Raw genomic sequence first — 1,153,433 nt, 5'->3', positions numbered from 1 at the left:
AGAGAGAATAAAAACGAGCGAGGCGAAAACCAAGGCAGCAAGGGCACCAAGGGCACAGCTGATGGGAGGCAGTAGCAGGGGTGTGTGGGGGCGACCTCGCCTGTATACAGGCTCAGGCCAACACAGTAGCCTTCATTTGATGCAGCATTCACTTTGCATGGTGCTCTATACACTTTTTCCATTTTTGCTAGGGCTAGAAGCTCCAGTGTTTTTTCGGGTCTAAAAAAGTATAATCTGTGTGGAAGACAAAGCATGGTATCTGGCGCCTTCTAGTGTTATGGACCACACAAGCTGCCTCTTTTCTTTTTTTTCCCTTTTTCTTAAATAAAGATAGCAGGCTTGCTTTCATTTTAAAATCTATAAATAATAAATAACTTTTGCTGAAGCCGCATGGGTGATGGAAAGCAGAGGGAGAGAATGTGGCCTAACGGCTAGTGCGTTAACCTTGAAGCTAGGGAGCCGGGTTTGAGTCTCGGCTGGATGCTCAACATTCTGTGATTCTGGGCAAATCACTTAATCCCCCATGCCTAACAAAAATGAATGTGTCCGTCTGTGACGCAACTGGTGCTCATGTAAAGCTCTCTGATACCTCCAGGTCTAGTTCTAAAAAAAAAACAACAACAAAAATCACAAGGCCTCCGGCATAATGTCTTACCATCCCAACTTTGTGATGGCCCCAAGAAGCACCCGCATCTTGAGTAATGGGTTTTAGGTATCAAACCAGCCAAGAGTTAAACGCTCCTCCTCCTTCGAAAGAAGCGCTCTTCCCTGAAGACACTGATCCTCACTGCTCTCTCCTCTAGGGAGGAGCACTTCTTTGAAAGAAGCGCTCTTCCCTGGAGACACTGATCCTCATTCCTCCTTTGAAAGAAGCGCCCTTCCCTTGAGACACTGATCCTCACTGCTGTCTCCTCTAGGGAGGAGGGCTTTTTTGAAAGAAGCGCTCTTTCCCGGAGACACTGATCCTCACTGCTCTCTCCTCTAGGGAGGAGGGCTTTTTTGAAAGAAGCGCTCTTTCCCGGAGACACTGATCCTCACTGCTCTCTCCTCTAGGGAGGAGCGCTCATTTGAAAGAAGCACTCTTCCCTGGAGACACTGATCCTCATTCCTCCTTTGGAAGAAGCGATCTTCCCTGGAGACACTGATCCTCACTGCTGTCTCCTCTAGAGAGGAGCGCTTCTTTGAAAGAAGCGCTCTTTCCAGGAGAAACTGATCCTCTCTTCTCTCTCCTCTAGGGAAGAGTGCTTTTTTCAAAGTAGCTCTCTTTCCAGGAGACACTGATCCTCACTGCTCTCTTCTTTAGGAAAGAGCGCTTATTTCAAAGTAGTGCTCTTTCTATGAGACCCTGATCCTCACTACTCTCTTCTCTATCCAGGAGACCCTGATCCTCCCTGCATCTTCTCTTTTTCTAGCTAAATACCAGATGTCCTTTTTGTGAGTTTCATGTTATTGAGGGAGTTGTACACTCCTGATTGGGTATCTTCCTTTTGAACCTTTGCGTGAGTTTAATTGACAAAGGCTTGCAATATCGCATAGGACAAGAAATAATAATACAAATTATAATGTAGGTAATCCATTTACAAATGTATTGCATAAAATGTATGCAAATATCTCCATGAACTCACATACAACCCTACTAATGATTACATCTAACTCCTATAGATGTAATCTCACACAAAAACTGGAGTGTATGCATGGAATGATTCCCTTGAGAGCACCATTGACTAATATCAAACCAAACATAACCAATAACCACTGGATAAACCTCTAACCTTGGTTTCTGGATTAATGTTCTACTCACTACAAAGTGATTCAACACCCACAGTTAGTAAGCACTATATAAATGCAATGACAACAAAATACAGTAAAATGAATGAGATCCGAATACAAATTTTGACAACCTTTTACATGAGTTCACAATGTATGGGGCTGTTGACAAGGGCCGCACATTTGGCGTAAAGGTGTTTGCTGATGTTAAGTGTGTTCTGCAAGTACTTCTGCTTTTCTCACACCCCTTCCATCTCTAATCAAACAAAATTGTTGAGCGAGCCAACTGTCGTTTAAATAAGCCTTGACTCGCCCCCCTCCAGAACACCACGAGACGACACAACAAAAAAGCGAACTGATTTATCACGACACTCCAAGAATCCAAGCGCTCCTGCTGAAGACTGGAAAAGACGTGGAGAAACAGCAAAACTCCGGAAGCACGCTCCGCCTACAGCACAGCCACCATGGCACACCACCAACTCATCAAATCCATAAAGAAAAACTTCCTCCAAGACAGAATCCTCTCCAGCGCCCATAACTCCAAGGAACTCTTCGGCATCATACAGGAATTTGCCAAACCCAACTTTGAAACAACTGACGTTCCTCCCTCCCTCCCAAGACCTCTGCAACAGACTCAGCTCCTTCTTTCACCTCAAGAATAAGACACTCTCTGACGGCCAAGACCTCTGCACTGCCCCAACCCCCTCCACCAGTGATGCCACCCAACAGACCCTTCTTACCTGGACCCCACTTACAACAAAAGAAACACTAAAGACCATGAAGAGCATCCACTCTGGAGCACCTTCTGACCCCTGCCCACCGCACATCTTCCACAGGGCCGCCACAGTCATCGCACCCAAGCTACGTCAAACCATCAACTGCTCCCTCGACAGCGTCACATTCCCGACAACTGGAAGCGTGCTGAAGTCAACCCTCTCCTAGAGAAGCCCTCAGCAAGCCCAACGGAGTTCAAGAACTTCAGGCCCATCTCACTGCTTCCTTTCGCAGCCAAGGTCTTAGAAAAGGCCTTCAACACCCAGCTAGCACACTTCATCAAAATAAACAACATCCTAGACATCTTTCAATCTGGATTTTGCAGCAACCACAGCACATAAACCGCCCTCCCCAACACCACAGATGACATCAGCACTCTCCTCGACCAAGGCCAGATGGCAGCCCTCATTCTCCTGGACCTAGCAGAAGTCTCCCTCCTCATTGAATGACACCTGGGGGCCCCCGCCCCCAGAAACCCACCAACCCCAATGGGCCATGTACTTAACCTCGGCTTCATATTGGACTCATCACACACCATGAATCGCTAGATTAACGCTGTTTCCTCCGCATGCTTCAAAACCATCGACATGCTGTGCAAGAGAATCAAGTGGATGCCCCCCGAAGCCAGGAAAATGGACACTCACGCACTCGTCCCCAGCAGACTGGACTGCGGCAGCGCCCTCTATGCCCGAATCAACAAAAAAACTCATCGGCAAATTCCAGACCATCCAGAACGCAGCATCCAGACAAATCCTCGATATCCTACAGCACAACCACATCACCCAATGCCTCCGTGACCTCCATTGGCTCCCTGTTGAAAGAAAAATAACTTTCAAGCTGCTCACACATGCCTACAAGGCCCACCACAACACCAGATCCCAATACCTCTACAACCGCATCTCCTTCCATGTCTCAAGTGAAACCTCCACTCAGCCTACCATTCCCTAGCCACCGTCCCACGCTTCTACAGGACCAGAGCAGGTGGAAGGTCCTTCTCCTACCTCGCAGCCAAGACGTGGAACAATCTCCCCCTTCACCCCCAGCAAAGCCCGACACTGCACCAATTCAGGATAGACCTCAAGACCTGGCTTTTGGAAGGACCCCTAGGGAACCGCACACACCCACCCCTCATCGCCTTGAGACCCTAACAAGTGAGTAGAGCACTTTACAAAACCCTGACTGATTGATTGAGGCTACTAGATTCAGGAATGCCATTGTTCTAGACCCTAAACAGAGCTAAACTAGCACTGAGTTTAGCTAGGTGTGTAGTGCATGCCCGCCCATCATACATGCTGCTTTTCCGGGAAACCACACTTAGAGCTCCATTCAAGGGCAGAGTCACAGATTGATTCTTCAGAGCAAATCGCACAGGTCCATAAAGTGCAGAGCACCAAAGACGTGAGAGAGTAGATTTCCACAAAAGAAGGACTTCATCAACTACGCCATCTCAGATAAAGCTCCTGTTGATGTGTATCTTCCACGAGTGGAAGAACTAGTCAAGAAATAGACCATCCATTTTGACTTTCCTACAGACTACATAAGCCAGTTCATGGGGTTGAAGACACTCCCACCTTAATCACTGCTTGGTGCAAAGAAGAACAGGAAGGGGTTACTTGACCACATAAAGCAGCATCTTGTGGAAGATTCTGATTAACGCTTCGCCACTTATGCCAAAGTGGCTAGAGATTACACCAATATGACCTCTCCCTGTTCCAGAGTTACGCCACGGTGAACCTTCCATGTTGAAATACATGGTCTCATTCCAGGAACTGCTGATTCGCCAGCTTTAATACCATAATCAGCTAGTGAACCACAAGAAACATCTTCAATAAGTGAATCATTAGGCAACACCATCTACCATTGTAACTACACCTGCACCATCCCCACGAATGGAATATAAATCAACTACTGATGCTACATTTTCAGAAGAAATTGAATTGTCAGGAGCTGAGCAACATCAGCCCAATTCTACAGAAAAAGTTATTTTTCTTCCATCTCTCCTGGAAATGTTAGTGTCTGAAATCAGTCAATACTAAAGATGGATTCTGTTGTTGCCACTATGGCAGGTATATTTGCCCACCATGGTCCTCCATTTGGATCTTCAGTGCAACTTCATCATTCCTTTTGTGGAATGTAACATTGACAATAGTTTTAAAAATGACACCGGGGCACTATACTATCTTCCTGAAAATTCAATACCATCTCCTGTGAAACAAGAGGTGCAACCACAATTTTCCTCAGATAAAGTTAAAAAAGATTATCATCATGTTAACATCATTGCATAGTATTTGCCTAACGGTGTTCTTTGGGAATTAGTGCAATATCAAATGTAAGACCTTATGGAAGTTATTCAAATATCATGTGTTTTGAGAATCCCATCGGATTCAGTTGCCGCATCAGGCCCATATGAAAGCTAGTAGGACATTTAAGCAGTCGAGCAAATGGTAGTTGATCTTATTACCTATGTTTCAATAGACAATCAATATTCTTACCTAGATCTAGATAACTATCATGACTTATTCCGATTTCATCATTATTGTCATCATTCAATTCATCGATCTACCACTCAACATGAGATATCTAATGTTAGACAGTGGGAACACTGCCAGGTGCCTTTGCCTAACAGTCTTAGGATATTTCAGGAAAAATTTCAGTACTGCAACTTTCATAGCAGGTCTGGTCTATCAGCTGATTATTATTTATAGGATTCCAAGCAATTTACTAAGGTTTAAATAACCAGACACAAAGGCATTTATTCTACACAATTTCTTGAATCATTTCCGAAAAAGGGTTACACATACTGGCAAGAAATTGTTAAAGAAAAAAATATTTGGGACACAAAGCCCTGGCAATTCAAAGGATATTATGTTATGTTTCCTGTATGCTATTATCATAAGAAATTCATGGTTTTCTTTAAAACTGTTCAGAAAACTAATCATCTGGGTTTTCCTTGATCAACAGATTTGTAGATGCCCCGAATTCCTAAAGCAAAGTTAATAATTTTCTAAATTCTAAGTAAGTTAAAAGGAAAGATGTCTAAGAATGATGTGAAAAGCATGCTTTAAAATTTCACTTTTAATATTACACTGTATGACTCATATACAATAACCTTGTGTCTGTTAGATGATTATGTGTACATGCTAGGTTCTTGTACAGAAATATAAGCCCTTTAGGGAACAGAATGGATCAGGGGTATTTTAGGTGATATTGCAGTGACTACTTTCAGTGCTTTCAAGTTGTGCCAAGGGGACTGTCACAATCAAGTTTTAGTTCTGTGAAAAATCGTATGTTGAAAATAACATTGATTTAGCTGTTTTCCTCCTGGGTCTAATATCAAATCCTTAAATAAAAAAATGTTTATTGCCACACTGATTTATGAGCCATAAAAGAAGTCAGAGCTTATTCAATAAGGGAAGGTGTTGCAAGAATAAGGGAGACCGACAAGGAAATAATGAGGAATACTTTGAAGGGTATTGACAATGGCCCTCAAACTTTATCTAAAGGTATCTATACCCTTTTTTCTTTTACTACTTGTCCTTTGAATAGTCTAAAAGAAGGCGTGAATCCTTTAGAGCAGGGCCAAGCTCAAATGTACCCGTAAGACAATTGATTTAGGCATTGCAAAGACTTAAGTCTTACAAAGTGCCTGGTCTATTATAAAAAGTGGCGTTTTACCTGCCTTATTATCTCACTGCACAATAGCAAACTATATTTTTAAAAAGAGGCATCCTTCAGTGTTCTCTTGATTCAATAGGTAGAGATTATGGGTCTGATTAAGATCTTGAAGGTAAAAGTCCGCCGTCGCTTATTCGATGGATTCACTGCGCTCATACTTGGCAGTCCTCGTGATTTAGATGTTAGCAGGCCCATGGGCAAAATACCACCCAACGTCCTGTCCTTTCTGCCAGGAATCGTCACCCGCGTTGAAGGCGCCGTAGGCAGAAGCAGCTGATGGCGGGACTCCAGCCAGGAGTCCTGCAGAGCTGAATACAATATGCCTTTCTGTTGAGGCAACTGTGGCAGGCATCTCTCCTACTTTGAGTCGGCAAAATCAAAGAAAAAGAGGTAAAAACCCGCTGCCGTTTCTGTCTTGTACCCCATCATCCAGGTTACTGCTCCAACTCCGCCAAAATGCCAAATAACTCCATTATCACCAAGATCAAAGGTAAGCTACTTGTACAAGTGTCCTGTGCATCGTGTGTTGACAATTGCTGTAGATGTAAAAATCTGCGGTTATCCCCGCACGGAATAAATCTGTTAAGCGCTTAGCTGTAATTAATCAGCAGTGCAATCTCTGCTAAAGGACTGTACCCATCAATTTTCAGTCACCGGCTTATCCTGTAGACGCACCAGACCATAGGGGCTGATCCCAGTTTAAGACAATCACAGGATGTATTGTTGCAACTGCCAACCAAATATTAGAGGTCATCGTGTTTAAGCTGTGGCCTTTCCTGACGAAGGCACTACTCTGTGCCGAAATGCGCGTAGAATATAACAACTGTCAATTGAATCTGTGCCACATTGTTTTGCCCTGAATACATATGAGAAAAATAAATAAACAATTGTATGTATCAAGAAGCATTGTATCAATATATTATTGAAGTCAATATTGTAACAATGTTTTTAATTGAGTAATTTTGTGATATACTGTGTATGATGATATGATTGAGATAGTATGAATGGGATTAGTTGCTGTATTAAACATTACTAATACAATGTATTTGTATTTTTGGATAAAAAACAGTATCAGAACTGGTTCTTTCTTCTTTTCCTTTGTTATTTTTATTACTATTCGTGTAAAATGGTCATAATTTATTGTTACCTTAAGTCTTTACATTGATGTATTTGATCCCTGCCTTAAGGAACTCTTACTCTAATAGCAGGGGCCTCTATTTCTTTACACTAATCAACTCATACATAATACATTTCTTCAGCATACCTGGTACTTTCCTTTGAAATTCCATTGCGCTCCAATGGAAAGCCTGTGTTTATTCACACATCTTCATGCATTATTTCTTTGGGACACTTAATTCTTTGAAATGTAATTAATATGCCTGGTTCTTGCAATCCTTATAAGCCTGGTTATGCCTGCATGTTACTTAGTGCATTTGCAACATTCATTCCTTTCTATTACACTCTACTAAACAGGGGTAGCTATGCTATCAGTTCAAATATTTCTTGCTGTGATCTTTGGTAAGGATATGTTTATGTTGTAACCTTTCAGAAAAAAGTTAAATGTTGTGCAGTTACATTGTACTTTCTTCCAAGGAGAGCTTCTAATATTCACTTTGGCTAAAGGTCGATTTAAAAGTATGCAATTTGATAAATTGACCAAGTTCATCACCATTTGGGCAAAAAGATTTTACTTTGACCGCTGCAGCAGAAACTTTTAATTTTTAAATAAAATATTCAGCAGGGGAAATTAAGCTGCTTTTGCACATCGGTTCCTGACTGACTTTCTTGATTTACTTAGTGCTGTATTCTATCCATATAATGCAACTACCATTTCACAAATTCTTAAAACAATTGGCTCTGGATTATTGACTGACTTTAAGACTGTTTTTGTAATTTGACCTGAATGTTTGGGTTTACTGTTTTCAACTTTTTTGGTGGAATTTCAACAGTTTTTATTATTGTAGGTGTTAGTCTACTCATTATCCTTCTAAGGTGATTACCTTGAACATTTTTTTTTTTTTTGTCCTCATTTGCCTTGCCCTCAATTTGGGAAATACCAACCACCTTGCGTGTCCTCCTCTGAAAGTCAGGCCAGAAGATGACCTTTACCCGACTCCAGCTCCAGAACGCGAGTATAATAGAATGGTGGCAGAAAGATCCCAGGAGGAAGAGGGACTTTGGGAGCTTACGCTGACTCCATCAAGGTATGTTTCAACCTATAGGACTACTATCATGATGCGGCCAGACCCAGTCCAAGGAGTATTAAGGGCATAATCATAGGACCTGGGGGGATTTTTTTTTTTTTTTAAAAACACGGAATACTATCTCCACTGGGTCAACAGGTCCCAAAAAGAAAGACTACTTTTGTTGCATGGTCTACTCAAATCCATTTTTGATGTTTCGTATAGGGATGTAAGCCAGCCAGAGTGTAATGGAGCACTTTTGTCTACCCAATAAATACAGATTTGTCTTCTGGCCAATAAAATGGCATAACACAAAAAGGATCTCGCCTTACCGATGATGCTGTCTTCCCACCCGAAGATAATAAGTGGCAGAGTGATTGACAGCGCTGTATTTAAGATGGAGTTTAGAGTAGATCTCACTTCCTCCCAGAACTGGGCAATGTTAGGGCACTCCAAGAACATATGAATATCCGATGCTTCCATTAAGTTACATTTATTGCATTTGTTGTCTGGGAGAAACTTGGAGAGTCTCAACGGAGTAATATATGCCCGATGAACTGTGAACAGATGGTTACGTCTTAACCATGATGTTTTCACAATTTTATAAAGGAGGGCGAAAGATTCTGACCATATCTCCTCGCTCTGAAAGCCAATCGTCTCCCCCCAAAGTTCATCTGGTAGAACAATCTCCCCATCAATTTCTTCCATCAACTGCCAATACCATAGGGCAACTTCTTTACCTCCCCTAGATCGTTCCACCAACATCTGCTCCAAGTTACTGGCCTTCCCTAGTTGTAACCCTTTACCACACTGGGCCCTGACCCAACTATCAAGTTGGATAAACTTAAATCTGGAGAGCCCTGAGCCTATATGCTCACGTAGTTCATCCCAGGCTATTATTGATCCTTCCACCAATAGCTCTCCCCATCTTGTGACCCCGGCCTCCTCCAACGAAGAGGACAGGCTATCCCTTAAACACAAAGGTTGACCCGGGGAGTCCCATATTGGGGCAAAGTTGGAATAGTAGGACAGCCCCAATTTTTTCCTAATGACAAACCAATTATTGGCCCATGACTGTAGAATTTTAAGTTTAATTTTTTTGAAAAACTTCTGGCTCCCAAATTTAAAGAGAAACCCGTCAACTGGTAGGTTTGCCCCTGTTAGCATAGCTCTATAGATCGACCCACTAGGAAGATTAGATGGTATTTTTAAAAGCATCCTAAAGTGTGACAACTGGAAGGCCCATGCATAATATAATAGGTCAGGCAGAGCAAGACCTCCCTTTTCCCTTCTCCTCCTCAGCTTCTTCCATGCGAGTCTGGTGGATTTATAGTTCCAGATGAAGGAATTAATTTCTCGCTGGCACTTGTCTATCGATTTAATATCAAATGCTAAGGGGATGGCATTGAAAATAAACGTAAATTTGGGGAGGATAGACATTTTAACCAAATTCACCCTACCCAGAATGGAAAGGGGCAGGTGAGTCCAAGATTTCAATTGGGCTTTACATTCCTTTGATATTTGGTTCAAATTGGTGGGTCCAATATTACCCAGATCTTGCATAATGCGTATCCCGAGATAACGCATGGAAGTGGCACTGTTTACTTCCAACCGTAAATCCGGTATGTTCCATGCCATAATTTCAGTTTTGCTCGAGTTAATATTATACCCCGAGATACGCCCAAACTCCTCAGCCCGCATAATGACAGCAGGGAATGCCAGAGCTGGGTCTGAGGTAAGGACCAAAATATCGTCCGCATACAGTGCTACCCGCCTTTCTCACTCCTTAAATTTAAACGATGGAATATTTACCTCCTCCCGCAAAACCTGAGCAAATGGCTCAATATATAAATTGAAGAGGAGGGAGGAAAGCGGGCAGCCCTGCCTTGTGCCTCTTGTGATATTAAAGGCATCTGTCAGAACCCCGTTGATTAGCAGCCTAGCTGTAGGAGACCCATACAGCAGGGCGATGGTCCTACAAAAATACTCCCCAAAGTTGAACTTCTTTAGTACATCATTCAGATAGGGCCAATTAACCCTATCAAAGGCCTTGGCTGCATCTAGGGTAAGGGTGGCCAATGGTAGGGAAAAAGCCGAGGCGATATCTATTGCACCTATCAAGTCGTGCGTTAGGTCAGATAATTGGCGTCCCTTAATAAAGCCTTTCTGGTCTTGATGGATGATGGTGCCAATTACACTGCCCATTCGCGCCGACATGATCGTAGTGAAAATTTTATAGTCACTGTTCAACAATGATATCGGTCTATAAGACCCACATTCAGATGGTACTTTCCCTGGTTTAGGTAAAAGGACAATCGTGGCCTCCCCCCATGATTTTGGCGGTGGATCCCCTTCACTTAAAATGCCATTAAAGAGAGCCGTCAGCACTGGGATGATGGCATCTCCCAGTGCTTGATACATCTCTCCAGGGAGGCCGTCAGGACCCGACGATTTTCCTTTTTTTATTTTCCCTATGGCTGCCCTTACCTCGGCCTCGGTTATTTTCGTCTCTAAGCTGTTCCGCTGTGCTGTTGAAAGAGTTGGGAGCATGATTCCCTCTAGCCAAGTGTCTCTTGCCACCTGGTCATTGGGAAGATCCTCCGTATAAATTGCCTGGAAAAATTCAAAAAAGGCATTGCCAATCTCTGAGTTCGACGATCTTACTGCAGCCTCCCCTTCTACTTTGATTTCTTTAATGTACTTCAGACCTTGATCAGACTTTGTCTTCCATGCCAGGACCCTACCTGCAGCCTCACCAAATTCAAACTGGGAGATTTTACTCGCCTCCCACCTTTTACTGACCCTCTCTTGCAGTGTGATTTCCAATTGTGATTTTAATTCGGCCAGTCTTATCTGCTCTACTAAAGATCCTAAGGATAGGCCAAGATTTAACTCTATTTGTTTCATTTCTTGTTCCAAGCTGGATGTGAAAAGTCTGTATTGTTTCCGCCTATAGGAGGCTCTGCTAGTAATGCGGCCTCTTAAAAAGGCCTTGAATGCCTCCCAAACCACAGCTAGGACAGAAGATTCAAGGTTTAATTCAAAGTATGAAATAGTCTCTGCTACCAAAAAGTTAACTTCTTCGTCCTCCAGTAGGATTGTCCGGTCAAACAACCAAGATGAATGATTTAACTTATTATCGGTTTTTAAAGTAAATATAAGAGCTGAATGATCTGACATATGAGAAGGAAGATAGTCTATCTCTGTTAGGGTGTCTTTCAAACTGTAACTGAAAAGAGCATAGTCGATTCTAGATTTATGCTTAAATCGACTATTCCGGAAGGAGACCCCCAGTTTATCCCCAGCTCTTTCCCTCCATAAATCTGCCAACCCAAGCTGTTTCATGATCGCAGTGAGGGTTTGCCTAGACTTAACAGAGCCACAGGCTCTAGATTTTACCGATTTGTCTAGACGAGGGTTAAGCACAATGTTAAACTCCCCCATCCAGATCACCGGATCCTGAGATGTTACCAGATAGTTTCTGATAGTATCCAAATAAGATGATTCATCAGAGTTAGGGCCATAGTATCCCACCAAAGTATAAATTTGGCCCTCCAACGAGACTCTTACTATCAGACATCTCCCTGACTGGTCCTCTTTATGATCTAAAATTTGGGCTTTGGCGGATTTTTTAAAGATAAATAATATCCCCCTGATGTTCGCATTGTGGTCTGTACTGCAGAATTTATCTATCCATCTCTGTTTTTTAAGTATTACTGTGGCCTCTGCTTTCAGTAGATGTGACTCCTAGATGACGATGATCTGCGCAGGAGAATCTCTCAAGTATTGTAGGATGCGATCCCGCCTACTTCTCACGCGCAGACCATTAACATTCCAGGACATGTATTGAATAAACGTCATAGAGTCATATCTAGCCGCCCCACTGCTCTTAACCTCCTCTTGCGAGATCCTAGCCTTAGCATTTTAAGATTCTGACCTTGAAAAAGTCAAACAAACGCAAAGGTGCACCACAGACAGCAATAAACAGATTCAAATGTTATTAATGAGCAAAAAAGGAATATTTTTCATTAGCAAGATGTTGTAATTCTTCAAGTAGTCTTTATTTTCAATTATTCGAAACAATGTACAGCCGACGCTTTTCGTCCCAAACTGGGACTTCTTCAGGGCTGTCGGTAAAAACATACAAGCAAATAATTACTCTAATATATACAAACAATGACAAACACTAAAACAACATCCACAATTTACAAACCATTATTTTTTTTAAAAAGTGCTAGAACATAGGCATTTAGAGCTTGTGCAAACAAACAACTGAACCAATTACTTCATATATATTTGATTCTCATGGAAAGGGGAAACTGAGGGTAGAAAATCTAAGGGCACCACAAGGGCCGGACAAGAAATGGCACACAGTATGCTATGGGGTATTGGCTCGAGAGTATTTCCAAAGTCGACTGTCGCTTAGAGAATCAAATATATATGAAGTAATTGGTTCAGTGGACACACCTTGAGCTATTTCTGCTTATTGCCTATGAATCTCTAGTGATAACTCAAGTATTCACCAAGTTTTCTCTGTCAGCATAAAATGTAAAATATCCAGTGTCTGATTAAGGATTTATTTCTCTATAAATGTACAAATGTAAATATTGTATATAAAGATCACTTGTACATAACTGTCCATGTACATATAGGCCCTTTTCCATCATGTTTTTTGTGGGTAGATGTTGTTTGTTTGCACAAGCTCTAAATGCCTATGTTCTAGCACTTTTTTAAAAAAAATAATGGTTTGTAAATTGTCATTGTTTGTATATATTAGAGTAATTATTTGCTTGTATGTTTTTACCGACAGCCCTGAAGAAGTCCCAGTTTGGGACGAAACGCGTCGGCTGTACATTGTTTCGAATAATTGAAAATAAAGACTACTTGAAGAATTACAACATCTTGCTAATGAAAAATATTCCTTTTTTGCTCATTAATAACATTTGAATCTGTTTATTGCTGTCTGTGGTGCACCTTTGCGTTTGTTTGACTTGTATTTGATTCCGTCAGGAATAGGCACAGTTACGATGGGTGCCAGTCAGTGTGCACACAATTCCCTTTAGTTTCTTTAGGGTTATTTATTACTTGGGGTGAAAGGTAGTCAGGTGCTGGAACCAAGAAGGGTCCATCGTTATACCTCTGGTGTATATGACCTTGAAAAAGTGTCAAAGAAATACATATTGGGAAATGAAAAAAAAAGGCAGACAAATGAGGATTTTTTGCTATTTCCCCCCCCCCATCCCCCCTAGAGAACCCACCCCTACTTACTCTGGCATGATGTCTAGCCAGATTTACGCCCTCCAACAGCCCTCCACCCTCAACCCCACCCTGCTGCTTCTCTCCGCAGGCAAACTACACCTACACCCGCAACTCTTGCCGAGGTGAATACATTAAGGGGAAAATTGACTAAGGTGCAAGGGGGGGGGGAATCTCTTGAAATGTAGTGCATTCTACAATTTTTTTTTTTTTGTGCGAGTTCCTTACTACACCCTGAAGTGATTTATTTTGTCCCCTTTTGCTTACCCAGTTATGTCATAGTCTACTTCTATTTACCATTGTTTTCTTATTTAATTGTTTATTTCGTCTTGAACCCTACTATTCCCTTTGTTCCCTTAAATCCTTAAATCCTTCAATTTAATATTGCCCATTTGTCAACACACCTAAAAATAACTGAGGTAATCCAAATTAGGGGTTTGACAGGGAGTTTAGATGATTGTAGATACAGGCCACAGGGTGCGTAGATTAACTGCCGCCTTGAGCCTGGAGATGATCTCTAATACTCTCCAATAGCTCATCAGCATCTAGTGGGGAACGATGATTGTGCATTTTGTTATTATACATAATGCGTAGAAAGGCCGGGAACCTCATCTGGACAGTGGCGCCCAATGTCCTAAACTTATCCATGCGCTGCCCCAACTCCTACTGTCTATCAAGAGTGGTCTTTGATAGATCTGACCGTACTTCAAAAGAGAAGTCCGGGCCTTGTAGAGTTCTGGCTTTCAGCGCGAGGTTCAGAATCTTTTCCTTGAGGGAGTATGTCAGGAAGTTTATCAAAACCTTTCTAGGTTTATTTCTTCCAGGGTTAAGGCGGGATGGATCCCTATGTATTCGCTGGATATCTTTATCCAATTCCTCAACTGTTTCTTCAAGATTAAGAGAACCTTTTAATAGCTTAGTTACGTAGCTTTTAAGGTCTGTACCTTCCTTGCCTTCCGGAATCTTCAAAAGCCGAATGTTGTTCCGTCGAGAATAATTTTCCAGCACTTCAATCCGCTCCCGCATACCCTCCCCATCCTTTTGCAGTATTTGAATTTTTGACCTAGCGGTCTCAAGGTTAGATGTTAATAGGCCCATCGAACTTTCTAATATCTCCGTCCTTTCATACAGACCATCCACCTTCTTGTCAAGTACCTCACAGGATGCTCTAATATCGTTTTGATTAGCTTTGGAGACGGCAAAATCACTCCTAAACTCCTCCCTCATTGCAGTGATTGATTGAACCAAGGCCTCAAACGTTCGACCTACCCCCAAATTACCACATCTGCTTCCATTCACTGTCTCTTTCTCTGTTAATTGCGCCCCTTGGTCTCCTTCCTCAGCCTGCCCATCATGGGAGATAGATATCTTTCTCACATTAACAGACTCAGAGGGGTCATGTGTGCCAGGTACCTTAGGTGGTACAGAATGTGGAGCAACCAGTGAAGAGGCACAAAGGGGAAGTATGGGGGTAGATGCCACTTCGGAAGTTGATGCAGGCAATGCAAGCACTACAGGCACAGAAACCGGGCCCGAAGCAAACCCGGGGGCAGAAACAGAAGCAGAAGCAGAGATAGGAACAATGGTCGGGACCGGGGCTGAGACCAGAACAGGAGCGGAGACAGACAGGACTGCCTGTGAAGCTGCCTCTGCGGAAGCTGCCATACCCGATGAGATGTCTAATACCTGGGGTATAACTTTAAAGAAGGAGCGTAGGGATGGTGTTACACCACTAGAACTCTTCAAATATTTGTTGCCAGATCCTTTATGTTTTTGCTTTGTATTTTTGCCTTTAGTATTTTCATTTATACTAGCACTCTTCGCCTCACTTCCCTGTAAATCTAAATCCTGCTCTAGGCCTCCAGCCACACTTCTGTCTACGTTCTGAGCTCGCCCCGTGGTGCATCCTGGGAATTGTAGTTTTTTCGCCAACTTGTGTCCTTTATTCTGCTTTCTAGTTGTGCTTCTTGTACTCCTTAAAGGCACATCTTTACCAAAGCCTTTACCTTTACCTTTACCAGCCGAACTTATTCTGCCTCCAACCTGCCCAGCCACCTTACTTCTGCTCGGCAGGGAGTCGTCTGAGCCAGCTGATCCAGGCGAATCCACTTCCCGGCTGTATGAAGCCTGTACCACCGTGGCTCCAAAATCAGAGCAAAGAGGCGCAGGCACAGGTGACACCGGACAAATCACCGACCCTCCTCTTCTCCCACCGCCCGCAATCGCAATTGCACCGAGGAGCCCCCGGGCAGCCGCCGCGCGGCCACGCCTAAGCTCCACGGCTGCCCGTCCCCAATACAGCAGAAAGGCGGAGGGGAGAGGGCGGGACACGGCAGACAGGCACATCCAGGAAAGTAGCGTCGGTAAGACAAACCAAACCAAGAAAGCTACGGCCAGAACAGACAAACCCCCATCTTTGCTGCGATCTCATCCGTCACCTTCACTCAATCAGCGCGTCTCAAAACACGCTATCCTGCAACATGATTTCGGCAGCAGAGTGGAGTTTCCGGAGAGCTGCTTGGAGCGTGCGAACCGTCCTAGCCGACGGCCGCCATGTTCTCCACCTTGAACACTTCTTATGCAAATGAAAACCACTGATGTGAATCTGCAGCTTTTGATTTAGAAGAGGCTCTGCTTTCCAGTGAGTGAACATGTTTGTGCTTTCATAGGCTTAGTCAGCATTGTGTGAGGCCTCTCTTTCAGTGCCTGAATTGCTGTCACACTGTCATCTTGAACATTTCCTTAGAGCAATAAGTAATGCTTCCTCTGGATCAGTGGGAGCTGATCCAACCAGCTGTGCTACATCAAGCATATTGTAATTTAATGCAATTGCCTATAATCAAGACTGCTTCATTTAAGCCCCCAGTGGTTCTGACACTTGTGTCATAGCAAAAGTATGTGCCACCAACACTTTCATCCTTCTCAAAGTTAAGTGTCTCAGCATATGACTCGCATAACAACTGGTGTATCATCAACTCTAACTCTAATGCCAAATCTGAGACCTTAATCACCTGCACCATCTACAACTTCCTTCTTCAGTCATATATAGGCATCATCCCGGTCTTCAGTATTCACCCAGCTCCTCCTGCATCTTCTGTTTCTCCTACTTCTACAGGCTTTGCATCATCGGGACTTGATACATATCCTCTACTTCAGCGTTGGATTCCTTGTTCAAATCTGAAGCTCTTAAAGTTTTGGTTTTGCTATTCCATCAGTTTCAGAATGAAATTAACTCAGTTGCCCAGGAAAAAATAGATTTGTTACTGCTAGTGGTCCTTGTGTAGCCATCTTGTGCCTTCTTTTTTTGGCATTCCTATCTTTTTTGGATTGTTGGTTTTGTACCATGCTGCATCGTCACATTAGGCTCTAGGCTATTGCCTAGATTGATTATTTATGACTGCACATTGACATTAGGTTTGGGCAGAGTTCACGGAGTTGCATTACGTGGAACTCCACAAAGTCACAAAAAACTTCTGTTGCGCTACACGGAGTTCTGCTAGCAGACGGAGTTGGCCGGCATGCCCATCTATGTTGCGGTGGGAACAAGGAGTGCGTCCTTGTGTAATAAAGTGCACGCGAAAAGCACAACGTGTTTCACAGGTGCGTTTTCGCGTTCTAAATCTCATGCAAGCGGCATCATGTGGTCCGTAAGGGCATCGCCATCTTGTTTTTCTGCTCTCTGTATTGTGCTGGGCCTAACACTGAATTTCTCTTTTATCCGTTTAATCCTCCCCCTTTAAAACTAATCTACCCCTCATTTTTATCTTTTATATTAGCATATGTCTTGGTGTTTATGTATTTTACGTTTTTGGAAAAAGAAACTGTCTGTTTTTCGTGACTTTTGGTTTATTTCCTCTTACTTCCTTATCTTTCTTCTTTCCTATTCATCCATCAAGTGTGGTTGAGAAATGGAAAAAAAACAAAGATCATTCACCGCAGTGCATTAGTTCCAAATGTAGTTTTTGTTAAGGAATTTTTTAGTAGGGATTTCAGGATTTGTATGGGCAACTCAACGATAGTTGATAGACTCAAGTTGAAACTAGTAGTACTGTAGGCGATCTGTTTTAGAAAAGTACAATGTGACTGTGTTTGCTTGTCATACAGAAAATTGCAGAGATTATTAACTGAATCACCAATCTATTTCTTTTAATCTCTTCATTTCTTACATCAGCACATAAGCAAGCAGAGGGACGTTGTCAAGGGTCCAGGAGACGCTGATCAGCCACCGCTGACCACCAGTTCCACTGCCGACAGCTCTGCTGACCCCAGTAAGTCCTAATATTTAATATTGTTATTTCCCCAATGTTGGGTTATATGATTGTTGTAGACTTAGGGTAGAATCTTGGGTTATTGGAATGTTGCTTCTCTACATCGTGAAGAATGCAGGCCCAAGTAAGCTAATATTATAAATACAATTAATGATGTATGTTTGTTGAGAAGGCTTTCCTTTTCCTTTTCATGCTCTAACAGAGTTAAGTTCACAAGAGATTGGCCATGGTCATCATCGACCCCCCTCCCTCCAATCTAGTGTGCTGCTGTCTTGTTAATTTATAGTTACAGTATGCCAGCAGTTTCCCATGACAGTGTAGCTTGGCTGGAAAAAAGTATGATGTCCCATCCCATTGAATTTGCCAACCAACGCCAAATATCTTTCATTGACGATTATTCCACCCCTGGCTTGTCTAACTTTGTAAACCAATCAAATGCCCAAAGTGATATTTTTGTTATAAAATGCAGCAGTGCTAACTGAACTGTAGTGCAGTATTGCAGTTGTATTTGGGGTGGAGTATCTAGCATCTAAAATATGTATAATATTTTATTCTAGCCACACAGAACACCAGTGATGCTTACTCCAGTGCTTCTGCAGGAGGAGATGGGTCAGTTTTAGGGGATTAGCAACAGCAGTGACGGGCACTGGTAAGTCACTCACTAGCTAGTACCAGTGTGTTGTCAACATATGACTGTGAACCCCCCAGCTTTACTAGCTGCAGCAGTGGTTGAGTTATTATAGCCTCTTCTATGTGCAACTCAAAAAAAGCTCACATAATGAGCGTTGATGGCTTGAGGAAAACATAAAAGAACGGAAGGTTAAAAGAAAGGAAGTGGTATATGAGTGAAAGGGTAGGTGGATGAAAGGGTGTATGGGTGGGTAAAGGGTTCGATGGGTAAAAGGATGGTTTGCAAAAAGGGTGGATGTTGAATGGATGGATATTAGAGTGGAAAGTTTGGTGAAAGACTGGATGAAAGAAAGTAAAGCTTAATCATGGTGGCTATGGGAGAATTAGTATGAAAGAATGAATGAATATTTGGATTGTTTGGATGAATAAGCAAGGCAGCTCTTCTCATGTGGACCAAGCATCTCACTAATTTGCTTACTTTATTTATGTAGGGTTATCAAGGCTATGGTTCATAGAGGGGGGTATTTTTTATTTCTTGTTCTACTCCCTAACTCGCTGTATTTGTTAAGTGAGCCAGATGTATCCGAACCATCATTCATCATCCCCCCACCAAGCCCATGACATTTTTGCAACCTATGACAGAAGCACAGTGTGGGTCAATTCGTGACTACAGTGTTGGCTGTGCAATGTGCGTCTGCTTCAGTTAATGCAGAATTTGCAATGTTTTCAGCGCATTGCAAACCGAACGCACAAGGTGTGTTGTTTACTTTTGCCGCTCAGTCACCTCTTAGTAATTCACTCCTTTATTTTTGCCTAAGTTCTTCCGTTACAGCCTACCAATTTGGAAAATCCATTCTTAGCATGTGCCACATTTCATTTTATAACCATGTGAAGTGAAGTGCTTCCAGAATATATTTCATGGTTTCCCATAACAGATTTATTTTACACTTGTTCAGATTTTTCCCTTTCGAACTGTACAGTGACTGAATAAGCCCAAGATGATGAATCGATGATCAGTGTAGTGGGCCCTCTATTCTATATAAAAAATGCTCTGCCTACATGGATAATCCCTCTACCCTACCCTGCAGTAGAGTAAGTCAAGCATACCTTTCTTGCTTACTGGCCAGCGAATACATTTGTAGCAAATAATCTGTGGTGGTGGGTGATGGCACTGAGTAAAGTAGAAGTAAGTGCATGATTTGATGTCAACTTTGATATATAGGATACACAGCCCATATGTGCAAAATACAATCTATATGGCTCGTTCCTTTCCCTGTAGAGCAGTCCATCAGATTAATTTCCCCAAACATCTACTTATGGCAGACAGGATAATGTTAATATCCACATTTCATACATGAGGAGTGTGACGTAGTATCTTATTTAGGTTTCATATGCCTCTTTGGAGTCAGGGTGGAAAGAGAAATACATTTCGGGCTGGGCCATTGGAATTGAAAATAGATCATAGTCAACTAGAGCTGCCTCAGCTGCAGACAGTAGCAAACTACCCAACACGTTGGCTAGCAATGAGCATGGTTTCATTATTTTAGCACAACACACAACATACTCCATATAGTACATACTGCCATATTCATTAATGAGCGGTAATGTATCTTTCAATTCAAAGTTCTGTTTATAGTTAGTTGAAAAGCATTTAGAAGTAAAAATAATAAAATCAATTTTTTTTTTATTCCGGTGTCATTTTGTCTTTTGAAACTTTTCTGACACATAGTCAGTCCTTTTTAATGCAAGGCATGTGTGGGAAAAACATAAAACTGGCTTGTAACTCTCCTAATCATAACCACATCAAATTCCAATGGCCCTAGGGGACTAGCAATATACGGCTACTGTGCCACCCAGTAATTTAAAACAATTGTTTGCACAGAGCATTATTTACAATTTGTCTTTTTTGTTTTTCTCAATATAGTTGCTCCTGCTGGTCCAGCCAGACCACTCACCAGGCAGGAGATAGCAGCCAGTCGGTGGCTGCAGAGGCTGGAGCATATCCAGCAAGAGTATCAGTGGCTGATGGTCCTGGAAGAGCATGAGGAGGGGACAAATGCCTCTTATACGGGCCCCAGTGCAGCCGGTCGCCCTCAGCCTCCAGACTCCCGACCTTCCCATCACTGGTGCCACTGCAAGCTTCCATCAACTACTGCCACCCGTCTCACACTGACTAAAGCACCAGGCAATTGCTGTGTCGCATCTTGCAGAGGATGGACTCCACGAGAACCGGCTCACCACAATGGCGACTTAGTGGGTATATTTTATCAAAGGTTTACAAAGAATAAAACCCTGAGTACTACATGATGACACAGCGAGAATTCCTAATAGTGCTAAAATACAAAAAATAGCAATACTCGTAGGTTTTGGCTAATGGGGAGCTAGTAGTATTTACAAAATCCTCAAGTTATAAAAAGTGAACTCATAGTCTGGAGTGGACAAGCTTAGGTTAGGCATTAGTGGTTACGCAATACAAGGCCTGAATGATGATACTGACAACTGAGGTTCTCCATCCTAAATCTGAAACATGGCTACATTTTCATGCATGGGTGGGTAAATGGGGCCAGTGTGGGTTTTTGCTTAAAAGATCCTGCCATAAGTTAGTGTTATTTTCACCACATCTTCCCCACCAAGTGTGTGATCCATTGATGGTGTAAATTAAGCCACACTTTAATACATCACACAGCCCTGGAGAAGATGGTTATTGCTTTAATGAATGGATGGGAAGGGGAATTGAAGGAAAGGTTTGACAAAGACAAATACTATACAAGGACAACCTTAATATGGGCAATGAGCAGCACATCATTCATCATCAATCTGTTGTGGAAGGAAACAAAGACATGAGTATGACAGAGTTCAGATAAATACATTGCAAACAGTCCTTCTGACCCCAAGGCCCAAGTTATCAGATATCTAAATGTTCTGTCTTTTAAGTTGGGGAGTGAACCCATCCACCCAGTTCAGTTCTCCAAATATAATTTTGAAAAGAAAATGATACTGTATTACAAAATTAGGTGGTGCATCTGCATTCTCCTCTGGAATGTCCACTCTTGGGTGCCTGTCTGGACTGGTCCGGTAGGTAAGCAGAAGTGTTGCTGAGCTCAGCTTTTGCCTTTCCTTCATGCAGGAGACTAGAAGAAGGCTGCAGATTGTAAAAGAGAAACTGTAATCTAGAGTCAAGGAGAAGGACAGAAGGAAGGTAAGCATCATGAGGAGTGTATCAAAAAGACTCATAGGCAGAGCAAAAAAAAAACAAGATTGGGACAGAGTTTCCTTTTTGCCATAGGGCCAACACACACACAACACAGACACAGTCGCACAATGAATACACCACAATAACACTCCAAACAGGATTAAACATATGGATCACATTTTTATAAATAAAACAAGACCAAGATGACAAAAATCTAATAGGTAGAACTGTAGTTATGAATGTTCAAAGAATTAACAAAAAATAGTGCTAAGAAGTCACTAGTTAGGTTACTTTAGGTCACACTAGACCGGGGTAAGTCCAAAGTTCAGGCCAATCACGATGGAATACAGGTCAGATTGCAGTTCCTAATGGGTCTCGCTGAAGTTTTACCTTCTCAAGCTGAGCGAGGTGTCCTGTTCATGGAGAAGATGGTCGCCAGGAGCAAGTAGAGTATTGCTAGAGATGATCCTGTGGGTGCAAAAAGTCAGCCGGGCGTCGTGGATGGCAAACAGGGCCCCGCTGGTGGAAATGCTTGCTGTGCAAGGATATGATTCTGCTGTGGCTCACTCTGATCCTTCAAGCGAGCGGTGTAGTCCCAGTGCGTATGAGATCACTTGCAGTCATGAGGAGCCAGATCCTTGATTTCAAGGGCCGGGAGCTGTAGGTGATGAAAGCAGCTTCAGAAGCCACTTCTGAGGCCCAGAACTTGAAGGGGACACCTCAGGCAAGGGGGGAAGGACCCACAGAAGGCAGAGTCCAGCAGCACCAGCAGAATTGCAGAAATCCTTTTGTGTCCCTGAGATTCAAAACAACAGGAGGTGAGCCAGCAAGCACTTGGATATCACTTGGAGGGAAGGTAGAGTCAAGCTCTCCTTCCAGCAGAGTCAGGGAGTAGCAGGCAGTAGAGCAACAAGCAGAAAAGCAGTCCTCCCAGAAAGCAGTTCAGTTGAGTCCTTTAAGCAGCTCAGCAGTCCTTATTACAGAGGTTCAGTTCAAGAACCAGAAGTGTCTGATTTTTGGGGATCAGGGACCCAATACGTATACCCAAAGGTGCCTTTGATGTAGGGTGTGACTTGAAAAGAACTCTCTGAAGTGCACAAGGACCCCTTTCAGCCCAGTCTTGTCTGCCAGGCTAACTCTGGGAGGATTAATCAGTGCTTTATGTCAGGACAGGACACAGCCTATTCAGATGTAAGTGTGAGCCCCCTCTCTCCCGTCCTGCCCAAGAAGACCCATCAGAATGCAGATGAGTGCTCAGAATGCAGATGAACCGAACCTTCCAGTGTTTGTGGATGTCTAGAGGGAATGCACAATGTGTAGCTGTCACCAAAACCAGACGTAAATTGGAGACAGGCTGTAAGGCACAAAGAGTAGTAAGTACAGAGAAATGTCTACTTTCTAAAGGTGACATTTCTTAAACAGTAATGTTAAATCCAACTTCACCAGTAAGGAGGATTTATCATTACCATTCTAAATATATCAAATATGTCCCAATGCTGGCCTATGAGAGGGGTATTCCTCACAGTAGTGAAAAATAAAACAGGCTGTTTGTCACTACCAGAACATGCCAAACATAAAGGTACATGCCCTACCTTTTACTTACATAGCACCCTGACCTTAGGGTTACTTAGAGCCTACCTTAGGGGTGACTTATATGTAATAAAAGTGGAGTTTAGGGCAAGTAGTTTTCAATGCCAAGTTATAGTGGCAATAACCTGCACACACAGGCCTGGGACAAGGTTGAAAGACTACTTCTATGGGTGGCACAATCAGTGCTGCAACCCATAGAAGCATTTGAAGTAAAGGTCCTGGGTATATGTTATACCACTTTACAAGGGCCCTACCAGTGCAACAAATATGCCAATCAGGTATACACCAACATCATCATGTTTAGGGGAGAAGCACATGTGTTTAGCACTGGTCAGCATTGATAAAAAGCCCAGTGACCCAAAGCCAACAAAAAGATGGTCAGAAAAAGAGGAGGAAGAAGGCAAAAAGGTTGGGTCGGCCCTTCAGAAAGGGCCCATTTCCAACATGGCCCACCAGCCTAAAGTCTGGGTATCCAATCCATACCTTGATGGACTTCCCTGCTTACAGCAATAGAACATGGGCAATGCCCCATTACTGCAGGGGTACTTCCCAGTTCTATGCCTCTCTGAACCCAGTTGAATCCCTCTGTCTATGCTCTCAGGGGCAACTGAGCTACTCCATGGGGAATCCTTCTCCTTACTTGTGGATCCCATCTGTGCAGACCTAACTTTAACTTGTGCACAAATGCATCCCATTTGGTAAAGGGCCGGCTTTAGGATAGTGCAACTGGTGCAACCACACTGGGCACTAACCTGGGGAAGGAGGCTGACATCAGGGAAGGGGCGTGGTGTTTAGCAATAACGTACGATTTAAAAACATCTGCAACAGAGTTCCTTGTGCTTTCAGATTTCAGGCAGCATTAAAAATATCAAGATAACTCTTCTGATTATTGTTTCTGTTAGAGAGAGATATCAGAGTTTTGTCTAGTGCCAGTTTTAACTTGTCATAAAGAAGCACAGTGGGTTAATATGCCTGCTGCAAAGAACACATACCGTGCCGATCACTGTTCTGTATTTAATGTGGATAGCTGAGTAGATTACTGCTTTTGCCACAGATATCCTTTTGTTACCGCAGTTCATAAAATACAACCCTAATATAGAACAGTGACTGTTATGAACTGTCATCAAAGAGTTTCATGAAAACTGCATAAAATAGGTTAGGATGTTCTATTTTTTCCCCCCAGTCTTTCATGATCAATCAATCAATCAATCAATCATGACATTTATATAGCGTGCTACTCACCCGGAAGGGTCTCAAGGCGCTTGGGGGGGGGGTCCGCTACTGCTCGAACAGCCAGGTCTTCAGTTGCTTCCTGAAGGAGAGGTGGTCCTGGGTCAGTCGAAGGTGGATGGGGAGGGAGTTCCATGTCTTGGCCGCCAGGTAGGAGAAGGATCTTCCTCCGGCGGTGGCTCTTCGGATGCGTGGAACGGCGGCGAGGGCGTGGTTGGTCGATCGTAGCTGGCGGATGGGAGTGTAGAAGGTCAGGCGGTCGTTGAGGTACTTGGGGCCCTGGTCGTGGAGAGACTTGTGTGTGTGTCGGTGAGGAGCCTGAACGTGATCCTCTTGCTGACGGGGAGCCAGTGCAGGTCCCTCAGGTGGCCGGAGATGTGGTTGCGTCGGGGGATGTCCAGGATGAGTCGGGCGGAGGCGTTCTGGATGCGTTGGAGTCTTTTCTGTAGCTTGGCTGTGGTTCCGGCGTAGAGGGTGTTTCCGTAGTCCAGGCGGCTGGTGATGAGGGCCTGGGTGACTGTCTTCCTGGTTTCGGTCGGGATCCATCGGAAGATCTTGCGGAGCATGCGGAGGGTGTGAAAGCATGAAGAGGAGACGGCGTTGACTTGTCTGGTCATCGAGAGGGAGGAGTCCAGGATGAAGCCCAGGTTGCGTGCGTGGTCTGTTGGCTTGGGAGCGGTGCCCAGGGCTGGGGGCCACCAGGAGTCGTCCCAGGCGGAGGGTGATGGTCCCAGGATGAGGACTTCCGTCTTGTCTGAGTTCAGTTTTAGGCGGCTGTTCTTCATCCACTCGGCGACGTCTTTCATCCCTTCGTGGAGGCTGGTTCTGGCGGTGTCGGGGTCTCTGGTGAGGGAGAAGATCAGCTGGGTGTCGTCGGCGTAGGAGATGATATTGAGGTTGTGTTGGCGTGCGATGGTGGCGAGAGGTCTCATGTAGACGTTGAAGAGGGTGGGGCTGAGTGATGATCCTTGCGGGACGCCGCAGATGACTTCAGTGGCCTCGGATTGGAACGGGGGGAGGCGGACTCTCTGTGTTCTCCCGGCAAGGAATGAGATGATCCACTTCAGTGCCTTCCCTTGGATGCCGGTGTTGCTGAGGCGTTGGACTAGGGTGCGGTGGCAGACCGTGTCGAACGCTGCAGAGAGGTCCAGGAGGATGAGTGCGGCTGTTTCCCCGTTGTCGAGCAGGGCTCGGATGTCGTCGGTGGCAGCGATGAGGGCGGTCTCGGTGCTGTGGTTGGCTCTGAAACCGGACTGCGAGGGGTCGAGGGATCCATTCGTCTCGAGGAAGGCGGCAAGTTGTCTGTTGTTGATCTTCTCTATGACTTTGGCAGGGAAAGGGAGGAGCGAGATGGGGCGGAAGTTCTTGAGGTCCGTGGGGTCCGCTGTTGGTTTTTTCAGTAGGGCGCTGAGCTCGGCGTGCTTCCAGCTCTCCGGGAAGGTGGCTGTGTCGAAGGAGGTGTTGATGATGTCTCGGAGTTGGGGTGCGATGGTGGAGTCGGCCTTGTTGAAGACGTGGTGGGGACAGGGGTCCGTCGGGGATCCGGAGTGGATGGTGTTCATTGCGCGGGCTGTGTCTTCGGTGGTCACCGTGGTCCAGGTGGGGAGGGTGGCGGTGGGGTGCGTTGGTTCGACGGTCGGGAGCGTGGATGGTGCGCCGAAGCTGTTGTGGATGTCGGCAATCTTGCGGTGGAAGAATGAGGCGAGGGAGTCGCAGAGGTCTTGTGAAGGGGTGATGTCGTTGTTGCCGGTGCTGGGGTTGGAGAACTCCTTGATGATGCTGAAGAGTTCCTTGCTGTCGTGGGCGTTGTTGTCCAGTCGGTCCTTAAGTGATTTCTTCTTGGTGGTGCGGATGAGCTGGTGGTGCTTGCGGGTGGCGTGTTTGAGGGCGGTCATGTTGTCAGTGGTCTGGTCGAGGAGCCAGGCTTTCTCGAGGGTGCGGCAGGTCTTCTTGGAGTCCTTGAGTTTGTCTGTGAACCAGGGGGCCTTCTTGCTTCTGGGTCTGCTGGGAGGGTTCTTCAGTGGTGCGAGGTCGTCGGCGCAGGCGGTCAGCCACTGGGTGAAGTTGCGGGCCGCTTCGTTGGGGTCTGTTGTGCTGGCTGGTGGGTTTTGGCTGAGGGAGGAGGTGAGCTGGTCGGCAGTGATCTTGCTCCAGCTTCTGTGTGGAGCCTGTTGCGGGTGGTGGTGGGTTGTGGTTTTTCTGAAGCTGAAGTTGACGCAGCTGTGGTCGGTCCAGTGGAGTCCGGTGGAGTGGCTGAAGGCGATGTGCTTGCTGGATGAGAAGACGGGATCAAGTGTGTGGCCGGCGTAGTGCGTGGGGGTGTTGATCTATTCCTAACTGTGCTGGAAATGGTTTGTTTGGTTAATACACCTTCTTAAAAGGTAAAGCCAGCCTTTACCAGTGCTTTAAAACAAATGAAATGTATGTTAGAGAGGGCCTGTGGAGAGATGAGGGGCACTTTTGACCAACGGTCCGTGGTCGTGAGGAAATCCGAGGAGGTGGTCATGGGGGGCACCAATAATGATTGTCGCACAGGGCGCAAAGAGCTCTATAGCTGGCCCTGAGTAGGTGGACGGTACCACCATGCCCAACAAAGTGTTGTCCATGAATTCAATGGGGTTCCCCAATAAATCAAAGGACCTGGGTAGCAATTGATATAAAACAACAATGGTCCTTGATATGCCTTCAAATAACAATGAATGTGTTACTCGTTATTTACAAGTTAAGGAAATTAATCCACAGCAAAACACAGAAAATATTGCTATTTTCAAAGCCAGTATTAGATATTAATATTTTGTACCCAACATATATCAATCCAAAAGACAACCAATCTCTTTGGTCAATAATTATATTTCAAATTTATTTTCATCATTCATAAAAAACACAATTGGCAATTTAGAGAAAGAAAGACTGCAAGATTGCAGTAAGGACAAAAGAGGTGCTCAAGTGAATTTGAAAAAGAGGAAAAGCTCAAGAGGCAAGGGTCAATTTTTATTTACACTTCTGTTCAATAAACAAAATACAGGGGCCCACCCACACAAATTTATATACATTAATCGTTAAGCCAAGGAGGGGAGGGGACATAAGAAATAGGGTATAGGCCTCAAAACATAAGGGTAAAAAACCGTCGACGTTTCGACCCTGACGCAATAACGGGATGTTAGATACCTCTGCTGCGGGTCTTCTTCAGGACTGGAGGGAGGGGGGAGGAGGGGCAAGAGTTGAGCCAGGGGAACCAGAGAACTGGTGATAAGCCGGTCGCGTCCCAACAATATATGAATGAGGGCAACCCGTAAGTGCTGTGCGCAAGCTTATTCCATTATTTTGGTCCAGATGTATATTCCATTAAAAACAGTGAACGAATTCCAATAATACCCCAAGCTGTTGCACTACACGGGAGCGGGGTCAGAAGGAGGCGGTACTATTATTGAAACCCAGCGTCCTTATCGGATATGACCGTTGAATTGTAATGAAGCCGCGATGAATTCGGAGGGCCCCGGGAAAGCCAACGTATTCCCAAAAGTATCGGGCAAGTCTTCTGACCCCCGCTCCCGTCTAGCGCAACAGCTTGGGGTATTATTGGAATTCTTTCACTGTGTTTAATGGAATATACATCTGGACCAAAATAATGGAATAAGCTTGCGCACACCACTTACGGGTTGCCCTCATTCATATATTGTTGGGACGCGACCGGCTTATTACCAGTTCTCTGGTTCCCCTGGCTCAACTCTCCCCCCTCCCCCCTTCCCTCCAGTCCTGAAGAAGACCCGCAGCAGAGGCATCTAACATCCCGTTATTGCGTCAGGGTCGAAACGTCGGCGTTTTTTTACCCTTATGTTTTGAGGCCTATACCCTATTTCTTTTGTCCACTCCCCTCCTTGGCTTAACGATTAATGTATATAAATTTGTGTGGGTAGGCCCCTGTATTTTGTTTATTGAACAGAAGTGTATATAAAAATTGACACTTGCCTCTTGAGCTTTTCCTCTTTTTCAAAATTCACTTGAGCACCTCTTTTGTCCTTACTGCAATCTTGCAGTCTTTCTTTCTCTAAATTGCCAATTGTGTTTTTTATGAATGATGAAAATAAATTTGAAATATAATTATTGACCAAAGAGATCGGTTGTCTTTTGGATTGATATATGTTGGGTACGAAATATTAATATCTAATACTGGCTTTGAAAATAGCGATATTTTCTGTGTTTTGCTGCGGATTAATTTCCTTAACTTGTAAATAACGAGTAACACATTCATTGTTATTTGAAGGCATATCAAGTACCATTGTTGTTTTATATCAACAAAGTGTTGTGGCCCATTCCACTCTTGGGTCTGACTTCTGTCCCCGACCCAAGGAAAACTCTGCCCACAAGGACAGCAGCCAACAGAGGCCACTGACAACTGTTAGTGTCAAAAGCCAGGCCCCAGGCCATTCATGGGCCCTTGTCCTCTGTTGTTTCTGTGAGTGGTGGGGCCATAGCCCCAGGTGCCGTGCATCCTTTCTCCACTCCACCCCCCACCAGTTCAGGGGTGGTATCCTCCAACTGGTCCTCCAATCCAGGGTCTGTACCCTTATGATGGGCAGGAGTCAGGGGTGAGTTTTTCCTCCCCTGCCCCTACATCTGAGGTTCAGTACCCTCCGTTTGGGAATGGTACTCCCAGAAAACTGAACTGTCAAGGTGCCTGTGGCGACTGCCCCTCCCAGTTCTCCTAGCACTGAGGGCAACTCATTTCCCAGAATGCAGTCAGTGGGCATCTAGGGACAAACTATGACCCTTACTCTAGGTCGCCTCCCTACCCCACTCCGGGGACACTAATGCCGTAGGGCGGAAAAAGTCCTGCCCATGGACTGGAGTCAATCTACACACCTCACTGGTTTCCTGCTCTGGGGAGACTATCTCTTCTACAACTATGTTCCTACTAATCACAGTATCTCTCAGAGCAGTGGTTGGGAGCCCATTCACTCCCACCTGGTAGAAGTGATGACTCCCACCCTCAGGGATCACCAATTCACCCTCTGAGTCTATCTCACAGCTGAGGAAGATCATGGCATGTTCTATTACTTGCCCATGGAAACTACATTCCCCTGAGCCACATGGGCCACCCCTGTAGGGTTCCCACCAATGGGTGGTTTCTTTGGACAGACAAAGTCCCCTTGTTTGTGTCCTAATTGAGAACAATCAAAGCAGTGAGGTTTGAAATGGTATACCCTGGCCACTGCCCATCAGAAACTTCTCTGCTCTTCTCAATAGGGACATAGGAACCATTTCCTTCCCCCTTCCCCGGGAATCTGTCTTGGTCTCTCAGGGCTCCCGCTCACTCTTTTGGGAGGAACCTGAACCACCCTTCTTAGGGTTACCCCAGGTACCTTTCTGGTAACTCTGGTACTGACCCGGAGGCCCACCTCCTCAGCAAGCTTCCTGGAGTTTGTAAACTTGCTATTAACCAGGTGTCGACACAGCTCTGGATAACAAGTATCAAGAATCTGCTCCTTCAAGAAAGTTGTACAATTCTTCACACTCATTAACTTGGCTGCTCTTCACCCAGCTCTTCAGTGCCTTTCCAGCATAAACCAGAAAATACACCCATATCTGTGTAAAGTTTGTGGATAGCCCTGAACCTTTGCCAGCACCTCTTAGATGTCAACTCCCTTTTGCTGACTCAATCGGTCTTCATGGCAGTGTAGTTGGTCTGGTCCCTCAACCTAGTGTAAGGAGTGTGTCTCTCCCCATCGTGGGCATGTACCTTCAAAGACTGCCCCCTCAGAACTCATCTAAGACCCTGTGCATTCAAAGCCACTTCATAGGCTGCCAACCATGTATCTATATCATCCCTCACATTGTAACTGGGCACCATATATTTTGGGATATAGAATCTGCACTGGTGTGCAGACACTGCAGGTATGTTGCCACCATTGTTGTTATTACTGGCCCCCACTTGGAAGGCTCTGATATCCAACTCTCGGAGGCTTAGCATGGGCCATCTTCTTTTTCTCCTTTGCTAGCCTCCCCTGCTCTAGGGTGTGCTCCTTCCGAAGCTTAGCAAGGGATTGTTTCCTGTCAAACTTGGCAAGCTCTAGTCTGAGTTTGCACTCCTCCCTCCTCCCTCCTGTCCACCAGCTGAGGACCAGCTGAGGACAGGCTGCTCGAAGACACACTGCTGCCTGCTCTAGGGGAAATTGTTCCCTGCCCCTCGGTAGGCTACATGTCAAGAATCTCTGTTGGATCTTGCTCTGATCCTTCCTCAGACACAAAACCCTCATTCTCCACTTATCCCTCTAGGTGGGCTGCTGCCCCTGCTCTCAACACTTTCTAAAGCTCTGCCTTCTTGGTACTTCCCTAGTAGAACACATCTTTCTCCTAGCAGAACCCCTTGAGCTAGCCACTGAGTATGCTTCCAGGTTGGCCAGTGCAAATTCCATATTGGCAGGTAGGACCCCATACGTTTCAGAGACAAATGGGACTTGGGAAAAAGGACTTTGTACAAATCAAAAGGTGTCAGAACAGGGAGAATTGAGAAGGGCGCAAATTGGTCTCAGTATAGAGTTGCAGTGAACAATGAGTTACTATATGTATTGCACAAACACTAGCCCTATCCTCACCACTGATCACCAATGTTAGAATTTGGATTCCTGATTGGCTGAAGTATGCACCCAGGCCAGGCAGGAACCACCACTCTAGTCAGGGTAAGCTAGATATACAATAAGATAACCTGTGCTCACCCTCTGGTAGCTTGGCACAGAGCATTCAGGCTTATCTACCAGGACAATGTATAAAGTATTTGTGTAACACACACACACACACACAACAACACAACGAATACACCACAAAAAATTCCACACAGGGCTTGGCAAGATGGCCGCCGTGAGGTTGTGGTGAGAAGTCGCTCCAGACCTCTCTCCCCGTGAAACCCAGATGACTGTGGAATAAGGGCGATATACCCCCCCCCCTATGGAGTTGACTGTTTGGCTGCAGGCGAGATTAATCCGAATACGCTCAGCATACCCAGCAACCAAAGTTAAAATCAACTGGTTTTGGCTTAAGCTAGCTGGGTGGAAGGCGGAGGTTCGGGTGCAGCTGACGATGATGCCGACACGCTTATCTAAAGCGGAGAAGGACAAGGAGAAGATAAAAACACTACAAGATACTCCAACGCACTAGCAAGCTATGAGTGCCAGAAGCACCCCGGCAATTATAAAAAAGCAATAACGCCGCGGCCTCGGGGCTGCAGCAGCGCGGGCCTGGCGCCATTCAAAAAGTCATACCCCCGGCTCAAAAGGGGAAGAAAACGGAGACTCGCCAGAAACCTGAAACAGTGACTGAGGAGAGGATTGATCGGCCTGTGCTGGGTCTGGATCTCCCTACAGCAGACACTCTGACGGATTTAAGGCAAGGATCAAGTAAAGGAAAAGAACTTGCTCTGAGGCAGCCTACCTTGATAGAAGTGTTTACACCCAGATCGAGCCCCCAGCCAGACACGGAGCAGATCGCACACAGGAACGTCCTCGAGGACGCAACGGGAGACGCTCCCGGCGCAGAGTCAGCGGTTGCCAGGCAACCTCAGGATTTGGCCGCAGTACCCGGCAGTAGCCGTAACACGATCAGCGGCACCGGTGACGGAGACGGAGACAATGGAGGAACCATAGCGACTCAGGTAACGCTGGTTACATGCACGAGTAGCAGTGGGCTGAAGGAGGCCAAGGGCCCTAGCAATGACTTTGGAGAAGATTTAAGAGGGGCGCCTTTTAGAGCCGGGACATCTGGGAGCGCAGATATGATGGAGGCGTTATTGCAAGTGGAGGCTGAAATGGGCAGTAATGTTAAAGAAGTGATTACCGCGGGCAGCAATCCCACCTTTACAGGGAAAAGCGCACCCCTAGCTGTTGGTAAAAGGGCACTGGGACCTGAGGGAACAGAGGGAGCCTCATTGGAAGGAGAATGTTTCTACTCAGTGAACGAAGACACTGATGCCACTCAGACAAGCGACGACACCTCAGAGGAGGGAGAACTAGATGGGGAGACAAGCTCAGGGTCAACCTCGTCAATGAAAGAAAGCACGCAGATAAAGGTGAAAGGGAGGAGGCACGGTGGAGACATGGGATTACCCTCAGTAGGGGGGAAGAAGTTAGACTGGGACTATTCTGCAACTTCACAGACCTATGTAGAGGAGAGTAACCCTGGCAATACTCCTATGCCGGTACAGTTTATGGCCCCCTTCGATATGATTTGCACCACACTCAAGCAGATGCAAGGGGAAGCAAGGGCAGAAAGTCGAAGGGCAAGGCAAGCTACAAAAAAGATTCATAACACCCTCAAGAAGGTTAATAAACTGGGGGCGTGGCTTGGTGGCCGATGGAGGAAGACGTGTGAGCGCTGAGCTCCGCAGCGGCCTTCCCCCATTAATCCTGCAGTAGCTGATCCAGGTGGCCCTGGCGCCCTGAGACTGCCCGCGTCTCCTCCTGCACTCCTGGGGGCCTGCCCGGAGGCGGCGGAGGTGAGCCCCCGGCTGTGCGGAGCCCGCGCCGCACCGACGGATTGGTGGGCGGCGCCGGCCATATTGCGGCCTTGAAGATCGGCTGCATCCCCGGCCTCAAGTGCTCCAACGGCCGACCTGCGGCGATACCTGGCCGGCCGCCGACTGCCGAGTGGCCTGGAGCCCTGGGTGCGGAGTTCACCGCAACAGCGGAATCTGGACCGCTTCCTTGTGGGGTGCCTGCGGGGACCCATCGGGGGCGCCTACACGCGAGAGGACCTGGTGAGGCACCCGGCCCGGGGGGGCCCTGCTGCTGCCCGACCGAGAGGCTCGCGTTTGGGCTCGGACCTCTTCCTGCGCGGCCCGCCAGGGACACGGTGACCGGCGCTGCCCCCTCCCAGCTTGAATTTGAGGCCCCCGCTGTGCACCGCCTGTGGAGCGCAGGCTTGGAGTGCGGACCGGCCCAGTGCAACCCGGAGGAGTGGGGTGCTGCGGGCCGAGGACCCCGGGATTGGGGCGCATCCGGACTTTGAGGCTGCCGACCTGGGGGGGGCGCTCCTGCGCGACCCCTGGCCATCCTCCATTGAGGGACCCTGCCGCCACCGACTGACTGACTGGTGACCTGCACCTGAGGACGCCCGGGGGGTCCTATCCCTTGGGGCCCGGGCACGCCGATCCCTGACCCTCGCGCACTTGGGTCCCTGCACGGCCGCCCTGCCGCCATTTAGGGCTGGTGGAGCTGCACGTCGCAGTTGGATTTGAGGGAGTGCTGCGGCCAGGGGGGCCCTTGGTGGCCGGCGGACTGCATTATATCGAGAGGGTCCCAGGCATCGTCGGAGAGTGGCTGGTTTTGGGGACCGGCGAACCCAGAGGGAGTGCCGCACGACAAGTGGCCCCGAGGATTGCGGCCTGGCGAGCTGCACGCGGGGTGAGACGCTGACCCTGTTGCTGCGGGGGAGAGACGCGGCTGCCCCCATGGGGAAACGCCCCTTAAAGCCCCCCCCTGAGGTTGCTGGGGGGCCTGTGGTTGATGGGGGCCCCATTCCGGACGCTGCCCCGGCGGCGGGTCTGCCGCAAGGTCAGCTGGAGCAGATCCTGAAGGCTATCGCTGATACCAGGGAGGCCCTGCATCGTGATATCGGGCAGGTGTCCACGAGCCTGGGCCTACTACGTGCAGACCACGGCAAATTAGCAGATCGGGTCAAAGAGACCGAAACCCGGATTGCAGCGCTGGAACCTTCGTCGAAAGCGGCTGGCGCCTTGCTGGGGGAGCTGCAGCAGAGGGTGCACCTGCTGGAACAGAGGGCGGAGGACGCAGAAGGGCGCAACCGCCGCAACAACATTCGCGTGGTGGGCCTGCCGGAGAAAATTGAGGGGGCCGACATGTTGGGCTATCTGGAGGCCTGGCTACGGGATGTGGTTGTCCCGGAGGGGCTGTCGCCGTTCTACACTCTAGAGCGTGCCCACCGCGTGCCGGCTCGCCCTCCGGCCGGCCTCCCCGCCCGGTGGTGGCGCGGTTGCTGCACTACAGAGATCGGGACCTCATTCTCCAAAGGGCGCGAGCTCTGGGGCCCTATAAAGTGGACAACGCCCAGGTCTCCATATATCCTGACTACTCCTTGGAGGTCCAGCGGCAGCGATCTACTTTTTTGGCGGTCAAGAAGGCGCTTCGAGAGGAGGGCGTCCGCTACTCTCTCCTGTTCCCAGCCCGCCTACGGATCATGCTCGATGGCAAATCTTCCTTCTACGACAACCCCGATGATGTCTGGGACTGGCTGGAGCTCTACAGGACCGGCGCGGATGCACCTCACGCACCTGGGGAACAGAGGAGGGCGCCACCGAGGCCTAGACGGGGCAGGCGACGCAAGAAACGTCCGCCGAAGGTTCGGACACCCACGGTCTCACAGACTGAGCAGGAGCGCAGGGATGCCCTCCAGGCGGTCTCCGACATCTCCCAGGCGTTGGACTCCGCGACGGCTGTGGAATCGGGGTCTCGAGGTGGCACTGACGGGGGGACCTCGGAGGAATCGGTGACTGGGGACCCCGCACCTCCGCATGCCACGCCTGGGACTGCAGATGGTCTGATGAACGAGTGAAGCTACTGCTCTCCTGAACTGGTATCGTATGACCTGCTGTGTTCGTGCCCTGGGATGGCGACATTGGCCTGTTGGGCCTGGGACTGGAGTTGGGCGGCCACCATCTGTTGTGCTGATAGCTTTACTTGTGGAGGGGATGCGGGGGGCGTGGGGCGCGTAGGGGAGACCTCACTGACTCGGGGGAGTGAGCTGCTGGCGGTCTGGTGAGAGAGGCAACAGGCCACCCCCTCATTTTTTCCCACACCTATTGTGGGACTCTGGTAGTTACCAGGGATTGTTGCTGTTGGGTGCTACTTATTTGGATGGGTTTCTGCTGTTGGGGACCTATTCTGGGGAGGGGTGGGACATGGGGCTGTTGGGGTGTGTTGGGGTTAATTTCATGGGGAGTAGCCAGTGTGCGTGCGAAAGTTGCCTTCGTTGGGGTTGTGCTTGTTCTGAGGTATGGGGACCCTCCTTGATCTGAAGTGTGTGACCTGGAATGTGAGGGGTCTGAATTCCATGTTGAAACGCCACAGGGTCCATGCACATCTTGTCCGCAGGGGGGTGCAGATCGCCTTCCTGCAGGAAACTCACATTGATCAAACTGAGGGGCGGGCCCTGCAGCGCAGGTGGCGGGGGCATGTGTTTTGTACCACTTACTCGGCATTTGCACGGGGGGGCTTTGATATGGGTCCGGGCGGGGGTTCCCTTTCAGCCTTTGGTGACGATAATTGACCCTGAGGGAAGGTTTGTTGCTGTACAGGGCCGCCTGGACGGGAGGGACGTGACACTCTGCAGTGTCTACGCCCCGAACGTGGACCAGCTTGCCTTCTTTGCGCGACTGTCTGGGAAGCTGGCGACTGTCCTGGCTGGCACGGTCCTGCTTGGGGGGGATTTTAACTCTGTGTTGGACATGGGACTGGATCGTTCTCACCCGCCGCTAGCGCAGGCAGCGGCTCACAAGTTGGCGCAGGGTAGGAGAGATTGGCAGGGTAGTTGGGGCCTAATCGATGCATGGCGGACCCACCACCCGTCCGAAAGGGATTACTCCTTTTACTCCCCCCCGCACGATCTGCATGTTCGCCTGGACAGCATTCTGTGCTCACTGGACATCCAGAGCCTGGTCCGCCATAGTGAGTATTTGACTAGAACGGTGTCTGACCACAACCCTTGCCTGGTGTCGGTACAGTGGATGCGACGACGCCAAGCTATTCCAACATGGCGGTTAAACCCACTGACGCTGGAGGACCCGGCATTTAGGGCAAGTGTGCGTAGTGGGGTGGAGGGGTATTTGGACACCAATGTGGACACAGCCTCCAGCAGAGCTGTGGAGTGGGACGCCTTTAAGGCGGTGGTTAGGGGCGTCTGCATCTCGGCCACTGCGGGTGTCCGCAAGACCCTGCTGCAGGATGTGGAGCGCAGTGAGGACCGTTTGCGTGCGGAGGAACGGCGCAACCACACGGACCCCGAGGCTTGTGGCGCGGTTTCGGAGGCGCGAGAGGTGGTGGCAGCAGCATTGGAAAAGCTGCGCTGCTTTGATTATAAGGAGTGCCTGGTCCGTGCTCACGCTGAGCGGGACAAAGTGGGGTCGTTGCTGGCGTGGTTGGCCAGCCCTGGGGCCCGTGGCTCCCCTATAGTGGCGCTTGCCACCCCGGAGGGGCGCATGGTCTACACGCAATTAGACATTAACGACCAATTCCTTCAGTATTATGAACACCTTTACGAGAGCAGGATGCCGGGTCTCCCGGCAGAGCTGGAGGAGTTCCTGGTGTCGGCGCAGTTACCCAGGCTCGACCCGGAGTACGTGAAACAGCTGGGCGGAGATATCTCCGAGGGTGAGATCAGGGTGGCCATCAAGCACATGGCTCGCCGAAAGACTCCGGGTACGGATGGGCTCCCGATAGAATTGTATGCGGCCTACGCGGATGTGCTGGTTCCACGGCTGCAGGCGGTTTACCAAGAGGCCTGGAACTTGGGGCGCTTGCCGGCGTCTACTCGCGAGGCCTTGGTGATACCCTTACTGAAGAGAGGGGGTGATGCGAGCTGCCGATCGGCGTACCGCCCGCTCTCCAAGCTCACCACGGATTATAAGATCCTGAGCCGGGTTCTCGCGACGCGGCTCCTAACCCACATGCGCTCCCTGGTGCATAGCGACCAGGCGGGCTTTATTCCTCAGCGCACCACTGCCACCTGTGTGCGCCGGCTGCTCAGGATAATGGGGGGTGAGGCCGCCGGCTTTCCGAATGCCGCAGTCCTCTCAATTGACATCGAGAAAGCGTTCGACAGCGTCGAATGGCCATACCTGCTCCGTGTCCTGGAGACATTTGGGCTGGGTGACCGCTTTGTGAAGTGGACTACCTTGCTCTATGCTGCGGCCACAGCCCGGGTCAAAACGGGGTCCACCATTTCTGCCTCGTATGTGGTGGGTAGAGGAACTCGACAGGGGTGCTCTCTGTCGCCCCTGTTATTTGCACTGGCCATAGAACCGCTGGCAGCGCATGCCCGGCTGGGACGGGCGTATGCAGGGCTTCCGCTGAGAGGCGACGCCCACTACATCTCTCTCTATGCGGACGATTGCCTGTTGTTCTTGGCAGACGCGGGCGATTCTCTACGCGGGGCCGAACAGCTCCTGTCGCACTTTGGTCGCCTCTCAGGGCTGCGAGTCAACTGGGGGAAGTCTTGCCTCTTCCCGTTGACTCCGAGGGCCGATGACACCCAGCTGGAGGGTGCCTTGCAGTGGGAGCACCATTGTCTCCCCTATCTGGGCACGCTCGTCTATCACTCGCCTGCGGCCCTCCTAGACGGTAACATCAACAGGGCAATTCGGAACCTACGGGGTTGCATGGGCTTCTGGCAGACGCTGCCACTCTCGGTCGCTGGTCGAGTCGCGCTGCTGAAGATGGTAGCGCTTCCCCGATTGCTGTATCTGTTCCGCACTCTGCCGATCTGGATACCCGTGTCGGTTTTCAGCGGACTCCGTTCCCTGATGACGGGGTTCATCTGGGGCTCGGGCAGGAGACGGGTTGCGCTGACCACGCTGATGTGCCCTAGGGCGGACGGGGGCCTTGCAGCCCCGGACTTCGAGTGGTACTATCTGGCAGCGCAGCTGCAGTGGCTGACCCAGGCAGTAGCTTTGGAGTTCCGTGGCCCGGAGGATGTGCCAGGCAAATTGTTCCCGAGACATATCATCTCCTTTATAGTTTTGGGACAGAAACTGGACCTAGCTCTGCTTACTTTGGAGGAACGGACGGTCCGCAGCTGCTGGCTTCGGGCGCACAAGCGCTCCGGTGCTGTTCGCCCTTACGCCCCAGACATCCCGCTCGGGATGTGCACTGCCTTCCCTCATGGTGGCGACTGGTCCGCCCTAGCAACCTGGGAGGAACTTGGCCTGCATATGGTCGGCGATCTCTACAGAGACGGCTCGCTGCTCCCGTTTCAGGAACTGCAGGACTCCTACGGTCTGCCGAGGGGTGGGTACCTGCTGCATGCTGCATTGGTGGCTGGTATTCGTCGATATTGGAGGAGTGGGCTCACTGAACCCCCGACCTCGGAGTGCTGCCAGTATGTGGTGACGGCCGCTGGCACTTATAAGGCCGTCACGTGCCTTTACCGACGGCTGACGTCTACGGCCTTGCGACCCTTGGACGGGCTACGAGCCAAATGGGAAGGGGACATCGGGCGTCCTATTCCTGACACGGTGTGGCCACAGCTATTGCGCAGAGCATGGAAGGGCACAAGGAACGCCAGGTTCCAAATGGTCCAGTTTTTCACTCTACATCGAGCGTACCTGACACCGACGAAGATCTCGCAATATTTCGAGGGGGCTTCCTCGCTTTGCCCCAGGTGCGGAACCGCGGATGCGGACTTCGCCCACATGTTCTGGACTTGCGCCAAGCTAGCGGGTTATTGGGAGGCGGTAATGTCTTGCCTGAATGCTGTCACGGACCGGCAGATCGCTCTTGACATGGGCACATGCCTTTTATTGTGGTTCCCTCACACCCCTCGCAACCGAGTTACCAGCAAATTTTGCGACCTGGGTTTAATATTGGCTAAGCGGGAAATCTCCATGCATTGGAAGTCAACTCAAGGCCCCAGCTACCTGCGCTGGAAGACCACACTAGAGCGCTGGGCGAAAGCGGAGAGTACATTGCGGCTGCGACAGGCTAGGAGTCTTGACAATGACAAAGCGCTGGAGGTGGCCAGGGCGTGGGAGGCCTTGGTGGTAGCGCTCCAATTGCCGGATGGCGACCAGAGCGAGGATGAGGGGGGGACCCCGGGGTGAGGGCACCGAACCTGGGATTCCTCACACTCCCCAGGGTGCACACACTACTTACACTTACTGCTGGCTGATCTGGGGGTCGGGACTCTCCGTTGAAGGGAGCCTCTTACCCTCCATTGTGGTACCTATTCAGGACGAGTGCTGATAACACATCATCGACTGGGAGGGAAGAGTACGGCACACTGGCTACGGGGGGGGGGAAATGTGGGGGGGGGGGTCAGTTGGGACTGTTCATTATAAAAGGTGTCTTGTTGGAGCTGTGCCGCTTTATCGCATCGTTAACTGATGCCTGAATTGCTTTATCCTGTAATGTATCTTTTCCACCTGATTGCCAATAAAAACCGTTTTTGCAAAAAAAAAAAAGAAGGTTAATAAACTATACGATGGTATCGTCGAGAGAGTGACTGAGGTGGAGGAGCGGACTGGGAAGTTAGAGGATGATGTCGGGGCATGGCAGGATTTCAAGCTGGAGCAGGAAAAACTGACAATCGATCTACAATGGAAGTTGGAGGATTTCGAAAACCGCCAGAGGCGGAATAACATTCGCATTTTGGGTGTGGAGGAAGGAGCAGAGGGGCAAGACATTATGAACTTTACGGTTAAATTGTTAAGAGGAGCCTTCCCTGAATCACAGTGGGAGTGGGAAAGGGAGATTCAACGGGCTCACAGATTTCCTTTCACCATCAGAAAAGGCCGAGGCGGTGAGGGGCAGGCAGCACTCCCTAGGGCTATCTCAATATATGTCGGTAATTACCTGCTTAGAGAGGAAATAATGGATAAGGCTAGGCCTGACAGGAAAAGAACCTTTGAGGGGACTACCTTTTTCGCCAGGCCTGATTTCTGCCACGTAACAGTTGAGAGAAGGTGGCGTCTTAGGCAGCTCATTAAACCTTTCCAGGCCTTAGGTTCCAAGGCATTTCTCCTGTTCCCTGCAAGGCTAAAGGTAGTTACAAGGGGTAGAACAAACATCTTCCTGTCCGAGATTAAGGCCCAACAGTTCTTGGAGGAGATTAAAGCACAGAAAGGGGGTTGAGAAATGTAGTGCTGTTAAGATGTCCGGACGAAAGATGAGTTGAAGCTGAAGTGGGAGTATGCACTAATAGAGCAAGGCTTTATAACTTGGTATATTGCTGTTTGGGATATCACTTAGGGGGCAACACGTATAGAATAGTGAAATCATTCACAGAAGGGGGGTATAGGACTCATAGGTGTACACTGGATGGAGGGGCAGAGGGGAGAGAGGAGCGATTACCACAAGCTGTAGCGGCTACACATAGGTCCCTCAGACCTATTTGCCAGTAAAGGGGGGGAGGGGGTGGGAGTCTGAGGGGGGGTAGGGTAGGCTTAGGGGGTAAAAAGAGGGTTAAAAACATAAAAACAGAGGGGGACGTAGGGTGTAAGAAGCAGCACAGGAAAGCACACTTCAGCGCGCAGGGAGCTAAAATTGTACAGTACACTTTGGATATAAATTGGCGGGTACTCGATAAATATCAGGTATATTATCAAGGCAAGGCGTTCGCCTGGGTAAGGTATGCAGGGTTGGAAAAAACCTATGATGTATTTTAATGAGTTGTAGAATTGCTACTATTAACATCTGTGGTCTGAATGATTCTGGCAAAAGATTAAGGGTTGCGGCACTACTTAGGACACTACAACTGGATTTGGTCTGCCTCCAGGAAACACACGTTGAAGCCTCTAAGGGCTATCTTTTAGAGCAACTAGGTTTTTCCGTTCTGGCAAATTCTAAGCAAGGCACGAAGCATAGGGGGGTGGCAGAATTAGGGAGATCCATTGATGTAGAGGTGATAAATAAAAAGGAGGATCAGTGGGGAAGGTGGGTAATATTAGAAATAATATTTAAGGGGGAAAAATGTACTATAGTCTCCGTGTATGGTTCCACAGAAGACGACCCGGAGACATTCCAATTTTTAGACACTGAGTTGGCATTGTGGCCCGAGCCAATTATATGCTGTGGGGACTTTAATGTTCATGATTCCAGTAGTTCATTTATGCAGCTGGGGAGAATATATGCAGGGAGGAAAAAAAGAACCCACAGGGCACTGACAGATATGGTGTCAAATAACTCTCTAGTTGACCCATGGGTCAAGCTGAAACCAGGAATAGATGGTAGCACATACTATTCAGCCCCTCATAAGTTACTTGTTAGGCTGGATTACTTTCTGATATCAATCCCCCTGCTGGCAGAGGCACAGATAGAGAAACAGCCTCGAATTGTTTCAGACCATAGCCCACTGATCCTAACTATTAGAATGGGCCAGGCGCGGCGAAAAGAGACACAGTGGACATTTGATAGAACCCTTTTGAAGGATGAAGCATATAGGGAATATATAATAGAATGGATTAGGGCTTTTTGGGATATCAATAAAGGTACGGCTCCCTCTGGGGTAGTATGGGATGCTTTTAAGGCCGGGGCAAGGGGTGAAACAATGAACTATGTGTTCTCAGCCCAGAAGAAGACGCGACTTAAAATTAAGGAAATTTACCAAAAGTTGACAAGGGTTGAGGAGGAATTGGCGCGGGACTTGCGCGAGAAGGCACCAATTGAAGAGCATTTGCTTAAAATTATAGTTCTTAGGGCAGAAGCTGCAGAAAGCATCTCAAATAAAGCAGCAGAGAATTATCTAACTAAGAGGGAAGCTGCCTACGAGCTAAGTGAGAAGGTGAGTCACTTATTGGCAGTACGTACTAGACAGAGGCTAGCAGCATCAGACATTGTGGAGATTATGGATGGGCACGGGGTCATGGTCACTGAAACAGCTAAAGTAAGGGAAGTGTTCAGGCAGTTTTACGAAGAATTGTATACTGGGGACAGAACAGGAAATCTAAGCAAGATTGAAAGCTATCTCAGGGATATTACCCCTACGGCTATATCTAAGGAGGAAAAGCTTAGGTTGGACACCCCCTTTAGCCTTGAGGAATTTTTAAAGGCATTGAGTGTGTTACCATCAGGTAAAGCAGCCGGCCCAGACCAACTCCCAGTGGAGTTTTACAAAGTGTTTTATCAAGCTATAGGAATTGATATGTTTAATGTCATGTTGGAGGCCCAGAAGGGGGTTATGATACCTGCCTCATGGGGGGAAGCGGATATCATTGTCATTTTAAAAAAAGGTAAAATTTCAACACTCCCAGGGTCGTATAGGCCTATTACACTGATGAACGCAGACACCAAAGTGTACTCCAAAATATTAGCAAGAAGGCTGGCAGAGGTGATAGAGGGTTTAGTAAGCCACACTCAGCATGGGTTTATCCCAGGCAAAAGTACTACGCAACACATTAGGCAGGTGGTCACAACCTTTGACGCGGCAGGTGTCCTGGGAGATCCTATCGCGGCACTCTTTTTGGATGCCGAAAAGGCGTTTGATAGGGTCTCCTGGGAATACCTATGGCAAACGTTAAGGTGGAATGGAATGGGGAATAATTTTATAACCGCGATGCAGACTCTATATAAGAATCCTTCAGGAAGGATCAGAGTCAACAGAGGACAATCGTCAGCAGTTAGGATTGGGAGAGGGACTAGACAGGGCTGCCCGTCTTCCCCATTGCTTTTCGCCCTTTATCTGGACCCCTTGATAAGGAAATTGGAGGACAACCCAAGGATTCCATCAATAAGGCTGAATGGGTGCGAGGTAAAGACGCTTGCCTATGCTGACGACGTGGCCATTTTGACATCCAATCCCAGCATGGCCATAGGGAAAATCGAGTCCAAAGCACAAAGGTTTGGGCAAATATCTGGGTACAGCTTAAATAGCTCAAAAACTCAGATAGTGTGCAACCATCACATCGTTTGTAATGATCAAAGAGTTGTGAGCTCAGCGTTTATCTGGGGGTTGCAATCACAGCTGATTTAGACTCACTGGTACAGAACAATCTCGCGCCCTTGATGTTAAAGGTCAAGACGGATTTAGATCGAATGAACAATTTGCATTTGTCATTAATGGGCTGCACCAATGTCTTAAAGATGTTAATATTGCCAAAAATGTTGTATTTCTATAGGGCAATACCGTTATTTTTTGAGTCGAAATGGTTTAAAGATCTGGAAAGTATTTTGAATAGATTTATTTGGGCTCATGGCAAGACCCGTAGGGCGTATCGTTTTATGTCACTGCCTAGAGAAAGAGGAGGATGGGGAGCGCCCGACTTTAGACTGTATTACTGGGCATCTGCTCTGCAATACATGCGGGGACTGATTGGAGGGGGCGGGATGGACGATAGAACAACAAATGATTCATCTAGGATGTACTCTGTAGTGCTGGGACCGGAGGTTGAGAATTCCTTTCTTAAATGTACTGATTTTGCTTATTTCAAAAGAACCAGATTCAAGACGGTCCAAGCCGCAATTAAGATTTGGAATTCTGTGATGAAGAAAATTGGACTGGGCTGGTATAATTGGTATACCAGATTGTTTAAAAATATCTCCTTCCCTATACAGATTTTTGGGGACACCACAATGGCGGGCTGGACGGAAAAGGGGATCGTTCAGATTGGGGATGTGAGGAACACGGAGGGGATGTTTCAATTTACAGAACTAATGAGCAGATTTGGATTAGACAGGAGGCATTTCTTTACATTTCTGCAACTAAGAAGCTTTCTCGGAAATAAGCAGGGTGGGCCTGTGGGGTTCGGTAAGGTAGAAATATTGGAGAAAATAAGGCTAGGGGGGGACTGTTCTATTCGGAGCTTCTATGCAAGCCTGATAGCAGCAAAACCGGATGATATGGATAAGTATAGTGTTAAATGGGCAGATAAGTTGGAAGGTGAGGTTAGTTGGTTTCAAGAGTCACTGGATTTAGGTCGTACCCTGCTCTGCTCAGCGCCGCTGCAGTCGCAGCAGTATAAAACTCTTTATTCGTTGTACTTTACACCAGCAAAGATAGCAAAATGGGGGGGCAGTGTAGGTATTACATGTTCAAGGTGTAGCTCCCCCGATGCAGATTTAATACATATATTTGCTACATGCCCGCAACTACATACAGTGATAAAAGAGATAGAGAAGTTTCTGGATGCCTCCCTGGGTATTCAGATCATCCTAAAACCGGCAGAAATATTGTTAGGAATAGTTACAGATAGTAATATCACTCAGGGGGAGTTTGTTTTTGTTGCTATGGCAGTTTATAGGCTCTGCATAGCCAGGGCCTGGCTGGATAAAAGCCCCCCAGCAATGCAAGTTTGGCTGTCTAACCTTTTGTCAACTTACAATCTGGAAAAAAATATATATGATCGGAAGGGAAGAAAAGGGAGGAGATTGGGGTTAAGGATATGGGACCCCATTATAAGATGGAGGGAAGGCCTGGGGTTGATTGATTAAGTTAGGAAAGTTTCGGATGTTTTAGCTCCATGTACTGTAGAAATTTGAGATGATATTAGATCACTGAACTTAGTAGGATGTTTTGACGAATTGTGTCTAGGATGGAAATGATTTGATAAGTTGTGTGCAGTAAGAAATTAATTATATTATTTGAGTATGTGCATTGTAATGTGCTAACTGTGCAATGGTTAAAAAATAAATTAAAAAAATGCAAAATTCCACACAGGGTTAAAAATATAGATTATTTTTTTATGATTAAAACAAGACAACAATGACAAAAGTCCAATAAGTAGGACCAGAGTCACGAATTTTCAAAGAATACATTAAAAAAAGTGCTTAGAAGTCAATAGCGTTAAAAGGTTACTTTAGGCCACACTAGACAGGGGTAAATCCCAAGTTCAGGTCGACCGCTATAGAGCGTGGGTCGGATACAGTTTCAAATAGGTTTTGCTGAATGCAGATGAGTGTTCAGAATGCAGATAAGACTCACCTTCCGGTGTTTATGGCTGTCTAGAGGGGATGTACAAAGTGTAGCTGTCACACAACCCAGATATGTATTGGTGACAGATTGTCAGGCACATGGAGCAGTAAATACAGAGAAATGCCTTCTTTTTAAAAGTGACATTCCTTAAACAGTAATGTTAAATCCAACTTCACCAGGAAGGAGGATTTATCATTACCATTCCAAACATATCCAACATGAAAAAGCTACTCATCTCTGATCAGGAATTACAGCTTAAAAGTATATAAAGGAATTTGCAATGGTGGGCTATGAGAGGGGTAGGGCTCACAGTAAGGAAAAACGAAATAGGCTGTTTGTCAGGTTTTCAGGTTTTAATGTCTTTATTTCGATTGATAAAATCATAAAAGACTGTTTTAACAAAACATTTAAAAGCAGTTGCAAAATCTCCATATTTTACAAAATCTTATAAAAAGTAGTTATGTCTAAATATTCACAACAAATATACAGTTGATCTAAAATCCACAGTTAAAAAGTTATTAAACCATTGTTGAGGAGAACCAAGACATTAAATACGACAGATCTTAAAAAGAAGTTAGATTAGCATTTGCTACCAAGCACTATACAGTTTACACATTTTTTTTTTTGTGTTTTTTTTTTTTTGATCATGTGGCAATTAAATTCCTTCTAGCTCTGATTGCCCATGCCCAACCTAAATATTTGGCCAAGCATATCACGGTAAAATCGGATGTGTTTGTTTTTAAGGCCCATATTGCGTCCGAGGATTTTTCGCAATACATGCGTTTAAAAATGGGTTTTAGCCATTTTAAACGAGGATCACTATATTGAGGACAGGCGAACAAGAAATGGCCCTCGGTTTCCTTACATCCGGGGCAACAGCTACAAAGATCGGTAGGGTTATTGCCCCAAGATGAAGTAAAGGAATTAAGGGGTAGTGAGCCCACCCGAAATTGATGGTACAATTTTTTGTCCGTTGGCCTGGTGATAAGATCCCAGTATGTCTCACGGGCCGGATCCACTTTAAAACTTAAGAAACGCCCCGTCAGATTTTCAGAGCTAGAGGCGTGTACCAAGGAAAGGCGAGTTGAGGCCCAAAATAAACCCTTAAATTCCTTTTTCGAGGGGAAGTTGTTAGTGCCTGGCGAGACCCACAGATGACTCAGGCCCATGTCACACAGGCTCTTTTTCACAGAGCGAAGCCAAGGGATTCGCTCTGAGCCCCCGGTAGCCTTCACCTCGGCTAACTCCTTTGCAAAAAGGGCCAAATCTTCCGAGGTCCATAAGCGCCTCCAAGTGGACACTACTCTGTATCTTGCCATGTCCGTTATTGGAAGGCAACCCATGTCGTGACAAAGAGGGATCAATGGGGTTGATTGGGGCAACCCCACCAGGTTGCGAAGAAACCTACACTGAATTCTGTACAAACTCGAAAGGTCCATAAAGCCCCATAACTCTGCTCCATAGAGTGTCGCAGCATTAATTTTAACGTCATAAATTTGTAAGGCGGGGGCAACCCTTTTAGTAATGGATTTCTTTTGCTCACGCAAGAGACAACCGGTCAGCTGGGCCAGTTTTAACTGTTGGGTCTCTATTTGTGGCTTCCAGGACATTCGGCAATCCAGAGTGACCCCCAGATACGTCATTGTGTCGACTTGTTCCAGGTTAACCCTGTTAAGTTGTACACTACTACGTATAGGTTTTTTCCTGGAGAAAACCATAAACTTAGTTTTCCCCACGTTTATCTGAAGGTCATTTTGATTGCAGTATTCCTCAAAGTGATTCAAAGCTCTCTGTAAACCACCCCTCGTCTTTGATAAGAGGAGGGTGTCGTCCGCGAAGATCAACATTGGGAATTTAGTCCCCGCCAGGGACGGTGCATCAGTGTTAATAGACCCAAAGAATTTCACTACCTGATCTATGAAAAGTAGGAATAGGGTGGGGGCGAGAACGCACCCCTGGCGGACTCCTCTTGAAACTGGAAATGAGTCCGTAACTTGCCCCTGTGCCCCCCATCTTACCCTAGCAAAATTGTCTTCATGTAACCTGATAATCATTTCCACTAGTTCCCCCGGCATTCCCAGGTCCCTTAATACCTGCCATAGTTTTCCTCTCGGCACCAAATCGAATGCTGATTTCAAATCTATGAAAGCAGCGAAGATGGTGCCGCCGCCAAGTATGACTACCTTCCAAAAGATCATGCAGAACCTCAAGACCTGGTCAATGGTACTTGTACCAGATCGAAAGCCCGCCTGTAATGGGGACAGTATTCCTTCGAGTTCCATCCACCCATGAACCCTCGTCAAAATCATACGAGCAAAAACTTTCTGAAAGCAGTCAATTAAGCTAATCGGGCGATAGTTCCCTGGGTTGGATCTATCTCCCTTTTTATGTATAGGGAGGATCTCCGCCCCCTTCCATGACTTAGGGATGCGGGCACCTCTCGCTATGAAATTAGCTATGCTTGTTAAATAGGGTACCCAAAGACCTATATTGGCTTTGAATAGGTCTGCTGGAATTTGATCCAACCCAGGTGCTTTCCCCCTCTTTGTTAACCCTAATGCAAGCTCCGTTTCGACTTCAGTAAAAGACAGGATCGTATTACCAGAGGGTATTGCCGGCAGTAGGGTCGGTCCGGACATGGGATCAACAACTACAGGGCAGAATTGGGTAGAATAATGTTTTATCCAATCTTCCGGGGAAACATGGTTGGACGGGGTACGAAACTCACCATCCTTTCCACATTTAACAATATCCCAAAATTTAATCTGGTTATTAGATTTACTAGCGTCCAGAAGGTCTGCCCAAAAAACATCTTCCCATTCCTTCTGTGCCGCCCACTGAACTCTTTTGTACTTTTGCCTGGCAACTTTTACTGCGCTCAAGTCTCTAGATTTTACTTTCTCTATGAGATCGCTATGAGCCTCTCTGCACTCTCTGTTGTACCATTTAGCTCTTGGTGCATTCGGGTGCCCAGTATTAGACTTGCATGGTTTAGATAGAATAGTTTTAAGCTCGGAGAAACATTTATCATGTATACCCATCATTTTATCAAATTCGCCCTGGCCCCTCTCAACAACAACAGACATAAGATTGTTTAGAGCGTTCGTCACCACATTTTCAATGTTAGCCTGTATCGTTACATCATTTGTTATTATTGACCATTTCAGTCTCCTCCGGTCATTTGATATGGTTACAACCCCATGCCCCCTCGGATCTGGTTCCCCTAATCTTATCAGATCATACATTTTAAATTTCAGAGACAAGGGATTATGGTCGCTTTCTGGGCGCATTACAATTTCCATATCATCAATTACACTCCAATATTCAATTTTTATAAAGATGTAATCAATACGACTCTTCCTTACACCATTGTCAAAAGTGGGGTTGGCTCCAATGTCTGATTTGGTACGACCGTTCACGGCCCTTAATCCCCAAGTGAGGCAAAAAGCTGTCCAATTCAGAGCAGCCTCCGTTGCTTTGACTGGAATTTTGTTGGAAAGTTCAGGGATTTTCCACGTGGCATCTTCTTCAAACCCCCAATTATCCTCCGGCAGATACAACGGCTCAATTGTGCAGTTGATGTCACCAGCTATCATAAAGAATGTGCCTTTATTCCAGCCCGTTAATAAAGTGTCTAGGGCACCTATCAACTTGGGGCATCGTCCGCCCGGGAGGCCTCTAGAGTATATGTTAATAATGAGCATATCCTGCCCTCCTGCTTTGCTCAACCTTATGGCCAATATATCGGGATTATCCACATACAGTTCTGATACTGAAAAACACCAGGCCTGTTTTACCCATATGGTTAGTCCTCCTGACGCACGCCCTTTTATACCTTTAATTGCTGGTTTAAAAAAGTTTATAAATCCAGCCATGTAAAATGGGGCTGTGGCCCATGTTTCCTGCAAAAGCACAACCTCATATTTTCCAATAAACTCCAGCCAATCCTCAGATACCAAGCGGGACTTGGCTCCAGCAACATTCCAAGACACCATATGTGAAGTTGATAAATCTATCTCTGCATGGTCGTTACTGACAGGGAGAGGGGATTGGGGGCTCGGTATACGGGTATCTGTTACTCTAATACCGTCTATGTTTGAATTGGCGACATTTACCCCCCCAGGCCCCCTCTGCATTCTAGTTTTATTTTGGGGCAGGGACAGCTGTTCTTTTGCAGGATCTAAGGTAGGTGTAAATGGAATCTGCACACCTTCACCTTCCACTATAGCTGAGTTTGGTGACTGGGTCGGTGCACATAGTCAGTCAACCCATTCTAGATCTGATAGTGCCTCAAAATGGTTATAGAGGGGAGGATAAAATGGGGGGTGGTTAGTTGTGGGCTCTCGGTGCCTCCCCCCTTTGACTTTCCATTGGTTTGGGCCCATATGACTATGTGAATGGGTATGAGGGTAGAAATAACCAAGGTGTAAGGTCTGGACATCACCCAGGCGAGCAAATCTAGGTTTCCTTTGAATTCTATCCACTACCCAGGGGTCCCTGAATGAAATTAGAATACAGTCCCCTTCCAGATCTTTTTCGCCCTTCCCTACCCAATCCACTCTCCTTACATAGAGGACTTCTGTAGGGGATGACGGAGGGAGTGGGCGATGTTTATTCAACCAAAATAAGACCTTATTCCTCAAGTCCCCTTGAGATTCTTTAGTACCCTCTCTAAGGGGGGCCACTCCTGTTAGTACGATGGTATATTGTGACGCTTCTGGAGGTAGGTTGACCCTAAGAGGATGTCGTGTATTTCTATTATATATCCTCTTGTTTCTATCAGGATAAGGGGTTTTACTGTCCCTACCCAATGTAGGTGTATGTGCTGGGGTGTTATTTGATTGTTTTGATACACCATTCACTAGGTGTTTGTTTCCCTGTGAGTTATTAGCTGCCACAAGAGGTTTAGCCTTGGGTGTAGCTTTGGTATGCACTCGGCTCCCAATAGTCGATGTGGCAGATGTTAAATTTGCCCCTGTTAATGGTTTCTTGTTTGGATTAGTAATTGGTGGCCCTACAGGAATAGTTGTAGACGTCCCCCCTTTATGGTTAGCTCCCCCTATGGGATTAAGGCCCCTTGACTTGATGCCTGAGGCTGTTAAGTTTTGCAAGAGGTCCATATTAATATTAACCGCTGCTTCCAGGACATCTATTTTAGCAGACATAATCTTCGTACTTTCTAGGACCGGAAGCAATAGGGTTTTAAACATTGCTTCCATCTTTGCCAGCAAGATATCGTCGCTGCTAAGACATGTTGGACAGGGGTTAGAAGACCCAAAATGGGCCAGTGATGGACAATACACTATTGGGGGTGCTTGGAAAGACTGGGGGTGAGAGGTACTATTAGCATGATCTATTTTGAGTTGTTTTTGTACCTTATCTTCCTGTGGGCTTGAAACATGTTTTCTTTTCCGTGAAACCTGGTTGGTGATTGATGGTAATTGGATGGGAGTACTGGGTACGGTAGGAGCGTTTGATTGTGGGGTTCCAAGCGAACTACACTTATCGTCCTCAATGAATTGGCTATCCACCTCTGTACTAGTCAGATTATTATCGGAATTCAGTTCCATGATTCCATTCGACGTTGGTGTTATGGCTTCGACCCCATCCATGTGGACTATTACATCGGAGTCTGATGTAGAGATGCAGTTAAATGCTGCATTGGTTAGGGGGCTTTTAACACGGGCCAAGGTACCTATTGAGGAGCGTTTCCCAGTGACTAAGTCCAGGGATAATCTACGCTCAACCAGTTCAATCTCTTTTTCTAGTATTCCTGAGGCTCTAGTTATAAAGGCATCTAGGGGGCCTGAAACAACACCCTCTGAAGTTTTAATATGCACTAGACGCTGTTTGCCGGATCTTAAGGCCATAATTAGGGGCTGGTGTTAGGGCCTCAAGATGGTATTACGTATGATATTATGTATGACAAAAAAAAAAAAAAAAAGAAAAAAAAAAAAAAAAACAGGGTATAAAGTGGACCAGGACTCTAGGCCCAACCCAACCTCGTCCGACCCCGGACGGCCACAGACGGCCCCGCCCTTGTCCCGGGCTTCTCCCGGCGCCCTCCCGCGCGCTCCCGCGCAGCGGGGATAATGCTTCCCTTTTATTTCTATGTGATTGGTCACTGGGGGCGGAGCCGGCAGGGAGAGCAGCCCAGATGGACACGGGCGCGCGGGGACTCCTGGAGCTTGGAGTCCACCGCTATCACGCTCGCAGCCCTGCCGGTCACAGAAGGACAAAAACCCCTCCCAAAGTTCAAATAGCCGCTACTAGCCGCGAAGCGGGACCCGCGAAGCGGGTCCGGCAAGGCGTAGCGGCAGAAGCAGGCAGGCAACAACAGGCTCCCTCAGCACCCTCCTCGGTGCTATACTCCGCTGGTCCGTCGGTGTGAAGTCAATCAGGCAAGGAATCCACTGGTTTCAGGGCAGGACGCCGCTTTAGCTTTCCTGATGGGGGCGGAGCCGGCAGGGAGAGCAGCCCAGATGGACACGGGCGCGCGGGGACTCCTGGAGCTTGGAGTCCACCGCTATCACGCTCGCAGCCCTGCCGGTCACAGAAGGACAAAAACCCCTCCCAAAGTTCAAATAGCCGCTACTAGCCGCGAAGCGGGACCCGCGAAGCGGGTCCGGCAAGGCGTAGCGGCAGAAGCAGGCAGGCAACAACAGGCTCCCTCAGCACCCTCCTCGGTGCTATACTCCGCTGGTCCGTCGGTGTGAAGTCAATCAGGCAAGGAATCCACTGGTTTCAGGGCAGGACGCCGCTTTAGTTTTCCTGATGGGGGCGGAGCCGGCAGGGAGAGCAGCCCAGATGGACACGGGCGCGCGGGGACTCCTGGAGCTTGGAGTCCACCGCTATCACGCTCGCAGCCCTGCCGGTCACAGAAGGACAAAAACCCCTCCCAAAGTTCAAATAGCCGCTACTAGCCGCGAAGCGGGACCCGCGAAGCGGGTCCGGCAAGGCGTAGCGGCAGAAGCAGGCAGGCAACAACAGGCTCCCTCAGCACCCTCCTCGGTGCTATACTCCGCTGGTCCGTCGGTGTGAAGTCAATCAGGCAAGGAATCACTACCAGGACATGCCAAACATAAAAGGTACATTTCCTACCTTTTACCTACATAGCACCCTGCCCTTAGGGTTACTTAGGGCCTACCTTAGGGGTGACTTATATGTAATAAAATGGGAGTTTAAGGCTTGGTGAGTAGTTTTAAATGCCAAGTCAAAGAGGCAGTAAACTGCACACACATGCCCTGCAGTGGCAGGCCTGAGGCCTACTTCTGTGGGTGGCACAATCAGTGATGCAGCCCACTGGTAGCATTTGAAGTACAGGCCCTGGGTATATGGTGCACCACTTTAAAAAGGACTCATCAGTATAGTAAATATGCCAAACAGGTATACCACATGTTGTTTGAGATGGCATCAGCAGTGCATTGCGAGGGCGCAAGTCTATAACGGCTGAATTTCTCTGGTTTTGTATGAGTGCAATGTCAGCTTAACTATAACGTTTCTGTAAACTGTGGTTATTTCAGGGAATATCTAAGGTTTTTAAATGCTAATTTCTAACCATAATATCCCTGAAACCTGTGTTTTTTTCAGTGAATTTCTAAGGTTTCTTAAATGTTATTTCCTAACTGTTAGACCTGGCACCATTCTCGTGGGTCTCCCTTCCATTTTTGCTGTTGCCTCATGTGTTTTTGCTGGTGTTAGATGCTTTGGGCACTGTGCCACTGCTGTCCAGTGCCACAGGGCAAGTGCTCCCTACTGTAAAATAATATATTGATCAGTGATTCCATGATTGGCTTGTTTGGTTTACTTGTCAGACCTTAATATAGTGCACTGAGTGTGCCCAGGGCTTGTAAATCCAAATGCTGCTGGTGGGCTTGCAGCACTGGTTGTGCAACCCACAGAAGCAGCCTTGTAAAATGTGTCTAATGCCTGCCATTGCAGAGCCTGTGTGCAGTCTGGTACTGTCATGCTGACTGAGCAAGTGCATCCACTTGCCAAGACCTAAACCTTCCCTTTTCTTCATATCATACACCCCTATGGTAGGCCCAAGGGCAGGCTGCATTGTACGTGTACGGTAGGACATGTCCTGGTGTGTGTGGCATGTCCTAATAGTGAATTACAGCTATTTTCGTTTTTCCACTACTGCAAGGCTACCCGTACTCCATAGGACAGAATCTGCAGTTAGATTATCACATTCTTATAATCCTAACTGACTCAGGGAACATGGTAGAAATTCGAGTTTAGTATGCCTGAACTCAGAATGATAAAATACATATTTTAGTGAAGTTGGTTTTAACATTCTGTGTTTGAAAATACCACTTTTAGAAAGTAGGCATTTTCTTGTCTAACTGTCCAAACCCTGCCTCTGCTAGGTTGTGTATTCCTTGTCTGGAGTTTGAGTGACAGGGCTGGGGGATTCCAGGAGACAGAATGAGTCAGCCCAGTGGTGAACAGAGAGATCTGTATCTAGATGGGTGGGAGGAGCTGCACCTGGGACTTGAATAGGGCTATGCCTGCTTTCCACAATGCTGGTTCCACCTCCTGTGGTGCGGCTGATGTCTCTGCCCTGCACAGTGAATGAAGAGAACCAATCTTGTCAACAAAGTGCTCCAGGGTTGGGCTTTCCCTCCACAATGCTGGCTCCACCTCCTGTGGGGCGTCTGATGTTTCTGCCCTGCACTGTGAAAGGAAAGAAGGAGTCTTGTAAACAGAGTGCTCCAGAACTGGTTTGAACTGGGCCAAGGCTCCTTTTCCCTCAGAGGACAAATGATTTTGGGGTATAAATGTTGGGACCCTGATCCCAAGAAATTAGATCTCTTTTGGACAACAAGTAGAAACCTTTGCTGAGGGGAGGAACTTTAAGAAACTGAGGAGAGACTATCCCTAAGCTGAGGTGCTATTTGGGAGATTGGCCTGCAGTGGTTGCCTGACTGCCAAAGGAAGGAGAAAGAAACTTTGTGTACTTTATTTTCAACTTGTGAAGGATCTCCAAGGGCTTGGAACAGAGCTTGCCTCCTGCTGACGTCTCAGGTACAACAGACTTCACCCACCAGTTCCCCAAGAGTCTTCCTGAAGTGCCTGCAGCTCTGCTGGACTTTTTGAGGACTTGCGTGTCGCAAGAAGCTGGGAGCACGACTCAAGAACAAGTAGCGTGTTGCCGAACTGCTGCTGCTGCTTCACATCACGAAGCACCACGCTTCGCCGAAGAAGAGGATCGACGTAGCAGCAGCCGCCGCCGAATCGCCAGGAAGCGTGTTGCAGGAGTAGAGGATCGACGGCGCATCAGGCGCCGCCGCATCTCCGAGAAGCATGTCGCAGGGCCTGTCGTGGCTCATCACAGGACATGAGGATCGACGTCGCAGCAGACGCCGCCGCATCTCTGAAAAGAGTGTCGCAGGGCCTGTCGCGGCTCGCATTGTTGTGGAAGCAACTCGCATCGCCAGGAGAGAGGATGGATGTCGCAGCAGATGCCGCGCGCATCACTGGGAAGCATGTTGCAGGGCCTGTCTCGGCTCGCATTGAGGACAGCATCTCGCATCGCCGGAGAAGAGGATCGACGTCGCAGCAGACGCCGCTGCTTCACCGGGAAGCATGTTGCATCATGGAGAGGTACAAAAGTCGGTGGTGATGGACGGAGCATCTGAACCAATCAAACACTCACACCCAGTCAACAGATCTGGGTTTAATCCATCACTGTTCTTTAGCCCACTCTGCCACCCCAGTTCAGACATGGCCATATGCAAATCAGTCTGACCCTGTGCCTCATGGGAACAGTCCAGCCCGAACTGCCAAGCCATGCCTTCCCTGGACCGGAAACAAGCTTCCGAGGACTGTTCCCATGAGGCACAGGGTCAGACTGATTTGCATATGGCCATGTATGAACTGGGGTGGCAGAGTGGGCTAAAGAACGGTTATGGATTAATCCCAGATCTTTTGACTGGGTGTGAGTGTTTGATTGGTTCAGATACTCTGTCCATCACCACCCCCTTTTGTACCTCTTTGTTCGCCATAAGTTTGGCAGGGTATGCTCAGACGTGAGTCCCTTGCTCACTTTGCCACTGGATTCAAGCAAGCCTGGCTGAAGACAGCTGGAATGCCAGAAACCGGTCCTAGGAAGCTTGTTTCCGGTCCAGGGAAGGCATGGCTTGGCAGTTCGGGCTGGACTGTTCCCATGAGGCACAGGGTCAGACTGATTTGCATATGGCCATGTCTGAACTGGGGTGGCAGAGTGGGCTAAAGAACGGTGATGGATTAAACCCAGATCTTTTGACTGGGTGTGAGTGTTTGATTGGTTCAGATACTCTGTCCATCACCACCCCCTTTTGTACCACTTTGTTCGCCATAAGTTTGGCAGGGTATGCTCAGACGTGTGTCCCTTGCTCACTTTGCCACTGGATTCAAGCAAGCCTGGCTGAAGACGGATGGAATGCCAGAAACCGGTCTTAGGAAGCTTGTTTCCGGTCCAGGGAAGGCATGGATTGGCAGTTCGGGCTGGACTGTTACCATGAGGCACAGGGTCAGACTGATTTGCATATGGCCATGTCTGAACTGGGGTGGCAGAGTGGGCTAAAGAACGGTGATGGATTAATCACAGATCTTTTGACTGGGTGTGAGTGTTTGATTGGTTCAGATACTCTGTACATCACCACCTCCTTTTGTACCGCATCATGGAGAGAGCGTCATCTTTATTTCTTTTGCACCATAACTTTGCCACATTTCCATCGCTGCAACATTGCTTGTTGTGGAAGCGCAACGCATCGTAAGGTACATTGACGCAAATTGTCGCATCTTAAGAACTGAACTGAACTAAGCTAACCCTACCATTTTTAAGTATAGTATTGTGGATTTTTGTCGTTTGTGGTCTTGTGTTAAGTCTATATAAAGAATACTTATTTTTAATATACAACTGTGTGGTGTCCATCTGTAGTGTTGTCACAGGTTTACTGTATGTGGTCACAGATGCTTAACACACTGCCTCTGAGATAAGCCCATCGGCTCGTGCCAAGCTACCAAGGGGGTGAGCAGGGGTTATTTTAGGACTGTACCCCCTTACCCTGACTAGAGGCAAGGGTCCCTATTTGTCACAAGTACCTACCTGTGCCAACTAGAGACCCCCAAATCTAACATTTACTATAACGTCCCTGAAACCTGTGTTTTTTTTCAGTGACTTTCTAAGGTTTTTCAAATGCTAATTCCGAACTAGAACATCCCTGTAAAGAGGCAGGAGAGGTGCAGAAAGAGGAAGAAAGGTGCAGAAACAGGCAAGAGAAGTGCATAAAGAGGAGGAAAGGTGAATAAAGAAGCAAGAGAAGTGCAGAAAGAGGCAAGAGAAGTACAGAGAGAGGAAGAAAGGTGTAGAAAGAAGAGAAATACAGAAAGAGGCAAAAGAGGTGCAGAAAGAAGCAAGTGAGGTACAAAAAGAAGCAAGTGAGTTAGTGAGGTACAGAAAGAAGCAAGAGAAGTGATTAAAGAGGCAAGAGAGGTGCAGAAAGAAGGAAGAGAGGTGCTGAAAGAAGGAAGAGAGGTGCTGAAAGAAGGAAAAGAGCTGCAGAAAGAAGCAAGCGAGGTTCTGAAAGAGTAATAAATGCGCAGAAAGAGGAAGAAAGAGGAAGAAATAAGCAAGAGAGGTACAGGAAGAAGAGAGTGAGGTGCAGAAAGAACTTAGTGAGGTCCAGAAAGAGGCAAGAGAAGTGCAGAAAGACGCAAGAGAGGTATACAAATAAGAGACTAGGGTGCAGAAAGATGCAAGGACATTGCAGAAAGAAGCAACAGAGATGCAGAAAGAGGAAAGAGGTACAGAAAGAGGAATATAGGTGTAGAAATAGGCAAGAAAAGTACAGAAAGAGGCAAGAGAGGTATAGAAAGAGGCAAGATAGGTGCAGAAAGAGGAAGAAAGGTGCTGAAAGAGACAAGAGGCACAGAAAGAAGAAGAAAGGCCCAGAAAGAAGCAAGACAAGTGCAGAAAAAAGCAAGAGAGATGCAAGAAGAAGCAAGGGAGCTTAAGAAAGAGGCTAGAGAAGTACAGAAATAGGAAGAAAGATGCAGAAAGAAGCAAGAGAGGTGCAGAAAGAAGCAAGAGAAGTGATAAAAGAGGCAATAGAAGTACGGAAACAAGCAAGAGAGGTGCAGAAAGAGGAAGACGGTTGCAGAAAGAGAGGTGCAGAAAGAGGCAAGAGAAGTGCAGACAGAGGAAGAAAGGTGCAGAAAGAAGCAAGAGTTATAGAAAGAGGCAAGAGAGGTACAGAAAGAGGGAAGAGATATGAAGAATGAGGCAATAGAAGTACAGAAAGAAGCAACTGAGGTACAGAAAGAAGCAAGAGAACTGCAGAAAGGGGAAGAAAGGTTCAGAAGGAGGACGAAATATACAGAAAGAGGAAGAAATACATAGAGAGAAGCAAGGGAAGTACAGAAAGAAGCAAGAGAGGTCCAGAAAGAGGAACAAAAGTGCAGAAAGATGAAGTCAAGTGCAGAAAGAAGCAAGAGAGGTACAGAAAGAAGAGAGTGAGGTACCGAACAAAGCCAGTGAGGTGTAGAAAGAGGCAAGAGGAGATCAGAAAGAAGCAAGAGAGGTACACAAATAAGAGAATAGGGTGCAGAGAGATGCAAAATAATTGCAGAAAAAATCAACAGAGGTGCAGAAAGAGGAAAGAGGTACAGAAAGAGGGATACAGGTAGAGAAAGAGGCAAGAAAAGTACAAAAAGAGGCAAGAAAATTGCAGAAAGAGGCAAGAGAGGTATAGAAAGAGGCATGAGAGGTACAGAAAGAGGAAGAGAGGTGCCAAAAGAGACAAGAATGCTGCCGGTTTGGAAGCAGATTAGCATGTTGGATTGATATTTCCCGCAGTATAGAGAAAGAAATACAGGAAATAGATACGATTTGGGAGAAGCTGTTGTTTAAAAGTGTCCACATCAATTATGGCTTTTTTCGATTTTAAGATAATGGACTGACACCACTGAGTTGGCCCACACATCATATACATTTGAAGCTTCGATCACAATATAAGATTTGAAGCAACGTTTTTGGACATCAGCTCCTGTGGAACAACTCCACACCACAATTAAGAGCCAAAATACCAAGTCCAAGTCCTGAAGAGAAACCCGGATTTGTTAGGGATTCGAAACGCGTTGGCTTTGAATATGGGGGACTGTTGATGGGGTGTGTCATGAGGAATGTTAAGTAATAATTCCCTTAGTAGCTTCTGACAACACCCACCAGTAGGTTGGTATCCCCATCCTCTCACAGGCAGGACAGGAAACGTGTGTTTCAAAAATAAGTAACTGTCCATCTGGTGTTAATATGAATGTAGGCAGCTGAACTTTCTGACTGTAAACTTTTTTGGGATACCGTCAATAGCCCCTTCCTTATGAGTGATAATACCCCTGTCCTCACTGCCCAGGTCAGTGAGGAATGATGGGTATCGTACTTTAAGAGCATTTTTGATCCGGAAGGGAAAGATGTCTTGGTGACTCTGGTGGCCAACTCTTGGCCAATTGTTCCACTAAACATCACTGTTCTCGAGGTAGAGCATGCTATTAGACTTAGCAAGGGTGGGAAGGCCCCAGGCCCTGATGGGGTACCCATCGACCTGTATAAGGCCGACATAAAATTATGGGGCCCCGTCCTGACTAAGGTTTTTAACGCGGCGATTGTGGAAAGCACCCCATCTACCTGGGGGGAATCCATAATTATCCCCATATGTAAAAAGGGAGATAGGTCGGAGGCAAAGAACTACCGACCTATCTCCCTTTTAGACTCATCACTTAAAACTATGAGTCGAGTCATGCTGGTCAGGCTGGAGGAGTGGGCTGAAGGTGGTGGCATCCTTGCGCAATCCCAATTTGGGTTCCGTAAAGGTCTAGGAACTATAGAACAATGCATAAATCTAGACCTTTTAATAGGGAAGTATACACGCGCAAAGCAGGGATCGCTTTTTCTCTGCTTTGCGGACCTTAGCAGCGCGTTTTATTTAGTCGATCACGCGCTGCTATGGTCAACCCTATTGGAACAAGGTGCGCCTGGTGGGATCATTTATTTTTTGGCTAGATTATATACAAAGTTATCTGCCCGCATAAGATATGGACAGGGGGGAGAATGTACGGATAGTATTAAGGTAAACCTGGGCATTAGACAGGGGTTTGTCCTTGCGCCATTTCTTTTTTCCCTCTTTATTAATGCTATCGATATTGAACTTGAGGTTAATTCTGATGCCCCACAAGTAGATGGCCAGCCAGCCCTGTCTTGCTTTACGCCGATGATTCGGTGCTTATATCCAGAACCCCTCGCGGGTTGCAGAGGTTGATGGACAAGTTTGCGGGATTTATTAAGGGCAGGAAGTTGAAAATTAATACTACAAAAACTTTTATTATGCAGTGTGGGAAGAAAATGAGGAAAACGAAACCTTTTTATATAGATGATAAGAGAATTGAAATGGTGAAAAATTTCTGCTATTTGGGAATAACGTTTAGTAGCAACGGTATGTGGTCTCAAGAGGTAACTAACGTTAAAGCCAAAATGTCTAGGAGTGTTTATGGAGTTTTTAAATTCGCGACAAAACTTGGGGACCGTCGTATTTTTGATATGTTGCACATTTACAGGTGTAGATGTGTCCCAATTGCATTATATGGATCTGGTGTCTGGGGGCACTGCCGCCATGTGGACCTACAGTTAGAAGAGAATTGTTTTATTAAAAAACTGTTATGCCTACCTAAATCGGCCTCAACGGAGATTGCCCATCTGGAATTGGGGCTGGAATATTTATCCGACTTGATAAGTCTAAGACCTTTGTTAGTGTGGAGAGCAATTTGGTCAAAAGAGGAAACTGGCTTCACTAGGAGTATTATTAGTGATTGTCTCCGCCTAGATAAATGCTCAATGATCCTATGGATTGATTATGTAATGACAACAGCTAAGGATGTATTCAACTTAGACGTCCAGGCAGACCCCGAATGTTTACTTGATCTCCCCAAGAAAGAGTTAAAGTGTCGTTATATGGGTAAGAAAGCACAAGCGCGGAGAAACGATAACATGTTGCTAGCTACCCCACAATTGTATTACTCCAACATATCTGCATTTGGCTTTCAAAAATATTTGAGAATAGTTACCAGGCCATCTCATCGGTTTGTCCTCAGCAGACTACGATTCGGAATTGTCCACCATTTGGTGGCTTTTCCTCGTATGAGATATCATTCTTCCGCACCCTGCCCTTGAGGCAGGGTTACTAAACAGAGCACTATACATTTTTTATTGATCTGTGACCTTTTTCTGCCCTTTCGCATTGTCTATCTGAAACCTCTATTTAAAAAAAAGGCTGTTACATTGATTAAATCAGCAATGAGTTTGTTATTCTCCCTTGAGGATCCTGATATCTGTTTTTTTACAGCCACGTTTATTTTCAAAATCAATGGCCGCCAGGAAAAGCATGGTTTTCTAATTAATTAACTAAGTTGTTATTAACCAATACGAGCGACACCCGTTTTTTAGCACTTGTTTTTAGCATCTGTTTTTTTTTCTATTGTATCTGCTTTTGATTTTACCTAGTACTTATTCGTAAAATTTGTATCAGAACATTATGGGAATAATGTATATTGTATATAACTTGTATGCTTTTATGATTGTTGTGAAATAATCGAATAAAGTTCTGAAACAAATGTAGGACTGGTTTAATTTCAGGCTGGCACACATTATTGATGTTTTTCTTGTGATAACTGATTCATTGTTATTATTTGTTTGCAAAATACATACCATATATTATTATTATTTCTCACCCAAAATGTTTTTGCACTATGTAAATGCTGTATATAGTTCTATTTCAAACGCTTTAGAATTATGCAATTTACTAATGTGGGGTTTCTTTGAAAAGACATGCTCTATTGATTTATGAATGTCTTTTTTTAGAAATATCAAAAATAAGCGAAATGAACCTTAAAAACTTTGGAATTAATGGTCTAAGGTTCATCACTACTCTAATCAAAATAACTCTCCCCCAGACATCCTGTTTGCTTATTTCAAAGAAAGAGATAAGAGGCGCAGAAAGAAGAAGAAAGGTGCAGAAACAAGCAAGAGAAGTACGGAAAAAAGGAAGAGAGGTGCAGAAAGAAGCAAGAGACCTACAGAAAGATGAAAGAGACGTGCAGAAAGAGGTTAGAGAAGTGCAGAAAGAGGTTAGAGAAGTGCAGAAAGAGGATAAAAGATGCAGAACGAAGCAAGAGAGGTGCAGAAAGCAGCAAGAGAAGTGATAAAAGAGGCAATAGAGGTGCAGAAAGAGGAAGAGAGGTGCAGAAAAAGGCAAGAGAAGTGCAGACAGAAGAACAAAAGTACAGAAGGAAGCAAGAGAGATATAGAAAGAGGCAAGAGAGGTGCAGAAAGAGGCAAGATACGTGCTTAAAGAGGCTAGAGATATGAAGAAAGAGGCAATAGAAGTATAGAAAGAAGCAACTGAGGTGCAGAAAGAAGCAAGAGAAGTGCAGAAAGAAGCAAGAGAACTGCAGAAAGGGGAAGAAAGGTACAGAAGGAAGTAGAAATGTACAAAAAGAGGAAGAAAGACATAGAAAGAAGCAAGAAAAGTACAGAAAGAAGCAAGAGAGGTCTAGAAAGAAGAAAAAAGGCACAGAAAGATGAAGAAAGGTGCAGAAAGAAGTTACTGTGGATCCTTAGGGGCCAACTAGCATACCTGTTACCCCCAGTAAGCCCCACACAGTGGGATTGCTGAGAAGTAGTCAGAGTCCATGCCCCCTTTCTCCACCACTCTGCAAACACACCTCTTGGTGCACTGCTGCATGGGGGATGAAGTCCACTTTAGTCCTGAAGCCCTCAGTGGACCTCATCGCCCCACCAGCAGTGCGCCAAGAGGCGCGTTGGCAGAGTGGTATAAAAAGGGGCATGGCGTCCTACCACCTCTCAGCAATCCCACTGTGTGGGGCTTACTGGAGGTAACAGATGGGCTTGTTGGCTCCTAGGGACCCTCAGGAACGAAGGGGACTCAATCCCCCAACCAAGTGCGAGACAGGAGGCGGTTTGCAGAGTAGAGGAGAAAGGGGGCGGGGCCTCCAGCGCATTGCCCACTTCCTTTTTTTATTTCAGGAAGGAGGGCTGTGTCGCCCCCGTCCTTTGAATATTTTGGGGCCCAGGAACTCCATCTTCTGGGCCCTGACCTATTTTATTTTTTCTTTTAAAAAAAGGGAGGGGGCTCATGGCCCCCCTCCTAAGGCCAATATATGCTCCAGGGTTGGGCCTTTCTAATTATTTTTTTTAACTTAGGGGGAGGGAGCCATGTGACCCCCCTCCCCAGGCCGATTTCGGTCCTGGGGGCCCCATTTCCCAATGCTTGGCCAATTAAAAAAAATGGTTTTTAAGGGAGGGGGCCAAGCTGCACCCCACCCCCTGGCCACTTTCTGCCCCAGGGACCCAACCCCCCGGGCTTGGCCATTTATTATTTTGTGTTTTAAAGGAGGAATAGATATATCTATCTATCTATCTATCTATCTATCTATCTATCTATCTATCTATCTATCTATCTATCTTTATTTATATATATATTCACTGAAAAAACCATAGGTTATAGACCATATATAGTTAGGAATTAGCATTTAAAAAACCTTTTTTTACTCACACAAAACCATTGAAATTCCATATATAGTTAGTAGTACTAACTATATATCGCGCACCCGCAATCCACTGCTGATCATGTCACATATTACATCATTCATGACATGGTCAGTGACATCACTGATGACATCACTGATGACATCTCAAATGACATCACTGATGACATCACTGGAAAAAAACATCCAGTAATTTTATGTTTCTGTAAAGTTTAAAAATGTCTTACATATTGAAGAATGAGTGGATGTATAAGTGTCTGGATGAAGGATTTAGTAGGTGCATGACTGACTGTATGAGTGAGTGATTAAATATGTCTCACTGAGTGCATGGGTTAGTGACTAAACTGTCTTAATTTGTGCATCATTATGTCTGTTGTTCTGTAAACTGCTGCATGTGTTGATCAGTAGCTATATGAGTAACTATATGGGTTATTGATTGATTGCCCAAGTATTTGTATGGGAGACTGAGTGTGTGTGTGGCTGGCTGGGAGGTGTGTGACTCTGTGCAGATCAATGTGTACTTGTATCAGTGATTGTATAAGAGAGTAAGTATGTGCCTAGTATATGTTTGAAAATGTAAGGTGTTCTATGTTTAACTGTAAAGATGAGAAAATGGAAGTGTGATTGATTCTTTACAGGACTGACTAGGTGTGTGAGTAACTCCATGGATGAGTGGCAGAGTGTGAGTGTCTGTATAGATGTATGAGTGCATATGATAGTGTTGTAAAGATGAGTGATTGTATGTATGAATGATTGTATGGGTGAATGAGTGAATGTGTGTGTAGACGTAGGAATTAGTGAGTGCGTATGTAGTAACTAGTATTGGTGTGTCAAAGGTTTCAAAAATTATACTCTGTATTTAACACTGGGTGTAACAGAGGTTATATTAAAGTGTGAGGAGATGCATTGTATTGTCACATGAATGATATCATCAGTGATGTGATCATTGATGTCAAATGAGATGTCATCAGTGATGTCATCAGTGATGTCATTTGAGATGTCATCAGTGATGTCATCAGTGATGTCACTGACCATGTCATGAATGATGTAATATGTGACATGATCAGCAGTGGATTGCGGGTGCGCGATATATAGTTAGTACTACTAACTATATATGGAATTTCAATGGTTTTGTGTGAGTAAAAAAAGGTTTTTTAAATGCTAATTCCTAACTATATATGGTCTATAACCTATGGTTTTTTCAGTGAATTTTCAAGGTTTTGTAAATGCTAATTCCTAACTATATATGGTGTATAACCTATGGTTTTTTCAGTGAATTTCAATGGTTTTTTATTAGCAAATATCATAGGCTGTCGAATGTCAAGTACGTGGTAAGAAAAAACAATTTCGTGTTTATGCACACTGATCTGCTTTGAATGCTGCCCCCCCCTCATTTCTATTAGGAGTACTCTCTCTTTGCAGATAGTGAAGGGTAGTTAACGCAGGCCTTTGCCCCCGTTGTAATCCGTCGTGCCTGCTTCTCTCTCCATTTGATCGATTGTTATCCAAGCATTTACTGTTTTAGAATTGGTTCTCTTTGGTTCATTCTCTATTTACAAACAAGCACAGAGTCGCAATACTCTGTTTAGTCTTTGCAGATAGCGAAAAATCGTGTTAAAAAACAAAAGGAATCGAGCAAAATCAGTAGGCCACTAATGGAATCTCTTTTTGACCTCGCTAAAATAGAAACATTAGGAACAACCCCTCATGAGAAATACGAAACTAGTGAGATGAACTGAACTCCACACCATGATGGCTGCAAGACAGCTCGGCTCCGCCACCCACCCCGCCCAAAATAACGATAAACTCTATGCAAATATTACAAATATATACAACACACCAGCAAAGTAACAGGATAAAACATTTTAATAAATAACTATTTACATAACTATTTTATACTTTTTGTTGCCCGATCCGGCTAGCTCAATCGATCGAGCATGAAACTCATGCACTCTGATAATTCAAAGTTTTGAGGAGTGCTTGTAACACTGTCTGAAGCCTATTTGCACTTGCTACAGCTTCACTATTCTCAATGTAAGTGGGGGCTGTTTGAGGACGTGACTGCATTTGAAAACAATGTGATGCGGTGCCACCCTGAACCGCTTGACGGAGGCCCCCGAGGGACGGTGTCATGGCGCGGACTCGGAGGGGGCGCTTGGCTCCGGCCCCCTCCGCAAGTCGTGTTGCCCTGGTGTGGCCTGAGATCGCCCCCGACATAGGTAGCCGGCTCCCGGGGTCAAGCGGAACTTTTTGCCTTTTGGTGACTCTTCCATTCTTGACCTTGTCCCACAATCCGTTTCACCTAAAGACACGCTGTAGTGGGGCGCCCGTTTACCGTTTCAGTTGCCATTCCGCCCGCTTTTGCTACACTGTGCCTCTTCCGCTATTCAGCTGTTTACCACCCGCTCTTTCGACTACAGCGTCTCGCTCACCATGTACTTGAGTTGCTCCCGCTCTTGCGGTGCAGCGATAGGCGGCTGCCACAGGACTCTCAAAATGGCGGCCGGCTCTTCAGATTTGGGCGTGGTCCACTAAAATGGGCCTGCGACACCTTGGAACTCGGACGCTTGTCTGCTAGAGGTTGGGCTCCATTCTCGAAAGCGTCCCCTCAGCCTTGAAGATTCTACAAAAGTCTTGGGGGCCCCCGACTCCCGCAGGCTTCTGGTGGGGAGCGGCTAGCATGATTGCTCGTGGAATGGCCACGACGGAGCTACGAAATGGTGGTGCTCTCATGCTAATGCCAGCTTCAGTCTGAAACATCCAGAAACACTGTAGACTACCAATTCGATCAGTTCCGGTAGCGCCCCAACGTGACCCGGTAGAGAAAAACTTGCCCTCCCCTCTTTGACTGATGGTTCTTGTTGCCCGTCCCTTCTGTTGTCATTTAACAGAACTATTTAGCCTGCTGAAAGGGGCTGTGTTCCGACCGCTGGTTGGTGGAGACATTTTGACTATATTCTGGACCTGCGTTGTCGCGTAATGCGTCATATGACGCGCCGCGTTAGCGCATCCGGAAGTGCTCCGGTGCGCGAAGCGCAGCTTCCCGGAAGCGATCCGAGGCGCGGCGCGCAGCGCGTAACGTAAGCATAACAGGTCATGTGACTTGTTAATAAAACTTTTCATTGGTTCATTTTACTTTTCTTATTCTAATGATGAAAGGCTTGGTCATATGACCTAAAAATTACGCTTTTTATTACTTTCGAACATTATTTTTTCTTAAACATATGTTATAATGTTCCACGCTAATGTACTTTCCCGGAAAATTTACAACTGTCCTGCAAGTAAAATATATTCCTTTTTCGAGAAAAAGGGCGTTTCTTCGTCCCATGACGGAGCCGTTGAGCAAAAGAGGCTTGGCCTGCTGTCTTAGTCGCCGATACGCCTGAATATCAGATTCTTATCGATCACTTTATGTTGCAGAAGTAGAAACACAACAGCCCTTGACCATTTATCTTTACTGCGTTCCTGCGTATTATACCTTTTACCCTTCATGTAATTGGACTGCTTTATTTCACTTGCCTTTTACTGATTCTAAAACAGTGACTATTATTAAAAACTTTACCAATGTAAATACTACTACCATGTTTTCTTTTAAAAACCTTTATTGTGAAAATGTCAGTATACAAATACGGGCCTATAACCACGTGGGCCGGCCACGGAGCAAACTGTAATCGTATATGATGAGTAGACATTTACACTGTAGAGGAACGTAACAGGCGGGCCATTAGGTTGCAAGAACTAAGGTGTCTAACAGTTGCGGAATCGGTGGACGTACATTTTATAATTAAAATACGACAGAGCCAGTTACAATAAAATTATCTAGATATACATTAGCGGGCAAGTACCATGGGTGACGTTAATTCGAACTTTCAATAGTACAGTAATCAATAACACATCAGAACTTAATATCAATAGGGATGTCGAAATATTCAATCAATTCTCGTCCCCGCCCGCCATGTGCTTCAAAACTGCATACGAATCTCGTGATTTCAAGGTTCAGCAACCAGTACACAACAAGGAGTTACGAGTCCCATTTATTCCGGCGCCATTTTGGGCGAGGACGGGCAAGTCCAGGATATAGTCAAAATGTCTCTACCAACCATCGACTATGATGATGTTCATATGCTGTATTTATTAGAGTAACACTCATCTGTCCACATGAAATTAATTTGCCACAATCTAAACATGTCATTTTAATCTTTCCAAAGTTCTTCTAAATATTTGGGACCGTTTCCCTTGCCTCTGATGCTGTCAGTGCCACTTCTTTGGTGAATGTACTGACAGGTCGGGGGTTCTCCTCCAAATCTCTCTTTTGTGCAGCACTATAATTAATCGGTGCCACCTCTCCATATGACGATGCATGGTATAGTTACCATAACTATATTTTTTTTCGGTTCCTCTGGAGAGTACATCGTGGCAGATGAGGCAGGTAACGTACCGGGCATTTACCTTTTTTGCATGTAGAGGAAAGGAAAAAAAATTCGAGCGTCCGAGTTCTAAGGTGTCCCAGGGCCATTTTAGTGGACCAGGCCCAAATCCAAAGAACAGGCCGCCATTTTGAGAGTCCTGTTGCAGCCGCCTGTCGCTGTAGCATCAAGAGCGGCCGAAACTCAGCTGAATGGCAACTGAAACGGTAAAGGGGCGCCCCACTACAGCAGACGAGCCTCCACCTAGGAAGGCCCGTTCACGCCGCCTCCCCCCTCCCCCTTCGGGCACCCCACGCCGTTATTCGGAGCAGGATTGTAGGATGGCCACACCAGTGCGGCAACTTGCTAGACACCACCTCGGTGCCAACCGAATCTCAGCGCCTTGTGGTGTCTTCTAGTCAGAAAATATTGTTGTGCTGCCTTCGACCTATTCGCCACAAGTGCGCACGCAACTCAGCTGCATAGCGAGTGAAACACCAAGGGATGCCCCACTGCAGCCGAGGAACCTTCATCTTGGGGGCGACGCACAGCATCACATAGATTTCCAATGCAGTCAGATCCTCAAACAACCCCCACTGACTGACGCGAACTCACAGGCCAACGGAGCGCCCCACGTCGACTTTCGGCACAGCATTGTAGGATGACCACACCAGTGCGGCAACTTGCTAGACACCACCTCGTTGCCATCCGGATCTTGGCGCGTTGCGCTGCCTTTGGCCCTATTCGCACATCGGTCCGCTACTGACGCCATCTCACAGGCCAACGGTGCGCCCCACGCCGACTTTCAGCATTGTAGGATGGCCACACCAGTGCGGCAACTTGCTAGACACCACCTCGTTGCCATCCGGATCTTGGCGCGTTGCGCTGCCTTCGGCCTATTCGCACATCGGTCCGCTACTGACGCCATCTCACAGGCCAACGGTGCGCCCCACGCCGACTTTCAGCATTGTAGGATGGCCACACCAGTGCGGCAACTTGCTAGACACCACCTCGGTGCCATCCGGATCTTGGCACGTTGTGCTGCCTTCGGCCTATTCGCACATCGGTCCGCTACTGACGCGAACTCACAGGCCAACGGGGCGCCCCACGCCGACTACGTGCCAACGGATTTTCTACGCTTTTTATACCCTATGCCGCATAACAGGTCATGTGACTTCTTTATAAAACTTTTCATTGGTTCATTTCACTTTTGGTTTCCTAATGATGGAAGGCTTGATCATATGACCTAAAAATAACACTTTTCATTGGATGAAAACTTTTTTTTTTCTCAAACGATGAAAGCCCCACCTTGTTTCTGGATGTTTCAGACTGAAGCTGGCGTCAGCATGAGAGCACCACCATCTCGTGGCTCCGTCGTGGTCATTCCGCGAGCAATCATGGCAGCCGCTCCCCACCGGAAGCCTGCAGGAGTCGGGGGCCCCCAAGACTTTTGTAGAATCCTCAAGGCTGAGGGGACGCTTTCGAGAATGGAGCCCAAGCCCTAGCAGACAAGCGTCCGAGTTCCAAGGTGTCCCAGGGCCATTTCAGTGTACCAGGCCCAAAAAGGAAAGAGCCTGCCGCCATTTTGAGAGTCCTGTGGCAGCCGCCTATCGCTGCACCGCAAGAGTGGGCGCAACTCAGCTGAATGGCGGATTTTGGCACAGTGTACCAAAAGCGGGCGGAATGGCAACTGAAACGGTAAAGGGGCGCCCCACTACAGCAGACGAGCCTCCACCTGTGGAGGCCCGTTCACGCCGCCTCACCCCCCCCCCCCCCCCCCCCGGGGCGCCCCACGCCGTTATTCGGAGCAGCATTGTGGGATAACAAAACCAGTGCGGCAACTTACTTGACATCACCTGGGTGCCATCCACATCTCAGCGCGTTCTGCTGCCTTGGGACTATTCGCACAACAGACCGCTACTGACGAGCCACCCCCCGGGACGCCCCACGCCGTTATTCGGAGCAGCATTGTAGGATTCCCAAAACCAGTGCGGCACCCAGGCAACATCACCTGGGTGCCGTCCAGAACTCAGCACGTTGTGCTGCCTTGGGACTATTCGCACAACCGACCGCTACTGACCATTGTTCCTTCTTTTTTCCTAAAAATATTTAAATGTTTTTACTGTTTTTGTTGCGTTGTTTATATTTATAAGTTATTAAAGTTTTATAATCCTACTACTTTGTTGGAGTGCTATATATTTTTAATGTGACACATAATTGTAAAAACTTTGATGTACAAAGAGGCATCCCTGGAATCTTCCGCTTCAGGCTCGGTCCCCTCCCCAATCACAATACAGGATGGTTTTCAGATAGTAGGAACGCGTGTGGTGTGACGGATCTCATCGGGTGGGGGCCTTGATCTACCTTAACTCCTTTGAAGAGGGGTGATTCTTTACAGCTGGGGCCATAAAGTACATCTGCAGGGCTACCTGATAGCCTGGGACCGGCCTGGACAATCGGACACAGAGGAAGAGGAGTGTCAGAGGGTGCGGTAGTGAATAGGGCGAAAGGGAGGTGTCGGGCGGGCACAGAGTGTGATTCTCAGGGAAGAACAGCGCAGATGGGGGGAGGTTTATTGCCCATGCATAAGACAGAGAGCGGGGGTGACCAGTGCCTGGGGGAGATGCTTGCGAGGGTGGGGAGCCATGCTAAGGATCGACAGCGTGCAGAGAGTGGGTCTGGTCAAGGCATCTAAAATGGCTGCCGTGCACGACAAAAGTGTGGCATTTGAAAAAAGGCAAGATGGCGCAGACAATTTTTTTCAACACTTCCTGATTTCCTTCGAATCGAACGTTAACAGACGTTATCTCTCCCACACTACCGGTCCCCCTGGGCTTAAACGCCGAGATGGTAGGGACTGCATCCCGTGGAGATAGGCCGAGACGTCACTCAGCAGAAAAAAAAGTTTAAAAAAAGTCTATAAACATACAATAAGTTAAAAGTCAATCATTCTTGTTTCCTTGTAGTACGCTCCCCAGTCCGCTTCCCGTTACGCTAACCGGGCGCACCCCACCAAAAAAAACCTATGGGGTCAGGGAGGATCTACTATGCCCCCTTATGGTCATTTGCCCCTTCGCTTTGGCCTCCTCTTGTCTCTCGATCCTACCGAGAGACAAGATGGCGGCCGCTACGGACTGTTTGGAATGTTTACAGACACCGGAGAGCCAATCAGCTTCGCTTCGCAAAGCTCCGTAACGCGAAAAGTACGCGAAGCGGAGCGCTGCCCGGAGCGCTGTTACAGATATATATCTTTTTTTGAACGTTAATTTCTCAAAATCCACTGGAGCACATATATTGAGACCTAGCAAAGGCACATCGAGCTACCAGTCCCTACTATTTTGCCAAGTTTCGTGCAAATCCATTCAGCCGTTCGGGCTAAAAGTGAGGCCAACCGCCCTATGGAAATTAACATGGGAAAAACACGTTTTGGGACCCCCCTTTTTTCTCGGCCCCCCCCCTTGATGAACCCCCCCAAATTTTCAGGGGCTGCTCAGAAACAAAATGTTCCATTTTCCTGAAAATTTCAGCCAATTCCGTCCACAAACGCCAAAGTTATTAGACATAGAATTTTCAAAAATCCCATAGAGAAAAAATCCTAACTATATATACCTACTGGCGACCGCCAGTAGGTAATATATATATATATATATATATATATATATATATATATATATATATATACAAAGGTTTGCCTGTTGAAAGGAGGTAAAGTTTGCCCTTTATTAGATGAAAGATTTCAGAAGGAACACCCGGCCAGGTGCTTCGCTGAGAATTTCTGTCCACCGACGCGTTTCGTGCTGTTAAGCACTTCTTCATAGGTTCAGGAAAGTTTATATAGTCGGTCAAAAGTCCATCGCTCGTGATGATTGAAACCACATGGATCACTGCGCACCACTTGTTTTCTATAACCAGATGGGAAACATTACTACTCTACTAATTCTTCATAAATTGAACCCCATTAAACAAGTTGGAACTGTACAAATAGTTGTATTTTTAATGCGGGAGGGAAGGTGTGTGAAAGGACGATTTTATTCTACTCCACATTAAGATAGTAACAATTACCATTCATAACATCTTTGTTTTACTATCTTTTAGATGTAGAGCTTTAAGGTGCACTATGTCCCGGCACGCGGTGGAAGACACACCGGTGACAGAAAGGTGAGCTGCGAATATTCTTTTCAGTCACTCTCTCATTTCCTCTCTCCTTTGATAAAGAAATGACGCACAATCTTATCTTCCTTTTTATCTAACAGGTTGTGTTTCACAAATTGGCGTTCTCCCCCAACACCTCCAAAGCTCAACGTTTGAGGATTCTGCGATGATGCGTGGCCATCGAAACAACATGAAGAAGGTTGCTTCGACACATGCTGGACCCTCTTTGAATCACGCCAATGGCACAAGGTGAGCAAAGAAGCTTGTTTGCGAAGCATTGAGAAGTCAGCTGTGGGCAGAGAGACTGGATAGTGTAAAGCAAATTGACTGCGTACAAATGTACAATTACCTCCGGGCAGTGGGAGTGGATAGATTGGAATAGTTTAGAGTGCGCAAGAAAGGGCACTCACCTCCGGACACTGGGAGTCAATGGGATGCAACAGTCTGGGTACGCAGTAATGAGAACTCACTGCTATGCAGTGGGAGTGCATAGGTATAGTACTCTAGGAGAAACAAAAGCACACAGACACCTCCTTGCAGTGGAAGTTGATGTAATACAGTACCCTGAGTGTCCAAAGGCATAACGCAGAAATATATGTGCAGTTGTATGTACTCTGCTATTACTAACTCTATACTATCTTTCAGATCACTAAACTTGACAGTGCACGATGAACCGGCACGTGGTTGGACACACACCGGAGGCAAAAAGGTGAGCTATGAAGATTTTCTCCTGTATCAACACTACCTCTCCTGCTCCATCTATTACTTTCTCTCTCTCACATTTTCAATGTCTTTTTTCTCTCTTTCTCTCTCTCTCCCTCTCTCTCACATTGTTTCTCTTTCTCTTTTCAAGTTATCGACACTGCTGTCCACTCTGCACATAAATAAATCGAGGCTGAATTTAATGCAGTCTACAGTATAGAACCAAAGCAGACTTCAAGTTGTGAACTCTGCTGAAAACAGTGTTTACAAAAGGTAAGCAGAGCGGCCTAGATAAACAATGCCTCCAATTAAACACATTGCAAATACACAATATTGTCCTGCATAATTACGTGATCTCTCACCTAATTCTGTCTCATCTCTGATTCATTGTAAAGACCTGCTGGATTATACTGTAGATCTGACCCAGCAGGCACTTCGCTACAAACACCTCTTCAGCGCGGGCCTATGACAGGGGTGGGATATATCAGGCACACTGCACATGTGCAAATAAAAAATATTGCCAAGTGTTATGTTAATTTGTGATCTTTGACCTCATTCAGTCACATTGATCTAATTTTAAAGACTCATTTTCATTTTTGTTTTGCAGGTTACCTACCCTCCTACCATTGGAGTCCATCTCACATTTTGTTCATTATAATGTTATGTTAAAGTTATGTTTCTATTTATTTATTGTTGTTTTAAAAAGTTAATTAAAAAAATTAGTGTATACGTCTTCTTTTTCTGACAACATTTCACTATTATTTAGTGTGATAATCAAATGCTTAGAGAAGATTTAACATTTAAAAGTAGAAATGATGTTTATAACTAGAAGTATAATACTGAGGCTAACTCTTTACCAGCTCTTTACCAGAGTCTGTAGCTGCGATTAACGGTTCCTATGGACAATTTTAAAGAGTCCAGCACACTTACTGTTTGGATTAGCAACATTGTGTGGTGAACTTGTGACCTGTGTGCTCAGTTAAGTGTTCCATGAACTGTTACTATGGTAACAGGCAGTAAGCAGCTTGGGGGTAGGGTTGAAAGGTACTGGCTGTACAGAAGCCATTATATTTACCTAGACAGAGGGGAAAGCAAACTGAGACAACAGAACACTGTGGGGCAGATTTACAAGCCCCTTGGGCCACTTTCGCGTCACTTTTCTCATGTTAAAAGTGACGCAATAGTGGCGCAAGGGACTTGTAAATCTGCCCCTATGTACATTACGAACAAAAGAAGTACACAACTCTTCAAATTAACCTCAAGAGAGAGATCGAGGAATAGCCACTGACGTTACAAAACCCCATGTACAATTTACCTACTCTGTACTCAACAATGGGCAATTCTTTATCGATCACAATTAGACAGTGTTGCTTCACGATTCACAGTGTGCACTTCACTAAATACTTTGTGCCTATTTAAATGGGAGGCGGGATTGTCGACATTCCAAAACCTAGGGGCATATTTACAAGGAAGCGTTAAAATATTGCCGCTTTACCGGCAGCAAACTATAGCTAAAACAGCGATAATGGACTTCAAAATCCTTTGTTGTCTTACCGGAAGATTTTTCAACACTGCTGTTTGCTATGGCAGGTTGAGAGCCGAGGATCCCGCCCTGCCATAGCAAACTTGGTTTGCATTTTGAAAGACAGAACACGAAAACCTACTCTACTCTCTCTTTTAAAATGAGATATTAGCAGGTCCCCTTGTGGAAAAGTAATGGTGGCTTCCGAAGGACACAGGGAGTTCACTGGCCCCGTAGGGACATTGGGCCACCACCCACAATTCCCAACGTTCAATATACGCTCATGGGATGGGATCCTGAGGAAGAATAAAAATTAATAGTAGGTGATTTCTTTTTACGGTAAAATTAGGAGTCTGTAATGGGCATATTTACAAGGTCAGCGTTAACATGCTCTGCTGTAAACCTGGGCTTCTATTGGAATTCTCACAAGTTCTGGAAAGCCTATTATTAAGCCCATTATGGCCGCTTTAACGGCACTTTCCTAATGCTAAAGCAACGATAATTTTAATGCTGTCCTTGTAAACATGCCCACAATATTGCAAGAAATACAGTGATAATTCATGTTCGCAAGTCAAAAGCTTGTTAATATAAGACTGTAGAGTTAACATATCAATCCACCTCGTATATTAAATATGTTTAAGTCTACTTCAGAACAGATGTTAGGATCCCACATAAACCGCAATTACCAAGAGTTTTGCTATTGATCCTCAAATCCAGGGCCGCCTTGTAAATACAACGCTGTTCTCATACCTCCGTCTTCCATGTTATATTGTCATAGGAACACCTACCTTGCCACTGGGAATGCCTACATTGCAACTCATTGGAGATACGAGGCGAGCCGTTAGCAAACCGGCTGCTAACATGCATTAATGCATCTTAGCGACGCCTACTAAATAGGGCGATATAATTTTGACCGCATTTTTGGCTTTTTAAAACAAATTGCTGCGAAATGGCACTTGTTAATATGCCCTCAAGTTTGCTATGACAGAGCGGGAACCTCAACTCCCGCCCTGCCATAGCAAACAGCAGTGTCCTGGGGGTAGGCACCCCGAGACACAGCTGGAGCCGGTCCTGGGGGGTGGGGTTCCCCAAGGCTTTCGACTGCTCCAGAATGGAGACCACGCAGCCCCCCTCCCAAAATACAAAAAGCCCCGGAGGGTGGTAATCCCCAGGGCTTAGACGGACCTTTGAGCTACCTCACCCATTTATTTTGTAGCACCGAGGAATGCAGGTCCCCGGGCTACAGGGCCCCTCTGAACCCCCATCAAATGTAATATTTTAGACCCCGGGATTTGGCCCTCCCAGGTAGCTAATTTTTAAAGAAGCACAAGAGCCTGAGCTTCGTTTTTATTTTTTTACGGCGCATCCATGCACCCAGCGCACATTTCTCCTTGTGTGACCCCCTAAGCAGGTCTATAGGGTCAAAATATTTCTTACCTGCCCCTTTCTATGTTTTGAACTCTTGTTCCACTATTTTCTAGATCTTCGCTTCTACCGAGGCACAAAATGGCTGACAACACTTCCTGGTTTCGAATGTTGACAACCACTTGACAGCCAATTAGCATTCAGCATGTGATCCGCATGGTGCGCTTAGAGTGCGTGCAAGATGCGCGGATCCCCCGAGGCCATAGATATATATGTACATTTCATTGTAATTTTCTCAGGAACTACTGCACGGATTTACACCATTTAAGCAAAAGGCACGAGTCTGAACCAAGGACTACCTCTTTGCCAAATGTGGTGTAATTCCGTTCAGCAGTTCGGACTGTAGCCGCCATGAACGGTTCCTATGGAAAATTGCATGGGGATATGAATGGACCGGCGCGCCCCACTAGTTTTAAGAATTTTGCAAAGATTTGTCAACCGGCGGCAAAGTTATTCCAAATAGAATGTTGCGGATTTCCTATGGAAAATAGGTTCTAACTATAACTACCTACTGGCAACTGCCAGTAGGTAATATATATATATATATATATATATATATATATATATATATATATATATATATATATATATATATATATATATATATATATATATATATATATATATATATATATATATATATACATACATACATACATACATACATACATACATACATACATATATATATATATATATATATATATATATATATATATATATATATATATATATATATATATATATATATATTGGGGAATAAATATATAAATATATATATATATATATATAAATATATATATATATATATATATATATATATATATATATATATATATATATATATATATATATATATATATATATATCTCAAACAAAAAGAGGTTGCCCACTGTGGGAACGACCTCATGGAAATATACCTCTTCCAGATCAAGACACCGCCGGGTGTCGAAACGCGTAGCAGTATCATGGGTTAAACTGGTGATTATCAACTCTCACTCTGAGTTCGCAAATTTCCTTTACTTGAACTTTTAATATATATATATATTGGCGTGTGGGGATTTCGTGACACTCAGCTTGCAGTGGAATGAAAACGGCATCAATAACCGTGCAAATGGAACAGCGGACTACACTTACCAGCACACCTTGATGGAGAGTGAACCTTGCGAGGCTACCACCAGAGGGCAGAAACCCTCAGTAACAACATAAGTGCTGGTGCAGCTGTTTCACTTTAAATCGCCGGGACATGCTTCTCCTTTGATAAAGGTCAGAAAAATGACCGAAATGCATTAGGAAACACGATCTCTGCAAGCAGCAAATAAATGCTTTTAAATCACGGAAGGTGAGCGACTCAATCCTTCCTCCTGAGAGGCACCTGCTGTATGTAATGAGGCTTGGTCCTGCCTCGAGTCACGCTCCCCCACCAAGAGCGCCGAATATATGCCCGAATTTGGACTAACTCTGATGTTTGCTTAAGCTAAAGGGCAGTCGAGCAGCCTCCAAGGACTGGACCTTGGAATGGTCCCTACAGCCTGAAAAGTGGTGTGTGGGGATTTCGTGACACTCAGCTTGCAGTGGAATGAAAACGGCATCAATAACCGTGCAAATGGAACAGCGGACTACACTTACCAGCACACCTTGAGGGAGAGTGAACCTTGCGAGGCTACCACCAGAGGGCAGAAACCCTCAGTAACAACATAAGTGCTGGTGCAGCTGTTTCACTTTAAATTAAATCGCCGGGACATGCTTCTCCTTTGATAAAGGTCAGAGAAATGACCGAAATGCATTAGGAAACACGATCTCTGCAAGCAGCAAATAAATGCTTTTAAATCACGGAAGGTGAGCGACTCAATCCTTCCTCCTGAGAGGAACCTGCTATATATATATATATATATATATTACCTACTGGCGGTCGCCAGTAGGTATATATAGTTAGGATTTTTTCTCTATGGGATTTTTGAAAATTCTATGTCTAATAACTTTGGCCTTTGTGGACGGAATTGGCTGAAATTTTCAGGAAAATGGCACATTTTGTTTCTGAGCAGCCCTTGAAAATTTGGGGGGGGTTCATCAAGGGGGGGCCGAGAAAAAAGGGGGGTCCCAAAACATGTTTTTAACATTGAGTTTTCCATAGGGCGGTTGGCCTCACTTTTAGCCCGAACGGCTGAATGGATTTGCACGAAACTTGGCAAAATTGTAGGGACTGGTAGCCCGATGTGCCTTTTGTAGGTCTCAATATATGTGCTTCAGTGGATTTTGAGAAATTAACGTTCAAAAAAAGATATATATCTGTAACAGCGGACCGGGCAGCGCTCCAGTTCGCGTACTTTTCGCGCAACGGAGCTTTGTGAAGCGAAGCTGATTGGTTCTCCGGCGTCTGTAAACATTCCAAACAGTCCGTAGCGGCCGCCATCTTGTCTCTCGGTAGGATCGAGAGACAAGAGGAGGCCAAAGCGAAGGGGCAAATGACCATAAGGGGGCATAGTAGATCCTCGCTGACCCCCTAGGTTTGATGTGGAGGTTTCAAAAGGGCCCCGCGGGGCAAAAAAAAAAAATAATAATAATAATCGAACGGCTGAATGGATTTGCACGAAACTTGGTAAAATATTAGGGACTGGTAGCCCGATGTGCCTTTGCTAGGTCTCAATATATGTGCTCCAGTGGATTTTGAGAAATTAACGTTCAAAAAAAGATATATATCTGTAACAGCGCTCCGCTTCGCGTAACGGAGGTTTGCGAAGCTGATTGGTTCTCCGGCGTCTGTAAACATTGCAAACAGTCCGTAGCGGCCGCCATCTTGTCTCTCGGTAGGATCGAGAGACAAGAGGAGGCCAAAGCGAAGGGGCAAATGACCATAAGGGGGCATAGTAGATCCTTCTTGACCTCTTAGGTTTGATTTGGAGGTTTTAAAAGGGCCCCGCGAGGCAAAAAAAAATAAAATAATAATAATCGAACGGCTGAATGGATTTGCACGAAACTTGGCAAAATTGTAGGGACTGGTAGTCCGATGTGCCTTTGCTAGGTCTCAATATATGTGCTCCAGTGGATTTTGAGAAATTAACGTTCAAAAAAAGATATATATCTGTAACAGCGCTCCGCTTCGCGGAGATAAAATTATATCTGTATTATCTAGCTGTTGCTAACACCAGTTAGCGACGGCTAGTAGGAGATAGCGACCATCTTGGGCCCCACTTTGCATGTGAGTGATATTTATCACTAATGACATGCAAAGTGGGCATGCCAAGATGTTAGCGACTGGAAACAGTCGCTAACATCGCTATCTCCTATTATCAACTTTTGGAAATATTCGCGATAAGCGCGAATATCTCCAAAAGCTAGCACCTGCCCTGAGCAGTTCTAAGGCATGTTATTCAATGGGAGGTGGATAACATGGCTAAGAGCATTAGCTCGGTAATGCATGAATATCGCTGAGTTTTCAGCGATATTAATGCATTGCGGTCGCTTTTTATCGTATTTGCGATAAACCTTGATAATAGCAAGGTTTATCTGCGATAATTTCTGACGATGCTTAGCGGTAAAAAAATCGTTGCTAAGCATCGTTAGGGATAAATATCGCTTAACTTTGGTAATATGCCCCAACGTCTGTTAACGCTCGATTCGAAGGAAATCAGGAAGTGTTGAAAAACATTGTCTGCACCATCTTGCCTTTTTTCAAATGCCACACTTTTGTCGTGCACGGCAGTCATTTTAGATGCCTTGACCAGACCCACTCTGTGCACGCTGTCGATCCTTAGCATGACTCCCCACCCTCGCAAGCATCTCCCCCAGGCAGTGGTCACCCCCGCTCTCTGTCTTATGCATGGGTAATAAACCACCCCCCATCTGCGCTGCTCTTCCCTGAGAATCACACCCTGTGCCCGCCCGACACCTCCCTTTCGCCCTATTCACTACCGCACCCTCTGACACTCCTTTTCCTCTGTGTCCGATTGTCCAGGCCGGTCCTAGGGTATCAGCTAGCCCTTCAGATGTAGTTTATGGCCCCAGCTGTAAAGAATCACCCCTCTTCAAAGGAGTTATAGTAGATCAAGGCCCACACTCGATGAGATCTGTCACAGCAGACGCGTTCCTATTATCTGAAAACCATCCTGTATTGTGATTGGGGAGGGGACCGAGCCTGAAGCGGAAGATTCCAGGGATGACTCTTTGTACATCAAAGTTTTTACAATTATGTGTCACATTAAAAATATATAGCACTCCAACAAAGTAGTAAGATTATAAAACTTTAATAACTTATAAATATATACAAGAAAACAAAAACAGTAATAACATATAAACATTTTTAGGGAAAAACAACGAAGTAGCGGTCGGCTGTGCGAATAGTCCCAACGCAGCACAACGTCCAGATTTCTGGCGTGGGGCGTCGCGGGGGGTGGGTCATCAGTAGCAAACTGTTGTGCGAATAGTTCCAAGGCAGCAGAACGATGGCACCAAGGTGATGTCCAGTAAGTTGCCGCACTGGTTTTGGTATCCTACAATGCTGCTCCGAATAACGGCGTGGGGCGCCCCGGGGGAGGCGGCGTGAACGGGCCTCTCCAGGTGGAGTGTCATCTGTTGTAGTGGGGCGCCCCTTTACCGTTTCAGTTGCCATTCCGTCCGTTTTTGGTCCACTGTGTCAAAAGCCGCAATTCAGCTGAGTTGCGCCCACTCTTGCGGTGCAGCGATAGGCGGCTGTCACAGGACTCTCAAAATGGCGGCAGGCTCTTTCCTTTTTGGGCCTGGTCCACTGAAATGGCCCTGGGACACCTTGGAAATCGGACGCTTGTCTGCTAGGTCTTGGACCCCATTCTCGAAAGCGTCCCCTCCGCCTTGAGGATTTATCAAAAGTTTTGGGGGCCCCCGACTCCTGTAGGCTTCTGGTGGGGAGCGGTTGCCATGATTGCTCGCGGAATGACCACGACGGAGCTACGAGATGGTGGTGCTCTCATGCTGAAGCCAGCTTCAGTCTGAAACATCCAGAAACAAGGTGGGGCTTTCATCGTTTGGGAAAAAAAAAAGTTTTCATCCAATGAAAAGTGTTGTTTTTAGGTCATATGATCAAGCCTTCCATCATTAGGAAACCAAAAGTAAAATGAACCAATGAAAAGTTTTATAAACAAGTCACATGACCTGTTATGCGGCATAGGGTATAAAATGCGGAGAAAATACGTTGGCACGTGAGGCGGCGTCAGTAGCGGACCGATGTGCGAATAGGCCGAAGGCAATACAACGCGCCAAGATCCGGATGGCACCGAGGTGGTGTCCAGCAAGTTGCAGCACTGGTGTGGCCATCCTACAATGCTGAAAGTCGGCGTGGGGCGCCCCGTTGGCCTGTGAGTTTGCGTCAGTAGCGGACCGATGTGCGAATAGGCCGAAGGCAGCACAACGCGCCAAGATCCGGATGGCACCGAGGTGGTGTCTAGTAAGTTGCCGCACTGGTGTGGCCATCCTACAATGTTGAAAGTCGGCGTGGGGCGCCCCGTTGGCCTGTGAGATGGCGGCAGTAGCGGACCGATGTGCGAATGGGGCCAAAGGCAGCGCAACAATATTTTCGGAATAGAAGACACCACAAGGCGCTGAGATGCCAAGATCCGGATGGCACCGAGGTGGTGTCTAGCAAGTTGTGGCACTGGTGTGGCCATCCTACAATGGTAAAAGTCGGCGTGGGGCTCCCTGTTGGCCTGTGAGATGGTGTCAGTAGCGGACTGATGTGCGAATGGGGCCAAAGGCAGCGCAACAATATTTTCTGACTGACACCACAAGGCGCTGAGATGCCAAGATCCGGATGGCACCGAGGTGATGTCTAAGTTGCGGACCGATGTGCGAATGGGGTCAAAGGCAGCGCAACAATATTTTCTGTATGGAAGATACCACTAGGCGTTGAGATGCCAAGATCCGGATGGCACCGAGGTGATGTCTAGCAAGTTGCTGTACTGGTGTGGTCATCCTACAATGCTGAAAGTCGGCGTGGGGCGCCCCATTAGCCTGTGAGATGGCGTCAGTAGCGGACCGATGTGCGAATAGGCCGAAGGCAGCACAACGCGCCAAGATCCGGATGTCACCGTGGTGGTTTCATAGTTGAGAGGCACTTCATCTGCAGTGGGGTGCCGAGATCCGGATGGCACCGAGGTGATGTCTAGCAAGTTGCTGTACTGGTGTGGTCATCCTAAAATGCTGAAAGTCGGCGTGGGGCGCCCCATTAGCCTGTGAGATGGCGTCAGTAGCGGACCGATGTGCGAATGGGGCCAAAGGCAGCGCAACAATATTTTCTGAAGAGAAGACACCAAAAGGCGCTGAGATTCCAAGATCCGGATGGCACCGAGGTGGTGTCTAGCAAGCTATGCAGTTGAGTTGTGTGCGCACTTGCGGCGAATAGGTCGAAGGCAGCATAACAATGTTTTCTGAATAGAAGACACCACAAGGCGTTGAGATTCGGTTACCACCGAGGTGATGTCTAGCAAGTTGCCGCACTGGTGTGGCCATCCTACAATACTGCTCCGAATAACGGCGTGGGGTGCCCGAAGGGGGGGGGGGAGGCGGCGTGAACGGGCCTTCCTAGGTGGAGGCTCGTCTGCTGTAGTGGGGCGCCCCTTTACCGTTTCAGTTGCCATTCAGCTGAGTTTCGGCTGCTCTTGATGCTACAGCGACAGGCGGCTGCAACAGGACTGTCAAAATGCCGGCCTGTTCTTTGGATTTGGGCCTGGTCCACTAAAATGGCCCTGGGACACCTTAGAACTCGGACGCTCGATTTTTTTTTTCCTTTCCTGTACATGCAAAAAAAGGTAAATGCCCGGTACGTTACACGCTTCATCTGCCACGATGAACTCTCCAGAGGAACCGAAAAAAAATATAGTTATGGTAACTATACCATGCATCGCCATATGGAGAGGTGGCACCAATTAATTATAGTGCTGCATAAAAGAGAGATTTGGAGGAGAACCCCTGACCTGCTAGTACATTCATCAAAGAAGTGGCACTGACAGCATCAGAGGCAAGGGAAACGGTCCCAAATATTTAGAAGAACTTTGGAAAGATTAAAATGACATGTTTAGATTGTGGCAAATTAATTTCATGTGGACAGATGAGTGTTACTCTAATAAATACAGCATATGAACATCATCATAGTCGATGGTTGGTAGAGACATTTTGACTATATCCTGGACCTGCCCGTCCTCGCCCAAAATGGCGCCGGAATAAATGGGACTCGTAACTCCTTGTTGTGTACTGGTTGCAGAACCTTGAAATCACGAGATACGTATGCAGTTTTGAAGCACATGGCGGGCGGGGACGAGAATTGATTGAATATTTCGACATCCCTATTGATATTAAGTTCTGATGTGTTATTGATTACTGTACTATTGAAAGTTCGAATTAACGTCACCCATGGTACTTGCCCGCAAATGTATATCTAGATAATTTTATTGTAACTAGCCCTGTCGTATTTTAATTATAAAATGTACGTCCACCGATTCCGTAACTGTTAGACACCTTAGTTCTTGCAACCTAATGGCCCGCCCGTTACGTTCCTCTACAGTGTAAATGTCTACTCATCATATACGATTACAGTTTGCTCCGTGGCCGGCCCACGTGGTTAAAGGCTCGTATTTGTATAATGAAATTTTCACAATAAAGGTTTTTAAAAGAAAACATGGTAGTAGTATATACATTGGTAAAGTTTTTAATAATAGTCACTGTTTTAGAATCATTAAAAGGCAAGTGAAATAAAGCAGACCAATTACATGAAGGGTAAAAGGTATAATACGAAGGAACGCAGTAAAGATAAATGGTCAAGGGCTGTTGTGTTTTCTATTCCTGCAACATAAAGTGATCGATAAGAATCTCATATTCAGGCGTATCGGCGACTAAGACAGCAGGTCGACCCTCTTTTGCTCAACGGCTCCGTCATGGGACGAAGAAACGCTCTTTTTCTCGAAAAAAGAATATATTTTACTTGCAGGACAGTTGTAAATTTTCCGGGAAAGTACATTAGCCTGGAACATTATAACATATATTTAAGAAAAAATAATGTTCGGAAGTAATAAAAAGCGTAATTTTTAGGTCATATGACCAAGCCTTTCATCATTAGAATAAGAAAAGTAAAATGAACCAATGAAAAGTTTTATTAACAAGTCACATGACTTGTTATGCTTACGTTACGCGCTGCGCGCCCCGGATGACTTCCGGATGCGCTAACGCGGCGCGTCATATGACGCATTACGCGACAACGCAGGTCCAGAATATAGTCAAAATGTCTCCACCAACCAGCGGTCGGAACACAACCCCTTTCAGCAGGCTAAATAGTTCTGTTAAATGACAACAGAAGGGACAGGCAACAAGAACCATCAGTCAAAGAGGGGAGGGCTAGTTCTTTTCTACCGGGTTACATTGGGGCGCTACCGGAACTCATCGAATTGGTAGTCTACAGTGTTTCTGGATGTTTCAGACTGAAGCTGGGGTTAGCATGAGAGCAGTACCATTTCGTAGCTCCGTCGTGGCCATTCCGCAACCAATCATGGCAGCCGCTCTTTATCGTTATTTTGGGCGGGGTGGGTGGCGGAGCCGAGCTGTTTTGCAGCCATCATTGTGTGGAGTTCAGTTCATTTCACTAGTTTTGTATTTGTCATGAGGGGTTGTTCCTAATGTTTCTATTTTAGCGAGGTCAAAAAGAGATCCCGTTAGTGGCCTACTGATTTTGCTCGATTCCTTTTCTTTTTTTTTTACACGATTTTTCGTTATCTGCAAAGACTAAACAGAGTATTGCGACTCTGTGTTTGTTTGTAAATAGAGAATGAACCAAAGAGAACCAATTCTAAAACAGTAAATACTTGGATAACAATCAATCAAATGGAGAGAGAAGCAGGCACGACGTATTACAACGGGGGCAAAGTCCTGCGTTAACTACCCTTAACTATGTGCAAAGAGAGAGTACTCCTAATAGAAATGAGGGGGGGGGCACCATTCAAAGCAGATCAGTGTGCATAAACACGAAAAATTTTCACTTACCACGTACTTGACATTCGACAGCTTATGATATTTGCTATTAAAAAACCATTGAAATTCACTGAAAAAACCATAGGTTATAGATCATATATAGTTAGGAATTAGCATTTACAAAACCTTGAAAATTCACTGAAAAAACCATAGGTTATAGACCATATATAGTTAGGAATTAGCATTTAAAAAATCTTATTTTACTCACACAAAACCATTGAAATTCCATATATAGTTAGTTGCACTAACTATATATCGCGCACCCGCAATCCACTGCTGATGATGTCACATATTACATCATTCATGACATGGTCAGTGACATCACTGATGACATCACTGATGACATCTCAAATGACATCACTGATGACATCACTGATGACATCTCATTTGACATCAATGACCACATCACTGATGATATCATTCATGTGACAATACAATGCATCTCCTCATATTTTAATATAACCTCTGTTTCACCCAGTGTTAAATACAGAGTATAATTTTTGAAACCATTGACACACCAATACTAGTTACTACATATGTACTCACTGATTCCTACGTCTACACACACATTCACTCATTCACCCATACAATCATTCATACATACAATCACTCATCTTTACAACACTATCATATGCACTCATACACCTATACAGACACTCACACTCTGCCACTCATCCATGGAGTTACTCACACACCTAGTCAGTCCTGTAAAGAATCAATCACACTTCCATTTTCTTGTCTATACAGTTAAACATAGAGCACCTTATATTTTCAAACATATACTAACACATACTTACCTTGTTATACAATCATTGATATAAGTACACATTGATCTGCACAGAGTCACACACCTCCCAGCCAGCCACACACACACTCAGTCTCCCATACAAATACTTGGACAATCAATCAATAACCCATATAGTTACTCATATAGCTATTGATCAACACATGCAACAGTTTACAGAACAACAGACATAATGATGCACAAATTAAGACAGTTTAGTCACTAACCCATGCACTCAGTGAGACACATTTAATCACTCACTCATACAGTCAGTCATGCACCTACTAAATCCTTCGTCCAGACACTTATACATCCACTCATTCTTCAATATGTAAGACATATTTAAACTTTACAGAAACATAAAATCACTGGATGTTGTTATCAGTGATGTCATCAGTGATGTCATTTGAGATGTCATCAGTGATGTCATCAGTGATGTCACTGACCATGTCATGAATGATGTAATATGTGACATCATCAGCAGTGGATTGCGGGTGCGCGATATATAGTTAGTGCAACTAACTATATATGGAATTTCAATGGTTTTGTGTGAGTAAAATAAGATTTTTTAAATGCTAATTCCTAACTATATATGGTCTATAACCTATGGTTTTTTCAGTGAATATATATATATATATATATCCACAAATCTCCTCCAAAAGGAAGAAAAGGCCACAGCAGGGGAAACGTTGGAAACACCTTTATTCCAGAACAGATGGCAAAATAGAGGTTCAAAACACCCGCTGTGGCGAATGCATTTCGGCGTCCTCTGCCTTCTTCAGCGCCATGGGTGTAACAATCAGAGAGCAGGTGAGTATCCCAGACTTAAGTGTCCTGCCCCGCCCTGCTTCTGACAGCACTACTCCGCCCCTTCAGGTTCAATCCTATCGCCTTAACCTCCATGTGGACGCCTCTTGCATAGCGCCTACAAGTCCCAGCATACACTTCTGCATGCCGGTAGGAAATGCGTGGGCGGAATTAGTGCCATATAGAGCCCCAATGTCCATAAGTCCCGAAATTAGTGTGCCTCCTTGCGTCCCCAACCGCATCAACCACCTTACCGCAGGATTCCTATAAGCGGGGGCAAGGTTAACAGTGTCATATATATATGTATATATATATATTACCTACTGGCGGTCGCCAGTAGGTAGTTATAGTTAGGATCGATTTCTATAGGGAAATCGCAACATTCTATTTGGAATAACTTTGGCGCCGGTTGAGGAATCAGCCTGAATTTTTCAGCAACTTTGCCTCGCGGCGCTCCGCTCCTTCCCTGAAAGTTTGGGGGGGATTCGTCAATTGCGGGGCGAGATAAAAGGGGGGTCCAAAACATGCTTTCCCCATGTTAATTTCCATAGGGCGGACTGTCGCACTTTTAGCTCGAACGGCTGAATGGATTTTCACCAAACTTCGCAAAATTGTAGGGACTGGTAGCCCGATGTGCCTTTGCTATGTCTCAAGATATGTGGTCCAGAGGATTTTGAGTAATTTAGGTTCAAAAAAATGTATATATCTGTAAGCGCGCCCCGGTGCGCGTACCGAGGAGCGCTCCGGGCGCGCCACGCGACCTGCGCACGGTAAGCTGATTGGCTCTCGGGTGTCTGTAAACATTCGAAACAGTTTGCAGCGGCCGCCATCTTGTGTCTCGGTAGGATCGAGATACAAGAGGTGGTAAAAACAAAAGGGAAAATAATGAAAAGGGGGCAGGGTACACCCCCCTGACCCTCTAGGTTTGATGTGGGGGCCATAAAAGGGTTCCTCGGGTAAAACATTTTTTAAAAAAAAATTCGATTTTCGCGGGGGGAGCGCCCGATACGCGCACCGGGGAGCGTACCGGGAGCGTACTTTGGTGAAAAATAGTGAAAATAATAGTGTAAAATAATCATTTTGAGTGATTACAGGTAGGGTAGCTCTGAAAAGAGCTTTTGGGTTCTGTGGCTGTTTTAGGTACCTACAAGTACGTCCCACACACACCCACACGCACACAATCCTACACCCCCACAGTCACACACTCCCCACACACACCTTACACACGCACACCTCCACCCACACCCAAACACCCCACAGCCCTACACCGACACCTTACACATCCACACCCACAACCACACATCCCACACACACACACACCTCACCCCCCCAACACACACATGCACACACAGATACCTCACAGACACACCTCACACATCCCACACACCTCCCCCCCCACACACACACGCACACCTCACAGACACATCCACACATTCCACACATACACACACATCCTATACACATACTCCCCACACCCACACACACCCCAAACACACCTCACACACCCACACTTCCACCTACACCGAAACACTCCACACACCCACACACACACACACACTTTACACACCCACATCCCCACCCACACCCACATAACCCACACAGATATACACCTCATCCCCCCCAGACACACACACACACACACATATACACCTCACAGACACACCCCGCACATCACCCACACACACCTCCCCCACCCCCACACATGGGGAAAACTCAGTGAAACACTAAAATAATAATTTAAAGTGCTTAGAGGTAGGGTATCTCTGAATAGAGTTGTTGTATTGTGTGGGTGATTTAAGTACCAACATGTAGGTACCAATGCAGAGTCTTAAATTAAATGTACACCGTTTACTCTGTAGATAATTTGCATGTTGTTATAGAAGTTATTGTGGTATATGGAATGCATACCATAGTCTGTCAGGAAAACATAAAGAACATGGAGGCAGGAGATGAAAAAGAGATGTCAAATACACTTTGGAGATAATATAGTGGGAGAAAGGAAGTATCTATGAGCAAAATTACTATGTAAAACAAAAAAGTTGCACAATATACTATAAGTTTGACTTTACATTATAATCAATTTGGTAGTAGTTTAAGATTTACATATAAAAATTAATAATGTCTCAAAAATTTTAGAATTATTAAATATAAATTTATTTTTGAGATTCATTTTCAAAATTTGATAGAACGTCTAACATTTGACTGTCCGAAATGTCCTCTTTTTGAGTGAACATAACTTCCAACATTTGACTGTCAGAAACGTCCTCATATTGAATTAACAAATCCACAGATTCTACACATTGTAGAAGTTCATGGTCCCGTGATTCATCCATGAATTCCAAGTCATTGGGTTCAATGATTTCCTCATTGTTCATCTCTAGGACAATTTCAAAGGAAACGTTCTGTTCTCCTTCCATTTTTGTGCTGAAATTTACATTAAAAAAAAATAGTAGAAATATGGCACTGTTGGGTTTAAGTTCAGACAGGTAGTTTTGATTTTTTTAACAGTGAAGTTAACTTTGGGCAGTGTATGGTAACAGGCAGGAAGTAGAAATATAAAAAAGTGCCTGTGAAGAAATGTAAGTAAATTCATAATTATAGCAGAGAAGCCTAAGTCAATCCATAAATATAACAGAGGAGCCTATCTCTATCTATAACTATAGCAGAGGGACAGTAAATAACTATCAGAAAACATTTTTAAAAAATAACTTGAAGTGCCCCTTACAAATTATCAACTTACTTTACAGAGAGGTGAAGAAGACAAAATGCGAAAATCCTTTCAAGATGTACCTCAGGTAGTTGTAGTCAAAATGGCTGTGTTTCCCTCTCATTTTTCATTTATTTTCATGTACATAACCAATCAAATGTCAGGGAAAAAAAGTAGAAAATGAAAGTAACATTTTAATTGGTTGAAAATTCTACCACTTCAGATGTGTTTTTGTGAAGTAATTTACCTCAGGGTATTTAGAGAGGTCTACAGGCTAAATGGCTCAATGGAATTCCATCGAATTTGGGAAAATGGTAGGGATTGGTATGTAGTAGGAGCTATTCTATATTTGGTGAAAGTGTCTCCAGTGGTTTTTATGTAAATTAACTTTTAACATTTTTTTAGAGCGCTTCCCGGTGCGCGCCCCGGTACGCGTACCGGCAGCGCTACGGCAGTCCTCCATTTTGTTTTCGGTAGATTTAAGACAGAAAATGGAGGATAAACAACGTTGGGAATGGGTATAAGGGGGCATCGTAGGCACTCCTTGACCCTCTAGGTTTTCTGAGGGGGTCTTAGGAGGCCCAAATAGGCAAACAAAAAAAAAGTTTTTATTTTTCGCGGGGGGAGCGCCCGGTACACGCACCGGGAAGCGTACCGGGGAGCGTACTATGGTGAAAAATAGTGAAAAAAGTTAGAAAAAGATAATCATTTGGAGTGATCAGAGATAGGGTAGCCCTGAAAAGGGCTTTTGGGTTCTGTGGCTGATTTAGGTACCTACAAGTAGGTACCAATGCACAGTCTTAAATTCAGGAGGAATATTCTATTCCCCTCATCTGAAAAGTGCACACCATCTTCCCTGTAGATATCTTGCATGTTGTAACGCAAGTTATTATTGTATATTGAACCCATTTCATAGTCTCTCATGTAAGCAGAAACAGATTCATTCACATGTTTCCGTGCTTTCTCAAATTGTGGACAAAATTGATTGGACCACTTCCATTTCTGCCTTTGGCATATATTGGAATATACCAAGGCAGTTTGAGGAAAAAGTGCCATCAATTGATCAAAGGTGTCCTTTATAAGCATTTCCAGACCTACCCCAGTCAAAGTGCCCAAGTCATTTCCTCCACAGTGCACAATTAAAAGGTCAGGGTGTGGCAAATGCAAAAAGGTTTTCACCAATGGTATCAATTGGTGACATTTCAATCCTCTGTGGCCAATCCATTTAATCTTCACATTTGGTAAGTCAAGGTTGTGAACATTTCTAGTAGCTGCATACCTTTGAGCCCAGTGGATATAGCTATGTCCAATAATCCAGACAGAATACATGGTGAGAGGAGATTCTGATGCAGTCAGATGAAGTGTGGAAAAGAAATGGCAATTGGAACAATAGGAGTTTGCAAAAAAAACCTGTGGAGTTTCAGTGCTCTTGAATCACAAGCAATGATTGGTAGAATGAGATAGTTGAAAACTGAAAGTTAGGGTGCATGGTTGTGTTCTGTGTAAGAAGTAATTTGAATGGTTAAAAAAAGTCATTTAAAGAAACCTTGTACCAGAAAAGCTGGTGTATTCGCAGGTCAAACATCCTTGATGAGGTGATTTGCAACATTGTAGAATAAACTTTTAACCCTGGGAGCTCAGTGAGGAGGGAGTTGCTATGGTAACAGGTAGAACGGGCTGAGGGGGGGAAGGGTGTTGGTTTGAAAATACAGAGGGAAGAGATTTGATTGGTTACCATGAGCAATATGTGTGTAGAATTAGAGGTTTTCTGTGCCTTTATGGTTTGCAGTGTCTGGAGAACATACCTTTTGCTCTGCTAAAGAAATATTGGTGTGTGTATCTGACACTGTTCTGAATCTCCTAAAATATTTGTAAAGGTGAGTTATGATTCATTTAATATACATAGAGACTTGTATACTCTATGGAGAAGATTTGGAAGCAAATTGTGGTTTTTTAATGTTGCTTTGTGACATGCTTTTTGATAATGCTTGGTAAAAAGTTTTTACTGCATAGAGTAATTGTATTTTGTAAAATTGTGAAGTTTTAGTCGTGACATGGAATGCTTCTACATAGGACCTGTGCTGTGTTTTGTAAATGTGATGTCAAAAATGATTTTGGGGAAAATAAATGGTTTTTAAATTTTTTAAAAGGAATAAAGAATGTGTGCATGTTTAATAGAAATACATTTGACTCTTTACAATGATGTTACCTGTGTTAACTCAGTGTAGGAAGCATATTGAGTTTGTTTGCATAGAGGAATTGTATTTTGTAAAATTGTGAAGCTTCATGTGAAAGCGTTTGCCTCAGTCTTATTCCGGTTGTGAGGCAGGTGCAAGATTTTGCCTCAGTCTTATCCCTGCTGTGAGGCAGATGGTTGTAAATATGATCTGTGCTGTGTTTCCTAAATGTGATGTCAAAAACGATTTTGGGGAAAATAAATGGATTTTACATTTTTGAGTATAATGTGGCGCAAAGGTTTAAAAAATGACGCATACATGCGTCACTTTTTAAATATGGGGAAAAAAGGTATATGTTTGGGCTTTCCTGGGGAGCCTAGGTGGTGAGGCTTGTATCTAAGTGTGCAGTGGACTAGGCTTCATGAAGCATATCCCTGTCTGCATTCTTAGACACAGGTGTCAGTTTGACTCTTTACAATGATGTTAGCTGTGTTTTAAAACAGTGTAGGAAGCATATTGAGTTTGTATTTTGTAAAATTGTGAAACTTGTGCCTAGAGAACCAGAAGAGGTGTTATCTGATGGAGTTTTAGGGAGACGTACTAAGGGTCCAGTGTACACTTGGAAGTGTAGTAGTATTTGTAGTGTGCGACAGGAATCAATTGATTTGTTTTGTAATTTCTTACGTACATATAGTAAAAAAAGTATAAAGCAGAAAGTGAAGTTGTTGCAAGACTTAGATCCTTGCAGAGTGAGAGAAAACACAGGTTTGCAAGGCCATTCACTGGCTTGTCTTTCTAGAAAAGTCTGTCAGAGTGTTTTTCATCATTTTAGGATGTTAGCAGTGCATCATACCAAAATGAGGAAATTAGTGAGAATGTTGTATTATGCAAAAAGTCCCGCACTTAAGCTTAAACAATTAAACAGTGCTCTTTTGCATGGAACTGAATTAGTTGTGAAGAAGATTTGTGAAGAAATTGAGATTTGTTATTTTCGTGAAAAAGAGGACAGTGTAGAAATTGAGACAGCAATTCAAGGAAATGTGGAAGACAATGTACAGATTTTAAATACAGAAAAGTTTGAGAAGGAAATTACCAGGTTTAAGGTGAAATCAAGTGAAAGGCTGAATTTTACTTGTGTGTGTTGTCGACTGACTCATTATAAAATTCAGACTAGGTTAGTTGATTTATATGCAAAAGGTGAAAAGATGGATAATTATGAGTGGAAAGATTTAGCAACTTATTTGTGGGTGGAGAATTGTTTTGATTTGAGTTCTGATCAGCGTATTTGTAAATATTGTTATGATAAATTAAATCAAAACAGAATGCCTGCTAGAGCTGTTCATAATAATCTGGAGTTGGTAGACATTCCCCGTGAATTGATGGATTTAAATACATATGAGTCTATTTTGATTCAATGTGTCCATCCTTTTCAGGCAATTGTTCTCATGGAGCCTAAGATAGGGAATTTGCCTCCTACAGATTTGCAGAGAGGATTAAAGGGAAGAGTTGTTTATTTGCCCCTAGATTTGAAAAAAATTATTGATACAATTGGTATAGAAAAAGTAGAAGAGGAACCTTTAGTTATTCTAGTTAATGGGGTTCCAACAAAGAGTAAAAAAATCTGGCAAGATTTAGTGGATGTTAGGAAAGTCAAAAAGGCAATGTTGTATTTAGTCAAAAACAATGAGTACTACAAGGATGTATGCGTTGCAGCAGAGGAAACAGCTGCAGATGAAGACAGTGATTGTTCAGGCGGCCAAATTGAAAAAGTTGATGTGTCTAGAAGTGAAGAAATATATGAACATTATACTGTTCATCCTTTGCATTCCAAAGAAGTAATGGGGAATGCAATTGAATTGTTTCAAATGAAAACAGCAAAAGGAAGTCCCATTAGTGTATGGGAAGAAAGTTTGGAAGCTCGTTGTTTTCCACAGCTATTTCCAACAGGTCAAGGTGGACGATATGACGATCGACGACTTCAAATTCCTGCATCTGAATATCGAACTGTAAGATTATATGCTGAAGATCCAAGGTTTCGTCAATGCATTCCCTATTTGTTTCATCTACTGTATGAAAGTGACTTGTCTGGGCTTTCTTATGCAGTACACCATATTCTGAAAAGTGGAGCACATCTACAAAATGTTTCGGCGAGGGACTTTATGGAGAAAGTGAATCTGCAAGATAATATTTTAGAATCTCATCTAATCAATCTCATGGCATGTCAGCGTGGTACAAATGAGTATTGGTACCGTCGCCATGGGGAATTGAAATGTATGCTAAGAAACTTAGGAACTCCTACATGGTTCCTCACTCTTAGCTGTGTCGAGTATGCATGGGAGGACTTACTTCAATTTCTATGAGAGGCCAATGCTAATATACAAAATATAGAATTCAAAACAACTGGAGAACTGTGTTCTTTGGATCCAGTGAATGTATGCAGATATTTCAATCATAGATTTGAAGCTATGATGTCTTTTATTACCAACAAAAAAAATCCTCCCCTTGGAGAGGTTTTGGATTTCTTTTGGAGAAAGGAGTATCAAGCGAGAGGTGCTCCTCACATACATATGTTATTATGGATTAAAGATGCTCCCAAGTTTGGAACAGATTCAGATGAGACAGTGATGAGCTTCATTGAAAAGTATTCAACATGTGCTGTTCCGAAAACTACCGAAGAAAACAATTTAAGGCAACAAGTTTTACGCTTTCAATCCCATCGTTGTGGAAAGTACTGACGTCGAAAATTCAGAAACAAGGACAAGTTCTACACAAAATGTTGTTTCGCTTTTCCACGACCAGTGATTTCTAAAGGAAGAGTAAATAATTTAATGTCTTCTCTGCGACATACTGTGACGAGAAAATCACCAAAAAATACATACAATTTAAAAAGAAACGAAGAGTCCAAGTACATCAATGACTACAACCCAGTGATTTTGTCCATGTGGAATGCTAACATGGATATTCAATTCGTTGCTGACAACTCTATTGCTGTAGCTCGATATGTGACGTCTTACATCACAAAAAAAGAAAAGACAGAACTGAAGGAAATGTGGGAGGACATTTCACATGAAAAGAGCCTAAGCAAGAAATTGTACAGTTACAGTCTGAAGATGTTGTCGCATCGAGAAATTGGAGCATATGAATGTTCTGATCGATTGTCGTCAGCAAGTCTCTATGCCAAATCTAGAACCATCATTTGGGTGAGTCTAGGTCTTGCTGCAACACGAAATCGAGTTTTGAAATCTGTACAAGAGATAGAGTATTTGGCGGAGAAAGAACCAGAAAGTACAGATATTTTGAAGACAAACATGTTGGATACATACTATCCAAATAGAAGTCCTCACCTTGAGAACGTTTGTCTCTATGAAGTTCTGCAAAGATATATTTATAAGAGGAACATCAGAGAAGATATCAATAATGGAATATATGGAATCATTGGATGTGAAGGATGTCTAGTGAAACAGAAAAAAGGTCATTTGATTAATCATCGAAAATTGAGTTGTGAAAATCCAGACAAAAGAGAATTTTACTATTTGGCTCTTTTGCAACTCTTTAAACCATGGCGAGAAGAAGAGGAACTACTTGGAGATTTTCTCTGTTATGAAGACTCTTTTAATGCTACGAAGGATACCATAGAATGTCCTGTTTTTCCAAATTATCTGCAAATGTTGAATGAAGAAATAGAGCAAGAATCAACAATTGCTGCAGAGATTGCGAGAGATAGTTCTCAAGGCAGTCAGAGTTCTGCTTCATTGAGTCAGGATCCACTAGGAGGACCAATTATCCAAAATGAAGCTGCCACTGCCATGCATGAAGTGGAAAGAGCTATGGAGCAAGCTCAAGAGGATGTAATTCATTTAGAAGATTTGGTGAAACAATTAAACCTTGAGCAGAAACTGATATATGACGAAGTCACAGGACAGGTTGAACATGGATTGAGTCATGAGAAGAAAGAGTGCTCATGTACATCATTTAAGCCTGTCCGACTGTACGTGAGTGGAGAAGCGGGAACTGGAAAAAGTTTTCTGATTAAAGCAATTGCATCTTATCTGCAGAAAAGGACTGAATCACCGCTGTCTTGTGTTGTTACCGCTCCAACTGGGCTGGCAGCACATAATATTAAAGGGATTACTTTACATCGTTTACTGATGCTGCCAGTGGAGCATGATAACAAATTGCAATATCACAAGCTATCTGGAGATGCGTGTTCCAAAGTTTCGAGAGTCCTGAAGAAAATGAAACTTCTTATCATTGATGAAGTAAGCATGGTGTCAAATATAATGCTTGCTTTTGTGCATTTGAGAATGCAAGAAATTCTTAGAACAGACTATGATGTTTTATTTGGAGGAAAACATATTATTGTTTTTGGAGATCTTCTGCAGTTGACTCCAGTGAAAGGACAACCTGTGTTCAAAATGCTCACACATGAAGATACCAGGAAGTGCCTAGGAAGCATTGGAAACGTTAATAAATGGTTAAACTTCAAATATGCAGAACTGCTTCAAAATATGCGGCAGGCAAAGGATGAAGATTATAAAAATATTTTACAAGATGTAAGAGTAGGAAAAATAAGTCAACAAGGGAAAGAAGCTTTACATGGACGGTTAATTTCTAATTTGTACCCAAATGAAAACATTCTTCCAGAGAATATTTTTAAGAAAATTAACGAGAAGAAATCTGCCATATGTTTGATGCCTACTCTGAAAGAATGTTCCATGTTCAACATCAAAATGCTGAAGTTAGAAAATGAAGAGATAGTGAAACTGGAAGCTATAGATAAAATAGAGCATATGGGAGCAACAATTATTTTGTCAGAAAATTTGAAATCAAAATTGGATTCATTGGAGAAGACTATATCTAAAACTGCTGGTTTTGAAAAGACTCTGAATGTTTGTTTGAATTGTCGTGTCATTTTGAGAAGGAATTTAAATGTTGAAAGAGGTCTGGTAAATGGAGCAATGGGTCATGTTGTTGGTTTTGTGAATTACAAAAATAGAGATGGAATTGAAATTATAAAAATTAAATTTTATGGCATTGATGAAATAGAACAAATTTGTCGTTGTTCAGCTAGATTTTTGCTCGTGAAAGACTTATATGTTCGCCGAAAACAGTTTCCTATTTGTTTGGCATATGCGGTGACAATTCATAAATCTCAAGGTTTAAGTGTAGATAGTGCTTTGGTGAACATTGGAAGTTCTGTGTTTAAAGAGGGTATGGCATATGTGGCTTTATCACGAGTCAGAACTTTATCAGGATTGTACTTGATTGAGGGTGATGAAACAAAGATTTGTGCAGATCTAGATTGTGTTAAAGAATACAATAGGTTAAGAAGAGAGTATGCTCCACATTTGCCTCAATATCCTCTGATTGAAAAACGTGTGGTAGGCCGAAAAAGAAGAAATGAGAGTAATTGCAGTGAGGTAGTAGCAAAAAGACAAAAAGTAGATGAAACTGTAATTGTAAGCAGAAGGAAAAAGGATTCTGTTGAGGATGTTGTTGGATTTCAGTTTGAAAACAGTTCTGGTGTCAACTGCTATGCTAATGTAGTAGTTAATGTTGTTTTTTTTCTTCAACATTTACAAAAACAGATTGTCGAAAATCGGGAACAAACATTGTGCTGTTTATTGAATTCTGTGTTAGAGAAATGTAGTAGTGATAGAGGAAAAATAGAAAGTGTTTCAGAAATTAGGAATCTTGTAGACATATGTTCAGGTCAAAATCAATTTTCACAGATAATTCAGCAGGATTGTCAGGAATATTTAATGTATAAGTTTGTTGTATTGGAAGATGAAGGAGTAGATATAAAAAATCTTTTTAACCTTTCTTATCAATGGCAACATGACTGTGATAACTGTGCTTCATCAAGTACTACTAGAATAGACAGTGAAAGATTTATATATTTGACTTTACCAGACTGCAAATCAGTGCCTTTTAATAATCTAGTTAAAGCAGCTGATCACAATATGGTGTGTACCCAATGTATGTCTACAATGCTGTCCACATTATTTCTACAAAATTATGGTCACTATGTCATTTTAATGTTCCAACGATGTAGACCTGATGGAACTAAATTGACAACTTCTATTAAAAATTCGTGGCTTCTCAGTTATCGATATCAGGAAGAACCTTTGCAACTGTAGCTATTATTTTTCATGACGGTCCTTCTACAACATCAGGGCATTACAGATTGTATTTAAAAACTTCTAAAGGTTGGACCCAATGTAACGACACTCATTTGACTTTCAAACAACGTTTGCCTTTATAAATTCATACCTAGTGTTTTTACAGCCAAAATTTAGGTAAAGGTATTTGGCCTATGAAGACGGGAGGAGTACTGATATATACTAATACATCTGACACTATTTGGCCAAATGGAAAGGTGCAGGAATGAGTAAAGAGTCATGACTGAAAAAAAGGAGTATATGAAAATATTGAAAATATTTCAGATGTTCTTGGAGTTTTTCTTCTAGAAAGTCGATGACATGGATTTTTTACTGAACAGCAAAGTACTTTGCAACGAGAAAAGGACCTCCATGATATACTATTTGGCCTCAAGGAAAAGTAAGTCAATTCAACATTAGTGTACATTTGTCATTTTTTAGTATCTAAGGTTTTTTTTAAAACACAATCTTTTAGATTGTGTTTTTTTTCCCGCTGTCATATGATGAGTAATTTGAACTCACTGTTTTAAGTGAAATTCAATATATTCTGAGAACAGCAAAATAAACTATGTAACATGTTGTACAAGTTATTCTATACTTTGGATTGTGTAAATTAAATTGTATTCCCATTCTCTGACACTCACTTTCCTTTTCCATCCTCTTTCAGCTCTTTTAACTCACTTATAATGTCTTTCTCTCACTCTCTGTAACCCCCGTTCCCTTGCTCCACTTCTTTGACAACCCCTCATTTTCATTTCAACTGTCTGCATCACCTCTCTCCCTTGCATAACTTTTCAGCTTTCAGTCTCTCTGCTTTACTTCCCTTTTCCGTATATTCCTCCTTTGCTCTTTTAGTAATTCCTGTTTACTCACTCAGCACTATTATCGCACTCTATCACTATAAATCACCCAATCTCCCTCGCTTATCTTTGTTTGCTCCTTACAGTTGACCTTTTCTATCTATTTTTCGTTCACTACTTCTATGTCCTCAGTGCCTCACTCTCCTTGTGTTATGTTCACTTGTGTTTATCTACCTTCTATCATTTCTTTTACAACAACTTCACTGCTCCTCTCTCATCGTTCTTCAGCCCATTTCTTTTACTCTGGTTCCAATACTATCTCTCATTTCCTATCTTTCACACTGTTATGATTTTTAACCTCTTCATTTGTATCTTTTAATTTAAAATACATATTTTACTAACTATAACTTATTTTTTCTGCTCTCTTTCACAGATATAAAGTGTACTAAAAAAATGTAATTAAAGTTACATTTATTATATGGTAAGTGTGACTAAAAAAAATTAGTTTGTCATCACCCTTTGCTTTAAGCTCACTAATATTTTCTCAACCAACCTCACTCCTGTTTCTTTACTCTGCTTCCCTCACTTATTCTTATTCTCCATGTTTACTCCAATTTCCCTATTTCCCCTCTCATATTCAACTTCTTTCAGTCCCTATTCTTTACTTCACTTACCCTCTGTTCTCTTCCTTTGCTTCTTCACTCATTCTGTTTTTCTTAATTATTTACCTTACTCCTACACACACACCTCATCCCCGTCCCAACACATACACACACCTCTGACATACACCACACACACACATCACACACACACACCTCATACACAGAAAAAAATCCCCCCACACACACACTTCACATACACACACACATTCCATTCAGGTACTGTTACCTTTATTTTCTCTGTCCTTTGTGTTTGTCACTCCCCATCTCTTATCCTAATTAAATTTTTCACTGTCTTTCACCCCTCTTTACTTATACTAACTGGTCTTTTCTTACCCTCCCTCACCGTTATTCATTTATCCCAGTTACGCCACTACCGTTCATTCTCAATTTTTTTCTGTCCTATCGTTTTCTTTCAACACCCACTCACATTCTCCCACTATCTCTAGTTTAGTGTTCTTCCTCTCTCTTCCCTTCTTTCGCTCCTTTAGTGATTTTACTTTTCTCATTTTCACCCTATAACACATTGTCTGTTTTTAACTATGTAGTAAACAATCCCTCTGTGTTTCTCCCTCTATCTCTCTTTCTCTTAACATTACTCTCTTTGTGTTCTTCCCTCATGCTAACTTCTTCATTAGTTTTTTTTTCTTTTTTTTTTTGGGAGCGCTCCCCGGTGCGCGCCCCGGTGCACGTACCGGTACGCGTACCATGCAGAAAAAAGATTGACACAGATTCTTTAAAAATATAGGTTTATTTTTATAAAGTAAAGGTAGTTCTAAAAAGAACTGTTTTTTTTCTTCTTTTTGTTGTTTTATATTTTTTTTAATGTTTTTTTGAACATTTTGTACTTTTTTTGGCTTTTCTGAACACTTTTATTTTTTTTTGTATTTTTTATGGGGAGAAACAAAAAACAGGGAATTGTAATTGGCTCAACTGGAGCATGAAAAAAAATCAGGAAAAATTAGGTTTTTTTTCGACACTTATGGTTATCACCAGAAACCATAATAAGTTCAATGCTTTGCTCACCATAAGCAAGTAACTTGTTACAATATTTGCATAACATTTTGTAATCATTAAACTTTGGTTGGGTAGTAGCCAATGTGTCTCTTACCCCCGAACCCGATGGAGTGGGTTGTTTTGATGTTGAGCCTCGAGCCGATGATGGGGGTAGTTTACTGCAGAGGTCCCTTAACTCTGCATTAGAGTAGTTGTTTGGATGCCAACGCATCATGTGGCGAATCATCGTATGATTCCCGAAGGAATACTTTTTGTTAGGGTTCCCCCTGGATAGCTGATCACCACAAATTAAGCAAGTCACCTTTGCTGCGTTGACTTTTTTAAAACCCCTTGGGAGTTTGTAGAACTGCCATACAAAGTGCTCTTTGGGTTTGTAGGGCTGTTTATCTTCTGGCAGGAACTCCCTTGTCTGTGCCTCCTCTTCCTCATCCTCCTCCTCTTCCTGTTCACCACCAATATAATCTTCTGGTGGTCTTTTAGATGGTGGTGGTGGTGGGCCAGATGCTCCAGCTGCTGATACTACTGTAGCCATTTTCTGAGATAGAACTCGAAACAGGTCTTCCTCAGTCAAAGGACAAAGTCACAGTAAGGAAAAAAGGAGGGGGCTTTCATCATTTGGAAAACAAAAGTGTTCTGGACCAATGAAAAGTGTTATTTTCAAGTCACATGATCCAAGCTTTCATCATTTGGAAACCAAAACTGATCTGCACCAATGAAAAGTGTTATTTTCAGATCACATGACCCGTTGCACTTACGCTACGCGCCCCGGGGCGCGTCGCGTAAGCGCGTCATGACGTTGCGTGATCGTATGCGATCGTGTGATTCCGGGTGCCCTTACGCAGTGCGTCATATGACGCATCACGCGACTACGCGAAACGTCATGATGTTGTTTTCGTTCGCGGGAATAGCGCTCTCGGGACGCTCCCCAGTACGCGCCCCGGGGTGCTCCGTAGCATTGCGCTCACCCGTACGTTCACCGGTACGCGCCCGGGGAGCGCCCCGGGGCGCGTACCGAGGCAAACAATAAAAAAATAAAAAAATTTACACAATTTAAAATTTGTTATAAAAATTATTACTTTCTTACCTATAGATATTTGCTATTAAAAAACCTATGAAATTCACTGAAAAAACCATAGGTTTCACCCCAGTTATAGTTAGGAATTAGCATTTAAAAAACCTATTAAATTCACTGAAAAAACCATAGGTTTTACACCAGTTATAGTTAGCTGGAAATTTTACTCGCATAAAACCATTGAAATTCCCACATTATAGTTAGTTGGACTCACTATAACTTGCGCGTGCAATGCACTGCTGATGACGTCACATATTACATCACTCATGACATGGTCAGTGACATCACTCATGACATCACTGATGACACCATCCTTGTGACAGAGTGACAGACCTCCTTTCACTGTAATGTAACCCTTGAAACACATATTCAAAAATAGAAACTAAAATTTTCAAAAAAATGGAGATACCCATACCAGTTACAACAACCAGTTCAATAATTCCATCATCTATATATACATCCACTCATTCACCAACAGTTATATATAGTCACTCATACATATACTCACTCATCATATGTAGTGATACACCTATACATCCTGTTACACACTGACAGGCATCCAAAAGTTACTCACACACATACTCACACACATACTCACACATGCAAATAAACTATTGAACATCCATTCATTAGCATATACAGCTATACACACACTACCACTTTACTTCTAAGGAAACTTACACATACTTACTCTCTTAAACAATCACTTATAGAAACACATAGTAATTTAAACAGGAACTCTTAGAATCCCTCACTCTCACATATACTCACTTATATACATCAATATTCACATATACTAGATTAAAACATATGTAGTTACTGATAAAGACACTAGTGAGACAGTCATTCACTCACTAACATACACATATACACACTCATCCACCCATACAGTCCTGCACATGTGCTGTCTTTAAAACACATACAAAGAGAGAGTCAGTCATTCCTGCATCTATGTGCTAAGTAATACCCCCACCAAACCATACAAACACTCATACTGATACTAAGAAAAACATCTAATAACCCATATACCTACACATGTAGCTACTCACCAACCCATGCAGTCACTTATACACAATCGTAATCGCAACCGAAAGCACGCGATTGCATACGATCGCGAAACGTCCTGCAGCGCTTACGCCACGCGCCCGCGGGCGCGTAGCGTAAGCGCGTCGGGTCATGTGACTTGAAAATAACACTTTCTATTGGTGCAGAACAGGTTTGGTTTCTAAATGAGTAATGCCTGGGTCTTGTGACCAGCCTGGGTCTTGTGACCTGAAAACAACACTTTCTATTGGTGCAGAACAGTTTTGGTTTCCATTTGAGTAAAGACTAAGGGGCCGATTAGGATGGCGGACGGAAATGGGTACTGTCCGCCATGGTGGGGGAAATTTTACTCCCGGCAGCGCCGCGGAGAAACCGCGGTTGGGATTAGGATATTCATGTCACGAAACTCCGACCGCGGCGGACGGAACACAACCAACACCGTCCGCGGTGGACGGAACACAACCAAGTCCGTCCGCGGCGGACGGAGTCCAATGAACAACCACTGCCGCGGACGGAAATGACCGCGGAAAATAAAACATGTACCGCCATCCCTGAGAATACTCCGTGGCCGCAATTAGGATAAATCCGCCCGTACAACGGAACTCACAGCCATCCACGTCCGCGGCGGAAACAATGCAACGAGAACCACAGCATCAGGGCGGAAGGCCAACACGCACAACATCCCTAGCGCCTAACAAATGTATGAAAGTGCACCGCAAGTCCTAAGCAAACATACGAACATTGACAAGGCCCCCCCCCCCAGCACAAGCCACCATGACACGTCCCAATTATCCAATAATGCACACAAGTCAACACGCCCACCTACCACCTGACTGCCAACAACCATCGAGACACGACTATAAAAAGACACCCCCACACAACCACAATCCCTTGCACCACAGCATTGCTGCCAGCAAGAGGGCCATTCGAGACACTGCGAACTCACATAAAATCACATAGAAGACACCCACCCACCACCCTACCACACAAACACCCACCACACAAATCCTACACATCACACACCACACACCTGCACCTCCCAACTCACTCAACTCACACACTGAGCACCACACACCATGGCACCCAAAAAAAACCCCAAATTCACGGAGACAGAGTTGCGGGTAATGGTAGATGAAATTATCCGTGTGGAGCCCAACATCTTCGGGGCCCAAGTCCAGCAGACGACCGTGGCGCAAAAGAACCACATGTGGGACAGGATCGTCACTCGTGTGAATGCGTCGGGGACTGTGCCGAGGACCAAGCACGACATTCAGAGGCGGTGGCATGACCTTAAGACCAGGGTCAAGGGCATCCGAGCGAAAAACCACGCCAGAGCCAATCTTACTGGCGGTGGCACACCCCCGGAGCCCATACCCTACACCGATTGGGAGGAGAAGGTGCTGGTGATACTACACCCAGAGAGCCTAGACGGCCTTGACGAAGGAGAAGAGACTGGTGAGTACAAACCAAGCACCACGATCAGCACGACATGGTCAGGCTCACACAACTGAGAAGAAACATCCCCCACGCCCCAACCCATGCACGTCGGACACCAACACACTAACATGTCCATGGCTCCCAACAGGCCCCCATGTTCACGGGGAGGGTGGTGGTGGTGGTGGCGGTGGTGGAGGGTGGGGTGTGTGAGAGGCCCAAACTACAACTCCCAACAGGCCCCCATGTGCACGTGGAGGGTGGCGGTGGTGGAGGGTGGGGTGTGTGAGAGGCCCAAACTACAACTCCCAACAGGCCCCCATGTTCACGGGGAGGGTGGTGGTGGTGGTGGCGGTGGTGGAGGGTGGGGTGTGTGAGAGGCCCAAACTACAACTCCCAACAGGCCCCCATGTTCACGGGGAGGGTGGTGGTGGTGGTGGCGGTGGTGGAGGGTGGGGTGTGTGAGAGGCCCAAACTACAACTCCCAACAGGCCCCCATGTGCACGGGGAGGGTGGCGGTGGTGGTGGAGGGTGGGGTGTGTGAGAGGCCCAAACTACAACTCCCAACAGGCCCCCATGTGCACGGGGAGGGTGGCGGTGGTGGAGGGTGGGGTGTGTGAGAGGCCCAAACTACAACTCCCAACAGGCCCCCATGTGCACGGGGAGGGTGGCGGTGGTGGTGGAGGGTGGGGTGTGTGAGAGGCCCAAACTACAACTCCCAACAGGCCCCCATGTGCACGGGGAGGGTGGCGGTGGTGGTGGAGGGTGGGGTGTGTGCGACAGGAAACAGAAATGTCTACAAATCAATGTAACCATGTACTGTCCACATTACTGACCTGCTCGATCTTGTCCCTCAGGTGATCGTCAACTGACTGGGGAAAGCAGTACCCGGCCGCCAGCCTCGCCTCCCACACCTACAGGACTCTCTGCCGACGACGACACAGGCAGCTCCGGGGCGGAGGATGGAGCGGGACCAAGCACGCAGCCAGGGCCATCTGGCTCACAGGGACTCCCGGGACCGACCAACGTCGCATGTGTGACTCCCGCGGCACCCGTCTCTGTGATCTGCACAGTCCCCACCACCACCAGTACCACCAGTACCACCAGTACCACCACTACCACCACTACCACGAGCACCACGACTCCTGCCGGTGCCACCCAGCATGACCCAGCGCGCAACGCTGGTCCAACGGCCCCACACACAAGCAGGGTGAGTGGGCCACAAACACAGGCAACGGGACAACTGCCAATCAGGCGACCCACACACCGCCGGTCAGAGGAGGGACAGCTACCCGAGCCAGTGGCACAGTCCCTACAAGCTCTTGCCAGGTGCCAGGCCTCATACGACCGGTCCCAGGCAAACGCTGATCGTGTTCACGAGGACTCAGTGGACAACACCAACAGCCTGCGCGAGATCTCTGGCATCCTTGGCCAGATGTTGGTGATCATGGGCCAGCAGGCAACGATGTGGAGGGAATGGGTTGCCCGGAACAACCCCCCCCCTCCTCCACCATGTGTGTCAGCGCCACCGCCACCGTCACCTCCGCCTCCCCCGTCGCCTCCGCCTCCGCCTCCACCGCCGCCACCACCACCTGAGCCCCTGGCGACGGATGTGGCCCATCACCAACCTGCCCTCCCAGCTGCCTCTGTACCACCTCCGAGACGGAGGGGGCGGCCGAGGCAGGAAGTTGCTGAGAGCAGTGTTGGAGCGCCAGGCACACGCTCCAAGAGGGGACGACCTTGACAATGCCACTGCCTGTGCCAGACATTCACCCTGCAAACCATCCTGTCCCACATAGACAATCATTGCCACTGGTCTGCTGGACTAGCCTGACACCCCCCAATGTGGTGTCAGCACGGACATTTCATCTGCCATTACCTACAACTCCAACTCCCTCCCTCCCACTTACTTGTATATATTCACCAGCACAAAAGCACAACCTGACAATAAATTGCATTTACTCACACAATGATGTTTTGCCTCCATGTTTATTCACATGATTGCCATCAGATACAGACGTAAACAGGTACAGGGATCATAGTCGCACATGATCATGGCGCTGCGGGAGTGACCTAGAGAAAACCAGAGACAGCAAACACACGTCAGTAAAGAGATTCACACACATCACAACACAATGCACAGCAACATTACACAAACGACAACCATCACACAAGCATGGGATGGGAGCACACACATCATGGACACTCCTATGTCCAAAGACATGAAGACACACATGTGCAACCATCACAAACCACACCCAGCTGAATAACCCCATATCCACACAACACCAGAAAACATACATGAGGCATTGTCAACCGCCACTAGAGGTAGATACTCACATTCAAGGGAAGTAGCGATCAATGAGCTGGCGCCTCTGGTCCACACCTTCCTCCTCACCACTATCCTCATCAGTCGACATGGGTGGGATGGGAGGCCGAGGAACTCCTTCGTCTTCAGGGTCCAACAGCAGTTCAATGTCATTGCGTACTGCCAGGTTGTGGAGCATGCAGCAGGCAATCACGATCTTGCATACTTTTCCTGGTGAGTAAGGCAGTGCCCCTCCGGTCTTATCGAGGCACCGAAACCTAGACTTCAGCAGTCCAAAGGTACGTTCGATGACTCTCCGTGTCCTTCCATGTGCCTCATTGGATGTATGACGTTACAACGCATACTTTTACTCCGCATACCATTACAACGCGGTATTTACAACGAATACCGTTACAACGCATAGCGCTTTGGGGTGCTGGATAGTGGTAAGTATAATTTACTATTCTAACTCCAGTCCCCGTGGACCCTAGGGAAGGTGTTGGATAGTAAATTAAACTTACCTCTTATCCTAGAGCGCCCCCCAGCGCAATGCGTTGTAATGTCATGCGTTGTAATGCCCGCGTTGTAATGGTAGTGCGGAGTAAAAGTTGCGTCGTAACGGGTGTATACCGCCTCATTGTACCGCATTTCACCCGCCGTCCTCGGATTACGTAGGGGACTGAGGAGCCAGGGCCGGTTTGGGTAAGCCGAGTCGCCTATGTAGGGGGATGACAGAGACAAACATCAGAACAAGATATGGTGGGTACCCCATGCAACACAGAGATCACAAGAGTCCCCACTGCACACTCACCAACAAGCCACGCTTGACCGGGTGGCAGATTTGCCATGAGTCGTGGGACATTGCTGGTTCGCATGATGTGGGCGTCATGTGCGGATCCAGGAAATCTTGCACACACATGGGAGATGATGTTGCTCGCCAGGCACACCACCTGCACGTTCAGCGAATGAAAGTGTTTCCGATTCCTGAACACTTGTTCGCGTGCCCGTGGTGGAATGAGCGCGATGTGCGTGCCATCAATTGAGCCCACAACGTGAGGTATGTGGCCCAGTGCATAGAAACCAGCTTTGACAGCTGGCAACTCTTCCGGACGTGGGAAATGTATGTACTCATCCTTGTACAGCATCATAGCTGTTAACACATCCCGAAGAACCGTGCTGAACATTGCCTGTGACATACCCCCGGCACCTCCAACTGTATACTGAAATGTGCCAGTAGCGAAGAAATGTAGTACCGCCATGACCTTTGCAGTGGGTGTAAACGAGCCAGGATACGTTCTACGTGGCTGCAGATGAGGAGCCAATTGAGCCACAAGCTCCAGCAACCGACGTCGATCCAGCCTGAATTTCCGAATCACCTCCTCGTCTACCATATCCTCCAGCTGAGTGTATGGGCGATGCACATTTGGAGCCCTCCTGTGTGGGAGAGAGATGTAACTTAGGTCAACGTACAAACGACGCATACGTGTACAACTCCATCACATGTGTACCTTACTGACATAACTCCAGTCGTCACCCTAATGTATCGTAGACACATCACAGACACTCATGCAACTGCATGCACACAAACGATAAGTTTACACACGCCATGTCATCAAGCACAAATGCCACCACCAATGATGATGTGCATACGGTAATGACATGCATGGTGACAGAACGTATAAATCACATACACGGAATGCATGTGTACCACCACCACTGTAGTCACCTCGACACAACAATAAACCGACAACAGATGCATGAATTGGCCACACAGCCGTGATGTACTGTGTAGTTGTGAAGATGTAACAACGTCTGTAGGGTCAAACCCGACGTCAACACGTACGAATGCACATCTGTTGGCCATTGTGTGCCGACCGATGTCCATTGTATGGACACACATGCTATATTGTATGACATATGACCTTTCACAATCACGCTCACATCCCTCATGACGCAACTGCACACAACACATCACGGTGCAGCGTCTGACAAGATCACATATTTGGCGCCGCCATGGCGGTGCTCAACTTCCGCTACTTCCCAAAGGCAGAATGCGGCCTGCGTCCCTCTTCCCATTGGCTGCATGTGCAGGGACCGTGACGGGCACACATCGGCAACCGCACGTGCAAGCTTCAGGCACGGATGCTTCAGTTGCAACAATGTACTATCACTGGCGCCTCCATGGCGGGGCAAGTACACAGCGGGGGAGGTGCAGGCCTATACACCCTGCAGATGTACTCAATGGACATGCCAGTTCATGACCCCCCTTACAGTCACCTTGCATCATCCACCGTACACCGGCCGGAGCGGCCGGCCCATGAACAACCGCCGTGCACGGCCATGAACACAACCGCCATGGCCGTGCCCGGCCATGAACAACCGCCGTGCCCGGCCATGAACACAACCGCCATGGCCGTGCCCGGCCATGAACAACCGCCGTGCCCGGCCATGAACACAACCGCCATGGCCGTGCCCGGCCATGAACACAACCGCCATGGCCGTGCCCGGCCATGAACAACCGCCGTGCCCGGCCATGAACACAACCGCCATGGCCGTGCCCGGCCATGAACAACCGCCGGTCCCGGCCATGGCGGTTGTGTTCATGGCCGGGCACGGCGGATGTTCATGGGCCGGCCGCTCCGGCCGGTGTACGGTGGATGATGCAAGGTGACTGTAAGGGGGGTCATGAACTGGCATGTCCATTGAGTACATCTGCAGGGTGTATAGGCCTGCACCTCCCCCGCTGTGTACGTGCCCCGCCATGGAGGCGCCAGTGATAGTACATTGTTGCAACTGAAGCATCCGTGCCTGAAGCTTGCACGTGCGGTTGCCGATGTGTGCCCGTCACGGTCCCTGCACATGCAGCCAATGGGAAGAGGGACGCTGGCCGCATACGGCCAATCGCAAGTAGCGGAAGCTGTGCACCGCAACAACAGGGCCAGTCATTGGCCCATTTCACGATCACGCTCCCAGGGCTGACCAATTGCTGGCGACGTATGCCACTGACACGTGCTGAGGGCCCTATATATGTGTCTTGGCCAACATGAAACTTCCTACCCTGGGGACCAGTGCTGCCTGTGACCATCACCTCGACCTGCTGCTGCTGCTGAGCTGACCACCGACTGCTGCCTGTGACCATCACCTCGACCTGCTGCTGCTGCTGAGCTGACCACCGACTGCTGCCTGTGACCATCACCTCGACCTGCTGCTGCTGCTGAGCTGACCACCGACTGCTGCTCTAGTGCCATACTCCGTGATCTTGCCATGTCGAGAGGCAAAGAGATCCGGTCTCGACCCTTCACCGCCGCGGAGCTTGATGTCCTCGTGGACGGTGTACTCCGCAACTATGGACGCCTCTACGGCGCACCGGGACGGGTGGTAAGTGCAGTGTGGGACATGTTGGTGTGCATGAGGGGGCCAAATGATCAGGCCTATTTATATCTTAGCTGTGTAGTGTGGGCTAGACATATGTTCCTGATTGTGCATGGCTGCTGACAGTAACGTCTTGCCCCTATGTGTGTGACAGGCCACCTGTCCACTGACTTAAACCCTTTTGTCTCCCATCATGGTAGGTCAAGCTGCACCTTCGCAAGGACCTGTGGAGGACCATAGCACGGGAAGTACGGGCATTGGGGGTGTGCAACAGACGACATACACACTGCCACAAACGCTGGGACGACATTTCCAGGCTGAGCAAGAATGTAGCGGAAGTAACACTGGGCCTGATTCCAAGGACGCCCCGTCTGGCCCGACGCTCCATGACCCCTCTCATGCACCGTATCATTGCAGTGACGCATCCTGAACTGGCCGAACGTCTGAGTGCCGATCAACAGCAAACTAGCGGTGAGCATACTGTCTGTGTAGGAAACTTGTGAGTGCTATGCATGTATTGGTGCACAGACACACCATTGAGTTCCGTGTTGCGTATGTATGCCTGTGATGGCATTTTGGTCCCATTGGGTGGTACTCATTTGACATCCAGGTCCGCCATGTTGACACGCCACTTGCTTAGTAGTTGAGTGTTAAAGCACATCCCCTAGTGGTCCATGTCCCCATGGCAGAAAATGTGAGGATGACTGGTAGGGGTGGGCCATGTGCAGGCTGAGGGCTCATGAACCTTTGTCTGCTATGTGATTTGGCTATCCTGTTCCTTCTGTACGTGAGTGTGCCCATGACTCACACATCTTTTCTGTGCATTTCAGCTTTGACAGAGGACACTCAGCCACAGACGGTGGAGAGTAGCCGAGGAAATGAGTCCGGCTCAGACTTCGCACACACGCAGACTGACACGGAGGAGGCCAGCGCCGGAGAGGGGGACAGGACCGTCCCTGAGGACTCGCATGTGGAGACACCATCGTCCTCCTCGTCGGACACTCTTGGTGAGCCTGCACTGTTGTCACAGACTGGGAGTGGGCACTCATCACCTTCTGTCGGAAGACAGCACACAGGGCCCACACTTCCGCCAACTGCACCATGTATTGTTCGTGGCCGAAGGAGTAGGGGGAGCAGAGTGGCGTTCGGTGCAGGCACCGCTGCCCCTGCCACGGTGAGCCAAAATGCACTGTGTGCTGAGGCCGTTGATCTGCTGCGACAGCTGTGTGTGGGTCAGACCAATATGACAAATGCTTTCCAGGATCATGATAGGAAGTTGGGGCAGGTGGTGGCATTCATGGAAGGGATGCATGGCGATCTTGCAGGTCTACACAGGACAGTGCAGTCATTGGCAAGCAGTGTGTCGTCTGCAATAGTACAGTCGAATGAACAGGGTGCTACTTCTGTTTCCCCATCTACACCGCTGGATGTCTCAGGGGGTAGTGATTATTCAGAGCAGGACTCAAATACAGGTTATTGCACTAGAAGCAGCGTCAGACAGCACGTCAGGGCACGCAGGGCACAGACCCCATCCCCTAGATCAGCTAAATCTGTTCACGTAGACGACGTCAGATGCACTGGAGTACACACACAGGATCCACAAGTGTTGTTGGGGGACATGCCTTCCGGAGCTACACAGGCATTCAACACGAAAGGTACTCCGAAGGCAAGGGATACTCACATGTCCATGGACTGTTCCTTGGACAAGGCCAGTCAGAAGACAAAGGCACCTACTGAGAGCAGGGAGACTCCCAAGAGCAGGCCCACAGCAGAGGTAAGGGACACTCCCAAGGACAGTGAGAAGACTAAGGCACCTACTAAGAGCAGGGAGACTCCCAAGAGCAGGCCCACAGCAGAGGTAAGGGACACTCCCAAGGACAGTGAGAAGACTAAGGCACCTACTAAGAGCAGGGAGACTCCCAAGAGCAGGCCCACAGCAGAGGTAAGGGACACTCCCAAGGACAGTGAGAAGACTAAGGCACCTACTGAGAGCAGGGAGACCCCCAAGAGCAGGCCCACAGCAGTGGATAGGAACACTCCCAAGGACAGTGAGAAGACTAAGGCACCTACTAAGAGCAGGGAGACTCCCAAGAGCAGGCCCACAGCAGTGGATAGGAACACTCCCAAGGACAGTGAGAAGACTAAGGCACCTACTAAGAGCAGGGAGACTCCCAAGAGCAGGCCCACAGCAGTGGATAGGAACACTCCCAAGGGCAGCGACACACACAGGGAGCAGGTGTCTGCTGGAGGCAGGTGCACCACAGACGACAAGTCTGCTGGCAGGAACAGGGCGGCGAGCAGGGCACAGGCTACATCCAGAGACAACACTCCACCTAAGGATAAGGCACATCCTACGGACAAGGCATCTAGCATGGACAATGGCGCAATCAAGGACAGGCATACTTCACCCCTGGCTGCACTGAGGCTGATGTTTTCTACTAAACGCCAAACTGATGTCTCCGCGGCGGAGTCCCCCCATACCTCCACTCCCATCCAGGCCACTCAGAAGCAGAGGAGGGTGTCCCCTGTTGTTGCATCCCCCATTACACATCATTCCGAGTCCAGGCGGCAGGCACAGAGCAAACGACAAGCAGGCTCCAGCACGTCCCCCGAAACCAGATCCCCGGCAGCAGTTGCTCCACCTATACTGGGTGGTGATTCTTTGGAGTCCCCACCACTTGGCAGTCCTGTCCTGTCCAGGGTGCACTCACACCTCCCTAAGAAACGCAGACACACACCATTGACACCTGCAAACCCCGATTTGGCTCTAGGTGAGCTATCCCCAGCTCCCAGGCCCACCCTGCCTCCTGGCCCATACAGCCCTGTGGCTCATCATTTCAGTTGTCCCAGTGGCGCCGGTGCAGTTGACTCTCATGTATCAGATGGTGGCACAGTGTCAGTTGTGCCCTCTCCTGTTGCAGGTCCTGGCAGTGTATCTGGGTCTATGGCTCACGTGTCAGTTAGAAGATCTGTGGCTGTGTTGCACACTCCTGTTTCTGGTGCTGGCAGTCTGTCTGGGTCAGTGGCTCACGTGTCAGTGACTACATCTGTGGCTGTGTCTCACACTCCTGTTGCTGGTGCTGCCAGTGTGTCTGGGTCCGTGGCCCATGTGTGTGTCACTCGGGCTGTGGCTGTGTCTCACACTCCTGTTGCTGGTGCTGCCAGTGTGTCTGGGTCCGTGGCCCATGTGTGTGTCACTCGGGCTGTGGCTGTGTCTCACACTCCTGTTGCTGGTGCTGCCAGTGTGTCTGGGTCCGTGGCCCATGTGTGTGTCACTCGGGCTGTGGCTGTGTCTCACACTCCTGTTGCTGGTGCTGCCAGTGTGTCTGGGTCCGTGGCCCATGTGTGTGTCACTCGGGCTGTGGCTGTGTCTCACACTCCTGTTGCTGGTGCTGCCAGTGTGTCCGAGGCAGGTAGTTCACGCAGTCCCCCCTGATTCTGTGATGTGACGTGCTGTACACTTCACTCAAATGTTAATTCACATGGTGTGTCCATTGAGAACTGCGTGGCACTCTTGTGGTCCCTGTGACGGGTTGGTAGGGACACGTAGTTGTGCTGGCTCTGATGTACCTGCTCTGTAATGCACAATGCCCTGTTGATGCTCTGATACTGCATACTGGCCTCTCGTTACCTGCCTCTGATGTACCTGCTCTGTAATGCACAATGCCCTGTTGATGCTCTGATACTGGCCTCTCGTTACCTGCCTCTGATGTACCTGCTCTGTAATGCACAATGCCCTGTTGATGCTCTGATACTGCATACTGGCCTCTCGTTACCTGCCTCTGATGTACCTGCTCTGTAATGCACACTGCCCTGTTGCTGTTCTGATACTGCATTCTGCCCTCTCATGTGCTGCCAGTGATGTGACTGTTCTGTGCAATGGACTGTTGATGCACTTGGCCCCTCTCACGTGCTGCCTCTGATGGAGCTGTTCTGTGCAATGGACTGTTGATGCACTTGGCCCCTCTCACGTGCTGCCTCTGATGGAGCTGTTCTGTGCAATGGACTGTTGATGCACTTGGCCCCTCTCACGTGCTGCCTCTGATGGAGCTGTTCTGTGCAATGGACTGTTGATGCACTTGGCCCCTCTCACGTGCTGCCTCTGATGGAGCTGTTCTGTGCAATGGACTGTTGATGCACTTAGCCCCTCTCACGTGCTGCCTCTGATGTACCTGCTCTGTACTCTACAATGCCCTGTTGATGCTCTGATACTGCATACTGCCCTCTCGTTACCTGCCTATGATGTACCTGCTCTGTACTCTACAATGCCCTGTTGATGCTCTGATACTGCATACTGCCCTCTCGTTACCTGCCTATGATGTACCTGCTCTGTACTCTACAATGCCCTGTTGATGCTCTGATACTGCATACTGCCCTCTCGTTACCTGCCTATGATGTACCTGCTCTGTACTCTACAATGCCCTGTTGATGCTCTGATACTGCATACTGCCCTCTCGTTACCTGCCTATGATGTACCTGCTCTGTACTCTACAATGCCCTGTTGATGCTCTGATACTGCATACTGGCCTCTCGTTACCTGCCTCTGATGTACCTGCTCTGTAATGCACAATGCCCTGTTGATGCTCTGATACTGCATACTGCCCTCTCGTTACCTGCCTATGATGTACCTGCTCTGTACTCTACAATGCCCTGTTGATGCTCTGATACTGCATACTGCCCTCTCGTTACCTGCCTATGATGTACCTGCTCTGTAATGCACAATGCCCTGTTGATGCTCTGATACTGCATGCTGCCCTCTCGTTACCTGCCTCTGATGTACCTGCTCTGTAATGCACAATGCCCTGTTGATGCTCTGATACTGCATGCTGCCCTCTCGTTACCTGCTATGTTGTACCTGCTCTGGTGCCCACTTTGCCCATGTTCACGCATACACTGTGATTTGACCCCTATTATTTGACAATAAAGGTAGTCTATCAAGTCTCGTGGTCTGTCGTTGTCATTCCTGCTTGCGTCCTGCTAATGTGTATTCGTATATGCTTCTCATCAGTGGTTTCGGTAACATGACACTCCCCCTCCCTACGTCACGTCCCTTGCTGGTATTCCCCTCCAGACAGCCAATGGTTTGTACCTTACCTGCGTCGTCGTCCATAGTAGGCCATGACTAGGACGTGGTGGATCGCGAAGAGCATCGGGAAAGCGTGTAGCGCCGGGTCCATGGTGGTGGTCAGCTTGCGGTGGGTATCTCGGCTGTGTCACCTATGTTCGCTGTGGGGATTCCGCCGTGTTAAGACAGGTTGTTTTTCCGCAGCGGTTTTATGTGTGTTTTCCGCCATCTTGATTTGGGGGACGGTCTTCGACGTCAGTGCGTACGGCGGAGCGTTTGGATGTGTTCCGTCCGCCGCGTGGTCGTGTGTAGTTGGCCGGCGGAGCGTGTTTTTCCGTCGCGGACGGAAATTTGACACGTTTTCCTATCCTGATATGGCGGACGGAGTATCCGCGGCAGGCGGACACGGAAAAGGCTTTTTCCGCCTACTCCAGGGCCGCGGTGGCTCTTCCGTCCGCCATCCTGATCGACCCCTTGGTCTTGTGACCTGAAAATAACACTTCTGATTGGTTCAGCACAGTTTTTTTTCCAAATGATAAAAAACCTCACCTTTCTTCCTCACTCTGACTCTGTCATTTGACTGGGGAAGACCTGTTTCATCTACAATGGCTACTGTAGCAGCAACAGCTGGAGCATCTGCACCACCACCACCACCACAACCACCAAGATGACCACCACAACAGTACATTGCTGGTGGAGAAGAGGAGGAGGAGGAAGAGGAAGAGGAGGAGGGGAGCAGATGGCTGCCTGAAGAAAATACCCCATACAATCCAAAAGAACACATTGTATGGGAGTTTTTTTCACTTCCAGAGGGCAAGAAAAAAGTTAATGCGGCTAAGGTAACATGTCTAATCTGTGGTGCAGAACTCTCAAGGGGCAATCCAGATAAAAAATATTCATTTGGTAATAATACCATGATTCGGCATATGACCCGGAAGCATCCTGCTAACTATTCTCGTGCAGAGATCAGGGAACTGGCCAGTCACCTCCCCCAGTGTTCAAGGACCAGCTCCAAAAGAAAGCAATCCACTCAATCGGGACCAGAAACATCAGAGGTGATGCCTTGTATCCAAGAACGATTTGGTACTTTTAGAGTCACTTGTACTGAATGTGGCAAGCTCATCGCCTATGGTGAAAAGAGCGTAAAGCTGATCGTCCTTGCTGGTGAGAATCACATTTGCCCCAAACAAAAGAAGTAATTTTTTCCGGTTTTTGTTTTTTGCTCCAGTTGAGCCATTTTCAATTCCTTCCCATAAAAAATACAAACAAAATATAAAACTGTTTTGAAAAGCCAAAAAAATGTACAAAATGTTCAAAAACATTAAAAAAATATAAAAAATATAAAACAACAAAAAGAATAAAAAAAAGTTCTTTTTAGAACTACCTTTCATTTATAAAATTAAAGCTATACTTTTAAAGGATCTCTGTCAATTTTTTGTCCTTAGGGTACGCGTACCGGGGCGCGCCCCCCCAAAAAAAGAAGGAAAACAATTTATGAAGCAGTTAGCATGAGGGAAGGACACAAAGAGAGTTATGTTAAGAGAAAAAGAGCTACAAGATGACCACAGACGGATTGTTTATTACATAGTAAAAAATAGAGGTGTAATTGGATGAAAGTGAGAAAAGTAAAATGACTAAAGGAGCGAAAGAAAGGAAGAGAGAGGAAGAACACTAAAGTAGAGATAGTGTGAGACTGTGATTGGCTGTTAAAAGAAAAAGAAAGGACAGTAAAAAATGGAGAATGAAGGGTAGTGGCGGAACCACGATAAATGAAGAACGATGAGGGAAAGTGAGAAAAGACCAGGTAGTATAAGTAAAGAGGGGTGAAAGAGGGACAAAAATTGAATTAGGATAACACATGGGGAGTGACAAAGAGAGAGGACAAAGAGAGTAAAGGAAACAGTACCTGAATGGGCTTGAGTAAAACAGCAAAAAAAGATAAGTAATGCAGTGTGTGTGACTTATAGGGAGTCAGTGGGTGTAGGTCGGGGTGTGGGTGTGTAAGGTGTGTCTGTGGGTGTGGTTGTGTGGAGTGTTTCGGTGTGGGTGGAGGTGAGGGTGTGTGAAATATGTGTGAGAAGTGTATGAGTGTGGGGTGTATATGTGTTCGATGTATGTGTGTGTATGGAATGTGTGTGTGTGTTTGAGGAGTGTGTGTGGGAGGATTTTTTGTGTGTATGAGGTGTGTGTGTGGTGTGTGTGTGGGGTGTATGTTACAGGTGTGTGTATGTGTTGGGAGGGGGATGAGGTATATGTGTAGGAGTAAGGTAAATAATTAAGAAAAAGAGAATGAGTGAAGAAGCAAAGGAAGGGAACAGAGGGTAAGTGAAGTAAAGAATAGGGATTGAAAGAAGTTGAATATGAGAGGGGAAATAGGGAAAGGGGAGTAAACATGTAGAATAAGAATAAGTGAGGGAAGCAGAGTAAAGACACAGGAGTGAGGTAGATTGAGAAAATGTTAGTGACCTTAAAGCAAAGGGTGATGACAAACTACATTTTTTTAGTCATACTTACCATATAATAAATGTAACTTTAATTAATTTTTTTTAACTACACTTTGTATCTGTGAAAGAGAGAAGAAAAAAAAAGTTATAATTAGTAAAATATGTATTTTAATTAAAAATATACAAATGAAGAGGTTAAAAATCATAACGCTCTATTTAGAAATAAAGTTAGAGTGAAGGACACAGAAAGGGAAATAAACTAAGGTAGAAGGACAAAAAGAGGGAAAAAGAAATAGAAGGAGAGCAAATTACAAAGAGTAAGGCATATAGATTCACTGACAAAAAGAGAGAGAACAGAGAAATGAACTGAAGGTAAGAAAGATACTAAAACAATGTGAGTTAGCAAAACTAAATCAGGAAACAGAAGTAAGTAAAAAGATAATGACTGAGACAGAAAACAGTCTAATTAAGGATGCATTTAGAAGAATGAGGAATAGAAGATAACTGAGAGTAAGTGAAGAACAGTCATAGAGTGAAAGGATGAAGGGCGACAGGATAATATACAACGATTGAGGGAAATGGACTGAGGAAGTTATAAGGTAGACACACTAAGAGAAAAACTGAGTGAAGTGGAGTACAATGAGTGAGAAAAGGAAATGAGTAAGTGAGCAAAAAGAAGGAAAGAGAGGAGAAGACGACTAAAACAGTGGTACTGAGAGAAAATACTTTGGTGATGAAAGTAAAGAGAAGGACATTGAAAGAAAGGAAATGAGGGATAGTAATGGAACCAGAGTAAAAGAAATGGGATGAAGAACGATGAGAGAGGAGCAGTGAAGTTGTTGTAAAAGAAGTGATAGAAGGTAGATAAACACAAGTGAACATAACAGAAGTAGAGTGAGGCACTGACGACATACAAGTAGTGAACGAAAAATAGAGAGAAGAGGTCAAAAGTAAGGAGCAAACAAAGATAAGCGAGGGACAGTGGGTGATTTATAGTGATAGAGTGCAATAATACTGCTGAGTGAGTAAACAGGAATTACTAAAAGAGCAAAGGAGGAAAATACGGAAAAGAGAAGTAAAGCAGAGAGACTGAAAGCTAAAAAGTTATGCAAGGGAGAGACGGGATGCACACAGTTGAAATGAGAATGAGGGGTTGTCAAAGAAGTGGAGTAAGAGAACGGGGGTTACAGAGAGTGAGAATACAATTTAATTTACACAATCCAAAGTATAAAATAACTTGTACAACATGTTACATAGTTTATTTTTGCTGTTCTCAGAATATATTGAATTTCACTTAAAACAGTGAGTTCAAATTACTCATCATATGACAGCGGGAAAAAAACCACAATCTAAAAGATTGTGTTTTAAAAAAAAACTTAAATACTGACAAATGACAAATGTACGCTAAACTTAGATTGACTTGAGGCCAAATACTGTATCATGGTGGTCCTTTTCTCGTTGGAAAGTACTTTGATGTTCACTTAAAAATCCATTTCATCGACTTTCTATAAGAAAAGCTCCAAGAACATCTGAAATATTTTCAATATTTTCATATACTCTTTTTTTTCAGTCATGACTCTTTACTCATTCCTGCACCTTTCCATTTGGCCAAATAGTGTCAGATGTATGAGTATATGTTCAAATTAATTCTAAGGCACTCTGAAATGACCTTTTTCCCGACGTTCTGAAAGAAAGGCTCTACAACATTTTCACAATATTCAAGTATTTGTAAAACCATCTCTGACTCACTCATGTTCATCATTTTGTATAATACTAATATCACTTACTATGAGATCCACTTACAGTACCTATATGACAAGTTATTTTTTTATATTGCCTAGATCACTTTTACTCAGAATATATTTTTCAACAGCAAAATAACCTTAATAACTGCTCCCATCTTCATTGGCCAATTACTTTTACCTAAATTTTGGCTGTAAAAACACTAGGTATGAATTTATAAAGCCAAAAGGCAAACGTTGTTTGAAAGTCAAATGAGTGTCGTTACATTTGGTCCAACCTTTAGAAGTTTTTAAATAGCATGTGTAATGCCCTGATGTTGTAGAAGGACCATCATGAAAAATAATAGCTACAGTTGCAAAGGTTCTTCCTGATATCGATAACTGAGAAGCCACGAAATTTTTAATAGAAGTTGTCAATTTAGTTCCATCAGGTCTACATCGTTGGAACATTAAAATGACATAGTGACCATAATTTTGTAGAAATAATGTGGACAGCATTGTAGACTTACATTGGGTACACACCATATTGTGATCCGCTGCTTTAACTAGATTATTAAAAGGCACTGATTTGCAGTCGGGTAAAGTCAAATATATAAATCTTTCAGAGTCTATTCTAGTAGTACTTGATGAAGCACAGTTATCACAGTCATGTTGCCATTGATAAGAAAGGTTAAAAATATTTTTTATATCTACTCCTTCATCTTCCAATACATCAAACATATACATTAAAAATTCCTGACAATCCTGCTGAATTATCTGTGAAAATTGATTTTGACCTGAACATATGTCTACAATATTTCTAATTTCTGAAACACTTTCTATTTTTCCTCTATCACTACTACATTTCTCTAACACAGAATTCAATAAACAGCACAATGTTTGTTCCCGATTTTCGACAATCTGTTTTTGTAAATTTTGAAGAAAAAAAACAACATTAACTACTACATTAGCATAGCAGTTGACACCAGAACTGTTTTCAAACTGAAATCCAACAACATCCTCAACAGAATCCTTTTTCCTTCTGCTTACAATTACAGTTTCATCTACTTTTTGTCTTTTTGCTACTACCTCACTGTAATTACTCTCATTTCTTCTTTTTCGGCCTACCACACGTTTTTCAATCAGAGGATATTGAGGCAAATGTGGAGCATACTCTCTTCTTAACCTATTGTATTCTTTAACACAATCTAGATCAGCACAAATCTTTGTTTCATCACACTCAATCAAGTACAATCCTGATAAAGTTCTGACTCGTGATAAAGCCACATATGCCATACCCTCTTTAAACACAGAACTTCCAATGTTCACCAAAGCACTATCTACACTTAAACCTTGAGATTTATGAATTGTCACTGCATATGCCAAACAAATAGGAAACTGTTTTCAGCGAACATATAAGTCTTTCACGAGCAAAAATCTAGCTGAACAACGACAAATTTGTTCTATTTCATCAATGCCATCAAATTTAATTTTTATAATTTCAATTCCATCTCTATTTTTGTAATTCACAAAACCAACAACATGACCCATTGCTCCATTTACCAGACCTCTTTCAACATTTAAATTCCTTCTCAAAATGACACGACAATTCAAACACACATTCAGAGTCTTTTCAAAACCAGCAGTTTTAGATATACTCTTCTCTAATGAATCCAATTTTGATTTAACATTTTCAGACAAAACAATTGTTGCTCCCATATGCTCTATTTTATCTGTAGCTTCCAGTTTCACTATCTCTTCATTTTCTAAATTTAACATTTTGTTGTTGAACATGGAACATTCTTTCAGAGTTGGCATCAAACATATGGCAGATTTCCTCTCGTTAATTTTCTTAAAAATATTCTCTGGAAGAATGTTTTCATTTGGGTACAAATTTGAAATTAACCGTCCATGTAAAGCTTCTTTCCCTTGCTGACTTATTTTTCCTACTCTTACGTCTTGTAAAATATTTTTATAATCTTCATCCTTTGCCTGCCGCATATTTTGAAGCAGTTCTGCATATTTGAAGTTTAACCATATATTAACGTTTCCAATGCTTTCTAGGCACTTCCTGGTATCTTCATGCATGAGCATTTTGAACACAGGTTGTCCTTTCACTGGAGTCAACTGCAGAAGATCTCCAAAAACAATAATATGTTTTCCTCCAAATAAAACATCATAGTCTGTTCTAAGAATTTCTTGCATTCTCAAATGCACAAAAGCAAGCATTATATTTGACACCATGCTTACTTCATCAATGATAAGAAGTTTCATTTTCTTCAGGACTCTCGAAACTTCGGAACACGCATCTCCAGATACCTTGTGATATTGCAGTTTGTTATCATGCTCCACTGGCAGCATCAGTAAACGATGTAAAGTAATCCCTTTAATATTATGTGCTGCCAGCCCAGTTGGAGCGGTAACAACACAAGACAGCGGTGATTCAGTCCTTTTATGCAGATAAGATGCAATTGCTTTAATCAGAAAACTTTTTCCAGTTCCCGCTTCTCCACTCACGTACAGTCGGACAGGCTTAAATGATGTACATGAGCACTCTTTCTTCTCATGACTCAATCCATGTTCAACCTGTTCTGTGACTTCGTCATATATCAGTTTCTGCTCAACGTTTAATTGTTTCACCAAATCTTCTAAATTAATTACATCCTCTTGAGCTTGCTCCATAGCTCTTTCCACCTCATCCATGGCAGTGGCAGCTTCATTTTGGATAATTGGTCCTCCTAGTGGATCCTGACTCAATGAAGCAGAACTCTGACTGCCTTGAGAACTGTCTCTCGCAATCTCTGCAGCAATTTTTGCTTCTTGCTCTATTTCTTCATTCAACATTTGCAGATAATTTGGAAAAACAGGACATTCTATGGTATCCTTCGTAGCAAAGAGTCTTCATAACAGAGAAAATCTCCAAGTAGTTCCTCTTCTTCTCGCCATGGTTTAAAGAGTTGCAAAAGAGCCAAATAGTAAAATTCTCTTTTGTCTGGATTTCCACAACTCAATTTTCGATGATTAATCAAATGACCTTTTCTCTGTTTCACTAGACATCCTTCACATCCAATGACAGCATATATTCCATTATTGATATCTTCTCTGATGTTCCTCTTATAAATATAGCTTTGAAGAACTTCATAGAGACAATTGTTCTCAAGATGAGGACTTCTATTTGGATAGTATGCATCCAACATGTTTGTCTTCAAAATATCTGTACTTTCTGGTTCTTTCTCCGCCAAATACTCTATCTCTTGTACAGATTTCAAAACTCGATTTTGTGTTGCAGCAAGACCTAGACTCACCCAAATGATGGTTCTAGATTTGGCATAGAGACTTGCTGACGACAATCGATCAGAACATTCATATGCTCCAATTTCTCGATGCGACAACATCTTCAGACTGTAACTGTATAATTTCTTGCTTAGACTCTTTTCATGTGAAATGTCCTCCCACATTTCCTTCAGTTCTGTCTTTTCTTTTTTTGTGATGTAAGACGTCACATATCGAGCCACAGCAATAGAGTTGTCAGCAACGAACTGAATATCCATGTTAGCATTCCACATGGACAAAATCACTGGGTTGTAGTCGTTGATGTACTTGGACTCTTCGTTTCTTTTTAAATTGTATGTATTTTTGGGTGATTTCCTCGTCACAGTATGTCGCAGAGAAGACATCAAATTATTTACTCTTCCTTTAGAAATCACTTGTCGTGGAAAGCCGAAACGACATTTTGTGTAGAACTTGTCCTTGTTTCTGAATTTTCGACGACAGTACTTTCCACAACGATGGGATTGAAAGCGTAAAACTTGTTGCCTTAAACTGTTTTCCTCTGTAGTTTTCGGAACAGCACATGTTGAATACTCTTCAATGAAGCTCATCACTGTCTCATCCGAATCTGTTCCAAATTTGGGTGCATCTTTAATCCATAACAACATATGTATGTGAGGAGCACCTCTCGCTTGATACTCCTTTCTCCAAAAGAAATCCAAAACCTCTCCAAGGGGAGGATTTTTTTTGTTGGTAATAAAAGACTTCATAGCTTCAAATCTATGATTGAAATATCTGCATACATTCACTGGATCCAAAGAACACAGTTCTCCAGGTGTTTTGAATTCTATATTTTGTATATTTGCATTTGCCTCTCGTAGAAATTGAAGTAAGTCGTCCCATGCATACTCGGCACAGCTAAGAGTGAGGAACCATGTAGGAGTTCCTAAGTTTCTTAGCATACATTTCAATTCCCCATGACGACGGTACCAATACTCGTTTGTACCACGCTGACATGCCATGAGATTGATTAGATGAGATTCCAAAATATTATCTTGCAGATTCACTTTCTCCATAAAGTCCCTCGCCGAAACATTTTGCAGATGTGCTCCACTTTTCAGTATATGGTTTACTGCATAAGAAAGCCCAGACAAGTCACTTTCATACAGTAGATGAAACAAATAGGGAATGCATTTGACGAAACCTTGGATCTTCAGCATATAATCTTACAGTTCGATATTCAGATGCAGGAATTTGAAGTGGTCGATCGTCATATCGTCCACCTCGACCTGTTGGAAATAGCTGTGGAAAACAACGAGCTTCCAAACTTTGTTCCCATACACTAATGGGACTTCCTTTTGCTGCTTTCATTTGAAACAATTCAATTGCATTCCCCATTACTTCTTTGGAATGCAAAGGATGAACAGTATAATGTTCATATATTTCTTCACTTCTAGACACATCAACCTTTTCAATTTGGCCGCCTGAACAATCACTGTCTTCATCTGCAGCTGTTTCCTCTGCTGCAACACATACATCTTTGTAATACTCATTGTTTTTGACTAAATACAACGTTGCCTTTTTGACTTTCCTAACATCCACTAAATCTTGCCAGATTTTTTTACTCTTTGTCGCAACCCCATTAACTATAATAACTAAAGGTTCCTCTTCTACTCTTTCTATACCAATTGTATCAATATTTTTTTTTAAATCTAGGGGCAAATAAACAACTCTTCCCTTTAATCCTCTCTGCAAATCTGTAGGAGGCAATTTCCCTATCTTAGGCTCCATGCGAACAATTGCCTGAAAAGGATGGACACATTGAATGAAAATAGGCTCATATGCATTTAAATCATTCAATTCACGGGGAATGTCTACCAACTCCAGATTATTATGAACAGCTCTAGCAGGCATTCTGTTTTGATTTAATTTATCATAACAATATTTACAAATACGCTGATCAGAACTCAAATCAAAACAATTCTCCACCCACAAATAAGTTGCAAAATCTTTCCACTCATAATTATTCATCTTTTCACTTTTTACATATAAATCAACTAATCTAGTTTGATGCTTATAATGACTTCGTCGACAACACACACAAGTAAAATTCGGCCTTTCACTTGATTTCACCTTAAACCTGGTAATTTCCTGCTCAAACTTTTCTGTATTTGAAATCTGTACATTGTCTTCCACATTACCTTGAATTGCTGTGTCAATTTCTACACTGTCCTCTTTTTCACCAAAATAACAAATCTCAATTTCTTCACAAATCATCTTCACATCTAATTCAGTTCCATGCAAAAGAGCACTGTTTAATTGTTTAAGCTTAAGTGCTGGACTTTTTGCATAATACAGCATTCTCACTAATTTCCTCATTTTGGTATGATGCACTGCTAACATCCTAAAATGATGAAAAACACTCCGACAGACTTTTCTAGAAAGACAAGCCAGTGAATGCCCTTGCAAACCTGTGTTTTCTCTCACTCTGCAAGGATCTAAGTCTTGCAACAACTTCACTTTCTGCTTTGACTTTTCTTACTATATGTACGTAAGAAATTACAAAACAAATCAATTGATTCCTGTCGCACACTACAAATACTACTACACTTCCAAATGTACACTGGACCCTTAGTACGTCTCCCTAAAACTTCATCAGTTAACACCTCTTCTGGTTCTCTAGGCACAAGTTTCTCTTTTTCAATCGGACAACCGTCTTTCACTTCATACGCTCGACCACAGGTGTCAACTGCATGCACTAAATCATTATCCTGGAAGTAACTCTCCTCATTAAAAAATGGCTCACAACTTGAACTGTGCATCCATTCTCCCGAAAAAACTTTACAAAAATTAGTCCGATTAATTACTCTTTTTCATCTACTGTTTGATTTGAAAACATCAATTGTCTTGTTAAGTGTCCTAATTCTATTGATTATTAAAATAAATATTTTTTTCTTAACTTCAAAAGCCTGATCAACAATCTTCTCTACACTTTTCTTTTTCTTATAATAAGCAGCTCTCTGTTTACCTTTCCTAATGTTTTTTAACAAAATTAAAACCACCCTATTGCGAAACATTCGTTTTCGAATGTCTCTAAACTGATTCTGCCTTCTATTCCTATACATATTATTCTCTCCTGCTCCAGTTGTAGAATTCTTTGAGGGTCTCTCCTTCCTTTTCAAATTTACTCTCTCATTCTCTTTTTCTACATGCTGTCCATCATTTTTTTGCGATGTACATATGTTATGTATGAAAGACTTAGTTCTCTTACCAGGAGCTTTGTTCCTGTTTTTTGAAGTATTTGTTGTGGAAGAGTGCTGTAATTCCGTTGCTCTTTTTGTTTTTTTGCGGTTATCTTCTTTTCTTCGCCTTTCCCTTGAAGGCATTTTGTCTTACTCTTGAAATCTTGATTCCAATCTGTGTTAAAAAAAATAGCACATTATAGATCACTATTACCAAACAACAAAGCAATGGCAAAAACCAAACAGTCTATTCAAGGTTACAGATCAAGTCAGGATTCTCCAGGGGTGCAGAAGAGGTGAGGCCTGTATTGAAGAGTGTAGTGAAACACAGCTCTGTCCACAGGTACAAAGTAGGTGAGACCTGTGTCTAAGAGTCCAGTAGGGGATAGACTTCATGAAGTCTAGTCCACTGCACTCTTATACAAAGGCTTCACCACCTATGCTTCCCAGGAAAGGCCTCTCTCCCACTACAGTCTTGAACATAGATCTCACCTCCTCTGTCCCTCTGGACATGCCTCACCTCATCTCCACAATCTACTTCCTAATCTCAGGTGAAACAGGTGACATGATTGTGAAAAGATCAAATTTTTTTATGTAATCATGCACACACAATTTATTCTGTCTCAAAAATGTAAAACACATTACTTTGCCCTATAAATGTTTCAGTAGTGTAATGAAAAGCTTATACATATCACCTTATCTCTGTTTTTCAAATTTCATTCTAAAAAAAGATTATGAGGCCTAAGCAGGACTGCTCATGTGATGAATCCTGTCCAAGGGAGCACAAAACGTGAGGCTTCTATCCAAGAATGCAGTGGACAGGACTAAACTGGAGTAGTGTGCAAGAAAAAGATGAGCCTCATTTATAAAACCATGCGTCAGTTTTGCGCTACTGATGCGTCACTTTTTGTGACGCATTGGCGGCATAAAACATATGCCTTGTTGCACCATATTTAAAAAGTGACGCATGTAGGTAGATGCGTCATTTTTTAAACCTCTGCACCACATTATACCTCTGTCAAGTGTAATGTACTTTACAATGATGTTACCTGTGTTAACTCAGTATAGGAAGCATATTGAGTTTGTTTGCATAGAGGAATTGTATTTTGTAAAATAGTGAGGTTTCAGTAATGAGATGGAATGCTTGTACATAGGACCTGTGGTGTGTTTCCTAAATGTGATGTCAAAAACGATTTTGAGGAAAATTAATGGCTTTTACATTTTTGAGTATAATGTGGCGCAGAGGTTTAAAAAGTGACGCATCTACCTACATGCGTTACTTTTTAAATATGGCGCAAAAAGGTACATGTTTGGGCTTTCCTGGGGAGCGTAGGTGGTGAGGCTTGTGTCTAAGAGTGCAGTGGACTAGGCTTCATGATGCCTATCCCCGATTGCACTCTTAGACACAGGCGTCAATTTGACTCTTTACTATGATGTTACCTGTGTTAACTCAGTGTAGGAAGCATATTGAGTTTGTTTGCATAGAGGAATTGTATTTTGAAAAATAGTGAGGTTTCAGTAATGACATGGAATGCTTGTACATAGGACCTGTGCTGTGTTTCCTAAATGTGATGTCAAAAACGATTTTGGGGAAAATTAATGGCTTTTACATTTTTGAGTATAATGTGGCGCAGAGGTTTAAAAAGTGACGCATCTACCTACATGCGTCATTTTTTAAATATGGCGCAAAAAGGTACATGTTTTATGCCGCCGATGCGTCACAAAAAGTGACGCATCAGCAGTGCAAAACTGACGCAGGGCCTCATAAATGAGATTCTTTTTTTTTTGCACACTACTCCAATTTAGTCCTGTCCACTGCACTCTTGGACACAAGCCTCACCTTTTGTGCTCCCCTGGACAGTCTTCATCTCATCTGCACTCCTTCTTAGGTGTCAGAATCCTATCACATGGGGAAAGCTCCATGTGAAAGCGTTTGCCTCAGTCTTATCCCTGCTGTGAGGCAGATGCTTGCACATAGGACCTGTGCTGTGTTTCCTAAATGTGATGTCAAAAACGATTTTGGGGAAAATGAATGGCTTTTACATTTTTGAGTATAATGTGGCGCAGAGGTTTAAAAAGTGACGCATCTACCTACATGCGTCACTTTTTAAATATCGCGGAAAAAGGTACATGTTTGGGCTTTCCTGGGGAGCGTAGGTGGTGAGACTTGTGTCTAAGAGTGCAGTGGACTAGGCTTCATGAAGCCAATCCCCGACTGCACTCTTAGACACAGGCGTCAATTTGACTCTTTACTATGATGTTACCTGTGTTTTTCCCCATGTGATAGGATGGCGGCATAAAACATGTACCTATTTGCGCCATATTTAAAAAATGACGCATGTAGGTAGATGCGTCACTTTTTAAACCTCTGCGCCACATTATACTCAAAAATGTAAAAGCCATTAATTTTCCTCAAAATCGTTTTTGACATCACATTTAAGAAACACAGCACAGGTCCTATGTACAAGCATTCCATGTCACTACTAAAACTTCACAATTTTACAAAATACAATTCCTCTATGCAGTAAAAACTTTTTACCAAGCATTATCAAAAAGCATGACACAAAGCAACATTAAAAAAACACAATTTGCTTCCAAATCTTCTCCATAGAGTATACAAGTCTCTATGTATATTAAATGAATCATAACTCACCTTTACAAATGCTCTAGGAGATTCACAACAGTGTCAGATACACACACCAATATTTCTGTAGCAGAGCAAAGGGTATGTTCTCCAGGCACTGGAACCATTAATGGCACAGAAAACCTCTAATTGTACACACATATTCCTCATGGTAACCAATCAAAACTCTTCCCTCTCTATTTTCAAATCAACACCCTTCCCCCCTCAGCCTTTTCTACCTGTTACCATAGCAACTCCCTCCTCTTTTTTTTATTTATTTATTTTTATTTGGGATTTACAGTGCATCATAAGAAAAACCGATATTAATAAATTAATCCAGTCATAAAAATAGTCATATATCGGGTATTAACAACAGTTCATAAATACAATCCATAGATAATAAATAGCAGAATACATCTTATCTTACAATACAGATTGACTCATCATATAAAACGGGGTGATAAAAGCAGATAATAGAATAAAGAACCAATATAACTCCAGCGATTACAACTCATTCTGCCTCCAATTAGTTACTGGGGCCCATATCTTCCTTCCAACTCTCTTAACTTCGCCCCTTTTTGTTCGTACAAGCACGATTCAATATTATGAATTCCCAGAAACCTAGAAAGCCACATTTGAAAGGACGGAGCCACCACATCTTTCCAACCTGCTGAGATTAAGATCCTGAGGACAGCCACAGAAATAAAAACAAGGGCTTCTTCCTCTTTCCCCAACTTTTGATTAAAATCAATGCCCATGATTGCTAGGGTAGGGGATAGGTCGATCTTTTTACCTAGCAGCCCCTCCCAGAACTTCTCAATCTCATTCTTCACGGGTGTCAAGAGATTACAATTACAAAACATATGCAATATATCTGCTTGTCCAGCCCCACACCTAGGACAGGTATCGTCATCCCTCTGTCCCCAGGAAAACAATTTAGAGGGAGTGAAGTACAGATTAAAGACAGTTTTGTAGTGCTGGGCCCGTACATTTGAGGCTCTAAGGATCTTTTTATTATTCAGTAATAAAGCCAGGTCAAGATCTACCTCAGGGTTCCCAAGTTTCCTAGACCAAGCTGCTTCCACCTTATCAACATCATCTTGAACTTCCAAGAGAAGTATGTTATACAAGATCTTAATTTTTTTACATCCTTTGGTCAGTGCCTCCGAAAGCGGGCAGTTATCCTGAGGTGGCAGTTTTGGTCTGAGTGCCTTCAAAGATCGCAGCAGTTGACCATAAACAAACCAATGATTGGAGGGGATTCCAAACCTATTTTGTAGGGCCGAAAAACCTACAACTACGTCTCCATTCATTACTTCTCCCAGGGTCTTAATGCCCACCCCCCTCCAAAGTTTAAAGGTCCTATCGGCCCCTATCCCTGAAAAGAGGCTCGAATTATAAATCTGTAGGAAAGGGTTAACCTTTGGAATGTTACACTGCTTTCGACAGGCCTTCCACACCCGCCAAACACTATCCATGACCTTATACCTGGCTTTCTTATAAAATCTACGGTCCACTTCACATAGCATTAAGCCCATCGCCTTCCTACCTAACAGCAGCTCATATATAGAGGGGGGTTGCTGATCTTCATAGTTTACATCGTTAGAGCGTGCCTCTGTCTGAAAAAGTACCGACATTTGTGATAAAAGACAAGTCCAATGGTACAGCCTTAAATTCGGCAGGGACAACCCACCCCTTTCTCTTGGAAGTGACAATAAATTTGTTGACCGCCTTACTTTCCCGAATTGCCAAATGAATCTAATAAAGACAGATTCCAAATCTTTAATTATTTTCTCTTCCAGGAGTAGCGGTATAGCCCTGAAGAGATATACAGCCTGATTCATGTACATGCCGTTTTGCGTGTCCCTAATAGCGAATCATAGCGATTCGCTATTGAGGACACGCAAAACGGCATTCATGTAGGAATTGCTACTTAAATAGCGATTCCTACATGTTCTTTATTTGCGAGTAGCAATTTGCTACTCGCAAATACTCCCCATTCATTCCTATGGGCCAAGAGGCCCATAGGAATGAATGGGGATTTGCGAGTAGCAAATTGCTACTCGCAACTAAGATAGCGATTTTAAGGGTGCCAGGGGTGTCCAAAGGACGCCCTGTAGCACCCCTAAAATGCACTTTTGGACAGGTGTTGCGCACACACATGTCCAAAGGACATGTGTGTGTGCTACATGCAACTTTGAAAAATGCTTTTAAAAGCATTTTTCTGTGTTTTTGCTATTTACCGACAGGTCTGACCTGTCGGTAAATAGCGGCCCCAAAAGTTCAAAATCGCTATTTCTTGATGTTTCATGAATAGCATTTGAGGAATCTCTATTAGAGATTCCTTAAATGCTATTCCTCGCATATTTGCGACTTCTTAAATAGCGATTTTTGCATTTGGTATCATGAATACCAAACGCAAAAATTGCACTCGCAAAGGGCCAGATTCTCAGAATCTGGCCCTTTGCGAGTGCAATTTACCTACAGGAATCAGGCTGTTTGTATCTTAGGGAACATTGTCATCTTAACCGCGTTAATCCTCCCTATCAATGAGAGATGTAATCCATCCATTCTTCTCAGATCAGTCTCTATGGATTTACTAAGTGGTATATAGTTCTCTTCGACTATTTTCCCTACTGAGGCATTAATTTTCACTCCTAAATAAATTGCTGCATCAACAAATCTGGAATCAGTCTTTACTATATTTTTTGTACAGATAATCTGCGTCTTTGCCTCGTTCAATAAATACCCTGAGGAGGCACCAAACTGTTTGGTGAGCTCGGACAGAACAACCATTGCCTGCTGGGGGTTTGTTGAAAAAACCGCAAGATCATCTGCGTACGCTAGAATTTTATTTTCAAAACCATTAAAAACCACTGGTCTTAGCCTGGGGCAGCCCAAGATAGCCTGAATGAGAGGGTCAATATAGAGAGAGAAAAGGATCGGGGAGCACGGGCACCCTTGGCGCGTTCCTCTTACTATGAAAAACAGGTCAGACTTCTCACCCATAACTATGACTCTGGCCCTAGGCTCTAAGTACATTGCCCTGAGTGCTCTGATGGTTTTCTGCCCAAACCCTCTGCCTTCCAAGATACCCCAGAGAAAGCTCCAGTCCACACGGTCGAAAGCCTTCTCTGCGTCGAGCAGGATCATGGCCATCTCACCTCCCGTGGCAGCATGGGCGTCAAATAGGGTTATTGCCCTGCTAGTATGATCCGTAGTGCCACGACCGGGGACAAACCCATGCTGCCAAGGGGAAACGAGACCGCCAATAATCCTGCCCAACCTCAAAGCCCAGATCTTTGAATACAGCTTGGTATCAGCATTGATTAGAGAGATGGGTCGATAAGACCCAGGGTTTTCACTAGGCTTCCCCTTTTTGTGGAATATAACAATATTAGTTTCTTTCCACGAATCCGGAATCAACCCGGTGCATATAACCCCATTAAAAAGATCTATTAATAGCGGCATGATTTCTGGTTCAATATGCTTGTACACCTCTAATGGAATGCCATCTGGGCCGGCAGCCTTCCCAGAGTTGTTGGGAAGCAACTCCCTCCTCACTGAGCTCCCAGGGTTAAAAGTTTATTCTATGTTGCAAATCAAATGAGCAAGGGTGTTTGACCTCTCAATATACCAGCTTATCTGGTGCAATGTTTCTTTAAATGACTTTTTTTTAACCATTCAAATTACTTCTTACACAGAACACAACCATGCACCCTAACTTTCAGTTTTCAACTATCTCAATCTACCAATCATTGCTTGTGATTCAAGAGCACTGAAACTCCACAGGTTTTTTTTTGCAAACTCCTACTGTTCCAACTGCCATTTCATTTCTACACTTCATCTGACTGCACCAGAACCTCCTCTCACCATGTATTCTGTCTGGATTATTGGACATAGCTATATCCACTGGGCTCAAAGGTATGCAGCTACCATAAATTTTCACAACCTTGACTTACCAAATGTGAAGATTAAATGGATTGGCCAGAGAGGATTGAGATGTCACCAATTGATACCATTGGTGAAAACCTTTTTGCATTTGCCACACCCTGACCTTTTAATTGTGCACTGTGGAGGAAATGACTTGGGCACTTTGACTGGGGTAGGTCTGGAAATGGTTTTAAAGGACACCTTTGATCAATTGATGGCACTGTTTCCTCAAACTGCCTTGGTATATTCCAATATATGCCAAAGACAGAAATGGAAGTGGTCCAATCAATTTTGTCCACAATTTGAGAAAGCACGGAAACATGTGAATAAATCTGTTTCTGCTTACATGAGAGACTATGGAATGGGTTCAATATACAATAATAACTTGCGTTACAACATGCAAGATATCTACAGTGGATGAGGGTGTGCACTTTTCAGAAGAGGGGAATAGAATATTCCTCCTGTATTTAAGACTGTGCATTGGTACCTACTTGTAGGTACCTAAATCAGTCACAGAACCCAAAAGCCCTTTTCAGGGCTACCCTATCTCTGATCACTCCAAATGATGATCTTTTTCTAACTTTTTTCACTATTTTTCACCATAGTACGCTCCCCGGTACGCTTCCCGGTGCGCATACCGGGCGCTTCCCCCGCGAAAATTTAAAAATATATATATTTTTTTGGCCTATATGGGCCTCCTAGGACCCCCTCAGAAAACCTAGAGGGTCAGGGAGTGCCTACCGTGCCCCCTTATACCCATTCCCAACGTTGTTTGTCCGCCATTTTCTGACTCAAATCTACCGAAACACAAAATGGAGGACTCCCGTAGCGCTGCCGGTACGCGTACCGGGGCGCGCACCGGGAAGCGCTCCAAAAAAAAATAATAAAAGTTAATTTACATAAAAACCACTGGAGACACTTTCACCAAATATAGAATAGGCCATACTACATACCAGTCCCTACCATTTTCCCAAATTTGGTGGAATTCCATTGAGCCATCTGAGCTGTAGCACTGTCTAAATATCCTGAGGTAAATTACTTCACAAAAACACATCTGAAGTGTTAGAATTGACAACCAAATAAAATGTTACTTTCATTTTCTACTTTTTTTCCCTGACATTTGATTGGTTATGTACATGAATATATATAAAGAAAGGGTGGAAAACCCAGCCATTTTGACTACTACCTCCTGAAGTAGATTTCAAGAATATTTTCACTGAGAACTTAAACTGCTTTCTGAAAGGTAAGTTGTTATTTTGAAAACTGAAGTATGTTGTGCACTTTAAGTTAATTTGGAAAACTTTTTCTGATACTTTTATACTATCCCTCTGTAATAGTTATAGATTTAGATAGACTTTTCTGTTATAGTTATGGATGGATTTAGGCTTGTCTTATATAATTTTGAATTTACTTAGGTTTCATCACATACACTTTTTTATATTTCTACTTCCAGTCTGGTACCATACACTGCCCAAAGATAACTTCACTGTTAAAAAATCCAAACTACCTGTCTGAACTTAAACCCAACAGTGCCATATTTCTACTGGTTTTTTTTAATGCAAATTTCAGCACAAAAATGGAAGGAGAACGAAACGTTTCCTTTGAAATTGTCCTAGAGATAAACAATGAAGAAATCATTGAACCCAATGACTTGGAATTCATGGATGAATCACGGGACCATGAACTTCTACAATGTGTAGAATCTGTGGATTTGTTAATTCAATATGAGGACGTTTCTGACAGTCAAATGATAGAAGTTATGTTTAATTTAGAAAAAGAATCTGAAAAATAAATGTATATTTAATAATTCTAAAATTGTTTGAGACATTATTCATTTTTATATGTAATTCTTAAACTAGTACCAAATTGATTATAATGTAAAGTCAGACTTATAGTATACTGTGCAACTTTTTTGTGCTACATAGTAATTTTGCTCATAGATACTTCCTTTCTCCCACTATATTATCTCCAATGTGTATTTGACATCTCTTTTTCATCTCCTGCCTCCGTGTTCTTTCTGCTTTCCTGACAGACTATGGTATGGATTCCATATACCACAATAACTTCTATAACAACATGCTAGATATCCACATAAAAAAGTGTACATTGAATTTAAGACTCTGCATTGGTACCTACATGTTGGTACTTAAATCACCCACATAACACAACAACTCTATTCAGACATACCCTACCTCTAAGCACTTTAAATTATTATTTTAGTGTTTCACTGAGTTTTCCCCATGTGTGGGGGGGGTGTGTGTGGGGGATGTGCGGGGTGTGTCTGTGAGGTGTGTATGTGTGTGTGTGTGTGTCGGGGGGGATGAGGTGTATAGGTGTGTGGGGTATGTGGGTGTGGGTGGGAGTGTGGGTGTGTGAGGTGTGTGTGAGGTGTGTGTGGGGTGTGTGTGGGTGTGGGGGGTATGTGTGTAGGATGTGTATGTATGTGTGGGATGTGTGGATGTGTCTGTGAGGTGTGTGTGTGTGTGTGGGGGGGAGGTGTGTGTGTGGGATGTGTGGGGTGTGTCTGTTGGTATCTGTGTGTGCGTGTGTGTGTTGGGGGGGTGAGTTGTGTGTGTGAGTGTGGGTATGTGGGATGTGGGTGTGGGTGTGGATGTGTAAGGTGTCGGTGTGGGGGTGTGGGGTGTTTGGGTGTGGGTGGAGGTGTGCGTGTGTGAGATGTGTGTGGGGAGTGTGTGGGTATAGGGGTGTGGGGTTGTGTGCATATGGGTGTGTGTGGGACGTACTTGTAGGTACCTAAAACAGCCACAGAACCCAAAAGCTCTTTTCAGAGCTACCCTACCTGTAATCACTCAAAATGATTATTTTATTATTTAATATTATGATTATATAATTTTTTTCACTATTGTTCCCCATTGTACGCTCCCCGGTACGCTCCCCGTGCGTGTACCGGGCGCTCCCCCCGCGAAAATCGAAAAAAATTAAAACATTTTTGTTGTCCCGCGGAACCCTTTTATGGCCCCCACATCAAACCTAGGGGGTCAGGGGGGGTGTACCCTGCCCCCTTTTAGTAATTTCCCCCTTTTGTTTTTAGCCACCTCTTGTGTCTCGGTCCTACCGAGACACAAGATGGCGGCCGCTCCGGACTGTTTCGAATGTTTACAGACACCCGAGAGCCAATCAGCTTCCTGTGCGCAAGTCGCGTGGCGCGCCCGGAGCGCTCCCCGGTGCGCGTACCGGGGCGCGGCTCTAGATATATAAATTATTATGAACCTAAATTACTCAAAATCCTCTGGAGCACATATCTTGAGACGTAGCAAAGGCACATCGGGCTACCAGTCCCTACAATTTTGCCAAGTTTGGTGAAAATCCATTCAGCCGTTCGAGCTAAAAGTGCGACCGACCGCCCTATGGAAATTAACATGGGGAAGACACGTTTTGGGACACCCCTTTTATCTCAGCCCCCACTTGACGAATCCCCCCCAAACTTTCACAGAAGGAGCGGAGCGCCGCGAGGCAATGTTGCTGAAAAATTCAGGCCGATTCCTCAACCGGCGCCAAAGTTATTCCAAATAGAATGTTGCAATTTCCCTATGGAAATCAATCCTAACTATAACTACCTACTGGCAAGTGCCAGTAGGTAATATATATATATATATATATATATATATATATATATATATATATATATATATATATATATAATACCAAAAAATCGCTGCACACACCTCGAAGTAAGTTGCAGTTTCTTTATTATTCAAAAGTGACAAACACCCTACGCGTTTCGAACCGTAGTTCCTGATCACGGTAGCTAGTTTGTGTAGTCCCTTCATTATTTCTTTACTTTTGGGCCATTGAGCACACCCATATTTGGTTGAGGCATGCTGGGACATGTAGTTTTACTTACTTTTGTGCCTTACGTGTTTGTGTGGGAGTTGTGAGTTTTTGCAGTGTTGGGGCGATGTTTGGCGTTACTGCATGAAAAGCGTGTCCCCAGTTTACTAGGACAATTCCGCTTGATGACGCTCGTGGTTACACGTGCGCATGTAATCCGCTCTCTATTTACCTGAGAGTTGATTCAATGCGTAACTTTATGGAGAAAAGTCCATTGAACAATAGAGGGCTGAGTGCCCTGCGTCCCCAATGCTGACAACTGCTCACAACGACCGCTTTTTAACTTAAATTATTGGCACAAATTAAATCAATTTTTAACTCAGTTTACATGACTATGGCAAGCAGCAAAACAATCATTTGTGACTGATAATAAGTCCGGTTCATGAAGGATTCAGTCTGTGGCATGGTTATCATAAGTGAACATGAAGTTCTTCATCGCCATTGAGGCCAGCAGGCTGTTTTGTTCTAAATCTGATGATTAGTTTTGACTCTAGCCGTCGCAGTCTTTGAATGCGATTACCACCTCTTTCATGCTGTGGTACACTTGCGAGTCCGAAGTATTTCACATCTAGCCACGTTTTGTTGTCATGATTGGCCAGATGTTTTGCAATGGCATAAGAGTGGTCATTGTTCTGAATGGCACGAATATGTTGTAATATCCTTGTTTTAACGGAGCAAGTTGTGCTTCCAATGTAGGATTTGCCACAATAGCATTGGATCATGTAAACAACAAACGACGTGTCACAGTGAATGTTGCTTCTGATTATGAAGTTTTTGCCTGCCGCATCTTTTAGATTTTTGACGTTGCGTCCTATTTTGCATGCTTTGCAGATTGTGCATTTATGGAATCCTTGTTTTCTAATGTCAATCCAAGATTCTGGTTTTTTGATTTCAAAATGACTTTGAGTTAGTTGATCTGCCAGGTTGGGTGCCCTTCTATAGGAGACAAGAGGATGGTCTCCTATTGTTATTCCAATGTCTGGGTCTTTACGGAGTACATGCCAGTACTTCATCATAGCTTTTTGTATCCTGTAGCTTTCCTTACTGAAAGTCATAACCATCCTGGGTTGATCTGATGTTTTATTGGCTTCAACATCTTGTGTGGTAACAATGCTTTGTTTGTTGATGAGAGTATCTTCTCTTGATTTACATCTTGCTTTATTTTCACATGCGTTAAGATCTGATGTTTTGTAACCTCTCTGTTTGAAGCGTTCTCTCGTCTCCTTGAATTTCAGTTCCATTTCTTTTTCCTCGGAGCAGTTCCTTTTCATCCGCAGGAGCTCACCATACGGAATGCTCTTCTTCAGTTTTGTTGGGTGAAAGCTTAACCCGTGAAGAATGCTGTTGGTTGCTGTTTCTTTTCTATGTACGGTTGTTTGAATCTTTCCATCTGCTATGTACACCTTTGTGTCTAGGAATACAATTTCTTTTGCACTGATGGTGTATGTAAACTTTAACCCCACTGAATTTTGATTAAGGATGTTGAAAAATGTAAGGAATTCTGCTTCGGTACCCTTCCACAAGAGGAACAGATCGTCTATAAAACGTAGCCAAAGGGCTACCTTGGCCATGTGATGGTCGTTTTCCTCTCTCCAAGCCACGCTCTTCTCCCACCACCCCATGGTGAGGTTCGCGTAGCTTGGAGAGAAGGAAACTCCCATGGCTGTACCACAGCATTGTTTATAGATGGTTTTGTTGAAGAGAAATATATTGTTAAACAGGCACAGTGTGATCATTTCTATGATCATTTTTGAATGTTCTCTCTGGGTAATTGGTTGTTGGTCCAGGAAATATTTGATGGCTGTTAGTCCAATGTCGTGGTTAATAGAAGTGTACAATGACACCACATCGATGGTAACTAACATGTAATCCGGCCGCCATTCTGTTTCCATTAAAGTGCAGAGAAAATCACCCGTATCCTTTATGTAGGAGCTTAATGTTGGTACTAATGGAGCGATGAAAAAATCCACATAGCTTGATACGTTTTCATAAAGGCCACCGCAGCTGGAAATTATAGGCCTCCCGGGAGGTTTGTTTAAAGTCTTATGTACTTTTGGTAAAAAGTAGATGGTCGGAGTGATGGGATTTTCGACCATGAGGAATTTCCTTTCAGTATCGGTGATTAGACCTTTTGTGTACCAGCCGTTCAACTTGGTTTCCAATTCATGTTTCATTGTTTCTGTAGGATTTTTGGTCAGTACTGTGTAATTATCGGTGTTACTCAATTGTCGCATGGCTTCCTCTACATATAGTTGTTTTTCCATAATTACGATATTGCCACCCTTGTCCGCAGGTTTTATTTCTATTTGGACATTGTTTTTGAGGCTTGATATTGCTTGCCGTTCCCCTTTGGTTAGGTTTTCTTTTTTCCTTTTAGTGTTGTGATTCCTGGGCATTTCTTCAATTTCATTTGTTACCAATTCATAAAAGGTGTCAATTTTATTGCCTGGGTAAAGGGTTGGACAAAATTTGGATTTTGGTTTGAAATCAGTTGGTTGTCGTTTATTAGATGTGATTTGCATTTCATCTAATACTTGGGTGTCTGTAATCTCCGCCTGTTCCATTTCATTGGCCAGTTCATAGGCAACTCTTAGCTGTGGAATTTCCGAGGTACGTAATCCTTAGTTGATGTTAATAGGCGCCTGGTCTGCTTGGGATCTAGTTGTGTTACTAGATTTCTTAGCAAAGAATTTTTTTAATTTCAATTTTCTTGTGTACTTGTAGAAGTCTATTTTCGTTTCCGTAGTGTCATGGTGAGTTTCTGGACAGAAAGAAAGTCCCTTGTTTAGTAGTGCCATTTCCGTTACTGTTGGAATATATTTGGAAAGATTTATTACTAAATTGGGGGTTGTTGATAAACGTTGTCCTATTTCCTCTTGATTGTGCGGGCTCTTAGGTTATATATATATATATATATTGGGAAGCAATGTAGGGAGGTATTCAGACCTGGAAATGGACACCAGCACGTTCCAGGTAAACCAGTTAACAGGTCACCGACCTCCGCGCAAAGAGCAGAACTGCAGCACATAACCTGCCGAGTCAACCACGCTCGAGGGGACTTGCAACATTAACAAAATCCCTGTCTGCAGATCGGAACTGACACTCTGCCGAGTGAAGGCAACAACATTTACCCCATGCAGCAAAACGCCAGTCACTAACATTCAATGCCGTAGTGGACTTCAGCTACCACAATGCCCAGCAAACCGCCAGCAGCGTCAAGAGGCGGGGCATAAAAGTGAGAACAATTAGCTGAACCCACTCACGAACATTTGCATGATTGAGGCGTCACCTCTGAAGAAGTTTGCAGCCCAAACGAAACGCGTCAGGTGCCTCATACTGCAATAAAAGGCTGTCTGCCAAATCTGGATACCGTGTGCGTCTCACAAACTCCTTTCAATAGGGAGAGAAAAGCGGCTATATTAAGCGACTGGTCCTGTCGCAGAGATCACGCACCACCAAAAGAGCGCCGAGTAACTTTCCCCGCCTCTGGACCACAACTGAAACTCTTGGACAAACCGAAAACCAGGGGAAAGCGGCTGCCGCCTGTCACCGGAGTCAGGCAGGTTCCCCCGCAGTCCCATTAAAGATTGGGAAGCAATGTAGGGAGGTATTCAGACCTGGAAATGGACACCAGCACGTTCCAGGTAAACCAGTTAACAGGTCACCGACCTCCGCGCAAAGAGCAGAACTGCAGCACATAACCTGTCGAGTCAACCACGCTCGAGGGGACTGGCAACGTTAACAAAATCCCTGTCTGCAGATCGGAACTGACACTCTGCCGAGTGAAGGCAACAACATTTACCCCATGCAGCAAAATGCCAGTGACTAACATTCAATGCCGCAGTGGACTTCAGCTACCACAATGCCCAGCAAACCGCCAGCAGCGTCAAGAGGCGGGGCATAAAAGTGAGAACAATTAGCTGAACCCACTCACGAACATTTGCATGATTGAGGCGTCACCTCTGAAGAAGTTTGCAGCCCAATCGAAATGCGTCAGGTGCCTCATACTGCAATAAAAGGCTGTCTGCCAAATCTGGATACCGTGTGCGTCTCACAAACTCCTTTCAATAGGGAGAGAAAAGCGGCTATATTAAGCGACTGGTCCTGTCGCAGAGATCACGCACCACCAAAAGAGCGCCGAGTAACTTTCCCCGCCTCTGGACCACAACTGAAACTCTTGGACAAACCGAAAACCAGGGGAAAGCGGCTGCCGCCTGTCACCGGAGTCAGGCAGGTTCCCCCGCAGTCCCATTAAAGATTGGGAAGCAATGTAGGGAGGTATTCAGACCTGGAAATGGACACCAGCACGTTCCAGGTAAACCAGTTAACAGGTCACCGACCTCCGCGCAAAGAGCAGAACTGCAGCACATAACCTGCCGAGTCAACCACGCTCGAGGGGACTTGCAACGTTAACAAAATCCCTGTCTGCAGATCGGAACTGACACTCTGCCGAGTGAAGGCAACAACATTTACCCCATGCAGCAAAACGCCAGTCACTAACATTCAATGCCGCAGTGGACTTCAGCTACCACAATGCCCAGCAAACCGCCAGCAGCGTCAAGAGGCGGGGCATAAAAGTGAGAACAATTAGCTGAACCCACTCACGAACATTTGCATGATTGAGGCGTCACCTCTGAAGAAGTTTGCAGCCCAAACGAAACGCGTCAGGTGCCTCATACTGCAATAAAAGGCTGTTTGCCAAATCTGGATACCGTGTGCGTCTCACAAACTCCTTTCAATAGGGAGAGAAAAGCGGCTATATTAAGCGACTGGTCCTGTCGCAGAGATCACGCACCACCAAAAGAGCGCCGAGTAACTTTCCCCGCCTCTGGACCACAACTGAAACTCTTGGACAAACCGAAAACCAGGGGAAAGCGGCTGCCGCCTGTCACCGGAGTCAGGCAGGTTCCCCCGCAGTCCCATTAAAGATTGGGAAGCAATGTAGGGAGATATTCAGACCTGGAAATGGACACCAGCACGTTCCAGGTAAACCAGTTAACAGGTCACCGACCTCCGCGCAAAGAGCAGAACTGCAGCACATAACCTGTCGAGTCAACCACGCTCGAGGGGACTGGCAACGTTAACAAAATCCCTGTCTGCAGATCGGAACTGACACTCTGCCGAGTGAAGGCAACAACATTTACCCCATGCAGCAAAATGCCAGTGACTAACATTCAATGCCGCAGTGGACTTCAGCTACCACAATGCCCAGCAAACCGCCAGCAGCGTCAAGAGGCGGGGCATAAAAGTGAGAACAATTAGCTGAACCCACTCACGAACATTTGCATGATTGAGGCGTCACCTCTGAAGAAGTTTGCAGCCCAATCGAAACGCGTCAGGTGCCTCATACTGCAATAAAAGGCTGTCTGCCAAATCTGGATACCGTGTGCGTCTCACAAACTCCTTTCAATAGGGAGAGAAAAGCGGCTATATTAAGCGACTGGTCCTGTCGCAGAGATCACGCACCACCAAAAGAGCGCCGAGTAACTTTCCCCGCCTCTGGACCACAACTGAAACTCTTGGACAAACCGAAAACCAGGGGAAAGCGGCTGCCGCCTGTCACCGGAGTCAGGCAGGTTCCCCCGCAGTCCCATTAAAGATTGGGAAGCAATGTAGGGAGGTATTCAGACCTGGAAATGGACACCAGCACGTTCCAGGTAAACCAGTTAGCAGGTCACCGACCTCCGCGCAAAGAGCAGAACTGCAGCACATAACCTGCCGAGTCAACCACGCTCGAGGGGACTGGCAACGTTAACAAAATCCCTGTCTGCAGATCGGAACTGACACTCTGCCGAGTGAAGGCAACAACATTTACCCCATGCAGCAAAACACCAGTGACTAACATTCAATGCCGCAGTGGACTTCAGCTACCACAATGCCCAGCAAACCGCCAGCAGCGTCAAGAGGCGGGGCATAAAAGTGAGAACAATTAGCTGAACCCACTCACGAACATTTGCATGATTGAGGCGTCACCTCTGAAGAAGTTTGCAGCCCAAGCGAAACGCGTCAGGTGCCTCATACTGCAATAAAAGGCTGTCTGCCAAATCTGGATACCGTGTGCGTCTCACAAACTCCTTTCAATAGGGAGAGAAAAGCGGCTATATTAAGCGACTGGTCCTGTCGCAGAGATCACGCACCACCAAAAGAGCGCCGAGTAACTTTCCCCGCCTCTGGACCACAACTGAAACTCTTGGACAAACCGAAAACCAGGGGAAAGCGGCTGCCGCCTGTCACCGGAGTCAGGCAGGTTCCCCCGCAGTCCCATTAAAGATTGGGAAGCAATGTAGGGAGGTATTCAGACCTGGAAATGGACACCAGCACGTTCCAGGTAAACCAGTTAACAGGTCACCGACCTCCGCGCAAAGAGCAGAACTGCAGCACATAACCTGCCGAGTCAACCACGCTCGAGGGGACTTGCAACATTAACAAAATCCCTGTCTGCAGATCGGAACTGACACTCTGCCGAGTGAAGGCAACAACATTTACCCCATGCAGCAAAACGCCAGTCACTAACATTCAATGCCGTAGTGGACTTCAGCTACCACAATGCCCAGCAAACCGCCAGCAGCGTCAAGAGGCGGGGCATAAAAGTGAGAACAATTAGCTGAACCCACTCACGAACATTTGCATGATTGAGGCGTCACCTCTGAAGAAGTTTGCAGCCCAAACGAAACGCGTCAGGTGCCTCATACTGCAATAAAAGGCTGTCTGCCAAATCTGGATACCGTGTGCGTCTCACAAACTCCTTTCAATAGGGAGAGAAAAGCGGCTATATTAAGCGACTGGTCCTGTCGCAGAGATCACGCACCACCAAAAGAGCGCCGAGTAACTTTCCCCGCCTCTGGACCACAACTGAAACTCTTGGACAAACCGAAAACCAGGGGAAAGCGGCTGCCGCCTGTCACCGGAGTCAGGCAGGTTCCCCCGCAGTCCCATTAAAGATTGGGAAGCAATGTAGGGAGGTATTCAGACCTGGAAATGGACACCAGCACGTTCCAGGTAAACCAGTTAACAGGTCACCGACCTCCGCGCAAAGAGCAGAACTGCAGCACATAACCTGTCGAGTCAACCACGCTCGAGGGGACTGGCAACGTTAACAAAATCCCTGTCTGCAGATCGGAACTGACACTCTGCCGAGTGAAGGCAACAACATTTACCCCATGCAGCAAAATGCCAGTGACTAACATTCAATGCCGCAGTGGACTTCAGCTACCACAATGCCCAGCAAACCGCCAGCAGCGTCAAGAGGCGGGGCATAAAAGTGAGAACAATTAGCTGAACCCACTCACGAACATTTGCATGATTGAGGCGTCACCTCTGAAGAAGTTTGCAGCCCAATCGAAACGCGTCAGGTGCCTCATACTGCAATAAAAGGCTGTCTGCCAAATCTGGATACCGTGTGCGTCTCACAAACTCCTTTCAATAGGGAGAGAAAAGCGGCTATATTAAGCGACTGGTCCTGTCGCAGAGATCACGCACCACCAAAAGAGCGCCGAGTAACTTTCCCCGCCTCTGGACCACAACTGAAACTCTTGGACAAACCGAAAACCAGGGGAAAGCGGCTGCCGCCTGTCACCGGAGTCAGGCAGGTTCCCCCGCAGTCCCATTAAAGATTGGGAAGCAATGTAGGGAGGTATTCAGACCTGGAAATGGACACCAGCACGTTCCAGGTAAACCAGTTAACAGGTCACCGACCTCCGCGCAAAGAGCAGAACTGCAGCACATAACCTGCCGAGTCAACCACGCTCGAGGGGACTTGCAACGTTAACAAAATCCCTGTCTGCAGATCGGAACTGACACTCTGCCGAGTGAAGGCAACAACATTTACCCCATGCAGCAAAACGCCAGTCACTAACATTCAATGCCGCAGTGGACTTCAGCTACCACAATGCCCAGCAAACCGCCAGCAGCGTCAAGAGGCGGGGCATAAAAGTGAGAACAATTAGCTGAACCCACTCACGAACATTTGCATGATTGAGGCGTCACCTCTGAAGAAGTTTGCAGCCCAAACGAAACGCGTCAGGTGCCTCATACTGCAATAAAAGGCTGTCTGCCAAATCTGGATACCGTGTGCGTCTCACAAACTCCTTTCAATAGGGAGAGAAAAGCGGCTATATTAAGCGACTGGTCCTGTCGCAGAGATCACGCACCACCAAAAGAGCGCCGAGTAACTTTCCCCGCCTCTGGACCACAACTGAAACTCTTGGACAAACCGAAAACCAGGGGAAAGCGGCTGCCGCCTGTCACCGGAGTCAGGCAGGTTCCCCCGCAGTCCCATTAAAGATTGGGAAGCAATGTAGGGAGATATTCAGACCTGGAAATGGACACCAGCACGTTCCAGGTAAACCAGTTAACAGGTCACCGACCTCCGCGCAAAGAGCAGAACTGCAGCACATAACCTGTCGAGTCAACCACGCTCGAGGGGACTGGCAACGTTAACAAAATCCCTGTCTGCAGATCGGAACTGACACTCTGCCGAGTGAAGGCAACAACATTTACCCCATGCAGCAAAATGCCAGTGACTAACATTCAATGCCGCAGTGGACTTCAGCTACCACAATGCCCAGCAAACCGCCAGCAGCATCAAGAGGCGGGGCATAAAAGTGAGAACAATTAGCTGAACCCACTCACGAACATTTGCATGATTGAGGCGTCACCTCTGAAGAAGTTTGCAGCCCAATCGAAACGCGTCAGGTGCCTCATACTGCAATAAAAGGCTGTCTGCCAAATCTGGATACCGTGTGCGTCTCACAAACTCCTTTCAATAGGGAGAGAAAAGCGGCTATATTAAGCGACTGGTCCTGTCGCAGAGATCACGCACCACCAAAAGAGCGCCGAGTAACTTTCCCCGCCTCTGGACCACAACTGAAACTCTTGGACAAACCGAAAACCAGGGGAAAGCGGCTGCCGCCTGTCACCGGAGTCAGGCAGGTTCCCCCGCAGTCCCATTAAAGATTGGGAAGCAATGTAGGGAGGTATTCAGACCTGGAAATGGACACCAGCACGTTCCAGGTAAACCAGTTAGCAGGTCACCGACCTCCGCGCAAAGAGCAGAACTGCAGCACATAACCTGCCGAGTCAACCACGCTCGAGGGGACTGGCAACGTTAACAAAATCCCTGTCTGCAGATCGGAACTGACACTCTGCCGAGTGAAGGCAACAACATTTACCCCATGCAGCAAAACACCAGTGACTAACATTCAATGCCGCAGTGGACTTCAGCTACCACAATGCCCAGCAAACCGCCAGCAGCGTCAAGAGGCGGGGCATAAAAGTGAGAACAATTAGCTGAACCCACTCACGAACATTTGCATGATTGAGGCGTCACCTCTGAAGAAGTTTGCAGCCCAAGCGAAACGCGTCAGGTGCCTCATACTGCAATAAAAGGCTGTCTGCCAAATCTGGATACCGTGTGCGTCTCACAAACTCCTTTCAATAGGGAGAGAAAAGCGGCTATATTAAGCGACTGGTCCTGTCGCAGAGATCACGCACCACCAAAAGAGCGCCGAGTAACTTTCCCCGCCTCTGGACCACAACTGAAACTCTTGGACAAACCGAAAACCAGGGGAAAGCGGCTGCCGCCTGTCACCGGAGTCAGGCAGGTTCCCCCGCAGTCCCATTAAAGATTGGGAAGCAATGTAGGGAGGTATTCAGACCTGGAAATGGACACCAGCACGTTCCAGGTAAACCAGTTAACAGGTCACCGACCTCCGCGCAAAGAGCAGAACTGCAGCACATAACCTGTCGAGTCAACCACGCTCGAGGGGACTGGCAACGTTAACAAAATCCCTGTCTGCAGATCGGAACTGACACTCTGCCGAGTGAAGGCAACAACATTTACCCCATGCAGCAAAACGCCAGTCACTAACATTCAATGCCGCAGTGGACTTCAGCTACCACAATGCCCAGCAAACCGCCAGCAGCGTCAAGAGGCGGGGCATAAAAGTGAGAACAATTAGCTAAACCCACTCACGAACATTTGCATGATTGAGGCGTCACCTCTGAAGAAGTTTGCAGCCCAAACGAAACGCGTCAGGTGCCTCATACTGCAATAAAAGGCTGTCTGCCAAATCTGGATACCGTGTGCGTCTCACAAACTCCTTTCAATAGGGAGAGAAAAGCGGCTATATATATATATATATATATATATATATATATATATATATATATATATATATATACATATATATATAAATAGTCAATGAAAAAACAAAGGTTACACCTTCAAATTATTATAAGTAGCGCACCTTGTTACGCACTCTTTACTCTTTTCAGCTTGCTAAGCAGACAACACTAACTATAACTCAACACTCTGTATAAAAAACAAATATGAATTAGTATTACATATATAAAATTATAAATTAATCTTAGAAATTTCAAAAACCATAATGTCATAATAGTAACAAATGACTACACATTTCTCCATCTGTAATGCTATGTTATAATGAAAACTAGCATTTCATTTCCTTTTTACTGTTCTCATCTTTTATACTCATACACCATAAATGATGTACTATTTTAAGAACCATCCTTGAAGAGTGGGGTAAAGCAATCATATAAATTATATAGTACTCAGCATGACAGTGCGATTAATCAACACAACATTGCACTCACTATAATTTTTTAAACAATTGTTTGACCTATACCTTTTCTCCTTATCCAAAGAAACATATTCTGAAAATGAGGGACTTTTTATTAGAAATACTAGTAGATATATAAGGCTCACGTGTATAGCCAAAACCTTATGAAGATAGCACCCTTTGTTGGCTGCATAATGCCATAAATTCTGATAATGCATCTACCATAACAAGACTCTTCCACTTTTACAAATGTAATCCTCCTTAGAACTTTGGTTCCAAAAACAAAAGATAGGAATTTGCAAACTTCCAAGGCAATCTTTGCTTACATTTCAGGATGCTATCATTGCATTCTTTCCAACCACTTTTACTTTTTAGACAGTGTAGTGACCAGATCAAATACTAATTCCTTCATGAAAAATGATAGCAGTACTACTATATGTTTTTCAGAAATGGATATTTGTCCTTCTTTAAAGTTAGAAATCTCAGGTTCTAGTTAAGTTCCATCTACTCTGCATTGTTGTAGCATTAAAATAAAACACTTGCCACTTCTTGCTACATGTAAGGTTGACACAAGATCTGTTTGACAATTTGGGCATACATTGTTTTGTGTAGTTTATCTCAGCAATCTGACAAAAGTCACACTTTTGCACTCTGATAATAGTAAATAAAAAAAACACTCTATATGCACTTCTGTAGTTGCTCTGTAAGATCGATCTTCACATTTATGGTTCACACAGTGTGCTTTACTTCTGTCACTACGCAGACGTTGCAACAAACCACACAGTACAGAACACAATGCCTTCTATTGTTTCTGTTCAATTGCATCTACACCACGGGATAATGCAAACAGTATGTTTAACACAACATTATCATACCAGGGGACACCAGATGGGGTTGACAGCTGGTAACAAAAAATATCTCACTCATTTTCAATGTTTTCTTTCTTAACAATTTGCTTCTTCTCTTTCATTTCCTTCTTTGCAACAACATGACTATCCTGCTTTGAAAGTTTCCATTTTTGACAGTTGTAGCATTTTTCATAAACTGGATACTGTCCTAAATGAGGAGCATAAAGACTTATTAGTCGTTTATATTCTTTTGAACATCTTGAATCTTAATTTACTCTGCTGTCATCAAATGCTACTAAATACAAACCTGACAATGTCCTAACTTGAGACAAGGAGACATATGACATACTGTCCTTAAACACTGTACTACCAACAATAATAAATGCTGCATCTACACTTAAACCTTGTGATTTATGAATAGTAACAGTATATGTTACAGAAACTGTTGTTGTCATACACACAAATCTTTCACAAGCAGAAAACGTGCAGTAGATTGACCAATTTGCTTTGTGTTGTCAATCTGATCTAATTTAATTGACAGGACTTTATTTCCTGACACCAGGTTGGTGCACCTAAATTTCGCAACATATATTTCAGCTCACCATGATGACAATACCAATACTCATTGGTCCACATTGGCAGGCCATCAAATGTATTGAATTGTAATCCAACTTCTCACCCTTTCCATACATTTTGTCAACAAAGCCTTTTCCATACATATTTTATAGATTAACTCCTGTCCTAAGAATATGGTTAACAGCAAATGACAATCCAGACAAATCACTTTCAAATAAGAGAAGGAATATAAATGGAATACACTGTCAAAGTCTATGTTCCTCTGAATATAATCTTGTTGACCTATACTCAGATGCAGGTATTTGTACAAGGTTGTCATCAAATCATCCACCTACTCTGGTTGGAAATAGTTGGAAATAGTTGTGGCAAACATCGAGCCTATATTCTTATCTCCCACACACTCACTGGAGCTCCTTTAGCTTGTTTCCTCTGACACAGTTCAATGGCATCCCCCAAAATCTCGTTTGAATGCAGTGGATGGATACTGTAGTGCTCATGTATTTCTTCAGATCTATTTCTACCCACCTTTTTCAAACTGTCCACTTGAAGGCAACATTTTTTCGTCCATACAATTCCATTTGCAACAACATCTACATCTTTGTAATACACATTATTTTGTTTCAGACAGAATGTATCTTTCAGCACCTTATTCACATCCACCAGTTCATCCTGTCAGATTGTTTTATTTTTTGTGGGCACACCATTGACTAGAATAACAAGTGGTTGTTCTAAATCTCTCTCTACACCCACAGTTTCAATATTACGTTTAAAATCTAAGGGTAAGCACACAACTCTACTTGTAAGCTCTTTCAGTAGCTCAGCGGGTGATATGTTTCCAGTCTTTGGTTCCATGTGAACTAGTACTTGGAAAGTGTTTATAAACTATCAGTACTGTTTCATAAACATTTAGATGTCAAAGTTCCCCTGAAATTTGAACCAACTCTAACTTACTATCAGCCAGATTCGTCAAGCCAAAAACGTCTCGCAAAGGGCTAGATTCTGAGAATCTGGCCCTTTGCGAGCGCTATTTTTGCATTTGGGATTCATCATCCCAAATGCAAAAATCGCAGTTTTAGAAATCGCTAAATTGCGATCAATTGCATTTAAGGAATCTCAATTTGAGATTCCTTAAATGCAATTCATGAACCATTTTAAATTTGCGAATTCGCAATCTGGGGCCGCTACTTACCGCGAAGTCTGACTACGTGGTTAATAGCAAAAACTTAGAAAAATGCACTTTAGTGCATTTTTCTAAGTTGTTTGTTACACACACACATGTCCTTTGGACATGTGTGTGTGCAACACCAGTGTACATTACCATTTCAGGAGTGCTACAGGGTGTCCTGTGGACACCATGGCACCCTTGAAATCGCTTCCTTATTTGCGATTCGCTAATTGCTAATCGCAAATAAGGAATGACTCCCCATTCATTCCTATGGGCCTTTAGTCCCATAGGAATGAATGAGAAAGCCATTCCTTATTTGCAATTAGCGAATCGCAAATAAGGAAGCAGTAGAAATCGCAAAAAATATTGCGATTTCTACATGCATCCCGTTTTGCGAGTCTTTAATAGCGATTCCTTAAAAATCGCTATTAAGGACTCGCAAAACAGGATTTTGATGAATCTGGGGGTTAGTATTGCTCTGGCAGGCATTTTTTGGCCTTTAATTTATCATAGGAATACTTGCAGATGACCTGGCATGTTGAGAAATCAAAACGTTCTTCCACAAATAAACACACTGCAAATTCTAGCCACTACATACTTTGGTTTCTCTGTAGAAACTGCATCAAACTTTGCTATTTCTCGCACAAAGTTATCAGTACTAACATCTGTGTTCTGTTCCTCAATACCTGAACCTACCAACTCCTGATTTTCCCCAGACTCCACTTCAGGAACAAAGAAACGTAACTGAATATCTTCACAAACATTTTAAACCTATGCTACTGTACCATACAAAAAGTGCTTTGTTCATTTCTCCTAAACACAATGCAGGACCTTTTCCAAAGTAAAGTCTTCCAACAAAATTTCACATTTTTGAGTGATGAACAGTCAACATTCCACAACACTTTCCTGGATAGACACGCCAATGAGTGTCCTTCAAAATTAGAGTATTTCCTTACTTTGCATGGATCTAATCCTTGCAAAATTGTAATTTTCTGCTTCACACTTTTACATGGAAATTTCTCTGAAAAGTTCTTAATATATCAATTGATTCCTGGTGAACACTACAAATACAAAGGCCCATTTATACACAGGGACATGTCTATCCCTTCCTTGTACCTCATCAACTATCTAACCCTCTACTTTTCTAGGAACCATCTCCTCTTGTGCAATGAAAGTACCATATTTTACCTCATAGCATTAGCCAGTAGTTTCAACTTCATGCGCTAATGAGTTCTCATGTAAGTAGGTTTTTTCATTGAAGAAAGCCTCAGTACCCGACATATGCACCCATTCTCAATTGAAATTTAATTAGAAAATGCGTTTTATTAATAAGCCTTTTTTAGGTTTTCTTAGGTTTGTTTCTTCATAGACATCATTGTTTTAACCAGTATTCTCATTGTGGTCAGTATCAAGATAAATAGCTTGCGCTACAGGGCAAACGCTTTATCAACTGCACTCGCAATATGTTGTTTTTGCTTCAATGTTGCCCTTTTTCTCTTACTCTCTGTCATGTTTCATGTCAAATTCTGTCTTACTCCAATTCCAAAGATTCTCATTTTTATTTATTTTTATTGTTTCTGTCTCCTTGTCAAACTAGGTGTTTTTTGTAACATCTGCTTTAAACATGACTTCCTCCTTCTCCATTGTCATTTGATTTTAAATCTTGCTTTTCATTTGAAATAGTTTCCACATTTTGCATTTTTGCACATACTGTTTTCAGAAATTCCTTAGTCCTCTTACCAGAAGCTCTTTTCTTTTTTAGTACGTTTTCCACATATTATTTGCTTTTTTTACTCTTAGTTTCAAGCAGATAGTACTGTTTTTTCCTCCATTCTATCTTTTTTGGCATTATGAATTCTCCTCTCTAAACGCAAGTATATAACTGAAAAGCAAATATAGAATACATGTAACTTTATGTTATTACATATTGCAAGCAAATCAGTAGCTACATAAATATTTATCTTCGTTTGTAACAGGCTCTGTAAGTCTCAAACTATGAGGCCACTATGAGGATGGCGGACGAGGTGGAGGGACCGTCCGCAGGGGCAGCGGCGGTCCCTCCATTGCAATTAGGATGTGACCGCCACCCTGGCGGTCACATCCCATATTTTTAACTTTGCGGCAGGTGCTGCTTGAAGCAGCACCCGCCGCAAGGTTAAAAATGCATGATTTGCATTTACATGCACAACGCGGCAGGCACCGCGCGGTGCCTGCCGCTTTGTGCATGTAAATCCAGGGGGGGTACCATAGGTAACCCCCATTAGCACCCCCACCCCCCCCCCCTTCTCGCTGGGGGCCCACAAGGGGCCCCCAGAAGCAAAGATCCACATGCTTTTCCACGGCGGAAAAGCATGTTTCACCACACATCCTAATTGGGCTGACGGTGTCTTGCAGACACCGCCACCAAATAGCGCTCATCATCCCACGGATCAGCGGCGGACAGACCTGCCGTCCACCGCTGTTCCCAATGCTATCCCACTGCCATCCTAATCTGGCGGTGGGTGTTTTCTGTCACCGCGGCGGTGAATCTGCATCCTCCGGGCCGGCGGTGGCTTCCACTGGCCCGGAGGTTGCGGATTCACCACCATCATAATCGACCCCTTAGTGTATACATATATATATAAGTGGCTCTACCAGTAGGTGTCTAGGTGTGTCACTGCTCAGTGGGTCTCTAAGTAAAGGTATCAGTGCCTCAATATGTTTGTCACTGGATGTGTTAGTAGCTGTTTGGGTATCTCAGTGGTTGTGATACTAACTGAATGGGTGTGTAAATGGGTATGTTAGTGCCTCTATGGATTGGTAACTGGCTGCATTAGTCAGTATTTCAGTGTGTTACAGTCAAGCTTGCTCCACAGCCAACCGTGTATGCAATTGGGCCAGAGCAAGTCAGGAATAAAGACGGCAGGCGGCAAAGGAAGAGCTCTTTGCATTCTAGTGTACACATGCGTGTCTTCCCTCCCTGCCCTTTGACTCACCTGTTTGCTGCTGGGTCACCTCTGCGATCGATGTCGGTGTTTAGTGTCGGACTGCACTACGGAGGTTTTACTTGCTCCTAGAGAGTCATCTTCATCGCGGCTGGCCTCGTTCGTAGATGACAAACCTGTCAAAAGAAAGAAACAGAGATAATTTAAAGGATCCGCATATTGTAAAAAATGGGGATTACATGCTGCGCTACATTTACCAGTGCTATACATATCTAATGTGTCTCCACAGTGCTTGGAGATTCTGGGTCCTGTTCTGCACTACTGCAAACCCTAAGAGATAACAAAAATATAATTAGTCAAGTCAAGGAACTAATTATTAATATATTTCAGCTCTGCCTTTTATTGGTGTTTTTGCGTGTTTTCCTTTTTTCTTGTACAATCTATCCAGTAGGGAAATATGATTTTTTTCCTTTGGACTGATTATTCTGTTTGGGGCTTTTTTCTGATGTTATGATGCCTCACTTGAGATATTGGTACATTACATCTTCACTTAGGGGCCTAATAGGATTGCGGTTTTTCCGCATCCTCCGGGCCGGCGGAAGTCACCGCCGGCCCAGAGGATGCGGAAAAACCGCAGCGGACCCACCAGAGACCCACCGCCACATTAGGATGGCTGGTGGGTCCTATTTTCTGTCCGCAGCAATTCCGCCACGGTTGGCTTACAACCGCGGCGGAAAAGCTCTAATATGGTGGAGCTGTCTCTCAGACACCGTCCACCATATTAGGAAATGCTTGAGAAGATGCTTTTCCGCAGCGGATTTTCCGCCGTGGAAAAGCATGTTGAACTTCACTGCGGGGGCCCGTTGCGGGCCCCCTAGGTGAAGGGGGGGTGGGGGTGCACATGGGGGGTACCTATGGTACCCCCCTGCATTTGTATGCAGAGATCGGCAGGCACCGCGCGGTGCCTGCCGCTTTCTGCATACAAAAGCAAAGTATGCATTTTTTACATTGCGGCGGGTGCAGCTTGAAGCTGCATCCGCCGCAATGTTAAGGATAGAGGATGTGACCGCCACCCTGGCGGTCACATCCTAATCTTCACGGGGGGACGCCGCTGCCCATGCGGACGTTCCCCCCTACTCTATGGTGGCGGACGGACTATGGTCCGTCCGCCATCATAATCGGCCCCTTAATATTTGCCTTGTTTTTTGGTTAATGAAATTCCTAAAGCTCATACCTTTTTACATAGACAGAAAAGGTGTGCGATCCTGCTTCTAATACTTATGAATTAGCGGAAGAGGGGAAATTCACAGGTAGTTGTGTGCTGAGTGTTAATACAATGCTATGCATAGGTGAGACTGAGATTGCATCTATAGATTAGTTATATTTAGTTTCACAAATACCTTTTGTCTTTCATGCAGGGATCCTCTGAGATTCCGAAGATCCCCTTTCTCCCTGAAAATCCTGGACTTGTGTCTTTTCTCCCCTTTTTTTCCCCTCTCCACCCATTTCACCATTCCAGGCTTTGACATTGTTGGGCTTCTATGGTGAGTGAGGGAAGTTGGGACCTCGCTACAGAGCTTGCATCTTGCCCCCGCGGAAAACTGAAGGTGAGAATTATAACTTGATGTATAGGTAAGTAAATTCATATATGAATGCTTTTATCTGTGTGTTTCTAAATGTCTCAGTCACTGTCTATCTAAATGAGTAGTGTTACATAAGTGCTTTTCTAGGAGTGTACCTGGGTGTACAAGTGGCTGCTTCACTTTGTCACTTTGTAGGAGGATGTTTACATGTCTGAGTATCACTGTATAAATGGGTATATGATTGGCTGTACAGGTGGGTCACTGGCTGTGTGAGTGGATGCGAGTGAGTGTAATCGTGCCTCTTTGGGTGTGTCCCTGGATATCTAAGTAGCTGTGGGGTGTGTGACTGGGTGTGTTAGTGACTGTATAGGTGTCTAAATGGGTCAGTGGCAATATGGATTGCTAACTGGCTGTCGTGTTGTGTGTTTGGGTAAGTAAATATAGGACTGATTTAGATCTTGGAGAATGGGTAACTCCGTCACAATGGTGATAGATATCCCGTCCGCTGTAATATAAATCTCATAGGATATAATGGAACTTATATTTTGGCAGATAGGATATCCATCACTATTGTAATGGAACAACCCATCTGCCAAGATCTAAATAAGGCCTTATGTGTACAAGTGGTTCTATTAGGGGTAGATGCATAAGTGCTGTGTGTTTCTGAATGTATGTGTGAGTGCCTTTCACTGCCTGACTAGCTGTGTGAGTTGCTGATTGGTTTTGTAAATAGGTGTGTGAGTGGCTCTATGGGGTAGAATGGGTATATAACTGTGTGTAGAGGTGTGGAACGGACTCCTGAGTACATAAATGGCTGTGTCGGTGTGTGAGTGGGTGTGACAGTGGTTGTACGGATGTGCCTGTACGGATGACTATGTAAGTAATGTATATATGAGTAAATGGGTGTGTGAAACATTTTATGGCTGTGTGACTCAGTGTCTCAGTCAGTATGGATGTGTGAATGTCTATGTAAGTGTATGCATAAGTGAGTAAATGGTAATGTGAAACGTTGTATGGATGTGTGACTCAGTGTCTTAGTCACTCTCTAACTGTAATAAAGTGCTTCTTTTTGCATGGTTAGCCCCCACCTTTTTGCCTGATGCCTGATGTGTTTTCAAACATTAAGTGTACTGGGTCCCTGCTAACCAGGTTCCCAGTGGAAGATCTCTTTCCCCAAAACTGTATCATAATTGGCACAACTTCAGTTACCCCATAAGTCCCAGGTAAATGGCACCCCTGGTACCTAAGGCATTGATACTTAAGAGAGTCCTCTGGGGCTGCAGCACTCATGGTGCAACCCCAGTGCCCCCTCACCAAGGCAATGCACTCTGACACTGCAGGCTGCCTGTCTTGGTGCAGGAAAATCTGAAGAATCGACATGGAACACAGCCCTGTGTCCCATGCCTCCCATGACCTGTATAAGGCATAGGTAAGTCACCCTTACTGCAGGCCTTCAGCCGTAAGGCAGGGTGCACTATATCCTATGTGTGGGCCTATCAGCATCAGCAGATAGGTCCCTACAGTGTCCAGTTTATTCTGTGATTTTGTAAGTGAACAGGAAAGCCATAAAGAGTACATGGGTTGGATATGCGTCGACATGAGCTCCCTAGCTCCATGGTGGCTACAGAGATTTTAAAGGTTTTTGGTAACAAACATCTTGTCTTAATAAATCCTCAGTGATGCCAGTGACAGATGTAATAATTCACACAGGTTTTAGAGGGTCCCCTGAAAACCTACCAAGTCCTGGTGTGGTTTATGACAGGTTCTCATCAGTCTGCCACCTCCAGACATGTTTCTGGTTTCATCGGGTGAGAACCCGCACTCTCAAAAGGACAGAAACAAAGGCTGCTCTGGGCGGAGGTGTTTCACACCTCCTCCAGGACAGGATGGCCTTCCTGGGCGGGAAGCTTCAAAGGCCATGCTGCCTTTGAAATCCAACCCAGGAACCTCCAGATAGTAGGGGAGGCCAAAACCCTCCTTTCCTCCTCCACTTTTGGTGGGAGGAAAGGCAGGAAAACCAGTGAGACTAGAAGGTGTGTCCACCTTCAGCCTGCACCACCCCTAAGGTGGGGCAGGTGTGGTGGACCCCACTTTTTACTTTCCATCATGTGGGGTAAGCATATAGAGCGTGCAGTCACCCTACAGGTAAGCAGCCCATTGGCTACTACATGGCTACCCCTCAACGACCTCAAAATTTAAAATTTAAGTGGCTCCCTGAGACCTTGACTTCAGATTCCACGGACCTAAAGAAGACAAAGGAAGAAGACGTGCTGCTGATTGAGATACTGAGCTCTGATGCAGAAGAAGCTGGTGCCAGACCCTGCCAACTGCGAAAGAGCTCAACAACTGTGGTCTGCCATCCCTACCTGAAACCTGTGAAGTCTCCAAGAACCCCGGAGTCCTGGCAGCCTTCGCCAATTGCCTGGGACACCCTTGGACTAGTGGTACAAGTCTTCGACACATGGCTGGTAAAGACTGCCACAAGGTGAATACTGGCACGGACAGTGTTGATGCCAATCACCTTGTCAACCAAAAGTTGCAGCAGCCAAGGCTTGATGGTCACCAGTCCGGTAATCAATCCCTTCAATGTATCCACCAGCCAGGGGGATCCTCACAGTTCCTGTAACCGATGCTGGAACCAGCCCTGCTTCTGTGAGCCTGTACCCAATTTCTGGTGGTGTTGACTGCATGAACACAGCAACTTGGGCAAGACCGTTCCAACCATAACAGACTGCCCTCACCGCACCTATAGATGAACACCACCAGTGAAGAGCAAATTCTGCATCTCAAGACCTCCCACACCACCACCCCCAGGTAACCCAGAACTGACTGCTGTTCCTGAGCACCAGGACTTCCAAAACACGGACTCCCCTGGAGTAAAACTTTCCCTGAACCCGGGGCAACTGTTATCCCCCAAAACCCCATGGCGGAGTGTTGCTTTTATCGACTGTGATGGTAAATGTGTTGGCGATACTCCGCTATCTAACCCTATGCATTTTGTTAAATATCAACATACAAAGCATTTATTAACTGTTGAACAAAGTTCTCAGTTTCTGAATATATATATATACATATATATATATATATATATATATATATATATATATGTTTCCAATTCCGCTCGAAAACGCCGACTGCGGCCCTGCGGGAAGTGGCACCCACGCCGGTCGAGCAACCGGTAATCACTAGCTTTCAAAATTCCAAATTCAAAGTGCTCTCAGTCCGCAAAATACCACCAAACACAACTGCTGCTCCAAGGGTGTTTATTTAGCTAACACAACATGTTTCGGCTGCGGACAGCCTTGATCACGTTAGCCAATAGGCGTGTTCCCATTGTTTATAAAGTGAAGGTACATCAGACACAGAAACAGGACTTTCGTGGCCTCGTAACTATTTACACATTTGAGATTGGAAGACATTACTAAATGGTAATTTGCGTGCATTCGCTATATAATTACATCATTATACAGACTTATTTTGCAGTTTTTTGAATTAAAGGCATAAATTGCGCAAGCGCAGTAAATGAAAATACACACATGTGGCAGCATGTTAAAAATTTCAGAACATAAGCAAACAATCACTGTACAATTCTCATCAGTCATTTCAAATCTTGCCCAATATATTACGCTATCTGATCGCGTTTTCAACTATGTTCATGTTTGACCTAGCACGCATCCGCCATATTTGTAGTTTTATATGGACACTGCCCAATCTCAAACCATGGCGACCACGTTGAAGTGTGGTGCGTTTCAATTCACTGAGTGTTAAATACACATGAAACATTGTATCTGAATAATTCTATTATTTCCATAATTTACCGCTATGGGAGATGTCATGACATGCGGTTCATTGGTTGATGTGCTGCACATTTCCAAAAATCTTGGAGAGACTATGTTTACACAAAGTGTGACTGGCTAGTTAGGTTAAATGCCATACAAATAATTTTGTTCGAGTTATCACAGGTAAAATACCAATGTCACATTGCTCCAAGTCTGGTCATCACACCTACTTCAAAGTCAATATTCGTGATGATGCACCAAAATCAAATTAAAAAGGTTGCCCCCCACATCGGGGCCTACCGTACTTATGGGAACCGCCAAGATGTCACAGTGAAAATAAATGTGCTCGAGAGAAAAATGAAAAGTACATTTCCATTATTTACAACGACGAGTGCTACAGTGAAGAAGCAATCTCTTTCCCGGTACCAATCTAAAAAAATGAAAAAACAAAGACTTAGATATTCTACATATACAGTTAAAAACTCACTGAGAGCATCACATTATAAATAAACAGTGCATGCAATCATGGAAGAAAAGCAGGGCAAACAACATATATACAGTAACTGTGGTTAATCGATGCATAAGCGCCGAGTGCGACACATGGGGGTTAGCCCCTGAGGTGAATTGCTAGTTCTTCGTCCTGATTCAATCCCCCTGGGGTCTTGCTTTGAAATTCAATTATGTATTTGGACTCTTTTTGTCTCAATCTTAAGGTCCTGTCTCCTCCCCGGGGATGTCTTTCGATTTGTTCTAGAACGTGATAACTCATCTGGGCTGGATTGGAAAAATGTTTAGTAGCAAAATGCCTAGCTACAGGGTATTTTTCATTATTGTTGGCAATGGCCCGATAGTGTTCTAATACCCGGTTTTTCGCCTGTTTAATACTGCTGCCTATATACCACAGACCGCAAGGGCATACAATCACGTAAATCACAAATGTGGTACTACATGTGAGGAATTGCATTATTTCTTTTTTTATTCCGTTGTACTCTACCACTCTCTTATGTGTGCTGAATCTACATGCCTTGCAATGACCACAGGGAAAGAAACCAGCTAGTCCAAGATTCTGTACTGGTTGGTAGATGGTGATGTCACTTTTCACTACCATATCTCGTATAGACCTCCCCTTCCTGTATGTTATAAGGGGTCTGGCGGAAATGTCCTCACCTATCACGTTGTCACTCGTTAGAATGTTCCAGTTACGTGATACAATTTTGCGAATCTGTTTGGATTCAGTGTTGTACGTGAGGATCAGTCTTGTCTGTTCTTCCTCACTATTAAGTTCTTTTTCTTTTTCTTTGTCCACTAGGGTATCACATCTGGGGATACCATCGGCCCTTGTTTTAGCCTTTTTAATCACCCATACTGGATAGCCCCTCTCCCTGAATCTGGCTGTCATTTCTAGACTGGTTTGTTCATATGCTGCGGTGGTACTGCAATTTCTTTTTGCCCTGAGCAGTTCTCCAAAAGGTATACTCCACTTCAGAGTCTCAGGATGACTGCTCAGGGCATGTAGCACACTGTTCCCTGCAGTAGATTTTCTAAACAGACAAGTCTGTAAAGTGCCCTCCATTGCCTCAATTTTCACATCTAGATACTCTGCTGACGTTGTACTGATATTACTGGTCAGTATGATGCTAGAATCATTTACATTCAATTGGTTAATGAATTCCTGCGCCATTGTGAACGACCCACTCCAGATCAAAAAAAGATCGTCTATGTAACGCCACCAGGTTTTGACATATTGCCAAAATTGTGTGAATCTCGGGTCTGAGCGGATGCTTTGCTCCCAGTGCCCCAAAAAAAGGTTCGCAAAACTGGGAGCAAAGCATGAACCCATCGCCGTCCCAGTGGTCTGTCTATACAACACTCCATCAAACAAAAAATAATTGTTCTGAAGACAGAAAGTAATCATGTCCACTAGCATTTTACTGTGTTCCCTGAACCGGAGAGGACGTCCTGCCAAGAAATGCGCACATGCCTCCTTCCCTTGATGGTGATCTATAATGGTGTACAATGATTGTACATCCATCGTGATGAGAAGATTGTTCTGTTCCCATTGTACACCCGACAATTTCTTCAAAAAGTCTTTGGTGTCCTTTATATAGCTAGGAAGCTCTTGTACCCAGTCCCTGAGAAAGAAGTCCACATATTTAGATAGATGTTCAGAGACACAGCCCCTTGAGGACACTATGGGTCTCCCTGGTGGATTGGCTGCATCTTTGTGGAGTTTAGGGAGTAGATACATCACCGGAAGTATGGGGTGATCATTCTTAAGATATCTAAACTCCTCCCATTCTAGTATCCCACGGTCTTTCCAATCGGTAAGTTTCTCCCAAAGTGACAGTATACTGTTGTTGTAAAAATCATAGTTGGTGGTAGTATAGTATTTGGTATCACCTAGTTGTCTTAAGGCCTCACTGGTATACATGTCACGGTCCATAATCACTATGTTCCCGCCCTTATCGGCAGGACGGATGACTATAGATCTATCATCCATCAAAGCAGTAAGGGCTTTTCTTTCTTGAGGTTTTAAATTGTGTTCTCTAGAGGCGCCTCTGCCCTTCTTGGTTCTTTGGGCACATATCTCTTTACTTACACAGTCATGGAAGGTGTCAAGATTGTCATGGGGCATATTGGGAATAAAAGTGGACTTAGGCTTGAAACCAGAAAGGGAACTACTGTCCGTTATAAATGCTGCATCATTAAGCATTTGTGTGGTCGCAATAGTATAATGATGTAATTATATAGCGAATGCACGCAAATTGCCATTTAGTAATGTCTTCCAATCTCAAATGTGTAAATAGTTACGAGGCCACGAAAGTCCTGTTTCTGTGTCTGATGTACCTTCACTTTATAAACAATGGGAACACGCCTATTGGCTAACGTGATCAAGGCTGTCCGCAGCCGAAACATGTTGTGTTAGCTAAATAAACACCCTTGGAGCAGCAGTTGTGTTTGGTGGTATTTTGCGGACTGAGAGCACTTTGAATTTGGAATTTTGAAAGATATATATATATATATATATATTGATACCATTTTATTTTTTGTAATTGGACTTTGATTTATACTTTAGTGTGTGTCTCATTTATTGCCGCAGTGTTTGACAACAAATACTTAGCACTACCCTCTGATAAGCCTAACTGCTCACCCACACTACCACAAAAAGAGCATTAGAATTATCTGCTTTTATCTCTTCACACCTATTGGGGATCCAATGGACTTACTGCACAGTGTACTTGATTTTAGTACACTATATAGAGAGCCAGATACCTACACTGGCTATATGAGTAGAGGGTACATAAGTGATTTTGTGCAAGTGTACTGCGTGTGGGGGGTGTCACTGTGTGTGCTAGTGACTTTATGAGTGTGTCTAAATGGGTATGTAAGTGGCTGTATGGATTGCTAACTGGCTATATTAATGGATTTGTGGGTGATCAACTGTGTGTGCAAGTGGATCTATTAGTAGTAGATACCCAAGTGCTGTGTGCATGTGTGAATGTATGTGTAAGTGCCTCCATCACTGTCTGTCTGGGTGTCTTAGTGGTTGTATGGTTTTATAAATAGTTATGTGAATAGCTGTATCGGTGGGTGACTGGGTGTATATGTACGCAAGTGTGTGCGTAACTGACTGAAACTAAAAAGTACACATCTTACTTTTTCAGCACAGAGCACCCTGCCCTATCAGCTACCTAGAGCTCACCTTAGGGATAACGTATGTGTAATGAAAGGGAAGTTTAAGGCTGGACGAGAAGTTTTGAATGCCAAATCAACTTGGCAGTGTAAACTGCACACACAGGCTCTGCAGTAGCAGACCTGGGACATATTTAAAGGGCTACTTGTCTGACCAACACAATCACAACTGCAGGTCCACTAGCACAATTTAATTTACAGGCCCTCAGCACAGGTAGTACACTCTACTTGGGACATACAGATAAATTAAATATACCAATTGTGGATAATTCAATAAACCATGTTTAGGGGATGACATACACTTTACCACTATCTAGCAGTGGTAAATGCTCTGACTCCTAAGGCTAACTAGTTGTCTGGGTATGTGACTGGGTATGTGAGTGGGTGTTACAGTGCCTGTATGGATGTATGCATGACTATGAAAGTGTATGTATAAGTGAGTAAATAGGTGTGTGAATGGTTTGATGGGTGGGTGACTGAGTGTGTCAGTCACTGTCTGGCTATATGAGTGGTGGGTATGTAAGTGCTTTTGTGGGAGTGTAACTGGAAGTGTACCGTAAGTGCCTGCCTGACTGTGTGAGTGGGTACAAATTAAATACTATGAAATTGCATATTATTACCAAGTCCCTATTTCTAATTTTAAACACATTCATTCATAGACGCTTTATATTTAACTATATTTTCAGTATTCCAATTCCTCGTTCACCTTTTCTGATCATTATGTTTTTACTTAATGTCCTCATCTAACCTCCCATCTATTTTCTCTTTTACTGAAAAGTACACATTTTCAGGTGTTTGCAGTACGCCCTAATTCACATACCAGTAAAATCTATTTGCTGTTCTCCAACTCTTTTATTAATATCAGTCAATATCTCTTTTTATTGCAAATCTCAAATCAGAAATATAACAATGCTGTTTCACTCTCAGTACAAAAGTACCAATAATGGCTATCCTTCTGACTCTCCTTTCACTGATACTGCTGTACTTAGCAAATCACAGGCTTCTTTCACCTCTGTACTTAGCAAATCACAGGCTTCCTTTCACTTATTAATTTTGTTATACCACTTCTAAAAATGACTGTTTTTAACCCTTTCCGTGTTTTTTGTAAAGAAATGCAATGTTGTAGAATTTTTGGGCAGACATGCAGATCCGTCATGGTGCTCAGCGTGGTCCCCCCCCCCATATAATTTTGCGGCGGATCCACGTGGAATCCCTTACAAACATTTAACAATTTGCTATTAATGCTTTGTATTTATAAATTTGTTTTCTAAAAATCCCTCAATTATAAGCCAAACATTCCTTGATAGGCAATTTTACTACACCATTGTGCTTTTAAGTTTTACAGTGCTGTCCCTTTTGTTCCCTTTCCCCCACACTCTTTTGGCTCTGTTGCCATAGTAACCATGTTTGGAACAGTCTCTGCTACCACTAGGTCACAAGTTCACAAGACTTTCTCTGAGGATCATTCTAGCTTCACATTAACTGTAGCAGGTGTAGTTGACTGTTTGAAATTACAAGCATATCCAAACCACATAACTTTTTTAAAAAATGTCAGTGCCAATCGCAGAGGTAGTTTGTTTGTTTATCACTTTATTCAGAAGGTTTTTGTGGTACATAAACAAGGATACGTAGTCCAGGTGTAGTAGAAGATCCCTCTTTATTAGCAGGTAGTTAGGTGGCAGGTTACAGGATAGGAAGATACAAGGAGAAAACCCCACCAGGAGCGAGCTACCAGATATATAGAAAGCATTTACCACAGTTTTCACTTCCATAAAAGTACATGCATATGGAACAGTCAACATTACATCTAATCATGGACATAAATACATTATCAAATTGAAATACAGAACACTATATATATTAAAAAGCTACAATTAAAAATACAAAATAGCAGCAGATTGTTATAATAATAAAGTACCACAATCACCCTCACAGCATGTCTTAAAAATGAGCCTACATGTAAACATGTTTCACCGTCAGACAGTTGGAAAATTAATTAAAACATTGCTCCACTCTGTCTAATATTGCAATATCTCCTTTTAAATAGTGGAATCAAAAATAAGCTTGTATACAATTCATACTATTTACAAAACAGTAAAAAATGTATCATGAGTTGGCCTGACTTATTATTGCACGGGCAAGGAATAGCAGCAAGATTAGGTTGGTACCCAAAAGGAAAACACAGTAAATATTCAACTGTGTCAGCTCGAAACCTAAATAACAGAGAGCGCTCCCATCTCCCACAAGGTTGCTCTAAATAGATGGGTGATGACAGGAAGGTACTATGGGACAAATACAGGGTTATCAGATGTTTCCCTACTACACTTCTAAAATGACTTGCAAGTTCTAGGTCATAAAAAGCTAAGCTACTTCCTTTTTATCAAAAGTAGGCCATAAATCTCTTTTTGTAAAAGCTCACTCCAAACCAATTTTTCCAAATTCCGATTTAATTTATGCCAACCACGGAATTTGGAGGCTATTATCACAGGAGATGCAGTGATTTATTATATCTCTTGTAAGTAATGCCGCTCATTACTCCAAATGGATAATCAAAGTAATAATGGCCTTACTCTAATAAAAATCGGTTAAAATTCTTTGTGGCAGAAAATATGGGGGAAGAAAGTGGTACACCCAGCAGTCACCTGCAGAACCTATTTTCCTCTGATTGTATGGTTTTGCAGCTTGTGCCCCCAGATTGCAGAACCATAGGTGGCGATTGAGACACATTGGTATTTATAGATTTGCAGTATAGCTTTCAACTGCCCCCTTCCACTAGGTTAAGGAAGGGAAAATAGTGAGCCAATTGCCTTTGAGAAAAAAATTCTACGATGTGCGACATTGGGTGACCAAGCTGCAGAGGTCGAAAACATAACTCCTAAATATGGGAAATTCTTAACACTTGTTAGGGAGTTATTTCCTACTTGCATTGCAGACAATTTAATGCAATGTGGCCCACATGCCATAATATCAGATTTTGCTGAATTTGTTCCTAGATCTAGATTAAACATAGAATCAATGAATGCTGACACTAAAAAGCGCAGTGCCTTATGGGTCCGAGACATTAAAAGTACTTCATCTGCATATAAAAGTGTAGGGCGGGATTTCCCTTCAACAGATGGAACATCACTGGTTATGAGAGCCAAAGCTAGGTGGAGATCATTGATGTATAGTATGAGGAGCGGGGCTAACACACACCCTTGTCAAATTCCCCTGCCAATCTCAATATCCTTAGATAAAATCCCGCTGTCATTTATTCTAACTTTGGCTCTCATGCCCCTGTGGAGAAATGCGAGAAAATGGACAAGGGGGGCATCCAAGACCTTAAGAGGTAGTTACTTTTCTGTAACGGTCACTACCTAATTTAGTTCCTTGCACAACTCCACCATCCAATTAAATATAAATATGGTATTTTATATTTTAGGTACTGACCTCCTTTTTAACTGCCTTTGATCTTGAAATCTCCCTCAATGTGTGGTGGCCTTTTCTTGTGTGCTACTCCTGCTTGTCTCCAAAATGGTCAGAGTCTGGATTGTGGGCCATAGTTTTGTGTTTTGGGCCAGACAGACTGCTAGAAAGAGTGACATGGACAGAGACCTAGGTTTACCTAATGTAGACATTACTTGGGTTGGCCAGAGAGGGTTAAAGTGTCACCAATTGCTACCTTTGGTTGAAAGCATTGCAGATTGCCAATATCCAGGCCTGTTGATTGTGCACTATAGTGGCAATGACATAGGCACAATTAGGAAGGTAGTACTGGAAATCTTAATGAATGATACCTTTGGCAAATAATGACACTTTTCTCTCAATCTGCCTTGGCGTTCTCCAATATTTGCCAAAGACAGAAGTGGCTGTGGCCACTTGAATTCTGTCCACAGATGGAGAAATCCAGGGAACGTGTCAATAAAACTGTTTCTGCATTCTTCCGAGACTACAACATGGACTCTATATACCTCAACAACGTACGGTTCGATATGGATGGAATATATCAAAAAGACGGAGTTAGTTTCACAGGTGGAGGCAACAGGGTGTTCCTAAGGAACTTGAAAGATTGCATCTTGTTCTATGTGTAGTTATCAACTATACACCATAAATGCAAAGAGTCTTTTCAGAGCCACCCCTTTTCCCAAACACTGGTTCATTTTCTTTTCAAATCCTTTTTTTAAATTTCTTACTCGGATCCACAGCGGATCCACAAATCAAAAGCACACATTCAATACAAAGCAGCACATTTAGGATTAGCGAGGGATCCGAGGCTCCATTGCGAACCAAAAGCACTCATTTAAAACAACAACACATTTAATACAGTGGGCATGTGTGTGGCTCTATGGGTCTGTGAGTGGATGTATTAGTGAGTGGGTGTGTGAGTAGCTCTCTGGATCCGTGAGTGGGTGTGTGATTGGCTGTATGAGTGTATGGGTGGGTAAGGGGGTCACTAGATATGTGACTGCTTGTAAGGGTATATGATTGGGTGTGTGAGTAAGTGTGTTAGTGGGGGTGTGAGTGGTTTTATGGGTTTGAATAGTTCTATAGGTTTGTGATTTGGTGTGTGAGTAGCTGTGTGGGTGTGTGAGTGGGTGTATGAGTGGTTATATGGATGAGTGAGTGGTTCTATGGGCGTGGGAGTGGATGTGTGACTGGCTGTATGGGTCTGTGACTGGCTGTGTGGGTGTGTGAGTGGTTCTATAGGTATGAGTAGTTGTGAGTAGCTGTGTGCATGTGTGAGTGAGTATCTGTTTGGGTCTGTGAGTGTGTGTGAGTGTTTGGGTGTATGAGTGGGTGTGAGAGTGTTATATGGCTGTGAGTGGGTGTGTGACTGGCTATGTGGGTGGGTGAGTGGCACCGGCAGCTCCTCGAGGGAGTGCTGTGGTGGGGCGGGGGAAGGGCAGGGTGGGGGGGTAGTAAACTCCAGCATACGTCCAAACCGAGTTAAGTACATACATAAATAAATAAAACAAATTACATTGCGCGTGCTGCATCGCCGATTGGGTTGCAGCACGCGCAATGTAATTTGTTTTATTTATTTATTTATGTATTTAACTTGGTTCGGCCTTATACCGGAGTTCACTACCCCCCACCCTGCCCGTCCCGCCTCACCGCAGCACTACCTCGAGGAGCCGTCACTGGTGAGTGGGTGTGTGAGTGGTTCTGTGAGTGTTTGATCAATCAGTTTACACTTTAAATTTTAGGCATCAGGACCATGCCCCAATTGATAAAATGGCAGCTGCAACATTCGGGTCAGGTTGCAGTCAGCCAATCACGGCATTACTGATGGCATGTGGATCAGCGGATCGACCGTGGTGGAGCCGCAATATATGGATACAAAGTGGTGAGTTGCACACCTATATCATCACGTTTCTCCAAATAAACGAAGTTTCCGCAACATATCCATGCCCCTTAATATCTATAAATATTTTTTCTTTAATATCTACAAAACTACTGAACGGATTTACAACACACCACAAAAAGGGTTCTTTCTAGATCAAGAGTTAGCGTTTCTACCAAATTTAGTGTAATTCCATTCAGCGCTTTGGGCTGTAGTCGTGTTCAAAGTCCCTTTGGCAAATTGCATGGCAAAAATGCCTTTTGGGATCCCCCTTGACGAATCACCCCAAAACTTTCCTTCCCTCCAGGACAAAGCTGTTTGCTCTGACTTGGTGGGACCTTTGACAGCTCCTGCCAAGTCAGAGCAAACACAAACTCTGCTCTTAGTAGGCAAGACCTGTGAAACCGCTCCCTCTTGCGGAGAGGGGAGTTTTCATCTGTTTCCCTGTCTGCTGGCAAGCGGGCAGGGAAACAAATGAAAGGATTGCTCTCACAGATAGGGAGCTGCATGTTTAGCAGCTGCCTGTCTTTGAGAGCAATACTGCCTCCCACAGGAGCCGGAGAGCTGGCTGTGGTGCATTGAGGCTCCACCAGTGGTCCCGGGGCAAAGGAGGAGAAAGAGTCAAAATAAAGGTCAGGAACGAGCAAAAAGAGGCAGAGTAAAGGTCAGAAATGAGCACAAAGAGGCAGAATAAGGTCACCAACGAGCAGAAAGGGACAAAATAAAGGTGTGATACGAGCAGAAAGAGACAGAATAAGGTCAGAGACTACCAGAAAATTGCAAAATAAAGGTGAGAAATAGGAAGAACTAGGCAGAATAATGAGCAGAAAAAGGCATGGTAAAGTAGGAAAACAAGCAGAAAGAGGAAGAATAGAGGTCAGAAATGAGCAGAAAGAGGCAAAATAAAGGACAGACACGAGCAGCAAGAGGCAAAAGAGAGATCAGACACGAGCAGAAAGAGGCAAAAGAAAGGTCAGAAACCAAAAGAAAGAGAAGAATAGTGATCAGAAATGAGCAGACAGGGACAAAATAAAGGTCAGAATTAGCAGAAAGAGGCAAAATAGAGATAAGGAACAAGCAGAAAGAGACAAAACAAAGGTCAGAAACTAGCAGAAAGAGGAAAAATAGAGATCAGAAACAAGCAGAAAGAGGCAAAATAAAGGTTAGAAACTAGCATATAGAGGCAAGATAAAGATCAGAAACAAGCAGAAAGAGGCAAAATATTTCTGGAAAAATAAAGGTCAGTAGTGAACACAAAGAGGCAGAATAAAGATCAGAAGTGAACAGGCAGAAAACAAGCAGAACCCACTCAGGTAGTCATGCACCCACTCACAGATGAACTCGGACACATACACCCACTAACAGACTGAGTCAGGCATTCATGCACCCACTCATAGTCTATCTGACCCACTCACAGAACTACTCAGACTCACGCCCCACTCACAGATCTACACAGACTCACGCACTGACTCACAGACCGACTCAGACACCGATATACTCTCTTACAGCTCAACTCATACTCTCTCACCCCCATTTACAAACCTACTCAGACAATCATACATCCACTGAGATACTCATGTACTCATTCACACACTCAGTGTCAAAAGTTAGTGGTTATAGTTAAGAAATAAAAAGTTTTTAAAACCATACAAATTCACTTAAAAAAACAAATGTACAATGGCATCATAGTTAGGAACTTAAATTTTAAAAAATGTAGAAATTCCCTGAAAAAAACAAAGGTTACAGGGATGTTATAATTAGGCTCATATTTCACTTGTACAAAACCAGTGAAATTCAGCTGTTAAAGTTACCTGAGCTAACTATAACTTATGCGCCCGCAAAGCACTGCTTATGACCTCACATATTACATCACTCATGACATGATCAGTGGCATAACTCTTGACATCTCAAATTACATCACTGATGACATCACTAATGACATCATCCACAGAACCACTCACACACCCCTAGATAACCACTCATATACCCACTCACACACCATCATGACTCATATACCCATTCAAAGACCCATACAAGTACTTACACAACCACTCACTTATCCATAGAGCCACTCACACACCCACTCACTCACTTATAGAGCATGATCATACAACCAGTCACTCATCCATACAGCCACTTGCACATCCACACACTCACCCATACAGCTACTGACACCCAGTTATTCAACTATACAGCCACTCATACACTCACTCACTCACCCATACAGCCTCTCAACAGAGCCACTCACTCACCCATACAACCACTCACACACTCACTCACAACCACACAACCACTTACATACCCATTCACACATCCATACAACCACTCACATAGCCAAGCACTCATGCATCGCACCAATCCCACAGACACTCAGTCTTCCATACAGGTACTCACACACCAAATAACTTAACCAAACACTCACTCAAACTGCCACTCACTCAACACATACATCCACTTACAGACCTAGTCACTCACTCATACTGCCATTTAGACACCCATGCACTCACCCATGGAGCCACTGACACAATCACTCACCAATCACACAGCCACTAAGTCATCTACACAGCTACTCTGATGCCCATGTATGCACCCATACAGCTACTCCCACACCCACTCACATACCTGTACATTCACACAGTCACACAGCGACTCACAGAAACTATGGTAAAAAAGGAATTGGGGCACTGGTGGGCCACTCCTGCCCCAGGGACCACCACCTCCCTATGGCTAAATCAAATGTAATGTGGGGCCAGGCGGACCATTCTGACACCAAGGGATCATGTAAAAGTGATAGGGGGCCGTATGCCCCCCCTCATTGGCCATTCTCGGCCCCGGAGCAGGCCCTACTAAATGAGAGGAGGGGGACGTACAGCCCCCCTCCTGGAGCCATAGATGGCCCCGGGGGCTGCCACCACTCCCCAGGGTCGGCTCCTGCTATGTCCTGGGCTGCCCACCCCTGGGACATAGATGTTTGCTGTGGCTTGGTGGGAGCTTTACTGCTCCAGCTAAGTCACAGCAAACACTCCGCTTCCAGCAAGCGAGAGAAGAGAAATGCTCTTGCTTGCTGGAAGCGGAGCATTCGTCTGTTTCTCTGCCTGCTGCCAAGCAAGCAGGGAAACAGATGAATTGCTTTCAGATACAGGGAGTGGCATTCTTAGCAGTTCCCTGTGTCTGAAAGCAATGCTGGTTCCCTCAGGATGTGAGGAGCCGGCAGGGGCTGCAGGGGCCTTCAGGGGGCACCCAGGAGATATGGCCAGGCCCCACGAGATAGGGTCCCCGGGGCCAAAATCGGTCAGGGGAGGAGAGTAGCGTGGCCCCCCTCTCCAATATAAAATACAAAATTGACCAGGCCGAACTCTTGGTGATGGGGACTTCAGGCCGAAATTGGCCCGGGGAGGGGGGCCGCAAGGCCCCCCTCCTCTATTAAGCAAAATGTTTTTAAAAGGCTGCGCCCCAGAGGATGGGGTCCTCTGGGCCAAAATGGGCCCAGGTAGGGAGGCCTCGCGGCCCCTCTCCACTAATTATTATTTTTTTTTTCTTCAAAGGCCAGCCCCTAGGAGAAGTTGCCGAACCGTCCCCTTTCTCAACGGCTCTGCAAAGGTACCTTCTGGCACAGAACTTATTCTGGAATGAGGTTCCCTGCGCTGGTGAGGGCCCTTAGGGGCCAATGACCCCTCCTGTTACCTCCAGTAAGTCCCACGCATCGGGATTGCTGAGAGCTCATCAGAGGCTTTGTCCCGTTTCACCACCCTCTGCAGACGTTCCTCCTGGTGCACTAAAGTTGGGGGATGAAGTCCCCTTGGATTCTGAGGGTCCTTGGTGGCCATTAACCCCTCCCGTTACCACCAGTAAGTCCCATACAGAATGATTGCTGTCAACCATTTGGAGGCCTCACCCCCTTTCTCCACCACTCTGCAAATGCACCTCCTGACTCACTACTATTTGGGGGATGATGTCCTCTTGGATACTGAGGGTCCTTGGGACCAAGAACCCCTTGTGTTACCTCCAGTAAGTCCCACACAGGTGGGACTGCTGAGAGCTGGTCCGAGGACCTGCCCCCTTTCTCCACCACTCTGCAAACGCGACTACTAGCTAAAAACCATAGAAATGTACTTAAGAAACCAAAGGATACAGGGACGTTATAGTTAGGAAATAGAATTTTAAAAACCTTAGAAATTCATGTAAAAACCAAAGGTTACAGGAACATTTATTATTTGGAAATATAATTAGAAAAACCTTAGAAATTCACTGAACAGACCAAAGGTTACAGGAACATTATAGTTAGGCTTAGATTTCACTCGTGCAAAACCATAGAAATTCAGCAGTTATAATTACCTAAGCTAACTATAACTTACGCCCCTGCAATGCACAATTTTAAATTGGCCTCACATGTTACATCACTCATGACATGGTCAGTGACATCACTACTGACATCACTCATGACATCTCAAATGACATCATTCACAGAACCACTCACACACCCACTCACACCCCCTTACAACCTCGCAGACACCCACTCAGACACCCACACAACCAGTCAAATACCTATTTACTGACCCATACAAGTACTCATACATCCACTTACACATCCATAGAGCCACTCACACATCTACTCACTCACACATACAGCTACTCATACAACTAGTCACTCACCCATATAGCCACTCACAGAGCCACAAACTCAACCATACAGGTACTACACACCCATGTGCTCATCTATACAGCCTCTCACATGCCCCCTCACTCATCCACACAGCCTCTCAACACAGCCACTTACTCATTGATACAACCAATCCATACAAGTACTCACATCCGCTCGTTCACCCATACAGCCATTCAGACAGACACATACTCTTCAATATAGCCACTCACACTCCAACTCACTTAACCAAACTCCCACTCAAACATCCACTCCCTCACCTATACAGCACCCTTACACACCCAGTCACTCACGCATTTAGCCATTCAGACATCCACTCACTCACAGTCACTCACACACCCAATCATACAGCCACTGACATACCCACTCACTCACCCACCAATACAGCTACTCACACAGCCACCCACTCATCCACACAGCTACTCACACACCCACGTATACACCCATACAGCCACTCACACACCCATACAGCCACTCAGACAACCACTCATACACGGATACACACAGCCACTCACATATTATATGTGAGAGATTCCTGGGAATTATAGGCCCATTTCTCTTCTTCCCAGTCTCGCCAAAGTCGGTGAGAAGGTAGTGAATAGACAGTTGACGGAGTTTGTGGAGAGTGAGGACATCCTGCACCCAGCTCTGTCAGGCTTTTGGTCATCTCACAGTACCAAATTGGCATTGGTGGAAGTGTCTGAAGCCATTCAAGAGTGCCTTGATGCTGGCGGGAGAGCAGCCTTTGTGCTGCTCGACCTGTCGGCTGCTTTTGATACGGTTCCTCATTCTTTGCTGCTTCACCGACTCGTGGAGTTCGGTGTTTCAGGGTCGGTTTAGGGCTGGATTAGGTCCTTTTTGGAGGGCTGGGTACACCAAATCTGTCTGCCACCGGCCACGTCTGCCTGTCTGCCAGTTACTACTGGGGTCCCACAGGGGTCGTCCCTTACCCCCCTCTTGTTTAACATCTATCTTACTCCTCTATTCATATTGGCTGAGGATCTGGGGGCTCAGGTGATCGCCTATGCTGACGATACCCACTTACTTTTCACCTGGCAAAAGGATGAGGATTCCGTTGCTCCTGTCCAATTCTGCCTGTCCTCAGTATTTAAGTGACTTGCGGGCACCCAATTAGAATGCAATGAGGACACGTCGGAGATACTCTTGTACGGCAACTTTCCCCCTGGAGATCAGATATGGTCGTCTGAGTATCTGCCACAATCTTCCAGCACCATCTTCCAGCAGCAGTATTGCTAAGAACTTGGGAGTTTGGTTTGAGGATAACTTATCTTTTGCCACCCGGGTAAAGAGACTCTCTTAGCGCTGCTTTGGCCTTCCCAAAATCTTGAGAAGATTTCTTCCACTTCTCCCACAGGCGGCGAAAGAGACAGTAGTCTGCACGCTCATTCTCTCCCACCTCGATTATGCTAACATGCTTTATATGGGGATTCCAGCATACTCTCCTAACAAACTTCAAGTGGTGCAACGGCTTTTGGGAGAGATTTCTCAAAGAAGTAGAGTGCGAGACTATCTCCGCTCCCTTCATTGGCTCCCTATGGTGGCCCGGGTGTAATTTAAATCTATTGCTATTGCCCATCGTGCCCTACATGGCCTTGGGCCAACCTACTTGCAGAAACGTTTTTTCTTTTATGTTCCGGGGAGACTGTTATGCTCCTCTGTTCGCCGCTTGGCAAAGGTTCCCCGCTTTCATCGGCATAGGCTGGGTGGCTGTGCTCTTGCTGTTTTGGCGGCCCAGGCCTGGAATGCTTTGCCGCTTGCGCTTCGTGATACTGAAGATCCTGTGGCTTTTAAAAAATTGCTAAAAACTCATCCCTTTGTTTAGTTTGGCTGTGCTCTCAGTCCCCTGTGCTCGCGCCGGGACACTCCTTGGAGTAGCTGTGCGCGTTAGAAAATTAATTAACATAACATAACATATGTTAAAAGTAGTATAGCTCATTAGTAGTACACCTAGTATACTAATTAAAGTTGTGTAGTAGCTAAGTATAATGTTTAACACTCATAAATTCTTACAAAACCGTTACAATCACTGAATGATGTCATCAGTGATGTCATTTGAGATTACATCAGTGATGTCACATATCATGTCATGAGTAATGTGATATATGAGGTTATAAGAAGTGCAATGCGGGAGCATGAGTTATAGTTAAGTCAGGTAACTATAACTGCTGAATTTCTATGGCTTTATATAAATGAAATCGGAGCCTAACTATAACGTCCCTGTAACCTCAGTTTTTTTCAGTGTGCATGTATTATTTTTATATAAATGTTTTCCTGAAGCTTAGTGTGCCAAAGCTATCAGGCAGGGAGGGCATTCCATCAAGCACTAGCAGCAGAGAAGTAGCTACCGATTTATTTTTTTGTACACCTTTAGGAGGTACAAACAGAATTAGCCCCTCTGATCCCAGAGTATACCAGGAGCATTAGGGAAAAGCGCTACTTAAGGTACATTGGAGCATTAACAAACAAGGCTTTATGGGTTAGTGTTATGGTCTTAAAGTGTATGCACAAGCTGACCAAAAGCTAGTGTAGCTTCCTCTATGCATACCAAGTACCCAGTGCCATGGACTATGGGAAAACCTGCAGTGCTTAATTTGTAAAAACGTGAGCGTGAGGGCCCAAAGTTTTATATGAGGAGCCCACTGCTGATGCTGCTGAATGTCAAGGCTGTCTAGTCTTGATTCTGCATCATGACACTTGCTTCCACCATGCAACATTTCTTGTCTCTATATCTCACTCTAGCAGGTTCTTATACATCCCTAATTTCGCCATTTGTCACTGTTTTCCTATTTGTGGCTTCATTCTTGCTCCCTTTACTTCTTTTTTCTCTCTGTGTCAAAAGCTGAGGATGAAAAATACGTCCAGGCCCTAAAAAAATAAGTGCCCATGCTGACCACTTGCTAACACTAGCACAAATTAAGTATTGCCCTATAATCTCACCTTCGATTAAACTTTGTTGTTGCAAATACAACATCTCATAAGATGCTGGACATGAAAAGGAAAGGGTTCTGAAGCTTAGTGGGTGGGAAAAGGGGCCGGAAAATGGCACTTTGCCTCATGGACTACATGTTATTGCACAAGTACTCCTCAAAGGCATTCCTGTTTATATACAATTTCACTAGAATATGAAATGTGTCAAACAATTCTAATGTCAAACATAAGTTAATTTGTGCTGCTGGGTCTTTTGTAGCCTCCCATGGACTGCGGTCCTGTAAAAGTGTACCTTCTCAGCCTGCTCTAGTCCTCATCGCAGCCAGACCAAGCCCAGGCTTTGTCTTTACGCAACTTGGGAGGCCCCTTGTCTACTCCAAACCATCAGAGCTTTCCACAGAGGCCTGTGTAAACAGAAAAATAGTTATTTTTAATAAAAGTAAATGCTGTACAGCCTTGGATTCACTGAAAGCAAACATCAGTTGCATTTCATCTTGTCTGGCCTCAACAAGCTTGCGCAATGAGAAGACTATTTGTTTATCAGTGGCTAGACTATAGAATGCAGCCCTCTCTATTAACTCTGATTGGCTGTTGCCAACCCATCAGTGTGAAGGGGTGTTTCACAACATTGAACGTGTATTGGTATGGATGAGTAAAGAGGAATGAGAAGTAGGGATGATGGATGAGAAGTAGGGATTAGAAGTAGGGGTGATGGATGAAAAGTAGGGATGATGGATGAGAAGTAGGTATGAGAAATAGTGGTGATGAATGTTTAGCAGGGATGATGGATGAGAAGCAGGAATGAATAGTAGGGATGATGGATGGGAAGTAGTGATGATGGATGAGAAGTAGGGATGATGGATGAGAAGTAGGGATGATTAGCAGGGATAAGAAGTAGGGATGATGGATGAGACGTTTGGATTACAGATGAGTAGTAAGGATGACAAGAAGGGATGAGAAGTAGAGATGATGGATGAGAAGTAAGGATAGTGGATGAGAAGTATGGGTTATGGAAGAGAAGTAGGGATGAGAAGTAAGAATGATGGATAAGAAATAGGGATGAGAAGTAGATGGTGATGGTTGAGAAGTAGGGATGATAGATGAGAAGTAGGGATAAGGAATGAGGAGGTCCTAAAATGAATGCTGTAGAATGAGGCAAAAATAGACCAAAACTAGTCTGGGGTTGTTTGTGTTCCCGTTCAAAAGGAAGCAGGCTGGACAGCTTCTATTGAAGTAGAACAAGACTGATTTGCATCTGACTGGTTCCTGTCTGAGATGGCATGGTGGGCAAGAAATGAGGGGCTGGGGTGTGGACAGAGTAATTATCAGTGGCTGAGATTAATTCGAACAATCCGTCCATCACTTTTTTTTCCTTCACTGCAATCTCGCTTTGGGTATTCATTGTCTATGTAGGCAGTGGACAATGACTTTGGGGAAAAGATCCCAAGTGTGGGAGGTTAGCAGTGGCTGTCTCAGAAAAATGTAATTTTTAGGCACCTGCACTTATGCTTTTTTCGTCTTTTTTTTTACAAATTAAGCACCTGTGTCAAACCTTAGTCAGTTTTTTTCAAGCATGAGGAATTGTGTGTTTTGGTCTCATAGTTCAAGCTCAGTATCATAATGTCAGAATATTCCTTCGAGAACGTTTCACAGGGGTGGGAGTATGGGTGTTGCTTGCCAAAGAACCCTGCCTCCTCCCTCTCCGGCTGCTGCTGCTTTCCAAGAACAGTGCTGACAGGCGCACTCCTGCTCGCCACACTTGGCTGCCTCTTGGAGCAGAGATGGCAGACCGAACTGTCAACCCGGCCCCCGGGGCCTGCTGTCACCCTCTGTGATCTCCTGGGGAACGCACTTCCGTTTACCAAACCCAGGTCACCTTTGGCGCCCGAGAATGCCCTCAAGCTAATTTCAGTGAACAAAATGGATGGAAAAAAAAAAAAAAGAAAAGGCGAAAATGTCGAATAAAGTGCTCGTAACAGTAATTAGCAAAAGCATATCTTTCATTTTTCTTTGCCTGCCACCTCTGTGCCAAGAAATATTTTCACACTTGGGCAATGAAGCATGTTAAACACGTTTATATAATCATTCTGTGTTTTGTAGGTTATCCATACATGTTTTTTTATCGACTATCTCAGCGTGCTCCCATCTCCACTACCCCCAGTAAATGTCTAGTTTCATAACCGATATGTAAATTCAAATATATTAATTAGTATATTTATTTACTGAATTCCACAATATTTTGTTATGCCTTTCTCTCAAACACACACAGTGACGCATATACGCATATGAACGCGTTTTCCACCTCTGCAAAACCACATAGGCCTTAATCGCAATCAATACAAATGCGTGTGTAATGTTTATTAAATCATTTGATCGAATTCCGCATTCTGTTGTTGTGCTTCGCACACAGGTTCTCGCTCATACTCTAAAGATATTTCAGGTTATGCTGACCGATGACTTTCGAATCTGTCGAATGAAATATGTATGTAAAGGTTTATAATGGAGTTGGGGCCGCCAAAGCCAGGCAGGCAAGATCTGCGCATGTCAGCACCCTGCCGAAGAATGCCTTGCTATAACCATCACTTCATTCGCAAAGAAAATGGCCACCAGGGATTCCTTTCTGTCGGTGGCTGCAGGTCGAGGCCACCGATGCTCATGTTTGGGGGCTGAGACGTGCATTATATCTGCAGACATTGTTTCAGAGCAGGGGGGGAAAAGGCAAAAAAGGGAGAAAGAAGGAAGAGAATATAAAAAAGTAACAAAGGAAAGAAGCTGGAATGATAAAATCCTGCGAGGGTGAGACAAAGAGATAGTAAGGTGCTTAGTGCCAATATACGCAACTCACACAACATGAAGAACATAGCATGCACATCAATAAATAAACACACAAGACATGTTTGATGGGAAACATTTTGTTGCAGTTTTATTTCATACAAGAAATATATGCCAACGTGGTGGGTTAACATACCGGCGATCCAAGGGCAGGCAGGGGTGACTAACCTCGGCTGCCCTGCCTGCCTGATGAGCCAACTTCACAGTGGCCAACCCAATCGGTGCTGCCATTTTGTGGGGATCATCCCCCTTAAATACCATGGATCACTAGTCCATTCCTTTACTCATGCCTTTTTAAGGGCGGAGCATGTCCAGGCAAGCCCCTGGTTGCTCAGAGTTACAACTGCACAAAGGACTAGTTGGGCACCATCACTTTCCTCCAGGGTCCAGCCATAAAGACTCCTGGGTTTGTTTGGCTTCTGCACCCTTATTGTGCTCCTGAAGAGGGAACATCTATGTACCATTCAACCTCCGGATAGCCCTGTAACTCCGCCAAGCCCTAGATATGGCCGCCGTCATATACGGGGCCTGCCCACCATGTCAGGCTCCATAATCTCCTGCAACCTGCAGATACCAGTCCTTCCAGCTGGACCAATTCCCTATCAACCACTGGCAGGTGTATCCCGTCCCTATCGGGGTACCCAGTTGTGTTTGCACCAACGAGGCCACGCCTAATATACCAAGCCCTTCTTATTTTAATTGATTTAGAATTTGGGTTGAACCAAGCCCTCCTGCTTGGTGGGCTTGCACTTGGCTTAATTTACACTTCTGTAGGAACGTTTGATGGCCTCCCCAGAAGTTGGGAACTACTGTTCACCTCTTTAACCACAGTTCCACATTATGTCCCTCTGGTGCCCTCTGTGCTAATCGGCCTTCTGATTAGCGGTAGTCTTGGCCCTGTGATTACCCCTCACTGCCCAGGCCCGACTTCAGGATTCGTTGGTAAGCATAGAGGTGTCCGCCTACAAGGCCATGAGTATATTTGTTTGAATAAGTCATTGTTTGTGGCCAACACAATACCCTTACCTTTACCCGCTAACCTCAAATTGTATGGGAGTACAGCACCGGCAAGAAATAGGACTCCTAGGGGATGTAAAGCAACAGCTCTCTTTGTAATCACAGTTCTGTGCGATACAATCCATTGCCCGCTGTGTTCAAATTTGCGCATTTTCGGGTTGACTAAGCACTTGTTTACCCCATTAATTGAATGGTCCCATATTTCAGTGTTCAGGCTGATTACCATGTGGAGCACCAACAATTGAGCACGTAGCCATGGATCAAATGTAAGCTGTGACATGTCCGTTCGAGGATGCCCGTTGACCCTCTCCCTCCAAAAACAAGACAAAGGTGGATCTAAAAACAGGACGGAGGCCTGGGGTCCCCCAAGTGTGCTCAATTATTCTGCTACATCATGTCCTTATTGCCTGCAACTGTCAGCCTGACTGCGAACCGCAGCTGCTGTGTCGCCATACTGGAGTCCCCACCCTAGCATATGTAGCCCTTAGCCAGATGTTTGCCAAAGGTATACCCGTGTGCAATACCTAAGGGTACGCCAAATCTTCTGCTACCTTCAAGGGTTTTTTGATGGATGTTGTGTTGCTGTACTGATGCACCCACCATGGGGCGGAGTGCCCAACTCCCAAATTCTGATACAGCTATTGCCAGGATGCACACGAGGAAATGTGAAATGCTATAATACCCTTTGTCAGCCAGAGTCCTCCAAATAAGTGATCCCACACCTTGTCAACCCTGCCCCTTTTACAGGGCAAACACTCCTACACCACCTGGCTGGACCAGTCATAGGGAGGGCAGTCTCTAACTTCAAGTGAAGAAATCTGTAGTACACAATTGGTTTGCTGAGAGCAGATTCCCGTTAACAGGCACTAAGTTTGCACCTCAGTCGATTTATTGATACCACTCTATTGAAGTAATATTGTGTCATATTCAGTACCAGTGCGTACTTGCCTTTTGTGCATCACCAAGTCAGTCCCCCGATTGGTTTAACCGTATTAAACTTGCGGTATCTACACACTTTCTTTTCCTTCTCCGACTGTACCATGAAAGGAGTTTGCAGAGTGCAGATCTTCTCTAGTAATGGCCAAAAAGAAAACTTATTTAAACCCACTCTATTTACAGTTTCCTGCCAATATACCCTTCTGCCCATATGTGGGCAAATGTAACACCTCTAGCATTGCGGATGCCACTGCCCTACCATCTAATGCGATACCGAAGGGGGAGGGGGCTGCACCCCTAGTATTCCGCTTCATTTCATGTCCAGGTTGCATGCAAGCCCCTTACCGCCTTACTCCGATATTTAAATGCTGTGTCACCATGCTGATGTCCCCACCCTAGCGCAAGTAGCTCCATGCCAAACTTCTGCTAATGTATACCAGATTGCAGACAAGTGGATAGAAATGTTTTTCAGATGAGAACTATATATACAGGTTATCTGCCCTTTCATAAATTAAGGGAAAGTCAAATGATTTCTAATAACTTGTAGCCGTTGTGCTCAACCCAGTGTTTCCCTGTACTTTGGAACCACTGCACACTTTTAGGACAACCCGCTTATGCAACCCACCGAGCCGCAATGGCGGTAAAGCGGGCGGAATTTAGCTTAACTGACACAACCTGTCACACACACTTGTTAAAGAGAGCACATACTCTGTTGAAATGACCAATACATTTGCACAATATAAATACTACAATGGTTCAGATAAGCAATCAAATAAGGAGCAATAGTGATTTCACATGATAATCAAAACACATAAATGATGTAAACGTACGCTTCACAAATTATATCCCCAGGTTTGGGTTATAGGGCTTCCCCTGTTGGTGGTAGTCAATACATTTGCACAGGCAGTTTTATGATAAAACAGTGGCGAACAAATTAATAATGTGTCAAATCCGGCTTCAGCGCATGTGCGTCTTATGTGCATCTGCCAGCAAATACCTTGATTCGTTTTGGGTTGTGTTAAAATTGTTGCTTCTGTCACACCTCAGGATTATACCACAAGTGCCTAATCTTTTGCTTTCTTGACTGCTGCTTGTGCCCAGTTCATTCACAGATATTCCATTACATTAACCACTTCTGACTGCAAAATAGAGGAGATAGTGTGACCTGGACTGCGATGACTATGCGCCGCTGAAGGCTATAGCAAGTAACACTGTAATTAATTATACAAACCATTTTACTCAGCGTAAGACTGACAGTTGACATAGCCATCCCCCATCCTATGCCCTTTGACTGTGGCTTTACTGCTCATACCCAGTTTTTCCCAGGCTTACACAACCAGCCTAGCTACAAAGGCAGTAAGGCAAGCAATGTGTCAATCCAGTCTAAGTGAATGTTTTCCCTTTGAGCATCTACCAGAAAGTAAGTACCTTGATTTGTTTGACTGTTTTTAAATTGTTGCTGTCCATTAGACGGCCTTGAGCCTTATTATAGACTTCCTGTGGAACTGCTTGTTCGAGGTGGTACATCTTGTGCAATGTGAAACATCATTTTGGGGTTGGTCATGGCTTACCGGTATACAACGGTAACCACGCATTTTTTACAACGCGGTACCGTTACCACGCTACTTTTACCACGCAAGTCGTTACCACGACTTGCGCTGGGGGGCGCTCCAGGATAGTAAATAGATTAATTTACTATCCAACTCCTTTCCCTAGAGTCCACGGGGACTGGAGTTGGAATAGTAAATTAAAAAAATTACTATCCAGCGCCCCTCCACGCAAGTCGTTGTAACGACTTGCGTGGTAAAAGTAGCGTTGTAACGGTACGCGTTGTAAAAGTACGCGTGGTACCGTCATATATCCTGGCTTACCTGCTTGACCAAATTGTGTGATCCTAGGCAATTGTCTGAATTTTACTTGTACGTTCATTTGCCATAAGGGCACCTAAACATACATGTGGTCAAGATATCTGCTGTATAAAACTCCCTTGTGTTTGGATTATTAAACACTAATGTTGTCAAAGTCATAACGAACAACAGCCCAGAAGGTTCCTTGTGTTAACTGACTCTCCAGGGAGGAACGCTTGTTAATGAAGTTCACTTTCTAATTAGGAAGAGACTGTATAGTTGGACGTTTGTTGAGTGATTGTATGGATGCCAGTAATGCCAGTAGTAGGGCAAGGGAGTGTTCCTGCTGATTCTGTTTAAACCCCAGTTTTATAATTACAACAAAACGTGTTTTGTCTAGTGCATCTAACCCTGCTCAGTCATCTCAGTGCTGGGATTGGCAGATGCAACTCTCTGCATGCATTGCTGTCCTTAAACGCAACGAGGAAAGGTGGCCAATCCGGGGGGGGGGGGGGCTAGTGACAAGCTTACAAGTATTGCAGATGGCTGTGCTAATCATGACCTGTGTTTGTGCGCACGGTCACCTGGAGGGTGTTTTGGCACTGACTACCGATGTTCCTTGATACCAAACTCAATGGTGCTTATTTCAGAAGGAAGAAAGGCTGAGTAGACCTGCCAATATGTGAGCAGGCTTTGTAGAATGTCCCTTCCAATCCCTGTTTAAGCCAATATTGAAGCATATGAAGCGCCACACCCCACTCTGACCCTGAACTAGCAGACCACCCTCACCTAAAGCGCAGCATGCACAGCATTAGAGGATGTGTGGTCCCATCGCCCCCTTGTGCCCGACACCCGGCCATGGAGTGTCTTTCAAGGTAAATGTTTGTAGGCATGGAACATATATATACATATATATATTACCTTCTGGCAGTCGCCAGTAGGTAGTTTTAGTTAGAACCTAGTTTCCACAGGAAAAGCATTTTTTGATTTGCTAATAACTTTGACGTCGTTTGCGGAATATTTGCAAAATTCTCCCAAAAAAAAGTCTATCCAGGTCAGCTCCTATCCGGAAAGTTTGGAACTGATTCGTCAAGTGGGGGCTGAGAAAAAAGGGGGGTCCGAAAAAGTGTTTTCTCTATGTTAATTTCCATAGAAATGGAATTACACCAAATTTTACAAAAAGGTAGCGCTTGGTTCAGAAAGCTACCTTTTTTTAAATGGTGTAACACATACTTACTCACTTATACAATCACTGATACAAATACACACTCATCCATACAGCTACTCTCACAATCACTGACTCACGGATAGTCATTTATATACTCCAACTCTCACATACACTGCCTTTTACATATGTAGTTACTTGGACATGTACCACTGAGACATCTGTTCATTCACCAACACACTCATACACATACTCATCCACCCATACAGCTGTTTCCACATGCACTCTTGAACTCATACAACCAGTGAATCAACCACTCGCACATCTATGCACACAGTCACATACCTCCTACCCACACACACACTCAGTCTCCCATACAAATACTCAGGCCACCAATCAGTAACCCATATAGACTCTCATGTAGCTACTGACTAACCCATGCAGCAATACACAACAGACAGACTGATACAGACATCCACACAGTTTTGTCGCTAACCCATGCATTCAGTAAGACACATTTAATCACTCACTTATACACTCAGTCACGCACCTACTAAATCCTTCATCCAGACACCCACTCATTCTTCAATACAACTTGGCATATATATAAAACATATTTAAACTTTATAGAAACACACAGTCACTGGATGATGTCATCAGTGATGTTATTGAGATGTCATCAGTGATGTCACTGACCATGTCATGAATGATATAATATGTGACGTCATCGGCAGTGCATTGCAGGGACACGAGTTACAGTTAGCTGAACTAACTATAACGGGGGAATTTCTATGGTTTTGTACGAGTGAAAGTCCAACTAACTATAACATCCATGTAGCCTATATTTTTCAGTAAATATATATATTTTATTTTTTATTAAATGAATTACATATGGCTGTCCACACCGAACGTAAGCAATTTGTCAGGAACATAAGGTTTTGGGCCAACACTTCGACTCAAGCCTGTTGCCCAGTTGCCCAGTTCCAGTGTAGGCCGCTCTGGCCATACTACCCTTCTGCCTCGGTTAGAGGTGCTCAGTGCTATGCCAACCATCGGCGTTTACATGATTATTAGCGTATACTGTATATAACTAGATTGGGTCTGTGTGGTGTATGGCCTGGTAAATGTAAATTTTGTAAAAAAAATCTTTTTATAATCTAGATTACTTTAACGCAGTGTATAGCACGGTAAATAGAGATGTCACCTGTTGAAAATTAGAAAGTTGCCAGAAGCTGTATTTTACCCCTACAGATACAAGCTTCAAACTGAAACGAGATAGGAGAACACGCTGCCCTAATAACCCTGGCAGATCATTTAAGATAAAAACTGGTTTAAACTGAATATTGGCTGTATTTTTCTTTGGGCTAGGTGGTAAACAAACCAAAAGCAGTTGCCTTATGTGTACAGCATGATGCGACAATGAGAGGTGTTCCCCTGTGCCAGGAATCTTGCTATAATTAGTACCTAATCAACAATATCTTTGTGGCAAAATTCTCAAGGCATACCAGCACAAGACAACCCTCCACCTTGAGAGATCCCCAGAGAGTTCCACGACAGGCAATCACACATTTTTCTTTTCTTGCTAACACGCTCTGCAAACATGCTCTGCAAATAACCCTCTAATACCTAACGGAGAACTGGGTCCATTCCCCAGAGCGCCGAGAAATCCCACACTTTGAACTGGGTCACAGCAAGCAGACAGCAAAACAGTGTGCTCTGCAGAGTCAGGTTGCCTGTCTTGGAAAAGGTCTTGTTTGAAGAGTCGGGCCAGATGCATCAAAGGGTTTTGCCCATTCTGTGTCTATGGGAAAATGTGTTCATGCATATGGCCCTAATCTCACGCTAGTTCATTCTGCTTCTGAGTATGGTCAGGTGACCTCTTTACATTATTCTGCCTGTTCTTGGCGTTTCACCACCTCCAGTCCCATCTAAATGCAAACAGGACGAAAGACCATATGAGGCTCGTCATTCTCTAAGCACACCAGCAGACAGCGCGCTTCACAAGGCAGTCCCAGCTGCACTTTGAAGCTTATCAGATCCTGCATGAGTTTGATTTACCATACCCCCTCTTATCTTTGCCCCAGGCTGTGCAGTATGCATGGTGTGGGAGGGGCCCTCTAATGTATTGGAAAATGCAGCTGTGAAATTTGCAAACATGTCAAGCATGTAAATGTGCCTGTTTTATACTAACTCCTAGAATCAACATATTCAAAACATGTGTATGCTGTCATGCTAGGAGAAGTATTGCATTATTGACCAAATAAATGATTCTTCCCTACTCCATCGGGCTGGGATAATGGAATTCTCACACCCAGTTCAGATAACTTGGATAAATTTACTGTGAAACTTAAGGGCTTAGCTTTTGTGTCCATCTTAGAGGCAATATCCGTGATTACTTCTATTAGGAAATCTCAGCATATCCCTCCATTTCACTTAGTAGAATTTTTTTTAACAGTTCAAAGAAGATTAACTCTAAACTACGAATTTATAGATGCACTTAAATGACTTTAAAAAAAGTTTTATTTATGATTTGAAGAATGTATAGGTATATACTCAACACAGATAGAGATGTATCATGTATGTTTACAGGCATTTTACCCTTCTAGCAAAAATATATTTACAAAAATAAATAACTAATATGGGCCTTTCCACCTCAGGCAATACCAGTTGCTGAAAGCATTTGACCCCAATAAAGGCCCACTCCAAGGGCCACTCCAGGGACAGGCATTTAGGGGCCCATTATGATGACGGGCGGACTTAGTCCGCCCGCCATCACATCGGGACCCGGGACCGCCCGCCATAAGGGCGTGGGTCCCGATCAGGGCATTAGGATGCGCCCGCCACACAGGCGGGCGCATCCTGTATGTTTGCAATTGCGGCGGGCGGAGCAGAAATCTCCGCCCGCTGCTATGTGAAAAGTGCACGTTTTGCTTTTCAAAGTGCAACATGACAGGCACCGCGGTGCCTGCCATGTTGCACTTTGAAATGCGGGGGGTACCATAGGTACCCCCCATGTGCAACCCCCAAGCCAGGGACTCCCAGGGAGTCTCCGCATGCCTTTCTGTGGCGGCATTGCCGCCACGGAAATGCATTAGTGAAAGCCCATTGTAATCTGGTGGAAGGTGTCTAACAGACACCTCCACCATGTTGCTCGTTTTCCGCCCCGGCCGCAAGGCGACCGGGGCGGAAAACATGCGGGCGGTGTTTCTCACCGCCGCGGTCCACCCCGCCATACTAATATGGCGGGGGGAATTGGGCTGTGGATGTCGGGCGGATTTCCTCCGCCCGGCTGGCGGTGGCTACCGCCAGCCTGGCGGAAGAAATCCGCCCGACATCCTAATGGACCCCTTAGCGTCCGTTGTAGCCCGAGGCTAGAGGACTGTAATAGTATATTACCATGGATCTGTGTAGTGTTGTTTGATCGCCAAAGGTCTGAAGTCCTCATATTGGTAAAATACTCCACGAATGAGCAGGATCAGCACATCATTACAGGATAATGTATGTGATGCATGTCTTACATCAGCACCAGTAATGTTAGGACAATTTACAAAACTACATTCAATACCCTAGATGCTGACAAGCATTTAACTTCGTTCCCATTCATTTCACCAAGAAAGTGAACTCAATAAAAACTGGGATTTCATTAGTTAATTTGGTTTAAAAAACAAACCATGAACATAAAATACAATGATACACGCCCCACTCATCATTATTTGAGGGGAGGACAAGGGAATAACATGTTAAGAATGTTGTTACTTGTGGCTCCATGTTGGCAATTATAACCGCATCAAATTCTATTCTTCCAACACCCAATATAGCAAGAAATGAGAGTCAACAAAGAGAAAATAGAAAAAGTAGGCTTGTCATGAAATTATCCAGAGGTACAAAGATAGGCGTGTGACAAACCCCATATACAGTACCATTTTTAAGTCTGATATATTTGTTATGCTTTTGCAATCTTACCAGAGGTGTAAAGCCAAAAGCACAATATTGTAAGCATGATATGGTCCAGAATCAATTTCAGACCTAGCCAAAGGGATGGTTATTTAAAGATCTGAGTGGAGGGTCCCTATCACCAAAGAAGATGTTTAGGTGCAGTGTTACAAGCATGTACCAATATTTAAAACCATGATGGGTCAAAATCTTCCAGAATCCTGCTGTATGACAGCGACCCTGCACTGTGACCCATGAGCAAGATTAGAAATGTTAGAGGGATGTCATATGTAATTCAGGAATTCCATGCCTTGCCGATTTTTTCAATAATGTTCCATGCTCATTTGTGTCAAATGCTATTTTAAAAATAACAAGCACACAGTACAACAAAGATGATTTTATATCAATGGTAGATCTGTGGGAATGAACTATCACTAAGCAATCGCGAAGGATCAATTTTGTGGCCTGGAACTCAGTCCAGGTGAGGGGGATAATTGCATTGTCATTTGCCTGTGGCAAAATGTGGAGATGTAAAACTTTCAAGGAGGCCTTTAGTGAAGAGACAACATCTCTAACAATAACCATAAATAAGCATTGTAAAATGTTTTATGTTTGATGATGTCAGTTGGAGACTGAGATCTTTTGTGACATCATTCACCAGCTGACTCCTTCAATAGTCTTTCCCACCTAGACTTCACATACCAAGAACTGTATAATCATGAGGATCAAGAGAAACTCCGCTCCAGTTATCAAGCAAGTGTCCCATACCAACACTTGATATGAAGACAGATTTTAAAATGATCCTACTAATTTATCAATGTAGAAACCACTGGCATCTTCTTCATCACCCTATCAGCTTTACAGGGTTTAAGAAATTTGATTCTCTGTTCAAAATCAATAGTCAATACAGGGTCTGTTTTGAGTTAATCCTCACAAAAGGTAACTGTGTCTTCCACCACAAAAATTCATAGACAAGACTTGCCCTCTTATAAGGACAATCATCCTATTCATTGTAATCTAGTAATTGTTAGCCATAGAGTGTTTCAACAGCAAGGTATCAGCACTCTCTACTGTGGCTTCATATATGCAATTTACCCCCTCTGCGTATATTCAGCCATTTTTGTTCTTTAACAAATCACATTATCAGCAATTCATTATTCTTAGGTATCAGCTAAGGCTTTTTCATAGATTAGTCACCTTCCCTCAATGCAACGACAGGTCACATGACCGGCCACCTTTTTCAAGCGATCAGAAATTGCCACAGAGCACTTTACATGTTATGCTCTACTGTATTTTATATTCACAACACAGGTCCACAGTTTTAAAGCCCTTATTAGTTAAGCACTCCTTGCGCATTTGCACTAATGCACTGCACTTTTTTCAATCAGTTGGTTCAGAGGAGATTATATACACGATATATACTTTTTTGAAGCTGGTGTTAAGGTTGAGGCGATTGCTTGTGTAGCTTAATAATATGAAGTATGCCTCAGTATGCTTGATTTAACATTCTGTGTCTTTTTACGTTTGGCAACTGTTGAAAATAAGGAAAAGCATGCAGGGGTATCCCCATAGGACAATTTCCACTTTTTCAAAAAAAGTCACCTGGGGAGATGTAAATGGCACTTTGTTTTAATTGTCTACTTTCTTGAATGTTAATAATCGCACTGTATATACAAAGAGACATTTTAACATTTTAAGCCTTTTATCTATTTTGTAGTACACTTTTACGTTCCTGAAAAGTATCGAATAAAGTTATTGTTTGGTTGATTGAACATTCTATGCATGAAGTCCAGATATCTTGATAGGGCTGTGATGTACCGTGTTAACGGATGTTTGCTATAAAAACTGTATGTGCTACTAGTCAAGAGTCTAGGGGGGGAGGTGTGGCACTCTGCTAAGTTGGATCGGAAGTTTGATGCGCTTCTGATGGCTTAGGTGCTGACCGGTTAGCTCCCTCTGACCTTGGGGGAGTCCTCTATGATAGCGAGTTGAAGCTGTCAGGCTTGACAGGTTAGCCAGTCGCACTCTTTTGGGGAAATCAATCCCATCTGTTTTAATGCAGTTCAAATAGAATAGGTAATCATGACATATACCAAGATTAGCTGTTAGTTGCACAGATTTATTCTTCTATATCAATTATTCAATCCATTCTGTCGAGGTTGAGCTGTTACACCACAGCTATGTGTTGTTTCATCATTTTTCAATAAACTTATCATTGAAAAATGATGAAACAACACATAGCTGTGGTGTAACAGCTCAACCTCGACAGAATGGATTGAATAATTGATATAGAAGAATAAATCTGTGCAACTAACAGCTAATCTTGGTATATTGTCATGATTACCTATTCTATTTGAACTGCATTGAAACAGATGGGATTGATTTCCCCAAAAGAGTGCGACTGGCTAACCTGTCAAGCCTGACAGCTTCAACTCGCTACTAGTCAAGAGCACATTTATATTGTGCAAGGCAAAAATTATCTTGATCATATCTTCAGACTTGCCCATGCATTTTAGATACTCGCTGGCAGCCCTTCCAATGGATGTTTTTTATGTACAGTATTTGTGACAGTATTTTAATTGTATGATGATCGCATTTCTATTTATGGATTTTTTGTTGCATTCCTACTATTTTATGATGTCCTGTTGTATGTTATTGCACTGCACTGCACTTTTGTGATCTATTTTAATATGAGCAAATAAAGTTACCTGAACTGAGTGTTTCATATATATATAAATACATTTTGCACCCTGTACTATTTTCTTGGTTGCTGAGGCATCCTAATCTTCTATTACTCGTATGGAATATTTAGTGACCCAATGTCGATCATGAGCTTTTTTATCAAACCAAAATTACTGGTTCTTGTACTCTCTGCTCTAAGAAATTTGCATCAACTAACAACATACTTCATCATGGTGGCAGTTATGATGAGATAAATACTCCTAAGAACTAAAAGGATGTCTCTAAGTGCTACAGGATACGTTTTTTCACCTAAAATCCTACCAATTCGCTTTCGATAGTTTCAAATTAACCAAGTGCTGCAGTTACAATTCCCTTTAGCGTTCATCTTCATCTTAGGGAATAAGATTGTAAATTAAGGTACATTTCACTATATCTCATACATTGCAGAGTCATCTGTTACACAGTGTTACAAATTAGGTTTCTGAGTGGCAGAGGTATGCACCCTGTCCAAGCAGGAACAAAAATCCTTGTCAGGGCAAGTGAGATACACACCCTAAATGAACCTGTGCTCACTCTCTGGTATCATGGCACAAAGCAGTCAGGCTTAACTTAAGAGGTAATGTGTACAGTATTTGCGCAACACTTAAAACAGTGAAACAGTGAAAACAACAAACAAATACACCACACCTGGTTAGATAACTAGAGCTTAATTTGTTGTAGAAAACAAGACCAAAATGACGAAAATCTAATAAGTAGAACCGGAGTTACACCTTTTTAAAGAATATCTTGAAATATAGTGCTTAAAAGCATAAAGTGCCAACCGGGGCTATCTGGTCGCGCTTGACCAGGTCAAATCCAAAAGTTTAGGCGGATCATAACTCGGATACAGGGACCAGCCTTGGTCCGCCACAAAGTACCTTGGTGTGTCGTCGAAAGATCTGAACTACAAGCAGCAAAGGGGAGCTGCGTCTTCACCAAGCGTCCAGATCTAGGCGATACGTTGCACAGTTGGCAAGTGATATACTGGGTCCTCAAAGATGCGTCGGAAAGGAAGGTGCTACTCTGTGCAGTGAGCAAGCAATATATGGGATCCTCGCAGATGCGTTGTATCAAGGTAGAAGCTCAGGTTCCGGTCAGTGCCAAAGCGTTGATGTGTGAATTCTGACAGATGCAGCACTTGAGGCCCTCTTTCAAGGGCCCAGGACTGGATTGGCACCACTTGGCAGGGCAGGACTCACAGATAGTAGAGTCCAGGTGCTGGTTGTGGAGTGGCTGGATGTCTTTTGTGTCCCTGAGACTTCAAACAGGAGGCAAGCAGACAAGCTCTTGGATTAGTTATAGGTTTAAGTGATGTAAGACCTTCTCACCCAGGCAAGGAGGGTAGCAGACAGGCCAGCACAGCAGAAAAGCAATTCTTCCAGAGTGACAGTCCTTCAGCAGTACAGAAGTCCTTCCTAGCAGAGTATCCACAGGTACAGAAGTGTACTGAGTTGGTATGGTCAGAAGTCCAGTTGTTCTACCCAGTGTGCCTTTGAAGTGGGGGAAACCCCAAAGAGGGACTTTGAAGTGAACATAGATCCTCCATCCATGCCCTGGCTCCAGGCTCACTACAGTCCTGTGTGTGGGTAAAGAACACAGCTCATTCAGGTGTAAGTGTGAGGTTGTGCACGGCTCCTCCCTCCCACTCTGTCCAAGATGGCCCATCATGATGTGGCTGGCCCATCATATGTGTTTTGGGGACAGACAGCAGACACACAGGGCTAAGAGCAGACAAAATGCCAAAATGCTAATAACCCTCTAACTGGGGCAAAACCTGTCCTGGGTTGTTTGTGTTCCGGGTCAGGGAGGACCTGTCTTGGCAGTTGGGACTGGACTGTTTTGACTAGAGATGGGTCAAGAACAATTTGCATATTGCTGGGTCCAAACTGAAAGGACATGGTGTGCGAAATAACGATGGATTGGGATGCGGCCAGAGAAATTACCAGTGGCTGAGATTAATTCAAGAATTCCATCCATCACTTTTTTGTATACGGTAGTGTGTCACCCTCTGTTCGCCTAATCGTGCCTAGCCGTGCCTAGCCGAAGCCACGCCCCGCCAGACCAAGTGCAGCGATCATCGAAGAGTGGAGCACGGAGCACGGAGCGCGGGAATTCGGTGCAAGAGGACACGGAGTAAGCCCTTAGCAGCCGGACCCCAGTGACAGGCGGACAAACTGGCAAACCGATAAAGATTTCCTCCCCAGCCTCGGCCAGGAGCGGAGCCCTTGGGGAGAGGCAGGGAGTGACGAGGGGAGCGGGCGCGGGTGCGGGAGCAGCGCGAGCAGGAGGGCTCGCTGAGGACAACGAGACTCTGCACACGCAGCTGCTGCTGAGAACTACACCATCTCGACCCCCTCTTTCAGCCCCCTTTCAGCCCCCACTCTTGCAGACTCGGACTATTAGCCGGATCAGCGAATTCAGCTGAGTCTGCAAGGCAATATATTTCGAACTTTGGTGTTAGAAGCTGGCAGCAAAGGGCGTGTAACTGAAGTATTAGCCCTCAGAAGACCAAACACCACCAGAAAAGTCGGAGTTTTTAACACAAAGGGGGGCAAGGCAACAGGCGGAAGGCAACTAAGGCAGAACAGAGGTAAGTGAACAATTTTCAACAAAAGTAAAATTAAATATTAAGAGTTACCACCTTTAGTATAACAACAGTTCTTTGACTAAAAATGGTGCCTAAAAGAGGGCAAAAATTATTGGATGAACTAGGAAAGAGTAAATCATTGGAGGGCTCAAAATCTTTGGATGAAAGCAAGGAAAGTCAAACATCATCTATGGAAAATAGTAAGGGGAGACAAAAGAAAAGAAAAGTCAAAAGAGTAATGAAGAATGCCCAGAAGGCAAAAAGAGGCTGCAATCAAACATCCGATAAACAGAAGGAGAACACGGCAGCGTCAAAGTCCATAAAGGATTTTGTAGGCAAACATATAAATCATTAAATCCAGCAATAACATCGGATCTTGATGAAGAAATAGTGGAAATTGGCGGAGAAATTGGTGAAAATTCAGGCTTGCCAGTTGAAATTCAAAGCCAGACAAATAAGGGAGAACTCCAGGAAGAAGCTAACCTTGATAATGGGGAAGATGGGGTGAACCGTAAATCATTAAACCTGACACTGCAGAGCCAAAACCACCAAATCCCGGCGCCTCGACTATGATCATCACCAAAGATGTTCTCACTGTTGTCACCAGGGATTGAAGATCATAGGGGAAATGAAGACCAGAACCAGAGCGTTACCTGGGGAGGCGCACCAGATCAACTCCTACAATACCAACCATTGCAAAAATCCCCAAGACAGCAAGAGAGCTTAAGGACAAGTTTCCCAGCAATCCCAGTCAGAAATACTACACAGGACTCGGTGCTCTCTGAAACTCCTACATCCTCGTTGATGGATCTAATCCTGTTACTGCAAAAAGCGCTTCAAGGAATCCTGGAAGTAACCCTCTCAAACAACGGAGTGATGAAGGCTCAGAAACAACATCTAAAGAAAATAGAAGAAGAACTCGGAGAAATAAAGAGCCAATTGCCAAGTAGGGTAAAGCTAATTGATATAGCACCACCAAATGAGGAAAGCGACAGGATAATACCTGAAGAAGAAAGTATGGTAATCCTTGAAAGATCGCCGAAACCCGAAGAACAATCAGCAAAGGATGCTGCAGAATATGTGGACAATGTGTATATATCAAAAAGACCTATGTTGATAAAAAGGCACGTCACACTCGGGACCAGGGACCGGATAAGAAAGTCCAGACAAATGAAACATGCAGGAAAGAGAAAAGGGAGGGAAACAACGAAGGGGGGGTTGCAGTCAGGACTAAACGCCTCAGCGCCAACATTTATAACACATAGACTTATACATGTAGAGGCAAAAACTTCAACACCCCCAAAGCCTCCGAGAGCTCCAAGGAAAAAGCAGTCTAACAGGGAGGAAAATGAGAACCCCCCCTCCACCCGTACAACGAGACAAAAAGTAAGGTTACTGGATGGATCTGTAAGACCACAGACACATGAAGATCCCAACATGAGAAATAAAGGTTGGAAAGGAGGGAGAACAATCACCAGCCAACAGACGCAGGAAATAAACACGAACTCTATTGAGAAAGACGATAACAAATGGTTATTTCTGGACCTGATACCAGCAGGGAGGAAAGAGAAGCTGACAAGAAAAACCAATCCCCTGAATAGGGCATTGATCTTGACCGCATTTGAGAAATGCGGCAGTCTGAGGGGGATCGGCACTAAAGATCTCCAGCAGGTTGGCTTTGTAGAAAACAGGTATGGAAAGGAAATAACAAAAATCACCCTTTACTCAGACCTTGTAAAAAGGGCAATCCTGAAAGCCTCAAATGAGATAACTAAACAGGGAATAAGGATTATCCCAGAGCGAGAGATAAAAACCTCTAAAGATAACAATTTCTTAAAACAGCATGCCGGGTTACAGAAGAGGCAAGTTATTCTCTATAAAGAATCAAAAGGTGATCGAAGCTCTCTGAACATTGTAATCGACAACATAGGGAATGACTCTTTATGGGGTAACTGGTCGTTACACAGCAATCTCGAGGGAGAAAGTAATGAGAGAAATACAGTGGATACAGATGATGAAGGGGGTTTGAGTGACGTTGAATAGGATGGAGGGGGTTCGCAAGAACTAGGTCTCTTAACCTGGAACGTAAATGGGCTTGGCAATGAGCAAAAATGGGAATATATAACGGAAGCCATAAATAAAGTGGACATTGCCTGCCTGCAAGAGACCTGGTTATGTGACGACACCCCAACCCTTGACGGCTATGCCCAGATACATCAGCCAGCCATAAAGAAAAATCGTGGGAGGCCCTCGGGGGGGCTGTTGACATTGGTTTCAACAAAAGTAATGAGGGAAATGAAACTGTTGAACACAAAATGCAAATGGGTACAATCAAGTAGAATTGAACTCATGACGGTGGATCTAAACTATAAAATGTTGATTTTAATGAATGTGTACATGCAGTGGGACAATAGGGAGGAGTATGAAAGGGAAATGAGGTGTTTTAAAGAGGATGTAGACAGTACTCTAGAAAATTACCCCGCAGACATAATAATTACAATGGGCGATTTCAATCATAAACTAAACCCAAAAAAGGCCGACCTTTGGAATAGGGAACAGTAGAGGCATATGGAATAAACCCGGCAAGGTTCCCAGTAGGGGAATCTTCGAAGCAAGACCTAGCGTTAATACACATCTTAGGAGGCAGGGGTTTTCATTGTGTAAATGGGAGAATAGAGTCAGACTCACCGGCAGGAAAAACGTTTATCCAAGGGCAACAGAACTGCCCGATTGACTATATATTCTTGCAGGCTTGGAACTTTCACCAGATTAGGGACTTTAAGTTAGATCAAAAAGAGGTGAGCGATCACAAACTCCTACACATAGTGATAGCGGGGGGAAGGAAAGTACAGAGAGAAACGGTGATTACCCAGGAGGTTGAGTACCCCAAACGCGTCACGACACGTTTAACTGAGGAATATATGGAAAAACTGAAGGCCATGCAAACGAAAATGGCACCTGAAAACTGTGAGAATAAAAAATTGGAATGGTTTATTGGAAAATTAGAAGAAGTTGTTCAATGCCTAAAGATAAATTTAAAATGGAATAAGCCCATAAGGGTAAAACAATCAAACCGTGGTAAAGGATTCTCTGTGGCGTGCCAAAATAAGAAAAGGGAGATAAGAGCAGCCCAAAGGAAACAAAAAAAGAACTTTACACAAGAGAGACAAGAACAGCTAGTGAAGCAGAAAAAAGAATTCAAGCAAATGGTTCTCTCCGCAAAAAGATTATATAAAGAAAAATGCTGGTCAGAATAACTAGAAGCCATAGAGAACAAAAATCTAAGGCAATTTTGGCAACTAGTAAAGGCTGCAGCCAGGACAACAGATGGTGAACTAAATTGTGTGGTGAGTGAGGCAGCATGGGAAGCGTACATAAGGGAATTGTACGGGGCAAGGACGCCCAGAGAGGAGATGGAGTTCAAAACATGGCAAGAAATCTCAGATGACCTTTTATTTAAGTTCAATGAAGAACAAGTTGAGCTCACAATAAAAGAGCTTAAGCTAACCCGGGCAGCAGGCCCAGACAATCTGCCTGCAATAATTTTGAAGACCGAGGTTAAATGGTGGGCAAGATTCCTTGCCAAGATGTTCCAGTTAGTCCTAAAAAAAGGGATAATGCCTCCAACCTGGAAGGGGGCCATAATTAGGCCGATCCATAAGAAAGGGAGCAAAGAGGCGCCAAAAAATTACCGGCTGATTAATCTCCTAGATATTGGTGAGAAAGTGTTCTCTAAAATTGTATTGAAGCAACTGAATGCATGGGTAGACGAGCACCAAATAATTCCCATAGAACAGGGTGGATTTAGAGCGGGCCACTCGACAATAGACCACGGATTTGCTTTATGGGCGATGGCGAGGAAGTCGACGGAACAAAATGGCAAGTTATGCTGCTGTTTTGTCGACTTCAAAGCAGCCTTTGATTCTGTGGATCGGGTCTTCCTCTGGAAGACCTTAAAGAGGTTAAAAATTCCAAAAGACCTCTTTACTATAATAAAAGAACTACACAGGGAAAATTGGGGACAAGTAATTAAAGATACGGTAGGATCCTTGACCTTAAAAATACCCATTGCTAACGGACTAAGACAGGGCTGTGTGTTGGCCCCCAGCTTTTCTCGATCTTCCTGTCAGATCTCCCAGTACATCTAGAGGTGGAGGGTAGTGCCAGCCCAAAAATGGATGGAAACAAGATACCCTGCCTACTGTACGCGGATGATCTGGTAATAGTAGATCAGACTGAGAGGGGCCTCCAAAGGAAGCTTAATGCCTTCAATACATACTGTGCCAGCAAATTTTTAAATATCAACCTGGATAAAACTAAAACCCATGTTTTGGGAAAAAGCCAAGCAGATTCAGTTGGTACATAGGTGATCTCAAATTGGAGACAGTAAATGAGTACCGTTATTTGGGTATATGGTTCGATAGGACCCTAAATTGGAATACCCATTTAGAAACTCAAAAAGCAAAGGCACTCTCTTCCATATGTGGCCTAAAAAGGTTTAATGGGGACTATGGTGAGATGTCACACCGACCAATGCTTAGAGCTTTTGAAGCAATGATCCCCCCCCAAGTCTTACATGGCGCAGAGATCCTTTATTTGAGCGGTAAGGGATCTTGGGACGTGATAGAGGGGAATTGCATAAAAAGGCTACTATCACTTCCCCAATCTGCTATGATACAAGCCATCAGAACAGAAATAGGCACAAAGTCTTGGGTGATACTAACCCAGATGGCTGTGATCAGATTCTGGAAAAGATTAGAAGACCCTGAAAGCAAAAAAGTAGCATACTGGTGTCGCAAAGAAATCCAGAAAAGCGAGCTAAAATGGGCGAAGGCTAGTAGGGAAAAATTTAAGGGAATCTGTAACTCATTAGAGATCGATTTGGACATGGGAACATATCAAATCCCTAGTACCAAAAGTGATTTGAAGCAAAGGGGGAAAGAAGTTTCCAAATTGCATGATTTAAGCTACTTAACAAAGAAAAAATCAGTGGCGCATATGCTAAATGCTTGGTCCCATGAAAACTGGTTCCCCTACCTTGATAGATTACCCAATCGCGGACTCAGGCAAGAGATCCTGAGGCTACGAATTGGGATCAACCCATGGCTAATAAGCAGAGACCATAAAATAAAAATGTTAGATCAGGAAGGTCGCTGCAGGTGTAATTTGGGAACTAAGGTAGACCTGTTGCATATTCTGTTAGATTGTCTGACACTCCTAGAACATAGGAAATTTTGGCTGCGCCCAGTTTTTATAAAATATGAAGTAAAGACAAGGTCACAGGCGGCCAGCCTTCTAAAAGAAATCCCCTATATCGATATTGTAATTGCCCTCGGGAAATTTATAAAGGTGGCCCTGAGCGCATCGAGAGCCAAAGAATAACATGTAGTACTGCATGAATTTTAGTGGAATGAAATTGTTTGGTGTAGTAAGAATGTGAATAGGTTTTAATATACAAAACAAGTTTTAATATAATTGTAAATTTTATAGACTTTTTGTACTTTAGATAATGGTGTGTATGATCTTTTAATGGATAAGTTTTTATAAATAAGTGTATGAATTTATGGTGCATACTCCATTCCGTGTTATGTTCACTGTATTGTTTAAAGACTATGGTCACAATTAACATATATTTTGACTTGACTCTTGGATTAGTTATAGGTTTAAGTGATGTAAGACCTTCTCACCCAGGCAAGGAGGGTAGCAGACAGGCCAACACAGCAGAAAAGCAATTCTTCCAGAGTGACAGTCCTTCAGCAGTACAGAAGTCCTTCCTAGCAGAGTATCCACAGGTACAGAAGTGAACTGAGTTGGTATGGTCAGAAGTCCAGTTGTTCTACCCAGTGTGCCTTTGAAGTGGGGGAAACCCCAAAGAGGGACTTTGAAGTGAACATAGATCCTCCATCCATGCCCTGGCTCCAGGCTCACTACAGTCCTGTGTGTGGGTAAAGGACACAGCTCATTCAGGTGTAAGTGTGAGGTTGTGCACGGCTCCTCCCTCCCACTCTGTCCAAGATGGCCCATCATGATGTGGCTGGCCCATCATATGTGTTTTGGGGACAGATAGCAGACACACAGGGCTAAGAGCAGACAAAATGCCAAAATGCTAATAACCCTCTAACTGGGGCAAAACCTGTCCTGGGTTGTTTGTGTTCCGGGTCAGGGAGGACCTGTCTTGGCAGTTGGGACTGGACTGTTTTGACTAGAGCAGGGTCAAGAACAATTTGCATATTGCTGGGTCCAAACTGAAAGGACATGGTGTGCGAAATAACGATGGATTGGGATGCGGCCAGAGAAATTACCAGTGGCTGAGAATAATTCAAGAATTCCATCCATCACTTTTTTGTATACGGTAGTGTGTCACCCTAAGTGGGATGGGTATGCCCAGACATGGGTCCCGTTCATACTGTGTCACTGGAACCAAGCTATATCAGGATGATGAGCCCATAACTAGGGTATAACTGGTCTTCGGTTGCTTGTGTTCCGATTCAGAGAGGACCTATCTTGCCAGTTCGGATTGGACTGTTCCGATTGGAGCAGGGTCAAGACTTTTGTATATTGCTGAATTCAAACTGAGGTGACATGGTGTGCAAAATAATGATGGATTGGGATGCGGGCAGTGTAATTACCAGTGGCTGAGATTTTTTTAAACATTCCATCCATCACTTCTATGTATACTTTCTAAAAGTGCCATTTAAAAAATTGCAATGATAAATTCGACTTTACCATTAAAAAGGATTTATCATTGCCATTCCACAGGTACTAAACATGATAGCTCTACCTCCTTCCAATTAGGAATTACACTTATTAGATGTAACAAGGAAACCCTGATGCTAACTTATGAGAGGGGTAGGCCAAGTGTAAATGAGTTTGGGTGTTTTTCACTACCAGGACATGTAAAACTTAGAAGTATATGTCCTGCCTTTTAAGTACACAGCACCCAGCCCTATGGGCTACCTACGGCCTATCTTAGGGGTGACTTGTATGTAATAAAAGTGGAGTTTAAGGCTTGGCAAGGGGATTTAAATGCCAATTTGACATGGCAATAAAACTGCACATACAGGCTATGCAGTGGCAGACCAGAGACATGTTTAAAGGGCTACTTAGGTGGGGCACAATTATTGCTGCTGCAGGTCCACTGGTAGCATTTAAGTTACGGCCCTGGGCCAATATAGTCCACTTTACTTGGGACTTATAAGTAAATTAAATATGCCAAATGTTAATAAACCAATGTCACCATGTCTAGGGGAGTGAGTAGCACTGATTAGCAATGGTAAAGTGCCTAGAGTCCTAAGACCAACAAAAACGAGGTCAGAAAAAGGGGAGGAGGAAGGCAAAAAAATTATTTGACCCTGCAGAATGGGCCTTTTTCAATACACAGTTAACAGCCATCTAAGCACTTAAATTGCCAGTGATAATGGAAATAGCTTAAACATCAATACATCTAGCTTAACAATAATTGATAACAATAATTGATAATAAATTATAATGAAAATAGCTTAATAATAATTGATAATAAATGATAATGGAAATAGCTTAAACATCAATACATCTAGCGTAACAATAATTGATGGGGCACCAAAAGACAGTGGAATAAAACATTTAGAACTACAGTTAATATTATTTTCACTTTTTGAAAAGACCCAGTATAGCCTGCTGGCATTTCATGACTTTGATAAAATATTCTCTTATCTGAAAGTCCTAATGATACATTGATAACAATCATTCAACCAGACATCAGACAACCTATAACTCCTGGAATGGCACATGATGGAAATGCCTCAAATCTTGTCAGTTCAACTACAATGGCCATCAATGTCGCCTGGATAACCACAATGTCAAATCCAAGGGTCATGTCCCTAAAATCACCAGCAGCACCTTGTTATCTACGGCTAGTTCTGGCTTAGTAAGCTAATGCAACCACTGTAGAGAGATGTGTTTGATCTCTTGGTCAGAGGTTCAAGCGTGGGGCGGTCTGTGTAGCCTTTTACTCTTCCAAGTCGATGAAATGAGTACTACTGAGTTGGGTCACAATAAAAAAAAAATACTACAATGTGGTTTCAAGAAATCAACAGTGTGCGCTGCTCAGTACCAATAAATCTCTTAGGTGCAAGTATGCTTTACAAATACATGTTATATTTTGTGCTGAGGCCATCAAAGATGCTATTTTATTGTTGGTTATGGGGTGGTTTGTCTTTGATTTAGTGTAAATGGGAGTAAAGTGTGTCGACTATTTTTGTACTGTGAGGATAGGAGTGTAGTAATGTTCTTGCAACATGTGATCAGATTATAAAAGATAGATAGATAGATAGATAGATAGATAGATAGATAGATAGATAGATAGATAGATAGATAGATAGATAGATAGATAGATAGATAGATAGATATTATAAGAGTGAAGGTAACCATTCTGTGGCTATAGTCAATCAATACATAACTTTATTCAGTGGCAATTAGCCGTCCATAAAAGCGATATATAAGACAGCACAGGATTTTTAAAAAAATGTAAGAGTGCAATTAATGTCGATGAGTTAAAAAAGTATATACTCAATTAAACACAGGGACTACATAGGTGATATACATTTAAAATGTGATAACAATACCACTATATAACATTGATAAAAGACAAATGTACATCAGTAAAATCACCATAATATAATAGACCCTCACATCTCGCTGAAATGTTTCCCATATTCACACAAAATTCCTACAACATAGTCGGATAGTGTTAAGTTAAACCAACGCTGGAGCACAGAAGGGGAGACAAAAACCTCGTAGTGGGTCCGTCATGCACTCCCGCCATGCACTGCCCATCAGCCCCATCAAAATGTAGCTATAGTCAGGATTCCCAGAGTTAGGAATTTATCTGATTTTTGCTTGCTAATAACTTTGCCACCGTTTGATGAATCTCAACGAAACGTTGCAGACTATTCCCTTTTCTTTGCAGATGATGCAATTATTTCACATTAATTCATCAAGGAGGTGCAAAGAAAAAAGTGTTATTCCACCAATGCCTTCTTTTTCATAGAGTTTTTAGACAGATGCAGAACCAAAAAGGCTGGTCGGATTTTGATAAAAATTTACAGAAATATAGGATATGGGGCAGAAAGTACCCTTTTTGGTAAGGTATGATATTTGTTAAGTAGTTTCAAAGTTATAAGGCATTACAACTTAGTGACATATTGGGCAGCAGCATACTGCGTTATTTCACTGTATACCATGGCACATGTCGATGACAAGGCAGTATATGATTGGCTAATGACTGCCTTTACAAAATTTAAAAGGCAGCCATGTTCTTTAGCCCACACTTACTCTGCTTTGTGGGTCTTAAGTGGAAAAAAGTCTATTAGTGATTTCTAAGTGCATAGGTAGGATTGAGGCACTCTAGTTTAGGGGTGGGCGGAAATTCCGTTCCGCTCGCAGAATTTGCAAAATCTCGGCAATTCCGTATTGCACGTGGTACGCGGAAATGCCGAAAATTCCGCAAACCGCGGCGGAACGGAATTTGTGGGCGAGTACAGTAGAGGTATTGCACAAAATGGTGGCATCTTCTTGGATAAATACGCAGGGCAGGATTCATTGTGGCATGATGCTCCCGTCACCAAAAATTAAACCTCAACAGCAAGCACTTACAGATATAAATAAAGCAGGTGCCCGAGTTGAAGCTCAAATTCAATAACGCATTAATCAGCCAAAAAAATTGTGATCGTCGTCGAGGCTAAGCAGATGTGCATGCTACCCATTTCCAACGTGAAAGGTGAGCTGTAATCCTCGATGGAGGTGTTTGCATCCTTTTTTTTTTAAATCTGTTTATTGCAAAGGACAGCAATCCAATTATAACATGCAAATGTGACATTGTAAGCATGGAAAAGCATTGATCAATTAAACAAACGATATACGAGAATATCACAGTGGGACTGCAAACAACCTGCATGACTTATTACGGTGGTACAGTTTTGTCTTTTTGTTCTCAAAACTAGAAAGAAAGAGGGAAATCATAATGCAACTGAAGAAAAAGTGGTCACCTACGTACAGAGAGCGATACAAAACAACAGTGTAGCGAGTACATCCGAACAGATTAGTCAGCACCAAGTCTATTCTATCCACAGCTGAGCACATTAAGAAAGGAACATTAAGACTCGTAGGCACAGACCAGGAATACGCCGAGCTACACAAAGGTGAACTCGGAACCCCACGCGGAGAAGGCAGCTCTTCAAGCGGCCACACAGAGCCACAGCAATTCGGGCAACCAATTTCGTGATCTAGTAATGGCGGCCGTGCATGCACCAAGTGAAAGAGTAACCAACAGCACCAGAAGTAGTTCCCCAGCGGCAGCACGGTTCATCCTATCTCACCCCCGTAGGGACAAAGGAGGCAATCGATTGGGTTTGTGTCTTCTGAGATATTTTCCCAATATAAGTCCGGTATGGCCCCCAGATATCCAGCGGTCTGGAGGAGGTAGGAACCATCTCGGAATATTCAGCACTATTCATATTACAGTAGGCCATACTACGGAGCCAGGCGTGAGCTGTTGGGGCCCTCCCAGCGCACCAGAGCAGCGCCACTTCTCGTTTGGCTAAAAGGAGACCAATGGACGCCAGTTTACGGAGGGGACGCGGGAAGTTGACTACATAACCAAGCAACGCGATTTCAGGGGTGGGTTGCAGGACTATGCCAAGTATTTCCCCCAAAACTTGGTGCACTTGTAGCCAGTAGGTGTGTCATTTGGGACAAGTCCAGGAAAGATGGGCAAAGTCAGCCTGCGGGCCTTTGCATTTAGGGCAAGTGTGAGGTGGATGTATGACGTTACAACGCATACTTTTACAACGCCTACCTTTACATCGCATTTTTTACAACGCATACCATTACAACGCATAATGCTTTTGGGCGCTGGGTAGTGAATAGTTTAATTTACTATTCCAACTCCAGTCCCCGTGGATAGTAGGGAAGGTGTTGGATAGTACATTAAACCTATTCCCTATCCTAAAGCGCCCCCAAGCGCTATGCGTTGTAATAGTTTGCGTTGTGAAAGTTGCGTCGTAATGGTAGTGCGTTGTAAAAGTTTCGTTGTAAAGGCTGTTCACCGTGTGAGGTCTGTTGGGGTCAATCCTATGGGCAAGTGCGGGAGTGTGGTATGCCCTCCTCAGGAACTTAAAATGTATAAGCTTATGTCTGGAGTTAATGGAAACATCTTGCGTAGTGGCACAGCATGCAGCCCATTGGTCGTCAGTGATTTGTGTACCCAGGTCGCTCTCCCAAGCAGCGCGCACCTTAGTGTCGAGTGCGGGAACTGAGTCCAGACACAGCCTATACAGCTTAGATACAACATGCGCCCCTGTTTGGTTCTGAATTATGAATGAGAGTGCGGGGGTGTCATCGGGGGGGAGTGGGAATGTGGGGAATTCAGCCCTGAGCATTGCTCGAAGCCTGGTCAACGTAAACGAGTCCATGAAAGACCTGTCCGTAAAACAGCAATCTTCTGTGAGGGAAAAAGCATGGCCGTCCGGGAAAAGGTCTCCGACTGTGTGTATGTGATATTTGGATAGTGTGCGCTGCACCACCGATTCGCCTGTAATGGGGAGCCAGTGGGCGTTGGGTAACGGCAGTGCAGGCGAGTAGAACTTCTCGAGCAGTAAGAGGCGCCAAAGCTTGTCCCAGGCCCAACAGGTAGTAGACAGCAGCTGAATGTCTTGTGGGTCGCGGGGCAGACCCCTAGGAAGGACGGAAGAGAGGGCCACAGGGAGCGACCATGTCAGCCTCTGGTTTCAAATGGGGAATTCTGGCATCCGGGTGGAACCAAGGGTATGCGTACGAGCTCTGCGCGACCAAGAAATACAGAAAAAAGTCCGGCACTCCGAAGCCGCCCCGCTCGTAAGGTAGAGTGTATGTCCGCCAGGACACACGTGGGCTTTTGCCTCCCCATAGCAGTCGCAGAAGGGAGGAGCGGAGTTGGGGAAAAAAAATCTTGGTGAGGGGGATCGGAATATTGTTAAATAAATATAAGAACCGGGGGAGTACAATCATTTTTATGATGGCAATCCGGCCAGCCATAGACAGCGGAAGGCGTATCCAACGCTCCGTATTGCCTTCCAGAAAATCAAGGGTGTGGCCGTAGTTTAAGCGGACAATGGACACCGTGTCAAGGTGAATGTGCACTCCCAAATATTTCACAGAGTCCGTGCTCCACTCCAGAGGGAACGAGCAGGCCCACTGCGCGGTGGAAGGGGTGAGCGGGAAAATCACTGATTTATGCCAATTTATTTTAAGGCCTGAGTAGTCTCCAAAACTGAATATCTCAGTCAATAGAGGTTCTAGGTTGGTCTGGGGAGTGCGAACATATAAAACCATGTCGTCTGCGTATAGAGAGATTAGCAGTGGCCCAGTGCGGAACTGGAGCCCACGGTGGAGATGCCTCTCTTGAAAGTGTCGCACCAGGGGGTCCATCGCAATTATGAATAGGAGCGGGGATAGCGGACATCCCTGGAGGGTGCCGCGTGAAAGTGTGAAGCTGTCAGTAATAGTGCCGTTTAGTCGTATCCGAGCTGTGGGAGCCGAGTACAGCAACTCCACCGTAGCCATAAACATAGCAGGCATCCCCATTCTCCTCATCGTTGACAAAAAAAAGGGCCAATCCAGGGTGTCGAACGCCTTCTCAGCGTCCAGGAACACCGCTGCAGCCGGAGTGGAGGGCTCCACTCTGTGTAAAACTGAAAACAGTGTCCAGAGGTTTAGAGAAGTGGATCGATGCGGGACAAACCCGGACTGTGCCGGAGAGATTATAGTTTCCACAAGAAGCGCTAAACGAATTGCCAGGACTTTGGCCAGAATTTTGTAGTCTAAGTTTAAGAGTGATAGGGGTCTGTAGGAACTGCACATCGTGGGGTCACGGCCCGGCTTGGGCAGCAAAACAATAACCGCTTCCCGTAGCGTAGGCGGGAGAACGCCCGTCTCCAGTGCCTCCGCGTATACCTCGACAAGTTTAGGGACTAGTTCCTCCTTGTACTCCTTGTAAAAGTCGGCTGTGTAGCCGTCCAGGCCGGGAGCAGAGGAGCTCCACAAGGAGTCAATAGCCTCAATTATAAAATCCGGTGTAATGGGCATGGCCAAAAACTCCTGCATGTTTTTCTTTAGGTACACCATGGCTATTTCATTCAAATTCGGTCCAGGGTGGCGTGAGTCCCCGTGAGTGTGGAAGTGTAAAGGGTTTTGTAATACGTTAGAAAGGTGTTGGAGATGTCGGGAGTGGAATGGTGTCGCGTACCCTGGGCGTCGATCACCTCGGTAATGTAAGCAGCTTGGTGTGGTGGTCGGAGCATTTGCGCTAGTAGTTTGCCTGGCCTGTCGCCCTCGCCGTATTGCCGCGCGGTGTAGTGTTTACCCATGAACTTCACTTCTCTATCCGCTGCGCCCCGAAATTCTAAGAGCAGTTCAATGCGCTTAGCCTCACGATCCGCTGACGGATCCATAAGGATCTCTTGTTCCATCGTAGCTATATCGGTTTCAATGCGGGTCAAGGTGGAGCGAATCTCGCGCAGTGTCCCCACCCTCTTGGTGATGCAAACCCCGCGTAATGTAGCTTTGAAGCCCTCCCATAGCGTGGACCAGGAGGTGACAGAACCTGTGTTGATGTCGAAGTAGTCGTCAATGGCGATGCGTAATTCCTCCTTAAAAGTCGGGTCTAACAGAGCCCTACTGGGAAATCTCCACTGCCTTTCGTACCCCCCTAACCTGGGGACCGCTAGAGTCAAAACAATAGGAGAGTGGTCTGACAAGGTGCGAGGCAACGTGGAAAGGCCCTCCACCCAACCCGCAACGCCCGGGGAGAGGAGCCAATAATCAATTCTAGTGCTAGTGTTGTGGAAGCCCGAATGATGCGTGTAGGCAGGTGTGTGGTGGTGCAGTCTAGCCTCTATGTCTACTAGAGAAAAGTGGGAGCAAATTTCTGCCAGTATGGCGCGGGAGTTTGGCTTGCAATCAGGCAAGGGAGAAGTGCTGTCTCTGTCAAGATTCATCAATATGCTAAAGTCACCCCCTAATATCAACAAATCAATGTCGGAGGGAAGCAGCGTCAGTTGTAGGTCCTGGAAGAAAGCAGGGGAGTCAACATTGGGGCCGTAGATTCCCACCAGTGCGATCTTGAATCCAAACAGCACCCCCATTATAAGCGCATATCTGCCCTCCTCATCAGTCCTACTGTCGGTCATCACAAGCGGGACTCGCTTGTGCACCAGAATCGCTGCACCTCTAGCATATCTACTATAGCAGGAGAACACTTTGTGTGATCCCCACCCTTTGGCTATCGAGGCAACAACCGACTGCACCAAGTGAGTCTCTTGTAGAAAGAGGACATCTACCCCATGTCGTGCTGCGTAAGCCAGCACCTGTTTGCGCTTCTTAGTGGTGTTCAAGCCTCGCACGTTCCAAGACATCAAAGTCAGACTGGAAGGACCAGCCTGTAGGCCTAACCTGGCCATGTCAACGTCATCAAAATAATCTGTAACAAGTGTGCATACGACAGTGTGCTCTAATGATACTCGCAGCTAAGTTCTAACATACCTGACCACATAAACAAAACATTCCCCAGCCCCCACCCACCACCCAGCCTCCCAGATCCCCAAGAGAGGCAATCCCCGGACCATTGCTGAACGACAGTGCAAATTACCAAAGACAATAACCAATCAGAAAAATAATAGTACAGCAAGGAAAAACTGAATAAAACCCCAGAAAGTAGAAACAATTCGGCCCGTGCCATCAGGGGTGGCAACGCCACTCCAGGCGGGCATCCCAACAAGCGGTCTCCGACCCGGAAACCAGGTAATAAACTGTGAATTAACCACGTCCAGATAACAGTGTTATGAGAAGGGTGCAACTGCGATCAGTGCTGAGGTGTCAGCCCAGGCCTGTTTCAGCAAATAGGTCAGCGCTGGATTGGGTGTCGTTACGAGGTGGAGAGTTCTGTGGTGAACCGGCAGCAGCCGATGAGCCCCGTTTCTTGTAGTCATGGCAGAAATCTTGCACTTCCGCGGGCGAGTCAAAGATGCGGAATCGGCCATTCACATCTACCTTCAACCTGGCTGGGTACAGCATACCATATTTCAGGCCTAAGTTGCGGAGGGTGGATTAGACTCCGGTGTATTTGCGACGTGCCTCCTGGACCATCAATGTAAAATCAGGGAAGAAGGACAGCTTGTTGCCCTGCCACTGTATGTCACCAGCTTCGCGTGCCACACGCAGCACAGCGTCGCGGTCTCGGAAGTTCATGATCCTAGCGATGATGGGTCATGGGAGTTGGCCAGAGCGAGGTCTAGGCCCAAGAGACCTATGTGCATGCTCAACCACAAAGCCCACAGTAAAAGTGTCCCTGCCAAAGAGTTCGATCAGAAGAGTCTCGACAAAAACATCAAAGCGACCCGTGGCCGTTGTTTCCGCCACGCCAAGGATACGAATGTTGTTGCGCCTGCTGCGCGCTTCCAAATCCTCGTTTTTAATGGCTACATCTTTAAGTATCTTCTCAACCCGCTCAAGTCTCTTAAGTGACTTCGAAGCGCCATCTTCTATGTCAGATATGCGCGATTCAGCCACATCGAGCCGTCTGTCATGGGCCTGCACTTTGGAGCCCATGTCCGCCAGTTTCTGCTCCAGATTGTCGAAGCGGGTGTCTAGCGCTTTGAAGCCTGCGCGCATTTCCCCCATCATGGTGGCGACCATAGCCGCTGCGTCGCCCATTTCCGTGGAGGTGGAGGTCCCGGCAGCCGAACCAGGTGGGGGGTCTGTAGCAAGCAGGGGAGTCTTGTCGAAGCTAAGCTTCCTCTGATTGGGGTCTCTCTTCCCCATCTCCGCGGTAGACCAGAGGGCGAAGTTAGGTCGGGAGTGGCAGCGTGGATAGCCCGGCAATTGGAGAAGGTGTGACACCAGGCTCCAGAAAGTTCCACCACAAGTAGGAAGACAGCGACCAAATTGCGCAGGTGGATGATGTTCAGGCTAGTGACTGTTGGACCCTGAGTCCAAGTGCTGGTTCAATGCGCAGTATGCACCTCAAGTATGTAGTGGGGTAGGGGGCGGCCCTCTCCCGTCGCTTAGAGCAGGAGGAATGGAGGAGTTGGAGAGCCCCACGAGTGTTTCAGAGGCGGGGCCGCCGAGAATCGCAAAGTGGAGCCCCCCGGCCGCCCAGCCGCCGATCTCGAACGCCCCCGACAACCTCCCGCAAGAGTCCCCGCCCGCCGCCCAGTAACCAGCCCGGGTCCGCAAATCGAGGCCCCGGTCCCGGCACCTCTCAGGCCCAAGGGCTGGAATTGTACCGGGATCCGACAGCCCCCACCCGGGAACCCGAAGCGGACGGGCAACGTGCAGTGAACCCCGCAGGAGACGCCCGGGGGGGGCGAGGGCCCGGCTACCAGGCTCCGCGCGGCACTCACCCGCGATCCGGCGTGGAGTGAGAAGATGGCGGCGAGGTCCGAGGGCCCCGCTTCTCTCACGCCGTGCGCTCTCCGTAGGCCGCCCCCGCGGTCTCCCAAGTCACCCAGATGATCGGGGCGACATCAGCTGTCGGATCCGCAAGGACGTGGCAGGCAGGAGCGGCGGTTCACATCTCAGTCGCCGCCGTCAGGAACCCGCATGGAGGAGCTTCACGGAGAGGCAGCCATTACGATCGCCGCCGTGGCCACGCCCCCGAGGTGTTTGCATCCTTGATGTTCTCAAGCGCAATCCTCGTGTAGTTCCTGTGACCAGGAGTTTCTTCTTTCTCCTCATCTGCTTCTGAGATCATGCTCGGAGTGACCTTTTATAAACAGGAGGCATTTGATGGTGCCCTACAGTCACCCGCTGCTGCATATCTCACTGTTGCCTCAACTCCTCCCCTTAGGCTCAGGTGCACGAAGACCTACTCAGTTCCAGTGTCACCAGTGCTTGAAATGGAAATATAGAAGTGCAGGTACTCTGTAACAGAGTACCTGCTCGTTTCTGAGAAGTGCGGGTACTCTCCTATTAAAGGTATGCCATTTCCCTAGAGAAGTGCCGGTACTCTACCTCCCAAAATAAAAAAGTGCCGGCACTCCGTACCGGACAGTACCGGCCCATTTAAAGCACTGAGTGTCAACGAGTCCTGCCACTGCTCAGCAGCACGTGTGACGTGCAGAAATCTCACTCAGACGCACTCTCACCGCCATTCTGAGCAGAAGTTGCTGTGCCCTGAAGTTCTTAAGAGTTGAACTTTCACCTCCCCTGAAGCCCTTCTGCGCTGCACTCTCATTGTGGCGTGTGCCCTGAAGCCACCGAGCTGCTCTCTCACCGCACTGTGAAGCCTTTCAAAACAGCAATTAATCTACCCTGAAGAGGTCCTGCTGAGCTACACCTCTCGCCCCTGAGGCTTTCTCAGCTGCCCTCCCAGTGTGCCCCAATCCTGCTCACCTGCACTTGTGATGATGTCAAGTCTTATTGAGTGGCACTTCTTCAGTGCCCTGAACTCCTGCTCATCTGCACTGTCATCGTGTGGACGTCTTGCCTCAGCTGCACGTGTGGTTACCTAAAGTCATTCTGGGATGCAGTGTCGGCTACCCTGAAGTCCTGCTCAGCTGCACTCGAAGTGCCCTGAAGCCAGTTTGACCTGCGTACTCAGGGTGCCCCGAAAAACCGCGAGCTGCCCCGGTAAAGCTCTGTACAGCAGTTCCAGTTTTACGCTGCCAGGAGGACCGCGAGGGTCCAGGGCACCGCACCTGGTCCCTGCCCTGGAATTCTCTTAGGAGCGAGAGGGAGTTCCTTGGATACGCCATAAGAAGCCGGTGCTAAGGGCACTGCCAGCAGCCTGCTGGGCACACCTTGAGGCTGGCAGTCCCACCGAGAGTTCCCTCTGGTCCGGGGCAGCAAGCCGCAGGGGGTCCCCGCATCCCAGGCCATCTACATCGCCATTGAGGTGCTCATTGCCCTGGTGGGTGTGCTGGGCAACATGCTGGTCATCTGGGCGGTGAAGAAATCAAACTTCATTCTCAGGGGTCTCACTAATAGAAAGAAGTTGTTGACACAGACGCTGGAATATAAAAAGAACATCTTTATTATACTTAAATGAGTGAGACTACGTCACACAGAAGCCTTAGCAACTGAGTGAGGCAGTCTGCTAGAATGGTCTTACTTCACGTCTTATATACTCTTTATCCTGCCCCAGGCATGTAAGGGAGTTGTACCAATTACATTCCTAAACAATGGAAAATCTGGAGGGTCAGCAGGTGAATAGCCTTTGGGGTTTTAGCAGGATATGGGCAAAACATTATAATTACATAGTTTCCAGAGGTTAATCTGATTTAGATGGCACTGCAGGGCATAGCATGATTACATGTCAAACAAAGGTTAATCTGATAAGCACGGGTAACGGTGAGGACGATAAACATCTGGGAAACTCCATGTAGCATGGGCTGGTCAATCAGTGTCAGGACAAAGCATGAACAGAGTGTCCGTGCAGGAATGCAACAGGTCAAAAGTTTGAGCTCCAGAGTGTTCGTGATACAGGGAGAAAGTCAGTTACAAGGACACAGCACACAATGGTGGAAAAAATGGCTGAGTGAGTGGCAAGACAATAACCGCACTTTTCCACAGACCCTCCTTTTGCCATAAGCGAAACCATTTTCAGTAAATTACAATGTTCATCACGCTTGTGCAACTGTGCCCAAAGTCCGTTCTAAGCCTCTTTGGTAGGCTTCTATCGTCCATCAAATCTGCTTCTGTTGTTTTCTTCCACATTGGGCCTCTTGATTCAGGCCTTCCATGAAAATAGTGCCTCTCAATATCCGTTGGAGTGCCCTCCTGGCAAACACTCACAGCTCACTCTAAAGTCTCAATGTCTCAATGCACTGCACCAGTGTCTCTCCTCTGCGGCAGACACTACAGATATTGTGCTCTTTGTTGGTCATGGGCACAGATCATCTCATGCAGACCCAAGTACTATTAATCGGGAAAGAGCAACAGACTTTCACACTCAGCAACACTTTCAGGCTCCAAAACTCGCTATTCAGTGTCAGAGGATGCTCGGGCTGCTCTTTTATTTAATTTTTCTTTTAATCATGGGGACCACAATGTAGTGCCGTAGATCCTCCGGGGCACTGCCCTTCCGTTGGAGCAAAGAAAAGGGGGTGTGTGGCCAAAACTTAGGCCAAGGGGCTCAAGGGACTGCACACTGTCAGAGGTTACCAGCACATGACAGGTAGAAAACTGAAGCCTCACACCAGCCCTGCCATCAACAACAGGGATCCTTCTCTTTCACTCTTTTGCACTGAAATTCTGGTTCTGTGATGTCCAATGCCGTCTGATGGAGCAAGTACGATGCTTTAGAGGTACCATTGATGGCGCGCTGGCGATCGCTGTCCAGCCTTGCTACTTTCTGGGTGCTGGGACTGTAGGGCCAAGACGTCCGGCCCTCATCTGTAGCTGTCACTGATGGAAATTAGGCTTAAATCAATGTTCTGCAGGTTATTGTGACTTGATAACGCAGAACCTAGTGACGTAGGAAATGTGACACAGTTGTTAGTTTCCTTCAATTAAGTACAAAAACAGTTCATTGTATTTAACAATGGGACTGCAAGCAGGTGGCCTGCAATCTGCGAGGAAGTGGCCATACGCCATGGGACAATTCTGGTCTAGAATACACTGTTATTCTCAAAGGCAATACTTCTTATCTCTTCAATTGGGTACCCTTCATTATCCTCTGCCATCTAAGGGTAGATAGTTACATGGGAATTCTATCTGAATGGATGTCCTCACACATGGTGGCATTGTCTAATGGGGTAAACATCTTTTGAATTATTACATCTGTGTGTTCCTACATTCCTTATCTAGAACACCTCAAAAGGGAAAACGCATGATACAGATTATCAGGGACATGTAGATACCTCCCTTTAATAATTGTGCATCAGGTGCACTATGCATTAAACAGGCTAATGATCAAATGTGGAGACGAAAGACAAGAACTAGAGAGTCCTGGCATTTCCATGATTAGAACACATCTGATTCCACCGAAAAGCAAAACAGCAGGAACAAAAAGGGTAAAAAACCAAATTAAAATAGGCATTGAAAATTTGTCATGTTCAAAAAAATAAACGTAAGGTATCTCCTATTGAGGTGGAAAACTTGTCTTACTATAGTATTGAGTCAGTTTAACCAGTCCATCTCTACCCTGACAGTCAGACTGGAAAACATTGAAGTGGGCCTAAAGAAAATTCTTGAAAACCAGTCTGGTTATACAAAAGGGAATTTACACATAATATGGGGGTCCCTGGTAGATCACTGCAGTCTGGGAGTGTGAACCTGAACAATACATCAACAATAAAAAATAAAAAAAAGGCTGACTGGTGAAAGGAATACGGGAAAGGGAATGGGACTAGGACACAGTTAAAATCCCCAATAACTAGGCACAATGTGACATTGATCAGGGGAGAAGCGGCAAAAAGAAAAATCTATAGGAAGAACAAGAAATTACTTGGGTGATAGTCAGGCATGTGACAAAACACCAAGAGTACGGGTGATACACAAAAATCAAAATAGTTCACAAATGTTAGCTCTACCGCTGGCCGCTACACCATATACGGTAATCTCAGCTAATGTTCCAGTTCCTTTTTCAGGGTAAAATAAAGCTTGGTTCCCTTTGAGGAACAAAGCCATACACTACTTAGGAAGCAGACTAATGCAATATAGAAATTAGGTCACCTTGTACAAGAGTCACAGATCTATAATTTCATCCTTAGGTCCAATTAGGAAACATAAATCTAGGGCTGCCTCTTCCTTAAGGGAAGGAGGAGTAACGTGACTAACTGCAGGTGACACACTTTGATCCTGTATATCTCTTTTATTTTTCTTCAATATCATTATAGCCAAATTGACAAACACTGGTGAAGTGTTGTCTGTCTTGTTCACAGCATGAAAATATCATATCTGTGAAATTTAGTATCAGAGCAAGTCCAACCAACTGTTGTGCAGCAATGCTCATCGTCATGAGCATTCCTTCACAACACAGGGGAACTTGTAATAGTATCAAAAACAACAACATAAAACAAAAACATGCATAAAATAAAAAAAACGCACATGTCAAACCCAATATTCTGGCCTGCTGAATTTGTCAGGCTTAAAAATAAAAATTACACTTTCTTGTACTTTACATCCTCCTTTTGACAGCAGATGACCAGTTAGTGGAGATCGGCTGTCAAATACAACTTACTGTGTCGCTTCTGACACACAGGACCAGCAGGAACAATTCATAGAAGGACAAAATGCAAAAACGTGAAAAACACACGAACATTTCTTTTCAAAGGAGTCATACAAAAACCACATCTTGCTTCAACACACTGCTGACACTTCACATAACACACAAAATATCAACTGTAACCAACCATCTTCTAAAACTAATGCAACATTTTTTTTTCTGTTAAATGAAAGCAACTTACATGGACATTATTTTTCAAAAACAAAAATACAAATGTATCACCCCCTTTGAGGCCCTGCTTTTAGCGACGCCCAGGAATGCACTTCTCGGAGACAAGGCCCTAATTTAATAGGCTGCAGATGTCGACATACATGAAAGCCTAGCACAGTCCTCCAAGAGCTAAGAATAAAACCTCAGCAGAACATCTGTTTTCACTACCCCACCTTACAGACCTTAAGGTCAAAATCTGCCTCGCGCGCTCCACGGCTCCTCAGCCCCCCTCTCTCTCTCCTCAGTCTGAAGCTGTCAAAGACAAAAAGCCTTCATAACTCTTTTTAACCTGCAATAATTAACCTTATTTAAAAACACATGATATATATATTACTCCTTTTAGGGGCTGCAATGTATTCCTATTCTTAGATTCAAAAACATTTACTGTGAATAATTCGCAGAACATAATACCATAACATACCAGCTTTAGAACAAATGTTTGTTACTACCCTATGCAATGGTACTCATTTCATCAACCTTAAATGGATGAACGCCTCAGTAGGTCCAGCTAGAGTTAGAACCTTCAACCCTGATATTAAACTCAAACCTCTGCACCGAGCACATTGGCTCACTGAGCCATTAAAAGCAACCCCAAATGGGAACAACCTGCAAATTTGTATTATACCTAAATGTATGCATTTACTGAAGCCTAAGGCACTTTAAAGCTATTGTAAATGGTAAGAATGCTGTTTAAATAGTCTATTTCACCCAAATTCGACTTTGATATTTGGGGCACTTAAAAATAAATATCCTATAATTGTGTTACATATTAATCATCCTCAGAATGTTCTTTACAGATTGCAGAGATTGGACATTAGACATATCTCATGTAAATCCTTAGAAAAATGAGTTTTTTACGCCTGTGCCAAGTGGAATTCCATATGCAAATGTCCTCATTTTGCGGTACAACACAACTTAAATTAAATTTTAATGCTAGGAGGTCATAGTATGAGTATTAAGCTTTATAAATAGTAAAACACGAATTTAGAAGCACTTATTTTTAATAATTATTTTTCATAATTAATAATTATTTTTAATAAACCCAATCATGTTTGATAATACCACATATAAAAGCAAGCTGCATCCCTTGCCTATCATTTTTAGACGCATTCATTTATAAGCCTAAGCACAGAAGCCTAACTTGAAACATGACAAAATTTTGCGCCACATTTCTTTTTTTTTAAAAAGGACAATTATTATTTAGCAACAGAACCAAGAATATGCTTACAAAAATGCTTAAAGAGAGGAAAACCCTTAATTGAAATGTCTTCCTGTAATACAAAGTAATGAACCTTATGTTTGTAACCTTTTTTAAAACACTATTCTGAAATGCAAAGATTCACCCGTGGTTAACTGAGGGCAAAGTCCTGGCTGAGTAAATATTCCTGTTTATTTAGCTTGTCTCTCAGTGTTGTAACATGAGCACGGTCTTTTTCAAACTAAGACATATCAATGCGTGTTCTATAATATGCGTTTGAGTTCAGCAAAAATGTACTTCAGCTGAAGTGTTTGCCTGTTAATATCTAATACAATGTTTTTTAGGCTTTTTTTTATTCCTAGTGAATGTGAATTTTAATTTTATTTTTTAAGCATTTAACAGTTAGTACATGTTCATAATTGCTTATTCTATAAATTAAATAGCAACATATAGCTATTGTAGCATATCATATGTTCATTTCTGGATGTTTATTTTATTTCTAATTAACATTAATTAACTAACATTTTGCATAACAGACTGAAGACAACAAGAAAGACCACAAACACATATTCAGCACATTTCAGACATATACAGAAAGGGGTGAAACACTCAGGACACACAATACAGCGCGCTTAATAACCATCATTTCAGAAACAGCGCTATCGCTATTCACTTACAGAAGTTGCACTAATGGGAAAACCCACAAACCACATAGACATTTAAACACACATTTAACCCACAGATCAACACGTAGGACAAAAATGAAGGACAGCGCACAAACCAAACCTATTTGTAAATACTAGTTGTAAGTCATATTTACAAGAAATGCTTCTCAATAGTGTTCCGAAAAACTGCAAAAACAGCCCAACAGACTGCTATATGTCAAAGAAGCCAAAATACACTCAATTCACTAGCTTTGGCTGGCAGAACACCAAAAAGAAATCGCTCTGCATATCTCCATTCATAAAATTGCACAGAACAAAGGATCCTTGTTTGTATTTTGTCATATTTTAATTCCCTGGGGATACAGAATCACCAATGAAGAAATATGTTTTTATACCTAAACCTATTTAGGCATTCCCTCTAGGGGAGCCGGCTAATTTACTTCACATCACACTATGGAACCTTCCAAAAAGCAACACATTCTCCGATGTGAGCTTGAAAACAGGCATGCCAAAAATACTGCAGAATATGCAAGTATTATAATCAAAGTAGTACTTAAGGTATTCTCCGTACGTGGCACCATTCAAATCTTATACAAAGTAGAGAAAAGTCTCCTCATTACCTGCCTACACAAATTGCAATTTGCATATCTAACCCATACAAATCCAAAGTTGGCCAACACAAATTCCAAAATTCCAAAGCTACAGTAAGCGTTACTAAACTACCTTACTCTTACCAATCAAAAGGTTGTCCAAATTCTAACTGTCAAGTTCTAAATGACCTAACGGTCTTTTTTAGAATACTCACGCCACAAAGGTTCTCAGTCAGGGGTGACATCATGTGGAGGATCAAAATCAGGAAGACCAAAATATACTGGGCTGCAGAGACAAAGAATCCCCAGAATCTACGTGCACAGAGTACCTCCTTAGTAGAGTCCTATCCTGTCCTCCTCAGTAGATTTCAGTCTCCTGACAAGATCACTCCCTCAGATAGCCACTTCTCTGATGAAGCCCACGTTGACGCGTCAATTGAAGAAATCAAACTTCATTCTCAGGGGTCTCACTAATAGAAAGAAGAAGTTGACACAGACGCTGGAATATAAAAAGAACATCTTTATTAAACTCAAATGAGTGAGACTACGTCACACAGAAACCTTAGCAACTGAATGAGGCAGTCTGTTAGAATGGTCTTACTTCACGTCTTATATACTCTTTATCCTGCCCCAGGCATGTAAGGGAGTTGTACCAATTACATTCCTAAACAAATGGAAAATCTGGAGGGTCAGCAGGTGAGTAGCCTTTGGGGTTTTAGCAGGATATGGGCAAAACATTATAATTACATAGTTCACAGAGGTTAATCTGATTTAGATGGCACTGCAGGGCATAGCATGATTACATGTCAAACAAAGGTTAATCTGATAAGCACAGGTAACGGTGAGGACGATAAAAATTTGGGAAACTCCATGTAGCATGGGCTGGTCTATCAGTGTCAGGCCAAAGCATGAACAGAGTGTCCGTGCAGGAATGCAACAGGTCAAAAGTTTGAGCTCCAGAGTGTTCTTGATACAGGGAGAAAGTCAGTTACAAGGACATAGCACACAATGGTGGAAAAAATGGCTGAGTGGGTGGCAGGACAATAAACGCACTTTTCTACAGCGGTGACCGTGAACCAAGCCCTTCATGACACCACTTTTTGCTTTATCGTGTCACTGGCTGTGGCGGACATCGCGGTGGGAGCGCTGGTCATCCCTTTGGCCATCATCTGGTCCATAAACACATGTATGGAAATGGTCCAAAATACTGGTCTCAAAAGCTAAGATGGTACCAGCCTCGAAGAGAACTCAGATCTAGCAACAAGTCTCTGCTTACATCCCTTAGAATACAAACCTGCAGAAATGGTGGTCGCGCTTTTTCTTCTCTTGCCCCCGCCTCATGGAACAAAATGCCTCTTAATCTCCGTGTTATCTCTGAACGCAGCTGCTTTCGCAAGAAGCTGAAGACATGGCTTTTTGCAAAATAAACCTTCTTAACTTTCTCGTCAGAGCCGTCTGCAAGCGCCATGAGACTTCTTGGATGTGATTTGTGCGCAATACAAATGTCCTTGACTTGACTTGATTTGACATCATCAGCTTCGGCCTCCAGACGGGCTTCTACAGCTGCCTGATGGTGGCCTGCCCCTGCACCTGCCTCATCCTCACCCAGAGCTCCATCCTGGCCCTGCTGGCCCATCGCCGTGGATCGGTACCTGCGAGTCAAGATCCCCACCAGGTGAGCCGAGCGCCCTGCCATAGAGCCCCGGAGCGGGGCGGGAGCATGCGGCGCCGTGAGGTAAAACAGGGCCCAGGAGACAGAGAGCACTAGATAGAACTTGGGAGCGGGGTGGGAGCATAGGGCGCCGGGAGGTAAAACAGGGCTCAGGAGACAGAGCGCACTAGAGCCTGGAAGCGGGGCGCCATGAGGTAAAACCGGGCCGAGGAGACAGGGAGCACTAGATAGAACTTGGGAGCGGGGCGGGAGCACAGGGCGCCGTGAGGTAAAACAGGGCTCAGGAGACAGAGAGCTCTGGAGCCTGGGAGCGGGGCGCCGTGAGGTAAAACAGGGCTCAGGAGACAGAGAGCACTAGAGCTTGGGAGCGGGGCGCCGTGAGGTAAAACAGGGCCCAGGAGACAGGGAGCACTAGATAGAACTTGGGAGTGGGGCGGGAGCACAGGGCGCCGTGTGGTAAAACAGGGCTCAGGAGACAGAGAGCACTAGAGCCTGGGAGCGGGGCGCCGTGAGGTAAAACAGGGCTCAGGAGACAGAGAGCACTAGAGCCTGGGAGCAGGGCGACGTGAGGTAAAACAGGGCTCAGGAGACAGAGAGCACTAGAGCCTGGGAGCGGGGCGACGTGAGGTAAAACAGGGCTCAGGAGACAGAGAGCACTAGAGCCTGGGAGCGGGGCGACGTGAGGTAAAACAGGGCTCAGGAGACAGAGAGCACTAGAGCCTGGGAGCAGGGCGGGAGCACAGGGCGCAGTGAGGTAAAACTGGGACAAAGAGACAGAGTGCACTAGAGCCTGGGAGCACTGGGCGGCGTGAGGTAAAACTGGGCCCAGGAGACAGAGTGCACTAGAGCCTGTGAACCTGCCTAGAAGCCCCATCCGTTTGGCCCCGCCGCACACACACCCTCGGTATGCAACGTCTTCCTGCCCTTTTCCCAGAATGATGAACAGCTTACTCAAAGGACCGGCGCTGAGGCAAAGTTACAGACACACAAAGTCACTAGAGACAATTATTCTGATCTTTTACGCAGCTACAGTGTTGGAAGGGCACTATACATTTACCCAACGAGGTAGCACTTACTGATCAGCCAGTAGAAAGTACTCCAGTTGAATAGAGGTATTGCACAAAATGGAGGCATCTTCTTGGATAAATACGCAGGGCAGGATTCATTCTGGCAAGATGCTCCTCCTGTCACCACAACGGGCGGAACAAGAAATTCCGTGAGCATGTGGAATTCCGCGTGCTCACAGAGATCTTTTTGCCGTTTCGCGGAATTTGCGTAGCTCGACTAGGCAAATTCCGCCCACGCCTAGTTCTAACTAACAAGGATGAATTCCTCCACCTGTAACAGAAACGTGAGAAAGGCAAGTTCCACATGCACATGAATTCTAAAAGAAACCTTTAACATGAGAGCGAACAGAGAGAAATACACATAAGGGCTACCGAATTTGGCCAACATAAGAACAGTACACAAGCTTTGGAAAGCACACACATGTGTATACATTACATAAACACATTAATATCGCAACACTCATTAGCTGGGAGTACTGTTTTACACATTGAGATTTCATCTGAACACGAGTGACTACAATGGTAAATTCTTCTTTTTACATGAAAGAATGCTTAACACTTCACTTTGCACATTATTTCAGTACACAATCTAATGACCAAATGTTAACACAACAAAGGATTATATGTGACTGCGAACTCTCAGGGTGCCCTCCTAGCAACCAAAATTCGCACTAGAGGATGCTAAATCTCACTCGCACTTGCCAACTTACCATTTTCCCGCTGGGCGCAGAAAAAAAGCTCCACCGCGGTTGGCCTGAAACTCCGTGTTACTGGTGTAACGTGGAGTGCCCAAAATTCCACCAATTCCACAAGCAGAGAGGAATATATCACCCACACCTAGTGTTAAGGACTAGCAGTGATGCGGGAGACCTAGGGTTGGATAGGCAGTATTTAAAAGGGGTTTTGTGTACAGCAGCACAAACTCCAAAACAAAGCTTCCAAGTTTCACCTGTCCATCCATTAGTTGTTTATGTAGTTCAGGTTTTCTTTGCATTCTGGAAATTGCAGTCTGGTTTATCCTACCGAGTGTTTCCCGCTTGAGAGAGTCACCAGGCGCGCTGTCGCACAGCTGCTTCTGCCCCACGAGGAAGTTCCTACATCCTTGTGTGCAGAGGGTGAAGTAGAACAAGATCCTGGACTGGGGCTCAATTTACATCTAACACGCTGGAGACTACCCTATGGCTATTAGTCTAATTGCATCCAGTGTAAAGGGGGCGAGGACTCCAGGCTCTAGACTCCCTTGTTGCTCGTGACGCCACCAACAACGACTGCATTCTGCGCCAGGAGGTGCGATAAATTCAACCGCGGGCTCCCGCTGTGTGGGAAGCCCGTAACTGACCTTTACCTTTGAGGCCGGGGGAGAGTTATCCAGGCTCCAGACTCCCTTGTTGCTCGTGACACCACCAACAATGCCTGCAATCTGCCCCAGGAAGCGCAATAAATTCAAACCGCGGGACGCATGCGTGCCAAAGCCCCGTCAGAGCCCGAAAAAAACTGGACTGGGCCATGGTATTGTCATTTTTCTATCATAGGTGTAGCTATATTTGTATTCTTTTCGGACTTTGAGTTTATCTTGTGAATTTTGGACTTTATGCCATTTCTAGAGTATAAGTAAAAGTTTGTATGAGATCTGTAGGGCTGACAGTATGAGTAAACGGAAAACACTAACAGGACAGGGGGAAGTTGGGACTCTAGATGCCTTCCTATAGAGGCCAGAATCAGCCCTGATACATGAATTAGCATTGACAGAGCGTAGATTGTCGCTCGAGCCCCTACCCAGTTCGTCTCGAATGCAAAATGTCACATCCACCACATTTGCATCCATACTTGCAGATACCACGAAAACCCCTCCTGCCGGAACGGACCATTCATCCACTAGGGCCCCAACGGATGAGGTTCTGCCGACTCTCTCTGCATCTGTACCGTTTCTACAAGAATCGTTTGATGTAAGCTACCAAAAAAATGCAGTTACGCGAGGGCAAAGAGTCAAGATTAGTCAGGGTAAATGACCTGCTCCCCCATCTAAAAAGAGAAGAGGGCAAGGAAAAAATAACTGTAAATTAGTGCCTCCTAGGAATGAATGCCCAGGATCAGTGATGGAGAACGGAGCAAGTGCAGTAATACAGAAGCACCCCCCTGACTCCAGTCGATAACCTAACAATAGGGGGGGGCCCCGAGAACAGACCAATTTGAATTCTGGGAAAAATTGGGGGGCATAATTTCAGGCCTAATAAGACCTTTATAACCACGTTATCCTCAATTGAGGAAAGGCTAGTTAAGTTGGAAGAAGGTGTGAAACATACATTAGATCCCCCGCAGGTTCTAGCTCAAACAAGAGGCGAGGCTGGACCTACGGGTAGCAGAGGAGGTTCTTCTGTAAAAAATCCTCAGGGAATTCCAATGACAAGAGTGCTACACCAACTACCTGACCCCTCATCCTTAGCTAACCATATGTTGCGACTCGGGGCGCTAGGTGAGGCCACCTTGCCCCCACAGCAGAGCCATCTTGTGCCCCCTTTACTAGACAGTGTGGAAGTAGAGGGGAGAATGGCTCTGAACATATTCCTATGCAGGTAAATCTAGTTGGGGAGAGTCATAAAATGAACATGGGGAGGCATAGTCTTAATAGCCTCGCTAATTCAAACATATAGAGAGGTAATTTACCGGAATCTAGATACTTGAACCTGCCCCAGGAAGCGACACCTTACACCGTGGTCTTAACTAATGCGCCTTTACTCCCTCATGGAGAAATCGAGCACTGGTCCACTCTGAAAAATAAGGCACTACACTTTCTGAGTACGATGACAGGTCATTCCAACGTGCTGTACTCAGAGTTCAAGATGGTAAGCCAAATTCCGTGGGTTGGACGTTCTCTTAAGTCGCTCCCCGGGGACTGCATAGTGATTACCTTCAGGTCACCGAATCTGGTCCAAAACATATTAGGTATGATTAGTCACTGCCCGATAAGAAACAGTGGGATAAACGTGGTCCCTTTGGGTTTCTTTTACCAACCCCCTCTGGTACCACAAACCCTCCTAAAATAAGAAACATCTTAGGCCCATTACAGCAGAGATATGACGTCCCAGTTCATAATTTCTTTGACCCACTTTATACTCTGGATGAGGTAGATTAGCTGGTATCCTGTGTTGACAGTGCGAGAGGGCCGTGAGAGGGTAGAGTCATTAGTCCTACAGATCCACCCTCGTATGTTGGTACACATACAGTGGAAACATAAGAGGCAGCTCTAACCTTGGTGTGGACAAAGGAACTTGTTAGCGGGGAGGTTGTTTTACGAGTTTGGCTCCCATATTGGTACAATCTGAGCATCCTACAGGATTGCTTGTGCCACCTCGTTTGGATTCCCCCACAGCTGCTATATTGACTTATGTTAGCCCTCCGCCCTTGCCGGCTATTAATACCTCCACTGTCATCTCTTGGAATGTATCAGGGTTACGTACCAAGTTAGAGAATCCAGTATGGGCTGAATTTATAGAGAATATCGACATCCTATGCTTGCAGGAAACTTGGCCAATTGCCCCCCTTCATATAAATGGTTTTAAAACTTTCCACACCCAGGCAGTGAAGGGCCTGGGAGGCAGACCAAAGGGTGGCATTAGCACTTACATTCCCACTAGATTGTCTCTAATCAAAATTGATTTTTACAAGGGGGGTTGCTATTACCACCTAGTTGAACTAACGCTGAATGCAACCCATCGCATCATATTGATAAATCTCTATAATAATGTCCCTAAGAATGGCCTTGGATCAGTGATAAAGAATATAATGGAGGCCCTGAAAGTCATATGTAAGGGGAACGCCAAAGTTACAATGATACTGTTGGTGGGGGTTTTTAATTGTGTATTGTGTAATCACAGTGATGATAGAATGTACAACCTGTCCAATAAAATAGAGAGCAGTACCCACTTTTGCCATTCAAGGGTGGGGGATCTGTTTAATGAGCTTATCTTTACGTTGGATCTTGCATATGTTAATGAATTACTGGCTAATCCTACTTGTATGCCTCACAATTTTAATGGAAGAGGGTTTGCTACCACTATTGATTTTATTTTAGCCTCACACTCTCATGCACATATGGTTCTCTCCTTCAAGGTAGGCAATATTAGTTTAAGTGATCATTTTCCCCTTTCTTTGTACCTCAAGCTACCTACTTGTGGAACTAAGAAGTCTAATTTGCCACCTCGAATGTCGGGGAATACAGCACTCAGTAAAACAAATGGCTATACATTAAAGTGGGCCAATATAGATGCTGATTTACTGACAAAAAAGGTGATAGTTAATTGTATGGCTGCACTAGACATTTGTTTGAGCGACTTAGCGTCTGCTGCTGCCATCGTGCATTCTTTTAAGGATATCTCCAGGGAGGTTAAGAATTTGTTGATGGCTCAGCATTGTAATAAACAAAAAAACTCTGGGTGGTACAATACAAAATGCACTAGTGCCTATTCCAACCTAAAAAAAGAATTGCATAGACAGCCTAGATCTCCAACTAAAATTAGCCTGGCTAGAGCGGAATACAGAGGGGCAATTAAAGAGAGGAAGCATCCCTTACGAAATGAAGCTTGGGACTCTCTTCATTGTGCGGCCCAGCAGAAAGACAGTACCGCGTTTTGGAAGGTTTTGAGGACCTCCTTTTTATCTCCCGATAATGGCCTTTCTGTTGAAATAGCAATTTCAGCAGAAACTTGGATTAGTTATTTCTCCAAGGTGTATAGTAATCAAGGATATTCTAAGCGGCACACCGTTGATATTAATACAAGTAATAGCGATAGGGTCGACTTAGAAATTACCTTGGAAGAGGTGAATAGGGCACTGGCACTTAGTCTGGGTGGTAAAGCTCCAGGACCCGATGGGGTCCCAGTTGACATGTTTAAGTTTAATGTTTCTTGATGGGGCCCTATTTTAACTCAAGTTATTAATGCCAGCATTAAGTCATTATTTCCTGAGACCTAGGTGCAATCAACAATAATCCCAATCTTCAAAAAGGGGGATCCCCAGAACCCAGGGTGTTACAGACCGATCTCCCTCCTGGACTCTATTGTCAAAGTGGTAGGACAAGTCATTCTGGAGCGTTTAGAAGATTGGGCAGAAGACACCCAGACCTGCAGTATGGGTTCCGTGCAGGGCTTGGTACAATTGAACAGAGCTTGAATTTGTCTATTCTTATAGGCAAATACACCAGAGCAAAAAAAGGGAGCCTTTTTCTGGCCTTCGTGAACCTCACCGCGGCCTTCGATTCTGTTAGACCTAACAGGCTGTGGGAGGTCCTCGAGACGGTAGGGGGTGATCCCCAAATTATCTCTTTTCTAAGGCAGTTGTATAGTAGAGCTAATGCTAGTGTTCGGTATGGTCTGAGGGGCAAATGCACCCAGGTTTTTCCCATTAGGAGAGGGGTCAGACAAGGCTGCGTGCTAGCCCCTTTTCTTTTTAACCTTTCCATCAACGGTCTAGGAGAAGCATGACTTTCGAAGAGCAAAGACTTTCCTCAAGTTTGTGGCCGCTCTATACCTGCTCTTCTTTACGCGGACGACGCTGTGTTAATGGCACACACCCAAAATGGCCTCCAGAGAGTCTTGGATAAATTCAGTGATTTCATGAAGGATTTAGGTCTTAATACCAACATCTGTAAGACCTACATTATGAGATGTAGACAAGGGACACAGAGGACACGAGAAATGTTCATAGATGGGAAGAAGTTACTTTCAACCAGAAACTTTTCCTCCCTGGGAATATTATTCAATCAGTGGGTGGAACTCGCACAGCTTAGTTCAAAACGATAAAGTTGCAACTTATTTTACAATTCTGTAGTGTGCTCGGAGGGAATCACTGTCTGGCCGGGCAGTGTGAAATCCAAAACAACTAATGTATAGCTCTCCCACTTGGGAGAGAGCACCTTCGAGCACCACTGCCGGGGGACCTGGAGGTCTTGTGTTATAGAAAAAAGTTATTTTCAACACACCATGGTGTTAGTCCAACATTCACAGTTTATTAAACTCTCCATTCGTTCTGGGTTTAACATAAATCACTGGATGGTTGGTATTCAAGATATCTTAATCAACGAAGCATTGTTACACATGATAGCAAATCCCGATGCATTTCGGGCCACGCCCTTCCTCAGGGGATTACTCTACAAGCAAAAAACAGAAATATGTGGAATCAGCTTGACATTCTCAAACTGACAAGTTCAAAGAAAGGATAGCTACTAAAATTCACTGTGTGAGAGAAAAATATCACTAGACAAAATCAGGCTTGGTGCAACAAAAAATAATAGTAAAATATGAAGATAAACACAAGGGCTCCGGTTGGCATCACCGAGCAAACATTGACCGCTAAGCTTCCCTTATTAACCCCAGGTCAATAACATAAATCAAGATAGCAATGTGCAAGTTTGCGTTAGACGCATAGAAATAACAGACAAGGTATACCGATCCAAAAACGGTGATCAGCTAAATTAGTAACATATAAACAATAGTCAAGGTCCCTAGGAGGGTACTTACAGAGTCGTAACTACGCTAGAACTCCGCGGAGTTCCGTGTGGCAAACAGTCAACCAAACTCGCGGTACACAGCAGAGTAAAACAGCAAAGGGGAAGCAACATAGAAAAAGGACTAGGATAGGGAACGCTACTATGGGGGCCATGATGGAACGTGCAAATCTCCTCAGTATCTAATGAAAGCATAGTAAAAATATACATTCAAACAATCTGACTCATCGGCATAAATTACAAAATAATGATAACATATAAACATAGAGAATGTCACAAGTAACATAGGAATTCCATACGGTCATTTAAACCATGGGGCACCATGGTGGACATAAATCGGATCCAGAAATTTTCCCTTTTTAGTAACGTGTTCTTGTTGTTCATAGTAACCTTGACTTGTTCCAACACTTGAAATTTCAACTGAGCCACACTGTGTCGGTTCTCATGAAAATGTGTAGCCACTGTGGATTTCAAGTTCTGAGTTCTAATGTTACTCTTGTGTTCAAGGATCCTGACACGGATCTTTCTCTCAGTATGGCCTATGTATCATTTCCCACAGGGGCATTTTAATAGATAAATGACATTACTACTGTTGCAAGTTGCATTGACTCGTAGTTTAATTGGATAACCTTTCATGGGATGGTTAATCGTATTACCTGGAATAGAGTTATTACAGTTACTACAGTTGTAACAGGGTTTTAAACCTTTATACGTAGTATGAGTGTCTGTTGCATTAGGTTTTGTCAAAATTGCTTTTAAGTTTCTACCTCTGGTAAAAGCAAACATAGGAGGTTGGCTGAAAAGGCCCTGAAAGTCTGGTTCCATGGACAAGATGGGCCAATGTTTACGAATGATACGTTGAAAGTGGTTGGAAATCACCGAATATTTCGAGACCACCACCATGCGGTCTGTATGTTTTTCGGTTTAGACTGGAGAAGTTCTCTCCTCGTTATTTTCTCACTTCTATCCATAGCCAAATCAAGGATTGGTGGGGGATATCCCCGTGCCTTTAATCTCTCAAGCACGATCTTGATCTCTTTTTTGCTCTCTTGTTCTTTAGAAACAATTCGTTTAACCCGGAGTAGTTGAGCATAGGGTAAATTATTTCTCAAACCAAGACGGTGAAAACTCTTATAGTGCAACGTGGAGTTCCTATCAGTGGGCTTTCGGAAGATGGTGGTGGACCAATCTCCTATCTCTCTGTGTATCTCCACATCCAGATAATGAACACATGTCTCATTGTATTCCCATGTGAATTGAATACGATTGTTAATGTTATTCCAGGTCATCAGAAAATCAGTCAGTGTGTCGGTGGAGCCTCCCCACAGCAGGAAGATATCATCAATATATCTCAGGTATAGTTTTCCATGCTCTAACCAACTAGCTTGATTCAGAATGTGTGTCTCTTCTAATTGTTTCATGAAGATATTCGCATAGCAAGGAGCTGCACAATTTCCCATGGCCGTACCATTTAGTTGATGTATCCATTTGTCCTGGGCCCAAAAGTAGCTGTGGTAAAGAGTAAACATAGTAAGTTCAATCATTATCCCAGGAGATAAAGACCATAAGGAATGAGCTGGACAATGCCATGTCCGAAGAAGATCTTAACAAAATGTTGGAGGATGTTAAGAATCAACTTGAGACACACACACGTGAAACACAGGAAAGAAAGTTTCGGAAATTCAAACGAGACACTATAGACTATAAGCTCGGCGAGGTGTACACCTGGGCAGAGGTGTATGCCCGCCGACGCCCCAACAAGCCATATAATCCTTTCTCAGGGAATGAAACATCATCCTCGGAGGATGACAACAGACAGCGATCCGCTCGCACGACACCCAATGCAGAGTCGCAGACACCAAGCACTTCCACTAAACCTGCGGTTCATTTTTTAGAACAAGGCCAGGATCACCCACCAGATCCCGGAAGGGAAAAACCCGTCGAGGAAAGAGAAAAAACAACACCGCCCGCTATCAGGGGCAAGAGAAGCAACAAACGACGATGAGTTCTGAGGATAACTTAGTCATTAACATATCTTCAACACAACTGACCATGGAAGAGATTAACACCCTCCAAAAGGGACAATCATTCGTGCCCACCACTCGAACCAATACCTTAGAGTTAGAAGTCAGTGCTTTCAAACTGGTACGGAATATCCGACTACGACATTTTTTTCAGAACACCAACCCGATGCCACCACAAGAGGAAGACATGCTTCGAGGACTTCGTCCACATAGCACTTTTATGGCTCCACAAAGTCATAAGATTATCGACTCTTTCGAGAATTTAATAAAACAGGAGATTGCAAGTTTACCATTTCAACAACTGTTGAAACACGGGAATTTGTCTAAAATGGAAAGAAACATTCTAAAAAAACTGGCCGATAATCCCAACATCACCTGTCAGAATGGTGACAAGGGCGGTGCCCTGGTGGTTATGGACACCACCTTCTACGACAACCAAATGCATACTCACATCTTGGACACCAATATATACAATGTTCTACCGGAGGACCCCACTCGGGAGTTCTCGACGAGCTTAACTCATATCATCAATAGAGCATTTGACAATGGCACTATCAATGACAAAACAAGAAGATATCTGGTACCCACCAACCCCAAACCACCGGTGTTGTACATGTTACCCAAGATACACAAGCACCCCACAAGACCGCCATTTAGACCTATTGTTTCCACCAAAGGCAGCATCCATGAGAACACTGGAAAATTTCTAGACAAGTATCTACAACCCATTGTGCTCAAAACCAGGTCATATTTACGGGATACTACTGACTTTCTTTTGAAGCTGGAATCCTGCATGGAAGAGTTAAAAAACTCAAACCTCATCATGTGTACAGTGGACGTCTGTTCACTATACACCTCCATCCCCCATGATTGGGGTATAGAAGCCATAGAGCAAGTTCTAGCTGCATCTCATCTCGATCCGGATCTTAAAGTGTTCCTGATTGAACTTACTATGTTTACTCTTTACCACAGCTACTTTTGGGCCCAGGACAAATGGATACATCAACTAAATGGTACGCCATGGGAAATTGTGTAGCTCCTTGCTATGCGAATATCTTCATGAAACAATTCGAAGAGACACACATTCTGAATCAAGCTAGTTGGTTAGAGCATGGAAAACTATACCTGAGATATAATGATGATATCTTCCTGCTGTGGGGAGGCTCCACCGACACACTGGCTGATTTTCTGATGACCTGGAATAACATTAACAATCGTATTCAATTCACATGGGAATACAATGAGACATGTGTTCATTATCTGGATGTGGAGATACACAGAGAGATAGGAGATTGGTCCACCACCATCTTCCGAAAGCCCACTGATAGGAACTCCACGTTGCACTATAAGAGTTTTCACCGTCTTGGTTTGAGAAATAATTTACCCTATGCTCAACTACTCCGGGTTAAACGAATTGTTTCTAAAGAACAAGAGAGCAAAAAAGAGATCAAGCTCGTGCTTGAGAGATTAAAGGCACGGGGATATCCCCCACCAATCCTTGATTTGGCTGTGGATAGAAGTGAGAAAATAACGAGGAGAGAACTTCTCCAGTCTAAACCGAAAAAACATACAGACCGCATGGTGGTGGTCTCGAAATATTCGGTGATTTCCAACCACTTTCAACGTATCATTCGTAAACATTGGCCCATCTTGTCCATGGAACCAGACTTTCAGGGCCTTTTCAGCCAACCTCCTATGTTTGCTTTTACCAGAGGTAGAAACTTAAAAGAAATTTTGACAAAACCTAATGCAACAGACACTCATACTACGTATAAAGGTTTAAAACCCTGTTACAACTGTAGTAACTGTAATAACTGTATTCCAGGTAATACGATTAACCATCCCATGAAAGGTTATCCAATTAAACTACGAGTCAATGCCACTTGCAACAGTAGTAATGTCATTTATCTATTAAAATGCCCCTGTGGGAAATGTTACATAGGCCACACTGAGAGAAAGATCCGTGTCAGGATCCTTGAACACAAGAGTAACATTAGAACTCAGAACTTGAAATCCACAGTGGCTACACATTTTCATGAGAACCGACACAGTGTGGCTCACTTGAAATTTCAAGTGTTGGAACAAGTCAAGGTTACTATGAACAACAAGAACACGTTACTAAAAAGGGTAAAATTTCTGGATCCGATTTATGTCCACCATGGTGCCCCATGGTTTAAATGACCGTATGGAATTTCTATGTTACTTGTGACATTCTCTATGTTTATATGTTATCATTATTTTGTACTTTATGCCGATGAGTCAGATTGTTTGAATGTATATTTTTACGATGCTTTCATTAGATACTGAGGAGATTTGCACGTTCCATCATGGCCCCCATAGTAGCGTTCGCTATCCTAGTCCTTTTTCTATGTTGCTTCCCCTTTGCTGTTTTACTCTGCTGTGTACCGCGAGTTTGGTTGACTGTTTGCCACACGGAACTCCGCGGAGTTCTAGCGTAGTTACGACTCTGTAAGTACCCTCCTAGGGACCTTGACTATTGTTTATATGTTACTAAGTTAGCTGATCACCGTTTCTGGATCGGTATACCCTGTCTGTTATTTCTATGCGTCTAACGCAAACTTGCACATTGCTATCTTGATTTATGTTATTGACCTGGGGTTAATAAGGGAAGCTTAGCGGTCAATGTTTGCTCGGTGATCCCAACCGGAGCCCTTGTGTTTATCTTCATATTTTACTATTATTTTTTGTTGCACCAAGCCTGATTTTGTCTAGTGATATTTTTCTCTCACACAGTGAATTTTAGTAGTTATCCTTTCTTTGAACTTGTCAGTTTGAGAATGTCAAGCTGATTCCACATATTTCTGTTTTTTGCTTGTAGAGTAATCCCCTGAGGAAGGGCGTGTCCCGAAATGCATCGGGATTTTCTATCATTTGTAACAATGCTTCGTTGATTAAGATATCTTGAATACCAACCATCCAGTGATTTATGTTAAACCCAGAACGAATGGAGAGTTTAATAAACTGTGAATGTTGGACTAACACCATGGTGTGTTGAAAAGAACTTTTTTCTATAACACAAGACCTCCAGGTCCCCCCGCAGTAGTGCTCGAAGGTGCTCTCTCCCAAGTGGGAGAGCTATGCATTAATATTATTCAATCAGCATGATTCATGGGTTCATACCCTATCTGCTAAAAAAAATTATTTTTCTAGATCAACATCAGCTCTAGTAATTTTCGCCAAAAAACTAGGTAGGAAACCACCCCCAGAACTCCTACAAATATACAAAGCAAAATGTATTACAAAGGCACTTTCGGGGCAGGGGTGTGGGGTTTTGCAAATACTAACCCACTCCAAATAGTTGAAAACACTTTTTAAGGTACATTCTTTCTGTACCCCTGAGCACCTCTTTGTTTGTCTGCCATGGAGAGCTGGGTCCTCATTATATAGCTGACCTTATAAAAGTAGAGCCAATACTCCTGTGGCACAGAGTTTGGTGTAAAGAGCAGACCAAGTTGAATAGGGAGATCATGCAAGACACTTTGAGGCTAGAGGAGGCTTTAAGGATTCCATGGATCAAGTTTGTCCATGACGTCATGAACGATCAGGGCCATCCAGAATATTTTTCAAATCCTACTTCTATGATGGAAATCCCTAGAAAGACTTTAAAACAAGAGAGTATTCAGCTATTGGAATCTGTCCGAGCGGCAGGGGAATTTTCTAAAAATAGTGTAAGACAACACCAGCTGTTACGCACAACATTAGGGATAGAGCCCTATCTATCATATGTTCCCGGAACGTTCGACAGACTCTTTTTAACTAAGCTCAGACTTGGGAATATACATAGGATAGTGACATTCCCGAAAATGAATGATTGGTCGCATGATTTGTCACTGTGCGCCTGCGATAACACTTCTGAGCAATCCACTATGCACCTAGTCCTGTTCTGTAAATTTTATACTGAGCCAAGGAAAGTTTGGATTATTCCTTTTTTAAAAGAATAGGGGCTTAGGCAGTGCCAGCCTAGCCATGTTTTTACTCCAGCTACTGGAAAACGAGCATATAGCATGGAGATTAGCTAAGTTTTTAAAGAAGGTGCTCCAAATCAGGAAATGTATAATCACTGAGTTGTAATTAGAGCACCTTGTACAAAATGAACTGTTTTATTGTTATATTTGTGTAAATATTATGAAATGTAAATGTTTTGCACTTTTATGTCTGTCTTATAAATCAGCCGAATAAAGCTTTCCTTGACTTGACTACTATAAATCCATGACTACTAGTCCCAGAATGCAACGAAAAAAACAGGACTAGAACAGCTACTTATCAATGAAACGTGAGAACTATGCTGGTTGGTGAATTCTCCAGCGCGCAACTCTTTTGAGCATTTTTGCCAGGGCCGGTTTTTGGTTTACAGTGTCTCGTTTTGTCTGTGTACTCAATAACAAGTTTGACAATGTATCGACATTAGTTATTAATGCAGCCCTGGTATTTGAGCCAGTGACTGTAAGTATTGTGGGACATATAGTTTTGCTTTTGGCATCAGAAGTGTCCGATAACACTTTGAGCGCGATTGGTTAGAAAACTCCGACTCACTGCGAGTGTCCAAGTGTACGGCGGCAACTTATTTGAGGGGAAAATACTGGCCATGCAAGCAGCATACTGGCCGGGTGCTACATGAAACTTGAGGCAAACTCGCAAATTTCGAAGATCAATGAATGAGTTGTTCATCCAGTCCAGAATTTTTCCCCGTTCCGTGACTGTTAGTCCTTGTTATACAGTTTAAACCCAGGACTCCAACTCCCAGAATGCAATGCAAAAAACGTCGACTGGCTGAACTCGTCCCCAATGGAACTCTTTAGGTCTCTGTTCACATCTACGATGCCCTCGGTGTTGCAGCTGTGGCTTCTTAGAGGTTAGGCACACTGGCGGAAATTGAGCATATGGCCCCAGAATGCAACGGGCTGTTACCTAACAAGACAAGACCGGCTTACGGTCTTACCCATGACCTCGCGAGCAATGGCAGCTTAATGAAGGGGCTAATGTTCAATTTCTTTAAAACTGTAAACTCCGTAGATATACAATAAAAGTTAAATAGAAAAATGTTAAAAAAATAAACAGTGGACTGCATATGTTAACTGAATGGAGTAGGTAATGGAACAAAGCAATTGCATTAGACCATGTAACAATACCACAACTGGGTGGCACTGGCGATATTTAACAATTATGTAATGATGGTATGTATGGGGGTAAAGTTACTAGAATGCATTAAGGTGCGAGTCAAAAGGCTAGAGGTGAAGTAATATCGGTAGGAGCGAACAGGTTACTTGAAAGAAAGGCAAGGGCACCTGCCTAAATAGTCACATGGCCTCCTAAGGGGAGAAGGCAGCCTCCTTTCATTTACAAGCCCCGCCCAGAAAAAAAACCTTACCTCAGGCGAGCGAGAGCCATGAATGTCGAAAACTCGTAAGAATAAAATTTTTTACAAAAATAGATACCTCTCGGGGGGGTTTGGTGCAGCGGAAGTCGTGAGGTCACTCCTGTTTCTAATCAAGAATTCGGCGCAATAACTCTGCACGGTTGAAGCTGATTACAGGAAAAAATTTCCAGGTGTCACGACTTTAAAAGAATGACAGACCTGCAGAAAATGGTAACGTGAAGTTGATTTTTCTTCGGATGTTGAGTGATAGATGTTTCTCATTGCGAATTTGCTCTTTTCGAAGGATAAAACTCTCACTTAACGTCAGTTGCGCAGTTATGTTGAAGAGGCCGCGCGCACCGTGGGTAAGTGGCAAAATAACCCTAAAAGTTCCACTTGGTAAACATAGTTGTTTTTTCTTTGCATCCAGGCAGTTGTTGGTTTGCGTTTTTGCTTTTTTTGCTACACGTCGAACGCAGATGAAAACGGCACTACTGAAACAGTTCCTAAAACCTGAAAAGGGACAAGTTTGAATTGGAATTAAATACAATGCGTCTTTTATTTGAGCAGTGGGAGGTTTTAGTTCATAAGAATTCATACATTTCTTTGGGTACAGCCCATGCTTTATATCCCCAGGAACTACCTATTCAGACAACGGCTTTGTGGCTAACAAGGTAATGCATTGTGGGAGTTGTAGTCCAGATTCACTTCAATGTACCCTTATGAACGAACATACCTGAAAACAATGACTGGGTAAAAAAAGTCCTAAATCTACGATATCGGGTAATAATATATGAAGCAAGTGGTAGGTAGACCCATCGTACGTTTTAAAGTTGGGATTTCTGGGGTGGAGGAGTGGTTCTTATTTTCCTAATAATAAGATATACCCTTCAGCCTTTTCCTGTTCGAGTCCAAGACCTTTGTAGATGAATGAGGAGAGGAGAATAATCGTGTTGTGAAAATATATACAGGGCTTTAAGTGGGTCGGGTCCTGCCGGTGGTCAGCACTGGAAGTTCTAAAAAGTAGGTGCTGAAACGGATCCCCGTAGGGCTCTCCATTTTTGCCCTCACCCTCAGAGTGAAAAACAAACTTAGCTCTGCAGTAGTGCCACCCTTCACTGCCTGTGTATAACTTCAGAGACTTGTTATAGTTCTTGCACAGTCTCATCACTTCAAATCTGAAGCATTTCCAATGTTCTATACACAGTTGTTGCTTAATTATATATTAGGCAACTAACAACCATTGGCAAAGGCAATATTCCCGGCTTGTTGTAGGTGTCATGTTACTTGTATTCTATATCTGGATGCAATGACAGAAGCAGCAAAATACCATTTGGGCAGCACACTATGCTAAGCGCAGATTTTTAGCTTTATTGTTTTAAAGCCACGCCCTTTGAGAGAACCCCGCCCCAGTTTTTTTTATCACATTTAAAGCCCTGAATATATATGTATATTTTTCGTGGTAAACCACTCGTGTTTCCTTTGTGTTGTTCTTGTAAAGTTACTGTGTGCCAACCATGCTGGAATAGTTTTGAAAATTAAGTGGCTCCTACTAAATATTGTGGAATTAAGAATGCTTCTTAATCAAGCGTGTGTCGGTATTTTATGGGATTGGGCCTTATAGGGAGCTCGTGTCTGGATTATTTTGTGGCAGTGAGTACTACACAAACTATGTAGACCAACAATGTGATTCTTTATCAACCAGAACTGCTCATTGTCCGGGGCTTTGTAGCCTGCTTAATAGGTCTGATAATAGTCATGGCCGCCAAGTTTCCCAGGTCCATGAGTGACTATTTAAGCCAGTCCCATGTTTTTCTCTCTTATTATTCTAGGACTTGCAGCCTTACTTACCCAGTGTAAAGTCTGCACTACAAGTCTAAGGGGGAAATTCTCAAGAAGGTGTGATAACTATCGCGGGAAAATTAAGCCATGTTAACTAAGTATTCACAACACGACGGTACCATGCAATAGTCTCACGATAACACGTCAAATGACCGCGTTAAAACCAAAGCTAAAATGCGAAACAAGAATGCAAAACAACTTGTGATAAAGCCAATTGCGATACAAAAAGCAGCGAAAACCAGCGGCAGGCCTGCAAATCACACAGTCTGGCGGGAAAATGCACTATAAAAACAACAAAAAGGACACACCAAAAACAATCCAAAATGCGCCGCAACATGGATGCACCTGGACCACATGCAGAGGCCAACGCGAACCCCACAAGCCCCACTGACCACCAGCAAGGAACAACGGGTCGTGGAAGGCCAAGGATAAGAGGAAGACGGAGTGCAGTCCGCAGGCAAACCAGATCAGCATCACGGAGGTGACCAAACACTTCCATCAACTGACCCACTATTGGACTACCGTGAATTCAGTCGGAGTGTCGAGGAGGTCAATGGAGGAGGCCAAAAGGCGCTGGCATGATGTGTGAACCAAACCAAGGACAAACCCGCTGCCAACAGGAAGGTAGCAATGGCGCCAGGAGTTGGGAGTCCGGACACAGCTCGAGAGGATCTGACGCAACATCAACAGGGCAAGTAACGACCAGGGACTGGGGGGACGGAGGGAGATGGGCACAATGGCACACATGCACAACGATGTGTAGCACACTGCACACCCACAATGACCCAGGGTCATGTCACTGATCCCCGTGGCACACTGCAGCACACACACACAGCAATCGCAGCACATCCCACGACCATGTGGTACAAAGTGCAACACCGACACTGCAGAACAGAGGACACAACTGGGTCCGCTCATGCGCTGAAACAGGCCAATCACATCTAACATAGCAGGAAACTATGAGATGGAAATGTACATGTACACCCTCGCATCCGTCATGTAGTCCACATGTCCACTGTCCTGTATCAAATATTCAGCACCTCCCAAACAGTCACGTTGTACATTGTCATACAGTCTGCATGTAAACAAGAACAATGCACCAACATACAAGTCAACACATTGTCAACATGCATCTTCCCTTCATATTACAGAGGGACTAACAACACCTCCAGCAGAGCAGAAAACTCATCAGTGATGCTGGAGAGGACCACCACACCTTCGACACCGCCGTCCTACAAAAGCTCATGGACATCCCAGGCAACCCACCACCAGGACAGCTTAGCTACATAGAGGAGAACCCAGCCCCTGCACAGACCACTCAGCAGGAAGCACCCGCAAGCCCGGCTGGCTCACAACACTTCACCGAGTCACACATGCCATTCCAATGCCGGGTGTCCGAATGCCAAAAGGAGGTGGCAGGTGGGGTCCGAACCCATGGAAGACGAACTAGATCACATACGTGGGTGTCTAATACCCTTCAGGGATCACCTACACCCCACAAAGAAGGCCCACACTGCTACAGAGATGCATGCATATGCACATCCACGACAGGTGTGAGCAACTCCGTCAGTCTGCCAGTACCACTGTTTCGACACTGGCAGATGTCGGTTGGAGATTATATTGGTGGCATGTGCCTCCTGCGGTGATGCGACGTCCGGGCCGGTCAGGACTCGATTTGATGTGTGAGCCCTGGTGGCACACAGTTGAGGCCAGAGGCAGCTTACAGCACAGGGCCACAGACACATGGTGTTGATGACCCCAAGGCCATCATCTCGGAGGCCATCCAATATTCAATCAGACAGGGTCCCTGACTTGAGCTACACAGAGTTAGTGGCTCCAGATGCACAGTGGCTGGCACAGGCACACCGCCATGGAACGGTGACTTGCAGTCCACTGAGGTAGGGCCACACGGACTGAGCGGGTCCTCAACGATATCCAAGGGGAATGTGGCGGACGGTTGCAGGGGACAGTGGAAGGTGTCCTCCAGGACATGATGCAGAGGGCAGTAGCCGTCCGGAAGCAGCAAATGGAGGAGTGGAATGCTACAGCCTCGTTTCCACCACCAATTCGGTATCAGCTACATGAGGATGAAGACGACCCCCTAGTCCATAGACTCAGATGCCACCAAAGTTCAACCAGAGAGTGTCCATGAATGTAGGGGAACATATTTAGTGGCACTGGGGCTGAGAGGGGATGCAGTCTGTGATGATGCCGGTACAATGATATGAACTCTACCATTGGTAATTCAGACTCAGTCCCAAATGTGTGACCTACTCAACCGCAGTGTAGGCTGGAGGCAGCGGTCAGCAGTGGCCAACAGCCATGTGTAGTTGACTCACGATGCACAGAGTGAGTGACACCAGGGCAATTGTCGGTAGTGTTCGATCACCTCCGTAACTATGATCTTTTTTTTCCTCCTGACTTGCGTCTTCCTCTTACACCTCTCCTTGAGTGCAATGATATGTACTCTGCCATTGAAAAATCGATACTCCGTTCCAATTGTGTGACCTACTCGAGCGCGGCAGAGGACAGTATTCCATGTGGGCCCACAGACATGTGTGGTTGTAATGCTATGGACAGACTTGGTGGGACCACATCGAAGGGAGTATAGTGACATAAAATCTGGCATAAATAATGTTCTCTGCCATAGTGTAATCAAGACTCCGTTCCAAATGTGTGACCTACTAGTCAGCTGTGTCAGCCGGTAGAGTACGTCAACGATAGAGGAGTACTGAGGCCGTGATGGTAATAGCAGGTTGCCAGTCGCGGGCCTCTGGCTTGGAGCTTGCCCCGGCATGTGGTGGGCCCTCTTCAACATATGCCGGTGTCAGGAGGTGAACATTGAGGCCTGTCTGGGCAGGGACGGGCAAGACTGGTTCTGGGACCAGCGGCCCGGGGTGCCGCAGGCGCACATGATTGCAGGCAACACCGTTCACGGATTCAGGGTGGGGTGAGAGGCACTGCCCTGGCAGAGACATTGGGCATTCCAGAAGAGGACCATGCCCAGAGTCACATGCCTTTTATTCACACCCCTACGCTGGCTTGGCATACGTCGGGCCACCCACTCAGCTCACTCTTACGTGGGGGACGTAACCAGCTACATTTCAGCGAGCTTCCCCAATGGCTGGGGTGACATGGTTGCGTCCACTGTCCACCACACTCCAAAAACGAGCAGTGTGTGTCGACATGGATATGTGTATGGTCTGCATACTGCAGTCTGGCCATCACATCCACGCCCCACTTGGCATTGTGTACATTTTCATTCATGGGTCAGTTGCCTCCTTCACACATGCCTGGTTCCCAACTCTCCCCACATTCTCCTATTGTGTGGCTGAGGTGCCATGCCGTTGATGGCTTATGTACATGGCTGGCCCAGGTTCCCACAGTAAGTTGTGCTGTCATGTCTGGTGGGTGGGCATGTTGTTTGGTATGTTGTATGTGAGTTTGTAACTTGTGCATTCCCAGTGGTGTGCGTTGCATGATTGTGGAGTTGAAGTATGTTCATTTGGTACTTGCTATCGAGCAGTGCTTTTCCGTAGGTGCCATCCTGGTAGTGCTGGTTGATGATGGACTGTCGGAAGATGTAGGAATCATGCACACTGCCTGGGTGGTTGGCATTGACGTAGGTGGAGATTCCCGGCTGGTCCACCATTGTATGCACATTGATGGAATATGTGTGCTTCCTGTTGAGGTTATAGTATGCAGTGTTGCCAGGGAGCACAAGTAGGACATGTGTGCAGGCAATTGCCTCCTCACACGTGCGGGAAGCCAGCTGTGGCATAGATGCCTTGCTTGGTCACCAGCTGTTCCTGTGTAGTGTAGGGTAAGTATAGATAGTGGGGTACCAGACTGATGATGTTATCCACGACCGTTGTGTGGAACTTGTATTGGGCTGGCTGTGATACTCCTCTGACTCTTGCTGTTGTTGGTTGGAGGGTACCAGTGGCCCACACGTGCAGCACGGCCAGCAGCTTTGTCTGAGGTGGTATGTTAGTTGTCCGCTGTGTTGGTACTGTAGGCAATGGTGGTCAGGATGCGGAGTATGGTTGTCCCTTTGATTCTGTAGTGGGCAATTGCATTCTCTGGTGTTGGGTCTGTGAGATTGGTGCATTTACTGAGGGTCTCTGTCTTTGTCTGCGCTGCCTCAGTGATTCCCTGGGGGGTGGTCCTGGGGGTAGTGGCAGTGGGTTCTGTGACCCTCTTGGGTGTCTGGCATGCATGATCAGTGGCTCCATGGCATCTGTTACCCTTCAGGTGTGGCTCTGGCCTGGGCTCCCTTTTGTGGTGCAGGCTGTCGTCCGACTTTACACCAGGTCAGAGCATGTGTTAATTTCACGCAGCTAACACGCCTTATGGCCTGTTTTGTGGTATTCTCGCCGATTTGGCTTGTCATCAAGAATGTTGCGGAGTGGTGTTGTCGCGGCTTTTTGCACAGGAATGCCTACTCTGCATCTCATTAGTGATAGTTGCAGGGGTAATCTGTGGCGATGTTTTTTGCAGCTGCTATGGCAGGTAAACTGGTGATATGAGCTGTTGGCACCAGCTTGTGAATGGGTCGATGAATGTATTGCCACTTTGGCTGCGATAAAGTGCCGTAAACTCGGCGATAACTCCTTGAGAATATGCCTCAAAGAATTCTAAGAAAAAAGTGACTTGTTGAACTAGTCACGCATGGACCAGGAAAACTTTGCAGACATAAGTCGTAGTATACAATTAGACTAGCTGCATAGCTTCATGTGGTCAGGACAATATTATTCTAGTTCTCTTTTTTTGCTGGAGGTGGGCGAGCCACTGAAAGCTTGAAGCCTGGCTCACCACTGAAAGCTTGAAGCCTGGCTCGTGCTCGAGGTACTGCTAGAACCTTGAGCAAATAACGAGCCGAGCTTTCAATTGGCTTCTGCCTGTCTGCCTCCCTCTACCCAGAATGTGACGTTAAGGCCAAAGCTGTAGACTTTGGAACTGGGAAACCATGGGACCGGTTTCGGCATCGCTCAACATCCTGTGATTCTGGGCAAATGACCTTGTGTGTTGTAACTGGTGCTCAGGTAAAGTGCTTCAGTAACTTCAGGTTGAGTTTGCGCTTTATAAAAACTGCAGACCAATGCAAAAGAGGTGAATGCAAACCGTTAACATAAGGAAGGACAAATCGATACCTACCAGTTTAGTGACTGATTAGTACAAAATGAAACCAGAAAAGCTGGCTAAATTGTGGCTTCCTTGCTTAAATTGTGTGATCTGAAGCAAATATTTTATTTCACCAAAACTCCTCCTTTTCAAGGTAGAAGCCTTGCTAACTGCTCCTTGTGGGCATTCTGCACGCTTCTCTGAAAATGCATTCTGCCCATTGCTTACCATTTTCTTTGTAACTCACATTTGCTTGCTTGCTAGCTATGTGCTGGCTTTATTTGTCTTAGGCTGTCCAGCTTGAGTTTGTCCATCCGGCGGAGCAATGCTTGATTACTGTATCCTTCCAAGTGCTCGTTTTCTGTAAACCGGCCTTTAAAGTACAAGGGGAAGGAGCCAAGACTGCCACCTGAGCGGACACATCCTCCCATTGCTCCGATCACACGGTTAGACTGTCACCCCTCTGTCTCATTATCTCACACCATCACAACGTGGTGGAGCAGGGAGCTGTCTGGAGTCAAACCAACGCCTATTGTTGGACCCAGCAGCGATGTGGTTCGCGGCTGAGCCACTGCGACGGAGTGTGCAAGACAGCACACAAGGAGCGGTTGTGGCAAACCCATCTTTGGCCTGAACGGGAACTAACTAATCAGCCCTGAGGAAAGCTGGGGAGCTAGAGGCCTTCAGCCACAGCGAGATCTGAGCAGGGGGCCAAGGTGCACAGGGGACATAAGGTACAGGCAGTTGTTGGCGCTTTGTGAAAGGGAGGAGGCCGGGCCGCACCGGGAGAGGTGGACCACAGTAGTGAAGGAGTGTGCCACATGGGCCTCCTGAGGACTGTGGCAGGTGGCTCCACAGCAACGAGCCGTCTTGCGGACTGCATACTGAAGGAGCCTGGCTGAGGGTGGACGTGGGTCACCAGGGTGGCGAGGAGTGGACCGCTGCTTTGCTGGTGCTGCCCGCACAGTGGCCGTCCGCTGTATAAAAGACATATTGAAGTAATCTATGGCATCATTCCAAACGCAGAGTCGGGGATAAGCAACTGCAACATAAACCTAACCTGGGGCCTCATTGTTCCTGGAGACTACTCTGAATGCCAAAGAAGTCAAAGAGTGGTTTAGAGGTGCACACAATTGAGGAGGGATTCTCAAAGATGGCACAAAGTGCAGCACCAAATGACACTTCGCAGCCCAGAGACACAGAGCCGCTCTCCACACTGGAACTGAAACAGCTGATCTTTTTATAACAGAGGGTTTTAATAGGATATCTTAATATTCTGTATAATGATGTATGTCTTTGTTTTGTGCTTTTTATAAATCTTATCGAATAAAGTGATTTGACTGACTGACTGGATAAGATGCAAGACGGAATTGAAGAATTGAGCACCAGGGTGGATGCTACCACTGACACTCTGGGAATTCACTCCCGCCAACTGGTGGACCAGGAGAGATGATTGCAATGGCGGGAGGACAAATTGGCAGACTTGAAAGGACAGCTCTGGACATAACAATGTTCGCAAATTGGGTCTTCCAGAAGGGATAGAAACATCCATGATGTAACCATTCCTACAACCTGTTGCACTCCATCTTGACTTGATGCAACTGGAGGGACCAGAAAGAATACAAATCAATAGTGTCCACAGGACGCCATGCAGGAGGCCTCCTTCGGGATCACTGCCTTGGATAATAATGGCAAGAATGCAACATTTATAAGATCTAAATGAGAATATTAACGTCAGCCCACCAGCCACGATCAGCCGAGTACAATAGAAACAAGATTTCCTTTTACCCAGACTATAGTATTGATGCAGCGCTACTCCGGAAAGAATTTCTAAAACCATGACATCTTTCCCTGAAGTACAAAATCAATACATATACTTGACAATGGGGCCCATGACACCGCGAGTCACTCACAAAACACTTACACCCTACTTCATGGATCGGTGAGATGCAAAGGAGAGCTGCTGTATCATAGTTGAGTGTCTAAACTATAACTGAATATTTATTCTATTTACACCTGCAGTTTAAACGAGTTTTACCATGGTTTTCATTAGCAAAACATTTATTTAGACACGCCACCACTGTGGTCGATGAATCTGCTAGTAAAAGATTAGGCGTAGGAAAACTCAAGACCAGCTTAATTCTCCATTTATCTAATTTTTATTAAAAGCAAATTTACCATGTCTAAAAATTTATTCACTTTTATTTATTTCTTTATTAAAAAACAACATTGAAAGGAAAATAAGAATTTTATTTCAAAACAATTAATTTCATTTATTTTTAGAAAATTCAGAAATAGACATTTTAATTAGATTTCAGAAATGCAAGTATTAGCAAAAGACAGTTCCCAAAATTCATCCTTTCTCCTAACTTCCCTGACTAATAACCTCACCTAAAGTTCAGACCTCATTCAAAAGAAATAGAAAAATTATTCAAAGTCTTACATCTCAGGAAAATCAGCATACAACAGCATCTCGGGAGGAAATCGAAAAGAGTTTTTCCTCACTAAAACCAGCACTTTTTATACCTTTTTCACTAGTTCTATCTATCTAAAAAGTAACTTTCAGCCTAAATTCAAGTTCTGATTGGACAATTTGGGGTGGATGAGCATCACCTCATCATTATAATATTCAATTCTCTTCCGTCAGCTAGATTTTTAAAAGGGTCTTTGTTTTGGGCAATGTCCGGCCTAGTCCTGTCTCAACTAGCAACTTCACGAGATGAGTTGAGTTGTAAACGCGCTGAGAGAGCTTGGAGGAAGCAGTACTCTACCTCGGCAAAAGCCTCGTTCAGGCTCGCACTGCAGGGCTATAAGGCGCAGATTAAGCTGGCTAAGGCGGCTTTTCTGGAATCCTCCTTGAACCAGGCGCCTAATAAATCTCAAGCCCTGTTTAAAATTGTCAGGGACTTGTCCCACCCTGTGTGTGTGGCTAACTCTGTCCTCGCGTCGTAGGCTCTGTGCGACTCCCTGGCGGGTGCTTTTGAGGAGAAGACTGCAAAGATCTTAGAGGGCTTAAAAAACCCTTTGCCCGCTGCTCTCGGCTTGGGAGCTCCGGTTAGCCCGTTCAGTCGACCCCGGCCAGTCGCTTCTAGCCTTGGCTTGGGAGCTCCGAACGAGTTACCCAGTCGACCCCAGCCGATCGACTCTGCTCTCATATCGGGAGCTCTCGGCTTGGGAGCTCCGGTTGGCCTGCCCAGTCGACCCCAGACGGGTGCCTCTGGCCCTAGTCTGGGAGCTCCGGGCAGTTCACCCAGTCGACCCCAGCCGAGCGTCCCTGCTCTCTGCTTGGGAGCTCCGGACACCTCCTCCAGTCGACCCCAACTAAGACTTTTTCCCTGTCCCTCCTTTGAGGAATTCTGCAGCCTGGCACATATGGTGACCTCGGGCTCTCCGCTCGACCCACTGCCTCCCAAATTCTGGAAGGTTTTCCACGCGGAACTTTTTCAGCCTTTGTATTCCATCTGTCTCCAGTCTTTGGAGTTGGCATCTGTGCCCGAGTGCTGGAAGCTAGCAGTAGTGTCACCTCTGCTCAAGAAACCAACATTGGACCCTGCCTGTCTTTCCAACTATAGGCCAATCTCCTTGCTCCCTTTTCCTATCAAGATCATGGAAAAATGGGTGACTCGTTCACTTTTAGGTTTCCTGGAAAATATCGGATGGTTCGATGAGGCACAATTTGGCTTCCGCCCCGGGCACGGGACGGAGTCCGCGCTGGTAACCGTATTGGACAATCTTCGTTCGCGTGTCGACAGTGGTCAGGCAGCCTTTTTAGTGCTGCTCGACATGTCGGCCGCGTTCGATACGGTTTGCCATCGGACCCTTGTCAGGAGACTAGAGGAGTGTGGGGTCACAGAGGGCACAAGAGACTGGCTGATATCCTATCTTGGTGGCGGCAACAGTTGGTCTCACTCCCCCCATTTCGCTCTGAGCCAAGGAGAGTAGGGCAGGGGGTCCCACAGGGCTCAGCCATCAGCCCTATACTTTTTAATCTGTACCTCCGCCCCCTGGTCCAGCTTATAAAATCTTTTGGTGTCTCGGCTATTAACTACGCCGACGACACCCAGCTGGTCTTTTCTCAGCAAGGAAACCATGCGGTCTCGCTGGAGACTTCATCGCTGTATGGCAGCCACAGCGGACTGGCTACGGGCTAACTCCTTACAATTTAACAGCTCTAAGACGGAGGTGCTCTATTGTTCCATAGATCGGATACCGCGGGTACTTCCAGAGAATTTCTGGCCTGACACCTTTCTCGAGCCAGTGTCGGCGGCGGAATCAGCTCGTAACTTGGGGGTGATCTTCGGCCCAAACTTACAGCTTGACATGCACGTCAACAAAACCACCTCTACGTGCATGATGCTGTTACGCATGTTGCGTAAAGTTCTGCCCCTTCTCCCAGCTCAAGCCAGGCCGGAAGTAGTTTGTGGTACCATACTAAGTCGTTTAGACTACTGTAATGGGCTACTTCTGGAGGCCCCAAAAAATCTGTTGGGGAAGTTACAACGGGTGCAGAATATGGCCGCCAAGTTGGCTCTTTCCCGCCCCAGGTCTAGCTCTTCTACTCTAGCTTTAAGAGATCTACACTGGCTCCCGGTACACCTGCGAGTGCTGTATAAAGCTGCGTGTCTGGTGTTTAAGGCAGTACATCAACAGGGTCCAATCCCTCTGCAAAATATGTTTGCCTGGTACTCTGCCTCGCGGCCCCTCCGCTCTTCCTCGGCGCAACTGCTTGTAGTTCCGAGGTTTCAGAGAGTTAGGATGGGTGGCCGCTCATTCAGTGTTGCAGCGGCCAAACTTTGGAACTCCCTGCCACTATCCTTGAGAAGCCACAGGGACTACCTTCTGTTGAGGAAAGCGTTAAAAACGCATTTGTTTCCTAAAATTGCTTGAGCAGTGAAAAGTGCAACCGTTTAAAGATCAAAGCGCCAGGATGCCCTTTGGGTGACAGGACTGCGCTCTATAAGTATACTAAATAAATAAATAAAATAAATCTTCTCCCGTTCAGAACCATTGTGCTCCTCTTTTTTGGAGCCATCTAGACTTCCAGGCCACATCGTCCTTGAACTGTATTCACTCCAGGCACAAGCAGCTTGCATTCAAACTCGACTTGGGCTTGCGCCTGCTCAGTTCATCTTCTATTCGCAGTTTAATAAGTCCGCCATATTTTCACTAGGCCTCACAGGCCAGAATGGGAACCATCATAGAAACAAACACAAACAAACGTTAATTTTGGAAATGTAACCCTTCTGTTTACCTCCCCTCTTACTAAGGTTTTCCCTATTAGTAGTTACCTAGCGAAATAAGCAACATTTAGGCATAATATGCTCACCTATCTTCAGGTTTTGCCACAAAATACAATAATAAAAAGCACATTCATGCCGCATTTCATTATTTCAAAGCTGCTTAGTTTAGGACACGACAAAATCACATAATTAGTTAATTATGATTGCAACATAAGCACATTTAGTTCCCACATGTACTTGTGTAGGTGCATTTCTTATCCTAAGTTGATTAATTACACACACCACTTAATTAGTTTATTATGGTTATGGAAGTGTGATTTTGCAAGGAGTACACAAGTTTGTTTCTCCACCTTGCTCCATCAACTCCCCCCCCCCCCCCCCCCCTTGGTGATTTTATCACCAAATATCTCCCAAAATGTAGAAAATTTTATCAAAACATGTTTCAGGTTCTTCAGATTAGTATGGATTTATACTCTAGTATCTTTTTCGCTAGTCTCTTTAAAAACCTATTCTCGGAACTCCTCCATTTCTATATCACCTTTTTCTCTTTCTCATTTTTCTTGGATTATCTTCTTTAATGACTTTTTAACATTCCTTCTTTTTCTGTACATGCAACATAATCTTATCATTAAAATTACTAATACTATTACTGTTACTGGAATTAGTATTTTGCCTATAATTGAACTACCTGTTTCTTGAAACCAATGTTAACTGCTGTAAAACTTTTACCAAGTCGTTCAAGAATACCATCAACCTCCAGTGGTTCAATTTCTATATGCAATTCTGTAATATTTGTAATGTACTTTTTAACGTTTTGACTTTTGTCTGGAATGTAGGTGCAGCAGTGCTGTACCTTCAAAATTCCACAAACTCCTCCTTCTTTTTCTAATATTATATCAAGAGCAAGACGATTTTGCATTACCATAGTCCTCATAGCAATCATTTCTGTGTTTACCATTAAGAATCCACCTGCTGTGTCTGTTGACAAACGATCTACTATCGTTGACAATTTTCCAATTCGATTTGCATTGAAAGATATTCCCACTGCTGGTGCTCCAAAAACATCACCTATTATTTCTTATTTGTATGACACTCTCTCTTTTTCTACGACTCAAAGGTTTACCTATCTCATGAATGTCATTAGTACCTCTATCTACATGAAAGATTTTAGGGAAGACCAAACCCACGTAACAAGTCCCCACCAGTGGTCAGGTAATCTATCATAATAAGCCTTGTTTCCACAAATGAAATAAATACCAGGAAAAACTGGATCTTTTCCCGCTTTAAATCCCCAACCCCCTTGGATTCTAGAAGTGTCTTTACATTGACTTGCTCCCACAAAATAATTGTCATACACAGTGTTGTCTCTCCTAATACAAAATTTCCCTAACAATGGAGTATCTATGTTTATAGCTACATTCACATTTTTCATCAAGATTCTCATCATCAAATGTCCAATATTTGGATTTCTCATGCTTTACTTTTTCTTTATGTTTATAGGCGATTCTTCTTTCCTCAACCATATCTAAAAATGTTTTTCTTCCACTCTCATTTTACATGTCAAATTATTTTTAAAAGCGTACTCATGGCTCAATTCATCTATTTCTAAAAAGAATTTTCCCATAACTGTGGCAGGCTTTTTCTTATTCAGTGCATTATCAATTTTTAATTTTGCAAAAACTTCATCCGAATTAGAATAATGATATTCTAATTTACCTGTCTGATAAAACAGGCTTGCAATCACACTACACGTAACTCCATATGTAAGTGGAAGGTGGTGATATGCCACCCCCTCGGAAACACATGCAGGCAACTTTACACACACATAAGTCACTAGCATCAATTGTCCTGACATATTCAGACAATAATCTTGAAACTTATTTTTAGTGAAATCACTAATAGAACTATCCTGATATATTTCCGGCGTATATTCATGCTGCTTGTTAGACTTTGATTCCACATTTTGTTCACTTGAACTCACATTATGTTTTAACTTCACTAAGTTATCCTGAAAAGGAATGACAATAGCCACAATTATCCATAGCAATATTAGTAATCCAGTACCTATTAGACATGATCTACACCATTTTCTAAATATAGAACATTTCGTTTTATGCTCATTGTTAACCATATATATATTTTTTTCACACAGCAAGTTTTTCTAACAGATTTTCTTCGACCTTGTGTCACCTACAAGCTTCTATTTTTCTAACAAGTTTTCTTCGACCTTGTCTCATCTATTTTAGTTCTCACTTACAGTGTCCTCTCTCTTATCAGGTTTTTAGGTTTTACCTTTACCTTGTCTTTTTAATCAATTACCACTTTTCTCTGTGATTCAGTTCTTTACTCACTTTTCTCATTTGTCTTTGGGCAGCTCCGATTCTCTTGACTGCTGTTTACTACTTCAATTGGAGGCAGTATTATATAGGTCCATTCAGGTGATTTGTACTTCTGATTTGGTCTTCTTACTCTTTTTGGCCTTTGGACAACTTCTATTCTTTTTCCCTATGATTCTCTTTGACTGGTTATTTCATTGACCTGTTCCTCTGGCTTTCTTTCTTTATTAGCCAGTTTAAATCTCAGTCCATCATTTCCTTTAGGCCAATTATCTCCTTTACAAAATCTTTTTGTCTTGGGCTCCGTGGTGTTATCTTCCACTCTCCAAGCCCTTTTTCTTGGACTCTAAATCAATGAAGTTTCATCTGCACTGTCGTCAGTCTCACTCTGTGTCCTCGATAGTTTCATTCACAATGAACTTTACAACGTCTTTTTCTTTTTCAGAGTCAGTTTTCTCTTTTAACAGTTCTTTCACTCTGTTAGGAACATCTCCATAGCTGGTACTTGGAATCTCATCCTTATTGTGAGTTTTTCCTTCTTTTTCCAGTATCAGGATTTTCATCCCTGCTTCCAGAGCTTTCAGACTGTTCTTCAGAATGTTCTTGATCACCAGTTTTATCTTTGCTTTGCTCAGTGTCCTTACTGGTGTTATTCTCTACCAATTCTCGATCTTCAGATTGATCTTCAGAATTCGGTACTTCAATAATTTCTCCTTCTCCTTCAGACGCAGAGCTAGCATTTGATACTTCCAGATATCGACGTTCCTGTCGATCTTAAGTATCTGGACCTCTCTCTGGTTCACCTTCAGAGTCATAGTCCGAATCAGTTGTGCTTTCACCTTCTTCGTTTTGGATTTTCAGGTTCAGGCACACGGATAGTATGACTTGCGTGTACCCGTCTCTTTACTCCGGCACACTTAACTGCAGTGGTGCTAACCAATATGACCTGTCTCGGTCTCTGCCAACGAGGCGCCAAACAGTTTCTTCTGCGGTATACTTTTATGCGCACCCAGTCTCCAGGAACTAGATCATGAGCTGGACTTTTCTCTCTCGTGTTTGATTCAGTTCCCACCTGATAGAACACAGAAGTCACCACATCAGACAGGTTTTTGCAGTAATCCAGTATGATGTCATCATTTATTGTTAACAACTGTCTCATCACCCTGCCCATTAAAATCTCATGTGGACTCAATCCAGTTTTTCTGTCCGGAATGCTTCTTAATGTCATCAAAACAAGTGGCAAGGCATCTGGCCACTTCAGTCCTGTTGCCAGGCACATTTTAGCAATCCTGTTTTTAATCGTTCCATTTACCAGTTCAACTACTCCTGAAGCCTCTGGTTTATAAGCACAGTGCAGTTTCTGGTGAATGTCCAGTGCTTCACATACCATTTGCATGAGTTCATTTTGGAAATGTGGGCCACGATCAGTTTCAATGGTCACTGGGAAACCGAACCTAGGGATGATCTCACGTAGAAGGAAACAGCTAACCCATCATTCCTCCTTGTTGGGAAATCCTCTACCCATCGGGAGAACAAACAGATGATCACCAAAACATATCTGAGTCTGTTACAAGGCGGAAGCTCAATGAAATCCAATTGCATTTGTGTAAATGGACCTCCCTCCCGTCCTATGGTTCCCAAACTTACAATTGTTCTTCTGTGTGGATTAAACTGTTGACATACAAGACATCTCCGACATAAGCTTTCAGCAATCATTCTGAACTTTGGATTGTACCACGTCTGTCTGAATAGACGAATCATGTCATCTCTCCCAATATGAGCTTGATCATGGTACATTCGGGCCATATTTGAGATCATGCTATCGGGCATTACTGGTCTCTCATCTTTGTAAACCCAGATTTCATCTTCCTCTCTTTGTCTGCATCCTGCTTTTAACCAGACATTTTTCTCTTCCTCATCAGCTTCTTCCTGCATTTGCCTCACTTCCTGCCAAGTTTCAACTACAGTTGTTAGCATTAAAAGGCTTGAAACATGCCATTTTTCCCTCTCCCGATTGATGGATGCAAGATTTGTAGCACAGTATTTGGCAATTGAGTCTACATACCTGTTACCTCTGGTGATGTAGTCATTCCCCTTTTTGTGTGCTGCACACTTCACCACAGCTATTTTGTCAGGCAGTTGAATTGCATCAATCAACATTCTCACAAATTCTGCATTACGTATGGGGGATCCTGCAGAAGTCAAATAACCTCTTTGGGACCACAGCTGTCCGTAGTCATGGACAACCCCAAATCCACACTGACTATCAGTCACTATGGTAATCTTGATCTCCTTTCCCAGTTCACATGCTGGAATCAAAGCAATCAATTCTGCTATTTGAGCACAACGAATTCCTTTCAGACAAGACTCTTCCAGTACATCTGCCACTGTACAAACAGCATATGCTGCACTCAAAACACCCTCATCTGTTCTCAGACACGAACCATCAACAAACCTCACATAGTCTGATTCTGGCAATGGCTCATCTCTGATGTCTTGTCTTGGTTTGGTACAGTATTCAAGAACATCTAGGCATTTGTGATCAACCTCATTTCTCACTTCGGTTTCCATAGTATCGGGCAATAATGTAGAAAGGAGATTGTCACATGTTCTTCTCCCAGAATTGTTTTTTCATATTTTGTTATCCTATTGTTGGTCAGATACTGTGGTTTTGTTCTAGTGAGGAGACTCTCCACAGAGTAAGGTACACACACCCTCACAGGAAATCCCATCACTATTCCTTCACTTTGTTCTAGACTGATGCTCGTAGCTGCTACTGCTTTCAGACAACCTGGCAATGCTTTTGCAACAGGGTCCAAAACAGCTGAGAAATACTCAATTGGTTTTCTCAGTTTTCCATGTCTCTGAATCAGTACTGACATTGCACATCCTTCTCGTTCACTGCAGTATAATTCGAACTCTTTCATAGTCCGGCATCCCTAAAGCTGGTGCTTCACATAAGCACGTTTTTAACTGTTCAAATGCTTCCATCTCAGTTTTGGTCAGAACTATAGGGTCTCTGATATCTGCTCTGGTTAATCTCTGCAATGACTTTGCAATCAGTGAGAATCCACTGTCTACAGTAAACTACCATTCCCAGGAACATTGTCACTTGTCTTTGAGTTTTTGGTGGCTGCATTCCTTATATCATTTTAATTCTTTCTGCAGTGACTTGTCTTATTCCTTTGGCAATCCTATGACCTAAGTATTGCACTTCTTTCTGACAAAATTGTAATTTTGATGGAGACACTTTATGTCCCTCTTCTGCCAAATGATTTAGCAATGCAACGGTACCTGTTACACATGCATCTTTTGTCTTTGATGCTACTAGGAGATAATCGATATATTGAACCAATACAGACTCTCTAGGCATGCTCCAACTTTCTAATGATTTCTTTAGCAACTGATTAAAGATAGATGGACTTTCAGTATACCCTTGAGGAATTCGGCACCATGCCAAAATACAATCTCCGAATCTGTACGCAAATATTGGCTGGCTTTGTGGGTGCAATGGAACTGTAAAGAACGCATCGATTACAGTGTACCATTCTGCATCATGGGGAATTTGATATAAAATCACTGCTGGATTTGGTACAATCGGACAACATGGGACAACTATTTTATTAACCATTCTCAAATCCTGTACAATTCTAACGGTTCCATTCCGCTTTTTCAATCCCATTATCGATGAATTACAAGGACTACTCTCTATTTCTCTCAGTATGCCTTGTTCAATCATTTTATCTATCACTGGGGTTATTCCTTCAATTATTTTCTGCAGTCATTTTGTACTGGGGAATATTCAGGTAATTTGCACCTTCTTTTATAGAGCCTTTTACAGGATCTACATCTTTCATCAACCCAATATCTTCTCCTGTGAAATCCCATGCTTTCTTTTTCACTACCTCCTTTTAATTCATCAGGTATCTTTTCTCGATCAAACACAGGGAACAATTTGTTTTGCTCTGCCTCAAGCATAAGCCATTGTCACAGGCTATCTTCATCTGGGGTTTGCAATTCTATTCCCTCTGGTGAACAGTATATGGCACAGTTCATTTTACACAAAATGCCTCGTCCTAACAAATTTACGGGGCTACTATCACACACCACAAATCGGTGCATGTCTTTAACATTTCCAATTTCTACTTCAACTGGTTGTGTCAAAGAAGTCTTCATCTATCTATTAGCTACACCTACATCTTGGATACTCTCTCCCAAGAGAGAAAGATTTTGGACTTCCACTGATCTAACAGTAGAACGGGTAGCACCAGTGTCCACTAGGAAAGTTATTTTTACATCATTCACTTTTCCGTTCACAAATGGACCAGACTGATCTACCTCAAGAGTGGCTCCAAGCACACACTCTTCTTCCTCTCTCAGGCACCGTCAGAAACTTTCATCCGACTCACTCCCACCTTCCTCTTGTAACCAATACTGGGGACTCACATTCACTCTGGGCAATCTATTTACCTGCTCGCCTCCGCTGAATCCTGTCTCTGCACTGTATCTCTGATGGTTTACACTGTGTGGAAGTGGCGGTTGTGGCACCTGACTTTGCTGATTAACTATCTGCTGCTGTTGCAGTTGCTGTTGAATTACCTCATTCTGCACCTGTGGATTCAATGATGTATTTTCTGGATTAACTCTTGATGGATACTTACACTCTTTCCTCCAATGCCCTATTCTGCCGCAATTATGACAAGGGAACTTTTTCTTGAGCTCTTCTATATTTCCTACTAATTTCGTTTTATTGAAATTTCCTTTCAATTTTCCCTGACTTGCTTCAGTATTTTTATTTTCCAAGTGTGCCACTTGGTGTTCTGCTACCTTCACTTGTGCCCACATAGCTTTTTCTTTTAATTTCTTTTGTTTAGCATCGATCTCTTCACTACAATATTTTGCATTTCTTAAGACATCATCTACAGTGCTCGACTGCCATCCTATCATACTATGCCTAATCATGTCTCCAATTTCTGGTCTTAATCCATACACAAATGGATATATATAATTACTCATGTCCTTTTCGCTCAACTCTTCGTATCCACTGTATTGTTTAAATACCAACAGCAATCTTTCATAAAATGCATGTACAGATTCTTTCGGACCCTGTGTAGTTCTGTCTATTTTTACCCAATCCGTTTCTTTTGGTGGAATTTTATTCTTCAAAAATACAATCACTTGTTCATATTTCCTCATCACTTCAGGTGACGGAGCACCTGTTACTTTGTCTCAAGGATCTTCCTCTTTTGGCCAATTCACAGTGATTTTACACTCAGTCCACAGATCTGCTGGCACAACTATATCAAATAAACCATCCAGATCAACCCATAGCACTTTTGAAACTTTCACAAATCGATCTACCTGTCGATACCATTCTACTGGTTTTTCTCTCAATCTGGGGAAATCATTTGTAAATGATAATATATCCTGTCTACTCCAAGGAACATGCACATATCCTCCTCCAGGTATTTCTCTCATCGGTAACTCATTTGCGACTGTCTCCTTTTCTCTGACTGGAAACGCTAATGTGGATTTTTCACTAGCTTCCTTTTTCTTCTTTGCCCATTTCACTCTCCATTTATTCACATCTCCCCATCTTCGTAACAGCACAATTAATTATTTTATTTGAGTTAACCTTCCGGCAGTATTCATGTTTTCAATGTCTTTTGCTAAAAAATTCACTCTATAGGATTTCTGTAATGTTTTATTCTTTGCAAATTCTACTTCAAATTCGTTTGCCAATCCTTCTAATTGATCATGTACAGACTTTGCTTTCCATGTTATGCTTTTACACATGAACATGAGTTCATCATCTTGGTACTTTTTTAATCTATCTATTCCAATTGTTCCAATAATTAATTCTTCCATATCAACTTTTAATCTCGCTACATCCAGTACTTTAGGTTCATGCTCTTTTAATTTCAGAGTTTTAATCCAATCACTTAATTCTTGCTCTGATGGTCCTACAGGGGTTTGCGTTAAATCTATTTTCTCTATGCTCTTTTCAGGTGTAGTAGAGTCCGACTCTACTCCGGTTGCATATTTATAGGGTAAACTCTGATTGAAAGTTAAGTCAGACGGATTTACATTATTTGTTCGTCTGATTTCTGACAAATCTGGATAAATATTTTCTTTCACTTTTTGCAAACTCTGTTGTAAAGGGATTGTCAAACTTGGTTCTTTTATTCTTTGGTTTTCAAACACTGGAATTACAGGTCATATCGTTACTGGAACTGTTACTGCTTCTATGTTTTTCCTAAGCTCTTGTATCTTTTCTGTCAATGCATTTGTAGTCCGTATATATTCAGCAGTACTTGCTTGTTCTTCAACTCTTCTACCCTATTTACACTTTCTCGTTCATTAATTTGCTTTGGAGTACCAGCAAGTCTTGGTTCTGTTATTGAAGTACTCGGATTATATCTCACTTCTACTCTTTCTGGTACATCTCTAAAATTTAAAAATTGCCTTGGGGTTTCATTAATCCTTTCATCTACGGGTGGAGCATTAGGTGTAGTCCATAAATAACCTGGTTGATATGGTGGCGGTCTCCTATTTAATATTTCTTCTAGCAAAGCATCCTTTGATTCACTGTCACCATAACCTTCTTTCCCTGTTTCTACATTTTTCCTATTTTCTGTGCATTTCCGCCCTTCATATTCATCCACTAATCTGACTGGATACATGCCATCACACATGTCAGAATTTCTCCATCTACGATTTCTACTCTCCTGTGTCTCTCCCCATAAATTACGAAATCTACCTCTTGTCCTTTCAACCTTTCGCTTTCCAATTCATGCATCTCATCTTACCATTCAACTAAAGCTTCAAACTGAGTCGGTCAGGTCTTGGGTCAAGTTTCATCATCTTTTCTCTCAAATTTCTCAAAGCTGCCACATTAAAAGATCCTCCTTCTGGGAAAGCTAACACACCATCATTTCTAGTATACCTTGCCCAATTCTCTAACCAAACACACGTATGGTAACCATATTTTGACAACATATAGGAAGCAGGCGTTTTCGGCGGAGGATGTAATACTCCCTCTCTTGTGACTATCGCCTTGTCCTTCACAAACACATTCTTCAATTTCTTAAACCATGAAGGTTTCTTCTTTTCCTCTTCGTAATAGTAATCCATTTTTCTGTAAATTTCCTGTCTTTCAAAAGATCGCGTACTTTTCTGTTGCTGTTCCGTAACACCAACCTATCACAGCGCGGTTCACACTAGTGTACCAATTAGAACAAGATACGTCTCTTTAGTGCTTAACCAATAGTTTTGCTGCTTTCCGTAATGCACCAATCAGCTTTTGCTCTGTCTTGGTCACGACGACCAATCCCAGCGCGACGGGTTCTGCAGCGCCGACTGACCCCTCCTTTACAAGGTTTTTTTTCAAGAAGCCGTATTTACAAGATATTCACCTGAATCGGTTAGTAACTTACACAAAACAACTCCATTCGTCTGTTTCGCTAAATAAAGTGATAGAATTTTCAATCATACAAGTATTCTGTATTTCCAGTAGACAGCGCTTACCTCTTCTCTACCACAGAATTTTACACTCGCCGATAAAGTAGCACCACTTCCTCTACTTTACCCTTCTCTCAAGCTCGGGTTAAGCTCTATTACTCTCCCAGCAGTAAGTTTTAAATCCGGATACGCAATGATCCCTGTACTTGAAAGCCAAGATTTTATAGACTGCCCTCGCTATACATTTTTCCTTTCATACGGAAAGTCCCTAAACCAGTGATGTGCGACAACACCACTTGTGATATACGACGATACCACCACAGTATACGACGATACTACTTTTTGAAGCAGACTATGCGATGTGCGACTTCATTGCCACACTTCCTCTGCCTGCAGACAGAGTGCCCAGCTTCACGCAATACTCAAAAGCCTTTTCAGGACTACTTGTAACGTAATACGAACTCAAAAGTCATAATTCTGTACATCAAAAACCCTTATATGACGCTTTATACATAATCCTAGCTAATTCTATAGGAACCAATGCTCTGCTACCAAGCTAATTACTGATGCAGCACTACTCGGGAAATAATTTCTAAAACCATGACACCTTTCCCTGAAGTACAAAATCAATACATATACTCAACAATGGGACCCATGACCTCGCGAGTCACTCACAAAACACTTACACCCTACTTCATGGATCGGTGAGATTCAAAGGAGAGCTGCTGTATCATAGTGGAGTGTCTAAACTATAACTGAATATTCATACTATTTACACCTGCAGTTTAAACAAGTTTTACCATGGTTTTCATTAACAAAACATTTATTTAGACACGCCACAACTGTGGTCGACGAATCTGCTAGTAAAAGATTAGGCGTAGGAAAACTCAAGACCAGCTTAATTCTCCATTTATCTAATTTTTATTAAAAGCAAATTTAACATGTCTAAAAAATTATTCACTTTATTTATTTCTTTATTCGAAAACAACATTGAAAGGAAAATAAGGATTTTATTTCAAAACAATTAATTTCATTTATTTTTAGAACATTCAGAAATAGACATTTTATTTAGATTTCAGAAATGCAAGTATTAGCAAAAGACAGTTCCCAAAATTCATCCTTTCTCCTAAATTCCCTGACTAATAACCTCACCTAAAGTTCAGACCTCATTCAAAATAAATAGAAAAATTATTCACAGTCTTACATCTCAGGAAAATCCGCATACGGTCCGCATCTCGGGAGGAAATCGAAAAGAGTTTTTCCTCACTAAAACCAGCACTTTTTATACCTTTTTCACTAGTTCTATCTATATAAAAAGTAACTTTCAGCCTGAATTCAAGTTCTGATTGGACAATTTGGGGTGGATGAGCATCACCTCATCATTATAATATTCAATTCTCTTCCGTCAGTTAGATTTTTAAAAGAGTCTTTGTTTTGGGCAATGTCCGGCCTAGTCCTGTTCTCCACTAGCAACTTCACCAGATCTTCTCACGTTCAGAACCATTGTGCTCATCCTTTTTGGCAGCCATCTAGACTTCCAGGCCACATCGTCCTTGAACTGTATTCACTCCAGGCACAAGCAGCTCGCATTCGAACTCGGACTTGCGTATGCTCAGTTCATCTTCTATTTGCAGTTTAATAAGTCAGCCATATTTTCACTAGGCCTCACAGGCCGGAATGGGAACTATCATAGAAACGAACACAAACGAACGTTAATTTTGGAAATGTAACCCTTCTGTTTACCTCCCCCCCCCCTTACTAAGGTTTTCCCTATTAGTAGTTACCTAGCGAAATAAGCAACATTTAGGCATAATATGCTCACCTATCTTCAGGTTTTGCCACAAAATACATAAATAAAAAGCACATTTATGCCGCATTTCATTATTTCAAAGCTGCTTATTAGTTTAGGACATGACAAAAATCACATAATTAGTTAATTATGATTGCAACATAAGCAAATTTAGTTCCCACGTGTACTTGTGTAGGTGCATTTCTTATCCTAAGTTGATTAATTACACACACCACTCAATTAGTTTAAGTTCTGGTTATGGAAGTGTGATTTTGCAAGGGGTACACACAATTTTGTTTCTCCACCTTGCTCCATCAGTATCATAAACCAAAAGCAGAAAAAGATTTTCAAAGAAGTAAAAAAGAAACTCTGGGAACGCAACTGATCCTATGTATTACTGCCCTTGGCTCGACTCCGGGTGGATGTACATGGGGAAAAAGCACTTCTTTGACTCAGAGGACGCTATGCAGTTTATGGAAAGCAGATAAGCAGAGCAGTCTACCCCCGCTCTGCTCCTGTCTACCCCCGCTCTGCTCCTGTCTACCCCCGCTCTGCTCCTGTCTACCCCCGCTCTGCTCCTGTCTACCCCCGCTCTGCTCCAGCCTACTCCCGCTCTGCTCCAGCCTACTCCCGCTCTGCTCCAGCCTACTCCCGCTCTGCTCCAGTCTACTCCCGCTCTGCTCCAGTCTACTCCCGCTCTGCTCCACACTACCCCATCCATTCTACCCCAGTTCATTCCAATCTACCCCACCCCACTCAAGTCTCCAAATCTCCCCACTCCGCTCCACCCACCCCGCTCCACTCCACCTCACTCTGCTCTGCTCCAATCTATCCCATTCCACTCCAATCTGCCCTATCCAGTCCATTCCAATCCAATATACTGCACTTCAATGTACCCTACTCTAGCATACTCAAATCTACCATACTCCAGTACCCAAATCTACCCCGCTCTGCTCCAATGTACTCCACTCTACCCCGCTCTGCTCTATTCTGCCCCATTTCACTCCAATCTGCCCTCTATCCATTCCACTCCACTCCACCTCCATGTATCCCACTCTAGCACACTCAATCTACCCCACTCCAGTCCCCAAATCTCCCCCACCCTCTCCAATCTACCCAACTCCACTCTTCCCCAATCTAACCCACCCCACTCTATTTACCAAATCTACCACTCTCTACCACAATCTTCCCCATTTCAATCTACCACAATGTACCCCACTCTACATCACTCCCCTCTAATCTAAACCACTTCACCCCAATCTACCCAACTCCAACCACAGTCTACCCCACTTTTTAATGATGCTTTTTAGATTGTGTTTCTCTTGTGTCAAGACCTGGTCTATTGGACCTGTAGCGCAGGTTTACTATTTGATTGGCATTTGAATGACTGCGCTCTAGTCTACCCCACTCCGATCCAGTCTACCCCTCTCTGCTCCAAACTACCACTATCCCCCTTTGCCCCAAACTACCCTGCACTGCCCTGCTCCGCTCCGCTCCAAGCTCCCCGCTCGGCCCTGCCCGGTCCCAAACCACCCTGGCCTGCCCTGCTGTGCTCCAAACTACCTTTCCCTGCTCCAAACTACCCCGGCCTGCCCGGCTCTGCTCCAAACTACTACCCCTGCCTGCCCGGCTCCAAACTACTACCTGTCCGGCTCGGCTCCAAACTACTACCCCAGCCTGTCCAGCTCAGCTCCAAACTACTACCCCGGCCAGCCCTCCTCCAAACTACTACCCCGGCCAGCCCTGCTCCAAACTACTACCCTGGCCTGTCCGACTCCAAACTACTACCCTGGCCTGTCCGACTCCAAACTACTACCCTGGCCTGTCCGACTCCAAACTACTACCCCGGCCTGTCCGGCTCCGCTCCAAACTACTACCCCGGCCTGTCCGGCTCCGCTCCAAACTACTACCCTGCCCCGCTCCAAACTACTACCCCGTCCCCGGCTCTAAACTACTATCCTGCCCTGCTCCAAACAAGTACCCCGGCCTGCCCTGCCCTGCTCCAAACACTACCCTGCTCCAAACTTCTACCCCGGCTTGCCCGGCTCCAAACTACTCGCCCGGCCTGCCCGGCTCCAAACTACTATCCCAGCCTGCCCGGTGTGGCTCCAAACTACTAGCCTGGCCTGCCCGGCTCGGCTGCAAACTACTACCCTGGCCTGCCCGGCTTGACTACAAACTACTACCCTGGCCTGCCCAGCTTGGCTCCAAACTACTACCCTGGCCTGCCCGGCTCCAAACTACTACCCTGGCCTGCCCGGCTTGACTACAAACTACTACCCTGGCCTGCCCAGCTTGGCTCCAAACTACTACCCTGGCCTGCCCGGCTCCAAACTACTACCCTGGCCTGCCCGGCTCGGCTGCAAACTACTACCCTGGCCTACCCGGCTCGGCTCCAAACTACCCCACCCGGCCCTGCTAGCCTGCAAACTACCTCGCCCTGACCTGCCCGCTCGGCTCCACACTGCCCCGCTCGGCTCCACACTGCCCCGCTCGGCTCCACACTGCCCCGCTCGGCTCCACACTGCCCCGCTTGTCTCCACACTGCCCCGCTCGTCTCCACACTTCCCCGCTCGTCTCCACACTGCCCCGCTCGTCTCCACACTGCCCCGCTCGTCTCCACACTGCCCCGCTCGTCTCCACTCTGCCCCGCTCGGCTCCACACTGCCCCGCTCGGCTCCACACTGCCCCGCTCGGCTCCACACTGCCCCGCTCGGCTCCACACTGCCCCGCTCGTCTCCACACTGCCCCGCTCGTCTCCACTCTGCCCCGCTCGTCTCCACTCTGCCCCGCTCGTCTCCACTCTGCCCCGCTCGTCTCCACTCTGCCCCGCTCGTCTCCACTCTGCCCCGCTCGTCTCCACTCTGCCCCGCTCGTCTCCACTCTGCCCCGCTCGTCTCCACTCTGCCCCGCTCGTCTCCACTCTGCCCCGCTCGTCTCCACTCTGCCCCGCTCGTCTCCACTCTGCCCCGCTCGTCTCCACACTGCCCCGCTCCACTCTGCCCTGCCCTCCCCGCTGAATCGAACCCGCACGGCTCCAATCTGACCCTATCCATCCCACCCCAGTCCATTCCAATACAATCTACCCCACTCTAGTCCAAATAATCTCCCACACTCTGCTCCAATCTACCTACTTCAATTGACCCCATGTAGCTCTAATCTTCCCCCCACTATGCCACTCCCATCTATCCCACTAAAATCTACTCCACACCTACACCCTCACCCTACCCCACTCCTTCTCACCTGATTCCTTGCCACTGACATTTAGCAATGCTGTACAGCAGTCACACTGGTGTACAACATAGCTAAGACACGTTGCCAAAGCCAGAAGCTCTTGCATAGGCAAGATCTATTGGCTTTGCCAATGCTTGTCTTTATTATCCTGTATGGAAGCACTTTAACATGTGTGAGTTCAGAAAACCAGTTATTCAAAAACCTATTGTGTTTAATTTAATAGACTATGATGTTGCTCTATACTAATCTGGGCATCTCCTCGGTTGACGGTAGGACCATTCACTTGCTACTGCCGTTGATTGACGTGCAACTCCGGACCTCCCTTCTGCACAAAAACCTTCGCCACACCCACTGTGCCAACCACAGACACCCTGAAACTGCATCCTGCTTAACACCGGATCCCTCATCAAACACTCTACTGAAATTTGGGACATCATCACCAACTTTACCCCTGACATGGTCTTCATCACGGAGAACTGGCTTAACCTGTCCTCCCTGCTGACAGCACCACTGCACTACTCGATTGCTACAAGATGATACACCGGGACTGCACCAACAAACAAGGAGGAGGTGTTGCCATCATCCACAAAGAAGCACTCCTCTGCACCACCACCAAAGATAAAATCACACCAATCATGGAACACCTCAATTTCCAGCTCTAAACGGATGGCTGAACTACCATCAGAGACGCACTCACCTACGGACACCCAAGACCACACCCCAGCTTCTGCGATGCCATCCCCAAATTCAGCACCCCCCCTAGCAATCGACTCCAAACACTACATCTTCCTTGGCGACCTCAACTTTCACCTCAACGACTCCGCCAGCGACAGTCAAGTACAGTCATGTCACTGAACACACCTGGACCGAGCACACCATCGTCCACTTCAACATCGCAGGACCCCTTGACACCACCACCAAGCCCTCCTGCTCTTCCACACCCTCCGCATGCTACAAAAGACTTTCAGATAGATGCTTTTTTGCACCAGGAAAACCGCCACTCAAGCCCTTGTCACTAGCCATTTGGACTACGGCAACACACTCTACGCTGTAATCACCACCCAACTCCTGAAAAGACTCCAGATAATACAGAAGTCAGCAGCCAGACTCATCCTGGACCTCCCCTATCGGAACAATGTGCCCCCCCCCCGCCCCCACATCGGGAACCTCCACTGTCTCCCTGTCCAGAAAATATGCCAATTCAAGATATTTAAACATGCCTACAAAGCCCTCCATGACCAAGGACCAGCGTACATCAACCACTGCCTGAACTTCCACCGCCCCTCGGGATGCATGCGCTCCACCTCCTTCCCACACACTCACCGCCAAAGCCACAGTAGAGGCCACTCCTTCTCCTACCTCTGCACCAAAGCCAGGAACAAGCTGCCCCTGCACCTTTGAACAACAACAAAGTTAACGGAATTCAGAAAGGGACTTAAGACCTGGCTTTTCGTATGAATCCAGGACAACCTCAGTGCCTGGATACCCCACGGGTGAGAAGCCACACTTAATAAACAATGATTGATTGATACAGGGTTTACATGACGACTGCCTTTCTTCTTAGTTCATTAATGGTTTATCTTTAAAAACCAACTCTTTTAATAAGTACTTCTCAGTGATGTGCTATTTTGTGAGGTATTTACATCAAAGCTTCCACATTAAAGAAATACACTTTTTAAATTGTGAAGAGATCTATCAAGTTTTACATATGGTTTGTTTTATGATTTAAATAGTAAGCATTTTCAGGGCTCAGCACAGGCTCAAAGAGCTGAGCCAGACCCTTGGCTTGGCTCTGTTCTTCCTTTCAATCTGCTGATTCGCCCTCCTCTAGTTTTTTCATTTGACACCGTAATACGTACGAGGAATACAGAGCTATCAAGCTTCCTGAGCTCATGTGTGAGTAGCTCGTTTCGTCCAAGTTTTTGATTTGCATTGTGTGACTTGTAGTCCTGTTTATCCCAAAGAAATTCAGGACTACAAGCCTTAGAATGCAAAGCACAAAACCAGGACTGCAGTGTCTACTCATGCATGGACTTGGAATCTTGAGGTTCTAGGAGTACTGACCATGGGTTGGTTCTGTTGAAACATTTAGGCCGATAACCACACACGATAACCGAAATGGCCATAAGGGCGCTCTGTTGTTCCTCCGGAAGGCTGCAGGCTCAGAGAATGTTTTTGTTGTAATTACAGGTGCTTGACACCTTTAAATGTTGCATAATGCTTTATTGCAAGTACTGCTCTTCAAGTGGTGGTCCTCTCACCAGCCAGCAGCAACTGCAGTCCTGCTGGGTTCTTAGGAAAGCACCATGACAACAGAAAAATCATAACTCAATGTTCTAAATGCTATTATTACTGTAATTAACACAAAGCAAGATCACAAGAGTTTTCAGAGCTGGGTGGGCTGCAGTATGGACAAAGGTCAAGATAATCTGTGCACCTGTTCCACCTCCACCATGTTCATTGTCATTTTGGTTTCCAGTTTTTACCTTGTTGGCTAGTTTTGGGCTGGCCCTCCTTACAAGGGATCTAGCAGTGTTTGTGGAAACCGCTGTTATAATTTAAGTTTAAGGAGCCTGTACATTGGTCTCCCAAACCTAGGGCCACAAGGGATTAGGCATCCCTTGCCCAGGTCCTGAAGAAGGCATTCTACAGTTTATAGGGGTCAGTGGCATATCTCTGGTTTTGTTAGTTAGAAAAATATTGTTGCTGGATGTTGTGGCAAACTGAAGAATTAGCCTATTTTATGTATTCCATTTCAGAACTGTCTGTAATTGAATTGCTATTAAGCGAATTGTCCGATGTTACCCTTGAGGCTTGCAGTTGTGGGGACAAAAGAAGCAATACCATATTAAAGACTGCATGTGTTCCCAAGGGGCCAGGAAGTAGGTGCTGGTAAGGGGCAGAGAAGGCTTCTTGGTCCTGTGTGTTTGAGTTTGGACTACAAAGTGCAGGCTGGGGGATTCCCCAAAGGCAAGATCAGATACAAGAGAATACAAAATTTTCTAGCTATCGCGACAAGAATTTTAGATTCTATTAAGGACACGGAGGGGAGGATTATGCTTTCTCATTTCTTTACTGCACAAACAGCAGCCAATGAAAGTAAAACTACAATGGTAAAAAACAACATTTCCCATGAGGCTTTGAACCATGCCTCCAATAACAGTAACCAATCACAGTAGTAACAAGCATATAAAGTATAGAGACACTAATCTGGCCTCCTCTTTCTTTGCGCAAACAGTCTTGTCATAGTGAACAAAGGGGCACATGATTCATTGAGATATTTTGCACTTCTTAATTTGCGAAAAATAACGAATCGCAAATTAAGAATTGCAAAATGCTATGCATCATTATTTTCGGTATTCATTTGTGATTCGGTAAAAATCGCAATTTTTACCGAATCCCAAATAAATACCGAATTCTTAAGTTAATTTTCGCAATTCCCATTGATTCCTATGGGCCAAAAGGCCCATAGGAGTCAATTGGAAGGCATTAGCAAATTGCGAGTGGCACTTTGAAAATTTCATGGGTGCAGGGGGGGGGTCCAAAGGACCCCCCCATGCACCCCTGAAATGTATTTTTCGCATCATGTTTCACAAACACATGTCCTAAGGACATGTGTGTCCGTAACATGAATGTTGAAAAAAAAGCATTTTCAGCATTTTAAACACTTTTTCCAAATTTACCGAGTGGTTCAATCACTCGGTAAATTTGACACCCTAATTGCGATTTCACACTTTTAAAAGTAATGATGCATTGCTTTCAAGAAATCGCACATCTGCGACTTCTTAAAAGCAATCGCAATTTTAGAACTCGCAAAAATGTTACGAATTCTAAAATTGCTTCATGCATCCCAAAAAGCACTTTTGGAATCGCAAACGGCCGATTTTAAGGAATCGCACCGTTTGCGACTCCAAAAATGCTTGATGCATGTGGGCCTACGTCTTTAACTCTCAACGGAGAGAACAGTTCCTTTAGGAATTCTCAACGGAGAAAAAATCCAGAACCTTACACCAGGAAGGGACAGCAGCACAATCCACAGAAGGCAATTAACTCTTGTTGGAATCATTTCCTGAAACAGAAAAAGAAGTTTGAGAAAAGAAGCCCACAAACTACATTTTAGTCAGAGGGTGGGTACAAAGTTGATAAACAACATCATTTCAAAACAACTTTACAGTTAAACATAACTGTCCCAACGGGTGGGATAATCCTCGCCTCCGTGTCCTTAATAGAATCTAAAATTCTTGTCGCGATAGCTAGAAAATTTTGTATTCTATGGCAGGACCGGAGGCTTCTGATTATGCTGGTTCAAAGCTCATAAATCAAGCTCATCAATCACAGCATCAGAAACATGAGGAATAGGTTTATAATAAAACATTTTAAACATTGAATCCGAAGACCAATCAGCCGCTTTTAGAATATCCTCCAAGCGGGAACCTAATAAATAGGCTTCAGAAGCCATTGCACCTCTAGCAGAATGAGCACCATAAGCAGATATATCAATGCCAGCCTCCGACATGATCCATCTAACCCATCTGGCTAAAGTAGCCGCAGAGACTGGTTTGAAGGGTTTCTGAACAGAGATCAGCAATTGGCCTAAAGGATCAACCCTGTGTGCAATAGTACGCTCCTCATAACATTTGAGACACCGCAACACACATAGCTTGCTGTTATGTGGAAAGGCTGGATACTCAACTGAGCGTGACATGGTCTTAGTTCGACGTGTAATAACAAAGGAGACACCCTGAGGAGAAAACATCCTACCAGCCAAATCTAAAGCTCTAACATCTGAAACTCTGCGACATGAAATGAGGCACAATAGCATAGTGAGCTTGGCAGAGAGCTGTTTCAAAGACAAATCACCATTACTGGGCCAGGTTTCCAACAAATTAAGCACCTTTCTAACATCCCACATTGTGGAATACCTGGGCCGAGGAGGATTGGCCACACGCACACCTTTAAGCAACTTACAAACCAAGGGATGCATCCCCACAGGCTTACCATCGATGTGGTCGTGGCCAGCAGAAATGGCAGACCTGAAATTATTAACCGACCTGTAAGCCAGGCCTGAAGCTGCACGTTCAGACAGAAAATTCAGCACATCAGTCACAGTTGATCCCACGGGATCCACCAGTTTTGAAAGGCACCAACCCACCCACTTCTTCCAAGATGCAGAGTATCATTTCTGGGTGGAAGGAGCCCACGCTTGTTGCATAAAGCCGGAAGCCTCTCGTGAAAGGCCCGCAAGGCATTCATGTCTCCGGAGAGCGTCCACACCATTAAGGTCAACTGGTTCTGCAGGATTAAGGGATGGCAAGCTCCCACTGGGTCCTGCAGAAGCGTCGGGAAGATTGGGAGCCGGAAGGGGAGATCCACGGATAACTCCAACAGTGTTGGAAACCACGACTGAGTCGACCAGAACGGAGTCACCAACACGATCGTCGCCCTCTGCCGGCGTACCAACGCCGCCACTCTCGGAATCAGTGCAAACGGTGGAAAAGCATAATTCCTCCGCTGCCCCCAATGGTGAAGGAACGCGTCCGTCCGCATCGCCATTGGGTCCGGTCTCCAACTGTAAAATAGGGGGAGATGGGCATTGAGGCGAGAGGCAAACCGGTCTACCTGACAGGGGCCTCGCATAGTCATGATCTGAGAGAACAACGATGGGTGAAGTCTCCAATCGCTGAAGTCTCTGAGAAATCGGGAATTCCAATCCGCCACCTGATTGAATTTCCCCGAAGGTATTCCGCCACTACAGAGATTTTGCGATCCAGGCAGAAGTGCCAAAATTTCCTTCGCAATGTGTACCAACATTCGGGACTTCGTCCCCCCTAATCGGTTGATGTAACTCACCGCTGAGACATTGTCCATCCGGAGGAGTATACAACAATTGCTCTTCAGCGGTGAGACAGACCTGATGGCAAAGGACCCTGCCAACAACTCCAGGCAATTATGTGTAGTGAGAGTTCGTCTGCTGACCATCGCCCTCCTGTGGTATAATCTCCACAGCGAGCGCCCCAGTCCCATTGACTGGCGTCTGATTCGACTACCACATCCGGGACTGCGCCGAAGATGGCTCGGCCATTCCAGGCTGACATGTGCTCCAGCCACCACTGGAGTTCCTCCCGGGCCTCGGGGGAAAGAGGGATTAGGTGGTCGTAGTGAAATTCCCTCTGTAAGTAAAAGATTTTCAGTCTCTGCAGGGCCCTGTAGTGTAAGGGGCCGGGAAAGATGGCTTGGATCGACGAGGCCAGAAGGCCCACAATCCGCGCCAGCATACGCAAGGAAATCTTCTCCTTGGTCAAGGTGGATTTTATTTCCCTCTTGATGGACCTGATCTTGTGAAGGGGAAGGAGCAGTTGAGCTGAAACAGAGTCTATCAGGAAACCCAGGAATTCCATCTGCTGATTCGGTACCATCACCGATTTCTTGGCATTGATCACGAATCCCAGATTCTGCAGTAAGGACGTCGTCCACTCCAAGTGAGTGAGAAGAAGGGACCTGTCCTGGGCCAGAACGAGCATGTCGTCTAGGTAAACAATGAGACGCACTCCCATCTCTCGAAGGCGAGAGATCACAGGTTTGAGAAGCTTGGTGAACACCCAAGGGGCTGAAGACAGACCGAAGGGAAGCACCTTGTAACGATACCAATGCCCTTTCCAAGGGAACTGCAAATATTTTTGATGAGATGGGCAGATGGGGACTGTCAGGCATCTTTAAGTCTAATCGGACCATCCAGTCGTTCTCCAACAGGAGGTCCGTAAAAGATGGATGCCCTCCATCTTGAAGTGGCGATAAGTTACAAAGGGGTTGAAGTCTCTCAAATTTAAGACAAGGCGTTGACCGCCTCCTTTCTTTTGAACTAGAAAGACGTTGCTGCAGAAGCCTTCTGGAATGAAGGGTCCTACCGCAATAGCCCTTTTTGTCAAAAGGTCTTCCAGCTCTGAGTCTATAAAACTCTGTTCGAGACGGGGAAAAAAGGAGAGGTTGAGGGGGAAAAGGTTGCCGGGGGCATACCACCATCTCTATCTCGTAGCCCTGGACGGTCTGTAAGACCCAAGCATCTGCCGCGAGACTCGTCCAATTCATTACAAAATGACGCAACCTCCCCCCTAGAGGGACCAAAGGACACATTTGGCTTACCAGAGGACTGATTGTCGAAGTTTTTGCAGCCTCTGTTGACCCCTCGATTATAGCGGCCCCTGAAGCCGCGGGATCTGGACGGGTAGAAGCCCGCCTGGTCTGGTTCTTGTGTATACCCTCTGCCCCGTCTAGGGGCGTAACCTCGTTGAGGACTGGTATTCGAGTAGCGGCCGGTCGAGCGTCCTCTGCCACGACTGGCCCTATTAGAGACCTGGTGCAACACCCTCTTCAAGGAGGCTTGAGACTTATCCAAGGATGCAAATGTATTGACAAATTTAGCAATGTCTTTTACAAAGTTGTCCCCGAACAACTGCCCTTCCGCCAAGGGGCCTGGCTCCGACGAAGCCAATTCAACCAATTGGGGTCAATCCGGAGTAAGACCGACTTGCGTCTCTCAGAAGCTAGAGCGCAGTTGGCGTTCCCCAACATGCAAATGGCTCGCTGCGCCCAACCCGCAAGGACCTCCGGGTGGATGGCATCACCTGTCTCCTGCGCCTGGAGGGCCAGCTCCAGTATCTTGGCCAAAGGCCCCGAAAGGTCAAGAACCTTATCTTGGCACGCTCTGAGCGCACAATCAATTCCTTTTTTGGGGTCTTTCTTGTATTTTTTGAGGAAAGTAGTCATGGAAGGGTCGATGTCTGGGGTAACGGCCACCTTATGGGCCAGGTCGGGACGGGGGCACTTGGACTTAAGGCGAGCTCTCACCTCCTTATCAAAACCTTTACGGAGATGAGTCTCCAGGTAGTCCGCCACAGCAGGGGGGGGAAACCCAATCAGAGGACCTAGGATGTACAATGTCCGTTGGGTCAAAGGAGAAGGGCGAGGGAGTAACAGAAGGGGAGGCATGCTTGCGTTTCTTAGAGCGCTTGCGGGGTGCAGCATCAGAGGAATCTGTGTCCGTATCTGTGTCAGTGGTGGTGTCTTTAGGAGGGGGGGGGAGGAGGGGGGCGGGATGGCAAGGCCTTGTCACCAGCGGAAGACTCTTTGGATTTATGAAGCTTATCATAGGACTGGGCGTGGGGCCAGGACGGATCAAGAGCCATCTTCTTATGGAGAGAGGGACGTGAAGGATCTTGGCCAGGAAGAGGCAGAGGCTTACCAGGGACCAGCAGTTCCAATTTTTTTGGCTAATGGAAGCAGGGCTGAGGAGAGGGCCTTATCAAGCTTAGCGTCCAGCTTCTTGTCAATTATATCTTCCATAGATGCCTCCTCGTAATATTCGTCATTGCCCTGGTAATCGCACGCAGTGCCCTCCTCTTCGCAGTACTCAGTATCTGCCATATTCACAAGGGACCTCATAATCCCACTAGAAAAATCTCCAGAGGGAAGCAAGAGTTGCCAGCCCAGTCAGGGGTGTCGAACTGGGGAAGTGCCAGGCGCAGGAGCCGGAAATACCAAGAAAAATCAAAGCATAAAGTCCATTCCCAGGACTAATGGAGGGAAAATCAACCCAAATCAGGCAGAAAGGGTTGCCAAAAATTACCCCACTTCCGCTGTCACTGGGAAGTTGGGGGTTAAATAATCAGACCTCCGAACACCAAAGGGGGGAAAGCGCTGCTATTTTAATCGAATAAAGGCCCCTCGGCTCCTGGCCAAACTGCGTGTAGTCCCCTTTCAGCCGGGGCTAGAGTGTCCGTTCGGCACCAAGGGTTGTGCGTGGGACCCTGAAGACGCACGCCGGGCCTCAGTCGGGCGCCTGCATGCGCCTCCCTCCCCGAGGGGGGGCTAAGTCCCTCTGGATCGTTACCGCGATCAACAGCGGCCACAGCCGCGAGCAGCGAAAAGGGGGACCGGGAGAACCTACGAGGGCTACACGCGCTCCACCCAAATTCACGGGGGCACGGAGCGTGCAAGAGCATCACCGCTCCGAGATCGAGAAGGAAGAGACGCCAACCGCGGCGTTAACCAACACGGCGCCACAGCGCGGCAACTCTAACAGGCAACAGAAGCATCAACAAAAACATCACAATAACGGTACATCATAATAGCAATGATACAATAGCCCGATCTGAGCATGAAAAACATGCGCCTGGGGTTACAGCTTATAATCTTAAGTCATACAAGCATATAAAGTAAGGAGCACTTATCTGGGCTGCGGAGCAGCAAAGAAAGAGGAGGCCAGATTAGTGTCTCTATACTTTATATGCTTGTTACTACTGTGATTGGTTACTGTTATTGGAGGCGTGGTTCAAAGCCTCATGGGAAATGTTGTTTTTTACCATTGTAGTTTTACTTTCATTGGCTGCTGTTTGTGCAGTAAAGAAATGAGAAAGCATAATCAGAAGCCTCCGGTCCTGCCATAGAATCATCAGCAGGGCATCCAGCTTAGTTTTCGCATTGAGGAGATGGGCAGCACGCAGCCCCACTTTCTGGGAGCATCATAGTAGATTTCATACAGGCGTGTGTTGTTGGAGATCTAAATACTATAGTGAGGCTACAGGTTAAGGCTCTGGTTGTGGCATTCATGTAGTTGGCCCACTGTCGGTCATGCCAGTACGTCGCCAGAATTCATACATTTTTGCTGCTCAAAGTAGGATCATGCCTATCTCTGCTCTCAGAATTCATTGTGAGGGCTTGTGCGTACACAACACCAGGAAGTTGTATTCTTCAAGGGTCTAACAGGCAATATAACCTGTTCCTTCAGGAGGGTGCTGTGAGTGTTGTATGGCTTGTACCTTCTCTGGCAAAACTCAGTGTGTTTGGCCAACATAAATATTATTCAAAAAGGGGGGTGGTGATGGACAGAGTATCTGAATTAAGCAGAACACTCCTACCCAGTCAAAAGATCAGGGCTTGATCCATCACCGTTTTTTAGCTCACTGCACCATCCCAGTTCAGAACCTGGCTACATGCAAATTAGTCTGTCCCTGGCCCAGTGCATCATGGGAACAGGGCAGACCAAACTACCAAGCCAATTCTTTACTGGAAAGGAAACAAGCTTCCGGGGACCGGTTTCTGGCATTACAGCCGTCTTCGGCCCGGCTTGCTTGAATCCTGATGGTGCAGTGAGCAAGGGACTCACATCTGAGCATACCCTTCCACACTTGTGGTGGCCAAAACGATTCAAAAGGTGATGGATCAAAAAACGGTGATGGATCAAGCCCTGATCTGTTGACTGGGTAGGAGTGTTCTGATTAACTCCGATACTCTGTCCATCACCACCCCCTTTTTGAAATTATTTTGGCCACCATAAGTGTGGAAGGGTATGCTCAGACATGAGTCCCTTGCTCACTGCACCATCAGGATTCAAGCAAGCCGGGCCGAAGATGGCTGTAATGCCAGAAACCGGTCCCTGGAAGCTTGTTTCCTTTCCAGTAAAGAATTGGCATGGTAGTTTGGTCTGCCCTGTTCCCATGATGCACTGGGCCAGGGACAGACTAATTTGCATGTAGCCAGGTTCTGAACTGGGATGGTGCAGTGAGCTAAAAAACGGTGATGGATCAAGCCCTGATCTGTTGACTGGGTAGGAGTGTTCTGATTAACTCAGATACTCTGTCCATCACCACCCCCTTTTTTGCAACATAAATATTAGGATTTTGCCAGACTAATTCCGTGCACACCCTCAGGATATGTTGGCCTGTAGTGCTGCTAACCCACAGTTTACGATACTCACCCCTAACCTTACAGGGTAACAAATGTGTGTGCAACCTCAGAACATTACAACATAATCCCTCAAGGAAATCGGGGTAACAGATCTAGAACCTTTTCAATCAATCAAAAACTTTTTTCTGTCTAAATAAAAATAGTACAGAAAGTTTGCACATGGTTATAATTACACACATAGATTTAAAACATATTTGCATTAAAACAGATGAAAAAGATATAAATACATAAACGACCTTAAAAATTCCTCAATACACCAAATGATCATGTTTAAAAAGGCAAGGGAGTCCAAAACGTAATCAGATTTCAAAACTTCATTACAGTCATATGAGAGTGGCTGAGGTCTAAAAAGGGGTGAAAAAGGAGAAATGGAAAGAGAACAAAAACCTCAAGTAGGGTCCGCTGTGCGCTCCTACCATCCCCGGGATTGAGCTAAAACATCTCAACCATATTTCTTAAACCAAGACTCATTTGGCATAAAATTCTGAGTCAATCCAACATGGTATGTCTGGCCCTAATGACCGCTTTCAAGAAGGCACAGACACTTAAAGCAATTTCAGGTGAACTTAGAGATTGTAGGTGAATGAGAGCTGGACTACAATGTTGGAGACCTAACCTCCATAACAGAGGTATCAGAAAGTGCTTTCTTGTTCGACAGTACAAATTGCAAAAGAACATAAAGTGCAATATTGACTGTGCAGTTTGATTATCACAGGGGCAGGTGAAGACTATATTCCTCTCTGGGTCTAAAAAGTGTTAAAAAAAAATTAGGAACCAAATTGACCCAGCTCTAGAACGAAAAAGAAGTGACTGCTCACAATTTGACAAGTCCAATGAAGGATACAAGGGGGAATGGTCTATGTATAGATGATGATAGTGATGCAACACCAAAGTTTTGAATAACTAATTTTTCAACCTATTGTTTGCACAGTAGTCCTTAAATAATGTTTTCACCTCCATTGTGGCCTTTTTTTTTTTTTTAATACGACTGGGCTAAAAAAAACAGGAGGACATGCCAAGGGATCCAAAGATGTCCCGTGTCAGGCAGTCGAATATAAAGTCCCTACAAAGCTTGGTAGCGGGGTTCGACCAAATGCTGATCCATAATAAAAGTGGCGCTAAAGTGGCGCTAGATGAAACTTTATCTTCTATGAATTTTTGTGTTAACTCTGAGTGGGTAATAAAACTAGAAGTGGACGGCAGTGAGCTCAGCAACTGTCGCAAGAAGCGGTTTTCCTCTGCCTGTAAGGAACAGCATTTACTAAAACTCCAAACTCCTGCACCATAGATGGCTACACTGATGCATTGTGAAGTATATACCTTCAGTGGTGGGGACACAGTCCCCCGATGTCTGATCTAATAGGATTACAAACTGTACTAGCGGATTTATTTAATTTTGCACTAGCCAGAGCAAGGCGGGGATTCCACAAACCTGATGAGTCAAAAGTTAGCCCTAGATAACTACCGTTATCTACAGTCGTCAAGACATGCCCATTAATACTGACTTTGTTTAGCCTTAGTTTGCCTGGACCGCAGTACATGATGTGAGACTTTAGTATAATTTGTTTTGAAGTTCAGGTTGGGCATAAAAGAGGCAAAACAATCCACCTGGTGTCTCAATGCATTTGGAGTGAGGGCTAGCAGAACCGCATTGTCAGCGTACAGTAAGGCAGGTATTGGGGATCCTGCAATTCTGGGTATGTCCGGGTGGGAAGTAGATAAGTAAGCTGTTAAATAATTAATATAAAAAATAATAAAGGTGCCAATATGCACCCCTGCCTGATGCCACTATTCAAGGGGAAATCAGAAGAAAGTTCCCCATGAGAGCTTAAACGGACCCGAGTTGAGAGGTCAGTGTGTATAGGGCTTGGGTGTAATACAAGCAGTAGCAGAAGCAGATTTTAAGACTGCAGACGAGTCAATCCAAGTTGGAAAGTTTATCAAATCTATTAGATGTAGAAACAGGGCATGGAACAGGTGCTTTCTGTGGTGCCTGGACTGCAGCCACAACATCAGGGGGCAGTGGGCTAGCGAAGTTAGTCTGTTTTAAGTTATCTAAATGTGTATTGACGGCCTGTGGCAGATGGTTAGACTTGTGGCATGTGTATTACAATTTAAGTTACGTGGACACTGCCAAAGGAAGGAAGGAGGGAGGTCTGTAAAAATAACCTAACGGGAACAGGGAAATTAATGTACTGACCCGATTACGGAGTTTAGCATTAAATAGCAGGTGGTGTACCAGGTTTGGAGATCTGGAACTAATCACAATACAGTTTCCCAAGGATTCTGGGTGGTTAGGCCCAATCCATGTGCATTTCCTTACATGCTGGATATCCTTAGCATGCCCAAATGGTAAGCCTTTGTATCATACCAGCCAGTGTAAGGTATTATGAAAAAGTTGCGTGTGAGTTTCGCAATGGTCCGGTCTCAGAGGGTCCCCCGGTCAGAACAACCATGTACAAGCATGCAGCTGGGGGAGGATTAATAACTGGTAACTGCGTCTGTGACTGGGAGTATGCTGAAGTTATTCTACTCTCTATACCCCTCAACTGCTGTTACATAAGTGTTCTGCGGAAGCTGAAAGATTGCTAGGGGCAAATGAGGCTGTAGTGTTTTTATCTAGGAACCAGAATCGATATTTCTATTATATGCCCTTGTCCGGTTATAATCAATAATATCCATACAACGGCATAGTAATCATATCCATAATTCAGTCGTAGCACATGCTGTCACATTAAGCAAGACTACTTCTCCGGGCCCCTAGAAAGCACACCAAGTTCTCTAAACAAAACCAAGCCTCCAGCAACCTGGGAAATCCCCCTTGCCTTTGTTTTGATTTCGTCCTAGAACTCCTGTAAAGCACTGTAAGAACGGTCAGTTCTTAGTGACATCTTTATTGACGTCTTATGTCCAACCTTACGTCAAACCCGGCACCTTTCAGGTATAAATATACCAACGTTGCCTTAAGCAAACACACGGTGGTGGGTTTGGAGCAGCTATCTACTTGCCCGAGAGCCCAGCTGATGCTAGAGCCCACGGACGCTGCCCCTCCCTTTTGACGCGCTGAGAAAGACGCTGTCTTTTCTCCTGCCGAGAAAATCCAGCTCCGGCGTTTCCAGCCTACCCTTGCGGGTTACTGGGATATCGAGTCCTGAGAGAGAGATACCAGACCTCCTGCTTTCTATTTACCCAGGTACGGAACTGACTAAACCCTTAAAGAGAATTCTTGAGTCAGATTCTTGGCAAAACAAACTTAACTTAAACGGCTACTTACTTACTCCTTCCCACGTATTAGGCTTAGTCCTGTAACGGCTCATGCATCGTGTTGTCCCCAGCGGTTACCCATCCTGATGACGGCATTCGTTGAGACTTCACCACTGCGATTAAAGGGTAGTGAAGTGCAAGATGAGAGCAGCATCACCCAGGTACGACCTTCTGTGAGCATTGCTGATCAAGACATCGATGATAGCAATCATTCTCACGACTGCACAGTTGCGGCATTTTCCAACTTGGTCGAACTTTCACATGAAGCGGTAAACTGCTTTTTTGAAAGTCTGTCTGAAATGATGTTCTCCCCTAAACAGAAAGAATAGCTTTTAAAGCAAACAAGCACACAGCGTTCCTTGAACTCTGAATTCGGCCTTCAGCTTTAATAAACAAAAAGCTACAGTAAATATTTGGAACTATTTTTGCCCTGAAAGCGAAATTGTTTTTTTCTTCTTCAACTGAAAAACACATTTTTTTTCCTCTCCTCCCTTCCAAAATATTTAAATTTTTTTGGCACTTGTACTCTGCTTAAAGTAGAACTATTCTTAGAGAACAGAGCTTCTATTTTTAGGAACTCTGGAGACAATATATTACCTCAGCCTCTAGCGTATTTACAAATAACTGTATTTATATGTGATGGAATGGTCTCGCCCTTCTTTTCTGTATTAAGAGCCATTTCATGTGTAATTTTTGCATAATCATTCAGCTGATATATATATGCATCCTTTTGTAATGATTGATTACACTGCTTGAAAAGCGTACAGTACCAATAATCATTTTCATGTATTTCGCATACACCATTTCAAATGCAAATATGTATTTTGGGGTGGGTTGGTAAACACATGCACCTATAAAAATGTTAACTATTGCTTAGTTTTAGTAATGATGGACATTAATTCGTGGAGTGGGTGTAGTGTTTTTATCTAGGAACCAGAATCGATATTTCTATTATATGACCTTGTCCGGTTATAATCAATAATATCCATACAACGGCATAGTAATCATATCCATAATTCAGTCGTAGCACATGCTGTCACATTAAGCAAGACTACTTCTCCGGCCCCCTAGAAAGCACACAGAGTTCTCTAAACAAAACCAAGCCTCCAGCAACCTGGGAAATCCCCCTTGCCTTTGTTTTGATTTCGTCCTAGAACTCCTGTAAAGCACTGTAAGAACGGCCAGTTCTTAGTGACATCTTTATTGACGTCTTATGTCCAACCTTACGTCAAACCCGGCACCTTTCAGGTATAAATATACCAACGTTGCCTTAAGCAAACACACGGTGGTGGTTTTGGAGCAGCTATCTACTTGCCCGAGAGCCCAGCTGATGCGAGAGCCCACGGACGCTGCCCCTCCCTTTTGACGCGCTGAGAAAGACGCTGTCTTTTCTCCTGCCAAGAAAATCCAACTCCGGCGTTTCCAGCCTACCCTTGCGGGTTACTGGGATATCGAGTTCTGAGAGAGAGATACCAGACCTCCTGCTTTCTATTTACCCAGGTACGGAACTGACTAAACCCTTAAAGAGCATTCTTGAGTCAGATTCTTGGCAAAACAAACTTAACTTAAACTGCTACTTACTTACTCCTTCCCACGTATTAGGCTTAGGTCAGATACACCGGGGTAGGCGTATTTAGAAGCCTCAGTTGAGTACGATTAGTCAATGTATATATGTATGTATATATTTTATCTATTTTAAAGTATCATATGGCTCAGAAACCATATCAATGCTTTTACAGTATTATTTTATAATCCTCCTTTTACTGTACGCACTTTACTTTACCATGAGTATTACAATCGTGGCAATTCATTTCTCTTGCATGAGGAAGAAGACTGCTCAATAAATTACACCTTTAATTGAAAACACCCGTCTCTCTTTTCTCTGCATTCTGGTGAAACTAAGTACGCACATTTGACTGAGTGAAATAGCTGTCTTTTGTTTTCACACGACTCTAGAGATACACTCTTATTCAGGGAGAGCAAAGTTGTCATGTTTTATGGTTGTCAGAAACTAATCCCTTCTTGTCTATCCAGGGAGGTTAAACTCCTCCTCGTTTATTCGAGAAAGTTTCTAGTGACCTCTGAGCTAGCTGGCAAACCTTAAGGCTAATATAGTCAGTAGAGACCTAGTCGACCTCAGTCCTACGTCTACACTGCTGAATATATTAGTCCAATGCGCAGAGCCTATTGGGAATATAGGAACTACACTACATGGCACCCAACGTTTGGTAAGGCGATAAATCTAACGCAAGACGTTAGAGTAACTCAGTCGTGCTTTTTCACACAGACACTTTTTCCCGTAAATACTCCATAAAACGTCTGGAGTGGGTAAAAAGTTAAAATCCGCAGGAACTTAGTAGGAAGAGATTTCGATGTATAGTTTTTGGTTTAGTCAACGTTGAAGGATACAGTGTTCCAAAATATTGTGCACCTAATCTTTGTTTCCTTGAAACTTGATCTGCAACAAAAACCTTTCTGCTAGTAAAAATGACAGAAAGTGAAGACGAAAGGGAGACAGCTAGAATAGCAGCTCGACTCCTAGAGGATGACACAAGTCTCCTACAGAACGACCCGAATGCTATACTCATTCCGGTCAATATAAGAAAAACTATAACTCTTAAACTTATAGAAAATGTACTAACATTGAGCGGTGGTACAGTCATATTCGTAATTGAGGCACATGAATATCGGCAGACAGAGGTATTCTATTCATGGATAAACTTTCCAGCAGCAAACGCTGTCGCACACGAATTCCACTATTACAAAATAGAGGAACCTCCGGAAGAGTACACTCCTTTCGAGGAGGTGGAAATCCCAATAAAATACCAAGAGCACCTGCTCTGGTTTAAAGGCGCCCTAAAACATAATAATCACATCACCAGGCTCGGTCCACTAGGTAGACCAGGAGCAACGTGGCCGGTTCTAGCCAGCTACACACCACATCCAGACATCGAAAAAATGTCAGTACCAGAACTTTTAGCCCAGCTAAAAATAATAATTAAAATACATAGACAATTAGTCCAATATGTAATGCGGACTTCAACAGTCCAACCAGCTGTTAACATTCCACAGCTGACCCCTCATCAGGGGAACACAAACAAAATTACAGCACAGAACATACAATCATGTCTGGGTAAAGTACCCATAAAACGGGAACAAATTCCATTCTGGTTAGCACAATAAATCACTCAAATAGAGGCAGTATTTCCGGATACTACCCCTACTGAGAAGCACAGAATTCTGACTATCTGTCTTCCAATGGGGATCGCACCACATGTGGAGGACTGTGACACTCGGGGCACAGTCTTTGCTTCCATTTACACAAAAACACATGGTGTTCCGTCCATGGCGGTAATACTCGATGTGCTAAGACAGATTCAAAATGAATACGGTCCAGAACCTGCTTTTACTCTGGGTATGAAATTACTGAAAGACTTCAAGCAGGTCTCGGCTATATTATCAGCCAACATAAAAGGAGAAGCAGCATCTGTGGCGATCCGCCAGAAATTGAAAGAAACCGATATAGCAGAACAACCATTTGAACTTGCCAGAATCATAGAAAAATCCTATGAAGAACTAGGAAGAGATAGTTTGGGTGGGAAACCGGTAAAACCCCAACTAACTACAAATCCTGAAAAGATATTTATTAAAAATAATCTAAACACTCCAAAAAAGAGCTGGGATGGAAATAAACAATCCACTCCCAAAGAAAGAAGATTCCAGTCCAGAGGAAGGTCTCCTCGGCGGAGAGAAAGATCTCCGGACCAAGGAAACCAGTCTCCCCAGAGGGAGCTCTCTGAGAAACGATACAACCTTAGAAATAGGGATAATTTGAAGAAACCTGATAGATATCAAGATATTGATACACGTCCCTCTCGATCTTTTCAGAATTCCTCGCAGAAATCGGAAAGAAGAGGATGGTCAGAACACAGGGAAGAGCACGTCAAGTCCAAAGACGAGGAACCTGCTCATCAAAGTAAAAAATTACAATTTCCAAAAAAGAAGGTAGCCAGTATTAAAGTAATCAAACATGCCGAGGATCCTGAGGACACAGCTGAAAAACGGAGAGTGGGCCCAGACAATGCTAGACAGCGCAGCAGAAGTGAGCATAGCTCGCAAGATCCTGATGAATCATCTGGAGACAGTGGACACGAATGAATACATTCAGGTGGAAACTGCAGATACCAGAGTTAGCAAACCTCATAAAATATACGAAATAACATTACGTATAGAGGGAGATAAGACTAGGAAAGTAAGGGAAATATTTTGGGATAACCTTTAAAAAGGCTATGACATCCTTTTAGCTGAAAAATACTGGCCACCAGAGTTTGTCAGGTAGTGCCCTCATGGCGAAGAAATGATTATGCCTGCCTTCTCAAATCATATTCCGATTCATAAAAAATATACACTTGCAAGAAAGTGGGCGGTAGCCCAAGCTCCTGCATTATATAAAAATCATGTTGGATGGGATGAGGACTCTCCTCCTCACAAAATCCAGTTAAAATGTCAACCAACTGCACAAAGGCAGTACCCAATTAAGCAAGAAGCTAAAAAACAGGTCAGGGAGATCTTAGAACAACTTGAATACCAGGGGGTGATTGAAACATGCACCTCACAAATGAACAATCCTTTGTTTCCTGTCTCCAAACCAGACGATTCATACCGTCTAGTTTTGGACTACAGACACCTAAACTCATGTTGCAAGACATTTGCAGTACAAAACTCACATAGTGCAGCACTAATGAATAACCTTGTGCGCACAAAATACAAAACAACATTAGACATCTCTAATGGATTCTTTTGTCAAAACATAGCACCTGAAAGCAGGTATTTGACCGCTTTCTCAATAATGGGTTCGCAGAAATTTCTGTCGACTCCCACAGGGGTTCAAGAATAGCCCAGGATTGTTCTCAGCAAGGGTAACCGAGTTACTACAAATGTATGATGATGAGGCATTATCTTATGTCGATGACATCTATCTAACAGATGATGACTTGGATACTCACTTGAAAAGAGTGAACACCATAATACTTGGGTTCGCAGCAGAGGGTTACAAATTCAACTTTAAAAAGTCACGAATTGCCCATCTAACTTTCCTGTTTTTAGGATATGAATTATCAAGTGAAGGCAAAAACCTGGCAGACAATTTCTTAGAGAAGTGCGCTGTACTCCAAGCACCAAAAACGCTGAAAAACTTACAATCAATTCTTGGTTTCCTGAATTTCGGAAGAACTTACATTCTAAATTATGCAGAGAGGGTTAAACCTCTCTATGAACTGATAAAACCTGATTTTAAACCAACCAATTGGACTCAAAAACACACAGAAACCTTGAGATCATTGCAAACAGACATGTTAGCAAAAACAAAATTGCAAACTCGCGATAATACACGCAACCTTGTAATCCGAGTCATCCCAGGAAGATGCTGATTCACGTACCTAACCTCTAATGAGGGAGAAACGGTACCAATAGCTTACAAATCACATTTGTACACAGAAGCTGAAAAAACATTCAGTCTTGCAGAAAACATTGTAAATGCGGTTCAAACAGCTGTAACGAAAGAAAGAGCCCAAGCCCAAGGCAGACGGATTACTGTTTTAACAGCAGAATCAGCCTTTGAGGCATTAACAAGCCCAAGCAATTTAACTACCGTGGCATTGGATCCAAAATGGATACAATGGGAAAATTCTCTTGCTACAGATAAAGTGAAATACCATTTTGACCCGAACATGAAAAAACTGAAAGATCTAACATATGAAAAAGAATATCCTCTGCCAATCGAAATTCTGCCCCTACAACAGTACGCCTGTGTAATATATACAGACGGATATGCACAACCCTCAGTTTGGGGAAAACAAGCTTACAATGCTACGTGCGACGTTGTTAAATGCTGGTGGCGCGGAGGTAAATTGAGACCACAGGTAACAATGTCACAATCTGTAAAAGACAATTCAGGTCAACAAACTGAATTAATAGCTTTAAAAATGGCGCTCGATATTGCCGATCGCGAATTCCCGACATTAATAGTGTGCGATTCGCATTCCTGCGTCAAATCATACAATAATGACTTGCAGAAATGGGTTCAAAACTTTTACAAAGATGACACAGGTGCCACAATCAAGCAGAAAACGCTTTGGGAACAAGTAGTTCTTTTACAGAAAGAACTACAAAAGACTCACGTGATACATACACTGAGTCATCAGCGTGATGGCGTTCACGTTGCAGGGAATTCATTGGCTGACGCAGCCACAGCGGAAGCAACTAAACCGGCTTCCGTAGCCACAAAAAAGCGTTCAGAAAAATACATAGACGGGGAAACCATGCTGGGGGTAAACACGTCTTCAAAAAGCGACTGTGCAGCACTACCCGTGAACTATCCACTCAATTATACATACATAATAGATGCAAACTCCGTTCCTTTTGCTCGAATCCCTGGAGTGGGGGATAGAGTAATTCCAAACACAAACAGGAGAATCTTCTTGATTCAAGAAGCACACATGGGTGAGGGTCTAAGACACCAGATGATCAAGGAATCTCTGAAAGAATTGCAATCAGAATACTGGTGGCCGGGGATGAGCCTGCAAAATTACATATTTGCAAAGGATTGTCCAAACTGCAATCGAGATCGCAGTAGTGAACCGGCCACAGTAGTGCCAGGACCCCTGTTAGAAAGCATAAGGCGATCTATACGCATAATCAAACAGGAGAAATGCGTCCCAATGTATATTATTTAGACTAGATTTACTTAAAATGTAGACCCGAGCGCTCGGCTGACGCCAGAACTGTTATAAAAGATTTGCGAGTCTATATCGGTACATACGCAATTAGCATGGTACATTCTGACCAGGGTCCTGCTTTTAAGGAGGACATGACCAGCATGGGCATTGCATTGCGGTACTCTTGTCACTTCCTTCCTGAGGGAAACGGGTTTGTGGAAAGAAAAAACCGAGACATAAAGCAATCTATAACGGCAAGGGTATTAGGTTCGGGTGATGGGTGGGTCAAACATTTAACAAGTGTCCAACGTAGTCTTAACAATCTGCCAAGAAATTCTCTAAAAGGTTTCAGTCCGTACGAACTATTGTTCGGGACTAGAATGCATATTCAAGACCTCGATAGTCCGACTTCAGTGGTAGAAGAAAAATGCTTTGATATCAAAGATCGTTTGGCTATTTTACAGGACTTAAATGAAACAAGAAAAGACCTGAGCAACATAAAGTTAAAACAGCAGCCAACAACCACTGAAGAGAAACCACCTGTCCCAGAAAGGCCTGTCTGGATTCCGAAGATTGGGGATCTGGTCAGAGAGAAAATCGCGGTGAAGAAGGAATTTGGGCCTTCTTACAGAAAAGCAGTACCTGTCTTAGCTGTCAACGGAACAAGATCAGTTGTACTACCGCCCCTTGCTGGTAAAAAGGAGAACCGAGTTGTATCCATCGACCTGGTAAAACCACAATCATGTGGCCAATAATAAGTAGTAGGCCAAGTGGACTCCCAAGAAATAGCAGAACACCAAAGTTTGCTACAATACAAGAGGTTCAAACTGAGAGACTAATCACATCTGATAAACCTACAGTGAATCAAAAAGGACTATGCAACAAAGCCATGGAACTTATGCCTCTTAAAACCCAAATTAAAACAGTTCGTCAAGAAACACCTGTCTACGACGATGTAGCCATGGACAATGCCAATGAAACAAAGAAAATTCCAAATGCGAATAAAAATCCGGAAGCGATTCCAACAATTGACAGAACTGCATCTGGCTACTTCATCAACTTCGATGACTTTTCTGAGGATCCAAGCGAACCTGAAGAACAGCCAACAACAAAAACTTTTAAAGATAAAGCAACAGAACTCTTTCATCAACTCAAAGAAACCTATCTGATTTCTCCATGGATTGAATTTTGGATTGTGTTAGGTGTACTTTTCCTCCTGCTTTGGCTCATCATGGTACTTTGTTTGGGAAAATTCATTGAGGGAAAATACAGTACAATGGACACAGCAAGTCAGAACATCAACTTGGTCTTAAAGCCACACAAGTCATCTCCCATCGAGAAAAGAGCACTATCATCAGTGAATGTCACAGCCAATCCAATACCCGGTGGGGTAGCTTGGGACAAAACAGATTACGAAATTTATGGCCCAGTCGAGCTCTTGAAGTATGCACACCAGTTTAAGGTTTCATTAAGTGACTTTGTAAAACCGAGCACATTCTCTGATGATTGGGACTTTGAAAGTATTAATGATATGATGTCAGATTTAGTAATGTCAGCAAAATTTACAGAACATGATTATTTACAGGGTTCATCTAATTATGAAGAAATGTATTGCTACAACCACTTTGCACATCACTATTTGCATAAATCTGCTCAGCCTAGAAATGTTTTTAATTATAATCAATGGGAACATTGTGCAACTCCACCAAAAGGCAGTTCAAAAACATTTTATGAGAAATTCCCATACTTCTCAGGGTTTAACACAAGTGATGCAGAAACGTTTTATTTCGAAATGTTAAATAAGACAGGAATGAAAACAATGCTGACAAATACTAAATTGATCTATTCAGAAACATTTTATGAAAAAATGAGTACATTTGGTATCGATTTTTGGAAAAACAACATTGAAACGAAAACCATCTGGGGTACCAAAGATTGGCAGGTCCAAGCTAGAGAATCATTAGTTAGAGCCTGCATGATCCCAGAACAAATTATATTCTTGAATGACACAATTCAACAGACAACCTGTCTTGGCCTAGGCAAAATTAAAGACTTAAACAAACAGTCTATTCCGAAGCCAACACCTGACAGTAATAGCACTACAGATGTTGAGATAGACGTCAGTGCATCATGGGAACAGGGCAGACCAAACTACCAAGCCAATTCTTTACTGGAAAGGAAACAAGCTTCCGGGGACCGGTTTCTGGCATTACAGCCGTCTTCGGCCCGGCTTGCTTGAATCCTGATGGTGCAGTGAGCAAGGGACTCACATCTGAGCATACCCTTCCACACTTGTGGTGGCCAAAACGATTCAAAAGGTGATGGATCAAAAAACGGTGATGGATCAAGCCCTGATCTGTTGACTGGGTAGGAGTGTTCTGATTAACTCCGATACTCTGTCCATCACCACCCCCTTTTTGAAATTATTTTGGCCACCATAAGTGTGGAAGGGTATGCTCAGACATGAGTCCCTTGCTCACTGCACCATCAGGATTCAAGCAAGCCGGGCCGAAGATGGCTGTAATGCCAGAAACCGGTCCCTGGAAGCTTGTTTCCTTTCCAGTAAAGAATTGGCTTGGTAGTTTGGTCTGCCCTGTTCCCATGATGCACTGGGCCAGGGACAGACTAATTTGCATGTAGCCAGGTTCTGAACTGGGATGGTGCAGTGAGCTAAAAAACGGTGATGGATCAAGCCCTGATCTGTTGACTGGGTAGGAGTGTTCTGATTAACTCAGATACTCTGTCCATCACCACCCCCTTTTTTGCAACATAAATATTAGGATTGTGCCAGACTAATTCCGTGCACACCCTCAGGATATGTTGGCCTGTAGTGCTGCTAACCCACAGTTTACGATACTCACCCCTAACCTTACAGGGTAACAAATGTGTGTGCAACCTCAGAACATTACAACATAATCCCTCAAGGAAATCGGGGTAACAGATCTAGAACCTTTTCAATCAATCAAAAACTTTTTTCTGTCTAAATAAAAATAGTACAGAAAGTTTGCACATGGTTATAATTACACACATAGATTTAAAACATATTTGCATTAAAACAGATGAAAAAGATATAAATACATAAACGACCTTAAAAATTCCTCAATACACCAAATGATCATGTTTAAAAAGGCAAGGGAGTCCAAAACGTAATCAGATTTCAAAACTTCATTACAGTCATATGAGAGTGGCTGAGGTCTAAAAAGGGGTGAAAAAGGAGAAATGGAAAGAGAACAAAAACCTCAAGTAGGGTCCGCTGTGCGCTCCTACCATCCCCGGGATTGAGCTAAAACATCTCAACCATATTTCTTAAACCAAGACTCATTTGGCATAAAATTCTGAGTCAATCCAACATGGTATGTCTGGCCCTAATGACCGCTTTCAAGAAGGCACAGACACTTAAAGCAATTTCAGGTGAACTTAGAGATTGTAGGTGAATGAGAGCTGGACTACAATGTTGGAGACCTAACCTCCATAACAGAGGTATCAGAAAGTGCTTTCTTGTTCGACAGTACAAATTGCAAAAGAACATAAAGTGCAATATTGACTGTGCAGTTTGATTATCACAGGGGCAGGTGAAGACTATATTCCTCTCTGGGTCTAAAAAGTGTTAAAAAAAATTAGGAACCAAATTGACCCAGCTCTAGAACGAAAAAGAAGTGACTGCTCACAATTTGACAAGTCCAATGAAGGATACAAGGGGGAATGGTCTATGTATAGATGATGATAGTGATGCAACACCAAAGTTTTGAATAACTAATTTTTCAACCTATTGTTTGCACAGTAGTCCTTAAATAATGTTTTCACCTCCATTGTGGCCTTTTTTTTTTTTTTAATACGACTGGGCTAAAAAAAACAGGAGGACATGCCAAGGGATCCAAAGATGTCCCGTGTCAGGCAGTCGAATATAAAGTCCCTACAAAGCTTGGTAGCGGGGTTCGACCAAATGCTGATCCATAATAAAAGTGGCGCTAAAGTGGCGCTAGATGAAACTTTATCTTCTATGAATTTTTGTGTTAACTCTGAGTGGGTAATAAAACTAGAAGTGGACGGCAGTGAGCTCAGCAACTGTCGCAAGAAGCGGTTTTCCTCTGCCTGTAAGGAACAGCATTTACTAAAACTCCAAACTCCTGCACCATAGATGGCTCACTGATGCATTGTGAAGTATATACCTTCAGTGGTGGGGACACAGTCCCCCGATGTCTGATCTAATAGGATTACAAACTGTACTAGCGGATTTATTTAAATTTTGCACTAGCCAGAGCAAGGCGGGGATTCCACAAACCTGATGAGTCAAAAGTTAGCCCTAGATAACTACCGTTATCTACAGTCGTCAAGACATGCCCATTAATACTGACTTTGTTTAGCCTTAGTTTGCCTGGACCGCAGTACATGATGTGAGACTTTAGTATAATTTGTTTTGAAGTTCAGGTTGGGCATAAAAGAGGCAAAACAATCCACCTGGTGTCTCAATGCATTTGGAGTGAGGGCTAGCAGAACCGCATTGTCAGCGTACAGTAAGGCAGGTATTGGGGATCCTGCAATTCTGGGTATGTCCGGGTGGGAAGTAGATAAGTAAGCTGTTAAATAATTAATATAAAAAATAATAAAGGTGCCAATATGCACCCCTGCCTGATGCCACTATTCAAGGGGAAATCAGAAGAAAGTTCCCCATGAGAGCTTAAACGGACCCGAGTTGAGAGGTCAGTGTGTATAGGGCTTGGGTGTAATACAAGCAGTAGCAGAAGCAGATTTTAAGACTGCAGACGAGTCAATCCAAGTTGGAAAGTTTATCAAATCTATTAGATGTAGAAACAGGGCATGGAACAGGTGCTTTCTGTGGTGCCTGGACTGCAGCCACAACATCAGGGGGCAGTGGGCTAGCGAAGTTAGTCTGTTTTAAGTTATCTAAATGTGTATTGACGGCCTGTGGCAGATGGTTAGACTTGTGGCATGTGTATTACAATTTAAGTTACGTGGACACTGCCAAAGGAAGGAAGGAGGGAGGTCTGTAAAAATAACCTAACGGGAACAGGGAAATTAATGTACTGACCCGATTACGGAGTTTAGCATTAAATAGCAGGTGGTGTACCAGGTTTGGAGATCTGGAACTAATCACAATACAGTTTCCCAAGGATTCTGGGTGGTTAGGCCCAATCCATGTGCATTTCCTTACATGCTGGATATCCTTAGCATGCCCAAATGGTAAGCCTTTGTATCATACCAGCCAGTGTAAGGTATTATGAAAAAGTTGCGTGTGAGTTTCGCAATGGTCCGGTCTCAGAGGGTCCCCCGGTCAGAACAACCATGTACAAGCATGCAGCTGGGGGAGGATTAATAACTGGTAACTGCGTCTGCGACTGGGAGTATGCTGAAGTTATTCTACTCTCTATACCCCTCAACTGCTGTTACATAAGTGTTCTGCGGAAGCTGAAAGATTGCTAGGGGCAAATGAGGCTGTAGTGTTTTTATCTAGGAACCAGAATCGATATTTCTATTATATGCCCTTGTCTGGTTATAATCAATAATATCCATACAACGGCATAGTAATCATATCCATAATTCAGTCGTAGCACATGCTGTCACATTAAGCAAGACTACTTCTCCGGGCCCCTAGAAAGCACACCAAGTTCTCTAAACAAAACCAAGCCTCCAGCAACCTGGGAAATCCCCCTTGCCTTTGTTTTGATTTCGTCCTAGAACTCCTGTAAAGCACTGTAAGAACGGTCAGTTCTTAGTGACATCTTTATTGACGTCTTATGTCCAACCTTACGTCAAACCCGGCACCTTTCAGGTATAAATATACCAACGTTGCCTTAAGCAAACACACGGTGGTGGGTTTGGAGCAGCTATCTACTTGCCCGAGAGCCCAGCTGATGCTAGAGCCCACGGACGCTGCCCCTCCCTTTTGACGCGCTGAGAAAGACGCTGTCTTTTCTCCTGCCGAGAAAATCCAGCTCCGGCGTTTCCAGCCTACCCTTGCGGGTTACTGGGATATCGAGTCCTGAGAGAGAGATACCAGACCTCCTGCTTTCTATTTACCCAGGTACGGAACTGACTAAACCCTTAAAGAGAATTCTTGAGTCAGATTCTTGGCAAAACAAACTTAACTTAAACGGCTACTTACTTACTCCTTCCCACGTATTAGGCTTAGTCCTGTAACGGCTCATGCATCGTGTTGTCCCCAGCGGTTACCCATCCTGATGACGGCATTCGTTGAGACTTCACCACTGCGATTAAAGGGTAGTGAAGTGCAAGATGAGAGCAGCATCACCCAGGTACGACCTTCTGTGAGCATTGCTGATCAAGACATCGATGATAGCAATCATTCTCACGACTGCACAGTTGCGGCATTTTCCAACTTGGTCGAACTTTCACATGAAGCGGTAAACTGCTTTTTTGAAAGTCTGTCTGAAATGATGTTCTCCCCTAAACAGAAAGAATAGCTTTTAAGCAAACAAGCACACAGCGTTCCTTGAACTCTGAATTCGGCCTTCAGCTTTAATAAACAAAAAGCTACAGTAAATATTTGGAACTATTTTTGCCCTGAAAGCGAAATTGTTTTTTTCTTCTTCAACTGAAAAACACATTTTTTTTCCTCTCCTCCCTTCCAAAATATTTAAATTTTTTTGGCACTTGTACTCTGCTTAAAGTAGAACTATTCTTAGAGAACAGAGCTTCTATTTTTAGGAACTCTGGAGACAATATATTACCTCAGCCTCTAGCGTATTTACAAATAACTGTATTTATATGTGATGGAATGGTCTCGCCCTTCTTTTCTGTATTAAGAGCCATTTCATGTGTAATTTTTGCATAATCATTCAGCTGATATATATATGCATCCTTTTGTAATGATTGATTACACTGCTTGAAAAGCGTACAGTACCAATAATCATTTTCATGTATTTCGCATACACCATTTCAAATGCAAATATGTATTTTGGGGTGGGTTGGTAAACACATGCACCTTTAAAAATGTTAACTATTGCTTAGTTTTAGTAATGATGGACATTAATTCGTGGAGTGGGTGTAGTGTTTTTATCTAGGAACCAGAATCGATATTTCTATTATATGACCTTGTCCGGTTATAATCAATAATATCCATACAACGGCATAGTAATCATATCCATAATTCAGTCATAGCACATGCTGTCACATTAAGCAAGACTACTTCTCCGGCCCCCTAGAAAGCACACAGAGTTCTCTAAACAAAACCAAGCCTCCAGCAACCTGGGAAATCCCCCTTGCCTTTGTTTTGATTTCGTCCTAGAACTCCTGTAAAGCACTGTAAGAACGGCCAGTTCTTAGTGACATCTTTATTGACGTCTTATGTCCAACCTTACGTCAAACCCGGCACCTTTCAGGTATAAATATACCAACGTTGCCTTAAGCAAACACACGGTGGTGGTTTTGGAGCAGCTATCTACTTGCCCGAGAGCCCAGCTGATGCGAGAGCCCACGGACGCTGCCCCTCCCTTTTGACGCGCTGAGAAAGACGCTGTCTTTTCTCCTGCCAAGAAAATCCAACTCCGGCGTTTCCAGCCTACCCTTGCGGGTTACTGGGATATCGAGTTCTGAGAGAGAGATACCAGACCTCCTGCTTTCTATTTACCCAGGTACGGAACTGACTAAACCCTTAAAGAGCATTCTTGAGTCAGATTCTTGGCAAAACAAACTTAACTTAAACTGCTACTTACTTACTCCTTCCCACGTATTAGGCTTAGGTCAGATACACCGGGGTAGGCGTATTTAGAAGCCTCAGTTGAGTACGATTAGTCAATGTATATATGTATGTATATATTTTATCTATTTTAAAGTATCATATGGCTCAGAAACCATATCAATGCTTTTACAGTATTATTTTATAATCCTCCTTTTACTGTACGCACTTTACTTTACCATGAGTATTACAATCGTGGCAATTCATTTCTCTTGCATGAGGAAGAAGACTGCTCAATAAATTACACCTTTAATTGAAAACACCCGTCTCTCTTTTCTCTGCATTCTGGTGAAACTAAGTACGCACATTTGACTGAGTGAAATAGCTGTCTTTTGTTTTCACACGACTCTAGAGATACACTCTTATTCAGGGAGAACAAAGTTGTCATGTTTTATGGTTGTCAGAAACTAATCCCTTCTTGTCTATCCAGGGAGGTTAAACTCCTCCTCGTTTATTCGAGAAAGTTTCTAGTGACCTCTGAGCTAGCTGGCAAACCTTAAGGCTAATATAGTCAGTAGAGACCTAGTCGACTATTAGTCCAATGCGCAGAGCCTATTGGGAATATAGGAACTACACTACATGGCACCCAACGTTTGGTAAGGCGATAAATCTAACGCAAGACGTTAGAGTAACTCAGTCGTGCTTTTTCACACAGACACTTTTTCCCGTAAATACTCCATAAAACGTCTGGAGTGGGTAAAAAGTTAAAATCCGCAGGAACTTAGTAGGAAGAGATTTCGATGTATAGTTTTTGGTTTAGTCAACGTTGAAGGATACAGTGTTCCAAAATATTGTGCACCTAATCTTTGTTTCCTTGAAACTTGATCTGCAACAAAAACCTTTCTGCTAGTAAAAATGACAGAAAGTGAAGACGAAAGGGAGACAGCTAGAAAAGCAGCTCGACTCCTAGAGGATGACACAAGTCTCCTACAGAACGACCCGAATGCTATACTCATTCCGGTCAATATAAGAAAAACTATAACTCTTAAATTTATAGAAAATGGACTAACATTGAGCGGTGGTACAGTCATATTCGTAATTGAGGCACATGAATATCGGCAGACAGAGGTATTCTATTCATGGATAAACTTTCCAGCAGCAAACGCTGTCGCACACGAATTCCACTATTACAAAATAGAGGAACCTCCGGAAGAGTACACTCCTTTCGAGGAGGTGGAAATCCCAATAAAATACCAAGAGCACCTGCTCTGGTTTAAAGGCGCCCTAAAACATAATAATCACATCACCAGGCTCGGTCCACTAGGTAGACCAGGAGCAACGTGGCCGGTTCTAGCCAGCTACACACCACATCCAGACATCGAAAAAATGTCAGTACCAGAACTTTTAGCCCAGCTAAAAATAATAATTAAAATACATAGACAATTAGTCCAATATGTAATGCGGACTTCAACAGTCCAACCAGCTGTTAACATTCCACAGCTGACCCCTCATCAGGGGAACACAAACAAAATTACAGCACAGAACATACAATCATGTCTGGGTAAAGTACCCATAAAACGGGAACAAATTCCATTCTGGTTAGCACAATAAATCACTCAAATAGAGGCAGTATTTCCGGATACTACCCCTACTGAGAAGCACAGAATTCTGACTATCTGTCTTCCAATGGGGATCGCACCACATGTGGAGGACTGTGACACTCGGGGCACAGTCTTTGCTTCCATTTACACAAAAACACATGGTGTTCCGTCCATGGCGGTAATACTCGATGTGCTAAGACAGATTCAAAATGAATACGGTCCAGAACCTGCTTTTACTCTGGGTATGAAATTACTGAAAGACTTCAAGCAGGTCTCGGCTATATTATTAGCCAACATAAAAGGAGAAGCAGCATCTGTGGCGATCCGCCAGAAATTGAAAGAAACCGATATAGCAGAACAACCATTTGAACTTGCCAGAATCATAGAAAAATCCTATGAAGAACTAGGAAGAGATAGTTTGGGTGGGAAACCGGTAAAACCCCAACTAACTACAAATCCTGAAAAGATATTTATTAAAAATAATCTAAACACTCCAAAAAAGAGCTGGGATGGAAATAAACAATCCACTCCCAAAGAAAGAAGATTCCAGTCCAGAGGAAGGTCTCCTCGGTGGAGAGAAAGATCTCCGGACCAAGGAAATCAGTCTCCCCAGAGGGAGCTCTCTGAGAAACGATACAACCTTAGAAATAGGGATAATTTGAAGAAACCTGATAGATATCAAGATATTGATACACGTCCCTCTCGATCTTTTCAGAATTCCTCGCAGAAATCGGAAAGAAGAGGATGGTCAGAACACAGGGAAGAGCACGTCAAGTCCAAAGACGAGGAACCTGCTCATCAAAGTAAAAAATTACAATTTCCAAAAAAGAAGGTAGCCAGTATTAAAGTAATCAAACATGCCGAGGATCCTGAGGACACAGCTGAAAAACGGAGAGTGGGCCCAGACAATGCTAGACAGCGCAGCAGAAGTGAGCATAGCTCGCAAGATCCTGATGAATCATCTGGAGACAGTGGACACGAATGAATACATTCAGGTGGAAACTGCAGATACCAGAGTTAGCAAACCTCATAAAATATACGAAATAACATTACGTATAGAGGGAGATAAGACTAGGAAAGTAAGGGAAATATTTTGGGATAACCTTTAAAAAGGCTATGACATCCTTTTAGCTGAAAAATACTGGCCACCAGAGTTTGTCAGGTAGTGCCCTCATGGCGAAGAAATGATTATGCCTGCCTTCTCAAATCATATTCCGATTCATAAAAAATATACACTTGCAAGAAAGTGGGCGGTAGCCCAAGCTCCTGCATTATATAAAAATCATGTTGGATGGGATGAGGACTCTCCTCCTCACAAAATCCAGTTAAAATGTCAACCAACTGCACAAAGGCAGTACCCAATTAAGCAAGAAGCAAAAAAAACAGGTCAGGGAGATCTTAGAACAACTTGAATACCAGGGGGTGATTGAAACATGCACCTCACAAATGAACAATCCTTTGTTTCCTGTCTCCAAACCAGACGATTCATACCGTCTAGTTTTGGACTACAGACACCTAAACTCATGTTGCAAGACATTTGCAGTACAAAACTCACATAGTGCAGCACTAATGAATAACCTTGTGCGCTCAAAATACAAAACAACATTAGACATCTCTAATGGATTCTTTTGTCAAAACATAGCACCTGAAAGCAGGTATTTGACCGCTTTCTCAATAATGGGTTCGCAGAAATTTCTGTCGACTCCCACAGGGGTTCAAGAATAGCCCAGGATTGTTCTCAGCAAGGGTAACCGAGTTACTACAAATGTATGATGATGAGGCATTATCTTATGTCGATGACATCTATCTAACAGATGATGACTTGGATACTCACTTGAAAAGAGTGAACACCATAATACTTGGGTTCGCAGCAGAGGGTTACAAATTCAACTTTAAAAAGTCACGAATTGCCCATCTAACTTTCCTGTTTTTAGGATATGAATTATCAAGTGAAGGCAAAAACCTGGCAGACAATTTCTTAGAGAAGTGCGCTGTACTCCAAGCACCAAAAACGCTGAAAAACTTACAATCAATTCTTGGTTTCCTGAATTTCGGAAGAACTTACATTCTAAATTATGCAGAGAGGGTTAAACCTCTCTATGAACTGATAAAACCTGATTTTAAACCAACCAATTGGACTCAAAAACACACAGAAACCTTGAGATCATTGCAAACAGACATGTTAGCAAAAACAAAATTGCAAACTCGCGATAATACACGCAACCTTGTAATCCGAGTCATCCCAGGAAGATGCTGATTCACGTACCTAACCTCTAATGAGGGAGAAACGGTACCAATAGCTTACAAATCACATTTGTACACAGAAGCTGAAAAAACATTCAGTCTTGCAGAAAACATTGTAAATGCGGTTCAAACAGCTGTAACGAAAGAAAGAGCCCAAGCCCAAGGCAGACGGATTACTGTTTTAACAGCAGAATCAGCCTTTGAGGCATTAACAAGCCCAAGCAATTTAACTACCGTGGCATTGGATCCAAAATGGATACAATGGGAAAATTCTCTTGCTACAGATAAAGTGAAATACCATTTTGACCCGAACATGAAAAAACTGAAAGATCTAACATATGAAAAAGAATATCCTCTGCCAATCGAAATTCTGCCCCTACAACAGTACGCCTGTGTAATATATACAGACGGATATGCACAACCCTCAGTTTGGGGAAAACAAGCTTACAATGCTACGTGCGACGTTGTTAAATGCTGGTGGCGCGGAGGTAAATTGAGACCACAGGTAACAATGTCACAATCTGTAAAAGACAATTCAGGTCAACAAACTGAATTAATAGCTTTAAAAATGGCGCTCGATATTGCCGATCGCGAATTCCCGACATTAATAGTGTGCGATTCGCATTCCTGCGTCAAAGCATACAATAATGACTTGCAGAAATGGGTTCAAAACTTTTACAAAGATGACACAGGTGCCACAATCAAGCAGAAAACGCTTTGGGAACAAGTAGTTCTTTTACAGAAAGAACTACAAAAGACTCACGTGATACATACACTGAGTCATCAGCGTGATGGCGTTCACGTTGCAGGGAATTCATTGGCTGACGCAGCCACAGCGGAAGCAACTAAACCGGCTTCCGTAGCCACAAAAAAGCGTTCAGAAAAATACATAGACGGGGAAACCATGCTGGCGGTAAACACGTCTTCAAAAAGCGACTGTGCAGCACTACCCGTGAACTATCCACTCAATTATACATACATAATAGATGCAAACTCCGTTCCTTTTGCTCGAATCCCTGGAGTGGGGGATAGAGTAATTCCAAACACAAACAGGAGAATCTTCTTGATTCAAGAAGCACACATGGGTGAGGGTCTAAGACACCAGATGATCGAGGAATCTCTGAAAGAATTGCAATCAGAATACTGGTGGCCGGGGATGAGCCTGCAAAATTACATATTTGCAAAGGATTGTCCAAACTGCAATCGAGATCGCAGTAGTGAACCGGCCACAGTAGTGCCAGGACCCCTGTTAGAAAGCATAAGGCGATCTATACGCATAATCAAACAGGAGAAATGCGTCCCAATGTATATTATTTAGACTAGATTTACTTAAAATGTAGACCCGAGCGCTCGGCTGACGCCAGAACTGTTATAAAAGATTTGCGAGTCTATATCGGTACATACGCAATTAGCATGGTACATTCTGACCAGGGTCCTGCTTTTAAGGAGGACATGACCAGCATGGGCATTGCATTGCGGTACTCTTGTCACTTCCTTCCTGAGGGAAACGGGTTTGTGGAAAGAAAAAACCGAGACATAAAGCAATCTATAACGGCAAGGGTATTAGGTTCGGGTGATGGGTGGGTCAAACATTTAACAAGTGTCCAACGTAGTCTTAACAATCTGCCAAGAAATTCTCTAAAAGGTTTCAGTCCGTACGAACTATTGTTCGGGACTAGAATGCATATTCAAGACCTCGATAGTCCGACTTCAGTGGTAGAAGAAAAATGCTTTGATATCAAAGATCGTTTGGCTATTTTACAGGACTTAAATGAAACAAGAAAAGACCTGAGCAACATAAAGTTAAAACAGCAGCCAACAACCACTGAAGAGAAACCACCTGTCCCAGAAAGGCCTGTCTGGATTCCGAAGATTGGGGATCTGGTCAGAGAGAAAATCGCGGTGAAGAAGGAATTTGGGCCTTCTTACAGAAAAGCAGTACCTGTCTTAGCTGTCAACGGAACAAGATCAGTTGTACTACCGCCCCTTGCTGGTAAAAAGGAGAACCGAGTTGTATCCATCGACCTGGTAAAACCACAATCATGTGGCCAATAATAAGTAGTAGGCCAAGTGGACTCCCAAGAAATAGCAGAACACCAAAGTTTGCTACAATACAAGAGGTTCAAACTGAGAGACTAATCACATCTGATAAACCTACAGTGAATCAAAAAGGACTATGCAACAAAGCCATGGAACTTATGCCTCTTAAAACCCAAATTAAAACAGTTCGTCAAGAAACACCTGTCTACGACGATGTAGCCATGGACAATGCCAATGAAACAAAGAAAATTCCAAATGCGAATAAAAATCCGGAAGCGATTCCAACAATTGACAGAACTGCATCTGGCTACTTCATCAACTTCGATGACTTTTCTGAGGATCCAAGCGAACCTGAAGAACAGCCAACAACAAAAACTTTTAAAGATAAAGCAACAGAACTCTTTCATCAACTCAAAGAAACCTATCTGATTTCTCCATGGATTGAATTTTGGATTGTGTTAGGTGTACTTTTCCTCCTGCTTTGGCTCATCATGGTACTTTGTTTGGGAAAATTCATTGAGGGAAAATACAGTACAATGGACACAGCAAGTCAGAACATCAACTTGGTCTTAAAGCCACACAAGTCATCTCCCATCGAGAAAAGAGCACTATCATCAGTGAATGTCACAGCCAATCCAATACCCGGTGGGGTAGCTTGGGACAAAACAGATTACGAAATTTATGGCCCAGTCGAGCTCTTGAAGTATGCACACCAGTTTAAGGTTTCATTAAGTGACTTTGTAAAACCGAGCACATTCTCTGATGATTGGGACTTTGAAAGTATTAATGATATGATGTCAGATTTAGTAATGTCAGCAAAATTTACAGAACATGATTATTTACAGGGTTCATCTAATTATGAAGAAATGTATTGCTACAACCACTTTGCACATCACTATTTGCATAAATCTGCTCAGCCTAGAAATGTTTTTAATTATAATCAATGGGAACATTGTGCAACTCCACCAAAAGGCAGTTCAAAAACATTTTATGAGAAATTCCCATACTTCTCAGGGTTTAACACAAGTGATGCAGAAACGTTTTATTTCGAAATGTTAAATAAGACAGGAATGAAAACAATGCTGACAAATACTAAATTGATCTATTCAGAAACATTTTATGAAAAAATGAGTACATTTGGTATCGATTTTTGGAAAAACAACATTGAAACGAAAACCATCTGGGGTACCAAAGATTGGCAGGTCCAAGCTAGAGAATCATTAGTTAGAGCCTGCATGATCCCAGAACAAATTATATTCTTGAATGACACAATTCAACAGACAACCTGTCTTGGCCTAGGCAAAATTAAAGACTTAAACAAACAGTCTATTCCGAAGCCAACACCTGACAGTAATAGCACTACAGATGTTGAGATAGACGTCAGTGCATCATGGGAACAGGGCAGACCAAACTACCAAGCCAATTCTTTACTGGAAAGGAAACAAGCTTCCGGGGACCGGTTTCTGGCATTACAGCCGTCTTCGGCCCGGCTTGCTTGAATCCTGATGGTGCAGTGAGCAAGGGACTCACATCTGAGCATACCCTTCCACACTTGTGGTGGCCAAAACGATTCAAAAGGTGATGGATCAAAAAACGGTGATGGATCAAGCCCTGATCTGTTGACTGGGTAGGAGTGTTCTGATTAACTCCGATACTCTGTCCATCACCACCCCCTTTTTGAAATTATTTTGGCCACCATAAGTGTGGAAGGGTATGCTCAGACATGAGTCCCTTGCTCACTGCACCATCAGGATTCAAGCAAGCCGGGCCGAAGATGGCTGTAATGCCAGAAACCGGTCCCTGGAAGCTTGTTTCCTTTCCAGTAAAGAATTGGCTTGGTAGTTTGGTCTGCCCTGTTCCCATGATGCACTGGGCCAGGGACAGACTAATTTGCATGTAGCCAGGTTCTGAACTGGGATGGTGCAGTGAGCTAAAAAACGGTGATGGATCAAGCCCTGATCTGTTGACTGGGTAGGAGTGTTCTGATTAACTCAGATACTCTGTCCATCACCACCCCCTTTTTTGCAACATAAATATTAGGATTGTGCCAGACTAATTCCGTGCACACCCTCAGGATATGTTGGCCTGTAGTGCTGCTAACCCACAGTTTACGATACTCACCCCTAACCTTACAGGGTAACAAATGTGTGTGCAACCTCAGAACATTACAACATAATCCCTCAAGGAAATCGGGGTAACAGATCTAGAACCTTTTCAATCAATCAAAAACTTTTTTCTGTCTAAATAAAAATAGTACAGAAAGTTTGCACATGGTTATAATTACACACATAGATTTAAAACATATTTGCATTAAAACAGATGAAAAAGATATAAATACATAAACGACCTTAAAAATTCCTCAATACACCAAATGATCATGTTTAAAAAGGCAAGGGAGTCCAAAACGTAATCAGATTTCAAAACTTCATTACAGTCATATGAGAGTGGCTGAGGTCTAAAAAGGGGTGAAAAAGGAGAAATGGAAAGAGAACAAAAACCTCAAGTAGGGTCCGCTGTGCGCTCCTACCATCCCCGGGATTGAGCTAAAACATCTCAACCATATTTCTTAAACCAAGACTCATTTGGCATAAAATTCTGAGTCAATCCAACATGGTATGTCTGGCCCTAATGACCGCTTTCAAGAAGGCACAGACACTTAAAGCAATTTCAGGTGAACTTAGAGATTGTAGGTGAATGAGAGCTGGACTACAATGTTGGAGACCTAACCTCCATAACAGAGGTATCAGAAAGTGCTTTCTTGTTCGACAGTACAAATTGCAAAAGAACATAAAGTGCAATATTGACTGTGCAGTTTGATTATCACAGGGGCAGGTGAAGACTATATTCCTCTCTGGGTCTAAAAAGTGTTAAAAAAAATTAGGAACCAAATTGACCCAGCTCTAGAACGAAAAAGAAGTGACTGCTCACAATTTGACAAGTCCAATGAAGGATACAAGGGGGAATGGTCTATGTATAGATGATGATAGTGATGCAACACCAAAGTTTTGAATAACTAATTTTTCAACCTATTGTTTGCACAGTAGTCCTTAAATAATGTTTTCACCTCCATTGTGGCCTTTTTTTTTTTTTTAATACGACTGGGCTAAAAAAAACAGGAGGACATGCCAAGGGATCCAAAGATGTCCCGTGTCAGGCAGTCGAATATAAAGTCCCTACAAAGCTTGGTAGCGGGGTTCGACCAAATGCTGATCCATAATAAAAGTGGCGCTAAAGTGGCGCTAGATGAAACTTTATCTTCTATGAATTTTTGTGTTAACTCTGAGTGGGTAATAAAACTAGAAGTGGACGGCAGTGAGCTCAGCAACTGTCGCAAGAAGCGGTTTTCCTCTGCCTGTAAGGAACAGCATTTACTAAAACTCCAAACTCCTGCACCATAGATGGCTACACTGATGCATTGTGAAGTATATACCTTCAGTGGTGGGGACACAGTCCCCCGATGTCTGATCTAATAGGATTACAAACTGTACTAGCGGATTTATTTAATTTTGCACTAGCCAGAGCAAGGCGGGGATTCCACAAACCTGATGAGTCAAAAGTTAGCCCTAGATAACTACCGTTATCTACAGTCGTCAAGACATGCCCATTAATACTGACTTTGTTTAGCCTTAGTTTGCCTGGACCGCAGTACATGATGTGAGACTTTAGTATAATTTGTTTTGAAGTTCAGGTTGGGCATAAAAGAGGCAAAACAATCCACCTGGTGTCTCAATGCATTTGGAGTGAGGGCTAGCAGAACCGCATTGTCAGCGTACAGTAAGGCAGGTATTGGGGATCCTGCAATTCTGGGTATGTCCGGGTGGGAAGTAGATAAGTAAGCTGTTAAATAATTAATATAAAAAATAATAAAGGTGCCAATATGCACCCCTGCCTGATGCCACTATTCAAGGGGAAATCAGAAGAAAGTTCCCCATGAGAGCTTAAACGGACCCGAGTTGAGAGGTCAGTGTGTATAGGGCTTGGGTGTAATACAAGCAGTAGCAGAAGCAGATTTTAAGACTGCAGACGAGTCAATCCAAGTTGGAAAGTTTATCAAATCTATTAGATGTAGAAACAGGGCATGGAACAGGTGCTTTCTGTGGTGCCTGGACTGCAGCCACAACATCAGGGGGCAGTGGGCTAGCGAAGTTAGTCTGTTTTAAGTTATCTAAATGTGTATTGACGGCCTGTGGCAGATGGTTAGACTTGTGGCATGTGTATTACAATTTAAGTTACGTGGACACTGCCAAAGGAAGGAAGGAGGGAGGTCTGTAAAAATAACCTAACGGGAACAGGGAAATTAATGTACTGACCCGATTACGGAGTTTAGCATTAAATAGCAGGTGGTGTACCAGGTTTGGAGATCTGGAACTAATCACAATACAGTTTCCCAAGGATTCTGGGTGGTTAGGCCCAATCCATGTGCATTTCCTTACATGCTGGATATCCTTAGCATGCCCAAATGGTAAGCCTTTGTATCATACCAGCCAGTGTAAGGTATTATGAAAAAGTTGCGTGTGAGTTTCGCAATGGTCCGGTCTCAGAGGGTCCCCCGGTCAGAACAACCATGTACAAGCATGCAGCTGGGGGAGGATTAATAACTGGTAACTGCGTCTGCGACTGGGAGTATGCTGAAGTTATTCTACTCTCTATACCCCTCAACTGCTGTTACATAAGTGTTCTGCGGAAGCTGAAAGATTGCTAGGGGCAAATGAGGCTGTAGTGTTTTTATCTAGGAACCAGAATCGATATTTCTATTATATGCCCTTGTCTGGTTATAATCAATAATATCCATACAACGGCATAGTAATCATATCCATAATTCAGTCGTAGCACATGCTGTCACATTAAGCAAGACTACTTCTCCGGGCCCCTAGAAAGCACACCAAGTTCTCTAAACAAAACCAAGCCTCCAGCAACCTGGGAAATCCCCCTTGCCTTTGTTTTGATTTCGTCCTAGAACTCCTGTAAAGCACTGTAAGAACGGTCAGTTCTTAGTGACATCTTTATTGACGTCTTATGTCCAACCTTACGTCAAACCCGGCACCTTTCAGGTATAAATATACCAACGTTGCCTTAAGCAAACACACGGTGGTGGGTTTGGAGCAGCTATCTACTTGCCCGAGAGCCCAGCTGATGCTAGAGCCCACGGACGCTGCCCCTCCCTTTTGACGCGCTGAGAAAGACGCTGTCTTTTCTCCTGCCGAGAAAATCCAGCTCCGGCGTTTCCAGCCTACCCTTGCGGGTTACTGGGATATCGAGTCCTGAGAGAGAGATACCAGACCTCCTGCTTTCTATTTACCCAGGTACGGAACTGACTAAACCCTTAAAGAGAATTCTTGAGTCAGATTCTTGGCAAAACAAACTTAACTTAAACGGCTACTTACTTACTCCTTCCCACGTATTAGGCTTAGTCCTGTAACGGCTCATGCATCGTGTTGTCCCCAGCGGTTACCCATCCTGATGACGGCATTCGTTGAGACTTCACCACTGCGATTAAAGGGTAGTGAAGTGCAAGATGAGAGCAGCATCACCCAGGTACGACCTTCTGTGAGCATTGCTGATCAAGACATCGATGATAGCAATCATTCTCACGACTGCACAGTTGCGGCATTTTCCAACTTGGTCGAACTTTCACATGAAGCGGTAAACTGCTTTTTTGAAAGTCTGTCTGAAATGATGTTCTCCCCTAAACAGAAAGAATAGCTTTTAAGCAAACAAGCACACAGCGTTCCTTGAACTCTGAATTCGGCCTTCAGCTTTAATAAACAAAAAGCTACAGTAAATATTTGGAACTATTTTTGCCCTGAAAGCGAAATTGTTTTTTTCTTCTTCAACTGAAAAACACATTTTTTTTCCTCTCCTCCCTTCCAAAATATTTAAATTTTTTTGGCACTTGTACTCTGCTTAAAGTAGAACTATTCTTAGAGAACAGAGCTTCTATTTTTAGGAACTCTGGAGACAATATATTACCTCAGCCTCTAGCGTATTTACAAATAACTGTATTTATATGTGATGGAATGGTCTCGCCCTTCTTTTCTGTATTAAGAGCCATTTCATGTGTAATTTTTGCATAATCATTCAGCTGATATATATATGCATCCTTTTGTAATGATTGATTACACTGCTTGAAAAGCGTACAGTACCAATAATCATTTTCATGTATTTCGCATACACCATTTCAAATGCAAATATGTATTTTGGGGTGGGTTGGTAAACACATGCACCTTTAAAAATGTTAACTATTGCTTAGTTTTAGTAATGATGGACATTAATTCGTGGAGTGGGTGTAGTGTTTTTATCTAGGAACCAGAATCGATATTTCTATTATATGACCTTGTCCGGTTATAATCAATAATATCCATACAACGGCATAGTAATCATATCCATAATTCAGTCATAGCACATGCTGTCACATTAAGCAAGACTACTTCTCCGGCCCCCTAGAAAGCACACAGAGTTCTCTAAACAAAACCAAGCCTCCAGCAACCTGGGAAATCCCCCTTGCCTTTGTTTTGATTTCGTCCTAGAACTCCTGTAAAGCACTGTAAGAACGGCCAGTTCTTAGTGACATCTTTATTGACGTCTTATGTCCAACCTTACGTCAAACCCGGCACCTTTCAGGTATAAATATACCAACGTTGCCTTAAGCAAACACACGGTGGTGGTTTTGGAGCAGCTATCTACTTGCCCGAGAGCCCAGCTGATGCGAGAGCCCACGGACGCTGCCCCTCCCTTTTGACGCGCTGAGAAAGACGCTGTCTTTTCTCCTGCCAAGAAAATCCAACTCCGGCGTTTCCAGCCTACCCTTGCGGGTTACTGGGATATCGAGTTCTGAGAGAGAGATACCAGACCTCCTGCTTTCTATTTACCCAGGTACGGAACTGACTAAACCCTTAAAGAGCATTCTTGAGTCAGATTCTTGGCAAAACAAACTTAACTTAAACTGCTACTTACTTACTCCTTCCCACGTATTAGGCTTAGGTCAGATACACCGGGGTAGGCGTATTTAGAAGCCTCAGTTGAGTACGATTAGTCAATGTATATATGTATGTATATATTTTATCTATTTTAAAGTATCATATGGCTCAGAAACCATATCAATGCTTTTACAGTATTATTTTATAATCCTCCTTTTACTGTACGCACTTTACTTTACCATGAGTATTACAATCGTGGCAATTCATTTCTCTTGCATGAGGAAGAAGACTGCTCAATAAATTACACCTTTAATTGAAAACACCCGTCTCTCTTTTCTCTGCATTCTGGTGAAACTAAGTACGCACATTTGACTGAGTGAAATAGCTGTCTTTTGTTTTCACACGACTCTAGAGATACACTCTTATTCAGGGAGAACAAAGTTGTCATGTTTTATGGTTGTCAGAAACTAATCCCTTCTTGTCTATCCAGGGAGGTTAAACTCCTCCTCGTTTATTCGAGAAAGTTTCTAGTGACCTCTGAGCTAGCTGGCAAACCTTAAGGCTAATATAGTCAGTAGAGACCTAGTCGACTATTAGTCCAATGCGCAGAGCCTATTGGGAATATAGGAACTACACTACATGGCACCCAACGTTTGGTAAGGCGATAAATCTAACGCAAGACGTTAGAGTAACTCAGTCGTGCTTTTTCACACAGACACTTTTTCCCGTAAATACTCCATAAAACGTCTGGAGTGGGTAAAAAGTTAAAATCCGCAGGAACTTAGTAGGAAGAGATTTCGATGTATAGTTTTTGGTTTAGTCAACGTTGAAGGATACAGTGTTCCAAAATATTGTGCACCTAATCTTTGTTTCCTTGAAACTTGATCTGCAACAAAAACCTTTCTGCTAGTAAAAATGACAGAAAGTGAAGACGAAAGGGAGACAGCTAGAATAGCAGCTCGACTCCTAGAGGATGACACAAGTCTCCTACAGAACGACCCGAATGCTATACTCATTCCGGTCAATATAAGAAAAACTATAACTCTTAAATTTATAGAAAATGGACTAACATTGAGCGGTGGTACAGTCATATTCGTAATTGAGGCACATGAATATCGGCAGACAGAGGTATTCTATTCATGGATAAACTTTCCAGCAGCAAACGCTGTCGCACACGAATTCCACTATTACAAAATAGAGGAACCTCCGGAAGAGTACACTCCTTTCGAGGAGGTGGAAATCCCAATAAAATACCAAGAGCACCTGCTCTGGTTTAAAGGCGCCCTAAAACATAATAATCACATCACCAGGCTCGGTCCACTAGGTAGACCAGGAGCAACGTGGCCGGTTCTAGCCAGCTACACACCACATCCAGACATCGAAAAAATGTCAGTACCAGAACTTTTAGCCCAGCTAAAAATAATAATTAAAATACATAGACAATTAGTCCAATATGTAATGCGGACTTCAACAGTCCAACCAGCTGTTAACATTCCACAGCTGACCCCTCATCAGGGGAACACAAACAAAATTACAGCACAGAACATACAATCATGTCTGGGTAAAGTACCCATAAAACGGGAACAAATTCCATTCTGGTTAGCACAATAAATCACTCAAATAGAGGCAGTATTTCCGGATACTACCCCTACTGAGAAGCACAGAATTCTGACTATCTGTCTTCCAATGGGGATCGCACCACATGTGGAGGACTGTGACACTCGGGGCACAGTCTTTGCTTCCATTTACACAAAAACACATGGTGTTCCGTCCATGGCGGTAATACTCGATGTGCTAAGACAGATTCAAAATGAATACGGTCCAGAACCTGCTTTTACTCTGGGTATGAAATTACTGAAAGACTTCAAGCAGGTCTCGGCTATATTATTAGCCAACATAAAAGGAGAAGCAGCATCTGTGGCGATCCGCCAGAAATTGAAAGAAACCGATATAGCAGAACAACCATTTGAACTTGCCAGAATCATAGAAAAATCCTATGAAGAACTAGGAAGAGATAGTTTGGGTGGGAAACCGGTAAAACCCCAACTAACTACAAATCCTGAAAAGATATTTATTAAAAATAATCTAAACACTCCAAAAAAGAGCTGGGATGGAAATAAACAATCCACTCCCAAAGAAAGAAGATTCCAGTCCAGAGGAAGGTCTCCTCGGTGGAGAGAAAGATCTCCGGACCAAGGAAACCAGTCTCCCCAGAGGGAGCTCTCTGAGAAACGATACAACCTTAGAAATAGGGATAATTTGAAGAAACCTGATAGATATCAAGATATTGATACACGTCCCTCTCGATCTTTTCAGAATTCCTCGCAGAAATCGGAAAGAAGAGGATGGTCAGAACACAGGGAAGAGCACGTCAAGTCCAAAGACGAGGAACCTGCTCATCAAAGTAAAAAATTACAATTTCCAAAAAAGAAGGTAGCCAGTATTAAAGTAATCAAACATGCCGAGGATCCTGAGGACACAGCTGAAAAACGGAGAGTGGGCCCAGACAATGCTAGACAGCGCAGCAGAAGTGAGCATAGCTCGCAAGATCCTGATGAATCATCTGGAGACAGTGGACACGAATGAATACATTCAGGTGGAAACTGCAGATACCAGAGTTAGCAAACCTCATAAAATATACGAAATAACATTACGTATAGAGGGAGATAAGACTAGGAAAGTAAGGGAAATATTTTGGGATAACCTTTAAAAAGGCTATGACATCCTTTTAGCTGAAAAATACTGGCCACCAGAGTTTGTCAGGTAGTGCCCTCATGGCGAAGAAATGATTATGCCTGCCTTCTCAAATCATATTCCGATTCATAAAAAATATACACTTGCAAGAAAGTGGGCGGTAGCCCAAGCTCCTGCATTATATAAAAATCATGTTGGATGGGATGAGGACTCTCCTCCTCACAAAATCCAGTTAAAATGTCAACCAACTGCACAAAGGCAGTACCCAATTAAGCAAGAAGCAAAAAAAACAGGTCAGGGAGATCTTAGAACAACTTGAATACCAGGGGGTGATTGAAACATGCACCTCACAAATGAACAATCCTTTGTTTCCTGTCTCCAAACCAGACGATTCATACCGTCTAGTTTTGGACTACAGACACCTAAACTCATGTTGCAAGACATTTGCAGTACAAAACTCACATAGTGCAGCACTAATGAATAACCTTGTGCGCTCAAAATACAAAACAACATTAGACATCTCTAATGGATTCTTTTGTCAAAACATAGCACCTGAAAGCAGGTATTTGACCGCTTTCTCAATAATGGGTTCGCAGAAATTTCTGTCGACTCCCACAGGGGTTCAAGAATAGCCCAGGATTGTTCTCAGCAAGGGTAACCGAGTTACTACAAATGTATGATGATGAGGCATTATCTTATGTCGATGACATCTATCTAACAGATGATGACTTGGATACTCACTTGAAAAGAGTGAACACCATAATACTTGGGTTCGCAGCAGAGGGTTACAAATTCAACTTTAAAAAGTCACGAATTGCCCATCTAACTTTCCTGTTTTTAGGATATGAATTATCAAGTGAAGGCAAAAACCTGGCAGACAATTTCTTAGAGAAGTGCGCTGTACTCCAAGCACCAAAAACGCTGAAAAACTTACAATCAATTCTTGGTTTCCTGAATTTCGGAAGAACTTACATTCTAAATTATGCAGAGAGGGTTAAACCTCTCTATGAACTGATAAAACCTGATTTTAAACCAACCAATTGGACTCAAAAACACACAGAAACCTTGAGATCATTGCAAACAGACATGTTAGCAAAAACAAAATTGCAAACTCGCGATAATACACGCAACCTTGTAATCCGAGTCATCCCAGGAAGATGCTGATTCACGTACCTAACCTCTAATGAGGGAGAAACGGTACCAATAGCTTACAAATCACATTTGTACACAGAAGCTGAAAAAACATTCAGTCTTGCAGAAAACATTGTAAATGCGGTTCAAACAGCTGTAACGAAAGAAAGAGCCCAAGCCCAAGGCAGACGGATTACTGTTTTAACAGCAGAATCAGCCTTTGAGGCATTAACAAGCCCAAGCAATTTAACTACCGTGGCATTGGATCCAAAATGGATACAATGGGAAAATTCTCTTGCTACAGATAAAGTGAAATACCATTTTGACCCGAACATGAAAAAACTGAAAGATCTAACATATGAAAAAGAATATCCTCTGCCAATCGAAATTCTGCCCCTACAACAGTACGCCTGTGTAATATATACAGACGGATATGCACAACCCTCAGTTTGGGGAAAACAAGCTTACAATGCTACGTGCGACGTTGTTAAATGCTGGTGGCGCGGAGGTAAATTGAGACCACAGGTAACAATGTCACAATCTGTAAAAGACAATTCAGGTCAACAAACTGAATTAATAGCTTTAAAAATGGCGCTCGATATTGCCGATCGCGAATTCCCGACATTAATAGTGTGCGATTCGCATTCCTGCGTCAAAGCATACAATAATGACTTGCAGAAATGGGTTCAAAACTTTTACAAAGATGACACAGGTGCCACAATCAAGCAGAAAACGCTTTGGGAACAAGTAGTTCTTTTACAGAAAGAACTACAAAAGACTCACGTGATACATACACTGAGTCATCAGCGTGATGGCGTTCACGTTGCAGGGAATTCATTGGCTGACGCAGCCACAGCGGAAGCAACTAAACCGGCTTCCGTAGCCACAAAAAAGCGTTCAGAAAAATACATAGACGGGGAAACCATGCTGGCGGTAAACACGTCTTCAAAAAGCGACTGTGCAGCACTACCCGTGAACTATCCACTCAATTATACATACATAATAGATGCAAACTCCGTTCCTTTTGCTCGAATCCCTGGAGTGGGGGATAGAGTAATTCCAAACACAAACAGGAGAATCTTCTTGATTCAAGAAGCACACATGGGTGAGGGTCTAAGACACCAGATGATCGAGGAATCTCTGAAAGAATTGCAATCAGAATACTGGTGGCCGGGGATGAGCCTGCAAAATTACATATTTGCAAAGGATTGTCCAAACTGCAATCGAGATCGCAGTAGTGAACCGGCCACAGTAGTGCCAGGACCCCTGTTAGAAAGCATAAGGCGATCTATACGCATAATCAAACAGGAGAAATGCGTCCCAATGTATATTATTTAGACTAGATTTACTTAAAATGTAGACCCGAGCGCTCGGCTGACGCCAGAACTGTTATAAAAGATTTGCGAGTCTATATCGGTACATACGCAATTAGCATGGTACATTCTGACCAGGGTCCTGCTTTTAAGGAGGACATGACCAGCATGGGCATTGCATTACGGTACTCTTGTCACTTCCTTCCTGAGGGAAACGGGTTTGTGGAAAGAAAAATCGAGACATAAAGCAATCTATAACGGCAAGGGTATTAGGTTCGGGTGATGGGTGGGTCAAACATTTAACAAGTGTCCAACGTAGTCTTAACAATCTGCCAAGAAATTCTCTAAAAGGTTTCAGTCCGTACGAACTATTGTTCGGGACTAGAATGCATATTCAAGACCTCGATAGTCCGACTTCAGTGGTAGAAGAAAAATGCTTTGATATCAAAGATCGTTTGGCTATTTTACAGGACTTAAATGAAACAAGAAAAGACCTGAGCAACATAAAGTTAAAACAGCAGCCAACAACCACTGAAGAGAAACCACCTGTCCCAGAAAGGCCTGTCTGGATTCCGAAGATTGGGGATCTGGTCAGAGAGAAAATCGCGGTGAAGAAGGAATTTGGGCCTTCTTACAGAAAAGCAGTACCTGTCTTAGCTGTCAACGGAACAAGATCAGTTGTACTACCGCCCCTTGCTGGTAAAAAGGAGAACCGAGTTGTATCCATCGACCTGGTAAAACCACAATCATGTGGCCAATAATAAGTAGTAGGCCAAGTGGACTCCCAAGAAATAGCAGAACACCAAAGTTTGCTACAATACAAGAGGTTCAAACTGAGAGACTAATCACATCTGATAAACCTACAGTGAATCAAAAAGGACTATGCAACAAAGCCATGGAACTTATGCCTCTTAAAACCCAAATTAAAACAGTTCGTCAAGAAACACCTGTCTACGACGATGTAGCCATGGACAATGCCAATGAAACAAAGAAAATTCCAAATGCGAATAAAAATCCGGAAGCGATTCCAACAATTGACAGAACTGCATCTGGCTACTTCATCAACTTCGATGACTTTTCTGAGGATCCAAGCGAACCTGAAGAACAGCCAACAACAAAAACTTTTAAAGATAAAGCAACAGAACTCTTTCATCAACTCAAAGAAACCTATCTGATTTCTCCATGGATTGAATTTTGGATTGTGTTAGGTGTACTTTTCCTCCTGCTTTGGCTCATCATGGTACTTTGTTTGGGAAAATTCATTGAGGGAAAATACAGTACAATGGACACAGCAAGTCAGAACATCAACTTGGTCTTAAAGCCACACAAGTCATCTCCCATCGAGAAAAGAGCACTATCATCAGTGAATGTCACAGCCAATCCAATACCCGGTGGGGTAGCTTGGGACAAAACAGATTACGAAATTTATGGCCCAGTCGAGCTCTTGAAGTATGCACACCAGTTTAAGGTTTCATTAAGTGACTTTGTAAAACCGAGCACATTCTCTGATGATTGGGACTTTGAAAGTATTAATGATATGATGTCAGATTTAGTAATGTCAGCAAAATTTACAGAACATGATTATTTACAGGGTTCATCTAATTATGAAGAAATGTATTGCTACAACCACTTTGCACATCACTATTTGCATAAATCTGCTCAGCCTAGAAATGTTTTTAATTATAATCAATGGGAACATTGTGCAACTCCACCAAAAGGCAGTTCAAAAACATTTTATGAGAAATTCCCATACTTCTCAGGGTTTAACACAAGTGATGCAGAAACGTTTTATTTCGAAATGTTAAATAAGACAGGAATGAAAACAATGCTGACAAATACTAAATTGATCTATTCAGAAACATTTTATGAAAAAATGAGTACATTTGGTATCGATTTTTGGAAAAACAACATTGAAACGAAAACCATCTGGGGTACCAAAGATTGGCAGGTCCAAGCTAGAGAATCATTAGTTAGAGCCTGCATGATCCCAGAACAAATTATATTCTTGAATGACACAATTCAACAGACAACCTGTCTTGGCCTAGGCAAAATTAAAGACTTAAACAAACAGTCTATTCCGAAGCCAACACCTGACAGTAATAGCACTACAGATGTTGAGATAGACGTATCCCATATTTTTAACCAAAACGGAACACATCCTGATTGGAAAAAATGGTTGATCTGGCCCACAGACACAAATAACTGTCAAGATAGATTCCTGAACAAAATACAGGGGTTCAAATTGACCAGGCCAGACCCTAGATACTCTCAGAGACCACATCCAGGGAAAGTTACAACATACAGTGTAAGGAAACTCTGCGTCAAATGGCTACAGAAATCCACACTGGCAGAAATTAAGCAACACTTGACTTTACTTAAAGACGGTTCTGACTTGCGTGATTTCCTAATGGGACCACGCAAACCGCGTCAAAAACGTTTCATAGCGGCCAGTATATACGCAGCTTACAACGAAGCTTGGAAAGAAACGCAAATTGAAACAGTAGAAAAAATATGGGGAATTGACCGTATTAATTTGGAAAAATCACTTTCTGTTGTGGACAATGGGTTAATGACTCTGTCTTCCAGAATATATTCACTGGACAGTATTGTATCATCTGCTATAGATATAATAGAGCAGGACTTACTAATGTTACAACACGGTCAGTCCCAACTACGTTCTATTGTACAGCTTGGCTGGACGTTACAAAATCTGCGTTCAGGCTACGTGCCTTGGCGTTTAATCAACACAACGTCATTATTCTCTATCTTTAACCTTACTGATCCACAAATCAGCTTGGCACAAAAAGGAGCGGAATATACAATTCTGAGCATTGAAAAACTTGAGAGATTACCATTGACAATGTCAGAACGACCTGTCATTGAATGGATAATACACGGAGTCATAACTATTCCGATAACAACTTTCCAATTTAAATACTGCAAAGAGTATATACGAGCAGGCCAGTATGAAAGGTTGGGTAAAGGGTACATTAAGTTATCATGGAAATTGCCTTACACACACACATGTTATAGTGAAAAAGAACAGAATGTATTTCTTTGTGGTAATAATTGTAAACGGTCACTAAGTGGTATACTTCTGTGTCAGGGTATTAACCTACATCGGGCCTGTGAGGGGACTTCAAATAACCTTTCATGCCACCAGCATGGCACACCTGCAACTCGAATAGAGCCATTCTTTAGACGGCTTTCTAACGGGAGCTACATTCTAATTGTGGACCACAGATGTTGTGGCATGGTGCCAGGAAAAGCTCATCTAGTAAGCGTTAGTTCCATGGTCACTTGTTGTATGCAAGTATTGTATCCAAACAGCGCTCCAGACAGGGAGGCAAAAATGTGGCCCTTTTTGAATATCTCTTCTATTCGAATTGATACTTTAAGCAGAATGAAGTCTGTTCTTCTACAGACAACTGTGCCCTTGACGTCATCAAAAGAAACGTATGATCTGCAAGTTGCAAGGACAACGGCAGAGATACATACACTTTTATCAACAAATTGCCCCTTACATTTCACGGAAATGCTAAGCCAAATCCTAAATATGTCTGATACCAGTGGTATCCCACATATATTTAAGACGATTTTTTCGGGACTGTTAACACCCTTCAAAACAGTTCTGGGCATCTTTCCTAATTTTGTCCATTCTGTCTTTGGCGGCCTACCACTCCTGTTGGGACTCATAGTAGGCATTTTATTTTTGATTCTCCTGCTTCGTTATGGCAAGCCATGTCGCAGACAAGACTCCAGCAACGATGGAAGAAACGATCCTAGCTATACCCTATCGGGACCGCATAACTAAAGTCCTTGGATTAGCCCGGCTAAGAGATCTGAATATGACCTGGTTTCTTTCATTCAGACCCATCTGGCAGAATTGTATCTTACCTGTGCTTCGATGTATGCTATGCGGAGAAGAATGCGTGCTGGACGTCTGTCTTACACTACAATCAGCAGTACCATTGGATACAGATACTTTGCTAAGTCCTGTAACGGCTCATGCATTGTGTTGTCCCCAGCGGTTACCCATCCTGATGACGGCATTCGTTGAGACTTCACCACTGCGATTAAAGGGTAGTGAAGTGCGAGATGAGAGCAGCATCACCCAGGTACGACCTTCTGTGAGCATTGCTGATCAAGACATCGATGATAGCAATCATTCTCACGACTGCACAGTTGCGGCATTTTCCAACTTGGTCGAACTTTCACCTGAAGAGGTAAACTGCTTTTTTGAAAGTCTGTCTGAAATGATGTTCTGCCCTGAACAGAAAGAATAACTTTTAAGCAAACGAGCACACAGCGTTCCTTGAACTCTGAATTCGGCCTTCAGCTTTAATAAACAAAAAGCTACTGGAACTATTTGGAACTATTTTTGCCCTGAAAGCGAAAATTTTTTTTTCTTCAACTGAAAAACACATTTTTTTCCTCTCCTCCCTTCCAAAATATTTACATTTTTTGGGGCACTTGTACTCTGCTTAAAGTAGAACTATTCTTACAAAACAGGGCTTCTATTTTTAGGAACTCTAGAGACAATATATTACCTCAGCCTCTAGCGTATTTACAAATAACTGTATTTATATGTGATGGAATGGTCTCGCCCTTCTTTTCTGTATTAAGAGCCATTTCATTTGTAATTTTCGCATAATCATTCAGCTGATTATATATATATATATATATATATATATATATATATATATATATATATATATATGCATCCTTTTAAATGATTGATTACACTGCTTGAAAAGCGTACAGTACCAATAATCATTTTCATGTATTTCGCATACACCATTTCAAATGCAAATATGTATTTTGGGGTGGGTTGGTATACACATGCACCTTTAAAAATTTTAACTATTGCTTAGTTTTAGTAATGATGGACATTAATTCGTGGAGTGGGTGTAGTGTTTTTATCTAGGAACCAGAATCGATATTTCTATTATATGCCCTTGTCCGGTTATAATCAATAATATCCATACAACGGCATAGTAATCATATCCATAATTCAGTCATAGCACATGCTGTCACATTAAGTAAGACTACTTCTCCGGCCCCCTAGAAAGCACACCGAGTTCTCTAAACAAAACCAAGCCTCCAGCAACCTGGGAAATCTCCCTTGCCTTTGTTTTGATTTCGTCCTAGAACTCCTGACAAGCACTATAAGAACAGCCAGTTCTTAGTGACATCTTTATTGACGTCTTATGTCCAACCTTACGTCAAACTCGGCACCTTTCAGGTATAAATATACCAACGTTGCCTTAAGCAAACACACGGTGGTGGTTATGGAGCAGCTATCTACTTGCCCGAGAGCCCAGCTGATGCGAGAGCCCACGGACGCTGCCCCTCCCTTTTGTCGCGCTGAGAAAGACGCTGTCTTTTCTCCTGCCGAGAAAATCCAGCTCCGGCGTTTCCAGCCTACCCTTGCGGGTTACTGGGATATCGAGTCCTGAGAGAGAGATACCAGACCTCCTGCTTTCTATTTACCCAGGTACGGAACTGACTAAACCCTTAAAGAGAATTCTTGAGTCAGATTCTTGGCAAAACAAACTGAACTTAAACTGCTACTTACTTACTCCTTTCAACGTATTAGGCTTAGGTCAGGTACACCGGGGTAGGCGTATTTAGAAGCCTCAGTTGAGTACGATTAGTCAATGTATATATGTATGTATATATTTTATCTATTTTAAAATATCATATGGCTCAGAAACCATATCATTGCTTTTATAGTATTATTTTATAATCCTCCTTTTACTGTACGCACTTTACTTTACCATGAGTATTACAATCGTGGCAATTCATTTCTCTTGCATGAGGAAGAAGACTGCTCAATAAATTACACCTTTTATTGAAAACGCACGTCTCTCTTTTCTCTGCATTCTGGTGAAACTAAGTACGCACATTTGACTGAGTGAAATAGCGGTCTTTTGTTTTCACACGACTCTAGAGATACACTCTTATTCAGGGAGAGCAAAGTTGTCATGTTTTATGGTTGTCAGAAACTAATCCCTTCTTGTCTATCCAGGGAGGTTAAACTCCTCCTCGTTTATTCGAGAAAGCTTCTAGTGACCTCTGAGCTAGCTGGCAAACCTTAAGTCTAATATAGTCAGTAGAGACCTAGTCGACCTCAGTCCGACGTCTACACTGCTGAATATATTATTCTAATGCGCAGAGCCTATTGGGAATATAGGAACTACACTACAAGGCCTGTGTTGGTACGATGTGCTTTCCTATAGGTTCGTTGAGTCTGTTATTTCCAAAGCAAGACCTGCATAAGACTCATGGTAGGAGTGTTAATTAGAGTTCCTTTAGAGCGACCTGAGATGTTGGTACCAAGTGCAATCAAATTGGCCTCAATAGTGTCCAATCGAGAGACCAGAGGGTAAAGAGCAGTATTAATTGTTGAACACAGTTTATCTGAAAAAGTCTTTAGCTGTCTAGCCAGAAGTTCGCTGGTGGAAATAATAATCTAGGACTGATATTCCTGTGAAAGTGTAGATGCAACTGAGGCTCCTGGACTTGATTTTAAAACCGTCACGGGCTCGGGCTCAGAAGCTTGTAAGGTCTCGGGAGGAGATATAAGAGGACTGACCAGCTGTTTGCAGGCCTTGCCGCGTTTAGATCTCTTTGGTAATATGGTGAGCATTGGAAATGATGGAGGAAGAAACTGTAGGCGATGTGGTCACACAGTTCATTGTAGGTCCTTGGGTAAAAGGAGGGTCAGCACTGGGATGAGATAAAACTGTGCGCGAGACCGGGAGAGAACGAGGGGATAGGTCAGATAGTACCCGCTAATGCAATCCGAGTTTATAGAGAGCCTCCGTTCAGTTCATGCAATTTCATTGCTGATGGCACTGACTGCTTGTTCAAGCATCCAATCAATTGAAGTAGGCTTTGAAATAGACTTTGCTAATGAGTTTGAGACAGTACTGCAGTCGCCCGCTTTTTTTGTTGCCCCTGGTCCCTGGAGATAACCTATGTACTAAGAAACTAAAAAGGCAGCAGCTCGCCAACAAGAACTGAGGACCTGGGAAAGGAGATCACTATTTAAAGTTTACCAATTGTAGTAAAAAAATAAATGTACATTTCGATTATAGGAGACTTGGTTCCCAAGCAGCGGCTTGGTAGCTTCTGCAACTTCTAGTCAGGTTGGAAGCGTTGTGATACCAAAGGCCTCATAGAGTGGGCCCAGCCTCAGTCAGCTGTGGATGGGAGCAGGCGGCCCCGCTCTTGGCTCGAAGTGTGGGCCAGGAGCAGCTGAAGTACGCGCCTCTGGGCGCAAGAATGCAAGCGTGGACAGTGTAGGTGGCAGCTCCCGCAGAGAGCACTGGGGCTTGTGGTCCTGCCCCTTTCTCCCCCGTAAACTGGCTCCACGCGGGTGGACAGTAGTGCTCAGGCAAGCGCGTAGACTCCCGGGTGCAGTACAGCAAACAGGAAATTCCCCTGCACCCAAGCAAAGTGAAAGGTGGTGCAGCGGGCCCCTCACCACTCAGGCCATCGCTGGCCTCGGGATTCAATCACACCAGCGGTTGTTCTGGGTGCCTCATCGATGACCGGACCCTCTAGGTCCTACGTGCCTCTTACTGATCTCCTCTGGCGCTTGTCAAACTGGCTGCACCAGCTTCTGCAGCAGAGGCCTTCACAGGCAGTTCCAGAGCAGTGCAGAGTTCGGAGAGTCTGCGGGCAGCGGTGTTCTGCTCGTCCCTGCCAATCTGAGTCCATGCGGGGGGCCGCACAGCAATGCTCAGGCAGGTCTGTCAACTCCCAGTTGCAGGGCCCCAAGTAAGCAATCCCCTGCGCACCCGGGAGAGAAACGCCAAGCAAGCAGTGGTGCAGCAGGGCCCTCACCTCTCTGCCTAAGCCAGCATCAGGATCCAGTAGTGCTGACGGAGTCCTGGGATGTCTCGCTGGCAGACGGTCACCCCATGGTCCGAGATGCCTCCCCTGGGTCTTCCCCCTGTGCAGGTCACAACCAGCTACGCCGGCCTCCGCAGCGGGAGCTTCCGAAGCACAGCAAAGTCAGGGAAGCCCACGGGCTGCTGCGTCCCGTTCCTGGATTAACTTCTCAATGGGTTTGAAAATGTACAGCAATAGGGAAATGGGCTTGATCAGACTCACAAAAGGAGTCCCCTCCAGGGAGGGAGAAGGGTCACACAGCCTCGCACACACCGGAAAGGAATCAGCACCACTGTGCTCCTCTGATTCATTTGGACTCAAGGCGTTTCAATATTTATTGAAGTACGTGTGCTGTGATATCAATAGAAGGAAACAAATTGGCGTAATTAGCATTACAAGAATAGTGAAAAAGATGAACATTTCTCCCATTGTGGTAAGACAGTGAATATATGCAGATATAGAAGTACTCTGTATAGTGTACTCCTGACCTAGTGTTGCCTAGGGAGGGTGATCTACCAAATCCATGCCGGGTGAACTAACTCCCCGGTATCTGCTGCAAGTGTTATCAGGCTGTCTGTCTTGGTGTGGAACTGGACATCCCTCTTGTTGGTAAACAGGAATCAGCTGAGCTGGAATTCCAGCATGCTGAGACCTTGCTGTGTTAGCTGAGTGCTCCTCTGCCTAAACAAAGAAGTAGTTCCGTATATATATTAACTTCACCCATGTCACAACTCCTGTTTAGGCCACAAGTCTTTATTATAGTTGGATAGCATTGCCGCCAACCAAACAAATAACATTTGTGCAGTGAACTTTATCCCTCATACTGAATGTTCAAGGTGTCGTGATAATGCCGATTCAGAAAATGTTATCCTGAATTGTCTTGCATGCAAATGTGTGTCAAAAGTCATTGTGTGTAAAAGAGAAGGCAACTTAGTAAACATGAGCATGTAAATGGCAGTGTGTATTGCTAGGCCGATCATGAGCACGTGACACCCACTCCTTGGATGTAAGTCGAGAGAAACTACCCCTGGACAGAAGCTAAAATATAAGTGTCAATCAGTATAAAAGGAACCCTTATAAAATCTAAAAGGCATCGCACTTATTTAATAGCAAAGAGTATGTTGAAAGCCATTAAAATTGTTAAAATTATGAAAGCTGAATAATTAAATACCAGTGCAGAAGGCAAGCCAAGCTCCAGATCACTAAGAGCGGAAGCATTCCAGGAGGGCTCATAGAGTGCATTCAGAAGCAATGGCAAGTGCCAGGGACAACAGTACAAGAAGATCGTTAACAGACTTACCAGTAGGTTACTGTCTGGTGATTGAACCAGTTGCATTCCTAAGCATATGTCCAGAGCACCCTCAAAAGTGCACAGAAGAAAGCTAAATTGGGGCTGTACGCAGTGTAAATCACAAGTGCGGGAAAGACAAGAACCAGGGTTCATTTCATTCCTAAAGCAAGGGTGCACCAAAACACTGTCTCATGCTTTCATGACACAGGATCACTTATGGAATAACTAGTTCCATTTGGCCTCTTGATCGGACATCCATTACGGAGCAGAAAAAGTAAAAGAAAAGTCCAGATAATCCGGAGCAGGACCAGCGGAAGATCTCCAAAAATGCTTTGCAGCGCTGAGTGTATGAATGATGGAATAACTCTGAAGAGTGTCTGGAAGGTACTAACCAAGCCAAAGCCTGTCTTCTTAAAGTATGCCACTCCGGCAGTACTAGACGTGTTAAAAATGTGGTGCAAAAGTTCCCCTAAATGTAGTGGGAACTTAGTGCGGAGTAGTGACTGTGTCTCAGAAGAAGACCTTGCAACTCGAAGTTCAAACGTCTCCTTTGCAGAGGTTGAGGCCTTCTGGAAAATAAGGCTTTTAGTCTGCTCAAAGCATCAAAGTGCACATTCAAAAGCTTTATCAAAGGCCAAAGCATTGCCTCCTTGACTGTGCGGGCAGGTGGAAACTGTAGTTGTAAGCAGCAAGTCACAACTGCAGAAACCGCCATCAGATAGGTGATGTCCAGTTTCATGCCACAGCAGCTCTGATCGTTCAGCATTAAATTACTCCCATTCAAGAATAATATTAAAAAAAAGAAGGTTGTATCACAGCAAATGGCAAACTCCTCAAATAGTAGGACAAATTTGCTATTGATGCATTACATGCCCCATGAAGTGAACTCCCCCCCTCCCCCCCCCCCCCAGTTTCCCCCCCAAACCAAGGAATGCGCAAAAGTATTCTCGTAGTCATTCCTGCTAGGAAAAACTTCAGTTTTGCTATTTCCACAGCAATAGCTAAAAGGTAAAATTCATGACTTGTGCACATATCCTTCTCCTAGCGCTTCAGATCTGCGTATTTGATGGTGTTCTAGACAGTATTGGAAGGGAAATGTCGAAATTGGTAGAGAAATAAACCAATGGATTATCCAATCCACAGTAGGGATTTCTGCAACAGTAAATGGTAACTTCATCAACGTGTAACATAGTGTGTGGCGTCTTTTCTTGCCATGATGGTCTGCTGTGCCAGATTGTAAGGAAAAAACAAGCTAGTGGAATTAAGGTGTCGCCGTGGTACGTTGCCGGCACAAAGTGTCTGAAGAGTCTAGCTAGGCAACATGATTAATCTAAGCTGTGACTGCCCATGTTGTAAAGAGGACATGTCATTCTATATAATGTCCAACGCAGATGACATTATGTTACCTAGAGAGTATATCCTAGTGGACATTTTAGCGATACCATTATCAACTACGGCTAGAGCCTTTTCTGAATGTGCCCTGTCAATATCGTGCTGTCTTTCAGCAGCCTTCTGTTGGAAGTTTTCCACACTGCATTGTACAATAAGCATTTTTACCATGGTTTTTGAGGACCTAATAAAATGTCCTGTAGTCCCATGTCATCAGAAAGATAGGACAAGCTTTGTTTCACTTGGGACAATGTTGAGGTTTTTAGCCAATCAAGGCACAACTTCCCAACAATGTATGTTGTTACTACCCCAACTGCTTCTATGAAACATGGGTCAGGCCTGCTGATCCTGAACTCTTTGGTGTCACCCAAGAAACGTGGATGACATCCTTTAGTATTTAAAGGCCACACTAATCGTGCACTCTGATTAAGTCCTAAAGAATTGTATGATCTATTGGCTTGATATCTATTTCCTCCCTGTAATTTGTAAATTGTTGCCAGTTTGTAAATCATGCAAACATGGAAATGTTTGATGTGTTGAAATCTTTGATCTTAGCCATTCCAAAACATGTTTGCTACACAGTTTTGTTAAGGAAAATCAGTTGTGGTGTCTGCCATGCTCTAAATAATGTCTCGTTGCCCTGAACCTGCCAATCTCTTGTTCCCCAAATTGATTTTAAATCAACAGCGTCCCTCTAAAAGTCAAACTCTTGTGTGGACAGCTGGAAAAGAAAAGATTTAGAGAAGATCAGCTTTGTATCAGTTTGTATACTTTTCTTTGCTGGTGATGATGTGAGCTTATAATAATAAGACAATGGGTCTGCTGTATTTTGACCTGGGAAACATGAAAACCTCTGTGCAAACGTCTGTGAGCAACCCTTTGTGGTGTAGGGCAGTGGGTTCCCATTGTATGTAATTAATTACAGCATGTGGCGTACTTGCTTTATCCAAACAGTAGTGACCATAATGTTGAAAGCAGACCATTTCAAAATTAGGTGTACGTCAAACATTTCATCTGTGTTAAAAACAGTGGAATACTCTAGAACGTCTATCATTTCATACACACTATCAAATTCCCAGTCATCGGAGTCCGCACTAGTGGTGACATCATTTAAAGAAATGCGGAATACATGTTGCATTGGCAAAAGGTCCATAGGACTGAATAGGTCATACAATACCCTATCCCAAACAATTCCATCAGGAACCAGAACCACTGAAATGTTCAACAGAGAAAGACCTCTTCGTACTTTGTGTGATGGAAGAATGAGATTTTAATTCACTATATGCACATGGTATTTTCCTATACGTAAGGAAGCTGAGGCAATCTATTGACGGAATACTACTAATCTTTCGTATTTTTGGGGAACACTCTCTGTATCGAATAAATTGGGGCAAATCCTTTTTGATCCCTCTGGCTGGTGGCTCCCCAAAATTAATATCTAGGTGTAGCCTCCCTCTAGACACAAAGGGGTTCAAATACCTGGGGATATACATATCTAGGAACCCACAGGAGTTCTTTGAACAAAATTTGATGATGCAATTAGAGAAATTTGTAAGCGATGCCTTTTGTTGGCGGATGCTTCCACTCACTTTGATGGGCTGGGCGGCCCTGTTCAAAATGATGACATTACCCCGCATGTTCTATGTATTACAGAACACACCCTATCAAGACACACCACTTTTCTTTCAGAAATTAGAGGTCCGATTGCGTACCTTAATCTGGGATGGGAGCGCGCCCCGTATTTCCCTATATAAGTGGCAAAGAAGAGTATATGAGAGGGGACTGGTGATTCCCAATGTCAAATTATATTATTGGGCCTCCCAGCTTGTTACAGTGAATGGGTGGGTGTTCGGTGACCCATGAGAACCAGCATATAGAGTTGACAGGGCCGCCTTGGAGGCCAGAGGCCATCTACCATTTCTATACAATAGGAGAGCGGAGAAAGGCCTTCTGATACATACAAAATCAGGAATAAAAGCTTGGAGAGCAGCCATAAAATATCTAGGCTAGGACGACAACTTTACGCAGATGACCCCACTCTGGGATAGTGATAAACTCAACAAAGTTGGCAGAATGCGTAGCTCTAGTAAATGGGAGCAAATAGGATTGGAGTTCCCAGGAGACGTCTGGTGAGGTCAGGCATTTGTCACGTTTGACACACTACAAAGGGAGTACACGGTGGGGAAGGGGGCAATGGTTGAGACATATGCAGCTAGGACATGCTTTATGAAACTACATCAGGCAGGGGGAAGAACTGGCAGAAGCGTTGCCCATGGAAGACCGGTTATTAATGGAACCCCTTGAGGAAAAGGCAATATCGTTAATATATAGGAAATTAGTAACCAATGCCCCAGGTCCCCTGAGTGTAGCATGGGAAAATGATATAGGCCACATAAAAACTGATGAATGCATAGATGACATGCAGGGCCCCAGGGAAGTAGTGATCAGGGCCTGATATTGCCTAATTAAACTTAAAATATTTCAACATATGTATGTAAATTAATGTAACCAGACGATGCATCCATTTCGATATTGTAATTCTGTTTCTTGAACACACAGCAATACATTTTTTTTTTTTTTTAATGAGGTTTTAAAACCAACTTCACCAAGTGCACAGCAGAGTCTTCTGGGAGATAGTGTCCACTGAGAAGCAGGAAAAAGACTGTTACAGAATCAATCCAAAGAACAAGGAATGATATTGTAATACACAGATATAACCATGGAGGAACACAGTAGGTCTTCTTCGGCCAAAGGTAAAATGCACGCAATCTATCTCATGGAGGTGGCTTGGATAAATCTGAAGAGAAGTCAACAAAGTCAACAAAGGGATCAGAAGTTGTTAGATCTATTTTTAGCAGCTCTGGAGCCTGTGTAGAACTTAGAGTTGAGTTGAATTCTGGAACATTGACGTAGACACCATCCGTGTCAGGTTTCAAAGAAATCTGTGTTAACGTACAAGTTGTTTGTATGGCATTTGTTGATTTAGCAGGTAGAAGAGATCCTTCATTACTTGCTACCCCCAGCCGGGAAGTAGAAGCTTCATCGCTGATCAAACTTTTCAATGGGGCTTCCTGTATAGTAGTGAGAGAAGACTGGTAACTATGCAGGGTCCCACATGGCATACTGTGTAGATCCAGCCACATGATGCATTTGAGATCTATTGACACACTTTTTGTTTTGTGCAACTAGCAATGGGCGGTAAAAGTACAGTTCTGGTACCTTCAACGGCCAGGAAAGGGACAGGCGCTCTGTAAAATGGCCTAAATTATTTCTTGACCTGTTCATCAGCTTGGGGCTTCAACCAGAAGTTACTGGTGCTTCCTTCACTTCTCCAGTGGCGGTGTGTTTTATTTGGACATTGCTCTGCACCTCCCGGAAACTATTTTTTTCGTGTAAAACAGCCAAATGTTCATTGATGTCAAAGGGTGTTTCTGCCACCACTGCGCTGGGACTGTCGAGGTCAGATATCCACATCTTAACCCCAAACAGGATCTCGTAGGGAGTTCATTCACCATGGGTTTTTCTAGGCAGGTTGTTCAGTGCTCCATGGACCCCAGATAGGTGACGAACCCAACTTCGACCTTTGTCTAATTCCCTCGCTGTTAAAGACTGCTTAAAGTTCCAGTTCTTCCTCTCTACTACCAAATTTCACTCTGGATGATGGGGGGGGGGGAGGGGTTGGAATACCGCATGGTCAAACCCAATTTCCCCATGATGTTTTTGTAAGCCTTGGAGACAAACCCCGGCCACAAGTCCAAATCGAATGTGCCAACTATGTATGTTCGATGAAGACTTGCAAGTCTTTGATAACATTTCAGGCGTCAACCGATCACTGTTGCCAAACTCATTGGAATTGAGAGCAGGAATCCACGGCAACCAAGATGTATTTGTAAGCCCCATCGAATTGAAAGGGGCCGCAGTGGTCTAGATAAATGTAAGTGAGCGGCTTGACTGAGATCAATAGTGGTGTATATGGTGGACAAGCTATAGTGAAACCCTTCATCTGCGGGTAGATGTTGCATTTAAGGGCAAAGACCCTAGTCTGTCTGTAAATACCTGGCCAGCAATAGCATTGCTGCAATAGTGAAATTTTAGCCGACACCCATGCATGTGCAGATGCTAAGCCCTCATGTGCTGCTAGGATTAAGCCTAACCTGCAAATTGAATTTGGAATTACTCTATCCCCCACTCTGGGAATACGAGCAGAATGTATGTTTTGCACACTCAACTGGTAGGAGTACGTCGCTGGAAAACCTTTCGGCAATTGGCTGTCATCGTGCGCAGTGTTGACAGCCATTTAAATGTCTCTATCTATTCTCGTACTGGAACAAGTAATCGCTGCAACAGCAGCAGTTTGCACTCTTGTTTTTGTGGCTTCATCAGGCATGGAATTTCCTGCAATGTATTCCCACACTTGGGCCTGTGACCAGCATTCTTTCAGCTTAGCCACTTGTCCCAAAGAGTTTTGTGCTTTATGGTATACCCTTTGCAATCTCTGAATCCATTCTGGCTCCAGCAGTATAGAAACTCATTGTAAGACTGGACACAATATTACGAATCTCCCACTGAGTGTGAGGAATCCAGGATTTGTATTCTCCAGTGGCAGAATCCAAACTCAAAGTGCTGCCAGCTGCAGTGTGTAATCACCCAGTGGGGGCATGTAGGTCTTTCCAGGTTGCAATTCACCGTCAGTCAATCTACCCTGAACGCCTGCGCATGCAGCGGAGTATTGCTGTTTGGCCCTACAGCAGGCTGTGCAGAACAGTCAGTGTAGATGATGTAATCATACTGATCAAGATGCATTACTTCATCAGGCAGAGGGTATTCATGTTCATATTGCAGAAATGCTAGCTTTTTGTAGTGTAGAGTCCAATCTGTAGTCTCCATCTGTTGTGGTGAGAAAGTTGGCCACTGTAGTCATCTTGGATGTAATGGTTTAGCATTTGGAATGCTGGCTTTTGTGACGGCTTCTAAGGCCAGCACCGGAGTCGCAACAATTTTTCATTTCCCCTGAGCCAATGCTCTCTTTCTTATCTCAGCACTCTGTACCACCATCAGAATATTTTCTATCAGGGAAAAACACATTTCAGCATTGTTGTATAAATGCAATTTATTTGCAATTGGCACAGTGTCCCTTTCATTGAATGTAATAGGGATATACCCGGATGACCCCACAATGATGCAATCACCAGGTTCTTGGTGTTCACACGTGTGTAAGTGTTTTGAAGTAAGCATGTCGGCTTGTACTGAGCATGTGTGTTCAGTTGTCCAGTGTGTACTTGAAAAGTCTGGAAGCATTAAGTCGTAGAATGGTATAGCCCGTTCTTTGTAATCTGGAATGTATATTCTGCCAACATTTAGGAATTCCAATATGGATTGAAGTTTCTTAAATGTGTTTGATGGTTGTAGAAGTGCAAACTTCAATAAGAAGTGTGTCGCAAAGCTTTTTTCCTTCACTTCAAAGCTCGCATCCCAGAAACCGGATACTGAGGTGGGCAGTTTTTGATATTTCTTTTTTTTTTTTTTAAGTTGAATTTGAAGCCCATGTGAAAAAATCGCAGAACTATGTAGCTTACTCTTGTGAAGTGTGTAGAAAGGTCATCATCTGTCAAATGTCATCGACATCAGACCATGCCGGTAGTCAAATTTTTGTGAAAGTTCTGTAACCCGTGCTGAGACCGGTGCTATTCTTTTACCCTTAGGGCAAATGCTAGAACTGATTTTAAGAACTCAGAGTGCTGAAGCTTGTCAAATATTTGCTTTCATGTTTTATATTTTGGCAGAAAATCATTTGAGATCTCTAGTTTTGATTCGTATTTTGTATGCACTATATTGTTCATTAGTGCTGCACTGTGCATGTTCTGTTCTGGAAAATTATGTCTGGCTGTGTTTGGATGTCTGTAATCTAACCCTAGATGATATGAATGGTCTGGTTTCATAACTGGAAACAAAGGATTATTTATAGGAAAGGTGCTACTTTCTATTACACCTTGGTATTCAACTTGTGTGAGGATCTCACTAACGTGTTTTTAGCCTAATTTGTAATAGGGTATGGTCTTTGAGGTTTTGTGGTTGACCTCACTGGTATTTAAATATGAGGAGCCATCATCCCACCCCACATGGTTGCAGTATTCCTTAGGTGCCAGCACTAATGCCCCCTCCTTGGCATATGATTGTTTAAATGATTCTGTAACGAGGTCGGAAAAGGCTGGCAAAATTACAGTTTCTCCGTTTGAACAATCCATCACAAATTCTGATGACCAATCCTTTTCGGCCAAGAGAATAACTTAGCTGAATGGCAGGTTCTCCTAAAATAGAACAATAATGTATCTTGGAATGTCCCCCACCAGCTGGAGTTGCATATCCTATAAACAATATGGGACACTGTTCCTCATATCCAGTATTTACACCTGAACATAGTCACTAAACGCTACTGCAGTCAGACAATCCATCAGGTTTCGTGAACTATCGTGACTTTTGCCTTGCTGTCCAGCATGGTCAGCACCTACTTCCCGTTCAGAAGGAGGGTCCTCAATATCCATGGGATGCTTGACTTCGTGGAGAAGTGTGGCTCCGGGGTTAGAGGCGGCAGACCTGGAACCTGAGTTCGGCCCTGGACCAGGGTTCAATTCCCCGCCTCGGCGGGTCTTGGGCTCAATAATTCCACGGACTCGATAATTCTCGCTCCGGTGCCTTCTCGACGCACGGGTTCACACTCTGCGACTCTGGGCAATTGCTTGCTTAATCTCCACATCGGCCCCTCGCGGTGGGATGCCTGGCTTTCACCTTGTGGATACCCTGCCAGGGTTATCTCACAGGGGAATACCAGGACGGGTTCCCTAAGCAAGCGCGGAGATGCCCCAGGGTAAGTCATGCGCTATATAAGCTTCATACATTTACTTTAGGTCTGCTACCTTATTTTTAAATTGAAGCTTTGACTGTTGTGGTTTGTCTTCCTTTTTATTATTTAGTAAGATGAGCATTGTGAGTTCTTCGGTTTCACATACTCCTCTGACCTGCGCTCTAACCATCCACCTCTCTCAAATTGTTTCTTTGATGAATCCTGAAATTAATTAGATGAACATGTATCAGGTTCCTGATACCTATGCCTCTTTATATTATAATGGTTAAGCAGATTACAGTGCTTTTCAGCTGCCTCCTGTTGAGGAGATCCACCACAAGACCTAGTCTATTCTTCGTTTCTTTTCTCCCACTTCTTTGTAGAAGAGTCATGTGCTTACTTTGAACTATCCTTCTCAGAATTACTCTTAATTTGAAGTTTACTAGGTTGAGCAACCAAATCTCTGCCTATGGATGCATATGTTTCTTTGATAATTTGTGGTAACTCATGGGCCTCTTCTCTCAGAGTTCAGTTAGTGAGTCACCGGCATATGGCCAACGCTGCTGTTTCCCCTTTAATGTTACTTAGCATGATGGTGGATACTGTAGCACAATTGCTCATCAGTTTCATCCCCAAATCCAGGGCAGGGGCTGCCACGTACTCATGTTGAATCAGTTTAAGCACGTCTGTCAAACTAGATAATAAAGATGTACAATGAGTCATGGTGTATACTTCAGTGAAGAATGTGCCCCAAGTGGTGCAGTCCTCCATGGGGGGGTGACCTACCTAGTATTGTATTGTAAGAATTCTGTGTTTTTCTTTGGTTTCCATATGGGTAAACACTGCTTCAAGCTGGCTTGTTTGTGAAAGCTAGAATGGAATTTCCTCCTGTCTAGTGGGAACTTTCTACCTAACAGCATTGATAGTCTGTGGGCTAATGCCTGGTTCAGCCAATTGCTGTTGTGCAGCTTGAGCAGTCCTCTCAGGATTTACCGCCCTTGTTTGCATGATGAACTGTGTCAGACTTCTATATATTCTGATTAGACAAGTATAATGTCTGCGTAATTATGGTGCTGTCATATTAGCTATGTTTGGATGTGGAGTGTAACCAGCTAAGACTGTCCATGTTTCCCTCATTGCTAAGGGGACCTAGTCTAACTTCTTCTATAGAGTCTGGTAGGGCACCTTCAAACCAATGTTGATGTTCTGCATATGGTAATGGGATTTCTAAAGCTTTGTAAGCTGTATAGTTATTTAGAATGTCAGTTGCAGTGGAAGTGTGAGACAAACATGTGCGGCCATTTGCAGCTGGGAGTGTAACCTATCAATAGAATACCTCTGTCCTGAATGCTTTGTGTGTCTCAACCACAAAGGTAACATCCCCACCTGCAAGATCATGTTGTGTCAGCTTCTGAGTAACTGCATGTCTGCAGTTCTCAGGTAGGTTTAATGCTGCTGGTTCAGCCATAAGAATGCTATTCATTCAGAGAGAGTACTCCTATGGGTAGATACTTAGAAATGCCCAAGCTTGAACAGCCTTCAGCCAATACATAGGGTTTACCTACTCAGCTGAGGAGGATTTTTCCCCAACACCAAGGACTACTCCTGTTAAGAGGTGGATAGGGGTATTTGGGTATACAAAAGAAAATTACTTGGACATCCCATTAAATAAGAGCCCATTCTTAAACGTCAGCTGTGCCATGTCATACGGCACCATATTGTATGGCTTGTGCCTTCTCCTGTAAAACTGTGCAATTTTTGAACAACATGAATGTTAGGATTGTGCCAGACTGATTCCGTGCACACTGTCTGGATTTGTTTGCCTGTAGTCCTGCTAGCCCACAGCGCACATCTGCACTTTGCTCACAGTAAAAGTCTATAACATGGGCAGTCTTTTGTGAAAAAACCTGGTGGACTAAATGGGTGAAACTCATTTGCTACATTGGCCATGTTATTTCTCTCAAGGTAGTGGTTCTCCTTTATCCTACATATACAAAAACATATTTATGATTATCTTTTGTGCCTCTGTCACAATTTTACCCTTAGATAATCATGATCAGTCAGTTGTCTAAACTTGTTCCACGAATATTATTGTAAGCACAATCTAGATAATTTTCGCAATCAAGTCCTTTTAACAGGGAGGCTAATATGCTCCCCTTTGGAGGAAGTTCCTGCACCCCAACGCTGCACATATGCTTCCACTAGCCATGATCTCAATAAAGGGATAAAATGGAGCTGATATCTCGGGACTATGGAGTGGAGATGTCCGTTAACTGTCGTCTCTGTTAGGGTGCACAAAGGGTGTTTGTAGCTATCTCCAGATGGGCGGTGTGTGGGTGTCGCTTGGGTTTGTAGGTCCCTCATGCTCCCCGAAAAACGTAAGAGACCACAAGGGGCACAAAAAATGGCAGAAAGGAGACCACTGTACAGTCAGTCAGGGATTTTTGTCCTCACACCAACATATTTATTAAGGGGAGCTGTATTTTATTTATTTATTTATTTTTTGTCCTCATTTTCCACCATGGTTTCAAAGATGACAGGTACCAATGGACTCAGATACTGCCTCAGTATACTACTGGTAGAGCTTACGCGATCTTCCTGTACCAACACCCTTCAGCATACAAGAGCCATTCAGGACCCATACATTGAATCCAATAAAAACGTGGAAAGTGCTGCCATCATAGCTAGGGAGCCGACCCTGAGCCAAGCACGTACTGAGGGTGAACACCACAGCAGCTTAATCATTGGACCGGGGGGGGGGGGGGGACCCCGGTTACTTAATTCCATTTAAGCATATGCCAAAAAGCCCTTTTATTTTGCGCTGAGGAAACTTGGATGGGCAGGAATCCTTACACTGGCCACGCCACTTTGGGCCTTCAAAAAATTGGGCAATCTGGGGCGCACCAAGGGGTTCCGTAACTGGGACTTGATCGGAATCTCCCAAATCAAGGACATTTGGGGCCCCACCGGGGTTCACGCGTTCTCCCTCTTACAAGACACATATGAGCTGGCACAAACTGAATATTTTAGGTACATACAGGTGCGACACTCTCTCCAGGCAAATATCAAACCGGGGACGAAATTGCCACAGGCCTCTCCGCTCGAGGACAGACTGCTCGACGGATACTTACCAGAACATGCCATATCCCTTACATATAAAAAACTAATCAATCACCCCCCCGACATGCTCCTTCCCCTAAGAGACAAATGGGTGGCAGATGGATTAGAAATTGAGGACGAGGAATGGCTGTGGGCCCTGGCCTCACCGCGTGAGGTTGCGATATCAGCCCGTTTGCGACTAATCCAACTTAAGATCCTGCATAGAACTTATATATCATGTACGAGACTACATTTGATGGGAAGGGTCGACACTGGCCTCTGCAAAAGGGGTTGTGGTGGCACGGGAACCTTCTTCCATATACTATGGGAGTGCCCAAAGATACAACGTTATTGGAGAAGGGTGGTACAGTGTATGCAGGAGGTGTGGGAAACGGAGATACGGCTAGAAGCCAAGAGGTGTCTCCTCAACATATGGGAGCCCACTGACCTGTCATCAAGAGGGAGACTTTGGGTAACACTTGGGCAAATGGTAGCAAAAAGGAACAGTGCCAGACTGTGGGGAAGCCCTAACCCACCAAAACTCGCTGACTGGTGTACAGATATGGACTGGTGTATGCTGCAGGAAAAGACGGTGTATGTGGCGAGAGGGTGTCCACGGAAATGGGTGGAAGTGTGGACTAAGTGGAATGACTTCAGGGGAGACATCTGCGAGCCTCCACCCACAAAGCACACCAGCTCGGAGATCTAAGGACCCAGGTGTCTTGGTGATTGTGTAGGCTTGTGTGTTTGGTGCTGTTGCTGCCTCGAGGGTACAGTGACATATCTCACTATGCTATCTGGTGACTGTGATGAGGGGCTGGGGGGGGGGGGGGAGTTAGCTTGTACTGTTAGTCCTCTGAAGAGGGAAGGTTAAAAGAGATTTAAATTAAAAACCAGACCTTAGCTATTATCTTTCGGACATTTTATCACGTGCACTTTACTTTGCCGCCGTACCCCCGGGTTGACGGCTATGAGCTGTGTACTTAAGGAGGCAATGCATGAATGGAGTGATCTGCGGCCGGCCCGCTGGGTTGTAGGCTGGAAGCTGTGTACTGTGAAAATATGCAATAAAGGTCTTTAAAAAAAAAAAAACTTTTATCCTGGTTCCCGGTTCTGACCATGTCAAGTTTGGATACTTGTAGAACTGACGCTCTCCAATCTGAGAATGTAGGTGGATGGTGATCTTTCCACTTTTTGCAGATTTCTCTCCTAGCCAATAAAATTGAGTAAAAGAGTAGATTTTTCGCAGGACTATGCACTTAATCCATTACTCCCATAATTGCTAGAGGAAGATCGAACGAGATTTGCTGGCCCATAGATGATGTAAGTACTTTACTAATGGCGTCCCAGAAAGCACTGATAGAGGGGCATTCAAAGAACATATGGGCATCATTGGCATTTACTAAGCTGCATCTAGCACATGCCACAGAGGAACCTTGAACAAATTTTGCCAACCTATTTGGAGAATAGTATGCTCTGTGAAGCGTGTACAGATGATTCCTGCGCAACAATGCGGGTTTCACAATGTCCCATAAGACCCTGAATGAGAGAGACCATAAATCTACCATATTGCTACAGGCTAAAGAGGAGCCCCACAACAGCTCGGGTAGTTGGAATTCCCCTTCAGACTCCTCTAGTATCAGATTGTACCACAGCGATATTTCTTTTTTGCCTGGTAGTTTGTCCAAAAGTAAAGTTTCCAGTTGGTTGCCACCCCCAACTGGAGCTCCCCTTCGACCTAAAGCCTGCATAGAATGGGACTGTGCCCAACTGGCTATCTAGATGTATTTAAATTTAGAGAGATTAGATCCTGTTTTATCTTTTAGGGTTTCCCACGGTAATAAATTACCCTCCACAAAGATGTCTCCCCATGTCTCAAGCCCACCATCTCGCAAGGGTGCAGCTAAACTATCTTCCAGCCATCCAGGGTTCCCCGGGAACCCCATAATGGGGTTCTACTAGAAAAAATCCCAGTTTTGTCAGATTCCTCACCTTGCACCATACTCTTGCCATCCCCTGTAGAACCTTCAATATGATTTTTTTAAAGAACTTTTGGTTTCCGAACTTAAATAGAAAACCAGAGCAAAGTTGTCATGTTTTATGGTTGTCAGAAACTAATCCCTTCTTGTCTATCCAGGGAGGTTAAACTCCTCCTCGTTTATTCGAGAAAGTTTCTAGTGACCTCTGAGCTAGCTGGCAAACCTTAAGTCTAATATAGTCAGTAGAGACCTAGTCGACCTCAGTCCGACGTCTACACTGCTGAATATATTATTCTAATGCGCAGAGCCTATTGGGAATATAGGAACTACACTACAAGGCCTGTGTTGGTACGATGTGCTTTCCTATAGGTTCGTTGAGTCTGTTATTTCCAAAGCAAGACCTGCATAAGACTCATGGTAGGAGTGTTAATTAGAGTTCCTTTAGAGCGACCTGAGATGTTGGTACCAAGTGCAATCAAATTGGCCTCAATAGTGTTCAATCGAGAGACCAGAGGGTAAAGAGCAGTATTAATTGTTGAACACAGTTTATCTGAAAAAGTCTTTAGCTGTCTAGCCAGAAGTTCGCTGGTGGAAATAATAATCTAGGACTGATATTCCTGTGAAAGTGTAGATGCAACTGAGGCTCCTGGACTTGATTTTAAAACCGTCACGGGCTCGGGCTCAGAAGCTTGTAAGGTCTCGGGAGGAGATATAAGAGGACTGACCAGCTGTTTGCAGGCCTTGCCGCGTTTAGATCTCTTTGGTAATATGGTGAGCATTGGAAATGATGGAGGAAGAAACTGTAGGCGATGTGGTCACACAGTTCATTGTAGGTCCTTGGGTAAAAGGAGGGTCAGCACTGGGATGAGATAAAACTGTGCGCGAGACCGGGAGAGAACGAGGGGATAGGTCAGATAGTACCCGCTAATGCAATCCGAGTTTATAGAGTGCCTCCGTTCAGTTCATGCAATTTCATTGCTGATGGCACTGACTGCTTGTTCAAGCATCCAATCAATTGAAGTAGGCTTTGAAATAGACTTTGCTAATGAGTTTGAGACAGTACTGCAGTCGCCCGCTTTTATTGTTGCCCCTGGTCCCTGGAGATAACCTATGTACTAAGAAACTAAAAAGGCAGCAGCTCGCCAACAAGAACTGAGGACCTGGGAAAGGAGATCACTATTTAAAGTTTAGCAATTGTAGTAAAAAAAAAATGTACATTTCGATTATAGGAGACTTGGTTCCCAAGCAGCGGCTTGGTAGCTTCTGCAACTTCTAGTCAGGTTGGAAGCGTTGTGATATCAAAGGCCTCATAGAGTGGGCCCAGCCTCAGTCAGCTGTGGATGGGAGCAGACGGCCCCGCTCTTGGCTCGAAGTGTGGGCCAGGAGCAGCTGAAGTACGCGCCTCTGGGCGCAAGAATGCAAGCGTGGACAGTGTAGGTGGCAGCTACCGCAGAGAGCACTGGGGCTTGTGGTCCTGCCCCTTTCTCCCCCGTAAACTGGCTCCACGCGGGTGGACAGTAGTGCTCAGGCAAGCGCGTAGACTCTTGGGTGCAGTACAGCAAACAGGAAATTCCCCTGCACCCAAGCAAAGTGCAAGGTGGTGCAGCGGGCCCCTCACCACTCAGGCCAGCGCTGGCCTCGGGATTCAATCACACCAGCGGTTGTTCTGGGTGCCTCATCGATGACCGGACCCTCTAGGTCCTACGTGCCTCTTACTGATCTCCTCTGGTGCTTGTCAAACTGGCTGCACCAGCTTCTGCAGCAGAGGCCTTCACAGGCAGTTCCACAGCAGTGCAGAGTTGGGAGAGTCTGCGGGCAGCGGTGTTTTGCTCGTCCCTGCCAATCTGAGTCCATGCGGGGGGCCGCACAGCAATGCTCAGGCAGGTCTGTCAACTCCCAGTTGCAGGGCCCCAAGTAAGCAATCCCCTGTGCACCCTGGAGAGAAACGCCAAGCAAGCAGTGGTGCAGCAGGGCCCTCACCTCTCTGCCTAAGCCAGCATCAGGATCCAGTAGTGCTGACGGAGTCCTGGGATGTCTCGCTGGCAGACGGTCACCCCATGGTCCGAGATGCCTCCCCTGGGTCTTCCCCCTGTGCAGGTCACAACCAGCTACGCCGGCCTCCGCAGCGGGAGCGTCCGAAGCACAGCAAAGTCAGGGAAGCCCACGTGCTGCTGCGTCCCGTTCCTGGATTAACTTCTCAATGGGTTTGAAAATGTACAGCAATAGGGAAATGGGCTTGATCAGACTCACAAAAGGAGTCCCCTCCAGGGAGGGAGAAGGGTCCCACAGCCTCGCACACACCGGAAAGGAATCAGCGCCACTGTGCTCCTCTGATTCATTTGGACTCGAGGCGTTTCAATATTTATTGAAGTACGTGTGCTGTGATATCAATAGAAGGAAACAAATTGGCGTAATTAGCATTACAAGAATAGTGAAAAAGATTAACATTTCTCCCATTGTGGTAAGACAGTGAATATATGCAGATATAGAAGTACTCTGTATAGTGTACTCCTGACCTAGTGTTGCCTAGGGAGGGTGATCTACCAAATCCATGCCGGGTGAACTAACTCCCTGGTATCTGCTGCAAGTGTTATCAGGCTGTCTGTCTTGGTGTGGAACTGGACATCCCTCTTGTTGGTAAACAGGAATCAGCTGAGCTGGAATTCCAGCATGCTGAGACCTTGCTGTGTTAGCTGAGTGCTCCTCTGCCTAAACAAAGAAGTAGTTCCGTATATATATAACTTCACCCATGTCACAACTCCTGTTTAGCCCACAAGTCTTTATTATAGTTGGATAGCATTGCCGCCAACCAAACAAATAACATTTGTGCAGTGAACTTTATCCCTCATACTGAATGTTCAAGGTGTCGTGATAATGCCGATTCAGAAAATGTTATCCTGAATTGTCTTGCATGCAAATGTGTGTCAAAAGTCATTGTGTGTAAAAGAGAAGGCAACTTAGTAAACATGAGCATGTAAATGGCAGTGTGTATTGCTAGGCCGATCATGAGCACGTGACACCCACTCCTTGGATGTAAGTCGAGAGGAACTACCCCTGGACAGAAGCTAAAATATAAGTGTCAATCAGTATAAAAGGAACCCTTATAAAATCTAAAAGGCATCGCACTTATTTAATAGCAAAGAGTATGTTGAAAGCCATTAAAATTGTTAAAATTATGAAAGCTGAATAATTAAATACCAGTGCAGAAGGCAAGCCAAGCTCCAGATCACTAAGAGCGGAAGCATTCCAGGAGGGCTCATAGAGTGCATTCAGAAGCAATGGCAAGTGCCAGGGACAACAGTACAAGAAGATCGTTAACAGACTTACCAGTAGGTTACTGTCTGGTGATCGAACCAGTTGCATTCCTAAGCATATGTCCAGAGCACCCTCAAAAGTGCACAGAAGAAAACTAAATTGGGGCTGTACGCAGTGTAAATCACAAGTGCGGGAAAGACAAGAACCAGGGTTCATTTCATTCCTAAAGCAAGGGTGCACCAAAACACTGTCTCATGCTTTCATGACACAGGATCACTTATGGAATAACTAGTTCCATTTGGCCTCTTGATCGGACATCCATTACGGAGCAGAAAAAGTAAAGAAAAGTCCAGATAATCAGGAGCAGGACCAGCGGAAGATCTCCAAAAATGCTTTGCAGCGCTGAGTGTATGAATGATGGAATAACTCTGAAGAGTGTCTGGAAGGTACTAACCAAGCCAAAGCCTGTCTTCTTAAAGTATGCCACTCCGGCAGTACTAGACGTGTTAAAAATGTGGTGCAAAAGTTCCCCTAAATGTAGTGGGAACTTAGTGCAGAGTAGTGACTGTGTCTCAGAAGAAGACCTTGCAACTCGAAGTTCAAACATCTCCTTTGCAGAGGTTGAGGCCTTCTGGAAAATAAGGCTTTTAGTCTGCTCAAAGCATCAAAGTGCACATTCAAAAGCTTTATCAAAGGCCAAAGCATTCCCTCCTTGACTGTGCGGGCAGGTGGAAACTGTAGTTGTAAGCAGCAAGTCACAACTGCAGAAACCGCCATCAGATAGGTGATGCCCAGTTTCATGCCACAGCAGCTCTGATCGTTCAGCATTAAATTACTCCCATTCAAGAATAATATGAAAGAAGGTTGTATCACAGCAAATGGCAAACTCCTCAAATAGTAGGACAAATTTGCTATTGATGCATTACATGCCCCATGAAGTGAACTCCCCCCCCCCCCCCGTTTCCCCCCCCAAACCAAGGGATGCGCAAAAGTATTCTCGTAGTCAGTCCTGCTAGGAAAAACTTCAGTTTTGCTATTTCCACAGCAATAGCTAAAAGGTCAAATTCATGACTTGTGCACATATCCTTCTCCTAGCGCTTCAGATCTGCGTATTTGATGGTGTTCTAGACCGTATTGGAAGGGAAATGTCGAAATTGGTAGAGAAATAAACCAATGGATTATCCAATCCACAGTAGGGATTTCTGCAACAGTAAATGGTAACTTCATCAACGTGTAACATAGTGTGTGGCGTCTTTTCTTGCCATGATGGTCTGCTGTGCCAGATTGTAAGGAAAAAACAAGCTAGTGGAATTAAGGTGTCGCCGTGGTACGTTGCCGGCACAAAGTGTCTGAAGAGTCTAGCTAGGCAACATGATTGATCTAAGCTGTGACTGCCCATGTTGTAAAGAGGACATGTCATTCTATATAATGTCCAACGCAGATGACATTGTTACCTAGAGAGTATATCCTACTGGACATTTTAGCGATACCATTATCAACTACGGCTAGAGCCTTTTCTGAATGTGCCCTGTCCATATCGTGCTGTCTTTCAGCAGCCTTCTGTTGGAAGTTTTCCACACTGCATTGTACAATAAGCATTTTTACCATGGTTTTTGAGGACCTAATAAAATGTCCTGTAGTCCCATGTCATCCGAAAGATAGGACATGCTTTGTTTCACTTGGGACAATGTTGAGGTTTTTAGCCAATCAAGGCACAACTTCCCAACACTGTATGTTGTTACTACCCCAACTGCTTCTATGAAACATGGGTCAGGCCTGCTGATCCTGAACTCTTTGGTGTCGCCCAAGAAACGTGGATGACATCTGTTAGTATTTAAAGGCCACACTAATCGTGCACTCTGATTGGGTCCTAAAGAATTGTATGATCTATTGGCTTGATATCTATTTCCTCCCTGTAATTTGTAAATTGTTGCCAGTTTGTAAATCATGCAAACATGGAAATGTTTGATGTGTTGAAATCTTTAATCTTAGCCATTCCAAAACATGTTTGCTACACAGTTTTGTTAAGGAAAATCAGTTGTGGTGTCTGGCATGCTCTAAATAATGTCTCGTTGCCCTGAACCTGCCAATCTCTTGTTCCCCAAATTGATTTTAAATCAACAGCGTCCCTCTAAAAGTCAAACTCTTGTGTGGACAGCTGGAAAAGAAAAGATTTAGAGAAGATCAGCTTTGTATCAGTTTGTATACTTTTCTTTGCTGGTGATGATGTGAGCTTATAATAATGATAAGACAATGGGTCTGCTGTATTTTGACCTGGGAAACATGAAAACCTCTGTCCAAACGTCTGTGAGCAACCCTTTGTGGTGTAGGGCAGTGGGTTCCCATTGTATGTAATTAATTACAGCATGTGGCGTACTTGCTTTATCCAAACAGTAGTGACCATAATGTTGAAAGCAGACCATTTCAAAATTAGGTGTACGTCAAACATTTCATCTGTGTTAAAAACAGTGGAATACTCTAGAACGTCTATCATTTCATACACACTATCAAATTCCCAGTCATCGGAGTCCGCACTAGTGGTGATATCATTTAAAGAAATGCGGAATACATGTTGCATTGGCAAAAGGTCCATAGGACTGAATAGGTCATACAATACCCTATCCCAAACAATTCCATCAGGAACCAGAACCACTGAAATGTTCAACAGAGAAAGACCTCTTCGTACTTTGTGTGATGGAAGAATGAGATTTTAATTCACTATATGCACATGGTATTTTCCTATACGTAAGGAAGCTGGGGCAATCTATTGACAGAATACTACTAATCTTTCGTATTTTTGGGGAACACTGCCTGTATCGAATAAATTGGGGCAAATCCTTTTTGTTCCCTCTGGCTGGTGGCTCCCCAAAATTAATATCTAGGTGTAGCCTCCCTCTAGACACAAAGGGGTTCAAATACCTGGGGATATACATATCTAGGAACCCACAGGAGTTCTTTGAACAAAATTTGATGATGCAATTAGAGAAATTTGTACGCGATGCCTTTTGTTGGCGGATGCTTCCACTCACTTTGATGGGCTGGGCGGCCCTGTTCAAAATGATGACATTACCCCGCATGTTCTATGTATTACAGAACACACCCTATCAAGACACACCACTTTTCTTTCAGAAATTAGAGGTCCGATTGCGTACCTTAATCTGGGATGGGGGTGCGCCCCGTATTTCCCTATATAAGTGGCAAAGAAGAGTATATGAGAGGGGACTGGTGATTCCCAATGTCAAATTATATTTTTGGGCCTCCCAGCTTGTTACAGTGAATGGGTGGGTGTTTGGTGACCCATGAGAACCAGCATATAGAGTTGACAGGGCCGCCTTGGAGGCCAGAGGCCATCTACCATTTCTATACAATAGGAGAGCGGAGAAAGGCCTTCTGATACATACAAAATCAGGAATAAAAGCTTGGAGAGCAGCCATAAAATATCTAGGCTAGGACGACAACTTAACACAGATGACCCCACTCTGGGATAGTGATAAACTCAACAAAGTTGGCAAAATGAGTAGCTCTAGTAAATGGGAGCAAATAGGATTGGAGTTCCCAGGAGACGTCTGGTGAGGTCAGGCATTTGTCACGTTTGACACACTACAAAGGGTGTACGCGGTGGTGAAGGGGGCAATGGTTGAGACATATGCAGCTAGGACATGCTTTATGAAACTACATCAGGCAGGGGGAAGAACTGGCAGAAGCATTGCCCATGGAAGACCGGTTATTAATGGAACCCCTTGAGGAAAAGGCAATATTGTTAATATATAGGAAATTAGTAACCAATGCCCCAGGTCCCCCGAGTGTAGCATGGGAAAATGATATAGGCCACATTAAAACTGATGAATGCATAGATGACATGCAGGGCCCCAGGGAAGTAGTGATCAGGGCCTGATATTGCCTAATTAAACTTAAAATATTTCAACATATGTATGTAAATTAATGTAACCAGGAGATGCATCCATTTCGATATTGTAATTCTGTTTCTTGAACACACAGCAATACATTTTTTTTTTAATGAGGTTTTAAAACCAACTTCACCAAGTGCACAGCAGAGTCTTCTGGGAGATAGTGTCCACTGAGAAGCAGGAAAAAGACTGTTACAGAATCAATCCAAAGAACAAGGAATGATATTGTAATACACAGATATAACCATGGAGGAACACAGTAGGTCTTCTTCAGCCAAAGGTAAAATGCACGCAATCTATCTCATGGAGGTGGCTTGGATAAATCTGAAGAGAAGTCAACAAAGTCAACAAAGGGATCAGAAGTTGTTAGATCTATTTTTAGCAGCTCTGGAGCCTGTGTAGAACTTAGAGTTGAGTTGAATTCTGGAACATTGACGTAGACACCATCCGTGTCAGGTTTCAAAGAAATCTGTGTTAACGTACAAGTTGTTTGTATGGCATTTGTTGATTTAGCAGGTAGAAGAGATCCTTCATTACTTGCTACCCCCAGCCGGGAAGTAGAAGCTTCATCGCTGATCAAACTTTTCAATGGGGCTTCCTGTATAGTAGTGAGAGAAGACTGGTAACTATGCAGGGTTCCACATGGCATACTGTGTAGATCCAGCCACATGATGCATTTGAGATCTTATGACACACTTTTTTTTTTGTGCAACTAGCAATGGGCGGTAAAGGTACAGTTCTGGTACCTTCAACGGCCAGGAAAGGGACAGGCGCTCTGTAAAAAGGCCTAAATTATTTCTTGACCTGTTCATCAGCTTGGGGCTTCAACCAGAAGTTACTGGTGCTTCCTTCACTTCTCCAGTGGCGGTGTGTTTTATTTGGACATTGCTCTGCACCTCCCGGAAACTATTTTTTTCGTGTAAACCAGCCAAATGTTCATTGATGTCAAAGGGTGTTTCTGCCACCACTGCGCTGGGACTGTCGAGGTCAGATATCCACATCTTAACCCCAAACAGGATCTCGTAGGGAGTTCATTCACCATGGGTTTTTCTAGGCAGGTTGTTCAGTGCTCCATGGACCCCAGATAGGTGACGAACCCAACTTCGACCTTTGTCTAATTCCCTCGCTGTTAAAGACTGCTTTAAGTTCCAGTTCTTCCTCTCTACTACCAAATTTCACTCGGGATGATGGGGGGGCAGGGGGGGGGGGGAGGGGTTGGAGTACCGCATGGTCAAACCCAATTTCCCCATGATGTTTTTGTAAGCCTTGGAGACAAACCCCGGCCACAAGTCCAAATCGAATGTGCCAACTATGTATGTTCGCTGAAGACTTGCAAGTCTTTGATAACATTTCAGGCGTCAACCGATCACTGTTGCCAAACTCATTGGAATTGAGAGCAGGAATCCACTGCAACCAAGATGTATTTGTAAGCCCCATCGAATTGAAAGGGGCCGCAGTGGTCTAGATAAATGTAAGTGAGCGGCTTGACTGAGATCAATAGTGGTGTATATGGTGGACAAGCTATAGTGAAACCCTTCATCTGCGGGTAGATGTTGCATTTAAGGGCAAAGACCCTAGTCTGTCTGTAAATACCTGGCCACCAATAGCATTGCTGCAATAGTGAAATTTTAGCCGACACCCATGCATGTGCAGATGCTAAGCCCTCATGTGCTGCTAGGATTAAGCCTAACCTGCAAATTGAATTTGGAATTACTCTATCCCCCACTCTGGGAATACGAGCAGATGGTATGTTTTGCACACTCAACTGGTAGGAGTACGTCGCTGGAAAACCTTTCGGCAATTGGCTGTCATCGTGCGCAGTGTTGACAGCCATTTTAATGTGTCTATCTATTCTCGTACTGGAACAAGTAATCGCTGCAACAGCAGCAGTTTGCACTCTTGTTTTTGTGGCTTCATCAGGCATGGAATTTCCTGCAATGTATTCCTATACTTGGGCCTGTGACCAGCATTCTTTCAGCTTATCCACTTGTCCCAAAGAGTTTTGTGCTTTATGGTATACCCTTTGCAATCTCTGAATCCATTCTGGCTCCAGCAGTATAGAAACTCATTGTAAGACTGGACACAATAATACGAATCTCCCACTGAGTGTGAGGAATCCAGGATTTGTATTCTCCAGTGGCAGAATCCAAACTCAAAGTGCTGCCAGCTGCAGTGTGCAATCACCCAGTGGGGGCATGTAGGTCTTTCCAGGTTGCAATTCACCGTCAGTCAATCTACCCTGAACGCCTGCGCATGCAGCGGAGTATTGCTGTTTGGCCCTACAGCAGGCTGTGCAGAACAGTCAGTGTAGATGATGTAATCATACTGATCAAGATGCATTACTTCATCAGGCAGAGGGTATTCATGTTCATATTGCAGAAATGCTAGCTTTTTGTAGTGTAGAGTCCAATCTGTAGTCTCCATCTGTTGCGGTGAGAAAGTTGGCCACTGTAGTCATCTTGGATGTAATGCTTTAGCATTTGGAATGCTGGCTTTTGTGACGGCTTCTAAGGCCAGCACCGGAGTCGCAACAATTTTTCATTTCCCCTGAGCCAATGCTCTCTCTCTTATCTCAGCACTCTGTACCACCATCAGAATCTTTTCTATCAGGGAAAAACACATTTCAGCATTGTTGTATAAATGCAATTTATTTGCAATTGGCACAGTGTCCCTTTCATTGAATGTAATAGGTATATACCCTGATGACCCCACAATGATGCAATCACCAGGTTCTTGGTGTTCACACGTGTGTGTTTTGAAGTAAGCATGTCGGCTTGTACTGAGCATGTGTGTTCAGTTGTCCAGTGTGTACTTGAAAAGTCTGGAAGCATTAAGTCGTAGAATGGTATAGCCCGTTCTTTGTAATCTGGAATGTATATTCTGCCAACATTTAGGAATTCCAATATGGATTGAAGTTTCTTAAATGTGTTTGATGGTTGTAGAAGTGCAAACTTCAATAAGAAGTGTGTCGCAAGGCTTTTTTCCTTCACTTCAAAGCTCGCATCCCAGAAACCGGATACTGAGGTGGGCAGTTTTTGATATTTCTTTTTTTTTTTTTTTAAGTTGAATTTGAAGCCCATGTGAACAAATCGCAGAACTATGTAGCTTACTCTTGTGAAGTGTGTAGAAAGGTCATCATCTGTCAAATGTCATCGACATCAGACCATGCAAGGTAGTCAAATTTTTGTGAAAGTTCTGTAACCCGTGCTGAGCCCGGTGCTATTCTTTTACCCTTAGGGCAAATGCTAGAACTGATTTTAAGAACTCAGAGTGCTGAAGCTTGTCAAATATTTGCTTTCATGTTTTATATTTTGGCAGAAAATCATTTGAGATCTCTAGTTTTGATTCGTATTTTGTATGCACTATATTGTTCATTAGTGCTGCACTGTGCATGTTCTGTACTGGAAAATTATGTCTGGCTGTGTTTGGATGTCTGTAATCTAACCCTAGATGATATGAATGGTCTGGTTTCATAACTGGAAACAAAGGATTATTTATAGGAAAGGTGCCACTTTCTATTACACCTTGGTATTCAACTTGTGTGAGGATCTCACTAACGTGTTTTTAGCCTAATTTGTAATAGGGTATGGTCTTTGAGGTTTTGTGGTTGACCTCACTGGTATTTAAATATGAGGAGCCATCATCCAACCCCACATGGTTGCAGTATCCCTTAGGTGCCAGCACTAATGCCCCCTCCTTGGCATATGAATGTTTAAATGATTCTGTAACAAGGTCGGAAAAGGCTGGCAAAATTACAGTTTCTCCGTTTGAACAATCCATCACAAATTCTGATGGCCAATCCTTTTCGGCCAAGAGAATAACTTAGCTGAATGGCAGGTTCCCCCAAAATAGAACAATAATGTATCTTGGAATGTCCCCCACCAGCTGGAGTTGCATATCCTATAAACAATGTGGGACCCTGTTCCTCATATCCAGTATTTCCACCTGAACATAGTCACTAAACGCTACTGCAGTCAGACAATCCATCAGGTTTCGTGAACTATCGTGACTTTTGCCTTGCTGTCCAGCATGGTCAGCACCTAATTCCCGTTCAGAAGGAGGGTCCTCAATATCCATGGGATGCTTGACTTTAGGTCTGCTACCTTATTTTTAAATTGAAGCTTTGACTGTTGTGGTTTGTCTTCCTTTTTATTATTTAGTAAGATGAGCATTGTGAGTTATTCGGTTTCACATACTCCTCTGACCTGCGCTCTAACCATCCACCTCTCTCAAATTGTTTCTTTGAGGAATCCTGAAATTAATTAGATTAACATGTATCAGGTTCCTTATACCTATGCCTCTTTATATTATCATGGTTAAGCAGATTACAGTGCTTTTCAGCTGCCTCCTGTTGAGGAGATCCACCACAAGACCTAGTCTATTCTTCGTTTCTTTTCTCCCACTTCTTTGTAGAAGAGTCATGTGCTTACTTTGAACTATCCTTCTCAGAATTACTCTTAATTTGAAGTTTACTAGGTTGAGCAACCAAATCTCTGCCTATGGATGCATATGTTTCTTTGATAATTTGTGGTAACTCATGGGCCTCTTCTCTCAGAGTTCAGTTAGTGAGTCACCGGCGTATGGCCAACGCTGCTGTTTCCCCTTTAATGTTACTTAGCATGATGGTGGATACTGTAGCACAATTGCTCATCAGTTTCATCCCCAAATCCAGGGCAGGGACTGCCACGTACTCATTTTGAATCAGTTTAAGCACGTCTGTCAAACCAGATAATAAAGATGTACAATGAGTCATGGTGTATACTTCAGTGAAGAATGTGCCCCAAGTGGTGCAGTCCTCCATGGGGGGGGGGGGGGAGGCCTACCTCGTATTGTATTGTAAGAATTCTGTGTCTTTCTTTGGTTTCCATATGGGTAAGCACTGCTTCAAGCTGACTTGTTTGTGAAAGCCAGAATGGAATTTCCTCCTGTCTAGTGGGAACTTTCTATCTAACAGCATTGATAGTCTGTGGGCTAATGCCTGGTTCAGCCAATTGCTGTTGTGCAGCTTGAGCAGTCCTCTCAGGATTTACCGTCCTTGTTTGCATGATGAACTGTGTCAGACTTCTATATATTCTGATTAGACAAGTATAATGTCTGCGTAATTATGGTGCTGTCATATTAGCTATGTTTGGATGTGGAGTGTAACCAGCTAAGACTGTCCATGTTTCCCTCATTGCTAAGGGGACCTAGTCAAACTTCTTCTATAGAGTCTGGTAGGGCACCTTCAAACCAATGTTGATGTTCTGCATATGGTAATGGGATTTCTAAAGCTTTGTAAGCTGTATAGTTATTTAGAATGTCAGTTGCAGTGGAAGTGTGAGACAAACATGTGCGGCCATTTGCAGTTGGGAGTGTAACCTATCAATAGAATACCTCTGTCCTGAATGCTTTGTGTGTCTCAACCACAAAGGTAACATCCCCACCTGCAAGATCATGTTGTATCAGCTTCTGAGTAACTGCATGTCTGCAGTTCTCGGGTAGGTTTAATGCTGCTGGTTCAGCCATAAGAATGCTATTCATTCAGAGAGAGTACTCCTATGGGTAGATACTTAGAAATGCCCAAGCTTGAACAGCCTTCAGCCAATTCATAGGGTTTACCTACTCAGCTGAGGAGGATTTTTCCCCAACACCAAGGACTACTCCTGTTAAGAGGTGGATAGTGGTATTTGGGTGTACAAAAGAAAATTACTTGGACATCCCATTAAATAAGAGCCCATTCTTAAACGTCAGCTGTGCCATGTCATACGGCACCATATTGTATGGCTTGTGCCTTCTCCTGTAAAACTGTGCAATTTTTGAACAACATGAATGTTATGATTGTGCCAGACTGATTCCGTGCACACTGTCTGGATTTGTTTGCCTGTAGTCCTGCTAGCCCACAGCGCACCATCTGCACTTTGCTCACAGTAAAAGTCTATAACATGGGCAGTCATTTGTGAAAAAACTTGGTGGACTAAATGGGTGAAACTCATTTGCTACATTGGCCATGTTATTTCTCTCAAGGTAGTGGTTCTCCTTTATCCTACATATACAAAAACATATTTATGATTATCTTTTGTGCCTCTGTCACAATTTTACCCTTAGATAATCATGATCAGTCAGTTGTCTAAACTTGTTCCACGAATATTATTGTAAGCACAATCTAGATAATTTTCGGAATCAAGTCCTTTTAACAGGGAGGCTAATATGCTCCCCTTTGGATGAAGTTCCTGCACCCCAACGCTGCACATATGCTTCCACTAGCCATGATCTCAATAAAGGGATAAAATGGAGCTGATATCTCGGGACTATGGAGTGGAGATGTCCGTTAACTGTCGTCTCTGTTAGGGTGCACAAAGGGTGTTTGTAGCTATCTCCAGATGGGCGGTGTGTGGGTGTCGCTTGGGTTTGTAGGTCCCTCATGCTCCCCGAAAAACGTAAGAGACCACAAGGGGCACAAAAAATGGCAGAAAGGAGACCACTGTACAGTCAGTCAGGGATTTTTGTCCTCACACCAACATATTTATTAAGGGGAGCTGTATTTTATTTATTTATTTATTTTTTGTCCTCATTTTCCACCATGGTTTCAAAGATGACAGGTACCAATGGACTCAGATACTGCCTCAGTATACTACTGGTAGAGCTTACGCGATCTTCCTGTACCAACACCCTTCAGCATACAAGAGCCATTCAGGACCCATACATTGAATCCAATAAAAACGTGGAAAGTCCTGCCATCATAGCTAGGGAGCCGACCCTGAGCCACTGACTGAGGGTGAACACCACAGCAGCTTAATCATTGGACCGGGGGGGGGGGGAAACCCTGGTTACTTAATTCCATTTAAGCATATGCCAAAAAGCCCTTTTATTTTGCGCTGAGGAAACTTGGATGGGCAGGAATCCTTACACTGGCCACGCCACTTTGGGCCTCCAAAAAATTGGGCAATCTGGGGCGCACCAAGGGGTTCCGTAACTGGGACTTGATCGGAATCTCCCAAATCAAGGACATTTGGGGCCCCACCGGGGTTCACGCGTTCTCCCTCTTACAAGACACATATGAGCTGGCACAAACTGAATATTTTAGGTACATACTGGTGCGACACTCCCTCCAGGCTAATATCAAACCGGGGACGAAATTGCCACAGGCCTCTCCGCTCGAGGACAGCCTGCTCGACGGATACTTACCAGAACATGCCATATCCCTTACATACAAAAAAATAATCAATCACCCCCCCGACATGCTCCTTCCCCTAAGAGACAAATGGGTGGCAGATGGATTAGAAATTGAGGACGAGGAATGGCTGTGTGCCCTGGCCTCACCGCGTGAGGTTGCAATATCAGCCCGTTTGCGACTAATCCAACTTAAGATCCTGCATAGAACTTATATATCATGTACGAGACTACATTTGATGGGAAGGGTCGACACTGGCCTCTGCAAAAGGGGTTGTGGTGGCACGGGAACCTTCTTCCATATACTATGGGAGTGCCCAAAGATACAACGTTATTGGAGAAGGGTGGTACAGTGTATGCAGGAGGTGTGGGAAACGGAGATACGGCTAGAAGCCAAGAGGTGTCTCCTCAACATATGGGAGCCCACTGACCTGTCATCAAGAGGGAGACTTTGGGTAACACTTGGGCAAATGGTAGCGAAAAGGAACAGTGCCAGACTGTGGGCAAGCCCTAACCCACCAAAACTCGCTGACTGGTGTACAGATATGGACTGGTGTATGCTGCAGGAAAAGACGGTGTATGTGGCGAGAGGGTGTCCACGGAAATGGGTGGAAGTGTGGACTAAGTGGAATGACTTCAGGGGAGACATCTGCGAGCCTCCACCCACAAAGCACACCAGCTCGGAGGAGATCTAAGGACCCAGGTGTCTTGGTGATTGTGTAGGCTTGTGTGTTTGGTGCTGTTGCTGCCTCGAGGGTACAGTGACATATCTCACTATGCTATCTGGTGACTGTGATGAGGGGGTGGGGGGGGGGGGGGGAGTTAGCTTGTACTGTTAGTCCTCTGAAGAGGGAAGGTTAAAAGAGTTTTAAATTAAAAACCAGACCTTAGCTATTATCTTTCGGACATTTTATCACGTGCACTTTACTTTGCCGCCGTACCCCCGGGTTGACGGCTATGAGCTGTGTACTTAAGGAGGCAATGCATGAATGGAGTGATCTGCGGCCGGCCCGCTGGGTTGTAGGCTGGAAGCTGTGTATGCCGCCGTACCCCCGGGTTGACGGCTATGAGCTGTGTACTTAAGGAGGCAATGCATGAATGGAGTGATCTGCGGCCGGCCCGCTGGGTTGTAGGCTGGAAGCTGTGTACTGTGAAAATATGCAATAAAGGTCTTTAAAAAAAAAAAAGCCCTTTTATCCTGGTTCCCGGTTCTGACCAAGTCAAGTTTGGATACTTGTAGAACTGACGCTCTCCAATCTGAGAATGTAGGTGGATGGTGATCTTTCCACTTTTTGCAGATTTCTCTCCTAGCCAATAAAATTGAGTAAAAGAGTAGATTTTTCGCAGGACTATGCACTTAATCCATTACTCCCATAATTGCTAGAGGAAGATCGATCGAGATTTGCTGGCCCATAGATGATGTAAGTACTTTACTAATGGCGTCCCAGAAAGCACTGATAGAGGGGCATTCAAAGAACATATGGGCATCATTGGCATTTACTAAGCTGCATCTAGCACATGCCACAGAGGAACCTTGAACAAATTTTGCCAACCTATTTGGAGAATAGTATGCTCTGTGAAGCGTGTACAGATGATTCCTGCGCAACAATGCGGGTTTCACAATGTCCCATAAGACCCTGAATGAGAAGGACCATAAATCTACCATATTGCTACAGGCTAAAGAGGAGCCCCACAACAGCTCGGGTAGTTGGAATTCCCCTTCAGACTCCTCTAGTATCAGATTGTACCACAGCGATATTTCTTTTTTGCCTGGTGGTTTGTCCAAAAGTAAAGTTTCCAGTTGGTTGCCACCCCCAACTGGAGCTCCCCTTCGACCTAAAGCCTGTATAGAATGGGACTGTGCCCAACTGGCTATCTGGATGTATTTAAATTTAGAGAGATTAGATCCTGTTTTATCTTTTAGGGTTTCCCACGGTAATAAATTACCCTCCACAAAGATGTCTCCCCATGTCTCAAGCCCACCATCTCGCAAGGGTGCAGCTAAACTATCTTCCAGCCATCCAGGGTTCCCCGGGGAACCCCATAATGGAGTTCTACTAGAAAAAATCCCAGTTTTGTCAGATTCCTCACCTTGCACCATACTCTTGCCATCCCCTGTAGAACCTTCATTAGTGAAAGGCCGAGGCCGTGCAGGAGGACACACGCAGCCTCTCCCCCCCCCCCGCTTACCCCCGCCTCCTGTAACTCAGTGTCCCTAGAAGGGGGGAGGAATGAATGCTGCTCAGCTTCTGGGTCTCCCTAGCTTGGCTGAACTATACAAACTCTGTTCATCCAAGCTGGGGAGAACCAGGGGCTGCCTTCAGGCACCTTTCACAGCTCTTCCAGTTAATGTTCAACAGCTAACGGCAATGGCCCTGTGCACAGTTGTAAACTGTTGCTGTGATCAAGGCTTTGCAGTTCGTAGCCAAAGGGGATTTCAAACCCCCCCCCCCCCTCCCACCCTACCCCCAGGCTCCAAGAGGCCTTTGGTTTTCTAGTTAGAGCATTCTGCTCTTTTGGGGTGGAATTTTCTATTAGCTTTATAGCAATCCGTAGATGGCCTGTACTGGCCATTAAAGGCTGGCTCCCTTGTTTAAGACCATCGCTTGCGACTCCAGCATTTAATGTTGGAGCAGGCCTTTAATGACCGGTACAGCCCACTACGGGCTATAAAACTATAATAGAACATTGGAATGTTGGAAGCTCTGTTGCAGACAATGGAGTGGCTAACGGCTTATAATAACTGGTATAAGCCTTCTACTCCAACATTCCAATGTTTGTCTTTCTGTTTCTCCCTTTTTGATTTCGAACATTTTTCCCCTAGTGGGTTTAATGTGGGTTTAATGTTCTTGTAGGCTCATAACTCTTCTCCCTCGTGCTATACCGATTGTGCAAGGCTCTCTCCCTTGTTATAGGCCGACCCAGATTCAGGACCTGTAACAATCAGTATAGCCCCCGGCAGCAGGCCATAATAAGCACTGTTTGGCCTCCTCATCCTAAAATCTTGAGAGTGCAGAGTGGGGCCGGTTAGAAAAAAGTTTGAAAGATTGATTTTAGTTCCCAGTCTGGCCCTTCTGTTATCGATGATTTGCAACCACTGCGCCTTGAAAAAGGTGGACCTACAGTTTTGCTGACATGCAGCTTAGTGGCAACTATATTTACAATTAATTCATATTGACAAATACTTAAAAGCAATGATATGAAAAAAGGAACATCCAGAAATCGAAATCTGATGTTAGAGACCTGTGGCCATGGATGAAAAGAATAACCATGAACTTGAAAATGTTAGGACGATGTCCTATGAGACTGGTGTTATCCAGAGGACTCCATATCGTCAGGCTTCTTGTTTTCATTTAAGTTGAAACAGTTAGGTTAGCAGTTGGAAACAATCCATTTAAAAAACAAATCCAAGCCTTGAATAGTTGACCCCCAGTAGAAAGGACAGTCCGAGAACCTTATGTCAGAGGTCAAGCCAATCTTCAGTAAACCGCTCCAGGGAGTTTGGGGATGGTAGTTTTGATTGTTCTATTAAAGTTATGTGTTGAAATGACCCAGCCCACAATGTGTTTTTTGGCTCAAAATCCAGGACTGTTTCAATGTGTGTTGTTTACATGTGTGGCTTGGCTGTGATGTCACGCCAAACATGTTCTCATCTAAAATCAGGGCATGATGAGTGACACAAAAGATCAATGTCATTGTTTTCTACAGTTCTTCGGTGCTTGCGTGATCTGCTCAATTGCAAGCAATAGAAATTTTGGATGACTGGTAGCTCCATGTCAAGACACCAAGTTTCCATATAGGATCTTCCATGTTACAGTTCATTTTGTTGTTATTGGGCGTATGACTAATTGTTTCAATGTAAAAGCAACCAATGACTCCCAGAATACAAAAAGTTGTTAAATGAAAACCCGACCAGTAAAGACAAGTTTCCAATGGACATGGAAGTGGATGGCAACGCTACTATAAACAGAAGAAGCCTTCTGCTGATCAATCTGATTTTAAGAACTACCAGCCTATCTCCCTGCTCACCTTTCCTTAGAAGGTTCTTGAAAAGGCAATCAACCAGCAACTCCCGAACACCTGAAACACCTCCTGGACTCCTCTCAATCTGAATTCCAAGCCAACCACAGCACTGACGACATCCGGGCCCTCCTGGACCGCCGTGAAACAGCAGTCCTCATCCTCCTGACCTGTCAGCCACCTTCGACATGGTCTCCCACTTCATCTTGATCAACAGACTCCACTAAATGGGAATCCAGGGATATGCCTTCAAATGGATCACCTCACATCTCACTGGAAGAACCCAGAGAATCTTCCGCCCACCATTCACCTCAGAACTCAAGAAGATCATCTGCGGCATCCTACAAGGATCATCCTTCAGCCCAACCCTCTTAAACACTTACACTCAACACCATCTCTCATGCCGACGACACTGAGCTCATCCTCTAGCTGTCAGAAGATCCCTTCACCAACATTGCCAACTTCCACAGATGTATGATGAATGTCACCACCTGAATGAAGGACAACTGTCTCAAGCTCAACATGGACAAGATGTAAGTCCTCATCTTTAGGAACAACACATCACCATGAAACGTCACTTGGTGTCCCGCTGAACTCTGCCCTCCCCCATCCTGACAGACCACACCTACAACTTTGGCATCATCTTGGACAGCAAGTTATGTATACAAAAATAGGTAAATACAGCCTCATCCACCTGCTTCCACACCCTAAGCATGCTCCCTAAGATTTTCAGGTAGCTTCCAATCAACATCAAAAGAACCGTCACTCAAGCCCTCATCTCCAGCAGGCGACACTTTCTATATAGGAATTGCTGCATGCCTCCTGAAGAAACTAGAGAACAGACAATACAAAACTCGGCGGCAAGACTCATCCTCGACCTCACAGATGGACTCCCGTCATCCCGCCTCAAGAAACTACATAGGCTCCGATTCCAGAAGAGATGCCTGTTCAAGATGCTGACCCACTCCTACAAAGCCCTGCACAACGAAGGACATACATCAACAAACTAATGACCTTCCACCAACCGACCAGACACCTGCAATCCGCCTCCCTCTTCCTCGCAGACACCCCCAGATCCGCCAAGCCAACAGCGGAGGGCACTTCTTCACTCACCTGGTGGTCAAAGCCTGGAATGGCCTTCCTTGCACCTTAGGAACACCATATTGCTCCGGTAGTTCAGCAAAGGACTCCAAACCTGGTGTTCAAATGAACAAAGCACCGCAAAGCAGCTAGCAACTCCAGAGCCTTGAGACCCTCCCCGGTGATTTGCTGCACTTTATGAATCCTGATTCATTGCTTCACCACTAGAAAAAACACTTCTGAATGGACAAATTGCAAGAAAAGCAATTTGTCTAAAATATAACACATTCAAAGTACAATATAAGAAGGAACAAATGGGGGTGGGGTCGCACACTACTCACACACCGGCGGTGTCGCCCCTAAGGACTCTGGTCAATGTAGTAAAGTGTTCGCGATGCATCATCTTTCGATCTTCTGCTATCTTCACTGTCTTCGCCATCCCTGGACACGTGTTTCGGGGTATTACCCCTCATCAGCAGGGATAGGCCGTGTACTGGGGTTGCCGATGGCTGCCAATATCTGCCAGGTATAGTACCACTCAGGCGCATAGGTGCGGGATCCCAGGCTCGTCAGCCCGCTGCTCAAGGGAGCTTTAAAGTTACAAATGGGGGTGGGGTCGCACACTACTCACACACCGGCGGTGTCGCCCCTAAGGACTCTGGTCAATGTAGTAAAGTGTTCGCGATGCATCATCTTTCGATCTTCTGCTATCTTCGCTGTCTTCGCCATCCCTGGACACGTGTTTCGGGGTATTACCCCTCATCAGCAGGGATAGGCCGTGTACTGGGGTTGCCAATTGCTGCCAATATCTGCCAGGTACAGTACCACTCAGGCGCATAGGTGCGGGATCCCAGGCTCGTCAGCCCGCTGCTCAAGGGAGCTTTAAAGTTACAAATGGGGGTGGGGTCGCACACTACTCACACACCGGCGGTGTCGCCCTTAAGGACTCTGGGCAATGTAGTAAAGTGTTCGCGATGCATCATCTTTCGATCTTCTGCTATCTTCGCTGTCTTCGCCATCCCTGGACACGTGTTTCGGGGTATTACCCCTCTTCAGCAGGGATAGGCCGTGTACTGGGGTTGCCGATGGCTGCCAATATCTGCCAGGTATAGTACCACTCAGGCGCATAGGTGCGGGATCCCAGGCTCGTCAGCCCGCTGCTCAAGGGAGCTTTAAAGTTACAAATGGGGGTGGGGTCGCACACTACTCACACACCGGCGGTGTCGCCCCTAAGGACTCTGGTCAATGTAGTAAAGTGTTCGCGATGCATCATCTTTCGATCTTCTGCTATCTTCGCTGTCTTCGCCATCCCTGGACACGTGTTTCGGGGTATTACCCCTCATCAGCAGGGATAGGCCGTGTACTGGGGTTGCCGATGGCTGCCAATATCTGCCAGGTATAGTACCACTCAGGCGCATAGGTGCGGGATCCCAGGCTCGTCAGCCCGCTGCTCAAGGGAGCTTTAAAGTTACAAATGGGGGTGGGGTCGCACACTACTCACACACCGGCGGTGTCGCCCCTAAGGACTCTGGTCAATGTAGTAAAGTGTTATCTTCGCTGTCTTCGCCATCCCTGGACACGTGTTTCGGGGTATTACCCCTCCTCAGCAGGGATAGGCCGTGTACTGGGGTTGCCGATGATGAGGGGTAATACCCCGAAACACGTGTCCAGGGATGGCGAAGACAGCGAAGATAGCAGAAGATCGAAAGATGATGCATCGCGAACACTTTACTACATTGACCAGAGTCCTTAGGGGCGACACCGCCGGTGTGTGAGTAGTGTGCGACCCCACCCCCATTTGTAACTTTAAAGCTCCCTTGAGCAGCGGGCTGACGAGCCTGGGATCCCGCACCTATGCGCCTGAGTGGTACTATACCTGGCAGATATTGGCAGCCATCGGCAACCCCAGTACACGGCCTATCCCTGCTGATGAGGGGTAATACCCCGAAACACGTGTCCAGAGATGGCGAAGACAGCGAAGATAGCAGAAGATCGAAAGATGATGCATCGCGAACACTTTACTACATTGACCAGAGTCCTTAGGGGCGACACCGCCGGTGTGTGAGTAGTGTGTGACCCCACCCCCATTTGTTACAATATAAGAAGGAACTGGAAATCCTATGCAAGGAATTGGAATCCGGATACACGGCATATGAAAGATGAGACGTGAAGATGCCATCAGATTCCCCAGAGAGGCACAGATAAATGCTGGATTTAGACTAATACAAATAAAGATATTACAAAGGATGTACTAAACAGGAGCACAACTCTATAAATTTAGTAAGATGACAAATGCTTACTCAGAAGTGGGCAGAAAGGTAACTTTATGCACACTTTATTGGAAAGTCCTGAGATAAAAGAAATAAATGCAAGATTAGAATGCTAGGATAGGGATCCCAATGCTAATGAATTCACCAACAGTAATACTGGAAAACTGGGAGAAAAATGACTTACCAAGGTATCAACGGCTACCATTAGTCTAAGAGCAGGCAATTGCAAAAAGAGATATTTCAAAGAAATAAATGTGCATGCACAGAACCACCAAAAATGTCTGAATGGAAATGAAACTTGAACTGGTGCAAGGTGGCAAGAAGCTGGTCTACTAGGGCAGGGTTTGCCCACTGAATTTAAAAATCCTGGGGGAACTTGACCAAATACACTACAGGAGATTACAGGCTCTACCCTCTGCCACCATAAAAGAAGAGCAAGTCCATCACTATGCAACACGGCTAAAGAGGGAACCTGGAATATTGGATACTCCATTGACGGAAAGTGACTGGGGACACGTCGCATCACCCCAAATGTTGGTAGGACAAAGGAGGCAGGTACAATGTCACAAATGTATTTCTCAACCATGTTATTGTAAAGGTCCTGTGATCAATAATATTTGATTCAAAACACTTTGCTCTCACATCATGGTTATTTAATGTTGATACATCTAAATAAAAGGCATAATGAAAAACTGAAACCTGTTTGCTTTGTTGGTGCTTGTTTCATTTATATTTTAAGCTTAATACTTAGTCCCCCAAGTATTATGTAAAATTGATGTTTGAAGATTTGGTCAAGTTTGAGCTTCGCATACCAGACTGAGGCTCAAATTAAGATATCTGGATTAGCCCCAGAAATGTTTCCAGCCTTCCCCTGGCGACGCTGCCTCCAGGTTCTGGGGTTGTCAGTGTTCACTTCCGCTCTTGGGTCTCTGCTATTCCTCCAATCACTCGTTGTCTGTATCTTTGCTATTGACTCCGTATAGCGCTCTGCTTTTTTTCGGATAGGGTCACATTGTACAAATAGCACATGCATAAACATATACTCGGGTGCAAATCTGTGAATGATGACGAGGGTGGTTAACTTTATACTTCATGTTGTTAAGTACATGGGATTTGACAGTAACTGTTTCCATTAGTTTGACTTTCTTACTCAGTCTACCATTTTCTTTTTTTTTTTCCACCCCCTTTCTTTTTCTAGCCGGATCGAAGGAGAGAGCCCTTAACATGCAAAGACAACAATATAATCCTGGATGCAGAAAAAGATGAGAAAAAGGTAAAATTCACTTATTGCAACAAATACCCCACATGAGATCCAGGGACCACTTCTTCTGATCTCTCTACCTTCACACAGCATTTTTAGTAATGTAATGGTGAGGCGCAATGCTTTTGCTTTATTCTGTGTAGGTGGGTGCAGGTGGTGGGCACCAGCACTCATTTTGGGGAACTAGGACTTCTTTTTCCATCATCAGACTCCGATCTGGAGCTCAGAAGAGAAAGGCAGAAAAGGAGGAGAACTTAGGAAGCAGTTAACAAAGGGAGAAAGTGGGGATGAGAAGAATCAGGAAGAGTAAGATAGACCTACAGGAAATGTAGGGTGGTGGAAGAAAGTGGCATGGGGAGGAAACAAAACTAGGTGACTGGTAATCGGCAACTCCGGCACACAGCAGCACAAGTGATGGGCTCAAAAGAAAAGCTTTGGCCTTCTGCACTGGCATGTTTTTTTTATTGTTTATAAATCAAGCAAAGGGTGCGGTGCAAGGTGCCCTCTCAACTGCATTAACTTAAAAACAAAAAGATACTAGCATCTTGGCTGGGCTGTGGTTGGGTTGAGACCTCTAGGCAACTTATCTCTGTTGCAAGGTATACTGCAGCTTACCATGAAAATTAAAGGGGCTTGGACCCCGCACATTGCTCACCATTATTTGGCTTTCCTTGTCACTCTCATTTGCCTGCTTCTTATTCGTGTCCTTGCTTGTCAATCTTGTATTTGTCCCTCCCTGGAGCATTTCCTCTTTACGATACATGCGTTTGCCTGGTATCTGTGCTGAATGTCAGTGACTACTTTTTTCTTTTATACAAGTGCTCACAGAGAGTGCATGTATTTTTAAGCCATCTCCCTCTTGTACGTCTCTCCACTCTCGTACTACTGCTTGTTCCTCTGTACTTCTCCACGCCTCCCTCCATGTTGCGCTTCCTGGTGTCCTTCTCCAAGATGGATTTGCCCGCCCTCTCCTATATATATATATCCCTCATCTGTGTTCCTTACTCATCTTCTGCCCTCCCCATGTTGTCGTGTCCCCCACCCTCCTTTTGATACTTCTGTGCCCAATGTCCTCCCCTGTGTTCATTCTGTACCCCCTATACTCTTTATGTTGCTTCCAACCTCCCCTGTTGCTTCCGTTCCCTCACACTCATTTTAAATTAAAAAAAATTATGCTTTTGCACTTTTTGTTTTTCGTTACTGATCCACCTTATTGTGTAGGCGCATGCTGTGTGGTGTGTACACCTACAAAATTGGGGAGAGGATGTAGCATAACAGGTGGAGCGGTCTACCGCAAAGCTGGGGAACCGGGTTAGTCTCTGCCGCTCAACATCCTGTGATCCTGTGATTCTGGGCAAATCACTTAATCTCCCCGTGCCACACATAAAGGAATGTGTCCTTGTGTAACGAAACTGGTGCTCATGTAAAGCGCTCTGATACCCGATATCTTCGGATCTAGTTTGCGCTATATACAACTGCCAGCAGCCGTGTAAAACATGTTTTACTTTTGTTTTTCCCAGCCTGCAAAGCATCGAGGATGCTATGTAGCGTAGCTAAAGAACTTTGGCAATGCTCATAGGTCACAAAGGCAAGACCTATTGGCTTTGCCAATCCTTGTTTTAATCAGAAATTGTGTAGATGAAAACTAAACTCTCCTTTTCCATTTCATGGCCATAATTTTCCTTTTTCATTGGTTTGTAATTACATTAGGCCAGCCTATCCTCCTTCAACCTCTTCAAATCAGGAAACCTACTTGTGGTTATGCTGGGTGTCGGGATGGAAAAGCCCCTTGCATGGTGACTGACTCGTACACCTGGCCTAAGTGCCCCAGCTGCAATGATATCTGGATCCCTGGTGCTGATTTTTGTTGGCCTGAGCGAACACGGAACATGCGTGTGCGCTATAGCACATGTCTGTCTAGCAATTTGCTATTGTATTGGACCAGGCAGGGTGCTCATGGAGCTACCCTTGTAATGGTTAAAGGCTGCTGCCTTTGCGAGGAATGAAGTATTATGAGCACGGTGGTGGCAGCATATCCTGTAGTGATCAGTAGAGGTGAACAGGCCATTTTACTTATGTCTCTAGAATGAGGCTGATTTGCATATGGCCATGTCTGAACTGGGGTGGTGCGGAGTCCAAAAAAACGATGGATTTAGGCCCATATCTCTGTACTGGCGTGAATGTATGACATTGTTCTGCGTTCTGTCCATCAACTGTTGGTTTTGCATTTGTCACCCCGAGTGGGATGGGTATGCTCAGACGTGAGTCCCATGCTCTCCACACTACTGGAGTCAAGCTATCCTGGCTGAAGACGGCTGATAGCCAGAAACCGGTCCTGGGAAGCTTGATTCTGGTCCAGGAAAGACCTGGCTTGGCAGTTCGGGCCGGACTGTTCCCATGAGGCACAGGTTCAAGGCTGATTTGCATATGGCCATGTCTGAACTGGGGTGGTGTGGAGGGCAAAAAAACGATGGATTTAGGCCCAGATCTCTGTACTGGGGTGAATGTATGACATTGTTCTGCGTTCTGTCCATCAACTGTTGGTTTTGCATCTAGAATGAGGCCTACAGGTATATGTGCTTGACTCACCTGTGGCCTACACCAGGTTAGTATATAGCACTGTGCAGTGCATGTTTGTTGTGAGCATGTGCTGGGTGTATGTGTGCCTGTGAATACAAGGAAGATTCTGGGCTCCATTTTGGGAGACCCAGGGCTGACTGGAGCAGCATGAGGAGGTAGAGGAATCCCTCCCCCGACATATCTGTGGATTGCTGGATTCCTGTGAGCTGGGTGAAACTCACACTGGAGGAAGAAGAGCCAGGATCCTCTGTACACATCAAAGGGTGCTCTTTGATTCATGGTTGTATGATTATACAACTACCTCCTAAATCACGAGTGCCTAAACCACGAAGGCTTAACAACGATCAAAGCCAAACCACTAAGTATTGAACCACGACTTCCTGAACCACAAAACATATTTAATATACATATTTACCGAATCTACCACTACCTTCAAAATCGAACATACCATGAGCAACTTGTTTTCTCACTGCGCTTTAACCCCTTCTACGCTGATGACGAGCTGAGCTCGTCATGAGTTACGCCTCTGGTACGCTCATGACGAGCTCCGCTCGTCATGTAAAGCGCGTTTTTAGAAAACGCCGCGTACAGCGGGAAAAGCCGCCGCGCGCATGCGGTTAACAGACTTGCAACTTTTAAGTTATCTTGCTTCACTCATTTGTAATGAACCTTCAGTGGGCCTCTTTGGCATCGATCTGTGTTAAAAAAACATTTTTATTTGAATTCCCCTATACGATCTGCAATGTGGCAAAAGATTTACCTCCTGAATTTCATTCTACAAGGGTGAGTCCCGGAGATACTGTTTATTATACAAAGATCAACTGGGCACTTGTAGTCATGTGAGTTATTAGCAGTGTGTTTTTTTTTTTAAATGTTGGAGGTTTGCCCGGTACTTTTTTAAATCAGCACTGAGTGCTTAACTCTACCTGTCATTTTGGGAAAATGCTGCAATTCTTCCTCTGTGTGTGGAGATTACACTGCGGGCCGCCTATCCAAGGCGTAACTGGTCTCATGACAGAGGACACACTCCCCCATGCCATGCCGGCCTTTCAGACCAGAACAGTCAATCTTCTCGCTAGCATAGTCATTATTATTAGCGTTATTATTATTACTGTTGTAATTATTTTATTACTAATTTTTACAATTACTATTAGTAGTATTACTCCTATTGTCAGTAGTAGCAGTGTTCGCGTTGTACCTCCATACACTTAAATCAGGAGACCCCCTGCCTTGCGCCGGGATTTGCTGACCTGTTCATACATGAACAGCCTGGATACTCCACACACAGAGGAAGTATGGCAGCATTTCCCCAAAATAACAGGCAGAGTTAGGCACATCACGTGAGCTTTCACCCCTTTGCAATATCTCAGGAAGTGGCAATTGTTTTGGTCTTAATGATATCACACATCATATAACGCCGCCTTGCCTCTGTGGAAATCTCAGAACGTCTCACACATTTTGTGACATTTTGATATGCAACTTCAAATTATTATAAAAGCAGATAAAAGGTCATTGCTGGAACCAGAAGAATAGCATGGGCCCGATGTGCAGGCTCTGGTGATGCTCAAGAACGATGCAAATGTGGCCCATGCCAGATGTGTATTCCCAACAACCTTTGCATAAATCCGCCATGAAAGCCGCAGCTCCGAAGTGACTCTCCTTACTCTCCTTATTATGGTGGTTCTCACTTATCACAAAGTTACAAAAAAAAGTTACTAGGCAAATGTGAGTGAAAATCGGTGTCGAAGAACTATGGTAATAGACTATGTTTCCCATTACAACAGTAACTCTGTACATTTCTTGTATACATATTAATTGAATATTAATCGTAAATGTGTAACCCAAAAATCTATCTCTCCTGAATGGATGATGGCTGATAAAGGTTAGATAAGAACATAATAATTAAACTTACCTTTGAAAATCGTAGTTCAATTAGTCGTTGTAAATGAAGTAGTAGTTAAGGAGGTTGTGGTTCAGGTCCAGGTTGTTGTTTAGGATTCGTTGTTAAGGCTACTCGTTGTAAAAAATTCGTTGTTAAGGCCGTTTCTCTTGATTCACAAAGAAATTGCAGGAAAGGGGCCTGGGCACATAACAGGAAAGAGCTGGAGCTAATAAGAGAATCCTCTGGTCACTCCCATAGCCTGTGTTGAGATTTGCTGTTGTTGCTGTTGTTACAGACTGGAGGCAGGGCAGAGGAGAGGGCATTTCAAAAGGATGCTGGACCCCCTGCCAACATAAACTTCAGACTCTCACCCTAAATCACATTTGGTGCCTAGAAATGGACTATGAGAAGGAGAGCTTGAGGTCCCCAAAATGGCCAGTAGCCAGTTGGGCTGTGCAAGGAGTAGAAGCTCTGCAAGACTTCTGCCTGTGGCCAAGGTTGGAGGCTAAGGCCTGCCAGTCTTCTTTCTGGGTGAAGGGACAACACCCAAGGACATCTAAGACCACCTGCCTCTGCATCCTGGAGCACCTGTGCCTGCCTGCTTGCCAAGACCTGTGTGCCCTGTGAGGAAGAGGAGGCTGCTGGAGTGAGCGAGTTATAGTGAGGAGGATCCTGGCGAGTGGATCCTTGTAGTGAGGTGTGAAATGGCGACTGCTACACCGATCGGGTCTTCTTCCGTGTGCAGGTTCAAGTTGGTGATACCAAAGGGGGCCGGACAAAGTTATTCAATATCAACAAGAGAGGTAGGGCGTAGACACTCCTGTACCCCGGTTAAATATATTATAAACAACAAAGGAGTGACTGTGATACAAAGGAAAGATAAAAAACGTGATAGTTTAAATGTTTACGAAATAAACTCCGCTGTGCGCCGCACGAGTGATCAATGCTCACACGTGTGCAGTACACACAACGGGTCAGTCTCAAAGTCCCTAAGTGAGCCCAAAAGACTATCTTCAACTGGAAGAAAGTCTGGGCGCTTGCTGGTCACCCTATAACGGGTGGAGGGAAGGAACCTTACTTCTTTGAAGGACCCTCACTCACCACTAGTTGGTGACATGCTTCATCATCGGATCCCCGCTGGGGTGACCGAATGTCTCCCCAGCGTGCTACGACGCCTGGTTACAGCGGAGCAGGATGTGGTGAGTGCAACAGTGCCCAAATTAGGAGGTGACTAACTGTGATTGTGCAAATGTGTCTAGAAAATTAAAAAATGCAAAGGTTGTGCCTTTAGAAATTTTTTTAATAATGGCAAACCCGCATTGGTTAAAAACAAAGTGAGCGGACTCCCCAGGTTCTTAATTAAGGAACCGGAATCCTAAGTCAAAGACCGAAATTTGGTCGACATGTTTCAGCTGTTTGATTGCGTGTAACTCAACTTTCTTCAGGACCTATATCAAAAGTCCTCCGGTGGTGTGCGCGCACTAAGGCGCACCCTCCCGAGAGGCTCAAAGTGTGAAAAAGATATATACAGTGTAGATAAACGGAAAAAAAAATTCGTCAACACCACGCTACACATTTGGTAGGGATGTAAAAAATGACTTCCTATGGGACACGATTACGCCCCTACGGAAACGACCGCGTGGGGTGTCTTCACGCGGCGTTTTTTTCAACGCCCGCGGCTCCCCTCCGTGTACCTACACGGTCAGCGGCTGTCTCCCGGACAAAGTTAGCCATGGTCGGCATCACCGCTGTAATGATCAGGTCTTAGCTTGTGGGTGGAGTAAGGTTAGTGACCTCCTATGCCAGGCAGGCCACCGTATAGGACAAAGACCGTTGCCAAGTTCAAGCCATCGTCGAGAGGAGCGGCACTGTGGTGACCTGTGGGGGTCTAGCCCCGCCTGAGGATCCTAACCAGAGCAACTTACCCACGCTTGTAGGAAGGATCAGAGGAAGTTATCATCACACCATGGATTCAACGGCGCTGCCCTGGCCATGCTGTGAGTGCTACCCACCAACAGCAGCCACTGCCACTCCCTGCAGAGACTCTTGACACACCATCCTGAAAGGAGCAGCTAAGACTGATCAAAGAGCCAGAAAGTCCAGTGGGACACTTGTTTTCTACATAGTGCTTTGGGCACTGGAACACTTTTGACATTTATCAGAGTGGGACTCCTGGGACTCGGAATATTAATGAGGGCCTAACCTGAATGTCACCTAAAATAACCACTACCGCTAGTAGGAGTGAAGGGGGGCTCAAGGACTGGCCTATTGAACACTAGAGCCCTGACCTCTGGGTGCTCTGTGTATTGTTTGTGTATGCCATATTTCACTTTGTGTTCTGATTTAAATCCTACTTTTGTCAAAAACTACTGCATTTGACAGGACAATCATTTTTTCTGCTATTGAACATATTTTGAGTTTCAGGACGGTGTTCACCCCCCTGTATCTATCTCTCCCTCAAAGCCTTGGATTGCTTGTCCCGCACTACCACCGAGTTAAGTGCTGAAGGAGGATTTGGCTCAGTTGCTCAGGACCCATAGCAGGTTGGACCCCAAGACATCAGAAATAAAAGGCCTCAGCCCCCACACTTGGGCCTAGTAGCTCATACTTGCCCCTTGGACCCCTGAGAGGCATTCTGACACTGGGTTTCTTTGAGCAGTTAAATAGAAATGTTTTAGATAAAAACATTATATACCAACCTATGCCATCTAAACTGCAATGTATAAGCAGAGAAAAGGCTGGGGAGGGTGCACTCATGTTAATTACGCATATAACTTCTTCTTTAATTTCTGACCAGCGAGTTTCACCCAGTCCATTCTTTTCTTTGCATTATAGGGTGTTTTTTTATACTTGTATTTATAGTAGGGAAAATTAAAAACTGCAGCTCCCAATGCTGTGAAGGGGTAAGAGATGGAGTGGTGGCTTAATATTTCCAGGTCTTATTTTAGGGGTTATAAAAGGCTGCTTGGTCTTGATATTCCCTCTTGCTTCCACCACCCTGCACTTGCAGTCTTTACATCACCCTTTTTTCCATCTAGCCTTTTCCTTTTTCACTACTTTCCAACATTTCTCGTACTCCTTCTTACTGTTTCTCTCCCTTGCTCGGAGTCAAATGGTGATACGAAAAAATAAGATCCAGTCCCCAAAAATAAATGCTGGCACCCACCAGTGGCAACCTCCGGCACAAATTAAGCACTGATTGTTTGCCTGCTTAAACACACCCCGGAAATCAGGCTCTGGTTCCTTGTTTCCTCAGTGTGATTCTGAGGCCCACAGACAATGTACTCCCCTCACTCAATTCCCTCTCCTTTGAGTGGCTGAAAATGTCACACCAAGGAGGTTCTCTTCACTCAACTCTTGGGCCATAGCCAAAGTGTTTCGGTGCAGTTTAGATTCTGCAATAAATGAAACTTCAAAGTTGGAGAACTAGATTTTTACATTTTAATCCCTTGCCAAATTGCTAGTTTGTGCAATTGGAAATCAAAATTGTGGCATAATTGTCACAACCCTGCTTTTTTCTCATGACCGATTTCAGCAGACCAAACCCACCAACATTTATCAAGGAAGAGTCTGTTGGGGCGGCAAACCATACAGCATCTGGTGAGTTAACAACAGCGGCGGCTCCTCCACCATTGCGGTGGAGCGTCACTCCGCTGGCTCAGAGCCAACAGCTGAAAAATAAAACAGTATTATATTATTGTTTTATTTTTCAGCTGCTTGCTAAGCCAGCGTGTTCAGGGAGGGGCAGGCAGAGCATGGGAGGGGGAGGGGTAGTGGTAGGTGCACTTTTAAGTGCATATGTCAGTTTGGTCGGCCGTCTCAGGCCAGCCCAACTGACATGCGCACTTGGGTTTCTCCAACCTAGCTGTATTCCACAGCCTGCTTGGAGAAATAGCAGAGGCTCCCTAAGTCTGAGCGAGTGTTAACCGAGCTGGCTCAGGCCAATCCCCATGCTGCCCTCATGCTTGAGAGCAGCATGGGATTGGATGGGGAAGTCCATGAAGCTGTCCCAGGGATTGCTGGGATCAGGACAGAGGAGCCCTAGGAGGCCGACAACACCACAAGTCTTTATTCATTTTTTAATTTTAACCTTGCCCCCCTGCCGCACAGTCCCTCTACCACCACTCGCTCCCCCCGGCCCCCACCACCCATCTCACCACTCCTTATCTGTGTTGGCCACTACTGGTTACCGATTCTGCATGTTATCCCTAATTTCCAAGACAAATAGGGGGTATTTACCAAACCTGGTGAACACTTCACTGAGTGTAGTGATATTTACTGGGTGAGCTAAATGCCTCACTGGGGAAAATGTTATTTACGGGTTGCACTGAGAGGCCTGGTCCACTTGTACTTGGGGCCTTGGATGATAAACGAAGTGTGTGGATGGCAATCTATATATCTATATATCTCTATATATATATTCATTCTTGTCCATACCAACCACAGCAGGCTATCCACGGACATTACAAAACATTAAGGGGTCAGTCTTTAGGGATTGCTGCTAATTCTGGTTGCCTGTTCTTCTCTCTTTCAGAAAAAGTACCAGACTATGGGTTTTAAACAAGAGAAAAGTGGGATTGGCAACGTTCACGTATGCAGCGCTGACAACGGTTAGTTCATTATTATTTATATATTTATATTTTTTGGTCAGTTTTCATGACATCAGCTGGCTATTGCTTGTGTCTCACTTCAGAACCTCTGTTTGAAAGGTCCATAAGATTCTGTACTCTGCAGTACAAATGTTTAAGGAGAAAGAGTGCAAAAATATCCTTGTTTTGTGAGTCTTGTTGTCACCAGAGGATTAACCATCTGCACTCCCACAAACTATGGAACCAAGCCCAATAATTGATTGGTTTAGACATTGGTTTAGACATTATCATCCCAAACATACACATCAACATAAGTCACATTGCATCCACCGCGTCCCTCATATACCCTCTTATAAACACTCAACACTTAGGCTTGTATCTCCAAGTAGATTTGCTACTCCATAGAATCCTTCCATCTACCCCTTGTGAAAAGCTTGAGAAATTTCCTGGGACAGCATCTGGAGATATATAGATTTCCGGTTTTGCTCACCAGTCCATTGCTAATCTCCATTCAAATGTCGTTGGCGGGCTTTAAGATTTCCATTTGTGTGCCGTGTCCCTTCAGGCCACAATTGCTGCTATGCCCACAATTGTACAGTCTCCTTGGGTACCTCCCACATCCTCCAGGATATTCAGTAAAGCCATCTTGGGGAATAGTTCGATTGGACTCTCCAGTAGCTCAGTAGGAGTTCTAGCAATTAACCTTCAATGCTTTGCAACACTTGAACACTCCCAAAAAACGTGGAAAAAATCTATCTGGGAGCATATATTGAGTGAACCGTAGTTCAATGAGTATACCAGTGTGCCAGAGACGCTGTGGTGCAAGTTAATCCTTATGGAGATAGTGCAGTTGGATCAGTTGCAGGTGTATTGAAATAGTGATTTCACAGGGGCTGTGCACGCCTCGTACCATTTAGTGTCTTAAGGGTACCCACCCACCGTTGCCACTTATGTCTAAGGATCTAGAGCATATTGATGGCATTGCAGACCAAAGAGCGGTAAATCTGGGATATTCCACCATGTCCCAAACAGTCCATGAGCAGCTCTGCCTTCATCGGGATAAATGATGGTAGGTTAGTAAACTGTACTAGATACCCTGCTAATGCATGTTGGAGCTGTAAGTATTTGTGAAACTGAGTGTGTGATAATTTCAAGTGGAGCTGTAGGTCCCAAAAGGATTTCATATGTGACCCACCCCAATTGTCTCCCAATGTGGTGATCCCAATTTTGTCCCATTTCCCAAAGCCTTCCAGCTTCGCAATATGACGCAGCCAGTGACCGTTCCATAGAGGGGCTTATTGTGTCTTTTTTGTCCCACACTGAATCTACTTGTGGCTCGCCAGGTTAGGAATACCTTCTTCGTGATATCAATTGTTTCAGATGGAACGGGACGGCCTTATAATATACTCATTACACTGTCCAGTCCAAGAAGAGCCTATTCGAGCTGCTATGCCTAGTTGCTCGAGCCCCTGTTCAGCCAGTTGTTGATAACTAGGAGTTGAGATACCCAGTAATACGTCCAAATATCTGCATCCCTCACCTGCCATCATTGACCGACCAGCTGCACTTGTGGATGATGCATGGGGGCCGACCCTTTCACAAGAAGGAGTGGATCAGTATCGCTACGCCGGTGAACCGAGAATTAAGGATGAAGGATACAATCTTGTCTTTTAGTGGCCTTCCCTAAATCCATCCCTTCACCCGGGCAACATATGACCAATTTATCAACACTACAGATTGTGCATATTGTTGCAAGGATTCTGCTGGTAAAGCAGAACTGTGCCTTGGGGTAACGTCAGAATGTCTGGACTGAGTCTCTCCACATCATCAGTATCTGTCAGTCCAAACCCTGGCTAGCTCACAGTTCCTCAGCTGAACTCCTAACCTTCCCAGAGTAGCACGTGATTTTGGCAACCTAAAACATGACCCTCTAGTCCCCAAGGGAACTGTGGAAACCAGTCATCTTTCATCTCTTACTCATGCATGTCTTTAGTAAACAAGTGAAAGACACAATGAAAGTTTACAATACATTTATTGGAACTATCGTAGTCTATTATGAAGCAAATGTGCTGCAATTAGTCGGCAAATACAACTAAGCAAAGTAATCAGCATCACTAGCAGGCTGTATACAATAAACAACCCAACCATGGCAAATTATCTATCTGTTATTGCCTATCCTTACTTTGTAAGCAAAGGGATATATTGGTGATCTCTGGGCTTAGCAAGTGTGTTCTTTCCAGGACAAGTCTCTCTTTTGGAATTCTCCTCTCTACGGCTGAATGGACAAGACACAATTTATATGATAAAACTGCTGTGTTGGAAAGCTGCAGCTGGTCCACCGTGTTATGTCTAAAATGTTGGGTGCTGTTGCTGACTGAGCAGAAAATAGTACAATTTGTTATGTATTCTAGGCGACTTTGTACAAAATTTGCAGACGGAATCCCAAGAAGTCCCTGAATAACAAAACATGTACATCGTATTTCAAAAATAATGTCACAAAAGCAAAAGTGTTATGCGTGGCAGTGCAAGTAGAAACAGCCTAAAACCTCTAATACTCAAAACTAAGGGAGAACCAAAGTGGGCCCAGAAGGAATATCACTACAATGTCTATGAGGGAAACAAAAGACCTGGCAAGCGTAGTTTTTAACATGCCTGATAATTCTTGTTTACATAGGTTTTTTCAAAGCAGGAAATATTCAGACTGTTCCAGTCCCCCATGCCTTTGATTATTCTCAATTGCAAATGAAAATATTTGTCAAACTTAGGCTTTTTGTTGGAGTTCTGAAGTATCAGTGCTTGGCTGTTTTCATCTTGTAGTGGCTTCAGTTGGTCAGAGGGGCATCTGTCCTGTTGCTGTTGGCTCTAGAAGCAGACTGCTCTTCGCACATTCTTTGCTGCTGGAGCAAGATTTGAAGAAGGGGATGGCCAACATGGATATGCACGTGGAGAAGTATGCCTGCGAGATCTTCTCAAACATGATGGTAAGAGTGAGGAATAAGTGCATGTTTGTTGGGGTGCTGGTAATTTTGGGGTGAGCTTTGGGGAGATCATGGGAGCACCTCTAAATGGTCTCTGCCATGAAGAACCTCTTTGTTTTAGATAGAACATCCAAGATCCAAACTGTGAGTGGCACTTAATGGGTTGAAGGGGAAACCAATGGATCTTTCTGCTTGTCAATTTTGTTAAAGTGAAGGGGAAGATCCCTGATGGGTCTTTTTGGGTGGAGGAGGTTTTGATAAAGGAGTAGATGCACAGTGTCTCCTCTGAAGAGAGGTACATGGTGATACTGAGGGATGTTAACAAATGCTTATGGGCACACTATAAGGCTTGTCATGGGGGGGGGGGAAGGGCACTAGAATAATGTCGCAATGAAGTTCTAAATTACGAAGCCAGTTAAATTTTGTGGCAAGAAAAGACACATTATGTGCCATAATGCAACACATTTTTGGCAGAATTATTTAACTTTTTTTTTATACATACATCAATACTATTTGCTCAAATTTTTTACACCAGTAGTACCAGCTTAACACCTGAATGAAGCAGGTGGCAACTGAAAGGTCACCAGTTAATCTTTGTAAAGGGTCTACCAATGTGCAGCATCACAAGTCTTTAGTGACATACGATACCTAGTTACTGGTTGTATTAATGTGCCCTGTTGCCTAATCATATGCGGAAAACCTATTATCTGCCATTGGCTACGACTTGCAAGTATCCTACACTTTGCTTGCTAGAAGAACTGTGCCATTTGTTAGACGATCCTGTGAGATGCCGTGCTCATTTGTTTTTTTCTGGAGGGCATGTGGTTCAATAAGCATCACAAGATTTATTTTCATTCAACAAATCAAATTTGGAATCATTTACATCATTACTATCTTTGGAACCTGACATGACCCTTGCCCTTACCAACCAACAGTGGACACCCATGGTCCAGCATTCTTTTCCGCCATCAGCATTTCTGGACATGGGTCTGCCATTCAAAGATTAAATTTATTGATGGTTTCCGATGCTACTGCTAGAAGGGCCTTAAACAAATCACCTATTTTTTTTCTAAGAAATCCTGTTAATGTTGCTCCTAAACTTCCCTGATAACTTCTCTCCTAGCATTCTGGTCTCATATCCTGACCCGTTTAATTATATTAATGCTGCAAGACAATATCATTTCGATCATGTATTCTTTTGATGGGTAAACAAGATAGCCCTTGTGCTTCCTGAACTGTCTGCATCGTAGAGCACTGTCAACCACACAATACTGTGTGAAATGCCTGGTACACTTGGAAGGAATACCTCGTGCTACTCTATCTTGGATTACATTCTTCTTTTTCCAAAAGAAGCTAAAAAGTAAAAAACTCTCATATGAATCTTATACGTGTTGAGTGCCTGGAGCGACCTCCAAGGATCTACCTTATTTTGTTTCTGTTCAGCATCTGCCATCATCCCTTGGCCCAGTCACCAGATCAGCTTCCAGTGATAGTTGGATGATATTCAAGTGCACTTCTAGCTAGGCAGCTATCCAGACAGTCCTTCCAACATTATGTCATACTGAAACCCCTGGTGCAAGCGGAGAATACTCTTCATGAACAGAGGCAAAACTGAGGATGCTCTTAGCAGAACAACTGAACCTGCCTCGGTAACATTCCACAGGCCTCTTTGTCTCCCCTCTGCCAAAATCAGTTCCCACAGGAACTAGAGGATAATTTGGCTATGATTTCTTGGTCACTTCAAGCCAACTCAGTAGTCAAGACATCAACCGCCAGCTCTCCATTCTCTGTAAAATCCTCCCGCTACACCAAATTGAGTGGGTGGAGCGGACAGGAGCCCTTTTCTTGGCCTGTTTGAACTACTGCAACCTCAACTTCATGGGTCTACCCAATAAATGTACTGTTGGGTTACATAGTCTGCTAGCTAGATTGTGCCCACGTCTATACATGCTGGTTGACCACCATGAAGGCCCTTCACTGTCTTTTGGTAACATTCGGGCTTAAATTTACGGTCCTATGCACCATCAATGAGGCATCCTGAGGGAAAGGCCCAGACTATTTGCAGAAAGTGAACCCTTCACTATTCCCCCAGCTTTAAACCTCAGACGAACATCAGCCCACATAATCCATCAATGTTCATGCAAAAGATCGACACACAGCGGCAAATGCTTGGGAGTGGAGAGTCTTAAACTGTTGAATACCCTGAACCAGCACCTGAGATCTGAACTTAAATGCTTACAATTCAAGTTATTCTTGAAGTCTGAATTAATCAGACTAGTTTCCTAATCAATTGCCTCACAGATCTGTGCTTTACCTTGTAGCACCACTTTACTAACTACAGAAACAGCAGAAAATTCAGAATGCGCTGCCAGACAACTACTTAATCTTCATTTTTTTGATCACATTACCGTAACCTTATTAGCACTCCCTCTGGGAGAGGGGAGGCCACTTTCTCTGTACAGACTGCTGACCTCGAAAACCCACTGTCATCGAATATAAGGAACATCTGGAATTTAGGAAGGCAGTAAAAACCTATCGACCGATATCTTGTTTACCTTTTCCTGCAAAAGTCCTTGAGAAACATCTCAATAGAATTTTGGCTGAATAATTGATGAGTAACAATGTCCGAAGTGAATCATAATATGGCTTTAGATCCGACCATAGTACTGAGACTGCCTTGGTAGCGGTCTCAGAAGAGGTTAGACTCGCCATGGATAATGGCTGGAGGGCTGCGTGCTCCTTTTGGACCTTTCTGCAGCCTTCGACATGGTGAGCCATTCAGTTCTCTAGGAACGGTTAGCTTTAATGGGATCTCAAGAACTGCTTACAATCTTCTAAGAATTACGCCAAGAGATCTGAGCATAGGGTGACCCTTGGGGAATTTAAGTCCGAACCCTTTACACTGCCTTGCGGAGTTCCCCAGGGGTCGTCCCTCAGTCCTATGCTGTTAAAGATGTATCTTGCCCCTCTAGCCAAACATATTAATTATTTCGACTTTGCCACACTTGCTTATGCTGATGACACCCAGATAGTGGTGTCAATCCCAAGTAATGTTGAAATTGAACATTGATTCAATACTGGATGAGGAGTAACTGTTTAAAACTAAATACCCAAAAAACAGAGGTTCTCCTTTTTGGGAAAGATGTCAACTTTTGGAACAACTCTGGGTGGCCTCGACCTCTCGATTCTGTCCCCCTGCCCCCTCTTACAGTCTCAAAAGTAGAAAAATCTAGGGATCATATTTGACGCAGAGTTATCATTTGTGGAACAAGTCAACAAACTAACATCTTGAACCTTTCATTATAAGGAAGGTGTTACCCTTCATTCCACATGATCTTCAAAAATCAGTGATTGTTTCCCTGGTTCTATCCTGGATTGACTATTGCAATGCCTTGTACTTGGGTATCGGAGACCTCTTAACAAGCTTCAGATGCTGCGGAATTCTGCTTGACGTCTACTCTAAAAGAGCCCCAAATTCAAGTCTGTGTCTGCTGCACTGCTGGAGCACCACAGGCTCCCTGTCAGAAAAAGGATCGTCTTCAAGGCATTATGCCTGGCACATAAAGCTTTCCCTGGAATCGGACCTCAATTTTTGCGAAATAAATTCCGATGGTACTCCCAAAAAGAACACGGAGATGAGCTACTGCTATATCAGTCCTTATCTCAAGAATTAAGAAAGTGACATGGGGTGGTCGCAGTTTTGTACACTCCACGTGCAAATTGTGGAATGCCCTGCCCTCTTCTCTTAAAAGCCAAGACCATTATCTTTGCGTTCGAAAGCAATTAAAAACGTGTTTGTTCTCATTGCCCATACAGTTATTCCCTCTTCATGAATTCAACTAATCTGGTTTGAGATGAAGGGACGTGGAACCTTGTTTGCGCCAAGATGCCTGCGGGCAATTGCGGTCTTTAAGAAATGTAAATCAATCCAAATCAAAATCTGACTGTTTCAAATGACTCTCTCATGCCCACGTCTCCTTAGAGGAGGATCATCTTTTCAGCTCTGCCCTCTGAGGCTTTGTGTTTTTCCAACGCCCACAAGATGTAGATGTTGGTACCAGATTTATTGGGTCAAGTTGGGCAACCCAGTCCTCATGCAAGTCATTCATTCAACACTGCACCAACCAAAGACCAACAGGTGCTGGATATTTATCCATCTGTTGGTAGTGGTGAGGATTCTCAAAGGGGGACAGAATCTTTTGTAAACCTTTCCTCCTCATCCCTCATACAATAACACGGTTGCATTGACAGTTTGGCGCACTCCTCTAGACGTGCAAGAGACCTGAATTCTTACCATACCGACCACTCAATACACATGCATGGTGGCAACTGTCCAGAATATACAGTAGTACTCTATAATAAATATTACAAGCAGCAGCAGTGGGGCAGTACAACCAGCACTACCACTACCCCCCTCCCCCCCACAGACTGTGGTCAGTTAGTGAGATTCTTGCATGAGCCATGTAATATGGAAATTGTATTCTATGATCAGGCAAGGTATTGTATCAGAAGCAATAATTTATTTAACATATACATGTTTGCCCAACTCATACAAATCATTTTCAGTGAGTATATTCGTAAACAAAAATCACATTTGAGAATGCAAATACGATCATGGTCTGTCCAATACACTTTACATAGGAAAAAACAGATGTCAAGAATATGTTTTTCAGGCCCAGAATGTAGTGTGCCCAAAGGTAATTATTTATTTTGCTTCACTTCATATATTTTACAAGTATACCACAAAATCTTGGGGATCCACTGGCAACCCTCACCGGTGATACTAAAACACTCCCACATACCCAACACTAAAAAATGCACTCTTCCAACCAAGGACAATGAACATAGTAGTGGCCTCATACTGGACCCACCAGAAGCACTTCAGGGCCTAGTTGAGGCAAGAAACACTACAGAAATTCTACACTACAAGAAAATGTGGCTCAATGGACTCATGTTTACCAGGAGGGATGCAATTTAGTAATTGCATGCATAGACTAAAATAATAAGTGTAAGGCATGCAAAATTGATAGACAGTGGAGTAGTTTGTGATTTTTTTTATTTTAACAGTGTGATTGTGAAAAAATTTGAATGCCGTAGATAGATGTTTTGGGTGACCGCTTGACAATCCATTTGCATTGGTGTGTAGTAGTGACTGTGTTTAGCAGCCGTAGTAACAGGAGTGAGAAGATCTGCTAGGCGCTGGACTGTGCAAAATACTGAGTTTTGCTGCTGGTGTTTTTCAGTTACCATTCAGTGGGAAGGAGTGTTTTTGCTGTACATTTTTATTATGTACTTTTAACATTTTTATCTTAACTATTACATGTTATTTCTTTCGCATGGTATGGAGATGTCTCCAACTCTAGTCTTGAATGACATAATCACTGTTTAGTTGTCCCTGGATACCTGTTGTTTGCCACCTCTTTTTGGGACTAGTAACATCTGATCTGCCTTGTGTGCTTTTTTTTCTGATAAATGCACTTTTATGTGTTTTTACATCTCTCACCTTACAAATATTTGTGTTCTCTCTGTTCCAGAAGGAACAAGCCGCTTGCTGCTTCAAGACCTATGACGTTCCCAGAAGAGTTACAGCTCCCATGAGGGCCATCTTGGTCGACTGGCTGGTTCAGGTCCACGTAGGTTTTCTAGTCTCATGGCGGTGCTCTGCTGGTTACTGTACTTGGAATTAAGACCATGCTCTTGCACGGACTAGGTCCGGACAAACATTTTTAATTACATGAGTGAAATGTATGAAATTCGTTGATTATTTGGTTTGTGAAATTTCTCAAAAATTTGCCAAGGCGATTCTGCATAGTTTTCGCCCATGGAAAACTGGGTTACGCAGAAAATGTCTCGCTAATGGGCACTGCTTGAATCCACCTCCATCTGTTATCTTGTGTTTTTTTTTAAATATTTTTTTTAATTTAAATAAAAGGCAATACATAGTGTAAGAGACAAAAGTCTAGGATACAAACTAACATGCAACAGTCTAACAAAAATTGGGCAATTCATGCAATATATATTAATATAGGTAATCTATTCAGATTCTGCACACCCTATAGAAATAATATGCTTTTGCTGAAACTTGGATAGATGGAACAATCGGCTAAAACGTAGAAGCATAGACGCTCTATAAGTGACGAAAATGAGTCCCCAGGCCTGTAATCTGAAAATGCATAGTTTCTGAATTTGCACACCGGGGGATCCATAATGCTGCATCAAAATGTCGCTCGCTTAGATGCCGGACCAGAAGGGGGTCTCTAAAAAGGGCCATTGACTGTAGTCGGATCAGGAGAGTGGTCAATAAGGAATAATTCAGAGAAAAGGAGCTAATAAGGACTCAAACCCCCATTGCTGAATCATTCGCTTGTATGAGGGAAAGTGGGGCCCCTGTGGTGTAATTGAACCACCTCTGTCACTCAAGCGAAGCAGCTGACAAAAAAACCAGAACACTTTACATATTTATATTTAATATTGGCTTCTACAAGGATCCTAAAGACGTCAATGCCCTAATAGGGGTGACAAACCCAACTCTGTCTTCCAGTCCCAAAAACAAAATAAGGGCGAGTGCATTAACCATCTGTGGAACAGAACAAAAAATCAAACTCCGATCAAATGGATTTTACATTATTATGCCGCCTCATCATACCGGATACTGCCAGAAGGTTGTAGTTTGGAACACAAGTGAATCAGTTTATTGATCTTTGAATGATGACAAGCGAAGTATGTTAGTACCTGAAAAAGGGGCACTAGATTGTAGTGATGCTGTCTAGTTGATGCACGTCACGTAATGACGTGACGTGCGGCGGCCATGTTTAGGGCTGCGCGCGCAGCGCGAGTCAGTGGCGCGAACAGCCGAGAGAGAGGCAGCAGCGGCTCGGCGCTCCTTAGGCACTTATATAGTAATAAACACCTGTTCAACCATAACTGTAGCAGCGTCCTCATGGGGGGAAGGACTAACATTACAATGGCGATGAGGGTGGGATTCTAGACCCCCCTACCCCCCACAGAGAACAAGATCACCAAGGAACACACCAGCTACAGGTGGCCAAGGGACAAGCAGTGAGGAACAGAACCACGGGAACCTGTAACCAGGAGGCACAGACGGTCAAGAAGAGACCAGCAGTCTCCACGCAGGTACCCCACCCTAAGGAGCGTGGCAGAGCCCGGCATCCCCCAGGAGGGGTGATTATCAGCCCAAGGAGGCTACCCAAGCACCAGAGACATCAAGCAACGCACGCTTGAACACGCGACAGGGAAGACCGCGCTGGATCCCCCACACAAGATCGAGGGGGCTGACGAAAGTGGTCCCCAGGGTCGCACAGGCAAAGGAGAGCAGGACAACACGCCGGGAAGTCCCAGAGGCCAAGGGGGCACGCATCCCACGATCAAGAGTGAGAAGATGAGCGCGCAGGCAGGGTACGCAATGGCGCCAGTGCAGTTCCTGCCCAGACCAGGAGAACCGCTAATGAAGTGGGAAGACTGGAGGGAGTACATCGACAATTTCATAGGAGTCTTGGAGGATGAGAATGAAGAACAATTCAACCCCAAGAGGAAGAAACGCATCCTACTCCTCAACCTGGGCCCGGTAGGCCTGAGAATTTACAAGAGCCTGGTACCAAAAGAAAGAGGAAGCACCGACGGGGACGTATATGCCCACGCCATTGAAGACCTGAACGAGCACTACAGGCCGGCGGTGTGTGTCTCAGTGGACCGTTCAATTTCCAGCAAAGGAAACAACGCCAGGGAGAGACGGTGGAGGAGTACGTATCGGCGCTGAAAAGACTGGCATCCATGTGCAAGTATGACAATTGGGAAGAGGAGTTCATCAAGGATCAGGTGGTGATGCACACCACGAGCACATCTGTGCAGGAAAAACTGTGGGCCAGTGGGGACACCACTCTAAAGGAGGTAATGGTAATCGTCAAAAGGGCAGAACTGGCGCGCAGGTGTGCGGAAGCAACGAGGAAAGAGACTACCCCCAATACCATGGTGAACAGAATAGATGAGGAGGAGCCCCGCAGGGACTATAAGAACAAGGGATCATCGGTGAAGGGGTCCAATAAATGGCAAGGTAACCCAGGCCCTCCAGGGAAACAAGCGGAAAGCAGCAAGAAATCATGCTATCGGTGCGGAGGCTGGTCCCACGAGGCACACGACAGGAAGTGCCCAGCATTTCGCGCCAAATGTCTGTACTGTGGGATAGTAGGCCACTATGAGAAGGTGTGTCGGAGAAAGGCCTCGAAGAGCATGGTAAAATATGTCGGTCAGGACAGTGAAGAACAAGAAGAGGGCGCAGAGGAAGAAGTCGTCACAGTCATCTACATAGAAGATCAAGTACTAGGCGTGGACGGTCAAGTGCTGAGCGTCGACGGCAAAAGGACGATGAAACCGGTCCTGGAGATGCTGATAGGCGGTATACCAATAAAGATGGTGGCTGACACGGGCTCACCCTACACTATCATCCAGAGAGCGGTATGGGAGGAGAGTTTTGCACCACACCTATGCCCAGACCTGGAGAAGTTGGGCATCCGCCCAGTGACGTACAACGGGGACCGCATTCCCATGGCGGGATTCAGACCGCTGAATTTTGAGTTCCGAGGCCGGTCCGCGTTCTGCAAACTGTACATATCCGAGAAAGGACCATCGGTCCTAGGATGGCTTGACCAAGGCGACCTGGGCATCAAGCTGGACCCAGGGGGCAAAGAACAGATACAGGGGGCAAAGAACAGATACCCCAGGTCTTTGGAGGCACAGTCGGGAGGATGGAGAAATTCGCGCACAAGATAGTCCTAAAGGAAGATGCCACGCCAGTCGCCCACAAAGTGAGGAATGTTCCTATGGTGGTGAGGGACGCAGTGCAAGAAGAACTACAGGATCTGGAAAGGAAAGGGATCATCGAACCCATCACGTGTGCGGAATGGCTCGCGCCCTTGGTGGTAGTGAAGAAGCCAAGTGGGAAGGTCAGGCTGTGCGTCGACCTGCGCGAACTGAACAAGAGCATCGTGGTGGAGAGATTCCCTTTGCCCCGGATTGAGGAGATGCTGGCTAGAACCAGGGGGGTCAAATGGTATTCGACCATAGATCTGACCTCCGCATACCACCAGATTGCCCTGCACCCGGAAAGCCGAAAGCTCACGTCCTTCATCACTCCATTTGGGTGCTATCAATTCTGCCGCATGCCGTTCGGGCTAGCCTCGGCGGCTGCAGTGTTCCAAAAGTTAATGCACCAACTGTTTAAGGACACAGACGGAGTCCAATATTTCCAGGACGACATCCTGGTAATGGGACGGGACAGACTGGATCACGACAGCAAACTCGGAAAGGTACTGAAGATCCTCGAGGGTAAGGGCCTCACAGCCGAATGGACCAAGTGCCGGATAGGAATGGAGTCCGATACTTACCTGGGACACGAGATAGGGGTGCGAGGGATTACCCCGAAAGCTGACAACGTGAGGGCCATCTGTGAGGCGCCACCGCCCTCCAACAAAGAAGAAGTCCAATCGTTCCTCGGAATGGCGGAGTATTATAGTAAGTTTGTGCAGCACTTCGCCTCCAAAACACACCACATGAGGCAGATGACCGGAGACAACATAGAATTCTGCTGGTCGGAGGAAGCGCAAGGAGAATTTGATGTCATCAAGAGAGAGGTGGCCGGAGCAGTACCACTCCAAGGATATGACCCCCAGGGAACCACAGTGCTCACCACGGATGCCAGCGACAAAGGGCTGGGTGCCGTCCTTATGCAAGATCGAGGTCAAGGTAGAATGGAAACGATCAGTTTCGCATCCCGCACGCTGAGTGAAACCGAAAAGAAGTACAGCGTAATCGAGAAGGAGATGCTGGCGGTCGTGTGGGCCATGACCAGGTTCAGGCAGTTCTTGTGGGGCACGCGGTTCTTATTGAGGACAGATCACAAGCTGTGAGAAGTTGGCCTGATGTGCAGTGCTCACTATTCTAGTGATCACTATTTATCAGTCCAAACAACCCTTATTGATGATTGGTTGTAAGTCAACCTTATAGACCAGCTATCCTAGTAGCATGGATACGAGCAGTCTAAGGCTAAGACTCTAGAGGGCGTGTTAAGCCAGCTGTTTTACCATCACATTACCCCTTGAACACCCAGTGAAAGGACACCACACAAGTGTTATGAAAATAAACAGTGTATTTATTAGAATCACAACAACCCTGTACTCTTTATGAGGACAGGGTGCTAGGCACACAACAAAACTCTTACGAAAATACTTAAGTTAGCACGTTATACACAAATGCCCGAGGGGCACGAAAAACCATATACTTTAAAAGTGGAATGCGAATTACTAGCAGGTAAGTAACAGTTCTAATAGGCTTTGGAATCGCTAGGACTTGACTAGGGAATCGTTAGATTACTACTAGGAGGCCCAGGGGACTCGGGTGCAGAGTGTGCACTCTCACGCGGGATGCGGGACAAAGTCTATGGAAGCTAGAATTCACAAAGTTAGTGTTCACGGGCGAACCCGACCTGGTAGTGAGAAAACGACAGTGGATCCTGACCCTAGGATAGTGAGGCTATGCTGGGACACCGAAGTGCCGAAGTTACCTAGCCCAGGGGCTGCAGCTGCATAGGTCTGAAAAGACGTCGGGGATCTCGTTGCCGGACCAGGAGCCTGGAAGGAAGAAGTTGCTGGCAGGCGACCAGTGAAGAAAAGTTCGATGGATCCAAGCCTGGATCAAGGAAGAAGAAAACCTAAAAGCAGAGGGGACCAAGTTCTTGAATCACTAGCCAGTGATTAAGTGGGCACCAGGATGGCACCGGGCGAAGTCACCGCAGTCAGGTGAGTGGGCGCTGCTGGGCTCTGCAGTCTCTCGGACCAGGAGGCGTTGTCGGCGACCAGGATGGAGGTGCGAGCTGTCCCACGAAGGTTCTTGCTGTCGACGTCGCTGGACCCAGGATTGGGCAACAAGTCTTGGCAAATGCAAGGCCCACGCGGTGGACCTAAAATGGCGTCTTGGGTGGACCAGGAGGGTCCAGGGTACTTCTCCGATGGAGGGAAGCAAGGGCCAGTCTGGAGCAACCAGACCAGCAGCAGAAATGTCGTCGGGCGTCGTCGGGAAGGCCACAAGCCAGCGGGCTAGTAGCCAAACAACGCGGTGAGCAGCCAAAAGCAGAAGGGCCCCACGCAGATCGTGGAGATGCTGGGGGGCTGCACTTCGGTGCTGGAGCTGCTCAGGGTCGGGGCTTCTCGGACCCCAAAGCACTCACCAGGAATTCACTTGGCGGGCTTGCTGGAAAGAAGTCGTGCAGTCTTGAAGATGGCCGGTCCCTCGAGGTCTCGTCACACCCACGAATCTCAGCGTGACTGATGATGCAGGTAGAGGTCAGAGGTGCCAGGGAAGCCGGTTCTCGTCGAGCTGGGCAGTCTTGATCCGGAGGAGAGACTTGCAGCAGACCGCAGTGTTCTTAAGATGGTGCCTGCGAATGCAGGGTGAATACTCCTTAGTCACAAGGGAGAAATCTTAGGAAGAAGTCTTGAGTTCCTTTCGTGGAAAGTAGTTTCAGGATTCAAAGATGATCTGATTTGGAAGGGGGCCAGTTCCTACCTTTATCCTGTAAAAGGGGGCTGGCACGCGACTAAGTCCTGCCCTATGGGTGGGACTAGGAGGGGGGTGGTTACACCCACTTCCTTGGCGGGCTTTTCCCCAGCACAGGGTCTGGAGTGACCCTGGAACTGGTTCCAGCCAGCCTATGCACAGTGAGCACCGGGGTGCCACGTGCAGTCACCTTCCTCTAAAGCCCTGCCTACCTACAATACACAAAACCCTGTCTGGGACGGTGCTGGCACCGCCCCTGGCAGGAAACCCTTTGTCCTTATCTCCTGCTCTGGGAGGACTCCCAGCAGCAGGAGGGCAGACTTGTGTCTCGGTGGCAGCATCCATTTTGTGGAGCTGAGGCTCTGTTTGACTTTAACCGGGTTATAGGTTACATGCATGTCGTGTCCCTCTAGAAGGGTGGAATGCTAACCCCGTCGCCAGAATTGGCGAGGGGTTAGTATTCCAATTCGTATGACACCTTACTCGACATGTTTTGATAAAGCGATACCAGAGTTGGCATTTAACCGCGAGGATTATAATGCACTTAAGAGTATATGGTATGCGATATCATGGAAACGGCTAAGGGATGGGTCCCGAAAGCCGCAGACAGGCTCAGCTCATGCCAGAGCACCATCTCACACGATTCCAAGCACTCTGCCTTCAGGATTGTTAAGGCCTGCCATAGGAGTGACTGATAGGAGATCTGTGTGTCCATTTTAGGGTTAGATATAGGTATACTATATCTAAAGCAAAGGGTGAGTACACCACCTTGCCCCAGCTGTCGTGCAGCCAGTTGTGTCAGTTTAGTTAGTCAGCCCAGGGGTGGCATAATACATGCTTCAGCCCCTGGGAGACTTCTGGGTACACCTCAGCCCTGGGTACAGGGACTTGGAGAGGGCCCAGTGCCAATTCAGTACCTGAGTACAATTTGGATAGAGAGAACAGCTAGGCTGTGGGTCTGATTAGCAGGCCCACAGCCAGGGAAAGTCGTAAACCAGTGCAGCAAAAAGCAAAAATCTGGGTGATCATAGGATTGCAGACCCTACTCTCCTACATGACCCCCCCCCCAAACTTTGGGACAATAAACTAACCTTGACCAGGTGAGTCTTCTTGTTCTAAGTGGAAATACCTGGAGAGCCCATCAGCATTGCTGTGATCAGTACCAGGTCTATGCTCCACTGTAAAATCCATCCCCTGTAGGGAAATGGACCACCTAAGCAGTTTGGGGTTTTCACCCTTCATCTGATTTAGCCACAAGAGGGGCTTATGGTCTGTCTGAATGGTGAAGTGAGTGCCAAACAAGTAGGCCCTCAGCTTCTTCAGGGCCCAGACCACAGCAAAGGCCTCCCTCTCAATAGCTGACCAATTTTTCTCTCTGGGTGTCAACCTTCTACTAATGAAAGCAATAGGCTGATCATTACCATCAAAATTCAGTTGAGACAGAACAGCTCCCACACCCAACTCAGAAGCATCTGTTTGGACAATGAATGGCTTGGAGTAATCTGGACTCTTGAGGATAGGTGCTGTGCACATGGCCTGCTTTAGGTCATTGAATGCTTTCTGACAGCTTGCTGTCCACTGAACTTTCTTTGGCATCTTCTTGCTTGTCAGGTCATTAAGGGGGGTCACTATGGACCCATAATTTCTGACAAACTTCCTATAGTACCCAGTCAGGCCCAAGAAAGCTCGAACCTGAGTCTGGGTGATTGGAGGAGTCCAGTCCTTGATGGCCTGTATCTTACTCTCCAGTGGCTGAACCTGGCCTCCACCTACAAGGTGGCCCAGGTATACAACCTGTGTCTGCCCTATCTGGCACTTTGTGGCCTTGATAGTGAGGCCTGCCTTTTGCAGAGCCTCTAACACTTTCCTCAGGTGGACCAGGTGATCCTCCCAGGTGGAGCTAAAGACAGCAATATCGTCCAGATATGCTGCACAGAAGTCATCCAGCCCAGTGAGGACTTGATTCACCAACCTTTGGAAGGTGGCAGGTGCATTTTTCAGTCCAAAGGGCATTACCACAAATTGATAATGCCCTCCAGGGGTAGAAAATGCTGTCTTGGGTTTGGCTTCCTCAGCTAACCTGATTTGCCAATACCCAGCTGTCAAATCAAATGTGCTTAAGAAGTTGGCAGAAGCCAATCTATCTATAAGCTCATCTGCTCTTGGTATTGGGTGGGCATCAGTCTTAGTGACTGCATTGAGGCCTCTGTAGTCTACGCAAAACCTCATCTCTCTCTTACCACCCTGGGTGTGAGGCTTTGGCACTAGAACTACTGGGCTAGCCCAAGGGCTATCTGAGGGCTCAATGACTCCCAGTTCCAACATTTTCTGCACTTCAGTTTTGATGCAGTCTCTAACATGATCAGGCTGTCTGTAGATTTTACTCTTGACAGGTAGACTGTCTCCAGTGTCAACATCATGGGTACACCAATCAGTTTGGCTGGGTGTCAGAGAGAACATATGTCTGAAGGATTGCAGAACTTGCCTGCAATCCTGTTGCTGATGTTCAGTGAGGCTGCCACAAAAGACAACACCATCAACTGACCCATCATCAGGATTCTGAGTGAGCAGGTCTGGGAGAGGGTCACTCTCTTCCTCCTGTCCCTCATCTGTGGCCATGAGCAAGCTCATGTCCTTCCTGTCAACATATGCCTTGAGCATGTTAACATGGAGCACTCTGAGAGGGCTCCTGGGAGTTCCAAGGTCCACCAAGTAGGTAACCTCTCCCTTTTGCTCAATGATGGTGTGGGGCCCAGACCATTTGTCGTTCAGAGCTGCTGGGGCCACTGGCTCCAGCACCCACACCTTCTGTCCTGGCTGGTATACAGTCAGTACAGCCTTTTGGTCATGCCAAGCTTTTTGAAGTTCTTGGCTGGCCTCCAGGTTTTTAGATGCCTTCTCCATATACTCAGCCATCCTGGAGCGGAGACCAAGTACATAGTCCACTATGTTGGTTGCAGGCTTTTTGAGAGGTCTCTCCCATCCTTCCTTCACCAAACACAGGGGTCCTCTTACAGGATGCCCATACAGAAGCTCAAAAGGGCTGTAGCCAACCCCCTTCTGTGGGACCTCTCTGTAAGCAAACAAGAGGCAGGGGATCAGGACATCCCATCTTCTCCTAAGAGTTTCAGGTAGTCCATGAATCATCCCTTTCAGGGTCCTGTTGAATCTCTCAACAAGCCCATTGCATTGTGGGTGGTAGGGTGTGGTGAACTTGTAGTTCACACCACACTCCTTCCACATTGCAGTCAGATATCCTGACATGAAGTTTGTACCTCTGTCAGAAACGACCTCCTTAGGGAAACCCACTCTGGAGAACACTCCAACCAGGGCTCTTGCCACTACAGGGGCTGTAGTGGTCCTAAGGGGAATAGCTTCAGGATACCTGGTGGCATGATCCACTACCACCAGTATAAACTTGTGCCCTGATGCTGTCTGGGGTTCCATTGGACCAACAATGTCAATCCCCACTCTTTCAAAGGGAACCCCCACCACAGGTAGTGGTATGAGGGGGGCCTTTGTTGTGCCACCTGACTTACCACTGGCTTGGCAAGTGACACAGGAGCGACAAAACTCCTTGGTATTCTCATTCATATGGGGCCAGTGAAAGTGTGAGACAAGCCTGTCCCAAGTCTTTGTCTGACCTAAGTGACCTGCAAGGGGAATCTCATGGGCCAAGGTGAGAAGGAAACCTCTCAGAGACAAGGGGATGACCAGCCTCCTGGTTGCACCAGGCTTGGGGTCTCTTGACTCAGAGTACAGGAGTCCATCTTCCCAGTATACCCTGTGGGCACCTGTGGCATTCCCTGCAGCCTCAGCAGCAGCCTGCTGTCTGAGGGGTTCAAGGGAAGGGCAGCTCAACTGTTCCTTCCCCAGGTCTGCTCTGGAGGGTCCCCCTGAGCCCAGAAACTCAACTTGATCAAGTTCAAGCTCTTTAGGCTCAGTTTCCCTCAGTTCTTCTAGATCAGCCTCCTCAGAGACTTGATCCTCAACCTGGGGCAAGGGGGAAGGCAAAGCCTTACCCTTACTGCTCTTCTTCTTGGAAGGTGTCTGGTCCATAATTTCAGGATCCAGCACCTGTTCAGTGGGGCATTTTCTGGCCTGTGACCTAGTCACAGCAAGCACATGTGCTGGCAAGCCTAACATCTCCATGTGAGTCCTCTGCTCCACTTCTGACCATTGTGATGACTCCAAATCATTGCCCAACAAACAATCAACTGGGAGGTCTGAACTGACTACAACTTTCTTTTGTCCCTTCACTCCACCCCAGGAGAAAGCCACAATTGCCACACTATGACTAGTAGTGACATTGCTGGCATTGGTCACCAGGAAATCAGTACCTGGCATGATCTGTCCAGGGTCCACAAAGTTAGGTGTCACCATGGTGACACTGGCACAAGTGTCCCTATAGGCCTGAGCCATTTTGCCATTTATCAAAGGTGTCTGCCTGTATTTGCCCAAAGTATTGGGACTTATTTCAGGGGACATATCCATATCCCCTGTACAGACAAGGACAGCCTGAGTGAGTGTGCCAACTAAGTTGTCAGACCCCTCAGTACCCAAGGTTAACCCAACTAATGCCTTGGGAGGGACACTACCACTACTGACTGTACTAGGGGGTGCAGTTGCTTTAGGAGCTGTAGTGGCAGGAGTTTGTCCTCCTCTCTTGGTGCACTCACTAAACCAGTGAGATTTACTTTTGCAGTACTGGCACCACCTTTTTGACTGGCCTTCTTGAGTCTTCTTCTTCTGGGAAGCCTGACCCCCACCCTCTTTGGTTTGTTGGGGACCTGGTGAAGACTTCTGGTCATTTTGCTCATTCTTAACATTACCCTTCTGGTCTGCTTTCTTCTGACCACCCTGGTTCTGGTTCTGGTTCTGCTTGATCCTTGTCCTGACCCATTTGTCTGCCTTCTTTCCCAATTCTTGGGGAGAGGTCAGATCTGAATCAACAAGGTGCTGGTGCAGCAACTGGTTCTGACAATTGTTCAAAATTTGTTCTCTCATCATTAGATTATACAATCCTGTGTAATCTGTAACCTTGCTACCCAGCAACCAGCCCTCCAAAGCCTTAGTGGCACAATCCACGAAATCAGACCAGTCCTGAGACTGAGTTTTCTGGGTGTCTCTGAACAGCAACCTGTACTGCTCAGTGGTTAAACCAAACCCATCAACCAGTGTATTCTTCAGGACCTGGTAATTGTTAGCATCCTCCACTCTGGTAGTGAGGAGCTTATCTCTACCTTTACCATCAAAGGAGAGCCACAGTATAGCTGCCCACTGACTCTGGGGAATGCCCTGCACAGTGCAGGCCCTCTCCAGAGCAGCCATCCATTTCTGGATATCATCCCCTTGCTTAAAGGGGGGCACTATTTTAGTCAGGTGTTTAGTATCTAAACCCTTCTCTCTATCTCTTGGGAGATTGCTGCCACCAGTGGGTGCTAACCCACTTATCTGCTGCTCTCTAGCAAAGGCAAGCTTCTCTTTGGCCAGGGCAAGTTCTTCCCTTTCAATCCTCAGTTCAGCTTGTCTCATCCTAGCTTCATGCTCCCTTCTCTGAGGGGAAGTGAATCTCCTCTGGGGAGGATTCCTTCTCCCCTGAGAAGAGGCATTAGAGTGCAGAGATCTATTGGAGTCCCTAGAAAGAGATCTATCTCTCCTAACTCCAAGGTTAGGCCCACTTCGGGTTAGTACTGGGGGTCCCCCAGATCCTAGCCCAAGTAAGTCTAAGTTGGTCCTAGTTAGCCTTCTGACTACCTCAAGACCTTTGTCTACCTCATCCCCAGAGAGTTCCTCCTGATCCCCCTCCTCAACTGCTGAATCAGTGTTGGGGAGGTCTGGATCCCCAGAGGTTCCCTCTAAGGCTGGCATGTTCTCATGTAACTGAGAAAGCTTTCTGGCATCATATGTCTCTAAGAGACCTATCAGAAAGGGAGTGGTGGGGTTAGACCCCTGCTTCAGTTTCCTGGAGACACAGATTTGCCTCATCTCCTGGAAACTGAGAGCTGCATATCTTGAAGTGACCTGTGGAGGGTCAACACTGACCAGGGGAGTCTCAGTAGAGTCCCCCTGAGTCGACATGCTTTTCTAGTGAGGTGTAAGTGGTGCACTTACCTACACTATATGTTTGCCTACTGATCCCTTGCTAGAGTTGTAGTTTAGGGTGTGCTAAGCCCTAGGAGCTACAACAGCTGGTTCAGTAGAACTCAGAGTATTCTAAGCTAAGTTATATGTACCTTTAGTACTTATGTGATCTTTCACAAGATATTCTTAGGGCATGTGTGGTAAAACAACAGCAAGCTCAAATCCCAACCGCTGCTCACCAATGTGAGAAGTTGGCCTGATGTGCAGTGCTCACTATTCTAGTGATCACTATATATCAGTCCAAACAACCCTTATTGATGATTGGTTGTAAGTCAACCTTATAGACCAGCTATCCTAGTAGCATGGATACGAGCAGTCTAAGGCTAAGACTCTAGAGGGCGTGTTAAGCCAGCTGTTTTACCATCACATTACCCCTTGAACACCCAGTGAAAGGACACCACACAAGTGTTATGAAAATAAACAGTGTATTTATTAGAATCACAACAACCCTGTCTATGGAAGCTAGAATTCACAAAGTTAGTGTTCACGGGCGAACCCGACCTGGTAGTGAGAAAACGACAGTGGATCCTGACCCTAGGATAGTGAGGCTATGCTGGGACACCGAAGTGCCGAAGTTACCTAGCCCAGGGGCTGCAGCTGCATAGGTCTGAAAAGACGTCGGGGATCTCGTTGCCGGACCAGGAGCCTGGAAGGAAGAAGTTGCTGGCAGGCGACCAGTGAAGAAAAGTTCGATGGATCCAAGCCTGGATCAAGGAAGAAGAAAACCTGAAAGCAGAGGGGACCAAGTTCTTGAATCACTAGCCAGTGATTAAGTGGGCACCAGGATGGCACCGGGCGAAGTCACCGCAGTCAGGTGAGTGGGCGCTGCTGGGCTCTGCAGTCTCTCGGACCAGGAGGCGTTGTCGGCGACCAGGATGGAGGTGCGAGCTGTCCCACGAAGGTTCTTGCTGTCGACGTCGCTGGACCCAGGATTGGGCAACAAGTCTTGGCAAATGCAAGGCCCACGCGGTGGACCTAAAATGGCGTCTTGGGTGGACCAGGAGGGTCCAGGGTACTTCTCCGATGGAGGGAAGCAAGGGCCAGTCTGGAGCAACCAGACCAGCAGCAGAAATGTCGTCGGGCGTCGTCGGGAAGGCCACAAGCCAGCGGGCTAGTAGCCAAACAACGCGGTGAGCAGCCAAAAGCAGAAGGGCCCCACGCAGATCGTGGAGATGCTGGGGGGCTGCACTTCGGTGCTGGAGCTGCTCAGGGTCGGGGCTTCTCGGACCCCAAAGCACTCACCAGGAATTCACTCGGCGGGCTTGCTGGAAAGAAGTCGTGCAGTCTTGAAGATGGCCGGTCCCTCGAGGTCTCGTCACACCCACGAATCTCAGCGTGACTGATGATGCAGGTAGAGGTCAGAGGTGCCAGGGAAGCTGGTTCTCGTCGAGCTGGGCAGTCTTGATCCGGAGGAGAGACTTGCAGCAGACCGCAGTGTTCTTAAGATGGTGCCTGCGGATGCAGGGTGACTACTCCTTAGTCACAAGGGAGAAATCTTAGGAAGAAGTCTTGAGTTCCTTTCGTGGAAAGTAGTTTCAGGATTCAAAGATGATCTGATTTGGAAGGGGGCCAGTTCCTACCTTTATCTTGTAAAAGGGGGCTGGCACGCGACTAAGTCCTGCCCTATGGGTGGGACTAGGAGGGGGGTGGTTACACCCACTTCCTTGGCGGGCTTTTCCCCAGCACAGGGTCTGGAGTGACCCTGGAACTGGTTCCAGCCAGCCTATGCACAGTGAGCACCGGGGTGCCACGTGCAGTCACCTTCCTCTAAAGCCCTGCCTACCTACAATACACAAAACCCTGTCTGGGACGGTGCTGGCACCGCCCCTGGCAGGAAACCCTTTGTCCTTATCTCCTGCTCTGGGAGGACTCCCAGCAGCAGGAGGGCAGACTTGTGTCTCGGTGGCAGCATCCATTTTGTGGATGCTAAGGCTCTGTCTGACTTGTAACCGGGTTATAGGTTACATGCATGTCGTGTCCCTCTAGAAGGGTGGAATGCTAACCCCGTCGCCAGAATTGGCGAGGGGTTAGTATTCCAATTCGTATGACACCTTACTCGACATGTTTTGATAAAGCGATACCAGAGTTGGCATTTAACCGCGAGGATTATAATGCACTTAAGAGTATATGGTATGCGATATCATGGAAACGGCTAAGGGATGGGTCCCGAAAGCCGCAGACAGGCTCAGCTCATGCCAGAGCACCATCTCACACGATTCCAAGCACTCTGCCTTCAGGATTGTTAAGGCCTGCCATAGGAGTGACTGATAGGAGATCTGTGTGTCCATTTTAGGGTTAGATATAGGTATACTATATCTAAAGCAAAGGGTGAGTACACCACCTTGCCCCAGCTGTCGTGCAGCCAGTTGTGTCAGTTTAGTTAGTCAGCCCAGGGGTGGCATAATACATGCTTCAGCCCCTGGGAGACTTCTGGGTACACCTCAGCCCTGGGTACAGGGACTTGGAGAGGGCCCAGTGCCAATTCAGTACCTGAGTACAATTTGGATAGAGAGAACAGCTAGGCTGTGGGTCTGATTAGCAGGCCCACAGCCAGGGAAAGTCGTAAACCAGTGCAGCAAAAAGCAAAAATCTGGGTGATCATAGGATTGCAGACCCTACTCTCCTACACAAGCCCTTACTGAAGGTGCTGACGTCCAGCGGGCATGCAAGTGCCACGCCAAGAATCTCAAAGATGACCCTCAAACTGCTAGAATTTAGGTACGACGTGGAACACATCCCCGGCAGCAGGAACAGGGTGGCAGACTATCTGAGCCGAGCAGCAGCCATGGAGCAGAGTGGAGCAGACCAAGCCGGGGCAGAAGAAATGGTGGCACTCATGGAAGACCACGAGACAACCATAGGTCATCAGGAATGGAAACAAGCATATGGAAAAGATCAGATCCTGGAGGAGGTAAAGTCATACATCACTGGGGGATGGCCAGACAAAAGACATACCCGAGGGGACCTCAGCCCATACTTCGAAGTCAGAGAAGAGTTATCGATGGATGACCTAGGAGTGTTTGCATATAGAGGGGAGAAAGTCATACCCCCGGCAGAAATCATCCCCAGACTGTTGGACATGCTCCATAAAGGACACTTGGGGATAGGGAAACTGAGGTCCAAGCAAAACTACTGGTGGCCAGGGATGGACGTAAGGGCCGAGAGGCACGTCAGAGACTGCCCACAGTGTCAAGGGGCAGACAAAACGCTCAAACCACTGCGCCCAGCTCTTGGTAAGTTTGACCCCCCGAGGAACCCGTGGGAGGAGTTGTCAGTGGACATACTGGGCCCTATCCTCGATATGCATGGAGTCCAGAAGTATGTTTACGTCCTTGTGGATAGGTACTCGAAATGGCCTGAGCTGAAAATAGACGAGGCGATGGATACGGAGACCATCATAAAGTTCTTGGCCGACACGTTTGTGAGGGAAGGCATCCCGAAGTCCATCTTAAGCGACAATGGTCCCCAATTCAGATCAGAGAAATGGAGCAACTTCATGCGAAGAAATGAGATTCAGGCAAAGCACACGTCAATATACCACCCGGCTGGGAATGGACTCGTGGAGCGATTTAACAGAGTGGTGATGGGCTCGGTGCAGGCAGCCATCTCCAACAACAAGGACTGGGAACGTGAGATAGAACACATGGTGTGGGCGTACAGGATCACTCCCACAGGAACAGGGTACAGCCCCTTCCAAATACTGAGAGGCCGTGAACCATTCACCCGGGATAACCGTGTCTGGAAGGAAAAGGTCATAACAAGCGAATGGTCTCCTGCTGTGGTGCGAGCCAACCTGGAAAAAGCACAAGCTACTTACTCGAGACACTATAATAACCGGAAGAATGTGAAAGAGACAGAGTTGGAGAAAGGAGAATGGGTACGAGTAAAGTTGGCCACACTACGGAGGAAGGGAGACAGTAAGTACAGCAAGCCCCTGCAAGTCAAGTAAGTGATGGGCAGAGCAGCTTTGCTGAGCGATGGCAACGTGTGGTCACAGGACCGCATGGCAAGATGCACCAGAGTGCAACGATGGGACCAAGACGGAGAAGAAGAGACTCAAGAACAAGAACGGTCAAATGGAGACGTGGAGGTGAGCAGAGGAGAACAGCGAGGGGAGAGGACCGAGAATGGTGATCAGGGAGCAGTGAATGAAGCGGAAATGAGCAGACGAGATGGAGGCGCAGCCGCGCTTGAAAGCGGAGGAAGGAACGAAGGGACACAGGAAGGAGCGATTGTGCCTGCCCCCCTGAGAACCACACGGAGTGGTAGGGCAGTGATCAAGCCCTCAAGATTTTGAGACTTTGATATGAACGACGGACCCTGTTCAACCATAACTGTAGCAGCGTCCTCATGGGGGGAAGGACTAACATTACATAGATTGCACGAAGATGTGAGTACTAAGTGCTTATCTTCCTGTGCCATCGTACCCAGCGGGCTGCATAAAAAAAACGAAAGGACCAGGACATGCATGCATGCATGCATGCATGCAGTGCTTTATTTGTTTATTTTTTTTATATATATATATATATATATGTGCCCAAGGCCCTTGCCAGGAGGCCACTGCATCTTGCAGCACCCATTGCCCCTGCCAGCGCTGCCAATGACAGCACCAACAAAACTACTAACCATCACACTCCTACAAGTGCGGCAATTGAGATTATTCTAGGCCCCCCAAGCTAGGAGGCAACAGGTATGAATCATTTTTAATGTATTTTGAATTAATAAACAACTGTTTCGCTCATTTCTACATGGGGGTAGTCCTAGGACGCTCCCGCGCCGCACGGCCACCAGCTGCTGAGTGTGCCTCCCCCTCCGCTGTGCCTTGCTGCCCGACTGCCGCCTCGTGACCACGCCCCCTCCCCAGAGCGGCGTGGTCCGTGATCGGCGCTCCGCTCCCTGTGCCCCTGGTGTTTAATTCTCTGCATTTACTTAAGTAGGACTGTAATTGCCATATTTGTTGTCTTTTCCGCTGTTTTCTGCTTTATTGTTGTTTCTGCCGCTGTTCCTGTCCTCTCCCGCCGGTTGCCGCCCTCCGGCGTCCCTCCACGCTTCCCGCCACCTCAGCTGACCACGCCCCTTTTTACTTCTGTTCCCTCCCCGCTCCCGCCTCCCAGCTGCTCCGCCCACCCGCGCACTTGGCCATATATGGCGACCGTGCGACGCAGGTGAGTGTGTCCTAGTCCTAGGACGCTCCCGCGCCGCACGGCCACCAGCTGCTGAGTGTGCCTCCCCCTCCGCTGTGCCTTGCTGCCCGACTGCCGCCTCGTGACCACGCCCCCTCCCCAGAGCGGCGTGGTCCGTGATCGGCGCTCCGCACCCTGTGCCCCTGGTGTTTAATTCTCTGCATTTACTTAAGTAGGACTGTAATTGCCATATTTGTTGTCTTTTCCGCTGTTTTCTGCTTTATTGTTGTTTCTGCCGCTGTTCCTGTCCTCTCCCGCCGGTTGCCGCCCTCCGGCGTCCCTCCCCGCTTCCCGCCACCTCAGCTGACCACGCCCCTTTTTACTTCTGTTCCCTCCCCGCTCCCGCCTCCCAGCTGCTCCGCCCACCCGCGCACTTGGCCATATATGGCGACCGTGCGACGCAGGTGAGTGTGTCCTAGTCCTAGGACGCTCCCGCGCCGCACGGCCACCAGCTGCTGAGTGTGCCTCCCCCTCCGCTGTGCCTTGCTGCCCGACTGCCGTCTCGTGACCACGCCCCCTCCCCAGAGCGGCGTGGTCCGTGATCGGCGCTCCGCACCCTGTGCCCCTGGTGTTTAATTCTCTGCATTTACTTAAGTAGGACTGTAATTGCCATATTTGTTGTCTTTTCCGCTGTTTTCTGCTTTATTGTTGTTTCTGCCGCTGTTCCTGTCCTCTCCCGCCGGTTGCCGCCCTCCGGCGTCCCTCCCCGCTTCCCGCCACCTCAGCTGACCACGCCCCTTTTTACTTCTGTTCCCTCCCCGCTCCCGCCTCCCAGCTGCTCCGCCCACCCGCGCACTTCGCCATATATGGCAACCGTGCGAACGCGCAGCGTTGACGCGCAGCGTGCGCGCCGATTGTGCGCCGAAGGCACGCCAAAGGTAAGCCCGTCAGAGGCACCCTGATCTACCGACCCCCGGGTCCACGCACACGATTCAGCGAGGACATCGCCGACTTCGTCAGCCCGCATGCCCTCCCCTCCGCCGACTACATCCTCCTGGGGGACCTCAACTTCCACCTGGAGAACAACAGCGACCGCAACACCATCACCCTGCTCGACAACCTCGCCAACCTCGGACTCAAGCAACTGGTGACCACCCCCACCCACCTCGCCGGACACACACTCGACGCCGTCTTCTCATCCAGCAAAGACGTCACCTTCAGTTACGCAACAGGACTCCACTGGACGGACCACAGCTGCGTCCACTTCACCTTCAAAAGAACGACGATCCACCACCACCAGCAACAGGTTGCCCGAAGAAGCTGGAACAAGATCACAGCCGACCAGCTCACCGCTTCCCTGAGCCAGCACCCTCCCGCCAGCTCAGCGAACCCCAGCCAGGCCGCCGACAACCTCACGAAGTGGATCAACAACTGCGCGGACGAACTCGCCCCTCTGAGAACCCCACCCAGCAGACCCTGCAGCAGAAAAACACCATGGTTCACCGACGAACTCAAGAGCTCCAAGAAGAACTGTCGAGCCCTCGAGAAAGTCTGGAGAAGGGAACCAACTACGGACAACATGACCACCCTCAAGCTCGCCACCCGGAAACACCACCAACTGATCCGCGCCACCAAGAAAAATACATACAAGGACCGGCTGGACAACAACGCACACAACTGCAAGGAACTCTTCAACATCGTGAAAGAGCTCTCCAACCCCAACGCCGGAAACCATGACATCACCCCATCGCAAGACCTCTGCAACTCCCTCGCGTCCTACTTCCACAACAAGATCGCGGACATACACAACAGCTTCAGCAACCAACCAACGCAAGCCACAACCGCAACAACGCCACCCACCACCACCACCCTCCGCACCTGGACTCCGATCAGCACCGAAGACACCATCCGCACAATGAACTCCATCCACTCCGGATCTCCGACTGACCCCTGCCCTCACCACGTCTTCAACAAGGCCGACGCTGTCATCGCACCCCACCTGCGGGACATCATCAACACCTCCTTCGACACCGCCACCTTCCCTGAGAGCTGGAAGCACGCCGAACTCAGCGCTCTTCTCAAGAAACCCACAGCAGACCCCACCGACCTCAAGAATTACCGTCCCATCTCGCTCCTCCCGTTCCCGGCCAAAGTCATCGAGAAGACCGTCAACAAACAGCTGGCCGCCTTCCTCGAGACGAATGGATCCCTCGACCCCTCACAGTCTGGCTTCCGAGCGAACCACAGCACCGAGACCGCCCTCATCGCTGCCACCGATGACATTCGAACCCTGATGGACAACGGAGAAACAGCGGCCCTCATCCTCCTGGACCTCTCCGCGGCTTTCGACACTGTCTGCCACCGCACCCTAGTACAGCGCCTCGGCAACATCGGAATCCAGGATAAGGCACTGGAATGGATCACCTCCTTCCTCGACGGAAGAACACAGAAAGTCCGCCTACCACCGTACAAGTCAGAGGCCACCAAAGTCATCTGCGGCGTCCCTCAAGGATCCTCACTGAGCCCCACCCTCTTCAACGTCTACATGAGCCCCCTCGCGGCCATCGCACGCCAACACAACCTCAACATAATCTCCTACGCCGACGACACCCAGCTGATCCTCTCCCTGACCAACGACCCCGCCACCGCCAGAGCCAACCTGCACGAAGGGATGAGAGATGTAGCCGAATGGATGACGACCAGCCGCCTGAAACTGAACTCAGACAAGACGGAGGTCCTCATCCTGGGCTCCTCGCCCTCCGCCTGGGACGACTCCTGGTGGCCCCCCGCCCTGGGCACCGCACCCAAACCGACGGACCACGCACGCAACCTGGGCTTCATCCTGGACTCCTCCCTCTCCATGACCAGACAAGTCAACGCCGTCTCCTCGTCATGCTTCAACATCCTGCGCATGCTACGTAAGATCTTCCGGTGGATCCCCACCGAGACGAGGAAGACGGTCACCCAGGCCCTCGTCACCAGCCGACTGGACTACGGCAACGCCCTCTACGCCGGAACCACCGCCAAGCTCCAGAAGAGACTCCAGCGGATCCAGAAAGCCTCGGCCAGACTCATCCTCGACATCCCCCGACGCAGCCACATCTCCGGACACCTGAGAGATCTGCATTGGCTCCCGGTCAACAAGAGAATCACCTTCCGTCTCCTCACCCACGCGCACAAAGCCCTACACGACCAAGGCCCGAGCTACCTCAACAACCGGATCAACTTCTACACTCCCAAACGCCTCCTCAGATCAACCAGCCACGCCCTCGCCGCCGTCCCCCGCATCCGAAGAGCGACAACAGGAGGAAGGTCCTTCTCCTACCTGGCCGCCAAGACCTGGAACTCACTCCCGACCGACCTGCGCCTGACCCAAGACCACCTTTCCTTCAGGAAGAAGCTCAAGACCTGGCTGTTCGAGCAGTAACGGCACCCCCCCCCCCCCCACCTAGCGCCTTGAGACCCTACGGGTGAGTAGTGCGCTCTATAAATGACCTGATTGATTGATTGATTGATTTCTAAATTGCACAAACAGCGCCACCATGTGTCAGACTGTCAAAAGTGCCGGTGTTGACAATTAAAGTGTCTGTGCCAAACATGGAAACCACCGGCTGAAATGAAGCACTGTATGCAGGCCTTCCAACTCACATGGTGAGACAGTGTCATACTCATGAGCTCTATTCACCGCCACCGGACTGAAGAGCTGATATCACCCCGCGACAAGGTGAGCTGGAAACCCTTGCACAGAGTATGCTTCCAGCTCATTTGTAGTGTCTCTGTACCTTGCTTTAGAAGGACATGGAATGCGGATTCAAAAGCCTTTATTTTTGTATTCTGGGGAGGCGACAGGAGCCCTTTACACCCCCTCAATTAACCTATATGGCTTTTTACTCTTATCCCACGGCCCCTCACTAAAGCCCCACCCTCTCGGACTCGGATAGTGACAGGCTATGGGCTGCTCCCTGCAGGCCCCACTTTCTCCATCTCATGATAAAAAATTATATGCGTTTGGTAGGTGTGTACGTGTTTGCTTGTCTAAGGCCATCCACTGATGTTCCCTGCCTCTCCCCCTTTGCATGTTCCTGTTCCTTTTTCCGGTTATGAGTGAGTGTTCATTCCTAACTCTCATTGACCTCAATTCCGGTTCTTTTTTGATGAATAGTTATTTTTTTCTCAGCAATTTCTCCACCCATGAGCTCTTACCTGTCACCATCAATACTGTGCAGGATTGGTCCATTTAAGGTGAAGCAGTCCTTCCCATGTGTTATCCTAACTTGGGCCTTGACTACGCACTGAAGCCACGCCCCCACACTTGACTACTCTGCAGAGCACCAATGATTCTTCGCAAAATTATTGCCCCCCCCCCTCCCCCCCATCTCCTTTGGTAGGGCGAGCGAGGGGCGCTGGTGCCACAAATCTTGATTTCCTCGGTATCGCTTAATAGGTTCCGAGATGTGTGGTTGGTATTTGTACATGGAAAAAGATCCCAGGATGGGTACACTTTCCAGAAAGTTACTCATTTGAAAGTACAATTCAGACACCAGTATTTAGATAGTGGTATCCACCCATGTAGATTCAGCCACATGTTATTGAACAAAAATTCATTTGGATGTTCATTAAATTTGACTTTATTGTTCGTTGCTCTTGATTGCTGGCACGTGTTTCGCCCCTGCAGCTCACAGCCCTGAGCTGCTTCAAGGCTAAATTATGAGGTATTAACAGTCCCGTAAATGTTGGCTAGAAGCAAAGGTAGCCATTTAAGAAGAAAAAAGGAGCAATGTTTCTTACTTGGCTTATAGTAGTACAACGCCCAGAATGAAAAAAATACACGGAAACAAAATTTCAGAATTGAGGATTGGTGAACATGAATTGTTGTGCTTCACAGACGTAGGAGACCAGTTAAATATGTATTGAAATATTCATGCATTAGCGGAATACTAGAAATAGAATACTTTTGGTACGGTGGAAATAATCTACGAAATCATGCATGTCCTAAATTATTTTAAAGATTATATCTAAGTAAGAATATCAGAATTCATCTTCAATTCACCCTGTATGAGATAATTTTCATTGCAATTAGCTGGCAACCTCAAAGATAAGTATATACTTTATCTGACAATGTACAATATGTTGGTGGTCCTTTTAAGGAATACGATGGACTCAATGGCATAGAGGTTGAACTATTTTAATTAGCTGTAAATATTGGCTGAGCTGTCAGTTTTTTCTACATTCATGGATGAAGGCTAAATCGTTTGTTATTTTTCAAAAATCGACCTTCAGCATTAAATGTTTTAGAACCAACACAGAGATCGAAGTACATGATTCGAAATTATTTGAGTAGAGGAACCCAGGCAAAATTAACAGCAATGTAGTGTACCAGGGAGAATATTTGAGTGTTTCCTGGTGTGCTTAAAACTTTAAAAGGAGCCTATTTGAGAGCAATAACTGAGCAACTTAAGGCAACTAGTAATTGCTAGGAGTCCATTGTTGAGAGGAAAAAACCGTAAGAGGAGAAAAAAGGTTGATCATATACCTGTCACAATTTAAGCGTGGACCCGACTTGTTAAATGTCTCTCTGGGTAGGCCAGTTTCAAGTCTATATAAAGTCTGTAACTTTAGGAATATCTAAACTTGCCTAGGTGCATGAAGTCATTTTAGGATTGTCATTGATTACGCGGGAATTCAAAAGAAGTAGCGTTCAGCAGTGCTTGGTTTGTAAATAAATAAGTGCCAGGCTCTCATCTACTGCAGCTTGAACGACCCATTTCCCCAAACAGCGCTGCCAGTGACTGTACCAACCATCACACTCCTACAAGTGTGACATTTTAGACTTTTCTAGGCCCCAAAGCTATAAGAAAGGCTTAGCCAGCATGAATTAGTCGTTTTAAAGTTAACTGAATTCATAAACCGCTGTTGTTGTGCAGATCTCTAAATTAGACAAAAGGCGCCACCATGTGGCAGGCTGCCTTAAGGGCTGGTGCTGACAATTAAGTACTGGTGCCGAGGACCGGAAATCACCGGCTCAAATTAGGCACTGGTGTTCAGGCTGTTGACGATAACCAGGTCAGGTAGAGTCTAGAGTTCCTCTGTCCGCGGTCTCCAAAGACAGTAACTCCGGCTTGTTCTATTTAAGTTGAAAGACCGTCCAGCTTCATTCCCTAGATCTGTTCAGAAGAGCCCCCCTCTCCCTCTGTTTCTAAAACTTAACTCGTCTTTGGTAGGTAGACTGCACGAGTGTCCCTGACTACCCTTAGGCAGTCTACAGAAACTATTCCCTCCCTTGGGTACTTTCTGCCACAGGACCATTTTCTGAATGAGCTTCCTTCTCTGCAGACCAAGCAAGAGCAGAGCCCATGGCAGCTTCAATGGGGCCTCTTAGGCACTTCTTTCTGCCCAGCCAAGCCCCCCCCCCCCCGCCCCCCTCTGTTTCTTTTCTTGTTTTCCGTGGTCGGATGCTGGAGAATTGGCTTTCTTTGGGGCCTGTTGTGTTCTGTATAGTTGTAGTTGGGGGAACTTCCTCCAAGGATCAACATCCAGTTGGACGTAGATGGTAGACACCTATTAGTTGAGATAGACATACAGCATGTTTGGTATTGTGTTTCCAAGTTGGGCGTGTTTTTTAATAACCTGCTTCCCACTTTTATTTTGGTATTTTTCACTTTTATTGAGGCTGGCCAGCAATGACCCAACAGTACAGAGTGGGGAAAAGATATCATGACCAAGCTACAATACATTTTAATGGAAAAATGCTAACATACATTCGTACATTACATCATCTAATTCACATAAATAGTAACTAGGCACTCGACTTGCAATGTGCTGAAATAGTGGTCACTGGGGCTTGGAGTGTCCGGTTAGTTTTTATTGAAATCAGCCAATGGGCAGGTTGACTGGAGAACCATCACCCAGCTTTTGTAGCTGCTTCTCATGCTCTAGCTGCAATAGGCCTTGAGGCAGAGGATGGGGCCTTGAGAATGAGGAATACCGCAGGAAAGGTTTCTGGCAAGTTTCTGGCATTTGATTGGTTACTGTCTTTCTAGGACAGGATGGATTGGGACTGGAGAGTGGCAGCCAATGGAGCGGTTGAGCGGGCTTGTGAGATGTTAGTGTGAGATGATTTCAGAAGCCATATATGGGATAGACTGTTGAAGGCACTATGAAGCTGCGAAGCACCTACAATTTCAAAGGTTTAGGTGGAATGAAATAAATTCAAATTTTAGATCTGTAAAGGAGAATCAGTGATGGGTTGGTCTTGGAGTAAAGTTAACAAGATGGAGGAAGGCGGGTGTATTTTAAATATTATTGTTGTTTGCATGTTTCGATGGCTGGAGTAATGAAAAAACCCTGTCCATATAACAATGTTTTTAGGAGTATTGTACCATGCAAGAAGAGACGCTGTACCTGGCGATTTATCTGATGAACTTGTTTTTGAAGACCTCCAACACCCGGATCCCAAAGCTGCAGCTCGTGGGAGCCACTTGTCTTTTCCTGGCCTGCAAGATGGAGGAAAATGCATATCCAGAGGTATGCCTGATTTCTCTGTTATTATCTGGGCCTTGTGTAGTGCACAACAGCCATCAGTGTAGCATTGCAGCACGTCTGGTGGTGAACTTCCAAATAGTGTCCATCACAGACCAGAGTCTGAATAGGTTTGTGGAGAAATGGTGGCATTAGGTTACACAGGTCAACAAACATAGCACTGGAGTGGAAAGGTTTGCTCTTTGCTAGAACAGAACTTCTCTGCAACCCTCTGTACCCTCACTTGAGTAATATTGTAGGGTAAATATTTAATCCTTGAATAGAGCACGTCACTTGTTGAGAACTAGACCAGCAGGCCATGAAGATGAGATGTCATTCATAATGTGAGCTCGGCTGTGAGCCCCTCTGGTTAAGTAAGGTAAACCTGATGCAGGGAGCCTCAAGGTCAAACCACGCTCCATAAGGAAGCCCTAGTCCTCCTTGGGTAGCATGTGATCAGAGAAACAAGGCAAACATTCAAAGAGATGTGTATCTGGTACATTTGTGCCCATACAAGTCAACAACAAAATAATTCATGAAATGAAAAACTTAGTAGCCAATCCAAGTTTGATTAGAAAGGGCACAATGTAAAAGGCAAAATGCCCAAAAGAAAATCATTAAAGGTTTCTGGATATAATAAAGTTTAAAAATGATCCCATTTGGAGCGGTGGAAATCCTGTTTTAATACCAGAGACTGTGGAGGGGTGGGAGATTAAGGCACCCTCGAGGTTTAAGTGGGACCAAGTAACAGGCAAGACAGACCTGTGAGTGCTCCTTGTGCAGTAGGTTCTGGAGTTTGGGCTGGTAAGAGATTTTTCCTTCTGATTTGATTTTTAGGAGGATGAATTTGTCCAGTGAAACTAAATCGATGGAGGCAATTTATTAATCTGATTGATATGATTTCAAAACCTCTAGCTGGGACTTGGTGCCCTTTGACTCCTAATGCCCAATGAAAAGTTGTCAGATGGAATTCAAGGCTTCAATTGGTGGGTTGTCATTTTGCAAAGTTCCTGGGCGGTTGTGGGTTCCGCGAGCACTGCCAAGGAGAGTGGTATCTGCCATGAGGGTCAGATCGAGGGTCTCACAGTTGTCATTGGGCAGGTTTTCTCTTGGAGCGCGACAAGGCACTTCTTAAAGCTGAGGGAGCTACACCATTTTTTTCTGACAGGACCTAGCTGCCATACATTTAAATCCTGCAGAAAGTCCACATTTTGCCACCGGTGGTAAAATAACACCCAGTCTTAAAATAAAGGGACAATAAGTTTAAACTAATTTGATTCTTCGGTTTCTCTTCCTAATGGTTCAAGTGAAACCAATTAGACTTTAGGGCATCTGTAAGGTGGGCCCAATTAAACCAGTCAATTGTAAATACTTTGGATGGTGTAGGACAATTAGTGAAAGCCTACGAAGAAAGAGGTGTCTAGTATAATAAGACATCTGAAGTTAGAAACAACAGCATAAAGTAATGTAACACTCTTCATAGGGAAACGCCGAAGTTGTAAACAATCAGATCAATGCAGTCAAATACCTATGTATATATTGTAATGTCTACATTGGAAAACAAAGGTAATAGTCCAGTTCTCGTGAATCGTGCAGGTGAAAGATGAAAACTCTTAGCAACAAAACAGTTAAAAATAATTCTGGGAAGTCTAATATCCGATATTGAGCACACATAGCATAATAACGTTTTAACAAGATTCTTGTCTGAATGAATATTGTTAGAAAATAAGACAGTCCAAAAATACAAGTAGGATTCGACATATGGCCTGCCCCACTTATGGTAGGGAGGGCCTTCTTCAGAATAAGCGACATTAACAATGGGTAATTGCACTCACAATTTGAAAATTCAAATGGAACCTGTGTGTATCGGGAATATATGAACCAATCGGTGGTAAGGATTGAGATTATATGAGAAAGGCGCTGAAAATAATCCACTCATAATTTATCTTGTATGTCTGTGCTCTGATGTGGGCCTGCTTGGGAGAGGACAGGCGGCTCACTTGGGGATGAGATGCAGGAAAACTAGAACTAGTCTAACACGATCTTCCCCAGTATGTACCAGGAATATTGAAACCAAATATAGTGACTGATCAGTATAGATTTATTTGAACAATTTGTGAAAGTGGGGCAACGATAGCTCACTGGAGAATGAATATGGCACTACAAGTACCATCATGCCACGAGGTGTGGCCACGCCCATGGAGGCGGAACACAAAGTTAAAAGTGCCTGAAATTATCGTGCCTCTCATTTCATTAAGCCATCGCCTCTGAAGAAGTGGATTTACACGAAACGCGTCAGGTGGCTTAAACAATACTCCTGTGCTGGATAACTTTTATTCCTTGCTGTTCCCTCCGAATAAAGATTGTTTGGCAGAAAAATATATATATGTATGTATGTATATGTATATATATATATATATATATATATATATATATATATATATATATATATATATATATATATATATATATATATATATATATATATATATATTTTCTGCTCAATTCTCCACGTAACAAAGAATTACCCGCACTCACGGAAATTTCGATTTTTCCAGGGTTGCTTTATTTCAAACAGACAAAGACTATTCATTATAGTTAGTTGAATGTCAGTGACATTTACTTTTTGAACTAAAATAAAACCCAGAAATTCACCAGTTCTAGTTAGCAGAGATAACTATAACTTGCGCTCATGCCATGCACTACTTATGACCTCGCATATTACATCACTCATGACATGTTCTATGACATCATTGGCATATTTCCTATGGAAAACTGCATTGGAAATGCATGTTTTGGGTTATTCCCCTTTTTTCTTGGCCCCCGCTTGACTGATCACCCCAAACCTTTCCTTGAGGGAGCTGAGGTGGGTGACACGTTTTAGCAAAGTTTCGTGAAGACTCTTCAAACAGCACCAAAGTTATTAGCAAACACAAAAATCAATCTACTTTGGAAACGTATTCCTAATTATAAGTACACAGTGGCGACCACCACTGGATAACTAATTTATATAATGTTCATGATAATTAGATGTGGAGTGACAAATAATAATTCTATACTTCCCTATATGCACTTACCTTTTGATATTTTGTCCCTCGATATTGTTGTAAGTCGATAATCTGGGGGCCGATATTCAGTAGTACATTCTTCTTCGCTGATGATCTTACTCCATAAATACCTCAAGCTTTCTAACCTGTATCCGCGCAATAGGTTGTGTGAGGTTGTCGTTCTGTCACCAAATTTGCAATAGAGTGCATCTTGCCTAGATTTTCACTACCAATATTCAAGTTTTGAAAAGATACAGGAACAGAATAAGGTGAAGATGTGTAGGTCCTGTCACCAGAAAGTATGGAAATGAAAGATAAGGTTCTGCAGGGTTATCCTTCCCATGCATTGGTGTTGCCAGTGGCGGAACAAACCTTGAGCCCCCCCCCCCCTAAGGTACCTGGAGTGGCCCTCTTCCGGACTTAATCAGGAGCACTCAGATCAGGGTACTGTGCTGAGGAGGCCCCCGTACCGTGGGGGCCCATGTTATGCCACTGGATGTTGCATATGCTGAAAAGTTTATTAATGGTCATGTTTGTGCCAGGATTTTAGTGTCTCTTTTATTTTGCATGATTTAAATATTTGCCTGTTATAGAGTGGCATTTTGAATGTTTAGTAACCAGGAGTTGTCTTACTTTATTCAGGGATGTAGATGTCCTCCTTGAATACTTCCTTTCCATTCATATTGATTGGTAATCTCAAGAGAATAAGGGCTCAGTAGACGTACAGTGTGCCTGTAACTCCACAGGAGTAGTTGGGCACTTTGGATGGGGACGCCTAAGATGAAATTGAAAGATTGTGTCTCTCTGTGTTGATCCTTCGAAATGCTCAGCTTCAGACTACATCTAATGATTCTGGTGCTTTCAGCCCACAGTCCTGTGCTTCATGATGGAGAACACCTATGATAATGCAGCGCTGCTGAAGATGGAGAGGCAAATCTTGTCCCACCTCAAGTTTGATCTGCGGTACACTCAGCCCTTGGACTTCCTGCGGCTTCTCATCATGACTGGAAAGTTTTCTACAGAGGTATGTGTGAAACTTTGCACTAGGTCTGTTATGATGGCACGTAAAGGGTTTGATTAGTCGATGAACTCTAAAAGGTAGTTGGAGGGGGGCAAAAGAGGGGCATGAGGTCAGCATGTGGTACTAGGTCAAGGAAAGTGTCACTAGAAGGAACGTTCTGTGTCACTTTTGCCAACTAGCAGAACCTCTGTGCGCTCCATTGTCTGTTCTCTAGAGAAATATAGATTTCTGATTGGAGACAGACCTAAATATTGTTGGATCTCTAATCAATGCCTATGACCAGACTTGTAAAAAGGGAAGTACCTTCCTCAGTTTATGGGTGTTTTGGAAGGTTGGTGGGCATGGGAGGGTGGGATTCCTTGTTAAATACAGAGTTATAGTTTTCACTCTCCTCTAGGGGAGAGTTGAGGAATAAAACAAAGGGGAAACCGTAGGGTACAGACAAAGCCCCTTGAGTTGAGGGCACCACATATGAATATGCCTCTTTGCCACAACTTCTCTAATGTGAAAGGCTGTCTATATTAACCCTTTTTAATATAAGTATGTCCAAGTTCTACACGTCATTGAGACTTCTGTTGAGTAACATTGATTTTTTTATTGTTTGCATGATCTTGGGGCTTCATGCAAACATAAACATGAACGTAAGAATGTTAGGTAATGTTGACACCAAAGCAGCAGCCATGGCCCTTGCAGGTAAGAGTGGTGGGTGGTGGGGCCTGGAAAGGGGGGATTTCGACAGACGATGAAAAGGGAAAACTAAATTAATAATGAATTTCCCCTTGTCACTGTCTGTCGAAATTCCCCCCCACGGGCCACCGCCCTACCCCTCTTACCTGCACAGGCCGCAGCAGCAAAGCAGTTGTTGTGACAATACTATTCTCACTTGTGATTAACTTTGTTTGACTCCCACATTTTATTTGTCCCATATTTTCAATCCTGCTTTACAATTTCTCCATCCAGTTTTTTCTAGCTTCTCTATGGTGTCACTGTCTGCTGATTTATGTAGTATACCTATGTGAGGTGTTACTTGGCCTGTATTACATAATTTTACTATGCATAAAAATGAGATTGGCCAAATCACAATATTGAGAACTCAAACCATCAATATTGGACACATCATACACAATACAACCAATCGCCTATGAAGCACTCTGATACCCGCAAGGGTAGTGTTCACACTATATAAAACGACCAAAATAAAAAATAAATACAATAATCGCCAGGTAGTACTCTGGCATTAACACTCAGCACCAGGTAGTGCATTGGCTTCCTATGTCCAGTCTAATGAGAGTTGTGACTATTGTGACCACTGAATTCTTCGTTCGTGCAGATCATGTTTACGTGTTCTAGGCTTTCAAGTGACAACAGAGTACATTTCGGATGTCAGTCGTGACTTGTTTCCATTGAACTAATTTGACCAACACCCGATGCAATGATTTGTTACTGAAATGCCAAGGACTGGGAATACTGTGTCTGTGAGGGTATAGTTATATGGCAAGGCTAATAACGACTAAAGAGTATTGACTTTGATCGTTTGTTGCCTATTTGGTCTCTAGCCCCCTGGCAATCGCTGTGTTACAAACCGTGGCACAACTACAACTGACTAAATGGCAATGCGCAGTACAGTTCATGTTTCATGCCCTTCTAGTATCATAGCTTGCAAGAAACCATATGGGCTGTCCTCGGATAATACTGAGATTTATTTCCATGGTTAAGTGGATCAGGAGAGTCTCCCATCCCAGAAGGTACGTCACCTCTGGTTGGTCTTGTGGGTGAACATGGCTCACCAAGGAGAGTTGACGAGAGGCTCACATTCTTCTTGGGTTCAGTCGGTCTCTTTGCCATTAATTTCTCTTCCTTCAATCCAAGCAGTTCCTGGGATGGTGACAATACTTCTTCATCCTATACATCTCACCTACTCTTGATGGTAATGAAATAATCCTGGACTGCCAGCATAATCATGTTGAACATTATTGTGACAATCAGTAAGTGATCTGGAGAAACATTTTGACCTATTGTTGGGTAATCTCTGATCAGGACAAGGTCCCTTTCTGATATATTCTCGAATGTTAGTGCCTCTCCATTCTCATTAGTCTTTCTTCTGGTGGCCTCAATTTGCTTAGTCTTGAGATGCTGGGGGGTCCATGAGGTGTGGACAGGAATATTCAGTTTTACTAGGCAGCGCATATGAATCCTAGCCTGGGTGTCTTTGAGGAATGGTGCATGGACTGATACTCTTGCAAGAATCAGTAGCCTGCTTTTCCCTGATTGGTCTGTTTTTCAGAGGTGATCTTTATTATCCTCACTAGTTTTTAATCAAACTTTCTGCTTCGCCTGACTTATGGCCAGCCAGGGGTGGTTGGCATGAAGTGACTTTACATGTGGCTCGTGGTCACATGCAGACCGGAAAGGGGGTGCAATTGTCCATGTTGGCTTCCTTTCTGGATTAAATGAGAAAACATACATTCTGGAGTTTAATAGCCTGTGTTTTAGTTGAGATGGTAACTGTTGATTTCATTTTGAGGCTCCGTGTTAGTTTGTTCAGAACTACTGCTTGGCACCACTTGTTTGTGCAAAAATATCAAAGCTGTGCCTTCCAGGTTGTTACTGAAACCTTGCAAGATAGGAGCTGATTGGCCGGCTGCCCTTATTTTAGGCAGACCAAGATCATTCATAGGCTACCTGCTAATCAGTTACTGGAAGTCATGACCTTTTTTACTGTCTTTCTTTGTGGTCGACAATTCCTTGTTGTACTTGTGGGAGCTGGAAATCTCTGGTGTGATCAAATGTGCATCACAATGCAAAGATCCCCCAGGATCAGGTATTCCGTTGACATAGCCCCTGAGGTTTTTAAAATGTTGTTTTATTTGTACAACCATTGAAGTTTCTTAGTACTAAAGAGAGAAAGCTAACTTAGAACACTGACTGAAATGAAAAACGATTGAGGAAAAAGCCATGTCTTGAGCACCTTTCGAAACTTAGTTGGGTTATTTTCCTTTCTTAAGTGGATGGTACTGGAATTCCAAAGTCTTGCTGCAGCCCAAAAAAAGTTGTATCCCTAATGTGCACATTTCTAATGTTAGAAACTTGGAGTTGAGAAGACCGATTTAGTCTCAAGGATCTCTGAGGTACAGGGAACATTTGGGCTAAAGAAAGTTGAGCATCTTCTGGTGAATGGCCTTATGCAAAATAGTTGAAGGATTAAACTGACCTTGCTATCTTTGATCCAGTGTAAGGAGCACAGCACAGTTACAATCTGATCCTTTTTTAAGTCTAACATGACAGAGTAGCTCTCAGCAAAACCTATTGCTAACAATGGTTTAAAATATATGGAGTAGTTCTCGCCCATCTCTAGCTATTGGCTGTTTCGTGTATCATTCCAACTCCCATTGAGTACTCCCATTTCAATGCACGAGGGACTATTTTACACTTTTAGAGTATACTAAATCGTCACAGATGAAATGCCCCTTGTCATGCAAAAATTCCCCAAATGACACCATTTTGCATAATTCTGTGCCTCTCATTGGAAATGTTTACACCGAATACACAGTAACAGAACACAAGCAGCTGCTGCTCACGGTGTTTGGTTTTTTTTCTCCATTTATTTAGCGTGAAGTGCAACCTTGCATCAAAAATTGATGTAAGAATGTGTGGTCCACTAAGAAATAGCACTATATGATGGTTTTACATTTTGCGTAATTACACGTTTTGTGTAATTTTGCTGAAATTTTGGATAATAACACTAAAGGAAATTACACGTATTTCGCACACCCTTTGTTGTGAGCAGTATTCAGGTTTTACCCAAAAAGGCTTTACAAGCTGGATAGCTGATTCCAAGAGAGACAAAGAAAAGTATATTTAGAGTTTCTTCCTTCTGCTCTCCTTCCTTTGTCTTGAAAACCTGACTGGAGGTTGTGCTAATGCACTGTTAACAAGATACTAGGGATCTCAATCCCCGAATGAGAAAAACCTTGTTCTAACCTGGAAAGGTTGCACTTACTCTGTTAATAAAATGCTGTCCAGATTGGAATGACTGAAAATATAAAGTAGAACTTCCCACCTGCTTGTATATCACCACATTCAACAGAGATCTTTGTGAACCCTATTATGATGTTACCAGAAGTGTTGATCTGAGTGATACCCTTTTCCCTGAAGATAGAATCAAATCTGATTATTTGGCTGAAGCTCTGCATGCTTTCCCGGCTGCTGCTGTTGACTGCCTGTGTGGATGCCCCCAGCCACCCCAAAGAGTCCAGAGATTCATGCAAAAGTATCGAGTATTCTCCACTCCTCACCACAGATTGGAGGAGGGCTGCATCAAGAAGCATTTGCTACAAGTGCAGGTGAGCCGAGTGGAGAAACTGCCCGGTGAGCACTCCCTGCACCACCTGACCCTGTCTTTTTGTGCATTGGCCCAGCACCTTGTTGCCCTGGCTTAGAAAGCTGGTCGAGAAGGAGTTTTCAGATTGTGATCTTTTGCCAGGTTGGGCTCCAGCTCTTTTGGTCCTGTTGGTCAGACTACAGTTCATTAACAAGGGTGCCACCCCAGCCTATCTCTTGAGTTTCACACTGCTTGGATGTAGTTGTAGGACACCTCCCCCCGAACCCTTTAGACACAGAATATCCATATACTAAGAAACTGCTAGACCTTAAGATTTTCTTTTCCAAACATTTTGCCATCTCCCCTCTCATTTCTTGCTGAATTAATTTTTGTTGACCTTACGACCGGACCCAAGTTCCTTGGGCTCAGTACCCTCAAATGCCCACCTTCTTTCAGCACTGACTCTGCAGTAGAATACAGCAGACAATCGGAGTGGCTGGATGAGAGGAGGGGTTCTGGGTAGGGTACTGAGACCTGGAACAAGATCCGATCCTTGATTAATGGAATAGGTCTCTACTTGGATTCACAATAATCACTGAACATTAGTAAGGTGTGGAGATGTGCACCAACCACTGAGCAATAGAAAGGTATTAGGGTTCACAGTATCCACAGTCTTTAATAAGGTTTACTAAGTTACAGTAGGCCTTACCTCTGTAAGAAGGAATGTACTAAGAAAACTTCACAAGGTTAGTATAGCTGGCGAGTATCTTATCTTTTACCAAAAAGCATCTACAATTTTAGAGCTATGAATCTCCCAGTGCTGCATACTTCAAAGATATGTTGAAAGACCTTTCTCAAAATTCACTTTTATGCAATGGTACGTTCCTAAATCACAAGCTCCTTCAGGAGATTCATAACTTCAGCAAGCACGGAGATCCTTGGGCGGGTGCTGCATAGGAAACGCACTAACTGCAAACGCTTGCATCGGGACGTGGAAGGCATTTATAGACCAGGTCCATGCAAGATGGTGGCTCGGATTTGGAAAGTCTTCCGTGATCTGGAAGGTCTTGCGGGATATCACCATGTTTGGTATAGAGAGATCTTGCTCCTACCATGCATGTAAATAGCAGTATAGTGGGAAAGTGCTGATTCTGCCAATCTATAACCTTGAAGCAAGAAACCTGCCATGACATGCTGCACACAGAAGATTATACATAATCCGTTAAATAAAAGGCATAGCTTTGTATGAATAGCTTGGATGAATAATAGTCATTGAGACTGTGTTTTTTTGTTTTTTTTTTAACCTGGTTACCAACTAAAAGTTGTATCTGGGCTTCCTTACCAAGCTCTGATGCATCTTTAATTTTCAGCTGTCAGGGGACAGCAGGACATGAATGCAGATTTGTGTCTCTTTGCAAGGTGTCTTGTAAGTAAGTAAGCAAGTTAAAAAATATATTGTTTCTGATTCATTAAAACCATTACAAAATGCACATTGGTAAAAAGTCTTATTTGTTAAAAGAAAGTAGAAATACATTTCTAAAAACTGGAAGATTTCCGGTATAAGAGAGGCCCTTATTCACGTTGTACTGGGGACAATCCAATATCTATACACAGGTTACAGTTAAAAAGGCTAAAGCCTTGTATAGATTTTTCACTTGCTCAGGGTACCGCTGGTCCTTGCTTAGATGATGCTAATGACAGGAACTTTACTAATTTCCCATTTAGCTGTGGGTCCTTAGGATCGAAGAAGGCAATCGCAGCCTGTCTCTGGGTTCATATCCCTCGTTCGTTGAAATGAGTTTTTAGAAGGCCTACCCTTTCCTCTTTTAATTTAGTGCAAGAGCATTTTAGATGTTCTATGTCCTCCGTTCCATCCCCGCGTAACCTGCTTGAGTTCCCATGATTCTCTCTCAGCCAGGGTGGAAGGTGCAGTATGACTGGCAGGATTCTTAACCAATATTTTAAAAATTGCTCTTTGATCTTCCTTGTGTACCCTAATTTAAAATTTGCCTGTGGCCCAAGTAGTTTGTAGATGCTCAATGTCATCCATGCATGGCTCCTACAGACAAAGACAGCTTTGTCTTCAACGAGAGAGAGCTTCTTGATGACCTTGTTTACTACATGCTTAAAGTGAGACTGGGTAGTTTGGGTTTCCCATAAGTCAACTAATCTAGTAATGGCCAGTGATTCCTCCAAGATTTTTTGGCTGACAAGGTGTGTTGTAAGTAGTGTGTATCACTAGGTAGACCTCTTTGTTTTTGGAAATCACCACACAGTAATCACATACCAACAACTCCTGGTGGGAGAGTAGTGTCTCTGAACAGCATCTCTGTCACTAGAGGCATCAGATGGTGGTAACTTTCAAAGAGATTAGTGTCTCTGGGTAGCATCTTGAGCTCCAGGTACTGTTCTTAGCAAATGCCATAGGATTGGTGCAGGAGCAATACATAATCCAAATGGAGCAATACATAATCCAAATGGCATAACTCACAACTCCGGTAACCCATTTGTTGCAAAAGGCCACTTTCTACTCCTCACCAGGCCTGATGTGTACCAAATGGTTTGCACCAAGTAGATCAAGTTTGGAATAGATGGTAGCTGTTCGTACCTAATCCAGCAGGACTGGGATGAGTGGTAGGAGATATCTGTTTTTGATTATATTGTTCAATGCCCTGCAATCCGTGTATGTTCTTAATTCCCCATTACCTTTGAGGACAAAGAATAAGGGTGTGCAGCAGGTCACTTGGATTGCCAAATAAATCCAATTTTTATATTTTTATCCAGGGATTCTCGTAAATGTGGGTATTCCAGTTTGTCGGAGTGTAAATTCTACTGCATGGTATGTTTGTTCCGGGGACAAGGTTTATTTAACAGTCATATGTGCAAAATGGAGTCTAGGTCTTGGCACTGAATACTTCAAGGAAAGATTTGTATTCATGAGGTAACTCAATGGCTTGTTCTGCTGCTGTGGCTATTAAATGACTTTGATCTGTTTATGGATTTTTTCCCATTACTGCAAAGAGACATTCTTGAGTAAACCATTCAGAATCAAAAGTTACATTTCTTTTGGTCCAATGTATACATGGGTTGTGAACAGTGGTCCAGGGCATGCCCACACTTACTCCGATGCTCTTACTGTTCCTGGTTTTTCTTTTTTGTGGATAGGAAGTTTCAATTTGGAACAATAGGTTGCATCTATAAAGTTGGCCATGTCCCCAGGGTCTACCAAAAGGACTACTTGCTCAACAATGTTGCCTACAGTTATCTGTGCAAGTGAAGTGCACAATGTCTGTAAGGTGCTAGCTATGGATTGATCAGGAGGTACTTTGACCGAGCTCAAGAGACTCTACTGCCTGTCACCAGAGCAACTTAAGTTTCCTAAATTCTTGCTGAGAGTTTGGTTTGGGAGTGATTTATTTCCTGGTGTGTTTGGATGTGTGGGACATTCCCTAATTAAGTGCCACTTCTTTCTACAGTATAAACACTGGCCGATTTTTCAATTACAATCTTTTTCCTCTTGGATAAGCTTTTTCCACATTCCTGCTATATCCACAGGTTCACTGGATTTCAGGGTACTGTTACTTGGTTTTCTTTGGCCCAAACAGAGATACGCAAGTCAAGTCTTCTCTCGTCGCCTTTTCGATCAGTAAATTGATGGTCTAATCTAAGAGTAAGTGCTATTAAATCTTCACAAGTCTTGTGCTTGGAGGTCACTCTGGGCCACTGAGTATTTTAATTTGTCTTTTGAACCTTGGTAATACAAGGTGTCTCCTTTTCCTCTTGCCGGTCAGTTTCAGAGATAAGATGATTAAAATGAATCAAGTAAACTACTAAGTCCTTATTTCTTTGCTTTAATTCCATGATCTTCAGAGACAGTTATGGTCCTGCGATCAAAGATTTTGTTTTGCAATCTCTCCAGTTATACAATAAAGTGTCGCCGAATTTCACCACAGGAATTGCCCACATTGCAGCATCTCCTCCTAAGTATGAAATAAGTAAGGCTATTTGAGACTGGACATTTGGGAAGAGTGCGAACCAGGCCATGAAATGTAAATGGATCTGAGTTTGGAATGTTTGCACATGGGTGGGGGTCTCCTGTGAATCACTGGGGCAGGGCCAAAGGGACGGGCATAGGCACAGTATCCAAAAGCATAGGTTGGGTAGTTGCAAGACTGGGTGGTGGCATGGCACAAGCGGTGGGAGCAGAAAGGACCCTAGTGCCAAATTGTCCTTGCAACTGAGATACCTAACTTGCTAAAGCAGAGGTTTCTAAACGCACCGCTGACAGTTCAATCTGCATGTTGGCTAACATTTTGCATAAGTCCTCCATTGAAGACATTGGGACGGCACTACTCAAGAGGAATACAATTTAGTTGGGCTTGCAATTCTGACACTGTTTAAGTCCCTTCTTTTTGCCATCCCATATTTACCGTGTTTCTGACTAAATAATTCAGCCCTCTAGCAAGTCAATAGGTTCCATCCACTCTTCTTACTGGGCTATCGCCGGTGGAGAAATGGTCTGTGTTTCCCCTTTTCTTATCAGGTAATATGCCAAGTATGAATATTACCAAATCCTTCAGCAAGCATCATTGAAAATGTCCTTGCCAATGTTCCTTTATCTGGTTCACTTATGAAATTTCTGGGCACAATGCCCTTGTGCTGTCTGTAGACAGAGTCTCAGCCTACCTTCCTGGCTTTGACATTGTGTGTTTCCAAACCCTGCTGTGAAACCAATTTCTTGCCACACCAGTCTGCATTTGTCCCGGTAATGGACTGGGCTTTCTTTGAAATTATTGACCCCAAGCATTTCCCTTTCAGTCAAAGTCCCATTAAGTGTAGCTCTTCCAGTACACTTTCCTTCTGCTGTGATGAGGCCACGAAACTGAACTAACAGGTGCCCTCAACCACACTTGTGCTTCCATTTACAATGATGCACCTACAGACTCATTGTTATATGCTTCCCATGCCTCCTCTGATGAGACTCTGCTCTTAGCCTTGCACTCTATTTTGAGTATGGTGCCCAAAAAAAGGGAAGCCGCACTGGTAACCAATGACTAGCAACCTTCTACTGGCTTCATGGATGCCAGTTTGTATTGCTAGCATTGCCTGTATACTTCACAGCAAGCTTTTATTTGGTCATTCCACATCTGAAATCAAAAGTTACCTGTTGTATATATCAGCCAGTCCATTCCAGCGAAGGTAATTGAAGCTTTTCCAATAACTTCAACAAACTTAAATAAGACCATGCTTGGTCACAAAATCTTTGTTGGGAGACACTAACATGTTGTAAATGCTGATGCCCAATTTTCTGCATTGGCGGGAACTCTCAGCCTGCTTGCAAAGTCTCTCGCTCTTTGATCTCTTTGATCTCTCTGAACTCCTAATCTATCCATGCACTTCACCTGCCCATATTCTTTCTTTGTGGCTTGTAAAAGAAGGGCCAACACAAGCTTCATGAGTCTCCATGTATGGAAATCTGTTCCTTTTCATTCTGCTGGTTCTCTTCTATTTGCCCCATTTTCTGTGCCCTTGCATACCTTTCAGTAACCTTATCCTAGACGTCATTCCTTGTCTGTGCATCTCAATTGAACTGTCTGATTTAGCTGATCTTGGTATTTACCTACCAACCTGTGGTCCTTGGCTACCCTTTATAGCTACTCCTCATCTTCTTTGGGCACTGAGCCTAGCCCTGTTTCTCTAGGGTAATATTACTCTACTTTCATTTCTCCTTATTTATTAGGTATGTTTCATGATCCCCAATACACTTTCTAGTTATAGGTACAACTCTCCTTGCTGTGACCCTCCGATGTATTCTGTTTCTCATTCCCTTTTACAGCACTCCTCATTGATCTTTAATGAGCATCTCACTGTGAGACCACAAACAAAAGTTGCTTTAGAGGCACCGTAATGGCTAATGCCATGGTAATTTATTAACTGCCATCTTGTTTTTGTATATGAATCTGTTCTATGCAGCCTTGCTTGACTTTTGATGCAATCTGCCTCATTCTCATATTAGGCATCTAAGTGAGGATTCATAAAATTACTAGCTCAGCATCTGATAGTTTATATTGCTTGTATCTTTCTCAAGGTCCTTTAGATAGTAAATTGTACCACCAATTTAGAGTGCGGACGCTCCTTTTTAAGTCGGTTATGGTTAGGTGGTCAGGCCTTGATACAGGCAATTGTCCCTATTGCTCTGAACAGAGGAGACTGTGCCACATGTGTTTTTTAGCATGCCCCGCTTAAGCCAAGGTGTGGTTGGCTCCTGTGTGTAGGCATATGGGGACTTGTGCCACCATGCTGCTTTGAGGATACTAAGAACGGACCCCTCTGCATTGTATGTTATTGCAACGGCTACGTTTTTAGGGTGGATGTGGGTAAAATGAAGCCGAGCTTTCAAATGATATTTTATATTACCTATAACTGTGATTCACAAGCATGAGTTTTTTATAAAATTTAAAGTTTGTGCTAATTTTAGTAAGTTATTAAGCATATCAACGTGTAAATATATGATGTGAAATGGTTTTAGACTTTTTATGATTTGCTTTAGTAGCACTGGTATGAATGTTGTTTTTAACTGTATCGATGAAAATCTTTTATGGCTTTGCTGAAATAAACTATTATTGAATTGAATTTGTTTTCCCCCTCAGGTGGCAGTCAAGAGTATCTTGCAGTCTAAGACCAACCCCAGTAGTGCCCGTCCCATCGAGTCTGTGCCCAGCCTCATCTCAGGTGCTGTGGCCTCTGAAAATGACAGCACGTTTGTGCCAATCGAGCAAGATGAGCAAAAGGTGGCCGAGGTAAGGTACCCTGCCTTTCACATTACTTGCTCATAGTTAACTTTTACAATTTGGGGACAAGTGGCTAGGGAAGATCTGCAAGTGGCCGAGAACAGGTTCTGGAAGCATTTATTGGGTGTCCTAATTGGGACCTTAAACATGGTTGTGCACGAAGAACTGGGGGTCCCTTATTTGAGTGACACCTTGGCCTTACGCCCGCTAATCTTCTGGTTGAAAACGTGGCATAATGAGGATCTGTCTCTGACCCAGAGGATATTGAAAGAGTGTATGTTGCTGGATCGCGCACATCATATATCTTGGTTAAGATGTATAAAGGTCAGTTTTGACAGACTAGGCAGACCAGATCTAAACCGTAATCCGGAAATGGCATCCAAAAGGGATCTTATTTGGGTCAGGGATTCCTTAAGTAGCCTAATGAAATTAGAGAGGGAATAGCACAAATTAAAGAAACCTAGCATGCAAAACTTTATAATCCTGAAAACATTACCAACTACAGAGCGCTATCTTTTATGTTCTTTCAGCACATTTGACCGTTTTCTGCTGACTAGGTTTAGCCTGGGTTTCTTCCATCTCTTGTTAGCTTTCCCCGGGGGTTGCCATAGAGGACAGCCTTTAACATCCGGCGGCTGCGACAGTGAATCTTGGCAGGATTTGCCTATTTTTTTATTCTTTTGCTGTTTCTATGCGATTTTCCCGGAGGAAACTAATAGTCCCTGTTTTAAGGAGATTGAATTTTAGGCAGGCACGCCCAGCCCTGATTTATTTACAACTGCTAACTGAAGACTCTGACTTATGTGTTCTTAGTTTTCTTAAATTAGCATTAAAACACAGGGCATCATTTGACTAGAGGGCAGTATCGTGAAGGGCATTTTATCAACCCAGTCCCCAGCCAGTGACATAAACCGGCTTTATTTATTCATTGCTAGGTCTATTTTTACCACTGATTTCATTAGTGTTTGGATTTCAATGGATATTTTATTTATGAACTAACTTTCTGCGTGTATTGATTTGGACAGATGGTTTTATGAATTTTATCATTTTTGTTTTTATATATACATATGAACGTTTATGGTTTTACAGCTGTAAACCGAATAAAGTTGTTTGACTGACTGACTGACTTTTACGATTTATGTTTTAATTGTGCTAATCTTTCCTCTATCTCACACTTCCTAAAAAGCACCTAGCTGACTTGACAGCATAACTTGACAGATATATGAAGTACGTAAAATAATAGTGTGCATATTGGTGTTTCCATTGTAAAACATAAAATAATACTGTGCTGTACGAGATGTATCTTGTGCACTGTTTACCTTGTGAAACGTCTTTTGCTTAGAATGTTGATTGTTATTATTTGAATTAACGCTTGTGCATGGAGCAGACACTGGTAGGGATTCGAATAGCAATAGGCAGTTGCTGTCGCGCCTTCGAGCAAACTGGACGCGGCACGTTGTGGTAGATTCCCATGGAATTTATTTTGAGGTGGCATTTTGGTTCCTCGTCTATTGGGTTACTGCTGCAGAGTGAAGAAGACACGGACACCCCAAGTTACCCGTGACAGCCAGAGTCAGTCTGAATTAGCAGTGAGGATTTCGGAGGGGCATTCTGCTTTCACAGTACAAGATACACTATGGTTTTGGGCTATGGTGCGTGTGCACTCAAACAACATCGCACGCATGCCGCAACCTCGTTAATACTGTAGCGTCAGGTCCCCACACGGAGTGACATAATTACATCGTACGTGGCGGCCATATTTGTTATGGTTGCTTGGTGAGGCAGCTACGTGTAACCACGTCATTACATCGTGCATGGTGCTCATATTGTTATGATTTTCAATTTCAACATATTTCTTTATTGAAGATCGGAACGCTTGACTAACACCGATCAGAGCGTTTGCAACAGTCTGCCCAGCATTGATACAGTCGCTGGAGGTGATCAGTATTTTATTGTTTCTTGTGGCATTTTCTTCAATTCTAGCAGCATTATTTAATTGGTTGGTGGTGTCCAAATTGGAGTCTCATTGAATTCTACATACAGTAATGTGCAGCATATAAACAATACCTGTGTATATGCAAATTACTGAGTTATTAGGTGGAGTATGACAGTTAAAGACAATGTTATGGCAACTCCACCTCAAATTACCCAACCACCATTATTCCAAATTAAGCCAGATACACCGGCTATTAAATGGTCACAATGGTTCAGGCTATTCGAGAACTATTTGGTAGCCATTGATGCAAGTGGATATATTCCGGTACGCATGTCTGCTCTGTTATTTTTTCGAGTCTGGGGCAAGCAGTGCAGCAGATATTTGATAGTTTGCTACCTATACCTTCCCTTCCAGCACAATCTGGTGGTGGGCAATAGAATGTGTATCTATTGGCCATAGCAAGACTGAGTAAACAATTTTGTGACAAGCCCAGCATTGTGTTAGAACGTCATAATTGTATTAATAAACGCAAACAACTGTGTGATGAAAATATGGAAGGATATATTTGAGCTCTAAGGGTATTGGCAACTACATGTGAATTTGGCCCTAATCTAGATAATTCCATTCGGGATCCATTTGTATTCAACTGTGCATCAAGGAAAATTCAGGCAAGAATAGTAAGCTATAGAAACCCATCACTCTCTGAAGTTATTGACTTGGCTCTTAGTATTGAGAGATCAACAATCTCAACTAAAGCCATGCAAGCAGAATCCACTACTGGTGTCGGGTTTGTATCTTCTGCAGACTTGGAACAAGAGGAGTCATTGTGTGTGGTCAATATTAGAGAATACATCAAAATTCATGGACAAAAATATCAACTTTCTCTTGCAGATGTGGATCTAAAGGTCACATGAGCAATTTTTCTGGGTGGCCCTGATAAAAAAAGACTTGCAAGTTGGTAATTGAGTTTTATTCAATAAACCCCTCAAAGTAAAACAAAAAGGGGGAATCTAGGTTTTCCATGGCGATACCAATCAGTAAAGTTAGCAAAGGTCAAGCATTTGTGGAAGAGAAAAGGGTGGTGGAACAAAAGACAACTGGTGAAGGTTAACCCAGAACAAGCCATAATCATGCAACAGAAGAAGTGTTCTATGAATGACCAAGATTGGGCACATTGGTTGCAATCTGTTGTGTAGAGAGAATGTTGCTGTAAATGTCGGTGAGGCTAATGATAAAATGTTACCTTCACCTTCAGGATTTGTTTATGTTGACATTAGCTACAATGGTAATGGAAATGTGATGGGATCACGGATCAGGAAAGTTCCAAAGAATTTTTATGATTTTGTAAAGTATTAGATGTTGTAGCATTATTGGTCTTTATTTACGTATGCGCAGTCATAAACATGTAACATTTATTTATTTTGTATTTTTTTAATGGTGGAAGGTGATGTGATGTAAAAGATGTTTCTTGTGTGCTGTTTGCCTCGTGAAATATCTTCTGCATAGATTGTTGATATTGTTAATATCTGTATTTACACCTGTGCATTGAGCAGACCCTTGTAAGGATTCGAACAGAAATAGGCAGTTGCTGTCGGACCTCTGAGCCAGCTAGGCGTGCATACTGTGGGTGATTTATGAATGGAAATAAATAAATTCTTTACTAATCTTAATTGGTTGGTTTATCTTACCACAAATGTATATTATGTGTATATTTGAGCTTTCCATTTTACTGTCCATTTTCGCGCTGTTATTTAATAACCTACTGCTTTCTTTCTCGAATTTATCTTCTCTCTAGCATTATTCCATATTAACTCCATATGAATTACTTTCTTGACAACTTTATCTGTTTGATGCCTAGTGTCTGGTTAATGGTTTGTGGTAAGAGCTGGTTTTAGCCTAAGATTATATCCTATGTATTTGAGTTATGGGATTGGGCGAAATTCCAGTTTGTTTCCTTGTGTAGTCATGAAAATTGCTCTTAGAATGTTGTACGAAAATTGTATGTGAGGTATGCTCCCACAGTCAAACGTCTTGAAAATTGTATCCTCCGTGTACAACAAGGGGTCATCTGTGGGAAAATCACACTTGAGGTTGCACTCCCTGTTGGTGGGCCCGAAATGTGTAGACTACCCTGCTTGAGAGAAGTTTTACATGGTTAACAAATGGGCTACAAGTTCATATGTAGTTGTGGGTGGGGTGTCTATGGAGGCCAATGTCTTTAGGGGAATATACCGCTTTTTAACGCATGCTTTTTCCCGGCAGGGAATTACAACACGGTTGTTACAACAACAGCATTGGGACCAGGCATACCATTACCTCGAAAGTCCTAACAACGACTTGCGGAGGGGGGGGGCGCTGGATGTTGGAATAGTATAATTTACTAATACAACTCCAGTATGTGCAACAGTAGAGAAGGTGTTGTATTTTAAATCCAACACCTTCTGCCCCCTGCGCAAGTCGTTGTTCTGACTTGCAGAGTAATGGTATGCGTGGTTACAACGAGCTTGCTGTAACGACCGCATTGTAATTCCCTGCAGGGAAAAGTTTTCGTGGGAAACTGTTTACCTCTTTAGGTTCTTGACCTTTGCTTTAGGATGTCCCGTGCATTTCTTGGTTGGCTCCAAATGCTATGTTTGAGCTATGTAGGGCATTACAGGAGAGCAGAGTTTCATTATTTTATCTTAAACCATGAACAAGTTGGAATAGGGTGTCCACTTCACTCCATGCCATCATGGACACCGTTTCTGCTCAATGGTAGCAAACTAGGATTTCAACACCAACAATGTAGTAGGTTGTCGGTTTCCATTCCTTGGCTTTCGTCTGTGTGCGCGATCACATTTTGTGAGCTGGCCACCCACCTATCCCAAGTGAGTGTGTGTGCAGGGGGGACTTGTCCTCATTCTCTACTCTGAGTCCACAGTGCCAGGAAGCATTCTCTTTGGTGATTAACCAAGGTACATGCCTTGGGAGCAAAATATTTACTCAGTGCAGCGATATAAATTTGCGAGGCCTGATTCTTTACTGGGCAGATGCTGGGGGGCGGGGGGTCCGATGGGAATGATTAGTGGATCAAGCGTTTGATTCCAAAATAGAATGTTGAAGATTTTGAAGGCTGTTAGTCAGTAAAGCTCTTCCTACAGTTTCTTTCTTCTGTTTGATGTAGGTCTACTACCTGGCTATGTACTTCATGGAGCTTATGCTCATGGAATCGGAAGCAATGACCTTTGAACCAGCACAGCTGGCCGAAGCTGGTCTCAGCCTGGCCCAAAAGGTCTTGCAAGAAACGAAGGAAGAGTGTTTTGAGACCTGCAATGAAACCCATAAACTGTACACATACGGGTGAGTGATAAGGTCATGTGATCTTTCTCCTCGGGTGGAGAGCTCACACAAAGGGAGGAAGCGAGACGGGGCCAGAGACCTTAACACTTCTTATAATACACAACACACTTTTAGTGGTGGAGCACATTTTCTACTCTTCTAAACCAATATATATCGGACAAAATTATGCGGCAGATAAATATTGAGGGGTGAAAACCTCAATAAGAAAAAAATGAATGGCAAAAACTAGCAAAACAGATTTGATATTTTATGTATATTTGTGTGTATATGTGTATGAATGTTTGTGTGGTTGTGTGCACGTATGTATGTTTGTGTGGATATATATATATATATATATATATATATATATATATATATATATATATATCGCTCACAAGAAACCTTATCATGCGATAAGATAGAAGCAGCACTCCGGCAGTATATTTAGACACAGCGTTTTATTAACAACAAAAAACAAACGTTTCGGCGGTTGCCTTCCTCGGTGTTTTCTCACCGGTACCATGCAGTTAGGAGCTTTAAATGCACTTTTGCCAGAAACGCTAAACAACAACAAGGGACTTACCCTCCCTAACACCACTGTGGGCGCCATCTTGAAATGGGTTGTATCTTACCGAAAATCGGACTTTTCAAGACAGAAGGGTCACAAAAGCGATAAAGCCGTGGATCGGCTTGTGTCCCTAACAGTATGAGTACCTACTGGCAAACAAAATTATAGCATATACAACTGCAGAATAGTGTTCAGCATATTTCATAATATGACTATCAGAGTTAATTTCATTTCATCTTTCTTAAATTATTAAATGTACTTAATGTTGCAGATTACGAAATACCCAACATGCAGTGAAGGCCACACACCCACCGAAGCAGCAGAACGAAGAACACAAATCCAAGAGGCAAAGAAAAAATTACAGTAAAACATGATACAATTCCTAGTCAAATTTTCAGCTAAGAAACTAGAGTGGGACAATATATATATTCACTGAAAACAACATAGGCTTCACGCCAGTTATAGTTAGCTGGACATTTTACGCATACAAAACCATTGAAATTCCTCAGTTATAGTTAGTTGTACTCACTATAACTCGCGCGCCCGCAATCCACTGCTGATGATGTCACATATTACATCATTCATGACATGGTCAGTGACATCACTGATGACATCTCAAATGACATCATCCATGTGACAATGAAATACACCTCATCACACACTAGTATAATATTTTTCACTCACTGTAAAATAGAAAGTGCCCTATATCAAACCATTGACACATCAATAGTATTTTCTATTTATCCACTCAGTGAATCATAGATCTATACGCACATCTAATCACTTACCTATAGATTCAGTGTTATATGCAGTGACTAATTAACAGAACACTAACCAATATACTTATACGCCTATTTCAACATTACACACCAGCACACATTGTATTCACTTATAAAGACATCTTATTGACTTATGCAAACAATGGATCATACTTACATTTACTCACCTACACACTTCTACAAACACCACTTCATCTATTCATCTATACACTTAGTGTGTTATAAAATGACTATTAGAAATATTCAGTTCTCCATACAGTGACTTATACAATCACTAAGTCTTAGGCTCACTTAATTAGATATAACTGTAACATACACTGCTTTTTTATGCAAATTTAATGGAGATATACTGTTGAGAGACATATTTAATCACCACCACACCCATAAACATATACACTCACTGAAATAAGTGTTATAACATGTAGTCTTAACCTCATTTACCTACTGAATGAACTATTCACACATTTTTAGGCAATTACATACCCCCCACCAAACCACATAGACATTCATTTACCCATACAAATACTCCGTTAGGAAACCAATAACAAATATAGTCTTTAATATACCAATTAAGTCAAAGCAATAAAGACTTTAACACAGTTAAATAACTACATATTATATATAGTGAGACTCTACAAATTAGTCAAGGAAACAATGACAGTTACTAAATCCATCATTCACACATTTATATTTAAATGTCCACTCATTCTTCAATGCAAAGTAGTGTATTTATAATACATATTTAAATATCAAAGCAAACTACATTCACTGGATGATGTCATCAGTGATGTCATCATTGATGTCATTTGAGATGTCATCAGTGATGTCACTGACCATGTCATGAATGATGTAATATGTGACATCATCATCAGCAGTGGATTGCGGGCGCGCGAGTTATAGTGAGTACAACTAACTATAACGGGGGAATTTTAATGGTTTTGTACGAGTAAAATGTCCAGCTAACTATAACTGGTGTGAAACCTATGGTTTTTTCTGTGAATTTCAAAGTTTTTTTTAAATGCTAATTCCTAACTATAATGAGTGTGAAACCTATGGGGCCTTATTTACGAGCCCCTTGCGCCTCCGGAACGTCACTTTTTGTGACGTTCCGGTGGCGCAGAAGACTGAGTGATATTTATCAGGCAGGACTAAGCCACTTTTTGTGGCGTAATCCTGCCTGATAAATCGGTCCCTTTAACGCGGTGTCCTGCATTAAAGGGGCGTGCAATGGGTGTTGCTGGGGGCGTTCCCAGAAGCATCCATGGACTTGAGTAATTTATAGCATCCTCAAAGTCAGTCTTTCAAAAATTCCAAAGTATAGGACATGATAATCCAAATCCAAATGTTTCTCAAGAAAAGTCATAAACCGTGTCCGTGGGTCATATCTGCCCAAACGCCGATATTCCGAACAATTGAAAATTACTTTTCTTGAGAAACATTTGGATTTGGATTATCATGTCCTATACTTTGGAATTTTTGAAAGACTGACTTTGAGGATGCTATAAATTACTCAAGTCTGCCCGAATTGTGTGGGTAAAATTTATACCTAGTCACTTTGAATAAGAATGTACTTACGACTCGTCTAACATTTGGAAGAAATATCTAGTTATATGACAACAGGATACCGACATAACTTGAAGGAAATAAGAACGCCCTGAAGAAGTTCTGTTGTACAGAACGAAACGCGTCAGCTGGCTGTGGTAAATAAACTTAAGCATTTGAATATTCACCAAGATTCAGCGCTTCAATAAGGACTCTAAGTGATATGATTTGATTGGACTTGTTGTGCAAGTGGTGCTGTGCCAAACTTTGGAATATTCTCCACTACTCTCTACTACTCACTCCCTACTACTCACTATCTACTACTCTCTATTACTCACTCTCTACTACTCTCTACTACTCACTCTCTACTACTCTCTCTCTACTACTCTCTACTAATCACTCTCTACTTATCACTCTCTACTACTCTCTACTACTCACTCTCTACTACTCTCTCTCTACTACTCACTCTCTACTACTCACTCTCTACTTATCACACTCTACTACTATCTACTACTCTCTCTCTACTACTCTCTACTACTCACTCTCTACTACTCACTCTATACTACTCACTCTACTACTCACTCTCTACTACTCACTCTCTTCTACTCACTCTCTTCTACTCACTCTCTTCTACTCACTCTCTACTACTCACTCTCTACTACTCACTCTACTACTCTCTACTACTCACTCTTTACTACTCTCTACTTCTCACTCTCTACTGCTCTCTACCACTCTCTCTACTACTCACTCTCTACTACTCACTCTCTACTACTCTCTCTACTATTCACTCTACTACTCTCTATTACTCACTCTCTACCTCTCTACTTCTCTCTACTTCTCTCTCTACTAGTCTCTACCTCTCTACCTCTCTACCTCTACCTCTACCTCTCTATACACGCACACATATACACATATATATATATATGCATATATATGCATATGCATTTATATATATGTATGTATGTATGTATGTGTGTATGTATATATATATATATATATATATATATAATCTGCATATCTATATAAATACAAATATAAAGCATGCATACATATACATATATGCATACATATGCATGTTATTTACATGAAAGTTTGAAAAACACTAATAAAAGCAAAGCTAAAAAGCCACCTCATTACAAACAGAATGGCTTTAACTTAAACGAGGGCGCGATCTATTGCATTTTCAATGCTTGTTTACTTTGGTTCCATCAAGAAGGCATTCAGATGTGTTACACATTTGCCATAAATTCTGAATGTTAGCTAGTTGCTCATTAGATCACTGTAGTAAAGCTACTGCTCACCAGGGAAGTATGCTGCTGGTATTCAAAGTGCATTTTTCAGTCTGCATGTCAGAATTTTTTTAATGAAATAGAAAAGGATTTGAGAAGTCAAAATGTGCCCTAATTTTTCTTTTTTCAGCACTAATCATAATTTCTATGGCAAAATGAACCCCCTCATTTTGTTCCTTTGCAAATTAAATGTTTTATATGTTACCACTTTATTCCAATCAAGATGACTTCAGGTGTGCCATACTTTTGTCATAAGTAAGACTGTTAGCGCTCTAGTTGTTCTTTAGAACACTCTGGGACATTCGGTCATTGGACTATACTTGGGCTACATCTGGGTGATATTTGGGCTACATTTGGGCTCTTTTGTCTCTGGTGGCCTTCTTGGGAGACTGCATGTGAGAATTGTTTAATGAAATAGAAGAGGATTTGAGAAGTCACTCAAAATGTGCCCTAATTTTTCTTTCTGCCGCACTAATCATACTTTCTATGGCAAAATATACCCCCTCATTTTGTTCCTTTTTAAATTAAATGTTTTAAGAGTTACCACTTTATTCCAATCAAGATGGCTTCAGGTGTGCCATACCTTTGTAAAAAGTAGGACTGTTAGCGCTCTAGTTGTTCTTTAGAACACTCTGGGAAGCTGCAGTAGAACACAAAGGAATCAACTGACAGTCTCTGTCCTTGCTGGATGTACATGTTTTACTGAGAATGTCAGACTTTATTCTCACATGACTGAGAAAGATAATGCGAATTTACAGAAAATATGCTTTCAGCTTAGTTTATAGATCCCCTTCCAAGTTGGCAGGGTATGCTCAGACGTGAGTCCCTTGCTCACTTTGCCACTGGATTCAAGCAAGCCGGGCTGAAGAAGGCTGAAATGCCAGAAACCGGTCCTCGGTAGCTTGTTTCGGGTCCAGGGAAGGCATGGCTTGGCAGTTCGGGCTGGACTGTTCCCATGAGGCACAGGGTCAGACTGATTTGCATATGGCCATGTCTGAACTGGGGTGGCAGAGTGGGCTAAAGAATGGTGATGGATTAAACCCAGATCAGTTGACTGGGGGTGAGTGCTTGTATTGTCAACGCTCCGTCCATCATTTCCTTTGTTTTTTCTTTGTTCGCCATAAGTTGGCAGGGTATGCTCAGACGTGAGTCCCTTGCTCACTTTGCCACTAGATTCAAGCAAGCCGGGCTGAAGAAGGCTGAAATGCCAGAAACCGGTCCTCGGTAGCTTGTTTCCGGTCCAGGGAAGGCATGGCTTGGCAGTTCGGGCTGGACTGTTCCCATGAGGCACAGGGTCAGACTGATTTGCATATGGCCATGTCTGAACTGGGGTGGCAGAGTGGGCTAAAGAATGGTGATGGATTAAACCCAGATCAGTTGACTGGGGGTGAGTGCTTGTATTGTCAACGCTCCGTCCATCATTTCCTTTGGTTTATCCTATGAATACACTCCGCATGAGAGCATAAATTTAGTATAATACTATTATATTGTTATGTGGTCACATTACGCCTAGCAAGAACACCATAATTTTACATGCTCACGTTTAAAGTTAACATCTTTTCTTGAACGTTGACACTTGACACACATTTGCTTGCGTGCCTGTATGAGATGTTGTTCTCTGAAATGACTTTGCTTACATTTACACTTCTTCGTAAGCATATTGTCAGAGCCTTAAACATACTACATGAGGGTTAAGTTTGGTGCGTAAAATGTTGTTTGTTATTGTCTGCTCTGCAACAGCTCTGTAAGGATAGAATAAGTAATGATGGCCTGACTGGGGCTTAGGCATGAAGTTTATTATATAAACAACATCACTCCTTCGTCTAGTAAGAGGAGCATTTTTCTGACACAGTAAAGGTCGTCCCATGTTGGAAATCTAGCCCAGCTGAATCCTGTTTACCTCCTGAGAAAGGTGGTGCCCAGTTATACACCACGATGGGCTCACAGATAAAATATATCCACAGGTAACTGGGGAGTTAGATCACCCTCAGGGATTCTGGCAGATGCACCCATCACAGGCACACTCTGAGAGAGAGAGAGAGAGCACTGGGTAGGAGCATAACTATACTAATATGCAAGCTTATAACTTCTGTAACAGCACAATGGTTGAACTGTTCATTTTCTTTACCATTCTTGTGATGCTGATTACTCTGGTTTATTTCCTTCTATCGATAATTGCAGCACATGTATTTTACACAAGAATCTTATTTCTTAAAAAAAAAATTTGAAATGCCAATGTGAGTATTTCTTGGTTTTCCCTTTGGGCATGCATGTGTTACCAAACGAAAGGGCTTTAGATCTGTTTCCGCAATTTCCTTGGGGGGGGTCAGGGTTGTCATGTTCTGAGGTTACATGTACCACTGGTTATGTTACCTTGCTAGGTTAGGGACATCCATATATGGTGCACTGCAAACTAGACAAGACCAAGGATAACAGCCGTGGTCTGTACAGGTAACTGCGGGGGGCCCCATGAGGTAGGATTTCAAGGGACAATGCAGAGGGAAAATTAATTATTTTTCATTTTCCTTCTGCATCGTCCCTTGAAATCCCCCCCTAACGCAGCCCACCGTTGTTACCTGCATGGACCGCGACTGTTGGCCAATCTATCCTGATGGTGTGCATGGACCCGTACAGTTTTGACATTTATGTTGTTCAAAAACACATAGTTTTACTGAGAAAGTATGAACCGTACAACATGGTGCCACCAACGTTCTAGCTTGGGTACTTCTTTAATGGGTCTCCCAAGGAGGAGTAGTAGTAAAACTTTATTTCGGCTATACAGCCATAAAAGTAGAAAATAAAATGTATGCACAGATATAACAATTAGCAGCAGTATTTTCGTATCACATAGCTAGGACTTCCAAGATACAAAAATAAAGTGCATTGTATGAAAAAGATCATTCAGTTAAAGTGCATAGTGACATAGCACGAAAAACTACATACATGATTAAAAAGTAGCACAATAAAAAGCAAACTAACATTTAGAAAATAATTCCATGAGTAACACACAATTTGTGCAAAAATTACAATATCAAAATGAACCTAATACTACCACTATTCGCAAATTACATGCCCAAAGCCAATGCCACATAATCCAAAATAACAAATGCCCAAGTAAAAATATAAAAAACACGAGAGGGGGAACAATAACACAAGAGAGGGGGAACAGAAACCTCAGTTCAGGGTCCTTTCTGTGCCTCTACCTTTGAATTGCTAAATCACGATACTTGTGCAAATAGCAATGCCCTAATATATATCTTTGTATTTGGCAAATGTTCTGTAGAAGGACTTATCACAAGCAACAATAAATACAGGTATAAAAATGATCATGAATGTGCTCGTCAACAGGTCTGTGATCATTAGATAAAATCCAGTATATAAAATATCAAACGAGAATTCCTGCATGTAATTAGGAACCTATAAAGCATGAAACGATCATTTTCCTCATACAAGTCAGGATCAACCCATAGTCTGTTGTATTAAGCATCTAAACCGATCCAAAAACCATTTTAGAAGAGCTCATTTGCTACATAAGGCTAATTTGTTTATGTTCAAATTAGTTCTATGGTGAACCCTATGTAGGAGAATCCTACGCTCTCCCTCTCCATGCCCACAAGAAGAAACGAGATGCTGCAAACACAATCAGTCCACTTGTATCGCTTTGCAGAATTTGGAGTGTATCCTGGTATTTACCAACCCCCAGTGCCTTACATAGTGGCATATTCCACTTCATAAGTGGCATTCTATATTTAGCACAAAAGAAGAAAAAATGTGCTTCAATCTCATTTTGTGATGGACAGTCGTATATTTCCTGTCCTATTTTTCTGATTTAGCTAGAATGGTATTCAAGGCCAAAATGCCCATTCTAAATGTAACTTACAAATGTTTTGCCTGGGGGAGGGATAGATTCTATCCAAGTACTGCTTGTAGTTAGGGGAATACTTGTCTGCTGCCTGATCATTCCAAATCTTTGTTAGGACGGATTCCTAGTAGGCTTGTTTACCTTTCTGGGTGTCGCAGTTGCTGATACTCTGTGCTAAAACCCAAAGCTCTTCCATTTTAATGACTTTAGTCATATTTTTGACGTACTTAAGCTACGGGTGTATGCTTGAGGGTCCTGGGAGATCAGTTCTCACAAGGAATCGCTGTAGGGCTTCAACTCCTCCGAAATCCAGAGGCGATCCCAATAATGCAAGGGTTTCTTAAAAGAATGTCACCTTATGAATATGCTTAAGGGCCATGTCAACTCTAAGTTGTATAAGCGGGTACTGGTGGGCAAATTTAACAAGGACCGGAGAAATTCATTTTCAAACAACGTAAGTGCTTGGCAGTTGATGCACCCCCATATCTCAGCTACATATGTTGCTGCTGCAACTGGTGTGGCTTTATACTCACTAAGAGCTTGTGAAATAGATCCCCAGCAGGAAGCCTTGTGCTTCCTTCTAATAGCTGAAGAAGTCCTTTGATGGAGAATGGTTTTGCTTTTTCCTATTTGGGGAACATCTTACACCCAAGTAATCGAAGTGTGTAACCTGCTCTATGGAAACTCCTTCAATGGCCATTTTACCCTGAAATGTTTAATGTGGGTTTAACACCATAAATTTAGATTTAGGGGATCTCACACAGAAGCCTGCAAACCCATCCAGTTTCACTTGCAGACCAATCGGAGTTGTCGATATGTGAAGGGTATTGTCTGCAAATATTAAGATTGGGATGGGAGCACCACTTAATTTGGGTGTATCATGATTGCTTTGTTCTACATAATCCTCAGTGCCAGTAATTAGAAGCTAAACAGAGTGGGTGCCAGCACACATCCCGATATGATGACACGCTCTATGGAGGTCTGAAACACGTCACCCTAGCATATGTGTTGGTGTGTAACAATCTCGGCATCTGTAGAAGTTCCTCTGGGATGTCATAGTATTCTAGGACTCCACTGATCTTCCCTCGGGACCAGATCAAAAACCTCCCTCACATCAATGAAGGCGACATAAAGATGGTCCCGCCATAGGGTACTCTATTTCCAGCAAAAAAATGGAAATCTGAAAACTTGAACAAGGATATTAATCCCAGGTATACTCGTAACCTTCTTCCCCCTCTTCATCGACTTAGGAGTGATGTATCCAATTGGAAGAAGCTCCCTCTCTCATTATTGGGCAGAGCGGCTCTGTTTAAAATGATTGCCCTCCCACGCTTTATTTACGCTTTGCAAAATTCCTCGGATGTGGTGCCCTCAAGGTATTTCCGTGAAATTGAGTCTACAGCGTAGTCTGCTGTGGGAGGGGAGGCCTCGCATTACATTGCATAAGTTGACTCTTTCTTGGTACGATGGAGGCATTGCCCTCCCTGATATCAAAAGGTACTATTGGGCGGGCCACCTAGCGGCAATTAATCATTGTACGTATGGTCGGGTCGACGACCCTGGCTACGCAATGGACAAATGGCTACTTCCCGGTAACAACTATAACAGAGCCCTATATTCTCGACCTAACAGGGTGGTGTTAACAGGGCCTACTAAGCATTCCGTACACGTCTGGCATGGGGCCATGGACTAATTGGGTTGGAAAAATAGGTTGACTATGGCTACCTTGCTTTGGGACTCTGAACGGCTTGGCAAGCTGTGGAAGACTAAAGGCTTTGATAAGTGGGAACTCATTGGGATCTCCTTGGTTAAAGATGTCTGGGGGAAGGGGGAGATTAAATCATTTGAAGATATGCAGAAGGAATATAAACTTGCACACTCTGAATACTCTTGGTATGGACAGGTCCGGCATTCTCTCCTGTCATTATTGCCCGGTGGGGCTGAACCCTCAGAGGCTTCCCCTTTGGAAGATAGAATACTAGATGGCCATCTACCTGACAAAACGATCTCTCTAATATACAAAAAGCTGATTAACCACAGGACTGATTCTCTTGAGGTGCTTAGAGACAAGTGGTCACAAGGTGGAATTTAACTAGATGAGGTAGAATGGCAGTTAGCTGTGTCCTCTCCTAGGGAGGTTGCGATCTCAGCTCGCCTCCGACCGGTTCAACTCAAGATTTTACACAGGATTTACCTAACTGGTCCTAGATTGGTACATATGGGACTTTCAGACTCGGGACTTGTAAAAGGAACTGTGGTCTAGTTGGTACCTTTATGCATATCATTTGGGAGTGTGAATATGTCACCACATACTGGCGTAGTACACAACACTATTCACAAAGTGCTCGGAGTTTCCCTTTTCCCGGAGGCGAGGAGATGCTTACTTAACATATGGGAACCAACTGACTTAAATAATTCGCAGACGCAATGGGTTACTCTGGGTTATATGATTGCCAAACGTAATATCGCGCAGTTATGGGGAGCGGAGCAGGCCCCCTCACTGGAAGGGTGGGAAAACAACTTAGATTGGTGTATGTTCAGGGAGAAGACTACGTATCTTGCTTGGGGATGCCCTCGGAAATGGTCACTTATTTGGGGACCTTGGAATAGTTACAGAGGGGAAATGTGTACACTGCCCTTTGATGTTGCATCTAATGATTCCCCCTCTCCATGAAGTGCCGAAATTTCTTTTGAATTTTGTTTATCCTGTCCCCCCATGATGTTTGCTCAGATACTGTAGTCGACCCTCTGTAATGTAATTTTATTTTTGCTGATGTTTGTTTCAATAATAGGAATTTGTTTTTAAAAAGGATATTAATCCCCTTCCTAAACCCTGCTTGGGAATCCACAAGGATATGATGTTCCAATAACCATGATTGTAACCTGACCAAAATTGGTCTACTAAAGATATTTTGACTAATGTCCATTAGGCTTATAGGACTTAAATTAGCTGGTGAGTCTCCACTCTCCTTCTTATGAATTGGCACTATTACAGCACTGTGCCATGTTGAGGGGACCTCGTCCCCCCTCTCGACAGCATTACTTAAGTTATTAAGATATGGCCCACAAACCTCAGGGAGCGATAAGTACAGGTCCATCCAAGTTTGCTACCTTTTCTTTTTTCAGTAATTTCAACGCCTGCCCAGTTTCCTTGAAGCTAAATGTTAGATGTTCTCTTTTTGACTCTCCCACTGGCTTATCTTCAGGGGGAGAGGCAGTCTGTGACTGTAAATGTTAGTGGCTGTCTCACTCCACTAGCCCATTCCTTGTAAAGCTTCTTAAAGTGGTTTACCGAAATCTATGGCTGTATTGCGGAGTCTATGAAACTTGCTATTGCCGAGGGACTATCAGCAGCCAGCTTCCAAAATACCTTGATGTTTCTCTCTTGAAGGGCTTCTATTAAGAGTGCCCATTGCCTGGCTTCCCAGTCCCTTTTAGCTTCCCATAGTATTGTTTTTTAACTCCACCTTGCTTCACTTATCTCAGTGCAGTTTCCCTTCTTTAGTGCAAATAAAAGTCTGTCTTTGGCAATCCGACAGGATTTTGAGTACTATCTATGGGGCTTTTTTGGTCCACTCCCCCTCGGCCTGCCTTCTGTGAACAAGAGCCTCAATTGCTCCATCAGATTACAATGTAGGGCCACAAAATTCATCTCAAGAAAATTGCAGCATTCATCTATCATAGGGGCCATTCCCTCCACAAACAAAGTGTAAATTTGTGCCTGGACTTTGTTGTCTTTTGACAGTGCAGACCATTTAATACTTATCCTGTTGTTTGTTACCGCAAGGTTGTCAGATACAGTTCTTAGAGTCAGACTATTCCATTTAAATGAACAGAGGTCCCCCGAGTTGTGTTTCTTTTGTGTGCTCAAAGCCCCTATTCACCAACCAACCCAAGACATCAGTAGTGCTAGGGAAAAATCCTCCTCAGCTAAGTAGGGAATCCCTACATTCTGGTTGTAGGTTGGTCAGGCTTGAAAATTTAAAAGGATCACCTCACAAAGGTACCCACTCTGAATTCCACATAATCCAAATACTTTAAAGGCTAATCCAAGACGGGTAGTTCGGTTCTACCACTTAATTGCAGGCAGGCACTAACGCAACCAATACTACAACATGGGCTCCCAAGAATGGGAGGGGATGTGACCTTCCTGGTAGAGGCCAACAAAGCATACAAAACAGAGGAGTTCTATTCATGCGTCACATTCCCAGCAATAGATGCACACTGAAGTATCAGTACCTAACTAATACAGAGCATATGAGGATTTCCAAATCCCACACACTTATCAGGAACAAATGAATTGGTTCTATGTGCCCTACCACATACATTCGGAAATGTCAGACCAGGTCCCCTCAGAACTGAAGGAGCAACATGGCCAGTCTTAGCCCGTTATACACCATATCCAGATACATCAAACATTACAGACATAGAGCTTGGAGTACTATACACAGATTTAGTTCCACCCTACAGACGTCTTGTATAATTTGAATGGGAACCATAACAGTTATTCCACAAAGGGCTGCTCAGGCTGCACAACCACAATTGCCTACACCTGGAATTAGAGTTACAAAATCCACTGGACCTGGGCAAATTACGGTACTGAAGAGAAGTGGTTGCAGTGAAAAATGATTAAAACATGAACTTCATCACCTTCGAATAAATCATAAACAACATTTCTTCATATTAACCACATTTATTCATGTTGAATACATACCTCCTCACTGGACATGATAATTGAGCACTGCTAGCATCCAACTCCGTTATCATGTCTTATTGAATGAATCTGCAGGTCTGCCTAACACTGGTCAGATCATGTTAAGGCCTAGGTTGTGACAATTGAACTCATACTATGTTACCCGCTTCCATCTATAATTGCATATGGCCACTGCCCATGGACATCATCCCGACTGTAACCTTTCTTGTAAATTTGGACTTATACAGAAATGCTAATGCAACCCACTGTTTGTACTAAACTGTCTGGATTTGTGACAATCATAGTCTTATTGAACACCTGCTCCAATCTGTTTTTACTCTGTATTAAGTGAATATTATAATTGACGTTGGCCAGAACAAGGATTGTATTGTTATGTGGATGGCTAACGGAATGCTATGTACAAATCACACAACAAGAACTTCGAACTGTTTAATTGTACCTGGGATGTATGCTTCAACCTGCCAGTGTAATGTGTTTTACAACATAATGCAATTTGAGACATGAGGGACATTCAGTTTTATTATAATTCATTATTTGCTCGCATGGTGAGACACCCTGGATCCAACGTGGCAGATTCGCTGTGACCTTCCTGGTTTAATAAAGTCAGTTGCTCAGCATAAAAGGGATACATAATACAATACAAGCTGAGATACCATTCGTTCCTCTGCCCGTATGACGAGTCATCGCAGATCATACGCGGCATCTTCCTTTGTCTAATTAATCCCATTTATGCGACACTTTCCAGACTCAGCGAGGGCATCCCCGCTGAGCCTGATGACTGATCTGCTAACCCGCTATTCTTTGTTTAGCGAGTACAGCATCTAGCGGCTGTCCGCTCGACGTGCAGCGCGTGCACACTGTAAACACCGCTGCCGGTATTTAGCACGTACACGGCAAGGGCTCTGATTACTAGCCAGATATCAGACGCTCATCCGCTGTGGAGGTATGTTTTCTTCTTCGCTCCCCCTTTTATGATATTGTTTCAAGTCCATTACCCTTTCCCTGTGGGCTGGGGGAGGCTAATCTCTATTCCATATGTGTTTACTTTATTTAGATTATTTTGGAGCATTTGGATTTAATCTGCCCTACAACATACAGCACATATTATTGAATTACTTATTGAGTAAGTGCTTTATCCTTTGTTACTGGGGATGTTAATTGGGATTTTGGTGTCACATTTACGCCCGGTACCACTTGTGTGCTGATACATATGTATTGTTCATTTTCAGCACTTTCTCTAGAATTGGATCCCTCTCTATGACCTAGGAGCCAGAGGGACCAGCACTTTGAGCTTACCCACCGAATGTCTTGGTGAATGACAGGATAATTTTTAAATGCCCATCTTTCTTTAAATAATTGTTCCTGTGCCCATCACCTTGATTTCTAAAGTCATTTTCAAATTACCCTTCGGTGTATCCTATTGTCCTGATGAAGACCCTACTGTAAGGATCTGAATCCCCTACACATAGCCTGCCTTGGAGTCGAAACGTTGATGGCTTTACTTTGCTTTCCATATATTGATGACAGTGATAGATTCAATGTATCATTTGAATATCATGGTTTTGTGAATGTTAGCCTTGAAAGCTTCTGGATAGGCCATTTATGTTTTGGGTGTATATATTGCACACTGCCCTTCCTTTCATACCAACCTTCACTCGATCACATTTCTGCACTCCCCCCCCCCCCCCCGAGCACCTGTTTTACTACATTACAGACTATTGTGCTGCTCTTGAACATGAATATTACGTGTTCAACATGAATACATGAGGTTAATATGAAGAATTGTTGTTTATGATTTATTCAAAGGTGATGTTGAAGTTCATGTTGTAATCATTTTTCACTGCAACCACTTCTCTTCAGTGCCATACAACTCGAATTAGGCCAGTAACCATTAATGCAATATTGGGTAAGGTTCCCAGAAGATTGGATGAGATTCTGGATTGCACAGAAAATGAATCAGCTTAAAGCAATATTTTCCAATACAAGACCCAACGAAAACCAGAAATCTCACAATATGCCTGCCAAGGGGGATGGCTCCACTGGTGGAAGACTGGGCCACTTGGGGCACAGCCTTTGCTGCAGTTTATACTAGAACGCATGGTACATGATAATTAGCTGTTTTGCCTGGAGTGTTTAAACAAATTCAAAATTAGTACGGGATTTGGGAATGAAATTATTGGGACATTTTGCCACTGAACCCTCAATCATAAAAGTAATATAAAAGGGGAAGCAGCAGTGCTGGCTATAGGCCAGCGCTTACGCAGGTTGCTCTGGTAAATTAGGAGCATGAACTACTTAAAATTATTGAAGAAACCCATACATCCATAGCCAGACCTAGCAAACCATAGCTTAAGGGTACTTTTTGAAAAGGATAACTTGAAGCAGGCACCTGAGTCTTCTAAAAAACAAATGGTGAGATAATGAGAAAAATAAACAAAAGACTAAAACACAGGGCAGCTCTCTGCAACATGAGTCCTCTGAAAAAGAGTACAATTTATGTAACTATGATACAATCAAACCGCCTGATGGGTATCATGATACTGATAAAAGTCCTTTTTGTTCCTTGCAGGAATAATACGAATAGCCCTCAGAGAGAAGATGATTAGAGCGCAGATCGGGGGAATATATGTCAAGAATGACTCGCAACGCTCTTCTGACTTCATGATAAACAAGCATTAAAAATGCAATAGGTCTCGCCTTTCATTATGTGTAAGCCATTTGCTTTGCTATACAATACAATTAGCAAAGCAAATGGCTTTAACTTAAACAAAGGCAAGACCTGTTGCATTTTCAATGCTTGTTCTATTTGTGTAACTCTCGCAAGTCCTCTCCCCCTACAGTTCTTGTCAAACATCCCTTAAAGTCCACATTTGTAAAGCGCACAATCACCCGTAAGGGTCTCTAGGCGCTGGGGGGCCGTCGGGAAGATTAAGCGAGCTATTGCCCAGAGTCACATGGTGCTGGGCTAACCTGCCGCCGGAGCCGGGGATCGAACCGTGGTCCCCAGATTCCAGCGTCAGTCGCCCTGGCCGCGGCGCCACACCTCTCCCTTCTACCTGCACCTGCGACTATCTTTAGTGAGGGCCGAGCAGCCTTAATCTGCTCTGTAAAGCCTTGTCCACCCGGTAGTACCCCTTGTCATCCATCTGCTTTACAGAGCTAGTTGTTTCTTTACATCAGAGCTCTTGCCTCTTCATACTCCACTTCTTTTAGTTGCACCCTCCTTCTTATCCCTCGCCCGCGTGACTCCTCTTTGGGATAAATGGATTCCGTCCTCGTCTTTCATGCACCTGTCTAATGTTCCTCCTATCATAGCTGTGCTGGCAGCTTCTTGCACCCTCCTCCTTGCCCTGACTCCTTCAGATGACTTGGGTCTGTGCTGTGCATGCCCACCTCTTCCAAATTTGGCTGCATTCAATTCTGCCTTCATTACTGGGGCGCACAGCTATGGCATGGCAGCGGCGGCGTGTCAGCAGCGGGGTGTCAGCAGCGGCATGTGCACATTCACGCATTCTTTAGATAAAGAAAACATCAACCGCACCTCAAGCATATAGTAACAAAGCAGCATAGCATAAAATGAAGGAAAAGTATACCACAGGCAAGATATAGCAACAAGTAGCGTAGAATAAACAAAATGCATCCCACACGCAAGAGACCGCACCTTAATAGCATAACCGATATCACCAAAAAAAGCCATAAATAAACCAAGCAGTGAATGCGCGCTGCTAACGCCAGGCAAGATCTTAAAATAAAGAAAACCTACACAGTCAAAGCCTCAATTTAAAAAGTACAAAGTTGCTGGGAATAAAGCTAACCATGCCACAGATATTGAGGACTCTGCTTCTGAACAGGGAATGGCCTCTGACCATCCTGGACTGCACAGCAGAAGTCACAATAGTTTGCAGGAATCTTATGGAGTATCTGGTGGCAGTAGCAACAAGGGACTACATCCAGGTAAAAACACTGGACCAGAAACTGGCTGTCCCAGGTCAGTTATATGAATTGCAACTCCAGATGAAGGGGGATATACCGCATACTATCAATTTTCTCTTTTAGTAGAACTTATCATTAGGCTACGACATTCTCTGTGCTGAAAAACATTGGCCACTTGAGTTTGTTAGGGAGTGTCCACTAGGAGAAATAGTAATTTTACTAACTTTTTCAGACCGCGTTTCAGAATCGGTAAAGCACACATACGCCAAGGAGTGGGCCTTAGCACAAGCTCTGAGGTTCTACCATAACCACATGGATTAGGATAACCGATCCCTTACCACATCTTACCAGTGATGGCCAGTCCACAACCATAAATACAATATCCTACTAAACGGGAGGCTAAAAAACAAATTATAGAGATACTCACACTTGAATATCCAGGTGTAATAGAAAGATGCACCTCACCAATAAATAATCCCTTGTTTCCAGTAATGAAAACGGACCATTCTTATTGTTTAGTCTTAGATTACAGACATTTGAACACTGCTACATGCACATATGATCTACAAAACACTTGTAGTGCAGAACTATAGAACAATATAGTGCGCAAGAAATATAAAACCACATTGACATTTCAAATTGTTTTTTCTGCCAAAACATAGCCCTTGAAAATGGTATTTGACCACATTTAGTGCTCTAGACTTTCAAAAGCAATTTTGTTGCTTGCCCCCAAGGGTGTAAGAATGGCCTCATGCTGAATTTGATGACCAAGCATTTTCCTGTGTCGATGACATATACCTAACGGATGATGACTTCACAACTCACTTAACCAGAGTAGATCACATAATTTTAGGATTTGCTCATGTAGGCTACAAATGTAACTTTAAAAAATCAAAGTTTGCCTATCTCTGTGTCGTGTTCTTGGGATAGGAGTTTTAAAAGGGAAGGAAAAAGTCTTGTGACACATTTCTTAGAGGAGTGTGTGCTTCTATAACCTCCAAACACATTTAGAAAACCCAATATTAATTGGAGCTTTTTCAATTTCAACAGAACTTACATACCAGATTATGCACAATCGGTGAAATTGTTTTGTGTTTTGATTCATCCAGACTTTTCAAGCATACATTGGACATCTGAATACACAGATTTTACGTTCAGTGAAATACAATGAAGGAGACAATGTCCCAATTACATTAAATCACATTTAGATACAAAAACAGAAATGCTTTCTGCACCGATTAAAAAGATCCTGATGGTAGTACAGATGGGTGTAATGAAAAAATGATCATTGGCTCATTTAAAAGGAATAATTGTTGTGACTCCCATTCCAGCCTTTGAGGCTGTTGCAAAGGCCAGCATTCTGAAAGCAAAAGCCTTGCATCCAAGATGGATAAGATGGGTGTTGTAATCTTTCTCTCCTTCTCTCCCTCCCCGTTCACCCCTCCTCTCCCTGACCTCTTGGTATGAACCGCGCTCCATCCTGGAGTGTGGGTTAGAACGTTGTGATTAAGCTGTTGCCGCCAAGCTGGAAGCACCTGTTATATTCATGACAATAAACTTAACGTTGGAACTTATTAATTGGTAGTGATTTATTACTACATTTATGGCGACGAGGACGGGATACTGAGCCAGGGTCAGTGTGGTGTTTTCCCCTGGATATATTTGACGCTTGAGCGGAGCAAGGCAACAAGGAAGTCTCACCCAGTTTATGAAAAAAAAAAAAATTCGGTCTACCTCGAGGCCGGTTGAGAGCGGAGACAAGGAGTTAAACCGTCGACGTTGAGGTGAAGCGTTTTACTCAAGGCAGCGGTGCTCCGATCCAGGCTGTAAAGAGACGTTCATCGGCACCAAGCTCGGTCCCCTCCGTGGTTTGTGAGGACTGTTATGCTGTGGGCGAGAAGCAGGGAACTCTCGTGAGGAGAAGACGGAGCAGGTCTTGTTCCGATCTCGCGCAGAGTCGTCGACGGGAAGTTCCGGCCCTGAAAAAGGGGCAGTAGAAGGAGGACTTCGCTTGCCTAACCCTTCATGTGTGAAGTTAAGAGGGAATAAAGAAAAAGTAAAGCGGAGGACTCCTGGCGGTGGTTTTCCGTTCCGGGTGAGGAGATGTTACTTGACACCATGCTGAGTCCCCTCCGTGGTTAGGGAGGACAGCCAGCCTGTGGTTAAAAGCGAAAAGCCTTTCGGTGAAGAAGACGGAGCAGGTCTTGCTCAGACCCAGCGCAGAGTTGTCGACGGGAAGCTCCGGTTCAGGGGATGCGTTTTGGAAGGAGGAACTCGTAATTTGCGCTCTTCCGCTGTTGTGTGGAGAGGGCAGTCGAAACGGAAGGCACTCCATGTGGTTCCCGAGCGAGTTGCACAGGTCAGTGAGGGGAGCCATTGGAGCTGCGTGAGGAGAAAGGAGTGGAGAAAGGAACGCAGTCCATTTCAAAGAAACGGCTGTGAGGTGAGCGCTAAGACTGCGAGTCGTGAGTGAAGGTCAGCATTGGGGAGTCGTTAACCCATAACCTCAGAAGCATAGAGGCGAGCAATTATCGGCCTCAATGGATTTGAAATAAGTTTATATTAAGTGTGAGGAGGAGTACCTCAGCCGTATTGCATAATTGCATGGAGTCATTGAAACGCTAGGGGGAGCGTTCGAAGAAATGTACGGCGTGGAAAACGAATGAAGCTGTACTGGGGCAGTGAATGGTAGCTGCATTAAGAAAATATTTCATTGAGTGGTGAAGAGGAGTAACCTCAGCCGTACTACCTAATTGCAGGGAGCCACCGAAACGCTAGGAGGAGCGTTCAACGGAAGGTACGGTGTGGAAAACGTATGAAGTTGCACAGTGGCAGTATATGGTAGCTGCATTGAGAAAATATTTCAGGAACATAAAGTTTAGCGAGCTCGGGTTCCAGTGATCGAAAATTAACTTGGGAAATACCTTGAGTGACCAAATTGTCAGTGATTATTGACATTGAGTGGTGAAGAGGAGTAACCTCAGCCGTACTACCTAATTGCAGGGAGCCACCGAAACGCTAGGAGGAGCGTTCAACGGAAGGTACGGTGTGGAAAACGTATGAAGTTGCACAGTGACAGTATATGGTAGCTGCATGGAGAAAATATTTCAGGAACATAAAGTTTAGCGAGCTTGGGTTCCAGTGTTCGAAAATTAACTTGGGTAATACCTTGAGTGACCAAATTGTCAGTGATTATTGAGGAGGAGAGAAAAGGAAAATTGTACAAGGGTCAGTGGGGGTCGTCTCCCCGAGGTGAATTCATTGAAGTCAAATAAATAATAGTAAATTAATATTAAGGGAGCAAAGGAGGTGAGGTGATATAATAAGTGACCACCCATCAGTGGTAGCACCCCATTAGAGTTCAGACGCAGGATCCCTGTCTCTATCCTAGTGCATCTGCAACAGGGAAAATCTGTCAAGGAGTAGGAATTGAATTTCGGGTGTCGTGCCGGGCACCTAGCTTCCGACCAGTCCTCAGTTGTTAAAGGTGTATTGGTTCCATTCTAAGGAGGTGTGTGTCAATCCTAGTCGCATGTCTGACGGGGCAGTTTGGTGCGAAGGTGGAGAGTGTGAAGGCGAGGACGACGCTTGGAGGCGATCGCCTTAAGGACAGGCGGTTGATTTATTAAAGCACCAGGACTCAGGTTGCGCAACGATAATTTAAGGGAATCTTCTAAGGAACGTGGGGTTTGCGGTGGGTAAGAGTGAGAAGTACCCAGCACCCTGCGAGTATCTCATTGCGAGGCAGTGTGAATTACAGTCACGTCTCTTTTCATTTCTCAAGCATCTTTTCAATACGCACACAGTCAAAACAGTCCAGCATTTGCCATCAAGATTCACCTTTCTGTGTTTAGTTGCCCATAACCGGACCATCCCATTTCGGTATCCAGTCAGAGTTTATTAGTTCCTTGACATTCTTTGGAAGGGTTACCTGCGCGGTCCTCCTGGAAGCTCTTCGGTAATATTCATATTGATCTAACGCAAGTGCTTGATATCCTTAAGGGCCCCTGGGGCAACGTGGCCAATAGATAACAGTGCTCAGTAGTGATCAGTGTGGGTACTGTAGTGCCGCATTGGTGTAGTGGTGGCACATTCTGGGGAAGAGAAGAGGTAGGGCATCACACCCAACATGGAGTGGGGCCGAAAGTACAATCTCCCTCCACCTGAGCCGTTCATGGAGGAGGTTAATAAAAACATTGCAGAGTGGAGGGAGTGGAAAGTGTATTTTGAAAACTATTTGTCCGTTTTGGAAGAAGAAGTAGCATCCTTGTCACCGGAAGCCAAAGCGGAAATTCTACTCCACAGCTTAGGTAAGGGTGGAAGGAAAATGTATCACAACATGGAGAAGGTTTTCATGTCAGGTACTGATAGAAACATGTATGAGAATATTCTGAACGTGTGGGACGAATATTATATACTAGCCACTAGTGGAATGGCACATATGGATGAAAGTTTTAAGGAAAGAATGGAGGGCAAAGAGGATGTCAGTGTCAGCAAGATAGCTCTGAGATGCACTGTGTTAATAGAAGAAGTTGAGACAGAAATGGTTACTGACACTGGTTCGAGATATAGCATGGTAAGCAAAAAAGATTGGGACAGAAAATTTGCAAAAAAATATGGCAGTGAACTAAAAGAGGCCAACACAGTCCTGCAAACATATGCAGGGGAGGATATACAGATTATTGGTTACAAAGTCATGGATGTAGTTTATAAAGAAAACAATACGAGGAGTACTATATACATAACGAGAAGTAGTATCAACACGCTAGGGTGGAGAGATCAACAGAAGTTGAGGATTTCATGGGAAAAAAGAATAAAAGGACACAGGAATGAGCTGGCAGGATATCAAAGCAAACAAAATACCAGAGGAGAAACTGTTAACGTTCGCATGCAACCACCTAAGATTACGGCAGCATTTGAAAATACTGCAAAGGAAAAGAAGTGGGAAAGTGAAGCTATTAGGGATGAACACAACAAAAAAAAAAACACATATCAAAGCCAGGTGGAGGAAAGAGAAATACGTAAGAAACCAGAGAGAATGGACAGTAGTAAACAAAAAGTGAAGATGGTTGGAAAATTGGGAAGTATGGTGGTGAGTGTAGATACCACAACCAAAGAAAGAGGATGGCAGATGAATAAAACCAACCAGTCCGTTTGCAAAGTGATGCAGCACAGAATGAAGCCGGATGGGTTCCAACCCAAGTGGTTAGAGGAGCATAAGGACAATTGTGATCTAGAAAGAGTGAGAGGTGCAAGATACATCGAGTCTAAAGGAGAAATAAAAAATGAATACATACAAGGGATCGAGTATGGAATGATGGAAAGGGAGTGCAACATAAAGCCGAGAGACCTAAAAGGATCCCCACTAAAAGTCAAGGAAGGGAAGAGGGGTCCAGATTATGGAATGTGGAAGAAGACGAAGTGCAAGGCCTCAGGAGACACGTATGATTTCGTGTATGGCAAACCCAAGAGGGAACAGGAGGACACACTCAAACCTGAGGAGACTCATGCAAATGATTGGGGGCTGTCTAAAACCAAATGCGACAAAGATGGCAATAATAGTCATGACCAAGGAAGGGGGAGCAGAAGAAGGCCCGGTCCTGGTATTGATAAGTACATGGAAACGGAAGTTGGTTTCATCAGTGGTAGCCTTAGGGGTGCGTCCTGGCACAAGCTACGGCCCAGAGAAAAGGACTGTACAGCCATTCTAAATCTTCCGGTAAGGGATGGTAATTTCATCAGTAGGAGTTCGGAATCCCAGGGAGAAATAGACGGAGTAGTAAGCTTGGACATGGGAGAGCTAAATGGGAAAAGGTGGTGATGCTTTGTTTTCACCAACATGAGGATGCCCGTAGTGTTACATAATGCATACACTGATTAGCTTCGTCCATCGTTATCATTGGCACTCCCCGCTGGTTCCAGACTGTTCCAGTTGCTTAACGTTTGACAAAGTAACTGCATAGCCTTCTTACTCCTTTTCTGAATTTTTAAAGGCACCAGACTTTTACTGTTGTTTAACGCTGGTAATGCAACCTCGTAAATATTTCAAATGCACATGACAGTTACAGTTGATTAACATAGGAAATGCAACCTGTTTACTTCTCTTGTTCTTTCATTAATGTTTTAAAGAGTCTTACCATATCTCTGCAAATGTATATGAGAATAGGGCCACTCACCCCATCGATACAGAACTTGCCTTGTGACTACATACGCATTTTTCCCCCTCCCCAGTCTTCCCTGCGCATATCCACCCTGCACACTTTCTCTCCATCTTTTCATAAGGAGGGAGGTGTGTTGTAATCTTTCTCTCCTTCTCTCCCTCCCCGTTCACCCCTCCTCTCCCTGACCTCTTGGTATGAACCGCGCTCCATCCTGGAGTGTGGGTTAGAACGTTGTGATTAAGCTGTTGCCGCCAAGCTGGAAGCACCTGTTATATTCATGACAATAAACTTAACGTTGGAACTTATTAATTGGTAGTGATTTATTACTACAATGGGTCAACTTACTCACAGCAACAGATGTAGATTGTCTTTGACTCTACACTGGCATACCTGCAATACAAACATGAATATCACCTGCTCAAATGAAATAATGCCTCTATATCTGTATGATCTTATAATCTGCACTGATGGTTCTGCCCAGCCTGCAGTAGGGATAAAACAACAGTACTCTTCTGTTTGCACAGTGGTGAAGGGCAAAATGAGGGGTGAAGAATTCCAATCTCGTAAAACATTACAGTCACTTGATGATTGCAGTGCACAGCTGGCTAAACTGAAAGCTCTAATTCTGGCACTTGAAAACGCAGATTCTGACTTTCCTACACTTAGTATGCGATTTATATTATTGTTTCCAGTCTTACAGTGAGCATTTACACTACTGGAGCCAGAATAGATTCAGAGACACTAAAGGGTACACGATCAAGCATAAGATGCTTTGGGGACAAGTGGCTAAACTTAAAGCAAGTTTGCCACGGGCTCTTGTTATTCACACACTGAGCTACCAACTTGTAGGACAAAGCGTTGCAGGGAATTTGATTGGTGATGAAGCCACAAAAGCAACAGTGCAAACTGCTGTGGTTGCTGCAATTACTCGTTATAGTATGAGGATAGATGGACACATCATGACTGCTGTCAATGTTGCGCAAAATGGCACCCTCTTACCGAAAGGTTTTCCACTAAAATACTCAAACCAGTTAAGTGTGCAAAATACTCCATTTGCTCATATTCTGAGAGTAGGGGATTGAGTAATACCAATTTCAGTTCGCAGGTTAGGACTGATCCTAGCCACACACGAGGGTCTTGCATCTGTTCAGGCAGGGGTGGTGGCTACAATTTCATTTTTGCAGCAACGCTATTGGTGGCCGGATCTTTACAAACAGGGCAAAGGCTATGTCCTTAAATGTGTCATTTTCTAGCAGATAAATGTTTCTACCACAGACATCCCTCTTGGTCTCGCACAAGCCTCTAGCTTGTGTCTATCTGAGCCATTGCAGGCCCTTCCACTCAGATGGATCTTAAAAATACATCATGTTAGCAGTGGATACCTGCTCTTGCTTCCTATGGGTATGCCTTCAGCGATCAGCTGACACTTGAACTATCATAAAGGACTTGTAGCCTTTATCGGCACACATGCAGTAGCCGCATTCCATTCGGACCAGGGTCCTCTGTTCGCCTCTAGGGCTTACAGAGATACCATGGGAACATTCGATGTGACTGTGCATTATTCCTCACCATGGCATCCCGAGAGGAGCACGGTCATTGAGAGGTACAACCATGACTTAAAGCAGTGTTTAACAACTAGAGTATTAGGTTCAGGTCGCAGTTGGGTATTGGGTACAGAGAGCCTTAAACAATCTGCCTAGAAGATATTTGAGTGGTCTGACTCCATATGAATTTCTGTTTAGGGTTAAAATGTCAGTTCCAAACCTTGGCAGTCCCAGTACAGTGGCGGCAGAAACGCCTTTTGATATTCGTGAACGTTTGGATATTTTGCAGGACCTGAATGACTTCAGAGGTTCTCAGAGCAATGTCGAACAGAAACGTTTCGCCACAGGTGAAAAGAAGGAAGCACCGCCAATTCCTGGTTGGATTCCAAAGATCAGGGATCTAGTCTGGGAGAAAATAGACAACAAGGAGGAGTTCAGGCCATCTTACAGAGCACATGTGCCTGTCCTTGCCTTTAAAGGTACCAGAACTGTAATTTTACATCCCTTTTCCAGTGGCAAACACAAGAGATTTGTGTCTATTGATCTCATCAAACCACATCATGTGGCCGTTTCTACAGAGTAGGCCTCGAGGGCTCTTGGGTAGTTACCTTCCTCCTCTCACTGCCTTAACGAAATCCATTACAAGCTATAACGAACATTGACGTTTCTTCTCCCTGATTGGGGACAGCTAACACTGAAGTGTCACCACTTCCAGTTACATCTACAAATACCTTCCATTCGTCGTGTATGACCACACAGAGTTCAACTCTACAAGCAGACAATGATGGGGTCTACAACATCCCACTATTAGTCATCTACCAGTTCTACCAAGTCATTTACCAGTTCTACCCAGCTACATGAGCCTCCCACATTTGAACAAACAGCCTCCTGCTACTTTGTAGATATTGATGACTTCTCTTTGGATTTGTCAGGCCCACCTCCACCGAGGAGACTACATGAACTTTTCATTTGGCTCAAAAAGGTATACTTTATCCCATCTTGAATATACATTTGAATTACAATATTGTTACTTTTCGTCTTCTTTTGATTGGTTTTGTGACTCTTTTTCTTGCTTCTGAATGGACATTGTATCCCAAAACACTCTGCTGTTGAACTGGTAAATGAGGATTTGAAATCCCATTCTTCATCACACAAAGCGCAGAGAGGCCTTTCTCTGGTGAACATTTCAGCAGTTCTGGTTCAGCGTGGAATTGTTTGGCATATGGGAACTTCTATATTTGGAGTGACCGAGACTTTAAAAGTCCCTTATGTTTTCTGTATTTCCCTATATGATTTAATCACTCCTGACACACTCTTATGATTGGGACATTCACACAGTACATGAAATGCTTGCTGATTTAGAGCATTACATTGAAAAAATGGATGGTAGTACATCTAATTATAATGTACATTTTTGTTTTCACCATTATTTACATAAAGCACGTGCAGTACTTATTACACCCAATGGGAACACTACCCTACACTACCCCAGGTTAGCTCCAAGACATTTCCACTGATGTTTGCATATTTTCTGATCACAATCCAGTAGACCCAATGTCCTATTATTATAAACTTACACCATCCCTGGCAAAGGAAAATCTGCTAACTGACACAAAAATAATGTTTCTGATGGATACATCTGCCTGTGGATTCCTCACCTTTTGAATGACCTCTTGCGCAGAATTCCACTGTAACCTTTCTCCATAGCTCTCCCATGTCAACGAGGATGTCACAAGGGAACAGGTACCCTCCGCAACATCATCGGAGCCTGAAGAAGACCTAGTCGGCGTGCTGACGTCGGTTCCCTTTTTTATGCATTTTCCATTTTCCATTTCCCAGTTGTCAACACAAGGGTATGACTTTTGGAGAGACAATATTGATTTGAAGTCTATTTGGGGAACTAAAGATGGGCATGTTCAGGGGAAAGAGGTTCTATTTAGAGCAAGCCTCATACCAAAACAACTAATTGTCCTGAATAAAACAGTGCAGCAGACTTCATGTCTTGGCCTGACCAAGATAAAGGATCTAAATACACCAAACATTCCCACTTTTGCACTGTTTGGCAGCAATTCACAAATTACACAGAGGATACATTCAACAGCATGCTTGGAAATGGGACATACAATTCTTCACAGTTGAGTACAGGGTGATGGTTAGTGTGGCTGTTAGATACTAATGGATGTCAGGCACGTTTTCTTAATAACATGAAGGGGTTCAGGATAAGTAGGCCATACCCACCTTACGTTCAGACACAACTCAGGAGTGGTAACATACAGCATTGGAAAGTTTTGCCTAGAGTGGCTAAAACATTCAACGTTGGCTGATGTGAAACAACACTTGTCTCTTCCGCTTGATCAGATGGTTTTAGAGGATTTTTTGTCAGGCCATTGAAAGTCACATCAAAGGCACTTTCTGTATTCAAACTACAATTAAGTGTGGAATGTTTCACAGGAGGAAGCTGCTGAGAGAATGTGTGAATTTGACAGAGCAAATTTAGAAAAGGCTCTAGCAGTGGTTTACAATGTTATGAGTACATTATACAATAGGATATGTTCTCTGTGTAACATTGTGTCGTCTGTTATTGACATCATACAGAGTGACATGTCCGTTTTGCAACATGGGCAATCACAGCGTAGGTCTATCATGCTACTAAGCTGGATTCTACAGGCTCCATGGAAGCACTTAAATGCCACTAGTTTTTTTTTGCCATATGACAACAAAATACCTGCCCACAGTGGCCTGAAAAGACGCGACATACACTATTTTACACATAGAAAAGTTAGAAAAATTACCATTTACTGTTGCAGAACCAACATCAGCAGATTGGATGATACAAAGGTTTATTTCTCTGCCAATTTCAAACTTTCACTTTAAATACTGCTTGCAACACCATCATGTAGGCAGATATGAAGTGCTAGGGAAGAGGTTTGTACATGAGACATAGATCCTACCTTTCACTTATCATTGTAGGAATGGTGCGACTGAGGTTTTTCTTCGTGTTACTGACTACGAAAATACTTTAGGCCATTCTCTGGTTTGCAAGGGGGTAACACTCCACGGCGCATGTGATGCATCCAAGGTTAATTGTCATGTTATCTCCATGGTTCTCCAGCTGCTGTAATTCAGCCAGTGTCAGATTGCTTTCCAATGGGAGCTATTTGATGTTGAATGATCAAGTTGCTGCGGGATGAAACCGGGAATACGATATCTGACCGTACAGTTAGGGATGCAACAATTGCAATGGCCTTTACTAAAAATTTTGATTGTGAACTTTGACGCTTTGAGCAGGCTGAAATCCTTATTGATTCAGACGAAAGTAGCCTTAACAGCTGCACGAGAGAGGTTTGATCTTCAAGTTGCAACATCTTCTGAGATACAGTTGTTACTTTGCACCAATCTCCCACATCATTTCGGGGAGCTAGTGCACCACGTTTTTAACATCTAAAATACTGCGGAAGTAGCGCACTTTTTAAAACAGTTGGCTATGGAGTTAATCCATCTTTCATACAGTCTGTACTTGGAACCATTTTTGCAAAGCTTACCGCTTGTTCTGTTCCGGGTTGTCGGTATTCACTACACAGGAACCTTGGGGTCTAACAAGAGGAAAAGAGGACCTCTTTATCAAGTAAACAGGTAGATGGATGTCTAGATTAGTACAACCAGGTAACGTCAAAACTCACTAATTCAGACATGAAAGACACAAGAGTGAGCTAATAGTGATTGTGTTAGAAACTCATTCAGGATTCCCATCAAAGAAATTGTATGATCAATATTATCATTTGGTCGTCCTTCCAGGGTCATATGTCTCTAGATCATTGAGACAAAGATCGTACCCATATCAGGAAGAAGGGTTTCAAAGCCACAGTCATTTATAGACCAAAATACTATAGATCTGATGAGAATGCGTGCAGTGCAAACAAAAAATCAGTGAAAAAGGGGTGAATCTAAAATAGGATAGAGAACCGATAAGGGAATCTTTAATTAATGATACAGTCTCTTCCTGTTAAAAATGAGAACAGTGCAACAAATAAATGCAGTTCAACCAAATATCTGCATGGGGGCCAACATGTTTCAGCCTCTTGGGTATGGGACCCTAGGCTTTCTTCAGGGCCTCTGTTCTAACTAATAAGTGCTACTGCATGTGGTAGAAACCTTGTGAAAATGAATCAAGTATAACATAAAAAGGATATAGTGTCCGTCATCTGTTAAGTGCTTCACCATGACAACTGGTATTTCATATATCTATAATGACAATCAGATTGGATACATAATTAGAAAACTCATTGTGCTTACTGAAATTATCATCAGTGGTATCTAGAAACGCACTCTCAGATAATATTCACTCACCCAGTTTGTCCGGGGAACAGACGTCACCTCTCCTGGACCTAACTCAGGAATTATGAGACCCCGCTCTGTAAAGGCAAAAAAGGCAGGGCTTTCAAACGGAAGGAAGAAGCTGTCTATTCCATTCTGCGTTATATTAATAAATAAATCCCACGTCTAAGTAATCTGCCTTCAGAGATAAACTTATCACTTTAAAACTAGCACCAGAAGTATCCCCACCATGGACCAAGAGCCCTCAACCTCTCCACAGTGAAGGAGCAGAGTCTAAGTCTCTTAGTTATAATTGCAACTTACCATAAATAATTTGCAATCAAAAATTATATAATGCATGCTACAGCTTAGCTCTATACAGAAAAAGTACTTATTTCTGAGCAAAAGCATTGGGGAAAGGGTGGGGGGGAGGGGGAACAGAGCAACAGAGATAATCGAGTGATAAGCTCTCCTGCCTGAGCTTACCTGTCCGTTGTTGTCTCGAGCCTGTACTGGATATGGGGGAGGCAACGAGAACGGCCGGACATGTCGAATTTGAATAGTCGGATGTCAGACCAATTATATGTTTGCACCTTCATTGTGGTCTAACATATCCAAGTATGCAGTGAACCTTTATCCCAGATTCTAATATAGGGGCATCATAGGCAAAGTGTTAACTTACTTCTCAAAAGAAAACTTTAATTCGCCAAGACACGTTTGTTGCCTCGAGACTGAAACCGTAATTCCGCGAGATCAGAGACGGGATACCAAGTGGCATCATCGATACTCCGTAGTCTCGCAGGAACGGTAAGGGACTACAGAAAGAACGTCATCCTCTCCATGTTTGTAGTCCAATGCCGAGATCGCGTTCGAGATGCACAAAAGTTGTTGTTGTTCTGAGCCAAAACTGGTTTTAACTCCAAAGTAATGGCTCTATTCACATAACGATGTGTGATTACATTGTGGCATGGTATCTTATTTAAAACGCTAGAAGTATTCAGAATATAGCATATGCCACATGTAATTACAATTACAGATGGTTTCAGGAAAATTCTCAAAACCAGTTATTACAATTTTACATCGTTATGTGAATAGAATAAGGCGTAGTATCATGTTGACAAGCTGGAAGTATTAACATATGCCACTTAGTTACCATAGCAGAACAATATAAAAAAATATATAATTTTTTAGGTACAGTGTATATTTTTGAGATTATACTTGTCCATAGTAAATTGATAAGTTGATAGTATAAATTAAAATTAATTATGGTCAAGAGAAAACCCTGCTCGGAAAAGCCCTTTTGTGTGCGGCTGGACAAGCGGGTATAGTAAGTCACCTTAGCTCCACCAAGTTTATAATGTAAGGGTGCAATATTTTACTTTAAGCTGAACCACGGAATATCATCATTTAATCCTTGGGTGTCAGGGTGTAATTTATACACCCATTTTTGTTCTTTGTGAAGTAGAAACTTGGAAACATCACTGATGTGAGGGGGGATAAAAGGCTTTTCCAAGACAAACCACGTGAAATCTGATTCTCCATGGTTATGTTGTAGGAAATGTGTAGTCAGCTTGGAGACACTCTTCTTGCACCTAAAGGTGCTCTTATGTTCCAACATGCGCGTTCGGACTTTTCTGGTGGTCATGCCGATATAGCTCTCATTGCATGGACACTTGAGTTGGTAGATCAGATTAGAGCTATTGCAATTCGTGAATTGCCTAAGCTCCCAAGGACGGTTAGTACCAATATCAACATTCACCACCTTGGATGTCTGCGGGCAAACCGAGCAACCACCGCAGGGGTAGTGGCCGGTAACTGCTGGTAAATCCCACAAAGTGCCCACAGGTTTTTTAGGGGCTTCTCTCGGGCAAATGTGTGTACTAGATGGTCACGTAAATTACTGGAGCGTTTAAACGCAAATAGAGGAGAATCAATCTTATCATTGGTGCAGTTCAAGATACGCCAATGTCGTTTAAGGATCTTTTTTATAGCATTAGACTGGGAGTTAAAGGTGCTAACAAAAGTTAAACGTGTCAGAGGTGGTTTCACTGTTGGATGTTCCAGGAGGGCCTCACGATTGTTATTCGTGGCACGTTTTAATGAACGTTTAACCAGTCTGGTTGGATAGTGTCTAGCTACCAATTGGTTGGAAAGATTTGCAGCATGTTTTTCAAACGTTTCAGAGGTGGAACTGTTCCGCCTAACACGGAGGAACTGTCCGAATGGTAAATTGTCACGTAGTGACTTTGGGTGCTGACTTTCATATAGGAGAAGAGAATTTCTAGCCATAGGCTTACGAAAGAGTTCACTTTCTAGCCCAGTAGCGTTTGTGTATATGGAGAGATCTAAGAAGGAAATTTTCTCTTTACTAGTGTCAATGGTGAAACGAAGAAAAGCCCAGTAGCGGGTGTGTATATGGAGAGATCGAAGAAGGAAATTTTCTCTTTACTAGTCTCAATGGTGAAACGAAGAAAACCGTTTTGTAGGTTAAGCCATTCATGGAAGAGATGGATGTAATCAAGGTCGCCTCTCCACACGACCAAGATATCATCAATGTATCGCTTCCACCATACAATTGATGTAAAGAACGGGTTTCCAGGTGTGAGCACCAACTCTTGTTCGCAAGCATGGACATACAGATTTGCCAGCGATGGGGCAAAAATGCTGCCCATGCTGGTCCCCGAAATCTGGAGGTAGATGGTATCCTCATATTTAAAGTAGTTATCCTTCATGGCAATTTTAGCTAGAGCCATTATGAAGGAAACAGAAGTAATGGAATCCAGATCTACACCATCCAGGATAGACCTGATGGTGTTTAAGGTCTCATCCTGGGGGATGGAAGTGTATAATGATACAACATCCAAGGAGACTACGTAGTCCGTCTCACGGTTAAACTCTATTTCAGGTAACACCCTTAGGACATCGGTGGTGTCTTTTAAATAGGCGGGCATGGTATGTACTATTGGTCTTAGAAAGTAATCAACAAACGACGAGAGTGGCTCTAAAAGTGAGCCCTGGCCAGAAATGATCGGCCTTCCTGGAGGGGGTCTCTCAGTCTTGTGAACCTTGGGCAAGGTATAGAAATAAGGCATAGTTGGATGTGTTGCCTGTAGAAACTGTGCTTCAGAAGGGGTGATCCAACCTTCAGCTGAGGCTTCTTCCACCAAGGCCTTAATGTCATTTGTCAATTTGGCGGTAGGATCTTCTGAGAGTGGCTGATAGGAAGATCTATCGTTCAGTTGACGTAGACATTCATTCCTATATGCTACTGTGTCCTGTATGACAATAGATCCCCCTTTATCTGCGGGTTTTATCGTAATCGAGGGATCCTGCGTGAGAGTTCTTAAGGCTAATCTTTCTTGCCTGGATAGATTGTTATATCCAGTTGTGGTGGAAGAAGTCCAGATCTTATCAATGTCATCTTTTACTGCTTTTTCAAATGTCATAACTTGTGAGGGTATGGCACTTGTCGGTGGAAGGAAAGTTGATTTATTCCTGAGTCCAGTATTAGTATCAGTAGTTAGATCACTAGGAACATGTTCCTTATCTTTAAAGAAATAGTGTAATCTTAATTTTCGAAAGAACTGAGCTAGCTCTATCTGGAATTGGAAAGGGTCCCCGTTGTCAGTTGTAACGAAACCCAAGCCTTTATTAAGAACTATTTCTTCAATAGCTGATAAAGTTCTACTACTTAGGTTCACACATGAAGAAGGTTCATGTACCGTGTTCATTCTTGGGCACTCCTCGTTTGGCTCCTTGTACCCGCATGGGGTCCTGACGTGCTGGGTGCCGATGTATCTTGCCAGTGTACCTGTGTTTGAGCTTGTGCCGGTCTTCTCTTTCCTTGTGATCGGCGGGGACCAAACCCTAAAAAAGGCTGATTGTTAAAGCCGGCGTCGCCAGTGAACGGGCCCATTGGTGGTTGAAAAGGAGTTTGGAAAATTCCAGGAGGGCCCCACGGTGTAGGGGGCCACCAGGGTTGTCCTAAGAAATTCTGTGGGCCTGCAAAATTCTGGTGTCTTCCCTCCTCTGCCTCGACCTCTGGTAAATTGTGGTGGAGGATTCGTAACATCTTGGTCACTACTCGAATCAGAACTAGACACAGAGTAGTTAGAACCAAATTTCCTACCACTTTTACTAAAATCAGGGGCTTTATAGTTGTCACTAGTGTAGGGATATACACGTTCCATTGAAAATTTAGCCAAATCCTTCTTGAATTTATCAACTTTTGTCTGAAGAATTGAAACACTAAAGTCTTTGTTGTTTTTGTCAGATTCATCCTTCTGTTTCTTGAAAACAGAGGGTGTAACGGGTTTTCTCTTGACCATAATTTATTTTATTTTATACTATCAACTTATCAACTTACTATGGACAAGTATAATCTCAAAAATATACACTGTACCTAGAAAATTATATATTTTTCTATATTGTTCTGCTATGGTAACTAAGTGGCATATGTTAATACTTCCAGCGTTGTCAACATGATACTACGCCTTATTACAATTTTACATCGTTATGTGAATAGAATAACTGGTTTTGAGAATTTTCCTGAAACCATCTGTACTTGTAATTACATGTGGCATACGCTATATTCTGAATACTTCTAGCGTTTTAAATAAGATACCATGCCACAATGTAATCACACATCGTTATGTGAATAGAGCCATTACTTTGGAGTTAAAACCAGTTTTGGCTCAGAACAACAACAACTTTTGTGCATCTCGAACGCGATCTCGGCATTGGACTACAAACATGGAGCGGATGACGTCCTTTCTGTAGTCCCTTACCATTCCCGCGAGACTACGGAGTATGGATGATGCCACTTGGTATCCCGTCTCTGATCTCGCGGCATTACGGTTTCAGTCTCGAGGCAACAAACGCGTCTTGGCGAATTAAAGTTTTCTTTTGAGAAGTAAGTTAACACTTTGCCTATGATGCCCCTATATTAGAATCTGGGATAAAGGTTCACTGCACACTTGGATATTTTAGACCACAATGAAGGTGCAAACATATAATTGGTCTGACATCCGACCATTCAAATTCGACATGTCCGGTCGTTCTCGTTGCCTCCCCCATACTCAGTACAGGCTCGAGACAACGACGGACAGGTAAGCTCAGGCAGGAGAGCTTATCACTCGATTATCTCTGTTGCTCTGTTCCCCCTTCACCCCCCCCCCTTCCCCAATGTTTTTGCTCAGAAATAAGTACTTTTTCTGTATAGAGCTAAGCTGTAACATGCATTATATAATGTTGTATTGCAAATTATTTATTGTAAGTTGCAATTATAACTAAGAGACTTAGGGCTAGATGTAGGTAAATCTATTTTACCACTTCTTAAATACCGAATTTTACCGATTCGGTATTTAAGAAGTGGTAAAATAGAGGGGGGGAGATGTAGGTAATTCCAGACGTGGAATTACCGAATCGTTAAAATTCGGTATTTACCGATTCGGTAAATACCGAATCGGTAATTCCTATTGATTCCTATGGGCTGTGAAGCCCATAGGAATCAATGGGAAATACCGATTCTGTAATTACAGAATCGGTAAATACCGATTTTAGCAAGGGTGCAGGGGGTGTCACTTTGACACCCTCTGGCACCCCAAAAATTGACATGTGCGCCATGTGGCACACAGACATGCCCTAAGGGCATGTCTGTCTGTCACATGGCATAGGTGTGCATGCACACATGTGCATGCACACCTGAATTCGGTATTTTAACACCCAATTGGATTGGGTGGTAAAATACCGAATTTGTAGGGCCTTTGGGACTCTGAAGAGTCCCACCTACATCTGAGATTTACCGAATCGGTAAAAATACCGATTCGGTATTTTACAGAATCGGTAAATTTACCGAATCGGTAAATTTACCGATTCTGTAAAAAAAAGTGTCCCTACATACCGAAAACCCATTTACAGGTCGGTAACGGCCGAAATCGGCTGTTACCGGTCGGTAAATGGCTCCTACATCTGGCCCTTAGACTCTGCTCCTTCACTGTGGAGAGGTTGAGGGGTCTTGGTCCAGGGTGGGGATACTTCTGGTGCTAGTTTTCAAGTGATAAGTTTATCTCTGAAGGCAGATTACTTAGACGTGGGATTTATTTATTAATATAACGCAGAATGGAATAGACCGCTTCTTCCTTCCGTTTGAAAGCCCCGCCTTTTTTGCCTTCACAGAGCGGGGTCTCATAATTCCTGAGTTAGGTCCAGGAGAGGTGAGGTCTGTTCCCCGCACAAACTGGGTGAGTGAATATTATCTGAGAGTGCGTTTCTAGATACCACTGATGATAATTTCAGTAAGCACAATGAGTTTTCTAATTATGTATCCAATCTGATTGTCATTATAGATATATGAAATACCAGTTGTCATGGTGAAGCACTTAACAGATGACGGACACTATATCCTTTTTACGTTATACTTGATTCATTTTCACAAGGTTTCTACCACATGCAGTAGCACTTATTAGTTAGAACAGAGGCCCTGAAGAAAGCCTAGGGTCCCATACCCAAGAGGCTGAAACATGTTGGCCCCCATGCAGATATTTGGTTGAACTGCATTTATTTGTTGCACTGTTCTCGTTTTTAACAGGAAGAGACTATCATTAATTAAAGATTCCCTTATCGGTTCTCTATCCTATTTTAGATTCACCACTTTTTCACTGATTTTTTGTTTGCACTGCACGCATTCTCATCAGATCTATAGTATTTTGGTCTATAAGTGACTGTGGCTTTGAAACCCTTCTTCCTGATATGGGTACGATCTTTGTCTCAATGATCTAGAGACATATGACCCTGGAAGGACGACCAAATGATAATATTGATCATACAATTTCTTTGATGGGAATCCTGAATGAGTTTCTAACACAATCACTATTAGCTCACTCTTGTGTCTTTCATGTCTGAATTAGTGAGTTTTGACTTTACCTGGTTGTACTAATCTAGACATCCAGCTACCTGTTTACTTGATAAAGAGGTCCTCTTTTCCTCTTGTTAGACCCCAAGGTTCCTGTGTAGTGAATATAATGATTGAGAGGAGTTCTACCTTGGCTGGTCTCTAAATACTCCTTAGACCCTTCCCTACTAGATTTGTTGTTTATATACCTGGTTGTCGGTACACTGGTTTTATTTTACTTGCTCGACAATGGATGTTCCGTCCCACGGCCAAATGGGAATGGCACTACCAAATGTGCTACTGCGTCATGAGTGAATGATGCAGTCTTTTGGCACACCCTTGCTTCAAGAACTAAGTGACAACTGGTTCTTGTCCTTTTGGCCTGTTTCACTACAATGCGTGCAGCCCGTATTCCGCTGTCTGTGCATTTTCGAGTGTGCCTTGGATATATGCTTGGGAATGCAACCGGTCCAATCTACAGACATAAGACTGTTGATGGGTCCCTTCAAAACTCACTTGCACAGATGCCCTGTGCATTGCTGTTGTTTTAAAATGCTTATTATGAGCCTTCCTGGGATACTTCATCTCCTGGTGGTTTGGATCCAGGCTCGTCTTCTGTGTATACACAGCTTCCCGTCACGCCTTTAGCGACTGCTGAGGGGGGTGGATTTGAACATGTTTGCTCAGGGACACTGGTGAGAAGGGTGCCAACTGAAACATTGTCTGCAGTTGCTGGGAACAGCAATGTTTTGTCTACTCCTCACTACAGTTAAAACAATATGGCAGTTTTGAGCAGTGCAATTTGTTTATAATTTGGCATGTTTTTACACGATAAGTTCCTTCTTAATGGCAGTTTTTTCCGTCTTTTTCTATTGACTTGTAATACAGTTTGGCTTTCTTTATGCCTTTATTTTTAAAGAACACAATCTTTTTTATGATTTTAGGGTTTAATATATGATTAAATCTATGTTTTTAGCAAAATGTTTATTAAACATTTTAATCTTCTTATGTCCAAGGAGTGGGTGTTATGTGGTCTTATTAGGCCCAGCCGAGAACACCACCATTTTACATGCTCATGTTTAAAGTTGACATCTTTTCTCGAATATTGACACTGACTTGAGACACAATAGCTTGAGGGCCTGTATGGCATAATATTCTCTGGAATTACTTTGCTTGCATTTACACTTCTTCATACGCCTATTATCAGAGTCTTGAACATTCTGTACGAGGGCTATGTTCACTGTGCAAAATGTTCTTGTTTTATTATTATTGTACGTTCTGCACCAGCTCTGTAAGAATAGAATCCGTCATGGCAGCGTGACTGGGGCTTCAGCATGGCACCATGGGTGAATGTTACTATATCACATATACATCACTCCTTTGTCTAGTTCGAGGAGCATTTCACTCACACTGTTGAGGTCGCCCCACGTTGGGATTCCAGCAGAGTTGAATCCTATTTACCTCCTGAGAAGGATGGTGCCCAGCTGTACACTAAGACGGCTCTCAGATAACACATACACGCAGGTAACTTGGGAGTTAGATCACCCTTAGGGATTATAGCAGATTCACACACCCTAGGCACTCTAGGATAGGGAACGCTAGGTAGGAGAAGAACTATAACTATACTTATATGCAAGCATATAATTCCTAAAACAGCACAATGGTTAAACTGTCCATTTCCTTTATCATTCTTTTGATGCTGATTACTCTGTTTTGTTTCCTTCTATTGATAATTGCAGCACGTGTATTTTACACAAGAATATTATTGCTTCACTAAATATTTGAAATGCCATTGTGCATATTTCTTGTGTTTCCCTTTGGGCATGCATGAGTTACCAAACGAAAGCACTGTGAGCTAGCCAGGACTAAGGCCAACACATCCTGATGTTGTGCATAGGCTCAGTATAGCACATTTTTGACGTTTGTTCAAAAACTCAGTTTTCTGAGAAAGTATGAACTGTATGAAAATGTGAGGCTCGTACTACGTATACATGCAGCCACTTAACAGTAATGAATTATTATGATAAACACAGATTAACTTTATCGAAATGATGTTAAGTGAATGAAAAGTTAAATTGCATTGCACAAGTGATGTCACTTGTAAGGGTCACTGTTATCAGTAACCTACTCCTCGTTGTTTGTAGGGAAAATGACTTTTTCAAACCATAATTTTCATTCACTGCTTACTACATTGTTATGCATGGCTCTCATAGAGAGCCAATCGGAGTGAATATCTGGATTCTCAATCCAGTAATTCACTAGTATGCAGTAGCGAAAGTAGGTAACAGAGCTTGTTAACCACTGTTGCTTCATCATAAATGAATTCCAGGCCACTCAGCTTCTGAAGGACAAGGAATGTAAGGCACAGTGGGTGATGGGTGTATGTGGCAGAAGGCCATGTATTTTTCATTTTTTTTCCATTTGGGACTGGGGGGGAGAGACCATGTTATGTATTGTTGTCCCATTACTCCTCTGCCTCTAAAAGCAGGGGAGGATGAATTTGGGAAACAAAGAAAACATAAAATATACATGAGTAAAAAGTCAATTACAGGGATGATTGTCACCTTGGGTGCTGAGTGACATTATAGACCACTTGAGCTTTGCTCTTGTTTTCTATTTGATGTCAATCAGAATCCCTTGAAAAATGCAAAATTTCCTTAACTGATTGATGCACAATTATAAGTTTACATGTTATGCATGGCTCTCGGAGAGCCATTAGTGTGAATGAATTGATTCTAAATTCAGTAGTTCACTGCTATGATAGAGCAAAAGTGGGTAGCCACTGTTTTTACATCAAAAAGACTACTCTGGCTGAGCTCTCTGAGAGCGCATCTGAGCAGCGCTGAAAAACTGGAAGTACAGCTTCTAGAGAGAAGGGACAGAAGAGTGGGTGGCAAGAATCCAGTAATTTCAATTTTTAATTTGGTACCGTAGGACAGGCCCTGGAATGTATGGCTCCCCCATTACTCCTTTGCCCCTGTGGAACTGTTAAAAGCAGGGTCAGATGAATTTTGGGGGCATACATAAAATGACATTTTAAATGAGTAAAAGTTGAATTCCTGGCATATTTTTCACTTTGGGGTTTTGAGTGCCATTGTAGACAAAACGACCGCCAATCTTCTTTATTTGATGTCACTCGAGTGACAAACATCCCCGTTATTCAGTTGCCCATCTATAATTGTATAATTTATGAATGGCTCTCACTTAGAGCCACACCAAATTGGCTAACAGCTAGGGCGGTCGACCTCGGAGCTGGGGAACCAGGTTCAAGTCTCGGCAAAGACACACAACATCCTGTGATTCTGAGCAAAATCACTTAATATCCCTGTGCCTAACAAAAATAAATGTGTCCTCATGTAACGCAACTGGTGCTCATGTAAAGCGCTCTGATACCCGATACCTTCGGGTCAAGTTTGCGCTATATAAAACTCTGTTAAAGTAAAAATAAGAATTCTAAATCTGGTCATTCACTGCTTTTAAGTAGCAACAGTGGGTAACTATAGTTGTTACCCACTGTTGCTTTGTGATATAGAAATCCCGGGCCTCTTTGAGAGCCTGTCAGCACAGCGCCCACACTCTGTTTTGATGGAGGGCAGAGGGCACAACTTCAAGAGGACAGTGGTGGCGGGCTAGTGGCGGCACACAGTTGGCGTGCGAAGGGGGCTGGGGGAAACTGTGTGCAATGTTAACCGCATGCGTGCGGGCGGAATTCCGCTCGCACGCTGAGATTTGCGGAACCGCATGTTACGTGACGAGCTGGGCTCGTCATGAGCGTGCGAGGAGGCTACCTGGGCTCGTCATGAGCGTGGAAGGGGTTAAAAAATAAATAAAATAAACACTTGCCTGCCGTGCCAGGTTCCACATCTGCTCCTGCTCTCCTCGTCCCGCCTGAGGCACAGGAAGCACAGCCAGGCTCCCCTTACCAATCACAACGCTGCATTGCAGCGTTGTGATCGGTCTGAGTGTCCTGGTTCGACTCTCAGCCAGGGAATGGGGGCATGGGCATGTTCTCAACGAAGGCTGTAATGCAGCCTGCATGGAGAACAGGGACAGTGCCTATGACTGTTTTTACAGCCCGAGAGAGCTGGCTAAACAGGCATCTGCACTTAGGAGTACGCAAACCACTCCTCCCCTGTCATGCCGGTTATCTTTTCCTTCTGATGGTACCCGCCTGCCATGGAGTGAGATATCCCAGCGATGCAGAGTGGAGTTGGTCATTTAAGGACTGTGTGACTGTGGAGCAGGATTCCCGCAGGGGCGCCCTCCCCGTCCCTTTCGCCCTGTGCCGCATTTCATGCACTGATACCAGAACAGAGCTAGTTGCCCATTAAGATATTCTCAAAAATTGCGAGTCTTCACGTAGGGTGCCAGTGGATTGGTTCCTAGAATTCTTTATCGCCCTGTTCTGAGGAGGCCAGGTTTATTGGAAGGCCAAAACGCGACCGCATCGACACTTTCATTACAGAGGGGTCCTTATGTTTAAATGTTTTGGAATTCATAACCATTTGACACACATTTTTTTCAGGTTCTGTGCAATTACCCTTGGAACCATTTGTGTCTGACTACCTCTTTGTGTACCTTCTAGAGTGTATAGGAGGACACGTAACACGTTTTTTTGTTGGGTGAAGAAGAAATTGATTGTAATTTGTTTTGTGCACAAAGTGATATTTGGTTTTGTGTTTGTAGTGTTGGATATATCTGTGTACATATATATGTATAAGTGTGTATAGTGTATATAATAGACCAAAAATTACGGAAAATAACAGATTGTGATTACTATAAATAAAATATGTAATCACGTCCTCTGTGTTTATTGAGGGTAATTATAAGCGACAATATTAGAACGGTGGACTAAGGCCACTGACACAGGAGAATTGGTAGTCTCTCATGTGTTGAAATATTTTTTTATTTATTCCTCCTTTGTCCATTTTTTCTTTTTCCTTCACTGCTTTGAGAGCAGGGCAGCCCCGCCCACCCTCCTGCCCGCAAAGCAGCACAAAAACATAAAATGACAATAACAAAGTTATCAATTTAGGTTTTCTGTACTTTGCACTGCTTAAAATAAGTGGGGCGACGCTCCTGTGCCATAGTGGAGGAGCCACCCCTGCAAGAAGAGAGGATGTGTATTTATTGAAAACAGGGCAGATGTTTTGGGGAGCCATATTGATCAGAATCTTATGTACGAGTAAAAAGTGAATAACAGATATGTTTTTCACCTTGTGCTCAGAGTGACAACTCAAGCTTTCTTCTATTTGAGGTCACTCAAACTCGTGGTGAAAAACATCCCCGTTTTTCACTACTACCCATCTATAATTCTATATTTCTGCCTTCCTTTTGTAGCGAAGTGAACTACAGCAATGAAACAAACGTGCAATATGTTGCTCACACATACAAAGTGCACTGAAGCATCCACACTTGTGGCGCTTTACGAAACCATAAATGCATTTAGTTGCATTATTAAGAATTAAATCCTATTTTAATCAGTACCAAAATCCAAAGGCACCATTTTTTATATGGATTATACCCAAATGAGTCAACTGGCAAACCAGAGAAAATTTTGCATGAAGATGAGACATAGCTATCATTAGTGCAGCAGGTGCAGTGGCACAGGGTTATGAAACGGTAATTGTATTCCAGTTACATATGGCTTTTTAATATCGTCTGTGGGAGGCAAGAGGGTCAGATTTCCATGTATGCATTATGGTTTCAGGCGCCCTTTCTGAGCCACAATGAAACGCACTGAACAGGTTTGGAAAGGGGTTGATTAGGACTAAGCCCCCTTAAAATGTATTTATTTTGGTTTAACATCAGAGACCTGTTGTGCTATTTCCAATTGTTGAGGTTTATGTAAGGGCTGTTCTCCTCATATTTAGGCGCTTTTCCAGTTATTTTCATCCGCAGGAGACTAGTTTGAGCAGAACATGTCTTACGCGAAGCGTGAACCTTAAATGTGCGTCAGCCACAACATATGTGCTGCTCAAACCAGTTTCCTGACAGTAGCTCACATGATCTTTGTATGTGAGATATGCCCTCGCTTTCAATTTTGACGCAAACCTTCAAATTTTATTTTGCAAATTGCGTATAAATTTCGCAAAAATTGTACACTGGCAAAACCAATTGTTTTTCTTCGCACAGTATGCACAACCCTACTAACCCTATCAACCTTGCTTTTTCTTCAGCGACACCGAACTCTTGCACGTCGAACAACTGATGGCCCATGCAGCTCTACGTGCCAGCACCTCAGAAACAAAGGCCACCTACCTGAAATATTCAAAGCCTTCAAGGTCCAGCGTCAGCTCTGGCTCTGCCATTGTGGGTACACAGTACCTCAGCAGTCTAGTAAATTGTACCCCATTTTCTTAAAACCAAATGCAATTGAACTTCTGGCCAAACTTACACTGGGGAAGGCTCTTCCAGATGGACACACAGAAAGCTTGGCTTGCTGACGAGAAAAGGAGAAATTAATTAGAGCAAAACATGTCCATTCTCTGATTCCAGATGTAATTTAAACTCTTGTTCCCGGAAACGAGCGGCAAATGTTTTTTAAACGATAAAAAAAGTAACATATGTACATAGGAGAAATTGAAAAGAGCAAATGACTATACAATCTCTGCATCTTGATGTAATTTAACCAGGCATGGAAAATCATACCTGATAGGTTTTTGTTTTTAAAAAAAGTGAAACTTGCAATGTCTTATCTTTGTTTCCGTTTGGTCTTTTTTTCTATGTTCTGTTTTTATTTATTTTTTCATTGTGTGCAATTCTTGAAATTTGACTATAGGAATCTAATACCTAAGAATGTTAACTATAGTTTCGAAAATGTGTTATAAAATGTAACAAATAGTTTAAGAGTATTATATGTAAATATGTATAGTGTAAAGAATATTAAACTGCATATTGTTTTGCACTCGTTTCCTCTGACTAAACGGGCCAATTTTATAATATATAGTGCACTTACAAAAAAATAAAGACTTATTCGTTTACGTTTTTGTGTTTTGGTCAGTTTGAGTAAGGAGCTCATGTCAGATGTCCAGTGATAAAATATTAAGGAACAACATATTCTAACATCTGTCGAATATTACAGTCCACAACTTTCTTTAACAGTTATAACCTCTTTTAAGCATTTTATTCTGTTATTTCGTTGTTTTGAACTTTTTTATTATATAATTTTTGACCGAAAAGAGCAGCAGAAGGATGAAATACTTTTCTCCAGCTTGTCATTTGATATAAAATTATCACACAACTATTGATATAGTATTAAATGTGACTAGTTTCAATATTAATTTAAATTAAAAATATATGGTATTGCTGGTTGGTCTGATTGAAAGTATGGGAATATTAACACGGAGGGTTTGTTATGAAAACAATCTCGACTACAGCTCCTCTTGTAATGGGTTAATTGTCCCTCAGAGACCTATTTTATGCAACCAATTAATGCTAAAGCCACCAGATTAACTTAAAAAAAATATTTAGACCTTGATGAACCATACAACTATTTGCAAGTCCAAACTTTCTACATATAAATAACCAGACATTTGACATATGTTCGCCTTTAGCATACATTCATGTTGCTCATACAAATGTTAACACCTTTGCCAAAACAACGAAAGCTTTATCATTTAGGACAGTTTCTAGAATTAATCCAAGTAAGGACTTTCAAATTAATTTTCTAAATGCACATCTGGTCTGGCTGGTATGAGGTACACACCTCCCATAGTATGAAGACATGTTAAATTGAGCTACATTTTTATCTAGTTCAAAGTTATATCAATAACAAAATATGAGGCTGGCAGGAGTGATTCATTTGTGTCAACTGATTACGTTGATCCACTCTCATATTCTTTCAAGCATTCATATGAATCTAATTATGATTATTCGAGTTCCACAGAATTTGCTTAGCTGGGTCTTTGCTTCTGTAATGGCGCGTGGTCTGTTTAAACTTGCATGTAAAAAAACTCAGTCGCACACAGTTTTTTAAAATTGAAAAGTTTCTTAACATTTTAGATATTCTCTTTACAAAAGGTACCCGAAGATGAGGATATTTTCTGCTTTCAGAAGAACAGATATTTGTATGCACTATGGTATGGTTGTGGCTAGAAAGGTAGAATAATAGTGAAGCAAGAATGTGTTCCTCGTTTGCTTTCATACCCTCAAATACTCTCTAGGTTAAGCTTTAGATTCGTCTCAGTTGATCTTTCAATAAATATGTTGATCTATCCTCCTTGGTTGATGAAAGGGAAACAAAAAAAACTCCAACTTGGTAATTTACAGTTTGTTAAATATGTATTATTGAGATATTTCAGACTTTTCTGGCAATTCATCTAGAAACAAGGAAGGGTCCCATATTCAAGGTGTTTAAATGCTTTCTGTTACTTCCAAGTCGTTCAAGGTTTCTTTAATATGCTGATAACGTTTGATATAGCTCCTTGACCCTTAATTTAAAACACGTATGGCATGTACATCCAGATTATCCCAGTTAGGTAGTTTAAGGAAAGGATAGGCAACATTTTTCCTCAATGTGATTGTTAGTGCAGAAATTCACAGTGGTTTAATGGCTTTTTGTTTCTTGTACAAAAGATATCTTGGGTTGGACACTGTTTTAATTTGAAAGCAGAAAACTGAATCTGAATACCCCGTGTTATTTGGTTTGTCTTGCCACTAATCTAAAATTTCAGCTCAGTGTTCTGTCCTCCTTATTATTCAAATGTGTCATGTAGGTTGTTTGTGGTTTCTTTGAGTTCCACACTCTGTAAAATACTACGGCCATCCTCCACATAGTTCGTATGATGCTCCCTGTAACATGTAAATGAGAAAGTAAGTCTAAAACCTAATATCTTTTAGCAAGCGTCCCAATGAAAAGGCTACTTAGTTGGTGATAAAGAACAGCTTAATCTAGTACCTCCTCTTATGTTGAATGTCGAACCAAACAATAATGTTAATGGGAGGGAATATAAGGCATGTAAATAAAAATTTTAAAAAGTATAACTTGAACCTTTATGCCATGGTCAACCATGAGCAGGACTTTCAGACTTTGAAGGGGTTTTCAATGTCTATGGTCCTAGAAGCCGAAGGCTTTTTAGTAGGCACTGGAACATCAACTGTCAAAATATAGCTTTATGTTTACTAGGTATATACTGCAATGTAACATTGCCAGTCTTTGTTCAATGAAAATCACTTTATTATCCTTCGCCATGTTATTGCGTTAAACTTGGAATCATTATTTGATGGAGTGGATTGTTCTGAGCAAAAGAGCTCCAGGTTGGATATATATAATATCCTTCATGAGTGGAAAAATAAATGTGACCAAATAACACGTTATTTGAAACAAGTGTACTAATCAACACACTTTGACTCATTTATTGCTGCATTGCAGAGGTCAAGTTCCTCATTATCACAGTGCAGTGTAACTGACTTGAGAAAATTATGCGTATTATCTCAAAGATTTAATACTAGAATCCATTGACAGACAGAAAATTAGAGCCTTACACGTAAAGCTTAGTAGTTTTGATTCTATCTCACTAAATGAATTGTCAGTCAGTCAAAATCTTTATTCGATTTTCATTATTCGAGGAAAACCATAAAAGTACAAACTTAACATATTTACACTTAAAATCTTTAAAAAGAAAATACATGATTTGACTAAAGGATAAAACAGTAATTAATTAATTAAGATTTGGACGGTGATTTACACAAAATTTTAAAAAACAGGCAATGAATTTAGCATATTCATTTTCTAACATCTGTAGTGCTAGGAAAGCTGGGCGGCAAGTTCGGAGTCCCATTTGTCTCAATATCGGCACTAAATTAATTGAACACCATGTGCTCTGGATATGGGTATTTACATTTGTTTACACCTACTACATATGGGAAACATAGCATGGCATAAACCATATCAGCAGATGTGCTGCGAGGAATATACCTTTTATTACCATTGTTGCGTGAGAGAAGTGGCTTCATAGCCACTTGATTTTTCTCCTCTTATGAGTCCTGGCCCCTCCCCACTATTCAACAAAGCTAATGGCATATACACTCAGCTCCCCTGCATTTGTTTGTGTGTGTATATATTCACAGAAAAAACAAAGGCTAAAGTAACTTTATGGTGAGGTTTTGAGATGCTAAAAAAAAAACAATGTAATTCGCTAGTTTTAGTTCAGTGAGCCAAGTATAACTTGTGTCCTTGCCATGCACTGGTATGACCTTATATATATATATATATATATATATATATATATATATCACATCACTCATTGCATTTTAAATGAAGACAATGATGACACTGGTTACATCATCCAAAGAATGTAACCGTTTGCTATACGCTTTTCATATTGGGAGGTATTCAGCAAGTTTCACCTAGACTCAATTTTTTGTCACCTCTCTAGTGCTAATATGTGGAACCATTTGGAACATGCAGGATATAAAGCATATCTATGAAACCACCTACATTTAGTAGAGATTGTGTTTTTTTATTTTTTTACTGTTATTCGGGAGCGTAAGAAACATAATTTCTGAAGACATTGATACAACTAGCAATTTATTAAACCTTGAATAGCATTCCAAAGAGTGTTTGATCATTATTTAACTTAATACGATGTGCCTCTTAAATACCTAGTCTGACAGAGAATGTTAATTCAGCAGATTGGAAAAAACCATACACATTTGGTTGAAATTAGCAGAATTGTGTACACTATTTAAACAATGCCTAAAATCATTCTGTGACTTGAACTGTTTGTGAGGCACCCGTAGATTATACATTCTTCAAACATATATAATATCTCATATTTTTCATTGAAATTCTGGAAATATATCTCTGTACCGTTATAAATCTCCAGTGTACACTATTTAAACAATGCTTAAAATCATTCTGTGACTTGAACTGTTTGTGAGGCACCTGTAGATTATACATTCTTCAAACATATATATCTCATATTTTTCATTGAAATTCTGGAAATATATCTCTGTACCGTTATAAATCTCCAGTGTACACTATTTAAACAAAGCTTAAAATCATTCTGTGACTTGAACTGTTTGTGAGGCACCCGTAGATTATACATTCTTCAAACATATATAATATCTCATATTTTTCATTGAAATTCTGGAAATATATCTCTGTACCGTTATAAATCTCCAGTTTATTTACAAATGGCCATTGCACTGTATGACAGAGCATTTAGTGTCAACGTGTGCACAGAAATCCTCAAGTGAAATATGTATTGTGCAAGCTTGCGTTTTTCTCCCACGTTTTGGCAAAAGAGCTTTGATTTATGCCACAACTTATTTGTAACATACAACTGCAATTCACACTAGTTGCGCTAATTCTCTACCTTGTTTAAATATAATACTGTTTGCACTTAAAATGTTGCTATTAAAGTGTGCCCCATATACATTTTACCATGCTGAATCAGATTTGTCTTGCATGCACACATGTACATACTGTTAATGTATGCTGTATATGCTTGTAGGACCTTTACTACTTACTTTATTTGTAATTTGAGGCGCAGTAGCTTGGATGATGTCATCAGTGATGTCATTTGAGATGTCAGTGATGTCAGCAATGATGTCATTTAACATGTCATTAGTGATGTAATATGTGACTTCATAGCGGTGCATGGCAGGGGTGCACAATATAGATAGCACAATGGACTATACTGGTGAATTTCAGAGTTTTTGTTTTAGCTTGTGAGTGTTCGTTTTAAACTCATTGCAAAACCTCTCCATAACGTTACTTTAACAATTTGGTTTTGCTTTTTCAGTATATTTTTAGGATTTTTTTAAAAACACAAACTAAGATCTTATTACTGTACCTAACTAGAATGACACTTTAACCTTTTTTTTCCTTTTTTTAAAGTGAATTTCTGGGGGGGGCATTTTAATGTTAGGGAAGATCATATTACCATACCTCTATTTAACATTTGTTTTACTTTTTATTTTAGCATATTCAGTCAACTCCTCACCTACATGCAGCCTTCGGCCATTCGCAGCAGGGGGGGGTGGCGCAGGCCCACCCCCAGCTCGTGGCCAGCCAACTGCAGCGTGTCCTCTCTGTTTCCTCTCTGTTCTCCAAATGGATGCCCCCACTTGATGCCATCTCTGGTCAGCTTGCTTCCCGTGCCCCCTGCCCTCTGTTTTCCATCTGCATGCCCTTGGCCCCTCCTGCCTCCCCACCATGCAGTGCCGCTTTAACTCGTGGGCACGTTGGGCAGTTAACCAGGAGCCCCACCAAGATAGGGGCACCATGCAGAGCAGAAATTAGCACTAATTTTCTGTTAACGTTTTAATTCAGGTGAGTGGTTGTGTAGGCAGGGCCCAATGCACTGCTTTGCCTGGGGCCTATAATGCTGTTAAGACTGCCCTGCATCCATGGTCCGCTTCCTTCCCCTTGTGCTAACCTTGCCCATGATAACTGCTCACCGTGGTCAGATTGCTGCCTGTCTTCTGCCTGCCCTTCATTCACTATCTGTGTGCCCCTGCTCTTTGCTGTTAGCGGCCTTTTTTTTGCTTTTAGCGCCGGGACGTCCCTTTGCTGGGGCAACTGTTGCGCTTTACAAATCAGCCTAACCATAATTACCAGCCTTCTGTGGACAGCTTACTGCTCCTGCCAGCCTGCTCTGTGTGGTTAGCTTGCTGCTGCTGCCCTCTGTTCCCTGCCCATAGTTCTCAGTGTGTGTGCCTCTGCTTCCTCCTTCTATGTGCCATTGTACTGCCCCAACCATTCAGGTCATTCCTCCGTGGTCAGCTAGCTGCCCCTGCCCTCTATTGTCGATGCTCCCTTACTCCAACCGTGTGGCTGTTGTGCTGCCACTGCCCTTTCCACATGCCTTGTTAGTAAGCTTGCTGTCCCTGCCCCCTCCTCCTGCCCTATGTTGTCCTAGTCTGTGCTTTACTCTTGCCCCAGCCCTCCTGCTTGGCCTCCATGCTTTGCTTGCTGTCCCTACCCTGCTTCCATCTACCCTCCATAGACCGTGTCTGTGCTTCTGCCTCATATCTCTTTTCCCCCATGTTCAGTAGAGCCTCTACTCCTGCCTGCCCTGCGTGGTCTGTTATGCTTCCACTGCCGGTCTCTCCCTCAAATCAGCATGGCCAGCTTGCTGCCCCTATCACTGTCCCTCTACTCTGTCTTCTATTGTCTGGGTCCACAATGCTATCTCCTCCATCCTGCTCTCCATGGATAATTTTCTCCCCCTCCTTTCTACCTTCCATGGTCTTTTCTGCATGCCCCTCCCCACTCCCTCTTGCTCACGATGGTCCCTCGTGCTGGTAATAACTATCCCGTCACCCATACGAGGTCTGTTGTGCTGCGCCTGACTGTCTCCCACCTGCCCTGGGCTGTCCATGCCTGTGCCCCTATTCCTTCCATGCTGCCCTCCATGGTGTGTTAGCTTCCATTGCCATACCCACCTACACTGCATGGTCAGCTTGATGCACCTCCCCTGCTCCACCACACTCTGCTGTCCATGTGCGGACCTCTGCACCCTCCCTGGCTGTTGTGCTGCCTCTCCCCTTCTGCCTGCCCTGCATGATCATTTGTGCTGATTCTGCCCTCCCAGTGGCCCTGTGTGGTAAGTTTGCTGACTTTCCCCTCTGTTGTCCAAGTCCATGCCACTACCCTCTCGTTCCTGCCTCCATGATCGGCCGTTCTACCACACCCTCTCCTCCCTGCCCTACATGGTCCTTTGTGCTGCTACTGCCTGTTCCATCTTCCCTGCATGGTTAGCCTGTTGCCCCTGCTGCCTCCTGCTCTCCATTGTTGGTGTCAGTTTTCCTATTTCCTCACTCCTGCCTTCCATGGTTTGTTGATGTGCCCCGGCCTCCTCCATCCTGCCCTCCATGCATACATGGGAACATACCTAATTCAGGTTGGAATCTCCCGATTTTTAAATACAAAAATGGCTTTATTTTAGCAGTTTCCCACTTGATGTTGCCTCTGCTTGAATATATGTCAATAGGGAAAATGTATTTCCCCCAATTATTTTTTTCACCCCACCCTGTATTTTTAGGCTTTGGTGGAGTTCCGCTACGAGGAACTCCACAAAGTGACCGAAAAACTCGGCTGCGCAACCCAGAGTTCTGCAAGCAGAGAAGTGTATTGTGTCACACTGTTCATGCTGATTTTTTGCGCTGGGTGTTTGTCTCACACTGGAAAATTAACGTGAATGGCACAATGTGCAGCACAAGAGGACGCTGCTTCTTTCTGCTGCTCGAGTAGATTTTCAGCTTTCTCAACACAAACTGAAGTTTACTCAACGCGAGTGGTAGCAGCTGCCATCAGTGACTGTCCGTGTTGAGAAATTTTGCCTGGAGGTGGTCTGGAGTAAGATTTTCTGCGGGCACCAACTTAGCGTTGGCGAGACTGAAAAAATTCCACTACGCGGAGCAGAGTTTTTTGGAACTCGGAGCGCTATGTGGAGCGGGAAAAACTCTGCAAGCGGAATGGGATTTCACCCCAGGCCTACCCCCTTACCCCCTTTCCTGTTGTCCATGTGTGGACCTCTGCACCCTTCCAACAGCCCTCCATAGTCTGATGTACTGCCACTGAACCTCTTCCCTTCCCTGTGTGGTCCGTTATGCTGCCACTGCCCCTACCTCCTGCCCTGTGTGGTATGTTGTACTGCCACTCCCTCGGTCAGTTTGCTGCCTTTGCCCCCTCCTCTCTGCCCTTAATTGTCCATGTCCACGCCCCTGCCCTCTCCCTCCCCACCCCTGCCCTCTCCCTCCCCACAGTGTTCTAATGAACAACTGCTACACTAACCTTCTGTATTTATTTCATAAGTGTGGCACACCTGAAGTCATCTTGATGGAATAAAAACTGTAAAACTTAAAGCCTAAATTACTTTTTTTTTCTCACAGAATTATGGTTAATGCTCTAAAGAATTTCAAATGAGAATACATTTTATGAATTCTGAAATGGCTGTCAAAAGACTTTTAAACTAGTTGCTATGTTTTGTTTTTATCTAACTGATCACTTGATTATTTGTTCCACGAGTTACTGAAGCATTTTGCACTCTTCTATCATTGGGCTATTTTTGGGCTACTTTTGGGCCCTTTTTCTCTGGTGGCCATCTTGTGAGATGTTTTTGTTATCAAGCTCCCTCTGTTGCAGGGATTCTGCTCCAGAACAGAACTATGCTTGGAACCATACTACGTCAGTATGTAGGGAATGAGTCACCATACAACCTCACTGTCCATGAGTAAGAGTCCGACTAGCTATAGTGCCTCACTTGCCCTCCTAGCCTTACCAGAGAAACAAGTGAATTGGCACCCACAAAACACAACACTCTAGAGCCTCTCAGGAGTCATGGGAACCGGACACACCCTTTCGCTCTGACTCGTTCTTGTCCACAATAAGATAACCAGGAGACACAAAGTTTAGAATATTTATTCTAACTATTGTACTCTGAAATGCAGTATACATGACACAATTAGAAAAAAGATGCATAATCAAATATTGTTAGCATTGTTAATAATCCATATACAGTGAAAAGTGCTGTCATTGTATAGGACAGATTTACCGACCCCCTGACAGCTCCCCCCGTTGCTAAAGCTAAATGATTATATAAAAGATCTCTGGGATTACCGGCAGATCCCGTACCTCACTGTGGTAGGATTTTTGTGCCAAATTACTCATACTTACGTGAACTGACGTAATAGCACAATTTGCAGTAATTTCTTGTTAAAATAGTAATGCAGAATTACCAAATTACTCCAATTATACAAATTTCACCCAATTTGTAAAATAAAAGCTTTTTTTCAATAGAGGCTGCAGAGAGAGGGGTTGTGGTCTAGGTAGAGCATTGCCCTTGTGGTCCTGAACACTGCTGGCCAGCTTCCCAGCTTTGTTCTTAAAAGGGCTGGGAGACCTTGCTGTTGAGGCCCATATTGACGCTGCATCTCCAAATATCCCCTGTTGAAGCCTCAAAAGGGGCGTGGTTGCAGTAGCTGCTGCTACAGAAAAGTAGTGGTGGGCGGGGGAGGTATGTAAAAAAATGTAAATAAAAATGTACCTGCCGCCCTCCGTCCTCTTCAGTTGAGGAAATAGGAAGCACACAGGCCCCCGGAAACTCCTAGCCAATGATTGGTCAAGGCACCTTGGTTCAGCGCTCAGACAGGGAGTGGGAGGCTGTGCATGTTCTCCCCTCAAGCTGTGCAATCGAGCCAGGTGGAGAAATGCTAAGTGTGCATGACTGTTTGGCCGGCCACCACTCCTCCGCCTGCTATGTCGGCAGGCCAGCTACTCCCTGCACTTACAGAGCCAGTGGTGAAAAATAAAATGATAATAACATGGTGTTATCATTTTATTTTTCCTGTGGGGCGACCCTCCTCTGCCTTAGCGGAAGAGTCGCCGCTGCGTGGTTGATGAGGGAACTGCTGAGCTGGCTGAGTCAGGCCCAGGGAGTGAGTGGTGTGTTTGTTTTCCTTGAATATCTCGAGAGCCAAGTCAGCCTTCACCCGTAAAAGTTTAGAGTCCTTGAATAGCATGCCCATGAGGGAATGCTGGATGTCTAAAGCCCATGAAGCAAATCCTGTCCAAGGACCACACTGGTGCAGACTTCCCTATGCAGGCAGTTAGTTGTGACTAGGCCAGGACGGATTGTATGATGTATAGCTCAATCCTCGGGCAATGTGGCTAGAATCTCGATCTCACTTTCTCCAACCCATAGCCTCTATCCGGACTTTCAAAACAGACCTTAAATCTCTTCTCTTCATAAGACACTTCCAGGCTTAATTCAACTCTCTCATGTCTCTCTAGGCTGCATGGCAGTCATTTGAACGCAATGCTGTAAACCGGTCTTATTTACCTGCATTAATCTAATTTTTGCACCTCTTATTTTATCTTTACCTTTTTAATTATCCCGATTTTTATTTATTTTATTTATTCATTTAGTGTTTTATAGAGCGCGAACCAGACCTGTGAGGGTATCAGAGCGCTTTACAGTAGTATCAGGTGGGATACAAAAGAAAGGGGGGAGGAGAGTCCAGGGATAAGGGAACAAAATGAAACAGTATATGGTAAAACAAAAGAATCATAATATTAGACTACTGTAAGGGATAGGAGCAAAAACGATGCAATAAACTAGAAAAGCAGTCTCATCACCCAGGATTGTTCAAAGTGCAGGGTGGGTAACACAGGGGAAGGCAGCCAAGGAATAGTGCAATGATGATAGGTAAAGTCAGGTTGAGGGGGTGCTTGTAGCGTGAGCTTTAGGAGAGGAATTTGTCCATTAGGAAAGATTTGGTCTCCTTTTTGAAGTGGGCTAGAGACGGTATCCTTCTATTGGCGGGTGGGAGTGAATTCCATATTCTTGGGGTGGCCCGATTGTATGTTTTTTTTCTTGAAGCGTGCGGGTTGGAGCAAGAGGGCTCTGGCGGACCAGGAGTTTCTGATTCCTCCGGATAATACCAGTTTCTGTGTGAGAGAAGCAGGGGATTTGGAATAGAGAGCCTTGTGGGTGATGTAAGCCAGTTTGAATTGGATTCTGGCCCCAAGAGGAAGCCAGTTCAGAGCTTTAAGGTGGGGCGAGATGTGGTCAAACTTCTTGGAGCCAGTTGGAAGTCTGGCAGGCTTTCAAGGGTGCCAGAGAGATCTTGGGTAGGCCCGTGAGAGTGGAGCAACCATATTCTAGTCGAGAGATGACTAAGGCCTGGATAGTCGATTTTAGATCAGGAGGATCGAGGAAAGGTTTCAAGTTTCGTAGGTAGTTCAGGTGAAATCTGGCGGTTTTGGCCATCGCGTTGATATGGCCCTGCATGTTCAGGTTGCCGTCTAAGGTAATTCCCAGGGATTTAGCAGAGTCCACAATGGTAGGAGAGCAGTTTAGCGCTGTGATAGCCTTGGTCCAAACTTGAATGTCTGTATTGGCGTTGGGTGGTGAAATTAAGAGGAACTATGGGGTTTTTTTGCGTTGAGTTTAAGCTGGTTGGATGTGAGCCAGTGTACAGTTAGTTTTAAGGCCTCATTCAGGGAACGGATATCCTCTGGAGAAGAGATATTGATGTAGAGCTGTGTGTCGCCGGCATACATGTGGTAGGAGATATTGGCAGTGCGCAGCACCTCTGCGAGCGGTTCGAGGTACAGATTGAAAAGGGTAGGGGATAAGGTTGATCCTTGGGGGACTCCAACTGTGATTGGAGAGGAGGCGGATAGGTTGCCGTTGATCAGGACTCTCTGCGAGCAGTTCTGGAGGAAGGATCGGAACCAAGCCAGCACGGTTCCATCCAGGCCCATCCTAAGTTTGAGGTGATTCAGGAGAATTTCGTGGTTAACCGTGTCAAAAGCCGAGGATAGGTCAAGGAGGATCAAGAGACAGGTTTTGCCTTGGTCAAGGGCTTGGAGGGCATCATCGACAATGTGGAGGAGTGTGGTTTCCGTGCTGTGCCCTGGTCTGATATCAGATTGCAAGTCATCTAGAAGATGGAAGTTGGAGATGTTTTGGCTTAACTGTTGCTGTACACATTTTTCCAGCACTTTAGCTAGGAGAGGGATGTTAGAGATAGGTCTGTAATTGTCAGGAGAGGCAGGATCTAAAGTGTTTTTTTTTAGAATGGGGACCACCTGGCCGGCTTTGACAGAGTCAGGAATTGATCCCTGTAGGAGAGAGGAGTTGATTATAGTTGTCCAAGAGGGGATGATATTCTGAGAAACAGAGGCAAGGCAGTTTGAAGGGAGAGGGTTGTTGAAGTGATTGTTGGGGCTTAAGGAGGAAAGAGTTTTTGAGATCGAGTGTTCATCATAGACTTTGAAGTTGGACCATGAAGCTTGGGTTTTGGGGAAGTCTGGGAGGGCAGCGCTGAGTGGGGATGAGGAACAGGAGGGGTTTGTGAATTGGTAGCAGATATGAGTTCCTTTCCTAGGGCAGAGATTTTATCACAGAAGAAGCAGGAGAGTCGCTCACATGGGATTGTAGATATAGGGGTTTCTTTGGATGATTTAGCAAGTTTGCTTGATTGGTGTTTGACCAACTCGAATAATTTTCTAGGTCTATTCTTAGCGTTATCCAGTTCAGCTCTGAAGAATTCTTTTTTAGAATTAATGTTTTTTTGTTGTAGGCGTTTCTGGCCAGACGGAGAATTTTAGGATGGTCGGCGGTGGGGTGCTTTTTCCAGTTCCTTTCTGTTTGTCGGAGGGACCTCCTCTCATTGTTAAGGGATCCGTTAAACCAGGGGTTCCTGTCTTCGATCTGTGTTCGTTTCAGTTTTAGCGGGGCAAGGTCATCGATTATATTGGCAATCGTTGAGGAATAATGTTCAGTGAGGTTGTCGACCGAGGTGATATGGGGGGGAGGGGGGAGGTCAGTGGCACAGCGGGCAGCCAATTTCTCGTGATCCAGGTTCTTGGTGTCCCTGATCCATCTTTTGGGGATCACCGGTTGTGGTGTCCATGTCTTGTGAGTGCCAGGAAGATAGAAGGTGATAGCATGGTGGTCAGACCAGTCGCAGGGATCTATGGAAATGAGTTTGACCGCAGATTCCTTGGCGATAATCCAGTCTAAAGTGGCCCCTTTTGAGTGAGTAGGGAGGGAGCAGGCTTGGGTAAGGGCTTAGTTGCCCAGGAAGTCTCTGATGGTGTTGACCTGCGGGTCCTTGGGGTCGTTCCAGTGCAAGTTGAAGTCGCCAAGAAAAATGTCATTGGCGTTCTGAGAGGCCTTGGCTGTGATGATTTCCATGATGTGGTCTATGAAGGTGTCATTCTTGCATGGGGGTGGTAAAAGATGTGCAGCCTGCACTGAAGGGAGGTGTTGTTGCAGACAGATAGGGCAAGATATTCGCAGGAATCAGTAGGTTCGGCCAGAAGTTCAGTGATGAGGTTGGAGCGGTAGATGCAGGCAATGCCGCCCCCTTTTTTTTTTTTAGATTGCCTGCCCAACCTTACAATGAGATAGTTGGGCGGGACTAGGTCTAGGCAGGGCGAAGAGGATTTATTTAGCCAGGATTCCGTCAGGATTGCAAAATCTGTGTTTAGGTTCAGGATGAGATTGGCGACATCAGCGGCATGCTTTACCGCAGAGTGGCAGTTGATAAGGAGACCAGATAGAGAGGGGACGGTATGCGAATCGTGATTCCGGAGGTTGAGACTGGCGCTAGGTTACTGTTGACTATTCCTCTGTTGCGGAGAGTGGCTGATCTGCAGGGATTGATTGCAACTGTGCGTATGGGTTGATCTTTCTTCAGGTCAGAGGGACATGGGTGTTCATAGCTAATGAGGAGATCAGCAATTTCATCCTCCGAGAGTTCCATAGTGCTAGTCGTAGCAGGGGTAGGTTTGTAGGATAGGAGGAGGGCCTGTATTTCTTCCTCTGAGAGGTAGCAGGGCTGCCTGTGGGGGTGCAGGTGTCGCAGGGTAACAGGAAAGGGTGGAGAAGGGGCTTGGAGTAGGATGTGGGGGGGTAGGGTTCTGTGAGAGCCTGATCTTAGAGAGCCTGATCTTAGAGAGAGTGAACTCGGAGAGGTGCAGGAGGTTTTTGAAGTCCTTGACGGACTTGTGGATGCTCAAGGTTAATTCAGTGGCTTTGCGGTGGAGAGTGTCCAAATCCCTAAAAGAAAGGTGCTCTTGCGGGCAGGGGGTCGGTGGTGAGGGAATATACTTAGTGGAGAGGGCAGTGGGCTTAGTAGTGTGGTTAAGACGACCAGAGTCATGGGTTCCAGTATCCCCGCGGAAGGGATGGTTTAGGGTAGAGTGTTTAGGAGGCTACTGATGGCTTGTGAAGGTGGCCTGGTGGACGGGCTATGAGGTCTAGAGTGTTTGGCCAGGGGGGGGGGGAGAGGGGGTCAGTAGGCTTAGTAGTGTGGGTAAATCGACCAGCGTCATGAGTTCCAGTATCCTCACGGGACGGTGGATTTGAGGTCGAGGGATAAGGCTTAGAGGTGTGGCTAAGACGACCAGAGATAATAGTCCCTGAATCCCCCCGGAAGGGTGGATTTTAGGTAGAAGGTTTAGGGAGGTTATTGATGGCTTGTGTAGGTGGGCATGTAGACGGGCTAGGCTGTCTAGAGTGTAGGACCAAGGGGGTGGTGTCAGGATCCGTAGGAGAGGGAAGGGAATGTGCAATGGAGGAAGTGGGTAAGGGCTCGCCGGCATTGGTAGGCGCTGGCTGCATAGTAGGGGGGCTCTTTCAGTCAGTGTTGGGAGCTTGTTATTGTGTAATTCTCCTTATGTAAAGTGCTTGGTTCTATTGTAAAGCGCCTCGACACATTTGGGTAAAGTCAGCACTATATAAAACTGCATTAAATAAATATATATAAATATATATTCTTTTAATTAAATATATTCAGATATACAGACATAGAAAAATTTGCATTTCGGAGGTGAATACTCCCAAGATCATTGGCAATTTACAATTGTAGTGCCCGAGGTAACAAATGCAGTAAATCTATTCCATAATATTACATAGTATTTCTGCATATATCTGGCATTTTAATCTGAATTATTATATCAAACACTGTGAACGATCAGTATGACTTGTGCATAAGCCAACTGGTGGTTTCCGCAGTACATGGCATCATATGTTAGATTCGACAGATAGGATTGTAGTGGTGACCAAAAGTCTCTAGATCTTCCTGCGCTTCTTAGAGTAGTGACATAGGTCTCCGACAATTCTTTGCCGGGGGCCATGTCCTTAAGCCAGTCTTGAAAATGAGGGACCTGACGTCCCCTTAATACCATGGTCACTCTTTGCTCAACAGCATTGTTATAGCTATCAGTTTGAAGCATTCCTTAGAAAAGATTTTTACATTTCCGAGTAATGCCTCACAGGGGGGTGTCATCAGAAACTCATGTCCTCTATGGCATCTACTACCTGCTTCTAATATGCATTCACCCCAGGACAATGCCATGCCAGATGTATAAAGCCCACCTCCTGGACTCCACATCTTTCAAAATTGGTGCTGTACATGAGGCTGTATTTAACCCTGGTGTTCAGGTCTTGGGTATAGTCTTTGTAGAAACTTATAATGGATAAGTCTGTACCTGCTGTTTGGCCACACCTTCTTTGCCTGTTGGCAGCAGCGTGCCCACATGCATCAGAGATGTTCACTTATAAATCTGCAGACTTTTGATCATGCAACCTGGTGTCCCTTGTCCGCATTCCCACCATATCTGCGTTGTATAGTTTAGTGATTACTTGGATAGGTTGAACCATGGACAGTAGAACAGACATCGACGGCTATTCTGCTCACTTCTTCTGGAATATTGGGGATAGCCTGCATGTTGCGCGACTTATCTCACAATAGGTGATGGTGTTCATAAGTGTACCGGTTGTCTCCTCCAGGTACTCCTGTTATGTCTTAAATGTATGGTCTATGAAAAGTTCCCCCAGCGTGATAATTTTTCTTATGGAGTTGCACCATTATGGTGGTTGTGCAATCTAACTGTAATAATAAATAGTGTTTGATAGGAATTAGCTGTGAATAACTGGGGTTTTGCACATGCATGCCTACACAAGACCCTGTGTCTCTCTCATGTAGGTCTGATAGCTGGAGATATGTAGCACTCTGGATTGGGTGTATCACTACCCTCTTGGGGGTTACTTGGTGTTTTTCTGCTATTGAGTCAACTGAGGGTTGATTTGTACCTGTACCACAATATAGTGCACTTCAAAATGTGGTGCCGCAAAGCCACTTCTATCATGCAGCAGTTGTAGTCTGTTCCATCTTGCTCTAGAATTTGTACGTGCCAGAGCCAATTTTATCATTAGTATTGTAAGTTGCCTTATTGAGTGGTAAAGGTATATTATTGGAATAGGTGTAGCAGTTTTGGTAATACTACCGACTTCATTAACACGATCCTACCGGCCAATATTAGTGAGAGGTTGATCCAACTGTCTACCATTGTACTCATTTTCATCCGACACATCCCATTGTTTTCCTGGTTCTGGATATCTGTGTGGTATTATATTCACATTTAACGGACTATTTCTGTCTGCCACTGTAGTGGGTAATCTAGTGTGGTTTGTGTGGTCGTAAATAGAACCATAATCAATTTGGACCAATTATTCTGCAATCCAAATAATCAACCGTAATGTTTGATCTCCCATATAATTGAGTTCAGGTTTACATTTGGTTTTCTCACCAGCAGTAAGGCGTCATTAGCATACATCAACAGAAGGGTATCATGAAATCACAGGTTGACCTCTCACTTACGATGAATTTCTCTGAGAATACAAGCCAGGGGTTCCATAGTGAGGGAAAGCAATATTTGGGATAGCGGACATCCCTAGGGTGGTCTGCGACTGACCAGGAAGGCAGCAGACAGCCCACCATTTACCGGATGTATGACGTTACAACGCATACTTTTACAACGCCTACCTTTACATCGCAAGTTTTATAACGCATACCCTTACAACGCATAGTGCTTTTAGGCGCTGGATAGTGAATAGTTTAATTTACTATTCCAACTCCAGTCCCCGTGGATAGTAGGGAAGGTGTTGGATAGTACATTAAACCTATTCCCTATCCTAGAGCGCCTCCCAGCGCAATGTGTTGTAATAGTTTGCGTTGTAAAAGTTGCGTCGTAAAGGCACTGCGTGGTAAAAGTTGCATTGTAAAGGATGTTTACCCCATTTACCATAACTTTGGTCAGGGATTCTGTGTAAATAAGAATGATACATTTCATAATAGCCTTAACGGTGCCAATTCTTTCCAAGACTGCTAGCAGAAAGGGCCATTCAACCATGTTGAATGCCTTAGTGGCATCCAGGAGTGTAGCCACTACTCGTAGGTCCAGATCTATTTGATCTGTGAATGAGAACAATGTTCTCACATTATCCACAGTGGTCCTACCTGGTTTAAATCCAGGTTGATTCAGTCAGCTTAAGTATGCCAGCAATAGCAGCATTCTATTTACAAGTATTTTGGTTAGAATGTTACTGTCCACGTTAATGAGTGACAGGGGTCAATATGATTTGTATTGTGCTGGAGTTTTATCTTGCTTGAGCAGGGTTATCGCAATGGTCTCTCTAAGGGACATTGAGAGCCTAGTCGTAAACCTCTAAGAGGAGAGGGGCAAATTACTCCACATGTTCTTTATAAAGCAGCAGCACTCCCATTTTTGAGACTTTAATCACGGATTTGATTTCTTCTATAGTGAATGTTTGGGATAAGATAGTGTGCTCTTCATGGCCTAGCCATGCTAGTGTAGACCTATCCAGGTATTTGTGTATATCAACAATCTCTTTCTGTGATTTGGAGGTAGAGTGCTCCCTATAAAAATCTCCAAAGCCCTTTAAATTTTAGCAGGGTCGCACTCCATAGGATTGCCTGGTGTGTCAAGATGAATTATGTATGTGGCTGCCCAGTGAAGTTTAAGAAGTGTAGATAGGGTGTGTCCTAACCTATTTCCCTCCCCCTAGAGCCCAGCCAGTCTATATTTGCTCATAAATTTTAATTTTCTATCTGTGTTGTCCTTAAATTCTGCCAATTTAAAATTCACAGGGCCCAGGTCTGCATTATCTTGGGAGGTGTCATAATGGTGTTCAATACCACACAATTCCTGCTCTATTCCCGTATGTCTAGACCTAATCGGCATGAGGATACCATTCCATTTGGCAATGCAATTCCCATGGATGATGACCATCAGGGCTTACCAAAGTGTTGCAATACGACAAGAAAACATTAGTGGTGTAACGAAACTTGAGGAGGCCCCCCCTGCAAGGTACATAGAGGGGCCCCCTCTGGCCTCAATCAGGAGCTCTCCGACCCGTTACTGTGCTGAGGGGGCCCCCCGCACCACAGGGGCCTGTGTTACGTCCCTGGAAAACATATATTAGCGTCTCAGCATTTTGCACCTCAGCATTGGGGCAATAAAAGTCATCCCCTCCAGGCTTTTCCAAGCATATATAGAGAGGGTATTGCCCTGTGGACAGTGTAGTCTTATAGTCAACAGGAATAGGCACTTGATTTCTTATCGTACATAGTGGTATAGTCAGTCAACCTCTTCAAATGACCATCTGCTGCTTGAATTGTCTCGTACCGGGGTGGCACCCCCATCTGCCCTTCATTTATGGAGGAAAGTAGTGGCATCCCTCTGGTCACTAAACACCTGCATCTTGCCCCTCCAGGTAAAGCGGAGTCATGTCTTAAACAACATGGCATATTCTTTGCCGTGCTCTTGGAGTTTTATCTTGATGGGGTGAAGTTTCTCTGGGCCTCTTGCATGGATTGAGTGAAGTCAGGAAAAAATTAAATGCCCATTCCTTCATATCGAATCTCCCTTTCTTACCTGGCCAATTTTAAAAGTTGATCTCAGTCTCTATAGTTTACAAATTTGGCTGTGAAGGGGTGTGGTGTAGCAGCTGGTATACGCCCAGAGGCTAGAGATCAATGGGCTATCTCAACCACCAACATTTTTTAAAAGCTATTGGAGTCAAAGAAAGGTATTATAGTTTTTTCAATGTAGTCTGCTGTTCGCCCCATCACAGTTGATTCAGATGATCCTGTATTGTGGATGTTGCTCCTTCTTGAGCGAGCTTCTAAATCTTCATTTTTTTTTTGTTTAATGTGATGCATTTCCTTCAAAGCCGTTGGTTGTTGCACATTATCATCCTCTATGTCAGAGATTCTTTGTTTGGCAGATGTGATGTATGTTTGTTGTTTATCCAGCCGGTTTTTCATATCATCCTTTTTTGTGTTAGAGGGTCTATTTTGGAGTCTGCAGATATGAGGCTTGATTTCATCTCTAGTAGTCAGGACTTAACTTCTCCCACAAGCAAGAGCCACCATCCAAAGATTCCTCTTGGTGAGGTGGGAGCCCAGTTTCAGGCTCTAGCTGTTTAGCACTTTTTCTGGCTTCCAAAACCTGCCTTAATTGCTAGGTATTGGTTTTGCCCATGATGTGTCTGGTGGGTGGAAAATTATATGAGGGGGCAGTAAGAGGTCTACCTAGGATCGGGGTTAGTTCATCTCCCCCCACAGGTCCAGAGAGAATCTTGGAGAGTATTCACAATTACTTTTGTGAGGGATGACTGTAATGAGCCACTCCTTGGTGGTCGAACGCCCTCACAGTTGGATGGTCTGTGTTCTCTCCCCCCAGTTTGGACCACCATCAGGTCACAGCTCTAGTCCACTGGGCAGATTTACGTGGCAGAAGGGTCTTGCTTAGTCCATGTTCCCAATCTTCGTAGCCTTAATGGATTATTATTGGCAGCTTTCCCACTGCCCTTCCTCTGGAGTACCCACTTTTCTCCAGTCACTGGTAGAGTAAAGAGACATCTCATGCAGTATGAGTCACGTTTCCAGTGTCCCCACACTGTTTAGCAGCTGTGTCTGGCTATCCTCGTCTGCTCCTTCACGAAAGGCCTTCCACTCAGGGGCCGCACAGGTGTTACAGGCTACCCGACACTCAGGCTGCAGCATGGGCTCTGCTTCCTCCGGCGGGCAGACTCCTGACAGGGGGCCCCCCCTCACTTCAGCTATTTGCTGATGTCATGTCTCAAGCTGTTGCAGTAGGTGTGCGCTTCAGGTGACCATAACGATGTAGAACGGATGTTTAAGGATGAGTACTCCAGCCATCAGAGCGCTATCAAAATGCTGCTATCTTGCTGCGCTGCTTAGCCATGCCCCCAATGGATTGTACATTTGCAGCATTTTAGCCAATGAGGATCAGATGCTGTAGGTTATGTCTGTCATCCTCAGAGACAGCTAGCAATACATCCACCACTCTGTTCCACGAGGTGTATGAATACCATCACAGGAGGCACGAGGTGTTGACAAACAGTAGGGCACATTTTGCAAAATTTTCCATCTGTTTAAATTCCCTGTCAGGTGGAGTGGTGGGGAAAGAGTTGGGGTTCTGGTAGCTGGATGATGCTTGTGCTACCAAGCTCTCCAGGGTGGGATGTTATATTAAAAAGCCTTGTCCCAAGAGCAGGCCTGAGCCGCCTTGCCACCTGTCTGTTGACTAGTGGGCAAGATCCTGGTTTCACCCAGGTGCCCAGAAGTACATCTACTAGAGGCTCATTGAAGGGAAGCAGCTGTTCCTGAGAGGTAGTTGCTGGGTTAAGAACATCTTTCAACATATTGGTCTTCACCTCCTGAATTGGTAGGTTGAGAACTTCGACCATCCTCTTGATGACAGTTGCAAAAAAGGCAAACTCTTCATAGGCCACAGGCTTAGATGAGTTTAAGTCGATGTCAGGGGAGGAATCCAACCCACTGGCATCTTGAAGGCCGTCAAAAACATTACCATCATCATAAAATGTATCTTTTCAACATCCTGTTCATAAAACTGCTGATCATATGAAAAAATAAAATAATGCAGTAGACACTGTTCTGGTCAAACTTTCTAATCTGATAGAACTGGGGGGGGATGGAGCTGGAAGCACCATGCTCGAGCGCAGGTCTCACCTTGGGCGAAGGTCAAGTGGCATGGTCGGCATTGGGAAAGGACCTGTATATGGCCCCGTGACAGGCTGCCACCTGGAATCCATTGGGCCTGCAGAAGTTCTATAGGGATACGGTGGGGTAAAAAAAATGGCTGCTATGGCCGCTTTCAGACAACGCATCTTGGCTGACCGCAGAGAGTGAATGAGGTCGAGTGAAAGCACATGTGGAAACTGTTCTTTAGAGCACCTCTGAGGCCTAGAGGCACCCAGGACTTCGCATGACTCAAAGTGGTGAAAGTGGTGGGACTGTGCGTCGATTAATTATTCTTTTTGCATGTGTTTTTTCTACTTACCTAAGCTTCTGGATCTCGATGTGGGGCAGCCTGGGATTCGGTGCTGGGAGTGGGAGTTTGATCAAGCTCTTGACCAGATCTGGGACCGCTTTTGCGACTTCTTCTGGAGTTTGAAATCTGCGAACTTGCTGGAGCGGTCTCAAAACGCTTTACGGCTCATTTTGGCACAACATGAGCATGCTATCTCAGAAACAGGAGAGCAGCCCTACTACTCCAAGAAACAGGGTTCCTTATACAACGTATCAACAACAATACATTTTTAGAGAGATCAACATCAGATAACTCACACTCCACGAACATATATTCATCACTTCCAGTCTTAAAAGGACCCAAGAGGCAATTATATAAAGTCTATTTAATAAAACATATCATAAAAACAATTGTACAGTTATATAAAATTCATATAATCAAAAATGATTCATGAGAAATATATTGCACATACACTATTAAAACTTTATATCAAGAGAAATATAAAAAACACAAGACCTACATATTTGTCATTCAGAATACTGGTTAATTTGAAGGAATCGACTATTGAAACCCTATTTTCCTAATAGTTCAACTCAGTGGTTGTCTCTTCCCTGGTTAAAGTTCATGTAGTGTAAAGGAAGCTGGGTGAGGATGCTCTATAGCGACTTGACTGAAGAGGCTCAGTAGTCCTACTTTGATGTTTGCTCCTTCCCGATTCTCACTGGTGAGGACTTTAGATTCTGAGATATTGGCAGCTTGTTTTTAGTTAGTAGCACGGTGGGAAAAATTATCAAGGAATCTCTCAAGTTTCTGGTGTTGGCCTAGATAATTACTGGGCTATTGCCATAAACATTAAGGGCCCTATTTTGATGTCGGTCGGAGGCTATCTGACTGACATCTTCGGTTTCAATTCCGATTGCCATATTACGAATATGGCGGTCGGAATTGAAACCAGTTGGGATTACATGGCGGCCAGTCGGAACCGACACGTAATTCCTTAAGGACGGCGTTTCCACCGTCCGAATTACGATGTTGGTTTCCCACAGGCTTTTCATGTCGGGCTTTCTGACATGAAAAGCCTGTCGGAATGGAACTTTGGGGGCCCCTAGCAGGGCACCCTTGCAAAAGTGGCCTCCGGTTGGGGGCACATATGGTGTCCCCTGTCAATTCCTGCACCACGTGGCAGGCACTGTGTGGTGCCTGCAACAGAGTGCAGGGATTAACACAAATCCCCATTTCTCTATGGGACCTTGTGCTGTGGCCGCTTTACAGCTGCAGCACAAAATCCCATAGATAAATGGGAGTATGCAACTTCACCATGTGCAATCGCATAGTAACAGGACCGGAGGTTGGCTGGTCCAGTGACCACAACGGCGACATCTTAATGAGGCCCATAATTTGAGTTCTCTGTAGCAGTTTGATTTACCTGCTGTTAAGTTTTGTACCTCCAAGAATTTTGGGACATTTTGCAACTTTGCATGTTTCCAAGTAAGGTTTTTGCCAATAGTCTGTATTATTCATAAAAAACAGTCCGTTTTAGTCACGCCAATTTATATGCAAACTTCAAGAATAACCCACTCTATTCATATTGCCATTTTATATATTTTCTATGCACTTTTTGAGGAATTTGATTTTGGAAATGTAAAGTAGAAGTTAAGAGAACGTGGATGGGCAGAAGAAGTCCCAGAAAGCATGGGACAAATGATTGTAGGGCGAGCTTAATGTGGTGGACAGGATGTAGGAATGTTATAGACCCTAAGGCAGGCAGTCTGGTATGCTGTGTGAGGCATAGGTAAGTTGCAACTGTAGGTCACAAGTATGGAAATTGTGATCAAGAGAGAGGCTGCTCAAGAAGAGGCTGCAGTTCAGAGGGCACAAGGGAAGGGTGACTATGTAAGAGACAGGCTGAGACAGCGAGGGAGTCAAATGTTGGATTTTGGATAAGGGACAGTGATCCAGGCTATTGTGCACCGGTGTGACTGCCAGCAGTTGGCAAGCGTGACTAGTTACATATTTGTTATGGCGCCAGAAGTCATGCTATCTAAAGATGCAGAGACTATTATGTTACAGTTATTTATATTGCACACAACTCACCCCGGAAAGGGGTATCTCGGCGCAGGAGCCTAGCAACAACAGGCAGCAGTCACATAATATTTCTGAATTTGAGATGCGCCTTGTTCCAGCTGTTTAGGCTTAGGTAATGGCTGCAGAATGTCTGCTGTCCATGACCAAGCAGGTTGTGTGCATGACAGTGCATTTAGGTAAGGCGTGAAATTGACACCCAAAGGGCTGAGAGGAATGCTTTAAGATGCATGCAGGCGAGGGTATCGCTCACATAAATCTATTGGTTGAAGGCTGTATGTGAAAAGATCATATTTCTGGTTATTGGGCCTTGTTTGTAAGTATGGCGACAGTGTTGATTGAGTAAAGGGACAGTCGCTTGGTGGAATAGTAAACTACCGACGCCAGGGGACAATTCCTCAGGTGTCGAATGATGAATAATCTTATTAATTTGCAAGTTAATGGAAACCATTTTAAAGTATACAACATCTATCTGAGGATAGGCCGTTTCAGTTCTCTATGTTGCAGACCAGCAGAGCTAAGGATATGAGCAATTCCATAGGGTAATTAAAGTAATCTAACGGGGAACACCACCATCCAGCATGGCAGCCAAAGTGGACATCACGGTGAAGCAGCAGAAGGCTTTAAAGAGCAGGGGGTGGTCTAGTTAGAAGGATGTGACCTTTAGGGTAATAAAACAGGCCAGATCATCCGTCGGGTACCCAGTGGTGACCCACTAGATGCAGGAACATATCTCCAGCATCAGAGGGCCCACCAAGCCCAAGCGGCGTCTCTGAAGTTAAATCCCTCCTCCGGCAAGCGGAGCAGGACTGCACAGTGCAGAGGTTACTGTCAAAGGCATATTTGGAACCTGCTAGACACCACTTGTCTGTTGCACTTCCTGGAAAGAGTGGAAAGCTTTTGCTTACCATGTCTGGCTGACAGACTTCAGCATCAGTTCAATGGATGACCACAGAAAAGCACAATTTGAGGGAGTGTGGTGCTAGCAGTAAAGTGGAGCTTTCTACCTCTAAACTTTCTCGGATCAAGTTATAATTTCTATTTGATCCGTGGGCTCTTGAAGTAGATGGAATTAAGTTGGTGTTGGTTTAGTGATGTAAAGCATCTGTGACTTGATGGAAGGCTCGAACCGCAAATTAGTTAAGATATTGTAATTAGTTTTGCAAGAGGTGCTAAGACTGTGATAGGGAATGATCCTTGTAACCAGTTTTCATGATAGCACTTTGAAAGAGCGGCATCAAAGCACTCAAAAATGGATGGTCAACAAAAGCCTTCCACGGTGGACTGTGATTACTGCACTTTTCAGAAACGGGTTTATTGGCAATATCCAAACCGAAATTACATCCTGATTCTGAACATATGAATTTAGGTATGCTCACCTGTTTCCCCCTGGCGTCACAGGACAAACATGTTTTCCAATGTTGTGGGGGGATTCAAACGTCAGAAAGATAAAAGAAAGGAAACAAAAGCAGATATATGTTAAATGCTGATAAATACTGACTTAAGCGTTGCAATTACTCGTATTAAAAATTGCACAAGAGAAAGGATTAATACTTGTACGTATGTCTGATGCACATCAAACTGAAAGTTGTAGCAGGCCGAGAGGAATGAGTCTGCAGTACGAGTTATCCTTATGGACATGTGGGATACAATGATTGTGAACCAACACAAGTGTTAGCAATTGGAATTACAGGTATAATATAATAAAACATCAAACAATGCATTAAAGAGCATTTCAAAACATGCTAATCTACATTGTGAAATGTAAGTGCTGGTATCTAGAACTCACTGCCAATTGTTTTAGTGAATTCGAGAGTATCTGCTTCACCAAAACATCTTGACTGCCCTCTTTCGAGATCAGTGTCTGATCTATGAAAGCAGATACCAATATTAATGAAGTAACTTATATGGAGATCAGTGTTACAAGCAGGTATCCATGCACAAACAGCAATGGCACAAATTGTGTTAAGCATAACATGTAGGCCATACCCCGTATACGGCACCTCATGAGAGGACCTTAAATCGCAGGCGCAAACTGTGATCGCAAAACGAGTCATAGCAACACTCGGGCATTCTGGAAGCAAACAAGGCCCTTAATTTAAAGTCACATATTACAGTTAGCATTAGATAGTTCTGTCTGTCTATACTGTATCCATTAGTAGCAGTTTGAATAAAATAATACTTTCTGCAAAGTTAAAGAATGAAAATTGCCTACTTCTGTACTCTTCTATTAATTTGCTAATACAGCACAGGATGGTACAGTGCTGCCGGCTTAAGTCCTTAACACAGTCGCGAGGGAGGGGCCACAGGGGCGGTTGGTTGCCCCTGGCGCAAAATTCTTGGGGCGCAAATTGCACCACGCAATACTTGCCTGCCCCAGGTGCTGGCAACCCACGCTACGCAGCTGCGTTAACAGTCTGAGGTTACATTCTTTAAAGTAGCGAGTCTCAGTTTAAGTTACATGGGATTGTAATACTGCAAATAAAATACCATCTAAGTCCCATGTTTGCAATGCTTAAAAAATAGCAGTAATTGGTCTGTGTTAATATGTCACTACATTGGGCAGAGTTGACGATGGGTGCTGTGGTCTGCATAACAAAGGAATGGGGACAAATTAGAAAGGGACATAACACCTCTGGCATACGTCATACGCGGTATAAAGCTGTATGTGAGCATAGAAAATTTGAATTAATCAAAGCATGATATTTTAAGTTTTAACGCGTTATCATTGAGAGCAGTCATAGAGGAATGGCACAAGTCACAATTATTGTCTTTTTACACATTGAAAATCAAATAGTGTTGAGTGGCCTGAGTAAACAATAGACAGGGCCTCTTTGAATAAGGGTGAAATCATCCATTGGTGAGTTCTGTAAAAATTTTTAGAGTTTGTGATACTGATGAAACTGTGATAGAGACAAAAGAAAATCACTGATTTAAAATAGACATGTATTGTCTTCTAGTATGCGATGAATGTTTGGTATCCTGTGCTGTGCTGATGGTTGCAGTGTTTAATGCACTTTCGCCGCATAGCATTCTTTTCAAATCAAATCAAATCAAAGTAAGCTTTATTCGGTTTTTAGTTTAAAACCATAAAAGCAACAAGAAAAATACATACGTACATAGATAACTCATTATATCATTTACAAGGTTAAAAGAAATCAACTAATAAAATAAACGAAAAACAATTTAAACTAATCAGCTAATCAAAGTACGTGCATAGTCAAGACTAAATAAAAAGTGCGGAATTAATAGTACAAGGTACACGGAATCCCCTTTCACCAAGAAAAATGTTTCAATGTTTCAATGACATTAGACTGGGTAACAAATTGTACCGGGGGCCTGGATAAAAATCATGCAAATCCCAAATGCAAATGGGGCCATCTTCTTCTTTATGCTGGGTGGAACGTAAGTAGGGGACAATGTTCCTATCCTTAAACTTTATCAAAATCAAGTCCCCTGAGATGGCTTTGGGTAGCGTACCTAGCCACCCCACCCTCCTGACACTCAGGATTCCGCCATCTAGTGCAGGTGGCAACGGTCTTTTGTGTTTTAGCCAGAAAATGGCTTTATTAAGCAATTCCTGGTGTGTTTCAGGTTTTCCATGACTCAATGCAGGGACCCCAGAAAGAACAGTCACGAATGGGGCGGCTTCGGGCGGTAAATTAATGCAATGTCTTCTTTCTAGTATGGTCCTGGGAGCTCTATGAGGTGCAAGTATGGGGTTAGGAGTAGCATTCCGGCCACTTGGAATGAGTTTAGTGAAGGTGGGTTCAAGAGTTTGAATTTTTCTGCATGCAGAGGTCTTAGGTTTTTCATAGTTGATAGCGGAAGTAGGGCGAGTAGGTGTACTAATTTTATCGGTTGATGAGTAGTTCTTTTTTATTATTATTGTTTCAATACGGGTTAACCTGTCCCCTAGATCGTTGATTTTTATGATCAGCGGTGATAATGCCGAGATTAATAATTGCTCGATCTGAGCCAGTAAGTTCTTAGGCGGTGTTAGTATAGTAGAGTTGGAGGGGCATAGTGAGGGGCTAATGCACATTTTGTCCGCATCAACATTAGATAGATTTCCACCGCTGGCATTATCTTTGTCCTCATCATACTTCCTTTTACTGGATGATCCTTGGGATAGAGTGTTGGCTTGAACATGGGTTCTTTTGGGGGATAACGGTACGTCCAGGAGGGTGCAGTTAAGTTGGTCAGCATCTCTACCCATTTTCAGGGGGGTCAAAGCGTCCGGGACATACTTTGTGCCACAGAGGGCGTTCAGCTCCTCCCAAATAGACATGACTAGTGGAAATCAGGACTACGTAGGAGACAATGGACAATTAAAATGCAGAAATTATAGGAAGGTTAAAAATGTCAGTACCTCCTCCTCCAATGAAACCAAGAGGGGTGGCCCGTCCCGTCCTCCTCTGGCCTCTGAGAGCCACAGAGGGCCCACCCTTTGCCCGGCGTCCCGCGAGGCGGTGCAGAGCGCTGTTTGTAGGCGCCTCCTGGCGCTTCTGGGTCGTCGGAAAAGCAGCGCCGCCGCTAAGGCAGCCGGGAGTTGCAGTCCCGGGGCGGCGGCGCTGTCACAGCAGTGTCAAGACTCCTGGCGGTGGCGGCGTGTGCGGAAGAGGACTCCCTCGCCCCCAGCACAGGTAGGTGTGTGCCTCCCCCCGCTCCGCCGTGCAGAGCGCTGTTTGTAGGCGCCTCCTGGCGCTTCTGGGTCGTCGGAAAAGCAGCGCCGCCGCTAAGGCAGCTGGGAGTTGCAGTCCCGGGGCGGCGGCGCTGTCACAGCAGTGTCAAGACTCCTGGCGGTGGCGGCGTGTGCGGAAGAGGACTCCCTCGCCCCCAGCACAGGTAGGTGTGTGACTCCTCCCGCTCCGCCGTGCAGAGCGCTGTTTGTAGGCGCCTCCTGGCGCTTCTGGGTCATCGAAAAAGCAGCGCCGCCGCTAAGGCAGCCGGGAGTTGCAGTCCCGGGGCGGCGGCGCTGTCACAGCAGTGTCAAGACTCCTGGCGGTGGCGGCGTGTGCGGAAGAGGACTCCCTCGCCCCCAGCACAGGTAGGTGTGTGCCTCCCCCCGCTCCGCCGTGCAGAGCGCTGTTTGTAGGCGCCTCCTGGCGCTTCTGGGTAGTCGGAAAAGCAGCGCCGCCGCTAAGGCAGCCGGGAGTTGCAGTCCCGGGGCGGCGGCGCTGTCACAGCAGTGTCAAGACTCCTGGCGGTGGCGGCGTGTGCAGAAGAGGACTCCCTCGCCCCCAGCATAGGTAGGTGTGTGCCTCCCCCCGCTCCGCCGTGCAGAGCGCTGTTTGTAGGCACCTCCTGGCGCTTCTGGGTCGTCGGAAAAGCAGCGCCGCCGCTAAGGCAGCCGGGAGTTGCAGTCCCGGGGCGGCGGCGCTGTCACAGCAGTGTCAAGACTCCTGGCGGTGGCGGCGTGTGCGGAAGAGGACTCCCTCGCCCCCAGCACAGGTAGGTGTGTGCCTCCCCCCGCTCCGCCGTGCAGAGCGCTGTTTGTAGGCGCCTCCTGGCGCTTCTGGGTCGTCGGAAAAGCAGCGCCGCCGCTAAGGCAGCCGGGAGTTGCAGTCCCGGGGCGGCGGCGCTGTCACAGCAGTGTCAAGACTCCTGGCGGTGGCGGCATGTGCGGAAGAGGACTCCCTCGCCCCCAGCACAGGTAGGTGTGTGCCTCCCCCCGCTCCGCCGTGCAGAGCGCTGTTCTTTTCTGTTTATGGTGTTGATCAGTTGCTGAACTCACACAGCATGGTGCATTGTTTCAGCCTTTTTCAACCATACCCAGTTATTGGGGTCTAAATACGTTCCCTGTCTAACCAACATGAAGTTCTGAGTCACCTCCCCTAGAGCTTGGAAGCATTTGCTCAAGTCCAGAGAAAGTAAAACATGTGCTGTCATGTTCGGTAGCCAAATGATCAGTCAATTAGAGTTTTGGCTACCATGTTTAATCCTCTTTTAGGCTCTAGCTTCCACACCTTTAATTATCACTTGGTTGTTCCAATGTACACCTGCTAAAAGCACATGGATGTGTTTAGACCAATTTATCACAGTGACAATTTATCAAAGTCATGATTGAAAAAGTTAGGCCCGCCTGATATCTGACTGTCTTCATATGAATCATTGACATTAACCGCTATTCAAAAAGTGAAAAATCTAGCTATTTGTGGAGTGACAAAGTGTTGGATTCAGTAAACTCTGAACTCTTGACTTCAGAGAGACATTGTTTTAGGATTCTCGATCTTCAGAAGGACACAAGCACTTTTCATTTACATACATCCACTAGATGGTTTTGGATGTCTGTACCAGTTGAGAGCGAGTACACGATTGATCTCTTTATGGACTTGTGAGACAGTACTAACAATCATATTTTCATGTTGAGGAGTTTGGAGTCTGGGTTGCTTAACATATATTTTTCATATGTTCCAAACTATTTTGAATGGTTTCTGTATTATTTGCTATCTCTAACCACATTTCTGGAATCTAGACATGGCTTCTTGCACCTTTGTTGTGAAAAGTGTCTTCTGAACAGTTATGTCTCAGAAGTAGAAAGTCACACTTGGGGAAATTACGGATTTGATCAACTATATGTGCATTGGTGATATGGAAAATAGCTTTATCTTCTGTACATTTTCTGTACAAATGTGCATGAATGAATTTGTACTTGACATAGAATGCTATTCCAGAAATGTAGCTATTACATCACTGACTTGGCCTGTAAGCTTGATACTGTAGTTGTTGCTGATGAGTATATAATCAGATAGCTGTTTGAGGGTGACCAGACAATGATTTTGTCGTCTATGTATCTTCCACAAAAAATAAAATGTAGCAAGTGCATGGAGCAAGTTGCCAGGTGCAGCAGTGCTTTTTTTTTTACCTTGATTTACCATTTTTAAGGGATCGAACACTTGCACCGCCATTAATATGCAACGATATTCCATAACAGAAATATGAAAGTAGAAAGGGTAGAATAATCGCAGCTGAAAAGGAAGAAAGGTATATCTGTACACCCTGACAGTGATCCAAAATCTACAGTACAACAGAGCAGCAGTTCATTCAACATGCAAGAGAGCATATGGTGTAGCTGAGGCCAGGCTTTTTCAGTGGGATCTCAGTCCGTGTCCGCCCCGCTGTCAACGGGGTACTGTGACAATAGACAATCATAAATTGCTGCCATATATCCTTCGGGCGAGAGCTGATAGGCTGCAGAGAAGCATATACCTCACTGGTAGTGTCACAGAATGTCATATCTTGGAGCCATGCAGCAACAGTTGGGGGACTGGGAGTTCCCCAGTAGAGAGCAATTTGCCATTTGCCCAGGAGAAAGGCAATGGCTAAAAAGCATCTCTGACATGCGGCGAACGGTCTAACCTAACCCAGGAGAGCCATAGTGTGACAAAGCATAGTGGATACAGTGGAAAAGAGTTGCCCTCATTAGCATTGAATAATAGTACAATTCCAAGTCTGGTGTGGAAAGTCAGCATAATCTGCTTTACATTTGGGTCAGTGGTGGGGGTCTCCTAGAGTCAAGTTTGACTAATGTCTTTGGTGTAGCGTAGGCAAGGTGAAGAAACTTGTAATGCAGTAATTTGTGGCAGTGATTGTTTGACACCAGTTTAGGTTGCATATAACAATAATACCACGTTTTGTCAGGAAGGGAGTATCTAAGGTCTCGCTTTCAGGCCGCTCTAGGGGGCTTATTACCAACAACTAGCGATATTTATCGCTAAATAGGCTTAGCGAGTTTTTTTTATCGCCAAGCATCGCCGGATATTATCGCAGAGATAACGTGCTATTAGCAACGTTTATCTCTAAAGCAATAAAATATCCTGCGATAGCGACGAAATGCGTGAATATCGCTGAGAATACAGCGATATTCATGCATTAACGCCAATAGGGTCTTAGCCATAATATCCACCTCCCATTGGAAATAATGGCTAAGAACTGGTCTGAGCAGGCATTCGCTTTTGGAGATATTCACGCTTAGCGCAAAAATTTCCATCGCTACGCCTACGTTGATAATAGGCGATAGCGATATTAGCGACTGTTTTTAGTCGCTAACAGGTTGGGTACGCCCACTTTGCATGCCATTAGCGATAAATATCGCTGACATGCAAAGTGGGCCCCAAACCGCTCGCTATCGCCTACAAGCTGTCGCTAACTGCTGTTAGCGACAGCTTGCTAATAGGGCGATAGAATTATCGCCGCTTAGCGGCCAAAAGCGGCGATAATCTCATATCGCCCTCCTTGATAATATGCCCCTAGATTTCTTTACTCCAGTGGGCTTTAATTGTAGCGATGTATGATATAACTGGGAAACCAGCCTGCCACCGTCTGGTGTAGATGACACCAAGGACTGGGGGAAGGGGATTAGGAGGCTCTTCGGGACACATAGGCAGCATTGCTCACATAGTGGTATGTAGCTTGTGAAATATAAACCTATCCAGGAGCGTAGAGTGCACTCCTTTTGAGAGTGCTGCGCTAGGTTTCATCCTGCCATTCACAAACAGGTTATCAGTCACATGTAATTGAGGCATAGTAAGAGTACACTAAACTAAGCACTCCTGTGTGAGTGGCAGCCACCGGTTGTTCTGGAGTGGTATGTGCGGGGAGTAACGGGTTCCACGGTCTCCGTGATACTCACATGCGGCCCTCCTGACCTTCACATGTGGACCCCAGCTAAACGACCGCACTGGGCGGCTGAGAGCAATAACAATTCATTTGAATGTTAATTAGGCCTGCAGGAGTTTATTTACACTGCCTGAAATAAAATAAGCAAATACCATGTCCTGTACCGTTTAACTTCAGGAACATATTGCTTATTAAGACATCTTTCAACAAATGTTTAAAAATGAAATATCTTCAAAAACTTTTTTTAAAGTGTATTCCATAACCATCCGTTTCACATTAGTACATCAGATTATACTCTGTGCTTTGAGATTTTGTTTTAAAGTGACAGTTTTCAAAATGAATATAGAAACAGTCATGCCTCCTTTTTAGGATTAAGATACAGGATCCTCGCATCAGGGTGATACCAATAATACGTGAAGTGGCATTGGGCAACCAGGTAGTATAGTCGCATATCAGGGTCTCCGAACCCACCACATTCATAAGGAAGTATTAAAGTCTCCCATCTGATGCGTGGCCTGCAGCCCCCCCCAGAGGAGATGTGTTAGGAGGCCCTGCAGTGTAGCAAAGGAGTTGTTGGTCAACAGGATAGGAATATTGAGGAACTAGTTACCTACCTTCGGTAACGCTGTATCTGGTAGAGACAGGATCTAGCCACAAATCTTTTACTTTAGAATCCTTCCCCAGGCACAAGACTGGTACTGGAAACTTTTTCCACAGCGCGTCTGTGTGTCTTCATCATCGTCACCATGCAATGTGACGTCAACTGAGTCCATATAACCCGTGCACTGATGTCAGTTTCTTCTGTGACTATTTTTCGTGCTCGAAACGTGAATCCACATATATAAACTGCCTATTGAAACAGTGTGCAAAAATTAAAGACACTATTGTGTCGAAAAAGCACTGAATATAATGTGGATATAATAACAAAAACATAGAGATAAAAGAGGACTTAGTTGTACTAAACACAGAGTTGTTAGAAAATATGTGAAGTCTTGTAAGGAAAGTATAGAGACCAAAGAGGACTCAGTTAACAGAGCAGGGAGGATCTGCGGCTAGATCCTGTCTCTACCAGATACAGCGTTACCGAAGGTAAGTAACTTTTTTATCTGATAGAGGATAGAGGAATTATCTAACCCCGCTAGACTCACATTAGGGCCCCTCCCCTCCCAACTCCTGTGCGATTCCTTGAACGAATTTTTCATTGAAAAAATAGCAAAAATTAAATCCAGTATCGCTGCCCAAACCCCGTTTGTCCACCCTCTAACTACTGAGCTTTCTAAATATTCTAGCTCTCATACTCTTACCGCTATTCCCCCTATCTCGACAGCCATCTTCTCTTCGCTTCTGCATAAAATTTCCTCTGGCTCTCCTCGTGATTGCTGCCCTCCCTCGGTCCTTCGAGCAGCCTTCACCTTCTGCCCTGAACCCCCCCTGGCCCTCATTAACAACTCTCTGGCCAGCGGGGTAGTTCCGTGTTCCTTTAAACAGGCCGAGGTGGTTGCCATTCTAAAAAAACCATCGGCAGACCCTTCCATCTTGAGCAACTACCGCCCTATATCCCTCCTCCCCTTCCTCAGCAAAGTCCTGGAATCGCACGTCACTCAAACACTCAGTTCCTTTATCGAGGACTCGTGTGTTTTAGACTCTAAGCAGGCAGGGTTCAGACCTGCGCATTCCACGGAGGCTGTCATTCTCTCCGTGATGGACGAACTGCGTAGATGGGCTGATGTTAACACCCGACAAGCCCTGGTCCTTCTGGATCTATCGGCCGCCTTCGACACGGTCGACCATGGGATCCTGGTCGACCGTGTCGGAGAGGCCGGCATCCGAGGGACTGCTCTCGACTGGGTCCAGTCTTTCCTGACGAAACGACAACAAGCTGTCAGGCTGTCTCAGTTTTCCGCCACTCAGGTTGAGCTGTCCTGTGGTGTCCCCCAGGGCTCCTCATTATCCCCTCCCTTTTTTAATTTGTATTTAGCCCCGTTACTCCGTGCCCTCCGCGGGTTGAGCGTTACCGCGTTCAACTACGCGGACGATATTCAATTGATCTTTAATATTGACTCTTCCGAGGACTCCATCTTTACTTTCCAAAATACACTCTGCTTCATCAGTAACTGGATGAGCCTAAACCACCTAAAACTCAACCCCGACAAGACTGAACTGATTCTTGTCGGGGGAGCCTCCAACCCTTGGCAGCCTTCCATCTGGCCTGCCAGCCTTGGAGGCCCTCCGTCTCCAGTTAACTCTGCTAAAAGCTTGGGGGTCATTATCAGTAATGACCTCTCTATGACACCCCAGATCAGCGCAGTGGTGTCCGCCAGCCACTTTCAACTCAGGAAACTCCGGAAAATCTCCCGCCTACTTACCACCGAAGCGCTCACGTTAGCACTCCTGGCGTTAGTGATCAGTCGACTCGACTATGCTAACGCGCTGTACGTCGGCATCCCCGAGTACCAACTGAGAAGACTCCAGCTGATACAAAATCAAGCTGCCCGCCTGATCTACCACCAGCCAAAAGATCAGCATGTCCGTCCACTCTTAAAGAGTCTTCATTGGCTGCCGGTATCCGCCCGCTGCAAATTTAAGTTAGGCTGCACTGTCTTCAAGTCTCTTTCTGGTCTAGGGCCCTCCTTTATTTCTTCCCTCCTCCATTCTTATACCCCGTCTCGCAACTTACGTTCATCCCAAATGGCCCTGTTATCCGTTCCCAGGTTCAAGAGGAAAAAACACGGGGGCCTGAGGTTCTCTCTTCTGGCTCCATCCCTCTGGAACTCCCTTCCTCTCTCCCTTAGACTTGCACCTTCATACTCTGGCTTCAGATCACTCCTTAAAACCTTTCTTTTCACTGTCTCATACCCTTAGGTTCTGTTTCATATTCTTCTTCACTACGCTCCAGCACAGCGCCAAGAAACCTAATGGTGTTAGCCGCGCTTTACAAATCAATTTAACATAACATAACATAACATCTAGCCGGTGATTCCTTACTTTGAAATCAGATACCAAAGCATGCTATCCCCGGAGGAGGGTCTGCAAACTGATACGATAAAAGTGTCTCTAACTAGAACAAAACCGGTTTTGAACAAGAGACAAAGACTGGGTATTCATGAAGAGTGGATGTGAGCAAAAGCATACTCCATAAATGAAAAATCTGTGGAAAGAACCCCAGATAAATAAAGTCATAAGACACTAAAAAGCATGGGAATAAACATCCCTGTTAGCCTAACAAAATATGGTGGAAGCCAAGTAATAATATGATTAGAGAACTATTCGTATCCTTAAGGGAATCCAAACCCATACATGCTCACCACATAAGCCGTGCAGAAGGAACCACAGCCAGAAAGGTCATAAAACCTTGAAAACGTGGGACGATCGATACCCATGATAATAGGACAATTGTGCCAAAAGACCCCATATTATGAAATGATCTGCACACCAAATGAAACTCAAACAGTGTGTTCCAAACACACAGATCAACAGGCCATGCCATTGAGTAGTCCCACTCCTTAGAGAATTCTATCCGATCCAGAACAGCTATGTAAAAACAGAAAAAGATCCTTCCCCCGTGGGAAAGCATAAAAATGCTCTATAAAAATGTTCAAGACATGTGTAAAGTGCCCAATACCCGAATAACAGACGATTAGTGTTACCCAACTCAACTGTACTCATTTTATCGACCTGAGACGGATGAAAGGCTGAGTGGACCCGCTGAGAGGTTAACCTGTGACCAGAAGGACAAACGCAGGCCGCCGAAGTGGACACATTGGACCACAAAGCCACTAGAGGCAATAACTATTGGTAGAGATCAGAATTTCCTTAAGAACATCTAAATCCAATACCTCTAGGAGATCCCCAAGATATACACTGACATTGAAGCAAAATAAATACCTGCCTATTTATTGACAAGAGAAAAGTATAACACAAAGATAGAAATAAAGCTAACTTATCAATCGGACAAGACTGACACAACTGTATGGAAACCATAGTGGCCATAATACCATGTAGGAAAGCAACATCCATTGAAAACATCAGCAAAATGCAAGTTGCCCGAGACATCATTAAGCAGCAATAGAGTATATGTTGAAGAAAATATTGGCGCTGACTGGAGCCATCAACTTAATTGGCGGACTCGACCCTGACACCGAAGGTGTAAACCCTGAAGGGCTGTGTACCGGTGCCAATTTGAATCCAATAACTGATTCAGAGGGCCAAACTGTCACTGAGGGCGAACCTGCCTGTGAGGATCCAGTCGCGGCACTTCCAATCTCTTTGGGCCCAGAAACCGCACAAGAAGGAGACTGAGGCACAATAGCCTTATGCAGGGGAAAATAATATTCCCGCATTTGGGCTAGAGTGGCCTCGACTCCAGGAAATTTAGAAAGGCACGGTGTGGACTCTAGTGAAGGCTCTGCAACCAAAATTTGGGAAACGGCATCAGAGACGGACATACGTATCGACCGTTTGCACTTCTGAGCCTCCCTTGATGTTGATGAAGGCGGCCTCTCACCCGAATAGATCCTCGACCATTCTCTGTACTTTGACAAGGACTGATGACAACGTGGTTTCTCTGGTAAACACGCCACCAGAAGTTTCACGTGATGCTCTCTCAACGCCTTCGGCCAAAGACACTGACAAGAATCGCACTCCTTGGAGTCATGGTGTTTTCAAAGGCACCAAAAACAGATGGTATGTGGATCCTTGACTGACATTTGTCTTTCACATGATCCACAGGGTTGAAACTCGGAAGACATTGCAAAAAGCACACTGTTCCCTCGACAAAACGTCGAGATGAACCTGAAAAAACAGCACTTTAACTGCTCCGGATCCACGTTGCAAGCGCAGAAAAAAAGGAACTGATGTCAGAACGTCGGCGAGGGGGTTATATAGACTCTCGTCAACGTCACATTGCATGGTGACGTCGATACAGAGTTGCACAGCGCCCTCTTCAGGTGCACAGACGTGCTATAGAATAAGTTTCCAGATCCAGTCTCGCGCATGGGGGAGGATTCTAAAGGAATCTGCTGTTAGAAGTCTCTATCAAATAAATCGATACAAACAATGAGGTAGTACCACCATTTTAATAATGGCGATTCGCCCTGCTAATGACAGTGGAAGTTTGACCCAACGTTCTATCTAAGAAGTAAGCTGATCAATCGCAGAGCTATAACTTCTGCGTATGACTTCTAACTTGACTCTATGCAAAAGGATGCCTAGGTATTTAGTGGCATCAGTGCACCATTGCAAGGGATAGTCAAGGCTACAAGGCAGGGTGACTTCTGTAAGGGGAAAAAGTTCAGATTTGAGCCAGTTAATCAACAAACCAGAGAATGAGGTAAACTGCACAATCTCACAAATAAGGGGATGGGGTGTGAGGGGGGATTGGCAGAGGGATCACATATGAGCAAGAGAATGTCATCTGCATATATGGATAGTAAAAGTGGTCCGTGTCATAGCTGTAGGACTCTACCCAAAAGGCACTCCTCCAGGTGCCACACAATGGATCCATGAAAATAATAAAAAGTAAGGGGGACAGGGTGCAGCCTTGACTGGTGCCCAGAGCCACTGGAAAGGTCAATGTGAGCATACAATTCACTTTCACTTGGCCCACGGGTTCCCTATAGAGCAGCATAATAAGGTCATGAACAACATTAGGGATTCCCAGCTAAGCCAACGTTGCTTGTAGGAATGACCATTCAAGCGAGTCAACCGCTTTTTGGTGCCTAACATCATGACTGCCGCTGGAAGTGTAGGGGAAACCCGATTTAGAACAGCAAAGACTGTGCGGACATGAACTGATGTGGAGCAGTGTGGAACAAACCCCGACTTCAGGGGTGAGATTATATGCTCCAGTAGAAGGAAAAGACAGGTTGCAATGACCTTAGCTAATATTTTGTAATCCTGGTTAAAGAGGGATATTGGTCTGTTAGAAGTAAAAAGGGGCGTGGGTTTGCCGGATTGTAGCAGTAGAGTGATAATGGCTTCACAGAGGGAAGGGGATGCAGTACACGTCTAATAGGTGGGGTGCTAAGATATGCTTATAAACTTTATATAAGTTACCCATAGGCCCGCTGAGTCCGGCACCTTATAGCCACTAAGGGCATCGATGGCCTGTATTATTTCCTCACACATGAATGAGGTGGCCAGAAACTGCTGTTGCACAGACATGAGCCACATCATAGCTATTTTGGCCAGATAGTCTGCTAACTCTGTAGTGGTTTCCACGTCATGAGTAGTGTACAAATGCCAATAACAGTCATAGAATATTTTGCAATTGTAGCAGAATCAGTAGCGGTAGGTCCATCATCCACTAAGAGCTCTGCAGCATATGGGAAGTAGTAGTTGGGTCGCAGTAGCCGTTCCAATATACGTCCTGGCCTTTCGCCTTCCCCATATTGAGGGGATCTGGTGTATTAACATAAATAGGCTACCTCCCTGTCCGCTAGCTCCCGGAACTCCTGGAGTAGTTTCCTCTGCAGCCTGATCCATGGCATGTAGCATGTGTTCCACTCTATCTAGGTCATTCTGACTACTACGCACAACTCCTGCATGCTTGGCTATACATACCCTTCTTATATAGGCTTTAAAGGCTTCCCAAACCATTGAGTTTTTGTCTACAGAGCCGATGTTTGTTTGGAAAAGCTTTGAATTTCATTGCGAATTTCAGAACTGAAGACCTCATTATCTAAGGCATTTTCTGGGAACAGCTATCATAGGGCACACAGGTCCTGGTAAGGCAGAAGAAGCACCATCATGACCGGTGCGTGATCTGAGAGAGTGCGGGATGAGGGTTGTCTGTGAGCCATGGCAAGGCTCTGCGGGACCCATAACAGTGAAAAATACAGGTCCACACGTTGTGTGGTGCAGAATAAAATGTAAAATCCCGAGCATGTGGGTGGCGGGCTCGCCAAGCACTCGTAACTTGAAAAATGTCCAGTAGTTCAGTACGTTTGCGCAGTGAGTGAGGCTTGTGAACAACAGGGGACCTGGTAGTGTCCAGAGGGGACTGACAGCTGATACTGGAATCACCGCCCAGAAAGATTAAGGTAGTCTGGAAGCGCAGCATATGAGCAGATAAATTTCAGTAAAACCCCGGTGTATCCACATTGGACGCACATACATTGACCAGTAGTGTCAGTTTGACAGCCAGGGAGCCACTCACTAGTAAACACCTGCCCTCTGTGTCGGCAATACAATATTTGCATATAAACGGGATACTCTTTTGAAGAAGTTTGCCCACAGCCCACAGGAGTAAGAACGATAATGAACAAAGAAATGGTTGGCTCCCCATGAAGCACCATATGTGCACTCTGTGCGTGGGGAGAAGTGGGTCTCCTACAGAAATGTAAGCCTGATGTCATGTCATTTTAGATATGAAAGGATTTGTTCCCCCTTTCTAGGATTGAGACGCCCTTTGTTCCAGGTAATACATTGAAGACTAAGGGCCAGATGTAGGTCGGTCTGTAACGGGCACGGTGCATGCACACCTGTGCCATATGACAGGCAGACCTGCCCTTAGGGCAGGTATGCCTGCCACATGGCACCCGAGCCTCTTTTGGGGGTGCCAGAGGGTGTCAAAGTGACACCCCCTGCACCCTTGTGTCAGTTGGTATTTACCGATTCGGTAAATACCGATTCCGTAATACCCATTCATTCCTATGGGCTTCAAAGCCCATAGGAATGAATGGGCATTACCGGTAAATACAGATTTTTACCGATTCGGTAAAAGGAACATCTGGATGCTCCTACATCTCCCCCCTTCTTATTTACCGATTCTTATTTACCGAATCGGTAAAATTCGGTAAATAAGAATCGGTAAATGAGTCCTACCTACATCGGGCCCTTAGTCTCCGTGTACTGTCAGAGTGCATGGTCATATCGCATAGTGTTTGAGTATGAAGCATGTTAGGTGGAACGTCTGCAACGTCTTGGGAAGGGCATAGTCTGCTTAAGCCACTATAACAAATACAACAAACGCAAAAGACGCCGGGACACCCGATCTGGGTAGCCGTGCGCTCAAGAAATACAGTTCTAACATAACATAACATAACAAAAGTAAACCCCACCAGGAGGAAGGCAACTGGTGAATCCCCTCAAAACTCCCATGAAGAAAACAATCAAAGATGCTGGCATACACCTTAGGGGTGTAGCAAATGCTGCCGAGGACAATGCCTGCAGAACTGTTCCACCTCTGCCAGGGTCTGAAAAGTATAGCGCCATCCATTTGCCTCCACCTGTAGATGTGCTGGATAAAGCATGTTGTGTTTGAGGCCCTGCTTTTGAAGCTTGCTTTTCACATCAGCAAACTTATGATGTGCATCTTGCACAGCTTGGGTGAAGTCTGGAAAGATGGACTGTCTTGCGCCCTGATAGTTGAGAAGTCCCTTTTCCCGAGCCAGGAGCAACACAGTATCCCTGTTGCGAAAATTGTAAAGACGGGCTTGATTGTCTGCATGGAGACCAAGGGCCATATTATCAAGAAAGGGTGATACATTATCGCCGCTTTTAACAGCAGGAAACTGCCACTAAAGCGGCGATAATGGGCTTGATAATATGCCCTTGTGAATTCCCATAGCAGCCCAGGTTAACACCAGAAACTGGGCTGCTATGGGAATTCACAAGGACATATTATCAAGCCCATTATCGCCGCTTTAGCGGCAGTTTCCTGCCGATAAAAGCGGCGATAATGTATCGCCCTTTTTTTTTTTTTTTTTTTTAGAACCTTTATTATCACTTCAAATAAATACAAGCATGGGCCTACAACCATCCCGGCCGGCCGCTAGTCAATTCGGAAGTTCAGCAAAGCAATATAGAAAGATACAGCAGCCCGTAAATCGGGGTCAGATAAGTATCCAGGATATAACTGGTATTCAAGCGTACTGCGTGAGATTCAGGATTCAAGAGGGTTCATTTTACAGTAAAGAAAAAAAAGGAAAAATATCAGAATCAATGCCATACGGTCATACATGGTCCTACAATAGCAAGCATGAAACAGGAATCTGCAAAGAGTGTGAATACATTTAAAGACATGGGGGCAAGGCATACGAGTCAGGATAAATGTAAACAACACATACATGTCGTGTCGAACAGCACCCCAGCCCTCAAAACAAAACAGACTGTAGGAAACATGAAAAACGACGACACCAAAAAGAAGAAAAGACAAAGGGCCATAGAGACAAAGAAAGAACAAATTAACAACCCCCATCCCCCTACCCCCCACCCTGCACCCCTGCAGAAGGCTACGGCCTACCCCCCCCAGCAGCGTGCCTATCGCCCTAAATGAGAGACCCGAAATATAGAATAATAAAAAAAAGAAAAAGAAGGAAAAAATGTGGAGAAGGGCCATCGATCTAGCTACCCGGCCCCCCCCTCACCCACCGCGCGCAGTAAACATCATAAAAGCAAGATCAGAATAGCCACAGTAAGCAATAATTATCAATACAATCAATAACATCCCCGTTGAGTGTCCCCCTAATCACCGTCAGCCAACAATGCGTTCCACTATGTCCTAGACGGTCTCACCCCTGGGCGTTCCTATCAATAGTACCCACATACGGCCATTTATCAATCGGCATACAGAGCAGTGTGGAGGGTCCAACCGATCCGGGCGGACCGGGCAGCGCCATTACTCCATGGGACTGTAGCCCCCAAAACCCAGCCGAATACGTATGGCGGAAATCCGTCTGTGTCAGTATCGATACCGGAAACATCCTCCAGTCCGAACACAGTCTCACCAGCCAGGAAAAGAGGGTCACACAATCCGGTAATCGTTGAAACGCCGCCGGGGCAGCCCAAACTATAGATCGATGTTGTTTCTTCAGCCGCCGAACAGATAAGGGCCCCGACGAGTCACTCACATATACAACAGATCTATCCAAAGCGGTATCACGGACCGGGTCTATCGGCGTCTCCACGAACGTAGGCATAGCTGGAGCATTCATCACTGACGCAGAGGCGGGCACACCGGCGCTTCCTTGAGATCGAACCATGCCCGTGTGGAGCGGCGGGACAACAATGGCGGCCATCCTTCTTCCCAGATCCCGGGCGTCCCGGATCAGGGTCATATGCAGGGTTGTTAACGCAGCCAATATATCTCTGGACGTGGGCTCTTTCTCGTGTCGCCAGACCCCAGGACTCTCCCGCACAACGGCTTCTCCGCCCGGATGAGGTGTGCGTAAGAGGGTGCTATCCGCCATCTTAGCTGATCCGGCCTCGTCCTTCTCCACCTTACCTCGGGACCGGGCCCCACACCAGGGAGGAACAGGATTCACCACGGGGATCTCGAAAGTCAAGGCAGGTTTCTCAGCGGAGGGTCACCAAAAGGCTAAAAACTCCGCCGCTCCCTGGGGGCCGCCCGCTGACTCCGGGAAAAGTCGTTAGTGTGCCCGGAGACAACACCGGAATGGGGGGCCAAGTATCATGCACTCTCCTCGACCCAGCTGTATCGCACTTCCCACAAGGCTCTCCGCTAGTTGGGCTGGGTCGGCACTGTCGCCATCGGCCATCAGGTCTTCAGTGCCCTCCGGCCGACTCCTCACCATCACCAGAGGCCGCTGTTGTTGCAGTCGCGGCCGGCCACTCTCCGCACTCGAGACCCCGGTCCCAGCTCCGTGAAGGCCGCAAAACATTCGGGGACATTTCAACGGGTCTGCCGCAAGTAGAAGCCTCGGGAGCAAACGGTAAGTGAAAGTTGTCCTTCGCCTACTTAAATATGCCGTTACGGCCCAGGATAGTTGCCAGGATGTATGCGCGGGGTGAGAAGGCTCACGGAGCCGAGCGTTTACGCAGCCATCTCGGTCGCCATCTTGGCTCCTCCTCATATCGCCCTTTCTTGATAATATGGCCCCAAGTGATTTTTGGGCCCTTTGGAGAACAAAGGTGTCGGTAAAAGCTTGTCCGACAAATAACTCAACCAAAAGGTTCTCCAGAAAGGTATCAGGTTTGCCAATGTTATTTGATTCTCCAATTCCTTTAATTTGTAGATTGCTACACCGCATCTCCAGATCTTCAGTATTGGCCATGGTGGTCTTGAGTGGACTCAATGTATGTCCAACTATTCTCCCATACATTCCAAACGAGTGGCGAGTGTATCGAAGCGCGCATCTATGGATTTTAAGCCATTGCGCAGCTCTGCCAAAATGGGGGACATGCCATCAGTGGAGGAGTGTTTGATATCATTTGGCAGATGGTTCTCGGTGTCTGAGGAGGAGCAACGCTGGTGTGGGACTTCCAGCGGCGGTGCGTCCATTAAGGGCGCTGGGGAGTTGCCCCACAAGCCGCCCGCACCCACAGCTCCCTCGGTGTCTCAGAACTTAAGTAAACTCTTAGTTTACTTAAGTTCAGAGACACCGCAGGAGAACTGACAATGCATGTCAGTCAGCAAGAGGTCAGACTGCCCACCCCCTTCAGAGTCTGAAGGGGGTGGGCAGTCTGGCATCATGTTGACTGACAGGCATTGTCAGTCCAGGGGCATGCAGCAGCACAAGTGCGCATGACTTGTGAATAATGGCGGATTTTTACGCCGTGCCCAGTCATGCACACTAGTGTCTGCTGTGGCTGGAGCATGCCCATTAGGAGAGCGAGGGTTGAGCAAAGGCTCAAACCTCGGTCTCCTAATGGGCAGGCGGGTGGTGACTCTCCCTGTTCTATGTCAACCATGGCAGCGCATGGATTGGCTGAGAGGGGTTGCCACTTGCCAGCAGTGATGATACGGCTGTTCCTGTAGGCGCCAACTGACCCAAGGCGGCACGGACCTGTCAGGTAGTATTTTTATACTATTTTAAAACTCCCCCCTAGCCCCCCCCCCACCCGCGAGCTGCAACTGGATAACGGACCATGCCAAAGCGCCGGCTGTAGACCCGGCAGATGAAATCAGCAGGCCCTGGGAAGTGAACCGCGCATGCTGCGGGCCCTGCCCTCAGGCTCGCCCATGGATCCTGACGACATGGGCCTCCAAGGACAAGGTCAGTTGGCATATAGTAGGGCGGCCCCTCCAGAGGTATTTCTGGATCGGAACTGCAGCCAGGCCAGACAGATCGGGTCCATATGCTTAGGAAAAGAAAGTGCCAGGTTTATTAGGGCCAAATGCCACCCAATGAAGCAGGATCGGGCGAAGTCCTCAGAAGATGCAGATTCAGATTCAGATTCAGAGTCATATGGTCTTCTTGGTCACCAGCCAGTCCACTCACCTGCAGCAGTGTTCATAAAGCACCAAAATAGGTTGGCTTGCACTGGAGCAAATATGGAACCCTTCGCTATTCTCTATACAGCTTTCCATTGAAGGTGAAATTGTGGTTCTATAAGCAGAGACCAATCGTCTACAAAATCAGGTTAATGGAAGATAGGAAGTGTAGAGAGTGTTTTTGAGGAAAGAGGAATCTGCTATTAATCTTGTAACATATTGATATGTAAAATTTGAACAGGTATGACGTGCCAAGCTAAAATTCCGGCTCCCTTGTACCCTACTGCAGTTTCGTTAGCACATCTGTATTGCATTTTGTAATGGTAGCGGTAGGAATGGGCAGGAGACGTGTTCTGGTTAGGGGTTGATTTATTTTAGTCAAGAGAAAATCAGTACATGTGGGGCGTGAAGACACTCTTCGTGGGGAATGGCTCCGGTCTGTCCGCTTTCTCCTCCTCCTCGGAACGTCTTCTTCCTTGTCCGGTCTGGCGGGGCTTCTCCGGAATCTCAACTCCTTGGGCTCCGTGATGTCAGCACACGCTCGAGGCGGGGAGAGAAGGGAGACAAGGATTAGTTCCAATGCCCTCTGTAAACAGTGTGTAGGGGAAGGGAGTGTGGGATACACCACTAGTGAACTCTTCGGCGTCGGGGGTGAGTAAGGGTAGAGCGGTGCAGGGACGGGGACACCGGAGTAACACCCAAGAGAAGTGGTCACGTCTCGGACCCTCCCTTGCGTCCCACCCAACCCGCAATACGATCACGTACCTCGCGGAGCCACACGCCTCCTCCTAGCGTGCGGCTGGGCGGCTCGTGTTGTCGTTGGCCTCCTGGCTCTCCTCGCAGGGACGGCTCCTCTCTCACGGTCCGGCTTCCCACAGGTACGTCTGTCAGCTCGTCGGTTCTCTCCAGCCCCAATACAACTTCCTCATGTAGAACGCCGCTCTCCTCCTCGCCACGAAACACACCTCCTCCGGTGAACAAGCACACCTCTACCTGCTTCAGCTCGGGTTTTGACGGGCCTCCGGACTCCGCCCACTCTCCGACGCTTGACCAGTTAAAGGAGCCGCACTCCTCGTCCTCTTCGGCTACTGTCCAGGGCAAGTCATGCCGCCACCATTCCTGCTGTTGTTCGTGTGTCTGCAGAGACAAGAGGGAGGGGTCATGGGATACATCCCGAGTACGGGTACTGGGGTGTTTAGAACGAGGTGGCAATGGGCTCCCCTTGTTACACATTTACAGAAAGATGGAAGACTGACAAAACCCTGTAGTTGTATATCCTTATTTTCAAATGTATAAGATGTCATTGAGTCTATATGAAAGATGATAGGTTTGTCTGTAAGTGTAGATGTGTAAGTGAATAGGTTTGGGGATCATTTGCGATAAGTAAAAGGTAGCTGTTTTGGGTACATGAATGAAAGAAATCAGTCATATTCATCACGGAGTAGGGCAACACTGTTCAAGTTCTACACTGTATTTGTGATAGAATAATTAGTATTCAGTATCAATCAACTGGTGGAGTGCCTCCTTGATGTAAACGTTGGTGTTCAGCAGGACTTCTCCCTTTAGTTAGCTTCTTTTAGTTTGATTTAGTATCAGTTCTCACTCAAACAGTGGTGTGATGCACTCTCATTTTTAAGACTGTTGGAAGAAAACAACTCTTATTTTCACATTGGCAGTCTAAGTTGTGCATTTCCTGCTTTATATTGGTGATGAGTGAAAATACTCACCAACATTACCAGCAGGTAGCACTCTATAAGACGTAGATATTCTTGAGATGTGTTGCCAATGTGTAGAACAGATCTACACAAGGGAGTTCATGTGTCATAACCAATATAGATGGGATGTACCTCAGAGGATGCCAATGTGGTTGCAGTATGGATGTCTTCAAGATTTTGTGCTAACATCTGTGTGCAATATTAGCCTTGCTGGACCTGGTTTAAGCCAAGAAAGGAAAATTCATTTTTATTTTCGGGGTGAATTTATAAAGGCGAATCTTAGTTGGATTTAGGTCTGAGGTGTTGGTGGAACAGATTGAAAGACCCTAATTGTGCATGCTTTCTTCAGCTTTTGTAATGGTATAGTAAAACAGGCTGACTATTAGCAGTTTTTCAGGTAGTGCCATTTTCATTCTGTTCCCTTCTTCGTGCAATTGTCATACAAATTTCTCCTTTTAGATTAGGCCTTCTTCTTTATTTTCTCCTTCTTGCCCTGTCTGGGCTTATTGTAGCATTCTCGTGGTTGCTTGGCACATTCGCAGGTAGTAGCTCCTGACCTCCTCTACAAAAAAAAAATACCTGGTCTTGGTTTAGTGATGTCTGAATCCATACCCAACGATATAGGGGCCTATTCGCTAACTGGATTTTGTACTCCTGTACTATTAAATGTTATTCAAAAAAACCTATGCCCTTAGACCTCCACCTTTCATCTTTTTTGTGCAGAGGTCTCCACCACGGTGTCAGAGAGTGTATACTTTAGTAGTAAATGTGGGAAGGACAACGTGGCGGGGAAATGGGGAATAGTTACTGCCAAAATGGAACGGTTTAGGGAAATTTAAGGAGGGATTTAGGAATGGATATGCTAATACACACACCCACATAAGATTAAGACCACTGCTATTCACAGGCTACACTTCTGAAGTTACTATATCCCTATAGGTGCCATAACAGGTGTAAATGTACTCCAGCATTTGAATAAGTAAAGCAACAAATTTGCCTCTCACTGGTACTACAAAACACCCAAAAAAAATAGAAGCAGGTAAGCAATATAACACCCCTTAGGAATTAATGCAAAAGGGAATTAAATTACTTTTACACTTAAAATAATTATAGATATATGTATTTTAAAGTTAAAATGTGATTGTTATTTTAAAATGTAATAAAGTTAACTGAGAAATTCATTAAACCTATTAAAAATTCAACACATTGTTAAAGAACATTTGCAACATATTACATAAAATAGTAGTGATGGTGGGATATTTTTAATAATTCTATAAAAAGTATTTATGTAAATCAACATATTTAGTTATTTATTTAATGCATACTTTAGATTTCATAAATAAATGTGATTTAAGATTGTATTTTAATTCTACATTATTAAATATTTGAAAGTGATTAGCATTTACAAAATAGACATTTTTAAAGGAAAAATAAACTAATAATTTACCTTATACTTTCCCCTAAGGTGGCAGTAATAATTTTACACATTGATGCGGATGTAAGAGGCTCCACTTCTTGAACTGAGGGGAGGGAGCAATGCACGTCTATACCTTGGTGTTACACCTAGGTACTAGAAAATATACTTGTGAGTTAACATAGACATTTATTAACCTTTGTGAATAGGCCCCATTGTGCTTAGAACTGATGTGGAAGTCGCTGTTGTGTTAGGAGGGTTTGTGGTCTGTATGCCAACAAATCTCTCGAAAATGTCCAGGAAAAGAATCCTTATCATGGAATCGAAATGCTGCTTCTAGACGCCCAGGACACCACCACTTACTGTCAGAGAATTGCCTTTTAGAATACTCTGGTTTTGCAAAGCGGTCCAGAGAAGTACCACCGAAACCCAAACACAAGACACGGCTGCCATGTGTTGATTGCTCACTTGTGGTATTTGATGTCCCATTGGATTAAAGTGCCCGCCTTGACATAATACAGGCCATGCTCCGCTATCAATGGGCTGTTCTGTAGTAACACCCCATGGCAAAAACATTGAGCTTCCCAGGACAGGACAGGTGATTTTGCATTAATTGGTTTTAAATTGTAAAGAAAGGCTATTCTCAACAATTCTTCCTGGTGCACAAAGCATTAGAGGAAGGTCGTCTGGGTAAACCTGGCGACCCTGACTCCAACATGTTTATGTGCAATGACTGCTCCTGTGAAGTCCAGAATCTGCTTGAAATTTTCTTGAATTGGTACCCACTCCCCTTCGGAGAAGCCTCTGTTGTCAGATGGAAATGAGGGTTCTGAGCTTGGAAGGGTATCTGAAGTTGGCACTGCAGAGCCAACAGGATATGGGAGGACATCATACCCTGCAGGATAGTGACACTCTATTTTGACTGGATAGACAAGGCCAACAATAGATGGCTTGTTCCTCACTTTAGTGAGGGGAATTGTTTCAGAATGTCAGTGCACACAAGATCTGTGTTAGACTTGGCCTTTTCAGTAGATTCACTCCCCGATCTTTTGCTTTTTGGCCACCTGGCTTTGGCCTTGTTTTTGTTAGTTTTAGGACTCTGGGCACTTTACCACTGTTATTTAGTGCTAAAGAGCATATGCTCTTCATGTAAATTGTGTTTATGGATTGGTGTTTCCATGATTGGCGTTTCCATGATTGGCTTATTTGATTTACTACTTAGTCCCCAGTACAGTGCACTGTGTGTGCCCAGGGCCTATGAATCAAATACTGCTAGTGGGCCTGTAGCACTGATTGTGCGACTCAAACAGGCAGCCTTTCACATGTGTCTCAGACCTGCCACTGCAGTGTCTGCGCGCAGTTTTTTACTGCCATGTCGACCTGGCAAGTGCACCCACTTGCCTGGCCCAATCCTTCCCTTTTTTTACATGTAAGGCACCCTTCAGGTAGTCCCAAAGTATACCCATGGGTACGGTGCAGTGTATGTGAAAGGTAGGACATGTACTGGTGTGTTTTACATGTCCTGATAGTGAAAGACTGTGAATTTAGTTTTTCACTATTGCAAGGCTATATGTTCCATAGGCTGACATTGGAGTTGCTTGGTAACATCTTACAAGCATAACGTTCCATTGGGACAAGATAGAGAAATGGAGTTTAGGTCTGAACACAGGTTTACAAATACATATTTTTAGTAAAGAAGATTTTGATATTGTGTGTTTGAAAATACCACTTTTGGAAACCAGGTATTTTCTTGTTTAACCATGCATGTGCCTCTGGCTGTTGTGTATCCACTGTCTGGGTTTTAGACTGACAAGGGCTGAGTTGTACATTCACATGAGACAGACACCAGGGGGGGTGGCGGCGGGGGGGGGGGGGAGGGTGTGTTGAAGTGTGTCTAGCCTTTCCTGGATAACTCATAGCCAGGCTGACGACCTGGCTGAATTTAGAGTAGTGGGAGGAGTCATTGATTACACCTGAATGGGCTGTGTCTTTCTTCCACAATGCTGTCTCCGCCCCCTGGAGTGACCCTAGCCTGAGCCAGGTACAATTGGATTATGTATGCCAGTGGAACTTTGTTTGCGCCAACTTCAAAGGTAAACTTTAGATTACTGCTGGACTAAGGAACCTGCCAGGGAGAAGAACTGTGAGGTGAGACGACCACTTTGCTGTTTGCTTTGCTGGATAAGCCTGCCGTTGCTGCTTCTGTCTTGGGAATGGAAAGGACTGGACTATTCTTTCTGCATTCTAAGTTCTCCAAGGGCTTGATGTAGAGCTTGTCTCCTGTTGGAAGTGTCAGGGAAATCAAAGACTTCAACTTCTTCTGGGTACCGGCTTCTGGAACTGGATGTTTCAGCTGCCACAGAGAAAAAAAATAACCAGACATCGTCAACGATGCCGCTGCCGGCTATGTGACCAGAAGGCACTACAGAGGGCACCGCAGCACTTCGCACCGGAACCCTGGTCTCCCCGACTACACATCCAACGTCCCACCGATCCACTGCTTGCACTGTGACCTATGGGCACAGCACTCCACACTGCCTCGCATCACACTGCCGCCTTGGTATCCACGACGTGATGCCAGTGCCGCTATCTGCACAGTGACCTGTGTACACCGCTTGTGGAGAACACAGAGCACCATCCCGCTTCGCACTGCAGCCCCAGTCTCACAGACAGCGCCGCTTCAACCAGACATCGACACCGCTGCCTGCACAGTGATTTGGGGACACCGCTAGTAGGTTACTCAACGCACTGCTCCATCCCACACCGCAGCCTTCGCCCACCGACTCCAGCGCCGTCGACTCCAGATCATCAACTGATGCTGCTACCTTCACCTTGACCTGTGGGCCCCGCACTGACCCATCTCGCACTGCAGCCTTGGGTCTACCGACAGCACTTCAGCAACGACTACGATGCTGCTTGCACCGTGACCTGTCAGCACCACAATGAGCACCACCCGCTTCGCACCGCAGCCCTGGTCTCACCGACACCTGCACTGTGCCTTGAGGGCACCACATGGTGCACCACTCTGATTCTCTGGCCCTTTTGACTTCAACCTCACGGAGTTTGACCTGCAACGCATGTGACTCCAAGGTCCCGACGACTCCTGCACCGATTTCTGGAACTGACGCCTGCTGAAACTGCTCCTCAGGAGCTCACTGCAAGGCTAGACAACCTGTATCTCCAAAGGTACTGTTTTACGGGTCTTCCCGACATCGATGCTGGCCCACGATGCTGTGGTCTGCCAGAACAGTTGGATTTCTTTGCTCATGATGCCGTGATAGCCGCGGACGGAGCTATCGACTACAAAGAACTGTACATAAAGTCTATTTTTGCTTTATTAGTATTTGGATCACTGTATATTGGATTTATATAATTTTGGGTCTTGTTTTACACAGATAAACATTGGATATTTTTCTAAAACTGGTGTGGTGTCCTTTTGTAGTGTTTACAGTATATTACTGTTTGTTATATGCAAATGCTTTACACATTGTCTCTAAGATCAGCTTTACTGTTCGTGCCAAGCTACCAAGGGGATGAGCAGGGGTTATTTTAGACGTGTAATCCCCTTAACCTGACTAGAGTGGTGGACTCTGCCAGGCTTAGGTGCATACCTTAGCCAGCCAGAAAACCCATTTCTAACAATCTGCATGAGCAATGCTTATTGGCTGGGCAACAAAATTGGTGTTTTCCTATTTAAAGTGTGTCGTTGGTACATCATTGGCTAAGTTGCTAGAAATTTTGCCATTGCCAGAAGTTGGTTGGTCAAAGAAACTGGCATCATACTTGGTAAATACACATTAAGCCAATTTGATGCCCAGGGACAGAGCTCTGAATCAGTAATGTTAATCATTTAACATAAAGTGACTACACAATGTAAGGAAGTGTGTCTCTTCAAGCCGATCAAACCCACAAAATCCCATCCAACAAGGTACTAATGGATTTACAGTAATATGAACAACCTAGAGCCTTGTTTCTTGATGTACTTGTTGAATGGTCTTAGATCCAGGGTGGACACTTGCAGATAAACTTTATTGAATGCCCATAACGGATAAAATAAAACTCTATCAGCAGTGATATTGCGTTAGGCTGGAAGCAATGCCCTTATCTAACCCTCTACCAACAAGGCACTCAAGGAAACTGTTCAGCCTAGGAAGTCATGCTTGTCAAGTTTGGTCTTTATTGGATAGAACTCCTCTACCTTAACGCAAAAGTTACTACTTGTGTAACAATATATCTGTAAGAGACATTAGTTAGTGATAGATTCCTTACCTTAGAATATCCCCAGGTGTCAGACTGGATCCGGAAAATTTTGCGTAGCAATACCCCTGCGCGCCGGCAGGCGTCGTCTGCGGCTCCGCGTCTGTCGTCGGCGTCGTTAGCGCCGGAATGACGTCGTCGGAGTACTTAGACGCCGCCCATGCGCGCTGACGTCAGTTCTGATACACAGTTTTTCCGCGCCAGATACGCAGAGCCATGATAGAACCAACACATGTGCCATGAAACTAGGGCCCTGAAAGGGGATGACCTTAACCCTAGATATCGGTTCGCAGAACGGGGAGGATGGGTGGGTTGGTAAGGAATCTATCACTAACTAATGTCTCTTACAGATATATCGTTACACAAGTAGTAACTTGTGCATCTGAAAGAGACACGTTAGTGATAGATTCCTTATCTTAGAATAGATACCCCAGCAATACCAACCCCGGTGGTGGGTCTGCGAACCAATAATCACACCAGAAAGTCCTGGAGGACGGAACGACCAAAGAAGCCATCCCTCCGGACTTGGCTGTCCAGGCAGTAGTGTCTTGCAAACGTGTGCAGCGAGGCGCACGTAGCTGCCTGGCAAATGTCCTGTAAGGGCACTCCTCGACCCAGGGCAGTGGTAGTCGCCGTGGCCCGAGTGGAATGAGCCCTTAATCCAACAGGGGGCTCCTTCTTAGCCAAGGAGTAACATGCCTGGATACACAAGATGATCCACCGAGAGATGGTCCGCTTGTGCACCGCCTTTCCCTTCTTAGCGCCCACGTAACCAACAAAGAGTTGGTCATCCTCCCGGAACTGGCGTGTGCGATCCAGATAGTAAGAGAGCGCACGTTTTGGGTCCAGACGGTGGAGCCTCTCTTCCTCTTTCGAGGGATGTGGAGGCGGAAAGAAGGTGGGCAAGGTAATGGACTGCCCCATGTGGAAGGCCGTGACAACCTTGGGCAGGAAAGAAGGTCTTGTCCGCAACACAACCTTGTCCGGATGAACAGAGAGGAAAGGAGGTGTGGAAGAAAGAGCCTGGAGCTCACTCACTCTCCTGGCAGAGGTGATGGCAACCATGAAAGCAGTCTTCAGAGTAAGAAGACGGAGAGGACAGTTATGGAGCGGCTCAAAGGGAGCACACATTAGGTAAGTAAGAACAAGGTTCAAGTCCCACTGGGGCATCACGAAAGGAACAGGAGGGAACATGTGGGTGATGCCCTTCAAAAACCTATTTACAATAGGGGACTTGAACAAAGAAGGCTGATCAGGTAGCCTTAAGAAGGCAGAAAGGGCAGAAAGGTAACCCTTGATAGTGCCCAGAGCAGAGCCCTGCTGGGCAAGAGAAAGAAGGAAGAGGAGAACCTCAGAAAGGGGTGCAGAGAGAGGATCCACAGCCTTTGCTGTGCACCATGCCACAAATCTGTTCCACCTGCAGGCGTATACCGACTTAGTGGAGGGACGCCTGGCTGCCAGAATGACATTACAGACTTCAGGAGGCAAGTCAAATGGCCTCAACTGCCGCCGCTCAATCTCCAAGCTTGTAGGTGGTGACTGGACAGGTTCGGTGAAGGACCGTCCCCTGCTGCTGCGACAGAAGGTCCTCCCGAAGAAGCAGACGAATTGGGGGATGGACTGACATGCTGATTAGCTCGGGATACCAGTATCTTCGTGCCCAGTCCGGAGCCACAAGGATAACCTGGGTCCGGTCGCGCCTGATCTTCTTCAGCACTCTTGGCAGAAGTGGTATAGGCGGAAAGGCGTACAACAGACCGCAACTCCACTTGCGACGAAAAGCGTCTCCAAGCGAGTGCAGCCTTGGAAACTCCAACGCGCAGAACTGATGACATTGCGCATTCTCTTCTGTGGCGAATAGATCTAACCAAGGCTCTCCCCACTGCTGAAAGAGGCCCTGCGCCACGTCCAAGTTCAGACGCCATTCATGATCCATCAAGCACCGACAGCTGAGTTCGTCCGCCCTGGCGTTCAGAGAGCCTGACAGGTGTTGAACGACCAGGGTCACGCCCTGATGTTCCAGCCACTGCCAGAGGTGCAGAGCCTCCTGGCATAGGGTCCACGACCCCACCCCGCCCTGTTTGTTGCAGTACCACATGGCGGTGGTGTTGTCCGTGAACACCTGCACTACACTCCCCCAGACAGAGGGGAGGAATGCCTTCAGTGCTAGTCGGATAGCCCGCAGCTCCAAAAGGTTGATATGGAGCCCGGACTCCGCCGGAGACCAGAGGCCTCTGATCCCCGCCTCCCCCATGTGGCCTCCCCAGCCCTGGAGGGACGCGTCCGTCACAACAACGTTCTCCGGGTGGGGTAGGGAGAGGGATCTGCCACTGACCCAATCGCGTTCCGTGAGCCACCACTGCAACTGCCTTGCAGTGCCCTCCGAGATCAGGACATGGTCGGATAGGTTGCCCTGATGCTGGGCCCACTGAAACTTCAGGTCCCACTGCAGAGCCCGCATCCGCCACCGGGCGTGATGCACCAGAAGGATGCAGGAGGCCATCAGCCCCAGAAGCCGCAGTGTCAACCTGACCGAGACTCGGGATAAAGGCTGAAAGATCAGAATCAGAGCCTGAATATCCCAAACCCGCTGTTCGGGAGGATAAACCCGAAACTGCTCCGAGTCTAGAACCGCTCCGATGAAGAGGAGCTTCTGAGAGGGATACAGGTGTGACTTCGGCACGTTGATGGAGAACCCCAGCAAGTGCAGGAGGTCGGCCTGAGTCTGGAGGTGGCTGACGACTGTCTGGGGCGAGCCTGCCTTCAACAGCCAGTCGTTGAGGTAGGCGAAGACTGACACCCCTAACCTGCGCAGATGAGCTGCGACCACCGCCATCACTTTCGTAAACACCCGTGTGGCGCTGGTAAGGCCAAAGGGGAGCACGGTAAACTGAAAGTGCTCGTGGCCTACCGTGAACCGCAGGTAACGCCTGTGGGCCGGCAGGACGGGGATGTGAAAATAAGCGTCCTGCAAGTCCAACGCTACCATCCAGTCTCCGGGGTCCAGGGCAGCTAAGACCTGAGCCAAAGTCAGCATCTTGAACTTCTCCTTCCGGAGGATGCCGTTGACGTTCCGTAGGTCCAAGATAGGGCGTAGGCCCCCTTTGCCCTTCTTGGGTACCAGAAAGTAGTGGGAGTAGCAACCACACCCTACTTCCGGCCCAGGAACGCGCTCGATGGCCCCCTTGGCCAAGAGGGCCGTGACTTCCTATTGCAGAAGTTGCAAGTGATCCCCCGACACGCGGTGGAATTGCGGTGGCATGGCTAGAGGGGTCGCCTCGAAGGGGAGGGAGTAGCCTAACTGTCCGACGGGACAGTGCGCCAGTGGAAGAGGTGATGGCGAACCCTGCCTCCCACTGGCGTCACATGGGCCTGAAAACACGGATTAGGAAGGTTTTGAGGCAGGTGCTGCGGGGGGAGGTGTGGACTGGCCTCGCCGTTGTCCCCGACCGCTGCTACGGCGGTTTCCACGACTGCCACCACGCTGTTGAACATTCTGCGGTGCGTGGCTGGCAGCTCGTGTGGGGGCGCCCCTTCCGTGGCCACGAAAGGAGCGAAAGGCACCTGATTGCTGGCGTGTGGCCGAGAGGCCCAAGGACTTGGCCATAGCCCTGGAGTCCTTAAAATGCTCAAGCGCATGGTCTGCCTTGTGGCCAAAGAGGCGACGGCCATCGAACGGCATGTCCAGAAGAGTGGCCTGGACATCGGCCAAAAAGTTGGCGGTCCTCAACCAGGCATGGCGTTGAACCGCCACCGTCGTTGCCATCTCCCTGTCCAGTGAGTCCGTGGTATCCAGCCCACACCGGATGGAATATCGCGCTGCATCTCGACCCTCCGGAAGGGCTTGGGCGAGTTTAGCCCGGACCTCCTCCGGACATTGTGGCAGCACGTCCGCGACCGTGTCCCAGAGGGTATGGGTGTAGCGGCCCAAGAGGCATGCGGTATTGACAGACCGCAGTCCCAAACTCAGGGACGAGAACACCTTCTTCCCGAACCGTTCGTACCTCTTGCGGTCTGGGAAGTAGAGGCCTGGATGACCAGGCTCTCGGGGTGGGATGGGTGGACAAAAAGCAAGGGTCGCCCGGGGCTGGGCGGTAGCGTCTGGCCACGTTCCTATCCACAGGTGGACCTGTGGTGGGCTTGGACCAAGTGCCCACAAGAACGTCACACAAGGCCTCATTAAACGGCAGCAGAGGCTCACTGGAGCTTGCCTGCGGTTTAAGGACCTCAGTGAGGAGGTTAGTCCTCACGGCCGCGACGGGGAGCTCAAGGTTTAAGCCTTGGCCACCCTCGTCAACACTACACTGTAAGCAGCCCCCTCCTCCGTAGCCACGGTGGGAGGGGAGACAAATCCAGTGTCTGGCGTAGTGTCAATACCACTGGCCTCCCCAAGCTCATAAGTCCAGTCCTCTTGAGACTGGCACTGCTGTGCCAGAGGGTCCGCAGACCCCTCCTAATCACCCTCGTCACCCGTCTCCTGTAGAACAGAGTCGGACCAAAGGGAAGATTGGGGACGGCGTCCACAGTGGGCGCCGGGGGCGACACCCGCGGGGCCGGCGCCGGTGAGGTCGACCGGCGACGACCCAGATCCGGAAGCGGATCCGGTGAGGTCCTGCGGCGCCGGGACCAAAGTCGCCGGCAGCGCCGGGGCCGAAGCACCCGACGGCGCCGGGACCGAAGCACCCGACGGCATCGGGGCCGAAGCACCCGACCCGCTAGGGCCTCCAGCCAGGGCCATTGGGCCCGGAGGCGCCACGGGACCCGGCGGAGAAGGGAGGGACCTCATGGCCATGAGGTACCGCTCGATCTCCTCTGGCAACGCGTCATGCCCAGGGACCCGAAGGTGTGGGGCAGGCGGCGACACCTGCAACTCCGTCGGAGCCGCGTGGGTGGTGTCACCCGAACCCCCGGCCGCATCGTGCGAGCGTCGGGGTGGGTCGGAGGAACGATGACGTCTTTCCCACCTCTCATGCCTCTTACCGGAGGACTTGGATCCTGATGACCGATGTCCACTTCCGGAGCTGCGAGGACTCCGACCCCGCTACCGGTCCGTCGACCTCCTGTGGGACCGGGACCTGGAGCGGTGCGGGGCCGACTGCCGGAGCTCGAGCCGCTTGCTGGACCGCTCCCGCCTAGCCTTCGACGTCAGGGCCCGGCAGTTGGAGCAGGTGCGGTCGTCGTGGACGAGGCCTAAACACTTGAGGCACCGGCGATGGGGGTCGGTAACCGACATCAGTCGGTCGCACTTGGAACAGGGTTTAAACCCGGGCATCCCTACCGGCACCGTCGGAGTCGAAGACTCAAGATGAGAAATGATCAAAAGATCAAAAATGTTTAGTCAAAAAGTGACTAAGGGGTAGAGCTTCTCCGGATCTGCGCTAGCTGGCGCGGAAAAAGGAAAAACTGATGTCAGCGCGCATGGGCGGCGTCTAAGTACTCCGACGATGTCAATCCTGCGCTAACGACGTCGACGACGGACGCGGAGCCGCGGACGACGCCTGCCGGCGCGCAGGGGTATTGCTACGCAAAATTTTCCGGATCCAGTCTGACGCCTGGGGATATTCTAAGGTAAGGTAAGGAATCTATCACTAACGTGTCTCTTTCAGATAGTGCAGTCTGGTGTCCAACTGCCACAGTATGCAATACTGGGAATAAACTTGGCACGCTTAGTAACTTTATCATCTGTATTAATACTGTTGACACTGGAGAGTACCTGTTGACTGAGCTGTGTCTCTATTATCCTTTACCAATTGAACATGATCATCCATATGTTTGTCCAGAAAAGATATATGTGCCACTTACGGGCATTACCAGAACACTGGACTTTACCTCAGGAGGAAAACAGAAAGACAATGTGTAACAAGCTCAGCGTGCAGCAGACTGCACCAGTAGCCATGTGGCTGAAAGCAAGTGTTTGAGGCAATCATGCATGCATTGATGAGAGCTGGAGTGAAAGTGTTGTATATTTCCTTGATTGTTGAACCCAGACCACTGCCTTGGTCTGGGCTCAACAATCCTGCAGCAACTGCTGAATGAAGAACTGCATCTCATAGCACAGCTCTCTGTTGTATCATGGCTAAAGAGCAATAGCATTGGCCACTTTGACTAAAGTTGCTGTGTCAATTTCCCCATAGTATCTGGGCATTCCAGAGGTAACGTTCAAGAAGATAATATTCAAGTACTTGGGTGAGAGTCTACCAAGATGACATACTCTTTTAACCTGATTCAGCATCCATTTATAGAAGTGTCAGAGGTTATATACTTTTTCTCTAGATAGAATGTAGGAATCATATCACAACAGAGATCTGACTAAATGCTTATGTCTGTCCTTAAAAGGAAACCTACCTTTGCAACCCTTGAAACTAGCAGGTCGCACTTCTACAACTGGTCAATGAGGCCGCACCACTTCTTAAATATCATCTAGTGCTGGCTTGTTTGACATCTGGAGCTTCATGAGGCACATTCAGTTGCCAATCTGGCACTGACAGTTAGACAAGGGGAGCCTTGGTGGTCATCGTTCTAATCGGCTTTGTTATCAGGCTTCTCTTAGGAGTTTGAGCTGTAGTTACTGCGATGGGGTGAAATACTGACGAGAAGGTGCAAGAGGTGCCTACACTAACAGCTGCAAAGGTTGAAGCAGTTATGTATATAGATAAATCAGGGACAACTGAGATGGAGGTAGGAAGTATGCCCAGTGCCCACAGGCAGGAAACAATCAGGAAACTACTGCATCATGTGCTTGACCTAATCGAGAAATTCTGCTGAGATTTGGACCATGGGGAGGAGGAAAAGTAGCTGTTCTTGAGAAGGATCCTGTTACACTCAACTGTTGCCTGAGAAATTAGGACATTTCTACAACTGTCGAATGGAGCGATTCAAGGTGAATATCTAAATACTCTGGTCCTTTGGGCCATGGGTCCTCCCGTTGATCACCATCAGAACAAAACACCAAAAGATCTTGATCCATGCCCTCGCTGTGATGTAAGAGGAACACCTACAGTGTTGTGGTTGACAGGCAGGGCCTTGTAGGAAATATCATTGAAGCCAGGGATGTAGTAATGATGAAGCTGGAAGGAGGACTGTCACCAACAAAGACACTAGCAGAGTGGCTCCAGACAAGGCTACTGACAAGAACACCATAGGCGGAAGTAGTGCCTACAATGGTTTGTGTGCTGCCAAGTGGGAGGTCAAAGAATAATCTTTGTCAGTACTATTTGACTGTATATGTAAACTGATAAACACGGGCTCCGAGCCTGACGTCTCAGACATATGAATCTGATTATCTTTCTGTTCACCGATTTGTTAGTAGCACTGAACCTAGAATAGTGGGCAAGCCGTTTGAGCAGTAATAAACCAACCTGTGTAAAGGTAGTTGTCTTATCCATGTAATGAATTAAAGCTTTTCCAACATCTGAAATATGAAATGTCCTTTCCAATGCAGATGCTGGATTTTTACAAAAAGTAGGTACTTAAATATAGTGGTATATGTTATGTTATGTTAAAAATGCTTATATAGCGCATGGCTGCCCCAGCAACCAGGCGTCCCAGCGCTTGCGGACGAGTTGCAATGGATGGTGACAGCTAGCCAGATGGAAAGACAGCCTAGAAATGCCTATTTTCTAATAGCTCGGGAGCTGAATCGCAGTGCACGGGCGCCTCCCAGCTAGATGGAGGGAAATAGCCAGGTTTAATCTGTTTTCTGAATGCCCAGTGATTTTGTGTGCTGTGCGCCGATATTGGAATGGAGTTCCAAAGGGCTGGGGCCATGGACCTAAATGAGCCCTCCGACTCTGCTCCTGCGCACCCTAGGAGTACTGGCCAGATGAATATCTGCGGAGCGCAGTACTTGTGATGGAAAATATAGTGTGCAGAGCCCCTGCAGAATCTGGGGATCCTGACCATGTAGGATCCTGTGGATGGTGCAGAGAGTTTTGAAGTGAATTCTCAGTTCGATCGGCAGCCAATGTAGGCGGTACAGAAGATGGGAGGTATGACAATGCTTAGGGAGGGCGAAGAGAGTGCAGGCAGCCGCATTCTGTGCCCTTTGCAGTCTCTTCTTAACAGTTTTATTTGCACCCAATAGAAGTCTGTTACAGTAATCAAGACGTGACAGAACCACCGATTGAATGATGCCTTGACGAGTGGGTGCATCAAAAAACCCTAAGATGGGTTTCAGACCACGTAGGTGGCCGAAGCATGGACCTGCAACTTTTTTGGCTTGCAGTTCGAAGGAGAGGAAGTTGTCCATCAGGATCCCTAGGTTCTTGACTGCACTTTTCGCCTGGGGTGGGGGACCCAGTGCAGCTGGCCTCCACTGGTAGTCCCTTTTATGGGGGTCCCTACCAACCAGAAGCACCTCCGTTTTAGAGGAATTAAGTTGGAGGTAATTTTCCGCCATCCAATCTGGGATAGCCAAGACATCTTCCCGGAATTTCAGTTGGTCTTGGGATGGGTTATTGGAGAAAGTGAATATCAGCTGTGTGTTGTACGCGTATGATATCATATTAATCTCCCGGGCTTTAGCCAGGAGGGCTAAAGGGCGGACGTACACGTTAAATAGCGTGGAGCTCAGAGCAAAGCCTTGAGGGACACCACTGCTGAGGGGGTAAGTACTGGACTGGTTATGGAGGGTCGTGGATCTGGAAAGAGTGACCGGATAGAAAAGATGCGAACCAGGCTCAGGCCATGCCGCTGACCCCGATCTCCCCGAGTCATTGGAGCAGAATCTAATGGAAGACCATGTTGAAGGCCGCACCCAGATCGAGTAGTACAAGTACCGAGGTGTTGCCCTCATCCAGCACTGCCCTCAGCTGCTCTGTAACTGCCAACAAAACGTATTCTGTGCTATGCTTAGGCCGGAACCCATTTTGTGACCTGTCCAGAATCTAATTTTCGTCCAGATACTTTGTCAGGATGATGTTAACATGGGATTCCATGACCTTGGTAAGGGAGCAGGGAAATAGGCCGGAAATTCTCTGGTGCAGATGCATCCAGTCATGGCTTTTTCATTAGTGGAACAACCTTGGCATGTTTCCAAGATTTAGGAAGCTCTGACGACTGGCGTGATCTATCGATCAGTTCCCCGCCCTCCGTCAAGATACAATCTTGGAATTTCCTGAAGGTATTGGGTTTTACAGGGTCGACAGGGGAGCCTGATTTTACTTTAGTTGACAAGGTTTACGGGTCTTTACAGGACGTAGGTGGTAGATCTTGTAGCACGTAGGGGAGATTGTATGCGCAGTTAGATGGCCATGGTTTGATCTCGCGTGGAGTGTCGTATAAATACACTCAACTTTATTGATGAAGGAGCGAACCAGAGATTCACAATGTAGGTCAGTGGATATGATATTGTTAGTTCCTACTAGAGGTTTTGTCATGTCATTTATGAGAGAGAATAATGGTTTTGGAGGGGTTGGATCTCGATGTAATCAAATTGGTTTAGAATGCAGCTTTAGACTTTTGAACAAGTTTGTGGTAGGCTTTAATCGCCAGATACGTTCTAGAGATTCACAATGTTTTTTCCAACCTTAGGATCTCATTATACTAAGCATGCGATTGTGTGCGCTTAACGCAGGTCAGTTTCTTAGGGATACAGTGGTAAAGTGAGTTGTTAATCCAGCTCCTATATGCTCTGTCCGCTTCCTCCAAATCGGTGGGCCATAAAGGACAAGGTGCCTTTAAACTGGACACAAAGCTAGGGGCGTCCAATTTGTGCCAGGGTCGTTTCATGAAAATTAGATGGGGAATCTGCCGCAGGGCACCAGCTAGACCAAGGCTCACATGGATAAGAAAGTGATCAGTCCAAGTTAGTGCACATTAAAGGAGCGAATATTCGAAAATACTGGATCCCTTAGGGGGCCTGTGAGATGTGATGGGTCCACTACTAGTTGAGTTAATTGGCAGGCCTCCCTGTCTCCCAGGAAGTTAGTGATCTGCTGGGAGTCCCGGCGTTCCAGGTGTAAATTAAGGTCACCCATGATACTAAAATTGGCTGCCTCTAGGGCCAAGGTTGATGTAGAGCGAGCTAGGGCTTCCTGAAAGGCCCTGAAGGATGGTAAATAAGAAGCCCAGTGAAAGTAAAATTATGTGATAGACAAATTTTGAACAATGTAGGGGGAAATGGAGCACCCTTGGGTATAAACAGAAATACTACTTTCTCATGATCTACTCGCTGCTAGGGCTGCCTGACAGTAAGGTGACAAATATCACCCTGTGAAGGAAGAATAACCTCTATAGTGAGCGGACGATGACCCGTTCATGTCCTTCACAGAACCTTCATAGTGCAAAAGATGTAAATAGGTTGGCATGGCGGTGGTGCTGTCCATGAACACCTGCACTAACTTCCCCTTGACAGAGGGAAGGAATACCTTAAATTACAATTGAAGGGCTTGAAGCTCCAACAAATTGACTTGGAGCACGACTCGGCTGGAGGCTAGTGACCCCTGATCCCCACTTCTCCCAGATGGCCGCCCCATCCCCGAAGTGACGCATTTGTCACAACTGTGATATCGGGTTGGGGAAGGAAAAGGGGTCTGCCGTTGACCCAGTCGCAGTTCATCAACCACCACTGTAGATCTCTCGCAGTTTGTTCAGAGATCTGGACCACATCGGTGAGGCTCTCCAATGCTACGCCCACTGGAACTTCAGGACCCCCTGCAGAGCCCGCATACACCACCTTGCATTGTTGGAAAGTGGGATCTGCTTTCATGGTCACCGAACTTTTTGCTGGTGTCACAATGTTTTTCTGACTAGTCCGATTCGAATCCTGCTAATCAAGACCCCAGTCACAGTGCTCTCTCCCTAAAATGGACTATGGTAAGTATTTTGGTATCTTCCTAATTGGCTACTGGTGTACCTTTCTATGTCCCTAGTATATGGTACGAAGGTACACAGGGCATAGGTACACCAGGGGTCTCCGATGGGCTGCGGCATGTATAATGGCACCCATGAGAGCTCACTAAAACTGTGACTACAGGCCTGCCATTGCAGCCTGTGTGAGCTGGGGCTGTCACCACTCACAACAGATATGTTTCCTTATATCTGAGGTCACTGCACTTACAACCTATAAGTCACCCCTAAGGTAGACCTTTCAATCCTGAAGGCAAGATGCTTGGTTATAAGTGTCAGGGTGACCTGAATGAGCAGGACACCCCTACGAACCTAGAAGTCGATTCTCACAGCTTTGTAAGTGCGGTCAGCTATTTAATACATATAGTGGACATCAAGTCAATTACGAGATGGCTAACTACATATTGGCTGCACTGAAACTGGTCATGTTTGGTATCAAACATGTTGGAATCCTACCCCAACACTGATTCCAGTGTTGAGTGTAGGTTCCCATGTACTGGATGGCTCCACTAGTGAGCTCCCTGTATTCCCAAGACCAGCCTTTCAGGGTCTAACAGCAAGCTAGTGCTGCTGCCGACCACAGACATGATTCTGCCCTCCTGCTGTTGAGCCAGGCTCAAAGCAAGGGAAGGTAGAACAATAGGTTTCCTATCACTGGGTGGTGTAACCACCTCCCAGACAGGAATTAGTGTATTGGACTGGGGTGGGGGTGCTTGCCAGCGCCACCAGACTGCTTTGAAGGGCACATTTGGTACCCTCCTTGCATACTCCGGTTGGAACCAGTTCAGGGAGCTGTTGGCTCCCGCCCTGGCACGAAAATGGACAAAGGAAATGGGAGCATCCTCCCCTCTGTCCAGCTCCTCCTCTGGGAGGGACCCCTGAATCATCCCAACCCTTTCCTTTGGGTACTTAAGGGCCTACCTGTGGGTGGCTCCTCATTTTCTTCGTGGGACGAGATTTAGATCCAAAACCACTTCATCTTCAACCGTCTGGGCATGTTGGACTATGTTTTGAGAACCAAAACTGCATCTGAAAGATTCCTGCGCTCATCGTCCTGCCAGTCATCTGTGCGTGGGCTCCATACAGGTTCTTCTCCAGGCCTGTGGGCATCCAAGACACCCAAAGGAATCTCTCTTGGAGTGAAGGAGTCACTCCCCTACATCTGCAAGCACCGCAACTAAGCTGACCGGTCTGCTCCTCCTGATGTCCTACGGACTCTAAAAGGTTCACCAACACCGGTGGTGGTTATGCAACTCCTTCAAGGCCTGCACTGTCTTCTCAGCAAGTTTGAAGTCAGAATCCCTCATCAGAACTGCTGGAGCAGTACCCCTGTGCACCGCGTCGACTTGCCGTAACCAAGGCTTGTTGAGTCTCTTCTCCAGAGATCTTCGGGCTCCCTAAAGCTCCAGCCTCCAGCATCTCCTGCTACCAAGATCTTCATCCTCACCACATCCTCTGCGAGCTGCTCGAGGTCCTGAAGACTCCTGTGCCTCTGGCCTGTGGGTCCGCTTGAGCCTCTTTGCCTCCCTCTGCCTTTTTTGTGCCTCTTTGTCTCACTTTGTGCCTATTTTCACTGTCTTTTTCCGTTTCACTCCCTTCCCCGCCGCTGCTGCCCCCACGACCCCTCCCCCCTGCATCTTCCCACTCCACGTGCTCTACCTTCCCCTGACCCCTACTTATTGGCAGGTGATGCACGATAGGGTGAGCAAGACCTCTGACCTACTGGTCAGGGAAACGGATCCCGACTCGCGCTTCTCAGTTGTTGCGCTGCTGCCTTCGTCTGTCTGTGACTTCTTTTCTCCTTGTGCCTTCTTTGTGCCTCTCTGTCTCGGCCTGACTTTTGTGTGCCTCTTTGCCTCTCTCTGCCCTTTTTGTCTCTCTTTGCACCTCTTTTCACTGTCTTTGTCCTCCTTGCCCTTTCGCTCTCTTTCCCGCCACCCCTCCCCCTGTATGTTACCGCCTTCCAGCTGCTCAACCTCCCCCCGACCCTCACTTAATGGCAGCCGCAGGCTTGCCAAAGGCATGTCCATCTGCACCCATCACCTGGGACCCAGGTTCTCCAACCCCCCACTGCTATGACTCAGCAACCCTCCATGCACTCAACCTGGGAAGAAACAACTGCCAGCTGTAGATGCTGAACACCACCGAAGGCAAGTTCTCCTATCGACACTGCTGCAGCACCTTCACCCACCTCCGGACCCCTACAGCTACCCGCAACCCACAGGACACCAGCTCATCCAAATTCCGGAGCTGAATCCTCCTCAACGTACGTGCCCTACACTGACAGAGTAGAAATCTGGGACCTCCTCAACACCAACTCACCCAACGTCGCCTTCTTTACAGAGACCTGGACCAATGGCAGCTCTGCACCAGACATCGCATCTGCCATCCCCGACGGATACAAGATACAGAGGAAAGACCGCCCTAACCACCCTGGAGGTGGCCTCGTCATTGTACACGAAAACTCCCTCCCACTCACAACCGCCAGCTCATACGACTCCTTGCCCAACGTGGAACACCTCCATTTCCAGATCAACCCCAAAATGACTCTACATAGAACCCTCACCTACAGACCGCACGCCCCATTCACCATCGCATGCCTCATTGCGCCCCACACCCTCGCCTCCACGGACTACGCACTGCTCGGAGACCTGAATTTCCACCTTGACAACTTCAGTGACTCCAACTCCTCCGCCCTCTTTGACAACCTCACCAACATCGGACTGAAGTAGCTTGTCACGACCCCCACCCACAAAGCAGGACACACCCTCAACCCATCTTTGCGGACGGAAACAACATTTGCTTCAGTCACACCATGCAACCCCTCTGGACCGACCACCACTGCGTCCATTTCAGCTTCTCAAAACCCACCTCACACAAGCCCATGCCATGCCCCAGTGCAGACAAAGCAGCAAGATCACCAAAGAGTACCTCAACTCCACCCTCAGCAGCACTCCTCCACCCACCATGACCGATGCCAACTCTGCAGCCAACGAACTCAACAAACACGCTTACCCCATCCAGAAACCCAACAGACATCGCACCACGAAAACCACCTGGTTCACCACGGACCTCTGAGAATCCAAGCGCATGTGCCGATGTCTTGAGAAAGCATGGAGGAACAGCAAAACCCCAGAGGCACGCACCGCCTACAAGACCGTCATGACAAAACACCACTAACTCATCACCACGAAGAGAAACTTCATCCGGGAGAGAATCCTCTCCAACTGCTACAACTCTAAGGAACTCTTCAGCATCATACAAGAATTCACCAAACCCCCCAGAAAAACCCATGATGTCCCTCCCTTCCAGAACCTCTGCAACAAACTCGGCTCCTTCTTCCATCTCAAGATTAGGACTCTCTACGACAACTTCGACGAACAGAACCAAGGCACCAACACTACACCACCCACCAACAATGCCACCCAGCCGACCATCCTCGCCTGGACCCCTGTGACCACAGAAGACACCGCAAAGACCATGAAGAGCATATACTCAGGAGCTCCCACCGACCCTTGCCCGCCGCACATCTTCCACAGAGCCGCCTCTGCCATAACACCTGAACTATGAAGTGCAATCAACTGCACCCTCAAAACAGGCACATTCTCTGACGACTGGAAATGTGCAGAAGTCAAACCCATACTCAAGAAGCCCTCTGCGGACCCGACAGACCTCAAGCACTACAGGCCCATCTCACTCCTCCCCTTCGCCACCAAAGTCGTCAAGAAGATCATCAACAACCAGCTCACAAACCCATAGTGACCGCCCCCCAGCCCCCACGGACGACATCCGTACTCTCCTCGACCAAGGCCAGACAGCAGCCCTCATTTTACTAGACCTCTCAGCAGCCTTCAACACCATCTCCCACTGCACACTAGCCACCAGACTCCACGCCACCGGCATACAAGGAACTGCCCTAGACTGGATACGCTCCTTCTTCACCGGCCGAACTCAAAGAATCAGACCCCCATCCTTCCTCTCCAAACCCACAGAGATCAGATGCAGAGTACCCCAAGGATCCTCACTCAGACCCATGCTCGTCAACATCTACATGGCCCCTCTCACATGCATAGTCAGAAAACATGGATTCAGCATAGTATCCTACGCCGACGACACCCAGCTCATCCTCTCCCTCACCAAGTAATCCAACATCACCAGACAAAGTTTCCAGGAAGGACGGAAGGACGTTGCATCCTGGATGAGCAGCAGCTACCTGAAACTCAACTCGGAGAAAACTGAAGTCCTCATCCTCAGATCCACCCCCTCTGCGTGGGACGACACCTGGTGGCCCACGCCCTCACCAAACCTCCCACACCCACGGACCATGCCGCAACCTCAGCATCATACTCAACTCTTTATTTTTTATTTTTTGCAGAGTTTTATATAGCGCGAACTAGACCCGAACTGAATCAGGTATCAGAGCGCTTTACATAGCACCGGTTACGTTACATGAGGACACGCATTCATTTTAGGCACGGGGAGATTAAGTGATTTGCCCAGAATCACAGGAGGTTTTTTGGTGTCGTTACCAAGACTCGAACGCAGATCCCCAGGTTCGAGGTCGAGCGCCCTAGCCGTTAGGCCAACTCCTCTCCTCAACTCTTCCCTCACCATGAACCAACATATCAACGCCGTATCTTCCATGTGCTTCAACACCCTCCGCATACTCTGCAAGACCTTCAAATGTATCCCCCCAAATCCAGAAAGATTGTCAAACACGCACTCATAACCAGCAGACTAGACTACGGAAATGCCCTCTATGCCGGAATCAATAAATCTCTGCTCCACAAACTCCAGAACGTCCAGAACGCTGCAGCCAGACTCGTCCTCAGAATCTCACAACAAGACCACAGCACCCAGCACCCACGAGACCTCCACTGGCTCCCCGTTGAAAAGAGAGTGACTTTCAAGCTGCTCACTCACGCCTACAAATCCCTCCATAACACCAGACCCCAATACCTCAAAGAAAGAATCTCCTTCTATGCCCCCAAGAGAAACCTCTGCCGACCTTGCAATGGCCAAAATACCTTGCATCCGCAGAGCCAGAATGGGAGGAAGAGCTACCTCCTGCATCGCAACCAAGACCTGGAACAAACTCCCCCTAAGCATCAGACGAACCCCCACTCTGCATGCATTCAGGAAGAGCCTCAAGACCTGGCTCTTCAGATGAATGAGAGCTGCCTGAAATCCTCCCTACTCTCAGTGCCTTGAGACCCTCACTGGTGAGTAGTGCACTTTACAAATCCCTGATTGAGGGTATTCCTGGCTCGAGTGAGCTCTCCTGCTTGCTCGGAGGCTCTGCTCTGACTCTCCTGTGTTTGGTGAGTCCCTTGGATCTTGCTGGTCTCGACACTGCACCTTCTTTGTTTTCCTCGACTGTTGCTGCTGCCAAGGCTTGTTGGAGCTCCCTCTGGACACCGATCCCCAGGCTCTTATCTTCCGACGTGGGACAGCTAATGAACGATCCTGGTCTTCCACAGCGTTACCTGGTCCTCACAGCTGCAGCGACAAGGTCACCGTCAACCCTCTGGCATCTTCGTTCATCGGTGGTCATTGAACTTCCGTGCCTCCTGGTCACTCCAGAGTGGCAACAGCTCTGTCTCCTCTGCTTGCAGGTATTCCTCTTCAAGAATCCACCTTTGGATTGCACAGGACTCTTTCACCTTCTTCGCCAGCTGCATCTTCACTGAAGTTCTCCATTGTGGTCTACGGAGGTTTCCGACATCTTCACACCTATGCACCCACCTTCCCTGGTGTAGGTATCCTGGTTCCAGGGGTCTCCACAGGCTGAGTGACTCTTCAACCTTCCATCTTCCACAGAGTTTCTTCAGGGTCCTCTGAGAAGGGTCCTCCCTCTTGAAAACTGCGACCACATCTTCCCCGTTGACTTGTATTGAGCATGCACTATTGTTCCCATTCTGCACAAAGCCTCTGTGAGGTTACTGGATACTTACTTAGGGTGGCTCCTGAGGTGTTTAGAATAAATACATATTTTTATAACTACACTGTGTTCTTACTTTTTCACTTAACCTACACGATATTAGTACTGTAAAATAAACTGATTTTCACTCTTTCTGGACTAAGCCTGCAAGCTGCTCTCCACAGCTACCACTTAGAGAGTTTTCTATGGTTGTCTAAGACGACTAAAATCACCATGAGGGTTGTCTGGATTAGTGCAGGGTGCTTCACTTACAAATGTGTGCACCATATAAGCAGCCAGCCTCCTACATTGGTGTGCAGCGGTTGGGATCTAACCCTGCATTGTTTTACCGGCTAATCTAGGTGTGGATTAATTGAAAAACCATCACTAGCATTAGGCACATATAATATGTTTTAGACATTTAAGTTCTACTGAACTTTTAGATTGGTTGTGAAGGGCCTAGTACAGCCCTTTCTCTAATCTTAGGACGTTTAGTTTCCACTAGGGTAGGGAGGTGCAACACCAAACTACACCTAGACACCACATCTTTACTTATGGAACCCGATGGGTCCCAGTTCTCAAGATACAGTGGTCTTAAGTTCTGGAACTAAGGACCCTGTGTACCTCTAGAAAGTTGAAGACAGCCACTAAGCATCTCTTAGAGCTGCTTATCCTAGATGACCACCAGAATCCTGATAGGTCAGAGGAACAGGACAAAGTGGGTGGGGATGCTCTAGAAGATGGGTCAGGAGGGGTTACCACTAGTGACCCTAATTCTGAGCATGTACAGGAGGAGTCTGATGACTCCACCTTGGGGAACTCTGATCTCCCAGGGAACAGTACAGATGAGGCAGAGGGTGTCTCTAGAGGTACGTCCACCTTTGCTCCTCCTGGGAGGGTACAAAGGAGGTCTAGATCCTCCTCTGATAATTCCATTGCATCTGGGATCTCTATAGGGACCTCCATCTCTAGCACAAGGGAGGATTCTAGAGAGGGAATACCACTTGATCAAACTCGAGAGAGTTAGACTCAAGCTCAGGCAAGAACAGTTGGCCCCTGATAAAGAAACCCTGGAAGTCCAGAGAGCTAGGAAGAATTTGGGACTGGAGTCCCACAGTAACAACACTAGTGTCCCTAGAGTCAGAGGAAACTCCTTTGATACTAGTACCCTGAGCATGAGAGTCCCTCCTTACCAGGAAGGGGATGACATCCATAAATGGATCACTGCTTTAGAGAGGACCTGTACAGTTCAGAAGGTCCCTCAAGGGCAGTGGGCAGCTATCCTGTGGCTTTCCTTTGCTAACAAAGGTAGAGACAAGCTCCTCACTATTAGAGAAGAGGATGCTCACAACTACTCAATTTTGAAGAGTGCCCACATAAATGGGTTTGGCTTAAAAGCACAAGTTACTTACCTTCGATATCGATATATCTGTAAGAAACATTAGTAGTGATATATTCCTTACCTTAGAATTACCCCCAGGCGTCAGACTGGATCCGGAAAAATTTTTGTCAGCTGTACCCCAGCGCACCGGTAGGCGTCGTTGTGTGGCTCCGCGTGTCGTTGGTGCCGAGATAACTTTGCTGGAGCTACTTAGACGCGCCCACGTGAGCGGACGTAAGTTCTGTACGTGACTTTCCACGCCAGGAATTCAGAGCCATGCAAGAAACCGACCACTGGTGCCATGAAGCTAGGGCCCTAAAAGGGATGACCTTAACCCTAGAAATCAGTTCGCAGAACAGGGAGGATGGGTGGGGCGGTAAGGAATCTATCACTACTAATGTTTCTTACAGATATATCGTTACTGAAGGCAATAACTTGTGCATCTGAAAGAAACACATAGTGATAGATTCCTTACCTTAGAATAGATACCCCAGCAATAACAACCCCTGTGGTGGGTTTGCAAACCAAGATCACACCAGAAAGTCCTGGAGAACAGAATGGCCAAAGAAGCCGTCTCACCGGACTTGGCTGTCCAGGCAGTAATGCTTGGTAAGCGTGTGCACTGAAGCCCACGTAGCTGCCTGACACATGCCATGCAAGGAAATTCCCTGTCCCAAAGCAGTAGTGGCTGCCATTGCCCTGGTAGAATGGGCGCGTAGCCCCACCGGAGGTTCCTTTTTAGCCAAAGAATAACAAGCCTTAATACACAGAATGACCCACCGAGAGATGGTCCACTTGTGCACAGCCCGACCTTTCTTGGCGCCTACATAGCCAACAAAGAGCTGGTCATCCACCCGGAACTGTTGTGTGCAGTTCAGATAGAGAGCGCACGTTTGGGTTTGAGGGATGTGGAAAGAAGGTGGACAAAGTGATGGTCTGCCCGATGTGAAAGACAGTGACAACCTTTGCCAGAAAAGATGGTCGAGTCCACAGAACAACTTTGTACGGATGGACTGAGAGAAATGGAGGCTTAGAAGAAAGAACCTGGAGCTCACTCACTTTTCTGGTAGAGGTGATGGTCACCAGGAAAGCAGTCTTTAAAGTGGGAAGACGAAGAGGACAGTTGTGAAGTGGCTGAAAGGGAGCACACATCAGATAAGTTAGAACGAGGTTCAAGTCCCACTGAGGCATTATGAAGGGAACAGGAGGGAAAAGATGAGTAATGCCTTTTAGGAATCTATTTACAACAGGGGACTTGAAAAGGAAAGGCTGATCTGGCAGCCATACAAAAGGCTGAAATGGCCGAGAGATAACCCTTGATAGTGCCCAGAGCACAGCCCTGCTGGGCCAAAGAAAGTAGAAAGAGGAGGGCCTCTGAAAGACGGGCAGAAAGGGGATCCACAGCCTTTGCTGTGCACCATGCCACAAATGTATTTCACCTGCAGGCGTATACCGTTTTAGTGGAGGGACGCCTGGCTGCAAAGATGACATCAGAAACTTCGAGAGGCAGGTCAAAAGACGTCAACTACCGCCGCTCAATCTCCACGCAAGGAGATGGAAGCTGGACAATTTTGGGTGGACGACCCTCCCCTGCTGCTGTGACAGAAGATCCTCCCGAAGAGGCAGACAGAGCGTGGGATCGATCGCCATCCTGAGTAGCTCAGAATACCATACTCTTAGAGCCCAGTCCTGAGCCACAAGAATGACTTGAGCCCGGTCGCGCTTGATCTTCTTCAGCACTCTGGGTAGAAGTGGTATAGTTGGAAAGGCGTATAGTAGACCGCAACTCCAATCGCACCGAAAAGCTTCGCCTAGCGAGTGCCGCCTTGGAAATTCCAAAGCGCAGAACTGATGACATTGAGCGTTCTCTTCGGTGGCAAATAGATCTAACCAAGGCTCTCCCCACTGCTGAAAGAGACATTGCGCCACGTCCGAGTTCAGAAGCCATTCGTGATCCATCATTCACCGGCGGCTGAGTATGTCCACCCTGGTGTTCAGAGAACCTGCTAGGTGTTGAACCACCAGGGACATACCCTGATGTTCCAGGCATGTCCAAAGTCGCAGGGCCTCTTAACATAGGGTCCACGACCCCATCCCGCTTGTTGCAGTACCACATGTCGGTGGTGTTGTCTGTGAGCACCTGCACTACTCTCCCCATGACAGAGGGAAGGAATGCCTTCAGTGCAAGTCGGATTGCCTGAAGCTCCAGAAGGTTGATATGGAGTCAGGACTCTGCCGGAGACCAGAGGCATCTGATCTCCGCCTCTCCCATGTGGCTTCCCCATCCCAAGAGGGACGCGTTCGTCACTACTGTGTGCTCCAGTTGGGGAAGGGAGAGGGATCTGCCATCGACCCAATCGCGATTCGTATGCCACCACTGCACTGGTCGTGCAGTGCCCTCCGAGATCTGATCCTGTCCCCACTGGAACTTCAGGTCCCACATATGCCATCTGGCATGATCCACCAACAGGATGCAGGAGGCGACCAGGCCCAGTAGCCGAAGGGTCATCCTGACTGAAACCCAGGATAGAGGCTGAAAGATCGGCATCATAGCCTGAAGATCCCGGACTCACTGCTCGGGAGGATAAACCCGAAACTGTCCCGAGTCCAGAACCGCCCCGATGAAGAGGAGATTCTGAGAGGGAAACAGGTGTGACTTCGGCTCGTTGATGGAAAACCCGAGCAAATGCAGGTCGGCCGTAGTCTGGAGGTGGGAGACGACTGCCTGGGGTAAGCCCGCCTTCAACAACCATTCGTCGAGATAGGGGAAGACTGGAACCCCTGATGTGCGCAAATGAGCTGCGACCACTGCCATCACTTTCGTGAACACTCGAGGGGAGCTGGTAAGGCCGAAGGGGAGCACGGTAAACTGAAAATGCTTGTGGCCTACCATGATCCGCAGGTAACGCCGGTGGGCCGGCAGGACGGGGATGTGGAAATAAGCATCCTCCAAGTCCAACGCTACCATCCAGTCTCCAGGGTCGAGAGCAGATAAGACCTTAGCAAGCGTTAACATCTTGAACTTCTCCTTCCGGGGGAAGCCGTTGACCTCCCTGAGGTCCAGGATAGGATGCAGACCCTTGCCTTCTTGGGGACCAGAAAGTAGTGGGAAGAACAACCAAGACCAACTTCTGGCCCAGAACGTGCTCGATGGCCCCCTTGGCCAAGAGGCACATGACTTCCTGCTGAAGAAGCGCAGGATGGTCCCCCAACATGCTGTGGTACCGAGGTGACATGGCTGGAGGGGTAGTTACGAAGGGGAGGGAGTAGCCCCTTCGGACTATCTGCAGCACCCACTTGGCCGAAGTGATGTTGCGCCAGTGGGGGAGATGATGGCATATTCTGTGCCCACTGGTGTTTGATGGGCCTGAAAGGTCAGACTAGGAAGGCTCCGAAGTGGATGCTGCGGGGGTGAAGGTGGACTGACCCGCTCGATGGTCCCAGAACCACCTCGGGGGTTCCCATGTCCGCGCTGAGGTTGTTGCTGCGCCGGCCTGTGGCTCTGGAATAAACATGTTGGGGCACCTGTTCCGTGGCCACGAAAAGGAGCGAAAAGCAGAAGGCGGAGGAGGCCAAGGGACTTGGTTGTAGCCTGTGAATCCTTAAAGCGCTCCAACACACTATCTGCTTTGTTGCCAAAAAGGGGAATGCTATCAAACGGCATGTCCATCAAGGTGTTTTGGACATCCCCCGAAAAGCCAGTTGTCCTCAGCCAGGCGAGGCGCCGAAGTGCCACCGTTGTGGAAATCACCCTGCTCAGCGAGTCGGCGGTATGAAGCCCACAACAGATGGTGAACTTGCGTCCCTCCCAGCTGCAATAGCCTGGGTGAGTACTGTCTGGGCCTCCTCCGAACAGTTGGGCAGCACTTGCGCAACTGTATCCCACACAGAGTGGGAGTAATGGCCCAAGAGGCATGCAGTGTTCACCGACCACAGCCCTAAGCTGGCAGATGAAAACAGCTTCTTGCCAAGCTGCTCCAGCTTCTTTGATTCCCTATCCGGGGGTGCGGAAGAGAATGTGCTCTGGGATGCAGAGGTTTGGACAACCAAGCTCTCAGGGTGGGGTGTCGGGAGAGAAAGAGGGGGTCACCAGGAGCCGGGCGATGGCTCTAGGCCACGTTCCTGTCCACAGGAGCCCCTGTGTTGGGCCTGGACCAAGTGCCCAAAAGAACGTCAGACAGTGCATCATTAAAAGGCAGCAAGGGCTCCGAAGAGGTTGCCGCCGGTTGAAGCACTTCTATCAGGAAGTTAGTCCTGACGGCCACTGTAGGGAGTTCGAGGTGGAGAGCCTCGGCCGCCCTACGCAACACACTGCGTAACTTGCTCCCTCCTCCGTAGCCACAGAAGGTGGAGATGGCATGCCAAGGTCAGGCGAGGTGTCTAGACCACTGTCATCCTGAAAATTCTCTGCCCAGTACGGGTCATCCCCGCACTGTCGTGCGAGAGGGCCCTCAGACCCCTCCCGGTCCTCCCCTTCCTCTGAAGTCTGTGAAACAGGCTGAAAATAAGGAGGACGGATGTAGAAGTAGAAAGGCCCCATCGGCGTCGGGATTGCCGTCGATCAACGCCGTTCCGCCACCGTGTCCGGTTCAGGGCTGAAACCGGGGATGACATTGGAGGTGGTGCTGGAGGAGGGGTCGACACCGGTGGGGATGTGATTAGGTCAACCGGTGTCACCCGGGATCCGAGCTTGAATCCAGGGAGGTCCTGCTGCACCGGAGCCGACGGTGGTGCCGAAACCACCGGCGTCGGAAGGGCAGGACCACCAGTCGGGCCCATGGGGCGAGAAGGCGCGCCGGCGGGGCCAGATGGCCCAAAGACTCGGGCCATGGCAGCAAGAGACTCTTGCACCTGTGCAGGTGTCGCCGACGGACCCGGAAAAGGTGGGTATGCCGGCGGCGACAGCGCAGGCTCCGCCGAAGCCTCAGGGGTGGCACCACCCACACCCTCAGCCACGTCAAGTGAGGGGAAGTCGAAGAGTGACGGCATTTCTTTGACTTCTTCTTGGAATGCTTTGACTTACCTGACTCCGAGTGCGAAGACTTAGATCGGCTCTGCGACCGGTCCCTCTACCTCCCACGGGACAGGGACCTTGAGTGGCGCGGAGCCGACTACCGGACTTCTAGAAACTTTCTGCTCCCGTAAAGTTTTCAGTGCCATGGCCCGGCAGTCGGGGCACGACCTGGAGTCGTGGTTGTGCCCCAGGTAGTGAGAGACACGCGGTGTAGGTCAGTCACAGACATCATGCGGTGACAGTCCCCCCAGTTCTTGAAGTCAGGCATCCCTACGACAACAGGAGTCGATCAACTCGAAGAAATGAGGTAAAAGGCCTAAAAAAACTCTGTCAAATATTGACTGGGGGTACTTGCTCTTCCCGGAGCTGCGCTTGCTGGCACGGATTAGGAACGAACTGACGTCAGCACGTGTGGGCGCCATCGACATCATCCCAGCGCCAACGACGTCAACGACGTCAACGACGCACGCGGAGCCGCACAACGACACGCAGGGGTACTCCTAACAAAAAACTTTCCGGATCCAGTCTGACGCCTGGGGGGAATTCTAAGGTAAGGAATCTATCTCTATGTGTTTCTTTCAGATACTGAACAGTACAGAGGTAAGTTCAGGGATACTCAGAAGGCACACACTCAAGACTGGGTTGATTTTATAGACAGTGCTATTAAGGCTCTGGAAGGCTGGCTTCATAGAAGCAAGGTACAAGACTGTGAGGGATTGTACAGTTTGTTTATGAGGGAGCACATCCTTATTTCTCAGAATCAACTACTGCACCTGTACCTGGTGGACTATGATCTAACCTCTCCCCAAGAATTGGGAAAGAAGACAGACAAATGGGTCTGTACCAGGGTTAAGCAGAAAAACTATGGTGGTAGAGATAACCAGAAGAAGCAAGATTCTTCTAAATCACAAGAGAAGGGTGGGGAGAAGGGCAAAGACCAAAAGGAGTCTTCTCAAGGTCCCCAAAAACCTGCATCAGGGGGCGAGTCCCAAAACTCCCAAGCAGGGTAAAAAGAAACCTTTAGTGTTATTTATGGAAAGTAAAAACCCATTGGATAAGAGATGCTGATTGTCCTAAGGCCCACACCAAGGAAGCTAATACCAAAAAAGGTGAGGTTACCTATTTGATTGACGTAGGTACTCATAGAAGTCCCCCACATGGTACCTCATGTGAACCGCCTCAAACCTTCTGTTGACAGGGCTGACAGGAGCTTGCTCATGACCCCTGATGAGGGACAGGAGGAAGAGAGTCACCCTCTCCCTGATCTTCTCTCTCAGGACCCTGTTAATGGGTTAGCTGATGGAGTAGCCTTGGCAGGCAGCCTCACTGACCAGCAACAAGCTGATTGCAGGAAAGTCCTCTATCAGTTTACCCACATGTTCTCTTTGACGCCCAGTCAAACCACATGGTGTACCCATGAAGTGGACACAGGAGACAGTCTGCCTGTGAAAAGTAAAATCTACAGTCAGCCTGACCATATCAGAGACTGCATCAGGACTGAGGTCCAAAATAGGCTAGAGTTGGGGGTCATTGAGCCTTCGTATAGCCCCTCGGCTAGTCCAGTAGTCCTTGTGCCAAAACCTCACACCAAAGATGCCAAGAGAGATGAGATTTTGTGTAGACTACAGAGGCCTCAGTGCAGTCCCTAGGACTGATGCCCATCCAATTTCAAGGGCAGATGAGCTTATTGATACTCTGGCCTCAGCCAAGTATCTGAGTACATTTGACTTGACTCCAGGCTACTGGCAAATCAGACTTGCTGTGGATGCTAAGCCTAACCAGCGTTTTCAACCCCTAGTGGGCATTATCAATTTATTGTGATGCCTTCTGGTCTGAAAACGGCACCTGACACATTTCAGAGGCTGGTAAACAAAGTCCTAACCTGTCTGAGTGCAGCATATCTAGATGATATTGCTGTCTTTAGTTTCACTTGGGAGGATCACCTGGTCCACCTCAGAAATGTTCCAGAGGCTCTGCAAAAGGCAGTCCTCACCATCAAGGCCACAAGTGCCTAATAGAGCAAAGTAAGGTTGTATACTTGGGTCACCTTGTAGGTGGAGGCCAGGTTCAACCATTGGAGAGCAAAATCCAGACCATAGAGGACTGGGTTGCTCCTACTACCCAGACTCGGGCCAGAGCTTTCTTGGGACTGACTGGATGCTACAGGAGGCTTGTTAAGGGATATGGGTCCGTTGTATCTCCCCTTAATGATCTCACCTCCAAGAAAATGCCTAAGAAAGTTCAGTTGACAGCTGTCAAAAGGCATTTGATGACCTGAATCAGGCCATGTGCACTGCTCCCATTCTGCAAAGTCCTGATTACAACAAAACCTTCATTCTCCAGACAGATGCTTCTGAGATAGGGGTAGGAGCTGTGTTTATCACAACTTAATGCAGAGGGCCAGGATCAACCAGTAGCTTTTAAAGGCAGAAGGTTGACCCCCAGGGAGAAACGTTGGTCAGCTATTGAGAGGGAGGCCTTGGCTGTGGTCCGGGACTAGACGTTGAGCCCATACCTGTTTGGTACTCACTTCATTGTTCAGACAGACCATAAGCCCCTGTTATGGCTTAGGCAGATGAAGGGTGAAAATCCCAAACTTTTGAGGTGGTCCATTTCCCTACAGGGGATGTACTATTCAGTGGAACATAGGCCTGGGAGTAACCATGCCAATGCAGATAGACTACCCAGATATTTCCACTTAGAAAATTAAGACTCAAGCGGGCAAGATTAGTCTCATCTCCATTCGATTAGGGGGTGGGGGGGTGTGAAGGAGAGTAACATCTTCTTGCATGGTCACCTCCACTTTTTGCTGGTGTCACTCAACTTTTCTGACTAGTCTGATTGGGATCCTGCTAAATTGGACTCCAGTCACTGTGCTCTCTCCCTAAATTGGACTATGGTCAGTACTTTGGTACCTTCCTAGTTGGCTATTGGTATACCCTTCTAAGATCCTAGTATATGGTACGGAGGTACCCATGGCATGGGTACACCAGGGGTCTCCCATGGGCTACAGCATGTATTATGCCACCCATGAGAGACCACTCAAACTGTGACTACAGGCCTGCAATGGCAGCCTGTGTGAGCTGGTGCAGGCACCACTCACAACAGATGTTTCCTTATATCTGAGGTCACTGCACTTAAAACCTATAAATCATCCCTAAGGTAGGACTTTCAATCCTGAAGGCAGGGAGCTTGGTTATAAGTGTGAGGGTGCCCTGCATGAGCAGGACACCCCCTACAAACCTAGGAGTCTATTCTCCCGGGTTTGTAAGTGTGGTCTGCCATTTACTACATATAGTGAACATCAAGTCAATTACGAGATGTCTAACTATATATTGGCTGCACCGAAGCTGGTCATGTTTGGTATCAAACATGTTGGAATCCTACCCCAACACTGATTTCCAGTGTTGGATGTAGGATCCCATGTACTGGGGGGCTCCCCTAGGGAGCGCCCCTGTATTCACCGGGTACCAGCCTCAGGGTCTAACAGCAAGCTAATGCTGCTGCTGACCACAGACTGATTCTGCCCTCCTACTGATGAGCCAGGATTGAGGAGGGAAAAGTAGAACAACAGGTTACCTGTCATAGGGAGGTCTAAACACCCCCCTAGACAGCACTTGGTGTATTGGGCTGGGGTGAGGGCACTTGCCTGCGCCACCAGACGACTTTGAAGGGCACATTTGGTGCCCTCCTTGCATACTCCAGTTGAAACCAGTTTAGGGAGCGGTTGGCTCCCGCTCTGGCATGAAACAGGACAAAAGACATGAGAGTATCCTCCCCTCTGTCCAGCCCCTCCTCTGGGAGGAACCCCTGAATTGTCCCAACCCTTTCCTTTGGGTACTTATAGGCTTACCTGTGGGTGGATATTCATATTTGAAGTGGGACAAGATTCAGATCTGAAACCACTTCATCTTCAAAGTTCTGGGCATGTGGGATTCACTTTGGGAACAGAGACTGCATCTGGAAGCCTCCTGCTGCTCCTGGTCTTGTAATCCTGCCAGTCTTTTGCGTCATCTGTGTCTGCTCCATACAGGTTCTTCTCCAGGCCTGTGGGCATCCAAGACACCCGAAGGAATCTCCCTTGGAGTGAACGAGTCACTAACCCTGCATCTGCAGGCCCCACAACTAAGCTGACCGGTCTGCTGCTCCTGATGTCCTACGGACTCTGAAAGGCTCAGCAACACAGGTGGTAGTTCTGCAACTTCCTCAAGGCCTGCACGGTCTTCTCAGCAAGTTTGAAGTCAGCATACCTTGTCGGAACCGCTGGAGCAGTACCCCTGTGCACCGTGCCGACTTGCCATTGCCAAGGCTTGTTGACTCTTCTCCAGAGATCTTCAGGTTCCAAGAAACTCCAGCATCTCCTGCTACCAAAATCTTCATCCTCACTGCATCCTCTACACTGTGGGCCTGCATCCTTGATGAGCTGCTCGAGGTCCTCCTGTAACGCATGTGCCTTCGGCCTGTGGGTCCTCTTGAGGGTCTTCTTTGGCTCCAGTGGGCTCCCCTGCTTGCTCGGGCTTGCTCTGATTCTTCTGTGTTTGGGGAGTCCCTTGGACTTTGCTGGTCCTGACACTGCACCTTCTTCATTAAGTCTGTTACTTCTTCCAAGGCTAGTTGGTTCTCCCGCCAGACATCAACCCCCTGGCTCTCGCTTTCTGACGTGGGACAGCTGGTGAACAGCTACTGGTCTCCCACAGCATAGCCTGGTCTTCACAGCTGCAATGTCAAGGTCACCGCCCACCCTCCTGCATCCTCGTTCATCGGTGGTCATTGGTCTTCTGTGCCTCCTCGTCACTCCTGAGTGGCATAGACTCTGCCCCCTCTGCTTGCAAGTACTCCTCTTCTAGAATCCACCTTTGGATTCCACTGGACTCTTTCACCTTCTTTGCTCCATTGTGGTCTACGGTGGTTTCCGACGTCACTTCACATCTATGCATCCGGTTTTGCTGGTGTGGGTATCCTGGTTCCTGGGGTATCCACGGGTGGGGTGACTCTCCAACCTTCCATCTTCCACTGGGTTTTTTAGGATCCTCTGGGAAGGGTCCTTCTTCTTGAAAACTGCAACAGCGACTTCCCCATTGACTTGTATTGAGCACGCTGTTGTGTTCCCACTCTCCATGGGGTTCCTCGGTACTTACCTTGGGTGGCTCTTTGGGTCCCTGGCTCTTCTAAGTCTTCTGGCTCCAGCCACGACTTCAGTTGCGGTTCGCATCTCACTTTATTAGTATATGGATTGATCTCCCCCTTGAGACCACTGTGTATTAGTGCTACTTACCTGGTCTATTACTGAAGTATTGTGTGTATTGTGATTATATCTCCGGTTAGGAGATATTACAATGTGTTAGTGACTGTTTATAATAAATACACATTTTTATAACTACACTGTGTGGTTCCTTTTTCACTTAACCTACACTATATGATTTGTAATGGTAAAACAAGCAACTTTACACTCCTTCTGGACTAAGCCTGAAGGCTGCTCTCCACACCTACTACTTAAAGAGCTTTATACGGTTGTCTAAGACAATTAAAGCCACCATAAGGGTTGTCTGGATAAGTGCAGGGTGCTTCACATTGGGATCATAACCTGAATATCCTGGACTCGCTGTTTGGGGGGATAGGCCTGAAACTGCACTGTGTCCAGAACAGCCGTGATGAAAGGGAGTGTCTGAGAAGGAGTCATGCGTGACTTCAGCATGTTTATAGACAAGGGCATACATCAGGCCTTGGTGCTCCTGGACTTGTCGGCAGCGTTCGACACGGTGGATAATACCATACTATTACACCGTGTCGAACAGGCCGGCCTGCGAGGCACGGCTCTTGGTTGGATTAAGTCTTTTCTGAATGACCGTTTCCAGGCTGTTAAACTCGAGAACTTTACGGCGCCCAAACTCCCCACCACCTGCGGCGTCCTGCAGGGTTCATCGTTGTCCCCCTTCCTGTTCAATCTATACCTCAAACCGCTGCTGCATTCGTTAAAAAACAGGAAGGTTACTATATACAACTATGCGGACAATCTGCAGCTTATATTCCCACTAAACTCCTCAGACTCTGTTGAAGAATTTCAGGCCACTATGTTGCACATCCAAGGGTGGATGGAGGCAAACCATCTAAAACTCAACCCCGGAAAGACCGAGCTGGTACTCCCGGGCAAAAGTGCAACCAGCTGGGGCCCTCATTTTCGGCCTCCCTCTATGGGATCCCCACCGTTTCCCTCTCCATCGGTAAAAAGTCTCGGGATCACCCTTAACACTGATTTGTCATTAAAAGGTCAGGTGGGAACTGTGATCTCCTCGTGCTTCTTCCAGTTACGGAAGATTAAGAAAATTGCTCATCTGCTCACGCACTCCGCCCTTATCCAGGTGGTAATTGCCTTGGTCCTCTCCCGCCTTGATTTTTCCAACTCCTATCTATCTAGGTATCCCCTTGGCTCTTTCCAATCGGTTGCAGATTGTGCAAAATCAAGCGGCCAGACTAATATTCAAATGCAACGGCAGGAGCTCGGCGAAACCACTGTTAGCCACCCTTCATTGGCTACCTATAGCCCAACGGGTAACATTCAAAGTGAGCTGCCTGACCTTCAAGGCTCTTCATGGAAAAAGCCCCAAGTTTATAAACCATCTCATAAACAAATACGAACCGACTCGCAATCTCCGCTCTGCCCACCTGTCTCTCCTCATCCTGCCACTTTTTAAAAAGACACGCCTCGGCGGCTGCCGATTTGCTTATTTGGCCCCAAAGATCTGGAACTCGCTTCCCCTCTCACTTCGGAGCTGCACCAATTTAATGCAATTCAGGGGTGCACTGAAGACCTGGTTATTCAAACAAGTACACGGTTAGGCCACTTCTCACCATCTTTCCTCTTCTCTAGCGCCATGAAACCTCTGGGTGCCCGTGCGCTATACAAATTGTGAATAACATAACATAACATAACATAACCCCAGCGAATGCAGGAGGATCCCTGTGGTCTGAAGGTGGGAGACAACAGCCTGGGGAGAGGACGCCTTCAATAGCCAGTCGTCGAGGTAGGAGGAAGACTGACACACCTAACCTGCGCAGATGAGCTGCGACCACCGCCATCATCTCGGTAATCACCCGAGTGGCACTGGTAAGGCCGACGGGGAGCACTGTAAACTGAAAGTGCTCGTGGCCTACCTTGAACCTCAGGTAAGCAGGAATAACAGCCACAGTCTACTTCTGAATCCGGGACCTTATCTATAGCTCCCTTGGCCAGGAGAGCTGTAACTTCCTCTTGGGACAATTTTAAATGATCCCTCATCAGTGGTTCTGGATTTGGCAGAAAAAGTAGGAGGAAAAGAAAGGGATGGCAGAGAATAGCCTTCGTGAATGATCTGCAGGACCCATTTGTCCGATGTTATGGACCGTCAGTGGGGGAGATGATGATGGATTCTCCCACCAACTGGAGTAGTGTAGTCTTTCAGAGTCTGAACAGGGGTGCTTCGAGGCTGCAGCTGCTGATGGCTGGGTTGCGACATCTTCTGGCTTCCATTCCTTGGTCAGAATGAACCGCGTCCACGTCCCCGCACAACTTGGGAAGTCTACACAGGACAGTGGCTGGGATAGGGCTGACAACGCTGGAAACCCTTTCCGTTGCCACGAAAGGGGAGAAAGCTAGGCTGGCCATGATAAGTAGAAGAGAGGCCCAAGGATCGGGCCATAGCTCGAGAGTCCTTGAACCGCACTAGGGCCAAGTCTGCCTGCTCCCCAAAAAGACGGAATCCACCAAACGGCATGTCCATCAAGTTTGCCTGGACATCGCCGGAGAAGCCAGTTGCTCTAAGCCAGGCGTGGCAAGGCCACTGTTGAGGAAACCGCTCTGCCCAGGAAATCAGTTGTGTCAAGGCCCCACCTTATGGTGAATTTTGCTGCATCCCTCCCGTCCTTAACCACCTGAAAGAGCACAGCCCTGGCCTCCTCCGGGACTTGTGGCGTCACTTGTGCAACCGGCTTCCAAAGGGAGTGGGAGAAACAGCCCAATAAGCATGCAGTATTCACCAACCGTGATGCCAGGCTGGAGAAAGAAAAGATATTTCTAAGTGCCAGCCTCTTGGTTTCCCTATCCGGAGGGCAGGAAGGGACTGCGCCATAGGAGGTAGAAGCCTGCACCACCAAGCTTTCAGGGGTGGGGTGTTGGCTGAGAAACGTTGGGTTGCCCGGAGCCAGGCGATGGGGCGTGCAATTGTCCTATTTGCAGGAGCCCATGTGCTAGGCTTGGACCACGTGCCTAGAAGGACATCAGCAAGTGCTTCATTGAACGGCAAAAGGGGTTCAGAGGTGGGAGCCCCAGGCTGAAGCACTTCGGTCAGGAGATTAGTCCTGACCTGCACAGAGGGCAACTCTAGTCCGAGGACCTCGGCCGCTCTCGTGACCACCATGGCATAAGATGCCCCCTCCTCCATAGCCACAGTTGGCGGAGAGAGCGTGCTAGGACCTGGGGAAGTGTCAAGTCAACTGGCCTCTCCAAGTTCCACAAACCAGTCGATCTGCTCTGCAGAAATATCCTGGTGTTCTAAAGGGTCCATAGACCCCTCCCAATCCTCTCCTGAGCCTAAAACATAATCAAAATTGTCAGGCACCAATATAGAACCCTGGGGTTCAATCGTCGTCGAAATCTGCATCGAGCGACGCCATTTTGACTCTGTCGTCGGGGATAAGGATGGGGCTTGCGGCACCGACTTCGGGTCAGATGCCAGGGAAGGTCGGGATGGCATGACCGGTGTCCGGGATCGGATCCCTGAGGCCCCATCTGCGCAGTGGCAAGAGCAGATGGTGTTGAAGCCAATGTGGCCCTTTCCAACCCCACGGGGCCCGAGATCTCACCAGAGGGGGTTGGCCGGCTCAAATACGCAGCACATGTCCCTGAAAAACTCTTTAATTTGAGCGGGGGGTCACTCCGACTCCCGGAAAGGGAGGGACGCGCGATGTCTATCCTGGCTCTGGCTCCGAAGAACTGTGCCTAGAACATCTGTGCTCCTTACCTCGTTCATCAACGGACGACAGTCAAGGCGAAAATGATGTTGCGTGGACTTTTTCTTCTTGTGTCTCTTCCCCAAATGTCTGGATGACTGAGTGTGACAAAGAGGACTTATGGCTCGAGGGAGCGGTCTCCCGACCTCCTTTTCTTCAATCGGGACCTCTGCGGAGACTCGCTTGATGGTGTTGACTGTCAGGCCGCAAGGAGCTTCATAGCCCGCTCGCGCATGGCCTTTGGATCCATAGCCCGACAGCCTGAGCACAACTTCGAGTCGTGGTCGTGCTCGAGACACAAGAGACAGACAAGTTGGACGTCTGTAACTGACATCCCGGGAAATTCAAAGGTAAGGAATCTGCAGCTAGATGACTCTATCAGATAAACAAAGGGAGCCAAGCAACAAAGCTCTGGAATGGTATCCAGCACTGTGCGCTTGTGCCGCAAGAAATTAATGTTCTGCAAAAGTGTGCAACAAAGATTAAGTGGCCACCTGGCAAACAGCCACTGGGATGCCACTAGAAAAAACAGAAACTGCCCTTGTGGAGGGAGCACAAATGTAATCCAAAGGATCTTTCCAGGCCAAGGCATATTTGATCTTTATATACGAGGAAATCTAATGTAAAGTTGTAGCTTTGGCGACTCCCTTGCATTTCTTAGATCCAGCAAAGCCCACAAAGAGCTGATCACCCACTCCATCTTGCCTAGTGCAGTCAATCTATTAAGATACAGCTTGCCAAGGGTGAAATCTATATAATGTCTCCCCTTCCTCAGTGGTGTGAGGAAGAGGAAACAAGCAATGAAGAGTGGTGGACTAGTCAATGTGGAAGGGAGATCTAACTTTCAATAAGGCAGGTGCCAAGTATCAGCTATTCTGGATGGAAAACAGTGAAAGGTGGCTGAATTGAAAGTGCCTGTAAATTGCCGACCCTATGAGCCAAAGATACGGCCAACAAGGGGAAAATGCTGCTTACCCAGTATGCATCTGTTTTTGGCATGTAGAGCTATAGATTCACATGCTTTGCATAGTCTGCCAACTAGTGTTGGGTACAGATATTTGCACTTTGTTTTTCTTCTAAGAAGTTTTTCCAGTGACCAGGTAGGTGACTCCTCCTTTCGGTGATAGTGCACATGGGCATTGACTCCATTATTAGATTGTTTTCCCGCAGAGGGTGATAATGGAGTTAGTAAAAGTAGAGATGTCCATGTGTATGTATCTAAATAAGATATTACTGCAACAGGTATAGATACCCGGAGAAGCGGGTGGTCACATGTGAACCTACACCTCTACATGCCAAGAACAGATGCATACTGGGTAAGTAGCATTTTCCGTTCGAGGCATGTGAGCTGTAGATCACATGCTTTGCATAGACTACTCAGCAGTAATCTCCCAAAGCGGTGGCTAACCTGTGGCTGTTGCAGTGGTTTGAAAGAGTGTACGTAGAACTGCCTGGCCCACATTAGCTTGCTGTCTTGCCAACACATCTGTACAACAAGGTTTTGTGAATGTGTGCGGTGTACACCATGTTTCAGCTTTGCAGATGTCAGCTATGGGGATGTTTCCTAAGGAAGCCATAGATGCCCCTAGTTTGCAATTGGAGTGCGCTCTAAGGGGAATTGTTAAGGTTCTTTTTGTTTTTGCATAGCATGTCAGAATGCATTGGGCTATCCACTGTGCAATACCGGATTCTGAAATGAAATTGCCTTTTGGAGGAGCAAAAGCCACAAAAAGTTTAGTCTTACGGAAAGGTCTTGTCCTTTCTATGTAATAGAGTAATGCTCTTTTAACACCTAAGGTGTGGAGAACATGTTCTGCCACAGAATCTGGTTGAGGGAAGAACACAGGCAACTCAACAAATTGGTTGATAAGGAAGGCAGAAATCACTTTGGGTAGAAATTTAGGACTAGTCCGAAGAACCACTTTGTTTTGATGTACTTGTAAAAATGGTTCCTCTATGGTTAGTGCCTGAAGCTCAGCTACTTTCCTCAGTGATGTAATAGCAATGAGGAAAACAACTTTCCAAGTGAGAAATTGCAGCTCACATTTGTGCAATGGCTCAAAGGGTGGACCTATTAGTCTGGTGAGGACAATATTGAGATTCCACACTGGGGCAGGTGGAAGTCTTGGTGGAATGAGTCTTGAGTCCTTCCATAAATGCTTTAATAACAGGCACTCTGAAGAGAGACAGATGCTGTCTATTTTGAAGGTATGCTGCTATTGCAGCAAGATGTAAGCATATGGATGTGTACGCTACATTTGAACGTTGTAAATGCCGTAAATAGCAGATGATGCTCTGAATTGAAGTATCAAGCAGGTTGATTTGATTGTTATTACAATAAATAACAAACCGCTTCCACTTTGCTGCATAGCAAGCCCTTGTAGTAGGACGTCTAGCCTCATTGATAATGTTCATGCAGTCTGGTGGAAAATTGAGGTAAACAAACTCTATGACTTCAGGTGCCAAATTGCAAGGTTGAGATGACCGGGACCGGTGTGTCTTATCTCTCCACAGTTCTGCATGGGGAGATTGGATGCGAGATGTAGTTTTTGGTGAGGGACTAATGAGAACTCCAACAGAGTGGTGAACCAAGGTTGACGGCCCCTGTTGGAGCAACTAGGATTGGTCAGGATGCCTGCCTGAGCTTCCGAACCACTAGTGGAATGAGTGGGAGAGGCGGAAAAGCCTAGGCAAATATCCCTGACCAGCTCATCCATAGTGGATTGCCTTTGGACGATGGGTGTGAATACCTGGAGGCAAAGCTTGGGCATTTTGGTGTGTGGCAAACTATTTCTGGAAGCCCCACATCTGAAAGAATGGGAGAACTGGAAGGTGTTCTGTGACGTATGGCCCACCTCCAGGTGCACTGTGCAAGTTGTGACAGCTGGAGAGAGGGTGTCCCCCCCCCAGTTTTTGTATATAATATATTGCTATCATGTTGTCTGTGCGTATCAGGACAGCTTTGCCTACATGGTGAACTTGAAAGGTCTTGAGCGCTAGAAATATCGCTAGAAGCTCTAGATAATTTATAAGAAGCTGCTTTTGCTGCAGGCTTCACATGCCCTGAATTGTGAGAGTTTGGAGATGAGCTCTCTAACCAGTGAGCAATGTGTTTGCTGTTAGCACTGTTTGTGGAACAGGGTCAATGAAGGGCTGCCCTTTGGAAAGGTTTCGTGGATTCCATCACTGCAGAGAGCGATGAGTGCGGCCGTCCACCAACACTAGATCTGATAACTGGCATTGTTTCCACTGACATACTAAGCATTCTTGAAGGGGTTTTGCATTTGAAGTCTTTCATTGGGGACTATTATGATGCAAAATGCCATAATTCCCAGTAACTGCATGAACACTCAAGCTGGCAATGAGTGTTGAGGCTGGAACTGGCAAACTAAAGTTTGAATGTTGCGGATTCTGGCAGTGTTGGGACAGACCAGAGCCTTTTGTGTATCGACAGTGGCTCCCAGGTACGTTTGCGTGTTGGAGGGCTGAAGATGGGACTTAGACAGATTTACTGTGATCCAAAATCGTGGCGCAGCTGCACTGTTTTGTAAGTGTGTTTTAGACAGTTTGCTTGTGAGCTGGCTTTTATGAGCCAGTCGTCTAAGTATGAGAAGACGTGAATGTGTTGCCTTCGTAGATGAGCTCCTGCCAGGCATTTGGTGAAAACTCTGGGAGCAGTAGTGACTCCGAATGGGAGCACTTTGAATTAGTAATGTTGCCCCTCTACCACAAACCTGAGGTATCTGCGGTGAGCGGGGTGTATCGGGATGTGGAAGTAGGCGCCTTTAAATCTAAAGTGGACAGAAATTCGCCTTTCTGAAGGAGCGGGAGCACCTGTTGGGGTGTCGCCTTATGAAAGTGATCCAATTGGATGTATAGATTCAGATCTTTGAGGTCTAGTATAGGCCTGAGAGAGCCGTCTTTTTTGGGAATCAAGAAGTATAGGGAGTATACACTGGACCCTTGATATTGTAATGGGACTGGTTCTATAGCTCCTTTTTCTAATAGAGAGAGAACTTCTTGTTTGAGAAGGTTCAAGTGCTCTTGTGACATTGTGTGTGATCTTGGAGGAATGTTTGGGGAGTGTCTGTAAGTTCCAGGCAATACCATATTGGATAATCTGTAGAATGTATCTGTCTGAGGTGAATGTATTCCAGACGGGTAGAAATTGGGAGAGATATTCCCTGACAGGAGTGGAATGATCACGGGGTAGTGGAAGGAAGTCACTGTTTGGAGTTTGCAGGGGAAGTGCGTGTTGAGTTGCCTCTGCCGCTTCCCTTACCGTTGTTCTGTCCAAGTCCTCCTCTAAAGTAACCTCTTCACGAGGGCGATTGATTATTACTCTTGTAAGACGAGGAGGGATTTTCTGATGTGGTGTTTTTGGAGCCACCCCTGTAAAAGGAGCGACGAAAGGAGCCCCAATTGGAAGGGAGTTGCAAAGTCCACATGGATTTAGCGACCTCGATTTTTTTCCATCTTCGCTAAAGAAGTGACGACTGTAGGACCAAAGAGGTGCTCCTTATCGAAAGGTTGATTGAGAATAGAGGCTTGGACCTCAAGTTTAAACCCTGAAATTCTGAGCCAAGCATGTCCGCGTACAATACACTGGTGTTCACTGTGCGAGCTGCGGTGTCTGCTGCGTCTGAAGCACACCTAATAAATATGTTGGAAATTAATTTCCCCTCTTGAATTAGTTCATTGGCTTTAGTTTTGTGCTCGTCAGGTAAAAATGTAATCACATTTTCTAGCTCATCATAATGAGCTCTGTCATAGTGAGCTAGAAGAGCTTGTGTATTTGCAATTCGCCAGAGATTGGCAGCTTGCGCTGCTATTCTTTTGCCCGAGGGATCTAGCAATTTAGACTCCTTATCGGGAGGAGGGGCATCTCCTGTAGTTTGTGAGTTTTCTCTTTTGCAAGCGTTAGATACTGCAAGGGAGTCTAATGGAACTTGACCCTTGATGTAAGTGGGGTCAGTAGGCACTAGTTTGTATTTTTTCTCTATTCTGGGTGCGATAATCCTTGCCCGCACAGGGTCTTTAAAAAAATTCCTCAGCATGCTTAAGCATTCCCTTAAGCATAGGTTGTGTCTGTGTTGGTATATGAAAGGAACTTAAGGTCTCAAATAGAAAATCATCTTCAATAGCCTCTTTAGGTAATTCTATCCCATGGTACTGAGCAGCCCTATTAAGTAGCTTTATATACACTATGTTATCATCAGGTGGTGAGGGTTTGGAAGGGTATAGATCCAGATCGTTATCAGTGTTGGGATCTGTATTATAGTCCTCCCAGGGGTCATTAATAATTTCCTGTGGTCTATCTTCATCCCATCCTCTTCAGCTTGTGGATCAGGTGATTGTGGGAAATTTGTGGGTATAATGAGTAAATTTGGGTCAATGGGTGAAGGAGGTGTAATGGGAGGAGAAGGGTTAGTACCCACATTCTTGTGTCTCAAAGAAATGTGGTAGCCCTCTCGTAAGCCCATTTCCCTTTTCTCTGGCAATTTTACATGAATATGCCCAGCATCTGGATGAATAACCAGTTATTTTTGTTTCAGATCCGTGTTAGCAGGCGAAATGTCGAAATGAGGCCCTTTAGGTGGAAGGAGGTGTTTTCCCTTTGGCCGCCGTACTTTTCAGCGTCGAAAGTTTCGGCTCCAAAGATTTGCTTTTCCGTAGCGAAGGGATGGCCACTACAATGTGCTTTCATTTCGAGGTCGAAGGTTTAGGTTCGGTACCGGAATGGGACTGACTCGATCCAGAGCTGTAAGGCTTTGATTTGTGTTTCAGTGCAGGGCCAGAGGGTGGGGGTCCGAAATGTATTCTCTGTGCCAACCTTGACCCGAGGGCAGAGGAAGGACCGGTGCCTTTTTCTTAGTCGAGTGTTGGGGCGGGGGGGGGTGTCAGTACTCACGGTACGCTGACTCGTGTTACTTGCTCTTGCTCTTCCGTGTCGGAGTCGGCTTCGGACACATAGATGTGTTCCCCCTCTTCTTCGACTCCTTGTGCATGGAATTCTTCCTGGTCGGAATCTGCTCCGAAGATGTCTGTTGCGGAGCTGCTTTGTTGATGCATTTCGTGACATCCAGCCCGACGGTCACGGAGCGTCTTCTCTGATCGAAATGATTGCAGTCTTGTTCATCGTGTTCCGGGGATAGACAGAGGTTGCACACTTAGTGCAAGTCAGTGCGTGAAAACTTAGTGCAACACCCGGGACAGAATTTAAATGGAGTCCGTTCCATTGACTGCTAGCGAGCAAGACGCGGGTAGATCCAATGTCCCTCCACGAATCTTCCGATCAAAGACCTCGAGTCAAAATGATGCATGGAGAATGGGAAACGCGACCAAGAAACAATACCATTGAGGGTAGTGGATTGCCACCGAGAGGAACCCGAGAAACGGTGTCAAACCGGAGTGCCGCAATTCACGTCCGAACCCGATGGCGGAAAAAAACAATCTAACAATGGAGTCAATGCCCATGCGCACTATCACTGAAAGGAGAAGTCACCTACCTCGTGACTGGAAAAGACTTCTTCGAAGAAAAACAAAGTGCGAACATCTAGACCCACCACTAGATGGCAGGCTTTGCAAAGCATGAGATCTTCAGCTCACATGCCTCGAACATATAGTTTTCAAGCCTAGCAAGTGTGCATCCATTAAAACTGCAAAGCTAAAGAAAGGTTAATTCCAAAATCGGATCTCACTGAAGAGTAATAAAAGGAATGAGAGTAAACTGGTGCTCACAGAGATCACCTAAAAAAAGAGGGTTGACCAGGGAGACAATTTAAGGTGGATAAAGCAGCCCAATACCCCTTCACAGTGGTGACTACCAAGCTCTATGTGGCAAGAGAAAGTGCAGAATGTCAGACAGATGAAACTGGAGTGTGTTCATACCCTCAGATATGCACCAAACAAAAATGTTTTGACCAGCTGCCAGCTCACAGATTTTGGAGAAGGTTTTTGGGCAGCCAAGGTGATGTCTGTCAGTGGTATAAAGAAGGTCTTTAATTTGCACCACTAAATCTCCACATATGCAGCTGAAGCAAATGTGCTCCAATTGAGAGGAAGTGGGAGAACAAATACAAAGTTACAGGTTGGTGCACCAAATCCTCCTAACACAAGTTTGTTAAGGATTAACTGTGCTTGATCCTCCCGCACCTTTTCATCACTACTGAAAGACGTGAGATTAGAGAGAATGCATAGAGAGAATCCTATGCCTAGTGGAGCCAGATGGTCCCCCCATTAAACAATTCAGAGGCCAGTGTAATGCAAAATAAAATACACATTATTCAGGCTTTGGAGAATACAGCACCCATGGATATTCTAATCCGTAGAAAATCATATCTGTCACACAGAATGAAGATCTCACTCAAGGTCCTCTACTGCAGGCAACTTGTTTCATATGCCTCACATTGAGGGTGCCCACAAGGTAGACAGCTACTAGGAACACACTGTGCTCTAGTGCTCATATCAGCCTCAAAGCTTCCAAACACCAACCTTTATGTGGAAGTAATGGACAGTGGCTTTCTTAAAGAACCAGTACCAATTCAGGCAAAATTGCTCAAATTGTTGTTTCAATTTATACTTCACGTTAAACGAGTTCCTTTTTTATCGCCACACTTTAATGGTGCCGAAAGGAGTGAGATTAGTTCCACCGCGTTCTTGTTGAATAATAAATTGAAACAACAATTTGGGCAATTTTGACTCGATATTGGTACTGGTTTGATCTGCATGGGATCAGCTTCGCTGCATTTGATATGAAGAGTATTGGTGCTGGTTCTTACAGAATATACCAGGCACTGAAACATTTGACTGGGATAGGCCTGGTAGTCAGAGGACTACATCCTGAAGAGACCCTAACAGTCACACAGAGTCGAAACGTTGATAAACCCATCCCTCTTGGTTGTTACATGTCATTTAACTTTAAGGGATTTCACACTGACATATGCAAACCATGTTATGTACTTTGTCAATTAATGCAAGCATCCATTGGGAATTGTACAGAGTCTTATCTGTGTTCTTTGTATATAAAGTCACTATTGGAGCACTGTATCGTCTGCACTATGTTCACTTATTTACTTGATTTGAGTCAAAACATTACAAGATGCAAACTATATTAGTCCTGTGTTTTGTCTTCTTTGTAATTTATTTTGGACCGATGAATAAGTCTGAGCAACTCTGGGTTTCTTCTAAGGCACATAAGAAGGTACTACTTTTGGATAAGTCCCAAGGGATAACTGTTATATTAATATACACCTACCCTGGTCCACATGAGCAGATAGGGTTGTCCTTGTTATTTAAACACTGATAAACTTACCAGCATCATTGTGCAGGTTATGCTAATTGTTGTTTTCTTTCAAAGGAAGTTGTAATAGTTTGCTTTTTCAACACTCAATTCATTAAAATATGAGAGCAGGGGCCAGATGTAGGAAGGCCTTTACCGGTCGGTAACGGCCGATTTCGGCCGTTACCGACCGGTATTTGGGTTTTGAAATGTAGGGGGCATATTATTTACAGAATCGGTATATTTACCGATTCGGTAAATTTACAGATTCTGTAAAATACCGAATCGGTAAATATACCGATTCTGTAAATCAATATGTAGGTGGCACTGTAATCAGTGCAAAATAAGAATTTGAAAAACATGTTAGAATCCAAACCAAAACCTACGGTTTCCGTTTTCTCCGGCACTAAACCATGTCACAACTGCAGCCACTGCAACAACATAATCAGAGGTAACTCCATCAACCATCCTAGATCTGGCAAACTAATACACCTCAAGATGAACGCCACATGTGATTCCATGAACTTGGTGTACTTATTGAAATGCCCGTGTGGCTTGTCCTATGTGGGAAAGACAGAAAGAAAACTAAAAATCCGCTTAACGGAGCATAAAAGCACCATTAGAAACAAGAACCTGAAGTCTCCTCTAGCTGCTCACTTCACATCTGCCCAACACAACATCAGTCAGCTAAGGTTCCTTGCACTAGAGGTTGTCCCCATGAGACCGGGCGTTGATAATCACAAGAGATTACTGCAACGCGAACTATTCTGGATCAAACTGTTGGAATCAAGCCAACCAAAGGGACTCATTGATCGTATCGAATATAGTTGTTTCCTTTAGAAACTTGCTCGTTCCCGTCTGTAATTACCATGTTGAGTTCATGTACTTTATTGTTCTTTGCCCCCTGTTCACCCAATTCCTTCTGGTTTGAACCCCGCCTTTACTCTTACTTTTTCTCTTAATTTTTTTCTTACCTTCTTCCCTTACTTTTCCACCTTACTGTATTCCACCGAATTTTCCCATTTAACATCTATCTTCCTCTTATATATCCCAAGCCAACTTGTTCCCCGCTCTTTCTTCACTCATCTCAGTATACACTCTCTGTTTTCAAACTCCCTACCTAGCCTTTCCTTATTCTTCCTCATCTCTCATTCTCACACTCTCTGTCCTAAGGACTGTATTCACGTTTTCGCCATTCTTCCCTATTTTTCGTTCTTACACTCTCTGTCCGATTATTTGATGGACCCCTTGACTGTCTAATATGATTTCCCTACCTAACATGGCCGATCAGGATTAATTTTTGTTTCATCTAACTTCACTTTGTTAGTGTATTGTTATTTCGACCATTCGATCCTCTGTCATATTTTTTTCTTTTCCTTCATACCCACTGGATTACAATTAGGAACCCACGGGACCATTTTTACGTTTTCATACCCTTTCCGTTTCTTTTCCTATGTCGTCATTTCACCCTTTCCTTTACGTCGTCTTCGTCTCACTTAGTCCGTCATTTATATCGCTCACCCCTAACCCACGCACATCTTGTTTGATACGACAAACTGACACTGAACGCGGAGACGCTATCGCAAAACCGCATTGCGTGGTTTCGGGTAAGATTTCTTTCGTTCACTTTGCAACACCTTCGGACGTCTATTTTCCACCACGAGCTATGATTAGCTTGTTCACCGGGCTTATGAGCACTTTTCTTCACGTGATTTTCTGTACGATTCTTTCGGGTCTTTTACCTCTTCCTGCATCACCCCAGTAACCCTGCGTACACTTGGACTGGATGACTTTGTCACATTTCACCTATTTCAACCTTACACAATCGCGTTACTCATTTGAGTTCACCCATTTATTATTATTTTTTCGCACTTTGTTTACCAGCTTTAACCGCTTTGGGTTAGCACATGCTTTTTCTGGTTATTGTGTTTCTTTTTTCTAACCTATCGAGGAATAGGGCCCCCCCTAAAACGATGTTCATTTCCTTTACAGATCCCCTGATGAAGGGACCTTGTCCCGAAATGCATAGGGATATTCGCATTTCGAAACCTGCATGTTGATGTTATTGAACCATACTATCCTGTCTATATGAATATTAATATATGACTTCACGGATTAAAATCGAGTAAAAAACATTGGACCTGTACCTGATTAATTTTTGAAACAACTGAGGTTACGACCTCCATAGGAGCTCCACAGGACTCCGTGTGGGTGTTTCCCACGCCCCCTGTCAATAGACTGTAATCAGTGCCACAGGCCCTCACCGAATCGTTATTTACCATGGAATACTATTCCATGGCAAATAACGAATTACAGTGTACATGCACATCTGTGCATGTACACCTGTGCCATGTGGCTCACAGACATGCCCTTAGGGCATGTCTGTGTGCCACATGGCTCACATGCCCGTCTTTGGGGTGCTAGAGGGTGTCAAAGTGACACCCCCTGCACCCTTGCTAAAATCGGTATTTACCGATTCTGTAATTACAGAATCGGTATTTCCCATTGATTCCTATGGGCTTCAAAGCCCATAGGAATCAATTGGAAATACCGAATCTGTAATTACAGAATCGGTAAATACCGAATCTTAACGATTCGGTATTTACAGAATCTGTAATACCTACATCTCCCCCCTTCATATTTACCGACTCTTAAATACTGAATCGGTAAAATTCGGTATTTAAGAGTCGGTAAATATGAATTACCTACATCTGGCCCCTAGTTTCTTAAATGTGGAAGTGTGCATCCCTAAAATGAAACCATGCCACTCTAGGTGGGTTAATCTCACAGTTTCAACACCTGCTTTATGGTGAAGTGTCAAGGCCACTTGCATTTTGTAGGTTTATAAATAAAGGCCAGAATCTTTATTATAAGAAGAAATGAAGTTATCAGCCATTGAATTGTCTTACTCTGTGTGCCATTATCCTTACTGGTCATATCAAGGGCATAAGAACCTGAGCTGAATAGTTCTTCCATCTGAATGAATCACTGGGCACTAGAAAGTGCGGTGGCACAGGTTTGTCATTAAAGCGCACAAAAACCTTTTCTCATGCCGTTATTAAGTTGCCAACTTTAAAGGTGGAATCAGCAACAGTGATTCAGTCAAAGGCACAAGAGCTGGACACAAGAGTTTCTACGGACGCAGCTCCAAGACTTGAGCCTCTGGATGCACAGAGCTGAATGACAGGAGGCATAAATGATCACAAAACCCTAGCTTTATCTTTTTTAGGACCCGCAATTGACTCACATGACAAGAGACTCTGAATATTCATATGAGCTGAACCATTTCCTTGAGTAAAAAGAGCAGGTCTGAAAAAGAGGGTCAGGAATAGTTTTGGAGATCTTCGCATGCTCTTGCCAAAAATAGCTTGGGCCTGATGGTCTCCGTGTGCACTGACGAGCAAGAGGAGAAGGCTGGATGATAAAGGTCAGATCCTAGACACATCAAGATGTTTATCAATTCTATAAGGCAGCTTCTTGAAACATCATAGAAAGGGGTTAAATCCTGAGACCTTTGCCTGATGTCAGCTTGATGGGATGCTGCTAATCAGGACCCCAGCATCTGTGCTGTCTTTCTCCTAAAATGGCTTTGGTAAGAACTTTTGTATCTCCACAACAGGCTACTGGTGTACACTACAAGTCTCTAGTATACGGTACTAAGGTCCTGTAGTGAAGACAGAGTTCTGCTTGCACACATTGCTATGTCAGCATAAGCGTATTAAAAGTTTAAACGCCATTTTGCCACTTTGCAGCTTTTGCACACAACACTACATGTAACTGTTGTTGTAAGTTAAACTGCTTCATTTTCTCCGCATGGGAGCGGTCTGTTTTTCACATCCCTAGACTTACACCACGACCTTAGTCTGTACACTGCGTGCAGAAGTCTTCAAGGTCATAATAACAATGTATGCTGTGATTCAGGTTGATCAGCCCACGCTCTAGAAACAACATGCACACAGCTGCAACCAACTGAAATTATACTGCCTTTAATATTGCACTGCATGCATGATTTGAGCACTTGGAGAAAAAACCTTTCCAGAGACAGAGAACTTTGCTGATCCTGAGATGTGATTCACCTCTTCTGATCTTGGAGGTATGGGGTTCCCCATTTAAGCCTAAGAGACCTTCTATTATTATAAAACCTAGTTCCTAGCAGGGGAGGGTGGTTCACAAAGTGCTATATGACTTGTTTCCACTATCATTGTAACAGGATTTCTCCCTTTGTGTTTTATGGAATTGTAACAATGCTGATTGTTTTATTTCTAATCATATGCCTGCTTATGTTAGCCAAAATACTGCATCTTAGAGCACGTAGTTCAAAATAAACATTTGAAACTTTTCCGTGTCTCTGTTTACTCATGTTGTGGACTGGTATGAGAATAAAAACTAGAGTGTTCTTGATTCCCACCATTCATGAGAGTACTGTACTCGAAGAAATTTTTTAATGATTTTTTTCTTTCCATGATGGGCAGTATACCGCCCCTTCTTGTTTTTTACCTAACCGTTTCAAACTTATCACTTCCAATTATCCAGTTTGGCACATTATGAACTTGGTTCTGTCTCACTCGAACTTGAACTCTGCGTTCCTAAATTGCTTCCCTTTTTTTTGCTCATGGTCCGATCAGGGGAGGGTGTAGTGAAGACCGGGTTCTGCTTGCACACACTGCTATGTTAGCATAAGCATATAAGTTTAAACATAATTTTGCCACTTTGCAACTTTTTGCACCCAACACTACATGTAACTGTTGTTTTAAGTTAAACTGCTTGATTTTCTTAGCATGAGAACGTTCTGTTTCTCACATCCCTAGACTTGCACCGCGACCTTAGTCTGTACACTGCATGCAGAAGTCTTCAAGGTCATAATTCAGGTTGATCGGCCCACGCTCTAGGCAGAGCACGGACACAGCTGCAACCAAATGAAATTCTAGTGCCTTTAATATTGCACTGCATGCATGATTTGTGCACTTGGAGAAAAACCTTTCCGAGAGCTTTGCTGATCCTGAGATGTGATTCACCTTTGCTGATCTTGGAGGTATGGGGTTCCCCATTTAAGCCTAAGAGACCTTCTATTAATTTAAAACCTACTTCTTAGCAGGGGAGGGTTATTCACAAGGCGCTATATGACCTGTTTCCACTATCATTGTAACATGACTTCTCCCTTTGTGTTTTATGGAATTGTAACAATGCAGATTGTTTTATTTCTAATCATATGCCTGCCTATGTTAGCCAAAATACTACATCTTAGAGCACGTAGTTAAAAAATAAACATTTTAAACTTTTCTGTGTCTCTGTTTACTCACATTGTGGACTGGTATGCAAATAAAAACGAAAGAGTGTTCTTGATTCCCACCATTCCTGAGAGTACCCTAAGTTGCTTGTTCTGGGTTGCCTAATCATTGGTAGCTTCGCTGTAGTACGGAGAGCTAATGAGACACTGATGCTAGTCGGAGTGGGATTCTGGGTACTGAGGTGAGTTTTTATGGTACACCACAATTCACTGAGGTCCTGGTTTCCAGTGCATAGTTCTGTGCATGAGCAGAATCCCCCAACATGGCGCACCTAACGTTTGGTCTTATATTCAAGACACTTGAGTAGTGCTTATAATAGTCCACGACACCCTCACTCCTGTTTCCGGTTGACAGCAGTGATGGATTAACCTACCTATATGGATAAATTATAGGTTCATTCAAGCTTGAGATTTTAAAAAGGTTCTTACTTTGAATTACTACTCGTTTGTGCTACAATTCATCTAGATTGTTTTTTCTGTTCTGTGTCCTTATGGGTGATATTTCTATAGCCCAGCATAGTCGTGTACCCCTCCGGAACCATTTGACACAGTATGGGGTGCCCGCTGATGAAATGGCGGTGCTCTTTGTGGTGAGTGTCGATGTAGCGTACCCTTTTGAGCTTTTCTACTCTTGGGTCACGTTTCCTGCAGTGAATGCAGATGACAGTACATTCCATACTTACACTCACTCGGTGGTGCCTGCAATGTATGCACCATATAGGACACAGGAGATTCCGATTTCTGCTTGGCAGCATCAGATTTGGTTTAATACCACCCTCCCCCACTCCGTAACTTCGGTTCGGTTAGGCCTTTTGTCTATACCTTGGGCCACTTGGCCAGTCTTGGCCGGGTTCACACCACATCCACGTTATCTAGCAGTATCTATAGCAGAGTTACGAATACTTTATGCCTCAATTATAGGGGTACATAGGGCTTTAGTGCAATATGTCTCCCGCAACATCCAGGTGGGGGCACCTGGAGCTACGGCGCAACCAGTTGGACCGGCCGGGATAAAAATCAGTCCCGTCATGGTTGATTCGGTAATGGGCAAGTGCCCCCAGGATAAGGATGAGATGCCTTTTTGGCTGGCTGAGAAATTTGACCAACTGGAAGCAGTATTTCCTAATAAGACACCTGTGGAGAAACACAGGATTCTGACCATTAGTTTGCAGAAAGACTTGGTGCCTGAGGCAACCGATTGTGAGATCTGGGGTAAAGTATTTGCGGCAGTCTATGCGAAGTGCTTTGGCACACCGTCAATGACTGTTCTACCCTCCGTGATCAAGCGTGTTCAGGATCAACATGGTCCGGAGGCAGCTGTCGAATTGGGAATGAGACTTGTCAGTGTTTGACGTAGTTTCCCATCTCATCCTTGCTAACGTCAAGGGAGATGCGGTATACTTTCAGCTGTCTAATGTCGAATGCCGAAAATTATTGCAGAGGTTTATAAGACCATTGGCCACAATAGTTTGGGTGTTAAGCCTTTTGCTAAAACAGCAGCTCAACCGCAAACTCAGACAGTTAAGTCTATTAAAGACGACGGCCCGTTTTTCCTAAACAGAATTGGAAAAATAAAAAACTGGGGAAGCAGCAAAAGAAACTAGGGTTGGTCCTGCATCACCAACACCTGTGTCTACTGAGCGCACATATGATTTGCGCGACCGCGCAAGAATTACGTCTCCTGATAGATTTCAAGTTCTCCTCATTCTTCACAGGAAACATCGGTCTCACAAGCCGGTGAAGGAGAACGCGGCAGAGGCCGGGGTACCCCACACGGATGTGAGCAGCCCCGCCAGGCTGAAGGCAAAGGCAAGAAGGAAGACTGTCAACGTCAACGCCCTCAGTTTCAGAAAAAGAAGGTTGCTGCGTTAACCGCAAGGTATGCCACGGATAGTGAGAACACAGCTTCGGAACCTGACATGTGCGCTAACGCTTTTAGACAGCGCAGAGGAGATTACAGTAGTGCGGCAAGCACTGCATCCGTTTCTGAAGGTGACAGCAACTGACACGTTCATCACAGTAGAGACTGCTGACACTAGAGTGACTCCCCCTGACAGACTATATGAAATAGTCCTTTTAATTGAAGGTGACATACAACGTGTAATAAAAGGGATATTTTGGGAAAATCTGAGCTCTACATATGACATTTTGTTAGCGGAGGCGGACTGGCCCCCATTTTTCGTTTTGGCCGGAGGAGGTGATCCTCCCTAGTTTTGCACATACTGTGCTGAGGAAGCAGGTGCAAAAATTTGCAGAAGAGTGGGCTCAGGTGCTTGCACCGGCTTTGTACCGTACTCAAGTCGGTTGGGACAAACTTTCACCCAGACATGAAATTCCATTGCTGTGTATGCCACAGCCTCGACCCCAATACCCCATGCGGCGGGAAGTGAAAGCTCCCGTGGCAGAAATCCTTGAACAATTGGAATATCAAGATATAATTGAAACATGTGTGTCACCCATGAATAATCCTCTTTTTACAGTGAGCAAACCACATGGGTTGTACCGCCTAGTATTGGATTATCAGCATTTGAACTCTCTTTGTACGTGTGCGGTACAGAATGCTCACAGTTCTGCCCTGGTTAATAGTCTCATGAGTCAACGGTTTAAAACCACACTTGACATTTCCAATGGCTTTTTTAGTCATAACCTGTCCTCTATTAGTAGACAATGGACAGCTTTTACTTCTGGCGGCAAACAAAAACAGTTCAAAAGATTTGCCATGGGCTACAAAAACAGCCCAGGCGTCTTTGCCACCCGTGTAGTCTCTCGGTTAGAGAGAATCAACCCTGATTCATACTCGTATGTTGACAACATTTATCTCACAGACAACGAATTATGGCTGCATCTGTGTTGCGTTGACCGCATCATTGTTATGTTGGCGGACTTCAGTTACAAATTTAATTTTGCCAAATCACACATTGCAGAGTACACAGTGTTGTTTCTGGGCTATGAGCTCAACAACGAACGTCGAGGTTTAGCACCTCACTTCTTGGAGAAATGTGCACAGTTGCGCGCTCCTACAACTCTGAAAAAACTACAATCTTTACTGGGCGTACTTACATTCCCGATTATGCCCAGCGTATCAAGCCACTGTATGCCTTGATACAACCTACTTTTATCAAATCTTGCTGGCTGCCAGAACATTCAGCTATACTGCAATCTTTGCAGTCTGATCTTCTTGAATCTAAATACTTACTTCAACGTGACAACCACACAAACCTGGTAATAAGAATTGTGCCAGGCGCAGAGGGTTTCACATACTTGACGTTTAATGAAGGAGACACAGTCCCTATTGCTTACAAGTCACACTTGTACACTTCGGCTAAAATGCGATTTTCTACTGTCGAAAAAGTTTTGACTGCAGTGCAGATAGCGATTCCAAAAGAGAGAGCGCTGTCGCAGGGGAAACGCATGTTGGTTGTTAGACCGTATCCTGCCCTTGAGGCAGTGACGAAAGTCAGTGTACCTAATTCAAAAGCTTTGCATCCTCGTTGGATACAGTGGGCCACTTCACTGACGTCTCCGGATGTCACGTTTATCTTTGACCCCTCATTGCAGACACGGGAGTATTTACAGTATGAATTTTTTCATCCTGCTCCTATGTCCTTGCACCCGCTTGAGGATTACCATTGTATCATTTACACTGATGGTTCCGCGCAACAGGATCTAAGCATGCTTATTCAGCGGCCTGCGCAATAGTGGTGGGTAACATGGTGAATTGAAGTCCGAGGTCGTGCACACGCAGACATTAGGGGACTGTACCACCCAGTTGGCAGAGCTACGTGCTCTGGTGCTTGCACTGGAGTTTGCTGATCCCCGTGTGACTACTCTTATTGTAAGTGACTCTTACTACTGTGTTCAGTCTTTCATTGACAATTTATTCTTTTGGACTCCGAATGAATATCGTGATTCCAGAGGTAGCACAATCAAACACAAAATGCTTTGGGTTTGAGTCGCAGAACTTAACGAACGTCTGCCTCTCGTGAATGTAATTCATACTCTTGGTCACCAGCTCGTAGGAGTACACGCTGTTGGTAACAGTCTTGCTGACGAAGCAGCAAAGACAGCAGTGGCAACATATATAGTAGCAGCAGTTACAAGGTCCGAAAGTAAGATTGATGATGACATCTTGGCAGCCATTGCTGCAACAGAGAAGGGAGGTAATTACCCTAGAGGTTTCCCTTCTAAATACTCTTATCATTTAAGTCCTGATAAAGTTCCCTATGTGAGAATTAACGACGTTGGTGACAGATTGATTCCCAACGTGGACCGCAGGCTTTCCTTGATAACAGCCGCTCACGAGGGCATGGCCTCGGCTCATGCCGGCGTCTCGGCGACTGTCACTATGTGGTAAATAAAATATTACCCTGGCCGAATTTCTAGGCATTAACAAAGTATCATTCATCAAATGAGAGACAGGATCCGTGGTGTCCAAGTTAAAATGGGCTTTATTCCAATAACTCGAGTCAAAGGTAGAATATGTTCCATCACCACTGAGGTTCAGGAAGAGTAATCTAACATTTAATAACAATGAACAGAATATATACATTTTACTCCTTGTACATAGGGAGGAGCGCTCCAGGCAGAGCAAGAAAGAAAGAGATAAGAGCATGTGGGCGTGTATGAGGGTGTACACTTGATGAGTCATAGGTAGGTGATAGGTAGGTGTCATAGGTGGGTGGGTACTTAGAGGAGGAGTATGCATGACCAGCTGGAACTCTGCCCTAATTGTGCAACTTGAGTATGACGTGTAATTGACGTGTATTGGGAGGAGAGCTGACTTTCGGCCTAGCAGAGAAATCTCCTGTGTCAGGGCGACTTGAGCACGTCTGGTACAACTGATATCTAGAGTCAGGGGATGTTTTATCTGAAGCAAAGGTTGTTCGTCACTAGAAATAAAGAAAAAGCATATATTCCTCCGTTCATTGCATGGGGGCTGAGACAGAGAGTTAGGCCCTATCTGTCGCGGACGGGTTCTGTTTACTTTTCCTCACCGGGCAGGGATGCCACTCCGTACTGAAAACAGATAACTGTTATTCATAACACTGTCTTGGCAGGCTTCTTGCTGACGTGACTGCAGTTTTCAGTGTGCCAGGAGTCATGAAAACAATATTTCAGAAAGTGGTTTCAGGCTCAACCACAAAATAAAAGGTTCAGTACGATATTTATTTAAAAGTGCACAATGCAAAATGCAAATACATGGGCCTTCATGTTAGCTTAATGTTTGGGAGACTTGATGACTTGATGACTTGCAGGACATGTTTGCAGAGGCCTAGTGATTCAGGCCACTATGAGAAATATGCATGGGTGACATGCACATGTATGTAACATAGGGTGTATGTAGTGGACATTTTGGTCAGGCAAAATATCATTTTCCTCATTCCCTCCTTGTCTCCTACATAACCCTTTAGGATACATCTATATTCATGAGACCGTATAGCTGATCATACAGAATCATTTCTTCATCTTTATCCTTTGTACATGTGGATGGGGAACGCAAGCAGTTGCACACAGGCCGCAAATCGCCAGGCCACACTGCAGACAGAGATAGTATCATGGCAGACTGCTCCTGGGTCAATTTCGCCAGGGCAGATGCAGTCACATTCACTACTGCTTCAAGGGTTCTTGTTAACTTGCGTATTAGTTGAGTTTGTCTAACATGTTCTAGTTGTGAATCTCTGTGATAATGGGATGGGGCCAAGGAAACAGGTGGCAATAGGAATGCTATATAACAAGTCCCACCCCAGTCTAAGGGCAGATGTACATAAGCTGTCTGACCGCAAATGAAATAGGTATGGCGTGACGTTATGAAAGAAGAAAGTCCTTCTGAGAGTGAAGTTCCTTGTAAATAGCTCCTTGTAAATATGGTTTATGAAGAGCATGTCATTATTATAACTTGTTGAGTTTCTTGTAAATATGGCTTGTGAATAGCGCCATGTGGATATGGTTTGTGCAGAGTATGTTGACATTACGTTAGGCAGGAGAGAGCTGGATCTCTTTCAAGTGTTTGGAAAAAATGTTTTGAAGATGTGCGTACGTGTTATGTGATAACGTGGAGAGATGAGTTCATGACTTTCCCATGTACAGCAGTCATTGGGGAAAGATTGTGCTTCAGCTGCCAAAGAGTTGATATCTTGTATTGAGAAGGCAGTATTTGTTTTAACATGCTGTTTAACAAGGTGTTGAGGGATTTTGGCGTTGTTTGGCGTTTGCGGGGGGGGGTGTGTCTTTGAGCGGAAATTCGTACCCGTTCCAGTGGAGGGATATGGTTGCTTTTTGGTGAGGATTTAGGGCATCGCTTGGACTACTGTGATGCTTTGAAAAGGATCTGAGCTGTGGAAGTGGTGGAAAAAGCATGTTTTGTGCAGAGGTGCTATTTGCCATGTTATCCAATGGGCGTTTTTTCCAAAAATTCGAGAAATTATTTCGGCAGAACTCCCTTTATTTTCTGATAAGGGGGTAGTTGGCCACATACCCAGCAATCAGTTGCATTGCTGGTCTGGTGAGAATGGTGTAACATTTGAATAAAAGTATTGTTACGCAAGGCAAGTCGATATGACAATTTATGAGGTGGCAATACACTAAATGTATGCTCTATGGTACTGTTACTGGAAGAGAATATATGTGAAGAAATGGGAAAGAAAACATGTAGCAATAAACTGACACAGATTATAACAATGCACAGAATAAAAAGAATGATCAAGGTAACAATACATCTACTGCGTAATATCTTGCAGTATTTTTCCTTTTTATCTCTCTTCTTGCTATTCTCATATGTGATCTTATACATGTCAGAAACTAGTCTAACCGATTCACCACCGGGTGGGCTTAAACAATTAAACTACGTCTGACTTACTAGATCTTAGCTTGGACCTATACTCTCGCTGAGGGGTCTTTTCAAGCAAAGGCGGCACAAAGTCTGTATTGTCATTAAAGTCAATGTTCTTTGCAAATGTTCCACATTGTCCAAAATACCGCTTAACGTGATGGGCATGGATCCAGCCCTTGCGTCCCTCCACTTTCAGCGCGGTCCTCGTGGTAAGAAGCACCAATTTCGGGGTCTTCCAGCGCGGCTCGAGGGGGCTGGAACGATCAAAATTCCGGATGCACACAAAGTCCCCTGGGACTATGGCGTGTTCCTTGACCTGGGTGTTGTCAGGGAAGGCGGCAGCAACCTGTGAACGACAAGAGAGTAGTGCAGACATCAAGGAAGCCAGGTAATCTGTCAGCATGTTACTGTCAACATCAGTTATCTTTCTGGGCATAGGCGTACCCCACATATTTGGCGGTCTACCGAAAACCACTTCATACGGAGATAGGCCTGTTCTGGAATGTGCTACCATACGCATTTAAAAGAGGGCAACCGGCAAGGCTACCATCCAATCCACGCCTTTTTCTGCACAGACCTTTGCTAATTTTGTCTTGAGGTTCTGATTATGTCTTTCTACAAGGCCTGCTGCTTCTGGGTGTCGGACACAATGGAACTTCCATGTATAACCTAACAGAAGAGACACTTGTTTCATTAATTCAGAAGAGAATGGCTGGCCGTTGTCTGAATAGATCACCCGAGGTAATCCATACCTGGGGAAGTACTCGCGCACTAACTGTCTGGCTGTTGTTACAGCAGTATAATCTGGAACTGGATAAGCTTCTGTCCATCTAGATAGTGCACACACTACTACCAAGACATACTTGTAACCTCTACATATGTCCATTTGGATATAATCCATCTGGAGAACCTCAAAAGGGTGGTCAGGAGGATGAAATCCGCCTTGTTCCACCGGGATGCCTTTACCTGGATTGAACTGACAACAGATCATACATGTTCGTACTTTCTGCTTCGCTGCTGCACGCATGTGCTTGTTAAACCAGATGTTCTGTAAGCTGTCTAACATTGCTTTTTCTCCTAAGTGTGCTGGACTATGGGCTGTATTTATGATTACTTGTACCATAGAATCTGGGAGAAACCATGAGCTTTTTCCCTTAGTCATCCAACCTTGGTCAGTCTGGACCCCTCCTTGTTCAGTCCATTTCTTTATCTCATCTGTGGTGGCATGTGTCTGTATGTCAAGTACATCTTGTGTGGGATCCCTGACTGTCATACTTGTTGTCAGTAATGGTACCTCTGTCCTTGTCGTGTCTGTTGGTGTCTGGGCTGTAAGTTTAGCTGTCCGGTCTGCCAGGTCATTACCCTGGGAAATGGTGTCTGTAACTTTGGTGTGAGCTTTGCACTTCAGGATAGAAATGGCTGTAGGCAAATGTATGGCTTCTAACAGGGCCTGAATAAGCTGGCCGTGCTGGATCTTGGTCCCATGGGAGGTCAGGAAACCTCTCTCCCTCCATAGTACCCCGAAATCATGAACAACGCCAAAGGCATATTGTGAATCAGTATAAATGTTTACTTTCAAGTGCTTAGCTCTTATGCAGGCTTGTGTCAGAGCGATGAGCTCTGCTGCTTGTGCTGACAATGTGTCTATTTTCTGTGTCTCTATGACCTCTGTAGCAGTGGTCACAGCATAGGCTGCTACTAACTCTCCTGCACTCGTTCTCATGCATGATCCATCTACATAGAGCGTTAAGTCTGGTTCTGAAAGTGCAATATCTGTCAGGTCTTGTCTTGGTTTCGTCACTATATTCATTAGTTCCACACAGTCATGTGGTGGTGCATTTACTGTACTTGAGGGCAAAAGTGTTGCAGGATTCAGAATGTTACAACGTCTGATCTCTATGTGTGGCTGGAATAATGTCAGTTCATATCCTGTCAGTCTTGCTACAGTCAAGTGTTGTGTCTGTGTTCTGTTTAAGAGAACCTCCACTGCATGTGGAACCTGTACTGTCAGAGGGTGGCCCAATACTATTGAATCACTTTGTCTTATGGCTAGGGCTGTTGCTGCAACTGATTTCAGGCATGATGGCAGAGCCTGGGCCACTGGATCTAGGGTACTAGAAAAATAAGCGCAAGGCTTGTGTTTTCCTGCTTGATCTTGTGTGAGAACAGATAACGCTGTTCCTTCTCTTTCAGTTACAAAAAGCATAAAAGGTTTGTGTAACATGGAGTCGCTAAAACTGGCGCTTGACATAAAGCTCTTGTTAATTCCTCAAATGCCAAGGTGTGTTCTTGTGTCCAAGGGAGGACAGTCCCCCCTGCCTCCTGTGTAGTTAACTGTATGAGTGGTTTGGCTAGAAAGGCATACTGGGGAATCCATTGCCTACAGTATGAAGTGAGGCCAATAAAGGCACGTACTTCCTTTTGTGTCTTGGGCTGTGAAAGGTTAGCAATGAGCTGTATACGTGCTTGTGTTAGCTGTCTCCCCTCTTTGGAAAGCAAGTGTCCAAGATACACCACTTGCTTTTCACAGAATTGCAACTTCGAAGGGGACACTTTGTGTCCCTTATCTGCCAGAAAATGTAATACTGTCAGTGATGCATTTTCGCATTTTATTTCTGAACGTGCTGTAATTAGGATGTCATCTACGTACTGGAGTAGGGCAGTGTCAGTAGGCATGTGAACACTGTCTAGCTGTCTTTTTAATGCTTGACTGTAAATACTAGGGCTTTCTGTAAAACCTTGTGGATCTCTTGTAAAGACAAAGCTACGACCTTTTAATGAAAATCCGAACAGGTACTGGCTGTCGGGATGGATGGGAACACTAAAGAAAGCATTTTTCAAATCGATAACAGTAAAGTAAGTAGCCTCTGAATCAATAGCAGTCAATAATGAAGAAATGTCTGGCACCACTGGATATTGTGGTACTACACATTTGTTCAATTCTCGCAGGTCAATAATCAATCGGTACACTGGCAGTACACTAGGATCAGATCTTTTAAGGATAGGAATGACAGGCGAGTTACATACATTTGAGACTGTCTCTACCACTACTCCTCGTGCAATAAGTTCGTCAACTAATTTCAATAAGGCTGTTTCGGCGTCAGGTGGTAACTTGTATTGTCTAATACGTGGAAGTACCACTCCTGCTTTGAGTGTGACATGGTGCGGCGTTATGTCCATGTAAACTACGTCAGTCGGTCCTTGTGCCCATAGTGTCTGCGGCACATTCTTGAGTCTGTGGTCAAAAACAGTCAGTACATAATGTCCCTTAAAATCACGTAAGAACAGGCGTACTCCTTCTGGAGAACAGCAGATAACTGCTCCTAGATCTTTTAATGTCTTCATACCAAGTAAGTTTTCTGGACATGACTTAGTAAGTAGCAAGTCAGTGGTACGTGACAGTGGACCAACCCCTAGGGAAACTGGTTTTGATACTTCATTAACAATAGGCTTTCCTGAAAATCCCAGGGAAACATTCTGTGAGCCTGAGAGAGGTGCCCCTGGAACCTCGTCATGACTGATGGTAGTTCTGCTCGCCCCTGTGTCAATCAGAAACTTTCGATCCTGACCTAGAACACGACTATGTACATACGGACCCTCTTGATCTACAGGAACCTCAATAAGGGGCAAGCCTACTTCCCTCTCGAGGCTGTTTCATGAGAACTGTTGATATTCTGGATAGTCAGACTGTGTGTACTGATACATTTGTGGTGTGGCATGAACAGGCGGTGGTGGAGGAAAATTCGCTACTGTCTGTTGTGTGTTCTGTTGCGTGTTATTCTGTCTAGGAGTGTACTGTCGCTCTTTTGTCTTGCCTGTAGCAATGTTGTGTTTCAGGACAGTGCAGTCCTTTACAAAGTGACCTGGTTGTTTGCAATAATTACAGTTCCCTTTAACTGGTGTCGTGTTATGTTTGTTTGAAGTCGCTGGTACCGTCTGGGCAACCAGCACCTTCATTTTTGTCTCTTTCATGCGTCTCTTTTCATGATCCTGCTCTTCCCTAATCCTATTCTGATTATACTGTAGCATCTGTAACATTTGTGAAGGGCTGTTTGCTTGCCAAGTACTCTCAATCTTCAGTACTGTATTCTTGATCTGGGGTAAGGAATTCTCTACTAATTTGCTCACAAAAAGATGTGGAAATGACTCGCTACCTGGCTTAAGGCCACTATTAATAGTAAAGCATTTCTCAAATCTAGAATAGAAATCACTTGTGTCCTCGTCTTGCTTTTGTTTACCTGCTGAAATAGCATCCCAATCTTCCTTTTTAGTAATCAATAATCTTGGCAAAACTTGTATCAGAAATTCAGGTAGTTCTCTAGCTCTTTCTCCAAGACCAACTCCTGGGGCCCTGCCCTTCTCTTCTGTTTCCAATGCATCCCAACTTAACTTTTTCTCACCCACTTCCCAGTCTTTTTCCTTAAGCTTTTCATAAATCCCTGCAGGTAACAGTACTTTTAATAGCTTCAGAATGTCAGCGTATGTATAATCTCCTATGCGGAGGATGTCTTTTAATTCACGGTGAAATCCCCCTGGGTCTTTATCATGACAAGGCAACATCTTTTTCATTTCAAGAATCTCTAATTTCGTTAAGGGGGTGTAAACATACACCCGTTGTAACTCATTGGCCGCATTCTTGACGGGATGAACCTCTCGTAGGGGGTTCTGTCTGTCTATGTGTACGTTATGTCTGCCGTGGTGTAAGACTGGAGGCATGCATGTAGTCAGAGAATCTATGTACTTATGTCGTTGATCCAGGATTACATTAATTAATTCAGTACATAAACCTGTCCATCTATCTAGTAAAATGTCGTCTAGTAATTTATGCAAGTGACCAGGATCAGAATGCTGACTTTCATACAACGTTATCAAGTGTTGGACCATGTAAATACCAGCCAAACGCTGTTCGTTCGGTGGAAGGCTTAAGAAAGTCTGAGCCACTATATCACTGCTATATATATTGGCATTGGACACCCACTGGGTGGCTGACCGGGCCAACTCTATTTCGTGTTGTGTGGGAGGTCTCTCACTCCCTATCCATTGTTTCAGTGCTTTTTCAGTAGCCTGGAATAATGCTTCAAGGGAATACCTTTCTTTTATAGCTGGCCCTTGTTTACAGTAATCAAGGCACTTGGGTCTGTCAAACTGTCGCGCTTTTCCTACATAATTAATCTTGCCTTTCGGATCCTGACGATCCTCTACCTCTTCCGCTGATGACTCGCCCTTCTCGTCAGACTCTTTTCTGTGCCTTTCTATTATTTCCTTTCGTATTTTCTTGTACATGGCATCTATCTGTCCCTGTTTCTCATGTCTACCGGCATCTATGTGATCACTCCATTCTATCAAACCTGGCTTTACATCTCCGTCTCCTTCGTCTTGTTCCCTGATCAGGCAGTTAATAATAAAACGTGAGATATGATTCTTAACCCCTACCTTTCTTTGTGCCATGGCTTGTGCTATACTATCTGGTCCCTCCCCCGTTCTAATAAAGCGATACATGCTATCTAGGTGATCTTTCATGTCTGGTAATGTCTCTAGATATGCAACAGCTTGTCTTAGTCTACGTGAAATCACGACCATTGAACCCTTTCCTGGTTCTGGATCATATACACAAAATGGAATGGCTGCATCTACAGTAGGCACCCCTCCCACTGCCCCGGGACCTACGTCATCTTTTACGGGCTGCTGCTGAAGTTGCTGGAGTTGATCTGCTGGTGGGGGTGGAGGAAAACCTGCATTAACGTAGTCTGGAAGGGACTCGTCTAGATACGAGGAAATGAACGCATCTGATGCTGTCGGCTTTATTCTATGTACTCTATATGGTACAGGTGGTGGCGTTCGCGGCCTACTGGATCTTTCTGAGGTGGTCACTTTAGCTAGTTCTTCTGACAGAACGGGATAAATACCATTAACAACGGCGTTTCTTTCCCTATCAGTCTGTTCTGTTTTGACACGTTCCCCCTCCTCCCGCAGTTCCTTTTCTCTGGCTTTTTCCCCAGCTTGTCTAGTTCTATCTGCTTTATTCAATTCTTTCTCTGTTCTCCTATGTGACTCTTTGCGCCACAATTCGATAGCGTCTTTCTGAGAGGGTCTTGACTTCCTTTTCCATAGCGCTTCCTCCACCCTCATAATACATTCAGGATCCCATGTTCCCGAGATTGGCCATCTATTCTTTTCCTCCAGGTCCTTTGTATAGTTTACCCATAAATCTAAAAACAAAATGGCGTCTAATCCATGCTTATTATACATATAATGACCAGGTGTGTCTCTAGGCGGGATGTTAACTGACTCTTCTAGTATACCTTTTCTGGTCCCTATCTGACGTAACTTTGAAAACAGTGGCATGTTTGAAACCAATATTCACGAAAAAAGACTGAAACAATCAACAATCATTCACACACAAACAAATATTAAACACTAAAACAGTTACAACCTAAACTGATACAGAGAGCTAAACATGTACTTGAAAAACTTTATGCACTGAAATACAGTACAACCATACCGGTCTCAAAAATGAGACACGTCTTTACCGTTCCCACGTTTACCATGGGCCCGTCTTGAAACTTGATGCATTCCCCATAGTGGTACTCACCGGGAAGCAGGACTTGAAACTTGAAGGCCTCGAACTTCTACGCATGCGCCTTGGAACAGGTGGACCTCTGTAGACCTCGGACCTTGCTCTCTCACGGGCTGGGCTCTGGTTTGAGACGATCCGCGTTCCTCACCGCCTCACATGGATGCCTGGTCGCAGTCCGTCCTCCTCCTGGGCCTGAGGGAGTAGCGGGAAATCCCAATGGCGTGTACACTTTAAAGTCCGTCACGGCTGTGGAAGGGGGCAAAGACTAGACCTACAAACTCCGGCGAGTGGGGAAAGGGACATGTCCCTGTTCAAGGGCGCCAATTAATGTGGTAAATAAAATATTACCCTGGCAGAATTTCTAGGCATTAACAAAGTATCATGCATCAAATGAGAGACAGGATCCGTGGTGTCCAAGTTAAAATGGGCTTTATTCCAATAACTCGAGTCAAAGGGAGAATATGTTCCATCACCACTGAGGTTCAGGAAGAGTAATCTAACATTTAATAACAATGAACAGAATATATACATTTTACTCCTTGTACATAGGGAGGAGCGCTCCAGGCAGAGCAAGAAAGAAAGAGATAAGAGCATGTGGGCGTGTATGAGGGTGTACACTTGATGAGTCATAGGTAGGTGATAGGTAGGTGTCATAGGTGGGTGGGTACTTAAAGGAGGAGTATGCATGACCAGCTGGAACTCTGCCCTAATTGTGCAACTTGAGTATGACGTGTAATTGACGTGTATTGGGAGGAGAGCTAACTTTCGGCCTAGCAGAGAAATCTCCTGTGTCAGGGCGACTTGAGCACGTCTGGTACAGCTGATATCTAGAGTCAGGGGATGTTTTATCTGAAGCAAAGGTTGTTCGTCACTAGAAATAAAGAAAAAGCATATATTCCTCCGTTCATTGCATGGGGGCTGAGACAGAGAGTTAGGCCCTATCTGTCGCGGACGGGTTCTGTTTACTTTTCCTCACCGGGCAGGGATGCCACTCTGTACTGAAAACAGATAACTGTTATTCATAACACTGTCTTGGCAGGCTTCTTGCTGACGTGACTGCAGTTTTCAGTGTGCCAGGAGTCATGAAAACAATATTTCAGAAAGTGGTTTCAGGCTCAACCACAAAATAAAAGGTTCAGTACGATATTTATTTAAAAGTGCACAATGCAAAATGCAAATACATGGGCCTTCATGTTAGCTTAATGTTTGGGAGACTTGATGACTTGATGACTTGCAGGACATGTTTGCAGAGGCCTAGTGATTCAGGCCACTACGAGAAATATGCATGGGTGACATGCACATGTATGTAACATAGGGTGTATGTAGTGGACATTTTGGTCAGGCAAAATATCATTTCCCTCAACTATCTTACAGCATCGTTACTGGTGGCGTGGATTGTACAAACAGACTCGTGAATATGTCCTTACTTGTGACATTTGCCAGCAGATTAAACCTTCGACTGCTGCGCGTCCACCACAGACCCAGTTGTACATATCTAATAAACCACTTGGGTGTGTTTATTTAGATCACTGCGGTCCTTTCTCTTCTGACACTGCGTATAAGTTCATCTTAGTTGCAGTGGATTCGTGCACACGCTTTTTATGGGTCTGGCCACAACGCAGCACTTATGCTTGATCTGTCATCAGGGATTTGCGTGTCTTTGTGGGAATTTTTGCATGTGCCACCCTCCATTCTGACCAAGGTTCGGCGCTCCCCTATAAGGCGTACAAAGAAGCCATGAGGTCTTTGGGGGTGCAGGTCAAATTTTCATCTCCATACCGGCCTGAGGGCAATACTGTTGTGGAGCGGATGAACCGTGGCTTAAAGCAATCCTGGACAGCCAGGGTTTTAGGTAATAGCAGAAACTGGTTGGCCCATCTGTATAGCGTTCAACTTGCACTTAATAATCTCCCTAGAAGGTCTCTGGGTGGGCGGACCCCTATACAAAATGCTCTTTGGCATAAAAATGTTTGTCCCAGACCTTGTGGGTCTAGACATGGCAGTGTCAGCCGCACCCTTTGACGTAGATGATTATTCTGCTGTATTACAGAACCTACAAGAGACTAGAGATAGTCTTCCAAAGGAACACTTGCCCTGCACAACTGATGCTACACTTCAGGTTCCAGTAGTTAGCTGGCTACCTGGAGGAGTTCGGCCCCTCTTATCGTGCACCTGTTTCAGTGCTTGGCGTGCAGGGTACAAGAACACTCATTTGGCCTCCACTTCCTGGTCGCAAGGCTAACAGGTAAATCTCCATTGAATAGGTCAAATTACAACGAGTGGCCGATTCTTCTTAGTATGACTCCAGCGGTCTCTTGTCCAGCAATGCGGAGAAATTCTGTTTTTACCCCGGCAAACACCATCAGGCCTGACATTGCCATCGAGATGCATACAGTTATTAATCCATTACTGAATCCACAGGCTGGTGATCCCCATGAAGATACGGAGTATACCTATCCCACAGATGTGTCATTGCCTGGTGTGCAGACAAGTGCAGTTGACCAGTCATGTTTTCCATTTGACAATAACTCTAAAACATTGAGTTCCCCATGGAAAATTTATATTTTTGCTATTTGGTTTAAAAGACATTTTTTGATACATCCTTGGGCTTACATTTGGCTGGTAATTTTCTCGATTTGTTTATTCATGTCGATTGGATTTATAGCTGTATTTTTTTGTCTAGTGAATGGACATTATGTTAAAGAAAGATCTACAATTAGGTTAATTGATGGAACTTTGGCACCCCACTCCTCATCCCACATCATGAAGAGGGACCAGACTTTTGTCAACATCACGGCCTGGCCTGTGTTAGATGGGATTGTATGGGCTGTAAAATTTAAAATTCATGGCCCTACAGAGGTTATTAATGTCCCCAATGTAATTGGTGTTTCTATGGGGGATGATGTGAAACAAAACATACGCTCTGATGATTGGTATGTTCAGGCCATAGAGGCAATATTATGCTGCCTTTGATGCTGAAGATTTGCACTTAGACTCTGCAAATTATGCAGACTTATTTTATTACCAGCACTATGGCAATCATTTCCTGCATAAAGCAAACACATTTTGAAATGTGGTTAATTATACACAATGGGAATATTGCCCAGCTCCCGTTGAAGCCAGCTCGAAAACACTCTTGAAAAAAATGCATATTTTACTGATTTCAATCAATCCAATCATAGAGCTTTTAATTTTAAAATGACTGCAACGTTTCTGTATTCGAAGTCCTTTATCGATTAATTAGCTATAGGGGGCTATGAGCTGTGGAAAGATACAATTAATCTTAAATCTGTATGGGGTTCTAAAAGCTGGCAAGTGCAAGGCACTGAAGCTTTGCTTCATGCAGGTCTCATCCCTAACCACATGTTGTTTCTGAACTCTATGATTTCACAAACTACCTGCTTTGGATTGGCTACTTCTAAATAATTAAATGCCCCTCCCATTCCTGATCTGGGGGTAATACCCTACATGGTACAATCACACGGATAGGTCCCTTGATAAATTGCAGCCCCTAATAACAAATTCCAGCTTGGATCCTCAAGGTTGGTTATTATGGCAGAAAACTTCTGATTCATGCCAACATCGTTTTCTGGGTCTGGCCCCAGGCTATACACAGGATAGGGTGGACCCCCGTTTTGAAAACGCCCATTCTGTTACTACCTATTCAGTAGGCAAATTATGTCACAACTGGCTTAAACATTCCACTTTAGTGCCAGCTAAACTTCACTTGTCCCAATTGACTGACGATGTTGATTTGAATGACTTTGTTAAAGGCCCCGTAGGAGGCAGGTCCAAAAGATGGATATATGCTATTTACAAAGAAGTTTGGAAACTGTCCCAAATTAAAGCTGCTTCTAGATTAAGAGCAATTGATCAAGCTAATTTAGAAAAGGTGCTTGCTGTCATTGACAATAGCATTAATACTCTGTCTTCCAGAATTTACACCTAAGATAATATTGTTTCATCTGTTGTTGGTATTGTACAGGATGAAGTGTCTGTTTTGCACCATGGTCAAAATCAATGAAGATCTATAATGCAGTTTGCATGGACTTTACAAACCTTACAGTCTGGGAAAGTGCCTTGGGCCTACATGAATACCTCATCTCTGTTTTTACCATTTAATCTGATTGCAAAACAACAGTTTATGTCCATGAAGGATGCAACATATTCACTTTTGCATATTGAAAAATTAGAACCGTAACCATTTTTTGTTGCTGAATTAAATTCAGCTGTATGGCTCATTCATGGGTTAATAACACTGCCCGTACCCTTGTTTAAGTTCAGTTCATGTATGAAACACTAAGCCATAGGTAGATACGAACCATTGAGAAGCGCCTATCTTCATGAAGTTTGGTGTCTGCCATTCAAATATAGGTGCTTGAGAGAGGGTAAAAAAAAGTTTATTTGAAGGGCGAGGAGTGCACTTCTACACCTGATCACTCACTGGTTTGTAAGAACATACAATTGCATGGCTCATGTAACACGCAAGCCCCAAATTTAGCTTGCATTTTAAAGGGAAATCCAGTGGCAACTATAACACCAACTTTCACGCTGCTAGCTAACGGTAGCCATTTACTTTTAAATAATGAAGATTGCTGCGGCATGCTGGCAGGGATTCCGTACATTATGACCGTTTCCCAACATGTAGTTTGCTGTATAAATGTGCTTTTCCCACTCCCGCATGGGAGACTCGATGTGTCCATCTGGCCTTCCATTCCGACCTTGAAAGCAGAGTTCAACAAGATGAGCAGAATAAGGGCTCTATTGTCCCAGAAAGAAGTTGCCCTTAATTCTTCTCGTGAAACATTTGTCCTTCACGTGGCAAACACCCGCACCGAGGTGCATGCGCTTTTAAATACTGATCTTCCTCTTCATTTTGGTGCTTTGATTCACACTATATTCAATGCCTCGTCAACATCTGGCTTGGCGCATTTTTGTTAAATTGTGAGCTCCGGCCTCGTGACCTCATTCCAAACTATGTTTTGAATGATACCGGCATTTTTTCATTCTATTTTTCCCAGCATCTTCGGCGGATTACCATTAATTCTCGCCTTGGCTGCCGTGTGCTGCTGTTGATTTGCTTGCTCAGAAATGGCTAGACAATCTGCGTCACAAGACGGCCTGGCCCGGCTGCGCCAGATTCGCAACCAGAACGACTGTTCTGGTATATGGATTATGGCCTGCGCAGCGGCGCATGGGGTTCTAGGGAATTTATTTATTTATTTAACGATTTGTAGAGCGCCTGGTGACCCGGAGGCATCCCCGCGCTATAAGAACCTGCGTTGGCCAAAAGAGAGAATGGACTTATTTGGGAAAGAGAAGGGTTTTAAGCTGTTTGCGGAAGCGTAAGTAGCATGGTTCCAGCCGCAGGTAGCCGGGGAGCGAGTTCCAGCCCGAGGATGCTTTTACTGAAAAGCGTCGACCTCCAGTGCGAACCCTCCTGAATTTGGGGACATTAGCCAGACGCTCATTGTCCGAGCGCAGGGATCTCGAGGCTTTATACGGGGTGACCATGTCTCTCAGGATGGAAGGGCCTTGACCGTTGAGGAGTTTGTGGGCGGTGCACATTGCCTTAAACTCTATCCTCTCTCGCACTGGAAGCCAGTGGAGAGCCTTAAGCGCTGGTCTGGCAGAGGCTCTGGCGGGAAGACTCATCAGCATCCGGGCAGCCGCATTTTGGGTACGTTGTAGCTTGGCCAGGGTAGTTTCGGGGGCTCCTAAGTAGACGGCATTACTGTAGTCCAATCGTGCAAGGATCAGACCTTGAACCAAGAGTTTCCTGGATGGAGGAGGGAGCAGCGGAAGGATCTTGCGGACTGATCGTATGAGTCCGAAGCAAGTTCCCGCTGTTTTGGTTGCCTGGGTTTTCATGGACAGGTCTGGTTCGAGCCAGACCCCCAGACTCTTGATTTCCTTCTTCGGGGCGGGCACCAAATTGGAATATATGTGCGGCTCCATATGACTTCCTGGCATAAAGTTACCTTGAAGAACACGCAAGTTGTCCTCTGATGGTGCTAGAGGCTCCAGCTTTCGAAGAACATGTATGTTCATTCACTTTATTACATTGGATGGCTGAATCATTTGCTGATGATAACAATGACTTGGTTTTGGAGGCTGTTGCAACATACTGTGCTACACGCTGATGGATTGATGTGGCACTTTTTTATCTTCAACGCGTACTGTACTCGAAGACATTTTTTAATGATTTTTTTCTTTCCATGATGGGCAGTATACCGCCCCTTCTTGTTTTTTACCTAACCGTTTCAAACTTATCACTTCCATTATGAACTTGGTTCTGTCTCACTCGAACTTGAACTCTGCGTTCCTAATTTGCTTCCCTTTTTTTTGTTCATGGTCCGATCAGGGGAGGGTGTAGTGAAGACAGGGTTCTGCTTGCACACACTGCTATGTTAGCATAAGCATATACGTTTAAACATAATTTTGCCACTTTGCAACTTTTTGCACACAACACTACATGTAACTGTTGTTTTAAGTTAAACTGCTTGATTTTCTTCGCATGAGAACGTTCTGTTTCTCACATCCCTAGACTTGCACCGCGACCTTAGTCTGTACACTGCATGCAGAAGTCTTCAAGGTCATAATTCAGGTTGATCGGCCCACGCTCTAGGCAGAGCACGGACACAGCTGCAACCAAATGAAATTCTAGTGCCTTTAATATCAATCAATCAATGACATTTATAGAGCGCGCTACATACCCGTAGGGTCTCAAGGCGCTGGGGGAGGGGGGGTGCCGCTACTGCTCGAACAGCCAGGTCTTCAGCTTCCTCCTGAAGGAGAGGTGGTCCTGGGTCAGGCGAAGGTCGGTCGGGAGGGAGTTCCAGGTCTTGGCGGCCAGGTAGGAGAAGGACCTTCCTCCTGTGGTCGCTCTTCGGATGCGGGGGACGGCGGCGAGGGCGTGTTAATATTGCACTGCATGCATGATTTGTGCACTGGGAGAAAAACCTTTCCGAGAGCTTTGCAGATCCTGAGATGTGATTCACCTTTGCTGATCTTGGAGGTATGGGGTTCCCCATTTAAGCCTAGGAGACCTTCTATTAATTTAAAACCTACTTCTTAGCAGGGGAGGGTTGTTCACAAGGCGCTATATGACCTTTTTCCACTATCATTGTAACATGACTTCTCCCTTTGTGTTTTATGGAATTGTAACAATGCAGATTGTTTTATTTCTAATCATATGCCTGCCTATGTTAGCCAAAATACTACATCTTAGAGCACTTAGTTAAAAAATAAACATTTTAAACTTTTCTGTGTCTCTGTTTACTCACATTGTGGACTGGTATGCAAATAAAAACGAAAGAGTGTTCTTGATTCCCACCATTCCTGAGAGTACCCTAAGTTGCTTGTTCTGGGTTGTCTAATCATTGGTAGCTTCGCTGTAGTACTGAAAGCTAATGAGACACTGATGCTAATCGGATAGGGGTTCTGGGTACTGAGGTGAGTTTTTTGGTACACCACAATTCACGGAGGTCCTGGTTTCCTGTGCATGCGCAGAATCCCCGCACCAGTCCCCAGGGCATAGGTATACCAGGGGTCTCCCATGGGCTGCAGCATGTATTGTGCCACCCATGGTAGTCCACTTCAACTCTTGACTACAGGCCTGCCATTGCAGCCTGTGTGAGTTGGTGCTTGCACCTCTTACGACAGATACACATTTCCCTATATCTGAGGTCACAAGACTTAAAACCTATGTCACCCCTATGGAGTCACTACAGTCCTTAGGGCAGGGTGCTTGGCTATATGTGTAAGAGTGTCTCTGCATGAGTAGGATACCCCATACAAACCCCAGAGTTGATTTTCCAGGCTTTGTAAGTGTAGTCAGCCATTTTAAGATAAATAGTGGACATCATTCATTACGAGATGTATAATTATATAATGGCTGTTCCAAACCTGGTCATGTTTGGTATCAGACATGTTGGAATCATACCCCAACACCAATTTCAGTGATGGAGATATGATACCAGGAACAGCTGGGGCGGTCAGAGGAGCCCCTGTACTCATAGTAACAGCCTTTCAGGGTCTGTCGGCTAGCTAGGTTCTCCAAATGTTTCCATTGTTGTCTATGGAAGGTTCCAATGTTACTTCACCCAGCTTCCCTGCTGCTGGTAACCTGGTTCCTGCAGCATCTATGGGTGCATAGGGGTCCTCCAAAGGGTTTCTTCAGGGTCATCTGTAAAGGTCCTTCTTTAAAACTGCAACGTGTCTTCTCCATTGACTTTTATTGGGTATGCGGCTGTGTTGCCACTTTGCACAGTCTCCGTGGGGTTCCTGGGTACTTACCATGGTTGGATCCTGGTACTCCCAAGCTCCTTTGAGTCTTCTGGTCCAAGTCCTATTCTTCCTTGCAATTCACATGCCACTTCTTTGGTATATGGTTTGGTTTTCCCATGGAGACCAGTGCATATTTGTGCTACTTACCGGATTCTTTTGAGTATTTTCATGTGTATTGTTGATATCTATGAGTAGGAGATATATCAATGTGTTACTGATGGTGTTGTGTAATAAATACTTATTTTTTATAAACCTTGTGTGATTCTTTTTCATGCAATCTACACTGTCGATTAAATGTGGTAAAACAATCTGTTTTACACTACCTCAAGATGGACCTGAAGGCTGCTCTCTACAGCTTATAACAACATATCTCATCGGGTCTGTTAATGTGGTATGAGCCTTATAGGAATCTAGAAAAATGAGTGCATCTTACATTCAACCAACTCTCATCTGTAATACTTATATAGTAATAAACATCCCTTAAGGACTGGAACCCTCACTCACCCTTGGATGACATGCTTCATCATATGGGTTCCTCCTTACCAGCAAGAAAACCTAGTCTTACTGGGAGCTACGACTTCCCAGATTTTAATGAAGGAGCTCAGAGATGTTTTTCTTAGTATGTTATGATAACATACTAATGGTTAATCATTGACCTTCATAAGCGCGAGAGTGTAGGGCACACACATATACACATGCCCTAAGTAAAATTGCGCGTAAGATTTATAATAATTAAGTCCTAGAGCCATGGGAGCATGATTAGTGCTGTATAACAAAAGGGCAATGCCTGAAAAAATATGAGACAAAAGAGCATGCACGAGAGTATAGTGCCTCATGATTGCACAGGACTCTTTCGCGATTCCAAATAAACAGGCAAACACTTAGACAACAAAGAGAAGGCCCCCTACCATCGTGAGGACCAATTGTTTGTTAATTGAGACACTTCATAAGGATACCCGGCAAACCAGTACATTACCTCCCGAGGCAGACTGCATCTACAACGAGGTACCGACGGAGAGGTAAGGGGTAAAACTGCTAGATGCTGGGTTAACTTTGCTTAAATAGGATGACACTGCTCATATTTTAATACACAGATGGTTTATTTGGTCATTCCAAATAAGTTATGACATTTTTTGAATACTGCATTTTTTGAATACTGCATTTTAAAAACTCCACGAGATATTACGGAAAGAGGGTTGTACCTAAACCAGATACTCATGGGATACAAGGTTTTAACAACTCAGCTCTGATTTTTGGACACTGAGCTTTAATAAATAACTGAATACCGGATGGTATGAAGTAGTTTTTGGAGAAATAATACACAGAAAAGAAAGGACTTCTTAAAGGGATGTAGCATTGTTTAGCATCCACCATAGACATCTATTTTCCCGTAATGTCTACTGGAGAAGCTCTCTCCCAGAGTGTGTTAGCCGTGTGATCCATGGTAGTTTAACAGCGATTAAGTTTTTTTTTTTTTTTAAAAGCACTATTATCACATAATTAGAAGATCTCATAACTTCTATTCTAAATCCCATAGGAGAGTCAGAGGGATAGAGAATTTGCAGTGCAAGAAAAGTGATAAAGCAAATTGTGTAAAATGGTGTATTAAAACTGTCTAAATTGATGCACTAAACAATTTTATTCACGTGCTCAATCCGACAGGATTAAAATTAAAGCAACTAAGTAGTATGGATTTAAACTACTTAAGGTCAACATGTTTCAGCCATGTGATCTACAACTAGTATCGGTGGCTTTCTTCAGGACCTACGCAAGATGTGAAATTGCTACTGCTACTAAGTGTATAATAAACCAAAAAGTGATAAATTATATATAGTAAACCAGTATTCCTTTGGCGTGCTACCTGGCAATACCGCGTTTATCTGAAAAATGAGAAAAAGGAAGAATGTACACACAAACAGATCCCTTTATGTACAGTGCTCTATTTTTGACATAATATATTGTCAATATATCATTGACTATCGCAACAGTTATATTCCACTTACCCTCATAAGTAGGATAATAGACCTCACCTCAACCTGGCAGGCAGCTCAGGGAAGGAGGCCCCGCACTGAGGAAAGAATAGAAGTTATGAGATTTTTTAATTATGTGATAATAGTGCTTTTTAAAACAAAAAAAACGTAATCGCTGTTAAACTACCATAGATCACACGGCTAACACACTCTGGGAGAGAGCTTCTCCAGTAGACATTACGTGTGAGGGTCAAATTAGTTCATACACGGCCAATGGAAAGCAAGCCTGATGATTCTCAGACATCGCTGTGGGGTCTACCACCTGTTATTGGCCATTTCCCGTGTGGAACTTGTGCAGTGTGTCCGCAGACAGAAAAAAACCTAGAGGTGGATATTGGTATGGAAAGACCATGGAAAATCCTTAAACATACCAATTGCAACACTGAGAAACTAATATATCTAATATGGTGTCCGTGCAAATTGCGGTATGTCGGTATGACAACGCGAAAAATAAAAACCAGAATACAAGAACACAAGAGCACAATAAGATGCAGAAAACGATCAACAAAAATGACCAATCATTTTTTAGATCATAATCATACTGAAATGGACCTTAGCTGGATTGTCTTGGAATAACCATGGATTACAACTCACATCAGTGAGGTCTTAAAATTTCTGCTACGATGTAAGCAGCGATGGGTTTTTAGATTAAAAACTGATGTCCATGGCCTCAACGATGAAATCCCATGGCTAGCCCTGCAATGACCTATTAGTTACTTAAAAAAACAGTATAACCTAACTGTTTGGGTTCCAGCATTTATGACATAGAAGTCGTATCAGGTCACTGTGTAGCTAACACGTAATCTCTTGCAGCCATAAGAATTAAGATAAATGGTTTATTGGATGGGTCATTCAGAATTATATTGGGTTTCCTCAATGAGAGAGCCATCAATGAGTGCAGTAAAATCTGACTAATAAGATAACGCTAAATCCCAATTCATACACGAGCGATTGATGCTTGCCTCTCTCTGGTAATGTCATATCCTTAAGAGTAAGAGTTAAAAAAGATTAAAGAATTTAATAATGAGGTTATATAATACTCTTCATTATATTTAGAATACGTGCGGATTTAAAAAAAATTGGGGCAAACTAAGCACGTTTCAAATCAAGGGGTACAGCTCCAAGAGGAACCATTGAAAATGAGCATGCGCGAAAACATAGTGTTCCATGGTCGCGCTTGCGCTTACACTACTAATGGTTAATCATTGACCTTCATAAGCGCGAGAGTGTAGGGCACACACATATACACATGCCCCAAGTAACATGGCGCGTAAGATTTATAATAATTAAGTCCTAGAGCCATGGGAGCATGATTAGTGCTGTATAACAAAAGGGAAATGCCTGAAAAAAGATGAGACAAAAGAGCATGCGCGAGAGTATAGTGCCTCATGATCGCACAGGACTCTTTCGCGATTCCAAATAAACAGGCAAACACTTAGACAACAAAGAGAAGGCCCCCTACCATCGTGAGGGCCAATTGTTTGTTAATTGAGACACTACATAAGGATACCCGGCAAACCAGTACATTACCTCCCGAGGCAGACTGCATCTACAACGAGGTACCGACGGAGAGGTAAGGGGTAAAACTGCTAGATGCTGGGTTAACTTTGCTTAAATAGGATGACACTGCTCATATTTTAATACACAGATGGTTTATTTGGTCATTCCAAATAAGTTATGACATTTTTTGAATACTGCATTTTAAAAACCCCACGAGAGATAACAGAAAGAGGGTTGTACCTAAACCAGATACTCATGGGATATAAGGTTTTAACAACTCAGCCCTGATTTTTGGACACTGAGCTTTAATAAATAACTGAATACCGGATGGTATGAAGTAGTTTTTGGAGAAATAATACACAGAAAAGAAAGGACTTCTTAAAGGGATGTAGCATTGTTTAGCATCCACCATAGACATCTATTTTCCCGTAATGTCTACTGGAGAAGCTCTCTCCCAGAGTGTGTTAGCCGTGTGATCCATGGTAGTTTAACAGCGATTAAGTTTTGTTTTTTTAAAAAGCACTATTATCACATAATTAGAAGATCTCATAACTTCCATTCTAAATCCCATATGAGAGTCAGAGGGATAGAGAATTTGCAGTGCAAGAAAAGTGATAAAGCAAATTGTGTAAAATGGTGTATTAAAACTGTCTAAATTGATGCACTAAACAATTTTATTCACGTGCTCAATCCGACAGGATTAAAATTAAAGCAACTAAGTAGTATGGATTTAAACTACTTAAGGTCAACATGTTTCAGCCATGTGATCTACAACTAGTATCGGTGGCTTTCTTCAGGACCTACGCAAGATGTGAAATTGCTACTGCTACTAAGTGTATAATAAACCAAAAAGTGATAAATTATATAAAGTAAACCAGTATTCCTTTGGCGTGCTACCTGGCAATACCGCGTTTATCTGAAAAATGAGAAAAAAGGAAGAATGTACACACAAACAGATCCCTTTATGTACAGTGCTCTATTTTTGACATAATATATTGTCAATATATCATTGACTATCGCAACAGTTATATTCCACTTACCCTCATAAGTAGGATAATAGACCTCACCTCAACCTGGCAGGCAGCTCAGGGAAGGAGGCCCCGCACTGCGGAAAGAATAGAAGTTATGAGATTTTTTAATTATGTGATAATAGTGCTTTTTAAAACAAAAAAAACTTAATCGCTGTTAAACTACCATAGATCACACGGCTAACACACTCTGGGAGAGAGCTTCTCCAGTAGACATTACGTGTGAGGGTCAAATTAGTTCATACACGGCCAAGGGAAAGCAAGCCTGATGATTCTCAGACATCGCTGTGGGGTCTACCACCTGTTATTGGCCATTTCCCGTGTGGAACTTGTGCAGTGTGTCCGCAGACAGAAAAAACCCTAGAGGTGGATATTGGTATGGAAAGACCATGGAAAATCATTAAACATACCAATTGCAACACTGAGAAACTAATATATCTAATATGGTGTCCGTGCAAATTGCGGTATGTCGGTATGACAACGCGAAAAATAAAAACCAGAATACAAGAACACAAGAGCACAATAAGATGCAGAAAACGATCAACAAAAATGACCAATCATTTTTTAGATCATAATCATACTGAAATGGATCTTAGCTGGATTGTCTTGGAATAACCATGGATTACAACTCACATCAGTGATGTCTTAAAATTTCTGCTACGATGTGAGCAGCGATGGGTTTTTAGATTAAAAACTGATGTCCATGGCCTCAACGATGAAATCCCATGGCTAGCCCTGCAATGACCTATTAGTTACTTAAAAAACAGTATAACCTAACTGTTTGGGTTCCAGCATTTATGACATAGAAGTCGTATCAGGTCACTGTGTAGCTAACACGTAATCTCTTGCAGCCATAAGAATTAAGATAAATGGTTTATTGTATGGGTCATTCAGAATTATAATGGGTTTCCTCAATGAGAGAGCCATCAATGAGTGCAGTAAAATCTGACTAATAAGATAACGCTGAATCCCAATTCATACACGAGCGTTTGATGCTTGCCTCTCTCTGGTAATGTCATATCCTTAAGAGTAAGAGTTAAAAAAGATTAAAGAATTTAATAATGAGGTTATATAATACTCTTCATTATATTTAGAATACGTGCGGATTTAAAAAAAATTGGGGCAAACTAAGCACGTTTCAAATCAAGGGGTACAGCTCCAAGAGGAACCATTGAAAATGAGCATGCGCGAAAACATAGTGTTCCATGGTCGCGCTTGCGCTTACACTACTAATGGTTAATCATTGACCTTCATAAGCGCGAGAGTGTAGGGCACTCACATATACACATGCCCCAAGTAAAATTGCGCGTAAGATTTATAATAATTAAGTCCTAGAGCCATGGGAGCATGATTAGTGCTGTATAACAAAAGGGAAATGCCTGAAAAAAGATGAGACAAAAGAGCATGCGCGAGAGTATAGTGCCTCATGATCGCACAGGACTCTTTCGCGATTCCAAATAAACAGGCAAACACTTAGACAACAAAGAGAAGGCCCCCTACCATCGTGAGGACCAATTGTTTGTTAATTGAGACACTACATAAGGATACCCGGCAAACCAGTACATTACCTCCCGAGGCAGACTGCATCTACAACGAGGTACCGACGGAGAGGTAAGGGGTAAAACTGCTAGATGCTGGGTTAACTTTGCTTAAATAGGATGACACTGCTCATATTTTAATACACAGATGGTTTATTTGGTCATTCCAAATAAGTTATGACATTTTTTGAATACTGCATTTTAAAAACCCCACGAGAGATAACAGAAAGAGGGTTGTACCTAAACCAGATACTCATGGGATATAAGGTTTTAACAACTCAGCCCTGATTTTTGGACACTGAGCTTTAATAAATAACTGAATACCGGATGGTATGAAGTAGTTTTTGGAGAAATAATACACAGAAAAGAAAGGACTTCTTAAAGGGATGTAGCATTGTTTAGCATCCACCATAGACATCTATTTTCCCGTAATGTCTACTGGAGAAGCTCTCTCCCAGAGTGTGTTAGCCGTGTGATCCATGGTAGTTTAACAGCGATTAAGTTTTGTTTTTTAAAAAAGCACTATTATCACATAATTAGAAGATCTCATAACTTCTATTCTAAATCCCATATGAGAGTCAGAGGGATAGAGAATTTGCAGTGCAAGAAAAGTGATAAAGCAAATTGTGTAAAATGGTGTATTAAAACTGTCTAAATTGATGCACTAAACAATTTTATTCACGTGCTCAAACCGACAGGATTAAAATTAAAGCAACTAAGTAGTAGGGATTTAAACTACTTAAGTTCAACATGTTTCAGCCATGTGATCTACAACTAGTATCGGTGGCTTTCTTCAGGACCTACGCAAGATGTGAAATTGCTACTGCTACTAAGTGTATAATAAACCAAAAAGTGATTAATTTTATATACTAAACCAGTATTCCTTTGGCGTGCTACCTGGTAATACCGCGTTTATCTGAAAAATGAGAAAAAAGAAAGAATGTACACACAAACAGATCCCTTTATGTACAGTGCTCTATTTTTGACATAATATATTGTCAATATATCATTGACTATCGCAACAGTTATATTCCACTTACCCTCATAAGTAGGATAATAGACCTCACCTCAACCTGGCAGGCAGCTCAGGGAAGGAGGCCCCGCACTGCGGAAAGAATAGAAGTTATGAGATTTTCTAATTATGTGATAATAGTGCTTTTTAAATAAAAAAAATAAAAAACTTAATCGCTGTTAAACTACCATAGATCACATGGCTAACACACTCTGGGAGAGAGCTTCTCCAGTAGACATTACATGTGAGGGTCAAATTAGTTCATACACGGCCAAAGGAAAGCAAGCCTGATGATTCTCAGACATCGCTGTGGGGTCTACCACCTGTTATTGGCCATTTCCCGTGTGGAACTTGTGCAGTGTGTCCGCAGACAGAAAAAACCCTGGAGGTGGATATTGGTATGGAAAGACCATGGAAAATCCTTAAACATACCAATTGCAACACTGAGAAACTAATATATCTAATATGGTGTCCGTGCAAATTGCGGTATGTCGGTATGACAACGCGAAAAATAAAAACCAGAATACAAGAACACAAGAGCACAATAAGATGCAGAAAACGATCAACAAAAATGACCAATCATTTTTTAGATCATAATCATACTGAAATGGATCTTAGCTGGATTGTCTTGGAACAACCATGGATTCCAACTCACATCAGTGATGTCTTAAAATTTCTGCTACGATGTGAGCAGCGATGGGTTTTTAGATTAAAAACTGATGTCCATGGCCTCAACGATGAAATCCCATGGCTAGCCCTGCAATGACCTATTAGTTACTTAAAAAAACAGTATAACCTAACTGTTTGGGTTCCAGCATTTATGACATAGAAGTCGTATCAGGTCACTGTGTAGCTAACACGTAATCTCTTGCAGCCATAAGAATTAAGATAAATGGTTTATTGTATGGGTCATTCAGAATTATAATGGGTTTCCTCAATGAGAGAGCCATCAATGAGTGCAGTAAAATCTGACTAATAAGATAACGCTGAATCCCAATTCATACACGAGCGTTTGATGCTTGCCTCTCTCTGGTAATGTCATATCCTTAAGAGTAAGAGTTAAAAAAGATTAAAGAATTTAATAATGAGGTTATATAATACTCTTCATTATATTTAGAATACGTGCGGATTTAAAAAAAATTGGGGCAAACTAAGCACGTTTCAAATCAAGGGGTACAGCTCCAAGAGGAACCATTGAAAATGAGCATGCGCGAAAACATAGTGTTCCATGGTCGCGCTTGCGCTTACACTACTAATGGTTAATCATTGACCTTCATAAGCGCGAGAGTGTAGGGCACTCACATATACACATGCCCCAAGTAAAATTGCGCGTAAGATTTATAATAATTAAGTCCTAGAGCCATGGGAGCATGATTAGTGCTGTATAACAAAAGGGAAATGCCTGAAAAAAGATGAGACAAAAGAGCATGCGCGAGAGTATAGTGCCTCATGATCGCACAGGACTCTTTCGCGATTCCAAATAAACAGGCAAACACTTAGACAACAAAGAGAAGGCCCCCTACCATCGTGAGGACCAATTGTTTGTTAATTGAGACACTACATAAGGATACCCGGCAAACCAGTACATTACCTCCCGAGGCAGACTGCATCTACAACGAGGTACCGACGGAGAGGTAAGGGGTAAAACTGCTAGATGCTGGGTTAACTTTGCTTAAATAGGATGACACTGCTCATATTTTAATACACAGATGGTTTATTTGGTCATTCCAAATAAGTTATGACATTTTTTGAATACTGCATTTTAAAAACCCCACGAGAGATAACAGAAAGAGGGTTGTACCTAAACCAGATACTCATGGGATATAAGGTTTTAACAACTCAGCCCTGATTTTTGGACACTGAGCTTTAATAAATAACTGAATACCGGATGGTATGAAGTAGTTTTTGGAGAAATAATACACAGAAAAGAAAGGACTTCTTAAAGGGATGTAGCATTGTTTAGCATCCACCATAGACATCTATTTTCCCGTAATGTCTACTGGAGAAGCTCTCTCCCAGAGTGTGTTAGCCGTGTGATCCATGGTAGTTTAACAGCGATTAAGTTTTGTTTTTTAAAAAAGCACTATTATCACATAATTAGAAGATCTCATAACTTCTATTCTAAATCCCATATGAGAGTCAGAGGGATAGAGAATTTGCAGTGCAAGAAAAGTGATAAAGCAAATTGTGTAAAATGGTGTATTAAAACTGTCTAAATTGATGCACTAAACAATTTTATTCACGTGCTCAAACCGACAGGATTAAAATTAAAGCAACTAAGTAGTAGGGATTTAAACTACTTAAGTTCAACATGTTTCAGCCATGTGATCTACAACTAGTATCGGTGGCTTTCTTCAGGACCTACGCAAGATGTGAAATTGCTACTGCTACTAAGTGTATAATAAACCAAAAAGTGATTAATTTTATATACTAAACCAGTATTCCTTTGGCGTGCTACCTGGTAATACCGCGTTTATCTGAAAAATGAGAAAAAAGAAAGAATGTACACACAAACAGATCCCTTTATGTACAGTGCTCTATTTTTGACATAATATATTGTCAATATATCATTGACTATCGCAACAGTTATATTCCACTTACCCTCATAAGTAGGATAATAGACCTCACCTCAACCTGGCAGGCAGCTCAGGGAAGGAGGCCCCGCACTGCGGAAAGAATAGAAGTTATGAGATTTTCTAATTATGTGATAATAGTGCTTTTTAAATAAAAAAAATAAAAAACTTAATCGCTGTTAAACTACCATAGATCACATGGCTAACACACTCTGGGAGAGAGCTTCTCCAGTAGACATTACATGTGAGGGTCAAATTAGTTCATACACGGCCAAAGGAAAGCAAGCCTGATGATTCTCAGACATCGCTGTGGGGTCTACCACCTGTTATTGGCCATTTCCCGTGTGGAACTTGTGCAGTGTGTCCGCAGACAGAAAAAACCCTGGAGGTGGATATTGGTATGGAAAGACCATGGAAAATCCTTAAACATACCAATTGCAACACTGAGAAACTAATATATCTAATATGGTGTCCGTGCAAATTGCGGTATGTCGGTATGACAACGCGAAAAATAAAAACCAGAATACAAGAACACAAGAGCACAATAAGATGCAGAAAACGATCAACAAAAATGACCAATCATTTTTTAGATCATAATCATACTGAAATGGATCTTAGCTGGATTGTCTTGGAACAACCATGGATTCCAACTCACATCAGTGATGTCTTAAAATTTCTGCTACGATGTGAGCAGCGATGGGTTTTTAGATTAAAAACTGATGTCCATGGCCTCAACGATGAAATCCCATGGCTAGCCCTGCAATGACCTATTAGTTACTTAAAAAAACAGTATAACCTAACTGTTTGGGTTCCAGCATTTATGACATAGAAGTCGTATCAGGTCACTGTGTAGCTAACACGTAATCTCTTGCAGCCATAAGAATTAAGATAAATGGTTTATTGTATGGGTCATTCAGAATTATAATGGGTTTCCTCAATGAGAGAGCCATCAATGAGTGCAGTAAAATCTGACTAATAAGATAACGCTGAATCCCAATTCATACACGAGCGTTTGATGCTTGCCTCTCTCTGGTAATGGCATATCCTTAAGAGTAAGAGTTAAAAAAGATTAAAGAATTTAATAATGAGGTTATATAATACTCTTCATTATATTTAGAATACGTGCGGATTTAAAAAAAATTGGGGCAAACTAAGCACGTTTCAAATCAAGGGGTACAGCTCCAAGAGGAACCATTGAAAATGAGCATGCGCGAAAACATAGTGTTCCATGGTCGCGCTTGCACTTACACTACTAATGGTTAATCATTGACCTTCATAAGCGCGAGAGTGTAGGGCACACACATATACACATGCCCTAAGTAAAATTGCGCGTAAGATTTATAATAATTAAGTCCTAGAGCCATGGGAGCATGATTAGTGCTGTATAACAAAAGGGCAATGCCTGAAAAAAGATGAGACAAAAGAGCATGCGCGAGAGTATAGTGCCTCATGATCGCACAGGACTCTTTCGCGATTCCAAATAAACAGGCAAACACTTAGACAACAAAGAGAAGGCCCCCTACCATCGTGAGGACCAATTGTTTGTTAATTGAGACACTACATAAGGAAACCCGGCAAACCATTACATTACCTCCCGAGGCAGACTGCATCTACAACGAGGTACCGACGGAGAGGTAAGGGGTAAAACTGCTAGATGCTGGGTTAACTTTGCTTAAATAGGATGACACTGCTCATATTTTAATACACAGATGGTTTATTTGGTCATTCCAAATAAGTTATGACATTTTTTGAATACTGCATTTTTTGAATACTGCATTTTCAAAACCCCACGAGATATTACAGAAAGAGGGTTGTACCTAAACCAGATACTCAAGGGATATAAGGTTTTAACAACTCAGCCCTGATTTTTGGACACTGAGCTTTAATAAATAACTGAATACCAGATGGTATGAAGTAGTTTTTGGAGAAATAATACACAGAAAAGAAAGGACTTCTTAAAGGGATGTAGCATTGTTTAGCATCCACCATAGACATCTATTTTCCTGTAATGTCTACTGGAGAAGCTCTCTCCCAGAGTGTGTTAGCCGTGTGATCCATGGTAGTTTAACAGCGATTAAGTTTTGTTTTTTTAAAAAGCACTATTATCACATAATTAGAAGATCTCATAACTTCTATTCTTTCCGCAGTGTGGGGCCTCCTTCCCTGAGCTGCCTGCCAGGTTGAGGTGAGGTCTATTATCTTACTTATGAGGGTAAGTGGAATATAACTGTTGCGATAGTCAATGATATATTATTTTTCAGATAAAACAGGTATTATCAGGTAGCACGCCAAAGGAATACTGGTTTAGTATATAAAATGTATCACTTTTTGGTTTATTATACACTTAGTAGCAGTAGCAATTTCACATCTTGCGTAGGTCCTGAAAAAAGCCACCGATACTAGTTGTAGATCACATGGCTGAAACATGTTGACCTTAAGTAGTTTAAATTCATACTACTTAGTTGCTTTAATTTTTATCCTGTCGGAATGAGCACGTGAATAAAATTGTTTAGTGCATCAATCTAGACAGTTTTAATACACCATTTTACACAATTTGCTTTATCACTTTTCTTGCAATGCAAATTCTCTATCAAGTCAAGTCAAATGATCTTTATTCGGAGTAGATACATCCATAAAAGTACATATGCATTAAAAATAATCATAATTAAAACAGCGAATACATCATATTAGGGTAATTAATAAAAGACAGTAATGATTGGTCCACAAATCCATACATTAATATACAACCATCAAATGTACAAAAAAAGAATAGTTCAAATGATACAGTTATACTGATTTCTTCAAAGTGGATCCATTGTAGCACGGGAGCGAACAGCAGCTTTTAGAAAGCTACTTACACAAAATATCTCCTCATCCGAACTTAACATTTGAAAGACTTTCAATGCCAGATTAAAATCTCTAAATTCATGTCTACGGCAGTACGGCATTAAGTATCGGGAGGTGTACAGCCTGTAGAAACCACAGAAAAAGAAGAAATGTACCAAGCTTTGTTTACCACCCGCCGTGCAAGGGCAATCCAACTTATCAAGATGTTTATTATATCCAAGTGGGAAATTTAACAGGTTCACAATACTTCCATCCCGGAACCGGAACAGAAGACTCCTATTCCATCTACCCAATGTAGTAAGCAAATATCTCTGCGGTGATGAGCCAACATTGGGTTCGAGAAGGGTGGAGTACCTGATAATTGATTGTTTAAGGTATTCAGATCTTGCTCGTTCCACACCATAAAGGTTGTACAAAGCCCCTTTAATTATGTTCTTATGGGAGCGGTCTATGGTGTTGGGAAAGGTGAATTAAGAGCCATGCCCCACACTGATCAAACTTTTCTCAACCGCATTCAACCATGGGATATGATGGGCCCTATCACTTTGTAGGCAGTCAGATAATATGCTGCGTGTTAAATGGGCCGAAGGGTTCAACCAGATTTTTAACCAAAAAAGAGCTGGTCTTGAACGAATGAAGTCTTCTATGAAAGGTAAGTTAAGTTCTTTATGGCAAATATATGTTGCCGCGGAGACAACACCCCCCAGTACCTTTCGACAGAATCAATTTTCCTCAGTCTGGATAGAGGTGCAATTGGAGTATCCCCACACCTCTGAGCCATAGGTGCCCGTGGGTTGGCATTGGGTGCGGTAGATCTTTATAAGTAAGGTGACAACGTCTGCATGTCTAGGTTGGCGGAGGGAAAGGATCGAATTAATAGATTTGCCAATCTTATTTCTCCCATAAGCGACATGTGGCTGCCAGGATCCAGAATTTGAGAATAATAATCCTAAGTATGGAAAAGTGCTTGTGCTTTTTAAAGTATTTTCTCCTGATTTAATTGTAGTGATGTTATATCTTTTAGGGCCGCAGTTCATAATATACGATTTTTTTAAATTAGTCGACAAACCCAAATCTGCCATAAAGGAAACAAAACCTAAAATTAAAATACACAAAGCGTTGGGTGTGCGGCCCATTAGCACCGCGTCATCCGCGTACAGCAAAGCGGGAATGGGGGTGCCGTTAACAATTGGGACATCATTGGTTAGAGCGCATAAAGTGTTGCTCAGCTCATTGATATACAAGATAAAAAGCAGGGGGGCGAGCACACAGCCCTGTCTAACCCCCCTGCCAATTAAAATGTCCTTGGAAACTTCGCCCTCATTATTAATACGGACACGAGCTTTTAAATCCCTGTGCAGGTAGGAAAGGAAATAAACCAAAGAATCATCTAAACCATAATTAAGCAGGAGTAACCACAAACGTGAGCGGTTAACAAAATCGAAGGCTGAACTTAAATCCATAAAACCAAAATACAGGGGGGACTTTTTTACAATAGTGTATTTTGCCGTTAGCAGATTCAGATTCAGACATTGTTCTACAGTGCCCACATTGGATCTAAAACCGAGCTGACTTTGGTGTAAGATATTATTATCGTTAGCCCAGCTGCTTATCCCCTTAAAAATTACCCTCCCGAGAACCTTTAGGGTATTGTCAATCAGTGATATCGGGCGGTAGCAGCCAGGATCTGATCTATCGCCTTTTTTAAATATTGGCACGATAACACTGTTAGACCATGACTCTGGGATGGAATTGTCAGATAAATTGTTAAAAAGGTTACAAAGGGGGGCGTGGCTAGCAGCCAACGATGGCGGCCGCAACTTAGGGAGGCTCCTGGGCAGAGGTGGCTTTCCGCGATAATCCGCAACACAATCCTGTTCTTTGCTGGCGGAAAGGGGCGGACCGGACCCGTTGTCCGTGCGGCGAGCAGCGCTGAACTTTCTGGGAGCGGCGGCGGCCGGAACGGGCATGTTCCCACTGTCGTGAGGCGGAGGAGGAGTGGGGCCCGACTGCAGCCGTGACGCCACGGAGTGACGGTGCGACTGAATCCGGCCGGAAGTGGCCTAGAGGCGGGGGTGAGTGGCAGGAAGCGTCGGTCTTCCGAGAGCATCACCCCGAAAAAGCCGCGAAACTCCCCTCGCCTCAACCCAAGCACCTGGGCAAACAACGACACGGCCAGGCAGCGCTCCCCGGTCCAGCACGCATCCACCAATAGCGCGACGGGAGCTGCGCAAGTGCATCCCCGTGCCGCCATTACCCGGCCACACCGACGGAATACGCCAGGCCCCAGCAGCGGCCAACAAAGCCTCACAGCGGCCGGCGGCGCCACTCGGCGGCCTCTGCGGTCGACGGGTAGTAGGCATTGCGGGCTTCCCACCTGGAGCACCGGGAGCCTTGCGCAAGGGGAGCCGCCAGAGGGGCAGACACCTGGGCAGCGCCTATTGCAGGGGGACACTGAAGAGGACAACCGCGACAGCCCCTCCCGGTGTGGGTCGCAACTTACAACGCACCGCCGGACTCCCCTTTTGGCCCCTTGCTGGGGGGCGACTCGGCGCCTGGCCTGCACGCTATCGCTAGGGGAGTGGTACACCACTGCATGCCTAAGGGGAGACGCCACCCCCTACTGTAGTGACCACGTACGCAGAGAGGCAGCCCTGCGCAACCCACAGACGACCGTTCTGACCATCTGGCAATCGAATTCACGGCGGCACCATGTCCCAAAGGGGCCCCAGACACAACACAACCCAGGCCAAGTTGGACAAATTTGCATATGAGAGGCACTCGCCGCCCCAAGACCAACGCAAGGCCACCGGAAAGACGGCCGAACCCGAGGGGGCGAGGAAGGCCACGCTTGATGATGTCCTAGCAGCACTGGCCCAAGTACAAACGACGGTGGGCGCCACGGCAACGGAAGTCACCTTGATAAGGGCGGATCTCCAAAAAATGAACGAGAGGGTCAAGCAGGTCGAGGTGGTCACTAAATCACTGGTCGAGGACGTGTCCGAATTGCAAACAGCAGTGGAACATCTGCAAACCGATAACAAACTGCTTAGGGACAAACTGGATGACCAGGAAGGGCGCTCCCGACGCAATAATATCCGAAATTTGGGTGTGCCGGAATCAGAAGACACTGGGGCGTTGGACCTCTACGTGGAGGACTTGGTCAAAACGCGGCTCCAGCCCAAGGGACTCTCGAACTTCTTCTCCGTCGAAAGGGCGCACCGCGTTCCTGGAGGTAAACCCAAGTCGGGGGCCACACCGCGACCAATACTGGCTAGAATGTTCAATTTCCGAGATCGGGACGCCATTCTACAGGCCGCTAGAGTGGCACCGACCATCCAAATCCAGAACTCAAAGATTGCTTTCTTCCCGGACTATACGGCGGAGGTGTCTAGGAGAAGAAGAACGTTCCTGGAAGTAAAAAAGACCTTGCGAGAAAAAGAACTGCCGTACTCAATGCTCTTCCCGGCTAAACTGCGGGTGGTAGCGGACAAGAAAGTGTGGATCTTCGACTCTCCTGGTGCAGCCCGGGACTGGCTGGAGGGTTGGCAAACCGTTGGGAGACAGCGCAAAACACACAGACCGGATCGAGACCGTGGAGAAGGCAGTAGAACTGGCTCACAAACATCAGGTCGAGTGGAGGGCACGGGTCACTCACCCTCACACGGATTTGACGGGGGAGGCGAGGAGGAGTGATTCCGACCGCGGACTCTACACACTAAGCATTCGCCGACCGCCGAACTGACTTATCATTTTCACCGCTGCACGTAGATGATGGCATGGCTGCCCCGAACGCCTTCTGGGAAGCCGCCTGCCTGGAGACACACTCTCCCCCCCTACAAGCAAGTACTCTGGTTTTGGGATGGGTAAAGCACTCTGCTCAGTTGGGGTGGCGGGCAGTTCGAGGTCCGTTAAGCAGGGGTGCAGGGAGGGGGGTTTGTTTTGAACTGTTTATGTTAGGAATGTGCATGAAGGGTCGAGGACGATGTTTCAGTGCTTATGGGCATCAGGATACCTTGCTGGGAACGGACAGTGACATTATGCCCCCATGATGCCTCTGAACGCTTTGCTGCACGACGACGCGGCCGATGAACCGGTTGCATTACTGAGGCAATGCATCATGTACCTACTACCCCCCGATGGCTAACAGTCCCGTACCGACGGAGGGGGTGAATCACTCTGACACACAATGCCCACCTATGACCTTGCTGTCCTGGAATGTGAGAGGTTTGGGGGATAAGGTTAAACGGGGATTGGTACTAACTGCTATTAAGCGCCTGCGGCCTACGGTAGCCCTGTTGCAAGAGACACACCTGGTGGGGGGAGCTACGAAGGCCTTGGATAGGCGAGGCTACAAAATGTGGGCCCACTCTGCTTTCACGTCAGGCTCCAGAGGGTCCGGTGTTCTAGTACAGAAGAACTCACGTTTCATGCCCCTATCTATAAAAACTGATGATCAGGGCTGCTTTGCGGCCGTGCAGGGACAATGGGAGGGGAAACTTTTTAATTTGGTATCAGTGTATATTCCACCGGCTTTGCATTCGGTCCACCTCCCAAGACTGGGGGACTTCCTTTTGACACTCCCCGAGGGTGAAACCATTCTAGGGGGGGACTTTAACGCGGTCATAGACCCGCAACTAGATAAATACCCCTCCCCCACCCAGACAGGGGGGGAAACATACTTTCGACGATTTATCACGGCCATGGGCATGACAGACATCTGGAGACACTTGCACCCGGGCATGCAACAGTACACATTTCACTCCACGGTGCATGGCAGCCTGTCTCGCATCGATTATTTCCTGTCGCTGGGGGGGGCCCTTTGTCAGGTGGATACCCTGGTGATTCACCCTCGTGGTATTTCGGACCACTCACCGCTCACATTGACGCTTTCACTACAGACGAGAGCACGTAAGCGCATATACCCCATGCACGCATCATATTTTAAAATTCCACAGGTTCGCAAAGAACTCAAACTTGCCACGAAACACTACTTTCTTGAAAATACCCATTCAGCAGCAGCGGTGCGTCCATTGGGGCGTAGGGGCGTAGCCCCACAAGCCCCATGGACGCGCAGCTGCAATAAAATAAACAGGTGTCACTGTCACTGTTTCTTTAAAAAGTTTGACCGAGCGCCGCCGGGAATCACCCGAGTTAATCAGGAGTGGGGAGTGCAGGGGGGCTGGTCTGGACTTCTGCGCAGCTTGAGTGACAGTCCACGACCACGTGACGCACTCAGCTGCAGCAGCAGACAGCCAGCCAAGGTATATAGCGCGCAAGTGACTTGCAGGGCAGAAACTTGCCTGCGCAGGCGCATTAGTGTTTCCCCATAAGAGGGTGTTTGTTTTAGCTGGTCGCAGCCCCCGGCTTCTCAAAGGCGACACAGGGCGAGTATCCATTAGCCCCCCTAGGCGCCAGGATTGGCCGGTCACCGCAGGGCAATCCATTATTGGATGCTCGGGCGTGACGTCAGATCCTGAGCCAGCCTCTCTAGTCTCTACCCGCCATTAACGAATGCGAGAATCCTGGCTGAAGGAATTGGGACTGGCCGAGGGAGGAAAACCATGGGGTGTATAACGGAGCTTGGGGAGGGAGAGGAGAGGTGAGTGTATTCTCTATAGTTCAATATTTATCGCCATTAACGAATGCGAGTATCATTTGCCGGCGCCGCACTCTAGCAACATTTGCCCGTCCCTCTCTGCGTGTGCCAAATTTTGCTATTTCTGGTGGATAAAGTGTTTATATTATAAAACGCTCTGATACTCAAGGGTCATGTTCGCACTCTAGAAAACTCCGAATAAATAAATAAAGCACAGCCTTTGACTGTTGAAAAGAGTTCTTCCGATGGAGAACGTGACTCACTGCGATTTCCGGTAGTTTCCAATTTTGCAGACCTCTGACCACGACATCCACGATGCTAAGAAAAGAAACTTCAGAGAAAACATCATTCCGACTGAAAAAGAGCCCATTCTTCATCTAGATTCCTTAAAGGCCTCTTTGAAGACCCGTTTTATAAACTTGCAAAAGAGAATACAACACAAATATATCCAGATTTGAAGATTCCTCATTTAGTAGCACTTAACTTAAACTGCAAACAGCTATGTCATATTTTAATACCGGCTCTAAGGCTATTACAACAAAATTGCCTATTTATACAATGATATCTGAATTCATTATGCAAATAATGTATGTAAAATGCTACAGTTTAGTTCCGTGAATATTCCAGTTTGCTCCTCTTTTATCATGGATAACACCTTAGAAATTTAAAGACTCTTTCAGCACTTAAACTCTATCAGTTGCTGATAAGTAGCGCAAATGAAAAGCAGACGGGCATTTTTCCAAAGAACCGTCGCTCCTAAAGCTGCCTTTGATTCTCTGACGGAGCTCGTTAAGCCGAATTATATTTTCAGTTTAGTTTCAAAGAAAAATGATATTCTATGGTGTTCCTCCGTAAAATAATCCCCACAGACCAGCAAACGGTTATATGTAATGAAAGACAGTGCGCAGCCTTTCCTGTGTAGCTTAGCAAAGTTCCATTTTCGGTGTCAAGCAAAAGTCACTCTTTTTGCAGTTATACTTTGTCGTGGTGGCGTTGCAGAATGCATGCACCGTGATCGGCTAGTCTCAGAGATGCGATTAAAAGTATTGATGTTTTTAAAGAAATATGCGTTGACAGTAGTAAGTAAACCGTGCTAGCGCACCAATTTCCTTGTATTTATTTTTACCCAGGAATTCACAAACCCCCCCTGTCTTTTTAGCTACCATGTGCAAATTAACAGCCCTAACATCCATATAGTTTTTACTAGAGCTGACCCATTTCCATATAAAAAGTTTACAACTTTATATAGCAAATGTTTTAAAAGAATCAGTAGGAAAAAGATGCATAACTTAATTTTTTACTGTACACATTTCACTTTTGAAAGCACGTACTTTTGCCACTTGATGACCGTGTTCCAAAGGTAATACTCTTCCATGAACTTAATAAACCTTTTTATTCCCCATGTACTATTGGCGATGTAATATGGTTATTAATAGGATCGGATCGGCTGCATAAAGTAAATTCAGGTGTTTGAATAGAAGCCGGTAAAATTAAATTAGCCTCCCCCCTATAGGTACGTATTGTAGACTCTAAATTTGGACGCTTTGGTGACTACGTTTCACACCCTCATGTTTGAGTGGAGTCGCGAACTTTCCATTACCTGAAAATAAATGAAAGCACTTGTCTTGTAAACACTGGAAAGGGGAATGAGACCAAGGGAAATGCAGTAAGTTATCAAGGGGTTTGTTCTAGTTGGTAAGCTGGTATTGCAGCGCTGGTCTATTAGTGCCAAAACCTTCAACTTTGTCATTAGAGCACATCTACCAATCGGCCCGACCCCAAGAAGAATAATGGTAGCTGGTATTACTTCATTGTTTTTTCATTTTTACACTTATTAGCACTGTCTGGGCATAGGGCACACCTCATTAGTACTGGCTCAACACCTAAATAAAACAATAAGCAACAGAAAGGTGACCAGTCAACCTTTCCAAAGGGCTTTCCACTGCGCTGCAACACACACCACAGCGTTTTTAGTTACTTTTGACTGTTTGGACTAGAAACAACTTTTCTGTTAAATTGTGCAGATTATGCATCTGATGATAGATTGTGTCCAATGCGGCAAACCCATAATTGTGTCAAAAATGCCACAGCTGCACAATTTCATGATTCCAGTTGCCCTGAATAAGATTTTTAAGACACTCAGATAGTGAAGATAGGGAATCGCTACCCTTCTCCTTCCTGATATGATGGTCTTGTAATGAGTAAATGAGAATCCTAACTTTAATGATGTGGCATTGTAGAATTATCAATTTTGGTATGAAGTTCTTGGTGAACCTGACTTGAATATCGGTGTATTTCTTTATTCCAATGTTCCATCATTGTTTGAGCTATGAAATGCACCAAGGATACATAGCAATTATTTTTTTTTACTTTGAAAGGAAAAAGTAGCCTGTTTGGAAATATTATATGACTTTTATACCTGAAGTTCTTTTTTTTTTTTTTTGCTGTCCATGGAAGCGGGTTTGCTGTCTTGTGGCAACAACTGTAGACTCCTCTTTGTTGTTGCCTCTTTGAATATGATGCCCCTGCATATCCTACCAGCCCAGAGCACTGCTAGGGAAGAAACAAGTGACCAAAACCTGTTTAGCGGCTCGTTCGGAACCACAGTCTACATACTGGTGCCTTTCTCCTGCTTGGCATGTCTATGCTGTCCTCTCAAACACAACCCCTGTGACCTTAATCTTTGTCCTCCTCTGGTAGCTTGATGGTGTTGAGTGAGACTCTGCTCAGAAAGTGTATTGTTTCTCCTAGAATCCAAGGATCAGAGCTCGGGAATTCAGATATTCATTTCATGTGTGGCACACATTTTGATGTAGTCTTTCTATCAGTGACCCGTTGGACTTTTCCTCCAGAGCCATTTCCTTTTATTGCTAGGACTTCGAGAGAAGGTCTGTAGCACCAGCAGAGAGAGACATCACATCAGGCTTTTGAAATTTGCCGTTAAATCTGAGGTAGAGAACAAGCCTAGGACACACAAACCTTGCGGTTATACTGTGAAGAGAGGAAAAGTTGATGGACTTCCCACTGAAGTGAAGCAGTAGCTTGAACGAAGGGACAGAAGCAGGGTACTCTTGTCGTAGGCCTGTGTTGAGAATGACTTATGGAAGTGATCATGTAGCTGGCTGTGAGAAAGCTGAAGGTCCAAAAAATGCTTGTAACATTTTAAAAACCATATCTGTTTATGAGCCTGCACTCCCCCCCCCCCCCCCCCATACCCTGTATGATTTGTCGGGAACCATATTCTCATACTCCAAATCCAAGGGGAGTAGAACAGTAATTGTAGTGTCTCGCTTCTTTAACCTGTTCACCCTGATTAACAAATGGTGTGAACAATTAGTCTATGCACATAGCTCTGGAGATGTTTGTTAAAGACTTTTGCAGAGAGCTGCATAACTCCAATTGGTTATTTTATAGCGCTGATAGCAGGACAATAAATACAGTTTAATATATGGAAGGGGAATTTAGGATCCTGCCTGATCTGAATTACAGTTCAGTTTTAAAAGTTCCCAGAACCACTTGTAGTTTGGTTCAGATCTTAGCTTAAGGGCTCCAGAGTCTCTGCCCTTGTACTCCAAATGATCTGCTTCTGTATTTCATTCTTTTTAGGTATCATTGGTTAATCAGATGGGCAGGCACTGATTGAGTAAAGGTCTCTAGTTGGACCATGGTGAGGCGTACAGCTTTGGTAGCTGTGCCGGCCATTGCACTTAAATTTAATCCCAGCATATGTGGAGAGCCAATGCAGTAACTTAATGGTTGGTTTGATGTAGTCCCGCTTACAAACCTGAAACCAAAAAGAATCACCATATTCTTTAATAATGTTGAGGAAAATATGGTACCAGGGCATGGCGGTGAGTCAGGTATTGTGAATTTGGATCCGACTCACAGATCACTACACTCTCTTGTCTTTTCACCATACAAGTACAACAAGCATTTGGTGGGCTATTTATGGTTTTCATGGTGGCTGAGTTTAAAAGTTATGGCTCACATAACTGGTAAATTTCATGTGTGCGCAGTTTTTTTCATGATCTTTACAGCACTGTGTCTGTTTCTGAATGCAATTTCAGATTTTTTTAAAGCAAATTTAAAATTTACTTCTGCTGTTCCTTTCTGTTTATATATAGATAAATATAACCTAGTGGGTTTTCTATTGCAGTGCAGCTGTTTCATTGCATTATACTATATTGTAGCAGACTATGTCCAGCTAATCTATGTACATGCATGCAAGGATTTGTGTGCAAATCAAAACTAATTAGCTCGTTCAGTCTGTCTGGGCGTAATGGTACCTCACTTGCGCCACAGATGCTTGAATCCCCCGCCATTCCTGCCTATATAGCTTTGTCATTGGTGTGGCTGTCTGTGGTGGCGAGAATGAGACAAATAATTAATGTAAATTACCTCCAAGCCAAAAGCAACACAAACCTGGAGGAAGCGCGGGCAGGAAGCACTCCCCTGCCCTAGTAAAGTTCCCTGCCAGCCATCCATTCCTGGATGCAGGCAAACTATCTCTAGATCAATGACTGTTAAGCGGCAATCCGAATCTGTAAGGCTCAATCACAAGTTGATGGTATTGTTACTAGCCCATTGTTAAGATTTTTGCAACAGTTTTTTTGTCTTGTCCTACCTAGTACCTGATTGTTCAGTCGTGACAGCGTCAAAATGCATTTGCCCAACTTGCTCTCATTATCAATCCTCATCAGCACTTTTCTTCCGAGGTCTAGACAGCTGCGGCCTGTGCAGGTAAGAGCAATGGCTTTTTTTTAAATAATTAATACGTTAATAAAAGTTATTGTAATTTATAATGGCAACAGCTTAAACTTGTGTAAATAACTTTTGTGAAGATTATGTTCAGTGTATTTTATTGTGACCAAAATCCAAGAACAGAAGTGAAATATTAACATCTTTTGGTGACATTTGTAATATAGCTTGAAACATTGAGAGAACATATTTGAACCAGTTGTTGTTGAATGGTTGCACAGATTGATGCTGTGGTGGTACTTGAGTCTTGGTTACCTGGTAGCGCCTTAGTTTGCAGCATTACCCAGACCAGGAGTAAACGCCCCAGCAACCAAGCCAGGAGTAAACGCCCCAGCTCATCTGCTGCATTTTTGGCAGACTTGTCAGACCGCATGCAATTTATGTGTAAATAATTAAGGGAGAGGTGCTAGGGGGAGCCCCTTCACTCGTTTTTTGGTCCAGTCTACAATTACAATACATAAATACAGATTTCTAAGTATGCTTTCACCAAATTAGCTTGTTGTTTTCACAAGGTTTAAAACACCTGAGCCATGTAAATGGTTTGAAATAAAGGAAATGAAAGAAGTCAATTTGTTCGTTGTGTTTTGCTCGGCCCATCACTAAATATGTTTTCCATGCGCTCTGCTCCCTTAATTATCACACTGAATGAGTTGCTATTTTCATCATGTGGCTGAACCTGTAATCTGTGTGTAGCAAAGGGGTGCTATGCTGTTGGAAACCTTGCTGAAGCTGATAAGCTGGAGGGTACTTTTAATGCCAATATCGGAGTCTGTAATAGGACGGAATGTATGAAGCTCTGTGGTTATACTGAATAAGCAGCTACCTATGTTATGTCGTCTATTAATGTAATAACTGCACTTTCACAATTGCTTTATTAACCTTCCTGCTTTCTCAAATGTGCTTGAAAATGCACGATTTTTCTTCTTTTTTTTCAAAATTTTCTTGGGGGGGGTAATCCCCCCAAACCTCCCTTTTGGGGTTCGGGCTCGCTCGCTCGCTGCGGTGCTGTATGCAAATCACTTTGCGCCCCACCACTTTATAATGTCACCCACCGCCCCTGCCATTCAGTGCATTCCCCGGCAATGCTCTGGGAGGCCTATAAAACGGTTCTGCGGGGTCAAGCCATTAACACCATAACCGGACATAAGAAACAACAATCACAGGAACTGGCCGATCTAGAGATTACGTTGAGGGAGCGGACCGCGGCACATGAGTCTCACCCTTCTCCCACTGCCCTGCACGCACTCACTCTCCAGCAGCAGCTGTACAATGATCACCTACGGTTGGTAGTCAAGGGTCTCATAACCGACACGCAGAACAGGATTTATGAGGTGGGGGACAAAGCAGGGAAAATGCTAGCATGGCTCGATAAACGTGAGGGTGGCTCCAGGGGGGTCCAACGTCTAACAGATGAGCAGGGAGTGCAACACACTGATCCGAGGCGTATAACTGAACTGCTTGCGACCCATTTTGAACAAGTATACACCCCGGCTCGTAAAGTTACACCTGAGAGTGCCAGGGCGCTCTTGGCACCAATCGAAGTTCGGACCCTCACAGCGGAGGCGTCGAGCGAGCTGGAGGCTGACATCACTGCCGATGAAATTCAGCTGGCCATTAAGGCACTAAACCCGGGTAAGGCATTGGGACCTAATGGGATACCCGTGGAATGGTATCAAGTGATGCCGGACACCCTCAGCACGCATCTGCTGGGGATGTTCAAGGACTGTTTGGAGAGGGGTTCCCTTCCCCCGGACCAGCGTGCGGCTACTATAATACCAATCCCCAAGCCGGGTAAACCCCCAGAGGATTGCTCCTCCTATCGACCCATTTCCTTATTAAACGCAGAAGTAAAGATCTTGGCCAAGCTTCTGGCACAGAGAATCCTACCCCATCTGTCTGCAATTATACACCCGGATCAGTCCGGGTTTATGCCGCACAGGAACACAGCGCTGAATTTGCGGCGACTGCATGGTATCCTGGCCAGAGCTGACACCATCACCACGCCGGCAGTAATCCTGGCACTTGATGCCAAAATGGCATTTGACCTGGTGGAGTGGGAGTACCTTTTCGAAACGATGTCGCGTATGGGGTTCGGGCCTCGGTTTTTAGCATGGGTCAAACTGCTGTACACAGCCCCTGTGGCCCATGTGGTGGCGAACGGCCACATTTCCCGCACTTTCCCGCTGGGACGGGGCACGCGACAGGGATGCCCTCTGTCACCCCTGTTGTTTGCCATCTCATTGGAGCCCCTTGCGACTCTCCTACGAGCCACCCCCCTCCTCAGGGGTATACCGGGGACCGGAGGTTGGGAAGACCGTCTGTCCTTGTACGCAGACGACATGCTGCTGTATCTAACAGACCCCGAGGAGGGAATACCGGCCTTGTTACGTATTTGTGACACGTACGGCAGGATCTCCGGCTACACGCTAAATTGGTCCAAGTCTGAGATATATGTCTTACGAGGCCCGGCTCCGGATCTCGGAGATGCTTGCCCGCTGCGACTGGCGGGATCCTCTTTTAAATATCTAGGCATACACGTTACTAAGGACCCGACTGAATTCATAGATAAGAATCTGAAGCCGCCCTTAGATAGGCTCAAGCGGGATGTGGAGTTCTGGTCCGGCCTGCCGTTAACGCTCCTCGGCAGGGCGGCGCTTTATAAGATGATGGCTTTACCACGCTTCTTGTATGTCCTTGACAATTCCCCCTATCCTGTGCCACCCAGGTTCTTCCAGAAAGTAGCGGCTCTGGTATATAACCTACTTTGGGGAAACCTCCCGGCGCGAGTTGCGCAGTCCAAGTTACACAGAGACTGGTATAGCGGAGGCATTGCGCTACCGAATTTAAAATTGTACTATTGGGCTGCGCAGCTCAAGCCCATCAATCAGTGGATACACGCACCACATACCGAGCCAGCGTTTCACTCGGATAGGGTGCAGTTGGGCGCTGATAGTCTATTGGGTCCACTGTATGATCATCGCAAGGTGCGCACTCTGGTCGGCCCCACCAAATTAACAGTGCAGATATGGCACGCAGCTACGGCAGCTCTGGGCTGGAAGGGGAGAGTCACGGGGATGACTCCGCTGTGGGACTCACGCACACTGGGCAACCTGAGGAGCACCAAGGGGTTCGCACAATGGGACACGATAGGCATCTCTGCGGTGGGTGACCTGTGGGAGAGGAATGAAGTGGTCCCCTTCGCCCGACTGAAGGAACTCTATGAGCTCAATGACAGGGAACTCTACAGATACATTCAGGTCCGTCACGCACTGCTGGCAGTCATTCCGGCAGGCACACCGCTCCCTGAGTCCTCACCTTTGGAAGATCGACTCCTCACCGATTACATGTTAGAACGGGCGACATCCCTCACTTACCGTAAGCTACTCAATAACAGCCCTGACCCCACGTCGCACCTGAAAGAGAAATGGGAGGGTGAGATTGGCGACATGGATGAACCTGAGTGGCACGAAGCACTTGGGTCCCCTAGAGAAGTAGGCATCTCGGCACGCATGCGGCTAGTGCAATTTAAGATTTTACACAGGGTTTACTATACCAGGACGATGCTGCATCACATACACAGGGCGCCTCATCCCTACTGTCTGCGGGGGTGTGGGGAGGAAGGCACGTTCTTCCATACTATATGGGACTGCTCCAAGATCCAGGAATACTGGAAACAAGTGCTCCGCACACTTTCGCAGACTTTGGATCACTCCATACTACCTGACCCGAGGAGGTGCTTGCTAAATATATGGGAGCCTACCGACTTAACCAGATACGAGCAACTTTGGGTCACGGCGGGACTAATGGTAGCGAAACGAGACATAGCACAGCGCTGGGGGGCTGCAGAACTGCCAACCAAGTCCATGTGGTGCTTGAACATGGATCGAGTTATGTTGACCGAGCGAGCAGTGTACATCAACCGAGCCTGTCCCGGGAAATGGAATAAGATATGGCTGAAATGGAATGAATACAGGGGGGACATCTGCGAACCTTTGCGCGAAGATGATCAGGATGAGTCAGACGAGGAGGGAGAGGAGGGCTAAACCTAGGCGGGAGGAGGGGACGGGGTGGAGGCCTGGGCTGCTGCAGGGGATTTCCTCTTAGAGCGTAGGCAGGTGAGCCGAGGGGGCAGGGGCGGGTGAGGTGCGTGGAGGCATGCGTGAATGGTGTAGGGCTGTTAGGTTCCCATACTCCCAAGGGACACTAGAAACTTGAAATTCCTTGATTCGTGTTGGACCACACTGTCATTCCTAACTGTTGTTGTTATGTGTTTGTTATTTTTCGAACATCGATCAAAAACCAAAAAAGTGAAAAATCCATCAAAACCTCAATTCCTGCCTTGAATAATTGCTCAACCGGCGCTTTTATTTTTTCAGTATACTCCATCTCGAATTTACTGTAACTGTAATTTTGTTATCCTTTTTGCTGAAAATCACTGTATACAACGATCCTCTGATAGCGGCCAGCCCACAGGGTTGTAGGCATTCCGCTGTGTACTATGCAAAGTGCAATAAAGGTTTTGGAAAAAAAAAAAGAAAAAAAAAAAAAAAGGTTACAAAGGAGGGGGGCCCAGAAGCTAATTTCAGATTTAATTTGGTCTATTGATAGACCATCTGGGCCTGGGGCTTTATTGCCCGCACTTTCTAATATGGCATCCTCAACCTCGTATAGTTCAATCTTCAAAGACCTAACGGGGAGGACGGTGTCGAGGGAATACCCTGATACAGCGTAAATCTTAGAAAAGTGCTCGGCCCATGTGTCCCCCGTGATGTTACAATTAATAGGTGTTAAGTTAGAGCCAAGCAATCTTAAGGCCTTGACCTCCCTCCAAAACCCTGTGATGTCTTTTAAAACCGCAGTGCGTACAAGGGCTTCCCAATGGTCCTTCAGTAGTGCTTCAGAACGGGTGCGTAATATGGACTTATACCTGGCTCTCAGTGTTCTTACAAGTGCCAAATCTCTCGGTATGGTCTTAATGGCGTCCCTCAGGTCTCTGTTAGCCCTGGAACATGACGAATCGAACCAGCGTGGGTTACTAGTCCTATTAGCCCGGGCTGGTTTCGAAGTCTCTCTTTTAATAGCAGTACAGAGTTCACAGAAGGAATCAACAATAACATGCCCCGGTTTATCACTGGTCAGACAATTCCTAATTAGTGTAGGGTGTTTGTGAATCACTCTTGCTAAAATGCCTTTATTGTCAGCTCCCTTCCATACAACTCTTAACCCATCTGTAGACACTTCCAGGTTTTTTACTCCAATTACCCTATTGGTTTCATCTTGGTTAATCCCGGGGTTTTTTATGTGTATTAATATTGGGTGATGGTCACTGTAGGTGGAGCAAACGACCTCAGCTTTTTCCAGAATGTCACACAATGCTGGGGAGACAAATATGTAATCTATAGTTGAAGTGCTCCCCTGACCAATATATGTGGGGGTAAGAACATTATTCCCCTCAGTACCAGCAATTTCCATGACATTTAATAAGACACGTGGGGCAAGATGGTCCCTCAATTCTTCTCCACTCCTGCACACGGGGTTACTACGATAAATATGAGCATTGAAGTCTCCACCAATACAGATACCGTCAAAAATTCCATATTTTTGCCCAACAATCGCTTCATCAATGAATTTAAACAACAATAAAAAAAATTCATTTGGATGGGATATAAAATCATTATTATAAAAATTAACTAAACATAACTTTAACCTATTGGTGTATTTCAAGGCCATGAAGCACTTTGCATTAGTCTTAATCAATTTGGTTTGCACACCAGCTTTTATCTTCACCCAGATTGAAAGACCCCCACTAGGTCGACCCATAGGCGGAGCATGTACAGTTTGGTTATGACAACAGAAACCTTCTAATGTGAGTGGGGTGGTACACCAGGTCTCCTGCATCATTAATATATCAAAACTTTTTATCCAATCGGTCCATTCTTTGATTTTTAATTTCGATTTAAGACCAGCTATATTCCAGCTCATAAGAGACAGGTCAGAACTCTGTTCTACCATTTTTGTGATGCATGACAATTTGTTCGCAGCAGTGGGTGAAACGACCATAGGGGTCGATAATGCTAATTCTTGATTAGCTAACAGGGGTGGCTGATCAGTCACTATAGTATCTAATTGGGTAGCTGATGGTCAGTCCAAGGTGTCCAGTTCTGATAGAGGGGCGAACCTATTATATAGCCCAAGGGGAGATGGAGCTGAATAAAATGGCCTTTGTGGCGGTCTATAGAAGTAACTTAAAGGGAGTAAAATTACAACAGTAGACGGGCCTGGGCGTGCATTGTTCGTGTTGAGCAAAAATCTAACTGTGCCGGGGTTCCTAAAGTTAATAACAATGCAGTCTCCTTTAATGTCTTTAAATTGGGGGCCTACCCACGACACCCTGTGGGCTGAGATGATCTCTTTCGATATGTCATAGCCAACCCCTTTATGCTTTGATAGCCAGTCAATACATTTGTTGTTTAACTGGACCCATGATTCTCCTTGTCCCTCCCTAAGTGGTGGGATGCCTGCCAGGACCAAGACGTAAGGGCAGGCGTCTGGGGGCAGATGCAAGGCAGGCCCTGATGTTTTATGGGCCTGCTGTCCCCAGACCGGCCCATATCACTAGTACTACCCAAGTTGGTCCCTGTTTTTACTGTTACTTGAGCATCTTTCAGATTACTAGTGGTGGGACAAGCACGGTGAGATGTACTCGAGACATCAGGTATGGTTGTTTTAGGTTGCGAACTAACTGCAGCCTTATTATGGCCGACACTGTTACTTCTTAGTGGAGGGGTGGGTAGTTGACTGGGTGTCTGTATGCCGCCAGTGCTAGGTGCACCGACTGGTTTAGTACTACTACATGAGGTTACAGGCCCCCCACTAGATAAGGTGTTGCTCAGTGTCTCCAAGTCTTTCAGGAGGCGATCACCCCATATCTGATCCAGTGCAACAGTTCCCTTTCTTTTCACTTCTTCGTTTTTAACCAAATTTTCCAATCTGTCTAACCTTTTAAAAACATTCTTAAATTGTATGATCATTTGACTCTCTAAACGTTTAAAAATAGTATCCACGATAGTCTCTATTAGGTTCCCATTTTGTTTAGTTAGGGAAGTATTATCCCCTGATGGGACAGTCTGTGTCCAGATTGTATTGTTGTTACCAGTAGAAATGCCAATGGGGGTGGAGGTGACGTCAGATTCCACAGGTTCCGAATCAGCGATGGAGATTGTTGGCCCGCTCGTAAGTTGTTGCTTCTGCTTAGTCCACATACTCTGAGGTGTGGGCTGATTCTTGTTACAAGTGGGTTGTCTCCTTTTGTTAACAAAAGGTTTGGAGGAAGCCCTTTTACGTTTTTCCCCTGCCGGTTTAGTGCTTCCTTTTACAGGGGTTGTGACTATAATATCAGATTGAGAATCAATAATTATGGCAGGTCCAGTTACTTCCGGTGAGGGCTCATGTAACAAGGGACCGGTGGTAGGTTTTGTGATCAGGACCACTGGGGAAATAGGAATATTAGGGGTTACTTGCGTGGGTACCTCCTTACAATTGACATTTGAATTACTCATTGACATTCTCCTTTCTGTATTGGCAATTTCATTGGACACCATGTGTAAAGCGTTCTCTAATAAAGTCTCGAAGGAAGGTGGCGGAAAAGGAAAGTCATCAAGTGCGGGCGTGTTAGTGATTGATACCATGATGATGGGACTCCACTCACCTAAAGAGATATATCAGATGGATGGCCCGCCCGGCCGCTGAAGTCCGCTGACGGCCACAGACGGCTTGCCCTTGTCCCGGGCTTCTCCCGCGCGCGAGTCGCGGGGCGAGAGGGCGGTATCGCCTTTTCACGCGCCTCCGGGCGCTCTCTACGCATCACGGGTGCGCCGCCCGAGAGGCTGCTGGGGGCTGTAGTTTGGTGGGCAGAGAGTCTCCCGGCGCTCCCTCTCTGCCAGTTGATGCTGCCGTTTCCCTCACGGCTCTGCCCGATGGCAACCCCGGCGACCTCTGACACAGGTCTGTCAGTTCTGAAATTCTCTATCCCTCTGACTCTCATATGGGATTTAGTATCCTCCTTATCATAACATACTAAGAAAAACATCTCTGAGCTCCTTCATTAAAATCTGGGAAGTCGTAGCTCCCAGTAAGACTAGGTTTTCTTGCTGGTAAGGAGGAACCCATATGATGAAGCATGTCACCCAAGGGTGAGGGAGGGTTCCAGTCCTTAAGGGATGTATCTCCTATAGGATTGGTTTATTACTATATAAGTATTACAGATGAGAGTTGGTTGAATGTAAGATGCACTCATTTTTCTAGATCCCTATAAGGCTCATACCACATTAACAGACCCGATGAGATATGTTGTTATAAGTTTTGTTAAGAAGGGAACATTTTTCTTCGTTGGTCTATAAACTTTATTCCCTTGGATCCCAAAATCCTATTGTTGTGTTTACTGCTCTCTACAGCTACCAATTTGAGAGCCGACAGTTATCAAAGACTGTGAGAAGTTAGCCTGGCATATGATGTCCACTAGTTCTAGTGGGCACCTTGCACCAGTCTAATCAACCCTTATTGATGGTGGTTGTAAAGTCAACCTTATAGTAAGCTATCCGAGGGGTAGCAATGGCGAGCAGTCTTCAGGCTAAGACTTCAGAGAGCGAATTAAGCTAGTTGTTTTACCAATTATAATCCCTTGAGTACCAAATGAAAGCACATCACACAAGGTATATATCAAATATATTTGTATTTATTCTAAACACAACCCCTCTGCACTCTTTATGAGGTCAGAGGTAAAAGTACAATACAAGGAACTTAATTAGCATACGATAAGTGGCACAGTATACGTTTTGCCCTAGGGGCCTCACTAACCATATACTAAAATAGTGGTATAAGAACCAGGTGAGGAATAGAAAGCAGGCGTGGGGCCTGTGGAATCGCTGGGGCTACTCAGGACAACCAAAGGTTAGGATGTAGGAGGCCCACGGGAGACACGTGCAGTGTCTAAACACAGCCGCGGGTTACCATTGACTTTCTATGGGAAACTAACAAGTTACAATTTTACAATTTAAGGACACTTCTAACTGAACTACGATGGAACCCTTTAAGGCTTAGACACTAGGAGGGCCACTACCCTTGAGACTACCAGAGTACTTGTGTTACCTCACCCACGGAAGCCGGGTGCATAGGTCTCTTTTGGTGTCGGGTTTAGTCGTCGATTTCAATGGAGATCTACAAAGAAGTGCTGCAGGCGACCAGAGGAAAAGAGTGCGGGTGGATTCAAGGGTGGATCGAAGATCTGAGGAACCTGAAAGCAGAGGAGACAGAGTCTGGGCCACTTGCCAGTGACCAGGGCGGCAATAGAAAGATGCCGCCAGATGTCGGGTGATTTCAGGTGAAAAGGTGAAGTTGGTCTCTTCAGCCACGAGGATCAGGTGGCGTCAACGACGACCAGGAACTGGACTCTAGCTGTCCCATGAACGATCTAGTTGACTGCGGTGTTGGTATCCGGATTGGACCCAACAAGCCTTGGCAAACGCAACCCATGCAGGATATCGAGATGGGCTTCGGTGCAGACCAGCAAGGTCTGTGGAACTTCTCCTTTGCAGGGAAGTTGGAGCAAGTCTGGAGCAACCAGGAAAGCAAGTTGAATCAAAGGATTGTCTTCTTGGGGTCTCACTAGCCAACGGACTAGGAACCGTGAAGACGCGTTGAGTGAAAATGCACAAAGCAGGCCTACGGGCCACCTGTGGAGTGTGGGGCTTCGCGCTTCGGTGCAAAAGGTGCTCAGATCTGGGGCTTCAAGAACCCCAATGCACAACTTCGGGATACCTCGGGAAGTCGGTGCAGGTGGTAAAATGCAGGATGTCCAGGAGTTCCAGTCCCACGTCTCTCGTGTCCGCCACAAGTCTCAGCTTTGCTGTGTGTGAAGGTCAGGGTCAGAGATGTCTGGAAGTCTGTGTCCTGTGTCGAAGACTCTTCAAGATCTGACAGGAGCCTCAAAAATGCAGACCGGCAAATATGCTGTTGGTGCCTGTTTGAACAGGGTGGTTACTCCTTGACCACAAGGGAGATGTCTTCCGTCTTCCAGTCGAAATGGAATGTCGAAGGTCCAGGATATATGTTTCAGAGTTTCGTCCAGGGTAATCTAAAGTCCTAGGGACTGGGGTCCTATACTTATAGTAAGTTTAGGGGTCGGACTAACTCTAAGGACCCTCCTATGGGTGGACCTGGGGTGGGGGTGGTTACACCCCTTCCCCTTTGTCCATTTTCGCGCCAGAGCTGGGGCTGAGTGCCCCAGCAACCGGTTTGAACTGGGAAATGCATGGAGCCTAGTGTGCCCCCGGCAGTGTCTGAAAAACATTCACTGAATGCAACCCTCCCTTCCCCAATACACTAAAGACTGTCTAGTGGAGGGGCAAGCACCTCCCTGGACAGTACACCTATTGTCCAAGCCTCCCCTGCTGGAGTTTCGTCCAGCAGCAGGAGGGCAGACTCGTGTCTGTGGCAGCAACATCCATTTTGTGATGCTGGGGCTCTGTTTAACTTTAACCGGGTAAACCAGTAACTACATGTCTTCTCCCTCTAGAAGGGTGGAAAAGCTACCCACGCCGCCAGAACTGGCGGGGGGGGGGTAGTATTCCAAACTCTTTGACACCTTAGATGACATGTTTTGATAAAGCCAATCCAAAGTTAGCATTAACCGCGAGGATTATAATGCACTTAAGAGTATATGGTATGGCTATATCATCGAACAGCTATAAGGAGATGGTTCCGAAAGCTGCAGAGGGGCTCAGCTCATGCTAGGGCACCCTCTCACATAAAACCAAGCACTCTGCCTCCAGGATTGTCAAGGCCTGCCATAGGAGTGACTTATAGGTGTATATGTGTCTATATGTATATATAGATATAGGTATACTATATCTAAGTAAGGGGTGATTACACCACCTTACCCAGGCTGTGTGAACAGACCTGTGGTGTCAGTTTGGAAGGCAAACCAGGGGTGGCACAATGCATGCTGCAGCCGCTGGTAGGCCTAGGGTGCACCTATGCCCTGGGTATCTATGGTACACTATACAGGGGCTCACAAGGGTGACCCAGTAACCAATCTGGCATGTACCTAAAGTACATGGTATCAATTTAGATAGAGAACAGCTGGGCTATGGGCCTGATTAGCAGGTCCACAGCCACACTAAAGTCGAAAAACTAGACAATCACCGCAAAAAGTGGGGGTAACCATAGGAAGCAGACACTACTCTCCTACAAAGACCACTAAAATCACCATAAGGGTTGCCTGGATAAGTGCAAGGTTGATCACTCCTTTAAGAGTGCAACATATACTAAGCCAGCTTCCTACACTCTGGGGAAGAGAAGGGGGAGATTAATGCTCCAGGCAATGTAAACTTCAAGAAAGTATTCCTCTCATTTAGCCAGATGTGAAAAGCCGTTAGTGTATCGAGATCACCTCTCCATATGACAAAAATGTCATCAATATACCTCTTCCAGACACGAATGTGTCTGAAAAAGGGGTTGTTGTCATTGAGAACCTGCAACTGTTCAAATTCGTGGACGTATAAATTCGCCAAACTGGGGGCACAGACACTCCCCATAGACGTTCCCAATATTTGGAGGTACAGTATCTCCTCGAATTTGAAAAAGTTTTCTTTTAAGACCAGCCGGGCACATTCAATAATAAATGCCACAGGTGTGATACTGTCAAGTGTACGTACTTCCAGCATACGTTGAATGGTCCGTAAGGTTTCCTCTTGAGGGATACATGTGTAGAGGGATACATGTGTAGAGGGATACTACGTCAAACGAGACCAGGAAATCCTTGTCACTATCAAATGGAGTCCCTACAAGAAGTCGTAAAAAGTCTTTGGTATCAAGCAAAAAGGTTGGCATTTCCGACACCATTGGTCGTTAGAAGAAATCAATAAAGGTTGACAATGGTTCGAGAATCGAACCAATGCCTGCAATAATTGGTCTACCCGTTGGAGGTAATTCGTTTTTATGTATTTTGGGCAATCCATAGAAATAAGGCACTGTGGGAAAAGATGTTGTCAGATAGGTGGCCTCATATGTCGTTATCCATCCATTCTCTTTGGCTTCATCCGTCAGTCTCTTAATCTCAATTGTTAGTCTTTTTCTTGGATCCAATTTCAATGGTTTGTACGATTTTTGATCTCCCAATTGGCATAGACATTCTTCTCTGTATGTATCCTTATCTAAAATGACTATAGCACCTCCTTTGTCTGCCGGTTTCAGTATCACATTTGGATTATCAGACAGTTGTTGGCGTGCTACTTTCTCTAATTTAGATAGGTTCTGGTATTGGGTGTTTTAGTGTCCATCAATTTGTTCACATCAAACAGAACTGCTTCTTCAAAAGCTAAGATTTGAGCCGAAACCAAATGGGCGGGGGGATTAAACGTAGATCGTGGTCTCAAACCAGTATTTTTTATCCCTTTCGTCTTCCATGTCATCGCTGACTTTGTCTTTAAAAAATGAATTCAAACCAATTTTCCGAAAGAAACCGGCCAGTTCCTGCCGTATTTGGAATGGATCTTCTTTATACGTTGGGACGAAACCTAATCCCTTCTCTAGGACCGCAGTCTCTGTCAAGATATGGGAACTTAGATTCACTATCAGTTGTTTCCGCTGCTGCTCCCTGGTTGTACTGGTGGTTGCTTCATGCTGCGTGTTATTCTTGATGCTATTGGGGTGTTCCATCGTACTTCCATTTGTGCGCCCCGTCTTCTGAAGAAGGGGACATTTTTAGGCGCCCCGTCTTCTGAAGAAAACAGGGCGCACAAATGGGAGTAACAGTTTGGAACTTCCAATGTTTGCCTACAAAAGAAGTGCAAATGTGAGGGACAAATTAGTTCATACACGGCCAAAGGAAAGCAAGCCTGATGATTCTCAGACATCACTGTGGGGTCTACCACCTGTTATTGGCCATTTCCCGTGTGGAACTATTGCAGTGTGTCCGCAGACAGAAAAAACCCTAGAGGTGGATATTGGTATGGAAAGACCATGGAAAATCCTTAAACATACCAATTGCAACACTGAGAAACTAATATATCTAATATGGTGTCCGTGCAAATTGCGGTATGTCGGTATGACAACGCGGAAAAAAAAAACAGAATACAAGAACACAAGAGCACAATAAAGATGCAGAAAACGTTCAACAAAAATGACCAATTATTTTTTAGATCATAATCATACTGAAATGGATCTTAGCTGGATTGTCTTGGAACAACCATGGATTCCAACTCACATCAGTGATGTCTTAAAATTTCTGCTACGATGTGAGCAGTGATGGGTTTTTAGATTAAAAACTGATGTCCATGGCCTCAACGATGAAATCCCATGGCTAGCCCTGCAATGACCTATTAGTTACTTAAAAAACAGTATAACCTAACTGTTTGGGTTCCAGCATTTATGACATAGAAGTCGTATCAGGTCACTGTGTAGCTAACACGTAATCTCTTGCAGCCATAAGAATTAAGATAAATGGTTTATGGTATGGGTCATTCAGAGTTATAATGGGTTTTCTCAATGAGAGAGCCATCAATGAGTGCAGTAAAATTTGACTAATAAGATAACGCTGAATCCCAATTCATACACGAGCGTTTGATGCATGCCTCTCTCTGGTAATGTCATATCTTTAAGAGTAAGAGTTAAAAAAGATTAAAGAATTTAATAATGAGGTTATATAATACTCTTCATTATATTTAGAATACGTGCGGATTTAAAAAAAATTGGGGCAAAATAAGCACGTTTCAAATCAAGGGGTACAGCTCCAAGAGGAACCATTGAAAATGAGCATGCGCGAAAACAGTGTTCCATGGTCGCGCTTGCGCTTACACTACTAATGGTTAATCATTGACCTTCATAAGCGCGAGAGTGTAGGGCACACACATATACACATTCCCTAAGTAAAATTGCGCGTACGATTTATAATAATTAAGTCCTAGAGCCATGGGAGCATGATTAGTGCTGTATAACAAAAGGGCAATGCCTGAAAAAAGATGAGACAAAAGAGCATGCGCGAGAGTATAGTGCCTCATGATCCCACAGGACTCTTTCGCGATTCCAAATAAACAGGCAAACACTTAGACAACAAAGAGAAGGCCCCCTACCACCGTGAGGACCAATTGTTTGTTAATTGAGACACTACATAAGGATACACGGCAAACCAGTACATTACCTCCCGAGGCAGACTGCATCTACAACGAGGTACCGACGGAGAGGTAAGGGGTAAAACTGCTAGATGCTGGGTTAACTTTGCTTAAATAGGATGACACTGCTCATATTTTAATACACAGATGGTTTATTTGGTCATTCCAAATAAGTTATGACATTTTTTGAATACTGCATTTTTTTAATACTGCATTTTAAAAACCCCACGAGATATTACAGAAAGAGGGTTGTACCTAAACCAGATACTCATGGGATACAAGGTTTTAACAACTCAGCCCTGATTTTTGGACACTGAGCTTTAATAAATAACTGAATACCGGATGGTATGAAGTAGTTTTTGGAGAAATAATACACAGAAAAGAAAGGACTTCTTAAAGGGATGTAGCATTGTTTAGCATCCACCATAGACATCTATTTTCCTGTAATGTCTACTGGAGAAGCTCTCTCCCAGAGTGTTTTAGCCGTGTGATCCATGGTAGTTTAACAGCGATTAAGTTTTGTTTTTTTAAAAAGCACTATTATCACATAATTAGCAGATCTCATAACTTCTATTCTTTCCGCAGTGCGGGGCCTCCTTCCCTGAGCTGCCTGCCAGGTTGAGGTAAGGTCTATTATCCTACTTATGAGGGTAAGTGGAATATAACTGTTGCGATAGTCAATGATATATTGACAATATATTATGTCAAAAATAGAGCACTGTACATAAAGGGATCTGTTTGTGTGTACATTCTTCCTTTTTTCTAATTTATCAGATAAACGCGGTATTATCAGGTAGCACGCCAAAGGAATACTGGTTTAGTATATAAAATGTATCACTTTTTGGTTTATTATACACTTAGTAGCAGTAGCAATTTCACATCTTGCGTAGGTCCTGAAGAAAGCCACCGATACTAGTTGTAGATCACATGGCTGAAACATGTTGACCTTAAGTAGTTAAAATCCATACTACTTAGTTGCTTTATTTTAATCCTGTCGGAATGAGCACGTGAATAAAATTGCTTAGTGCATCAATCTAGACAGTTTTAATACACCATTTTATACAATTTGCTTTATCACTTTTATTGCACTGCAAATTCTCTATCCCTCTGACTCTCATATGGGATTTAGTATCCTCCTTATCATAACATACTAAGAAAAACATCTCTGAGCTCCTTCATTAAAATCTGGGAAGTCGTAGCTCCCAGTAAGACTAGGTTTTCTTGCTGGTAAGGAGGAACCCATATGATGAAGCATGTCACCCAAGGGTGAGGGAGGGTTCCAGTCCTTAAGGGATGTATCCTCAATAGGATTGGTTAATTACTATACAAGTATTACAGATGAGAGTTGGTTGAATGTAAGATGCACTCATTTTTCTAGATCCCTATAAGGCTCATACCACATTAACAGACCCGATGATATATGTTGTTATAAGTATTGTTAAGAAGGGAACATTTTTCTTCGTTGGTCTATAAACTTTATTCCCTTGGATCCCAAAATCCTATTGTTGTGTTTACTGCTCTCTACAGCTACCAATTTGAGAGCCGACAGTTATCAAAGACTGTGAGAAGTTAGCCTGGCATATGATGTCCACTAGTTCTAGTGGGCACCTTGCACCAGTCTAATCGACCCTTATTGATGGTGGTTGTAAAGTCAACCTTATAGTAAGCTATCCGAGGGGTAGCAATGGCGAGCAGTCTTCATGCTAAGACTTCAGAGAGCGAATTAAGCTAGTTGTTTTACCAATTATAATCCCTTGATTACCAAATGAAAGCACACCACACAAGGTATATATCAAATATATTTGGATTTATTCTAAACACAACCCCTCTGCACTCTTTATGAGGTCAGAGGTAAAAGTACAATACAAGGAATTTAATTAGCATACGATAAGTGGCACAGTATACGTTTTGACTTAGGGGCCTCACAAACCATATACTAAAATAGTGGTATAAGAACCAGGTGAGGAATAGAAAGCAGGCGTGGGGCCTGTGGAATTGCTAGGGCTACTCAGGACAACCAAAGGTTAGGATGTAGGAGGCCCACGGGAGACGCGTGCAGGGTCTAAACACAGCCGCGGGTTACCATTGACTTTCTATGGGAAACTAACAAGTTACAATTTTACAATTTAAGGACACTTCTAACTGAACTACGATGGAACCCTTTAAGGCTTAGACACTAGGAGGGCCACTACCCTTGAGACTACCAGAGTACTCGTGTTACCTCACCCACGGAAGCCAGGTGCATAGGTCTCTTTTGGTGTCGGGTTTAGTCGTCGATTTCAATGGAGATCTACAAAGAAGTGCTGCAGGCGACCAGAGGAAAAGTGTCCGGGTGGATTCAAGGGTAGATCGAAGATCTGAGGAACCTGAAAGCAGAGGAGACAGAGTCTGGGCCACTTGCCAGTGACCAGGGCGGCGATAGAAAGATGCCGCCAGATGTCGGGTGATTTCAGGTGAAAAGGTGAAGTTGGTCTCTTCAGCCACGAGGATCAGGAGGCGTCAACGACGACCAGGAACTGGATTTGAGCTGTCCCATGAAGGATCTAGTTGACTGCGGTGTTGGTATCCGGATTAGACCCAACAAGCCTTGGCAAACACAACCCACGCAGGATATCGAGATGGGCTTCGGTGCAGACCAGCAAGGTCTGTGGAACTTCTCCTTTGCAGGGAAGTTGGAGCAAGCCTGGAGCAACCAGGAAAGCATGTTGAATCAAAGGATTGTCTTCTTGGGGTCTCACTAGCCAACGGACTAGGAACCGTGAAGACGCGTCGAGCGAAAATGCACAAAGCGGGCCCACGGGCCACTCTTGGAGTGTGGGGCTTCGCGCTTCGGTGCAAAAGGTACTCAGGTCTGGGGCTTCAAGAACCCCAATGCAAAACTTCGGGATACCTCGGGAAGTCGGTGCAGGTGGTAAAATGCAGGAGTTCCAGTCCCACGTCTCTCGTGTCCGCCACAAGTCTCAGCTTTGCTGTGTGTGAAGGTCAGGGTCAGAGATGTATGGAAGTCTGTGTCCTGTGTCGAAGACTCTTCAAGATCTGACGGGAGCCTCAAAAATGCAGACCGGCAAATATGCTGTTGGTGCCTGTTTGAACAGGGTGGTTACTCCTTGACCACAAGGGAGATGTCTTCCGTCTTCCAGTCGAAATGGAATGTCGAAGGTCCAGGATATATGTTTCAGAGTTTCGTCCAGGGTAATCCAAAGTCCTAGGGACTGGGGTCCTATACTTATAGTAAGTTTAGGGGTTGGGCTAACTCTAAGGTCCCTCCTATGGGTGGACCTGGGGTGGGTACACCCCTTCCCCTTAGTCCATTTTCGCACCAGAGCTGGGGCTGAGTGCCCCAGCAACCGGTTTGAACTGGGAAATGCATGGAGCACCTAGTGTGCCCCCGGCAGTGTCTGAAAAACATTCACTGAATGCAACCCTCCCTGCCCCAATACACTAAAGACTGTCTGGGGGAGGGGCAAGCACCTCCCTGGACAGTACACCTATTGTCCAAGCCTCTCCTGCTGGAGTTTCGTCCAGCAGCAGGAGGACAGACTCGTGTCTGTGGCAGCAACATCCATTTTGTGATGCTGGGGCTCTGTTTAACTTTAACCGGGTAAACCAGTAACTACATGTCTTCTCCCTCTAGAAGGGTGGAAAAGCTACCCACGCCGCCAGAACTGGCGGGGGGGGGGGGTAGGTAGTATTCCAAACTCTTTGACACCTTAGATGACATGTTTTGATAAAGCCAATCCAAAGTTAGCATTAACCGCGAGGATTATAATGCACTTAAGAGTATATGGTATGGCTATATCATCGAACAGCTATAAGGAGATGGTTCCGAAAGCTGCAGAGGGGCTCAGCTCATGCTAGGGCACCCTCTCACATAAAACCAAGCACTCTGCCTCCAGGATTGTCAAGGCCTGCCATAGGAGTGACTTATAGGTGTATATGTGTCTATATGTATATATAGATATAGGTATACTATATCTAAGTAAGGGGTGATTACACCACCTTACCCAGGCTGTGTGAACAGACCTGTGGTGTCAGTTTGGAAGGCAAACCAGGGGTGGCACAATGCATGCTGCAGCCGCTGGTAGGCCTAGGGTGCACCTATGCCCTGGGTATCTATGGTACACTATACAGTGGCTCACAAGGGTGACCCAGTAACCAATCTGGCATGTACCTAAAGTACATGGTATCAATTTAGATAGAGAACAGCTGGGCTATGGGTCTGATTAGCAGGTCCACAGCCACACTAAAGTAGAAAAACTAGACAATCACAGCAAAAAGTGGGGGTAACCATGGGAAGCAGACCCTACTCTCCTACAAAGACCACTAAAATCACCATAAGGGTTGCCTGGATAAGTGCAAGGTTGATCACTCCTTTAAGAGTGCAACATATACTAAGCCAGCTTCCTACACTCTGGGGAAAAGAAGGGGGAGATTAATGCTCCAGGCAATGTAAACTTCAAGAAAGTATTCCTCTCATTTAGCCAGATGTGAAAAGCCGTTAGTGTATCGAGATCACCTCTCCATATGACAAAAATGTCATCAATATACCTCTTCCAGACACGAATGTGTCTGAAAAAGGGGTTGTTGTCATTGAGGACCTGCAACTGTTCAAATTTGTGGACGTATAAATTCGCCAACCTGGGGGCACAGACACTCCCCATAGACGTTCCCGATATTTGGAGGTACAGTATCTCCTCGAATTTGAAAAAGTTTTCTTTTAAGACCAGCCGGGCACATTCAATAATGAATGCCACAGGTGTGATACTGTCAAGTGTACGTGCTTCCAGCATACGTTGAATGGTCCGTAAGGTTTCCTCTTGAGGGATACATGTGTAGAGGGACTCTACGTCAAACAAGACCAGGAAATCCTTGTCACTATCAAATGGAGTCCCTACAAGAAGTCGTAAAAAGTCTTTGCTATCAAGCAAAAAGGTTGGCATTTCCGACACCATTGGTCGCAAGAAGAAATCAACAAAGGTTGATAATGGTTCGAGAATCAAACCAATGCCTGCAATAATTGGTCTACCCGGTGGAGGTAATTTGTTTTTATGTATTTTGGCCAATACATAGAAATAAGGCACTGTGGGAAAAGATGTTGTCAGATAGGTGGCCTCATGTGTCGTTATCCATCTATTCTCTTTGGCTTCATCCGTCAGTCTCTTAATCTCAATTGTTAGTCTTTTACTTGGATCCAATTTCAATGGTTTGTACGATTTTTGATCTCCCAATTGGCGTAGACATTCTTCTCTGTATGTCTCCTTATCTAAAATGACTATAGCACCGCCTTTGTCTGCCGGTTTCGTATCACATTTGGATTATCAGACAGTTGTTGGAGTGCTACTTTCTCTAATTTAGATAGGTTCTGGTATTGGGTGTTTTTAGTGTCCATCAATTTGTTCACATCAAACAAAACTGCTTCTTCAAAAGCTAAGATTTGAGCCGAAACCAAATGAGCGGGGGGATTAAACGTAGATCGTGGTCTCAAACCAGTATTTTTTATCCCTTTCGTCTTCCATGTCATCGCTGACTTTGTCTTTAAAAAATGAATTCAAACGAATTTTCCGAAAGAAACCAGCCAGTTCCTGCCGTATTTGGAATGGATCTCCTTTATACGTTGGGACGAAACCTAATCCCTTCTCTAGGACCGCAGTCTCTGTCTCTGTCAAGATATGGGAACTTAGATTCACTATCAGTTGTTTCTGCTGCTGCTCCCTGGTTGTACTGGTGGTTGCTTCATGCTGCGTGTTATTGTTGATGCTATTGGGGTGTTCCATCGTACTCCCATTTGTGCGCCCCGTCTTCTGAAGAAAGGGACATTTTTGGGCGCCCCGTCTTCTGAAGAAAACAGGGCGCACAAATGGGAGTAACAGTTTGGAACTTCCAATGTTTGCCTACAAAAGAAGTGCAAATGTGAGGGACAAATTAGCTCATACACGGCCAAAGGAAAGCAAGCCTGATGATTCTCAGGCATCGCTGTGGGGTCTACCACCTGTTATTGGCCATTTCCCGTGTGGAACTTGTGCAGTGTGTCCGCAGACAGAAAAAACCCTAGAGGTGGATATTGGTATGGAAAGACCATGGAAAATCCTTAAACATACCAATTGTAACACTGAGAAACTAATATATCTAATATGGTGTCCGTGCAAATTGCGGTATGTCGGTATGACAATGCGAAAAAAACAAAACCAGAATACAAGAGCACAATAAAGATGCAGAAAACGTTCAACAAAAATGACAAATACTTTTTTAGATCATGATCATACTGAAATGGATCTTAGCTGGATTGTCTTGGAACAACCATGGATTCCAACTCACATCAGTGATGTCTTAAAATTTCTGCTACGATGTGAGCAGCGATGGGTTTTTAGATTAAAAACTGATGTCCATGGCCTCAACGATGAAATCCCATGGCTAGCCCTGCAATGACCTATTAGTTACTTAAAAAACAGTATAACCTAACTGTTTGGGTTCCAGCATTTATGACATAGAAGTCGTATCAGGTCACTGTGTAGCTAACACGTAATCTCTTGCAGCCATAAGAATTGAGATAAATGGTTTATGGTATGGGTCATTCAGAATTATAATGGGTTTTCTCAATGAGAGAGCCATCAATGAGTGCAGTAAAATCTGACTAATAAGATAATGCTGAATCCCAATTCATACACGAGCGTTTGATGCTTGCCTCTCTCTGGTAATGTCATATCCTTAAGAGTAAGAGTTAAAAAAGATTAAAGAATTTAATAATGAGGTTATATAATACTCTTCATTATATTTAGAATACGTGCGGATTTAAAAGAAATTGGGGCAAACTAAGAACGTTTCAAATCAAGGGGTACAGCTCCAAGAGGAACCATTGAAAATGAGCATGCGCGAAAACATAGTGTTCCATGGTCGCGCTTGCGCTTACACTACTAATGGTTAATCAGTGACCTTCATAAGCGCGAGAGTGTAGGGCACACACATATACACATGCCCTAAGTAAAATTGCGCGTAAGATTTATAATAATTAAAGTCCTTGAGCCATGGGAGCATGATTAGTGCTGTATAACAAAAGGGCAATGCCTGAAAAAAGATGAGACAAAAGAGCATGCGCGAGAGTATAGTGCCTCATGATCCCACAGGACTCTTTCGCGATTCCAAATAAACAGGCAAACACTTAGACAACAAAGAGAAGGCCCCCTACCATCGTGAGGACCAATTGTTTGTTAATTGAGACACTACATAAGGATACCCGGCAAACCAGTACATTACCTCCCGAGGCAGACTGCATCTACAACGAGGTACAGACGGAGAGGTAAGGGGTAAAACTGCTAGATGCTGGGTTAACTTTGCTTAAATAGGATGACACTGCTCATATTTTAATACACAGATGGTTTATTTGGTCATTCCAAATAAGTTATGACATTTTTTGAATACTGCATTTTTTGAATACTGCATTTTAAAAACCCCACAAGATATTACATAAAGAGGGTTGTACCTAAACCAGATACTCATGGGATACAAGGTTTTAACAACTCAGCCCTGATTTTTGGACACTGAGCTTTAATAAATAACTGAATACCGGATGGTATGAAGTAGTTTTGGGAGAAATAATACACAGAAAAGAATGGACTTCTTAAAGGGATGTAGCATTGTTTAGCATCCACCATAGACATCTATTTTCCCGTAATGTCTACTGGAGAAGCTCTCTCCCAGAGTGTGTTAGCCGTGTGATCCATGGTAGTTTAACAGCGATTACGTTTTGTTTTTTTAAAAAGCACTATTATCACATAATTAAAAGATTTCATAACTTCTATTCTTTCCGCAGTGTGGGGCCTCCTTCCCTGAGCTGCCTGCCAGGTTGAGGCGAGGTCTATTATCCTACTTATGAGGGTAAGTGGAATATAACTGTTGCGATAGTCAATGATATATTGACAATATATTATGTCAAAAATAGAGCACTGTACATAAAGGGATCTGTTTGTGTGTACATTCTTCCTTTTTTCTAATTTTTCAGATAAACGCGGTATTATCAGGTAGCACGCCAAAGGAATACTGGTTTAGTATATAAAATGTATCACTTTTTGGTTTATTATACACTTAGTAGCAGTAGCAATTTCACATCTTGCGTAGGTCCTGAAGAAAGCCACCGATACTAGTTGTAGATCACATGGCTGAAACATGTTGACCTTAAGTAGTTTGAATCCATACTACTTAGTTGCTTTAATTCTAATCCTGTCGGAATGAGCACGTGAATACAATTATTTAGTGCATCAATATGTTGACCTTAAGTAGTTTGAATCCATACTACTTAGTTGCTTTAATTCTAATCCTGTCGGAATGAGCACGTGAATACAATTATTTAGTGCATCAATCTAGACAGTTTTAATACACCATTTTACACAATTTGCTTTATAACTTTTCTTGCACTGCAAATTCTCAATCCCTCTGACTCTCATATGGGATTTAGTATCCTCCTTATCATAACATACTAAGAAAAACATCTCTGAGCTCCTTCATTAAAATCTGGGAAGTCGTAGCTCCCAGTAAGACTAGGTTTTCTTGCTGGTAAGGAGGAACCCATATGATGAAGCATGTCACCCAAGGGTGAGGGAGGGTTCCAGTCCTTAAGGGATGTATCCCCAATAGGATTGGTTTATTACTATATAAGTATTACAGATGAGAGTTGGTTGAATGTAAGATGCACTCATTTTTCTAGATCCCTATAAGGCTCATACCACATTAACAGACCCGATGAGATATGTTGTTATAAGTATTGTTAAGAAGGGAAACATTTTCTTCGTTGGTCTATAAACTTTATTCCCTTTGATCCCAAAATCCTATTGTTGTGTTTACTGCTCTCTACAGCTACCAATTTGAGAGTCGACAGTTATCAAAGACTGTGAGAAGTTAGCCTGGCATATGATGTCCACTAGTTCTAGTGGGCACCTTGCACCAGTCTAATCGACCCTTATTGATGGTGGTTGTAAAGTCAACCTTATAGTAAGCTATCCGAGGGGTAGCAATGGCGAGCAGTCTTCAGGCTAAGACTTCAGAGAGCGAATTAAGCTAGTTGTTTTACCAGTTATAATCCCTTGAGTACCAAATGAAAGCACACCACACAAAGTATATATCAAATATATTTGTATTTATCCTAAACACAACCCCTCTGCACTCTTTATAAGGTCAGAGGTAAAAGTACAATACAAGGAACTTAATTAGCATACGATAAATGTCACAGTATACGTTTTGACCTAGGGGCCTCACAAACCATATACTAAAATAGTGGTATAAGAACCAGGTGAGGAATAGAAAGCAGGCGTGGGGCCTGTGGAATCGCTGGGGCTACTCAGGACAACCAAAGGTTAGGATGTAGGAGGCCCACGTGAGACGCGTGCAGTGTCTAAACACAGCCGCGGGTTACCATTGACTTTCTATGGGAAACTAACAAGTTACAATTTTACAATTTAAGGACACTTCTAACTGAACTACGATGGAACCCTTTAAGGCTTAGACACTAGGAGGGCCACTACCCTTGAGACTAACAGAGTACTCGTGTTACCTCACCCATGGAAGCCGGGTGCATAGGTCTCTTTTGGTGTCGGGTTTAGTCGTCGATTTCAATGGAGATCTACAAAGAAGTGCTGCAGGCGACCAGAGGAAAAGTGTCCGGGTGGGTTCAAGGGTGGATCGAAGATCTGAGGAACCTGAAAGCAGAGGAGACCGAGTCTGGGCCACTTGCCAGTGACCAGGGCGGCGATAGACAGATGCCGCAAGATGTCGGGTGATTTCAGGTGAAAAGGTGAAGTTGGTCTCTTCAGCCACGAGGATCAGGAGGCGTCAACGACAACCAGGAACTGGATTCGAGCTGTCCCATGAAGGATCTAGTTGACTGCGGTGTTGGTATCCGGATTGGACCCAAGAAGCCTTGGCAAACGCAACCCATGCAGGGTATCGAGATGGGCTTCGGTGCAGACCAGCAAGGCGAAAATGCACAAAGCGGGCCCACGGGCCACTCGTAGAGTGTGGGGCTTCGCGCTTCGGTGCAACAGGTGCTCAGGTCTGGGGTTTTAAGAACCCCAATGCACAACTTCGGGATACCTCGGGAAGTCGGTGCAGGTGGTAAAATGCAGGATGTCCAGGAGTTCCAGTCCCACATCTGTCGTGTCCGCCACAAGTCTCAGCTTTGCTGTGTGTGAAGGTCAGGGTCAGAGATGTCTGGAAGTCGGTGTCCTGTGTCAAAGACTCTTCAAGATCTGACGGGAGCCTCAAAAATGCAGACCGGCAAATATGCTGTTGGTGCCTGTTTGAACAGGGTGGTTACTCCTTGACCACAAGGGAGATGTCTTCCGTCTTCCAGTCGAAATGGAATGTCGAAGGTCCAGGATATATGTTTCAGAGTTTCGTCCAGGGTAATCTAAAGTCCTAGGGACTGGGGTCCTATACTTATAGTAAGTTTAGGGGGTGGACTAACTTTAAGGTCCCTCCTATGGGTGGACCTGGGGTGGGGGTGGTTACACCCCTTCCCCTTTGTCCATTTTCGCGCCAGAGCTGGGGCTGAGTGCCCCAGCAACCGGTTTGAACTGGGAAATGCATGGAGCACCTAGTGTGCCCCCGGCAGTGTCTGAAAAACATTCACTGAATGCAACCCTCCCTGCCCCAATACACTAAAGACTGTCTGGTGGAGGGGCGGCAAGCACCTCCCTGGACAGTACACCTATTGTCCAAGCCTCCCCTGCTGGAGTTTCGCCCAGCAGCAGGAGGGCAGACTCGTGTCTGTGGCAGCAACATCCATTTTGTGATGCTGGGGCTCTGTTTAACTTTAACCGGGTAAACCAGTAACTACATGTCTTCTCCCTCTAGAAGGGTGCAAAAGCTACCCACGCCGCCAGAACTGGCGGGGGGGGGGGTAGTATTCCAAACTCTTTGACACCTTAGATGACATGTTTTGATAAAGCCAATCCAAAGTTAGCATTAACCGCGAGGATTATAATGCACTTAAGAGTATATGGTATGGCTATATCATCGAACAGCTATAAGGAGATGGTTCCGAAAGCTGCAGAGCGGCTCAGCTCATGCTAGGGCACCCTCTCACATAAAACCAAGCACTCTGCCTCCAGGATTGTCAAGGCCTGCCATAGGAGTGACTTATAGGTGTATATGTGTCTATATGTATATATAGATATAGGTATACTATATCTAAGTAAGGGGTGTTTACACCACCTTACCCAGGCTGTGTGAACAGACCTGTGGTGTCAGTTTGGAAGGCAAACCAGGGGTGGCACAATGCATGCTGCAGCCGCTGGTAGGCCTAGGGTGCACCTATGCCCTGGGTATCTATGGTACACTATACAGGGGCTCACAAGGGTGACCCAGTAACCAATCTGGCATGTACCTAAAGTACATGGTATCAATTTAGATAGAGAACAGCTGGGCTATGGGCCTGATTAGCAGGTCCACAGCCACACTAAAGTCGAAAAACTAGACAATCACAGCAAAAAGTGGGGGTAACCATGGGAAGCAGACCCTACTCTCCTACAAAGACCACTAAAATCACCATAAGGGTTGCCTGGATAAGTGCAAGGTTGATCACTCCTTTAAGAGTGCAACATATACTAAGCCAGCTTCCTACACTCTGGGGAAGAGAAGGGGGAGATTAATGCTCCAGGCAATGTAAACTTCAAAAAAGTATTCCTCTCATTTAGCCAGATGTGAAAAGCCGTTAGTGTATCGAGATCACCTCTCCATATGACAAAAATGTCATCAATATACCTCTTCCAGACACGAATGTGTCTGAAAAAGGGGTTGTTGTCATTGAGGACCTGCAACTGTTCAAATTCGTGGACGTATAAATTCGCCAAACTGGGGGCACAGACATTCCCCATAGACGTTCCCGATATTTGGAGGTACAGTATCTCCTCGAATTTGAAAAAGTTTTCTTTTAGGACCAGCCGGGCACATTCAATAATAAATGCCACAGGTGTGATACTGTCAAGTGTACGTGCTTCCAGCATACTTTGAATGGTCCGTAAGGTTTCCTCTTGAGGGATACATGTGTAGAGGGACTCTACGTCAAACGAGACCAGGAAATCCTTGTCACTATCAAATGGAGTCCCTACAAGAAGTCGTAAAAAGTCTTTGGTATCAAGCAAAAAGGTTGGCATTTCCGACACCATTGGTCGTAAGAAGAAATCAACAAAGGTTGATAATGGTTCGAGAATCGAACCAATGCCTGCAATAATTGGTCTACCCGGTGGAGGTAATTTGTTTTTATGTATTTTGGGCAATACATAGAAATAAGGCACTGTGGGAAAAGATGTTGTCAGATAGGTGGCCTCATATGTCGTTATCCATCCATTCTCTTTGGCTTCATCCGTCAGTCTCTTAATCTCAATTGTTAGTCTTTTACTTGGATCCAATTTCAATGGTTTGTACGAATTTTGATCTCCCAATTGGCGTAGACATTCTTCTCTGTAAGTCTCCTTATCTAAAATGACTATAGCACCTCCTTTGTCTGCCGGTTTCACTATCACATTTGGATTATCAGACAGTTGTTGGGAGTGCTACTTTCTCTAATTTAGATAGGTTCTGGTATTGGGTGTTTTTAGTGTCCATCAATTTGTTCACATCAAACAGAACTGCTTCTTCAAAAGCTAAGATTTGAGCCGAAACCAAATGGGCGGGGGGATTAAACGTAGATCGTGGTCTCAAACCAGTATTTTTTATCTCTTTCGTCTTCCATGTCATCGCTGACTTAGTCTTTAAAAAATGAATTCAAACCAATTTTCCGAAAGAAACCAGCCAGTTCCTGCCGTATTTGGAATGGATCTCCTTTATATGTTGGGACGAAACCTAATCCCTTCTCTAGGACTGCAGTCTCTGTCACTATATGGGAACTTAGATTCACTATCAGTTGTTTCCGCTGCTGCTCCCTGGTTGTACTGGTGGTTGCTTCATGCTGCCTGTTATTGTTGATGCTATTGGGGTGTTCCATCGTACTCCCATTTGTGCGCCCCGTCTTCTGAAGAAGAAGGGGACATTTTTGGGCGCCCCGTCTTCTGAAGAAAACAGGGCACACAAATGGGAGTAACAGTTTGGAACTTCCAATGTTTGCCTACAAAAGAAGTGCAAATGTGAGGGACAAATTAGTTCATACACGGCCAAAGGAAAGCAAGCCTGATGATTCTCAGACATCGCTGTGGGGTCTACCACCTGTTATTGGCCATTTCCCGTGTGGAACTTGTGCAGTGTGTCCGCAGACAGAAAAAACCCTAGAGGTGGATATTGGTATGGAAAGACCATGGGAAATCCTTAAACATACCAATTGCAACACTGAGAAACTAATATATCTAATATGGTGTCCGTGCAAATTGCGGTATGTCGGTATGACAACGCGAAAAAAAAACCAGAATACAAGAACACAAGAGCATAATAAAGATGCAGAAAACGTTCAACCAAAATGACCAATCATTTTTTAGATCATAATCATACTGACATGGATCTTAGCTGGATTGTCTTGGAACAACCATGGATTCCAACTCACATCAGTGATGTCTTAAAAGTTCTGCTACGATGTGAGCAGCGATGGGTTTTTAGATTAAAAACTGATGTCCATGGCCTCAACGATGAAATCCCATGGCTAGCCCTGCAATGACCTATTAGTTACTTAAAAAACAGTATAACCTAACTGTTTGGGTTCCAGCATTTATGACATAGAAGTCGTATCAGGTCACTGTGTAGCTAACACGTAATCTCTTGCAGCCATAAGAATGAAGATAAATGGTTTATGGTATGGGTCATTCAGAATTCTAATGGGTTTCCTCAATGAGAGAGCCATCAATGAGTGCAGTAAAATCTGACTAATAAGATAAGGCTGAATCCCAATTCATACACAAGCGTTTGATGCTTGCCTCTCTCTGGTAATGTCATATCCGTAAGAGTTAAAAAAGATTAAAGAATTTAATAAGGAGGTTATATAATACTCTTCATTATATTTAGAATACGTGCGGATTTAAAAAAAATTGGGGCAAACTAAGCACGTTTCAAATCAAGGGGTACAGCTCCAAGAGGAACCATTGAAAATGAGCATGCGCGAAAACAGTGTTCCATGGTCGCGCTTGCGCTTACACTACTAATGGTTAATCATTGACCTTCATAAGCGCGAGTGTGTAGGGCACACACATATACACATGCCCTAAGTAAAATTGCGCGTAAGATTTATAATAATTAAGTCCTAGAGCCACGGGAGCATGATTAGTGCTGTATAACAAAAGGGCAATGCCTGAAAAAAGATGAGACAAAAGAACATGCGCGAGAGTATAGTGCCTCATGATCGCACAGGACTCCTTCGCGATTCCAAATAGTCAGGCAAACACTTAGACAACAAAGAGAAGGCCCACTACCATCGTGAGGACCAATTGTTTGTTAATTGAGACACTACATAAGGATACCCAGCAAACCAGTACATTACCTCCCGAGGCAGACTGCATCTACAACGAGGTACGGACGGAGAGGTAAGGGGTAAAACTGCTAGATGCTGGGTTAACTTTGCTTACATAGGATGACACTGCTCATATTTTAATACACAGATGTTTTATTTGGTCATTCCAAATAAGTTATGACATTTTTTGAATACTGCATTTTAAAAACCCCAAGAGATATTTCAGAAAGAGGGTTGTACCTAAACCAGATACTCATGGGATATAAGGTTTTAACAACTCAGCCCTGATTTTTGGACACTGAGCTTTAATAAATAACTGAATACCGGATGGTATGAAGTAGTTTTTGGAGAAATAATACACAGAAAAGAAAGGACTTCTTAAAGGGATGTAGCATTGTTTAGCATCCACCATAGACATCTATTTTCCCGTAATGTCTACTGGAGAAGCTCTCTCCCAGAGTGTGTTAGCCGTGTGATCCATGGTAGTTTAACAGCGATTAAGTTTTGTTTTTTTAAAAAGCACTATTATCACATAATTAGAAGATCTCATAACTTCTATTCTTTCCGTAGTGCGGGGTCCTCCTTCCCTGAGCTGCCTGCCAGGTTGAGGTGAGGTCTATTATCCAATGAAACGGGCAAGCAATAATAACCGATTGGCACTAGTGGAACCATCTGTGCCGAAACCACCGCTTGAGAGACTTACATTTGTGCACACCTTTGGGACTCTTTCTAATAAGATCCAAAAAGTAGTGAAAAGACATAGGCCAATCCTCAACTCTGGGCATATGACTATCCAGACCCCCATGTTTTCCTTCAAGAGGGGTCCGAACTTGAGAGATAGGATGGTCCATACTAGACCTCGAGAGGAACAACCTAGGGCTCTGGGGTCGCTGTGGGATCTCCCTCCAATTAATGGACACCACCACCCTTGTGGTACATGCCAGGCGTGTCCGCAAACTAAGAAAACTGTAGAGATCGACATAGGTACATCTAGACCCTGGAGACAGATGAAATTCACGAACTGTAACAGTGAACGACTAGTTTACCAGATAACATGTCCTTGCGGACTCAAATACGTAGGGATGACTACGCGCAAAATACGCGTTAGGATATCAGAGCACAAGAGTACAATTCGTTGCAGGAGACAGGCTACCAAGCTAACTACCCACTTTTTGTAAGCACAGCACTCCTCCTCTGCTTTTCAATGGACCATTTTGGAACAACCATTTATTCCATCCCACATTACAGATGTGGCGAAATTTCTTCTTCTTAAAGAACAGAAATGGGTCCTGAAGCTGGACACTCATCGGAGTGGGCTCAATGATGAGATTCCCTGGTCCTCGCTTTAAGTAAATACTCAGACTCTGTATTTTCGTCAGACATCCCTTAATGATGTTTGAGAGTGAAACAGTGTGTATGAAAAGTTGTCTGCTCTCAATGTTTAATAACCATCTCGGCGGCATGACTACGATTATTCGTTTTAATATCCTGTGCCACACTGTGCCATGGAACATATTTCCCGAAGCTGACCACGATTGTTAATGGTATGTTATCTTCGCATCATGCGAAGCGTTAACGATTGCTCGTTTGATACGGTTTCTATACCGCTATCTCCTTTGTAGCTGTTTCTTAGAAAACAGACACTAATCAGGTCGCTGGGAAACCTGCTTATAACAATAGTGTTTTCCAACCGGTTGCCATGGTGTTCAGCCATGACGATCTTCCAATCGCATACGTTCTCACATAAAGGCGGTAGGGCAGACCAATCGGTGACCACAACACGCGGATCACATGACCCGCCTAGCGAATCAGCTTGGGCCTTTCTATATGATCGTGTTTTGAGCCTGCGGACCAATCAGTCGTCTTACTGGGTGTGTCACTTGACCCGCCAAACCAATCCACTTGGCCTTCTTAAACAACTGCTGCCTGTACCGCCGGTACCTCCCCAGTCGGTTCGGATGCCGGCTTAGGAGTACCGACGGACAGGTAAGCACGCCACGATTACTCCCTTGACGGAAATGCTCCAAGGACGAATTATTCGTCTATGCGGGGCTGCTCCCCTCTGTAGTTGTAAAACCTGCATTTTCACAGTCTCTTCGACAGGGGCATTGTTTTTGCAAGAGCTATTTTGCTCAATTGGGAGATGTGGTTTAATGCTGAATGAGAGGGAACAACACACGAGTCATGACTGTGCTTTACAACTGGTGGTCACAAACCACGGTGTTTCCGTTTATAATCGAACGGATGTCTCACGAGTACAACCGATGTTTTTCGGTTTCGAAAGGAAAAGTTCCCCTTCTAATGTCCTTCTGTATGTTAAGATAGTTCCAATTGGGGGTATGTTACTGTGTGGGTGAGTTTTTATTGAAGTAAGGCATGTCTTTGTTTACTTGCCCTTTTAGAGCGGTGCTTCACTTCATTCCTGAGCCGCTGCCAGGTGGGGTGAGGTCGTCATTTCTTACAAGTTATGGTAAGATGTGCATAATTCCTTTTCACATGGCATATAATTGTATATCCTGAAATGTCAACCAACTACACTATATGTATAAGTGATTTAAATCAGCATGTAGAGCTGGACTAAGCCAAGGCTCGTATTTAATAGACCTGGCAATATTGTGAGTTTATTCATGCAACTTCTCTAGTACTTAACTTCTTTTTCTGACTCTCTTAGTGAAAGACATGACTCGTGAGAACAGACAAGATTCTTCACCTAGAAACTACAGGTGATATCTGTACTTGTCTTCACTCTTGGCGTCTTAATGCCTTTTTCACTCATTATTTCTTTTTTAGATTGCAGTAGCATTATTTGTTGTTGGGTCCTGAAGAAAGCAAGGACAATCTAGTCCGCTAATTGCTGAAACATGTTGACCTGGTACCATATCTAGACAGCTAATCTTTTCAAACTGTCTGAACACATTTTTAATATTGGTAGAGTGAGTATCACCCGAATAAACTTTGTTCAGTACTCCCTCATCCAATTTTATCTCTGCACCCTATTAGTCACTTTACGTCTTACCACTCACTGGTTCAGAGGAGTGGCAGACCATACTACTCGTTATCTCAGCTCAAGGGACCATTTACCACCTAGGTCTCCCTTTTTCTGAGAATAATACACCAATGTAGATGGTCTTTAAAGGAATCCCACATGATGGAGGGCGGTTCCGAATGGTGACTGATGGGCATCTTTGACCATCTGCCGGGGTGTCATTCAATCAATCAATCAATCAGGTCATTTATAGAGCGCACTACTCACCCGTAGGGTCTCAAGGCGCTGGGTAGGGGGGGGGGGGTGCCGTTACTGCTCGAACAGCCAGGTCTTGAGCTTCTTCCTGAAGGAGAGGTGGTCTTGGGTCAGGCGCAGGTTGGTCGGGAGTGAGTTCCAGGTCTTGGCGGCCAGGTAGGAGAAGGACCTTCCTCCTGTTGTCGCTCTTCGGATGCGGGGGACGGTGGCGAGGGCGTGGTTGGTTGATCTGAGGAGGCGCTTGGGAGTGTAGAAGTTGATCCGGTTGTTGAGGTAGCTCGGGCCTTGGTCGTGTAGGGCTTTGTGCGCGTGGGTGAGGAGACGGAAGGTGATTCTCTTGTTGACCGGGAGCCAGTGCAGATCTCTCAGGTGTCCGGAGATGTGGCTGCGTCGGGGGATGTCGAGGATGAGTCTGGCCGAGGCGTTCTGGATCCGCTGGAGTCTCTTCTGGAGCTTGGCGGTGGTTCCGGCGTAGAGGGCGTTGCCATAGTCCAGTCGGCTGGTGACGAGGGCCTGGGTGACCGTCTGCCTCGTCTCGGTGGGGATCCACCGGAAGATCTTACGTAGCATGCGCAGGATGTTGAAGCAAGATGAGGAGACGGCGTTTACTTGTCTGGTCATGGAGAGGGAGGAGTCCTGATGAAGCCCAGGTTGCGTGCGTGGTCCGTCGGTTTGGGTGCGGTGCCCAGGGCGGGGGGCCACCAGGAGTCGTCCCAGGCGGATGGCGAGGAGCCCAGGATGAGGACCTCCGTCTTGTCCGAGTTCAGTTTCAGGCGGCTGGTCGTCATCCATTCGGCTACATTTCTCATCCCTTCGTGCAGGTTGGCTCTGGCGGTGGCGGGGTCGTTGGTCAGGGAGAGGATCAGCTGGGTGTCGTCGGCGTAGGAGATTATGTTGAGGTTGTGTTGGCGTGCGATGGCCGCGAGGGGGCTCATGTAGACGTTGAAGAGGGTGGGGCTCAGTGAGGATCCTTGAGGGACGCCGCAGATGACTTTGGTGGCCTCTGACTTGTACGGTGGTAGGCGGACTCTCTGCGTTCTTCCGTCGAGGAAGGAGGTGATCCATTCCAGTGCCTTGTCCTGGATTCCGATGTTGCCGAGGCGCTGTACTAGGGTGCGGTGGCAGACAGTGTCGAAAGCCGTGGAGAGGTCCAGGAGGATGAGGGCCGCTGTTTCTCCGTTGTCCATCAGAGTTCGAAGGTCATCGGTGGCAGCGATGAGGGCGGTCTCGGTGCTGTGGTTCGCTCGGAAGCCCGACTGTGAGGGGTCGAGGGATCCATTCGTCTCGAGGAAGGCGGCCAGCTGTTTGTTGACGGTCTTCTCGATGACTTTGGCCGGGAACGGGAGGAGCGAGATGGGACGGTAGTTCTTGAGGTCGGTGGGGTCTGCTGTGGGTTTCTTGAGAAGGGCGCTGAGTTTGGCGTGCTTCCATCTCTCAGGGAAGGTGGCGGTGTCGAAGGAGGTGTTGATGATGTCCCGCAGGTGGGGTGCGATGACAGCGTCGGCCTTGTTGAAGACGTGGTGAGGGCAGGGGTCAGTCGGAGATCCGGAATGGATGGAGTTCATTGTGCGGATGGTGTCTTCGGTGCTGATCGGAGTCCAGGTGCGGAGGGTGGTGGTGGGTGGCGTTGTTGCGGTTGTGGCTTGCGTTGGTTGGTTGTTGAAGCTGTTGTGTATGTCCGTGATCTTGTTGTGGAAGTAGGACGCGAGGGAGTTGCAGAGGTCTTGCGACGGGGTGATGTCATTGTTTCCGGCGTTGGGGTTGGAGAGCTCTTTCACGATGTTGAAGAGTTCCTTGCAGTTGTGTGCGTTGTTGTCCAGTCGATCCTTGTATGTATTTTTCTTGGTGACGCGGATCAGTTGGTGGTGTTTCCGGGTGGCGAGCTTGAGGGTGGTCATGTTGTCCGTAGTTGGTTCCCTTCTCCAGGCTTTCTCGAGGGCTCGACAGTTCTTCTTGGAGCTCTTGAGTTCGTCAGTGAACCATGGTGTTTTTCTGCTGCAGGGTCTGCTGGGTGGGGTTCTCAGAGGGGCGAGTTCGTCCGCGCAGTTGTTGATCCACTTCGTGAGGTTGTCGGCGGCCTGGCTGGGGTTCGCTGAGCTGGCGGGAGGGTGCTGGCTCAGGGAAGCGGTGAGCTGGTCGGCTGTGATCTTGTTCCAGCTTCTTCGGGCAACCTGTTGCTGGTGCTGGTGGATCGTCGTTCTTCTGAAGGTGAAGTGGACGCAGCTGTGGTCCGTCCAGTGGAGTCCTGTTGCGTGGCTGAAGGTGACGTCTTTGCTGGATGAGAAGACGGCGTCGAGTGTGTGTCCGGCGAGGTGGGTGGGGGTGGACACCAGCTGCTTGAGTCCGAGGTTGGCGAGGTTGTCGAGCAGGCTGATGGTGTTGCGGTCGCTGTTGTTCTCCAGGTGGAAGTTGAGGTCCCCCAGGAGGATGTAGTCGGCGGAGGGGAGGGCATGCGGGCTGACGAAGTCGGCGATGTCCTCGCTGAATCGTGTGCGTGGCCCCTGGGGTCGGTAGATCAGGGTGCCTCTGAGGGTGGTGTTCGGGTTGGTGTGGATCTGGAAGTGCAGGTGTTCAGCGGTGGTTAGGGTGTCGTCGGTGTTGGTCGTGATGCGGATGGTGTCTCTGTGGATGATGGCGATGCCTCCTCCCGTCTGGTTGGCGGTGCGGTCCCTCCGGGTGATCTTGTAGCCCTCTGGGATGGCGATGGCGATGTCTGGGGCTGAGGAGGCGTTCATCCAGGTCTCGGTGAGGAAGGCAACGTCAGGGGCGGCGGTGTCGAGGAGGTTCCAGAGTTCTACGGCGTGTCTGTGGACGGAGCGGGTGTTGAGCAGGATGCACTTGAGGTGGTTGCTGCTGGTGTTCGGCTTGGCGGGTGCAGGGAAGGTCCGGATGCAGGTGAACTTGCAGGCGTGGCAGCTGAAGGGTCCGTGGGTGTGCTTCGGGGCGGCTCGATGACATCCTGGGATGCGGCCGGTGTTGAGTGCGATGAGATCGGCGGCGTTGTAGGTTCGACGGGTCGGCTTCCGTCGGTGAGGGCCAGGGGTCCTGGCGCTGGTCGCGATCCGGTCGCGGACGGGCGCAGACGGGCTTACCTTTGGCGCGCCTTCGGCGCACAATCGGCGCGCCCGCTGCGCGTTCGCACGGTCGCCATTTAAGGCGAAGTGCGCGGGTGGGCGGAGCAGCTGGGAGGCGGGAGCGGGGAGGGAACAGAAGGAAAAAAGGGGCGGGGTCGGCGGTGGTGGCGGGAAGCGGGGGGCGGCGAGGGAGGCGGGAAACAGGACGGAGGACGGCCAGAGACTAAAAAACAAGCACAAATTACAGTCAGAAACGCTTAACACGGGCTAAAACAAATAAAGATAAAAACAAGCACAAATTACAGTAAAAAACGCTTGACACGGGCAGAGACTAAGAAAAATAAAACAAGCACAAATGGGAGGCAAAACAGAGCAGAGCGACCGACAGCAGGGTCAGCCGGCAGCGAGGCAGGCAGCGAGGCAGAGGGCACAGCAGAGGGGCACACGCAGCAGCTGGTGGCCGTGCGGCGCGGGGGTGTCCCACAAGTGGGTCACACTCACCTGTGTCGCACGGTCGCCATTTAAGGCCAAGTGCGCGGGTGGGCGGAGCAGCTGGGAGGCGGGAGCGGGGAGGGAACAGAAGGAAAAAAGGGGCGGGGTCGGCGGTGGTGGCGGGAAGCGGGGGGCGGCGAGGGAGGCGGGAAACAGGACGGAGGACGGCCAGAGACTAAAAAACAAGCACAAATTACAGTCAGAAACGCTTAACACGGGCTAAAACAAATAAAGATAAAAACAAGCACAAATTACAGTAAAAAACGCTTGACACGGGCAGAGACTGGGAAAAATAAAACAAGCACAAATGGGAGGCAAAACAGAGCAGAGCGACCGACAGCAGGGTCAGCCGGCAGCGAGGCAGAGGGCACAGCAGAGGGGCACACGCAGCAGCTGGTGGCCGTGCGGCGCGGGGGTGTCCCACAATGATTGCCATCCTTTGTAGTCAGTTAGTTCTGTATTGAGCGGTTGCACACATTGGAAACTCACTTCTTCTGTAGACCCTCTGGTACTCTTTCTGTTATTATGTATCTGTTGGGAATGTCCCCAGAGCTCGGTCTTTAAATATTCCCTTGGGCCCCATTTTGATCATGGTGTTTTTGTGGAGGTCTATTATCCTACTTATGAGGGTAAGTGGAATATAACTGTTGCGATAGTCAATGATATATTAACAATATATTATGTCAAAAATAGAGCACTGTACATAAAGGGATCGGTTTGTGTGTACATTCTTCCTTTTTTCTCATATTTCAGATAAACGTGGTATTATCAGGTAGCACGCCAAAGGAATACTGGTTTAGTATATAAAATGTATCACTTTTTTGTTTATTATACACTTAGTAGCAGTCAATTTCACATCTTGCGTAGGTCCTGAAGAAAGCCACCGATACTAGTTGTAGATCACATGGCTGAAACATGTTGACCTTAAGTAGTTTAAATCCATACTACTTAGTTGCTTTAATTTTAATCCTGTCGGAATGAGCACGTGAATAAAATTGTTTAGTGCATCAATCTAGACAGTTTTAATACACAATTTTACACAATTTGCTTTATCACTTTTCTTGCACTGCAAATTCTCTATCCCTCTGACTCTTATATGGGATTTAGTATCCTCCTTATCATAACATACTAAGAAAAACATCTCTGAGCTCCTTCATTAAAATCTGGGAAGTCGTAGCTCCCAGTAAGACTAGTTCTTGCTGGTAAGGAGGAACCCATATGATGAAGCATGTCACCCAAGGGTGAGGGAGGGTTCCAGTCCTTAAGGGATGTATCCCCAATAGGATTGGGTTATTACTATATAAGTATTACAGATGAGAGTTGGTTGAATGTAAGATGCACTCATTTTTCTAGATCCCTATAAGGCTCATACCACATTAACAGACCCGATGAGATATGTTGTTATAAGTATTGTTAAGAAGGGAAACATTTTCTTCGTTGGTCTATAAACTTTATTCCCTTGGATCCCAAAATCCTATTGTTGTGTTTACTGCTCTCTACAGCTACCAATTTGAGATCCGACAGTTATCAAAGACTGTGAGAAGTTAGCCTGGCATATGATGTCCACTAGTTCTAGTGGGCACCTTGCACCAGTCTAATCGACCCTTATTGATGGTGGTTGTAAAGTCAACCTAATAGTAAGCTATCCGAGGGGTAGCAATGGCGAGCAGTGTTCAGGCTAAGACTTCAGAGAGCGAATTAAGCTAGTTGTTTTACCAATTATAATCCCTTGAGTACCAAATGAAAGCACACCACACAAGGTATATATCAAATATATTTGTATTTATTCTAAACACAACCCCTCTGCACTCTTTATGAGGTCAGAGGTAAAAGTACAATACAAGGAACTTAATTAGCATACGATAAGTTGCACAGTATACGTTTTGACCTAGGGGCCTCACAAACCATATACTAAAATAGTGGTATAAGAACCAGGTGAGGAATAGAAAGCAGGCGTGGGGCCTGTGGAATCGCTGGGGCTACTCAGGACAACCAAAGGTTAGGATGTAGGAGGCCCACGGGAGACGCGTGCAGTGTCTAAACACAGCCACGGGTTACCATTGACTTTCTATGGGAAACTAACAAGTTACAATTTTACAATTTAAGGACACTTCTAAATGAACTACGATGGAACCCTTTAAGGCTTAGACACTAGGAGGGCCACTACCCTTGAGACTACCAGAGTACTCGTGGTACCTCACCCACGGAAGCCGGGTGCATAGGTCTCTTTTGGTGTCGGGTTTAGTCGTCGATTTCAATGGAGATCTACAAAGAAGTGCTGCAGGCGACCAGAGGAAAGGTGTCCGGGTGGATTCAAGGGTGGATCGAAGATCTGAGGAACCTGAAAGCAGAGGAGACAGAGTCTGGGCCACTTGCCAGTGACCAGGGCGGCGATAGAAAGATGCCGCCAGATGTCGGGTGATTTCAGGTGAAAAGGTGAAGTTTGTCTCTTCAGCCACGAGGATCAGGAGGCGTCAACGACGACCAGGAACTGGATTCGAGCTGTCCCATGAAGGATCTAGTTGACTGCGGTGTTGGTATCCGGATTGGACCCAACAAGCCTTGGCAAACGCAAGCCACGCAGGATATCGAGATGGGCTTCGGTGCAGACCAGCAAGGTCTGTGGAACTTCTCCTTTGCAGGGAAGTTGGAGCAAGCCTGGAGCAACCAGGAAAGCAAGTTGAATCAAAGGATTGTCTTCTTGGGGTCTCACTAGCCAACGGACTAGGAACCGTGAAGACGTGTTGAGCGAAAATGCACAAAGCGGGCTCACGGGCCACTCTTGGAGTGTGGGGCTTCGCGCTTCGGTGCAAAAGGTACTCAGGTCTGGGGCTTCAAGAACCCCAATGCAAAACTTCGGGATACCTCGGGAAGTCGGTGCAGGTGGTAAAATGCAGGATGTCCAGGAATTCCAGTCCCATGTCTCTCGTGTCCGCCACAAGTCTCAGCTTTGCTGTGTGTGAAGGTCAGGGTCAGAGATGTCTGGAAGTCTGTGTCCTGTGTCAAAGACTCTTCAAGATCTGACGGGAGCCTCAAAAATGCAGACCGGCAAATATGCAGTTGGTGCCTGTTTGAACAGGGTGGTTACTCCTTGACCACAAGGGAGATGTCTTCCGTCTTCCAGTCAAAATGGAATGTCGAAGGTCCAGGATATATGTTTCAGAGTTTCGTCAAGGGTAATCTATAGTCCTAGGGACTGGGGTCCTATACTTATAGTAAGTTTAGGGGTTGGACTAACTCTAAGGTACCTCCTTTGGGTGGACCTGGGGTGGGGGTGGTTACACCCCTTCCCCTTTGTCCAATTTCACGCCAGAGCTGGGGCTGAGTGCCCCAGCAACCAGTTTGAACTGGGAAATGCATGGAGCACCTAGTGTGCCCCCGGCAGTGTCTGAAAAACATTCACTGAATGCAACCCTCCCTGCCCCAATACACTAAAGACTGTCTGGTGGAGGGGCAAGCACCTCCCTGGACAGTACACCTATTGTCCAAGCCTCCCCTGCTGGAGTTCCGAACTCGTGTCTGGGGCAGCAACATCCATTTTGTGATGCTGGGGCTGTTTAACTCTGACTGGGTAAACCAGTAACTACATGTCTTCTCCCTCTAGAAGGGTGGAAAAGCTGACATGTTTTGATAAAGCCAAACCAAAGTTAGCATTAACCGCGAGGATTATACTGCACTTAAGAGTATATGGTACGGCTATATCATCGAACAGCTATAAGGAGATGGTTCTGAAAGCTGCAGAGGGGCTCAGCTCATGCTAGGGCACCCTCTCACATAAAACCAAGCACTCTGCCTCCAGGATTGTCAAGGCCTGCCATAGGAGTGACTTATAGGTGTATGTGTCAATATGTATATATAGATATAGGTATACTATATCTAAGTAAGGGGTGATTACACCACCTTACCCAGGCTGTGTGAACAGACCTGTGGTGTCAGTTTGGAAGGCAAACCAGGGGTGGCACAATACATGCTGCAGCCGCTGGTAGGCCTAGGGTGCACCTATGCCCTGGGTATCTATGATACACTATACAGGGGCTCACAAGGGTGACCCAGTAACCAATCTAAAGTACATGGTATCAATTTAGATAGAGAACAGCTGGGCTATGGGCCTGATTAGCAGGTCCACAGCCACACTAAAGTCGAAAAACTAGAGAATCACAGCAAAAAGTGGGGGTAACCATAGGAAGCAGACCCTACTCTCCTACAAAGACCACTAAAATCACCATAAGGGTTGCCTGGATAAGTGCAAGGTTGATCACTCCTTTAAGAGTGCAACATATACTAAGCCAGCTCCCTACACTCTGGGGAAGAGAAGGGGGAGATTAATGCTCCAGGCAACTACTAGTTTTCCAGTTTCTCCAGGACCAGAATTATGGGGTCTACAAAATCAGAATCCACTTAATCAGAATCCACTAATTCCAGCACAGGAAAAACTGGATCCAGAGTGTAATGCGAAGCTGCAGGTAGCTGCTCTGCCAGAACCACAGCAATTAACATACAGCCACTTGGAGGAAGAAAAACAGAAATAAAAAGCTGTCTGCAATCTAACATCACCCCCACCAATTGACCACCCTAAGGTAAAGAAGGGAAAAAAAACATTACTTACCACTAGCTCTATGGAGGTGAAAAATCTTTGTGTATTTAGGCCCGATTGTTGCCACCGAAAGGAGGATAAATACATGTAATGGAAACCAGTATTTCATGGCCAGCATGTTATTTCCCATTCTTGGGGAAAATAACTTGAAATCCCCATTAACTCATGAGATACCACCCTGAATTGTAAATTCTCGGTCTGGTATCTCCCCATACAGTTAACAGGGATCTTGTAATGAGGCTATTGTGATCTTCTGTCATTGGTAAAAAGAATTTTATCTACCAAGCAATCATCAAGAAATGCTATTGTGTTAGTTGGCATTTACATAGCACACAACGTCCGCTGGTCTAACATTACAGCTCCCTAACTTTCTTGAAGCTGACAACAGACAGACCTGTATGTTTGGAGGGAGAGCTGTGTTATTGTATTTTCCATGAGAGAAGAGTTGGTGTAGTTGGTGAGATCAACGTAGCTGGCCATGTCACTTTACAAAAATAATGCTACTGCTATGCAAGCCTAGGTTTACAGGATTGAGAAAGCTGACAGAACACGCTTTATGCAGCTTAGTTCACACTTCTCCAATTCATGAGTTATTACATGGATAGTCTGCTATCCTGCCCTTTCCCTCAGTGGTAGTTGGGTTTCATCTGATAGGTGGATTTAGGATCATTTGAGGGCCTGAAGCTTGTTTTCAGGTGTTTCCAGACGGCAAAATGGTTTTGAATTTTCCTCAGCAAGGTGGATTGAGTTCTAAAGTTTAACACCATTCTCCAGTCGGGTTTAGATGAGGTGTGACAAGGTGAAAATGTGGTGGAATGAATGGAAGATGCATCCAGTACTTGGGGTCTGAAATTTCTTGAAGGAATCCAGTGTACAGTTCAACTAAGGTGTGTGGTGCTTCATGTATAGTATGTCAAAGAAGAAGTTACTTGGGGGCGTGGCTTGGAGTGCCAGCATGGCGGACGTGCTCTAGATGAGCTCCGTCCGGCCCGCCGTTTATCCGCCGAATTATCCTGGTCCCCGCAGCCGATTGGGGCTTGTGACGTCGGCTGTCCCTTGTTGTCCCCTGGCTGGAGCTCCGGTGGTGGTTTCCGGCGCCCCGTACTTATCTGCTGAGCCTGGTGACCCGGGAGCGGAGGGGCCTAGCGGAGGCTGGTGACGCCGGGGCCTGGATTTCTGTGGCTGCCCGACCTTGAGAGAGATTCATAAAGGGGGTGGTGATGGACAGAGTATCTGAATTAAGCAGAACACTCCTACCCAGTCAAAAGATCAGGGCTTGATCCATCACCGTTTTTTAGCTCACTGCACCATCCCAGCTCAGAACCTGGCTACATGCAAATTAGTCTGACCCTGGCCCAGTGCATCATGGGAACAGGGCAGACCAAACTACCAAGCCAATTCTTTACTGGAAAGGAAACAAGCTTCCGGGGACCGGTTTCTGGCATTACAGCCGTCTTCGGCCCGGCTTGCTTGAATCCTGATGGTGCAGTGAGCAAGGGACTCACATCTGAGCATACCCTTCCACACTTGTGGTGGCCAAAACGATTCATAAAGGGGGTGGTGATGGACAGAGTATCTGAATTAAGCAGAACACTCCTACCCAGTCAAAAGATCAGGGCTTGATCCATCACCGTTTTTTAGCTCACTGCACCATCCCAGCTCAGAACCTGGCTACATGCAAATTAGTCTGACCCTGGCCCAGTGCATCATGGGAACAGGGCAGACCAAACTACAAAGCCAATTCTTTACTGGAAAGGAAACAAGCTTCCGGGGACCGGTTTCTGGCATTACAGCCGTCTTCGGCCCGGCTTGCTTGAATCCTGATGGTGCAGTGAGCAAGGGACTCACATCTGAGCATACCCTTCCACACTTGTGGTGGCCAAAACGATTCATAAAGGGGGTGGTGATGGACAGAGTATCTGAATTAAGCAGAACACTCCTACCCAGTCAAAAGATCAGGGCTTGATCCATCACCGTTTTTTAGCTCACTGCACCATCCCAGCTCAGAACCTGGCTACATGCAAATTAGTCTGACCCTGGCCCAGTGCATCATGGGAACAGGGCAGACCAAACTACCAAGCCAATTCTTTACTGGAAAGGAAACAAGCTTCCGGGGACCGGTTTCTGGCATTACAGCCGTCTTCGGGCCGGCTTGCTTGAATCCTGATGGTGCAGTGAGCAAGGGACTCACATCTGAGCATACCCTTCCACACTTGTGGTGGCCAAAACGATTCATAAAGGGGGTGGTGATGGACAGAGTATCTGAATTAAGCAGAACACTCCTACCCAGTCAAAAGATCAGGGCTTGATCCATCACCGTTTTTTAGCTCACTGCACCATCCCAGCTCAGAACCTGGCTACATGCAAATTAGTCTGACCCTGGCCCAGTGCATCATGGTAGGGTATACTCAGACATGAGTCCCTTTCTCACTGCTCCATCAGGATTCAAGCAAGCCGGGCCGAAGAGGCTGAAATGCCAGAAACCGGTCCCCGGTAGCTTGTCTCCTTTCTGGTGAAGAATTGGCTTGGTAGTTTGGTCTGCCCTGTTCCCATGATGCACTGGGCCAGGGACAGACTAATTTGCATATAGCCAGGTTCTGAGCTGGGATGGGGCAGTGAGATAAATAACGGTGATGGATCAAGCCCTGATCTTTGGACTGGGTAAGAGTGGTCTGCTTAATTCAGACACTCTGTTCATCACCACCCCCTTTTCTGAATCGTTTTTGGCCACTATAGGTGTGGCAGGGTATACTCAGACATGAGTCCCTTTCTCACTGCTCCATCAGGATTCAAGCAAGCCGGGCCGAAGAGGCTGAAATGCCAGAAACCGGTCCCCGGTAGCTTGTCTCCTTTCTGGTGAAGAATTGGCTTGGTAGTTTGGTCTGCCCTGTTCCCATGATGCACTGGGCCAGGGACAGACTAATTTGCATATAGCCAGGTTCTGAGCTGGGATGGGGCAGTGAGATAAATAACGGTGATGGATCAAGCCCTGATCTTTGGACTGGGTAAGAGTGGTCTGCTTAATTCAGACACTCTGTTCATCACCACCCCCTTTTCTGAATCGTTTTTGGCCACTATAGGTGTGGCAGGGTATACTCAGACATGAGTCCCTTTCTCACTGCTCCATCAGGATTCAAGCAAGCCGGGCCGAAGAGGCTGAAATGCCAGAAACCGGTCCCCGGTAGCTTGTCTCCTTTCTGGTGAAGAATTGGCTTGGTAGTTTGGTCTGCCCTGTTCCCATGATGCACTGGGCCAGGGACAGACTAATTTGCATATAGCCAGGTTCTGAGCTGGGACGGGGCAGTGAGATAAATAACGGTGATGGATCAAGCCCTGATCTTTGGACTGGGTAAGAGTGGTCTGCTTAATTCAGACACTCTGTTCATCACCACCCCCTTTTCTGAATCGACCTTGAGAGAGGGCAGACTTAGCTTCGAGGAACCTCTTGGGGCAGGGCTGTCTTGGCTGTGGGCGGCGAGGGGACGCCTCGGCTCTTCCGCTGCTGGCTGGCGATTGCGGTGGGCGGTGCGGCTGTCCCGTCGAGGAGCGAACCGACGGAGGAGCTTCTGGGGCCCCACGAACTGAGGAGGCGACTGGGCCTGGTGAGGAGTGGCTGGCGGCCGAGGCGCGACGGGCCCATGGTATAGTGGCCCCGGCCTCGCTTGCAGTGTATTTTGGGACCCCCTGGCTCACTCGCTCCGGTTGGGGGCTTGCAGTGTGGGGGCCCCGGAGCTGGGAGCTGCGACATCCTTGTGCTGGGTGTGGAGGAGTGGCGGAGCGGCCTACCCTGAACATCGGGCCCTGGGGCGGTCAGACTGTGAGCGCTGACACTTGGTGGAGATCACGGGCACACTGTGTGACAAGTTCCTGGAGGCTCATAGGTGGATGGTGGTATCGGTACACCGGGTGCAGCGGTGAGACGGAGCAGCCTGCCCGGATCTTGGGCCCCCACGGACACGGTAGGAGGCGGATCCCTGGGGCTCCTTGGTGGACTGGCAGCGGAGTAGGGATCGGCGTGGGATAGCCGGCCCGGGGCTCATTGACTCTCCTGATATTGCCTGGGACTGTCCCGGGGAGGCCTACTGCTCCCTGGCCGGTGCTGCCTTGGTGCCCGGCTGAGGTGGGCCCTCCCTGGATCGGCTGGACTTTCAGTGGCTCCCGAACCGCAGACGTTGGAGGTGGAAACGGAGGTTGGGCGGGCGCCCTCACATCGCGTGAGTGTTGGCTGAGACTGTGCCTTGTGGAGTGGCCGGCCGGAGTCTAGCGGCCATGACAAGAGGGAAAGGAGGTGCGGCGCTCCATGGGCCCATTGATAAGTACACTGAGCCTGGTGGGGGAGCTGGGGCATCGGGGGGACGGCAAGAGCCTGGTCCGGACAATGCAGCTCTAATGGCGGCAATCACGCAGTCCCGTGATACGCTTCGGGCGGAGATCGGTGCGGTGGGGGCAGATGTGTCACTCTTGCGGCAGGACCTGCGCAATGCTGTCTCCCGCATCACGAAGGCAGAGAGGAGAATCTCAGGAGTGGAGGACGACGTCGCTGCTCTGAAACGGCAGGTGGCCAAGATGGAAGGGGTTCAGAAGGGACCGCCCCTGCGTGTCGAGGATGCTGAAGGGCGCGCGCGGTGCAATAATCTGCGCTTTGTTGGCTTTCCGGAGGGCTGCGAGAAGGGTGACAGGGCAGCGTTTATGACCCGCTGGTTGGAGAGTCGGCTTCCCCCTGATGCTCTGTCCCGTTGCTTTGTAGTGGAGCGGGCCCACCGAGCTCTCATCCAGAAACCACCGGAAGGGGCCCGTCCGCGACCGGTCATTGGGAAGCTGCTTAACTACCATGATCGCGATGTCGTCTTAAAGCAGGCTAAGCTTCTGGGACCGATCTTGTTTTAGAACACTCGCATTATGGTGTTCCCGGACTACACACGTCTGGTTCAGCAGCAGCGCCAGTCCTTCCAGGCAGCTAAGGCCCGTCTTCGTGAACTTAAACTCCCCTACGCTCTCCTCTTCCCGGCTCGCCTGAGAGTGGTGTTCCAATCGCGCACACATTTCTTTGAGACACCGGAGGAGATTTTTCAGTGGACTGACGAAACCGTGCGGGTGCAGCCGCGTACACCGCCTGGACTGCATGCTGACTCCTCGGATGGGGGTGCTCCTTCTGGCAACACTCAGGGTTCCCACCGAGACGGGAACTGGCGGTCCAGATCAAGGCATCGCTCCGGCCCTGGTGGGCGGCTGCCTCAAGTCCTACGACATCCGAACATTGAGTGGTGACCTTGGGCTTGGTTTGCTGTGCATGCTTTGTGAGGCTCTGCTTTGGCCCTGTTTGCTGACATGGTTTCGCTCTGTTTCTGAGTTGCTGGCTGCGGGGCAATGTTTCTGAAGTGGGCCACTCTCTTTCCTCTCCTCCTTTTCTTAGGGGTTGGTGGCTGGAGGGAGTAGGTCTAGGTGGTATGGTTTGTTGGGAGGGGATCCATTGGCCGGGGGAACCTCAGGACCCGGGTTGGGGCGGTGGTACCCACCTAGCCGCGACAGATACTTCAACGGTTTTGAGGTATTGGTGTGGGGGGGGGGGGGGGGGGGGGGGAGTTTCAGGTTGGGGGGGGTAGGGTTTGGGGGTGGGGGGGTTGCACAGCTTGGGGGGGTCTGGAATTTCTATTTCTGTCTTGTCCTGTTGCCCACATGCCATTGTATTCCATGAAGCGACCCTCCGATGATGCCTTGCGTTGATGGGCCCCGGGGGCCCTGGGCACCCTGCAGATCTTTAGCTGGAATGTTCGGGGTCTCTTAGACAAGATCAAGAGAGGGGCTGTGTTGCGGCTGGCGAAGAGTCTAGGAGCTGATATCCTCCTGCTGCAAGAGACACACCTGTTGGGCACTAAGGTGCTGTGTTTGCAGAGATTTGGCTACCAACAGGTTTACCATGCTGGGTTTGCGCGGGGGTCCAGTGGCGTTGCTATCCTTGTCCATCGTAGGGTCCCCTACACCCACACGCGACTCTGGCAGGACACGCAGGGACGCTATGTTGTGGTTCAGTGGGTGGTGGGAGGAGACCCAATAGTTTTGGGTTGTGTATATGCCCCGCCACCATTGCAATGGTCCCTCAAAGAGAAGCTATACACGATTTGGACTGATATCCCGGATGTGCTGATGGCGATTGGTGGTGATTGGAATGATGTCATCGATGCTGCTATGGACAGATTCCGGCGGGGGGGCGATGTACCGGTAGGCCGCCCTTCGAAGCTGCAGGGCTTGGTGGCTGGTATGGATTGGATTGGATTGATACATGGCGGCATACTCATGGCGCTGCGCGCGAATTTACATATGTTTCGGCGGTGCATGGGTCCTTCTCTAGACTTGACTATATTTTTATTCCCAGGTCGAGAGTGAGTTGCCTGGAGTCAGCGACGATCCATCCCCGGGGTCTCTCGGATCATTCCCCGGTGTCTGTGGTGCTGCAGCTGGGCTGGGGGAGGCAGCCTTTTCGGTGGCGCATGTCGGGGTGGTATCTTCAGCAGGAGGACTATAGGCGACATATGAGGGAGGCACTGTCGGCCTACCTTACATCTAACGTGGGTTCCGTGGAGGGGGCCACAACACTGTGGGAAGTCCTAAAACCCACATTGAGGGGTGTGGATATCGCCTCTTGTGTGGAGGCGCGGAAGCGTAAACGGGAGGCGTTGGTGCGGGCGGAGGCCGAGGTAGGGGCTTTGGAGTGCAGGAGTAGACAGACGGGTGAGGCTAGTGCTGTGCGCCAACTACTGCTGGCGCCGCAGACATATGCTGCGTTACTTATGGATGAAGCCCGACAGGTGTGGCTCGCCACACGAAGTAGCATTTGTCAGTGGGCGATAAGTCCAGCAAGATGCTGCATAGGCTCTGTCAAGGCGTCTTTCATGCGCAGCAGCTACCAGGGCTGCTGGATGATGCAGGGGCCTTTGGCGGACCCCGGTTGCCTGGCCGAAAGTTTAGCGCAGTATTATGCGGCGCTCTATGCCCCGCGGGAGAGTCTTCCGCCTGCTCAGATTGATAAATTCCTAGCGGACCTGCCTCCTAGGGCGGTGACTGATGATGTGCGCGATATGCTGGACCTTCCCCTGACAGCTGAGGAACTGGGCACTGCGCTAGGTGAGCTAAACCCCGGGAAGGCCCCTGGTCCGAATGGTTTCTCAAGTGAATTTTTTAAGAAATACTACACCCAGCTGGCCACACACTATCGGGCGGCCTTGGAGGAGGCTAGAGATCAGGGTAGGCTTCCCCCATACTGGAGGCACGCAGGGGTGGTGGTATTCCATAAGCCGGGACGGCCCCCAGAACAACATTCCGCTTATCGCCCCATCTCGCTTCTCAACGTGGAGGCCAAAGCGCTGGCCAAGGCTCTGGCCAACAGGCTCCTTCCATATATTTCGGACCTGGTCCATCCTGATCAGGCTGGCTTTATGCCACAACGGGCGACCAGACACAATATTAGGCGGGCCCACGTGGCGATGGCGGCGATTAGGGATACAGGGCGGCAGGCGGGGCTCCTCCTGGCCGACATTGACAGAGCGTTTGATTCCCTTAGTTGGGTATATTTGTTCTCATTGCTTCCGCGGCTTAACTTGGGCCCCCGTTTCCTTTCTTATGTATGCCTCTTGTATACAGATCTGACAGCCTCGGTTTGGGTGGCGGGGACAGTTTCCTCTACATTTCACATTGGGCGGGGCACCCAACAGGGGTGTCCGCTATCGCCCTGTTTGCCCTGGCCATGGAGCCCCTCGCTGCATGGGTGCGGATTGACGCTCAGCTGCGTGGATTTGATTGGGAGGGGGGCCCGTCCGATAGAATAGCACTTTGCGCGGACAACGTTCTCTTTTTCCTTACTGAATTGCATAGATCAGGGCCGCACCTCCTAGAAATTCTCGATTTTTGGGGAGAACTCGGGCCTCTATGGGAATCCACGCAAATCTACCCTGTGGGTCTTGGGCGAGCAGACGTCGGTGGTTGGTAGTTGGGCCGCCTCGTTTCGGGTGGCAGTTGGAGGGCTCCGGTATTTGGGGGTCTTCCTGTCGGATGCCCCGGCCGTGTCCTGGGAATGGAACCTGGTTCCAGTGTGGGATCGGGTGCGTGCGGATATCAAGGTTTGGGCGCCTATGCCACTTACCATTTATGGCAGGTCGGCCATCTTTAAGATGGTGGCGCTCCCGCGCCTGCTTTATCAACTCCAGAACCACCCCTATCCGATTCCTCCGAGCTGGTTTCGTCAGGTCAACTCTCACTTGGGGCAGTTCCTATGGGAGGGGGGAGCGGTGCGGGTGGCGTTGCGCTCGTGCTTCCTCTCCACCTATTGTGGAGGACTGGCCACGTCGGACATCCTCTCCTACTACCAGGCCTCTCACTTGTTGGTGTTGAATGAATGGTGGTATGGTGATCGTGCTGATCGGGCCTATGCTGTGGAGCGTTTTTTGATGGGCTCCTATATGCTACATACTATCCTCTACTCTGCGCCCCTGCGTAATGCACTTCACTCAGCTACTCGGGTGATATTCCTCATCTGGAAACAGGCCCTGCGTTGCGTGGGGTGGTGGAATGTCCTGACGGCGGAGACGCTGTTGTGGCACAATGGCCGTTTCCCAGCTCTGGCCTCCTTACGGGGCTTTGAGGGGTGGGACAGGGTGGGTATTTCGACTTTAGGGGATGTGATGCATGACACTGCACTGAAATCTTTCCAGGAACTTCGAGGTGACTTTGATATGTCCAACTCTCAATTTTTTCGCTACCTTCAGCTCCGCCACACTCTGTCCCCCAGTTTGGTGGGCTTGGAGACGTTGCCGGATTCCAGTCCTCTGGAGGCGAAAGTGTTTATGGGGGACCTGGTAACGAAGAAAATCTCGCGCATATACCAAACGTTGGTCACTCATAGTTCTCCTACATTTCAGAAGCTCAGGGAACATTGGGAGGGTGACGTGGGGGAGTTAGAGGAGGAGGACTGGAGTGAGGCACTGGCCTCTCCTCTGGGTGCTGCTATCGCGATGCGCCTCCGTTTGGTCCAGTTCAAATTCCTGCATAGGGTCTTTTATACCAGAGTTCGTCTGTTTCGGGCGGGCCTGATTGCTTCGCCGGCTTGCCTCCGCTGTCAGAGCGAGGAGGGGACCTTTCTCCACACGGTGTGGAGCTGTGGGATCGTGGCGCGTTTCTGAAGAGGAGTGCTGGACTGTTTAGCGGAGGTTTTGGGGTGGGAGCTCCCAAACTCGCCGCAGTTTGCCTTACTACATGTCATGGATGGGGTTGGAGGCAACTTATACAAGAGACACTTGGTGTTGCTGGCCCTTACCACTGCTAAGAGAGATATAGCCAGAGGGTGGAAAGACCCCCGTGCCCCTAAGGTGTCGGTCTGGAAGAGCGGCCTAGATTTTTATATGGGCCTGGAGCGTCCGATCTACGTTGCTAGGGGTTGCCCTTGGAAGCATTTTAAAATTTGGAAACGTTGGGCGCATTACAGGGGAGTGTGGCTGGAAACTCCAGTGGAACAGGATGTTCTCCCTCAGGACGTGTGAGGGGGCCGCGTCAGCATGTTTGGAGTATGGTGCAGACGAGACGTAGGGACTATGTGTGAGATTGTATGTATGGTGTACTACATGGTCGGTGTGGATCTCCTTTCCTTGACCTTTTCCCCTGGTCCTTTTGACAGCTGTGCGACTGTGGGGGGTGTTGGGTGTGGGGGGGGTGTTGGAGAAGGGGGAGTGGGGGGGTATGTTTTCTTTGTGGTATTTTTTTCTATACAGTTGAAAAGTCAAATGCTAATGATACTGTGATGTTTATCGCGACAGGCTCCCCTGGGTGTCAGGGCTCTGTGCTGCATCTACAAATACGACAATAAAAACTTGTTTAAAAAAAAAAAAAAAGAAGTACAAGTTACCTTAGGTAACACCTTATCTGGTAGAGGCTATCTAGCCATAGAGTAATTACCTGAGAATAATCACCAGGAATCAGACTAGAACTGGAAATTTATTGTGAGCAATACTACTGAGCCCCGGTAGATGGCTTCATCCAGCTTCACGTGGCATCGGCATTGTTCTTGAAGTGAGGTGGCAGTGCCTATATAGGCACCATCTAACGTCAGTTTCTTTTCGTGACTTTCCACGTCAGGAGCGCAGAGCCACAAAGAACACTGACCACTGGTGTATAAAACTAGGGCCCTGGGAAGGGAACAGCCCTGTACCTAAAAAAAATGTTTGCAAAGCAGAAAGAGCGGATGGATTGGTAAGGAATCTGTTATCAGATAGAGTCTCTACCAGTTAAGATGATAAGCCACTTGTTCACCTGAAAGACATCTAGCCACAGATACCTTACCTTAGATACCCAAGGAATACAGCCCCAAAAGGTTGGTCGGCAAATCCTATTTAGACTAGAAAAGCATGCAGGATCAAAAGGGAAAAGTGCCCATTGTGCTTGGTAAACGTGTGCAACGAAGCCCACTTTGCAGCCTGACTGATGTCAAGGACCAGGACTCCGCATGTAATGCAGCGGTTGCAGCCTTTGACCTGCTGGAATGATTATTCAAGGTCTCTGGGGGTTGCATCTTGGCCAGTGTGTAGTAGATCTTAATGCATAGCACAATCAATTGGGAGATGGTTCGCTTCTGCACAGCCTTCTCCTTCGTGGCTCCAACATATCCCACAAAGAGTTATGTTAAAAGCAATTTATTAAGCGCGTGTAGACCAAATGGTTTCATGGTGTTTTCAGAGTTGATCCGGGAACAGTTGTGTGCCGTCTAGCTGGTAGAGTGTCTCTAAAAGGGATGAAGCAGAGCATAAAAGATAGGCAAGGTGAGGGACTGGCCTGGGTGGAACGGCATGACTACTTTCGCAAGAAGGATGCTAGAGTCTAAAGGACCAGTTTGTCTGGGAAAAAAGAATGTAAGGAGGCGGAGATGACAGCGCCTGCAGTTCACTGACCCTCCGGGCAGATCCAACTGCCATGAGAAAGGACAGTTTGATGGTAAGGGGTCTACAAGGGTAGTTCTGAAGTGGCTCAAAGGGAGAGCACATCAGAAAAGTGAGAACCAAGTTGAAGTCCCATTGAGGTATAACTAAGGGAGCTGGAGGAAACCTGTGCTGAAGACCTTTAAGGAGCCCATTTACAGTAGGGGACTTGAAAAGGGAAGGCTAATCTGGAAGCCACTGAAAAGCAGAGATAGCAGACAAGTAACCCTTTTACGTGCCCAAAGCAGATCCCTGCTGGACCAGAATAAACAAAATAACTTGGGAAAGGGGTGCATATAAAGGGTCAACCTGTTGGTTCACCATGCCACAAACTTGCTCCAATGGCCGGCGTACACCGTTTTGGTTGAGGGTAGCCAAGCTGCCAAAATAACATTACAAACTTGGGGCAGAAGGTCAAAAGTGGTTAATTTTCACCACTATCTCCACACATGAAGGCAGAGCATTCACAGGTTTGGGTGGAGATCCCCTTTCCTGTTGCTGCAACAGAAGATCCTCCCGAAGGGGCAGCCTGATAGGAGGAACAATGAACATACTCAACAGCTCGGTCTACCAGACTCTCCGAGCCTAGTCCGAAGCTACAAGGATCACTTGGGTCCTGTTGTACCCGACGTTCTTGAGAACTCTGGGCAGGAGTGGTACTGGAAGAAAGGCGTGCAGGAGGCCGGAGCTCTACTCAAGATGCACAAGTTACTTAACTTGTGTAACAATATATCTGTAAGAGACATTAGTTGGTGATAGATTCCTTACCTTTGAATATCCCCAGGTGTCAGACTGGATCCGAAATGTTTTCGTCAGCAGTACCCCTGCGCGTCGGTAGGCATCATCATACGGCTGAGATGACGTCGCTGGAGCTACTTAGACGCGCCCAAGCGCACGGACGTCAGTTCTGTACACGACTTTCCACACCAGGAACTCAGAGCCATGCAAGATACTGATCACTGGTGCCCTAAAAGGGATGACCTTAACCCTAGAAATCAGTTAGCAGAACAGGGAGGAAGGGGGGTGCGGTAAGGAATCTATCACTAACTAATATCTCTTCCAGATATATTGTTACACAGGTAAGTAACTTGTGCTTCTGAAAGAGATACGTCAGTGATAGATTTCTTACCTTAGAATAGATACCCCAGCAATACCAACCCCGGTGGTGGGTCTGCGAACCAAGATCACACCAGAAAGTCACGGAGAACAGAACGGCCCAAAAAGTTGTCTCTCTGGACTGGACTGTCAAGGCAATAATGCTTAGTAAAAGTGACTAGCGAGGCCCACGTGGCTGCCTCACATATCTTGCAGGGGGACACCACGTCCCAACGCAGTAGTAGCTGCTGTCGCCCTGGTAGAATGGGCACACAACCCCATCGTAGGTTCCTTTTTAGCCAGATAATAACAGGCTTTGATACGCAAGGCGACCCAGCGGGAGATAGTCCTCTTGTGTACAACCCGGCCTTTGACGCCCACGTAGCCAACAAAGAGCTGGTCATCCACCCGGAACGGTTGTGCGCGATTCAAATAGAATGAATGTGCACGTTTTGGGTCCAGAAGGTGGAGCCTCTCTTTCTCTCTGGAAGGGTGCGGAGGCGGAAAGAAAGTGAGCAAGGTGATAGTTTGCTCAATGTGGAAGGCAGTGACAACCTTTGGCAAGAAGGAAGGACGAGTGCGAAGTACAACCTTGTCCGGATGAACAGACCGAAAGGGAGGTTTACAGGAAAGAGCCTGGAGCTGACTCACGCGCCTAGCGGTAGTGATGGCAACCAGGAAAGCAGTCTTCAAAGTCAATAAACGAAGAGGACAGTTGTGAAGCGGCTCAAAAGGAGCGCACATCAGAAAAGTAAGAACCAGATTCAAGTCCCACTGCGGTATCACAAACGGAATAGGGGGGAAAGGTGAGTAATGCCTTTAAGAAATCAATTAACAACAGGGAACTTGAAAAGCATGGGCTGATCACAGAGCCTGAGAAAGGCAGAGATTGCAGAAAAGTAGCCTTAATAGTGCCCAGAGCAGAGCCCTGCCGGTCCAGAGAAAGAAAGAACAAAAGGACCTCTGAAAGAGGGACAGAAAGGGGATCCAGCCTTTGTTGTGCACCATGCCACAAATGTGTTCCATCTGCAGGCGTATACCGATTTAGTGGAGGGACGCCTGGCTGCCAGAATGACATCACAGACTTCAGGCAGAAAGTCAAATGGAATCAACTGTTGCCGCTCAATCTCCATGAATATAGGTGGAGACTGGACAGGTTCAGGTGGAGGACCGTCCCCTGCTGCTGCAACAGAAAATCCCCCAAAAGAGGCAGTCGGATCGGGGGATCCATGCACATACTGAGTAGCTTGGGATACCAAACTCTTCGAGCCCAGTCCTAAGACACAAGAATGACTTGGGCCCTGTCGCGCCTGATCTTTTTCAGCACTCTGGGTAGAAGTGTTACAGGCGGAAAGGCGTATAATAGACAACAGCTCCACTCGCGTCGAAAAGCGGCGCTGAGCGAGTGCCGCCTTGGAAATTCAGACGCGCAGAACAGCTGACATTGCGCGTTCTCTTTGGTGGTGAATAGATCTAACCAAGGCCTTGCACCACCTCAGAGTGAAGACGCCATTCGTGATCCATCAGGCACCGGCGGCAGAGTTTGTCCGCCCTGGCGTTCAAAGAACCTGCCAGGTGCTGAACAGTCAAAAAAATGCCTTGACGTTCCAGCCATGTCCAGAGGCGCAAAGCCTTCTGACATAGGGTCCACAACCCCACCCCGCCTTGTTTGTTGCAATACCACATGGCGGTGGTGTTGTCTGTGAACACCTGCACCACCTTCCCCTTGACAGAGGGAAGGAATGCCTTCAGTGCAAAAAGGATCGCCCGAAGCTCCAGAAGGTTGTTATGGAGCCAGGACTCCGCCGGAGACCAGAGGCCTCTGATCTCCACCTCTCCCATGTGGCCGCCCAATCCCAGGAGGGACAGATCCATCACCACTGTGTGCTCCGGTTGGGGAAGGGAGAGGGATCTGCTGCTGACCCAATGCTGATTCGTGAGCCACCACTGCAATTGTTGCGCAGTGCCCTCCGAGATCTGGACATAGTCGGACAGGTTCCCCATATGCTGCGCCCACTGGAACTTCAGGTCCCACTGCAGAGCCCGAATACGCCATTTGGCATGGTTGGTGAGCAGGATGCAGGAGGCCAGGAGGCCATGAGGCCCAGCAGCCTCAATGTCGTCCTGACTGAAACCCAGGACAAGGGTTAAAAGATCGGATTCATAGCCTGAATGTCCCAGACTCGCAGTTGGGGAGGATAAACCCGAAACTGCGCTGTGTCCAGAACCACCCCGATGAAGAGGAGCTTCTGGGAAGGCATCAGGTGCGACTTTGGTACGTTGATGGAGAACCCCAGCAAATGCAGGAGGTCGGCCGTAGTGTGGAGGTGGGAGATGACTGTTTGGGGCAAGCCTGCCTTCAACAACCAGTCGTCGAGGTAGGGGAAGACTGAATTCCCTGATCTGCGCAGATGAGCTGCGACCACCGCCATCACTTTCGTAAACACCCGAGGGGCCCTTGTAAGGCCAAAGGAGAGCAAGGTGAATTGAAAATGGTCCTGCCCTACCATGAATCGCAGGTAACACTGGTGGGGCGGCAGGACGGGGATATGAAAATAAGCGGCCTGCAGGTCCAACGCTACCATCCAGTCTTGCGGGTCAAGGGCAGACAAGACCTGAGCAAGCGTGAGCATCTTGAACTTCTTCCGGAGGAAGCGATTGACGTTCTGAAGGTCTAAGATAGGACGCAGGTCTTTGTCCTTATTTGGAACCAAGAAGTAGTGGGAGTAGCAGCCACGACCTACTTCTAGCGTCGGAACACGCTCGATGGCCCCCTAGGCCAAGAGGGCCTGACTTCCTGCTGGGGAAGATCCAAGTAATCCGACATGAGGCAACATTGAGGTGGCATGGCTGGGGATGTAGTCGCGAAGGGGAGGGTGTAGCCCCTTCGGAGAATCTGCAGAACCCACCTGTCCGATGTGATGGTGCGCCAGTGGTGGAGCTGATGGCGAATCCTGCCACCCACTGGCGTCTGGTGGGCTTGAAACACCAGACTTGGAAGGTTTGGATGCAGTGGCAGCAGGGGGGGGTGGGGTGGACTGACCTGCTCACTGGCCCCGTGACCCACCTCTGCGGTTCCCATGTCCGCGATTGCGCTGAGACTGTTGCTGCCAAGGATTGTGGCTATGAAATGAACGTGCTTGAGCGCCCCTTCCTTGGCCACGAAAGGAGTGAAAAGCGGAAGGAGTGCGTGCGGCCAAAAGCCTAAGGACTTGGCTGTAGCCCGGGAGTCCTTAAAACGATCCAACGCGCAATCTGACTTATCGGCAAACAGGGAGTGCCATCAAAGGGCATGTCCATCTATGTGTTCTGGACATCCCCAGAAAAGCCAGTGGTCCTCAGCCAGGCGTGGCGACATAATGCCACTGTCGTTGAAATCCCCCTGCCCAGCGAGTCTGCAGTGTCAAGACCACAACAGATGGTGAACTTGGTTGCGTCTCTCCCCTCAGCATTAGCTTGGGAGAGTATGGTCCGAGCCTCCACAGGACACTGAGGCAGCACTTGCGCAACCGTATCCCACACTGAATGGGAATAACGGCCCAAGAGACATGAGGTGTTCACAGAACGCAGTCCTGAACTGGTGGAAGAAACAATCTTCTTCCCAAATTGCTCCAGTTTCTTGGATTCCCTGTCTGGAGGTGCGGTAGGGAATGCGCTCGGGGACGCAGAGGCTTGGAAAACCAAGCTCTCAGGGGTAGGATGTTGAGAGAGGAAAAGGGGTCACCGGGGCCGGGCGATGGCGTCGGGCCATGTTCTTGTCCACAGGAGGCAGTGTTAGGCCTGGACCAGGTGCCAAAAAAAGAACGTCCGAGAGTGCATCATTAGAGGGCAGCAGCAGCTCTGTGGAAGAAGACGCTGGCCGAAGCACCTCTCTCAGGAGGTTAGTCCTGACGGCCACAGTAGGGAGCTCGAGGTGGAAAGCCTCGGCTGCCCTATGCAACACCAGAGTATGAACCACCATCTTCCGTAGCCACGGTAGAAGGAGACAGTGTGCCAGGTTCCGGAGCATAATCCTGGTCACCAGAATCCCCCGGATCCTCATCCCAGTCCTGGTCTAACTTGCATTGTGCTGCGAGAAGGTCTTCAGACCCCTCCCAGTCCTCCACAGCATGCCGAACAGGTGGGACATAAGGAGGTCGGTGAACAAGGGAAAGAAATTCCCAAACGGCGTCGGAATCGGCGTTGGTCGACCCCAATTTCCCCCACGCAACACCCTACCACAGAGAGCTTGGTGATTCAAGCCTCCACGCCCAGTGTAAACCTTTCTGCATTCCCTACTACCCCAACGGGTAGGGAATCCAAGAGGCTGGACACCTTAAGTAAGAAATGTTTTCTTCTAGCAGACTGGCACTTTGGTCCATGAACACCACTTGACTTTGGACCAGTCTGACGCCTGGGGATATTCTAAGGTAAGGAATCTATCACTAACGTGTCTCTTTCAGATGAAAAGCATTTCCAAGCGAGAGCTGCCTTAGAAACTCCAGCACATAGAACGGCTGACATTGTGCGTTCTCTTCGGTGGCGAACAGATCTGACCAGGCTCTCCCCGCTGCTGAAAGAGACCTTGCACCACCTCCAGGATGGAGACGCCATTCGTGATCCGCTAGGCATCTTCGCTGAGTTTGTCTGCCCTGGCTTTCAGATAGCATGCCAGGTGTTGAACCACCGGGGAAAGGCATGGACATTCCAGCTATGTCCAGAGATGCAGGGGCTCTTGACAGAAGGTAAATTACCCCACACCGCCCTGTTTGTTGCAGTGCCACATGGCGGTGCTGTTGTCCGTGAACATCTGCACTAGCCTTTCCTTGATGGAGGGTACAAAGAGTTTCAATGCCAACCGGATAGCTCGGAGCTTCAGAAGGTTGATGTTCAGACCGAATTCCATAGAAGACCAGAGATATCCGATATCCACGTTTCCCAGGTGGCCGCCCCCATCCATGAGTGATGGAACTGTCACCACTGTCAGATCTGGTTGGGGAAGGGAAAGGGGTCTGCCGCTGACCCAATTGCAGTTTAGTAACCACCACTTCAGATCTTTTGCTGTTCCCTCCAAGATCCAAGATCCAGACCATGTCAAAGAGATTCCCCTGATGCTGCGCCTACTGGAACTGCAGGTCCCACAGCAGAGCAAGCATATGCCAGCGGGCATGTGTCACAAGCGGGATGTAGGATGTCTATGAGGCACAGCAACCTCAGAGTCAGTCTCACCAAATCCCAAGATAGAGACTGAAACATCAATATCATGGCCTGAATATCCCGAACTCACCGTTCAGGAGGATAAGTCAGACACCGCACCATGTCCAGAACAGTCCAGTTGAAAGGGATTGTCTGAGAGGGAGTCAGGTGTGACTCTGGCACATTGATAGTGAATCCCAGCAAGTGCAAGTCTGCCGCAGTCTGGAGGTGGGATGCAACAGCCTGGGGCGAGCCTGCCACCAACAGCAGTCGACGAGATAGGGAGAGACTAGTACCCCCAACCTCCGCAGATGAACTGCAACTACTGACATCATTTTGTTGAACAAAAGAGGGGCTCTAAAAAGGCAAAAGGGGAGCACGAAAGTGTTTGTGACTCACTGAGACCTGCAGATAATGTCTGTGGGCAGGCAGGACAGGAATGTGGAATTATGTGTCCTGCAAGTCTAACACTACCATCCAGTCTCCGGGGTCCAGGGCAGACAGGACTTGAGCATTTAGAATTTCTCCTTTTTCAGGAATGACTTGAGAGGGCACAGGTCTAGGTGGCGGACCATTGTCTTGTTCATAGCCTTGTTCACAGTCCAAGCCCTGTGCCGGGCTTGGACCAGATTCCAAGCAGGACGTCTTCAAACGGACGTGGGCCATTGTGTGCAGGTTGGGCCCCATCCAGGCTCCCTCGAACGTCCTAACTGCTGAGGTGGGGCTTCGCGGCTCAGGTAGAGGTGTGGAGCTGGGCCCTTTGGCTGAATGCTGTGGAGATGTGTTGGGACCCCATAACGTGCCCTGCCAACGTTGAATCACAATACCTTCTCTGCCCAATCCGTGATTTCAGAAGCTGTGGGTTAGGGGCCATGGCATGGATTACGTGCGAGATGCCATTTTAGCTCTCCTTACCGCCTTCTGTAAACAAGCTTTGGCCGAGCTCAGCCTTTTCATCAATTCCCCACTGCTGGTTCGTGCTCTGTGGCTGGAGTCTAGGAAGTGGTGTGCTTCCGTGCGGTGCCCCGTGGACCTTGGGGACATGCGGGGCTTCTAAATTCTGCACGGCTGGAGAGGACGCTGTCCCGTGGTGCGGGGGTCTCGGGGGTGTACCGCTTGCTGGTGGTCCGGAGAGCTAGGTTTCCGCTGCTGGTTGCGGAGGCGGCTGGATTAGATCCAGTGCGGCTTATGGCCTAGCTGTGGACAGATTCCGAGAGGACCGGCCACGGTGTGCTCCCTGGAGAGTCCCTCGGAGTAGCGGATTGTAGTTCCTGTGACCTTGTGTGCCTCGTCAGGCCTGGACCTGCCCCCAGATATGACTGGAGTCATTAATTGGCAGTACCATAATGGGGAAAGATAAACCTGGTGCCACAGGTCCGAAACAGAGCACTCTGGACCAGTGTGCAATGTCTGCAAGTTGGGGCTCCCCGTCTGACCCCATTCTGGATAATGAGGCTCTGCTAGCAGCCATTACAGATGTAAGGGAAACACTGGAGGCCAAAATCGGCTTAGTGGGTACTGAAGCCTCCTTTCTGCGGGAAGACCTGCGAAAGTCTGTGGACCACATTACCGAAGCCGAGACGCGGGTGTCGTCTGTGGAAGATAATGTGAAGACCCTCCAACAGCAGGTCAATAAATTGACTGTGGTTTCCCAGGAGTTTGCTGCCCGAGCAGAAGACGCAGACAGCCGTGCCAGGCACAACCACCTCCGGTTAGTTGGATTTCCAGAGGGCTGCGAAGGCAGCTCCATGAATCGCTTCCTTATCTCATGGCTTAAAGACCTGCTGCCGGCAGACAAGATCTCTGCGTGCTCTGCGGTCTAGAGGGCCCACTGGGCACTTACAAGAAAGCTACCCCCTGGAGAGAATCCACAGCTGGTCATCGCCAAGCTGCTAAACTATGCAGACAGAGACGCGGTGTTGCAGTATGCCCAGTTTAATAAAGATAAACTTGTCTTCGACTCCAGGCCCATCATGATGCACCCGTCTGGTGCAACAACAAAGACAGTCCTTCACAGCAGCAAAACGTAGGCTACGAGAACTCAACATCTCTTATATGCTGCTTTATCCTGTATGTTGGTTACCGGTTTAGCAACGTGGATGGACCATGCATTGAAGTTGGCCTCCCGTTTTGGAGCGAGTTTTTCAGCCTCGACCCTTGCATTGGATATGTTTGCTTAGCTTTATTGACGCCCCTGACCTAAAAAGTGGGCACGGCGGCTTGGCCAGTAAAGTTTTCTCTGGGCGCTGTGGCCCAGTGGACCAATATAACCCCTTTCCCCTGGGTGACCACTACATTGACCAGCGCTAGCTTCCTTCTTCAGCACCCATGTCCTGATGAAGCCATAAAGATTCAACTGGCAGAAACGCGACCGCGACTGCGTCGGCATCATTGTGATTCGGAGTCCCCTTTCAGTTTATTTGTGTTTGTATATTCAGGGCCTTATACAAAAGAATGTTGTGAGAGAAGTTGCATCTCAGGCGTAGTTGGGATCTCCATTGTAGATATATATCACTCGAAATTAGGAGTGTATATTGTGTGATAGGTCTTTTTTTTAGATAGGTCTATGGGTACACTTTGTATATGTATTGTATATGTTGTATTTGTGATTTGTATATATTGCATTGTATTGTGTATATAGTTGACTTTGCCTTCTTTATATATATTTGTTATGCGCCATCTCTTTTTTGTACATGTTTATATGTCCTCAGAAATTTGCGATTGATTCTTTACATATTAAGTTGTATAGAACAGGATAATTAATTTTTTCATGTTCTTTATTAAATGTTGAATTAATCCCTCAATGCTACTTTTTTCTACTTTTTCATCTTCCGAATGCTCCTTGTCCAGGTATGGGAGGGTAATATGGGCAGAACCCCTGTTATTTTTTCAGCTTTATCCTGTCAGGCTCCGAGTGATATACAATTCCAAAACATTCTTTTTTTATTTGCCTGAAGCAGTTTTTGCCTGGTCTGACAAAAGGGCTCACCTGAAACCACACTCTCCGCCACTGCAAGAGTCTGACTCTTCTAGGGGTTCGCAGCGGAATAGACCACGCAGGACGAAATCAAGGAGGCAGCACCGCTCCGGTTCTGACCGACGTTCCTCCAGCCTGGAGCGTGCATCTTGACTGACCCATGGCCTGTGATGTTCCCATAAGCACATAATTGTATATCTATGGGTTGGACTTACCCCGATTATTCCGCACCAAGTAGAGGTGGGCGCTATGTACAGTGGCTGACCTGCACGGTCATTAGTTCCCCAAGGTTGTTTTATAGGGAGGGGTACTAGTTCCTGGCAGTATGGGGAGGGTGGGTACGGAAGTGGGGGGAGGTTCCTGAAATGCGGACTTATGTTATTTGTTTACACATGCTGACACATCCCATTCTTTATTCGGCAGACCATCACTCTTAGACCCAGACTAGATATATGGCCTCTTAGGCCGCGGTTTCCCATATTGGGGATCTGACGGTGGTGACGTGGAATGTCCAGGGGCTGCTCAACAAGGTCGAACAGGGGCCTGTACTTAGTCAAGGTAAACAATATGGGACGGACATTCTTCTCCTGCAGGAGACTTATCTCCTGGGCAATAAGGCTCCCTGTCTAGTTAGGTTCAGGTACCAACAGGTATACCACGCAGGTTTCACTAGGGGCTCCCGTGGAACTGTTGTTCTTATCCAAGGCCGTGTTCCCTTCATCCTTACTAAACACTGGGTGGATCCTGTGGTCAGATATGTCCTCCTGATGGGAACGCTTTATGGTGAACCACTCGATATGGGCAGTGTGTAGGCACCCCAGCCTCTTTGGACCACGTTTGTAGAAGGTATAACTCGTCCCTGAGGCAAGCTTCCAGAGGATCTGTCCCTCCTGGATGGCGACTGGAATGACACTGACACCACTTGATAGGAGACAGGGATCGGGGTAGACCCCCCCCGTCGGTACCTCTAAACTATTGTTGCTTGCAGGGATGCTGGGTTCGGCTGATTTATGGCCGGAATATCACCCCGCCGAGATAGCCTACACATACATGTCAGCGGTAATTGTTCCATGTCTCGACTAGATTACTTGTTTACATCACAGAGCTATGTCCACAGGTTTGCCCAGGTTTCACATCTTCAGGGAGGGTTGTCGGATCACTCTCCAGGCCAGGTGACACTTCTCTTAAATTTTCAAAGGCCCCCTTTTACATGGTGGATGTCTCTGTGGCATCTGCGTGATCCCGATTACCAGGAGTGTCTGCACACTACGATTCAAGATCATCTCACCTTAAATACCGACTCCGCACCCTCTAAAGTAAGCCTGTGGGAGATCCTGAAACCTATCATTAGATGGGTGGACATTAGTTATAGGACTAACGCCAAACGCAAGTTTCCGCTCAGGGGACCGAGTTGGAGACCCAGTGCATTTCCTTGGAGACGCAATACATGCTAGAGCCCACTCCGAACCTGTCCCTTGAGCAACAACAGCTACACCATCACCTTACAGAGGAGGTGAAAGAAATCTGGTTGGCGTCTCAGTATCGAATATACTAGTGGGGGGACAAATCGATTAAAATGTTACATAGACTGTCCAGGGAGGCAGACCCCAGCCACGGTTCAAACTATCAGGGGAGACGATGGAGCCCTACATATAACCCCTGCAGAAGTGGTGGTGGAATTTGCACATAATTTCTCCACACTATACAACCGGAAGGAACAGATCTTGGGAGATCTCATCGCAGAGTTCCTATGGGCTATTCCCCCCTCAGCGATTATCAGATCAGTTAAGAGACCAATTAGACCTCCCCATTACAATAGACGAATTCACAGCTGCACTAAACGCGATGCGGCCAGGTCGAGCTCCAGGTCCTAACTGGTTCCCTAAGGAGTTCCTTCGCTCTCATATGGCCATGCTGGGCCCGTATTTATTTGAAACAATTCACTAGGCCCTTGAGGAGCGACTATTGGGCCGGGACTGGCGTCAAGCTGAAAACGTCCTCTTTTTAAAGCCCGGCCGCCCACCCGAGGACCTGTCCTCATACCGACCTATCTCCCTAATCAACTTTCAATCCAAGCTACAGGGGAAAGTTCTTGCGGATCACTTGCAGTCCTGCATTCAGGATTTAGTCCACTTGGACCAATCTGGCTTTATGCCGCATCGGGCCACTCGAAATAACATTGGTGGGGTTCACAACTCCATGGCTCTGGCCCTGGAGCTGGGTCGCCTGCGGCCTAACTCTCGGCAGATATAGAAAAGGCCTTCGACTCCCTGAGCTGGGAGTACCTATTCCAACTCTTGGAAGCGATCAATTTCGGTCCACGCTTTCTAGCGTACGTGTGCCTACTCTATATAGAGCCTATGGCCTCAGTGCGCATTGCTGGTCATCGGTCTCCCTTCTCCATTGGTCGAGGCACGTGGCAGGGATGCCCCCTGTCCCCTGTGCTTTTTGCTTTGGCGGTGGAACCTCTGGCAGCGTGGGTTTGTAGAGATCCGGTGCTTAGAGGCTTTGACTGGCCACGATCTCAGCCTGACCGTATTGTGTTATACGCAGATGATGTCTTGTTTTTAACGACAGACCCATGGATCTCGGGTCCACGTATTCTGCAAATTCTCCGGTTCTTTGGCCAGACCACTGGGCTTCATACTAACCCTGCTAAAAGAGTACTGTTCCCAGTATGCGACCATCCGGGCAGAGTCACGTGGGAATCCCAGCAGAAACACGCCACTGAAGGTTTCCAATATCTGGGAGTGTTTGTGTCTCCCTGTCCAAAGATTTCATGGGCACGTAACATAAATCCGCTCCTCGCAAACCTTTGCAACGAGACTACTATCTGGTCCTCCCTAGCTCTCTCGCTATATGGACGGTCTGCCATTTCTAAAATGGTCTCCCTCCCCAGAGTGCTCTACCGTCTTCAAAATTTTGCATATCGTATACCCCGAGCGTGGTTTACGCAAATTAACGCCATACACAATTGTTATAGGGGGGAGATTAGAGTGGCACTACAGATCTGTGCGCAATCCACCTATTGCGGAGAAATCACTGCTGTGGACGTATACTCCTATTACGTGGCGGCTCACCTTTTAGTAATTAATGACTGGTGGTATAATTCGCCTACAGATCCTGCGTTTGCACTAGAACACACAGTCATGGAAAGGACTTCCCTCCTACGGTTACTGTAAAGTGCGCAGAATCTCGACTTCTTACCACACGCCAGCCGAACAACGATCAGACTATGGCGGGATACTGTCCGGCAAATGGGGTGGCATATGCGGCTGACGCAGGCAACGCCCCTATGGCAACGTAATTATCTACGTCAGGTGGCCGCACTGCAGCACAAGTTACTACTTGTGTAACGATATATCTGTAAGAGACATTAGTTCGTGATAGATTCCTTACCTTAGAATATCCCCAGGCGTCAGACTCGATCCGGATTTTTTTTTCGTAGCAGTACCCTTGCGCGTCGGTAGGCGTCGTCTGCGGCTCCGCGTCCGTTGTCGGCGTCGTGGGCGCCGTGATGACGTCGGAGTACTTAGACGCCGCCTCCGCGTGCTGACGTCAGTTCTTAGACACAGCTTTTCTGCGCCAGAAGCGCTGAGCCATGTTAAAAAACCAACACTGGTGCCATTGAAACTAGGGCCCTGAAGGGGAAAACCCTAACCCTAGATATCGGTTCGCAGAACGGGGAGGATGGGTGGGTCGGTAAGTAATCTATCACTAACTAATGTCTCTTACAGATATATCGTTACACAAGTAGTAACTTGTGCATCTGAAAGAGACACGTTAGTGATAGATTCCTTACCTTAGAATAGATACCCCAGCAATACCAACCCCGGTGGTGGGTCTGCAAACCAATAATCACACCAGAAAGTCCTGGAGGACAGAACGGCCAAAGAAGCCATCCCTCCGGACTTGGCTGTCCAGGCAGTAGTGTCTTGCAAACGTGTGCAGCGAGGCCCACGTAGCTGCCTGACAGATGTCTTGTAAGGGCACTCCCCGGCCCAGGGCAGTTGTAGTCGCCGTGGCTCGGGTGGAATGAGCCCACAATCCAACAGGAGGCTCCTTCTTAGCCAAGGAGTAACATGCCTGAATACACAAGATGATCCACCGGGAGATGGTCCTCTTGTGCACCGCTTTCCCCTTCTTAGCGCCCACATAACCAACAAAGAGTTGGTCATCCACCCGGAACTGGCGTGTGCGATCCAAATAGAATGAGAGCACACGTTTTGGGTCCAGATGGTGGAGACGCTCTTCCTCTTTAGAGGGATGCGGTGGCGGAAAGAAGGTTGGCAAGGTGATAGACTGCCCGATGTGGAAGGCCGTGACAACCTTGGGCAGGAAAGATGGCTTAGTACGCAACACAACCTTGTCCGGATGGACAGAAAGGAAAGGAGGAGTACAAGAAAGGGCCTGGAGCTCACCCACTCTCCTGGCAGAGGTGATGGCAACCAGGAAGGCAGTCTTCAAAGTAAGAAGGCGGAGAGGACAGTTGTTTAGTGGCTCAAAGGGAGCGCACATCAGAAATGTAAGAACAAGGTTCAAGTCCCACTGAGGCATCACAAACGGAACAGGAGGAAACGTGTGTGTGATGCCCTTTAGAAAACGATTTACAATAGGGGACTTGAACAAAGAAGGTTGATCAGGCAGCCTTAGAAAGGCTGAAAGGGCAGAAAGGTAGCCCTTGATAGTGCCCAGAGCAGAGCCCTGCTGGGCAAGAGAAAGAAGGAAGAGAAGAACCTCAGAAAGAGGGGCAGCAAGAGGATCCACAGCCTTTGCTGTGCACCATGCCACAAATCTGTTCCACCTGCAGGCGCATACCAACTTTGTGGAGGGACGCCTGGCTGCCAGAATGACGTTACAGACTTCAGGAGACAAGTCAAATGGCCTCAACTGTCGCCGCTCAATCTCCAAGCATGGAGGTGGAGACTGGACAGGTTCGGGTGGAGGACGTCCCCTGCTGCTGCGACAGAAGGTCCTCCTGAAGAGGCAGACGAACCGGGGGATCGACTGACATACTGAGTAGCTCTGGATACCAGTACCTTCCTGCCCAGTCCGGGCCACAAGGATGACTTGTGCCCGGTCGAGCTTGATCTTCTTCAGCACTCTGGGCAGAAGTGGTATAGGCGGAAAGGCGTACAATAGACCACAACTCCACTCGCGACGAAAAGCGTCTCCGAGCGAGTGCCGCCTTGGAAATTCCTACGCGCAGAACTGATGACATTGCGCGTTCTCTTCGTTGGCGAATAGATCTAACCAAGGCTCTCCCCATCGCTGAAAGACATGTCCGAGTTCAGACGCCATTCGTGATCCATCATGCACCGGCGGCTGAGCTCCTCCGCCCTGGCGTTCAGAGAACCTGCCAGGTGTTGAGCCACCAGGGTCACGCCCTGGCGTTCCAGCCACTGCCAGAGGCGCAGAGCCTCCTGGCAAAGAGTCCACGACCCCACCCCGCCCTGTTTGTTGCAGTACCACATGGCGGTGGTGTTGTCCGTGAACACCTGCACTACACTCCCCCGGACAGAGGGGAGGAATGCTTTCGGTGCTAGACGAATCGCCCGCAACTCCAAAAGGTTGATGTGGAGCCGGGCCTCCGCCGGAGACCAGAGGCCTCTGATCTCCGCCTCTCCCATGTGGCCTCCCCAGCCCTGGAGGGACGCATCGTCATGACTACGTGCTCCGGTTGGGGAAGGGAGAGGGATCTGCCGCTGACCCAATCGCGGTCCGTGAGCCACCAGTGCAGCTGTCTCGCAGTGCCCTCCGAGATCAGGACGTGGTCGGACAGGTTGCCCTGATGCTGGGCCCACTGAAACTTCAGGTCCCACTGCAGAGCCCGCATCCGCCACCTGGCGTGATGCACCAGCAGGATGCAGGAGGCCATCAGCCCCAGCGCCAACCTGACCGAGACCCGGGATAAAGGCTGAAAGAGTGGAATCAGAGCCTGAATATCCCGGACCCGCTGTTCGGGAGGATAAACCCGAAACTGAGCTGAGTCCAGAACCGCTCCGATGAAGAGGAGTTTCTGAGAGGGGCACAGGTGTGACTTCGGCACATTGAGGGAGAACCCCAGCTGGTGCAGGAGGTCTGCCGTTGTCTGGAGGTGGCTGACGACTGTTTGGGGCGAGCCCGCCTTCAACAACCAGTCGTCGAGGTAGGGGAAGACTAAAACCCCTAACCTGCGCAGATGAGCTGCGACCACCACCATCACCTTTGTGAACACCCGTGGGGCGCTGGTAAGGCCGAAGGGGAGCACGGTAAATTGAAAGTGCTCGTGGCCAACCGTGAACCGCAGGTAGCGCCGGTGGGCCGGCAGGACGGGGATGTGGAAATAAGCGTGCTGCAAGTCCAAAGCTACCATCCAGTCTCCTGCGTCCAGGGCAGCCAAGACCTGAGCCAGTGTCAGCATTTTTAACTTCTCCTTCCGGAGGAAGCCGTTGACGTTCCTTAGGTCCAAGATAGGGCGTAGGCCCCCTTTGCCCTTCTTGGGTACCAGAAAGTAGTGGGAGTAGCAACTACACCCTACTTCTGGCCCAGCAACGCGCTCGATGGCCCCCTTGGCCAAGAGGGCCGCAACTCCCTCCTGCAGAAGCCACAAATGATCCCCTGATACTCGGTGGTACTGCAGTGGCATTGCTGGAGGGGTCGCCTCGAAGGGGAGGGAGTAGCCCCTTCGGACGATTTGCAGCACCCACCTGTCCGACGTGACAGTGCGCCAGTGGAGGAGGTGATGGCGAACCCTGCCCCCCCACTGGCGTCACATGGGCCTGAAAGCACGGACTAGGAGGGTTTTGAGGCAGATGCTGCAGGGGAAGGTGTGAATTGACTTTGCCGTTGTCCCCGACCGCCGCCACGGCGGTTTCCACGGCCGCCACCGCGTTGGGTATTACCCTGCGGAGCGTGGCTGGCAGCACGTGTGGATACACCCCTTCCGTGGCCACGAAAGGAGTGAAAGGCAGCCGATTGCTGGCGCGGGGCCGAGAGGCCCAAGGACTTGGCCGTAGCCCTGGAGTCCTTAAAGCGCTCAAGCGCATGGTCTGCCTTGTCGCCAAAAAGGCGACGGCCATCAAACGGCATGTCCATGAGTGTATTCTGGACATCAGCCGAGAAGTTGGCAGACCTCAACCAGGCGTGGCGACAAATCGCCACCGTCGTTGCCATCGCTCTGCCCAGAGTCGGTGGTATCCAGTCCACACCGGATCAAATAACGTGCCGCATCTCGGCCTTCCAGAAGGGCTTGGCCGAGTTTAGCCCGTACCTCCAACGGGCATTCTGGCAGCACGTCCGCGACCGTATCCCACAGAGAGTGGGTGTAACGGCCCAAGAGGCACGTGGTGTTGGAAGACCGCAGTCCCAGACTCAGGGAGGAGAATACCTTCTTGCCGTATTGCTCGTACCTCTTGGATTCCCGGTCAGGCGGCGCCGACGGGAATGCGGTCTGGGAATTGGAGGCCTGGATCACCAGGCTCTCAGGGGTGGGGTGGGTGGACAGGAAACAAGGGTCGCCCGGTGCCGGGCGGTGGCGTCTGGCCACGTTCCTATCTACAGGCGAACCTGTAGCGGGCTTGGACCAAGTGCCCAAAAGAACGTCGGTTAAGGCCTTGTTAAACGGCAGCAGAGGCTCGGCTGAGCATGCCTGCGGCTTAAGGACCTCAGTGAGGAGGTTAGTCCTCACGGCCGCGACGGGGAGCTCAAGGCCTTGGCCGCCCTAATCAACACCACACTGTAGGTTGCCCCCTCCTCCGTAGCCACGGTAGGAGGTGAGACAAAGCCAGTGTCCGGCGAAGTGTCCAGACCACTGGCATCCCCAAGTTCACCTGTCCAGTCCTCCTGGGACTGACATTCACGTGTCAGAGGGTCCTCAGACCCCTCCCAATACTCCTCATCACCCATCTCCTGGTACTCAGGGTTAGTAAATGATGGGGCCGGTTCATGGAAAATGAATTCTCCGAACGGCGTCTGAAGCGGCGCCGGAACCGGGTCGAGGGAGGCATCGAGGACGGCGCCGCCCGAAGACTGCGCCGGGGAGGTCATTAAGTCCACCGGCGACGACCCGGATCCGGATCCAGCGGGGGCCTGCGGCGCCGGGCCCGAAGGCGCCGGCGGCGTCGGAGCCGAAGCACCCGACGGCGTCGGGGCCGAAGCACCCGACCCGCTAGGGCCCCCAGACGGGTCCGCTGGGCCCGAAGGCGACGCGGAGCCCGTCGGGGGAGTGAGGGACCTCATGGCCATGAGGAACCGCTCGATCTCCTCCGGCGTCGCGCGCGGCCCAGGGACTGGAGGGTATGGGGCCGGACGCGGCGCCTGCGTCTCCGACGGGGCGGTGTCACCTGAACCCCCAGCCGTGTCGCGCGAGCGTCGGGGGGGAGTCGGAAGAGCGATGACGTCTCTTCGACTTCTTGTGCTTACCTAACTACTTCGACCCCGAGGAGTGATGTCGACTCCTGGAGCTATGGCGGCTCCGCTCCCGGTCCCTCGACCTCTGTGCGGACCGGGACCTCTCTCGGCGCGGAGCCGACTGCCGGAGTTCGAGTCGCTTGCGGGACCGCTCCCGCCTAGCCTTCGAAGTCAGGGACCGGCAGTCGGAACAGGTCTTATCGTCGTGGTCGATGCCGAGACAGTGGAGACACCGACGGTGAGGGTCCGTGACCAACATAAGTCGGTCGCAATCCTCACAGTGCTTGAAACCTGGCATCCCTACCGGCACCGTTCGGAGTCGAAGACTCGAAAAGAACGATCAAAAGAGATCAAAAAAGTTTAGTCAAAAAAGACAAAGGTACCACTTTTTCCGGATCTGCGCTGCTGGCGCGGAAAAAAGAACTGACGTCAGCACGCGGAGGCGGCGTCTAAGTACTCCGATGACGTCATCACGGCGCCCACGACGGACGCGGAGCCGCAGACGGCGCCTACCGACGCGCAAGGGTACTGCTACGCAAAAAATTCCGGATCCAGTCTGACGCCTGGGGATATTCTAAGGTAAGGAATCTATCACTAACGTGTCTCTTTCAGATACTGACTACGCACTCCAACACGACTCTACATAAAACTAGGGAGGCTTGGCAGGATGACATCCCAGACCTGACGGACAATGACAGGGCGGAGGCGATGGCTAGTCCTCGGGGTGCTGCGGTCACCTTCAGACAGATACGGTCTTATTCAGTTGAAGTATGTTCACCGTGTGTATTACACACGTCTTCGTCTCTGGAGGATGGGAGTTGTGGCATCCCCTCAGTGCTTACGCTGTGACAGGGAGGAGTGGACATTTCTCCATACGGTATGGAGTTGCATGGCACAACAACCTTTCTGGCGTAGGGTATCGACATGCCTTAAAGAGGTGCTGTCCTGGGACCTTCCACACGATCCCCAACTGTTTCTGCTTCATAGCACAGAGGACATAGGTGGGAACCGTTATAAGCAACACCTACTCTTTCTCGCCCTTAAAATCGCCAAACGGGATATTGCACAGTTATGGAAGGGAACTTCTCCACCAATAATAGGAAAGTGGTGAAGAGAACTAGACAAATGCATGAGTGCGGAGATGGGGGTATTTCAAGCGAGGGGCTGCCCCCAAAAACAAAGAAAAATATGGCCTTGATGGCCTACATACCGGGGCATTCACTTCTTTCCTCTTCCTTCGCAATTCCAGTAAAAGTAACTCCATGGGAGGTTTGGTGGGCCACAATTTATGATGTATTGTTTTATCTCTTTGGGTATTTGAGTGTATTGAAATGTGCTTGCAAATGCGGGTGGGGTGGGAAAGTCTGTGTAAAGTTTTCAATTCTTTCACTTTTGTTATACATACAAACTGAACTCATTGCTATTGCCACGTCTGGTAACTTTTCAATATTTTGTTCCCATGTGGACTATGTTGGGCTCTCGCCCAAGTGGTACTATGGTACTTTCAAAACCTAATAAAATTTTTTGTTTTTTTAAAAAGTCAACAGAGCGTCAGTCAAAGAATTATTGCAGGATAGCTCTGTCTGGATCTGCACTGACTGTCGTGGTAAGAAAATAACTGATGTCAGTGTCCTGGGATGGTGCCTACATACACTTCACTTCTAGGGCACACAATGCCACTCCGAGCTGAATAACGCCACCTACCCGCGCGCAGATGTACTGCTCAAAAATTAATTCTGCATCCAGTCTAAAGCCTGGGATGATTCTAAGGTAATGAATTGGGGGCTAGAAGTCTATATCAGGTGACACTGGTTTGTCTCAGTGTATGTTTTCATCTTGTGCTCTTATAATCATAAGATTTCAGAACCTCACTCTTTATTTCGTTTCCTGGCAAAGGTTAGTGTCTGTTTTGAAGTTGACCCTGGGTGTAAGTAAACACGAGGCTTTTGACCTGAACATTTGTATGTTTTTGTTACAAGTTACAGTCAATTTCTTCTCCCCATAGTTAACTAGGTTCAGGACACTAGTCCTAGACTCCTTACTCCTTTGTGCACCTCAAATCTTTGGTGCATTTAATTAGAGTAATGCATTTTTGTTTTAGCCTTCTTCGATGGTCACTGTGATGTATCTCTTTTCACACTGATCTTTTTAGATAACTAAATAGGCTTTGGTTCCAAAACATTTTCTGATTGCAGCACTGCAGGCTCAGTAAAGTTAATTTCTGTAAGCTGTATCTTTTAGGTCTTATTACCAGTCAGAAAGAGTTGTTTCTCCTTGTGCTGGTTATGTGTAGTCTACCACAGCCATCATTGCTGCCACCAAAACCCAAATCCAGAGGTGCAGTCTCTGCCTTCCCAATCTCTGAGCTGTCACCACAGAGAGGAAAATCAGGGAGTGGAAAATCTAATGTTTTTCGTTGTCTGTTTTGTTCTCAAACTTTTTGGATTTACCACAACAAAGTCCTTCATAGAAATCCAGACGGAGAAGCAAATTACTCAATCTCTATGAGCGTATCCAAAGGTTGATAAGCACATTGAGGACAGAACCTAAATAGTGTTGTGTCCATTAATTCAACTGAAAATTAGAACAAAAATATAAGAACGAACAATTTTCCTTTCAGAAGCAATGCTTAAACTTGAGTTAGTGAATAGTCCAATAATGTGTTGAGTTGCAGGAGTTTTTAATCTCCATTCTCCAGACTCATTTTTTTGGGGAGGCTTATGAGTGACCTCATCAGGAGTCATGTAGACTCTACCCATGATCAACACTCAAAAGTTGTATTCAAAGTTTTCCTAAGCCTAATCACCAGCCGTCAGAATAATTCACAGCAAGTACATTTTGATCAGGTTCAAGTTACAAAACGTTTGGTTGACTGACGTAATAATATACAGTAGACTTCGGTAAAGGTGTCTGAGCACAGGGCACTGAAATAATTATCTTATGAATGGGACAAATACAGGATGCCCAGCTACATTTGAAGATGCTCACAATCCCGTAGGAAATTAATTTAGCTTTTCTATGCCAATTATCGCCTAAGAATTAGTTAGTTTAGATTTAGTACATAGCACATTTCTTTGCTGTGACTTATATAACAGAAAAGGAATGCAAATATCAGAAAAGTCTAAGAAATCATAAAACTCTTTGTGACTCGTGTGAAAAAGAAGCAAAGTTAAATTCACTCATCATAGCTTGCATAAGGCAGTCAGATAGATGCCGATGCCTAAACTCTTATCTCCAAGTCCTTCGTGTAGTCACAAGGTAGTAATGGCATCCCGTAACTATCAACCAGAGTGCTACCTGAGTTTTGCAACCTGAACGTAAGCGCTGTTATGTTGTCACCTTCCGACTCAGCCAATAGTACATGAGAAAAGAGTATGATGATGCATTAAGAAATATATCAGGCTGAGTAGACTTCCAGCTGCCCTCAAATGAAGATCCCCATGGATGCACCATTACTAGAATGGCCACATGATACTAAGCCACTGGGACACCACTCTTTCAGGCCTAGGCGTTCACTAACCTGAACTGTGCATTTTCAGAAATTGAAAATGGGTTTCAATTAAAAAATCCTGACTAACATAACAGATAACAAAATCTTGCAAGAGAAAGGGGCAAGTAGAGTAATAGTCTCACTGCCACGGGGACCATCTGGTCACTCATCATCACACAAGATATCCTGCATATTCCTAGAACTCACTGCTCTCCATTTAGAAAAGGAATTTTCAAAAACTACAGTAAACAATCTGCACACAAACTATCACTGTGTTAAATGCTTCACAGTCTTAAACATCTCATTCAAGTTCACTGCAATTCTCAAACACAATCATTGTAGATCAGAGTTTCTCATGAACAAACCTAAAGGAAGGCATCAAACAGTACAGAAACAGATGCTTGAAAATGCGAATACATTCAATTCAGTATTTATTGAAAGGCAATCCCTGGCACTTACAATGATACATCATGGAGCAGAAAAGATTCTGTTTAGGCATCTTTTTGGATGGAATCAGTTCCACAGCTAGAACATTTGTTTACTTCGAAGACCACATTCATTTATTTGTTTTATTACATTGCCCATTTTTTTGTATCGTTTGGTAAGTCACAGAAGCCACTGCACTTTGGTGCATTATCATACATGTTAAAATGTAGTGCTAAGTACATTACTTTTGCTTTAAGGCAGTTATGAAAATATTATTGCTTCATAGTCCTTTTTGTATCTCAGAAAGGTGCAATGGAGTCAAAATCACACCAGAACATTATATTTGTCATTCCTAGCCCTATATCCCCCCAGGTGTCTTAGACAGAAACATGTCTTTCACTTAAGCATCAATTTTAAGAAACTAGATGCTCCCGCAACCATACACATATGGGTAGTGGTCCAAGTAGTCAGCCTCATAACAATCCCAAAACGATGGCATGGGAATTGAATGTCCACCTTATAAAGTACCATGCCTGGATATTTCATGAAATACAATCTTACATGGACAGCAGAAACCAGACTACACACTTATATCTTATACTAAAATTAACAACCGCCATTTTTTCCTATCCAAATCCAGCTATTGCTTAGTTGTTAACTAGAACCCTAAGCTAGCCACATCCCACCAAACACACACTCTGTGTGTGTGTGTGTGTGTGTGTTTGTGTGCGTGCGCGCGTGTGAAAAACTCACATTAAACCACACACAAAGTTAAATTCAATCATCCTAGCTTGCCTAAGGCATTCAGAAAAGGGAAAAAGTCTGCTTCACAGCATCTTGCCAACATAATGTACAAGTGTGCATTTACACCCACTCTTGAACGTGGAGATCCAGTCAAAGACAGAAAGATGCAACAAAAAGACAAAATGCCGATCAATACATTAGATGGCTGAATGAAGGCAGGTGCAATAGACAAGTAAACAGACATACAATAGCGTTCACGCTCAAGATACATGACAGGCGTGTTGGGCTTGGTCATGCATAGAGGTTTCAGGCACATTCCCGTATGCCCCTGGCCATGCATTCAAGCTGTAACAGTATTTTGTTTGGGACATTTTCTCTTACTAAATCATGTCCACAGTAAATGAGAAATTCAGCACAGCATCCCATGCACACTGACAGCCATGAGGTATTTGATTCGATGTAGCTCTGCAAGATCAACTGTAGTATATAATTTTTAACTTGATTATATTTCCCTTCAATGCTGTACAGTCAATTTGTGAAAACTACTCTCTTTGGAGTTCTCCCTCTCAAACAAAAATTGTGTGAAGCAAACTTAATTATGACGCTGGAGGTCCTGACTTCAGGAGGATATAGGCAGGGCAGAAATAGACCAAATCAATATGGTGGAAGAAAGGGCCGTTTTACAGAAATGGGTTGGTGCCCTTAACCTCTGAATACACTCTCAACGATTGGAGGGGGAGAGATGCCAGAACTTGACATTTCTCACCAGTATAAATAAAAACACAAAGCAAGAATTCGACAACAGAGCGGAAGCTCCACAACGCTAAAGGAAAGGACAGAAGTAGGACAAGGGTGTAACAAAGTTTCAAGCGCTAAAAATGTTAATAAAATCACATGGCCTATCTAAGTTGAAGGGAGCAAAAAAGCATTAAGAACATCAGCAGCAGGTTGGGAAAAGAGGGTAACAGAAACATCAAAAAGCCAAAGTAAAGCTGCGGGACTGGTTGTATTTAACCTCTGACGTTTTCAAAGTTTATAAGACTCTATTAGAGAAAAATATAATAAACACCGAGTTCTTAGAAAAAAAGAAAATTACTTATCGAAAGACTAGTTGATTGTGCTCACGAACAAAAGGAATCCATAAGAGACAGACACATCAACCAAAGTAAAATAAAACACTCTTTGCTGCAAAATATTAACCCCAGTTTCGTACCCTAGTCAGCTTATAGAAAGCTTGCCATCGTCTAGACGGTAAGCTTGCACCAAACCAAAACACACATGATGGCACCCACTTCAGCTGCATATGAAGGAAATAAACTAGATCTTCATGGCACTACAATGAGCCACGTTTTCTTTATATATGTTGTACAACATTTTGTATTTACAAAGCACTTGCAAAGAATTCAGTGCTGTTCACCTGAGCATCAAGATATTCCCAGAGAGATTCATGTTGGTATTTCTCAGCGGCTTTCACCTCATTTTACACAGCAAGGACAACATTACCAAAATAAGAGAACAGCAGGACTGCCGGACACTGCACTGAAAGCAAAGATGTCAAGCTATGACCCCAAACAGACCATGGAAAACCTCGAACATGCTTAGGTTGGGTTAAATTTAAGGGCCGTCACTAATAAAGCAGTAATCATATCCCGAACTGCAACCAGTTAAGGTTGGTCTTCACCGCCATGGTCTGAAAGGTGAGCTTTCCCCTATTGCAGAATTAATTTCAGGCACACTAGGCTCGAGTCAATTGCAGCTGAATGCTTTGTGCTCTGCTAAGGGCCCAAAGCCTCAACTCCTCTTTCTATTCACTTCTTACGTGTGAGCAGACCAAGCGGCTTAAACTCTAACTTTACACAATATCCCCCGCTGGCATTTGACAAATTCTGCTTTATGGTAGAGAATACAATCATCAATGTGACACCAGAAGCACATGTACGCAATTGAAAGGAACTAACAATTCAGCAGACCTTTAATGGAAGAATTGGTAGTATAGCAAGGAAAGAGGTAATCCTAAGCATGCAGTCACTGACCCATGTAACGGCTTGCATACAAATTCATTCTTGTATTTGATACATTTCTTCGAAGGCAGAATGTCTCATTAGACCAACTCGGTTCCAAAAACCTGTTAACTCGTGAATGCTGCAGCTTAATATTTGGGTTTGCGCTTGACCAGGCACTGGACCCCAGCCATGAGTGGATTCCTGGTGTGGGATAAAAACACACAGTGTGCTAGAAGTGTGCTTTTCTCAAATCACTGGCCACTCGGACCCTGAACAGCCACAGAACTTGTGGAAAAGTACACTACACTCTCGTTCTGGTAGGCAGTCTTCTAACAGGACATTGCACTTTGTGAAGCCCACCCCAGAAGTGCAGCACTCAGACATTCAAGTTCAGCTTGTACTACTGAAGTGAGCTCCCAGGGCTAATTTTATTTCACTATCATCCTTATGGGCAAGTCCCCTCAAGTAGGATGACCAACTGGGTATGCACGTTCGTAAACTATAGTGGGCCGCAACACACCGGGTTTCTATTTTATGAAGAACACTGGACAATTCTGCCCGACGTACTCTATCATGAACAGCAAAGCAGATACTAGTTAAAAAATAATAATAATACGTATGCAGTTTGTTTCCGTTTTAAAACTGCAAAGGGGAGCAGGGATTTACTTACTCTCGACTTTGCTTGATGATCGTCACATACAATTTTATATCCCTGCCTGATGACTGCAGGGCACAACTCAGCTTAAAATACAATTACAAGAAATCGACATGGAAAGAGCAGGGTCATCTGACTGGGAGGATATGATGTTAAAGAAAACCCTTGGGCATTTGAATGGTCCAAGGATTATCCTCCAGGGGCGAAGATCTCGTCGATCAATCAATCATAGATACATTCCCAGTTCTTTCACAGTTTGTTTAGCTAATCCTGCCTTGAAATGTGAATCTGGGGCAAGCTATTGATTCCTAGAGGTCAGCATAATGGCCCATTAAACTGAAACCTGAGCACCGTTGCCCAACCGATTATGTCATCAAGAAATGTTGGCTTTGGTAGGTTGCTTGTTGGAGCCATGATTCAAAGTTAGTGCCCTTTCATGTTACAGTGGAAAGATGCAGTTTCTTGTTTTTTGAACTTCAATTCAGCGCAAATCCGCCCTTAAATTCAGGTTAACAATTAGGTCTGAGAAATGCAAAAGGGGCGACTGACAACGGTACCAAACAACAGGCAAATTTTTCTTTCTCCAGCCCCAATGATTTCTAATTGAGGTTCTATTATGAGGAATAGGAGATGTGTCTCGTAGTGTTTCCATGTGCTACTTTGTTTTAGTTTTTGAAATATTATAGTTGGTCATATCCATCTGCACTTCTTGTAAAAAGACACTTTGCAAATTTAACTTTAAGAGTATGTGCAATCAGTGGTAGAAATGTTGCACTGTTAATGATTTCCCAATTGAGGCCCCATTTATGGTTAGTATTTACAAATATAACTTTTATTCTTGTATATGTTTTGTGCACTTTTGTGGCATAAGGCCATAATTAAGTAAATCCATAGAGCATTTTCTGGACAAGTCTTGATTTCCTTATCACAATTAGGATGCCCTGCTTTATCATTCAATCTGGATAATTTCTGACGATAGACCCCTATGACATTCAACAGAAGGCGGAGGTCTTTGTCTGAAATCTAATCCCACCTTTATATATCGTTGTGAAACCCTGGTTTCCTTGAATGGTTCAGTCACAACGGTAGTGCCAGGTGGTACCCTCTGGGTCTAGAAGTGGTCCTGCCACTTCCAACACTAGAGATAAATGGTCGTCAATGAAAAACTTCAAATTCTTGAAGAATACTTCAAGAACTGGTTCAGCACTGATACGGATTTTCCCAATAGCCCTTTTTGATTGTTTTCAGTGGAGATCTCAAACCCACCAAGAAAAGTAGCATCCGTCTGAGGATATTGCCACAATGCATATGGAAAAAAAAAATACAGCTGATCTCCAAAAACCAATGAAAAGGGGTGTTGAGAGAGATTGAACTTATGTACATGGAGCACTGTTAATAGCCGAAGCAAGTTATTTCTCAAATTATCCACAACCCATAGGGCCTGTAAATATGTAGTTGCCCACTAGATATGCTAGAAGCACACCCCCAATAAAAATAAACTGCTTTTATGTGAGCGCTCCCCGGAAATGCCAAATGAACTGCAACAGCGTCCCTCGGGGTACCTGTAGCGTACAACACTCAGGTTAACCAAGCAGAACTCTTCCAAATTGAAATAAAAATGAATGTGTCACCCAAATAGGGTATAATCGGCTCTTGCAGGAGAGGCATGCTGTTTACTACATGTGAAGTCCGCTTTACAAGATAACATTCCAGCACCACAAAAGTAGCTGCAGCTTTTTGACCTGGTTACGCAGTTCCTGGTGGGAGTCCTCTTTTCTCTCTTCATGGCTTTAAAAATGAACAAAAAAATACTACAGTATTTTTTTTTCTTCGAACCAACAAACTATTTCAAAGAAACTATATATTTCCCCCCTAAGCTACTTGTTCCTCCACGCAGTCTCTGTGGTGTCTGCCGAGACCAAGAGCTGTTCGATTTTCTGCTTTTAAAGATATATCCAAGTAAATAGAAATAAGTGTTCATGTCCACAGAAAGTCTTTTTGTTTCCTTGCCGGAGTTCTTCCACTTATTCTCGTATACTGGCTGAGTAGGAAAACTGAGGGAAGTGTGTCGGCTGATCTGGTTCCAAAGCATCAAGGTTATCATCTATGAGAGAAAGCAAAGAGCAAATATCAACTGAAGGCAAGCTTAGCCTACATGAGACCTCAACACAAACTTTGTTTGACCTCTTTGTAATGTAGTGGTTTGGGCTTAAGTAGCACAGCCAGGAGATATTCAAGCAGCACCAAGGTATAAGTTATTTGGATAAACTAAACCATCTGGTCAATCATAATGTAATAATGGCAACTCCTCAAGTCTATCCATTTCCCAGATTAACTGTAAGGATTTGGAAAACTGGGACTACCTTTGTTTCTCAATTGCTCTCCTGAATACGCTCTCCATAATTTTTCAAGTCTGGTGACTAACGCATTCTTCACAAGTGAGAGGCAGTAACATTGATCAACTGTTCTGTGTCTGATGTTTTTTGTGGTAATTCTCTCCTGGCACTTTAGTAAAAGCTGCAAAGCTACTACTTTTGGCCAATATTTCCAAAGTGTGCATCCTAAAATTCATCATCAAGCTGTTTTCGTCACCCAAATGCATCTAATTCACTAAAAATAATTTATTGATATCTACACTTTCACTTTTAACTGTTACTAATAAAAACACTTACAAAACACGCAGGTTGTTCTGAAAAGAGGCTAGCTTAGAACTTGCCTAACAAAACATTGAACCTGTCCCTCCCCAAATTCAGGTTGAGTATGAAGCACTGAGACCTAAGAAATGCTTTCAGTACCCCAGGCTAAGTGTCAGTAATACGTATCTGCTCTTCCGGATATTGTGGCTGTGAAAAACATACCACATTAAACGTAAAAGCGACATTTAATTCTCAGAAGAAAAAAGTCTGCTTTTTAGCACAACTATCTTCCTACACAAATTTCGACCATCTGTCAATTGGAGACATAGAGGATGCAAACAAGGCCCACCCAGAGACATGGTAGTCTGTATGCCTCCACTGTGGTCAGAACAGGATAATGGAATGCCAAATTTGATAGGAATTAAAGACAAATAATTGGATAAAGACAGTGAAGCAACAGTATCCTTTACTCACATCTGTCTGGAGGTGTCACAGTGATTGACTGTGCTGTGAACTCATCGTCGAAGTACCTTGTGTCTATCTCAGATGTCACTTGAGGTTTGAAAGGAGGGATAAGCTTAAAAATAAATGATACAAAGAAGAAAGCGGTAATTAATTTACACTCACACAAAATTCTAAGGTACCGACATGACATACAGCAAAGCAAAGGCAAATGAACACCCTAGAATTAATGGTCTTCAACGTTGTTGTATTTTATCCAAGCACATTCATCATACTTGATTTTAGGACACGGATCAAGAAACGATGTGTAAAACTTCAGTCTATCAATGTCATTAAGCACAGCCTTTTCATGAGATCACTAAAACCACTTTTAATGTAGTGGTAGAATCCCATAACTACCAACATAGGTGACAGATATCTCTGTATAGGGTTCTCCTTCTTGTAAAGAGCTGAAAGATAATGCATCTCAAAGAGCTGAAATTCCTTTACATCAGACAACATAATGAGAGGACTTCTATAGGAGTTAATGATCTTCAGATGGAGCAGCACGTTCTGGAAGAGAGATGAGTAAAGTTCCACAAATGAAATGATATAGTGAGTTTATGAGGACTTGGCTCAAAATCCTACATCAACCAAACTGAATTAGGTATCTGTGATTGTTAGCACAAGCTATTTATCTTTGATAATGTTTTGACAGATTTCTCGCATTGAAGTATTCCCAGTCCTAAGGTGTTATCAAGAAGATTATTTTGTCAATTCTTCATCACTGATGCCATGTGTTGCAGTTGTGGCACCAAGTGCTATTCAATGGAACGCCAAACAGAAGTAAGAAACTGGACTCAAGAAGGCACTACACAGATGCCTGGGAATGCAGTCTACCTTATTTTCTGCAATTGACATTGGTAGGAATGCAAAGTAGATGGATTCAAAGTTCCGTTTAAAAAAAGAAGGAATCTCAACATACATATATATCTGTTTGAAAAATATACTGTCAGACGGAGACAGGAATGCTAAAAAAAGAATTTACCTGGAAGATGTGTTTCCATCAGAAACAATGTCACCTAAGTTACGCATTTTGTTCTTCTAAAAGGTACACCTTCCTGAAGATTCCCAATTTTGAATTGTTCCCAAAGAAGCATTGCATGGGCAAAAGTCATGCACTCTTGAGAATCAAGCACCCAAAATCTCTGTAGAACAGCACAACCAAAGTGCGACATGTTCCTCACCCGCATCCAGACAGTAAAGTATAGGTTACTTAATGTTGGTAATGCTTTTTCTGGTGGATATTTTATCTACCTGCAGATTCCACACCTTTAGAAAATCCCCAAGTGCAGGACTGGATCCAGAAAACTTAAACAGCATTGCTCCCACGCACCGATGGGTGGCACAGTGCGGATCTGCACTAACTTTGTTCCACCCGAAAAGTGACGACGGAGCCGCATATAAGAACCGTAGTGAGTTTCTTGACTCTGCACCCTCGAAGCCCTACAATAATCAGAGGAAGCAGAGCACACATATCTAGTTTGGGGCATTTTTAGATGGGGGAAAAAAATAGACCATTCTACAGGACGGGGAGGAGGGAGGGCAGTGGGGATACTAAGGTTAGATAGAGTATCCTCCGGAAGGATTATGTTTATTACCCTGTACGCATCTGTTCTTGCATGTAGAGCTGCAGATTCACATGCTTTGCATACTCCTGACAACTAGTGTTGGGTCCGGATGTTTGGAAGTTTTTTTTCTACGAAGAAGTCTTTGAGTCACGAGGTAAGGTGACTTCTCCTTTCAGTTATACTGCGCATGGTTGACCCCATTGTTAGATTGTTTTTCCGCATGAGGGCGAGAATGGAGTAAGTAATTGTAAGTACAGAGATGTCCATGCATTTGTAATGTATATAGGAACTGCAGCAACCATAGGTGTCCGGGGAGGAGGGAGGGCACATGTGAATCTACATAATCCGTTTGAGGCATCTGTGCTGTAGATACACATGCTTTGCATAGATTGTATAGCAGTACCCTCCCAAAGCGTGGCTAACCAGTGGGCGTTGCAGTTGTCTGAAAGTGTTTTAGCACTACCTGACCTATATTAGCTTGTTGGTGTGCTAACACATCCATACAATAATGTTTGGTAAATGTGTGTGGTGTAGACCATGTAGCTGCTTTACAGAGGTCAGATATAGGAATGTTACTTAAAAGCGCCAGAGATGCTCCTGTTCTAGGAGTTCTTTCAGCTTTAAAATAGCATGCTTGAATACATTTAACAATCCAACTAGAAATGCCAGATTTTGAGATCGGTTTCCGTTTATGTGGGTTAGCAAATGCAACAAAAAGGTGCTTTGTTTTGTGAAAATCCTTTGTTCTATCAACATAATGCATTAATGCTCTTTTTACATCTAATGAATGTAGAGCTCTTTTTGCTACAGATTCTGGTTGAGGGGAAAAAATAGGTAGCTTAACCGATTGGTTAATATGAAAAGTTGAAACTACTTTTGGAAAGAATTTTCGATTGGTACAAAGAACCACTCAATCTTTATGAAGTTGGAAGAATGAGGTGATAGCGTTCAAAAAGGCAATCTTCCAAGAGAGCAACTGAAGGGAACAGTTATGTAAAGGTTTAAAAGGTGAACCCATAAGTCTTATTAAGACAACATTAAGGTTCCGTGTAGGTGGAACGTTTGGTGGTATCACCCTTAAAGCCTTCCATGAAAGCTATAATTACTGGTACTTTGAATATGGACAAGTATTGTCTACTTTGCAAATATGCAGACACAGCCGCCAGGTGGAGACGTATAGAGGTGTAGGCAAGGCATGAACGTTGTAGATGAAAGAGATAACAAATAATCTGTTGTATAGATGCGTATAATGGGTCAATTGTTTAGGTATTACAATATACAACAAACCTTTTGCTATTTAGCTGCGTAGCAAGCTCTAGTTGCACGTTTTCCTAATTCCTTAAGAATGGTCATGCAATCTGGTGGCAGATTTAGATAACCAAATTCTATGACCTCCGGAGCCTGATTGCTTGGTTGAGCTCCTTGGGGTTTGGATGTCTGATTTTGCCATGGTTCTGAGTGAGAGGGTTTGAGGTGAGTCGAAGTTTCTCGTGTGGAACTACTAAAAGGTCTGGTAGTGTGGTGAACCATGGTTGATGAGCCCATGTGGGAGCCACTAGAATAAGGGTGAGAGACGTCTGCCTGAGCTTCCGAATAAGAAATGGAAGAGGTAGAGGTGAAAAAGCGTAGGCAAATAATCCAGACCAATTCATCCATAGGGATTTGCCTTTGAATGGAGGTTGAGGGAACCTGGAGGCGAAGTTTTGGCATTTTCTGTTCTCTACTGTCGCAAAGACATCTAATTTTGGGAAGCCCCAACTTTGGAAGTGTGTGAGCAGGTCTGTAAGGTGAAGTTCCCACTCGTGGATTGGTTGCCGTATCCTACTGAGGAGGTGAGCAAAGTCATTGTCTGTCCCTGGAAGGTGCTCTGCTAGCAGTTGTATTTTGTGATGAATTGCCTAACATCAAATGGTCCGAGAGATGCGCAATAGCTTCAAAGTGTGACCCCCCCCCCCCACCCACCACCCACCCCCACCCCCACGTTTTTGTACATAGTACATGGCTGTCATATTACCTATCCGGACTAGGCCAAGCTTGCCAACAAGGTGAGGTAGAAATGCTTTCAGTGGTAGGTGAACAGCTTGAAGCTCTAGGTAATTGATGTGGAGATACTGGTGTTTGCGGTCCTAAAGTCCCTGAACTGTTAAATGTTGTAAGTGAGCACCCCACCCTGTGAGGGATGCATTCGCTGGTAGCACGATCAGTGGGACAGGGTTGACAAACGGACGGCCTTTTGATACGTTTTGTGTGTTACACCACTGAAGTTAGTGATGGATGTGGCTGACTATCAACACTAAATCTTGTAGTTGACCCTGTAATTGATTGAATTGATGTGCAAAGCATTCCTGTGGAGGACACATGTTTAATCTTCATGAGGTACTATGGCAATGCATGATTCCATCCTTCCCAGTAACTGCATAAAAGTTCAGACACTTAAATATTGACTGATTTTAAATTGTGGTAGCAGTGTTTGGAAATGTTGATTTCTGGCTGCATTGGGATAGGCTAGCCCTGCATTGCTCCTAAATAAGGTTGCAGCTGTAAAGGTTCGAAATGGGATTTTTGGGCATGGAATGTGAATCCCAGCTGATGTTGAAGATGTATGGTAGTTTGAGTGTGTTGTTGATGCTTGTGGTGTGTTAGCTTTGATAAGCCAATCGTCCAGATATGGGAAGACATGAATTTGTTGTCTCCTTAGATGAGCTGCTACCACTGCTAAGCATTTGGTGAATCCTCTGGGTGCAGTAAGGACTCCGAACGGGAGCACTTTAAATTGATAAGGCTATCTGAGATATTTGGGATGCGCGGGGTGAATATGGATGTGAAAATATGCGTCCTTTCAGTCTAGTGTTGACAAAGTCGCCTTGCTGAAGAAGTGGAAAGACTTGTTGAAGTGTGACCCTGTGGAAGTGTTCTGATAGTATGTAAAGCTTTAAAGGCCTGATATCCAACATTGGCCATAGAGAACAGCCCTTTTGGGGTTTTAGGAAGTAAAATGAATAAGCCCCTGAGCCTTGGTGTAACTTTGTAACTGGTTCTAAAGCTCCCTTTGTTAACAGAGCTTGTATTTCTTGTTTGAGCAATTGTTGGTGCTCCAGAGAGAGCCTGTGATTGCGAGGTGATATATTGGGAGGATTGCTGGTGAGCTCAAGGCAATAACCATGTTGGGTAATGTCCACAACCCATTTGTCTATTGTTATTGATTGCCAAGTGGGAAGAAACTGTTGAAGATGTTCCCTGACCGGTGTAAGGGGGGATTTGTTATGGAGTCACTGCTTGTTGGGAGATGGGGAGGTACAGGTTGGTGTGCCTTTACCTCTACCTTTAGAGTTCTTGCCTCTATACCCACCTCTGTAAAATCCACTAGAGGGGAGGATTGAGTATGGGACTTGTATGAAGATGCAGAGGCATCTGTCGATGTAGTTTTTGAACCTTCTCTGTAGAAAGAGAGACAAAAGGGACCTCTATTCGAGGGTGTCTGAAGTGCCCCCATTGCTTTAGCCACTTCAATATCCTTTTTCAGCTTTCCTAGTGTTTCATCCTCTTGTCCGAAAAGATGTACTTTATCAAAAGGAGCATTTAAAACTGTTTGTTGTACTTCTGGTTTAAAACTAGAGATACGCAGCCATGCATGTCTTCTGAGGAAAATGCTCGTGTTGATTCTTCTGGCTGCAGTGTCAGCAGCATCTAGTGCACACCTGATAGAGGAGTTGGAGATTCATTTACCCTCCTGCACGAATTCCTGTTCTTTTTTCGTGTGTTCCTCAGGGAGGCATTGGATTAATTCTTCCATTTCATCCCAATGGACTCTACCATACCTGGCAAGCAAACTCTGTGTGTTAGCTATACACCAGTGATTGGCTAATTGAGCAGCCACTCTTTTACCTGAGGCATCTATTAATTAAGACTCTTTGTCTGGAGGTAGTGCATCAGAGGTTTGTGAATTTGCTCTTTTACAAGCATTAGACACTATTAAAGAATCTGGTGTACGTTGAACTCTAATGAAAACTGGGTCAGATGGTGGGGGTTTATATTGTTTTTCAATCTTAGGTGTTATAATGTATGCGCTTGCAGGGTCCTTAAAAATATCCTCTGCATGACGCATCATGCTTTTTTACATTGGTAAAGACTGATGTTTTATGTGCAGCCCCTAAAGTTTCAACTAGAAAGTCCTCCTCTAAGGCGTCTCTATGTAAGGTGACCCCATGGTATGTAGCTGCTCTGGCTATTAACTCCTGATATGAGGTGTTGTCATCAGGAGGTTGAAGGTATTGCAGGATAGAGATCAGGATCGGTCTCCTTGAGGGTCTACATTGTAGTCGTGTCATGGTCTGGTGGTGCTTCATAGGTGTCCCCATCTGCATCAGGGTCTGTGTGAGGAGAACTCTGAGGTGTAATGTTTAACCCCTTCACTGCGGGGTGTTTTCCCACCGCTGTGCGGGGGAAGGGGGCTGCGCGCGGCGCCACTGTGCTTGGGACGAGCTCAGCTCGTCATGAGGCACAGGGGAGCTGCACTCATGACGAGCTGAGCTCGTCACAGCCACACCCGTTTTTGGAACGTTCAGCACAGCGGGGAAATTATCCCCGCATGCGAACGTTCCAAACGGCCGTGACTAGCTCAGCTCGTCATGAGTGCAGCTCCACTGTGCCTCATGACGAGCTGAGCTCGTTTCAAGCACTCAAGGGGTTAAAGGGTTTCCTGGAGTATAAGGTATTAATGGTACAGGTGAAGATGGTAGTGGTGTGGAATGGAAGGGACTGGCAGCAATGTCCTTTTTTAAAGGAATTTTATATCCAGTGTCCTCTAGGAAAGGGGTTTTCCTTTTGGAGGGAGATTGTAGCGCAGGCTTTGTTATGATGCGGCCAGTCTCTGGATGAATATGCAGGTTTTTTTCTGTTTTGGATCCAGTCTCTCATGCACTGTTTCCAGAATTGGTTCTGGAAGCAATGGATATGTTTTGATGCCAACATTTTTGGAACTGAACCAGGCTTCTCTTTTTTGTCATTCGGAACCAAAGTTTTCCGAGTGGAGGTGGAGTCTTGGTTCCAACTGGAGCCAGAAAGCTTTCGTTGCGGAGCCGGAGGGTGTTGGAAGCGGAATCTCGGTGCCTATCAGGGCCAGATGGCAGTGGTGGCGCAAAAGGCTTTTGTTTGATGGAAGCAGGTTTTTGTGTGGGCAAAGGGGTTTGGGTACTCTCAGCACCTGGACCAGCTGGGAGGTCATGGGACTCCAATTCAGTTTTGATTTCTGAATCAGAAACTTGGAGAGAAAAAGTTTCTTCCTTTTCCGCTGCTCTCACATCTTCCTGTTTGAAATCTTGGTGGAAGTGACTTCAATGCTCTGCATCTCTTTCCTTCAAGCCAGACGGTCCTGCAAGGACTTCTTGGATCAAAACTACTAACAGGGCTCACAATCGGCTTCTCTGTGCTCCAGGCAGAGACACAGATTACAAACTTTGTGAAGGTAGGTGCACGGGTACTTAAGAGTGGCACCAAGGGCAGAATTTAAATGGATTCCATTCCATCAGCAGATTACTCTATGAAGTTCTTGTCAAAGGTACGTTAAACGGGCTAGGCCCAAAGATGGCGATTGGAGCATTCCGATGAGACTAAGGAAAGTTTACAAATTTCGACACGCGATGGATAGTTAAACGTGATCTAAACAATACTGACAAGGGCTTCTAAGCCAGTGCTTTGCACATCTTTATGTAGAAAAATATCTGCCTGGAGATCATTCTTTTCTGCACTGCTTTACCCCTCTTTGGTGCTGTGTACCTCCTCTATGAGCTGATCATCCAAGTGGTGTTCTTTGGTGTGATCAACATAGAAACTTAAGGCCCTTTCGAGATCCAAGTGATGTAGCCCCTCTTACTCCTTAGTAGGATTAGTTGGAGCAAAGAACGCCAGGAGCGTGATAGACGGTCAGATGCAAAACAGTGCCATGATGTTTGCTAGGAATGCTGCCCTGATCCAGAGCATTACATTGTCTGTGAAGAAGGTGGCTTATGGTTGCTAGACAGACAGGGCTTGACACTCACTCATGCGACGAGCTGGCATTATCACTGTGAGGAAAATTGAACTCAATGTTAAAAGACACAGACAGCAGTTATGCATCAGCACAAATGAGGATCACATCCAAGAATGTTCTGATCAAATTGAAGTGTCACTAGGAAATCACAAAGGGTATCGGGTGGAAACGTGTTTGTCAGCTCCTTCAAAAAAGGCATCACAACAGATGATTAGAATAACAGGGGTTCATCAGGTAACGGAAGAAAAGCTGAAAGGGCCGATAAATTATCTTTAACAATAGTGACATCAAGTCTTTGCAGTGCTAGAGTACTCAAAAACAACAACGCATCAGATAACTGTGCTTGTAAAGGTTTGAAGTGCCGACAAGTGCACCAAGCGACGTTTTCCCATCATCCAGCATATATAGATTGCTGCACAGATGTCTTGCTGCTAAAATCATATCTACTACCTCGGGTTGTAGATCAAAAACACTCAACTGTCACAGCTCAATCTTGTGCATGGAGTCGTAGGTTGTAAAGGCCCATGGGTGCAGGACACTGCCCTGTTGCTGCAACAGAAGATCATCTCGAAGCAGAGGACAGATCGGAGGATAGATGCTCATGGCCCGAAGTTCAAAGTACCACACACTTCCTGCCCAGTCTGAAGCCCCCTTAGGTGACTAAGGCTAGGTCAATTTGGATCTTCTTCAGAGGACTGTGCAGGACAGGTAAAGGTGGGAAAGCACACAGGAGTCCTAAATTCAATCCAGTCGGAAGGCATCTCCTAGGGAGAATCACCTTGGGAACTCCAACCCACAAAACCTTGGACACAGCATGTTCTCAGAAGTGGCAAAAAGATCAAGCCAGAGTTCTCCCCATTGCTGGAAGATGCTCTGCACCACCTGTGAATGTAATCTCCATTCGTGATCCCTACACAAGCTGACAGAGTTCTTCCACCCTCGCTTTTAAACACCCTGCTAGGTAGTGTTTGATCAGGGAAATGTCCTGATGACTCATTCAGTTCGAGGTTAAAGTACTCCTGACCCTGGATCCCCAAACCTATCCTGCCCTGCTTGTTGCAGTATGACATGGCACCAATGTTGTCGTGAGCACCTGCACCTGTTCCCCCTTGGGTGGGAGGAAGGTTATTAGTGCCAAGCAAGTCTACTACGACTCAAGTAAATTGAGGTGGAGGTAGGACTCCCTGGAGACCAGAGTTCTCCGATCTCCAGCTCTGCGAGGTGACCTCCCCAATACAGCAACAATGAATACGTCACAAAAATCCGCTCTTGGTGGGGTAGGGAGAGGGTTCGGCCACTGGTCCAACTGCAGTCTAGTAAACACCCATGCAGATCTTTTGCGGTCACCTCCGACACCTGCATGAAATCCAACAGGTTCCCTTGGTGCTAGGCCCATAACCATAAGGACTTAAGATCCCGCTGCAGAGCCTGCATGTTCACCTGGTGTGGTCCACTAGCAGAATGCAGGAGGACAAGAAGCCTTGGAACCACTCTCACTGAGACCTATGCCAAAGTTTGACACATCAGGATCACTGCCTGAATGTCCTGGATTAGTTGGGGTATGGTGAAGACCCGAAATTGCACCACAAGCAGAATGGCTTTGATGAAAGAAGGCCCTGGGAGCAAGTCAGCACTTGGATTGAAAACCCCAAAAGATGTCAGGATGTTTGCCCCTCGAGGTAATCCACAACTGACTGAGACGAGCCTGCTGTCAACAGCCAGTCATCGAGGTATGGGAAGACTGGTATTCCCAACATTCGAAGATGTGCAGCGACCACCGTAGTCAATTTCATGGAACTGAAAATGCATGTGGCCCACTTGGAACTGCAGATTACATCTGAGGGAATGCAGGAAAGGGACGTGGAAATAGGTGTCCTGCAAATCCAATGCCACCATCTAGTTGCCAGGGGAGACAGAACTTGGGCCAGGGTGAGCATCCTGAACATCTGCTTTCTGAAGTTCAGAGGGCAAAGGTGTAAAATTGGACATAGTTCTCCAGCCTTCTTTGGCAGCAGATGGAGAAAATGGGAGTAGAATCCAGTGCGAATTTCTGATGTCAGAATTCTCTTGATGGCTCCCTTGTCAAAAAAAGCCTGGACTTTCCTTTGCAGGATGGATGAGTGTTTCTCTGGAATCACTGTGGTGTAGGTGGCATTTGAGGAGCGGTGGACAGGAAATATGGGGCGTATCCATCCTGGACAATTTGAAGCACCCATTTATCCAATGCAATGCTTTGCCACTTGTGGAGGTAAAAATCTATCCAGCTCCAACACTGACAGTGTGCCGCAAAGGAAAAACTAAATGGGTTTGGGAGGGGTAGGAGACTGTAATGCAATGCCGCTTAAAGCTTGGACGTTTCAGTCACATCACCCACCTTACATCTCAAACGGATTGGGAGGTCTGCTGTTGCTGAGGTCAGCCTTTGTGTGATCTCCGCTGGATGCCCCTTCAGAAGCCTCGAAACGGAGACTACAGTGGAGCATACTGCTGCATGGCTGCTGAAACAACAAGGGAATGCACTGTAACTTTCCTTGAAGTACTAACTACAGGGTCAAATAGGCTTGTACTGAAGAGACAGGTGCCATAAAATGGCATGGCCACCGATGATGCTTGAATGTCACTAGGAAAGCCTGTGGATCACATTGAGGCATGGCAGCAAAGCACCCCACTGGTACTAAATGCACTACCCAAACAATATGTGGTGTCCAGCTCCGATATGATTTCAATACATTGCAGCATCTGGTCCTTCTTGTATGATCTGGTCCAAATTGATGACATGCAAAGAAGAAAGTATCAATAAAGGGAGAAAAGGAAGAACGAGTTTCTGCAACAACCACAGGTGTCCAGTGAGGAGGGTGGGTGCATGTGAATCTACAACACTACATGCCACAAGCAGATGCTTACAGGGTAACAATTTCCGTTCGTGACATATGTAGGTGTTGATACCAATGATGGGCATAAACTGCAAAGCAGTCCTCCCAAAGTGGTGTCTTAGCCTGAGGATGATGCAGATGACTGGAAGGAAAAAATACTTACCTTCGGTAACACCTTATCTGCTCAACGGAGTCCATATAAGCCCTCCCCTGATGCGCTGACATCAGTTTCTATCGAGATTATTTTCGCGCCAACAATGCGGAACCACTAGAGAAACAGTCGCAGGAAACAATGTGCCGAAAAGGGGGTGCCAAAATTTTGTATAAAAAAGTACAGATTGAGAGAACTGCAGTAGAAAGCAAAGAGGGGATGTGGGAGTCCACAGGGCACTCAGTCCGCAGAGTGGGGAGGATGGGTGGGTTGACAAGGAATCTGCGGCTTAATCCTGCCTCTACCACATAAGGCATTACCAAAGCTAAGCAACTTGTCCATCTGATAGACACACATCTAGCCACAGATTCCATATCTTAGAATCCGATACCCAAGCAAATCCTATCCCTGGAGGAGGGGCTGCGAACTGACCCTACCAAAGATCCCTAAATAGGAGAAGATGGTCCAAAAGTTAGAAGGGACCAGATTAATTGAAAAATGATAGGTGAAGCAGATGCTCACCAAAGGACTGATCTCCAAGCCCGTAGGGAGTAGAAAGCTGTTAGACCGTGAGAAACCAGGCATAGAACGAATAAAATAGGTAGTCCTAAAAGGGGATGCAACCTAAGATCAGGAATGCAAAGGGACCAAGGATAATAGCCCATAGAGTCCAGGCTCAAACCCAAATGGAAGGAGCTTACAGGGCATACTCAGCCACAGCAACACATACAACGAATAAAGAGCACCCACCGATCATCTGGGAGACTATCCTGAGAAACAGATTCCAAAAAAATAGACCTCCAATGATAGAATGATGGAGAAAAAAAGAAAGAACGATGAATGTTGGAGAACCTTGGAGATATACAAGGCATCCTCCAAAATATTGTAAAGGAGACGCTCAATGAAGAGAAGGAAAGGAACAGACAGGTACAACCAAGAAAGCTGAACCAGGTCACCAAGAATGGTGTAGGTAAAATGCAGTGATGTACACCGTATAGAAGGCCAGACAACCATATGTGCAGAACACACACATTTATACCTGACGTAAAGAGATTTACAAGAGATCCGTTCAAGAGAAAGGTATATACATGCAGAGCTATATACACCCCATGATAGATGTATAAAATGATATATCTGCATATAAAAACAGAAATTCCAGTAGACACACAGGGTAAGAAAAGTATATCCACTCCACCGAGGTAACCAATGTCCTTCGCCAGTGAGCAGGAAGACGAGAAGTGGAGTAACGAAGGACTCCAAGAGCGGAGGGAACCAAAGAAGGGCAGAGATAATATATCCTACTGTTATAAAAGAAGAACTCTCAACAGTAACTGAGGTGGAAACGGAAAGACAAGGCTGGAAAATAGCAACACAATGCCACATAAGATTGAGAAGTGGAAAGCATTGCCCACTACAGGAAAGCAAGAGCACCCGTCCAAGAACCAACGCCGCCAGCTGAGGAAAGGTGCCAGCAGGCAGTAGCAGGAGAAGCAATGGATAAACAGCATATTGAAAGTCAACCATGAAAAAGAAGACTACCAGGGTGAAACGAAGGTCTGGCAGAAACTAAGGGAAACAGTTGATTATGACAATCCCACATTGTCCAACTTAGGGAAGCAGGAGAAACAGTTAAGAAACCTGACCAACGCTTCATTGAACCTGGAGAAAAGATAGGATATGCTTCAAGAAAACAATGAAATAACTCCACCCGAGAAGGGGGTTAAATGGAACATCTTCCATAGAAAAAGTGATGCTACGTAGGCAGGAGTTGAGGGAGGAAAGAAAAAAATGGGAACCCAGCCGCTTGTGAAATAAGAATACCAGACAAGGATCCAAACAATCAAGGGGACTGGTGTCCAGACCTGAAAGAAACAGCAGACACAACAGCTACCCCATGGGTGTGATGGCAGATATGTATTAAAAAAAAAACGTAGGAGGCAACAGCAGCGGCCATAAACCAAGCAGGTAGGTAGAAAACCAGACTGCTGAAGATAAACAGCAACAGGAGCACGATAAAGTTGAAAAGGGCATACACAAGAATGCAGTGCCGAGACACAACTCGAAATACTAAGCCAAAAAGATGCCAATACCACAAGGCGAGGACACAAAAAGTGTTCTGAGAGTGCAGGCCAGCGCTAGGAGAAGAGAAAATATGCCTAGCACAAGCATCAAATTTCGCGACCTCTCTCTCCGGAGGGCTAAGATGGAGAACATCAATATTTTGGGTTTGCCAAAGTGGCCTGAAGTATAGGGATGTCTAAGGAGACAGGAGGGATCCCTCGGAGCCGGGCAGTGCCTGTGAGAAATGGAGCGATCCACAGGGAGCCCTGTTTCAGATTTAGCCCAAGCACCCAGCAGGATATCGAAGAGACAGTCACTATAAGGAAGTACAAATTCAATGCTACACTGGTCAGGCTATTGAATGCCAATTAAAGGGTCTGTTGACAATTCCACAGAAGGAAGTTGCGGATCCAGTACAACCGAAACTCAATTGAGCATGTCTGCCAGAAAAGGAACTCTCCTCCATAACTAAACCAGGAGGAGATAGGAGGATGGAGAAGATTCCAAGCCACTGGCGTCATCAAGTCAAGTAACCAGTTAGACTGCATAGAGAGTGGAGCCACATCCAAAATGGGAGGTGGACACACCACACCATCTGTAGTACTTCCACAACCATGGTCCTCAGAAGGAAAAACTAGAGGAAGGGTGTTTGAGACCATTGGCTTTATTAGAGCCGCATCAGACACCATAACTGAAGTCGGAAGACGTTGAGAAGGATATGCCTCGACGTCGGAAGGAGCAGATTCGGCGTGGACGCCACTACTATGGAAGTCGCCAACCCGACATCAACATCGGAGTCAACAGACCAGAAGAAAGAGTTAAAGGTGGAAGCCTCAATGTGCTGTGTACCGGAGCTGCTAAGGTGTCAGACACAGGAGGCTACCTGAACCCAGGAAAGAACCCGCTGGTGGGATCACAGGAATTACCTTGTGCACTTTCGTGGGGCCAGAGGGCGCTCCAGAGGGAGGTGACAATCCACAAATAGAAAGAAGAGTTTGAGAATATTGTCTCATCTGGGTCAAAGATGGCCCTGCCCCAGGATAGGTGGGAGACGCAAGGTGAACCCATGCCCTGATACTTCAACAGAAGAGTGGGGACCAGCGGTAGGAGATGAAGGCGAGCAGCGCCATGACCTCGACCGCCGAGACTTACCTCCGGCCGTCGAAGGAGAATGATGCCTGCGGAAATGGCTCCTAGCGCAGATGGCATGTAGAACCTTTAGGGGTTCGCGGACGATGAGAGGACTTTGATGACTGTGACATCCACACCACTAGGTGCTTCATGCGATGTTCTTTGAGTACTTTCAGTTGGAGTTGGCGACGGGAGTTGCACTTTTTGGAGTCCTGGTGCTCAAACAGGTACCACATGCAGACCGAATGAGGGTCCGTGGTGGACATTTGTCGTCCACGGGACCCACAAGGTTTAAACCCCGAGGACATTGAAAAGGGAAGAACAAGGGCACACTGCTTCCTTGATGAAAAAAAGACAAATAGGCCGAAAAACCCCAAAGGAACTGCAGTGCGGATCTGCATGGTTAGTGAAGAAAACAAGGGACTGACATCAGCGTGTTGGAGGAGGGAGTTTATGTGGACTCTGTTGACATCACATTTGGGTGACAGCGTCGCTGGGGAGTCACTCAACACCCTTTACAGATGGACAGAGGTACTACTAGAATAATTTGCTGAGCCAGTCTGGCGCCTGAGGAGGATTCTAAGATAAAGAATAAGCGGCTAGATGGCTCTATCAGATTAGTCTGAGTAGTAGAGCCTGGCCAACTCTCGCTTGTTGTCTGGCCAGGACATCCACACAGTAATGCTTACTAAAGATGTGAGGAGGGGACAAGGTAGCTGCTTTACAGATGTCAGCTAGAGATATGTTATCTAGGAAAGCCATAGATGCACCTTCCTTCCGAGTAGAATGGGGTCTGGGGAGGGAATGGCAGATACCGTTTAGCTTTAGTGTAACAAGTCTGAATGCATTTGACAAGCCAACGTGCACCTTCTGCCTTGGAAACAGCACACACCTTTATGTGACTTACAGTAGGACACGAACACCTGTCGTGTCTTAAATGGTTTTGTTCTGTCACTGTATTACATTAGCACTCGACATCCAGAGTATGTAAAGCATGTTCCGCTACAGTCTCTGGATGTGGAAAGAGGACTGGCAACTCCAATGTCTGATTAAAGTGGAAGCTGGAGGCCACCTAAGGGAAGAATATGGGACTGGTTCTGACAACCACCCTAATGTGATGAACCTGGAAGAAAGGCTCTTCCAATGTAATAGCGTGGATCTCACTGACTCGTCTAAGGCAAATGATGGCTACGAGGAAAGCTACTTTCCATGACAGAAATTGCAATGAGCAAAAAGGTTAAAGTGGCTCGAAAGGAGAGCCCATGAGCCTAGTAAGAAAGATGTTAAGGTTCCACACTGGAGCAGGAGGCGTACGGGGCAGAAAAACCAGTTTAAGGCTTTCAATGAAAGCCTTAAAGAACTGTACTCTGATGAGCGGAGCGTGTCACCTATTCTGTAGGTAGGCAGCCACATGCAACCAAATGAAAGTGTAGGCGAGTCCTGACTTTTGAAGGGAAAGAAGTAACAAACTAGGTCTTGTACTGATGCTGCATGTGGTTTGATATGTTTGAGAAGGCAATAATGTACAAAACATTTCTATTTGGCTGAGTAGCAGGCCCTGGTAGCATGCCTATGCACTTCTCTAAGAATAGACATACACTCCTCTGGAAGGCTGAGGTAACCAAACTTTAAGACCGCAGGAGCAAACTTCAAGGTTGAGCTGGTGAAGATAGGGTGCCGGAAGTTGTGTGCAAGAAGAGAGCTCTAGCAGGGTGGAGTACCATGGCTGGCGTGCCCATGTTGGTGCCACTAGGATGAGGGTAAGGGGTGTCTGGCTTAGCCTATTAGACTGCAAATGGTAGGAGGAGGAGAGGCGGAAAAGTGTAGGCAAATATTACTGACCAATTCATCCATTGTGCATTCCCCATGGACTGTGGGTGTGGTAACCTAGTGGCAAAGTTTGGAGATTTTGCATTTCTGGTGGTGGCAACAGATCTATCTAAGGAAAACCTCACTCCTGGAAGTACGGAAGTAGGAACTGGGGATGGAGTTCCCACTCATGGACTTGTTGATGTGTCCTTCCAAGCAAGTCAGCGAGATTGTTGTTCACTCCAGGAGTGAGTTGGAGAAGCAGATGCACTCTGTAATTAAATGAACATCACCAAATGCCCTGGGCTATTGACAGCTGGGGAGAAAGTCTGCCCCTTGTTTCTGTAAGTAGAACACTGCAGTTGTGTTGTCTGTGAGAGGGCAGAACACCCAATAGCCAGCAACTCCAGTCGCTTGATGTGAAGGGACTATTGGGTAGAGGGCCAACTCGGCTGAACAGTGAGCGGATTGAGATGTGCTCCCCAGCCAGTGAGGCTTCTGTGGTGATGTTGACTTAAGGAACCAGAAAGGGGGTGGTGATGGACAGAGTATCTGAGTTAATCAGAACACTCCTACCCAGTCAACAGATCAGGGCTTGATCCATCACCGTTTTTTAGCTCACTGCACCATCCCAGTTCAGAACCTGGCTATATGCAAATTAGTCTGTCCCTGGCCCAGTGCATCATGGGAACAGGGCAGACCAAACTACCAAGCCAATTCTTCACTGGAAAGGAAACAAGCTTCCGGGGACCGGTTTCTGTCATTACAGCCGTCTTCGGCCCGGCTTGCTTGAATCCTGTTGGTGCAGTGAGCAAGGGACTCATGTCTGAGCATAGCATGGCTGGCGTGCCCATGTTGGTGCCACTAGGATGAGGGTAAGGGGTGTCTGGCTTAGCCTATTAGACTGCAAATGGTAGGAGGAGGAGAGGCGGAAAAGTGTAGGCAAATATTACTGACCAATTCATCCATTGTGCATTCCCCATGGACTGTGGGTGTGGTAACCTAGTGGCAAAGTTTGGAGATTTTGCATTTCTGGTGGTGGCAACAGATCTATCTAAGGAAAACCTCACTCCTGGAAGCACGGAAGTAGGAACTGGGGATGGAGTTCCCACTCATGGACTTGTTGATGTGTCCTTCCAAGCAAGTCAGCGAGATTGTTGTTCACTCCAGGAGTGAGTTGGAGATGCAGATGCACTCTGTAATTAAATGAACATCACCAAATGCCCTGGGCTATTGACAGCTGGGGAGAAAGTCTGCCCATTGTTTCTGTAAGTAGAACACTGCAGTTGTGTTGTCTGTGAGAGGGCAGAACACCCAATAGCCAGCAACTCCAGTCGCTTGATGTGAAGGGACTATTGGGTAGAGGGCCAACTCGGCTGAACAGTGAGCGGATTGAGATGTGCTCCCCAGCCAGTGAGGCTTCTGTGGTGATGTTGACTTAAGGAACCAGGTCACGGGAGGGTCACCCTTGCATTAGGTTGTGTTCCACGATAGCAGAGATCAATATGTGCGGCTTCCCACCTACACAAGAATCTCTAGATGACCCTCTGCATGACACCACTGTGCCGGTAGGCACTCTTGCAAGGGGCGCTTGTGCAACCTGGAATGGGAAACTATGGCTATGAACGATGCCATCATTCCTAGAAAGGGCATCACCCTTCTGCCAGTTGCCTGGCAATCCAGCTGAAAAAGAGGCAGTAGGTTTTGGACTGCTTGTACTCTCGCAGGGCATGCCAGACATCCAGGTAAGGGAACACGTGGATGCCGCTCCTACGTAGATAAGCTGCTACTTTGGCAAGATATTCTGTAAAAACCTAGGCGGATGTGGTAACCCCGAAAATGAGCAATTGAACTGGAAATGCTATTAACTTACCACAAACTTCTAGTACCTTCGATGTGCCGGGTGAATCGGGATGTGGAAGTAGGCGTCCTTCAGATTGAGGGGGGTCATGAAGCTGACTTGGTGCAACAGAGGAATGACTTCTTGTAAAGTCCCCACACAGAAATTCTTAGACAGAATGCATCTCGAGAGGTCTGAGGAAGACGTCCTTTTTGGGTATAACGAAGTACAGGGAGTACACCCCCTTTCTGCTGTGCTGTGGCGAAACAGGCTCGGTGGCTTGCTTGGTAATAAGGGCCTGTAGCTCCTATTGCAGGAGGTGCAGATGGTCTGAGGACAGTTTGCGCCAGTGGGGAGAAGTGTGGGGGAGTGTTTGGTGGTGGATGAATGAGCTTGAGACAGTACCCCTCCTGTATAATGTTGAGAACCCAGTGTTCAGAGGATTTCTGTCCAAACGGGTAAGAAATCCGTGCAACCTCCACCCGACAGATGTGTGGTTGGGAAGAAGGACTACAGGGTCACTGTCCGTGAGTGACATCTCTTTGGTGGTGGTGCCCTTTCCTCGGCCTCTGTTTTTGACCCTGTATCCACCGCTATACTATCCCTGTGAGTGTCTGCTGCCTGGAGAAAGTGAAGAGGTCTCTGGGGCCGTGGTCCTATTCTTGTTGCAATATCGTGAGCAGGAAAAAACCACAAGGATTGGGAATCTACAGGGCACCCATCGCCCGCTTTGGTAGTATCGCTATCCTTTTTAGTTTTTTCTAGCAGCTGATTGACGAAGGGGCCGAAGAGATGCTGGCCGTCAAAGGGACATTCAAGAGGTTTTGCTGGACCTCTGGCTTGAAGACAGACACTCGTGGCCACAAAATAGGATAAGTGCAAGAAACTGTGTGGTTAATGTTGTGGGGAACACACAGACAGGAGAGGAGAAGCAGGGGAAGAAGAAGATGGGGGAAAAAGTGGACAAGAGGGATGAGCAGGAGGCAGCGGGGAGGTGGCCCTACCGTGTCTTAGTCTTCTTGGGTGCAGGTGTCACAGGAAGATTAAGAACCCTGTGGGGGCTTTGCCAGGACCCGACCAGTAGCCGGCTGGATGTGGATCTGTTGTTGCCTTGCGTCTAGGTGTTCTTGGAGCCACTGAAGGATTGATAGCTCAGAATCCTCCGCAGGTGCGGAGGACGGAGCTGTAGACCACCTGGATGAAGCTGAAGAGGCATGCAAACCAGCCGCCGCCCAAGTCAATCTAAGAGTGTTTTGTGTCTGACTACTTCAGAGTGGGCAGTCTCGGCTCTGAACATTTTGGATTGGTGTCTCTCGGCTCCGATTGCCTTGGTGAAGTATGTGTCGGGACTGAGGGCCTCTGGTCAACCCATTTAAAGTCAGAAGGTGGCCAAATCTGCACCTTTGGATCTGATCCCGAAGCAGCAGTCGACATCGACGCTCAAGGAAGATCTTGGTGCCAAATGGTGTTCCGGTGTCTAGTCTGTCTCGGAATAACAGTGTTGACCAAGGGCGAGAGGCAGTGGCGCACTAGAGGTCTCAAGGGTGGCACAGGAGCTAGAAGGTAGGGCCTTCTTCTGGTGAGAAGAGGGAATTACAGTACTCACTGCAACATTAGGTGGGCACTGGACCAGCGGAGGTCCCGCCTCTTTCTTGGTGTCTGCCTCAAAGTTGACGCGTTGCAGTGAGAAGGCCGCGGCAGCTGGGGTGTTTGACAGCTCGGCATCAGACTCCTCTCTCTCTATCTCTCTCCCTCAGAAGAGGTCTGGACTGTCATCCTCTTCTCTTCTGTGCACTTTGAAGCCGAGACAATGCTGTATGCTCTTCGAAGGGTTTTCTTGTTCCTGAAGGCCTGGCATGCCAAACAGGAGTCTTCACAGTTTTCAGGGAACAAGCCCAAAATACAGACTTCGTGGCGATCTGAACTCTGATTCTTGGCATGGCAAGTGGGGCAGAGTCCTCTCCAACACATGGACATTCTCCACCACCGAGATGGTATTCCAGAAGGTCGTCGACTCGACCGGAACCTACAGGGTCTCGACGGTGGAAAGTGACAAACCTAGTACAATTGTTTGTTTTCCGCACCCGATGGGTGAAAGATGCAAAGGCCCAGAGAGAACAGCATGTGGGGTTGTACCATAGCTCACATTATCCCTTCTGAACCAAACAGTGGAGAAAAAAGAAAACAAGGGAGCCAAGGCCCATTCGCATTACCACTGATAGAAGTAGTCACCTGATCCGGTGACTCAAAAAGATTTCTTTAGAAGAAAAACAAACTGTACAAGTCTGAGCCCAATACTAAAAGGCAGAAGTACGCATAGCATGCGTATCTACAGCTACACATGCCATGAACATATGGTGACAAATTTGCCTTACTATCGATAGTGGGCACCTGGAAGCACAAAACTTCCAACAGTAAAAAGAACTAAAATCAGGGACAAAAGTAAAACAAGGGTGATAAACGTGTCGAAAAGTAGAGGAAAGAATGAGTTGCAAAGCATCCATCACTGGGAAATGCTTCCTTATATAGGATTCAAATAGCAAGAGACAACATAGGGAAGGACCAACTTTATCTTTGCTTGGGAATATCACCTACAATTCCCTGAATAGAACAGTATCTTGCAAAGGGCAACTCATAATCTTGCAACGGGTAACTCATAATGCTTGCACATCCCTTTCCTGATATTCAAGGCACTGGCCTACAATACAAGGTGGAAACCCAGGGTTGACATTCTTTGACCAGTGCAGAATTAAATAGTCATGGTGCTGCCCTTCCTGTATGATTCATAAAGGGGGGTAGTGATGGACAGAGCATCTGAATTAAACAGAACACTCATACCCAGTCAAAGAATCAGGGCTTGATCCATCACCGTTTTTTAGCTCACTGCACCATCCCAGCTCAGAACCTGGCTATATGCAAATTAGTCTGACCCTGGCCCAGTGCATCATGGGAACAGGGCGGACCAAACTACCAAGCCAATTCTTTACTGGAAAGGAAACAAGCTTCCGGGGACCGGTTTCTGGCATTACAGCCGTCTTCGGCCTGGCTTGCTTGAATCCTGATGGTGCAGTGAGCAAGGGACTCATGTCTGAGCATACCCTGCCACTCCTATAGTGGCCAAAACGATTCATAAAGGGGGGTGGTGATGGACAGAGCATCTGAATTAAACAGAACACTCATACCCAGTCAGGTTCTGAACTGGGATGGTGCAGTGAGCTAAAAAACGGTGATGGATCAAGCCCTGATCTTTTGACTGGGTAGGAGTGTTCTGCTTAATTCAGATACTCTGTCCATCACCACCCCCCTTTTTGAATCGTTTTAGCCACCACAAGTGTGGAAGGGTATGCTTAGATGTGAGTCCCTTGCTCACTGCACCATCAGGATTCAAGCAAGCCGGGCCGAAGACGGCTGTAATGTCAGAAACCGGTCCCCGGAAGCTTGTTGTCTTTCCAGCGAAGAATTGGCTTGGTAGTTTGGTCTGCCCTGTTCCCATGATGCACTGGGCCAGGGTCAGACTAATTTGCATGTAGCCAGGTTCTGAACTGGGATGGTGCAGTGAGCTAAAAAACAGTGATGGATCAAGCCCTGATCTTTTGACTGGGTAGGAGTGTTCTGCTTAATTCAGATACTCTGTCCATCACCACCCCCCTTTTTGAATCATTTTAGCCACCACAAGTGTGGAAGGGTATGCTTAGATGTGAGTCCCTTGCTCACTGCACCATCAGGATTCAAGCAAGCCGGGCCGAAGACGGCTGTGATGCCAGAAACCGGTCCCCGGAAGCTTGTTTCCTTTCCAGTGAAGAATTGGCTTGGTAGTTTGGTCTGCCCTGTTCCCATGATGCACTGGGCCAGGGTCAGACTAATTTGCATGTAGCCAGGTTCTGAACTGGGATGGTGCAGTGAGCTAAAAAACGGTGATGGATCAAGCCCTGATCTTTTGACTGGGTAGGAGTGTTCTGCTTAATTCAGATACTCTGTCCATCACCACCCCCCTTTTTGAGCCCTTCCTGTATGCCACTCAGCACTGATCACGGAACACCCCTCTGATGAGTGTGACTGCACAAACCTCAGCCTTAAAGAGGCCATGAGGATGCCCAGCTATGTGCTGAGCATGCTGTCCTAGAACATGCTGCCTAACTGCATGGGAACTGCATCATCTTGTTCTTGCTACAGCAAGTTTTGGCAAGCTTTTGGCATAGATGTAACAATTAACATGAATCTACTCCACCAACAGCTCCAAGAATTTAAGGGCATTTGGGAACTCTGGGCCTTTAAAAGAAATCCCACAGGGTGCAATTCCGACTGCTAGAGCACCACTGTACAGCTTCACATTTTTACAGAAGTGGCACTCATCTTTTGCAGATTAAAAGACAATCTAACATGGTTTATGGACTATAGAAATGCAATAAAAAAACAAGTGGGTACAAATGTAGTGTTGCATTTTCCTCACAAAATCACTTTTTTGTTCTTGACAAGGTGACATACAACTATTATATGAAACATCATGGGTTGGGTCACGTCATGCTTCCTGCTCTTATTCAGCTAGTACATCACATTCCTGTGATATTTATGGAAGCAAGTCACAGCATGCACCAAGTGTCATAACTCAAACAGTTGACTTATTTGAAGCAGCTTTGTTACATTTCAAAGTTAGACAGGCATGAGATTAATACTGGACGGCTTCATCAATAAAACTGTATCAGATCACCCTTTTTACACCCTATTCCCATTAATTGCTCCAGTAAACATCTTACAATACCCCGCTTTGTTCTTAACTTTTTTGTCAACATTTTTAACATGGGCATTTATATGGAAATATTGCTGGAACACCTTCAAGATTGGATTCAGGCAACAATGCCTATTAAGTTTCTGATCTAAAGCCCGAACAAAATCACCTTGGGCTAATCCCTGGTTAAGGTATATAAACCAGAAGATCTAAAACAGAGCAGTTAATGGTTAGAAGAAAGTGCAATTGCATATAGAGGTTTGAATCTAATGCAAGCTTTCCTAAAAATTAAAATGCAAGAAAATTCTTTCAGTGATGCAATACCTTCCTCTGATTGACATCTTGCCAGTTAATGGAGGTGAAGAATCTGTGAGCCATGACTTCTTTGGCATCATTGGGACCTCCGCCTAACCTGCAAAAGCACAGGGGATGAAGCATTTTAGTACACCTTTTCAAATTGGTGAATGCATCTTTTAAGAGTTGAAGTCGGAATAGTTGATCTTTACAATACAGAAAATGAAAATGTGACTAACAGAAAACAGTAAGGAAGGCAACATTACAGCCTTCAGGAAAAACCTAAAAAATACAAAGCATGAGTTTAGTAGGGTTTTTATACTTTTCAAGAGCAGCAGGTTGTTTTCACAAAACCACCATTCACATCACACGAAGGACCAAGTGCTTGTTCTATGGAAATATTATGAAAAGGGCAATCCATCAAATGTGGATTCAATACTTTTTTGGATACTGACTTATGTACAAGCTATATTTCAACCAACAAATGTTAAGAATAGAATTATTCTGGCGACTTCAGTGGGAAGGAGGAGACCTGCTGATCAACATAAGTAAAGGGGATGAGCTGACATAGGAACAAAATCTGCTCTTAGATGGAAAACATTTCTAAATTACCCTAGCAATCCATCCATCGTTTTGTTTTTACACAATTGAAAATGAACAAACAAGATTATGAGCAACAAAGGTGTGACAGGCATTTAACAAAATTACAACATTCCATTGGGACAAGACACAAATGAGAAGGGAAGTGCCTCCACGAAGTTTTCAACAAACATTATCTGTGCGTACATTTAATATGTCTGGCACAAAGGAATGCCGAAACATCAGCAATCAAGGCCTTAATTAGGGAGGAAAAAGGTTTTAGCAGTAAAATATTAAGATGTTTATCTAATAGTCCATTACCTGTGCCCAGTTAAGGGTGATGAGAGGGGCCTTGTAAGTATTGAGATAGACAAAGAGGGAAGTCACACTGCTAAATACACTGACTGCTTTTATAAGATGAAAATAAAGTGGGTGATTTGCTCACCGTAGCTTAGGATCTTTCTTCAGCAGCCCTGCCAGCAGAGACTTTGCTTCAGGACTCAGGGTGCGAGGAAAGCGAATCTCTTCCATCAGAATGAGCTCGAAAAGCCTTTCATGATCTTGGTTGTAAAACGGTAGGCGCCCACACATCATTTCATACATTACCACACCTAAGCCCCACCAGTCCACAGCACGACCATAATCATTGTCCTCCAGTACCTACCAGGAAAAAACAGAAGAATGAGTGCCAAGAAATGCAGGGTTTTTTCTAAGATGTCGTGTTTTTTTTCCAAATGGCAAATATTTAAAATCCTTGGAAATGTGTATATCTTGCACCTGGTGCGCTGTTCAGAAAATATTGATACTGTTAACAAATGAGAACAACATTAGAATAATCTTTACAATGTATACATATTTGCCACCAGCGCAAACTGCTGGCAATTAGCTGTTCTCTAGAGTGGTCTATTTAATAACTGATATTTATGATTCAATATCGGTTTCAAGCTCCCTGAACCAGTCTTTTTAAAGTGGTACATGATATTAACAGAAAGAAACACAGAAGCAGACATTACAGAGTGAGATGTAAAGCGTCCGATATGAATTTTTATTAAAAAACATGTTTTATCAAATTTTCGACAAAATACAAAAACGTAATAATATTTTGAAAATAAACCATCCATACATAGTAGGTCAAATTGATAAAGCATCATTACACAAAACATTGTAGTAGTATCTCAGTCAGGCGTACCAGCCGTCAATAAATTCTGACATAAAATATTGACAGCTCTCCCAGTTCTAATACATTTTATTTCATTTATCCAGTGTGTTATGTTTTATCCATCACAGTGGTCTGGTGTCATGCCAGCATTTCTGCCCCCTCTGTCAGGTCTTCTGCTGGCTTATCATCTTTTTAAGTAAATGTTATATGCTGCTCTTCTGCCAGCAACCACTTTGCAAGTCTATTTTCCCTACTCATACTTTGGAACCCTTGACATGACCAACTTAACCACTATTCATCCGTACATGGGCCAGCAAATCAGTTTTTCATTTTATTTTCTTTCTTCACAGGGAATATCCCCTATAGGCATGGTTTCATGTTTTATCATGCAACGACCCCAGATATATTTTTGCTAGTTTTTTTGTGATGTGATATAGGTCTTGAGGGGATAAAGGAACTGAATCAGCTTAATACTCGCATTGGAAGAATTTTTTTCTAACTTGTTTGCGAGTTTTGTTCCAGTCTATGTATATCAGTGGGTCAGGACAATTTAGTGACCGAATCTCTTGTGCTTCTACCAGATCCCTCTCCCTTCCCTGTACCAGCAGGCACATTTAGAAATGTTCACCTCATAAGCACTGTAGCACACCAGAGCAAAGTCACTATAGCAGTTGTTCGAATACTTCGATCCTGGTCAATGCAATAACATTTTTTTGTTCGATATTATTGCGTCCATTCAAAGAGGGAATGAGCTTTGTCACATTAGACATGGTCGGACTATACATGTGTATACACAACGATAAAACATGCACTGAGGCTTTTTTTAGGCAGCCGGAGCGCCAGTTTAATTGAGCATTCAGAGATGATCATTAAAATGAGATCCATTATTTTGAAAAATAATTTCTTCTTGTTCCAAAATGAGTGGTATCACCAGATAAGGGGGACAGCTATGGGCTACAGGTTTGCTCCTTCTTATGCCAACCTTTTTAAGGGTTGGTTTAAGAGGGAGCATGCCTGGAGCAGAGAAGCTGCAGAATGGACAGACTATTTCTTTTTGGGGTCGTTTTATTGACGATATTTTACTATTATGGAGGGGTACGAAGAATGACTTACAACGATATTTTGAATTTTTAAATCCGAATGATTTTAATGTGACATTCACTATGCATCATCAAGAGAAAAGAATAGATTTTTTGGATGTGAAACTATTTGAGGAGGGTGAATTTATTAAGAGCAAGCTCTAAAGAAAAAGTACGGCGACCAACTCTATTTTGAGGGCGGATAGTGCTCATCCAGCATCGGTAATTAATGGGATACCTTTCGGAGAAATGATTAGGATCCACAGAAATTGTAGCACAGAAAGTTGTTTCAGGGAAGAACTATATAAATTAAATCGAAGACTGTTAAATAGAGGCTACAAGAAAAGGAATCTAGATAAGGCTATGAATAGAGTCACAAAATCCAAAGAGACACAACATTAGTACCTAAAACTAAATCAGAGTCCAAACAACCACTAGCTTTTGTGACAAAAAACAATACTCAGAGGGACAAAGTGTACAAGGGTCTAACAAAACATTGGCACATGCTAAGAGGGGTTCCGGGTCTACTAAATATCATTGGGGACAAACCAAAAGTCGTTTATAGAAGGAGACCCACAATAGGTAATATGATAATGAGGAATTACATTGAGCCTTCGAGAGAGACCACTACTGGTTGGATGCCTTTACCACGAAAGGGCTTTTTCGTTTGTGGGTCCTGCAGTATCTGCAATTTGGGGATAAATCGAATGAAGGAGTTTCGCCATAATACGGATAAGTGCTATCAGATTAAGGAGTTTATTAACTGTAATATCACGGGGGTGATTTATGCGATAATATGTGCCTGTAACATGGTATACATTGGAAGCACGAAGAGAAATCTTAAAATCAGGATACAGGAACATAAACGAGCAATAACAAACCAAGATCCCAAATCACCCATTTTTCAACACATAAAAGAAAATCACGGTACACTGAAGGATTTCAAGTTCCATGGGATACAGAAAATAGAACCTAGAGTCCGAGGTGGGGATTGGGAACTTATGATAAGACAGCAGGAAGCACGGTGGATTAGCCGGTGTAGAGCGGTTAAGTTGGGTCTGAACAGCGACTCAGAATTACATTATTTCTTAAAATAAGATTGGATTATTATACTATATATCATTAGTTAGTTGGAGCTAAAGGAGTGTAGTTTAGCACGACAGGACTTAAGGGGACGGGTCAAGAATAAATGAGTGAGCAAATGACAGTGTCTTGGGTCATAGATCTAGATCTTCTATAGGTCGATGGGAAGTTACCATTACGTTTTGAGGGACCAAACTGTTGAGGTGTCGATTGAATGGGCATAATTATGAGTGAGCGGAATACCAGGACTGCGAGGGTGTATTGGCATCCTCGAAATATTCGGTAATAGGAAAAATTCTTGGAAAAAAATTCTGGTTGGATTATATGGGTTGAAATGCTCGACGTGGTTTTTTCAGTCAGGCCAATATTAGGGGAGATTCGAAGTGGATGAGTGAATGGAATGGCACTTAGGTTTTGAGGCCAGCTTATTAAGGAGTCTGTGATAATTGAACCGAAATTGGAGGGCAACATTGATTGGATTTTGGTTATTAGGTACCTTAAAAAATGGGGTCACCCTTATGATGGGAACATTGTATTGGACAGCTTGTAGCGTTTTCTACATGATTAAGGTATAAGATTCGGTTAACGTAACTTTTCTCAATCATAGATCGATGGAGGAAAGTTCTCAGTGTTTTCGCTTAGGGAACGTTGACCCGACGTGGATTACACCTACCCGGGTACGGAGAAGTGATATGTTAAGGATACATAAAGAACAGTAATTTATTATGGATATGCTACAGTGCAAATTATATTTGAACGGCTGACAGCGTTTTTGAAACATAGGAAGTAGGAGATTCGGTCATTATTTAATCATGGATGAATGGAGAAATGATTTTAAAGTAGGAGTTCAGGAAACGTTTACCTGATGCGTATCACCCCTACACGGGTACGGAGTAGTGATATATTCATAATATAGGATTGACAGTAATGGATTATGGATGTGCTACAGTGCCGGGCACTAATACAAACACAAGATTGTATTGAAATGAATGTTAATAGTACGAGGGGGAGTCTACACTTGAACATAAGGGATACTTACAGAAGTTATCTATCGCCAATGTTTCTGACCTAGTCCGGGAGTTATAGTGGACATGAGAGGGAACATACTCAGGGTGATTGTGATTAGTCATAGTAAATGCGGGACCGGATATGCTTGATTTCTCTGCGATTAAAGATATGAAATGTTTGGTTTACCTGGAAATACATATTGCGGGGCTGAGTGGCGGTTGATGTATTATGATGGTTTGTTTAATTTGAACATTGCCAACGGAAAGGTAAGAATTGTGTATTCAAGTTAGAGTGTGCGGACCGGATCGTGTGTTTTCCTTCAGGCCGTAATTGTCAGATGATTGTATATTTAAGACGCACACCGCGCAACAGGGGGGGGAGGACGTGCTATGATTGGCCCGTTATCGAAACAGGAAATAATTGGATTATTTCCTGTGTTGAGGTATCACCCACGATTATCTGGGCGGATAGGACTTGCTGCGATTGGCTATTGACTCAAACAGGAAACAAATAGAGTCTTTCCAGTTTGGATCATGCACATTAAGAAAAGAATGGGTGCGGACCTAGGAGGAAACCAGGGCAGAGTAATTGGCACTAATTATAACCGTGGAAGTGCAGACAGTGATTGGTTAGCAGGTAATTTAAATAGCCCTGCTCCCGACTGGCAATTCAAGGCGGGATTTATCAGGCCTAGCTGTCGCGGAGTCAAGACGTATTACAGAAATATATGAAGGAATAAGGTGAGGCTGAGAGCATTGAAATAGAGTTTAAGTAGAAGGATGTATGAGAAGGGGACCTGAATATGCGTCTCTTTGTCAACCTTAGATAATTTCTGCAGAAAGATGGATGATGGGTCTCTCTTGAGCAGGAAAAGGATGTATCGGGCCTAGAAGTCGTGTTACAAAAGACGTTTTACAGGAGTAAATACAGGAGTAAGGTGAGATGGGGAGCATTGTAGCATGGTGGAGAAGCGTGGCTCAATGGTTAGAGCGGCAGACCCTGATGCAGAGGTCTGGCCCGGGACCAGGGTTCAATTCCCGCCTCGGCGGTTCTTGGACTCAATTTCCCCGGACCTGATAATTCTCGCCTCGGTGCCTAGTCTAATCATGGGTCCCACTCTGTGACTCTGGGCAATAGCTTGTTTAATCTCCACAACGGCCCCAGCAGCGCTTGGATGCCTGGCTTCACCTTGGGGGTGCCCAGGAGTGGACATTTCACAGGAAAGCCAGGATGGGTTCCACAGCGGTATGAATACAGCGCTACGAGACCTCTGGGTAGAAGTGCGCTATATAAATACAAACACACATGGTCCTAGTAGAGGAATTCAGGAAGAGTGCAGCAATACCGCTTGTTTGGGGGGACAGCACTGAATATGTTGACTTCATTATTGAAGATAAATGAGAAGGAGACCTTAATAAATGTCTCTTGGTGAATTTCAGACCATCACTGCAGTTGTATTGGAATTAAGTAGAAGTGGAAATAATACTTTTTTGGATCTTTGATGAGAAGATGCAATGAAAGGTGAGAGAATTATACTGTGTTATGGGATTTTACTATTGCAGATTAGAGATAATGAGTATCTTGACAGAGGGTTCCTCTCTTTTGTATAAACAGGAGATTTCCTTTTTTAATGGTTTTTGGATTAAGTGGAAGTGATTTGAATAGAACCTGGAGATATACGATCAATAACCTAACAATAGGTGAGTTAAGGTTGTATGATTCATACTATATTCAAGCTTGTAAATTAGGGGTATTAACACTAAACTCAGGCCTTTTCATATACACTAGGCATTTTGTAGAAGTATTTAGTTTGAATATAAGAACAAGTATTGAGGAGCCACATCGCCCAAAATATAACCATGAGGATTTACATTAGAGGTGAGAGGTATATGTGTGAAAGCAGAACGAGGGATGGGGATGAATAGTGAGTTCCCTGTATGTCATGAGGAGTAGATAAATATATGAATTAACATTATTGACAACGGCTTTTAGGGCACCCTCATGGTTCTTCAAGGGGAAAGAGGTTACCCAGTCTTAATTAACCTGCTCACTATTGCCAAATGCTCAACATTGTATGCAATTTTTAGAAAATATTTGCACTGTGATAAGAGAAAGGTGGATGCGGAAGGTTGGATGCCTAGTTGAAACCAGCATTCTTTGTGTGATCATAACAATATATATGAGTTGATGATTCCCTGACCATCTTTGTTTAAAATAGACTTCTATGTATTACATTGAATATATAGATTGTAATATAGGTAGGTTCCAAGGCGGGTTAATAATTTTGTTGTGCAGATGTAATTATCAAAATAGTTTTTTCAGATTGCAGTATTTTTTTCTTTTTACAGCCCTGATGATGTCCCTGATGGGATGAAACGTGTAGGCTGTGGAATATTTATTTGTACGATGTGTTGAATTTCTTCTTGTTTTGATATCTTTATCAAGAAAGACTATTTTTTCAAGTGAAAAACTACAATAAAAGAACTGAATACAAGTACAAAGGAAGCTTGCATGGAACTCTTGACTTTTTATTGACTGATTGACTTTATTATGCAAGATAATTTTGTTTACCTTGGCGCTCCTTCTATTTGTGTTTGAATTTCAGAGTTATATACAGCAGCATATAAATAACCTCTTCATTTATTTGAATTAATTCGAGAAAATACACATTTGGTGGACGACCTATGGCAGTTTATCCTTAAAAAAACAAAATAAAAATAAGACTCCCAAGCAACATAGAAAGCAATGGACATAGCTAAATAGTATTGTACAGCCTATTTTGTGCTTTAGCCACGAACGTTACTCTGCAGAAGGTTTGGGACGAAAGCCGGAAGAGAGGTATACCAAAACAAACAGCAAAAGAGACTTGAGTTTTTAAGACTAATTTAAGATGGTGACAATATACAAAAATATGAATCCCTCTAACCAAAACAAAAATGTCACTCTCCACACTTAGACATCAAGTATTGACATCTACTTTTAAAGTCATATATTGGGGATGACCTTTTTTTTAGCATGAGTCCAAAAGGAGTGCACTTGAGAAGAGTTGGAATAAAAACATTCTTGCAAGTGAGAGCGGCAAACTTAGGGAATATGAGTGTAAAACCCTTCAAAGAAAAGAAATATTTGACGCTTTGGATTCAAGCCAAGAGACAGAATATTGTGCAGCACAGGAATACCAAATTAGCCAGATGTAAAATAATAAACAAAATTATGCTAAAGAAGTAATGAAAGTGGCCATGCCGCTTGGAAAAAACGCTAACTGAGTCTTTCTCAAAAGAACCAGAAACATATAACTTTGGAGGCTATATAGCAATTATTGAATATGCTACTTACCAGTATGCATCTGTTCTTGGCATGTAGGGCTGCTAACATTCATATCTTAGCATTAGATCGCCGCCTAGTGTTGGGCTCGGATGATTGCACATTGTTGTCCTGGAAGAGTCTTCGAAGTATCCTGAGATAGGTGGCTCCTCCCCTGGACTACAGTGCGCATGGGCATCGGCTCCATCCCCAGATTGTTTTTCGCCATTGTGGCAGGAGATGGAGTGAAAGTGTAAAGGATGTCCATGCTAATGAATAAATACAATAGTATATCTGCAGCTGCGACAGGCACCGGGGAGGAGGGCGGGCGATATGAATGTTAGCAGCCCTACATGCCAAGAACAGATGCATACTGGTAAGTAGCATATTCAGTTCGAGGCATGTGGGCTGCTAAATTCATATCTTAGCATAGAATACATAGCAGTCCCTCCATCAGCGGCGGTTGCCCGTGCCAGCTGCAGAAACCTGAAAAAGTGTCTTTAGAACAGCCTGTCCTACAGCTGCTTGCTGCTTGGAATGCACATCAACACAGTAGTGTTTTGTGAAGGTATGTGGTGTGACCCACGTGGCTGCTCTGCAAATATCCTCTAAAGGAATGTTCCCTAGGAAAGCCATGGATGCCCCCAGTTTGCGTGTGGAGTGCGCTCTGGGGGGTATTGTTAAAGTGCGCTTGGCTTTTTGATAACATATTTGGATGCACTTAACAATCCACCTGGCTATCCCTGCTTTGGAAATTGGGTTGCCTTTGTGTTGTGGTGCGAAGGCAACAAAGAGTTGTTTCGTCTTTCTAAAGGGTTGTGTTCTGTCTATGTAGTACATCAACGCCCTCCGTACATCTAAGGTATGGAGCATTCTTTCCGCCACCGTTTGCGGGTTTTGAAAGAATGCTGGCAAGTCAATAGTTTGATTAAGATGAAACTGTGACACCACCTTAGGAAGGAATTTAGGGTTAGTGCGTAGCACCACCCTATTTGGGTGAATTTGAATGAACGGCTCTTGTATGGTGAGCGCTTGCAGCTCACTGACACGCCTCAGAGACGTAATAGCTATTAGAAAGGCCACTTTCCACGTAAGGAATTGGAGCTCACACGAGTGCAGTGGCTCAAATGGTGGCCCCATCAGTCTGGTGAGAACGACGTTGAGGTTCCACACCGGAGCTGGTGGAGTTCTTGGGGGAATGACTCTCTTCAGACCTTCAAGGAAGGCTTTAATGGCGGGCACCCTGAAGACAGAGAGGTGCTGCCTGTTCTGAAGATAAGCCGCTATGGCTGAGAGATGTATCCTAATGGAAGTGTACGCCAGATTGCACTTGTAGAGATGTAACAGATAACAGATGATGTTGGGAATAGATGCATCTAGCGGGTTGATGTCATTGGACGTACAGTAGATGACAAAACGCTTCCACTTAGCAGCATAGCATGCTCTAGTAGTAGGTTTCCTCGCCTCCTTGATGATACTCATGCATTCTGGAGGTAGGTTAAGGTATCCAAACTCTAGGACTTCAGGAGCCAGATCGCCAGGTTGAGCTGTCGTGGATCTGGATGCTGAATGTCTCCATGGTTCTGCGTCAAAAGACTGGGTGTGAGGCGCAGTCTTTGATGCGGCACCACCGAGAGTTCGAGGAACGTGGTGTACCAAGCCTGGCGCGCCCACGTTGGAGCAACCAGGACGAGTGTCATGGAGTGCTGCCTTAGCTTTCTTGCGACCAGCGGTATTAGAGGGGCCGGCGGAAAAGCGTATGCAAATTTGCCTGACCAGTTCATCCATATCGCATTCCCCTGCGACTGTGGGTGAGGGAACCTGGCGGCAAAGAGTCGGCATTTTGCGTTCTCCTTTGTTGCGAACAGGTCTATCTCCGGATGACCCCACTGTTGGAAGAACGGGTGGAGAACAGAAGGGTGTATCTCCCACTCGTGCATCTGATGGCTGTATCTGCTGAGCAGATCCGCCATCTGATTGTCCTTGCCCGGGAGGTGTTCTGCCATGAGGAAGATGTTCCTCTGAATGGCCCACTTCCACATGCTCTGAGCCAGATGAGACAGCTGTGGCGAGTGGGTGCCTCCCTGCTTTTGAATGTAGTACATCGCGGTCATGTTGTCCGTCCGGACTAGCACGACCTTGTTGCTCAGATGTACAATGAAGGACTTGAGCGCCATGAAGATTGCCATCAGTTCCAGATAGTTGATGTGCATCTTCTGTTGCTGCGTCGTCCATAGTCCCTGCACTGTGTAAGTGAGCACATGAGCTCCCCATCCCTGGAGAGACGCGTCCGTTGTCAGGATAATCTGCGGCACAGGCTCTTGGAACAGTCGGCCCTTGCAAAGGTTGTGTGGAGTCCACCAATGCAGAGAGTCGTATGCCCGACTGGTAACCAACACTAGGTCTGTCAATTGCCCACGAGCCTGTGTCCACTGATTCGCTAAGCACTCCTGGAGCGGGCGCATATGCAACCGTGCGTGAGGGACTATGAAGATGCAGGAGGCCATCATGCCTATCAACTGCATGAACACTCTCGCTGGCAGGGAGTGTCGTGGTCTGAATCGTTGGATCAGCGACTGAATGCTGTCGATTCTGACTTGGTTTGGCTGAGCCATGGCTGTCAGGGTGTTGATCGTAGCACCCAGGAACTGCCGGACATGTGCCGGCTGAAGATGCGATTTTGGGTAGTTCAGGGAGAAACCCAGATCGTGAAGCAGGCGAATTGTAGTCGACATGTCTGCGGCGCACTGTTGCTCCGACTTGGCTTGTACGAGCCAGTCGTCTAGGTAGGGGTAGACATGGATATTCTGCCTCCTGAGGTGCGCCGCCACTGTCGCTAGACACTTGGTGAACACCCTCGGGGCTGTTGTGACTCCGAAGGGTAGGACTTTGAACTGGTAGTGCCTGCCTTGAATAGTGAACCTGAGATATTTCCTGTGTGACGGGTGTAGTGGAATATGGAAATAAGCATCCTTGAGATCTAAGGTTGCTAAGAAGTCTCCCTGGTTTAGCAAGGGAAGAATCTGCTGCAGTGTAAGCATGTGGAAATGTTCCGATAGTATGTACAGGTTGAGGGGACGTAGATCGAGAATGGGCCTGAGAGAACCGTCCTTCTTTGGAATAAGGAAGTACAGGGAATATACCCCTGTGCCTTCCTCCCCCACCGGCACGAGCTCGATTGCGCCTTTTTGCAGCATCGCCACTACTTCCTGCTGCAATAAGTGCAAGTGCTCTGCGGACATAGGCCTTTGCCTTGGTGGGATGTTGGGTGGAGTGGATGTCAACTCTAGGCAATAACCATACTGAACTAATTGTCGCACCCACCTGTCTGTGGTGATGTTTCTCCAGACGGGCAGGAACTGCTGCAGTCTCCCCCCGACAGGTGTTAGGTGGTCGGGGGGCAGTGACAGAGAGTCACTGTTTGCTTGGAGTAGAGGTGCGGGAGCTGTTGTTTCCTCTGCCGCGACCTCTGTTGCTGTTGTTCCTATAACCTCCCTTGTTCTGCTTAGTGAACGAGGCTTGCGCCCCACCTTTGGAGAACTGGGATTGTTGACCCATCTGTCCTCTGGTGACTCCACGTGCACCTGAGCGACGAAAATTGCCGCCACGAAACTGTTGGGACTGCAGGGCCCCCATAGATTTAGCAGTTTCCGTGTCCTTCTTTATCTTCTCTAAGGTGGTGTCAACATCCGGACCAAACAGACTATCAGGATTGACCGGCTGATTCAGAATTGTCGTCTGAATATCCTGCTTGAACCCTGAGATGCGGAGCCAGGCTTGTCTTCTCAGCATAACGCTAGTGTTGATAGCCCTAGCAGCTGTGTCCGCAGCGTCAAGTGCACACTTGATGGCTGCGTTTGATATTAGCTTTCCTTCCTCAATAAGCATCTTGGTGCCTTCTTGGAACTGTGGGGGCAGGTGTTGTATAACCTGTTCTAGGGTGTCGTAGTGCGCCCTATCATAACGCGCCAGGAGCGCCTGTGTATTTGCGATGCGCCAAAAGTTTGCCGCCTGTGCAGCCACTCTTTTGCCTCCTGCCTCAAGCACTTTGGACTCCTTGTCCGGGGGAGGAGCTTCACCCGTTGTCTGGGAGTTGGCACGTTTCCTGGCATTGGCAACCACAAGAGAGTCCAGTGGCAACTGTCCCCGGATGTAGACGGGGTCCGCAGGAGCAGGCCTGTACTTCTTTTCAATGCGAGGGTTGACCACTCTAGCCCTCGTAGGCTCCTTAAAAATGTCTCCAGCATGTTTGAGAACACCTTTCAGCATAGGAAGTGTCTTTACAGTCCTCTCAGATATGGCAAAGGTGTCAAAAAGGAAGTCTTCCTCAACCGGGTCGGCATGCATGTCCACATCATGATTGGCCGCCGCCCGTTCAATTAGTGCATGAAATCCTGCTGAGTCCTCAGTCGGGGATGCACGTGCATTAAAGGTTTGCGGGTCTTGGCCCGCACCCTGGGTGTTTTGGTCACCAGAGTCGTCGTATGAATCTGGTTGTACATCAGGGTCATCGATGGGGAAATTGTACTGTTCATCCTCATCATCTTCCTCACCCACAGAGTGTTCTGGGGAGGGAGTAGGGCTCCGTCTAGGAGGAGGCTGAATCGGCTCCGTGAGGCCTAAGGCGTCAAGGGGCACCCTCTTCTTCTTCAACGGGATGACGTAGGGGTCCACCGGCTCCGAAGTGATTTTCCGTTTATAGAGGGTCAGCTTGCCGGTGGCAGCATCGATGAAATGCTCTGAATCGTCCACCGAGTCGAGTACACGACGTGGAAGAGGGTCTGGCAGTGAGGAAACCTGCTTCGGAGCCGATTTCGTCGAAAACGCTTTCGGCGCCTCCTTGGGTGGCAAGAGAAAAAGGAGTTTCCCCGAAGGCTTAGCCGGAGCGTCCTTTTGCGGCTGCGGTGATGGCATCGGAGCCGATGGAGCAAGGGCCTTCTCCCTGATTCTCTGCAGTGACTCCGCAATGGGGGACGGTACACTGCCAGTGGGTTTCGTCGCCGACAAGGATGCTTTGAGCGGTCCCTCGGATCCGACGTCCTCGCGGGCCTCGTGCGGTTTGGGCGCGGAAACCTTCTTCGGGTCCTCCGAATCTTGAGGCCGGGGCGCCGACTTCTTGGGCGTAGCCTCTTTGGAGCCGACCCTGGCGGGCTTGGACGGCGCCGGAGCCGTTGATCCGAGCCGACCATCTTTCTTGGGGGCCCTTTCCTCGGGCGTCGGCTTCGATTTCGGAGCATCGGAATCGACCGACTTCCTCGGCTTCTGCGGACCGGAGGTCGACGGAGCCGACGGGGTGACGGGCACCGACTTCTTCACAGGCACGGCAGCCATCTTAGGAACACTCGAGTCCTTTGGTTTCAGTTTCGATTTCGGGTCGGCCATTTTAGGTGTGGACGACCCCGACGGTTTCAGTTTCGGTTTCGAAACATCGTGCCCAGCAAGTGAGTCCGAAGCCGGGCCCGAAGGCGGGGCTGTGGCTTGCGGCAACGGGTCCAGGGTAAGGCCGACAGGCGATTCCGTGTCCCGGTCGTCCTCGAAACTTTCGGGGCAGAGCTCGTCCGCAGAGCTGTCCGCCGCGGCCCCATAAATTTCATCGTCGTCTCCTACCTCTTCGACGTATTCGAGGACCTGACCCGCGACTCCGTCGTCGTCTCCCGGATCCGCCTCGACCTCCGACCGTGAGGGGGAGATTTGTAGAAGGTGACCCTGGACCTCTTCTTCCGGGTCGCCGAAGATGTTCTCCGGATCCGGGGCCGCTTGCCTAGCTTCCAAGCGCACCGCGCGCCGAAGCTTGAGAGTTTTCTTGGAGCGGAACTGTGCACAGGCCTTGCACTTGCCGTCGTCGTGGTCCGGTGAAAGGCACTTGTTACACACAGGGTGTAGATCGATGTGTGGGTACTTAGACCCACAGAGCGGGCAGTACTTGAACGGGCTCCGCTCCATGTCCGTAAAGGCTTGCTGTCGTGTCGCGATGAGAAGGCCTCAAAGTTTAGAAAGCGAAGAAAACTCCGCTTATTCCGGCTTCAAGAGACGGAAGACTCGAGACCGAGCGCAGACAATACCGACGCAAGAAAATCGAGGCCTTTTGGCCGGTAAAAGATAGTTTTACTTGGTTCCGACAGTAAGACGTCGAAACCACATCCGAACCCAATGGCGGAAAAAAACAATCTGGGGATGGAGCCGATGCCCATGCGCACTGTAGTCCAGGGGAGGAGCCACCTATCTCAGGATACTTCGAAGACTCTTCCAGGACAACAATGTGCAATCATCCGAGCCCAACACTAGGCGGCGATCTAATGCTAAGATATGAATTTAGCAGCCCACATGCCTCGAACTTGTTAGTTTCATTCAGTCAGAGTTGGCTTTGCTTGCACAGCCACATTGCTGAAGCCAGAGTCAAGAACACACATCTTAATTCAAAATACATGTTAGTTTCATTCAGTCAGAGTTGGCTTTGCTTGCACGGCCCCATTGCTGAAGCCAGAGTCAAGAACACACATCTTAATTCAAAATACATTCTATTCTATTGCTACAAAAGATAAAGAACACTCATATAATAAGGTGTAGAGAGCCACTGTCCCCCTAAAACAGGTTTTGTCAGTGTAAGACCATGCCAGATGATAACCGCAGGAGAACAATATCCCTTGCACAGATACAAGTGTACAAGAATATGTGAGGAAATGGAGTGTATTGTATGGGGTGGCTGTGTGACCACACTGTAATACATTTACCAAACATTTTAGGACAAGTAGGTTTTGTTTGTTAGAGCTTTAGTTCAACCGTGGGAAGCTGTGGCTCCGAGCAGTCAGGCTTACACAAGGAAGGCGTTTTAAGCATTTGAACGGCACCAGAACAATTGAAGAAGAAATACACAAGACACTCAAGAAATCCGACACCAATTTATAAAATAGAGTATGTTTGTAGGTATTTTTTAGACACCAAACTGAATAAACACTCGGCGCTGAAAATCAATGTGAACTGCATTACCAAACGCACTCAGCCGCTTGGGGAACTTCGCATACCGCTCTGGAGTTTTTTGGTCACTTCACAAAGTTCAATCTAGCAGAACATCTGCAAACTCCGCCCCGGCCTAGAGGAAACACCTCTCTCTCGTGCAGGCTTCCACTGTTTCTTTCCTGAGAGTAGTTCCCACGTCTACCCAAGAGGGCAGAAAGCAGTCTTATGTATGCACTCAACCATAAACATGCATATACTCACAAAAAGGGTTTTTGTGTACCAGGGAAATAACAAGGCGCTCTGCTAACAGTTGACGCAATGGTTTAGGGTGTAGAAAGGTTGAAGTGTGGTGCGCTGGGTGAGGGGATAAGCCCTATAACCCCCCAATTATGTGATGGAAAATACCAACACAATGCAAAATTATAACTGGATACCCATGCACACAAAAAGTATAGAACAGTATGTTAGTGTATACATATATACATTAAGAGAACAAAGCCAACAAAAATGCAATAAGAATCTTATATGGTGCAGAAACAGATGAATTTTTTTTTATTCTCAAGCAAGCCAGCAAACACGTGTTTCGTCGCAGTGGAACGGTTTTTCCGCGACTCCTCAGGGCTGGGAAAGATACAAGGTACAGTGATGGTACATTTAGCATGATGTAGATACGCGTTGTTTGATGAATTAAATGGTGAATTTGTGATTGTGGGAAACCCAAATAAAACGAAAAGGACATAAGTGCAAAGTGTTCTATTGCACGAGAAATACTTGTAGGTGAGTTTGTGTAGGAGGGATGGGGGAAGGGGACGGAAAAGTAGGAGACACAAGAAGATACCAAAAAAAGAGAAAGAAATTTTTTGACGCAGAAACGCGAGTCCTATATGTAGAATAAATCTGAAAGGAAAGAAAAAGGAGGGTGTGCTATGGGCTCTAAAACATTCTAGTGCTCTGTGCAAAAAGTTTCAGGGAACATTGTGGATAGTGGTAGACTCGTCATACCTGGTTACCACGAAGAAAGAGTTTTAGGAGGTCTGTTGGAGAGGGAAGAAGGGGAGGAGAAAGGAGTAAAGACGGATATCAGACAAAAAACGGGAAGGTAAAGAATTAAAAAGGGCGAGAAAAAATGCTCACCGCTCAGACGGTGATAATTCCAACCCGTCAGGGCCCAAGACTCAGGTAATTGTATGCCAAAAGGGGTAATAACGAATCTTAACTGGAGATGAGGAAAAAAAAGGAGGAAGTATGAATCTCCTGTATTGGGTGGCGGTGTCTCGTACTATATATAGCACTGTGCTGTTATATAGGCCAAGTGTAGTTATAGTTAAAAGTATGCGATAATCTCACCAGAATATATAGAACAATTGGCAGTTCATCAGACCTCTTGGGAAGCGTGAGAACCTTGCGAAATTATCAATCGTAGGGCCAGTTGTGGCACGTTTGTTAAAGGCGCTGGGGAGGCAGAAAGAAATACAAACGGGTCCCTGAGAGTGTGACCCCAGCGCGAACAAAGCATAATGTGTGGCTGATGTGGTGACATAATCAAAGACATAAGCGAGGATTACCAGTAAGAGGCTGAAATGTGTGCCAAACCCCGCGGGTTGAGAGTTGACTGTATACGAGGAACGGATAACTCCTCGTATGAAGCGACCGGCAAGACACAAGTAGGCTAGGTGTAAGACCTCTAATATGCTGTCAGATATCTACATGAGGCTGGTCTTAGTACGCTGGGGTGGAAGTCTTACCTTAGGCTGTGAGCTGAGCAGGTTGCATCCCGCGGGTCACCGTGTTCCTGGTAGCGGACACGTGACTAAAGACCGGAAGTGGTTAAATATCCACTGCCGGTAGTATGCGCATATTGAACATGTGAACAACTAGAACGTCTACCTCCCTCTGATTTTAGTGGTCCCGTAAGTAACACAAACAGGCATAGCAGACTTTGGGAAACAAAGTGACAACTTTGTAAAAGTTGCATACCGCAACAAGTTACATTAATTACGACTTGGGCATCAGGTTTGCCTGAATGTAATGACTGGTTTGATACCTTACAGTATCAACTTTAGTGATCCTAGGGAGAAGTTAGCAGGGCTGTTGTGGCAGCCTGTAACTCTGCACTCGCCAATTAAAACATGTAAAAAAACATTTACCAATTTTTAATACACAGCATCCTGCCTTTCGCTCTTGATAGGTCTGACGTATGAATGACTTGCATTCATTAAAAGCAGAAGACTTGGCTTTGCCATTGCTTTAAATGGCAAAGTCGAGTTGGCAGTTGAAAACTGCACCTCCAGTCTGCAGTGGCAGACTGGGAGCCATGTTTTACCTTTATCACACCCAGGGTTGAACAACTAGTGCTGCAATCCCTGGGTTGACTTTCTAACTTACCGGCCTGGTGTATACTAGAGACTTACAAGTATGTGAGCTTATCCAAAATAGGTATACGCCAATCAAACGTACAAAGTTTAAGACTGGGGCACAGATACTGAGGTCTGATTAGCAGGCCCAGTACACTTTAAGAGTCGAAAAAACAACAGCAATCCGTCCAAAACATTGCTTTGTGGGTGACCATACAAAAAGAGGCATTTCCTTTAAATGATGACTGTACAAAGAGAAGAGGAAAACCTTAAACTTAAAAAAAAGTATGTATGAAAATGCTAGGTTAAGACAGGAGTCTTAGAAGTTAGAGGAAGCCCAAGATAATGTTACCAGCACAGTGACAGGCGTAGTGTCAACTGTGAATGGTATATATCGAGGACAAACTTTTTCAAGATATAACATGCTTACTTGCGTCTTACATATGTTTCACAGGAAAAGAATGACTACTAGAGGATTATTAACATTTAAAGAAAAATATGTGGGTATACTTTGTTCAGGATGAGTAGTGAGAAGTTGTGGCAAAAGTGTTAGTTATATGAAGGACTGAATTAAGACACCCAAAAAAAATGTATAGGATGTGAAAACACTTATGGTCACTGTAGAGATAGAAAATCGGACTGTCACTTGCATTGCTGTGGATATAATCATCTGTGGGTAAACATAAAACAAATAGATATTTACTAAAGCATGCCTGAAGCATTTACTAGATTTGTATGCAGACAACCAGGATTGGATCCTACAAGTGGGTGTGATGGGACAACATACTACAGATGATGGCAATAACAAACTGGAATGGCAAGTCTTGTTCATTTTCGTACTCATGATTTAGTAGGTAAAATTATCCACTAAACCAAATTCTGCAGGGACTGATCTATTTGTATTCCCTTTTGAATTTTCTGCTCTTCATCTGCTCTCTCCAATGTCCCCTTCCCTAACAAAGTGAGATCTGGTGTCTACTGTTGTGTGTAAAGCTCAAAGTTACCCAAGAGACTGAATATTAAATGAGAACAATTCCAATGGTAGTTCACTTAATGGAAAGGCGGTTTGCCCTGAGCAAACTTTGCATGCACAAGGCACTAGGAGGGCTGAGGCACCTAGATAAAGCAGCAGAAATTGACATAAGGAAACTGTCACTTGTCTGTAACTCACGGTTTCCAGCTGGCCAGACTTTAGATCACTTGCTTTGTACCTGCCATCTAGAGCTTTAAAAAACTTTGTTTTTAATATCAAGAATTTATTTTCGATTTCAGGAATGACTCTCGGCCATGCAGCTGAAATCCAGTGCTTAAGCCTTCAGACTCCACCTTAGATTAGATTAATGTAGTCCCCCTCTCCCCCCACCCCCCATCAAAATAGGCGAGTCTGCTTGTGAATATATCTAAATACATAGTAGCATAGAAAGTTAGCAACCCTACTGCGGCCTACATCTTAGAGGGGGTTTGTGGTGCATGTGAATCTACAACATGACAAGTTATAAGCAAATGGTTACAAGGAACATTTCATTTAAAGAATGTGTTGTAGAACAGTGGCTCTTAACCTGTGGACCCCTGGGGTACACGTGGAAGCTGGCTCTGTTTATACTATACCAAAGTAAGGTAAAGTGTGCACAGAGCCCAGTGGACCCCCATAGGCTTACAGAGGAAAAAGTAGACCATACCGTACTCTCTATTTGGGATAGTGTGGGCTAGCAGTAAGGCTTTATCAGAGGGTAGTGTTAATCATTTATTGCACACACTCGGCAAGAAATTATGTCACACACTCACAGACTGGACTCGGACAATTGTTTATATCAAAAATATTTATTTGTTGTATTTTATTTCTAGAACTAACCAGGACTTAGTACAGGTAAATATAATTGTAATTTGTTAAAAAGCAAGCTAGATGAATAATGACTTTTCTTACAGGTGTATAAAAATGTGCAAATTCAGCTGTAATTACCTTTGATTACTTTTCAGGATTACTTTTTCTACTCAGTGTGACATGCCTAGATATCACAATGGGACATTTTCTGCATAAAAGGTAAGTAAAACAGTTTCTTAGGTTTCCATACAAAACACCCTTATCACAGGTTTTTTAGAGGAAAACAATCAATGCAATCCTATGGGGAAAAATAGGGTTAACGTTTTGCAGGTGAGTAAACTGTCTTGAGGGTTGAGTTTATGGGGTTATAACAGGTGCCCCCCCCCCTCCCACGGTCAAGGATGTACTCAAAGAGAAGCCTCAGCCGCACTAAGCAGACCCTCGAGGATTTCGCGATTTGCCGCGAAATCTGCACTTTTGTAAAAATGCTGCAACTTTTTCAAAAGTGCCTGCGAAATCGGAAGGTGATGTGTGCCTGCCTGAGGTAAGACTTAGATTGTAAAGGTCAGTATACAGGGGCGAGACCAGTTGAAAATCTCCTCAGCATCATGTGCAGTGGTGTAGTCTTCCTGGGGCATTTCAATAACGTCAGAGGAAGGTTACATTAGGAAATTCCTTAACCCATCAACAGGATTTCCGAGGTCAAACGTCACACTTAATAAAGTGAGAGTGACAGTTTTAATTCCAACTGAAGTAAATCATGCAGGGGGGTGGGAGCCGTTCTACATCTAAATGCAGGAATGAACTGGAATGCACGTATTTAATTATCCGTGAATGCGCATAAGATAGGCTTTGAAATTTGTTGGAGTGGTACAGTTGGGGTGCTGAAGGATAGTCTGTGATCTTCATGTACACAGAGGTGGGGGGTCCTTAGTCGCATGAAGAGGCGTTCCTTCAATAAAAAAAACGTTTCCTGAGGCATAGAGAGGAGCACTTATGATTTGGGCTGCTAGGGCAAAGGGGAAGAATTTCTTTTAGTTAAACACGCTGCTACGGAATAAAAAGTGAGCGGATATGTTGGACTTCGTGATTTTTGCTATCACGTTCCTTCTGATCTTGGTGGGAGCTGTGCTGTACCTCTACCCTGCCTCCAGGCAGTCTTCAGGTATTCCCGGCCTGACGGCAAAAGACGAGAAAGATGGAAACCTGCAGGACATAGTGAGTTGCGGCAGCCTGCACGAATTCCTCGTTAACCTGCATGAGAAGTTTGGGCCTGTGGCATCATTTTGATTTGGACGGCGCCTGGTGGTCAGCCTGGAGTCCCTCTATCTTTTTCGGCAGCACATCAACCCCAACCGGACTGCGGACCCTTTTAAAATGATGCTAAAGTTCTTGTTGGGCTACCAGTCCAGAGCCATTGGGGAGGCCGGTGAAAGTCATGTGCGTAAGAGGCTGTATGAAAGTGGTGTGAGCAGGTCTTTACAAAGCAACTTTGGCATTATCTTGAAGTTGTCAGAAGACCTGCTAACAAAATGGCTGTCCTTTCCAGCATCCCAGCACGTGCCAATCTGCCAGCACATGTTGGGCTATGCCATGAAGTCAGTGACGCAGACAGCTATGGGGAATAGGTTTGAGGATGAGCAGGAGTTGATCCGCTTCTGCAAGAACCACTGTGCTATCTGGGTAGAAATTGGGAAACGTTTCCTGGATGGGTCACTTGACAAGAGCACAACAAGGAAAAAGCTGGATGAGAAAGCCCTGATTGAGATGGAATCTGTCCTGAAGAAGCTGGCGAGAGAAAGGCGCGGTTAGAGCATCCCTCAACAGATCTTCATGGACGCCTTGCTGCGGGTTAACCTGAGCGACAAGCAGGTGCTGGAGGACAGCATGATCTTCTTACTGGCAGGATGTTTTATCACAGCTAACTTGTGTACATGGGCTTTATATTTCCTCACCACATCGGAGGACGCTCAGGAGAAGCTTTACAAGGAGATGGCCCAAGTACTAGGCAAGTATCACACTGGAGAAAGTTGAGCAGCTCAGGTATTGCCGGCAAGTCCTCTGTGACACAGTACGGACAGCTAGACTGACACCCATTGCGGCACGGCTTCAGGACCTGGAAGGCAGAGTTGACCAGCATGTCCTTCCCAAAGAGACCCTGGTGCTTTATGCTATTGGTGTGGTGCTTCAGGACAGCACAGCCTGGCCCTCAGCCTACAGATTTGATCCCGATAGGTTTGACGATGAGTCTGCACGGAAAGGCCTTTCTTTGCTCGGCTTCATTGGGAGTCAGGAGTGCCCTGAGTTGAGGTTTGCATACGTTGTGGCGACAGTGTTGTTTAGCGTGCTGGTGAGAAAACCGCGCTTACACCCAGTGCCAGGGCAGTTCATCGAGACGCGGTATGAAATAGTGACATCGCCAAAGGAGGAGGATCACTGTTTCCAAAAGAAGCTAAGAACAAGCAGGTCCATCCACCAAGTGCCTACATTTCGAAAAGTACTGCTTCATGCCAAGTGGGGTCCGGAAGCACTCAGGGCTCTACTTTGAAAAGTCAATGGGGAAAAAGATGGTGGCCAGCAGTTCCGGTGATGGGCTTTGCCACCTGCAATCACTTCTTCCTGGGTCACAACTAGACAAATGAAATTGACAGAGTACAACTCTAACCCCAATAAATGTCAAACTTGAATCCCCTTTTACACTATAAGCAAATGGAAGATTGCATTTCCAAGGGATAACAGCCTTCACCTATGGGCTGCTTCCTCTGTTCCATATCCCAGGTTGCCTATTACAAAGCGGAATACTTTGCTAAAACAATTTCCATTGATTTAAGGCTGAGAATGAATGATTATATTTAGAATAAAGTGGCACAAAAATGCCACTAAATTTCCATATTTGTGCCACTAAATTGCCATATTTGTGCCGCTAAATTTTCTAATCCATGCCTCTATATCCTGGGGGGGTCTGACTAAGGCGGCTGGGTGCAGAGTAATAAGGCCCAATATTATCTAATGGGGGTAGGGGGCCTTCGGTTGGTGGCTGCTCACGGGCACGCCACTTGGATGCGGGATCAAAACTCCGAGAGGTAAGTTCAGGGCAAAGGGGGGGATACAAGCTGGCACACAAGATGCACCCACAGCGGCACATGGGCAGCGGGGTGCAGGATCGACGTCTGGAGCCCTGTTGATTTCAATGGGGAAGCTCTAGTCAGAACAAACACTGCAGGCTCGGGCACGAAGATCTTCTGGAGGTGACCACCGACTGGAGAGGTAAGTCAGGTTGTTGGGGGATGCCAGGACACCATCAGTTAGGCCACCCAAGGCCGTAGAGCGTCGGATGCAAGGGTAACTTTTGCCACCGTGTTTTCCTTACCAGCTCTGGTAGCATGGATTCTCCAGATCGACTTCAGGCATCGTTGGGAGACTTGGGGTAGGTCAGGGATCACCAGTTCCCAGGTCAGATCGCCGGGGAGACCTCCTCGTGGTTTTGGGCCACTCCAACTCAGGCAGTGGGCATTTGGTGCAGAGTGGTGCAGACTCAAGGATTTTGCTGGAGCCAGAGTCTGTTGGTGAGCAAATCCAGTGCTCACATGAGGCAAAGTCTTGGTAGGGGAGGCAGGGCAGGTCCTTCGTGTTCTGGGGGGCTGCTGGACATGCCAGTGTTTCGCTGGAGCAGGTTTAAACAGGCCAGTAGAACTGGGGCCAAGTCAGTTTGTTGTGTTTCGGTTTAGATGTCCGTATATAGGTTTTCCCGATACATGTCCTTATATAGGCAGAATTCGCATTGTCCTTATATAGGCACAAGATCCCAGCCCTTATTTAGGCATTAGCCATGCTCTACAAATATGGCATGGTCACCTATATCCGTCCACCCCAACGTCACGAGTTCTTAGCCATTGGGACCCCTTAAGCCATTGGGACTTTCCCTAGCCTAGGACTATTGATTTCTCCAAGAACTCCTCTATTATGCGTAAAGCTGGCCGTCTTCTTTGACGAAAAAATCAAAAGAATCACCACCTCCCTTCCTGTCACTAAACCCGACATCATAAAATCCAAGGACCCATCGCCAACAACCAATAAGCCACATCTAGCGGCACTCGGCCCAGTCACAGAAGTGGAAGTGATGGCCGCACTCATTTCAATCAAGAGCGGAGCCCCCAGTGACCCAGTGCCGGTACGGTTCGTCAAAACCATCCCTCAGGCCATAGTCCCTCAACTGACAGCCCTTATTAACACCTCACTGGCACGGGGAGAAGTCCCCTCGAACTGGAAAGAGGCTATCGTCAAAGGACTCCTTAAAAAACCATCGCTAGACCCTGCCGACCTATCCAACTATAGACCCATCTCACTCCTCCCTTGGATAGGCAAGGTGGCAGAAAAACTAGCAAATAAAAAATTATCACACTTTCTGGAGTCAAACCATCTCCTAAACGACTCCCAGACGGGCTTCAGACCAGGTCAGGGCACGGACACCGCCCTCCTGGCTGCAGTAGAAAAGACCAGGGAAATTATCGATACAGGAGGATCAGTGGCAGTGGTCCTCCTGGACCTGAGTGCGGCCTTCGACACGGTCAGTCACCAGGTCCTGACTCACCGTCTCGATAATATCGGGGTAAAAGACAGGGCACTGAAATGGCTCTCATCCTTTCTTTCCCGACGCTCCTTCCAAGTATGGGAAGGTGAAAGCCGCTCCCCCTCCATTCCCCTCCAGTGTGGCGTGCCTCAGGGCTCATCCCTGAGCCCCACGCTGTTTAACGTGTATATGGCCCCACTGGAGGAACTGGTGTCACCCTATGGAGTATCCATAGTCAGCTACGCCGACGACACCCAGTTAGTGGTAACGCTCTCCCACCCCAGGCTAGAGCCCTCTAATCTCCACGACTGTCTAACCAGTGTACATCAGTGGATGAGCAACTCTGCCTTGAAACTAAATGGCTCCAAGACAGAGATTCTGCTCCTAGGGCATAACACCACGAGCCTTCCCCCGAACATCTGGCCCGCCTGCATGGGTGAACCCCCCACCCCCAAGACTGAGGTCAAGAGCCTCGGAGTGTGGCTAGAGACTGATCTCTCCTTTAGGACTCAGGCAAGAAAGACAGCCGGCATCTGCTACGGACTACTGAGATCATGCAGGAAGGTACTCCCCCTACTACCTTCCCAATCGCGCCTCCTGCTGATCCAAGGCCTAATTTTATCGAGGCTGGATTACTGTAATGCCATATACCTAGGATCCCCAGAAGCATCACTCAAAACTCTTCAAAAAGCCCAAAATGCCGCAGCCCGACTCCTCACAAACACCCCGGCGAGAACATCTGCCAAGCCCGCCCTGAGGACGCTGCATTGGCTCCCTATTAGGGCAAGAGTTACCTTCAAGGCCCTATGTCTGGCCCACAAGGTACTGCACAATGCTGGCCCCCCTATTCTTCGGAACTGGATCACTCCCTACCGACCCACAAGAGCGCTCCGCTCCGAACATGGGAACTTCATCACGGTCCCTAAGGTGAGGAAGGCCCGGTTCGGTGGCCGTCGCTTCTCGGTCAATACGGGAAAAAAATGGAACACACTGCCCCTGAGCCTCAGAACAGAACCAAACCTTCTAAAATTTAGGAAGGCTCTCAAAACACTACTCTTTCCCTGAGCCATCCATCCCACTCCTGACTATCCTCCACTGGTGGTAATAGGTTCAGCGCTGGGATACCCCTGGAGGTGACTACGCGCTTTAGAAATCTATAAAATAAATAAATAAAATAAACCGCTATTCCTTAAGGGTTCATTCATGACTTCTTCCTCTGCCCGACTTTACGTCAATGCAAACATTCCTAAGCACCTTCCAGGTACAAATATACCTCTCCTTACCATGGCAATCCACAGCACGGCTCGACTTGGCAGCACGGTTCGCCACAGCAAGTTCGGAAGAGATCGTATCCCAGCCTGACGCACTGTCCAGACGCTGTCATCCCTGCTTGCAGAGATTCCAGCTTCCAGTGTTATGACTCCCTTCACGGGGTGTTAGAGTTTGAGACCCGGAAAGACATTCCCAACTCTCTCATTCTAAGGTATGGAGTGGACTAGAACCTAGAAGGACTCTTGGCATACCAAACTATAGCATACCAAACTATAGAATACCGCACCTACTTCTTACCTTGTACTACACTTAGGTTCGGTACACTGGGGTAGAACTAGTTAGAAGCATCAGACGAGTATCCACATTTTAGCCTGTGTTATTTATGTATATGAATATGTGTCATAGCTAAAAGACAATGCTATTGCAGTATTATTTCTTTCTACTGCTTACGCTGTACGTAATATATCTTGAGGTGGGTACAACCTCTATTACTCCACCCTCCAGTGGGAGGAGGGCATAAGCCTCACTTTGGTTGACAGCGTCCCCCCAACTTCAAGACGGCAGGGACTGAGTTGTGCTTTGCATCGCCTTCCCCACCTGAGGGGTGAGGCTTGCAAAGGTGGGCACACCTCTCCTCCTATCTTGGTTTTCCCGACTATTCTCCGCCCAAAGTGGGGGTCAGAACCGGTGGGGGCCCGTTGCAGGGAGCAGCAAATGGCTGGGTCAGCATACAATAGCGGCAAGCCTTTGAAACTTTCCCTACGTGGACCCTGCCCATCCTCGGGGAGGAGGCGTGGCACCTCTTCCCAGGATGTGCTTTGTTTCAGGACCTCGAGAGCGGGAGGCTCTCGACCCAGGGGACCAGAAACAGGTCTGGGGTTGGCAGCTGGCAAGCAGCCAGTCAGCCAGGACACTAGAGATAGGTCGTTTTACAGGGGGCATCTCTAAGATGCCCTTAGAGTGCAACTGGCATTAAACCCCACACTGGCATCAGAGTCGTTTTAATGTGCTGATAAGCTTGATATCAAATTTCCCAGATTTCAGTAAAACAATTATGGTGCTGTGGAGTTTGTAATGACAAACTCCCAGACCATATACTCGTGTATGGCTTTACTGCGCTTACAATGTCTAAAAATGGACTTAGGTACTGTAGGGATACAGGGTTCCTGCACCTGTACCCATACAAGTGGTATAGTGCATCCAGCTAGAGGCGTGGTTAACCTATGTCATGGCAGTGGACTGTAGGCATGGCACACAGGGATGTGTGCCATGTCAACTTCCCTTTTTCAGCACCAAAACACACAGCCAGCAATGGCAGTGTGTGTTTGTGTGTATGTGTGTGTGTGTGTGTTGAGGTACAGGGCCTTTAAGGGTTGCACAATATGTGCCGCAGTCCTTAGAGGCCTTCCCTGGTCACAGTGCCCTTGATACCCATGGTACCTTTTACCGGGGAATTGCATGTGGCCTAAGAGTCGCCAATTGGGTTTGCAACAGTACAGGTTTAGGGTAATAGCATAGGCCCTGGTTAACTGGTTGGCAGGAACCCAGGGCACACTTAGTCAAAGCGCATCAACATTAGGCTAAAAGTGGGGCAACCATACAAAAAGGGGCATGTTCCTACAGTACGCAAAGCCTACTCAGGGTGACTGTAACTGCTTAGAAAATTAAACATATTAATAGATGAATAAAGTGTATATAAATAAAGAGGGAAAGTTAAAAATTGAAAAGTTTAAAACGTTAACTAAATGTGAAGAAATTCGAAATTGGAGGCTAAAAATGAACTAGTATCCTTTGATTTATTAGTGGGAATACCGCAAGTGTAGCAAACATAGTATGCCAATGAGTGACCTCAACTAAATTTAGAAAAACTCCAACTTAACCATTAAAATAATAAATTTAAAAAAGAAATACTCTGTGCCCTGCTGTATTCAGGGGATTTGCTCTCCTTGTCTACAAGTGGTCCTTTGTTGGCACCCGAATTTACATATATTTTTAGAGCAGCATGAACCATAATTAATCTGGGGGAACATGACCCACTAAGATTGAGAGCCCTGGCGAGTGGATTTATAATTTCGATAAACTGTAAGTGCTATGAATCGTATCTCAACAGTACATTTGTTTTCTGTCGAGTTTTTTCAAGATAGTCTACAGTATAGGCAGATACCGAAATGTTTTTCACTTTTGAACAGTGCTTCAATGAAGAAGTATTTGCCTTGTTTTAAAACCATGGTTATACTATGTTGTGATACTGCCCGCTGGAGTGCTGCATTATAATAGGTGTCTCATAGGGAAGAGATATTGCTCTGACATTCCTCACTGTGACGACTATTCATCCTATGCAATACATGGGGCAAGTTTTTTGCCTGATTGACCCTAGTCTTCCTTTTCATCAGTGTCTATGAGTGAAGGTACTACTGAATACTGCTCTATAGAACATGGGCTTTATTAATTGAAGGCTGTCTGATTTGGTATATGATAACTGTATTTTAGGTGAAACAAATTCCGCAAAACTGATCTTCTATTTGGTAACAGTCTTGATTGTAGGTAGTAGTTTCTATGATAACCTCTTTGATTTGGCTGTGCATGGGCATAAAAACATCCATCCAAGTTCTTGTGACAATATGGCCTGTATCATGATAAATGTAAAGGAGTTGTCTAAAATCCTGGTATCCTTCTGCGTCCTGATGTGTATGAGGCAAAGAATGATCAAAAAAGGGCTGAGTGTCTTTATGGCAAGGAAAATGTTTTCAGGGACTACAAAGCAGGACCTGAAGAGGTGTGCCTTCAGAAATAGCATTTTGTGGCAGGTGCTCCTTAGATGTTAACTGAATCTTTCAGGGTAAACCTCTATGTTTCAAAGTATGCTTTGGGTTCAGGCACCTAAGTGGAGAACTAGAATGAGTCTGCGAGGACCGTGTTGATTGTATGTGGTCGAAGCGCCTCTATTTAGATGGTGCCCCTTTTGTAAGGTGGAGTCACAGTACCTCTGAAAGTTTGACTATCAATACTTAATCTTGTTCAGATCCCTCTCTATCTGAGAACAGCTTCATTCTCCAGTTTCGCAAACACCTGACTAACTATAGGTGTCCTTATTTGCATCAAAAGCCCAGCTACATTTACAAAAGCTATGGACAGTCCATTTATACTTGAAATGCTGAGCAGCTTTCTTCACCACGATATTGAGACACAGATCACAGATCCGATGAAAACTTTGTGTGACAAAGAGAAAAAAATATAAAAATGGCATTATTTCCATCCCACAGCTCAAAAAGAAGACATTCACATATGACGTGGAAGGAAAATAAATAGGATTCAGCAGATCAAGGTAGCATCAATTTGGTATCTTTCGGTGTCCAAAGTGCTGTTGAAATCATCATTTTTCCGTACCTTCTGTTAAAAGAGATGCAGCATTTAGAAATTAAATTTCCAGTTGCAACGCGATGTAGACGACTGAGCACCCAACTTCAGGTCTGAGGGCGAAGGTGAAAAATAAGTTACATAAGTTTGGTAACTCTTTCTCTGATAATGCTCAAACTGAAGAACACCCAGGCTTTAAACTGGATTGGGAAACGTTTCAGAAATTGCTTTGCAGGGCTAGGTGGTACCAATGGATTCCACAGTGACCTTGCCTCACCCCAGAAAGCGACAGTACGGAGCCATATGCACACGGACATCAGTTTAACATAAAGCATTTTACACTGTTAAATATAGGACCTCAGGAATACATGACAAATAGTGACACTGTGCATAATCTACCTTGGGACCTTACAGTGCTTTATTTGAAGGGGAAAAAAGTAGTAGTAGTAATAATAATAATAATAATAATATTTGCCAGGGCCCTCGTCAGGAGCCCACTGCAGCTTGCATCACCCATTGCCCCTGCCACCACTGCCAATAACAGTCCCAACACAACTACTAATCATCACACTCATACAAGTGTTACAATTAAGACTATTCTACCCCCCACTTCCCACTCCGAACCCCCTCTCCACCCATCTGCCTCATTTTCCCCACTATATAAGGAATTAGTGGTAATGGAAGAAAAGCATAGGCAAATATCTCTGACCAGGTAAGCCATATAGCATTTCAGATGGAATTCGGATTTGGGTACCTGGAGAAGTTTGGACATTTTGCATTTTCTGCAGTGGGCGACAGTAGGAGTCCGTCATAACTGGAATTATTGAAGAAATGCCTGTGGGTTTGCCTCCCAGTTGTCTGTGTTTATAGGTGTGTCAAGATTAGAAGGCCTGCAAAGTCATTGTCTACTCCCGGGAGATGTTCTTCCAGGTGAAAGACTTGATGATTGGCCAAATGTCTTATTGTCAGTGGTAAAGTTTGACAGATGGGACGAGTATGCGACACCTATTTATGGATGTAGTACATGATGGTCATGTCTGTGCAAATGAGCATAGTCTCTCAGCTAATCACAGTGTAAAACACTTGTAGTGCCAATTGCACTGCCATCAGTTCGAAGAAATCAATGTGGATTTGTTGTTGGGATGACCAAGCACCTTTCATGGTTTGATGGTTTAGATGTGCTCCCCCCCACACCATAAGTGAGGAGGCTGTGGAAATGGTCAACTGCGGCTGAGGGTTGAGGAATGCCCAGCCCAGTAACAAGTAGTTTCATCATTGTAGTTGTGCTGAACCAATGTCAGCCGACACAATGTCTAGTAAAGGGGAAATAGCACTCCCACGTTGTTGGGGTAGGCATTGCCCGTCACGGTCTTCAGTATGGCTCCCAAGAAAGGTTGTACTGCATTTACAGAGAAGCATAATTTGTGCAAAAACAGCACTTCTTATTGACAGTGTGCTAGGCATTGTAGATTACTGCTGCTTTTTATTGGTCAGTTGTCTAGGTAAGGAAAGATATGGATATAGATATGGATGAGGTGCACCACAACCACCGCTAGAAATTTGGTGAATACTCTTCCGGGCTACAAAATATAGTATTTGAACTGGTAGTCCGGTCCACTTACCACAAGCCTGAGGTATTGGTGATGCACTGGTTTGATGGGGATGTAAAATTAGGAGTTCTTAGCACGACGGTCCCCCAAATAACCCCCAAAGCGGAGGAATGATTTCCTGCAGAGTTGTCATTTTTAAGTGCTCCGACACAATGTAGCAGTTCAATAGCCTGAGAATGATTATTGACCACAGTGTTCTACCCTTTGTGTAGATAAGGAAGTATAGGGAGCATATTTCTTGTCCTCTTTGAAATGGTGGAACGGTGCCCCCTTTCGAAGCAATGCCCCCATCTCCTCCTGTGGCAGCCCTTGATGTTGTGCCTGTAAGGTGGCACATCTGGTGGTATGGTAATACATTTTAAGCAGTATCCGTGGCCGACAATGGGCAATACCCACGTGTCCGATGTTCTATCTTCTGTAGTGTGGTGTGTGATAGCAGAATGAAAAGCAGGTCAATGCTTTGAAGCAGAAGTTCCCTTAGATTGGCCTTCTCTGCCTTTGTCACTGCTGTTGCTCTGGACTCCTCTTTTGAGATAGGGCTCAGGGTGCTGAAGATGAGGAGGGGCAGCTTTTGCTCATTCCCTTGCCGGCTTGTGCCAAAAGCCAGACTGCTTATTTTGGGGTGGGAGTACCCCTAAAGTCTCAGCAGCATACAGGCCTTTTTTAATTTCTTAGAGCAGTGTGTCCCTCAGTGCTCCGAATACATTTTCTCTGTCAAAAAGTACATTTAAAAGTGTTATTGCACTTCAAGACAGAAGCTGGAGATTCCTAACTAGGCATGTCCTCAGAGTCAGACGCTTGTCATTGTCTTTTTGGAAGAATTGTCAGCCATACACAACATGCATTAGATTTTGGCATTGGACATTTTCCCTCATGAACAAACTAACTTTTCAAGTATGCCTCTGGCAGGTGTTTAAATCAGCTGTCCCATGCCCACCCAGAGGTATCAGTCATATCTGAATGGGATCTTGTTGCCATGGAGTCTCTTTGCATCAAGTCTCAGCCAGCTGGTGCACATATCCCTCTGGAGCGAAACTAAATTTTCTGGGCCAATCGGTGTAGACAGTCCAGGCCTCTGCAGTGCAGTTTCAAGGTTGGAAGCCTGGATCTTTCAACCTCTATGTCTGCTTGGGGGTCAAGCCTCCTGATAAAGTTGCACCCCAGAGGAAAACTCCTCAGAGTTTTAAATACACAAAATACAGAAACAAAAGTCCCACAAGTCCCAGCCACATCAATTGTACAGTGGATTTGTGAAAACATACAACAGAAGCACTGAGAAGCACTATACTGCAGATCACAGACAGCAGTGATGCGACTATTCTGGCCTCATGGTGGGCTGGTGACAACATTATTACAGTAAGTACAGCATATAGAGCTGATATGAATAAAGGCATCTTAGAGGAGAGACATGACACAAGGGTATTAACGATGAAGGCACATGCGGTTTATCCTGGAAATATGAAGATACTCATACAGCTACAGAGGCTATGGTCTCTCCTTCCTCTTGCTCCCCAGCAGGCTGATGAGTGAGAAAGCATGTTACTTCCCTCGGGTAACTTTCTAGTAGAAACGATCTAGCCTCAGATTCCTCATCTGTTGAATATTGCCCAGGTGTGAGACTGGATCTGAAAACCTTTCAACAGTACCTCTGTGTGCAGGCAGGTAGTACTTTGCAGCTCCACACTGAAGCCATCCAGCTCCAAAAATTATGTGAGGAGCCTTTTTAAGCACCACTCTTGCATACTGGTGTCAGTTGCTATTGAGACTGTCCGCACCCTCAGACGAAGAGCCCCAATAGCAAATTGGTTGTGAACAGTGTGCAGATTCTGAGACTTTGGATCATAATAATAGATGGAGTCCGATCACAGAATAGGAAGAATGAGAGGGTCGGTGAGCAATCTGTAACAATATTCTCTCAACCAGAAAGTGCTTTACCAAAGGTAAGTAATTTGTTCTTCTGATAGAGACTTCTAGCTGCAGACTCACCTTTTGAACAGATACAAAAGCAGTACCGATTGGAGGCAGGGATGGATCTGTATTGACTCAAACCAGAAAATCCAGCAGGACTCAGCAGGCAGTTTGCCTCCCTCTGCGAACCAGACTACCCAGACATTAGTGCTTCATGACCATATGGAGGAACTCCGCATGTGAAGGCAGTGGTAGCAACTTTGGTCCAAATAGAATGAGCATGCAGGCATTCTGAAAGCTGTTTTTGGGGCAATGCTAGCAGATCTTAATGCAAAGCATGATACAGAGGGAGATGGTTCTCTTCTGTACAGCCCTGCCTTTTTTCACTTTAGAGAGCTCCACAAAGAGCTTATCGTTCACCAGATGTTCTTTGGTACGATCCATGTAGAAGCTCAGTCATCTCTTGGAGTCCAAGCAATGGAATATCCATTCCTCCTCAGAGGGGTAAGGCGGAGAATAAAATGTCCTCAGGCTGATGGTGTGACCAATGTCATCTCATGGCATCAATGGAATCAGCAATGTCGCTAAAGTGCCAGGAACCGGCATGGATCATTGCTCTGAAGGCAGAGTCAGGCTTGAAGCTGGAGGTGGCCCCATGATGGTCTCCAAGGGTCCAACTGGCACAGGGCACATGGGGGCAGGCTTGATGGAGGCCATATGGAGAACGTCTCAGCTCCATGGGGCCCGAAGGAGTGGCAGAGTGAGTCAGCAAGGGTCCAAATAATTGAAGCATGGCCTTGTGGAACTCTTCGATATGTTCCAGAGAGGTGGACGACCTCAGTAACTCGGTTTGCACTGGGACAAGTTGCTGGGTCGGCTCCAAAGTCGGCTGTCTCCAAAAGCAAGATCAAGATATATGCTGCCGCCTCTGCGCTTTTTTTTTCTTTTTGCTTTTAAAGGAGCTTGTGAGTTGTGGTTAGGGGCTAAGTCCCACTTAGATTATTTGTACTTTTTCTTTGGGTCAGTCAATAACTTTGATCAAGACGAAGCCCAACCTATGGAACAATTCCTCCCACTTCTGGATCAGGAACGGGACTGAACCTTCGACTTGGACTGCTGAAGTCTGCCACTGCTGTGCAATGTATAGTTTTGCCTTGAGGTCTCATAGGGCCTTCAGGTTCATCGACAAGCAATCATTGCAGGACTTGGAATCATGACCCAGAAAAATCTGATGAGGATCTGCAGACATTTGTTTGTGGCAGTCTTTACAGTGCTTAAAACCCATTGTTTTGGGATGTGACATTTCCCTTGCCTAGAACCATGTTGTCACATTGTCACTGTAGTGTTGGCACAATAAGTGCTGCATTCCACTACTAAAATGTTACATACTAGCCTAGGTTCACTTTTTACCATATACTAGGGGCTTATAGGCAAGTTAAATATGCCATTCAGGGACTAGCCTGTTGCACATACACATTTAAGAAGTCAGAGCGCATGCAATGGGGCCTGGTCAGACAGGCCCAGTACACTTCAGAGACAAAAACCCAGTAGCATCAGCCAAAAAAATGTAGGGGGTGGGGGAACATACAAAAAGAGGTACCTTTACACTATTGTGTGAGCCATTTCCAAGAAAAAGCTGTAACAGAGGGAGATGTGGTGTCCCTCCTCTGTGACAACTATGATGCCAAAACAAGATTGATGAGACAATATTTGGAGAGGAGCTGGACAATAGGAGAAAAAGCAATTGCTGGAGGAGTGGCAAACATCTAGTATGGAAAGTAGCTTAAAAGAGAAGGAAACAATTTGGATGCACTTTAAAACTCCAGCAATCTGTATTATAGGGGAGGGGGCAAGACTGGACTGCATCAAATTTCTAAAAACTGCCATATCACATTATAACTCCAGTGGAAAACAAAACAAGGACAATTGCAAACTGGTATCATATGGGGCAGCAAAACCATCGGATGTATGACGTTACAACGCATACTTTTACATCGCATGCCTTTACAACGCGGTATTTACAACGAATACCTTTACAACGCATAATGCTTTTGGGCGCTGGATAGTGAATAGTTTAATTTACTATTCCAACGCCAGTCCCCGTGGATAGTAGGGAAGGTGTTGGATAGTACATTAAACCTATTCCCTATCCTAGAGCGCCCCCCAGCGCAATGCGTTGTAATGGTTTGCGTTGTAAAAGTTGCGTCGTAAAGGCACTGAGTGGTAAAAGTTGCGTTGTAAAGGTTGTTCACCAAACCATCACCTTCCACTATTATATCTGAGCAGCCCGCATGATACCCTTTTTAAAAAACATTTCTTGATTTTTTTTTGATTTAACCTTCTCAATATTTTAATGAACATTCATTTATTGCGTTTGTTTCACCTGTGCAAAAGGCACACTTCCCAACAGAATTTATATCGAATTTGTCAATCTGTTACAATTACTTACAGATAACACAAAATGCTAAGAATCTTCTGGTGATCAATGAAAAGCTTCCTGGAGTTCATGTTTCCAAGTACAAATAATGAATTCAATGTCCAAGGGGTTTACAAAGTGATTTTGTATAATCTACAGGTGTTCAGGAAAGTAATGAAAACCTGGAAGTAATGTTCAACATAGTATGATTTTACCGCACCCTTTTACGTGCTGCTTTAAGGTGCTTAGTCTTTAACTAGATGTGTAATAAACAATAACAAATTCAACAACTGACTGTAGTGCGAATAAAGCGGTTTGACCTATGAAACATGGAAAAGCTCACCCAAAGCACTATACATACCTCTGGAGCCAAGTATTCTGGTGTACCACAGAAAGTCTTCATAGTCGCTCCATCAGTAATGCCTTCCTTGCAGAGCCCAAAGTCTGTGATCTTAATGTGTCCATCTTTATCCAACATGAGGTTTTCAAGCTAAACGATTAGAAAAAAAAAATCAATATGCATCAAAGTCTATTTTATACAATAATTGAAGGAAATGTGAACTAGATTGAATATGCTACTTACCAGTATGCATCTGTTCTTGGCATGTAGGGCTGCTGACATTCATATCTATAGCATAGATCGCCGCCTAGTGTTGGGTCCGGATGATTGCACATTGTTGTCCTGGAAGAGTCTTCGAAGTATCATGAGATAGGTGGCTCCTCCCCTGGACTACAGTGCGCATGGGCATCGACTCCATCCCCAGATTGTTTTTAGCCATTGTGGCGAAGATGGAGTGTAACAGTGTGAGCGATGACCATGCTAAGAGTAAGTGTAAATTCTGCAGCCGCTACAGGCGCCGGGGAGGAGGGTGGGCGATATGAATGTCAGCAGTCCTACATGCCAAGAACAGATGCATACTGGTAAGTAGCATATTCAGTTCGAGGCATGTGGGCTGCTGAATTCATATCTATAGCATAGAATATATAGCAGTCCCTCCATTAGCGGAGGCCGCCTGTGCCAGCTGCAGACGTTTGAAAAAGTGTTTTTAGAACAGCCTGCCCTACAGCTGCTTGGAGTGCACATCTACACAGTAGTGTTTCGTAAATGTGTGTGGGGTAGACCATGTGGCTGCTCTACAAATGTCTTCTAAAGGGATATTTCCCAGGAAAGCCATGGAGGCCCCAACTTGCGGGTGGAGTGGGCTCTTGGGGGGATCGTCAAAGTGCGCTTAGCCTTTTGATAGCAAATTTGAATACACTTAACGATCCACCTGGCTATACCTGCTTTGGAAATGGGGTTGCCCTTGTGTTGTGCGGAAAATGCAACAAAGAGTTGTTTTGTCTTCCTAAAATCTTTGGTCCTATCAATGTAGTACATCAAAGCCCTTTTGACGTCAAGAGTGTGGAGCATCCTTTCTGCCACTGTCTCAGGATTTTGGAAGAACACGGGCAGTTCAATAGTCTGATTGACATGGAACTGTGAAACCACCTTCGGAAGAAATTTAGGGTTAGTGCGCAGCACCACCCTGTTGGAGTGAATTTGTATGAATGGCTCTTGTACAGTGAGCGCCTGGAGCTCACTAACACGTCGCAGTGACGTAATGGCTATCAGGAAAGCCACTTTCCACGTTAAGAACTGAATCTCGCATGAATGTAGAGGCTCAAAAGGTGGACCCATCAGTCGGGTGAGGACCACATTAAGATTCCATTCAGGAGCAGGTGGGGTCCTGGGAGGAATGACTCGTTTGAGCCCCTCTAGAAAAGCCTTAATGGCAGGCACTCTGAAAAGGGAGAGATGCTGCCTGTTTTGGAGATAAGCCGCTATGGCAGATAAATGTATACGAATGGAAGCATAAGCTAGATTGCATTTGTAAAGATGTAACAGATAACAAATGATGTTGTGCGTGGACGCGTCAAGCGGGTCAATGTCGTGGTCTACGCAATAAATGACAAACCGCTTCCATTTTGCTGCGTAGCATGCTCTGGTGGTGGGCTTTCTTGCCTCCCGTATGATATCCATGCAGTCTGGAGGCAAGTTGAGGTAGCCAAACTCTAAGACTTCAGGAGCCAGATCGCCAGGTTGAGCTGTTGCGGATCTGGGTGCTGAATGTCGCCATGGCTCTGCGTCAAAAGTCTGGGTGTGAGGTGCAGCCTTTGATGCGGTACCACGGAAAGTTCTAGAAACGTGGTGTACCATGGTTGGCGTGCCCACGTTGGAGCAACCAGGATGAGCGTCATCGAATGTTGCTTTAGCTTTCGTGCCACCAGCGGTATTAGAGGTGCTGGGAGAAAAGCGTACGCAAATCTGCCTGACCAGTTCATCCATATCGCATTGCCCTGCGACTGTAGGTGCGGGAACCTGGCGGCAAAGCTTTGGCATTTGGCGTTTTCCCTTGTGGCGAACAGGTCTATCTCTGGATGACCCCACAGCTGGAAGTACGGGTGGAGTACTGATGGATGCATCTCCCACTCGTGCATTTGGTGGCTGTACCTGCTGAGCAGATCCGCCATGAGGAAGATGTTCCTCTGAATGGCCCACTTCCACATGCTCTGAGCCAGATGAGACAACTGTGGAGAGTGTGTACCTCCCTGCTTCTGAATGTAGTACATGGCTGTCATGTTGTCCGTCCGGATCAACACGACTTTGTTGCACAGATGTACCTTGAATGCCTTCATTGCCATGAAGATTGCCATCAGCTCTAGGAGGTTGATGTGCATCTTCTTTTGCTGCGTTGTCCATAGTCCCTGCACTGTGTAGTGGAGTACATGAGCTCCCCATCCCTGGAGAGATGCGTCCGTTGTTAGGATGATTTGTGGCACAGGCTCTTGGAACGGTTGTCCCTTGCAAAGGTTGTGTGGAGTCCACCAATGCAGAGAGTTGTATGCACGACCGGTCACCAACACTAGGTCTTTTAACTGTCCGTGAGCCTGATTCCACTGACGTGCTAAGCACTCCTGAAGCGGACGCATATGCAGTCTCGCGTGCGGGACTATGAAGATGCAGGAGGCCATCATGCCTATCAACTGCATGAACACTCGTGCTGGAAGCGAGTATTGCGGTCTGAATTTTTGTATTAGCAATTGAATGCTGTTGATCATCACAGAATTGGCTGTGCTGTGGCCGCCAGAGTATCTATCGTCGCGCCCAGATACTGCCGCACATGGCCAGGCTGAAAGTGTGACTTTGGATAATTCAGTGAGAATCCCAGATCGTGAAGAAGGTGAATGGTGTGGGACATGTTGGCAGCGCACTGCTGGGCCGACTTTGCTTGGACAAGCCAGTCGTCTAGATAAGGGTAGACGTGAACGTTTCGTCTCCTGAGGTGCGCAGCCACTGTTGCCAGGCACTTTGTGAACACCCTGGGCGCTGTGGTCACTCCGAAAGGGAGGACTTTGAATTGGTACTGTTGATTCTGAATGGTGAATCTGAGGTATTTTCTGTGTGACGGATGTAGTGGAATGTGAAAATATGCATCTTTTAGATCAAATGTTGTGAGGAAATCCCCTTGATTGAGCAACAGAAGAACCTGCTGCAGCGTGAGCATATGAAAGTGTTCTGAGAGAATGTACTGGTTTAGGGGCCTGAGGTCCAGTATGGGTCGTAGGGACCCGTCTTTCTTTGGGATTAAGAAGTACAGGGAGTACACTCCCGAGCCTCTTTGTTCCACTGGTACGAGCTCGATTGCCCCCTTTTGCAGCATGACGAGCACCTCTTGCTGCAATAAGTGCGAATGCTCCGTGGACATAGGACGGTGTTTTGGGGGAATGTTGGGTGGAGTGGACGGTAATTCCAGACAATAACCGTACTGGATAAGCTTTCTGACCCACCTGTCTGTGGTGATGGATGTCCAGACTGGCAGGAACTGTTGGAGTCTCCCCCCGACAGGTGTTGTATGGTCGGGGGGCAGTGACAAGGCGTCACTGTTTGTTGGCGGCGGAGGACCGGGAGTTGTTGTTTCCACGACCTCTGCCCTTGGCGCTGTTTCCGCGATAGCCACCTCTACTCTGTTTGTTGTATGAGGTTTGTGCCCCACTTTTAGTGTACCGTGTTTGCTGGGACATTTGGCCTCTGGAAACACCTCTACTGCTTGAGGGACGAAAAGTACTACCCCTGAACTGCTGGGACTGGAGAGCCCCCGTAGACTTTGCAGTCTCGGTGTCTTTCTTGATTATTTCCAGGGTGGTGTCCACCTCAGGTCCAAATAAGTGATCAGGGTTTACAGGCTGATTGAGGATGGTGGTTTGTATCTCCGGCTTGAACCCGGAGATTCTGAGCCAGGCCTGACGCCGTAACATTACACTTGTGTTAATGGCCCTGGCCGCGGTGTCCGCTGCGTCCAGTGCACACTTAATAGAAGCATTTGAGATGAGCTTCCCTTCCTGAATGAGCATCTCTGCTGCCTCCTTATATTCATCTGGCAAGTGTTGTAACAGGGTTTCAAGTGTATCATAATGTGCCCTGTCATATCTGGCCAAGAGTTCCTGCGTGTTAGAAATGCGCCAGATATTGGCCGCTTGAGCCGCCACCCTCCTCCCTGATGCTTCTAGCACCTTTGATTCCTTGTCAGGGGGAGGAGCATCACCAGTAGTTTGTGAATTTGCCCTCTTCCGGGCATTAGAAACAACTAGAGAGTCCAACGGCAACTGGCCCTTGATGTAGGTAGGGTCGCCAGGCGCCGGCTTGAACTTTTTCTCAATTCTGGGGTTTATAACCCTGGCACGTGTGGGTTCTTTAAAAATGTCCGCAGCATATTTTAAGACACCTTTTAGCATTGGCAGAGTCTTTACAGAGACGGAAAAGGTGTCAAACAGAAAGTCCACTTCAATAGGGTCAGCATGGAGCTGGACGTCATGATTCTTGGCTGCCCTCTCAATAAGCGCATTAAATGCCGCAGAATCCTCAGTAGGGGAGGTTTTGACAGCATACACTGGAGTGTCCTGGGCAGTTTGTGGATCTCCTGGGTCCGCAGCATCCGCCCATGTGTCATGCTGATCTTCAGGATCAGTGTCGGCAGGGTAGTTGTATTCATCATAGTCACCTTCCCCAGCCTCCACATCCGAGTAATTGGGCGAGATTGGAGCAGTGTCCTGAGCACGTGGATTAATCAGTTCAACAAGAACTGGTGTATCCGTGGAATCCTTTTTCTTCTTTAAAGGAATCGTGTAGGACTCCATAGGCTGTGCTGGCGTGATTTTCCGCTTGTAAATGGAAAGTTTACCGGTGTTGGCGTCGATAAATTGTTCCGACTGCTCCTCCAGTAGGGGTTGTCGATGCTTTGTGCCTACAACTGCAGGGGTAGGCTTCGGCCCCGTGGACACCTTCATGGCCGGCTCAACGACCTTCCTGGGTGCGAACGCCTTCGGCGCCACTTTCGGCGGCAGCGTGAACTGAATCGGTGCCGTCGACTTCAGCGGTTTTGCGGCAGGCTTCGGCGTGGAAGTATCCTTCGGATCGACCGCGGAAGCCTTGTCCCTAATGCGCTTCAACGAGTCCGACACCTGCTTCGTGAAGAATGCGGACGGTTTCGTCGACTCCACAGGTGCTCTCGAGCTACTACCGTGTGCGGACTCGAGGGTAGTAGTACTTTTGGCCTTGTCCGGCCGACGTGCAGGATCGACAGCTTTTGTAGCACCGAGTCCTTTGTCTGTGTCGACGGCCTTGACAAGTGCTTTCGGTGCCCCAGTCTTCGGCTCGACGCCCTTGAGCGACTTCACCGGTTCGACAACCTTCTTTGGCTTCGTCTGCACCGACAGGTCTGAAGACGTGGAGCCGACCAAGGCGACAGGCGCTTTCTGTTTCGACGTCGCCTCTACCACTTTCGGTTTTGTCGAGACCGAAGCTTTCTCTTTTGGTTTCGATTTGGCTAATGGCGGCTCCGTAGATGTGTCCGTAGCCGGGCCCGGAGGCGAGACCGTGGATCTAGGTGCAAGATCTTGGGTAAGGCCATGTGGCGATCCCTCGACCTCAGCCTTAGCTATTGTACGAACGGGGCATAGCTCTTCACTTGAGCTACCTTCCGTGGCCCCATAGGCCTCATTGTTGTCTCCTACCTCGTCGACGACGTCTTCAGTATCGAGCATCTCGACATCTGCGTCGTAGTTGGGAGTCGATCTCTGCCGCTGGATTCGAAATCGGCTCTCGATCTTCCTGCTCGTCTGCCTCTTCTCCCTCGGTATCGAAAATGTTCACCGGGTCAGGTGCCGTCTGCTGGGCCTCCTAGCGCGCCACGCGCCGAAGTCGAATCGTCTTCTTGGAGCGAAAACGAGAACAAGCCATACAGTTGGCTTCATCGTGATCCGGCGACAGGCACTTGTTGCACACCGGGTGGACGTCGATGTGGGGATACTTCGAGTTGCACACGGGGCACCTTTTGAACGGGCTCCGTTCCATGATGTGTCGTCGAATAAGGCGTGTTGCGTCGACCGGGCCTCGAGCACTGAAGAGCCACGCGACTCCTCTGGATGTCCGACTCGGGAACTGAGCCGGAACAGAGCTGGGCACCGAACGCAAGACAATACCGACGATATAGGAAAGGCCTTCTGGCCAATAAGAAAAGTTTCTATTGATTCCGAACTTGAGTGATCAAATATGCATCCGAACCCAATGGCGGAAAAAAACAATCTGGGGATGGAGTCGATGCCCATGCGCACTGTAGTCCAGGGGAGGAGCCACCTATCTCGTGATACTTCGAAGACTCTTCCAGGACAACAATGTGCAATCATCCGGACCCAACACTAGGCGGCGATCTATGCTATAGATATGAATTCAGCAGCCCACATGCCTCGAACGTTTATTTCCTGGTTTAGGCAGTCAGATGAAGTGAACATAGCAGTATCAGTATAGACATTTTCACGCAACATAGCAAAGAATAAGTAGCAGGCAAAGGCGCACAGTTATTGATTTTAAGTAGAAATGACCTGAAAACATTACCCAGTAAGACTGGATTTTATAAGTGATCTTTTCACAAATTGGCATTTGTAGGAAAAGTAACTCTTTTTGTGTATTCTCCACCCAATTTTTTGGACTAAAACTACTTTTTCTTTTAACACAGTGGCACTGTGGTCCAGGGCCCAGTGTATGTGCTCTGACCCCCTAAGAACATGAAAAATTGGCTAATCCCTGACTGAAATGCATCATACCTAGAAATCTCAAGTATATGGTACTCTGAGGACCCAGGGCTTCTATGTTAAATATCACTAATGGACTGCTGGGCCTATTGATGCAATACCACATGTCAATGAAGATGCCAACAAGCACCTTTAGAAGTTTCTCCTTGATGGACGGAAGGAAGGCTTTTAACTACAAGCAGAAGGCTGATATGGAGCTGGGACTCCCCCAGAAACCAGAGGCCTCTGATCTCCACCTCTACCAGATGGCCACCCCAACCCAGACGTGATGCACTGGTCTGTCGCTGACATAACGGCAGTCCAGCAACCACCATAGCAGGTCCTTTGCAGACTCCTTTGAAATCTGAACGTGGTCCAAGAGGTCCCTGTGACTGTGGGACCCCTGGGAGTTCAGATCCCATGCTGAGCCTGCATATTCCACCTGGCGTGGTCAACCAGTGAGATACAGGAGGCCATTAGCCCCAGTACCCTCAGAGTCGACTTCACTGAAATCCAAGAACCAAGCTGAAATATCTGGGTTACAGCCTGAATGCCCCTGGCGTCTCTTTCCCGGGGAAAGGCACAAATCCGAACAATGTCCAGAATGGCTCAGATGAAAGGGAGTGTAGGAAGCTGGCTTGGTATATACTATACCTAAGTAAGGTATAGTGTGCACAGAGTACAGGGATCCAGAGGTATAGCAGAGGCTAAATTTGGTAAGTACTAAGAGCTCTCTTTGTGGTAGTGTGGGAGAGTAGTTAGGCTTATCCAGAGGGTGTGTTAAGCATCTATTGTATTTACTCAATCAAGACTGATGCGCACACACTCAGAGACTGAATCCAGACAAATTGGGTAAGTAAAGTAAAAAGGTATACTTGTATTTTATTTCTAGAACCAAGCAGGACTTGGTACATGTAGGTAAAATATACTTGGAATGCAGAATTTCAAGATGAAATGCAGTTTTGATTGAATTTTGCAATGGTTACAGTTTGGTATTGATTCAGAAAGCATGACGCAATGTACAATAATTACTTTCAGAATACTTTTTAGTACTTTTAGATGCTTTGAGTACTGGGGTGGTATGCCTAGATACCACCAATAAGGATCTCACAATACAAGGTAAGTAAGACTTTTTATACTTTGCAGTTTAGTTATCTGTTCTCCATACAAACATTAGTCCAACACTTAGAACATTTTAAACCCAAAATCTCATAACAAGGGCTCCTGTGGGAAAAAAGTGTTAGCAGTTTTTCAGGTAAGTACTTACGAGTGGGAGTGTCTGGGGTTAGGACCAAGGTTCCCCATGGTCTAGCTGGGCAACTGCCTGGGGCGAGCCTGCCTTCAACACCAGTCGTCAAGGTAGGGGAAGACTGGTGCCCCCGAGCTACGCAGGTGCTGCCACCACCGCTATCAATTTTGTGTACACCCGTAGGGTACTAGTGAGATCAAAGGGGAGCACCGCACTCTGAAAATGTTCCTGTCCCACCACAAATCGCAGGTAGCACCGGTGGGCCGGCAGGCCGGGTATATGGAAATAGTCGTCCTGAAGGTCCAAAGCCACCATCTAGTCTCCAGAGTCAAGGGCAGACAACCTGGGTTAAGGTGAGCTTTTGGAATTTTTCCATCTGGCTGAAGGCGTGAGGGTGCAGGTCGAAAGGACAAGATACTTACCTTCAGTAACGGCTTATCTGGTACAGACATGATCTAGCCACAGGTTCCTTACCTTAGAATAGATACCCCGGCAATACCATCCCATGAGGGACTGAGGGCAAGTTTAGAAGAGGAAATCCTGCAGGACAGAGTGGCCAAAAAGGCCGCCGCTGCGGACTTGACTGTCCATGCAGTAGTGCTTAGTGAACATGTGCAGTGATGGCCACGTTGCTGCCTAACAAATGTCAAAGACTGGAACACCATGTTGCAACAATGTGGGGCAGTCTTAGCTCTGTTGGAATGAGTTTATAAGCCTTCATGGGCTGTTTCTTGGCCATAGCATAGCACATTTCGATACTGAGGACGACCCATCGCGAGAGAGTCCTCTTTTGCACCGCACAACCTTCTTTGATCCAGCGTACTCCACAAAGAGTTGGTCATCCACCCTGAACTCTTTAGTTTGATCAAGGTAGAATGACCACGATCTTTTTGGGTCCAGACGGTGGAGTTGCTCTTCTACTATAGAGTGCAGGGGAACATAGGAAGTGGGCAAGGTGACTGATTGCCCCACGTGGAAAGGTGTTAACACTTTCGGTGAGAAAGAGACCCTAGTGCAAAGGGCCTACTTATCAGGGAAGATGGTCAGGTAAGAATGCCTGGGATGTCAGAGCCTGCAATTTGCTCACTCCTGGTTTTAAGTACCGCCACTAAAAAGGCTGTTTTGATGGAAAGCAGCCAGAGGGGGCAGTTGTGCAGAGGTTCAAACAGAGTGCACTTTAGGAAGGAGAGACCAAATAAAGGTCTCACTGCCAAGATAACAACCTTGGTGGGAGATCAAATGGAATCCATAGCCGCTGGTCAATCTCAGTGGATAGAGGTGCAGTTTTTGCACGCCTGTGTGGAAGAACCTGCCCTGTTGCTGTGACGGAAGATTCTCCCGAAGTGGCAACTTGATTGGAGCAAAGACGCTAATGCCCAGGAGGTTCAGACACTACACTCTCCTGGCCCAATCAAGATACATTTAGATGTGTTGGGCCCGGTAGAGCTTGATCTTTTTCAAAACTCAAGTTAGGAGAGACGAGGGGAGAAATACAGGAGTCCTGAGCTCCTCTAGGAAGATTGAGTCTCTGAAAGAGAGCTTTCTTTGAATGTCAGTGCGCTAAGTGCTGACTTTCTTGGTGGTAGGAAAGAGATCGAGCTAAGGTTCACTCCATTGCTGGAAGACACCCTGCACTATCTCTGGGTTTAACTGCTGGTGTTTAAAGATCCCACTAGGAGATATATGAGCAGAAAAATGACAATACAGCCAGTTCCTAAGGCAAAAGACAAGGACCCATTACCCTCTCCACCCCACTTGTTGCAGTATCACATGGCAGTGGTGTAGTCTGTGAGAACCTTTACCAGCCTCCTTTTGATAGATGGCAGAAAGGTTTTTGCACCAAGCGGATCACCCTCAACTCCAACTGACTGATGTAGAGTAAGGTTTCCACTGGAGACCAGCATCCTCCGCTTCTCCTAGATGGCCTTCTCAACTCAGCAGTGATGCATCAATCACCATATCAGCTCTGGGTGGAGTAATAGAAGGGTCGGACACTGGCCGAATTCTGGTCAAGCAGCCACCATGGTAAATCTTTTGCAGTCTCCTCCAAAACTGAAATGGAACCTTGGTGACTTCATATTCCACAGCAGAGCCTGCATAGGTCACATTGCATAATTGACAAGCAGGATGCAGGAGGTCAATAAGACCCAGAACCACTGTAACCAAGACCTACGACTGAGGCTCAAACATCGGGATCACAGCTCGAAGGTTCCAGACTTGTCGTGCCGGAGGGAGGGGCAGTAACTGTACCATTCCCAAGACAGCTCCAATAAAATAAAGACTCTTTGAATGAGTCAGATGTGACTTTGGCGCTTTAATCATGAACACCAATAAAGTGAGTTGGTTCGCCATTACCCGAAGGTGGTATTCAACTGAGGGGAGCCTGCTATCAACAGCCAGTTGTCGAGTTATGGGAATTATGGTATCCAATCCTCCGAAGGTGTGCCGCAATCACTGCCATCATTTTCATATGTAGCTGGTATGGGCAGAAGCTCCTGAGCTTTGCATTCTGTAAGCTTCGTAAAAAAGAATTTACCAGATAGTCCACCAGGAATAGACCCTGGTATGCCAAGGGTAGCAAATCCCTTAGGGGAAGCAGTGGCTCTAGACTAGTGTTTCTTAATCTGTCATTCTGGGACCCCTGGAGGTCTGTAAAGCTTACTCAGGGGATCCGCAACTGCTTAGAAAATGAAGTGATATTAACAGATTAATAAAGTGTATATAAATAAAGAAGCAAACGTAGAGCAAAACATACAATTGATAATTTAAAAATAGAATGTAAACTTAAAGGAATTTGAAATTAGAGGCTAAAAAGTTAGTATCTCCAAACAGAATTGTGGGAGCAGAGCAAGCACATCAAACAGAATATAGTATGAATGATATGTGGCCTCAATTAAATTTATAAAAGCTTCAACCTTCCTATTAAAATGTGGTCTTTTTATATTTCTGAATTAAATAAAATATTTCACAATTTGTGTATTTGTTTAGTAAATGTATCTGTATTTTTGTGAATTGTATTGCAGTTTGTATTATCAAAAACGTTTAGGCTAGGGTCCTCAGGTTCCACTAATAACTCAGTAGAGGTCTCCAGATTCCAATATTGACCCCCAGGGTTCCTGTAATGATTATGTGGGGGCCAACAGAAATCAAAAGGTCAAGAAACAATGCTCTAGCTGATAAGATACATCTCTATAACTAAGAACCTCAGTGCGGAGGGGGAGTTCACCACTCTTGGAGTCAACTGGGTAGCCTTCAACACTCACTCCTGTATGCCTCAACAGACCTAGTTGCACCCAAGCAGATAAGGCAGATGCTGACATTCGTAAGCCAAGCTGGGGTTGGTGACCTCTATGAGCAATTGCCCCCACCTTAATGCACACTTCCTTCTTGCCCCATGGCCTCCACTATATTATCCCAGATAAGTTTCAAATGTGTTTATGGAATGTGAATCTGGAGGATGGCACAGCCAAGTTCATCCTACTAGGACCTCCTCTTTCAACTGATCAGAGAGCCATCATGATCACAAAGGAAGCAAGGGGCAGAGGTCTAGAGGATAGCCCGGGCCTACGACGAATACTATTCTCCTATTTCACAAGCGAGAATGTGGACAATTGCAGATGGAAGAATTGTGATTATTGTGCTGAACTGCTTCCTTACGCCTGTGGGGGCTCGCATATAATCCTAACAATTTATGAGATTTGTTTGATTATGTCATTTGAAAACTCAATAAAATCTGTTTTTAAAAAAATGGTGAGACAGGAAGCAGACTGAGAAAAGAGAACACCTCACGAAACAAGGAGTTAAAATAACTCACCCATTTTACAACTGATGGTGTAGCTAGCGAGCAACGTGGAAAGGGTGGATTCAAATATATATAAACAATATTGTCTTCTGTCAAAAACAGTTTATGAAGAAGGCTGATGTGTTTGTGGATCCTTTGCAGTAAGTTTGAAAAAAAGGCCACTTTAGGGCATGATGGAAAGCTGCAACTACAAGAAATCTGGTTCCGTAGATCCAGGAACACCGGGCAATGTTTGCATTTCAGATTGTCCTGGCATGGTTTCCTGATGTTCGCCAAAATCGGGAGATTTTGATTCCCAATAATGTCAGATTTTTCCTCAATAAAGAGTTGAATTATACGGGCTAAATATTTACTAACTTCTAATACAACAAACCAGACAGATTCAAGATAGCAGATTGGTAAAATTAGATTAAGAATGCCACCAGGGATGGCAATTATCAAGCTGTTTGACTTCTCAAATTAGTAGCAACCGTTTTCTAAGTTACTTTGCCATTTTAAGAAAGTGTGCTCAGGGAAATGTGTAAAAGCAGCAGTCAATGTCTCATATTGGAGTTTGTTTTGTTAGTTGTGAATATCCTGTTGGACACAGTGAAAAAACCACAAAGGGAAATAAACACAACTGGTACTACGTTTTACTTTAATACCACTACGGCCACTTTTTTTAACCACATATCTTAAACCACACACACATCCACTGCTTACCTTAATATCTCTGTACACCACATTTCTAGAATGCAAATATTCCAGAGCGGAGACTATTTCTGCACCATAGAATCTGGCTCGATCTTCTGTGAAGACACGCTCTCTTGAAAGGTGGAAGAACAACTAGAGGCAAGAATGAGAAAGGCAGATCAGAAAAGTGTAAAACACAATAATAGCCCAAACTGAACCACAGAAGACTTACCCATTTGTACAACCACTTATAATTAAAAAAACATGTTGCAAGGTTCAAAATCAACTTTTTTTGACAAGTAAAAAAAAACAAAAAACTTCAAGTCTGGATTTCAATCAAAATATATGCATGAACTTTTAGAAGGGCTTTCAAGATTGAGCAAAATAAAATGAGATGGATAGAATTCAAAATTGTATTGTGATCACTGGTCTTGCTCACAGTAGCATTCTATGCAGTCTGGGTTGGTTTTAATCCCTTTAAAAAGTACATCCCCAAGCTGTTCAGACTGGACTTGTTGTTCTGCAGCAGTGCCAAGATTGGTTTGCCAACAATATTTCCAGGCTAGTTTTGTTTTTGTTTAATTTATGTTTAAAAAGACATGAAATGAGGAAATGAGGCATAGTAATTACCAGGGACTAACATTCATTCAAGCATTTCAGTTCATTATTTTAATGCTGTACAGGACAGATCGAGTCACTGTGACTATGGTTTTAATCATTGTTTCGACAACTCAGCTGTATCTGTTAATCACACAGCCAGTTACTATTTCTATCTTCCGGCCTTGTAAAAAGACAGCAGTGCATTCAACACACTCCCAATTGTAGCGGCAAATTGCAATCCAGTATTCAGCACACCACCATTTTCTTCAAACTACATAAGACGAACAATCTGAATCTTCAGGAAATGGAAATATGTACAGAGGAAGGCTTGCACTTCAATAGATATTGGAGTTCTCTGATCTCCACCTCCACCAGGTTACCTCCACAACCCGGCAATGATGCATCAATCACAACCAACATCTCAGGGTGCAGAAGGAAGAGTGGTCTGCTGTAAGTTAAATTGTGGTTGGCCAGCCACCATTGCAGGTGTTGAGCTGTTAACTTTGAGATTTGGATAGTGACAATTGTGCTGAACCCACAGGTGCTTCAAGTTCCACTGTAGGGCTCCCGTGTGCCACCTGATGTATTTGAACAGGGAGATGCACAAAGCTAAGAGGCCAAGAAGCCTCAGAACCATCCTCACCTGGAACCAGAAACATGCCTGAAGTATCAGGATAATAGCCAGAATGGCCTGGAGTCCTTGCTGCAGAAGAACAGCCCGGAACTCCATTGTATCCAGCACCGCCACAATGAATTCAAGCCTCTCTGAGGAAATCCGGTGGAATCTTGCTTCTTCACTGTGAAACCCAACAATGTTAAAAGTTCTGCTGTTGTCATTTAGGTGGTCCATGACAGACGGCGGTAGCCACACCTTTAGCAGCCAGCCGTCTAGGTATGGGAATACAGTAACTCCAGACCTCTGTAGATGGGCAGCGGCCACCAACATGAGGAGTGCTGGTGAGGCCAAAGGAGAGCACAGCAACTGGAAAATGCCCCTGGCCTGCCTTGACACCCAGAGACTGCCTGTGAAATTTCAGGACAGGTATATGAAAATATGTGATCCTCAAGTCCAAGAATATCATCCAGGCACCCAGGTTCACAGCAGGTAGGGTCTTAGCTAATGTGGACATTTTGATTCTCGCTTTCTGTAAGAAGGGGTTGAGGGACAGTTCCAAGCTAGACCTGAGCGGCCCATCCTTTTTTGGATGAGGAAATAGCAAGACTAACAACCCCCGCCATTATCTCTGAATCTAGTAGCCTAGCTATTGCAACATTGGAAAGTAGGAGGTGTACCTCCTGTAGGAGGATCAACATATGCTCTTTAAAAATCTGCTCCAGGGTATGGAGATATTGGGCAGGGGAGGAAAGAAAAGAAAGGGAATAACCATATTGAAAAATTTGGACGGTGATCTGTCGGATCTGGTAGATCACCGATAGTGAGAACATTTTGTATTCGGCCCCAAGTAATACTGCACAAAGCAAAACAGTTTGTTGGTGGTTCTGGCAGAGATGGAGGAGTTGGGAGACTTGCAGACTTATGGCTGCCGTGTCAACATCTGCTGCTCCAAAAGGACTGACCAGTCTGTTGCACGACTGGTTAGGAAGCCTTTCTTTAACTATACGCTAGAGAAAAGCTGGTGTGGAAATTGTTTGGCCCATTTAACTTGCCTGGTAGTCCCTAACATAGGGTTGTATAAAGTGTACCCAGGGTCTGGAAGTTAAACACCAGTAGTGGACTGCAGCAACAACAGTGTTATTCACTATAATTGTAGTATAAACATGGCTTCTGTAGCCCGACTGCTGCAGTGTAAATCCTGTATTGTGATCTGTTGAAATGTCGCTATTTGACAATTAAAAACCTCCCTTTTAAATATTAGTAAGTCACTCCTATGTGAGCCTTATAGCCCAAAAGGTTTGGCGCATGGTACTTACAATATTAAAAAATACCATGTCTCTACAGTGACAAAGATTTTCACTGTGGCAGGCCTAGCTATCCTACATAGAAAACCTAAGTACAGGTTAAAATCTAAAGATGGTATCTCGGGCAAGGATATAAGAATAATCAAACCACAATTTTTAGGGAAAAGTAAAGCTTAGAAAGTTACATTATGCCTGAAGCTCCTGGTGGCTAATTTGCATTATATCCCCAGCAGTATCTCAGCCAGCGATTAGCCTTGAATAGGTGTGAAATGCCTTACATATTTATACAATAATGGACCTGATATTGACAGAGATGACTCCTTAGAACTTCACAAAACATTCAGAGTTGGAGCTGTGGAAATCCTGTGACATCACACTGTCAAATCCTGCTCACACCTGCCGGCCAAAACTTGGAATGACCTTCCCCTTTATTTAAGGACCACCCATCGCTCCAGCAATTCAGGAAAGGTCGCAAGACCTGGCTGTTTGAATAAACAGATAATCACAAGGCAAGCAGCAACTCCAGCAACATGAAACTCTCATGGGTGATTTGCCGCACATCACAAAAGAAATCCCCAATTGATGAGAACACAGATTTAAACCAAGTCTTGGGGGAATATGTTCCAACACAAGAGAGACTGGAGTGAAGAACCATGTTTTTGGAGAAAAGAAATCAAATGTGATACACATCATTTAGTTCTGTGTGATATTTCACCCTGCCAATTTGAGTGAGAGAGGGCAGGTACCCAGCGACAAAAACTGTACATGTGTCTATATTAAAAAAATGAGTTGTGTATGCTTCCATGCAACCAAAGCATGGTCTCTCTTATCAAAAGAAAAGCATCATAAAAAGGATTTTTTCTTGCAGCAGCTTTCCAAATTTCACTACACCCAGATTATCGCCTTTGGGCACCCAGAATACAAAAAAAAAAACCTTACCCAGAATAAAAAATAAAAAAACAATCTGACAAATGTAAGCCGAGCCAGTCAGGGCATTTGTGATCTGGCTTGATTTAATAGATTCACTTAACACAGGAGCCTTAGAGGGAAATTGCGAAAGGGATTGGCCGCCCCCCACTCTCAACATTACTAACAACAATGGCCTTCCCTGTAATACTATGGGGTGTACCCCTAGACAGATTAATTCTCTATAACTATTAGACGGCTCAGGGTCAAACTCACCCTTCAAGCCCAATGCGCTACTTGTAGTCGCTAAATTCTGCTGTCGTTTGTCTAAAAACGTATGTGTGCGTGTATGCCTCCAGTGGGTACTCTCTGCTTCCTCCTCTATCCTACTGTCAAAAAAGGGGGAGGGGGGGTTGACAGCGCCTCACGGGAGCAACACCCAGGGGGGGATATGACAGACTGGTACTCGCCTGAATCCCCACTTATCATCATCAGCATCTGTCAACCCAGAACAAAAAGGGGATAAACAGTGTGCAAAGAAATCAAAAAACCATATGTGTGACAAAATGTTAAGTGACCCTCAAAATTAAAAAGAGCTGTGCTAAACTGGCAACTATATCTTTATTCTGTGCTGTTTGCTCGCTCTATTAAAAAACCAAAAACCGACATGTTTCATCACCATCAATACTTTACCGGTGATTTCTTCAGGGTTTTGTTCGGGTCAGCGTGAAATTTGCACCTCTGGATTCTCCCTTTATTGTACCAAGTGGCCATTCTTTTCCAGCCTACCACACGAAGGGTGAGCGGAAGCCAGACCTCGGCGCACGAATGAGACTGACCTGATGGCGGTACAGGGCACCCGCTAATGTTACAAGGGTACCCCCCAGCTTTAGATTCTCCCACGGGGGCCGGTAGGCTGGAAAAGAGAGGCCACCTGGTACAATAAAGGGAGAATCCAGAGGTGCAAATTTCACGCTGACCCGAACAAAACCCTGAAGAAATCACCGGTAAAGTATTGATGGTGATGAAACATGTCGGTTTTTGGTTTTTTAATAGAGCGAGCAAACAGCACAGAATAAAGATATAGTTGCCAGTTTAGCACAGCTCTTTTTAATTTTGAGGGTCACTTAACATTTTGTCACACATATGGTTTTTTGATTTCTTTGCACACTGTTTATCCCCTTTTTGTTCTGGGTTGACAGATGCTGATGATGATAAGTGGGGATTCAGGCGAGTACCAGTCTGTCATATCCCCCCCTGGGTGTTGCTCCCGTGAGGCGCTGTCAACCCCCCCTCCCCCTTTTTTCACAGTAGGATAGAGGAGGAAGCAGAGAGTACCCACTGGAGGCATACACACACACATACGTTTTTAGACAAACGACAGCAGAATTTAGCGACTACAAGTAGCGCATTGGGCTTGAAGGGTGAGTTTGACCCTGAGCCGTCTAATAGTTATAGAGAATTAATCTGTCTAGGGGTACACCCCATAGTATTACAGGGAAGGCCATTGTTGTTAGTAATATTGATTCAATAGATGTCAGCTCGTACAGAATTAGAAAATATAGTAACGAGTTTAGTATCTCACCAAATGAAGAGTGACCTGCGACATTTATATATAATTGATTATGAGTGTGTTCCTTAGGAAAATGCACTTATATTTGGTATTACCAGACTACAGTCAACCAGGGCAACATTTCCTTGGTTAAAGTTTCAGGATGTGTTTGTCCATCTCATAAATGCAACAAATATTGAGCCAATTTGTTACAATATATGAATATTTCTCCACTTATTTCATTTTATTTTCTAGCTTCAATGAGACACTGATGGGGTTTGCACCAATAAATGCTCCTAAATGTGTTGATAAAATGTATAGTTTGTATGGGTGCATAAATAGACCAGAGAGGTACATCTGCTTGAAGAACTTAAACCCCGGTAGTGAAAGGGGGTTAATGTATTCTGAAAGGCAGAGGGCAAACTCCGGTGACCTGAAAAATGAAAATGTATGCTACAATCGGATTTTCTCATAAGAACCCAATTTTCATGCCTGTTTATTTAAGAATTATCATTAGACACTTCCTTGCCCTACCTGGCATGCTCCAATCCAGAGATATTAAACTGTTCCACGTTGAGGTTGTTAGGAATAGGAAATTAAGGCAGCTATTCGTGCTTAAAAATTAGATGACTAAAAATAACAATAATGAGTATTGCGAAGTTTAGAAGTCCCTCAAAAGCGCTAATTACCTGTCATGGTGACAAACGTCAAGAGGAACCAAGGAAACGTCAACCACTATTGTGCAATTGAAGCGCCAGAGGTTGGGTTTTCGAAAAGGCTAACATTATTATATTCAATACTTTCAGCATCCAATGTGGAGTCTACGCATTTTAGGGGTGAAGCAAAGTTGCTAACCGTCCAATACATCCAAGGGGCGGAGCCCTGCGCAAAACTCATTTTAAAACAAATATTGATACCATGGTAAAAAGAGATAGTTCCATTTTTTCCAAACTTTCGCTGTACTACCCAAAAAGACTATTTCACAACAGAGACTTTTGCCTACAATATATCTTTTCTCTACGATAGAACCATTTCATGCCTATCTATAGTAGAGAGTGAAAGAAAGAAACCTCAGAACTTTTTGAAGAGCTGACCGCAACAGAGTGGAGGGTTGCCAATTTAACAGTGCTTCTTGCAGCACGTCTGATTGATAATAACCATCAGCTCCAATAGGCACTGTGAAGGCACCATTCTTCCCTCCATTTCTTTCTGTGCTTCTTCCAACCTGATATTTTCACCAGAAAGTCTTTGGTGTTTTTTGGATACTTTTAACCCCTCGATCTGAGAGTACTACTGCCTGATATTGGTTCACCACAGCAAGCAGGAAATTCCTGTGATCATTTTGGTGCGCTGAGGGAGTATACCGTGATCAGTGATTCAAGGTTAGATACAATGACCCAGGATTCATTTTTATAAAGGGTTTGAATTTTACTTTTGACCCCTAAATTAGATACCCTGCTTTCATTTTATGTGTAAGTCCTGCATATAATTGGGAGATATGTGTGGAGCGAAATTCGACATGTGTTGTTTAAAATTCAGCCCAACTGCAACCCCTTAGTAAACGAACCTTATTTTCATTAACGGTACAATCCACTCTTTTACGGTCGAAGTCATTGCCCTTTTAACGTAAGTATCCACTGAAGTTCACAAACATAGCACTGTAGCGAATTATGCACTTTCAATCTTTTAAACTTGGTTCTTCACTGGATGCAAAACATTAAGATTGCATTTATAATCCGCAGAACCTCAAAAGTAGAATTGAAACCAATAACGTGTGCAATATTATTGTAAAGGCATTGTGTAACGCCTTTTATGGAGGGCTGTTGGTACTGTCAAATAAAAGAAACCCCACACTTTTGTAAGCAGACTTTGGAACTAGGTCCCACTAGAGAATAGATGTGAGTTGGCACCGCATTTGTATTGATAAGGCTAAAGAAGCCACTGTGCACTTACAGTACCATGCCCTGAACCAAATCGCTTCTGTAAATGATGCTTTGACTGTAGTACAAGTAGATGTCTATTTCCCTCTTGTGTCTTTGCCGACTGTAGTAGGTTCCTAGCGCATTAAAGATCAGCATCCAGCCAAAGTCCAACCATGGGTCAGTATGTACTACCAGGTTTAATTAGGTTTCGCTGCACTACGCTGAGCATAAGCTAAATGGCGCCGGCACTCCGCTGAGTGACGGCTGGAAACAGATCTATCAATCAAGAACATGTATATGAAAGAGCACAATGTGCTTGAGGAGGCTGCAGGGCCATCCAAGGCTACCTTAAAACAAATTTTCAAAATGTATGAAACCCTGGCATATGCAAAAGCTACAGTGGTTGGCCTCTGTCCACCAGCATTAAAATTAAAGACAGAGTCGTTATTCTCCGAGGGATTATATTCAAACAACCTTCTTTTTCCTGTATCACTGTCATCAACTCTATTTCATAGTTGGATTGGGTGAAGAACATAAATAAGAAGGTTACGCGTCCCACGTCATTTCTCACTACCCATAGCGAGAAGGTGCACACATGGAAAATGTCCAATAGTCTAGGGATACTCTGAAAACTAATTAGGCTGTATTTTATGCAATATAGCTATGAATGTACAGTTTGCTTTTATGCGCTAGTCATTTATCCGTAACCTCTTGTCTTAACTCTGTCGATTTCCATTTCTTATTTTTGTGCACAAAACATGCAATACTTCCAAAAGGTAAAGGATTATTCTGCTTGAGGATTCAGAGCTGATGCACACATCAATTGCTAAACAAACTGAATCCATCTGTCATTTTCAGATTTTTGGTTCCCTCAAAACTGAAGGCAAGGGAGGGCTACACAGGTAGAGGGCATATGCCCCAACTGAATTCAATCAGAGGAAGGAGCTGTGGTGCAATAGTTCTAGTTTATTTCAGTACAGAGGTCTGCATTTAAAAAGAGGTTATAACCCTCACCGTCGACTAAACTTGAAAATCAACCATACGAGGAAGATGCACTTTAGTTCTGAATATCCGTAATGCTGGGCACCTCGTGGACCCGGACCCTAGAGTGACAAGTCCCACAAACGCTCTGAACTCTGCGCATCTATAAAGAGAACGACTAACAGAACAGCAACGATTTGAGGGCCATATCTTTATTATATTTGGGGGCAAACACTCTGACTCAAAGACAGTTTATTGCAAAAACACAAATCCCTGGCAAACATGAGGTCAATATGTGCTTCAGTCTCCTGTCACACACTATTAATCCCTTTTGGGAGACGCCACTTTCTCTTCAAATTTATAAACAAAATACACTTTTAATAAAAAAATTTACAGATGAAAAAAGCTTTTGCCCATGACATACCGCAAGAAAAAGGTGCTTTGTATTTCAGCTAATCATTTGAGACACTAACCATTCAAAGAAATGTAAAAGTGTAGTTTAGAAACAAATAATCTATATTTTAAACATCAAATTTTCTTAACTATGTTTTTGCATGAAACACTATATGCGCCTCTACAATTTCACAAACCGGACATAATGGTATATCAGTGGTTCATCATAGGAACATTAAAATCCTTACTACGGAGGTACAAGTTAAGACAAAGAGAAGGAAGGTGGACAAATAAAAAAGTTAATGACCTACCTCCCCACCGTTTGCATACTCCATCACAAAACATAGCCGATCACTGGTTTGAAAAGCGTATTTCAGAGCCTGCAATTTAAAAAAACGAATTAAAACAATAGTAAACTATACAGCAAGACATTCTGACTCCAAAATGCATAATAACGTTGCAAGTATCAAGAATGAAAGACTAAGACTCATTATACTGTCAAACAGTTGCTACCATTGCAAATAAAAGGATAATGAAGTACCCACTTGAAGCAATGGATGGTGCATTGACCTACTTTGTGCAAACACCTCTACCTGTCTGGCAAAGGTAACCGGATCAGCACCTAGCAGTGAACACATGGTAATTTCATCTGGCTGAGATGATGCTGCTACTGGCAGTGGCATCACACATGTAGAGTGGCGCATATTGCAAGAAGAACAAGTTACTTACCCTTAAAGTGACGATCTTTCCGGTGCAAACTCTAGTTGTAGATTAATCACCTTGCGAATTGGCCAAGGTGTCAGACTTGATCGAGAAAACGGAAAAGCAGTGCTCCTTCGCGCCCTTAGGTGTAGCTAAGTGACTCTTCTGCTTCAATACTGTCCCGCTCCGCAAGTGACAAATGGAGCTGGATAGAAGTGCAAATTAAGCGTGCTGACATCAGATTTTTTTCATCAATTCGCCTATGCCCTCAGGCACAAAGCCTATTAGGGATCTGAACGAACCAGTGTGCAGATTCCCATATTGTGATCTTTTTAGATGATTGAAACCATACCACAGATTGGGGAATTGGGAAGGCTATGAGGAATCTCCAGTTACATAGAGAATTCACCAGAAAGAGCATTACTGAAGGTGAGTAACTTGATCATCTGATGGAAATGTTTAACCACCGATTCCTCATCATGTGACTACAGACCAAACCAGTAGTACTTCTCAAGGTAGTGGATCTGTGAAATTGTTCAAATTAAAAAGTCCTGCAAGAACGAGGGGGCAAAACGCCCATCTCAGTAGTCCTGACTGCCAAGGCAGTAATCTTTCATGAACATGTGCGCCGATGCCCACATAGCTGCCTGACAACTACCCAGGACATGCCCTACAGGGGCCAATGCACTGGAAGCAGCCTTAGGCCTAGTGTTGTGAGCCCTCAGACCTCCTGGAAGCTGCTTGTTAGACAGTGAATAACAGATCTTAATGCAGAGGGTTAACCATTGAGAGAAGGTCCATTCTTACACCGTCTTGCCCCTCTTCGTCCCAGAGAACCCCATGAAGGGCATGATTGTGTTTTTAGAACCCTTGAGGTGTAAGTGGGATGTCCTCTTGCCTTGCCTACTGTTTGCAAACAAGGAAAGTGCCTCAGAAGGAAGTGGGTTGTGGTCTCTTTGAATTTTGGTTTCTAATCCCTGTGCATGGCCTCTCAGTCTTGTAAAGGAGGGTTGGGAGAAAGCTCCCAGGAAACGTCCTCAAGATGTAGTGAGCGCCACGTTAGCCATTTGTACTAAAAAGAAGTGCTTCTTGAAAGAGGCCATTAAGCACCTAGAACACTGCGAGGAAGTTATGAAGCACTTAGGTTGAGTACCAAGCTGGCACAAGGTGTTGGTGACTGAGCCCCAGGCCTTGAAGGACCAGTGGATTAACGTGAAGAACTGTAAGGGGGAGATCGCCTACTTGGCGGACCTCAAGACCTCTTGGAACACCCTTAAGGGTCTTACATGTGAAACGTCTGAAGCCAAATTTTGAGTGGTCTTAAGTCACTATGCTCTTGGTGACATGATGGTGAGGAGGAGGAGAGTGATCCCCTCTCAGACCTCCGGTCTTCCAAGGAGCACGATGAATCAGTAGCAGGAGTTGACCCCTCCCCTGCCCTGACGCGAGAGCAACAGAAGGATTGTGGCTACTTCCTGGGGCAGTTCGCCACTTTATTCTCAAGTACCCAAGGGCTCACTGACTAGTGCACCCATGACAGACACAGGGGACAGCATACCTGTCAAGAATAATATCTAAAGGCTTTATAACAGAGTGAGAGCCATCATCCAAGATGTAGGATTTGGGGATGATTGACCGCTCCTGTATTCGATTGTCTAGTCCAGTGGTACTGGTACATAAGGCTGCCCTACCAGGCGCCACTCTAGAACTGAGGTTCTGCGTGGATTACAGAGGACTAAATCCAGTCACCAAGGCTGATTCTAACCATTTTCCCAGAGCCAATGAGCTCATTGATAATGTTGGGGCTGCCAAGTTTCTCAGTACCTTTGTCTTGACGTTGGATATTGGCAGATCACCTTGCCCGAGAGGGCCAAAGAGTGGTCATCACTGTCCACCCCAGAGTGCTACTTTCAGTTCACAGTGATGCACTTTGGACTAAAGAGTGACCATGCCATCTTCCAAAGGGTTGACAACCGGGTCCTGGCTGGGCTAGAAAACTTCAGTGCTGCTTACTTGGATAACATTGTGGTTTACAGCTCTAGATGAGAGGACAACCCTGTACCACCTCCAGGAAGTGTTTAAGGCTCTGCAAAGGGCAGGCCATACTAGCAAGGCTAGTAAGTACCATGTAGGACAGGGATCTGTTGTACACTTGGGGCCACCAAGTTGGTGAAGGCAATGTATAGCCTCTTCAGCCCAAGATACAGACCATTATGGCTTTGGGAACCTCCCAAGACCCAGAACCAGGTGAGAGCTTTCGTGGACCTCGCTGGGTATTACAAGAGATTTGGCAAAGCCTATGTCACCATTGTTGCCCCCGTAACTGAACTAACTTTAAAAAAGCAGCTTAAAAAGGTGATCTGGGCAGAGGTGTGCCAGTACTCCTTTGATACTCTGACGGAAGCCATGTGCACAGCAACAGTGCCCATGGCCCCTGGATTTCCTAAACAATTCCTAGTAAAGACAGATGCTTCAGAGATTGGCATTGGGGCTGTCTTGTCACAGCTATACGATGAGGGTTTGCACCAGCCTGTGGTCTTCACAATCAGGAGGCTACATCCCATGGAAAGTTGGTGGAGGGCAACTGAGAAGGAAGCCTTCGTGTGATCTGGGCACTGAAGAAGATGAGGCTATACTTGTTTGTTGCTTCCTTCTGGGTTCAGCAAGACCACGGACCCCTCAGTTGGCTGGTACAAACGCAGGGTGAGAATCCAAAACTGTTTAGGTGGTCCATTTCCTAATAGAGGAAGGACTTTACAGTGGAACATCGTCAAACTGACCACACCAATGCTGATGGTCCTTCCAGCTTTTCCACCTTAGCAATGAAAACGTCCATGAGGGTGGGTAGTTCTTCTTGACCTTGATGGGGGAGGGGGTCCTTCTGTTGTGGAGATCATTTTTGTTAGACGTATGACTCTGTGCACTTCACCACTGCTAACCAGTGGTAAAGTGCTTGTGCTCTCCATTTTAAACATGGTAAAATTGGCATGCACCAGACTGGCGCATTTAATTTGCTTGTAAGGCCCTAGTATAGGGTACCACCTGTACCCAGAACCTGAAAATGCAATGCTACTAGTGGGCTGCACCACTTAATGTCCCACCCACCCAAGTAGCCCTATCAAATATGTCTCGAAGCTGGCCACTCCATCCAGCCTGGGTGCACAGTTTTAAACAGCTTTTTTTGACTTGACAAAATAAACCTTTTGCCAAGCCTAAATCTACCTTTGTTATACTTATAAATCGCCCCCAGTATAGGCCTTAAAAACCCCAGGGAACTGTCCATGATATTTAAAAGTAGTATAAGTGTAGTTAATCTTTTACATGCCTTGGAAATTAATAAAACTCTAACGTCGTTTTTCACTGTAGCAAAGCGGGCTTTCCCATAGATTAACACTGGTTTAAACTATTATATGTAAGAAGTGATAAATTCAGTTTGGGAATAGCTAGAAAAATATTTCAAGGACTCATTTTAATAGTCATTTAAAATCTAACTTAATGGTTAAGTTGGATTTTACATTACTATTTTGAAAGTAACATTTCCAGAAAGTTATCATTTTTCTCCCAAAAACCAAAAGGCTTTCTTGCCAGTTTCCAGCTGTCACTGGGCCCATGATGGCTCACTAGGGGTGAGATGTGTACTGTTCACAGACAGTAGACAAAGGGCTCTAGGTGTGGGGAGAGGGTCTCTTCCCTTGGCAGGATGGCCTCTGGACTGTACCCAGCCCCTTCCTGAGCTTCAAAGGATGCCTACCCGGTTACTGGCAGACAAAGCTCACATCTAAACCTGCTCCCTTTTCTCGCTCTTGGGGTTGGTTCCAAATCCAGTGAAAGGGGAGGAACCTAATAGAACAGGTTTAGGGAATGGACAATGGATTGCGCTCCACCCACAGGCTGGAACTGGGCATACAAATGAACCCCACATACCTCTTCACAACTCTCCTGGACATTAGAAGAATCAGGACTGCCCTGTTGTCTGAAGAACCTGAAGTGAAGAAACACTGGACCTACTTCCTCTGAACCCAGGTCCCCAGAAGGGACTCCAAGAGTCAGTTGGCTGACCTGTTTGAGCTATAGGGACACAACAAGCTTTCCAGAGTCCCCTCTGCATGCAACTGCCCAACTGACCAGTTCCAACTGGACCTGCATTGAATACTTTAGTCGCCCTCTGTTGGGGTGGTTCTCAAACGTGGGTCCCTATCCCCAAATGGTGCCCTCCTAGGTCCAGGACACTTGGCTTGTGTTCAAGCGTATTCTTCCTGTTCCCAAACTGGGAGAAGTGGAACTTGGAGACCGCTTGGCAACTTTCTGCCTGGAGAACCCAACGGAGACCAGAGTAGTCATCGAAGGTGCAGAGGTCAACATTGAATAACAGGTCGTCCTTAACTTGCCAGTTTGCCCCACTGAAGAAAATTCAACTTCTAGAAAAGTTCCCAAGTCCGAACGTACAGGGGTTCACTGGGACTGACACAGAGCAGCATCCGATCGAAGTAGAGGCCTTAATGGTCACAGACCTCACCCACTTGCCGCTTTTCCACTGCTGCAGATGACACATTGCCTCCAAGTATAGCCTGACTGCTTAGTTGCAAATTACCAGAGGATTAAGCACAGATTAGGTGACTTCATTGGTTCACCCCGACAGGTGCTGTGATTATTATTTGAAGTGGGCTACCACCCCTTTCAACTAATACTTTAATTTCTAACAGCCATCATATAGAGGTGGTCTGTGACTAATTGTAGAGAGACTAGAGTTTCACAACCTTAGTAATTATCTAGATCACCCAAACATTAGCAGTGGGTCCTAGCGCACTGTGATACACCAACACAACAAAAATATATAAGTCACTATTTATTTTTTTGTTAAAAAACCTTTCATAAATATTACATTCCATAAAAACAACACATTGTGTACATGCATTAAAAACGCACTACAATTTCATTGTACATACAATACTTACACATTTGTTAACAGTCACTTCTTGTCGTCATCAATTGGCTACATAAAAAAAAAAATGTAACACGGGGGGAGAGACATACAGAGACACTCCTTATTGGTCATAAAGTTTGCACATCTGAGAGCCTAATATTCAGAGAATCTACACCTGGACCCGCTCAAAATCTTGTCTACAGGGTAGATTCGGTCTCTTTATTGTGCAGAGGTGGCGTCGACGCGTTTCGATGGCTTCTATTGATAATATGCCATCTTTATCAAGACTAAATGATCAGTCTCTCCTGCTTCTGGGCACTGGTTGGTTGGTACTAACACGGTTTGTCCTGATTACATAACCGTTAATGGTATTTGCAAATATCCCCTAGTTTCTGTTCATCCAGCCCTTCATGTTATAATCTTCCTTCTGATTATTGATGTTAATTTTCATGGGGTCCGTCCTTTCTACACCAATTAAATCGCCCCTTGAGGCCTTTTTTAATTGTGCACGTTCCACTCGGACTTATTCTTTTCACTGTATGGCCGGGCTCTGCACCACTAGCTCTTATGTTATCACCACGTTTATTGCGGCAGAACAGGAAATACGGAGTAAGCGCTGTCAGGGTGTCGGGAGTGGAATAAACCGGTGCGCCAGTTAAGAGAAAGACGAGACCGAAGACCCACCCCGTGAAGATGTTCATTTTGGAAAAGCACGAAATGAGGACCTGGCTAGTAGTTTAAATCCGGGTGATAACATAAGAGCTAGTGGTGCAGAGCCCGGCCATACAGTGAAAAGAATAAGTCCGAGTGGAACGTGCACAACTAAAAAAGGCCACAAGGGGCGATTTAATTGGTGTAGAAAGGACGGACCCCATGAAAATTAACATCAATAATCAGAAGGAAGATCATAACATGAAGGGCTGGATGAACAGAAACTAGGGGATATTTGCAAATACCATTAACGGTTATGTAATCAGGACAAACAGTGTTAGTGGCAACCAACCAGTGCCCAGAAGCAGGAGAGACTGATCATTCAGTCTTGATAAAGATGGCATATTATCAATAGAAGCCATCGAAACGCGTCGACGCCTCCTCTGCACAATCAAGAGACCGAATCTACCCTGTAGACAAGATTTTGAGTGGGTCCAGGTGTAGATTCTCTGAATATTAGGCTCTCAGATGTGCAAACTTTATGACCAATAAGGAGTGTCTCTGTATGTCTCTCCCCCCGTGTTACATTTTTTTTTTTATGTAGCCAATTGATGACGACAAGAAGTGACTGTTAACAAATGTGTTTTTAAGTATTGTATGTACAATTAAATTGTAGTGTGTTTTTAATGCATGTACACAATGTGTTGATTTTATGAAATGTAATCTTTATGAAAGGTTTTTTAACAAAAAAAATAAATAGTGACATATATTTTTGTTGTGTTGGTGTATCACAGTGCGCTAGGACCCACTGCTAATGTTTGGGTGATCTAGATAATTACTAAGGTTGTGAAACTCTAGTCTTTCCGCCAAGGGAAACATCTTTTTTCACTGTACAAAAGTACCCTATTCCCCTGGTGTGCTAAAGGGGCTCTCTCAAATTTTGAATAACTAATTGTAGAGAGCCCACCTTCAACAGCCTGTCGTCTAGGTATGGGAAAGTGGCACTCCTGACTACCTCCAAAGATGCTACGCAAACACATGATGGGCGGAATGCTGAATAAATCATACATGTTTCCGGTCCAGGGAGGACCTAGCTTGGCAATTTGGTCTGGGCTGTTCCCATGAGGCACAGGGTCAAGACTGATTAGCATATGGCTGGGTCTAAACTGGGGTGGCATGGTGAGCAAAAAAAACGATGGATTTAACCCAGATTTCTTGACTGGGGGTGAATGTATGATTTATTCAGCATTCCGTCCATCATTTGTTTGCGTAGCACTTTTCACCCTAAGAGGGATGGGTATGCCCAGACGTGGGTCCCTTGCTCACTGTACCACTGGATTCAAGCTAGCCTGGCTGATGAAGGGTAATATTCAGAAACTGGTCCCAGGATGCTTGTTTCTGGTCCACGGAGGACCTGGCTAGGCAGTTCGGTCTGGACTGTTCCCATGAGGCACGGGGTCAAGGCTGATTTGCATATGGCGGGGTCTAAAATGGGGTGGCATGGGGAGCAAAAGAACGATGGATTTAACCCAGAACTCTTGACTGGGGGTCAATGTTGGATTTATTTAGCATTCCGTCCATCATTTGTATGAATGCCACCAAAGATGGAGCAGCGACCACAGTCATCACCTTTGTGAACATCCAAGGGGCACTGTAGAGGCCAAATGGAAGTACATTAAACTGAAAATGCTTGTGGCTCACCTTGAAAAGCAGGTTGAGTCTGTGGGCCTGCAGGACGGGGACATGAAAATAAGCATCCTACAGGTCCAACACCACCAACCATTATCTGGGCCATGGTGAGCATTTTAAATTGGTCTTTGTGCAGGAAGGCGTTGAGAGGGCAAAGATCTAAGATAGGAAGGAAGCATCTGTCCTCCTCCGTCCTTCGGTGCAAGGAAGTAGCGGGAATAGCATCCAGTCCTTACTCCCTAGGTCAGCAACCGCTCTATGGCTCACATGGACAAAAGAACCTGCACTTCCTGGCTTAAAACGGACATGTGATCCTCTGAGAAGTGGTCTGACGTAGGTGGCAGGTGCGGTGGGTAGAAAAGGAATGGCAGGCCATTGTCCCATTGGACAATCTGCAGTACCTATTTGCCAGATGTAATGTGTTGCCACCCCTGCAGGAAGTGGCTTATCCTGCCTCCTACTAAATCACTGTAGGTGAGTAATGGCATACTAAAGGGGTGTGGCCGGTGAGGCTAAGATTCAGATCAGCGCTGACACAGGAGGCCAGGTCATGTCTGTTGATTTCGATCTGGAGCGGGACTGATGCAGAGCCTTCCAGTGTATCACCATGAAGAGCTTCAACTCACATTCTTGCATGGCTTTGGGGTGCAGCTGGACCCAGTTTCACGCAGGAGTTAGAGCTGTGTGATGAACCCAAGCACCAGAGAAACATCTCAGGGAAATCTGTGACAGTCCTCTGCTTATAACAATCCCTGCAAGGTTTAAACCATGTTGTTTTAAGGGGAGCCATCTCTTTCACACCGGAAATGTTTAGAAGAAAATCTATTCACTGAGTGAAAGGAGGAAGGAGCGGAGCCCCAGACCACTGTCTGAAGGCGCAGAAAGAAAGGAACGGACCTTAGCACTGGCTGCATTAGGCACTTTTGGAATGGACTGAAATCACACGCATGCAGGAACGCTACTTTTAGGTTTTCCGGATACAAAATTTCCTGTCCCCTCTCTGTGTCTTCTTTCTGTAACATATCCTGACATTTTGATGTATGTCCCGCTCCACCCTGATGCCAGTCTGTTCACCACTCGCTATCTCCTTTCCAGTCAAGGAGAGAAAGTAAGGGCTTACCGGGGTAAGTGCATGTGCACCAAAGTCATCCTTTGAGGTACCCCCAAAAAGTGTGCAGAGTGTGTGCACTGCATACTGCAATAAGCCCCAGATTTTTGATCCCTTGATTAACCCCTTGAGCCCTATACTGTTCCCCAACCCCTTGGAATCTGTACTACTACTATCAACTCCACAGAACCTTGGACCGGACCCTGCCAAGTGCCCCCTTACACCCAGCCTTTCCATTGCCCCTTTTGACTTTTCCCTGCTTCTTCTCCATCCCACACTGCTTCTTCACTATTGGACCCTGTGCTGCATCTCCTCCCTCTGGACCCTGCCCGGCTTCTCAGTCCCCTGAAACGTACAGTGCTTCTTCCTTCTTAGTACCCTGTGCTGCTTCTCTGTGCAAGTAACCACCCATGAACTCTGAGCTTCCATTCACTAATCCTCCACTGCTGCTTTTCCTTTCCCACCTAGTGCCTACACTGCTCCCCTCAAATACAGTGATGTGTCACCTTTATCGTTTGGGGTTTCACCCGAGAATACACTGCTGTAGCTTGAATGAGCAAATCCAAAACCCAGAAAATGCATGCAGCTATTCTTCAACTTTTCCAGAACTTTGAAAATCATCACAACAAGAGGAAAGACGCACAACTTGCTACTGACCCCAATGCACTGATGGAAAACAGAATGTTGTACAAGCATTCATCGCACCAGCAAGATTGAGAGATGAATTGTGAAAATGTTATGGGTCTGGTGGCAAAGTGACAGGGGAGATAAGTCTATTCTAAGCCTCTAAATGTTTATTCTGGAAATGGATAAGTGCTCAAGACCCTTTTCCATTTAAACAAAATCAGGTCTTTCTGGAAAATATGCAACAATTTATGGTTTTCATGTTGAAGGCTATTTGGGGGGACAATTCAATTAATGGTCACGCTCATGCTGGATAGCAGTCATGCAACAAGTGTCACAGGCACTCTATATATATCTTGCAAGAATGCGATAATGACATAGTATGACAAGGTATAATGGAAGGAAAGAAGTTACTGACTTAAGTTTTAAAGTCTGTGATCAGGCGTAATTTCACATGATGTGCGTTACACTGCCAATTATCAGTTGTTTTTCAAATCAGAAAAAAATATGAGCATCACTTAGGAGCATTTTTGCCAATGGCACTGCTGTAGGGAATCACCCAGAATTCTTCAGTGGTCCACAACTCCATAGCTGAACTAACTGTATAGCAAATCCGTTTATTAATTAGTGCCTCAAAACACACTTAAATGTAAGCAAATGTCTAAAAGGTACATTCAGAATCGACTCCATTGGTACAATTCTGTGCACCTTTCATTTCCAACATGCATCCATCTAGCATATTGCTTTGCCTTTTAGAATTAAAAATCAAATTTAGAAATGCTCCACTCTTCCCAATAAAAATTTATTTTTTCTCATTCATATGAGGTTCAAATCGAAGAAACTGCTTAGACTGGGGTCCCCGGCTTCCAGTAATGAGTCTGTTTGGGCCCTTAGATGCCAGTAATGATTCATTGGGGGTTCACAGAATTAAAAAAGGTCAAGACCCACTGCATTATACATTTGCATACAGATCCATAATACCAAACTGTACCTCTTCAAGAGGCAGGTAGGTAGGTAGGTAGGTAGGTAGGTAGGTTTATGGTTGGAATGGAATTAAATACTCTCTTAGACATAGCTTGGTACACCCTGAAATGTTATCTAGAATCTGAACTAAGGCTGCCTTAACATGTCTGTTGTGGGCCAGTGTGCAAGCAATAAGTGATCTGTGTTCAATAGGGTTTTAGATTTTGGTTTAAAAGCAACATGGCAAAACATTCTTCAGACTTATAAGCAGAAGCAGACCATACAAAAAAGGTGTAGCAGAACTTAAAGTTTGTGCTCACACCACCTTCAGTATCTAACATTCTCAGACAATGCCAAAGACCCACCTAGAAAAACCTGAATGCACTGTGGGAACTGGGTTTACAGTCGATGTGAGAGAGAGTGATACTGACTCCACCTATGTAAATGCCCTTAGAAGAAAACGTTTGAAAATAAACTCTTCCAGACCGAACCTCTAGACAAGAGAATATTGCAAGCATGTGAATCTAGGAGATATTTCACACTTCAAAATCAGATTGTTAACTCACCCACAGAAGAGGAAGATTCCTGCCAAATCACAGGGCTACAGGGAGAAAGAGGGTTGATGACAGCTAAATATGTAGAGGTCTTTTAGTTTTGTTTCTTGTATGTCTTTGCAAATGATGTGCCTTAACCCCATACTTGGAATACTTCTCTTCCTTGTGGGTGTGCTTTGTGATTGAACTTGTGAACGGTGTACTTGGGGACAACAAGTGGTATTAAAGCAGTTCCCTGCAAAGATGACGAGTGCAGGTAACTGGGTTAACACCAGTGAAGCAGAGATACTGGATGAGTTTTTACCCTCATTAGGTTTCTGAGCTTCAATCTACATTCACCGGAGAGACCAGCAAGTTGCAAAGAACGGTCGCCTGGCTGCCAAGATGGTACAAGGGGGGGGGGGGGGTACAAAAGGGGGTGGTGATGGACGGAGCATCCGAACCAATCAAAAACTCACACCCAGTCAAAAGATCTGGGTTTGATCCATCACCGTTCTTTAGCCCACTCTGCCACCCCAGTTTAGACATGGCTATATGCAAATTAGCCTCACCCTGTGCCTCATGGGAACAGTCCTACCCGAACTGCCAAGCCATGCCTTCCCTGGACCGGAAACAAGCTTCCGAGGACCGGTTTCTGGCATTACAGCCGTCTTCAGCCCGGCTTGCTTGAATCCAGTGGCAAAGTGAGCATATAGGTGTGTGTGGAGATGAAAGGGAGTTTTACGATCTTCACATCCCCTCCGGCGAGCCACTCAGATGTCAGCTACATATGGGCAGCGTGGAATTTGCTTTGTGCCCATATGTTTAATGCCCTCACAACAATTGAGTACCGATCGAATGAATGGTCTTATACCTACATGTTTGATGCCTAGCGAATAAAAACACCCCCACTTAGCTGAATATTGTTAAAGAGGTCCCTAAAACTCTATTTTAACCAAAAAATATCACAATATTAGGGGGTCAGGGTAGTCCTAACCAGACACCCTTTCTTTTTTACATTTTTATGGGACTCTGCTAAAACCAACTCCCACAATGGCTGCCAACACTTCCTGGTTTCAAGTGTTGGCACTCTGCTCTGTATGCCACTCAAGTCTACATTATTCCACTCGACCCCACTCAACTGTACGCTGTTGTACTCTAAGCAACTCAACCGTAAACTATTGTACTCTACACCATTCAACTGTAAGCTATTCCACTCTAAGCCACTCCACTGGACACCACTCAACTTTATGACACTACACCCAACTCTACACCACTCCACGCTATTCCACTCTAAGCCAATTGACTCAACAGTACTCTACTCTATACAATTCTACTGCTATTCTATAGCTAAATTGGGAGTTCTGGGGGCAAAATAGGAAAAAGTACCATGGATAAAAGTGTGTTTTTGTTTTTTTTATAAAAAATGGCATTGACAAACTGTTTGTTGTGCTAAAGTTACCATCTTCCCAGTTTTCAGGTACATGCAAAGCTATTTTGTGTGTGCTTCAGCCTACTTTCAGTTTGTGGTGGAAACCAGTTTGAAACCCATAGGTAATCCAGTAAAGCTGAAGATTTTTGCAAAGTTGACAAAATTCCTTATTCAGCAAGAGGTCATCTGAATGGATGCCTCAAGGTTTCCCTAAGGTTACTAACTGTTGAAATAAAGAAATACTGAAAAGGAGCAGGAAAAACATCTATTTGTGACAAAGTTTTCATCTATAAATTGTTGTAACAATGACCAATTTATAAAAGCAATATACCATTGCATCCGCTAGACCCTTCTGGTTGCTGGGATATTTAGTGTTTTTAGGTTCTCCATGAGCCCAAGGTACCCAGAGCCAACAACTAAGCTGCACCATACAATGGTTTTTAATGCGTAGCAAGTATAGAACAAGTCATATGGTGAAATATGTACATTGAAAAATGGGTATCAAGGAAACATATTTCTTAAATGGACACAAGATAAGGAGTTTAGGAGCAGTGATTATTTGTACAGCTCTGAATGTGTGTGTGCCGGCACTAGCATATGATTTTGAGGGTATATTTCAAACTTTTTCTAGAATTTTTTTTTTTTTTTAACGCACTGGCTTACATTCGAAGGCATGAATGCAATGCAATTCAATTTGTGGTAATAAATGTTCTACTATTATATGCTGTCAAATGGCCCGGGGGGGACATTGTTGTTCTCTCGAAGTTATCATGAGCACGCTGTAGATTGTCTGCTGCTTTGCATCCGTTACTACCTGACTTTATTTTTGCAAATGTCTCTTTAGCCGTTTTTACATGAAAACCTATTGATATGTTCACACTCTGCAGGTTACTGGGATTTAGTCTGAACATGGTGAGCAAGGCTGAACAACAATGCCCCTTGTTATTCTGTTCTGGTCAAGCCTTAGCACCCAGACAAAACATACCGAGATGCAGCTGTTTGGGAAAACGTACTTTGGTCTTATTGGAATACACGAATAGGTGGCACACTTGGACCTTTTCGGAGAGAAGAGCGAGATAGCACATCTGATAATTTATTATTTTTTATATTGATTTTTCCCCAACATCAAACATATGCCCAGCAAACCTCAAACTTTGCCTGAAATTATGCATTTTCCTTACATTTCTGTGATGGAAACTTCCTGACTCCGAAGGAATCCATAAAGTTCCTAACACCAAGTATTGCTCCACTTGTGCCAATAAAAATGCTGCAACACATATGTGGTTGGGCCTAGGGCACGTGACAAGATTGCATCAAACAGAGGTCAACAGGTGTCACCACACAATTGCCCTATCTGCCCTGCAGGGCAGCAGAAAGATTGTTCCATGTATTTTGGGGTGAGGCCATGACCATGCCCTTGTGCGCTGCCCCCACTCATATTTTATATGGGGGGAAAAATCCCTGGCGTCTAGTGGGCTCACTGCAGGGGGTCAGATTGGGGGTTATTACCTCCATAGCCCCCCTGGGGGGTGGAGGGGGCAGAAAGACTGCTATAAACAAATACATCGGGGGAGCACAAACCCTTGCTTAAGGGGCAGCTTCCCCCATCCCTGGTATCTAGTCGGTGGATACATGCTTTTGGGCTAGGGGTGGGGGGAATTCTGAGCTATCCCCCCCGAGCACTGATTCAGTTAAAGTGAAACGAGACCTATGGCTCATTTTAATTTTACTTTTCTATGTAATGATGTCCGCGCACTCTGCACACTGACTGGCATTACATACAAAAAAGGCTGCTCTGGAAGCTCATGCTTAACAGCCCTAGCGGCCTAGCCTCACTTTAAAAGAAGAAACCTGGGCAAAGCACCAGAGAGCCTGCCCGTGTCAGCCAATGGCCGACACACAGACTGGAGGAGTAAGTATCCAAAACAATAGAAATTCTAAAGTAATAGTTATACCTTAAATTGATAAATTATGCACCACCTTCAAACTATTTGAACTAGCGCACCTCCATACACAGTGAATTAAACTCTGTAACCACACTAACTAGAATGCATGCCTTCTCTCTGCACTACTTATATCCTTCCACATTATATCACTTATACCATCTGAAATTACAGCATTCATAACAACAATTATAATAGAGAAAATCACATTTGTCAGAACACTGTGTATAGTAGAGTGGTGAATTATAGTTAATGTAGTGTGGTTACCAAGTTCACTACACTGTGTATAGAGTTGCATGTGTTACAATAGTTTGACAGTGGTGCGTAAATTGGAACTTTAAGGGATAACTTTAACTGTAGAATTTCTAACGTTTGGGTACTTACCCTCATGGTAACAGAGCGCTTTAAAAATCTCAGTAACATTACTTTAAGTTTATTTTGTATAGATAAAATGAATAAAATTTTCTTAACTATAATGAAGGCTTTCCGTTGTTTTATTTCATTTCACATATACACACACACATTTTAAACATCACGTTTGCAGAATCCTATCATCCGAAAACCTTGTGTGTACTCGTTTATGTTCAGTCGTCATTTATAAAACTTGCGTCTCCAAACCCTGACACATTTAAGCTGCAAAACCTCTCACAGGTCGTGGAACCAGCCATCATGTAACCAATACATAATTCCCCAAGTGCAAATTACATAAAAGTTGGATTCACACCAGAAGTATTTCGGCCAAACACAGTGGCGTGGTGGACATGCTTGAGCAGGTGAATCAATCATTATTACTTCATAAATGAGTGTGTGCAAGATTTTCTGGTGAAAGATTCAACAAATCTGATGTTCAATATTAAGGGCCATTACCTGGCGGTTTGCGAAACGCTGCCAAAGAAGGCCACCCAGGAAACAAAGTTTCCTTTGGAAAGACCACACACGACCACACACCACACACGACCACACACACACACACGACCACACACACACGACCACACACACACACACACACACACACACACACACACACACATATTTATATCTATATATATGTTAAACTGACACTGATAGGTCCACATTATATATTTGTTTATAAAATATTCGAACAACTTAATACCCAAGCACACAAATATTTTAACAGATTTATAGAAACAAATACTTACTGTTAAGAAGGGATGCCTTGTATTCTGTAAAACTCTGCTTTCTGTAACAGTGTGAGCAACTTCATCCTATACAATAGAAACATGACAGACATTTATATTACGGGTGGCATTCTGAGGAGATACATGGCACATTAAGAAGGAAATAATTTTCTAAACACGTTCTACCGAGGTCAAGGTTTCACTTACATATTCATTTAAGCTATTTGTGCGCAAAACCCAAACTTACCTTGCATTCAAGGGGGTGTGTACCACTTAACTTGAGACAAGTGTAATTTTGGTACAAAGTAAATTACGATAGTTTCATTTTTTAGCAACATTTATGCTTTCACCCGCAATACACTTCCACGTGCGAAATAAAGTTTTTATTATTTTCCCATCTATAGCAAACACACAAAGAAAAACAATACTTCTCTGGATCCAGTTTGGCACCAGGGGATATTGTTAAGGTGAGGAATCTGTGGTTAGAACGCTCCATTTAAAGGAAAATGCTACTTACCAGTATGCATCTGTTCTTGGCATGTAGAGCTGCAGATCCACACACTATGCATAGATCACCATCTGGTGTTGGGCCTGGATGTTTGCACTTGATGTTGTAAGTCACGAGATAGATGACTCCTCCTTTGGACAATAGTGCGCATGGGCATTGGCTCCGTCTTCAGATTGTTTATTCGGCAACAGGTAAAAAGATCGAGTTTTGTGAGAAACAGAAAAGATGCCCATGTATGCGTATCTAAATAAGATAATACTGGAACAGATAAAGGTAGCCGGGGATGTGGGTGGGCGTGTGTGGATCTGCAGCTCTACATGCCAAGAACAGATGCATCCTGGTAAGTAGCATTTTCCGTTCGAGGCATTTGAGCTGCAGATCCCCCACAATGCATAGATTGTATAGCATTCCCCCTCTTTAGCGGTGCACACCAGTATCTGTTGCATTTGTTGGAAATAGTGGTTTGAGTACAGCCTGGTCCACAGTAGCCTATTTTGCCTGCACATGTACACAATAGTGCTTTGTGAATGTGTGAGGTGTAGACCATGTAGCTGCTTTGCAGAGGTCATCTAAGGGAATGTTCCCTAAAAATGCCATTGAAACCCCTATCTTTCGGGTAGAGTGGACTTTAGGTGGAATAGATAATGTACGTTTTGCTTTGTGATAGCAAATTTGTATGCATTTGACAATCCACCTTGCAATTCCAGACTTTGAGATGGGGTTGCCCTTATGTGGTGGTGAGAAGGACACGAAAAGTTGTTGCGTCTTGCGAAAAGGTTTTGTACTGTCAATGTAATAAAGGAGTGCTCTTTTTACGTCTAGAGTATGAAGAGCTCTTTCAGCAACTGTTTGTGGTTCGAGAAAAATATTGGCGATTCCACAGACTGATTGAGCTGAAATGGAGAAATAACCTTAAGGTGGTATTTTGGATTTGTTCTTAGAGCCACTTTGTTATGATGGAGTTGTAAAAATGGTTCTTGAATAGTTAGTGCTTGTAGTTCACTGACTCTTCTAAGGGAAGTAATGGCCACCAGGAAAGCGACTTTCCATATAAGAAATTGTAACTCACATTTGTGCATTGGTTCAAATGGAGGGCCCATTAGTCTTGTGAGAACGAGGTTTAAATTCCACACAGGTGAGGTGGTACCCTGGGTTGAATTATTCTTGTGAGACCTTCCATAAACCCTTTGATTGCAGGTCCTCTGAATAGCGACAAATGCTGTCTATTTTGTAAGCAGGCTGCTATGGCAGCGAGCTGTAACCTAATAGATGTGTATGCTAGATTATACTTTTGGAGATGTAGTAGATAACCTATGATGTGTTGAATAGACACATATAAAGGATTGATGGTGTTGTTGTTACAGTATATTACGAATCTTTTCCACTTGGCTGCATAGAAAGCTCTAGTGGTGGGGCGTCTAGCTTCTCTGATAACGTTCATACAGTCAAGGGGAAGGTTAAGGTAGCCAAATACTAAGACCTCAGGAGCCAGATTGCTAGGTTGAGCTGTGCTGGGTTCGGGTGTCTGATTTCTCCATGGTTCTGGGTTAGGAGGCTTGGGAAGAGGTGTAGTTTTTGATGCGGGACTACAGATAGTTCCAGCAATGTAGTGTACCAAGGTTGTCTGGCCAATGTTGGAGCAACTAGGATGAGAGTCAGTGAGTGTAGCTGCAGTTTGCGCACCACCAGTGGAATGAGTGGAAGAGGCGGAAAAGCGTAGGCAAATCTGCCTGACCAACTCATCCATATCGCATTGCCTTTGGACAATGGGTGTGGATATCTGGCGGCGAAGCTTGGGCATTTAGCGTTTTCGTGTGTGGCAAAGAGATCTATCTCTGGTTGACCCCACAACTGGAAAAACGGTTGAAGAACTTGTGGATGAAGTTCCCACTCATGAATCTGTTGCGTTTGACGACTTTACAGATCTGCTATGTTGTTTTGGACTTCTGGAATGTGTTGGGCTAGGAGAAAAATGTTCTGAGGAATAGCCCATCTCCATATGCTTTGTGCTAGTTGAGAGAGCTGAACGGAGTATGTCCCGCCTTGTTTTTGTATGTAGTACATTGCTGTCATATTGTCGGTGCGGACTAGGACAGCTTTGCCTGATATTTGTTTCTGGAATTACTTTAACGGTAGGAATATGGCTAGTAACTCCAGGTGATTGATGTGGAGTAATTTTTGTTGAGGTGTCCATGTGCCCTGTATGATGTGATGTAATAGATGAGCTCCCCAGCCGGAGAGTGATGCGTCCGCTGTTACCACTATTTGTGGAACTGGCTCGAGGAACGGTCGCCCCTTGAAAAGGTTTTGGGTGTTCCACCACTGCAGACAGCGATGTGTGCGGCTGTCCACCAACACCAGATCTGTTAGCTGACCTTGAGCTTGGTTCCACTGACGTGCTAAGCATTCCTGTAATGGATGCATCTGGAGTCTTGCATGAGGTACTATGAATATGCAAGAGGCCATCATCCCTATTAACTGAATGAACACTTGAGCTGGAAGAGTGTGTTGCGGCTGAGATTTGGTTATGAGGCTTTGTATGCTTGCTATCCTGGTTGGACTGGGATATGCAAGTGCTTTTGAGGTGTTTATTGTGGCATCTAGGTACTGTTGTATGCAGGACGGTTGTGGATGAGACTTTGCGTGGTTTATTGTAAACCCTAAGTCGTGGAGTAGTTGTATTGCGGCGTAAGTGTGATGTACACATTGGTTATATGAATTGGCCTTTATGAGCCAGTCATCTAAGTATGGGAAGACGTGAATTTGCTGTCTTCTTAGGTTAGCCGCAACTACCGCCAGACATTTTCTGAAAACTCTGGGTGCTGTGGTGACTCAGAATGGGAGTACTTTGAATTGGTACTGCTGACCGTCCACTACGAACCTCAAAAATTGTCTGTGAGAGATGTGAATGGGAATATGTAAGTAGGCGTCCTTGAGGTCTAGGGTGGCAAGGAAATCACCTTGTGAGAAAGAGGAAGGACTTATGGAAGTGTGACCATATGAAAATGGTCTGACTGTATGTAAAGGTTTAGGGGTCTGAGGTCCAAGATGGGTCTCAGGGATCCGTCCTTTTTTGGAATAAGAAAGTACAGGGAGGAAACCCCTGTGCTTTGTTGATGCAGGGGAACTGGTTCTATTGCATGTTTTTGTAGGAGGGAAAGTAACTCTTGCTTTAGCAGCGATAAATGTTCTGGTGACACTGTGTGCTGTGTGGGTGGTATGTTTGGGGGGTAGAGGTGAGTTATATACAATAACCTGATTGAATGATTTGTCTTACCCACCTGTCGGTAGTGATGTTGCTCCAAACAGGTAGGAATTGTAGCAATCTTCCCTCGACCAGAGTGGAATGGTTCGGGGGAGTGGAGGGAAGGCATTGGGCACGGGTGGAGGCGGAGCAAGTATTGTTGATTTTGCCTCTACCCTTGCTATTATTGCCTCTGTAGCCTCCTCTGTGATAACCTCTGGTAAATTAGGTTTGGGTCGGAGTTTTATAGGAGGTGGAGGGGTTGTCAGAGGAATAGCCTCTAGAGGTGCCTCAGTAGGAGGAGCGACAAAAAGAACGCCTGGAAACCTGCGATTGCAAGGCTCCTATTGATTTAGCTGTGTCGGTATCTTTTTTCACCTTCTCTAGAGATTAGTCCACATCTGGGCCAAACAGGTGTTTTTGATCAAATGGCTGGTTAAGTATGGTAGTTTGGACTTCTCGTTTAAAACCTGAAATGCGTAGCCATGCGTGTCTACGTAGAAGGACACTTGTGTTAATGGCTCATGAGGCGGTGACTGCCACATCTAGAGCGCAATGAATGGAGATGTTGGTTATGAGTTTACCCTCTTGTATAAGGTCGTTGACTTTTGTATTTATCAGGAAGGTGTTGTAATAGGGTCTCTAGCTCATCATAGTGTGCCATATCGTATCTCGCCAGCAAAGCTGGTGTGTTTGCGATTCACCATATGTTTGCTGCTTGTGACGCTGTACGTTTACCAGAAGCGTCCAAGACCTTTGATTCCCTGTCGGGAGGCGGAGCATCGCCTGACGTTTGCGAGTTGGCCCTCTTTCTGGCATTGGAGACCACTAAGGAATCCAATGGCATTTGTCCCTTTATGTAAACAGGACCTGCTGAGGCAGATTTGTATTTCTTTTCTATTCTGGGATTAATAACCCTAGCCCTAACAGGATCTTTGAACACCTTAGATGCGTGTTTAATTACCCCTTTTAACATAGGTAGCACAGAAGTGGACCTTTGGGCTGTATCAAATGTGTCCATTAAGAAATCCTCCTCTACAGGGTCTGTATGTAGATCTACCCCGTGATATTGTGCAGCTCTCTGAACGAGCTGGTTGAAACCCAAGGTGTCCTGTGGAGGAGAAGTTCTAGAGAGATAGACATCCTCTTGTGGTACATTAGGGACATCTGGTGTATAATAATCGTCCCATGGGTCTGGGGTGTAAGACTGCCCAGGATCCCCTAGTGATTCCTCATCTGCACCGTCCGCGCCTCCCGCCCCCCCCCCCCCGTCATTTGAGGTGTCATCATCATCTGGTGGAGGAGATGGTGAGGGGAGTGGAAATGGAGTAGGGGAGTGGTGTGGAGGGGGAGTTAGAGGAGGAGGTGGAGAAGGGAGTCTGAGAGGAGATTTTGCAATGTCTCTCTTCTTTGGTGGAGATGGAGCCAGTAGAGGCATGTCCATTGGTCTCTTTTTGGAACTGAGAGTCAGTTGACCTGTTTTTGGGTCATTTAGAAGAGTTTTTGGGGTGGGATCGGATTGAAAAAGCTCTTCTGGTGTAGGTTGTTTTTTAGGCGCCGATTTTTTCAGTTCCGAAGGTTTACGAGGCACAGAATCTGGAGTAGATTTAGGCTGTTTTGGCTTAGGAGCGTGAGGTTTTTTAATATCTGAAGGAGCTTGCTGAACCAGTTGTTTTTTAGGTTCTGAAGTTTTTTTCGGTGCCGAAGGTTGAGAGTCTGTACTTTTTGGAAGTATTTTTTTACTTGGTTCCGATGACTTCTTTGGAGTTGAAGGGTCGGTCCCAGTATGTTTCGGTGCCGATGTAGTGGTCGGCATGGAGAAGGACGACGGTTCCGCTGACTTTTTTGGAGTCGAGGGGTCGTCCCAGTACGCTTAGATGCCGAGCTAGTGGTCGGCATGGAGGAGGAGGGCTTCTTTTTGGATGCCGGGGTTTTGGTTTCGGACCCGATGGCAGGCTGACTCAATCCAGAGTGGCCTGAATGCTTGTTTGTTGACTTCTTTGCCGGACCCGGAGGCGGGGCGTGAGAGGTTTTGTCCCGGTGTGCACCTAGGCCCGAAGGTGAAGGTGTTACCGAAGCCTTTTTGGGGGTGGTCGACGTTTGTACTTACGACCCGCTACCTTGGAGTGATGTCTTCGATGTCGGAGTTATCGGCTTCGGAGGCGCGGACGAGGCCTTCTTCGATCCGCTCCTGCTCCGGTACATCGACGCCCTTCTGGAAGATGTCGTCGGGAATGGATGTTGATGAGTGAGCCATGCTTCTTCGAGCTCGACGATCCCGAATTGTTTTCTTGGAGCAGAAAGAGGCACAAGCTGGACAGTCTCAGGCCTTGCGCTCCTGCGAAAGGCAGAGGTTATACACCTCATGAAGATCTGTGTCTGTAAACTTGGATCCACATTGAGGACACTTTTTAAAAGGAGACCTTTCCATGAGCCAGATGTAATGGCGTAGGTAGGCCCGAAGGCCTTTGTCGACGACTGGAATCGAAGACTTCGCTTGAACAGATGCGCGTCAAGTAGGAATCACGATCGAAACAATACCGGAAAAAAGGATGAAGGATTCTGCGTCGAAAGTTGAATTGGTAAAGACACCGAACTGGAGCGCGATAGACACATCCAAGCACGATGGGGGAAAAACAATCTGAAGATGGAGCCGATGCCCATGCACACTATTGTCCAAAGGAGGAGTCACCTATCTCGTGACTTCCAAAGACTTTTCCAATACAACAACAAGTGCAAACATCCGGGCCCAACACTAGACGGCGATCTATGCATAGCGTGTGATCTGCAGCTCATATGCCTCGAACATGTATTTTTGTAGAACAGCTAACAATCATGGTAATATCTGTTAAAAGTAATTTTATTCACTATGTCTAAATCGGATAAAAAAGGATATCTATTAAGCACATTAGAACAGTGAAATATGGTCTAAAAAATAAAGACGCCAGAAACTGTGGAAAAGTAAGAATTCAGGGCATTTCCAAGAGGGTGGCTGTTTCCTACAAAAATTCATTTTCATGTCCAGACATCCTGCAAGACCCTCACACAAAGCGAACTATTCTGGCCTAAATATCACAGCTGTTGGGTGAACACATCTGATCTAATCAGTGGACCAGCCTCTGTGGCTACCTCTGGTAGCATTAGTCCCCTGAAGCTAATTGGCAGGCTCAGCTGCCCCTGATCAAGTGATGGGCATGAGCAACAGAGCCAGTATGGAATTCAGGAGATGGCCAAGGCGGCCAAATTACCTTCTGGGTACCTGAGAATCATGATCCCCATGGGAGATCTACTTGGGCTTGTAGGGTTTCCATGCCTTGGACAGTTCATGGAGACCACTGGTGGGAGTTCTGTTCTCACAAAATGGTGATGATACAGGAGTGCTTGCACTGCACTTCCCAAATACAGGAGACTTTGCTGGAGTAGCTTCCCTATACCTCTCTGGAGTCACACCCCTTATATTGGGGATCTCTCCATCCTTTCTGCCAAAGGCATCTGTGACCGTGAGCAACAGCCTGATTGGACAGAGATGGGAGTGATGCAGGTGGGATTATGCTGGCCACCTCCCATCAAGGAACAGTACAGCTGACCGATGCAGCAGGGAAGAGGATCGCTACAGACTTCAAGCTCTGCCTTGTCGTCAGAGCCAACTCCACTCAGTCTCCGAAGCATTCAACAGGGCTTTACAGCCTAGGACCATCTAAAACACTTACTCCAGGAACTACAACAGAGATACTCTCAACCTGCGTTCGATGGGGGGGGGGGGGGGGGGTACTGGTTATAAGTTTATAAGTTAGGGGGGGAACTGGGCTGGGGAGGGGGAATATTGAATGAGGCTGTCAGCCATGGAGGTAGTTGGACCAAGCTATAGAAAGACATGGACTGGTGGGCAGCCTGTAAAGCACAATTTTTTTGGGGTGGGGAAGGTTGGCATGGACTCTCTAGAAGAAACCAGTCCTACGAGAAAGGAAATAGGAGGCTTACCACTGTTGTTTGAATGCAACCAATGAATCCTTTTGCACTCAGCTCTGGCCACTAAGCTCCACTCCGTCCCATCATTACCTTTAGGACCACTGCAGCCCGTTATATACGTTAACTCTGGGTAGCTCCTTAGAGCTGACCACTGATAGGCCTGAAGATGATCTTCTGAGGTAAGCCTGGTCTTTCCCTGGTTGTCTTTAGCACGCTGTTGCGAGCTGCTGCCCATTCTACCTACTGAGGCCCCTTCACACCATGGCAAAGGATAAGCAGGGACTTGGTCTTAAATAGGTGGAAATGGACAAATGAGTGCAGATGAAAACCACATTCAAAACCCCCCTCCAACTTCCACCTTCACTGGCCACGTCGGCCAGCCCTTCAGCCAAGCTAACTAAAGCTGCCACTGGATTGGATGCCTTGTTGTCCTTAACTGTCGTCATTTTGCAGGGAATTCAATCATCCCATGAGTTGCTGAAATAGCTGATAGAGTCTTCCTTCTGGCAGAACCGGCATAATGCAGTGGACAGGAATACGAAGACAGAAAGTCACATCTAAGAAATGGAGGTTAAAACGATGCAGGCTATAATGACTCGAATATGAGCATGTTCTAAGAGAGTGGAAGATAAGTCGAAGAAGGGCTGCTTGATCTCGTAGAAATAAATTATACCTTCTTCTCAGGGGCCCAAAGTCCCCATTTCTTTCTAAACTAGTTATTAGTCCCAACCTCTCAGATGGGAAAAATTGTTAGTGTCTATATATTTGCTTATGGCTTGTCCCACAATGCTCCTCGAGATACAGATGTAGGGCCGCCCTGCAAAGGTGCTGTCAATCTTGAGGAGCTAGGCAGTGGAATGGATGAGAATTCCATTCCCTCTTTTGATTGGTACTAAAATATCCAACTCACAGAGTGTGAGGGGAAAAGATGAAGGGAGAGAGACAAACGCCGGTTTTTCATTTACTTCTTGGTTTCGGCAGGGAAACAAGAGGCACGAAACAGACTAGGAGGGTTGAGGACAAAGCACATTAACAAATAAGGGTAACAGAAGTCAGTATAAAAAGACAGATAATTGCAAGGTAATAACAGGAGTGTAAATTACAAAATTCCACGCAAGGCGGTGCTGATGAGCAGCACACGGACCTGAACACAAATGCTGCACCTCAACACACTACACAACCTCAGAGTTAAGAATTAAGATAGCAAAACAATCAAGGGGAAACCCTGTCTAATTCCGTAAATTCAAAGAAACTGGTAAAGAACAAAACAAAGATACATGGAATGAATGTTGACTGAGTGTGTGAAACAGGAAGCCGTACAATTGATCGGAAAAAGTTGCCAGGCCCCTAATGCAGACTACAACAGACCTTAAGTACTCCCACTGCCTATTAAGTCCCGGACATGGTAGGCTTAAACCAGAGAGTGGCTACACACATGCAGGAGCTTTCTAGATCTTGCTTTTATTTCCTTAAACCTGTTCCTGACCACTTCCATCTAGCCTTTTAGCCTCTCCTCTTGGCAGCTCCTGGACTTTAAGGCTTATTTTTCAGACTGCTTATATCTGCCACAACTCTGTCGTCAAATCTCTCTATTGCAGAGAGGTGTCCATCCAGGCATTTTTGCGTAAGGAGACTCGCCAAGGCATACACATACTGAGCCAGTAAACTGTTTTGGAAGCCTACAAGGCTGTAACGAGAAGTGTAAGTCACACTGTCTTGCATCCCAAGAAATCTGGGATAACACAATCACCCTTCTTTAGATGTGGTGCAGAAATCAGAAGATGGGTACCAAAGCAAAACCTCAGAGGAAAATCTATAGGAATCAACACTGGTGAAACTCCAGAACCAGTCATTTCTCCTGGATGAGGCTAGCAAGATATGGTTCCTGTACCGGACCAGGCTGTACGGTGAAGGAGACCAAGCAAGTAAGCTACTTTACTGGCTAAACCACATGGAGGATGAAATAAGACATCAGCAACATCCTTAATAATAGAGACTAAACACACCCGATGGAGATCCCTCAAGAATTCATCCAATACTATGCCGTTGTATACAGCCCAAAGACATCCACACTTGACTCTGCCCTTGATGCATGTAGGTCCTGTTTCTCGTTGCCCAACCTCAGACAGCCAAGTAAAGCCCTAATTGATGTGGCCCTAAAGACTGAGGAAATCTCAAATGCAATCACCCATTTTTCATCTAGCAAAACAATTAAAGTCTAACAAATGCTTTCAGGCTCTTCGGTCCAATTTCTCCATACATTATTCATGGCGGCAAGGGAGAAGGGTAGTTTAAAGAGGAATTTGTGTGAGGACATCATAGTCATCCAGGAACCAGATTGTTCCGCGAAGAGACATACCTCATACAGGTCCATTTCCCTCATTAATATCTATGTCAACATTTTAGCAAGGGTTCAGGTGAATGGCTTGTGGTAGGTGAATTAGTTCAGCAAGGCCAGTGTGGGTTTATGCCACTTATGTCCACAAAACCAGGCCATTCCGTGTCGGTTTAAAGTGCTGGCCCTTGCTCACTGTTTGCAATAAAGCCTGGCAATATTGATTACAAAATTTGAAAGGCCTTTGACAAGCTTTCATGGAAATACCGGTTTCTTCTCCTCTCCCTTATGGAGTCTGGACAACAGAGCATGTGACAGTAGCTGTCTGGTGGATTTTTTCCATATCAAATGTGGCAACTGCCAGGGGTGAATAATCTTGCTGCTCTTATTCGCTCTGGCGATTGAGCCGATGGCTTAGCTGTTCAACAGCAAGAGCTAATACGGACTATCAATGGTCTCCTAGCAAGAATGAACAAGTTACTTACGATTGGTAACTCCTTTTCTGGTAGAGACTCCGACTGCAGATTCTCACCTTAGATCATTCCCTAAACGTCAGACTGGATCTGGAAAATCTTGAGCAGTATTTCTCTGCACGGGTAGCTGGTGTCGTTCAGTTCTGTGTCATCTGAGTCACAAGTAATCTCACAGTGCCTGTATAGGCACTATCCCGGCACACTGCATCAGTTTCTTTTGTTACTAGTTCTGTGCAAAAAGCACGAAGCCATGTAAAAACCAATGTAACTGTTTTGACCAGGATGCAGTGTATAAAGTGATCTTTTTCGGAAAAAGAGCCCAATTTGCAGAAGAGCAAGGATGGGGAGGGGGTGGGGTCTATAAGGATTCTACGGGTAAATAGAGTCTTTACCAGAAAAGGTGTTCCTGATGGTAAGTAACTTGTTTCTCTGACAGAGACTTCTAACCGCTGATTTTTCAAGTTACAATAGAAACCAAAGCCATACTTTCTCAGAGGCTTGGACCAAAAAGTCCTGGATGACCGAATGGGCAAAACGGCCATCATGACTAACCTGACCGTCCAAGCAGTAGTGCTTTGTGAACATGTGGAAGGACACCCACGTGGCAGCTTGGCAGATGTCCACGACAGGTATCCCATGCGCGAATGCAGTAGTAGCGGCCCTGAACGTTGTGGAGTGAGCCCGCAGCCTTTGGGATTTGCTTCTTCGCCTATATATAGCAGATTTATTTATGCAGAGAACTATCCATCTGTAGATGGTTTGTTTCTGCATGGCCTTGCTCTTCTTCACTGAAGTTAACAGGTCCCACTGCAGAGCCAGCAGCCATGATTTACCAGCAAGATGCAGGAGGTCATAAGACCCAGAAGCCTTAGTAAATCTGAATGAAATCCAGGATAGAACCCGAAACATCAGAATGATAGCCTGAATATTCAGGACTTGCTGCTCCGGAAGATAAACGTGGAACTGCACTGTGTCCAAAATGACTTTGATGGAAGGGAATGTCTGAGAGGGAGTTTGGCATGTTAATAGTGAACCCAGCAAATGCAGACGGTCCGTTGTAGTCTGGAGTTGGCTGCATGGGTTGATCCCACATTTAACAGCCAGTCGTTGAGGTAGGGGAAGACTGGCACCCCTATCCTCCGTAGATAGGCTGCAACCACCACCATTATTTTCATGAGTACCCGAGGGGCCCTAGTGAGGTTAAAGGGGAGTACAGTGAAATGAAAGTGCTTTTGACCCACCGTGAACCACAGGTAAATACTATGGGGCAGCAGGACGGGGATGTAAAAATACAAGCCCTGCAGGTCCGGCATTACCTTCCAATCTCCAGGAACCAGGGCAGACATTACCTGAGCCAATGTGACCATCTTCAAGTTCTGGAAGCACTCCCAAGCAGCGAGAATACCAACCAAATCCTACCTCTAGTGCTGGCATCCTCCTGATGGCTCCTTTGGCCAAAAGAGACTGCTCTTCATGACAGAGCAAAAAGAGATGGTCCTTCGTCAGCCATTCTTGGGATGGTGGAGGAGTTTCCAAAAAGAGTTGGGCATACCCGTTCAGGATGATCTGAAGTACCCACTTTTCAGATGCAATTGCTGACCATTGGGACCGGTGGTGCCTGATTAAGCAGTCAACAAGAAGGTCAAGCTGGATGGAGGACACACTAAAGGGATTTTAAGGCTGCAGTAGCCAGAGGGTGGGGGACTGGATAGCACACTGGTACTGGCTCCAGCGTACTTTCTGGGTTTCACAGCTGCATGCTCGAAGAAGCTGGGCAGACTGCCAAAAGTTTCCCCATCTACGATAGGGGTAAAAGGACTGCTGTAGCAGACGTGTTGGGAGGGAAATGCCAAAGTTTCTGGCAGCGACCCTGCTCTTGCAAACGTGACTGAGTGCCACATTGACCTTATTGCCAAATAGGCAGGAGTCACTGTCAACCAAAGGAGACTGTACATCCCACGAGAACCCAGTGGACCTTAACCAGGCGTTTATATGCAGCCCCACCCCAGAAGTCAGGGCTCTTAACCAGGGAGCCTGTGCTGTCCAATGAGCACTCAATGGCGAACTTTGCTGCATCCCTGCCATCCACCAGAGCTAGGTTGAGGATGGCACATTTTTCTCTGGGTAGCATGGAATGCAGCGGCGCAACCGAATCCCAAAGTGTATGGGAAAATCATCCCAAGAAGCATGAGGTGTTGACCGACCACAGGGCAATCCAGGTGGAAGAAAAGTGCTTCCCAAAGGTGTCCATCCTCTTAGATTACCTATCCGGCGGTGTGGTAGGTAACACGCTCGGGTGAACCTTTGCTGCGGAGGCCTGCACCAACAGGCTCTCAGGCAAGTGTGCTCAGAAAGGAAGGTTGAGACGGTGCTGATGGGCAATCATGATGTACAGGAGCCCCTGTGCAAGGATTTGCTCATGCCCTCCAAAAGCACGTTGGGGGGGGGTACTTTTATTAAAGGAGATCGTGGGTTCAGAAGAGTCCGCCCCAGGTTGAAACCGCTCTATCAAGACATTTGTCTTAATCTCGATAACTGGCATCTGGATATATATGGCATCCACTGCAATGAGCATCATGGTTGCAAAGGATATGCCTTCCTCCAAAACCTGACACGCATGAAGTCGGGGGGAAACCATGCCTGCCGCTGGGGAGGTATCTCAGTCACCGTCATCATCGGGCAGCTCCTCATACCAGTTGTCATGATGTGGATTCTGCAGGGGACCATACGGTGGGAGGAGACTGAAAGCACAATAACAAGAAGGTGAAGTTAAAAAGCGCTTCGACTTCTTTTTGTGGTTTGAACCCTGAGGGTTTAACAGGGGACATCCTATGTACACTCGGAGAAAAGCTCAAAAATATCTACAGAAAGTGAAAAGAAATTGGTGAAAAAGTGACTGAGGTAGCTCTACGGATCAGCACTGTTGGTGTGAAACAAAAGGAACGGATATCATCGCACCAGGGCTACACCTATATAGGCACTGGAACGTTACTTCAGACGTAGCCAAGCCAAATGACCCTACGTACTGGCGCACAGAGATAAAGCTCAAGATTTTCCCGTATCCAGCCTGAAGCCTAGGGAATATTCTAAATTGAGTAATCTGCAGTTAGAAGAGTTATCAAAAAACAAAGCATACCTGTACATCAACAACCTCTTGATATGCTAGAGTAACCCCCTTTCCTCAGGTTCTCGAGCTGTACAAATCTTAGATCATGTTAGTTCTCAGTCAGAACTTAGAACAAAATGAGCCAAATGTATGGTATCTGATGGTCGCAGGGAATAGACGGTCTGGAAATGGATAATCCATACCCTATTTTACTCCCTTAACAGCATCCTCCACACAGGTCTCATATACCCCTCTCTCTGCTGGGAAGGACAGCCCAGGTCAAGATGGTAGCCCTTCATAAACTGCTACATGGCTTGCAGATCTATCTATTACAAATTCCTCTCCTTTTCTTTAGAAGACTCACCTCTTTCATGAGGTTTTTTGTCAAAAGTTAATCAAAAGGGTGGCGATAGGAAAAAGCAACAAGTCTTCCTGCAACAGGGAGTGGAACATGGCTCACTTCACCTCATACTATTGGGCCTTCCACCTATTAACAAATGGCTTTATGTTCTCACGTCTGACCCAATCTACAGAACAGAACCACGAGCATAGAGAGCAGTTTCACTTCTTCACTTATGTGGGAGAAGCCTCCTCCTGGAATTTCCCTAGCAATTTCAGTGGTATTGGACACAGGGACAGCATCACTTTCACAAACTGAATGTGCAGGTAAAGTCACAGGAGAAATACCACTGTGGGTGGATAGTTATCCTTCGTGCTTTAGGGAGGAGACATACTTGGAATATCCACTCTAGTGAAAGTAAACCTTTGGAATCAGATCAAGTTATTCACAGACCTTTGGGAGGAATATGGGCTAGTAAACATTTGGTATACCACTACATGCAAGTCTGCATTTGGCCAACATTGAAGATTCATTCATTCAGCCTACTAGGAGCTAAGCTGATCATGTTGCAAATATCGAAGGAAAGAAAGATCTCCAGAATAAATCAATCCATTATCATAAATAGCTATGAGATATTTGACAGTCTGAGGTGGAAGGGGAAGTGGAGCTCAGCCCCTGGAAGGCCTAAAACTGGATGTTCCACCTCATTGCACCAAGAGAGGAGGTCACCTCTACTAGGTATCATCTGATACAATTTCAATAGTTTTCAGCTTTGCTTCACTACCCAAGGTCTATGATGTATGTGCAAGAGGCCCCTTTCTATATGCCTGAAGTGTTAGATTGAAGGTGAATTCCTCCACACAGTTTGTTCATGCTGAATAATTGCCACCTTTTTTTTTGAGGGGGGGGGGGGTGGAGTGGGATTGTTTACAAGTTATCAGCTGCATCAGTATTACCAAAAAGGTGACATTGCTAAACATACTGGAACTTAAGGGCTTGACTTAAAGCAGAGAAAGCCCTAACTATGTCTAAAATCTACCCATAGTACAGAAAGAAGGGTCCCAGAACAAATGGAAAGTACAGTAGGAATGACTTATGGCAAAAATAAACAGAAATATTCAAATTTGGAGTACATTGTTATTTAATCACAAGGTACTCATATTAAAGTACATTGTATTAGTTCATAAGTTCACAAATAGTAGTGCCCAAACGAATAGAGGAAGGGAGGAAGTGAAAGTGGTAGGAGGTAGTGCAAGGTGAGGAACGTGAAGCAGGTCAAGCGTACTTATTCTCAAACAATATGAAACTTCAGAAATGGCTTAAAGTGAGAGCCAAGCATAGGTACATCAAATGATCATGTAGTTCTAAACAACCAAACTTCTAGAGTGAGCAGTACAATTTGGGCTAGGGATAGAAGTTGATAAGAGAGACGGTTGTCTATGTTTCGACCCAGATAGGAGTAGGGTAGGTTGGCCCTTACAGGTGGGTCTTCATCAGGATGGGGAAGGTTCCCCCCCCTTCCTCTATTCATTGGGCACTACTATTTGTGAACTTATGACCTAATGCAATGTACTTTAATATGAGTGCGAGTACCTTGTGATTAAATAAATGTACTCCTAAGTTGAATATTTCTGTTTATTGTTGCCATAAGTCATTTCTACTGTACTTTCCATTTGTTTTGGGACCCTTCTTTCTGTACTGCTACATACCCAGGTCCCAGGAACTTTCCTATGGGTTTACCCTTCTTTTTGTAACGGAAGATCTAGCCATGGCATACCTCACTAAGCAGGTACTTCTTGATCTACCTCTGCGTACATACGCGACTCGTGGTCAGTTAGATGATGTTTGCTGAGCTCATTCTCTCTGGCGTTTAGGGACCCTGCATGGAGACGGACAGTCAAGCAGATTCCCTTAAGGTCCTGCCAGAGCCTCAGCACCTTCTGGCACAGCAAATTTGAATACCATCGTATTATCCTTCAGAACTTGCACTGGGCTGCCTCTGATGAAATGAAGAAAGCATTGGAAAGCCAGCTGAAAGTTGTATAGCTCCACAATACTGAGGTGCCTCTGCTCCAGAAGACCAGAGGCCTCTGACCTCCATCTCTGCCAGGTGGCCTCGCCTACCTATAGTGGATGCATCAGTCTCAAACGTGAGCTCTGGGTGGAGTACAGAGAAAGGCCTGCTGCAAATAAGGTTGGAACTCTTCATCCATCACTGAAAATCCCCGGTCGTCTTGGATACACAGAAGCTGTCTTCGAGACACAATTAGTGCTGATGAATGCATTGAATAAGCTGACTGACCCGGATCAAATTTTGGAGTCAGGGTTGGATTCAGAATTGGTTCCTCTGAAACCAGGGCCGGTGTCTGTTCGGTAAGAACCACAGTGGAATAAAGCAAATGAGTGGAGGTAGAGCCTGGCGATAGACCAGTAGGAGGCTTTTCCGTCAGCATCAGGACAGGATCCTCCTTCAGAAGTGCGACGGAGGCACAAGCTGATTCACAGGACCCAAAGGTGCTCAGTGAGGGCACAGTATACTCCAGATAAGCTACAGTATTGTATCCATGAAGACCGCTTCCTTCAGCTGTGTTTAGGCCCAGAAAATTCAGTCTGCATTGGCTCCAGCTGTGGATTGGGATTAAAATTAAACTACAGGCCTTTAGAATACGGGCTGTGTGATCTTTCCCTTTAGCAGAAGTGAGGGGGTGGGACTTCTTATGTTTGTGCTGCGGTTTGTACTTAAATGTTGGTAACGAGCCTGCAGCTTGAAGCAGGATAGTTTTTTGTGCTGGCAATGGACAACTTCACCCCCTGCTGCTTGATGGCTTTCAGGTGCATCAAGGAGCATTCACCACATGCTTCCAAATCGTGCTTGGATCAGACATCCATCATATGGGCCTGTAATGTTCACAATCTGAAGCTGATACTCTTCAATGGACACTTCCCTAGCACCCCATCACACAAACACTTATTTTGAGAGTTGGTGAAGAACCACAGAAGTCTGGCAGCAGAGCTCCCTATCCATGTCGAAGGGTGAGGAAAAAAAGGAACTGACATGACAGCCGAAGCGTGGTGCTACATCTGTTCTAGATCACCACTTCCAGAGGTGGGATTATGCCACCGTGGTGCAATTGGGCACCATCTATCGGCAAAATGAAGCAATCGCTGGAAATGTTTATGAGCCCAGTTTTGTGCCTGGAGGATTTTAAAGGGTGAGAAATCAATCGGATCAATTACTCACTTTTCTTCTGTGCTCATACATAATTCACTAAAGCTTTAAAACTGAAACATAAAATCAAATATATTCAGCTATGCAAAGTATTAAAAGCTATTTATTACCTTTGTTTAGTGTGGGGAGAGGTCATGACTTAACGAGAAGTGAAGGTTCAAAAAGGTCTTAATGCCTTTGTTAGACAATCACATTTCATGAAAACTCAAGTGACTGACAGAATTTGAGCGTTTCCACGTTGAGAGCTTAATGGCCAAGATATACATTTGAAGGAACCTTTTTAAATACACTCAACACCTTTTTTCAGGCATAAAGATCTTAACATCTACTGAACACATTGACATTAAATCAAAAAAAGCATGCTTAGTGCAAAGTTCAACATTCATGTCAAGTTTGGTGTAAATCTGCTCATCGATTTTTGCTGTGTTAAAAAAGATGTAAGCAAACTAAAAAAAAAACATTTTCGGGGAAAGTGAAGCTGATCAAGAACTAGAGAGTCGCTATCACAATCTCCTCACCAGGAGTGGCAAAAATTTAGTAATGCATTCCTTTCATCTCCAACTGCTAGACTTCAGAATAATGCACAGCATATGAATTTAAGATATTTCATGCTAATACGTATACATATAAATATATGCACAGAGATATATATATATAGCCATAAAAAAATTGAAGAGAAAGGAAAGCAAGTGTGATATACATATAATGGCAATGCAACAGAAAATAAAACATGAAATTCCCAAGGAAATGTGCACACTCAGTTTCACCTTTCAACACCAACGTAATTGCAAATAATGCTAAACAGGTTTATAGCATAGCACTTTCAAAAATATACAACCTCAGGAATTTAATTTACATGAATTACATATGATAGGAAACCAAGTTTTAAACCACAAAGGCATGCAAAAACAACAATCAATACACAGAGTACTATCATACAATGACACACATGGGTTGTATGGCGTAAAATATCATAGGGTGAGAATAAAAAAAATACAATATATTCCCACAGAAAACATACGATTCTGCATTTACCATTTCTATTTATTAACGCTTTGGCTACTTAGTCACGTGACAAATGCACAGCCATGAACATGCTCATTCACTTTCTCTTTGATGCCTCATAATCACCTTTAACAACTTGTACGTGTTACGTTTTGAGTTAGTACAGCATGGTGGGAGATTAGGTGAAGGTAGTAACTTGCAATTTGTGTAGGTGTGTTATGGGTTACAGTTAAGTGCTTATGATGGTGCTGAAGGGTGAGACTAAAGACATACCGTAACTTTTGAATTTCAAGTATTTTCAGATGCAGGTATATGTTGAGAATGGGAAGCGTGGTTATTTGTTTTAGTGGATGGGTGTATGATGGTAGGGCGTGTTCTGTTAAACTCTGTGCCGTGGGACTGATGTTGATTGGTCTGATAAAGAGTGTGAGATCTAGGACGGCATGGGAGGGTAATAATGATAACCAGGGCATGGGGTCTATGATGGTAATTGAGTTAATTGTGGTGAGGGGGTCTATGATGGTGAAGGCACACAGTTACTGTTTGACGGTGTCAGTGTAAGGTGTGTGTGTATTATGGGGGGTGTCAGATGGTGTGAAGGTGTTAGAAGATGCTACAATCAGGGCAGTTACAAAGAGAAACACATGCTAATTAACAAATACATACTTTTGCTATGATCACTTCTTTCCGCAGGATCTTCATAGCATAGTAACGCCCAGAGGCCTTTTCTCGGACCAAGATTACTTTCCCAAATGTGCCTTTTCCTAGCAGTTTCAGGTAGTCAAAATCATTCATGGTCTGAAAAACAACAAACAGGCAAGAAATGAGGGAGCAGAAATTACACTCAAATCCACGGTATTGCATCCATTTGAAAAATGAGGCTAACGGCATGAACCCCTTTGCCACAATACTGATATAGAAAAGATGGCAGATCAAACTGTCCAATCTCATCCCCTTCAATCACCTGCTGAATGTATTGAAAACGTCAGTTCATCACTGGTAAAATGCGTACGAAATGGCAGACTGCAGTGAAAAAAGTAGAAATATGCCAAGAAGATCATTTGTGCAGCTTAAAGCTTTCCTTAAGGCTTAAGGAGTGCTGTAATGAGTGCGTAGAGTGGGGGCTGAGTGCAGAGGGTATGTTTCTTTTAGTATGTGAAGTCTCTTCCATGTATATGTTGGGCATAGACTGTGTTGCAGAGTTAATTCCCCTGTGGAGTAGGGGCTGAAAGAAGAAGTGGAGGAGAAGATATGTCTCAGTGTGAATGTCCTACCCCCTACCAGTTTAGGGGGGGTTGATATCTATAACACTGTCATGTGACAGTGTGCTCTGAAGACCATGAGCTGATTTGCAGATAATTTGTAGAGGTAAACTGGCTGTAAATGCACATGTAACTCCCTTGTTCCCACCTTCACTTATAATGTTTTGTTAGTCCTTGCACAACAGTGTTTATTTGTTTGCACTATCCTTCTTGCAATTGCAATGTTGGTCACTGCTAAGACCTATGGGGAATGTGCCAAAAAAACTGCGAACTTTCTAATGAATTGGGCTTGTTGCATATAGTACATCACTTCCCTCCTGACATCTAATGTGTCTAGTGCCTTTATGTTGAATTGTTCAGCTTCTTGCAGAAAGCCAGTTGTGGTATATCTGATAAATGTGAAAGGGTAATGTTACAAAGCTTTGAACCTGTTCTCATAACTTTTGTGTTCCCATAATAGGTTTGTCTTTGCAGATAGAGGGTTATGGTGCTTGTATGGTGAATGCTTGTAACGCCTATGACCTTGAGTGATGTGATCTCTACAAGCAAAGCTGTCTTTGAGGTACTTCAGTCTATTGTTATGCGTGGTTTCTTCTGTCTCTCTATATCAGAGAGCCCCACCATATGCCATTGCCCAGTGAGAAAGACTTTGTCTGCGTATTAAGAATCTTGTGTTTAAAAAGGAGCAGACAAAACAATCTTCTAACTTATCACACTCTGGCAGGCAGAACGTACATACTGGGTGCCGTTAAGGGTGAACTTCATATGACAGTTGTGTCAACTTGAAAAGCGTGCTTATACTACAAAATGGAATTGAGGAACCTCCGTGACCCCACCACCATCAACTGTCATTCGCAAACTAAGTCGAAGCTCCCCCAGGGAAATAACCCAAAACTTGGGACGACTGAAAAGCCAGAAACCGGTCCTAGGAAGCTTGTTTCCGGTCCAGGGAAGGCATGGCTTGGCAGTTCGGGCTGGACTGTTCCCATGAGGCACAGGGTCAGACTGATTTGCATATGGCCATGTCTGAACTGGGGTGGCAGAGTGGGCTAAAGAACGGTGATGGATTAAACCCAGATCTCTTGACTGGGTGTCAGTGTTTGATTGGTTCAGATGATCCGTCCATCACCACCCCCTTTTGTACCGCTTTGTTTGCCATAAGTTGGCAGGGTATGCTCAGACGTGAGTCCCTTGCTCACTTTGCCACTAGATTCAAGCAAGCCTGGCTGAAGACGGCTGAAATGCCAGAAACCGGTCCTAGGAAGCTTGTTTCCGGTCCAGGGAAGGCATGGCTTGGCAGTTCAGGCTGGACTGTTCCCGTGAGGCACAGGGTCAGACTGATTTGCATATGGCCATGTCTGAACTGGGGTGGCAGAGTGGGATAAAGAACGGTGATGGATTCAACCCAGATCTCATGACTGGGTGTGAGTGTTTGATTGGTTCAGATGCTCCGTCCATCACCACCCCCTTTTGAACACTTATGGAATGTAACGTGCATCACTATTCTGTTAGTTTTGTGACCAAGGGAGATTTGAGGGTTACATGTGAAACAACAAGCTGAAAACTGATGGCTATTGAGAAGTTACTTTTTTGTGTGTGCTGTATGTGTGTTTCACATGCAGTGAAGCAGCGGTTAAAGCAGTGTCCTTTTTTTCTAATGCAGTAGATAATGCAAAGTAGAAGATGACCAATATTTTTTTTACATGCAAGGAAGGTATGGTGTAACTTTATGTGTACGATTGGCCAGCACATAGCCAATATGAATGCATCTAAACAATCCTTCTAGCTGTTCCTGATTTAGAAATGGCACACCACTCACATGGTTGTGCAGATACAAGAAACTGTCTTATTTTCATATAACGTTTAGAACAAGTAGTATACAAATCCTCGGAATAAGGAGTTGTGGTCTAGTGATTTTCTAGTGGACTTCAAACCCCAGCCTCTTAGAGCTCGATTGAAATATCATATGATTCTGGGCAACAACAAAAACATCCTGTGCCTAAACTGTAAATATGTAAAAAGCAAAATTCAAAGACAATGTATAGTGGTAGATACATAACAATACCTACATAGAATATAAGCTCCCCCTAACACGGAGTACAGGTAGCCATCTCTCAGCAATATTCCGGGAATTAGAAGGAAAACAAATGTTGGCAAATTAAGGGATTTGTGCATGAAAAAAAACTGGGGACAGCTTTAGGTACAAATCTGTGGTTTATAAAGGATACTCCTCAATCTTAATTTTTTCAGGTGACAAAGCCTACAATTCACTGACTTAACAATTAGATAACAGACACCAAAAGATTACTTTCAATAGTTCTTGCAGAACCCATTAGTTCGAAAGGTGGGCCCACAAGTCATGACAACATTTAATTCACACACTGGCTATCAAAGCATCCTTGGTGAAATTACCGTTATATTTTTCTTTCACACAAAAGCTCTTATGCAATCCTAAAATGGATGCACTTTGTGTATTTTGTAAGAAGGATACAGTAACTGCGAAATCAGCTTACTTTATTTGAAAAGGAAGCCTGAATTTTATGATGTAAAATGCAATTTGTTAAAGGCCTGCACAAGTGCAAGCATGAAGTAGATCTATACTGCGTGTAATGCAACCGTTCGCAACATAAGCTTTGTCTGGTGGATTAACGTTTCTCGTCAAGCTTTCTTAAGACTCCCAAACATTCTTTGGAAGCTGGAAGTAGCCAAATTCTCAGGGGCCGTATCACCATGGTCACTATTTAAAAGATTCAAGACCTTGCCCCTCTATTGGCTAAGCAAATCTAACTGATGTAGTTACTTTCAAAATAGATTGACTAACTTATCAAAAAGAAAAGAGAACCATAGCTGGTGAGATCAGATTGAAGCCAATGAGCATCATTGCCTGAGGAGTCTAGCACATCTTACGTATTACACGTGAAAGAGGGGGAACAGGTGGCAATCTCTCCTGGCATTTTGTGTTGTCACTTATGTGATCCCCCAACATTTTGTAAATCTCTTGATTTCTGCTTAGGAGATCTGCAAAATCACACTCCACTCCAGGAGAGAACAGTAATGGCTGAGTGCAGGGCATGAAACCAATTACTTACTTCTGAAGCACGTTTTGCAACTTGGAGCTCTTCGAGATAACAAGCCAAGCATTTCGATGTCATGTAGTGGTTTGGAAAGGAAGAGTTTATTCACCATCTGTTTCCTGCTGAGCATCAACCAGGGCAAAGCCAGTATGACTCACTAGGTCGCCGAATATAAGCCCACAATGTCCCCTATCATGGTAGTCATTTTAGAGCCTTTTTTATTTGCAAAACCATTGATGCAGGCAAGTAACTACTTTCTTTTGCAGCATAAATCTCTTCTAGATCCACATGCTGTGGATTGACTATTTAGCAGTATATTTTGCCTTCAGGAATATAGCCCAAAGATGGGGAATAGCTAAGTAAATGTTCAAGCAGTGTTTGGCCTACAATTGTTCCTCTTCTTGGTTCTACACCTATACAGTAGTGTTTAGGGAAAGTGTGTTTTGATGACCATGTCACTTCAAAGCATGTGTTGCAATGATATATTAGCCACAATGCCAGAGTTGCCCCTTTATTTCTAGAGCATTTGGTGCCGGTAGCATACCCTCTTGAAGCCATTTACCTGGTTTTCTCTGTAACTCAAAAGGCGTTTTTGGTCTGACTGGGCTGCTGCAAATTTGTAGACTATGTGGCTCACTACACTGAAGTTTGCCTCTGAAACCAGGATGTACAAGGCTGAATTTTTAGGCCTCTCCTTTTTGTGGCATCTCCTCCTGTAAAGGCACATCTCGTCGTATGCAATACTTCTATTACCGTAGCAGTTTTGTTTGCCATTTTCATGTATTCCACGAGGTGGTCAACTTCTTGGCCAAATAAATAACTGCCTTGGAAGGGCATATCCAGTTTGTTTGACTGCACTTTCGTTTTAAACCAGAGATACATAACTAGGCACACGTACACGAAACAGCTTCTTTTGTGAGTTGTTTGCTGGCCATGTCCAAAGATTCCAAAGTTAATTTTAAACACAACTTTGATATAATCTTCCCCTCTTCTACTATACATTTTGCCTGCATCTCAAATTCTTCAAGGAGGTTGCTTAATCAAGTCCTCCGTATCATCATATTGTTGGTGTACGTATCTATTAAAACAATGGAGTTGGCTATGTGCCCTTAAATACCAGCAGCTCTCTCCATTTTCCTGCGTACACCCTCCAGCCTCTTAATATCTTAAAAGCTGAGAATTCTACCCTTTTCCTTCCACAGTAAAACGGGTTCCACTTGTGCTTTCATGTACTGTTGGTCCAAGGTGGATGGAACCGTTTTTGTGTTCGATTGTGTGCTTTGCTTCAAGAAAGCATGGTAGCATGGGGAGGTATTAACATCTATGCAGAGGACCGGACATATTTAACAGGAAACAAGGCTCACATTCTACGTACTTTTGGACACCAACTCATCTGCTGCTCTTTTGACTACCCCATACTGAGAGTGCTGGCTTTTGAGGTAAGACGCGGTTTTCCTCACATCCAATTTATATTTATTTTGAGAGGACCACTGCTAGTTTTGCTGCCCTGGTGTTAATCGCTATTGGATTGTCACTCTAACTGCCTGGGGAGAGCTGCTGCGGGTTTGCCGCTGCAGCTGAGGGCTAAGATTCCTACAATCCCTTGGGCCTTTGACACCTGGGCTTAATTGGCTTGCACTGATATAGGCGGGATGCTCGTCCGCAGCGCAGGACGGGCCGGGTGAAGCTCGGGCCAAAGACAGGCCCATCCTGCACCCATCAGCGACAGGAAGAGATAGGGCAGGGCCACGCAGTTGGCTCGGCTGAGTAGATTTATCTGCCCCGTGGACCATTGGATAATGCTTGGTTATTGAGGTTTGTGAAACTTTGCCCCCCTTGATTTCATCACCGTTCAACTGCAACCAACGTTAATCTCTAAGTTAGGTTTTTGGCTCAGACTTGGGCTGACTGAGCGGAAGGGGAAAACCTCATTAGTGAATTGCTTAGTTTTGTTTGGTACTGAATGTATGTTCTTTCTCTTTTTAAATATATTGGACTTGATTTTATTTTTAAGTGAGTTTTGAAGTTTAATGAGCACTTAGGATGTGAAAAAATGGGGAAAAGAAAACACCCAAGGACGGCAACTAAATCACTTAACAAAACCCTAGCATCCATTATAAATTACAGGATTATGTTACATACCCAGTAAGCATTAGTTCTTGGCATATAGAGCTGTAGAGTCACATGCTTTGCATACTCCTGCCATCTAGTGTTGGGTCCGGATGTTTGAAAGTTGTTTTTCTTCGAAGAAGTCTTTTGAGTCACGAGGTAAGGCGACTCCTTTCGGTGATCGTGTGCATGAGCAACGACTCCATTGTTAGATTGTTTTCCTGCAAGAGGGTGAGAATGGAGTGAGTGTAGTAAAGAGATGTCCCTGTGTAGATATGAAAACAATGAGAACTGCAACAACTACAGGTGCCCGGGGAGGAGGGTGGGCGCATGCCAATCTACAGCTCTACATGTCAAGAACAGATGCTTCCTGGGTAAGTAACATAATCCGATTGAGGCGTGTGTGCTGTAGATACACATGCTTTGCATAGACTATATTGCAGTATTCTCACAAAGCGGTGGCTAACCAGTAGTTGTTTTAGTTGTCTGGAAAAGTGTTTTTAGCACTACTTGCCCTACATTGGCTTGTTGGAGTGCTAGTACATCCATACAGTAGTGTTTGGTAAATGTGTGTGGTGTAGACCTTGTTGCTGTTTTACAAATGTCAGCTATAGGAATGTTACCTAAAAGGCCATAGATGCCCCTATTTTTCAAATGGGATGCACTCTAGGGGGTATAAAGTTCTTTCAGCGTTTGCGTAGCAGGTTTGAATGCACTTAACAATCCATCTTGAAATGCCAGATTTAGAAATAGGATTGCCTTTGTGAGGTGGTGTAAATGAAACAAACAGTTGCTTTGTTTTAAGAAAATCTTTTGTTCTTTCTATATAATACAATAAAGCTCTATTGAGACCAAGTGTGTGAAGAGCTCGTTCAGCTACTGAATCAGGTTGAGGAAAGCACACAGTTAACTCAACTGATTGGTTAATATGGAAAGCACAACACACTTTGGGAAGGAATCTGGATTGGTGCGAAGAACTAACCTACCTTTATGGAGCTGAAAGAAGGGTTCTTCTAAGGTTAATGCCTGTAGCTCAACAACTTTTCTTAATGAAGTGATTGCAATTAGAAATGCAACTTTCCATGAGAGAAACTGCAAAGGGCACTCATGTTGTGGTTCAAAGGGTGGACCCACAAGTCTTGTGAGTACAAGATTAAGATTCCACACTGGTGCTGGTGGAATTCTTATTGGTATAACTTGTTTTAAGCCCTCCATAAAGGCTTTGATGACAGGAACTTTGAATAAAGACAAATGCTGGCTGTTTTGCAAATACGCAGCTACTACTGCAAGGTGCAACTGAATAGTTGTGTAAGCTAGCCCACATTGCTGTAGGTTTAGAAGGTAAGAGAAAATGTTCTGAACAGAAGCATCTAGAGGTAGAATTTTGTTATTGCAGTAAACAAATCGTTTCCATTTTGCTGCATAGCAAGCTCTGTAGTAGGTTTTCTAGCTTCTTTCAGAATAGTCATTCAGTCTGGTTGTAAGTTTATACATCCAAACTCTATGACTTCATGAGCCAAATTGCTACGTTTAGCTCCTTGGGATTTGAGTGCTTGATTTCTCCATGGTTCTGAGTGAGGAGACTGGAGGTGAGATGTAGCTTTTGATGTGGAACTACTGAGAGCTCTAACAGGGTGGAGTACCACGGTTGACGGGCCCATGTGGGAGCTACCAAAATCAGAGAGAGTGATATTTGTCTGAGTTTCTGAACCACAAACAGAAGAAGTGGGAGAGGCGGAAAAGCGTAGGCAAATATGTTGTTACCAATTCATCCATAGGGCATTGCCATTGGATAGATGGTGTGGGAACCTGGAGGTGACGGGTGGACATTGTGCGTTGCCTACTGTGGCGAACAAATCTATTTGTGGGTATCCCCATTGTTGAAAGTATGGAAGAAGAACTTGGGGATGAAGTTCCCACTCGTGTATCAGCAATTTAATTGTTCAGTCCTGGGAGGTGGTCTGCCAGACGGTACATCTTGTGATGGATTGGCCATTTCCAAATTGTCTGAGACAGGCATGACAGTTAAAGAGTGTGTGTTCCCCTTGTTTTTGTACATAGTACATCGCTGCCATGTTGTCTGTGTGGACTAGAACAACTTTGCCTTTGAGATGAGACTGAAAAGCTTTCAGCGCTAGAAACACTGCTAGAAGCTCTATATAGTTGATGTGAAGAAGTTTGTGTCTGTCGTCCCAGAGACCTTGAATTGTGTAATGATGGCGATGTGCACCCCAAACGGTGAGAGATGAGTCTGCTGTTAGCACGACTTGTGGAACAGGGTCGATGAAAGGCAGCTCTTTTGAAAATTTTTGTGGGATCCACCACTGCAGAGAGCGATGGGTGCGGCAGTCCACCAACAGTAGATCAATGGTGGTCAATTGATCCTGTGACTGATTCCACTGACGCGCTAACCATTCTTGTAATGGATGCATGAATCATTTTGCATGAGATACTATTGCAATGCATGACACCACCATTCCTAATAGCTGCAGGAAAGTGGCTGGTAAGGTTTGGTTGGTTTGGAATTGCAGCAATAGAGTTTGGATATTGGAAATTCTGGCTGTACTGGGGAGGGCTAAAGCCGTGTGAGTTTAAAGAGTGGCTCCTAGATCAGATTGTATCGTTAAGACTGTAGGTGAGAATTTTGAATGTTGACTGTGAAACCTAATTGGTGGAGTAGGTGTAGCATGGTCTGAGTGTTTTGTAAACACTTTTGGTGTGTGCTGGCTTTGATGAGCCTGTCATCAAGGTACAGGAAGACATGAATTTGTTGTCTTCTGAGATGAGTTGCAACTCATAAATCTGAGATATTTGCAATGAGTTGGATGAATGGGAATGTGAAAATATGCATCTTTTAGGCCAGTGTAGACAAAAAAAACACCTTGTTGTAGAATTGGTCTTAAGGAACCGTCCTTTTTGGGAATTAGAAAATAAAGGGAGCAAATCTCCTAACATTGGTACTGAAACGGATCTGGATCTATGGCTCATTTTTGTAAAAGAGATTGCACCTCTTGTTTGAGTAACAGCAAATTTTCTGATGACAGTTTGTGAACGCAAGGTGGATTGTTTGATGGATTGGAGGTGAGCACCTGGTAATAACCATGTGGGATAAAGTCGAGCACCCATTTGCCGGTTGTTATAAACTACCAAATGGAAAGAAACTGTTGAATTCTTCCCCCGACATGTGTTAAGTGATCGGGGGAACTGTGGGCATGTCACTGTTTATTAGGGGAAGGGATGTTACATGGTGTGGCACCTTTATCCCTACCTTTGGCATGGTTTCCTCTATATACATTTCTAGAGGGAAAGGATTGGTTGTTGTCTTTGTAAGAGGAAGTATTTAGGTCTGAGTCTATATCTTTGGACCCTGCTCTGTAAATTGAGCAGGGAAAGGAGCCTCTATTTGATGAGGTCTGGAGCGCTCCCATAGATTTTGCCACACTGGTGTCCTTTTTAATCTTTTCAAAGGATTGGTCGACTACAGGACCAAACAGATGTTCCTTGTCAAAGGGGGTGCTCAAAATGGACAGTTGAACTTCAAGCTTAAAACCAGAGACCCTAAGCCATGCATGCCTTCTAAGGAGAATGCTGGCATTTATCTCCTTAGCTGCAGTGTCAACTGCATCTAAAGCACATATGATTGAGGAGTTCGAGATGACTTTCCCTTCTTCAACTAACTGCTGTGCCTTAGGTTTATGTTAATCTGGGAGATATTGGAGCAGTTGCTCCATCTCATCCCAGTGTGCCCTGTCATACCTAGCTAGTAGGCCCTGAGTGTTTGCGATGCACCAGTGGATAACGGCTTGAACAGCCACTCTTTTCCCAGAGGCATCTATAAGTTTCAATTCTTTATCTGGGGGAAGTGCATCACCAGATGTTTAAGAGTTAGCTCTTTTGCAAGCACTACTAGGGAGTCTAAAGGTAATTGTCCTTTGATAAACACAGGACCTGAAGGAGAGGGTTTATATTTTTATCTACTCTTGGAGTTAAAATATGTGCTCGGCCAGGGTCTTTAAAAGGTATCATCATCATGCCTTTTATGCATTGGGAGTGTTTGACTTGACCTGTGTGTGGACTCAAGTGTTTCAAATAAAAAGTACTCTTCTAAGGTTTCTTTATGTAATGGCACCCCAAGATACTCTGCTGCTCTAGCAATGAGCTGTTGATAAGCCATATTATCATCTGGTGGCAATGGCTTTGCTGGGTAAAGGTTTGGCTCATTGCTTATTGGAGGGTCAATGGCGTAATCATTCCATGGGTCTGCAGGGATATGAGTATCATCATCATCATCATCATGATCCACATCTGGATCTATATGTGGAGATCCCAGAGGTGTTATGTTTAAGGGATCTTTAAGTATTAACTGTGGAGAAGATGGTGGGGGTGGAGAGAGTTGTGGGGAAGGATAAACAGGCTGGTAGCCATGTCCTTCTTCCTCTTTAAGGGACTCTTATCAGTAGTGTCCGCTGCAGGAAGCTTGTGTTTTGCTGGAGTTTTAGCCAAAATATGTCCAGTATCAGGATTAATATACATTTTCTTCTGTCTGGTATCCAATTTGGCCTTAAAAACATCTAAAATTGGTTCTGGAGGCTAAGGAACACAGTCCTTAGATTTTGGTGTCAAAATCGACTTGTCTTTGGTAATGGACTGTTTCGGCTCAGAAGCGTGTTTGTGTATCGAAGCGGAGGGTTTCAGCTCTGAACCAGATTTGTCCTTGGAGCCCGATTTCAGATCCAAAGGTGATTTCGGATCCAAAGGTAATTTCAGCCGACTTAGGCCCGAGCCGGAAGGCTTGACGGTTTGTTTCGGTGCAGAGCCGAGATGCAGGCTTAGGAAACATGGTCTCTGTGCCGACCTTGACCAGTAGGCAGAGGTGGTACCACAGCGTTATGAATTTTGGAAGAGTATTTAGGGGGTAAGGGGTCTTCGGTATTCACAGCACCCTGTCCCAGAGGCACGTCTTCAGACTCCATGTCTATCTCGAGCTCAGAATCAGACTAAAACGGAGACGGCCTCTTCTTCTGCGGCAGATGCTTCAATCTCATCTTCGACGGATTCTTCCCCAAAGATATCCGGAATGTGTTGGATACTTGGCATTGTATTACTCGTCGCCAAGCCTGACGATCGTGTAGAGTCTTTTTGGACCGAAACGACTTACAAGTGTCGCAGTAGTGTTCCTCCTTGTGCTCCAGAGAGATGCACAAGTTACAAACTTGGTATAGGTCAGTGCGAGGATATTTGGCGAGGCAATGAGGACAAAATTGTAAATAGAGTCAGTTCCATCAGCAAAAGGCTGGACCAATGTGGCTAGGCCCAACGGCTGTCCACGAGATTTTTGATCGAAAATGGAGAATTTGTAGAGTTATTTGATAAGCGGAGAACAGGGAAACCCGTACGGAAACAATACCGTCGTGGGTAGAGTGGATTGCGCGCCGTGGTTAACCCGCAGAACAGTGTTTGAACCGGAGTGCAGCAGTACACGTCCGAACCAAATGGCTGAAAAAAACAATGGAGTGGATGCCCATGCACACTATCACCTAAATGAGGAGACACCTTACCTCGAGACTTGAAAGACGTCTTAGAAAGAAAAAAAACTTGCAAACATCCAGACATAACACTAGATGGCAGGAGTATACAAAGCATGTATATCTATAGCACACATGCCTCAAACAAACAGATTATGAATGTGGAAGAATCTCTGCACTATTGATTGATGTTGCAACTTCAGATCCAGCCCTAAACACATTGGGGGGGGCAACTGCAATAGATCGAGGTGAAAGTAACTCTACCCCTATCTCACCATGTGTCCCTGACTCTCAACCTCCTTCGAACCAACTTAGGACACCCAGTTCCCATGCTGGTCCTTCCTGAAAGAAATATATAACGACTGGGAAGCGAAGATCGGATTATTACAACTAAAAGCTCCCAGAATCTAGCATTTAAAAAATCTACAACCAGAATGCCCACCAATGGACAAGTTACTTACCTTCGGTAACGCCTCATCTGGTAGAGACGTGATCTAGCCGCAGATTCCTTACCTTTGAATTTCCAGGTGTCAGGCTGGATCCGGATGATTTTTCTTAGCAGTACCCCTGCACGGCGGTAGGTGGCGTCAGCCGACTCCATGTGTCGTTGGAATCACGTTAGTCGTTGTCATGACGTCCGTGTCGTCAATATAACCGCCACTCCGGTGAGCTGACGCCAGAACTTAACACAACTTTCCACGCCAGAAGTGCGGAGCCATGAAGTGAATGACCATGGTGTGTTAAAAAGAGTCTAGGGCCCTGAAGGGGAAGAGCCTTAACACTAAAAGACAATTCCGCAGTGCAAGGAGGATGGGTGGGTCAGTAAGGAATCGGCGGCTAAGTCATGTCTCTACCAGATAAGGTGTTACTGAAGGGAAGTAACTTGTCCATCTGATAGAGCAACATCTAGCCGCAGATTTCCTACCTTTGAACTGATACCCAAGCAATACCATCCAAGGAGGTGGGACTATGGAAAGCTTTAAACCAAGAAATCCTCTAAGGCAGAGCAGTCAAACAGGCCCTACCTGCGAACATGAGAATCCAGGCAATAGTGCGACAAATGTGTGCAGAGATGCCACGTGGCCGCTTGGCAGACGTCAGAAATAAGAACACCACGCTGGAGGGCTGTGGTGGCTGCTTTCACTCTGGTGGAATGGGCTCTCAGGCCTTAGAGAGGTGTCTTCTTTGCCAAGGCATAACATATTTTGATGCAGAGGAAAACCCAGCGTGACATGGTCCTCTTTTGGAAAGCACACCCCTTCTTTGCTCCCACATATCCTATAAAAAGTTGATCATCAACCCGTAACTCTTGTGCGATCAAGGTAGAACGATAATGCTCTTTTTGAGTCCAGATGGTGGAGACGCTCCTCTTCCTTGGAAGGATGTGGAGGTGCATAGAAAGTGGGAAGAGAAATGGACTGTCCCAGATGAAAGGGAGTTACAACCTTGGGCAAAAAAGATGCCCTAGTTCTCAGTACCACTTTGTCTGGGAAAACTGACCGGTAAGAAGGATGTGATGACCGTGCCTGTAGTTCGCTCACCCTCCTGGTAATTGCCACCAAAAAGCTGTTTTGATAGTCAGCAACCATAGAGGACAGATGTGCATTGGCTCAAAGGGTGCGCACATCAAGCAAGTAAGGACCAAATTAAGGTCCCATTGTGGCATAAGAAAAGAAAAACGGGTAAACAATTTGGATAACCCCTTTAAAAATCTATCTGCACCAGAGGGGACTTAAAAAAGTGAAGGCTGATCTGGCAGACTATGAAAAGCAGTGACGGCCAAAAGATAGCCCTTCAAAGTGCCCAAAGCAGAGCCTTGCTGGGCCAGGGAAAGGATAAACAGGAGGATACCTGCCCGGGAGGCAGATAAGAGGTTAATAGACTGCTCTGTGCAATATTTACAAAATATATTCCATCGGCAGGCGTATACAGATTTCATGGAGGGATGCCTGGCTGCCAGAATTGCCTCACAGACTTCGGGAGGAAGGTAAAAAGCTGTTAACTGTCGCCGCTCAAACCTCCATGCAAGGAGATTGGAGAATCCCTCCCCTGCTGCTGCGACAGAAGATCCTCCCGAAGTGGCAGCCTGATCGGAGGATCGATGCTCCCATCCAGAAGCTCGGGATTCCAAACTCTCCGTGCCCAATCCGGAGCGAGAGGAATACCTTGTGCTTGGTCGCTGCTGATCTTCTTGAGCACTCTGGGTAGGAGTGGTATGGGTGGAAAGGCATACAGCAGACCTGAGTTCCACTCACGAGAAAAGCATTGCAGAGCAAGAGCCGCCTTGGAAACTCCAAAGCCCAAAACTGGTGACATTACGGGTTCTCTTCGGAGGCAAACGGATCTAACCAAGGTTCTCTACACCCCTGAAAAAGACTTTGCTCCACCTCCGGATCAAGACGCCACTCTTAATATGCAAGGCACCTTCTGCTGAGTTATTCAGCTCTGGCGTTGAGATAACTGGCTAGATGTTGAACCATGGAGGAAATGCCCTGTTCCAGCGAAGTCCAGAGGCGCAGGGTCTCTTGACAAAGAGTCCACGACCCCACTCCGCCTGGTTTGTTGCAGTAACACATGGCGGTAGTGTTGTCTGTGAACACCTGAACTAGCCTTCCCTTGATGGATGGTAAAAAGGCTTTCAGTGCCAATCGGATCATCCGAAGTTCCAACAGGTTGATACGCAGCCTGACTTCCACCGGAGACCAGAGTCCTCTGATCTCCACTTCCCCCAGATGGCGCCCCATCCAAGAAGAGACCCATCCGTCACTACTATGAGATCTGGGTGTGTGCCCGGTGAAAGCGTTCACTGATGGCTAGTGGTGTGTGTGCCCGGTGAAAGCGTGCACTGATGGCTGGTGGTGTGTGCCCGGTGAAAGCGTGCACTGACGGCTGGTGGTGTGTGTGCCTGGTGGAAGCGTGCACTGACGGCTGGTGGTGTGTGCGCCTGGTGGAAGCGTGCACTGACGACTGATGGTGTGTGTGCCTTGTAGAAGCAGGAGCATTCACAGTGATAGAAGACACAAATGAAACTGACAAAGAGGAGGGGGGAGAGGGAGTGCAAGCAGAGGAGCATGATTCACAGCTAAAAGACACAAATGGAGCTGACCAGGAGGAGGGAGGGGGAAAAGGGAGGGGGGTATTGCAAGCAGAGGAGCCGGATTACAGAAATAAAAAAAACATAGATGGCAGCTGTGCACGTGCACAAGCGCATGAACGCAAGCTGTGGGCCAGCAAAATCCTCTGGTGGCACTTTTAAAAGCCACTTACTAAATGTCTCGGAGACAGCATGCGCTGTCGCAGGCGAGACCTACAAACCCATGCATCGTAAAGAAATATGAGCTTTCTGTCTGATGGCCCCTTCAGTTACTCAATCAAATTACAGTGTAACAGTCTAGAGCTCCAGAAAGTGCTTAACATAATCTGATTGGCAGCAGATATTAGAGGGCACCAAGCCATTTCACACCGCAAGTTAACCCACTTTTATAAGCTGTCCTGAGAAGTCATTTGTTCTGGCTGTCATTGTCCAGTTCCAGGTGAGAAAGCGATCAAATCTCTCTGAAGAGCTCATCATATTCTTTTATTTTTTTAATTCTGCCTAAGCCTATACAATACACTCCTTCCAGTGTAAAATATATAATGTTATTAATGAACTGAAGGATTTGCCTGTGCATTGCATAATGTCAGTAAATGTAAACATTAGATATTTCATTTGATTTCTTATGTTTTGTGTGACATACAGATAGAGTGAACCGCATATTTCCTAAATACCTGATGGGTCTGCGCCCAACAGTAATCCCCCTGTACCTCTGCAAATCATACCATTATGGTGTCCTCGTGACTACTTCTACAATATTATTCGGCCAGTGTACATGATTCGAGTCGACAAGGGGTCAAGCATCCGTGGCTGGCAAGCTCGCGGGAGAGGGGGCACGAGGGGAAATAAAAAAATAAAAATACAACATACCCAACTGCCGATTACCGAGCAGCCTCCGCTCCTGGCCGGTCATGGTGCAGCCAGTCCCGCATGTGTCCCGACTGCAGGAACAGGAAAAAGGAAACAGCCAGAAGGAATTCTCCCACCCCTACCCAAGCCAATCACAACGCTGCAATGGCAGCGTTCTGATTGGTGAGGTGCAACGGAGAGCGCCCCAGCCAGGCTATTTTCTCTGTGTAGGCTGCATGCAGCAGCCTACACAGAGAAAAAGGGGGAGTGCGCATGACTGCTTTGTTTGGCCCTGGGGCCGACCAAACAGTCAGTACCCACAACAGTGGGCAAACCACTCCCCCCTGCCCGTGACCAGGACCACCCACCCGCCCTCCCACAACCAGGCATTCCAGGCATTCCAGGCATTTTGCTTTCTCGCACTGCGAGAAGCAGAAACATAAAATGGTAGTTTTACCATTTTATGTTTCTGCCTTCTCGTGCTGCGAGAAAGCAGTGGGGCGACGCCCCCACTCCCCTAAGGGGGAGCCGCTACTGTAAGAAGGTCATCCAAGTCCTCACCACCTGTTTGTCCGGAAAACTGGTGGTGGGGACACAGCTTGGAGTTCACTCAAGCAACAAGCTGAGGAGAGCTTTGGTTTTGGGCAGCAGAGTTTTAAGGAGTTATGGGTATTAATTTTAGTTGGTGAGTGGTGTTAAGGGTGTAAATGAAGAAATCAACGTTGATGATCTCAATGAGGAAGACAGTCTTTAAGTTCAGAAAACGTAGCGAACAGTTGTTCATCGGCTCAAAGGGAGTACACATGAGGAACCTCAAGCCTAAGTTCAGGTAACACTGTGGCATCACAAATGGTTTGGGAGAGAACATGTGTGTAAGAACCTAAGTAAACTGCATCACAACAGATTTAAAGAAGAATGGTTGTCATTAAGGACGTTAGAGGTCCAATTGAATTTCATAATATCTCTTGTCATACTACAAATGGAGAATCATATTTGATGCAACATAGCTGTGTTCCAAAACCACTACTTTATCATTGAATAAAGGTTGCTGGCTCTGAGGTAGAGCCAGGTTTCGAAGAAAACACATCAGTCACGCTAGCTTGGGGCCTTCCCAAGACGGGTAGTGAAATCACAAGAGTCAACGATATCAAGTGGTCGCTCGGGGTTGCAAAGTCGTAACCGGTTTCGCTGATGGTCTTTCTCCCTAGAGGGCGAATAATTCAAATGCAGTCACTGTAAATTAAAAATCATATCAGCAGCAGTCCTAGGTTGTGCAGTCTGGTAAACCCAAAAAGTCTGAAAGGGTCGACAAATAAACTTTAATAGTGCCTACTGAAAGACCCTGCCGGTGCGAAGAAATAAAAACAGTAAAGCATCCAACAGTTTGGCTTTTAAGGGGTTCTCTTTTGGACACCACTCCTGGTCACAAATTTGCTTGTGAGACCAGCGTAAATGTTCTTTGCAGATTGACGCCTGGCTGAAGGGAGGACATCTAGAGCTTCAGGTGGTAGATCAAACTCAGTCGACTGCTGCTGCTCAATATCAATGCATGGAGGTGTACATGACACAGATTTGGGTGCAGACAGCCTCCCTCTTCACACTGCTGCGAAAGAAGATCCTCCCGAAGTGGTAGCCTAATTAGAGTGCAGATACTCAAGACATTCCGGGTACACACTCTTCTGGTCCAATCTGCAGCCACTAGGAATGACCTGGGCGCAATCATTTCTGATCTTCAGAACTCAGGGCAGGCGAGGCGAAGGCAGTATGGAGTGCAGGAGTCCAGTGATCAACGTGAGCTGGAATGCATCTTTCCCTCTAGTGAACTCCAACGTGCAAACGTTTTGACACTGAGCGATCTCAACTGTGGCAAAACTATCTAGCCAGGGTCCACATTGTTGGCTGCTGAAAAGCGCAGAGCCCTGGATGGAGTGTACCATGTGAAATTCCATTTCAGATAGTCGGGTCATGAGTATTGGAGAGCACTAAAGGCAATACACAGAGCCTTAAAGTCTATGTGCTTTCTGACTGGTAGCCAATGTAACTGGATTAAAGCCTGTGATGCAGACTGATACTTAGGAATCCCAAGCAGCAGGTGAGCCGCAGCATTCTACAAAATTTGCAATTGGTTTAAAAGATTTTGCTGCATGTTGATAAATAAGGCAATACAATAAACCAGTTTGGAAAGCACAGGAGCGGTAACAGTACCCAGTTTTTGCACCCACCAACTTAGGGACCGACAGGAGGTGTTGTTGCCAAACAAGAGAACTTCGTTTTTTCGAGACTTTAATTTAAAGCAGTTGTTAGCCATCCATAATGTCCTGGACTAATTGTGACGGAGGGAAGGCTCTGAACTGCATGTTTCCAAGACAGCTCCAATAAAAGGAAGCCTCTGTGAAGGATCCAGGTGCACAATCCAGTCATTCAGATCCAGGCAAATAGAATATGGGCTGTGAGCATTCAGAATTTATCCTTCTATTGGAAAGCATTCAGAGGGTGAAAATCTAAGAAAGGCCGACGTCCTTCATTCTTCTTCGGCACAAGGAAATAGCAAGAAACAACTGTCCGGCCCTATTTCTGAGTCTGGAACACAGTTAATAAGTCCTTCGGAGAGTATAGCTCAGACCTCTTGCTTTAGAATGGACAGTTACTCTTCTGAGATCCATTCTTCTGTGGGCTGAAGGTGAAGGGTAAACATAGCCATGCTGCATGATCTGGCAGACTGGTCAGATGTGGTGAATTGTGACAACTGACAAGTAGTCCCTAGTTGGCCTATAGATCAGGCAGAGAGGGAGGTTCCTCAGTTAGGTTGACAATGGGGTAAGGGGGAGAGGGGGGAAGCCAAATAGCCAGCAGATGCCATAACCACATGAAAAATAAATCACAAATATTGAGGGAAAATTATAAAAACACAATTCAAAACACAGAAGTGTATGTACTTGCACAACTTTTTAATTCACGATATACAAAAGACAATATATAATACCAGTTTAAAAGAACATAAAAATGTACTTGTAAATGTACATGGGTACAAAAGAATAATTTAAAAACACAAGAACACAAGTTGTCGACGCAGCGTTTCGGTTTCTATGATTTTGACCTTCATCAGGACAGGGTTTCTTTGAAAAGAGAAGACCAGATCCTCTCTATTCGGTTCTGTATATGTGTTGTTGTATCCAACCTTGTGGAGACACGTTCCCTTAGATGATGTGGTAGTTCTTTACAGTTAGTTTTATTGGTGTATCCTTTAGTTCTGTTCATCAATGGGATTGTTCAAGTGCGAACTCTGTGGAGGTTACCTTCATCAATTGGGTAGTCTCTGTGGGAGCCCTTAAGTGAATTTGGTATCCCCGGTGTACATGTAGAGATTAGATATTGCTCAGGTTGATCAGATGGATCTCTTTAGAGGTTACTGTCATCAATTAGTAATGCTCTGTCGGAGTCCTCAGGCGTCCTTATGCCTTTACAAAACGAAGTGGGAGAGTGCAGGTAGCCACCGATAATTCATTAGTCACTGGTCATTTCCAAGTATATACCATTTTGGATGTATATTTTATAAAAAATAGTTGTCCAGAGGCTGGTGTCGCATCGCAGGAAATAACTTGCTGCGGGTAAATGATATGTCTCTGCGCTGGGTATGTAATATCACCAGGCTTGAGAATGCGCTTCGGCCTCCCTGCTACCTCGCGTCTCTCCGTCCACGAATCCAGATGTGGTGAATGCCACCATGGAGAAAATAGCTGGGTCCTGTCTACCACAGGGTGGTTGTGCGCCACTAATGGCAAGCTGAAGCAGCTTGGAGGCAGTTGCTACAGAGGAAAACGAAAGGGTGGACGGAAGGCTGTGGTGACCCATGCGTTACCCGCCAGATTCATGGCCCCTGGCCACAAAAGGACAGCACATATCACATATTTGGCTGCATCTTGGACATCTTGAATGATTTCAGACAAAGAGGCTCAAAGTTCTTCCAGGGCCTCCAGCAACATCTCCCTAGCCATGTCCCAGGAGGCGTTATGTGTTTCGGGCCAACTTACAAACAGCGTTGCCCAATCTCACTGTGAGGATAGCTGATCAAAATATTCGTTTTTCACACGCCTCAATCGTATTCAAATCTCTGTCAGAAAGGGCCAGAAGGAATTAATTGGGGTTCACCTTGCTGGTGGAATTCTGGACAACCAGACTCTCTGGAGCAGGATGCTGTATAAAGAAATCAGAGTCTAAGGCATCAGGTCACCGACCAATCACCAGCTAGCAAAAGCAGTGTTTGAACCAAGTGCCCAATGAGGTATCAGGCATTAAACGGAAGCAAGGGCTCAGATGAGGCTGGATCAGATTGCAAAACTCCTGTGAGGTTATTTGTTATGAATTCAACAGAAGGCAGTTGTAGGTCCAGAAAGAACGTCAACCGCTCACCATAGTTGGAGGTGGGGAGGGTAAATCACCCCCTATCCCCGCAATTGTCCACTCCAAGTAGGGGCCAGCTCTATCCAGAGTCAGAACCAAAAAGACAATGGAGCCTTTGAGGGCACTTCTGTGTTATTGGATGGTTAGATTCCCACTCTGGTAGTCCATTGTAGGGGATTCAGAGTGAGGGCTCAGTTGGGGGTCGAGCTGATGCCGGGTTCATTTTGAATACCGGCATCATATTCTCCTCTATTATTGGCGTTGGAGGAGAGGAAACAAACTTGAGTCCCGGAGCCAGTGTGGAAACCTGTATCAGTTGTGCTGAACCTGAGAGGGGTACAAAGAGTTCAGATAGGACAGTGGACGGGATGTGCTAGCAGTAATTAGACTCAGGGCCCCGGAGGATCCTTGCAAGCCAAAATTGCACCAGAGGGAGCATAACTTGGCGAGTGTACCAGGATTAGCTGTGAAATCCGCTCCTGAATCAAGTATCGAGAAGTCTTCTAGCGGGAGCACGTCGGGCCCTTGACTTGGAGAGGTGGGGACTTACTTGAGGCCTGTGACTTCTTCCAATGTTTGGTGACATACAGCTTTCCAGTCCTGGACTGCCATTGGATTCATGAGGGTGCACTCAGATGACTTGGAGTCGTGCCCCAAGCCCAAACACCAAAGAAACACCTCCGTGATGGACATCTGCTTTCTGCAGTCATGTCATAGTTTGAAGCCTGTAGTTTTTAGAAGGGACATTGTTTCCTTGTACACTGGACTTTTTCAAAGCTGGTGAAAGTGGAAGCGGTGCTCTGGGTCTGCATTCAAAGGTATGGAAAGAAAGGAATTGATGCTGGTGCGCCTGGGTAGCACTTATATGTAGTCCTGCCCCATCCCTTCTGTGGCAGACTAAAGTCAACGCAAAGTCGCACACCACCACCTAGTGGCATGTGGGTGTACTGCTTCAAAAAGTCCAAATCCAGTCTGGCGCCTGGGGGAAACATTCTTAAGGTGAGATCCATCAGAATGTACATTTTACGAATCTGAAGTGCTAATGGTAAAACGATCATTGCAATCTAACATGCTGCTCTCTGAATCTTGTGAAGTTTGGTATTCTTGAGCTACAGAGCTAAATGCACAAAATGGAATACTACCATTCATACCCGGCTGGTGCTTTTTGAGTGAACAAGAAGATTAAACTTCATATTTTATGACTGCAACAGTGTCTTTTGTGACAACGTCTGGCAAATAATTGCAGATAACCCCTCACTTCAGACCACACCAAAACCTGGAACGCGTTGCCAGACTCCTTGTGCCATTCTAACAATAATGCTCTCACCCACTTGACCTGTTACTATCTTTGGCAGTTAAACATTTTCTTTCACATTAGATGAGGTGTAAAGCTGTTTAGACATACGCAGTAGATGGGTGTCATACATTTGCAGGGCCAACAATGTCCAAGTCAAAGACTTTCCTCTCTAAACAGAACCTCCTTGATTCCCCGTTCCACATACTGCAACACAAGACAGTTTGGAAAAAAAAACACTCAAATTTACAGCTTTGGTGACTCTTCCACTAATTTTCAAAAATCAGAAATTATTTCCCTGACTTGTGTCTGGCTCCTTAACCTATACTCTTCATCACATCCTCTTCTTCTTATCACCTTCTCCCATCTTCACTTTCACTCATCCTGGCTTTTCCAGTAAGCTGCAGTGCTAGCTTGCAACTATTTCACCTACTTTCATAACTAGAATTTTAGCCATCGAGAATTAAGTTGCTATTTCAGGCTGTGAATTAGTTGCTTTATTTCCATGGTGGCATTGTTTAACATACAATACATTGTTCCCCTGATTTGCCTTACATTAACTCTGAAACATATGTTAAAAAAATCAATACAAATATTTAAACTGAATTAATTATTCTACAGGGCCCAATTTGTCTTTCAGGAATCTTACCACTTTAGATCCTCCTTTAGTTTCTACGACCTCCATGTTCTCGGGTCCCATGGAGTCACTCGGTGACCCACATTTGAAATCCATAGTCTCCTCATCTTGTGGCTCTTGGTTCTTTAAACTGTTAGCAACAGTCTGAATGGCTCTCATCCATTCTTCCCTGTTTTGGGAAAAAACATTTGTATCAATATTGAGCACAGGCTTTGCTAAATTTTATATCTACAGATCTGTCACCTGTTTGGATGCAGTTGTAAACTTTCATATAGCTTATACTTTCTCAGTAAAGAACAAGTTACTTACCTTCGGTAACGCTTTTTCTGGTGGATACAGTATCTGTCTGTGGATTCCTCACCTTATGAATATCTGCAGAATTTTTTCCTAGATCTCCACGCCCACGAGGACGTCGGCTCCGCTCGAGACTCCGCATGGCAACATAGGAGCCATAAGAGAGCCTCGTCGGCGTGATGACGTCAGTTCCACCCATTTTCCCGTGCCCCCGAGGTGAAACAGGTGGACCGACAATAAACCATAGTATACACAGTACACAACATTTAAATCAATATACACGGTATAACATCAAAAAGGAAAGCTAAACAAAATCAGCATTGCCTATAAATGTACCAGATTGAAAGAAGATACAATATAAAACAACAAGCCAAATAAGGCATCCTTTAAGGTATACAAAGGTGGAAAACGGGGAGGAGGGTTGGTCAGTGAGGAATCCACAGGCAGATACTGTATCCACCAGAAAAAGCGTTACCGGAGGTAAGTAACTTGTTCGTGGACTTGTTCTTCTGATGGATACATCTGCCTGTGGATTCCTCACCTTATGAATAGATTCCCACAGCAGTCCCACTCCCAGGAGGGTGTCCGCCTTTCTTATACCAAAAAGTCCTGCAAGACAGAACGCGCAAAATGGCCCTCCCTCCTCACCTCGGAATCTAAGCAGTAATGCTTTGCGAAAGTGTGGAGGGAGGCCCAAGTAGCTGCCTTATAAATGTCCAACACGGAACACCTCTAGCTAAAGCAGAGATAAAAGACTTAGCCCTAGTAGAATGAGCTCGTATACCCTCAGGTGGTTCCCTAACAGCAGGGGCGAAGCAGATCTTAATGCACAAGATGATTCACCCGGACAGAGTACGCTTGTGCACAGCTTTGCCTTTTAAGTGTCCAACACAGCCCACAAAGAGCTGATAGTCCAAACGTAAATCCTTTGTTCTGTCCAAATAAAAGCTCACCTCTCGTTTAGGGTCCAGTCGGTGAAGTCTCCTCCTCCTTGGAAGGGGGAGAGGGAGGATAAAATACAGGGAGACTTATGGACTGCCCCAGATGGAAGGGAGTAACTACCTTAGGCAGAAAAGCAGCCCTAGTCCTAAGGACCATCCTTTCAGCATGTACGGTCAAAAACTGAGGTTTCGAATTAAGAGCTTGAAGCTCACTCACCCTTCTTGCTGAGGTAATTGCTACCAGAAAGACTGTTTTAAAAGGCAAAAGTTTCAAAGGGCAACTATGAAGGATTTCAAATGGGGAACCCATAAAAAAAGTCAAAACAAGATGAAGATCCCATTGGGGCATAACAAAGGGTGTAGGTGGAAACCTATTGGGGAGTCCTTTGATAAATCACAAAACAATAGGAGACTTAAATAACGAGGGATGATCAGGAAGACAGAAAATCCGATAAGGCCGACAAGTAGCCCTTAACCGTGGCCACAGCACAACCCTGCTGAACCAAAGAAAGAGCAAACTGAAGAACATTTGATCAGTGGGCCTTTAAAGGTTCAATGGATCTCTCTCCACACCATTTAATGAATCTTGACCATCTGTAGGAGCAAATGGACTTGGTGGAGTGTTGCCTGGCCAATCTGGGGTGATCAATATAACTTGGGCCCGGTCTTGGGAATCTTTCTCAGAAACGAGGAGTCAAGGGTATGGGGGGAAACGCGTAAAGGAGTTGCGAACTGCAACTCTACTGAAATGCGTCCCCCAACGCTCCCTGCCTCAGAAACTAGAGACAGCATTATGGCAGGCAGTGCGCATTCTTGAGACTGGCAAACAGGCCCACCCGAGGAGTCCCCCACGTCCGGAAGACATGACGAAAAACCTCTGGATGAAGTCTCCACTCGTGGTCGGCAGAGAAATGCCGACTGAGACTGTCCGCACGCACGTTCAGCACCCCGGCCAGATGATTTACCATCAAGCAAATCTGCTGGTCATGAGCCCAGGACCAGAGCTCCAACGCCCCTCTGCAGAGAATGTATGACCCTACTCCTCCCTGTTTGTTGACATACCACATTGCGTTAGTGTTGTCCGTCAGGACTTGAACCGACTGACCACGAAGGGAAGGGAGAAAGGTCTTGCGCGCCAAACGTATTGTCCGCAATTCCAGAAGGTTGATTTGAAGCAACCTTTCCTCTGGAGACCCTTGATCTCCAGATCCCCCAGATGAGCACCCCACCCTAGGGTAGAGGCATCCGTTATCACTGGCCACCGATGGAGGAAGATGAAAGGGCTTTCCTTGAGACAGATTGCCCTCCACGCTCCACCAGGACAGATCCGCTGCAGCTTCTCTGGAGATCCTGACTGACTCCCTGAGATCTCCGTTGTGCTGATACCACTGCCTGCGGAGACACCACTGGAGCGCCCTCATGAGCCTGCGTGCATGGTTGACCAACAGAATGCAGGAAGCGAACAGACCGAGCAGGCGAAGGACCTTCAGAACTGGAACAACTGCTCCATTATGGAATAAAGGGATCTTCTCCTGAATGTCGAGAATTCTTTGTGGAGGAGGAAATGCTCGACACACAGTAGTGTCCAGTACCGCCCCTATGAACAGGTTGGGCTGCGAGGGCACCAGGTGAGATTTGGGCACATTGATTGAAAAACCCAAGTCGAACAACAGATGAGATGTTACCCGCAGATGATGAAGCACCATCTCTGGCGACAGTCGTCCAGAGAGGGGAAAACAGGAATCCCCGATTTTCTGAGATGAGCTGCCACCACTGCCATCACCTTTGTGAAGACTCGAGGTGCAGTAGTAAGACCAAACAGGAGGACCACAAACTGGTAGTGTCGCGACCCAACCGTAAAACGGAGACACTTCCTGTGCGACTTCAGAATGGGAATGTGCAAATACGCATCCTCTAAGTCACTCGACACCATCCTGTCCTCTTCCTGCAGCGCTAGAAGAACCTACACAAGGGTCAGCATCTTGAACTTCTCCTGTTTCAGGTAAAATGCAAGATCATTAGCGAAGAATTGGGGATCCGGGGTGACGCCCTCACAATCACAGTGGGAAGAAGACACGGACATGGCAATGGTAGCCGAGAAGGCGGTTTACACACACAGGGGTTGCCACAAGAAGTGGACACGAGTGTGGGGGAAGTGGAACGAAGCCAGGGGGAACCTATGCGAGCCTCCACGTACGGAGCTCACACCTGAGAACAGCCCATGAGTTACGGGGTTTATGTAATAGACATGGATTCGGGGTGCTGGTGGGAAGAGAGGGAGGAGGGGGGTGATCTGAAAATGCTCTACTGTAGATGTAATGCCCTAATGTTATAAACACGGAGATGCGGAGCCGATCTTGCGGAAACTGTCACTAGATAAGACTGCACTTGATGTTATGTTATCTGATGAAATAAAATAAAAATTGTTTAAAAAAAAAAAAGCAAGATCATGAGGTCCAGGATTAGATGTAATCTGCTGTCCTTTTTGGGGATCAGGAAATACCGGGAGTAGCATCCCTGCCACGTTTCCTGCTCTGGAACCACCTCTATCGCACCTTTTTGAAGTAATGCAAGAACCTCCTTCTGTAGAAGAAGCAAATGGTCCTCTGAACAATAACCTTGGCAAGGAGGGTACGGTGGAGGAAATTCCCGAAAGGGAAGGGCGTACCCATTCTCCACAAGGTTTAAAACCCAAAGGTCTGTCGTGACTGATTTCCAACCTTGCAGAAAGTGAGACAGCCGACCCCATAAAGGACCCACATATTCCAGGATAGGGGATATAGGGATGCTTTCCTGTGGTACCAGAGGGAGCGGGAGAGGCATAAGAAGAGGAGAGATTGCGGGCAGAACCACGCTGGCAACCTTCAGCTCCTCCTCTATAAGATTTATAGAGTGAATTTTGCAGCTGCTGCTGTTGAGGTTGACGGAAGTTGCGAAAGGAAGACCTTCCAAAGCCTCGATATCTCTTGAAGCCAAAACCTGTCGACTGGGTCTGCAATCCCAAGGATTTAGTGGCTCTGCTATCCTTAAACCTCTGCAAGGCCGAATCTGCTTTTCCCCCCCAAAGAGCTTCGACCCGTCAAAGGGCAAATCAACAAGAGTAGCCTAGACATCAGGGGAAAATCCAGAAGAACGAAGCCAAGCTTGCCTTCTTGTAGCAAGGGAGGAGCCCATAATTCTAGCCACTGAGTCAGCCGTATCTAGACCGGACTGAATAACTTGTCTAGACTCAGCCTGCGCATCTAACAGAACCTCCATAAAGCTTTTCCTTTCCTTTTCAGGCAACTTGGGGGCCCAATTGCTTTGCTGAATCCATCAAAGCATGTACGTAACGTCCCAGAAGACAAGTGGCATTGGTCGATTTCAGAGCCATGCTAGAAGAGGAGAAAACCTTTTTAGCTGTCTGATCCATTTTCTTTGAGTCTCTGTCAGCTGGGGCCTGTGGAAAAGCACCTAAAGATTGCTTGGAGCAAAATTTCTTGCACCACCAAACTCTCTGGAGATGGATGTGAAGAGAGACAAAATGGCTCCCCTGGTGCAGTCCTATACCTTCTAGCCACAGCCTTAGAAAGAGCAGGCGAAGAAAGTGGTTTACACCAAACTTCGAGGATAGGATCCAACAAAGCTTCATTAAATGGTAATAGAAGTTCTACTATGGAGGATGGTGCATGCACGACCTAAATTTGGCTTATATTCAGCAGTAGGTAACTACAAATCCAGAAGCTCTGCAGCTTTCCTTATTACCAAATGGTAAGGAGCAATCTCCTGAGGGGGTGAAGCCCTTGTAGAAGAGAGTTCCCACTCAGGAGAGGTATCCAAACCGCTCGCCTCCTGAATTCCTTCGAATTCATCCAGAGACTCTTCCAACTCGCCTTCTTCTACCTCCTCTCTACGGTACTGCTCTTCTTCTAAAAGCATCTGAGCTTCTCTCTGTGATCAAATCCGTGGACACGGCGCTGGTGGCGTCGAACGCGGCAGTGGCGACTGTGCCGGAGCCTTCGCCGAAAAGGGCTCCGAAGGATGCACAAGATCCACACGAGGTCGAGAGAAGGGCTCACCAGACGGTGCTGAGGATTCCATCAACGGTGTTGAGGCTCTTGGTGCAGGACATTACAATGACGGCGCCATCGGCATGAAGGGCATAAAGGGTGCCTGGGCATGGTGTTGGGGCACACCCAAATTAAATGCCAGCGGACCCATTGGACCAGAAGATGCTGTGGATGGGTAAGCCGCCCTTGCAAAAACCCTGTACATTGCATTTAAGAAATGCGACGGATCCGCACCTGGAGCCGGGAACTGTGAATATGGATTGGAGCCAGTATCCAAACGGGGAGTGTCCGGCGTCGGAACATTCGGATCCACTGCCGGATCCACCGGTTCAATCTCAGGCACAGGAGAAGGTGGAACTTCCTGAACTGACTCGGCGTCTGAAGCTGGAGAATTCCTCAGTGCCGTAGACTGCGCCGGAGTACTTCTAGGCGAAGGAGACTTCTCCAGAGTCACACGAGGAGAAGGAGCTACTAAGTCCTTATGACGACATCGAGGGGCAAGTGAAGGCGACCTCGAAGCCTTACCCTACAACGATCGGCGCCGAGATCCATGTCTTTTTTTCTTATGTTTCCTCAACTTCGATGTATGTGAAGTCGACGACTTCGACTTATGTGAAGTCGACTACTTCGACTTGTCTCGTTTTAGCCCTCTATCTCTTTTCTTCGCCTTAGCCTGAAACAACTTGGCTTCCCGTTCTTTAAGTGCTTTTGGATTCATTTTTCTGCAACAGGAACAGTCCTCCACGTCGTGCTCCGAAGATAAGCACCATAAACAATCTTCATGGGGGTCAGCGATGGACATGCGACCCCCACAGTCCCTACAGGGCTTAAAACCGGACTTCCTAGAGGATGACATCCCTTCTAGCAATAGTAATAGCAGAAGAACCGACAAAGTAACTCTACAAATATGGAGAGTGCTAGAAAACGGTTACGCGTTGACTGCGCGGAAACAAGGGAAATGACGTCATCACGCCGACGAGGCTCTCTCATGGCTCCTGTGATGACATGCGGAGCAGACGTCCTCGCCAGCGTGGACAGCTAGGAAAAAATTCTGCGGAATGCTGGGGCAGGGGATATTCATAAGGTGAGGAATCCACAGACCGATGTATCCATCAGAAATTGTATGTTTGCTGGATACCATAAACATCAAAACTGTGCAACACTGATTCTGCGCACACCATCAGGATATGTTGGCATAAGTCCTGCTAGCTCACAGTGCACCATCTGTACCCCAAACCTGGAAAGGTAACAGGTGGACTGTGAAACCTTATAACATGACACCCCTAACTACTTAAGGAAATCATGGTAACAGATCTAGTACCCTTCATTTGGTGACTCATGCATGCTCAAAGAGATACACAAGAAATATACAACGTGGTGTTTCAATATTTATTGAAGCACCAACATTCTTGTGTAAAATATGTGTGCTGCAATTATTAGTAGAAGGAAACTTAGTATAGCAATCAGCATCAAGGAACGTTAAAGAACATAAACATTTCAAACATTGTGCTGTTGCATAAATTATATTTTGTGCTGCTACCTAGGGTTACCTATCCTAGTGTCTGGGGAGGGTGAATCTGTCAGAATCCCTGTAGGGTGATCTAACTCCCCAGTTACCTGTGGGTAAGTGTCATTAGGGAGCCTGTCTTGATGGAGAGCTTGGCACCATCCCTCTCAGGAGGTACACAGGAATCAGCCTGGCTGGAAATCTGGCATGAGACGACCTTAACTATGTCAGCAAAATACTCATCAGTCTGACAATGGAGCAATGTTGTTTATATAATACTCCTCACTCATGTTATCATGCTGAAGTCCCAATCAGGCCGCTATTGTTGACGCTCTTGTGATAGTTATCGCTTAGTGGACAATAACAGCAACAATATGCATAGTGCAATTAGCCTTTGTACAGAATGTTCAAGGCACTTGATAATACACCTATGAAGAAGTTTAAATGTAAGCAAAGCCATTTCAGAGAATATTAGGCTGCACAGGCATCCAGGTAAATGTGTGTCAAATGTCAATGTTCAAGAAAGATGTCAAGTTTTAAACGAGAATGTGTAAAATGGCGGTCTTCTCACTCACGCCTAAAGTGACCACATGACAACACAACCTACTGAGTTCAACAATTTTAACCACCAGTAAAAATAAAAGCATTTTTCTAAAGCAGATATTTTGGTCTGCCCTGGATGTCATCATTTATTTTTTAATTGTTGCATATCACTGCTCATATGAAACAGAGCACACCTGTCAGCATGAGTGACATCTGGGATGAAAGGCCATACACAGACACCTACATGTTCAAAACACCAATAGTCACAGTCTATCCTCAGATGAAACTGTATCCAGCCCTGGGAAGAGTGCAGGTAGGAAATTCTCCAGTATATAATATGTGGAAGTATTGTAAACTGAAGGGAGCTACCAAGGGTACTGGATTACAGGGACACAAGGAAACCAGCGTGTCTATCTTACTCAACTTGCGTGATAGCAGTCTATTACCCTGCAAAGGAAAATGTTACCTACTTGTAACACAAGTTTCAGCGCTGGTAAATTCCAAGGAAAATGTTTAACAATGATCACATTAGAATACTGGGAGGCCTTTTCTCTGGATCTTCAGGCTGTCAATGATTAACGGATATGACCAGGGAATAAACTTAAGCCTACCACCGAGTCTCCGGACCTTACGTACTAAAGCACTCCAACCGGATAACCAAATTACACAATATGTAAACTCTTTAAGTAGCACAGACTTAGGACACACTCCAGTAGGCAGGGATCGATCTAAAACTAAGATGCAGTACGACACAGTAATTATGCAAACTTCAGACACAGCCATTAACAACAAAACAAATCAGAAAATTCTATCACTTTTTTGAGCCTAGATACAACTCTATAAAATGTATTTAGCTTACCAGTTAATGTGCTACTCTTCAAATAATCTAGGCATTTACAGGGCATGTTTTCTCCTACGAGTAGCTTTGTGAGCATTCTGCTATCCGTAAAGAGAGGGGTCTCAATCCTTTCATGATAACGTTGTTTATAATCCAAGCAAATAGAACCAGAGCTGTTAGACAGAAGGCTATACTGTATCAAGAATGCAAGAATACATATTTCACTTGCCCTGGCTTCTCAGACGCCCTGGGTGCAATGGTGATAGGTGCAACCCAGTCAGTCGGAGTCCAAGCATATGAGGGTCAGAGAAAATTTCACAAAGCAGAATATTTTAAAGACTGAAAAATAGACCACTCAAAAGCTAACTGGCATTTCCACCCACAGAGACTGGTTTTTGAATAGTCCTCTGGACACCATAACATCGTCAAAGACCCAGCTTTAAATTGATGTGACTATGAGGGGGCAATGCTTGGCAGGAAAAGTGGAAACAATTGCAGTTAATGTCAAATCGTCTCCAAAATCAAACTCACAAACAAGGAATTACTGAAGCCTGAAATGTGCTAGCCTTTTTCATGTGAGCGACAAAGTGGCCGGGATAACATGATAGCCCTCAGGCAGATACTGAATGAATAGGGAAACTGAGATTTAGCGCTTGGGGTCGATTTTTGCCTTTAGCCCACAACATCTGCAAAAATTATAGGTGTGATTAGATGGGCTGCACAGTTCTCATGGCTTTGGATTGATTTCAAGATGCAAACTTCAGTCTGCTTGGTCTTGCTTCTTTGTTCTTCATGTAAGGGGGAAGCTTCTTCCCCACAAAAAACAATTTAGATGCAGCCTCGGCATGAGCAGGTTAACACAGCGGAGTCTCCTATAGAATACCATGGTTCATCCCAGTCTTTAGGAAAAAGTCAACTTCCAGAGTGTTGATTTTGGTAAAGTGTAAGTACTTTGGTGTAGAAGAGCTTGTCCAAATAAATACAACCACTTGCTTGGAAAGCATTGATGGAAAACATGCCCAATCAAGCTGGGGTGATGCCATTAAAAAAATAAAATAAAAAAAAACTGGAAATATTCTAATGTATTGAGTGGCAGTGGACAACCCTTGATATAGCTGGGGTATACACTGGATCATCATCAGTGCAGAAAATCCTTGTACTTTGGTGATGAACAAACAAGAAGCACATCCAGAGTGCAAAGTGATTTCTAATACACTGAAGGGAAAACATACGGCCAGCAGGAAAGTTGAAATAAAGGGAACATTAGAGTCAAGCAAATAATGTATTCATAAATACACTTGGGGCCAAATGGAGGGACATTGTAGTGCTGATCTTTTATCATGAAGAGTTATAATTTGCAACCTATTTTAGTTTCAAAGGCGGGAACCCCCTACTCTTTAATATGCAGAAGTAAAATGTAGTTTGGGAGAGGTGGTGGACGCAGGAGTCTGCCGCCCCACTGAGCTTGAAATATTTTGTATTTCTTCTTGAAAAGGTGGGAATAGAACCACCTGTTAGCGATTGCATGAATGTGTTTGGGGATTTGTTTTGAGACACTGCAGCAGATGTGGGGGGCGGAAGGGAGTTGTCTGCTCACATCTCAACAATAGTGGAGCAGACTCAGTTGAATGTTGTGCTTTATTATGTCCAAAGTGCGCATGGAAGCCTGTCCGAATAAGTGTCTGACTTCATTTTGAAAGAGATGGCAGCAGGATTTTGTGTCTTATTTCCTTTGTAATACCTCGGTGACTGCTGGTTGTGGACTACAATTAAAACACAGATAAGAACGTTTTCCCCTTAAAGAGGCCTGCTATACTTTACATAATATATAGTAGATGCTATTTCTAAAATATTCTGCAATGTTGACATAACCCATCTCCCTCTGGCTCGGCTTGCGCCTCACCTCTCAGAGCCAACACAGTTTGGCTCTCCCTGTGAATCCTCTGTCTTGCCCAGTTGTTGGTGAGGCTTTGGGTTCAGTTTCTTTGAGTGTGTCGGAAGGGAGGCGAGTAGTGACCACAGGGAGCTAATGCCCCGTTCTTTGTGTCTTTGTGTCACTACTAGCCATATTGTCTGTGTCACATGACTTCTAGACTTTGCAAGATCTCCTGGCCTTCAAAACCTTTGTAGCCAAAGCACCCTTTTAGTGCTTTTTGCTTGGAGCTTTTGAGGTCAAAAGGTTACTACTACTTATGTCAAGTTTGCGCATCTGCTCCTTCTGCCTGTGCCTTTAAACTCAGGATGACAACGTGTGGTTAAGGGCCACAAGTGTGTTGTGTTGGGGATTGTGGGACGTCCCTCCCTTCTTCACACCTTCGTTGTATTAATACAGACGTTTCAGAGCCTCTGGGGGGCTGGAAGGCGGATGTGATCTGTGTTTTTAGTTATCTGATTATTCTGTCCCCCATTCCCACTATTGTTTCTCGCTGTACAAAGGCTTGTATCTGCTGCGTGGTGTTGTTATTGTTCTGGTTCCGGATAGTTCTTCTGAGTGCTAGGCCCACTATAAACGATTGCTTTGGTAATATGCATTGACTGCACACCAGAGAAGCTTGAACCTTCACTGGAGATGTGCTGTAAATGGAGGCCATGTCTTAACTCACCATTTTGTGTGAGGACTTGTGTAGAGTTGCTGCCTGTTGTCATGTAGGAGTTACACAATGCAGCGGCATCATTCAATGCCACCTGTCCCTGTAGTTCGGCTTGTAGCCAGGGATGTTCCAACTTTGTATTCTTTTGGCAACACTGAGTGTCTAGCAAGTCTTTGCAACATCACAACGTTTGTTTGTGACATTTGCTTGAGAATTGTGACTTTTCCACTAATTTGTTGTATATGTGCTTATTTAACTCTAACAATATGGTTCTGCTTGAGTCGCGCTTTGCAGGACACTGAGTTCTCCTGCGCTGTGCAATTGTTCATTGACCCGCTTTGTGGAGGAAACATCTATCTTTTTTGCAGCTTGACTGACTTAGAATAGTAGAAAAGTATCTAGCTATTCTGAGGTGACCTTACTCGAGTGAAGGTAACCCTGAAAGCCTAGCAAACTTTGCTCACGGCAAAAATCATCAAGGTCTAAAAACTTCACACGGAAGGACATTTTTTTGTATATCCTACTCAGAACCCCTATGTTGAAATTGTAAAGTTTTTTGTCTCGGGTCGAGCTGTTCCTGCATAACATCGAGGATTACGGTACGAAGGTGTAACATTTCAGGGCCAAGGAAAGCTTTGGTTTCGGTGCCTTGTGCGCTCTGAGCCAATGTCCCTTGTCTTTCAGTAACGAAGTTATTGTTCCATATGTCGATGCCGAATCAGATTTCGAGGAGGTGGAGGCCCCTGCTGTAGGCCAAAAGGTCAGTGCCGAGGGTTGGGCTTCAGTCTGTGTGTTGGTGCGCCGCCGTGGCTTGTATGCAGTGGTGGGCCATGAGCAATTTTTTCTGACGGATCTGATTTTTGGGGCTTTGAATCTAGGGCAGTTGTACATGCGGTCTGATGTTTGTGGGCAGACTCCAGGATGGCTGGATCTTGTTTAGTCTCCAACTCTGAATCAGACTCTTGGTTGGGGAAAGATTCTTCCAGGGCTGCTGATACTTCGGCTTCTCCCTTCTCTTGTCGACCAAAGTGTGTTGTCTGTTTGTCTGCGCTGCACTTCTTGGCAACGCACATGTTGGCCACAAAGGGTCTCTTTAGTTCTGAACTACCTACAGGCTTTGCAGGTGTCTCCCAGATGTTCAGGCAAGAGGAATAAATTGCAGACCAATTGTTGGTCGTGTGAGGGTATTTCGAATGGCAATTCGGACAGAAACGGAACGGAGTGCATTCCATCAGCAGCTCATTTTTAGGTCGAGGACCTAAAGGCTGCGCTTGCGCAGTCTCCGGTCGGAGATTTAATCTTTTTGAGTACGGGGCTTGAACCCGCCTCTCTACTCCATCTCTCCTCCATTGGCTGGCTTCCTAAACTGAGGCCAGCCATTGGAGGAGAGGGGTGTCACTCCAATCAAGCCCCATCTCTTTCGGATTTGGGGGCGTGTTTTTGGCGTTCTTTCCACCTGTGAAGTCATCCGTCACTCAGAACGCCAAAACACGCCCCCGAATCTGAAATTGTTCGGATGTTTGCGGCCGCCATTTTTTTTGGTGCCGTTTGCCGGTGTTCTTGTTTTTAATGGCATCACAGTGGCAGAGCCCTCTCCCTGCTGCAAGGGAGGAGCTTACCCGGTCTCCAGCCCACCTCTCCACACGGCCCTTGCAGTATAAGCAAAGCTCGCGACTTCGCCTGGGGCGCTGACATACCCTGGAGTGGTTAGCAAGGAATGCCTGAGGGTGAGGACGCCACCCGCTGAACTCCAAATCCGGCGCCACTGTGGGGACCCGAGGCCCTGGGACCGTGTTACACTGTGGGCCTGGCTGAGGATCCGGCAGCCGTGGAGACCTGAGCTGGCGGAGAGGGCGGTCGGACATAGTACCGCAGCTAAGGGGTGTTGACACCGTGGTCCAGCTCTGGGCTTTGAGGTACCAGCGAGTGGTCTGGATCCCCGGACTGTGTCGAAGGAAGAGGGACAGGCTGTGCTGTGGTGCGGTGCGGCGCAGAGATCGGGCCGCCGCAGACAGCCCCCGCTTTGCACGGGATCAGGCGGCGTCACGGGACCCGATTCAGTGCAGCGGAAATAAATAGAGTGGACCGCGGCCATCTGCTTCTGGGGCTGGGGCGCTGGAGTTGCTGAAACTGCCCTGGCCGCTCGGTCGCACTGCCAAAAAGCCCGAGGAGGGCAAGGGAGCAATCGCTGGCCCATAGGATTAGAGATCAGACACCGGGGGTCTGACGGCAGATATCGACTCCAGGGGGGCACGCTGCAGCACAGGCGGACCGCGCCGGCCACGGGAGGAGCGGGTGCATCTGCGCAGCGGGATGGCTTGGCAATCGCCAGGCAGAGGTGAGGGGGAGTCCGGAGTCTGACTGCGAGTGCTGGAGTGGGCGGTGGCGCGGCAGTAGCGTTGGGCGAGATTTGGCGCCCTGGAGCTGCGCGCCGCCACCGAGAAGACAGCTGACTGATCCTGGGGAGTACTGGGACTATGAGGACAGCTATGGCAGGGAACCGGCAATAAGGAGGCAGCGGGAGGGCAGTGACCACGAGGAAGGAAAGAGAGGCTGGCTTCTGGGGACTCCCTGTGGGGCAGAGGATTTCATGAGGTGGACACTGCCATAAGGGGATGTTGCAGTGCTGTTATCTCTGTGTGTGTGTGTGTGTGGCTCTGTGTGTGGCTCTGTGTGAATGTGTGGGGCTCTGTGTGTGTGTATGTGTGGGGCTCTGGGGGTGTGTGGGGCTCTGGGGGTGTGTGGGGCTCTGGGGGTGTGTGGGGCTCTGGGGGTGTGTGGGGCTCTGGGGGTGTGTAGGGCTCTGTGTGTGTGTGGCTCTGTGTGTGTGTGGCTCTGTGTGTGTGTGGCTCTGTGTGTGTGTGGCTGTGTGTGTGTGTGTGTGTGTGTGTGTGTGTGTGTGTGTGTGTGTGTGTGTGTGTGTGTGTGTGTGTGTGTGTGTGTGTGTGTGTGTGTGTGTGTGTGTGCCTCTGGGTGTGTGTGGCTCTGTGTGTGTGTCTGTGGCTCTGTGTGGGTGGCTCTGTATGTGTGTGTGGGTGGCTTTGTGTGTGTGGCTCTGTGTGGGTGTAAATGCAATAGGTCATGCATTTGCGAGCGATTAAGCTATTGGCATTGTAAATGACAATGCCATTTATTTAACGATTAAGCTATTGGCAATGTAAATTACAATGCCATTTATTTATGATTTTAAAAAAAAATGTCATGAGCAATGCCAATAGCTCTACCTTTAATAATGCCGAGACCATTGCATTGTAAATGCTTGTTGGAAAAGGTCTGTCTGATACCCAAGCAGCTGTAGGCCGTCGAGACAAGTCAAAGAAGCAGACGCGCAAATTATTTTGCTCCAAAAGCAAGAGTAAGTATGCGATTGAGATAATACCACTGAGTTCGGGGATCTACTGGCAAACCGATGGGAGCCTGAAAGGATCTAGAACCGGAGCGCGAGAGAGTACATCCAAACCCGTTGGCGAAAATAAACAATCCAACAATGGAGTCGATGCTCGTGCACAGTATAATCAAGTCACATCGTCGCAACTCGAAAAACGTCTACGAACAAAAAACAACTTGGAATCATCTGAGCCCAACATTAGATGGTGGACTTATGCAAAGCATATGTATCCACAGCCTCACCTGCCTCGAATATAATGAAACACACATTTATCCTACCAACTAACACTTAAGCTAACAAACTCTTATTGAAAAAGAGAATAACGCTGGAGATCTGTAATTTGCAACAGAATAGTCTCCAGTGAACACTCAGAACTGGAAACCTTTTCAAACAAGAAAAGCATGATGAGGGAATTCGCACAAAAATGTGTGGCCACTAGAACTATTGTGTGCTGCTACACTTTCATTCTTCTACCATTAAATTAAGAAAAATTATAAAATAATGAAGTCTATTCCAAGCAGTTGCATAACTATGGGAAACCATAATGCAATTATAGGGTGTGACCGAGCATCAAATAAGGCAGTCACATCTACTGTGTGCTCACATCTGAGGCCCCAAATTTGGGAAATCAGTCCTGTCACAGGAATGGTGGACGATCAAGAGAAACGAGGCTGCCTTGGCAGAGGATATATACTCGAGGTGCAGACGACGTTACGTTGCAAGTGTGCCTCCTAATGGTAAGGTACACAGCTGTTGAACACCTGAAAACAATGGATGTATATGGTTGGAGAGAGAAGATCAACACAAGATACTGGCCTGAATAGACAAAGCATGAAAGCTATTTCTACTGAAGGCACTCAGACCTGAAGCACAAGTTACTTACCTTAGGTAACGATATATCTGTAAGAAACATTAGTTAGTGTTAGATTCCTTACCTTAGAATAACCCCAGGCATCAGACTGGATCTGGAAGGTTTTCTTCAGCAGTACCCCTGCGCGTCACTGGGCGTCGTCTGCGGCTCCGCGTCCATCGTCGTGATCGCCGGGATGACGTCGGAGAACTTAGATGCCACCCTCGCGCGCTGACGTCAGTTCTGTACATATCTTTCCATGCCAGTAATGCAGAGCCATGATAGAAACCGACACTGGTGCCATGAAACTAGGGCCCTGAAAGGGATGTCTTTAACCCTAGATATTGGTTCGCAGAACGGGGAGGATGGGTGGGGCGGTAAGGAATCTAACACTAACTAATGTTTCTTACAGATATATCGTTCCTGAAGGTAAGTAACTTGTGCATCTGAAAGAAACACGTTAGTGTTAGATTCCTTACCTTAGAATAGATACCCCAGCAATACTAACCCCGGTGGAGGGTCTGCGAACCAAGATCACACCAGAAAGTCCAGGAGAACAGAACGGCCGAAAAAGCAATCTCTCCGGACTTGGCTGTCCAGGCAGTAGTGCCTAGCAAACGTGTGCAGCGAGGCCCACGTAGCTGCCTGACAGATGTCCTGCAAGGGAACTCCCAGACCCAGGGCAGTAGTAGCCGCCGTGGCCCGAGTGGAATGGGCGCGCAGCCGAACAGGAGGCTCCTTCTTTGCCAAAGAGTAACAGACCTCGATGCACAAGATGACCCACCGAGAGATGGTCAGCTTGTGCACCGCCCGTCCCTTCTTAGCGCCCACGTAACCAACACAGAGCTGGTCGTCCACCCGGAACTGGCGTGTGCAATCTAGATAGGAGAGCGCACTTTTTGGGTCCAGACGGTGGAGCCTCTCTTCCTCCTTCGAAGGATGTGGAGGCGGAAAGAAGGTGTGCAAGGTGATGGACTGCCCGATGTGAAAGGCTGTGACTACCTTGGGCAGGAAAGAAAGACGAGTCCTCAGAACAACTTTGTCTGGGTGGACAGAGAGAAAAGGAGGTTTTGAAGAAAGAGCCTGGAGCTCACTCACTCTCCTGGCAGAGGTGATGGCAAACAGCAATGCAGTTTTAACAGTCAGAAGACGAAGAGGACAGTTATGAAGTGACTCAAAGGGTGCGCACATGAGATATGTCAGAACAAGATTTAAGTCCCACTGAGGCATCACGAAAGGAACAGGAGGAAACGTGTGTGATGCCTCTCAAGAATCTATTTACAACAGGGGACTTGAAAAGAGAAGGCTGATCAGGAAGCCTTAAGAAGGTTGAAATGGCCGAGAGGTAGCCCTTGAGAGTGCCCAGAGCAGAGCCCTGCTGTGCAAGAGACAGAAGGAAGAGGAGAACCTCTAAAGGGGGGGCAGAGAGGAGATCCACAGCCTTTGCTGTGCACCATGCCACAAATTTGTTTCACCTGTAAGCGTATACTGATTTCGTGGAGGGACGCTTGGCTGCCAGAATCACATCACAGACTTCAGGAGGCAAGTCAAATGGCCTCAACCGTCGCCGCTCAATCTCCACGCATGTAGGTGGAGACTGGACAGGTTCGGGTGATGTACCGTCCCCTGCTGCTGCGACAGAAGGTCCTCCTGAAGAGGCAGACGAATCGGGGGATCGACTGACATGCTGAGTAGCTCGGGATACCAGTATCTTCATGCCCAGTCCGGAGCCACGAGGATGACTTGGGCCCGGTCTTGCCTGATCAACTTCAGCACTCTGGGCAGAAGTGGTATAGGCGGAAAGGCGTACAACTGACCGCAACTTTACTTGCGATGAAAAGCGTCTCCGAGCGAATGCCGCCTTGGAAATTCTAAATGCGCAGAACTGATGACATTGCGCGTTCTCTTCGGTGGCGAATAGATCCAACCAAGGCTCTCCCCACTGCTGAAAGAGGCCTTGCGCCACGTCCGAGTTCAGACGCCATTTGTGATCCATCATGCACCTGCGGCTGAGTTCGTCCGCCCTGGCGTTCAGGGAACCTGTCAGGTGTTGAACCACCAGGGTAACTCCCTGGTTTTCCAGCCTTGTCCAGAGGCGCAGAGCCCTCAGTGCAAGTTGGATTGCCCGTAGCTCCAAAGGTTGATATGGAGCCGGGACTCCGCCGGAGACCAGAGGCATCTGATCTCCCTCTCTCCCATGTGGCCCCCCCATCCCAGGAGGGACGCATCTGTCACCACTACGTGCTCCGGTTGGGGAAGGGAGAGATCTGCCGGTGACCCAATCGCGGTTCGTGAGCCACCACTGCAACTGGCTCGCAGTGCCCTCCGAGATCAGGACGTGGTCTGACAGGTTGCCCTGATGCTGTGCCCACTGAAACTTCAGGTCCCACTGCAGAGCCCGCATCCGCCACCTGGCGTGATGCACCGGAAGGAGGCAGTAGGCCATCAACACCAGGAGCTGCAGCGTCAACCTGACCGAGACTCTGGATAAAGGCTGAAAGATCGGAATCAGAGCCTGAATATCCCGAACCCGTTGCTCGGGGGGATAAACCCAAAACTGCGCCAAGTCCAGAACCGCTCTGATGAAAAGGAGCTTCTGAGAGGGGCACAGGTGTGGCTTCGGCATGTTGATGGAGAACCCCAGCGAGTGCAGGAGGTCGGCCGTAGTCTGGAGGTGGTAGAGGACTGTTTGGGGCGAGCCCGCCTTCAACAACCAATCGTCGAGATAGGGGAAGACTCAGCCAGGCGCGGCGACGAACCTCCACTGTCATTGCAATGGCCCTCCACCAGCGAGTCCCTGGTGTCAAGTCCACACCGTATTGAGTAGCGTGCTGCATCCCGCCTTTCCGCCAGGGCTTGGGTGAACTTTTCCCGGGCCTCCTCAGGGCACTGTGGCAGCACCTCCGCAACCGTGTCCCACAGAGATTGGGTGGAACGGCCCAAAAGGCAGGCGGTGTTGACAGGTCGCAGCTCCAAACTCAGAGAGGAAACAGTTTCTTCTCAAACTGATCGTACCTTTTGGATTACCGATTCAGAGGAGCGGTCAGGAATGCGGTCTAAGATGTAGAGGCCTGGATCACCAGGCTCTCGGGGGTGGAGTGAACGGACAGGAAGCTAGGGTTGCCCGGAGCCGGGCAGTGGCGTCGGGCCACGTTCCGATCCACAGGGAGGCCTGTGGAGGGCTTGGACCAGGTGCCCAACAGAACTTCGGTGAGGGCTTCGTTGAACGGCAGTAGAGGCTCCGAGGAGCTTGCCTGTGGTTTGGGCCCCTCAGTGAGGAGGTTAGTCCTCATGGCCGCGACAGGGAGCTCAAGAGCCAAGGCCTTGGCCGATCTGTTCAACACCAAACTGTAAGCAGCCCCCACCTCCGAAGCCACGGAGGGAGGAGAGACAAATCCAGTGTCTGACGAAGTGTCCAGACCACTGGCCTCCCCTAGCTCATCTGCCCAGTCCTGGCTCAACTGCCACTGCAGTGCCGGAGGGACCTCGGACCTCTCCAAGTCCCCCTCGTCATCCATCTCCAGATAGTCAGAGAAAAATGATGGAGCTGGGTCGTAGGTGAATTGCTCACCCATCGGCGCCGGAGACGGCGCCGGGTGGCGCCGTTCCGACGCCAGACCCGGACCGGGGCCGACATCGTCCGGGGACGGCTTCGTGGGCAACACCCTCGGGGTCGGCGCCAGCAGAGGAGTCGTATGTTCGACTGGCGACGACCCGTATCCAGGCGTGGATCCTGAGGGGCCCTGCGGTGTCAGGACCGGAGTCGACGCCGGGGTAAAAGCACCTGACGGCGCCTGAGCCGCTGGCCCGCTAGGGCTCCCAGACAGACCCGCGGGCCCGAAGGCGCCTCGACAGGGTCCGACGGAGGGAAGTGAGCCCTCATGGCCATGAGGAAGTCACGTATCTCCTCCGGCGTCGCATGCAGCCCAGGGACCGGCGGGTGTGGAGCTGGACGCGGCGCTTGCGGCTCCGGCGGAGCCGCGTGGGCAGTGTCGCCTGAACCCCCGGCCGCATCGTGCGAGCGTCGGGGGGAGTCGGAAGAGCGATGACGCCTCTTTGACTTCTTTTTTGAGTGCCACGACTTACCTGAGAACTTGGATCCTGACGAGCGGTGGTGACTCGTCGAGCGGCGAGGACTCCGGCTCCACGACCGGTCCCTAGACGGTCACCAACATCTAGCGGTGACAGTACTTGCAGGGTTTAAACCCAGCATCCCTACCGGCACCGCGAGTTGAAAGTCGACTCGAGAAGTGATCAAAATAGATAAAAAAGTCAGCCAAAAAATGACTAAGAGTACTGCTCTTCCTGGCTCTGCGCTTGCTGGCGCGGAAAAAAGAAGAACGGACGTTGGCGCGTGAGGGCGGCGTCTAAGTACTCAGACGACGTCATCCCGGCGATCACGACGTCAACGACGGATGCGGAGCCGCAGACGACGCCTAGCGACGCGCAGGGGTACTGCTGACGAAAACTTTCCGGATCCAGTCTGACGCCTGGGGTTATTCTAAGGTAAGGAATCTAACACTAACTTGTTTCTTTCAGATGAAAGACACACACCATGGCCCTTCCGCTGCTCGGGTTGAGGAGTACTGCAAGATGGACTGTAGGTAACATGGCTGCTTGGTGTCGTAAGAGAGGGGTGACTACTAGTCCTCCATCCACTGGCAAAGAAGAGTAGTGCTGCAGATATAACCCTGCTGATACAGGGCAGGGGCCTTAAAGGAGAGAACTACTGGTGCTAATAGAGTTGCCACTTGCTCTGAAATATTACTATAATGAGTCCAACCACAGAGGGAGACCACTTCAGATCAGCAACATGGAAAGGACCATGCATCCTTTACATGAGGCAAGGGAAGAAGTTTGGGATTAGAATTTAAAACTATCTGAATAAAATAGAAGTCAATACTTCTAGTCTGGCTGCAAAAGGTAGGTGCTCAGGCAATGTGCAAGCAAAATGGAGGTGAAGGACATGTAAAGGGAGTTGCAGGTGTCACAAGAAGAAGGTACCAAGAGTGGAGCCTAAGCTGATCAAGAACAACAATAACTGGATATAAGAGGAAAGAGAGAAAGGCATGTCATGCCTAAAAGGGAGATCAAAAATAGTATCGTCCAAGAACTGACCCACGAAGAGAGGAAACGACTGGAGATACAAGAATGAATCTGGCAGAACACCACCGAGCAAATCACTATTGACCTAGAAAACAGAAAATAGGCAGTGAAAAGAGTTAACAAAATGAGCAACCCAGGACACAATACAGCACATCCTTGAGATTCTGGAGCAATGTAATAAGGAAAACAGAAAGACGTCACCCCTCTCTTCCCCAAAAGGGAAAAAGTGCCAGAGTCCAAACGCCCACCCAAAGAGAAAGGTGGTAAAAAGGCAGTAGGGTAACAGATTAGACTGCATGATAGGGTGTCACATCATTGGGTAAATATGCCTATACGGGTCCTCAGCATCAACTTGTCTGGGAAGAAAGTGGTGTTGGGGAGTTGTACTGGGGTGCCTGCAGTTTACTCACTCGCATGGTGTGCAAAGGTGATGGCAATGGGGAAAATTTTTTGAGGGTCAGTAGCAACAGTCAACAGCAGAGTATCAGTTGAAAGGGCGTAGATATAAGAAATGTCAACACTAAGTTCAAATCCCACTGTGGCATAAACTGCTGCAGATGAAACACGAGTTAGGCCTTTGATAAAACTATTCACAAAAGGTCATTTAAAAAGACTGTGAACCAGGTACCACACACAAAGCCCAACAGAGCCAACAGATAATCCTTAATTGTGCCCACTGCAAGGCTTTGTTGAGCCAAAAACAGAACAAGGAATAATACATCTGAAATGTTGGCTAGCAGATGGTCTGTATGACTAACACCAGGCAACAGATTTCCCCCAGTGCCAAGCGTACACAGACTACTGCAGCTGGAATACTGAGCACATTTAATTACTGCCACTCAATCTTCATGCATGGAGGTCTATGTTCCATAGATTCAGGTGCAGGACTGTCCACTTTTGCGGAGACAGGGGGTCTTTCCAAAGTGGAAGCTGGGTCAGAGGGAAAATACCAACGCTCAGGTGCGCTGGTACTATACTCTGCTGGAGTAATACAGAGCTAATAATATGACTTGGGTCCAGTCTGCTAGACTGTTCCCAGACAAGCGTTAGGAAAGGCAGTGGCACACCGTGCACAGAAGACCCATGTCGCACCGTAGTTGTAATGAGTCTCCCAGTGGTTTTCCTGGATGAATCTCCAGTGCACAATTGTTTGGTCACTTTGTATTTAACAATGGTGAACAGATGTAACCAGGGCATAACCCACCAATCGAAGATGCCCCATGCCACCTCAGGAATGAGATGCCACTAGTGATTAGCCAGCCAATGTCTACTCTGGCTTTCAGAGATCCTGCTAAATTAATGTAACACACAATATTAAATCGCACAGAGAACAGTTAATTAGTATTGAACTGCTGAAGGCATGAGTCCATAAATATGTTTTTTTTTGGGGGGCAATTTTTTATTTTCTTCAGCAGACTGATAGTGTTGTTTCTGTCAACTGCACTTGTATAATTACAACCAACATCTGGCAGCGAACATGTTTCGCCTTACGGAGTTTTTTGAAGGTGCAATTACAATAGTATGGAACACTTAAAGAAAATGTATAATTAAGTAGTGAAGTCACTTTCTACAGTGTTTAGCAAATAAACAAGGTGCAGCATCGAAGACAAGAGGATAATCTTTGGATGCTGTGGTACCCACAATTTGTGCCCAAAAAGGTAGAGTACAAGGTTTGCCACATGAGTGTAAAAACAATCTATGCCATCTAGCAGTTAATGTGTTTGTTGCTTAATGGATTGTGTTTGAAGCAATCAAGCCCTCCTTGATGGATTCAGGTTATTAGAAATGGCACCAACTGACCCTGTGGGACTTGTTCCTGGGCCCGTTGCAACACCATATCAAACTTCCACCCTGGTCCCTCGGTCCACGCCAGTCTCTTCTGTGCTAGCGCTGATGCAGACTCCTCCAGCCCCAAATCAGACTGGGATGCTAGTCTTCGACCCAGAGCTGTCAAAGGACCATTCGGGACTAGGTCACGCTACAAGATCATTAAACCAAAGTTGTATGTTTGCATGCAGAGTCTAATCCTCAGCCTCAAGGCAAATACTAGCAGAAGCTAAAGGCCTTATTTGGATACAGCTCTAATATAGTACAGGGTATGCAAAATGTACCACCAGGGGCTGACATGCGGCCAGAGATGCCAATTGGGTTTTAGCTTCAATACAGGTTTAGGGAAGGAACACAGGCCGCACCTGATTGGCAGGGGCCCAGGGCACACTCAGTCAAAGCACATCAGCAATTCAGCAAAAAGTGGGGGCATACCATGCAAGACAGATGTCACATTTGCACAGCTACCCACATAGTAGTGTTTTGTGTACATGCGAGTGGAAACCCAGGTAAAAGCCTGGAAGATATCCAAGACAGGTACTGTGCAAGCCAGTGCAGTGGTAGCAGCCTTTGCTCTGGTGGAATGAGTCCGTAGACCTTACAGAGGCTGTTTCTTAGCCAATCCATAGAAGATTGTGATGCAAAACACAATCCATCAAAATATCAGTTTCTGCACTGCTTTGTCCTTCTTTGTCCCAGGTATTCCACAGAGGATAACAGATTGCCCGATATGAAAACACGTCAATTTTTTAGAGAAACGCTGCATTAGTCCCCAGATTTAGACTGTCTGGAAAAAAGGTGGCATACAGGAGGTCAAATGGAAAGGTGCGTCTTTGAAGTACCAATGTTTTTTAATCTGTTTAATGATTGTGTATAAATTAATAACAGTTGAATCAAGGTTATATTTTGTATGATGTATAACAATGAATTGCAATCAGACGTAAATGAACAAGCTTTGATATGTGTATGTAAAGAATAAGAAAATAAAAATGGCAAAGTAATATGCTACATATGAAAAATGACTTAAGTGTGGTTTGGATCTGTTGAATTAATTTGAAGATGAGGGTATCAGGCAAGTAGGACCCATTCTTTGCGCTCCTTTCCCTCCCGCCCGTCCTATGCAGTCAGTCCAAGTGAGGGGGGCCCTCTTGTATATACAGGCATGGTGACTTAGCCTTGCGTTGGGGTTAGCTCTTCTCCATTGGATCGCTGCACTTCTTTCCACCTTTCGTCCCATGAGGTCCGTTCTCTTGCTCTCCTTATCTGGAAGAGGTACTGAGGAGCTTGGGACATTGGCTGTAAATGGTATTATGGAGTCTGCCGGAATGGTTCCCTTTATGTAGTGCGGGTCTTTGGAAGAATGCTTGTATTTCTTCTTCGCTCAACTTGCCACAGCCTTACAAGTTGCTGGTTCGTTGAAGACCGTTTTTCCATGGTCCAAAACACTTGGGAGCATTGGTAAGAATTGACTCCTTGATTAAGTTGGTAGAAGAGTTGCAAACAGAAAATGTGATTGTGGCTTTTCCTCTTCCAGTTGTACCCAATATTTATCAGCTGCATTTTTTATTACCTGGTTATAAATACCAATATCATTTAGTAGTGATGGTCTTGAAGGGTATGTGTCTACCCCTTCCTCTGGTGAATCAGTTTCTAGTTCTGGTCTTTCAAATTTCTTGAGGTTCATGGGTTTGAGCAGGCTCTAGTTCCTCAAGGTCTTCGTCCCTCTGCTCTTTTGAAGTTTAGGACTTGCCTGAGATACAGTATTTTTTAAGACTTAATCGAAGTCCTTTGTTCTCTGTAGGATATTAGCCATTTCTGCTTCTAGTCTTCTCCTCTTCCTTTCGATCTCCGCCTCTTGGTGTTGGCTGTCAAGATCTTCGTGAGTTTGTTTCGCGATGACTCCTCGACAAAGTGCTCCTCGGGCCGTGTCGTTTCGACTTAGGCTTCTCCTGTTTCCGAGCTGAAGCGTCCTGTCCTCGAAAGTCATTGGATGTCATAGATCGTTCAGGGGTCTCTACCACTGCAGAGTCCTTTTCGAAGGATCCAAGTGTGTGTTTCTCTTTAGACTTGCTTGCCGTCGCCAAGTGTTTAGATGCCGATGAAGTCTTCGAGCCTCTGATTTTTGGGCTTTGGCCACCAGTTTTAACAATGCTGAGTCCCTTACCTCTGTTTTTTTTACATCTTCTTGTTCCTTTGGTTGGCGTCTACGTTCTGGACACTGGCCTCAGCTTCCTGTTCTGGACCTTTGGCGAAGTTCTCCTCCACATCGCTAGGCAGGCCCAAATCACAGAAATGTCGTAGTATGTTGGCCCTGCATGGTATGGTGGGCTATTCTCTGCCCCTGTCTTACCTACAGAGTCTTCAGGGCAAATACCAGGCAGGCGTTACAATCTTCGCTGTGGAGGCCACTAGCAGGCAGACCAGGTGTTGGTCCTTCTTTGCAAATTTATGGTGGCTTTTCTTGCAAAACTGGAATGGCTCTTCATCACCAAGTACAGGGAGCCCCTAGCACACAATATTTTCAGTTTGATTAAGAAAATACCTTGTTCTGCTCTCAAAACTACTCTGGTACCTTCCTTCTCTCCGGTGTAATTTCTATGCTTTTTCTCTGAATTTTCTGCAACTTTCTTCCTCCAGATGTTGGAAAACCTCCTGCATACATCCAGACCCAACAATGGAAAAAAGTATCTGTAGGTGGTGACCAAAGGTGGGAGCTTCCAGAGGAAGCACGGCGACCTCACAAGGTGCGCCAAATGGAGGGACGTTGGCGCCCACCAACAACAAACACAAAAATAGTAGAAGGACAAAATGTTTTGGAGACAATTCAGGACCCATCCACTAGATGGCAGGATAATGCACACCATGTGAATCCAGAAAGGATTCAAGCTGCAAAACCCTGCCCTATTAGTGAGACAGGGGGTTCTGCTCAAGTGGTAGCTTGATCGAAGGGCAGATGCTCGTGAGTTCTGGATACCACACTCTCATTGCCCAATGCAGGGCAATAAGAAAGACTTAAGCCAGCCGTGCTTGATCTTCTTCAGAACTTGGAGTAGGATAGGCAATTGCCGAGAGGCATACAGGAGACTCTTGTCCCACTGCAAACGCAATGCACTTCTAAGCAAGTGCTTTAGCGTAAAATTAAGAATGCAAAACTGATTATGCTGAGCGTTCCCAATGGAAGAGATCTGGCAAGCACTTTGCCCAGTGGTCAAAAACACCCTGCACCACCTCCGGATGAAGTTGCGATCTGCTATAGGATCTCTGCCCGGTTTGTCCGCTCTGGCATTCAGGGATACCACCATGTGGTTGACTATCAGAGATGTTCTTCCGCTCCAGCCACCTTCAGAGACAAAAAGCCTCATGGCACAGGCAACAGGACCACACTGTGCTCTGCTTGTTGCAGTAGTACTGTCTGTGAGAACCCGCCCTAGCTAGGCGGTAAGAAAGCTCTTTAGGGTGGAGCGGATGGCCTGTAGCTCCAGCTGGTTGATATAGATATGACCCTCCTCTAGAGATCAAAGTACCCAACCCAGTAGTGATGCAGCTATCAGTATGGATGAGGAATAGAGAGTGAATTGCTGCACAACAGATTGTTATCAGTCAATCACAAAGGCAGATCTTGAGCAGTCTCCTTCGAGAACTGGATGGTGTTGGCATGGATGCTGGACTCACTGGTGTTTTGTAACTCAAGGAATAAAGCACCATCAGTATATGCATCTCCCTCACCACCATCATCATATGGTACTTCATCAGATTCAGAACCAAAAACAGAGAGACTGTAGTGTGTTTATCTAGGTACCTATATTGATACTCCTATTTCTGACTCTTGTCCGGTTATTAATTCACTAATGTCCATACACCGGCACAGAAACCCGTCTTCAGATTAGGTCATAGCGCATGCTGTCACATTAAGCAAGCACTATCCCTTCAGCCCCCTAGAGAAGCACACCGAGTTCTCAAAACAAATCAAACCTCCAACAGACCTGGGAAATCCCCCGCAGCTATTGTTTTGATTTCACTCGAGAACTCCTGCAAAGAATGTAAGAACGACCAGTCCTTATGACATTCTTGCTGACGTCTTATGTCCATCCTTACGTCAAACACGGCACCTTTCAGGTATAAATATACCGGCGCTGCCCTAAGCTAAGACACGGTGGTGACGAGCTTGGAGCAGCGCTACTTGCCGGAGAGCCCAGCTGATGCAGAAAAGCCCACGGACGCTGCCCCTCCCTTTTGACGCGCTGAGAGAGACGCTGCCTTTTCTCCTGCCGAGAAATCCAGCCTCCGGCGTTTCCAGCCGCCCTCGCGGGTAACTGGGATATCGAGTCCTGAGACAGAGATACCAACCCTCCAGCCTTCTAAATCCCAGGTACTGAACTGACTAACCCCTTACAGAGAATTCTTGAGTCAGATTCTTGGCAAAACAAACTTAACTTAAACTGCTACTTACTTACTCCCTCCCAAGTATTAGGCTTAGGTCAGGTACACCGGGGTAGGCGTAGTTAGAAGCACCAGTTGAGTACGATTAGTCAATGTATATATGTATGTATATCTTTTATCCATTTTAAGTATCATATGGCTAAGAAACCACATAAATGCTTTTACAGTATTATTTTATAATTCTGTTTTTACTGTATGCACTTTACTTAACTATAAGTATTGCAATAATAGCGATTCATTTCTCTTGTATGAGAAAAGAGACTGATCAATAAATAACATCTTTTTATTGAAGCACGCCCATCTCTTATTTCTCTACAAACTGGTGAAACTAAGAATGCACGTACTGACTGAGTAAAATAGTTGTCTTTTGTTTTCACACGACTCTAGAGATATACTCTTGATTAGGGGAGAGCAAAGTTGTCATGTTCTATGGTTGTCAGAAACTAAATCCCTTCTTGTCTATCCAGGGAGGTTAAACTCCTCCTTGCCTATTCGAGAAAGTTTCTAGTGAACTCTGAGCTAGCTGGCACACATAACTTTAAGTCTAATATCGTCAGTAGAAGACCTAGTTAACCACAGTCCTACATCTATACTATTGAAGATATTATTCCAATGCGCAGAGCCTATTGGGATAATAGGAACTACACTACAAGACAGTCGATATCCGCATCATGGTAGAAGCACCGGGATAGAGTCAGCCTGCACAGAGACTGGCTGCACACTTGTGATTTCATATCATTCAAATTTTCAAGTTTGGTTTGACATCGGTTTGGGATCGAACATGCACTTTGCAGAGGGTCTTTAATTGGTGCCCTGTGAGGAAGTACCCATGTCAAGGAAAGGCGTGTCTCTCTGGCCAGAGTGGATGTTCGAATTGAAGTTGGTATAAGCCCAATAATCGGTCTCACGGGGAAATTGTGTTGGATGGTCCAGTAACCAGATTGGAGGCCCCCTGAGGTTCAGTGGGGTCAGAAGGTATGCTAGAGGGAGCTGGAAATGCACACGATCTCCTTGAAGGCCTTAATTTGCTGCAGGTCGATGGTGGGCAGGGCTACTTGGGGCACCTCAGGAGCAGATAATGAATTGGTTCCTTGGCTCGTGCCCTCAAGAAAGAGTGCAACTCAAATCCTGAAGTCTTCTATTTAGAACCAGAGAGGTGGGATGAGGTTGAACATTGCTTCTCATTTTTATGCTTGCTCTTGGACTTAATGGAAGATTTTGAGAAGAAAGAGGAATGGTCATGGGAAAAGCCCCAGGACTGGGACAATGACTTGGATCAGGACCTATGTAAGGAGTCCGATCTCTTCTTAAGCTCATGGAGGTTCAGTACCACAGTCTGGTCTCAAATCGACTTGGGCGTATTAGGCTCATTTGTCACAGGACGTCGAATGAGGATAGGCACCAGGCGCCAAAGGCACACCTTATGCTGGTCATAACAGACATCTGCTTTTTGCAGTTGTGGTACTGCTGGAATCATGTCGTTTTCGGTACAAGCATTGTTTGCCAGTACATTGTTGAAAATTTCTATGGAGTAGTCAGAAGACCGACAAAGGTGAGATCGAAGCTTTAACTCTGAAGAGACAGAAAGCAAGTGACTAATGTCCAAGCACAGGGGTAGCACTAATATGCTGTTCTGCTTGTGTCACTTTCAGGGCAATATGGAGTCAGGAGGGAGCTGAAAAATGCGACCTATCAGCAAGCAATAGCATTTCTGGAAAACTCTCCGGATCCAGTCTAGTGACTGGAGATATGCAAAGGTAAGGAATCTGCAGTTGAAGTAGCAATTAGAATAATTTTCTGGTGACCAATCACAAAAAAGAGTCATTCATGCATGCTATGGTTTCAGGTATAGAGTTAGCTTTCCTGTAATAATTATGAACTTTCCTCCACCTGAGACAATGAACATTTTTCTTAACTTTACATATGTATATTAACACTAATGCATTTTTAAAAAATCTGGCCAAAAAATAATCAAAGCAAGATTTACTACCGTTCCTCTGTAGAATCCACATGAAAAGTCCTTTCAATGACCGTTGTCCACTGCAAACACCTTATTACAAATGTGTTCGGCCTTGGCCTCTCTGTCTTCATTAGCTGACATTCTGTAATAAAGATAAGGTGTTTAGGCAAAGTTTGCACTCCTTACATGTAATGCTCAATGGCAATCAATCCTCATTACATAACTTCAATGTTTGCATGAATTACCATTCACTCTCCAAATCCCGGCCTACTTTATACATAGAGTACATTTTTGTTTAATTTACATTAGCAAGTGGAGAGCCGATGTGAAGAAAAAATGGATTTTCACATTACGGTCACAGGACATTCGTGAGAGCGCCCACATCACCAACAGTAATAGTACACACATCATCAATACAATCAGCTTTGTTTCAGGTATGAATTAGAAATGATAGAGGGGTTGTTTGAGGCATGATTTAACAAGCATTTGCACTGCAATAGGTCTCGCATTTACGTAAGTTTGAGCTATCGGGATTGTAAATTACAATGCCTTTTATTTATGGTTTGGTTTTTTAAAGCATAAATAAAAGGCATTGTCATTTACAATGCCAATAGCTTAAACTCGCGTAAATGCGAGACCTATTGTACTGCAAATGATTGTTAAGGTTTACATTTTGGGATTTGTAGTTCTGTCTAACCAACAGAAAGTCGGGCAAGTCTCACAGCAAATACAGGACTGGATAATCTCACGCATGGATGTCTAAAATTTTAATCGGTTGTTAAAAATAAATAAATCACACACAGCGCCGTTGCTCCGTGACAAAGCTGTTTTTTTCCCCTTTACAGCAGTACAGTATAATGGTCGGGACTAAACAGCGTGTGGATTTAAACAGATTTGGTAGCAGGCAGGTTGTTGTGCACAAAATTCATTCTCCGCCCTAAACATTTATGGGTTTCTATGGTAGTTTAATCTTCTAGACAATCGCATACAATCTTCAAGGCATGTTTCTGGGAAGATTAAAGAAGTGTGGGTACTGTGGTAACGCCTTTAACTTGACTATCCCTCTTTCCCAATTACAGAGACATTTTGAGACGAGCAGACGAGCCGGTTGAAATATACGTTGCTTTTAACACCCACAGCCTGGAATTATTTTCAATTTAAGGCTTTAGAAATACTTCACCAGGAAAATCGAAGCAGGTTCACTAGTGTATACATTAGGACAAACTACGTACACATTTACAGAATAATAACTGCATCGTCCAAGCTACTTTCAGTTTAGTATTGACGCAACTAAATATCCTTTAGAGCGCCTCGATGTGGGTTATCCTATTTCTAGTCAAACAACGCCCTCTCCTCAAACAGGCATGCGCTGTTTGCCGCCGCACCCAGCACGACTGAGCGCAAAACAGAATCAGGAAAAAATACAAATAAATTCTTACTTCAACATTATCACTCCACTGAGAACACCAATCTAACAATGTACTTTTTAAAATGACAAAAAAGGGCTAGATAAAAATCTTCAAAATATGGTAGAATTTAAATAAAAGGGGCGCTTTAAGTAGAAAAACTATTTATCCCCCCAAAAAATAATCCTAAAGCATATTTAAATACAAGCATTTGCAATGCAATAGGTCTTGCATAATGCGAGACCTATTGCATTGCAAATGGTAGGCATCATGACAATAGGGGTGGGGAGGTGGGGGGTGAGGGAGGGGAAAGGCAGACACCGGGAGGGAAGCCGGGGAGGGGGAGAAGGCACTGACAACGGGAGGGAAGCCGGGGAGGGGGAGAAGGCACAGAGAACGGGAGGGAAGCCGGGGAGGGGGGGAAGGCACAGACAAGGGGAGGGGAAGAAGGCACAGACAACGGGAGGGAGGGTGGGGGGAAAGGGGAGGAGAAGGCACAGCAAAGGGAGACGGGGTGGGGGGAGTTAAGAAGGCACCAAAGCACGTTGTACCTGCAGTAGGAGAACCTGATTAAAGAAAATAGTGCTCACAGTCTAAATAACACGTACCATTTAACAACCCAAGTAAAGGGGCCAGTCGCCATGGGAGGTGACATATGAAGAGGAGGCGTACTAAGGAGGGACTAACAAGCCTATATAGACTAATCAGAAGCCAGCATTTAGGACAGAATGACAAGCCAATGGCAAATATGGGTGGAGCTTCTATTCACCTACTCCTCTACAATAAGTCTAGCAGAACAGCACATGTGCGCTGGCTCTAGGCTCGACCTAAAAATGGTAAAAGGATTGCATGGAGAACAAAGCTTAAATTGAATGTGGTTTAAATAAAATACACATTAAGGAGAGAATAATTTTAAGTAATAGTGGAATCTGGAAGGAAAGGACATTAATATCAAACATGAGAGAAGTTTCGGTTTTACTAAATGGCTTCAATGTGACTTTAGAAAGCGACATAAAAATATATTTCACTCGTAGATCAACAGAAAATCTGAATGTAAATGGAGAAGAGTAACAGGCAGGAAAACCAAGGCAATAATACTACTGTTTAAACATCAGTAATAAGGTCTCATCTGGAGCAATTAATGCTGTTCTTCTGTAATATGTGGCTGGGTTTCCAGGTAATACATATATGTTACATATAAACCAGGCCCAATTGTACGAATTCATGTATGCAGTGTTCATGCTTACGGCCTAATAAACCAATATTGTGAATGGTGCTAACCATGTGTGAGAGAGTCAATACTTTAGCAGCTGGTTGATATTAGTCATGCTAACACAAATTGAGATCCTGAACAGTTGCATTAAGATGGTCAAGTTCTGAATCTAAAAAGGCGAGGAATCGGGAGGTGGTGGACCTTGAGAGGGAGATTGCTGAGATAGAGGCTGACCTGGAGTCGGATGTTACGCCTGGTAAACTCCACGCCCTGGGTCTGAAACAATTTGCTTATAGGTCTTTGGTTACAGATGCGGCTAAACTGATGTTTCGGGAGCAACAGGGTCGCTTGTATGATGTGGGGGACAAAGCGGGTAAGTTGCTGGCATGGTTGGATAAGAAGGAGAGGGCGAATCGTGTGGTGCCTGTGATTCAGACTTTGAATGGTGTGAGAGTGACCGACCCGGTTGGAATAGTTGAATGTTTTGCGGACTATTTTCGTGTGGTTTATTCCCCTGTGTCTGAACGGGATGTTGCTGACTCTCGCCTTTTGTTGCGTGATATAGCTCTGCCCAGTTTTTCCGATTTAGACCGAGTCTCTTTGGAGTCCCCTTTCACTATCGACGAGATAGCGACGGCCATTCGCTCACTCCGTTCGGGCAAAGCTTTGGGCCCGAATGGATTGCCAATTGAATTGTACAAGCTACGTCCTGATAAGGTGGCGCCCTATCTTCGCACCATGTTTTTGGAATCCCGGGAGCGGGGTATTCTCCCATATGATCAGCGTCTGGCTACGATTGTTGTTATTCCCAAAGAAGGTAAACCTCGGGACCTTTGTTCGTCTTATAGGCCCATTTCCCTGTTGAATGTTGAACCCAAGGTTCTGGCTAAGCTTCTGGCTACCCGCCTCTTGACGGTCATCGGTGGCTTGGTTCATCCGGATCAATCCGGATTTATCCCGCATCGCAACACGGCTCTTAACCTACGTCGTCTCCACGGAGCTGTTGCGAGGGCGGGGCTTCTGACGGAGCCGGACATTTTGGCTTCGCTAGACGCCTCGATGGCCTTTGATACGGTAGAGTGGCCCTATCTTTGGGCAGCTCTTGAGAAATTTGGTTTCGGACCTGAGTTTATTGGTTGGGTGAAATTGTTTTACGCCGAACCCTTGGCACAGGTAGTGGTGAACGGTCGGGTTTCTGTCCCCTTCTGCCTTGGTAGAGGGACCCGTCAGGGATGCCCCCTGTCTCCGTTGCTTATCGCGCTTGCCCTGGAACCGTTGGCTGCGTGGCTTCGATGGGAACCTTCACTCAAAGGGATCCGTTGGTCACCGGATTTTGAAGACCGCGTCTCGCTTTACGCGGATGACATTCTTCTGTATCTTACTTCCCCGCGTAAATCTTTAAATGTCTTATTTGACGTTCTTACTTCGTTTGGTGCTAATTCAGGTCTGGTTATTAATTGGGCTAAGTCCTGTGTGTATGTTCTCTCGGGTGTTTTGCCCCCATTACCGGACAGATTTCCTATCCAGGTTGTCCAGTCTGGCTTCAAGTATTTGGGGATCTTTATTACGCTGGACTCTTCACTCCGGTTCGAGCGTAATCTCCTCCCCCAGCTTCTTAGACTGCGACTGGATGTGGCCCGCTGGCGTAAACTACACCTGTCTCCTCTGGGCAGGGCTGCCCTTTTTAAAATGATGTCTTTGCCACGATTCCTATACGCACTTCAAAATTCTTTTGACGACGTTCCCGCTACCTATTTCCGAGAGATCGAGAGTCTTCAAAGGCAACTGATCTGGGACGGGCGTCCACGTATCGCCCTTGCGAAACTTACTATCCCTTGGTTCGACGGGGGCATGGCGCTCCCCGATATCAAGAGATATTATTGGGCCACCCAGCTGTCTGCCATTAACCACGCAATGTATTCCCCGGGTCGAGATCCGGCCTTTGAGATGGATAGACTCCAGCTGCCGGGAGGGGATTTTAATAGAGCGCTTTATTCCAGATCGGCTGGGCGCCATCTTACGGGCCCGTCCAGGACCGCAGTCAATGTGTGGCGCGCCGCGAATGTGAGTTTGGGATGGGAGAACCGACTGACAATGGCGACTCCGCTTTATGCTTCCGAACGTTTGGGATGTCTCTGGTCGACTAAGGGCTTTGACCGCTGGGATATGATTGGGATATGTAAAGTGGGTGATATCTGTGTGAAGGGTAGAGTGAAGTCTTTCCAGGCCCTTAAGGCCGAATATGACTTGAGTGATAGAGAGTTTTTTCGATATCTGCAGGTCCGGCATGCTCTGGCCTCAGTTCTGACGCCTGATGTGACCCTACCCGAGTCCTCCCCCCTTGAGGATCGCATACTGGATGGACACCTGCCCGATAGCACTATCTCCCTGATTTATAAGAAACTGATTAATAATCGCGCTGACTTATTGCTCCGACTTAGGGAGGTTTGGGTCGGTGACGGGCTGGACTTGGATGACGAGGATTGGCAGTCGGCACTCTCTTCTCCGAAAGAGGTCGCCATCCCCGCCCGTCTTCGTTTGGTTCAACTTAAGATCCTCCACCGGGTGTATGTAACTGGTCCGCGTCTGGTAGTAATGGGTTTTTCCCCGGATGGCTTATGCAAACGTGGTTGTGGGATGAGTGCTACATTTCTGCATATTCTTTGGGAGTGCCCGGTGGTAGCAGTCTACTGGATTGATGTGCTTGCGGTGATGACTGTTGTGACTGGTATTACCCTGCGGCCTTACGATGCCTGTTGAATGTGTGGGAACCCACCGACTATTCTGTGGCCCAGACCAGATGGGCGACCTTGGGATACATGGTCGCGAAGCGGGACATTGCGCAGCTCTGGGGCGCGTCCAGACCTCCCGACGTCTCGGTGTGGGAGGATAACATGGACTGGTCCATGTTCCGAGAGAAGACCGTCTATGTAGCTAGGGGCAGACCCAGGGCGTGGACGAAGATTTGGGGTCAGTGGAACGAATATCGTGGAGACATTTGTACCCCTCCCTTGGTTGACACTCCCGATGTTACCCTATCTCCCTAGGCTGGCGTTCCCGAAATTTTTCATGCTGTTCTAGGATTTTCCTGTCCTCCCCGCTGTCCCCCCCACCCCCCAGCCTTGCCGAGTCCCATTGATGTGCTTTCGTCTTCCTGATTAGTGGCTTTCCCCTCCGCCTTCTGGGCTGACCTTGATTAATGTGCATTCGCCTTGTTTAGAGTTTGTTGTTGTTTTTATGTTTAATACAGAAAATTGTTATGTCCTGTCCTATGTTTTGAGCAGTACTTGGTATCTGATTTGTGCCTGGCCACGGAAGTGATCGTGTGCTTCTTATGTTGTGCGTTGCTATTAGCGGCCAGCCCGTGTGGTTGTAGGCCCATCTCTGTAATTTTTCTTTGATTGCTCAATAAAAGTTTTTAACCAAAAAAAGAAAAAAAAAAAAAAAAAAAAAAGATGGTCAAGTTGATTCGCAAGACAGTATGGTGTTTCCACTTAGCTGCATAGAATGCACGTGTGGTAGGTCTGTGTGCTTTGCGCAAAATAATCATGCATTCTTCTAGTAGGGTTAAGCATCCAAATTCTAATGCCTCATGCATTTAATTGCTAGATTTAGCTTCCTGGCGTCCAGGTGTCTGTTTAGTCCCTGATGTTGAGTGATAAAGTCTGGCCCGATGGGGAGCTTCTCCTCAAGGGAGACAGACATATCTAACAGTGCTGATCAGTGTGGCTGCCTGCCTAGTGTGGTGCCATCAGAATAAGGGTAGTGGAAACTTCTCATCTTCCTGACCACATATGCAATGAGTGAAAGAGTTAGAAAGGTGTCTGCAAATCTCTCTGATCAGCTCATTTGTAGTGCATTGCTGATGGACTGTGGATGTGTGTACCTGGTGGTTAAGTGTGGGCATTTTTTAAGTTTTCATGCGTAGAGAGAAGAGGTCAATTGTTGTCAACACCGCAAAAATACTGCTATAGGGCTTGAGGATGAAGTTCCCACACATAGACGTGTTGCTGTGTCCTGCTTAGCAGGTCAGGAGAGTGGTTGCTGTCTGCCTCAAGGAGGTGTTCCACTAGGAGCTGTTTGTTGTGACAAGTTACCCAGAGCCAAATCTGCTGTGCTAGAGTAGCGGCATAAGAGAATGCATGTCTCCTGCTTTTGTATGTAGTACATAGCCACCTTTATAAGGACTGACTTTCCCCAGACAACTGTATAAAAAGCTTTGAGCACCAGGGAAATGGCTAGAAACTCCAGAGAGCGCACAATGCTAGGCTTTATCAACACTAGATCCTCCAGCTGACCTTGCAATTGTGGCCATTGACTGGTGAGGCACTGCTGCAGGGGCCAGGTGTAATCGGGCATGTTGGGCAATTGCTATATATGATGCCATCATCCCACGCATTTTCATTACATTTCGAACTGGCAATGGCCAGGTAGACTGAAAAACATGCAGCAGTTGTTGGAATGCCATTGCCCTCGGCAGGTTTGGACAAGACTTTCAAGACGGTGTTTATCACTTAGCCCAAAAAGGGTGAACCTGCTGGTGGTACAAATGGGACTTGTATACATTTATGGTAAACCCCAGATGGTGCAAAAGATTGAGTGCTATCAGAATGTGTACATGCATTGCTGTCAGCTGACACTCTTGATCGGTCAGTCAACTAGATAAGGAAAGACAAGGACACACCATCCTGTTCTGAGGTGGGCGGCCAGGTCAAACTCTAGGTATGATAATGGAGTCTCTGAAGAGTCAGATGTAGACAAGGGAGGGACAGTGGGAGAATACCCTTTGCGACCAGTCTAATGCAATGAAGAGTTCAATCTAAGAAGGGACACATCTCTCAGGGCTTCATGCAGCAGTAATTACAGCACATTAACATGTGGGCAGTGAATATTCTTGTTAACACTAAGTTACAGTGGAAGACGGCACCAAAGGGCGAAAATGGATTGAACAACCTATGGGTCGAGCTGCCACTCGTGATTGGCAAGGTGACCCTGACAGATTGGAGGACAGCACGTTTGGGGAGACAATCAAATGGTTCACAACTAGTGAGGCTGTGAGCCTTAGCTCAATCCTATTGCTTCAGTGCTTCCAGATACATGGTTGTGAGCACATGCCACCTTCTTATTGGAGTACTACGATGCTTTCATATTATCTGTCAGGACTTGGATAGTTTTACAATGATTGGAAAGGAGGAACACCCTTAGGGCCAGGAAAATCAACACAAACTCGAGCAGACTGATGTGTGACCTGCTTCAAAGAGGACCACAGGTCTCTGACTTCCAATGGATCAAGATGACTACTGCAACAAAGGGAAGAGGTGCCTGTAATCACCTTGGCCAGTGCCGGTGGAGAGGCAGAAGATGGTTCAAAGCATCCACTGCTGCAGGTCTATAGCTTATTTGAAAGTAAACTGAAAGTTGGCCATCAGTACCTCACTGTGCTGGACCTAGTAAATACACACACCACTGGAGAGCACACATGTGCAAGAGCATTGGGCAGCCGCAGGATTCAATAGGCGAGCATGCCTGACCGTCAGACCTAGAAGCATTGTGATAATAGCACAAACCTTCTGAACTCGCTGGGGAAGCATGGCTGTCTTGAGGGAGATGGCCTCCAACTTCACCCGATCAAGAGGAGATACTAGTAGAGTTCTAGGTGAGACTTGGGGAGGTTGATCAAAAACCCCCAAGTCAAAGTGGAATGAGATAGTGGCATGCAAGTGGTCCGACCCAAACAGTGACGAAAGCCTTCGACAGCCAGTCAGTCGTCAACCTACAAGAATACACAGCTGCCTGACTGCGAACACCAACATCACTCCGGAGAATAGACTGAAGCAGATATTGTTTCAAAAAGGAATACCACAAATGACTGTGGGTGAGTCCATAATGATATATAGGAAACTCCAGTGCAACTGCAGAATTGAAACATTAAAGTACATGCCTAGTATGTTGAGAGATAACATCTAGTCTTTTAACTCCAGAGCCTAAAGGATATGTATGAGGTAAGCATTTTGAATTTCTACTTCTGGAGGGAACAATTAAAAATGTGAAGATGCTGAATGATTACTTGGATAAAGAAAATAGAAAATAAAATGACCTGATTGCACTCTCTGGTACCAATTACACAACTCCTTTGCTCATCAGTGCAAACACCTCCTGCTGAAGAATGTGGGCATGGACGTTTATTGTGACAGACAGAATAGGAAAAATGGGGGGGGCACGTAGAAAAGAAGGGTTTACCTGCTTGATAATTTGGAGGAGAAGCAGTCAGAAGTGATAGACGGCCGGCATGGCAAATAAAAGGACCCCCACAAAAGCAACATGTGCTCCTTCAAGGATGGATTGAAGCATTTGTATCTGAAGAGGGAAGGAGAGGGAAGAACTGCAGTCATTACTGCAGTTGATTCTCTCTTGAGCCACCACACGTCTTGTAGCTCCGAAATAACTTTCTGAGCTGCTGCACTGGCTGTGAGGGATGGCACTGCCAAAAGGCAGGACTTGAGAATACTGCTTAAACTTTCAGTACTGCTGAGCATGGGAAGTCAGCCCCAAGAACTGAGCGGAAGTCTGACATTGCTTGAAGCCCTCCAGCACTAAATCTGCTGTCTCTACCAATGGTCAGGTCCATCGAAGGACATGTTCAACCTGGACAACCCTCAAAAAAAGTGTGGAACACATTTACTCATAGAGGAATAACCCCTGGCTCATGCTGTTGAACACTGTGGGCAAGATAGAGGGAGGGATCTGCATGGCTGTATAGGGCCCATCGTGCATACCTGAAGCAAAATGGTAGCAAAGATGGTCCTGAACGTTTTGGGATTAATATCTGTGCCAACTCCCATAAAGCAGAACAAGCATGCAGGAATTAGTTCTCATTGGGTGAACGGTAGGGCTCCCAAACAAGAACACCACTTCCTCAATTTTATTAGACTCCCTATCCAAAGCGGCAGAAGCAAAAGGCTCACTTTCGGTTTAGAGGAAGATAACTCCTGTATCACAAGACTCTTGAGAATGATGTGCAGTCAAGAATGTTGGATCCCCAGGTGTCACAAATGGTGCAGGCAGGTGACTGCATTTGGTCCTCCTCTGGCAATCAAAACGGTGTCCAACAACTTATTGAATGGTAGCAAAGGTTCAAAAGAGGAGAATACCTCAGTAGAATTTCTGTGAGAAGATTATTCTGTCATTTCTGGAAACTCTGCATTCAGCAGGGCAAAACAGTCTCCAGTATCCGCCCCGTGAGGAGGAGAAGGATGTCTGACTCAGTGCTATCATCATGGCTATAGTACACAAAGTTCGGCTTCTGAAAGGAGAATGACCCAGTGCAACATAATCGCCCATCAAAGTATTCATCACGAGGCAAAGGCCTGTACGGAGAAGCCTCTTCTCAAATGAGGTGCTGGTCTTTCTCTTCAAACATTTGCTGTGCTTTGCAGTGTCTGAAGTCAGCACTGTGGTTTTGGGGACAGCACAGGTTCTGTTGTCAAAACACCAAGCAAGGCCTAGGGCAGTAAGAGCAGTGTCAGGAGGAAGGCGAGTGGTGTCAAGTGATGCCATGGCTTTTGGCTCCATCCATGACAACTTGGTGTAAAAACGGCATCTTTGAGCCCCCAGACATATCTGAGGAAGCCGAAGTGGGCCAAAAGTGAGTCAACAAAAAAGCAACAAAAAAAAAAGCAACATCAAGGTTTGCCGTGTGATCGATATTAACCAATCAAATGAGGGTTAAGGAGTGACCAATCCCGTGGGGGCGTGGCTAGGCGCGCAATGCGGACAGCAGCACCCGGGTAGAGCTCCGAGTCGAGCCTCCCCTTCCCCGGACCAACTATCCGGTATTTACCGTCGAAACTGCCTGAAACTGCAGGCAGACCACCAGCAAGCAATTTTCGGCATTCTGGCCGACTTTCAATTTTGAGGTCCACCACCGGAGCACCGGACTCTCCTGAGGCTCGCAGGCGGGGCTCGCTGCCACACGGCTGGCGGAGGGATTACGAGAGGCCGGGGGCTGGGCCGTGAGTCTAGGCCCCGCCACGCGGCCTATGATCCGGATTTGCCTGCATCCGATCACATCTGGGAACGGACCCCGGAGGGCCCCCAGGCGACATGCTCCCTGTACCCCCTTCCCCCCCCCCCCGCTGGAATGAAGCCGAATGCGACTGCCTGGTGAAGTGAGGCGGCATCGCAGGTGAGCCGGGGGCCCTACACTGATGGTGGCCCGGATACTGGGCCCTCTACACGGACGCCGCGCAGGGGATGGACTGGGGGGCTCCTGCCGCTGCCTGACCGGCAAAAGTGACAGCGGGGCCCGAGGCGGAGGCCCGCTGACTGAGACCTAGGACACAGCACGGGGTGGCGGCCGCGCTCCAGGCCCGAGACCCGAAGATTGCCTGAGCTCACTGGCGATAGCCCCTCCCCCCTAGCAACGGAACGGGCACGGGAGACCCGGCCAGTAGTTACCCGGCGGCACACAACAGCAAAGTGGACGACGCCCGGACCTATGGTGCGGCGGGCGGGCCGGTAGCCCGAGCGCCTGTGGAGGTGAGACCGGCGCTGGGAGAGCAGGCCAGGTGCGGAGGTAAGAGGGCCCTGCCCGCCTAAACCAGGGAGAACACTGCGGCCCCCCACCCACTGGCACTCCCTCCATGGGTACACCCGGGGCCGCACAGAGGAGTTGATGTCCGCGGCGACCGGCCCACACCGGCTGCACCCACGTGTTGACGGTGCTCACACCACGCCGGGCTCAGCGCCTCCTCACTGGACGACCTGCGTGGGGGAGGAGGACATTACTGGATTGGGGCCCCCCACTTCCCCCTCTACGTCCTAGCGCAATAGGCAGACCTGCGAGGCACGGTGCCGGTTGGCTGCGGGACTTTGAGGCACGACCCCAGCCCTCAGGAGGCGCGAAACTGCATGAGGTGGACACTGTGGGCCCGGAACGACTGCAGCACTGAATGTTCTTTCGGGACCACAGGGTCACAGCGACACTGCTCTACGCGGTCAGTCGACGGTGAACATTGGCCGCGCTTGATGTCCCCGGACTCCCCAGCAACCACGAACTACAGGCTGACCCTCCTACTGGCCTAGACAGGACCTGAGGCCCCTGCACCTGTGGGGTCGGGCTCACCTGGGGGCTCGGCTAACAACGGGTGCCACACAATCCCTGTGATAGGATTTGGCTGCCTACTGCAGCACACCGCTGCACTAACTCACCCCTCACGTCAGACACGCACTGAGGACAAGCTGTGCTGCCCCACGGATACGGACGCCGGGAGCACCCCCCTGTGCCCTGACGACACAGCTGACCCTGGGAACGACGGTCACCCCGTCCCCGGGCTTTACCGCCGGTGGAGCCACCTCGCACATGTCCGGAGGAGTGAGAACCCGCACTGGTACAGGAGGAGCCCCGCCGAAGGGAAAATCTGACAAGTCATTACGCAAAATGGCGGCTGACCAAGTCGCATCGCGGTTGGATAACGTGCTCGCTGCCATGGAACGCCTGGAACAGTCCCTCCAACAGACCAGGACGTCCCTGGAGTCAAAGATAGACAGTGTTGCCATAGACCTAACCCACCTGAGAGACGACCACAAGAAATTGGCTGATCGCACCAAGATACTGGAGGGCACGGTAAACGAACTTGGCCCCAAAGTCTCACAAACTGGCAAGCAAGTACAGGATCTCCTGAACAGGGTAGAATTCCTGGAAGACCGTGCAGAGGATGCGGAAGGGAGGGCGAGACGCACCATCATCAGGCTCGTCGGAGTCCCGGAAAAATGGGAAGGCGCCAGACCGACTCAGCGTGTGGAAGACTGGATACGTGAGATATTACCTGAGGACACACTTTCGCCACAGTTTGTGGTAGAGCGAGCGCATCGTGTGCCCACGAGACCTCACACTACCGGCTCTAACCCGAGGCCGCTACTCTTCAAGGTCCTGAACTACCGTGACAGAGACGCTATCTTAAGGGAGACCAGGCGGCTCGGGGAGGTACGGATTGATAACACCACGGTGATGTTTTTCCCGGACTACACCATACAAGTACAACGCCATGATTTCCTGGAGGTGAAGCGTCGACTACGGGAGGCAGGCCTCAAGTACTCCCTACTCTTCCCCGCAAAATTGAGGGTAGTGGCGCGAGACAAAACCTACTTCTTTGACAACCCAGTGGAGGTGAGCGACTGGCTCGATAGAGGGACGGATACGGCACCGAGGAATGCGCAACATCCTGAGATGCGACCCCGGGGACGCGGGACGTGGCGCAGACGCAGGAACAGAGGCCACACGAACGACCGCCCAGACGACACGACTCGCCACTCCCCACCGCTGGATCAAATGCTCCAGGAACAACGGGACGCTCTCCGAAGGGTCTCCCAACTAAGTGCTTCACCAACCTCTGACAATGCTCAAGCCACCAGCCCACAGATGGCTCAAAGCGATGATGAAGCCATCTACGGAATTCCAGACTCTCAACTATCGGTGGACCTTCCGGAGGTTACGCCACAAACGGCTGACTTGCCCCATTGAAACGCGGCATATGCAACCAACGGATGGCACCGGGGCGGCGGAGGCGAGACTCATAGACGAACAATCAATGGGATGCAGCGGATGCGGCTGCAGCTGGAGACGCCCCTCGCCGCCCTGGGAACAGACGGAGAAGCCCTAGCGCAGTGAGTACTCACCCAGAGGTATGGACGCTGAAAGGGCAAGGTGGGGGAGGGATTGGTCTGTCAATCGTCCAGATCACGTGGACGGGCCTTTTCCCCCACACATTCGGGGAATACAGTTTGCTTCCCACACTAACATATGCACAGCAACCCGGGGGCTAAACCTCAGGTGAAGACATGGCCTAATTGGATACTGCACTAGACTGCATGGTGGGAATAGTTTGTGGTCCGGGGAAGGGCAACAGACGAATCGCTCTCACTTGATTGGACATTGAAGAACTGCCTTGTTGATACCTAACTCGAACTGCCCCCTAGACTTGAACGTTAATATTTCGCCCTACTGGCGCGTTTGGACGGCGACATGTTCTGTTGCCGACCTTTTGGTGTTTACTGCTGTTTAGCACTGTTTGTGAACCCAGTTACATTCCTCCTTCCCCACATCGGAGAACTGCCTATGCCCTTGATAGAAATGTCGGTTTATGTGTCTGCGGGGGGTGAGGAGGGGAGATTGGGGAACCTTGTGGAAGCGGTTGCCTGAGGGGTGGGTGACAGGGGAGGCGGATACCTCGTACCGAGATAGTGATTATGGCTGAGATTAAGATCTGCCCATGGAATGTGAGAGGAATACACACACCATCGAGACGTTACCAAATATACTCATATATACGTCGCCATAAATTCCATGTAGTTTTATTACAGGAAACACATCTAAACAAGGCTGAGGTTCACGCGCTGCGCAGGAGATGGCGCGGACAAATCTGTGCCACAGAGTACTCCTCTTATGCCCGTGGGGCGCTCATTTGGATAAGGCCAGGTACTCCTTGGGCAAGCATGGATACACAGATAGACGCAGGAGGCCGGTACGTGATCGCGAGAGGCAGACTTGATGGACACCCGGTAGTACTTGCCTCCATATACTCCCCAAACACTGAGCAAGGTAGCTTCCTCGACAGCCTCTCCACGGCGCTGGCGCCCTGGCATGGGCTTCCGTGGATCCTTGGAGGAGACTATAATTGTGTCCTGGACATACACTTAGACAGGTCCACTGCTCCCCCACCTAACGCTCAGACACACGTCACGACGAAGGCTCTCCACACCTGGGCCCAACAATGGCACCTACAGGACGCATGGAGGACCCGCAACCCCACGACACGCACGTATTCCTATTGGTCAGGCGCGCACGCACTACATGTCCGCCTGGACAGATACATGGTTTCCCCTGACCTCCTTCCGCTGATCCTAGATTCCCAATACATGGGCCGCACCCACTCAGATCATAACCCTCACACACTGACTGTTGCATGGGACGCCCCACATCCTCCTATTCCCACCTGGCGCCTCCAACCAGACCTCTTGCTTGACGCGACATTCCGAGACTCCTTGCTTACGCAATCAGCTCAATACTTTGAACTAAACACTGGCACGGCGTCCTCTCCCCAAACCGAGTGGGATGCTTTCAAAGTGGTGACACGGGGGCTCTGCCTGGGAACACAGGGACGCATGAGACGCCAAATTGAGCGAGACCTGACACGACTGGAATCGGAACTACTAGACCTCGAAGGCCCCGCGGGGGGAGGTGCGAACGCCCGACTGACTGCAGCTAAGGCGGAACTTGACCGCCTACTAGACCGTCTGAAAAGCGTCAACTTTGCGGCGCACTCTGCTCGGATCCACGGACAGGGTGACAGACCGGGAAGATTGCTGACCTGGCTGATCGCACGGGAAGACCGATCGGCTCCGATATCGACCATACAAGCCGGTGATGGCAGGTCATTATACTCTCAGCGCCAAATACACGAGGCATTCACGGATCATTACACAGGCCTATACCGCTCTCGACTCCGTGTCCCATTGCCTGCCATTATGGACTATCGCTCCGACATACACTTACCTACCCTGACGGCGGCACAACAGGATGACCTCGGAGCACCGCTGGATCCCGAGGAACTCCGCGACACCATATTTAACCTCTCGAACGGCAAGACTCCGGGACCGGACGGCTTGCCGGCAGAGTTCTATAAGGCCGCCTCTGACATCCTGATCCCACACCTGGTGAAGATGTACTCCGCGGCTGTCGATGACTTCACCTTGCCCCCGACCCTTAATGAAGCGACGCTTGTCTCCTTACTCAAGCCTGGCAGAGATGGCGCGCAGATGGGCTCTTACCGCCCTCTCGCACTTTTGAATACTGACTACAAGATTCTTGCCTCCGCACTGGCCCGCAGGCTGGCCCCTATAGTCCCTGCGTTGGTGCATCAAGACCAAAACGGGTTTGTACCGACGAGACACACATCCCACAATATCAGACGGCTATTTCGCTTGCAGGAATACGCCACGAGACAATGGCCACGAGCAGGGTGCCTTGTACTTGACCTGGAGACGGCTTTTGACTCGGTGGAATGGCCCTACCTGCGAGCGGTGTTGGAGAAGTTTGAGCTAGGGGATGACTATCTGATGATGGTCGCCCTGTTATACCGTAAGCCAACAGTCTGAGTCCGCACTGGGGCATTGCTCTCTGACCCCATTCGAGTGCAGAGGGGAACCAGACAGGGTTGCCCACTGTCGCCCCTGCTGTTCTCCCTGGCAGTGGAGCCCCTGGCCGTGATGCTCCGGTCGCAGGGAGCTGACTGGGGAATACCATTGGCGGACGGACTGCATGTAGTGTCCTTATATGCTGACGACCTACTCTTATACGTCAAGGACCTCAACAACGTCCCAGAATCCCTCACTACCATCTTCGACACCTTTGAGGAAATGTCGGGATTACGAGTAAACTGGGCCAAATCGGGGGCCTACTCCTTTAGCCCGGACGTTCCCGAATGTGACATACACATCGGGGGTGGGAGATTGCAGTGGTACCCCAGCACGTTCAGGTATCTTGGGATACACATCTACCGAGACCCAATGGACATCTTGGAAGGCAATCTGATGAGGGCGATCGCCTCTACCAGGGCACAGGTGGGGTTCTGGAACACACTACCGCTCAATGTCCCTAGTCGCATTGCATTAGCTAAAATTATAGTACTGCCGCGGCTGTTATACTATTTTGCGAACATACCCACATATGTACCTACTCGGGTGTTCCGGGATCTCGAAGTTCTGCTACGAAACCTGATCTGGAACAAAGGTCGACCTCGGGTTGCATTGATGAAACTCTACATGCCCACTGCGGAGGGCGGACTCGCAGTTCCAAACATGGAATTATATTACCTGGCAGCACAAATGCAGTGGGTGTCAAGCTGGCTAGGCGGTAAGAACCTGAGCGACACGGCTACAGATACCACCGTTTGGTCCCTGTTCCAGGTTCAAATACTGTTCCATCCACTGACTCGGACTCCCCGACCACCGCAACTACTGCTTGCTGTGGCACGCAAATGCTTCCTCCGCTGCCTACGTCTGACACGGACAACGACGCCATATGCGCCGATATTGCCGCTGTTAGGCACCCAGACGACTGCGGGGACCCTGACCGCTGCACAGTTAGATAGCTGGAGCACCGCGGGAGTTGACACGATGGGCGACCTTTACTCCGACGGCGCCCTCCTGCCCTTTGCAGCCCTAGTAGAGGATGCGTCCCTCCCGGCTGGACAGTTCCTAGCACATGCATCCCTCGTCCACGCGTTGACCACCGCTTGGGGGGACATGTCTAGTGAGCCGCCAATACACCACTTCATACAGTACTTGCATGTCATGAGCAGCGGCACTCACATTATTCATTGGCTAACACAAGCACTCCTCCTACATACACTACCGGCGACTGTGCACTTAAGGGAAAAATGGGCGACAGACAGAGGGCGGGACTGGACAGACAAAGAGTGGGCTATGATCCTGGCTGGTCCGGTGAACATCCCCCGCAGTCCTCGCTTTAAAATCATACAATTTTATATACTGCACCGCGCATATCTCACCCCTGACAAGATAAATAAATACTTTTCAGTGACAGACACTGCCTGCGGCCGCTGCTCTCTCATAGGCGCGGATCTCCTCCACATGCTCTGGCTCTGTCCTGCCCTCCAGCAGTACTGGGACGGAGTGATCATGATACTCCGACATTGCACTAGGGAACAGGTACCGCACACGTGGGAAGCCTGTATACTGGGTTTGTATAAGCGCACGCACCTAAATAGGGTCCAGACTAGATACTGGGATCTTGGACTTATCACAGCCAAAAGACTACTTACCAAGAGATGGAAGGCAGCCACACACCCACACCTCCGACACTGGTGTCTGTCGCTGACAAACTGGGCACGGGCTGAGAGCTCTGTCCTGAAGCGGGAAGAGACAGATAGGCTCAGAAAATTCCCCATCGCACAACAATGGGAGGACATACTGCACTCCTTCCTGCAGAAATGTACGGAACAGGGAATTACGTGAAGGACCCCGTGCTGCCACCCCTACTCTCCGATACGGCCCCTTAATAAACGCACATGCTGTATCACACACCTTCCTGTCGCCGTCAGGCTCAGCACACTGTCTAACTTGTACTCTCCTGTCTCACACTAACGATCACCTGCCTCACTCCCGGATACGCACAGTCACATGAGACACTGCAAAGGAGCCCGAGCCCCGCACCGGAATGCCACACCCGCCGACCGCTCATGGGCCCGCCCCCTCCTAATGACTCCACTACACAACCGATTTGCCCGTCCCGAACCCCGGCCCCCCCGCCTGCCTACCCCGCGAGACACGACTGACAAGCTGACTCGGATTCCCACTCCCTCGACGCTATGGCAAACTCTACACATACCTGCCCCTACCCGCCTCCTGTATCGTCCATGTCCCTGTTTCGTAGTTAGTTGTTGATTTGGTTTCATCTTACCCTAGACCATGTCCGTACACATACGACTTCATACTTTACATCATTCTGCGCCACGGGACACCCTCGGGTGTGACAACCGAAGCTCGGGCACCTCGCCTGGGCACTGAGGTGCAGAACAACTCTTTCCACCGGAATAGGTACACCAGGAAGTTACACGCCCCAAATGCGCTTAGTCGCCAAATACCCTCAAAGCTCCTTCATATGACGCCCAGCCCGTCTGAATGCCGACCCGCACAAAGGCAATCACAATTGACGCACATTAGACGTGACAGGCACGGCTACCACCACTGCCACTGATGAGGGTAGATTAGGCGCATCCACTTTGATCCACTGACTCCATACAGGAAAACTCATAGACCACGCAATTACCAGACACTAAATGTATACATGCTATGGTGTAACGTGTAGTACTAGTATACGCTGCCGGACCCCAGGGTTGCCGGACTTTCAGCTGTGTACATTTACTTTATGTACTACGAGGTGCTTTATATGCAGCTGGCCCAGCTGGGTTGTAAGCTATAATGCTGTGTACACTGTATGTTGGACAATAAAGGTCTTTTCAAAAAAAAAAAAAAAAAAAAAAAAAAAAAAAAAAAGGAGGGACCAATCCCGTGCAACCTACTATTTAAACAGGGAATGGAGCGAACACTCTCTTTTATTGAAACAGAAACCCAGAGACGCTGCCCTGTGAGGAGCAGGGAGACCGACAACATATTAATTGGTAAGAGGGACTCTAATGTTGTTTTGGTATATTATGGGACAAGCCGTGAAATTAGAATAGGGTTGCAACGCATTAATAATGCTGACTGTTGCCGGTTAATACGAAGCCAGTGCGCTAGGCAATGGATACAAAGTAAATAATTAAAGCCCTGGGAATGGTTGTTTTAAAGGATAAGTTACTTACCTGTAATCCTAGTTCTCTTCCAGGGGTATCCTCATCAAAGTCATAAGCACTGAATATTCCCGCCCATGTGCGGGACTCCGGAAACAATATAAAAATATATATGTAAAAAACACATATATCTCGCTCCACATATATGTATGTACATATATCATTTTTCTCACACCAATGCAGCTCCACAACTGAGGCTAAAACAATGTAAACACATATACATGCACTGCAATTAGTAAGGAAAGAAAAAACACATTAGGTCAAATAACCCTTGAACTTTGTGTTTTAATGAGTAAAACCTCTCATAAATCCTGAAAATTGCTCATAAATAGACATTGTTAGCCCTCAGGCTGCATTGCAAAACAATAGCATAGAAAATGAAACCATTTTCAACAAAAAACTGGCACCGTGCCTTTAAGGCAGCCATGACCCCAGGCTTCCCATCATGCCTCAGGGGTGACAGTTAGGTCAGTTGTTCTTTGCATAACCCTGAAGACGGGGCTCAACCACAAGATCGTAATAGTACCGAATCTCATTTACCTGGGGAGGAGGGTGGGTTGCTTATGCCTTTGATGAGGATACCCCTGGAAGAGAACTAGGATTACAGGTAAGTAACTTATCCTTCTCTTCCAGGGGATTCTCATCAATAGTCATAAGCACTGAATAGAATAGCAAGCCCATCAACCCCCTGCAGGTAAATGAGAAGTACATGACCCAACCAAGCCATAACAGCCAATAACTCCGCTGTTAAACAGATTCCTCAGGAAGGCCTGGCCCACCTGGGTATCTGCTCTCGTGTCCGAATCTAGACAGTAATGTCTGGTAAATGTATGGACAGACCTCCAGGTCACCGCTTTACAAATCTCAGACATGGGCACATTATGCAGGTAAGCTGCCGTGGCAGCTCTACCTCTAGTGGAATGCGCTTTAGGGGTAAACCCCAGAGGTTTCTGCGCCAATTGGTAAGCAAGTTTAATACACGAAACGATCCACCTGGAAATGGAACGTTTCGATGCTGCATGACCAGTTCTGATCGATCCGTAGTTAATAAATAATTGATCAGAATGTCTAACAGACTTGGAGCTGTCCAGATAGAACTTTAAAACCCTTTTCAGGTCCAAAGAGTGTAAAGCCCTCTCAGCTGGAGAGGAGGGATTGGGAAAGAAAGTGGGCAGAGAGATCGACTGATTAACATGAAAATCAGACACCACTTTCGGCAGGAAAGAGGGGTGCGTCCTGAGCACCACTCTATTCAAATGAAACACTGTATACGGCTCTTTGGTACAGAGGGCCTGAATCTCGCTGACCCTACGGGCTGACGTAATCGCTACCAAAAAAGCCGCTTTCCAGGAAATATGCTGTAAAGTAGCTTTATGAATGGGCTCAAAAGGAGGGCCCATCAACTTTGATAGTACTAGGTTCAGCTCCCAGGGAGGAGAAGGAGGCCGTACAGGAGGATACACCTTTTTCAGACCTTGCAGGAAATCTTTTACTGCTGGCAACTGGAAAAAAGAGGTTTGTGAAGGAGATCGCCGATAAGCAGTTATAGCGGCTAAATGCACCTTAATGGAATTAAACTTCAAACCTGCCTTAGCCAAGTACAAAAGAACTGCTTCTTCCGGACTCTTCACCGGATTGTGACCATTCTGCATGCACCACATATAGAACCTCTTCCACTTGCATGCGTAAGAATGTCTTGTGGAAGGACGCCGTGCTTCTCTCAGAATGGACATGCAGTCTTGTGGCAGTCCTAAATGGCCGTACTGAATGACCTCAGGAGCCATGCTGCCAAGCTCAGTGAAGGAAGGTTGGGATGGTGAATCCTCCCGCTCATCTTCGACAACAGGTCCGGCCTGCATGGAAGCCTCTTCTGAGTAGACACTGACAGGTGAAGTAGGTCCGTGTACCACCATTGCCTCGGCCAGTCGGTGGCAATCAGGATCATTGTTGTGCACGAGTGGGTCAGCTTGCTCACCACCTTCGGGATCAGAGGAAGGGGTGGAAAGGCGTACACAAATTCCCCTGACCAATCGATCAAAAGAGCATTCCCCCTTGTTCCTGGTCGATAGAACCTTGAGGCGAAGCTTGGGCATTTGCTGTTTACGTCGTCCGCGAAGAGATCTATGGAAGGACGACCCCAAGACTGGAAAATGTCTTCTAGCACTTAGTCGTTGAGAACCCAGTCTTCTCTGTCTTCGAAGTGCCGACTTAGTGCGTCCGCCCTCACGTTCTGCTCTCCTGGGAAGTGGACTGCTTGAACAGACAACTTGCGAGCCAGAAGCCAATGCCAGATGCACTGAGCTTCTAGTGACAGAGTCCTTGAGCGGGTTCCTCCCTGCTTGTTTAAATAGTACATCGTGGTGGTGTTGTCTGTTTGTACTAGAACCACCTCTTCCTGAAGTGAGGGAAGGAACGCTTTGAGAGCCAGGTGGACTGCTCTCAACTCCAGCAAGTTGATGTGGTAGGTGCTTTCTTTGGACGACCACAGACCCTGCACCTGAAGAGGACCCATGTGCGCCCCCCAGCCTTGCAATGACGCGTCTGTGATGATCGTTTGTGTACGAGGAGGTTAATGGAAGAGAACTCCCACTTGCATGTTCTGCTTCTTTGTCCACCACGGGATGGAAAATCGCGCTACCTCCGACAAAGTGATCTGATCGTATCAGCGATCTGATTGCTGGTCCCATTTGTCCTCCAGATCCTGCTGAAGAGGACGCATCCGAAGTCTGGCGTTCGGTACCAAGAATATGCAGGAAGCCATCGATCCTAAGAGGGAGGCTATCTTTCGCACTTTCTGAGTCTTGTTGCGAAGAACTTGCTGGCACTTGAGCGCTATCGAAAACTGTCTCTCCTCCGAAGGAAACACTTTTCCTACCTCGGAGTCTAGCAGAGCTCCTAGGAAGTGAATCTTCTGAGTGGGTTGGGAGACAGACTTCTTGTAGTTGACATGCAGGCCTAGACGTTGACAAAGTTCTATGCATGTCTGGAATGGATTCCTTACATTGTCTGGAGTTGGACCTTTCAACAGCCAATCGTCTAAGTATGGGTATACGAAGACTCCCCTGCGGCGTAGAGCTGCCGCCACCACTGCGACACACTTCGTGAACACACTGGGGGCCGACTTCAACCCATACGGAAGGACTTTGAACTGGTAGTGAGAGGTCCCCACCAGAAATCGAAGGAATCTCCTGTGATCGGGCCGTATCGGGACATGAAAATATGAGTCTTGAAGGTCCACCGAACACATCCAATCCCCCTTCCTGAGATGTGGATAGATTTGGTGAAGCGCCAACATGCAAAATGTTTCTTTTCGTACATGTAGATTGAGTGTTCTCAAGTCCAGAATAGGCCTGTATTCCGCCTTTTGGCCCTTTTTTCTGACCAGAAAATACCTCGAGTATACTCCTTTCCCCCTTTGAGCCACCGGCACCCTCTCGACGGCTGATTTCTCGAGGAGTGTCGCTACTTCTTTCTTTAACATTTGTAGCTGGTGGCTTGAAGTTGACATCGGAGGAACGGGTGGAGGTAGACGATGGAAACGAAGACAGTACCCATTCTGCAGCGTAGACAACACCCATTGATCTTTCATAATGGCCTGCCACTCTGTCCTGTGATGCGCAATGCTTCCCCCCACTGGAGTGGACAACGGCGCTGGGGGAAGTGAAGACTCATTGCTTCTGCTGAGGCTTATTGAAGTTGTTGCCTTGGCGCTGATTTCCATTTCCTTTGAAATTGCGCTTGCCTTTATATTGTGATTTTTGTTGGCCTTGCTGGTTCTGGCCCTTCTGCCAGTGAGGGGTTTGAACCCTCTGCTTCGAAGAGCCCTTGTAGTCAGAACGGAACTTCTTCCGGAATTTCTTTTTCTTTTCAAGTCCAACAGCTTTGAGGGTGTCTAACTCCGTTTTCATCCGCTGCATCTCCTCATCAGCACTCGCCCCAAAGAGAGACGCTCCTGAAAAAGGAAGATTTAGTATTCTGGATTGAGCCTCGGGTTTCAATGCTGTAAGGCGCAACCATGAGGATCTCCTCGCTGTGATTCCATGCGCATAACCATGCGCAGCCAGCGTTGCTCCATCTGCCGCCGCTCCTATAATCTGATTGGAGACTTGACCGCCCTCCAACAGAATATCCTCAAAGTCCTTTCTATCTTCCTGAGGAAGTTTATCAGAAAATCTCTGAAGCGAGTCCCACAGAGATCTGTCATATCTGCCCAGAAGAGCTTCCGCATTGGAGACCTTGAGGAAAGAAGCTGAGGTGTTACAAACTCTTCTCCCCCATGAGTCTTGTACCTTGCTGTCCTTATCCGGCGGTACCGTGGATGAGGAAGCCACCGCATTGGATTTCCTAGCCGCCGCAATGATTACTGAATCTGGCGGGGGATCGGACTTGAGGAACAGAGGATCCTCTTCAGGAGGACAAAATTTCTTGAGAATCCTCGCTGGGAATGACTTCACCGTTGCCGGAGTCAAGAAGACCTCATTTACTGTATCCATTATGCCCGGGACCATCGGCAATAAGGGTTTGGGTGCCGTTCTGTGCTGCAGGGTTTCGAAGATGACCGTCGTCTTGATCTGCGGAGCTGACATAGGCACTCCTAACTTCAGGGCTCCCCTGCCCAAAATGTCTTGGAACGAGAAAATATCCTCAGTTGGGGATATTCTTGAGCGTGGACTGTTTGTTAGAGTCGGAGAGTGATTCCTGTGAGATCGGGTCCTTGATGAACTTGAAGAGCTATGAGTTTACCTGGACTTAGATCTTCTTCTAGTTGAGCGCGTTCTAGAACGAGATCGCCCTCTGTGACTAGATCTTGCTTTACTTGAATGTCCTCTAGAACGAGACCGTTCTTTGCGGCGGGAGGCTTGATCTCGATACGCCCTCAACCGATCTGCCGTCTCCTTGTCCTTGGCCCAGTGGTGAAGAGGTCTATACCACCTTGGGGAAAGACGAACAGTAGGAGACTTTTGGGTGCGACCTCTCTCTGGCGAAAATGCTCGTGGAGGAGGTTGATCCGCCTGATCCTGCTGCGACCTTGAAGGGGACTTTGACCTCTCCCTATTTGAATCGCTGTCTCCCCCATCCGAGGATCTGCCACTTCGAGATGCCGAGGATGAGGATAGGCTAACTAGAGACCGTCTAGAGGAAGACCTCGACCGACCTCTCTCTTCTGAGACCCTCTTTCTCTTGGCAGGAGGATCCTGTAATGGAGATTGTTCCACCTCCGCAGCCGATGCTGATCCAGGGGAACCCAGTTGAGACCTTAGGATTTGAGACTGGTCCAATGGTTCGCTCTCCATCTCCTGCACCACCTGCCCCAAAGGCGACCTCTCCTGCGATCTTGAAGGAGAGATGTTCACTGGCTGCGAATCGCCCCGCTCCCTGGATCTCCGCTGATCCGTCGACGGTGGCTGTTTCGACGCCGAGCAGATAGATGCTCTCTCGACGTCGACCTCGAGTGTCGATGACTGTCCTTCGCAATAGAGCGTCTCGCCGTTGAAGGATGCCTGCTCGACGGCGACGGAGGCTGCTTCGACGCCGATCGCCGGTGCTCTGTCGGCGATGAAAGGTGCCTCGACGTCGAATGCCGCTGGTCTGAATGCGACGGAGGCTGCCTCGACGTCATACGCCGATGACCGGGCGTCGACGTGGGCTGCTTCGACGTCGATTGACGATGTGTAGGCATAGGTTCCCTCGACGCCGAACGACCACGACTAGTCGTCGACGGAGGTTGTCTCGACGTCAAATGCCAATGGCCAGGCGTCGACGGAGAATGCCTCGACGTCACAGCATGACGATGCTGCTTCGACGTCAGTTGGCTCGCCGTCGAGCTCTTATGCTTCGACGGTGACCTATCCCTCGACGCTGTCTGTAGCGGAGGTACCTTGGATGTAGACGCTGAAGACATTTTCTTCGTCGCCGTCGACTGCTTCTTCGACGCCGATCCAGACGCCGAAGGTGAACAAGTCGGGGCTTCTTTCTACGTCGACCGCGCCTTCCGACTTTTCTGCTTCTTGGGAGATCTTCCTCTCTCAGAAAGTCCATAAATACGAATTCTCTCTCGATCTTTGAGAGTTCTGGATGATAAAACTTGGCAGTGTTCACAGGTTTTTGAAGAATGAGAAGCTGGTAAGCACAGGATACACACTGAATGAGTGTCAGTCTTTGCCATCTTCCTTCCACATGAAGGGCATTTGTCAAAAAGGGAAGGCATTTTGACTGAAAAAACACCTTTTTAAGCCTAAAAAAGGTAGCAGTAGCACCCTAGGTCTAAAAGACGTCGAGTGAAAGCAAAAATTGTTGATTAACAAAATGATTTTTTGACAGAAAGTCAAAAAGAATGGGAGCTGTTTCACCAGGGTCCTGGCTGAAGGAGCCGGAAAGAACAACTGACCTAACTGTCACCCCTGAGGCAGGATGGGAAGCCTGGGGTCATGGCTGCCTTAAAGGAACGGTGCTAGTTTTTAGTTGAAAATGGTTTCATTTTCTATGCTATTGTTTTGCAATGCAGCCTGAGGGCTAACAATGTCTATTTATGAGCAATTTACAGGATTTATGAGTGGTTTTACTCATTAAAACACAAATTTCAAGGGTTATTTGACCTAATGTGTTTTTTCTTTCCTTACTAATTGCAGTGCATGTATATGTGTTTACATTGTTTTAGCCTCAGTTGTGGAGCTGCATTGGTGTGAGAAAAATGATATATGTACATACATATATGTGGAGCGAGATATATGTGTTTTTTACATATATATTTTTATATTGTTTCCGGGGTCCCGCACATGGGCGGGAATATTCAGTGCTTATGACTATTGATGAGGATCCCCTGGAAGAGAATAATTGTTCTCGCAATCCACAAACAAATAGTGATGGCGTCTGTGGAAAATGCTTAACGTAGCACTATAGAGCAGGCAGGAACACGTTTATTTCGGCAGGTAAATGGTGACTAATGTTTAGGCACAACTTTGCGCTACTCTAGCGAGTGCGGTTACAGTCACTGAGCACAATGAATGGGTGTGTTCATTATATGAATGATTATCTTCGATTGATATGACACTACACTGAGCTTTATGGCAATGTGTAGGACGAATAATGGGAGATATTTGAAGCTCCATTAATACTTATTAGGGTAAATGCTATCTAAATTTATACATTAATAAGTAGGCTATAAATATGAGAATGAAGCCTTTGCGCACTTTATACAATGATAACGCAAAGTATAATAATACCTTTAAAATACATTTCTCACACTACAGATCGCGTTTTAAATCCTGAGGACAACGCTTGATTTTAAGAACGCCGTGGTAAAATAGCATTTCGGGTTTGGCTACAGCGATTTTTCGAAGTGACAGGAAATAGGTGGTGAGTGTATACCAGCTCTCGCGCAAACAATTAAGACAGAATACAGTATTACAGAACGATTGAGTTATTTTTACATCGTGTCTTTCATAGATACACAGCACCTGAACTTAGATCGGTGGCTCCTCCATGGCGGTGTACTTTTTAAATTTATAAATATACAGGTACTGTTGTTATTTGTTCTTTTATATTAGAGAGTACCTAGAATCAAGATGCAAGGTCACCCATAGTGTTAATAATTTCTTTCTTGATTATCTTATTTAGAAATTGAACTCACTATACCACGCAGACGTATTGGTGCGGGTATACTCTCAACTGAGCATATTCAGATGAAGACGCGATATTGCAAAGTGTCTCCTAATAATCCCAGAACATTGATAACTAAGGTAAGAGACGTAGCAACTTTATGTTACTGTGTCTCTCCAAGTAACAGAATATAGGATTCTGGGACTAGGTGACAGAGGAGGGAACTACATAAACCACACTATGAACTGAAAATATAGGGGCAAAAAGTGTAAAGGTCTAAATGTATTATGTAAACTAGTTAAATGTTTTTTTACATAACAATGAACATATAGAAATTAATGGAACCAAAGATGTTTCTAGATAGAAAGAACATGTCAAGTTTAGGTACTTGTAGAAAACTTTAAATTGTAATGTTGTCTGATTGGTAATTGTGTGTCTCTTTATAGAGAAACAGTCCTGAAGAAGGGGCCTATTATCAACACCGAAACACTGCGTCGACATTTGTTCTCTTGAACAATTTTAACATTGGATGTGTAATCTTTGTTTTTAACAAATCTGTTTTTATATGTTTTGATTTTTTAAATGTCTATATGTAATTGTTATTGCACAATAATTGAATTGTATGAAACAGAATAAACATATATGTTTTAATTTTATAACCACACTCTTGCCACAGACATTTTTTACTCGTACACTTACTGTTTTGTTAGAATTGTGTTTAGGTATTGAGTTTACAAATTGCTAATACCATTGATCTAAATACCTTATTGTTAGTCCCTTCGATATGAGTAAGTTCATACTTTTGTGGTTGTGAGGTTGACCCAAAAAATAGGCAAGTCCTATGGTGGATGCATAGTATCTTTTGGACCAACGTAGTAATCCATTAGATACATGCTCTAGGGACATCATAGATCTTTTTGGTGTCAAGTGATGCCATGGCTTTTGGCTCCATCCATGACAGCTTGGTGTTAAAAACGGCATCTTTGAGCCCCCAGACATGTCTGAGGAAGCCGAAGTGGGCCAAAAGTGAGTCAGGTAGTGAGTAGGAGGTTCCTGAGCTAGTGTCTAATCTCACGTCAGGTTCATTTCCATCAAGACATGCTTTGAAGGCAATATTGAGGTCGAAATCAAGCAAAAATGCCACTAAATGGGAGCCCTACCCCTTAAGAAGAGTGAACGACAAAAAGCTGAAAAATCCATATGGCAATGCTTCTTGTGTTTTTTCCTAGATTACCTGTTCTTGCCCATCAAAGAGGACTGCTTTTGATAAAAAGTCAGAGAATGTTCTGAATTGGGACCTGGGCCTTCAGCAGCACTAGCCTAGACATTTATCTCGGTCCCGCAGAATAAACAATGTGGCTGCCTAGCCCCTGAAAGCCTTTTTTTTTTAAACTCTGTTTATTGATTTTTCATTATAGAACAATACAAGGGTTCGGCTGTACAGTCGACGGGGTAGCATCAAGAGCATGTATCATTTACAGTATATGGCAATGTAAACACATGTATTTAACAGCGAGAGGATCTTCAGGGTGAGCACCATGCTTGTTTAATAGGTTAATACCATATAGCTAGCATACACTAGGGGGGGGCCATGTCACAGTGTTTAACAATTGAAGGTAGGGGATTACACCAGGTGCGTGCAAATGCAACGAATAGCGGTTAGTGATGACCAATAGTAGTCAGTGAAGCAGCCATACTCCTATTATGCTGATGCTTGTAATCTGAAGCCTCCCACCTGTGAATCTATCTGAGGGAGTGGTTATGTTACGTCTGGGCATTGTTATCGTCTTGGAGATCGTTCCCATTCTGGGCCAGAAGATAGCTGACTAGCGGTCCCCAAATGTCTTTCGGTCTGCTAGGAATCGGGAGTAACTCAGCAAAGATTGCGTGTTGTTCCTGACTGTGTGTCATGTCCGTGAGCCACTCCTTGAACTTCGGGGCCCTGCCACGACCCCATCTGCATGCCACACGTCTTTTCGCAAGGAGTAGTGCAATATCTAAGAATTTCCTGCATGTCTTGGGAATGTGTGGTGTGTATCCCAGGAGCATCAATAATGGATCAGTATTTATGGATTCCCCAGTCATTGATTCGAGAGCCTTATGTACCTGCTGCCAATAGACATGGACCGGGGGGCACTCCCAGGCAAGGTGTAAGAAGCCTGCTTGTTCCATACGGCAACGCTCGCATCTATCATTATCAGTCAATTGAAACCTGAATTTTTTCATCGGGGTATAGTATAAGCGCTGCAAGAATTTGTAATGGATCATTTTGAGCCTGCTACTGGCTGATATTCGGACTGTGAGGGTACAGCAGTATGACCACTGCTCATCAGTGAGCTCAATGGCTAGGTCAGCGGACCAGTGCAGGCGGGCCGAGGCCTCCGGCATTGGAGCACATGCCCTAACATGGCGATACATGCCCGACACTAAGTGTGAGCTATTTTGTGAACAGAGCATGAAGTGTAGAGGAGGCAGGGCCTCGGGTTCGCCTGGGAAGTCAGGTAGGATCTCCCTCATCCCCTGGCGCAGTCGTATGTAGTAGAATACCTCGAGCGGAGTGCGGCTGTGTGCAGCAAAGAAGAGGTCTGCAGTTTTGAATCGGCCAGCCGTAAAAAGATCGCCCCAGCATGTGATCTGTAGTTTCTTGCAGAGCATCTGGAAGCCACGTTCACATAGGAGTTCAAATTTAGGGTGATATGCCAGTGGCATCCGAGGGGAATATATCAAGTCGCAGCCCAGTTTTTTAGCCATACGGCTCCAGGCATCGATTGTGCATGTGACGAAGGTATACGGTGTGGTTATAAACGATATCGGCAATGAAGGAGCCCATTAAGGGGAAGAGGGTTTGCAATCCAGTCCTCCACTGCCAACTGCGGCATAAAAGGGGTGGGGGTCATCCAGTGGTAGGCATAATGTGCTTGAGCACACAGGTAGTAAACCTCAAAGTCGGGTATATCGAACCCCCCCTTATCATACGGCTGAATCAGCATGGACCATTTCAGCCGCGGGCTCTTACCCCCCAGAACAGACGACAGAGCTCTGACTTCAATGTTTTAAAGAAAAAAGCACCCGGATAGTACGGGATATTAAGGAAAAGATAAAGAAAGCGGGGGAGCACCACCATTTTGATGAGTGACGCCCTGCCCGTCATGGAGAGGGGGAGGGATATCCAGTGATCCACCAGTGTGGCAAGTTTCGTGACTGCTACACCATAGTTTAAGCGTAACGTTTCGTCTTTGTCACGCGAGACTTGGATACCCAGGTAGCAGAGGTCCGAGCGGCACCATTCCAGAGGGTAGTCAAGGGAGAAATCTATGACAGCATCCGTGAGCGGGTAAAATTGTGACTTGGCCCAATTAATATGTACACCAGACATCCCGCCGAAGGTGACAAACACTCTAAGTAAGGGGTTCAGGTTACATGCAGGGTCTTTGACAAATAGCGTCATATCATCAGCATATAATGATACATCAATTTGGCGTTGAAAGCAGCGGAACGCGCCTTCACGGTGCAGCTGACGCAGCCTACAGGCCAGGGGCTCGACAGCTACTGCGAACAGGAGAGGGGACAATGGGCATCCCTGTCGGGTGCCTCTGGAAATGTCAATAGAAGTGGACAGGCGGCCATTAATCAGGACTTTCGCAGTCGGTTGCGTGTATAGTAACTGGACCAATGAGATTAATAATTTAGGAAAACCCATACGCGCCAGCACGGTGAACAAGTACGGCCACTCGACCGAGTCGAAGGCCTTAGTGGCGTCGAGAAAGACCGTAGCGACAGTGAGGTCACGGTGTACCGTGCGTAGTAGGGAAAACAGAGTACGCAGGTTATGAGAGATGGATCGGCCCGGGACAAATCCAGACTGATCCGGTAATACAATCCGGGTCATCAACAGGGACAGTCTGGTAGCCAGCACCTTCGCCAATATTTTAACATCATAATTCGGGAGCGAAAGTGGACGATAAGAGCCACAGACGTTAGGATCTTTACCAGGCTTTAATAGTGATGTAATTACGACTTTGCGCATTGATTTAGGGAGGAGCCCGTCAGCCAGTGATTCCTCAAAGACCTCACGGAGTACAGGGGCCATAATGTCTATGTATGTTTTAAAAAACTCTGCGGGTAGCCCATCTAGGCCGGGTGCCTTCCCATTTTGGAGCGACATAATGGCATCCCGAATTTCGTCCAGCTCAAAAGGGGCAGCAAGGAAGGCCCTGTCGCCATCACTAAGCCAGCAGAGGGTAACTTTGCCCAGAAAGTCATCATACGGCACGTCCGAGGTCGTGGTGGATGTGTAGAGTGTATGATAATGTGAAACAAAAGTGGCGAGCAGGTCATCAGAGTCTCTGAGTGTGTGCCCCTGTTCTGTTAACAGCTCCAAAATCATGTTGCTAGTGAACAAAATAGGTTGCCTTTGCACTCGAGACAGTGTATATGGTGTTGAGTAACACAATAAAACAAGCATATATCAAAATGACAGAGTATCAGAACAAAAGAACTCTCAATGAGTATATCTTGGAGTCTTTAATGTGATGAACAGCCAGCCGACACGTGTTTCATCGCACTCGCGATTCCTCAGGGCTGAAATGAACAAAGGTATACAATGGAGCATGTTTTACACAAAGATGCTTACTACAAAAAGACCTGAATACATGGTCTTGCATGCACAGTCATTGCTGCTACCAGTGTACAGTAATGTATCTGTTATTTTTGAGTGCCACCCCAACACATCCGTGTCGTAAGTGTGAGATTATCACTATTATCCTTTACCTGTGCAGTTAAATAGTGATAGTGAAAACACACGTTAGCAGACGCTAGTATAGTAATTCAGACTACTTCTGATTGCAGAATTATTCTCATATTGGATACTCGACCGGAGTATCGAGGGTCACGGGCCCAGCTGGGTTGGAAGTATCACCAGCTGAGCGGTGAGCGTCTACATACCTATTTATCTTACTTTCTCATTACTGTATTCTTCTTGCCTGTACTATGAATGTTTTGACCAATAGTGATTAGGTTTTTCCTGTTATCATGTTTTCTTTGACACTGATATATAGACCTTCTGACTGGATTACAGCCATTTAGGTATGTGACAAATACATTCTGAGGTTCAGAGTTTGAGACTATTCACATATGCACTACAGCATGCAGTATGACTGTATCGCTCACTAATAGTTCACGTCTACTTCTTAAACTCTGGCTCCGAGCAAAGAGATTTTTGTGATACCCACGTGTGTTTTCACTATCACTATTTAACTGCACAGGTAAAGGATAATAGTGATAATCTCACACTTACGACACGGATGTGTTGGGGTGGCACTCAAAAATAACAGATACATTACTGTACACTGGTAGCAGCAATGACTGTGCATGCAAGACCATGTATTCAGGTCTTTTTGTAGTAAGCATCTTTGTGTAAAACATGCTCCATTGTATACCTTTGTTCATTTCAGCCCTGAGGAATCGCGAGTGCGATGAAACACGTGTCGGCTGGCTGTTCATCACATTAAAGACTCCAAGATATACTCATTGAGAGTTCTTTTGTTCTGATACTCTGTCATTTTGATATATGCTTGTTTTATTGTGTTACTCAACACCATATACACTGTCTCGAGTGCAAAGGCAACCTATTTTGTTCATACATGGGTAGTTCTCCTTGTTTTCTACTCAACTGAGTGGTTCAAGGTTTTTCCACTCGCCGTCTTGCACCAAAATAACTCAGATTTTTTTACTCTAATGTGCGTTCATACGGGCTGTGCACTCGGTTCTAACTGATCAAAAACCTTCCCATCCTGATAGTTCATGTTGCTAGTGTGTGGTGTTCGCGTCAACATTGCCAGAGCCTTGCCTGGTCTATCCCCCTCACAATATTTTCTCGCCTGCCAGTGTTTTCCTTTAAACTTGGCTTCCCTGTTGGCTTCATCCTCATATTGCGACAGTTTGTCTCTAAACTCTGCATGGATGTCTGTACTATCTCGCTCCACCATCCGAGCCTCCAATGCCTTCAGTTCACTATCAAGTTTGCGGATTGTGCGTTGAATATCGCGCAGGACCCCGAAGCTCTTTGAGATGCAGTAGCCTCGTACCGTTACCTTAAAGGCTTCCCAAATGCTTTCGACCGAGTCAACAGAGCCCTTATTTCTGGGGAAGAAAGCAGCGATCTCCTCTCCGAGCTCAGTGCGGAACACGGTGTCTAGAAGGGCCGCAGGCTGCAACCGCCATTGTGGTCTAGGATTGTCCCACCCAGGTATCTGCAGGTGCATCAGAACCGGGCTATGGACTGAGTACGTCCTCGGAAGGTGTACCACATTAGTGACCCCCGCACAGATCTCTCTGGTCGTGAAAAAATAGTCTAGTCGTGCCCATGTGCCTGTTAGTGATGTAAAATGTGTGCCTTCCTTTCGGAGGGGGTGTAGATAACGCCATCCATCCACAAGGTCTCCCTCCATGATCAGACCTCCCAACGCTTCCCTGGACCTAGGTTTGTAATGGGACACTCCAGGTGAGGCACCAATGCTAAGTTAAAGTCTCCCCCCCAAATGACATGGCGGGTACCCACATCCAGAATTTTCCCCCAGAGCGTGGTGAAAAAAAAGGGCGTGTCCGAGTTAGGGTCATAACAGTTAACTAAAGTGATAGTATCGCGGCCCAGTCGTCCCCACATCAGGACATAACGGCCCTCCGCATCCGCCAGTTCTCCACATGCTTGAAATGGCACGGTGCGTTTAATTAGGATAGTGACTCCTCTCGCATAGGTAGAGTAAGAGGAGAAAACACGAGCAGTAGCCCATTTGCTTGCAACGGTGGGGCGTGTCTGCGGTGATAAGTGTGTTTCCTGCAGCAAGGCTATCTGAACATTATGGCGATCTAAGTATGCAATCACATTGCAAATTTTTTTAGCATTGTTAAGACCCCGTATATTCCATGACATACAATTCAATCGTGCATCAAACTCTGGACACGCCATAGATTAGGATTCGGTATAGAAGTGTAGCATGCCTTAGGCGATACAAGAACATCAAGGTCTCTCGAATGATACGGAGCCTCACAGCGCCCAACCAGCCGCCCTACTTCCCCGCTGAACCAAACTCCCACCCCAAAGAAAGAACTCAACCCCCCTCCCACTACTGCATCCCAATCATGCCAGCAGCCACCCATGTCCACGTCCCCCCTCCCCCCACCCCTCTTAACTTCCACAACTTATGTCCACAATAGGGGTATACCCGTAGGGGAAACAACATCGAGGGCGCACAGCCCAGTCTCCCCCCAATAGCCTACCGTACTGTACCACCCTCAGTGTAGGCCAGGGTAGGGATAGTGGTCCCTGTAATACTTTACCATTGGAGAGGTCTAGTAGTCCCATGTGGCTGCAAAGAGACCAATCTAAATGATTCAAGGTTTTAAGGGTCAAGCCCATGAGGACAGTCCTCGAACAATCTGGTCCAAGAGGGACATGTCACATCAATCGTCATTGTCTACTCGAAGCGAGTCGTCCTCGAGGTCTGCATTGTTACTCCGGTCCTCCTTTTGTGCCCTGCGGAACGCTTTCAAGTAGTCTTCTGCCTTTTGCAGATTGGTGAAAAATCTCTGCTTACCCTGATGTGTCACCCGCAGCTTCGCCGGGTAGAGCAGGGCATAATCCAGCTGGGCCTCCCTCAGTTTCTTTTTAACAGCCAGGAATTTGCGACGCTCCTCCTGCACCAGGGGAGTGAAGTCAGGGTAGATAGAGAAGGTGACTCCATTGTAATGCAGGTTCTGTTTGGTCCGGGCTGCTCTTAGTGCGACATCTCGGTCGCGGTAATTCAGCAATCGAGCGATGATCTGCCTAGGCGGCGCTCCGGGTTTAGGGATCAGTGCCAGTGATCTGTGCGCCCGCTCTACTATAAATTGAGGTGAGAAGAGATCCTCTCCCACCGACGCTCGGAGGAGTTTCTCCACATATAGTTCCATCCTACCAGTATCTGTGGACTCCGGAACGCCAGTGACGCGGATGTTATTGCGTCCGCTTCGAGCTTCCAAGTCCTCATTCTTAGCTGCTATAACTCGCAGTAGATTATCCATGCGGGCTAGTTGAGATGTATGGGAGGCGGTGATGTCGTCGTTGTCCGAAATCTGTTGTTCCGCCACAGTTATTCTCTCCTCATGCTGGTCCACTTTATGCACTAAGGCGTCCATCCTGGAGGACAGCCTGTCCACCTTCTCCACTACTGTGGCGAACCCCTGTCGCATTTCTAGAAGCAGGCGGTGCATATCAAGTTCTTTAGAGGGAGAGGGCTTAGTTGTAGGATCCACGCCGCTAGGCCCCGGCTCCGCAGTCCCTGACTTAGACCCTTTCTTTGCGCCGTCGAAGTTGATTTTTGTCTGGCGGTTCTCGGGGCGCACCATCATGCTCTTGCGCCTCTTACAACCCTCCATCCTGGGGTCCACAGAGGCAACAGGGGGTGTACCTCGGCCAGGCGGGGTGTTGTGCCAACTTCTAATCTGTCTCTGAACAAGGGGCAGGGCTAGGATCGCACCCCGCAAGTTTGCACTCCACTGAGTCTTAACAAACCGGTGACTACCTCAGCGAGGCAATAAGGAAGGTCACCGGCCGAGAGGAGATGACAGGTAGCCAGGAGTGCGACTCAGACAGGATCAGTCAGAAGCTGCGTGATATTTCTAAGAGGTAAGTGCAGCCCGCAGACTAAGGGGCCAGTATCGCCATGCGCCAAGAACAACCTTCACAGCAAGCTTTGGTTAGTGCTCGGGGGTTCTCAGCCACTCCAACAGACAGAGTCGTAATGCCAGCAGGAGCCTACCGAGCAGCACAACACAGAGAGCACAATGGTAGGCAGCAGCCACTCGTGCAGTTCCACCGGCGCTCTCAACAGTCCCGGGCAAGCGGGGGCTCAATGTTCACGCAGGAGCTCGGAAGGCCACTCTCTCCGCAATCTCCCCTGCGCCTCACTCGCAGCGTCTGCTCTCCGTGCACAGTCCTCGGCTGGGGCAGGAGTCTCCTCGTGGCGGGGGCTGCCCCATGTGGGTCCGGCGGCGAATAAGTCAGTCTATCGCCACCCCAGAGCTTAGGAGAATGATTTAGCGGTCCCCAACAGTGCCCAGTATCTCAGCGTCAGCGACGGGGTCAGGATAAGCAAGATGGCGCATCCAGCGGCGATCTCTGCGCGCTGTAGGCTCTGCAGGCGCCTTTCCTCCAGTTGTGAAGCCCCAGTCGGGTGTGAGGTCACAATCGCAGTCGGAGCCTCAGGTAGCCTCACAGTGACCAGATGAGCAGGCCGATCGCTCAGATGACGGCCGAGGGCGACACAGTGTCCGCAGGCAGGCCCGCGCTCGAGGCCCACCACCCCGTGGCGAGCACCGGTCTTGCGTAGCAGGCGGCGCCCGATCTCGCCGTCACAGCAGTTCCAGGGGCGATGTCGGTGAATCTTGAAAGGATGTTTTCTCGCTCTTGATTGCCCCCAGAGGTCCCAGAGTTGGACCGAGTGTGGGCGACTATTCACGGCACCGATGCAGCCACTTTTGGGAGTTGTACCCCTCCAGCAGGTAAGGATTAAGGAAGGATCAATGCATCAAGGAACGGGAGCCACACAGTTAGGCGGCCATTCCGTTTGCGCGCCCTCTAGCGCCCCCGCCTAGCCCCTGAAAGCCTTGGCAGTAACAACACCTTGTTTTGACAAGAGCAGTAAGGTTTAAAGCGTAAACTTTTTGAAGGGAGGCATCCCTCAAAATACTGCTAGTCCAATATTTGGTCAAAAATGTTCCAAGGAGAGTAACTCCAGACTCTCAAAGGGTGCAGAACAAAAAGGGGCTAATGTCAAAGCACCAGGATGGTCTCTGATTCAACTCCATGAGTTCATATGCAGGTTGGATATCAGAGAGGAAAGTTGTGGCAGCACCTACCAGCTCAGGAGAGCTATTTCAAGTTTCTAGATCGCCTGGAAGAGATTCAAGGTTTTTGGAATCCACAAGTAGAAATTTCAATTAGAAGTGCAACAGCCTACAATGATGAACCTAGGGGCAGTACTCCCAGATTTGACTTGCACAGTGCAATACTGGACCTTTGCATATTTTTCCCATCTGAGAGGTACACTCCCTTTGCTAGCATCGGCTTCTGGTGAAGTAGACCAGCATAGGTAGCACCCAGCCAAAGAAATGCAGATGACTACCCCATAATCCGCGTACTTTCCTGAACTTCAAGCACCAGCTGGCTTCACCATGGTGCGCAAAAAATGAGGACATTTGCAGAATCATGAGAAACGGGACTGGTCTGCCATAGCAATCTACTGACAAGCAGTTGGACCAGGTTGAAACTCCTAAGACTAACACAGAAACGATCCTGAGCATCACTGAATGGAAGAATAGGTGAGGCGTGGTCTCCGTTCAACATGATGTTTTGACCAACAGGACTGTGATCGCCAAGATATCCACATGGTAGAGGAGAGAGTCAGGGAGGCTGGAAAAAAGCTCTCTGAAACAGCAGTGGGCAGAACTCATGGCGTTAGATAAAAACTCCACAAGATTTCACGGAGTGCAGCCAACCCCTAGTAGACAGAGGTAGCTGCTCACCCACCGCCCCTATGAGACACCCAGACGCACTCACCATGCCTCGGCCGCAACGGCATTTATGCCGCAATGCCATTTACGCCACAACATGCTTTACCACCCCCCCCCCCCCCCCCGATTGCTGCTGTGCTCCTTTTCGTTTTCACAGTCAAATGCAGTATTCATGGTTGTCACTGCTGCCAGAGTGCAGTCTCACCACGGTCTTCCATCTTTATTCAGGGACAACATGCCAGACACCTATTGGAGGTGTACTTCCAGGTTCCCTGGGTCTTGTAGTTTAAGTGGGAGTTTCCTCAGGTTGGATCGCAAGAAGATCAAAAACAAAAGCATGCTGGGAGCTGTAGTGCAGATGGAGGCACTGCACCACACGCGTATTCTTGGTGTTTTACCGTAGGAAAGGAACAAAGCTCCCACTGCAATGCATGTAGACCTGAAACAGCAGGAAGTGCAGGCAGCAATCAGTGCACGGCGCAACAGTTCTGACAGCACACTCAGTCCTGAATACAAAACTGGGGGAGACCACTGACAACGCCTTCCTGAGTGCCTGTGACAGACTAAACTGCCCTTAGTGAACATAGGCTGGCGGTGCACCCAGTCTTCATAGCGCACACAAAGTGCTGCACAGCAGAAGATGACATGCACATTCATTGTGAGTAAACAGGCCTAAGAATGTGCACCCCACAAGTGCAGTAGCAAAAACACAAAAAGGCCTCTGAGTATTGTTTATCCTGTAACCACCCCTTTATAGGATCTGCAACTTTGAACGAACCTCTGTATTGTGTCTTTTTGCTGATGCCTTATTTCAATAGACAGAATTTTATTTTTTTAAAAGGCCTCTGTGTACAACTGCCAGCTTTACATGCAGCCTTAACTTTACAAACTGCGACAGTGCACCTAGTCCTGAGTGTACAGCAGAGCTTTCAAAAACGTGAGTGCACACACCTCTCACTACGTACAAAGGAGCCTGGGAGTGCACGCATACGTAGTGTGCAACAGAATACCTGACTATGCATGCTGTATTAAATATGCAAATATTAACACACAAGAATCGGAGCTCGTAATGAACACTCGCACACAGGCCTAGCTGCCCCAGGGTACAGCAGAATCCCTAACAATACACATCTCATTACATGTGCAAAGAGCTACACACTGCAATCTGAGGTCCCCGTAAACATGCACACACTGCCCATGCATCATGCACATGAGTAACAGATAGTGTAGTGCAGCGCCTGCACCATGGACAGTCCCATGAACGGAACTGGTGTGCTCGCCTGTGAGCAGACAGAGTGCAGAGTGCATGGCCACACTCAAGCTGTGGAACCCAGACCCCAAGGATGGGGCTAGTTTCTTTCATCTCCCAGCTGTTTCCCACGGTCACCTCCCCTGGGACGCCCTGCAACTTACACAGGAGTTCTATCAACTTTTTGAGTGTGGGCTATCTGATTTCTGCAGCCAGTGGTTATAAATAGTAGTGCTGAGTAATTCTGCCATCAGAAAGAAAAATTTCGCCCACCCCCACCTGAAAGAAAGCAGTTAGTTTCTTAGCTGTAATTATTGTTTTGGCAGCTTGAAACTCGTCCAGATTCCCGTTTTGCACAATTCCGCCATCTAGTGTTTGGGTCCAGGTGAGTCTCTTTCTAAAATCTTGGATTGCAATTTCCACAGACAGGTGGGTTGTAAATATTGTTGGTCATGGTTATTGTATAGACTTCATACAATCAAATAGCAAACAAATTTATTTACAAACATTTAGCAGCCAAGTTGGTAAAGGCTTTCTCATTAGAGGGAAAATCAAGAGAAACCACTCACTATTTCATAATCCCAAGCAAAATGGAGGATTCACCACGGAGCTTATCCTGTATCTGTATCTGTATTTCAGCACTGATCAAGATAAATGAAGGTGGAACTACATCAGGACATGAGGCTGCACCTACCTCTACTCTCGGTCTCTAGAGATCCAGAAGTTATTGTCCTTCCAGATAGAAACCCAAAATCGCTCTGCAGTTTATTCCGATCATTCACTCCACATCAGCCGGAACTTACAGGGCCGTTGGCGATGCCACAGCACATTCAGGACTTCCGCAAAGCCATGCTCTGACTTTTTGGCACATTACCAGATCCCTCTAGTGCACCTGTGGACCTTCCAACTGGGCGTTCGCTGCAAGGGCCGCCCTCGGCGCCAGTTGTGCCCTCTGGATCCACCTGGGAATTTGATCCTCATCACCACAATCCATGCCAGAATGCGATACGCCAATACCTGCCCCATCGACTCGAATGATGATGGTCAACCCGTGGTGCTGTCCGAAAGATGAGACAGCGCCATCCGAACGTCTATCGAAGCCACTTGATCCTTTATCTGAGCCCCAACCTCTTTACCACCCCTTCAAATGATAACACAGTGCCTCCACCCTCTGGAAGGGATCATGACCTTCATAGGTTTTTTTAGCATGAACTCTGATAATGGGGGCTATGATGGTGGAGATGAAATTGACCTGCCTTACCTTGAGAACTGGCACAGAGACCTCCAAGGAGCCAGTGGTCTGGATACCACCCTAGGCTCTGGACTAATTTCTCCCCTAGGATCTGCCATGGAAGACATGGCCTTCTTAGCCATTTATGCACAGGGCAGCGGTGGTTCTTGATCTACAATTTCCCAACAGGAAGTTAAAACCAATGTTCTGATGAAGGTGTTACAGTGCGGTTAGTTCAGTTCTGTGCTACTATTCCCATTCAATTGGGCTTTCTCTGATACACTTCTTTAGACCTGGGCAAAACCATGCTCAGGGCCATCCTGTGCATCGCCAGATCGCCAAACTCCATTTCTCTTGTCCTGGCGACCCATCTTTCCTCACCCAGCACCTCATTGCGGAAAGCCTTGCGGTGCAGGCTTTGGCTAGTAGAGTAAACCAAGACTCCCCTACTACATCCCCCGACAGGGAATCAAAGAGGATAGAGACTTTGGGTAAGCAGGTTTTTCCCTCTACAAGTATGGCCCTTCACTTAGTTAATGCCTCTTAGGCTGCAACTCTCACACCCAGTATTGCCCATACTCCTGGAAGAAGCCCTGGCCATGCAAGATGGTTGTGATGTTGTTCAAGTTCACCATCTTCTGCAGACTGAATAATACTACTCCCTCAGCAGGGCTAATAGCACTGGTGTGGCAATTCGCAGGCCACTTGATGCGGAGTCTCCGGCACACAGGGTACTGCTGAATTTCCAGATCCAGTCTGATGCCTGGGTGAGTATTCAAAAGGTGAGGAATCTGTGAGAAGATAAGACGTTTATACACTCCTCCAGAAAGTTCAAGTAATCAAATATTAAGTGTTTGATTGCTACCCCATAAAGTTTGAGGAAGTTAGAATGTTGAATAGGATTTGAATTTGCTTCTATCGGAGCATCAGCCACCTAGTTTCCTGGTGGCGGAAGGAGTTGCTTCAAATCTCATTCTAAATGGCCCATGTTCACATGGCCTGAAATTCTCTAAAAAGGACAAACGGTCTTCGGCATCAATTCCAAATACAAACCAGGATTCTCACAGAGTAGCATGATCACAACTGAGTTCACATGGACGATCATTAGAAAAGCATTAAGGGTAAGCAAATTGACCAGAGTTACAAAACATTTATATGTATCTTACAGTCTTACTTGTCCAATAACCATATCATTGACAGACCCTCTTATGTCCCAACCAGCAAGCAAAGCATCTATCACCAGTTTGGCTTGTAGATTCGGGTCTTGAAAGGGAATTCATCCAAGATGTTTCTCCCACTAATGCCTTCAATGCACCTTAAATGGAAGGCCAAATTTAATATTACTATCTGCTTTAGGTCATTCACCGGGTGTCCCTCCAGCTGATGCTAATGCGTATTCATCTACTCTTGAATAGTTGCCGTGTGCCGTCTTATATGAGTAGGGTACACAGAAATATATCATTCACACTAGTGCTATGCTAACACCAGTGCAACAAATAAGATTGAACCGTTCTGGCTAGCTGGATAGGGCGACAATACTATCCTCCCAAGATCCTTTTTGGCAGGGGCGTTTTAAAATCTGTGATCAGGAACTGCAGGCATTGCAATTAAGAAGGGACATATTAGACATAGACCAAGAGTCCCAGAGACTCCGACAAACCCAGGGCGGCATTGTTGAAGCTTGTGGCTTCTGCTTAAGAAGGGGTTATAAAGCCAGTAGTCTGTGAAAAAGACATGCTAAACCGTGCTGTGCAAATATGTAGCGTTTGAGCGAAATGACTGATTTTTCTGATTAAGACAAAACCATTGAAAACGACAACGAAATTCAAATGTGCACCTTACACGCATGTCAAAAAACAATACTGAAAATTGGTTACGTTGAACCATCCAGCATCGTAAAAGTGTGCTTGGTTAGTTAGAGAGTGGTAGAGTCAATAAACAGTGTTTTTGAGATTAATTTTATAACTAATTAAGTCTCATTCTAGCAAAGATGTTGTTAGGATGAACGATAAAAGCTTCACATTTTTTGCAAAATGACAACAGACATCGGTGCAAAACTTTTATGATACATGTTGGAGCTTAGATTTTTTTTTAATATAGATGCCTAAAAATATGTTGATTTTAGATTTATATCGATCAAATGTTTTTAGAAATTATTCTACACGCTGCTATTTTGAAAATGTAATAGTAGGCCATAATCACAGTTGCCCATTTATGCGAATTAATCACTGACGAACACTAGAGAATGCTTATATATGATATATTTGAGTGACTTTATAATGCCTTTTAACAAATTAGGAGTTTTACACTAAATGGAATAATAGTTTAAAGATGCTCGAATTAACTTGTCTCTTTGGGCTGTGTCTTTCCACGGCCTGATGCAATAAACTTTGACACGTCTCCAACTGTTGCTTACTTGTTCTGATCAGGTCACATTACTTAAAGGTAAAACCAGACACTCTTCGTTAATTCTCTTTTGTGTGGATTCCATGAGAACCTAATATTTTGACCATGGACAAAAAAACAATGCTAAAACTTTTTTGTCGACAAACCTGTGAGGATGCAATGTACTGTCTTTTCTCATAAATCACAAGGGAAAGTTCGAGGAGTATCAATTTGTACCTGAAGAGTGATCACATGGAGTCACTCCACAGCGGACTGACAGCGACGTCATGATGACAAATATGCACTATAAGGACAACTAGGAAGAGTGGGCTCCCCGGCTTCTTCTTTGGCTGTAGGAAGACTCTTTAGCAATGCTCTTGAGAACTGTAGCCATTGCCATATCATCACTTTCTTGACTCTATTCTGCCTGCCAAACTATCTTACTTTCCTATTGCTTTATGCTAATGAACATATCTGCTGGACTATTTGGAGCGGTCTGGTGAGAATCCAGACCTGAACCTTTGATAAATGCTCCATTTCCTTTTATCAATACTTACGGGCTTTCTCCTAGTGGACTTTGACTTTAATACTGTGTCCTTTTAACAGAATTCTACTTGGACCATCCTGTTACCTTGGAAACCATCCTTTGCATTATTTGATTTACTAAATGTTTAGAATTTAGCTGCATGCATTAGTATGCATGACAGAATTGCTAAAGATGTTACTTATTTACCGGACATTAATGTTCTTTCTTTAAACCTGTGCTGGGGAGTTGGCTAACAATTAATGGCCATCGCTGGGTAGACTGACAGTTGGGTTATCCTAGATTCCACCCCTCACTAAGACAAAGAAAGATCCATCAGAGGACTAATGCCTTTGTGGTAAGGTATACCAAGTAAAGATTTGTAATATAGCACTCCTATGGTCAGGATGCTAGACTGACCGTTTGTTACAAAGTGCTTCTGCTGCCGCAGTAGCTTTCAAGAACTACAGCCACTAGTAACTCTAACCTCCTGGAGCAGAGGGATGACGTGTTTGAGAATGGAAACTCAGAAGAATTGCTTCCTGCAAAACTTCTTTAGGATTCTCTAGTCTGGAATATGAACGTCTTTAGGATTCATTAGTCTAGAATGTGTCTCTGCACCCTAGATACTTTTTTCACTGTAAATTACCTCAACTACAATACTCGCTTGTGTTGGCCATTAGGGACCCTACTCATGGCTCCTTTAGTAGCATTGTCAGTCTTATGTTCTGGTATTCGAAGATGCTTGGCGAGCAGAAGGTGTCCGATAAAATTCTGTGCGCAACCAAGCTGAAAGCTTACAGCAATCCAAATTTTTAAATCAGACGGCTGTAAAAGTCTGAAAAACTTAACTCAACAGGGATTGTATAACATAGGGGTGTCAGAATGTTGGGGTATCAAAAACAAACAGTGAAGAGAGGGTCAAAGGGATACAAAGTTTTAAGACCCTTACCTGGTTCAAATCCCCAGATACATATATGAACAACAAAATGAACCAGGGAGTCTAAAAGCCAGCTAGCCTGTCATAACGGGTGAGCAAAAATTATTAAATTATTTTCTTGAATATGTGTAGGGAATAACATACCTGTTTGTTCTGGTTTTTAATTAGGGGATGTTGTTCGGGTAAGGAATAAAAGTTTTTGTATGGAGGGCACATCACCCTATTTTAACTCACCATTTTCGTTTTGTTGCACTGATTCTTTGTTCTATACCCATCAAGAATCAGCTATCAGATGGTAGGTTGTAGATAACTGTGGACCAAATCCAATCCCATCTACCAGCTGTGTGGCCTTTAGTCCCCATGATCAGGGGACGAGCTCATTCACACTTTGGATGGCCAGATGATATGTCTGATCACCAAGTCTTTTTGACGGGAATCCACTATCTGATGGTCTGGATTTTGTCAATCAGTTTTTGAATGGATTGGGTGTCTGTGCAGTGTTCTATGTTATTCACTAACCGGTAGTTGTGCCCCTTCTGTGGTGCTGTCCTGTGGTAACTTGGGTACCTTTTTGACTTGATAGTCGGTAGGGGCAGCCTGGCCAGAATGTTGGGGTAATCAGGCTTTGATGGTCAGATCGAGGGTTAATTCATCCACACCCCTATTTCTGGAAACACAGCATTATGACTGCTGGTATTATGTACAACTGAATGATTCATCAAGAAAAATTATCCTACAACCTATGGTCAACCGAACTTCCAATTGGGATCAAAAGTGAAAACAACAGGAAACACCTATAGGATCTCATCCTGGTCTTTTTAAAAAAGGATGGGCTCAACCGTATTTCAGGGAGCACTTAATATATTCTTTCAGCCAGGGAATCCAGGTAGATAAAAATAATACCTTATGAACACCAATATAGCCCTTTAATAACAGGTGTCAATGGTATAGATAAAGACTGACGTGGGGTGTCTTTTGTGGCAAGTAGTTGATCACAGAGACTATATCCTGCAAGTTCTCTCTCCCCTCCCCAGTCATATAACTGCTTTGGGTGATCAGATTCAGGTACTTTGATACAACTGGTTGATGCCTGGTAACCTTATCCAGTGAGGAGGGTTTTGCAACAGTCTATACAAAAAGAATAAACCCTTTGAACTTGATGAGACCTGTACTTTGCTGTATAGGTATTAAAATCGTATAATATATATATATATATATATATATATATATATATATATATATATATATATATATATATATATATATATATATAGAGTAGTTTCTGTCCTGTAACTCCAGTTCTGTAGTAGGGGTATCTCTGTTATAGTCATAATCTAGTGAATAGTCCCGCCCATGTGCGTGGACCCCGGAGCAATCAAAAATAATCTCTTACAGTGTCAAAAAATGCAGAAATGCATAGACACTTAAGAGAGAATTTAAAGACAGATAATGCAGCCTAAAAGGCTACACTGTCCAGTACTTCAACTAGAAATTCCACCATAAAATCCACAAAACAGCAAAAGCCTGTACAGATTTCCATTGCTTTAACAGCAAACTCCCTCAGGAATGATAGAGAGAAGAACCTGGACAGACAAGCCCCATAGGCTGCCATTATGTGGCTCAGAACAGGATACTGTGCCTTTAAGAGAATCTTCCAGAACCTTCTCCCAGTATCCCAGAACGCATAGCAGGTTCAACTTACTTTCAGTTCTTTTTGAAGGCGTAACACGCCAGACCTGTAGCATTCCTTAAAGGAATATGTCTCTCTCCACCGGGGAGGAGGGAGGGCGCTTATGACTATAACAGAGATACCCCTACTACAGAACTGGAGTTACAGGACAGAAACTACTCCTTCTGTAGTAGGGGATCTCTGTGTATAGTCATAATCTAGTGAATAGAATGGCAAGCCCATCCCCACACCAAAGCGGCGGTGGAGAAAAGAGAATCAACACCACTATTTTGCGAACAGATTTCGCAGTGAAGCCTGTCCAACCTGAGCATCTGCCTCAGCATCAAGTGTCCAGGCTGTAATGCTTAGCAAAGGTATGAACCGACTTCCAAGTGGCCGCCTTGCAGATTTCTGCAATCGGAACATTACGGAGCAATGCTGTGGTGGCAGCCTTGCCCCTGGTGGAATGAGCCTTAGGCTTACCTCCTACGGTCTTATTAGCTTTTTGGTAACAGCTGTATGCAGGACACAATCCACCTAGAGATAGACTGCTTAGAGGTCGCAAGACCCGTCCTGACTGATCCATAATTGATGAACAATTGGTCTGACCTACGAATATCACTGGTTTTATGCAGATAAAATTTCAGCACCCTCCTAACATCCAGGGAATGCAAAGACCTTTCCGCTGGAGATGAAGGATTCTGAAAGAACGTAGGTAAAGTTATAGTCTGGTTGACATGAAAATCAGAAATAACCTTGGGAAGAAACTTAGGGTGAGTACGCATAACAACCTTAGCAGCATGAAATACAGTATAAGGTTCTTGGCAACACAACGCCTGAATTTCACTCACCCTGCGGGCCGATGTAATGGCCACGAGGAACGCCGCCTTCCAGGACAGGTGCTGCAACGAAGCCTTATGAATAGGTTCAAAAGGCTCCTTCATCAACCTGGACAGCACCACATTCAAGTCCCATGAAGGCGAAGGAAGCCTGACAGGAGGGAATACTTTCTTCAAGCCTTCTAGAAAATCCTTGATCACAGGGATCTGGAAGAAGGAAGTCTGTGAAGGGCATTTCCTGTAGGCAGTCAAAGCAGCTAGATGAACCTTAATGGAATGGACATTAAGGCCAGACTGCGCCAGATGTAGCAGATATGGAAGGATGACATCTTCCTTGCATGTCGTAGGGTCATAGTTCTTAGACTTGCACCAGATGCAAAACCTCTTCCACTTGTAAGCATAAGAAGTCCTAGTGGAAGGTCGCTTAGCCTCCTTCAGTATGTCCATACAATCCTCTGGGAGATTCAAATGGCCATATTGCACTATTTCAGGAGCCATGCCGCCAAACTCAAAGACGAGAGGTTGGGGTGCACCATCCGCCCCCGAACTTCGTGAGAAGGTCCGGCCTGCACGGCAGCTTCATGTGAGGAAGGAGAGACCGGTGAAGCAGGTCCGTGAACCACCACTGTCTGGGCCATTCCGGGGTAATCAGAATCATCTTCGCCCTGGATTGGGAGAGCTTGATGAGAACCGCTGGAATCAGGGGAATGGGTGGAAAAGCGTACAGAAAGCTGTTCAATCAGTTGATCCATAACGCGTTCCCCAGCGTCCCCGGCTGGTAGTACCTGGAGGCGAAGTCTCGGCATTTGCTGTTTTCGGCGGTGGCGAACAGATCTACGTCTGGAGTTCCCCACCTTGTGAAGACTTCTCCTAGTACTTCGTCGTTTATGACCCATTCGTGGTTTTCCTGAATCAGTCTGCTCAGCTCGTCTGCCTGAACATTCTGCACACCTGGCAGATGAGTGGCCGTTATCGAGAGTCCGCGAGCCAGAAGCCAATGCCAGATCGCCTGCGCCTCCTGAGACAGAGTGCGTGATCTCGAGCCCCCCTGCTTGTTGAGGTAATACATCGTGGTCGTATTGTCCGTCTGTACAAGCAGAGAGTTGGTCCGGAACGACGGTTGAAAGGCCTTCAGCGCCAAGTGAACAGCCCTGAGTTCCAGGAAATTGATGTGGTACGTGGACTCCGACGGGGACCACGTCCCTTGAATCTGCAGGTCTCCGGAGTGCGCTCCCCATCCCAGGAGAGAAGCATCCGTCACGATAGTCTGAGTGGGAATGTCCTTGTGGAAGGGAACCCCTCTGAGGAGATTCTCCGCTGAACACCACCACTTCAGAGACTGAAGAGCATGTAGAGACAGTCGTATCTTGTCGTCCCAAGAGCCTCTCCTCTGGTCCCACTGATCTTCCAAGCACTCCTGCAGCGGTCTCATGTGCAGCCGCGCATGATGTTGATGTGCAACCCCAGCTTGTTCAAGAGAACGCACGTCTTCTGGAAGTGTGCTTGAGCTTCCGAGAAGGAGGAGGCCTTGATCAACCAATCGTCCAGGTATGGGTAGACAAACACCTTGTTCTTCCTCAGGTGTGCCGCTACCACTGCCATGCACTTCGAGAACGTCCGGGGCGCAGACTTCAGCCTGAACGGAAGTACCGTGTACTGATAGTGATTGGTGCCGACTTGAAATCGCAGGAACTTCCTGTGCTTGTGTGCAATGGGCACATGGAAGTACGCATCCTGTAGGTCTATGGCGCAAAGCCAGTCTCCCCGTTGCAGCGGAGGATAAATCTGATGCAACGACAGCATGCAAAACTTTTCTCTGCGAATCCATTTGTTTGCCTGTCGCAAGTCCAGAATGGGCCTGAACTCGTTCTTGTCCTTCTTGCGGACCAGAAAGAACCGAGAGTACAGACCTCTTCCTCTTTGAGACAGAGGTACATCTTCTATCGCCCTTTTCCTTAAAAGGATGTCGGCCTCCGCCTGGAGCTCGCGCAGTAGATACTGCGAGCTGACCGGAGGAATCGATGGAGGAGGGCTGGTGAACCGAAGACTGTATCCATTGCAAACAATATTCAGCACCCACTTGTCCTGAGTAATTTTTCTCCACTCTGCCAGAAAAAATTGAACGCTTCACCCCACCGGAGCGGGTAACGGACGAAGGGGAAGTAACCGCTCAGGGTCGAGACCCAGCCGGGCCCTTGTTCGCGGTAGATGACTGCTGTCCACCGCTACCCCTCTGACGTTTCTGGAAGGGTCTTCTGTATTGCTGCTGTTGTTGCTGCTGCTGCTGTTGCCCAGAAGACTGTCCCCTTCCTCTACCCTGCGACCCGAACCGTCGTTGGAACTGGCGGTAGGGTTTCTTGTCTTTGGGCTTCTCCAAGCCCACAGCCGTCAGGGTTTCAGCCTCGGCCTTCATCCTGGCCATTTTGTCATCTGCATGTTTCCCGAAGAGGGTGACGCCGGAAAACGGCAGATTTGACACTCGCTGTTGCGCTTCAGGCTTGAGCGACGTCAGCCGGAGCCAAGCATGGCGTCTCTGATTGAAACCGTGGCAGTATCCATGTGCGGCCAACAGGGAGCTATCCGCCGCGGCGCTGATGGCTTGGTTCGAAACCAGCATCCCTTCCTGGACGATCTCCATGAAGTCCTCTTTCCTGTCCCGCGGGACAAGGTCCGCAAACTGTTCCATGGAATCCCACAGCGCACGGTCGTACCGCCCCAGCAACGCCGAGTCGCTGGAGGCCTTCATCGTCGTGGAAGACATCCCACACGCCTTCCTTCCAGCTGAGTCAATCCAGCGGCTCTCCTTATCCGGAGGCACAGTGGAGGACGGGGAGGTAGCATGTAGTTTCCTAGCCGCCGTCACAATCACCGAATCAGGCACTGGATCCATCCGTAAGAAGGCCGTGTCCGACTCTGGCGCCCTGTACTTCTTGACAAGCCTGGAGGGAGCGGCTTTCACCACCGCCGGCGTAAGGAAGAGCTGTTCAGCAGGCTCAACCAGTCCTGGCACCAAAGGCAGTAGGGGGCGAGAGAGGTGCTTCTTGTGCAAAGTCTCGAAGATCACAGAAGTCGTCGGTGTAGGGGCCGTCACCTTGATCCCCAACTTCGCCGCCCCCCTCAGGAGAACCTCCTGGAACGTGCCAATGTCATCTATCGGAGACACCCTCGTCTCCGGTGAATCCGACAATGTAGGTGAATATGAACGGGTCCTAGAGGTCGAACGGGACCTAGACCTATGCCTCCTATGGCGATATCTGGATCTAGTGGAGGATCCGTGTCTACTCCTAGATCTGTCTCTCTTCCCTGAGCGCGACCTCGATCTCCTGGGTCTGGGACGCTCTGCCGGCTTCTCCGGGACGGACGTCTTGGGCTTAGGAGGAACCTTCGACTTAGGAGTCTTCTTTGGAGGTGTCGGAAGTCTGGGCAATGACACCGATCTCGGTGGAACCGGAGGAGGAGCACCAGGCACAGGGGCCTGTGGTCCTGACGGAAGAGCAGGTAGAGGAGGCAATGGAGGAGGGGTTGGAGCCCTCGGAGGAGGACCTCTAGGCAAAGGAGGAGGAGGTGTAACAGCCTTCTTCGGGGTATACACCTCTGAGTACACCGATCCCGGCGACCCACCATCCTTTCCGGACTGAGGGGAGCCCCCCACAGTCCTCGGCCTGTCCTTACGACCCCCCGACGTCGAAGACCGGTGTCCAGACGTCGAACGTGGTCCCCTCGACGTCGAGCGGCCCTTCGGCGTCGACCGTTTCACACGCCTCGGCGTCGACCGGCTTCTATGCCTCGACGTCGATCCTGACCAGATGGACGATCCTCTATACCTCGACGGCGAGCGCTTACGCCTCGACGGCGACCTCGACCGCCTCGACGGCGACCTCTTCGACTGCCTCGACGGCGACCTCGATCGCCTCGACGTCGACTTCTTCTTCGCCGGAGACCTCTTCTGCCTCGACGGCGACCTTGACCGCTTCGACAGCGGCCTCGACGACGAGGATCCCCTCGACGACGACGATGTCCTCGCCCTTGACGGCGAACGGCGGTGTCGCCTCGACGGCGAGCGCCGACGCCGGGTCCTTCGATGCCGTCCACTCGACGCCGACGACGAAGAAATCGTCACTGGGTTCGACGGCGGCCTGTGTAAGTCCCTCGACGTCGACGGGCGACGTTTTCTCGACCCAGAGCCCTGGGGAGACCGGGAACTGGCCGTGGACCTTCCTCTCGGCGTCGTGGTCAGTGCAACCGACCCAGACGGAGACAGTGGACGTTTGCTGGACTTCCTGCCCCTGGGGAGCCCCCCAGAGGCCTCAGCATGGGCAGAAGAAGCCCCTCAAGACCCACCTTGAGCCTTCAGTCTTCTCTCTTCAAGGCCCTGAAGTCTGATCTTCTTCCTGTCCTTCAGGGTCCTGCCAGAGAAGCCTTTACAGATCTCACACTCCTCTGGGATGTGGGAAGAGGGAAGGCAGAGGATACACACCTCATGGGGATCTGACTTGGCCTTCTTCCTGGAGCACTCCGGGCATTTGTCAAATAATGCAGGCATTATGGACAACAAAAGGGTGCAGAAAACCAAGAAGAAAGTCACCAGAGTACTTTAAAAGTACACAAAATCGAATTTAGTGAAAAAACACCAACAAAACCCTTGAAAAGGGAGAGCTCAATGCTCCAGGGTCCTGCTTGCAGGAGCCGGAAAAAAAAACTGAAACTAAGTTGGACCTGCTATGCATTCTGGGATACTGGGAGAAGGTTCTGGAAGATTCTCTTAAAGGCACAGTATCCTGTTCTGAGCCACATAATGGCAGCCTATGGGGCTTGTCTGTCCAGGTTCTTCTCTCTATCATTCCTGAGGGAGTTTGCTGTTAAAGCAATGGAAATCTGTACAGGCTTTTGCTGTTTGGTGGATTTTATGGTGGAATTTCTAGTTGAAGTACTGGACAGTGTAGCCTTTTAGGCTGCATTATCTGTCTTTAAATTCTCTCTTAAGTGTCTATGCATTTCTGCATTTTTTGACACTGTAAGAGATTATCGGGGAGGACGCAGAGGATCCAGCTAGCAGATCAGGTCTCCGACGTGGGCGCCTTAGTTTGTGGAGTCCCGCAAGGGTCCGCGCTTTCTCCACTTTTATTTAATCTGTACTTACAGCCTTTGATAGAATCCCTGGCAAACATGGGCTGTAAAGTTTTTAACTATGCCGATGATACCCAGCTGCTGCTGAGTATCGACAACACAACATCGGCTCAGTCCATGGCCCAAAATATACTACGGTTCACGGTAAATTGGATGTCGTCCAACTTATTAAAAATCAATCCAGACAAAACGGAAGTCCTCGTAGTCGCAACCTCTACTTCCCCCTGGAACGATCTGTTCTGGCCACAGGAACTTGGACCTACCCCAAAACCGTGCCCTAGTGTAAAGAGCCTCGGTATGAAAATCGATCAGGAACTCTCAATGACCAACCAAGTGTCCGCTGTGGTTGGCTCCTGTACCAACCTGATTAGGCAGCTACGTAAGCTCGTCCCCCTACTCTCAATGAATATGCTCCGAACTATTGTTTCAGCCACAATAGTGTCCAGAATCGACTACGGAAACGCGTTATACCTAGGTCTCCCAAAAAATTCCATAAATCGTCTTCAAGTTATCTTGAATGACGCAGCCCGCCTAATATTCGGAGTTCCTAGGCGGACCCATGCTTCCCCCCTGCTTTATAGATTACATTGGCTCCCTATGAAGCAGAGAGTCGAATTTAAGAGCATGTGCATTTGTCACAAAGCAATTCATGGACAGGCCCCAGCCTATATAAAAGATAGGCTGGAAGTGTATGAACCTAGACGCGCCCTGCGATCCTCCAACTCCTTTCTGCTATCCTGCCCACGCTTTAAACTGGCAACTAAAGGAGGTAGATCCTTTTCAGTCCAAGCTCCCTCCATCTGGAACAAGCTGCCGGAGGTGCTTCGTAGAGAACCCAATCTTCTCCGCTTTAGGAAATCCCTGAAGACCTTACTTTTCAAGGACGCGTTCACATCCCCGTAAGATTGGCTGATATTCCATATTTTCCCTTCTTGTTTCTTGTTGCTGTACTTGGTCAGAAGCGCTTTGAGACCTGTCGGTGAGTTGGCGCGATATAAAACCCAGATACAAATACAAATACAAATTATTTTTGATTGCTCCGGGGTCCACGCACATGGGCGGGACTATTCACTAGATTATGACTATACACAGAGATCCCCTACTACAGAAATATATATACATATATATATATATATATACATATATATATATATGTATATATATATATACATATATATATACTACAAGGCTCACCTTTAACACACGAAAAAGACGAGGAAGACCCTGATTTGGTGCAAATTTTTTAAATAATTATTTCCGTGCTTGCCATATCGTCACGACGCGTTTCGGCAGATCCCTGCCTTGATCACATGATATATATATACACGCACGACAAAATATCTACTCTCACTCACATGGCGTGCTCATGATTGTGTGAAAGCTTAAAATGTAATCTAGGGATTACATAAGTGCCCAGAGAGATTTTTCTGGCCCAAGATAATCAAATCCTCCTACAACACCCCTTCCCCGTCCCACTAAAAATCAAAGACAGAATCAATTTTCTTTTGACACTTTTTGTAATCAACTGTATTTGGCCGATGTTTTTACAAACTCACATGGGTATAATTTAAATTACAAAAAAAACTATAAAAAATAGATACTAAGAGGTGCATGGAAATTGGAACGGAAGGGCATTTAAACTACAAACAGTTTTTATATATGAACTTGTTTCCACAACAAGGTGTTCAGAACCATACTTGAGTAGGATGGAAAATCCAACCCAGAGTAATCTCTTAACCCTTTTTTGTTTTAATGTTATACATTTTAAGGTAGCTTTCCCGATGCAAAAAACATGGCACCAGGACTTACCCCATGCAGATGTAATAGTATTACAATATAAACCACAAGTGATATCATCATGCTTTGTCCCTTTAATCAAGACCCACGTAAATCTTTCCTGGTTTTGTGCTTATCCAAGATCAGAAAACACCAGCTGTGGCTAGAGATGTTGTAGTGACTACCCACGGTGGAAATAAGTTACGCTGTCTTGAACTTTTTCAAACTGGCTTTTGTAATCAGAGGAAGATACGAAGAGATATTTACTTGAACAAATGCTTTTTGGGTAACATTTAGGAATTGCACTTCTCACTTTATGGTGTAATGTATGAACTTTGGCCCTCCCGAGCATTTTATATATTTTTTCAATCATAGTTTTTATTTATTTGCAACTGCTAGGATACTGTATGTTTTCAAACTGTTTAATTGTGTTATCGCCTTTATGGCATATTGTCAAATAAAGTATTTGAAAATTGAAACTTTTTGTCTTCTTTTGGTGATTTTCATGCTCAAGCAAAGCATCTGGAAGACTCTAAAAGCCAGCACTAAACTCTTCTCTCTGTCCCGATGTTTTACCATAAGAAGGAACGCCTAAAGACAGACCTCATAGGTTGAGACTGTTTTCCAAAATATCATTGCCAATTTTTGTTTCACAAACAAGTGCATGTTTATCAGTTTATGCTGGAGTAAATTTTGCTGAATCAATACTATTAAACGGCTACCATAAAAAAACAGTTATTTACCTAAAAGTAAAATGCTAACGTGGGAAATGTGCTACTGGCTGTTATTTCTGAACAAACATGGAAAGAGGGACATATTAAACAAGCACTACATAAAGCAACAACGGTAAAAGAAGTGGAAGCATTATTTGAATGCGCTCCCTCCTGAAACTAGGCTTATCTCCTCCACTGCACTCTTCAAGAAAGAGGTGAAAACCATCCTTCTGGCCATGATCTCCTGAACCTTATAGGTGCTGGATCAGAGACTCTGCATTGCTTTGCATCACTGTTCACCTGGTCCTTTGACACTATACTTCTACGTGATGGGGACACCACTACGCTACTCTCTTACTACCGACCAATATATGATACACGTTTGGGTTTTCTGATTCACTCTCCCGATGCCCCCACTCAGTTCTCTCTATACTAAAACATTGATTTAAGCCATCCACACACCCATGGTGTACCTGAACTCCTCTGTAGTGGGAACAATGACTTGTGCCATCTGATATTACTTGTTTACCTGATTGTATACTGACATGTTTTATGTATGTTATTATTATCCTACCATGTTAATGACTATTATATTGCTCCCATTTTCTCTGTTCATTCCTACTGCCCCTACCCTGTCTTTGTGAAGCGCTCTGATATCTGTAAGGATCTTGTTCGCGCTATACAAAACTTTGAATAAATAAATAAATAAATAAATTTGCTTACCCCCAACTGAGAAGTTATTCAGAGGAGGTAATATATGGTCAGATGTCTCTGGTCTCTCCTTGTAGCCAATAAAAGAACCGTCACTTTTTAGGAGAAAATACCTCGGTCTCCAGGTCTTTATGTACTCTCCTGCAACAAAGAAAGACAACTTGTGAACACACCTGTACACGTAAACTTCAGGCAGCAAGAACATGCAATTCTCAATTATTACAATTTAGGTTGCAGCGAAAATATTGGAGAAGAACAATTAGAACCAAATAAAAAGCACGGCAAGAAGGGATGGAAGGAGACTTGGGACCAGCGGTTAAGGGACTGGCAGGTAAAGCCTCCATTGTAGGGTGCAAATACAATTAACAAGCTGTCAATCCTTTGAAAGGAATCCATTTAGTATCAGGTAAAAGTACACACACTCTGGTTTGTGTGGCTGCAAAGATATAAGAAACAGAAAAAGAAAAAGCTATCTTCATATTGAGAAGTTGTAAGAATGCATTTCAAAGAATGTTCAGAATCTTAAAAATCACCTTTTGAATCTATGCCCTAAGTAAGAAAAAACTGTGAGGTTTATGCCATGACTGACTCCCCTCGCATTTACTGCACTGGCTGCATCTGCGCAGACAATAGACTGATATTTGGGGGCACAATAGGGGTAGAGCAAAGTGTAAACATTACAGCCAGGAAAAGGCTATGAGCCTTTATATACCTCTTTGAAGGAAGAGTATGCCAGGGAGACAAGGTACGGAATGACTACATGTAATCTGGAGATAGAGGATGTCTGCTTCTGGAATCATCCATCCTTGGAAGACCAAATGAAAGACTGGCGAGTGGATTACAGATGCAGCATACAATTGTGTACAAGGAGTAAGGTGTCTGAACCTTGTTGAGGGCGGTGTTCTGGTGATTTAGTTCACTGCCTCGTAAAGAGCAGTGGCATGGGGTCGTGCAGCATAGACAGTCTAGATTATTTTGTGCTACACCTGTACAAAGTTGTTCATGATACACTTTGGATTGAGTACAAGTAAGTACCATTTGTTAAGCTCACGATTTTCAACCTAACAGAAATGCGCTCCTCAGAGACTACCATATCATACTTTGACTTGCCCGCAACAAAGCCACTTCAATACTCGTATTCTCAATTCACCTTTCTATAAAGTTTGGGCAACAAATAAAAATGTTTTTACCCAACAAAAAAAATCATTTTTATAGACCACTTATTGGATTCATTTGTTTATTATCTCCTTACTGTAATCATTGCCATTTCATAGATGTAGATGTTCTTGGCCAGTGCACATGCCCCTTTCTAAGATGCTGTTGCAAAATTACAAAACTACAAGTAACACCCATCATAGAGTCACCATCGCACTATGTGCATGCGCTACCTAAAATGAACTCCACTGCAAAAAACGTGCTAAGTCCATGGCTCAGAAGACTCCTGGCTTCTTTACCTCAAACTGCTTACGGTTATGTCAGTCTCTCTCCAGAATTCAATAGTTAAGCCTCCCCTCACAACGTTCAATTCAACTTGACATTTTTATTAAGCCTATTTAACTTTATCCCTTATAGTGTTTACTTTCTTTTCCAAACCATCCATTAATTTATTGAACAACAGAGATAACTTACAAGTGTCCTCACTAAACAATATATTGAATCCCTAAGATTGGTAGCACTTGTTACATTTATCTAAGATTCTATTTTTTTTCCTGACTCATGTAAAACGTAACCATTGACTCCAACACTTTCCTCATCTATTTTGCTCTCAGCCCTTTAAAGACGTTGTGCTAAGACACAAAATTGGATTTTAATTATTAAATCAAGTTCATATGTCTTGATACTCTCTCCTCCCTTCCTAAGTTCTTCCTGTGCATTTTTCTTTATGGTTCATATTGATTTGTTAATGATCCATTCTCGCTCAATCATTCTGTATTAATTTTTGACCTCCTTTCAGTGTATGTATAATAATTAGCCTTTACATAGCCACGTTATCATTTTTACAAGTCGCAAAACAAGTGTTGGCTTTAGATCGGTTTAAGACCAACCATTAAAAAAAAATACTCTTGAAAAAAAAAATCTTGCTCTATCACCACGTCTTATTTATGCACCTGAAAAAAGAACCTCTTAACCAGTATTCAATATTTTAATTGAGTAATAGCCTGGAAGGGGCTTTACAATTCCAGCAGTAGGTCTATCGGGTTTCCATCTTCTTTTTGCCTAATAATTATTTATTTAGATCACTGAAAAAATACAAAGGTTAAAGTGACGCTATGGTTAGGTGAATATGTCAATGGCAACCTTAATGTTTTTAACTTTAAAAAAAAAACAAAAAAGAAATTAACCAGTTATAGTTGGCAGTGATAACTAACTTGTGCCCCCGCCATCCAGTGCTTTTATGACCTCACATATTACATCACTCATGACATGTTCCAAGACCTCATTTATAACATAACATCTCAAAAGACATCACTGATGACATCTAATGAAAGTGTTATCTTGTTTACACAGTGGCAGGTAAAGGTCATATTACTTCTTTACCTACTTTTGTACAGCCTGTGTCGAGCTAATGTGTGTAAGAGTTTACAAAACACATGTGCTACTAATGCATCATAGGTGTGTAATAGTTTTAAACAGGTTATAAATCCTAGCATTGAAGAGTAACTGTGTGCAGATGACAGTTGACGACTTGTGTCCAGTAAGTTCCACACAAGTTTTTTGGTTCTGCAGAGAAAGTTTTCAACAGGGCATAGATTCTACGTGGTAGCATTATACGTTTCTACATAACACAGAAGGCTTTGTGCACCAGATACTAACCTATGAACATGTGATTGTTTAGCATCAAAAGATGGGCTATCAGTAAAGTTTTCACCACAATATGAAGGCTGTAGATATTATGGTTTTTAGTACCTTCAGACTTTGGTTATTTTTTGTATAGAACATACACTGTTCTTAATGGATACTTTTTAATACTCTGTGGTGTATTTCTCATGAAAGGTTCACAGTCTGCAAACAGTGTAGTTCAGAGTACACTCTCTCCATGGAGTAAAATCGGTTTACAGTACCCACTTTTCTACTTACATCAATTACCTTTCTCAATATAGATTCAGGGACTATGAGGGGGGTAGATACAGATAAAGGCTGCCTGTAGGAGGGCATTAGTTTTGGAGCAGATGTTGAGTATCTAGAGGACCTTGATTTTCTCTGAATAGTTGTATACAGATCAGATTTAACACTGTGCGCAGTAAGGGTTTGCCATACATCGGTGGTTGTTAATGTGAACGAGGCTACTCTTGAAGTGTATGGTATAAGGTCAATATTGCGCATCACACAAAAATGCGACACCTAAGAGAGTTGTATCTGTGATGGCATTAATGAAGCTTCATATTATTCTGAGCTATTTTGTACTTACTTTCAGACTTGTAATGCCATTCTAGATTTTAGAGTAATGTGTACAAAAGAAGCTTGGATGAGGTCATCAGTTACAACCTTTTTGGGGGGGGGGGGGGGGGGGAGTTTAGTAGTTATTAGGGAACCAAAACGCACCTCGTCTATGAAAGAGCTGACCCAACTATAACTACCCATTGGTGACTACCACTGGGTAATATATACATTCACACAAACACCCACAGGCGTGCTCAGATGGCACATTAATGAAGTATATGATGAGTTCACTGTAAACAGCTCTACCTTTTGACACTTTGCCGGTGCCTTGAAGTAGCCACTAGGATACATAGTATGCTGCAAGGAACATAACATTCATACTAATATAACAAGGCTATTTACTGCTCCTAGGCACTTTCAGTGAAGTATCAAGGAATTAAATGTGCTACAGCTCTCATAGGGTAAGGCAACTGCACTTCAAAAAATTCAGATAAACAAAGACTTCGCTGAAAACCCTCCCTCTGTGCATCTACAGGCATTCTTTGTTTCAAACGTCATCTTGCAATACGAAAGTGGGAAAATATTCTTCTGTAATTCTACAAACAGAGAATCAGAAAAGGAGCAAAGTAAGTGTTACTAGCACCAAATTTTAAATCTCGGTCATCAAGCTTTTCTTGCGCGTCATCATGAGGGTTTACAGGGACGTATTTAATTACAGCAATGCTCCGAGGGCACACAAAATATTCAATCAAATATCTTTGCTTAGTAATAAAAAATAATTTAATGTTTAGGTCTGTAAATTCCAGCAGAAATGCATTAATCTAGCAATTAAAAAACAAAGACAGCAAACTAGTATTCTCTTAAGTTTGAAAAACAGCTAGACACTCTCCATCTCTTCTCCAACCGGCCTCTGCTGTTCAAAACAATTCCCTCCAGTAACCCTCACTTAAGTTTATTCCTGTTGTAACGTCAGATCTATATGGTCTGCTTCTCGAACAACCTGCATGTCCAGGCAACTTGTTCATCATGACCACGACACCTCCATTCAATTTCATAAAACCTGGACCCAATCCAATATCTGGCTCCATGAAACAGTTGCCCATTCCTCTCGCTCACTGTGGTTTGTAGTAGGGTCACTTTCATATGCCTAGAGGGGCAGGCCAAAGACCAACTGAACTCTGGTCTTAAAGATCTCATCCACTGAAAGAGGCACTGAGAAAAGGAGAAGTACAGGTGCGTGGCTCTGGTGGTTAAGATGGTCTGTCACGGCCTCCTACTCTCACAGAGTTCCAAATTCCCCCACATCATCCCAAAGTATCTCAAATTTTGAGAGTCGGCCTTTAACAGACCTGGACAACAGAGTCTTCCATTGGAGTTCCCACACTATGGGTCTAAGACCAAGCCCAGAGCAGAGGCAATTCAGACATTCTGTGCTAGGACGGAGTGTGCCAAGACCAGTCTTTTAGCGTCCTCTTAAGAATCTCTCGTTGAACCCTTCAAACCCAGATATCCATGTTCTAGCAGTAGACCCTAGAAAAATCACTATATTGCAACCGGGAGGTCCGTAGCTTTAACTCTGCAGATAAATGCATTGCTTGGGGAGTGGGTGGTGGGTGAGGTAAAGCAGGTCTGGTTTTCATTGGAGCCTTGAAGAGAACACCAAAACTGAGATGGGAAACAGGCCTACAAGCTCAGTAAATTGGAATACGTGTATCCTGGAATGAGAGACCCCAACTTAGAAACTTCGGCAGGTTCAGTTTATTTTTAATTTTTTGTATTTATTGCATTTTTTATAAAGCACCGACATTACCCGAAGGTGTCAGAGCGCTGTACTGTGACCACACACTAGAGTTGACTTAAGGATGAAATTGTTTATTGTGACTGGAAACAATCATTGAAACTAACTAATAGTAGACATAACCCCTTATCTGAGCCGAAAACAAGAGGAGGGGAGATGGGCGGTATTGTTTAGTGTCAAACACATAAGATAATGTCGCACAAGGGGCCAGAAATCCCATTAATGGCGCTGCATAAGATCCACAAGTAAGGCAGAGTTGCACGGATCCATCAAATAACTAATACTGACAGGAATCATGCAATGAATCCAGCCACAAACAAACATCCGAGGTCTCAAAACATTCGCACGTGCTGGCGTAAATTCACAGAAACCTCCGTGGATGTATCCAGAGAGATAACCCGTGCTCTCAAAATAATAGGACGACAAAGCGCAAGCAGAAAACACGGGCATTAACACGTCGCTTCCTTGGCAGGCCGTGGCATAAATAGCAAACAAGCACAAGTTCAGCAAGGGTAAAATAATACCACACGATAAAAGAAAAATATGACTTCCATGCAGCTATTACTTTGCTGCTTATTTTGGTTTGATTCATATAGGCGCGCATAATTCTGCCACCTAGTGTCAGGTTTAGAAAGTACAACTTGTTATTCCCAGAATGTATTTTTGACTTTTCCTGGAGGCGTGGAAGTGTGACACAGCAAGGTGCGAGTGACTCAAATGCGCAATGCATTCTTCAGAGCTAGTCAACCATCGGATTCCTTTGATGCCACCGTTTAAGGAACATGTATCACACAGTTATCTACTTAACATAAAGGCGGGAGAATTGAACATACAACAGAAAAACTGGCAAACGATGGCGATAGGTAAACAAACAATAGTTTTCCTTTCGCCGCAATCGCTTATTGTAGATTCACAGGCTGTGCATACACTTATGTAGTACCGGTCCCTTTCCTATCGCAGCGAACAAAAGCAGAAATGTGTTAATCGTTTTAGTAGCAGGAAGATAACTATGAGCATGCTTGCAAAAGATGAATAAAGCAAACTATTAAAAAAACCTTCTTCAGCAAACACAAATGGATTTCAAAATAGCAGGGCTTAATCGGCGTACCTCGAGCCACACGTGGAGAGCTCAGCCAGTGACTGTATATTCCTTTTAAAGCATATGCGCAATTTTACTGTCTGAGTAATATAAAAAGGCGACAATTTAAAGAAAAACTTGAAATGTACACAAAGAACAAGTGTCCGTTTTAAATTAAGACTCTTCTAGAGTGTGATTTTAACTCACCAACCTCGAGTAGTGCTATGGCAACTGAAAACATATCTTAACAAGCATTTGCAATGCAATAGGTCTCGCATTTGTGAGAGTTTGAGCTGTTGGCATTGTAAATGACAATGCCTTTTATTTACGTGTTGGTGTTTAAAACATAAATTAAAGGATTTGCCATTTACAATGCCAATAGCTTAAACTCTCACATATGCGAGACCTATTGCATTGCAAATGCTTGTTCTACAAAGTAAGCTCTGGGGCAGCATACACTCTTGCAGAGAAACAGGTAAATACAGGAGAGCTGTGCTACTGTTTCACAGATGAGCTACCGCTTATTGTAAGTCTCACTGTTGTGGGCACAGTACCTACTGTTTAAAATTATTGGTGGCACTTTGGGATAACACCCTATCCAGTAAATTCTGGGTTTCTGCTTGGGAAGAACAACAACATAGCAGAATTTCTACAGAGGGATTACAGAAGGTTTGTTAACTAGTGGGTACCAGTGTCAGTCCACCTAAGAAGTGTGTTTTCAATACTTAGAAAAGGGCTGTCACATTGCCTGTAGACATAATGTGGCAGCCATCTTGAAAGTGTAGAAAATGACAGTCAGCCATTTTCGAATGTCTACCAAGATAATCACCATGTTGCATCAGACCACTTTGCGTCACGCAATGTGATCATACTTCTAAGATGGCAGCCGCATTATGCCCGTTGCATAACGGAACACGATGGTTACTATGGAAGTATAAAAAACGTTCTGTAATGTCAAACTGCCAGTGCTGACATCGCCAATGCTGGCAGTTTTAAAATCATTTGGCACTGACAAAGCCAATTGCGACAAGATGTGGCAAAGAGGTGGTAGGGTAGTTAGTGGAAGCTCATGGTGGAGAGAAAGAGGTATGGATGGGAAAGCAAGCACAACACTCTTCCGCCGCATTGCTCAGCGTTTGATGGACAGGGAAAAAAGATGAGTCGGTAGTTGGAAAAAAAAAGGCTTGTTTTTATATAGCGCTAAGTTGTAACTCAAAACTAATGTATTCGAGGGACTGGGACCAAAAAGGTAGGGGATGGTTCTTTAACAGGACTGTCTATCTATTTCAAGTGATCCCTAGGCCGCACATTTGGTTTAAAACCATAAATAAAAGGCATTGGCATTTACAATGGCAATAGCTTAAACTTGCGTAACTGCGAGACCTATTGCATTGCAAATGCTTGTCTGTCAAGGGAACCATGATTGTAGCTTAACGCAACTGCATAAAGGCAAATTATGTGATTTTCACAAATTTCTACAGTTGCATCACTCATCCTGTACATGCACTACTCACCCTGCACTGGCACACTGCTCACGCATCCGCCACCCTGCACTCAGGACTCTTAAAGTACACTCACACACTACTCACATAAACCATCTAACTCACCCCTCACAGACTGCTCACTCCTGCACCTTTCCTCCTGCACTCACACCTCTCACCTTGCGCCTTCATGTACCACTCACTCTTAACTCACCACTACCCACCTTGCATTCACACACTGCCCGCACAACTCTCACCAGGCACTCACTCACACTACTCTTCTTCAACTCACAAGCCACTGACTTTGCACTACGACACTCACCCAGCAAAGCTGCACCACTCACCCTTCACTGGCGCACCCTCACCTTGCAAGAATACACCACTCACTTTATACTGACACTGCATGCTCACCCTCTACTCACACAACCCATATCCTGCTGAGTCACAGTTCGCCCTGAACTCAAGCTCTTTCACTAGTAAGCCGATAACAGCCTGCAGGAGACATCTGGGGGAAGAGAAGTGAGTTACTGCAGCAGAATCCAGGAGTTTGAACAAAGCAGGTTAGGTTACCAGAAACCTCAATGGTCACTGCTACAGGTCTTGCATACCAGCCAATTCAAGGTCAGACCTGCAACGCATCGCCCCCTACCTGTCACCCGCCTGAGACCATCCGACCAGACAGGATGGTCAGCCGACTGACTCTGAAGTGTACCACCTCAAACACCGCTCCTGCGCATGCCTCAGAGCGCTGCTGCCCCATACCATGCTGCGATCACTTACGCTTAATATGCCACTTTCACTCAGAGACGAATCCCAGAATATGTCCTCCACATCCGGAACAGGGAGGAGACGGGGGTGGGGGCGCGAGGGCTGCTCGCGCATGCGCTGTCTCTGGATCTGCGGCTCGTGCCCACATCCGGGCCGGGGAGGAGACGGAGGTGGGGCGCGAGGGCTGCTCCCTGGATCTGCGGCTTGTGCCCAGTGGCGGCGAGGCAGACTTTAAATGCCGCCGTAGTTTAGGGAATGCTACGCGACTCATGCGGCCTAGGGAGGGGGGCCACCAAAGCGCCCAATGAAAAAATTAAGCAGAAGGCCAGCGAGGTGCCTTCGTGAATGCTGCATGGCCAAAGCTGGATTTTCAGGCGGGGCTCCTGTGATCAAAACGGAGCCCCGCGTGGTGCTGCAGTATGCCGATGAAGACTAGTAAGTGGGGTATGCTGTACATGTAAAGCATTTAAAACAATACTTACATGTTGAATGCTGTGCACTGAAAGCCTGGTGTAAGTGCAATGCCGACTCGAAAGTGAAACTGCATGCTTTTGGCCGGGAAGCGGGACAGGAGATGCGCGCGTGCCTATACGTGCGCGTTCACAGACCCCAATCTGCTCGTGCACCAGTCTGTACCACTTGGAAGGCAAGGCAATCACAATAAGTCTCGCTGGCGACAGCGCTTTCGCGCTGCAACGCCAGGCGAGACCTAAAAAAGGGCTTTCGAGTGCACATGTATTCAATCAATCAATCAATCAATCAAAGCATTTATATAGCGCACTACTCACCCGGAGGGTCTCAAGGCGCTGGGGGGAGGGGGTCCGCTACTGCTCGAACAGCCAGGTCTTGAGCTGCTTCCTGAAGGCGAGGTGGTCTTGGGTCAGGCGGAGGTGGGTCGGAAGGGAGTTCCAAGTCTTGGCGGCCAGGTAGGAGAAGGACCTTCCTCCGGTGGTGGCTCTTCGGATGCGGGGGACGGCGGCGAGGGCGTGGCTGGTTGATCGAAGCTGGCGTTTGGGAGCGTAGAAGTTGAGGCGGCTGTTGAGGTATCCTGGGCCTTGGTTGTGTAGGGCTTTGTGTGCGTGGGTGAGGAGCCGGAAGGTGATTCTCTTGTTGACCGGGAGCCAGTGCAGGTCTCTCAGGTGTCCGGAGATGTGGCTGCGGCGGGGGATGTCCAGGATGTATTCAGATGTTCAAACGTAGCCCATTTTAGTCGCGTTAATAGGACACCTCTTGACAGAGTTGGAAGGATCCTTGGGGGAATGAGTCTCTTTAGGCCTTCTATAGAAGCGTGAATGAACAGGGCTATGGGAAATTATTTTTCTCCCAGTTTTGTATTATGGTACAATAGCTGCTAAATGTACACACTCAGCTGTCAATGTAAAGCACTGTTGTTTAATGTTTGTAAGTACAACAGTATGCTCTAAATTTTGAGCGTGTAAAGTAATAACCCCCTTTGCCATTTAATGCGCTGCTAAAGGCTTCCAATTACTCATGTATAAACTGTGCATTTTGGGAAGCAAGCTTCATTTATAATGAGAAAAATCCTAGAGTAGGCTTAAATAACCGGATTAAAGCAAGAAAGAGCCAAGAAGCCAGACTCAATGCCACTAACAATACTCTTGAAAGTGCGGCCAGCAGCTATATTTGTTTTACATAGGTATATCCCCGATGGACTAAGTAAGTGGATCTGTAAAATCGCTTTTAACACCAGGCAGATAATTAACAAGGAGGTGCAGTTATGGACGCAAACCTCAGGTCAAATTTTATGTGCTACCTCAGAGTAGATGTGTGCGCCTGTTTACACAGGTAATACCTATTGCAATGCTGTTCTTATCAGAGACGTGGAGGGGGCCTTTAATAGCCGGTATAGCCCTCTACGTCAGGCTATAAGGCTAAATTAAATCAGATTTGAATAAATAAGAGTCATGTTTTGATGATACTTTTTAATCAAACCATCTTTTATGGTCCGTCCAGTTCTACCATTATGGAAAGGCTCATGTATACAACCTATCTATGAAAAAGGCCCCAAATCTGAACCTAGCAGCAATCATCTTATTGAGCGTGAGGTGCAGATGGCAAGATTTTTGCCCGGCATCTTCATTCTTTCTTACTGGCTTGGGCCAAGGAAAGTGGATATCTTCCTCCTAATCAAACCCAACTGTTCCACCAAGGATATTTGTGTTTTAGCAACTATAATTCAATGTACGTTAAAATGAAAAATAACTAATCTTTATGTCTGTTTTGTGGATTTTTCAACAGCCTTTCAATAAGATTTAAGACACAGGCTTTGGCAGAAGGTTTCACAATGGGGGGGTTGCTCTGTTTTACAATTCATAATTTAACTGCATACAGATTATTTGGACTCAAGTAAAGTTAACTAGAGCCCAAGAATGAACGCCAAAAATGAAAACATAATGGTTTAAAACAAGGATGCATTTTGGCACCTTTGTTGTTTGCACTGTCTGTACAATGTCGATTTAAGCCCAGTTCTTAATCAGGATGACGGTAATTTCCCAAAATGTGGAAATAAAAGAATTTCTCATCTAATTTAGGCTGATGACCCTGTGCCAATTTTAACAATCCAGGTTGGTCATCAGAAACAGTTAACGCTAGTCAGATACCATAAAGCTAAGAATGGCTGATCAAACAACTAAATCAAAACTAAAACAAAGTCTTTTGGGAAAACGAAGTCAAGATATCGTTGGCAATTGGACAAGGAAATTGAGCAGGTTTCAAATTATTTTCATTTAGGAGCGACCTATGATTTAAAGATCACCGAGTCATTGCATCTGGAAAGGGAACAGACTGATAACCGCTGTCAAAGCAATTGCACGTTGAGCACACTTACATGGGGGCAGACTATGGGTCCGACTAACAGTTTTTACAATGAACACTTATCAAATAATTTTATATAGGTCAAATGATTTTAATAAGCAAACTTTGAAATCTTAAAAAAAACAAAAAAACAATACAACACATTTTAAATGTAGTCTTCAACTCTAAATGAATGATTAGATTTGAATTTGGTTTTACACAGCTCATTAATTTAAATAATATATATACCAATGGGACTAGTGCCCATGCCAACAATGAGAATAGTGCTGATGATACCAATGGGACTAGTGCCCATGACAACAATGAGAATAGTGCTGATGATACCAATGGGACTAGTGCTGATGCCAACAATGAGAATAGCACTGATGATAACAATGGGACCAGTGCTGATGCCAACAATGAGAATAGCGCTGATGATACCAATGGGACTAGTGCCCATGACAATGAGAATAGTGCTGATTATACCAATGGGACTAGTGCCCATGACAACAATGAGAATAGTGCTGATGATACCAATGGGACTAGTGCCCAAGACAACAATGAGAATAGCACTGATGATACCAATGGGACTAGTGCGGATGCAAACAATGAGAATAGCACTGATACCAATGGGACTAGCGTGGATGCCAACAATGAGAATAGCACTGATGATACCAATGGGACTAGCGTGGATGCCAACAATGAGAATAGCACTGATGATACCAATGGGACTAGTGCGGATGCCAACAATGAGAATAGCACTGATGATACCTATGGGACTAGTGCGGATGCCAACAATGAGAATAGCACGGATGATACCAATGGGACTAGTGCGGATGCAAACAATGAGAATAGCACAGATGATACCAATGGGACTAGTGCGGATGCCAACCATGAGAATAGCACGGATGATACCAATGGGACTAGTGCGGATGCAAACAATGAGAATAGCACTGATGATACCAATAAGACTAGTGCGGATGCCAACAATGAGAATAGCACGGATGATACCAATGGGACTAGTGCGGATGCCAACAATGAGAATAGTGCTGATGATAACAATGGGACTAGTGCTGATGCCAACAATGAGAATATCACTGATAACCATGGGATTAGTACCCATGACAACAATGAGAATAGCACGATGATACCAATGGGACTAGTGCCGATGCCAACAATGGGACTAGTGCCAATGCCAACAATGAGAATAGCACTGATGATACCAATGGGACTAGTGCAGATGCCAACAATGAGAATAGCGCTGATGATACCAATGGGACTAGTGCCCATGACAACAATGAGAATAGCACTGATGATACCTATGGGACTAGTGCGGATGCCAACAATGAGAATAGCACGGATGATACCAATGGGACTAGTGCGGATGCAAACAATGAGAATAGCACAGATGATACCAATGGGACTAGTGCGGATGCCAACCATGAGAATAGCACGGATGATACCAATGGGACTAGTGCGGATGCAAACAATGAGAATAGCACTGATGATACCAATAAGACTAGTGCGGATGCCAACAATGAGAATAGCACGGATGATACCAATGGGACTAGTGCGGATGCCAACAATGAGAATAGTGCTGATGATAACAATGGGACTAGTGCTGATGCCAACAATGAGAATATCACTGATAACCATGGGATTAGTACCCATGACAACAATGAGAATAGCACGATGATACCAATGGGACTAGTGCCGATGCCAACAATGGGACTAGTGCCAATGCCAACAATGAGAATAGCACTGATGATACCAATGGGACTAGTGCAGATGCCAACAATGAGAATAGCGCTGATGATACCAATGGGACTAGTGCCCATGACAACAATGAGAATAGCACTGATGATACCAATGGGACTAGCGCGGATGCCAACAATGAGAATAGCACGGATGATACCAATGGGACTAGTGCGGATGCCAACAATGAGAATAGCACGGATGATACCAATGGGACTAGTGCAGATGCCACAAGTGAGAATAGCACCGATGATACCAATGGGACTAGTGCGGATGCCAACAGTGAGAATAGCACGGATGATACCAATGGGACTAGTGCGGATGCCAACAATGAGAATAGCGCTGATGATAATGAACTAGTGCCGATGCCAACAATGAGAATATCGCTAATTATAGCAATGGGACTAGTGACGATGCCAACAATGAGAATAGCGCTGATGATAACAATGGGACTAGTGCTCTTGACAACAATGAGAATAGCGCTGATGATAATGGGGCTAGTGCCAATACGAACAATGAGAATAGCACTGATGATAACAATGGGACTAGTGGCAATGCCAACAATGAGAATAGCACTGATGATTCCAATGGGACTAGTGCTCCTGACAATGACAATGAGAATAGCACTGATGATACCAATGGGACTAGTGCCGATGCCAACAATGAGAATAGCGCTGATGATACCAATGGGACTAGTGCCCATGATAACAATGAGAATAGCAATGATGATACCAATGGGAGTAGCGTGGATGCCAACAATGAGAATAGCATGGATGATACCAATGGGACTAGTGCGGATGCCAACAGTGAGAATAGCACTGATGATACCAATGGGACTAGTGCGGATGCCAACAGTGAGAATAGTGCTGATGATACCAATGGGACTAGTGCCGATGCCAACAATGAGAATAGCGCTGATGATACCAATGGGACTAGTGCCCATGACAACAATGAGAATAGTGCTGATGATACCAATGGGACTAGTGCCCATGACAACAATGAGAATAGTGCTGATGATACCAATGGGACTAGTGCCCATGACAACAATGCGAATAGTGCTGATGATACCAATGGGACTAGTGACCATGACACCAAGAAAAACGCTGATGATACCAATGGGACAAGTAACGATGACAACATTGACAATAGCGCTGATGATACCAATGAGACTAGTGCCGAGGACAACAATGAGAATAGCACTGATGATAACAATGGCACTAGTGCTGATGCAAACAATGAGAATAGCACTGATAACCATGGGACTAGTGCCCATGACAACAATGAGAACAGCGATGATGATACCAATGGGACTAGTGCCGATGACAACAATGAGAATAGCACTGATGATACCAACTGGACTAGTGCCCATGCCAACAATGAGAATAGCGCTGATGATACCAAAGAGACTAGTGCGGATGCCAACAATGAGAATAGCGCTGATGATACCAATGGGACTAGTGCCGATTACAACAATGAGAATAGCACTGATGATACCAATGGGACTAGTACCGATGCCAATAAGAATAGCGCTGATGAGAACAATGGGACTAGTGCCGATGACAACAATGAGAATAGCACTGATGATACCAATGGGACTAGTGCGGATGCCAACAATGAGAATAGCACGGACGATACCAATGGGACTAGTGTGGATGCCAACAATGAGAATAGCGCTGATGATAATGGAACTAGTGCCGATGCCAACAATGATATATCGCTAATTATAGCAATGGGACTAGTGACGATGCCAACAATGAGAATAGCACTGATAACAATGGGACTAGTGCTGATGCAAACAATGAGAATAGCACTGATAACCATGGGACTAGTGCCCATGACAACAATGAGAATAGCACTGATAACCATGGGACTAGTGCCCATGACAACAATGAGAATAGCGCTGATGATAACAATGGAACTAGTGCCGATACCAACAATGAGAATAGCACTGATGACAACAATGGGACTAGTGCCGATGCCAACAATGAGAATAGCACTGATGATAACAATGGGACTAGTGGCAATGCCAACAATGAGAATAGCACTGATGATTCCAATGGGACTAGTGCTCCTGACAATGAGAATAGCACCGATGATAACAATGGGACTAGTGCCGATGCCAACAATGAGAATAGCACTGATCATTACCATGGGACTAGTGCTGATGCCAACAATGAGAATAGCGCTGATGACACCAATGGGACTAGTGCTGTGGACAATGAGAATAGTACTGATGATAACCATGGGACCAGTGCCGGTGGCAACAATAAGAATAGCGCTGATGAGAACAATGGGACTAGTGCCGATGCCAACAATGAGAATAGCACTGATAACAATAGGACTAGTGCCGATGCAAACAATGAGAATAGCACTGATAACCATGGGACTAGTGCCCAAGACAACAATGAGAATAGCACTGATGATACCAATGGGACTAGTGCCCATGACAACAATAAGAATAGCACTGATGAAAACAATGGGACTGCAACGGCGCCATCTTGGCTGACGGTCTAGTCGTCATAAGGACGCTAGATCTTTATTTAATACGGACATGCTAACGCACAGCGGGCTCGCCGGATTTCTGCCTGAGTTACGCCGGAGTTACGCCGGAGTTACGCCGGAGTTACGCCGGAGTTACGCCGGAGTTACGCCGGAGTTACGCCGGAGTTACGCCGGAGTTACGCCGGAGTTACGCCGGAGTTACGCCGGAGTTACGCCGGAGTTACGCCGGAGTTACGCCCGTCTGCGCCCGTCAGCGCTAAGGAGGCGCCAGAGGCCAGAGTCGCTGCTCCTCGGTTTTCCCTTGCTGCAAACTGTGAGTTGTACTCCTGAGCCTCACTACTATCATTCAAACCTCCCGAGTGCCCCAGCTCTTATACTAGAGGTCCGGAAAGTGTAGTTTGTGACTGCACAGTCCCCCTAGAGATAAACACTAATCGAACGCGCACAAGAAAAAGATTTGGCGCACACACTGAAAGGGGGCAAACACCTATAAAACCGGGCTACCTTATTAACTCAAGATCACTTGTGAAAAACAGCGTAGCTTTTAGGGAGTTCGTCAGCGCAAGAGACCCCCCCCCTCCCTTGGGTCTTTATTACGGAAACCGGGGGCTCTGAAGCTGCGGGTCCTGATCTTGTGGATGCAATCCCAGAAGGATACACTTTGTCCAGATTGGACCGTGAGCGGCGGAGAGGGGCTGGCCTCGGGATTCTCTGCAAAGCGGACTTTATCTGCCGCATCGACCCCTTATCATCCCCCTCGGACAAGTTGGAGGCTCTTTACTTTTCCATACAGCTAAATTCCACCACATCTTTCTCCGGCATTCTGTGCTATAGGCCGCCCGGTCCCCGTTCCGCATTTACTAATGACATGCTTTTATTATTAGAGCCTTTTATGAATAGAGCGTACTTTACTCTTCTAGGTGACTTTAATGTTCACCTGGAAAGGATGGAGGACATTGACACTATCTCTTGTGGACGCCTTGAAGACATATGGATTCAACCAATTGGTCACTAGTCCGACTCATCGGGCGGGCCACACGTTAGACGGTATCTTCACGAACGATGAGAGGCTCACTTTAGAGACCCCTATTCCTCTCACATGGTCCGACCACCTGGCGGTCCCTTTTATCTTAAATACGCCGGTGGCATTTTCACCGATAAGACATTCCGGGGAGACTAGAAGAAACTTCAAAGACGTCAACAATGATATGTTGGCTCCTCTGTTTCCACTGGCCAGCACCTCTGCTAGATCAGACCCAGATGTGTCTGCACAGAACTGGTCTAATGTGCTGCGGAGCGCTATGAACATCTTAGCGCCCCCGAAAAGGCACTACATTGCCAGGAAAAGTCCATTGGCCCCCTGGTATTCCCAGCGACTTAGAGGGCTTTGGCAGATCTGTAGACGAAAGGAGAGGGCCTGGCTTGCAATGCCTAATGCTTTGAAGAAAATACAACATAAATCAGCACTTAAGGAATATAAAAAAGCCATAATGGAGGAAAAAAGGAACCATTTTAATAAGATTACAGCCGGGATGACATCATCTAGGGAGCTCTTTAAAGTTATAAACTCCCTCTCAGTCCCTAAGTCAGCCAATTCTGTGATTGATTCGCAGATGTTATGTAATAACATTGCTGACTTCTTCTTAACTAAAATAGTGGACATTCACTCTTCATTGGAAATTTCCAATCAAATGTTGAATAGTCAAGATGACTCTCCTGCTTCCACAGTGCAGCTGGTCGTCTCGAATAGCGATGAGGGAGTCGTTAATACTTCTCTCCTCTCGAAATTTCCTGAGCTGTCCTGGGAGGAGGTAAATCGCATCTTAGATGCCATTAAATCTTGCTCTCTTTTGGACCCGTCCTCTGAAAATTTTAAAGGCTTGTAGAAGTACTCTTCTACCGTCTCTACTTGAAATTTTAAACAGCGCCATCACGGAGGGAATTTTCCCCCAAGTGTGGAAACTTGCTGTGGTGAAACCCCTTTTGAAGAAGGCCTCGCTTAACCCTGAGGTGCTAAAACATTTCCGGCCGATTTCGTTATTACCTGCGCCGGCAAAAATTCTTGAAGCCCACTTAAATCGGCACCCGACCGCATTCCTAGAAAGGGAGAACCGTTTGGACTCCTCTCAACATGGATTCCGTGCGGCTCTCAGCACGGAGACTGCCCTTACAGTCGTGGTAAACAATATTAGATCTCAGGTGGACAATGGCCAGACCACTTTGTTGGTCCTGCTGGATCTTACAGCAGCCTTTGACACCCTATCCCCCTCTATCCTTGTGGATAGACTGAGGGGGATCGGGGTCGAAGGGAGCGCCTTGAGCCTCCTGTCTTCCTTTTTGCACTTGAGACAGCAAAAAGTGAAACTTGGTGACTTTATGTCCCCCACTCAGGCAGTGCAATGTGGAGTCCCACAGGGCTCGGCGCTAAGCCCGGTCCTGTTCAACATATATGTGACCCCCCTTGCTAAAATAATAAGATCATTTGGATATCAAGTGCTATCCTACGCCGATGATACACAGATCATTGTTTCAACAACCCAATCTGGGCATGACTGTGCGGCAAAATTTAAGACCTGTATGGAATCTGTATCATCGTGGATGATAAGGAATTTTCTCAAGCTGAACGGTGAGAAGACCGAGGTTCTGGTATTTGGTGGGAATCAAGATCTGTGGAGTGAGGAATGGTGGCCTACCTCCCTGGGCGAATGCCCCCGCCCCGCCAAATTTGCTAAGAACTTAGGTGTAATTATAGACCCTACCCTGTCATTCGATCTACAGGTCAATAAAACGGCTGGCACCTGTTGTTCCATTATTCGGACCCTAAAGAAGATAGCTCCCTTCTTATCCCCTGAAGCGCGTAAGCAATTTACGGTCGCCTTGGTATTGTCCATGATCGACTATTGCAACGCTCTTTATGGTGGGATAAATGAGAAAGCGATCCAAAAACTACAGGTAACTCAGAATGCGGCCGCCAGGTTAGTTCTGAATTTGCCTAGACGATCGTCAGCGACGGCGGCTAGAAGAGAGCTACACTGGCTGCCGATTCAGGCGAGAATATCATTCAAGATTCTATGTTTTGCCCACAGTGTGTTTTTTGGAACAGGTCCCGAAGGGGTTAAATCCTTATTGATACCTTACATCCCTTGCAGATGTTTGAGATCTGCCTCAAAAAATCTGCTTACAGTTCCGAGGGTCAACAAGGCGAGATGGGGTGATAGAGCATTTTCCCTGTTGGCCCCTAAATTATGGAATTCGCTTCCGCCGGAAATTGCTAGTCAACCCTCCTTGATTGTTTTTCGCAAACTCATAAAAACATGGCTGTTCTCATCAGCTTATTAATTTCAACACGATCGGCGTCCCTTCTCTGTTTCCGTCCTTCAGCCTCAGTTCTGTTTTTGTCTTTTCCATCTGACAGCGCCTTGATGCCCTTTTGGGGTTAAGTTCTCATGCGCGATTGAAATAATCACTCATTCATTCATTCATTCACTCAATGAGAATAGCACTGATGATAACAATGGGACTAGTGCCGATGCCAACAATGAGAATAGTGCTGATGATACCAATGGGACTAGAGCCGATGCCAACAATGAGAATTGAATATGCTACTTACCAGTATGCATCTGTTCTTGGCATGTAGGGCTGCTAACATTCATATCTTAGCATTAGATCGCCGCCTAGTGTTGGGCTCGGATGATCGCACATTGTTGTCCTGGAAGAGTCTTCGAAGTATCCTGAGATAGGTGGCTCCTCCCCTGGACTACAGTGCGCATGGGCATCGGCTCCATCCCCAGATTGTTTTTCGCCATTGTGGCAGAAGATGGAGTGAAAAGTGTAAAGGATGTCCATGCTAATGAATAAATACAATAGTATATCTGCAGCTGCGACAGGCACCGGGGAGGAGGGCGGGCGATATGAATGTTAGCAGCCCTACATGCCAAGAACAGATGCATACTGGTAAGTAGCATATTCAGTTCGAGGCATGTGGGCTGCTAAATTCATATCTTAGCATAGAATACATAGCAGTCCCTCCATCAGCGGCGGTTGCCCGTGCCAGCTGCAGAAACCTGAAAAAGTGTTTTCAGAACAGCCTGTCCTACAGCAGCTTGCTGCTTGGAATGCACATCAACACAGTAGTGTTTTGTGAAGGTATGTGGTGTAACCCACGTGGCTGCTCTGCAAATATCCTCTAAAGGAATGTTCCCTAGGAAAGCCATGGATGCCCCCAGTTTGCGTGTGGAGTGCGCTCTGGGGGGTATTGTTAAAGTGCGCTTGGCTTTTTGATAACATATCTGGATGCACTTAACAATCCATCTGGCTATCCCTGCTTTGGAAATCGGGTTGCCTTTGTGTTGTGGTGCGAAGGCAACGAAGAGTTGTTGTGTTTTTCTAAAGGGTTGTGTTCTGTCTATGTAGTACATCAACGCCCTCCGTACATCTAAGGTATGGAGCATTCTTTCCGCCACCGTTTGAGGGTTTTGAAAGAATGCTGGTAAGTCAATAGTTTGGTTTAGATGAAACTGTGACACCACCTTCGGAAGGAATTTGGGGTTAGTGCGTAGCACTACCCTATTTGGATGAATTTGAATGAATGGCTCTTGGATTGTGAGCGCCTGCAGCTCACTGACACGCCTCAGAGACGTAATAGCTACAAGGAAAGCTACTTTCCACGTAAGGAACTGGAGTTCACACGAGTGCAGTGGCTCAAATGGTGGTCCCATCAGTCTGGTGAGAACGACATTGAGGTTCCACACCGGAGCTGGCGGTGTTCTTGGGGGAATGACTCGTTTCAGACCTTCAAGGAAGGCTTTAATGGCGGGCACTCTGAAGACAGAGAGGTGCTGCCTGTTTTGAAGATAAGCCGCTATGGCGGATAGATGTATCCGAATGGAAGTGTACGCTAGATTGCACTTGTAAAGATGCAACAGATAGCAGATGATGTTGGGGATAGATGCATCTAGCGGGTTGATGTCATTGGCTGTACAGTAAATGACAAAACGCTTCCACTTTGCAGCATAGCATGCTCTAGTAGTTGGCTTCCTTGCCTCCTTGATGATGTTCATGCATTCCGGAGGTAGGTTAAGGTATCCAAACTCTAGGACTTCAGGAGCCAGATCGCCAGGTTGAGCTGTTGCGGATCTGGATGCTGAATTTCTCCATGGTTCTGCGTCAAAAGACTGGGCGTGAGGCGCAGTCTTTGATGCGGCACCACTGAGAGTTCGAGGAACGTGGTGTACCAGGCCTGGCGCGCCCACGTTGGAGCAACTAGGATGAGAGTCATCTCGTGCTGCCTTAGCTTTCTTGCGACCAGCGGTATTAGAGGGGCTGGCGGAAAAGCGTACGCAAATTTGCCTGACCAGTTCATCCATATCGCATTCCCCTGCGACTGTGGGTGAGGGAACCTGGCGGCAAAGTGTTGGCATTTTGCGTTCTCTTTTGTGGCAAACCGGTCTATCTCCGGATGACCCCACTGCTGGAAGTACGGGTGGAGGACAGATGGGTGTAACTCCCACTCGTGCATTTGATGGCTGTACCTGCTGAGCAGATCCGCCATCTGATTGTCCTTTCCTGGGAGGTGTTCTGCCATGAGGAAAATGTTCCTCTGAATGGCCCACTTCCACATGCTCTGAGCCAGATGAGACAGCTGTGGCGAGTGGGTGCCTCCCTGCTTTTGAATGTAGTACATCGCGGTCATGTTGTCCGTCCGGACTAGCACGACCTTGTTGCACAGATGTACGATGAAGGACTTGAGCGCCATGAAGATTGCCATCAGTTCCAGATAGTTGATGTGCATCTTCTGTTGCTGCGTCGTCCATAGTCCCTGCACTGTGTAAGTGAGCAGATGAGCTCCCCATCCCTGGAGAGATGCGTCCGTTGTCAGGACAATCTGAGGCACAGGCTCTTGGAACAGTCGGCCCTTGCAAAGGTTGTGTGGAGTCCACCAATGCAGAGAGTCGTATGCCCGACTGGTAACCAACACTAGGTCTGTCAATTGCCCACGAGCCTGTGTCCACTGATTCGCTAAGCACTCCTGGAGCGGGCGCATATGTAGCCGTGCGTGAGGGACTATGAAGATGCAGGAGGCCATCATGCCTATCAACTGCATGAACACTCTCGCTGGAAGCGAGTGTTGTGGCCTGAACTTTTGGATCAGAGACTGCATGCTGTCTATCCTGACTTGGTTTGGTTGAGCCATGGCCGTCAGGGTGTTGATCGTCGCACCTAGGAACTGCCGGACATGTGCTGGTTGTAGATGCGATTTTGGGTAGTTCAGCGAGAAACCCAGATCGTGAAGAAGGTGAATTGTAGTCGACATGTCGGCGGCGCACTGTGGTTCCGACTTGGCTTGCACGAGCCAGTCGTCTAGGTAGGGGTAGACATGGATGTTCTGCCTCCTGAGGTGCGCCGCTACTGTCGCCAGACACTTGGTGAACACCCTCGGGGCTGTGGTGACTCCGAAGGGTAGGACCTTAAACTGGTAGTGCTTGCCTTGAATAGTGAACCTGAGGTATTTCCTGTGGGACGGGTGTAGTGGAATGTGGAAATAAGCATCCTTGAGATCTAAGGTTGCTAAGAAGTCTCCTTGGTTTAGCAAGGGGAGAATCTGTTGCAGTGTAAGCATGTGGAAATGTTCTGATAGTATGTACAGGTTGAGGGGACGTAGATCTAGAATGGGTCTGAGAGATCCGTCCTTCTTTGGAATAAGGAAGTACAGTGAATATACCCCTGTGCCTTCCTCTCCCACCGGCACGAGCTCGATTGCTCCCTTTTGCAGCATCACCACTACTTCCTGCTGCAATAAGAGCAAGTGCTCTGCGGACATAGGCCTTTGCCTTGGCGGGATGTTGGGTGGAGTGGACTTTAACTCTAGGCAATAACCATACTGGACTAGTTGTCGCACCCACCTGTCTGTGGTGATGTTTCTCCAGACGGGCAGGAACTGCTGCAGTCTCCCCCCGACAGGTGTTGAGTGGTCGGGGGGCAGTGACAGAGAGTCACTGTTTGCTTGGAGTAGAGGAGCGGGAGCTGTTGTTACCTCTGCCGCGACCTCTGTTGCTGTTATTTCTGTAACCTCCCTTGTTCTGTTTTGTGAACGAGGATTGTACTCCACCTTTTGAGAACTGGGATTGTTGACCCATTTGTCCTCTGGTGACTCCACGTGCACCTGAGCGACGAAAATTGCTGCCGCGAAACTGTTGTGACTGTAGGGCCCCCATGGACTTAGCAGTTTCTGTGTCCTTTTTTATCTTCTCTAGGGTGGTGTCAACATCTGGACCGAACAGACTATCAGGATTGACTGGCTGATTAAGAATGGTTGTCTGAATATCCGGTTTAAACCCTGAGATGCGGAGCCACGCTTGTCGTCTCAGCATAACGCTAGTGTTGATAGCTCTAGCAGCCGTGTCTGCTGCGTCAAGTGCACACTTGATGGCTGCGTTTGAGATTAGCTTCCCTTCCTCAATAAGCAGTTTGGTGCCCTCTTGGAACTTTGGAGGCAGGTGTTGTACAATCTGTTCTAGGGTGTCGTAGTGCGCCCTATCGTAACGCGCTAAGAGCGCCTGTGTATTGGCAATGCGCCAAAAGTTTGATGCCTGTGCAGCTACTCTTTTGCCCCCTGCCTCTAGCACTTTGGACTCCTTATCCGGGGGAGGAGCTTCACCCGTCGTCTGGGAGTTGGCACGTTTCCTGGCATTGGCGACCACAAGAGAGTCCAGTGGCAACTGTCCCCGAATGTATGCGGGGTCTGCAGGTGCAGGTCTGTACTTTTTTTCAATACGAGGGTTGACCACTCTCGCTCTTGTAGGCTCCTTAAATATGTCCCCAGCATGCTTGAGGACGCCTTTAAGCATAGGCAGTGTCTTTACTGTCCTTTCAGAGACTGAGAACGTGTCGAAAAGGAAGTCTTCCTCAACTGGGTCAGCATGCATGTCCACATCATGATTGGCTGCCGCCCTCTCGAGTAGTGCATGAAAACCTGCTGAGTCCTCAGTCGGGGATGCACGTGCATTAAAAAGTTGCGGGTCCTGCCCCACACCTTGGGTGTTCTGGTCACCAGTGTCATCATATGAATCCGGTTGTGCATCCGGTTCATTGATAGGGAAATTGTACTGCTCGTCCTCATCATACCCCTCACCCGCAGAGTGTTCTGGTGAGGGAGTAGGGCTCCGTCTCGGAGGAGGCTGGATTGGTTCCGTGAGGCCTGAGGCGTCAAGGGGCACCCTCTTCTTCTTTAGTGGGATGACATATGGGTCCACTGGCTCCGAAGTGATTTTCCTCTTGTAGAGGGTCAGTTTGCCTGTGTCAGCGTCGATGAAATGCTCTGAATCATCCTCTGATTCGAGTATCCGACGTGGAGGCGGGCCTGCCGGTGAAGAAATCACCTGTTTCGGTGCCGATTTGGTTGAAAAAGCTTTCGGCGACTCCTTCGGCGGCAAAATAAATAGAAGTTTCCCGGAAGGCTTCGCTGGAGTGTCCTTTTGCGGCTGCGGCGATGGTATCGGAGCCGACGGGGCAAAGGCCTTCTCCTTGATTCTCTGTAGTGATTCGGCTATGGGGGACGCCTCACTCACAGTTTGTTTCGGCGCTGACGAGGATGGTATGATTTTTCCCTCGGATCCGACGTCTTTGTGGGCCTTGTGCGCTTTGGGCGCGGATCCCGTCTTCACCGGCTCCGATTCCTGGGTTCTGGGCGCAGACGTGCCAGACTTCGTTCCGTGTGCCTGCGTAGCCTCCTTGGAGCCGACTTTGGCGGGCTTGGACGGCGTCGTAGCCGTTGACCCGTGCCGACCATCCTTCTTAGAGGACCCCTCCTCTGGCGTCGTTTTCGATTTAGCAGCGTCGGAATCGACGGACTTCTTCGACTTCTGCGGACCGGAGGTCGACGGAGTCGATGGGGTAGCGGGCACCGTCGTTTTCTTTGGTACGGCAGCCATCTTAGGGACACTCGAGTCCTTAAGTTTCAGTTTCGTTTTCGGGTCGGCCATTTTAGATGTTGTCGATCCCGATGGTTTCGGTTTCGGTTTCGAAACAGTCTGCTCAGCAAGTAAGTCCGTGGCCGGGCCCGAAGGCGGGGCTGTGGCTTGCGGCAACGGGTCTTGGGTAAGGCCGACAGGCGATCCCGTGACCCGGTCGGTATCTTCGTAACCTTCGGGGCAGAGCTCGTCCCCCGAGCTATCTGCCGCGGCCCCATATATCTCATCGTCGTCTCCTACCTCGTCGACGTATTCAAGGCCTTGACCCACGACTCCGTCGTCGTCTCCCGGATCCGCCTCTACCTCCGTCTCGGGTGGGGAGATTTGAAGATGATGACCCTGGTCCTCTTCTTCCTGTTCTCCGAAGATGTTCTCCGGATCCGGGGCCGTTTGTCTAGCTTCCATGCGCACCGCGCGCCGAAGCTTGAGAGTCTTCTTGGAGCGGAACTGCGCACAGGCCTTGCACTTGCCGTCGTCGTGGTCGGGCGAAAGGCATTTGTTACACACGGGGTGTAGATCGATGTGTGGGTACTTGGACCCACAAAGCGGGCAGTACTTAAACGGGCTCCGCTCCATGTCCGAAAAGTTTTGCAGTCGAGTCGCGATGAGAAGGCCTCAAAGTTCTGAGAGCGAAAGAGAACTCCGCTTATTCCGGCTCCAAGAGACGGAAGACTCGAGACCGTGCGCAGACAATACCGACGCAAAAAAAATCGAGGCCTTTTGGCCGCTAAAAGTTAGTTTTTCTCGGTTTCGACAGAAAGACGTCGAGACCACATCCGAACCCAATGGCGGAAAAAAACAATCTGGGGATGGAGCCGATGCCCATGCGCACTGTAGTCCAGGGGAGGAGCCACCTATCTCAGGATACTTCGAAGACTCTTCCAGGACAACAATGTGCGATCATCCGAGCCCAACACTAGGCGGCGATCTAATGCTAAGATATGAATTTAGCAGCCCACATGCCTCGAACAGCAGTGATGATAACAATGGGACTAGTGCCGATGCCAACAATGAGAATAGCACTGATAATGGGACTAGTGCCGATGCCAACAATGAGAATAGCACTGAACCATGGGACCAGTGCCGATGTTTACAATGAGAATAGCACTGATGATAACAATGGGACTAGTGCTCATGCCAACAATGAGAATAGCGCTGATGATACCAATGGGACTAGTGCCAATGCCAACAATGAGAATAGCATTGATGATCCAATGTGACTAGTGCCGATGCCAACAATGAGAATAGCACTGATAACCATGGGACGAGTGTCCATGACAACAATGAGAATAGTTGTGATGAAAACAACGAAAATAGCTCTGATGATAACAATGGGACTAGTGCTCATGTCAACAACGAGAATAGCACTGATGATAACAATGACTATAGCGCTGATGACAACAGTGAGAATAGCGCTGATGACAACAGTGAGAATAGCGCTGATGACAACAGTGAGAATAGCGCTGATGACAACAGTGAGAATAGCGCTGATGACAACAGTGAGAATAGCGCTGATGACAACAGTGAGAATAGCGCTGATGACAACAGTGAGAATAGCGCTGATGACGAGACTAGTACCGATGACGAGACTAGTGCAGATGACAAGACTAGTGCCGATGACAACGAGACTAGTGCCGATGACAACGAGACTAGTGCCGATGACAACGAGACTAGTGCCGATGACAACGAGACTAGTGCCGATGACAACGAGACTAGTGCAGATGACAACGAGACTAGTGCAGATGACAACGAGACTAGTGCCGATGACAACGAGACTAGTGCCGATGACAACGAGACTAGTGCCGATGACAACGAGACTAGTGCCGATGACAACGAGACTAGTGCCGATGACAACGAGACTAGTGCCGATGACAACGAGACTAGTGCCGATGACAACGAGACTAGTGCCGATGACAACGAGACTAGTGCCGATGACAACGAGACTAGTGCCGATGACAACGAGACTAGTGCCGATGACAACGAGACTAGTGCCGATGACAACGAGACTAGTGCCGATGACAACGAGACTAGTGCCGATGACAACGAGACTAGTGCCGATGACGACGAGACTAGTGCCGATGACGACGAGACTAGTGCCGATGACGACGAGACTAGTGCCGATGATGACGAGACTAGTGCCGATGACGAGACGACGACGAGACTAGTGCCGATGACGAGACTAGTGCCGATGACGAGACTAGTGCCGATGACGAGACTAGTGCCGATGACAACGAGACTAGTGCCGATGACAACGAGACTAGTGCCGATGACAACGAGACTAGTGCCGATGACAACGAGACTAGTGCCGATGACAACGAGACTAGTGCCGATGACAACGAGACTAGTGCCGATGACAACGAGACTAGTGCCGATGACAACGAGACTAGTGCCGATGACAACGAGACTAGTGCCGATGACAACGAGACTAGTGCCGATGACAACGAGACTAGTGCCGATGACAACGAGACGACGACGAGACTAGTGCCGATGACAACGAGACGACGACAAGACTAGTGCCGATGACGACGAGACTAGTGCCGATGACGACGAGACTAGTGCGGATGACGACGAGACTAGTGCCGATGACGAGACTAGTGCCGATGACGAGACTAGTGCCGATGACGAGACTAGTGCCGATGACGAGACTAGTGCCGAGACTAGTGCCGAGACTAGTGCCGATGACGAGACTAGTGCCGATGACGAGACTAGTGCCGATGACAACGAGACTAGTGCCGATGACAACGAGACTAGTGCCGATGACAACGAGACTAGTGCCGATGACAACGAGACTAGTGCCGATGACAACGAGACTAGTGCCGATGACAACGAGACTAGTGCCGATGACGACGAGACTAGTGCCGAGACTAGTGCCGATGACGAGACTAGTGCCGATGACGAGACTAGTGCCGATGACGAGACTAGTGCCGATGACAACGAGACTAGTGCCGATGACAACGAGACTAGTGCCGATGACAACGAGACTAGTGCCGATGACAACGAGACTAGTGCCGATGACAACGAGACTAGTGCCGATGACAACGAGATGACAACGAGACTAGTGCCGATGACAACGAGACTAGTGCCGATGACAACGAGACTAGTGCCGATGACAACGAGACTAGTGCCGATGACAACGAGACTAGTGCCGATGACAACGAGACTAGTGCCGATGACAACGAGACTAGTGCCGATGACAACGAGACTAGTGCCGATGACAACGAGACTAGTGCCGATGACGAGACTAGTGCCGATGACAACGAGACTAGTGCCGATGACAACGAGACTACTGCAGATGACAACGAGACTAGTGCAGATGACAACGAGACTAGTGCAGATGACAACGAGACTAGTGCAGATGACAACGAGACTAGTGCCGATGACGACGAGACTAGTGCCGATGACGACGAGACTAGTGCCGATGACGACGAGACTAGTGCCGATGACGACGAGACTAGTGCCGATGACGACGAGACGACGACGAGACTAGTGCCGATGACGACGAGACGACGACGAGACTAGTGCCGATGACGACGAGACTAGTGCCGAGACTAGTGCCGATGACGAGACTAGTGCCGATGACGAGACTAGTGCCGATGACGAGACTAGTGCCGATGACGAGACTAGTGCCGATGACGAGACTAGTGCCGATGACGAGACTAGTGCCGATGACGAGACTAGTGCCGATGACGAGACTAGTGCCGATGACAACGAGACTAGTGCCGATGACAACGAGACTAGTGCCGATGACAACGAGACTAGTGCCGATGACAACGAGACTAGTGCCGATGACAACGAGACTAGTGCCGATGACAACGAGACTAGTGCCGATGACAACGAGACTAGTGCCGATGACGACGAGACGACGACGAGACTAGTGCCGATGACAACGAGACTAGTGCCGATGACAACGAGACTAGTGCCGATGACAACGAGACTAGTGCCGATGACAACGAGACTAGTGCCGATGACAACGAGACTAGTGCCGATGACGACGAGACTAGTGCCGATGACGACGAGACTAGTGCCGATGACGACGAGACGACGACGAGACTAGTGCCAATGACGACGAGACTAGTGCCGAGACTAGTGCCGATGACGAGACTAGTGCCGATGACGAGACTAGTGCCGATGACGAGACTAGTGCCGATGACGAGACTAGTGCCGATGACAACGAGACTAGTGCCGATGACAACGAGACTAGTGCCGATGACAACGAGACTAGTGCCGATGACAACGAGACTAGTGCCGATGACAACGAGACTAGTGCCGATGACAACGAGACTAGTGCCGATGACAACGAGACTAGTGCCGATGACAACGAGACTAGTGCCGATGACAACGAGACTAGTGCCGATGACGACGAGACGACGACGAGACTAGTGCCGATGACGACGAGACTAGTGCCGATGACGAGACTAGTGCCGATGACGAGACTAGTGCCGATGACAAGACTAGTGCCGATGACAACGAGACTAGTGCCGATGACAACGAGACTAGTGCCGATGACAACGAGACTAGTGCCTGTGAGAAGTTGGCCTGATGTGCAGTGTTCACTATTCTAGTGATCACTATATATCAGTCCAAACAACCCTTATTGATGATTGGTTGTAAGTCAACCTTATAGACCAGCTATCCTAGTAGCATGGATACGAGCAGTCTAAGGCTAAGACTCTAGAGGGCGTGTTAAGCCAGCTGTTTTACCATCACATTACCCCTTGAACACCCAGTGAAAGGACACCACACAAGTGTTATGAAAATAAACAGTGTATTTATTAGAATCACAACAACCCTGTACTCTTTATGAGGACAGGGTGCTAAGCACACAACAAAACTCTTATGAAAATACTTAAGTTAGCACGTTATACACAAATGCCCGAGGGGCACGAAAAACCATATATTCTAAAAGTGGAATGCGAATTTACTAGCAGGTAAGTACAGTACTAATAGGCTTTGGACTCGCTAGGACTTGACTATAGAATCGTTAGATTACTTCTAGGAGACCTAGGGGACTCGGGTGCAGAGTGTGCACTCTCACGCGGGATGCGGGACAAAGTCTATGGAAGCTAGTAAAGGCAAAGTTAGTGTTCACGGGCGAACCCGACCTGGTAGGAAGAAAACGACAGTGGATCCTGACCCTAGGATAGTGAGGCTATGCTGGGACACCGAAGTGCCGAAGTTACCTAGCCCAGGGGCTGCAGCTGCATAGGTCTGAAAAGACGTCGGGAATCTCGTTGCCGGACCAGGAGCCTGGAAGGAAGAAGTTGCTGGCAGGCGACCAGTGAAGCAAAGTTCGATGGATCCAAGCCTGGATCAAGGAAGAAGGAAACCTGAAAGCAGAGGGGACCAAGTTCTTGAATCACTAGCCAGTAATTAAGTGGGCACCAGGATGGCACCGGGCGAAGTCACCGCAGTCAGGTGAGTGGGCGCTGCTGGGCTCTGCAGTCTCTCGGACCAGGAGGCGTTGTCGGCGACCAGGATGGAGGTGCGAGCTGTCCCACGAAGGTTCTTGCTGTCGACGTCGCTGGACCCAGGATTGGGCAACAAGTCTTGGCAAATGCAAGGCCCACGCGGTGGACCTAAAATGGCGTCTTGGGCGGACCAGGAGGGTCCAGGGTACTTCTCCGATGGAGGGAAGCAAGGGCCAGTCTGGAGCAACCAGACTAGCAGCAGAAATGTCGTCGGGCGTCGTCGGGAAGGCCACAAGCCAGCGGGCTAGTAGCCAAACAACGCGGTGAGCAGCCAAAAGCAGAAGGGCCCCACGCAGATCGTGGAGATGCTGGGGGGCTGCACTTCGGTGCTGGAGCTGCTCAGGGTCGGGGCTTCTCGGACCCCAAAGCACTCACCAGGAATTCACTCGGCGGGCTTGCTGGAAAGAAGTCGTGCAGTCTTGCAGATGGCCGGTCCCTTGAGGTCTCGTCGCACCCACGGTTCTCAGCTGGGCTGTAGAGGTGGGTAGAGGTCAGAGGTGCCAGGGAAGCCGGTTCTCGTCGAGCTGGGCAGTCTTGATCCGGAGGAGAGACTTGCAGCAGACCGCAGTGTTCTTAAGATGGTGCCTGCGGATGCAGGGTGACTACTCCTTAGTCACAAGGGAGAAATCTTAGGAAGAAGTCTTGAGTTCCTTTCGTGGAAAGTAGTTTCAGGATTCAAAGATGATCTGATCTGGAAGGGGGCCAGTTCCTACCTTTATCCTGTAAAAAGGGGCTGGCACGCGACTAAGTCCTGCCCTAGGGGTGGGACTAGGAGGGGGGTGGTTACACCCACTTCCTTGGCGGGCTTTTCCCCAGCACAGGGTCTGGAGTGACCCTGGAACTGGTTCCAGCCAGCCTATGCACAGTGAGCACCGGGGTGCCACGTGCAGTCACCTTCCTCTAAAGCCCTGCCTACCTACAATACACAAAACCCTGTCTGGGACGGTGCTGGCACCGCCCCTGGCAGGAAACCCTTTGTCCTTATCTCCTGCTCTGGGAGGACTCCCAGCAGCAGGAGGGCAGACTTGTGTCTCGGTGGCAGCATCCATTTTGTGGAGCTGAGGCTCTGTTTGACTTTAACCGGGGTTAGGGGTTACATACATGTCGTGTCCCTCTAGAAGGGTGGAATGCTAACCCCGTCGCCAGAATTGGCGAGGGGTTAGTATTCCAATTCGTATGACACCTTACTCGACATGTTTTGATAAAGCGATACCAGAGTTGGCATATAACCGCGAGGATTATAATGCACTTAAGAGTATATGGTATGCGATATCATGGAAACGGCTAAGGGATGGATCCCGAAAGCCGCAGACAGGCTCAGCTCATGCCAGAGCACCATCTCACACGATTCCAAGCACTCTGCCTTCAGGATTGTTAAGGCCTGCCATAGGAGTGACTGATAGGAGATCTGTGTGTCCATTTTAGGGTTAGATATAGGTATACTATATCTACAGCAAAGGGTGAGTACACCACCTTGCCCCAGCTGTCGTGCAGCCAGTTGTGTCAGTTTAGTTAGTCAGCCCAGGGGTGGCATAATACATGCTTCAGCCCCTGGGAGACTTCTGGGTACACCTCAGCCCTGGGTACAGGGACTTGGAGAGGGCCCAGTGCCAATTCAGTACCTGAGTACAATTTGGATAGAGAGAACAGCTAGGCTGTGGGTCTGATTAGCAGGCCCACAGCCAGGGAAAGTCGTAAACCAGTGCAGCAAAAAGCAAAAATCTGGGTGATCATAGGATTGCTGACCCTACTCTCCTACATGACCCCCCCCCCAAACTTTGGGACAATAAACTAACCTTGACCAGGTGAGTCTTCTTGCTCTAAGTGGAAATACCTGGAGAGCCCATCAGCATTGCTGTGATCAGTACCAGGTCTATGCTCCACTGTAAAATCCATCCCCTGTAGGGAAATGGACCACCTAAGCAGTTTGGGGTTTTCACCCTTCATCTGATTTAGCCACAAGAGGGGCTTATGGTCTGTCTGAATGGTGAAGTGAGTGCCAAACAAGTAGGCCCTCAGCTTCTTCAGGGCCCAGACCACAGCAAAGGCCTCCCTCTCAATAGCTGACCAATTTTTCTCTCTGGGTGTCAACCTCCTACTAATGAAAGCAATAGGCTGATCATTACCATCAAAATTCAGTTGAGACAGAACAGCCCCCACACCCAACTCAGAAGCATCTGTTTGGACAATGAATGGCTTGGAGTAATCTGGACTCTTTAGGATAGGTGCTGTGCACATGGCCTGCTTTAGGTCATTGAATGCTTTCTGACAGCTTGCTGTCCACTGAACTTTCTTTGGCATCTTTTTGCTTGTCAGGTCATTAAGAGGGGTCACTATGGACCCATAATTTCTGACAAAATTCCTATAGTACCCAGTCAGGCCCAAGAAAGCTCGAACCTGAGTCTGGGTGATTGGAGGAGTCCAGTCCTTGATGGCCTGTATCTTACTCTCCAGTGGCTGAACCTGGCCTCCACCCACAAGGTGGCCCAGGTACACAACCGGTGTCTGCCCTATCTGGCACTTTGTGGCCTTGATAGTGAGGCCTGCCTTTTGCAGGGCCTCTAACACTTTCCTCAGGTGGACCAGGTGATCCTCCCAGGTGGAGCTAAAGACAGCAATATCGTCAAGATAAGCTGCACAGAAGTCATCCAGCCCAGTGAGGACTTGATTCACCAACTTTTGGAAGGTGGCAGGTGCATTTTTCAGTCCAAAGGGCATTACCACAAATTGATAATGCCCTCCAGGGGTAGAAAATGCTGTCTTGGGTTTGGCCTCCTCAGCTAACCTGATTTGCCAATACCCAGCTGTCAAATCAAATGTACTTAAGAAGTTGGCAGAAGCCAATTTATCTATAAGTTCATCTGCTCTTGGTATTGGGTGGGCATCAGTCTTAGTGACTGCATTGAGGCCTCTGTAGTCTACGCAAAACCTCATCTCTTTCTTACCACCCTGGGTGTGAGGTTTTGGCACTAGAACTACTGGGCTAGCCCAAGGGCTATCTGAGGGCTCAATGACTCCCAGCTCCAACATTTTCTGCACTTCAGTTTTGATGCAGTCTCTAACATGATCAGGCTGTCTGTAGATTTTACTCTTGACAGGCAGACTGTCTCCAGTGTCAACATCATGGGTACACCAATCAGTTTGGCTGGGTGTCAGAGAGAACATATGTCTGTAGGATTGCAGAACTTGCCTGCAATCCTGTTGCTGATGTTCAGTGAGGCTGCCACAAAAGACAACACCATCAACTGATCCATCATCAGGATTCTGAGTGAGCAGGTCTGGGAGAGGGTCACTATCTTCCTCCTGTCCCTCATCTGTGGCCATGAGCAAGCTCATGTCCTTCCTGTCAACATATGCCTTGAGCCTGTTAACATGGAGCACTCTGAGAGGGCTCCTGGGAGTTCCAAGGTCCACCAAGTAAGTAAGCTCTCCCTTTTGCTCAATGATGGTGTGGGGCCCAGACCATTTGTCTTTCAGAGCTGCTGGGGCCACTGGCTCCAGCACCCACACCTTCTGTCCTGGCTGGTACACAGTCAGAACAGCCTTTTGGTCATGCCAAGCTTTTTGAAGTTCTTGGCTGGCCTCAAGGTTTTTGGATGCCTTTTCCATATACTCAGCCATCCTGGAGCGGAGACCAAGTACATAGTCCACTATGTTGGTTGCAGGCTTTTTGAGAGGTCTCTCCCATCCTTCCTTCACCAAACACAGGGGTCCTCTTACAGGATGCCCATACAGAAGCTCAAAAGGGCTGTAGCCAACCCCCTTCTGTGGGACCTCTCTGTAAGCAAACAAGAGGCAGGGGATCAGGACATCCCATCTTCTCCTAAGAGTTTGAGGTAGTCCATGAATCATCCCTTTGAGGGTCCTGTTGAATCTCTCAACAAGCCCATTGCATTGTGGATGATAGGGTGTGGTGAACTTGTAGTTCACACCACACTCTTTCCACATGGCAGTCAGATATCCTGACATGAAGTTTGTACCTCTGTCAGAAACGACCTCCTTTGGAAAACCCACTCTGGAGAACACTCCAACTAGGGCTCTGGCCACCACAGGAGCTGTGGTGGTCCTCAGGGGAATAGCTTCAGGATACCTGGTGGCATGGTCCACCACCACCAGTATAAACTTGTGCCCTGATGCTGTCTGGGGTTCCATTGGACCAACAATGTCAATCCCCACTCTTTCAAAGGGAACCCCCACCACAGGTAGTGGTATGAGGGGGGCCTTTGTTGTGCCACCTGACTTACCACTGGCTTGGCAAGTGACACAGGAGCGACAAAACTCCTTGGTATTCTCATTCATATGGGGCCAGTGAAAGTGTGAGACAAGCCTGTCCCAAGTCTTTGTCTGACCTAAGTGACCTGCAAGGGGAATCTCATGGGCCAAGGTGAGAAGGAAACCTCTCAGAGACAAGGGGATGACCAGCCTCCTGGTTGCACCAGGCTTGGGGTCTCTTGACTCAGAGTACAGGAGTCCATCTTCCCAGTATACCCTGTGGGCACCTGTGGCATTCCCTGCAGCCTCAGCAGCAGCCTGCTGTCTGAGGGGTTCAAGGGAAGGGCAGCTCAACTGTTCCTTCCCCAGGTCTGCTCTGGAGGGTCCCCCTGAGCCCAGGAACTCAACTTGATCAAGTTCAAGCTCTTTAGGCTCAGTTTCCCTCAGTTCTTCCAGATCAGCCTCCTCAGAGACTTGATCCTCAACCTGGGGCAAGGGGGAAGGCAAAGCCTTACCCTTACTGCTCTTCTTCTTGGAAGGTGTCTGGTCCATAATTTCAGGATCCAGCACCTGTTCAGTGGGGCATCTTCTGGCCTGTGACCTAGTCACAGCAAGCACATGTGCTGGCAAGCCTAACATCTCCATGTGAGTCCTCTGCTCCACTTCTGACCATTGTGATGACTCCAAATCATTGCCCAACAAACAATCAACTGGGAGGTCTGAACTGACTACAACTTTCTTTTGTCCCTTCACTCCACCCCAGGAGAAAGCCACAATTGCCACACTATGACTAGTAGTGACATTGCTGGCATTGGTCACCAGGAAATCAGTACCTGGCATGATCTGTCCAGGGTCCACAAAGTTAGGTGTCACCATGGTGACACTGGCACAAGTGTCCCTATAGGCCTGAGCCATTTTGCCATTAATCAAAGGTGTCTGCCTGTATTTGCCCAAAGTATTGGGACTTATTTCAGGGGACATATCCACATCCCCTGTACAGACAAGGACAGCCTGAGTGAGTGTGCCAACTAGGTTGTCAGACCCCTCAGTACCCAAGGTTAACCCAACTAATGCCTTGGGAGGTGCACTACCACTACTGACTGTACTAGGGGGTGCAGTTGCCTTAGGGGCTGTAGTGGCAGGAGTGTGTCCTCCTCTTTTGGTGCACTCACTAAACCAGTGAGATTTACTTTTACAGTACTGGCACCACCTTTTTGACTGGCCTTCTTGAGTCTTCTTCTTCTGGGAAGCCTGACCCCCACCCTCTTTGGTTTGTTGGGGACCTGGTGAAGACTTCTGGTAATTTTGCTCATTCTTAACATTACCCTTCTGGTCTGCTTTCTTCTGACCACCCTGGTTCTGGTTCTGGTTCTGCTTGATCCTTGTCCTGACCCATTTGTCTACCTTCTTTCCCAATTCTTGGGGAGAGGTCAGATCTGAATCAACAAGGTGCTGGTGCAGCAACTGGTTCTGACAATTGTTTAAAATTTGTTCTCTCATCATTAGATTATACAATCCTGTGTAATCTGTAACCTTGCTACCCAGCAACCAGCCCTCCAAAGCCTTAGTGGCACAATCCACAAAATCAGACCAGTCCTGAGACTGAGTTTTCTGGGTGTCTCTGAACAGCAACCTGTACTGCTCAGTGGTTAAACCAAACCCATCAACCAGTGTATTCTTCAGGACCTGGTAATGGTTAGCATCCTCCACTCTTGTAGTGAGGAGCTTATCTCTACCTTTACCATCAAAGGAGAGCCACAGTATAGCTGCCCACTGACTCTGGGGAATGCCCTGCACAGTGCAGGCCCTCTCCAGAGCAGCCATCCATTTCTGGATATCATCCCCTTGCTTAAAGGGGGGCACTATTTTAGTCAGGTGTTTAGTATCTAAACCCTTCTCTCTATCTCTTGGGAGATTGCTGCCACCAGAGGGAGCTAGCCCACTCATCTGCTGCTCTCTAGCAAAGGCAAGCTTCTCTTTGGCCAGGGCAAGTTCTTCCCTTTCAATCCTCAGTTCAGCTTGTCTCATTCTAGCTTCATGCTCTTTTCTCTGAGGGGAAGTAAATCTCCTCTGTGGAGGATTCCTTCTCCCCTGAGAAGAGGCATTAGAGTGCAGAGATCTATTGGAGTCCCTAGAAAGAGATCTATCTCTCCTAACTCCAAGGTTAGGCCCACTTCGGGTTAGTACTGGGGGTCCCCCAGATCCTAGCCCAAGTAAGTCTAAGTTGGCCCTGGTTAGCCTTCTGACTACCTCAAGACCTTTGTCTACCTCATCCCCAGAGAGTTCCTCTTGATCCTCCTCCTCAACTGCAGTAGCAATGTTGGGGAGATCTGGATCCCCAGAGGTTCCCTCTAAGGCTGGCATGTTCTCATGTAACTGAGAAAGCTTTCTGGCATCATATGTCTCTAAGAGACCTATCAGAAAGGGAATGGTGGGGTTAGACCCCTGCTTCAGTTTTCTGGAGACACAGATCTGTCTCATCTCCTGGAAACTGAGAGCTGCATATCTTGAAGTGACCTGTGGAGGGTCAACACTGACCAGGGGAGTCTCAGTAGAATCTCCCTGGGTAGACATGCTTTTCTAGTGAGGTGTAAGTGGTGCACTTACCTACACTATATGTTTGCCTACTGATCCCTTGCTAGAGTTGTAGTTTAGGGTGTGCTAGGCCCTAGGAGCTACAACAGCTGGTTCAGTAGAACTCAGAGTATTCTAAGCTAAGTTATATGTACCTTTAGTACTTATGTGATCTTTCACAAGATATTCTTAGGGCATGTGTGGTAAAACAACAGCAAGCTCAAATCCCAACCGCTGCTCACCAATGTGAGAAGTTGGCCTGATGTGCAGTGTTCACTATTCTAGTGATCACTATATATCAGTCCAAACAACCCTTATTGATGATTGGTTGTAAGTCAACCTTATAGACCAGCTATCCTAGTAGCATGGATACGAGCAGTCTAAGGCTAAGACTCTAGAGGGCGTGTTAAGCCAGCTGTTTTACCATCACATTACCCCTTGAACACCCAGTGAAAGGACACCACACAAGTGTTATGAAAATAAACAGTGTATTTATTAGAATCACAACAACCCTGTACTCTTTATGAGGACAGGGTGCTAAGCACACAACAAAACTCTTATGAAAATACTTAAGTTAGCACGTTATACACAAATGCCCGAGGGGCACGAAAAACCATATATTCTAAAAGTGGAATGCGAATTTACTAGCAGGTAAGTACAGTACTAATAGGCTTTGGACTCGCTAGGACTTGACTATAGAATCGTTAGATTACTTCTAGGAGACCTAGGGGACTCGGGTGCAGAGTGTGCACTCTCACGCGGGATGCGGGACAAAGTCTATGGAAGCTAGTAAAGGCAAAGTTAGTGTTCACGGGCGAACCCGACCTGGTAGGAAGAAAACGACAGTGGATCCTGACCCTAGGATAGTGAGGCTATGCTGGGACACCGAAGTGCCGAAGTTACCTAGCCCAGGGGCTGCAGCTGCATAGGTCTGAAAAGACGTCGGGAATCTCGTTGCCGGACCAGGAGCCTGGAAGGAAGAAGTTGCTGGCAGGCGACCAGTGAAGCAAAGTTCGATGGATCCAAGCCTGGATCAAGGAAGAAGGAAACCTGAAAGCAGAGGGGACCAAGTTCTTGAATCACTAGCCAGTGATTAAGTGGGCACCAGGATGGCACCGGGCGAAGTCACCGCAGTCAGGTGAGTGGGCGCTGCTGGGCTCTGCAGTCTCTCGGACCAGGAGGCGTTGTCGGCGACCAGGATGGAGGTGCGAGCTGTCCCACGAAGGTTCTTGCTGTCGACGTCGCTGGACCCAGGATTGGGCAACAAGTCTTGGCAAATGCAAGGCCCACGCGGTGGACCTAAAATGGCGTCTTGGGCGGACCAGGAGGGTCCAGGGTACTTCTCCGATGGAGGGAAGCAAGGGCCAGTCTGGAGCAACCAGACTAGCAGCAGAAATGTCGTCGGGCGTCGTCGGGAAGGCCACAAGCCAGCGGGCTAGTAGCCAAACAACGCGGTGAGCAGCCAAAAGCAGAAGGGCCCCACGCAGATCGTGGAGATGCTGGGGGGCTGCACTTCGGTGCTGGAGCTGCTCAGGGTCGGGGCTTCTCGGACCCCAAAGCACTCACCAGGAATTCACTCGGCGGGCTTGCTGGAAAGAAGTCGTGCAGTCTTGCAGATGGCCGGTCCCTTGAGGTCTCGTCGCACCCACGGTTCTCAGCTGGGCTGTAGAGGTGGGTAGAGGTCAGAGGTGCCAGGGAAGCCGGTTCTCGTCGAGCTGGGCAGTCTTGATCCGGAGGAGAGACTTGCAGCAGACCGCAGTGTTCTTAAGATGGTGCCTGCGGATGCAGGGTGACTACTCCTTAGTCACAAGGGAGAAATCTTAGGAAGAAGTCTTGAGTTCCTTTCGTGGAAAGTAGTTTCAGGATTCAAAGATGATCTGATCTGGAAGGGGGCCAGTTCCTACCTTTATCCTGTAAAAAGGGGCTGGCACGCGACTAAGTCCTGCCCTAGGGGTGGGACTAGGAGGGGGGTGGTTACACCCACTTCCTTGGCGGGCTTTTCCCCAGCACAGGGTCTGGAGTGACCCTGGAACTGGTTCCAGCCAGCCTATGCACAGTGAGCACCGGGGTGCCACGTGCAGTCACCTTCCTCTAAAGCCCTGCCTACCTACAATACACAAAACCCTGTCTGGGACGGTGCTGGCACCGCCCCTGGCAGGAAACCCTTTGTCCTTATCTCCTGCTCTGGGAGGACTCCCAGCAGCAGGAGGGCAGACTTGTGTCTCGGTGGCAGCATCCATTTTGTGGAGCTGAGGCTCTGTTTGACTTTAACCGGGGTTAGGGGTTACATACATGTCGTGTCCCTCTAGAAGGGTGGAATGCTAACCCCGTCGCCAGAATTGGCGAGGGGTTAGTATTCCAATTCGTATGACACCTTACTCGACATGTTTTGATAAAGCGATACCAGAGTTGGCATATAACCGCGAGGATTATAATGCACTTAAGAGTATATGGTATGCGATATCATGGAAACGGCTAAGGGATGGATCCCGAAAGCCGCAGACAGGCTCAGCTCATGCCAGAGCACCATCTCACACGATTCCAAGCACTCTGCCTTCAGGATTGTTAAGGCCTGCCATAGGAGTGACTGATAGGAGATCTGTGTGTCCATTTTAGGGTTAGATATAGGTATACTATATCTACAGCAAAGGGTGAGTACACCACCTTGCCCCAGCTGTCGTGCAGCCAGTTGTGTCAGTTTAGTTAGTCAGCCCAGGGGTGGCATAATACATGCTTCAGCCCCTGAGAGACTTCTGGGTACACCTCAGCCCTGGGTACAGGGACTTGGAGAGGGCCCAGTGCCAATTCAGTACCTGAGTACAATTTGGATAGAGAGAACAGCTAGGCTGTGGGTCTGATTAGCAGGCCCACAGCCAGGGAAAGTCGTAAACCAGTGCAGCAAAAAGCAAAAATCTGGGTGATCATAGGATTGCAGACCCTACTCTCCTACAGTGCCGATGACAACGAGACTAGTGCCGATGACAACGAGACTAGTGCCGATGACAACGAGACTAGTGCCGATGACAACGAGACTAGTGCCGATGACAACGAGACGACGACGAGACTAGTGCCGATGACGACGAGACTAGTGCCGAGACTAGTGCCGATGACGAGACTAGTGCCGATGACGAGACTAGTGCCGATGACGAGACTAGTGCCGATGACGAGACTAGTGCCGATGACAACGAGACTAGTGCCGATGACAACGAGACTAGTGCCGATGACAACGAGACTAGTGCCGATGACAACGAGACTAGTGCCGATGACAACGAGACTAGTGCCGATGACAACGAGACTAGTGCCGATGACAACGAGACTAGTGCCGATGACAACGAGACTAGTGCCGATGACAACGAGACTAGTGCCAATGATAACAGGACTAGTGCAGATGCTAAACTGCATGATTAAGAGACTGTTACTCAGGGTCCGCACTGCTCATTCATAGGAGACACTGTCCTGGACTCACATGCCTCTCAGTGTGCACACTGGTCTTTATCCATATTCCACCAATAGATTCTAGCACACTATTACAGGTTAATATGTTCCTGGTGAGGCCTCCTGATTCCTGCCATTGGGATTTAAGTTCTGCCACTATGTTGATTATAATTCCATCGCTGGAGCATTGTGCTTTTGGTAACACAAAGCCATCTCGTGCTTTACCGATACTTGTTTGTTTTTGTGAGTAACGTTAAAAGAGCCAGTATGCGCTGTGGAAAGGGCTTTTCGGTAACAAGCATTTGTAATGCAATAGGTCTCACATTTACGCGAGTTTGACCTATTGGCATTGTAAATGACATTGGCTTGTATTTATGTTTCAAAAACCAAAACATAAATAAAAGGCAAGGAGTAGTTTCTGTCCTGTAACTCCAGTTCTGTAGTAGGGGTATCTCTGTTATAGTCATAATCTAGTGAATAGTCCCGCCCATGTGCGTGGACCCCGGAGCAATCAAAAATAATCTCTTACAGTGTCAAAAAATGCAGAAAATGCATAGACACTTAAGAGAGAATTTAAAGACAGATAATGCAGCCAAAAGGCTACACTGTCCAGTACTTCAACTAGAAATTTCCACCATAAAATCCACAAAACAGCAAAGCCTGTACAGATTTCCCTTGCTTAACAGCAAAATCCCTCAGGAATGATAGAGAGAAGAACCTGGACAGACAAGCCCCATAGGCTGCCATTATGTGGCTTAATTAGGATACTGTGCCTTTAAGAGAACCTTCCAGAACCTTCTCTCAGTATCCCAGAATGCATAGCAGGTCCAACTTAGCCTCAGTTCTTTTCGAGGGCGTAGGAAACGCCAGACCTGTAGCATTATGATCATGAACAACACTCCACCGGGGAGGCGGGAGGGCGCTTATGACTATAACAGAGATACCCCTACTACAGAACTGGAGTTACAGGACAGAAACTACTCCTTCTGTAGTAGGGGATCTCTGTGTATAGTCATAATCTAGTGAATAGAATGGCAAGCCCATCCCCACACCAAGCGGCGGTGGAGAATAAAATAACGCCACTACTGTGCGAACAGATTCCGCAGCGAAGCCTGCCCAACCTGAGCGTCTGCCCTGGCATCAGTGTCCAGGCAGTAATGCTTAGCAAAGGTATGGACCGACTTCCAAGTGGCCGCCTTGCAGATCTCTGCAATGGGAACATTACGGAGCATAGCTGTCGTAGCAGCTTTGCCCCTGGTGGAATGAGCCTTAGGCTTACCTCCTAAGGTCTTATTAGCTTTGTAGTAACACAACTGTATGCAGGACACAATCCACCTCGAGATGGACTGTTTAGAGGTAGCAAGACCTGTCCTGACTGAGCCATAATTGACGAACAATTGGTCTGACCTACGAATATCTTTAGTCTTATCAAGATAAAACTTCAGCACCCTCCGCACATCCAGGGAATGTAAAGACCTTTCCGCCGGAGATGAAGGATTCTGAAAGAACGTAGGCAAAGTGATAGTCTGATTGATATGAAAATCAGAAACAACCTTGGGAAGAAACTTAGGGTGAGTACGCATAACAACTTTAGCATTATGAAATACAGTATAAGGTTCTTGGCAACACAATGCCTGAATCTCACTCACCCTGCGGGCCGATGTAATGGCCACGAGGAACGCCGCCTTCCAGGACAGGTGCTGCAACGAAGCCTTATGAATGGGTTCAAAAGGCTCCTTCATCAATCTGGACAGCACCACATTCAAGTCCCATGAAGGCGAAGGAAGCCTGACAGGAGGGAACACTTTCTTCAAGCCTTCCAAAAAATCTTTGATCACAGGGATCTGGAAAAAGGAAGTCTGTGAAGGGCCTTTCCTGTAGGCAGTCAAAGCAGCCAGATGAACCTTAATGGAATGGACATTAAGGCCCGACTGCGCCAGATGAAGCAGATATGGAAGGATGACATCTTCCCTGCATGACGTAGGGTCATAGTTCTTAGACTTGCACCAGATGCAAAACCTCTTCCACTTGTAAGCATAGGAAGTCCTAGTGGAAGGTCGCTTAGCCTCCTTCAGTATGCCCATACAATCCTCTGGGAGATTCAGATGGCCATATTGCACTATTTCAGGAGCCATGCCGCCAAACTCAAAGACGAGAGGTTGGGGTGCACCATCCGCCCCCCGAACTTCGTGAGAAGGTCCGGCCTGCACGGCAGCTTCATGTGAGGAAGGAGAGATCGGTGAAGCAGGTCCGTGAACCACCACTGTCTGGGCCATTCCGGGGCAATCAGAATCATTCTCGCCCTGGATTGAGACAGCTTGATGAGAACCGCCGGAATCAGGGGAATTGGTGGAAAAGCGTACAGAAAGCTGTTCGACCAGTCGATCCATAACGCGTTCCCCAGCGTCCCTGGCTGGTAGTACCTGGAGGCGAAGCCTCGGCATTTGCTGTTTTCGGCGGTGGCAAACAGATCTACGTCTGGAGTTCCCCACCTTGCGAAGACTCCTCCTAGTACTTCGTCGTTTATGACCCATTCGTGGTTTTCCTGCACGATTCTGCTCAGCTCGTCTGCCTGAACATTCTGCACACCTGGCAGATGGGTGGCCGTTATCGACAGTCCTCGAGCCAGAAGCCAGTGCCAGATCGCCTGCGCCTCCTGCGACAGAGTGCGCGATCTCGAGCCCCCCTGCTTGTTGAGGTAATACATCGTAGTCGTGTTGTCCGTCTGAACAAGCAGAGAGTTGGTCTGAAAGGACGGATGAAAGGCCTTCAGTGCCAAGTGAACAGCTCTCAGTTCCAGGAAATTGATGTGGTACGTGGACTCCGTCGGGGACCACGTCCCTTGAATTTGCAGATCTCCGGAATGCGCCCCCCAACCTAGGAGAGACGCATCCGTCACGATGGTCTGTGTGGGAATGTCCTTGTGGAAGGGAACGCCTCTGAGGAGATTCTCCTTCGAGCACCACCACTTCAGAGACTGAAGAGCATGTAGAGACAGTCGTATCCTGTCGTCCCAAGAACCTCTCCTCTGGTCCCACTGATCCTCCAAGCACTCCTGCAGAGGACGCATCTGTAGCCGTGCGTGAGGAGTGAGAAAAATGCAAGAGGCCATCGATCCCAGTAGAGAAGACACGGTCCTCACCGTCGTAGACGGAGTTTTCATGAGAGCCTGAGCCTTCCGAACGAGTGATAAACGTCGCTCTTCCGAAGGAGACACGCTTGCTGACAGCGTATTGATGGAGGCCCCCAAGTACTGGATGCACTGCACCGGAATCGGGACCGACTTGGACATGTTGATGTGCAACCCCAGCCTGTTCAAGAGAACGCACGTCTTCTGGAAGTGTGCTCGAGCTTCCGAGAAGGAGGAGGCCTTGATCAACCAATCGTCCAGGTACGGGTAGACAAACACCTTGTTCTTCCTCAGGTGTGCCGCTACCACTGCCATACATTTTGAGAATGTCCTGGGTGCAGACTTCAGTCCGAAGGGTAGCACCGTGTACTGATAGTGATTGGTGCCGACTTGAAAGCGCAGAAATTTTCTGTGTTTGCATGCAATGGGCACGTGGAAGTATGCGTCCTGTAGATCTATGGCACACATCCAGTCTCCCCGTTGCAGCTGAGGGTAGATCTGATGCAACGACAGCATGCGAAACTTTTCTCTGCGAATCCACTTGTTTGCCTGCCGCAAATCCAGAATGGGCCTGAACTCGTTTTTGTCCTTCTTGCGGACAAGAAAGAACCGAGAGTACAGACCTCTTCCTCTTTGAGACAGAGGTACGTCTTCGATCGCCCTTTTCCTTAGCAGAACGTCCGCCTCCGTCTGAAGCTCGCGCAGTTGATACTGCGAGCTGACGGGAGGAATCGATGGAGGAGGGCTGGTGAAACGTAGACTGTATCCATTGCAAACAATATTCAGCACCCACTTGTCCTGAGTAATTTTTCTCCACTCTGCCAGAAAAAATTGAACGCTTCCCCCCACCGGAGCGGGTAACGGACGAGGGGGAAGTAACAGCTCAGGGACGGGACCCGGCCGGGCCCTTGGTCGCGGTAGAGGACTGTTGACGACCTCTACCACCCTGTCGCTTCTGGAAGGGCTGCCTGTACTGCTGCTGCTGCTGCCGCTGTTGATGTTGACCAGCAGACTGCCCCCTTCCACGACCCTGCGCCCCAAACCGACGCTGGTACTGTCGGAAGGGTTTCTTTTCCTTGGGCTTTTCCAGGCCCACTGCCGTCAGGGTCTCCGCTTCGGCCTTCATCCTGGCCATCTCATCATCCGCGTGCTTCCCGAAGAGGGTATCTCCGGAAAACGGGAGATTCGCCACGCGTTGCTGCGCCTCCGGTTTCAACGACGTCAACCTGAGCCAAGCATGGCGTCTCTGGTGAATCCCGTGGCAATATCCGTGCGCGGACAGCAACGATATGTCTGCTGCAGCGCCGATGGCCTGATTAGAGACCAACATCCCCTCCTTGACGATCTCCACAAAGTCCTCCTTGCGGTCTCGAGGGACGAGGTCTGCGAACTGCTCCATCGAGTCCCAAAGGGACCGGTCGTAACGTCCCAGCAAAGCCGAGTCACTGGCAGCCTTCATGGACGAGGCGGATGTCCCACACGCCTTGCGACCAGCAGAATCGATCCACCGGCTCTCCTTGTCCGGAGGCACCGTGGACGCAGGGGAGGTGGAATGAAGCTTCCGAGCAGCAGTCACGATGACTGAATCCGGTACCGGGTCTTTCCTCAAGAAGGCTGGGTCTGAGTCCGGAGCCCTGTACTTTTTCAGTATCCTGGAAGGGACAGATCTCACCGTCGCCGGCGTCAGGAATAGCTGTTCGGCGGGCTCAAGGAGCCCCGGCACCAGAGGTAACAGGGGGCGAGACAAGTGCCTCTTGTGTAAAGTCTCAAAGATTACCGAGGTAGAAGCCGTAGGCGCTTCAACCTCAATGCCCAACTTCGCCGCACCACGCAGGAGAACCTCCTGAAATGTGCTAATATCGTCTATCGGAGACACCCTAGTCTCCGGCGAATCGGACAGCGTGGGCGAGTAGGAACGGGTCCCAGAAGGAGAACGTGACCTGGACCGACGCCTCTTGTGATGATGCCTGGATCGTGATGAAGATCCGCGGCCACTCCTCGATCTGTCCCGTCTCCCCGAGCGAGACCTCGACCTCTTGGGCCTCGGACGCTCCTTCGGCCTCCCAGGGTCAGGAGCTCCAGGCTTCTTAGGAGTCTTCTTCGGAGGCGTCGGGAACTTAGGCATCGACACCTCCCTCGGTGGGATCGGGGGTGGAGGGGCAACCGGACGCGGGTCCCGCGGAGCCGGCTTCGGAGGCGGAGTAGGGGCCTTCGGAGGAGGACCCTTCGGCACAGCAGGCCGCGGAGGAGGCGTAGACGGCTTCATCGGAGTATCCACCCCGGAATGCGCCAGTCCCGGCGAGCCATCACCTCTACCAGAGAGTGGGGAGCCCCCCACAGTCCTGGGCCTGTCCTTAGGACCTACAGACGCTGAAGACCGGTGTCCAGACGACGACCGATGTCCCCTCGACGTCGAACGGTCCTTCGGCGTCGACCGAATCACACTCCTCGACGTCGAACCGTGTCTACGTCTCGACGTCGACCCCGACCAGATCGACGAGCCACGAAACCTCGACGACGGGCGATGGTGCCTCGACGGCGACCTCGACCTCTTCGCCGGTCTCGACGTCGACTTCCTGGATCGCTTCGACGGCGACCCTTTGGATCTCCTCGACGTCGACCTCTCCGACCTTCTCGACGTCGATCTTCTCGACCGTCTCGACGTCGGCCTTTCGGAATGCTTCGACGTCGACCTCTTCGGCGCCGGAGATGCCTTTCGTCTCGACGGCGACCTTGACGACGAGGATCCCCTCGACGACGATGTCCTCGACGGCGAACGGCGGTGTCGCCTCGACGGCGAGCGCCGACGCCGGGCCCTCCGATGTCGATCACTCGACGCCGACAGCGACGACGAGGATATCGACACCGGCTTCGACGGCGGCCGGAACACGTTCCTCGACGTCGACGGGCGACGTTTTCTCGACCCAGAGCCCTGGGGAGACCTGGAACTGGCCGTTGACCGTCCCCTCGACGTCGTGGTCAGCGCAACTGACCCAGACGGAGACCTTGGGCGCGGGCTGGTCTTCCTGCCCCTGGGGAGCCCCCCAGAGGCCTCAGCATGGGTAGAAGGAGCCCCTCCTGACCCACCTCGTGCCTTCAGCTTCCTCTCCTCAAGCCCCTGAAGCCTGATCTTCTTCCTCTCCTTCAGGGTCCTTCCAGAGAAGCTTCTGCAGATCCTACACTCCTCAGGGATGTGGGAAGAGGGAAGGCAGAGAATACAGACCTCATGGGAGTCTGTCTTGGCCTTCTTTCTTGAGCACTCAGGGCACTTGTCGAATAATGCAGGCATTATTGGACAAAAAAGAGTGCAGAAACACAGAAAGAAAGTCACCAGAGTACTTTAAAAGTACCAAAAATCGAAATCAGTGTAAAACACCAACAAAAACCCTTGAAAGGGAGAGCTCAATGCTCCAGGGTCCTGCTTGCAGGAGCCGGAAAAAAGAACTGAGGCTAAGTTGGACCTGCTATGCATTCTGGGATACTGAGAGAAGGTTCTGGAAGGTTCTCTTAAAGGCACAGTATCCTAATTAAGCCACATAATGGCAGCCTATGGGGCTTGTCTGTCCAGGTTCTTCTCTCTATCATTCCTGAGGGATTTTGCTGTTAAGCAAGGGAAATCTGTACAGGCTTTGCTGTTTTGTGGATTTTATGGTGGAAATTTCTAGTTGAAGTACTGGACAGTGTAGCCTTTTGGCTGCATTATCTGTCTTTAAATTCTCTCTTAAGTGTCTATGCATTTTCTGCATTTTTTGACACTGTAAGAGATTATTTTTGATTGCTCCGGGGTCCACGCACATGGGCGGGACTATTCACTAGATTATGACTATACACAGAGATCCCCTACTACAGAATGTCATTTACAATAAATATAGCTCAAACTCTCGTTATAAATACCTGTAATGGCCTATTTACCTATCAATTCACAGAGCTGGACTCCTGCTGGGTTTGTATTATCCACAATTACTGTGATAACGGTGCAAATACTAATTTGATGACTACATATACCAGAGTGCACCGGGGGCGTTACTTCCAAAACCTGTGAGCGTAACTGGCTGCTTCAGAGGGAGTTGGCAAATAATTCTGCCTTGGCTCTGCTTTGTGACACAAATAACACAAATTTTGGGATTGGTGCTAAGTTTAACCTTGTGTTCATACTCAGCGGCATGAAGGACAGATATTGGTTGCTGTCCAGTTGTCCATCTATACAGTCAACGCATGATGTAGCTGGGAAAGACACTTGACAACAGATGCATCTCCCTTCCCGTCCAGCAGCGAATAAACATTATTTCCCTTGGGTGCGTTCGGAGGGGCAAAGCAGGAATGATCCATTTTAATTAAACAACATTTGCTGTTGCATCAACACATGCACATCACGCTGCACAATTTCCTTTTGGCTGTTTATCACTGTGGGACATGCTTACTACATTGCTGCTTCTGTACACCTTACACTCAAGGCAGGGGAAGGCGACTGTAGTCTATGCAAGGATGTTTTCCATTCCAACATCTGCCAACATAACTTAAAAACATTGGGAAAGCCAATACTTAGAAGCACATAAAGGCGAGACATATTGGCTGTGGCAATGCGTGTTAAAGATGAAAGAGGAACAATGAAAGCAACTAGAGAACAAGAACCTATTTATTCTCTTCATAGGTGAAAAAAAATCATACTCTTTCAGGATCTAGATGCATCAACCTTTGGCTAAAGAAAAGAAAACAGAATAATTGTATCACCTTAAGAAAACAAACATTATATATTCACAGGGCTTCCCATTTTGAGTATCTTTCAAACTTAAGTGCAAAGAATGCATATCAGGACCTTAGAAGAAGCTTAACCAGTTCGTAAACTAGATGATGTTCAACGAGGTAAAGAAATTTGGATCAACAAATTTGGTCAACAAAACTGAAAGATTGTGAAGGACATTGGCAACACCAAGGGAATGGAGGGCTGCAAGGTGTCCCCAAAAATATGAAGTTGAGACAAGTGAAGCAACATCAGGTTGCGGTGAGAGAAATCACCAAATGTCTAAGAAGGTGGAACCCGCAAATGTACAATACTTAAGGAATGGTACATCAATGGTTTCAATATTGATTTCCATCTCTAAATACCTAGGACAGCAATGTCAAGTGCAAATATTTCTGACCAGTACTTTACGTTTGGGGTATTTCTCGCTTACCTCAACCTGGCACTTCAGAAATCATGTGGGTTCCTAGAGAAGTTTCCACTACTTGCTGTATGTATGCGATGGAAAGTTCAATTTGTTGTTTCAAATATTTTTTTTAATGTTACTAATATTGTACAATAGTATGTAGGCAAGACAAATGAAAACCAAGATGACCTAAGTAATGCAGTGTAAAATCGACGAGTATGGAATGCATATTGTGTCTTTGGGGGGTGGGTAGTCTACATTACTTGACCCGCATCCATGCAATGGAAAATTCTATTTATTGTTTGAAATACCAATGGGTTTGTTTGTTTTGTTACTAATATTGTTCAAAAGTATGTAAAAAATGGCAAATGAAATTCAAGATGATGAAAGTAACGGATTGTATGATCGGTGGATTTGGAACGTGCATCATGGGTCCTCTGAGGAAACCTAATACTCCGCAATATCAATGTTCAAATTCAGACACCGGTATATTTGTAGGTTGGAAATTAGACCATTGTACAAAACAGAGAGGTGGGAGGGCATGAGGAAAGAGAGGAATCTGGGTTAGACAATGTATCCACCACAAAGAGCGTTACTGAAGGTATGTATCTTGTTCTGATGGATATGTCTAACCGCAGGTTTATCTCCTTTTAAATACACATCAAGGCAGTGCCTACCAATATAGTGGGTCTGTGTAATGAATACAATCAAAAAGCCCTGCAAGACTGAACAAGCTAAATGCTCTTCCAAACGTGTTGGCGGTCAAGGTAATAGTGCTTAATGAACATGTATACAGATGCCAACATCGCAGCCTGACAATATCAAGTACAAGCACTTTGCGTGCCAGCACAGTAGTAGCAGCCATGGTCCTGGTAAAATCAGCATGCAACCCTTCTGGAGGCTGCTTCTTAGCCAGTGCGTAGGTCTTGATGCAGAGGGCTATCTCCCTTAACAAAGTTAGTTTCTGCATAGCCTTATCTTTCTTTGCCTCCGAGAACACCACAAACAGCTGGTAATCCATCCAACAGTAAAAATAGTGTAGGATTACTCGGCGAGTTGTATGACAACAATTAAGAATGTATCATCAAAAAATATATAATAACATTCGTTAGTCTGTTGAGGCTTCAAAATAGACAACCCCTCTTGTCCGATAAAAACTTGTATTCTCTATGTTTATCTTGACAAGTTCAAATAAGTCATGGACACAGCCAACGCTTTATGTACCAAAGATACTTGGACTTCTTGAGGGCACATATTTTGAGTCCAGAAAAACACATTATGTACAAAGGTAATGTAGTCGTCCAAATTACATTGCAGTGAAGAAACCCCTCGTATTTTCAAGTAACGGCATCCCAATATAGATAAGTTTCTCCTAAAAAATAAAAAAAAATTAAAAACTTTTTTTAAAACCCCACTGGCACGGACTGCCTGCTGGAGTGGGCTGACCAAGGACAATATTTACTTTCCAGAAGTCAAGAGTTATCATCGCTCGGTCAGGAGGAGTTGTGGGTAAAAAGTCTGGTTTCAAACTCCTGGTGGAAGTTTCAAGGACCAAACACTCTGGTATAGGGTGCTCCGTCAAAGCCTGAATTTGGCTTCTGCCAACCTGCTTGTTCACTAGAGGACAGGAAGAGGGCTTCATTAAATGGTAATAATGGTTCCAGTGATGTGTGTTCCGGCTGCAAAACAGCTACTAGTACATTGGTTTTGACTTCTATAGTGAGCAGTTGTTAGTCCAAAACCTCCACTAGTGCCTCAAACACGGCGAAGGAGGCACTCTACTGTTAGTGGTCCCGAGGAAGAACCCAACCCAGTGTCCAGGGAAGTGTCCAACCTACTGGTATCCCTCAAATCCAAATATAAATTGTCATTGTCATAATGTTGGAGAAAAGACTTCCCCCTCATCATCATGGTCATCCTCAAAGGCTAGATGGCAGAGAGTCCTAACCAAAAAGTTGTTGGAGCGCTGGAGTGCGGTTTCAAGATAAAGACCTGGTTCTGTATGAGTTGGAATGAACAGGGGGCAGGAGCATCTGTACACTGTCAAGACGTGAACTTGGTCGAGGTAGATATGGATTAGGCTTGGAGTTGTCTTCTTACAGTCTGTGCCGGCCTCCATGTCGCAGGGGTACATTTACATTTTGGTGCTCGAATGGAAGTTGACACAGGCTTCAGAGTAGAACCTGAGGCGGGCTCTTGAGGCACAGGTGGCACATAGAGCACACCCTTCTGCATATCATGATTGGAGGCCTCCACGGTTCCTTGGTGCATAAAGGTGCAACAGAGTTAAAAAGGATGGCAAAAATTTGCAACATGGCTTCTAAAGGCCTCAATCTGTTGCATCATCGCAGATGGAACCAAAAACTCAGGGCATGTACAGGGATCAGTTGTGGAATCAGCTCTTTGGCCGGGGACAGAGAGAAAACGCATGGCACTCTTACTTACTCGTAACTTGAGGTGCCAGAAAAACAAAGTGAGGCGTATGTTCCTTATTACACAGGGGAGGTGATGTGTGGGTTCCTTACTACACCGGGGAGGTGATGTGTGGGTTCCTTACTACACAGGGAAGGTGATGTGTGGGTTCCTTACTACAAAGGAAGGGGGGTTTTGGGGTTCCTTACTACACAGGGTGGTGATGTGTTGGTTCCTTACTACACAGGGTGGTGATATGTCGGTCCCTTACCGCTAGACAGGGGAGGGGATGCATCAGTTCCTTACTGGCAGGAAAGGGGATGCATCAGTTCCTTACTGGCAGGGAAGGGGGTGCATCAGTTCCTTATTGGCAGGGAAGGGGGTGCGTCAGTTCCTTACTGGCAGGGAAGGGGGTGCGTCAGTTCCTTACTGGCAGGGAAGGGGGTGCGTCAGTCCCTTACTAGCAGGAAAGGTGGTTCGTCAGTTCCTTACTAGCAGGGAAGGTGGTGTGTCAGTTCCTTACTAGCACGGAAGGTGGTGCATTGGTTCCTTACAAGTAGGGAAGGTGGTGTGTCTCTTTCCGGACCCGTGGCCTCAGTCCCTTACTATGGTGCAGTGTCCATGAAGAATCTGCAACCAGGGACGATGCGTTGAAAATACGGATGCGCTCCATCAATGCAATAGCTGCGAAGCAAGTGCTGCGTTAGAGTTGGAGCAGGTGCCATGGACGTCAGTGACACTGTGCTTGAGACCCACGCTGCAGTGACTTTTTTACGCGTTGCAATGGCACTCTGAGGCCTGCAGTGAAAGCAATGGTCGATGATTCAAGTGGGAACCGAGCCTCGGAGCAGGCAGTGGCAATGCGGTGATCTTTTACAGTAGTGCGTCAAGAAAACAGGTGCTGGGAGTTGATGCATGGATTTTCTCTTGAAGATGACCAGGTTACACTTCCAAGGGGCTAGAAACTGGATTTGGCACCACTTAGCACATCAGGACTTTTAGCAGAAGAACCCAGGCGCTGGCAGGTAAAGTCTTTGATGGCCCTGAGACTTCTTAACAGGAGGCAAGCCCACACACAAGCCCTTGGAGAACCTGGAAAGCAGGATGTAGAAAGCCAAGTCCAGTACTTTCGCTCCTAGGACAGAAGCAGCAAGCCAGCACAACAACGCAACATGCAGAGTGGCAGTCCCTCCTACAGCATCCAGCTCTTTTTCCTGGCAGAATGTCCTCAGTCCAGAAGTGTTCTGATTTTGGGGTAAGTTGTCCAATAACTACACCTTTTTCTGCCTTTGGAGAAGGCAAACTTCAAATGAAAGTCTTTGAAGCGAAGACTCTGCATCTCCCTGACCTGGCTCCAGACACACGAAAGAAGGGGGGGGGGGAGGGGGAGTGGAGACAGCTTTGTGTGAGGACAGGCACAGCCCTGTTCAGGTGTCATTTGGTTAGATTGAGTCTCTACCAGAAAGAGCGTTACCAAAGGTTACCTGTTCTTCTTATAGAGACTTCTAGCAGCAGATTCCTCTCTCCTTTTAAATAGGTACAAAAGAAGTAGGTAAGGAAGGTAGACCAAGGACAGACTTAAACCAGAAAGTCCTGCAAGACCGAGCAGGCAAAGTGCCATTCCAAGCAGACTTGGCTGTTTAAACAATAGTGCTTCATGAACATATGGAAGGACACTTACATAGCTGCTTGGCAGATGTCTAGGACAAAGACGCCACGTGCTAATGTACTGGTAGCAGCTTAGGCCCTGGTGGAATGGGCACGCAGTCCTTCCGGAGGAAGCTTCTTTATCAGTGCAGTCTAGCGTGAGATGGTATGCTTTTGCACATGCCTGCCTTTTTTTTCTCCAGCAAATCCCACAACAAACTATTTGTCCATTCGGTGATCTTTGGTGCGATCTATGTACAAGCTGAGCGCCCACTTGGAATTCAAGCAATGAAGCCTCTCCTCCTACTTAGAGGGGTGAAGTGGAGAACAGAACCCCAGCAGACTGATGGACTTGCCGACATTGTACTGAGAAAGGATGCCCTAGTACACAGAACCATCTTGTCGGAGAAGGTGGTGGTGTATGGAGGATGAACACACGAAGCCTGAAGCACACTCACACGCCGTGCTGGAGTAACAGCGACTAGGAACACAGTTTTAATGGTGAGAAGCCAAAAAGGACAATTGTGGAGCGGCTCGAAGAGAGTACACCTTAGATACAAAAGGAAAAGATTGAGGTCCCACGGGGCCATCACAAAAGGAGACAGGAGGAAACATGTTGCAGCCCCTTTAAACATCACATCATAATAGGGGATTTAAACAAAGAGGGTTGATTAGGCAATCATAAGAAAGCAGAGGGGGCCGAAAGTTAACCTTTACCTAGGCCAAGATCAAGGCTTTGTCAAGCAAGAGACAGCAAGCATCATAACACATCAGACAGTTTAGCCTAGAGGGTGTCAATCTGGCAGGCACCACACAAAACCACACATCTGTACCAATATTTGGTGTATACAGTTTTTGTTGTTGACCCTTGGATGCTAAGATAATATCAGCCACCTCCTGATGGAGGTCTAAGGTGTTCAGCTCTCACCACTCAATCTTCATGCATGAAAGTGGAGATTACGAAGTCCGGAGTGGGGAACCCAACCTACCTGTTTGGAGGACAGATGCGCAAGCGCAGGAGTTCTTGATGCCATGCTCTCTGTGCCTAGTCTGGGGCTACTGGGATGACTTGGGCCTGGTTTGTCCTGATCTTCTCGAGAACTCTTGACAGGAGTGGAATTGGCAGAAGGGCATACAAGAGTCCTCAGTTCCACTCGAATTGGAACGGGTCCCTGAGACACATCTTAGAAACTCCAATGTGCAGAAGTGCTGACATTGTGCATCCTCTGCAATGGCAAATCGACCTAGACAAGTTTCTACCAATTAGCAGAAAAGCACCACCTCCAGATGTAACTGCCACTAGTGATTAGCTAGGCATCAACAGCGGAGTCTGTCCATCCTGGGGTTCAGTGAGCCCACAAGGTAGCTCACCACCAGGATGATACCCAAAGCTTCCTCGCACAGGGTATGTGACCCCAACCTGCCCCTGCCTGCCCAGTCGATTACAGAACCACATGGCAGCGGTGTTGTCTGTGAACGAATAGTTTTCTTACCTGTCGGTGTAGTTTTGCAGCTTGAAGATCTTTCTGGATTCACTATGCTGTGCATTATTCCGCGGTCTTGTGGTTGGGTCCGGATTCGTAGTCTTTTCTTTGTTTTTTTTTTGGTTTCTTTTGTAGCCCAGGTGGGCGTCGGCGTCACACCCCTTTGGGTGCATTTCCGGTGACGTGGGCATGCTTCCTGCGGAAGCTCCCACTCTTGGACGCCTTCTTCGGGTTCTTTTTTTCCGTTTTTCTTTCGTTTCCGAAGTAATGGCAATGTTCTATGTAGGTGATATTTTACCGCTTTGTACTATTAAAGTCCTTTCTTTTTTAACCACCTTTTCTCTCTCCAGCCTCATCTTTCTGGCGGAGGTGGGTGGGTTCGCTAGTGAATCCAGAAAGATCTTCAAGCTGCAAAACTACACCGACAGGTAAGAAAACTATTCGTTTTGCAGCGTGAATCTTTCTGGATTCACTATGTTGTGCATAGATTTTGTAGCGGTTTCTCATCTCTGTGGCGGCTGGGTGGAAGATGAGCGTTGGTTATTGAATATGTGCTGGAGCACCCTTTGTCCGACTTGTGCTTCCTTGTTCATCTGTATGTCCACACAGTAGTGCCCATGTTGCCGCCAGGCATATGTCTTCTATGGGTGTTAGCCAGGAAGGCTATTGTAGCACCCTTTTTCCTAGTGGAGTGGGCACGTGTCCCCTCTGCTAGCTCTCGTCCTGCACGTTTGTGGCAGAGTTGAATTGTCTGTGCAATCCACCGTGCAATAGTCTTTTTGGTTACTGCCTTTCCCATGAAACTGTTGGCGAATGACACGAAGAACTGTTTTGATTTCCTGTGTCCCTTCGTCCTCTCAATGTAGTGCATGACTGCCCTTCTGGCGTCCAGGGTGTGCAGAGCCCGCTCTGCGCTAGTTGTTGGTTTTTGGAAAAAGCTCGGTATCTGTATAGACTGGTTCATGTGGAATTTGGATACCACCTTCGGCATGAAGTGTGGGTCAGTCCTCATCACAACCCTATCATTGTGTATTTGTATGTAGGGTTCTTGTAGCGTTAGCGCCTGAAGTTCGCTTACTCTTCGTAAGGACGTTATTGCAACCAGGAAAGCTGTTTTCATAGTTAGCATCTTTAGGGAGGCCTTGTGAAGTGGTTCAAAGGGTTCCTTCCTGAGTTCCGTTAGGACTATGTTTAAGTTCCATGCAGGTGGCGGCACCCGCTTGGGTGGTGCGATCCTTTTCGCTCCTTCTAGGAATCTTTTCACCACCTGTGATGTGAAGAAACTCCTGCACGTCTCTCCTCTTGTGTAGGCGACTATCGCTGTCAAGTGAACTCTCAACGAGGATGAGCTAAGGTTCTTTTCCAGCAAGTGTGTCAGGTACCTTAGCACTGTGGAGTCCTTCTTCATTTTATTGTGAAGTCTCTCTTTCCTGCACCACATTGTGAATCTTTTCCATTTCGCAACGTAGCACTTCCGGGTGCTGTGGCTTTGTGTCTCCCGAAGGACCCTCAGGGTGCTTTCGGGTAATCTCAAATGTGCAAACTATGTCCTCAGGAGCCACGCTACTAGGCTCAGGCTCTCTGGCTCTGGGTGTAGCACCTCTCCGTTCTGCATGGAGAGTAGGTCCTTCCTCCTGCCGAATCTGTGGGGTGCACACTGTGTCATCTCCATGATCTGCGAGTACCATGTCTGCCTGGCCCACTGTGGCGCGACCAGTATCAGGGTCATGTTGCTCGCTCTGCACTTGCTCAGCACTCTGTGCATCAGTGGTATCGGGGGAATAGCGTAAGCAAATGTTCCGGACCAATCTATCCATAGGGCATTCCCCAGTGACCCCTCCTCGGGCTGTCTGGTTGCGAAGTTTTGGCATTTTGCATTCCGGCGTGTGGCAAACAGGTCCACTGATGGTGTTCCCCATCTGTCGAACAGCCACCTTGTCTCCTGAGCATTGAGCTCCCACTCGTGGGATGCAGATGTCTGTCTGCTGACCCAATCTGCCTGTATGTTGTCCTTCCCTGGTAGGTGTATGGCTAGCAGGTCTATTTTGAGAGGGATGGCCCATCTCCATATCTCCTGCGCCAGCGTTGAGAGCGGGGCCGACTGTGTGCCCCCCTGCTTGTTGATGTAGAACATCGCGGTGGTGTTGTCGGTCTGTAGCAGCACCTTGTGTTTGTACAGTCTCGTTTGGAAAGCTTTCAGTGCAAGGAAGATTGTCTTCAAATCTAGGTAACTGATGTCCCCTCACCTTGAGCTCCTCCATGTGAAAGCCCCATCCCTTCAGGGATGCGTCTGTGGTGATGGTCACTGTTGGCGTTGGGGGTGTTAGAGGCTTTCCCCTTGTTATGTTCTCCATGGTCCACCATGTCATCTCCTTCTGCACTGCGTGCGTCACAACCACTAGATCCTCCCAACTGCCTGTAGCTTGTGACCATTGTTCCTGTAGCCATTCTTGAATGGGTCTCACGTGGAGACGTACATTGGGTACCAGGTGGATGCATGATGCCATCATCCCCATGATCTTGCTCGCAGTCCTCACTGTCCGAGCTTGTCCCTTCCGGTAGAGGCGAGTTTCCTTCACCAGCGCCCTCGCCCTCTTCTCGCTGGGGAACACCTTGCCCTGTAAGGTGTTGATCTGTGCTCCCAGGAAGATCTTCACTTGTTCCGGCTCCATTGATGATTTCTTCCAATGGATGGAGAACCCCAGGCTTATGAGCGTGCTCGTCACTGTATGTGCGTGCTGCTTGCATTTCTGGTATGAATTTGCTTTCACCAACCAGTCGTCGAGGTAAGGGTATACGTGTATTCCTTGCCTTCGTAGGTGCGCTGCGACCGCAGCGAGGCCCTTTGTGAAGACCCTTGGTGCTGATTTTAGCCCGAAGGCTAGTGTCGTGAACTGGTAGTGGCTTTCTCCGATGGTGAACCTGAGCATATGCTTGTGCTTTCTGTTCATTGGGATGTGCAGGTAGGCATCTTTGAGGTCTATTGTGACCATGAAGTCCCCGATCTGCAATTGCGGGAGCACCTCTTGCAGGGAGGTCATTTTGAATTTTTGCGTTCTTATGAATTTGTTCAGGAACCTTAGGTCCAGAATGGGTCTCATTGTCTCGTCTACCTTTGGCACCAGGAAGTACGTTGAGTATATTCCTGTGTTTCTTTCCTTGAAGGGTACCCGTTCTATGGCCTGCTTCCGCAGGAGTTCCTTTGCCTCTTCCTGAAGACACTCTAGCTGTTTGCTTGCTAGTTGTTTTCTCCTTGGTTTTCTGCTTATTGGCCTCCCCTCCAACTCTATGCAATAACCGAATTGGATGATGTTGAGGATCCATTTGTCTGATGTGATTTTTCTCCATTCCTGGAGGTAAAATCTTAACCTTCCTCCCACTGGTGTTATGTGGTCGTGGATGTCTAGCTTGTCTTGATCCCTCTGTACGTGCTGCCCCCTGGGATCCTTTCTGTGTGAGGGCACACAGAGTTTTTTGAAGTCACTTAGAGGCGGGCTGTTGTCCCCCTCTTCTATTCTGGCCACGTCCATTTCCTCTCCCTCGAAAGGACTGGCCTCTGTTGGTATTGCCAGGACTGCTTCTGCTGACCCTGCTGGGCCTGCGAGTCTGTCTGGTGCGTTTGTTGGAAAGCCTGGTGTGATGTACCTGGCTGGTTTCCACCTCTCCCGCCAGGCCTCCGTGACGGGGTGCCCCTTTTGTTGCCTCTGAACTGCAATGCTCCCATGGACCTTGCTGTTTCGTTATCTTTCTTCAGTTGGCTGAGCTTCTCATCCACTGTTGTTCCGAAAAGCGTGTCGCCGTTGAACGGTGTGTTCAGAATGCTGTGTTGCACCTCTGGTTTGAAAACTGAGATCCTTAGCCATGCGTGTCTTCTTTCAGTGACACCTATCATGAGCCTGCTGGAGGTGTCTGCTCCATCCAGGGCCGTCTTAAGGCAAGAATTTGCCGCGTTCTTCCCTTCTTCAACCAGTTTTTCGGCCTTCTGCCTGGCATCCTGGGGCAGGTCCTTCACCAACTGCCCCAGCTCCTCCATGATCTGGTACATGTGTCTGTTTATCAGGGCGTTGGAGTTCGCCATGCGCCAGTGGGTCGCGGCATTCCGTTCGATCCTTCTGCCCACCAGAACCATCCTTTTGCTCTCCTTATCCGGTGGTGGTCCAGAGGTAGTGGGTACGTTAGCCCTCTTCCTTGCTGTGGCCGTGATAATGGAGTCTGCGGAGACCATCCCCTGAATGTAGGATGGGTCTTTTGAGGAATGTTTGTATTTTTTCTCAGTTCTGGGAGTTACTGCCTTGCATGTTGCGGGCTCCCTGAATGCTTCCTTCCCCTGGGCCAAGACGCTGTCGAGCATCGGCAGGTACTGGCTCCTAGTTTGTGTTGGGAGCAATGTCTCCAGAAGGAAGTCTGCTTTCTGCTTCTCTTCATCGAGCTTCAGCTTGAATGCCGCTGCGGCAGACCTTATCGCCGAATTGTAGGCCCCGATGTCGTCCGGTGGCGAGGGCCTCGAGGGGTACGTGTCGACCGCCTCCTCCGGGCTGTCGGTCTCGACATCCATATAATCCACCTCCTGTAGGTCAGAGGGGGCCGACTCTGCGTCCGTCCTGCTGTCCTCTTCCTCCCCATAGTTGTAGCTATCGTAGGGATTCTCGTACTCTTCCTGGTCGTCGACCACCTCGACGTCCGGGTCTTGTTCTTGTTCTTCGGTGACCTCGTCTTCCTCCTCGACCACCTCCACCACCGGTGGCTTGGTCTTGTGAGGGATCGTGAAAGCTTTCATCTTTGCGTCGAATTCTTTCTTCCACTGCACGATGTTCTCCATTTCGGCTTCGAGGCGCCTTCTCTTTTTCTCCATCTCGGCCGCGTGTTCCGCGTCGGATGGTTCGGCCGCTCTTTTCGGCGGCTGGCTCGCGTCGTGCTTTTCGGTGCCGAAGTTTTCGACGTCGACGCCGAACCGGATTTCGGGTCTTTTGTCGGCGTCGGTAGTTTAGGGTCCTTGTCCCTCGGCGTCGATCGATCCTTTTCGGGGACGATTTTCGACGACTTCTGCTGTTCAACAGCTCTCGGCGCCGGGGACTCCTTCTCAGAGGATCCGCTGGGCCTGTGAGTACTCGCGGACGCCTGGTGCTTTGGCGTCAGCGCTTTCGAGGCCTTGCCCTCGTTTTTTCGAGACTCAGAGTCTCTCGGGTTCTTGGGGGCCGGAGAGTCTCCTACCTTATCAGAAGTCTTCGTGTAATCGGTCTCTACGACCGTGTAGCTGTCGTCTTCGGCGGCAGCGTTGTCCTCTTCCTCGGAAGACATCCCCAGGTCGTGGAGGGACGGAGTCGGGGCCTTCCCCTGCAGGGTGGCGTGCGCTACCCTCTGTCTCTCTCTCACACGAAGGGTCTTCGGGGTGAAGGCGGAGCAGGCGTTGCAGTCCTCGCTTTCGTGATTCACCGGTAGACAAAGGTTGCATACCGGGTGCTGGTCCTTCTGCGCGTACTTGTGGTGGCAGAACTTAAACGGCGTGTTGTCCATCATCGAGCGCTCAGGGCCTCCCTGGTCGCGTGTTCGTCGACGGTCGTCGAGGAACTCGATGAATTCGCCTCTTCCTTTGCTGACTCCTCGTTGATGAAGTTCCCTGGAGTCTTCTGATGACCTTCCTTGGTGATTTCTGTCTTTTCTTCTCTTCTTTCTCCAAAAATGTCTGGAGCCCAAACGGGAACGATCCAGACCCGACCACGGAAAAAAAGAATCTGAATATGGCGCCCAAGAGTGGGAGCTTCCGCAGGAAGCATGCCGACGTCACCGGAAATGCACCCAAAGGGGTGTGACGCCGACGCCAACCGGGGCAACAAAAAAAAAAACAACAAAAAAAAAGAGAAAAGACTACGAATCCGGACCCAACCACAAGACCGCGGAATAATGCACAGCATAGTGAATCCAGAAAGATTCACGCTGCAAAACTCCTGTACCAGGTTCCCCTTGATGGATGGGAGGATGACTTTCAGGCTAAACAGATGGTTCTTAGCTCGAGAATATTGATATATACCACTGCAGACCCCGCATATGCCACCAGGCGTTCTCGACCAGCAGGATGCAATATGCCATCAGTCCCAGCAGCCTCAGTGTTGATTCTTACTGAAATCGAAGACTGAGGCTGAAAAGATCGGAATCATAGCCTAAATGCCCTGGACTTTTTCCTGGAAAAAAATGCACAAAGCAGAACTGTGTTCCAAATCGCTCAGATGAAAAGGCGCATCTGAGAAGAAGTTAGGTGTAACTTTAGCATGTTGATAGTGAACCCCTAAGATTGCAGGAGGTTTGCCATCCTCTGGAGGTGGATGATGACTCATAACAAAGAAATGAGATGTCTGGTCAAAATAGATGTGTGTGCTGTACTAGAAACTAAGGGCACGGTGGGATCGTATAGCAACCAAATGAAATAACAAAGGGCTGAGAAACTCCCGCCAGACCACCCTTATGGCAGTGTCTCATCATGTGGGATACGAATAGTAAATCCAAACCTCGCCTAACCCATCAATTGATGGTGCAGAGATGGATTACTGAGGTGGAACTCTAGCCACAATGCAGTTCAGATGATGCTGATGGAGTGCAGTGCTGTGAATGCGAGTGAAATATAAAATTGACTACTAGGGCAAAAAATTAAATTTAATGAGGATTGTCCTAGTGCCAAAGATTAAAATAACGCCAAATAGTGTGAAAATATGACTATGTTGTGGCCCTGTGCAATGAGGTCAAAAGTGGATGATGACTGCCTGGGACGAGCTCACCTTAAATTTTTCATCATCAAGGTAGGGGGAAGGCTGGCACCCCTGACCTTTAAAGGTGTGCTGCCACCGCCGGGCACTGGTGAGAACAACGAGGAGGACAGCAAACTGAAAAGGTTCCACTCTACTATGAACAGCAGGAAAACAATGATGAGCCAGCAAGACGGCAATATGAAAATAGGCATCATGCAGGTCCAACACCATCATCTAGTTTCCAGGGTCTAGTGTAGAGCAGACCTGGCCCAGGGTGAGCATTTTGTGGATAGAGTTACTGAGAGGGCAGAGAACTAGACTAGATCAAAAACCTTTGTCCTTCTTGGGCACCAGAAAGTAGCAGTGTAGGCAAGTGCCTCTTTTGACATGGTTAGCCCCCACTTTTTTGCCTGATGGTGGATGTAGTTTTGAACTGTAAGTACACTAGGCCCCTGCTAACCAGGTTCCAAGTGCCAGATCTCCTTCCCCAAAAAATGTACCACGATTGGCACAACTCCTATTTCTCCAGTAAATAGCAGTAAATTGTGCCCCTGGTACCCAGGGCATGGGGACAGGAGAACGCCCTCAAGGCAACCCCTTGCCCGGACCAGGCAGTGCTGCTATTGCAGGCTGCATGTCCAGGTGCAGGACAAACCGAAGAGTTGACATGGCACCCAGTCCGTAGTGTCATAACACCATTACACTGCATACAATGTAGTTAAGTCAGCCATACGGAAGGCCTTCCGCCCTAAGGCAAGCTGCACTATATCGTTTGTGGGGCATATCAGCATGAGCAGATATGCCCCTACAATGTCCAGTCCATTCTGGGTGTTGTAAGTGAACAGGGAAGCGTGGCTCAGTGGGGAGAAGCGTGGCTCAGTGGTTAGAGGTGGCAGACCCGGAAGCTGAGATCGGCCGTGGACCAGGGTTCGATACCCCGCCTCGGCGGGACTCGGGCTCAAAAATTCCACGGACTCGACAATTCTCGCTCCGGTGCCTACTCGACTCACGGGGTCACACTCTGCGACTCTGGGCAATAGCTTGCTTAATCTCCACTACGGCCCCTCGCGGCGGGATGCCTGGCTTTCACCTTGTGGATACCCTGCCGGGGTATCTCACAGGGGAATACCAGGACGGGTTCCCCAAGCAAGCGCCTTGATGCCTTCGGGTGATACGTGCGCTATATAAGTCGCAATACATAAAGAGCACATGGGCTGGATACTGGTCAGCGCGAGTTTCTTAGCTCCATGATAGCTTCACTGATTTCTAAGATGTTTGGTATTAAACACCTTGTCTTAATAAATCCTGGCAGATACCAATATTGGATTTACTAATAAATTCACACAGGAGACTCTTCTAGAGGTTTCCCAGAAACCTACTAATCACTGGTGTTTTCCCTGGCTAGTTTTAGCGAGCCTGCCATCACCAGACATGTTTCCTGACCTCTGGGTAGAAAGCCAGAGCTCTCTGGATCCAGAGACAATGCCTTCTCTGGTCGGTGGTGATCACATCTTCCCCCAGCAGGATCTACCTCAGCAGGAACTTTAAAGGACATGGCGCCTTTGAACCATGTTCCCAGCCCTCTGCTGTTAGAAGCAGATGGCGACCCACCCAGTCCTGCTCCACTTTCATTGGGAGGACTGATGGGAAACTTAGATAAAGTGGGAACCCACTTTTCACTATCCGCCATCTTGAGGATGGGGACAGTAGCCTATTGAGAGTCCGGGGATGCCCACCCTCCTACGTGGGGTGAGCAAGAGGGTGCATGCACCCTACAGGTAGGCAGCACATTGGCTCTGCCTAGCCCCCTCTGAAAACACCCCTAAATTCAGTATTTCTGTGGTTCCCCAAGAACTGGACTTCAGATTCGACGGGTGAAAATAAGGCGACGGAAAAAGACCGCTGACGAACCAGGAACTGAGCCCTGCTGCCATGGGAACAGGCAAAAACCTTGCCAGCTGCAGACTGACTCGACAACGGGACTGGCTGTCCTTCCCGAAACCTGCAAGGCCTCCAAGGAACTTCCGTAGTCCTTCCAGACTTCGCAAATTGCCACAAACCTCCCTTTGGGCTACAGGCTCTAGTCCCAGACAACCTCTGGTAAAGACCCATGGTGGTTGAGGACCGGCACTTGTGTCCACGCGACTCACAACTGTAAAGAAACTTTACAGCAACTCTCCATCACCTCGAAGGATCGCTCAGCACAGCGACCGACGCTGGACGTAACCCCATTCTTGAGAGCCTGTACTCTGTACCCTCCTGCTTGTGGCCCCAAAGGCAGAAGCAGCAATGTTGGCACGACTGCCTCTCCTCCGTGACAGTCTGCCCAGAAACCCACCTGTCGCCCAACCGCTGCCGGTGAACACCGACATCCAGCACTCACAACTTCTGATACTACGGCTATGTGCGTATCTCCGCTCCTGCTGAACTAGAGTCCGGGGTCTCTAAAGACCTTCATCCAGCCAGTGATGAAGACCTCCAACCAGGCCAGGTAGCGTGGGCCCCAAAACTCTTCGGCAGAGTTCTTGTTCCAGCAACCACAAGAATAGTACTCCACCATACAAGACTACACCTTCATCCCAGCAACCTACAACTACTGGGGTTTGTGGTGCTTCTATAGAACTACTGTGACATGCTTCCAGCGAACGCGGCGGTAACTGTGTAGGCAGCCTACCATTAAAGCTATATGCCTTCCAGGCTTCCTCCACTGACCGCAGTGGCAAATATTTAACGTATCGACCGCAGTGTACCTAGATACTGAAAGTACTACATACTTTGAACTGCATTGCCTTTTATTTCGAATATTGCAGTCTACAAAGTATTTTTTGAAGTATTTTAAAACTGCACAAAGTAGATCTCCGATTTGAAGTCTTGCTTCTCAAAACATATATAAAGAAACTTGTTCTTTTTATACAATATTAGTCACAAATTTATTGTCGAGTGTGTGTCTCATTTATGGCCTCTGTGAGTACAACAAATGCTTAACACTGTCCTGTGATAAGCCTAACTGCTCGCCCACAATACCCCAAAAAGAGAGTTCGCATTATCTTCTTGTTTCCTCTATCTTCCTCTGGAGCTACCTTACACTCTCCACATAGTGCACTTCATTTTAGTACAATGTACAGAGAGGCAGTGTAATAACAACCACGTACTACTTTGGGTGCTGGCAACTTCTCGATAGCCCCTTTGGCCAAAAAGGTTTGCACCTCCTGCTGAAAAATGGAGAGATGGTCCTCTGTCAGTCATTGGATGGATGGTAACAGGTGCGGTGGGGAGGAAAGGAAGGATAAGGTAAAGGCTTTGCAAACAATTTGGAGGACCTACTTGTCCGATGTGATCACTTGCAAACCCAGATAGAATGAGTGGACTCTGGATTCCACAGGTGGCTGTGGCCCAGTAGGGGTACACTAAAGGGCTTTGCAAGTGGGGCTATGTGGATGGGTGTGGCAGACTGAGCAGCACATTGACCTTAGCACCACAGCCTCTTCCACAAAACTGCTGGGTTTCATGTTGAGGCAGGACAGGCTGACGATAGAGAATGCCTCATTCGATGCCACGAAAGGAACATTAGAAATGTTACTGAAGAGGCTGGGTGTAAAGGCCTAGAGCACAAGAGGCGACCCTACTCTCCTTAAAATGTTCACAAGCACAATCAGTCTTCTCACAAAAAAGATGAGTCTCATCGAATGACATGTCCAAGGAGGACTGGACATCGCTTGAGAATCTTGGTTGAACGCAGCTTTGCCAGGCGACGGATAGCAACACTGGTGCCTATGGACCGTCTGACGGAGTTGGCTGTGTCCAAACCTCAACCAATCATGAACTTAGCGCATCTCAACCACCCTCAACGGCAGAACACATCGATGGTCTTCAGAAACACATGGAAGGACTTGCGCCACCACATCCCAGAGGACAGGAGTATAGCAACCTAGTAAGAAGGAAGCATTAATGGACCGAAGGGCCAAACTGGTAGATTAGAAGGAGTCTACCTAATGTTTCCACACGCTTTGACACCCTGTTAGGAGGAGGGGTAGGAAAAGTAATGTGGTTGATCTGGCTGGTGGAGGCTCGTACCGCAAGACTTTCAGGAGAAGGGTTCTGTGACAAAAAGGCTGCATTACCTGGAGAAGGGTGATGGCTCCTGGCAAGCGGCTGGTTAACCAGCAGGGCCAGTACAAGGCTTAACCAAGCCCCAAGTAGGGTGTCTGCCAAGGCCTTATTAAAAAGGTAGGAGAGGCTCAGCAGCAGTGTGGCCAGGCTGCAGGTCTTCAGTCAAGAAGTAAGTTTTCACTTCCATAGTAGGGAGCTGGAGGTCAAGGACAAGGACCTCAGCTGCCATACGCATAACCATGGCATGGGACGCAAATTCTACTGTCAATCAATCAGGTGGGTTAAAGCGCGCTACTCACCCGTGAGGGTCTCAAGGCGCGGGGAGCGTGTGCAGCTCCGGTTTAGCAGTGTGGCATGACAAGGAGAGGATAAAAGGGCTGACACGGGGAGGAGTCTACCTACTAGCATCTTGCAAATTCTTATTCCAATTGTCATCAGCATAAGCCTGAGAGAACTACTCATCAGAGAGCAGAATACTTGGTCAGATTCAGTTGAGGCATCAGTCGAATTCAAACAGACATAGGAAAGGACAATCAAGAGGTGAAGTTGGTATCCGCGTCTCCATTTCCGGGCTCGAAGCGGGTAAGGCCTCTGGGGCGGCACTGGCACTGGAGACGAAAGCAGAAGTGGCACAGAGGATCCAGCTGGCACTAAGAGCGAACCCGCTTGCAGTAACCCAGGTGGGTATGCCTCACAGCTCTATGAGGCCCAAAGACAAGTCAGATTGAGGCTGTAAAGAACCGGAGCATGACCTAGCCCTGGAAACTCGGTTGTGTCAGAACCAGCTGCACAATCGGCTTCAAAGTTGGCAGTCTGCAGGAATGGGAACATTGGCATGAAGGAAAAGGACTCTGCCTTAACATTTAATGTTTCCTATGCTTACCTGAGGATTTGGAGTGCAACGAAGACAGACCTCAAGAACGGCTCCACAGACTCCGGGTTTGGGACCAAGCTTTTGACTTGGAACCAGCAATGCGTCTTCCAGGTCTTGATGAGGTAAAGTTTGCCTCCCGTTCCCTGATGGCCTATGGGTTCATTGATAAGCAGTAGTGGCCCACCCCATACACCACAGGCCAACCTAGTGGGGGATCTGACACCAACATCTCTTTGAGGCATGAAACCTGTTATCCGTTATAGGTGCCAATTCATGCCTTCCCGGCTCCAAATTTAAGGTGTTCTGATAATTTTCTACATGATCGGAGCTTGAATCACTGTTTTTTGGCAGAGACTGTTATTATGCCGATTATCTGTTTAACCACCTCAATACAGCAAAACAGGTAGAAGCCTCCTTAGTTATCTGCAGCTTCATGGTTAGCCTCTCATCCAACCAGAAGCTGAAGTTCTTTAACTTAGAGGACAAATCCAGAAGGCTACCCAGAGCCTCTGGACAGTGCGGAGGCCCCCATGATTGTGGATTTTGTCCCCAGAACCCTGACCCGAATCTTCTCACCATTTAGCTTGAGTGATTTTGCATTCATCTATGTGGAGATCCTGCTCAAGCCTAAGTTTAAGGTACCAGTGCTATTTCCTCTGTGTAGACGACAAAGCAAAGATGATCTGTCTCTCTTCCTCATATGAGAACAACTTTAGACAGCAGCGTTCAACCACCCTGCCCCAATTAATGTAGAAAACCAGCCCTTGCCATGCATTCTGGGAAATGTTGTGACTTACTCTATCCAGCATCTCCTCTAATCAGATTTCCCCCCTACACCAGATGAGTTAGCTCTTTGAACACTGAAGGTGCACTGGTATGAACTGTAAATGGTTTGCTGCCCTACTGCCAAGGATGGGGCACCAGACTAAAGCGTCAGTGTGCTAAATGAGCTCAGAGACTCAGACATATCATCAAGAAGCAATGTGTAAGCCCTCACTGAGGGACAGCTCAAGATCCATATACAAGCAATGGAGATCTAAATGGTGTCCCTGCCTGTCACATGGCGACATTCCCACACTCCAATAAAGATTGCTTTGTGTATTCTCATTAGCAGGATACCCCTCAAACCAATCTATCCCATGAGCCACCGGAAGACCACCACCTTCTGTGGTGAATTTCCTTTGCACTGAGGGTAGTGAAGCAAAGGAACATCATAACCTTCAGTGGTCTGGATGCAGAAGTAGGGTCCTCGAGACGCATGGAAAATGTTACTTACCCAGAAAGCCTCAGTTTGTGGCATGATGTGCTGTAGATTCACATTCTGTGCATACTCCTGTCATCTAGTTTTGGGCTTGGATGTGTGCAAGTTGTTTTTCTCTTGAAGAAGTATTTCGAGTCACGAGGTACTGGGACTCCTCCTCTTGCTATTAACGTGCACAGTCATTGAGACTCCATTGGGGGGAATGGGGGTGGCGCCGCGCGGCGCCGGGGACCCGACGCCGGCCGGAACCGACGGCGGAGTCACTGCGCCGCGCGGAGGCGGTACCACGGGTTGGCCCAAAGGAACCGACGCCGGAGAGGCCGGTAGACCAGCCGGCGACGAACCTGAGGGGCCCAGCGGCGCCGGGGCCGGAGCCACCGGCGGCGTCGAGGCAGGAGCACCCGAACCGCTCGGGCCCCCAGACGGGACCGACGGGCCCGCAGGCGCCATAGGCCCCGCCGGAGGAGACCTCGCCCTCATAGCCATGAGGAACTCCTCAATCTCCTCGCGCGACGCGCCTTCCCCAGGGACCGACGGGTATGGGGTAGACGGCGCCGACGACCCACGCGGGGCCGCGGGGGTGGGGCCACCCGAGCCCCCGGCCGCATCACGCGGGCGTCGGGGGGAGTCGGGGGTGCGATGACGACGCCCCGACCTCTTGTGATGCTTACCTGACGAACCGGAGGAATGGTGGCGACTCCCGGAGCGCTCACGGCGGCTCCGCGATCGTTCCCTCGACCGCTCCCTCGACCTCCGACCGGACCGGGACCACTCTCGACGCGGGGCCGACACTCGGAGCTCGAGAAGCTTGCGGGACCGCTCCCGCCTAGCTTTACCAGTCAAGGCCCGACAGTCGACGCAGGACTCCACGTCGTGGTCCGCGCCCAGACACCGGAGGCAGAGTCGATGGTGGTCGGTGACCGACATCATGCGGTCGCACTCGTCGCAACTCTTAAACCCAGGCATCCTACCGGCACCGTAGAAAGATTGAAAGTTTAACAAACACTTGGTCAAAAGACCGGAGTACTGCTCTTCGGATCTGCGCTAACTGGCGCGGAAAAAAGAAGAACTGACGTCAGCGCGCGGAGGCGGCGTCTATATACTCCAGCGACGTCATCACGGCGCACGACGCCGACGACGCGGAGCCGCAGGGGACGCCTGCAGACGACGCCTACCGACGCGCAGGGGTACTGCTACGCAAAAGTTTCCGGATCCAGACTGACGCCTGGGGATATTCTAAGGTAAGGAATCTAATACTAACCTGTTTCTTTCAGATAATGTTACTTACCCAGAAAGCCTCAGTTTGTGGCATGATGTGCTGTAGATTCACATTCTGTGCATACTCCTGTCATCTAGTTTTGGGCTTGGATGTGTGCAAGTTGTTTTTCTCTTGAAGAAGTATTTCGAGTCACGAGGTACTGGGACTCCTCCTCTTGCTATTAACGTGCACAGTCATTGAGACTCCATTGGTTTTCTTGACCATTTCTTACAAGCAATGGGCCAGCAGCATGCTCTTGTGCATATTAGCCAAGTCCAGACGCTCTAATAGGTCTTTTGTTATCCTTAGGCGTTCTCGGCAGCCATAACAAATCAACTCACCCAAAAAGGTCAGACCCTGGTCTGCCTCATACAGTAACAAGGTCTGCTCACCTTGGATGTGGAGCCATAGGGTCAGGAGATATCTAGATTTCTGAGGTGTTAAAGTTTCTAAGTACCAACAAACCCAACCCTAAACTAAGAGACAGTAATATTTCCCTGCACCATAACTATTAAACGTGCACCCTGAGACATCTGAATTCACTGTAAAAGAATGTTAAGTATTTTCTTCACAGGGCACATCATTCATACTGGTTGTATAGTCCATTTTCTAGATGATCGCAATCTGCTTATAATGTTCATGTTTAAAAAATAATTGCAATAACGTTAGCCAATTAGTGATTGTAACCCTTCTATAATGTAAATAACATAGGACCCCACTGCTGAAAGTTCCATTATTGATGTGTATTTCAACTGGTCGATTTCTATTTTAGCTGTACAAATATTTCTATATAAATTAAATGTTAATATGTTGTTTAGGGACACAGAACTCTGGAGAGGCCAGATACCATAGTTACCATAACTGTGAAAACAGTGTTATGGCACCTGAATAAATGGCCCACACCCCACATTCTGTGGTCAGCTCTGATTGAAGTACTGTCTGGAAGAGATATATAGTCCTTGGTAGAAAAAAGAGATGCCTGCCATCACTATGGAACTAGAGTAAGCAAGTATTTCAGAACACTGGTTACAACAAGACTGAAATGTACATAATAGAAGATTTAAGTCGACTTAATTGGCTCCCTGCGAAAAAATGAAGTGTTGCACCAGTTATGAATGACCCGACACCAAGTGCCATCATTTGGAAATATAAGCTGGTCCTGTCAGGCAAGAACTAAGTTCATTTCTGGTTTGGCAAGACTCTCTACATCACTGCAAAGTAAAAGACTAACCATGGGCAGAAAACTTGGTTTCTTTCCTTAGGGTAAGGATCAGACTTCAAGACTGAGGAAAACAAGCGTGGTGTGGCTTACAAGAAAGAAAAAAATAAGGTACAGTGTTGTGTGGTGTGAACTCTTGTCTGAATGCATCTGAAGAACAAGGCCAAGTTTCTACAAGCACTGATGTGAAGACTACACCCTGAAGAGAAAGAAGTATGCCCAAGATCAAAGTGTTAATTTCTTTGGCCAGCATTGCCAAGAAGTTTCTCTTGGTGCATCTCTGCTGGTTTCCAACAAAGACCCTCACTGCATCAGACCATGACCACACTGAGCGACAGAATAGTGAAGAGCCCGTTTGGAACAATCACTGCACTCCACTGCAAATGCTACCTCCACGCTTTGTCTCAAATAAGAGGTGTCATGCGACTCCCGTGCTTTCCGTTGCATAGCATTCCTCATCATCAAATTAACTGCAAAGGCTGCAGCAGTGACACCATAACAAGGTGGCTGAACATCCTTGTGTGCGATTCCAGCCATTGGGCCATATGTTCCGATGAGATAGGAATCGCTGTCCCTCATGCTGCGCATGGAAACCAGCTCGGTCGACAGCCTGCCCTTGATGTGAAGCCTCAAAAACAAGCTCCAAGTTGGAGCTCGTGTTTAGGGACCAAGGGCTTTGTTCCAGCATTGCAGAAGCCTCCACCGCCTATCATGGCATCCACTGCTCAAAGAAACAAAATAACACAAAGAGACACAGAAATTGCCCACAGGCCAGAAATTCAACACCTAGGCGCAAATAGGTTAGAACACAAATGGCATGTTTCCTGCGCCTAAACCATGGTATGCCGAGCTTAAACTAGCTGCCAAGCTCATGGGACACCTATTCGGGTAAAAATACTTTATCTGGAGCACCATTGCATGCTCACTCAACCATTTAACCCAAATGTAAATAAAATCTTATTTCATTGAAAAACGAGCAAAGCCTGAAACTGGAATTTATTGAAACCTTTTCCAGTGTAGAGTGCCATAGCCTCTACATTTGCATAGCCATCCAACATTAAGCCTTAGCTGCTGGGCCTCGCTACTGCTTTCGCCTACAATGAGGGGCCTAGTTAAAAAGGAAATATATATGTAATATTATTCAAGACTATGTTGACATCTGCCATCCTAGCCATCCGATAGACAATGAAAAAAGTGGATATGAGAGCGGAAAGTACGGAAGACAACTGGGGGTTAGACGAGCGCAGGCACCTTGGGAAAAAGTGTCCATTTCTGAGAGCAAACAACAAGGATGAACCAATAAATCATCACACATTAACTGCAAACAGCGTCATTTCAATGTCCAGGTTAATTAACTAAAGAACATATAACTGCTGCCTCTTTTTTCAGGCGTGCAAAGTCTCGAGGAGTAAAACATTCCCTGCAGGCTTTACAAGGACTCGTGTTTCTTCCGCCACTGTGTGTAAATTAGGAATTCTGGGAATCCTCGAGGTCAAAGGGTCAAGTGACACATCTTTGTGTTTCATGTCCAGGATGAGCCACAGTGGAATGTGCCCGCCATAGGACGCCTTCTCATGCTTTTGGTATTTTCCAGCCAGCAGTATCTCGGTAATTGGGTAAAAGTATCTGCTCGGGGGCAAAGCAAGCAAGATTCTCCAAAACAGGCTCCACACACACCGCACCTCACACTGCTAATCCTCAGCTCTTCAGGAGAAAGAAGTTCACCTGCTTACCTCGCTTCTGTAGCCAGCCTTCCTTTACAACCGACACCTCGTTCATAGTGAAACCTCAGTGTCCCAGCTCCCTTGGCTAGGACCACAAATGGTCTTCTCTCAAAAAGCCAGGAAGTGACGTCTGCAAGAAAGAAAAAAGCCACAGGATGTTAGTTTAGTTTTTCGATAGTAAAATAAAATATCAATATTGGGATTATGAATTTTACATAGAAGCTTTAATTCGATGTGAAAGGCGATATAAACAAGCAAGGACAAAGCCAGTAGGTATAGGATTAGAAATGATGCTATTTATATTTATTTGCTGGAACCACATAAAATACGGAGAAACATAGGGAAAATATAAAAATAAAAAAATAGGGTGGCCAGCAGCCTAGGCACTAAAGAGCATTCATTTTCAAATTGCTGTGCAGGTGTAATCCAGCCAAATACTATCCATCAGTGCAAGAATATAGTGGGTTAGGTGCGCTGACCCATTCGCCATGCTATATGTTGTGGTGGTTGGAAACAAAATGTAAATTACACTTGAATAGACCAATATATTGAGGGCTGACCTAAAGCCCCCCTATATGTATTTTTATTAGGGTTTATTTTAGCGAAGCAGGACGCTAGCAAAACAGCTGAAACCTAGGACACACAAATTATTATGCACGGAAAATGGCTGCCAAGGGCGCAGGAGACGATGGAACAGCCTAGATTTTGTTTCGCATTACAAACTGCATCGAAATTATGATTAAACTTGGAGGGTGCATAATGCTACTTGGTGTTGAGCAACTAAGCCACTTGTGGGCTAGCTGGTCACATTCTGGCATTGGCATCTATAGGTTTTCATTATGCTCTTGCATGTATACTAAGCACTGCAGCATACAATCTATTATACTATGCTAGCGAACAAAACCCACAACAGAAAAATCCACTACTCCAACGGCTCGAGCATGAAGTGTGCCACGAAAAAAGGCTCTAAGTAGCCATGAAATATTCCCCGCGATTTAAAAACACCAAATGCAAAATCATACCACATGCATAATTGGACAGTTGTTCAAAATGAAAAATGTACAGTATTCTGCAAGTGTCAATGATGAAAAACGTAGTCTACCACGTGGCATAATCGTTGAGAAAATGGCTCAGTCATCTTGGTATGAGGAAGTCCCATGAGCAACAAACTTTCCTCTTCAAAGTTAATAATTAGAGTCTTCTTCGCGTCCGTGACAAAAAGAATGCATAATTATACTATGTTTAGTAGCAACAATGGTTCCCAGGGTTATATTCATTCAATATAAGGATACATTCATGGTCATTGGTTATTATTAAGTACTTTAAAGCAAATGAACAAAAACTGTGAAAAAGAAATGTATACATTTCGCCAGAATAATGACAATAAATGTAATTTAAAAACTGTGAAAGAGGGGAAAGTTGAGGGTGGTGTTTAGGTGGTGCACTGATGACGCTGCGAAGACATGTGCTCAATGAATTGTACAAAGTTATTGGAGACGACTATTCAACACGGCTGAAAAGAGAACATTTCTGGCTGTTTTAAAGCAGGATTCTTCTGGGTTCAATAAATATCCGGTTAGTGTAGGGATGTAAATGAATGTCACAGGCAGTCCAAGGAATTCTATCAATATTTTGGCAATTGAGGCCCAGCACTGCGCGTCACCTACAGAAAGGGCGGGAAATAATGGGCACCCCTTGTGTACACGGTAAATGCATTCCGTGCAGCCTAGCACAGTCACAATATATTTCAATCAGTGTTGGCGGTCCATTATAGCAAGTTTCGAGGCCAGAGATGCACTGTGGGCTTCCTCATCAGACACCTCCACAAGGACCCGTGCTCTGCTGTATTTGCTCCTTCCTCACAGGCCTATCCAGTCAGTCAGCCTAGCTCCCAATTCTTTGTCCGCTACCAACATCATCTGTGGTGATATCCTAAGGATTATCAATTAGCTGCACACGGTCCAAAGTCTACATGGCCCTGCTTGCTATCATCATCCAAATGCATGTAATCAACATCTCATAGACTGACCACACCCAGCTCATCGGATCCCTCTCCAACCCAACACACAGGACCAACTTTACCTCCAGCATGTTCAAAGGAGCCAGATGCTTGGAGACCAACTGCTGAAAAGTACCACTTTTTGTCAGTGTCTAGTTTCAGACAGAGAAACCTCGCTATGAAACTCCACCTTGTGGCCAGAGGATCTCACCCCCAACACCCTGCCAGGCCTCCCAAGCAAAAAACATGGGGATAGTGGTGGACAACCAGCTGACAATGACTAGCCAAGTCAATGCAGTTGCTGCCTTTTGCTTCTACACCCTCAAAATCCTCAAGAAATTCTTAGCTCCTGCTCAATACTTGCAGAATCCTCACCCAAGTCCTTGTCACCAGCAAACTAGACTAGGGCAATGCCCTCTATGTCAGTAGCACTGCCCAACTGACCACAAGACTGCAAAAGCAGCTGCCAGACACAATCAGGCTTCACCTTCACACGCATCACAGTGCACCTCCAAGACCATCATTGACTCACGCACTAAGAAAGCACGACACGGAGGAGCTACGTGCGCATCCGAGATGGCCGCGTGAGCACAGGGCTCCCGAGGACCCTCGCTGCCTCCCGCATTTATCCTGGATAATATGATTTGATGGAAGGTCATTGAAGACACAACCCGGCTGATGTACTAGCAGGTTTTTGGGTCGGAATCGGACACAGGGTCCCCGAGCTTTGCCGTCTTGAAATTTGTGGCCTTCTCCATGGAACAGCCTGGACCTTGAGTAGTGGCAGTGCCCAGGTCGTAATTTAACAACAACGGATGGAGGGGATCAGACCACAGCCTCGCTTCACTTTCGGTTTCGTTTCTCCAGCGCACTGTCTCCTCTCTGTGGTGTGTCTGTTGATCGGACGAGCTCTGCTGCCAGCTCATCGAGCTTAGAGCTAGCGGCTGTTTGGCTGTGGTCTCACATTGGCCCAACTTCGCCTCCTGAATTCTTGTGTGTGAATTTTAAGGAGCCATTTGGACCAGATCCCAAGCCTCCCTCCGGGGCACCCGGCTCGCCATGACGGGCAAGCCCGAGGGTGAAAAACGGAAAGTCAAGACCACTATCCGTGGAGGTTCAACCCAGACGAATGTCATGGATCGCTACACACTTTCTAAAGGATCCCCTGGTGGTGCATCTAAGGCCCGGGAGGAGGCTGTAGACGATCCTGCTGCATTGGCGGAACTAACGCTACAAGACGTGATGGGCGCCATTGCTGGTATTCAGTCTTCCATTGGCCAACAGTATGAAGCCCTGGCTCTGAAGTTGGACACGGTGGCTATTGATGTCAACCTCATTCGAACTGATTTGGCCAAGACGAACGAGAGGGTGAAGTCATTGGACCTAAAGACGTCCAGCCTAACCACGGATGTGTCCGACTTGCAAACAGAAGTGCGCAACCTTAGATCTGCTAATGACTTTTTTGCTCGTCGCTTGGAGGATTTTGAAGGACGTGCACGGCGCAACAACATGCGTATTATTGGGGTCCCGGAAGATTCTAGTTCACTCGCCACAGATCTTCGTGTGGAGGACCTCATTCTGAATCATCTCGCACCCAAGGGCCTGAGTAAATTCTTTGCCATCGAACGTGCGCACAGTGGGGAATGTATGACATTACAACGCATGCTTTTACCATGCATGCCTTTACATCGCAGTTTTTAAAACGCATGCTGTTACAACGCATAGCGTTAAGGGGTGCTGGATAGTGAATAGTTTAATTTACTATTCCAACTCCAGTCCCCGTGGATAGTAGGGAAGGTGTTGGATAGTAAATTAAATCCATTCCCTATCCTAGAGCGCCCCCCAGCGCAATGCGTTGTAATGACATGCGTTGTAATAGTTGCTTCGTAAAAGCACTGCGTGGTAAAAGTTGCGTTGTAAAGGATGTCTCCCCACAGTGGGCCTGGGGGACAGGCGAAGCCCGGGTTTCCGGGCACGGATTTTTAACTTCAGAGATCGCGACGCCATTCTGCAGACGGCACGGACAAGCGGCCCTACGCAGTTCGAGAACGCTGCTGTGAACTTTTATCCGGACTTTTCTCAATCGGTCCAGAAACAACTAATGGGATTTCAAGAGGTGAAACGGCGACTAAGAGACATGGACCTAAAATACGCTATGTTATTCCCGGCCCGACTGCGTGTTGAATCGAACATTCTTCTTTGTCAGGCCTGAGGAAGCGAGTGACTGGTTGGACACTTTGCCGGCTCGCCGTGCTGGTCAAGAATGTGCTGATGGTGCTGAGGGGGGACTGATGGACCAAGAATGATTATGACGCCCGTGTCCGGAACACTGTTCAACGTCTCCAGCTGAGGCTCACTGACTTCCTTGATCATTCCATTCGTACTTGGGAGGTAGCGGGGATGGCGGGACCCCCTTCCTCCTCTGGGGTTTTCTTTGTGTAGATTAGTTCTTTGTTTGTAATTGTTAGGGCGACAGGCACGCTACAAATTGGGGTGGCTTTCGAGTCGGTGCAGGGTGGGGGGTAGTTGTGTTGGGGAACTTGGGGGGTGTGGGGGTTATGTTTTGGGATTGTTTGTTTTTTCTTTTTCAAGGCAAGGTACTTCCATTAACTTTGACATTGGTGTGATGCTCGTTTTGCGATGGGAGTTCATTGTGGATCTGGATGGGAGTAGGGGGTTGAGGGTATTATGCTGGAATGTGAATGGGTTGGGGGATCGTATAAAGAGAGGGGTGGTTATGCAGCTGTTGCGGCGCCTTTCGCCTGATGTCGTTTTGCTACAGGAGACACACTTGATAGGAAATACTTGTCACGCTCTTAATAGACGGGGTTATCGTCTTGCTGCCCATTCTGGATTTACATCTAGTTCTAGAGGAGTAGGTATTTTGCTCAGGGTTTCCCTCCCCCTCGAGGTTGACGATGTGATCCTTGATGCCAGGGGTCGTTATGTTGCACTTGTCGGGCGGTGGGAGGGAAAACCAATCTTGTTGGTATCGGTGTATGTCCCTCCGTCATTTCTGGCAGAATAGACCGCTATCCGCCCCGTGATCTTCCTGCTGCGCAATTCTGGTTGGGTGACTTCCTGGAAACATTAGGACTTATAGATTGTTGGAGACTAATGCATCCAGAGCAAACACAGTTCACTTTCCATTCGGGTGCTCATGGTAGTATTTCTAGATTGGATTATATCCTGATACCAGCTGCCCTGTCCCCTTTGATTGGAGAGATTAAACACTTGGCCCGGGGTATATCAGATCATTCCTCTATTTGGTTTCATTTTAATTTTAATATCGGCGCTGAAGGGAGGGTGGCCCCGATTAACCCCTGGTATCTTCTTAACCCTAAGACTCGTACTGAATTGATTAAATCGTTTGATTGGTATTTTACTGAGAATGCTGGTTCCGTATCCTCGCCTGTTTCGTTATGGGAAGCTTTAAAGACTGTGATCAGGGGACAGGCATTGTCTTTGGTGGGGTGTGCAAAGAAATGTAAGAATGAGGCCATTGTTCAGCTCGAGACTGAAATCACAGACCTGGAGACTGCATTGGAACGAGAGGCCACTCATGAGGCACTACACGTCCTCCGCCTTAAACAATTAGAATATAAAACTCTGGTTACTGATGCGGCAAAGATGATGAGTAGGGAACAGCAGGGACGGCTATATGATGTGGGTGATAAAGCAGGAAAATTGATTGCCTGGCTGGACAGAAGAGAGAGAGAGAGAGTCGAGTGGTTCCGGTGGTTGAGACATGTGGTGGTGTGCGTGTGACAGACCCTGTCGAAATTGTTGAATGCTTTACTGATTATTTTCAACAAGCATTGGCATTGCCAATAGGTCTCGCTTTTGGGCCCTTATAAGTAGTTATGCAGCATAATTTCCTTGTTGCAACAACATAAAATGTCGCATGCATAAACACTTAGATGGTCCCAAAAGCGAGCCCTATTGGCTATTTGCAATGCAATGCAATAAGTCTTGCATTTAGGCAACTTTAAGCTGTTGGCATAGTAAATGACAATGCCTTTTCAATTTATTGTAAAAGTAAAAATTTTTGAAAGTTATTGTCATTTACAATGCCATTATGTTCAATTTAAGTAAATGGGAGACCTATAGCATTGCAAATGATTGTTATTTATGATGTGTAGCCTGGCGTTGCGTGTGTGAGTGGCGTTGCGTGGGTGAGTGGCGTTGCGTGGGTGAGTGAGTGGCGTTGCGTGGGTGAGTGAGTGGCGTTGCGTGGGTGAGTGAGTGGCGTTGCGTGGGTGAGTGAGTGGCGTTGCGTGGGTGAGTGAGTGGCGTTGCGTGAGTGTATGGGCCAAAAGCGCGTGCCTGTGGCCACGTGCACTCGAAGAAAACGCCACGAAAAAATGCGGTGGTTTGACAATCAGTTCGAGCACTTGAATTCTCGCCATTTCCCATTCCTTCGGAATGGGAAAGGCGAGACCTAAAAAGTCTATACCTCGGTGTCCGACAGGCCTGAGGAGGATTCGCAGTTGTTGCTTCGAGATTTAGCACTGCCAAGTTTGTCGGAATCGGATCGAGACTGTTTGGATGCCACGCCCTCTGTGGATGAGGTGGCTCTCGCGCTACGCTCCATTAGTTCCGGCAAAGCTCTGGGTCCCAACGGCCTTCCTATTGAACTGTATAAATTACGCCCTGATACTCTAGCTCCCTATCTCCGTGATATGCTTTTGGCTGCGGGAGACAATGGCTCCCTCCCTAGAGATCAGCGTCTTGCTACCATTGTAGTGATCCATAAGGAGGGCAAGCCAAGAGATCTTTGCTCGTCCTACAGACCCATTTCGCTCTTAAATGCGGAGCCTAAGATCCTCGCCAAACTGCTTGCTAATCGTCTGATTACGGTTATTAGCGACCTGATACATCCGGATCAATCGGGTTTTATCCCGCACCGTAATACGGCATTAAATTTGCGACGTTTGCATGGTGTTCTCGCGAGGGCCCGACGCTGCGTGAACCGGCCATCTTGGCGTCCTTAGACGCCACGATGGCCTTTGATACTATCGAATGGTCTTATCTCTGGGCGGTACTCGCCAAGTTTGGATTCGGCGCTGGTTTTATTGGTTGGGTCAAACTCCTGTATGAAACGCCACTGGCACAGGTGGTGGTCAATGGCCGTGTCTCCGTGCCTTTCACTCTTGGGAGGGGCACGCGGCAGCGTTGTCCGTTGTCCCTGCTCCTCTTTGCTTTGGCGTTGTAGCCACTCGCTGCTTGGCTACGATGGGAACCTTCGCTGAAGGGTATACGCTGGATGCCGGAATTTGAAGATCGCATTTCCTTATACGCGGATGATATTTTATTGTACCTCACCTCTCCCCAAAAATCGCTCAACATATTGTTTGACGTACTTACCTCCTTCGGGAAGAACTCGGGCCTTATTAACTGGTCGAAATCCTACATTTATGTACTTGCGGGTGATGTCCCTCGTTTGCCGCGGGGCTGTCCCATCCAGTTGTCGCAGTCTGGCTTTAAGTACTTGGGTGTATTTATCTCATTGGGTCCGGCGGCTCGCAATGAACGCAATTTGCACCCCCCGCTTCAAAGGTTGCGCTCTGAAGTAGCGCGTTGGCGTAAATTACCATTATCTCCCCTGGGGCGTGCGGCTCTTTTTAAAATTATGTCCTTACCGCGGTTCCTATACGCACTTCAGAATAGTTTCGATGTCATCCCGTCTAAATATTTTCGGGAAGTAGAATCATTGCAGAGACAATTAATATGGGACGGACATTCCCGCATCGCTCTTTCAAAATTGACACTTCCCTGGTCTGATGGCGGTATAGCGCTCCCAGATATTCGTCGGTAATATTGGGCCTCCCACCTTGCTGCCATCAACCACGGGATGTATGGCCCGGCGTTGAATCCAGCAATTTAAATGGATAAGTGGCTGCTCCCGGGTGGTGATTACTACAGGGCGCTTTATTCGGGACCCTCGCGTTCACAACTCTCGGGACCTACCGCTATAGCCATGAGGGTATGGCATAGCGCAACGGCGGCTATGGGCTGGAGTGATAAAATAACGGGCGCGACTCCGCTCTATGCCTCTGCGAAGTTGGGTGGCCTATGGCAGACGAAGGGATGTGATAAATGGGACACGATCGGTATTAGTAAGGTGCGTGATCTCTGGGTTAAAGGAGAGGTAAAGACCTTCTCGTATCTGCAAGTAGAGTACAAGCTGAGTGATAGGGGAAAATTTCGTTATGTCCAGGTACGCCATGCTCTGAACTCTGTGTTGCCAGTGGGTAGTGACATTCCGGAATCCTCCCCCCTCGAAGATCGTATACTAGACGGTCATGTGCCAGACAGTACTATCTCATTGTTCTATAAGCAAATGATTAATGACCGATCAAGTCTGCTTGATCGCCTTCGTGCAGCTTGGATTGCTGATGGTATTGAACTTGATGATGAGGACTGGCAGAGTGCGATCTCCTCTCCCAGGGAGGTGGCGATTCCGGCCCGCCTCCGTCTGGTTCAACTCAAGATCCTCCACAGAATCTATGTCACCGGTCCCCGCCTGATTCATATGGGCTATTCCACAGATGGCATGTGTAGGCGTGGGTGTGGTCTTCTTGGCAACTATCTCCATATCATATGGGAATGCCCTGAGGTCGTGCGATTTTGGATAAGTATACATGAGGTGATGGATGAAGTAACGGGTGTTGTGATGATGCCGGAAGCCCGGCAATGTTTATTGAATGTGTGGGGTCCGAATGATTATGACGTGTCGCAGCTTCGATGGATGACTCTTGCCAATATGGTTGCGAAGAGGGATATTGCACAGTTGTGGGGATCCCCGAGGCCGCCTACAGTGACTACTTGGAAAGAGAGTCTGGACTGGTGCATGTTCAGAGAGAAGACAGTGTATGTGGCAAGAGGCAAACCCAAGAAATGGGGGAAGATTTGGGATCAGTGTAACTCATACCGTGGAGATATCTGTACGCCCCCACTCACTGCGATTCCTAGTACTTCCCAGTCGCCCGGACCACGTTCCTTCTGGCCGTGGTGTATTGGGCTGTTCATATGCAATTTTGCCTTTGGCACCCTCCCCTCATCTGTATTCGAAAAATCTTTCTCCTGTTGTCACATATCTCCCGTCCTCCTTGAGCACAGGCCTAATGGCTGTATTCTTGCTGTATTGCCTTGATTGTATGTTTGATGTGTTGTTTCTTTTTGTTTTCTATTATAAAAAGTTACACAAAAAAAAAAAAAAGAAAGCACAACACAACCTAAGCCACACCAACCTCCAAACCTGAATCAACTTCCAAACACCTACCGGACAAGTTTGTTCTGTCGGACTCCAACTCATACATATCTCTTGCATTTGCAGTGCAAGACCTGATGGCCGAGCTTTCTCTTGCCTCACCCACAAGGTCTGGAATGACCTGTCTCTTCAAGTAAGCGCACCTCATCAGTACTTGAATTTCACACACAAGAAACTTTAGAGATGGCTTTTTAACGAGGTTCCAGACCAGGTCTGCTCAGGCTATGTTTAAAAGTGCCAGGATACCCTCGTGAGTGAGTCATGTGCTCTACAAACATTCATAACATAACCTATCCAATATCAGACGTGTAATAAATGAGAACAAGAGCTTATTGTCTCATGGTGGTAGTATGCTCCCCAACCTGAACAGTAGCTCGTACATTAGGGAACAAAATTATACTAACCATGTGCATAGGCCTTTTTCCACACCTCTCAACCAGTATAAAACACGTCTGTTTTTGATAGGAACTGGTATTTGGAAGGGTAAGAGTCTGCTGTGACCAAGCATTGCTACATGCATCTGAAAAGTCTTCAGTGAGCGTTACATCCTTTCCACTATCTTAGTGCTGTTCAGTGTCCCACAAAGGATGGCGAATGCTGAAGGGTCAGTGTCTGGCAGGAGCATCTCCACGCCCTGGCAAATGCAACCAACGCAGGAAGTCGAGAAGGTGCAAGGTGGGGACCAGCAAGGTCCAGGGGACTCACCAAAAGCAGGGGAGTCAGGGCAGGAACCGAGCAATCAAGGGAGCCCAAAGACAACAAGTGTGACCCTCAAATGGACCCAGAGGCCGGAGGCACTGGAGTCGCAAGAGGACCTCAATCAGCTCACCAGAAGATGCAGGCCACGGATGCACACAATGCGGTGAGGCTGAAGATTCTAGTCACAGGAGATGTTTGAGGTTGGGGCTAAGTGAAGCCTGAAGACCTTCTTTAACAAGCCTTTGCAACTGCAAGTTGGACACGGTGCACAGAGGTTTGGTTATTGCAACCACCACAAGGGATACTGGCCTCAAACTTGCTAAGCGGGCAGGGCAGGCATCGGGAGCTGTGAAAAAACACCACCTGTGTTGAAAAGCCCACGGAGTCCAGAGAGTCTCAGGATCTGCAGACCTGTCGACTTAGTTGCAGTGCCTGCAAATGCAGGGGAGTGACTCCTTCACTCCAAGGAAGATTTCTTCAGGTGTCTTCGATGCTTCACAGGCCTTGGCAGGTTCCTGTATGATATACAGGCACAGATGATGCAGCAGACTGGAAGGGAGACAAAGCCAGGCCCAAACGAAGTCCAATAAAGTCCAGATTGCCCAGGCGGTAGAAATGAAGTTATGTCTGATCTGAATCTTATCCCACGACAAATCTAGAGACCTACACCCAGGTAAGTCCTTAAGTACCCTAAGAAAAGGGTTGGAAAGATCCAGGGGAGGATCTGACAGGGGGAGGTTACTCATGTCCTTTGTCCAGTTTCGCACCAGAGCAGGGGCCAACGGCTCCCAGGACTGGTTTGAACTGGACTATCGACAGGGACACCAAATGTGCCCCTTATGCAGACTTTCTGGCGCTGGCAAGCGCACCCACTCAGCCCTAATACCCTAAATCCTGTCTGGGAGGTGGTCCCTGTGACAGGATGCCTTATTGTTCTACCTTCCTCTGCTCCAGCTTGGCTCAGCAGCAGGAGGGCAGAAATGTGTCTCTGGTCGGCAGCAACAATTTTGTGCTGTCCGGGTCAAGAAGGTTGGTACCGGGAACACTGAAAGCCTAACGGAGGGCTTGGAATCATACCTCCCACACTGTTTACGGTGTGAGGGTATGATTCCAATATGTTTGATACCAAACATGATAGAATTTGTTGCAGTCGTTTTTTGAGATGGTCGTTGCATAATTACATGGTGGCCCTCTATATAGTATATGGCTGCTTCACTCACAACCCGGGAGAATGGACTCCATAGGGTGTCCTGCTCATGCAGGGGCACCCTCTCACTTAGAACCAAGCACCCTGCCTTCAGGATTGTAAAGGTCTGCTATGGGGTGACTTATAAGTTTTAAGTGCATTGACCCTTAGATATAGTAAACCTATATCTTTAGTAAACGGTACACGCACCAACTTACACAGGCTGCAATGGCAGGCCTGTAGTTCTATTTTGAATGGTCTCTCATGGGTGGAATATTTCATGCTTCAGCCCATGGGAGACCTCTGGGGTACCTATGCCCTGAGTGCATAGATACCATATACTAGGGACTGACAAGGGTGCCCAGTATCCAATCTGGGATGTACCTAGTACTGAACACAACAGTGTAAGGAGAAAGTAGATAGACTGGGGTCCTGATTAGCAGGTTCCCAGTCAGACTAGCCAAAAACAAGTATAGCACCAGGCAAAAAGTGGGGTTAACCATGCCGTAGGATCCTACCTTCTTACACCAAGCCTTCTCAGGTCTGACCACATGAATATGGAAAGCACTTACTCCTGAAAACAGAATGAACCCCTCAACTGCCAAATTCAGAAAGAAATCAAAAGAATACTGATGAACGCATGAACTTTTGCACATCTGGGACCGGAGGTGTTTGTGCTCTCTAGGAGATTCTCCCATACAGAGTCCCTCCTTGATGAGGGTGCTGTTCATCTGGGACCTGAGGTGTTCTCTCAATGGGAATCTCCCATACCATGTCCCTCCTTGGTGATGTTTTTATTTTCATGTCACCTTGAACACTGTAAAGCACTCTGTCTGATAACCCCGAAGGACATGTTCGTGCTATATAAAACTTTATAAATAAATGCTTTGAGTGCGATCCACAAATGTCTGAAGAATCTTGCCTCTGAATTTTGGGCCAGCACTTCGAGGGCTATGCACAAGTGGAACCCTTTACCGCGTTCTATGAAAATCTGAACAACATAATGAATTCCTGCATTTTGAAAAACTAGTTCCATGGGTGGAACATTCAGACTTCGTGTGTGTAGATCTGGCACTCTCTCTTTAGTGTGAGACCACAATCTGGCCTATTGTGCAACGCTAACAACCTGGCTATTTGTGGTCGATTTGAGCCCTGCGTTCCGTGCCTATGTCTATTTTTTGAGAGCCTGTGCCATGAAGCGTTTTCTAGATATATGGGTATTTTATAATAGGACATCTCTGCTGCATACAATAATGTGAACAGTTACTAAATCACGTACACTAAACATCAATAATAGCTAGTAAATCGTTTGTAGGTATATTAAAGAACTCCAACAGAAACAGGTTGATTATTATCTCACCCAGGTCACAGGCTGACAAAAACGCTTGCAAGTGCACCACAGTCCACCCTCAATGATATAGGCAAATTATTAAGGGTGGCCAAACACCTTACATTAGGCCCACAGGCTGAGCTCTCGCGACCAGCCTATAAACACTTCTTTCCGTAACCCTTCAAAAATATATACCAAGGTCACCTCACGGATCTCCGCAACAATCACAATTGTGCAACATATGTTGGTCGGTGGAGAGACACACTAGTTGCAGCCAAGAACGGCAATCCCACGTCATCCGCACCACACTACACATCCCATGTCGAAACGGAAAACTTTTCACACTTTTTTTTTTTAAAGACACTTGTACACGTGAAAGCACCCGATGCGTCTATAGAAAATAGTATGCGATCCCGTTACCTGTAAACGTAATTAATCAGAATGAAAGTTGCGTGCATTTTCGATGCCGCCTGCCTTATCTCCTTGGACCGTGGGCTGCTATCTCTGGAGATAAACAGCCCGAGCTGCACACGCTCAGATCAAAGGCAGGGGCCCAGAAAAACAGGAGCTGGACAGAGCAAACATTTAGAGAAAAATTAATCCGAATCACCTGACTAAATGAGTCAGGGCAGTCCGAGATTGAAGCAAAACAGCTTTCCCAAGAGTCAACAGATGGCAACATACGGGCTCTATCTTAACGCTACCCTCCATGTCAGAAAGATTCTGGCAACAGCTGCAGCTAAAACAATCCATCCTTGTGATACAGTGACAGACCTCCTTTCACTGTGATGTAACCCTTAAAACACATATTCAAAAATAGAAACTAAAATTTTCAAAAAAATGGAGATACCCATACCAGTTACAACAAACAATTCAATAATTCCACCATCTATATACACATCCACTCATTCACCAACAGTTCTATATAGTCACTCATACATATACTCACTCATCATATGTAGTGATACACCTATACATCCTGTTACACACCGACAGTCATCCAAAAGATACTCTCACACATACTCACACATGCAAATAAACTATTGAACATCCATTTATTTGCATATATAGCTATACACACACTACCACCTTACTTCTAAGGAACCTTACACATACTTACTCTCTTAAACAAACAATCACTTATAGAAACACATACTTATTTAAACAGGAACTCTTACAATCCCTCACTCTCACATATACTCACTTATATACATCAATATTCACATATACTACATTAAAACATATGTAGTTACTGATAAAGACACTAGTGAGACAGTCATTCAGTCAGTAACACACACATATACACAGTCATCCACCCATACAGTCTTGCATATATACAGTCTTCAAAACACATACAGAGTCAGTCACTCATGCATCTATGTTCTAAGTAATACCCCCACCAAACATATAGACACTCATACTGATATTAAAAAAAACATCTAATAACCCATATACATACACATGTAGCTACTCACCAACCCATGCAGCCACTTATACACAAAGTGAAACACTAATCCATATATTTAAATATTTAAACATTACTCACTAATATATGTATACACTAAGATACACTTAATACGCCAGTGAACCAATCATCTTTTTTTTTAAAAACATCCATGTAAACCCTTATTTAAACATTTATTCTTCCATCAACTTTTACATATACATATAGAACACATTTTTTTTTTTAAATACACACATTCACTGGATGGTGTCATCAGTGATGTCATGAGTGATGTCACTGACCATGTCATGAGTGATATAATATGTGACGTCATCAGCAGTGGATTGCACGCGCAAGTTATAGTGAGTCCAACTAACTATAACGTGGGAATTTCAATGGTTTTATGCGAGTAAAATTTCTAGCTAACTATAACTGGTGTGAAACCTATGGTTTTTTCAGTGAATTATATTTATGGATTAAGTTAGGCTTCTCTGGTATAATTATGAATTTACTTAGGCTTCATCACATGCATTTTTTTATATTTATACTTCCTGCCTGATACCATACACTGCCCAAAGATAACTTCACTGTTAAAAACTCAGAAGTACCTGTCTGAACTTAAACCTAACAGTGCCCTATCTCTACTGATATATTTATTTGTATGCAATTTACAGCAAAATAATGGAAGGAGAACAAAAGAAATTTAATATTTCATTCGAAATTGATCTGAAGAACAACCCAGAGGAAGAGATTGATGATTTAGACTTTTTGGATCAGTCTCTGGACGAAGAGTTAGTTAATTTTGTGGAAGAAATGGAATCATGGAATCCAAATGAGGACATTCCTGAGAATATAATGTTGGAAGCTCTTTTAAATTTTGAAAAATCACAGCAATAAATTTTTATTTAATAATTAAAAATTGTTCGAGACATTATTCCTTTTTATATGTAATTCATGAAATAGTACCAAAATGAATATAATATAAAGTGAGACTTATAGTATACTGTGCAACTTTTTTATGTTACATAGTAATTTTGCTCATAGTTACTTCCTTTCTCCCACTATATTATCTCCAATGTGTATTTGACATCTCTTTTTCATCTCCTGCCTCCATGTTGTTTCTGCTTTCCTGACAGACTATGGTATGGATTCCATATACCACAATAACTTCTGTACCATGCAAATTATCTACAGAGGAGACAGTCTACATTGAATTTAAAACTCTGCATTGGTACCTACATGTTGGTACTTATACCACCCACACAACAACACCTCTATGCAGAGCTACCCTACCTCTAAACACTTTAAATTATTATTTTACTGTTTCACTGGGTTTTCACCTTGGTACGCTCCCCGGTACGCTCCCCGGTACGCTACCCGGTGCGCGTACCGGGCGCTCCCCCCGCGGGACCCTTTTATGGCCCCCACATCAAACCTAGGGGGCCAGGGGGAGTCTACTCTGCCCCCTTATGGTCATTTCCCCCTTTGTTTTTGCCACCTCTTGTGTCTCGATCCTACCGAGACACAAGATGGCGGCCTCTCCGGACTGTTTGGAATGTTTACAGACACCAGAGAGCCAATCAGCTTTCCACGCGCGAACTCGCGTAGCGCGCTGGTACGCGCCTCGGTGCGCGTACCGGGGCGCGCTTATAGATATATATCTTTTTTTTAACCTAAATTACTCAAAATCCACTGGAGCACATATCTTGAGACATAGCAAAGGCACATCGGGCTACCAGTCCCTACAATTTTGCCAAGTTTGGTGGAAATCCTTTCAGCCGTTCGAGCTAAAAGTGAGTCCAACCGCCCTATGGAAATTAACATGGGGAAAACATGTTTTGGGACCCCCCTTTTATCTCGGCCCCCGCTTGACGAATCCCCCCCCAAACTTTCAGGGAAGGAGCGGAGCTGAGCAGGCCATCTTCTTTGAGAAATTCGCGAAGATTCGTCCACCGGCGCCAAAGTTATTCCCAATAGAATGTTGCGGATTTCCTATGGAAAGTAGATCCTAACTATAACTACCTACTGGCGAACGCCAGTAGGTAATATACACACATATATATATATGACGATACTTACCACCACATGTAGAAGGAACAGAGGCCAGAGGGGGAATCCAGGAAAAAACCACGATTTTATTGGCAGCAAAAACAATACTTCAGGCAAATGCATTTCGGCTCCAGGCCTTCCTCAGTGCCCCATATTGTACAGAGATCCTCGCCAAAGTAGTCCCATACCAGCATTTCAATAAGTAGTCCCGCAAAGCACCTCCCCCTTGCTGATTGTTCACACCTGTTGCTTGCCGCGAAAAATGCCGGGACTCCAACTCCCAGCATGCAATAATCCGATGCATCTGGGTTGGTGGTTTGGAGGGTGTAGATGAAATCCACACGGGTTTGCTGGGGCTTTGCTGGTGGGTGGCGCAGTGTTCCCCGGGTGCTCCCAACATCACCATGGCTCTCCCTGGGCCCCTCGTTCCACCGCTACCACTCAAGTCAGGTGAGCAGTGTAGGCAGGGACAGCCAAATCGCGGCGCAGCGTCCTGGTGGAGGTAGAATACCTCGCTCAGCCTGAGCTCACCCAAAGCGAATGGTGGACTCCGGACTTCTCGGTATCCCGAGCTCGCAAAATCTCTGCAGGGCAGCGATAGGTCACCAGCTGTAGTCCGGGTCACTTGTTGCGGTAGGGCCATCTGGACTGCACCGCTGGTGGATGCAGAATATATGACGATACTTCCCACCACATGTAGAAGGAACAGAGGCCAGAGGGGGAATCCAGGAAAAAAACACGATTTTATTGGCAGCAAAAACAATACTTCAGGCAAATGCATTTTGGCTCCAGGCCTTCCTCAGTGCCCCATATTGTACAGAGATCCTCGCCAAAGTAGTCCCATACCAGCATTTCAATAAGTAGTCCCGCAAAGCACCTCCCCCTTGCTGATTGTTCACACCTGTTGCTTGCCGCGAAAAATGCCGGGACTCCAACTCCCAGCATGCAAAAATCTGATGCATCTGGGTTGGTGGTTTGGAGGGTGTAGATGAAATCCACACGGGTTTGCTGGGGCTTTGCTGGTGGGTGGCGCAGTGTTCCCCGGGTGCTCCCAACATCACCATGGCTCTCCCTGGGCCCCTCGTTCCACCGCTACCACTCAAGTCAGGTATATATATATATATATATATATATATATATATATATATATATATATATATATATATATATATATATATATATATATATATATATATATATATATATATATATATATATATATATATATATATATATATATATATATATATATACACACACACACACACACACATATATATATATATATATATATATATATATATACATATATATACACACACACATATATATATATACACACACATTCACACACAGACACACACACACACACACATATATACACACACACACATATATATATATATATATACGCCCACACACACATACATATACATACACACACATCAGCTATACTTATGTTAAGAAACGATAACTCATGGCCTAGAGTTACTTAACCCCTTGCGTGCTCATGACGGCCCCCAACCGTCACGGTGGGCGTGTGCGCACAACGGCCCCCAGCCGTCCAAACTCCGCCCACTCATAAAAACTCCCGCACAGCGCGAAAATTCGCTGCGCACACTAGGGGTTAAAGCCACAAGTTCGAGTTTCTTCAGATAAGTATAACTGTAACTGCCAAGTTTCTATGGATTTGAACGGGTAAAGCGTGAACCTAAGTATGACGTCCCTGTAACCTTTGTTTTTTTCCGTGAAATTCTAGTTTTTTTTTTTACATAAAGTAACACAATTGAGGGGGGCGCTAGAGGGCCCAGGGCAAGATGGCTGCACTGAAATGCAGCTCTGCCAAGTCAGGTTTAACAATAAGCCTATAATCATGGTTTCTGGTGTCTACTTTACAGAAATCAGACCAGCAGCTGTATCAGGATGAATAGAGTAGCAGTATTAAAACTAGTGATATTGCCCAAATTCCTGTTTTATTTGTGAACATAACCATTGGCATACCCATGAAATTTTTTTCAGAAACTTAGATCACTTCTGCTTACGTTGGTATGGGCAGAAAAGCAGCTGAGAATCAGTTGGGATGTACTCGCATTACCATATGATAGAGGGAGGTTTAATGCACCTGACTTCTATCTTTATTATTTATGCACGCAGGCTCACTTCACCCATTACTGGAATTCAGCATATGAATATATACCACACCTAGTGGTTAAACAGGACGATGGTCATCCCATTCTGCTCCTGGCTCTCCTGCCACACAAACAAGAGGGGATGCCAGGCACAGAGATTAACACATTGTATTCCAAAACGACAGCCTGGTGGACAATAGGTGGAAGGGAAATTACTATTATATGCTCCAGCACTGCCATTGCGGTGCCATCCTGCGATTTCTGTTTTGCAGGAGGATACTGCACTTAAACTAGTCACCCAGGCAGGACTAAAGACTATGGAGGACGTCTTCCACAGTGGTACCTTTGTGGCCCTTGAAGACCTCGTGGGCACACAGACGCACCCCTCTCTTGAAGTTTGTATGCTATTGACTCCCAGCTGTTCTATGTGATCAATACCCTCAATTTCCAGCGGCTTCCCCGAACGCCTTGCAGGTACGGCTCAGCAGTACAACATGCAGACATTTTGGAGGAGTCTCAAAACGTGTTTTGCACATTCATTCATTTTCCAATAGGAACTTTAGACACCATACAGCCCAAATGCCTGAATGGATTAACACCAAATTTGACAGAAAACTAGATATTGGTCCAGAGGGAGTGCTTTTTGAGATTTGGTGTAAATCCATTCAGTAGTTTTTGAGCAGGTTCAGAGTACTGTTTTTTTTTTTATGGTACTCCATATAGGCCTAACGGCTAGGGCGCTCGACCTCGGACCTGGGGATCTGGGTTCGAGTCTCGGTAACGACGCCAAAACCTCCTGTGATTCTGGGCAAATCACTTAATCTCACCGTGCCTAAAATGAATGTGTGTCTGTCCTCATGTAACGTAACTGGTGCTATGTAAAGCGCTCTGATACCTGATTCGGTTCGGGTCTAGTTCGCGCTATATAAAACTCTGCAATTTTTTTTAATATATATATATATATATATATATATATATATATATATATATATTGCATACTCGTTATCCTCACAACGACGCGCCCGTAGTCCAGAGCCATCACACCAGAGGAAAAACGGAAGACCCAGATGCAAGTGAGTTACTTTATTTTCTTAGCACGCCACGGCAGCATAACGTTTCAGCCTACACAGAGGCCTTGGTCACATGGCGCACTGACAGAGTTGCGTGAAATTTAAAGTGCTAATGCATTCAACAAACAACAATTTGATTGGTTAACTATTTTCATCATAGGGGAGTGTCCTTAAAGCCATACACAGCGTAATGCATTTTCTGTTGGACTACAAATTCATCTTTTGTATCAGCTATTGCCTTGATAAATGTTTTAAATACAATTTGTATATCCGACACACCAAACAATTATTTACAGAATAAAAATATACTCTTATAATAGAAAAATATATATATATGTCTGTACAAAGTATTTCATATATTTACAGCTATTTACATAGTATGCAAGTAATGATTACTTTTGCAAAATAAGTTAATGTGTACAATTCATTGTCTCCATTGTTCGGATATATGTGCAAAATACGCTGTTTACTGTATTAACGGCTTGTGCTAAACCTGACATACTAGGAACCCATTGGTTAAACCTGAGAAATGTCATTTCACAATCAAAGGTTAGCACAAAACAAAGCCCCTATACGTTGTGAGATTAGAATGCATTTCTAAACAAGTGATTAAAAACGAATAGTTTAGCTCAGTTAGTTTTTTTGCTTTATATTCACAACCAGCTATACCTCCAGGTATGGAACAAAGTTTTTTAACAGATGTGGACCAAACAACTAAGTTCTTTCTTTCATGTATGTTTGTCCTGGCCAACTACAGTTAAACTTATAAAGGACGGAGGAGGAGCCTAGCCTGCAAACATGATGGCCGCCTGAACCCTCGGCTCCGCTGCCCCGCTCTTCTCCCCTCCGTACCGTCCCGCATCCTGCCACTTATCCGGTCTTCCTCAGACGGTATCGGACTCGGGGAGTGCTGCTGATTCCGGCGGTGTGCTTCCCGACGTGATCCCTTCGACGGGACGGATTGAGCGTCCCTGTTTACTTTCTGCCATTAATGGCGGCGATCGAGTCTTTGTTCGCGGAGTAGATGGGCTCCGACCACCTCAACAACGGCCACGAACTGCAGGGCGAAGTCGCCCAACGGGAATCGGCGGCCGCTTGGAATTTCTGCGGCGGCGCGCTCCCGTTTCTTGTTGCCCCGGCACTTATTCAGACTTGTAGCGACTGGTGCTACATTTGTATCTCCTCTGCCTTCCCTCTATGGAGCGGGGAGGGAGGCCATTTTGTACCGGGTGCGAAGCGATTGCTACTGGTGGACTAATTGGCTCCAGAGGGTGTTTAATATTGCCGAAGACGCACTGCATCCATGTGCTACACTGATATGGGACTCGCTGCCCCTGTCCCCGTGACCTTGCGGTGCTTTCCGGGGCGCTCCTGTGAGGATACTCTGCGAGACGGGGATGCCGGCGTATTGGCTCGGGGACTGCCCCTGGTCGTCGATCTTTGCTCATATGGAGCTGCATTATCCTCCTCGCCGGAGGCTCCCCTTCAGATCGCTGACATCCTGAGCGCCCTGGCTGCCTTGCGTGCTGATTGTGCTGGTCATGCCTGGGACCTGGGGGGCCGCTTGGATTCTATCTTGTCTACGTTATCCTTTACCCGCTATGGTGATCGCGTGCTGAGCGCTTCGCCACACCCTGAGCCCGTGCACGGTGAGCTGTCTATCCTGATGTGCATGGTGGCGCTGGGGGTACAAGAACTGGTTTCGGCTATGGCGCTGTCGGCTACAATCCTGGAGTGGTGTGACGATCCTGGACCGGTGCAGCTGCAGGAGAGTCGCCTTTGGGCGCCATGTTCTATACTTTATTCTGAACTTGCTGGAGACTCTTCTTGTGGTGTTTTGGGCGCGCTGCCTCTGCTCCCGCTGTTCATCTGTGGGGACTTGTATTTGCGCACTGCTCTTCTCTGTGCACCGGTGGCCCACATGGCGTTGTGTTGGACTGGCCTTAACGGACGGCGCCCTGTTCTGCTGTGGTACTTGCAGTTGTTCATCTTACTTTGGTGGGCGGTTTCATTTTTGCCTTTCGCTGCCACTTTGGATCGTCAGGGACAAGGTTGACAATGCCTTTCACTGTTGTTTACTGTTGTCGGCTTGCTGGGATTGTGAAGGGTGGACAAGGGAACTGGACGCTGGAACTGTTTTAATGGGGGATCGCTGGGTCGGGCGGCCTCAACTATCCTGGGTTTCCTTTTAGGACACGTAACTCTGGCCCTCCTCCGGTTTTACATGTGTGTGTTTTTTTTCTTCCTTTTTCTTCTCTCTGTATTTCGGGTATTCTTTATTGGGCGACAGGCACGCCGTTATGGGGGGGGGTAGGCCGTAGCCTCTACGTGTGTGCAGGGTGGGGGGTAGGGGGGGGGTCTTTGTTTCGTTTTTTCGTTCCTATGGGCCTTCTTTTCCTTTATATTCGTTGACTCTTTCTCCTCTTCTTTCTCTGGGGTCAATGGTATGGGTCGGGGTGGGATGGAGGGTGATCGACGCACGGCTTATTATGCGATTTTCAATCCTGTTTAGTTCTCGCTGTGCGGCCATTTTGCTCCTGTCTTATTGTTTGTGGACTTCCTTGCTTCACATTGCCCACCTCTGTTGTTGATGTATATTGCGACTTTTGATCCTTTCTAATGTCTCTTTATTTACTTTGTTTTATGAACATTATAAAATCAGAACCTTGCTTTCTCCTGCTTCTCGGCGGTGTAACAGCTTCTGTGTAATTTGATTGCCTGTATTTGTATTTCCATTGCTGCTGAGTTGCCGTATTGCTTGCTATTGTGCACTGATTCTGTCTAGGCCGGCCGGTTGGTTGTGGGCCCGTAATTGTTTATGATTTTGTGCAATAAAGGTTTTAAAAAAAAAAAAAAAAAAAAAAAAAAAACAAACTTATAAAGGACAAAATTACGGAAGCCAATATACAGATCGGAGAGATGGAAGAAGATAATCTGAGAACTAGAGACATGTGTAAATATCCTCAGTGGAATTGAGACCATTAGGAGCCTTACTATCCATTTCAAGGATATATCTAGTCTCCAGTGCTCTTAAGATACCCACTCTATTGCCACCTCTCCTGAGAGGACCAACACAGTCTATGGCAAAGTATCTGAGGAGTCCACTTTCATTATTGTGGAACTCCCTAAAATGCCTGGCCACTGGATATGCGGTGTCATTGGTGTTAATGGCCCTTATGTGCTGGAGTACCCGCTTGTGCACCTGCAATTTGGTACTACCAATGTATTGCAGACCACATGGGCACTCCAGCACATAAACCACATATTCTGTCTTACATGTCAACTGTTTGTTGATTTTTCTTGGCACTGTGGAGAATGCTGTTAGGTACTCAGTTTTATTCAGCCCCTGCGAGCATGCCTTACAGCTGGAGCACTTTTTAAAGCCTCGACTTGCTGCTAGCCAGTTTTTAGGTGGAATTACCTCCGGAGTCGATTTGACTAAAGCATCATTTAATGAGTATGCTTTACGGTAGGTAATAATTGGCTTGTTAGGCATGCGTTCTCCTATTACTGGATCTAGTTTAACCAGATCCCAGTGATGGTTGATTATTTTACGTAGTGCCATGTGTTGACTATTGTAAGTCCAGATAAGTCTGACTGGTTGGTTGGCCTCAGTTTTTCCAGCCCTGTCTTTTTTCTTTTTGTGGATCAGTGCATTACTGCGGGACAGGCCATTTGCTTTCCTTATAGCTGTATCAATAAGGTTTTCTGCATAGCCCCTAGCCAGGAACCTTCGTTTGCTGGCTGCCTGTGCTGTTTTGCAATGGATATCTGTGCTACACACCCGCCGAATTCTAAGCATCTCCCCATAGGGGATGCTCCGAATTAGATGTGGCGGATGGTGGCTTCCTGCATGCAGGATAGTATTTCCTGCAGTCGGCTTTCTAAAGAGCTTTGTTTCAAGCCTGTCCTGACTGACCTCCAAGGTGATATCCAAAAAGTGGGCTTCCTTTTGACTGATATGTGATGTGAAAGACAGATTGAAATCATTAGTGTTCAAGGCAACAATAAAATTTTCAGCTTCTTCCTGTGTTCCCCGCCAGATCATCAAAATATCATCGATGTATCTATACCATCGTATGATATTGCGAGAGCACATTTCATGGTGAATACCATTGAGGACCTGTCTCTCCCAGTATCCCATATGGAGACAGGCATAACTGGGAGAGAAACAGGCCCCCATGGCAACACCCCTGACCTGCTGATAATATTGATTCAGAAACATGAAATAATTGTGGTGCAAGCAAAAACTGATCATGGTAAGCAGCATTTTGTTATGTTCGACCAATTCTATTGGCCGCTTCCCCAAAAAGAACTCAACAGCCCTTAGTCCATCTGCATGCACAATACTGGTGTAGAGTGATGACACATCTAAAGTAATCAACCAATAGTCACTACGCCATTGCAATTCCTCCAGCTTCCTTAGGAGGTCACTAGAATCTTGAACATAAGAAGGAAGTGCCAACACATGTTCTTGAAGAAACAAATCAATGTACGCAGTGGTTTTTTCTAATAACCCCCCACACGCCGAAATAATTGGTCTTCCCGGCAGCTTGGCTGTGTCCTTATGCACCTTGGGAATTAGGTACAACACGGGGGTGATAGGGTGATCATTCTTTAGACATTTAAGTTCATCCATACTTATGAGTCCACTGGATCGCCATCCCATCAGTAGTGAATGGAAGTCTATTTGTGCTTTTTTAAGTGAACCCACATCACAGTGTCGGTAGCAGTTTGGATCATTTAATTGGAGGTAAGCCTCTTCCAGATATAATTTCCTTGGCCAGAGCACAATGTTGCCTCCCTTGTCAGCTTGTCTCACCACTATATTGTTATCTTTTTGTATTTTTTTAACCAGATTCTGATATTCAATGTTGCCCCTTTGTCTGTGAAAATCAGATTTGAGAGTTTTTACATGCAACGCCTTCACTTCTTTGATAATTGCATCTTGAAAAATGTCTATGTTATCATATGGTGTGATAGGGGTAAATGTGGAACGAGGCTTAAATTCACTCAGTCCTCCACTGTAGGTCTGGGCCACCCCCTGTGTATTTTGAGAACTTGGGGCTTCTGCCCGCAACATTTCCAGATCTTGTATCAGGGGGATATCATTTGCTACTAACCCTAAAGTGGTTGGTGCCATCGCAGATTTTCTACAAGTATTGCGTGTTTTACTGTTGGAAAAATGCTTCTGTAATTTAAGCTTGCGTGTGAATTTAAAAAGATCGATCCTTGTATCCACATAGTTAAATCTATTCGGTGGGCTGTATGATAAACCCCTTGATAACATGTCAATTTCCAAGTCAGTGAAGGAAGTATCCGTTAAATTTAACACAGAGAGTCCATGCTCCACCATATCAGAAAGTTTATTTGTTTGTGGCACTTGTGTTATTGCTTTTTGTTTGAGTTCCATCGCCTGTGATTTCTTTTCTTGGGCTTTGCGTTTTGCGGAGCTTTTCCTACGCTCTCGTCGCCTTGTGTTTGGGGTTTTCTTGGGCGCAGTGTTTCGCGCCTGTCCTGCCGGATACATTCTAATTCCTGTTCCAGAGTCAATCGTGTAAACCCCAAACGGTCTGAAATTCTCACTGCTTCTGTTTCAGACCCACTGTCGATATTGGAACTGAGATCAATGCTACTTGAGCCATCAGGGGAATTATGACGCACTTGGGTCGTCACTCTTGCCGAGCTCTGCCCTGCCTGCAAATCCGATGATTTGGATGCTTTAATTGCGTCATACTTGCGAGCGAAAGTAAAGATGCGACCTTCACTATAATCGGTTTTGTCGCGTTGGAATTTGAAGGCTTTGCGCTTTCGAATGATATCCTCCTCCTTTTGCACTTTCTGCTCCATTATTTCCCGATGCTTTTTACATGCCAATGTATTTTCCACACTATCTGCACATAAATCAGTTATTTCCTTCTCATATGCATCAATTTGTTCTTGAATATTTACTCTGTCCCTTTCCGCATGGCGTACCAACAGTGTCACCAAGCGTCTTGATGAATCTAAGCTCCACTCTGCCCAATCCTTCAATAAGAGAGGGTCCATATATTCATAGGTTGGAGCAAGCATTACTCTCAGCCCCCTCGGTATCCGGTTCACATCAAGATACCTGCTGAGGGAGCGGTGCTCCCACCATTTGGACTGCTCTCGCTTTGAAAGTTTTTCCAGCAGTTTAAATTTGTCACGAAGGCTAGGAACCCCACTCACATCCGGTTCCTCGGAGGTGCTGGCTGCCGCCTCCCCAGCCGGGGAGTCGTCAAAAGCCTCAAGAGCCGCAACCTCTCTCCCTTTGCGTGCGCCAGCTGCCATGGCGTATACTCTGATTTCAAATATCAATATCGTACTCACTCAGTACGGGGATGCCGCCTCAATCGCCGCTCGTCCTCCGACTGCGCACCAAACTCCTCCACCGGGACAATTCCACAGCCGCTGTTGTTAGAATGCAGGCGCACCAGTTCAGGACAGCCGTCCTGAACAAACACCCGACAAACACGACCTCAGCTATTTTCCGCGGTCCCAGGGGCTCGAGCAGTAACTCCCCAACGGGAGAAATAAACAACTTCCGGGGTATTGGAAGTCACGGTTTCCTGCTGCTCAGCCAGCTTGCGGAGGAGGGGTCTTCCAACACCGGAGAAACACTCAACCGGTTTAAATTATTGCATACTCGTTATCCTCACAACGACGCGCCCGTAGTCCAGAGCCATCACACCAGAGGAAAAACGGAAGACCCAGATGCAAGTGAGTTACTTTATTTTCTTAGCACGCCACGGCAGCATAACGTTTCAGCCTACACAGAGGCCTTGGTCACATGGCGCACTGACAGAGTTGCGTGAAATTTAAAGTGCTAATGCATTCAACAAACAACAATTTGATTGGTTAACTATTTTCATCATAGGGGAGTGTCCTTAAAGCCATACACAGCGTAATGCATTTTCTGTTGGACTACAAATTCATCTTTTGTATCATATCATATCATATCGTATCATATATATATATATTACCTACTGGCGGTCGCCAGTAGGTATATATAGTTAGGATTTTTTCTCTATGGGATTTTTGAAAATTCTATGTCTAATAACTTTGGCGTTTGTGGACGGAATTGGCTGAAATTTTCAGGAAAATGGCACATTTTGTTTCTGAGCAGCCCTTGAAAATTTGGGGGGGGTTCGTCAAGGGGGGGCCGAGAAAAAAGGGGGGGTCCCAAAACGTGTTTTTAACATTGAGTTTTCCATAGGGCGGTTGGCCTCACTTTTAGCCCGAACGGCTGAATGGATTTGCACGAAACTTGGCAAAATTGTAGGGACTGGTAGCCCGATGTGCCTTTGCTAGGTCTCAATATATGTGCTCCAGTGGATTTTGAGAAATTAACGTTCAAAAAAGATATATATCTGTAACAGCGGACCGGGCAGCGCTCCGGTTCGCGGACTTTACGCGTAACGGAACTTCGCGTAGCGAAGCTGATTGGCTCTCCGGCGTCTGTGAACATTCCAAACAGTCCGTAGCGGCCGCCATCTTGTCTCTCGGTAGGATCGAGAGACAAGAGGAGGCCAAAGCGAAGGGGCAAATTACCATAAGGGGGCATAGTAGATCCTCGCTGACCCCCTAGGTTTGATGTGGAGGTTTTAAAAGGGTCCCGCGGGGCAAAAAAAAAAAATAATAATAATAAAACGGCTGAATGGATTTGCACGAAACTTGGTAAAATATTAGGGACTGGTAGCCCGATGTGCCTTTGCTAGGTCTCAATATATGTGCTCCAGTGGATTTTGAGAAATTAACGTTCAAAAAAAGATATATATCTGTAACAGCGCTCCGCTTCGCGTAACGGAGGTTTGCGAAGCTGATTGGTTCTCCGGCGTCTGTAAACATTGCAAACAGTCCGTAGCGGCCGCCATCTTGTCTCTCGGTAGGATCGAGAGACAAGAGGAGGCCAAAGCGAAGGGGCAAATGACCATAAGGGGGCATAGTAGATCCTCCTTGACCTCTTAGGTTTGATGTGGAGGTTTTAAAAGGGCCCCGCGGGGCAAAAAAAAAATAATAATAATAATCGAACGGCTGAATGGATTTGCACGAAACTTGGCAAAATTGTAGGGACTGGTAGCTCGATGTGCCTTTGCTAGGTCTCAATATATGTGCTTCAGTGGATTTTGAGAAATTAACGTTCAAAAACAAGATATATATCTGTAACAGCGCTCCGCTTCGCGGAGATAAAATTATATCTGTATTACCTAGCTGTTGCTAACACCAGTTAGCGACGGCTAGTAGGAGATAGCGACCATCTTGGGCCCCACTTTGCATGTGAGTGATATTTATCACTAATGACATGCAAAGTGGGCATGCCAAGATGTTAGCGACTGGAAACAGTCGCTAACATCGCTATCTCCTATTATCAACTTTTGGAAATATTCGCGATAAGCGTGAATATCTCCAAAAGCTAGCACCTGCCCTGAGCAGTTCTTAGCCATGTTATCCAATGGGAGGTGGATAACATGGCTAAGAGCATTAGCTCGGTAATGCATGAATATCGCTGAGTTTTCAGCGATATTAATGCATTGCGGTCGTTTATTATCGTATTTGCGATAAACCTTGATAATAGCAAGGTTTATCTGCGATAATTTCTGACGATGCTTAGCGGTAAAAAAAATTGTTGCTAAGCATCGTTAGGGATAAATATCGCTTAACTTTGGTAATATGCCCCAACGTCTGTTAACGTTCGATTCGAAGGAAATCAGGAAGTGTTGAAAAACATTGTCTGCGCCATCTTGTCTTTTTTCAAATGCCACACTTTTGGCGTGCACGGCAGCCATTTTAGATGCCTTGACCAGACCCACTCTGTGCACGCTGTCGATCCTTAGCATGGCTCCCCACCCTCGCAAGCATCTCCCCCAGGCAGTGGTCACCCCCGCTCTCTGTCTTATGCATGGGTAATAAACCTCCCCCCATCTGCGCTGCTCTTCCCTGAGAATCACACCCTGTGCCCGCCCGACACCTCCCTTTCGCCCTATTCACTACCGCACCCTGTGACACTCCTTTTCCTCTGTGTCCGATTGTCCAGGCTGGTCCTAGGGTATCAGCTAGCCCTGCAGATGTAGTTTATGGCCCCAGCTCCAAAGAATCACCCCTCTTCAAAGGAGTTATAGTAGATCAAGGCCCACACTCGATGAGATCCGTCACAGCAGACGCGTTCCTATTATCTGAAAACCATCCTGTATTGTGATTGGGGAGGGGACCGAGCCTGAAGCGGAAGATTCCAGGGATGACTCTTTGTACATCAAAGTTTTTACAATTATGTGTCACATTAAAAATATATAGCACTCCGACAAAGTAGTAAGATTATAAAACTTTAATAACTTATAAATATATACAAGAAAACAAAAATAGTAATAACATATAAACATTTTTAGGGAAAAACAACGAAGTAGCGGTCGGCTGTGCGAATAGTCCCAACGCAGCACAACGTCCAGATTTCTCGCGTGGGGCGTCGCGGGGGGTGGGTCATCAGTAGCAAACTGTTGTGCGAATAGTTCCAAGGCAGCAGAACGATGGCACCAAGGTGATGTCCAGTAAGTTGCCGCACTGGTTTTGGTATCCTACAATGCTGCTCCGAATAACGGCGTGGGGCGCCCCGGGGGAGGCGGCGTGAACGGGCCTCTCCAGGTGGAGTGTCATCTGTTGTAGTGGGGCGCCCCTTTACCGTTTCAGTTGCCATTCCGTCCGTTTTTGGTCCACTGTGTCAAAAGCCGCAATTCAGCTGAGTTGCGCCCACTCTTGCGGTGCAGCGATAGGCGGCTGTCACAGGACTCTCAAAATGGCGGCAGGCTCTTTCCTTTTTGGGCCTGGTCCACTGAAATGGCCCTGGGACACCTTGGAAATCGGACGCTTGTCTGCTAGGTCTTGGACCCCATTCTCGAAAGCGTCCCCTCCGCCTTGAGGATTCATCAAAAGTTTTGGGGGCCCCCGACTCCTGTAGGCTTCTGGTGGGGAGCGGTTGCCATGATTGCTCGTGGAATGACCACGACGGAGCTACGAGATGGTGGTGCTCTCATGCTGACGCCAGCTTCAGTCTGAAACATCCAGAAACAAGGTGGGGCTTTCATCGTTTGGGAAAAAAAAAAAGTTTTCATCCAATGAAAAGTGTTGTTTTTAGGTCATATGATCAAGCCTTCCATCATTAGGAAACCAAAAGTAAAATGAACCAATGAAAAGTTTTATAAACAAGTCACATGACCTGTTATGCGGCATAGGGTATAAAATGCGGAGAAAATACGTTGGCACGTGAGGCGGCGTCAGTAGCGGACCGATGTGCGAATAGGCCGAAGGCAATACAACGCGCCAAGATCCGGATGGCACCGAGGTGGTGTCCAGCAAGTTGCAGCACTGGTGTGGCCATCCTACAATGCTGAAAGTCGGCGTGGGGCGCCCCGTTGGCCTGTGAGTTTGCGTCAGTAGCGGACCGATGTGCGAATAGGCCGAAGGCAGCATAACGCGCCAAGATCCGGATGGCACCGAGGTGGTGTCTAGTAAGTTGCCGCACTGGTGTGGCCATCCTACAATGTTGAAAGTCGGCGTGGGGCGCCCCGTTGGCCTGTGAGATGGCGGCAGTAGCGGACCGATGTGCGAATGGGGCCAAAGGCAGCGCAACAATATTTTCGGAATAGAAGACACCACAAGGCGCTGAGATGCCAAGATCCGGATGGCACCGAGGTGGTGTCTAGCAAGTTGTGGCACTGGTGTGGCCATCCTACAATGGTAAAAGTCGGCGTGGGGCGCCCTGTTGGCCTGTGAGATGGTGTCAGTAGCGGACTGATGTGCGAATGGGGCCAAAGGCAGCGCAACAATATTTTCTGTATGGAAGATACCACTAGGCGTTGAGATGCCAAGATCCGGATGGCACCGAGGTGATGTCTAGCAAGTTGCTGTACTGGTGTGGTCATCCTACAATGCTGAAACTCGGCGTGGGGCGCCCTATTAGCCTGTGAGATGGCGTCAGTAGCGGACCGATGTGTGAATGGGGCAAAGGTAGCGCAAGAATATTTTCTGAATAGAAGACACCACAAGGCGCTGAGATGCCAAGATCCGGATGGCACCGAGGTGATGTCTAGCAAGCTGCTGTACTGGTGTGGTCATCCTACAATGCTGAAACTCGGCGTGGGGCGCCCCATTAGCCTGTGAGATGGCGTCAGTAGCGGACCGATGTGCGAATAGGCCGAAGGCAGCACAACGCGCCAAGATCCGGATGTCACCGTGGTGGTTTCATAGTTGAGAGGCACTTCATCTGCAGTGGGGCGCCGAGATCCGGATGGCACCGAGGTGATGTCTAGCAAGTTGCTGTACTGGTGTGGTCATCCTACAATGCTGAAAGTCGGCGTGGGGCGCCCCATTAGCCTGTGAGATGGCGTCAGTAGCGGACCGATGTGCGAATGGGGCCAAAGGCAGCGCAACAATATTTTCTGAAGAGAAGACACCAAAAGGCGCTGAGATTCCAAGATCCGGATGGCATCGAGGTGGTGTCTAGCAAGCTATGCAGTTGAGTTGTGTGCGCACTTGCGGCGAATAGGTCGAAGGCAGCATAACAATGTTTTCTGAATAGAAGACACCACAAGGCGTTGAGATTCGGTTACCACCGAGGTGATGTCTAGCAAGTTGCCGCACTGGTGTGGCCATCCTACAATACTGCTCCGAATAACGGCGTGAACGGGCCTTCCTAGGTGGAGGCTCGTCTGCTGTGGTGGGGCGCCCCTTTACCGTTTCAGTTGCCATTCAGCTGAGTTTCGGCTGCTCTTGATGCTACAGCGACAGGCGGCTGCAACAGGACTCTCAAAATGGCGGCCTGTTCTTTGGATTTGGGCCTGGTCCACTAAAATGGCCCTGGGGCACCTTAGAACTCGGACGCTCGATTTTTTTTTCCTTTCCTGTACATGCAAAAAAAGGTAAATGCCCGGTACGTTACACGCTTCATCTGCCACGATGAACTCTCCAGAGGAACCGAAAAAATATATAGTTATGGTAACTATACCATGCATCGTCATATGGAGAGGTGGCACCAATTAATTATAGTGCTGCATAAAAGAGAGATTTGGAGGAGAACCCCTGACCTGCTAGTACATTCATCAAAGAAGTGGCACTGACAGCATCAGAGGCAAGGGAAACGGTCCCAAATATTTAGAAGAACTTTGGAAAGATTAAAATGACATGTTTAGATTGTGGCAAATTAATTTCATGTGGACAGATGAGTGTTACTCTAATAAATACAGCATATGAACATCATCATAGTCGATGGTTGGTAGAGACATTTTGACTATATCCTGGACCTGCCCGTCCTCGCCCAAAATGGCGCCGGAATAAATGGGACTCGTAACTCCTTGTTGTGTACTGGTTGCAGAACCTTGAAATCACGAGATACGTATGCAGTTTTGAAGCACATGGCGGGCGGGGACGAGAATTGATTGAATATTTCGACATCCCTATTGATATTAAGTTCTGATGTGTTATTGATTACTGTACTATTGAAAGTTCGAATTAACGTCACCCATGGTACTTGCCCGCAAATGTATATCTAGATAATTTTATTGTAACTGGCCCCGTCGTATTTTAATTATAAAATGTACGTCCACCGATTCCGTAACTGTTAGACACCTTAGTTCTTGCAATCTAATGGCCCGCCCGTTACGTTCCTCTACAGTGTAAATGTCTACTCATCATATACGATTACAGTTTGCTCCGTGGCAGGCCCACGTGGTTATAGGCTCGTATTTGTATAATGAAATTTTTACAATAAAGGTTTTTAAAAGAAAACATGGTAGTAGTATATACATTGGTAAAGTTTTTAATAATAGTCACTGTTTTAGAATCATTAAAAGGCAAGTGAAATAAAGCAGACCAATTACATGAAGGGTAAAAGGTATAATACGAAGGAACGCAGTAAAGATAAATGGTCAAGGGCTGTTGTGTTTTCTATTCCTGCAACATAAAGTGATCGATAAGAATCTCATATTCAGGCGTATCGGCGACTAAGACAGCAGGTCGACCCTCTTTTGCTCAACGGCTCCGTCATGGGACGAAGAAACGCTCTTTTTCTCGAAAAAAGAATATATTTTACTTGCAGGACAGTTGTAAATTTTCCGGGAAAGTACATTAGCCTGGAACATTATAACATATATTTAAGAAAAAATAATGTTCGGAAGTAATAAAAAGCGTAATTTTTAGGTCATATGACCAAGCCTTTCATCATTAGAATAAGAAAAGTAAAATGAACCAATGAAAAGTTTTATTAACAAGTCACATGACTTGTTATGCTTACGTTACGCGCTGCGCGCCCCGGATGACTTCCGGATGCGCTAACGCGGCGCGTCATATGACGCATTACGCGACAACGCAGGTCCAGAATATAGTCAAAATGTCTCCACCAACCAGCGGTCGGAACACAACCCCTTTCAGCAGGCTAAATAGTTCTGTTAAATGACAACAGAAGGGACAGGCAACAAGAACCATCAGTCAAAGAGGGGAGGGCTAGTTCTTCTCTACCGGGTTACATTGGGGCGCTACCGGAACTGATCGAATTGGTAGTCTACAGTGTTTCTGGATGTTTCAGACTGAAGCTGGGGTTAGCATGAGAGCAGTACCATTTCGTAGCTCCGTCGTGGCCATTCCGCAACCAATCATGGCAGCCGCTCTTTATCGTTATTTTGGGCGGGGTGGGTGGCGGAGCCGAGCTGTTTTGCAGCCATCATTGTGTGGAGTTCAGTTCATTTCACTAGTTTTGTATTTGTCATGAGGGGTTGTTCCTAATGTTCCTATTTTAGCGAGGTCAAAAAGAGATCCCGTTAGTGGCCTACTGATTTTGCTCGATTCCTTTTCTTTCTTTTTTTTACACGATTTTTCGTTATCTGCAAAGACTAAACAGAGTATTGCGACTCTGTGTTTGTTTGTAAATAGAGAATGAACCAAAGAGAACCAATTCTAAAACAGTAAATACTTGGATAACAATCAATCAAATGGAGAGAGAAGCAGGCACGACGTATTACAACGGGGGCAAAGGCCTGCGTTAACTACCCTTCACTATGTGCAAAGAGAGAGTACTCCTAATAGAAATGAGGGGGGGGGGCACCATTCAAAGCAGATCAGTGTGCATAAACACGAAAATGTTTTCACTTACCACGTACTTGACATTCAACAGCTTATGATATTTGCTATTAAAAAAACATTGAAATTCACTGAAAAAACCATAGGTTATAGATCATATATAGTTAGGAATTAGCATTTACAAAACCTTGAAAATTCACTGAAAAAACCATTTATTTATTTATTTATTTATTAGTTTATATAGCGCTAGAATCACTCCGTAAGGAGTATCTCTGCGCTTCATGCCCAATAAAATTAGTAACTACACAGTGGAATGGAATTAGATTTCGTTTTTAAACAGAATAGTTTTTAGTTGTTTTCGGAAGGTTAAATGCTCTTTGCATAGCCTTAAGGCCAGCGGAAGCTTGTTCCACATCTTGGGGCCCATAGTTGACAGGGCTCTTCCTCCATGTCTAACTTTTTTGATATGCGGCACCACAAGAAGAAAGTTGTTGCTTGATCTAAGGGACCGTAAAGGGACATATGGTCTAAATTTCCTTTCCAGGTAGGCGGGTCCTAGTCCGTTCAAGCATTTGTGGATTAGGCAGCATATCTTGAATTTAGCCCTTTGTCTAACATTAAGCCAATGCAGTTGCTCCAGGAGGGGTTTGGATGCAGTTCTTGGGGGGGCATTCAGAACCAGGCGAGCCGCCGTGTTCTGCACAACCTGCAATTTATCCAATAGCCCTTCATTGACTGAAAGTAGCAACCCATTACAGTAATCAATCCGGCTCAGGATAAGTGCCTGAACCAGGATCTTTCTTGTAGAGTTGGGTAAGAGTGGAAAAATTTTCCTGAGTAAGCCAATGGTGTGGAAGCATATCCCTGAAATGTATGTGACATGTTGTTTTAAGGACAGGTCGTGATCAAGTCGAATTCCAAGATTCTTCACGACCTGTTTGGGTTCAGGGACTGCTCCCAGCTCTGTTGGCCACCAATCAGGAGTCCAAAGCATCTTAGCTTCCCCAAATAGCATGATCTCCGTCTTGCTGACGTTACATTGGAGGTAGTTGTTCGACATCCAATTGGCCACTTCCTCCATGCCAGACGAAAAGGAGTTCCTAACCTCAGCGGAAAGAGTTCTAAAGGGAAACAGGAGCTGTGTGTCATCTGCGTAAGACACGGGAACAAACCCGTGTCTACGCAGCACTCCTGCCAGGGGTGCCACATAGATATTGAAGAGCGTCGGGCTCAGGCATGAGCCCTGTGGCACCCCCTTAGAGATCCCGGTTTCCGCTGAGCGAAATGCCCCCATGGTGACTGTCTGGGTGCGATCTGTTAGGAAACTCCTTAGCCAATCTAGGGCTTTGTTCTTTAGGCCAGCGTTCGACAACCGTTGAGTCAGGATGGAATGTGACACGGTGTCGAACGCTGCCGATAGATCTAACAGTACAAGTATGACAGAGAAACCCTTGTCCTGGTAGGCGTGGAGGTCATCGGTGACAGACAGCAAGGTGGATTCGGTGCTATATCTGGGGCGGAATCCTGATTGGGATTCATCAAGGGCTTGCACTTGTTCAATATGGCTGGACAAGTGTTTGTTAACATGCTTTTCTATAACTTTCCCCAGGAAAGGTAGCAGGGAGATGGGCCTTAGATTACTCAAGTCCGACCAAGGTATGGTGGTATTTTTCCTGGTTGGTCTGACGAGTGCTCGCTTCCATTCCTTGGGGACTGTGCCTAAAGTGAGTGATAGATTAACTAGTTCTGTAACCAGGGGGCTTAAATGTTCTTCCAAAATAGGCATGAGTTTAGCAGGAATAACATCCTCTGGGCTTCCACTCTTAACTCGTTTTAAAAGGGCAGAGGTTTCTAGACATAAAATAGGGGGAAAGCTGTCCAGGGATTGCGTGTCCCCGATAGGATTCATGGAATCTGAGTGAAGTGTCTCCTTGAGGGGTCGGGATTGATTGGTGCATAAGATCTTATCGTAGATTTTGTCAATTTTGTTGGTAAAAAAACAGGAAACTTCGTTACACAGTTTTTGAGATGCTATATCCGGGGCTTCACATGCTGACGGTTTAGCCAACGTCTGCACTATCTGAAAGAGGACTCTAGGTGAGTTCCCAGCCTCCTGTATTTGGGTAGCAATGTGTGCTTTCCGTGCACCCCTTATTGCTTTATGATACGAAGATAGGCTAGCCCAATATCTTTCTCTATCTTCAAGGAGATGGGAAGTTCGCCACTTTTTCTCCAGTTTTCTGGCTCCTTGTTTAAGAGTTCGTAAATGGGCAGAGAACCAGACTGCATGCTTTTGTACTGGCCTAAGTTTAAAACACTTTAAAGGGGCAATTTTATCAATAGTTGTCTTTATTTCGTCTCCGAATTTCTTGAGAGCAGCCTCAATATCATCCGAAGGCCGAAAGACGGGAGAGGTAAAATTTTCTGAAAAAGTGGACATATTAACTTTGTGCCACTGTCTACGAGTGCACGGCAGGTTTCTGGAATATGCTAAACTAGGTTCTCGACGAGGTGTGGTAAATTCAACGATAAAATGATCAGTCCAACTGACCTGAGTAGCAGGTGGGCATAATGTCGCCTGAACATTGGAGAAGACTAGGTCTAAAGTGTGGCCAGCCTGGTGAGTAGGGCCACTGTTTTTCATCAATAAACCTAGACTAGATAAGTCTGTTATTAGTGACTGGGCATCACCACAATCCATTTTCTCACAGTGGACATTAAAGTCTCCAACTAATGTAAACTCATCGTTATCAGCAATATAAGGGGCAAGTAATTCCACTAAATTATTACTAAATTGTTTATATGGACCTGGTGGCCTATAGACCAGGGCACCTTTGTAGCTCTCTTTCGAAGCTGATTGTATTTTGAAGATAAGGATTTCCATATCAGGGGAGCTGAGTTCCTCCAAAATTGTGGCTCTCAGATCCTCTCTATACACCACAGCAATACCCCCGCCAGTTTTCACCGGGCGGTCCAGTCTCAGGATTTTATAATTGTCCGGAATAGCGAGAGTAATGGCAGGGGTACAGTGAGGTTTGAGCCAAGTTTCTGTGAGAAAACACAGCTCAGGTAGATTAGAAGCAATCATGTCCCAGACCTCCGCAGTATGTTTGGAGAGGGACCTGATGTTGCATAACAGATTTTTCCTGCCTGACAGGGTGGTCTCTGTGGTTAATGATGGTGAGAATGTCCTGAAACCGCGCCGCAAAGTGTCATGGGTCAGTGTCTGATCACAAGTAAATTGGGTGTAGCAAAAACGACATGAGAAGGGGCCCTCGACCTCCAAATGGACCATGCAGGCAGCATCAGGAAGAGGGGGAGCATTAAGCTGGCGCAATACCTTGGAAGTATAGTTGATTATCTTTGCAGTAGGGGACTGTCGAGAAACATCAAGACCCGCCATAGCCCTTAGCCCGTTCTGGCGCAGACGGGCAGGTCTTTGGCTTGTCTTCGGCGCGTCAGAGGGCGCCCCCCTGCGCGCAACCGCTGCGCGCCTGTGCCGACGAGTGGCTAAGTAGCCCCTGTTGCAGCAAGGCTAGAGCGCTAACCGCTCAAGTCTAGGGCGTGTACCAGGAAGTGTGTGCCTCAGGCTCGTACCTGCCCCGCCCTCCGCTCAACGGCAATGGACACCGAGTCGGAACGGGGCGGGCAGGCTGCAACACAGAGCAACTGAGCAATCACTATTATGGAGCCCCTATTAGCGCTAAGGGTTAGCGTATGATCCAAATAATAATGTGTCACAATTTCCAATCAAATATAACACAATTCCTAAAAGTTAGATTTTGCAAATCAAATCAGTTAAAATACAGTTTTAAAATATCAGTCGCTAGCATTAGCGTTTTTATATTCCACAACTCTAACAGAGTAATAGTGCAATCTGTTACCGTTTTTAATCTGGCAAAGGAGCGGGGTCGACAGACACTGCCACTGCCTGTCTTACCGCAAGGAGCCTCGCCTCCTCGCCGCCTAAGTAGCCCCTGTTGCAGCAAGGCTAGAGCGCTAACCGCTCAAGTCTAGGGCGTGTACCAGGAAGTGTGTGCCTCAGGCTCGTACCTGCCCCGCCCTCCGCTCAACGGCAATGGACACCGAGTCGGAACGGGGCGGGCAGGCTGCAACACAGAGCAACTGAGCAATCACTATTATGGAGCCCCTATTAGCGCTAAGGGTTAGCGTATGATCCAAATAATAATGTGTCACAATTTCCAATCAAATATAACACAATTCCTAAAAGTTAGATTTTGCAATTCAAATCAGTTAAAATACAGTTTTAAAATATCAGTCGCTAGCATTAGCGTTTTTATATTCCACAACTCTAACAGAGTAATAGTGCAATCTGTTACCGTTTTTAATCTGGCAAAGGAGCGGGGTCGACAGACACTGCCACTGCCTGTCTTACCGCAAGGAGCCTCGCCTCCTCGCCGCCTAAGTAGCCCCTGTTGCAGCAAGGCTAGAGCGCTAACCGCTCAAGTCTAGGGCGTGTACCAGGAAGTGTGTGCCTCAGGCTCGTACCTGCCCCGCCCTCCGCTCAACGGCAATGGACACCGAGTCGGAACGGGGCGGGCAGGCTGCAACACAGAGCAACTGAGCAATCACTATTATGGAGCCCCTATTAGCGCTAAGGGTTAGCGTATGATCCAAATAATAATGTGTCACAATTTCCAATCAAATATAACACAATTCCTAAAAGTTAGATTTTGCAAATCAAATCAGTTAAAATACAGTTTTAAAATATCAGTCGCTAGCATTAGCGTTTTTATATTCCACAACTCTAACAGAGTAATAGTGCAATCTGTTACCGTTTTTAATCTGGCAAAGGAGCGGGGTCGACAGACACTGCCACTGCCTGTCTTACCGCAAGGAGCCTCGCCTCCTCGCCGCCTAAGTAGCCCCTGTTGCAGCAAGGCTAGAGCGCTAACCGCTCAAGTCTAGGGCGTGTACCAGGAAGTGTGTGCCTCAGGCTCGTACCTGCCCCGCCCTCCGCTCAACGGCAATGGACACCGAGTCGGAACGGGGCGGGCAGGCTGCAACACAGAGCAACTGAGCAATCACTATTATGGAGCCCCTATTAGCGCTAAGGGTTAGCGTATGATCCAAATAATAATGTGTCACAATTTCCAATCAAATATAACACAATTCCTAAAAGTTAGATTTTGCAAATCAAATCAGTTAAAATACAGTTTTAAAATATCAGTCGCTAGCATTAGCGTTTTTATATTCCACAACTCTAACAGAGTAATAGTGCAATCTGTTACCGTTTTTAATCTGGCAAAGGAGCGGGGTCGACAGACACTGCCACTGCCTGTCTTACCATAGGTTATAGACCATATATAGTTAGGAATTAGCATTTAAAAAACCTTATTTTACTCACACAAAACCATTGAAATTCCATATATAGTTAGTTGCACTAACTATATATCGCGCACCCGCAATCCACTGCTGATGATGTCACATATTACATCATTCATGACATGGTCAGTGACATCACTGATGACATCACTGATGACATCTCAAATGACATCACTGATGACATCACTGATGACATCTCATTTGACATCAATGACCACATCACTGATGATATCATTCATGTGACAATACAATGCATCTCCTCATATTTTAATATAACCTCTGTTTCACCCAGTGTTAAATACAGAGTATAATTTTTGAAACCATTGACACACCAATACTAGTTACTACATATGTACTCACTGATTCCTACGTCTACACACACATTCACTCATTCACCCATACAATCATTCATACATACAATCACTCATCTTTACAACACTATCATATGCACTCATACACCTATACAGACACTCACACTCTGCCACTCATCCATGGAGTTACTCACACACCTAGTCAGTCCTGTAAAGAATCAATCACACTTCCATTTTCTTGTCTATACAGTTAAACATAGAGCACCTTATATTTTCAAACATATACTAACACATACTTACCTTGTTATACAATCATTGATATAAGTAATAAAACCCTGCTGTTCTCTCAGTAGGTTTCCAGGTTGTTCTTTTTTATTGTCTGTGTGCTGTTCATTTCTTTTAATCTGTGTTATGTTATTCTGCATTACTTCCCCTTACCTAAAGCGCCGGGACACTCTTTTTGAGTAACCGTTGCGCTATACAAAACTACAAATAACATAACATAACATAACATAAGTACACATTGATCTGCACAGAGTCACACACCTCCCAGCCAGCCACACACACACTCAGTCTCCCATACAAATACTTGGACAATCAATCAATAACCCATATAGTTACTCATATAGCTACTGATCAACACATGCAGCAGTTTACAGAACAACAGACATAATGATGCACAAATTAAGACAGTTTAGTCACTAACCCATGCACTCAGTGAGACACATTTAATCACTCAGTCATACAGTCAGTCATGCACCTACTAAATCCTTCGTCCAGACACTTACACATCCACTCATTCTTCAATATGTAAGACATATTTAAACTTTACAGAAACAAAAAATCACTGGATGTTGTTATCAGTCATGTCATTTGAGATGTCATTTGAGATGTCATCAGTGATGTCATCAGTGATGTCACTGACCATGTCATGAATGATGTAATATGTGACATCATCAGCAGTGGATTGCGGGTGCGCGATATATAGTTAGTGCAACTAACTATATATGGAATTTCAATGGTTTTGTGTGAGTAAAATAAGGTTTTTTAAATGCTAATTCCTAACTATATATGGTCTATAACCTATGGTTTTTTCAGTGAATATATATATATATATATATATATATATATATATATATATATATATATATATATATATATATATATATATATATATATATATATATATATATATAATGAAGTTGCTATCCACCTAAACTTAGGAGATACCCATAGTCCCTTGCTTCCTTTTCTGAATAAATTATGCAGCACTCTGAGCCTCAATGGGTAGTGTCCTGACTTATACTGGGTGCTCCTTTGTGTCTGGATTAAGCTTTCTCTCTGATGTGCTTTAACTAGACTGAAAGACGTGTCAGGGGTTGCTTTTATTCATTCCACATGATTTTGGATGGTATTTTACCAATGTAAAGTTGGAATGCTGTGTATGGAGTGGTAAATGGCCTTTGTCATTTTTTATCTCGTGGATTCACTTGCTAATTATATGCATAAAGACGTAAAATGTCAAAGTGTTTTGGCACTCTCTAACTCTGGGAGAATGGCACTATGCCAAACCTATGCTTAAAAACGGAGTACAGTAATGGCTGCCACAATACTTTCTTCTCAGTTGCAGTCAGCCAAATTATATATCGCTTAATACTGCAGGATCAATCTCGCAGTACTGAGACAGCAAATATGAGGAAAAGCCCCCTCGACCAATCAGAAGGCCCTTTTTTCTTCACATTTTCGATACTACAGGACTCCCACTGGACCAACCACCAAGACATACCTAACTTTAACCCTTCGACCCAAGCATCTTTGCAAAGCTAATTTCCCTAAAACAGCTGAAATGGTTTACACCAAATCACAAGAAAAGCATGATTTCGGGGTAAAGGTCTAACTCTTGGGAAATCAACATTTTGCATCAAACCTATTTCCTGGTAGGTAACCACTTAAAGGATCACCACAAAATTATCCAGAAAGATTCTGAAGTGGATGGAGTTGTTTAAGTAAAGTTTTGTGAAGAAGCGCCAAATGTCACAAAAGTTATTAGCGAAACATAAAAATGCTCTTCCTAGGTCAACTGTGACCTAAGCATAACGATACAGTGGCAACTGACATTTTTAGTCTAAAAAACACACTTTGCCAGTCCCTGGCAGTGAAGGGTAATACTTTGTGTGTGAATGTGCTCCTTGCAAAAAAAATAAACAGAATGCCATCACTCACAGTGATGTCAGCAAATGACTGAAGTAGGCTGACCCGCTAATCCATACTGTAGAGAGTTCAAGAAAGTTGTGAATGAAAACTATTGACCACGGGCGACAGACAAGCATTGGCAAAACCTATGCAAGAGCTATTGACTTTGTCAATATGTTTTAGCCATGTTGTGCACCAGCTTGGCTGCTGTTCAGCAAGGCTCAAATTTAGTGGCATAAAGGAGAGTGGTGCGGAGTGTCACCGAGTAGAGTAGAATGGAGTGTTATGGTGTAGCGTGTAGAGTCCCGTGGTGTAGCTTAGAGTCCCGTGGGGTAGCTTAAGAGAGCCGTGGGGTAGCTTAAGAGAGCCGTGGGGTAGCTTAAGAGAGCCGTGGGGTAGCTTAAGAGAGCCGTGGGGTAGCTTAAGAGAGCCGTGGGGTAGCTTAAGAGAGCCGTGGGGTAGCTTAAGAGAGCCGCGGCGTAGCATAGAAAGCCGTGGCGTAGCATAGAGAGCTGTTGCGCAAAGTGTTGTGGAGGGAGTAGAGTGTCAGAGTAGCAGAGCATAGAGGGGAGTAATGTGCAGCAGAGTGGAGTAGGGGGTGTTGAGTAGTGTGGAGTAGGGGGTGTTGAGTAGTGTGGTGAAGTGCAGAGTAGATTGTCAAATTGGAATAGTGGATTGGAGTAGAGTGGAGGTGTACTGCCAAAGCGTGGAGTCAAGGGCATGGAGTGGTGTAAACGGATTTGCATAGAGCATGAGAGTAGAGTAAGAGTGGTGGAGAGTGCCGTGGAGGGGAGTGCCGTGAAGGGAACTATCCTACACCAACACATCTTCAAATTAAATGGCCATTACATTTGCACTGACATACAGTTTTACTGATAAAAGTCTACAGCGCACAAACAAGTGTTGAAACGTCATCACCTAGTGTACTGATTTGTTTTCAACATATTAAAATATTTGTTGCCACCTCACATCAGAACAAACAAAAAAATGTGCTTCGTTTGTGCTTTCCTAATTCTGATGTATCAGAAATATCTGCACAGTTCGTTGTTGTTCGACTGCCCCGCGGACCTGGCTTGCTAGCGCTGTGTTTTTAAAACTGTTTATGATATAAAAAATACTTGTGTGCACTTATTCCGAATCGCGATTGTCTTTTTAAATAATTGAAGTCCTACTCACTTTGCCGCACCCCTTTCACTCGTCCAGCTCCCCACCTTAGGCCTCATCCAATCGGCTGGCAGGAGGTGGAGCTTGGAGGCAGGCCAGGCATAAATGTCCATTACAGCGTGGAGGCGCAGCGGATGTGCGCAGCTGGTACGCCAAAGGCAAGCCCGTGTGCACCCGTCCGCGCCCGACCGGGACCAGGGACGCTGGCCAATTTATTTCCTACTCCCCTGGAGCACTCCGAACGCTTGGACTACAGCCAGCCCCCCTAGAACTGACCACCTATAACCGCATCCTGACAAATGGTATCTTGATAGAACAGACGGGCCCGCTCAACCCTGCCCCCTCCAGTTCCCCCTCCCCTTCCCGCCTTAAACAATGAGACCACCCTTCGGGTTCTCTATTTAAACACCCGTTCTTTGGCGAAACATCAGCTGGACATCTTCTGGTTGCTAGCTTCAGAAAAACCGGATGTCCTACTGATCACTGAAACCTGTCGCACCCACTTTGCTTATTGGTGATCTGAACTATTGGTTTAATGACACCCTTGGAGGACCACATGCAACCGAACTTTCCGATCTGCTCTCCAATCTAAACCTGTCCCAGCACATATTCTCTCCTACCCATATAAAGGGACATATTCTGGACCAAATCTGGACTCACAATCTCACTTTATCAGTGACTTCTATCACCCTCTGTATATGGTCTGACCACTATCTGGTCGAATTTACGGCTACTCTCAACTGCAGGTTAAGTCCCCTATAGTGCCGGGGGTCATGACAAGAAAGTGGCGAACCATTGACAAAAATGATTTTATTAACACCCTAGCCAGTACCATACCTATTTTTAATCCCAATATCGACACTATGGAACAGGACATTGCGGACTGGTTGCTGTCAGCCAGTGACATACACTCCCCTCTCACTAAATTCTCCCGGGCCAGACACTCTGATGCCCACAAGTGGTTCACTAGTGAACTAAACAGATCAAAAACTTAAGCTCCACCAAATAGAGAGGAAATGGAGACGTCACTATTCTAGCGCAGACAGAGAGCAGTACTTGCTAGCTCGTAATGATTATAAAAAAACTACTTTGACAGTTAAAAGGTGCCTATTTCTCTACCAAAATTCTGAATGCTCAGAATAAATCAAGAGATTTTTCAAATTGTGAACGATTTGAGCAGCGATGAGAGAATCTTACCTTCCCAAGTCCCAACCCAAGAACTGCGGGACTCTCTAAACAATTTTTTCTTGGATAAAATCGCTGCTATAAAGGCAAGCATTCCACTAATAGTCAACAGGGATCCACTGGATGATATTTCCAGAAATCCATCTTGCCCGAGTCACCTGTCCGGTATATGTCTTAATACGCTACTAGACTTCTTGACTCGTGTCAAATCTGGCTCCCCCAGTGACCATTGCCCTCCCCCGGCCATCAGAGATGTCTTCTCTGCACTGCCCCATAGTATTCTTCCTTTTCTGATCGAGTCCCTCAGTAAAGGGGAGGTTCCCACCAACCTCAAAAATGCTACGGTAATTCCATTGCTAAACAAGCATTGGAAATGCAATAGGTCTCGCATTAGGAAAGTTTGAGCTATTGGTCTTATAAATGACATTTTTTTATTTATGTGTTTTTTAAAATAGCTAAATTAATAGCTTTGTCATTTACAATGCCAATAGTTATAACTTTCGCAAATGTGACACCTATAGCATTTGTAATGCAACATTTTTTGTATTTACGTGACTTAGATGTATTGATATTACAAATAACAATGGCTTTTAATTTTTTAAAATAATTAATACTTAAATGATTTATTTAATTTGTAATGTCAATAGCTTAAACTTTTGTAAATAACTTTTGTGAAGATTATGTTCAGTGTTTTTTATTGTGACGAAAATCCAAGAACAGAAGTGAAATATTAACATCTTTTTGTGATTTGTAATAAAGCTTGAAAGCTTGAAAACAGCTTGAAACATTGAAAGAACATATTTGAACCAGTGATGCTGTGGTGGTGCTGAGTGATGCTGTGGTTGCGCTGAGTGATGCTGTGGTTGCGCTGAGTGATGCTGTGGTTGCGCTGAGTGATGCTGTGGTTGCGCTGAGTGATGCTGTGGTTGCGCTGAGTGATGCTGTGGTTGCGCTGAGTGATGCTGTGGTTGCGCTGAGTGATGCTGTGGTTGCGCCGAGTGATGCTGTGGTTGCGCCGAGTGATGCTGTGGTTGCGCCGAGTGATGCTGTGGTTGCGCCGAGTGATGCTGTGGTTGCGCCGAGTGATGCTGTGGTTGCGCCGAGTGATGCTGTGGTTGCGCCGAGTGATGCTGTGGTTGCGCCGAGTGATGCTGTGGTTGCGCTGAGTGATGCTGTGGTGGTGCTGAGTGATGCTGTGGTGGTGCTGAGTGATGCTGTGGTGGTGCTGAGTGATGCTGGGGTGGCACTGAGTGATGCTGGGGTGGCGCTGAGTGATAATGTGGTGGTGCTGAGTGATAATGTGGTGGTGCTGAGTTATGCTGGGGTAGCGCGGAGTGATGATGTGGTGATGCTGAGTGGTGCTGTGGTGGTGCGGGGTGATGCTGAGTGATGATGTGGTGATGGTGAGTGGTGCTGAGTGATGCTGGGGTGGTGCTGAGTGATGCTGTGGTGTTGCTGAGTGATGCTGTGGTGGTGCTAAGTGGTGCTGTGGTGGTGCAGAGTGGTGCTGTGGTGGTTCTGTGGTGGTTCTGTGGTGGTTCTGTGGTGGCGCTGAGTGGTGCTGAGTGGTGCTGCTGAGTGGTGCTGCTGAATGATGCTGTGGTGGTGCTGAGTGATGCTGTGGTGGTGCTGAGTGATGCTGTGGTGGTGCTGAGTGATGCTGTGGTGATGCTGTGGTGGTGCTGTGGTGGTGCTGAGTGGGAGATGGGGAGAGGGAAAAAAGGAGAGAGGGGGAGAGAGGAGGGGGAGAGAGGAGAGAGAGACGGAGACGGAGACGGCGAGAGAGGAGAGGGAAGAGAGGGAAAGGGAGAGAGGGAAAGGGAGAGAGGGTAGAGGAAGAGAGGGGGAGGACGAGAGCAAAGGACGGAGGGGAGAGAGAGGGGAGGGAGAGAGGGAGGGGGAGAGGAGAGCAGGCAGAGGGGGAGATGGGGAGAGGGAGAAAAAGGGGAGCAGGGGAAGGTAAATAGAGGGAGAGAGGAGAGAGAGTGGGAGAGAGGAGAGAGGGAGAGGGTGAGAGAGGAGAGAGGGAAGTGATGGAAAGGGAGAGAGGTAGACGGAGAGAGAGAGAGTGAAAGAGTGAGGGGAGGGAGAGAGAGAGAGAGAGGGAGGACGAGTGGGAAGGAGGGAGAGGAGAGGGAGTGGAGTGAGAGAGGGAGAGAGGTAAAGAAAAATAGAAAACTGGGAAGCCTTGCTTCAAAAAGAGGCATACCTTATCCTCCAATTTAATAGCGTCATGACAGGATTGAACAACATGACCGAACTGTCAAAAGCGTAAAAAACACATTTCCCATAATGCACCATATAGGGTCACCGATAACCAAATGCTGTTGTCAACCATTATTGGCTGAGATGCCTAAAATACATTTCGCATACACTTGAAAGCGGTGACACATATATGCGACTCCAAGAGAAAATGCTTTTTGCCCGCTCGTGAACAACCGAGGAAAGCAGATACAATAGACGATTAAACAAAGTTATGAAGATATAAGGTAAGCCCAGCCAAGGGACACAAACGTGACTGAATGCATAGTAAGAAAATCATGGGCCAACAGCTAAACCGGCTCTGATATTTTCTTTCAGAAACGCGAGCTAATCACCCATCGGAGATTGCACTCTGAAACAAAAGGAAAACGGCCGGGGCGGGAGTCTGTCGCGCTGAGGTACGCATTAAAAAATAGAAAGTATTATTCAAACGTACTTGTGCAATATGATACTAAATTGATCAAATCCGTCTTTTGTAGCACCTAGCACTGAATATCGGACAAACCAAAAATCGAAAGCGGCTGCTCTGAGAAAATACATAGCATTCAGGTATGCCTAGACTTTCATTCACTAAATAAAACAGTAGCAGGCTACACGTACAACTGAGTGAAATGAATAATATGAGTACATCTTCCACAGAATCCTGTATAAACATTTTCCGGCACAAACAGTGATGGAAAACGCGCGGATTCTCACTGCCGCCAAAAAAGGTAGGAGAGAATAAATTACTGAAAATCCTAAACCAAATCCATTGAGGACGTAATTACTGACGATCTGTGGTAGACTGTTTAAGAGCAAAAAAACGAAACAAGTTAAAAGAAACAAAAAGCTACCTAGATCGTGAAAAAGTGGGATCCCTGGTCACCGTAGCATGTAATCGACCTCAGCAGCATGAAATCTTGAAGTGCACGTTTGTGAATGTTCGGCCAAATGGTGGGGCCCACGAAGGACTGCTGTCCCTTGATAGAAGCCCTTTGAAATGCACGCATAGGTGATCTGCTGGTTGTGTCCCCGGGGCGCTTGGAAGGCAGAGTCGGGTCATCCAAAGCCAATACCAGCGTGCTCCGGGAGAGAAGGTGGATGGGTGAGAACATGAAATGGGGAGGGGTTGCGAGAAGGGCTAAGGAATGAGCAGATGGTCCTGTTTATGACCAGCGCCGTGCTTCAAGAGCCTGGGGGAGGGGGGGGGGGAGGAGAGCGAGTGGGAGGGAAAGCTTATGGGGTGTGAGTGAGGCCAAGCGCGCGCCTGGTTTTCAATACTATTTACTGTTCTGGCCGCCTTCGGTAACACTTATTTTCAATGTGCTTTGAAGCTGTTTCTACGTTGCAAAAGCGCTATACAATTTAATCTCCAATTACGTTTAAGTGTAATAGATGTTTTACATACAGGCAGCAGTACACAACATTAAAACATTGTAAAATACGCCATTGCAAGTAAAAACAATGGTAAAGAAAAATAGAAAAATGGGAAGCCTTGCTTCAAAAAGAGGCATACCTTATCCTCAAATTTAATAGCGTCATGACAAGATTGAACAACATGACCGAACTGTCAAAAGCGTAAAAACCACATTTCCCATAATGCACCATATAGGGTCACCGATAACCAAATGCTGTTGCCAACCATTATTGGCTGAGATGCCTAAACTACATTTCCCATACACTTGAAAGCGGTGACACATATATGCGACTCCAAGAGAAAATGCTTTTTGCCCGCTCGTGAACAACCGAGGAAAGCAGATACAATAGACGATTAAACAAAGTTAGGAAGATATAAGGTAAGCCCAGCCAAGGGACACAAACGTGACTGAATGCATAGTAAGAAAATCACGGGCCAACAGCTAAACCGGCTCTGATATTTTCTTTGAGAAACGTGAGCTAATCACCCATCGGAGATTGCACTCTGAAACAAAAGGAAAACGGCCGGGGCGGGAGTCCGTCGCGCTGAGGTACGCATTCAAAAATAGAAAGTATTATTCAAACGTACTTGTGCAATATGATACTAAATTGATCAAATCCGTCTTTTGTAGCACCTAGCACTGAATATCGGACAAACCAACAAGCTCTCGGCATTGCGTGGCGGGAGGGGGCGGGGGGAACGTCGAGGGCAGGCAGGATGACTCAGGGGAGGGGGCGGAGCGGGGCAGAGCGGCATGTGGGTGTGAAGAAGCCGGGCCTTTGAAGTGAAGCTAAGCTTCACTTCAAAGGTGTCGGAGGAATGCGGGCGGCTGTGCACGCGCTTTTAAGCTCAATGCACATGCGCATTGAGCTTAAAAGTCACGGGCACTGCAAGGAATCGCCACGATTCCTTGCAAGTTAGATAAAGAGTCGATGAGCCCCTATAGTCTCGCTTGCTCGATGCGCATGCGCATCGACAGGCGAGACCTAAAAAACCTGGGTCTGACCCCTCAAACCCCTCCAATTACCGCCCTATCTCCCTTCTACCTTTCCTGGCTAAGATTATGGAGACCCATGTGGCCAGTTGCCTCTCTAATTTTATAGAACAATCTGAATATCTGGAGCCTAATCAAGCGGGTTTCCGACCCGCACACTCAACGGAATCAGTTATTCTTGCGGTTATGGATACGTTGAGAGCTAATGCTGATATGGGGGGGGCCTCCCAGGCGCTGGTGCTCCTTGATTTGTCGGCCGCGTTCGACACTGTTGATCACAACATGTTATTGAACCATGTCAAACAAGCAGGTATACAAGGGCCTGCTTACAACTGGATTAAGTCCTTTCTTACAGGTAGAACTCAAGCAGTTCGCCTTGGCACTTTCACGGCCCCCAAAGATTCCATCTCGTGTGGGGTACCACAGGGTTCCTCCCTGTCCCCTTTGTTGTTTAATCTCTACCTTAGGCCATTGATTCATTCACTAAAAGACAGGAAGGTCACCGTCTTTAATAACGCCGACGATCTCCAGCTGATTTTTTCTTTGGATTCTCCTAACTCTTCCACGGAATTTAAAACCACAATGCTTTACATCCAACGTTGGATGGATCTTAACCATCTAAAGCTCAACCCAGGCAAGACTGAACTTGTATTGCCTGGGAAAAGTGATATCAGCTGGGGCCCACACTTCTGGCCAAGAGAATTTGGTCTTTCCCCCACCCCTTAGCCCTCTGTGAAAAGTCTAGGGGTCATTATAAACGCAGATCTCTCTAAAAGGCCAAGTGGGTTCAGTGGTATCCACTAGTTTCTTCCAGCTGCGAAAAATTAGAAAGATCTCACCTGTTGACCCATGCAGCCCTTGTTCAGGCGGTGCTAGCACTGGTCCTTTCCCACCTTGATTTTTCCAATGCTCTTTACATGGGCCAGCCACTATGCTTGCTCAACCGTCTTCAAATAGTCCAGAACCAGGCGGCAAGATTAATCTACAAACAGCCGAGATGGCAATCAGCTAGACCTTCGCTGAAAAAACTCCATTGGTTGCTGGTGGAGCAACGGGCTGCAGTTAAATCTAGCTGCCTTGCTTTCAAGGCGCTGTATTGCAAGAGCCCTAAGTTCGTCAGTGACATGGTAACGAATTATGCACCTAGATGCAACTTACGCCCCTCCCACCTACACCTACTGTCCACCCCAGCCTTTAAACTCAAGAGACAGGGAGGTTGCAGATTCTCCTACCTAGCCCCCAAAGTTTGGAATTCACTTCCACTGTCAAACAGGAGCTGTGGCAATCTACTGTGCTTCAGAAAGGCCTTGAAAATCTGGCTGTTTAAACAAGCTTACTAACAACCTGTACGCTACGCAATCAAACAGCATCAGCGCCATGAAACCTTTGGCGACCGTGCGCTTTATAAGCTTCTGATAACATAACAAACAGACATTTACATTTTGTTGTGAGCTAGAAAAAAATAGACACCTCTAGTAGATAGTATGATTGTCACATAAAGCCTCTCACTTTAAAGTCAGTGAAAGAATAGTAAACACCAAGCTTCCTGGTAGACAGTGCCTGATTTTTGACCTCTGTCTTTGAAGTCACAGCAAACGTGACAAGACAAGAACAAGATTTAAAGGCCTGTTAACCGAAAAAGAATACTGGTGAAAGGATACAGTAAATAGGCTGTGGGCCACAGAAGGGATAGACTCAAGCTGGACAGCCTAAAGCAAATAAAGCCAGCAGATAAAAACAAGCAAATAGGGGTTACAAACCACAAAGCCAATGGTGAGCAAAGGGCATGCATCCCCAGTGAAGCTTACCGAATGACCTAAAGATGTCATTATCAAACCAGACAGCTGTGCTGTCTGGTAGGCTTCGACCTAAAAAGGGCTTGTTGAAAGCCCAACGTCAAAGTATATTACATATATAATTTTAGTAAAATCAACAGGTCTTGGCTAATGCAGATCTAAAAACTGAGACCAGTCTAGTTCCCTATCACCAGCAACTGGCACATTGCATGCAAGTGCAAAGAAGAAATATTAAGATTTTTAAATTGCAAAGCAGAGTGCTTTCTATGCATAGCCAATTTTTGCTGATGGAGGGAAACAGAGCAAACACAAGGAGATGATGAACGGTGCGCTGAAACTTTCCAGACATCCACACCCCACTCCCCTCCCCCAGTCACGTATCTGGGTTGAATCCCTCACCGTTTTTAGCTCACTGCTCAATCCCAGTTCAGATCCAGTCATATGCAAATCAGTCTTAACCCTGTTCCTCAAGGGAACAGTTTAGCCTGAACTACCAAGCCAGGTCTTCCCTGGACTGGAAACAAGCATCCTGGAGCCAGTTTCGGGGTAACACCCCTAATCAGCCAGACTAGCTTGAATCCAGTGGCAAAGTGAGCAAAGGACCTTCGTCTGGGCATACACTTCCAACTGGCTGGGCTTAAACTGGAATCGCATGGGGAGCAAAAAAAACTATGGATTTAGGCCCAGATCTCTGTACTGGGGTGAATGTTCGACATTGTTCAACATTCTGTCGATCAATTGTTCTTTTTGCATTTGTCACCCCAAGTGGGACGGGAATGCCCAGACGTGGGTCCCGTGCTCTCCATGTCACTGGAGTCAAGCTAGCCTGGCTGATGAGGGGGTGAAACCTGAAACCAGTCCCAGGATGCTTCTTTCCAGTCCAGAGACAACCTGGCTTGGCAGCTCAGGCTGGACAGTTGCCATTGGGAGCAGTGTCTGTTCGACATTGTTCAACATTCTGTCCATCAATTGTTCTTTTTGCGATGGAGAGAAACAGAACAGAAAAATTGAGGGGTTTGACCACGATCAGACAATGTGCCAGATTATGTATTTTACATTTCCCCCCTGTATCACCTCCTCAGACCCTATGCTTTTCCATGTGTCATCTCCCCAGACTCTACAATTTGTTAATTTAATATGGATTTGAAAATTTGTTTTACAACAGGACATTTCTTATGCCCTACACTACTATGAATCACAAATCGGGAACGTGTAACTAAAATAGTAGTGTGCTGGCCCTCACTGAACAGGACACCTTGGGGAATAGAAAGTGAGACCAGAATAAAAACATTTTCGTTTGATAAATTCTGCCTAGGCAAAACAGATCACAAATATTCACAGTTTTTTACATACCACACAAGTATCAGCAAACTCCTACCACCCAACTAATACATTATCATAGCCATACACTTCGTCCTCAAACAATCCCTCCACCGTTACTGCCCTTGGAACACCATCCTCACCTTAAACAGACCACCTGCCCACTATACTAGCCAGAAATCCTTTCAATTAGTCCACCCTTTAATGTTCTGCAAGTCAGTTGAACTAGATCTGCCTTATCTCATTATTGCCTCTTAAAAGATAAAGAACTTTCAACTTAATTATTGTAAAAATGTAAACTACTGTGCAAACATTTCTAATGGCCATCCCTTAATATTGTACCTTCAGTCGCAACACCGATTCAAAACTAATACTTCACAAAACACGTACGCTGTAGCTCACATACCAGTTGATATTTCCAAATGTCACCTAGTACTGGTCTATTCAGGAGGTACCTCCAACAGTTGTGTGTAAACTTACTTTAACACTGGCTCCAACACCAATGCCTTCACAGGAAACGGCTTCAACTACTACATCTCTTAAGTTCAACAGCCATGTGTATCACTTTGGTCAGCCATTTTGTAATATCCACAATCAAATAGCTTCCAATTCTATGCTTGCCTTCACCTTCTCTAATCCTGAATCTCTTTGGGTGCAATTATCTCCAACACCGGGACGCCTCGAAAACCATTAACTTGCCACGCAAATTCCATTACCATGAAAATACTTTCACTGTTGCTTGAACAATATTTCGAGACAAACCTTCACCAAACCTTGGCCCAAACTGCTAGAAATCTCCTGTGCTTACTGCCACCCAATGGTTTATACCAACTATGTTTGACAAAGAATGTGGAGCAATTGAAGGTTTTACAGCTACTATAAAAATTAAATACAAATTAAGCCCTTTTTGCTTGCAGATTGTATATCAAATTCATGCTAACTAAAACGAGCGGTGCCAAAACAGCTGCTCTGACGTCAGTTCTGACATGACTTTCCACACCATAAGCGCAGAGCCATAAAAGACAATGACCACTGGTGTGTCACACTAGAGCCCTGAAAGGGAGACCCTATCCCTAGAAGTCAGTTTGCAGAGTGGGGAGGATGGGTGGGGAGGTAAGAAATCTATAATTAATATAAGTCTCTTACAGATACATAGTCACTGAAGGTAAGTAACTTGTTCATCTGAAAGAGACTATTAGTTATAGTTCTAGATTCCTTACCTTAAAATAGATACCCCAGCAATACCAACCCCTCGAGAAGGGACTGCGAAACAAGTTCACACCAGAACATCCTGGAGGACAGAACAGGCATAGTAGCAGTCCTGGAGGACTGGACTAGCCAAGCAGTAATGTCTGGTGAACATGTGCATAGAAGCCCACGAGGCCGCCAGGCAGATGTCAATGAGTGGGACTCCACGTGGCAAAGCAGTAGTTGCTGCCTCAGCTCTAGTGGAATGAGCTTGCAGCCCCACTTGATGTTCCCTTTTAGCTAAAGCGTAACAAATCTAAATACAAAGGACAACCCATCGAGAGAAGGTACCCTTTTGCACAGCCAGACCTTTCTTGGCACCCACATAGCCAACGAAGAGTTGATCGTTCCCCTGGCAATCCTTTGTTCGGTCAAGGTAGAAAGACAGCAAGCGTTTAGGGTCCAGATGATGGAGTCTCTCCTCCTTGAAAGGGTGCGGAGGCGGGAAAAAGGAGGGCAGAGTAATAGCTTGTAAGATGTGAAAAGGAGTGACAACTTTAAGGAAGGAACAAGGGCCTCACTTGAAGCACCACTTTGTCCGGATCAGGGATGTGGAATTCATATAGCCCGACGCCCAGGACATATTGTTTGGGGTCAAGGGTAACAAGTTTTCATGTGCATTTTGTCCTTGGGAGAAGTAGGCCAAGCCCCCTGCAGCACAAACCCTTTAGCTGCCAGTTTGCAGTACCACTTTATGGATCAGGAAAGGGCACTGTCTGCAGTTAAGGTAATATTTTTGCTCATATGTTAATGCAGTTCAAACTTGTATTTATGGTCCATTAATTGAAAGCCTTTATTTTTAGGGTAAGCGCTCTAAGTAAATGTTGTAAACTCCAACTGCACTACTGGCAATGGTTCCAGTATAAAAATGTGTACACACCTTTTCAAAGTTTAGCAATATGAGGCTATGTAAAATGCTCCCAGAATGCTGTATGATCTGATGCAAATATGTGCAGAAGCTTGAAAGCAAGATTGATGATTCTTTGCTTTTAAAATAAAATGTTCAATGAAAGCGGGGAAAAAAAAACAACTTGCTATACTGTCAAATTTCAGGTACCATTTCTTTGCATCATCATTTAGTAACGTGTTGATGCATGCTAGTATTTCCCAAAAATATTGATAATGAAAAATCAGTAACCAGTTTCAGTAAGACTGTGGGAAACAAAAATAAACAAGCAATGACAAAGCCAGTAGGTCAGCTTTGGTGGTCAGCTTTTTAGTTTGGTCAATGTCAACTTGTGGTCAGCTTTTTAGTTTGGTCAATGTCAACTTGTTTTGGTATGGTTTTTCTAAAACCTTATTGGTGTGGGAGCTGCCGAGCCCTCATCATTACAACAAACATTGGTAAAAGCGAAAATTGTTATTTGGTCTAAAAAAAGCACACACTGCCACAGTAGTTACTGGCACTGAACAAACCTATTTTGTGTGCCAATATGCTCCTTGTGAAAAAGCAGAATGCAGTCACTCACAGTGAAGCCAGCCGATAGTTAGCGAAAGACAGAATTTTAATAAACACAAAAGAACGTCACAGTCATTCGCAGACCAAATTAGAGGCACAATTATTAAGTAAAGTCTCAAAAGTGCACCCATGGAATATGTCCTTGCATTAAGTGCAGCTACACAGCTTTCGTGATTTCCCAAGGATTTACAAAAGTAGGACAAGAAATAGTACTCCTAGAAAATATTTGTGAACTGCATTTTAGCATGAGCAAATCTACATGTGTACATTAGCTCATGTGAAAATCTGAGTGTTTGCAAGTTCGCTTTCCCTCCAACCACTTTCTTCCCCAACTCTAGAAGAAGGTTTACGTCTGCCATTGTCAGGAGTACATTTCCAACCTTTCTCAGCATGGGAAATGATTAGCGAAGAGATGTTAAAAACCTTTAAAACATGCAAGTTAGTAGGTTTGCACAGTCTCAAAAGGGCATTCTAACCCTGGAACTATTACTTACCACTACCTTCAGCCCCAGTATGTAGATCTGCGGAAACGTGGCAACATAAGGGGATTGGCAAGTATTCAAACACTACTATGGTATGAGCCCTGGCATAATCAGAGAGGCTAGATCAGTGCTCTTATATAATGAGATTACTGCCATAATTTGTCGATGCACTACATGGCACCAAAGGGGCAAGTGGATTTTGTTACAGGACAAATAGATTTATGAAGCAACTTGCACCATGGACAAGTAGATATTTTATTGAATTCCACACCACTGGTCGGATGCACTGAGACAGGGGTTTAGAAGAAAGAGCCTGAAGCTCACTCACTCTGCGAGCAAAGGTGATGGCAACAAAAAAGGTAGTCTTCCGAGTTAGAAGCCTAAGAAGACAGTTGTGAAGAGGCTTGAATTGAAGGGAGCGCACATATGGTAAGTCAAAGCAAGGTTCAAGTCCCACTGAGGCATTATAAAAGGAGATGCAGGAAAGAGATAAATAAAGCCTCTAAAGAATCTACTTACAATAGGGGACTTGAACAAATAGGACTGATCTGGTAGCCGAAGAAAAGCAGAAATGGTTGACAGGTATCCCTTAAGAATGCCCAAAGGACAGCCCTACTGGGCCAAAGAGAAAATGAACAAAATAACCTCAGAAAGAGGGGCAGAAAGGGGATCCACAGCCTTTGCTGTGCACCATGCCACAAACTTGTTCCATCGACTGGAGTCTACCGTCTTAGTGGAGGGATGCCTGGCTGCCAAGATGACATTACAGACTTCAGGAGGAAGGTCAAAATCTGTCAACTTTCGCTGCTCAATCTCCACGCAAGGAGGTGGAGGCTGGACAGGTTCGGGTGGAGGATCGTCTCCATCTCCTGTAACAGAAGACCCTCCCGAAAGGGCAGTCTGATCGGATGACCGATACCCATTCTCAGGAGCTCTGGGTACCACACTATTTGTGCCCAGTCCGGTGCCACAAGAATGACTTGGGCCTAGTCGGGCTTATTCTTCGTCAGCATTCGGGGCAGAAATGGTACAGGCGGAAAGGCGTACAGGAGGCCGCAACTCCACTTGTGACGAAAAGCGTCGCCGAGCAGGTGCCGCCTTGGAAACTCCAACCTGCTGAACTTCTGACATTGTGCTTTCTCTTCGGTGGCAAACAGACCTAACCAAGGCTTTCCCCACCGCTGAAAGAGACCTTACACCACCTCTGAGTGAAGAGGCCCCACCAGGCATCTGCAGCTGAGTTTGTCCGCCCTGGTGTTCAGAGAACCCGTCAGGTGTTGAACCACAAGGGTAATGCCCTGATGTTCCAGCCATGTCCAAAAGGGAAGAGCCTCTTGACAAAGGGTCAATGACCCCACCCCGTCCTGTTTGTTGAAGTACTACACGGTGGTGGTGTTGTCTGAAGCTTCAACAGGTTGATATGGAGCCCGGACTCTGCCGGAGGTCAGACTCCTCTGATCTCCGCCTCTCCCAGGTGACCGTCCCATCCCAGGAGTGATGAATCGGTCACCACCATGAGGTCTGGATGGGGAAGGGAGAGGGTTCTGCCTCTGACCCAATCCTGGTTCGTTAAACACCACTGCAGTTGTTGCGCAGTTCCCTCCAAGATCTGGACGTAGTCAGAAAGATTCCCCTGATGCTGCGCCCACTGGAACTTCAAGTCCCACTGCAGAGCCTGCATATGCCATCTGGCATGATCCACCAGCAAGATGCAGGAGGCCATGAAGCCCAGCAGCCTCAGGGTCCTTCTCATCGAAATCCGGGATAGAGGCTGAAACATCAGTATCCTAGCCCGAATACCCCGTATTCGTTGCTCGGGAGCGTGCTCTGTGCTCGGCTTAGACCAAGTGCCCAGAAGGAGATCCGCGAGGGCTTCATTTAAGGGCAAGAGAGGTTCAGAGGAGGTTGCTGCTGGTTGAAGCACCACTGTCAGGAAGTTAGTCGTGACTGCCACTATAGGGAGCACCAGGCCCAAGACCTCGGCTGCCCTACACACCACCACTGCATAGGACGCTCCCTCCTCCGTAGCCACTGCAAGGTCTGGGGAGGTGTCCAGACCACTGGCATCACCCAAGTCCTCTCTCTAGTCCGGTTCTTCCAGCTGGTCTGTCAAAGGGTCCAGCAACCCCTCCTAGTCCCCCTCCATCACCCTTGGGGCGATAGGGAACACCTGGGATGAACAAGGAAAGAAAAGTACCCTCCGGGTCAGATTTGACACCGCCCAACGTCGGTCCAGTTCCGGGTCCGTCACGGGGATTCGGATGGATACGGCGTCGGCGGGGTGCACGGCCAGCGCTGGGAGCGTCACCGCCGGGATAGGTCGAGTAAGGTCGATCGGCGTCAATCCAGGCCTGGATCCGCAGGGGGCATTCTGGTGCGGAGCCGCAGGCATCGAAGGCCCAGGGCCCCCAACCGACTACGCAGGGCCCGAAGGCGCACCAGCGGAGTCGGGCTGCCAAATACACTGTGGAGGGCTTCGTAGAACATACAAAGCTGGGCAAGGGATGCCACTGCTCCTGGAAATAGGGACCGGCGTGGAGTTTTCCCCGAGTCAGGGTCCGGAGACAGAGCTTTAGAGCGACGACACTCCGGATCACATGTCGCGTCAGTCAACCGACAGGGAGAAGGTGAAGAGCGACAGTGCTTCTTAGCCATCTTCTTGTGCTTTGACTTACCCGAGGAGTGAGAAGACTTGAACGAAGTGTGGTGGCTCCGTGACCGGTCTCGAGATCTTCCCCCTCGAGGGAGACCGGGAGCGACGCGGAGCAGACTGTCTGGCCTCCAAAAGCTTTCAGGACTGCTCCCGCAAAGCCATTGGATTCATGGCCTGATAGTCTAAGCATGACTTCAGGTCTTGGTCGCGCGCTCCAGGCACCAGAGGATCACGAGGTGCGGATCAGTCAATGGACATCAGCTTGTGACAGTAGTCGCAAGGCTTTATGTCGGTCCGACGATGGGACATCCCTCGTGCACAAGGAGTCGAGACGCGAAAAAAAAGCCAACTAAAGGCAAAAAAAGTTTTGTCAAAAAGTGACCTCTCCGGATCTGCGCTAGGCTGGTGCGGAAAAAGGAACGGACGCCAGCACGCAGGGGCGGCACTTAAGTAGGCACCACAACGTCATCCTAGCGACCACGATGCAGACGACGGACGTTGAGTGGACCAACACCACCTACTGGCGCGCAGGGGTACTGCTGAAAAAAAATTCTCTGGATCCAGTCCGACGCCTGAGGGTAAATCTAAGGTAAGGAATCTATAACTAATAAGTCTCTTCCAGATGCGAAACCTATTGCATGCCAAATGCTTGAAAGCATTGCTGAGTTGCCCCCTTCTGTCTCCTATGGACCCTGAAGAGCTACCAGTTTGCTACGAGTTAAATAAACAAATCGGTTGTCACAACTGCACAGGAGAGTCCCTCCTGCCCTACTGCAGTAAGATAAACTCATGAAAGAAAATTGTGCTTACAGACTGAAGAAAGTGTACCGTGTAACAACCCAAAGAAAAAGAGCCAGTCCTCATGGGAGGTTACAAATGAAGGAAGGGCGGTACTAAGGAGGGACTAACAAGCCTAAATAACAAATCAGAATCCAGCATTTAAGTAGGACTATGAAACAAGTTAAGTACATACTCCGATACAGCATGGCTCACAGAGCAGCGCATGTGCTGCTCAGGCTAGACCTAAAAAGGGACTGCAGGAAAGATCACCATGCATTGGAAATTCTGGCCTCTGGTATCTGCAAACAAGTACCTTTGCCCCAGCTCAGCCTTTTTTTTTTTACATTAAATGTATGTGGCTCTTCAAGAACTTACACAGTGATAGATATCCCACAGCCTATCTTGTATACAGCGCTCAGAAGCATACCTCTTGACTGATTTTTAGTTTTAAAAAAAAAAGTTTCATAGGAAGGTTGAAAAAAGTTTTAAATACAGAATCTTTGAGCTATACATGGAATGCTGGTATGATACTAAAGAGGGCCACAGAAAGATTTAAAAGATAATGAAAACAGAATGATAAAAATAGTAAATAGGACTGCACCCAACAATGCACGTCAAGAATAACGAAGACAGCAACCAGTACTATTCGACACAGAAAAATGGACTGCAAAATTACACACCAGATTATCAAAAAAGTAGTAAATGCCAAATCCCTACAATCTTTAGTAAGAAAATTAGACCGTGAGCCCCATGACTGAAATGCAGACTTACCACAGAAACAAATGGAACCTAGGCCCGCACTAGCTGAACCGGAAAGCAAAAATAATATCAGAGCAATATACATATCCCATTGAGAAACCAATAAAGGCAAAGCAAAATTAAATGCTGCAGAATGCTACTCCGGAGAAAACTACTTAACCACAGTGAAGAAAGCCTAAAACAGACAACCAATGACAAATTAGAAAATTTGTCATGTTAAACTGGACATTAAAAAGGAGCAAAGTATGCGAGTATGTATTGATATTTATATAGCACAAACCTAGCTATGGAGCGCTATATTTAACTTGATGGGTCAGGTACGATAGGTTGTGGGGATTACAAATACATTTTGCACACTGGGAAGTTATGCAATTTACCCAGGATCACATAATGTTCAGTTTAGCTACGAATCTGGGATTCGCACCTGGGTCTCCAGATTCCTAGGAAGTTTGAGCCACTAGGCCACATACTTCTATCCTCAAAATCTGATATGTCAACATTGTGATCTATACTTTGTGAAAAACTAGATCTATTTGCCAATATGTTGTCCTAGACACAAGGAAAGACAGAAAAGTAGCCATGAACATTTCATCCACAGGATCACAGACTTTACAAGTCTTATAGATGAACACAAGATGTGCATATTGCTAGAGGAATTTCCCCAACAGGTAGCTTAAAATGTCATCAGAACTACACAAACCTCGATTTAAAACAATTGCCATACTGATGAACACGCATCTACTTTGACTAGGGTTGTAGATCATGCCAATAGAGCAGTATTGCTCTGTAAAATATGTACGGGTCATGGAGCAAGGTCCGTCTAGACAACGTCAGAACCGTAACAAAGAGCTGGCGACTCTGCCAACTACTTAAACATCTGAATGCCATTTTTTTTGGTGGTTGGGCTAGGGCACTGGACTGAGTCTCAAAACTTAAGCAACACTAAAACGATGTGCACCAGAGAGTGTGTGCTCATTGAGGATATATAACGATTCCCTTTTGTATTGTATGTATATGTACAGTACAAATACCATAAATAAATATACAAGTTAAAAAAAAACGAGCCATTGTAACTGTGGAGGGATTTTCAACTATGACCCAATAGGTAACGTAGAAGCCTCTTCAAAACAGGCCAGCAGTTCATAGGAAGAGGGGCTTTAAGGAGGGGTCTTGGCATCCAGCGTGAACCTTTTGGATTTTCAAGGCTCCCGTTACAAAATCTGAAATGGTCATGTTGGGACAGCAGGCTGCGCTTCGGCTTCCTCGAAGCAAGGATGGAGTCCGTGCTGCTGTGCAAGAAGGGACGATGTAATTTCAAACCCGAGGTGGGCGACGACGTAACGGTTGCATTTGCTGCAGAGCATGCGGCAGGGCTCGGCTCTGAAGGAGGCTTTCCTGCCAACGCTGCACCAACTGTTCAGTCACCCAGAGAGCTCAATTTACGGAGCCCCTATGGCTGCATGCCATCTCTGGGAGCGGATGACGACACCGGCTTTGGCACGTGTTAAAAAAAAAAAAGACAAACTGATAATGCAGGAACCACTCGGTGTGAAAAACGGTCCAATAAAGGAGGCATAAGATTTTAGGGCTGAAGAACGACAAATGACTTGCACTTGTGGAGTATGAGAAGACTACGCCATTACCTCTCACAGGGCATGGACAGTGAACCTAACCTTACGGCGTCAAATTGATGCAGCCTTGAGGAAGAGACGAATGCCTAGTGCATAAAGTGATACACTGCTCCTTTTGTTATTTCTTTTCATTTACATCCCCTGGGAAGCTCTGTAGATAGCAGGCATGCACAACTGGCTCTTTTGAGTAATAGCATGGCTACTTTATGGCAAAGGGTAATAAAAAAATATATGGATGAAAAACCACACTGCATCTCCCCGCTGGTTTATATTGCGCTCATTTTTCAGTTACCTGCGAAGGTAAAAAATGTAAGGGTGTGTGAAATAGCGTATTTTTTGTGGCGAAATTTCAGAAAATTGTTCTTCACTATTAAAATAGTATCCGACATACGCATACTGTCAGGAAAGTGGTTCGAGCAGAAAATGTTCTTCAGCGACAACTTTTCTGTGCAAGCCAGTCTTCTCCTGTACATCAGGACACATTTTTTAACCCGCACGCTAAGAGCTCAGGAAACAAAATTAGCCGAAACTGAGTAAATCAAATTTTCGTAAAATTCAGAAATTTTACAAACACAAATATGTAATCGACACAAATACATAGACACAAAGCAGTAGGCGCAAGACATGCTATTTGGTAGTTGTAGGAAGCTGGCTCTGTAAATGGTATGCCACTAGGTGGTTATGCCATGCACATAGTCCAGGGGTACCCCAAAAGTGTACAGGGCTCAATGTAAAACCGAAAGTGCTCTATTAATGGTAGTGTGGGCGAGCAGCCTTAGGCCTAACACAGAGGAGTGTTAAGACATTTACTGCACAACACTGACCAATAATGGACACACAACTTAAAAAGGCGACCCACACCAATTTTGTAAAAATAAGCTTTGTTTATGTTTTATTTTAAAGACCAAGATCTACGCAGTATAGGCAGTATGTTTTTAAATAAAAATACTTTTCACTTTCAAAAGTCAACAGTGCAATTTCTGAATAGTTCAATCTTCTCCCATGGAGGAAAACAATAATGCGGCGATACAGGTGTACGCAACTTACAGTTCCAATCTTTGGGACAAGGGGTCAGCAAAGGGCACGAGTCAGGTGAGTCCCAAAACTACACCACCAACAGCCGGTGGGCGGTCAGGTACAGACGTCAAAATCAGAGTTCGGCCCAATGCGTTTCAATGGAGACTGGGGGTGCTCAAAGCCACACTGCTTGCAAATAGGTAAATCGGTTGCAGGGGGCAAGCTTTGTGGGTTAGAGCAAGGATGGGGGGGAAACAAAGCAGGACCAAACATATACCACCAGCGGCTCAGTAATGATTAAGCGCGGGTCAACAGAAGTCAAAAGGTTAAGAACCAATGATCTGTACTAGAATGTGTTAACTATTTTACACACAATTATCAGATTTCAATATTCCTCTTTTAATGCACTTTGGGCAAGCAAAATTCACCCCACCAGCCTTAAGTTATTAGAAGAAGTAAAAGGTAGTTCACTTCGGGTGTCAGCCCATAAAACCAAAGAAATATAGAGTACAATTATGCATAAAGTATGGCTCAGATGAAAGGGAGCATCTGCAGAGAAGTTCGGTGCGACTTCGGCTCGTTGAAAGTGAACCCTAATGATATCAGGAGTTTTGCAGTCCTCTCAGATGGTTGACGATTGCCTGGAGCCAGCAAAGCCTTCAGCAGCCAGTTGTGGAGGAAGGGGAAGACTGGTAAAACCCCTCTTCCCTCCCAAACTACTGTAGATGTAGTGAAACCACCACCATCACTTTTGTGAACACCGGAGGGACACTGTTGAGCCCAAAGTGGAGCACTGTGAACTGAAAATGCTATTGGCCCACTGTCTGTAGGATGGGGATGCGAAAATAATTTCCAGCACCACCATCCAGTCTTCGGAGCCCAGGGCAAACAGGACCTGGTTTAGCATGAGCATACTGAATTTCTCCTTTCGCAGAAAGGAATGGAGAAGGTGAAGATCTAAAGGAAGACTAAGGCTTCCATACTTTTTTGGTGCAAGAAGTGGCAAAGTAACACCCAGTTCCTACTTCCGAGGCCTCTTTATGGCACTTTGGGCCAAAAAGAGGCTCAACTTCCTTAGGCAAACTATACAGATGCGTCTTTGTAGGTCGCCCAGAAGGTGTGGTGGAACAGGAAGAAAGGAAAGGCCATAGTCCCAGTGGTCAATTTGTACAAGCCCGTCTTTCTGTTGCAATGACCAGACACCCCTGGAGGAAGTATTGGTTCCTGCCTTCTACAAAGTGGATGTTACCAGCAAGGACAAACTCGAGGTTGTGAGGTTGCAGCTGCAGGAGGGGCAGGGGACTGAGACGCACGTTGTCCCAGCTGTCCTCACGGTGAGGAACACAGCCTCAGCTATGAATGGCTGAAAAGTCTTGTGTGCTGGAAGGGGGATCTAGCATTGACAGATGGGAAAATCTCTGTTATAGCGACGAAGAGTTCGGGAATGCTGGTGGAATTGCCTTGTAGGAGCAGAGAGCCAACGGAATGTGTTGTGGATCTGCTCTACTTAAAGTGGTCCTCTAAAAGACGACATCCGTCAAAAGGCATGTCCATTAAAGATGCCAGGACATCCCCTGAGAAAACTGAATCTCATCCAGGCATGACAACGGAGAGCCACAATAGTGCCCAAGGCATGTTATTGTGGGGGGTTTCCGACGTCACAGCCTTAAAAAATGCACAAAATAAATTTTTAAGATGCATAACAGGGCTCCCACAATCAACACCAACTATACCTTTGTATATGGACCTGGGCTGTTATAAAATAGAGGACATATGTAGTTTCAGACCTATTGCTTACTGGAGGAGACTTTGGGTTACACCTGAGCTGTCCCACTATGCTCTAGCACTTCTAGAAACAAGAAATATGGACTCTGGAGGGAAAATACTGTGGTTCAGTAAGGTCAAATCCTTATTTAAGGCCTTAGGTATGGGGCATTTATGGGAAAAACCTGAGGAGAACATCTTCCCATCTAAAAAAAACTCTGAAAGAGGCTTACTGGGCACATGTAACCCAAGTGGAGTTTCAGAAACATACAGCTCCATCGCTTACAGGAGTCTTTTTGGAGCAAAAACATATTCCTATGTATGAGAGCTATTGGGACTTTATTACAATACCACATGATAGAAAATTGTTCCACCAGTTCAGGGCAGGAAACCTTCCTATTAAAACATTCACTAGCAAATGGTCTACTAATACAAACGATCAAATGTGTCCCTTCTGTTCAGTACATCCAGAAAACATAGCCCATCTGCTATTTGTGTGCCCACTATACAAAGCTCCCCGCCATAAATGGATCAGGCCGATCTGCATACAAAAGGGAATCCAGTGTGGGACAGAAGCACTTAGAATTCTCAAAACTGACTGCTCGGAAAGTGTGGCGGTTGCGCTTGCAAAATTTTTAAAGTGGACGTGGCTAATAAGACGGGATAAGTTGAAAGAAATGTAGCTCCCATATATATAATTTGACATCTACGCAGGAAATTAATTGGTTTTAAATTTAATGATTTTACCAAACACATTACTTATTTTTTTTTTAACTCATTGTGTCGAAGTACCTAATGTCTGGATAACAATAATTGGATGATTAAGTGATGAATTCCCTTGTAAACATTTTATGGATGTAATAATGATGAATTGTTGTTTTAATATGTTTATGTATGTCTTTCATGACTTAAAGTCGAAATAAAGACTAATTTGAATTTGAAATTTGTTATAGGCAATCACTAGTGTCCATTTCTGAAAAGTATTACAAAATTCAACACATTGCGGCTGTTTTGAATATTGTGCATGAGGGACACCCAAAGGTAGCCTGGAACAGCCAGTAAAACCAGAGCCTCCATAATCCAAATGGCTTTAGATTAACAGCCAAGATCCACCTTAGTATAAAGCTCATGTAAGAAAAAAATATTTTGCAAACTGCAAAAAGTTTCTTATTGTTTGAACTCCAAGTCGGGAGGAGTCATAGGAAAAGCATTCAGATTATCCTTGCTGGTAGACCCCTGAACCACCAGGTTCTACAGGGTGGAATGTTGTGTTAAGAAGGCAGGGTAGCCAAATGCAAGGTGAAGGTCAACCGGTCAATTGATGGGAAGCCCCACACAGAACTTGGCCCAGGCACCCAAAAGGGTTTCAAGTAAGGGCCTTGCTAAAATGGTAAAAGTGGCCCAGTGGGAGCCTGGTCAGGTTGCAAAAACTTCAGTCAAAACATTTGTTTTCACTTCAACGGTTGGCACTTGTAGGTTCAATATTTCAGCTGCCTTTGGATCATAACAGCGAAAAAGGAGCTTTACTAAGAAACAGGACTCGCAGGAGGCACAAGGTGGTAAGGGCAAGATATCAGTCAGAAGGACTGCTAAGAGGCCAGTCAGCGCAGGGTGAAACTTTGGTCAAGATTCTGGCAGATCCAGTTAGACGTCAACAGCATAGGTTCCAGATCCACATCAGGAATCAATGCAAACAGGAACTATGCGGGGGAGGAGCCAGGGTCAAAGTAAGCACCGAAGTATTTGCTGGATCCGAAGTGGATTCAAGGGGTAAAGACGGCACCCAAGGCAGATCCTCCAGCTGAAGTCCGGCTGGATGCGCCTGCAGTTTCTTGGAGACTAAAGTGGGCCAGAGTGAGCCGTTAAAGTGCAGAAGATCTACAGCATAACCTCACTGAAGGCTTCTACTCGCTGAAATGTTGTCAACTAACCAGAAAAGTCAGGATGCGCTAGGACCAGGGAGGGAACTGTCTTCGATGAAGATCAGGAGGCAAAACATTGACTTCATTTTGCCCTTTCTGTTGTTCAAGAGTGGCTAGAGGGGGCGTTTCCTGCTTGGATTTGCTAGGTTTCTTTTTCAATATCCCGGAAGGCATCAACCGCGATGTGGACCTGTTGTCACTTCTGCAGCAGAAAGACATCAGCGTGGAGCTACACGCCGCCACCAACAGCGTTCATATGTACTGCTGAAATGTTTCTGGATCCAGTCTGACGCCTAGCAGTGTATTCATATGGTTAGGTGGAGCGAGAGCGCAAGCTGGATTAGCCTCTGGGCCCGGCGAAAAACAGGCAGCTCGAATGAGTGAGTCTGGGGCAGTATGGCGGGAATACCCTCCCCACACCCGCAGCACAAAGAGGGTTCTGGAGCCGGCGCCAGTGCCCTCTTTGCCACGGAAATCACTGATCTTTGCTGCGCGTGGTAATGCACAGTACTGGATGCAAGCGGACGCTCTTCCGCTCCACCAGGAATCGCGGGAAGGCAAAATTGAGACATCCCGCTATCAGGATCCGCGGTGAGTTCCCACTGTGCGATCAGAGCCAAAGGAGGCCAGAAGGGGCAGACAAATTTAGTTTTGGAACATCGCATCAGCTCCAAAATGGCAGACACTCCCGACCACAGCGCCTTGAGGCTCTTCTATACTCTTCACAGAACTGCTGTTTCTCTTTGGAGAAAGCCATTTGTGGCCCTCCACTCAATGTACCGCCCTTTTTTTGGTTTTACCTTTGTTGCGCTGTTCTCGCCCCTCGCGATGATCGCTCTCGAGACACTGCCTTTACCTGCCTGACCTTAAAATGGCGACAGATTGTTCTTCGATCCGCGTCTACCCGCAACTCACCGCAATATTCCGTCTCCTGTGTAATTGCTGATTTTTTTGTCTGCCTGCGCTCTCTTCACTCTGTGGCCCCTGGCCTGCTATAATCTGCTCTACGACCCAATTCAGTCAGAATGCAGATTCTATTGATAAAGCTATGATCTAAATGGCCCCCTGCACTTGTTAATTGACTGTTTAGAACCTACAAAATTATTACCACCGTAATTTGCTCTATTTGGGGCAGCAGTCTCCCAGGCGACTGAACCAGGGCCTCAACTTTCAAATCCTCCTACAGCAATGACTGTCCCCAAGATGGCCAACTCGAGTGGGCCCGTCTCCAAAGCACTCCTTCACCCCTTGTTGGGGAGGGTTCCTGCATCTGTTCCCTGGAGTTTAAGAGTCCACTCTGGATGAGACCACAGCAACAAGGGAGACACGCAGGAGAGGATTGAGAACAGTCCCACTACCATTGGGAGCACAGCACCGTACACAGTGAACAGCGCTCTCGATGGAACTTTGACGATGTGCCCCCTCCACCCCCCCCTTAGGCGGAATCCAGAACCTTCTGTATGCATTGCGGTGCCCAAGCTACCATTGGCCGATGACTGGTGGAGCGGTCATATGCAACTATAGAGGAGTTTGGCTCTGTTTCACCCCTCAGCCGTCACCTACCCAGCCGGACGTCGGACACGGTTTTCCTCGTCTCCTCCCCGTTGTGTTTCCTACCCCCGCCCCGCCTCTTCCCTCTATTAGTCCTTGTCTACCTCTCCTGTTCTTTTCCTGTTCTCCCTCCCCCCCATCAAATTTCTCTCCCCTTGCCTGTTGTTCTTCTTTCTAATGTTTATACTATGCTTTGGTAACTTATGTAACTACGTTCCTTGCAACTGATGTAACTTTGTAACTATGTTCTGAAACAATGCTCTTCCTCGTGTAAAGCGCTCGGATACCTCCGGGTCTAGCCAGTGCTATAAAAACGTTTCAAATAAATTAGGAATCCGCTGTTAAAATTAATGTGCTTATAAAATAATGCTCCAGAGGTACTGGACTCCAGTTCAGTTAGCACACATGCACTGGGACAACAACACTTGCTGTAGGGGCTACGAGACCCGAGGGACATACATACATCATTTTTTGATAGTGCCCTGATGTCCAATGCTTTAGAAAAGCCGGATTGTCCTCCTGGGGAGGGGGGGAGGATGGTGCCCCTTCCTACTTACCTCAGTAACTGGGAAACTTATCGCCCAATTATTACTTACAGCTAAACTGAATGCCACACATAAATGGAAGGGCTCGGAACCTCTCACTATGGCTGCCTTGTGAAATAAAGTGTTGAATCTTTACGACATGGAAAGTCTCACAGCTACAGTTAAGCAAGACACTGTTACGGTTTGAGAAAATGTTCCCTTTTTTGACATTTATAAAGCAGCAGAACCTGGCATCACACAGCTGTCGAGCTCCGAGAATACTCAAGACAGCCGGCCTATCTATTTCTCCTGGTGAGGGGACCCCCGGAGAAGACGGGTACGTTAAAGTTAGGGTGTTGGATTTATCACGGAGGGTGTGTGAAGGATCCACATCATCTCTGGCTTTGTAAATCAATGTATGTTTGCTGTGGGTCGAACCTCCGTTCCCCCCCCCAATCGGGGCATATGAATTCGCTCAGGGGACAGCTTTAATCATGGTTGGCAATTATGTGACTTAGGGATTGATATTACTCAATGTGCTCCTCCCAGATGTACCATTTTAAGAATTGTGCTAGAATGAGGACTTCGGTCCTACTACAGCCCTTAAATTGCTTGTAAAAGCTGGATACACATAAAGTTGTTTTTAAAAAAAAAGTACACATCAGAAATAAAGAACCAGAAGGAGTCAAACCAAACATTGTTAAAACACAAGAGGGAGAGATGTTGTCTGATGACCAGAGCGGTTGACCATGGAAGTGGGAAACTAGGTTCGAGTCCTGGTGTCAGCTCAACTCCCGGTGATTCTGGCCAAATCCCATAATCTTCCTGTGCCCCAAAAAATTGTATGGGCATCTGGTGCTCATGTAAAGCGCTCTGATGCCCTGGGATCAAGTTTGCGCTACATAAAAGTGCAAATAAATAACTGCCATCAGAGGCTTCATAGCAAGCTGTTACATTAATAATTCAATAAAAGTAAGGGAAAGCATACCGGCGGATTCCTTTTTTTGTCGCACACACGACCACAAGGTCATTTTGAAATCCACAATTTGCAACTCTGTATAGGTATACCTTTATTATCAAACGCCGGACTATGTGTTGGCCTATCTGGTCGTAGCGCAAAATGGACCCCTCCACCAAGAACTAAGGAATATTCGTCGCGGCAGGAGCAAACCAATGTTTCACATTAACTGTCACTTTCTACAGGTGCAAGTGAGATGGAACGGAGGCGAAGGTCTTGGTGAAGGTCAGAAGGAAGCAGGAACAAGGAGCGGTTTACCTCCAGGCCGGCCGATCATTTTAACTGCACTGGTTGAAACTTGTACGCAGGGAGAGCACGTGACTTCGCTTGTCACAAGATGCGTATTGGCGCAGAAACCAACCATTCTTGAAGTGCTACTACTGCTCAGAGCGCGCGGCCACCTTTACAGCGCGCGCTGCGGCGCATGCTGGTAGTGCTACTACTGCCCAGAGCGCGCGCTGCTGCGCATGTTTGGAATGCAACTACAGCCCAGAGCACGCGGGTACCTTAACAGGCGTGCGGCGGCGCATGTTTAGAGTTCTAATACTGCCCAGCGCGCGCTGCGGTGTATGTTTTGTACAACTCAAGCCCAGAATATATAGAAATCACATTTGATTTGTGGCAGGCCAATGTACGTCATAAACGGCAGCGCTCAAGTTTGTATTTACACTGAGCTCTTGGGCTACACCCCTCTCTTCACTGTGCAGATGGGAACCCAAAACATATGGCAGCGAACTCGCACCTCGCTATATTTACGCACCTGCGACTGTTGTCTACAACATTATGCCAGCCACAAAGACAACACGGACTGTAGATTAAAGGGGACAAGTGCTGCTGGCCAGGAAGCTATTTCAACCCGGAACTCACCCGCCTTCAGCTAGAACTATTACGAGTTTCTTATTCTTGAATAAAACATTTGACCTATAGATTATTGAGCAACTGTAAGGTTAGCGGCCCACACATTGCGCATGAGGCGAAGCATAAGCAGTGGAGCGAAGTATTTTAGTCCTGTGTATCATAACGTGTCCCTGGTTAGGTCAACGCGCATTAATTACACGATATTTTCCTTTGAGGCAGTCACTTATTCAGTGATCATCTGTTCTAGCTCGCAGATAAAGCAGCAGGTCTATTCATATCTGGGAGTTTTCTTTTAGGCATTCATTGATGATACACCCACCTCTCTTACCAGTATGATTGTATCCTCTCCCAGTTCGTATTTTTCTCTCCGTAGCTAAAATTGTGCACCCTTCTTGCACATCTGGTCGTTTATGTTTCATTTCTTTAGGAACCTAAAATATCACTTGATTTAGAATGGAGCATTTAATACTACTAATAGTCTGATTCGAAGCGCCACAGGGCAAGGAAACTGGGCGCAGAGACAAAACGAACGGCACAGTATTACAACATTTACTCAAGTGGTAAAGCCAAGATTGGTATTCAGGTGTTCAAAAGCAATAGATAACACAGTTGGAACAAATGAGTTAAGTGGTCTGCTTACCTCTGTGTTATACTAGCGTTTGTTGCCTAGTTTGACTTCAAATGGGTCTCAGTAGCACCACAGCTGCCATTCAATTTTCTTCTGCTCTACACCAGAGGTAGTATTTTTGGCGATAATGCAAGTTCAGTGAACATCGTTTTAATTTCAATCCTTAAGAAGGAGGATATGAACTAGAATCGACGAACACTGAGGTAGCATACTTGTGGGCAAACTCATCCAATTGAAGGTCTTAGTATGCTCACAACAACATAAACATACTCGTGCAGACCTAAAGCATCAAAGACTAAAAAAAGCAGCTCTCAAACATAAATGGTGAACATGTTACAGAGACAAGTGCGACTACAAGCACATTTCTGGTTATGCCCCAACACAAACATTTTGGCAGAGGAATAACGTCTGTAACTGAACATACAGAATAAAGGGGAAAAAAAAGTTTACATGGGAAGAAAAAGTGAGACCTCTAAAAACAAATCTTTATCATTTACGTATTAGCATTTATATTCAAAGGAAAAAAACATCCTTTGCAACTAAAAATGGCAACAATACTTGAATCAAAACAGTGGCTCTTTGCAGGGAGTAAATAAGTAGTCAATCGAAAACAGACTTCCAAGCTAAAAATTAAGATACAAGCATACACCACAGAATCTGGTGAATATTTTGGGTGGTACTCGAACACAAACGTGTAATCACAGTAAAAACAAAGTCAGAAATAACGGAAGGTCCACTTCTAAAGCCCTATAAATTCCAGCCCACACACCACTAGCATCTTCTACCAGTGCTCAATTATATATATATATATATATATATATATATATATATAAAGGCAGAAGGTCTGCCGAAATGCATTATGCCAGCTAATTCAATAAATGCTTCCACCTGATTCCCCGCTGTGGTCCCTGCTTCTTTGCTTGCTGGAGAAGTTTCTGTGGATAAATTGCGCGGCTTCCAGAAACGCGCTACAGGGGCCCCGTTCTGTCAAGTGGCCCGGGCTTTTTCTGGTTCCTGCTCCGGCAGTTTCTTCGTTTTCCAAGGTATTGGAACTGCCCGGTGCCTGCCACTCCACACAGAGGAATCCAGGGCGGCTGTAGTACGGTCCGTGACTGCACGGAGGAACGGAAAGCACTGTCTTCCTGACCCCTGTCCGGCTGACTTTTGTTCTGGAGAGGCTGGAACGTTTGGGGACTGGAGGAAGCATTTTCGTGAAGACAGCAAATGGGTATTGATTTTTTTCACCAAACATTTCCCTGCACATCGTCAATTCTATTTTGGACACTCCCTGCGCAGCACTTACCTGAACTATGAATTCTGGTGCTTGTGGTTCCTACAAAATACAAGCGGTGAGCAGTGATTACAGAGGGGGTGTGACGACTCACAGCCAATGAAACTGTGGCAGGTTGTTATTTAAATGGGTGAAGGAATCACCAGTAATGTTAATGGCGTCTGAGGAAGGCAGAAGGTCTGCCGAAATGCATTATGCCAGCTAATTCAATAAATGCTTCCACCTGATTCCCCGCTGTGGTCCCTGCTTCTTTGCTTGCTGGAGAAGTTTCTGTGGATATATATATATATATATATATATTATATATATATTACCTACTGGCGATAGCCAGTAGGTATATATAGTTAGGATTGTTTTCCATAGGGAAATCGCAACATTCTATTGGGAATAACTTTGGCGCCGGTTGAGGAATCTTCCTGAAATTTTCCTTAACTTTGCCTCGCGGCGCTCTGCTCCTTCCCTGAAAGTTTGGGGGGGATTCGTCAAGCGGGGGCCGAGATAAAAGGGGGGTCCCAAAACGTGTTTTCCCCATTGTGAGAAGTTGGCCTGATATATGATGCTTCCAATTCTGGAATCACCTTGTATCAGTCCAAACAATCCCTTATGGTGTCTGGTTGTAAGTCAACCTTGTAGACAAGCTATCTTAATGGTAGCATAGACTAAGCAGCCTTAAAGGCTTAACTCAAGAGGTCGTGTTAAGCGAGCTGTTTTACCAATCACAGTCCTGTAATATCAAATGAAAGGACACCACACAAGTATATATTATAAAAATATATGTATTTATTACTTAAAATAATCCCCAGTATTCTTTATGAACAAAGGAGCACAAGCGTTAAATCAAAAGCACAGTATAACATACAAAGTTGCACAATTATGGATGAGGGCGAGGGGCCACTCAGACCATATACTAAGAAAGTGGTATAAGAGATACCAATCGAACAGTGGTTAGGCCTAGGGCATCGCTGGGAGCAGTCGGGACAAGCAATGCTGAAGTCGGGAAAAGCCCGCGGGATTCGGGTGCAGTGCTGGAAGCACACGCATGCACCAATGCAAGTCAATGGTGCGTAAAAGTTACACAAATAGAGTTTTAGGACACTTCCGCTGAACCCAGAAAGACAAAACTTAAGACACAGACCCTAGAGGTGTGTACCAGTGTGGGAACACCGGTGTTGCAATGTTACCTCACCCACAGGAAGCGGGTGCACAGGGTCGAAGTAGTGTCGGGTTTCGTCACGCTGGTTCTTGGTGCTGGAAGCTGAAGAGGCTGCAGGCGCTGGGAAGGAGAAGTGTCCGGTGGAATCCAAGGGTGGATCGAAGTCGAAAAGTACCTGAAAGCAGAAGGGACAGAGTCTGGGTCACTCAGCAGTAACCAGGGTGGAACCAGGATGGAACCAGGCTGTGTCGGGCGCAATCAGGTGGTTGTCGAGGAGCTTCTCTCCGCTGTCACGTGGGCTGTGGGGCATCTACGACGTCCAGGAGCGGGTCACGATCTGTCCCACGAAGGCTCTCGCCGTCGGCGCTGTCGGCTTCAAGATTGGAGCAAACAACACTTGGCAAAAGCAATCCACGCGGAACTGGAAGATTGCTTCTCACTCGGACCAGGAGGGTCAGAGTGGGTATTCCTTTTCAGGGGAGTAGGTGCAAATCTGGAGCAACCAGAATCACAAGTTGTATTTCGGTTTTCGTCGGCACAGGGGCCATAAGCCAGCTGGCAAGGGACTGGCCAACGCGTTGAGCCAAAAGAAGCAGAAGGGCCCCACGCAGCACTCGTCGAGTGTGGAGGGCTGAACTTCGGTGCAAGAGTGGCTCAGGGTTGGGGCTTCTCAAACCTCGGTGTACAGCTTCGAGGGTCACTCGTGGGCTGCACGGTCAGCGTCTCGTGGTCTTTTCAAGATAGCGTGCCCCACGCTTCCGACGCCTCCACGGGTCTCAGCTCTGCAGGGACTGTGGATCGGGCTGTTGGAAGGCAGGCAAGCTTGATCTCGTCGATCTCTGTCGCTCGAGTTCCGGCGGGAACTGCAACAAAGCAGACGTTGATGGCTGGATGGTGCCTGTTTGCACAGGGTGGTCACTCCTTGACCACAAAGGAGATTCTTCAGTCTTCTACGTTGAGTAGGATGTCGAAGGGTCCAGAGTTTCGTTTCTTATGTTTCATCAGGATAATCTGAAGTGCATTGGCACTGCTCCCACTCTTATTCGAATCTAGGGGGCTGGATTACCTGCTAGGTCCCCTCCTATGGGTGGGACCCAGGAAGGGGGTGGGTACACCCCTTTCCTTTGATCCAGGCTGCGCTGGGACGGGGGCTGGTGTGCCCCAGAACCGGTTTGGCCGGATTATGCAAGGGGCAGCCTTGTGCTCCCCATGCAGTGTCTGGTTTCTTTCAAACCTCCCTGCTACAATCCACTATCTCCTGTCTGGGGTGGTGTGACACCTCTCTGCGACAGGAAACCCTTTGTCCAGGCCCCCTTGGCTGAGTTTCGGTCAGCTTCAGGGGGTCAGACTTGTGTCTGTGGCAGAAGCATCCATTTTGTGGATCTGAGGCTCTTTTAAAAATCAACCTCATTTCAGTAAAGTAACATGTCTTACCCCTCTAGAGGGGTGGAATGCTATCCCCGTCGCCAGAACTGGCGAGGGGATAGTATTCCAAATCGTATGACACCTTACACGACATGTTTTGATAAAGCCAAACCAAAGTTGCTATATAACCGCGAGGATTATAATGCACTTAATAGTATATGGTATGGCATTATCCTGAAACAGCTTAGGGATTTGTTCCCGACGGCTGCAGACAGGCTCAGCTCATGCTAGAGCTCCATCTCACATTAAACCATGCACTCTGCCTCCAGAATTGATAAGGCCTTCCATAGGAGTGGCTCACAGGTTTATATGTGTCCAGATATAGGTTTAGATATAGGTATACTATATCCAAGCAAGAGGTGATTACACCATCTTGCCCCAGCTGAGTGATCAGCCAGTTGTGTCAATTTAAGAACCAGCCAGGGGTGGCAAAAGATATGCTGCAGCCCCTGGTAGGCCTTGGTGGCACCTATGCCCTGAGCACCTATAGTGCATGGTACAGGGGCTGACAAGGAGTCCATTTCCAATTGTGGTATGTACCTAGGGTACATGGAATCCATTTTACAGAGAGAGCAGATAGCCTGGGGCCCTGATTAGCAGGGAACCAGGCCAACTAAGTCAAAAACCAGCTAAACACAAGGAAAAAAATCTGGGGTAACCATAGTCAGGTAGCCACCTTCCTACATAACCCCCCCCCCCCCCAAACGAAAGGAGATCAGGCTATCCTTGGCCAGGTAAGCCTATATTGCCTGAGTGGCCATATAAGGAAGTACCTGCACTAGCATGGGTACCCCCTGTCTCATGGTCTACTAAGCAGTCCCTCACCCTTGGGGTATTAGAGGGTCTCCACCATAGGGAATCACTACCTTGGGTGTGTTTATGCAAAGTTAAAGGCTGGTTTGGATATGGAGTATTGAAGTGAGGCTCCACTAATTTAGGGCTCAGCTTCCTCCAATTATCTTCCACCATGTGTGCCTTTCTTTCTTCAACTGAGTTGCACTGTGCTCTCAGGTTCAACCTCTGGCTACCTAAAGCTGGAGGCTGGGTCCCTCTGGTTGGCTTGCTGGAGGGACAGTTCAGGTTTGGGCCCTTTGGGTCCCAGGTTTGGCTGTGCCCAACAGTATCCATCTGTGGGAGGTCCCTAACTATTTTTAAGGGGGCTCCCTCAGGAGTTTTTAAAGTTTTCATCTCACTAGGGCTACTAGTTTTGGTGCCCCTAATCTGTTGATGGGGGTGCTTTATTTGACAGGGGGCCCTCTGGGTCTCACTGTCCTTCTTGTCCTCTGCAGCCCTGGACTGACTAAGGCAAGGTAGAGAGGGGCAGGTTACCTGCTCCAGACTGGGTCCCACCTGAGAAGGGTCCACTGACATCAGAGGCTCTGTCAGGCTAGGCCCAACCACCTCTGGGGCAGTTCCTTCATCAGGGGTAAGATCAGTTCCCTGAGGAGGCTGATCCTTTCCTAAAGTCTGGTGAGGGGGAGATTTCTCGTCCTCCTCTGTGCTCTCAGTTTGTGCGGAGTTATCCATCATTTCAGGCTTCACAACACACATATCAGTTTGAGTTTGGGCTGTGGCCATCACAGCCCCACCAAACTTTTCAGGAGGGGACTCAGTTTGGGTTTCTGCTGTTATCATACCAGCTTTGCTATTCTGTTCAGGAAGAGCTTCTGCTAAAGATGGGGCTGAGTCTTGCACAGCCCTACCAACCTTTTCAGGAAGGACATCTTGAATTGGGGCTGTAGCCATTACAGCCCCACTAACCTTTCCATTGGAATTTACCATTCTAGAATGGGTTTCTTGTTCAACCTCAGCCCAGGCTGAGATTTCTAAATCATTACCAAGTAGGCAGTCTACAGGCAAGTTTGATGACACTGCCACTCTCTTTGGGCCAGTGACACCTCCCCAGCTGAGACTTACCACTGCCATGAGATGATTTGTTTGGATTCCATCAATGTTTGTTACCTGGTATGTGGCACCTGGTAAAAGTTGCTTAGAGGGGACTATACAGTCAGCCACCATGGTGATGCTAGCCCCTGTGTCTCTAAAGGCTTCAACTTTCAAACCATTGATGATGGGTTCTTGTCTATATTTGCTCAAAGTGTTTGGGCAATCAGAGAAGTTGGCAAACCCCATGCCAGTCTCATAAACCAGATTATTTGGGGATGGGGTCCTGGATAGGCCAGGGTCCACCTGTGCTCCAAAAGTAAACCCACCCAGATTCCTGGGTGTGCTCCCACTTCCTGGGGGATTACTGCTGACAGTAACAGGAGGTGTTGGAACTGGCTTTGGAGGTATATTCTCTTTATTGCCATTATTGGGACAACAGTTGTCTGTTTTGTAATGCCCAACCTGTTTACAGACATGACAATAAGGCTTTTTCTGAGTTGAAGAAGTGTCTTGGGATCCACCCCCATTCTTGGAGTTTTGGGGCCCTGGGGAAGTCTTTTCCTTACTTTTATCCCCACCCTTTTCTTGTGGCTTGGTAGACTCCTTCTGGTTACTGTCCTGATTCTTAGGCCTAATCCTGGTTCTGACCCATTTATCTGCCCTCTTTCCCAATTCTTGGGGAGAGGTCAAATCTGAGTCCACCAGGTGCTGGTGTAAGAGCTGGTTCTGACAATTACTTAGGATCTGCTCCCTCATAATCAAATTATACAATCCTGTGAAGTCATGCACTTTGCTGCCATGTAGCCAACCCTCCAGAGCCTTAGTAGCACAATCTACAAAATCAGTCCAGTCCTGAGTCTGTGTCTTCTGGGTGTCTCTGAACCTTAACCTGTACTGTTCAGTGGTTAAGCCAAACCCATCTATTAGAGCACTCTTCAGGACTTTGTAGTTTTGAGCATCCTCATGTCTGACAGTGAGGAGCTTATCTCTCCCTTTCTCTGAAAAGGAGTACCATAAGATTGCTGCCCACTGTTCCTCAGGAACCTGCTGTACCATGCAGGCTTTCTCAAGAGCAGTTATCCACTTGTGGATGTCATCCCCTTCCTTATAGGGGGGCACAATCTTTGTCGGGTTTCTACTATCATAGGACCTGGGGTTCTCTCTACGAATATTGCTGCCACCAGTGGCATCTAAGCCACACATTTTCTGTTCCCTTGCCAAAGCAAGTCTAGCTTGAGCCAGGGCTACCAGCTCCCTCTCTATCTGGAGTTTGACAGCCCTCATTCTTGCCTCATGCTCTTTTTTCTGAGAGGGAGTCATTCCTCTCTGAGATTCTCTTGACGCACTAGAAATATGAGAGTCCCCTGCTGGAGATCCTACCCTTCTGTTGCCTGGGAGAATGAGATTTTGGGATCTGGGGAGGTGCTGGCCCTCTCCATTCCCCAGTAGGTTTAAGTTGGCCTGGTTAAGCCTGGCAACTATAACCTGGCTACCCCTCTGATCCTGATCTTCAAGATCCTCTACCTCTGATCCATCCTCCTCTTCTTCCTCCTCCTCCTCCTCTTCTTCTTCCTCCTCTGGAGAGGTATCAGTTACAGGGGGATTCACTCCATCTCCTGAATCTAGGGGAGCTGCACTCGCCTTAGCTAAGTCATCCTGTTCTAGAATGGCTATCAGGGTAGGAATGGTGGGACCTCTGCCCATTTTTAGCCCTCTTGATATGCACAAGGCACACAAGTCTTTGTGGCTAAGTTTGTCATAGCTGGAAGTTGCCTTGGTAAGGTCAACTGTCACAGGCAGAGAGCTTGAAACTTCACCTGTGCCAGACATGACTGCTAGTGAGGTGTAAGTGGTGCACTTACCTACACTAAGTGTTTTCCTACTGTACCTTGCTAGTGAGTTGTAGTCAGGGTGTGCTAATCCCTTTAATCTACAACTACTAAGTTCAGTAGAACTTAATATGCTAAGCTTTTGATTCATATGTACCTAAGGTACCTGATGTGATCTTTCAATTTGATAAAAAGATTGCAATGGTAAAACAACAACAAGCTCAAATCCGCACCGCTGCGCACCAATGTGAAGTTGGCCTGATATATGATGCTTCCAATTCTGGAATCACCTTGTATCAGTCCAAACAATCCCTTATGGTGTCTGGTTGTAAGTCAACCTTGTAGACAAGCTATCTTAATGGTAGCATAGACTAAGCAGCCTTAAAGGCTTAACTCAAGAGGTCGTGTTAAGCAAGCTGTTTTACCAATCACAGTCCTGTAATATCAAATGAAAGGACACCACACAAGTATATATTATAAAAATATATGTATGTATTACTTAAAATAATCCCCAGTATTCTTTATGAACAAAGGAGCACAAGCGTTAAATCAAAAGCACAGTATAACATACAAAGTTGCACAATTATGGATGAGGGCGAGGGGCCACTCAGACCATATAGTAAGAAAGTGGTATAAGAGATACCAATCAAACAGTGGTTAGGCCTAGGGCCTAGGGAATCGCTGGGAGCAGTCGGGACAAGCAATGCTGAAGTCAAGAAAAGCCCGCGGGATTCGGGTGCAGTGCTGAAAGCACACGCATGCACCAATGCAAGTCAATGGTGCGTAAAAGTTACACAAATAGAGTTTTAGGACACTTCCGCTGAACCCAGAAAGACAAAACTTAAGACACAGACCCTAGAGGTGTGTACCAGTGTGGGAACACCGGCGTTGCAATGTTACCTCACCCACAGGAAGCGGGTGCACAGGGTCGAAGTAGTGTCGGGTTTCGTCACGCTGGTTCTTGGTGCTTGAAGCTGAAGAGGCTGCAGGCGCTGGGAAGGAGAAGTGTCCGGTGGGATCCAAGGGTGGATCGAAGTCGAAAAGTACCTGAAAGCAGAGGGGACAGAGTCTGGGTCACTCAGCAGTGACCAGGGTGGAACCAGGATGGAACCAGGCAATGTCGGGCGCAATCAGGTGGTTGTCGAGGAGCTTCTCTCCGCTGTCACGTGGGCTCTGGGGCATCTACGACGTCCAGGAGCGGGTCACGATCTGTCCCACGAAGGCTCTCACCGTCGGCGCTGTCGGCTTCAAGATTGGAGCAAACAACACTTGGCAAAAGCAATCCACGCGGAACTGGAAGATTGCTTCTCACTCGGACCAGGAGGGTCAGAGTGGGTACTCCTTTTCAGGGGAGTAGGTGCAAATCTGGAGCAACCAGAATCACAAGTCGTATTTCGGTTTTCGTCGGCACAGGGGCCACAAGCCAGCTGGCAAGGGACTGGCCAACGCATTGACCCAAAAGAAGCAGAAGGGCCCCACGCAGCACTCGAGTGTGGAGGGCTGAACTTCGGTGCAAGAGTGTCTCAGGGTTGAGGCTTCTCAAACCCCGGTGTACAGCTTCGAGGGTCACTCGTGGGCTGCACGGTCAGCGTCTCGTGGTCTTTTCGTGGGCTGCACGGTCAGCGTCTCGTGGTCTTTTCAAGATGGCGTGCTCCACGCTTCCGGTCGCCTCCACGGGTCTCAGCACTGCAGGGACTGTGGATCGGGCTGTTAGAAGGCAGGCAAGCTTGATCTCGTCGATCTCTGTCGCTCGAGTTCCGGCGGGAACTGCAACAAAGCAGACGTCGATGGCTGGATGGTGCCTGTTTGCACAGGGTGGTCACTCCTTGACCACAAGGGAGATTCTTCAGTCTTCTACGTTAGGTAGGATGTCGAAGGGTCCAGAGTTTCGTTTCTTATGTTTCATCAGGATAATCTGAAGTGCATTGGCACTGCTCCCACTCTTATTCGAATCTAGGGGGCTGGATTACCTGCTAGGTCCCCTCCTATGGGTGGGACCCAGGAAGGGGGTGGGTACACCCCTTTCCTTTGATACAGGCCGCGCTGGGACGGGGGCTGGTGTGCCCCAGAACTGGTTTGGCCGGATTATGCAAGGGGCAGCCTTGTGCTCCCCATGCAGTGTCTGGTTTCTTTCAAACCTCCCTGCTACAATCCACTATCTCCTGTCTGGGATGGTGTGACACCTCCCTGCGACCGGAAACCCTTTGTCCAGGCCCCCTTGGCTGAGTTTCGGTCAGCTTCAGGGGGTCAGACTTGTGTCTGTGGCAGAAGCATCCATTTTGTGGATCTGAGGCTCTTTTAAAAATCAACCTCATTTCAGTAAAGTAACATGTCTTACCCCTCTAGAGGGGTGGAATGCTATCCCCGTTGCCAGAACTGGCGAGGGGATAGTATTCCAAATCGTATGACACCTTACACAACATGTTTTGATAAAGCCAAACCAAAGTTGCTATATAACCGCGAGGATTATAATGCACTTAATAGTATATGGTATGGCATTATCCTGAAACAGCTTAGGGATTTGTTCCCGACGGCTGCAGACAGGCTCAGCTCATGCTAGAGCTCCATCTCACATTAAACCACGCACTCTGCCTCCAGAATTGATAAGGCCTTCCATAGGAGTGGCTCACAGGTTTATACGTGTCCAGATATAGGTTTAGATATAGGTATACTATATCTAAGCAAGAGGTGATTACACCATCTTGCCCCAGCTGAGTGATCAGCCAGTTGTGTCAATTTAAGAACCAGCCAGGGGTGGCAGAAAATATGCTGCAGCCCCTGGTAGGCCTTGGTGGCACCTATGCCCTGAGCACCTATAGTGCATGGTACAGGGGCTGACAAGGAGTCCATTTCCAATTGTGGTATGTACCTAGGGTACATGGAATCCATTTTACAGAGAGAGCAGATAGCCTGGGGCCCTGATTAGCAGGGAACCAGGCCAACTAAGTCAAAAACCAGCTAAACACAAGGAAAAAAATCTAGGGTAACCATAGTCAGGTAGCCACCTTCCTACACCCATGTTAATTTCCATAGGGCGGTTGGACTCACTTTTAGCCCGAACGGCTGAATGGTGTTCCACCAAACTTGGCAAAATTGTAGGGACTGGTAGCCCGATGTGCCTTTGCTATGTCTCAAGATATGTGCTCCAGTGGTTTTTACGAAAATTAACTTTGAAAAAATATATATTGGGCTACATTGGGCTATATATATGTTAAAGCCCAAATGTAGCCCAATGTAGCCCAAAGATGGCCACCAGAGACAAAAAAAAACAAATGTAGCCCAAATATCAGCCAGATGTAGCCCAACTATAGCCCAATGACAGAATGTCCTAGAGTGTTCTAAAGAACAACTAGAACGCTAACAGTCTTACTTATGACAAAAGAATGGCACACCTGAAGTCATCTTGATTGGAATAAAGTGGTAACACTTAATACATTTAATTTGAAAAGGAACAAAATGAGGGGTTTCATTTTGCCATATAGATTTTATATATATATATGTATATTCACTGAAAAAACCATAGGTTACACACCAGTTATAGTTAGGAATTAGCATTTAAAAAACCTTTGAAATTCACTGAAAAAACCATAGGTTTCACACCAGTTATAGTTAGCTGGAAATTTTACTCGCATAAAACCATTGAAATTCCCACGTTATAGTTAGTTGGACTCACTATAACTTGCACGTCTGCAATGCACTGCTGATGACGTCACATATTACATCACTCATGCATATATTTAAATATTTAAACATTACTCGCCAATATATGTATTCACTAAGATACACTTAATAAGCCAGTTAACCAATCAATTTTTTTTTTTAAACTCTGAAAAAAACCATAGGTTTCAGGCCTTATATAGTTAGGAATCAGCATTTAAAAAACCTTTGAAATCCACTGAAAAAACCATAGGTTTCAGGCCTTATATAGTTAGGAATTAGCATTTAAAAAAACCTTTGAAATTCACTGAAAAAACCATAGGTTTCAGGAGTTATATAGTTAGGAATTAGTTTTTAAAAAACCTTTGAAATTCACTCAAAAAACTATAAGTTTTAGTGGTGTTATAGTTAGCTGGACATTTTACTCATACAAAACCAATGAAATTGCTCCTATATAGTTAGTTGTACTAACTATATTTCGCGCACCCGCAATCCACTGCTGATGATGTCACATATTAGATCATTCATGACATGGTCAGTGACATTACTGATGACATCTCAAATGACATCACTGATGACATCACTGATTACATCATCCAGTGAATGTGGTTTGCTTCGTTATTTAAATATGCATTATATATATAGCAATTTACATTGAAGAATGAGTGGATATATATATAAATAAATATTGGGATGGGGGATTTAGTAGCAGTGTAATTGACTGTTTACTTGACCAATTTATAATGTCTCACTAAATATAGTGGATAGTGACTAAACTGTGTGAATATCTGTGTCACTTTGTCAGTTGTTGTGTAAACTGATTCTACAGTTTGTTTGTTATGTTTTTAGAAACCTAAAAAACATATTCTCGCTAATCACACCGGATATTCATTTCACAGTAAACCCACATTCGTTCCTTCGGTGTAAGATCATACCTACACAAAGTAATTTTAGAAAATTCACTGTAGCCTCGGAAAATACACACTGTGTGAATCATGTTTGCCATTTGTCTACCTATAGTAGCACCCGAAAGCCAATTTCCTTTAACTCACACCTTTTGTTTGGGAAATGTCTATGGTCATTTCTAGGAAGGGGGGGTAATCGATTCCTTACACCTGAAGCAGACTACCCATCGCCATTTCCCATGTGAGGGTGAGACCAAGGATAACTGGCAAATTCCATAACTTCAGTTTAAGGGCACTAGGCCTATCCTTAACATTTGCAGGATCTCACATCTCTCATAGTTACCCAGCAAACTCTAAATATTTACACCTGCAGATATGCCAACAGTGCTTTCAGGAAATTCTGGCAATGCCCTCTCTTCTGATTTTCTTGCCAGCACTGAAAAAGTCAGATGGAAAATGAAGTTTTTGTGGCACCAGTACTAGAGTGACTGGTGGGTTTTTTTCCAGCTATGCCTGGGTTTTGTCTGAGGGAGGGGACTTTTCCATAGAGCCATGCCCACTGTTCATACTTTCATTGAGAGCCACTCTCTGGCAAATACAACACCGGAGTGAACTGGTATTCGGAGTAGTACTTCACGCCAGTCCTCTGAAGTGTCTGGGTGGGTATTTGGCAGGCACGCTTGAGGCCTGCTGCTCACTTTGCTAATGTTAGACTTGCCAGGCAGAATCTTCGTAACTGTGTATGTATTGTATTGTAATTTTATTTTATTACAGAGTTTTATATAGCGTGCATTTGACCCGAAGGTATCGGATATCAGAGCACTTCACATAGCACCAGTTGCGTTACAGGAGGACACATTCATTTTTGTTAGGCACTGGGAGATTAAGTGATTTGCCCAGAATCACAGGGTGTTCAGTGTCACAGCCGAGACTCGAACCAGATTCGAGGTCGACCGCCCTTGCCAGAAGGCCAAGTCCTCTCCCCAAATTGCATTTATATGGCGCTTACTACCCCTCACTAGACGTCAAAGCGCTTTTTCTGAGAGTAGCACGCTACTCCAGTACCCATAAAGGATTAGGGGTGAATTAGTGTAGCGAAATATGAAATTTATTTGATTGGGACATGTTAGTTTTTGGGATTGAGAATGATAGTGGAAGGATAGAAGAAGGGAAAAAGGTTTAAATTTATATAGCACCTGCTACCCTTGATAAGGTGTTGAAGTGCTTTTTCGGCGAGTAGCACGATACTCCGGTACCCATTAAAGATTAGTAGTGAATTAGTATAGTGAAAATATAAAAGTAATTTGAGTGGTGGATGCAACATGTACTGCATAAAGCAGCTGACTGAGCACTTTACATTAATGGTAATGGGAGTTATACAATTGATAATGCAGACCGGGACAGAGATGAAATGAGAGCATAAGGAGGGTTGGGGTGGGCGAGTAAAGGAACAAGGGCAGGAAGGGACCGGTGGAAAAAAGTAGTGAGGGCAGGGAGGAAGGACTATATTAGATATATATTTTCTGATCTTGAAGGGCTTTTCTGTAAAGCCTGTAAAGGACAAATGCTGATGACTAACAATAATCAGTGAAACGGCATATATCGACAGAAAATCCAAGCTAGGATCTCAGTCACCTCTCTGAAACAACATCACCATGCTTTGCACTTGGAACGATCAAAACATTTCATTAACTCTGCTCTCATGGTTTCTAGAAGCAATGTCATGCCCCAGTGTCTACGGTGACGATTATTATGCAGGGGGAGGCGGAGGGGCGGGGTAGACAAGCCTGGGAACAAGCAATGACTTGGCTAGTGTAAACACTATCTGTTTACATGTTCAAAAGGCACAGGCTTGCATGGGATAAATGCACAAAGACAAGAGAGGAAGAGAAGCTTAAATTATAGTACAGGTAATAGGCAAACAAGACACTAGCAATCACAAAACAGAAACAGGAGTAGATGTTGCCCAGCAGTTGAAGAAAAAAATAAAAATAAAAATCACACAATCATATTTATACGCGTGGCTGATGTATAGAGTTTGCTTTTCCCCTTGTTCGACCCCAAGCTGACGACGGTATAGTTTAGTAAGTGCACTAATAGACAATTATACTTTTTTTTACATAAAAAGTCAGTCACTCACTCATTTCAGATGCATCCCCACAAGCTCAAAGTCACTCAGTGGATTAACTCTTCACGTATTGCCTCACTAGTATGCTGAGCATTTTTTTTTGTCATTCACCGAATCTGTGACAGCCCTACTCTCACGTCTCTGCTCCCTTAAAGCACCAGACACCATTCCTCCTACTTGTTGTAATGGGCTATGCCAGATAAAGCATACAATCAATGCAGATCCCAAACTCGAGTATTTAAGCCAGAATGGTAACCGGCAAGAAACTTTACTGGGATCTAGAGACTTGATTCTTGTTAATGAAGCTTTCAATTCAAATTCAAATTCAAAATATCTTTATTTCGGCATAGTTGCCATAAAAGAGTCACTACACATACATACAATAAAAAACATTTAACATAACAACAATCGACTAAAATACATTTCATAATAAAAGTAAATCAAAGCACAAACATCAATGGGATACTAGAAAAAAAAAAAGACCCCCACTAGTTGCTATATTATTCCTATTTTTGTAAATAAACTTTGTTTACAGCTGTTGACCCTTTTTTTTCCTTAGGAAAAAGATTGAATATAAGAATCTACTAACACTAAATGTTATTGTTTGGTTTGTGTTGGTTATAAGAATTCTCAAAGCCTGTGTGCATGATCTCACACCCAACAATAGACATATTGGTTGTATCCATCTTTTCCTAGCCAGTACATAGGCGGGACAAAAGAAGAGAATATGAGACTCATTTTCAATCTGGTGGGATTCGCACATGGAGCAAATTTCGTCAGTCACTAAGGATGGGGCATTAGGCCTCTTTGCCCAGCGTACCAAAGTTGTTTTCAGTAAAAGATTCCCGTACCTTAATTTTAGGAATAAGGTTTTGGCAAGAGGGGCCTCTATCTCATCCATAAAGGTCTCAAATAGTGGTACATTCTTAAAGCTAAGAAAATGTGTTACTGTGGTCCCAGCAGTTGAGACACTTGTTGTCATATTAGCAATACAGCTCCAAAAAGCCCTTTTTAAAATTAATTTCGAATTGGGCGGTAATTGCTCAGGATTCTCCCAGAAGTGTTTTAGGCCTATTTTATTGAACCAGTTTTTAACGTGCTTTAGCCATGGAATAATTTTTAAGTTATCTAACTCCATGATTTCTTTTAGCCCGTCCCTATAGTCGTGTAGTTCTGGCACCCGCCATAGTCTGACCCATAACATCAATGGCCGGATTATAGTAAGGTGATCGGTTCTGTTGAAGTTTAGGTCTAATTGAAGGGGCACTAGAGGGGTGCCTCTTGGGACCCTTACCAGGCTTCTCATAAATTTATTGTCCAGGGGCCTAAAAGTATCCTTAGACCCTGGTCCCCATATTTCTGCGCCATATAGCACTGCTGGTTGGACCTTGAATTTAAAAAGTTCAATCGCCGGGGACACAGCTTTGCTAGTGCTCAGACTTTGCTCCCTAAGGATTGGCTTTGCATTCGGAGCGAATGCCACTTTGCTTTTTTTCCATTTGTGCTTTCCATGAAAATTTTGAATCTAATGTGACCCCTAGATATGAGAATTGGGAGACCGATTCTAGTCTTACTCCTTCCAAGGACAGACAGCCTTTATCGGTTTTTGTTGGATTTAGGGCCATACATTTAGTCTTTTTCCCATTTATCTCCAGTCCTTTCTTACTACAGTATTCGCTAAAAGAGTTTAGTAGTGCCTGGAGTCCTTTCTTAGTTTGGGAAATCAAAATAGTGTCATCAGCAAATAGTAGAGATGTTACCCTTTCTCCATTCAGTTTTGGAGAATCATTTTTGCATCCCTCTAGGTGTGACGGGATGTCATTCACGAAAAGAGAAAAGAGCGTGGGGGCCAGTACGCAGCCTTGGCGAACACCGCGCTCAATAGGGATTATTTGGGTTAGTTCCCCACTCGGGCCCCATCGAATTTTCGCAATATTTCCTTCGTGTAGCTCTTTTATCTGGACTAATAAACTAGTAGGCATCCCTGCTACACTCAGCATTTTCCATAAGAGATTGCGTGGCACTAAATCAGATGCTGCCCTCAAATCAACAAAAGCAACATATAAATGACCCTTTTTAATTAAAACATATTTCCAGTAAAGGCAACAAAATCTAAATATCTGATCAATTGTGCTTACTTTACATCGGAAACCAGCTTGGAATTTAGTTAGAATTGCATTACCCTCCATCCAATCACTGACACGAGATAGAATGTGTCGGGAATACATTTTCTGGAGGATATCCATCAGGCTGATTGGCCGATAATTAGAGGGATCCATCCTATCCCCTTTTTTAAAAATTAAAACGATTTCAGCTCCCCTCCAACTTTCGGGGAAATCTAAAGTAAGGGATAACTTATTGCACAGAAGGTTAATGTATGGTAACCATACTTTTAAATCGTGCTTGTATAGATCCCCCGGGATCTTGTCTGGACCTGGTGCTTTGCCAGACTTTATTTGATTGATTGCATTCTCGGTTTCACCTAAAGTGAAACCCAGGCAAACTGTGGGGTGATCGAAGCATGGGACATCCAAATCCATATGAGCATCATCATATTTTTTATAAAGACTAGTAAAATGATTAGTCCATGTTAGCTCATCCAGGTAGATGTCCTTGGCCACTCTCCCTATGTGGTTTCCGTTGGCTACCAGCCTCCAGAAGCCTACGTTATCTCTTGTTTTAGCAGCCAGCAACATATCAGCCCATTTTTCTTCCTCCCAGGCTATTTTGGATGCCCTTTGTACTATCCTATAGTTATTCCTTGCTATTTTTATGTCCAAAGGGGACTTAGATTTGATTGCTGATAAAAGAGCCCTTTTGGATTCTCTATAGGATCTGCCATACCAAGGTTTACTATGAGACAGATTCTGTGTCTTTTGTTGGTTCTTCTTGGGCATTTTAGTAACTAAAATGTTTATTTCATTAAAAAAGTTTTTGTGTAGTGACATAAGATGAATTGGATTTACCTCCTCAATCATAAGACCTATGTAAAGACCAAAGGTCTCTGCAAAGAGAGTGTATATTTCTGCCAGGATCTTGCCATGGTCTAGTATAAATGGCCATTTTAGTGCTCGTCTGTTGTTACTTATGTGGATCTCAACATTATCGATATTACTACCATCTGCTAGAGGAGAGGAATGAAGCTTTCACTTTTGTCTAGTATTCACTTTCAAAATATTTTCGATAATCGTTTCGGGATTGCACAGTTGACTATATTGTTCGACATGTGGATGTGCTCCACCAGCCCTACCACTCCACCACCTCCCCTCACCCACAAAAAAATATTTAAAAAACACATGTGAGATCAGAGACAATACTTTACCTTCTGACTGTAGACCTTCCCTGCAGCAAAACAATCAGGGCAAAGGTTCCTACTTCTCTAAATGATTTAAGTATCAATTAATTTCTAATGAATGGATATCCCATCCCAGTCATATAGAATTAGTATCCTCCATGCTTAATTGGGGCTGGCAAATGCCGGTGGAGGGCACCGGCACTTATTTTTCTGCATCGGCTATTGAACGAGAGCAAGAGAGGGAAATACACACAGATTGGAAACACTGAGGAAGAGAAAGGCAGCAAAACCGTCACAAAGGGAGGAAGCAAGAACCTGCAAGAGTGAGATAAAGAAAATTGGAGTGTCTGGTAGTGGATTAAAGAGACGAGGTGGATTTAAAACGATTAGCCTTTGCATTCAACACACCAGCGTTTAATTGCACCAGCCGTTGGCTTCTGAGAAGAGCTTCAGGCACCGGCTTCTCTTTCTCTCACAAATTAAGCAAGGAGCATTCCACACTTTAATTTGAGAGATTGTTCCAGATGTGGCTTTCTGTGATGTACAAATTGATCCCTTGATATCAAATTGAGGCCCCATGTGTCAAAAGGTAGAGGTTAAGCATTATAGGCTTTAGTTAGAGGAATAAGGGCCAGAACAATAGGTGTTTAATTAAATCAACCTAAGGCAATCGTTGCGGCTATAATTTGGAGGCAAAATTTGCTTTCCACAAAGATGCTCAGATTATAAAATGTAAAACCCAGATTGGAAAAAAGGTTCAACACCACGGATGGCTTACATAGCCCCAACGTCCCATGAGTGCCTGGATCCTGTGACTATATCATTAGTTCTACCAGCAGCCCCCCTCCAAACTTTCCTGATTCGCATGCGATCCTTAATCAGGCTCTAACTTTACCCATTTGTTGCTCCCATTGTTAACTTGTCTTAACAATGCCACTCTTAAGATTGCAGCATTTTCCATTTTCTAGTCTCTGGAATTTTTCATCACCTCAATAATATATTGAGGTTCAAAAAATGTACTCGTACTTTTTTAAAACTATTTCAGTTTTTCTAATCCTCACCCACTGTCCTACCTTTAGATCAGCATGTTTTGTATTTTGCATCATACTATTTTTTTATATGGGTCATTTTGTTGCAAAAAATTGTTTATAACTTCTAACGATAACCAACGTACATTACCTAAAGTGTTTAACAATCCAGGATTCCATTTCGATCTAGGCTTCCTTCCCTTCATGCGTTCAAATGGAGACAACTTTGTTGCCTCAACCTCCTTCACTCTGTATGACCATACAGTTTTAAAAATTTGAATTTCCCTGGAATATTGTTTCAGCATGCCAATTGAATTACCCCTTTCAATACCCTCTTGTATCGCTCCACCATACCATTTTCAATGAGATTGTACAACAAGGTTGTTTAATGTAGAATTCTACACTTGCTTTAATACGGTTTCATCAAATCTGAAGAGAATTGCACCCCACTGTCACCAATATTAGGAGCGGGAGTACCTTAATCTAGGAAAATCTCATTAAAAATGTTTACCAAAGTGTTGGTGTCTAATTTCTTAATGATTTTCACAATAGACCACTTGGAAAACACATCCATAATAGAAATGATGTACTTTCCAGAACTCGCCACAGGTCATATAATATTCACTGCTGCACACTCCCACAGGAATCCAGGACACAAAGGCACGTATTGGGGGCATTAAATTCTTGAGAGTTTTATCTGCAGACATGCATATGCCACACTCTCCCACTTCCCTTTCCACTTAGGTGTCAATACCAGGCCACCAGTAGACACTTTTCACATTCATCTTTGTCTTAATGAACCCTAAGTGCCCTAACTAACACTCAGAAATAATATTTTTTTTCTTAAGGATTCAGGGGGAACAAGTCTCTCTCGTCTCACAACATTTAGGTCATTGCACTTTAACCCACTTTTTACATCCCAGAACGGTTGAAGTTCTTTCAACTGTACTTTTGATGGCTCTTACTTACGGACTCAGTCACCTTCTTTAGTGTTAAATCTTTGTGTTATTCAACATCCCACTCTTCCTTCATGAAAGCATCCATTCCATTATCCCATAACCATGCAACCTGGACATCATCCTACAATTCACCTTGATTTTCTGAAATTTGAATGGGCACCCGTGATAAAAAAAAATAAAAAATAAATCAGCCACTGCATTCTTATTTCCAGGTAAATACTCCACTCTGTAAATTAAATCTAGTAATCTAATGGAAATCCTGGCCAACCTTGAGGATGCATTGTTCATACGCACATTTGTCAATACCTTAACCAAAGGCTATGGTCACACTTGATAGTAAATTCCCTGTCTCAAATAAATGAACAAAAATGTTCTAGTGCCCAAGCACACGCCAACGGCTCCCTTTCAATTACTGCTTACTTTTCTTCAGCTGGTGATAATGATCTTGATGCATAAGAATGATTCTTTCGTTACCGTTTTTATCGTACTGTGATAATACTAACACAAGACCTATGCTACAAGCATCAGTGATGATCACACTTTTTCCCGCGGGTTCAAATCCTTGCAACCCAGGAGCCACATCAATTACATTTTTCACATCTATAAGTTCATTTTCACTCTCCACAGACCATTCAAATTTCGCTCTAGCTTTAAGTAACCGAATAATGTGGAACGTTCTCATAGAAAAATTGTTGACAAATTTGGAAAAAAGTTCAACTAGTCCTAAAAAAGATTTTTACTTCTTCCTTACTTTTAGCATCTTTAATAGCTTCCACTAGTTTAGTCTTAGGCTGGATCCCTATCGCACTGATCTCATGATCTAAATAAGAAAAATGCCTTTCAGAAAATCAGCATTTAGCATACTCTTACATTTAAACCATGCTTGTTCAATAAAGCCAAACTCGTTAAAGTTTGTCATCATGGTCATTACTATCCTTACCCATCACAAGAATAGCCTTTAAAAACGAAAACGTGGGCCAATTGTCCAAAGATATGGAGCATTACGTGCTGAAAAACAGCAGCCTCAGACGTCAACCCGAATGGCATTCTTGTGAACTGAAAACATCCCACATGTGAAATAACAGCGGTGTACTTTTTACTATCCTCACACAAAGGAATTTGGTGGTACGCTTGAGAAATCTACTGTGGAAAAGTACTCCATGCCCCTAGTTTTAGTCAACATCTCGTTGATTTGGGGTAACCGAAATGGTCAACCAAAATATGGAGCATTTAGGTGGTGAAGATCAATACATAATCTGATATTTCCGTTGGCTTTACTTGCAATCACTAAGAGAGCTATCACACCATCCTTTACTAATCATTCCAAATATTTTCTACCTCTTCCTTTATAGATGTGGCCACATTCCTGAGGTTATGTATTTTGGGAAAAGCAGTCTCCTTCGAAACTGTTTTGTGTGTTCAGATCCTTCCATTTTCCCAATACTTCTGGCAAAAACTTTAGGAAATTCATCACAATTTTATTCCCTAAAATCACCCCTCATCAAGCACCAATACTTGTTCCATACCATTGAGATCTAAATGATGTTGAGATTCCTCTGATCCCTCTACCCAGAACTAAAGGACTTTTCTTCGAAATATACACTTTACCCAATGCCTTCCTGTTCCTTGAATCAAAAGAGTAGATTTCTGTACCCTAACATTTTTATGGGTTTGCCAGTTTAACTGTCAGGTGCAATATCTGTCTCAAAGATTAGAACCCAATTTTTCTCAAATGTATCCTTCAATACGGACTCATTCACAATAATGAATGGTGAACCAGAATCTGCAGCAATGTGAATACCTACCCCGCCCCACCCATTTTCATAAAACACAAAGGTTTATATTTGCCGTTCCCATTTTAATGTTTAAGACTACTTTCTCTCTTAGGTCCATAACACCTGAATCATCATCATCATCATCATCATCATCATCGTCTTCACTAGAGTAATCTGTTGCACACTCCTCAATATATTGGTCTTCACCTTTTCTTAACACTTTAGTTTTACACACAAGCACAATGCCACATTGTTCCACAAATACTGCACTTTTGTGTTATGGCCAGACAATTCCTATCATTGGCCAGACGGTTCTTACTATCGCACCTAGAACACTTAAGTTCCTTTCAAAAGGAGAAAGTATGGAGGCAGTACCAGGGATGGAGTCACAACAACCAGTATGTTCTATTCAAAAATCTTTATTCTTCGTTGGGTTAAAACAGGACAACAGCAAACGCGTTTCGTTCCTTTAATGGTAATTTCGTCTTGGCAAGAGACTTCTGTACCAGACAAGTCCCACTTATAGAATACAGGCAGAGATCAGCCCAGATGTTGTAAGTTGGATATCGAATCCCAGCCGGAGCAGGTGAATGTCCCTCCAAGGTATCAGTATGGCATTCCCAATGGTTTCAGTCATATCTGGTACACCCCTCACAAATATCAACAGGAGTCCCATGTGGTAGGGTAAGCCGAGGATTCCAGACAGATAAATTTGGAATTGCAGTTAGAATGTCACATTCGCCGGAATACACATGTTGATTTATAAAGCACGTATGTCCAAAGAAATCCGAGCAAAGAGTAGTTGTAGAGAATCAGATGGTAGTATTATTCCACTATCTGTGTCGCCCCCTCTGCTAATGGAGTCAGAATCCACCCCAGACGCGATAGTCGGAAGCGCTTCGTGTCGCGACGTATAGGAGTCCACCCGAGTCCGCAATGTGGGGAAAATTACGGACTGAGGTGGACTGCCATACTTCGCGGCACATATAGAGATATTATTACATTTATTTGTAAGCGGTATCTATTGTTTAATGAATTTGGAACAGTGTTTCCTTTTGTATAAGTTTTAAAAGTTCTACTTGCAATGATTTTTGATAATCAAGCAATTAAGATATGCTAGTAATATTTTCTTTTCTTCTCCCATTATGCCCTGGGAACTCTTTAGGAGCCAGGGTTGTAATAATAGGCAATTTCTAGTTAATTTTCAGGAGCTTGAGTCAAGTCACAGTCATTAGCGGATAGCTATTTTCAGGATGTGATAATACAAACTCCTTTGACACTGTAGAGACGCAGTCATTGATTTCAAATCCAATTTTAATTCTCACGATCTCATCAGGAACAAAAATAATCTGCGTCACAGAGTCGTTGTCACCTGCTGCTGGTACAGTGCAAGCTGTCATGATTGTGGTGATGCAGTCCTGGTGACCTGGTCCGATGGCCTGCAAGCTGGAGTGTGCCTCTTTTGATGGTACATAGGATTCCTACGTTGGTCGAGCTTGATGCCACACCTGAGTAGCCCAACAGTCCTAGGTGATGCCAACTATTAGCATTACTGTATAATCTGACAATAGGTAAGAAAGAAGGTAAACCTAGCATTTTATCTCTAAATTCGGTCCCACTCAAGAAGCCAACATTGTCCACTCTCAGATCTTTCAAGACTATGTAGTTCCTCTATATCTGTCCACTGCCAATGGTCAAATACCTTGTTTTCACATGTCTGCCTCAGAGTTCGAAAAAGAGGGTGAAAAGCAGGCAAGGGTCGGGACACGCAAAAAAGAAAGCAAACTGAACGTAACTGTGCGGTGCAATGTAGGTGCTGGGAGATGCAGCTGAAGTGTTCATTATATTTTCAACAAGGAACAGCAGTGAAATAGTGTTCCAACCTTCGAGCTCGTTTCTGAATCTAAACTCTGGACCATAGTTCATGCAGTCCAGAGGGCATTCTGAAGGCTTCAATGGGTTGGCTCAATTTCATATGCTAACGGTCATGGTGAGGTAAAAGTGGTAACGCAGAGACCACCTTACAAAGCAAGTGTAGTTTGGAGGTTTATGTCCAGCCCTTCAGCCTGCCAACCTCAAGTAATCAAAGAGATTTGTATTCTCCTTAAGCACTAATGCCCAAATTTGGATTACTTCAATTGTTTTGACAACATTAAGGCTTTTTAAAGTAAAGATGGTATGCCATTAAACATAATAACACTCCATAGATAAGCAGAAAATAGAAAATGCAGGAGAAGAAACCCAACAATGACTGCGAAACAATGACTGTGACTCCGAGTTCAATGCTGCGCAGAGAGACCCCTCCCAGGGTGATTCATGTGCATTACAAGCTGAAATAACAGATCATTAACTACAGCAAAGCATATCACCCTTTACACATACAACAGTATATCAAACCTCTTCAAATTCCTAAAATCTATTCTATAGATAAATGTAAGAACTTCCCCAGTGAAGCACACAACTCTGTTAAACACAGTGTATTCTTCATTCACTAAGCATAATCAGGACTGGCCCATTTTTTCCCATTGCTCAAAAAAATCCCAAAGCAGACTACTTCATAACCGACCTCACCAATTACTCATGTTTTAATCCTTAAAAAGGTCAGAGAATGTGGTTGCTATCCAAGTAAAAGGACAAATTAACCTCTTCGTTGCCAGGCCTTTAACCCCACCCCTCCTTGCCACACCCTTTTTTGGCTACTTGGGATAGTTCACGCTTAGGGCCCCATACTTTTTTGTCCACATAAGGTATCTACGCCAAATTTGCATCCTTTTCTTCCAACATCCTGAGGTTTCTAAAGGTACCCGGGGTTTGTGGATTGAGGGCACCGAGAAATTAGGCAAAATACAGCTAAATGTTTTTTAGGGAAAAATGGGGAAAGGATGCTGCAGAAGACAGTGTCTGGTTTTTTTCCCTGCGAATGGACTCAACAAAGGATTTGTGGTGCTAGAATCACTATCTCCCCAGCTTTCAGGAACAGGCAGAGTTTTGTCAGAAAACCAACATTTTCTACACAGTTATGGTATTTTACTGGGACATAGCCTATTTTTTCTATTTGGTGTGCTTTCAACCTCCCAGTTAGTGGTAGGAATGGGTGTGAAACCAATAATGGATTCTGGAAAGCTATACATTTCTGAAAAGACGACAAAATTCTGAATTCAGCAAGCGGTCATTTGTCTAGATCTTTCAAGGTTTGTCTACAGAAAGTAACAGTTTAAATTAAAAATGTGAACTGGAGTTGGAAAAAACTGCCATTTGTGCGTACATTTTCACCTGTAACTTCTAACTATGCTAGATTTTTTAAACCGATATACAGTTGCGTCCACTGGACCCTTCTGGTTGCAGGGATATATCTGGCTCATAGGCTCACCAAGAGCCCAAGGTACCGAGAGCTGCACCTGGCAATGGTTTTCCATTATGTACCAGGTGTACAACAATTCATTTGGTAAAATACAAAGACTGAAAAATAGGCATCAAGGAAATCTATGTATTTCCGAAATGAGAACAAGATATAGAGTTTAGAAGCAGTGGTTATTTGCACATCTCTGAATTTGTGGGAAGCCATACCAGCATGTGAATTAAGGGGCATTTTTCAAAAGATCTTTTTTACAAACCTTCTTACATTTAGAAGGCAGAAATGCATAGAAAGACAACTGGTAATAACACTTGTTCTACAATTTTGTGATACCGCAAGTCTCCCGATAAAAACAGTACCTCACTTGTGTGGGTAGACCTAGTGCCCGCAACAGGAAACAAGCATTTACAATGCAACGGTCTAGGCATTGCAAAAGTTAGAGCTATTAGCATTGTAAATGAACGCGAGTTTAAGGTCTTGACATTGTAAATGACAAGGTCTTTTATTTATTTTTAAAAACAAAAACATAAATAAAAGTCATTGTCATTTACAATGCCAATAGCTCAAAGTCGCGTAATGTGTATGGCTAACTACAGTAGCCTCCTGACGAGTGCCCTTTCACTTAATTTTTTACAAATGAAAGCACTGGCACTTTTTTTTTTTACAAAGTAAGCACGGGTGGTGTCCTAGCATGGGAGTGGTGGTGTCCGTGTATGCATGGCAGTGGTGGTGTCCGTGTGTGCACGGCAGTGGTGGTGTCCGTGTGTGCACGGCAGTGGTGGTGTCCGTGTGTGCACGGCAGTGGTGGTGTCCGTGTGTGCACGGCAGTGGTGGTGTCCGTGTGTGCACGGCAGTGGTGGTGTCCGTGTGTGCACGGCAGTGGTGGTGTCCGTGTGTGCACGGCAGTGGTGGTGTCCGTGTGTGCATGGCAGTGGTGGTGTCCGTGTGTGTGCATGGCAGTGGTGGTGTCCGTGTGTGCATGGCAGTGGTGGTGAAGTCTGCTGCACGTCTCTCTGTGTTTGTGTGTTTGTGTCGTTTGTACAGAGTGTGCTGCAGCATGACTGTGTAGTACCTGCCTGTTTCTGCGCAGCGTGCCACCTGCACACCTCTGTGTTTGTGTTGTGTGTGTGGTGCAGCTGCACCACCCCCTGCGTGGCCCACCCTTCCTCGGGCTGTGATTGGTGCACAGGCTGCACGTTTCCGCTCTGAGAATTGGCTCGCAGCCCTTGTCACTTACTTAAACTCTTGACCTCGTGTGGGTTAAACCTACCAAACCCAGACTTTTTGGAAAACTAGACCTTTGGGGTAATCCAGGGAGGTGTGTTTTGTTTGGATTCCACCAAACATTTTCTTACCCAGAATCCCCAACGATCCTCAAATTTTGCTTAAGAAAAAAAAAAAGAAAATTTTCTTCACATTTCTGTTTTGGATCGCCATGGCGGCACAAATTTCCTACCACCCTACGTTCCCCTTGGTCTCCCAACAAAAATGATACCTCACTTGTGTCGGTGTCAAATGCAGAACCATCCTAAAAACATTTTTTTTTTTAAATATAGCCGTTAGAGGTCACTGTGCAATCCCCTCAATCCCCACGTTTTTGGCCTTTCCCAGTCACAGGCCCTTGGCCCATCCACACAAGTGAGGTATCATTTTGCTCGGGATTACAGATTTAGGTAGAATACAGATCGCACCACTTCATGGTCTACTGTGTTAATGTGAAGAATAAAGTACACCTTTTGTTGTGTAAAGCAATACAGCTACAGAGCTCTATGTAGAATGAAGTAAAAATTGGGCAAAAGTGAAGCTAGCTTTTAAAAAATTAAGTAGTGTTAACCCCTTGCATGCTTCGGACGGCCCCTGCCGCCAGACGTCACGTGGGCATGTGCGGAGGATGGCCCCTGGCCATCCGAATCCCGCCCACTATTCAAATCACCCGCACAGCGCAAAAAAGTGTGCCGCATGCAAGGGGTTAATGAAGTAAAAATTGGACAAAAGTGAAGCCAGCTTTATAAAAAATATTTAAAAAGCAGTCTTAATTTTACCTTTGAGAAGTGACCGAGCTCCAAGTAGTTCTCAACCAATACCTCCTCTCCAAACGGATTGCAAACAGAACTGCTAAACTAGGGCTTTGGCCAATCCCCAAGTAGTAGTGAGACATAGTAAGTAATGAGATCCAATCTATAAAAGACCCAATGATCTCAGGTGACATTGTGTTATATGGAGGCTGTGAACCACTTCAAGGGGCGCCGGCCTAGGACATCCCCCAAATTGAGCTGTAGAAAATTAAACCCGACCGGTAAAGAGTTGAAAGTGGTATTTAACGAAGAATCTAAGAAGGGGGCTACGGTCCTTAATGAACAGGCGCTCCTGAATTTCACCAGCATGCTTTAAGGGAAGACGATCCACCTGAAAACGGAATGATAAAGTGGCGACTTACTGGGCTAGCGCAGCAGCGTCCGCCTCCACCAGACAAGCCAAGGTGCACTGTTTACCAAAGCTGCCCGAAAACGTGTTTACCACCAAACAGCACATCCTGCTTTTAAGCAGAAGCCAGCAGCAACCCCACTGGCCAGACAGCCGCATCAACAAGCCGCGCAGGCTGCCTAATGAGGTATTTAAAAAGCCCACATGCGCCCGCTTGACAGATCTCCAAACGCGATGTACAGGGCAATTGTTTATTTTGAATCCGCGCGTGTGCCAGGAAAACACGAATGTTATGTTCCCCGCTGGGGAGAAGGCACTGTACACGCAGGGTCATCGATGGCCACTGTAAACCGGGGTAATGTTTTGCTAGCGCCCAAGAAGCCTGGGCGGACTTTTTACGCTATATTTCAATCTTCGAATTCTATGCAGTTCGTTCAGGCGTGAAAAGCTTCTGGCAGCCCGCAAACCACTAATTAAATACTTTCGGGCGATGGAAACACATCCCGGTAATATCAGGAATTGTGTCAACTACTTCATTTAGAAACCGAAAACGAGGCACCACCTTCCAACAAAAGGTCTCAAAACATGTTTAACTTCTGTGCGCGGAGTTCGAACATCTTGAAGAATGGGTTATATTTATATATAACGCCTCAAACGAGATGAAAAAAAATGGCTGCATAGATGGAGAGCCCTTTAACAGCTGGTTTGTCAGCTGCAAACGCTAAACAGTAGGTTTGTTTACTGGTTTGTGTAAAATAAGGTGGTTATGGTTGCGCTGCTTGTGGCCAGCTGTCCACCTCACCAAACCCACTATCAAAACTGAATGGGAAATGACATCACATGTGTACTGACTGCCAGACCTCCTACGTGTTTTCCGTTTGATACCAGAAGTTCTGGTTTAAGATGAAATATTCTCCCTTGGATACCGGAAGTTCGGGATAAGGAGATCCACACAGGGGTTGTTGGGACATATCAGTGGTATGTTGGGAGGTACATGTGCCACTGAGGCTAGCAGTCTGCAAGTCACAGACAGCCCAGTGCCAGAGTAGGCCTGTGCGGAGATGCTGCATTATTGGTCAGCAGCACCTCAACTTCACTGTGGCAGAACTGCTTGGGGGTTACTGGGAGGTGCTTGCATCACAGTGTGATTGACAATGCGGGGTGCATTCAGATAGATCCTGCACAGTCAATTACACTGTAGTTCTGACTCACTGCCCACCGCCTACCATCTACCTACATGCACGGGAAATGCATGTGGAGGTTAGGGCGCCAGCCCACCAGTGGAAGGAAAGTACAGAAGTCATGAAATCTGTGGCTGTATCTACAACAATTACGGTACATAAGAGCTGTGTGCACTGCCCAATGTCTGGCCCTAGTATAACTAAGGTAAAGTTATCACTCACAAAACCATCCGGTGGGCCTCCTGTCCCAAGTCAGGGGAGCTCTTCTCTGAAAACAATCACCTTATTGCACCCTACCATGATCTGCTTGTGCAGCCAGCATTCTATCCATTGTGATGTGCACATACATTTCTATGACTTAAACCTCCTCCCAAGTTATGCACTGCACAACTAGCCTCCCTTTCCAAACTCAATAACTGCTGTCACTTTAATCAAATCCAATCCACATACTGTTAATCCCTTTGGTCTCTGCAACATGGCAACATGGTCAATTTTCCGCTGCCATGGCACATAAATCCAGACTTATGGCAGATCAACTGAAAACGGTCACATATGAAGGACAAAATTGAAGAAATCCAACTGATGGTCAGCAGTCACGGTAATTCGACTTGTGCAAAATGTTTATTATGCTGGCATAACCACAGATAATAACCACATTTTGACTTGTAAGAGACTGGTTCAAGCAGAAACTTTCACCATTAGACATGTACTTGAACAAAATATTTTCTTCTCAAACCAACCTCATGCTCATGTGCTGTGTGATGTTGGTGTGAGGCATACCCGAGAAGCGAAAAGCTACTCGGGATACAAACAAAATATATTTTGTATAGCATGTGTAAATGCACAGTAATAGTATTTCACCAAAAAATGGCACATTTTGAACACACCTGAACAGAACAGGATTTAAATATGAGCAGGTAAAAAAACAGCCTAACTTTTTTTTGGGCTGAGCAAAATATGTGGACAATGAATTCTTCACTTGAATACATTCAAACGGTGCAGGACAATCACAATGCATATGTCAAGTTAACATACTTTTCCCAAAAAAGGGTCACCCTCTGTTACCTTTAAACAATTCAACTGTGTGAGTGGCCAAGAAATAAAAGGACTAGTTGTGCTGTCCCAACTCTCTGCTCCAATTTGGACCACCAGCTTTATCCACAACTCCCCAGGCCCATACAGGCAGACTCACGGTGAGGGTAGCCAACACTCCGGCAGAAGAAAAGAGCAGCCAGCTGGACAATCAATTTGCTTCGATCACAATCCCCACCAAGAAGACCATTAAGTCAGGAACTAAACTGAGACGATGTATCGCATGCACTGAGCAACAAAGCATTAGGAACAAAGGGTGGCACAAAAAATCTGTTCCCAAAAGCGGAGTAGAGTGGCTTCCAAGACAAGTCTGGAGCGATTCTCTCAATGAAAGAGCAGACATAAGAACTGAGAAGCGAGAAGTAGGTGAAGACATAATCGGCAACAAGAACTGCTGGACGGTTTTAGAGGTAATTCACACAGCAATCCAGTAGGATTGGACCATACTGTTGTGGGCTCGTGTTGCCTTAACACGTGCTCCTGTTATGGGCTCGGGGGTTGTTAGGACTTGTCTGTGTTCACCGTTACTGAATGTGGGGGACTTTTCTAAAGGCAGTTGCTGACTGGCGCTGCACGGGAAAGATCGTGTTTCCCCTGCTTGTGCACTAAATTAAATAAGCTACATATTGAACTAAATCTGTGTACATCATCCCTGCACATACTCACATGCTTAGGAGCAGGAGGATGTAAAGGTGCCCCACAGATACCACCAAAGAGCTCCCTTTTTTGGCTAAAAAGAAGAACCGATAGCCCGAGCTCGTGAAAAAGGAAAGTGGATATAACAGGGACATTAAGCGCATTTATGTCAAGACCTGGCTATTGCCTCACTAAAAGAAGAAGAACTAAAAGAAGAAAGGAATTTAAATTAATCAACGACAAACTACAATCACTGAACATTTGCTAAAAATGGGGATAATCCTTTTGTATAATCTTCATATGGGAGAGGAAGAAAGTTGTTGTCAGGTATCTCAAAGAAGCTGGAGAGATCCTGGGGCAGTAAACACAGACGAGACGGACAACCTCACATTCAGGCCCACATTTGTTTTCTGAGGAATACGTTTTTTAAAATAAATAAATGAGTCTGGACATTATTGGCTTTAGTGGTAAAAATTAAGGGGAAAAGGTAGCTACAACAGTCCTTCAAAGTTAGGAGCACATTGCATATGCCAACAAGTTAGCCTCACAATACCACGACTTGGCACACCTACTGTCATGGTAGGTGCTGGTGAAGCGCAAAGTAGAATTTAAAATGAGGCTCAATATGAAGCAGACATTTTTTGTTTTGCTACTAGAGACCCACCGTCTTTCGAGGGATCAGTTCCACATTAAATCAAAATTTTTATCCACACAATAGTTCTCTTTGGAGCACAAAGTAGACAGAGTGCCAATATTGCCAAAACAAGAATCAGGGTTGGAAGAGCAGAGAGGGTCCACTCAAACGCTGTGAGTAGTGTTCCTTACACTGGCAAATCAAGAGGGCCCCTCGAATGCCGAAAATCAAGAATTTCACTTCAAAAAATGGATATGAAAGTTTCAAAATGGAGGTCATCACACATGCATTGGCAAACAGCAGAGGCTGAGACCATGGCAAGGGGAGTCCCTAACAGTCATGAAGACTAACAAGCCCACCAGCCTGGTGGTCTCCTTACCGAAAGAGTGTATGGAGTGGTTAGTAAACTAGAGAATTGTTGACGCCCGGCAAACACAAAATCCAGATCTGACAAGACTAAGCACTGCACAAGAGTACGCTAAATTAGACTACTTCTTCAAAATCAACCTCTGTATTAAAATGCATGACAAACGGAAACAGGCCCAATAGCTTTGTCAGATCAGAATCCCAACGCTAATCTTTCACACACTCCACACATAACAGACCAGACACAATGGAGTTAGAGGGACGACAGGTAACATGATAAATTCATTAGCGAGGGTACCCAAGACGGAGACCTTACTGAAAATTACAAAAGTAACGTCAACTACAGTACCCTCTGCAATGCTCAGAACTGAGCAATGTCCAACAGGAGAAACTTCCTTGAGGCATATAGATGAATACTTCCAGGCTTTAAGGCTGCATAAAATAACTCTAGAATAGCTGGTTGAATTAGGGCAGGCGATCGCCAGTATTGAGATGTTAAAGCTAGTCAAGCCCACAGTAACTACTGGATTGTTTAAAAGACTTACGGCATCACAACTGCCCAATGTTTACAATTTTTCGAAACATTCTTCGACACTGGATCATTAGACACATGGATGATAGAGGGCATGACGGAGGTCATTCCCAGGCTTGAGAAGAACCAGACCCTAGCTCTTCTCACAGATCAGATCTGAAAATCTATTCAAGTGTTTTACAAGCCATATTTGGGTCGATCTTGCTGGGTTTGACAGAATGGAACCAATTGGGGTGAATCTTTGGAAGGAATTGTGGGGATAGTACTGAGAAAATACTACACTTACTATAGCACATTCACGTGACAATGGAAAATGCTATGTTAACATCAATTGACACTGAGCAGAACACTTTTCCCTCCTAAAGGAGTTGCAGAGAGGGACAAGACAGTTGTGCGCTCTCTAATCATGGTTATTCATTTTGACCACCGAATCCCTGGGAAAAGAGGAGAGGAATCAGAGCGATAAAAGGGCTAATGAGTAATAATAAGCCGATCACATGAGGGTAATGAATGTATGTTTGTAGAACGAATGCCATTAAGCCGAAAGCTTAAATAACGAAAGCGTAATTTCGAAGCTCTCATTTTCATGCTAGTTTCTAGATCGGAGTTCATTATTGCGTTGGAACGAAGAATGCTTTATAACGTTCAAAAATATAGCATCGCTTTTTCTCCTGACTTTTAACAATGCACCCCCTCAGCTCTTACACCATCCCTTCCCTTAGTCGTTAAGCCGCACCTTCATTTAACCCTAAAACCCCCCCTTACCATTTCCCTAAAAAGCCCTTTACTTTGCCTTAAACCGCTCCTTCCTTGAATCCGCTAGCCTTTCCTTTCGGCGTGAAAGTAAACGATCCGGCATAAAGACGGGCGCACTAATGCCGCCATCGTGATGCTGCTCTCGTTCTAAAGGGTTTTTGTGATAAAGCCTTCATTCAAAAGAATGTTTGCCCTGGGTAACATCTTGGCAACAATGATCGACCTCTCCCCCACCCCACATGAAAGAGCTAGTTGAGTAACAATGGTGGTCAAGATTAAAAATTACGTGAAGGAAACTCCAAGTCCTGAACATTGCCTTAAAACAGGAATGGGCTCTAATTCTCAAAAATCAGCAAAATCTTTCAAATCCACCTCCAAAAGCCATCCAAAAATGCACTGTGGAGCAGAATGAATTAAAGTGGCATAGAGGGAGTTGCGTAGAGCGTCATAGTGTTGTAGAGTGGCACAGAGTAGAGTGGAGTACAGCGTCAGAGAGAGAGGAGTGCCGTGGTGCAGCGCGCAGGGGCATAAAGTGTTGCAAAGTAGAGTATAGTGGCATAGAGTGCAGTGGAGCAAGGTAGTAAGTGTAGAATGCAATGATCTAGAGCAAACTGGTTTAGAGTGGAGTTTCATGCATTGGCGTAGAGTGCAGTGGTTTAGAGTGTAGGTGTTTCATGCAGTGATGCAGAGTGCAGTAACGTGGTGTGGTGTAGAAGGCAGTGACGTAGAATGGTGTGGTGTAGAAGGCAGTGATGTAGAGTGGTGTGCTGTGGTGTGGTGTAGAAGGCAGTGATGTAGAGATTTGTGGTGTAGAAGGCAGTGGCAGAAAGCGCAGAGTAGACTGTCGCAGAGTCAGTGGCGTAGAGTTGTGCAGAGTAAAGTGGCGTAGAGAGCAGTGAAGCAGAGTACAGTGGTGCAGAATAGAATAGGGTGGCATGGAGTGCGGTGGCGTAAAGTGTTGCAGAGTAGATGAATGTAGAGCGCAGAGTGGCGCTCTGTAGTGGTGGCGCAGAGTGGCGCTCTGTAGAGGTGGTGCAGAGTGGCGCTCTGCAGTGGCATGCCGTAGGGTGGCGCAGAGCGGCACGCCATAGGGTGGCGCAGAGTGGCATGCTGCAGAGGGAAGTGGCGCAAAGTAGAGTGATGCAGAGTAGAGTGGCGCAGAGTGCATGGGCAAAGAATGTAGTGGCGCAAAGTAGAATGGAGCAGAGTGCAGTAGCGCAGAGAGTGGCGTGCTGCTGAGTGGTGGGCTGCAGAGCGGCGCGCTGCAGAGAACTGTAGAAGGGCGGGCTTCAGAGGGACGGGCTGCAGAGTAGAGTGGTGTACAGTGCATGGGCAAAGAATGTAGAAGTGAAGAGTAGAGTGGCGCAGGGTAGAGTGGCGCAGGGTAGAGTGGCGCAGGGTAGAGTGGCAGTGTGGTGCAGAGTGCATTGGCATAGAGTGCAGTGGGGTAGAATGGTGCAGAATGCAGTAGCACAAAGTAGAGTATATCGTCGGTGTGGAGCGGCATAGAGTAGTTCTGCAGATTGCAGTGGCATGGAGTGGAATGCTGTAAAGTGCAGTAGTGCAGAGTAGAGTGGTGTGGAGTTCAGTGGCAGAGACTGTGGTGTTGCAGAGTAGTTTTGTAGAGTTCAGTGGCATTGAGAGCAGTGGCACAGAAAACAGAGGTGCAGACAGAGTGCAGTGGCATAGACAGCCGTGTGGTACACTGCTGTGGCGTAGAGTGCCCTGGTGTAGATCAGCGTTTCCCAAACTGTGGTCCGCGGACCCCCAGGGGTCCATAACACATTCCAAGGGGGTCCGCAGGACGGACTTGAGTGACTGCAGTCCTAGTGAAAAACGAAACACCCATTCGCTCTCACAGCACACAAGAGCTGTGAATGTTGGCGCAGGGGCGGCGAAACCACAATACAATTGCGGCGATACCACAATACTATCTGGCCAATCACCATTCAGCTTTAGATGCAAGCTGACGGGTGATTGGCCTTAAGGCTTATTATTTTATTTTTTACTTCTGCCGTTACCAGACGTCGAGTTCGCACAGCAGTGCATGCATTTCCTCTTGTGTTTGCGGCCAGCCCCGGGGCATTTTGCCACCATATGTCCCCTTTTGCCCTGAAAGCTGAGTACAACTGGTAGGTGGGCTCTTCTCCCTCTGGAACTGCATGTGAGTGTTTTTTACAAGTGTACGCCCGCATTAACAGTAAAAGCGCGTGAGTGCTTTAAAAATGTCTTTCCTTTTTATGTCATCCTCATGTAACATAGCTGCCAATGTTTCAGATTGCCTATGTGTGACATCTTCATAATTTCAATGACATTGTGGGTGACATTCAAAGACTACAAGTGACACTAGTTTGGGAGCAAAAATCAAGCAATTATAGAGCTGTTTATGTTGATTTTTGAGTCTGTGGCTGCCGCTGTGGCAAGGCACATATGTACAGGTTATCGTTACTTGGCAGGCGGGTACAAATAGATGCAGCCAGGATCAGCAGTAGGATTTTCGTGCTGCTGTCCAATTGCTCACTTTCCATAAGCCCTTGGGTGAATTATGTCTGTTGTCAAGCTTTCATACTCATACATATCAAGCTCTTATACTGGATAGCCTTTGCGGTTTGTTGTTGGAAGGGACGGGGGCAGTGGGCCTCCTAACAGGAGAGTGCCATATCCGGTGCCACGCGAGGCCTCTCTGAAATATGCCTAAACTGCACTGCTCACCCCCGTGGTGGTAATATGTTGTTCTGCTGTCTGTCTTGTAAATGTTGCTTGGGGGTCCCCAGGCTCCAGTAGTGATTCAGTGGGGGTCCTCAGAGTCAAAAGTTTGGGAACCACTGGTGTAGATTGTTTCAGAGTATAGTGAAGTGGCAAAGAATAGAGTGTTGCAGGGTAGAGTGAAGTGGCATAGAGCGAAGTGGCATAGAGCAGAGTGGGGTAGAGTAGTGGCATAGAGTGGTGTAGAGAGCAGTTGTGCAGAGTAGATTAGAGTGGCGTACAGTGCATTGGCATAGAGCGCTGGTGCATAGAGTGGAGTGGTACAGAGTATATTGCGGAGGCATAGATTGGAGTAGTGTAGAGTGGCCTAGACTGTAGAGGCAAAGAGTGCAGAGGCAAAGAGTGCAGTGGCAAAAAGTGCATAGAGTGGTGTTGAGTAAAGAGGTGCAGAGTGAAGTGGCATATGGTGAGGGGCATAGCATGAAATAGTGCAGAGGAGAGTGCAGTGGCATAGAGTGCAAAAAGCATGGTGTGGTTGCACACTTCCTTTTACAAACCACACATCTTCAATTGAAATCATTACATTTGGACAGATATACAGTGTCACAGATAAGAGTATACAGCGCACGAACAATGTGTGTAAATGTCATCATCTATTGTAATGATTTGTTTTGCTAGTTTTAAAATAGTTCCCACCGCACTTGAGAATTACCCCAAAATGTGCTTAATTTGGGCATTTCCACTTCCGGATATTAGGCGATACTATTGGGCCTCTCAGCTGGGGGCGATTAATCATGCAATGTACGGTCCTGCGTTAAATCCTGCGTTTGCGATGGATAAGTGGCTGCTACCGCGTGGTGATTATAACAGGGCGCTCTATTCCAAATCTGCTGGACGGATACTTTTGGGACCCACTAAGATAGCGGTGCGAGTGTGGCAATGTGTGAATGCGGCAATGGGATGGAGGGATCGACTGACCCGGGCGACTCCGCTCTATGCGTCTGACAGACTGGGAAGCTTGTGGCAGAGGAAAGGTTTTGAGAAGTGGGATATGATCGATATTTGCAGGGTGAGTGATCTCTGGGCCAAGGGTAGGATTAAGACCTTTGAGGAGTTGAAGGTAGAATACGAGCTGAGTGACAAGGAGTTCTTCCGTTATTTACAGATTCGCCACGCGTTAAGTTCGGTTTTTCCTGAAGGTACTGTTATCCCGGAATCATCTCCACTTGAAGATCGGGTGCTTGACGGATATGGTCCCGACAGCACTATTTCTTTGATATATAAGAAATTGATTAACGATCGAGTTGACTTGTTGGCGCATCTCAGAGAGGTCAGGACCAGTGACGGTCTAGAGTTGGATGACGAGGACTGGCAATCGGCGATATCCTCACCTAAGGAGGTCGCGGTTCCGGCCCGTCTCCGGCTCGTACAGCTTAAGATCCTGCATCGGATTTATGTGACTGGCCCTCACCTGATTCGTATGGGTTATTCTGTGGATGGGTTGTGTAAGCGTGGATGCGGTTTACTTGGTACTTTCCTCCACATAATTTGGGAGTGTCCGGAAGTGGTAGTGTTTTGGAATAGAGTGCATGCTGTGATGGAGGAGGTCACGGGTGTTGAGCTGTTGCCTGAAGCCAGGCATTGTTTGTTGAATGTTTGGGGACCGACTGATTATGATGTTGCGCAGAATCAGTGGGCGACCCTTGGGAATATGGTTGCCAAGAGAGATATTACGCAGTTGTGGGGTTCCCAGAGACCGCCCACGGTCTTGGCATGGAAGGAGAACATGGACTGGTGTATGTTTAGAGAGAAGACGGTGTATGTGGCGCACGGCAGACCTAAGAAGTGGGGTAAAATCTGGGGCCAATGGAACTCCTACCGGGGTGATATATGTACACCTCACCTCGCTGATATTCCGGATGTTCCTCTTTCCCCCTGACCCGACATTCCTAGTGTTGTTTAAGCCTCAATGTGTTATGACTCTGATTTCTCCTCTGCCCCCCCCCTTCGCATTGATGATTTGTATTAAATTGTAATGCACTTTCCTTCCTCCCTGAACGCATATCGAGCTGTATTGCTTTTTATTGCCTTGTTTATGTTTTATTAATAATAAAAAGAGTTACAAAAAAAAATCCGGGCATTTCCAATTCCGAAATATCTGCACAGCTCATTTGGAGATGTTTAAATGTTGCGGAATGCTAGAAATAAATAACCTTGTATAGCCTTCCTCAAGCACTCCCCGGCACATCGTCACATAAATCCTCTCACTTTGAAGTAAGAGAAGGAAAAGTAAATGTCGCTCGAGGCTTCAGGGGGTGCCGCTCGAGGCTTCAGTCGTTGCTGGGTTTTCTCGCTGACTCACCAGGCTCACTGAAGGAACAACCACAAGTGCTGGGACACTGCCGCTTTTACACGCGGACTTTGGACCATTGGAACAGGATTTCTCCACGGGCGTGCAGCGGGACTGCGAGGACCAGGGGGCCAAGCAACACCTAATTGGGCCGCACCTGGGTCCTCTTCCCGCCCCGCCCTCACGGCCATAACAGCGCCTCGCGGCCCCCGCTCCGCGGGTGCCGATCGAGGCTTCAATCATTGCTGGGTTTTCTCGCTGACTCACCGGGCTCACTGAAGGAACAACCACAAGTGCTGGGACACTGCCGCGTTTACACGCGGACTTTGGACCATTGGAACAGGATTTCTCCACGGGCGTGCAGCGGGACTGCGAGGACAAGGGGGCCAAGCAACACCTAATTGGGCCGCACCTGGGTCCTCTTCCCGCTCCGCCCCCAAGCGGCCACGCCCACATCTTGTAAAGCGTAATATCAGTCCTTAGCGCGCGGGTGCGCGCCGGGCGAAGCCCGGGCCAAGGGCGGGCCCGTTGTAGCCCGTTAGAGGACGTGTAAGGCCGGGCTGGGCAACCCCCCTAACTCCTAGCTTATTGTTGTCCCCGCAAGTAGGTGTCTAGTTTACTTGATTCTACACTTATCTGTAATATTAGGGACACCTACTTTGTTGAGTTCTGCGGGTTAACCATCTATACTATTAACCATGAGTACGAGAGGGTCAAGAAGCAAAACTGCTGCGGGGGGTTTGCCACAATCTGGTACACTAGATAATTTTCTTCTAAGGGCTAATTCCTTCATCGATCAGGAAATTACCTCCTTGCAAAGAAGGGTGTCCCAGGATCTAGTGTTTGCAAAAAGATCCTCTATGGGTGAGTTCGCCACAGGCAAAACTCCCAGTCAACCCAAGGTACAGGCTATCCCAGTAACCCCTACAATAGTCAACGCAGATATCCACGTCCATAGACAGAGCCTACCTGCTATGGTTGACCTATCAGTCTCCCATCTTTCGCTGGACCCCCAACAAAGTGTGGATCTGAATAACACCCAAGACTTAGTTGATATTACTCCCCCTACTGATTTGAGTAGCACCCAGTTGAAGGCCAGGAGGAAGGGAGCCATTCCAAAAAAACCTATCCCCAAAAAACCTAACCCAAAAAATAAAAAACATAGGGGTAACCAATGTAGAAAGATCCACCGGGCATGTAAACAAATTCTGGCTATAGCCACTGATCCCCCTAGTACGGCCCCTACAAAAGTAGCAGCCTTCAGTGCTAACACAGAAGATGCTGACATTTCAGATAGGATCAGCGTCAGGGATGATGAAGTAAACATTGCACTCCTACCTAGGATCGCTGAACTTTTTAAACTCTACCTCACCCCCATCGAGACAAGACTAGCTCGTATTGAAAAACAGTTAGCTGATGTGTGATGCCCAAAATAAAGTAAATCCAAAGGGGACCATTAAAACAGGGGGAACCAACACTAGCACAAATCCAGCTAAACCCACTGCCCCGGCTACCAAAAGACCACTAGCAACTGTGACCAATACAGAACCTAAGTCTGATTCCACCGTCACGAAGGCTACAGCACCCAAAATAAAAACCGGTGCTATATCTGTGAAAGGGGGGCCCTCTCTTTCTAGGGATAACGCGTCGCAGCCAAATAAGATCAGTAATGGCAGTGGCCCACATAGGAGACGACCGGTCAACTTGCCTCCCGAGGCAAGTCCCTATGTGGTGGTCATGACGGGGTTCCCAGAACTGAGCGAAGCTGAAGAGGAACCCAATTGGTCCTTAAAAAATAAAGTCCAGTACTGGCTAAATAAAAATTGGCCCCTACCCCTGAACCTTACTAGTAGGATTCTGTCAGTGCGTAGGGTAGCATGGGTGGGATATGAGAGAAAAACGGTACAAGGTGATTGCATATTGGTTAATTTTGAGGATTCCCATACTGTCGAATACATATGCACCTGGAACACTCAGGAAAGAGAAGAGGGGATCACAACACGTCACCTATCCTTTTTCTATCCCCCCAGGGGCGGACCAACTCGCAATTGGAATACAGATAGCAATTGGCACACAGTTGGGCGTCCCTTAAGGAACGTTAATTGGGGCACCTGGGGTGCACAGGGCTCTAGGGAAGATATACACAGGGGCAATTGGGGTGGCCTATCGACCGTCAACAGGTATAGCTGCCTGGAGATGGTGACTGACAGCTAAAATCTACTAATTCTGCAGGGGGGGGGGGTCCAAAAAGTCAACAGGGAAGTTAGTGAAGGCCACCGTGAGCCCATTACTCCCAGGCTGACCCGGGAATACAGTCCTTGCATTAACAAAAGAATTCCCATCTCTAGCATCGAGAATACTCTGTATCCTATGTCCGGCTCGGGTGGTCGGTCCAGACGCTAACTGGTCACTCATCGTCCCAATGCAGCCCACTGCAATAGCGGCTCCATTTCCCTTCTTTCTTGGAACTTGGCTGGCTTAGCTAACAAACTGGATTCCCCTGACCGGGGGGCACTAATAGATTTACAGGATGTATGTCTCTTTCAAGAGACATGGGCAAGAGAGGTCCATCCGCGTGCAGGTTTTGATACATTTGCAATTGGGGCGAATTGGAAGGGGAAGGGCCGGCCGTCGGGCGGATTACTTATTTGGGTGGCTTCCCACCTGGGCTGTAAAGCAAGGGTTTTACCAACTAACTCACAAGATGTCCAATGCGTACTTTTGGAATGGTCTGATCAAAGCAAGTTGGCACTGATCAATGTCTATTCAAGACCAGTGGGCATAACAAAAGTTTCCAGCACCATCGAGGAACTTGCACTGTTCTTGAATACACTACCCAAGGGCACTCCGTACGTGGTTGGGGGGGGATTTAAATTGCCAATTTGAGCCACTTCCTTCATTTTTAGAAGGAACATCTAATGAGGAAGATGAACAGTGGGGAATCCCGAAATTGGCTGGACCTCCTGCGAAGTCTTGGTCGCCACTAGCCATGCAAATAACTTGCTTAACCCTTGCGAATTCCCTAAGGGCCTGCAATGGTCGGGTGAGCGGCGACGTACCACCAAAACCGACCTTTAACAAACTAGGGTATAACTCTAGATTGGACTACATATTCGTGGAAATCTCCGAATGGGACAAAATTTTGGATTTTTATGTAATGCCCCGAGCTGACAGCGACCATAATGCGCTGATTCTAAAAATCTCAACCCCGGGCGCAAGCACACAAAATCAGGGTGGTGGTGACTGTGCGGACCCAAGATTGATTTTATCTACAAACCGGCGCAGAGTTCGCTGGTCTAAAATTGCAGGAAATCCCCAGGACATCCAGAGGCTATATGCAAAGGCTGTGCCTGTGTTGCAAAAAGTTGACAACCTTATGTCCCACTCTCTCTCGCCTGAGGAGACCCACAGAGAACTTGGTGAACTACACCTACAGATGTGTACCACTTTAGCTGACGTCCTGTACCCGGAGCAGAAGCAACGTAAAGGCAATGGACGGGGGACTTGTGCCCCATGGTTCAACGCCGCCTGTAGAAAGGCAAAAACTGATCTGTTAGCGGCAATGAAGCAGCAGCATAATATCACCCTGGTAAGAACTAAGAGAAGGGAGTACAAATGCCTCATTGCCAATGCGAAGACTGAATGGGATCACGGTAATTGGGTAGACATGACTGAAGCGCTCAAACATCGAGACGCCAGGAAATTTTGGCAGATTGTCAAAAACGGGTCGGCTGACCCTACCCCTGCAGTGGAGGCTAATATTGCACCCAGTGTGTGGGAGGATCATTTTAGATCCCTATACACTGAGGCCGCCATGGACCCCAACCAGACTCAAGTAGATCCGATGATGGGCTTGACCCCACCGCCACTTCTGAACACGGACAAAATTAGTGTGGCAGAAGTTGGCGTAGTTATCGCTAGACTTGCCACTGAAAAAGCTCCTGGGTTGGACAAACTCCCGAGCGACCTATTTAAAAGTGAACCTGGGATCTGGGCCCCATATCTGCAGGTTCTCTTCAATGCAATCCTGGAGGGGATGGCGGTGCCTGCCACTTGGCTGGGGGCAGAGATTGTGCCCATCTTTAAGAGGGGCTCTTCTCTGCTCCCAGCCAACTACAGGCCTATCAGTTTAATAGATGTCCCCCAAAAGATTTTTGCTAGGCTGATCCTGGATCGTCTACTAGAATGGACTGAAGAACATTCAGTCCTGAGCCCATATCAGGCGGGCTTCAGGAACAAAGTGTCCACTGTAGACCAAGTCTTCCGACTTTCTATGATATTTTGGAAAACGGTACAGTTGGAGGGTGGCAGCCTCTACACTGTATTCGTTGACCTAAGAGCGGCCTTCGACCTAGTACCGCGCATGAAACTTTGGTCCGTGCTCTCTGGCCTGGGGGTCCCACAACATCTGTTGACCACGACTATCAGACTACATACTGATAATTACGCGCAGGTCTGATGTGGCCGGGAGGGGTCACTCTCCAATAAATTCCCCGTTGACAGGGGGGTTAGGCAGGGCTGTGTGCTCGCACCGACCCTGTTCTGCCTCTTTGTCAACAGGGTAATAGCGCACTTGAATGGTGTCGAGAATACGGATGCTCCCAAACTTGGAGGCAGCAGGGTGCCCGCAATTATGTTTGCGGATGACACCCTGCTGCTCTCAAAGTCTCCAATGGGGTTTCAGCGAGTTCTTGGCGGTTTTGAGGCATTCTGCAAAGATCACGGTCTAGAGATCAATGCCTTGAAGACCAAATACATGGTCTTCAACCCTCCATCTCGAGTTCCCTCTAATCCATGTATTGGGTCTAATAAGTTGGAGAGTGTCCGAACCTTTGACTACCTAGGGATCACCATCAATGAAAAAATTTCATGGGTCCACCAACGGGAGAAAGCGCAACTAAAGCTGGCCCAAATAGCAGGCTGAATTACTAAGTTAGTCGCCAAGAATAAATCCACTTTTAAGCCGGTGGGCCCCGCCTTAGAGATTTACAGAGCACAAGCCAGGGGGGGCGGCTATGTATGGTAGTGAACTTTGGGGCCACACGTGCAATCGTGATCTGGTAGTAACCGAGAACAATTTTATCAGACAACTCCTTTCACTTCCTTCAAATACACCTTTGCTGCCTATCAGACTTGACATGGCCTTGAGACCTCTGGACGAAGACATGGGCCTCCGGCCACTGTTATTCTGGCGTAGGATTTGGACAGTTCCTGAGCTAGTCAACTACAGGGCAGAATTGCAAGAAATTCTCGCTTTCCCAAACATCGGGAAAATCCCCTGGCTAAATTTTATTAAGAATGAACTAATTAAATTGGGGATCCCTACCCTATGGTCCGACCCGCTAGGATCTTGTCCCGGGACTACACGGAGGCAGCTTATCATCCAGTACCAGGAAACTAAACTTGCTACCCATATGCAAGGAACTTCCCACGGCACTTTAACGTCATCTTTTTTAATAATCAAGGACTGTTATAGGTTTGAAACTGCCCTAGACATTATAGCCCCAACATCAACTAGGAATCTGTATCTCCAATGGAGGTATGGTAGCTTACCGTTACGTGCCCTTACTAGTAAATGGGCCGATTTATCCCCGTCTTTCTGCCCCGGGTGCAAATTTGACCAAGAAACTGATCTGCACATATTGTTTTTTTGCAAAGCGTATGTCCAGGCACGGAGAAAGTGGATTGTACCACTGCGTAACAATTTGGGCTTCTCCCGTTGCATGCAAGCTTATAGGGTTCTCAAAACTGATCTCTCTGGTCACATTGTCTTCGCTTTAGCCAAATATTTGGGGTCTGTCTGGCACAAGAGGAGATATCTTTTAAACGGGGATTCATAAAAAACTGTCAAAACGAAAAATCCTGAGTCAGATTAACTTGAGAATGTTTATATTTGCATAATGTGTTATATGTTTTTATGCTTGTATATATCTTAATAGTTACTGTTTTACTCAATGTTATCTGCACCTTTTATGGCACATGATGCCGCAATAAAGATGATGATGATGAAATGTCAAGCTCTCTGGAACACCGATTCACATGTGACCTCTGTCTTTGAATGCACAGCAAATGTGACAAGATGTAAAAGGACTGTTTTGAGAAATCAAGCACTGGTGGACAAATACAGTAAATGAGGTTTGGGGAAGGACGCACTTCAGCTGGACAGCCGAAAACAAATATAGCCAGCAAACAGAAGGCAAGCAAGTGTGAGTTACAAGCCACAAAGCAAATGGTAAACAACGGACGCAATGAATGAGTGTCCCTAACTTGTTATTAGCAAACCAGAAAGCTGTGCTGTCTGGTAGGCTTCGACCTAAAGAAACACTGTCCGGTCGTCCAAAAGCACTACCCCACTAACCAGCATGATTGTCACATAAATCCTCTCTTTGAAGTAATAGAAAGAAAAGTATACTTCAAGCTCCATGTAAGACAGAGCCTGACATTTGACCTCGGTCTTTGAATGCACAGCAAATGTGACAAGATGACAAGCTTTAAAGGTCTCCTTACAGAAATCAAGTACTAGTGAAAATATACAGTAAATAGGTTTTGGGCAAGGGAAGGGACAACCTTGAGCCGGCCAGCCTAAAACAAATAGAGCCAGCAAACAGAAAGTAAGCAAACTTGAGTTACAAACTACAAAACCAATGGTAAGAAATGGGGGGAATGCATTCCCAGTGAAGCTTTCCGAATGTCCCCACTGTGTCATTAGCAAACTAGACAGCAAGGCTGTCTGGTAGGATTCGACATAAGAAGAATTTCAGTTAAACAAGCTGCCTTAACTGAAGAGGTCCAGTCAAAGGTAACATTCGGTTTCAAAGAGTTTTGTATGCTCAATGGTTGTTTTTCTGACAAAACGATTTAAATCCGAACAGTTTAAGCAGACAAACAAGGAGTGTAGGGTACGTAACATCATGTTACAGTGATTGTTTGTGATATTTAATAAAATGTAAGAATCAACAAAGGAGTGTATTTTCGAAAAGGAAGAAGAGCAAGCATGTATTGCCATTCACAGTGAGAATTACCTGTGAAGAGAACCAATTTAGGTTTTTCAGAAGGCCCTCACTCACCAACCTGGTTGGTGACATGCTTCATCATCGGGCCCCACCAGGAGAGGCCGAATGCTACCCTAGTGTGCTGCATCGCCAGTGTACTGCGGTGATTGGTGAAAGGTGAATTAGTGAGTTAAAAATGTCCAGATTGTGTCAAAAAAGTATTTTATTAGTTTGGCCAATCAGACAGGAATAAAAACTGAAGTGTAGGATAAAGAACTAAATTAAAAGTTCAGTTTTATCCCAAGAGTGTGGTCAACATGTTTCTGCCTATGTGTGAGCAATTAGTCAGGCTTTCATCAGGACCAAAAAAGTGTAGTGGTAGACCCCGGCGGTATGGGCGCGCTAAGGCCCACCCTGACCAGGGGTTACTAGTGTTAAAAAGTTTATAAACACTGAATGTGGATTCCTTCAAAATTAGAGCGCAACCGAGTTTATTCTGGTTGGAAAAAACATGACAAACAAACAAAGAACGACAAAAGGAATAAATCAATATGTTCCTAGAAGTTGTCATAATTAGAATAATCATGCTGGTGTGCTCTTCGAGGTGCACTGTTAGCAGTATCAAGATCACAAGTGCCACTAATAGTGAACTCGTGCGCATACAGGACTATTCTCAGAAACCTCGTGAAAAAGACAAGGGATAGCCGTCCTCTGTCTAGCCTATGTGGCGTGCTGGTACAGTTAAAACTAATGGGCAAAATGGTGTCTCAATGCCCAAATAACATTACTGCATAGAAAGTGGACATTAGGAAACAAACACACGGTCAGACAAAATAATTAGTGCGGCTGGGCAAAAGACGGACTAAAAGGGAACAATGTTTGGTTCTTACAAAGGGTACAAACAATCAATGCACCATGGGTCACGGGAGGGGGGTGGTAGCGATTCGGCACACCCTACGAAACATGATAAGAGGGAGGGATAAGGAATACGAACAAACAATGATACAGGATTGTACTAAGCTGCTGATCACTGTACTCACGCCCTTTACCCTGGGCACACGTTTGGAACCTGCGTGCTCCCTCTCATATCCGAACCCCGATGATAGTCCTAGTGTGGGCCGGTCGGTGTTTATAAAGCCGGAATTCAAATCACCAGCGTTAACGAACGCGGGACTGCACGTCAGCATGACGAGGGGGGTGTGAAATGCCAGGACCAATCGCCGGCAGCCGCCGCCTACGACGAGGTGGAAACCCGGCGTATAATAGGAAATGGTTAGCGTCACCACTGTGTGTTGACGACGCGATCAGGGAGAACCAATCGCAAGCGTCTGTGTTACCTTTACCACTGGAATCCCCAATCGCAGACAACAAAAGAAGAGAAGAGGATAAACAGGAGTTGTCATGGTAACGACAACGCAAGCTGAAACGCTACCGATCGTTACAAGATCGGGGGCGATGCGGCGCGTGGGATGCAAAACTCATCACGTCCAATAAATGGAGCAACTGATTGCTTAATAGCGATAAATTTAAAGATGAAAAAGTATGCACCGAGCATACTGCCAATAGATCCAAGATAATGGATCATTTTTGGGCAAGGAATGCTAAGCTGTACTTCGAAGTGGCCTTTGCCTATTCTAAATGGTGCAAGCGGGTGCACACAGTGTTAATTAGTCATTCCTGGAGATTTTTATTACAACTGAGGTCGTAAGAAGATAAAAGTACAAAGATAAATAACACCCTAACTCTGCAAAACCCCAATCTGCAGAGGAAACCAAGTCATGGTAAACCGTTCACAGGAGGAGAAAGGTGCCTTTAAATAGGGAGGTTTTGCATGGTTGGGGGCCCCATATGAATAGTAAAGAACAGCAGTGCACAATGCAACTTTCAAACAACGTTTAGGACCGTTCCATTTTAATGGATAGCAAATCCCAGAGACAGCAGTCCAAAACCAAGAATCAAAAATCAAGAATCAAGAATCAAAAATCAAAATCAGGAGCAACATAGCGGGCGATCATGGCGGACGTGGCTTGCTAGAGCTCCCGCCGGCCCGACACTTATCCTGGTATTATCCTGGTCCCTGAACCCTACGGAGTGTGCCACGACCGAGGAGACCCGAGCGGACGTCGCTGGGAGCCGTCCGGTGCCCGACACGAAGCGCGGAGTCCATCTGGCGCGAAGAGGCGAGTGGGTGAAGCGAGCGGCCTGGTGCCCGCCGGACAGGCCGGGGCCTCAATTTTGGCGTACCCAGGCCGGACCCCGGGGCAGACGGCGCCGCTCCCAGACGGCGCTCCGGGGCTACCCACTACCGGCGGCCCATTGAGGAGTGCCCTATCTCTCCCCACACTGCCAGCGGTGGGGGCCCGTGCCTCTGTGGGTGCCCTGGTGGAGCTGCGGCCTTCCTGACCTCGGCGGAGCCGGGGCCTCGAGTTTGGCGGCCCCCGCACATCGTGGACCCTTTGATCCTGGGACCCTCCGCTGTTGGCGCCTGCAGCGCCCTGCATCCTTTGGCGCATTCTGCTGCCGGCGGACACGGCGCTCTTCCCTGCGGCCAACCGCGGTGCCAGGCCGTCGGTGCGCGCTGCGCCCTCCGCCCTCGTGGACCGAGTCGGGCGGGGGCGGCCAGTGCCCGTGACGAGCCGGGGGTGCCGGTGAGATCGGTGTGGCCCGGGCGCCAGCCCGCTGTGGGGACCGCCGAACTGCGCAGGAGCAAGTGCAGGACATTGTGCCCCTGCGTACATTGGGGCTCGCTGGTCCCACTGGCATAGATCGGAGGAGTCGGACACCTGGGGAGAGGCTTCCATGCGCTGGGATCTGGCGGGGCTGCACGACTTGAGTCCCTCCCTGTGACCGACGGCTCGGCGACGGCGAGATCCTGAGTGGACTGGTGTGCTTCGGCCGCCCCGGCTGGGGCCTGAGTGGGGGACCCCCGAGCGGTGCGACCCCCCCACAGGTGCGTGCTACTGGTGGGTCGCCTCTGCCGCCGCCGCCATGACCAGGGGCACGGGCGCCACAAAGTCTGGGCCAATCGACAAATTTACCGGCCCCGGTGGAAGTGCTGGAGCGGCTAGTGGGGGCCAGAGTACTGGACCGGACAACGCGGCGCTGCTGACGGCCATCAATCAGTCCCGTGATATGTTAGATGCGAAAATTGGAGCGGTGGGATCCGATGTGATGCTTCTGCGCCAGGACCTCCGCAACGCAGTCACTCGCATAACGGAGACGGAGACCAGGGTCACGACAGTAGAGGGTGATGTTGGCGTCCTTAAGAAGAAGATTGCCGACATGGAACAGACTCAACGAGGCCTGGCACTGCGGGTGGAGGATGCCGAGGGGCGGGCGCGACGGAACAACCTGCGCTTTGTTGGCTTTCCGGAGGACTGTGAGAAAGGGCCCATGGATGTCTTCCTATCTCGGTGGCTGGAGAGCTGGCTGCCCCCGGACGCCCTGTCGAGCTGCTTTGTGGTGGAGCGCGCGCATCGCACCTTGACGCAGAAACCGCCAGTTGGGGAGCGACCTCGCCCGATCATTGCAAGGCTCCTTAACTTTCACGACAGGGATGTTATCCTCCGGGAAGCGCGGCTCAAGGACACGCTGCTCTATGACAACCACAAGATTATGATATTCCCTGATTACACCAAACTGGTCCACCAGCAGAGGCATTCCTTTCTGGAGGCAAAGGCCAAGTTCCGAGGTCTCAAGATCCAATATTCGCTACTATACCCGGCTCGCCTCAGGGTGGTCTTCAACTCAAAGACTCTCTTCTTCGATACACCGGAGGCCGTCTTCAATTGGACTGATGAAACTGTCAGGATTCGCCCGCACGTCCAGCCGGGGTTGCACTCCGGGTCGCCACGTGGCTCCTCGACGGACCGGAGCGACCCGCCTGCCAAGGGGAAACGCCATCGCAAATCCCGCTCCCGACGGAGGTCCCTGTCCCGGGATCCCTTGCTGGGGGACACGCAACCTGACACAGAATAGCCTGGCGAAGACTCAGGATTGTCGCAGGCCGGGGCTACCTGCTGGCGGCCTCTTGTCGATGTCCCTACCCCGTGGCTGCTGAACTCTGGCCGATGGAGCAGCCGTTGACTGGTGCAGTATTGACTCCTTTCCTGGTGGGGGTGTGGACGCTTGCGGTCCGACACCCCTTGGTTTGTGGTGCCTTACTACTGATGTTGCTGTTTCCCTGGAGTGGGTTCGGGGTACACTTTATGGGCTGCCTCCTCCGGATGGGGTTGGGGGGTGGTTCTGGGAGTGTGCCTGGTTGGGTTTTAAAGGGGGTCTAGTTGGGATCCATTGGTATGCCTGGCTTTAGACGCTGTGTTTTGGGTCTGAAGTACCGTATACCGCGACAGATGCTTCATTGTTTATTGAGGTATTGGGGTGGGGGAGGGGGGTTCTGGGGTGTTTGGTTGTTGGGGGGTTGGGTTGGGACTAGTGGGGTAGCGGGGGTTGGGAATGTGTTCTGTGGGATGCACGTGTTTCGTATGCTGTCGGCGGCGGGTGGGCTGGGAGTTTGGGTTGGGTTGCGGGGATTGTGGACACGGACCCATTGGGACAATGGCTGACGCCCCACGACTTGTGCCATCTACTGCTCTTATGCGTGTACTGTCTTGGAATGTCCGGGGGCTCCTGGACAAGATCAAACGGGGGGCTGTGCTCCGCTGGGCAAAAAAGGACCTGGCTGACGTGCTCCTCCTCCAGGAAACGCACATGCTGGGTACGAAGGCTCTGAGCCTACAGAGGTTTGGCTTCCACCAGGTGTTTCATGCAGGGTTTGCCAGGGGCTCGAGGGGGGTGGCCATCCTGATTCATAAACGACTAGCTTATACCCATGAGCGTCAGTGGCTTGATCCGCAGGGCCGGTTTGTGTTTGTGCAAGGGAAGATTGGTGTGGAGCCCGTAATCCTTGGTAGTGTGTATGCCCCTCCCCCGCTGCAGTGGGCCCTTGCGGAGCGATTGTTTACCCTGTGGGCCGAACTTCCCCGTTCTCTGGCGGTAATTGGTGGCGACTGGAACGACGTGTTGGATGTGGCTCTGGACAGGCAGAGGAGGCAGGGGGTCGCGGCTGCGGCCTCGCCTACGAAGCTGAGTGCAATGATTGATGGCCTTGGATGGGTGGATGTGTGGAGACACCTGCATGCAGAGAGACGAGAATACACCTATGTGTCTGCGGTGCATGGCTCCCTTTCACGCTTAGACTGCGTATTTGTACCGGGGACTTTCCTTGATAGAGTAAAGGGGGCGGCGATCCGACCTCGCGGGCTGTCCGACCACTCCCCTGTGGCGGTTCAAATTGACCTTTGCAAGGCGCGCCAACCATTCAGGTGGCGGATGTCTACATGGCACCTGCAGCAACCGGGCTACTCTCGGCACCTGCGCGGTGCGATCGCCCACTATTGGCGGGACAATCTGACGGATGAGGTTGATGCAGTGACAGTGTGGGAAGCCATGAAACCCGCCATGAGGGCTGTCGATATTGCCTGGTGTGCTTCTGCCCGCCGGACCCGACAGGAAAGTATCGCCACTGCGGCGGAGAGTGTGGAAAGGCGTGAGGCACGACACAGGGAGGCGGCCGATGATATGACATTGCGGCTGCTGTTACAAGCACAACGGTCTTACTCCTCGGTCTTGTTGGATGAGGCCCGCCAAGCGTGGCTGGCTACGCGTAGTAGGGTGTACCAGTGGGGCGACAAGTCCTGCACCATGCTCCACCGGTTGTGCCAGCAGACTTTTCAGCCGATCACTTTACCGGGGCTGGTCGACGGCGCGGGGGTGGCAATAACAGACCCTTCGATCCTTGCTGCGAGCTTGGTCTTCGCGATCTGGCGGCAGGCTCTGCGCCGCATGGGGTGGTGGGGCAGGCTGACGGCCGAGACGCCACTGTGGCATAACGGTCTACTACCAGAGCTGGCCTCCTTGTCCGGGTTCGGCGGCTGGGACGCGATCGGGATTTCGTCCCTCGGTAATGTCCTCAACGGAACCACGCTTAAGTCCTTTCAGGACCTTAGCTCCGAGTATAATTTGTCCAGGTCCCAATTCTTTCGCTATCTTCAGTTCCGACATGCCCTTGGCCCCAGCCTAGTGGGGTTGGAACAGCTCCCCGACTTTAGTCCCATTGAGGCTAAATTGTTTATGGGCGACCTGGGCGACAAGAAAGTCTCTCAGATATACCGCTCCCTGGTCGTCAACTGCTCCCCCTCCCTTTCGACTTTGAAGGCCTCCTGGGAGAGTGATGTTGGCCCCTTGGATGATGACGATTGGCGGGAGGCCCTCGAATCCCCTCGGAGTGCAGCTATAGCCGTCCGTCTTCGGTTCATTCAATTTAAGTACCTCCATAGGGCCTATTATACTAGGGAGCGGCTGTGGCGTGCGGGCCTCGTAGCTACCCCTGAATGTCTGAGGTGTGGTGCTGAGAGGGGGACACTTTTCCATACCGTGTGGTCCTGTGAGAGGCTGACCCGATTCTGGGCGGGTGTGTGGGACTGCCTGTCGGAAGTGCTAGGGTGGGATGTTCCCCGTACCCCCAGGCTGGGTCTCCTTCATATTCTGGAAAATGTTGGGGGCAACATTTACAAGCGCCACCTACTGCTGTTGGGACTCGTGGTGGCTAAGCGTGACCTGGCCCAAGCATGGAAGTGCGAACGTGCCCCCCCCCTGAGTGCGTGGAAGGCAGGGTTGGACTATCTGATGGGTTTAGAATTACCCGTGTTTGAGGCCAGGGGGTGCCCCCGGAAACACTATAAGATCTGGAAGCGGTGGGCAGACTACAGGGATCTGGACCTCGATCCCCCAGCGGACATTGATGATGTGCTGGCCCTTGATGTGGACCCCGGGCCCTAGGCTATTAGCCAACTCTGACATTGCTTCCGTCTCCTGTTGCTGACTAGCGATCACGTGCACTGGGTTAGGGTGGGATAAGGGGTGGGTAGTTGGGAGGGGTGTTGGGGGATGCTGTTGGGGGTGGGTGGGCTGGGGGGTTTAGGGGCGTGCCCCTTTTGTTTCCATGAAACTCTGAGTTCATTACTATGCCTTTCTCTGTCTGTGTTGTTGACAGTCTCCTCCTGACTGTGGAGGGCTGTCCTGAATCTTGATTGAACTCTTAATAAACACGGTTGTGAAAAAAAATCAGGAGCAACAGAGGGGTCAACAGGTGAATAGTTCTGTTGTACAGTAGCCCAGGGGATATTGTCATTCAATCCATGTGGGCATGTCCCAAGTCGATACACCCACCTCTGCTCTTGCTCAAACAGAATCTTTTGAGCATTTCTTTTCGTGGTGACCTGTTAAATCACTGTCCACCTCAAGTCATTGGTCGTATTGGTTGTGTTGCAAAAAAATGCTCGCTCAGTTAAGTTGTTACCCGACCACATCTGATTTTGCTGCGATGTTCGCATATACGTAATTTCACTTTGCGAGTGGGCATACCAACATACCGCAAACCACACGGGCAAGTTAAATGTGCCAATTATGTGGTTGCCAGTGGCAAAGAGGGACTGACACCTAAACTTGCATCAATAACTAGTAAGACTAACATATACACATAGTGTACAGGTGAAGTTCTAGTGGGCCTGAGATCATTCCCATTCTTTAGCCTCCTGGAATTGCTCTAAAGCCCGCAAGCAAATTTCAAATGACGATGGCCTAAAACCGAGAAGGACCAGGATTTGGCAGCGGTAGTGGCCATCTTCAATACAGCTAGGTGATTCTGGTAGGAATATTTAGGTTCCTGTTTGAATACAGCTGACAATTGGTCTAGACACCATACAGGTAGTGCTACGTAAGGCTTCGACCTTCATCTGTGTTTAATTTGTTCACTCTGTGATACGCTGAGATACTTGCAAGGAAGAAAAATAATCTTTGTGTGCCACACACATGGTCAATGAAAGGAAGAAAGCATCAGGCATCATGAGGGAAAGTGTTTGGGTCCTCTCTAATGCCGGCTTACAAGGGAGGAAGGAGCGAGTGTAGGTGGTACAGGGCAATTACAGTACCTGGTAAAGAAATCTGGTTGGGGAATTTCCTTTATCTTAATATTTTTTTTTTTTTTTAAAAAGGAGACCGCGGCAGAACATAAAATTGTCAGCAGCTCTGCCAAAGCCAGGTTATTGCTTTTAGAGAGACACGCCATTCAAGACATGCACTAAAGGGACATACTCTTTTAGAAGCAGTCCAAGATATGGGCAAATTTCATGGTGGCAAGTTGTACAATTAACTTATGAAGCACAAAAAATAATTTGGACAAATAAAATAAGGAGGTTGTATTTTAGAAAGGTTTAAGAAAACACAATTTTAAAGCAGTACCATAAGTGTGATACGATTTGATGGTGGAAGCACTGTAATTAAAATGTATGCAACATTAACCCAAGACGAGAATAACACTCAATGACATTTTCTCCATCTGTTCACTTGGTAGCTGTAACGGTGACTCAACGAAACAGAATTGATCAAGAGACAAAAATGTATGGTATATTTTTTCAAAATCTGAACCGTACAAAAATTGTAGTAAGCCTTAAAGAGCATATACAAATAACTATACATACATTTCAGTCACAAGCAGGTTAAGATACACAGCATAGAAAAAGACTGGTGAATAGAATAGGTCATCCAACATCAATAAACATAAAAGAAACCAATCAGCAAAATGGGCAAAAACAGACCCATAACGAAGAGAATAGACAACTGGAAGAGGAACAAACTGTTATCCTTCTGAAGAGAAGTCTTCAGTCGAATTTTAAAAAGAGGAGGGTTATCTAGAATAATTTTTAAAAGGGTTTAACTTCAGTAACATTGACAAACTTACCACTCCCTTTTTCAAGTTTATTCCTTTCCCAAGCAGACTAGGTGAATCAAACATTTAGGAGAAGAAGCACTAAAAAAGCCATATTATCAGGCAAAGGCCTTGAAAATGGCCCTGGTCAAGAATTGTGAGCAAACCCAATAGAGGAATCATTTTAGGAGATGGTTATATTTTTTGGGAGTATCCTAATGATGTTCCCAATTGCTCCATTTTCTCCATCTGTGCAATGGACAACAATTTAACAGAAATGTTCAGGTAGTCAGTCAAATCACGGCAGCTGTGAAACCATCATAGCTTAGATACCATATCTTAGATTAAAAGATTCCTCGGGTCCGGTTTCATCAGAAGACCATTTTTTAAATGAAATAGAAGTTGAAATGGTTGACTGTCTTGACCTGCAGCTCAAGGAAGAGATCATAGTCAAAAACCACCCCTAGATTCTTAAGCTGTTGGGCTAGATGAAGCATGCTGCTTAAGATCCTGAGCATCCAAGAGCAAGACTTCCCCTTATTTCCATTTAGCAAATGGTCATGGATCCAGTGACGGCCTAACTTTATGCAAACCTCCACCTCTGCCAACTCCTGAGAGCATCTGTGTAGACTTAACAAGACTTGGGTGTCATCAGCACTGAACTGACAGGAGTTTTTAATTAAGTGCTTAAAACCCTGGAAAAATGCAATTTCCTAGTACTACAAATAACAGTAATTAACATCAGCAATAACCATGATACATTTTGTATCAATCTTGAATACAAGAACGACTGGTTAGCAAGGTGTCGAACTCAAACTTCAGTTTACCTACAGTCAGCTGAAGACGAGAGATTAACTGACTAGCAATTCTACTAGCAATATAATAAAAGTCAGCAAGTGGATCACCAATGAAGAAATCAGACACAAAGCACATGGCTGGATTTGAAACAGTAACCGAGACAGACAGGTCATGACTACCAGTGCCAGATACATCACTCATATGTCTACAATAACTACATACAACTGAATTAGTCACCCAGGAAAACAACACTGTGACAAATGAGAAGGACCAAAACTAGCCTTCGGTTGCTTGTGTTCCGGTAGAAAAAGGACCCAGTTTGGCAGTTTGGACTAGACTGTTCCAATTGGGGAAGGGTCAAGACCGATTTGCATATGGCTGGGTCTGAGGTGGCCTGGTGGGCAAAAAAACTATGGGTTGGAATGCTACCATGAGCAACTGCCAGTGTTTAGACGTATTGCAATCATCCACCCGTCACAATGTGTGTGCTTGCTATATGTATACCCATGTTCCAGATCTGATGCGGTCAACACCTCATTAATACATTCATGATCATGCACGTTTCTTTTAGAACTGGCTTGTAACTTATCAGGAAATAAACGTAATTGGCAAGTCCTTATGTACTCTTTCCAGTTTACACACAATCTCACACGCTTTTCATTTGAAAGAAAATTGAATTCAAAGAGCCACAATTGCTGATGAAAAAACAGTCAGTGGGAGAAAAGAAATATATAAAAAATTATACACCATGTTTAAGAAGCAAATGGGATCAAACTGAGTACAATAATTTAAACTGGCACGCAAAACGGAACGTTAGGAGTCAGGCATTTAATCAGAAAGCCTCATGTTCCTTTCAATAATTACTGGCAGAGCGAGGGCCCCTCATGAAGAATTCTGTGGTTGCCAGCTCCACACCCCCCCAGTTTGCGGGTGTGCCCTTCCTGGAGAACTACTGCTCCCTCAACCCCTTTGAGCATCTTTGCCCTCCAGTGTGGCCTTGATTCGTGTACTCAGGTAGGATAGGTGTAAATGCTTCATACTTTGGCTGCCCAGATTCGGCTTTCCCTTTGAGACCACTGGTTCGACTTATTTAGTTAGAGACCAAATCGGTTAAGGTAGTTTGAAAACAAACTTTGTCCCCCACTCTACTCCACTGCAGTTGATAGCGCTTACTTCACTAAACCTCCTCCCTCCCACCCCCAAGCAAAGTAAATAGTGGAGTCATCACACACTGGCTGAGAAAGGTGATCAGCTTTTCTCTGAGCAGCAAGGGAGGTTGTAATTAATAGTTGTTAGCGCCTGTAGGAAATAATCCTTACATACAACTGTCAGAAATATAGGGCAATGTGAAGAGATGGTCAGCGAAGCATGCATAATGCCTTAAAACTGACTGCTAGCAACTAAATAACATGCACCAGTTGATCTGTAAACTCGTGCACACAGCACGAGTTTACAAATCCCAAAGTGAACAGCAATGGCTTAAGATTACAAGCAATAAGCATTCTACGAAAGGTTTACAATGACAATGACTCTTCCACCACAACATCGATTGTGCTTTGCTGGCAGTTTCTGTTTCTCATCCCTATGAGTTTCCCTACTAAAATTAAATATGGAAATATATGAAAAAAATATTAGTAACACAAGTGGAGACCACTAACGCTAAGAATGATGTAGGATCCACTGCAGCGTTCACAACAGCATTGGATAAACGCATTCAATACGTGCAACACAGCAACCCAATAAAAGCATCTTTATTTGCAAATTCTAAAGAAAGTCTTAACACAGTCAGAGCAACCATCAATGTTTCATGCGACCCCTTCACAAACTCATTATATCCAAAACAAAACTGCACTCGGCACACAATATAACCTGATGTGGACCCTACAATATTCATAACACTACACTAATAAAAAAAAGCTTAGATTGACCTAAAACAGCAAAGCAAAGGGCAAGTGTCCCCTAAGAACAAGAACCCAGTAGAACTCCCACCCGCTAATCTTTCATGTACACCAACAGTAACCCACACACTTGAAATCAACTTACTAAAAAGTAGGTGAAGTATACCGCATTCATCCTGTAGACCTCCATCAAATCACTAGCGTTTCTCATAAGACAACAATCACCTCACACAATGAACATAACATAACGCTGGGCTTCACCACTGGTCAGATCCAACAGAATACTCCCAATGCCCGACTTCAAAATAAGTCCAAAATGAATAAACTCGAACTGTAAGCAGACCACAGTTAATACAACACCAACGGCAGATGTGATTTTTAAAAACTGGAAATCTAAAATGAACACACACACACACACACAAACGAGATTACTGAAAATGTCACCAGATTTGTATCGCTTTGAAGGCAAGCACGACTGGTTTTTTAAATGTGAGCAAAAAGTTCCCGACTATATAGGTTTAACTTTCTCATCCTAAGTATTATAAAAGACGTCTTACAGGAGAATGTATTGCTTTATTTATACTAGTATTTGTCCTGCACACTTGAGTGATGCTTGTGATCTTAGTTGCGCAACACTCAATTTCTCTTTTGATGTATGGTACAAAGGTTTCACCTCTAATAAAATGTGGCTGAACCTGAAGAAAAAGGGAGCAATATACCAATGTTTTAGTACGAGTGTTTAAACACTGTACCTCAAATTTAGCGTAGGGTGTTTAGAAGAGGACCCAAATAATTCAGTGTAGGGACGACCCTCTACAGTCAGAATGTGTGAACATGTAACGAGGCCACAAGCAATGTTGTCTTGACATAATCCTGCTCCTCCCCCCAAACTGGGCATGTTATATAGATGGGGTGTACGGTTTAAGTGCAAGAGAATTGTATTCTTAGTTTATGAATTGAGATGTTTTATAAATAATGAAGAAAACTGATCTAAATAACCTAAATGTACAGGAATGGTACTCCACCATTTAACAGTACCAATGCTTTGAACTTGATTAGTTGGAAGAAGTCTTCTGGGGAAATCAGAAGAGACCTAAACTGATACAGAGATGAATGCCAGTGTTTGTGAGGCTTCATCCTTCTCTCTCTTAGTTATCAAATTACTTTCTCAAAAGCTTCCTAACTGGTCCTAGAGTAGGCGATTTATCCTTTACTTTTTTTAGCGACGAAAACAAAGTCTCACAAAAATGTTGCAGGAGCTCAATACGATGGTCGACGTCTTCAAATTCTTTAATTCAGTCACAATTCTTTTAAAAAAATCTTTATTCAACAGGCTCATGAAGTGATACATAATGGAGAAAGAGCACATGCATTCAGATGATCCTATATATGATGACAGATTTCATTACAACCGGGTCAATACGCCAGTCAATATAGTTTAGAGCGGGTAGTTACAACACAATTAGACCACTGTTAAGTTATGTGACACTTCTGGCTTCGAGCCCTCTTCAGTCGCCAGTCACAGTGGATGCACTGGCTCATTGGCTGTTGACCCCTCACCCACCGTTCTGTATTTTTCCCAGGAGGACTATATTTTATAGAATTTTTTCTTTCACCCACTGCTGTCGTATATAACCATCTCCGCTTGTTGGCACTAATCGGGGTCAGTCTCCCACTCTGCCACCGATGGGGGAGTGCTTGACCCCCACCTGCGCGCAATGTTTCGTTTTGCTACTCCAGCAGCTAGGGCCAGCCAGATTCTCGTGTGCCTGGGCCAGTCCTCTTCCCCCTTGATTATAAGTAAGAGCCATTTAGCATCCATGGGCGCCTCCCCTCCCGTAACCCTGGTCATTGTGGTGGTCACTCCCTGCCAGAATTGATAAACAACAGGTCATTCCCAAAGAATATGAAAGAAGGATGCCTCTGTCTGGCAGCCTCTTCTAGAATACGGCAGCGACTGAGCCCTACCCAACTTATCAGTCAAAATTCTTAAGCGCCCCTTATGAGGAGCGAATGCTTCCAGCATCCTTGGATTGTAGCGTCTTCCTTTACATTCCAAGTTCAGGTGCAAGTAATTCAATTTACTATTTGATGTTTGCTTTTCAAGAAACTATTAAATCACACGAGTGAGGACAGCTGTGGGGAAATAAACGGATTAGCTTAGGCTGTACCATTCATGTCTTGTGCTGGACATTCTCAGGCTGGAAAGGAGATGGGTTGATGAGACCGTGGAGGGGGAACCAATTCAAATCTGCATACTAATACAGGTTAGTCCAATCGCACATAATTCTTAAAATCAAATACGTGTCACACTTCGTGTCCGATTAGTCGATGTAATCCTAAAATAAGGCACATTCACCCTTATACCTGTGCTTAATCCATGAAATATTCTGCAAGAAACGATCTTTAAAACACATTTACAGTTTTCATATCACCTGTAAACTTTCTGAATATTAGAAATTATAACTCGCGCACAGTTTAAAATGAGTAAACCGTTAAAACGGCAATACATGGATGGGCACTGAGAATTGACCTTTTTTTTTTATTTCAAAAGTTCCTACAGACCCAAGACTGACAGCACACCAAGGGATGGATAGGCACTAAAAAAATAATTATACTTATAATTATGGAGAGGTGCAAAAAAAAGGGAGCACAAAGGTCCTATAACCCTCAGCTTGCCAACATATTTCTGCCCTATTCTCATGGCCAAAATTGGTCCCAGGCATTTGTCAGGAAAAAAGGAATGGCAGTGCCAATGCAACACCTTAGGTAAAAAAAGAACACAAACTAAGATGAACTGTTACAATTTAAAAACCGATTCCTTCTTCAAATGTCCCAAAAAACCTCTTTCTGCCCTCCATGAAACCGAAGTGATTGTTTTGCAGTAAACACAAGTTGAAAATAATGGAAAAGTGCTCTCTATAATTAAGGCATGGAATTACAGATTTAAAGTGTACCGGCCTACATTTATTCACATACACAGCCAATTTAAATAATACCTAACTGGCCACATAAGGAAAACGGCAGTACACATTTTAAGCAAACCTATATAAAGTATAATGCAAGTTCTTCTGCAATATATTGTTAAAATGCAAGCAGAAATAATGAAATAAGTGTTTGAAAGTACACATTGCAAGGGTCTAAGTGTATGAAAAAGCATACACGTCACCCTGAACCACACTTTGGACATGGGAACTGTAAGTCAAGAACTTCAAATTCATTTCACTAGTCTGCCTAGGGTGCCACCCTAAGGAGTTGAACAGTGGGATCATTTTGTCATGGTCTACACCTTGACTAGCTGCACTAAATTAGCAGAACCACGAAAAAAAACCACTAGCGAAGGGATAGCAAAAATCACAAGTTATTTATTTATAGATTTTATAAATGGGCTACTAAGAAACTAATTTTTGAAAATGAATGGCCCCTACTTTGAGAACGACCTTTTTACTCTATAAAAACAAAATGAAAATTGCTCTAATCCAAACACTGTCAAGTATGAATGGACCTTTGGAGGTGCTTTGTATGGCAATTCGACGTAGTTATCAGGAAAACATTCAGTAAATCAACCAGTTCTCCCAATGGAACAAATCAGAAATGTCGGCACAAAACTCCAAGTTTAAGTCTTTCCAAGAGGGAGGGGAAAAAAATATGAGCTTTGAGAGTGTGAGAACGCATGTAGTTCAACATAGCAATAAAGAAAGATTCCTGCAATGCATACAGGTATACAAATGGTAGAAACCATACATGTCAGTACAAAAATCACAGGTCGAGACTTTACGGAAATAATAATAGTAGTAGCTTTCCAACCATTGTTAGTCTAATGTCAGTTATCTTTCAGCTGGTGCACTACTATGCTTATTAATGACTATATTTCGATGATCTTTCTTTGTTTTTAATCCTGTTCCATATATCACCGTTTTATTATTGTACAGAGTCCAGTTAGCTTAGAACGACCCGTATAAATTTAAAAAAGACATTCTGCCAATATAAAATCATTGATATTTTACTGCTCCGTCATGAACTCTGTAAGGTTGCCTGAATTGACAATACCGAAAAAGAATGCGACCAATGATTACAAAGCACAAATTCAACACAACTGTGTATCAATCATACAGGTTTTGACAGAAACCGTGTCGCATAAAAACTGGAGTAATGTTACTTATTAATGTAACCTACCAGGCACAAAAAGTTATGCACATGCAGTGAATGGAAACCACCAACCCACCCACCAACAGTATCATGTCTAAGTGGCCTGTGGCTACAGAATGTCTATTCAGGCTAGAAAGAAAACAGCACTTGGCTGGTCAGGTATGCCTGGAATGTGGTAAATATAACCCTTAATGGCAGGAGCATAGACCGAACGTCTTATTGACAAGAAAGCATTTGGGAGAGTTTTCGTGGAAAAGCAAACAGGGACCATGAAAAGCGCCTCCAGCAGCCGCCTGAGATTCCACGGGCTTAAGGTGGTGGGGGTAGGGGGAGGCGAGGGCAGCCGGAGAGCAGGATAGTCCACATTTTGACGATTACAGATAGAACAGCATTTGCAGTGAGGACGAAGCCTTCACTGTTAGTGGAATTTATGAACTGATCACTGTTACTGGATGTTGGGCTACCATTTCCAGTGCAGGACCACACAGTAAGAAGTTTCCATGAATCCCTCCCCCCAATACCCTCGATATACACCTATCATACTTCACAACTTAAGCAGCGTAAACAATAGCTTAGGGTTCGCTGCCCACATGTTCTTTTGAAATCACGGCCACGCCTTACTGCGCATGCGCCATCTCCTTCACTGGCCCTCAGGGGAATTCCCAAGTAAACAAAGGCGTGGGGGACAACTCAAAAGCAGCCCCTGGAAATTAGAACCACTGCCTTAACCAACTGACTCCTGATACTGCCCCTTCCATCAACACATTCTCTGACTTTTTTTACTACATTTTTATTACATCACATTACACTGGCACGGAGTCACGTTCATTTCATTATACCAATTTACAGAATGGTGGGTCCTGTTGGGAGGTATTCTAAAACTCAGAATCGAGAGGTGTTGGTGCAGTGAAATACACGTCCCATGAACCACAATAGATATCTTCTGGGAACTGCCTCAGTCAATCAGCTAACCAAGTGTGTGCCATAGAAAACTAGTATGCAAACCAAGAATCTGTCATGTTCATCTCCAGAAAGAGTCAATTAATCATTTGTTATGTACCCCAAAGTTATTCTTTGCTCCAGCCGAAGGCGGAATAGTATGCTTTCTGATACTGTGTGATTCATAATACAAGTGTTGGGGCAATAGGTTTGCATTTCCGTGGAAAAACAATGGCCCCACACAGAGTTTCAGCCACAAGTCAAGACCACACACACAGCGAGTACTGTGGTAGTTCATAATGGATGCACATTGATATGGGCGAAGTCAAGAGACAGTAACAATGTGTGGGAAATGCAACATTTGTGTTCTTTGCATAACTGTCAGTTTACATGCAAGCCAAGAATACAATCAAGCCCTTCTCAAAATTAGTGTGGAGTCTATGCTTCCATTTAATCCAAAACGTTTATTTAGGCAGAAGATGCCCCCAAGCAGAAGCTAAACATATCAAAATATTATATAAGAATTCAAAATAAAGCAAATATTATAAATAAACAGAACAGAAAGGAGACTATAAAAATATTCACAATATCAGAATTGGTAAAACAGCCGCAAAGTGACGCAAGATCAATATTTTTCATGAACAACGACTAAAAGGTAGTTAGTAATACAACTGAACTGGAACAGAATTTGGACAAAATGTGCACACTTGAACAATGCGCAACTTTTAGCTGCTGATACAAATGAACTAACCAGGTATGCAGACCCGCACCTTCAACATGCCTGGTCAGTTAAGGAAGCTAGAAACCAAAGTTTGAAATCAGGCCTCTCCACTTTTGCAAACAGTGCAATCCTGATTAAGTGTCAAAAAATCGTTAGTGCTTTGAAACAAGTCAGCCACGGCTATTAAAACTTCACAAGCTTGAACTGTGGGGTGAATGGCCTGCTGGAGACCCTTCCTCCGTATGTAGAAGCAGCAGCAGGTCTCCAGCGTTGCTAAATTGGTCAAAAATAAACTATTATTATTATGTGGTCTCAGAAAAGCAGATGTGAGCAATTCAAATAGTTTTGTTTTTTTAACGGAAACGTCAGGATGTCTTTGGGTATTTTTGGCTGGCAAGGGGAAAGTTTTTGTACAGGGGTAGCCCTTATCGGTTTCCCCCACTCCCTCTCTAAAAGTCTTAGAGTCAGATGAACGACCCTCGTTAATTGCGCCTTGCAATTTGCGCTCGATTGAGAGTCGCAAATTGCGAGGCACAATTTACAATGTACTACAGTGCCAGAGACACTGATTGCGATTCCCAATGGCGTTGCAAAATGCGAGTGGCTCATTAATATGAGCCTTGAATTTTGCGACGCCATTGGGAATCGCAATGAGCCACTCGCAATTTGCGACCCCAATGGGAATGGCAGACCCTCCCAGGGATGGTGGCCTGCTGGGCTCAGCAGACCACCGGGTCTGGGACTGCTTTTCAATTTATTTATTTTTAAATGCAGCCCGTTTTCCTTAAAGGAAAACGGGATGCATTTTTTTTAAAAAATGAAACGTTTTGTTTCATTTTTTAAGGGCAGGCAGTGGTACCTGGGACCACTGCCTACCCCCCAAAAAAACATTCATACATGGCTTTGGGGGTCACTGTTAGGAAGGGACGCCCCTTCCTAATAGCGACTAGCAATTCTTAAATAGCAAGTTGCAAATAAATTGTGACTCGCTATTTAGGAGCTGTACATGACCCTGTGACATTTTGCATGCGCAAAGGGGTTGCAAACCAGTTTGCACATGCAAAATAGGGTCGTACATCTGGCCCTTAGAGCTACCGTACATGTCTCGCTTTAGTCATGAATACATTTTACAGATCCTAACAGGGTGTCTTCTCCCGAAGCCACAACAAATCTCAACACAAATTAGGATGCAACTTCCTTTGTGGTCCAGTTTGGTCGACCAAGGACCGGAACACTTGCTCATTTCCAGTCCACTACTCCTTCTGGTCTCTGAAAGAAACTCCCCCTCAAATAAACGCGTTATTGCATATATCATCTCAAGCTTCCATCTATGGATACCGGTTTGGAACAAGCACCTGAAGAGTCAACACAATGGGAAAGAACACAATGAAGCATCAAGACATACAGCGACCAGGATCAGGACTTCCATGAGGCCTGAGCATCAGAAGGGCAGGGCCTCTAGGCTCTCTTGCCCTTAGGGAGGATCCCGCTCATTGTGTTCATTCATTGGCATTGCAGCACCAGTAGCCAGACACAAGTGGACTGTGCCTCTACTAAGATACTACGAAGGCTAGCTGAGAAACCATATCAAGCTGGTGGTTTATGAAGAGCGAGTCTGTTTCATGCCATAGGACAGAAAAAAGTAATGGCACATCCCAGCACTTTTTACTTTACCTTGCATGGAAACTGATGTAGCTGAAAGGAAAGAACTGAACATAAAGGCAGTCTTGTTAGTGCCCACTATGAATGGACATAACTCTATTATGCTAGCTTTACCTTGTTGAAGCTGCCAATTGGAGTTGCTTTCAGCTACATGCCCACTTCTTTACTATTTTATGGTTTTTCAACATCCCTGCTGTCTAATATCCTCTAAGCATTCTTGTCCTGTGCAGTGCCCCTACTAGCAGAACAGTCTTTCTTCTATGCGCTCCCTGTCCCTCTTTCTCGCACAAACCGTCTCTTGTATCCAGCCGTTCCACAAAATCTGCAGATAGCTGGACAGGGAGCCCAAAGCAATACTGCAGTTTACTTCAAGAGAGGGAAATGACAAGGAGCGAAAGAAACACAAAGTTAAAAGGGATAAAACGGCCTGTGGGTAGGATATCAGGGCAATGAAAGACACCAACTGGTATATAAAGTCCCTCCGCCAACTCCTCCTGTATGCAATCTTTCCTCCCTACATCTAGCCCTTCTGCACAAGATTCAGAAATGTACTACTATTGTATTTCTGTTAACTGATTAAGTCTGCAAGCAGTCCACTACAAATCTCCAATCCCTTCTAACTTTAAACTCCCTCCCTCTGCTTAATGCTAATCAGTAAGATCACATTTCAAAACACAATGAAAAAACACAACACAAATCAATAATAACTCAGAGCTCTAGGAACACAGAATAATGATGAAAGGCTAATGAACTACATTCACACGGCACCCCACAGACAACATGCACACCAAACTAACCTGTTTGCCGAACAGCATTCATACTCACTTCACAGCCCACCCACACCATATTCAGAATTGCAAAGGTTGGAGGAAGGTTGTGTAGACATCCAATGTAGCCACCCACAAAACTGAAGAAAGAAGGTCTACACAAAACATACCATTCCATGTGAAATCCAAATGATGGTTGAAAAACAAAAAAAAAGTCTTCAGGACAGTAAAAAAAAAAAAAAGAAAAAAGAGCCCGGTGTTGGTGTGTGGGCGACTACTGGACAAAGTTTATTTCCTTTCATAAAGGGAATGGTAACCCAATAGCTTGCTCCCTTTGAAAAACATTTACACATAATACTGGATACAAACACTGTTCTAATCATTCTTAAAAAACAAAATTGTATCGCTTTTCTCTTTCCGGTTCAGAAGATTAAAGTGGTGCAAGATCTAACCAATGAGAAGAAATGGTTGGAGAAGTAACCAATGCTGCTATTTATGAATAAAAGATGCAACACATAGGACTTTAGAAGACCCTTAGACATAGCCATAGTTATCAGAATGGTACTTTACCATAATGGTATGCACCTGGGCATCTAGCTTGCCACTAGTCAGTGGATTACAGTTCCTGCTTGCTCCAGCCTGATCTAGTGGTTGCCCTTTTGACCAAGTGACACCACCGCGGTCTGGGTTTTCCCGCTCACTGTTCTCCCGCCAACAGAAGCCACGCCCATCGGAGGACTTTCATAATGCAGCACGACCGCACAGCGGACACGCAGCTGGCACGCCAAAAGCCAGCTTATTTGTGCCCTGTCCACCCCTGGATCGCGACCAGATATGGGAACCCTGGCCCCATGACTATTAAATGCAACACCTTAAACGCAGTCTCCACGGGAGCCAACTAACACCACCTGATTAAGCCGTATCATCCTTGCAGATATCTCAGGTCCACAGGAGCAGCACCCACTGTGATCCCCCAGAGCAGAAAGAGCACAGATGGGAGGCTGCTAGTTCAGTTTTTAGGGCTCGCCTGCTGTGCACATGTGCACAGCTGGAAGCTCTATAGGGGCTTATCCAGTGTTTAACCACCACTGGCGATTCCACTGGCGATTCCTTTGAGTGCATGTGCTTTTTAGGTCATTGCGCTTGCGCAAGCCCTAAAAAGCGCGTGCACAATGCCACCAGCCGCCTGCCTGCCTGCCTCGCATTACCACATCAAAGGCAGCCCTCCCAGCGCATTTGTCACCACCTAATTATTCACGGCCGCCCGGCCGTACTTTCAGTTTCACGGCCGGAGGCCGTGTCTCCTTTTAAAACCTGTTTAACTTGTTTTGCTTGTTGTTATTCCAGCCAGCGTGTCACGGTGCCTCCTGTGTTTCCTTGTCCCCGATGCCTTTCCCTCTGTGCGCTTGTGTCCATTAATCCTATGCTTCCGGAAGCATCTGCCTATTTGTAATTGTGCCCTACACCTTAAAGCAGTCGCCGTCCTTCGTCCCTCCGCTGCTTGGGTCCCATGATCTCAGGTCGCCTTTCCTTTTTGTCCTTTTGTTTCCTTCTGCCTATGCGGACTGGCTCCCCTGCCCCACCCTCTGCTCCGATTGTTCCTATGCTGCTTCGCACCTGTGGACCCCACTTTACTTCCTGGTCTTTATAGCGCCTACTCTCCATGCTCCATGACCGCCATTCTCTGTTCCCCTCTGCTATGCTCCCTGGCTCATGTTTTTTTTTTTCTACTTATGTGCCTTATTCTTCTGGTCCGTGTACCCTTTGGACCCCCTGACGCTTTTACCCAAGTAGCACTACGTCACTTTTTGTCACAATTATCCATATTCTGTTTGCTTTTGAAGCCCTATAGCGCCTGGTCCTTGCCCCAAACCATTTTTCCCGCCGTGTGTCGCACTGTGCGCCCCCGAGGATGTCTGCACAGTGGCCGTCCTGGAGTGCCACTCTCTGCACACAGTGGCCTCATTAGCGCCTCGGAACTGGAGCCCCTCGTAGGGTTCGTTAGCAGCTCTGGTGCCCGTGCACACGGGCCCGGTAATTAGAGTGCCCCCGCCCCCGGGATTTCAACTGCACAGTGCACGGCTAATTGTATTCTGCCTGCAGCCACGCAGGCCTATTATAGATGCACAGCTCCCGCGAAGCCTGTATTTTGGGGAAACATGTTTGGTACATCAGGCTCCATGTCTGGAAATGTGAGCATCCTTTATTTTGAGATATGGCCACAGCGTAGTGCAGAGCAGATGTGGCCATCGTCACTGCAAAGGTACACCAGTGCCCTCATTGCGAAGTATGCTCACATTTCGTTAACATGTGTTTACAGTGAATTGTGAAACTCATTGGAAGCTATGGCACACATCTCCCGCGCTGATCCGGCATCACATACCAGAGAAGGCCTTGCAGTGATCTGTGCGAACTCCATGAGTAGAACATGCTTCATTTAATTACACTGCGGTTTTGGCCGAATATGTGATGCAATGTGAGGCCTGGCACTAGCAGAAACGGCAGGCTGGTCACCCATGCCACAGCCCTTAAAGGGCAATCTCAGAAGCGGGCCTAGAAATGTATGAGGCAGGACAAATAGAATGATAGCAATGAAACTGCTGTAACTTTCAAGGAAGTGACATCATCTTTTGGCAATGTTCCATGAAACATCGCAAGGAATGTAGAACATTCTGGCTTAGTGTATTTTTCCACCAACTAATCTCACACACACACAAATACACATGCTCTCTCTCCCCTCATTTTGGGATTTAAACAAAGAAATAGTTTGGCCTGTTTTTTTGCAGTTTTATGTAAAGCAAATTCGACCCGAAGGTATTCGAGCGCTTCACACAAGCACCAGTTACATGACACAAGGACACATCCTTTTGTTTGAGGCTCGGGCAGTTTAGTGATTTGCCCACAATCAGATGATGATGAGCCGACGCCGAAACTCGAACAGGGTCTCCCAGTTCCAAATTCGGTAGATCTGGCCTTTAACCAATGCTCACATCCTTGCCCCTTGTTCCCTTAATTGTCACAGAACTGTTTGTACGACTTTAAATAGTTTCACTCTCGATTTGCTTTTTATTTGTGTATTTGGAAACGAGATTTGCTCATAGGTTACTCCGGATAATGTGGCTTTTTCTAAGAATGTATTTTCATCTTTCTACAGAACTATCAATTGAGGAATTTGAGCGTGTGAAAGAGTGTAATTAACTCTGCCACACACACACATAACCAAACACACACACACAACCACAAACACACAACCCCACACACACAACCCCCCCACACACAAACCCGCATGCACACACACACACCCACACACAACGTCCCCATACACACAACCCCCCCACACACAACCCCCCACACACACACAACCCCAGACACACACAATCCCACACAACTCCACTCACACACACAACCCCCCCCCACACACACAACCCCACACACACACAACTCCACACACAACCCCCCCCACACACACACCCCCACACACACAACCCCACCAAACACACAAACCCTCACATGCACAACCCCACACACACACAACCACACACACAGACACAACCCCACACACAACCCCCCCACACACAACCCCATACACAACCCCCCCACACACACAACACCCCCACACACACAAACCCCCCAAACACAACCCCACACACAAACCCCCCCACACACACAACCCCAGACACACACACAACCCCACACAACTCTACACACACACACACACAACCCCACACACAACCCCACACACAACCCCCCACACACACAACGCCCCACACACACACCCCCACACACACAACACCACACACACACACACCCCCCACACATACAACCACACACACACAAACCACACACACAAACCACACACACACAACCACAAGCACACACACAAGCAAGCACACAACCACACTCAACCACACAACCACACACACAACCCCACAACCACACACAAAACCCCACAACCACACACACAACCCCAAACACTACACACACACAACCCCAAACACTACACACACACAACCACACACACAACCACAACCACACACAACCACAACCACACACACATCTATCTATCTATCTATCTATCTATCGCCCTCACTCTATCTATCGCCCTCACTCTATCTTATCTATCCATCTACCTATCTATCTATCGCCCTCACCCTATCTATCGTCCTCACTCTATCTGTCTATCTATCTGTCTATCTATCTATCTCCCTCATTTTATCTTTCTATCTGTCTATCTATCTATCTATCTATCTATCTATCTCTCTATCTACCGCCCTCACTCTATCTGTCTATCGCCCTCACTCTATCTAACTATTGCACTCACTCTATCTATCTGTCTATCACCCTCTATCTATCTATCTGTCTATCGCCCTCTATCTATCTATCTATCTATCTATCTATCGCCCTCACTCTATCTAGCTAGCTATCACCCTCACTCTATCTATCTATCTATCCATCTATCTATCTATCTATCACCCTCACTCTATCTATCGCCCTCGCTCTATCTATCTATCGATTTATCTATCGCTATCTATCTATCTATCGCCCTCACTCTATCTATCTATTTATCTATCACCCTCACTCTATCTATCTATCGCCCTCACTCTCTATCTATGTATCTATAGCCCTCACTATCTATCTATCTATCGCCCTTACTCTATCTATCTATCTATCGCCCTCACTCTAGCTATCTATTGCCCTCACTCTATCCATCGCTCTTACTCTATCTCACTAGCTATCTATCTATCGCCTCACTATATCTATCTATCGCCCTCACTCTATTTATCTATCTATCTATCGCCCTCACTCTATCTATCGCCCTCACTCTATCGCCCTCACTCACTCTATCTGTCTATCTATCGCACTCACTCTATCTATCGCCATCACTCTATCTATCGATCGCCCTCACTCTATTTATCTGTATATCTATCTATCGCCCTCACTCTATCTATCGCATCACCACAGAATCACTCAGCACCACCACAGCATCACTCAGGGGCACCACAACATCACTATGCGTTACCTCAGCATCACTCGTTGCCACCACAACATCACTCAGCGCCACCGCAGCATCAATCTGTGCAACCATTCAACAACAACTAGTTCAAATATGTTTTCTCAATGTTTCAAGCTTTATTACAAATGTCACAAAAAGATGTTAATATTTCACTTCTGTTCTTGGATTTTCGTCACAATAAAATACACTGAACATAATCTTCACAAAAGTTATTTACAAAAGTTTAAGCTATTGCCATTATATATTACAATAACTTTTATTTAAGAATAAAATAAAATAAAAGCCATTGTTATTTGTAATATCATTACATCTAAGTCACGTAAATACAACACATATTGCATTACAAATGCTATAGGTGTCACATTTGCGAAAGTTAAAACTATTGGCATTGTACATGACAAAGCTATTAATTTTGCTATTTTCAAAACCAACACATAAATAAAAAATGTGTCATTTACAATACCAATAGCTCAAACTTTACTAATGCGAGACCTATTGCATTGCAAATGCTTGTTTAGCTGTGAAACTGGGGACCACCTTCCCAGCCTGAGGCAGGAACATTTGGAAATGGTCTTTCAGAAAAAACTTAAAACCGTTTTTTTCAGACATAGTTCAATTTGGTGTAGATTTAAGTTTCTGACCATCTTAGGGCAGGAATCCTAGCACGGGTACACTCCGTATGGAGTAACCAAACGCTTTACAAAATTGTTAGCATAACAAAAGGCGTGGATGGCAAGCAGCAATGCATTTCATTTGACCCTCACAACACTCCCTTCCCCATTGCCACGCAAAGACAAGGGAATCCAGATGCTCTTGCTGGTTAGATAAAGTCAAAATCAATGCTAGGCTATGACAGACGAACAACTAAAGTCAATGCAAGATCAACAAACATTTAAAAAGTCAATATTTTTTAGTTTTTCAATAATGAAATGATTCCTTCAAGCTTCAGAGAAACACACAATTGGAATATAGCAGGGGAGGCAGCCGTGAAACTTATAAGGGTATGCTTACTTACAAAGTGGAGGTACAGCAGCAGAACAAGATTCCCTTAAACAGACCAGGTTAATTAAGTACTGCAGCATTGCAAGTTAACTTTCATACACAATAGGTAAAATAAAGGACGAAATAGCAGAAGCTGCTTTCACACAAAGAACAAGTAAGCATACCACCATCATGCAAAACTAGTGCACACTAAACATGTTGAACAGCAACGCCAGTCGAACAAGCTTCTTTAGAAAAGACAGGTGCAGCAGCAATGCAACCTTCCCACAGTGTTCAGAGAAAGGCTGTGTAAGGGACAAAAGGAATAGTGAAAAGATTTAGTGTTACTGGTTAGTGTGCAAGTTAAATTACACCCCCTCTCTCTAAAAGGAGTAATCAACGGCTTGCACTGGAAGGCACCTAAAAAGGACACATGTTCCTCTGTGCTGAGACAAGTCAAGCCACCATATTTACTTTTTAAATTCTGACACAGTACCGCTGTAAACACAAGGCTAAGGATACCCATGGACCGGTTATCCTGCATACAGACGAGTACGTTTGTTGCACTTCTAGCTTCACAGTACTACCCATGGCAAATCATTATTTCCAAATTAAGGAATTAAGACCAGACAAAAGAAAAGTTTAAAATGGCAGTGGAGCAAAGTTAAAAATATAAGTGGGGAGCAGACAGCAGAGATTGAACCTGGGGAGAAAAAAACAACTTATTGCCATGGTTGACTCAGAGGCATTGCCAACTACTCCAGCTGCTTATCCCCGTGCCAAACCTACTGCAATGTGCATGTAGATACATAAAACAGCAGCACATTCACAGCTCTGGTCATTAACCATTCAATCACGCCAGCCAATCACAGAAGGCCATACAAAGATCATGCTAAGCATGGAGGTAGAAAATCTATAAATACTAAATTAACACCACAGAGCCCCCTCCTGCAATATAACTGCCAATTCACTACAATATAAATACAAAATAACCATGGTTGTATGTAAGAAAACAAATGGTGCAATTGTCAAACACTGCAAACATTCCCCGAGTCAGGAGACCATTTTCACATGAAGACTACCATCTCAAGACAAACAAACAAACAAACAAAAATAAATCATTAAGAAGTCTCATTTCTTTATTAATGAACACCATTAAAGATGAATCATATTACATTTTGCTGGCTTGCCAACAGAATCGAGCATAGAATTCTCACATTAATCGTAGCTCACAGTATTTACATATTTTAAATTCCATAAGAGGTGAACGGATCCACCTTCGCTCCGTCCTCATGCGGTTCCTTTAGCCATGTTGGGGAGACCTTTACATTCTTATTAGCCGAGAAAATACATGCATTTGAGATATTTTGAATTGCGTTTCTCTTTTCAAAAGAATTCAACAGTATACAACGTAACAAAACGTTCAGAATTTTGGTGAGGATTTGTTAATGAAGGCAAGAATATTGGGACACATGCAAAAACTTGCCAGATCTGCCCATTTATAACCCAGGTATCAAACCACTTCATTTCCTAATAGAATAATAAAATCTTTACCTTTAGGAGATAATCCTAGTGCTTAACACGAGAGGATAACATTGTCATGGTCCGCTACAGTTATCGTTTGGCCCTTCCACACTGGAAGGACCTTCAAGAGAAGAGTTTAGTACATATGCATTTACAGAAGGGAGGAGAGGAGCTCAACTGTCGTTTGGCCACACACTACAGTAAACATTCACAATGTGTCTGCATGTGTGTTACGAATTGTTAGATCTTGCAGCCAGTCCTCAACCAATGGAAATACACTATGCACTCAGGTCACTGCCACCTCTTATTTGGATAGAAGTGGAGTATTCATAATATTTTTAGGCCTCAAACTTCTCAGCTGAATTGTTACTTCTTTGAGTAGTTCTTGTATTTTTTGTGTTCAATGGAGCAGCTATACCAAACTCTAGTTTGTTTTTACTGAACATGCCCGTACATTTATGATATATGGGTAGTCGCACCATTGAAAGACTGCAGTATTAGTAATCTAAATCACCTTTAATACCTTGTGCATATTCTTTGAGTCAAGGCGAATAGAATTTAATATGCCTAGCAAAAGCAGATGTTACAGATTGGTTGGAAGAAGAGACGGCAAACTTGTGGGATCGACAAGCAAGAGGAGTACAGGGGGAGGGAGAGCGGACAGATTTTTTGAGTTTTATTCCACCACCCATCTCACTTGTGGAAAACAATAGAGGCAACCCTGCTATGAGTAGGAGAGATACTGCAATGGTCTGGTGGCCAGTTAACTAAAATTGGTAGCCTGATTCCAAGTTTTGTGTGACTACCAAAGAAACAAGCATTTACAATGCAATGGTTTCGCCTTTGGAAAAGTTAGAGCTATTGGCATTGTAAATGACAAAATTTGTATGTATGTGTTCGTTTTGAAAACAGATAAATAAATGGCATTGTCATTTACATTGCCATTAGCTTAATCTCTCGCAAATGTGAGACCTATTGTACCCTACGGACAAGCTCAGCAGACGGCAATTACTACCACACACACACACACCCAGAGCCAGCCACACACACACACCCAGAGCCAGCCACACACACACACCCAGAGCCAGCCACACACACACACCCAGAGCCAGCCACACACACACACCCAGAGCCAGCCACACACACACCCACCCAGAGCCACACACACACACACCCAGAGCCACACACACACACACCCAGAGCCCCACACACACACACACACACACCCAGAGCCACACACACACACCCACCCACCCAGAGCCCCCCCCCACACACACACACACACACAGAGCCCCTCCCCCCACACACACACCCCCAGAGCCACACACACCCACCCAGAGCCACACACACCCACACACACACTCAGGAGAGCAAGCACAGCAAGGGGGCAGGGAAGCAAGCACAGCGAGGGGGCAGGCAAGCAAGCACAGCGAGGGGGCGGGCAAGCAAGCACAGCCAGGGGGCGGGCAAGCAAGCACAGCCAGGGGGCGGGGAAGCAAGCACAGCCAGGGGGCGGGGAAGCAAGCACAGCCAGGGGGCGGGGAAGCAAGCACAGCCAGGGGGCGGGGAAGCAAGCACAGCCAGGGGGCGGGGAAGCAAGCACAGCCAGGGGGCGGGGAAGCAAGCACAGCCAGGGGGCGGGGAAGCAAGCACAGCCAGGGGGCGGGGAAGCAAGCACAGCCAGGGGGCGGGGAAGCAAGCACAGCCAGGGGGCGGGGAAGCAAGCACAGCCAGGGGGCGGGGAAGCAAGCACAGCCAGGGGGCGGGGAAGCAAGCACAGCCAGGGGGCGGGGAAGCAAGCACAGCCAGGGGGCGGGGAAGCAAGCCCAGCCAGGGGGCGGGGAAGCAAGCACAGCCAGGGGGCGGGGAAGCAAGCACAGCCAGGGGGCGGGGAAGCAAGCACAGCCAGGGGGCGGGGAAGCAAGCACAGCCAGGGGGCGGGGAAGCAAGCACAGCCAGGGGGCGGGGAAGCAAGCACAGCCAGGGGGCGGGGAAGCAAGCACAGCCAGGGGGCGGGGAAGAAAGCACAGCCAGGGGGCGGGGAAGAAAGCACAGCCGGGGAAGAAAGCACAGCCAGGGGGCGGGGAAGAAAGCACAGCCAGGGGGCGGGGAAGAAAGCACAGCCAGGGGGCGGGGAAGAAAGCACAGCCAGGGGGCGGGGAAGAAAGCACAGCCAGGGGGCAGGGAAGCAAGCACAGCCAGGGGGCTGGGAAGCAAGCACAGCCAGGGAAGCAAGCACAGCCAGGGGGGCAGGGAAGCAAGCACAGCCAGGGGGGCAGGGAAGCAAGTACAGCCAGGGGGGCAGGGAAGCAAGCACAGCCAGGGGGGCAGGGAAGCAAGCACAGCCAGGGGGGCAGGGAAGCAAGCACAGCCAGGGGGGCAGGGAAGCAAGCACAGCCAGGGGAGCAGGGAAGCAAGCACAGCCAGGGGAGCAGGGAAGCAAGCACAGCCAGGGGGGCAGGGAAGCAAGCACAGCCAGGGGGCAGGGAAGCAAGCACAGCCAGGGGGGCAGGGAAGCAAGCACAGCCAGGGGGGCAGGGAAGCAAGCACAGCCAGGGGGGCAGGGAAGCAAGCACAGCCAGGGGGGCAGGGAAGCAAGCACAACCAGGGGGGCAGGGAAGCAAGCACAGCCAGGGAGGCAGGGAAGCAAGCACAGCGAGGGGGCAGGGAAGCAAGCACAGCCAGGGGGCAGCGAAGCAAGCACAGCCAGGTTTCCAGTGCTTGGCTATTCTGAACAAACCACACGTGAGGGTGTTACCATCGTAAATTGATTACTGAAAATATTCCTCTCATAAATGTATAGCTGCGAGCTCCAGTAATGTGGATGCATATAAATAGTGATATCTTTTAAAAGGAAAAATGTATACAATTAATTTTTAACTGTTTTGAATTATTCCTTGATCAATTCGTACTGTGATAACTACTTGTACTTTTATGCATTTACTAAATGCGAATAAAGTTATTTGACTGATTGATTGACCTTTGTACCAGCGTCAGAGAAACACTCGACATTACCTTTAATACGTAGCTCACACCTGTGACACACCTGGCACATTTCCTCCTTGCCTAGTTAAAATGCCCCCTAAACGCCCATAATGCATCACATGATGTCATGACGTGAAACTCAGGGCAACATGTTGCACGCCCAAGTCCAATGGTGCATACTTTACTTTTGGTGTGGGTGGGTAGCGTGCATACCTGCGGCCTGACATGCTGTCCAGGTGGCACATGGGACACGGGGTGGCAAATTAGGTAGGTGTCGGGGTGGGAGGGACAGTGTTTGTTTATCCCGCCCGTGGCCCATGCTGTCCTACTGCGGTGTGTAAAGCCAAACGGCGCTGCGCTCTGCTGCATGTGCCAACCATTCTTTTGACTGAAAATACCGTCGGTTTCGAAAACGGCGCTTGGCGCCTCGCCGCAAACCGAGAAGCCGTCTCACTACACGTAAGTGCAGCTGGCAGGAGGGGGCGGGGAGAGACCCAGGGGGCAAGGGCCCCCGGGGCAGACAGAGATGTGCGAATACAGCGTGGCTCCCCAGCGAAGGGGGCGGATACACCTCCGCTGGGCAAAATTGTGCGACTTCTTGACAGTTAATTATCAGGAAAAAACGACATTAGAAAACGGAATGAGGTAGCGGGCGCTTTTTAGGCCCTTCGCAGATTTTTAAAAAGCATGTTGGTGCCCGGGGAGGGGCTGTCGGGGCGCCGTTTGCAGCGGCCGGGGAGTCTGCCGTGCACGATCCCCGTCTTCAATTCTCCCTCCCTTCCTCGGCCCCATCTGCAAGCAGCGCTCAACGGCGGCAGCGTAGCGTAGCAGCTGCTGCTTCCAACGGGGCTTCCGTTCAGCAGATACCCTAACTGCTCTTCGTGAATCCCTGCGCAAACCCGGATCAGCAGTGGGAGTTTTTTGGCAGCTCCTCGGCAATGTGCTGTTTTACTGACCAAATATGCATGTTTTGCCACAAAAAATGCCACGTTCCTTTCAAACGCTGCAAGTGCACGCAGTTCCAAACACATCTTTAAGGAGTTCCCCCTCAGATACTCGATTATTACCCATGCATTATAATTATAATGAATATTTGGGGTAAATTCCTTGTGCTACTACCATCTGGATCGAGGCCACCCAGGCAGAAATTAGGTAGCACGCTACACGTTGCATTTAATAAAATTTCCCTCAGCCGCATTCGTTATTAAGAGTTGAGCGGTGTCTAGCCACAGCTTTAATGTGGGGTTTTTTCGTCCGCGCCTGTGAGAATCACTGTTTTATGTGTAGAAAAGTACACGTAAACACTGAGTGGTTAGCGGTTGTATTAAGTATAGAGTCGTTTTTTTTTTAAATGTCTACATTGCTAGTAAAGATGTGTATACTGATGCCTGTAAGTATGCAGCGCATCTGTCTGTAGTATAACTGCAGGAGGACGAGCGTCCTTTCAGATTACCGACAGATGATTCCCGTGATGTATGTAGGGTACTCGGGGACAGGACCTGTTCTTTTTGGGAAGGCAACGTACGTACTTTTCGGAGTGGAGACGCAGCCATACATGCCAACATTTTAAACCTGGCGAGAGGGAGATTTTGAAGTTAAGTTGGGGGAATTGATTTTTCCAAATGGCGTGCATTAAAGTAAAGGGAATTTCAGTGAGTTGGAAAACACCTAAACTAAATCCAATATTTGTGTTTAAAAAAATTGAGTCTAACCGGAATCTGGTCTGTTGGCATGTAGCCGTTGCACAATCTTTAATTGGTCTTTTAAAAGGGCGATCTATTAGCCGCACTTATTATTTCAAGACTGACCTCGGGATGCCTTGCTAGTCGAAGAATACAACAAGTCAGATGCCGGGCAGGCAGCCAATCACAGCGCGGCCCGGGACACACGGCAACAAGGGGCGGGACTTAAAAAAAGAGTCAGAAATGCCCACGATTCGCGTTCTGACCGGGAGAAAGTGATTGACACTGATGTCTTCCAATGGCTAGCCTCCATTTATGGAGCTAGCCAATGGAAGAAGGGGCGGTTTCAAGTCCCCACTACTGAGATAACATTAGATTTCGCCCTGCGCGAGCACTGCTGAGCATTGCTACCGCCAGGGCGAAACCTAATGAAAAAGACATACTGTTCATCAGTACCACCATTTTTACCAAAGAGCTACCCACCCTTTAAAGTCACCAAGAGCCTAATCATTTCTATTACATATCCTTTACTGATAAAGCCTAATAACTGCTCTGTAAAAATAATATCACTAAAAAGCATCCTGTTGTTTAAGTGCTCCATTGCAATACAGGTTCCACACGTTAAGACACATTTAAAAATTCAGTGCCTGCATCTCCATCTTCCACTGCAACACCTGCATGTCTATTAAGGTACAATCCGTTCAGGTACACAGTAAAGAAGAGACCTATACAATCTTTCATCTGTTGAGTCTTATCACAGCAAGTACATTAACACCGCTCTATGGAAAGAAGGACACTTGTCACTAAAATGAGACTGGTTTAAGCAAGCACAGCCTTTTTAGGTCTCGCCTAGTGAAGTGCATGCGCTCTCACCTGCAAGATAGTTTGCTGGCATAGAGACCACCCACTGCTTGCCACTGGTTGGCTTGTCACACTTACTTGCTTGGCATTCATTAGCATGTGAGGGCTTTCTTTCCACTTCTTGTGTTTGTCCCTTCCCTGGAGCACAGCTGAAGTACTTGTGCTCTACACATGCCTAATTCTGGGGCACTTTTTTGTGATGAAGCACTCCAGGAGAATGTATGTGCTTTACAGTGGTCTTCGTGGGCTTTTCTTCTCCCCTTCACTCTCACACCTTAAGACACTCACTAGCACTAAAAGTTGCTCTCTCACCCATGTGTTGCTGCCACGCTCTTCTCCGCGTTGCTTTTTTGCATGTGGTTCTGTTCCCCCACCCATGCTCTCCTTAGTTGTTATGGACCAGGGTGCGTCTGAGGTCCTCAATGTTGCTCTTATTCATCCCTATGCTTCTCTCCCAGCACTCAACACTGCTTTCTGACGCCCAGAAGCTTCTTTTCTCACGTCCTCCATGTTGCTTCAAACCCACCCCTATTTTACCTTTCCTTTATGGGCGTACATACCCAGCAAGGAAAACATTGCCAGAGCCAACAGGTCTCAAATGTGAGGCCTATTGGCTTTACCACTGTGTTTTAAATGGTCATGAGTATACTATGGCATACTTAGAAAAATAAAGCCATTTCAAAACACATGGCCAAAAGCTCTATGAACCATTTAGGAGATTTATATTTAGGCCGACAGGAATGAAAAGAAGACGTATAAGCAACTGAACATTTAAAATAACTGAGCAACTCTGAAAAAGGCAGAACAATGGCGCATACAAATTATAAGCAATGGGTGGGCTCCAAGCCGCCTGCAAGCGAACACAAATTCTAGCAAGCCATAGCGCATTTGTTGTCCAGGTAAGAACTAAACCTGAACTTGCATATGTACAGAGATGGGGGCCGAAGAGACTATTCCCTTCAAAAGGCACATTAAAGAGGTACTGTTGTACCTCCAGCTTAAAGCAGGAAGCGCGCAGCCAAGCATGGCGGCAGAGAAGGAGGCTAGTGTTTATGCCCGGAGCAGCTGTGTCCGTGGCATGTAAAGAACAGTGGATATTGGTATTGGAAATAATCTTTCCTTCCGCCACAAACTCCTGCCCTCAATTCCTATATTTGTCTGAAAGATGTTAGATTTGGCCCTCCATAAACGGTATGTGTGTGTGTGTGTATGGGGGGGTGGAGGTACCATGGGGTCCTGCCCCGCTGGGCAGAAATCACCTCAGACAAATGTGTTCCAGACGTCATACAGGAGGGCTCACGCTTAGAACTCATGTAAACACCACCAAACAGTCTTCTCCGTAAACACAGACTATCCCAAGAACATCAGCATCTCTCCAAAAAGAGATGCATGCACTGCTCACCAAAGGGGCCATAGAAGCACTGCTGACACAATAGAGCGAAAACTGGGTATGCTCCCTATACTTTCTAATTCTCAAAAAATACGACTCCCACAGGCCCATCCTTGACTACAGGGCCCTTAACAATTACATCCTGTTGGAGCACTTCCACATAGACACATTCCAGAATGTTATTCCTCTTCTACAGCAAGGTGACATCATGACCGCCCCTGATCTGAAGAATGCCTACTTCCACATACTCATCCACCCTGCACATCGAAGATACCTACGATTTGTGGTGCATGGACAGCATTATAAGTGCTACCCTCAATTCCTAAATTTGCCTGAAAGATGTTAGATGAGGCCCGCCATCTGATCAACGTGGGCCTGGGTGTATCGAGAGAGAAGGCCTAAGGAACTGGCGAGAAGATAATGTTATGTGGTCGGGGGAAGGTTGCAGGGGTTTAAAAACTATGAAAATACTTCATCGGATTAAAAACTCTGCTGCCAGACTACTCTTAAATATAAAGCCACAAGCCCACATGTACCCTGCCTTGAAGGCCCTACACTGTTAAGTGGTTGCCAGAAGATCCACATTCAAACTGCTTTGTATCACCCACAAAGCGATACATGGAAGAGGGTCGCTCTTCATCAGGAATGAAATTACCAAATACGTTCAACAAAGGAACTTCCACTCTTGATTGGCACCTCACGTCAAAATCCCACCATACAAAGAAACAAGCATTGAAAACGCAATAGGTCTCGCCTTTTATTAAGGTAAAGCCATTTGCTTTGCTATACAATACCATTAGCAAAGCAAATGGCTTTAAAGTAATCAAAAGAGAGACCTATTGAGTTTTCAATGCTTGTTCTTATAAGCATTTCAGCATTATTCTTGGACGTGCAATGTGCTTTCCAACTTAACACAGCCATACAGCTTATTTATGTTGTTTCACCCCATCTACCACTTCAATTGAGGCTTTAGTTACTTACACCCACACATGTTCTACTCTATTACACTCTTACAGATCCTCCACAACATGCTAATTCACAATTTTATAAAGCATTGATAGAGAATGAACGGAAGAAAACTTGAGCCTTATGTCAAACGTGGCAAAGGAATTGCAATTACTTAAAAACACTTTAAGACAGTTACCCAACTACTTTCCATGCTTTCGACATTTGGGACAGGAAGGCTATATGACACTCCCACGAACAAAGTATGGAAGAAAACAAAATGCTGTATGACCAGGACAGACAAAGAGAAGACCTTAATGCTCATACATATGTGAAAAACTATCTACATTACTGGGACAAATAATCATCTGGAAAATATCTTTGACAGTACAATTGAAGCAGACTCTATGTAGGCCCTGTTCTGGACAAGTGGGATGAGCGCTACAACACTACTAGTTTACTATTGAAAAGGCTGACTCATATGGATGACAATAAACATACACATTACACTTAAGAGTTCTAAAGATGATTAGCGGAGGCACTTGATGCGTTTTCCTTCATTAGCCACATACTATTGTTAACTAACTGATTTGGATCATTTGTTTAAAAAAAAAATTGTTTCTCATGCGCATAACATTACAGTGATGTACAAACCGTGTCTCAAGAGCGATTTTGGGAAAATGGCAAGCGAGATGATCGATAGATACACATCGTTTATAGTACTCTGTTTACATGGAGATGCCGTGGAATGATGTCACCCAGAAGAGCCCAGGTATGCACAAATCTGTACAAAATGTACAGCCATCAATCACTCCAGTTAGTGTTTATATGGGAGGCCGATTGAATAACATATTTGACACTTAAAGAGCGAATGTCCAGCAGGAAAAATTCAAACAATATCCAGTCTTAAAAAATGTTTAGTATAAAGGCAATGCTAAAAAGAAAGGTAGCATTGATGAACCTCTACCTTATATAGCGCTTCATAATTCCCCAAGAACGCTTCTACAAGCTAAACATATAGATGCTACTATTTCTCAAAATGGTAATGATACACACCACCCCCAGCCTTTATAAAACATGTAATTAAAAATTAAAAAACTAAACAATATCCAAACAGTAAACCAATCACTAATTACCAAATGAGGGCATGTAAACAAATTACTTACACACAAAAGGTATATTCTGCCTCTTGCTCCTGGGTTCCAAATTCATGGAATGGCTGTACTGTCTAGAAAAGGAGTGACACTAGGCACCTGCACTCATTTTATACTAACATTTGATTTGCACATTAAAACTAGAAATAAATCCTCTTAACAACTATTAAGGGTGTGAGAGAGCAAATCCAATAAAACAAAAAGAATAAGGAATCATAAATCCGGACCAATGGCTGGCCAGCGAGTTTCGGATGGGAAGATGGAGTCACTTTGAAAGTACAAATTAAGCAGTGACAGCATTACAAATGACCAGCCCCTGGCAGATGGCACGAATTCCAGCGTGCTGCCGTGTCAAGTTTGCGATGGGCACTGAGGAAGGCAAGGTGCATTCAATGACCGAGCATGAAACGACAAGGGTTTGGCTATAGCGCAGTAAGGCCGCGCCGTACAAGATTCTCAACAAAGCAAAATGCCAGTACTGCTCACTGTTTATCCAAAGTTTGCTGCATAATGATTGAAACAATTATAGCATAACCACACACCTAGTTGTGACTGTATTAATCTTTTTATTTTAGCAAGATTTTCAATTATTTAAAAAAAACTTATTTTAGAGTTTTTACAAGTATTTACATGAAGGAGAGGAAATGTGTAAAATCTGTAATTAATCTAGGTGAATGAAATAAGGGTGTATTTTTAGACACCTGAAGGAAACAAGCATTGAAAATGCAATAGGTCTCGCAATAGAAGAGTTTAACTTTTTTCGTTTTGCAAATGGATGAGTGGCGTTGCGTGGATGAGTGGCGTTGCGTGGATGAGTGGCGTTGCGTGGATGAGTGGCGTTGCGTGGATGAGTGGCGTTGCGTGGATGAGTGGCGTTGCGTGGATGAGTGGCGTTGCGTGGATGAGTGGCGTTGCGTGTGTGAGTGGCGTTGCGTGTGTGAGTGGCGTTGCGTGTGTGAGTGGCGTTGCGTGTGTGAGTGGCGTTGCGTGTGTGAGTGGCGTTGCGTGTGTGAGTGGCGTTGCGTCGATGAGTGGCGTTGCGTGTGTGAGTGGCGTTGCGTGTGTGAGTGGCGTTGCGTGTGTGAGTGGCGTTGCGTGTGTGAGTGGCGTTGCGTGTGTGAGTGGCGTTGCGTGTGTGAGTGGCGTTGCGTGTGTGAGTGGTGTTGCGTGTGTGAGTGGCGTTGCGTGTGTGAGTGGCGTTGCGTGTGTGAGTGGCGTTGCGTGTGTGAGTGGCGTTGCATGTGTGAGTGGCGTTGCGTGTGTGAGTGGCGTTGCGTCGATGAGTGGCGTTGCGTCGATGAGTGGCGTTGCGTCGATGAGTGGCGTTGCGTGGATGAGTGGCGTTGCGTGGATGAGTGGCGTTGCGTGTGTGAGTGGCGTTGCGTGGGTGAGTGGCGTTGCGTGTGTGAGTGGCGTTGCGTGTGTGAGTGGCGTTGCGTGTGTGAGTGGCGTTGCGTGTGTGAGTGGCGTTGCGTGTGTGAGTGGCGTTGCGTGTGTGAGTGGCGTTGCGTGTGTGAGTGGCGTTGCGTGTGTGAGTGGCGTTGCGTGTGTGAGTGGCGTTGCGTGTGTGAGTGGCGTTGCGTGGATGAGTGGGGTTGCGTGGATGAGTGGGGATGAGTTGCGTGTGTGAGTGGCGTTGCGTGTGTGAGTGGCGTTGCGTGTGTGAGTGGCGTTGCGTGTGTGAGTGGCATTGGGTGTGTGACTGTGCTGCCTGTGGCGAGTGCAAACTACAATCAATTGGCACAGAATAAAATAATATTTTTAAAACATGATTTTATTATGCCAAATCACCTATCCACAGCAATGTGGCCGTGCAACAAAATCTGCAATGCAGAAACTGTGATGGATGAATCACAGCTGCAGACTGGGGTTTGAACAGAGCGCCAAGACGGCAAGGAATTGGTGATCCCGCTGTATAAATATATAACAACATAATATAACACTACAGCAAACACTACACGAAACCATGGAAGGTGTCTGTCAAATCCAGGCATTTCTAGCACAAAAGTGAAGTGTATAAAAAGAGTGTGAAGATTTCCTTTGTACCCCTAACAACTCGCTGCTGATTTGTGAAATATCTTTTGGGGGAGAAAAAAAAACTGACGTTAAGTCGTCATTGACCTAAATCAGCAATGTCATGAATTAGACGAAGTGGCTTGATTGAAGAGATTACATTAAAATGCTTAACTTCCCTCAAATTGTCATCTTGTTATTTGTTTTCCAAGACAAGTCTTTCTATGAATGATGTGATGAATGATGTGACGCAACTGTGAATTGAACTGGCACTAGGGAGTTATTGCCTGATGACAGGACCCTTTGTTAGGTGTTGTGTATACTTCCCAGCAAGCGGGAGGGCCGCCCCGACCCGTTCGTAAAAGCGCTTTATAATGTAAACATATTTACTGCTCCTGAGGCGCCAGCGCATTTGACAAACAGAAGTTCTGGGCGTCTTTAATGTGAATTTGGACCCGGTCCACCGGGGCGGGGAGGCGGGGGGAGGGATGTTAGTAGCAGCTGAACTTTCAAAAATGCAAAACGTGTCTTTCTGCGTATGGCATGCGCCTGGAAACGGGCGTCGCGGCGTGTATTTAGGCGCAGGGGTCGTGTCAGTGTCCTGAGAGGGGCTGAAATGAACTGGGCTATCTATGTCCACATTGGGAGACCACGGAGCCGGATGGTCCCTAATCCCGCCTTCAGCGCCTAGAGGCTGGCCTAAAATAACAACAAGCGCTATACAACCACCAAAATAATGATTTAAAAAAAAAAAAAAAAAAGCTAACCTCTGGAAGTCTGTGCCATGGCAGGCGAGGGTCCCTGTGAATTATTTTCATGCTGCAAAACAGGCCTACTATTCTGGTGACAGGATGACGCAATGTCCCCCGGACAGGCACGGGTTGCACAAGTGCGCGTGCAGCGGAAGTTGTGTTGTTTCTGTGGTTGTGCAGGGATCCTCTGCCCGCGAGGTTACCAGGAAGGACGTATTTATTCATTCACATTTTTGGAAAGGAAGTGCTGCGCCCCAGGGGGTGTGAGTGGAGGTCACAAACGCCACGGGTTGTTCGACCACAGGCTACAAAAGTTTTTTTTCTTTCTCTAAATAGCGTTTGCTTCCAAAGTGTATTTTTGCTTTATTGAACTGTAAAAGCCAAACTATTTGAATTTAAAAAAGAACTGTAAATACCACGTTAATATTACCTGCCTGTGTGCCTCACATCTATCTCAGAAGGATGGATGAAAGGCGGAGCAGGCCCTACTGATGGTACACATCTGTGACCAGCAAGTTTAACGCAAGTCTTAATAAATGTTGCATCAATCAATCCTATTAAACTTGGAAGCTCTTTGCTTTATGATGACGTCACCGCGAGGCTTTTCAGACTTGCTTATGGCTGATTCCCACATTTTAAGTTTTACTGAAAAGCAGAATGTGTTTACGAGTCCGGACCACAAGATGGTTAAATAATGGACAACAAATGAAGCCACAACAGTTAAATCAGCAAAACTACTAGAACATGTAAATGAAGGGTTTCCAACTTTAAATGCATTACTTTGCTTTTACAGTATGAATAAAATATGTTTTCACGTTTTTTGAATATTTTCACATGCAACGAACGAGTGTGAAAGCGGGATGTAATTAGGGGGGAGGAGAAGTCTGGGCAGGCAGGATGACTCAGGGGAGGGGGCTGAGCGGGGCAGAGCGGCATGTGGGTGTGAAGAAGCCGGGCCTTTGAAGTGAAGCTAAGCTTCACTTCAAAGGTGTCGGAGGAATGCGGGCGGCTGTGCACGCGCTTTTAAGCTCAATGCACATGCGCATTGAGCTTAAAAGTCACGGGCACTGCAAGGAATCGCCACGATTCCTTGCAGTGTGGATAAAGAGTGGATAACTCGCAATACTCTCGCCTTGCTCGATGCGCATGCGCATCGACAGGCGAGACCTAAAAATGAATAGAAATTTAGTTTGAAAAAGTGTTGCAGCTACAATCGCACATCACATTCATCATCTGTCACCAAATTGAAGAAAGCATCCTAATCATTCATTCGCATTCAAAAAGACCCCCTTTTTTAACCTGTTTCAAAGTTCATTGATTTTTTTCCTCAGACCTTGCATGACCAAAGGCAAGTCCTTTTTACAGGACACTACTGACTTTATTAACAAATTGACAGACTTATCTTATGAAGAGAACAAAGACTACTTAGTAAGTATGGACATACATCTCTATACACCCAGATCCCCCAAGAAGAGGGGCTGGAGGTACTAAGACTGGTCTTGAACACAAGAGAAAGACCTATGAAGGTGCCAACCGAATTTATCATAGATTTGGCTAGACTGGCTCTGAAACGAAATTTCTTTAAATTTAAAGATGATTTCTTCTTCCAAACCCGTGGCATGGCGATGGGATGTCCATTCGCCCCAGAACTGGCAGTACTTTTTATGAGCCATTTCGAAGAAAGGTTTATCTATGAGAACAACCCATACTTCCAATGGATCGGAGGATGGCTCCGATACATAGACGATATTTTTTTCACGTGGTCAGGGACTGAAGAACAACTCTTGTCTTTTCACCAGTGGCTAAATAATCGGACGGAACACATCAAATTTTGTATACAACATTCAAAACATAGATTACCATTCCTTGATGTAGAAGTTTACTGTACAGATGGAAATTTGGTCACAACTTGTATAAAAAGGAGACAGATCGCAACAAAGCTTTACATTTCTCAAGTTATCACCCAAGAAGTCTTCGAGAAAATCTACCGCTGGGCCAATTTTTACGTATTCGGAGAAATTGTACATTTAAAGACGAGTACATGTTTCATGCTAATGCCCTAAAACAGCGACTACTACTTCGTGGATATCCAAGTAAACTTTTGAAGCGGGCGCTCAAAAGAGCATGGTGGACACCAAGAGACACTCTCCTCATAAAAAAGACAAGGAAAGACCAAAACAGAATAGTTTGTGTTTCAACCTTCTGCCCCACGTCGAATTGGTTGAAAAAGCAGATCTGTCAGAATTGGCACCTGGTTAATGATTTGGACGAACATCTCAAAGACATGTCCTTGTTCGCGTTCAAGAAAGATAAGAGTGTGGCTAACCACATAGTCAGAGCAGGGATGCCAATGAAAAAGCCCCCATCACTGAGAGAATACATCAATTTGCCGCCCATCACAGGCCACCACCAATGTGGTACATGCGTTTGTTGTCCATTGACAATAGAGGGAGACCTGTTCCAGCATAATGGCATTTCATGGAGGCATTCAAAATTTACAAACTGCAAAACCAAGTTTGTGATTTATCGCATTATAAGCCCTTGTAACAGACTCTACGTAGGGAAAACAAGTCAAGAGGTGAGACAACGAATAATCAAGCATAAGTCGCGAATAAAAAAGAATGTTCTCACAGCACCACTCGTACAACACTGGATGGAACACTCACACAAGGATTTAAAATGGCCTGTAATCTCCAAGGTAGAACCCGACCCGAGAGGGGGTGGCCTAGAAGCAAAACTGTCTTCTCGAGAAGCCAGTCTAATTCTGAAATACAATTCCGCAGTCACAGGACTCAATGAGATGTCGGAATTATACCATCTATAAAAGTACCTTTCCACAGCACACTGGACGACTCAAAAGATAAACATAAGGACATGGAAATTGGACCTTCATGGACCAGAATACCTCAGTTTTAATGTGTTGCCACACAGATGGCCTGCAAAGTCCGTCATCACTCGAATTCCATGCCACCTTTACACAAAAACATCTATTTTCCAATTAGATAATTTAATGAGGTTGTTGGTATATATAAAATCATCTGTGTACCTCGCCAGAGAAATGTCATAAACAACGAGAACTTAAAGTTTCCTCGAAAAAATAAACGATCCTTCTACACACAAAACTACACCCCCAGAATTCCAGGCGAGCGCCATAGACCAGCGCCGAGAGAGGAAGAGATCGACAGTGCAACAGCAGATGTACACACGCTGTGTCGGTTGAGAGGAGAGAGATTCCATCAAATAAGGTATTTCTACTAAGAAGTTCAGCACGGGCTGCGAGGATTTTATGACATGACAAGTAATTGCTTGCGGCTAGATAAAAGTTTAGACTAAAGCGGAAGGCAAAGCACACTGCGATTGAATAGCGCGATAGGTCATCTCCACCTTCGCTGCTTTAAAACATTTCGACAAAGCTCACGTCGAAGTTACATAAGAACGGAGTTCTATTGCGCTCAGGAGACATTTATGGCGAGAAATGCCCGAGTGTCTCCCAATACCGACAACCATAATTTTTTATATTTCAGACAGGAATTAAGAAACAATTATTGGTCGAGTGAGCACCATTTCCACCACAAGAAGGCCCCCTCCTTCGGGAAGGTAATTTCATGAGAACTAGCGAGCAATATGCTGTTATTCATGTTTTTCATATTGGGTTATCTGACATTGGATATATTACAAAAGATTATATAGCAGTCTGCCTTTGTCCCATAGACGACTTCGGCAACCTCGCACAATTGATAGTGCATTGTGGATTGATTATGGAATTACATCTGGCACTTGATAAATGGGTCATAGTGCAGTGAAATTAGAAACACAGGATTGCGGTGAAGAAAAGGTAATTCAGCCAAGTTCGTTGGTCCGATGATAAGTTGAAGGTTGCTCTTATGGGATAGTTCAGTAAGAACTGTTGTTTCACTCTTGTGCAGGACTGATCCCCCAAGGTCCTGATGAGAATCCCCAAGACTTAGGGGCTTCGAAACGCGTCGACTATCTCTCTTTCTGTTGTTCAGGCTAATCTTTGAATAATAACATTGTTAAATGTCAAGATTGTAAAAAAACGTTGATGGCCTGTTAGATAATTGTTAGATTTATGTATTTAATAACAAAAACAGCACCTCACCACATTGAATAAGAAACGGTTCATCAAAAACCTGGTGAGGTGACTCACGTTTCCTTCCTATCTTCTTTTCTTTTACCTTTTCATTTTTCTTACATGACACAACTCTTTTTGAATGCGAATGAATGAATAGGATGCTTTCTTCAATTTGGTGACAGATGATGAATGTGATGTGCGATTGTAGCTCCAACACTTTTTCAAACTAAATTTCTATTATTTTTTCCTTCAGGTGTCTAAAAATACACCCTTATTTCATTCACCTAAATTAATTACAGATTTTACACATTTCCTCTCCTTCATGTAAATACTTGTAAAAACTCTAAAATAAAAGTTTTTGGAAATAATTGAAAATCTTGCTAAAATAAAAAGATTAATACAGTCACAACTAGGTGTGTGGTTATGCTATAATTGTTTCAATCATTATGCAGCAAACTTTGGATAAACAGTGAGCAGTACTGGCATTTTTCAATGACCGAGGGCAGAGAGAGACACGGGAGAATAGAGCACCTGACGTCAGGGTCACGCCGCGCTGGGATTGGACCCAACTGCGGGCATTGCCTGGTAACGAAGAGCCTCGTCTGGCCGAAGCAACCCTGGGAGTGTAGGAGGCGCGGGACGTCTCTTGGCAACCAGGCCTCCGTGCTTTCCCCCCTGTCGCCACCGAACACTGTATCTGGAGCCGGGAAGCAGCAAAGGAAGAAAGCTGCTTAGCCCGGGGCCGACAACGGAGACTCCTTTTCAAAGGTAATCAGTGGCATTTCAGGGGCCGACAATCCCAGTTTACTCGGTCCCCACGCGCCGGTTGCCATGACCATGGCACTAGCAAAACAAGATGTCGTCTGACTGTCCACTGTCCGGAGGTACACGTACGCGTGCATGTTTACCTTTGGCTGAATGGCGAGGGCAGCCATCTTTGGCCACCCGGAGAAGCTTTGGCTTAATTGATTGCAAAAGGTACTCGCAATGGTGAGAGCAGCGCATGCGCTGCTTTCGCCAGGCGAATCGTAAAAAAACCATAGGTGGCACATCCTTCTCTGTTCAAGCAGCCAAACTGTGGAATTCTTTACCCCAAACATAAGATCCAAGGATAACTACCTTATCTTCAGAAGACTACAAAGAGTTGGCTCTTCTCCTCATAACTACCACACTCAAACATAAATATACAGCACATCCCTGTGTATGTAAGCAGTTATTAGGAATATATATGTGCACATAGATATGTGTATTCCTTTGTATAAATCTGTATTATAATCATGTCTATAACTATATAGATATTTATTAGTTCTGCTTAACAAATGTACATAGTACTTATGGTTATATTATAGCCTTATAGCCCGCAGTAGCGGGCTATACCGGCTATTAAAGGTCCGCTGCACCCTTAAAGGCCCGAGCCGAAGGCGAGGGACTTTAACAAAGCAGAGGGACTTTAAAAGCCAGTACAGCTATAAGGCTAGTAGAACATTCTGCCACTAGAGGGCAGACCGTTCAAACAAATAAAACAAAGCCTTCAGGGAGTGCGAGGGGATTGAAATCCCCTCAGGCTCCCTGAAGCCTTTGTTCACAGCCAGAGCTGTGAACAAAAAAAAACATTTAAATGTGCACTGTAGTCCAGGGAGGAGCCACCTATCTCATGATACTTCGAAGACTCTTCCAGGACAACAATGTGCAATCATCCGGACCCAACACTAGGCGGCGATCTATGCATAGATATAAATTCAGCAGCCCACATGCCTCGAACACAATGTTACCCTCTCAGTCATGGCTGACTCAGGATCATCCATTACCATTCTTAGAGATGCCATGTTTTAGAAGAACTGGGGTAGTGATTACATGATTATACTTTGTTAACTACTGAGGTTAACCCCAAAGCGTTTGGTGAGAAGGACAGAGACATGTTAGGTTATCTTCTTGCCACAGCGACATGGCCAGGAGGGAAACAAGACCCAAAGTTTATGCTGCTGTGAATGGGAGGGATATTGTAGGTCGGAAAGATGTGGCAAAGATGGACATACGCCTGGTGCCAGGGTCATCTACACCTGTGGTTCTCGGACAATTACCTGTTCAGTATCTTGATTTAAGACAGGAGTCTGTAGCTGAAATTTTGTATGATTTTAATCCTGTGTTTTCAGACCAGGTAGGTATGGTCAAGGGGGTTTGAACACAGGGTCAAGTTAATGCCCAGTGCGCAACCTGTAGCTCATAAGGTTCGCCCTGTCCCGTTGAGCACCTAGGCTGATCTTAAGAATTTGCTTGACTCTTGTCTCAAGGTATTATCAAACCCACAGATTCATTACAATGGTGGCTCCCATTGTCGTTGTACACTAGAGGAATAACGAAATTTGGTTGTGTGCCGACTTGCTCGCCCTCAACAAGAATATTATAGTGGATTGAAATCCCCTCCCTAAAATTCAGAAGTTATTAGCTAAACTTGAGGAAGCGTAATGGTTTTCCACTATTGATCTCAGATCTGCATGTCACCAGATTGCCCTTACTGTTGATTCTCAAGAACTTACTATATTTGTGACACCCTTTGGGGCATGCAAGTTTTTGCGCTTATCCAATGGCCGCGTCGGACGCCAGCGGGTTTCAAAAGCTTATGGATAGTTTATTTGGGGACATGACTGGTGTGCATACAGGGTCGTCCACAGAAGGATCAGACTGGAGTGGGGATGAGTTTCCAACACCAAGGAGAAATCGAGGTCAAAACAGAAGGGCAAACCGCCGAAGACCCAACATATGGCACACACCTAACTACCATAGTCGCCCACAAGGGATACCTTACCAACCATTTAACCCACACTTCCATGGCTGGATGAACCCATTTTTTCACGGACCACCACCAATGGCCCCCCACATGCAACAGCAAATGGGACAAAACTACCAACAAAGGCTCCCTTTTTTAGGAAGAGGCCAGACGAATCAGAGATTGAGACAGAAAGGGGTCACTTGGACGGACCAGGAGCGACAGGTCCACCCCAGGATCATGACCGGGGTAAAACCAGGGACAAGCACGACACCCTCCTCGTAAATTTAACAGACAGAACCCTCACAAGTGAACAAGAAAAAGTCATGAACAAAGGACTTGGATATGTCCCCACACCAAACTTGGACATTTTCAAACTGAAGTGCTAAATGGCTGAATTCTGCAGAAAGCTGAAACTTCACGCTTTCTTCAGTAACCAGGAAGATTATACCCAAGATGGAGACACGTCGCTACGCAGAAAATCAAAATTCTGTCCACTGAATACCCAAATCCCAATTGAGATACTCACCTTTGAACAGGTCACTATGAAGGAAATAGATGACAACATCAAGAAACCATTCAAGAAAATTTCAAAGGCAGAACAACACGCCTCTGATGAATTACGAAATGACGGTGAAATCATAATCAAGCCGGCAGACAACGGCAGCGGAATCGTCCTGCTAAGTAAAGAAGGATATGACCTACAGTGTATGGAACTACTTACATATCAGAAATTCTACAAGAAAATTACCACTGATCCTACACAAAGATTACAAAGGACCATCACACTCATGGTGGAAGAAGCGGAAGTAAATAACTGGATCTCCAAAAATGAGGCAGAATTTCTACAGACCAAAACAACAAGGGTGCCATACTATCTTAAACCAATGACACAGAAAACACCAACGTATCTCAAAGACACTAGAGACCTACTGAATCTATTGAAGGACCAGAACTACTCAGAAGAAAGCATGATACTGGTGGGGCTAGATGTAGAAAACCTCTACACTAGCCTCCCCACAACAGAAGACCCTAGACACCCTGGAAACACTACTATTCAGTACACACTGGGATTTCAAAATCCCGAGACACTTCATTCTTGAATGCTGCAGGTTAGCATTAACCGAAAACTATTTTGAATATGACAACACCCTATACCAACAATGTCATGGAATTTCCATGGGCAGCACATTTGCCCCAAGTGTGGCCGGACTATACGTCAGCGACTTTGAAGAAACTCACATACAGAACATCAATAATCCTTTCCACCACAGGATATTATTTGGAAGCTCTACATAGACGATATCATCCTCATTTGGGAAGGTGAAATGGAAAGCCTCAACGAGTTCCATAGATGGATAAATACCAGAAACAAGTGGCTAAAATGTACATACACAGCAGACAGCTTTGTTATATCCGTAATGTATGCCGAAGAAAATACTTTACACACAAAACCTTTTTCAAACCCACGGCAAAGAATAGTCTGCTCTCTTACCAAAGCTTTTATCCCGGCCTCTTAGAGAAAACCTCCCTTACAGTCAATTTTTACGACTGAGACGTAACTGCAGCAAAACCCAAGAATACAAAAAACAAGCAGACGATCTCTGTGAAAAACTAAATAAACGAGATTACCCACAGAGAGTCATTAACAAATGCAAAAAGAGGCCGAGAAATCAACACAGAGAAAACCTATTAGACACCACACAAAAAACACCGGAGAAAGATCTAATGACCTGTGTGATAACGTACAATATAGCTTCAAACAATGTAAAAAAGATAATCAATAAGAATTGAAGAATTCTGACTTCCGCCTCCATAAACTGGCCAAAAGCAAGATTTGCCAACAAAAGAACACGCGACCTCAGAGGTATGTTAGCACACACTAGACCTGCGCCTAAAAGACGTGGAGAAGAAACTCCCAGACTATGGAACAACCCCCGATTACAGGTCACTATCCATGTGGTTCATGTTCTGTATGTGATCTAACTAAAGCAATCAAAGTCATCCAACTCCTACCTGGCTTTAAGTGGACCATAAAAAGGCACACAAATTGCAACACTACGCATGTCATCTATATGATCACCTGTCCGTGCAAAACAGAGGATATGCGAACACAGGAGCAACGCTAAATGCAATAGGACCACCACTAAGATGATCAACCACTACATTGAAACAAAACACACAGAGGATGATTTACAGTGGATAATTCTAGAAACCCTTACAACAAAGAATCCTTTTTGAAAAGGAACAAAGATGGGTACACAGACTGAAAACTGATACCTTAGTGTTGAATGATCATATCCCTTGGCGGAGTCTGAATAATTGAATGATCAAGGAATGACATATTGCAACATCAAAAGTAACTACAGACTTAAATAAGAGTCATATTCTTTTGATGCCCACATCATGATAAAATTCCTCCATTGAACACCAATAACCAGCACTGGGAGGACTACTGACTAACCAGCGGAAACAACTTCTAGTAGAATTCGTAAATGATGACAATAGAACACATATGATCAACAGATGAAAGGTGATCCAGTCACCAAACCAATTTGACGGTATAAGACTCTCAATATATGCATCAATACAACAACCTTTCCGTGAAATGTTCACTGTCTATGATATTTAAAGGGAACTAATTTATTTACATTACACGCATCGCCCCAGTTCCAAAAAGAACCATGCTATCTAAACGTGAATTTACAACCATTTAGATCGCACTATACCTCATAAATCATTTTTAGAAAAAAAGACTATATTTTGACTCATGGTCTCTCTCCGCTTTTTATTACCCCACACAAACATACAAACACACACCAGGAAACAGAGTGAACCATCCGGGCCCAGAGCGGAAGAGTCAGCACAAGTCGTGTTGACACTGAGCCGAAGGTAAAAGTCACAGCACGGAGCTGATTCTACAGTAAACCGTAACGTACAATTTACCTTTCTAACTGGAGTCATGTTCTTTATCTAGTAGGCCTAAAGACTCACTGGCAGCCCGTTGATGTATTTATAAAAGAACCACGGAAGGTATGTGTGAGAGTCTTTTCATGGGCGCCTCGCCCAATGTCGTAGCTAAACACCACGCCGAAATTTTAATCTAAGAGACATGCCACGTATGAATGCACACTGATTGGGACATGTATCCAATTGAAAATTAGATGTGCAAGCATAATTTTCTCACTCACGTGCCGCTTATAACACACTTTCTGTTCGGACACAAATGCATTCTATTATGAAACTCGCTAAAGTACTCACCAACATAACCCAACTACCCATTAATTTTAGCTAGTATAATTTAAGCACTCCGCAGTTGTCCGTCGCGGGCGATAAATCGGACATGGCTCATTACAGTTAACCTACACGAAGAGCATCATGAGGTCCGTTTTGGTTCGAAAATACGCTCAAGTCAATTCTCTTCTTTCCTTAACATCTAGTAAAGCGAGGCACGTACAAAAGGAAAAACAAGCATTGGAAATGCAATAGGTCTCGCATTAGGAAAGTTTGAGCTATTGGTATTGTAAATGACACTTTTTTTTATTTATGTGTAGGTTTTGAAAGTAGCAAAATTAATAGCTTTGTCAGTTACAATGTCAATAGTTTTAACTTTTGCAAATGTGACACCTATAGCATTTGTAATGCAATGTGTGTTGTATTTACGTGACTTAGATGTATTGATATTACAAATAACAATGGCTTTTAATTTTGTAAATAATTAATACTTAAATAAAAGTTATTGTAATTTATAATGGCAATAGCTTAAACATTTGTAAATAACTTTTGTGAAGATTATGTTCAGTGTATTTTATTGTGACGACAATCCAAGAACATTGCATTTGCACCTACACACACAGAGCCACACACATGTAGATGTGGTGGTGGTGGATCTGGGGGATATGGTGGTGGTGGATGTGGTGGTGGATGTGGTGGTGGTGGTGGATGTGGTGGTGGTGGTGGATGTGGTGGTGGTGGTGGATGTGGTGGTGGTGGTGGATGTGGTGGTGGTGGTGGATGTGGTGGTGATGGCGGTGGATGTGGGGGTGGATGTGGTGGTGGATGTGGTGGTGGTGTTGGTGGTGGTGATGGTGGTGGTGATGGTGGAGGTGATGGTGGAGGTGGTGGTGGTGGAGGTGGTGGTGGTGGTGGTGGTGGATGTGGTGGTGGATGTGGTGGATGTGGTGGTGGAAGTGATGGTGGTGGGTGTGGTGGATGCGGTGGTGGATGCGGTGGTGGATGCGGTGGTGTATGTGGTGGTGGATGCGGTGGTGGTGGATGTGGTGGTGGTGGATGTGGTGGTGGTGGATGTGGTGGTGGTGGATGTGGTGGTGGTGGATGTGGTGGTGGTGGATGAGGTGATGGATGTGGTGGTGGTGGTGGATGTGGTGGTGGATGTGGTGGTGGTGGATGTGGTGGTGGTGGATGTGGTGGTGGATGTGGTGGTGGATGTGGTGGTGGTGGATGTGGTGGTGGATGCGGTGGAAGTGTTGGATGTGGTGGTGGATGTCATGGTGGATGTGAAGGATGTCATGGTGGATGTGGTGGATGATGTGATGGTGGATGTGGTGGTGATGGTGGATGTGGTGGATGTGGTGGTGGTGGATGCGGTGGTGGATGCGGTGGTGGATGCGGTGGTGGATGCGGTGGTGGATGCGGTGGTGGATGCGGTGGTGGTGGATGCGGTGGTGGTGGATGCGGTGGTGGTGGATGCGGTGGTGGTGGATGCGGTGGTGGTGGATGCGGTGGTGTTGGATGTGGTGTTGGATGCGGTGGTGGTGTTGGATGCGGTGGTGGTGGTGGATGTGGTGGTGGTGGATGCGATGGTGAAGTGGTGGTGGATGTGGTGGTGGTGGTGGTGGATGTGGTGGTGGTGGATGCGGTGGTGTTGGTAGTGGTGGATGGGGTGGTGGTTGTAGTGGATGTGGTGGTGGGTGTGGTGGTGGTGGGTGTGGTGGTGGTGGATGCGAAAACAGCGAAAAGTTACTAACACCCTTCTTCAATGACTGAGTCAACCTTCCACTTTTGATGTATTAGCTTGTAGGTGATTTAAAGGTAAAACAAACCCTCGAAACATAGCTAGGAAGGAGTAGATGCTCCCACAGTATATGCAATGCAATGGTTTTGGATAATGTACACAGATGAAGAGATCGTGAAGTGTTGGGGGTGGGGGAGAAGTTTTTGGGCTTAGCCCTACTGACCGGAGGAACTGAATATCCGGAGGATGCAACTGACTGTTTAACTATAAGCGTTTTATGCTAATGCTGTCCATGGTTTGTGATAAACCAAATAAATCTTGTAATAATAAAAATAAAAATAATACTATAATATAATGTACAAATAAAAACAGTAGCTATAAGAAAAACGTGCACGTTCTAGTGAGTTGCTGTCCTGTTTCCTGTGCTGCAGATCACCATCGTACACCCTGAACTCGAACGCAGAGCATCTAACAAAGGGTAACGCAGGTCGGCGAAGTTCCTCGTTCAGCAAAGTGCGCGAAAATTGCCGTACAATTCCATTTGCAAACATGTTTACCACCGCATTATATGTATTATATATTTCACGAATGCGTGCAAATAGGTTCTCCCTTTGGTACAACGAGCACCAGGTGTATGCATACGTTTATAAACCGTAGACGCATGACTACATCAACAGCTCCCTGTTACAGATTAATATTTTGAAATGTAAAGCCAGGCGTACAGAGCCGTAGGGGGCGAGACCTGTTGATATATAAAACTATTGGTACAATCATCACAACAACGGCACCCTGACGGGTAGAAAGGGTGTAGCTGGGTAGAACGAGATGCCCATCTAAGCGCTAGGCACCGCACCCCCTCGCTCCCCGTCTACCAGCGGGTCCACGTGCCCCACATTTCAAAGGTGAAAGCCGGGCCCGGAAAAAAAACACGTTGTGTGATAGATAGCGCCGAGACAGTAACAAGTGGGAGGGAATAGCTCTCGGCATTGCTGGGTGGGCGGGGGAGCAGGAGTCTGTGGTGTGAGAGACAAATGTTGGTGTGTGAGGCTGCCTTTCAAGTCGGGTGGGGGAGAAGGTAGTCTAAATGCGACAAATGGTAGTCTGGTGCGAGGCAGGGGAGGGGGAGCAGGGTAGCAAGCGGGAGTGGGAGAAATAAGTAGGGTCGGGGAGTTTGTTCGCATATTCGCAAAGGAAACTGCAATAATATATTTTCAGTAGTTTAATGTGTCACTTTGAAAACTGAAATTTAAAATATGCTGTACGACACAGATACATTCCTTATTGATTGTATGAAACTCCAACTGTGCAATAAATAAACCCTTTCCTAAAAATGTCTCCGTGTTGCTACCTTGCGTGTCAAAGCCATTTAAAGATCAACTAATTATTATCGTGAGGTGCGGAGGATGTGTCGTTCTTTCACCACACCCGTTTCATTTTAAATAAAAGTAGTTTAAAACAAAACACAGAGGAGCTCGACCAGAGAGAGAGAGATGCCGAGACATTTCGAATGCATACAATCGAAAGGTGTCAGTTAATGGAGGGAACATACTGAGCAAACATAAGATCTTGAAGAATGAATATACAGACGACCTCTGCCTCTTGCACCCAGCACCGTAGCTAGGAAAGCTCCTGTATCCCCGACTGCACAGCTATTAAGATAGGTGGCTGCGTGTATGTGTTAAAGCTCCTCCTCCCAGAAGCACACTTTCGGGCTTGGGACAAATTGCTTGCAATTTGCATTTTATCTGTTGAAACAGCAGGGTCAAATAGCCGCAATTGAAAACAGAAGGGCAAATACAAATATTGGTTCCTAAACAGAACCACAAAGCGCGTTTACACGGTCTTTTGAGTTCATGCGAGTGATTTGGGCAAGAGCGAGGAAAAACAAGCATTGGCCACGGGGCCGGGAGCGATGACGAATTTTGGATGGGGGGAGGGGGGAGTATTGCCAAGCACTTGAGAGCTAATAGAGATTTTATTACAAAGCCAAACAAAACTGTACCGCAAGTCACAAAAAGAACAAGCTTTCACTTTGTAAATAATACACCCCACCCAAATGGAGATCAGGACTTCAAGGGAACATACAATACCAGGGCTTTGGGGAGAGGAACATTTTCTTGCGTAGTGCTGTGCATTTTTGCCGCTTGGGCTCTCCGTGTCCTATAGAAAGTACAGGATCGCTCGAAAATAATTAAAGCACGCTGTCAAGGTTGAACAGCAATTGTTGAAACATCTGAATGCGCTTCCTAGGTGGGTATACACACATACACAACTTGCAACCAGTCAATTCAGCATCTAAACAGAGAAAGCACCAAGTATAGATTGCGGGTGCACATTGTCTGTTACCAGAATGCAGCCGAACGTTATTAAGAAACCGCAAAACCCTGCGATGAGGACGAGTACTCCTTACGACGAAGGAAGTCGGCAAAGCAATTCACCGGCCACGGTGAGTGACACACGCCTTCCTCTTGACATACACTGAGAGTGCAGACGGTGTATTATGAACGCGTTAAAAGCGGATATGGAACACAAGAATAAACAGAAGGGAAAATAATGTGATGGGGACCGAAAATAATGACCATAACCCTGCGATGAGGACAAGTACCCTTTACGACGAAGCAATTCACCGGCCACAGTGTGTGACATGTGCCTTCATCCCGACATACACTGAGAGTGCAAGCGCTCGTGTATAGAGTAGCGGATGGTGTATGAATGCAATAAAAGCGGATATGGAAGAACGCTACATTAAACAAGACGGAGGGATTAAACAAGACGGAGGGAGAGAAGGGGAGGGGGAGGAGAAATGCGACACGGCGGGCAGGGGAGGGGGCGGAGCGGGGAGAGGGTGTTAAAGCAGCCGGCTGAGGGAACTGATGTGCACGCGCTTTTAAGCTCAATGCGCATGCGCATTGAGCTTGAATTTCACGGGCACTGCAAGGAATCGCCACAATTCCTTGCAAGTTGGTTAAAGACTGTTTAAGCCCCAATAGTCTCGCAAGCTCGATGCGCATGCGCATCGACAGGCGAGACCTAAAAACTTCGCGTTATAGACACATTGGAATAGAAGAGGCTCACGCCGTTAATAAATCAAGACACAATAACAATCCTCCATTATCTCGTGTTAATAGAACAAGTAGAGATATTTTGCCAATAATGATACGCAGTCATGTTATGCACACACCGAAACTGTCTAGCTTTTAAGAACTGGGACAGAGAATCTTTGCCAAGAGAGGAGACAAGTGGTCATGTGATGAAGTATTGCCATTTTCTAGATGCTATTTTTGATTATTTGAAATATTTTAATACGAACAAACAGACAGCACTGATAGAAAGATTGGTTAACTTAATACCTTTCTATACGTTTGTGTTCCCTTTTCTCCATCCCCACCATCTTCTGTTCACGGGTACCGCTGGACCTTGCCAATAAACAGATTAACATATCTTTTCCCACTTCTCCTCGAGAGTAAATCATTTTCGAGGTACATACACTAAGAGACCCCCACAGTCTCATATCACTTACTCACCCAGGTCCTGAAGAAAGCCCATCTGACCTACAGAGGCAAAAAGGGCTGAAACATGTCGACCATTTTAAAGGACGCTTAAAGTGCGGGAGATCCATAATCAAATCTCAGAACGCACTACACCTTGTTTTTTAACCAATATCTCAAATCCAGACTTATTAAATCGACTGGCTGTACGAGTATTTAAAAAAAAAAAAACACTTATGACCCCTATATCACTGATCACTACTGCACTAACCAGGGGTACACCTCCGGGTGGAGGAAGCATGAGCACTAACCCCATGATGATGCGGTCACGTGATTAAGAGGCGGAGAATCAAGATATACCGCCAATTCCATCTTCTACGCGTGAATGAGGGGTTTTTATTGGGACACTGAACACGAGTAATCGCTAACTCAGGTTATGCAGGACAAGAGATTCATTCCCCACATGATTTTTTGGTGTGCAGGCGTATCACAATGACATTCTTGTTTATGCCAAGGATTTGGCAGAGCATAACAAAATCTTGAAGTTCTAAATATCTTGTTGGATAGAGGAATGACTGTTTGGATGGATAAAGTCAAGTTTGCAGGTAATGAATTTGACTACTTCTGTCATAATATCTCTACAATGGGTATCAGTCCGAAACTGTCTCTTTTTAAAGCCATTAGGGAAGCTAAAGCCTCCGTGGACAAGGATTCTTTATGCTAATTTTTGGGGATTCGCAGAGTATTATGCTCGCTTTGTGTCTAGATATGCTCAATGTGTTTAACATCTACGTTTGTTGCTCAGGAAGGGACATACATATGTCTGGGTGGATGAACAGAATGAAGTGTTTGAAAGGGTAAAGGAGTAGACTGTCAATATCCCTGCCCTTTGTGCTTTTTGTGAAAACGCAGCTCTGTCATAACAGTGGATGCTAGTGCTCACGGTGTTGGGGCAATACTCACTCAAAAGGCTACGGATGGCGATAGAACTACAGGGTTTGCCTCCAGAGCCTTAGGACCTTATGAGCAACAGTACAGCACGATTGAGAGAGAGAGAGGCGTTAAACTTGTGCACAGCCTAAACACAAGCAAAGACGTACATTTGGAGAACAAGATTTGAGTTGGTCACAGATCATAAACCTTTGGTGCATGACTTCTCTAATTGTTTGCGTTCCAATATGTCCACCAGACAGGGCTGAAAGCTTCAGTAGTATTGCTTTTACATTAGTCGGTTCCCTGGGTGTAAGAATTTTAGGGAAAATTGTTTATCATGCATGCCTATGGACTGTGATGAGGAGGATGCCCTTGATGATGTGGATGGAGTGTGTTTCACTTGTTGATGCCCTTACTGACTATCAGTCAGTTGTAGATGAAACGATATGATCTAAAGCTTTGTCTGAGGACCACATTTTAGAGAAGGTTGCTGAATACATTGTGTGTGGTTGGCCAGATGCCAGAAATTTTGCAGAGGATTTGAGGATTTTTGTGCAAATTGCTAATGAGTTATCAGTTGAGAATAACATCATCCTGAGGAGTAATAAATGTGTGCCACCTGCAGGTGTGCACGAATTTATTATATCTGAGGCTCGTGAGGGGCATCTTGGCTGTACCAAAACTAGTATGAAGACTAAACAGCACTACTGGTGGCCTTCTCTCGACAGCCAGGTCAAAACTATGACTGACAAACATCTAGAGTGCTTGTTATCTGATAAACATTGGAAATGCTTGCACGTTCCCCTCCATCCAAAGCCCTTTCCTGAGAAAGCTTCGAAGAAATTGGGATTGGATTTTTCTGGCCCGCATTCTAGTCTTCTGTGTAACATGAAGTACACCATTGTACTCAATGACTACTACTTGAAGTGGGTGTATTATGCTTTTGAGTGTTTGCCCGATGCGGAGTCAGTAAATGCATTTTTAGAAAGGATTTTTGTGTTGGAAGGATCTCTCAAGCTTGTGGTCACTGATAACAGTACACATTTTGCCCCTGAACACGTGTACATTTTTAACCAGCATGGATGTCAAGCAACTTATGGTTGCCTTATACTTCCCTTCTTAAAATGGCCTGGTTGAACAGGCCAACAAAATCATTAAGGAAGGCATGCAAACTGCTGTATCTTCAGGATTGGATGTTGAATTCTTTGTGAATCAAACGATTTGGAGTTCTAACATATACCGCATTGTACCACTGGTGTAGTCTCATTTTATTGCTCAGGGGTAGACTGGTCCACACACTTTTATGTCCATCTTGGTTGTCTGAGAGGACACGTAAGGGTACTTGTACAATACCACCTAGGGATGAGGTTACTTCTAAGGTTTAATTGCAACAGTCTAACATGAAATTGAGGTGTGATGGAAAACGTGTTTGAGACCTCCTTGGAAGTGTGTCCTAGTGACTGGGTTAGGATTAAAAAGTCCCATAAAAACCAGGAAAGGAGTTTACCAATTTTCTGTGCCAATGCAAGTAAATAGAGTCTCCAAAAGGGCAGTTCCGATAGTAGGAAAAGGATGGTGGAATAAAAGACAACTGGTCAAGGTGACTCCTGAACACGTTGATATGTCTAAAAAGAGGGATTGTGTTGTGAGTGCTGATTGGGCACAGTGGCTTCAGCTTCCGGTGCCAGCTTCAGGTGGGGATGGTAGGGGTGCAAATTATGTGGGAAGTATTTCTGAGTCTCTTAGTTCATCCAGTTCTCACACGGTTATGAGCTGCGTGGGTTCCCGCATTAGGAGAATTCCTAAGAGGTTTGAGGATTTAGTACTTTCCTAACCTCACCCTGGTCTTTTGTGCTTGTGTTTTGTTTCAGGTCAAAATGGGAAAGATGGTGTGATGTTGCTTGAATGTGACTTTAGGAATTAGTGTGCACGTGTGATGTTCCCAGTGCGTGTAAGTTATTGTTTGTACTCTTACTTTGCCTAAGCACCATATGTATATATTTGAAAGTGTTTACTTTCAATTTGGTCATGAGGAATTTATGACGTTACAATGCATACATTTACAATGCATGCGTTTACAACGCAGTTTTTACATCGCAACATCCTTTACAACGCATTCTTTTACATAGCATGCCATTACATCGCATTTTCAGAAACTACCTTTACAACACATTCCATTACATTGCATTATACCTTTACAACGCATACCATTACAATGCATACCATTACATTGCATTCAAGGTAAGTGTTGGATAGTATAGGGGTAATAATTACGATTCTAACTCCGGTGAGTGCAACAGTAGGGTAAGTGTTGGATAGTGTAAGGTTCTATGCGATGTAATGGGATGTGTTGTAATGACTTGCAATGTAGTGACATGAATTGTAATGACATTCATGGTAATGGCTGCGTTTTAATGACATGAAATGTAAAGGATGTTGCGATGTAATGAGTGCTATGTAAAGCTAGTGCGATGTAATGACTGCGTTGTAAAGGTTGTTTCCCGCCCATGAGCACTTCTACTGCAGTTAGCTCGTTTCCAGTTACTTCCTTAGTAACCTGTTGGAATCTGAGCTGGCTACACACGAAGCATCGTGATTTGCAATAAAAGAAAACGTTACGCCTCCATTTTCTTTTATTGCAAAAGTTCAGACCCATGACGCTCAATGTGCGGCCAGCTCAAATCCCAACAGGTTTCTGAGGAAACAACAAGAAATTAGCTAACCGCAGTAGAAGCGCTCATGGGGAAATCCAACGTAAACACTTTCAAATATATACATATGGCACTCGGGCAAAGTCAAGCGTAAACAAGAACTTGTACGCACTGGGAACATCGCACGTGTACGCTGATTCTTAAAGTCACAATCAAGCAATATCACAATCAGGTTAACCATATCCTCCCCTTCTACTACCATGGAATAATTTTAAATCAATGGGCTTCAGCGAGTTTTCCTGATTTGCATATTTTATACAGCCATAAAATAAAAGATAAGCACTGTTCACGTTTGCTTACTGTGCATGACGGCCCCATGTAATTTAATTAATTTAATTTAATTGTGGGTTTATATAGCGCTAGGAATCGACTCCCGGAGGAGTATCTCCACGCTTCGACCGCTGGGGAACCCGTCCTGGCTCACCCTGAGAGATGGTCCCAGATGGGTATCTCTAAGGTGCAACCAAGCATCCCCGGCGATCTGGGGGGGCCGTTGTGAAGATGAGGCAAGCTGATGCCCAGAGTTGCCGCGTGTGGTCTCTGACTAGAGTAGGCACTGAGGCGAGAATTATCGAGTCCGCTGACCCTGGTCCACGACCCTGCCGCGTCGGGAATCGAACCCTGGTCCCGGGCCGTTCTCTGCTTACGGGTCTGCCGCCTCTAACCAGTGAGCCACACTTCTCCACTTTTGTTTAGCATCAAATAAGGCATTTTCCTTAGGATTGGTATGCTTCATTTTCTTTTTTACTTTGATATTGTAACAGTTCTAAAAACTGATATAATAAACTTTCAGCACAGAAAAGCTCTATGCTCAACTGCCCCAAGGTAAAACATGTGACTGACCCACCATTTAATGAAATATTGCAAGCTAGAGATTCAAGGTAATTATGGGAAAAAGAAGACAGACGCCAGTTTTTTTTATACCATTTGTCTATGCCAATACATGGGAATAACACATAATTCTTAGCACTATACACATTTTTGTTCAGTTGCTTTTCTCAAACAAAGTTGTTTTAAGAAAGGTATCACCTGGTCCACGACTTCAATATTTAATTTGTAACAATATCATATTACTTGAAGTGGTCAAAGAAAAGGTATTTTCCATAAATAATTAAAAAAGAAAATATGAATTATACTTTCTCCTCCTTACCACATAAGTATACACAGCAAAGGGAGTAAAAGAATGACAAACAGAAAGTTTTGCCTACACTGCAAAACGGAAGTGTAAAACACTCAAAATACTATTCTTGTAGTTCATCTACTACACAATGAGGTGTACGGTAGCCAACTAAAGTTTAAAAAAAAAAAAAAGTCTTCATTTAAACATACATCTTAACATTGATCTTTAGAATTTAATTTTATATATTTGCTCCGGTCCTCTGAACACTGGGCGATAAGACTACGCACAAAAGGGCATGACTGAAAGGCAGGCACAAAAGGTTGACCAGCGAGGTCTTTGCGAGAGAAGCCAGTAAAAATAAAAAAAAATACCCCCTGCGAAAATTACAGCTTGAGAAGTTAAAACAAAAATACCGAGAAGTTAAAACAAAACCAACCAGAAGAAAACTAGGTCATTCCTTTTAACATGGCATTAAGGCAGGTTGAAAGCTATGTTATCTTGCATGAATGAGGGGGGCACAATTTCAGACATGCCCTTAAGCATGCATTCTAAAGGGCTGGTAAAAGGGCAAAGGGTATTTTATCGCCAATTACAACCCAGCAAAAGAAAAAACTAAACAGATGTGCGTCTATGGCCCACCAGCTAGTGGCACCAGTTTTGCTCTAACTGGGCAGAATTTGAAAACCCCATAAACATTTTTTTGGCTCAAATTACTCTATTAAAGGTGGGAATTATTTGTAGTCCCCTACATTGTAAAGACAAGTAAAGATAGATTTTTCACCAACACTTGGTTGTAGCTGAAACAATGCCCTAGTTGGAAAATAGCTCTCTGTGGCTTTAAAATCTAAGGTAACTTGTTTAGAAAGGTACTGCTTCTCAGAATGAACTTAGAACTGACCAAAGGTCCATCAAAGTTCCAATCTCGTGGCAAATTGAACTATTTTTCCAAAATTCATTGCCAGATTACATTCTTACAAAAGATTTCTAATGCATTCATAATGGAGACTTAAGGTGTAAGTAAACAATTAACTCCAAGAATCATGGCGAGCCCTACTAGAAGATACCTTGTTTCAAACAGTCAAAAAACGAAACATGCAAGACTCACTGAGCCATTTACCAATCACCAATCTGAAGTTTTCATTATATTTAAGATGCCAATAAAATGATAGCTATGCAGTAAGATCATAAGTATTTGTTGTGCTTAGGTGGCAGTTTTCGCATTTCAGCATGAAGATGTCATTAGTGCACCGAATGCCAACTACAAGCTTAACAAACATTAATCAAGAGAATGACAAAAGCAATGTAATACAAACTAAATTAAAAAAGGAGCAGGATAAAAACTCAAATACAGTTAAAAAAATTAAATTAAAAAAAAATTAATAAATGCAAGTAAATAAGTATTACACTTGGTCAGCGTTTTTGGTGCATAATACGCCAGACCAAAAAGATAGGACAACAATGTACTACAGCCATGTGCATGCAATGGTTTGGCAATATAGAACCAACCAAAATTAATTTCTGACCCATAACACCATGAATTGATGTGCTGACACCAATGCATGAATATTAACACTGCTGCAATGTGGGGGCAGTCCATTATTTTCGGTGTCTGCTTGCAATTTTTGAACCACTTTCGAAAACAAAGTGAGCTTAATGATCCACTTACTCATAAAATATACACACAAGAGCTCATCAACATGTTGACTGAAAATAATGACAGCAGCATCTCTGAAGAGAAATAATGAACTCACTAGGATAAAAATTCTAAAAGCATTCAGCTATGATAAGCAATGCCAGCATCTAGGCACTCCATGAGGTTTGCCTTTACATACTTTTATCAAGTATCAATAGCTATTTGCGACTTATGCATACAATAACAGAAAAATCAAATCATCACATATTACAACTTGAATTGCGCTAAAAGCGAATGGGGTAGGCGTGTATGATAAATGGTGCATCACTAGACAGCAAGGTTTCTACAAGAGTTCAGTCACAGGTGTGCAGATACTCAATTTTCTGCGGGATAAAGGTGAATAGGGTTGGGGGCCCACTCCTGCCAAAGAGAATGGCATTCATGGAAGAGTGGGTGTGGTGAAGAAAACAATCCAATAAAATTAAAAGTATTTACTATCTTTAACCCAGAGTCAATGTTACCAATATGGATGGGTATTTGATGACTTCCAAGTTATCACTAGCACCTTCTTACCCATGCTATTCATCTGCCACAATCTTGGAACGGATCCACGCCCATAATTCTATATCCTTATAACCATCATTTATCTCTACATCGTAACATTTGCCATCTCCCTCTTGATGCTAATGACACCACCTGCACTCTTCTCCAGAGGTAATCCACTATTGATCAGGATATTACACATTCCTTACCCCCTAGGATTCGGTCTTCTTCCTCACCAAGAGGTAACCTTCTCAACTCTCGTACCTCTTCTTGGGTTTTGCAGTCTTCTAGTGCCCCCAACAAACAATTTCCTATGATTTCACTTTGCTTCCTACTCGAAATATTAAACTCACAGAAGTCAGATCTTTCCACCAACCAAATGTACTTTCATGGTTACCTTCCGACACCTTCATGATTTTATTTCAGCCCTCTTTGCAGAGATATTAAGACAAACCCATAATATTACCTTTCCCCTGACCTCCATGTTAAACCATTACAACCAATTGATTCTTCCACTTCCCTACACAATTGTTTTTAGTACTTTTATTTTTACTATTTCAACACTCAAATTCTCCCACTCCAGGTAGCAGTACGTTTACTTTGCGGGTTACAATAGTACTCTATGCTAGACTGCTGATGTCTCCCATTACAGTCTGAAGTAGGCGGGAACCAGAAGATTCACCCAGCTTAATAGGTGATCCTACCCATTGTACATATAAAAGGAGACCACCATTTTTTTCATCCTCATTTCCTCCGGTCTTTCTTTTTGTCTTCCACTTATTTTTTCAAGTAAATAATACATCTACTTGCGGTTTCTTAACTACTAGAGAACAATTATTTGATTACCTAAAGCCTAGGCAACTTTGTCAACACATCACATAACCTATATGTAGCCCACCAAGTCCTTGAAACTTAAAGGTCATTGTTAGCTGTACAACTCTCACCTGAAAAGAAATCATTCACCCAACCAAGTACAATTTAAAGTATAAACAGTAAAGACAAAAGCTCGTTTGTGGGTCCAATCTAAAAATGTATGAAAAATAAGGTTTTCTTCAAATACTCAAGCAACTGAATTGCTGGCTATAAAATTAACCTCAAATTGACATTTAGTCCATTAATCCAAGTGATCAATTCAATCTTTTCACAATAATCTTTGTCAGCAGTCTCTTGCAATTTCTCTTAGTACAAAAATCTCGTTATGATGTCAAAGTTATCGCTTCAGTTATAGAAGTTACTTTAGGACATCCAAACAAGATTTTCTGCATAAGAGAAATTGTATGAGAATCTTTTAGTTTTGAATCAAGTGGCAATCATAATAAAGATTGCAAAAAAGCATTTAAACTATCACTATGAATTAATGGACTAAAAATAAATTTGTATTTATTAACGGCATAACCAGCAATTGATTAGAAAAGCTCCTCTTTTTACATATCACTGTTGTCTAAAATGTACCAGAGGGAACTTGTGTCTAGAAACTTTAGTGCCTGGCTATATATCCTGTTACCCCAAACTGTTTGTACAGTAGCATAGAAGGTAGCTACAACACTAGATATGCACCACCTTCACATGTTCTATAGTATGGATCTTGTTTTCATTACACAGGACACAATGCAATATTAATGCAAGCAACTAACCTATCAATCATACTGTGACTTGATTAAAAAAAAGTCTCTTCAAACATGCAGTTAGGTCTGATAATAAGGCTATATACAAGAACTGACTACTTTTAAACCACCAACTTAAAATTCATAACATTCATGAACGTCTTTATTGTGTGCCTATAGGTGCGCCTAATTGGCAGTCTACACATGGAGCGTAAGAGGCAAACCCTGCCTCAATCCATATGATGCATGTCAAAAGCAATGAAGTGAGGAAAAATTCTGCAAGTGTGTGCAAAGAGCTGCATGTTTCTACGGGGTATCAACAACAAGGTAATACATATAAAACAGGGGCATACTTAAAAGTAGGCCCCAAGCATGATAGACAGTAATTCAGAATGAAACATACCTTAGGATAAAATTCTGATGCCTTTCTGCGTTTTGCTAGAGTCTGTGGGGCAGGTTTCAATATGGGTTCTTCGCTGGCAGCCTACACAGAACATATCCTACCTAGAATTATTAATGCACCACAGTAAATTTTTCAGCAAGCATCTATAGCACTAATTTGGGTTAAAAACCTAATCTATTCATACTCCACCATTCACAAGTCTATAATGATATAGGTTTTGTAAAGGAGGAATTACAAATTACAACTATAGAATTCGCCATCATCATTTTTTACAACATTGTCCCTTAGTGTATAAAACAGAATTTTTTCCCAAGCTGTCATTCGCTATGCCTAATAAGTGACAATTTTTTCAGTCAACACAGCATTTAATTATTCAAAGAAACAAGCAAAACAACAGATTGAGTGAACAGACATCACCCAGCTCCAGTCAATGGAGAACGCCTTCTTTAGGAATCTTTTGCTGTCCCAGTTAGTTGTTCTAATTTTGTATGTCACGGTGAACTTAGCACCCTGTTTTATCCGATTTCATTACATTTCAGAAAATGTTACTTTGGCACAAAGTATGGACCAGTGATTTTACTATTTTAAACCGGTTGATCCTTAATGACTGTCTAAAGCAGAGCAGCTCTGGAGCGTTTCCACGGTTTAAATCTATAACATAATTCTGTGTGAAGCTGGGGCATGCTCAATACTTTGACTCACCTGATATTTTACACAGGATCAGCATAAAAGATAAACATTAATGTTCATCTTTTCTGAAATATTAAATATTCTCCAGGGAAATGGTTATGCCTACGGTTAAGCCTAGTGGCATTAATAACCAGTTGACACAGGTCACAGATGGCATTCAGCCATACTTAACTGCTATACACAACCAACACCAAAGATTTGTTTAAACATGTTTTATTAGACATTTTTTATCACTCAGTCACTTTTCCTGACAAAAACGACTGGTCGGAGGTTCTGACCATTGCCTTTACGATGGTGTTACTAGGCAATACACTATATTTTCTACTTGTTTTACGATGTGTCCCGCAGACGCTTTATTTTTCACATCTTACATGACCTTAACTTTAAACAATGCCGGTCAGCACTATTGTTTCTACAACTGCTGAACTCCTTATTGATTTGCTGCAGTATTTCGAGTTTTTCTATGGTCCGTGATACAACTAAGGAAAAATATGTTTGCACAGTAATGATGTTAATCAATTTAAATGGTGTTATGCTTAATGTTTTAGAATCATGAAGAGTTTTTATTTAATGGTTTTTGTTTTCATGGTTGCTTTTTATGACAATTGAATAAAGCTGACTTTGATTGATAACAGTTTTAAAACCTGGAAGGAAACTAAGCCATGGTGGTTTCACTCAATTGTATGTACAAAATGCAAAACAACTTCTGCTGTTGGTTTATATACCTAGCATTAGAGTGAGTAGGCAGCACTTCATTAAAAACCATGTGATTGCTGAAAGTCAGAAATGGCCTTTCAGAAATTAGAAAATGTGAGATTACAAGGGTCTATACTGAACTTTTTTACAACTTAGAGATGTTCCCAGAAAAACCTTATGATAGAAGAATACAGAAAGACTGGGTTCAACGGACACGGACCTCCGCTATCAACATCCCCATATCGAACCCCTGCACCTTCCAGAGTCCCAAAAGAAGTGCAACAACATAAGACACCATGAAGGTCAGTAAGGATCACACAACTGAATAACGAGTCCCCAAATAGGGAAATACCCAGTACACCCGTTGCCACCTACATTGCCAATTCCTAACGACGTGCTGTTTAACCTACCAGAAGCAGACGCTGCACTTAGGATAGAGTCCGAAGAATATGGAGATGGGGAACTATGTAGCGGCTAACGGCTGAAGAAAGTCATAAAATTTGAAGCTCCTGGTCTCTTTGATAACTAGGACGACAGGAGTGCCTCCACCTACTGGGAAACAAAACAGGATTGTTAATGGTCACACCGATATACTAGGGGTTAAGTTGACAGGTGCTTTAATAATGGCAGCTTTTTTCTTGACCTCATCTGTGTTTCTTTGTAGCACATCCTCTCAAATGCAAGCTAGCCTGTCAGTGTTTTTTTTTACTGAAGCTTTGTTTGCCAGCTACAATACCTCGGGATAAAGAAAAACAAAGCTGTGAAGTGCAGGAAGTGCAAAGATTTACATTATCGTGGATCACCATTTGTCAAACTTGTAGAGTCTGTCTTCGGATGTTGCTCTGCTTGTTCCACTTGACAACTCCATTTAAATTAAGTAGAGTGGATGAAAAATTGAGGAGCAGTTAAATGTTCCATACAACAAGGATGTTTACTCCAATATAGGTAGTTGTTTAAAACATCCTTACCTCTAAATCTAACAGCAGACTGAGAGGGTTGTTACTTTATTCTGTTTACTGTAGATAGCCATTCTCCCCCGATTAAAAACAGAACGATATGATATGAGACAGACCATCGATAGTAGTGCTAAAAGGACGATGCCCCTCTCCTATCAAACTCCACGTTAAACTACCAGCCCCATTAGCACCTGACCCTTTCCCTACAAAAACAATTTGATGCGAGTGCATGGTAGACAGACTGTACACGAAGTCCCACCTAGGCAGTTTACTAACGATGACAGTGTCATATATAGTCCACTCTTTTCAATTAAATCCTTCCCTTGGGATTGAGTAGCCAAAGTTAAACACTTGTTGAAATTCCTTCCTAACACACTGCACAATGTGGCATCTCAGAAACCAGAAGGGGTCATGAAACAAGCATTGGTGCTCAGAAGGGCCAGTGAAAAATACATTATGCCTCCTGAGAACCTATATATTTCCATCACAACTATTTAGTTCTAATGGACAAACACCTATAGAAGATTACATCGGTGAGAAATTCAACATATATATTCAAAAATATTAATAAAAATGAAGCAGAGAAATTACTTTTCCAAGGCAAATACGATCGGGACAAAGCACTAAAGCACTTTATCAAATAAAAACAGGTAGTTCTCATAGTTATCAAAATCAGGCGTAGGATGCACTTCAAAGGACTTTCATAAGATTCTGACTGCGTCTATAACCTGTTCGATAACTCAAGAATACTCAAGCCTGAGCTGTTGTCAACACGGGGTGAGGGAAGAGATGAGGAGCAGGTCTACCCCGTGGAAAGGTAGGTGCGGTGGTTGGTATAGCACAGTCCATCACAGCGAAAAGAGAGCAAATTGAACCCCTGAACGATCACTTACAGCCCTCATGGCGGCCTCGGTGGCGGCGCTGGCCCGAGGTGGGTTGTAGAAGTAGATCAGTCGGCCTGGACACAGAAGTGGCACTCTGCAGCGACGGCGGTGGGCGGGACCTAGCCCGGAGCAGGGGGTGCTCGGAAGGCTGTAACTGAGGAGGACGCAGGAGGTGACGCACCGGTGACGCACTTAAAGGCCGCGTGGCTCTCGGCGATGGATAGCCGCACACATGCCAGCGATAGGTTGGAGTCCTGCTGTTATACTAAAGTCGTGGAAGAATTTTCTCATCAGCACAGAGGCCGTCTTTTCGCATGACGAAGGCGTTGCAGCTGTACCGGGCGCTGTTCAGCTATGGCTCTACCACCTCTAATTCAATTTTATATATATTTTAAAACTAGCATAACTCCCTTCAAAAGAAGCCCAAAAGGCATATCCTACTAAAAGAAGCCCAACCACGAAAACGAAAAAAAGACAGCGATTATTTTTAAAAAGTCTACACCTATGCTGACTGAAATAAAATACGTAACACAAGGGCTTCTTATTCCATACAGATGGCGCTTGTTGAATTTATATGGAGGTTACCAAAAGACTCAGCCGTTTCAGAAGACCAGCAGCCGGTCATAGAATGAAGTTGAAGCAGTTCGATGTGCGGCCACTGTTTTTGAATTCTCTTTAAAAAAATTATATTGTCTTTAATTGAAGGTTTCCAGATTTATTTTAATATGTTTCTAAAGCTGATTTCACTCTAACGCATATTTTTGGAAGTGCACAGTAAATATCTAGGTGTTTGATAAACCCCGTTTGCTGATGGCGAATTCGTGATTACAAAAGGAAGTGTCCCCATTCCAAGATGGTCACCACCTTACCGTTGCCAGAGTCTCTCATGTTTTGGTGACGTTGGTTAGAAGTACTGGGTTACAGTAACTGTGTATCCTACTAGGTGATGCTATCTATCTATATATGTGTGTGTATATATGCATTTATATATTTGTATAAATGTGTATGTGTGTGTATTTATATATGTGTCTACATATATGTCTATATATATATATGTGTACATATGTGTGCGTGTGTGTATATATATATGCATATATGTGACTACATATATGTATGTATATGTAAAGGAGAGCAGCTGCACAATTGTTATTCACACGAAGAAAGAAAGTTACAGTGGCTAATAAAGAGGATAAGGTGGATGTCCCACTAACAGTGAAGGACAAAATTAATAAATTGGAGAAATGGAAGAGAGGAGAAATATCTAAGTGGTGGGAGGCCACCTCTTTACAAAATTACATAGATCAAGAGATGGTTCCCAGGGGTTTAAGGATTTTTACTACCCCCACATATGACACACTGAATCCAGCAATGCTAGCTGAGTAGTCAGAAAACTCAGCCCTCAGCTCAAGAAGAATGCTAGAGATACTAGTAAAATATGCTTGGATAGATAGGGATGCCTTACTTAACCCCTTCCATGCTCATGACAAGGTCAGCTCGTCATGCAGTGCACTGCTCCTGTGCTTATGACGAGCTGACCTTGTCATGAACAATGGGATTCCTAAAATATCAGCACCCAGCGGGAATTGACTTAGCACCAATGTGGTTAAAGAGATCGAGGAACTGATGGTGGACGTTAGAAAACAATCAGATGATGGCGCTGTATCCAATCTGGTGCTGGCAATGAAGGACCGTCTGAAACATTATGAGGAAGACATAAAGGCAAGGAAGGAGAGAAAACTGGACAGGGACTACAATGACTACGAAAGCGGCAGAATATTAACTTTCAGCCGAAAATACGATCATCTTTATAACGACACGAAAACAACAGTACAAACTGAGAATGAAGAAGATGAACTGTTATTACTTTCAAGTGAGACCGAGTCAGATGTGTCTAATATTTCCACCGAAGAAGTCAATCCAGCTAGTACAACAACCCGCAAAACCAATTTTTTAGACGAGTATCGTCATCTGCGCCGGAGCAGACGGACGAACAAGGAGACTCCGGCACCATCTCCCAGCATACAAAGAGGACGAGGTCGAGCGAGAGGACGAGGAAACGCAGGAACCGGGGAAAGAGGCTCTTACAGAGGTGGCAAAAGAGGCAACGCAAGGGGCAACATGGGAACCATGAGAACACGCTCCAAAAGAGGACAATAATGGATCTAGCATTGGTAAATGAGACTATTATCAATCTTTCAGCCAAGACATTGAATGACATTGAGAAAACCACATTGAGTCTAGGACTTTCCTTCTGTCCCGCCATGTCCTTTAACTATAGTGAGTCAAGGATAGATCTTTTTTAATTCGTTTGGAAGCTAAAATTAAAAAAGTGGCACAAACTCAAAAGATAGGGGGGTGGATTTAAACCTAGAATTCTCCCCAGTAATTCAGCTGATAATGTTTTTACGATAAGTGAAGTGGATGCTCTCATCAACATAATTCAGCTAGAACAAGAAAGTGAGATAGGATTTGATAAAGAACCTGTGGGTGAGACTCAGCTCCTACAAGATGCTGCCTTTACAACTGACAGCAGCGCCGCATCAGGTTTTAAGCCTAGATCCACTTTTATTCCTGTCATGCCTCATGATGCCTTAGATACCTTCCATGAGTGTGTCAGCAAAGAGCTGTGTAGATATAGACACAAAACCAGAAAATCTAGTTATAACAATAACAATTTATCCATGGCCCAGAGAAGTTCCTTGAAATCCCTTATAGAGGACGATAGTATTGTAATCCGCCCTGCGGATAAAGGCGGAAATATCGTCGTCCTCGATAGAGAACAATATATAGCAGAAGCCAATCGCCAGTTGGGAGACCATAAGTTCTACTGTCCCAACACTTATGAATTATATAACAGCAGCATCACCACACTTTGGGAAAAACTTAATAACTGGAAAGACAAGGGCATTCTAGAGTGGGAGGAATATAGATATCTAAAAAACGATCACCCCATCCTGCCTGTCCTATATCTTTTGCCCAAAGTGCACAAGAGCAGGGTCAATCCCCCGGGAAGACCTATCGTGTCTTCGAGCGGTAGTGTCTCAGAGCATGTATCCAAGTACGTAGATCATTATCTGCGTGACTGGGTTCATGATCTGCCCAGCTACATAAAGGATACCAAAGATTTTCTTAAGAAGCTACAAGATTTGAAATGGGAAGATGACTACCAGCTCATCATCACCATGGACGTCCAAGCCCTCTATACCATCATTGACCACCAACAGGGCTTGGCAGCATGCAAACATTTTTTGGATGCGCGTCCCCTCCGTTTTAGAGATCATAGTACCATGTTGCTTGAGATGGTGGAATACTGTCTCCTGAATAACTTCTTTCTTTTTAATAGTACCCTTTACAAACAGGAGGTCGGGACTGCAATGGGTTCATGCTTCGCTCCCAGTTTTGCGAACCTCTTCATGGGATACTGGGAGCGAAGCATTTTTATGGATCTAGCATTGTCAGAGCATCTATGTTGCGTCACCACTTGGTGGCGTTACATAGATTACCTTTTTGTAGTCTGGAAAGGATCGGAGAATGATGCCAGAATTTTTATTGACCTCCTCAATATCAATGACAAGAACATTGTACTGACGAGTAACATCAGCAAGGTAATGGCAGAGTACCTGGATGTCAGGATTGACATCCTGGACGGGCGTATCTTGACATCCCTACACAGGAAGGCCACCGCCGGCAACAGTATTCTCCATGCCCTTAGCAGTCACCCTGAAACTTTAAAGTGGAGTATTCCATTTGGAGAGCTGTTGAGGGCACGGAGAAACTGTAACACAGATGAGGCCTACCAACGTGAAATCACAGTTATGCTTTCACGTTTTAAGAGCAGAGGATATCCGGCATGGGTGTTAAACAAAGCCAAAGCTAGAGCTGATACCATCTCTAGAGACACTACACTGGAGAATAAACCATCCGATGATGACAACAATGAAGATACCACACGTCTCATTCTAACCTATAACACTGAGTCACATCAGGTACACAAAATACTGGGAAAGAACTGGGACATCCTTAAAAGCGACAACGTCATAGGTGAAACCATTCCGAACAGACCCAGCATCACGTACAGGAAAGGGAAAAATATCAGAGACCTTTGTGTACGTAGTGATATTACTATCTATCCTACCAACCAGGGACTGGGTCTTAAGGGATTCTTTCCATGTGGCCATTGCAAGGCCTGCAAAAACAGCACACATGTTAAGAAAATCAAATACAATGGAGTAGAAAGGGAGATTACTCAATTTCTTACATGTAGTACCATGTTCGTTGTCTATGTTACAGTATGTCCTTGCATGCTTTGGTACATTGGCAGCACGACGGCTCATGCTAAAAAGCGCATATTGGAACATTATCGTGCCATTGTACACAAAGATGAAAAGTACCCTGTGGCGAGACATTTCCGTGATGTGCACTTCTCCAACCCTGCACTATTGAGCTATTTCATTCTGGAGCAGATTGAGAGGAACCCCAGGGGCGGAAATAGAGTGCTAAAACTTAGACAGATTGAGTCTAAATATATCATCAATTTCCAGTCTAAGGTACCAGGGGGGCTGACAATGAAAAAGAGGGAGAGTTTTCCCTATTGAACCCAGAAAGGACCGGGAAATAAAGCAACAAAAAAAGGGAAAATTCCTTTCTGAGTGTTAGAATTCTAGATTGACACTGAAGCCTATTCTGGCTTTTTCAAACAACAGTTAACCCCAAGTAGTATTACTAACCAAGACTAACAATGGATGTATCAAAATATATTTTTTATTTTGATTTTTTTAAGGAGCAAATACTTTCGTATAGTTGTATTCACAATACATTAAAATCCAAATACCATAAGTATAATCACATAGAATCATAAAAAACTTTTTAAGAAAAAAGACATTTTTATACAAATACATTCAAATTATTATAAAAACCATAATTTCAAGGTACACAAAAACAATTGATTACTACAGTTTAAAAAAAGTTTGTCGACGCGTTTCGGTGATTTGTCCTTTGGAACACCTTCTTCAGGACTATTTTAAAAGATCTTCTTTATATTGAAATGTGGTCCATTTATACATTGCCACATCAAATCCGGGAGTTGTAATTGGTTTTAGTTACTCCTCCCTGTTATTACATCAGGGAATTTTTATTTCATCAGGAAGCCGATTGATACATGGGTCTTGCTCAATCCAGTATTTAGCAGGATTTTCTTCGATTATTGATACTCGTGCGGCGTGGGTCTGAGCACTTCATGGATCAATCTGTATGCAGACAGCACCTCTTTTTAGGGCTCGGGCGTAAGCCACCACGAAGTGGAGGCGGAGCTTGCGAGCTCTTATGTGTTAAATAAAAAAATGCACAAAGGGGTCCGGCTGGCACATTCCTTAGTTTTTTCTGGCATCTGCCTAGTGATTCGTCTTCGCTGTGCTGTGTATTTAGTAGCGTTGACGTGATAGGCTGTAAGTAATTTACGTGTGCCTGATGTGGCATATTCTGTGCGAGAACGAGCACGGCAGAGTGATTAATCTTAATTAGGAGCTGTCAGAGTGCCCGTGTAATGCAATCCAGATGGTGCGAGCGCGTTCACCATTGCATTGCATGTCTCATGCGCGCGTTTAACATTTACCTTTCGCGCACGGCAGTCCATTCATTTTAATTAGGAGCTGTCAGAGTGCCGCGTTCACGGCGGAGATAATGGAAAGAATTTTCCTTTAGCTTAAAGGGCAGTCACAGTTGATTTTTTTTAAGATACCTCGCATACAAGCACCCTTGCCTCGGCAATCCGCGTGTCTTTTAAAATAAAACAATATGGTAGAGTTTAACAGAGATTTTCGCAATAAACAAAAACAGCTATGTAGATTGCGGCGTGTTTTATTTGCCATCACCTTGAGTTGATTTTTACGTACGTTTTTCACACACACACAGTAGGGAGGATGACAATGCATATCTACAGGCTAGCGATGACAGTGCATCTAGGCTAGCAATGACAGTGCATAAATACAGGCCAGTGATGACACTTCATATCTTCAGGCTAGTGAAGCCAATGCATATCTACAGGCTAGCGATGACAGAGCATATCTACAGGCTAGCGATGACAGTGCATATCTACAGGCTAGCGATGACAGTGCATATCTACAGGCTAGCGATGACAGAGCATATCTACAGGCTCGCGATGACAGTGCATATCTACAGGCTAGCGATGACAGTGCATATCTACAGGCTAGTGATGACAGTGCATATCTACAGGCTAGCGATGACAGAGCATATCTACAGGCTAGCGATGACAGTACATATCTACAGGATAGCAATGACAGCGCATATCTACAGGATAGCAATGACAGAGGCGTAGTGCGTAGTGCAGAGTGCAGAGGCGTAGTGCAGAGGCGTAGTGCAGAGGCGTAGTGCAGAGTGCAGAGGCGTAGTGCGTAGTGCAGAGGCGTAGTGCAGAGTGCAGAGGCGTAGTGCGTAGTGCAGAGGCGGAGTGCAGAGGCGTAGTGCAGAGTGCAGAGGCGTAGTGCAGAGTGCAGAGGTGTAGTGCGTAGTGCAGAGGTGTAGTGCGTAGTGCAGAGGTGTAGTGCAGAGGTGTAGTGCGTAGTGCAGAGGCGTAGTGCAGAGTGCAGAGGCGTAGTGCAGAGGCGTAGTGCGTAGTGCAGAGGCGTAGTGCAGAGGTGTAGTGCGTAGTGCAGAGGTGTAGTGCAGAGGTGTAGTGCGTAGTGCAGAGGTGTAGTGCGTAGTGCGGAGGTGTAGTGCGTAGTGCAGAGGTGTAGTGCGTAGTGCAGAGTGGTAGTGCGTAGTGCAGAGGCGTAGTGCGTAGTGCAGAGGCGTAGTGCGTAGTGCAGAGGCGTAGTGCGTAGTGCAGAGGCGTAGTGCGTAGTGCAGAGGCATAATGCGTAGTGCAGAGGCGTAGTGCAGAGGCGTAGTGCGTAGTGCAGAGGCGTAGTGCAGAGGCGTAGTGCGTAGTGCAGAGGCGTAGTGCGTAGTGCAGAGGCGTAGTGCGTAGTGCAGAGGCGTAGTGCGTAGTGCAGAGGCGTAGTGCATAGTGCAGAGGCGTAGTGCAGAGGCGTAGTGCAGAGTGGTAGTGCGTAGTGCAGAGGCGTAGTGCAGAGTGGTAGTGCGTAGTGCAGAGGCGTAGTGCAGAGTGGTAGTGCGTAGTGCAGAGGCGTAGTGCAGAGTGGTATTGCGTAGTGCAGAGGCGTAGTGCAGAGGCGTAGTGCGTAGTGCAGAGTGGTAGTGCGTAGTGCAGAGGCGTAGTGCAGAGTGCAGAGGCGTAGTGCAGAGGCGTAGTGCGTAGTGCAGAGGCGTAGTGCAGAGGCGTAGTGCGTAGTGCAGAGGCGTAGTGCAGAGTGGTAGTGCGTAGTGCAGAGGCGTAGTGCAGAGTGGTAGTGCGTAGTGCAGAGTGGTAGTGCGTAGTGCAGAGTGGTAGTGCGTAGTGGTAGTGCGTAGTGCAGAGTGGTAGTGCGTAGTGCAGAGGCGTAGTGCAGAGTGGTAGTGCGTAGTGCAGAGTGGTAGTGCGTAGTGCAGAGGCGTAGTGCGTAGTGCAGAGGCGTAGTGCAGAGTGCAGAGGCGTAGTGCAGAGGCGTAGTGCAGAGTGCAGGGGCGTAGTGTGTAGTGCAGAGGCGTAGTGCAGAGGCGTAGTGCAGAGTGCAGAGGCGTAGTGCGTAGTGCAGAGGCGTAGTGCAGAGGCGTAGTGCGTAGTGCAGAGGCGTAGTGCGTAGTGCAGAGGCGTAGTGCAGAGTGGCAGTGCGTAGTGCAGAGGCGTAGTGCAGAGTGGCAGTGCGTAGTGCAGAGGCGTAGTGCAGAGTGGTAGTGCGTAGTGCAGAGGCGTAGTGCAGAGTGGTAGTGCGTAGTGCAGAGGCGTAGTGCAGAGTGGTAGTGCGTAGTGCAGAGGCGTAGTGCAGAGGCGTAGTGCAGAGTGCAGAGGCATAGTGCAGAGGTGTAGTGCGTAGTGCGTAGTGAAGAGGCGTAGTGCAGAGGCGTAGTGCAGAGTGGTAGTGCGTAGTGCAGAGGCGTAGTGCAGAGTGGTAGTGCGTAGTGCAGAGTGGTAGTGCGTAGTGCAGAGTGGTAGTGCGTAGTGCAGAGTGGTAGTGCGTAGTGCAGAGGCGTAGTGCAGAGTGGTAGTGCGTAGTGCAGAGTGGTAGTGCGTAGTGCAGAGGCGTAGTGCGTAGTGCAGAGGCGTAGTGCAGAGGCGTAGTGCAGAGTGCAGAGGCGTAGTGCGTAGTGCAGAGGCGTAGTGCAGAGGCGTAGTGCAGAGTGCAGAGGCGTAGTGCAGAGGCGTAGTGCGTAGTGCAGAGGCGTAGTGCGTAGTGCAGAGGCGTAGTGCAGAGGCGTAGTGCGTAGTGCAGAGGCGTAGTGCATAGTGCAGAGGCGTAGTGCATAGTGCAGAGGCGTAGTGCAGAGGCATAGTGCAGAGTGGTAGTGCGTAGTGCAGAGGCGTAGTGCAGAGTGGCAGTGCGTAGTGCAGAGGCATAGTGCAGAGTGGTAGTGCGTAGTGCAGAGGCGTAGTGCAGAGTGGTAGTGCGTAGTGCAGAGGCGTAGTGCAGAGGCGTAGTGCGTAGTGCAGAGTGGTAGTGGGTAGTGCAGAGGCGTAGTGCAGAGGCGTAGTGCAGAGTGCAGAGGCGTAGTGCAGAGGCGTAGTGCGTAGTGCAGAGGCGTACTGCGTAGTGCAGAGGCGTAGTGCGTAGTGCAGAGGCGTAGTGCGTAGTGCAGAGGCGTAGTGCAGAGGCGCAGTGTGTAGTGCAGAGGCGTAGTGCAGAGGCGTAGTGCAGAGTGGTAGTGCGTAGTGCAGAGGCGTAGTGCAGAGTGGCAGTGCGTAGTGCAGAGGCGTAGTGCAGAGTGGTAGTGCGTAGTGCAGAGTGGTAGTGCGTAGTGCAGAGGCGTAGTGCAGAGTGGTAGTGCGTAGTGCAGAGGCGTAGTGCAGAGGCGTAGTGCAGAGTGCAGAGGCGTAGTGCAGAGGCGTAGTGCGTAGTGCAGAGGCGTAGTGCAGAGGCGTAGTGCGTAGTGAAGAGGTGTAGTGCAGAGGCGTAGTGCAGAGTGGTAGTGCGTAGTGCAGAGGCGTAGTGCAGAGTGGTAGTGCGTAGTGCAGAGTGGTAGTGCGTAGTGCAGAGTGGTAGTGCATAGTGCAGAGTGGTAGTGCGTAGTGCAGAGGCGTAGTGCAGAGTGGTAGTGCATAGTGCAGAGGCGTAGTGCGTAGTGCAGAGGCGTAGTGTAGAGTGCAGAGGCGTAGTGCAGAGGCGTAGTGCAGAGTGCAGAGGCATAGTGCGTAGTGCAGAGGCGTAGTGCAGAGGCGTAGTGCAGAGTGCAGAGGCGTAGTGCAGAGGCGTAGTGCGTAGTGCAGAGGCATAGTGCGTAGTGCAGAGGCGTAGTGCAGAGGCCTAGTGCGTAGTGCAGAGGCGTAGTGCGTAGTACAGAGGCGTAGTGCGTAGCGCAGAGGCGTAGTGCAGAGGCGTAGTGCAGAGTGGTAGTGCGTAGTGCAGAGGCGTAGTGCAGAGTGGCAGTGCGTAGTGCAGAGGCGTAGTGCAGAGTGGTAGTACGTAGTGCAGAGGCGTAGTGCAGAGTGGTAGTGCGTAGTGCAGAGGCGTAGTGCAGAGGCGTAGTGCGTAGTGCAGAGTGGTAGTGCGTAGTGCAGAGGCGTAGTGCAGAGGCGTAGTGCAGAGTGCAGAGGCGTAGTGCAGAGGCGTAGTGCGTAGTGCAGAGGCGTAGTGCGTAGTGCAGAGGCGTAGTGCATAGTGCAGAGGCGCAGTGCGTAGTGCAGAGGCGTAGTGCAGAGTGGTAGTGCGTAGTGCAGAGGCGTAGTGCAGAGTGGCAGTGCGTAGTGCAGAGGCGTAGTGCAGAGTGGTAGTGCGTAGTGCAGAGGCGTAGTGCAGAGTGGTAGTGCGTAGTGCAGAGGCGTAGTGCAGAGGCGTAGTGCAGAGTGCAGAGGCATAGTGCAGAGGCGTAGTGCGTAGTGCAGAGGCGTAGTGCGTAGTGCAGAGGCGTAGTGCGTAGTGCAGAGGCGTAGTGCATAGTGCAGAGGCGCAGTATGTAGTGCAGAGGCGTAGTGCAGAGGCGTAGTGCAGAGTGGTAGTGCGTAGTGCAGAGGCGTAGTGCAGAGTGGCAGTGCGTAGTGCAGAGTGGTAGTGCGTAGTGCAGAGGCGTAGTGCAGAGTGGTAGTGCGTAGTGCAGAGGCGTAGTGCAGAGGCGTAGTGCGTAGTGCAGAGTGGTAGTGCGTAGTGCAGAGGCGTAGTGCAGAGGCGTAGTGCAGAGTGCAGAGGCATAGTGCAGAGGCGTAGTGCGTAGTGCAGAGGCGTAGTGCAGAGGCGTAGTGCGTAGTGCAGAGGCGTAGTGCAGAGGCGTAGTGCAGAGTGGTAGTGCGTAGTGCAGAGGCGTAGTGCAGAGTGGTAGTGCG

The 1,153,433-nt window shown here is 45.7% G+C and overlaps 2 protein-coding genes and 1 pseudogene across 6 annotated transcripts; 2 read left to right on the top strand and 1 right to left on the bottom strand.

Moving 5' to 3' along the window:
• Window positions 1-229,853: 229,853 nt before the first annotated feature.
• Window positions 229,854-454,326, top strand: CCNP (cyclin P). 3 transcript variants are annotated; one of them, XM_078662132.1, is made up of 10 exons: window positions 229,854-230,377; window positions 348,874-348,948; window positions 357,933-358,008; window positions 360,805-360,968; window positions 366,500-366,598; window positions 391,169-391,324; window positions 395,231-395,389; window positions 406,358-406,507; window positions 411,598-411,773; window positions 453,530-454,326. In XM_078662132.1, exons 1-10 carry the CDS (start codon window positions 230,357-230,359, stop codon window positions 453,711-453,713), a joined length of 1,260 nt encoding a protein of 419 aa, XP_078518258.1. In that variant the 5' UTR covers window positions 229,854-230,356; the 3' UTR covers window positions 453,714-454,326. The 3 variants fall into 3 exon arrangements, with proteins under 3 accessions (XP_078518258.1, XP_078518259.1, XP_078518257.1); XM_078662133.1 differs by having other exon boundaries at window positions 229,857-230,193; XM_078662131.1 differs by lacking the exon at window positions 229,854-230,377 and adding an exon at window positions 230,382-230,511.
• A 213,704-nt stretch (window positions 454,327-668,030) lies between these two features.
• AKT2 (AKT serine/threonine kinase 2) lies at window positions 668,031-1,143,210 on the bottom strand. Of its 3 annotated transcripts, XM_078660662.1 has the most exons (16): window positions 1,143,074-1,143,210; window positions 1,141,635-1,141,776; window positions 1,139,839-1,139,939; window positions 962,698-962,818; window positions 891,460-891,588; window positions 837,173-837,284; window positions 808,821-808,977; window positions 787,230-787,361; window positions 768,376-768,441; window positions 752,958-753,026; window positions 744,403-744,525; window positions 731,904-732,032; window positions 698,090-698,304; window positions 697,096-697,183; window positions 674,555-674,657; window positions 668,031-673,548 (listed from the first exon to the last, which is right to left on the bottom strand). In XM_078660662.1, the coding sequence occupies exons 4-16, from the start codon at window positions 962,741-962,743 to the stop codon at window positions 673,469-673,471; spliced, it is 1,449 nt and encodes a 482-aa protein (XP_078516788.1). In that variant the 5' UTR covers window positions 962,744-962,818; window positions 1,139,839-1,139,939; window positions 1,141,635-1,141,776; window positions 1,143,074-1,143,210; the 3' UTR covers window positions 668,031-673,468. The 3 variants fall into 3 exon arrangements, with proteins under 3 accessions (XP_078516788.1, XP_078516790.1, XP_078516789.1); XM_078660664.1 differs by lacking the exons at window positions 1,139,839-1,139,939; window positions 1,143,074-1,143,210 and having other exon boundaries at window positions 1,141,635-1,141,757; XM_078660663.1 differs by lacking the exons at window positions 1,139,839-1,139,939; window positions 1,141,635-1,141,776; window positions 1,143,074-1,143,210 and adding an exon at window positions 975,596-975,720.
• LOC144782879 (cytochrome P450 20A1 pseudogene) lies at window positions 717,484-718,865 on the top strand (annotated as a pseudogene).
• Window positions 1,143,211-1,153,433: the final 10,223 nt, after the last annotated feature.

The sequence above is a fragment of the Lissotriton helveticus genome, chromosome 9 (genome assembly GCF_964261635.1).
Source record: "Lissotriton helveticus chromosome 9, aLisHel1.1, whole genome shotgun sequence".
NCBI lineage: Eukaryota > Metazoa > Chordata > Amphibia > Caudata > Salamandridae > Lissotriton > Lissotriton helveticus.
This window is presented reverse-complemented; position numbering and strand designations above follow the sequence as displayed.

Bases quoted from the DNA above. Each gene is read 5' to 3' on its own strand.
- CCNP (XM_078662131.1), top strand. From the start codon at position 230,404: ATGTTGAGTGATAGATGTTTCTCATTGCGAATTTGCTCTTTTCGAAGG. The intron at 360,969-366,499 runs GTAAGAGTGAGG...TCTCTGTTCCAG, and splicing joins AGATCTTCTCAAACATGATG to AAGGAACAAGCCGCTTGCTG. The intron at 391,325-395,230 runs GTATGCCTGATT...TGGTGCTTTCAG, and splicing joins AGGAAAATGCATATCCAGAG to CCCACAGTCCTGTGCTTCAT.
- AKT2 (XM_078660662.1), bottom strand. From the start codon at position 962,743: ATGAACGAGGTGTCGGTTGTAAAGGAAGGCTGGCTACAGAAGCGAG. The intron at 891,589-962,697 runs GTAAGCAGGTGA...TCTTTGTTGCAG, and splicing joins AGGCTGGCTACAGAAGCGAG to GAGAGTACATAAAGACCTGG. The intron at 674,658-697,095 runs GTATTGCATCAC...TTTATTTTTAAG, and splicing joins AAGATGTCAATCAGAGGAAG to CTTATCCCTCCTTTCAAACC.